This window comes from Centropristis striata, chromosome 7 (genome assembly GCF_030273125.1).
Source record: "Centropristis striata isolate RG_2023a ecotype Rhode Island chromosome 7, C.striata_1.0, whole genome shotgun sequence".
NCBI lineage: Eukaryota > Metazoa > Chordata > Actinopteri > Perciformes > Serranidae > Centropristis > Centropristis striata.
Genome location: NC_081523.1, coordinates 10,782,467 through 11,676,424, shown reverse-complemented (window position 1 = coordinate 11,676,424; position 893,958 = coordinate 10,782,467). Strand labels below are relative to the sequence as shown.

Here is an 893,958-nt window from a genome sequence, read left to right as displayed (position 1 = left end):
GACGCAGCTGTCAAACATGCATACACACATATTACACACTCTCACACTCAGAGCTGCCTCTTCAATAAGCGTGTATTATGTGTGTGACCCAGAAGAGCATGGCCACAAGCACCTCTTTGTTTCAAGACAAAGAGCAGGGTCAAAAACATCATTAGTCTGAGGCTGCAGGACACACACCATCACACACACATGTACACACACTGTTTTCCAGATGCTAATACTGTTGCCAGTAGGGGTTCTGGGCCACATCGAGGCAATCACTGAACACACAGTAGGAAGAGCATCACTTCTCTCTGACACTCATGCACACAGTGGCAGCAGCATTTTACCCCAAAAATACTGGATTTTTATAAAAGCGGCATAAAAAGCAAAGGCAAAGTGAGGGGGTTGTGGGGAATAAAAAAGAGAGAGAAAAAATGTGCTCACATCTATTGTCCAGCTTGTACAAAGCCACAAAAGGAGGTCCCCCTCTGTAACCTTGTCCTCATGAGTCAAGGCATAAATCACTGTAAATTGTGTTTGTTCACACTAACCCAACCTTGGTGTGGTGTGGAACCGTGCAGTCAGCACCTATGTGCACATAACCTCACACACACACACACACACACGGTAGCCTGACCTCTCTCCTCTGAACTGACATCAGCTTCATATAAAGCTCTGACATCAGCTTTAAGAGGCCAGAATATCTAATAAAAGCACTTTTGCCTCTGATTAAAGCAATGTTGTGCAGCTTTTTTACCAGCAAGTAACAGCTTCAAAATCATTTTGATATAACACCAACTTCTAATAGAGAGGATGGTGCCTCAGTCATTCCCATTGTGTGGGAATGCCTGTTCTAACACTATGTAAGTTGGGCAGCGACACTAACACACTTATGTCAGTTGTATCACAGATTTTAGTAAAACAGGATCATATTTTATGGAGAAAATATTTACTAGTTTTCAAACTTATGTCTTCTGGCATCTGTGCCTCGACTCTGAGTTTCATGATGGACAAAAAGCTGAATTTGTTGCTAAAGTCATGCTACCACTTACTGTCTGTTCAGTTAGCCGTGCTTCAGGACTGCTAAGAGCTCCGGGGGAGTGTTGGTGTTTTGTGCCTGGGCGAGCAGGCAAAAAAAAAAAAAGGTTCACCAGCTTCTACGGGAAACATGGCAGAGTTTAGGAGACCAAAGAGGACATTGATGGAGGAAAATAAGAAGAGAAAAAGGAGAGAGTGACCCAGCAAGAGGCCGCCAAATCAGACGGTGTTAAGTTGTTGGCGAGAGTTGCCGAGCTGTCCTGGTCTTGTGTTGCTTCACTTAGTTTTTTATTATAAGTACTGTGTGCAGCTGTTCATACTTAAAACAACAGTGTAGAAGTGGATGGCACTCTTTGCGATAAAAAATACCAACTGTACGTAGTGATGCTTTAAAAACATTTCAGAGAGCCCTTCTGCCTCAGTTATTATTGATGCACTTGCAGAATCACCATATTGCGGCCAATAATAACACTCTTGTATATTCACACCCACTGTCTAAACTCTCCTCTCTTGCACTTTTCTTTATTCTGTCTTTCAGTCTCTCTCTCTGCATGACTGCATGGTGTAATCCTGGTCAGGCCAGAGGAATGTTCCGGTGTTGTTCTGGTGTCTGAGCCTGTATACTCACACACAACCACTCACACACACACCGCACTGTGAAAGAAAAACACAGCAGCTCCGACACATCCACACAAAGCGAGGTTGTGCTACTATAAGCACCACGGAGCAGAGCGTCAGGGCCGAGTGGAAAACCACAGGAGAGGGGTGATGACAAAGAGATGTTACACCTCTCCGTCCCTCCTCCTCCCCTCCGACTCTCCTCCCCTCCCCCATCGTTCATTCCCAGGCATCAAGGTCGGACCGTGTTACAAATGAAGCACTGCTCCACCCCTCTTCTCTCCACTCTCCACTCACACACGTAAACACACACACACACACAGGCTGATGAACGCCCGCTGCTGTAACTCACTTCTTGCTGTGACATCATTAATACGACATACTGTCCACGGTGACATCATTAATAAGATCTGGGGTGCTGACTCTTCCTTAATGGCTCTCTAAATATGACAGGCTTGACATATTGTCCATGTGGTGGTCCTGAGCGTGTGTATGTATGTGTGTGTGTGTGTGTGTGTGTGTGTGTGTGTGTGTGTATGCATGCCTAGCAGAGAGGCCTGTGCATACACTGGTGCATGATTTACACTGCGGGCTGCTGTTTGCAGGGTGCAAGCAAATGTCAGTTGAAGCAGGCTTCCTGTCTTTTTTAAGCAATTAGGGAAACAGTTTCTGTCCCACCCTGCGACACATCCTCACACACACACACACACACACACCCACAAACACACACACACACACACACACACACACACACACACACTCACACACATACACTCCTAGTTCCTGGTTGATGGACTACGCTGAGCAGAAGATGGATTCTGAATAATTAGGGAGATAATTGCCCAGGCAGGGGAGAAAGAGAAGATCAATGGCTGATCTTTGAGGGAGTTTGTGTGTGTTCCTGTGTGTGTGGGGAGGGGTGGAAGTTGCGAGGGCAAATATATGTACCAACTCTCTATAGCCGCGTTTCCATTCATGTGAAGTGAATATTAAGCTAATGTTTGAAATGTTGCAATATAAAATAATAAAATAACTGTCCCCATCTGGATAAAAACGCCTATGGTGCATAGATAACTGCATACAGGTGTAAATGCATGAACGTGTTTGGAAATATGGCCACTCTACTATGTTCACTTTAGCTGTTTCAGATGGGGGAAATGTTAAGGAGAAGCCGAAACCTTGCAGTTTTAAAATAGTCTGTTATACCATAAACACATACATTCTGACAGTGACCTACATATAAATAGAATAAATATGTATGTCGGTGACAACGATAGTCAGTGATGGCGGTGCCATGGAAGTAAAGACGGAATGTTTTTTGAAGTAGTGTGCACATAAAAGGCAATGCTACAACAGAGGAGTGTTTCATCCTGTGTCTTTGTTCAGCCTGACATCAGTAGAAACACACTTCCTTGCCTTTGTTTGGCAGAGGGGAGAGATGGAACAGAAAAGAGAGTGATGCAGGTGGCGGGGAGACTGTGGCAGGTCAGACTGCACCTGCTAAGCAACGGATATAATGTCATGGCAAGGCTTCTTCCCCTCATTCTGTCTCACACACACACACACACACACACACACACATACACATAAATCTCTGACAAAAGGTTGATCAGAGCCTCCTGCTTCCTCTTAAACTTCTTCCAAATCTTTGTCTCGCTCACGCTCCCGCTGCTCTCCTCCTGCGCTCCTCCTCTCCCCTCCTCCCTCAGACAAAGGTGAGCACACGTCAGCCTGACAATCAGACTGGAGCGTGCATATAATTAGCATACACACATACACACACACGCATAAGGTGACATACATGATGAGTCGCCTACACCTCCCATGGCAGCCAAACAATGAGCCTCGCTGACATTCATCTCCATCGTATTTATCTCCTGGCAGACTAGAAAAACGCGGTCGCCCCTGCTATCTGGGAGTTCTTTTCTTCTCATTTTCTCGCTGCCATGCATTCACACTTCGGTCCTTCCGCGCACAGGCGCTATTCACATTCCCTGCATTTAGAATCATTAATTTAGTATCTAGGCTACCAACAAAGGCAAACAACTGGGACAGCATCACTGTCATCACTATTAATAGAAGTTACTCTGCACTGCAGAGTCTATTGTGAAAGACTTATTAGAACATGTGGAGAGGACACAGAGGAAGGAAGAGCCTAATGGAAGAGGAAGAGTGGAAGGATTTTATATATATATATATATATATATATACGCCAAAACAGGGTTCGAGTTATAATCTGAGTTTTGTGGGGGAATCTGAAATAAGTTACCTTAGCGGTGGATATATAACAATATATAACAGCCAAATGGACAAAATACATGCAACACGTCAGTTATCGCGGTTCAATTTTCAAATTTTTTTTCTTTTTGTGCAGCCACACGGTCCTCCCAACAGGTAAAAAAACAACATAAAACTGTAAAAAAATTAAAAAAATAAAGATGAGTGTAATCTGTTTAAAAACAATTAAAACAAATACCTCATTGTAATAGAGGCAATATGGGGCAGAAGGGCAACCTTGTGGGTGTTTTTACATTTCACATTAAAATCAATCAATCAAATCAACGTAGAGACACAGCAGCATGGACATCTATATTGCAACTTTCTATTTAATATATTAAGATAAAGTTGCAAACCCTGCAAGTGCATTGTCAATTGTGATTTGGGGGAAACTTTTTTTTTATTTTTAAAGAGACATTGCAGTTGAGTTTTTCAAATGTATTTGCTGCATTAAGTACCACAAGCAAAGTGCTTTCTAGTTCCATTATATTCAAGAGACGGCAGACATACATACAGTATACAGCTGATATCTGCAACACTTCAACAATCTAGATTTATTAAAAGTACTACAGGTAAGTAGAAAAGCATTTTTTGATTTTGGAGTGAAGTGTCCCTTTAATGTCAGAGGGGGCAGCTGTTGGTGTAATGCTGAACCAGATAGGAGGTGGCAGGTCGAGTCCTGGACTCGTCAGACACATCTCCATATGAAAGGAGCTCTGTGCCACTCTAAACACTACGTATGCATTTATAATGCAGCTCAAACACAGGACTGGGAATTCATCCACTGCTACGTGTGAGTGTGTATGTGTTTAAGCAGGTGCTCACAGGACAAATAGTAATCAATCTGAATTCAACTAGTCCTGTCCCCACCTGGAGCACAAGACATCCGCGAACACAAGCGCCATCCCTGAATGGGCCGGGTCATTTTTTGAGCATCCATCGGGCCATGTCATGCAAATAACAAAGGAAACGGAGCTGTGATAACTAGGTGTCCTCCCCTCTAATTACAGCTAAACTGATTTTAAGCGGGGACGTTATGATGTCTAAATTAGCTTCTCACAGCATGTCACCTTCCCTGTTTGAATGATAAAAGAGAAAAGTCTCCAGCAGCGCAGGCCTGTCTGTCTCTGTGTCTCCCTGCCTGTCTGTTGATCCATGATCTCAGACTGGAACGGTGCAGCTTACAGTAAAGCTGGCAGCTGACTGACAGCTTAAGTCAAAAACATGAAATATGTTATGTTTCAGCACCTCCCGACAGACGACACCCTGGGGAAGGATAGTTAACTTTAATGGTTTGTTTAGTTTGGAGACGTGTGTCGGTGTGCATGTGTGTGTGTGTGTGTGTGTGTGTGTGTGTCTATGTGTGTGCGTGCGCCTGTGTGTGTTTATTTTGAAGCGTGGGGGCATTAAAATTGCAACAGGGCTGTGTGGGCTGATGACTTCACGCTCAGTTAATTGGCCAACTTGGTTATTTCCGTGCAACACTTACTTCCACAGGCAGACCTGGATCTACCACACACACACACACACACACATATATATAGAAACACACCTGCTAAAAGCCAAATCCAAACATAAAGTCTGTTTTAGCCAGATGTTATTCTCTCCTTCCAAGTTCTAATGCCCAGACAGGTGAGTATGTGTGTACTGTAAAAACCTGGAGAGAAATGCTGTCATATAATCATCAGGAGCTTAAATGACATAAAATAAATCCCACTTTTGGTAACACCTTATAATAAACATCATTAATAAATGGTTAAATGACAGTTTGATAAAAATGAATTATTTTACTGTTAACAAACAATGAAATCATAAGTAATAATGTTTACCAGGGACGAGCGAGTACACCATTACCTGTTTCTGTTGGTGGCTTCAAATGGGGTCGTGTTTAATGTGATAATGAGATGCGAACATATGAATGCCGCCCTCTTGTTGTATTCACGAAAATATCTGAAAGCTCAGAGTTCACGTGACGTGTATGCAGATGTTTTCAGAAAAATGGTGGAGGCGATAGTAAAATATGGAATTGTTATTTTCGTCATATGGAGTTTTTCTTTATAATTTTACAATATGTAATGCAAGAAGGAAAATGTTGATTTTCCATATGGACATTATGCATTAGCATTTTCTATATTAACGCTACATTGTCCATTGACTAGCTTGCTAAAAGCTTCCAGACATTTTGCTGTTGCATCCTCACTACATAACCACTTCAACACCACGCATCTTGTGTAGAGTTTAAACATGTAATGGGTGGAATTGGACCAGAAGTTGATATTTTAATGCCTAAGATTGATCAGGGTCAATCAAAAGTTAAATTTATTATATTTATTATCTATTAAAAAACTACTAAAGACAGACTCAGGTTTGAGTTTCAGTTTCAGCTTCACATTTTAGATCATAAGAAAACTTAACAGAACATACAAATGGAAATTTTCCTTAGAGAGTGACAAATTTTACTCATATGATACTTTTTCTTTATCTGTACCGGATACTTTTTTCATCTGAGTACTCTCAAACCTTATGTGTATTAATGATTAATAATTGTAAGTAGTTCATGATTTATTAGTACTTTAATAGTAGTTAGAAGTCATTATTAGTAGTTATTTAACAGTTTATTGTTGCAACATTATAATTTTGCCTGTACTTTATTAAATATTTCTTACTGATTATGAAATGATTTGTAACTTGTCAGTTAATATAATTTCAGATGGCTATAATAAAGTAGCTACTGATGATTATAATGCCTTATTAAAGGGGACTAATTGTGCTACTTGTATTTGGGGTTTGTACTAGAACATGTCTACATTAACCATCTAAAAATGTTATAAATTATTATATTTTTATTTGATTTATTAACCATTTAACAAGGTATTGTAATCATTAGTTGCACCTTTATAATAGCCATCCAAATAATGTTTTTGATGGTCTACAAATCATTAAGTAATCACTGACTCTACTGCTGTTTCCCAACTTTCCATCTTAAAATCACTTCTAGCTATAGGAAATGAGAAAAGAGTGAACAGCCACCAGCGGCAAATAGCTCTCTTCTAGCTTCAAAAAGTGTTTTATGGATACAAGCATCCTGCTGGGGAACTCTATTCATTCATCTCCAAAAGGCATGTAGCACATTTACTTTTCAGAGGCTGAAACATTTTCTGCAAAATGACATATCTTAGTTTTAAACAGCGCGAGCAGTTCCATGGAAACTCTATCAGACTTGATGGGGGAATAGCTTTTTCAGGAGAGTAATATAACGTGCATGGATGACTGTGTGCAACATAAAGCAAGAAAAAATGGCAACCACATACGGTGCCACAAATGAGAAATAACTCCATTATGTCTTCTCAGCAAAACACAGAGAGCTGTAATGGAATAATCTGCTAAACACATTAACTAAACATTTTTCTGTCACAAGGTGGTTGATATGCTATTAACTACCACGACTATTACTGAACTGTAGGGGCAGTTTGATCATCAGTAGGGGTTCTGCCGCTGCAGACGTTAAAGTCTTCGAGGATTTATACACACACACACACACGAACACACACACACACACACACACACACACACACACAGTCCTCAGTTTATTAGCTGGTTGTGTTTTTGCCTTTTTCTTTCAATAAACAGATTCGTCAGAACAACAGAACACAACAGACTGGTAAATCCAGTTATCCTCCATCCACAGAGGAAATGACCTGGACCAGGCCATCTGTGAGTGAAATGTGTGTAAGAGCGTGTGTGTGTGTCTGTGTGTGTGTGTGTGAGAGAGAGAGAGAGAGAGAGAGAGAGAGAGAGAGAGAGAGAGAGAGAGAGAAGAGAGCAAAATGGGGTGGGGATAAAGCAAACGAGAGAGAGTTTGCCACTGATGCTCATGTGTTATTCATGAGAGCGCAGAGAATTTGTGGAATAAAAGCTCTTTCAAACATTAAGCAAAAGAGAGGACAGCAAAGTAAGGAAGAGTAGGGTGAAAAAAGCAGCCAGGCTGAAAGTATGACTTCACTTGGCTTTTTCGCTGTTTTATCTCTCTGCCTCCATCTTCTACCCTCTCTTTTGTTTCCATTCTGAGGCTGTCAGACGGTAGACAGCGATGTGAGGGACTAAAAGAGTCCCAGACAACCCGAGGAAGAGGATAGAGGTGGGGGAAGAAAGGGAAAGCAGACAGGGGGAGAATTTGAGGAGAGGAGCTGAAATGGGGATGGATAAAAGATTGAGGTGAGAGGACTGGAGGAGTAAAGAGGAGGCTCAGGGAGGCAGATGGGCTAAATGAGGGCAGTGTAACGTTCCAGGTGTCACATCTCAGGATGAAAACAGAGCAGGAGACACATGTCGCTGTTGTCTCTCTGATCCACTGAGAGACAGTCTGACTGACATTTGAAAAGGAAGCTGACACAGAATTGGCTCGATTGGCCTTTGGGAAGGCTTACGAATGGAGATAAACAAACAATTACACAATGTTGTACAAACACAATGCATCTTCGTATGCAAATGTGATGAAAAATACTTGCAAACAAGACAGCGTCTAGCTAATTACAAACATTGAATGTTTTAATTGTGCCAGCGCTGATAGAGCAGTGGGCACTGATGGATCCGTTTCTACCTGTGCCTTAATAACAAAACTATTGACCCCGTTTTCATGAAACACAGAGGAATGATGCAGCTTTTTTTTTTAATTTTAATCATACTTTGTTTCGGAGCTTATCTTGTCCTCTTTTTTGAGCTGCTGTATTAAAAATGTGTAATTAATCAAATTCCCATTAGATTCCGGCAATTCATTTTCTTTCCCCCATAATGGAATTTTTAATTGCAGTGATTGGTCCCAAGTGGTTGCCGCAGGGCATATGTTCACGATAAATGTTCTTATTAAGGTTTTTCCGAATATGAAAACAATGGTAAGTACAATCAAATGCACAATCACTGTCAATCACTAGTGAGACCTAATAATGTCTTCATGCAACTTTCATTAAGGGGAATTCCTTTGATTTACACTTAAAAGTCTGTTTACATTTCTTGGGGAATTCTATTGCATTTGTGGGAAAAGTTTTGGAAAGCTTTTTTGTGGCCGTTTGAGGATGTGGAGCTAAAAGAAGTGAGTTTAGCAGACTTCAAGAAACTTCTCAAACAATTTCAGTAAGTCACATATTGTCATGAATGGTATGACATTTTACGGAATCTTATGCAACACCCTTTGTATAATATTTTATGAAATATGACAGTTCTATTTAAAGCTACAGTTTGCAACTTTTAGAAAAGTTTTGGCATATTTGATGGAACTGTAACTATATCCTGACAGTAATACCTTAAACAGATAATCTGTGAAAAAATACTGAATGGAAACAAACAAACAGAGCCAAGAAGTATTGAACACAGCTGTCAATCATGTCAATGACTGCTAGTGAACTCAGTTGAACTGTCAAACTAGGAAGCACTGATCAATTATGAATCAGGACTTTCATTATTTCATACCTAAAGTGTTTTCAGACTAAAACGCATTGTAGTTTGCTGTTTAGCTGTAAAATTAAAAAAGTTTACGAACTGACAGCCATGTTGAAAACAGTGAAGCAAACATTGTCAGTAGAGAGGGAAGAGGAAATGCAGGAGAAGGTCTCACTAGTTTTCTAGCTACTTCAGCTTTAACTGTTGCGCAGATACTGACAAGCTTTTAACCCTTTATCAGGCAAAGAACTATATTTGGTAACTTCAGGTAATATTTCGAGAAAAAAGTTGCAAATTTACTAGATTAAAGTGGCAAATCTACAACAAAAAAGTTGCAGATTTAAGAGATTTAAAGTGGCAAATCTGCGCGAAAAAAGTCGCAGATTTACGAGAAAAAAGTGGGAAAAAAGCAACTTTTTTTCTCCCAGATTCACCACTTTAAATCTCATAAATCTGCGCATTTTTTTCTCGTAGATTTGCCACTTTAATCTTGTCAACTTTTTTCTCAAAATATTATTTTCGTATGTTTTTTTTACACATTCTGGCAGTATGTAATATCCTCTATCCTCTCCAATATTCTCTAGGGTTGAAATTTGGAATTTGCAAGTATTTCAATGAGTGTCCTATTAAGGGTTAAAGTGGTGAATCTGGGAGAAAAAGTTGCTTTTTTCCCACTTTTTTCTCGTAAATCTGCGATTTTTTTCGCGCAGATTTGCCACTTTAAATCTCTTAAATGTCCGACTTCTTTTTCTTGTAGATTTGCCACTTTAATCTAGTAAATTTGCAACGGATCAAACCAGCGGCAGACTTTCACCCAGGAGAGCAGAGTTCATGTCATGTGAAAACAAAAGTAAACCATTTTTAATGTAGATTACGTGAATCACAATTGTGAACGTAACTTAAGTTTTTTACATAAATTGTCACAGAATAGTCACCAGAAATATTCTTGGATACCGACAATTTGAGTGTATTACTTTTAGGAATAACTACGAACTGTGAATGAGAAAAACCTGCATCTCAAAAGCACCTCGCTGCCTTTTTAATCCCTGAAAACAACCCGTGTCTGTGACAGTGAATGACAGAACCTGTTTGCACGGGGAGGCAAATAAAACAAACTGTTCTGCTTCAGGCTGTGTGGACCATTTTCCATCTCACTACCACCAACATACTGAGTGCACTAAACCTGCGTCTGGAGCGCAGCGAGAGTGTGTCTGTGAGGTCAGTCCCATAAAAGTGCACCAGCAGGTGCCTGCTACAGTACATCACACAGTATTACGCATTCAATCAGACCCACAGACACACACACACACACACACATGCACACACACACGCACACACACGCACACACACACACACACACACACACACACACACACACACACACACACACAATAAATACACACAACACACATGCATGGTTGAGCTGATACATCCAGACGTCTGACTCCAGAGCTCATAGCTTCTAAGTGCTGCTCGTTTCCTTAAATCACCTCTGAGGGAGAAAGACAGAGAGACAGCGAGACTTCACTCTTATTTCTGCCTTTGCTCCCTGAGTGTGTGATAATCCAGATTAAATAAGGTGTTGTGTTTGATACAAGAGTCAACATAACGGATATTTACACCATTCATAAAACTACAGAGGTAGGACGGATGAATGTAGGAGCTCCAGACTCGCCCTCTCCAGATGTCTGTCTGATTAAGATGATACACTGTTATGCTTCTTGGTTCTGCCAGGGGGGTCTGGCGAGGACTTTACTACAAGCTCTCTGATTGGCTGGCCTCTGGGTGACCCGGAGCTGCTGGGAGTCTTGAGATGTCAGACACGATTCTGGGGAGAGATGCACGTGTAGTACCATGATGCTCTGAGGTTACAGTGTCTGGGTTCGTGGGTTTAGGAGAGACTTTTGCACTCTTTTACAAATGGGGCAAAAAAGTGGGTCAAGTGCCCTGCTGCCATTGTTGGAGGGAAAGTGTGTCATTGTAACCGTGGTTGCTCGTGTGACAAATGTGTATGTGCAGCTTTTTTCTCATCTCAGCGCTGATTTGCTCACTTCCTACTACTGTGAAACCACTTAGAAGTCCTGCTCCTAGCATTACCTCACCTACATTTAAAAGACTGAAACATGCTCACTGATCAAAGCATTTATCAGACATTTTCAAGTAAATCAACTTGAACATTTTATTTTTAACTTCTTCCGGAGAGGCAGACAGAGCCCAAAGCGTTCTCTCTGACTGGTTTGTTTCAAACAGGAAGCCCTTTAGTGTCTCGGCTGAACCAGAGGCCCTCAGTAAATCAGAAGAGATAAATATATCACAGAAAATCTGACAACACAGACACAAAACCGCATCATTCTTTCTGCTTGGTCATATTTTACAACAGCTGGAGAAGGCTGATGTGATGTGTGTGGGTGTACATGAGTGATGGGCTGAGTAGGTAATGTGGCTCTTTGGGGAGAGAGCAGAGAAGATGGCTTTCACACACACGCACACACACAATCAGTTCAGTCCTGTCACTGATCAAACATGCCTCAATTGTTTAGTTTGTTATGTGTTATTGTGTGACTTCGGAGTTTTGAAGGGTGAATTCAGAGTCACACACACAAACTAAATGATCGACTGGCACCTCCTGTGTTCTGTTAAGTAAAATATATGTTTCTGGTGGCTTTGAAGAGAGCATAGAACAGCTTCGGTTCAAGGCCTGTCGATGACAAAGTAAAGCGGTGAAGATATTCTAATTATAGCATAAACTTAAACCGATATTGATTTTTTTAGTTCATTAAATACATGCTTTTAGGCGTGTTTCCACTGAGTACATTCTGAGTACTTTTTGGAAAGCGGCTGAGTGTTTTGGCTACACCCACTAGTTAGTTCCCCTCGGCCTCTGTTCCCATACAGGTACTTTTGTAGCGGCTAAACAACAGAGTTTGTTCTACATGTCTAAGTGTCCTTGAGCAAGATATTGAACCCCAAATTGCTCCCGATGCTGCATTCATCGGTGTGTGAATGAATTTTCCAATGGTGGCAGGTGGCACCAGTGTGCCCTGGTAGCCTCGACCACCAGTAGGAATGTGTGTAAATGGGTGAATTAGCCTAGTGTGTAGTGTAAAGCGCTTTGGATAAAAGCTCTATATAAGTGCACTCCATTTACGTAAATAGTTCTGCGACACTTACATGATTATTCAGCAACAATTTTGACCACGATGTCAGTGACGCAACGCTGACAACAGACCGATGCGGCAAGTCCAAACAGTCGGCGGTCTTTCTTTTTTTCCTTTGTCCATTGTCTCGATTCTCTCGTCTCAGTCTGTTCTGCTTATTTATTTTAAAAATGGCGCTGTTATGTTGTGGTTGTGTCGAGTTCAACTCAGGTCATATCCCGCCTCAACCGTATCCAATCAGTGGCGACTAAGAAAAAAGTTGTACAATGTTGCTTTAAACAGACTTTGTCATTGGTGGACAGTGCAAGACAATCTTTTTCTCCCTATTTCTAGTATTTATGCTAAGTTATTCTATGTTAAATTGCTGCTGGCTGTAGCCTTGATATTGAACCGGCATGACAGTGGTATAAATCTTCTTATTTACCTCTCTACAAGAAAATTAATAAGTGTACTTTCCTAAATATCAAACTATTGCTTGAAGGACTTGAAGGACTTGAAGGACTCGTTAGTAGCGGCTCATAAAAGTACCTACCCGAGGCAGGTACTTTCGGAGCCGCTACCTGAGCCGCTAACCGGTGAAGTTGGGCGGATCTTGGGCAGATCCTCTCTCCCAAGCCACACCCATAGCGGCTCACTAGAGGAAAAAAAGTACCTAATGGAAATGCGCCTATTGTTACTGCCTCCTTCCACAACAGTAGCCTGCTGAGCCTCCATGTCTTTATCCCTGCCTGCTACTCTTAATTTGTGATGTGCCGACCATCGTCTGCTATAATTTATACAATAACTATGGATAAGGACCTCATACAACCCCACTTCAAAAAATCCCTTTAAGAGAAAAAATACCTCGCTATAACTGGTAATTTTAGAACCGTTAGCTAATTAATGTATCAGAACAGAGGCAACCTGTGCATCATCCTTCTGTTCTGTACCTGCTGTTCAAAGATTAGTCTTCGGGGGAAAAAAGTGTGGAAATTGTGGCAGCAGCAGTACAGCGGTTAAAGTAGAAACAGGGATTTGGCAACTACTGAACAGAAGACAAAAAACAACAACATAACACTCATGAAAGAACTGAGAAAACACAACAAGTACAACTTTTCTGTTTGCATATTTTATTGATCTCTAGAGAGTGCAATGCAAAAAACAACACAGCAACAACCACTTATCACCCAAAAAACTAGCCTGCCACTTTCATGCTCAGTTGTGGATCGACCGTGTTGTTACAGTTAACAGTGTAGTTTGGTCCTGAAATTGCAGCATTGTGAATGACAGATATTCTGACAGGGCTGAAAAATAATTCTGCCCACAGAGACCTCACCATACTGACATCTGTTTTGCAGCTTAATATTAAGCAAACAGGCCATTTCTCCATCAATCTACAGGTAGACATCTCTATCTATTCATCAGTCTGTCTACCTGACAATCCATCTTAACATCCGAGTACGATTCATCCATCCATACATCCACGTAAACATTCATAGAATCCGTCCATCCATCCAGGCAGTGAGCTGTCCTCCCCTGGGGGAGGCTCAGCTGCCTCCTGCAGCCCTCAGACATGTTTTAATGGTGAGTCTGAACTATAGGCTCCCCTGGCTCTCCTGAGAGTCATACACACACTTACACACACATCAAACATTGCATAAAATTGCATGTTTATCAGCAGCGGTGACCTGGCCAATGCCTCTGCCACATTTCTATTCCTCTCACCTCCTTCTTTCCCCTCAATATTTATACACCATTTCTTTATTCAAATACTAATTTCTACCTCCACATAAAACCTCTTTCCTGTTCTTTTTCATCTGAATCCCTGTAAACACTGGTTATTTTCTCTCCATAGCGTCCTTTTTGGTTCTTTCTTTTGTTCCTTATCTCTTCGCCCCCCCAGCCAGTTCCTCCTTCTAGTTTTCCCCTTCTTTCTTCTTTCTCCTGCTCAATCCTCCTTTTCTTCTTCGTTTTTACTTATTTTTTCACATTTGCAGAATGTCATTTCGGTAATGCCATGTTGTCGTCTTTGTGTAGATGTGAGTCGTGTGAGGACAGGGTGGGTGTGACAGACAGAGACGGACTGAGAGAAAGAGAGGAAAAAGTTAACTGTGATCAGCACAGATGGAAGGACACCTGGTCTGTCATGGTGTTTTCAGATGCTCCCTCTTTCTTTCATGCCCTCATGCAAGCACACAGACACACACACACATTTACTTCAGAGAGGAAAACCCGGGCAAAACATGAAGGACCATCCTCCTCCTCCCATGGTGCAATGGAGGCAGAGTGACGGATGGGATGTGGAGAAATGGGAGAGAGATAAAACGACAATATGGAGCCATGGAGGCAGGTCCAAAAGGGGGGAAGAGGGGAGTCACAGAGGGAGAGAGAACGTGGGGGACAGACAGGGAGTGGTTCACACATTTGGCAAGTGAACTATAGCTGTGATGAATCCAATAGAGGGCCTTATCTGTGTTCAGTTGTGTGTTTGCATGTGGTGAGTGTGGTCCTGCGAGGCTGAGAGGAAGACGGTCTGTACAGCTACAGGGCAGGTAGGGAGATATGTGGATTTAGGCCGAGAGACGCTCATAGTCCACCTCAGGGGCTGTGGCTGAACCTGAACCTCAGCTGTGTTAGGATTCTTCTGATGCTGTGTTTGAAGTCCTGCATATATTTAAATACGGTCACAGAAAAGACTCGACATAATTCTAGGAAGAAAGATGAAAGGCATCGAACAAGTAACCTTGAATGTGATAGCAGTCAAGAGCATTAATTACAATTTTTTATTTTTTGTTAAAAACTAACAGAAACAAAACCCAGTTGAGAGACTTTGCAACTGGACTCACAACACACTGAATGATGATGCTCTTCATCCGACCTTACACACATCAAAGTGTTCAACTGGCTGTTTTTTAGAGATAAAACAAAGGGCTCAGTGAGGCTTTGGATGGTGCTCACCTGAACACAATCACAAGCAAGACAAATGAAAGCTGCCCTTCTTTTCTGAGGTAAATAGAGATTGTCCTACCGCCTAAAAAACAACCCCATAGGTCGTTTGTACAAGCAGCTTACTACAACCCAAACTAATGCAGCGTTGCAAACGGGTTCTTTTTTCCCGGACGTAAAGTGTAGTGATCCGTCTTAAAGCTAACGGGAAAACAACAACAGTCTGACAGCAGAGTGTAAATCCCTGCCAATCGAGTGTTTCCCATACATTGATTTATTTGTGGCGGCCCGCCACAATATCAACATTAGCCGCCATATATTGATTTTCTATTTTTTTAGTATTTAAGATGCGTAAATCTTATTGAATTTTTGCGCAGAGAACAAAGGTTCGCTCATCCTTTCCTTTTACTTGCCTCATTCTCTCTCTCTCTCTCTCTCTCTCTTAAAACACAAATTTGCAGATCTGGTACACTGAATTGAATCAAAATTATATTAAGTAGTAGTATAAGTACGATATCAGCAAATATCATATTGTTGTGCAAAGAACCGTATCATAAATAAACTTGTAATTTACACACGTTTCTATTCCCATTGAAAAAAAGTTGTACAATGTTTCTTTAAACAGATTTTGTCATTGGTGGACGGTGCAAGACTAGCCTTTTCTCCCTATTTCTAGCATTTATGCTAAGCTATGCTACGCTAAATTGCTGCTGGCTGTAGCCTTGATATTGAACCTGCATGACAGTGGTATAAATCTTCTTATTTACCTCTCTACAAGAAAATGAATAAGTGTACTTCCCTAAATATTAAACAATTGCTTGAAGGACTTATTTTCATATTATGCAAAAAATTCAGTGGCAACCTAATTTCAATATGCAATATTAATACTAACAATATTTCTCACAGCTTTTTAAAGTAGAACCTTTTGTACCAACATGTTAATAATTAAATGTTGACTTTATGTGAAGAAAATATGAAGGCTTCAATCCTCAATGAAAATCAGAAGGACTCAGAGGAGGAGACGTGATGAATTTTCAAACAATACGTTAGTTCTGCAAAGAGACTGGGCAGTGCAGCCCAACAGGCAAACACACAGCAAAGCCTGTTACCAGTGGTTCAAATGAGGTTGCAGACATCATGCATGTCAATGAGGAGAGGCTGAAGCCCAAGTGTGCAAAACACAGAGACACACACTGCACACACACACATACACCTCGACAGAGCAAATAAATAAGAACACAAAAACAGAAAATCTGGTAACTCACAGAAATACCCACAATTATACGCACACATCACCATCTCATTTTATTCACTTAGGAGCAGATTCACTATAACATAGCCTTCAGGTGTCATTAACATTTCAAACATGTAAAATTATGCAAACACCCCGCCACGCTATGGGGGCAAGAAGCTCTGCTCATTTAACACACTCCTCCAGTCGCTCAGACGGAACCGTTTTCTCATCTGTCAGTGTTCCGCGGCTTTACGAAAACAAACATCTTGTCAACATCGTGCACTCTCACATTTACATTAACACACACGCAGACAAAAAATAGCACAGCTAATGCAGCTAAGGAAAACCAATTTCAGGAAAGAAACAAAAAAAACTTGACATCTCACACATGAAAGATGGTATCAATGAACATTTTCTGCTCCCATCATCTTTCCTGACTCTCTTGGATAGACTGTCTAGCCTTATGCCCAGCAAAACCAATCTGCTCTTATTTCATTTCATCCCAATCTATTCGTTTGCTTGGGTGAACTGACCATAGTGTGTGTGTGTGTGTGTGTGTGTGTGTGTGTGTGTGTGTGTGTCCATCACACCCGGTTGAGGTCTATGTGCAGGGCCTCAGAATATGAGGTAATCAATCACATCATACTGCCTTAGATTAGAGCCACATCGATCTGGTCTCAGCTCTGACAAACAGCCTGACCCAGAATACATCCACCTGGACAGGGCACACACACGCGCAGACACACACACAAACAGCATCTCTTTTTTTTTCATTGCATTTCTGCCACTCCACATTGCACCCCCTCCCCAGAGTGTACACTACCACATACACACATACCAGGAATATTTACTGAGAACCGCAGTCTCACACAGAGCGGTCCCTGTGCAGTAAACATCCAAGGTGGGATGATTTTCCCCGTGGGTGGCTGTTCATTTGTATGCTCCTTTCACTGTCCATCACCTCCGCTGCCCCCTGTCCACGAAAGCAAACACTCAGTTTGACGTTTGCGGAATGTCATAGACATTTCTGCCAGTGTGTGTGTGTGCGTGTGTGTGTATACGTCTTCTTTCTATTGGCTACATGGGCTCATTTCATTTATTAATGCTGTGTATCGTCCCAATCAATGGTCGGTGGTATGATGAAGGTCCTTGCCCGAGGGGAGAGAGAGCGAATGGAAAATGCTGTGAGATGTGCAGCGTTCACAGAATCATTAAGTCTGAGCTCAGGTCTCTGTGTGTGTGTGTGTGTGTATGTGTGTGTGTTGTGCTTAACAAGTAATCATTAGTACTAGATATGCAGTGAGGGTGTCAGAGTGTTATCCAGGTATTGTTTGAAGATCTCTAGCTGTCTACCCTGTAGTGCAGGCTGCAAAAAAATCAAAGCCCTGAACATCTAAGGTATGTGTATGTATAAGTGTGTGTGAGTGTGTGTGTGTGTGTGTGTGTGTGTGTGTGTGTGCACGCGTACAGGTGACAGACGTCTCCCACCATTCCACTACACAGCAGAGACAGAAATATACTCTCCAGTAAAACTACAGTCTAGGGACTGAAACTTTTCCACCACTTCGGTTTTTTAATGTGAAACATGTGGCAGAGAGTACAATTTATTTCAATGTTTGATCCAATATTTGCATAACACAAACTGTTTTGGAATTTTATTTATTTTCTGGTCTTCAAAATGAGAGTGTGGAAAATTTGAAACTTAATAAGTATCTTCATCTCACAGCAGCTAAAGTGACACAGTAATTAAACCATAGCCAACACACACACGGTGACTTTGAAACACTGCTGCTGGCTGATTCGCTACATCCATCCGTCCATACATCCATTATCTGTCACTTCTTATCCCGTTTAGGGTCACAGGCTGGAGGCAATCCCGGCTGAAACTGGGCCAGGGCTAGACTAACACCTATGGTGATGGGCTTTTAAAAAGAAACCTGCCAACTCGAGCATCTATTACATTAAAGATCAATTAATCAATCAATCGCTGCATGCATACAAACGCAAAACAAAATATATACATACAGTACTATGCAAAAGCCTGTTTTGATAACGGACGCTTTTCTTTTGAAAGGACAAAAAGAGACTTGATCCTGTCAATTGTAAAACTAACTCAAGTGAGATTATACTTTAAAGAAAATGTCAAGGAGTTTAGCCCCTGAAGAGGAATGAGGTTATTTTTCACAGTAATCTTGCATATTTGAATGTGTTTTATGTTTTAATAAGTTTTGGATAAAATTAAACCTAGAAATTCATGCTAGAAAGTAAGATAGTTTTGCTCAAATTAATACTCTTGTATTTCTGTGTGTTTTATTGCAACTTTCAGTTTGCAAACTGTAGCTTTATCCAACTTAATTCTCAGCTCATTTACTTTTTTCAAGTACAGCCACAGAACTGAATGCTCAGCGTGTTTCAGTTCACTGAGTAATAATATGCAGTCATAGATAAAATTAATCCCTACTATGGGCCATCTCGAGTCAGTCATTGACCTTAAGGCGCAGAAACACTAAGCCATAATCGAAGAACTAGCGTCGACTCAGGTTGCCTGTTTCTGAGGTTGCACTTGAGCACACTGCTAGACTACAGCAGACTGTCAACAAGGACAAACAAGAGCATGAGAGAAAATAACTTTCCATACCAGCACGTGGCAGCGGTCTGTACTCAAAACATGAAAGAGAAAGATTTAACATGCTCGATCGGGTGAAAAAGTCACAGATAATGGCTGACTAGTTCCAATGGTGCAGGACACACTGCAAACACTACAGCCTCAGACAATCACCGAAGGCCCAACGTCAACCTTGTGTGTCAGGGCCTTAATATCTATGTGTCTTTGGACTGTGGGAGGAAACCGGAGAACCCGTAGGAAAACTCACATTAACATTGAGAGAACATGCAAACTCCACACAGAAGGGTCCAAGCTAACGATAGCACCAACCTGGCACAAAAAAAGAGTATAAATAGTGTTGAATTATTCCTTTAAGAGAACAACAACTTTCTCTTCTCACACAAAATGGCGATATTATACCGAGTTATGTTATTTCTGTTTTGATTGTTATCCTGGAGCTTGGATTAAGTCTCATAGCCAGTGTGTCCCGGTGAGCAACAACTGAACAGTACCAGACCTACAGAGACAGCTGGGTGGACGAGTGACCAATGAAGTTGTTCTGGAGGTGGGAGGATTGGCCAATGAGAGAGCAGGACTGATTGGAGGTGATTTACGTTCCTGACATCTTTAACCAAATTACCCGGCATCCCTTGCGGTGTGATTACTGTGATGCACAGTCTTGATGCGTGTGTTGTGTGTGTGTGTGTGTGTGTGTGTGTGTGTGTGTGTGTAATTTCCTTTCTCTCAAGGCAACAGCTCATGCAGAACTGGAAGACGAATCTGGATGCAAGTGAGATTAAAAACTCCCAAACAGGGAAAAAAACAAAAGATTTTGTGAGATAGTCTGATATCTGCTATCTCTGGCAGTGATCACAGTCAGCGTGCCCACTGACCTGCAGACAAGGCTTAGACAACATGTTCAGGGTTTTATGAAGTAATCTCATTGATCGCTGGCCAAGACTGCCGTCAGAACAATCCAGTAGATTTTCCCAGCATTTGTTTGAATTTATGAGAATCTAACAAGCTTCTGTTTACATTTTCGACCCGTGCAGAACAATTTCACACAAAAGGCTTTCCTTCTACCAATCTGCAGTCTGATACATATTGATCCACACTAGCTGTAATAGGAAAACACAATAAAACTGTCCGTGCTGACATGCATTTGATTAGCTGACTCTCTGGTGACTAGACGTGTCATTTTTCCCAAAGACTAAACCAGTGGCCTAAAGATTCTGAAATGAGCTGAATGTTCAGAAATATGCCATCTAAAGCATTTCCACTGAAGTTAATATGCATCAAATCAGATTAAGCTATCACGTGACAACTTACCAATAACCTTTGTGCCTCACCAGGGACATTCTGGGGCATTTCATGAATTTTTTTTAAACCATTTTGTCTGCTAATGTATATGGCATACATTTTGGCAAGGGTGTGAGGTTTTCTTTTTTTACATTTTGGAAAGTCAACCTCAGCTCCTATAAAAAGGCTATAATAAACTCAGATAAAACTAAATACAGACACTCAGATCCTTAAGGACAAACATGTCCCCATTGAAACCAATTAAAACCACAATTTTTTTTTACTCAGCAATGTATTTGGCTTCCATGGCTTTCTTTCTTCTTCTTATAATATTTATATATATAATATTTTCACTACATAAAAGCTATGATCCTGGTTTCCAAGAGTTATTGCTGCTGTATCATGGAGCACTGCAGTGTTGAATATAATGCATCAATATGCATGACATATCCCAGAGTGTGAAAAAAAATGGAATTTAGTAAGCAGAAAATAATTATTCGTTTGTGTATTTTTCATAAAAATCATCAGTGGCATTACAAAAACAAACATAGGCATTTAAAGGGTTAAAATTTTGAAAATAAATGCATATTTGGTAGTTATGAACAGAACTGATGTTGATTAAAAAATGTATTTCAGTGAAGGTTAAAAATTATATTGACATATACTGTTTTAAAGCAGGTTTGGAAAGAGAACATTTTTGTTCTCTAAGGTAATAATTGAGAGTTTGTTTTGTGTTTTCTTTAGTCTGACTGCAGACTGCAAATTCTAAAATACATTTCACCTAATTTCCCCCATGTTGTTTTTCATAATACCAGTGAGTTTTTGCAATTATAATCAGGACAGAGATTGATTTAAAAAAAACGAACTCACTGAAAGTTGAAAATAATATTAATATATAATTTTATGGCAGTTTTTTTGACGCAGACATTTTTGTCCTCAAAGGACTTCAAAGCAACTTTTTTAAGAGAAACACCAGGGTTAAAGACAAGATATAAAGTAGGTGCATTGTATGGATTCTTTGTGGTTTACTGTGAGATGTCTCTCTACTGACACCAGCACAGTTTCTATTAGAGCTAACAGGCTCATCTGACTGGAAGTCTGCTTGATCCATCAGTTCATTTCAGCTACTCTGCTCTCTCAGCCCTGCTCTTAAAGAAAGATAGTGAGAGACTGTCTCATTTCACGCTTGCAGGAGTTAATGCTATTAAAGTAGACACACAGATACACTCAAATGTGCACGCATTCAAACACACACATACACTCTTTTGCACGCACACACAAGATGTAACTGCTATCTGATGGCCTGAACAACAGCAACCTCTGAGATAAAGAGCAGCTTTCCTGTTCTAGTGATATACTGCCATGTTCCGCCTCTAGATGATGTGTGTGTGTGAGTGCGTGGGTGGTTGTGCCTTTGTGTGTGAGTACACATTTGCACCTGCGCTGTGACTGATGCAGGACCAATCCCTCAGTGATCCCATTACAAGGGTCTGACAAGCGAGGGTTGTGTGTGTGTGATGGAGAGGATCATCTGTGAACTGCTGTTAGTTAGCAGCATTCTCTATCACTGTGGCATGTTATTATCTGGCTCGGTCCTATGTTACATCACTCATACTCACATACACACACACACACACACACACACACACACACACACACACAGACTTGCTTGATATTTTTGTGAGGATGCTGTATTGAGTGCATTTGTCCTTTATTCTACATCACTAAATACAACACCGATTCCAAAAAACTTGTGATGCTGTGGTAAAAAATTCAGAGTGAACATAGAATATATTGTCTTGCCTAACAGTTTGCAATTGAATATTTCTCACAGAGAGGATTAGCAAATTATCACATGCTGTTTTGATTGAATTTAGAACAATATGCAAACACCTCTGGAATTGTCTTTGTATGGAACCTTAAAGGAATAGTTCACCAGTTGGGGAAATATCCATATTCAGCCTCTTGGTGAGAGTTAGAAGTGGACAGTGACGTCACTCTTTACACAGTTAGCTTAGCATAAGAACTTGGCTCTGTCCAAAAGAAAAAGAAAAATCTGTAACAGCACACTTTTAAGGGATAGTTCGGATTGTTTGAGTTATGAGGTAGTCAGTATCTAACCTACAGTATATGGGGGTCAGCACGCTCCCAGTTTGGAGAAGCAGGTAGACGCAAACACTAAACAATGTCCTATAACCTCCCGAGGGTATTCTACATTCATGGAAAAAATAATTAGACCACCAATTTTTATTCCTGGTACAATTAAAGGTACATTTGTTTGGACAAATATAATAAAACAACAAAAATAGCTCATGAGAGTTTAATTTAAGAACTGATATCTAGCCGTTTTCCATTGTTTTCTTGATAATGATTTTTATTATTATCAAGAAAACCATGGAAAATGGCTAGATATCAGTTCTTAAATTAAACTCTCATGAGCTATTTTTGTTGTTATCATTATATATGTCCAAACAAATGTACCTTTAGTTGTACCAGGCATTAAAATGAAGAAGAAATTGAAGAAAACAATTATCTAATATTTTTTTCCATGACTGTATGCTGCAGACCATAACCATTGTACAACATTAGTGATAACGAATAGTAAATACATTTTATCAGAACAAATAGTTAATAATAATGTTATTGGTCTTTCTAGTTTCTATAGTACTTGTTTTAATACTCTTATACTACTACAATTTTTATCAATGAGATGTCAACAATCTGCATAATTATAGGTATATTACTTACGGACTCCTGTCCTTTTCTAAACAAAATAAAAAACAATGTTTGCTCTAGTATCCATCATCTGACAAAATTATACTATGAGAACTGTTTTGATTTACTGCGCTATATAATAAAATTATAATCGATCGGACTCGAGTTTGGAAGCGATTAAGGATAATCAATGAATAAATGAATATAATGAAAGGACAAACTACCCTGTAAAAGTGAATAGAATTGTAAGCAAGTTTTCTATTTGGTTAGATTATGTCCGTAATTGCATGTGGGTCCAACCACTGGTGGCCATCTTGAAAAATGAGTTTGTGATGGCCCAATATCCAGTTTTGTTACCAATATATCTTATCAACGCATCAGCCAAATCTGGTGTGTTTATAACAAAATTAACAATTGTTATATATGTTAAGCTCTGCCACCCCACTAATACCCTAAACCAAGGTTTTAACCTAGACCCTTAGAAAATATCCTAAATGTCATAAATTCAAGAGAAGTGCAAGAAGAACACTTTCATGGTCCCCTTTTTTTAATAAGATTATGTGCTCAGCCAAATAAAATGTAAAAAATCATATTTCGGGAGAAGTATGCATGTACCATTGAAGCTAGAAGGGAAATCCAGCTTGAAGTTCACACACACACACACACACACACACACACACACACACACACACAGATCCAGACATTATATATGGCTTGGTGAAAGCACACCACACAATGCATTTATAAATAACAAGCACACACAATTTTAAAACTGTTTAGAATGGCAGTAAAACAGGATCCTATAAGAATTACCCTGGCTGTGACGCTGTGTACACACAGCACTGCCAACTGGTCTTTATCTCTATGCAAACCTGCCCTCCCAGCACCTTGTTATTCCTGTGCAGTGCCAACCTGCCTGCCGAACAGTAGAGTACAATTCAGCCAGCCCAGTGACTGAGAGGCAGTTAAATGATGCATCACATACTGTATACTTACACACAGGCACAAAAAACCACATAAATTGCAAGTGAAAACACATAAACACAGACAGTGAAAATATTGAATAAACCACACAGAGTTTAAACCAAGCTGTAAACATTGCATAAACTGACCCATACATGTTATCAGTACAGAAATGTGTGTGTAGGTTAGGTTTTGTATATTCGTTTCTCTGTTTGTCAGCAGGACTATAGAAAAACTATCTGCCCAATTTTGAGGTTGAGCCAAAGAAGAACCCAACCCAATATTTACATAATTTTGGAGTGCATCTTAATCACAGCGAAGATACACAAATTAATTTTCACTTTTCTAAACATTGCGAGTTAGGGCATTTGCGCTGCATTCATGTGATTCCAGAATACTCAGAAAAATGAGTTTCCCGATCATATTTCGTGGCTCACCTGATCCATTTTTCTATGCACTTCTTTGTCACGCAAATCCTGGAAACAGCTATCACCGTTATGTTTAAACATTCTGAGTGATAAAATACAACACATCTTTTTTGTAGCATCCAAGCTGTTTCCACATTATGACTTAAAGCTCATGAACACACCCAAGTTGGAGGAACATTTATCCAAGGAGCACATAAACACACGATTTACCTTGGCAGAGATCTGCACTAACCAAGTGCTAGTTTCGTCTGATATGGAATAGCTCACAATGCATATTTATGTTTAAATAAATGGCAAAAATGTAAAGTTACACACCTTACATCCAGTTTATTCTAAAGTATCAACTATAAAATATTGTTGTAAAAGCTGTAAGCTTTAAAATTCACTATATTTATGACCTCATTGTGTGGTGGTGATCAGGGCTTTCTCCACGTTCACAATGCACAACAACACATATAAGACTTCAGACGGTTTGTGTAAAAGTGACCTTCTTGCTGAATATATTCTGGCTGCAGGTAAAAAAGCTATTACCAATTAGTGGCTTTAGGGAAACCCTCCAACTATGGTCCTTTTTACTACCTACACTGCATGGAAAAGATGACTTACACCCTTCCTGTACAGAAATACAGAGGTGAAAGATACTGGATGACATGGTATTGTTACCTGCAGGATATTGGCTCTGATTAAGGGATTTTCCCTTTCTTTTTTTTCATTTTTGGATGTTAACATTAGGCAGTAATGCTCAAACCTCTGCAGTGAACTGTACCAGTGCATGTGCCTCTCATGTGAGCTGACCTCATTCTAGCCTTCATGTTTCCGTTCTACAATACATTTAAGGTGCTTTAAAAAAAGCAAAAAAAGAAAGCGAGAACATAAACATATCAAGGGATAATTGAGGCAAATAGTCGTTGTGTGTGTGTGTGTGTGTGTGTGTGTGTGTGTGTGTGTGTGTGTGTGTGTGTGTGTGTGCGTGTGTGTGTGTGTGTACCTGTCTCAAGCTGTATCAGCTGGGCTTGGAACAGGTTATGGCTTCCCTCCTCGTATTTCTCCTCAGGCCCCTCATTTAGTCGCTGGTTGTACCGGCACCTGAGAGCAGATTATTGTTTAGGAGACTTGCAGCAGAACAGGCAGAGTAAGTAGATATCTCCTCTGCTCTAATCTAATCAAATTTGATGTTTCCAAACACACAGCAGCTGGCTAAAGACACAGCGATGATACCCCAGGAACAAAGCCCACGCTTGTTGTTGGAGACCTACCTAAGCTTCTCCAATTCCTGCCTCAATTTAGCATTCTCTCCCTGAAGCTTAACGCTGGAAAACAACAAGAAAGCAATTTAGCAGGTTGGCACTGCGAGTGTGTGCTTAGGTGTGTATGTGTATTAGCCTCAAAATTGTTCACGTCTGTTTGTGGAGCAGACATCCTCTGTGGGCTGAGGGGGGCAAGTCTCCAGTGATCCCACATTTACTCTGCAGCAACACAGTGAAGGAAATCCAAACACCATGAGACAGTACTGACATAAACAAGCCTTAAAAAATAGCTCGGAAAACCTTCCTCCATCTTTTTCCGAAGACCCGTTACATGTTCACATATGTACAGAAGTAAATAATATAGTAGCAGTGTGACAGCTACCTTGACATTCAAAGGTTAGTTGAGTTTTCTCTGTTGCCCTATTCCCCTCATAAAACAATTTTAAGCACATATTTTATACATATGCTACACAGACAGGGGTCAATGTAGGATTCAGGGAAGTGGTAGATAAGCTTTTATGCATTATTAAACATCATAAGCCATCTCTTTCTTCGTGTGAATGAAATAATAGGGGGATGGGCTGATTGCTTTGATAACCCTATGTGTACATCAAATGTGGAGATCACTTCACTTCAGTCAGTACTGCAAAGGTCTTTTCATCACTTTGACCTATCCGGCTCTCGCTTTCATCTTACGCTAACAAGGGGCTCATTAATTTCTAATCAAAGGATCCCGATTTACTACAGGTCCGATGAGGATATTCAGCTCTCCATACACAGAAAATGAATGGGGTCATTACATTTCGAACAATAGATCTGAAGACCAGCGAGTGCTCACATAAATACACAAGGTGAAGGTGAATCTGTATGAAAGCATTATGGACACTTTTTAAAGGGGCAATGTGTCATTTCTAGCCACATGCTCCAGAAAAATAGGGGGCAGCATTTCATTTTGTGCATGAATTAGATGATTTACTCAAGACCAGGGGTACGGTCGAATAGTCAAAAAAATCAGCTCCTAAGTCCTTTCCTAACCACTTTTCCTTAACCTCAATGGAAAACGTCGCGAGGTCAAGGAAAGATGAGAAGGAGAATTCATGAGTTAGGAGAAGACGATCGCGGTGTTTAGAGAATCCGACTGCACTTACACTTAGTCTACGTCATCACGCGACGGCGAATGTTGATGACGTCGAATGTCGTGGTGCTTATATGCTGCTACCGCAAGGAATTTTGGGGCGGCATTACCTCCTTTCCTTTCGTAAAGGATGGTCCGGTGTATCCTACGCTAAAGGAGATACTAAAGGAAGCATTGAAGCTCCTTTCCTTAACAGTTAGAGAATTCGAACAGCTCTTATCATGGCGGATACGATAATACTTCCGGGTCATTTCACTCAGTTAGGAAGGTTCCTAAGCAAATTTGACTATTCGACCGCAGCCCAGACCTGGGCATTGGGCGGCCCGCGGGCCACATCCGGCCCGTTGGCTGTCCTTGTCCGGCCGCGTGAGGTTACCAAGAAATTAGAAATCAATATAACCGCAGTGCTTTTATTTTTTTTTTAAATAGCAAACATTATCATTAGCACTAGAGCTAACAAGCACTTTTACTATACTTAAGACAACAAATATAGCCACTAATATGTATGACAGAATAAAATAAACTCTAACAAACCTTGTGTCCTGTCAGTCAGCCACTATAGAAGCCTTTTTCATACTTTATATCAACTTAATATGAATTACGACTTATTTACTTACGACACTTATTTACCGTTCGTTTTTTCATTTAACCGTTCTACCGGTTATTTCCTGTCACTACCTTTAAAAGCATCACAACATTGTAAAACACCTTGAAAATGTACAAACATGAAAAAACAAGCTATATAATACAAAAACATAAATAGGAACCTTGCTAAAGGTCATTTACAGTTGTGTTTAAAATAAATGGAAAAGTGATATAGTGATTGGAGTATTTACTACTTTTTACTGCTATACTTGATTTACTCCACATTAACAGTCTCATCATAACATGTGTTCCTATCAGTAGCAGCTCAAAACCAGATAATTTACTATATTTTATAATGCGATTACATTAATATTGAGCAGAATTTAGTTCCGAGTTTTGGTCCGGCCCCTGCGACCTTCGTGGTATTGGTCATGTGGCCCCTTGGGAAAATGAATTGCCCACCCCTGCTCAAGACTGTGTACAGTAGACGCATTAAAAAAAACCTTGCATGCCCTCCAACGTGTATCGCAAACTTTTCAAACTAAAAAGAGACCTACACCCGAACTGAGATTCTGTGTTTAACATAGATGGATTACACAGGCACAAAGTGACTACAAAGTGGCTGAAAACTACCACAAAAAACACAGAATTTCCACAAAAAGACAGTAAACCACCGAAAGTAGCATAATGACTATGAAGAGATGCAAAAAGTCCACAAAGTCTGTGTGTCTTGCTCCAATGAGAGAGAGGGTGGGGTCTTATACGTCTGTGCCCAAGGGTCCCATTTTTTTTTTAAATCCGCCCATGGAGTTCATGAGACTGTTGCAATGGACCGGTCTCAGAAGAGTCTAGCTCCATTCCGGTAGAGATTACTCGTTCGGCGGAGTGCATGGAAACCAACAGCCCGGCAGAGAGGAAGCACAGGTAGATGCAATGCTATAAGAGTGGACGTTAACGTGAAAGATGGTAGGCACGGCAGGTTACTGCGGGGCCACTCTTAGCCTAGCCTGGATTCCGGCTCGCTTGCCTCGTTTTTACTCCCCCAAATAATCTCTGGCAGGATGGAGACTTTGCAGGGACTTGTCTATTGCAACAAGAATCTCAGAATCTCCGTTCATGTGCTCATGTGGGTCTTATTTTTAGTTTTAGATGTAAAGCTGCTGACTGTCGTACTGTTAACAGTGTAGCTGCATCAACTTCTTCGTTCTCTCGAGGACAGACTGGACGTTACAATGACTCACATCGCCTCTTGAGGGGCACAGGGTTTTAAAAAACAGGACAGGCTAGCTGGCTAGCATTCTCATTTCAGTAGACATTTCTGCAACACAATGCACACAAGTCTTCCACACAGTCAAAATTACTTCCTCACATTCTGTTGATAATGTAAGTCAATTTTTTTTACTTTTAAAATTACAGTTTTGATCATTAACTACACAGTGAACCTTTAATCAGATGTATTAGATACTATATCGAGATTGGGTTGAAGAAAAAAAGAGATGAGGGAGAAAAAGATGGAATGGTATGAAGACTGAAAAGAGAGCTGCTTTGTGTTGAAGCATGGCAAAAAGTTCCCTTACACACATCTGGAAAGAAGACACTATCTCACTGTATGTTAGTGAGTGTGCGTATGTGTGTGTGTGTGTGTGTGTGTGTGTGCGTGCGTGCGTTCGTGTGTGTGTGCTTGTGTGCACGCGCATGCAGGAATGGCCGTTCCGCCACGTTCCAGATAATTCCACAGCACAGGCGGGTCCACACTCTCCCTCTATGCTCCCGTCCCCAGCCTGACTAACACACCATCGGTCACTCTGTTCTGTGCTTGTGTGTAACTGTCCAGACTTAGTGAAACAGACGACTGCGCCTGTCTGTCACAGGCTGTTTAACAAGAAATTCTGCCTCGAGACTCTCAATCTGCAGCTGCTGAGAGCCAGAGGAGCAAACCACAAGTTTTATCAGTGAAGAACACATTCGGCCTATCAGCTGAAGCAATCAAATCTCCACAGACTTCTACCTAGACTCCAAACCATTAAATATCATATAAAAGTATCCATGCTACTGCAGAAGAATATTAAAATAAATCCTGGATGAAATTGAGCTACAGGATGTTATATTAATCTAATCAAAATCAGAGTTGGTCCAGTATAACTAATGTCCAATTTAAGTAGAGAGTTATCATGTGCTCCCATTTGCCTTCAGCTTGGAATATGAGACAAAATAGTATTGAAAATGAAGATTAACCAGAAAAGGAACGTGTGGTTAGAACACATTGATATCGGAGTCTCCACAGAAGCCAGAACAATAACTTTCATGACAAGTAAGTCAAACTAATTAGAATAAAAGCTGCAGAGCAATAAATAAGCATACAGTTAATGCACTGATTATTTTCCCCATACATTTCAATATTTTTAAAAGCCACCAGGGTGGCCTCCTGAATTGATTGCATTTATTTAAAAGATACATTTAATTAAATCAGCAGCATGTATGAGAGTTAATGAGAGGGTTTCCAAACATGCTTTGTTGCAAGACTTTCAGCTGAATAACATAGTAGGACAGAACATGGTGAAATAACAAATCCAGTGGTTCAGTTAACACTGTACAGCCAACAATGTTAATGCCCTCTTAAACTCATCCTGTAATCACAGGCCTGACCCTGTTAGAAACACTGTCTGCCTGACATCACAAAGACACTTCAAACAAAAGGCCAGGTGCACACACAGGAAAATTATTCTGTTTCAATTCTTGACTTAAACCAGAGACAACAAAGGTCCATATGAGACAAAAGACAGCAGCTTAGCAGCTACAGCAATACACCTGTGTCACAGTGCCATCTAGCTTCCAAATGAAGAACTGCAGGGCCTTTTCTGTAATTAATTGATTACAAAACTTGAAATATTTTTATTTTATTTTTAATTTTTAACAGAATGACACACAACATTCACATTTCAGAGTAAAACATAAGCATTGGATGAATGCTACAAAGACGTGTTGTGTTCTTACAATTTTAAATGTTTTAAAACATTTACATTACATTAAACAGTGGGTTTGAAATCTGTACAATCTAATACATTCTACGGCCGAAGCCCTGTACTAACTTATTAAGGAGGTGTAGAGGCTGTGTTACTGACCTTATAGTCATTTTTGGCTAGTTTGTGACGGTGGTGTTTGATTAGAATGCATTATATAGCAATGTATCCATGTTATTTTGTCTATAAAGTGAGGTAACTATATATATTTGGCAATGCAAAACACAGCTGCAGGAGCTGTTAATGCACGCAGCACACCGTCGTGACACAAGTGAAAAGACAGGAGCCCTGAGTGGTCATGAACACACAAAAACAACCATGACGCAGAGCTGGGGGTGTGAATAACTGTTTGAAACAAACATTTATGAGACCTGCAGAGCACTTACAGACACTGAGTGACTCACACAGAGCTCATTGTCTCACTCCTGCTCCCTGCTGCACACTTGTCCATTTGTCTTGGGTAATAAACTTCCAATGTTTTGGAGTGGATTAATTGCTAATAAAGAAGCAATTCAATTTGAGAGTCTGAAGTTATATCACACTAAGGTCAGTAAGACACCTCCGCTTAATTTTGTACACGCACACACACACACTCATGCAAACACACACACAGCATGCCTTGCCGCTCATTGGACACAGGCACTTGCTGAACCGCAGAATGTTAAATAAACCATCGGAGGAATTCAACTGAGTCAACACAGGCTGTGGAAGTGGAGGGCTCCCTCTGTGTGTGTGTGTGTGTGTGTGTGTGTGTGTGTGTGTGTGTGAGCTGAACAGAGTGGTGTCTGTCACAGGGCAGTCCTGAGTAAACACACACACACACACGCACGCACACACACACACACACACACATACCCACTGTTTAGAACCTACCTGCCCACGGAATGCACAGAATCCAGCTGCTATGGCAACAGAAACCTGCTGGTAATCTCTAACACCTATTCTCTCTCTCTCTGTCTCTGTCTCTCTCTGTCACAAACACACACACACACACACACACACACACACACAAACACACACACCTGACCTTCACATTTTACTGGGATGATGCAGTGTTTGCTGTAGCATCACTTTAGATATATTTCTTACCTTTTATGACATAACATCGTATACTTTATGGTCCCTGAGGGGAAACTTGTCCTGGACTCAGAGCACTGCTGATCTATCATGATTATAAAGCACAATAAAACTACACAAAAGTCAATAGCTCAACCAACATCTGACACTAAAGCAGCTAATTGGAATCCAGCCATCTTTCCTTTTATTATTTACACCTGTGCTTTTAGTCAGAATCTTCTGTGGCATGCCGATTTAATTGAAGATGACAATAATGACACTCATAATAAATTAATCTGGGTGAGTTTCCATTATCGGGATAATCATCAATGAGCATATTTTATATATTTGATCCAAAGTAGTACAGCTTGACTACTTACTTATTTGGTAAAAGGATAATTCTTGCATTTCTTAAGTCAGCCCTAAATTATTGAAGCAATTCATTAAACCATTTTCTGTATAAATCTGGCATCATGGGTGTGAAGTGGATAATAGAGTCTGATTTAAAAGATTATCATGCAATAAAGACAATCAATGTTAATGATTTTCAGGATAATTTCATGAATGACAATTATTTTTGCCAAAATGATCATGGCATTATTTTTTGTATATCGCTCAATCCCTAAAACCTGTACATGTTGTTTTCTGTTAAACTCTCTGAAGATCTCTGCAAAGGTTAAAGTTTGCTGAAGCAATGCAGAGAACTACCTGATGGCACCAAATCTATTTACTATGATAAAAGGCGTGCATTATAGCGCCCGAGCAGATGTAACTTGATGAGAGTGAGGCAGATGTCGATCAAGCACAGATTATATAATGTGTATTAAGAGGAGGTATAATCAGTCAACAAGCGAAAACCACTGTGTGGGTGTATAATGGGTAGGGGTTTTAATAATTATCAAACTTCCACATTACACAATAAATAGCTCTGAGAAAGTTTTGATGCTGAAAAAGTGGCAAAATTAAGTACATTTAAAAAAAGTCAGTATGTAAGCTAAGGATGCTTGATTTTTGTGGGGGCTGATAATTAACACAACTGTCCCAGAGTGCAATGGACAAGTGAAATAGAAGAGCTTCTCACAGCTTAAAGATGGAAACAGAAGAAAGGATGTAATAAAACTGCTGGTGTTGAAACAGCTACTGAAGTATTCGTATAGTTGGAAAACAGGAAAAATAATAAATATCTCGGCAGTGGCTTCTGTTAGTGCGCTTGATGTAAAGTATTGTATTAGGGTCCTGTTAGTAGGCCTACACTATGGTAAAGTAAGTGGATTTTCTTGTCTAGTACATACAGTTAGTTTGAATGAAATTGGACACAACTAGGGTTGCCACCCATCCTGTAATATAATACAGGATCATCCTGTTCCGAAAAATAAAAAGCACTGTCCTTTACTGAATCAATACAGGACATGATCCGTCCCACAATATATATAGCACAGTAATGGGCTTTACAGTGTAGCTTGCCTCTTGGTTAACTACCACAATGGGCCAATTTGTACAAGCCAATGCAAGAACTACAAGGAAGGCAATATTACCAAATATAAATGTCATAACTTGTTTTAATTTAGCCTTAATAGTTTTATAACAATTGCTAGTGGGGCAATAAGCATTTAGATCATTGACTAAAAAACACACCCACAATGTATAAAATACTATGTCACAAGTAAAATTCCTACTTTTAAAATCTTACTGAAATAAAAGTACATAAGTATTGTCCGTAAAATGTACTCAAGTGTCAAAAGTAAAAGTACTTACTATGCAGAATGGCTCCTTTTAGTGTCATGCTATTATATCTGATGCATTATTACTGTAGCATCAAGGTGTATGCAGCATTTCAATGTTGTAGTAAAGGTTGTGGAAAAAAACTGCAGTGAAGTAAAGGCAGAATATTCTATACTTGAGTAAAAGTTATTTCAAGATCTGATGACTGGGAATAGCTACTGATGCCTTTGTTACATAACCTACCCTAACAATTTGGGAGGAAGACAGCATTAATGCAGCTAAAATCAATATTTTTTTATAATAACAAGGTATGAAATGACAATGTGAAAACAATGTGTCAATGTGAAAAGGTGTCTCTGACAGAGAATTATCAGCTGAATCTGCTGCCCTCAAGTGGCCAAAATACAATGTATTGCAGGTTTAAAGCTACTAGTACAGTGCCTGTTTAAAACATACCTGTTCAGAACAGAACCCTGCAGTATTGATGTTTGCAGCTTTCTTGAGAACTAGTCATACAAACAATTTCACACTCAACACTGCACTGCCTCTGGCCCTGAACAGTACACCTGACATGACATAGTTGTCACACACCCAAGTTGCAGACACTTACAGTCAGAAACACCAGTGCAATACACTCTGGTTCACACAAAAGAGGCAGATTTACCATGAGACAAATTTAAGCTCAAAACAGCTACAGATTTATTATGTTTAGATATGAACAATATTTTATAATTTTACTATTCAAACTCACTTTACCCTGGAATAATTTACAGTAGGCCTCCAAAGCACTCAAAAATATGCAACTCAACCAATTGTACAAACTATCCAGTATTTTAATTACAACTGAATGCTCCAACTTTAACAGACATTAAGTAAATACAAATAAATTTGTTCTGCTAATGCCTCTCCTTCAATCTTCACAAGTAACAAGTTTAATGCAGGACTTTGTGCGAAATAAAATGTTTAAGCCTAACACTTGCAGTTTGGCACATATTTGAGTACTTCTTCTACCACAGGCAATAGCAACATTTACAGTTAAAGAGAGGGCGAAAAGCAAAGCAAAGACTATAGTGGCTCTTCAGTTAGCTACTTTGGCATAAAGAGGCATTTTCCCAGGAGTATATAATAAAAAAAACGCTTCTGTTTTAAGGCATTAAATACGTTCATTTCTATAAACGTGCTGCACAAACTTGTCATAATAATAATATTGTTAAACTAGTCATAAAGTATAAACAACAAAATCGCACCATTACCTGTACCTGGGAGTTGCCCCTGCACTTGCCAATATTTTTGTATGTCTTCCTCAGCTTTGGCTCCTGCAATCAACGTAGCTTAAGATGGTATTAAATGTCCCTCTATGATGTCAATGCTTGTTATGTTTACGCTGAAACGTTGTTAATTTACGTTGTGTACGTCATGGATGTTATACCAAAATTACCCTCGTGTTGTTTGAGTGATGCGTCATGACGTCACACGTAAATCTGAAGTGACGTTTCGCCGTTCACTGAACTTCCGCTTTGCACATGTGTTTACTAGAAATGTGCACTGTTGAACCTAAGAAGTAAAAGTAATAATATTCTAAACACAAAACTGTTTATTATCCGGGTTCAAACATGGGAAAGCTGAATGTTGTCGTGTTGAGATACTTATCCCGAGATGACTTCCGAGTCCTCACAGCGGTAAGAAGCGATCCAGCTAAGCTAACTGTCCTGTTAGCCGGAGCTAGGTTAGCTTTGGTCGTTTTTCATTATAGGAACTAAACTAACGCGACTTGACGTTAAAGTAACGTTACAATTACATTAAACAGCAGCTCATTAACGGGCTGTCACACTGCTGATTGACAATCTGGCACCATTGCAGTGGACAACATGACGTTAGTGTTGTTCTATAGTTAGGTGCTAATTATCAAAACAAATATCTGTAAAAACACGTGTTATTTAATGACATGGTTATCTTAAATGTATGGTATTTTATGTCAATAATCTTTCAGTTCTAAAGCAACTGTAACTCTGTTGCTGCAATCAGACCTGAATTACACCTCTAATGATCTGATTCTGCTTCTTCCTGTGAACTTCCCCTCATGCAGGTTGAGATGGGGATGAAGAACCATGAGATTGTTCCAGTGAGTCTCCTGTCCTCCATCGCAAGCCTCAGACACGGCGGCTGCAACAAGATCCTCAGAGAGCTGGTCAAACACAAACTTGTGGCCTATGAGCGCTCAAAGAGTAAGAAAGCACACAGGAGCGCTTGCTGAATTTCCCCAGTCCTGTTAGAGGTTGTAGTATGCATGTTATTTGTCTAATGTTGCATATGTGTTTATTGCAGCTGTGCAGGGTTACCGGTTGAACTATGGAGGATATGACTACTTGGCTCTCAAGACTTTGTGCTCCAGAGAAGTGATCATTTCAGTTGGCAATCAGATGGGTGTTGGCAAAGAGTCAGGTAAGAAAAACGCTGTTTGGTATGCGAAATTCGATTAAAATCAATGAATAAAATCAATGGCATGATTAAAAAAAATATATATTAATATGTACAGTATATTAAGGTTGTCAAAAGCATCAATGCCTTTCAATAAAGTATTAAAAAACAATATATTTGTAAATTTGATAGTATCCAAAGTGGCAGAGCTATTAAAAAATAACAGATCCACAACCCAAGGCTGCTTTCATGTTAATAGAAATACCTGTTTGTGCTCACTTCTTATAGATATTTATATTGTGGCAAGTCCAAACGACGAGCAGTACGCTTTGAAGCTTCACAGATTGGGTCGTACCTCCTTCAGGAACCTGAAGAACAAGAGAGATTACCACCAACACAGGAAGAACATGTCCTGGCTCTACCTTTCTCGCCTTTCCGCCATGAAGGAGTTTGCCTACATGAAAGTAATGGAACAAATGAGAGAGAGTTTTGTAGTTGTAATCCAGTTTTGTGTGGTGCATCTTTGAGTGATTGTGGTGCATCTTTTTTTTCCAGGCATTGTATGATCGGGGCTTTCCTGTTCCTAAACCTGTGGACTATAATAGACATGCTGTAGTGATGGAGCTCATCAATGGATATCCACTGTATGTAAACAAGCCATCCTTCTTTCTTGCTTCATATATTATACAAGTAGTAATAGCAAGATAACATTCTTCCTGCTCTTAGTTCCTTATTTATGTTGTGTGTATTGTTGGTATGACGTCTTGCAGGTGTCAGGTGCATGAGCTGCAGGATCCACCTGCGCTGTACAATGAGTTCATGGAGCTCATAGTCAAACTGGCCAACCACGGCCTGATTCACGGAGACTTTAACGAGTTCAACCTCATGCTGGACAACCAGGACCACATAACTATGATCGACTTCCCTCAGATGGTGTCCACCTCACATCCTAACGCTGAATGGTTGGTGTCTCTCTTACACAATCAAGACATAATGAACTCTGAGATGTAATCAAACAAGCATAAAGATTGTTCTGTTGATCAATTTTCCTAACTTTGTTTGCAGGTACTTTGACAGAGATGTCAAATGCATCAGAGATTTCTTTGCCAGGCGATACAGTTATGAGAGCGAGCTCTTCCCGACCTTCAAAGACATCAGGTAACTGCTTATATATATATGTTTTTAATGCAATAAACCTGAAATACAACCCTGGTTGGGACCCTATGGTAAAACTTAATTAAAACAGAATTGGGAATTCGTAATTGAATTAAATACAGAAGAGAATGAGACAACCTTGTTCTTTGTAATACACTCATTATACATTTTGCCTTATTAACTGCCTTTTCTACATTTATTTAATAATGTGATTTGGAATCGAAAGCAATGCTGCTACATGTTCTGGAAATCTTTAAAAACACTTTAAATTTAATATGGTGTTTTCAAGGTTTTAAAAATTCTCCAATTTTTAATAAAGTGCTTAAAACTGTATGAAATGTAGGTTTTATTGTCTATAGTCATTTTGAAACCACAGTACCTTCTAATATAGTGTTGTGAAGAAGTGAAATAATCAGAATACTGTTTGCTCTGTATGTACAAATTTGTAGTTTACCACAGCTTTAAACTTCTGGAAAAGCTTGAAAATCTACCTTGAAAGTGCTTTAAGTTTCTTGAATTTGACTTTTTTTAAAAAGGGGAAGGGGTGGAGAAGCAAGTCTTACAAGATATTTTTCGTCAATGTTTATTCCTGCAGGCGGTCTCATTCTCTAGACGTTGAAGTCTCAGCTAGCGGCTTCACCAAAGATCTGGAGAGAGACGCTGCATTGCTTCACCCAGCGGGACCCGAGGAAGATGATGATGATGATGGTGATGAAGAGGATGGTGATGATGATGAAGAGGCAACAGATGAGGGGGAAGAAAAAGAAGAAGAGAGTGTGGACATGGAGGAATACAAGCATGCAATGCTGGAACTGGAAGGTCTGAAAGTCAGCGACTCACATGCAGACATACGAGATGAGAAGAAGGAGAGCGATAAAGAGGAAGAACAAAAAGAGAGTGAGACAACATCTGCTGCTAGAAGTGATGAAGAGCCTGAGAAGGACTTGGAGGAAGAGTTGAATGAGGCGGAGGATGAGTGTCCGGAGCTGGCAGACCTTTCTACATCCAACCAAGGGTTCAAACCCTTCAGGTAAACATAATGTGAAGTTAACATGATCCAATATCCAAAATGAAGCACTTAGTAGATATGTTTGGATATTCTATCCTTAGCTGTGGAACAGAGCCAAAAAATAATTTAAAATAATCTGTTCAAAGAAATGGCTTGTATTTTGAGAGATGGCTGATACATTTTAGAGAATAAAATACGGCATCATTTGTGAAGCATTATTCACAGAAGTATCTGAACGGAGCAATGATTGCTTTTTTTTTTTTCTTGATAAACACAAAATATCAAAACATACATCAGGATAAATAAGGAATCAGAAAAACAAAACACAACAGAATCACCTGATTGAGAAAGTAAAAATTCAGTTAGGCCAAAAATAAATAAATAATTACAACAATAACTGTCAAACAACCGAATTAGGAAAAAATATAATAGGGAAATAAATAAATACATAGAACCAGAAAAAATAAAATAAATGAATAGTAATGTATCACTATCATACCATCACCTATAGTAATTCCACCTATTTAACATAAATAAATTAAAAATAAAAATACTCAACCCCAAAATCCTAAAGCATTAATTTTCCGTCAATGTCAGCAGGGTTGTTAAAAACATGCAAATTACTCCACTACAACCAACTTCTGTGTTTTGCTGTAAAATGAGCTAAAATAACAACACATTTTCCTGTTTTTTTTCTCCTGCAGAGACTCAGACAGTCTACTACACGTGGCAGAACACAGGAGGATGAGGACAGACAGCGAGGGGACAGTGGGCAGCATCGGGAGCTGCTCCACCATACCACCAGTAAGTAAAACACACACACACACACACACACACACACACAAACAGCTGTCTGCCGTTAACCCATTAAAGCCGGGAAAGCGGATACGTCGTTTTGTAGTATTTGTAGTTTTTTCCACCTATTTTTGGTCTCTTTGCCAATCAAATGCATCAGAATACATGTGGGAGTGTCGCAATGCAACACGTTGATTTAAAAAAGAAAAAACTTTATTGAAGGTTGGGACAAATAAACTCAACTTCTTATAAAAGCCACATGTATAAGCTCTCAAATATAGGTTTTACAGGCATTTTTTCCAGGCGTTTTAGGCCTAAATGGGTCAAAGGGGAATGTCTGTATTTTTCAATCCAGACCATGTTTCCCCATGATTTTGTGTCTAGATTAGGGACAACAATTTTTTAATTTGCTCCAGTATTCAGTAGGAACAAAGTGTGCACTCGGGACACGTACACATTACCCTTAAAAAGTACAAACACTGACTGAAATGATCACAAGAAGTTTGGGCATTTCACCAGATATTTTAACAATTATAGTACAGGTACATCTAAAAAAAAAATAGAAAATTGTAAAAAAGTTAAATATTTTTGTCAATTATTTCAGAAAGTGAAACTTGTATATTATATATATATGGTCATTACACAGAGTGAAAATATTCCAAGCCTGTATTTCTTGTCATTTTAGTGATTATGGCTTACAAAAAATGAAAACACAAAACTCAGTGTCTCAGAAAGTTAGAATATTACATACAATCAATTAAGAAAAAGGATATTTTTTAAAAAATGTCATGCTTCTGAAAAGTATGTTAATTTCTATCCACTCAATTCTTGGTTGGGCGTCCTATTGCATTAATTATTGCATTAATACGGCGTGGCATGGAGGAGATCAACCTACGGCACCATGTTGCTTTGATAGCGGCCTTCAGGTCATCTGGTGTCTCTCACCTTCCTCTTGACAACAGCCCATAGATCTCTATGGGGTTCAGGTTAGCCGAGTGGGTTTGCCAGTCCAGCCCAGTAACACCATGGTCATTGAAGCAGCTTTTGGTACCTTTTCCAGTCCGGGCAGGTGCCAAGTCCTGCTGGAAAATGAAATCAGCATCTCCAAAGAGCTTGTGGAAGCATGAAGTGCTCTAAAATGTCCTGGTAGACAGCTGCTATGTTGACTGTGGACTTCAGAAAACACAGTGGACCAACACCAGCAGAGGACATGGCCCCAAACCACCACTGACTCTGGACTCCAATATTGAACTTTTTCACAATATTCTAATTTTCTGAGTTTTGGGTTTTCATTATCTCTAAGCCAGAATCATCAAAATTACAAGAAAAATGGGTTTGAAATATTTCACTCTACGCGTAATGAATCTATATAATATATGAGTGTCACTTTCTGAAATGATTGACAAAAAATATTGAACTTTTTCATGATATTCTCATTTTTTGAGATGTACCTGTACACACACACACACACACTGACAAAAACTGAAGTGTCCTGTAGGTGTCACTAAAGAGCTCTCACAGTGTGTTTGCAGTTTGTCAAAGAATGTGAGTGGTGGCAGCAGAGACAACATGTCTAAATATTGTTGCGTCTGCCCTGCACAGACAGACAGACAGACAGACAGTGTCCGTAGTAACCTGCTGTCGTTGTGTTTGTGTGTGTTTGCTGCAGGAGGTGGTGCGTCAGAAGGTGCGGAGGCAGCTCACAAAACAGCAGAAGGCGGCGCAGAGGAGACGTCTGCAGAAGGGAGAAGCCAACTTGGTGACCAAATCCAGGAGAGAGAACCAAAATAACATCAAGTCTAGCATAGAAGGCGCCTCCTTCTGGGGTTAAATGGGACTGCAGATATGGACAGGCAGATCTCATGTTAACATGCTTTTTGTTTGGTTAACATGCCTGCTGCATTATTCCTCAGCTCTTATATCTGAAGAGTTTAACACGTGATTATTGATGGAAAAACTCATCTGGGACAACTCGCCACGCTGTCAAGTCAGAAGACCGACTGTTTTTCTATTTGAACTCGAGCGAATTATCATGTTCAACATACACGCTAATGTAAATATACCCATAATGTTTGTATGTTTGATAATTAAACCATTTAAACCTCACTGATGAGGCTTTTGTTTCTTTTTCCAAACATGGTTTCAAGAATATGTCTAATCAATATTATTTATGTGAGGATATCATATGCACCTGTGATGAATTTAGCTATTTTAGATATTCACATATCAAGTTGGCTTCAAAAGATATTAACCCAGGGTTCGAACAAAGTCGTGAAAGTTGAAGAAAATGCTTAATTTAACTGTTTTATTTTCAAGGTTAGGAATATGTTTGAATTTGAATTTAATTTAGTGTTTCATTTACACACTCATAACACTATTCATAAATCAGTCCTCTGGTCCTTAGTTTTAAGGAATAAGAAGCATTAATTAATCATACTCAAATTTAACACAAGAAGGTGGTAAAAGAAACAAAATGACAAGATAATTGGCGTGGGAATAAAGAAGTTATGTAAACTATTTTTGCAATATGACAATTTAGATGTCATTATGAAGCTTTCAACAGTGGATTTTTAGTGTAGGAACCTTGAAGTGGTTGAATTTTACTTTTAAAAAGCTGTATGAATCCTGTAAATCTTGAGTAACTTTTGCCGTGATTGCAGTTTCAAGTTCACTGTGTAAACTGCTGACAGAGTGACTAATGTGATGTGGGTTTAAGAATCAAACAGAATGCAAGTTCATGAAGAGCTTTTATATATGCTAAACTGCCATGGTTCAAAGGTCTCCTTGCTATTATGGCAGTTTGAATAGTTTGCTCCCTCCACCCTCCCAGCAACCAATCAAGAAAGTAGAGACTGGCACAAGCATGTTCAAAAACACCACAGTACACTTAGCATAAAATAGACACGCATTCCTCATCGCACTGTCACGCTTGACGACTCAACCGAGCCACGGCATGTAAAAGATGAGAAAGCAGAGGACTTCAGAGCTGAAAAACCGCTTCTTTTTTTCAGAATTTGATTCATTTATGTGTAAGAGGCTTTCACAGAGCGGGTGAATTCAGACTTGAACAATGGCCATTCATATAGAAGAGTGGTGAATGGAGCTCAGACTCTGGGCTCTGTGGGCTCAAACTGCTGTGTGAAGTCAAAAGTATCCCACCCCCACACGTCTTGAACTCTACATGTTGGGTAGAGATGTCCCTTATAAACTGAGCACTGAGGTTATTTCATATTAAAAAAGAAGCATCCAGTAATATACCTTTCAACATAACAAGTCATATTTTTCCTGTTGCTTAAGGTGGTACGTTGTGCCATCTGTGGTTTAACTTGGCGACTTTGTGCAGGTCTGGCTTTAACTGTCCGGCTTTTTTCGGGGATTAGCCAGCTGCACTGCTGGAGGGGAGGGGCACAGCATTCCAGCTCTGCACCTCTGTGTGTGTGCAGAATGAGTGAGGGGCCCTCTGAGCTAATTGGCAGCGAGGGTGGACAAAGGTGGTCCGCTTCAAAAGAGAAACCCTGGTGGGATGTTCACACAGGAGAGGAGGAGGAGGAGAGGAGAGAGGGAGAGTGGAGGGGCTTTCAGATTTTGAGTTTATTCCTCATGATGTTCCATCCTGAGCTGTGATGGTTGCTCATTTCTAGGGTCATGTGTGGTGTTTTGATGGGACGACTTGAAGTGGATTGAATGTTTTTGAGGCCGCTGTGGAAGTAAACACTGGATAAAGATGAGTAAAGAGGAAGTGGAGGAGAGCATCATGTCATACCTGTCGCAGAGTGAGACTGACACCAGCCCCAAAGACTGTGAGTACCTGAGACACACTAGTTTCAACAGGAAATAGATATGTTTTGTTTTAGATATCAGAATGAAACTGCTACAATTGTTAAAACTGTTAACCACAGACGAACAAGCAAGCACTTAATTGTTTCGTCTCAAGTTTTGTTATGTTTCCTGCAAAGTATTCCTCTAAGTGTCAGTCAACTTCTCCCCGAGCTCCAGTGAATAGTTTGGCACACATTGAAGGACACAGGAAACTTTTAGACCCTTTTCAGGGTCAGAAAAAGCTCAAAGGGATACAAAATGCTGATATGTGTAATTTATGGTGGTGCACTTACAGCTCCTAATTCTACTTAAATAAACACTGTCTGGGAATGCTGATTTACAGATGTCTGGCTTGTATATTTATGCTTCACATGTCTTACAAGGTTACCTTTCACTTTTGGTGAAGTTTGGTAAAAGTCATTGATGTATGAAACGTGTACATGTGTGCAGTGAATGTAGTGGCCATGCTCCATAACTTCTGGGAGCAGAGGCAGACGGGTCAGATAAACGGCTCCTCCAGTGAGTCAGATGGTTCTGTTGGGGACGCGGCTCTCCACACAGAGAGCCTGCTGCTGTACGAGTCTGCACCGTCCCCTGGTCCTCCATACGTCTGCTACGTCACCCTGCCTGGAGGAAGCTGCTTCGGTAACTATAAGGTGTGTTTATTGTCATCTGTGCTGTTTGCCATTATTCATACATTTGATAGTAGGGGTGTTGTGATATCGATGATAACCGTGATGTGTAAAAAATGAAATACTGATATGTTAACATAGGAAATAGGAAAGGGGCCAATAGTCCCTTTCCTATTTCCTTTCCCCCTGCTTATGGTCCCCTTGGTCGGACCACTTTCATCAAGGCCTGGATGATGATCAAGGTCCTGTCCTTATATTGTATGATATTTACCATTGTGTTAATATGTACAGTCATGTTAAATGATTTTGGTTATGATCAAGAAAACCATGGAAAATGGCTCGATATCAGCTCTTAAATTAAACCTGTATGAGCTATTTTTGTTGTTATCATTATATTTTTCCAAACAAATGTACCTTTAGTAGCACCAGGTATTAAAATGAAAAAGAAATTTAAGAAAAAGGGTGGTCTAATATTTTTTCCATGACTGTATATTTACATAATGCCACCAAAATTTTATTTTGAGGTCAGAAAACAGCAAGGTTTTCCAAAACATTTTTTCACTGAGCCTAAGCTGAATGAACACCGACATGTAACTAAATGAAGTGAAAATAGCATCAAGGCTAAAAGGTCAATATATCAGTGGCATTATGGTGGTTTATCAGAATTATTTCCAAGACAATATAATGGTCCAACAAAAGAAGTATCCCTGATGGCCTAAACTCATCTTCAAACTCAACCTTCATTTTGATCTCAACTACACACCTGTAAAGTCTTATGACTGCATCTTGCACAGTTGTTACGATATCACACTGATAATATTTCACAAAATCTGAAAAGGTGAAAACAACACCAGCCACATGCTGTAGTGACTGGTATTAAAACACATCATAACTTAGTTCAATGGCTAGTAAGGCTATTGTTTCAAATTAACCATTATTTACTACACATAACACTGTTTATTCTGCAGTTACATCTCTTCATTTTGATGAAACAGCACAGAGCACATCTCAACTACTGTAAATTATTATTTTTTTAAAGTTCAAGCTATCTTTCAAACTGTTATCTTCCTGACCAAAAGTGTTCACATCTAACATCAACTTTCACATTCAGGGGTAAGAGCAGCCCTTGAAGGTCATTCAGTGGGGAGAAACACATACACACACACTTTTAAGGTTGTTTTTAATTGATCTCGTTCTGTTTAAATCCAACACTGCTTCTCAATGGGCTCATTGTGACCCAGACAGCAGCCACCAGCTCAGAGCAGGCATGTGATTGTGAATGCCTCTAATGTTCTAATGTCATTGGTGATTTGAGTTCTGATCCCATGATTAGCTGTAATGAAGTGTAAAATAGTCCTAATGTAACTAAGAGTGGGCGCCCGCTTACAGACAGGACTTAGGGTCAAGTGAGTCAACCTGAGGCTCACACATATCAGCACACCCAGAAACTTGTTTTTGAAGTGACACATTTTCACACATTTTTTTGAAATTTTAACCCTTCATGGTCATCATCTCCTTCTCCACAGGTGTGTGACACTCAGGCGGAGGCTCGGAGGGACGCAGCTCGCGTGGCCCTGATGAATTCACTAGTGAACGAGTTGCCATGTCGACGCATCAACCCTCAGTTCATCACTCAGAGTTTGCAGCAAGCGGCCACAGACAGCGCTGTGAGTGTGAGCCAGTGCAGACACACATTAATGCATGATATTAGAAGAATTTAATCTCAGCATTAACTTTAACCTGCTGTTATCTCTGTGAAGGTCTCTATGGAAGATGCTTGTGATTCAAACACCAGTATAGGAACCTACAGTTTGCTGCTCCACTCCTACATCGGAAGGACCATGCTGGAGTTTCAGGTAAAACAACCCAAGGCCTATTTTGCAAAAAGCAATTTTTCTTCCACGTGTGCTCATAAATCATGTGGTAATTGCATAAAAGATCTATTTACTTCAAAGGATTAAGGCTTTTGAAGGGGTGCCTTTCTGCTTAGGGATCCTGAATAGTGTATTTATAATTGGTCTCCAAATTAAAGCAATATCATTTGACATAATTATGACTTATTAAGCCAAACACAACAGAAGTCAAAAACCACTGGGTGGTAATTCCACCCCTGCTGTTATCATTATCCCCCTATAAACTAAGCTTTTGCTAATTTGTTCACATTCCATCTCACTCGCAGGGAGGGATTCATGATATGAAACACCTAATATTTCTACCTTTGTGTAAATAAGCATATGTCTGCAGACAGAGGGTTATTATCAGGAGGAAATGGGTTCATTATCATTCCATGGGCAGGGGTGCTGCGAGGGATTTAGGCACTAAGTAAAGATATCACACTGGGCTCCACCACTACAGTCCATGCCAACCGTATGCATTTGCTGTAACCACATCTCAGGATCCAAATCGACCCATGAAAAACTTTAAATTAGTCTGTCTTTGCAGGCTTGCAACTATCATGTTGTCCAATACTTACTGTCCAGTATTTATTGGCAGTGAACTGTGAAAATATAACACTTTCTGCAACAATTTATGGGTATGCAGCTGCCAGTGCTTCAGATTACTTATTATGGAGGACCACAAGAGTCACAGAAAAAGTAAGAATTTAATTATAATTATTAATTAATTCAGCACTTTGGCCCTCTGTGGTTGTTTTAAAGCTATTTATAAATAAAGTTGGATTGGATTGGATTGGATACTTAATAATAATAATTGTACAATAAAAAATAGGCATTAACAAATTTGTTTTTGTTTAAAATAAATAGAATAAAATACAAAATAAATGTTATAGACAATACAGTTAATATAATAATATATTGTTATGGGAAATAAAAATAGGAATTATAAAAAGAATTACAAATTACATAATAATCCTTCAATAAATAGTTCAAATACAGCAAAAAAAGCCAGTAAGTGTGTAGTTTAATATCTTACATACATACATTTATACATACATTAATTCATAAAAATAATATAATTTAAAAATGTATTTGAAACTGTAGTTTAAAAAGAGAATAAATAAATTGATTCACAAATGTTTCCATATATATATATATATTTTTAAAAAAATACATATTAAGCATTTAAAATGGCAGTTTCCTGTTAGCATGTCCATTCCCTGCTGCTTTTCCTTTTCCTATTAGCAGCACAGTTGGAAACAGAGTAAACAGACCAGCAGATGCAACACGGACTTCAACCCCGGACAACTTACGCGTCATATTTTCCATGTGTGTCAATTTTAGTTAATGTGTAGCGTTCTCTGTTTAACACTAATGTCCAGGGCTCTTAACACATGGCAGCTGTTCAGCCAGACAGTGTTTTATAAATCAGCGGATGGATGATTAAATCAGGGAGAAACCTACCTGGCGCATAAAGATTTACAATATCTTTTCAAACCAATCATCCACAGTTTAGGTGTGAGTTTAAGAAATATTCACATAATATGTTATCATTGTCAGTGCTTTGTACACAGAGCTGGATATTTCGGTTTGTTATTTAAGTCATTACTCATGGGGTTGCACAAGAGTTTCTCTCTCTTGCTGTCTCACCCACTTTCTCCCCCTCTCTTTCACTGTGTAGGAGATGATGACAATTTTCCAGTTGTTGCAGTGGAACGGGACACTGAAGGCTTTGAGGGAGAGGCAGTGCTCTCGACAGGTACAGGACATATCTCGCATCTGGTTTACTTTAACTTTAAAACCCGTCGTTTTGTAATATTTGTAGTTTTTTCCACCTATTTTCCTATTCCTATTTTCTTTTGCCCAATGAAATGCATCAGAATACATGTTGGAGTGTTGCAATGCAACATGGGACTTTTCCAGAACTTTGAAATCATCACCAAAAAAAGACACAAAAAGACACAAAATGACTGAAAAAAAAGACACAAAATGACCAAAAAATACACGAAAAGACACAAAATGACTAAAAAAAAGACACAAAATGACTAAAAAAAGACACAAAATGACTAAAAAAAAGACACAAAATGACTAAAAAAAGACACAAAATGACAAAAAAAGACACAAAATGACTAAAAAAAGACACAAAATGACTAAAAAAAGACACAAAATGACTAAAAAAAGACACAAAATGACCAAAAAAGATATGAAAAGGCACAAAATGACCAAAAAAGACATGAAAAGACACAAAATGAGAATACATGTGGGAGTGTCGCAATGCAACATGGGACTTTTCCAGAAATTAAATCATGGCAGAAGACGACTAAAAACTTCAGGTTTTAGGAGAATATTTTAAAATTGCACATAGATTTTACAGGCATTTTTTCCAGGCATTTTAGGCCTAAAAGGGTTAATAAAGCATCAGTTATATGCTGATGATTCTGTCTCTCCTCCCCCTCAGAGTGTGATTTCCTATTACTCTCAGCGAGGACTCGATGAGTACATGCGCAGCAGCATGGCTCTGGATTGGCTCGGACGGGAGCAGAGGTCAGCGGGGCGGCTCGGGGAGGAGCTGCAGGTGGCGCAGAGGGAGCTGGTGTTGGCCCGGCGACGAGGCATCGAGCTGCGCTTCTATAAGGAAAAGACAGAGATCCTCAGCTTGGCTCTGAGTCAAGCATACATTTACCACACACCCGAGGCCTTCAGCGAGGCACCAGGTGGCACGTCCAAGCAGGAACAACTTCCTTTACACACATTATACAGCCAGGACACAGAAGGCCAGATAACCCCACCCTGCAGTCCTTCACCAAGCCTCCATAAAAACCCAAAGCAAACAGTCTGCCAAACCTCTGGCAAACACATGCCCTACTAACAGTCCTCCACAGTGCTCACAACACACTCATGTGCCTTGACTCTGAACTGTGAGAACTCTGAGAATGAGTTCAAACTCTGCCACTGGAGATTTTACATCTGTTCGGGAGAACAGAACATATCAAGCATGGTCTTTAGGTTTTCTATTACAAACATAAAGCTTTCTGTCATCACGAGAGTTACAAATAGTGTGTAAAAATGTATATTAATGATCTTCTCACCTTATTAACACTCTCCTTGGGACTATAGAACTTAAAGTTATATATAGTGAATTTACAACTTCAAACACAAAAAGTACAGCATTCAACTTAGGGCTGCACAATTAATCAAAATGTTATTGAAATGGCAGTATGGACTTGTGCAATATTCAAATTGCAGCGGGTGTCAAATATGTGTCAAAATACCAAATTTTATTTCGTATTCGGGTGCTGAAAATATGTCCTGGTCTTTTTTTGAAAGAGAGGTTTGTAAAAAAATATATTTTTTTAAATCACACCATGATCATTTTAATATTTTTTATAATGAAAATAATTTCAAATAATTTCACAATTTCTGTCAAAATAATCACAATTATATATTTTTTTCCAAATCATGCTGCCTTAATTCAAATTAGTTAAACATTTTAGCAGGAAATGACAGTAGTTGAACTGTCCCAGTAACCATCTATCTATTTCCATACAGAAAGCACTCTGCTTTACTGCCTTATTTTTTATGTATGTTCAGTTATTTTGTCTTTTTTGCTAAGTGCTATTATTATACACAATGTCACATGTAACCTAAAATACAGGACTTTTAAAAATGATATATATAGCCTATGAATTGCCTCATCTGTCAGCAACTTAGGACTCATCCTCTCTCACTCTTTCTTTTCTCTTCCTCTGTTTAGCAGCATGTCATCTGGCGTGTCAATTTCCTGAATGGAAATGACTTGCCAGGGTGATTCAGCATACAGACAGACTGTGTCACATGTTGGATGACGTGTTTGCTTGCTACTATGTGACAGGGAGTCTGTCATGCAGTGTGACAAACATTTTGATAATATCAGAGAGCAGCTAGATGTAAAATACCGTTTGTCTTGTATGTGTAAAATAAATGTGTATATGTAAGATGACAGTTGATCACATCAACTGCAACTAAGAACCAGCACTTACTCTGGTCCTCGTGATAAAATGCATACAGGCTTAGAACATTTTATTATCTTTGGTTTGGTTGGCCTGTGGGAGTGAATGCATTTTAAAGGGAATTTTTCTATTGTTTTTTTTCCCCAATTGTAATATACATTGGTAAATAAATATTTTTCTCTACTCTCATCTGCCTGTGAATGAATATTGTTGGAAATGTTTTAGGAGACATTTTTTCTCAGTGAAATCATATTATCCATTACAGTTTTGCATAATGACTTAATAACATAGAAATAAATATAAGAAACAAACAAAAACAAAAAAACGTACTAATCAAATGCATAACAAATAAAATGCAAATGAAATGAAAAAAATTAATGTATTTTGTGTTAAGTAAGTGAATACATTTCAAAGGAAACTGATCCAACCATTTTTGTCACAGACTACATGACTCAGAAATTTTAAATTACAATGTCATTATCTTACTTTTGGATTTTTTTTTTCTAAATAAAACCTAAAATGAGATAAGGGTAAATAACCATAACAACATTATTTGTGTTCAAATAAACCGTTATTTGACATTCATCTGTAGCATCTGTTCATTCAGAAAACTTTTTTTTAATATTTATTAACAACAATACAATGCACAGTTACAAAGAAGAAGAAACTAGTTACAAAAACATAAACAATGCAAAAAAAATAAAATAGAATTATTATTTTTTTTAAATAAAATAGAAGAATAAATAAATGGAAAAGAATGAAACAAAAACAAATAAATAAATAATAAAATAAACAGACGCAAGATTACACGTTAAAGACAATAAACACAGTGAATATTTTGGCAGTCTTCAGAGCTTTTTTGTTGTGTAGACAGGAGAGAGTTGAGATATACTGTTCAAACTCTGACTTCAACAAAAAGAAATTAGTTTTTTTACTTGAAAACTTACATTGTGTAGCCTATGTGGTATTGGGCAAAAAGAAAAATGAAATTTATAATAATATTATTATTTATTAATTTATTATTAATTAATTATATAAATGTATATTACATCTTTATAATGCAAAGTAAAACCAGTGAAAACATTTGTGTTAACAAACAAGGCAATGTCCTTCCAAAGTTTGTATGTAAATTCACAAGACCAAAATAAATGTGAGATAGTTTCAGGGTGCTGATCACAAATTGACTGACCACATTCCACCTCATTGTCAACTTTTAACTTATGTAACAGCACTTTCGTGGGGTAAAATCTAGCAATCATTTAGAAAACTGCCAGTGTGACTTTTTACTGTGTGTACGAAATACCAAGTTTGGGCTCTCTGGCTTTCCGTAGAGAGGTGGAGCAGTCACGTGATCAAAGATTGCGGAGTTCCTGGAACAAACAAAACAAATGACAGCTGACCAGCAGACGGGGGCTACCGCCGCCTGTCACCCGATTCGACGTGTTGAAATCGTATTTTGATAATGTGAGCAATAGTACGGAAAAGTCAAAGCCGCTGGTGAACAGATAACTAAGAAGAAATACAGCGTAACGAGCTAACAGCTACGCGTTAGCTTAGCTTAGCCTTGCCAAAGCGTCTCCTGTTGTTTGGCTTCAGTTTATCCATCAGGGACTAGTTTCGCTTTCCAGGGATGTACTATCTGCATATAATGTCTGCGCTAAGAGGCATGCTAGTTGTTGCCTTGCTGTCGTCTGCCAGTGAGTTTTCTCAACAGGCCATACATGAGGGTTTCCTTTACAGCGGGGTGAAATTGGTTTTATATTCGATATTCGCCTATTTTCCGCCGTTCTAACTGGAATAGCGTCACGAAAACCGCACCAATTTACCCTAGGATGGTTTTATTTTGTACACAAAACTAAGACTGACATTTCACAGGATTGACCAACTCACCAAAATCAGCGAGTCTGGCGAAAGATTGAAGTAACCGGGCCGAATGTACGTCCTAGTGCCCGACGGCAGCCAGAGTGCTTAGGGACCGTCGCAAAAGTGCAACGTCTTTCTTTTCAATTTTTAATAACTCACTGGAAATTCATCCAATAAACACCAAACCACTTCTGATGTGTTCATGAACTTATTGTGGATGCCCCACATCCTTTATTGTCCTTAAAAACTCTTTCAATTTTTTTAAAAGGCATAAGTAATCAGTATATATAATTCATACATATCTTAGGCTTTTATTTTGTAATAGCTCACTTGATTTTATAGATATTAACACCAAACCGCTTCTGATGTGTTCATGAACTTATTGTGGATGCCCCACATCCTTTATTGTCCTTAAAAACTCTTTCAATTTTTTTAAAAGGCATAAGTAATCAGTATATATAATTCATACATATCTTAGGCTTTTATTTTGTAATAGCTCTCTTGTTTTCATATATATTAACACCAAACCACTTCTGATGTGTTCATGAACTTATTGTAGATGCCCCACAACCTTTATTGTCCTTAAAAACTCTTTCAATTTTTTTAAAAGGCATAAGTAATCAGTATTTATAATTCATACATATCTTAGGCTTTTATTTTGTAATAGCTCACTTGTTTTTATAGATATCAACACCAAACCACTTCTGATGTGTTCATGAACTCACTGTGGATTTCCCACAACCCTTTATATTCAATAAACCCCCTTTTTTTTTAAAAAAAAAAAGGCATAAGTATTCATTGTTTATAATTCACTCATTCATATGTAAGGCTTTTATTTTGTAATAGCTCTCTTGTTTTTATAGGTATCAACACCAAACCACTTCTGATGTGTTCATGAACTTATTGTGGATGCCCCACATCCTTTATTGTACTTAAAAACTCTTTCAATTTTTTAAAAGGCATAAGTAATCAGTATTTATAATTCATACATATCTTAGGCTTTTATTTTGTAATAGCTCACTTGATTTTATAGATATCAACACCAAACCACTTCTGATGTGTTCATGAACTTATTGTGGATGCCCCACATCCTTTATTGTACTTAAAAACTCTTTCAATTTTTTAAAAGGCATAAGTAATCAGTATTTATAATTCATACATATCTTAGGCTTTTATTTTGTAATAGCTCACTTGATTTTATAGATATTAACACCAAACCACTTCTGATGTGTTCATGAACTTATTGTGGATGCCCCACAACCTTTATTGTCCTTAAAAACTCTTTCAATTTTTTTAAAAGGCATAAGTAATCAGTATATATAATTCATACATATCTTAGGCTTTTATTTTGTAATAGCTCACTTGATTTTATAGATATTAACACCAAACCGCTTCTGATGTGTTCATGAACTTATTGTGGATGCCCCACATCCTTTATTGTCCTTAAAAACTCTTTCAATTTTTTTAAAAGGCATAAGTAATCAGTATATATAATTCATACATATCTTAGGCTTTTATTTTGTAATAGCTCTCTTGTTTTCATATATATTAACACCAAACCACTTCTGATGTGTTCATGAACTTATTGTGGATGCCCCACAACCTTTATTGTCCTTAAAAACTCTTTCAATTTTTTTAAAAGGCATAAGTAATCAGTATAATTCATTCATATCTTAGGCTTTTATTTTGTAATAGCTCACTTGTTTTTATAGATATCAACACCAAACCACTTCTGATGTGTTCATGAACTTATTGTGGATGCCCCACATCCTTTATTGTCCTTAAAAACTCTTTCAATTTTTTAAAAGGCATAAGTAATCAGTATTTATAATTCATACATATCTTAGGCTTTTATTTTGTAATAGCTCACTTGTTTTTATAGATATCAACACCAAACCGCTTCTGATGTGTTCATGAACTCACTGTGGATTTCCCACAACCCTTTATATTCAATAAACCCCCTTTTTTTTAAAAAAAAAAAAGGCATAAGTATTCATTGTTTATAATTCACTCATTCATATGTAAGGCTTTTATTTTGTAATAGCTCTCTTGTTTTTATAGGTATCAACACCAAACCACTTCTGATGTGTTCATGAACTTATTGTGGATGCCCCACATCCTTTATTGTCCTTAAAAACTCTTTCAATTTTTTTAAAAGGCATAAGTAATCAGTATAATTCATTCATATCTTAGGCTTTTATTTTGTAATAGCTCACTTGTTTTTATAGATATCAACACCAAACCACTTCTGATGTGTTCATGAACTTATTGTGGATGCCCCACATCCTTTATTGTCCTTAAAAACTCTTTCAATTTTTTTAAAAGGCATAAGTAATCAGTATATATAATTCATACATATCTTAGGCTTTTATTTTGTAATAGCTCTCTTGTTTTCATATATATTAACACCAAACCACTTCTGATGTGTTCATGAACTTATTGTGGATGCCCCACAACCTTTATTGTCCTTAAAAACTCTTTCAATTTTTTTAAAAGGCATAAGTAATCAGTATAATTCATTCATATCTTAGGCTTTTATTTTGTAATAGCTCACTTGTTTTTATAGATATCAACACCAAACCACTTCTGATGTGTTCATGAACTTATTGTGGATGCCCCACATCCTTTATTGTCCTTAAAAACTCTTTCAATTTTTTAAAAGGCATAAGTAATCAGTATTTATAATTCATACATATCTTAGGCTTTTATTTTGTAATAGCTCACTTGTTTTTATAGATATCAACACCAAACCGCTTCTGATGTGTTCATGAACTCACTGTGGATTTCCCACAACCCTTTATATTCAATAAACCCCCTTTTTTTTAAAAAAAAAAAAGGCATAAGTATTCATTGTTTATAATTCACTCATTCATATGTAAGGCTTTTATTTTGTAATAGCTCTCTTGTTTTTATAGGTATCAACACCAAACCACTTCTGATGTGTTCATGAACTTATTGTGGATGCCCCACATCCTTTATTGTACTTAAAAACTCTTTCAATTTTTTAAAAGGCATAAGTAATCAGTATTTATAATTCATACATATCTTAGGCTTTTATTTTGTAATAGCTCACTTGATTTTATAGATATCAACACCAAACCACTTCTGATGTGTTCATGAACTTATTGTGGATGCCCCACATCCTTTATTGTCCTTAAAAACTCTTTCAATTTTTTAAAAGGCATAAGTAATCAGTATTTATAATTCATACATATCTTAGGCTTTTATTTTGTAATAGCTCACTTGTTTTTATAGATATCAACACCAAACCGCTTCTGATGTGTTCATGAACTCACTGTGGATTTCCCACAACCCTTTATATTCAATAAACCCCCTTTTTTTTTTTAAAAAAAAAGGCATAAGTATTCATTGTTTATAATTCACTCATTCATATGTAAGGCTTTTATTTTGTAATAGCTCTCTTGTTTTTATAGGTATCAACACCAAACCACTTCTGATGTGTTCATGAACTTATTGTGGATGCCCCACATCCTTTATTGTACTTAAAAACTCTTTCAATTTTTTAAAAGGCATAAGTAATCAGTATTTATAATTCATACATATCTTAGGCTTTTATTTTGTAATAGCTCACTTGATTTTATAGATATCAACACCAAACCACTTCTGATGTGTTCATGAACTTATTGTGGATGCCCCACATCCTTTATTGTCCTTAAAAACTCTTTCAATTTTTTAAAAGGCATAAGTAATCAGTATTTATAATTCATACATATCTTAGGCTTTTATTTTGTAATAGCTCACTTGATTTTATAGATATCAACACCAAACCACTTCTGATGTGTTCATGAACTCACTATGAAGTTTCCACAGCTTCTTGCTTTCCTTTAAAACCCTTACAAGATTCTTAGACAGAATAATAACAGTGAGCATAATTTCTTTACATTTCTCATTTTTTATTTTGACAGATGTGTTGTGATTGGTGACACACTGGAAGGAATGATATCTAAAATTTAAAGTGTTTGTTTTAAACACAAAACAGACACATTCAAAGTTACAAACTTACATCATGACGATCATGACGATTTGACAATCAGCAAAAGTCACAGTTCCACATCGTTGTCACTTCCTCTTTTTCCTTGTCCCAATCTTCATCTGACATGGCAATGCAGGTCGGATGGTACCACCTCCTGCATTTAGTACATTCAATCTGAAATACATTTTTTAAATCACACATTGAACATCATTAGATCAGGCTTTTTTGAAAATACTGCTAATTGTATATCTCATATCAGATGTTTTTCCAGGGGCGATTTTACAGTGCTACTCTGCATATTTGAAAGTCTAACTTCTGTTAATATTAAATTGATAAATTACCCATTTTGTGTTTCCCTTCTGTCCAGTGGGATTCTCCTGGCCGCAACTGGAGCAATGGTCTGTTTCACTGAAGACTAAAATATAGTGATTTTACAAATTATACATTCACTGTAGATTAAAGGTGGGGTTAATAATGGTTATCAACACAAATATATATATATATATATATATATATATATGTGTGTGTATATATATATATATATACAAACCAGAGCACTGCAAAATAGTTTTTGCCATGGTGATCCTCAGGTCTTTTAAGTCCTTTTGTGATGTGGCTATTTTTATTTCCTGGGGGACAACAGGAAAAGCCTCCACCACGTCTGTAGCCATCTGTTTTATTATAGAAATACAAAGTAGACACTTTTAGGCGACAAAATTAAGGATGTCATTATTATTATGGCGTTCCTGCCTCTTCCATGTGTCCTCCCATGATTCCCTTTTAACTTCCATGTGTGTCCTGTCCCTGTTCTGTCTGTGTGGGTTCCTATCAATCGTCATGCTCAGTTTATCAACCCTGACTCTCGGTCCACTCATCACCAAATTCTGTTTTCATCCTTAGTGGTAAACCCTCAGGCTCAATTTAGTTTGATAGTTTGTCTAAGTGTCAAATTAGGTTCATGTTCTACCAAGCTGATAGTTTTGTTATGATGCTCAGAGGTCTAGCCCAACATCTGCCACACAGCTACCCCTGCCTGCCTAGACACGTCACAATTTTGGTCTTCCCCCCTGCTACAGTCTCTGCCAGCCATTTCCACTTCACTGCCCAGGTTTGTTCTAACAATAAATCAGTTTAACTTCATTCATTTTTCTTGTCTGTGTTCTGCACAGTCATGTGTTTACAACAAACAAGCCAAAACAAACAAATGTTTTCATATTCAAAAAAACTGATCTGGGGATGAAGACCTTACCTTCATGACGAAAACACCACAGTTGTTACCATCCTTCTGAATGCTGTGGTTGATTGTGGCTCCCTTCCACTTCACATCCACCCAATCGGTCTTCTGATAACGGTTCTGCCGCATTCTGAAGAACTGGCTGTAGTGATGGTTGAGAGATACAAAACATATTTTATCCTGATTGCGTTTTTAATTCAATGAGGGCATACTTTGCTACAAACAAGAAAAATAAACTATTCAAAACAAGGGGTATATACAGGTTATTACATAATTCTTAATGTTAAATAAAAAATACAAAATTGCCAAAGATGCACAATTCTTTTTATAGTTAAAATTAATCTACATCATTAGTGGACCCTACCAAAACCGTTTCGCAGCAACGCCTGACTCTTGGTCCTCAGCTTGACCCAAGGGATCAATGACAAAAACGTTTTTGTTCAACTTGTTCAGATACTGCAAGGAGAAATTACACTTCATTAGAATTTCACTATTGGCAGATTATTATTTTCATTCAATTTGAGGATATATTTTGTAATATGTTCATTAAGGTTCTTACCAGGAATTTCCAGTGATTGTTTGAAACATTCACGAATCCTATGACTCCGTCGTAGTTGTCAAAGTTAAGCTGTAACAGCAATTATAAACAAGTATATTTTTAGAAAGATTTTCATGTTTTAAATGTTTAATGTTTCATTTTATACAATTTTAGCATTTTTACCTTGGGTAATGAGTGATTAGCCATGGCAGATCGTTCTCCAAAAACTATGACTCCAGCAGAATAATGGTTGAGGATATATATTCTTTTCCCTAACCCTTTCACATTCAGCATGGCTCTGAGGTAGCACTCAATTGTCTGAAAAATAGAATACATTATTAATTATTTCTCAGACTGTTCAAAATCCAAATGAATACAAAGGTGATGGTTGCTGTGTAAAACAAAAAACAAAACATTACCTCGCCCAGCAGCCACTTCTGTGGTGCTAGAGAATTGAATTCATTCTGGCGAAGAATGAACTGGTCAGTCTTGTCAGGTGATTCAATGACTGCAATGACCACTTCACTGTCCTTTTTCTTCCAAATTTTCTTCTGTTAATTTAGATGAAGCATGCAAATTATTATTCAAGCATGAAACATACAAGCCTTCAGGTAGTTTAGCATTAACTGTGAGTAGCTAAAGCAAAGTGATTAACAAAAATATGATTACTGCAGCCACAAGTATGCATCTGTACTTGACCTTCAGCTAGTGATGCTTTCCAAAAAAGAAAATTGAGAGCAATTATAGTAAGCAATAGTGAGGAGTTAAAATACTAAGAGCTTTCTTTGGTTCAACATAGTAGTCATATATGAAAAGGGCTGTGCAATAATTAAATATGTAAACTACATTTTCATTCATTATCTTACAGTGGAATCATATGATTGGTGACACTGAAATTTAAAGTGTTTGTTTTACATCACACACATAACATCAATTTGATGTGTGAGGTACACTTTAGAAATTCTTCATGATTATTGTGATATTGTTTTCACCCATATGATTCAGTCCTGTTTAAAAAAAAGAGATACGTACAAGTCCTGCTGTATCAGTGGATTTTTTCATCGTGGAAGTAGAAGTGGCCTTTGTTTGTTTGTTGTCAGTGGCGTTCGTCTGGTCTCCCCCTTTTTGCTGCTCCCCTTTATCTGCCAATATCTGTGGTATTAAAGCATGAGATCTTATGAAATCAGAATGTAAAGAGGTATTGTATATTGACCAAGAGTACAGAAAATCTGTGAAAACAATGCTTCCTGTATATGTATTTATAAAGTAAATTAGAACAAAAAAGAATGTGTACGACATTTGACAGGATTGTTAAATATTACACAAAAAAGTTTTAGCATTTCACTTGCAAGTTAGGTTTTTGTGATAAGGGTCTGTCAAAGTAATTTTCTATCCATTTAATGTCATACCTTTTTTTTTGCCATCCTCCATTTTCTTCTCATTTGTGTCATCACTCCCTTAGGAGCTGGGATCTTGTGGGGAGGGTGGAAATATTTGGTTCTCTTAGGAGCTGGAGTCACACTCCGTTTGCCCCACTTTTCTTCAGAGTGCTCCAACAGCTCTTCTTTCCTTTTCAATGGCTTCAGCTTAAGGCCGTACTGCAAGATGTGTTCCTGGTATCGTCCATGCAAAGAGGCATGCAGCTTCCGAATGAAAAAGCCAGGCCTGAGGAAGCGTTCCTTGCGCAAAATCTGACTCTTTGTGATGGAAAACCAGTTCTCCACATGGCAGTTCGTTTGCCTTGTTTTGCTGATCGTTGTGTTGTATTTGTTTGGATCTGCATCACTTGCATATCTGCATAGATCCCCCAACACAAGGCCTGACCAAAGTGGAAAGATCCCCATGTAATCATGCAACAACACGTTGATAATTGCAGGACAGTAATAAGGATTTTCCTCACAATTTCCATCAACAGCTTGTCCATCTGGCTGATCAATTTCCAGGACATCTCTGAAAAAACGCAAAAAGGGTGAGTTTGCGAGCACAGCTTTAGCTCTCTGTGGTGGCTCAGTTTGTCTTTTGTTTGCCTGAGTTTTGTAATCCTCATCGAGATTGGTCTTTTTCTTGATGGAGGTTTTGACAACCTCTAAGCTCTTTGTGGTTTCCTGAGAGGAGAGCTTGGATCCAAAAATCCTACCCATGTGGGCAAAAAAATTGACCGCAGAATCCAAATTGGTGCTGTTGATAAGGTGTGCCACACAATGATTGGCAAATTCCCTCAGGCCTTTATCAGTGGTCTTCCTGGAAAAGGAAACTGAGACAGCCTTCAGGATATGTGCTGAGCACAGATGTAGGACAGTGATGACCTTCAGGTCTTTTTTGGTTAAAGAGCCTTGAATAGCCTTACACAGCATCTCAAGGTACCCTAAAATGTCCTGCTTGTTGAAGGCAAGCAGAACACCTTGCATGAGAGCCCAGCTGTAGTCTGTTTCTACCTGGCTGATTTTATTAATGGTGATTCTTCTGACTTTTGTCACAAATTTCATCAGCCAGAAGGACAGATTTGCCACTGTGTGGTCATTGGTGACCATTTCATTAACAGGGAGAGGAGGTTTATTCTTTCCATCACCTGGCAAACAGAGGGCATAATACAATACCCTCTTGGGTTGGTTTGGGAGACGGCGCACAACCCCACCAGTGGCATCGAGGAAAAGGGTCACTGGAGAGCGTTTCCGGAGATGCTCAACCATAATTGAAATGGCTTGTTCTGTGTACAAGTGGACGCCAAAGGGATCCACTTGGAGATGTTGGATATACCCAGGGCAGAACAGGTAATTTGTGTCAGACTCTCTGATGATCTGTTGTGTCAGCATAAGCTCCATCAACATATCATCGTGAATCCTTGTGCTTTTATTGATTTCTGCCGACACTGCTTTTAATATGTCTTTTGACAGTGCTTGGGTGAGGTTCCCAGCAAGTAGCTCCAGTGATGATGTTTTCCCCAGCTGTGTATAAAAGGCATTACTCACCCCACCAGTAATTACCTTTGCCAATTTCCCTCTCTTCAAATTGCTGGCTGGCCTTGCCCTTGTTTCATCCCGCAAATGTTGCACTTCACCTTTTCGGGACACATGAATTGTAATTGTTTTGGTGTTCTTTGAGGGTTTCTTTCTAAGTTGAAATAAGTATTTTGCTTTACAAGTCGAAAACGTGCATATTGCTTTTATTTTTAAGTATGGAGATGTTTTTTTCCTGCTGTTTGGTGCTCTGAAATGCATGTACTTAAATGAAAGAGCACAGCAAGGGTTGTGCTTTCTGAAGGCACTGTAAATGATATGTGTCCAAGACTTCTTTAATTTTGAGGATCCAGAACTAGGTTTCATTTTGTCCCATTTTTCCCTTTTTATCTCTATCTTAAATAGTTTTGGTCCAGGCTGAGTATTTCTGAAATCTCTGGAGATGACCTCTTCGCAGTTCTCCTCTTCACTGTCAGCTGCAGCTGCGTCTTCTGTCTCTCTTTCTTCTGCAGCTGTGTCTTCCATATCTCTTTCTTCTGCAGCTGTGTCTTCTATCTCTCTTTCTTCTGCAGCTGTGTCTTCCATATCTCTTTCTTCTGCAGCTGTGTCTTCTGTCTGTCTTTCTTCTGCAGCTGTGTCTTCCATAGCTCTTTCTTCTGCAGCTGTGTCTTCCATATCTCTTTCTTCTGCAGCTGTGTCTTCTGTCTCTTTTTCTTCTGCAGCTGTGTCTTCCATATCTCTTTCTTCTGCAGCTGTGTCTTCTGTCTCTTTTTCTTCTGCAGCTGTGTCTTCCATATCTCTTTCTTCTGCAGCTGTGTCTTCCATATCTCTTTCTTCTGCAGCTGTGTCTTCCATATCTCTTTCTTCTGCAGCTGTAGCTTCTGTCTCTTTTTCTTCTGCAGCTGTGTCTTCCATATCTCTTTCTTCTGCAGCTGTGTCTTCCATATCTCTTTCTTCTGCAGCTGTGTCTTCCATATCTCTTTCTTCTGCAGCTGTGTCTTCTGTCTCTTTTTCTTCTGCAGCTGTGTCTTCCATATCTCTTTCTTCTGCAGCTGTGTCTTCTGTCTCTTTTTCTTCTGCAGCTGTGTCTTCCATATCTCTTTCTTCTGCAGCTGTGTCTTCCATATCTCTTTCTTCTGCAGCTGTGTCTTCCATATCTCTTTCTTCTGCAGCTGTAGCTTCCTTCTCACTTTCAGCTGCAGCTGTATCTTCCTCCCTCTCTGACAGGCCTTCATCCACATTGAGAGCGCCTGTATTGGTGGTGGATTGCGTCACAGATGTCCTAACACCTCTGCGATTTTGGTGCCATATGGTGTACAGCCATTTCTTTAATCTTTCTTGGTTGATGCCAAAAAAAATAACACAAAGCTCTGGCCAAATTTCTGAGGTCCAAGAGGTTTCTTTCTTTAAAATATCAAAATCTGACAATATGCGTATTATACGGTCTTTGCCACCAGCCCTTTTCCAAAGATCGTCTTTTGGAATTCTTCCACCCTTTTTAGTACGGCCCATGATGATGACGCTTCACATTGTTTGTAGGCCCTTTAATCAGAATCAGAATCAGAAATACTTTAATAATCACAGGGGGAAAATATAAATATATATATATATGTATATATATATATACATATATATATATAAAAAAAAGATCAAATTTACAGTTAAATAATGTGCAAAAAGTGATTGTCCGTATTTGTGTTAGATTACAGAAGTAATCTAAAAAAAAGTACACATACGTAAAATAGGTTATTTGGAATAGTTTTTTGGCTGCAAAGATGCTTTTTTATTGCATTGCTACATCATTTAGTGCAAGATTGAATTGGTAAAAATTATTTAGAAAAGCTGTTACACTGAGTACCGGTGAAACACTGATTTTCACATTTACACACCAACTTTATATTCAATGAAATCTGACTATTATAAAGGATAAACAGACAATTTATATCAGGGATGTCCAAAGTACGCCCGGGGGCCAATCATGGCCTGCGGTCAGATTTCATGCAGCTTTGTTTTAAAAAATAAACTCCATTTGCACCTTTCGTGCCAAGTGTCCACGGCAAAAAAAACAAAAAAAAACTATAAAATCCTCATACATTAATATTTTTTTCTACTTTTTTAAAATAAATCTCCTAAACAACTTCAGACTTGTTCAAAACTACCAAACATTCAATCATTTTCAGGATTTTAACCCTTTAAATACCAGTTTAAGTATTTGAAGGATTCATTATTTTTTACAAAATCCCCCACAAAAAATGAATTATTTTCCATATAATGAATAATAGGGACATGGGGTTTTGGTGGAGATTAGAGTATTGGATATGTCAAAGATAAGCAGATTGTTTAGAAGATTTATAAAAATAGAAAAAAGAAGTAGAAAAAAATATTGAAGTGTGAGGATTTTAGTGTTTTTTTGGACGTGGACACTTTTGGCATGAAGGGTGTTGAAAGGGTGCAAAATGCACCAACAGAGTATAAAAGACATGTGAGAGTAAAAGACACTGGATCTCAAAAGAATTTACAAAAAAATTAAATTTAAAAATGTACTGCAAAAATTCATGCCACAAGCTGTAACACAGCCAAAATGATCACCAAATAAATAAAAAAAGTGTGAAAAATGGACAAAAATGGCCAAGGTTTAAGGACATAACTGCAGGTGTTATATATCTGCAGATGTGACACTAAATATTACTTTCAGAATGATTTTGCGAAAGAGAAAAGCAAGACTGATACATTTTAAACTTCAATGTTAACAGACTTTGCATTACTCATAATAAGTCATGTTTACAATGAACATACAGGTTCAGATTTGCATCAACTTCATGCAAGTTTAATGTATTCCACACAGTTTGTTCTGTGTTATCTGACTGAAGAAAAGCAGGACTGGCTTTTAGATTTTTTCTCGTCTGATTGTATTAGATTAGGCTATATTGTCATTTTAACCCTTGTGCCCTGTTAAAAAAACCTCACACATTCACCATTAGGGGACAAAACCTCTCTCTGAACCTTCCTCTCTCAGCTCATTCACAGTTAAACCGCTCACCCCCCTGTCTGATCACAGCCAAATTACCCTGTTTATTAAAAGATCAGACATTAAAATGGTACACACACAACCCAATAAGCTGTACAAAATCACAAACTCATACAGATGGGACCAAAACAGCACAGAACAATACCAGAGAGCAATTGACAGCCCAAAAATCCAAACACTTTTAGATAACTTTCTGGATTGTACTTACTCTTGCGATAAGGAAAACATCAATCTAGCAGTGAACAATATTAACAATATATTCAGGCAAACAGCAAAAGAAGCACAACTAAAATTGACCAAGAACAAACCAACAACCACAACAAAAACAAACTGGTTTGATACAGATTGTAAAACAATTAGAAAAAATCTTAGAACGCTATCAAACCAAAAACACAGTGACCCCCACAATGCTGATCTGCGTCTTATTTACTGTGAGACCCTGAAACTCTACAAACGTACACTCAGACTCAAAAAACAACAATATAACAAACAGCAACTAACAATAATTGAAGAGGCAATCAACACGAACAACTTTTGGCAACATTGGAAAAATCTAAACAAACCTCAACACCAAGAATTGGCCATACAAAACAGTGATATATGGACCACTCATTTTAAAACCCTGTATCACACTGTTCAAAGTAATGCAAACACAGAACAATCTCAAATTCATCAGAAGTTGACTCAATTAGAATTAGCAATAAAAGATAATCAGAATCCATTAGACTCACCAATTACTGAGCAGGAAGTCCTGAAGAAACTGCAGAGCCTCAAAACTAAAAAAGCTAGTGGGCCTGACGGCATCCTGAATGAGATGCTAAAAAACATGGACAAAAAAATCCAATTGGCCATATTAAAACTATTCAATTTGGTTCTGGGTGTAGGTTTCTTTCCTGAGATCTGGAATCTGGGACTTATAACCCCAATTTATAAGAACGGAGAAAAATTTGACCCTAATAATTACCGAGGCATCTGTGTGAACAGTAACCTGGGGAAGGTTTTCTGTAACATTATGAACACCAGACTTATGAACTTCCTTACCGAGCACAATGTCTTGAAAAAAAGCCAAATTGGATTCATACCAAAACACAGAACAACCGATCATATTTACACCCTACATACCCTCATTGATAAACATATAAACCAAGATAAAACCTAATTGTACGCCTGTTTTATTGACTTCCAAAAAGCTTTTGATTCTATTTGGCATGTTGGATTATTCTACAAAATTCTGGAGAGTGGTATAGGGGGTAAAACATATGACATTATTAAATCAATGTATTCTGGCAACATGTGCAGTGTAAAAATGGGTAAAATGAGGACAGAATACTTTAGCCAAGGACGAGGCGTCCATCAGGGCATCAGGCCCCACAGCACAAGGTCTACAGCAGAGCCTGGATCTGCTGGAGCAGTACTGTCAGACCTGGGCCCTGACAGTAAACCCCAAAAAGACCAAAATAATGATCTTCCAAAAAAGATCCAGATCTCAAGGCATTCTCCCCAAGTTCTCCATTGGTCCACAGCAGGTCGAGTACTGCACACATTATACTTATTTAGGAATAAAATTAAGTTCAACTGGACACTTTAAGGATGCAGTTCATGAGCTGAGAGAGAAAGCACGCCGGGCTTTCTATGCTATAAAGAAAAATATACTAACTGAAATACCAATTCGAATTTGGCTAAAATTAATTGAATGTGTTATTGAACCAATTGCACTTTATGGCAGTGAGGTGTGGGGTCCACTTACAAAACAAGAATTTACTCAGTGGGACAAACACCCCATTGAGACCCTGCATGCAGAGTTCTGTAAAATCCTTCTACATTTCCAGAGGAAGGCCACAAACAATGCATGCAGGGCAGAATTAGGCAAATACCCACTAATAATCAAAATACAAAAAAGAGCAATTAACTTTTGGACACATCTAAAACTAAGTGACCCCCTCTCATATCATTTCCAAGCCCTGCAATACCAGGAGATGAGCAGCAGGAGCCCCCTGAGCCAGCTGGTCCTGAGGCTGAGGTCACAAACCTGCACTACAGACACAGCCCAGGGACAGAGCACTGCACCAATCAGAGCCAAGCACATTACAAAACAGCTAAAACAAGACTACATCACCTATTGGCAAACACAAACCAAAACACAGAGCAAAATGCAGTGCTACTTGGATCTGAAGCGACAGTACACCACAGCAGATTATTTGAGCACGGTGACATTCAAGAAAACAACCAGGTGGCCAACTGAGCACAAACACACACACACACACACACACACACACACACACACACACACACACACGGGAATGCACATACATACACATGCAAACACTTTTTCTTTAACATTCCTAAATAAATCACACAATACACATCTAGACCAAATATCATGTCTAAAAACATAATCACTGCAAAGTTATCAAGAAAATAAAATTTAAAAAGGACACTTTTGTCCCTAATGGGGCACAAGGGTTAAGAAAAGATAACTGTTACAATGAAAATATAATTGTTACAGAACACAGTGCATTTGTGTGTAACATTTTTAAAATGTTAGTTTGGCCCCCGGGCATCTTCACATTGTCAAATCTGGCCCTCTTTAAAAGAAGTTTGGACACCCCTGATTTATATGAAGACTAATCATGCAAAATATAATTAAATACATAAATAAAAATACATACCTGTTTTTCTTGAAGCAGCCACGGTTCAGTTGAATTGTTGTGAAGGGGACCTCAACACCAATGTAGAGTATTTTATTCTTTTTTTAGAAGACCATCTCTCCCAATTTATAGATATTTCAGTGCAACCAATTAACCCATTGAGGCCATTTTAAAATAAGCCTCTAATTTTCTGGAAATTCTGGAAAAATTCTGGGAAAAAAAGTGTGAACTCTTCTACTAAATAATAGATTTTGCTTTGAAGTTGCTTTGCTCTATCACCTCTGAGTCATCCTGATGCTGAAAGCAAATGGCCTTACCAGATAGCATGTTAAGAAGGTCACACACTTGCACCATGAGCTGTGCATGCGGCCCCTAGACCAATAGAATTTCATCAATTAGGTATGTTAATGAGAGACACAGAAGCCGGCTCTCCTCAGTTGAGTTGCTGTTGTTCCAGGGGACACTACCATTAGATCTACACTTTCATTACAGTTCATAGCTCATCATCTGGATTCCACCTCATTTCATACTTGGAGTATATTTTCTTTATTTCCTTTCATATCTGTGTGTGTCCTTTAGAGTTACCACACACATCAATATCTGTAAATGCATCATATCTCATTCTAAATAAATGGATCAGAAAGAATGATCAAAGAGTGTGAGAGTGTTATTGGACCGGCCAGATTACCAGCATCATACATCTGTTCTAACAGGACAAACTGTGGAGGTGTACAGCCAAATTCATCATTTCAATTGACAAGGGTTTACATGTAGGTGATCAGTAACCAACACCTCTTTTATATGGCAACACATGGAATACAGCAGTATCATACAAAGTAATACTTAAGCACTTACCTGTATAGAGAAAGAAATGAAAACACTAGACTAACATTTTCTGACCTCTCCAGCATACATTCATACATTGTTTTATATTTGAATGAATGTGTGCAAATAAATAAAATAAAATAAAACCAATTAACAAACCATAAGTGGTTTGGTGCTGAAATTCAAGTGAGTTTTTTCAAAATAAAGGCCTTAATTAAGAATGAAATATAAACACTGATTACTTATTCCGTTTAAAACACTTTCTGAAAATCCAATGGGGTGTGAGAACTCTACAATGAGTTCATGAACACATCAGAAGTTATTTGGTGTTGATATCTATAAAAACAAGTGAGCTATTACAAAATAAAAGCCTAAGATATGAATGAGTGAATTATACACAATGAATACTTATGCCTTTTTTTAAAAAGGGGGTTTATTGAATATAAAGGGTTGTGGGAAATCCACAGTGAGTTCATGAACACATCAGAAGTGGTTTGGTGTTGATATCTATAAAATCAAGTGAGCTATTACAAAATAAAAGCCTAAGATATGTATGAATTATAAATACTGATTACTTATGCCTTTTAAAAAATTGAAAGAGTTTTTAAGTACAATAAAGGATGTGGGGCATCCACAATAAGTTCATGAACACATCAGAAGTGGTTTGGTGTTGATACCTATAAAAACAAGAGAGCTATTACAAAATAAAAGCCTTACATATGAATGAGTGAATTATAAACAATGAATACTTATGCCTTTTTTTTTTAAAAAAAAAGGGGGTTTATTGAATATAAAGGGTTGTGGGAAATCCACAGTGAGTTCATGAACACATCAGAAGCGGTTTGGTGTTGATATCTATAAAAACAAGTGAGCTATTACAAAATAAAAGCCTAAGATATGTATGAATTATAAATACTGATTACTTATGCCTTTTAAAAAATTGAAAGAGTTTTTAAGGACAATAAAGGATGTGGGGCATCCACAATAAGTTCATGAACACATCAGAAGTGGTTTGGTGTTGATATCTATAAAAACAAGTGAGCTATTACAAAATAAAAGCCTAAGATATGAATGAATTATACTGATTACTTATGCCTTTTAAAAAAATTGAAAGAGTTTTTAAGGACAATAAAGGTTGTGGGGCATCCACAATAAGTTCATGAACACATCAGAAGTGGTTTGGTGTTAATATATATGAAAACAAGAGAGCTATTACAAAATAAAAGCCTAAGATATGTATGAATTATATATACTGATTACTTATGCCTTTTAAAAAAATTGAAAGAGTTTTTAAGGACAATAAAGGTTGTGGGGCATCCACAATAAGTTCATGAACACATCAGAAGTGGTTTGGTGTTGATATCTATAAAATCAAGTGAGCTATTACAAAATAAAAGCCTAAGATATGAATGAATTATACTGATTACTTATGCCTTTTAAAAAAATGAAAGAGTTTTTAAGGACAATAAAGGATGTGGGGCATCCACAATAAGTTCATGAACACATCAGAAGTGGTTTGGTGTTGATATCTATAAAAACAAGTGAGCTATTACAAAATAAAAGCCTAAGATATGAATGAATTATACTGATTACTTATGCCTTTTAAAAAAATTGAAAGAGTTTTTAAGGACAATAAAGGTTGTGGGGCATCCACAATAAGTTCATGAACACATCAGAAGTGGTTTGGTGTTAATATATATGAAAACAAGAGAGCTATTACAAAATAAAAGCCTAAGATATGTATGAATTATATATACTGATTACTTATGCCTTTTAAAAAAATTGAAAGAGTTTTTAAGGACAATAAAGGGTGTGGGGCATCCACAATAAGTTCATGAACACATCAGAAGTGGTTTGGTGTTGATATCTATAAAATCAAGTGAGCTATTACAAAATAAAAGCCTAAGATATGAATGAATTATACTGATTACTTATGCCTTTTAAAAAAATGAAAGAGTTTTTAAGGACAATAAAGGATGTGGGGCATCCACAATAAGTTCATGAACACATCAGAAGTGGTTTGGTGTTGATATCTATAAAATCAAGTGAGCTATTACAAAATAAAAGCCTAAGATATGTATGAATTATAAATACTGATTACTTATGCCTTTTAAAAAATTGAAAGAGTTTTTAAGTACAATAAAGGATGTGGGGCATCCACAATAAGTTCATGAACACATCAGAAGTGGTTTGGTGTTGATATCTGTAAAATCAAGTGAGCTATTACAAAATAAAAGCCTAAGATATGTATGAATTATAAATACTGATTATTTATGCCTTTTAAAAAATTGAAAGAGTTTTTAAGGACAATAAAGGATGTGGGGCATCCACAATAAGTTCATGAACACATCAGAAGTGGTTTGGTGTTGATACCTATAAAAACAAGAGAGCTATTACAAAATAAAAGCCTAAGATATGTATGAATTATATATACTGATTACTTATGCCTTTTAAAAAAATTGAAAGAGTTTTTAAGGACAATAAAGGTTGTGGGGCATCCACAATAAGTTCATGAACACATCAGAAGTGGTTTGGTGTTGATACCTATAAAAACAAGAGAGCTATTACAAAATAAAAGCCTTACATATGAATGAGTGAATTATAAACAATGAATACTTATGCCTTTTTTTTTTTTAAAAAAAAGGGGGTTTATTGAATATAAAGGGTTGTGGGAAATCCACAGTGAGTTCATGAACACATCAGAAGTGGTTTGGTGTTGATATCTATAAAATCAAGTGAGCTATTACAAAATAAAAGCCTAAGATATGTATGAATTATAAATACTGATTACTTATGCCTTTTAAAAAATTGAAAGAGTTTTTAAGTACAATAAAGGATGTGGGGCATCCACAATAAGTTCATGAACACATCAGAAGTGGTTTGGTGTTGATATCTGTAAAATCAAGTGAGCTATTACAAAATAAAAGCCTAAGATATGTATGAATTATAAATACTGATTATTTATGCCTTTTAAAAAATTGAAAGAGTTTTTAAGGACAATAAAGGATGTGGGGCATCCACAATAAGTTCATGAACACATCAGAAGTGGTTTGGTGTTGATACCTATAAAAACAAGAGAGCTATTACAAAATAAAAGCCTAAGATATGTATGAATTATATATACTGATTACTTATGCCTTTTAAAAAAATTGAAAGAGTTTTTAAGGACAATAAAGGTTGTGGGGCATCCACAATAAGTTCATGAACACATCAGAAGTGGTTTGGTGTTGATACCTATAAAATCAAGTGAGCTATTACAAAATAAAAGCCTAAGATATGTATGAATTATATATACTGATTACTTATGCCTTTTAAAAAAATTGAAAGAGTTTTTAAGGACAATAAAGGATGTGGGGCATCCACAATAAGTTCATGAACACATCAGAAGTGGTTTGGTGTTTATTGGATGAATTTCCAGTGAGTTATTAAAAATTGAAAAGAAAGACGTTGCACTTTTGCGACGGTCCCTAAGCACTCTGGCTGCCGTCGGGCACTAGGACGTACATTCGGCCCGGTTACTTCAATCTTTCGCCAGACTCGCTGATTTTGGTGAGTTGGTCAAGCCTGTGAAATGTCAGTCTTAGTTTTGTGTACAAAATAAAACCATCCTAGGGTAAATTGGTGCGGTTTTCGTGACGCTATTCCAGTTAGAACGCCGGAAAATAGGCGAATATCGAATATAAAACCAATTTCACCGCGCCAGTAGACACATGTTTCAACCATGATTAGAGCTGTTTGTAGCCTCTTTATATAAGTTAATTGAGTATGATTTTTTAAAATAATGGATATTTATGAGTGAACCAAAACATGATTAACTTTTTCAACCTTTATTTTATCTTTAAATCTCTTCAGTAGTGATTCCAGTTAAAGTCGTGGTTAATGTGATGGATGTGGGTTTATGACAGGCTCGGATGGGCAGTTGTCCGAGGTTTTCCAGTGAAACGTCAGATGCGCCTCAGTGTTTGGTCACCGGTTATTTCAGAGCCAGTGATCCTCTCGGCGTCCTGACGTCAATTTATAAGGACCCAGCAGTGCCGGGGCGGCAGGCAGATAACAAGGGCTGAAGGGAAGAGAAAGAGAGAGAAAGAGGAGACACCGGACCATGTTTCTGTGACATTTCTTCATTTTTTTGCTGAGCTTTCTGGTAGGGTTGTCTTTGTTTCCCTTTTTCCTTCATTTCTTTTCATTTTCTTAATTCTACCGCGCGTTGCCCGGGTCTCGTGTAATGCTTTTGAACGTGCAACTAATATTTCGTTTTCACCGTATGGGTTAATATGGGAAATATCTCAGGTTTGCCAGTCGGTATAACCAAATATTTGGTGTAATTTACGGCATGAATTATTGGTGTAAATTGTCGGCTTTATGGATAGCTAACCGGTATTTCCAGAGATACAAGCAGAATATCATAATGTTAAATTTAACGAGTCTTTTTCGTCGACTTTTGTCGTCTCCTGGTGAAAAATAGGATCTGGTTCAGGAGCACCGCAGTGTCTCAGTGAAGGGGTTTCTGCTGGCTGACAGGTTTTGTGTCTCCAGCTGGTTTAAAACAGCAGATCTGTGGGGTGCAGATCATCCGTAGGATCAGCCAGTAGCCAAGCCAATTCTGTTTATATTGCACAAAATCACATTTCAAAATAAGTGCATTTGTTATAAATGGTCCCAAGGCTGCTCTGACAGGGAGATGCCCCTTGATAAAGCAGATGAAGGGGATTCCTCTACACTCCACCTGACTGCCTCAGCAGAGCAAACACATCCCCATAGCAACAGTTAGTAGAACCAGCACTTTGCGTCCCCCATTGCCAACTATCGCCAATTACATTTCACAGCAAAGTCCTGATGGAGAGCTCTTGAGTGCTCTCTGAGGCAATATCGGTCTAATCTCTGTATCTGTCCAGCATCCAAGACTCTAACCTTGTTTCTCTCCAGTGACTGACCACGGCCTGAGCTGACGAGGGAGGGGTCCCAATCCTAGGAGTGTATGTGTGTGTGCAGTTATGGGGAAGGACTACTACAAGACCCTGGGCATCCCCAAGGGCTCCAACGAGGAGGAGATCAAGAAGGCCTACCGGCGCATGGCCCTGCGCTTCCACCCTGATAAGAACAAGGATGCCAACGCAGAGGAGAAGTTCAAGGAGATCGCAGAGGCCTATGAGGTGCTCAGCGACCCCAAGAAAAGGGTCGTATACGATCAGCTGGGAGAGGAAGGTGAGGAGCGTCTGGGTTTGATCTTATCTGTCCGTCTGTGTCTGTGTAGGAGGGACAGCGGTCAGAGAGTGCAGGCTTCGGCGCTCTGCCAGTGAGGCCTTGTTAAACAGGCGTTATGATGTATTAAGTTGTTATTAATATAGCTCAGGAACAGCATCTAATATCATGGTGGAGGGCTTTGGTGGGATTCAGTCACTGAAGTAATAATACTTTGTCTCTTCCATGTTTTCTTTTTTGTGTGTATGTGCAGAAATGTGTGTGATTGTCTATTGTTATCCTTAGTGTCAACAACACTTACTACCTCTAATACCTTATAGTCTACCTCAGCTGCTTGTGTGTGTGTGTGTGTGTGTGTGTGTGTGTGTGTGTGTGTGTGTGTGTGTGTGTGTGAGCAGACAGACAGATGGCTTAAGATCATTACATGGTTGAGATATGAATAGCTGTGGCTGCTGTATTTTGCGTTTGTGGGTGTTTTGTGCATGTGTCTCTGTTGAAAAGGTGAGTGTGTGAGTTGGATGGAGTGACCTGGTATTTCAAGAGTTCCTCCAACACCAGCACTGTTGGAAAGTCAGTGATGCCGTGGGATTTTTCCCGCCCACGTGGGCTGCACTCTTCTCAGCGCTGTTACCCACACGCAGTCTTTTCTGAACACTGTTTTGTGTCTGGTATTTGAGTCCATATTGATGTATGTCTTGTAGCATGGTGGGTGTTTTGAGTGTGCATGTGCTCAGGAGGTCTCATGTTCCTCTCTCTCTTTTCTCCGTCAGGTTTGAGGACAGGAGGCAGCAGCTCTTCAGGTGCTCCTGGCAGCTCAACGTATCACTATACCTTCCACGGAGACCCCCACGCCACCTTCGCCTCCTTCTTTGGTGGCTCCAACCCCTTCGACATGTTTTTTGGCTCCAACCGCAGCCACAGCCGCTCCAACGGTTACTCCTTCCACAATGACCACGATGCAGAGCAGGACGTGGACATGGACGAGGATGACCCCTTCGCTCATATTGGGAGGCAGTTCGGCTTCCCAGGGGGGATGAATAATGGCTTCCCAGGGGAGGGCCGCAGGAGGCGGGGGGCACCGTCAGAGCGCCTGGGGACGGGGCGAAAGCACCAGGACCCTCCGGTGGTCCACGAGCTGAAGGTTTCGCTGGAAGAGATCTTCCACGGCTGCACCAAACGCATGAAGATCACCCGCCGCAGGCTGAACCCAGATGGTCGCAGCATGAGGACAGAGGACAAGATCCTCAACATTATCATCAAGAAGGGCTGGAAGGAGGGGACCAAGATCACCTTCCCGAAGGAGGGGGACGAGACCCCAGAGAACATTCCTGCCGACATAGCCTTTGTGCTTAAAGACAAAGGGCACGTCCACTTCAAGAGAGACGGTTCCAATATCATTTTTAACTGCAAGATCAGTCTAAAAGAGGTGTGTCCGTCTCTTTTCATCCTCTCTCTCTCTCTCGTCTGTCTTGCTGTTAGGGCTGCACAATTTTGAAAAAATATTGAATTGTGAATATTTGTGATATCTGAGGGATAGTTTTTGCATCATTATTCTCATTTTCAATGAAAATATATTAGAATTATCATAATTTTGTTTTTGGAAATGATCTACACCAAATCATTTTTTCCCTTTGTCAGTAGCATACAGTTTGCTAGGCTGGGACATCTTGCAGCATGACAATACTTAATTCAAAATGCTATTTTTACACATATTTTGCCTCAAACAAATGTTGCACCTTCCTGTGATTTGAATATTGCACTAGTCCATGTTGCAATTTGGATAATATTTTCGATTAATTGTGCAGCTCTACTTGCTGTCTGTTTTTTTGTCTATCTTCAGTCCTCGCTCTTTGTTCTGCATGTGTAGATAATGCTGCTGAGGTTGAGAGTTTGATTCCCTGTGGAGAAAACCAGGCAGAAATGTAATGCATTCATGGAGCTGCAGAAGCTTGGATGAATATCCAAAAATGGCACACTTTTTTTCACTCCTTTTCTTGCCATCATTCTTGTCACTCAACCTAGGCAGGCAGTGGATGAGAGGAGAGATGTGACTGTAATTTAAGGAATGGATTATTTCCTGGGTGGGTGGTCATATATATAATATACTGAGGAGTGAGTGTGCGTGTATGTGTGTGTGTTTGTGTGTGTGTGTGTGTTGCTGGAGGGTAGGATCAGTGAGCAGCAGAGTCTCTGTCGCTGCAGTGAGAGAAGCAACGGGAATGTGGTGTCCTTGTGTGACCGGCGCAGAGCCATCGTCCTCACTTGTTCTGCACTGCTGTATGAATATGTTTGCATAAACACACATGCAAGAAGGGCACACATAAAGCTGCACACAGGAACAAACATGCACGCACGTGCACACTCCCTTGCATCTTCTTGCATATTTGCAAACACACTCCGTTAAAAATTGATTGTAGTGTGTGACAGCGGTGACAATCCAGACTATTACTGTGGCTGGCAGGACATTTAATTAGCTGCTCCTATGAGGGCAACGGGTGCAGCACAGCTCTGCTCCATTTGTATTACACAAGCTTTAATGTTTCTAATAGCACTGCCACTCACTGGCCTCCACTCCACATGGTTGGCTTAATGGCAGGTGTTCTCAAAGAGTTGGAGATGTCAGGGGAGTTGTTTGTACTCCACTCAAGCCAATTTTGAACAGTTTTCCTCTAAAAGCAGCGCCGACTCTACAGGACTAATTCACTGGTAAACAAGCCTGCACAGAGCACGTCTGATGACAGCTTAGTTATGAGAGTACCTTGGAGTTTATTAAGTCGCATTAAGCAGGAGATGGTACTTGATCAAACCTGCACAATGATTAAGTTTGCACTGCAGAACTCCCACAGCTAAGTCCTCTGCTCTTACGGCTCCCAGATAAGAGACTTAAGTCTGATGCAGCTGAAGCAGGATAGGGGAGCGAAGGGGAAAAGGGGAGATGGGGGTGGGGGGTGTCTGGGGAATATTAGGGAAGTGGGTCAGATGATTCAGTATCCAAAGCAAATAAGAGCTCATATTCCACTGCTCCACTCTACTCTGCTTCCCTGAAGATGTGGTGCTAACTGCTGCAGTAAAAAAAACACCAGCTACATGCTGCACACCAGACAAGCTGCACCATATAATGTTGCAAATGTTATGCAATGCACCAGCAGATAATAGGCCGTACCCAGCCAACGAGATGATTGTTTCCAATCAGTGCTCACTCTAAAGTGCAAAAACAAAAGAGAAAGGAGTCTTTAGTTTGTCTCATTTCGACTGCTGTATTATTCCCCTGCTATTCAGTTGCACAATTTTAAAGCATGCCTCGATGAGCAGTTTCATTTAGTGCTGCCAAACTCCTGGGAGACTGCTAGAGGCAACTTCCATCCCTGCGATGTCTTCACTGTGACAGCAGTCAGAAGCAGTTAGAGAGCTTCGCGGGAATTTGACACACTGATTTCCCTTAAACCGACCTATATCTGGATCTATAGTCTGGCTGTATCTGCCGTTAATGATGTCTCTGCGGTGTGCTGGTATCGTCTGTGGTGGTGCATTTCTACGTCCTGTCACCACTGCACTCAGCTCAGCGGCAGAAACCCACGTCCAAGGGACACGTATGTGCAAACTGCTGTTGGGCTCTAAAGGCAAAGTGGACAGCTCTTTACAGATCCTCTTCTGATATCAATCAGAAAGGCAAGTATACTGTTGGTTCACAATGGTAGAAGATGATGGACTGAATTGAAAGCCCACAGTCTTGTGAGGACACTTTCTGATTATAAGGACTGGTCTTCTCAGCAAAACGGCTCGACACAAATGTGGGGTGAAGCATGTAACAGTGACGGTTAACAGTATGGAATCAATCTATAGATCATTCCTACAAATATAGCAAAATCTGTATCTGTGTGTTTAGTCTCTGGAGATATGTTGTCTGAGCTGAGGCTTATGCAATCAGTGGGTCCTCAGATCAGCTGGCAGTGTGTGCCGAGCGTCATGGCAACCTGTCTCTGTGTGTAAGACTCGTGTTCGTGAATGGAACTGTTCATAGCAAGAGGATGAGCACTAGTCTCCATCAGTCATAGGCTAAGTCAACCTCTAATGTATGTAAGCATGAAGAAGGAGGCTGATGTCATGGCTGGAAAACTCTGTCTGTCCTCTGAAGCAGCTGCTCTGTTTCACTGGACTTCAACTGTCCACATGTCCATCCATGTTTGTTAAAAAAAACACTAGACGAGACAAATAGAATCGGCCATTTATTGACATGGACAAGTGTTAGAGGTTAAGCAAGTGCCAATGCAGGCAAAATCACCATTACATCATCATGCAAGGCTGATTGCCACAACATCATTGGTGTTTACAGTTGGTATGTTTTGGAAAAAACAACTAAAGCTCAGATTGTCTTGAGCAAAATATAGCTTAATTTATGTATCTAAGACATTGCTAAGCATATGTTCTCAGCCTGAATCCCATTTAGAGTCAGAGAGAATTTTTATATTTTTTCAGATCTCCTGACTTTTCATTTATAATACATCTATTGGTACATGACTGAACAAGACATTTTCATTAGCCTTGGCTTGTCAGTACATTGGTACCTCTTTCAATGCCACAGGAAATAGAAAATGTTCTCGGCACACAAAATAATATTGTTTTTTTCTTTTCAGCCATGGGTTGAAAATCTGGTTGTAGATTTTATAAATCAAAGCATTGATATTTTTGGCAACATTTGCCTCAGCTGTATATTGTGTTTCATATCAAATCAAATCATAAATCAATTATTGCTAATTGTCAAATGTTGGCTTGTTTACATGTTAAACTGTGATGGTTAACAACGGTCGTCAGCCAGACCCCAGACCAGTTATGTAACCACAACATGGTCAGCGTCCCAATCCCTTTGAAGACAAAGTTGCCCCACTATCATTCTTTAAAATACTGTACCTATTTTTAATGCCTCAAGTCCTTGATGTATCGTTCTCTTTTTCTCTGATTTCTTGACCTAAAGCCTTTCAATCCTCGTGAATAACGGGTCATTCACAATCACAATTCACTCTCCGTCTTCCTTTCTCCACACCTTTATGGTATTTACTCACTGACCTTATTTTGTGTAGTAAATCGTTTTGTAACAGTTGCTTCGTCTGCATTATATAAGAAAAGTTTTTTATTCATCAGGATGTTCATTCACAGAGTTGTGGATTTAAATAGTTATTTTTATTTAGCACAAATCTGGCGAGTGATGCTCACTGGAAAGCCTGTGAAGTCGTGATAACCACAGGTCTCCGTGTTTAGTTTAGCGCTCTCTACGCTCTGACTGGATTCATCAGGCATTGTGATAAGGAGGTGAGGCTTAGTGTGTGTGTTTGTGGGTGTGTGTGGGTGTTTGTGTTTGTGTGTGTGTTTTCTCCCCTCGTCCTGCCAGCCCATCTGACAAGCCCTCCAACTATTTACGAGCTCAGCCGATTCCTGCCTCACTTCATTAGCCCCGGCTATGAGACTGTTGCTAAAATTAGTCCCCTGTGCAATGTGTAGCCCCTCCAACACTTACACACACACCTCTTCCACCAACACACACACACAGACACAAAGACCGGAAAACTTTTCCACCGCCAAGTCATGTTTTCCAAATGCTCCTTTCCAAATGGTGTACTTTAGACCCCACAGGGCTGCAATCGATACCAAAACGATGTCGGTACTTTCTCACACACAAGATGAACACACACAGAAAACACGTGGAAGTTTGACTTGTTAGGATGACGTATCGAGAAGGTAAACAGAAAAGTTTTCAGTTCATGGAAACATGAGGTCATCAGGATATTCATGGCTTTGGCATTTCATTCCTCCTAAAGATATTAACCCTCTCAATCTCCTCTCCTCTGTTCTCCTCCAGGCGTTGTGTGGCTGTACAGTTAGCATTCCCACGCTGGAAAACCGCATCATCTCGCTCCCCTGTCATGACATCATCAAGCCAGGTACGGTGAAGCGACTCAGAGGGGAAGGCCTGCCTTTCCCAAAGAACCCATCACATCGCGGTGACCTCATCGTGGAGTTTTCTGTCCATTTTCCCGACAGGATTCCCCCTCAGTCCAGAGAGATTATTAGACAACACCTCCCCCAGTCGTAGGAAGACTCACCTTCAACCAACACACACTCCAGACTAAATGACCCAGTAAACCAACCCTGAATACTCCAGTTTTGACTCTCATTGTAGTTTACCCCTTGTCCAGTTAATGCACACTGCATTGAACAGACGCTGTTGTTTGTAGGGACTTCACAGTGGGAGGATAAAGGAAGAATGCCTAGATGAATTGCAGTATCAGGATGTAATTATTTGTGTTTGTTTAGTCTTTTGGCCCTCGGACACACAAACACAAACACAAACACACACACACACACACACACACACACCTGAGCAGTGGAGCAGTGCTGAGGATGGGCTCAGCACAATCATGGCTTTTACCGTCCTTTTCTTAACTCTGTTTTTTACGGATTTATCAGTGGTTTTATATGCTGTCCAACTCTCTAATCCTCGTCTTTTTGTGATAGGATGAGGCCGGCGTGAGATATTTTTTAAAATAGAAGCATTTTTTCCAGGATTTTTTTTTTCCAAAGGAAGTTTCAAATATGATTATTTATTTTTACCTTGAGTGTACCAGCAGCATTAGTGTGTTCAGTGCAAACCCCGGTTTTAACATAACTCCCCCCTCCCACCTGCCACCTGCTTTTCTCATGCTTCCAGTCTGATATAGCATTGTGCTTGTAGGCTGTTTAGTAAGATCTGTCTCCCCTAAAATCAGTTGTACTCTGATGCGTGACAGCGTACTTAAGTCCTGCGGTACTCCAAATAATATTAGCGTATCTCAGCTACAATGGAAAATCTGGGAATGACAATCAAGTACAATCACAGCAGTGTAAGCTTGGATAATACAATCTGCACATGATATGGGTGCTTTCCCTTGTGAACTGAATAGCCTGGCTAGCTATCTGAGGGACATTTTGGTGCCTTAGCCCGGTGTCATACCACACATGTGAACACACACACACACACACACACAGGTCACACTGTAATAAACACAACCAGCCATGTTAAGTGCACAACAGACGATGCCCTATGCTGTGTTAGACCTTGCCATTGGGAGCTGGTGATCTTGGAAAAACAATAAGTAAGCAATGTAAAGTCAGTCACCATATTGTACTGTATGTGAGCAAGGACATTTTTAGGAAGAGGTTTGATACAAAACTGCTGAATTTTGCCAGTGCATCCCTGTAAAGTGCCGTACAAGTACAGGCTGGATTTTCCAGAGGAATTAAATTATTAAATTAACCTGAAGTCCATAGTAAATAGTCGAGATTCCTCTGGGGAATCCAGCTTCGTTGTGTATATTCTGCTTTCTCTTGTGCCATTCGGAGACCATGTCTCGGTGCTACTGTGAGCAGTGCCAAAAGTAGACCGCCTTGGTGTCTACTTTTGGGTTTCATGGTTTCAGTTTGTGATTCTGTCCTCTGTAACACGTGTACATCAAACTTTACATCTGTTTTTTCAAGTAGAAAACCCTGTTTAGGAAACAGGTTTTGTAATTTTGCAGCAGCGGTTCTCTGTCTCAGCTGCAGGGGGCTCTGAAAGCACTTCCTGCTGTAGTTTACAGCGATGATAAGATATATGTGTGAGTATGGTTTATGCAGGCAGCACTAGTAGGTCATGTATATCATGTGTATGAGAAAATGTTTGAATGAAACATGTTGATTAATGCACTTTTATGTCGTAAAAGAAACTGACGAAACTATGAGAAGATAGATAGGGACTTGAATGAGTGTGTGAGCGTCCTGCTTCTCAGAGCCTCCGGAGACGCTGGACTGTGACTATAACCAGAATGCACAAGTGCTGCAGCTGCTGAAAGACTGTCACTGCTTATGTGCATTTGACAATATTTATGATCTTTTCAAAATGGCAACAAATAAACCAAATGTGTGAACTTAATGGTGTTGAGTTTCTCTTTCAGGAATGATCATCTACCTGAGTGTGACGTTGGTGTTGTGTGTGCACAGAAACCGTTTAGAAACCTGTATAACATTACCATCATACATACAGGGACATGAATCTCAACATTTCCTGAACAGAGGTGGAGGAAATACTCAGTACAAGTTAAAATCCTGCCTTGGAAATGTTACATAAGTACAAGTATGTAAGTAAAATCAGGAAAATGTACTTAAAGTATTAAAAATAAATGTAATCAGTGCAGAAAAATGGCTCCAGTGACTGTGATACTATTATATATTAAAGTATTAATTATTAGTACTTGTCCATTAATGTAAAAGCAGGATTTTGTTGTGGTGGAGCTTATTTTAAACTATTAACTAGCGATTATTATCATTATACCTTAAACAGATTATTATTTTCTCCATTAATCATTTGATTGTTTGGTTTGTCAAATTAAAATACAATTAAGTTCAACAGTCTAAACCTTAAAACTATTAAAAATACTAGGTTTATATAAATATATATTAAAAAATATTTTTAAACTTTTTATTAATAAAATAATTAAACAAAAAATCTAATTTTGCAGTTGTGAAGCAGCATGAAAAGCTGTACTGTATTTCAATTTATAACAAAGCATGCAATTTGTAAAGTCAAAACTAAAGACAAATAATTCCAACGATGTAAAAAGTACAAAAGAGTAGAAGAACAAAGTTGCATGAAAAGTAAAGTGCAAGTACCTCAAATATGTGTGTACTTAAGTACAGTACTTGGGTAAATATACTTAGTTACATTTCACCACTGATCCTGAATAACACCGATAATACTCTAAACTGAAATGATGTGCATGTGAATGTATATTTAGTATCCTGTCTGATCAAACATTGGCAATGTGAGTGGAGTTTGGACATTTCCGCTCAGTCTGAGTTAGAGATAAACAAATGAAGGCAGACTTTGACCTCAGCCTGTTAAAATCCATTTGGACAGTTAACCTCAGCTGATCACCGCTTCATCTACCAGAGCGACCCACAGGTAGGAACCGAAGTCTGGCCTGAAAAATAAAGAGATGTTGATTAAATTTATGTTTAATCTGTGTATTGTGTTAGAGCATTAGTGAATTACACCATCTGTTCTGCTGTACGGTCAGGAGGCAGTCAGGGCTGATCATGTGAAACCAATGCAGTGGTTGATGAATGGTGTGTGTGTGTGTGTGTATCACATGGTAAGGATATAGCAGACAATTAGTGAACCATGGAGAGGCTTGGAGATGTGCTGCAGTAACACCACACTGTGACTAATGCCATATACCTGTATCAGCTATTTCTGGCAATAAGGCTGGGTTCGCAGAGGGTTTATACTTCCACTGAAACCCAGAGAGTATAGAAACACTCAACGAAAGGCATGTCGCCAAATGGTATTTTCTGCCTCTTTGTGGGCTGAATTTTTTATCTACTTGTGCGATGGCTACTGCTCTGTGAAAGGAAGATATACTACTCTATATGTCAACCATATTGTAATTTGCAATGACAATAAATTGATTCACAATGGGATTTTTTGTACTTTAATTGCAAATCTTAGGGGTGTTCCTGAATTAGAGAAAGCACAAATAATGTGATGGAAACTGATATTTCTTCCACTTTTTATTCCAGGGCAAAAAACAAAAAGCCATAACTGTCTGTTTGTCAGCCATTATGTCTCTTGAATTTATGTAAACTGCAGGATGAAGATGTGAAAATATATTCTGCAATAATTCTGCAAATAAAGTTGCATTGCCAATGATTATCAAGTTCGAAAACACAACATTTTCCTGATTTAACATGACTTCCAGGGTAAGGCACACCCACTTCCAGTATTCTATCCAAACATGGATACAGATCATAAAGTCTCTGTACACCTCTAGTAAAAAACATCAAAATAGAGCTTGTTCATCAAAAAAAAAAGTGCCAGGGTAGGATACCTTTTTACACCTGAGCAGCAGTAAACTATCTAATACTATCTGTCATATTGGTCTAGTTAATTTACTTATGAAGTTAATAAGTCGGTAACCATTAATTAACAAGTAATAAGGCCCTTGTAAGTCCTTACAAGATGCTTATTAACATTATTTTGTGTTTATAAGCTTATATAAGTGTTAATAATGGCATTATAATACAGTTAATTGCAGGCTATAAGAGATTTATAAGCACTAATAAGAAACGTGTTAACAGTTACAACAACAATGCTTAAGAACATTAATAAAAAGCCTCATGCGTATCTTATAATTGTTCATAATAGCATTACAAACACCCATGACCCACCCATTATGTCTTTGCCATGCCTTTATTAATCTTATTTTGTTTGCTTATTGATATTAAAATATACTTTATCGCTCATCTATTATAAGTTAACTATAAGTTAACTATGCTTTTTGCAACTACCGGATCTAAAGCGAGAACAATGCCTTATTACTTGTTAATTAATGGTTATTAAGGACCTTATTATGAAGCGTTACCAGTCTGTTAATTTTAAAATAAGTTCAAAGAAACCTGAGTTATGGGCTATGCAATATTATAAATGTTTGTTTATTGACTTTCCTCTGTCCTCCTGTCATTTTGCAAAAGTGACCCCTGTTCACACACCCTGCTGTAGTGCACGAGTTAATGAATCCAGATATGAGTGACAATCAGTAACAAAGTATTAGGACTGAGTCATGATGACTGGGTTCAGTCCCACAGGAGTCTACATATGAACACCTCACATTATTTTCTGTCACTGTCTTTCCTCCGTCAGGTCTTCAAGGTTGAACCATGAGCGCCTTCGTGACTCTGTCGACAGGCCAGAGGATGCCCGTGGTCGGGCTCGGCACTTGGAAGAGCGCTCCAGGACAGGTAGAACTCATTTCAGTAACTTATTAAATGATAAAAACTAGTGTTTGGACTGTTTCTGTGTCCATGTGTCCTCAGGTGAAGCAGGCGGTGCTGGCAGCTTTAGACTGTGGGTACAGACACATCGACTGTGCTGCTGCATACAGCAATGAAGAGGAGGTGGGAGAAGCTCTGTCTGTCAGGGTCGGCCCTGGGAAGGTTAGAAACAAACTAGTTTTGTTTGAATCAGACGGGAGTCAGACAGCTCGTGCTTGACCTTGAAAACAGCAGTAGACTAAACATTCTCAAATCAAGATCCACTTACTTGTGCTTTAAAACATGTCAAATTGATTTATTTACTCTTTTAAAAGCCCAACATCAGTAATGATATTCTGTTTGTAAGATGTGGATAATTCTTTCTTTCAAAATTATTTTTATTGGATTTTCCTTGGATGCATAATTATATCAGCTGTCAGAGCACACATCAGTTTATCCAATACATCCATAGACTAGGCAAGTACAAAATAATTGAAAACACCAAAGTTATAGTCAAAATATACAAAAACAAAACAAATAGAAGAAAAAAAACAAATAAATGAATGAAGATAACCATATAAGAGAAAATTATAAAATAAAAAAATTTGAAAAATAAATAAATACATAATAATAATAATAATAATAATAATAATAAAAATTGAATAAGAGGAAAATAAGACACAAACAGACAGAAAGGGATAACATAAGAGGGAAGGGATGTGGGTAATTCTTGATTGAGAAACAGAGTAAGTGAGAGGGATCAACATTTAAATACATTCTGAGTTAAAGGGCCATTTCACCCCAAAATTAAAAACCTCACCTCTAGTGCTACTTATCAGTTTAAACTGTTTTGGTGTGAGTGTTTGAGATGTAGAGATGTCTGCCTTCTTGTGAATATAATGAAACTATATGACACATTGCTCAAAATCCCAAATAATTGGGATATAGTTTCATTGCTAAACTGCTCAAACAAATTCTGTGGATTATCTGAAGTAAGCACGTTTATTTCTAGAAATAGAGTCTACAAACACAGGAAACTGTTGGTAGCACTTTAAATATCTACACATTAACTCACTGAATATCAATATCCGAGCAACAAATATTTTCATAATACACATGAAATGTCTCTGATTTAAGTTTATACCTCAAACTACCTTAAACTATAATTTACTTCTCTGTATTGAACAGAAAATATTTTGCATACCCATTATCCTTTTCCCTTCAGGCTCTGCGTCGTGACGAGCTGTTTGTAACATCCAAACTGTGGAACACAAAACACGACCCTGACGATGTTGAGGAGGCGTGCAGGACCAGTCTGGCCCACCTGGGTCTCTCCTATTTGGACCTGTACCTCATGCACTGGCCCATGGCATTTCAGTGAGCCGCTGCACACAGTGAACTGATTGGTTGTCATTGTTTTGGACTAATGTTAAACAGGGGCGTCTCTAGGATTTTGACACATCAGGGGCTTGTGTAACCACTTGTGCGCCAAAGCTAAAGTAGTGGCTTTTTAAAAAATAAAATAATTAATTGTTACTCAAACCTGTCCCAAAACACTGTTTTATCGAAGCATCATCATAAGATAACCATAGTTTAAGGATGTGATCTTAAAAATACAATTTATTTATTTATTTATTTTTTGAAAATTAATATTCGGGCTGATTAAAAAACAGCTTTTGTTCTGTTCTGTTTTAGCCTAGGGACGCCACTGATGTTAAATGACAAAATGTATCCGATCAGCTGAAGCAGGCATTGTGTGTGTGGATGTTTTTAGGCGAGGGAAGGAGCTGATGCCTCGACGGGAGGATGGAAGTATTTGTTACTCTGACACTCACTACAGAGATACCTGGGCAGCTATGGAGAGCCTGGTGGACAAAGGTCTTGTCAAAGCCATAGGACTGTCCAACTTTAATGCCAGGCAGGTTGATGACATCATCAGCAGGGCCAGACATTTACCTGTGGTGAACCAGGTACAATTGGCTTCCTCATAAACCAAAATAAATATTTTTGATAGGGTTTTATTAACAACAAAGAATGTGTTATTCAGAAGTGGGCCTACAAATTGCATGGCAACAGTCTTAAATCAAGGCTGAAGATTTTTCTGTTTGCTGCTGCCTTTCATTAAAATTATTTATTTATTACACTGCCAGTCATTTTTATTCATATATTTAATACCCGCCTTATTCTGTTTTAGGTTGTTTTAATATGTCCACTCTGTTATTAACTGTATCTAATTGTAAGGTATTTAAATGTACATTTAATGTTTTTACTTAAAAGTTGTGTGTCTCACTGTGCCATAGGTAGAATGCCATCCTTATTTGTCCCAGTCAGATCTTCTGTCTCACTGTCGGTCAGTAAAGTGTAAAGTGCAGTGCAGTTTTACACATTTCCCTTTTTTTGAGATCAATGAAATCTAATGTTGTTCCAACTATGTCAGTAACAGTGTATACACCTCTGCCTCAGGTCAGTGGCAGTGTGTGTGACAGCCTACAGTCCCCTGGGCAGCGGGGACAGACCCTGGGCCACTCCTGATGAACCAAGTCTGCTGCAGGATTCTCGACTGGGAGCTATTGCCCAGAGATACCAGAAAACACCTGCTCAGGTCATACTCAGGTAAATGTAGATGCAGTTTCTTCCCAAAATATTGAGAGTGTTTCTCTGAAGAAAAATGCAATGAGCCGGTGTGATCAATCAAAGCCTTTAGTTACGTGTACACGGAGAGTTTCTCAGCAATCTCTCTCGACAAACTAAACTTTTCTTCCTTATATACAGAGTTTTAGTCTTACATGATCAAAGAACAGGAGGAAGTTACATGATGAAGTGATTTACTTAATGCAGTTAGCATACAGGAACCAGACATTGGAAAGTAGTGAGAGAAACTTCAAAGAAACAATAGAAATGTGGATTGGGAACCAGTTTAGATACTTGTCATGCAAATCAACTTCAGTAAGGCTTGTCTGCCCATTTGTCCATGAGACATGATTTTAATTCACTGTGCTCTTAATGTTTGTTTAAATATCAAGAATCTAATACTATTTTCCACATAAGACACAAAGCCTCAGCTTCAAGGTAACTTGTCAGCTCGGGTGAACCAATCCGACCTCTTTGGTGTCCTTCTGGCAGGTGGCATGTTCAGAGGGGTGTCGTGTGTATCCCTAAAAGCGTGACACCTTCCAGGATCCAGCAGAACTTGCAGGTGTTTGACTTTTTTCTGTCAGAAGACGACATGAAGCAGATAGAGTCCTTCAACTGCAACAAGCGATTCATCGTCCCTACAGTCGAGGTGACTCACCGATCTTATGATTTTAAAAGGACAACTTTCTTAAGCAGAGCCCATATAGACGTATGACTTGTGTTTATGTAAGTGCAACAACCATTCAAGTCCAAAATTAACTTAATGCTGAGACGCACAGATGACACTGCATGTCTGACACATCAGCCTGTTTTTAGATCTCCATGATCTGAGAGCTGGACTATAGGAATGTGGGTCATAGTCCCTGTAGTTTTCAACCTTCATATATAGCTTTAATGAGAGCATAACCATTTTTTTCTTTTACAGAGAGATGGCAAGAGAGTTTGGAGGGATGGAGAACATCCTCATTTCCCCTTCAATGATCTGTACTGAGTCTATACAGGAGGAATGCAACTTTTTAATTTCAAATGAGTGTCACTCACTGAAGAACCCAAAAATAAACAGAATATGATGAAAATATATTTTCCTGTTTCTCTTTGGGATGCCTGTCATTCATTTAACAGTATGGGATTACAATTTAGAAGAGCTTAAAACTTTTAAAGCCGTTTTCCCCCCAGTAACTTTTGAGATTGCAGTAAAGAAAAAAGGGACCTCCACAGCCAGAGTGACACTCTGTGGTCAGCAGGAGAACTGCCTCTCTGCCCAGTGACAACAGCTTAGATCACCTTAATGTTCACAGAGAAGACTTTCACTGCTGCAGCACTTCTCTCAGAGCTTAAACTCTTAATCATGTTGCACTTCTGAACACAACTAATTAGCAGATAATTCATGTTTTAAAACATTTTCAGTGCCAGTTAGAATTAAATGCATAACCTTTGTGAAAATCCATCCATCCCACTCCATGTTTATATCTCTACTGAAAACTATCAAATATTCAAAAAACAAACAGCAGACCATTACTATATATCCACCATAAGACCTTTGTAAAATTATTTCATTAAGTAGGGTTGTATTAGGTACTTATTCATAGGGTGTTACTTACTGTAGATTGTATTTGGCATGGCTCAACTTTATGAAATACATACATATTTAGATTATCACGACTTGCCAACAGACAGCCCTGTTTAAGTTTACAGTGGGAACTGAAGCTGTTCTCCATGCTCTCATCACACACATCAGACCTCATTGACAAACATTGGTAATTTTACCTCAGAAAACAGGAGGTGGAGTTGCAGGTCTAGCGCTGCCTCCATCGCTTAGTTTGTTTGGCATTGTTAGGTTGTTTGGTAAGAGTTAGTTCAGATTCACCAAAATCACACGAACAGAAATGAGGCAGCAATACACGATCAATTAGTTTGTCAACAGAGTCTGGTAGCTTTCACAAGTGCATAGAGCAGCTTGTTTCCTAGTTAAATGTTTTGATGTTGCCCCCCTCCACAGCAGCACACTGCTGAGCTTCCATGTCAATACTTCTACCTGCTTCTCCAAACTCCAAAGAGTGTGTGCCGACTGCTTTTAGTGTTTACACCTACGATGGATAAATATAATAAAATAAGATAGAAAGGGTAGACACCCTAACTTAGACAGAATGTACAAGGACTCTGTATCAAAGAAGTTTCAAACGAACACTGGTAACACTTCCATTTTGTGAGATTTTATTTTCAACAACATAACCTTGACAAATTTGTAATACATTATATGCTACTGTTTATTTAAAAAAAAGAAGTCATAAGCAATATGTTTTTTTTCTGTTCTTTCTTATAGTCTAGCATAGAATCCCATCACTAAAGCCATTCATGTTGTTTGTGATATACTGAGAATGAGGCCACTCAATAACACCCCCCCACCCACATCCCCCCCTCCCCACTCTGCATCAGTCACTCACCTTCCATTTCCAACATCCCCTTACCCCAACCCACATCAAAGCCAGGGCAAACCAAGCGGCTACATGCTTTCTCCAAGGGAAGTCATACAAAAAAAAGGAACACATGAAAGAAGCACAAAGTCCTAAAAATGTGGAATCTGGTGAGAATTTGTACAGGTGTGATCCCAGTACTGACCACTGTGGGGCAGTGTACATTTATCCGTAAAGGTCATCGTCGTTGTCTTCATTGAACACTGGACCGCTGCCAGTTCCTCCTGAGCCATGGCTTGGACCGCTGCCGCCTGCAGCACTGGAGGGAAACCTGGAAGAGAAAGAAGAGCCATTTAACATTTTTATAGGGAGATTATTGCAATATGGCAACTAGTGTTTCTGGCAATTTTAACACCAAGTGTAAAGTAATGACCATCTTCTGTAGTCTGATTCTAGGAAAAGCCATAATAAAGCTTTTTACATTCGCAGATTATTTCTAATGTGTGTATAGACAAAAGACTTAAATACAAAGCTACCAACACTCATGCTAATACAAACTGTCAGAAAACGTACCTGAAGCTGCCAAAACCACGGCTCTGCTGCAGTGTCTGAGCAAACATCTCATATTTGCGAATGTCATTGTCACTGACGGAGCGGCGAGCGAATCGCATAGCCTCCTCAAAGTGGTCCTTCCTAATCTCTGGCACAGGATCATCCTCTTCCACCTCCTGTGAAAAATCGATGTGGGAGAATATTTTTAACATAAAAAACATCTGAAGAAGCCACAGAGCAGATTCAGACGTGAAAAGCTGACAGAACAAGGACTGACCATTGCTGAGGGGTTGGTCTGCCTCTCCCTCTCTCTGCGGATCTCATTCTCAATGCTCTCTCTGATGGCCAGCTTACACGCCCGCTGGCAGATCTCTGTCAGATCTGCTCCAGAGAAGCCATTGGTCATCTTTGCCAGGAAGTCCAAGTCCACATCCTGTCAACAAAAGACAATAATTTTTAAAAGTTGACATTTTGAAACTCATCATACATAACAATTCTCTCCCAATGTAATTCTGATTAAATTTAAATAGAATTTGTTTCTTTGCATCAAGATTATACAGGGCATCTTTAAGTTTAAATAGGGCACAAATGAATCCTGACTTCTGTATTTAATAGAAAGTAGTCCTGAAAATAGTCAGTGTCACCTTGCTGATGGGGCTCTTGCGGAGGTTGGCTTTCAGGATGCTCATCCTGCTCTTCTCGTCGGGCAGGGGGATGTAGATGAGCTGATCCAGACGGCCAGGTCTCAGGATAGCAGGGTCGATGATGTCTGGTCTGTTCGTGGCTCCAATGATGAAGACGTTCTTCTTGCTGGACATGCCGTCCATCTCGGTCAGGATCTGGTTGATGACGCGGTCGGCTGCTCCGCCACCATCTCCCACGTTGCCGCCACGTGCCTTGGCTATGGAGTCCAGCTCATCAAAGAAGAGGACGCATGGGGCTGCTTGACGAGCCTGGAAACATCACAGGGACACACAAAACGGTCTTACAAAACAATTTAAAAATTATTTACAGTGAAATTGCAAACAATGACGGATGCGGATGTGCTCTGCACCAAAGTTCTATGACAGAAACTCCAACAACATTCTTACCTTGTCGAAGATCTCTCTGACATTGGCCTCAGACTCTCCAAACCACATGGTGAGCAGCTCAGGTCCCTTGATGGAGATGAAATTTGCCTGGCACTCATTGGCGATGGCTTTGGCCAGCAGAGTCTTACCACAACCAGGGGGACCGTAGAACAGCACACCCTTTGATGGGGTCATGCCAAACTTGAGGAACTTGTCTGGGTGCTCCACTGGGTACTGAATTTAGAGAAAGGGAGAAAAAAAAAAAAAAAAGTCAGACAGTCTTTAGAAACAGTAAGAAACAGTAAGAAAACACATTTACAGTTCCTAATACATCCATTTCAGATATAATCCTACTTCTGGAAGAGGTTCCTACCTGCACCAACTCCTGCAGCTCCCTCTTGACATCATCCAGACCTCCAATGTCCTCCCAGGTGATGTTGGGAACCTCAACAACGGTCTCCCTCAGTGCAGATGGGTTGCTCTGGCTCAGAGCCCACTACAGGACAACATTGAGCATGTTAATGACAGCTCATTAGGCCAATTTAAGTTTTTTACTTACACCCTATAGCAAAGACCATATCCCAGCTCCTACCTTGAAGTCATCCATAGTGACAGCAAGTGAGTTCATGACTTCAGCATCAATGGTCTCATCCTCAAGGTCGATCAGATCCATCTTCTTCCTGATGGCCTGCAGGGCAGCCTCAGAGCAGAGAGCAGCCAGATCTGCACCAACATGTCCATGGGTCTCATTGGCTACCTGCATGGCAATACAAAGAAAACAAGATTACTTTCCTGTTTGCTATCCTACACAATACACCTTCATTAAGTAAAATCCTGAACACTGCTCAGGGCTCGAAATATTACTTGTATATGCACCATTGCTTGTAAACAGAAAAACTATTGAGCGTCACCGATACTGCAATGCATTACTTCTAAATTTGATTGCAATGCATTTGTGTGTATTGTTACATATTGAATATTTGCATCATGTAGAAATGCAAAGGTAGACTGAAGAACTGAAGAGTGATCACAGTCCTCTATATAAAAAAAAAAGCTTGCAGCACTTAATGTGTTCTTGCTGAAATTGTCAATACATTTATATTTCTTGTTAATATTTTTGGTTTCTATTTATTGTTATTTTATTGATGCTTTTTTCACATTTTTTGCTGCTATATTATTCCATGTAAGTAAACAACGAATTAGATTCAGTGTCCTGTGTAGTTTTCCTTGGAACGAACAACTGATAACAATCACCACATGACTCCACCTCTCTTCAGGGGAGCAGTGTGTGGTGTCACCTGATTGCAGTTATAATTATGTGTACAGACCTGTTCCAAGTCGACATCGTCAGCCAGTTTCATGTTCTTGGTATGAATCTGGAGTATCTCCAATCTGCCAGTGGCGTCTGGGATGCCAATGTCCACTTCCCTATCAAAACGCCCTGGAGGTAGTGAAGGTTCAGAACACACACTTGTTAGTTCCAGTTGCAGGGAATATTACTACTGCATCCTTTCTAATGACTTGGCAGCCGAAGTAACATTTATGATCATATGTACAAGTTTTTACAGTAACCATCTATATGTTTCACAGAGTATCAGTATTTGAAGTATAGGCAGGATCCAATTCCAACTCTCTGTCAAGGCTGTCAAATACATCCCATCACAAGCCTTTAAAACTGTGGACCTGCACAGTATTGTAAGAAACTGACCCACTAGTGAACTGCAGAGTGCACAAAATAAACAACAGCCAACAGTTTTAATTAGGGATATGACAACATGCTTCAGTAAGCAATGCACAGAGCAGCTCCAGGTTATAGAAAATAAGACACGGTAACTGACGTTCTACTGAAGTTATGTTTTTAAGTGCAGCAAAAAACATCTTGATATTGAACAGTAGATTCTAAATGCAGATCTACTGTTGCCCGTACAAGTGCTCTGCAAAGATTGCCTGGATTATAAGAGTTACATTACTACTGATATTCACTACTTTAGGCCTAAATGTTGTGCTTCTTTTAGTTCTCAACTACTGCAGTAAGTGAATAAATGATTTAAACAGATCCTTTACCAAATCTCCTGAGAGCTGGGTCAATGCTGTTGGGTCTGTTGGTGGCAGCCATGACGATGACATGAGCTCTCTGTTTCAGGCCGTCCATAAGAGTCAGCAGCTGGGAAACGATGCGCCTTTCCACCTCACCATGAGTCTACAAAAAACAATTTACATTTTAAATTGTATCTAGACAATAGGGCCTTGACTGAACTTGAGCAAATGAGTATACAAAATGGATTGCATTCTTTTCTTCAAGGTCAGGACAACAACAGCCATTTTCTTTGATTTCAAGACACTCATACATCATGAATAAACACTGCACTATCATTACGATATCCATTACGTTTTTCCTTCTTCCCACTCACCTTCTCCCTCTTAGGAGCGATTGCGTCAAGCTCATCAATAAAGATGATGGCAGGAGCATTCTTTTCTGCTTCTTCGAAGGCCTTTCTCAGGTTACTCTCGCTCTCTCCTGCCAACTTACTCATGATCTCAGGACCTAAAATGGAAAGCCAAAAATGTTTATTACCAGAGGACACCATAACCTCCTAACATATACTTTATTCAAATAATAATAATAATAATAATAAGTATAAAATGAAAGATGACCTTTGTCCCATCTAAATATTAAGAGATAGCACAGAACTGATGAGACACTTGCAGCTAGCTGATAAGATGTCTTCTTTATAAAGCTTAGCTCATTTCTTATCTTTCTGACCAGTGTTTAGTGTAAAAATCATGATACAAAAACAAAAAAATAAATTTTGTTCCTCATTGTAGACTCAAGCATTAACAGATGATCTTATTCTAACCAAACAAAGAACATAACTACAAAGCACTGCTGTCAAGGACACACTGAGTATTATCATAAAATGCCCACCGATTAGGAATAAATCTCTATACAAAATAGATGAGTATTCACACCATTAATCAGGAAGAAGAAAGCTCCAGTCTCATTGGCTACGGCTCTGGCAATCAAAGTCTTTCCAGTTCCAGGGGGTCCATATAGCAGGATTCCACGTGGGGGCTGAAAGGGGGAAAACAAATTGATATATTAATTGGGACACTACACAAACTGAAAGAAAGTCAAACAAAACCAAAAGCCATAGACAAGCCTCCTACAGTGACACAATAGTGGCAGTTATACAACAATGTATGTGTAGTTGCCACTGATCATTCCTGCCTAAGTATTATTGTAGCTCACATGCGCATATTTAAACTGTAGATGGGTGTATTCTATTTTCTAGAAGTTTGACAGAGGCTCAGCAAAAATTTTTCAATGAAGGCCTATAATGTTTGCTTGTACATGCATGTAGATAAAAGAGGTGCCTTACCTTCACTCCAATGGCCTTGAACAGTGCAGGGTGTCTGAGAGGCAGCTCCACCATCTCTTTGATCTGAGCTAACTGCTTCCTCACTCCTCCAATGTCATCATAGCCCACCTCGTTCAGGGACTCTTCCTCATCCTGTGTGTTTCAACATAAGATGTTCAAATTTCAATTTGGTTTATTTTTTGGTACATGCCAACTCATGCACTGTGTGTGTATCCACTACTCACCTCTCTCCTGATTGGCTCTCCCTCACAGTGGATGACTGTATCAGGAGCCACGATGCAGTAGGGAGATGGGTCAGTCTCTACCACCTTGAACTCTACAGCACGCATGCCTCCTCTGACCAAGAAAATATCACCTTTACATGGTAAAAAAGAAGCAGGCAAAGAAAAAGTTATTTACATCACTCTCACAGGGCTGCAAATTATGAAATGAAATACCTGATCAGTTATGTAAAATAAAATCATTGTTCTGGCAATTAAAATTTGTCCTCACCTTTGCGGATTGGCCTGTAAGCCTCCAGAAAGTATGGCTTCAAGTAGACCTCAAACAGATTGCCAGTAATTCCTTCTACTGTGTCATCTATTGGGAGGACGTGGATCCTCTTTCCGTATTTCACATCAGGGCATGGCTGAATGCTAAAGGAGACATTAACCTTAATATCACTTCGTTTTAAAAGGAGTGAGTTAATTATTTAGGACGAGTTTATACTTTTCCCTACCTGATGACATCACCCAGTCTGACCCTCAGATTGTTGCGGACCACCCTGTTCATGCGAACCTTTTCATCAGAACAGGTGTCGTCAGACAGTACAATGCACACAGTCTCCCTTCTTTTCTTTCCCTTCATCAGCACTGTGTCTCCACGGAAAAGCTGCAGCTCGTCCATCTTGGTCTAAAGAAACATTCAGTAAAGTTATTTTGTGCATCTGTGTTTCATTTATGATGAAATATAGTAACTAAACTATTAAAACACATCACAGGGTTTAGATTTATTTATACATGGCTAATGTATTTGTATGCATAAAGACTTCTGAGTGTCTACCTGAGACAGAGAGACCACACTGTTGTCTTCATTGATGGATTCATCAACAATCAGTCTGTTGGGTCTGTTCTTCTGTTTCAGAATTGCAGTGGCTAGATCATCATTTTTGGATCTATGAAGAGAAACAGATGGAACAAGTTGTAGGTCAAACAAAATAGCTCTTATTGTGCACCTTCATGGTCTCATGCAGGTCCTACAATAATATAGCTGCTCAACTTAACAAGTAATTGTGATACAGAAAAACTGTTCAGGATCATCAATCATCAATGTCTCACAATTCCACAGCAATTGGATGTTAAGTTTAATAATTTAATTAAATCTGCCAACGTAAACCAGGCCCCTAAGGTACTTTGTGAAACTTCTAAGAATAAATGGTTTAGTTTCTCTGGTATGTATGGGGAATTGGAAAGCATCCTTTGGCCAAACATCCTTTGTAGGATAGTTTTCTGTTCTCGGGGGTCGATATGGTGACCGCCATCACTCTAAATCAATCATTACTGGTACATTAAACCCAAGATTAAGCTCAAACAGTGTCTGAAGAGACATTGCTAATGTTTGCATTAGTAGTGACACATATGTTTACTATATTGTCACTGTACTTTTTTGAGCACATCTATGAATAGAAACTGCACATCAACTTAGATTATAAATGGCGAGATAGGTAAATTAAAGTAACCAAGTATTCTATTGTGTTTATATTCCATTGTTGCATCATTAATAATAGTAACTAATTACAAAAAAGATTCTGAATTGCTATAATGACAAGTCGTCACACATAATAATTGCCCAAGTCATTTTTTGTCAAAATTGTTTTGTTTTTTTGCCTAAATCATCTCATGACGCTGGCCACCTACGGTAAAATCACCTTAATTCTCAGTTGATCAGATCATGTAATTTTTCCCCTTTAAGATCATCACTTCTTTGAAAATTTGCCACATTCATAGGCATCAGATAAGACCCAGCAAAGAAGAGCTAGAGGGAGATTGTTTAGTTATCAGTTTAGTTTATCAGTGTTTTATTGTTGACACTAATATTGGTAACACTTTACTTTAAGGTGTGTACATAAGAGTGACATGAGCGTGTCGTAAACATCACATGGGATGTGTCATGAACATTAATGACACTTTGAAGTAACATTAATGCTCATTATACTTGTCATGTCATGTTTCTGACAGGCTTGTGTTACTCTTCTGTAGACACCTTCAAAATAAAGTGTTACCATATCTTGCTTATGTCACAACGGCATGTTCAAAAAATTGCCTAAGCCATTTATTTCTCTTAAGATACATAATTTACACACAGTGTTATTGCTATGCCAATAGCCATCCTTTGTTACATCCTTTTTGAGTGAAATGATCTATAAATTAATCTGTTACACTTTTGGTGAAGTTTTGTGTTTCCTGCAAAACTTGAAAAAGTTGAGTTAGGCGATTATTTTAACAGGGTGACGATATGTTTACTGTATTGTCACTGTACTTTTTTGAGCACATCTATGAATAGAAACTGCACATCAACTTAGATTATAAATGGTGAGGTAGGTAAATTCAAGTAACCAAATATTCTATTGTGTTTATATTCCAATTGTTGCATCATTAACAATAGTAACTAATAACCCAAAAAAAAAATCTGTATTGGCTATAATGACAAGTGTAAACAGGTCGTTTACACAAGAAGCTAATTAGCCATCATGGTTAAAACAACACGTGCCAACATGCGTACGTTCAAAATACCGTCAGAAAATAACTGGCAACGTTAGTTAACATTTAAGGTCAAACGGCCGAAACACGTTTCCAGAAAAGTCTAGGTCCGTTTTGGTGGTTTCTCTTTCATGTTGTTAGCATGCTAATGCTAGCCCTGTGGCTAACTGAGCCCAGATGACACAGCAAAAGAAATAGAAAAAAAACTTTGTTAGCTCGCTAGGCTCCTCCACTGAAAGATGAACGGTACAACTCTACCGTGACTTTAAAGTACATTAGCTCACGGCGTAAGCGTGAGTAACATAGATGATGAAATGTGTTATTATTAAATAGAGCTCAAGTATTGTTTTATAATGGATAGCCTATAACCCTGTTAGCCTGCTAGCTATGGTGCACCGTACCGGGATGACTAGCATTACCGCTGGAGAGGTCTTCGTGACACGGTTAGCCCTGCCACAGTGTATGCCGTTTGCTCATTGGATTCATAACGTCATTTGTACCATTTAGTGTTTGAAGCCGCCTCCACCGACAGGCTGTGAGCCGGCATACAGGCCAACAGTTCTGGTGGACGGCTTCGGCCTTGACACTGTTGCTAAGCTAGCGTTAGCATCAAACACGACAGCGATGACTGCGCTTTGTCACACAGCTGGATAATCTAATACGGTTAACTGGCCAACGACAACCGTGTGGATGACAACTGTCAACAATCCGTCAGTATAACACACAACTGCCAGTGGATTTGCAATGTTACGTTATTCAACCAACGAACCAAAGTGCGGAGGCTGAAGTCACTGACCCCGTTAGCTCTCCTGCTAGCTAATGTCTTAGCAACCGAGCTAACTTCATCAAACTAACGTATTCTGAGCTGACGTTGGCCACTTAAAAGGCATTTAACCATTGTTCTGAAAACAACATTTGACTGAAAGATGTGTCTACTTACTCCCCTCCCGAGGCCATGGTCGTCCACCTGGATTACTTTTAATAAATAAAGAAATTCTAGCTAAATGTTTAAGAGGCTTAACCGGTTCTCGTTACTCAACGATCTCTGTGATTTCACACGAAAGAGCAGCAGTTTCCGTGCTCCGCTGTACAATTATACCATGAGCTGGACGCATCCGGCGTTCTGATTGGCTACCGGCTGTCCATCAGATTCGGCAACCAATGAGAGAAGCCGGAGTCTGACGTCTTCCAGAATATTGTGGAAATTTGGCCAGTTATATATGTGTGGGATGTTCCTATTTTCAGCAACGTTTCTCTGATTTGCCATTTAAGCCTGTCACCAAACTTCTGTCATCCAATTAATTTGCACCGCGTTGTTACTTAAGATCGCAAAAACATAGAATTAGCCTTTTATTAAAAACAGCGTCCATGTGAAGAACATAGCGATTTTATTTGTCCGAGCAATACATTAAACCATATACACATCTGTATAAATGGGCATTTTAAAGTAGCATCACAGTTTATAATGTGTATATTGTCACACTGTTAAAATAATCCCAGCCAAGGGTTATTTTTTTGTCAAAATTGTTTTTTTTGCCTAAATTTGCCTCATGACCCCGACCACCTACGGTAAAATCGCCGACATTCTCAGTTGATCAGATCATGTGATTTTACCCCTGTAAGATAATGGCCTATGTCAAGAGTGTGACTTAAGATTTATTATGCCTAAGTCAAAATAAAATGTGACTTAGGCAATTTTTTTGAACATGCCTTTGTGACTTAGGCAATATATGGTAACACTTTATTTTGAAGGAGTCTACATAAGAGTGACATGAGCGTGTCATAAACATAACATGGGATAATGCTCATGACACTTGTCATGTCATGTTTCTGACAGGCTTGTGTGAGTTGTGTAAGTTACATAATTTACACAGTGTTATTGCTATGCCAATAGCCATCCTTTTTTACATCCTTTTTGAGTGAAATGATCAATAAATTAATCTATTACACTTTTGGTGAAGTTTTTTGTGTTTCCTGCAAAACTTGAAAAGTTGAGTTAGGCGATTATTTTAACAGGGTGACGATATGTTTACTGTATTGTCACTGTATTTTTTTGAGCACATCTATGAATAGAAACTGCACATCAACTTAGATTATAAATGGTGAGGTAGGTAAATTCAAGTAACCAAATATTCTATTGTGTTTATATTCCATTGTTGCATCATTAATAATAGTAACTTATAACCAAAAAAAAAATCTGTATTGGCTATAATGATCGATAAATGTCATATGTTACACTTTTGTTGAAGTTTTTTGTGTTTCCTGCAAAACTTGAAAAAATTAGTTAGGCAATTATTTTAACAGGGTGACGATATTCTAAAGTAGTATGTATTGTGATTTATCTTTAAAAAAAACAAAAATTAATTATTACAGCAACACTCTTGACTATTCTTGCTTTCCCAAAACACACATTTTATTTCCTACAACCAGTTCACCCTCAGTGACCAAACTACAGCATGTCAAGTAACCTTTCTGTCATGCATAAACAACCAGCCAGGTTTACCACCCACACTGTGTTCTCAGTTTCAGACACTGCAAGTGCTTTCAAGATACTTTATTTTACTGTCCTGGTAGATAAATGTTTGTTGTGTAAATGGGTTTCAGTTCAGAGGCCAGAGAAAGTTGATCCTATGGAGTAAGTGATAGGGTATTCTTCTTTTGTCTCTTGAGTTCCTGTGTTCTGCGGCGTATCTCAGTGGTGTCCAACAGAGGGCCAGACTGGGGTTCCTGTAGGTACACAGATAGACTCCTGCAACACAGAAGGCCAGTTAGAAAGAGAGTAATATAATAGCATAAGTAAACTTGCTCTGCCTAAAACAAAACAAATTCAATTTTCTTTGAAGTATATCCTGTTCAGACATAGTGTCTTAAATCAACACTGATCAGATTGTGTCAACAGCCAACTGGAGTTCATATATGGCATTTTAAATGCATTTTGAGTAACCACTTGTGGTCACATTTTAGCCTCCACTGTAATATTAGATGCTTCATACTATTGTTGTAATTTAAAATGCAAAAATCATCAACAAGAGCTTAAAACCCTGCCTGAGATCTTTAGAAAGGGCAAATCAACTGTTTTGTGAGAGAAAAAAAACATTTGTGCAAGATCACATGGGTTCCTGACCACCTCTGAGTCTGCATCAAATTTCACTAAAGTGATTTTCAGCCACATTCACACACGTACTTAGAGCTGTACGCATGTAACCAGGTCACCTGAGATGTATTTTGTGAGAATTGGGATTGTACATACCATATGATATACTGCACAGTGAATACAAGAATGATAATATCTTACTCTAATGAGGATTGTGGGGTGAAGCTCCAGGTCTTTTCCCAACATGCTGCTGCCTCCTGTCTCCTGTCAAGCCTCCATAGCACCTCACCACACCACAGCCCTGCACCTGCACACTCTGTGACAGCACACACAGGGTTACAACATGTTCTAACAAAGGACCACGCAAATCCAGTACAGATTCACTACAGTAAGAATGTGCTGTAGAGTGTACAGTTCTTGGCTCATACATGTGCATTTGCAGGACTGTAGGTGCTGTGTATAAAAACCTTTAAAATGAGATGTGAACATCTTAATTAAAGTTTACATTTATTAACAATCTTCTCCTCATGAAAGAACGGACATGACATGTGGAAAATGAGATCCACCTTCATTCAGACCGTTTTCTGTACTGTCAAGTGCATATAACTGACCCCAATTTACCACTGCTCTAGTAGATTGACATTCATCCTGTGTCAGAAATAGCCTCAAGCTCTGCTGTATCTGTCATTGAGTTACAGTGCTGGTGTGTTTACCTGGGAGTGCCTGCATGCTGAGCTGTAGGTCCCTCAGTGCTTCTCTCAGCTGGCCTGTCTGTGTGAAGCTGATGCCCCTACCAGCTAGTGAAAGCCCCTTTAGCCTCTGCAGGATACACAGATCGGTTCCCTGCGCACTAACCATATCTGCGGTGGGAATCTGTGGTTGGAAACCTGAAATTGAATCAACAGAATCAAAAATAACATCAGCTGTAGGGTGTCTAAAAAGGGCAATTTCCCTAGAAAATATATTAAAAAAAATACTCACCTCTTTTTTTAAAGCACACTTTCACCAGCAGGTTCAAACACCTGTCAATCAGAGTACAATCTTTGGTGTTTGTTGATAATCCCAGATAATGATGACAGAAATAAAGCCAATTTCATCTCACAGACCTTGTGTAGTGAGTCACAGCTAGTTTCCAGTCCTTCAGGTGAGTGTGGCAGTGACCCATAAGGAGGTAGGCAGCCCCGGCCCAGAGCAGCATCCCCACCCTGTCTTCACCCTCTGCACACAGAGCCCTGGTCTCAACCTCACACTTCTCCTCTGGCTCTTCCAACACCACCTTCTCTGGCAGCAGCTCCAGTGTTGTGCTGATGACTTCATCGCACAGCGCCATGCAATCAGCAGGCCGCCGGGCCATGAGCAAGGCAGCGCCAGCCTGCAGGTAAAGCTCAGGTAACCTGGGGAAGGACGGGCCCTCAGCATGCATCTGAGATAGAGACATACAGCAGCAAACGTCAAATTAATGTGTTAATAAAGTATTCTTCCCTGCGGAAATTATGTTATGACTGCCTCACAAATCAGCCCAAAGTAAATACATACTGTATATGTATTTTCAAAGTGCATGTTGCATGTGTTACTGCTACTTGATTACAGAAAAAAATCACATCATGATCATTTTAATATTGAGATCATGATTATCTAACACAATTACCAATTTTTTACAGGTAACATTACGCATTTACTAAACTTTTTTTTAAGTGTTTTTATCAGTGGATTTTCTTGAATTTTAAATAAAATTCAAATATAAAACGAATAAAAATAGATGTTAAAAGATATAAATAATATATATACATATAAAAATGTACATATTTAAATAATGTGAAAACAATAAATAAAAATAAATTAGGTAAAAATAAAGATCAACTATGCTCTAACTGAAAACTACTAAACATAATATGAAATATATAATAAATAAACCAAAATAAATTAGACTCAACATATCCCAGTCAGTAACTAAAAAAAAAAGCTAAAAAAATTGCTGTAAATTCAAGGTGTGCTGAATTTATAACACAAAACAAAACAAGAGCATTATTGTAAAATAGTACGCTGTACAATATTTGTTTCATCTTGTTTTTGTAACTGAATATAAACTTTGATTACTCGCCCGGCCCTTGCGTGTGTGTCAGTGTTTCCAGTCTTACTTCATGTTGATCTTCTGAGTGAAGAGCAGCCAGCAGGTCCAAATAATACTCCACACCCTCTGACACCCTGCAGAAATAGCACACATTTAACAACCACTATTTGTCTTCTGCTCTCGTTTCCATTTATATTTTCTGTTTTTTATCAGTAGCCAGGTGCCAGTAAAAGACAGTGTTGGTCTTCTCACCTCTCATGCTGTACACACTTCAGGGCCAGATTGTGAAGGACAGAGAGGGCAGAGGGAACTGAGAGCAGGCTGCTCAGTGATTGGCTGCGTAGCAGTGAGGACAGGGAGAGGAGAGGAGTACCAGCCAGAGCAGGCTCTGTGGCAGGGGGCAACATCAATGTCTGTGGGACAACAGAGGCTTCATGTTTCAGTACACAGGCCTACACTGACATGAATATGTGTCAGTGTCCCAAATAAACAATTTGGCTCCCTCTCTATGGGCTACTACTACAACAATGGCAGAGAATATTGTCGACAATTTATCAACATCTAAAAGGACAAACATTTACACATTTTACTTGACAGCTTTCTTTGTTTTCCCTGCATGTACTGATTGCTTGTGCTACTTACTGAGTGCAGCAAGCGGAGGGCTTGTATCTCAGCCTGTGTGTTGCCAAGCTGTCTGTAGATTTGCATGCTTTGGTACAGCGCACACACACACCGGGGGTCTGTCTCCAGTGCCGTCCTGTAACACTGCAATGCCATCTGAGGGCGTCTCTGGAGACAAATGCAAACACACACACTCACTGCATGCAAATGCTCAAACCTGTATGCATGCTGATTTTCTGTTTCTGTTCTGTTTATTTAGACACTGTCTGCATGTGTACCATATGGGCGAGGCAAGAGCCCAAGAGGAGGTGTGTGTATGCTATTAGAGTTCTGGGAGCAGACAGGGAGGATGCTGTCTGCAGACCAGACAGTGCTTCTGAACTCCGGCCATCATTCAGTGTTTCTGCACCTTAAAGAAACATACAAGGGCAGGAAAACACAGGATTATTTTATTTCATTTTTATTTAACCTTTATTTAACCAGGGAATATCCCATTGAGATTAAGAACCTCTTTTTCAAGGGAGCCCTGGCCAGGAGGCAGCAAACACAGAATACAGTTACATATTTACATAACATACAGACCTTAAACACATCATGAGAAACAAGTGCATGTTATGGAATTGGCCTCAATAACTCTTAGTTTGGATTTAAAAGTGCTCAAAGTAACAAATTCAGTTAATTTCCATTCTTTCTGTAGCATATTCCATGCATAAGGTGCAGAGTAAACAAATGCCCTTTTACCCAACTCCGTACGAGTATAAGGGACAGAAAGCAACAATTGATCTTGTGAACGAAGAGAATAAGATCCTGCATTTCTCACAGTAATTAAGCTGCAAATGTATGAAGGAGAAGATTAATTACTCAATGCTACAAACACAAGCAGTAGGATAATACTTTTCTTGTATTACCACTGAGTTTGTCTGCCTCATCAACCTATGAAAAAAAGTGAATGGATCATACCAAGGTGAAACGTGTATTGAGAAAACAGCTATGCAGAAATAAAGACATTAAAGACCCAGTTAAATGAAAATACATTTCCCAGTTTTAATCCTGTGTCTCTGTGTTAACTGTTCATTCATCTCTTGTTATATGCCAAATGTATGTTTAAAAAATATCAGTATCTGAGTATTTTTACAATAAAATCTTGAGAAAATCCCTGTTTTCTTTTCCTGTATCAGGATTTAAAATTTTTAAGACTCATCCTGCACTACAAAGTGTTACAGTGTTAAAGTGTTCCTGTGTTACAAAGGTTTGTTCAATCAAATGAGACATTGGGAGACCAGCTGGCTACACCAGTCAAATAAAACCACACTTATTTGTTTGTGGGTCGTAGTAGCTAACAGAACAATGCAGAGAGAAATAGGAAGACAGTGTGTTTGGGTATCAATGGACAAAAACTTTGTTTTCATTTCGAAAAAATGTGGCCAAGGTTTAATTAATTCATCTCTCCCTCGTCCTCCTCCTGATCTAACAGCTAAGGAAGGTGTTTGTGAAGCCAAAGGTCATCTCTAGCTCCATATATTGCTAAACTCTGAGCACACACATTTTTTTAGCGGTCTAAAAAATGCAAAGGATTTTATTTAAATTCCTCTTGTAACTGTACACTGCACAAATATTCAGTTTTACTTGGACTGTATGCTTAAAAGCACAATATTTTACTCTGGTCAAATAAACTGAGTCCCATCCTTCAATATGCATTAATCCAAAACATGAATGTTGCTAACCTTGGGCAATTAAAGTGCAGATCTGCAATAATTCTGTAAACCTTCTTGGGTCCATCACCAGTAGTGGAATGTCAGAGGACTTTCCCCTCGCCTCGCTCCTCCTGTCATCCCAAACTCCAGAAGAGAGTCTCTCAGACAAAGAGAACAGCTCATCCTGCAACACAGGGAAAAATACACTACAGTTGCACAGTATCCCACACAGGTAGTGACTGGATACTGGAGCAGGCTGGCAAATATACATGCTGCTGACAGAGACAGTAACATATATAGAGAAAGATATTGGGGGAAAACTGCACTTGAATTGTTCAAAAGAAAGTTTGTATTTATGCTTCTCAACGAAAAAACAAAACATCTCCTCTGTGGGATTAGAGTATAGAGCCAACACTTGATAGTAGTTTGTTTGAGGCATAAATGAACAAAAGGAGCCATGAAGAGGACAGAGATAACATGGCCTGAACACCAGTATGTGGATTATATCACTATCTCACTAGTTACATCACAAACAAAACATGGTGGAGTTCACTTGGAACCTAATTGAGACCTGGGGCCCGTTGCACAAAAGTAGGATTAAGACATCCAGGATAAGTGACTGAGCTGGGCTCAAAGAATCCAAAACAAGAGTGTCCAGGCTCAGTTGGTTGCACAAAACCCAATCCAGGATGAGCAGACACGGATTCATCAAGCCAGGTGAAACCTATCCTGGATAAGTGCGCGCTCGCGGCTCCCTCAGATAGACCCCGCCACCGATCACAGATTCACCATGGCGAGTAGAGCGGCTTACTTTTCCCCGTCAGAGGGAGAAACCCGGTTGGAGGCGTACGAGGAGGTAAAACACATCATTAAAAAAGTAAGGCAACACCGCCACAGTGATAAAGCAAAGAGAAAACGCGTGGCAAAGTATTGCTGACCGCCTGAATGTGTAAGTAAACACAACTACACTCACCGCTCCGCTGAAACATCACAATTACAATCCAAATTGTTAATTCACATCTCCAAAAACGCAGTTGTACTCTGATTATGAATGAGTTGAATTTTTAATTGAAATGGACTGTAGATATGACTGAAATTGTGTAAATATAACTCCACCTGACTGTATTATTCTTTGATAAATAGATGAGATAATAATAGTAATAACAACTTTAATTTATATAGCGCCTTTCAAAGGACCCACTGTCACTTACTGACTTCATTGGATTTCCTTTTGGAATAGATACATTTTCTCTTTTCTTATATTTAGGGTGTATGTGTCTTCATCTGTAAAAAAAAAAAAAAAAGATAAACAATAGCTACTCAATAAAATTGAGGCAACAGATTGCACGCAATATTATTAATTAAATCTAACTACATTACAAGTTGAGTTAATAACAACTTAACAGGAAGTGCCTGTCAATTAAAAACGGACTAATTATATTGTGTTAAATTCATTCAAAATTCTCTTGATTTAGAATTACATACACATAAAGATGATATTTAATGTGATCAAAATAAGTAGATTCTATCTCAAACATTTTTATATTAAAGTTACTTAAACAACTGCCTCAAAATCAAGGACACACTTACATTTAATACACTTGATCAAATATATAAAGTAAAATTAAATGACTACAGAATAATTTATTACAGTGTCCTTCCCTGGCCACAGAAGACTCTGTGACATCAAAGAGGAGTTCTATAGGATTGCAGGTGAGAAAATCTACAAATGACAGGACAACTGTTACCAGTCATAGTAGGATACTCATTACTTTGTGTTACAGGATTCCCCAATATCACTGGTGCACTGGACTGCACACACCTCAGCATAAGATCCCCCCAGGTGCCCATGAGGTGGATTTTGTGAATAGGAAATCATTTCACAGCATTAATGTTCAGGTGAACATAACTTTTTGATATTGTCAATTGATGAACACTGTACATTGCTTGTGATGTGCATTGATTGGTTTAATAGTCCTCATCTTATGATTTCAGATGGTCTGCAATGCTGACTGTCTGATCAACAGACATGGACTGAGCCAGGCAAAATGGCCTGGCTCAGTCCATGACTCCAGAGTCTTTGGGACTTCTGAAATCTGCCAGCGCCTATCACAAGGTGAGCCACACAACCATTAATAACCACTTTTTACATCATGGCTGTGTCAAGAATGTCACTCTGTTTGAGGTTGTAATGATGAGATTTTGTGTTGACAGGTGAATTCTCTGGTGTGTTGCTGGGAGACAGGGGGTCTGCCTGCCAGCCTTTTCTCCTGACACCATTCACAGACCCCCAGGAAGCACAGCAGGCCTACAACCAGGACCATGCCAGGACCAGGCCCAGAGTTGAGATGACCTTTGGCCTCCTGAAGGCACGCTTTCAGTGTCTTCACTGTCCCCCACAATGTGGCCTGCCTGAGGAAGGAGAGGGCCCCCAGAGGGCCCCCAGCCATGGACTGGGACACTCCTGCAATCTTCCCTGATGACGACAGTGGTCGGATGGTGTGGGACCAATATGTGTTAAATTATTTTAGTTAATATGCATGCTTTAAATTTAAGTTAAATATGTCCTGCAGTGGCCGAGGAATTTGTGTGTGTTTTATTTTTATTGATTTGGCCTCTTATGATGATTGTGCTGTATACTGTGTGTATACAAGCTTGCAGGGAGGCTACTGCATCATTCGTCTGTTCATTCCATGTGTATGGATTTTTCCTGCATTTATTTCAGTGTTCAGACATGCAGGGTGTATTATATTCAGACCTTTGAATGTGTATTTATCCTTGTGTTGTATAATATACTTTGATTCTGTGCTTTCTATCTTGAAGAGTCACTGTGACTTCAGTTTTGAAAGGAGCCGATGGTTTACCTGTTTTGATTTATCCTTATTCAATAAAGGAACATAATGTTACACTTTGTGTATATATTTATTTATATGGGATGTGTATTTTATACGACCAAGTTTTAGGGCCACACTGAGGAAGACAACAAAAGGCATACATTTATGAGACTGATTCTTTCTGCGGAAAAGATGTATTGTCTTGCATCTTTTTAAAGTCCTGATACTTCTTTTTTTAAGATTTTTTTTGTTGGTATTTTTCATGCTTTATTGAAAGTGACAGATAGAAAAGGGGTGACAGAGAGGAGGACATGCGGCAAAGGGAGCACAGCCCGGATTCGAACCCAGCTCCACCGCAGCAAGGACTCAGCCTTAATGGTAAGCGCTCTACCAGTGTGAGCCACTGGGACACCCCAAAGTCCTGATACTTCTGACAATGTGATGCTGGCTGATGTGCCAAAAGATTAAGTATCTCCTTGTTGGTGAAACCTATTCTGAAGTACAATTCCATAAAAAAGCTCCACGGCCCTCATTTTAACAACTCTCCTCCTCTAAAACAAGTTAAATTAGTAATCTGTCATTTTATATATAGCCTTATAGTCTATGGGAAACTGTAAATTATGTAATGATTGCAACATCATCTAAAATAATTAATTATCAAAATTGATTGAAATGAATGATCACAAATTTTTAAATAATGACAGTGGGTCTAGTTCTATGTGATAATGTGTAAAGGGCAGTGGAATAACTAGTGGTGTCCGTTTGTGGTGACTGCTGACTGAGATAAGGGATGAGATTAAATAGATCCTGGAACATAGCCTGGTCTGGGGCAGGTTTGCTCCACAGAATAAATCTCCATGGTAACTTATACCATAACATATCCTACTGCCCCCTATCCTGCTTTTGTGCAACCGGATCAAGGATAAGTTGAGCCAGGATAACCAACATATCCCGGCTTAATCCCTTATCCTAGTTTTGTGCAACAGGCCCCTGAACTGAGATTTGTTTTAGGAAGGCTCAGTTCAGTGGTTTGGTCCAGAACAGAGGCTAAATGACAGCAACCTCATAGCCATAACAACCTGTACTGAACGCATAGATGCAGTAGTAGTAGAGTTCTGCAGCTGAAAAAAAGGATCTTACCTGAAATTCCTGTATAGATTTCAGCTGGCAGGTAGACAGCCATACTGCCCACTGCAAACAGAGAAGGTACAGAACACAGGTGTTCAAAGCTGTGTTTCCCACTGATTTTAGAACTGTTCTCCAAACCACAGGAAGATCTGAAGAAACAGGGTCAACTTCTGTCATCTGCAGAACTGTAGAGAACAAGAGCAGGCTGTTAAAGTTAGAGTTGAGAAATCGTTTTAACTAACCGAATGAATGGCACAGGTTTATGTATCCTCTACATCTATAGGTTTGTAGTCATTTCACAGTGCAGGGCTACCTCTCTCTGTGGCTTGTGTGAGGAGCAGCTGAGCTTCTGAGAACTGAGACTGAGCAGTGGAGCACACACAGGCATTGTACACCACTGTCAGCTCCAATTGTGAGTGATCTGCAAGAGGAGGGATACCTGCAGGAGAGGGACATGAGGAAAGAAAAGGAGATGGATAGAAGACGCATAAATGTTACAGCTTAGTGCTCTCCCATAACAATTTAGGCCTGGACACATCTATAGATGTATGTGATCATTATGGAGGAGATGAAATACCTTGGATTTTCCTTAAAAGTTTGTGAAATTCAGAGGAGCACCACCTCAGATGGGTCACTCTCTGCTCTCGGCTCAAAGCATCTCCTCCTCCTTCATGCTGCTGAAAAATTAGATGTTACTCCACATTGATACTACACTTTAACTTAAAAGGGAAATACTCAGGGTACTATTTAGTCCACAACATCTATTAAATATAGGTTTTAGTTACCACTCAAAAAAAGATTGTATATACATATAAAATTATATGATCAGTTTTAAAGCTGTATAGATATAGATTCAATTAGATAGATGTAAACATTATGAGTAGATATAGATTATCGTGACTCAACAGGATATACATGTCAAAATCAACTTCACCTTGACCAGCTACAACCTTTAATGGCTGCGTACATGTTAACAGTGGTGAAAAAGCACTCAGATCCTTTTAATAAATAAATAAATAACAAGTAGTAATAGCACAGTGAAGAAATAGTCCTGCATTCAAATCTCACTAAAGCAAAAGAATGGAAGTATTAGCATTTTAATCTACTTAAAGTACTGAAACTGAAAGTACAGAATAATACTATTATTGGATTTTAATTAATTACTGATGCAATAAGGTGCTCATAAGATTAATGTTGCTGCTGGTAAATATGGAGTTCATTTTAAATACATTATATACTGCTGGATGGCTGAATCTGTAATAATAATACATTGTGATTTAGTATTTTTTTTCTCTTAATAATATGAACCTGTAAGGTAACTACAGGTAATGAAGAAATGTAGTGTTATAAAAAGTAAAATATTTATTATTATTATTAATAATAATAATAATAACAGCATACAACATATTCAAACATTTCATAACAAAGATTGTAATCTGAGGTATTACTAGATACCAGAAGAGTAATTTAACAATAGCAAGGATTATACACTGATTTGTTTTACTCTCTTAATCTACTGTCAAGCATAAAGAGATTTATATAATTAATTAACGTTTTAGTATAGACTGCCTTCTAGTATAATGCTGTAGAGGCTAACTGTTAACGTTAACAGCTAAAAAGAGGAGAATTTAAACTGCTAACTTCCTACCTTCCATTTGTTAACCAGCACGTTGTTTTCCTGGATCCATCTTTCTAATAAAGACAGTTGTTGCAACATTTTATTAGACATTAAATCGCTGTTTTTATGAAAAAGTTATTGATGTTTTGTTTGAACTTTCCCTCGTTTGTTGAAGCGGGGGCTAGCGCCGGAAGTAAACATTAGAGTATGTAGTGCTGGAGCGGGGCTCTGCTGCCCCCTGTGGACATATATTGAAATGACACCTGCAGTCTGCTGACTGTCCAGCAGGTGGTGCTGTGACCGAGCCAAGTTCATTTGTGTTCTGGAAACTTCAATTTCAGGATTCTTTTTTTTTTACAGCCATCAAACTGTGCAGTGCCTCTGCTGTTTGTGTTTGATGATGAGCGTTATAACCTAACATCCAATTATACTTATTGCACAACTTTAATGTATTCAGCGCACTATTCATACAGGTCTAAAGCACAGGAACACAAGCCAAGGCCGTAATTGTATTGCAGCTGAGTCATCCTTGAGACTGCCAGGACAGCCATTTTTCTAGTTGTCCCTCCCAAGGTGACTCCCTATTTCCTCACACAGTTTGTCGCCTTTCCTCTCATCCCTCCATCAGTGTATCATCTTGTTGTCTGCATCCTCCATTGTCTGCCTTCATCACAGCCTCCCAGCTCCTCCTTTCTTTCATTGTCTCAAATCGCGAAAAGCTCTAAATATACCATCATGGAAAAACAAGGGAAACTCCTGACATCCTCTGCTCCACAATATAGGCTACACTTACACACTTGCAGCTGCATCAGGATGCACACACAAATATACACAAAAGATGTCTTTCATTTCAATTCCCTTCACCCTTCTCCTCCCCATTGAATGGGTTTCACTTTTATGTGATATTTTCCTCTGCATCGATCCTGCTGTTTTCCATCTCTCTCTGTCTCGCTTGTTTCCATCCATCCCTTCAAGGACAAGGTCATTACATGGCAATTGCTTTGCACCTCCTTTTCTGCATTCCCTCTGCCAATGTCATTCATATGGCAAGACTTCAAACTTTGATTAAAAAGGTTGTCAATGTCCCATGGCCCAAAATTGTGTTCAATTTGAAAAACAGCTGAAACCTGCCTGTCCTGTTGGATTTGACTGCTTCCCAACACTCTTATTATTTTAAGTATAGTCACAGATCACCATGATAAAATCCTAAATATGTCCATATTTGTAATATTTCTCCAGTAGGTGTATCCTAACAGACTGGGAAATGATGAGCCCTTTTTTCTTTAGACTTCAGGTGCTCACAATTGGTTCAAATGACAAGGTATGGAGGAACATGAGCTATATTGAGCACAACAACAACTGAACTCTGCCGTCTCTACTCCATTATCCTCATTTATAAAACATGAAGCTAGTGGCGGGAGGGGGATGTGATGCATGTTATTTTTGTCCTGTATGGGCCTCGCCTCCCCTGAACTTGTGAGATGTTGTGCAAAACACGATGTGACTCTATAAACCAACACCGCCAAACATTTTAACACACTTCAGAAAAAGGATGATAAGCTGTGTGTATTGGGGTATATAAGGAGCTTAAACACATTCAATTGCTGAAGGACAGGCTGAGGGCCTTGGGTGCCACACATACACACCGTCCCCTGGGTGTCATTGCGCTGACAACACACGTGTACACAGGGATGAAGAATGGCTGATACAGAGAAATTACTGCGTGCTGAACCGTCTATTCTTCAACATACACCTCAGGGGATAGGCACAGTTCTCCCTGCTCCTTTAAGGCATGCAGTGCAAACTCACTCACCCTGAGTTTGAGCAATCAATAGGTGCTGTCAAGCTCCTCAGAAGTGGTCCTCTTCTCAGAGCAGACATCCCTTTAGATCAGCAGAGGCAGCTCAGTTTTTTTGTTGTGGGTGCTCTGCACAACCTGATGTGTATGCACTACAGTATGTTGCTGCTTTTTATGCATCTGCCTGTTACATGTCATGTTTGGCCTGCAACCACATGAGCATATATATGAAGATAATTTACTTTTAAGCAACAAAAAGAAGCATCAACTTTAAGATGAAAAGTAACGTTTTTAGTAAAAGGGGAGAAACAAACCATGTGTGTGTAGTAAAAGGAGGAGAGAGAGTATGTCAGTGGCCCAGCAGTTGAGTCCCAGGGGGTTAGCGTGGATCTGCAAACTCACACTGCAGCAGTACAGCTACAGAGAGCATCAGCAGAACACACTGCACACCTAAACAATCAGTCCACACACACTTCAGCCATATCATACCCAAAATATGTAGATGCCTTTAAATGTGTAAAACCTTGCAAAATTAATAATTTATTAGGACTGCTTATAAAGACAGGACAGTTATAAAATAGGCATGAAATGACTCATCATGTCCTAATAATTTAACACGTTGGCTAACTGTTTTATGCACAAACTGATAGAAAGTGAAAAGTGATGCTTGAAAAAAATTGTATATGCTATAAAAAAAATAATGTTTTTTAGAGCTGCTGATATGATCAATTGCACCTCGTTAACGCCCTGTGTAAAAATACAAATCATCAACAAGGTGCTACACTCATGAGGGTGAATATGTTCCTGCGCAGGCAGTGGTTTTGTGAAGACCAGATATCTCTTTAAATAGAGTGTGTCCTGCTGCTGACTAGTGAGTTTTCCCTCCCTCCTTTATAAACCCAGCTCTCCCCTCCTGCTGCAGTCACTTCTCCTCCGGCTCAGCCAACATGAGTTTCACGGTAGAGCACCACCTCTTCGGCCCGACCTCGTACCGCAAGGCTCGGCCAGCCTCCGTGTCCTCCAGCGGCTTCCACTCCCAGCGCCGCCGCCTCACCTACAGCCAGCCGTCCTCCGCGGACAGCCTGGAGACCTTCGGCGGCGACATGACCCGCAGGAATGAGAAAGAGATCCTGCAGACTCTCAACGACCGGTTCGCCGGCTACATCGACAAAGTGCGCAACCTGGAGATGCACAATCGCAACTTGGAGGCTGAAGCGGCAGCTCTGCGGCAGAGCCAGGCCGGGCGCGCCTCGGTCGGGGAGCACTACGAGAGAGAGCTGGGCGACCTGAGGGGTCTGCTTCAGCAGCTGACCGGGGAGAAGGCCCGCGCTTCTCTGGAGCACGAACACCTGGAGGAGGACATCCAGCAGCTGCGGGTGAGGCTGGATGATGAGGCGCGGAACCGGGAAGAGTTGGAGGCTGCGGCGCGCACCATGAAGAAGTATGTTGAGGAGTGCCGGCTGGCGAGGATGGAGCTGGACAAGAAGCTCCGTGTCCTGGAGGAAGAGGCCGTTTTCCTGAAGAAGAATCACGAGGAAGAAGTGGCGGAGCTCCTCGAGCAGATTCACGGCGCGCAGGTGAGCTTCGACCTGCGGGACACGCTCAAGGCGGACGTCACCGGCGCACTGCGAGAGATCCGCGCACAGCTGGACGGTCACGCATCCAAGAGCTCAACGCACGCGGAGGAATGGTTCAAAGGTGAGTTTGGTGAATAGGGGAAACTTTAAAAAATGATTAAGTTTTTAAACCCCACAGAAACTTCTACTTTTTGTTTGCAGCATAGTGCTTGTTCTCTGTCCGTGGTGCTGAAGTATCCCTGAGTCTTACATAAACGTTTAATTAGCCAGTCGCCTCACTGCACCCCTACTGCAGGGTTATTTAAGGTGAACGAGCAGTGGCTTGCTCATATCAGGGCTGCATCGGTCACTTACCTTATAATATGAGACCATCAACACTGAAACTATTACGCTCTGGCTTCAGAAGACACTGCCTTTATTTACCACACCAAACTTTTATTTGTTTTAACAAAGATGTTTAATTGCAGCCATAACGGGCAAATTAAGCAAGGCAGTTATCATGAATACTAAACACAAGAAAGATCAATATTTCAGTAATCTGACCTCCTGTTTAAATGCTGCTCCTCTCTGTGGGTGCATCGCTGCAGCAGGACGATCATTTTTTTAGGCCTACTTAAGGCAAGCACTGCAGGAGTGAGATGGCACAGGGAGAGGAGGCTGTGATTCATTTGCACTCTCGCTGTGGGTAACAGTGGGTGTGTTCCTGCTTTCACCCCATGTGCACTGTGTGTGTCTGAACCTGAACCTCTACAAATAGAATAGTTGCTTCAAGGTCACTGTTTGTGGTAGACAGATAATGCTTCATCATCCTGGCAGTCATCCTTCCTGATGTCGTGACTGGAGTTCACCAAGGACGAAGACTTAAACATGTTGATATTATGGATTGATTTATAGACCTCTTCACAATTATACTGCAATGGATGCAACACCAGATGCACACAATCAACATCTTAAAGGGTTTGATTTGAAGTGCAAGTCACAGAAGTTAATGGTCCATAGATTGACCCTTTCTGCACATCTACATGCTGACTTGATATAACCGATAAAGGTGCAAACAGAATGACCTTCCCTGTTTGGTGTCCAGCTGACTGCAGCAGTGTGGCTCATTCAAGCTTGGAGGAGGGAGGGAGCTGAGTCAGACTCCTGACTGACAGATGGTCACTGCCAAGGTTACTCAGGCTCCCAGAAGAGACTCTTAGAGGGCAGGTCAAGTGTCTCAGGGCTGGGATAAAAAACAATGCACGTTTATGGGCTGAATAAGAATGCAGAATATCTCTGTACGTCAGCAGGCCTCGTCAAACTGTCTTTGCACGTAAGCCAGTCAGTGCATGGTATGACACAGCAAATGTGATTTCTATATATTTCTTTTGTGTGCTATTTCTGCAGTGCGTATGGAGCGTCTGTCTGAAGCTGCTAGGTCCAACCAGGATGCAATCCGTGGAAGCCAGGAGGAGATCTCAGAGTACCGCCGTCAGCTCCAGAGCCGCACTATTGAGCTGGAGACTCTTCGGGGAACCAAGGATTCACTGGAGAGGCAGCGTATGGAGTGTGAAGACAGACACCACGATGATCTCAACTCACTACAGGCAGGAAATTAATGCAACATCTCACTCTCTTCCATATTCATTACACAATATCCTTTTATACATCTGCACAATATATGACCTGTAAGGCATTTTTTGTTTGCAGGAGACAATTAACCAGCTGGATAATGAGCTGAAATCCACCAAATGGGAGATGGCCGGTCAGCTGAAAGACTACCAGGAGCTGCTGAATGTGAAGATGGCTCTAGATATTGAAATTGCTGCTTACAGGTTCGTCAGGGTTTAAAACCATGCAGAATTACATTGATTAATGCCAAAGTGTTTTGGCACTTTAACTGATTGTGTGTGTCTTTGTCTATCAAACAGGAAGCTACTGGAGGGAGAAGAGAACCGCTTTGTGTCAGGAGGAGGCCCGTACTCTTACCTGGAGAGCAGAATCTCTTCCCACATGAAAGTGAAAGGAGAGGAGATCACAGATACAGTCATCGTGGAGGAACAGACAGATGAGACCCAGGTGACAGAGGTGACAGAAGAGGCAGACGAGGAGGAAGAAGAGGAGGGAGAGAAAGAAGAAGAGGAAGCCGAGGAAGGTGAGGAAACCAAAGAAGAGGAAGAAGGTGAGGAAGGAGAAGATAAGGAGGAGGAAGGAGAAGGAGAAGGAGAAGAAGAGAAAGAGGAAGAGGAGGAACAAAAGGATGAGGACAAAGAAGATGAAGAAGAGGCAGGTGAGGAGGAAGAAGAGAAGTCCAAATCTCCTGAAAAGGCTGCATCCCCTCCGAAATCTCCTGCTGTCAAATCACCAGAATCTAAATCTCCACAAAAATCACCAGAATCTAAATCACCACCAGCCAAATCCCCCATGCCCAAATCACCTGCGAAGTCGCCTGCAGTCAAATCCCCCGCAGGAGATCAGTCAAAGTCACCTGTGTCTAAATCCCCACCCAGCAAATCCCCTGAATCTAAATCCCCTCCTCCCAAGACTCCGGAACTAAAGTCTCCAGAAAAGGAGAAGGCCAAGCCTGTCGCTGCCAAAGACACCCCTAAAGAGGAGAAAAAAGAGGAGAAGCCTGAGCCTGTCAAGGAGGAGAAGAAGGAGAAGGAACAACCCGTGAAGGAGGAGAAGAAGCCAGAGCCCAAGGAGAAAGAGCCAGAGAAGGCAGACAAACCTGAGGCAAAGAAAGAGAGCAAGGCAGATGAGGCTCCAAAGAAGGATGACGCTTCAAAACCAGATTCAAAGCCCGCAGAGGACAAACCTGCACCCAAGTCCGAGCCTAAAGAGAGCGCTCCTCCCGCCAAGGAGGAGAAACCCTCTGCTCCTAAATCCGAGCCAGAGGCAAAGTCTGCCTCTAAAGCGGAGCCAGAGAAACCAGAGGGCAAGAAGGAGGAGAAGAAGCCAGAGGAGAAGCCGGCACCTAAAGCCGAACCAGAGAAAACAGACAGCAAGAAAGACGAGAAGAAGCCAGAGGTGAAAAAGGAGGCTAGTAAAGAAGACGTGAAGGATGCAGGGAAGGCGGAGAAATCTTCTGGCACCGAGTCGAAGGACGAGAAGGCCAAGAAGTAAAACTGATAAGCTGTGAATCAAGAGAGGAGAGGAGAGGAGGAGATGCCAAAGAACTATGAGTGAGGGTAAGGAGCAGGAGAAAAGGAGTTGGATGCACCTCGCTCTCGAGGCGGGCGCTCTAATGTCCAAAGCTTAGCAGGTGATGGTATGTAAGCAATAGTGATTTCTGTAGCAAATAACCCACTGCTCCCTAAGTATGGCCATTACACACCCCTGATGCTTCTGATGTATGACTGTAGTGAATGCAGAATGCTCTAAACTCCTATTCTGAATGTGACAACTGCCCTTAATAAATAACAAGTGCATTTAAACTGAATCCCGCTGACAGGGACCGCAGGGGCCTGCTGTAAAGCCTTCAAGGGTAGAGATGTCAAAACAATGTTAAGCTAAAGATTGTCACATATGTTGGATATAAAAAAAACATATATTTAAGGAGATACAAATGTCTATATTATATTTACAGATACATCAGTTACGAAAGAACTTGAATTATTTTGCTTGTTGTGCACCTTAACGCGGCTTCTCCTGACAGGTGAAGTGCTTCTGGTCTGCAGTGCTAGGACAATGATGACTATGTGTTATGTATAAACTGCTGAGAATATGCAATATGAAACAGATAAATAAAAAGAATGAAAAATCAAACACAAAAGGCTTTTCTTAATCTGTTTACTCTTCAGAGAGAAATCAATAGCACACTGACCTTAAGTGAGGATTTATGAAGGACAAGTGTCAAGAGTAATCATACAAGGTGTGAGGCCTGGAAGGTAAACGCTGGGAGTAACTGCACTGCATTGCGGCTAAGGAGAGGGGGAGCTGTACCCACCCACAGCAGCCACTGCACCCTTCCTCACGTCCCAGAGACCATGCTCATGTATAAATCAGGAGCAGTGCTGCCTGCTCGCTCGCACAGAAAAGGCTCAGTTTTGCCTCTCGTTTCCAGCTCACTGCAAAGAGGAAAGTCCAAACACATAATCCATTACTATGGATTTTATAATTACCATAAACATCAGTTATGGTAATTACACATCACATTTCACTGCACAAAACAGCCTTGTGGAATGATTGGCTAATTGTGTCAAATCCTATTCAAAAATATATATATTAAAAAATATATTGTTTTTTTTAGACCTTTGGGATTACTTTTTTTCTTTTAACCCATAACGTGTAAAAAAAAAAAATAGGTACAGTTAAAATATACCTTTCAAAGCATTACAATTAAATGTGCAGCGCTACCCCCAGCCTCTAATTAATCTAATCAGTCTAGTACAGTGAATTATTATGAGGTTCAAACATCCTTAACAATGCTACTAATAAGAGATTATCTGGATCTGGATTAAGGAAACAATTAAAGAAATTATATATTATATTTGTAGCACAATGCATAGTCCTTAAGACCTAAACTCCACTACTGGAAATAAAATTTTCTCTTTTTATATTTCTTGCCAAGTCATTCCAAACAGATCATTTCTTTCATCTGGTTGAAGAATTTTTGCAGAAACTGTGTACTTTCTGCACTCCTGTTAATTAGACTGTAGAACACTTTTCTCCTTATTTCTCACTAAAATTTAGGACAAATGTATATGGATGGATGCGTATTACAAGACATAATACTTCCATATTTAGCCTGATAAATGTGTCATGTTATATGAATAATTACCTATATTCTAATTAATACAGTAAATTTAATTTGGGAAAATTATGTCCATTTATGTGAATGTAAAAACAAAAAGGAAAATTGTATTTTTACTGATTAAATAATTTGTCAAATCATTTAAATTAGTAAATAAAATATTTTAAGTCAAGCCATAAAACTATAAAAAATAACCATTAGTGATAATGTATAAGAATTAATTGCCCAGGATGTATCTTTAAAGTATGTTTAAAAAAAAAAATGAGTCCCCCGTAGCCTTTATTTTGTTGTACTTGTAGTTCATTTACTGTAACAATTTTTCAATAGTTTTATGTGAAGATTAACATTGTTTTTGTCCTGTTCTTGATTTATCATGTTAATGTTATTTACTATAATTTAAAAAATAATTTTAAAAAGTCAAAATGAGCTACATTATAGGCTATGTATTATGAGAACAGGACTCCACTTAACCAAATAAAGTTAATGAGGACATACACACCCAGGTATTATTTGGTCATACCTCACTGTAGAATATGAGTGATTTGTATATTTCTACAATCTTTCAAAGAAAAGGTGTTACTATATTTTTAGTAGGAATCACTAATGAGTGCAGCAGCTTGTAGCTTGCAGCTTTTAAAAAAAAAACACATTTCTGACATTGAACACATTTTGGCTGACATTAAAAGGATTCCTCTCCTGGCACAATTTCACTGTCCGCTTCACCTCCAATCTCTTCGCCTGTGATAAATGACTTTGTATTAATGAATTCAGAAACCAAGTCATTAATCACAACATGTGGAAGTTACAAATTTCCTCTTCTCTTGTCACTGCATTTGAATATCACTTTCATTAAAATATTACACAAACTTTGTGAACTCAGTCGTTCTGTTCCCTGAAATATTCGCCACATCAAAAAAAAAAATCACATCAGGTCTGACAGCTCTGAGCAGCATTCAGAAATTAAACAGCTGTGGAGCCAAGATAAGCCATCTGGTTTCATTTTGTTATTTGCTATTTTTTTCCACTTCCACATGTATTTTGTTCTTTAAGATCAGGGCTTGAACAGCTTTTAAAAAGGAAATCTCAAGTACCTTCAGCATGTACCTAAACAAAAAAGTCCGGACTCCTCTCAATTGGAAAAAAAAAGCTTAAAGATTCCCCTTATTCCTACAGTCAGTGTTTATTTTACCAGCAAATCATATTAAATCTAATTGTTTGATTTGATGATTCTTAAAGTTTGCTAATTTCCAGAGTCAGGGATCAGAGGACATATTTACCTATGAATTTTTGGTTAATATAAATTATTGTGTAGATGAAAAAAATAGTAATAATATAATTTAAAACCAAGCATTTTTAAAAAGCATGTTTCTAACTTTAAGAACATAACGGTTTTCTAGCATTCAAGATAAATGGAAAAGATACCATACAACATTTTTACTTTTAAACAAGTAAAATTGACCCCGAGTAGATACTGAAAAAGAAAAATCTAGTCTTTTCATTCTTGTATCTTGAGGAAAGTACAAGTCCCTGATTTTAGTACTCTTTTCACCGTTGAAAATCCTCACCACTAGCGGCCTTGTCTTTCCCTTCCAATTACGTAGATATATAAATCTACGGGGCATTAATGTCGGGAGTCGGTTAAGTTCTGCTGCACTTGCATGCCATTGTGCAAGAAACTAAGAGTGATAGTGTTACTGAACACTTCTGTAGACTGCTGATAGCTAATCATAAAACCCGAGTAATCCTTGACGGAATTGGCATCAGTGCTCTGAATAAAAAGCAGTTTTCGTTTCATTAAAGCGTCCAGGATGATAAATGAAAGGTCAAAGGCTAACCGTTGACTACAGAGATACCAAATATCATATTCCATGGACGTGATTCTCTGGGGAAATGACTCAGCTCGCTGTTGCACTGAACCACAATGGCATAATAATCAGCTAGCAGCAGACATGGCCTATAAATAGAGCAGCACAGAGACGAAGAGGTGAAGGGGGAGAGGAAGGCAGAGGGACAAAAAGAGAAAAATTTGGAGTGTACGACAAAGCATGGATGCAACGCAGCTTTAAATAGACCAGATACACACTCATTCAAGAAAATAACATGGTCTTTTTTTATTTTCAAACAGGTAAAAAGACTTTTAAAAAGGGATACTTTGTGTGTCAAAGAGCCACAAAGGTAAGCTTGAGGGAATTACGAGATGTAAAGTACAGCAGTTAGAATCATATGGACAAATCTAGCGGTGACTGAAGAAGCCCTGAGGGTGGTTGTACTTGAATGGCTTCAGACGATTTGGACCCCTGAGGAGACAAAAGCAAGACGTCAGAGTGAAACTTTCCAGATGCCCAATTGTCTTTTTGTCACTTTTTGTGTGCTAAAGCTTTCTGTGAGTGCGTACCTGACTGTGCGCAGGCACATCTTTTCTCTGGGAAACTCTCGTGGTCCCTCCACGCTGTCATCTTGTCCTTCGGTCTCCAAATACACATCCAGGCAGACACACAGGCGTGAAATCTGATTGGTCAGGAGCTGGTGTCCTGGACGTGGCCCCTGCAGTTCAGTTTTGAACACATTGACCTCGCTCTCCATGGCCTGAAAAGGAAAGGATGAGTCAGTTAGAGCCTGAAATATCTAGATGTAAAATGAGCCTTGGCAACAACAAGTTTATAGAACATAAGTGATCAATATTGGAAAAAAAAAAAAACGCTCATACTCGAAGGTTGTCGTCAGTGCGTCCACTGCGCTCTCCCTTCCAGCTGAGGGAGAGGGAGAAAACAGGAGAGATCTCTGGGTAGCGTGGACTCAGAACCACGGCGGCCTGGAGACAAGCTGAGGAAGAAAAAAAACAGACAAGGCAGGTGGGTTGTCATTAATAAACACAAATCAAATTATGAATATTGGTCAATTTTATCATGAGTGCGAGTATTTTACCTGTCCCCCTTTCCACCACAGCCATGAAGTACAGGTCAGTCTCCTTTGCCAGCCCAGCATCAGTCACATGGCGAGTATATGGCAGCTCCTACAACAACAAAAAAAAAGGAAATATCACAGTGAGACATGTGCTGTATTTTCCTTTTTATGTCAAATATTCAATCAATCAAACTTTATTTGTATAGCACTTTTCATACAAAAGAAATGTAACACAAAGAGCTTCACATAAAAAAAGGAAATTAATAATAATAATAATAAAAAAGCAAACACCCACAGCCCAACTCCAATTCTCCACCCCTGACCCTCCATCCCACGGATCCCATTATAAACAAAGCACAAACTGAGGAAGCGCCATCTCAACGTCGAGCAGTGAGGAAACACTGGAGACAGGTTAGAAATTAATTAGATAAAATAAATAAAAATAAAGTAAGGTAAGATAAAATAAAAAAAATCATAAAAAGTAATAAAGCTAGATAAAAACATAAGAAACATTTAAAAAATGATAATAAAGAATTCAAAAGTAAAGCATGATAAAAAAATATAATAATAGACTAACAAATAATAGCAAATAAATAGATATTATTACTATAATAATACTATTTATTTGCTCAAATGTCTTCGTACCAAGTAGTCCTGGTGAGTGAAAGTTTTCCAGCGAGCCAAACGGGAGATGATCTTGGCAGGAAAGAGGTGCTGACACTCGCTGGAGACGGGGATGATGCTGTGCTCTGAGGACAGGAGCACAAACAGTCTCAGTCTAAATGTCCAAAGTCTTATTCAGGAGTACAAAAAACAGAATAACAGGAGCGCTGCTGGAGTCCCTAAATGCACCGGTGCTCTTGCAATGGGTAAACAGTGAACTCAAAAGAAGAAAATGTAAGTACAGACACCCTGAGGAAGGTGCCAGCCGACACGCGTTGGTGTTTTTGGATGTAACCCATGTAAAATAAAGGGTTTTTAACTTTTGTCAGTCCACCAGAGTGCCTGCATTTTCTTCTTTTGAGTTCTTATTCAGGAGTATTTAATGTGTGGTTGTTGGATTATAACATACCTAGAGAGGCAAACTGTTTGTGCAGAGCCAGGCGGGACTGGAGGCGTCCCCTCAGCAGCTTCATGGTGTTCTCCATGTGGCTGGCACTCAGAGAACTGCCCACACTCACACCCTGGAAAAAACAGGAACATATATTAACATTATGATGCTGTACAACGACATCTATTGCACGTCTGTCCATCCTGGGAGATGGATCCCTCCTCTGTCGCTCTCCTTGAGGTTTCTTCTTCTTTTTCCCCTGCTAAAAGGGTTTTTTTAAGGAGTTTTTCCCTGGCCGATGTGAAGGTCTAAGGACAGAGGATGTCGTACCATGTACAGTCTGTAAAGCCCTTTGAGGCAAATCTGTGATTTGTGATTTTGGGCTATATAAATAAAATTGACTTGACTTGAAAGGGAGCTTAGCTGGGATAATGCTCAATTTAAACACACACCTCTGAAGAATCTTTGGGAAAATGTAGTCCTCCGAGATTCTGAACCCACATGTAGGGATGGCCGAGCTCCTCCACATAATCAGCAAAGGTAACGATCCTAAAACAAAATGATAGAGTTTTGTTAAATTCAGCCATGTGATTTGCTACACATTTTCTCATTTCCTTTAATTACTTGACATCCTCACCCGACTTTATCAAACTGGTAGCGATTAGCTGGGTTGGGCGTTTCTCGTCCCTGATCGCCGGTGTAGAGACAGCTGAGCAAAGTGTCTGATTTCAGCAGGTCCCTGCAAAAAAAAAAGAGGCATCATTAGACTTTCCAGTCAGGGAGACAGATGCTGAAAGGGATAGTTGGCATTATTGAACAGTGGCTTTATGAGGTACTTATTCATTGTCAATGTACGGATGCTAAGCAATGCTCTGCTGTGGCCAGAGGCAGCGGCAAAACATATTTCAGCCAAAATAATAAATCTGTATCAGTTAAAGTGTATGGAATATCTTGGATATTTTCACAGCTTTACCTTCTTGTTGGACAGCTTCTTGTTGGACAGCTGTTTCAAATGGTGAACTGAAGCTGTTATCAATACTCTCTACAAAGCCACCAGACTCCACTGACAAGAACAGTCATTTTAACTCGTAGAACACAGGAGGTGCTGGTCTATCGCTGCCTCAAACTGTTTGGTCGTGATACTGTGTGACTTTGGTGAATCTGAACTAACCTGTTAAAACACCCAACTCACACAATAACACAAACAAACTGAATGAATGAGTCAGTGGTGGACAAACAACTCCTTCGCCCTGCAAGGTAAAATCAGCTACCCATCATCCCAGAGAGGGCTGCCTAACGGCAAGATTAAGCAGTGAAAATATTCTAAATATAGCATACACCTAAAGTGTTTTTTGAAAAGAACATTAGTCCCTCGTCCACAGCAGCTGATTGCTCAGCTCATCTGCCAGTACTCCTGCTCGCTTTCTTCAAACTGGATGCATGCCGACCCCCATCGACTACATGTAATACAAAAGTAAAAGTCTGAGCAAATTTTGAACTGAACGTCGCATTTAAGAAAATGCGAATTACGGACGTTTCCAGCAACTGGTTTAGAGCGAATAAACAAAGCTGCAGTGTAATGTATTGCTGTGTGTCAGTAAACAGTAGAAGAAGTAGAGATTGCGCAAGAGAAAAAAACAACGAAAACAGGTTGCTAATCTGGCAACTTTGGCCACCCACGAGAGTCTTCAGGAATTAGATTCAATCTGGCAACTTCGAAACTGTTCTTTCATGTTAGCCTGTCATGACCGGCAAAGCGGAAACAGCTCGTCAGTCAGGTGAGTTAAATGTTTGATATGTCAAAACAATAAAAAAACAAAACAAAAAAAACACCTCGAGTAAATCTTCAAAATGTGTTGACTGAAACATGACTACTGACTATGGATAAGTAGCTCATACAACTCAAAAAATCTAAACAATCCCTTTAGGTCCATGCACACACACCCTGAGCTGATGGCTGCGTTGAGGTCTGTGGTGGTGGAGACCTTGGTCTTGACCGTCATGATGTTCAGATTCATCAGGTAGTAGAAGTAGAGATGCAGGATGCTGCCATCTGTGGAGACATGATGGATTACACATAGTGATGAACTAATCCATTACTAGCTCAATACGCTCTCTAACCCCCTCTATTCATTAGTCCTCCCAGTGAACGTCCCCCTGGGTTTACTTTGCACTGCCGCGCATTAGGTACCAATAACAGGGCGTGGTCCCGACGGCAGCATGCAGCAGCACCCAGGGGATGCATCCTATGCTGATGGTCATCTTTAACGCTCCGCTCTCTGCAGTCACAGTGAACTCAGTGACACTCTGTCACTCACTGACACCTACACTGCTCTTTTTGCCTTTGCTGCAGTAAAGTGACTGCTGCAGCTGGCAGCGGTGAAGACAGCTGAGGAGAGGAGAAGGCACTAGAAACACAAGCAGAGGTTACAAAAAGACTGGTGATGAGAAAATATGCTTACAGCATGTTGTAGGTGCTGCAGACCCACGATGCTGCAAACATCTCTCTCACCTCCCTCCCTCCCTCCCTCCTCCCCCTTTAGGTAGAGTTACGCCTGCAATGCAGATCTCCCTATAATCTGTCACTATTCCTTTTATTGCCAGCAGAGGGAACACAAGGGTCAAGTGGTGTCGTGACATCATAGCAGAGTGGGTCACACTTACTTTCAGTCACTTACTATCTGGTAGGTATAGAGTTACCACAACACACAATATGGCTACGGATACATTACAGATGACTTGTAAATACTGGGGTGTAAAAACAGGGAATGGCTAAAATGCAACTATTGCGTGCAGATGTTGAAGTAATAAAGAATGTAGAGTGAGTTACCTTTACACTTGAGGTCTAAGCAGAGGGACAGAGGGTGCCTTTTCAGCATCTCCCGTCTTTTGTCATCCAGCTGGCCGCCTGTAGTTGGCCTTCTTCTCTTCTGTTAATAAGAAGAAATGGAAACAAGAGATGAAAAGAAGGAAAGGCCAAGTGCATATTTGACATTGTCAAATATCAAATAAATTCGAAAAACAATTTGCATCAATTTCCAGCTGCTTCCAGGAGAAACATGATAACTGCTTAGCGTTATAGCCCTCTTCTGTTACAGATTAAAGGAGGAGGCAGCAGGAATTAGTAAAAAAGGGTGTTTCAGATGAGCTGTCATATGCAGATGTGTCACACAGATTGCAACATAATACTTAACATTTATTACCAAATCAGCAATTTAGAAAATACATAATTCCATCACAAGAGAAACATTCAGACAGACACTCCGACAACAAAAACGAGCGCTGGTTCCGGTGCTGAGCGTGCATCGCCCGAGGTAGGCTCAGCTTACAGTCACCTCGCCATTCTTGGCAAATATTTCCCAGAATCCCCCAGCTGGCACTCGTCCGGACGCAGGAAGCAATCGATAGCTGCCGCTCCCCAACTGGCCAGACCACAATGTGTGACTGCTGGGGCTTCAGGGATAGTTTGTGTGTCCGTTGCAAAGAGGGGTGAATTAAGAAATCATCGAACCCTCTGACCTGAGGATGTTAGTGTGTGTGTGTGTGTGTGTGTGTGTGTGTGTGTGTGTGTGTTTTGGGATTAAAGCCAGGTCTGAGACTCACCGTTTTCTCTTGCTCCTCCTCTGCATCTGAGTCACTCTCATCATCTGAATGAAATCAGAGCACAAATTGTTGAAGCAACTCTCACAAATACAACATCTTGAAATATGAAACAACATGGAGTGTAACAGAAGGTTAACTGCCCAAGGAAGTTAGGTGTTTGTGTGATAAATGCACATGTTGAATGTGTGATGGCAGGAGTGTAAAGTAGTGTTTGTACCCTGGGAATCTTCTGGAGGTTTGGACAGGGCCTTGGCCTCATCCACATCACCACTGATTGAGACAGTCAGATTCTTGTCTGATACAGAAACAAAAATAAATAAACAATCAGGGCTTGCATCGCATTAAAAAAAAACTCTTTTCTGTCTTCAAACATAAGATATTTTCTAGTGACTACTTACCACAGGCCTGGCCATAGGCATTGGCTTGAACAAACAGGACATAGAGAGGTGGAGGCAGGTGGCGGGCGACCTCTGTCTGAATCTGAGCCTGTTCAAAAGGCATGGAGAGGTACTCCTGCACTGGGAGAGAGGCCTGGGAAAGAATAGAGAGAGAGTATTATATCATATAGTATTCAGAGGATCCATACATGGTGTCAACTGGTGGTGCAGCAGTTTAAACCTTCACATCAATAAAAGAAAAAAAATAGAGTTAATAAATTAAACAGGCAATATCATAAATAATAAAACAACACTTTCAAATCAATGCTCCAAGCTGCTTCCGACTGGAACAAAACCAAAGCAATGGAGTGATCCTATTAAAGCGCAACATCTTTGTAATGCGGCACCCAGACAGTCGTCATACCTGCATGATGGCATTGAGTCCTGGCTGCAAGCTTGTCAGATGTTCCTTCTTCACCTCAATGCTCTTCTGAATCTTCTCCTTTGTGGCCTGTGACTCCTTGTATTTCTCTGCCAACCTGTATCAAAACACAAACTTCAGAAAGCTGTTCTGTGCTCTCCAAAGATCCTGAAAGTCTTTAAAGATAGCTTTCGACTAAAGTGCTATGCTCTGGATGTCACCATACCATTCGTATCAATTCTCATGACACATCATTCCTCATTTGCATACCTCTTTCTCTGTTCAAGCTCCCAGTCCAGTCGTGCCAGTGTGAGCTGGTGGGGATCATTTTTTGTGAGGTGAGGCCTGGAGATGTCCTGTGGCGCCTCCTGGTAAAACTCGTCCTCAGACACCAAGTCAATCTCCTCATGCTTAGACCTGGATCAGGGAACAATCAAGTTAACTAAGCATTTTGAGTTGCATTTTGTATATGAAAGGTGCTATAATAACATGTAATATTTTTTATATCTAAGAATATATTTAATTATTTTAAATCATATAGTAATGACAGAAAGAAAAGGGTGTATGTACATTTCTAGAGTTTTATGTGATTTGTTTTTGAGAAGATAACAGCAGTAGATTTTCATTGTAAGAGCTGTTAGAGCTTAATTAGATGCTTTGTACTAACTTGAACTCCAGACACTTGCTGATCTCCTTTTGGAGGTGCATGACTTCATACAACAGGTTCTGTAACTGAAGGTGCAAGACATCCACTCTCTGCTTCGCCTGAAGGGAAAAAAGTGGCTAAAGTTACAGTTAGTTTGCAAACACAAACCCTGTGACCCTGGATATAGACACATGCCAAACAATAGACCAAGAATCAGAACCAGGATTCAATAAGAACAAGGATCAATAGGCAGGATCGGAAAATCAATACATTCTAAACAAAAAGAAACCAGAGGGTGCATAAGCCTTCTTTGCTGACAGTGGCAGCTGCTGCAGTTAGGTGTTAAAAGTAGAAACAAAGTGCTTGATGTTCAACTGGCCTTTCCCGATCAGCACAAAAGGGAGTTGAGGCAGCACTTTTTCAGCAAATGAATGGAATCGAGTAAACGTAACCCAAGCTGGTATCTTTAAATATTTCATTAAATTTGAACATCATTTGTGAGTGGTGTGGGTGTTACCTCGTGTGTCTGGTCTCTGCCTCTCTTTAGTCGCATGTGAGCCAGACGGTTGAGTTTTTTCAGATTCATGAAGTGGATGCAGCCCTGCATACGTCTCTGCTCGACTTCAGCACACTGAGAGCAGAAACAACTAGTTAGACTTTACATTTACCAATACTTCACACTGTTTGTATAGATTCTCTGCTGTGGGAATCTGAACTTATTTCTACAGGGACAAACCTGCACACCACCTGGATGAGTTTAATATTGTGACTTAATTTTTACTGACATAATCTGACTATGAAATCAGTCTGTAATTACAGAATAGTTTGGATGTGCATCTCTAAAGTCCGAGTCTTACCCCCTCCTTGGCACCATTGGCTTTCAGCTCCTGGATCTCATTCATGAGTGTGGCCAAACTCTCACATGACTCTTTGTACTGCAGAAAGTCCTGCTCAGGGTCTCTGCCATCCAGCTCCACCTCCTCACTATACACACGCACATCCTGAAAAAAGAAAACATCAATCAACATCCATATATACAATATATCAAACCACTGGCAGCCATATTTTAAGTTGAGTTTACTCTTCACACTCTACACAACTGCTAATAAGTGGTGAATGACTGAGTTGATTCAGCTTACAAACTTTAAGACTCTGAACTTTAATTTTATTACTTTTCATTCATTATTTATCAGGACAATGTCCACTAATCAACATTTCTGTAAGGCTACAGTGTTAGCCAGCTGGCTCATTTTAACAGCAGTACTTTGGCAAGATGTTTCCCCAGTGAGGTGATGGAGGACAACAGGACACCATAAAGACACCAACTGCAACAAAATTAGCATTCTCTTTCGCAAGCCAAAGAAGGCAGGAACAGTAATACATCAACGATGTCCACTATTCAGTAAATGTAGCCAGCAATCATTAGGAACGCAACAAATCTCAATCATGTAAGTATCTAATATGTGCTCACATAGTTCATTTATCTACAAGGGTTGTGTTTTTCAATAACATGACGACTTCTAGCCCTATAAAGCAGATTTAATCGTGTCAAGACTTTCACCTGTAATAAATATTTTAGTGAAAGATGAAAAAGCATAATGTTACTCACTGGAATAGAGTGAAAGGACCTAGCACTGGGTTGTCTACTTCAGGTAATCTAATGAGTGGCTGGTAGATTTTGGAGAACACCAGTCACAGAGGCAAGTGGACAAAAAAGTACATTTCCAGCCGTGGTCTACTCTAATTTCACGACAACCTTTTCATTTTCATATCATCACACTGTTAAAATAATCGCCTAAGTCATTTTTTGTCAAAATTGTTTTTTTTGCCTAAATCATCTCCTCATGACACCGGCCACCTATGGTAAAATCACCTACATCTTCAGTTGATCAGATCATGTGATTTTACCCCTTCAAGATAATGGCCTATGTCAAGTGTGCGACTTAAGCAGATTTATTATGCCTAAGTCAAAATAAAATGTGACTAAGGCAATTTTTTGAACATGCCTTTGTGACTTAAGCAAGATATGGTAACACTTTGAAGTAAAATTAATGCTCATGATACTTGTCATGTTTCTGACAGGCTTGTGTGACTCTTATGTAGACACCTTCAAAATAAAGTGATACCATATCTTGCTTAAGTCACAATGTGACACAAAGTCATTTATTTCTCTTAAGTTACATAATTTACACACAGTGTTATTAATATGACAATAGCCATCCTTTGTTTCATTCTTTTTGGGTGAAATGATCAATAAATGTCATATTACACTTTAGGTGAAGTTTTTTGTGTTTCCTGCAAAGCTTGAAAAAATGAAGTAGGCGATTATTTTAATAGGGTGACGATATCTGAGCTACATTGCTTAATGGCACCTTGTTAAAGGTCATTTTTGCTGCTGACAGAGGACCTTGATCCCAGTACTTCTGCTAGTGGTCTCCCTACACACCGCTACCCTCAACCGGTCCCTCCCGGGGGTCTCCTACCTGCGGATCCCCTTCCCCGCGACCTCGCTTCATCTCCGGGGTCCCTCCTTCACTTCGGAGGACCTTCGACTTTCGCTTCTTCAAGTCCGACGACATGGGTAGCTAGATAACAATTGGGTGCATACAGAGTGTTAATACAATAAAACAGAGATGAGCCAAGCAAACTTTCAGCTACTTACAGCCACGTACGCTTCTACTATATCACTATATTAGCAAGCTAGCTAGTGTTAGCACTGCTCTGTGATAGCTTAATAGCTTATTGGCTAACAACCGTTAGCTTGTCGGCTCATAAAGGCAGGTTTCCAATCATATATTAAAAGCCGTCAATATATTGTATGTTTGATGTGCTCTCTATAATTATCCACATACCTCCGTGTTGCAAAAATACGCCCGTAAGTCTTAAATCGTGTGAAAATGCACATGTACTGGATACTTTTGTTTAACGGCAAAGCACCGAAGACGGACGGAAGCTCCGCTGTGCCAAAAAACCTCCGAGCGGAGAGCCAAAGGAGAAGCCAGCAGCTACACTGCCACCTACTGTAAGTCATTTAAAATGACCGCACTACACTAAAAAAATGAATTAGTGTATACCTTTTCCGTGTGTATTGTTAATTCCAAAATGCAACTCGAAATAATAATAAATTGCCAATAATGAATGAATATATATATATATAGTAAAGTAAAAATGTAGCAATACCGCAATCATTTAAAAATGTATACATGCAGTCATGGAAAAAATTAAAAGACCACCCTATACAACCCTGATAATGCGTAATACAACTAAATGTAGATGTTTGGACAAATATAATGACAACTACAAAATAGCTCATATTTTCCCTGGTTTTCTTGATAATAGCCAACAATCATTATCAAGAAAACCATGGAAAATGGCTAGATATCAGCTCCTAAATTATACTCTTATGAGCTATTTTAGTTGTTAACATTATATATGTCCAAACAAATGTTCCTTTAGTTGTACCAGGCACTAAAATGAACAATAAAGTGAACAAAACAAGGGTGGTCTAATACATTTTTTTCCATGACTGTATATATATCGACAGTATTTACCGTTTTGTAAATATAATAACTAGACTTTAATACTATTTTGTCTGTTTTTCTTTTTGTTATACTTTACCAAAACCTGTTTACTTGGAAAGAAATAGGCTGTAAAGAGAGAATTGTCCAACCTATGTTGAATGCAAGATAGACAGACCTTAAGACCAAATATGATTAATACCTATAGTATATGTACTATACTGTCTTCTTGTCTTTATTTACCCTAATTTTGTCTTGCTCTTGTTGGCCGCACTGTTTAGCCTTTTGGGGTTTCATTGCCTTCTGCCTGGCTCTGCTTGTCAAAGCATTTTGTAAATGCCTTTTTAAAAGTTGCTACATAAATAAAGTTATTATTAATATACTCTATACTGTGTAAACTGAGTACTTGAACATATGTACTTATTACATTTCACAACTGATTAAGACAATATAGGCCAAATACATTCAAAGATGATTTATTCACAGTTCAACATTAAAAAAATATACAGACACATATGACAAAGATGAGCATATTGGAGTTAACACAAAAAGGCCAATGTTTGCTCTACTTATTCTCTTTTAAACTTAGCAGACCACATTATCAGTCAGTCCACGCTCACTTGGCCATATCTATCAGACTCTGCAAAGACGTGGGCACCCACGTCTTCTCTCCTTGCACAAACACAACCCCTCTGTCGATGTAGATGACAATACGGCCGAATGTGTACAGCTGTTTGCCCTCGTGTCGCTTGGCCACTAAGGGCATGAAGACAATGTTGTTCTCCTCTGCCTTAGTCTGGATTAGATCTTTAAAGTTAGTCGGCACACCAGCACTGATGCCTCTATGAGCCACACTCTCGGCATCTCTGCGCTCCTGCATCGCCTCATACTGGAAGTCCTTTCGTCTCTCTGTCTGTGTTAGATATGCAATATTCTCTCTTGCACCAGGTTGCATATATCCACCTGTGGATATGAAAAAGAATTAGTGTTCTAAAATGTTTTGTTGCTGCAGTGAAAAAAAACCCCAGCTGAATTACCATAAGTGTATAAAGGAATGTTGTTCTATAGTATTCATTTGGTTACTTTCTATAACCGTGTTGAATACCCACCCATGCCTGAAGACACTGCGCGGTTCATGATGTCCAAAGCTTCGTTGAATTTCTCTTTAATGAGCGGTTGTGACAGCAAGGCGTCACTAAACCTGCCCTTCCAACCCAGGTACCAGTTAGTGATTTCCTCATAGTTCGGACTGTTGCTCAACCATGAACACAGGACCTGTAATCACCCAAAGAGACGCAACAAAGTCACCAAAAAAACACTGCATTAAATTAAATATGTACAAAAAACAACTGCAGGTAAGTCCATAGTAACTGCTTTCTGATCTGTGTTAGTATATTCACAGACCTGTAACCACTTTGTGAAGAAGTTTTTGTCCAGCAGGGACACAAGGCTAGAGGGGGACAACATGGCCTCCCATTCCATCACCCAGTTAAATGGCTCCATCTGCTGCTGGTGAGGGTTGATAACGAGCTCTTCCAGACACAGAGCTGAGGAGAGACACAGGAGATATGCCATGAAGAGGAGAAACCAGTGGAAAAAAAATGGACAGGAAAAGATAAGACTGCAGACATGTCACTGATTCAGACATACCTAGCTTAGGGATGATATTTTTCACCATGAAGGCCTCCCAAGCACCTGGCGTGAAAACGTCTTTCCAGGGCTGCAGGATGAGGCGGGCTGATGCGTCGCTGGGATGCCAACGCTGCAAAGCATTGGACAGTTTGCTCCTGATTGGTGGGTAAAGAGGCTCGAGACGTGATTGGAGGAGAGGCAGCCAAGGATGGATCCAGGAGTGGATGGGCACCGTGTCAGTTAAAGGGTTCCAGTTATCCACCTATCAAACAGGAATGAATAAAAGCTGCTCAGAATGCAAGTAAATTAGATGAAATGATCAAACTACATCCAAGTAAATGTGTCTTTAAATGAGGATGTTTCTTGCCTCTCGCTGTAGTCGGGGTAAAATCAGCTGCTCCATCAGGTGTTCCAGGATCCACACGGGAAGAAGAGGAGCCCACACTTCCACACAGTCCACCATTGGGCCTACTATACGTGGCTGCCAGCTTGTCACACAGGGCCGCATCACTGGGATCAACACTTCCCACAACAGTCTGGACAGACAAAGACAGGACACACGTCATAAACACATGTAGCCAAAAACAGGCTGTAACACTGGGCAATGAAGCGTTGTGAATTCCCAGGAAGCATTGCCTGTTTCCTTATTATATCATATTTATATTACTTTATGTTTTATGTGTTTAACATTACCTGTGGTAAGGGTCCATGTTTGAATCTGGGGCACTGGTATGGAGATCTCTAGATTCAAGGATTGCTCTCCACTGGCCGATGTCTTCCAGGCAATAAGAGCTGTCCTAAAATAACAAAAAAAAAAAAAACAGTCTGAGAAGTGGTAGCTTCTTAGTTGATTTTTAAAGTATGCAGTTACCACAAAAGAAGATAATTACAAAAGCATACCTTCAGAGGGTCCCAGGAACGAAGTTTCTCTTTGAGTAATGGCTGAACGACAGCTACTGCCAGGTCTGCTAAACCCATTGTCTTGTATTCTTCATAATAGTCTGTTTGTAAAGTCTCAAAGATCCGAGCACACTCCTGAAGAAAGTAAAACAGTTACTTACAGTTATATGGATGGGACAACAGAGAAAGGGATAACAAACTGAAACAGCCTGATAGCTGTAGATGTTAGTCTCTGAGTGTGTTTACTGTATATGCACCTGCAGGCTGGGTCCCTCCCCAGGTGCCATCTCCCCGGAAGGAAAACGCGCCACCAACGCTAGAACAGCCTCCATTCTCTGGATGGCATCCTGTTCTGCATCCAGTCTGTTTTGCAGTGCTCGTGACTCGTGGCTCAGAGACACAACTACATCTTTTTCATGCTGCAGACGTCTGGCGGACTGCAGGAAGTAAAAAGTAAGACAGCAAAAGAGAAAGCATGTCAGTATGTGATAGTAGAAGTAGCAACTTGTGGATATTAGGCAGATATTTTTAGTTCCCTCATACCTGTAATATGTCCTGTTCTGTCAGGTCTATCAGCAGCTGCAGATTATGTTCGAGTTCAGGGAGAGCAAAGCCAGATCCTTTCTGATCCTGAGTGGACAAACTTGGTGGACCTTCGTCTGGAACACTGTGCTTGTTGGACATCTGACTGTAACTGTAATACACCTTTTGTTCTCTTCCAGTCATATCTATTACCTAAAGACAGGAGCAGACAACTTGCTGTGTTATCCAAAGGGGCTGAGTGTAAAAGAGCAATTAACCTAAGTTACTGATGCTTATTACAACATTACAGGCTAATTCAATAGTGCCCTGATAACATTCCTGAGACCGACACAAAGGAATTAATGGAAGTCTTTTCAAACATACCTTGACCTGTGCCAACTCTCCAGCGGATGCCGCTGTACTGCGCCCTGCCAGCTTGCCTTTAGCCTTCAGCTCGTCCACAGTCCTGTAAGAGTACTTAGGTTTCTTCTTTCCTAAAGAGCCTACAGGATCCTTACGCCACTGGCCTAGCTCCTTCTGAAACTCCTACACAGACAGACATTGAGAAACATGTTAAGGAAAAAAGTTGAATGACTCGTCAATATCACCTCTGCTATATAGTGTAACAGTTGGTGTAGCTGGGAAAAGGGGCATTTTTTTAACAACACTCTACCTTTTCCTCCTCCTCCTCCGAATCGACCACAGGAAAATCCTGAAGACTCTGGACAGTGCGTTCATTGCCATAAGCACCCACTGCTCCCTTGCCTTTACGAACTTTTGCCTCAATTGGGTTTATAATACCTGCAGAAATAAAAGGTTGCAAAGTCAAAGTATATCAACTCTACTCTGCGGCTTCTGTAAAACACACACTACTACTGAATATCTAAATAACATAGCCTCTTCAGGCCTCTCACCTTGAGCATTCTTGCCCAGGCCTTTGCCTGGTTGGTAGCCCATTTTCTGCAAGAGTTTCTGTCCAATTCCCTTAGTGTGCTTCTCCCAGTTACCAATGCCTTTACCAGACTGAATGCCACCTGCAAACCTCTGGGATTGGTTCCCTCGGAAATTACCCTAGCAAAAACAAAATAAAAGACATGTTTTTTTCAATAAACAACGTTACAAAATGCACTCCAGTGGATTAGGAAGATATGCACAACAAAATTTACCATCTGGAGTTTTTTGGGAGCTGTGGTGCGAAGAGGTGCTGAAGGAGCATCATCTTCAGAGTCATCAGAGCCTCCTTCAACTTTTTCTTGCTGTTTCTCCTCAGCTGCAGGCTTACGCAGACCAGCACTCACAAAGTTCACTGGAGCACTGTAGTCTTTAGATCTAGTAAAAAAACACAGATAATCAAATTATTTCGTTAACAATTGTTTTTTTGTTTTTTTAAAAGCAGCAGTTAGGGTGTCAATCATTTCTATTAACATAAATACAATAGAGTCTTGTATTCAAGTCTATTCACCCTTTAGTGTTCTTCTGTTAGGTTTAGGTTAGATATAGAAGAGGTAGTAACTAGGATTGGGACAGTGGGTTCATATTAAGGTACTATAACAGCAGCACTGGGGCAGCAACATAAACAAACCCATATCTTACTTCTTTCCTCCAAAGCTAGGCCTCTCATCTTCATCTGAGTCCCTGTCAGCCCAGATCCCATAGGTGGCCTGCTCCTTGGTCTGCCTGTGTCTGCGGCGGTCTGGGTTGAACTCATTGGCCAGGTCCCAGTCTGTCACCTCAAAGCTCTCCACCTCCACACCTTCCTCCTCCTCCTCTCTCCTCCCATACAGATGGGACATAGACATCTCTGGGTATCGCAACAAAACAGAGTAACGTTAGCAAGATAGTTACAGTAGTAGAACCCCCAAATGACTAGCTACAGTAAGAATTATTTCCATGACAACCAAGAAATCTCAATCTGCTGATGAAAACTCTGAAGAAAGCTAGTTATTAAGTTGAGCTTTCATCCAATACGCTAATTGTTTTGAATGGTCTGTAGCTAAGATCATGTGCTCATTGTATCTTGTCCAGATATGAGATCAAGAGAAATAATACAACTTTATTAATAGCACACCGAGGAAATCTAGATATAGAAAATGGATTAAATGAAACAAAATAAAAACACATGATGGAAAATTGCACAAGATAATTAACAAATGAGCTGGATTACTATAGTAGCATTTTATCTTACAGAAAACAATAGTAACAGGATAATTTCAAACACGTTAGCGAGTAATGACACATCATTACTGTTCGTAAACATTTCTAAAGAACTATGAATCTACACTTATCTGCCCCCATGGCGCAAACACAACGTGAAGACAAGCTAATATTTATTAGCAAAAGCTAACAGTAGCTAATGTAAACTGCTCGATTTAACCGGCAAACTTGCGTATTGGAAAATAATGGGGAAAAGTGATTTACATAACTCACTTGAAACGTTCGTTATCCCTCTACCACCAAAATTAGGTATGTATTAATTCATCTGTGGCAGTAATGAAAAGTAACTCAGCAAACTAGGTAGCTTCGTTTTACAGACAGAAAACACAAGTACTTCCGGTTGTCACCGAAACTGCCGGTGTTGCACCAAAATTTACACCCCGAAAAGGTCGTTCCATGCATAGACGTATATGTCTATGGTTCCATGGGGTGTATGTACCTCAATTCTACCTGGATGTCTCGGTTTTTTATTAAGAGAAAAAATCTACAAAAAAATCACTTTCATTTAGTTTTTCGAATTATGATAGTCCAGGCGGAAAACAATATTTTAAAGCATTTCTTTGTATAATGCATTACCAATAGTTTGGCCAGCAGATGTCGCCATTTACAACTGCAAAACGCTCCGAAAATGAATAATGTTCAACATTAATAAAACGATTTAATACATAATTAACATAATCAATGAATACGAATGGATAAAGCTATCAATTACTCGTCTTCAGTCCGTTGTGTGACCACGAATTACCAGTAATTTGACAAACCCGAGGATACAGCAGCACGGAATTTTTTATTTTTTTTTATTTTGCATTTTTATTTTATTTTATTATAACTTTGTTTCATAAACATAAAAAAACATACAATTAATTACAAAATCATTTCATATGTATATTCTACGCCGGGGGGGAAGAGCTTACAGTAATATATTTAATAGTTCACAAATATCAACTGTTCTGCCTGAGCTCATTGTGAAAGGCAACAAAAGATGGTTTTCTTCGAGCAAATTTACATTTATAAATATGAAATTTCGCCATCAGTATGATGAGGTTTATAATAAATATTTCATTGAGTTTCTTTATTTTTGTTCAAGTCAAAGAGCCCAAATAGTACATCCCTCCAAAACAATTCAAAATCTTTATAGCAGCACAGAATACAAAATTTTGGCATGACACCGGAAGTGGAAATACGTGTTACACTCAAAATAGTCCCATTTTCAGACTCTCCAACCCATGGCAACACTTAAATTAGAACTTTGGTAGTAAAATGAATATTTTTATCAGCTATGTGTATATGTACACGGGTCACCGGTAAATAAGCATAGATGTCAGACACCGGGGCGGAGTGGCAGGTTGCCGGGCGACGAAAAGGCGCAGCGCGGAAATCAAAATCAGTTCAGGTGTCTTCAAATTCAGCATGCTGTCAGGAGCAGCTGGACACTGGGAAAACTGTTAAACGAATCCGAGACACATTGTAAGAAGTCCAGTTAAGCGCGAAAGTCCTGAAGTATCATTTATGTTTCAGGTGGGGTCCAGTAACTCTGCTTATCCTTTTCCTTTGTAGGTCTGAGTTAAGATGCGAGGAATTTTGGCATGAGTGGAAAGGTGAGTCAGCTGGACAAGCCGAGTTTTTTTTAAATTTTTTTTTTTTTTAACCAAATATTGTGTTTGGCTGTGGAATTATTTACCTTTCAGCTTAGTGAATCTTTCGGGACTCTTGTTTTCAGAACAGCTGCTGGTGGCAGGATCAGCAGCCCTCTCAAAACCAACAGAGAACCCGGACCCTGAGGGCCCCACGGACCAGCTGGGGAGCAGCAGAGATGGCAGACTGCACCAGCAGCTGGAGTGTGTGTGTTATGGCCTGGGCTCCTTTTCCTCTTGTGTCTCTGCTCGCTTCCAGCTTGCCATGTTGCTGCTGCTGCTGGATGCAGGACAGGTGAGATGATGTGTTTATCTAATAAGATAACAATCAACATTAGACCCTGTTTATTATTTATGAAAATGCTGTGTCTTACTGCTACTCCTCCCTTTAGATACCACTGAAGGACTGCTCTGTGTATGACCCTGTATTCTCATCTGGAGAGAGGGATGTTTTGAGAGAGCTGGGTCTGACTGTGCTCACAGAAAATGAGGTCAGTATTTGGCCACTTGTGTTTTTTATCCTCTCAGAGAAGTGAAAAACAGCTGTTCAGTATGGAGAACAAATGCATAGTGATGGTGTTGTTTAATGTTTCAGCTCATTGGATACAAATGACAAACCCTTACAGTACTGGCAAGTGGATTAAAATACAAGAAGTACAAAACACTGGCCTAAAACCTAAGATGATTTAGCTCAGGCAAGTTTCAGGTTGCTGCATGTTGATTTTCATAGCAAAATCTCTCACTGTAGTCTCACTGTGTTGTGCAGGAGGGAAAGCGTCTGGCGACTAAACCCACACTCTTTTACCTGATGCATTGTGGGAAGGCCCTGTACAACAACCTTCTGTGGAAGAACTGGAGTACACAATGTCTTCCTCTGGTGATTATCATTGGAAACAGCTTCAATGGCATGAAGGAAAGGTTAGTATAAGAAATTAATGATGGAAATTGTGCAAAAGAAATTAGAGGAGAGGAGAAGTGACTTGTCCTGTCTGTCAATCCAACAGGACCATTGATAGAGAGTTCAAGCGGGATTACGGCTACATCACTCAGGCTGTGTCTGTGTGTGATGAGAGACAGCTGCCTTGTCCCTCCCGTCTGATCGACGTCTTCAGTGACACAGCAGTCATCACCTTCCCTACCAGCAACCTTAACAGACTCCCACAATCCACCTGGGCAGAGCTGCCTGAGCCAGAGTACAAACACTGCCCTGATTTGGAAATAATTCAGAGGGAAACACAAAGCTGAGACGGGATGAACAAGAAAAAGAGAGTTCTGTATGTTTTTATAATTTGTTTTTTAAATAAATGAATCCTGCTTTAATTGGAGGATTGAATCTTGAAATGCTGTTGTGACGGTTTGTCTCAGGGCCTTATTGGAGAAAAAAAACTGTTGCAACCTGTTTCTAACCCCTCTGATGATTTCATTTCTCACCTTGGGGCAGTGACGAACAGGTGTACTCCAGGAAAATGGGACCTCACTGGGTGAGGTTCCAGGAAAATCAAACCACATTCTGACCACACCCATCAGTGATTCTGGGTGCAGCTGGGTGTGGTTCCTGTTGTTCAGCAGGTGGGACATGAGACTCTCTGGATATCAAACTCTTTTTCTCTTTATGGGAACTAGGGGGTGTAAAAAGATATATATACACTTGAGTATTGCAACAATATGCTTTGTGATACTGTATCAATTCTCAAAAACAAGATAGATTTTAAAAATTTAGTTTACATGCAAAGATTTGTAGACTGCAAAAAATATTGCTATGATGTATCTGTAACAGATGACACTGTTCTAACTGTAAAAAAACTTTCATTACTCAGATTATATGCGTTTTATAGCTGTGTGTTCTTTATACTGTGACATTTTTCCTTATATGTTGGTTTTAAATAATGCAATAAGTGGTTTTGCTTACAGATTCTTGCCCTAGTGGTAACTAACTGGTAGTGGTAATTTTTTAAACTATATTTTCCTTTTAGACATTTAGGCTGCATTTAGAAGGCAGCTTTTAAGTTTGAAGTTTTTTTTTTGTTCTTTTTTTTTAACCATGGATCACTCGCATCAGCTGCATGCTTTCTGAAACGGGAAAGAAAAAAACACTGGTATATTTTATAAAATGAGCAGTTCTAATGTATACAATTTTTTTTTTTTTTTTTTCTGAGCATAATTGTTTGCAAAGTCATGCAGGTGGCATTGCACCTTCACACATCATGTTTACATATTATATATGTATGTGCCAAAAAAAAGCAACAACATTGGTAAACCAGAGTAAAAAGTTTATTGATGGAAAAAGATAGCACTCAACAGTACAGCCCTCTCCCAGCATCAGCAATAACATCTCCAACTCAAAGACAAACTCATCTCACTCTCTGTTACCTGCTTCATGTTCACTGGATCAAATTACACCTCGGATCCTGGGAGAGTTTCATCTTACAGCAGTGACTTAGAAAAACTTGACTACAATACTGTTTTCCTGTTCTGATATGTTTTCACTCCTCAGCCTCTCCATTAGCAGTGACATTAGCTGCTTCTCCATTGACTGCTGTGTTTGTGTCTCCTGCTCCGTTGGCTTTTGAGACCACATCTGCCCAGGTCCCTTTACTCTTAAGGACTGTCGGGCTCACAGCCACACTACAGGCTCCATTTATTTCACCGTTAACCTCCCCTGACTCTGACTTCACCTCATCAACTGTTGCATCAGATTCTGTCTCCCCGTTGGCTGTGTTGCTGTTTACTTCATTTGGTGCACTGGTCTCAGTTTCCTCTCCTGCAGCCTTGACCTCTGACTCCCCATTCACTACTTTAACCTCAACACCTGAAGCTGCACTGTCTCTGTCTTCTCCATCTACATCTGTTTTCTCCTCATGCTCGTTCTCTTTAGCTGGCTCCACAACATGACCGTTAGCTGAAACTATGGCAGCACTTTTCTCTGAGGTCTCCTCCGCCGGCTTCTCCTGCTGGCTCTCGCTGGCATTTTCCACTGCTGGACTTCCTTCATCCTCAGCTTCCTTCCCGCTTCCTGTTTCTTGATCTGAGCTTTTCTCTTCTTCGTTCACAAGCTTTGTGACGACGTAGTCATCGCTTACTATGAACCCCAGTTCTCTTGCCACGGCTGCCTTTAGTTCTTTGTGTTTCTTCTTGTACTCCTGGAGCCCATCCCTGTGAAAACACCATGAATTATTGAGTGGCAAGAACAAATGATTAAAATACACATGCATGCTGCTGGAGCTAGTTGTGTTTGAAAAACTGAGATTGATTTTAGTGTAAGTACAATGCATTTCTTATTTTTTCTTTAAATATTCACATTTTCTATATACAAATGTCTGTAGGGGAATACTGTTGCCTCATAACATGCTTTAAAGGGCAGATTTTTATTCATAATTTGCTTCTCTCTCTTTTTTTTAAGTTTTTGCCTTGGAGAGGAACTGCAAGAAAACATCCAGGGGAACTTAACAAATGATTAAGAAAAGTAATATTAAGAATATAAAAAATAAAATCATCTATTGTATCATATTGGTAATGATGCAGTTACATCTCACACATAACCTAATATATTGGCTGAAGTAACAAAGAGATGCAAAAATATGTCTGAAACAATATCAGTATTACTTCACCAGAGCGCACTTACATTTTTATATATTCAGCACATATCGTGGTCACAATTTGGTTAAAAAAAAAACTTTTTTAATGGGATTTTTATCAACATGGATGGATTATGAATGGCCCTACTGGGGCCCACATGGACATGTGGTGGGGCCCTTTTCCTGCCCGTGCCTAGGGGTCCATTGTCTTATAATCCACCTATTTTAAAGAATATTACCAAGAACATTTGTTTGTGTAAAGTGTTCTAAAGAAGTTAAATATCAACCAATAAATTGATGTTGGATTTTTGAAGATTTTGACCTCAGTATTGGCTCACAGATATATAAGAGTTAATATTTACTTGTGTGTAATGCTCCTGATCCCGGTCACCAGAACCAGTTGCTCCAGCACAGTGTCGGTTGTGGAAGTGAGACACTGAGGACAGAGAGAATAGGGAGATTAATTAACACTTTTCTTTTACTTTGTAGGATTCAAACACTTATGATATCAGAGACCCTCTGAGCTCCTGGCCATACCTCCACTGCCTCTGTGCATTCTGCTCCCGCCTGTCTCAGAGAGCGCTCCACCTTCACTGCCTGCTTCGTTATGGTACACATAAACTCTTTGCTGCTACATGTCTGAGCGTGATCCTCTCCAAGCTGAGAAAGTAAATTACCATGAGATGACATGTACATATAACCAGTTTCTCTCTCACATGCAGATATACTGACCACGGAGGTAAAAGCAGTGAGGGCCTCTTTCTCGTGGGTCATAGCACTTCTGTAGTCGCCCTTGCTGCACATCCACTGGGCCAAAAGGTGCTGACTGCACAGCAAGAAACGGAGAGGGAGGGATGATGTTAGAAAAGGGGATAAAGTATTATCATTTGAGTTGATGTTGCTCTTGTCATCAATGTTATCACCCAATGATAAGGTTCTGTTTGCAGAAGAAAACATGGATGAAGGAAGGTTTACATGGGGCAGATAAACTCACTATTATTAAGGCTGTTATTATGATTTTCGAATTGTCATTATTATCTTTATTTTATTTTTTTCTGATTTTCAAGTTGCCTATCAATTTAGGTATAAGTATGTCTTTGTAAGAGTATTGTGATAGAGTTTAAATGCTTTTGCAAGGGTGTGATTTTGATTTTCTTTATATTATGTTGTTTATTTTTATTTTTTAAAACCATTTCTTTCTTTTTATGTTTTGATGAAAAGACTTGACATGTTTACAAGATGTAGAGCAACATGTATGTGCTGTTTTGTTTTTCTTCAAATAAAAAGTTTAATAACAGAAAAGGGGATACAGTGTATAATTTGCTTTACATACAAAATATGAGTGCAAGCAATAAATGGCAGCTCACGTGAAAGCGGTGTGGATATGCGAGGGGCCGAAGAAGGAGGTGTTGAGTCTCAGGGCGTTCTTTAAGAACAGTCCTCCCTGATCTCCGGTCAGCACCAACCCGAGACAGCTCTGCAAGAGAACAATGAGAAGATTTATGAAGAGAAATGCTTTTTAAGATATTATGAAAAGCTCTTTTGTGCTTGGGGTGAACAGCAAGGTGTTGTAACCTACATCCAGTGTTGCAGTGTAGGGATGGTCCTCTCCATGGACGGTTAGCATGAGCAGACGAGCTCTGAGGAGACACTTCTGGGCCAGGGCGGTCTCCCCTCCAGCATATGCGTACACACCCAAGAGGGCCTACATTTAACAACAAAATGAGAATAATCAAACTCTACACACATGACACATTGAATTAAAAACCATGTAGAAATTTGTAGTTATGGACCCAGGGGTACAGTGACTTGTTTTGTCTCCAGTAGCAGCTTTACTCACATATTGCAGGATTGTGTTTGGATGGTCAAAGCCAAGCACTCTCTCACTGATAACCACTGCTTTCAGCTGGACACTGCGAGCCTTGAGGACAGAGGAATACAGCGACGACAAGAATAAATGGCCAGTTTCATGTATATTAAGAAATACAATCACTTCATCTTCAATACCTAAAGAAAATAACAAAACTGTTGGCTTCTTACATTTGACTCTGTCACTCTGTTAAATAAAGTAACAAAGCTGTTAGATATATGCAGGGATAGGTCATATTACATTAAAATGTCAGTTGCTGAGTGCAAATTGCATGTCCATTTTTGTAATTAGTAACATAATCCATTGTATAACAAAAACAATGTAATCTGAATGCTCTTGGGTTACTTTAAATGCATAGATTGAAAATATTGAACCTTATTTTAAAGACATTTTTTTCATGTAATACTTGACAACGTAACAATAATCTAATTGCACTTTTCTTTCAAATGTAATCCCACTACACATAATCTGTTACTACCCAACCTGGATATATGTAACAGAATAAAATGTACAATATTTACCTCTGAAATATATTGGAAAAGTTATAAAATAATTCAAAATGTATTTATGTAAAGCAACCGAGGAAATATACTTTGTTTACTTTCTGCCACTGTGAAATGTGTTACTGTAAAAAAAGAAATAGTGAACCTACCTCAGCTGCTTTGCCCTGCATGTAGGTCACCTTTGCCAACATGCTGTGGCAATAACAGGCCTCAGGGTGCAGGCTGTCACACACCCTACTGAACAGGTAGGCGGCTTCTTTCAGGTGCTCGTGGGCCTGATCCAGCAGACCTGGATGCCAAAAACACAATCATTATGCACATAATTTACTTTTCAATTACATTTTGTTCATAAACAAACACTGAGCACACTGTAAAAAAAGATAAACAATAGCTACTCAATAAAATTGAGGCAAAAGATTGCACGCAATAGTATTAATTAAATCTAGCTACGTTACAAGTTGAGTTAATAACAACTTAACAGGAAGTGCCTGTCAATTAAAAACGGACTAATTCTATTGTGTTGGATTCATTTAAAATTCTCTTGATTTAGAATTACATACACATAAAGATTATATTTAATGTTTTCAAAATAAATAGATTCTATCTCAAACATTTTTATATTAAAGTTACTTAAACAACTGCCTCAAAATCAAGGACGCATTTATATTTAATACATTTTATCAAATATATTAAGTAAAATGAAATGACTACAGAATAATTTATTACAGCGCATAAAGATTACAGATGCATGAATCTACAGCACGACTTTATTGACCCACCCTTCTGCAGGAAGTTCTGTGCTGTACAAAATGCTTTTGAAGCATCCTGAGTCTGCATCTGTATGTGCTTGACAACTGGGAAGATGTTGAGGACATCGTCTGGACCAATGGGTGCTTTGTTTTGGTTGTCGAGGACGTAGTCTCTCAGTCTCAACTGGTGTGAACACAGAAATAACAAACATATTTTCCTCTTTATTTGCTATAATAATTAAGGTTAAAAAAAAGGTTAGTGACCATACAACATATCCATTTAGGAATCCAGCATAAAGTAGCACACAATAAAGCAGAGAAAGGCCAAAAATGTATGAAAAAAAAACCCAAAGCTTCTTTTTTTAAACCCCAAAAGTCAGAATTTGGCATCAAAATAGTGCAAAAAATAGTCAGCTAAAGGCAACAAAGCAAATCCAGGAGAAAACGAAAAATAATGCTGAGTTAGTAGTAAAAAAAAAAAAAAGGCAAAACAAACAAACAAAAGAAAATTAAGCAACAAAAAGTTACATATAAGGCACAGAAAATAAATGATTATTATAATATTATTGCATTCATCATACAGTATGTCTGGCATTTTTGCAACACAGTGCATATAACAACATTACTAATATAAACATTATGTGTTCCAGCTGATGTGACAGATGTGTGTTACCTGAACTCCGGTCTTTAAACAGAACTCTCTGAGCAAAGAGAGCTTCTGAAGGCCGTAGTGCTCCACCAGGTGGTTCGGGCCAGAGCTGTTACAGAGAAAAATGACAGTTACTCTAAAATTGACTCTGGGTGATTGTTTAACTAACAAACACGAGAGAGAACAAACAAAGGCTGCGTCCTCACCCAAGGCTGTCAGAGATGTTGTATGTTTCAGCAGCATCCTGGCAGACCAGGTTCCACAGCTCGGCCCCTGTAAGTGTGCTCCAGGGCGTGCTCTCAGTGGTCCCTGCCGCTCGGCCACGCCGCCTTGACTTCTTCTTCATCTCCTCCCCCACAGGAGTGGGTGTGAAGTGAGGGACCAATAGGCAGCAGAGGAAGTGACTGACAGCTGCAGAGAGACTTGGCACATCCACACCCTGCAAGAACATAACCGGAGGCTGCAGTTCATTCTTTCTGGGGTAACTGCACCTCACGCTGAGGTGTGCAAAATGTACAGAACACTGTAAAGTACCTGGAGGAAACTGTTGAACACTCTTCTGGTTGAGCGGGTGAAGATTTCACTTATGACTGATCTCTGGTTGAGGCAGAAAGACGGATGTTAGAAAACAGTCAGGAGATTGATAATATAATCAAGACTAGCTTAAGTTGGACTTTTTTGTGAATTAAAACACACCGTTATATGCCTCAGGCGCTCCTTGTGTTCTGACTGGCTGATGATTGTGTTCACAAAGCCCAGATACCGCAGGTTGATGCCTCTCTGGTGCAGCGCCTTCTTCAGAGAAACTCCATCCATTGGCGCCTCATTGCATTGTAGGCAATACTCCAACTGCACACACACACACACACACACACACACACACACACACACACATTACATTACATTACATTACATTACATGTCATTTAGCAGACGCTTTTGTCCAAAGCGACTTACAATAAGTGCATTCAACCTGATGGTACAAGACATAGACCATAGGAATCATAACTACATTACATAATAGTACATAACTTTAAGAGCTAACTGTCATCGCTAAAGGAGTGCTATATGTTAAAGAAGAAAAGAAGAGAAAAGAATAAGAGCTGTTTTTCACACACACACACACACACACACACACACGATGAGCTGGTTTCATGTTTGCACTAGATGTGCCCATTATAATATGTAAACAGTGGGTCACTTACAAAGGCTGGTATCTGATGTGTGATGGTGAAAGCTGCTGCTTCCCTCAGTAACCTCTCCTGCAGCTTTGTTGCCGTACTCTCATGAGGAGGGTGGGATACCTCTGCACACAAAGCACAATAAGCCTGTCATGTTGTGTTCAGCAGATGTGACTGTGTTATAGTGTGTGTGTCGCTTCTCATGGTACCTGGACAGAAGATGTTCGGGTTGAAGCGCATCTCAAAGATAAAATCACTGAGTGAGCCCACTTCTTTACAAGCAGCTCGCACTGCCTTAGTGGATCGAGAGTCACCTGCAAGTATACAAACATTTGTAAATATATATTTTAATGGCCAAAAATTCTTTATGCGTTAACTAAAATTCTGGTTTCCATTCAGTTAGATCCACTAAAATATGGAGTCATAGGAGGGAAAAATATGGAGAAAAAAATGAAAATAAATGCGGAAATATAAAAAGGGAAAAATAATAAATAAGTACATTTAAAAAATAGGAAAATATTGTGAGAAATAATAAATAAAAGAACAAATACTTAAAAAGAAAGGTGGAAATAGAACGATGAATAAATGAAAGAATAAATACATGTGGAAATATAAACACAATTAACAAAATATAAAATAATTATAAGTGTTTGCATTTATTTTAACCATGACATTTGATTCTGTTTGTATTTAGGGTTAGCAGGAGGTTAGGGTTGGCAGTCCTGTGACACTAAAACACACATTAAAAAATTTACCAGCTGTCGCACATTCTTCAAAGCCTCCCTCCTGGTCCAATATCTCCCTGACATGCTGAGAGAACTTCCAATGTCTAAAAAAGCAACAAAAAAAACAAAAGTTCAGCTTCATGGAAAAACTCTTATAATTGAGTTTAAAGAGTTTTAATTCATTCAGAACTCACTTGTGCTGTTGGAAGGCCTGCACCAGCTCTGGCCTCAGTCTACAGAGTCTGTGAGGGTATCTCTTTGGAAGCCCAGTGTCTGAAAGATAGTTTTCTGGCCATCCTTCTTTTACACAACTCTTCTTCTCCTCATCTTCTTCACAGCTTTTGTTGCTCTCCTCTTCTCCAGTGACTGTCTGGCCTTCTGTCTCCACCTCTGGGCAGAAGTTGGCATCAGCTGGGAAGCTCCTGAACACATCCAGTATGTAGTATCTCCCATCAGCCCCCAACAGTCCTTGAGCGTCCACTGAGGTAAACAGTGGTATGTTGTGATTCTTGGGCCCCAAAATAGTATGTCTCTGGAGATTGAGATCTTTTGCAGCGAGAGCCAAGTACTCCAGCAGCCTTCTGCGTTGCGGCGATTCTTGGCATTCTGCATTTGCCCCATAGAGCAAGCCTCTATAGAACAAAAGAAGAAAGACAATAAGCAGGAAATAAAACACAAAAATGTCCGCCTCACAGTGGGACAATACAAACACAGTGGATGGTTGAATAATGAGTCAAAAACCTTGAGGCAGGAGAAGCTTCCTGGTCCTGCTCCTGCTCTGAGCCTTCCAGCCCAGGAGCCAGACCCTGAGCAGACAGACGCACTCCTCTGTAGTCTACAATGGCTGTAGGGAGAGTGTGCAGCCCTGGCAATTTATGGAGGTTACTGTAGGCCTGAACTCCTTGAAGCTCCAGCCTCTGAGCAGCCCTGCAAATAGAAGATGAGGAAACATCTCAATAATCGGTACCAAACCAATGGCATTCTAAAAAAGAAACAAAACAAAATTGTAAAGCTCTTATTGGAAACAGCATGGTATGGAAGAGTAATAAGTTCAGTTTTTCTGAATCAACAAGACTATTATTTCAGTATTCTAAGAAAAGTTTAAAAAAAAAAAAATCTGATGTAACGAGGTATGTTTGATGGGGGAAAAAAATCCTGCTTTTTAATCTTTTTTTAGTAAAGAGATAAGTTTTCATGGGGAAAAAAAATCTGCTTTGTTTTTCTGAATTAACAAGACACCTCCAGCACCCATACCTATAAAATCCAATAGTCAGCCTTGGGTGAATACTACTGGACCGTGCTGGAGGCTGTCTGAGTGCTAGAGAGCCAGTGTTAGTGGCGTCGGGTTGGCATATGCGGCTAATAGTGCTGCCTGGGCCCGCTGGAACATGCTGGAAGGCTTGTTAAAGGCTTTGGGTTAGGCTCCGAAGGGTGGCTGAATGCCGGACCTAGGCATGGAGAGACTGCTGGAAGCATCTTGTGTATTCAGAAAATCAGGGCAAGTTCAAGTAAATGCATTGTGCTTCAGTAGACACAGTTTACGGCTCTCACCTGCGACCCCTGTCCCCACCAAAGATCGTGCTTGCTGCCCCCTTGCTCATAAACAGGCCACCCCACAGGAATGCTGGGTCCTCAGGGTTTCCATTCACCGGCTCCACAAAGCCATCTACAACAGTTTCTGCCCCCTGCATCACAGCCCTAACAAATGCACTATTTACCTGAAAATAAAAACAGACATGAAGGAAGGTAAGAGGGGAAGTTGAGCAATAAAGGCAGAAAGAGTACTGAACTTTCTTGCTGTTGTTTTGAGCTAATTGTCAGCTTTTCTTGTTACCTCGAGCAGAGCTTTGTCTCTCAACAGCCTCTCCTCCAGACTGCCTTGTGGAAGATCTCTGGCAGCTTGCAACTCCTCATTCCAGTCTGGAGCCTGCACATAACACACACATTAATATCATTGCCAGCAGCACACCACTAAATAAAAAAACAAATTATAATCTTGTAAATAACCTGTGTTGCAGACTGTTCATCCACTCCCAGTCTGTTGAAGGTGTTTTTATGAGTGCGGGAGGCGCAGGGAGGCCCGAGCCAGCTCAGGGTGTGATAGGGAGTGGGCATTACCTCTACTGGAGGCAACTGAGTCCTGAAGGAAGAAATGTTTACAACAACAGTTATTATGATCATTTGAATTTGGAGTATGCAGCCCACTGTTGAAAATATTGTAGTTTTACTGCTTCTTTTATGTAGAGGTAGTAATGTTACCTGTTTTTAAGTGTGGTCAAAGTTTGTTTGAAGGCAGGACTGATGTGACAGAGCAGTTCAGTGAAACAGTGACAAACTGGGGAAGACTGTGCAGGACGGGGATCAAACACTTCTTCTGTAGACCTGAGATGTAGAAGGGGGGAAAACACAAATAATTCTTAATTAAACTGAAACATTTATCAAGGTAAAGTATAATTTTATTTGTCATTTATACTGTACATAAGGTAACAGACAGAACAGAAATAAAACAGTGAGCAACATTATTAGCCCTATATCATACATTTATTGCTACCAACAGTAAATAGTTAAAGAATAGTTGTGATTTTTAAAATTTTTAAAAAAATCTATAGTCATATATAGTGTATGTGAGTACCTCATACACCCCCAAATCAAAGAATCCAAACCTCCCTTTAAAATCATGAAGTTATTTCTTTACCTATTGAGGAAGAATCCTTTAGGACAGGATGTGATGTCACACCGTCGTCCCTCTATTGTCACCACGGTGATGTACAGGAAATCTCCCTGCATCTTCCTGTGTCCTGGCGCCGGGTTCCAGCAGCTGAGAGACAAGTCCTTCAGGTAGCTGGGGGTCTGATGAGACAAAAGTTAAGTCGCAGTGAGTCATTGTGTCTGTGTGTGTGCAGACTGGTGTGAAACAAGATACCTGACGCACTTCTGGTTGGGAGCTGTGTGGCAGCAGGGCCATGAGTGGTCTCTCTGAGGAACCAGGGAGGAGGTACTCGGGTGGAGCTCCATCCTGGTTGGTTGTTTCTGTTTTTGTGTTGCTTAAGGAGCGTTTCAGGCTCTTTCCATTCGGTAAGCTGGCATCTGCACCGGTAATAAAAGAAGGATTATTAGTATGAGCTTAGACTATTATCCTTATATCCTTATAGACTATTAGACTATTACCCTTTAGTCTACATGTACAGTCATAGGTGGATTATGAGACAAGGGGCCCCTGGGCACAGATATGCAAAAACAAATTTTGTGTGGTTTTGCCTCTTTTTTGATGCCATTTTGCAATTCTTTGTAGTCGTTATGCATTTTTTTGGTCGTCTTGTGTCTCTTTGTGGTCATCTTGCATTTCGTCATGGTCAGTATGTGGGACATTTTGCAGGTGAAGGCCATGTGGGGGCCCCTCACTTGCACGTTGGACCCCACAGCCTGTAGGTCTGTTTAGTAATCCATCCATGTGCACAGTGTGTGTGTGTGTGTGTGTGTGTGTGTGTGTACCTGGTGTGTGTGTCAGTGTCTCCAGTATGCTTGGTGAGCGTCCTTCTCTCAGTGCGTCCTGAGGTCCAGAAGCTCTCAGCAGCTCCAGCACTCGAGCCAGATGGAACCTGGCTGAGCCAGCAGTGTAGGGTTCTGGAAAGACACTCTGTGATATTACAAAGGGTACACTGACCTCTACAACATTGTGGAGACTTTTTTTTTAACAGCCAGAATGCACAGGATAAATATTCTGCTTTAAGATGTTGACCATGGTCACCTTAAAATTAATTAAATCAATGATGCATATTCTCATAAATAGGATATATACTGTTCAGAATACCAGAGGGGCTGCCGGAGAGTTTGTCTCAGTATTTCAACAGCGAGCTGCTGAGAGACGGACTAATTGGTTGGCACACACTTGTAATCTCTGCAACCATAAACCTTGTTATAATGACTCACAAAAGAGAGTGAGTCAGCTATTTACATCGAGGTGAGAGAGACTTAAGTGTGTGTGAAAGGGAAAGGGAGATTGGTGTAATAAAAAAATGCAAAGGCTTTAATTCTATTCTGATGATCTGATTCTATGAATACTCTTTATTATTGTCATTACACCATAAATGACCTCGGGTGTGTAGACACATACGTAGACATATAAGAGAGTAAAAACTACATTGGTAAAAACCTGAGACGACAACTTAGTATTGTTAAAAAGCTATAACCAGCAGAAACTTCTAAAATCCATGTGAAAACATATTAACTAGATATTGCATACAGCCTGAGTAGACAGTTTTATTTTTAAAAATGCATGCAAGACAAAATTTAAAAAACAAACATCTGAGTTATTAAGGAATGTAGATTGGACATGTGGCTGTCAAGATAACATTTTTACTACATGAATATCATAATCGAAATAATTCAAGGTAATTATATAGTTGTTAATAAATAATTATAGATTAATGACACTAAAATTAGTCAGGGCCCCGAGGCTCTGGAACAACCTGCCCAAGGATATCAGTTCAGCCGAGTCAGTGATCTCTTTTAAATCTCTTCTCAAAACTTTTATCGGAGAGCCTTTCCTGATTTTACTTGAACTTGAACTTTCCTTAAACCGTCTTGTACAGAATGTTTAATATTCTTATTAGACTGCTTTGGTATTTATACACTAAAATTACTTTTATCTGTTGATTTTTATGTCTGTTTTTAATTTGTAAAGCACTTTGTAACATTTGAAAAATGCTCTATAAATAAAGATTATTATTATTAAGTATAGTGAGGTAAAGAGAGAGTTGCAACACCTCTGATTGTAATTTAAAATAATAATAAATAAAGTTCTCATAAACCCTACCTTCCACAAGGCGAATGATGGCTCCTGGTTTGAGCCCCTTGATGCTTTGCAGATCTGCGAGAGGATCCAGAGTCGTACCAGCCAATGACACTGACAAGTTAGACCGTGGACACACCTCATCCCTCGAAAGCAGATGCATTACTGCATCTTGAACAAGCCAGAATCCTTGGATCTACAGAGACACAACAAGTCATGCCAAAGTAGATTTTATAAACCTTTACATAAGAAAATCTTTTATCTATCACAGTAGTCTCTGCAAACCTGGTTTCCGTCACATTATTAATAAAAGAGTAAACAAGAAGGAACTATGGTTTGTCTGGTTTTGTACCTGCAGCTCAAATGGCTCTACTCCTGCTCCCTGGATCTTCACAGGAAACGATGTGTCGTCATGTTGCTTGATACCAGCAACATCCTTTCCACCAGTCGGGCTCATTACCTCTGTTTGAAGAAGAAAAATACATAAGTGAGGATAATCACGCTGCACTGCACGGGCAAGCAAATAGTTTAGGTTTTGTTTGTGGCTTCCGCTCATTAAATGCTGGGATAGTCTCCGGTTCACTGTGACACAGAAAACCAACGCTGCCATAGAAAATGAATGAAAGAATGAATGAATCATAATCATGAGTTATTATGTTCAGATTCCATGGTCTGAATCAAACAAGACGCAAATTTCTAAAATGATCGTGAGCTGGAATGAAGAGTCTGTGTGTGTGTGAGAGCGCCTGAGGGTGAGAGGGAATTTATGTAAGAAACTGTCAAAGAAAGGGAAAGTGGGGTGTGTCTGCCTTTTTACACATACACACTGAACCAGAGTGAGAGCAGGCCCCGGCGTGTTCCTCAACCTGCAGGGTGACTAAACCTGTTGAATTTGCTGACTGGCCTTCATGTCATCTCAGGGTTAAGGGACAACCACACCCAACACAGGCATTGGGAGACAGCAGAGAGCTTAAACACACAGCGTATACCTCGGCAGCAGAGCGTGCCTGCATTCATAGATGCATGCACATATTGTATACACAACACCTTTTGGCATGTACACGGCAAAGCAGAAAATTCACTTTGCACTCATCTCTGAAGATTGTAATTCATTCTGCAGTAAATCCCCAGCTTTTGCTGTCAATCTGGGACTACTTTACCACTGGAAAGCACCCAAAAAGTAGCTTTTCTGTTTGTGATTGGCTGGAGAAGGTCCCTCCTCGCTGTGGGCTTGGAGCCATCAGTCTCTTTTCTACTGGTGCTGCTGCGTTACTTCTAAGGAAAACAGTATTGTTTTCAGCCTTGACAAGTTTATTTTGGCACTGATTTTTGAGTTTGGCTGGTTTACAAGCTGGCAGAATTCCTTTCATGGATGTCATGTAGTGGTACTGCATTCAAATGAATTAACCTGTCAATCATAACAGCTTTCTCTACTCTTTTGAGGGGGGTACAGACACCCCAGGGCAATCTCACTGGAAGACGTGCAAACACACACTTTTCCTTACTTCAATCATTCTGCCTTGTGAAAGGGGAGTGGCAAAGTTTCATAGAAGTTGAAGGCCCACTTGAGAGTGTAGCAGCAGTGTAGCATTATAGAGCAATTATGAGGTAGATAACGTGAGCTGAAAGCTGTTCTTTGTCTTCTTAAAGATCATAACTGAGAATTTACAGTTTGTCTATGGAGTTCAGGTCAATTTCAGCGTGTCTCTGTGTTCATAAATTCACCATAAAAGAGTTAAAAGTATGGAGCAGTTTCTCACCCAAAAAAGTAGGTGAAAACAGAGAGTAATACCAGCCATGTTCAGAGCAGCAGTGCAGTACTAAATCTCCCACCCTCCTCACATTCTCCAACAAGAGAGGCAGCAGTAGGAAAAAGAAGGAAGAGGAAAGTGCAACAACAAGAGAGACACACATAGAGACAGAGAGAGAGAGAGAGAGAGAGAGAGAGAGAGAGAGAGAGAGAGTGGAGCAGAAAAGAAAAACTATCGCAGGGTTTCTCACCAGCTTTGGCCTGATTTTTGCCTCCTCCTCCTCCTCTCTTCACTTTGTCCTTCATGGCTGCGTGTTGTAGTTTTTCTTGAGCTGTCCTCTTTTGTTTTTAACTTCTCTGTGTGCTGGAAGCCGCGTCCCCTCAAAGAGTTGCTTCAGACTTGCTGGAGGAATGCACAAGAAGGGCAGAGAGTGAGTGGAAAACGTGCAGCTGGATTGAAGAGAGCCCAGCAGAGTGAAAGTAAACGTCTGTCTGTTCAGGATTGTGACTCCTGCCCCTCTCTACAAGGCAAACTCAGCTTATCTGCTCTCCCTGAGTAAAAAAAAAGCCACACCCTCTTATTGCTCCACACAGGCTCATTACTCTGCATGTCTCTAACACTTTGTTGGACTGGGTGTGTCTACGCGTTCTAGCTCTACTCACTCTCACTCTGGCATGTTTCACTCCTCCCTCCCTAACTCCATGGGCCTTGGAGGTGAGGTGGGAATTATGCACACAGAGCAGTTGAAAGTAGTTTAACTTCATTGACCAGCCACACCACTTTTGACTTAAAGTACTTCATGTGACAATTGTTATGTTTCATTTAGTGAATTTGTCTATACATATACAATCTGTGTATAATAGAAACAAAGTGACATATGGCTGAATCATCTATGTCAGAGGTTACAAGAAATAGTCTATAGTTGGGAATCCTTTATGTATGCTCCCTGGAATAATTTGACATATGAGAGGAACCTATGTTTTGCACCTTTATAGTCCAGTGTTTCGACAGGTGCTCAAAATCCTTGAAAACATCAGCAATTTAGATATGGTGTTTTCAAGCTTTAAATGTCCCTGGATTTGGAAAAAAAATAATTGATACTGGTTGAAATTTTAATTGTATAGGCTGTTTACTTAAAAACAGGTGGCACATTTTAAAACATGAAACCTTGTTGTCTTTTCATTTCATTTCGGCAGAATGCTCTCACAAAACATAATTTTGATTGTTTATGGCACAAAACATATAATTTAATGTGAAGGAAGTAAAATAATCAGTATGCTGTATATCATTATGTAATTAACTACAGCTGGTGCCGAAAAAGCTTAAAAAATGCTCCTTGAAAATGTTAGAATTTGACTTTGGAAAAGGTGTAGGAACCCTGACAGTCTTAGTTAAATGACTTAACACAATAAACATGTATTAGAAAGATATAATAGTTATAGATTTGTTAGATTAAACTGTATTTAACATCCCTGATTCCATAAAAGTTGAAAAGCTGTGTAAAATGTATGATGATCAATATGTCAAATTTATAATTCAGAGTGTATACTAAAAAGGCTTACATTTGAACATCATATGTATTGTCTTTGTACAGTTTTGGCTTGAATATATGTCAAAAAGGATTAGTAAATTATAGCGTATATTTGGGTTGTATGAACTATTGTTACTGACCTCAATTTTCAAATATTATTTGATGAACTATGAAGCAGTTAAAAATAAATAAATACATTTATATTACGGTTATTTAAATAAATTCATCTGAAACCTTTTCAGTGAGAGTGCCATTGACCTCACTTTCAGAAGAACTGCTTCATGTTTCATTCATGTAGGTGAAACAAGTCTGCCAAAATACTATTAGGCAAATACCTGCCAAAACTGGGTGTGTCTGTTTCAAGATGTGGCGCCTACACCTCCTACATTCACATTTCAAACATACCAGTACAAATCAAACATTAGGACTACGGGGTAAGGCTGAGCAGGTGACTTGTTTGGTATTGCTAGAATGCTACGGTATATTAATTGACATTCTACCTAACATGAACGGTGTGTTAGGTCCAGGGATGTCAAACATGCATCTGCTGAGAATGTTCATCTGATTATTCCTGCAAGTGTTTCACATGATGACTATTACAGTGGAAAGAAGAAACAACCACCAGCTCAAAATGATTTCTATCATTTGCAAAACATACAAACCATAGACCGTATAGATACAAATTAATAAACAAAAACAATAAACAAGAATCCCATTAACAATTACTGAATGTGTATAGAAAAGTTTGCCTGCCCTGTTCACTGCAGAAAAATAATAATCTAACTCATTACAAATTCGTGACGTCATGTTAAAATTTGGGGGCGGTGGCCTGGTGATGGCATGTTGCTTCATGTCCCCTTCAGGTGCATGTCGTAAATATAAAAATTATAAAGGAAGGTTCGATTCTTCTGCACTAGAAGTGATGTTTTATGATACTGTTTGGTTCAGAGTTTAACATTATAAGAACTGCTTTGTTTTGTAGGGGAATACTGAGCCGAAGAAAATGTAGGATTTTATTAATTGATTTGGGATAGTATGTCCATGGGTATTGGACGCGTTCACTTATTTCACTGTCTAATTATCACACTTTGAAAAATAGGAAACATGGAAAATGTCTTTCTTTTCTATCAAAAGCGTGGTTTTAGCCATTTATTTGTCGATTTTGTGGTATATCGTAAGCATCAAACTCGTAGTCATCATATTTCCGACAACACGGTAAGCAGCCAGCGTTTGACAGTAAGGCTGTCCTTGGCTAGCCGCGCTAGCCCGAGCGAGCTAAACAGCGAATACAGACCCTCTGCATTAACTGTGTGTGAAGTTGTCGGTGAGTTTAAGTTGACGCCTGTCAGTTACTAGTGCTATAACATCCATATTAAGTATCAACAGGATGTAAAGTCGGATAACTTAACACCAGCGTCCCGTCCGGCCATCGTAACTCAGCTAGCATAAAGCTTACCAACGTTAACTACCCTGTTAGCCTCTTGGATGTGTTTGCTGCATTGATTCTTTACGTAAATAACATGAGAAATAACGGCAAGAAATAGACAATTTGTCCAAGATAATGCCACGATATCCCTAAGTGTTAACGTACATTAGCGTAACTTATAATACATCGTCACACTGTTAAAATAATCGACTAAATCATTTTTTGTCAAAATTGTTGTTTTTTTTGCCTAAATCATCACCTCATGACGCCGACCACCTATGGTAAAATCGCAGACATCCTCAGTTGATCAGATCATGTGATTTTACCCCTTTGGGTTCATCACTTCTTTGACAATCAGATCAGATAAGAACCCAGCAAAGAAGAGCTAGAGGGAGATTGTTTAGTTATCAGTTTAGTTTGTCAAGTGATTTATTGTTGACACTAATATTGGTAACACTTTACTCTAAGGTGTCTACATAAGAGTGACATGAGCGTGTCATAAACATGACATGGGATGTGTCATGAACATTAATGACACTTTGAAGTAACATTAATGCTCATGATACTTGTCATATCATGTTTCTGACAGGCTTGTGTGACTCTGATGTAGACACCTTCAAAATAAAGTGTCACCATATCTTCTTTAAGTCATAAAGGCATGTTCAAAAATTGCCTAAGTCATTTATTTCTCTTAAGTTACATAATTTACACACAGTGTTATTACTATGCCAATAGCCATCCTTTGTTACATCATTTATGAGTGAAATGATCAATAAATGTCATATGTTAGACTTTTGGTGAAGTTTTTTGTGTTTCCTGCAAAACTTGAAAAAATTAGTTAGGTGATTGTTTTAACAGGGTGACGACATTCATTATGTAGCTTAACGGCTAGCTGCCTGTCACTGTTTATATTTCCTTTTAAGATAAACTTTACTGACCAGCAGCTGCTGAGACAGCTTCCAGTGTATTCTGAGACCTGGGATTGAATACTAGTTCAACAACTCAACAGCAGTTTGGTGCAGGTATCACTAATCAACCCCCAGCAAGTTTGACAGGCAGTTATGTGTTATGTAATAGTTGTGATGGTCTTTAAACCTGCCTGTTCCTCTCAATTTGTGTGCAGCTGGGTTGTTACCACAGGTCCTGTGTTTGGATGGCCCCCTGCCCCCCTCAGGTCAGAGCTGAGGGTTGGGGTCAGGTCTTGGGCTAATGTCACACAGTCCTGGTGAAGAGGGGGGTCTATCTCAGGCTGCCCCAAACGTCAACACTCAAGACAAGTTTGACAACCCAACTCAGACTTTGGCAACAGAGAACACACCTGGGGAGCAGGTGAGGATGCATTTGTGATTTTTGCATATGGGTGTAACAGTGCTGTTTGTCAAAGTCTGTCTCATGTTGCTATCCATATAGGGTTTAGGTTATTTTAAGGTTAAGTAGGGCTGGGTTTCAGCGTTTACCTTGTGAAATCACTGTTTCCATTGCAAAAAACAAGTTGTTATACGAAGAAACTTTCATGTCATAGGTATAATGATAAGAAAGCAGCTACTGTAGAAATTGACAATGAAGTATTGATGTTTATTGTCTCAAGAAGAATTTTGAAATCTATGGTGCTGTGCAGAACAAAGACCCAGTCTGAGCTCTCTGAGTTATCATTTTGCAATACATTGTTACTGGGTTATCTAGATTTCACAAGATTTTCAGTCCTACCATTTCTCATTGATCAGCTTCAGGGGTGCAGAAAGCTTGGTCCTAGTTGTGGATTAAGATACATTTCAAAGAGTTATTTTCAATAAGGTTTATATTCAGTTGTGGACTAGGCTGATCTCGGATCAGGGAAACCCTAAGAGGTTTAACTTTGCACTGAATTTTTGACAGAAGCAACTTTGTACCTCTATGCAACAAACCCTGACATCTTGCACAATTTCAAGGCCATGCCATTATATTGAAATACTTTATCACAACAGTAGTGTTTCACTGTTTCATTCCTCTGAAGTGATAAAAATGCAAGTCTTGATTTTTAACTAACTCCTTTTGTGACAAAATGCAGTCATCATATGATGCATTGTAATGTGCCTTCAACAAACGTTTCTACTGAACCAATAACTACTTAGGAAATCTCAGAATAAACTGTCTGCTGGATTATTTTCCCTCTACTGAATGATAACAGGGAAAAGTAGAGACGGTGGTCATGTAGAGGAGCTATAGATGGAAGTCACATTCTGTCCCTCTTTGAGGTATGCATGCTAAAAGTGTTGGACACAGAAGGTAATCCAGAGGAGACAATTAAATCAGGGTCACTCTGTCTGCCTGTCAGTGATTAGCTGGAAACATACATATACCTGGATGGAGTATGATGAATCACTTTAAACACTTTTTTTGTGTTGCATGACATTCAACCAAGTATACATCATGTGGTCTGTAATCATGAGGCTACCAAGCAGAGCACACACAGGAAGATATGACTTTAAAGGAGGTTGTGATTTAATCTTATGGAGGGTGTTCTGCAGTTTATTCACTATCATATTTCAGATCCATCCGCCTTCTGTGTGCATGTTACACTGCAAATCGGATTGCTGGTTTGGCAGCAGTGTGTAATGTGGGTATTTGTTGATGTATCAACCAATGCCAGGCACTCTCTTTCAACATGCTGAAACAGAAGCATTGTATTACCTAATGTTATGCTTGTTTGTGAATGTAAGCTATTTCGTGGAAGAAGGTTGTTTACAAGCTGTCGCTGTATCAGTTGTGGAGAGACGCAGAGACAAGAGGCGGCTTGTAGAGCAGAAAAGAATAACACAGGGCTTTGTGCGTCTGGCCAAGGAGAGGCCTGATCCTTTCCTGTCTGACTGTCCTTTGGTTTGTCTCGTGGTCTCAGGTTCCTTGATAGGAGCTTAATGGAAGGGCACAGACTTAGCTCAGACTTCTATATTTACTTATTGTGGCACAGTTGAACTGTGGACAGGTGTATACACCGTGTGTATAGCAGGCATTTCCTTTTTAATAAGTAACTGAGCAGTATTGCTGATATATTGATTGAGCATACTTTTTCTCAAGGTGTCGCCTGTGGTGGATGAGGCGTCCCCTTCTTCCACATCCTCTTTTGAGATGCTTGACATGGAGCCTGTCCCAGCCCCTTATCAAGAAGTGCAGCCGCACTGGTTCTACTGTCGACGGGCTGATGACAGCACCTCCTGGCTTCCTTTCAGCAGGGAAGACTCCGACAGACTAGAGAACGCCTGCAACACAGGTAAGCACCGATACTTTATATGCACATTAGATTCTGTTCATGTCCATTACAGTATATATAAAGTGTATGATCTGTGAAAAGTAAGAAAATAGTGAGTTTACTATAAACAGCTGTGAGAAGATAAAATGTCAAAACATCACTGTTGCAAACACTTGCCCAGTGCCCAGTAGGACACTTTACTCACTTGACAGGACACGCTCACTGGCACTCACACTCACAAGCAGTTTAACAGCTAGTTTCGGGTGGTTCAGTTTCAGGCCTTCAGGCATCATATCCATATTTAAAGTTTTCTTGTGTATGAACATCTCTTAGTTGTTGGGCTTGTCCTATAATCACACATATCCCCCACCCAAAAGGAAAAATATAAAATTACAAAAAAAAAGCAGTGAACCAAATTGGCACTCAGAGAACGTTGACTTCCACCAAGGCTAGTGGTGTGTTCATGTGCTCCTCTGATTATTTCCCACACACTCTATATAAGGGCACCCTAAACAGGCAACATTTTTGTCTTTCCCTTTGACAATACAAGTTTCTCTAAAGCGAGACATAATGGCAGTTCCTTCGCTGACATACCTATAGAAGGTACAGTATGTCCATATTATTCCAGGAGAGTGCACTTATCCTCCTGGTGATGCTGCTGCTGCAGAACTCAGTGAGAAGTCAGTGAGCAATTATTGCTGCAAAGTGGCAATATAGTCTTGTGGGTAAATAATGAGTACACAGACTTTAGCTTGAAAATTAACTTTTTTTGCACAGCATATTGTTTGCACATGCAACAACCTTCTAGTAGAATCACTGTAGCCTTATTCCCATAAACATTTCCAGAATTATAGCACAGCGCTCACACATGTGCATGTCCTCATAGAACCTTTCCTTGAAATCTATTTTTGTCGATTGTCTCATAAACATGATTTACATCTACTTGTGAATGTTTACTGTGAAGTAGGGGACAAGGAGGAGGTGGTGATAGCTGTGGATGGAGAGCGTTATGACGTACATGTCGTGGAGAGGAAGCGCTACGCTGTGTACTGGGAGCAAGGCCCCACTGAAGTGCGCCGCTGTACCTGGTTCTATAAAGGAGATAAAGACACCAGGTTCATGCCTTACCCAGAGGACTTCAGCAAGAGACTGGAGGTAGTCTGACACCGATGCTGAACCCTCCCCATCATGCAGCTCATTCCTACAACTTCTGATATTTGTTCTTTTCTTAACTTTGCTTTTCCTCACATAGTCTCTTCATATCTGTTGGTCTTTGATTCCTTCCCTTCCTGTCTTTCAATTTTTCAGGAGGCCTATATGATAGCAGTGACCTTGGATGAATGGAAGAGGAAACTGGATTTTCCCAACGGAGAGACCGTCATTTTACACAATCCCAAGGTAAGGCCTGCTTTTAAAATATCACTTTGTGCACTATAATTAAATTCACGACAAAGCCACACCATGTCTTTTCTTATTAAATTAGGTGCATTGTTTCCTTCTAATAAACCTCTTCTTCCTAATTTCCCCGCTTCTCTCTCAGCTGATAATGCAATATCAGCCAATAGGATTGCAGGATGAGTGGGTGTCCTCCCCCTCGGAGCAGACACGACCTCGAACAGTCAAAAGGGGAGTGGAGAACATCTCTGTAGAAATACCTGAGGGTATGTATGTGGGTGTACCATTTAACCCCTTACCATTCTGCCATGTTTTTAGAGGGGTATGAGTGAGGGGCAGGTGTTCAAGGTGAGCAGGTCAAGATCAGATTGTCAGTATAACTAGGAAATCCATACATGCTCTGATGCTCTAAGTCTCTTGTTTGTGGTTGTAAATGGACTAACTGAAAAATGCTTCTATGGGGAGTAAAATCACGGCAGGTGAATTAAATTGGGCTCATTGAATCCACAAAAGCTTTAGCTTTCCATAATACCCAGTTTATGAGAGTTTAGGGACCCCAGTATGCAGAAGTATTCATGGGTACCTGAAGAACCCAATTTCATTCAGATAACTTGGGGTGAGAGGTCAAAGGAAGAAATGGCCTTATCCATTTTTCTTTACAAAAATCTTGCCTAACTTGTAGCATTATTTAGCCCAAATCCCAACAATATATCATGACATTAGAGGGTAAACAAAGTATAACCTACAGTTTACGGTTTATTTCTCTGTGTTCCCAGGGGAACCAGAAAAGGTGGACCACCTTGTCTTTATGGTCCATGGCATCGGCCCTGCATGTGACTTGCGCTTCAGATCCATCATACAGTGTGGTAAGTGTGAGTTTGTATCTGTGTGTTCTATGTTTACTGGTTATGCATAATTTACATGTATTAATGGCTCCTTTATTCTGGTCTCTCTCCAGTGAATGACTTCAGGAGTGCTTCTCTGTCCCTGCTGGGTTCTCATTATAAGCGTGCTCAGCAGGATGGCCAGATAGGAAGAGTGGAGTTCCTCCCAGTCAACTGGCACAGCGCTCTGCATGGGGATGCCACTGGTGTAGACGAGTAAGTATGGAAAGTGTGAGGAAAAGGAGATCTCTCTGTTGTACAAAACTACATGCATCTCCAATACTTGCAGATGTTTGCACGGTCAAACTCTGTCTTTCCTCTCTTCCCCCACTTTCCAGGGACATCCAGAGGATCACTCTCCCAAGCATCAGCAGGCTGAGACATTTCACCAACGACACTCTGCTGGACCTGTTCTTCTATAACAGCCCCACCTACTGCCAGACCATAGTGGACACAGTGGCCTCAGAGATCAACAGACTCCACACCCTCTTCAAACAGAGACACTCAGAATTCAATGGGACAATTTCAGTAGTGGGCCATAGCCTGGGTAAGATATATACAAACACAGAAACGTACAGCCTCAAGTCATTGAAATGCTGAATTTCCAGTCTTTCCCTTCATCTCTGGTTCTGCAGGTTCATTGATCCTGTTTGACCTGCTAACCAATCAGAAGACTGGATCAGAAACTAGACAGGGGGTACGACGACATTCATTGTAAATCAGTATACAGATAAGAGAAAAAAGATTGCGTATTGTTTGTAGATAACAAATTCCTTTGTCTTGCTTTAGGTGCCTTCTGGTCAGCCTTGTCATCAAAACTGTGACACACTGCAGGAGACTCTGACCAGGCTTGGTCTACAGCAATTCCTGGATACACTACAGGCAGAAAACCTAGACCTGGAATCACTGGTAACACACACACACACACACACACAAAATCAAATGTAATACATAGTTAAAAACATATGGATTTCTCTTTTAGGCTCTTTGCCAAGACGGTGATCTCAAAGATTTAGGAATTCCTCTTGGACCTCGGAAGAAGATCCTGAACTACGTCAGAAAGAAATGGTTTTCAGAGGTCCGACAGAAACAGGCTGTTTAATGGGGCTCTTTTGCTTGGGTGCTCTTTTTTTACAAATGATGGTTACCATATAAAGTATCTACAGTTAAGACATCATTTCAATAACTTTTCATATTTCTCATTCTAAATAGGAGTGTAAGACAGGGGCAGTACGTCTGCCACCAGGTTTGCAACTTCCATCTGAAGTGGCCTGCGATGCTGATGGCACCCAGCCTTCAGGACTGACGATGCAGCAGACCCAGTTCCACAGGGCGCAGTCTGTCACCAGCGCTGTAGACTACGAATACTTTGACGTCGGCATTGGACAGGTAGCACACATGGACACAGACATAAAAAGTTCTGCTTGGGGCTACCGCTAGATAAAAGCTTTGATGCATCACCTTCCTGCTTCTCTCCTTCCCCTGCTTGCCTGGACAGACCAATGGAGGCATAGCCAAGGGACAGGTGTGTCTCACATGGTGCCCCCATGCTCTCAGGCTTTGTCCTTAGCTCACTATGATCTGTGCCTGGGGGTTCTTTTTACAAACAGTCTGGTCTGGTCAGGTCACAAGTCACATTTTTCCTGATTGAGGCTACCATCTTTGTCCCATTGAGTCATACAATCAAACACCACACTCTGTGTCTGTGCTCATCCTGCTCATTCAGTCCTGCATGAATGGTCAGCTCTCTGGTCTCCCCCTTACCTGCTGTCACACACCCTGCTGTTGTCTTGATGTCATAAAATGTAGTTCAGTGTAAACACCATAGTGCACCGAAGGAGTGTTTCCATTTGTCTGAAGAGCTGTGTCTTCGTAAGATAACAAATTAAATAGCACACATGTTTCCGACCCCACCTTCTCTCTACAGGTGTCGATTGATTACCCACAGCTGGCTTTCCACCCTCAAACATTTTTTGCTTTTGGCTCTCCTATTGGAATGTTCCTGACTGTCCGTGGGCTCAAACACATCGATCCCAACTACACCTTTCCAACCTGCAAGAGCTTTTACAACATCTACCACCCAGTGAGTAATTGAATACTTACTGCATCCTCCATCCAGACACTAGTTCTGCACTCAGCCCTAAAAGGGATTACATCAGTTTTTATTTGCTACAACTACAACTTTCTTTTTGTCTCATTTTCAGACAAAGTGGCATTAATGGGGCAGTTCAATTTTTTGTCTGTGTTGTGGACCCCCCACCCCCCAATGACATCTTTTACATAACATCAAAACTCCTTTAATTGACTTCTGCCATCAATAAACATAAACATGTGCCAAGAGAACTATTAGTAGAAAATACAAAAGAACTCATAATGGAGTCATCTATGAGGGATTATCTTTTCAAAGTTACATTCATCTCTTCCTCGTTATTGCTGTGTAGTATGACCCTGTGGCCTATCGGATAGAGCCCATGATTGTTACAGAGGTGGATCTGGAGCCCATGCTGATCCCTCATCATAAAGGCCGCAAGAGAATGCACCTGGGTACGGCTGTCTGTGTCTTTCTCCTCATCTTTGTAGGAATATAATGTGATGTGGGCTTTTGTTTAGTAGGCTTAATGATAATCTCTCTTTCTTTTTATCTTACAGAGCTAAAGGACAGCTTGACTCGTATGAGCATGGATTTGAAGAACAATGTTTTGGGATCTTTACGGACTGCATGGCAGTCCTTTGCCAGACTACCAGTTGCTGCGCTGCCCCCAGTGGACGAAGCAGATACTGCAATAGAGAGAAACGTTCAAGAGACACAAGGTAGAGAAATTGATTTTATTTGCCTTTGTGTATGTGCTGATGCTTTGTGTGTTTGTGTGTGTGAGCCTGTGTGTGTGAGTTTCTACAGGAGTGTGTCTAACCCAGTCTCCTTATACTCCTCCTCTTTAACCCCTCTCTGCATGTTGGCACCCATCTGGTGGTTGCTCCTGCTTCCCTCACCCCTTACAACTTTACCTTGAACCTCAGCCTCTGCGGCAGTTTCTGCTTCTGCTAAGAGGGAAGGGCAAAGTGCTGATTTTTGGACTAAAATACTGGAGTGGCCCAGGGCCCTTCATAAGCATTACTTCCAAGGTAAGCCAGGATAGTCACTTGGCTTGAATATAATTGAAGAAGAAGTAAAGCCAGCTTACTTGCAGCTTTGCAATCTAGTTTTCTCTGTGAAATGTAAACCTTGTCTTTCTTTCTGTGTGTTCGATGGAACTTCCCTGGTTTGAATCTGGAATATAAACTTGCACAAAAGAGGCAAAACTAAATTCTTCCATTACCTTTTTTAATAGTTAAAGCTATGCTCAACACCTGCAGAATTTAGATTTTTAAAAACCTATGGTGTTCTTATACACTGGGGTTTACTTTGGCACGCCAGCTCTTTCACAATGAGCACATCTTATGTAATGTATGTCATTATTGCTGCAGGCTCTCACTGCTCCCATAATCCCCCATGCTTAACCTTCAACTCAACATTCACTTGACTGACGCTTCCTTCAGGCCCTCTACTCCTTCTTCTGCTGACATTTCTGATTGGTTGAATTTGTTGACTGCTCCGCCGATGATCAATATCAGAGGCCATTTGAGTAACTGGCCCATGGCCCACTATTATGTGCTGCACAAATAGGAAGAGTTGAATAGTAGTGATCACATTTGTTTTTTTAATAAGAGTTATTCAACCAGCATATGATCTCATTTATAATTAGCAGGTCACCCACAGTCGCTGCATGCAGGTACATGTCCTGCCCTTTTTTACAGAACCTCAAGTATTTATTCTGTCAATCCATTAAATTGGCCACAGGGAACACATCTGCTGTTAGAACAGACTGAAAGTACATAAAAGTTTTTTTGTTGTCTTTACCTTTTACGCTCTATGAATTTTAATGAAGATGACTCATAGCTTTTCATCAACAACCTTTAAAGCCTTCACTTGTTGCATCAAGGATAGTAATTCAAGATCATTAACACATGATACTATGTGTGAGTGAATAAACACGACATCAGGTCAGAAGCAAAAAGTTGACACCTCTGTGATCAGTTGATATAGCCATTGATTACTAATTTAGAGAACTGTCTTCAACACCGGGTTAGGTTTTCTGAGAAAGAAAAAAATACCACAATTTGAAAATACACCCCTCCTCCTGCAGCTTTCCCCTCTCTGTCCTAACCCCCTCCTCCCAGACAAGCATAGGCATATCCACACACCTCATACAGTAACCTGTTAGAGTACTAGTCCTTTATTTCAATCATCCTGATTGTGATCTTGATGCCATTTTGTATCAGCAATCATATGAATGACTGTGATTCGCGGCTCTAGCTAGCTACATAAACCTGAACTTAAATTTGCCGCAGCTGTGAGGCAAAAGGCTAGACCATTTTAGGCAACATTTTTTCACCATCTGATAAGTCTGTCTTTCTTTTTTGGGATTGCATTACTCTGTAAGCAGTTGTTGCCAAAGCTGCATAGAAATTTTCTGTAGGATTTTACACCATTAAATTAGAAGGGACATGCAAGTGTATCTGCATCTGTAGAACAGCCAAAAGCAATGTCTTCTCTCTGAAATGACCTGTGACTGGCCAAAGTCTCGTGCCACTGATTACATTTTCTAAAAACAGAGCCAGAGAAGGTGCAGAAGTCTAGTTTTCTCTCTGACCATGTGGATTACTATCCTCGCTAACCATTTCACACCTGATGTGCAACAAACATCTATAGTGCTGCTGTTATCCCACCAGAGTATGTTCCTACAACATTCAGGCATTGACTCATCTCTGTGATGCATGAAAGACTTCAGGTTGTAGACTAATTCACCTGCAGACTGCAGCTAATCTTTCCACAATCTGATCTGTTCTGGTTTTACCAAAAACACTGAGTCATAACAGACACTGTTGCTGTGCTGGCTATTGTGTTTGTTTTTGTAATCTGCTGCCTGCCTGTAAAGCCTCATCTTTTTTTTAATTGTCTCCCTGCAGGAGCGTGTGAGGAGGCAGAGTCCTCAGTTTCAGCAGAGCAGATGGAGCACCCTGAAATTAAAGTGGGAATGTTGAATGGAGGGCGAAGGATCGACTATGTACTTCAGGAAAAACCCATTGAGAGCTTCAACGAGTACCTGTTTGCCATCCAGTCTCATCTTTGTTACTGGTGAGTCATGCATACCTGTGGAGGGCTGGACACCAGCAACTGTTTGGTATTTGTTTGGTATTTTATTGTTTTGTATTTTATTTGGTATTTTATTGTTCCTGATGTTTTCTCTTTGTTGTATTCCATTTTACTTCCTTCATTTGATTTTTAAAATAGAGTTTTCCCTTCTCTGTTCTGTCTGTTAGGGAATCAGAGGACACTGCTCTCCTTCTTCTAAAGGAGATCTACGACAAGCTAGGTGTGGCCTTTGAACAGCCACAACAGTGATTAAGTTTTATGATTGTAAACTTGCTTTTTAACACAAGAGTAACCTGAGAGAAGGAAAACGACGGACAACTGTCAGAGCCAGAGGCTGCACAATCCTCTTCCAGAATGCCTTACTGTCTGGGTGTTAGCTGACTGCCCCGCCCTCTCCTGCCATGACAATGGAGACTGTTTGGCTGCAGTCAGGTGATCTTGGTTCAGATATGTCAGTCAACCTTCATGTGAGGTAGCGATGGCTTCTTGGTGCTGCCTACACTCCACTGCAGGAATGGGTCCAGTGTCTGATAGTTGTCAAATCCACCCTAACATCATTGACACGCTCCTGGTCGCACCTTTCTGTCTTTCTTCTTTTCTCTCTTTTTTTACTTTGCACTTTTCAACTGTTGTTGACATATCATGTTTAAAGCTGCAGCTGATTGATATTGAAGTATTTATAATAATAGCCACAAGACTGTACTGAAGCCCTGAGAGACTGACTTAAGAACAAGTGGAAGAAATGTTTTCCCAGGATCATTGTTCTAGGTTCTTGTTGTTGTAATACTAATTTCAGCCACAAGAGGCAGCAGTGCACCACTAAATGTTCTCAATAGGACTAAAATGATTTCTTCTTCCAGGTGATTTTTTATACATTTCTACCTACAAGAAAGACTTGGCAGTAATGTTACATAACTTTCTTACACACAGTAGACTGTAGGGACTTTGTGTCTACAGTTTAAGAAGAAATTAAAAATTACCGGTAATAAAACATGAATGCTTTTAGTCTTATTTAGTGGTGCACTTCCGCATATTGTGGCCAAAATAAATATTGAAAAATGATAATGACTTGACTGTTTTCACAGATTGAAAAAAAACTAACCTAGAAAGAATTATCCTGGCAAAACTTTTTTTGTTTACCTACGCACTCAGTCATAAAGACCAAGAGAAAATGATTTAGCTTAGACTTAGAAGATGGATCACCAGATTTTTTTATTCACTTGTTCATTTATGGAAAAATGCAACAGGTATATTGTTTATCACATTTGATAACAAACTGGAATTCTTTCCAAGGTAGTATTTCTCTGCAGTTGACAACAAATATACATATATATATAAATATAAATATGAATTTAAATATAAATATATATATATATATATATATATATATATATATATATATATATATATATATATATCCAAGAATATAATTAAGATAGATTATGATCTATACAATTTGATATATTTCCCAGAACTATGTACAGCCTCCAAAAGAAATGTAAAAATATAATAATGTAGAACTATAATTTTAATTCACTATAAGTGTGTTTAACAGGTCTGCCCCTTTAGACAGCTGTCTTGACCAATTTTGCCCTTTCCTTAGCCTGACATTAGACATTACCTTTATAAATAAGCAGGTTCTGTGGTTTTTTGTGGTTGATTATAAAATGTTTAGGCCCTGACGGAGAATGAAGGTTGATATATTGGCAGCTATATTTTCTTTCTCTCGACATTCAAGGCCACTTGAAACCCAAAGCTTCTACTACGTATGTGCAATATGACAATAATGTCGTTATTTTTCATTTTACAGATGAAGTCTTGTACTGACACTATCATTTCAAGTTCATCTTGCCTCTTAATTTTTCATTTTTCACAATTTTTAGTTTGATCATATCTACACCTGTATCGAAAAAAGGGATCCTGATAAAGATTTATGTCGGAAATGAAGTAAAGACATGCAGGTGATTTAAAGGACAAGCTGGTTTCCCTTCTATAGTGTTTTTAATGTATGAACCGTGTGTTATAAACTGTACAGAAAGGCCAGTTCCACTTTCTCTCCCTGAAGTCTGTGCCATTCCTCCGCTACTACTTTCGACCCAAAATGTAACCTAATTCCTAACAGCAGCATATTCTTTATTCAAAAATGTGGTTAATTCCAATACAGAGTGGCATCTCACACAGACAGTTTAAACTTTTGTATAATGTAATGGCCAAATCATACATGTTTCCATCATTGTTCATTCATACATTGTTTCTTTGTATCTATGTATTATGAAATAATTTTCTGTATTGCATGCACTTCTTTGTTATGTCAGAGCAGAGTTTCTCAACATTTTCTGGTCCTGACCCAATTCTTAGGTCTCAGATGTTCATAGTTCTCATGAAATCAGCAATAAGAGAGTTTTTCCATTGAAATCATATACATTTTATTTAGCATGATAAATATGTAGAAGTTATATTTCAAAGCATATCAATTTTATTTTATATATAAATATAAGAAACATATTAATACGTCACAAATATGCGCCATCAAGCAACACAGGGTCCAGACTACAAAGTTGAGAGACTCTGTTTCAGAGTGATTTAACTTAACAAATGACTCATGTTATGCACTGTCAGGGCACCACAGCCCCTCCACCAAAGCTCTGCCCTGTATCTCAGCCCTCTGGTGGTAACATTTGCACAATACATGAATTATACTAATGGGTTATTCATTTTTCTTCCTCTAGAAACGCACTGAATACTACATTATCCCGTTGCCGTTTCCTTGAAGTTTACTACCATCTATGTTTCTGTTTTTTGTGTCTGAACAGTAAAACAGGGCTTTAAGGTCCCTGGCTAAACTTCCTCACCCTAGCTGTGTTTGCACTTGATACTGAAATGTTCATACATACCAAAAAACAAATGTTCTTGAATACATACACTCATTAATATGGTAACATTTTGTGTGTGCCATAATAAAACATTACAAGTGTTTTGTTGTATGTGGATTTCATTGAAGTATGCTTATTCTGGATTTGAAAACAATAAATTACCCTGCAGCTGTCTGTAGGATTTGCCATAGACAGTCTATAAAAATGACATAAATACAGCAAAATAACTTTGATTTACATAGTGGAGGGGCAATCAAGCTAGTGTCACACCATCTTCCTCCTCTAGACATGTGTCTGACAGGCACACAAGCATATGCACATCTCACACATTTAAGTTGGTTACCTAAATGATTAGCCATTTAAAAAACAAACAAACATGATTTACAATTGTTTATATTATATTATTTTACCTTATCAGCTATCCCATTTCACAAGAATATGTTGTGGGAGTGAGACTGGTTCTTGATGTGTTTGATGGGCTTTTTTTTTCAATTATTTCATTTGGCAAAATATTTTCTTCATAGAAATATATCCACAGATCCATAACAAGTTCCAAAAGTAACACTGAAAGGGACAGTCCTTGCCATGAGCAGTTTCATGTAGGAACTAAATAAAGAAAGAAAACAGTTCCTGCTCATGTCTGTGGATTATGTTCAGTTACTGGGTCATGAATTTTTGGAAAGAGACATTGCTGTTGAGTTTTTCAAATGTGTTTTTGGTACTTCAAGCACCACAGCTGATGTGCCATACAATTACATTCGATTTGAGAGAAATCAGACCTCCCTATGTTCAATATTGCCAACACTTGGCAACTACCAAATCTAGGTTGATAAATAGCACTAAAGATAGAAGGAAAAATATGTATTATTGATTTTTGGGTGAACTGTCCCTTAAATGTAGTTGTCAGAATTGTTGTTGGTTTTATTGGGAATCAACCAAAAAGTGCCCTAAATTACCTGACTGCAATGTATAAGGTATTAGATGTTATACGAGATATTTCTAATTGTTTGATCACAGACTCCAACTAAAAGTTATGTGAAACAAGGGGTCAAAGAAGAAGAATTTTAGATTTCTTTAGTAACCTCGTTGCTGTGGCAAGTCACTGGCGCATGCGCAATCGTGTGGAAAACGCAGCATCACTTGCAGCGGTTGAATTGGCTGGTTAGCAACCCTGGATAACAACAATGAGGCAAGTTCAACTCTGGCTTAGGCGTTTGTTTTTAAGCTGTTAGACAGCTATTTGTTACATTTTATAACGGTTCATATATTTGTTCGTAATTTATTTCTCTAACAAGCGAGCAAGTGGGCAGAGTAACTTAACAGTCAAGTGGCTGTAACGTTACTAACGCAAGAGTTACATATTCATACGATGAGTCATGGTAAATTTGAGCTAACAGTTAGTCATTTATGCTCTTTTGTGGTCTGTTTTTGAATTTTTGAATGAAATGTGACAAAGGTCAATAGGAAATTTGTGGACCTCCATAGTGAGCCTCATGTGATTCATGCCAGTGGGAGGAAGTTATGCACTAAAGCTTCTCAGTTATTCTCAAAGGCGGGTCTTTCCTGGGCACCAAAGCTCTGAGGGGGTTTAGACATTTCACTGTAGCCTTAGAGACTTACAGGATGGATGGGACAGGCTTGAATGAGGAGGTATGTTTTTTTTCTTTAACCATTACTCAGCTCTGCTGTATTGATGTATTGTATTGTTAAACAATTTCTAACCAGCTTTTCACATAGTAACCCGCTTCACTATTTCTTAAGATGAAGCATTTTTGTCATATTGATTGCATTGTTTTGCCTGATTTTCAACTAATGGAAGGTTTTCTTTCATGGTTAAATGCAGTGATTATCTCAGGAAATGAATGTATGCTAACAAGCTGAGCACTGACAGTGTATGTGTGTGTTTGTATTGTCATGCAAAAATTCAAAGAGGCTGCAGGGGTGGGCATGGGGTCACAGCAGGTAGTGGGAATGTGGCACAACAAGTGGGGCTGTGTTTTAATGCCGCCAACTCCCTCCATCATCTTCCATCCCTCCCCCAGAGTTGCAGATCTGGTATTCAGCTGGCTAACAATAGAAGAGACTCTTTCACGCTCTAACAATACTCTCACCCCTGCCAGATACCCCCATGATACACTGACACACACACGCACTCTCCATCTTCCCCCTCCAACTCCTTGGACATACACTTTAAACAACCCCCGTCACACACACACACACAAACACACACACCACCTCTTTCTCTTCTAAAGGATAAGCACTGCTTGCCTGACAAGTGAATGTAATCTGCCTCTTGTGTGTGTGTTAGTGTGTGTGTGTGTGTGTGTGTGTGTGTGTGTGTGTGAGAGAGAGAGAGAGAGAGATTTTAGAGGGTGAGGAGAGGCAGAGCAAGGAGGCGGGACTGTCATGTGTGATCGGTAGTACTCGTGAGTATTTACACTGCACGGCATCAACAGAGACGACGAGAGAGAAAGGACGGGGAGTGGAGAGGCTGGTTGGTTGGTTAAATAATAACAAGTCAGTCATGAGAAGCGGTGCTTTGTGCCGCTCTGACGTTGAGCCCGGCAGTCTGGAGGACAGGCAGAGGTGAACCTTCGGAGGAGAAGAGGGACGTATAACAGAGCATCGGTGATAAACCTGAGACAAACACAGCCTCGGCTGTTGCCATGGGGGGCTCCCTCAGCCAGCACAGGAAGGGCTCCGTCAGCTCTCCTCGGAAGAAGAGCAGCATGTAAGATGAGATGCTTCATTGTTTGTGTGTTTGCAAGTTTTTTTGATAAGAAAAGGAAAGTTGCACGGGCCAAGGACAACAGATCAATTTCACCCTTTGGCACTTGAGATTGTCTTGTGTGTATGAACTCAGTGCCTCTGTATCGAGGAGGGGAAGAGGAGTTGGGGATAAAGGGCTGAAGGGCAGTGCTGAGACCCTGATTCTTCCTTTAGAGACAGGACTTTGCCTGCTGGACTGAAAACATATCATCCCATTAGACAGCACTGCACACAGCCTCTCCTGTCGTGCTATTTTGAATGCTATTTTGAATGCTATTTTGGTATTCAAATGTAAAGAAAGAGGGAAGAGACGGAGTGGTACAGCTCATTACATTAGCAGCGAGGCTAATGTAATGAGCTGGTCATGCTTCTGAAATTAAGGCACTGTCCGAGCCAAGTCCAAGTGTCATTCGTTTTCACATTTTAACAGCAGTTTCTTTTGTTAAAACTGTAGAAGACTTAATGCCGCTGCCAGTTATTAATTATGCAGCTGTGACCTTAATTCTAAAGTGGTATTATAATCATACAAGCAGTTTATTTTTGTCTGAGGTGCAGGTAGCACGACATTCTGTTCATGCAGTGTGTTTGATATCCTTACTGTGTGATGTATGAACTGAAGCTCGTCTGGAGCTTTTCATCTTGTCAAAATGAAGGAAAGGAAATGAAGATGTTGCTGCTGAGGCATTCATCAGAGCTTAAAAGCACTTAACGGCCATGCTCCCTCTTCTTTTTTTTTTCCTCTAATCCTTTGTAACAGAGAGTGAGTCCTTTCACTTTGTCCTCCCAGCTGATCCCAGTGATGCTGTATATCTCAAAAGCTTGCATAAGCCCCTTGTAGCGGAACACTTTCTCTCAGTAAATGCACAGGCATATTCAGCTCGTCTTTTTTTTTAAATGTCACTGTGTTCACTCAGGGATTTGAGTCATGGAGAACAGCGGTTGTTAATGTGAAAAGCAGTGTGCTGCCATGCATGGAAGCAGATGTTATTTTGGAGATGGCAGGGTAACACAGCGAGTGACAGAAAGGCAAGGATGTGAAATATCGGAATCCTTGTTCAAGCAATGCTCATTGTTATTTAAAAAAAATCCCACATAAGCATATAAAGTGTAGTCTTTTGCATCTGTGTTTGTGTAAGGGTTGATGGGGGTTGGGGTCCTCCCAGTGGGAAAACTAGGAAGCCATTCAGTGCCGTGGGATCTCAGTTTTCAGCTTCTGGGCTAATTTTAGTTGTCTGAATCATCCTTTTTATGTCCTAACTGGAGCAGTCTCAGATGTAAGGACGACTTCCTGTTCTTCAAAACCCCTGAACATCCAGACAATCCCTCATTTGGGAAAAGACTGACCTGCATTTGGTGCTCATTTCTTTTTGAGGTGGTTTGAATTCAGGCCAAAACTTTGCTTATCTTTAAAAAGACAAACATTGTAAATTCATGAAGACAGGCACTAAATGTGAAGATGTACATGTTAATAATGCATAAGCCTACGCTGACTAGGCTTGCCAGAATGAAAGTGAAACGCACTGCTGAATAATGCTGAAGATGATAACCCTCACTTGCCCAGTATTGTTATAGATAATGTAGATATATTACAGTGTAATGGGAACAGTTGAATACATGGCATTTTAAGGGGAAATTAAATCTAGATTAAATGGATTTAACAGGAAGAGAAAATGAATGGAAACAATATAAAGTTTAACAGTAGGGGGTGTGTTATATCCAGGCTCTGTGCGTGCATGTGTATACAATGTACATGCACTAATGTCTGGGAATTGTGTGCTCTTGTATCCCTGTTGTAGTCAGGAACAATAGCTCAGTTGGTGTCTGTGCAAGTCTCCTCTTGGTTAAACCCCTCATTCTTCTCCTCTTTTGTTTCATCATGCCTCTATCAGTTAAAGTATTTTACAGTACTGTAGCACGGTGAGGATTTTGGCCCCATTCAATCTAACTCTGTCCAGCCCTTGCTAGTTTTCTGCTCTGATTGCAGCAAATTGGGTGTTCTTTATTAAAAATGCAATGGTATCAGGGATGCAAAAACAGTAGTGCTTCCGGGAAGCATATCATAGACCTTGGAGCATCACTGTCTCTTTATTAATTTATGTATGCACGTCTGCTGTGTGCTGGATAATGCTGCATTATAGTAAAACAATCAACAAACTACATTAGGTGCCACCTTCTTTCTCTTTGTGTGCATGACTTCATGGTGTAATACACTTGTGACCTTTTCCCAAATGGTTGCCATGGTAAAACCAGAGATCATATGAACTCAGTTTTAACTCCCAGAGGTGACATCATACCTGTTATGTATCTCTCTCACATTTGTTCTTCCCTCTGCTCTTCTTGGCTCTTTCATCCTGGCATCATATCCTTGAAGGGGTGGATGAATTTAAGGCTCCTGCTTTTATGTTATTTTCTTTTATTTATGAGTCTGGGTGACAGACCAATAATGACCACTAGATGGAGCAATACCACAGAACAAGCAAACAAATATGACCCAGCAATATTATCCTGTTTAGATTACAGCCTGTGAGTCATTACATAGACAGACAATCAGCAAGTCCATTAGTCTCTCCATACAAGTGTCCGTTTTTATTTTACACTTGCACTCAGGTTAATGTTTCACATAAAAACAAACTGATGAATGCATTACATACAGTTGCCGTATAGGCATACATCTACAGTTAATAGACCATTGTTTTCTTCAATTTCTTGTTAATTTTAATGCCTGGTACAACTAAAGCTACAATTATTTGGACAAATATAATGATAACAAATTTAGCTCATAAGAGTTTAATTGAAGAGCTGATATCTAGCCATTTTCCATGGTTTTCTTGATAATGTTTTTTGGTTATTATTAAAAACCATGGAAAATGGCTAGATATCTGCTCTTCAATTAAACTCTTATGAGCTATTTTTGTTGTTATCATTACATTTGTCCAAACAAATGTACCTTTAGTTGTACCAGGCATTAAAATTAACAAGAAATTGAAGAAAACAAGGGTGGTCTAATATTTTTCCATGACTGTAAATCATACACATATTTTCATCCCCCTACTTGTATCTCTTACATATACTTACAATCACGTGTACACACAGCCACATATTTATACATGGCAGACTGTGTTGTTGCAAGAGAGCATGTGCTGGAACATTATCCACAACTTCCTCTTATTATAAATATCTTTTGTGCTGCTTTCTTTGAAACCAAACAATACTGACTCAACCTCTAAGCATCCAGTGTCTGTTTCCCAGCTTGTTTGAGATAAATAAAAGTACTTCAATAAATTGTGAATGAAGGCACTACCAAGTAAGACTGTTAATTTATCCAGTACTGATGTCTGAGAGATGAAATAAAGACCCAAATATATTGCCAAATAAAGGAAAACACGCATCTTGCAGGGTGTCACTTAGTCAAGCTATACACTTGTTATAATGATATGAAGGTCTAATTCAAAGATTAAGGCTTTCAAAGCTGAAGCTCAAAAAGAAATTCCAATTTCATTCAGAGAGGAGCATGGCTCTGTGTACGATACTAAATTTAAGAAAAGATGTGCTTTGCTTTGTTTTGTTTTTTTTTAGGGACAGAATCTATAACAACCTGTGTTATTTGGATAGTTATGCAAACTTTACAGTCGTCTGAGTTTGGCCACATGTCCAGGAGCACGCATATTGTAAATACTGACACTGACATGTTTATTACATTGTAAGTTTGCTGTTTGGCGTGTGTGCTGTGTAAATGTTTAACAGAGTAGAAATATTTAAAGATGGTGCTTTCTACATTTCTTTGAATGTAACTTGTAATTGAAACATGGTTAGTGCTCAAGTCTAAAATTAAAAGACTGAAAGCTGTAATTACATGCCACAATATGAAATTGTTGGACAGATAACACACTGACGACTCCCTAGTCTTGGCAGTGCTGGCTACAGAAATGTAAAATGTGTCTTTAGGATAGTGCACTGTAGATAAATAGGGGTACAAATTTTAACTTATAGATATCACAGTGAAACTTCTACAGATAATTACTTACAATAAAACAATTTGAATTAAAAGCAATTCCAAAATATTATTTTTAAATGTGCAAATGAAGCATTACCTCATGGTAACTTTCGATGAATTTAGGAAAAATCGAATGACACAAATAGACTAAGTGTAATAAAATAAACAACCAAATGTGTATTTTGGATGTTTTTTGTGTTATGTTATGGAAGCAACATAACCCATAATTATAAAATTGACCAGTGCATGAAAAAAATTTTTTTGCCTGTAGTGTCTCGCCCTAAAAAACAAAATGGCTCATCCTCCCGGGGGCTTGACTGTGCTCAGTAACTTCCACACAAATCCATTTAGTTATGATGGATGGATGGCTCAAACAATCCCAGGACTTTTTTTTTCATCCCACGTGAAACCAAATGTCTGCGTTACATTATTTGCGTAACTAATTTTAACCCAAACTATGATCTTTTGATAAACATGACCAAGTACTTCTTGGTGCCTAAACTTAACCAACATGTGATCGTTAACGAGGTGTTTTCAGTATGTTTTGTTTAAAATCATAATGTTAACCGCATGTTTTAAACCGTGTCTGTACTCCGAAATAAATTACATTTCCTTCTAAATGCAATTGAGAATGCAGTTTAGTTGTATGGGAATATAATTTTTAGGAAAAAGGTTTGATCTGCTAGCATTTGTAAAAAAAATCAATTTAAAAAAAGTAATCACAGCAAATATTATGTAAATTCACCCATTGTTTTTAAAAGAAAACCTGAAGCACATTGTTGGTCAGGGGAAATGTTGACCTGATGGTGGAGCTATACGAAAGGTCAGATTCATGACCTTCTGTCATCATACAGGGGATTGATGGCAGAGATAAACAGTCTGTGATAGTTTAGAAGCTTCTTTAATTCCCTCTTAGTACACACACACACACACACACACACACACACACACATAGTTATCTCATCCAGTATCACATCACTTCTGTTGTGGCTCACAGACATGTGTATCATAGCTGATATATTCTTAGCTCATAACCACACATGCTGCTATCAGTCAAAATGTAATTGATGATTAAGGATGTGCATTCTCTCTGGATTAGCACACTGCAAACACACATAATAGCCGGGCTTCGGTGTGTGTGTGTGTGTGGAGTCATATGTCCACTCCTGTGTGCTTAGATGGCAGCTCCAGATCACATATGGGTGTACTGTATGTGATTCACTATGTGCTGCTATTTGTGGTTTCAAGGTATTACATAAGGGCTGATTATTTTTCCTTCTTCTCTGTCTGTGGTTCGTGTCTCTGTCATGGAGACAGTCAGGAATATTCCCACTCTGTCTACTCCTACATGTTGTCTCTCTGTCTGCATAGACGTGCGTTTTCTGTGTGTTCTATACGCCCAGAAGCGAGTTTACAACTTCAAGGTGTCGCAGAGTAAACACAGGATGTCTCTTACTGCTTAAGGGGGTTTGTTAGCTTTCAGCAGATCATGCCCACTGCTAGACTGACAGGTTTGTCCTCTCAGCTGTACTGACTGACAGATAAGCAAGCACAGAAGGTAAAGAAGACAATGAAAGGAATGTTTACGGAACACAATAGAGCATTTCAGATTCCAGTCCTGCCTGAAAAATCACTTTCTGTTTTCTCATCCTCCCCATTCTGTTATCTCTCCGTCTCTCATTGCTCATTTTTAATTAACACTGTTTTCCATCTGTCATGCCTCTAATTTGCTCCATTTTTCAGTCCAGCTATGACAGATAGAACAGAGCGTCTTTCTCTTTGTTCACCAGTGTGTGACATTATTTTTCAGTGTATTCGTGCATGTGCTCATCTATCTGCCTGCCTGTCTCTGTGGACTGGTAGAGCTTCAGCTTTTCTTTCCGTATTTCCCACAAGTAAACAGCAGGAAAAGAACCTAAAATTGCTAATTACAAGAAAAACATCTGTGATGCTTCACTTTCTTTCCCTGCTCACCTTTTTCACAGTGGCTTAACCATCCTCCCTTTATCAGATTAGTCATGGTCCACGTTTTTTCAAAGAACTCATCTCGTGTGGCCTAAATGTGCATGTGTAAGAGAGAGAGAGATGTATAAATATGAAAGCCAGGACTTAGAGTTATATAAGCCATCCATGAACAGCCTCAGAGGCACATGTGAGTGTGTGTGTGTGTGTGGATGAAAGTGTGTGATCAAAATGACTTTTCTGTCAGTCTGATGGGTAGTTGCACCGTTGAATTTAGGTTTGCTGTATTGATTTGTTTGCTGTCTGGCCTGGATGTTTTCAGTGAACAATAGAGCCTCTGTAGGTTATGGTCACACAACATGGAATTAACTGCTAAATTTACAGTTGAGATTTTATCTGTTTACATGGATTATACAAAGGTGAATTCTTAGTTTAGCTCTTGTAAAAACATCTTTGTAACTCTGTTCATCCAGGGAAAGTAGCCATGAGCGCTCTCTTTCTGCAAAGCTTAGTGTCCCAGTCACAGTTATCCAAGGACTGCTGGGAGCTGCCAAGTAAACAAACCATTAAAAACTCAAATTACCTTTTAAACTCATTGTGGGCCGCCCAAACATGCCAGCAAGTCACATGTAGACCGTAAAGGATTTACTGCATTTTTACTTCATAGTTTTAGGGAATTACTAAGGGTTTACTTTTAGTGAGATGGGCTTTATAAGAGGGTAACATTTCTGAAAGGTAGAATATTTCAATGTTATGAGTTCAGGATACATCATTAGCTGTATATCAAATACAAATTTACCAAAAGCCACATCGTTCCCTCCCTTTCCACCTTAGCTGTCTTTTCATGTCCTCCTTCTTAAAGACACAAACGTCTGGTAGTCTGTCTGTCCCGGGGAAAACAAACGATTCTTTGCCTCTAAAAACAGGAAGCATTGCCTCTCCTTTGTGCCCCCCCCCCCCTCTCACAATCTGCAAACTGAAAGAATCGGGGAGTGGGGGAGGCAAACTCCTGAGAGCGAGTTAGCAAACATGCATGAGCAGGGCGAGCCGATGTCTGCTAACCAGCTGATCGTCCACCCAGATGGAGAGGGAGAGAGGAGGGGAGGGGGGAGAGAGAGAGGAGTGACTACTGATGCTCCAGTAATCTGCACTGTGTGAGTCAGTGCTGTGGAGAGCAAAGCAGCAATAGAAACAGCAGCAGCAGCAGCAGCCTGAGACACGTTTCCCTCTCACGAGCGTCAACAAAGCAGAAGAGGAGGATGGGAAAGCTGAGCCGCTAAGCAAGAGGAGGAAGTGAGCCAGCCATATAGAAAGCAAGAGGGGCAGAAGCTGACGTTAGGAGGGAGAGAGACACGAAGACACATCGACAGCTTCTTTTGGGGAGTCTCCTTTTAGAAGTAGAAAGGAAGACTGTGGAAGATCACTAATTTCAACCTGATTGACAGCAGTGACAATCGAAACAATCTACAGGAAGAGGAAGTTTACGATAAAATCTCGGAGGTGGCAGCAGGTTTAAAACTCAACGAGGTGCAGGGATGTCATGGCTGTCTCCGGTCCAGTGGGCCAAATGGACATGGTCAGCAGTGACTGGGGCTGCAGGAGACGAGGGGCAGCCCGGATCCAGGGATGACGGAGGGGACAAGTAAGAGGGCTAGGCCACAATGTTTGTCTGTATGAGAGAGAGAGGGAGAGAGAGAGAGAGAGAGAGAGAGGGAGAGAGAGACAGAGAGAAGAGATAGTGTGAGAAAGAGAGAGAGAAAGATATGTTTATAAACAGAATATGTGGAAAGGAAGGAGTGATTCTTTGTATTTGCTTCAGTTTAAACAGCCCTAGATTGATTGTGTGTTTGTGTGATGACTGCAGATTCCCCTGAGTCATACTGACAGGTGGTGGATACATACACACAAAGAGAGCAACACACACACACGGACAAACAGATTGATGTGGTGGTATAATCTCAGATTCTTTCCTTTGCTGTGGATCCCAGTGGCAGGGTCATGCTGTCATTGGCTAAAAACAGATTCTTAGTCAAAATACAGACACTCAAACTACTGTTTAGTGAGTCCCTGCTTTGTGTGCCCCATCCTGTTTCTTTATGAGGCACCAAACGCTTGTTTTTATGTGTGTTTGAGTGTGTGTGAAGGCTGTTTGGCGGTTGGAACAGTTGCAGAAAGTTGGGGGAAGGGGAAAAAAGCCACAGTTTCCAAAGCTTTTGATTCTTTTTTGTCCATTTCTAGTTTCTAAGTAACCATCCAAGATTGCAGCCACTGGGGCCATCACAGGGACATGATTCAGTGTGTGTGTGTGTGTGTGTGTGCAGGGTGGGGGGTGGGTATGTATATTAGGATTAGTTCTGGCTCCAGAGTGTGAATGTGTTTGTGTGACCCGGTATCAGAGATGGAGTGTGGTTGGGTATTGGCACTGAGAGCTCTGTTCCTCCTCGTGCTGTTTTTCATTATAGTGCGGACGGTTTGATGTGTGTTCAAGAGGCTGGGAACGAGTGCACACAGACACACACAGACACACAAACACACACACACACACACACACACACACACACACACAAACTCTCACTCTCTCTCTTCCTTTTTGTCTCTCCATAGTCTGGAAATACATTTGGGCTGGGTGTCTGGGCAGCTGACACAGCAGACCCAAAAGACTGTTTGTGTGTGTGTGAATGAGTCCGATGGAACACAGTGTGTCCTTATTGAGGGGCAAAGGATGCAGGTGGCTTTGTACGACTTCACTTCCTCTTCTCTCCCTTCCTTTGACTTCCTTTAAAATAAAAGCAGCTTGTTTATTTTGCGCTGCTTTGAACTCTGAAATCTATTGTTTTCATGTCACTTTAAGAAAACAGAAGATTGATGTTAGAAAGCTGATGCTCATTTGTTAGAAATAATTTTACAATGCAACACACAATCAGGGCTTTTGTTGTTATATTTAGTACCTCTTTATAGCATTTATATGTAGTTATTTAGACTGATAAACACTTACAATGACTTGTTGTTCTCAAAGACAGAAGGCTGCTGTTTTTAAACGTTAAAGCAAGCAATGTGATTTATTTATCACATGTCATTCTATCAGAACAGTTCATTGTGTTTTATGGATCATATTAGTCAGTTTTAGCACATTTTCAATTTCAGATTACATTTTTAGTTCCAGATAATTTCCCAAACTCTCAGTTGCAGCTCTGACCTCCCTGCTGCCATCTCTTTTTATATTTTGTCTAATGGTCTTCCTCTCTCTTTCTCTCCACAGTTCAGACTCGGAGGGGACCTTTGAGACTCCAGAGGCAGAGTCTCCAGGTGTTGTGAAGCTGCTGAGCCAACTGGACAACTCCAACCACACAGGTGAGACAGCTGTCAAACTCTTTCACACCTCAATGAAGACATTGAATATTCTCTGGCAGAGCTCACTATCAAGGCTCGATCCTTTTTTGGTATCAACTAAAATGTGTCTCTAGCAGCAATTTATATTATTAACTTATTCTCTAATCAAATCATATTCAAAGAAAGTATATAATTCAACATTTTGCCAAGTCTAGACTGTTTTTTTTTTTTCAGGCAAAGTGCTTTCAGAGCTGCTTTTGTCTTGACAGTAAAGGGTAACTTAACTCAAACTGAAAAGCACTTTGTTTCACTGGCTTCTCTGTAATCACACATAATAGTGATGTCACAGTGTCCTTAAGTACACCAGTACATCACTGCAGCAAGGTGGGTTTTTTCAATTTTCAAGTTAAAGTTCAAGTTTTTTTAAGCATCAGCATTTAAATGTTTCAAATACAACCTTATAACTTGGAGGTGTAAGTGCAAAAATGTCCACTTTGAAAAATTAATCTGATAATTTTTTACCATAACACCAGTGCTATAATTCATGCTTTAAATCAATACTAGCCAAAGTATTTTTCAGCCGGCCATAACACTGCAGAATATATGATGTCATTAAAAGCAATGAGCCGGACTTATTTGTCGAGTACCTTTGGCAAACAATGCAGCTCATTGTTTTGGAATTGCTGTCATTAGCAAAACAACACTCCTCATTTTCTTTTAACCATACTTTCACATTCATTTTTACTTTTAGTTTGATTCTCTACAGGCTCTATTGTGTGTCACACAGATCTTAGATCAGCCGACAGTGGGAATAAAAAGTAAATGAGCCCTCTCCTGTTAGGCACAGACTCTCGGCTGATAAATGGGAAGTAGATGAATCCGGCCTGTCTGAAGCTGCCAGAGAAGCTCTCTGCTTTCCAACTCACAGCCCCCCTCCTCACCCCTCCTCTCCCCTCTCACTGCCCTGCTTTCACCCACACAGACATGAGCACCACGCATCACCATGGCAATAGATGATCTGGAGTTCATCTTATGTGCTGAAACAAATGCTGTTATATCACTGATGAAATTGTCTCTCCATTCTTATTAGTTTACATTCAAGTGATTTCTTTTGACACATGCATCAGAATAAAATGCTCTGCATGTTTTGGATGGCTCAGCTAGTTAAAGTTAGACCCATTTTGACCACAGCATATGGCACGCTGTCCCGGATAATACCAGAGAGATTAATGTGTTTATGATTGAGTCTAGTTTGCAGACAATAACAGTCTCCTTTTCATGCTAAAACAGTCACATGCTCTGTGCAAAATCTGGGTTAGTTTCATAAATAAAAGATCGACTTTGTGGAGAAACCAATACTCTAGTTGACTATAATTAGACGGTAACAGCTCAGCAGGGAATCACTGTCTGTTCATGGGAATAACCACAGGCCACAGCCACACTGTATGTACTCTTGAACCAGGGTGTAGCTGAAACCTTAGACAGCTAGTTGTCTTCATGTATACTATCTCTTTCTATATCACTTCCTTATCTGCCTCCTTTCCCCCTTTCAGTAGGGTTGTGAAACTGCAATAAAGGCTGATGTTGTCTTTGTTGCTAGGCCACGTGGTGGTGTGTACTCTGCATGACTGGGTGTGGTTCCTCTACATCTGTTCCCTTTCTCCGAAGGGTGTGTTTGTGTCTGAAAGTACCCAGATTTTGAGCAGAAGCTTATATAAACTTACATTAATCAACTGTGTGGTGTAATAAGTCACACATTATCCATCAGTCATGACGATGTGAGAAGCTGTTACCCACCCAAGGTGAAACCACAATCACTTAATTCAAGTTGAGAAGAAAAACAGGAGAATACAGGGGAGCTATTTAAGTCGTATTATTCTGTGTAGTTGTGCGAGTTGTACAGTTTGAGTAGGTGTATTTTTCAGTAACAGAGAGCTCTGTGTTTCAGCAGCCAGTATGACTCAACAGAGACCAGCCTGCTGCTGCTGCTGCGGTCGTTAGTTAACTGTTAACGGGATGTGTGAGGAGGACACAGGATGTGAAGTGCTCTGAGAGGAAACCAGCAGCCATTTTAAGTGTTCTAACAGGAGAAGGAGAGGCCTTCATTTCAAGTTTAAATCCCTGAATGACTGATACAATCATTTAGTAGCCACAGGATGGGGGATGTTTTGTTTTTAATGTTATAGGACAGAGATGTTGGAGAAAGCATTAAGGTCTTCTTGTCCTTTTTTGACAAGAGTTTCTCAGTTGTTGTTGGTAAATTTGCATCCCTCTGAAACTTGTATTGTGGTATTGTGGTGTGCCCCAAGGTTTAGTCCTGGGTCCTATTCTGTTTCCAGGTATAACTTCCGTCTGGCCAGATAATATGTAATTTCAGTGTTTCCTATCATTGTTATTCAGATGATATTCAGCATCTTGTTTAACCCTCCTGTTACCTCAAAGCATTTATAATCACATTTTTTTAGAGCTTTATCGTGAGTTTCAGCATATTTTTTGCTACCCGGCTTCCAATTGTATGTTTATAGCTCTCATAGCATAGTTTTAAAGTGCAGTTTTCTGTTAAATTTTCCATCCAAAACCTAGTTGTCATTGTGGACTACATGTTTTAATTTGTTCTGTAACAAAATTTGAAGTCAAATGCTTTATCTATGTCATCATTTATTCCCTAAATCTGTTTCCATTGCAGTTTGTAACATTTTGCTTTTATAGGTAGACATTTTTTTTCCACCTCTGCCATTTGTAAAAACTTCTCTGCAATGTGCCAAGACTTTTTTTGAATTGTTGCTGTTTCCACTCAGGTTTTATAAGCACAATTAAAAAAATTCACATAAAAACAGGCGAACAGTAATATACCTTCTGTTTTTGAGGTTGTGCCTCCTAAACTTTAGAACTCTCATTTTATACTTTTGGGCGATTCGTGGAGACAACTTGAAAACCAACCCATTTAGATTTGCCTTAAGGTAATTTTTTGTTTATTTTCTATTTATGTTGTTTTACTCTTTTTATTCTCCTTAAGTCTTATTAGTCTGTTGCCTCATTTTTTAGAGGGAAACACTTTGTGACACTAACCCTTTTGAAAATCCTATAGTATTTAAACTTAGTTACATATCTCTATTTCTCTTTCACAGTTCTTCCTGATGTTACAAACCAATTTCTGGACAACAACTCCAACCAGGACGTCGGCCCAGTTTCATCCCAAGAGGTTGATTCCCTGAACAACCTCACCAGCTCCTCCCCTAATGACCGCAGCTTTGGTTTGGACCAGAACCTTAACCTGACCCTCAGTAACAAACCCAGTCCTGGAGAGGGCCTCTCCTCATCCAGCCCTCTGCCCCAGTCTCTAGCCCTCCGGCCCCCAACGCTGTCCGTCCTCTCCCTGCTGAACAAACCCGATCCTTCTGAGGTGGACGACCAGGCTCCGGTGACGTCTGACTCGAGCCCAGACTCAAACTTGATCCCCAGTCCTGACATTTGTGTGGATCCTGACTTGCTTAATGGCAACATAAACTGCGACAAGCAAAACGCAAAACTGACCTGTGAGACCAACGGCACAATTATCACGTGAGTAGAACACGTTATACACAAAGGCCTCTTCAGCCATCAGTCGGTGGCTGAAACTGAACTACTATGACTCACAGATTTCAAGCTGAACAAACAGTTCTTTCTCTTTTATGGCCGTAGGGAACATTAGTAAATGCTCGCTATTGTGCACAATGAACCTGAAGTAATGAAAGTGTTCCAATTTTAACCAACTGTGGTAACCTGTTGTTCTGTCAGCTCCTGCACATCCATTCATTTCCTTGCCAGCGTTATTATAGTTTTGAATATTTTTTTATTGCTTTTAGTAATTTTATTTTACAATTTCAATTCACTTTAAATCTTTTGTTCAGTTTTCAGAATGGTCTGCATTATTCTACAGATGCTGATTTAATGCAGTTTTTCAGTGTTGAGAGCTGGAAGTATTTTTTAACAACTATTCTGTGTTTGCTGACAGAAAATGGTCTTTGAATGGGAAAGAGAAGTTAAAGTGTTAAACACTGCCCTCTTGTGGTCTTTTCCTGCTCCTGCTGAATAAGAGTGATGATTCATATCTCTTACTATTTTGATTTTATTATAACCTCTGGTTGGCAAGTTCAGTTTTGTGCACAAAGATGATTAGATCAGATAGTATAAGTTGGTTTAACTCAGTGTCAACTGAGATTTATTTTTATTTTTTTAACTGAATGAGTCATTTGACACAAGCAACATTATACTTTTACAGGAAGAGGGTGTTTGAATTATATATGTAATGGGTTACATCTTATAAGACCATATATCAATATTAAATAATGTCCATATTAAGATAATGATTAGTTTCTCTTTGCAGTTTAGTTTACTGCTAATTGCAATTGAGTTCCCCTCAGTTTTATTGTTTGGTAATGACTTTCTTGCTTATTAGCCAAACGCATTTTAGATTTTCATCCTAAATGATAAGTTTTTTTCCAGGTTTTGCCCAGATAAAAATGTTACAAAAGAGCAATCATCTTTAATTCCAAATATTTTCATCATCTCTTTTTTGCTAATCTGCTGCCTTTTATCATATTACAAGTTTACCGAAGAGGATTGGGGCCAGGTGGGAGAAAAAATAATGAGAGGAGGAATTTATTTTTTCCTTATGCAGTTTGAGAAATAAGTCGAAATGAGGAGAATAAAGTCAACTGATCACAGATACGTTGTTCCCATGTCAATAAGTCATCAGAGGAGCATTGTTTTCAGAGAAACAGCTAGTCTAGTTAGTTCTAACAGTTAGGTAGACTGCAAGCTACATCCTTATTTTGATCAGTCATAAACTACAACAACCACAATACTTAAGGGTGTAGTAGTACTAAAATCCCTGTTACTACAACTGTTGTTTTGGGAAAATCAGCTTTTATGTAATATATGTGAATTTTTTAGACATATATTAGACATATTGAAGAAAATCAAGTAGCTTGCAGTCTAATTTTCTGAACTCAAACATGACTTTATTCTCAACATTATATTTCGACTTTATCCTTGTCATTTCTACTTTTTTCTCGAAGTGCATAATGAATTGAGTTTTTTTTCCTCCTCTCATTATTTTTTTCTCCTACCTGGCCCTTTTGGAAGATTTTTATTTCACTTAAGTTACAAGGTCTTAATTTAGTTCAACCAAAAATTTTCACCTGTCCATTTATGTCTTGTTTTTATTTTTTACTTACTAAACTATAATAACCCTGCACTCACCTTGTGTTTAACCTAATCCCTGTCCCGTCCTCTCCTGTGTCTTCCCTTCCTTTTCCTTCCAAACCTGTCATTCTGTTTCCCTTCTACTTGTGGGGCCTCAGGACTGCTGAGCAAGTCCATTTCCTCTGTGTTCTGTTGTAAGTACTGTATAACTGTGTGTGCAGACATGTGTGTGTTTGTAACCTCAGTCCTTGCTGTTCTTAACACAAATCCAAGTCTAGGCTCACCCCACAGCCTGCAATGTGACCTAAATTTTACTTTAATCACAAAATGAAGGTGGAAAAAAAGTAGGAGTAGATTTAGAAAGTAGAGGAGAGAGGGTTAGTGTGGAAATCCTGTAATTCCCTCTCACGCTCTGAGCAACTGCTCTCGATCTTATTTAATAAGGAAACAATCTCCTTCATTGATCTGCTTTTTCTTCTGCGTTATTCAGCACTTTTAGCAGAGCATGCGAACTCACCGCACACACGGAGCACAGCAATGAGGTCTGGCTGTAAGGCTTTCTGTCTCTCCTGCTTCCTTCTCTCATCATCACACCTGCCCACATGTGCACACATGATCAGGTTAGTGTTGATACTCATGTTGTTATTGACTTTCATTCTCAGGAACTCCTGCAAAGTGAAGCAGAACCAGCCCATGCAAAACGACTTCAACGGACAGGTAAGAACCAACTCATGTCAAATCAAATCAAAATCAAAATTACTTTATTTATCCCCGAGGGGAAATTCAGTTAGTCTGTTAGCTCTTGAAGAATCAGACAGCCTGATGGCTGTAGGAGCGAAGGATCTTTTAAATCTCTCCCTCCTGCAACGGAGAGAGAGGAACCGTCTGCTGCTGTTTTTTTGGTCCATAAAGGTTTTGTGTAGCGGATGATCCGGGTATTTTAAGATGGACTCGAACATCTTGACAGTGCATCTCTCCACCACCTCCTCCAGTGTGTCCAACCTGGCTCCAATCACAGAATTCCAGCTCTTTTGACTAGGCTGTCCAACCACCTTGCATCTCTGTGTCTGATGCTGCCTCCCCAGCAGACTGCAGCATAAAACAACACACTACCAACATAGACTGATAAAACATCTGCAGAATCTTACTACAGATGTCAAGAGATCTGAGCTTCCTTAAGAAAAAGAGGCGGCTCTGCCCCTTTTTGTAGAGAGCATCTGTGTTTAGGGACCAGTCCAACTTATTATCCAGGTATACACCTAGATACTTATAACTTGGCACCTCATGTGGAAGTATGAGCATTAGAAAAGCTTCATAATGTGTGGTTGATTATATTTCCTGCCTTTAAAGGATGACCATCATGGGGACCATGCCACAGACGAGGAGAAGTTGGCAAGCAGTGTGGGTGTCAAACCAGACAAGGACCAAAGTGGTGAGTAACAGGATTTAATTTCATTTATTTGTTTATTTAACAGGGACAGTGCATGGCTCTCAGCCATACCAGAATTAGCTACGAGCTAAATTTCATCTGTAGTCCCTGATGGATCAATAAAGATTGATTTTAATGTTGTGCCACCCAGTTTCAGTGCACACTGATACAGCAGTGAATAGCTCGGTTATCAGACAGGGACTTTACTGTACAGAGATCAGATAACTGGATGTTAAAGTTTAAACAACACCGCTCGCTCAATAACAGACAGCGAGAAGGTCATCGTTGCCTTACTGTTACAGACACACACAGCATTAATCATTAACTTCACTCAGCGTTTGGCATTGAAACTTGTGACTGTGTGGATCACGAGAGCAGCAGCTTGTTTTGTCTGCTGTGTTGTTTTGGTGTTATAAAACATATTCAGATTGTAGGATCACACAGGCTGCATGTGACTTTACTCACTCACTGGTCTGGTATCAGTAGGCTGCACTGTTGTACACAGGTGTTGCAAAACACTGCATCACGTGCAGTAGTCTGTGGTTTTATTGTTTCCAAAGATATGATTGGTTTTACTTTGAACAGGCAGTTCTTAAAGATATACTGATATTTATATGAGTTTGAAATATGAACAAACAGTACGCTCAAAGAAATCTATCATTAGAAGAGGAAGTTTTTTTAGGAGTTTTTTTTAGATTTCCAGGTTATTTTTCTGTCGTGTGTATGAGCATGTGGTGGTAATAGTGTGATATTTCTCATGAGAAATGCATTGGGAGAAATAATAATCATTCTCATGGACTGCCACCTGCTGGCTATGATAATGAATCATATTACACTATGGGCTGCAGCATTTCTGACCCTAAAGATATCATTTGTACAGAATATCATGTAATAACATTACAGTATAGACAATCCATATAATTTGTATTACTTTCTTCCTGTTCAAGACTGCCATGTGACATCAAAACCTGAAGACTCAGACTGCTGCTCAGTGGTAAGTAAACGTTAAAACTGATTATTCATGTTGTTCTACGTGTGCTGTGTCAGGCCCATGTCTGTTTATTTATCATTATAGCTCTAAACAATAAAAGCACCTGCAAAGTGATGCCACCAGTGACCACTAGGTGGCGGCGGAGCTCTCTTCTATTAGTTGAACTAAACTGTCGACATTAGCTATGGAGAAAAAACAAGTCCAGACTTGTCCCAGCATCACATTTTACTCTCACTGTCATGGTCGCATGATATTCAGGTCTTGTTTTACTCTTTTTTGTACTGATTTAATTGGTGGCATTGACTAGTAAAGTGTGCTGTGGCAAAAAGATGGAAAAGTAGACCTGTTTAGTGTTTAAAGCCACCTGCAGTATGATCACCTGTCTGATGTGATGACTGCACTGTGCTGTAGGACAGCAGTGGGTACTTAGTGTATGCTGCTGTGTTCATGTACTCAGGTGCCAGATGGATACAGATTGTCATTCAGGAGATTATAATTTGACTGTCATAATCCAGGGAAGGACAAGATGAGAGAGGGGAGAGACAAGAAGGAGACAAAGAAGGACTGAGACGCTGATAAAAAGGGGAATGAGAGACATTTTAGTGAATGGACAAAAAATGGTGTGTCATAATTTGCAGATTATTACAGAAATAAATGTTCCTTTGTTTTCGTTTCCCCCACTAATTGTATATTGTAACAAACGAGTGATACAGTCTATGAGAAACTTTTTGCTTGCTACACACATACAGTATGGGGTTTGTATGTGGGTTTCCTAGAAAGATATAGTTTGCTGCAGAGAAAATTATGCATTTCATACTTGTGAATGAAAATCATTAGAAGACACAATCCCCACACAGTCCAAAGATGTGCAGGTTATGGTAACTGGTGACACTAGATTAGGAAAAAAAGTGATTTTCACTATGTTTCAGCTGTGATAGTTTGGTGACCTGTCTAGGATGTACCCCGTCTTTCACCCAATAACAGTGGAAATCTTGAGACCTCTGGTACTAATTGTTGTTTTTTTGTGATAAATGTCTTGTAAATTCTTAAAAGTTTGGGTGGCCTTACCCCCATCGTACTACTGGATGTGCAATAAAAGACAAAGGTGGACATAACAGAGTTATTTCTACCTTCAGCAGTTTGAGGATCCATGCAAGCTGAAGAACAATTTGAAGGGAGGTGAAATGCAGAAAACAGGAAGTCAGGTCCTCGATTCCATCTGCATCAGTGAGGCTGAAAAACAGGCCGTCCTCACCCTCATCAGAGAGGAGGTAGACACTTTCATCACATTCATCCCACATGAAATATGTCACCTGTTTTCACCTAAGTGGATTGTTTTGGAGTTTCCTCTAAATGTAAAATTCTGCTGCGTCTCTTTTCAGATCATCACTAAAGAAGTGGAAGCCAGCGACTGGAAGAAAAAGTACGAAGACACCAAGCAAGAAGTCAGTGAGATGAGGTAAGAAAATCTGTCAGCATGGTTTTCACTCACTGAGTGACTTTGATCTGAGGTTCTGATAGACTGAAATTCTGCCTACAATCTGTCACAAGGTCATTGTGTGTTTTGTGTTATAACAGGAAGATTGTTGCAGAATATGAGAAGACAATTGCTCAGATGATTGGTGAGTAGAAATGCTAAAATCTCCCGAAATATGTGATTTGTGTCATCTTTTCCTTTGTGCTGTTTAACTGAGCGTTGCAGTAACAGTAGGGCTGTACCAATTGTAAATATTTTACATTTGAAACTTCTATTGAGGTTTTCCAATGAAGCTTTCAATCTCTCGTCATATTTTATGACGTTATCACCCTAAAAAAAAACAACAATCCTTTTTGCTCAACAAAGTTCATGCCAACATAAGCTCATAACAACATCATTCTATAACAGAAATGGTAGTGCTATAAATAAAAATGCTATAAAGTAATGTGTTTGCATTTTTCACTCTGGTGTAGAAGTTTGGTTTGACTGACACTCACTTGTTGTGTAAAATAGGCTACAGTAGCCTGATAAATGATCAATTTTGATTCGTGCAGAAATACTTACCTTGCACTTTATTCGCAGCATTCAAATGACGATTTAGAATTTTAATATCAACAATAAAAATGAATCTTCAAACTATTCGGTACGTCCTGAGTAACATTTATCCACACTGTCAACCTGTATTACACAATGCAAAGCAGCATTAGAAAACACACGTCTTTTCTTCTTTGTTTTTGAATATATCCCTGTTTATGTGGTTATTGTAATGTTTAATGCTGTACCCAAACAGAATACAGGAAATTAATTATTTAGCACTTGACAATAATGTCTTCTTCTTCTTCGCTCTTCTCAGAGGACGAGCAGCGCAACAAACAGAGTTCCCAGAAAGCTTTGCACGTTGCAAATACGGAAAAGGAAGCCGCCCTGACGGACCTGAACTCCGTGGAGCGCTCGCTCTCTGACGTGTTTCGGCGTTATGAAACTATGAAGAACACCCTGGAGGGCTTTAAGAAGGTAAGCTGCCATAGGACAAGTTCATGTCCAGATAAAAGTGTTTGTTTCAGGTGCTGAGGCGATCAGCTGATAGTAGCACAAATTGTAGGGCTGTAAGAGGATTAAGGTCAGAGTAAGGTTGGAAGGTATCCTGTGCTTAGAGGCAGTGGTCGTCTGGAGGTGAGAACAGCAGATAAACCTGGCCTTCAGCTCAATAAATACGTTCTCTTTCTCAACAGCTGCTGCAGAAATAAACCCCCCATCTAAAGCAGTCGGGTTTAGAGCAGCAATAACAATGTTTGTTTGTTTCCTCGTACAGAATGAGGAGGTGCTGAAGAAGTGTGCTCAGGAGTATCTGGCCAGGGTCAAGCAGGAGGAGCAGAGATACCAGACACTAAAACTCCATGCTGAGGAGAAACTAGACAAGTATGTAGAGACTGAAGGAAGGCTACATCCTCACGCATGCATAACTTTTGTTGTATTATGTGCCTCACATTCACACTACTCTAATGAATCTGGCCCTCTAAACTAGACATTTTCCAAAAAGTTTTAAATTGAGTAACTAGACATCTGCTTCTGCTTGTAATACGCATTTATATATGCTGTGTTAATATTTCTCATATGCTGCTAAAATGCTTGTGTGGACGGAGATAATTTTCTATTTTTTAAATTTTACATCATGAAAACATAATAGTGTAGATGTAGCCTAATTTTCCTCTCGTGTCAGTTTAACAAACTTAAACATTAACAGGTTTGAGGTACTGTTAATTTACCTCATTCCATCTCTCAGGGCCAATGAGGAGATCGCTCAGGTGCGTACAAAGGCGAGCTCAGAGAGCACGGCGTTGAATGCCAGTTTGAGGAAGGAGCAGATGAAGAACGAGTCTCTGGAACAAGCTCTGCTGCAGAAGGTAACATGCATCCTCATTTTTCTGCATACTAATCAACTTAATTACTGTACTTTTGCGCTGTAGCATAAAGAGATGTATTAAACGTACATACTCATCCTTTGTTGTGTTGTCATAGAATCAGGAGATCGAGGAACTCACCAAGATCTGTGATGAGCTAATTGCCAAAATGGGAAAAATCGACTGAGAGCGCTCCGTGTGAGTCAGCCACTGCCGTCCCTGCGGTCCCGCCTGACAGCGACGCCCTGTGCATGCCCCCAGCCAAGAAGCAGCTCTCATACCCTCTGCCAGCCCTGCTTCACAGAGACTGCTAATGTACAGACATGTGTAAAGTTACTTCCTGTGTACTACAATTGCACTACTTGTGACCTGAATCAAAAAGGTTCTGTACATGCTAATAATTGTTCCAGTTGGGACTGTGTTGTATGTATGTGGTCACGTTGTTTTGTTAGCATTTTTGTCCATTACGAGGCCATCTGGACGTCTTCTGTTTGCGCCCATAATGCCATCAACACCGCTTGTGACTCAACTTAAATTCCCAGCAGCTTAACAGCTAAATTCCCAGCAACTCCTCCGACAGGATGACATCATGCAGGCGGGGGTTGTTTTAGAGTCACATTTAGGCGTACGGTTTATTCTGATGGACTTTGACAAGGATTGTTTTAAAGCAACAACCCATGATTTTTTTTTTTCTAACAAAAAGCAAAGCTCAGGGGTAATGTGTGGGGCAGAAAGCGGTCAGGGTCAAAGTCAAGCTGCACAAGAGCTGAAAGAAAGGATTTCAGGATTATTTGAGGAATAGTAGTCCTCTGAGGCCTTGGTTTGTTCAGGAAAGACACTAAACAAGTCTGGACCACATGTCAGTGAAACTAAAGCTGCAAATAATTCACAGCATTTGCTTCACATGGATTCTGGTCAATTCAAGTAACTGCAAGTAGTTTATCAGGCACCGAGAAGTAGAATAATCTGACAATCATAGACTTAACTGTAATTATACAAACTTTGTGGCTTGTCTGATGCACAAAGTCAGCAAAGAGAAAACTTTATCCAGAAGAGTAAGAGTGAAAAGTTAAATCAACTCCATCACTGCACATCCTGTGTTTATAATCCTAAACTGGAAAACGTTACAACATAGTGACTCTATATTTTGATTGAAGATACTTAAAAACTATTATAATATTATCAAATGCTGCAATATGTCAACAATTATTATTTTTCTTATTAAACCATCACTGTGTCGCAGATTGAGGGTCCACAAGTCACATTTGTGTTTGACAGCCTTGTTGTTGAGTTTTTTTTCTTCTGTTGCTTATGTGTGAAGATGTGAGCTCTCGTGCCTGTATTTACAGCACTGCACCACTAATTCAGCAGATAAATATGTTTCTTTGCATGATTATTTTCATAGCTTTATATTTCTCAGAAGACAGATCAGTAAAACTAGCTGTGTAGTAATGATTAAAACTGAGTATCCGTGGAAACTAGTGAGTCTGAGTGTTGGTTATGATGAGGAAAAAAACTTTTCAATTCTTGCATTTCTTTTCTAAGGAAAAGTATTGTTCCTTCCACTTAACAAAATAAGCCAAATGTATCATCAAATGAGAAATGTTTATTGAATGCTTAACACTCACTACTATTTGCCTCAATGTAATACTAAATCTCTGATTTAAACCAGGCAATGTTTGGTCAAAACACTGAAACAAGACAAAAAATCTGGCTAAGAATTCAGGTCAAATTTCTTTGGGTACTTTACAGTTTTCAACACTCTTGACGCCAGACACTCTTGAAAATGTTTTACATGTGTAAATCCATATTAACACAAACTGACTGATGTGCCACAGTTTATATTTGTGTCATTCAAATGTCACGTTACCTCTCATTACTCAGCTGGTTTGTCTTTGCTTTGCAAAATATTGTTTCGTCACTTTAGCCGCTTTTTAAAATATATTATTGTTTGTATTTGTAAATTAGAGGATGAGGATCTCACACTTGTGTTGACACAATGAGGAATAACAGCGTGAGTGTGTGTATATTTGCCTGAATAAACATGAATATAATTTGTTCTACTACAACTTTTTCTTGTATCTTACTTGTGGTTCTTACTTGTAGTATTCTAGTAAACAACTAAACAAATCATTTTAAAGGAAAAACTAAACAGAAATGAGCAGGCCTATTTGGAAACTAACTGAAACTTAACTGGATTAAAAAAATATATAAAGAAAACCAAAATAAGAACTAATAGTATAAAAAACTAAACTGTAGAAAAAGATAAATAGAGTGAAGTGATGGAATCTGAAGAGATTCCATCTCAAACATTTTTATATTAAAGTTACTTAAACAACTGCCTTAAAATCAAGGACGCATTTATATTTCATACATTTTATCAAATATATTAAGTAAAGTGAAATAACTAATAATTAAGACAGAATAATTTATTACAGTGTATAATAACTCTGGTGAGTGTGTCAGTATGTTGTTGTCTGTCAGTATGTGTGTCATGGCCTCAGCTTTAGCCTCAGTAGATGATGTGCAGTGTTAATGTCTTACGGATTTCCCAGCACACACATAAACACACTCTGACACATTCCAGCTGAGGCGGAGACATAAGTGAATCATGACCTTGACCGTTTTTAACACCTTCGGCTTCATTCTGCATCCACGCTTTGAAAACTGTCAGTTGTTACAAAAACACTTTTGTAGAATCAATACTTAATGAACTCAAACTTCTGTTGATAACAATGAGCTGTAACTGTGTCTCCCTGTTAAAACTCGCCGGGTTAAGTCCATTACCACAGGCTGCTGGCTGTGCAGCATACATGGAGATTACAGAGATAAGACCTTAATGCCCTCAAACACCTTCCCATGCCTAAACCCCGACCTCATCCACCTCAACACCCCCGTTGTCCCCTCAATCTGAGAGTCCTCTCAGCTCATCCACTCTTTCTCTGGACTCTGGAAGACACAGTGACCATCGGCCAGTCGCCATGAAGACTGCTCTGGCCGTGCTGCTGCTCATCTCTCTGCTCTGCCACAGTAAGTTTCTACAACACTGATAGTGATGGGTTTGGGGGTTTCAGCAGTGGAAAAGGATTGAGATTTACTTGCTGTGAGATTAAAGAAGCACTGTGATAAAGAGGATCCAGGATTTCTGTGTCCTGAAAGCAGACCGATGTTGAAGATTGTTATTTTATGTTTTAGCAAAGCAGTTTTAGCTTGAGGTCTGCCACAGGTTTCAACCTGCAGGGATCCAGTGATGTGTATGGAGTGGCATGGTTGAAAAATGTACACGCTAATTCAATCTAACAGTTTGTTGTGACGTAGAGCAGTTTTGATTGTGTGTAAATGTCTACTCAGTGTACCTGCGGGCGTGTGTGTGTATGTGAGGATGCACCAGAACATACTGTATGTTTGTGGGTCTGCATGCCGAAACACCTGCCTGTGAACATACATGCTTAGTCTCAAGTCAGGGGCTCTCTCCTGTTCCTCCTCCTGTGTTTCCAAAGGCCACGCCCTTAAATGTCACACATGCGTGGCGTCCAATGACGAAGACTGCAACCGCCAGGGCTCCACCTCCTGCCCTCAGTACGCTGATGCCTGCTCCACCATCACAGGAACCAGTGAGTAAACACACACACACACACACACACACACACACACACACACACACACACACACACACAGGAAAACATGCAACACAAGCATGGATGGATTACTGAACAGGCCCACCAGGCACAGGCTGAGGGGCCCAAAGTGTCAGGACCACTCACCTTTACCTGCAAAATTTCCACTAAGTAATGCAAAGTGACCACAAAGAGACACAAAATGACTGCAATAACACACAAGCGACTACAACAAGACACAAAATGACCAAAAAAAACCCAACCAAAACAGACACAAAATAACTATAGAGACACAAAACGACCAAAAAAGGCACAGAATTAAAGTAAAACAACATAGAAATGAAAACAAATTGATACAAACCAACAAAAAAATTACCACAACGGAACACAGAAACACAATAATATGCATCATGACTACAAAGAGGGCCATTGTTTTATAATCCACCGATAAACACAAGTAGGCCTATACACAATTCAGATGAATAAAGTAAAGTATTGTAAAAGACTCACTAGAGGTCCTCATAACACTGACAACAAACTGCTTGTGTGAGGTCGCAGTTTAAGGAAGTTGGCAAAGCTTACGCAAGATAGAGCTCCTGTCCATTGACAAAGAAACGGTTATAGATAGATAGATAGATAGATAGATAGATGGATAGATGGATAGATGGATAGATAGATAGATAGATAGATAGATAGATAGATAGATAGTTAACAGCATACAAAATAGGATATAAAATATGTACACATACACCGCAAGCCCTAGCTCATCTCACCCATGCCAGTGACCACATACACATTCATGGAATCTTTAATAAAACTCATAATGAAGGAACAAAAGGTACATGGCCTATTCAAGATTGAGTGTGTGTGTGTGTGTGTGTGTGTGTGTGTGTGTATTCATAAAGCCAGCCTCTCATCATTTGAGGTTGCTGGATGTCATCCCAGCAGTTTACGATAACCACAAACCTCTTTGTGCTGATATGTGTGTGTGTGTGTGTGTGTGTTTGTGTGAAGAGAAGAGAAGCTGAGTGTGTGAGGGAGTTCATCGGGTTCACAGCGCCAAGTTAACACAAGTGGTCAGTCTTCAGTCACTTCAAAACAATTAAACTGCCTCACGCATCCCTCTCCCCTCTCTCTGTGTCTTTCTCTCTTTCCAGACACCGTGATGAAGTCGTGCACGTACAAAGCTTTCTGTGACAAGGCTCACGGCGCCGGCTCCGGAGCCAAGATAGAATGCTGTTTCAACGACGACTGTAACGGGCCCCACCGGAGCCACAGTCACGGTTATCACCGCAACAGCGCCGGGGCTCTGGGCTCAAGCCCTGTCCTGCTGATCACGGCCCTGCTGCTGCGTGTGGCCGTCAGTCAGCTGTAAACACCTCTACTTTTATTTTCCTCCAGTGATCCATCAGGCAGTTCTCTTTGTCTGAGTCCGCCTCAGAGATTTTTAAAAAACGTTTTGAGTAGCAGGGAGTTTTAGACAAAAAAAAGAGTGTTTCTGATGGCTGAGTTGGAGCAATGAAGGTGGTCTTTCCCATAAATACAAGCTTCAGCACCTTTGATTGTGTATTTTTTTAAACTATCATCCAAAACTTGAATAGTAACCTCCTTATATCTGGTATTATCTACAGTTTTATGTAATGTAAAGCTGTAAATGCCAACCTGTGAACCTGAGTGTGTTCGTGGTGAAGTGTGTACAAAGTGAAGTACACCTACCCATGGTTTCTGTCATAGCCGGTGTGGTTTCGGTAGGTGCTCGGGTGCCTCAATGGGTAGCTAGTGTGCAGCTCGCTCAACACCAGACAGGAAAGTATTTTAACACCACAATCTAAGGAAACATCTAAAAAACTTTTGCTAATGTTGTTTAGTGCTTGAATTTGCATTTTTTGTGCATGCAAGCTTGTCTGAATAAAGATACAATCACACCTCTATGTATAGTGTGTGTTCATGTTTGTGTATTTGTGGTTAAGATCACCATGGTGTGACATTTGATAGTTTGTGTTGGTGTCCCTGATGTAAATGCATGCATACAGTAGAGACAAGAAACTAGTCTGTTATATTCAGCAGAGGGTTTGTGGAAACTTCAGGACTTCCTTCTGCAGCTGTGTAACATGAATCCTGTGCAGTCGCCACAGGATATGAAATCAGTGAGGTAGGTCTCCCTCCTCAGGCAGGTCATATGACCTGCAACCACTTCCTCTTAACATGAGGACACGAATTAACCAAAAGAAGTAGAAAAAAGAATACAGAGTCACACCGCTTAGTTTGTTATTTCAGCAGTTATAAAGGTGACACAGAGGAAGACTGTACATGTGTGGAAACTCACAACACACATTTGTGATTAGACACAAAGTGTTGAAACCGGAGGTCAAGTTAGTTCATCCTCAGAAATCTCTTAATGTCTGTCTCTCAGGAGTTTCCTCACAGGACTCAAACTGTAGTCACCTTGTGTTAAGGTGGAAAAACAGTGAGGCAATATTAAAAGTTCTGTTGAAGTACACCATAAAGTATGTCTGATGTTAAAGTTGTTACTTTTGCAGATAAAGATTTTACATAAACACAAGATAAGATCATGACATACATGAAATGAAAGGGATTTAGTATTTCTTCACCAGAAACACTTGACAACATTCAGGACAACATTTAGAAGGAACATTTTAAGGGGTCAGGAAATGTTACAGTCTGCTTGCAGTTACAGTTTAGTTTGGTGGATAATCAAAGACTTGTTCGGCAGTATTATTGCTAGCCAAACACTGTAAGCTTTTGGCACATCATCTTGCACCTGTCACATACTCACCTCCCACTGCTGCTTTATGAATGCCACTATTCTTCACTGTATACCTGTTTGTCCAGGTTTACAACTCCCTTCTTTTATAGCCACTCATTTATATGAACCAACTGATTTAGCTGAGCGTGTGTGTGTGTGTGTGTTTGTGTGTGTGTGTGTGTGTGTGTGTGTGTTTGACCCACTTCTCAAGTTGCCTTCTGAAGAAGAGATAACATATCTCATGCAGTTGCAGGAATAGTTGCAGGGTCAATGTATTTTCGAAATAAAATCCTCTAAAAAAGAAGCACAAACTGTTCAAACAAATGTAAGGAAGATGGCTTTGCTGCATTGCTGGTGTTAACATGAAAAAAGAGCTTTTGAGCATTGTTTAGTTCCTCTTACGTGAGATCAGCAGTAGCGTAGAGGAGGAGGGGAACTTTTGTTTGGCAGAGAAGAGAAGCAAAATCTGATAGCTACATTTTCAACAATTTAAACATGGATGACAGCATCCTCAGCTGGTGGCATGGAGGCACAACTACCTGGTGAATGGTCCAGAGAGGGTTTAAGGATGGGCTGATAGTGATGGAAGTTAAGTTAAGACATCGGGGGAAACTGGGGAACAATTGAGGAAATAAAATATGTTGAAATAAAACCAGTGAAGAAAGAATAGCCATAACTGATGAAAGTCAAGATGTCTGCAATTTAAATGAGAATCGTTGCACTACAGTCCAGCATCAGAGTCAATCTCAAGAGTGTAGAGGAAAGATAGAGTTGGCATGGGTTGTGTAACAAGATAGGGCGAACTAAACCAGTAGGAGAAGTGTGGGGTATGATTAAGAGCATAGGGGGTTACAGAAAGGAAACAAAGTACCCAGTTTTAGAATCAGAAGGAGAAGTAACAAGTACAGACAGGGGTGGGGGCATCTGAAAATAATGCTGAGAGCATTTGTTCAGATACATAGTTCAGAAAATGTGACTGAAGGAGAAAGAGAAATAACAGAGAGACAAAATTCGGAAGCATTGGAAAGAAGTTACGGAGGATCAGCCAATAAATATTCTTTTCAGTTTAGAAGAAATGAAAAGTAAGTCAGGTAACACGTCTCCAGGGGAAGACCAGAAATGTTACATAATGTTGAGACATCTTAGAAATGGGAAACTTTTGGGTCTTTATAACAGCGTGTGGGAGGAAGGAAGGCTGCCAAAAGCATGGAAGGAGGCTTAAATAATTCCTATAAGGAGTCCAGAGAAGGATCCATCTGAGCCCTCTAAATATAGGCCAATAGGTCTTACATCACATCTTTGCAAGATCTTCAAGAAAATGGTAACTGAACAATTCATATTTTATAGAAAAGAGGGGACTAATCGTAAACTACCAAAGTGGGCTTAGGATGGTAAGATGAGTCCTATGATTTGTTTAGAAAATTAGATTAGAATGCACAGTGTAATGAGTCCATAAAAAGACCTATGACATGATGTGGATGAATGAACTTCTGATGCAGCTGAAGAAGATCAGTGTAGGATGGAGAATAAGCTGTATAAAGGAAAATAAAATAAAGTCCATTTTTTGTGGAAAATGGGACCAGATATTGAGAGATTTATTATTTGAAGATGGTGGAAAGGGGGGAATATTTTACACATTAATGGAAGGATCAGTGGATCAATTTTGAATCCACAATTATCTCAATCTGTTGAATGGCCGACCAAGGTTGACCGGAAATACTGCCCCCTATTTTTTTGGAGCACGTGGCCAATAATTACAAATTGCCCCTTTTACTGGCGAACATATTTACTGCCACAACTATGCCTGGGAAAATATTAACATCCAGTCTGATTTCAAGGGGAACTCTTATGTAGGTCATATAGAGGGATCAGTATTAAATTGAGAGTGTTTCATAACAAGATAGAGACCTTATAGCGGCTTTAAAATGAAAACAATAATGAACCTGTCAGCAAACTGCACAATTTTTTAATTTTCTCACAGAAACAGGACTAATAGATAGGGGTCTGATCAACACCCCGAAGCAAAAGGTGGCGACAATGCACCTAATACTCTGGTTAACCGCCGTTTAAACCCCAAAAAGGAAGAAGAAGCAGAGCAGAGGAGGAGGAGGACCCGGCCGGAGCTCAGAGGACGCATAGATCACATCCGGGGCTGGTTTATTATAATAACGAAACGTCCAACCCGGAAAAAAAGACAAGTCTTCTGTAATCCGATCACACAAACAAACAGAAGAGAGTGTAAGAGCCTCGTGCACACAGGCGTTTTTAGTGTAAACTGTTTGGAAAAGTTCTTAAAACTTTATCTGACATGTTAGTTTGCCGGACTCTGGTCTCTCCTCGGTGCTTCGGAGCTGTGCGGGGCGCTGGCTGTGGCGCACACTGACTCCACAGCGGGTAAGTAGTCAGCCGACAGCGGCACTTTGTCACTGTGTGTGTGTGTGTGTGTGTGTGTGTGTGTGTGTGGGAGACAGGGGTACAGTGCTGTAGGTGTGGCGGGCTGTTGAGTCAGTGCAGGTCATCTGAGCTGAACTAATGTAAGTGTCTGTCAGGTGTCGCTGAGTTTTCATTGCACGCTCATAATCACGTTATACGTGCACGCCCATCTTCAAACTAGTCATTCAGTGGATTGAAGCTGGTTTCTGCACTGTGGTCAATAATGTGAGCTGTCATAGCAGAGCAGTGAATAAATAAATAAATAAAAAAGTGACACTATTGTAACATGCATGTCACAACTTCCCGGAGCCCAAAGCTGACGTCTTTAAGAAGCTTTTTTTATTCAACTATCTGTCCAAAACTCAAAGATTCAGTTGTATTTTGTCTTCTGTTTCTATTTTATTCAACTTTATATGGTAACGCTTTATAATAAGGTCCTTATAATAAGGTCCTTAATAATCATTAATTAACAAGTAATAAGGCATTGTTCTCGCTTTAGATCCGGTAGTTGCAAAAAGCATAGTTAACTTATAGTTAACTCATAATAGATGAGCAATAAAGTATATTTTAATATCAATAAGCAAACAAAATAAGATTAATAAAGGCATGGCAAAGACATAATGGGTGGGTCATGGGTGTTTGTAATGCCATTATTAACACTTATATAAGCTTATAAACACACAATAATGTTAATAAGCATCTTGTAAGGACATACAAGGGCCTTATTACTTGTTAATTACTGGTTATTACAAGGACCTTAATATAAAGCGTTACCCTTTATATTTTCATCCACAACATTTTGGAGGGACATATTCATATTTGAGTGTAATTATGGTTTCTATAACTTGTGGTCAACTGTTATTAACTCTGTTAAAGTTTCAGTGGACCCTATATGTGTCCAGACCTGGTTTACTACTACATGACTGCTTTTTTTTTATGGTTGTGTTCTTTTAGTTTTCTAATGATGTGTTCACATCAGACACAAAGCAGATTTTTGTGCCTCGTGATTACAAACAGTCAATGGAAAGATGCAAAATTTTTGACACTGATCCCATAATACAAATAATGCAAATGTGTTGTCACATATTGCGAGTCCTACTTTTTCAACTGTAGTACAACATTTGCATGATGCTGTGTTGTAAAAACCTATCAGCTTTGAGATTACACAGCACAGCAAAGCCCTGATCGAAGGCAAGAATTTAAAAAAGTTGTCTGCATGTCGTCTTATGGACAGATCTGACAAAGCATGAATTCACACTACACATAAACAAATTCACAGTAAAATCTTTATTTTGGGGTCATACGGCTGTAGTAGCGCTGTATCTACAGTCATCTACACTGTAATAAATTATTCTGTAGTCATTTCATTTTACTTCATATATTTGAAAAAAAATATTAAATATAAATGCGTCCTTGATTTTGAGGCAGTTGCTTTAGTAACTTTAATATAAAAATGTTTGAGATAGAATCTACTTATTTTAATCACATTAAATATAATCTTTATGTGTTTGTAATTCTAAATCAAGAGAATTTTGAATGAATCCAACACAATAGAAGTAGTCCGTTTTTAATTGAAAGGCACTTCCCGTTAAGTTGTTATTAACTCAACTTGTAACGTAGTTAGATTTAATTAATAATATTGCGTGCAATCTGTTGCCTCAATTTTATTGAGCAGCTATTGTTTATCTTTTTTTACAGTGTAGATGCATTTCCAAAAAAGGCGGTGAGATTAGCCAAGCTCTGTGCACTTGTGATGTTTTGAATCTCAACATGATGGCATTTGGTTTCCCGATGTATCTGGGACGTCCACAACAGGTATAAAGCAGCGTTAGTGTTTTTTCCGTCCATGGTAGATGATGAAAAGCAGTGGCAGTGTTGTTTACACTCAGCTTACATGCGCATAAACACAGTTGTCACTTTTTATATAGTCTGTGTTTAAAGGGAATAAATACATTTTCACTTTTTATAAATGCTATGATGACACATTGTATTGTCGTGCAAAAAACAGTCCAAAAAAAAACTTCCTTCCCTCAAAATAAACAATAATTTTTGCACAGTCCCTAAAAATATATGGCCTTCTTATCCAGTTTAAACAGTTTACGAAGCTGTTAAAGCTTGACCTCATCCACCTACAACACTTCTACTCTTCTATTTCTAAAAGTCTCAGCAAATGCGCAGATGCTATTCTTGAACAAGGAAGTGTTATTACATTACAGGAGTAGTTTTCGGTTATTTAACATGACGACTGATGAATCGATTCAGTTCTAAGTTAAAAGCTTTTGCGGCTCTGGAGAGAACTGAGAAAATGAGCCATGTGGTACCCCTGTTAGCTATGACTAAGGGCTGAGTTGCATGCAGGGAAGTGTAGCACTGAGCATTTGTGACGCTTGACTCAAAGTCAAGATATCTCTCGGCATGTTCTGCATTAATTTTGCTCGCTCTTTTGAAGTTCATAGACAAAGATAACACAATTGCGAGAGTGTCAGACATCAGTTTGAATACATTTCTGTTTCAGAAAAAAGGTGTAAACTGATTAAAGCAGATGTGTAAAGTGAGTGTAGGTGGGTTTCACTTCACTGCCCTGGATGTGGTAAAAAACAATGACACTGATATCACTGCTGTGATCTGTACACTGCGTTCCCCCCCTCTGCCCTCATTGATATGCATGTGTGTGTTATCCTGTTATATTTCAAAGATGTAGGACTTCATAGAAATGTGCTGAAAAGTGTCTGAATCATATTTATTGGTAGAGTCTTGCCTAAGATACCACAACCTCACCACTGCTTCTCCCTGTAATGGTTGAGCCTGATGTTTTCCGATACCCAAAATGGTTTATGTGTGTGTGCATGAGTGTGTGTGTGTGTGTGTGTGTGTGGGGTGTGTGTCAGTCTCAGCATTGGTGTCTGTTTGACGTCTGCAGCATCATTTTATCTTTTCCATTACACCCAGAGTTTCTGCCACTGAATGGTTTGTATCTTTGACCTCTTTCAGTGGCAAAAGAAATAAAGGTTGCATGTTTGATGAATCAGAAGCACAGCCCACTAATCTTTCAAAGCAGTTTCAAAATGAAACATTTCTATTTATTGACTTGAAAATGGTTTCTCAGGAGTTCCACCAGCCGGTGAAGATGCAGCCTTTCGAGTCTGTTGTTGTTTCTACTGGTTTCTGTTTGGCTGTGCTTTTTTGGGTTTAAATGTATGCATGGAAATGTTCATGGAAATTCATGACAGTCCTGTAAAAGTATTGGCAGAAAGCGCAGCCATTCAGCCCTGATTAAATATTTTATGTGACTGTCACTTATGTTATAAAAAAATCGGTCTCAGATGTGGCCTATTTAGCAATGATATTACCTTTGTAGCCATTTTACATTCAAGTTCTTTCAGTAAATTCAAGTATGGAGAAAGTAAGGACTCATGGAAAATCTGCAGAAAATCTGCTTTGCATTTTTGATTCAGTGCATGTGCATCCGACTGTGTAGAGTATGTCTCGTGATCACTTCATGTTTAATGTGGAAGGACAGAAGCAATTTAAAGAGGGCAAGATTATGAAATAGAGATCTCACAATGCCAGAAGTCTCCTGACTTGCCCTCCCCCCAAAAAAATGACGAAGTATTTTTATGTAGAGATGTCTGCCTGTGATAAATAAATGCTCCTGGAAAGCAGCATTATTAAAATAGCATCAGCATACCTGAGTGTCTGAGCTGAATGATTGTGTTGAGAAATCAGTCAGCAGTTTAGTGAGTCACAAACGTGACATAATCTTAAAGGGACAGCTCACCCTAAAATCTAAAATACATATTTATACTATTACCTGTAGTGCTGTTTATCAGTCCAGAATGTGTTAGAGATATTGGTAAAGAGATGACAGCTCTCCCCTGAAAATATAATGAAACTAGATGTGACTCAGCTTGTGGTGCTAAAAGCACTAAAATACATCTGAGAAACCCAACAATGTCTATTCCCCCCCCAGAAATGATGACCCAGTTAGTCAAAATAAACCACAGACCTTGACGTGAGCAGTTTTTATGTTGGCTGGGGGATATGGAGAAAATCAAATATCACAATATTTTTTGACCAAATACATGGATATCAATATTGTAAAGTTATAGTAGTGTTGGATCTTGGTGCTGTTCCAAAATTATACAATAAGATCTTTGATAAATAATCATCAGTAATGTGTAATGACAATAAGAGCACAGTTGGAACAGTCTGGTGAGATGAGTGGGTTTTTGTTTTGTTTTGTTTACTGTAATGCAGCCTTTAAAAACAGGAAAAGGCATAACTTTGTAAAAATAAAAAAATACTAACTCTCTATAATATCAATATATTGCAAAACCTTAGTTTCATGTAGGAACTACTGTCTTTCTGGTATTGTTCCCACATGAAACTGCTCACAACAAGGTCTGGTGATTATCTTGAGTAACTGGGTCATGATTTCTGGAAAGAGAGATTGCTGTTTTTCAAATGTATTTTCATGATACTTTGAGCACCACAAGCGAAGTGCCACCTAGTTCCAGACATTAGAGAGAAGGCAGACATCTCTACAGCTGATATCTCTAACACTCTACTTTTTTATTTTGGGGTGAACTTTCCCTTTATGAATACATCTCACCAGCGATTTCTCGCCCTTCCTCTCCTCTTTTTTCCCCCATTCCTCCCTCCCTCCGTCCCTCTCCTCTCTCTTCCCTGGCCAGTGGAAATGTGCGTGTGTGCAGATCTTGAGTGCAGTCTGTAATTTTTGGCTGTGGTGGAGTGCCTCAGCTCAGCCTCGGGCTTCAGGGTTTGCTGCTCAGCCTCAATCACGTCACATGAAAAACTGCTGAGTGCGAGCGGGTCTCTCTTCCTGTGTGTGTGTGTGTGTGTGTTTGAACAGTAAATGAAAGTTGGTTTATCCTCCACATCTGCCTGTCTCTGCCTTTCTGTCATATGAGTCCATCTCCTTTTCTGGCTCCCTTTGCATTTATTTATTGTCCATCTGACTTGAGTTTTTGTCCATCTGTGTGTGTCCCAGTGACATGTGATAGCAGCAGCATGCCGTACGTGGACCGGCTGAACCGTGTGTGTGGCTTCCTGGACATCGAGGAGAAGGAGAACAGCTGCCGCTTCCAGAGGCGATACTTCATCCTCGACACGCAGGAAAATGCTCTGCTGTGGTATATGGACAACCCTCAGGTGCTCCACACACATGCATAACACACACACTTGCACAAAACAGCAAGAGGAAGTGAAATTGACCAATAGGAGCAGTGTAACCTTGGACTCTGAGCCAATGACGAGCTTGTGTGTTTGTGTTTGCATGCAGAACCTGCCCAGTGGAGCGAGCTTTGTTGGCACCCTGAGACTAACCTACATCTCTAAGGTAAACCACGTCACTGTGCTGAACTACACAAATGTACAGCAGAGGACACGTCTGCGCTGTGTGGACACAGCGATCAACGTAAACAGAAACATGCATTTGCATGCGTGCACAGATCGGAGTTATCTGCAGTCAACGGTCACATGCAGAGGCAGACTTTGTGAAGTTTTCCAGATGTCAGAGCGCTCGCTAAGCTAACCAGAGATAATGACATCTGGCTGCACTGTAACTCTGACAGCTCCTCCCTGGACTCTCTGAGTCAGATAGACAGCAGTGACATGACATGTTTCTCCACATCTCTCCTCGCTTTTTGTCTCCTCTTCTTCTTTTTTTGTCTTCTTTCCTTCTGTTTCTCATCTCATCTCCTCTCCTTTCCTTCCCTTTTTGTCTCCTCTTCTCTGCTCTTTCCTCCTCTTTTGTCCCCTCTACTTTTCTTCGAACTCTCATCTCTTCTCCTCTCCTTGTCTCCTATTGTCCCCTTTTTTATATCCTGGCCTTTTGTTTAATCCCTCCTTTGTCACCTCTCCTCACCTTTGGTGCCCTTTCCTTTTTCCTTTGTCTCTACTCATGTCCTTTCCTTTTGTCCTCTCTCTTTCCCTTTTTTCCCTCTTATTCCTTGTTATTTCCTCTCCATTCCTTCACTGTTGTGTCCTCCTCCTGCTCTCTTGTCTCCTCTTCTCCCCTTTCCTTATTTCCCCCTTTCCATACCCTCTGTCTCATCTTCTCTCACTTTGTCTCCTCTCTTTTTCTTTTGCCTCCTTTCTATTTGTCCTGTCTCCTTTTTTTGTCTCCTCTTCTCTCTTTTCTCTTATTTTGTCTCCTCTCTTTTCCTTTTGTCTACTCTCCTATCCCTTCATCTCTTCCTCTCTCTCTTTTCCTTCCTTTTTGTCTCCTCTGCTTTACTTACCTCTCCTTGTGTCTCTCCTTCTCTCTTCAGGTGAATGAAGCTACAGCGAAGCAAAAGCCAAAGACAGAGTTCTGCTTTGGTGAGTTTTTTTGGGGGGGAAACACTGAGTCATGCTTATGCAATAGTGCACAGTGGCATTCATTTTTTTAAAAACGTAAAATAATGTCATGCAATTATTGTGAATCGTTGTCTATTTCTGTAGTCATCAATGCAGTTTCGCGGCGGTACTTCCTCCAAGCCAATGATGTGACTGACATGAGGGACTGGGTGGCTGCTCTCAACAGGGCCAGCAAGATCACTGTGAGTGCAGCACAAACACCTGTACACATACATCATACCACAACCAGACGCCTTGATGTCTGAAGTGCGGTCAGAAATCTCATTGATAAGGGATTTGTGTCCATCTGAGCAAAGGAGGCTGCAGTGTGTGGGTGAAAATGGCAACACGCTGCCCACAAAAACCCACTCACACAATTGTTGAATGAGGAAATTGTGAATGTGCATAAATGCATGCGATAACACAGACACACGTCACTGTGGTGGCGGTGTCGACACCTTTCGTTGTGCGTTTGTAAGTGAAGATACCCTGCACATTCAGTTTGAACACTTGCATAATATTTGTGCGTGTTATGCGAGATGACCGGGGTCCTGTTCACTGGTGACAATGAAGAGTATTTCTCTTTTTCTTTCACCTGCTCACTGACACAGGAAGCAGCACTGCTCACTCTCTCTTTCACTTCCCCTTCGATGGGAGAGCTTCACTGCCGCCTTTTCTCAGCTTCCTTGGCCTTAATGAAACCTAAAAAAATATTTCCTAAAGCAGAATGGACCTGATGTGAACGCAGGAATTAAAGTAGAGCACAGACTAAAGAAATTCACAGTTATTTATAAATGATAGACTGGTTAAATGAAGCCATTCACATGATATTTCAATTTCTTTTTTCTCCAGACACATCAGGGTTTGCAAGAAATTGTATTATTTGTATATATATATATGTGTATATATATATATATTTATACTTACATATTTTATTTTATATTGAATATATATGTGTATTCATAGTTATATTTATTCGTATTTGTATCCCCGGTCACCAGGATGCCTCGTGTTATATTCATTTATATTTATATTCATTCAACAGATTTTTTTTTCCTGCACATTTTAAAGAACGTTTTTGAGGTTTTCATATTGCATGCTTGCTAATTGATTAAAAAGCAACAACAAAAGAAATGCAAACATCTATTTGGACAAGGGACAACAGGGTTTACACCTCTGGTGCAACAGCAGCAGCCTTTTATTGTAGTTTTTATATTTATTTATATATTTTTAGTTTTCAATTCAATTCAATGTTATCATGAATGTAGTTCATATAAACCGATAACCACCTAATTCTCATCCTAATAATGTTTTTTAAAGCTTTGTCAGCGTTTCTCATGAAAACAAGTGACTTATTCTAACTCACGAGTTGGCTTGTGACTGTTGATGCTGTTTTTCAGTTAGCAGTAGTTAATAGTTCATTGTTTATTTGGATGTTTTCATGCAGAACAGCTGCACTGTTGCAGCATGAAGACTTCCAGTGGGAATTAAACCTCTAACTCGTGGCAATTAGTAGCAAGCTTTACCCACTAATCTCCACTTGTTAGTTAATATTATCCTCTCTGCTGCTGTGCTGACAGGTTCCTAAGGCCGGCCCAGCACCTCCGAGGGCTGTTGTGACCGCAGTAATCAGCGACACTCAGGGAGGAAAGAAGCGGCAGGCCTACAAGGCTGAGATCATCGGTGGCGTGGTTGTGCACACTCCCATCCAGGTAACGAAGAGGAAGCTATTACCAATGTGGTCACTACGACACCGACGATGCTAGAAGCCAGAGTTAGCTTTAATGAGCTTAATTTGAGTCTGTTATATTTATTTTCAGCAGAGCAAAACTGAGTACAGCTCACTCTCGGCCTCCAAAACCACGTTGTGTGTAGTCTGATGTATTTTGAAGATGGTGGTTACAGTGACCACAATTGTTGTGATAATATTGAAGATGGTTACGCTGTAATGTTTCAGAATGAGAGCGAAGAGACAGAAGGGAGAGAGAGGAAAGGCAACAGGCCAGGCATGCTGAGGTGCGGTTTCTGTGTCAAACAGGGGAATGTGGTGAGTACCCACCCACTTCTCACTGATAAACTCTGTGTTTAAATGCAAAATCTGCATGTGGGAACTGTAATGAGGCGTGTTTGTGTTTCAGAGGAAGAGCTGGAAGAGAAGGTTTTTCACTCTGGATGACAACGCAGTGAGTTACTACAAGTCTGAGACGGTAAGGAGCCAGACTTTCTGGCTTTCCTCTCACATGTCGATGCTTTTTCTGTGACTGCTGTCTTTGTCTGTCCATGTCTGAATTGTGCTTACATTTGTCCCAGGATAAGGATCCTCTCCGAGCTATTCCGCTGAGAGACATTCAGAAGGTCCATGAATGTCTCGTCAAGTCAGGGTGAGTCAAACGTGAATCACTGAGCCAAACTCCCCCGACATTTTACTTTCCCTCCATCTGGCTGTCTCTTCAGTGAATATTCAGATAAGAACAGATTACACTTTGAACAGATACAAACACCATACATATTTTTGTGCACAAACAAACAATAGGCGGTAGACATGGAGGTGTCAATAGTTTTAAGTTTGACATTCAGACATTTAGGGAAGTTTTTCTGCACTACCTTTTCATCAGAAGATTTTTTGTTCAGTGCAGAATAAAGCTTGACTGATGTCATGCAGATGTTCTGTTTCTTGTATTATCTACAAATATTGAAGCCTGAAGACTTTGCATGACTTGTCAGTAGAAGGAAACTAAAGGAACTAAAGTCAGAGACAGTCTTAGAAGTGCATGCAAAAGAGCCAAGATTTTCAGATTTTCCCAGTATCCTATTTTTTCATAGACACTTTACACTGCATTTATCTTCATCTGGACATTCTCCACAAAAAGTGCCCCAATGAACCACTTACAGGGATTTGCTTTCTCATTTGTCATCATAGACACTTCCTCCTACTATTAAATACATAACCTCCTCTTTTTAAAGGAAAATCACACAATTCTGATTAACGGTAGCATTAGGTGACTTCTTCTTACTTCTTATCTGGTTAAAAAAAGTCTTATTTTGTATATTTTGTGAAAAGCTAAACTTACACATATATTCAGATTGATAATGACTTTGGTTATTATCAAGAAAACCATGGAAAATGGCTAGATATCAGCTCTTAAATTGATTGATTGATTGATTGATTTTATTTGACCATTTTTGATATAAAAAATATGAAACAGCAACCTGTGTCATACATAATATAAATAGATAAAAAAATAGTCAGGGATGACACAATAAAGCCCTAAGGCTTATTTCCATTGTGGTCCCTAGATTTAAAACTCTAAATTAAACTCTTATGAGCTATTTTTGTTCTTATCATTATACTTGTCCAAACAAATGTACCTTTAGTTGTACCAGGCATTAAAATGAACAAGAAATTGAAGAACATAATGATCTAATAATTGTTTCCATGACTGTGGGTATGAGGAGATTAAAAGACAATAAAAAACAACTAAAGAGAGAAAATTAGGTACTCTTGACAATTTCTAACAATGTCTGGTGTACTCACAGCCACTTCCTGCATATATACAGATATAGATATGATTACAGAAAATAAAAGAACTGATACACGTAGTAGATTTGTGGTGTGCCACTAATATTTATCCCTTCTTTTAGCCTCTGAATGATGATTTTTTACTCTGTGTGTCCATCAGGGATCTCCTGCTGAGAGACAACTTGTTTGAGATCATCACCAGCTCCCGAACCTTCTACATACAGGTACAATCCTGTCGTCCTGTTATATCAACCATTCAGAGGCTTTGTTTGTCACAGGTTTTAAACTCTGTTGGGTGAAATCATTAATTAGATACAAGTTTTTTTGTCAGAGCAGAGTTGCAGGTGTATCTGTTTTCATGTTTTCCGTTGTTTTCTCTAAATGCTCTGCTGCTGATGTGTGGCACACACTCTTTTTTTAGGAGCATGATAAATTTGTTTTTGAGAAACTGGCAAAGCCATCTGTTACCATAACAACAATAACATCCGGTTGACCCCTCCTGGGAGAACAGCTGACTGAGGTGGTGGTGGTGGGGGTCGGATCAGATGGGAAGTGCTGGGAGAGAGAGAGAGAGAGGTTGCAAGCATGAGCGCTTTTATTTTTGTCTTTGCAAGAAATAAAAAAGGAAGCATGAAGACCAACATTTAGTCAACTGAAAAAAACACACATAAGGCAAAGTTAAAAAAATGATCTGAAACTACTGATGTTTATTGATATTTGAAAGTGAAAAATTGTGACTCTGGGAAAAACTTTTTAAAAAACAGAATTCAATGATTTGCTAATCATTTTTCAACCTACATTCAAATGAATATAGTACAAAAACAAGATATTTAATGTTCAAACTGAAACTTCTCTAGTAACTTCAAATATTTTTAGTAGGTGAAGACTTCTGTATGAGCTGTGGTACATTTTTTTGCTAGATAAAAGCTAACTTTATCTATATAAGCTGTACTTTTGTCATTGACATTGAACAATGATGTCATGCGACTACAAGTCGCTCATCAGGATCGGAAAATCAACTCGGCGCTTTGTGGGCTTCTGCTGACTCAGCTAACCTGGCTGGTCGAGGTTTTCAAATGTAAACATCAGAGTAAAAACAACAGAAAAGATGGAGAAGAGGGGAACCAGCTGTGAGCCCGACCACATGGACAAGCAAGACTGTCTCTGCATCTATCTCTATATCAGAGGAGGGACAGAGGCAAGCAAGGAGAAATTATTATTATTATTATTATTATTATTATTATTATTATTATGGGCTGAATTACCTCTGTGCCCGCATCAGTTTCCAACCAGAGATCAGTAACTGTTCCTTGTTTTGCAAAAAAACGGTCTAAACCCTGGATAACTGGACATCATCATTAAACTAGGGTCTCTTTCTGTGCAGCGATCTGACAGAGCAGAGGACTCTGCCAAGAAAAAGAAGATCTGTGCTTTTTGGTGAATAATGCAGGATTGCATTTCACCGGACTTGTACCATGTATAATTTGTTGTTTTTTTGTTGTTTTTGGTCTTTTCATATGACATTTGTTGAGTGTAAAAAAAAAAAAAGAATCACCAGTGAGACAACACAAAGGACAAACCACTACAATAGCTTGTGTGGAAATAAGTGCAGCTCTGCAAGGCTTTAGCTTCTGCTAATGTTTTCTTATAGACAGACTCTCCAGAGGAGATGCATGGCTGGATCAAAGACATTGAGGTGAAGATCCAGGACTTCAGAGGGCCCCCTAAGGTAAAACAGTTGTCTCACCACCATGACATAAAAAAAAAATCTACAATCATTTTTCACATTATATTTGGAGGACGATTGAAAACACTGCTGTCTCTCTCGTTTCAGGGTTTTTCATTTAAACGTGCGTCCTCTCTCTATCGAAGTCACAATGCCTCTTCATCGTCTCGAGGTCATCAGGGCGATGACCGCAGACCTCCGCTGGTCAAGTCCTGCTCTGTGGCGCCGGGCTGGCAGCCCTGGACGCCTGTCCCTCCGGGTGAGCCCTCCATCCTGGATGCAGAGGATGAAGACAGTGCTTTCAGCTCTGTGCCCACCTTGCCTTCTCTCTCCTCCTCCTCCACCTCTTCCTCCACCTCCTCCTCCTCCAACTCCCTCTCTGCCCCGGCCCCTTGCCCCAACGCGCCTCCAGCAGCTTCAACCAGCGGACTGGGGATCCTCACGGCGTCAGGAGACGTAGCCAGCGGGCGTCGGAGGCACCGCTCGCAGCCTCAGCCTCACAGCGGCTGCAGCTTCCCCTTCAGCCTGGATGACGACGGCATCCGCACCACGGACGTCTAAGTTCAGTGAAGTCTGTCCAGACTCCTTATGTGGACTTGGTACCTGCTTTTAAATGAATGTGACTGGTAATAATAGTATTCCCTGCTAATGAAGTGACACTGTGACCATCTGCCTCAATGCCATGACGTGAGATTGGGGCCTCCTGCTGGTCTTGTTGCTGCATTGCAGACGAAGGATGTACCCAGCTGGAAGGGGACCAAGAGGCGCAGTGATTGTTGTTCACAGGACTGTGAAGAAGTACGATGGAGTGTTTTTAGTGCAACTTCCTCTGAAAACTTGAATAATCTTGTTGTTAATTGTTCCTGCAGACTTACAAGTTATGGCACATGCTTTCAATCTGTTGCACTTGGCTTGACCGTGTTTTCACCCCCGCTACAAGTATTCACCAAGACATTTAAACACATCAGTATCCATATATTTATAAGCTTACGTTCACAAAATACTCTCAAATCTCAAAATCTTTACTTTCTTTTGAGCCCAGCAGTGTTTTTTTCTTCCTGTGACACATCATCTTATCTTCATGAATAATAAACAAGCATTTCCTTACTAACATATCATGTGTCAGATGGGGTAAAGTAAAAGTGTAGGTACATGCAGTCACATGCTAACTGACTGAGGGCTCTTCTATTGTCTGCAGCAGCTTCTATGTGTTTGCACTATGTTTTAAACAGGAGCTTTTTAATACTCGGCTTAAAGATCAATCGTCAGTAAACTGTGACTCCTCTCTAAGCTTTTAACAGGGTACCGTAATAATACAGCAGTGTTTTTAAATGGTACTTGTTGTAGGATGTTCTGCCAGCGTCAAAGTACAGCTGATCAGCTGTTCGACAGCCTTAATGTGATATTCTTATTCCAGCAATATGTGGGAAAAATGTGCCACTACTTCTGGTAATTTAATTGTAATTCCGCACTTTGCTTTTCTAATTTTTACTTGTGTTTTTTTTAATGCTTTCACAGCAGATATTACAGCTTCCTCTCATATGATGCCTCAGATACGTTGTGTTGTTACACCGATAGTCTCAGCCCTCCTCAGGTTCACCTCAAGGCTTCATTGATGTGGTACCATGTTCACACCCGTTTCCGTTTTCTGAAGCTGTGTGCACTCGTCTGCCTGCGTATAATGTTAATTTCCTTTTCTTGTACATTAAATGTTGCTTTTTATTGGTCTTCTTTGGTCTGTTTTTTGATCCACTGGAAAGTTCCTAGGTTGTTTCAGTTTAGCTTTTCACAGTCTGCCATCTAGTGGTTGCTGGGGTGATCCACATTATACACCAAGTATAGCACAAACTAACTTTGAAGAGTTTTCTAAATTATCCTTTGATAGAGAAGTGATGGCATTGAGACTTGCAAGTTTTATCTTTGTTTTCTCTCCAAAGAGCAAAAAATGTTTTTAACTTCCAGGCATACAGAGGGTCAGGACAGACATATTTGACCTTTAATACAGTCACCTTAAACTCATGCACACTATGCTGATACAAACAAAAGCATGCAGGCCATACACATGCCAATCTTGCACCCAGAGGTTGTGTTAAGTGATGTGTTTCACACATCCACTGCAAAGGTCCATTAGGTAAAATGCCTAAAACTCTGTCCTGACCTCCGTCCACTTCCCTTTCTGCCTCCCAGTGCAGCTGTGTGGCTGCAGGACCGACTAGAGTAAAATGTCTCCACTGAACAGTTTAAATTGTGTCATAGGTTAAAAAAAAGAAAAGAAAAAAAGCCCTGAGTGCCTGTGAAATGTCAGCTGTGTTGAAATGAGTTTTCAGTCTGTTGAAGACAGAGCTCCTCTAGGTACTGAGAAAAAACCAAGCAGAAAGATGTGGCAGGACCAGTGATGATGGAGAGAGGGATGAAAGTTTAAGAAAAGGATAAAATGATAGGGATGGTGAATGAGTTTGTGGAGGATGAAGTTAATTTGTGTAACACAAAATCAACATCTCAAATGTCACACAAAAATACACAAAACTACCACAAAAATATATACATTTATGAGTTCAACTGGCCACAAATAAACAAAAAATGACCACAAAGAGCCACAAAATGAAAAACAGAGACACAAAACTACCGAAAAAGAGACACAAAATGATGACAAAGCAACACAAAATGACCACAGAGAAACATAAAACGTCCACAAATAAAAAAGGAAAATGTTCAACAGGGACACAAAATAACCAGAGAGCTGCAAAAAGACCACAAAGAGACACAAAATGGCAACAAATAAACATAAAATGACCAATTAGGACACAGACTAACTACAAAGAGTCACAAATCAACAAAAAAGAGAGGCAAAACCACCACAAGATCTGTGTCCTGCTCCGGCCATATGTGGGAGAGTTAAGCCTTTTTTTTTATGTCTGTGCCCACAGGTCCATTGTCTCATAAACCAACCACACTTGTACTTTTGGTTCAATTAGAAACTCTCTTAACTGTGAGGCTTTGACACACTCATCTAAAACCTCACACCAATATAATAAACTTCTATGGTGAGCTTGTTATCTCTCCATAAACACTGTTTCACAGCCTTTGTGTGCAAATGGGTCGAGGGACAATAAAGAGATAAAGGACTGAAAAAGGGCAACACTCAATAAGCCTCGCAGGTTGAATTTCTTTTCCGTGTGTGTGTGGGTGTGTGTGCACAGACATATTGTAAAGGTCATGCAGCACTTCAGTTTGACGCCTGTGAGTGACAGGCAGCTCTGAGGGCAGACTGCTCCCCTAAATGTTAATGTTCCCACATGGATGACTCTGCAGCAGACGCAGTCTCTCCCTGATGTTATTACACTCTGGTGATTTTACATGTTTCCTCTGAATAAAGTCATACAGCTGCAGCTGGATGGTTGTGCTTTTTCGCTAGTTCAGTGGTTTGAGTTGAGGCAGGTAATGTGTATCTGATGAAGACAACTGCATGCTGCGCTTTGTTTCTTTTGTCACATTGATTTTTTTGTGCTTTGCACTGTTCTTGTTATTTCACTGTTTGCAGAAGAAAGCCACTAGAGGGAGCTGCTTGACACCACAATTCATTCACCCTAATGTAGTGTGTGTTAGCTTGCAGGCAGCTGTAGATACTATGAGCTCATAAAGCAGTATTGCTCGCTTTTTAAGCACTGGTTTTGAAACCCAATAAAACTGCTCACAGAGGCCTTTCAATATCAGTCACGAAATAAAAGCAAACAGAACACGACATATGAATCAGGGATGACACACCAACTGTTGAATAATGACAAAGTCCAATAGTATTGTAATATATAAAGAAAGATCTAGAACTACTACAGAGAGCTGTCACTATAAAATAGTAATTGCTAATGGAGGTATAGTGAAACATATTGTAGTTATAAAGGAATTAAAAAAGTAAAAACCAGTGCAAGAAAACGGATTACTACATCTTTTTTAAAGAAGCAAATTTAAGATAAATATATGACCAAATATAAATCCAGAAGGCTAACATATCGAGCACCTTACAAAGCAGAATAATGGAAAATTGCCTACAAATATGATGTCCCCTTCAAAATAAAAGTCTCAATAATAAAAAAGTTGAGGGATCAGATCACAGTAGTGCAAAAGGAAGTGTAGAATAATTAAACATGGTTTAACTAATTAGAATAATCACAGTTGACTACATTAAAGCAAGAAAGTGTACACTAAGTAAGCTACAAAGGAAACGTTTAGTCAAGTTATACTGACAAAAGCCTCATAATGAAAGTGTATTCAGCTGTTATCTATTCAGTATTACATAATTTGGAGTCAGTTGTTCAATCACTGTTGTGTTGTGTTGTAAAACCTTTGCAAATCTATTGCGAAATAATGTTAATACAGTGGACACTATCTCTTTACACTATTTGTGAAACATGAAGATAATGGGAGACAGAATTTAAGTTTTCATTTTGATTTTAATTGGCTTTTCCACCCCTCGCCAGACAAGTGGTACAGAAATAGCTGGGCCCCTGAAAAGATCCAGTGAACGGGCCCTCTCCAAATCTGCTTCACTAATATCAACATATACTCTCTGTCTCCTACTAAACACTTAGCGGGGCATTAGCTAATCGTTTGGATCAGTACTTCTAAGGTTATGAGGTAAACGGTTGGCAACAAAAAAGAAAGACATAATATTTTCAGGAGAGAAGGGGTTCATTGTGGAACATGGTTAGTTTTTATTGAAGCAACACACATGTTCATGTATTTCTTTCATCGTTTTTTAAATATATATTTTTATTGAAAATGTAAACTCAAACAAGCTTCATTACACATAATCGTCACATAATTAATTTAGTTTAAACTAATTATGTTTAAAATTTAATTTATATTTTAATTTAATCATATTTAGTTATTTATTTATTTATTTGTAAAGGCCTTAATCAAGAAGAGCATTTAACGATAAATAATTATTTGGCTATAAATAAAATTACCTGACTGGCGGCCGTCTGTAAGACGTGACGTCATATGATGACCGGCAGGTGAAAGGTCATCATGTAACGTGTCCTCTGTTTTGCTAACGCTTGACCCGCCGTGACTCGGGACACCGCAGACACTCTGCAGCATTTAAATGGTGAGCTCTATTTGCATTATTGATTATCACGTTATATTTAGACTATTAGCGTCACAACAGGCATCATGCACCACAGGTTCAAATGTGGTCCCTGACTGCTGGTTCTTCAGCTTGTGTCTATCTGTGAGTGTTTAACTCCTCGCTATGCAGTGGTTCATGTGATGAAAGTCACATTATGTACTGTTCTTGGTTTGCTTGTACACTAAAGCTGATGTGTTACTGCTGATTGCATACGGGGATAGAGCTTGCAGAACTTTGAATTATTCGTATTTCCCTCCTTTTTGCATTTCCTGGTTGTTCGGTCACCTGTTAGCTGTGAATGAGTTTGTGCAGGGTTTCGGTAGCTTTGAGGGCTTATATCATCCTGGTTTTATTTTGAAGTTGTGCAGTATGATTAGCTGGCATAAGCCCATGCATTGATACATGCATTGATCATTTGTGATGTGGATGTAATCTGCATCTGCTTTTTGTGCAATTTTTAGATCTGCACCTCTTAGCTTTGTAGTGTTGTGTATATTTTTGTATACAAAGAAGATAAATACGAAGCATTTGTTTCTACAAAAGTGTGCATTGTGTGATACGCCATCTTGACATTTACTGATGTTTTTCTTCTTCACTAAAATAAAACAATAACATAAATCTAGAGACGACCTTTCTGACTTAGCTCCTGAACTTCTTCACTGCTGATCACGGCCTGTCTGGTTTAAATGGACCAGAACCACCACTGAAGACACAGTTTAACTTATTCCCATAAGTTTAAACAATCAGAACAACAAATCCTTCACAGTTGTTGTCTTTTATCGCTGTTGTCAAACTTTATTTTCATGTCATTTATTTATATATTGAACAGAAGAGAATGCATTCTACTAGATCTGATTTTTAAGTTTGGGATATCGTTTAAATAAATTAAAGTACTTGTATTGCTCACTTTTTCTTTTTTCTTTTCTTTTTTTTTTTACCAGTGCCTATTTAACTGAGTTGTGTTTAGTGCCTATGAATGTGTTATCCAATCAAACATACACATTTTTGGGGTTATCCGATATTAGTATATCTCACTGACATCCTTGGAAACATACAAATCAATGGAAACAAACAAAAATACAACACAAATCCATCAGTGTCTCTTGCAATTTCACACCATGATTTAAAATTTCTTTCAAATGTTTGTAGAAATCACAGTTAAACAGGGCGTAAAATTAACAATTGCATATCACCGTAGTAGACACTTATAATTACTGTAATTCACTGTAGAAAACACACAGTTTTACTGTAAAAATATAATACCATATTGTCACAAGGACACAATTACCCTAAATATAAAGGGACTTTTAGTCTAAATTACAGTTTTTGCTGATATTTACATTTAAATTTACTGTAGAAAACCAACTCACTGTAATTTGTAAAAACATTTTTACAGTTTAGCCATCAACACTCCCCACAAAGCCTCCTAATGTGTCTATTTATTTATAGTAGTGAATATTTTGGTTCAAAATAAAACATTTTTATACATATATTTAGGATAAACCTGTAGCTGGGCCTCATGGATCTATACAGAGAACTGGACACAGTTTTCGAGACGGGGCCCCGTTGCTCAGTGGCATGAAGTCAAAAAAAGTTAGAAAATCACCCACATGGCTATGCCACATCTATGATTTAGCGCTCCACCACCTTGAATGATAAGAAACTCTTCTAGATTCTACAAATGTTGTTGGACCAAATGAATAAAATTCTGATAGTAAAATGAGCCAAAAGAAATAAATGACTCCACTGATTTATAAGTGTCTCTTTCCCAATGTAAGTGTATGGGGGAAAAGTCTTTGGGCCCCATAAGCATCACGTGACAGACCCAGAAGTTGTAATTCCACCGTTTGGCCACTAAAGCTTGAAGGCCCGACACACTTCCTGGGGGCTCCAGAAAGCTTTTTCCTTTTTACCCCTTATAGCTGGCCCTGTGGAGCTATAATTGGGGTCGAGTCACTATTTCCAATCATTTTAAATGTCTCTGGAGAGTTCATATGCCAATAAGATGATGCAATTAATGGATTTAATCATTGTGTTGAATGTTTGGAAGAGTATAATGCAGCTCCTGAGGACAACCTTTAAGTTTAAACTGACAGAGGTAATGACTAAAACAGATTAGTGGATTTTTTTTTTTAATGTTTGGTTTTTGGAGGTCTCTGCAGATGTGTGATGTATAAACCTCTTCACTTGCACCAAACCGCTAAGTGATCTAATCTGAAGGCACATTTACAGCAAGTCAGATTACACACACTCCGGCTATAAAGAAGACTTTAACTAAGCCTGTGCAGAAAGCAGAGTCTCCTTATAACATGTGTAATATGAAGTCATATTAATGTGGACCAGGTTTCCTTCATATGGACTCGGAGGCCCCGTCTGGACCGTGGCCAGAACCCCCACCCTCCTCTGTTCCCACATCAGACCACCTTACAAACTGGGGGCTGAGGGGGGGTTGGAATGTATTTTGCCCTGTGTGATGTGATTGTTTGCAGAGAAATGGGTTGACCTTGCCCTGTAATGCCACACACACATGCACACACTCGCTCTGGCCGAGCTGGAGGTGTGTGAGACAGACCTGCTGAGTGCAGGAGGTCTGGGACCCCGTCACCACTTCCTCCAGACAGAGAACAGAGGATCCAGTCAGCTGAAGCCAGGATGGGACAATAATGAGCCGTCCAGCCGCCACCACCACCTCATTTCAGGTATTATTGAAACCTTCGCCTCTCGCTTTTTTCTTCTGCATACAGCAACCAACTCAGGGACTTATGACGAGTTATAGTCCAAAGAGCAATGCCCAGTTTGAAAATAACATTAATTACTCAGTTAATTAAAAATATTTAAATGGTGCTAAATAAATCTAACACTCACCTTATGGAACACGACCTGCAGTGTGTTAGCATCATGCCAAATGTTACAATGTTACTTTAAAAATGTGGAGTTTTCAAACAGTAAATACTATCTTTTGAAAGGTTATTTTCATATAATTTAAAGATAAAACCATGCAGTCAGATTTAAATGTAATAAAACATTAAAAATCAGGTTTATGATACATTATAAAATTATTTTTCGCATCAGTTAAAGTTTGTATGATTTATTAACACGGTTTATTATTTAGGGGAGGATTTTTCAAAAAATAGTGACTTGTTTTGTCAGTATGTGTTATTTCTAAACAGAATTTGGACAAATTAGTGGCCACAATAAAACTGGTAATTTTGTGTTTTGGATTTCCAAATAACTACAAATAAATATAAGCTTTTGTAAGCAATGGCAGAGTAAGTTGGTTTAACTATGAGGCTTTATGTCAATTAGACGTATTAGAATTTTTTCTTAATACTTATTGTTATAATTATTCGATTGTGTTATTGTAACTGAGGAAGTTTTACACAACCTTTCGAACAAAAACTATTTTATAACGCTTTATATCTGTCAGGAAGGCACAAAATTATTTTGATTTTCAAAATAAATTAACGCATTTCAGCGATTAGTCTATTTATACTCTGTTGTGCTCGAGGGTTTAATAAAACACGAATGGGTTGTTTAATAAGAAATCACCAATTTTGATTGGAACGTCGTTATTTAGACTTCAAATATTACTTTAATATTTTTTTCTTCAGTAATAATTTACCTTTAAACAGGAAATCCTCAGAAATATTTTTTTATTTTAAAGTGTAACTACCCTGTGGCGACACACTGATAAGTAACCAGCTGGGGCCTCTTAAACTATTTTGTCGAGTGTAATAATGAATACGTGTTAATACATTTTTAGCGAACTCGGGATCTATTTTCAGATTGTTTTTTATTCTGAACAATGTAGACTTCAAAAGCAATCCTGGATCTGTTTCATTTATTTCCATTTAATTCCATTTTTAAGTTCAGTTTTTTTCCCACATTATTATTTTTAATTTCCCCCTCTTATTCATTTCTGTTAATAGTTGGAAAGCGAAATTATGGACCTGTGGGTTATGAAATGTGTCAAACTGTAAACAAAAATAATGAATGTGACAAACATATTTTATAACTGGCAGCAGCACACTGATGTGTCCAGGTTATAGTCTGAGCCAACGATGGTTAAATTGTTTACTGTATGTCCTCTTCATTGCTTTTTTTAAAAATTAATTCAAAATAAATTATTTCAGGACATTTTTCCTTTACTCATAAAAGGTCAGCAAAGTCAAGATTTGTTACTTGTTGCTCAAATTCCTCTATATATATTATTATAAACTAATTTACTTTTAAATTAAATGTAGCCTATTTTGAATTGTACTTTACACTCGCAGTGTGTGATCTATATAATAAAATTGGGGTGGAGAAATCGGGACCTCCTCTTGCGTCTACGCGTGTCTGTGTATAAACTGTATAAGCTTATTGGTATCACAGCAGATCGGAAACATAATGGGTCTGTGCATTTATACACACACACACACACACACACACACACACACACGCTCTCACACACACAAACACGCTCGCTCGTACACGCTCGTACACACACACACACACACACACATACACGCCGGGCAGAGATCCAGTCTCTCCCAGTGGCAGCGCGCTCTCACTGCAGCACCCGCTCGTGCAGGAGAGGCTGTGCACCGAGCAGCCGGTTACCGGAGGTCCGTCACCGGGGGATTTGATATTCGAACACGGTAAGAGGAAGCATTTTTTTAAAAAGTATATAGGAGCAAGCAGATGCGCAAAAACGCGGCACATTTACGCACGATAATTCCCAACAGTCTGTGATATTAAATTTCACTTTGATACAGTATTCATTTTCATATTCTATATTTATGTTGTACTCTGGGTTTTCTATCCATGAGCTACAGTATTTTCTACAGTAGTACCAGCTATTAATCTTCGCACATGCCGAGATAAAGTCAACACCACAGAGCCTTCGTGTAAATGAACTCGATGAAGCAGAGAACGGTTAAATGATGGTTAAATCTGATTATTCAGAGTATCTGCGGACAGACTGTGGTCAGGCTGAGTGGAGTGGGAGGGAAACATCGGTAGGAATCGGTAGAGATGGAGTAATGGAGAGATCCAGCGTGCTGACCTCGCACTGACCCCTTCAACTTTCAACTCTGGGTGCCTCTGGTTATCAGAATCTACAGTAATCCAATCAAAATGATGCGCACTCGCGTCAACCTGCTGCTGCTGTTAATAATCTACAGGCCTGGCGTATACTTCTATGAGCTCGTGTGAGATTAGACCTGTGGGTTTATATCATTTCAGGAAATGCGCAAATTAAAACCTCATCACATGTTTGAGAGTGTTATGAAATGTAATACGTTACATTTGTGTTTTTCTCAAAGATATAAGACACTGGCATCATCAATTATAGCCTATTGTGGAATCTTTATTATTTTTAATTTTATTATCAGACCGGATTCTTTCAGTTCGTGAGGGTTGATGATAGTTTACCTTTAAAAATTGGGTTAAAACATTTTTTTCATCCTAATAATCTCATATCAGTGGTCAGAAAGTTGAATAACTAATAAGTAAATTAATTTCAAATTTTAAACAAAAGTAAAAATATTCTCACTTTCACTGACTTTAACAAGTTAATTTGATACATTTTAAGGTAGAAAATGAGTCAAAAGGGATTAAGATGTGTGTGAGATATATGCTCAATATAAAGGATTTATTCTCTCAGTGACAAATAGACACTGAGAATAAATAAAAATGCTATTGAAAAATAAATCATCCTCAGCATAGTGCGCGTGCGTGTGAGTCAGTGCACGCGTGCGTGTGCTTTTGTGTGCGTGTGATTGGCCAGTGTCACAGCCGTGATTTGGGCTGCAGATACCGATGCACCGTGCAGACCTATGGGAGCGCAGGGATGGCAGAAGGGGGAGGGCGGAGTGTCTGAGGCGGACTTGACTCCATTTGTAATGAAGGATCTGATGAGCGGGGTTCAGATCAGGGCTGCCGCCGAGACCGCGAGGGCAATGAGAAGAGGAGCGATTTAAATGAGGAAGAAATCACATCCGCTCTGAGCGGATCTCTCAGCTTTCACAGCCGGCGGTGACCGGGGGGAGGCAGCGGAGAGGAGCAGCCGCCGTGTGCGCGCAGGGAGGCGGACACTGGAGCGAGACACAACCCGATGATATTTCGGAGCTTCACGGGGAGACATGGTGGATTTTTAAGAACCGACGCTGCAACATTTGGCCATTTGGATTTTTAAAAAACAATTTAGTGGAAATAAAAGAGCAAGATCAAAAAGAAAAACACGAGCAGGCTGCAGAGTGCGCAGCAGCAGGATGAGCGTGTTTTCTGCAGGGAGAGCAGAGCAGTGCGTTTGAGGTAAAGGCCCTCGGGGACACCATCCAAAATACACACGCACGCACACGGGTCAGACACAGGCTGTGGTGAGCTTATTTCATGTCAGTGATATGCACTTTAAGAGCTGCTTCCATTTCAATGCTGTTTACACACGGGGAGCCTCACCTCTTATTATTTTCATCCTTTAAAGTTGACAAATAAAATATTCATATTAATGCAAGTAATATAACCCACTCTGACATGTGGATTGTTAATATCACACACATATGCATGATCAATAGGAAGTATATGTACTGTCAACATCTTCGAAAGCAGTGATAGAGTTCAAGTTCATGCGCATTTAATCTCATTTTAAGTGGAAGCCTGTGATTGGATTATTACAGTGTACTAGTCACTAATTTATGCTATTTTGCAAAGAGAGTTGTTTGTGGATTTTCACAATATTATAAAAGTGCTTTTAGGTGCATAAAAGAAGGTAACATTAACTACTTCTTTGTGTATCCTTTAACAAAAAGACATCAATTGTCCACCAGTTTGACTGACCTTAATTTACCTAAACAGACATGATCCTAGTTAAATTCACTGTAGATCTTAAATTTAAATGACAGCCGTCCATTCTTTTCAAATAACCTGTGTGTGTGTGTGTGTGTGTGTGTGTGTGTGTGTGTGTGTGTGTGTGTGTGTGTGTGTGTGTGTGTGTGTGTGTGTGTGTGTGTGTGTGTCAGTGGGACATGGCAAACGGAGGGGACCAGTTCGGCCTTGCAGAGCGTCCGGATTCTGACTGCATGGATTCCCCAAAAGAGACCAAACAGGAAAATCCGAGCTACACCTTAAACTCACCAGCGTCACCGCAGACGACGTCCAGCCAGCAGGTACCGGCCTGTACTGTGGATCACAATGTAAATATGGATTTATTATTATTTTTTAAAATTTCAGATAACTTTATCTCCATATATATATGTGTGTGTGTGTGTGTGTGTGTGTTTTTATATTATTATTGATTGTATTATTAATATAATTAATTATTAATTATATTAGTTAAATTATTAAATTAAATAAATACATTTGTGGCCATGTGTCCTGCATAATGTAACTTCCAGCAAACTTGCTCTTCAGCTGCAGTGAGCACTGTTTATATTTCGCTGCAGGGGATGGAGGGAATCAAGGTTTTCCTCCATGACAGGGAACTTTGGACAAAGTTTGATGAAGTGGGAACTGAAATGATCATCACCAAGGCTGGACGGTAAGAGCTAGGAGGAAGAAATAATTTTCTTATGTTTGTTTTATTTGATATATTTGTGTATGTAATGTAGCATATTATAATTACTTTTATTTTGTTTTAATAAGATTCTTTTATTAGATTTTAGATAAGATGTTTTCATTATTTTTTGTCTTGTTTGCATTTTCACTTCAGTTACTATTTCATTCCTTTTTTTCTTGAGCTGCTGTTAAAAAGTTAATTTCCCCGATATGTGATCAGTAAAGTTTATTAATTCATTCATCATCTTTTCGACGCCGTGGGTTGAATGAACAAGAGGTCTGTCCCAAAAATACTTAAGGGACAAACTGTACTATGTGAATGTCCTCAGGCCTCAGGGGAAGTTTTGTCTCAGAGGACGCTGGCTGTGTATTTTATTATCTAAATCTGTGTTTTAAAGGACTTTTTTTTTTAATTATTTTTTATTCCTGAATGTGTTCTTTGTAGGAGGATGTTCCCCAGCTACAAGGTGAAGGTCACAGGACTTAATCCAAAAACAAAGTACATACTCCTGATGGACCTCGTGCCCGCAGACGACCACCGATACAAATTCGCAGACAACAAATGGTTCGTATAAAACAACATTTTTACTTGTGCAATGGGGGTAATCCAAAGTTAGATTGCCCTGCAAAACTTCTGAGTGGTGTAAGATAATCAAATATGCATCCATCCCCAGAGTACCAGTGCTGGTCAGCTTTCCAAGGACAGACTCTATTATTTATTAAAATAATAAAGATATGTAACCGTTTAAACGTCGTTTATGGAGTGAATTAAACAGTAACACCACCACTTAAAATTAATAAATAATTCTGCTACTGATAAAAGGCAAATATATTTCTTTGTAATGTGTGCCACTATTAATTTTACATCAGAAACCTTAGCCTAAACCCTCTGTAACAAATAAATAAAGGCTCTCTCTGTGCACCGTGTTGTTCTGGGTTTACCGCCTCTAAAGGTCGGGTCCTTCTTGCAGACCGGGATGGCCTAATTCCCCGTGTTTCCCCCTCTTGTCTGCCCGCCGGTTAAATCAGAGTATGAAGGGTTCACCGCGCGGACAGACTGCACAGATCGGATTAAAGTCTCCCATTCAGATGTTTGTTGTGCGGAGGGTAAAACCCGAACAGGCCACGGGTCCGTCAGTCAGTCAGTGAGTGAGTGCTCTGCCTCTCCACGGCGTCAGACTCTCGGTTGTTTCTGTGCAACGGGCCGGAAACAGCAGTCTGTGGATAAAAACACAAAGTCGATGCAGGCCTTCAGGCACATTTTGTTTTAAACAGATACAGTTTTTGTGTGATTTTGTGGGACATTACTCAGCGATTAATAACCTTTAATACAAATGTGTTTTGTATTTCTTCTGAATTTTCTTTTCTTTTAAATTATTTTTGCGAGGTCACGTCATTTGACCTTTACGTACGGCACACTCAAAAACAAAGGCCAGACTTCATGCAGCTTCACAGCATTTTTTAAACACAGCGACATGGTTGATATTTTTTCCAGGTCTTTATTTTTTTATTATTGGTTATTAGATCACATCCTCCACTAATTATTTTCGGCCCTATTTTTTGTGTGACGTGTGAATCATCACACGTCAATGAGAAACTCACCTGCAGCTCATTAACACATGGATTAAACGTTTTCTGAATAAGAACTCTAACTGGTTGGCCTTATAATAATGACTTGTAAGCACTGCTGTTGTTGCTGCTCAAAAAAGACTAGCCTATTTATTTATATAGGCCTATAAGAGTAATAAAGCAATGTTGTGTTTTCTTTTCTGTGATGCATTTTTTTTTTTACAAAATAATCAGAGCGAACCATAAGAGCGCCGACAAGGAACCACAGTAGCCAAAGAGTAGGCCTATAAGGTTAATAATGAAATCCTAACTATACGATTTCACTAATAGCGTCTGCGCATCAACTGCTGTTAAATAGCGAGAAAATAGACCAATAGTTCACAGAATCGATGGGTAGAACTGCAGCTTTCTTGGATGTTTGTGTTCTTTGTTAAGTTTTGTTTTTGTGGTGATTTCAGGTGTTTTTCGGCAGACAATGTTATAATGTAGGCTTCTCACTTGGCACCACACAACACCTCTCTGGCACAAAATAACACAGCAACCTTGGAGGAAACCGAGTTAATTTGGGTCGAATCAGCAAAGGTCCAGATGTGGGTCTGTGTGTATAAACTTAAAAACAAAAACATGGTGCATTATGTTTGTCTAATTAAAGCAGCAGATAGGCCTCCTGCAGCCGGCGGCAGCTGCAGGCAGAGCGGTGCCCGGCCGGTCAGACACGACCACTGTGACCCACTGAGCGTCAGTGTCTGACGACGTCAACGTCTTCTTTTTCTGATGTGATGCGTTTACTTTAAAGGTCGGTAACGGGGAAGGCGGAGCCCGCGATGCCCGGCAGGCTTTACGTTCATCCGGACTCTCCAGCCACCGGAGCTCACTGGAGCCGCCAGCTCGTCTCCTTTCAGAAGCTCAAACTCACCAACAACCACCTGGACCCCTTTGGACATGTGAGTCTGTCTTCTTTATAGTACATGTAGTGTATAAACTGCAGAACAAGAAATAATGATTCGGGTCTGTTTGCTTAACTTTAAAGAAAGAAAAAGAAAAGAGGAAATAAGATACGTTTCCATTCAATGTCATTGTGGCCCTATACTGTTAAGGCTAAAATTAAATGGGAATTTAAAAGACACTAAAGGACATAGAAATTAATCAATGGAATTGCTCTGTTGCATATCAAAAAGCCATAATGTACATTTTAAATAATCAACCCTGAGTGATGTTTTTGATTTGAGAAGAATGATCACACAAAGTGAAGTTAGTCTCAGGTCCAGTTAAAGCCAGGCTGGCACACATACCCACATGTAGCTCGTACATATAACTCAGCAGACATCATAACATAACACAAATCAGCACGAGGGCAGAGCGGCCACACTTCAGTCTCAACACAGAGGCTCAGTGTTTCATGGCTGCAGTCATCCTGCAGCACATACAGTCTACAGTAACAGTCTGAGTCCGTATAAACTGTGTTTCACGAGGCAGGTGAGCAACTATTGTTTTTGCGCGCGCGTCGTCCTACGTTTACGCGCGCGGAAACAAAACAGAGCAGTAATCTTTTCAGGCTTGTTAAATTAGAGGTAATGATTTCAATGACTCTAAAGCCCATTAGCTAATGCATGTCACCGGCGGACACGTCACTGCGATTTAACTGAGCCCCCCCACCCCCCAGATAAACAAACGCGCACGCGCCCATGCGTGTGCATAAACAGACGGCTGTGATCCAATTAAAAAAAACACTTGTGGAGTTGCCAGTGTTGTGGTTAAGTGGTTAATAGTTAAGACTAGGATTGAATACACTGCAGTTGTTATTGTTTTAAATTGTTGCTATGTTCAAGACAGATGTAGCAAAGTTTCAGCATTTAGAATGAATGAATTAATGAATAAATAAATAAATAAATAAATAAATAAATAAATAAATAAATAAATTAGTAAATGCAGAGGAAGTGCACAAACAACTTTGCTAAGTTACTCTAAATGTAACTGAAAAAAGATAAAATAGTCTGCCAGGTTAATGATCAATGGTTACATCAAATTATATTATTATTATCAAAGTATATTATTATTATTTCCAAAATGTCAGACTATGAGGAGTCCAGTGGTCTTAAAATAACTAGTGATGAAACTATTTGTGGACTAATAGATTAGTCAAGGGATAGAAAAGTACTCGCCAACTATTTTGATAATTGGTTAATTGTGTTTTCAGCCTCTCAAATAAGGAGATTTACAACTTTTCTCTGTTTTATTATATTATATATTTTTCACCAACTTGGACTTTGAGGAACTGGGATGGGAATTTTTCACTATAATTTGATAGTTTATAGACCAAACAATTAATGGAAAAAATAATTGTCAGATCAATTGATAATGTTAATAATCATTAGTTGCAGCTCTAATAATAACCATATATAATTTAGTTGTGGCTGAAAGAAGGCGGTCACAGATTAAACTAAATTCATTTAGCCTAAATAATAATAATAATATCCTTCACTTTGTTTTAAGTTGGTAGCTATCCTTGTTTCCATGCATGTCTTTTTGGTAACACTGTAATGAAGAAGATACCTTTATAGGAAAAAAATAGCATCAACAACAAATCATTGACCTGTATGCTACACTACTAAAATATTCTTACATTCATGCAGAAAAAATGGCATCAATGTTTTATAAATCCTGGCTATGGCCTTGTAAAATAATACATTGACTTACATCAGTTTGATCCTACTAATATGAGTTTAATATCTGTCTGAAAGATTAATGTCATCCCAGAAATCTGTGTACCTTGACATACGTTGGGTTCACCCTCCACCTGGCCCCCATCTATAGTCCTGGTCTCAGCATCTGCTGGTGGGGAACATGACAGGTCTGTCAATCTCACCTCCTCAATCTCTCCCTGTGCAGATAATACTCAACTCCATGCACAAATACCAGCCTCGCCTCCATATTGTCAAGGCGGACGAGAACAACGGCTTCGGCTCAAAAAATACAGCTTTCTGCACCCACGTCTTCTCTGAGACAGCCTTCATCGCTGTGACGTCCTACCAGAACCACAAGGTACGCGCTACACAACACACGGTTCACTATAAAATACTGTTAAAATATAGAAAATAAAAGTCCTTTTGTGTTTGAGAAAGAGTGCATCTAAATCATCTTAATGGGTAAAACTAATACAGTAATTGGAGGTTACAATAATCAAAAATGGAATATAATTAGTAACATGGAGACTATGGGCAACCACATAATAATCCAAAAATTATGGAAATGGTTCTCAAAGTCTTATGTGTGCATTTCAGATGTCTTCTACTGTCAAATTTGTGACCGTTAAGATAAATGTATGAAGATTTGGCTTTGGTCGCTGACCACATTAAAACTTCTGTCGATCACCCACACACACAGACAGACAGACACACACACACACACACACACACACACACACCTAACACTCACATGCACATGTTTTCTTTGTTTGTATTACTGACTGTATTTTGTATCCAGAAAGTCACTTTGCATCGACTTTGTTTATGTGTCCTTATTCTGTATTTGTAAATATGTCCAAAAATAAGTTGTTCCTGTGTGTGTGTGTGTGTCTGTGTGTTTGTGAAAGAGAGAGGGGGGGTGAGCGTGTGTGAAAGAGAGATAGAGAGAGGGAGAGAGAGAGAGAGAGTGTGTGAGTGTTGGTCTGTAATGACCTGTTTCTTTCCCTTGATCTTGGCTGATCCAGTTTTCTCGACATCTACTAGAAAGACAGATTGCTGCAGCTTTAAGCCGCTCTGCTGGTTACATTTTCACAAGATAGCTTCAATTTGATCACGGTTCATAATAAAACATAAATAACATGAACCAATTAATTTAAACCATAATTTTTTTTCAGTATACCTAAACACGTTTTTTTAAAACAGGCCTAAATTCTGCAGTTTTATCAACAGCTCTTTTATTTTATTTTTGTATAATAAATATTAAAAACAAAAACATAAAAGTTTCTGAATTTACAACAAGTATTTAATCCATCAGTGCACATACATTTGTTGATAATAGAAGTTAGTTTTTAATTTATAAAAAAGTTTATAACAGTTTAATTATTATTATTAACAGTTTAAGTTTAATTTATACTGAAAAGCTGAGGCACTGTAGTTTATGTGTACACATAATGATTTTAACTGTTAATAGCAATGTATGTATATAATTACACATTTTGTATTTTAAAGTTAACTACTAATTTATATTATTATTATTATTATTATTATTATTACTATTTCTATTATTATGATTATTATTATTATTATTATTATTATTAAAAGTGGCATTGGCAGAAGCAGTAGACAATAGTAAACACAGTAGATGTAACCACTGAATTAGTTTCAAGTATGTCAAATAGTTTTCACTTTCCAGAACTATTAAATTTATGGTTATTGTGTTAAAAAAAACTTTATATCTTCATCATATATTTAGTAACAAATACCATGCCTATCACATTGTTTATTCCAACATTCATGTATAAAATTAGAACTACTGAGCCAATAGTTTGGTGGAGGCTGTCAGAATTAATCGGCACTTCAAAGTTTGTTTGGACCCGAGCTCGTGTCAGATTTCCAGCCTCTCCGCCTGCAGTGTGATGGACACACTGTGCGAAGGTTTCCCTCCATGACATCACTGAGAAAAGTTTGAAGACTTAAACATCAAAGCTCGCAGCTTTGGACCTCTAAAAGCTTTGGCCTGAAATCCTTAAACCTGGCGACTGTTTGGGTAAACAGTTTATTCTGTGTCAGCTGGCGAGGACACTGTCCGCTCCGTTAGAAATGTCAGTGGCTGAGGAATGTTGGCCGTGCAGAGCTTCGGCGGGGCCGCTTTTAACATCTGCAGGGCCTCTCACTAATAGTAAACTATTGACTCTCAGTCAATGAGGAGGACGGTTAAAAGACAGAAGGTGCCTTTGTGTATCTTGCATGTGTGTTTGTTTGGGCCTCTGCTCGTTCTGTGGTGTAATGCTTGTGTCTCCGCTAAAGATTTTCTATGTTTTGTGCTCAGATTACACAGCTGAAGATAGAGAATAATCCTTTTGCTAAGGGCTTCAGAGGCAGTGATGACAACGAGCTGCACCGCATGGCCAAACTGCAAGGGTGAGTATAGCTGTGTGTGTGTGTGTGTGTGTGTGTGTGTGTGTGTGTGTGTGTGTGTGTGTGTGTGTGTGTGTGTGTGTGTGTGTGCGTGTGTCTTAACTATCTGCATTCTTGTGAGCATTCATAAGAAATACAATCTATTCTCTCTCTAAGGGTTGTTATGATGGGGTACATATGGTCTAAGACATGACTGTGTGTGTGTGTGTGTGTGTGTGTGTGTGTGTGTGTGTGTGTGTGTGTGTGTGTATTGTCACCTGAAGGTTGATCTTAGCCTGAAACCTCAACCAGAGCGTGCAGCACAAACACAACACCACTGAGCCTGCATTGATAGATAGATGATATCACGTTGCTGCTGGTCTATTAGACTGTCACTGCTGATCAGCTGATGACCCTACATGGTGTCTGTTTGCGTGTTGAACTAATCTCCATTCAAGCCCTGTTGTGGCAGGCAGTTTAGAGATTTTAATAAGCCAATGTTAGAGGCAGTTACAGAGGGGAGGGGGGGTCGATGAGGAGGGCGGCATTAAACACAGCAGCCTTGTGTTATTGTGCTGCTGTGGTTGGTGGAGAGAAGAGGAGCGCAGAGGAGAGGAGAGTCTATCTGAAGTGACACACGGATGGATGTTTATTTTTAGAGCGGCGTATTATCTCACAACAGGACTAGCTGTGTGTATGTGCATGCATGAGTGTGTGTCAGTATCTCAGCGAGGGTCAGGGAGATGTGGCCCGCTGTCCCCTACATACCACAGAGTTCACCAAGAGGGCAGTGTGTGCAGAGAGAGAGATCAGAGCTGAAAGGATGGAGAACAGCTAAGTAGACTTGAAAGAAAATGAAAAAAACAGGAGCACACACACACAACCAGGCGGAATGTAATGTAACAGAAGTACCTGTACAGAGTCAGGAGAGGTCTTTAGCAGCACAAATAACAACATCAGATGCAAATTGTTGCTTCTGCTGTAATTCTCAACCCACCTCTCTCTCTCTGTTTCAGTAAGGACTACCCTGTGGTCCCTCGCAGTACTGTCCGTCAGAGGGCCTGCTCCACTGGGAGTCCCTTCAGTGGGGACGGTAGGGGTCTTCGGGGTTCCCCTGAAGCTGTCGGGTCCCCCTACAGCTGTGAGAACGGCTTGAGCAGCGGAAGTCCCCAGGAGCTGCATAGGGCTCCTCCTGCACACTACACCCTGCCTCATCCTCACCTGCAGCACGGCCAGCAGCCGCAGGTCTACCACTGCACCAAGAGGAAAGGTAGGAGGTCACTGTGTGCCTCTGCCTTCAGTTACACTGTGTAGAAAGAAAATGACTACTGAAAAGCACTAGGAAATTAACGTAATCGATGTGAAAAAGCAAATGCATCCAAAAAAACAGCTTTACATTAATTAGTTCTGTGACTGGCATTCAGTCTGTGTTTGCAAACTGTGAGTATAATTAACATCATGATTTACTGAGGCAGCAGCTGAATGAATGAATAAACAAGTTATTTTCAAGTCTGGCCATTTACTCATGCTTGCATGAGTTCATTCACACGTATTAATCAACAGCAAAAAGAAAATCCGTAATGATGACTGTACAGCTACTTCTGCACTTTGCTCGACATTGGAGAGAAAAAAAATTTAATGAGGCTGAAAATAATAAATACGAACATTCCCAAACATTTTGTAAGAGTGCAGCTAAATCTTTTGGTTTGCACACTTAACTGATCACTTAGCTAATCACTTAGCTAATCATGTGTGACAAGTTAACTGTGCTTTCAGGCTGATGAGGCCATTTGATTAAAATGAAAAAAAAAAACTTACTAAAGGCTCTTTACATCTGGACTATGCTTCTTTGCAAATGGTCTGTATTAATGATTAGCATAGCCTATACATTCTGCCATTAATATGTGCTGGGTTTTGTAAAATGTATAATTGCAATATTGATGCTAATGAAAAATAGTTTTTCATAATATGTGCCCTTGAAAGAAATACTTCACGTTTAAAATAACAATTTGTATATTAATGACTCTGTGTTGCCTTGAGTTCGTGAAGAAAAGTTAGTTTTTCTTGCAAAAAAAATGCAGCCAAAAACATAGTAAATACTTAATGCATTGAAGGGAATGGAGTGTTTTTTGAATGGAGAGTTTTATCAAAATATTTGTTTGCAGTATAATCCAAGTCTTATCACTCACTTGAAAAACCTACAACTAAAGCCTTACTATTACTAACTTTTGTGTACATTTCCTTCCTTTCTCTGCTTCCTGAAGTGTATTTCTCAGTTTTCGTTTCGTTTTCATTAGTGTAAAATATGAAAATAACACAGTATTTTCTCTCCGTCTGTCTCTCTCTTTAGTGGATGAGAACTGCTCTTCAGGAAACCGGCAGCACCCATACAAGAAGCCCTTCACTGGCAGCTCTCCAAGTGAGGGAGAGTCTTACTACCACCCCTCCTCCTATCCTCCTCCTCCACCTGGTCTGTCCAACAACCTGCTCACTGACTCCCCCTACAGCTCAGACATGGGACAGCGTCAGGCGTGCATGTTTGCCGGCTCCGAGCCCAGACTGGATGAACTCAACTGTACATCCTGGTCCTACACCTGCCCGCTCCCCTCCGCCATGACCCCCATGGAGCCCTACCCACCTTACACCCCTCATCCTCCCTACAGCTCCAGCCCTCAGGGCTCTCGACTCAGCGCTATAGCCCACCAGAGTTCTCCGCCTCTGGGAGAACACATCGCCCATGACCCCTATCAGAGCTCTGGACCTCCGTCTCAGAGCTCCCAAAACATTCACAGCCGGCAGCTCAGCCCTCCTCTACGAGAGTATCCTCGCTACACGCCCAACCTGTCTCCGCCTCTCTACCACACGCTAGAGACGCACACACACATCAGGTGTGGAGTCCCAGAGTGGAGTGCAGCCTCCTAACTGACCCAGAGGACTGAAAGACTTATTAGTGGACAGAGATTCCTCGTCTCAAACTCCTTCTTTCTGCTCTTCTGAAAAACGCTGCGCCATATACAGACTAAATATGATATTACCTTTGTAAAATATTTGTGAAAAGTGTGATTTTGTGCTGTGTGAAGAGGTGCGTCATGTTAACCCCCTGTGCTGGATGGAGCCGTGGAAGAGTGGACTTGGACATCCATGAAGATTCTGACGTTCACGAAAAAAAAAAAATGTCTGAACAGCACAATCAAAGTTGTACTTTATCGTCTTTTCATAACCCAAAGACTGGTGTCATCCAAATGTTTGCACTGTGAGCCCTGATTAGGCCGGACCGTGAGCAGCATTAGGCTGTTCTCCTCTCAATGACTCCCTCTCTCTCCGTTGTGAAGGATGTAAATTGTGACCCACTGTCAGACAGGCAGTAACATTTACTGACCAAAATAATCTCAGCTCTCACAGCCGAGCCTGAGGGACACGTTTTTTCTCTTTAGTGGAGCAAAGCGCAGCTCCATGCTCAGTCTCAGTGAAGGAGAAAAGGCATGAGTCGTCTGTGTGTGCGTGTGTGTGTGTTTGTATGTAAAGCCTATGTCAGCTCAGCTCAAGGATGCTATGAGTTAATTTCCAATGAGACAGGCAGTAGTAGCTGCAGGCTGCACCATAGAAATAAACAGTTTGTTTAGACCACGCTACAGGCTGAAGGACCTGTAAACACTGCTTCCACTGCATTCTGGGTAAATGCACAACTCAGCGTCACGCAGCTGTCACCGATGTCCTCTCAGTCACCCCCAGCTGACCAATCAGCTTTCGCCATTCACTGAGAGCCAGCCAATGAGCAGGCGGCTTCCTTTTATCCCCAGCTGACCAGTCAGAGCAGGAGCGCAGCATGCTTCATGTGTGCGTGTGTGTGGCCCATTTTTGTTTGTTTCTGAATTATTCATGAGTCCGGTGCTGATCCTTGACATGAAAGGATTGCTCAGCAAACGTAAAGAATCACAGTGCTGTGAGGTTGACGCACCAACTCGTTAAAATATTCTTTTTAGCCTCTTTATTTTTAATCTGAATGCTCCCTGTCACATCCATACAGCGCGTCCGCATTAATCGCTCTGACAAGATTGGGTTAAATACATTTCCCTGCAGATATGAGTAGCATTACCGTCCTCCTTTCAGCTAACTGTAAAGAAACATTTGTGGACACACTGTGTAAGCTGAGATTTTGGTTTATTTTTGTGTAATGAAGCAGTTTTTATATATTTGCCAAGTGTTTTACATGCAGTAACATGTGAGAAGGTGCTCAAACGTTACAAACCATCAGTGTGCAGAGAGCAGGGGCCTCATTACAGATAGTATCCTAACTGCTTGCCCTATCTTAAGTTTAGTTTCAAAAATAGGAGAAATCCTGACTGCCTATTGCAGAACCAATTTCTAAACTCATGAGGGTGTTGACCTTTTCTGTCTAAAGAAATCTTAACTATAGCTGTAAATTTGATTCTTCAGTGAGCACTCGTCTGGTCATGCAGGTTTCTTTGACTATATTGAACCGGTAATATAATTATAATATAATATAATATCAACATCTCTCGTTAGGTCTCATGAAAAAAAAAAGGCAGCTGTTAAATTTTAGCTGCGAGCAGTCGGAAGCACTAATTGTGTCAGTGAAGGAGAGGAAACCCCAGCTTTAAGGGAAGTTTTTCCTCTCAATTATTATCCTCTCAAAGACAAATATTTTTACAATCCTGGTTCTTAAAAAAGTTAGGACGTTGTCTAAATAAAACAGAATGCTTAATTTCTTCATCCTTTTTCACATATATTTCATTGAAAACTGACAATATGATATATGTTCAAACTGATAAACTTTTGCTTTTTTGTAAATGTACACTCTGTTCAATTCTGAATTTGATGTTTTTATGTTTTATTAACATTTTACACAGCGTCCTAACTTTATTGGGATTGGGGTTGTAATTTAGGTGATTAATTAATTTTAAAACAAACAGTTGTCATTAAAGATTAATTCAATCAAATAAAAATCAATCATCAAATTTTTTCGCAATGATTTGTCTTGACAGTTAGTAAATTTATACTCATTCATAAGTTGTCGGGTAATTTTAAAGCATCATCGTACGGGTTTCGAAGCCTTTTAATCATTATATTTTTGTGTTCATGTCATGCCATTTTAAGGCAGTTATTTTGAAATTAGGACAAGGTCTATGCCATCCTAACTAAGAATATTTAATTTGGCAAATCCCTTAATTCGGACTGTTCTGTAATAGCTAAACTCCTATTAAAAGATTAGATTTTTTTCTGAGCTGCGGTTAGGAAACATGTTTCTGTAATACCAAAAATTCTAAATATTATCTGTAATTAGGCCCCAGATCCTCGTCATTCCTGGATGTGTATTTGATTTGTGTGTGTGTGTGTGAGAGAGAGTATGTGTGTGTGTGTGTGTGTGTGTGTGTGTGTGTTACAATGAGATTTTTTTTATAACCGTATTCCTGCTCATAGTATTTATTACTCTAGATTTGTAAAGATTAGTTTGTTGTTAACTTGTGAAACAAGACGGTATTGTTCAGAGATATTTGTTTCTCTTTGAAGGTTTGTTTCTGGTTTCACCTTCCATCTCCAAGTGGTGATAAATAGTTGTGATAAACAAACAAAACATTTCTGTTCTATGGAAATAAAGACAGATTTATATACAGAAAATTGAATAAATTTTAGAGAATTTTGCGCAAGTCAAGCCGTTGTAGTGTTCTTCTTCTTCTTTGTGATCGGACAGCAAACACAGCAGAGACAAACTATTAACATTCCCAGCGGGTTATTTAAAGTAACTCGGGAGTGGAAACTCTTTTAAGTGCGGTGCAGTTTATCAGTTTCAATGCATGTATCAATATGAAGGACCTGATGACAACAGCACTCTGCACCTTTCCCCAAATGTTCCAAAAGTGTCTAACAACCTCATTCAATAACGTATTGTTTAAAGTATAACAGTGAGTGTGCTATGCTGTCTTATCATGATAAGGGACCACAGTGTCTCGAAGTCTTCCACCCCCCAGAGTAGTGCTGGGGTGCTGTGCATACCTTGTCCGCCTCCTCTTATCTCTGACAGGTTGTTTAGCATCTCCAGTCTCCACCAGCTGGACCCCCTCACTGATGCCCAGAGAGGGGTGGGGTCTGCTGGGATGCGGGACAAAGAAAGGTGGGGGTGCGTTGGTGGTCCCCCCCGTTCCCTTCTCTTCTCTCCAGCCTCCCGTCCTCCCTCCTCTCTCTCCTGACGTCTCGTGTTTCTGAGTCTCTCACAGCAAAGTTAACCTCTTACACCTTACACCTGCTCGGGGTTTACAGCACATTTATTTTGAAAGAACAAATGGACGTAACATGCGGAGATTTATTTAGAAAAGGCTGCTAAATCATTAAACTTCTAACCCGCTGTATTTACAATTAATTGCATGGTTATATGTCAGTTGTCAGACCTCCCTCTCTCTCCTTCTCTTTCTCTCTTTCTTGCTTTCTCTCTCTCTCTCTCGTACACCATAAGGTCAGAGGTTAAGCAGGCAGCTCTTCAGAGGGTCTGTTCCTCCTTAACCCTTCGTCTCCAGACAAACTCGGGCCAGGATGAGGAGTGGTGGGGAGGGGGTGGAAGAGTGAGGTCCCATGCAGGGGCCTCTGACTCTGGAGATGGATTGCTTCGCTTCATGTTTGCTTGTACAGTAACAGAGCTGCGTGATGACTTCTGTATGGCTGGAAGTTAGCTGGGAGAATAAAGCTTTGGGTAAAGTAATATTAAACACACGAGTGTATATGTGTGTGTGCGTGAAAGACCTTAATCCATTTGTGGAGGACTTTCTCAGACACTGGTCGGACAGTAGATTGATGAACCTTTGTGATCAAAGAGCCTAAGTGGTGCTTATCGTTATCTCCCCAACGCCCCCCCTAACACACACACACACACACACACACACACACCACAAACCCCCCCCCAAGCTGCCCTCTACATATTCTCCTTTTCTCATCCATACCCAAATCTACTTGTCCGTGATGGTTTCTAACAGACGCAGAACACAAACAACCACACACACTTTTTTTTTGTCATGTGCACAGACGAGACACCACGCATTAACAGAGAAAGAAAGACTGACATTTTCAAATGTCACACATTTGGCCTGCAGACCTAAATTTTTGTATAAGACTAAACTGGGATGGTTGCTGCAGAGGGCTTACGTTTCTGCTGTATGCTGTGTCCCTACGTAAGCAGAGCAATTCCTCTTGTAAAGGAAGCTTTTTAAAAGGCATCAAAGACTTATTTGAAGCTTATTTCATTACAGTCTGAACTATTGGTTTGAATCTATAAATGTGTATCTGGAGTCTCTTGCAGGACACTGAGAGGCATTTGTGTGATGTCCAGCATTAGTGATGCCATTTTATGTGGAATAAGTGGTCTGAGATGGAGTGTAATTGGTAAAGTTGATTACGGTTTGTCTCCATGGGTCTGATGGTACTCCGTCTCTGTGGCAGTAAAGAGCAACAGCTCAGTCCCCCCTGACCAAGGGGCAACCTCCAAGGCTGAGGAATTAAGCCAATGTGGAAGTGCCAAAAACTGCAGTTCCTTGACTGCCCAGTTGAGGCTGTCTTCAATAGCGAGTCAGTACTCATAGACCCCCATGTTAAAATGACTAACTTTAAAGCAGAAATAAACATGCAAAAAAGTTTTGTCTCTATAGCTAATTTCTTCAAAGGCTTAAAGTTAAGCATAATTAAGGGCATGGCCACTTTGAGTGACAGGTGGAAGTCTCACTGTCGCCACTATATTCAGCCTGCCCCAGCTCACCCACGCTCCACCTCTTTGTTCCTTTTTTGTTCCCCTTCAAGTCTCGGTTAAAAGTAGTAGTTGTAGTTGTAGTTGTAGTTGCTTGTCAAAATAAACTTTCATGATCACAGGAAATGGTTAACTTTATGCAATTAAAGCACTTGATTTAGGTTAGGGGGAAAATCAGGGTTAAGTTTAAAAACAACTACTTAACAGTTACTGAACGTGGTTATGCAGGTTCACTCCAAATAACAACCTGCCAGCCTCTCTAAACAGACCTTCATGCTATTAGTATTACCTTCATTGCTCAGAACATCTAAAATGAAAATGGTGGGCGCTGAAGGCCATGACAAATGTTCTGATGAGTTGCGTAAGGCAGGTTGACAATGACTAAACAACCAAAACTACATATTAATCGTGGGCAGCAGGCTTCAAGCGACTATGAAGCTTGTGGCTGGAGTGAATTTTAAAGATACCCAAGTAACATAACGAGCACTTTAACAAATGACTCTTAGCAGAGAGTAATAAGTAAAGTAATGAATTTAAGTGATAAATTATTATTATTTTAGTCACAAGCCCAACACTGGCTGCTGAATGTATCCAACCAGTCTTTTTTCAGCGTATGTTAATATACTAAGCCATAGGTTTCTGTAATTAGACTCAGTAAGCAGAGGAGAGCACAATGGCAGTGCAATAATGTAAAACAATGAATGCTTGGCCATTACATGTGGTGCATGAGGTTTATTTGAATGATACTATCCATCCTTGTTGTTATTTAAAAGCCACAAGAATGGGGTCTAATGCTGTTAAGCACAGTATAGAAAGAAGACTGAGAACCAAAGCTAATTTCCTCCTAAATGAGAGTTTATGGCTGAAACAGCCCTGAAATCACTGAAGTAGATCTTAATATGAGCATAAGGGCTGTCACGGATAAGAGGCCAAGTAGGAGTGTGCATGTATGGGGGTGGGTGGAGTGTGTGGGCTTGGGTTGTCCTGCGTGTTGCGTCTCAAAGACAAAGGGAGAGGCTAAGGGTCAAACTAACAGCAGACAGGCCAGTCCAGGGTCAGAGGGCTCAGACTAACCTGATCAGTGATGGTTGTTTATCTGACCACCCTGATGGAGCTGCTTTATCCCTCCTCTACTCCTCAACTCTTGCTTTTACATGAGGTCAACAATTCATCCTTCTCTCCGATAAGTAGACGCTCCCCATGAAAGAAATGCAAACATCATGAAAAATCAGATGCAGGATATCTTGTTGGTTATGAGGTGATCACGTCCCACGATCAGGTCCGAACAAAGATCGTTGTCTCTGAGTTTCCTGTCACTTTCTGCAGTGGAAGCAACACTTTCTTTTACGAAGGACACTGTGATGTGAGCAGGAATAATTGTTTTAACTCCTAGCATACCGCCAAGGTCCCAAGACCGGCAGCCAAACACACATGACAGGGTGAAAGGGATAGAGGCGCTCCCGCAGTGGGTGGGGGTGGGGGTTGTGGGACGTCATGGAGCCAATGTCCCGTCTGATTACAGCCAGAGGACTGGAGAGGCACGCTAATCCTGCACACACACACACACACACACACACACACACACACACACACACACACACACACACACACACACACACACACACACACACAAATATAGATACACAAAAACAGTCTCTGAGACAAAGGCACACAACCAGCATACACACACACACATACACATACTGACACACACAAACCTATTCAGTCGAGCAATTACACCCCATACCCCTTGACCTCACTCTGGTCCCCTTGTCCAGACAGCACACACATAATGATATCACTACCAGCAGGACTTCACTTTGCCGCTCTTTTTGTTTGCTCACTGTACAGACCGGTTGTGGCTCCACAGTCTCCCACTTTTGAATAAAAGAACATTGTCAGGTCATTATTGTGCATGTGCCTGGGACCGTAGCCAGGATTTAAAAAATTACCCAAGTCATGAGTCCAAATTCTTGCAATGCACCACCCTCCCCCTAACATGCTATGATATTTTGATTTTTGGGCACACTACATGATGACCTTTTTTGACATTTCTCAACATACTATAATATGGGGGGGGTTTTTCTCCCATTTTTGTATATACAAAAATAAATACATACATACATTTTTAAACAGGCAAAAGGTCATAGTGTAGTGTGCCCAAAAATGCAGAAAAAACCCCATGATAGTATAATGTTGATACATACATTTAATAATATAGTATGGCAAAAACACACCATATTATGTAATCTAAGCTTTGGACTGTGGTGGGACTCCCTGCTGACATGGAGAGAAGATGCAAAGCTCACACAGAAGAGGCTGAGCCACAAGCTGGGATTGAACCAGTAACCCTCTTGTTGTGAAGCGATACAGCTAACCACTACACAACCAAGTAACCCCACCATGCTATAGTATGTCGAAAAAATGTAAAAATAAAAAAAAGATTATAGTGTATTATAGTAGTATGTTGATTCATATAATAGTCAATATGTTCAAAGATGTCAAAAAAGCACCATACAAAAGTTTGTCAAAAAATGCCAAAGAAAGGTCATCATATTGGCCAGGAATGTTGAAAAACGCCATAGTACGGTATGTTGATACATATATAGTATAGTATAGTATAGTATATCCAAAAATGTAAAAAAAAAAGAAAAAAAAAAAGAACACACCATATTATAGTACATCCAAAAAACACCCTCACGATACAATAGTGGGTCCTATGTTAAAAAGTTTGTGTAGTTTGCCCCCAAAAAAGACTGTGTTGTAGCATATTGCTACATATAATAGTACAGTTGTGTTCACACTTAGTTTCCACTGACCCTAAGTGACCAAAGAAACCAGTTATTAAAGATAAGTAGTCAAACTTAAATAGAGAGCCCAGAAATACTAGAATCAGCCAAAATGAAGTACCAAGTTAGCCTGGCTAACGCCAGACTAATCTCAAATGAGATCTAATCTGGCAACGAGCTATTCATTTCTCCGTAGAGGGGGCGTGGTTTACGATCCTCCAGAGCTGTTTATTGGGCGCTACGAATGTCTATCATAAATGTCTGTAGGTAGCTCTTAGCCAATCGTATCAGTTATACCAGATGACGTATGTAGAGCGACAGAAATTTGAGGAAGCATCACTGATGTTTACATAGCCAGACTAACCCATCTCTACTTTGAGACTAAAATGCTCAATTCTGCTTCTGCAACGTTTTTCTGCAACATGTTCTGACTCTGGCTGCTCACAGTCTACCGGCAGTGATGGTGTGTGTGTGTGTGTGTGTGTGTGTCTGTAAGTGTTGCTTGCTGCTTTGCTTCTCCAGTTCTCATTTTCTGCAAGATTATTTATTTTTACGCCTTATTTCCCCCTGATGACGAGCTGCTGCGGGTCTCTCGACGGCTCCGCTGTCCCCCGGCTCGTAGCGAGATCAACGGCGTTACAGCAATGAGCAGTAGCGGGGCTAATTGGTAGATTAGGCTTTTGCCAAATCCTGTCAGAAGCAAGGCTAAAACATCCTTTTTCGTGGTGAAACAGGAGTGTAAAGTCAAGCATTGTTCTTCTTTTAAAATAAACTTTGGCTCTAAGCTATGTAGAACACCATCTACAGCAAGATCCAAAGAGAGTTTCGCGTCTGCTGCAGCCATATTGGATCTGTAAGAAACATACAAAACTACAAGCTTCCGTTTGTCGAGTAGTACTCGTCATCGTCTTGCCGTCCCTCCCCGTTCTGTGATTGGATCCCTAAAACAGGGCTAAGAAACGGCCATCGTTGCAAGACTGTTTGCAGATGCGAAATGAAATCAAGCGCGCAAGGCAGTATGGGTATACCCAGGCTAGTACCAAGTACCACCAAAATTGCCCAAATTCACAAAATAATTGTCTCAAGCTATACTTAATTTAACGCTAACATCAGCATGCTAACATGCTGACATACGCAATGCTAACATGCTAATGTTTATGTTACAGTTTACCAAACGTCCCACCTAAAAATATTAAGGAAGAATAATTTTGAAATATATATACATATATATATATATATATATATATATATATATATTTCAAAACTATTCTTCTCTAACTATTCTCTCTCTCTCTCTCTCTCTCTCTCTCTCTCTCTATATATATATATATATATATATATATATAAAACATATATTGAACATGTTGTTTTATTCAGAAATGATAAATACTATGTTTTTATTTGGGTTTTTTAGAGGTCCCATGTGCCTCAGCATCCCCGAGCAGGCTTCCCTCTCTCTCTGCTGCCAGCGCTTCCCTGCAGGCTTGTCGGCACTTGTGTACAAGCATGTTTGCAAACAGGCCAGACAAGACCACTGCTGTGAGACAAACACAAAACACAAACATCAATAAACAAACAAATCCATTCATACACCCCTCTCCATCCAAACACTGCATGCACACGCAGCCTGATTTCAGAGCACTCACTCAGCTGGCTGTCACATGCCGCTGTTTGCCAGCAGCAGCATTGTTTGGTTCACACTCAGTGCATTTCTGCGATATTGTCTCATTATTAATAGATGGTGTCAGAGAGTCGCTGGCCTCTCTGTCTGACAAGCCATTAGCATAAACACAGACTTCCTCTCAATATCTGTTTGCACCACACTGTTGACCTTTAATTATGGATGTCTAAATGTTTGTTACCTGTCCACTCAAGTGTGTGTGTGTGTGTGTGTGTGTGTGTGTGTGTGTGTGCAAACTACAGTGAAAGTCAAGGCTTTTACTGGTTCTAGGTTTTAGTAGTCAATCATATTTATTTTTGTATTTTAGGTATTAAAAATAGAGGCTTGACAAGGAAAGCAAGAGCAGAAAAAAACAAGGAGAAAAAAAAAGAAACATAAACTTCATAGGCCTCAAATGACAGATTAATAAGATATTTTATAGCTGCATATTAGTTGTAAATACTTTGGTTACATTTGGAGGATTTTAAACTTTAGACATTAGACATAGCTGAAACCTCTTACATCATGCGATTACTCAAATGCTGGAATGATTCAGAAACATAAACCATAAACATAAACTGCTCCCATCAGGGACAGAATTAAAAGCATATTTAGCCTGGACCTGTTTCAGGGGATCCTCCTCTTTTTTTCTTCTTTTTAAAAAGAAATATAAACACACTCGATTTTGATGCTTTTTCTATTGATTCTAGTACCCTATTTTCAGCCAACCCAGGACTTTAAACTTGGAGACTGATGTTTGCATCCTGTTGTTGGAAGCTTCGTCTGGACGTCCGTTTGTTTTCTTTAGCCTAACCTAAACCAAAGTGTCTTTAAAGCGTATAAAAAAGCATCGTCACATCAATCATCAGGTTTTGCAATGTAAATAGGTTGCATCACCTCAGACAACATTCATATTCAACCTAATATTTATTCTTTATTAATTTATTTAATTGTGACTAAGGAAATGGTCTGTGGGCCACCTAACACCTTTTTGGGTTCCACTGGCCATAAGTTGAGTATCACTGCTCTACAGGAGAAAGAGAGGAGCTGATTACAGGCAGCGACCAAATCCACAAAACTTTTATTTAGATATTACCCAACATCCAGTGGTCTCAAAATACCTCAAATATGAACACCAAAGCACAGACAAATGTGTATAAATGATACAGAATTCAGCATTATTTTCCATTTGATGTAATGGAACATTGATTTTTTTTTTAAAAGCACATTGGATTTGGATATTTGAATTGAATATATCACTTAAGAGAGATTCATTTAGCTGTTGTGATGCACTAAAACAATATATGGAAACTTCAGAGTACATTTAGGAGGAAATGGCTAACATTAGGGTTTATTAAAATGAACAGTACTACCAGTTCTCTTTATTGTCTTTGTGCCATTATGAATTCTGACCTATTCATCTTCTCCTCGTCCTCCTCAGCTGTTAAAAGGTCTTCTGGTGTTTACATGGGTGTTGTGTCTCCATCTCCTCAGCCTCACACTGTGCCCATCACCTGACACAGCATGCTTTTATTATAATAGCATCATTGCATTAGTATTAATAAAGTACAGAGAGTGTGTGTGTGTGTGTGTGTGTGTGTGTGTGTGTGTGTGTATGTGTGTGTGCGCATGCAGAGCAAGCCATTCATCAAAAATGGGTACAGCAGCATCTCTGCCTGCAGCTATCTGTGTTGTTGTTTTTCCCCTTCACTGCCTTTCGGTCATGCCTTTTCTGTGTGTGTGTGTGTGTGTGTGTGTGTGTGTGTGTGCATGTGCATGTGCGTGTGCGTGCGTGTGGGTGACACACATTTACCTCAGATGCATTTTTCTAGTTTTGCTGCTTTCACTGTCAGCATCGTCCTTTTCACCACACCTGGAGATTATTATGCAAAAATAACAGCACACAGCATTTCCATTAAGTGCGCTGATGCCACCTTCCTCTGTCACCATGTGCACTGTGCTCCCAGTATGAACATGTTATGTCAAATTACCATTAACTCAATCCTATATGACTCCTACCTACTGTAAATGCAGTAACAAGTCTTTGTAGATATTTTAGGCGTGTACTAAACCATGAATGTCCTGGTGATATTCATCATATTTTGTAATTTTTTATCATGAATATTACTGTAGGCGAAAAAAAATTCACTAAACAATCACAGTACAAAGTCTATTTTAGTGGCTGTTAGTGGCTGATTTCGATCAGCAAGTGGAACTGTAGATATTTAGCTGAGGTTCAACGTCTGTTCCTGACCAGGGAAACACTCACCATTAGCTGCTTTTTCTAATCTCAGGAATATACTTTGAACCTCACCTGTCAAGACCAAATTTCAATAACTGTATGCCTTTGGCCACATTTATAGACTGTATGACCATGGGTAGACTATGAGACAATGAGTCCCTAGGCAAAGACACACACCACCTCTCCTACAGAGGAGTCAGACACAGACTTTGTAGGGGTTTTGGCTCCTTTTTGTTGCTGTTTTCCATCTCTTTGTAGTCATTATGCATCTTTTTCTGCTTTTGTGGAAATTTTGTGTGAAGGTGTTTTTGTGTGTTTTGTGTCCGAAGCTATTTTATGAATTGTTTGGTAATTTGGTAGTCATTGCATATTCACATACAGAGAGAGTTGCTGTCTTTCATAAAAGAAAGGGGTTGAGTTCAGCTTCCGTATGGCTGAAGGGTAAAAGCTGTTCCTTGTTCTGGAGGTGGGAACAGAGTGCAGCAGTGCAGTGTGAACAGATTTTTTTTGTCTCTTTGTAGTCAATTATTATTTATCTGCGGTTGGTACATCTCTCATCCAGTTGCATTTTGCATGGGGGCACTTTGGGGGCACTGACACTTTGGGCCCCTGGGCCTGTGTTTGGTAGTCCCGTTCAGTGATCCATCTACAATGCATCTTAAATGAGTCAAAGATTATGACCATAAGCGTAGATTTCTGCCACAATACATCAGATCATCATGAAAAGTAATTATTTAAGTGTTGCAAGGACACACATTTTCCCAGCTGGGGTTATGAAGACTATGAAGAAAACTTTCTGTATATAATATTATATATATTCACAACTAAATAAATGTAGAAATCTCTCATGTGAAACCTCAACTTTGGCAGAAAATAGAGAGTCAATGACTAACCCCGTCACACATGATAAAAAGCTGAAGAAAATACATTTCTAGAGCCTTTAGGAAGTAGGTGGCACTTAAGCTTTCGTCGTATTTCTTTCTTGAAAAGCTTTAAGTTTGTTAAAATCACGTTATTCCAAACAGTTTATGAGATATATTCTGCATTGCTGAAGCTTCATGAGAGTGAAATATATTCAAACCAAAGACTCCAAATGGAAATATTTTACATGTCTTTTGCATCATCTTATAAATTTTTAAGATTTTCCTGTCAGACATTTTGCTATCTTTGAAAAAATGCAGGTTTTGATTGGTTTACAATGCATGCCACAATGTGCAATTGTCCCTGGTTATATAAATGTATTGTATGTTATCCCTGCCTCCCACCTTAAAAACTTTATTTAAAACAAAAACCAAAAAAAGAGAGTTTTGCTGCATATCATGAGTTTGTTACTGACAGGATTTTTAAAAATACATTTCTAAACAAGTTTCAGTACAAAACAACTTAAAACTGCAATAAATCCCTGCATAAATTAGGCCTACATTTTCGATCTGAAGTAGCCTTAATAATTTCACACGACAGATCTTGTGTCTGACATGTTTACAGCAAAGTGTCATCATGTGTCTGTCAGTCCAGTGTGTGCTAAGGAGCTGGGTAGCACGTGCTCGCGTGTCCTGTCCATCGTCATTCAAAGCATCAGCAGCAGAAAGGTGTGATATTAAGTGTGATTTTTGTGCTTAAAGTGAAAAAATCACACATCTTCCCGTGGTAACACCTGTCAATCAAATGTCTGAAACTTGTGTGTCAGGGGTCACATCAGTGAGGTTCATGCTCAACACATATATCAGTGTTTTTCAATCATATAGGTGGTTTAAATGGACAGATTATGTTACAACAGACATGTTTCTGGTAGTAGTTTTGTGTTTTGACTTTTTGCAAGCTAACCATGTTTAAAACACCCCAAAGAGGACAGGGTCATATTTGGGTCAAAATCGATTTTTGAGGGGGATTGTATGTATTGTATGAGTCTATAAATACTTCTTTTTTAGAAAAATCCTGCATTGTAAACCCTAAACTAACAAAAGTTAGAACCCATCAGATGTTTGGCTTAATTCATTTATTATCAAAAAAGTTGGCTAGTTCTATACTAATTGATTAATTGATAGAGGTTGGACCAAGTCATTGTTTTGTAAGTCCCGGGTTAGTCTCGGGTCTTTACACTCGACTCTCAAATAAAGACAGGCGAGTCCACACTGCAAAAAAAGAAAAGTTGGGTGAACTCAAAATTTCAAGGCAACAAACTTCGATAAAATTTAAAGTTGGACAATTAAACTAAATATTTTAAGTTTTGTTTTTGAGTTTGCTCAACTCTGAATTTCTCTGGCACGATTGTAACGCCGCTATGAATGTCAGCTAATGTTGTGACCACAATTTTGAGTTAGCATTGATACGCTAATGGCTACTCTTGTAGCTGTAACAAGCATCAGTTAGCCGTTAGCTTTCGCTAATGACCGAATTTCACAACAAAGAAATAAGAGTTAGCAGAACTATTGTCCATTGTTGTGAACCCCAACTTAAAGATATAAGTAACAACAACTCACAAACTTGTTTTTGAGCATACAACTTGCTTCCTTTGTTGTGCTAACTTACATTATTGCCCTAAATGTCAGTAATTTATATTTCCAAGTTTTACCAAATTAAATCACTGTTTTAGGCTAGAAAATACAAGTTGGCTTTTTTGCAGTGCAGAGTCAAGTCCTTAACTTCGAATGAACTTCAACAAAATCAAATGCCATTTCAACAAAAAAGTAAGGCCATGGTCACACATCTGCCAGTGCAGGCGAATAACCAAGGTGATATTCGCTGGTCAGAGTTGACTTTGCACTTCCATAACATGGCTTGAGGAAAGATATCAATTATTTTCCAGTCAAAAGACTCAAGTCCAAGTGAAGTTAGGACTCACATAGTGTTAAAGTCCAAGTTGAGATGCATGTCTTTTTTTATGTTTTGTTATCTCCGTTATTCAAGAGTTATTTACACTCATGGGCATGGTCTTCTGCTGCTGTAGTCCATCTACTCCAAGGTTGGACATGTCAGATATGGTTCTGTATAGCTTGGTTGTAACTAGGGTTTTTGGGTTACTTTCTTTCTTACTTTGGGCATTTCTACCATTTTGAACCAATCTGGCCATTCTCCTCTGACCTCTGGCAACAACAAGGCATTTTGACATGCCACGTTCAAAGGTCAGTCACCTTTCTTCCCCATTCTGACGCTCGCTTTGAACTTCACTGTTCATCCTGCTTCTTTAATATGCTTTTTGTTACTAACATGGTCAAACTCACATGCATAACCAATACCACTGCCAGAATAATTGCTCTCCTCACACCCAACCTTAACAAAACAACAAAACAGTAAGGCCATCATATGCATTGCAACCACAATACGACAAGACATCACACACCCACTCAACAACCACCATCTAACACTACTGCCCCTTTGGGCACAGGTGCAGAGCTCAGAGGTGCAGAAGGGCCTGCTCTCTAAAAAGCCTAAACCCAGCTGCCATGGCCACCTTAAATAAAGGGCTTGTTGAGTGTTTTCAGTGGTATACGTATGTTGTATTATTAAGATGTTAAGAATATTGTACGTGTAGGATGTGTACAGTGCTGTGGAAATTATTTTACTTTGGGGATAATAAAGTTTAAGTCTAAGCAGATGACCTTGACCCTGTCTACATGCCTGAATGCAAAGGTGGAAAAAGTTTCCCTAACTTAAGTGTGAAATTACTCAATTACAAGTAAACGTCCTGATGTCAAAAGTTACTAAAGTAAAAGTACAAAGGTATCAGCATCAAAGTACTTGTTATGCAGAATGACCCCACTGATATATTTTATATATTCTAAACATATTAGATTATTTTTATTGATGCATTTATGTAAGCAGCAGGATTTTAATTTTAAAAAGTCTGATCACTTCAAATTAATCATGTTTTTAAATGTTAAATGAGCTGAAAAGTAACTAAAGGCTGGCAGCTTAATGTAGTGGAGTTGTGTAAAGTCTAATTGCCTTAAATTGTAGTGGAGTGGAAGTATAATGTTAGATAAAATGGAAATACTCAAGTAAAGTACACATACCTCAAAACTGTAGGGGTGGATTCGGGAATGTGGGACACTTGGTAATGTGGGACACTGCTTAAAGTAAATATAGTCATCAAAACCTTTACTATTGGTCTACCATGGGTGTCATGTGACTGAAATTACATAAAATATTTTTAAATTTAGAAAAATATAACAAAGTTAAAATTGCAAAAAGTGTCCCACATTACCCGAATTCACTACAGTACAGTTCAGCACAGCACTTGAGTAAATGTGCTTAGTTACTTGGCTGATTATAGGTTAATTAAAACACAATTAATTCATTTTTTGAGCGTATTAATCACCTACTCTTTCAGTGACAAAAGTTTGATTCAAATGTAAAACAAGTAAAAATAAAAATAGTTTCAAAAGTTGTTTTTCTCTGCTTCCGTTCCTTTAGACGTTTTGAGTTTTGTGTTGCCATAGAAACCATAGAGGTGGAGAAAAAAGCCGACTGCGGGAGGAAGAGTGAAACTTGGAAGATATCAGCAGGATAAGAGTCGGAAACTCGGAGATTTCGTTAGTGAGAGCCTTCAGAGACAACAGGGAGAGATGAATCGGTCCTCACAGTGAGTTCATGAACGGTGTTTCTCCCGCTGCAACGTGCGAAGCGCAGCCAGAATCAATCCGAGCGGTCAATGTCAATAACTTTGTCCTGTGTGTGAGCAGGAGGCTGCCTGCGGGGACCAGCCCGCTGCAGACAGGACATGACACGAGCTTTGCCCTCTTGGATCTGCAGCAGAAACGCAGAGAAGCAGATTTGCTGGACGAAAAGCTCAAGGAGCGCAAACAGGTGCGTCAAAATCACTGCAGATCTCTCTCTCTCTCTCTCTCTCTCTCTCTCTCTCTCTGTCTCTCTCACTCCCTCTCTCCCTTTTCTTTCTTCTTTATCCTGCTTTATTATTATTGTTTTATTTAGGGTACTTATTGTTTATTCTAAATTTACAATGATTCGTTTTCCACTATAAAACATATACATTTTGCAGGGATGCTACAAGTATAAAGAATATGATATGCAAACAAATGAAAAGTAAATGTCTATTAAATCACAGATGCTATATTTAACTCCATATTCACTGCCTTAAATCAGGCTGTTAGAAATGCATGTTGGTCAAACTCCTGCCCAAATTAGATTAGATTAGATTAGATCAGATTAGATTAGATTAGATTAAATTAAATATTCCTTTATAAGTACCAAAATGGAGACATTTTCAGTATAACAGCAAAAATAGAAAGAAGTATCAATAAAATAACAATAAATACAACCAAATAATATTAACAAGAAATATTAAGGTCTCAACAATTATTAATATTCTTATTAATTATTAAAGTATTAACTTAAGGCAGACAAACTTTAAAATATGTCCACCCTGTCGACAACATTATCATTGTATGATAATAAAATGCACACTTTCAGAAAGGTATTTAGTACCTTTCTCAACAATATATTTTATTTAATGAAAAAAGGCAATAACGAAATTATTGCTAAATATTTCTTTTCCTTTAAAAATCTGTTATAGTTCTTTTGAAAATAGACAAGATATCTGATCAAACATTCACACAACAATATAGCCTTCATTTGTTTCTAAATAAATCATGCAAAAGGTTATGCTACTGTGTGACAGTAATTTATTTGCATAAAACATGAAGATGGGACAAAGGCTTTAATGGGTTCTAGAGGAGAAGCCATAATTTAATAAATAACAGGAAATGCTTAAGCATTATAACAAATGATTGCAGGAAAAATTATTTTATCAGTTAGCTGAACAAATGTTTACATTAAAAAAAATGTTGGACACATATGTTATAGCAATATGACTTTGCTATTTAAACCCCATATTATGAACAACTGGATTAGGAGTATGCCATTTTATGGAGAAATAATGATTTTCTTTAGCTAAATCCAAATTTCCTTGATATATTGAAACCTGTTTTTCTTTTAAGCAGAGTGTGCAGAATGAATATTTAGCTGACAAATCTGTAATATTTGAATCCACCCCATAATAATCTGGTTTGCTGTAGTTGCAATCAACCGAATATTGCAGTAAATGTGGTCTTCAGTACTCTGAACTAATATAAGGCAGACGGGAGAAGATTTACTCATATTGAATATCTTTAGGGAATAGCATAGTAGGATTATGGGCATATTAACATCATATAGAACTTTATTATCTACTCCTGGAGGTCGCTCTGCTCTGAGTCATTTTTTCCTGCTGTGTGTGTTTTTATGTAGAAATTGGAGAACTTACAGCAGTGTGCAGATGAGTTGGAGGAAGAGATAAAGAAAGCAAAGGAGTTGTTCTTCAGTCGTGATATGTTGCTGAAGGTACAGTACAGCAAAGGACCACTTCACTCACATTGCTTCTGTATCACACTGGATGTGTTTTATATATATATATATATATATATATATATATATATATATATATATATATATATATATATATATATATATATATATATATATATATATATATATATATTTATTTATTTTTATATTATTTATTTTATTTTTTATTAATTCTTCTTTTCGAACCGAAAAAACAAAAAAACAACATAAACTACAACAGCGTAGGCTAGATGCATACACATATTCATACACATACTCACATAGGCACCATTAACCAGATGTACATAAACATATAAACATTTACACACATACAGTATATATAACCCTATACATATACATGCATCTGCCCCGTCTAAGTAATAAGATAGAAATAAGAACCAGTTAACTTAATATTCAATATGCATTTCCCTATATCATTTTGGTTAAAAAAAAGGGAGTAGGCTGAAGTATAAAATACTTATCTAGGCCTATCCCCTGATACTCAACACTTCAAAATAAGAAATTGTATCTCTATATATAGCCACTTAATGTCAAATTTTCAATTTCATGACTGGAACTGAACGACAACAGACAAACTAAACCCCTCTGTGTCCCTCCCTGTAGACTCAGGCTGCAGATGAAGGGAGAGGAAAGAGGAGATTCGGGTGCAGGAGGATCTGGAGAGGTTAAAGGTGGAGTGTGCCACACTGAGGGAGACAAATGAGTAGCTGAAGAGTCAGGTGGACAGACTCGCTATGTCTAAGAAATTCCTGGAACAAGTGGTCAAAATGACGAAGGTACTGCAAGGATTTTTTACACATGGCAGAGAAACTACAGTAGCAGTCAAAAGTTTGGCCACACCTTCTCAATCAATGGTTTTCCTTTATTTTTTCTTATATTTTCTACATTGTAGATTAATATTAAATACATCAAAACTATGAAGGAGCACATACAACCTATTTAGAAACTATTGGAGTTGGCAGGTTCTATTTTACCTTTGTAGATTAATACTGAATACATCAAAAATATGAAAGAACACATCTGGAATTATGTAATAAAAAATAGGTTTTATATTTTAGATTCTTTAACGTAGACAACTTTTGCTTTGAAGGTCTCAAACAAAGTCAAAAGGCAATAAATTCCATGATTTAACTCTTGACAAGACGTAACTGAAAACAATTCCGAAAGTGTGCAAAGCTCCCCAAATGTGTTTCATCATAGTTTTGATTTCTTCAGTATTTATCTACAATTTTCAAAATAGTAAAAATGAAGATAACTTTTAACTGATGCTGTAAATCTAGTAGGATATTTACTAAACAGTCTGTCAATGGCCACCTAACCTGCCATCTCCAATAGTTCCTAAACTATTATAGATAACTCATTGTTCTGCTGCTCAAAAGGCATAAACATCCCACCAGGTTTCTTCACATAGCCTCTCCAGTATAAAGCAAAAGTTAATTTTTGACCCCTGGAAATTGTTTAGTCGTGGTGGTAAGCCTTCCTAAATCTTGACTCATCGTGTCTCTTTTAATGATGGCATAAACAGTGAAATAACACTTCTATCTTTTTCTTCCAACTGGTTCATGTTTTATTTCACAAAAGTGCATTAATTTGTATGATGTTTGCAGCAGTGGTCATGGTCATGTTTTGAGAAGATAATGAAGGTTAATATCGTAGCTGCACCTTTCATGTGTGTCTTACAGTTTGATGATATAGAGGCACTCATGGCTCATTGTGAGAATCTTCTCCACTTTCGAGACCAACTCTATCGGAGGGAGAGTGAGGCGCTGGAGCAGGTCGACCAGGAGAGAAAAGCACTGCTGACACTGGAAGACAAGCATCACTTCCTGCGGCTGCACAAGAACAACCAGCTGTCCAAGCTCTAGACCGAGCTGGAGGAGACACACTCCGAAGCTCCCACATGGGTATCAGACACAAAAGAGTCCGTCATCAGAGCCAAATACTATCAAAATCTTCTGTGCTAAACTTAACTTAACTTAACCCTGTCTTCACACAGGAGAGAAAGTGGAACCACATTCAGGAAACGGCAGCAAAGAAGACACTCCGACTGGGACAGATCAAGATAGCCACTCTCAACCTCTTTGAAATGATAGATGACAAGGTAAAAGACGAGGAAACTGTGGATATAAACGACACGGAGAAACAGCTGGACCAGGTGGTGTGCACCCTAACAGAGCAGAGACGTGACAAATGGGCAGAGCAACAGAAAACTTACAGTTTCCTTCTGTCTCCTTCTTAGCTCAAGATGTTCATCCAGGACCATCAGGACATGTTGAATAAACATCAAACTCGCTCACAGAGACTTGATGGACAGAAAAAAGACAAGCGTGTTGTAATTCACAGTGAAAAAAAACATAGTTAGAAATGCCTTAAACATACCTTTCCCTGCTGCTTTAAAACTGAACAAGTATTGAATAAACTCTGCAATTTAAATGAACCATGAACTTGAAGACAGTAACCCTCAATAAACTGACACTGAGGTCAAACAACAACTGATTAATCCTCCTGCTTTGCCACTTACAGTAGTAAAACTAGAGACATGTTTATACTGCATGCTGGGAAGTATGCTAAGAGCCGGCCAATATTTCTCAAAAAACTTATTACGTCATTGTAATTAGCATGGCTTGATTATTTGAGCTTGACTCATTTTAAGCTCTGAAATAGTTCTGACAGTAGGAACTATATTTGAGGATGACTCATTTAACCAGTGGTGGAATGTAACTAAGTACATTTACTCAAGTATTGCTTACACTTTAGATAAAAAACAAACAATATGTTTGTACTGTATACTATATGATATGATGTAGAGCTCTACTACTAATTATAGTAGTAGGTAGCAGTTAGTCTTCCTGGGGTCCACAAACAAAAAATATAATACAAAACACATTAAAATGCTCTAAGATATATTTTTAGTGATAAAAACAGAATAATATAATGTTCTATAACAATATAACACTGTGGAAGAAACTGATCTGTATAATGAGTACTTTTACTTCTCATATTTTAAGTACATCTTGCTGATAATACTTATCTACTTTTTATAAGTAACATTTTGAATCCAGTACTGTAATTTGTAATTTAGTATTTTTAGGATTAAGGCATTTCTGGTCAGGTAAATATTTTGGTGCTTCTTCCACATCTGATAAATACATATCTAGCAGCAATATCAGATAACTTTTACTGTTGGTGGTTTAATCCTCACCTCCTCTTGTCTACATCACAAGTGAATGAAATGTAGAACATTGATCATTCAAAACACGAGGTCCTGTACTGCCACCTCGTGGCCGTTAAAGAAAACCGCAACTAGTAAACAATGAAACTCCCTGGTGTAATGAGTTTTAATAGATCATATCTGATTGATCGCATACATTATCAGGAAATCTTATTTGTAGAAGTCCTCAGGTCATGATCTGAGGTCTCACTAAATTCTGATTATTAAAATGAGTTGAGATGTCGTATGTTTTTTGTAAATTGGTAAAAATGTGTTGACATATGGCAACTATATGCGATTATGGAAGTCAACTGAACTGGTTGGGGATCAAGAATGTACAGCTTTTGATATTTGTGTTTATTTTCTGTCATTTCAGACATTTAGCAACTGTAACTGTACCATTTTATCTGGATTATTTATGACAACACTGTAAATTACAGGGAATTGTAATATAATGCCCAAAAATGTTAGTCCACTTTTGAATACATTTCTAGTCAATATGCCTAGTCAAGTTGCCTCTTGTTTATGCATGGAGAACACAGTGAAAGGGGTCAGAATAGAGATTGCAATATAAATTCCATTCATAAAAAGAAAGGAATGATATAGAATTAATATTATTAAATTAAATTTAAAAGGAAATGGTTTTTTTATGGGACTTTAACAAAGTTTCTCTCAAAGAGTTTGGAAGCACTGCAGTCCTTGATGTTGTGTTGTTCACCAAAGTAATAAATACTTGTTTAAAGTAAAACATAAAGAACTTTATTAAAACAACACTCAAATGACAAGCACACACTGAATATAAAGTATAATGGTATTTGCGCAACAGGCTTTTCCTAAAGCATATCATGAGTGTGTGTCTGTAGCACCAGAGTAATAAAACCGGTCAGAGATTCATTTGGTTTTCTTGCCTTTCCCTTTTTTGACCTTCTTGCTTTTGCTCTTGTTCTTTAAGGCTTTACGAGTACTGTAGCCTCTCCACCAGGCTTGGGCAAAGATAGCAGCTTTGGTCTTCAGCTCCAGCTCCTTTATCTCCTCTTTTCTCTTTTCTTCTGCCAGCCGACGCTTTTCCAGGATTTGGTTGCACTCCACCTCTAGGACTGAAAAAGGCTTCTCCAGCTTCTTTTGCTCCTCCTCCTCTTTGTCATAATCTGTTTCATTCAACTCCAGGTTGGCCTGAGAGATAACGGTAGCAGTTATGGTGTTAAGGGGTAACGGGTGGAGAAAAGAGAGAGAGGTGATAGAGGATTAGTGATGAGTAGTAAAGTTTTTATTATTTAATCAAACAACAATGGCAAATATTTTTTAATGTTAGGATTTTCTGCTCTTCTTTGTTTTATATATTATCATATTTTACAGCAGGATGCATCATGTGTATATATACACTAGTTTTAAAAAAAAAAATCATCTCAACAACTCCACATTCTCCATCAGTCTAAATTCTGACTAAACTAAGATGTGGGTAAAGGATGGGAAAAAGGTAGTTAATGAACCCTAGATTATTTTGTTAACCTTCTATATCCGAGGTCAGAAACAGACCGGCAAATTAAACACCCTGAATAAAGCTTCAACAGGCAAATGGACTAGTGTCCAGAGGCTACACACTTATTTTTTCCAATTATTTTTGGCACTTTGTATCGGAAAAGTTTGTCTGAGTGTGTACCTGGATTTCTCCTATTTCTGCATCAAACATTTGGAGCAAGTATTCAATTTCTGCCTCCACATTTTCATTTTTCTGCCAAGGAAAAAAACAACAATGACATCAGTTTTAATCAAAAATGAAACAAGTTTATACATTAACTGTGAAATATTAGATACATTGAACTTACCTCTTGGATGACTCTCTCTGCCTGCCTGTTTTCAAGGGCCAAACTGCTGAGCTGAGTGTTTAGTTGATCGATCTGCTGCTGCATACTGGTGTGTTTCACCTCTGATGTCTTGAGGAGTGACTGGCGCTGGCTGTCTACAAGAAGTGACATATCGACGTTTTGTCTGCTTCTCCCTTGCAGAAAACTTTGCAAATATTTGATCTTGTCATTTTTCTTTGAAATCTGTGATACAAACAGAAAGATAGGGTAGATACGATTGTAGATAAAGGTGAAGAGCAGAGTAAAATTGTCACCATACCAGGATTTTAAACTTTGATATAATACTAGCTAAAAATGATACTTGATACATTTTTCAATACCAAAGCAAACAGAGGTCAGAATCTGTATCCTTTTAAACACAGAGTATCAAAAAAAGTATGAAAGTACTGACACTTTTTCAGAGTTTTTCAGATACTTCTCCAGCTGCATATAGCAAGTTATATGTGGTAGATTAGATGCCTCACATTTTCATCTATTCCTTTTATGATTGTCTTCTTGTCATCTTCTTGTGAAATCATGCGTTCCAAATCGCTGGCAGTGGATAAAAACTCCTGCTCCTGGAGAAGCTGCTGTACCTCCTCATCCAGACTGGTCATCAATTTTTGTCCCACATCGATGTGAAATGTCTTAAGCCCCCTAATAAGCATGCGCTCACTGTCCCCTACTTCCAGCATGTGCTCATTGTCACCGTCCCCTAGTTCCTTAACTAGCTCTGCCCTTAAACCACACATGGCCTCTGGCTTTGCTCTGACAATCCTGAGCAGATCCCTGGCAGAGTTCTTGATGTCTTTCTCAACCTGAGTCCTTGCTTTTCTAACAACTCCTTCTTGTTCCAAATCTCCAGACTCCCACTTCAGATGTTCCACTGTCTCCAGTTTTTCATCTAATATTTGGTGCTCTTGAAGTGCCTTACTCAACTGCTTGTCCATAACACTGTTCAATCGGAGGACAGCAGGCAGAGTAGCCACAATCTCAACTTGATTGATGCAGTTTTCCAATACTTTTAAGATGCGTTCAGCCTCAAAAGAGAGCAGTGTCTTCTGTGATTTTTCATGGTTCTTTATAACATCTTCTGATCGGGTCTTTGCCAGCATTGTTGCTCCTTTTGTAGACATCCTGTCACTGCGGGTAGGAAAACAGTTAACCATAACAGAAAACTAGCAACTTTATGGGTTACATATATAACTGTTGCATCTATACATGCATGCTTGCATCAATCTACAAAATAAATACAATATACGTTATAGGCACATACCCAAATACATTTACAACATTTGAAGTGCCATGAAAACAAGCACCCAAACGATTCCTTATCTTTGCCATGTTGTAAATGTAAATTGACAAAAACTGATAGTAGTAAATATAGATATAATGAAAGTAACTGGTGTAGAGGAGACATAGATAGTGTAATGTACTAAGTACATTTAATCAAGTACTGTACAGTATAATTTTCAGATACTTGTACCTCACTTGAGTATTTCAATTTTATATAACTTTATACTTTTACTCCACAACATTTTGAGGCAAATATTGCACTTTTTACTCTACGTGTGATAAATTAACGTTAGACAGCATAAATCTATACAAAGGTGCTAAGTTTTTTTTTCATTTACTGCCGATAAATAGCTAATTCCTTTAGTTACCTGTCGACTCGTCAGCCGCAAGCAGAAAACGTTGTTGACATTTTCGCCTCTGTTGCTAAGATACCACCAATGCAGGAGAATGTTTAATCACAACAGCATATTTCCGATCGCTTAAGATTCATAAAATGAATACATACACGTGTGAGGATTTTTTATTTCGTAAAAGAATTAATAAATAAATGAATATGATCAACTAAGGCTTTTCGCAGCAATATCTTAGATCCAGCACTGAAGACATTTATTTTGAAATGTGGCAACGTTTATGCAGACTGCCGTCAATTGCTCCAGTGTCGCGAATGTTTGTTGATCAACCTCTACCCACAGAGTCAGTAGAGCTTTCGTAGCATCGTTAGAAAGTGTCAGGTGTTTTTGCTTGCAGAAAGATAAATGTAGATATAGAATTGGTGTAGTTAATTGTCAGCTTAATGACACTGGAACACGCACAACGTCCGTCCTCCAGCAGAAAGCCGTCCTAGTGATGATGCCGTGATGGACATTGACGGACAGTCTCAGCCTGTTAGCCTCACTGACAGTGAACCAGTTGATTCGGAGACAAATGTCGTCTGTGACAGGACAAAGACCAAATCTGCAACCAGCAGGCCTTGTCCGCGTCACGCAACTTGAAAACCGCTAGTTCCCGTTTTGAATGTCACACCAGAGACATTTTAACTTGTAGTCTGCTCTCATCTCAGTTAGCACAACATTTAAAAAAACTACTGTTTGTTTGCTAAGCGTTAGCCGCGAGCACCCAAGATGTGCAGCTGTCTTGCTGTTTCCGGAACAAACCGCGCACTTATTTAGTGGGTAGATTAAGTTAGATTAAATCTATTTTAGCATTAGTACACAAAGGCTGCAGGCTGTTTATCTGCTAGTATGGAGTCTGACGACGATGTGCCTCTCATCTTAACCTGGGACGAAGCGAACAGCGGTCTGCTCAACGAGGAGACTGAGAGAGGAGACGAAAGTACGTTTTTACTGTTATATCCTCCGTTATAGTGAAGTTATGCAAAGTGTTGTTTATATGCATGTATGGCTATGCACATGCCTGTGGTAATTGGGTTTGTGCTGCTACCATGGCATGGTGTTAAATGTTCAATAAAAGCAAAAATACTTGTGCGAAAATACACACAGTTCGATACGGTTAATACTAATGCTGTTTTATATTAAAACCTCTCCAATATATCCTGCCTTAATGAAGGTTATGATTTTCAGTTTTAGCTTGAACTGTTTTAGTTGTTGGATCAACTTAACTGTCTATTGTAGAGAAAGTAGATTTTCCAGATACATTTTATTTAATAGCTTGATAACAGTATCTATCCCGATATAGCATATTTACTGGTAAATTAATCAATAAATAAATAGTCTAAAATATGAAATTACCATAATAACACATATTTTTGTATACTCATGTGTTCATTAAACTGAAAATGAAAGTACTTTCTCATTGAATTAATAACTTTTTTGCGAAAAGAGCATAACAATTTCAACTGGAATTATAGAGGAAGCTATACACTGACTATGTTTACTTGCATGCACATGAATACAGAATAATCAGATTAAGACAATAGTTTGATTCAACTACCCTGGGTATTCCTGTTAGCAGAACTATGGTGTGTAGGCACACAGAGTTGAACAATAAAACTGAATGAATAAATGGAGAAAATCCTGCACACAATTTATTTTAACAAACATTTGGGTTCCAAGTGGATCTTAACTTATCATTCTGCACCATTATTATGCAAAGAGATTCTGGGTAATGCTTTAAAAGTTGGAGCAGCTTGTGACTGTAAGGTTCCCAGATGGAGTCCAGTTTATAAATCGTAATGTAAATGTAAAAACAACGCCACAATCTTCACATTCAATCTTCAGATTTGGTTTCCCTGAGAAACTTGAGTTAGTATGTGCCTGTTATTATCAATTTAGATGGTGTAATTGTGTATCATGATACGTCAATTTGACATGAATCCAGAGTTTATGGTGCTGTTGTATTCTGTTTATAATTATTTGTTTGTCCTCATTCATATAAAGTGGGATGGACAGCATCAAAGTAAATTAAAGCCCCCAAAATTTTATATATATATATATATATATATAAACACAATTCTCTTAAACAGCTTCAACAAAATAATGGTTTCCAAATACCTGATGCATTGTTTTTGTCAAAGTATTAATAGTACTTCAAGGTTTTGTTCGTAGAAGAGTATTTAGTATTTTTTGTGTATGTTATGATAGCAGTAAATTTTGTGATATGAAGGTAATGCTCATCTACTTACCAGATGTGCACTGGGGCAGTCTGAAGCCGTTTAATGTTGTTAATAGTCGGCTGCACGTCCAGGCCACACTGCTTCAATGGAGGGCAGAGATTGTCCACCAGGCTCTGTGATCACGTGTCTGTGTGTATGTGTGTGTTTGCGCGCAGTACGTATGGGTATCCATGCATCCACTCAACATAGTAATCCCGCTGCCTTTGTGTTCCTCACATATAAGCTACAAAATGACCCGTCTGAGAAACTGCTGCCTCAGCAGACCGGTGCACCCCTCAGCCCCTCCCTGGTGCTCATGGTCCGCATGTGTGTGTTGTGTGTGTGAATGTCTGCAGCCTGTGTGTAAGTGTGTTTGTGTGTGTGTGAGCGTACTGGATCATTTTCTCTGGCTCTAGAGGTGAACAGGAAGAGGAGAGGAGGTTTTTTTTTTCCCTCAGGATATTTGGGAGTGGTGGACAAGAAGGAAGTATCATACTGTTCTTGCTGAATGCTGTTGGAGCTTTCTGGAAAGAGAGGGAGTTTGAACCTGGACACTGAGAAAGAAGGCTGCACATTGTGTCACCTCAGTGGCATATCACATGCTTGGATAGAAGTGTGGAGTTCACTTTTACTTCTGGTGGCCAGGACCCTTTAAATCACCACAAAACTTGTTTTCTTTTTGTCCTGGGAGAAACGGTCATGACTGTTGAGCCTGTTTGTGTTTCTGCAAGCCTGACACCACCGTGTTTTTGACTGGGAGCACCGAACATGTTATTGTTCTCAAACAAATGATGGGTTGGAGTGGCACACGGCAGACACGAGGTGTACTCCTGTCAGGATAACAGCCAGGCTGCCGCTGGACTGGAATTTGATCTTCACACTTCAGCTTCTGCTGCTGTTACGGTGGACAGGAACAGTCTGTGACTCGTGGTCTCAACTACGTCTTATTCCAAGGAGCCGTGCCTGAGGCAGAAACATGTGATGTACAGTACATGGGAAGAGCACCCATAGACTCTCAAAAGACTCAAATATGCAGCTGCTGAAAGACTTATGGAAGGATTGCTTATTCAAGAAAGAAAGTTTATATTTATGAGGGAATTTAAGGTTATTAGAGAATACTGTGCTAATCTTGATTTCAACTTTTCCACTTGTTTTTTTTTTGGGGTACATTTTGAAGACTTTTCCTAAACCTGCCTTATCTGTGTAATTTAAAAGTTTTCCTAGTCCTGCTACACGTCCTACAGTGGCATACTGCTTTCTCAGTGTTATTAAATATCTAGATGTCTTCCCTGTCTTTTGAAGTTAGCCACTGTGCCGCTGGTAGCGCAGGATCAATTCCTCATGTGATTTATCTGTGCTATGTCTGTATCCTGTCTGCGGCAGGAAGGGGACATTATAGATAATGTGACAACAGTGCAAACACGGCACTTTCTTACTGACTGGCTGCACTGGGTTTAAAGTTCAATCTCTGTGGCTAATGCAGGAGGCTAATGAGTACAAGTGAGTGAGCTCATCAAGGTGACTGCAAGAGACACTTTTTCCTAAAGAAGGACCCAATTCATAAGCGTTGTCGATTGTTTTGAATGGTGTTCGGTCTCCAGTGACTCTTTGATCCTTCAGCCTGGCCAGAATATTCTGTGAAGGACTCGCATCCGGACTGTTTTCCTGGAGTTTGCATCAGGCCTGAGTGGAATGTTTGGCCATCTGTATCTCCAGATGCGTGTGGATGCTGGAAGAGGACCAGCGCACTGTGAATGACACCCACACACACTTCTGCTGTGTATTTCAGGGACCTTAATTCATTCACACAGCTGGGGCACGCAGACAAATCCGGACTGATCAATGGAGTGCATATGTGGACAGGCAGCTGGTTCCCATGAAGATCAGATTTACAATGGGAGTCCAGTAGTGATCTCCTCCTATGCCTTACAGTTAGAACTAGACTGCATTGGTAGGCCCTGACCCCTTTGTGTACTGTGTGTGTGTGTGACACATATGTGGATGGATTAACAACTTAATTGTTAGTTAGTGGTTCTTTTCCACATATGGGCCATATCAATACACTGACACTAATTGTTTTCTTCCAGATGGAGGAGGAGGGAATTATGACATAGTGAACAACGCTGTGATCTCAACACCTGGGCCACAAAACCACAGAGCCCAAAATGTGTCCTTAAAGCAAAGCTGGGAGATGAACTACCAAGAGGCAGCCATCTACCTGCAGGTATTCACAAGCAGTGGATTGTTTGTTTTCAACTGAGTGTGTGAGGCAGCTGAGTTCAAATGGTCATATGATGGTTTTTATTACACCCTTCACTCTGTATTACCCATTTATGGTTTAACTTTGTGCTCCCTCAGTGTGTCTGCATTTACGTCATGAACAGCTGCTGGAAGTAATAAATCAATTAGGGTACAAGGGACTTCAGAATATGAAAGAAAGCATGGAAGCACAAATAGGGAATTTCTTGGTTGATATGACCAATGTTTATTATCTTATTTGTAATACCCAAATGGGTGAACTCACACAGTCAGAGGCTTTTTAATTGTATTTGAAAAGCTACATAGCTCATGTTTTATGATGTTAAAGCATGTATTCCTAGAAAGTTTACAGTCATTAACGGAACATGTTGGTACATGAAGAGGAACAAAACTATGTACTCAGGTCCTGGTGGGGGAGCAAAGATAAAAAGAACAGAACACAAGAATAAAAAACTAAAAATGGCCTTAAAATAAACAAGAACAAGCACTAGACATTGCAATAAATGGACAATAAATAGAGAACATAAATAAAAGTGAGGGAAGAAACACCATAAATAAACTGTACATGCCCGTTGATGGTTCATAAGTGCATTGTTAAAAAATTAAAAACAGTGCACAGTATTACATTTTTATTTATTTACATTCAGTATTTCTCATTAAAAGGCACCGTGTGCATCCTGAAGGCCTGACAGCATGTTGAATGCATTTGCTTGCCAACATTATTTAAATCAGCTGAAATACAATAAATAGAATAAAACAGACTTATGTTGTGTGGTTTGTATGTGTCCTTTAAAGGAGGGAGAGAACAATGACAAGTTCTTCAGCCATCCTCGAAACCCCAAGGCGCTGGCAGCGTACCTGTTTGCCCACAACCACCTGTTCTACATGATGGAGCTGCTGACGGGCCTGCTGCTGATGAAGCTGTCGCTGTGTGAAGCTCCTGCGGTGCCCTCACTGCGCCTGGATGTCTACGTGAGTGAACATAAACGCACACAAAAACAAGCTCACACACACAATTTCCAGTTAAAGCACCTGTGTGTTTGATAACTCTGCAGGTCCATGCCACTCTGGAGCTGCTGGCTTTGGTTATGGTGGCATTTGAGCTATGCATGAAATTGCGCTGGTTAGGCTTCCACACCTTCATACGACATAAGAGGACCATGGTGAAGGTAACTGATTCATGATGGGTACTTTCTGAGGGCATAATATTCACCTCACCCTGCCGTCTGCACACCAAAGACTACCATTCAGCTCCTATAACTGTATATTGTTCATGTTGTCTCTTCTCCTTGTTCAGACGTGTGTGTTGCTGCTGCAGTTCGTGGAGGCCATAGTGGTTCTGGTCAGACAGACGTCTCACATGAGAGTGACCAGAGCTCTCAGACCAATTTTCCTGGTGGATTGTAGATACTGTGGTGCTGTGCGCAGGTACGTAATGACCTAAACAAACACACAGATTCACACAGTCAGGTCAAAGTCATGACTCATGGTCAGCGATACAAAATATGCATATTTTGACTTGAGAACATCAATCAAGACGTTTTTTCTTTGACAGTTTCTGCTATGGAGTGGTTAAGTGGACACTGGGGAAAAAAATAGATGGATATAATTAGAGATAACAGGGAGGAAAAAAATACTCCTGAAAAGATATATGAATTTTCTTTCTTCCGAGAACCTTTTGCATTCTCTGGCAAAACTTTAGTGCTCTCCCAAGAAATATAAACTGGTAATGTGAGCCACTAGCCAGCTGAATTTCATTCTAAAGTGTTATTATGATAGAGATGACCTCTGAGTGAGTTGTATGACCATCACTGAGACAAATATGACCTAGTATTCTACCGTTGGGAAGCAATATATTTTAAAAAAATTAATGATTTTACGGCTCACTGATGGTTGGTTTTAATGTAGCTACTTTGTAAACTGACGATTTCAAAGTGAACTTTCTTTTATTTTTTTCATGTTTTTTCAATTTTGTCCTTAAACACATCTGATTTAACTGTTAAACGTAGTCATCACTGACAAGGTTTCTTTCATTCCATCAGAAACTTGCGTCAGATCTTCCAGTCCCTCCCACCTTTTATCGACATCCTCCTTCTGCTGCTCTTCTTCATGGTTATATTTGCTATCTTGGGTAAGAAGTCTTATTATTTTAATGTATTTTAAAGGCTGTTGCTTCTTTTCACCACTACTTACGGAAAAATCTAAAACAGTTCAGAGTAAACCTTGTATTGTTGTTGGAAGGAACATGGTTTCCTGTTACTGTGTGGGCTTGACCTTCCTGTTGTCTCATCCCAGGTTTCTGCCTCTTCTCTCCAAACAGTGCTGACCCGGTATGTCCAGTCTTTAATGTCTGAGATTAGCTTGTGTGAGTTACATAAATTTGGGGATGTTTGCGTCTGTAGTGGTCAGATTTCCTGACTTTGGTCCTCTTTTCTCACCACAGTACTTCAGCACTCTGGAGAACAGCCTCGTCAGTCTGTTTGTGCTGCTGACCACAGCAAAGTAAGCACAGCAGGACACATCGTACTGTTCATTTATCTGTTTCATCTTTACACACATGCATGCAAGCAGCACTTCCTACTTTCAGAGCTCATCAGAAATTGTCTTTTTGTGCGTGTATTTAGGCCAGTTCCTCAGTTTTTATTTTCCATCTCATGACTTGTGGATCTCTTTCTTCCCTCTTTCTTTTAGTTTCCCTGATGTGATGATGCCTTCGTACTCTAAGAACCGATGGTCCTGTGTTTTCTTTATTGTTTACCTCTCCATAGAGCTCTACTTCATCATGAACCTGGTACAAATGTCCTCTTTCCACCACTTGTAGCATTTCAGTCCCATGAAAAATAGTCATGGTTTCTAAATTAGCTCTTTTACATGATCACTCTCCGTCTTTACTTCTCTCTCCCCTGCAGCTATTGGCCGTGGTGTTCGATACGTTTAATGACGTTGAAAAGATGAAGTTTAAATCTCTTTTACTTCACAAACGCTCGGCTATTGACCATGCCTTTCAGCTGTTAGTTAGCCGGCAGGTATGACCTCACCGTTCTATACTGTAATGGATATTTGGTTCAAATTATTGAATGAATATAAAGCACTCATGGCCACTTTGACTTTGTTTGTGTTACTGTTTTTTTTTGTTCAGAGGCCGATGGGCGTGTCGCTGAAACAGTTTGATGGTCTGATGCGGTTTTACAGGCCACGGATGTCTGCAAGAGACCGCTTCCTCACATATAAAGCTCTTAACACCTCAGGAGCTCCGATGCTCAGGTAACCACCTGACACACTTTCAGTTCAAAGCACAATATGCCATTATCTGCCACTAGGGGTCTCTTAATCAAAACAATAACAAAAGATGTACCTTTGTTTAACTTGCAAAGTAGCGCGGGATCATGGGAGTTGTTGTCTTTAGCTTCTCCTGGTTAGGATGTCTTTTATATGCAGAAGTCCTTCAACAACAAACTACCTTTTAAAGTCCTTCTGCATTTAATTGCATTGTTTCATTTTCTGTTTGTTCTGCTCCAGTTTACAGGACTTTTATAAGTTCTATGAGGTCACTGGCCTTAAATGGAAGGTAAGTAGCGTTACATTTGTGTCATGCAGTTATAATTTACTCTATTTTGGTGCATTTTAATGCACATTTAACGTGTGTGTGTGTCTGTGTGTGTTTCTTAGGCACGACGCAGTGGAGAACACTGGTTTGACGACCTTCCGCACACAACCTTCCTCATTTTCAAAGGCAAGTTCTCTTTTTGTCTTTACTTCATCAGACGTAACATATCTGTCTCTGCAATTTTTATTCTGAGCGCTTCCTTCTCTACTTTAATAGGCATCAACCTGCTTGTGAAGTCAAAGGCCTTCCAGTATGCCATGTGTAAGTGTAATCATTTACATTCTCCCAGCTGTGCTCAGAGATACTGAGGCAAAGTCTCTCACCATAAACCCTTAAATCTTCCCTGCAGATGCGGTGGTGGCCATCAATGGTGTGTGGATCCTCGTGGAGACGTACAGGCTGAACAGTAAGACTTTTCACAACGTCATGTGATGGAAGGAAAATCGATTTGCACAACAGATCTCTTACCGTCTCTTCTTAATGCAGGTGGATTTTCCTATTCCAGATTCGTTCCCTGGAGTTACATTGTTTTCCTGACCAGTGAGTAGGCTGCATGCTGTCTCCCACCTATATAGAAAAACTTCATATGCTGCAAAACTGGCCATAGAGGGTGTCAAGGATTAAAGTTGTTGTACATGCACTTGTACTTATATTAACTCTTCCTCTTTCCTTCCACTTTTAGTTTACGGGGTAGAGGTGTTATTGAAAATAGCTGGTTTGGGGCCGATGGCTTATTTCAGCTCTGGGTGGAATCTGTGAGTAATTCTTGGACTCTGGGTTTGATATATACTGAATGAGGACTGAAACCAAAACGTCTGACTTGTAGATAGGTTATGCCGAGTGCCACAGTTTGAACATAAGAACATAAATCCATAGAGCCTGTTAGAGTCTGTACATTTGGATTCAGTACTCTTCAGTAAACTTAAATTAATTTCCACATGTACCAAACATTGCTTCTGTGTTTCTGGTGTCAATGCTCACTGTGCTCTTCTGTCCAGGTTTGACTTCTCAGTGACAGTGTTTGCCTTCCTGGGCCTGATAGCTCTCGCCTTCGATATGGAGCCATTTTACTTCATTGTAGTTCTCAGACCACTTCAGCTGCTCCGGTATGCATTTATTTCTGGAAAAAATGCAGATCAGATTGATAGTCTGAGACTTAAGTTAATGTGAATGTGTATTGCTCATGCTGCAACTCAAAAAACAAAACCAACATAGAACAAATAACCAGCCAAGTAAACTGTGCAGCCCAATCATGATCTGGTTTAAAGAACATTGTATTTAGTACTTGGATGCAGCCTGTAGAAAATAATGAATTTCAGGTCCGCTGCACCTTGTGCAAAAAAATGCTCAGAATCCAGAAATTCGAATCCTGTGTCATCATTTTCAGTTGAATGTTCACATTTATAGTGAATAAATTAATTTACTTTGTAAGTAATTGCCTTTTTCGCCTATATGGACATGAAATAGGTCTTAAATAGCATTCATAATGGTCTTAAAAGGCCTTAAAAAGTCTTAAATGTAAGTTTTTGAAACCTGCAGTAACCCTGATTTTAATATATTTTTTAATGTTAAAATTTTGGTCTGTTGCCTTCCACAGGTTGTTTAAGATAAAGCAGAGGTATCGGAACGTGTTGGACACCATGTTTGAGCTCTTCCCCAGGATGGCAAGTCTGGGTTTGACCTTAATCATCTTCTACTACTCATTTGCAATTGTTGGGATGGAGTTCTTTGCAGATGTGGTTTACCCAAACTGCTGCAAGTAAGTCAATGATTGAAGTATATTTCTCAGCATACACAGTGGCCGATTGGGACGTATTGTAGTTTATTCTGATCTTATGCATTGTCTTACATCTTGTGGCACAAGAGGATAAATTATCTATTTTTACCCTTAGCACCAGCACAGTAGCAGACTCCTACAGACAGATCAACATCACCTATGGCAATAAAACAGTATTGGAAGAAGGCTACTATTATCTCAATAACTTCAACAACATCCTCAGCAGCTTTGGTAATTCCTTTTAATTTGTTCTTTATCTCTTTATGTGCTAAGGTTTTTAGAAAACCTTTTCAAACAGTAGCAAATATATTTGTTCTGGACTATTTATATGGTGTAAAGTATTTATATGTGTAAATTGTTGATTAATCAATTTCATTTTATTTTCTTCCAGTTACTCTGTTTGAACTGACTGTGGTCAATAACTGGTACATTACCATGGTAAGTCATTTCATCTGTGGTCTTTAATTAGTCACCTCTTTGCAGTCTTGACATTGATCAGTGGGTGTCGCTGTTTCACCCTCCGACAGGAAGGAGTAACTTCTATGACAAGCCACTGGAGCCGGCTCTACTTCATGACCTTTTATATAGTTACCATGGTGAGGCTAACCTGTGCAGTCGTACATGTCACACTGTATTTTACTGCTTTTATCTGTAAGTTCAATGTGACTGTGCATGTGTGTTATATTATATTTTGTCTCAGGTGGTGATGACCATCATCGTGGCGTTCATCCTGGATGCATTTGTGTTCCGCATGAACTACAGCCGCAAGAACCGGGAACCAGTGGAGAACCCAGAGGGTGAGAAAGAGTGTGTGTGTGTGTGTGTATTACACTTCAGAATAAAAGCATTTAAGTATTCTTGATTACTTAGTCTTGATTGCATTATTTTTGCACAGGTAATCAGATAAAATGCTTATTATATTAGGTGTCTATATGGTGTGAAGGGACAGCCTGAAGTGGGACTTAGTGTTCAGTGAATCATTTGAATGCCTGTGTGTGTGTTCACCTGCTCCAGATGAGAACGGGATTGTATTTGAAGTAGAGGTGAGTCGTGATGAAGCTCTGGCCACTCTGGAGCTGTACAAACAGACCTGCCCAGGACTGTCCTCTCTCAGCTCTCTGCAGGGAGTCCTACAGACTATGGACAGGGGAGGGGTAAGAAAACACACTCAGCCTGTCACATGAAGTCACAGTAAAAGCAGAATACGATGGTCATTTGACTAGTTCAAAAGAAAATGACGATTGTTGTTACTTGTTATGGTGACAGTGGGGTTGTGAAGTGTCTCTCACTAGCTTGAGGACTCTGTTATGGTCTTCTGTTAGCTAATTTGTGATATTGCATGATCATTTAATGAGCAGAATTTGATGACTTACCAATATGAAGCAGGTTAAAGCAGCAATCCTCAATTCCACTCAAGCAGGAATCATAGAGTGTATAAAACATGGACCATTGTGAAACCATTGTGAAGCTTTTTGGATAAGCTGAGCTTATCCGAAAAGGGGCAAAGAGGTGGGGAAATTATCTACAGAGGCTAAAACTGTTTTCTGTACCAGACTGTAAACATGTTCATTTTAGCTGTAAAGATGTGCTTTTTAACATGGGGGTCTATGGAGATTACTTGAAGTGGCTATTTGTGGAGCTTCAGTTTGTAGCACTTCTACGTTAGCTTAATTTTTCACTGAAAATGCACAAAAGACCCCTCTCCATGCTTTGTACTACTCCACTGCTCTTTTGGTCATTACTGCAATACCTGTGACTTGCAGCAAGTTGGTTTATATTGAAGTTAGCCCACTACAACAGTCATGGTTCTTGGCAATGGCACATATAAAAATGGTCGCCTGACCATCTTGCTATGCTGATTTGAATGGGAATATCTGTTCTATTCATTGAACTTCTGCGGAAGTCCCTCTAACGAGCTTCTCCTCCTGCTTTGGTCCGTCCAGCACACGTCTCTGGTGTACCTCGGTCGCAGGTCCCGGACGAAGAGTGACCTCAGCATGAAAATGTACGAGGAGGAGATACAGGTAAGATGGTGAAGAAATATTCCTGAATGTCATGACGGTCGTCGGCCTGTCGTCACCTTTTCTACGTCTCGTTTCAGCACGAATGGTATGCAGAGTATTCAAGGGAAAACCTGCCTGAGCAAGACCAAAGCCTGGAGCGGGATCTGGACAGTCCCGTCTCCGACCCGTCTCCTTTCCGAGAGCCTCAGCTCAACTCACAGACTGGACCTCACAGCATCAACTAATGCACAGTTCGCAGGCAGCACAACCATCTCACCGTTTTTTAATGCAAAGAAACCCCCCCGTCACTCCAGGTCTTCTCCATGCTCCCCGTTTACCACAAAGGGAAAGTAGTCTGGGGCCTTTTGGACTGTTGAGACAGTGAGACGAGTTAATGACGACTCCTTCTGGGAGCCGTCACTACGGACAGAAAGACGAGGTCTAATGCTTGACCTTTTCAAAGACTGCAGCCAAAATTACAGGGAGCCTGTACTACTACAGTATGTTGTGTACGTATACTGGTGTAGGCCTTTTGTGACCTTCTGTAAATCATGTAGTACTTAAACCTGATGCCTTAGTTAAATGGCTCATCTGCTCAGTATTAACACAAACACTACATCTAAGTTCCTTAAGACCAAAAGTATAAAAACTGACACTCCTTTTAAGCTTCAACCCAACAAAACAATTATGGTGTATCTCCTAACTAATGTCTCAACAGACTCAAAATATTTTACTTTTATATATAACTTCTTATTCTGTAATGTATTTGAGTTAGTTAAGAAGGGATTTTAATAAACTGTTCAAATTGTCAAGTGCTTTTATGTATTTTTGCTGTACTACTGTACATACTGCTGCTTATTGACTTATAATGTATCATTTAACAAAGACCAGCATAGCATCATTATGACCTGTAAAAACAAATACCAAACCAAAATTATTTAATGCCCCAAGAGCAGCTTTGTACAAGGTCATTTTAACATTTTGATTTATAGTACATTTTCTTAATAACAATGTTTTAAAGGGAAATGTCTGTATTTTTAAGCCTGGACCCTACTTTTCCCCATGTTTTTGTGTCTAACGGTAACAACACATTTTTTAAATTGGTCTTATAATGAGCTTTAGCACGACAAGCTGCAATGTAATGTCACAGGGCAATTACACACCATCAATGTGAATCCATTAAATGTGCTTGTTTGCCACTATGTTGTAAGAGTGGGACCTGTTTCACAATGTTCAGATATCAGAACTTGGACACACAAACGGTAAAAGAAAAATTACAGAATGTTGTCAGACACTTATAATAATCTTAGTCCCAAAAAAGCACTTTTAGTGGATGTAACATGACGGTGTACAGTTGCCCTTGTAACTCGTTTTGCAGCTGCTTGTAACAGCATTCTCACGCAACAGTGGACTTATTTTCAAAATGTTGTCCCTATTAGTCACACAAGACCTAGGGAAATAAAATCCAGGTTGAAAAATACCAAAGTTCCCCTTTTAAGTACAAATTTCTGCAACCTGTGTTTTCCCTCTGGATTCACAAAGTGCCATCACAGTCAGCACAAACAAGTTGAATAAAGGCACAAGTGTGACAAGTTTCAGCTCTCCCCTGAGGAGAAAAGTCTCAGTTTGTGATTTTTTTTTTTTGCCAGCTTGGCTCCCGATGTCTCTGAGTAGAAGGCACGTGAACAAAGTGTACTGTTGATTCTCAAGTATAAATAGTGTACTCATATGACATGTAGAAGAGAGATTGTGTTCCAGTGTCTCCTGTTGCATGATGGGAGGACTTCCCACATATCAGACTGGCCTGAGAGTCAGATCTACACGTGGATCTTGCCAAACTCTGTGAGCAGCGCAATGACAAGGAAGATGCCATAAAAGATGAGGAGAAAGATCCCGTATGCCCGACCCAAGTGGAACCGGCACAGTGGAACGATGACGAAGGACAGGACCAAAGACAGACCCAGAGATCCTGCAAGAATCCACGTCAGCAGGCCCTCTGATTCAAACTGAGGAGCAGAAAGAGACAAAGATTAATCGTGTTTTCATGTAACTTCTATATTTCTATGAATGTTTGACCAGAATCATAAACTCTTGAACTGTGTTTGAGATCACCTGCACATCAGAATGTGTTTGAACCATCTGCACCACACATCCTAAACCCACTCCAAACAGCATGTCTGAGGGAAATGTAGTCAAGGATTGAGCCAGTTATTTATGTCCATAAGTTATGTTTTTATAGCAACACATGCTCTGTTATAAAAAAAGATAAGGATACTGAAAATGATGCCTCCAAAACAGGCAGATATGGCCATCCGTGGGTAACCCTGCTTGGCGATGGTGATGTCAGAGAAACAGTCTGAAAAAGAGAAATGCATATGGCATAAGGATTTTTAAGCTGAAGCTTGAAGCTGCATATGTTTTGAAATAAAGACAGAGAGATCACCTCCTATGCTGTTGCCCCAGGCCAGCAGAGTCAGACCCAGCACAGTGTTGCTGAGACTCAGCACCACACCGAGCATGTGCAGAAGACTGACCACTTCAGAGGCAACTGAACTGATCAACACAGCACTCACCACGAAGCCCAACAGAGCGAACAGCTGGAGAGAGAAACAAAAAACATATTTAAATCATCACAGAATGAATAAAAATGTAAATGTTCAATTTAGTATGATGAAAATATGTTTATTTTTGGCTACGTTAGCAGCACAGCTCTCGGGATGACAAAGTAAAGTAGTCAGTTGATCACTTTAGTCCAAATTAATCCTGTTGACTTTAGTAATCCGCTAAATTCTCCTGTAGCGACACCATTAGGTTACATTTGTTATTTGCAGTGGTGGAAGAAGTATTCAGATCCCTTACGTGAGTAAAATTATTAATACCACACTGAAATTCCTGTGAAAAGTCCTGCATTCAAAACCTTACTTACAAAACCTTACAGTAAAAGTACAAAAGTAACAGCATAAAAATGTACTTAAAGTATCAAAAGTAAAAGGACTTGTTATGCAGAAGGGTCCCACTCAGATTGTTTTATATATTCTAAATATATTATTAGATTAAATGCATCAATAGTAATTACTGATGCATTTAAGTGAGCAGCATTTTACTGTTGTCAAGTTTATGGCTAATTTTAACTACTTAATATACTCTCATGTGGTTTAATTTATTAACTTGTGTAATCATTTTAAATTGAATACATCTTGACTGGAAAAGTAACAAAAGCTGGCAGGTGAATGTAGTGGAGTAAAAAGTACAATATATGCCCCTAAAATGTAGTGAAGTAGAAGGATAAAGTTACATATGTGGAAATACCTCAAAATTATACTTAAGTACAGTATGTGAGTAAATGTACTTTAGTAGTTATATTCCACCACTGGTTATTTGTCCAGAACTTCGTTTTATCACTGAATTCCTTTAAAACTAATGACTTCTCATGAACCTCAGCTGTACTTTGTGTTTAGCGCTGATAGTCAAACACACTAAACTAGAATGGTGAACATGTTGTGATGTTTGTGTTTAGCCCAAAGCACCACTGTGCCTCACTGTGTATTTTGGACTTTTTGGATTTTAAGTTAGAAAGAAAAGGTTTCAGAACGCTTGAAAGATGTAAAGAAGGTGCTCTTTGGTAACTGAAAACAAAGAAGAAAGACCAGAGGCACTATTTGGGCGAAACGTTGTTTATATTCTGATGGCTTTTTCATGGTGAAATTCTCAGAACAAAGACATTGTTGGTATATGCTAAAATAGATATAGTTTAAAATAGACATGTTTTAAAAAATGAGCTGGGTTACAACCTAAGCCTAGCAGCATAAACCCAGATCCTTTTTTTAAACATGTACAGGCTTTGTCTATGTTTTTTTTTTTATTTCACCATGAAAGAGTCATCTGAATAAAGGCTTTTTAGCCAGAGGAGGGCCTTGGATCTTTTTTCTATTTATACACAAATACTTACAGGATGATATTTGGGAGGACTTTCATTAGTGGTGGTGCAGAAGACAATAGCAGACAGGAAAAGTCCCAGCAGAAGTATCAGCAGCCAGAGTGGAAACTGTCCTTGGATCATATATTCTCCATCTAGACATTAAAGAGGGAAAATAGATTGAGTTGAAAAAAAAAATAGCAGTGTGATGATTTGGTTATATACTCTTACAGTGTCATGTTGCACTTACATATTCCAGACTGGAAGGTGAGCACACACACCAGAGGAGCAGTGATCAGATGAAGGCAGTTCAGTGGGCGTCTCCAGTTCCTGTCCTCTTTATCGGGGTCGACCACGGGGATGCAGAGCAGCAGCAGGACCTCTAGAGGGATCTGATGGGTGCAGGACAGTTTTAAATGGCTTTTCACTTCTTTGACTTGGGCTTGAGGTTTTTACACCGCCCCTTTCTATCTGTCTACCATCACAGTCAAGCTCAGTGGCTTCTTTTAAATCTCTTCTAAAGATTCACTTCTATCGATTGGCCTTTTCTTAATTTCCTTTTATTATCGTTGTATGATTACCTTGTTGAGAATGGTGATCTTAAATGTACATTTTTTTAAGTCCAATGTTATTTCTTTTTGTGGTTTTATTTTGTTGTTGTCAGTAAATTGGGTAATGCTTTATAATAAGGTCCTTAATAACCATTAATTAACAAGTAATAAGGCATTGTTCTCGCTTTAGATCCGGTAGTTGCAAAAAGCATAGTTAACTTATAGTTAACTTATAATAGATGAGCAATAAAGTATATTTTAACATCAATAAGCAAACAAAATAAGATTAATAAAGGCATAGCAAAGACGGGTGGGTGGGTGTTTGTAATGCCATTATTAACTCTAAATTGTATTTGATATGTTTTATTTCTGTTGTACAGCACCTTGTAACTCGTTTCTGAAAGGTAAAATAAAGTTATTATTATTATCACACACCTTCAGTACTTTGAAGACTCTCCAGCTACATGATTTCCTCCTCCACTTCCTGTTGTCCACAGGGTTCAGAGAGCTCAGCAGGATCTGACCCGTGGACTCTGAGTAAGGCAGAAGTGGCCTGTACTCTGACTCTGAAACACACACACACACACACACACACACACACGTTATGGTCCTGATCATGCTGAAAAACCCTGGTGTATATTAACTTTTTTATATTGTGGTTTATGGATGGGTGCAGCATTCTCACCGTACTCCTGTTGGATGGTCCCTGCTGTCAGACAGGGAACGTCGTCATCAGATGAGTCAGACGAGTGAAACTCTGCTGCAAACACAAAACACATCATCACTTTCAGTTGTGGAAACATTTTTTATGTCTGTGTTTAAATGAATTTGTGTTTCTAACCTGGAATATGTGCACCGTTCCGCACACTTGAGTTCACAGAATGTTTCTGTCGGTTGTAGATGTACGCGCTGATAATAACAGTTAACACGTAAACCACATAGAGGCCAAGGTAGCCTGGAAAAAAAAAAAAAAGCAAAGTGAAGCTAAAAATGTCACAGTGTGTGTGAAAATACTGAAACACTGGATAAAAACTACTCTTGAAACATGATGTATATACAGTCTACTGTTTGTGTGGGAAGATCGAAAAGTTACTTTGTGCCACCAGAGAGAAATGTTTGGCTGAGTGACTACTTTCATCCAACAAAATGTAATTTTCATGACAGGCCTAGCTTTAAACACAACAAGCCAAGTGTCATCAAGTTACATCATATTCTGCAACTCACATCAAAACAATCTAGATTATTAAACAGCACTACAGGTCAGGAAAATGGGGTGAACTGTTCCTTAAATTGTACTCATTAACTTTGCTAACTCACCAAATTACACTGCAAGTGACTCATTGATAGTTCAATTGAAATACCTCCCAAAAAATACAAACATGCAACAAACAATCTGATCAAGAAGGCAAAAATAAACAGAAATAAATTTCCAACCCTATGTATTGTATATATGTGTGTGTGTGTTTGTACCCAGTGTTTCTCCAAGTGTCGTGGTTCCTCTGTACAACATGACGAAAGTCCAAAACACTGCCACCATGTAGAAGGTAACGTCACGCAGAAATGGACGGGAGGCCACAGCGAAAGGCTTGACGAGCGCCACGCTGCCGGCGACCACTGTGGTGACAAATATACCCGCTCCTGTTGGGGGAGGGAAGGAGGTCAACCAGTTTTTTATATTAAACCATTGAAGCCTGGAAAGTGTATACATCATTTTGTAGTATTTGTATAAGCTCTTAAATACTTTTTGAATTTCACTTCTATCTGCTACAGAGGCTGAAAAATCTATTATTTAGTAGTAGCGTTGACACTTCTGTTGAATCTCCAGAAAAACTTCAGGTTTTAGGGGCTTATTTTAAAATCGCCCAGAGGTTTTACAGGCGGTTTAGGCCTCAATTGGTTAAAGAGCTTGAGGTAGTTAGGGTTTGTGTGTGTGTGTGTGTGTGTGTGTGTGTGTGTGTGTGTGTGTGTGTGTGTGTGTGTGTGCGTGAGAGAGACTGTGCCTACCAAATAAGGCTCCGACAGCCAGTCCAGCGGTGTGTGGGTGGGAGAAAGCTGCCATGGCACTGAAGATGTCAGGAGCTCCGTTACCAAGAGCCAGAAACGTCACACCCTCAACACAAATAGCAGTCAAGGAAAAATATTCTTCATTAAAAAAGCCACATTAACAGAGGAAAGAGAAATGGCAAAAATCACTCTGGGAACTTCAGAGGGAGCTACAGTGGATGTAGATAAAGGATACGGCCACGTTGTGAGTGAGGTGCAGACTGGAAGAGATGGCGGACAGATTCGGACAGAAACTGTGGAGAATCAGTGAAAAACAATAAATCAGAATGCTATAAAATTATAGCCTGACCAATTTATTAGTTGAACAATATTATCTGCCAATATTTGCCTATCACAGACATGTTGGCATTTATTGTATTGGTGTAAAGGTTTAAAGATATGCCCCCAATATTAAAACCTTTTTTACAGAACATAAAATGCAGAAAAAAATGCTTCAGCTGATTTAGAAATTATATCATATAGCTATTCGTTTTGTTTTTATTTATTCATTCTTTATTTAAATGGTCACCAATTGACTGGTGCTGAATGTACAATATTGATGTTTATTCAGCTATTTATTCTATTTTCATTTATTCTTTATTTTATTAGTTTTCACTCCCAGAATTAGGTACCACTGTAATATACTGAATGTATAATAATTCTGTAACAGCTTATTTGTTAAAGAAACAGCATAGTAACATTAATGCCAAATTGGTGCACAATCTACATCTGTTTTCATTCCAGCTCAAAAGATCAGTTATTGATGAATTTTTTCCCCTCAAAACTGAGTATCAGTTTCAAAAACCCCACAATAGTCAGGCTCTATATAAAATGCATTCAAACATACAGTATAGCTGCTTCTTTACCACTAAGCTACTGTAGAGCACATGTGTCAATGTGTGAAGTGGGGGGTGGATGGCAAGGGTAGAAGAGCAGAACAAACTGTCCTTCCTTTGAGGAAATCTCACGGTTTTACAACTCAAGTGAAATAACGATGAAAAAACCCTCTGCAGTCATGTGACTCTTCATGTGACTATTGAGCTGACAGCACTGAGGGCATGAATGTGTGTGGGCAGTCTGCACATGAGGGCTTGAATGAATATATGGCATAACACTCTCCGTAGCTGAAACAAATCAATTAAAAGTTAATGATCTGTAAAGGGGAATCTGTTGGAGGCACATATTGACACTGGCTACATGAGAGACACTTACAACTTAGACGCTGTGATTCCGAGCATGATGAACAAAAAGAGCAGCCATATAATCTGTGGAGAAACAGAGAGAAGTGAAGATCTGATGAGGTTTCTTATAACACACACTCAGAGGAGACAGAAGTGCTGCTTGAGTCTGCCGCGCTCTACAAACAAGAGCTAGGTTAAATAAGTTGAACCTTATAAACACGTCCTTGCGTGACCACACTGATCCTAATCTGTAACGGAGACCATTACTTTCTAAACTGGCATATTTTTGTTTACTGGATTCAGCAAAATGTCGTTTGTACTTCCCCCCACGAACAATGTGCTTAATTTCATACTGAGTGCGACAGTGTGATGCCTTTTGTTGCAAAGAGAGAAATTAAGGAAGTTGAAAATTTAAGAGTGAAAGAGTGAAATGCCTGATTGTGGTAAATCAGTAAATTTTATCATTGCTGGTTCTCCCACAGCAAAGTCATCTTCCTCAAAAGATCAGCTGGTGCTGAGCTGCAGACTTTCACACTGTCCACACCTAAACAGACACACACCACAGATTATGAGACAGCGAATGCCTGGAAACAGACATGCTAAAGGTCCCATTACCCTCTCTGAGAAAACTGAGATTATGGTTGTTTTGCTCAAGTTTGAAGTTGTTTTGCTTCTATTTGTAGTTGTCATGTGTTCCTTTGTGTTTGTATTGCCCCTTTTCATGGTTGTTGTAAGTCTCATTGCAGCTTTTGTGTGTTCTACTTGTTTGTTTTGTGTCACTTTGAATTTGTTTTGGTCTTTTTGTATTTGTCTTTTGGTATGTGGTCTTTTTGGACTTTTTTTTGGTGGTTTTGTGTCTCTGTGGCTTTTTTGTCCCTTTTCGTAGTTTTTTTGAGCATCTTTGTCGTCTCCTTGTGTATCTTTACAGCTGTTTTTTGCATCTCTTTGTAATTTTGTTGCTCTCTGTTGTCTTTTTGTGAGTCTTTGTGGTGGTTGTGAGTGTCTTTCTGGTTAGTTAGTGTGAATTGAGAACACACACACACACACACGTCTTACACAGAGGGTGATGGTGAGAGGTGTGAGGTTGGGAGGGAGCAGACAGAACGCCACACGAAGGTAGTTGATGAAGCCATCTTCCATGCTACAGTCTGGTGTGTTCTTCACAAACGCACAGCGATTTACAGCACTGAGGTTCATCACAAGGTCACACTGAGCACACAAACAAAGAAAAAATTATCAGTTTTCCTACTTACATATCGAAACGCCTCAAATTACACACATCTTTAGTCATTTAAGTGATTCATCTATTGCAAAAAAAATGAAAACATTGTGAAAGACATCACTATGAGTAGACACAGAATAACCGTCTTTGGGTATCCAGAAAAGCACTATACAAATTGAAGGTATTATTATTATTATTAATAATGCTATAGTGTGTAATGGCTCCCCGTTTCTTCCCCTCTGTCATTGTATATGCATTAGGGCTGCAAAATTGATTGACGTTATCAAAATCACAACATGGACTAGTAAAGTATCCAAATAATATAAGGGGCAATATTTGTTTAAGATAAAATACATGCAAAAATACTATTCTGTATTCAGTATTGTGGTGGTGCAGGATGTTCCGCTTAACATATCTTATTCTACAGACTCCAGAAAAAAAATCTTTGTTTGGTACAGATCTTTGCAATAATAATAATATTAATAATAAATTCAGTATAATTTTCAATGAAAATGAGAATAATGATACAAAACTTGTATATTCTGGCATCATTAAAAAAGCATAACAAAAGCATTAAGCTGAAGAAATGTACACATTATCACTCTACATCTCGCTCAGTTTTGACTACAGAGACAAACAACCATTCACCTGGATTTATCCACCTTTGTGTGGGGGCTCTTGACATCTGCACTGATATGATCATGCACGTGTCACATTTAACTGAGCAGTTGAACTTCATTCATGACTGAAGTCTTCATTTATCATGTGACAACTGGAAAAACCTGCTGACAACCTGCCAGCTTCAAAACAAATTGATTGATTGCGTACAAGAACAACATTTCTCACGAACCTCATCGTTGCTGTTTTGGAACATCATGGTTGGTGTGGTGTTTAAAGGACGCTCGGTTAATCCGATACCGGGCAAACTGCTGAGGACACGCGAACCCGAGGCGACCTGCTGGTGACACGGTACCGCCAGCAGAAGTGACAGGTAAACAACTAAAGACATAATTTACTTTATCCTGGAGACACGTCCATACTGGTGGAAGGGACTGTGGTGGGTGTTGTGTCACTCCTGCAATCCGGATATTTCAACCTACATGAAACCAGAAAAAACTGAGAAAAAATGTTTAAAATACACGTTGCTGTTGTTGTAGCTGTAGCTTCACTTTAGCATCTATGGTTTGTTTCTTTGAGCCTCTTTTACAGACCGTCCGTTAGCATTGAATGTCCGTGTACACTGTGTACAACCCCTGTGCCTGAAACCCCACCTACTGTTTACCATCCAGCCGTGCGCCGCCTTCAGGGACTCCTCGTAAACTCGGAATTTCAATAAAGGAGTTTAAAAAAACGAAATATAACTGACATATAAAATTTAAAAGAAAAAAACTACAGAAAAGTGGAAAAGAAATACATTAATTGAGTGTAAACTCCATATATTGTTTCTTTATTTCTTGAAAAAAATCTACTGTACATCGCTTTGTAGCACTGTTAATATGTTTTGCCCTCATTTCATTTAAGACATATTTTGGAACAATAAAACACAATAATATAATAAACAAACAAGAGAATAAATCACAGAAACGTTTAGAATAATTAGGTGGTGTATAAATTGCGCAAACCTCACGTTTTTTTCATAATTTTGGAGATTACACAATTTACCCCACAGCACTAGAAGGCAGCATGTATGTGAAACTTGTCCCTGCCTTGTTTGTACAGTCTATGGTCCCTGCTTGTTTTGCTTCTGGGGACAATTCCCAGTGCACATTAGGAAATGCGTCAATACAATGATCTTTGCCTACTCTTGATTTAGAGGTCTAACAACTGTAGGAGTGACAGTCTGAGGCTGTCTGAGAGACAGAGTCAGAAAAGAAAAAGAAAAAAAGAGTCCTGCATTGAGTCAGGTAACTGCAGGGTGACCCGCAAAAAAGTAATTCTGTTCTGGGTTAAACTTGGAGCATGCTTGTTGGATCACAGGTGGTGGATAATAAACATATTAAAATAAAAGTAAAGTAATAATGTGATTTATTGTTTTATTCCTCAGACGGCATTAATCCTCTCTGGTCCTTTCCAAATCTATTCCGGATCATCTGCCACCAGCATCAATCAAAATAAATTAATATAATTAAATGAAAAAGACGGCTTATCTTTCACTGTATTTTATTGATAGTTAGTGGATAGTAGGCTACAAAATCATCTGTCAGGCATGTTAAGTGTGAAGATGTGCTGCTCAATATTATGAGAATAACATTTGTTTGAAAAAACATTTGTTTAAAATATATTATCTCACTTTTACATATATGAAATAGTCCAACATGATCAATTGAAATGTGCTGCCTACCTGAATTATTTAAACACTGCATGGTTATTATGAGATTTGCGGTTCGGCTCAGTCTTCACTGTGAATATCAGAAACCTGTATTTTCATTTTTTATTTATCCAGTTCTCATTTTACTGGCATCTAGGCCTAAAAAAATCACATAAAAGGGTACATTTACATAAATTCTATATTTTTTGCAATTACTTTATTATACAGAAGTAAATAACAAAAATACCAAAAAGACATAAACGCATCACATAGTCAGAACTACACTGAATTAGAAACTTCATTTTCAGTTCCACTGCAGGGTAAAAAAGTAGGATACAGTAACTGAATCTGCGACAGAATTGAGTTTTGATTGAGGCACAGAAATCGCAGATCACGTGACAGATTCATCTATTATCAGTGAACATTTAGTCTTGGATCGGCCACTCATACACAAGCGCAGCGTCAAGTGATGAAGTGCTGAGATCATAGCAGCCTCTCGCCTTTTGAGTCGCCACGGGACACAAATCCTGTTCACACCATCTGATAGAGGAAATAAAAAATAGTGTTTTGTTTTATTTTTAAAACCTGAACGAAGCATGAATTTACCATTTTTTATTGTCTTTCACCTGAGAGCTGCATAGGTGTCTGATGAAGAGGCTCCTTTCCAACATGCATGGTCAATGAGGAGGGCACCTGTTTACATTCATAGAGTTAAAGAGCAACTCCACTGTTTCTATACATATAGCATTTGTTTACAGGGTTTGGGAGAGCACTATTGGCTATGGTGCATTTAGCTTGAGGCTAAATGAAAAACTTTCGATGGAGGAGGTGCATTGTGGGTAATGTATGTGCCAGGTTCTGACAGGGGAAAATAATACATGGAATAAAAAGACAATATCTCTCTGTCTGACACTGTTATATATAATAAAGTGCAATGCTAAAATCCATGTACCATTTTAAGGGAGAAGAGTGCATGTGTGATTGTGGTCCCTACCCATGTAGATGCGGGCCAGGCTGTATGCCAGGTCTCTGGCTGCTAGTTCCAGGTAGCCGTGTCCTCTTGTAGCTGCTACCTGAACAAAGTCCTCCAGTTCAGAGAGAGCACCATCTACTGCTTTCACTGCCGGGGCCAATGAAGAAACACTTGATGCACCTGCAAGCAGGGACTACAAGGAGAAGAAAACAAACTGTATGTCACATTCTTGTTCAGCTCTGTCATAGAGGAGTTACTGAACCTGTTTCACAGGTTCATTCCCTGATCTCTTACCTTGGTGTGGGTGAAGTAGGAGTGAAGAACCATTCCTGAGCTACGAGCCACACAGCGCAGCACGTCCAGAGACAGAACATTTGTGGTACCTTCCCATATACTCAACACCTGAGAGAGAAAGAGACGGGTAAGCTTCAAAAGTGCAAAAACTTTAAAATGCTGGTTCAAATAGCTGACCTGTGCATCACGAAGCAGACCAGGCAACCCGGTGTCCTCGATGTAACCCTGTCCGCCGAAGCTTTCCAAACCCTCTGACACCACAGCCACTGCCTGACATAAAACAGAGACATTAAGGGTTGGCATCAAAAAAGCAATATCACAGTTTATCACATTTGTACAAGGCAGTTACCTGCTTCCCAGTGTAAAGTTTGACCACAGGAGTGAGCAGACGTAGCAGGTGTGCATCAAGCTGGCTCGCCATGCCGCTTTCCTCTCGGCCCAACAGACGACAGACATCCATCACCAGAAGGAACGCCCCGCGAGTCTCCACCTGTCATTATCAGATGCAAGTATGATGCAGTGATGCATGATGGGAAACTTTGTATAGAGTTTGTGCAGTTTGTCCAGCTCACCTCCATCCTAGCGAGAGTCTGCATGTGCAACGGGTGGTCTTTAAGAAGCTTTCCAAAGGCAGTGCGGCGGGTGGCATAGTCACGAGCTAACTGGACCACCCTGTGAGCACACAAACTCACTTATTATTAATCAACTTATTTGCAGTCTGTTTTCATGAATGAGTGCAGAGTTCAGTGCAGTGGTTTGAGCGGTTTCCTGCCTTCTCATTGCGGCTACTGCAGAGACGCTGTTGTGGATCCGCGTTATAGTCAGCATGTTAGCAATGGAGGCCACACCTCTCCCTTCCTCTGACAGCTGTAAATGTAGAGAGGTATAGAGAATCTTGACATATTTGCTTGATTTCAAAACAAATCAGCTGGCATAGTTTTAACAGGAAGATTAAATCACAAAGAAAAGGCATTTCAACTGAGTCTTTTTTCCATTACATCTAGTATTGCACTTCCAAATAAAAAATGGTTATTGACAAGACCACTGTCAATTTTCCACTTGACAAAATAACACCAGAAAGGTTTTGCTTATTCCCACTGTGCAAAGTCTTTGCATAATCTAAATGAGCAGTGTGTAAAATAGGGTTGCAGCGATATAGCAGCTTTGTGCTATAATGGTATGAATTGACTGTACTGTAATAAATTATGTTTAACTCACTCTGTAAGCCGGCAGACCATCCAGCAATAACTCAGCAGTCGGCATCTGTCTTGTGCCCAGCTTGTCCTTCAGTCTCTGAACTTCAATACCCTTTAGCCGGCCTTCCTCATCTCTACTCACCTCTGCATAGAACAAAGACAAACCTCTGCTGCCCTGTGGGACGGAGACAAGGACAAGGACAAAGACACACACACACACACACACACACACACAGTGCAATGAAACCACTTTATGGGTCATTAAAGAAAGAGGAACTTCAGTCAGAGGATGTCAGCAGTACCGGTGTGGTTGCTCCTTTTCCGTCCTGCACTCTGGCCAGTGTGAGAGTCATATCTGCGTCTGTAGCAGAAGTGAACCATTTGAAGCCGTGCAGTTTGTATGAACCGTCTGTCTGGGGAACAGCCACTGTCTCTGTACCACTAGCTGAGGAGATGGAGACATTTAATAGTATGTTTCTTTATGAAATTTCCCCAATTGTCATAAGCTCTTCTACAGACAGTGATCAATATTGTGCTGTTTATGAGAGGCAGCTGAGTGTCACTACTGACCCACGTCAGATCCTCCCTGTCTTTCTGTCATCCACTGTCCAGACGTCCAGAAACGTTCAGGCTGACGGCTGGTTAAACGACTGTAGGCTTCAGCTACTGGCCACGAAACACCTATAGACTTCACACACACAGCCACATAAATAACTCACTATGTTTCCAAAAAGGGAAAAATCAAGTTAAAACAAGAATGGGGGTTCATGCGTTGCAATAATCTGACTATTCTAAAACATGCGTTACATGCAGCTGTACAGCATTCATAAATCTCTCCTTGCTGCAACTACAAATCCTTATTGAAGCTGGCATTTCAAATAAGAGTGATATATGATGATGCGGCAGATGTATAACATTATTTCCAGGTTAGAGGATTACTATGTAATCAGAACTATGTAACAAAATCACAAAGCACAGTTTTTCCTTACTCTGAGCATTTGCCTGAGCTTACAACTTATATTTATTTATAGACTATATAAATATATATATACATTTATATACTATATAAATATAATATATTTATATACTATATACTATATAAATATATATACACTATTTATTTTAGCTGTAGTCTAATTTTGGATTGAATTCTGATATAGCTGCAACTAAAGATCATTCCCTTCATCCTACTGCACTGTTGCCACATTACTGTCTTTTTCATGCATGTGTGCAACATGAAAAACAGGCTTCTTGTTTGCATCACTTTTGGTTAACAGAAAATCAGCAACAGGTAATCAGGTAACTTGCGCTCATGTATACATAGCAACTTTAAAACTAACATCATTTAATGATCAAAGTTTGCAGCTAACATAAATGATGGTGTTGGTCTAAGACACAGTAATCATTGTTAATTTGTTTTTCTGACACACCTGGATGACTTTAGCAGCTCCATCAGTCATAGCCAGAGGACAGGTGTAGAGACCAGAGGAGGGAGAGAAGATGTACAACTTGCTCATTTGGTACACACGACTGGAACAAACACACACACACACACAAACACACACACAGAGGATTTATTTTATTCATCTTTAGAACAACGTATCCTATTAGAAACTGCATGATACTGTTTATTAAACGGAAACATGACATATGAGCGGAACTGAAAAAGAAAGTGCAACAGTCTCCTAACCTCCACTCCCCAAATGACCTCTCATAGCCAATAGCTACCAGTCCCTCCTGTGCCGACAGGTCTTTCATGCGTTTCCAGGCCGGGGAGGTCACAATGTGGTCCACTCTGCGACCCCAGGGGTCAAAGTGCACCAACCGTGGAGGGGTAACCTCACACTCTCGGCCCCACTCATCCACCTCATTTGCTACTCGCTCTCCAAACGCACACAAGTCTGAGAGGTCTGTCTGTAAACAAATATATGCACACAGTCACACAGATTATGAACAAGACCTCAGTTTATCTGCCCAACAAGATAGACACTGTCCAGTTGTTTGCCAAGGACCTCAAAAAAAGTGCTTTTAGTTGGATATAATAGAAAGAAAACATACAGTTGTCACTGGTTGTTGTTTTGATTTAGAAAATTACTTACTAAGTAACACTAAGGGGGAAAATTCATTTTGAAAATTGCATTGGATATTTAACTGAGGTGCTTTTTCTGACCAGTACATTTCAACCAGCAGCTGAGAGCACAGCTGTGCTCTCTCCTCACCTCCTGGGGCAGGTGTCTCCTCAGGTATCCTCTGAGCAAGGCGTCCTCTAGAAATGGGTTCTTCAGCACTGGCCTTTCCTGAAAGAAAGATCCGATCTTGGCTCTGGAGAATGGCAGGTTCCCAGCTGCCTCCCACAGTTGCTCTTCATCAGACCCTCTGGTGCCTGGCTCAGCTACACTGGCTGATCTGATGTGGACGAGTGGTGGAGAAACACCACACAAAGCCCTGCAGCCGCCTCCAGCTACACGGCGGGTCAGTAAGGCTGAGCACACAGACATGGCTCAAGAGCTGCAGTCTGAGGTGAGAAAAGAGTGTTAACCACCAACACTTTGTAATGAGATTGTAGCTATAAGTATAACAGTTTTTATTCCAATAGAGGATGAACATTTTGAGTTCCTCAAAAGCTTCCTTGAGCTCCTCTTAACCTTCATATGGTCTTTAACAAAAAAAAAACAGCAGCAACAAAACCTTACACAAAAGCAGAGGTGGAAAAAGTATTCAGATCTCTTACTTAAGTAAAAGTACTAATACCACACTGTGAAATTACTCCACTACAAGTAAAAGTCCTGCATTCAAAATGTACTTATGTGAAAGTACAAAAGTATCAGCATCAAAATGTACTTAAAGTATCAAAAGTAAAAGTACTTGTTATGCAGAATGGAGCCACTTAGATTGTTTTATATATTCCAAATATCATATTATATTATTATTATTGATGCATTTATGTATACAGCGTTTTAATTTTCTCAAGGTAGGGCTCATATTTACTATTTAATATTCTGTTATGAGGTTTATTTTAAAAAAGTGTCTAATCACCTAAATTTATTGTGTTTTTTATGTTAAACCTCGAGTGAAAAGTAACTAAAGCTGTCAGCTAAATGTAGTGGAGTAAAAAGTACAATATTTGCCTCAAAATGTAGTGAAGTAGAAGTATAAAGTGACATAAAATGGAAATACTCAAGTAAAGTACAAGTACCTCAAAATTGTACTTAAGTACAGTACTTGAGTAAAAGTACTTAGTTACATTCCACCACTGCACAAAAGAAACCAAACAATCTTGTAAAATACACATAGTATACATGTAGTTTGTGCCAGTTTGCAAGGGTCATCATTGGATTTGACCAGACATAAATGCTGGAAATGCTAATTGCGTTTTATTTGCATTGAAAATGTTTTGAGGCGTTTAAATGCAAACAGACATTTCGCCACCAAATAATAATATTATATTTCTAATTGAGATTACGTTAGAAATGTCCAGCAGCATTTAACTGCAAGCAACTTAGACAACTATCCTTAGCTAACCTGCAGACTTGGGATCACCAAAGTGGGTCAAAGTTCACTCAGCTGTTGTTTTTGCCTTGATAATTGCTTCAGCCGTATATATATATTTAATTTAATTACATCCAATGGCAAATACAAGCAACACATTGCCAACATGACTGTTAGCTTGGATTTTTTTTTCCAAACTGTATTTATCAGATTTATATATCGTCCACTCTCTGCGACACTGACTGACCCAAGCTCTGCAACAATCCAAATAGTTACAAGGCTTTTCTATATCCGTATTAATGGCGCTTTAAATCCAGCTAACATTGAGAACAGCTTTATGGCACTGAATCATCTGCATGTCAAAAAAACGAGCTTCGTATATGTACGAGAAAGATTAGCAATCTTACCTGCTGTTAGCCTAGCTCTGTTTACATCCATATGGCACAGCTGCGAAGTCTCACTTTCAAAATAAAAGCCCTGTTCCTTGTTAAAGAGTCCGTTCATTCAAATAGCATTAAACAGGGTTCCCACACCTTTGCCAAAGTCAAATTCAAGCCTTTTCATCGCATCAGCTGTGTGGGAAATAACATATTCATGTAAAGTACATACAACATGCTTATTACTTCACTTCTTCACCACATTAAATTAGATGTTAATGTGCTCTAAACAAGTAAAATTGTTTCATCATTCTACAGACTGGTGATACATTATACAGGACATGACATGAAAGTTTTATTTCAAATGTTTGTCAACTGTGTGGAAGTAGGCTCGGCATTCCCATATAACCTGAATTTCACTTAATTTAAAATCCAAGCACTTGTCAAACCTTGAAAACACCAACACATTTTTCAATGATTTACAGCACCCCTTAAAACACTAATAACTTGGCGGTTTGCAGATAATTTTCATTTAATTACCCCCAGATTTTAAGATATCTTTTTGAGAGGTCTTCCTATACGATTTAGTTAAATGGAGTTTATTTAATTGTGCTCACAGCATTGAAAATGTTCATTAAAAAGAATACTTAATGCAATAAAGTGTCCATTACTCTGGATGATACACACAACAGTTATGAAAATCCATAACTGAATTGAATAATTAAAACTTTTTTTATTGCTCTGAACACCAAACATCTTTGTATTGCCTCTTTACGAGTATTTATGTATTTATGGAAATTTAAACTTAATAGATTGCATTTTAACATATACTAAAGACTATCTCAAATATAATCGTAAATGTAAAATTCCCACAACCAGTATTGTGTTATCTAGCATATACAGATATCAAAATAAAAGACATGCATTCATTCAAAGGTGTTGCTGAACCTGTTTTATTGTTCTAAGTAAAGATTTGTCAAAAATACAGAATCCTTCGTTCCAATCAGAACAAAAAGACAAGAAAGCATGCACCGTTTAATAAAACATTTCCATGACATGTTAAAAATCTGTTCAAAAGGAAGGACACAGGCACTGAATAATTATGAACACACAACTTTAGCATTTAAATGAGATTTTTTTTCTTCCAAAAATAAACACAGAACAGTCATAGCTTAAATGTAGCAGGGATATAAGGGAATAATCATACTGATAAAACCCAGTAGTTCTCGATTGTGGGTGTGGGACACCACCCAACTGTAAAATATTAGCCTGGTTTGTTCATCAGACCAGGATGGAGGAAGGTAATGGGCAACACTGATGTGTTTTTAGTGTACAAAAATAAAAGTTAAAGTCCAGGCTGCAATGCAGAGCACAGCCCAGTCACTTTGTGTGTCCAAATCTCACCCGATGATGAACCAAAACGAAGAACAAGTCTGTAGTTTGCCATAGCATTAGCGGACTATATGAAGGGAGCATAAATGTAGTAACTCTACACAAATTATTCCAAAGCCCAGTCAGGATAGGATGGCTTAAACATAGATTAACATATATAAGCAGGTATATAAAAAGGACTGCAGAGAATACTATAGGCTACCCAACAATGCAGAAACCCCAGAGAACCTGTCCAAAACTCAAAGAGTGCTTTGGTGCCGGAACACTGGAACGATCAAAATAAAAGATAAAAGTCATGACAATCTGATTCAACAGAAAACTCTGCATATTAACAGAGTCCTTGAGTCAGCAAGTAATGGCTATAATTAAAACAGCCAGTCTGTTTATGTGCATGTACTCTTCTCTCTTTCCTGCCTTCTTTAATCACCCTTGGTGAGGAGGTCCTCTATGTAGGCGTCAAGCTCATCATCAGTGTTTATGTCAATGTCCTAAAAATGTAAAAAAGCAATATTACTTACTGAACACAATGACAGTTTAAACAAAGATTCCACTTGATTGGTGGCTTATGGCGGGCTCAGAATTAAAATGTTGGGGCCGATTTAGAAGCAGTCTCACCTCTTGTACTTTTTGCAGAAGTGCAACAATGTTTGTCCGGAGTTTCTGTAGTTTCTCATCTGCCTCCTTTAGTTTTACTTCATTGCTGTTGCTCTTCTCTTCCACAGCTTTGGCCCGGGCGTCAGCTCTGCTCTGGTACGAGTTACACAACGACTGCAGACCTGATTCATACTGCTGGAAATACTCTTTCTAGAAGGAGGAGGGAAAACACATTCATAGACAGGAGCTCAATACTCTGGTAAAGAGAAAACCATAAAAAAAAAAGTCAACATATAATTGGATCTAATCAGTATTATTTAAATATACAGTATTTTTGAAAACAAGCAATTTCCCAGCAGATAGAGTTCTGCATTCACTAATCATTTTTATTTGCTTTCAATGTAAAACTACACTTCAAAGACTGGCGTGCTGTGACATAACTCTCCCTGACCACTACCTCTCAAGTAACCACATTCGGACAAAGAAAATACAAACTAGCCCATACCTAACTCTCATTCTTACACAAGGATGCATCTATTGAACCATCTATTATCTATCTCACCAAAGGAAAGGCCACCAACTCCTCAGCCGTCATGCTGTTAACATCATCCTTTGGGATCCGAAAAGCAGGAGGGAAGAAGTAACGCAGCATTGTCCTGGAAACACAAATGGCACATTGAACACAGTAATAAGACACTACAGTATGTGCTCCGACTGTTATAATTTACAGTGTTTGGTAACAATGCCAGTTCATTGTAACGAGCTTACCTCAACATGGTGACAAGACTGTCAGTCACCTCTCGACTGGTTCCTGGTTGAGTGGTGTCCGGCTCCATGGGTGCCGGCCCCTGCTGGGTGTCAGGTGTCTGAGAGATTGGAGATGGCGGCCGCATCAACCGGACTTCATCACTACCCTTAAATACCCTACAGACATGCAAGTATGTTAATTATCTGGTAGTTTCAACAAAATATGGTCTGAATGCAGCAACACAGACATACTATCTTACCATCTGTCTTTTGGGGTGGATCTGGGTACGTAGTCAAACTTCACTTTCCAGCGAACACTCTGCTTATTCGCCTCCACAGCAATGACTTTTCCTGTGAACCACTCCTTATTGACACGCACTTCAACCAGTAGTCCTTTATCTGTTGGGGAAAAAAAACATAAGAAAATATTGTATTTCAGCTTTCAGTTTTCATTTGACAAATCAAAAATTCAAACTAGCAAATCAACAAAATTGGGCAGGCAAAAAGTAGCCAAAAGTAATTGATGTGTTATTAGTGTATGCCCGAACACTGTGTTAAACACTGAATACTGTGGAAAGCATAATGTACAGTAGTCCATCATCACCTTTCTGAGCATTTTTGGTGTCCATTTGTGGTTCCTCCTGCGGTGGCTTCTCAGGTGCCTGCAAAAACAAAACAATAATTAATTACTAATAATTACTCCCATTGCAGCGAAAGACATTGTTTACTGAAAAGACAGAGAAAGGTTTAAGGAAATGATTTGCATCCCTGTTGACGAAAGAAGAATGAAAGTATAAAGAAGTGAAAGTCCCAGTGTGATCTCAGGCTTAGGGTGAGAATGTCATGCTTGATTGCAGCTGTTAGAGAAATACAACAACTTCAGTTTCCAGAGAGGATTGTTAGAAGAAAGAGACTGATAATCTAACGAAAGACCCAGATCAGATGTAGGGTTAATCTATCGTGATTGTTAGAAGTTGTGAGAGCAGATGCATCTTTATTTCAGCGTAGCAGACAGAGGGACCAAGTAAAGCTACCTTTGCTTTAGCCCCATGCTGTTGCATGGTTATAGATTTAGGGATAGGGGCTGGTGTAGTTGGTGTCAGCCGTACAGGAGTAGAAACTCCTTTCTTCTGGGTGTTAACCTGGAAAGTCAAGAGTAGACGGGCTCTGATTGGAGGTTCAACAACCTATTTCACCATCCAGGAATGCATGTCTGTCTTCACTTCACTGTATGAGCCTTAAACTGAATTCAGCGTAGCGTCTTACCATCCATACAAATACTGTAGGAAGAAATGCTCACTGCACCTTCTCCTGATAAAACAATTACCAGCCTTATTTCCTGATAAGACCCACCAAGTCTGCTCATTTCTCTCGGTCACTTTTTTAAGGAAAGGCAACAAGCAACAGAAAACATACAAGTCATCACAGCACTGACACACACACAGGCTCATTCACAAGCTCATGCTCAACACTTGGATGGTTTATGCAGCATTGATTCAGCTATACTTTTCTTCCATACATGTCTACGTTTTGCAGTATCTATATTTTCATAAATTGTACAATTACACATTTGAGCTTCATGCCAGGGAAAGTCAGTTTTGTGTTTACCTCGTCCAGCTTGACACGTTTGGTAGGTGAGGCCTTCTCTATCATTTTCCCACGGTTAGCAGCTGCTGCAGCCATCTTGGATTTCTTTGTTTGTGGTTCTTCCTCTTCACTCTCCTCCTCGCTGTCATCGTCTTCCTTCTCCTCTTCCTCCTCTTCCTCTTCCTCCTCCTCCTCTTCACTGTCCTCCTGCTCTATGATTCTTTTGCGTTGTCCAACAGCTGCTTTGGCTGATGAAGCTTTGGCAGGTTTCTATGTAAGGAGACATTTATTACTATTTCACACCGTTTCTGAGGTTAACCTTTATATGCAACCATATTTAACACTTTTACCAACAAAACCTTCAACTGGTACTTTGTTGTATTGGTGGATTATTCTTTAAAACCTATAACTTACCCGTGAGCTGCGGCTGGGTGGAGGTGTTTTGGCAGCAGGTTTGGATACGGGTTTTGGTGGAGGAGACTTTACTGCAGCTCTGGACCTGGAAGGTTCAACTTTGGGTGGTGGAGGCGCAGGTGTTCTCGTGGGTCGCTGAGAAGCTGCACGAGCTGGAGGGCCGCTTTTTAGGTGAGCTGGGAGCGGTGGTGAGCGTGGGCGTGTTGTGGACCTTTCAGAAGACCGAGTTGCCTGAAGTGACAACATGTGAAACACACAGCAAAAAACATTTAAGTGAGATAATGTATATTTTTTAAAACCCTCAGTAAATGACTAAATAAAGAGGGAAATCAGTTCAAACTTATTTGCAGCAGCATTTTACTACCTCCAATAAGGTTCCTGTTCTCATATTACAGTTAAAAAAAATAAAAAATAAAAAATGCTTTGAGTTTAAGAAAAAAATAGAAACTACTTCTATTGACCCAGAATTAGAAACCTACAGAAAGCAAAGGATGGTTTGTACCTGAGAGGAGCTCTCTGTTGGTTTCATGCTGACATTCAGCGGTAGCTTCTTTAAATCTGCTGCAGATTTGATGGTGCTGGTTTTCTGATAATAGAAAAAACAATTTATTATGTCCTGATGTATATTAAAACAGATGGCAACAGAAAGAGAAAGAGAGAGAGAGAGAGAGAGAGAGAGAGAGAGAGAGAGAGAGAGGATGAGGTACCTGCAAGGCCTCTAGTTTATCCTGCTGCTGTTTGATTTTCTCTGCCAGCTCTTTCTGTTTGTCTTCAGCCGTCTGCTTGTCTTTCTTCAGAATACCACATGGCAAATTCTGTTTCTGTTCAGGAGCATCACACCTAAAAACACAAAATACACACTGTATGTAGCTAGCAATGTGGTGACACAGTTATAGAATTGACAAGCAGTCCATATTTTACATGAACAATTTAACGAATACTACAGCATGAATTGCAACTTCAAAAACATTCTGTGCGCACCTGTCCTGTTTGCTGTCAGGGTTCATGAGACACACCCAACTGTCGGGGTATCGTTTGTCCACAGCATCCATCTGGAAAGGCAGCGTTCTCCACTTCAAGCATTTATCTGAAAATAAATGACAGAAATAGAGTCAGCGAATTTGTGGCAATAGGTTAGTTTGTCAAGACACAGTATGTGTTTTTTATGTTTATGGATCTGTGACTTACCACACTGAATAGTAAGTGGTATCTCCATGGCACGACGTCTCTTGTATCTTTGCTCTGATGACGGAGGTGCAGACCAGCTGGCAGACAGATATCCAAACTCATCCCAGAACTTCACTATGCCCTTCTGAGCTGCGTAGTACACACAGACATTCAGCATTTAATACAAAAATAGGTAACTGTCTGAAAATGCCAACGCTAAACATTTACTTGAATTGATTTTGATCAAAGACTTCCCCACTTGTTCCTCACTGCCACTACACACTTGACTGACTGGGACAGCAGTATTAGTTGGAGGCTATGATGGTAAGCCATTGCGTATAATTTTTTATGTTTTTTTTTATTATATCTTTACGAATTCAGTTAAACTCACCAATGTTGGTGTCCTTCCAGTACTGAGCTAAATGTTCCCCCATGGATTTCAGTAAATGTCGATACTCCTTAGCATCTGCGAAGTCCTGTTTGTTATGAGTAGGCTCTAGAATTAAATATGGGACATCCACTACTCCAACAACACCACCGCAGGCCCTAAAGCAAAAATCACACCTCCGTAAAATATTTATCTTAACCACTCAAATAATCAGTCATTTTTCATTTTCTGCGTCCACATTACTCACATGCCTCCCTCCAGCTGGGGCCCTGTTTTCTCGTACATCTTGATGAGACGAGAGCAGTTGTACACAAACATCCCATCCAGTTCCCTTTGTTCAATGTTCACTCCGAATATAAAATTTAACTCCTTGGGCTCCTTTAATGCCCTGAGGAACAAGAAAGTATTGGAGACTGATGGAAAAATAGACAAAGCCTAGCAAAATCAAAGTGATTTAAGATGTTGTGTTTTCAAGTTTACTATTCTATAATACATCTATGCAAAAAACAAAAAACATTTTAACAAATTTAAATATAAGTTACATAGCAATAATTTTGGCTAGCATAAATTCTGTTATAACAAACTTTTCATTCAATCTGTTTGTCAATATATAAATGGGACAAGTAAGATTTTACAATGTTGTCTATTATACTTCTGTTTGGCTTCAAGAATCCTTTTCTTCATGTCACAATCCCGTCGAAGCATCATGGCTGAATCTTGAACCTTTCTTAGAAGCGCCTGGAGGAATTGAGGGCAGAAGGAGACATCAGTTGAGACACAATAACAACCTTACATTAAGGTAAAGGTTTCAAATTGTAATCAAGCGTTAGACAAAAACATGTGCCTTTTGCATTTTAAAAGCTTGTTTTCATAGACCACATTTGTATTTGACAAATTAAAAGGTGGAGTCAGCTATTCCGGCAGAAGACTGTTGACGGTGACACCTAAAATAAATATTTATATTCTCAGTTGGCAAAAAAATATCTCTGATGTTATTAGCATTTTATTACTGTCATTGTGTATCGCTGTTCCTCGTGGCTGAGGACATGGAAGAGGGAGAGTAGATGGAATAGTCTTTGTTTTTCCCTTTTCAGGGCTGTGTTTGAATACTGGATTTTTTTTACAGCTCGTAGATCCTCAGGAGATATTCGCTGAATATGACAAAATTCCGTGTATTGGATTACAAGCACTGACTGCACCTTTAACAAATATATTCTCTCCTGTTTACCCGTGAATCTTTTGACAGGTCGTCTCCTAATCTGGCCTCCAAAGCGATCTGCTTACTCTCCGCCTCTCTGGCTTTCTCTTCCGCTGAAATAAATAACAAAATAGTGGACTGATAAATGGGAGGGTCACAACAAAAAAGCTAAATGTAAGTTAAAACCATTTTTTTTACCCCTGACTCACCAATCTTTGCAAGGTGATCTGCTTTCTTCACTTCCTGCTCAGCACGAGTTTTAAAACGTGTGGATGTGTATTTATAAACCCTATTAAGAAAACAAGAATGCTAATTAAAGAGTTGTCACTGGACTGCAGGAGGTACAGAAACAGTAGAGGTGAGTTATCATATTACCTTGGTTTATATAAACAGCAGGACAGTCTCTTGGTCCTGACTTTATGTCCCTGGAGAAAAATCCTCATACGTGGGTCGATGTACAAAACAGCAGCATACGCCCTGAATGACCTCCTCTCTGGCTTCCTGTGAGAGAAGGAAAGGGAGCGGTCAGCAACATTCACTATATTTCTGAATAAAACAATAAAAATAAATATACCAAATATAGCTCCTTTCATCATGGATCAGTGATCCCATGGTTAAATTGTTTAATAGAGTCACTTACACTCCTTCAAAAGGTGTCCCGGCCATCAGTATGTCCTGGTGATCCGTCTCTACATCCAGCTCTGGTTCTCTGTTGTCCATCAGCTTCAGATTATAGATGATCACAAGAGTGCCTTTTCACAAAATACATTTTAATAAACATCTATACCATCAGTATCTGGAGTCATAATTTTTGAGTGATATATTATATATGATTTACATAAAAGTCAACAAAGGTTTTTAAGTAGTACCTATGAACTTTGATGTACATCACAAAATGAATCGTTTCTTGTTGAGACAAACATTGCTTACCACTGCTACTTTCTATCTTGTTGAACTGCTCCATCAGCTGTTGTTCACTTTTAAAAGGTGAGTATTTGAAGATCAGCTCTGTCTCTATTGCGTACTTCTCTGGGTCAGCAGTCAGTGGCTCCTTGGTCTTCAGATCCCAGGAGGGAAGTGGGACTATCACCTGAAAAAAAGGGACCAAAATCCTTAAGTAAAGTAGTAAAGTTCAGGGATAGCAACCAAATTCATAGATATTAAAGAGATTATGCAAACCAAGCTCCTCTCTCCTTCTGCTATCTCAGCTACATATCTTACTGGAGCATTGTTGCTGCATCCTGTAATTAGCAACGCTAATTACAAACAAACTATAGCATATTTTTTCCTTATCCCAGAGCTATCTCCACGGTGCTGTCATATCACTGTAGAGATAGGTCTGACTATGCAAAACTAGGCTAAATCAGTAACCAAATTACTTGTGCACAATCCAAACAATAACAATGGCAAATTCAATTCAACAGCCATATCAAACAGTTGACTCTGACCTCATCCAGTCCCTCCTCTTCGTGAAAGGTCCTTGACAGGAAAAGGCAAGTAAGCGTGTTGCCCTTTTTAGTGAACAAGATGAAGTCTTTCCCAATACGCATAGAGCCACTGTGAAAACAAATAAAAAATGTAATAATATGTTTAATGATATGTGAAGTGATTTAAATACTAGTGTACCAGCTGCACAACGTCATAATCGCAAAATGTGGGCATGATCTTACGATTTCAATCCGTTTCCATACTGGCCAATCTGAGTGGAGTCAGGGGACCGTTTGCTTGACTTTCCAAACTGAATCACTTGAGTTGCCTCATCTAGCAAAATAAAGGTGTTCAGCATCATGTATCACACAGAAAATCCATATCATCATGTCATCTGAACACCTGACTCACAACAAAGAACCTCTAAATCATGAAAGAAAAACTAGCATTAAGTGATTTCATAAAGTAGCACTTACTAGGGTCCATTCCAGTACCATCATCCAGAAAACAGAGCATATAGCCGCCCCGCAGCTCTGGCTTTTTTTCTATCAGCAAAGCAGAAAGGTGAAAAAGACATGTGAGGAGTAATGAATGAATGTGTTTGCTTCAGTGTGTGAAACTGGGGAGAGTTATTCTGAGGTGTACCTGTGTAGATGTCTATTCGCGTGGCATTGGCATCTCTGTGGAAGAAATAAACAAAGTGTGAGACTTTCTATTTAATAAAATAAATAATATGTCAACACATTTAGGCTCTGTTGAAAATCATTGTGAATACCTTGAATTGTCCACAAGCTCTGCCAATGCTCCAAATAAGAACTCATGGGTTGTCCTGAAAACAGACCACTCATTTCATTAAGTCATTGTACTTGATTGTTTAGAGGATTTAACTTAAGTTAAGAGGCAAAGCTGGTCAGAAAAAGAGGATGTGGAGGGAGATACTAGCTGCCAGGATCAAGTCTCCACATTAATATACCATTTAACAATGTATTGCTTCAATCACTGTTAGGATATACTACCCTAACAGATGTTTTGAGCCATTATGTAAATGGTACCTAGAGCCTCTTAGTACCACTTCTGACATCATCTTGTTGTTGCAAAACAACAACAAAGACTTGTATTGTCTTACTTGAGTATAAATTTCACCTATACTAAGTATTTAATCCTCTAATCAATGATCATTTAACAATTATTTTTTGTCATAACTTGTTAATCATTTACTCCATCAAGGGTCAAATGTAATTACAAATGCTCACCACCAGCTCTTCGACTATTTTTACTTCTTTTAACAAGCACTAGTTAAACCCTTGCTGAGTCTGTACATAATCCCTTAGATTTGGAAATTAGCCCATGAAGTGAAATCATCTATGTGTCTAAATGTGTTGACTGGTGCAACATAACATAGTATAACTTGGCTTGAGCTGATTGGTAGGACTACTTCATAAGAAAATGTTTATGTTTGACCATAGTGAATGAATTAAGATAATGAATGTTGGTTCCACCATTACTTCTGCAGTGCACGGACAACAATGCAACTGCCTTTTTAATTTATGACAGTGAAAAGTTGTGACAAGTCAATCCATAGGTAGTTATATTACCTTCAGACCAACTAGTAAATCATTTTTATAGAGTGAAGGTGCATGTGTAGTTGGGCACTGATGTGTTGTAACACTTTCAGCCATCTTTGGACCTTACAACACTATTTACATGGATGAGCTGGTAAAATGTGTTGCATGTCTAGTTAGGGGTCTGTAGTATTTGCTATCATAGCTAGGTGCACTACTGAGTTATATTGCATATAGTAATTTCCAGAAAGCAGGTACTTACGAATTTGTGTGCAGGTACTCAAAGGTAAGCTGTGCCCTGCTCAGGTTGCTGTAGTTGGAGTAGGCCATGGCCACGCACTAGTATTTCCTGTTTCCTTCCTGGTATCCTGTTTGTCTTCTTACTTTCCAACCGAGGCTCTAGTCCAGAGTTTTCATTCTAAAGAGGACAGAAAACCATCACAGGTCTTGTGTATTTCCATACAAGGTGCCTTACTCCATTTGATTCACACCATGGACATGTTCAGACAGCAGCTGATGTGGACACTTCACGAGAAGTCACAATGGACAGACAGGTTAACACCCACACCTGAATGAAAGCCTGCCCCCCCGTGTGAGGAGTACCACGTGGGAGGCCTGATTGGGAACAACAACATTTTATGGCAGAGACTAAAAGACGCCTTTAGGCATGGTGTTAGCTAATAGCTATGAAGACATTATGAATTAATAGAGAAGTCAGTTATTGGTATAGCTAGGTCCATGTGTAGTAAGGCCACGTCATGTCTCGTGATAGATGACATAAACGTTCCAGGTGTTACGTAGCAACTGCTACTAACGTTTAATGTTAAGCAAACGTTGGTAGCTAGCGGACATTTGCGCCTTCTACAGTGATAATGTTAGCTTACAGCTAGCTTCACACTGTTGAAACATGTAGCTAACGTTAGCCCTCTCAACTCAATTTCACCGACTTTCAGGACCGTTTAACGTGACGGCGACTTTGTAGTGGCTTCGTGCTAGTGTTATAATATGTCCAAAGAGGAATACATACTTTGTAACGTTACGTCTCCCTTTCCCTTAAACAATCCGCCAGGCCGCGAAGGATCCAACCACTTCGGGTATGGTTACTTGGGCTTCCTCTTGGTCTGCAGAAATCCCGCCTCTAGTTTTCTACCCTCAGCCAATAGGAGAGCGTCCTGTATAGATTCTCGCCGGTGATTGGAGGAGAATTGCCGCTACGTAGCAGAGGTGACATACCGGTACATCAGTCAGAAGCAGAAGTCGCTCTTGTAGCATAAAATTATACAGTGATACACTTATATTTCATGGAAAACATTCTTATTGTACAAAAAATACGTTTATTGTGTTTGACAATTGATCATAATTAACAAAAAAGCAGGTACTTTCTTTCTTTTGTTTATTTCTACACAAAATCATTTTGACAATAATGAACCAAGCATTATGTTGACTCCAACAGAAAATTTAAATCCTCTTTAAGTATATAATGAATTATTGACAGTACTGTAAGGTATGGTATATTTTAATTGTTGGGGTTTCTTTAAAATAACAAACATTACAACCATAAATTCAAAATGAAGGTGTCTAAATTTGATCTGAAAGAAAAAAAAATAGTTTGTTTTCATTTAGATGAGAAACTTCAAAAGTTTATTATTACCAGTATTGTGTGTAAGTATCATGTCAAGTCTAAAAGTTCAGATTAACAGCTTTCCTTTACTCAGAGCCACAAGTGAAACAAGTGTTAGTTACACCCAATACAAAGTTCCTAAAAGAAAATAGTGAAACACATGGTTGTGGTTAAGAAGGCATCTTATTTTCAGAGCTCCTGGAAAGATTCAGTTACTCTCGGAGTCTGGGGGACATGTCAGTTTGTAACACTTGCAAATTCCATTCATACACTTTTCTGTGTTTAGTGTCCTATTAAATCTTTTATAAAAACACTACAAATGGCTTGTACTATACTTTACAACAGACATTTGGGGGTTTCTTCAATACTGACGCTAAATGTTTCAACTCCTGTGCAAGTGACAGAACACATTGTAGATGGAGGTGAGAGTACTGGTAACTCTGTAACTCTGGCTTCAATGACCTTTCAGTGTCAGATATGTAAGTTAAAGTGGTAAAGTTGACAAACTAGCCTAGAATGCTAAACAAACTTTGGTCCAGTAAAATCTAGAAAGAAAACATCGACACAGGAATGCCACCACTAAAACATATATCAGATTAAGATTTTTGACTGGAAAAACATTTAACATATTCAGCTCTAATGTCGCAGAATGCTACAACTTAATGTCCATTTCCCCCAAATTATCTCTGGGAAGTGTGGGAACTGAAGTAAACATAACTGCACATAACAGACTGGATAGTAAATGTATTAGCAGTCAACAGTGTAGACATTACAGGTTAAAGAGTTATTCCTATTACACCATGGTCCCATTACAAAATATAAAATATACTCTATCACAACCATGTTTGGACAGTGTATAATACTTCAGTCTCCTATAACAGAGATGCTCCACTGATTATGAGTATTGCACTTTTATAAAGTTGGGAATCTTGTGACAGACGGATTAAAAATGTTCGTAATTAATGGAGCAGAAATTGAAATATCTTCACTTTGCTGGACCCGATATTAAATCTAGGCTGTGGTCAAACAGTCCTTATTTCTTAGGCAGGTTTCTAACAGAGTGAAATGACCCAGCAATATCTAAGTGCCAGCCCTAAATGAATTATCTTAATGCGAAGGAAAGATGCCTCAATGCCTCCATTCTTTCATCCTTTACTAAAGGAAAGGGGATAACATTGTCCCACTTATCGTAAGTCCCTTATGAATAGTCCTTTACCTCTTTTCTTCACCTTGTTACGTTTTCCATCATGGTCAAGGAGAATTCTTCTTCTTTTTTTTGACAATTTGAGCTCATACAAGTCTCCAGCCTCATGCAGAGATAACCCCGAGGTTCATTTCTCAGGCTTTAGTAATCTCCCTCCAGAGTTACAAAAGACATAATACAACTGTTATTACAGGCAGAGTATTACTCCCTGTGATGTGCAAACTGGTTTCTTTTGTAAAAAGTGGTAGGATGTCTCTTTAAAGGTAGTGACACATATCACTCTTCTCTGGTTGCCACCAACTGTTTTCTTCAGGATGCAGAGGATGAAAAATACTCAGGAGTCAATCAGGGGCTCCTGTAAATAAAAGTAAAACAGAGTTAGTAAAGGTTAAGTCAGCAATAATATCATACGTCTTGATTTTCAATCAAAATTACTAATTGTTATCATAGTCGGAAATAAAAAACGAAGGAGTATGGTAATAGAGAAAATGACTGTTACACTTTGTAGGTCCAGTCCATTCCAGTGGTGGCGGCGCATGAGTGAATGTGTCACACTGGCAGCTACACAGAGTATCAAACAAACTCCGAGCAGACATAGACTGGCTTCCAACAGATGTCGCACTGCCACGGTCTTCTCCTCCTAAACAATGAAAATAGAGAATGACTGACAATATCTGTATTATGGCTGAGCAGGTTGAGTTTTTTATGTGCAACATGATGTACCTGTGTTAACATGACTGTGAGTGCAGGGTCATTCTTGGAGTGTAGACTGTAGCAGGTTTGTGCTGATGTCGGCTGCTTGTTGCTCGCCTCCACATGGATGGGTGAAATGTTTTTCTCAGATACAGGGCACTCTGGTGGAAGTCTACATTAAAATACACAGTACATGCATGAAAACACATAAAAATGACTCATTCATCAGTTGACAGGCATTCTGTTTATAAACCTCAGTAGCTTGTGATTTAAATTAAGTAAGCTTAGAAACACACACCTGAGAGTGTGAATTAACTTACAGGGTCATGGGCAGGAGTTGTGTTGGGGCACTTATGGTGAGGCAGGTGTAGGTATCATTTCCAGAAAAAAACTCCAAAGTCACATTAACTATCTCGTTGTCTGTGAAGGGAAAACAAATCGACTATGGCTGAGAATGTATGGTTATACACACACTTTTACACAATAAAAACAATTTACTGCAATACCAACCTCCAAGATTTAAACCTCTAAGATGTAACTGACTGGCTTTCAAGGCAGTGTGTAAACTGAAGTCTTTCAGTGAACCACTGTTGGAGTTGTTAGTCACAATCAGAGGAACTTTGAGATACAAAGTGGTGAGAGGAGGAGTCTTTGTGGAGTTAACTGAAGTGTCTCTATCCATCAGAAGAGAGGGGACTGGTGAGACAAGCTCAGATGAACTTGAATTGATTTTCACACAAAGCTGGAACTGTGACAGGGAGGACAGCAGATGGTTCCAGTCCTAAAAAGAATAGTATTTGTATATCGGTATCAGCTCAGGGCAAACAGACACACAAGCATACATGCAGACACAGCCTGCACAATATTATGCACAGTAGAACATCAGAAAATTTCCACTCTCCAACATGAATTAAAAGACTGACTACTTACTGACTCTGCTGTGTCAGGGTTAGGCACAGTGTGAGTGAAGCTGTAAGAGCCAAGGCAGATAAAGGTGATAGCTAGAGTCAACAGACACAGGAAAAATGTAAATCCTGGAGGATTCTGGGAAACATAATCTTTCAGGTTGGTCATCGGCTGCCAGAAACCCATCACCAGGCTCCAAGTACACCTGCACCAAGCTGTAAACAGAAGTGACTCTCTTCAGTTACATACATTAAAAACAGGAGAGACAAGAACAGCAAAACCCCCAAGCCCCAGTACAAAATCCTGCATGAATGCATTATTATATTATTATATACATCTTGCCCATAATATTATATAATAGATAAATGGTCCCCAAGTAGAGCAGAGTAACAGTTAGACATCGAGTACTACTCTTCTGAGTATGAATAGGAAATCACATCATTGATCCATTTTTTTATTACAAAAAAGGGGGAGATGAAGATTTCTATTAATTCAAAATCAACTTCTTTGCAACAACCATAAGAAACATAAAAGCCATTTGACTCTTGTATTCTTTTTTCACAGCTTCTATCCACAGTAACTCTGTTAGTGTGGGTCGGTATCTTGGACTTTGGTCATTTGTTCAACACTGATCATATATACCCATAGGACACGCACTGGGTGAATATACATCTCTTTCAGCTCACTGACATACAAAATAAGGTTGAAAAAAAAACCTGTTGGTTCGGGCTTTAAGTTCCCGTCTATTGTGGCTTTGGAGACGTCCAAAAACAACTGAACTAATATAATATATTGGCGCAGAAATCCACTTTTCCACTGATGTTTGCAGTACAATAGTTAACATATATTTACATAGTTCAGACTGCAAAGCAACAGGAGACGTGGAACTTGTGTGCTGCACCGTATCAGCCAACCAGCTCCATTGATAAAGTCCTGTTACGTTGGGCTGCTGTCACTGTCATATGTTACTAACCAACTAGCTGAAAGATAACTACGTACCTTGAATTTGAGCAGTCTTCTTTGTTCACGTCGCCACTTTTGGTAAATACACGAGTTTCCTGACGGTAAGTGAACCGGAGCTCGACATTAAAGATGTTTAAAGTTCAGTTAGAGCAGCGGAACGGACCAAACATAACAACACGACAGTACTGTCAGTTTACGACAAGAGTGCACTGACATGACGACAACGATGACGCGAGTCACGTGACTAGCCAACGCTGGTACGAAAATACTTCCATGCTTATTACAATGTGTGTAGTGTTATTTTTATAAGAGTTAGAGATTATTAAAACACTGCCATTTAATCATATAATAATGTCTCAAAATTGACTCTATTCTGTTTTACAACACTGTGCTTAAGCTTTGACTTCCTTCTATCAGAAAATATTCCTGAAAATTCAACCCAGCTTCTACACTTCTCACAAATAATTATTTATTACCAGTGACATGAATTGAGAAGAAAATGCTTTAAAGATCTGTACCTTAATAGAGGAACTAATTTGCATAACTTTCACAAACCAAACTGGGCATATGAATACTGGTTAAAGCCAGACTCAATGATCTTGTTTCATTGGGGATTTTTTGTTATCTTTTTTTATTCCACCTTGTTTGTTTGTTTGTTTGTTTGGAAAAAATATTCCATAAAATCAGGCTAATAATTATATATGAACAAAGCCCTCTTTAAAAAGTATGAGGGGGGAAAACTAATTTTGAGAAAAATGGCATATGTAATTTAAATGTATGTACCTTTTGTAAAACGTGATAGGTGAACATTGTTTTATATAAAACCTGTAGCAAAATAACTAAAAACCTAAAAATAAACGAACTAAAAAGCTGCCAGATTTCTTACATGGTTGAAACAGAACCACATGGTACAATTTAAAGGATGAAGACTGAGAAAAAGAAGAGATTATAATTTTAAAAAGGCAATGATCTGGTATTTTTATTTAAAAATGTGTTTTTAAATTCATACAATGCATCATACAAGGATTATTAAAAAAAAAAAATCAACTCATGAAAAACATTTCCCCTCACAGTGACATAAGATTTGCATGTGTCAATAATCATACTTAGTGGTTTCTCAAAAGAAATGGGTAGTTCTGTTGAAACATTTTACAGTTCCGAAAAGCAGAATTTAGGGGAATTAAAATTTTCACATATTTAGCAAAGAAAATGTGAAATTCAGAAATATTCTCAAGGTTTTGAAGCTGTTAATCATATTCTTGCAAAGCTTTCTTTAACCTTGTGTGCTGTAATTAAACAAAGTGCATTGCTGTAACACTGCTATACTTTCTGAATATTATTTCCATTATCCTGAGAATCAATAACATGACTATTGTGCTCATAAAAGTCATGTCACACTGAATCGAAGTATTATTTCCCTTTTGTTCAAACCATTAAACAGCAGCAGTATTTACATTGATCATGTATGCATGAAAACAATTAGGTAGACCAGGCAACTTTTACAGGCTTGAATTTCCAAATATCAGGGTGTCCCATGTGCATCAGGTCTTTGTAAGGGGAAGTGCTCCACTGGAAGGGTGGCACCTGGTCCCATGTTGGCCCGCTAGCTGCCACCATACCATAGTCACGAAACATCTCGTAGGAGGTCATCTGCACGGGAACACACACAATGCATCCAATTTAGCAAACAACATTTTTATGTGTTTCAGTCAGTTCCATCAGAGACAAACATAGATAAAAGCAAAAAGTTTGGACAGGAAGATGAGTGACATTTACTGAAACAATATAAACCTTCATGTCCGTTCCTCCGTGTGACCTCTGCCTTAAGGCGCCAAACGGATATGTTCCATTCGCCGGGTTCAGGTCTGAACGGGCTGAGATAGAGTTCTCTCCATTCGCAGGTGGATCACAGCCTTCACACTTTGACAATGGGTCTTCTTTAAAGTTATTATATCTGAGGAGAGACATTGCATCTCATCAATAACATTACATTTTAATTATTAGCCTATAAAAGTTTAAAATCTAAGGTTAATGTTCGTACCTCATAAGGCGAACCATTGAGTCCACATCTGTGACAGCTGTCTGGTTTCTTCTGAATATCTGAGCTCTAGGATTCTGGTCCAGGGAGAACCACGGGCCATACTTCTCAACCAGCTCATTGCAGCCACTGGCATTGAATATGTCCTCATAGTACCTACATTTGAGTAAAATACAATTTTATATCTACCCCTTTTAGAGCACATGTTATTTTAGTTAAAATAAAACGTAATAATTCTATGCTGGATACTTACGGTATGTTGTAACTTGCCCAGTACCCTTTCTCCAGTAGTTCCTGAGTTTTATCAGTGAAAACAATGAATCCCCTGCAGTAAAAGAAGATAAGAAAGTCTTGTTTTAAGTGATAGGTTTAGAAGTCTTAAATATAAACAATAAAGATGATCAAATATTGGGTGCAAAGACCTACGGAATCTGCTCCAGAACAACAAAGAGATCCTCTTTAATGTCAGTTTTCCCTGGAGTGAAGTGGTTATAGTCCACAATCATCCACTGGTTGTTATACCTGCAACACACACACACACACACACACACACACACACACACACACACACACACACACACACACACACACACACACACACACACACACACACACAGAACAGACAACCTTTAACTGACTTTTTATTCAGATTTTCATTCTATTAACTTAATATATCCATTGATCTCCACTGACGGTGCTGTCACAGCTGTGTGACTCAACTGACTTCTCATGTGACTCCTGATTATAAAAGGTCTTTTTCTGCTTCCTTGTACTCGAATCACAACACAAGTCTGAGGTCACATGAAATGTTATCTAATCTTGACATCAGTTGGAATTTTGAACACCGGACAAAAGGCAGCAGACAACACACCCTGGGTTTCATGAAGACAAAGTGATGATAATGTTGGTTAAAAAGTCATGAGTGCTGCTTCTTTTTATTGTGTAAAACTTACGTTCCACTGTTGTACATGGAGAATATCTTGGCCCACTCTTTGCCGGTAGAAGCCAGTCGATTAGCCACGATGTTCCTCAGCCACTCCATGACGCTTCCTATGGGCTGAACAAACTTCCAGAGAGCAGGGTTACTGTTGCCAATGGTGGTTTCCAATGTAACCTGGAGACACAAGATCGATTTAGAACTATAAACTCTATTTTGCTCAGCTTGAAACCTTAAGTAAAAATATCACCAACACATTTAAATACTGCAGTTAATGGCTGCCCCCTATTAGTCTATTAGTTGACTAATTGGTAGTTTTGGTCTCAGTTGACTAAGATGTCTTTTTTTAGTCAATTTGTCATTTTTTATGGTCTTTTTCATGCTGAATGCAAGAAACTCAGGGGGAAATCTCTGGTAAACACAACATTTAAAGTGGTGCATGATTCTCTGCAGGGAATGTCAAAGAGATCAACTAATCAATTAGTTGTTGATCAATTAATAATTTCTTTAGTCAAGGACAACCCCACTGCAGTTTATTCCTAACACCCAGTGCTGTTATGCCAAGGGCAGGTACTGTTAGAGTTCTCACCAAGCCACTACTTATGATATAAAAGTCATCTCCAGAGAAGATTGATCCTGGATAAGAGGAGAACGCCTGAGTCCCTCCTGGAAGAAGATCCTCATCTAAAAAAATAAAATAAATTTAGATTCTTTTGTATTCACATCATACACAGCAACAACTCTGTCATTCCATTTCTGGAGCTACAAACATGGAAACACATTATGTTTTTGAAAAATTGGCTTTAAACAAGAAGCTAAAGTCAGTAGCCATTTAGCTTAGCTTATTATAAACACTGGAAACAGGGGAAACAGCTAGCATGGGCCCTGTCCAACAGTGATGAGTAACACGTCTGAAGCTTACAAATTAAAACATAAAGTTTATTCAATCCTAACAAAAAACAAAGAGTAAAACCAGGGAGTTTTGGTTTTATGTGAAAGAATATTTCTTGGAATCTCATTGTCACAGTTAGTTTACCAGACAGCCAGCTGAGGCTCATAGATCAACATTTTGTTGTTTTTGGACAGCGCCAGGCTAGCTGATCACCCCTGTTCCTAGTCCTGATGAACAGAGGACACACTAGCATCAGTGAAGTACCTGAAGGAGAAACTCTAAAGGCAAACATATATTTCTTCATGATGCGCAGCATGGCCTGGTAGTTGTTCCAGGTGTCATGTGACACCAGCAGCTCCTTATTGTTTGGCAGCAGCTTAATGAGAGCAGAACAGGAGCCAGATCCAAGAGGACGTGTTTGACTGGATTTGTTCAGAGCCGATTCCAAGTCCTCCAGATCCCCACCCAACTGGAAAAGTCTGGTTGGACAGAGTAGCAGTGGACAGTGTGAGACAGAGGAACAGCAAAGTACAAATGATTAAATATGCAGATAACCACTTACAGGAAGCCAAGCGGGTTGAGGGAGAACGACTCTAAGGGGAATGCCAGCATATCATTGTAGCTGTCCTCCAGGCCTTTCAGCTGCAGCAGTGCCAGACGCACCTGACAAGCACAAACAGATGGTGAAACATTTTTTTTCTGCCCTTTTTGTGGCCATGAAAGGGAATTAATTAACCCTACAAATGCTAATTAATTACCTGGTACCAGTAGGCTGAACTTGGCTGCTTTTCTATTTGCTCCTGAACCCACTGCAGATTGGTCACGATGAAAGCTTTAAGACGTGTGCAGTAAGCAGATTCAGACGTGAAGGGTCCACAGTAACCCATCAGAGTGTTCATCCAGTGCTTATAGATGAGCTACAACAAACACACACCAAGCCTTTAGATTAAATAAAACATGAAGTAAGTACATTAAACCTTCTGACTGCACAAACAGGACTGTGGACGCTAACCTGAGATGTGAGAGCAGCCTCCACTGCTCCAGCAGCATAAGCCTGGATGCTGTCATTGTACTGACTGCTGGTAGTGACCTCCAAGAAAGACCAGCTGAAAAGAGAGAATGTGAGAGGAAACATATTATCAGTGCACAGGTTCAAAAGACTGCAGGTTTGGGTGTTTATACAGTATAAGGAATAATAACCTTTAGTGTAGTTGAGGAGATGACCAAGGAAATACTTAGGCTAAACCAATAATTATTCAGAAAAACAGATCATAATAACCGTCCCATAACTGTCTCAACTGAAGACCATTGTAGGTCTTTGGATCTCCTTTTTTCACCATCCTCTTTGTAAAACAAAACATGAACTACTGGTTATTTTGAGTTATTCACTTCTTTTTTAGTTGTTTTATTTTTTGTAACCGCACCACATTGTCTTTTTTTTGTTTTATTTCTTGTGTCTTGTTTTCATTCCCTGTTTTGTCTTGTTCAAATTATTGTACAGTGCCATTAAGTGTTAAAAAGGCTCTTATAAATGAAATGTATTATTATTATTATTATTATACATGTTCCTGTATTATTGTTATACTTTTTTTTAACCTATGGGTTAAAAGGGCAAAGGAAAAAAACTAAGTCAAACAAATAACAAATTAAAAAAAAAAAATGAATAAGGGATGTCACAGATATTACCATAGATAAACTACTAGACATTGGTTTATTTTATGTTTCCATATAAAATAGAACTTATTCACCTTTTCTCTCAGAGAAAACTTATTTCACAAAATCTTCATGCTGACAATGTAAAATTTTGTCTTCTTTAAATGAATGACAGCTGACCAGTCAGGCATACTTTGTGTTGTGCACGTTTTGTGTTGCACTACTATTCTTATTTTGCACAGGGCTCCACTGCATTTTTGTCTAGACTTTATTTAGTTTAAAACTAGCTGATCTCTGCTGTTTTGTGTTTCACTTCTGCTATCTGTTTTCATGCAGTCTTGTAGAAGTAGCAATAAGTACGGATTAGATAGGAAGCTAGAGCTGAAACAATGAGTCGATTGTTCAATCAGTCATTAAAGCTGCTGCATCTCCTTTTATCAAGTCAGTAATGATGGTTTGTTGTTTAACTGTTTGTTATATAGAGTCAACAACTGAAGACTTCACTCCGGGCAAATTTTCACCATGTTATAGCATTGAACAGAAAATGTATCAATTTTAATATGATGAAACTACGTGACCTTACCCATTTTGAGTAAGAAAATGGGAATAATAGAAAGGAAAGAAAAAATATCACATTATCTATGAGCTAGTTGAGCTGGCAGAGCTACAGGCCAAGATAAAAAGGTTTTTAATATTGAGACCTATAACAAACGCCACCAGCTATACTGTCCATCCAGTAAAAAGACTAAAAAAATAAACATCTGTGCTCAGCTCACCCTGATTTGTCTATGTCATCGGTGAAGTTCGCCCAAGCCACAAAATCTCCCCGATACCCCTCAATGACAGACAGCTGTCCGGTTTGTTTGTCAATCACAGCGCTTCGTATTTCAGCTCCAGCAGACAGAAAACAGAAACACGATAAAACCGCTAAACCATTTAAAACCGTTATAAAACTCCGAGCCGCAGACGGCTTGTTTTGCCTGGACGCCATGTTTACAGGAAGAAGTCACATGATAATAAGGATGATTCGTCACATGACAACACCGGGGATGGTACTATCAAAATAAAAGATCCTAAATTTACCCTTTGTTTGTTATGTCAGTCTATGGTTTATACCGCGACAACTATCTTGCTAAATTTACAAATATTGACATTATGGAGTCATAGGAGCACCATAAGAAAAAATAAATGTGTTTAACAAGAACACTATTGTGGTTTAACAAGAAAACTATTATGGAGATGAATAAATAAATGCATTAAAAACTCAACTATTAAGAGGAATAAGTAAATACAAATATAGAAATATAAAAACAAATAAATAAATAAAAGAGTGAAAATATAAAGAAAAATATTTACAAAAAGAAGCAATAGAGAAAAGAATAAGGAAAAGAAGGGGATACAAATAAATTGTATACAAATTAAGTTAAAAATAATACTAAATATTTTTTTAGAATTGGTCTGTATATTTCCACATTTAATCATTATTTTATCTATATCTCTTGATATTTTCTGTTCTCTATTTTCATTCTATGTAATTGCCTGTTTTTATTCCCTTTTTATATTCTTAATATCTTGCTATGTCGTCTATATTCAATTTTATGTGTTATTGTTTTCCTGAATTTTGTATGCTTGACATTTTTTATTGAGTAATAAAAACTTTCATAATTAGGAAAAGACACTCATTGTTAAACAGTTTACAAACACACACACAAGATGAGACGTAAAACTTTCAAAGAATGACATAAAAATTTTATATAAAAACTGACTTCAGTCATTTCATATTTTTTTGAGGCATCATTCTATACAAAACATGTAATGTAAGAAATTCAGAAGTTCCAAAAACTTCCAGATAGATTCATTACAAATGCTCCTTCTGCACTTCTGCCACTCAGGTCCTTATTTTGTTCACAGTCCTATTTATACAGAACACACAGGAACACTGGTCAGAGTCGAGGCTTCAACAGGGATAACAGCATTTAATGAGCTCAGTCTTCTTCCCCTCCTCCAGTCTCCATCGCCTCCAGAATTCCCTCCATAACTTCTGTCTTCCTCTGCTTTTTCCCCACCACTGTCATGGAGGATAAATAACATGGAAGAAATAAATTAATACACAGTGCAGTTGTGCTAATTTCTGCATGTTGTTATAAAAGTTTGTAGCTTCACCATGAAAATGTTCTGCTGTTTTCCGTCTCAGTGTCTCTACTGTGTCCTCGGCATCAGCCCACTCCAGCACGAGGCGTCTCCCGTACAGATGGGTGCTGTGGCACAGTGCAGCAAATGCTTTCTGTAGAGAATTCAGGGGCATATTTACGATTATGATCATCTTATTTGTAGCACTAGATGACAGCAGATATCCTAAATACATGTCTGATGAAAAAACAAACCTTTGCGTCCTGTTTGGTGATAAAGTCAACAAAGCCAAACCCTCTGTGATTCCCAGAACCAGCTGCTTTCTTTGGAAGACGGACTGTCTTCAGCTCGCCAAATGTACTGAAAGGACAGAAATTATAGTGTTATTAAATGACCCAACTACAAATTTTTCCACACAGTGTAAAAAACAAACAGTTATGTGGATGTGATGGCTACCAAAAGAGTTCCCGTATTTCCCTGACGGTGGCCTGGAAGGGGACGTTTCTCACGAGGATCTTGGATCCCGTCTGTTTCTTCTCGTCTTGCCTCTTCTTACGTGACACCTCAGTAGTCCTGCACACAGAGGGGGAAAAGGCTGAGTACGTGGTGACAACAGAAGTGAGGTTTACATCCAAAGCTAAAAAAAAAAGTTTGAAATATCAGAACAATCATTTTTATATAGGCGACATATGGATTTTTGGAGGAAAAGAAATATGTTCTTTGATCATGAAGCAGATTGTTGGTGTATACTTCTATGGTTTATCAGTTTGTTGTATGAAGTACACTGCAGATTCTCTACTGACATTGACAAACAGAGTGGCAGCTGATCCATATAAACAGGTCCAACGTGGGTTGAATGATAGAAAGTCTAATTAAGGAACCATCATTTTTATTCTTCACCGTTAAGTGAGTTTAATTAAGATCTTACCTCGTTGCTCTCTCAGAAATCTTCAGCTCTAGCTGGTGATCATCCACAGAGCAGTGCTGGAGGAAGGAGGAGACAAAAACACACTTTATCCAAACACCAGGTTATAGATTTGATTGATTGATTGATTGATTGATTGATTGATTGTCCTTATTTTGAACATGCAAGCGATAAAAAAAAACAAGTTTAAATATTAATAGATGAAAAAATAAAAAACAAAACAAAAAAGAAAAAAAATTGAAAAAAACAGACACTTTCTGCAAGCTTGAAAGGGAGTAGGAAGAAGTAAAAAAACGTATCTAGTCCTACCCCTTAACGGGTCAGTATATACATACATATATGAATAATCAATATAGTCACATACAAATATTATACATAATTATATATATACATATACTATAAACAATTTATAGATAGATAAAGGCTGTGAAAGTTTTAACAAGGAGATGGGGTGGTACCTGTAGTTGTCTCAGGGCTTTCTGTGCTGCCTCTGCTGTCTGATACTGAACAAACCCGTAGCCCATGGACAGCTTCTTGCCTGGAAATCAAACCAACATTGTAAGGTGTTTGCAAATCCTGAGAAAACACTCAGAATACAGATATTCTCTTCTTATAGAATCCCAATCGTTGGTCTATCAATCAACATTTTTTTCTAAATCAAACTACACACTTATGTTACATTTAAATATGTTAAAGATCTTCATTTTAATGTTCAGTACCTGCTTTATCTTTCTTCTTGGAGATGGTGCAGGATGTGATCTTGCCACATTTGGAGAATGTCTGCAATATAAGGAAAACAAAATTAAGCATGCCATGATTAAATCTGTTTTCAGTATTATGAAGCATCATTTCTGAATTGACCCACCTCCTGCAGTTTCTCCTCTGTCGTGTTGAAATTCAGATTTTTAATGAAAAGTGTGGAACCAGGAGCAGCTTCCTCCTCCTCTTCTTCCTCCTCTTCTTCCTCCTCTTTATCCTTCTTCTGCTCTTTCGTTGCCTCCTCTTTTTCTAATACTTGGACTAATACGTAGACAGATCAAAAGATATTCAGGATATTCCAATAAGTACGACCTAATTTGTTCTAAAATTGATTATTTTAGTATCATTGAGTGTGTTTAATGGATTTTACCTGATTCTGGTCTGGCTGCCGTAAACACCCCCACAGGTGCCCACTCTAAATACAGCGGGACGTGATGGAACTACAGTTTTCAGAGACACAGTCAGTACAGTGCACTCTTTTAAAATAAACATATGCTGCATGTGCAGATTTGGTATAAGGCTATGCACACCTTGCTGTAGGCCAGCCGCGTGAACGCTCGCTTCGCCTCAGTTGGCTCGAGGAACTCGATGATGGCGGTGAGCCCTGAGGGCGGCAGCAGCACTCGTCCCAAAGACCCGTGAGGTGAGAAAAGCTCCTCCAACTCAGACGCCGTCACTCCAGCTGGAAGGTTCTTCACCAGGATCACTGTTGTACTTCTCGCTGCTGCTGCCTGTACAGCAGGAGAAACGACACATGCAGGAAATAAGTTTAATCAAGGAGCCTGGGTTACTTGATTAGCAAATTAGGAAACAGGAGTTTATAGAAAGCATACCTGACTAAAAGAATCCAGACTGACAGCGTTGTCTAGTAGAAACTGCCGAGTCTCCTGAACAATCTGCGTCTCTCCCAGAGCCATCCTTACTGCGAGACTTCCCTTTGACTCCTGCAGAGAACAACCACGAGAGAAACAAAGAAACTTTAAAAGTGCATGATTCACATGTTGTTGTAGCTGCAACATGACACATTCACACAGACAACAGCCTTCTCATTCATTTGAATGGGAAAGATGCATTGGTTTTGCATGCGTGCCAAAGCAGAAGATATAAAACTTGAAACTCATGGAGCAGTTACTCAAACTAAACTTGAAGCATACTTAATCCTCTCACTGGTGTCTCAAGCTTCTACCCTTTTTATAATGCAGGAAAGTTTTCTATCTGAACACCTGCTTATGCTGAATCAAGCACCATGTTAGAGGAGGGGAGCATTCATGAAGAGGAAAAGGGTAGAGCGTTACTCACGTGGTCCAGGACTTGGCTTTTTGTGGTGTTGTATTTTTCAGCGATGGCATCTGCCACGGCACTTGTGCCCAGAAACAAGGTGTTCCAGTTGTGGGAGCTTAAAGAAAACATTGATTAATAGGTGGGACGAGGGACAGCCAATGAAATTGAAAAAATAGGTAGAAAAATAAAATGATTTATCTTTACGAGAAAATTCAGAGAAATCAAACTAGCAGAGGGTTCATGTGATTATATATACCTCGTACTTGAAGCTTTATTTTTAGCATCTTTTTGCCGTTTGTAAGAAGAAGAGCCGGGACCACCAGCATCTGAAGAGTCGGTCTTCTCCTTCTTTAACGTGGAGGGAAGCAGGTGAAGCATCCTGCCCTAAAAGCACAAAAGAATTAATGTTTCCAATCAGCCTCAACTTAATTTGCAAATTAAGTTGTACTATTTAATTCAGGAGCCATTATGGGTATCTCAAACATCAATTGGAGATCAAATACCTGAAATACATGTCCGTCCAGCTGAGCCAGAGCTGTCACAGCATTCTCTGGTATCATGTACGTTATGAAAGCGAATCCTTTAGGCTTCTTGGTTAGATTGTCAATAGGGAAGAGCACCTCAGATAAAGGACCTGTTGAGATTGTAAAATGATTATAACTATTAACACAGAAGCTTGTGTGAACAGGTAAGAGTCTATCTTTAAACTCACCATGTTTAGTAAATAGTTCTTTGATGTCTTCCTCAGTGCAGGTGTAAGGAAGGTTCCTGACGAAGAGTCGACCCGACTCTGCAACATCTTCCTCCTCCTCGTCCTCCTTCAGCTTCCTGGTAAAGTTTCTGTCAATTTCTTTGTCTTTCCTGTCTCTCCTGCCTTTACCCCCAGAGGCATCGACACGGAAGACCTCAATGTAACGTCCACCTGAAACACAGAGGAGAAGGTGTGTGAGCCAGAAACACACATCACATTTTGGAGGACGGATAAATCACTGAATGACTTGATTTTTGAATTAATATGCCATTAAACGTAACAAAAAATAATATTAAAAAGGTATGGAGGGAAGGAATTAATACAAAAATGCACATGTTTGGGGAAATAAATAGGAATGAAAATGCAAATGAAATTAATTTTTATAAATGAAAAATACATAATTAAATTTAAACATAATAAAATAATTTAAAAGGGAAATTAAATAGAAAACAAAATAAATTGGGGATTGAATACAAAAGTGAATTAATAGGCAAATTAAAACAAAAATATGTTACATTTGATTAATAATTTTTTTTATATTACTAATAATATTATTATTTTACAATTACAAATATTATAATTTTTAATATTTTATGCCAAAACATGAGAATATGGCATATAATTTCTCTCACCTATGTAGTCTTTATTCCTTTTCAAAGCCTTTTCCACCTGTTCATCAGAGTGCAAATCCACATATACATAACCTGAAACACAAACACACTGTAAGGCACCTGTGCATACATGGAAACATACCTATAAAATCAGCGTACATGTATATTGTGCTGAGAAAATCCTTTTAACAAAACAAACCTGTTCTATTTCCACTTTCGTTCTTCCCGATCCTTATTGCTGCAGGCTTCAGTGGCATCATGAACTCTCGAATTTGATGCTATTGATGTCACACATAAAGAAAATGTGTTGGTGTAAACAGATGCAGACACATGAAACACAAGAACGATTTCAAAGTGGAATATCTCCTCTGCAGCTCTGAAACCAGGACGCTCTTCTTCACTCACTTCTTTAACATTGAACGGGACTCCTCTCAGCTTCACTGTGAACTCTGTCGTTGGCTCCATCTGCAACAAACACACGTGGGTGGGTATTGTTTACTGCAGCGTACTCTTAACTTTAACACGAATCTGCTGTACTCCACTGCCCTTACTTTTTAACTATGCAATGTTTGACTTTTTATTACTTTATCTATTTTCTTATCCTGTTGTATCTTATTTTATCTTATTTGTATTTTTATTTCTATTTCCCTGTTTTAATTGACTGTTTTTACTGTTTTCAATTGTGTCTTGCTGTTTTAATGTGTATCGTTAGCCTCATAGCATAATTGCCTAAGTCATTTTTTGGCCAAATTGTGATATCTGCCTAACTTTACTCTCCTACCACTGCTGCATCTTTCTGCCTTATTGCCTATGTTCTCAACCTCAGAACACTTGTTAGAGTCCAAAATCACTTTCTGCCTTAGTCATCTCCTTGACTTAGGCATTTTTGCCGCTAAATACAAACCAAACTACATTATTTATATGTAAGACAAAAATTGCCTTAGTCAGGGCATATTCTGCCTAAGTCACTTTTATCTGTTATGAAATCGATGTGTTTAATTTTTTATGCAAACTTGTTCACACTTCTATTTGAACTTACTGTTGCAATATCAATTAAAAATACCAATGGGCTTACTAAAAATTGTGTTTTTTCTTGTTTCCCGAAAACGTTCAAATATGACTTGAGGCTATGAGGCTAACGGTATGTAAAGCACTTTGAATTACCTTGTGTTGAACTGTGCTATACAAATAAAATTGCCTTGCCTTGCCTTGGGTTCAAACCAGAAAATAAATACTGTGCTTTATTGAACAGTAATGTTTAAGGTGTGGGTTTGAACGGTCACCTCTTGCTTGGCAGTTTTCTTTGCTTTGCTCGGCTTCTTATCCTCAGAGGAAACTGGGGTTTTAGTCTTCGTGGTGTTTTCTCTGTCGCCGCTCTCGTAGGCGCTGTCTGTGTGCGGCACGGGACCACACTCCTCGTCTTCATCACCTTCATCATCACGCTCCTCTTCACCCTCCTCCAGTGTGTCGTCCGTCTTTGCCACCTTTGAGCGCAGGTACTCCATATCAGATAAGCCAGACTTCAGGGCTTCTTTAGTGGTACCTGAAAAAACAACATGTAATCAGTAGTTAGCTCTTAAAGTTATGTACTTACTTGATTCCTGTGGTCTATGTCTCGTACCATCAGGTTGAATGCACTTATTGTAAGTCGCTTTGGACAAAAGCGTCTGCTAAATGACATGTAATGTAATGTAATCAGGCAATCGTGCATACCTTTTTCCTCCTTTTTTTAAAGATAAGAAATATTTATAAGTACAATGGAATGCTGTAAGAGCTCCGTTATAGATGCAATAGAAATATTGACAAGAGAAAGTTTGAAAAAATATTTAGAAATGCTATGTACAAACAGTGCAAGGTAAAAATATTATACACACAAGAACATAATATAATAATAAAAACACATTTTTCAATTCAAATACCTTTTTTTTCATAAATCATAATTTTTAAGGGTAAATTGATCAAACTGCTGCTAAATTTAAAATTGATTGCTAAATTGATTTATTTTAACCCTCTGGGGTCTGAGCCTATTTGCCCTTTATTATACCCATGTTTGGTATTTGGTATTTTCTCAGCACAACTTCAGCATGATCTGACAATTATTTTTTCACTTTTACCCACTTAATTAACACATTGAGCCCAAAAATACACAAAAATCATGAAATCTGAATTAAATTATACTATTTATGATAATAAAAAAACACAAATATGAAATATTTAAACATAGGTTGCAAATATGAACATATAAAGGTAAAATTCAAATATAATAAAACTGTAAGTCTGTAATTTGGAGTGAAATCGACAGCAGCGCTCCACGAGACCTCGTTTTTTTGTTACGGCTCTTTGAAAAAAGCCACGTTATCATAGACCCCAGAGCAGGGATTCCCAAAGTGTGGTGCATGGACCCCTGGGGGTGCGCGAGCTGCCGCTAGGGGGTGCGCGAGATGAAAAATGTAATGGCGGTCTGATAATTACACAATTACATTTTTCCCCCACACAATAAAGAAGTGTAAATAAACATTTCCTTTGTAAAATGTAAAATCAAAAACTGTAATATTAATAAATAAATAAATGCAGGCTATTCAAAATGCACTTCATCTTAAAATGAAGTGTAGAAGAAGTTATCATCTTCCATTTTTCCAACCTGTGTTATGATGACGGGTTGTTTAGCTCCACGCTCATTTTAACTTGCTGCAATTTTTGTTCAACGCGGCTCAAAATATAACATTTTCCCCAACTTATGTGCTTTCTGCCTCTGATCCTGAGCCTGTCATCATCCTCTTTGCTCTTAAAAGTATAAGCTTGCGCATAACTTTGTTGCATTATGTTGAAACTGTGTTCAGGTTAATTTAAATGCGAGACCGCATTGTTGTGATGGTGATTATTTAATTATATGTGTGTTCTCATTTGAGCTTGATTAAACATTCCGCCTTTAATATGGCTATAAAAAAGCTTATTGCATTTAGGTTTTTTTGAAGGTATGGGGGATCGGGGCTGCGTCAACACAGTTGGGACATAGAAGGGAGTTCGCGGCAAAAAACGTTTGGGAACCGCTGCCCCAGAGGATTATGAATGGCTTTTATCCATTTTTGCAAATAATCTCTTCTAGTGTTTTATGGTAAATGTATATATTAAACTCATTTTTTCTGTAATACCATGTAAATCATGACTTCATAGGGTCTAGTCCTTCAATTGGGCCACAGCTTTCATCAACCACCTTTACCAACCTTCATCCTCATCCTCATCCTCATCCTCGTCATCTTTGACCTCCTCCTCCTCCTCTGACTGGTCTGAATCAAAGTTGAGGTAGTCATCTGAAGCCGGCTTCTTCTTGCCCGGAGCCTTCGCCCGTCCACTGTCAGGACCAGCTGTTTGTGGCGCGGTGTCATTGGCCCAGGTTGGCGCTTGGCTTCGATTCTGATGCACTGATAGAAACTCCTTAAATCCCTGGTCCTCTTCCAGCTGACACATGGCAAGAAACATGCAGTGATTAAAACTTACATTAATAGAAATACTAAAAAAATTACACTGTCTGTCATATAACACTTAAAAAGAACGAATAATCAAATATCAGCCATTTATAAAACTGAGTGAAATAAATTAAGCAATTCTTCAAAACAATAAATTATTATACGAATATGGATCAGAACCAGGATGATATAAAGTGGACATTGATTAATAATATAGAGTGGATAATGTTAAATAAAATAAACAGATCTCACAAATCTGAGTGATCTATGTTAATTATGTCCATATTTAACACATTTTAATTAGGTTGATTTAGAACTAGGTATCAACGAATTTCCTATTTGGTGTTGTTGTTACTAATATCAATATAATTCCAGAGTTTTGGTACTGATACCTTATTAAGAGAAATACTGTATTAACATGCTTTTCTAAATCTTGTTTTATTTGGCAGTTATGGTCTCAAACTTTGATTTAACTCAGTACCTCATGAAAGAATAACCAAACACCATTATGAATCAGACATTGCATGCACAGTTATCCATACATAATGCTATGTGCACAACATTTAGTTGGCACCAAATAAGTACGGTACTAATGTTTAATAAGCAATCTAAAGTTTGTTCCATCTTCTCCACATTTGGATCGTATATAATCAACATTTAACAGCAGACAAACAGCTGCTGAATGAAATATTCACTCACATTTCCAAGTGCGCTGTCAGTTTCCTTTTTCTGTTTCTTTTTCTGAAGACAAAAACAAAAGCATTTTTATAGAAGTAACAGTGCTGCTGAACATTACATCACATACATTAGTATATAGTGAACGCCCAGACAGAAACTCAAAAGAACACATGCAGTCTATACTACAAATGTTTGACAGGCAGTAGAAATTGCCAAAAAATCTCAGAAACAGCTGTTTATATATTATTTTTAATAAATAATAATAAAATATTTATCTCAGTGCAATTTCTGTTAACAGAGCCTGAGAGTCAATTTGATTTGTTTTGATTGTAGTTTATTTATGCAGAATATTCAGAATGTTTTAATATTTATTTTCCACATTTCAATTCCAACGTTTAACATTCTTGAGATGGAAAAATGAATTGCTGTGGAAAAGGATGTCGTTTATTGTGATAATTTCTGGGAAAATACATCGTCCTAAAAATGTGTTATCATGACAGGCCTACACATGCTTCATTAATCCCCAAGAGTAAAATTCAATTTCACTCCGTTGTAATAATTCACATTACTAGACACACTGGACCTATACATATGTATTAAGCCTGGAAAGCGGATACGTCGTTTTGTAGTACTGGTATAAGCTCTCAAATACTTTTTGAATTTCATTTCTATCTGCTACAGAGGCTGAAAAATCTATTATTTAGTAGAAGCGTTGACACTTCTGTTGAATTTCCAGAAAAATTTCAGGTTTAAGGGGGTTAATTTAAAATCGCCCAGAGGTTTTACAGGCGTTTTAGGCCTCAATGGGTTAATGTCAGAGGGAGCAGGCTGTTGAATAGTTTGGGGTTTGTGCCTTGCTCAATGGCACCTTGGCAGTGCTCAGGAGTCCGGATTAGTCCGCACTACCTGGTACCAGGTCCCTCTGGCCCCAAAGCCAAGTCCACATGAGTTAAACCACTGTCACCCCCCAAGGAAAGGTTTGAGGGGGAAAAGTGTTTGCCAAATTATCGTATCTTTCTTGTGTCTGCAGGTACCTTTTTGCTGTCAGCGTCTGCAGCAGTGGAGGGTTTCTCCGGGCCTGAGCTCTGGGTGTGTTTGCTCCAGGCTTTTGCTTTCGTGGGGTCTCCAAAGGCTTTACACATCTCCACCTGGAACACACAACAATCATGTAGCTCACATATTGAGAACAAGATAAAACAACCCGCATGTCCAGTGTTGTCTGAAGCTGTACCGTCACTCTGGAGGTGTCCACGAAGCTCTTGTTGAAATGTGTCAGAGCTCTGGTCGCGTCTTCCTCCGCTTTAAAACCCACAAAGCCGAACTTGCGGAACTTGCCGTCCTTGGTAAACTTCAGGGTGCAGTCTGTCACGGTGCCGAAAGCAGCAAACATGGACCTGAACCTCTCCTCCTTCATCTGCACACAGCGCACAGTCAGACAGGCTGCATTCAGGTGGGCTAAAACACAACTCGTTCAGCAGGATACTTACCCCATTAGGGAGGTTTTTAACGATGAGTCTCGACATGTTTGTAGTTGATGTAAATCCACTAATACAGCACAAGTTTGGTTTTTAAATATATGTCAACAAACGAGCGTGGAGGATCCACTAGGTCGCCATGTTGAGTGGGAGGAGCTTGTTTTTCTTCTTCTTCTTCTCTGTCTGATAGTGTATCTGCGCATTACCGCCCCTGCAGGCCAGGAGTGTGGAGGAAAAACAGCATATTGCATCTGATAAACCATGGAAAAAATTATTAGACCATTGTTTTCTTCAATTTCTTGTTCATTTAAATACCTGATACCACTAAAGGTACATTTATTTGGACAAATATAATGATAACAACAAAAATATCTCATAACAGTTAGCCATTTTCCATGTTTTCCTTGATAATAACCAAAATCATTACCAAGAAAACCATATTATATTTGTCCAAACAAATGTAGCTTTAGTTGTTACAGGTATTAATATGAACAAGAAAGCAAGGAGAAAACAAGGGTGGTCTGATAGTTTTTTCCACGACTATGTTATGGTTATATCTGATTTTATTATCATATTGTTAAGTTTGCTTTTTTTAATGCAAAATAAAACAACTGAATGTTTGTCTACTATTATTTTGATTATGGGTACATTTTTTAAAGCATTTTAAGCCTTAAAAACACTTTTTTTGTTTTTAAATTAATAAAATAAGAGTGCTTTAAGACTCTTACTATGTTCATTACATAATTCTCAAACTCAAATTTAATTTGTAATTAAATATATATATTTAAATTCAATTTTCAATCTGAGAGTATGCAAGATAGTTAAAGGGGTAGTTCAAAAACATATTTTCTCTTACCTGTATTGCTTTTTATTAATCGGGATTGTTTTGGTGTGAGTTTCCGAGTGTTGAAGATATCAGCTGTAGAGATGTTTGCCTTCTCTTCAATATAATGGGACTATATGACACTTTGTGTGTGGTGCTCAAAGCGCCAAAATACATTTGAAAAACTTAATGTCTGGCCTGGTGACTTATCCACCAGGATAGGAATTATACCAAAAATTACATAGTTATCACATGAAACTACTCACAAAAGGATCTATAATAGGCCAGATATATGCTGTTTCAGTTCAATGCACCAAATTATTATTTTGCTCATAATGAAGCACACATCTCCTTCAAATATGTTCCCCTCACTGGAAAAGACAGGAATTTCATCAAAAAGGAAAAAATCCATTGTGATCCTCCTTTCCTCACAGCTACCGCACTTCATTTTAATCCTATTATATTAGTTGGGCATGTGAGCCAGATACTCAGACAGGCACTCAGAAGGATTACTGTAATTGAGTACCCCCTTTGTCTGAGTATATTCTAAGGCCATTTTACTCAAACATGTTCTTGATGAAATATAGCACATTTTCTTTAAAGAGGAAGCAAGACACATTAACCTATATTTATTCTGTTCTACAGTTAAGTTTGTATCAAACTTTTACTCTGAGAGGTTGGTTGCTATATGGACTCTGAAATAGTTAGTAGTTAGTTGTAAGGATTTCACATGAGCTGTTTTGGACCATGTAACAAAATTTCTGTACTAAGAGAGAATTTTTTTAAAGAAAGTATAAAGGCCAAGTATCAATACATATAATAAACTTTCAGCCCCTGTAAATAAACACATGACAGCCACTTCAATGAAGCCTTTGTTCTCCTGTTCACATGCCACACTGAAATATGCGGCAAACCAAATGTCTTACAAGCTCACATTAAGGCTGTTCACACTGATTAGGAAACAGTTCTTATAAATTGAACTTTATTGAAAAATCTCAATAGAGGACTCTTTATAAAAAAAAAAGTACACAAACCAACATGTTTCATAGGGAAATCTTACATATTAAGATAACTTCAATCAAATATCTGTAAGTAAACTAAAGTGATATTGTCCCAGCAAGCACCATAATTTAAAGTTTCAGTACATTTCCTACAGTGAGCTTTTGTGTTAGCAGGTAGTCATCTCTGTGAGATGTTGTAAAGAGCTTTAACTGCTCGGGTAATGTTTCATGTAGAAGTCGCTAACAGCGTCATCCCTGCTCCGTCAGCACGGCGGGCCTTTTTATTGATGGGGGACTGGAAATCATTCTGGATTTGTACAAAAGTTTTGTTCTTGGTTTCCGGAACGATAAAGAAAATATATAACGCCATCGAGGAGCAGACGACCAAGAACACCAGGAAACAGTACTGCTGCAGCCCAATCTGTGCAAATACAACAGAATAGAAGAATAACACAAGTTAGCACAACTCTCTCAAACAGATTTTTTTTTCCACAGAGTGATCAGACATTTGAAAATGTAGACAAAGCTTTTAAAGAGTAAAATTCAAGAACTATCCAAGCACTTTCATCAAAATAAAGTTTACAGAATGAATGTATACCCACAGTAATCAATGTTTATTGTCATGTTGCTTACATAACCCACTATTCAACTTTGATCATATGAGAAACTTTTAAGGGAGGAGCAGGAGCAGGAGAGTAGTTAAATGCTCTTTAGACAAGGGTACATGTGTCCAAAAATAGCAAGAAAACTCCTCTTAATTGTAATATGTTTCGATCATGATTTTTTCTTGTGGTACTTTTTTCCTTTATCCATATTTATATTTAATACTTTGTTCTTTTGCACCAATATATAGCAAATTCCTTGCATGTGAAATCCAATAAAAAAACAATCTGATTCTGATTATTTACTGCTTGCTTAGTGCTTTAATTTGTCTATTTTTGAAGGTTTTTTTAGTGTCTGCAACTAGTATGGAAGCATCAGGAAGCAACAAACAAACATGATGCAGAGATTGTTCTATTTCAATATTTAAAATGTTTTCGATCAATCAATCAAATGTTATTTATATAGCGCTTTTCATACATAGAAATGTAACACAAAGTGCTTTACAAAAAATAAGAATAAAAACAGACAATAAAAAGACAAAACCCACCCCTCCCACCCCCACATACACATCTGCACGACACATACAGATATACATGCACACAAACACACATACACACATAGATACGTACACACACAAACACACACTCAGACTCACACACAGCACATATTAATTGATAGTGTAGAGACATGGCAAGGTTGTGTTTGATATGAGTGATTGGGAACAGGAAACATTAGATTATGTTGAAAATGTTTAAGAAATATATTCAAATTAACTCCTAACCTTTTAACATTACATTTGAAATTTAGCATTTTTCAAAATGCCAAGACTTTGTACAAAACCTGAAGTTCTACTTCTTGGACACCTACCACAATAAAAGGGAAGACCAGGCCGATGAAGAAGAAGCACAGCCAGTTCAGTGACCCTGCGATCATGTACGCTGCAGGACGTGCTGTCTGTGTGAACAGCTCAGTGGTCAAGATGTTAGTCACGCCACCTTCACAGAAGAAGAAACAACAAAAGAAGGTATTGTTAGTTAGTTAGCCGAGCACCATCGGTTGCTGAGGAAAGATTTCAGTGTAGTGTTTTCTAATTCAGTTACCTGGTCCTAAGCCAAAACTGAGGATAAAAGCAAAAACACACGCCATGCTCAAGTATGGAATAATTGGGCTGGCATCCTGAGAGAAGGGTAATAACACAAAAATACAATTTAGCACAAAGATGAAAATGCACAACACAATGGTTCATTTTTTTCTTTTACAAAGAGGAAGGTCACCTGATAAGAGAGCGTCACTGTAAATAAAATGCAGCAGATGCTCATTAGCATGTATCCTCCCGTGATGAGCACTTTCCTCCCCAGACAGTCAATGAGCATACCCTGTGAGACACACAGCAAGTCACAAGACCACAAAGACTCTGGAGGCTTTCTTTGATTTTTTCTTTTTTATGGGATATTGTTAGTTTTGTTTCATCAAATCTTGTTTTACCATTCCCCCTTTTAAAGCTATTTTATTTATGTGTTTTAAACATTGACAGTTTCTTTTTACCATATTTATTTTTGTCATGTTCTTTGTGCTATTCTCATTTACTTGCTGTATATAAGACAATGTTTCACTTTGGTAATGAGTGTTAATCTATTTAGGAGTGCTCTAGCTTTTTTAAACTTTTGACAAACACTTGACATTTTTATGAAAAATGTTGATGGTTTTACCCTTGTTGTCGTGCACCAGAACATCAGAATTGTAAGAAGTCAATGCACACAAAAATAAAGATTAAAACTCATACTTACAGCTGTTAAAGCTGTGATGCATTCACAGACACCAGTGCCAACGGTCACATATGGTATTTTATCAACGGGAATCCCAGATTGTTTGAACAAGTAAGCTGCGTAGAAGTAAATCTACAAGAAATATAGACAAAACACATATTACAAATTAAAAAACCTTGCTTTTTCCTAGAAAGAATACTTGTTTTGTAATATTTAGACATCAGGAATATCATCCTGTACGTACAGCATTGATGCCATTCAGCTGTTGTGCAGCGTTGAGCAGCAAGATGGTGAGAAGCTGCCAGCGGACACTACGATCGGTGAAGAGCTCCCAGGGTTTCTTGGGCTTGAAACCTGCTAAGTTACTCTTCTCCTTCTCTATATCCTCCCGTTCGGTATTATATCCAGCTATACCGTGCAGTTGCTTCAGGGCTGCAGAGTAAACACATGACAAGTGTGGTGATTGTAGATAGAATCTGTCCAAAAGGTTTTCCTTCATCAAAGCATTTCACACCAGCATGGCATTACAAGGGTGTTATCACATGTTTGAACTCACTGCAAGGAGTCTCTCTCTGCCTCTGGTGATGCAAGACAAAGGGAGTCCTCAACCCTCGAGAGTCGACCCCTGTCATGTGCACTGAATAAATTTGTCTGGGTGAAAAGATAACATTGCAGTGTGAGCTTACCTTTCTTACATCCCTCATTGTCCCCTTTGTCAATGAGCAGGTAGCGTGGGCTCTCTGGGAACCAGGGCAGGATCAGGAGCTGCAGGAACGCTGGGATACACGTGGTGGACAGCAGGAAGGGCCAGTACTCTTCTGTGCCCAGGAGCTCTCTGTGAAAACACATGTCAGTATTGCGAAAACAGATTCAGCAGAACGGTTAATATTAAATTTGGAAAATGTAAATATGCCTAATGTAAAAACTTACCTGAGGCCAACCACTTGTCCAGTCAAGATCCCAACAGTAATGAAAATGGACGTTCCCATTCCCATTGCACCACGAAATGCTGTCGGAGCAATTTCTCCCAGATACAGAGGCTGAACACAGAGGCCAATGCCTGTGCAATCAAAACATGATAAATGCAACATTTTAGAGGCTTGATGTGCAAACCAAATATTAAAATGATATCACACAGATTTTTAAATGAAAAAAAAAAATCTGTTTAATTCACAGTAAAATACCAGCAGCTGTGTTTGCTAGAATGTCACCGTAAAAATTACAGTGAGTGGGTTCTCTACTGTAAATTTAAATGTAAATAATCAGCAAAAACTGTAATTTAGACTGAAAAGTCCCCTTTATTTTTAGGGTAATTGTGTCCTTGTGATAATTTGGTATTTCTCCATTAATTTTACAGGAACATTTTATATTTTTAAAGTAAAACTGTGTGTTTTCTACAGTTTTTCAAAAGTTGTATACGATTACTTGATTTACGGTAATTAAAAGTGTCTACTACAATGATATGCAATTTTTAATTTTAAACCCTATTTCTCATACAATTTGACAGTGTTTTACTGTAATTTCTATAAACATAATACACAGATGTGTGTCACTGGGATGTAGGAATGATGGCTGTTGCTATATACCAGTATTCGTGATATTTGTGATATTTTAAAAAGTACATGATATCATGTTAATAATACACATGAAAATATCCTGTAAAAAACGTGGCATGGCTTAAATAATTTAATCTGTTTGTATTTTTACTATCCGTAAAGTGCAATTGTTCTTTTTGAACACTTTTGTAAAGTTTTGGTTGCACTTCTCATACAAAAAGCTTGTCTTTATTGTCCTGTCAGTTTTACAGACTGTGCTTTTTGGGCTGCAGGGGACTTTTTCGTAGCAATACCACTGGATTTATTGGCTTACACATGATAAATTGCCCTCTACAGTGCTGCTCCAATGGAGAAAACAAGGTGCAGTGCCTTATGGACACACTTAAATGTTAGAAAACTATGTGTGAAAGTTGGCGCCAAACACACAAATTTAAGTTAAATGTGACAGATTTTTCCTTTAAAAATGTTTTTCTATAGATATGATGATAATTACATTAAAATCAGTTTCTTTTGGTAATGATGATAACCATGAGTGAAAATCGGATATTGTAACAGCCCTTCACTTTATATGTATTTCTGAACTACACTGCAAAAAAAGAAAAGTTGGGTGAATTCAAAATTTCAAGGCAACAAACTTCGATAAAATTTTAAATTGGACAATTAAACTAAATATTTTAAGTTTTGTTTTTGAATTTGCTCAACTCTGAATTCATATTTTTGTCAACTCAACTGTAAGTTGTACTAACTTACAATTTTACATTGTAATAACTTTTCATCCTTACTTCTGCTAACTTCTGCAATGTGCTGAATTGGCACGATTGTAACGCCGCTATGAAATGTCAGCTAATGTTGTGACCACAATTTTGATTTAGCATTGATACGCTAATGGCTACTCTTGTAGCTGTAACAAGCAGCGCCACTAGCTTCAGTTAGCTGCTAGCATCGGTTAGCCGCTAGCATCGGTTAGCCGCTAGCTTTCGCTAATGAATTTCACCGCTTTCCTGCATTTCACAACAAAGAAATAAGAGTTAGCAGAACTATTGTCCCTTGTTGTGAACCCCAACTTAAAGATATAAGTAACAACAACTCACCAACTTGTTTTTGAGCAGACAACTGGCTTCCTTTTTTGTGCTAACTTATTATTGCCCTCAATGTCAATCATTTATATTTCCAAGTTTTACCAACTTAAATCACTGTTTTAGGCAAAAAAATCAACATGGTCTCACAGAAATCCGTGAAATAGCCACGGATTTCGCTTAACTCAAAATCCGTGGAATAGCCACGGAATCGCTCAAATTTCCGTGAAAATGACACGGATTTCGCTACAATGCAAGTTAATGACAGTCATATCCCGTGGCTATTCCAACATACGAAGTGATTATGTACATTAATGTGATCAAAATCCATTTTTATGCAGAAACTAAGTCAAAATATTGATTTTTCACTAAAAATGAGAGACCTGTCCACCATGTTTTTTATTCTGACTGCTGGGACCTTGAAAGTCACGTGACTTGGAACAAACCAATAGCCACGGGATATGACTGTCATTAACTTGCATTGTAGCGAAATCCGTGTCAGTTTCACGGAAATTTGAGCAATTCCGTGGCTATTCCACGGATTTTGAGTTAAGCGAAATCCGTGGCTATTTCACGGATTTCTGTGAGACCAGGTTAAAAAAAATACAAGTTGGCTTTTTTGCAGTGTATTTACCTGCATTCATTCCAGTGAAAAGACGTCCAGCGATGAGTAACTCAAAACATCCTGTAGGGTAACTCAGGCCCATCAGTAGAGCACCAATTAATGCAAATATATTATTGGCCAACAGCGTCCCTTTCCTGGAAAATCAATATTACATTACAGCTTGATAACTGAAAGTCAATATGAAAAAAAAGGGTAACTTTCCCCAAAGCATCATTTTCTGTCCATACCTCCCCAGCTTCACAGACAACGTCCCACCGACTGTCACTCCTATAAGTCCCCCGATGGTGAATATAGAGACAATAGTGGACCACAGCAGCGTGAGACCTTCTGCTGATATGTCTGTTTGGTAACGCTCCCTCCAGGTTTGGTTGATGAAATCCTGCACATACTAGAAAGAAAAGAAAGAATAGCACACATTCAGCAGGTGAAATAAAATGGCTCATTACTGAGTCAAAATATTAGAAAGATTTGTGCAAGCATATTTACCAGACATGGATATAGAGTGGATATAAGCAGTGGAGTGGAAAGTTTTCAGATCCTTTTACTTAAGTAAAAGTACAAACACTGCATGTTAAAAAAAAAAAAAGTCCTGCATTGAAAATTTACTTCAGGAAAGTATGTAAGTATAGTCAGGGAAATGTGCTCAAAGTATTGAACATAAAATCAGATCGGATTTGTTTGTTAAGTTGGTGCTTATTTTGAACTATTAGCTAATTATTTTATTATGTATTAATCTTCTGTTTATTTTCTCCATAAATTGAATTACTTTTTGGTTTGAAAAAAGTGTAAAAATTGTGAGAAATGGCGTCTCAATTACTCATAACCTCAAAGTAACACATTGGCCATGTTTGTCTTCTCAAACCAATGGTCCAAACAAACAAAAATACATTAGAATTATTAAACAAAAATGCAGCAAACCTTCCCATTTGTGAAGCTGGCAACAAAAAATGACTTAAATAATTAAAATAGTTTCCATTTATTTTCTGTAATTAGCTGTATTGAATTTACTGTTGGTACAGTTCTTTAACTGATAACAAAGCATCATATTTACAAGCTCTTCATCTTTTGTTTGCAAAAATCTCCATTTGTAAATTAGTAAATAATGCTATCAGAGAAATATAGTGAAGTAAAAATTAGAATATCTGCTGGAGGAGAAGTATAAAGTAACATAAAATGGACTTAAGTACCCCACATTTATACTTGAGTACACGAACTGAGTTACATTACCATGTGACAGTAGTGATGGAAAATGTTATGTATGTACCTAAAAAGTTAATGTAAATAAATATCCCTACTGTACAGTAACTCAGGAGGGTTATTACCATTGTGGGACCGTTGATGACAGATACATTGTATCCATACTGAAAGGTTCCTCCTATACACGCAGCACATGCAGCCAGCACCAGGGATTTGTTTGGTAACTGCAACACAACAAAGATACAAAACAAATAATTACATATAACAGAAAGAGAATTATTGAATAGAAAGCAGCACGCCATGCCAGTTAAGTCTTTTGAATTATCCACATACCTTTGGTCGGTCTCTATATTTAAAGTCTTTGACAAGCAGAGGTTCATATTCCTCCAAAAGCTCCTTTGGCATTTTGTCCCTGATGTTCTTTTCAAAGTCCGATATATTTGCACAGAGTCTCCTTCACGTAAAGAGTTTGTTCTCAACAGGAAGCCTGATCACGACTGGTGGGTGGATTTATCCTGACGAGGATACAACTGATCCGTTGTCAGTAATTGACCGTGAGCTGAAGAATCGGATCCATTAATCCGTGTTTATCAAGATTTCACAGCGTTGTAGGTTACTGTAGCTGCAGCAAAATGTCACATCCAACTGGGTGTTTTTTCCTCAAAGGAAACAACAGAAGTGGGCTGCATATAAAGTGCTGAGGAGCTGTTGGTTTTCCCGAAAAACCCATGACATAAATTGAAATGTTTTGAATGCAATTCCGAGTGGAAAACCGCATTAGAGTTGTCTTATAAACAGAAGCAGAGGAGGAGTTGAGGACAGTGCGGAGGACAGTCAGTCCTTTGTTCACTTAATATCCAACTTTATTAAAAGGTTGCATTTTTATAATGAATCCAAACGTCACCCTGTAAGATGTTAGATTCAGATGTAATAACTAAACAGGGACATAAAGGTCAGTCCCTATGGCTCCTGCCTGACAATGTTCACTTGATTGAAAATTAATTTTGTATCTGCCTTGTGATTCAGACTCCCACCAAAAAATTTCATGGGGTCTTCCCTGGCCCATATGATGCACCCTTCCACGAAGTTTCATAACAATCGGACCATAAGTTTCTCTGAAATCCTGCTGACAAACAAACAAACTAACAAACCAAGCTGAAATCATGAGGTCCTTTGTCTCCTTTATTTTGCTGCTTTGCTACCCTGACAGAAACTTCAATAAGGTAACCTAATGTTTGGTATGTTTGCCCAAAAAATGATGAGTTTCCAACCGATCTTCTGTAAACTGACCTATCAGTTAATCAAATAAATGTTTCAGCTCCAAATCGAACAATTAATCCGTAACAAAGTGAGCAAAAGAGGTAAAAATCTGGACTATTACTTCCAAAAAAAACTTCAAATTTTAAATAAAATCTTATTAGATTAGAAGAGATTCATGATTGTGAATGTACAAAAACATACAATGAAATTCAGGTAGACTCAACAGCCTGGGTTCAATGTAAGAAAAGATATTCATAAATACATTATAATGCTTTCACTCCATTCACTCATACTCACATTCTACACATTAACACATGTGCCAGCATTTGTACCATACACTCGTACACAATGTATGCAGTTAAAAAGTGCTCAATGGTATTATTGCACATCATAATTAACATAGGTTACTGCACTTTAGGTTGGGATGTATTTTGGGGGGGTTGCTAGAGTTCTTTACTGTGATAGATTTTAGATAGAAACTGTTCATAAATCTTGGTGGTGGTGCATGTTTTGACCTGTAGCGTTTCTTGGAGATTCATTGTATAATGAACTGAGTCCATATTGAATCCATTATTATGATAAGTGAAATTTCCATTTGCTATCTTGCCTTTGTAAATGTGGAAAAGGGAAAACTTAAACGATGCTGACAACTATAAAAAATACTGAAGCAATCCTGCTGACAAACAGGCATCAAACAAACTGAACCATAAACACAACCTTTTGTTGGCGGTAAAGGCTCTCATGGCCAACTGCACAATCAAACTGTGAGGCTGTGAGAGCTCAAAGAACACAAAGTAACATTGGCCTATAAATGACGATACCAACTAACAAGCCAAACAAGTTATAAAAGGCAAAGTAAGGCAAGTGCACACAGTATTATACAGCAAACTAACTATCAGTACAGAAGCCCACACGGTGACTTAATATTAAAAATTGGATTTGTTTTCAACTTACCATTATCGTTGCTTTTGTCACAACCACTTCCAGTCACGAGCAGGTAAAGAGTAGAGTGATTTTATTTGAAAGGTTAAGCTTTATAGTTTACATTCACCCTGATTACCTCCTTGCACTTGACTCCCCAGGAACTGACTGGCCAGCAGCTCAGTACCATTATAATACACCAGTGCACGCTTTAATCAATATGACACATACATGAACAGAAAGTGAACACATTCCAAAGTTTACCCACCTGATTGTTATCAATGTAAACAATTCACAACAACCTCCTGCCCTCAGCTGACCTGGTTACCTGAAATGAACTGAATGAGCTTCAGCAGTGTTTGACTGTTGAAGATATCGGCCAAAGAGATGTCTGCCTTCTCATGAAATTAATGGGAGAAAAAAAGAAAATTCAGCAGTGTTTTTTTTTTTTGTTGCCTTTTTGAGCACCATAAGCCCCAATCAGCTTATCTAGTCCCATTATACTTGAGAGAAGGCAGACATCTTTACAGGCAATATTTCCAAAACCTGGCAACTCACAACAACAAAAATCTAGATTGACAAGAAGTGGGTTTATGGTGAGCCACTTTGCGACAGCTTTATCTTGGAAACTAGGAAACAACATAATCCAGCTAGAACAGTTTCATATAACTGGACATCAATCTCAACAGAATGCCTTACTTATTTTTATTGGATGGGCCAAGAAGGAAAATGCTTTCTCCACAAATACTTATCACCTGAATTGTGGCTCGAAAGTTACACAAAATTGCATAGAAATGTACATTCACTGGCCACTTATGAGGGAAAACCTGTTCAACTGCTTGTTAATGCAAATATCTATGCCAGAGGTCAGAGAATTACCAGACTGACTTGAAATAATAGAACCGTTACAACCAAGGTATTCAGAGGAACACCTCTGAACACACAACACAGCAACAGGAGACCACACCGGCCACTTTATTAAGTATACACTTATACTCACACTATTACCCAATAAAGTGGCCAGTAAGTGCATGTTTGATTCAATGTCAAGCTGCCCAATCTATGTGTTTTAAAATCTTATGTCATTAGTTGCAGCCCTCCACATCAAAAGTGTCACAGAGAAATGAAGCACTTTCAGACTACATGCCGTAAATTGTTTTGTCTGAATTTGCTGGGAATCCGTCCTGGGGACAGGCATTCAGAGTAACTATATAGAAATAGCCAGTCTCTTAGGTGATTTCTTGTTTTCTTATATAGGTTCTAATAGAGGATGAATTACATTGAAACTGTTTCATAACCAGTTAAAAACTCATTGCAGTTGCTTTAAGAAGTGGTACAAGTTACAAACCAAACTAACTGCACAGTTACATTCCTCTTCTTTTCTGACTGCTATTCATTGAGCATCATCCAATAACCACAGTCATGGAAAAAATTATTAAACCACCATTGTTTTCTTCACTTTATTGTTCAATTTAATGCCTGGTACAACTAAAGGTACATTTGTTTGGACAAATATAATGATAACAACAGAAAAAGCTCATAAGAGTTTAATTTAAGAGCTGACATCTAGCCATTTTCCATGGTTTTCTTGATAATGATTATGGTTATTATTAAGTAAACCGTGGAAAATGGCTAGATTTAGTTGTACCAGGCATTAAAATGAACAAGACATTGAAGAAAAAGGGTGGTCAAATCATTTTTTCCATGACTGTATAACAATAATTAAAATGAAAAATAAACCCCAGCACCTGTTTGGCAATACTCTTACTTTCAAGGTAAAATCTCCCACTGTTCCACCTACAGTACATTTTAAAGCAGTAATGAAAAGTTGACTTTAGATGTTTTGATTAAGACATATTCACACTAAATTTGCTAAAGTTCAAAACAAAGCACACATTTCCATTGCAGCCTTTAGTGTTGATTTGAACTCACCTCTCTTTTTGATCGTGCAGGCTCCTCATTAGCGTTCATTTTGGAAGATACCGTAAAGTGTTTGAAAAGACCATTTATAATGGATGTTCCACTTCAGTAGATGAGCTTACATAATGGCCTACTATTGTAAGGTGCAGCATATGATCTCAGCAGCAGGGGGGAGACTCAGTAACCCCCAAAGCACATTCCAGCACGCTCTAAAAAAATGCTGGGTTGAACATAAACCAACTTAGGTTATGTTGATCCAGAACTGGGTCACTTTGACCCTACATGTTGGGTTAATTATACATCCCAACCTGCTTATATGTAGTTTTTATTATTTTGCTGGTTTAGGACAGTTCCACCACAAATCAAAAACATATTTTTCTCCTACCTGTAGAGCTATATTTCTACAGGAAGGTAGACCAGGCAGCGTTAAATTAAAAATGTAAGTTTCCCCTAAAGGTGCTGCACATGACATCCATATTATTAATAAATCTGTGTTCGATGGGCGGGACTTAAGGACGGGTGGAGTGACCACAAGTAAACAATATTAAGGTTGGGTTAAAAATTTGATCCAGTATTTTTTAGAGTGCATGCTGCTGAGACTAAAGAAGGGGCTTGTTGTTGAAATGAACTGAATGGGACACTACATACGTATTTATAAGCAATTTACAAACAAACATGATCTCAGTATTCTCCATTTGTGTGCAAGAAAAGATTATGATCAGTAAACACCATAGACTTCCAGAGTACACTAAGAATGTATGGACGTGTAAATCACTTGGTTTGACTGCTATCAGGCTATTAAGGTGTTACATGTTATCAACACACTGTTTAAAATGTCCCATTTTGTAAAAAAAAAAAAAAATAAAAAAAAAAAAGTTACATTTATATAACTCTTCTGATTATAAAGTAAGTTGGGACATTGTGTAAAACAAAAATTAAAAATACAAAAAAATAAAAAATAAATGAGAGCATATGTTTAAGTTTCCCAGCATTAGATATTTTTTTCTTTGTGCCGTGTTTAATTTGGATTCATTGCATTTTGATTTTGTTGTGTTTTTTACAGCGTCACAACTTTTTTGGAATCTGGGTTGAATATAAATACTGTGAAAGTATGAAAACATTGAGAATCCACAGAGAAATGCATGATGAAAGTAATTTACCTTTATTTTGGAAATACTGCTTTGTTGTTGTTGTTGGGTTTAAACATTTTTTTTTTAATCTAAAAAAATTGTTTGGATTTAAGTGTGGTTGTGTGGAGCAGTGTATACAAGTAAAAAAAAAAACAGTAGAAAATGTTTTTTAAAAAAGTGGATTCCTCTATGAAACATTAATGCATTTTCTGTTCAAGGCCTTCTCCAACACAATGCAATCACATCAGTGGTTGGGTTGAGTACTTTTAGATATATAATAGATAAAATAACTTTTAACCCTTTATCAGGCAAAGAACTATATTTGGTAACTTCAGGTAATATTTCGAGAAAAAAGTTGCAAATTTACTAGATTAAAGTGGCAAATCTACAAGAAAAAAAAGTTGCAGATTTAAGAGATTTAAAGTGGCAAATCTTCACGAAAAAAGTCGCAGATTTACGAGAAAAAAGTGGGAAAAAAGCTCCTTTTTTCTCCCAGATTCACCACTTTAAATCTCATAAATCTACGCATTTTTTTTCTCGTAGATTTGCCACTTTAATCTCGTAAACTTTTTTCTCAAAATATTATTTCGTATGGGTTTTTTTTTTACACATTCTGGCAGTATGTAATATTCTCCAATATTCTTTAGGGTTGAAATTTGCAAGTATTTCAATGAGTGCCCTATTAAGGGTTAAAGTGGTGAATCTGGGAGAAAAAAGTTGCTTTTTACCACTTTTTTCTCGTAAATCTGCAACTTTTTTTCTTGTAGATTTGCCACTTTAATCTAGTAAATTTGCAACTTTTTTTCTCGAAATATTACCTGAAGTTACCAAATATAGTTCTTTGCCTGATAAAGGGTTAAACAAAAAGTAAATTTTCAGCATCAGTTGCTTTTAATTGCTACCAATATCAGCCCATAATCACTATGCACGCATGACCCAAAGATTTGAATAGTTCACCGACCAAAAACTTTTAATCCTGTAAGCACCTTTTACACAATTTACCAAGGCCATTTGAGCCTTAATGTGAAAATCCACCCCAAAACAAAATTCACACACTCCTTCTCCTGTTATTCCAAACAAATTAGAATTCAGTGGTGTGAGCATCCTCAAGCTGCTTTACAGGCAGCAGATAAAAGAAACACTCGTGACCGTAACTATGGGAAAACCATGTGATTCACTCCTCCTCCTAAAAAAACCCATGTCAGTGTAAAACAAAAAAAATGTTTGAGCAACCACACCACCAGACGTTAAGAAAAACTTGAAGATCTTGTTTTGTTATGTAGCTCAAACAGAGGGATCAGTATTAAACTGAAACTGTTTATAAAAGGTTAAAAAGTCCTTGTAGCTGCCTCAAGGGCTAACATTTTTGTAATTTGTCTTTTATTTCCACACATTTTGTTCTGGTTGATCCATGGATTTATCATAAAAGACTTATTGCAAGTTTTAGAAAGGAAGCAAGGAGGCGTATATGTTTTATAAAGGTTATTTTACTACTACTAACATCATAATTTTGTTGTCTTTTTTGTAAGTCAACTTCACATGTCATGTATAAAGAACAATATAGTTTTTGGTTTTGGGTGGACTTTCTCTTTAATCTAACCACTGCTTAAGTAAATCCCTCATTTGCTCCTGACCAACAATGAGCTAAATAAAGCTTTGATGTTACAACCGGACAGTTGAGGTTACAATAGCATTATAAAAATAATTCTACACACTGTGTTGAAAAGCAAGCAAGAATCTGGGTTTTCTCTGTACAACAGAAAGTAACAAAGTACATTTACTCAAATACTGCTTAAGTACAGTTCGGAGATGCTCGTAATTTACTTGGGTTTTTCCTTTTCTGCTACTTTATACTTTTAACCTTCTACATTTGCATGATCAAGACAATTCAAATATGCTTTATTACTATTTCCAAAGCAGGTTGTAGAGTGTTAGGTAAAAAAAAAAGACAGCTATAGTCACTACTTTACTTTATAGAATAAGATTTTAAAAACTTACAATGAGCAAACATACTTCTCTTCCTCTCCTTGTAAATATATAAACATAGACAGGACGTGACTGCACATGTAGCATACACATTCAAGAACATCATCATCATCATAATTAAATCATTAAAAGCAAAAAACAGCAACACGCTCTTTAACAGAGGTAACTTTAGACTAGAATATATCAGATAACACTAACTGTAAGACTAATCATTGACTATTAGCTATTTTACTTGAAAATACTATATAGTCATATACTTATTAAACTACATTAATAATGTAACTATATACACATAATGGTTTGCCACTCTGAAAAGTGTATTCAATTGTCCCTCATGAACTTCCAGGAACTATCTGAAGTCTACATGGATCAAGTGAGGAGTAAGGGTGTGTGAACTGTGTGTAATATAGTTACAATGATCTCCAGCATGACCATCTACAACATCAGTCTTGTTTACATGTTGATGCATCAGTTACAGTATATATTCCAAGAACATAATATATAATTAGCATAACAATAGGCCCTTTTATAGTGCATGCCGTGACCTTTACGGTTCTGTAACGACTCGCCTGCACTGTGAACAGAAGCAGGATGCCTAGATCGAATGATCCCAACCAATTTATGCCTTCAGAGATAGTCAAAGAGGAAAATTGGTGGGAACTGTTGGAAGCGGGACCACTATAAAATCGGCAAGGCGGAATATTTGGCGTTGCATGCCAGGGCCGGTTCTAGGCAGGCATATATGAGGGGGCAGTCAGAAATGTGAAGGGGGCCTCATGTGTACACATCATGCTCCAGCACTTTTTTCCCCCTGTGCTTATATTAACGTTGCTTTCTTCATTGAAAGGGGTCCATGTGTCCAACCCCAACCTGGAGAAGTGGATTACACTTTGTCAGGCCTCTACCTTCAGACATGTCCAACGTGGGTGTCCCACCTGAAGACTAAGCTCCTGCTGGTTTAGCTCTTAAGGTCACTGAGGCATGCAAACCCTCTGACCACAATAAGGTGTGTGTGTGTTATATTATATTAATGTTGTGAGTATATTAAAATGTCCCCCTCTTGCCCCAGCGTAGAGCCGGCCTCGAGACAGACCATTACATTTGGAACTGCCACAAGACCACTGTTTAGCTCATTTTCGGCACCTGGTACAGCATCAAATTTCGCTCACTAGCAGACAGCTGCCTAGTTAGCTAGACTGGTGAGACCTAGGGCCGGCCCCATGCATGCAGGCTACTGCAGCCTGAACAAATAGCTTCCCTACAAGTATTTACACCAGGCGAGACTTGCCTAAGTGAAGTAATTGCAAATCCGATACACAACATTGTAGACAATGCAATGTTGTACATGCTACAATGATTTAGCCTGTATCACCAGCTGTTCAGCATTTACAGGGTTCTTTTTTTTTTTTTTTTTACACAAATATGGTCAAATAAGTGTAATGCCAGGAAGGTATGACAGTATTAAAAAAATAGATGCTGTCCAATTCTATTGTCATCACATTTGTAATTCTTCATTACTGTTACAACTTACCCTAGGTTGTGTTATATCTTAGGCTCTCCCAAGTAACGGGGCAGATTGTAACAATGGAACTCCCTGTATTTGATCGTTTCATTTTTTCTGATATAGTTGGAGACGTTGGAAATGCTGCCTTTTGTATAAGATAAATAAGGGTACTTTGTGTCAAAATGTGAGAGCTCTCACACAAAAATTCAGGAAGTTGTAGTTGCTGAGACAAAAAGTGTTACAACCATCCCCGGTCTCCCCTATTTGGTGTAAATGTCAGTGCGTATGTCCACTCACCTGTTCTTATGTTTCGTCTTTTCAGCTCCAACATTTGCCTGCTTTGATTGACAGAAAATCCAGGCTTTTTCAAGGCAGGGCTAAGGGTCAAGTCTGATTCCTGAAAAATAATCAAACCTGAGGGGAGAGGGGATTAATAATTTTATTTAATTATTATTAATAAATAAGTATATAAAATGAAATACAGTCCTTGGTCCCCTCTTACCCTTTTTACATCTATCTATTTTATGATTTTATCACTCTAAAATCACTTTAAAAACCCACCTCTGTTGTTTTTGTTTCTTTCACCTTTGTCAATTCTGTACTTTATTGCACTCTTTGCACTTTTATGTGAAGCACTTTGGTGCGGTTTAGCCGTCTGTAAATGCGTTATATAAATAAATTTGACTTCGACTTTGACACTGCCTTCTCTAACTAGATAATGAAAGTGTTATTCATAACATATATGAGATTATATCTGCCAATATGTTGTTTTCCTGTTCTCCTTGTTTCCTTTTCTGGTAATTAAAAAAAGAAGGTATTTTTTAATTCTCTGTATTGACTTGAAAACGTATAAATAAAATATAGGTGACAAAAAACAAAAAAAACACCAACAACCGTGTTGCCTGTTCATGTTGAGTCTGTCCTCGGTGTCCTGTCACTGCTTGGCCGCAAGAGGGCGCTTTATCCGCACAGGAAAGTCCTTGTGCAACACTGAAACTCTTCCCCTGGTGTTTTTAGAAACTGCAGAAAGGCGACTGGTGGCAGAGTTGTTCATAATGTCGGGCAGAAAGCCCCGGTCTGTCGCAAACCCCCTGGAGTCTGCGATCACCACACCGAGTGAGAGGATACTGAAAGAATGCCACACTTTATATGTCGACAGCGAAAACGGTAAATAATCAAGTAAGGTGGATTAACATGGGTCTGAGGTAGAGAGAAGTTGGCACCGTAAAGCCGATTCAAGCACGCACAGTTGTGATGTTATGTAACTTAAGTGTGTCTGAAGTTCGTAGTGCAGGTGAAACTATAAAACGCTGCTCGGTTAAAGTGTAATGTAGGTGTTGGGGTGCAGCAGCTGTCTGTCAGTGTCAAACATTGACATTGAACACTGGTGTGGCTCCTCTGCAGCTCCGGAGGGCGACAGCGTCTATCTGACTGTCTGCAGCCAATAAACTGTCACGTTTCATCACCTACATTTGTACATTTGTGCTTTAAATGTAAGGACAACTTTGCGTAAACAGATCCACCTGTAATATACTGAATAACAAGCTGTTCCGCCCAGGTGGTTTGGTTTAAAAATAAGTTACTGGGTTGCAGGGTCATGGTAAATATTTGGAGAACTGTGTAACAACAATCCTGTTACAGTGGAATAGCACACTGTGTGTTGCACCTACAGCACTTTAAGGTGTGTCTCGTCAGGTTTAAGTTACTACAGTAGGCCTATAATAGTTAAATCTGGAATAACAGAAACAGGAACAGGCCTGTCTGATGAGAAGTAAAAGCTGCTTCACTTCAATAACAATCAGTTGTTCTAGATTCATAGAGAATAATGTGGGAATGTGCGTTAATGTCAAACAGACAAGTTTATTTGAGCTTTCACTCCTGTGCTCCATTTATTATATGATCTTTCCTCAGAAGTTCCCAGGAAAGAACTAAGCAATGTGCTACTAATTAATACTTTTGTTTTTGATTTTTGTACTGGAACATATTTACATGCTTAAATGTTAAAAAAAAAACACATTTCCTCTTACTGTCTGAATTTACCAGTAGTCTCATTTAATGTGCCAGATGTTTTGTTACACAGAACTATCTGAGAAGGCATCATTGGAAACTCTCTGAAAAGGGGGAGACACTTTCCAAACAAACTTGGCAGGTGATTTAAAGCACCATGATCAATTACTGTCGCACACCGTCACGTCTACATGTAGTTTCTCACAGGATGTTGATTTGTCCGGTTGTGTGGATCCAAACATGTGACTTAAAACCCAACAAGATGGATTTTCAGGGTCTTGTGACGCTGCAGTTAATCCATGAGAATAAACATATTCTCTAACCTGTGTTCACCCTCTGAAAACTGAAACGCTCCATTATCCACTGTCTAGTCTGCTCTGAAATGACTGTAACGGCACTATGACGTTACTTTCCACCTTTAAATAATTAGTGCCCGACCAATACGGGAATTGACTTTGTAAAAGCATTCAGTAGGCTACTTTCTCTATCTTATTAAATAATTTATAAAACTATTGAACAGTATACATACAATGTATTGCATTGCTAAATAATTCTAGAAATGGAATACAAATAAATAAATAAATACCTCATACATTTTTTTAACCACAGCAAGCAATATTTTCTGCATTATATATTGTGTAAAATAAGTTTGCCCCATATATAAATATACTCTAATACCAATAAATACTGATATGCCTCTGGTTGGCCAATATCATCCAACAATATCGGTAAACGGATATATCTGTCGAATTCCATATAAAAATATAGTGGCATCACAAACTTACACAAGTCCTGACGGCTTGTTTAAAGGCACAATTTCTGATTATATATAGTGTGAATTTTTCCACATTTTGATATTTTCTTATATTATGGCACCAAACCAATTTCATAACCAAGAAAAACCTGCTAATCTCACTTTTTTACTAAACAAGGTAAATAGGAATTTGTTTAAAAAGCTGCATCTAATTTCATCATACTGCTGATTGGTTTCTTTAGATTCATCAACTGATTGTTAGTCTGTTAAATAACCAAAAAAGACTATTGCAACTTCTCAGAATCCAAAATGTGATCTTCAAATTTTTTGTTTTTATAGACAAAACAACAGTCTAAAATGCATAGATGTGGAGTGTATGATGATGTATGCCAAATAGAAAGCAGCACATTCTGTTATATCTGAGGCTTCAATCACAGAATATCTGACATTCAGCCCTAAGTAATTTGAATAATAAATAATAGCCTTAATTTATACCCACGTAAATACTTATTCATTATTGTTTTTATTGTTAGAAAATATTCCTCAAAAATATATATATATATATATATATTTATATATATATATATATATATATATATATATAAATATATATATACCTCATACATTTTTTAATCACGCCAAGCAATTTTCTGCATTATATATTGTGTAAAATAAGTTTGCAGCATATATAAATATACTCTAATACCAATAAATACTGATATGCCTCTGGTTGGCCAATATCAGCCAACAATATCGGTAAACGGATATATCTGTCGAATCCTATATAAAAATATAGTGGCATAGTATTTTCAGTATATATATATATATATATATATATATATATATATATATATATATATATATATATATATAATATAGTGGCATAGTATTTTCAGTATATATATATATATATATATATATATATATATATATATATATACTATCCTATCCTAACAGGTGTGTACATGTTTGTGTCTTCAGGCCTGGTGAAGATCGCCAGCAGCCTGGGAGTCCGGCTCCTGCCTCCCAGAAAGAAGATTGTTGTGATGATAATGGGGAATCACTCTGCAGGGAAGAGCTCCTTCATTAACTGGTAATGCACGTCATGGCTGATAGGATCTACAGTGACATTCAGCTTCATTCGCTCTGCTGCATCTGTGAGGGAAAGCTTACAGAAATACCATCTTCACACAATTGTGGTTTGAATTGTTCAGCAGTTTTGACACATGAAATGTGGATTTGTTTGTTTACCAGTTGAGTGTTTTGACAAAAGCTATTTGCAGAATAAAGCTTCAGAAAACATAAAGTACATTTTATAAAGAAATCCCAGTATAAATATAAAAGTCAATATTCAAAGATATATTTATATAGTTAATGTGTGGAGTTTGCTGTTTTTATGTTTCCAGTGCAAATGTTACTTTTTGTTCGTGTTTGTGATTATGTCTGTTTAGACCATGGTGACCTATGTTGATCAATTTTTTGCTGGTTTATAGTTTTAATCATTCGTAAAGTGGCTGTGTCTTGACTCCAGTTGTTTTTTATTTACTTCAGTGACTTAAAGTTCTTGTCCCATGTGTTGAATCAAATGTATAGGATTTATATGGTTTAGGAATGCTACAGGAATGCTGGAGCGCACTCTGTTGGACAAACAATGCTATGACACAATTCTAAACAACATTTCTTTCATTATGTTCTAGAAAAAAATCCCAACTAAAGTCTATTTATGGCAAATAAAAGCAACACTTTTCCAAAAAAAAAAAATTAAAATAACTGATCACCTACCAGTTTGTTGCCAGTTAATTTAACATCTAAATGATTAATTGTTTGTTTTGGCTCTACATTTGTTAAAATAGTGTCTGTTTGAGGGGCTGAAAAACTCTCCATTACATTTGAAATGTTTCCCTCAGCGGATTCAGGAATGTGCTTTGAACGACCTCCATGAGAGCACAGCTGTCAATCATGCCCACAGTCGCTGCTGACCTCACATATTATATATATATAGTGTGTGTGTGTGTGTGTGTGTGTGTGTGTGTGTGTTTAGCATGAAGTTGTTGATGTGTGTGGGTGAGAATGAATAGAAATTAAAATATCACATCATTTAAACTCTGTATTCGTTATTGGCTTATTGTAATAATAATATAGCCAGAGATTAAATTTGTTTAATCTGTAATTTGACTATTTCTTGGTATTGCAGCCCTGATGGTTGGGGGAATAACTGGGAATCCTCCTGATGGGAAGAACTAGTTTTTAATATTATGATTAACATTCATAATATTTACATGACACATTGTGCAATAAGGAATATTGACGGACATGTCTCACTAATTTCTGACATCTAAAGCTTTGGTTATGGTCCTACAGGTCCTGGAAATCCTTGAAAGCTTGTGGAGAAAAATTAAGCCCCTGAAAGTTTTTGAAAAAAGACATAAATATCATTGAAATTGCTTCATTTTAAGTATTAGTAAATAGGCTACACCACGCTGTTTGTAATTGTGTCTCCTGAAATTGCATCATTGTCAAATTCCCTTAAGAAAGTGTGAGGGTCACATGTGTGCATGTTAAAGCACAGCTGAAAAGTGTTCACACAGTCAACTCTCTCTCTCTCTCTCTTTCTCAGTGTTGTAACTGTAATAACCTTGGTTCGTGTATAAAAGAACGCCGTGTTAGGTCCTTGATTTTGAGGAAACTGAAAGTCCATGTTGTAAAACTAATCAACATTGTATTTGTCACTGCTTTAGATCCTGTGTACTTTTTAAATGCAACAATAGTTTTGATGCATGTGATGCCTCTTGCTGTTTCAGGTACGCTGAGGAGCACATACAGAAAACAGGCGTGGCCATTGAAACGCAGGGGTTTACGTTCATCACAAGTGGCCGCAAAAGAGAATCGCTGACGGTAAGAACGGATTGAAGAACATTTCCAGCATCATACACAAAGTAGTTTAAGATCTGATGAACAAAAGTGCTGACTAATGATTGACAAGAAAACCAGGATAAAAACAACCAGCTTTGTGCTCCCCGTTATCCGCATTTGGGTTACGGGGGGGCTGGAGCTATTCCAGCTGACATTGGGCGAGGGGCGGGGTACACCCTGGACAGGTTGCCAGACTATCACAGGGCAGACACATTGAGAACGACAATCACGCTCTCATTCACTCCTACGGGCAATTTAGAGTCACCAATTAAACCTAAGTGCATGTTTTTGGACGGTGGGAGGAAGCCGGAGTACCCGGTGAGAACCCACGCTGACATGGGGAAAACATGCAAACTCCACTTTAAAGCCTTTAGAATGTATTTCCAGCTCTTATCAGTGTTTGTTGATTAACAGTATTTCATATTTGGACTTCTCAGTTTTCGGTAATGAAGCTGCAGCTGATCATGAAGGTTGATGAAACGATTCGTTCAATGTCACTTCGTACGGAGCGGACACTCCCTCTGTCAGTGGATATTTCTCATTCTGCTTGCTGCTCCAATAAGGAGCTTTGTTGTATAGACACACACACACACACACACACACACACACACACACACACACACACACACACACAGAGGGTGCCTCCTTGCAGCATATAAACAGGCTTGGGAGACACCTGTCTCTCCGTCTTCTCTCATCCTCTTCCTCTGCCTCTCTGTTGGCATCCTGCTGTGTGAAGATGATGAAGATGAATAATATATTTGCAGTGCAGGACTGCTGCAGAGTGGATTATCTCTTATGTACAGGAAAAGCTTAAAGCTGGCGTACTGAGCAGTGATGCAGCAGCTGGTGGAAGACTGAGTGCGAAGTACCAAGAAGAGAGAGGACTCTGTTGTGGCGTGATGGGAGCTCAAAACCAACTGCAGATCAATTTCTGTCTTATCAGGTTATTTCTCACACTGTCTTTTTAACTCTTTCACAGGGAAACGCAACCCTACATCTCTACCCTCACTTTCGACCACTCCTTGAGTTCAAAGGTAGGTCTGTTGTTCTTGTTTTGGCACCAGTAACTTATAATGGGTTTCTGAAAAGTACACTATTAGGAGAATTTTTAATAGTTGTTCTGATAATGTAGTGATACGCCATGCCTCCCTCTGTACTTTACTGAAAATATATGTTTCTAAATTAACCATTATGTGTGAATGTTGCTCTGTTTCTAATTAGATGCATCATGTAACAGAAATATTTCTTAATATCTCACATAATAGAGCAGTTTAGTGCATTTTTATGTAGTCCTTGTGACGTTAATCACTCAAATCTTGTGCCGTTGCCTCTCCCTGCCTTTGATGCTGAAACTAGAATAAAATACTTCCTCCTTTTGTGCGGTGATAAGATCAGCACTGCAGTCTTAGTGCACACATGCTCATTAACTTCTCCATAATACCTTAAAATTCTTACTAATGTCATCGCTCTTGTGGTGCAATGAAGAAATGCATATGACTGTGCTTTTATTGATTTTTGTTCCCCCTCTGCTGGCATCAAGATGAAAAACATCAAAGAGAGGATAAAGTGTTAAAATTTGCTGGAACTGCAGGAAGAAGCACCATTAGGAATAGTGAGCAGGAGATGAATGTAATCATAGGCTGCTCCTTTGAGGTTAAAAAAGTGTTCTGCTGCATGTACGGCTGCAACTCATCAATATTTTAATTATTGAGTAGTCTGCCAATTGTTTCCTTAATCAATTGATGAATTGTTTGATGAATTAAACATCCGAAAATAGCGAAAATGGCCATCAAAGTTTCACAGGTCAAGATGACGTTGCTAAATGTCTTCTGAACACAAAAATATGTTTTCTTTTGTTTTATAAAACAAATAAAAGAAGGAAATCTCCATATTTGAGTGACCGAAAAGATAGGTATATATATTTTTTCCTATCACAAAATGAAAAATAAAAAGCTGTGTTACTGCAATAGTAAATAATTTGGACTCTTTATGTACTGATCCAAAGCATGGAGGCACTGTTTGCTAACATGGAGTGTGGAGTATATAAAAATACTCTTTACCATGTAGCTATTTCATATAGACTATTAATTTATTGAATTACACGAAAAACTGCTATATTGTGATATATATTGCTATCCAGATATGATATAACCTACATCCATACAGAAGATTTCATCCAACTTAAACTCTGGCAGTTTAATCACACGTGTTGTAACCATGGGTTGTTTTTATGTTTCCGGTTATTATTAGTCTTTTGTGATTTTGAGGTCACTCACATTGAAGAAAAAGACGTAATTAGCAGCATATCGTTTTAAGGCGACTGGCCCGAGCTCTCTGTGCGTCAGCAGTGGTCTGAAGCCTCTGGATGTTGAGGTGGTCGTGCAGAGATTCTGGGTGTGCCTGCTGTCTGAGTGGGAGCATCAGGGGGAGGGCGGTAATGTATGTGCGTGCGTTTGACAGTGAGTGTGTGGAGAGTGAGGGTTCACTGGGTGCGGACCGGATCGCTCACGGTATGGCTTGTGAGTCACACCATCGACAGCAGTGCAGTGGAGTCAGGAGGAGCTGCTGAGAAATGTCACAGCTATTAGAGACGGCACAGCCCAGCAGCAGCAGCAGCAGCAGCTCCGCTCTGCAGGCCCCGAGCAGCACCAACGATCTGCTGCTGGAATGCATGCAGGCTTTTTATTTGAACTTCACCGCTGCCTCTGGAAATACATTATATCAGGCGTTTGTTTACCTGTCACGGCGACTGAGGATGACTCATCAGAAAAGCAACATATATCCTTATGTGGGAGTAGCTGCTGATTATACAGTTTGATCTCCTTTAGGATGTGCTTGGAGATTCTTCTTTATACTGTTTTAGACTTACATAAAGCATGTCTAACTCTGTCTTTTTGTCTTAATCTTATCAACCTGTTGTCAAGAGTTTAGACTACATGCTGCATAGGAAGCAACTGTTTCATGCCTCTCCTTAATATTGCAATACGAATATTTTGCCTGTGTTGTTTGCCCATTTCTTTTAAACATATTTGCATTGTGTCTGGTTTGACCTGTTGAGTCCAACAAGTTCTTTTTTAGTCTTGGTCGATGCAGCATTATTGCAGCCTTTGCCCTTTTCCTCGTGCACAGGATCTTTAGTGTAGCCTTCTCAGTTACAGTCACTTGAGGAACTTAGCACCCATCGGCGAGTACCGCTCTTGTTTCCTTTTCACCTTTTCGGAAGGCTCCGAGGACTTTCTTCAAATGGAGTTGATGAATATGTCTGTATCGAGACTATTTGGTGCACTTATTTAAAAATGTTGTCACGTAATTGCTGGTTTTCTTTTCTTTTTAGTAATGCAAAGGTGCATGCATGTGTAAGGGAAGTACAGACTAGCAGCCTGAGGGAGATAAACGTGAAACTGCATGATAAAATCAGCATATATATGATGTTTTTCCCCTCAAAAGCAACAGTCATCCAACAAAGGCTTGAGAATATACTCCTCTGACATTTGATAGGAGGCAGAAGCATTGATGCTGTGGTCATGCTGATGTAAGAGAAACATAAGGGAATGCTAATGTGCAGTGGCGCTGCTCGCTGCAGCACAAGGACGGGATCTGTGCTGGCTGTTAACACCTGCCTCTTCCGATGAAACAGCCTCAGTCATCCCAGCCGTGCATGTGTGTGTGTGTGTGTGTGTGTGTGTGTGTGGAGGGCAGAGGGTGTGGGTGGGCGGGTGCTGTTAATTTGTCAAAAGTGTCTAAGTAGTGTTTTTGTTGTGGTGCTCAGAGTTAGATTTTGAGGGGGACTCATATTTGGTTGATGTGGTGGTGTATGGTAAACCTCACAGCGCGTTGCCTCACAGTCGTTCTTCACTGGCTAGCTTTATGTCCCCAGCCCCACGCTAAAGCTGCCAGTTGAAGAGCTGTTGTGTGTAACCATTACAACAGATGGGGAGAAAACTGAGACTTAAAGTTTTATCTGTGAGGGTGTGGTCGCTATCGATCCTTACATAAATCGTTACTAAATCGTTTTGAATTCAATCAAATGCACATTTCCTCTTAAAAGCAAACCTGCGAACACAAAAATTGGACTGAGTTCTTGACCTTTAATGTCACTGGCCTCCCTCAGGTTTCCAAGTATTGACTGCACTGCAGCTTCTCCTAGCAGATAATAATACAGTCATTAGAGGGGACAGCTTCCTGCAGGGACTAGTTTTTTTATTAATTGTCTTTGTAACTATAAATGTATCCTGAAGGAAGCAGCTGCACACACATTTTTGTTTATTGCAGGTGTTACAGACTACCTGTCTGCTGAGATCTCCACCTCAAAGCAGAAGAAGTTCAGTTTGGTGACATTTGTGGACACGCCTGGTTTGGTGGACGGAGACATGGTCTACCCTTTTAATGTCAACAGCGCCATCACCTGGTTGGGTACGTCTTTGCAGCTTTAAGGTTTACTATCTACTATGAAGTCGTTTCTCTAAAAACTGTTTGTGTTGGGTTTCTTTTGCAGGAGAACAGGCTGACTTGATATTTGTATTTTTCGACCCGATGGGCCAGGCGCTCTGCAAACGCACACTCAACATCGTGGAGAGCCTGAGTGAGAAATGCGGAGACAAACTGTTGTTCTACCTCAGCAAGGCTGATGAAGCTGGGAAGGAAACAGACAGACAGGTAAGTTAATTTAATATGTACCTTTCATACATAGATTTGTCTCCAAAAACATATGTATACTTACTTCTACTTTGTTTATTTCTGCAGAGGGTGATGATGCAGATAGTCCAGGAGCTGTGTCGCCGTCCTGGTCTCAACAAATGTGGTTTTGAGATGCCCACAATATACATCCCCAACCCACAGAAGGTAAGACTGTTTATTTGCTGTTCCCGTAATGATGGCCAGTTAACCACACAGTATGTAATTTTCTGCTGCTAAAGGGTCTTTCAGTCAAAACAATAACAAAAGACAGAGTTTGGTAATGTTTTTAGTAGCGTGGGATCATGGGAGTCTTCAGCATCATTATGTCTTTGCAGTCAGTTTCTCCCAGTTAGGATTCCTTAAGTGTTCATCCTGCAGGAGGTTTTTATCCAGAGTTCTCCCCCTGTCAAAAACTTAAAGACGCAGTGATTAAAACTGGTAAAACACTTACCAGAGCGGTTTACCTTAATACCTTGCTTCTCTGATAACAGATGCAGATGTCATATTTCAGTTGAAATATGTCATTAAAAACCACCAAGATTTGAAAAGTGCATTGTAAAAATGTGTCCTAAAACTGGATTAAAATCAATTTAACACTACTTCTAACGACAACCATTACATTACATTACATTACATGTCATTTAGCTGACGCAACCACAATGCTGTTTCATATGCAAAGGGAATAAAGTGCCACTGACAGGCAAAATGAAGCATTACTCTGAATAAAATTCAGATTTCTCTTGCTATGAAAATTGTTAGAATAATTTGGGATAATGTAAATACACGAGTCAAAGAAATAAATTACATAGGTCTGGTTGCTTTTAACTATTTAATGCAGAAAAGTTACACATTAAAGCTTCAACAGGATGTCGTTTTTAATTTAAAAATAAAATAGAATTAGACATAAAACAGTTGTGCAAACAACAATAACCCTCTGATTCTTTACCTAAATCATGCAGTGCTTTCCCCAGAGTTAGAAAAATAGCTTGAGGAAACCTTGAAAAATGAATAACCTGACTCCAACACCAAAAATCCTCACCTATCTTTTCAGAGCGCAGATTGTTGATGGGGAATGATGAGCAGGAGGACGTCCAAGTTCTCAATTTAACATAATTTTATTACAATACGTCAAAAATTGTGCAATACAGAGATCTCCGGGTCCAAAACTCACTTCCCTGATACACACAGACGGGTTTCAGTTCATGAAGTCTGAACCCCGTCCTTTCCCTTGAACCCATTAAATACTAACAATTGTCTACTAAACATGATGGTAGATTTCTTCCAGGAAGTTCCGCCTTCTTGATCCGTTGATTCGTCAGTTTTAATCAATACAGGGAAACATCATGTCACCGGGCCACAATCTTCTGATGCCCGGCACATCAATGTCTAAATGTATTCTAAGGTCTAAAAAATATGAAACATAAAATATATTCTTTGTGAAAATAGAATCTTAATCAGTTTGAGCAAATGGAATATATGTAATTAAAGTAATCACAGTTTCTAAACCAACATTCACACACAAACATAATCATTGTATCATAATCATATTGCCTGATTAATAGTACCAAGGTTGACCTTTGATAGTGACCTGCGTCACGCACAGAGACAGAGAACAGAGTCAGACAAAAGAAGCAGTGTAATCAAATCATTTAAACAACGTAGAATAATCAAATTATTCTAACACCCATCACCAGATTTAGGCTGTTTCTGGTGTTTTTCTTGAACAAATCTCTCAGGTCTGATTCTCAGCCTGGATTCATCCTATCCTTGAGGGTGGAACAGCCATTGATTATCCTTGAATATAAATTCTCCTCTCCAGGTTTGCTGGTGGCTCTTGATGGCTGCAACAGGATGATTTATTTTGCAACATGATGACTGAGAGAGTTACCCGCTGGTGGGGGAGGGGTGGGATGGCGGGGGTTGTAAACCATGGCCTTTGATCAGCCACCTTTGACAAGGCAGCCACAGGCCTGAGTTACTGCTGCACCATCTTGTGATCCACGACCACAAAGCTCTTCCCTGCACGGAAGATTTGTGCACATCTCCCGACCTCCAATTTAATTTCGCTGAGCAAGTCTAGCTTCACTTCCTGCTAAGTGCACATGGCTGTCAGTCAAAATACCCCCAGGATTTGTTGAGTACACCTTCCCTCTTTGAGATGCACAGCTGTACATTGTAAAGGATCTCAGGTTCGTTGATTGGAAGCCCAAGAATAAACACAACAGGAAAGAAAAAAGACTGGTCTCAATGCAGGCTTTCTTTAGGTCACAGCGCTGGACTCAGACTGACATCGCTCTCGCGGGATCCCAGTCAGAATGAGCCCCGATTTCTGTCTTAATTCACATTTCATTATTTTTGGGGTAAGGCCTGCCCTGTACAAAAAAAGGAGGAACATGCAACCGAGTTCTATTGGCCAGTTACCAATGACGTGGACAGGCCAACAGCTGTCCAAGTCTCGTTTGAAGATTGTGATACACAATGTGTGCATGTGTGTTGTTCTTACAGGCGTGTATCTATGAGCTACAAAGCCTAAACATGATAATACACACATCTTACTTCTGTGAGAATACAAACTCTGTGGGATCTGTGGGAAAGAGGAGAGCTACAGTAGAGCAAAACACAATTGCTATCTGAGCTGTCGGCCTTCTTATAATTATTCAAATATAACAACATGTTTGTAGCCTGGCTAACACCAGACTAATCACAAATGAGATTAGTCTGGAAACCAGCCGTTCATTTCTCCGTAGAGGAGGCGTGGTTTACGATCCTCCAGAACCGTTTATTGGGCGATACGAATGTCTCTCAAAAGCGTCTGTAGGTAGCTCTTAGCCAATTGTATCAGTTATACCAGATGACGTATGTAGAGCGACAGAAATTGATGTTTACATAGCCAGACTAGCCCATCTCTACTTTGAGGCTAAAATGCTCAATTCTGCTTCTGCAATGTTTTTCTGCAGCATGTTCTGACTCTGACTGCTCACAGTCTACCGGCAGTGTGTGTGTGTTGCTTGCTGCTTTGCTTCTCCAGTTCTCGCTTTCTGCAAGATTATTTATTTTTACACCTTATTCCCCCTCATGTCATTCAGCCACACACATCCACTGATTTTATGGGCAATAAACAAGCTGCTGCGGGTCTCACAGCGGCTCCGCTGTCCCCCGGCTCGTAGCGAGATCACCGGCGTTACGGTAGCGGGCCTAGTAGCGGCGCAAGTAGCGGGGCTAGTTGGTAGATTAGTAAATTAGACTTTTCCCAAATCCTGTCGGAAGCAAGGCTAAAACATCCTTTTTCGTGGTGAAACAGGAGTCTGCTGCGGCCATGTTGGATCCGTAAGAAAACTACAAAACTACAAGCTTCCGTCTGCCGAGTAGTAGTAGGGGAGGGACGACAAATCGATGACGGTCATCGTCTTGCCGTCCCTCCCCGCTCTGTGATTGGATCCCTAAAACAGGGCTAAGAAACGGCCCTGGTTGCCAGACTGCCTGGAGGTTCGAAATTAAATTTGAGTGCGCAAGGCAGTATGGGTATACCCAGACTAACATGTTTGTATAATTATTAAAGAAATGGATGCACTTATGAGCCTTTTGTCTTTTGTAGCCGAGCCGCTGTGTGAACCAGATCGACGGGGTGTGTCAGACCATCGAGAAGACCATCAACCAGGCCGTTCAGAAGACCCTGAATCAGTTGGAGAAAGATTGTGACCTCATTTGTTCCACCATCAGCGGCAAACTAGAGCAAGACAGGTGTGACCTCTCAGCTCACAGCATAGCACATGTTACAGTGTTGAAATTATTGCTAAATCTAATTTCCCTGATAGAAAATGACAGGTGGAACCTCAGAGCAAATAAATCATATCAGATGTATACGGAGGAGATAAGAGTCACTCGATATTATTTTCTGCTGCAGAAAATGTGATATTAAAACCAGATTTCCTCCGTGTGCACGCAGGGCAAATGTGACTCACAACAAAAGCGTCCGTCTTCACTCCTTCTTGTGTGGCCTTCTGGGTGTTTTCCTTCCCGCCCTCTTCATCCTCAGTTTCGTTGTGAACACTTTCTCCAAAGAACAGCTGGACGAGCTGGTGGGTGAAGGGGCGGCTCGGACCCTCTCCACCTTCACAGTAAGTCCTTTGGTTGATTGACTGATTGATTCATCGATTGATTCATTGATTTATTGATTGCATATTTGTCTCGCAGGGAGTAGTGATGTATATATGGGAGTGCATACCAGAAGACGGACAAGTTGTGTTTGTCATCATTTTTGGAGCTTTCTGCTACCTCCTGCTTTTCCTAGCAAAGTATTTTGCAGGGTGAGTGTTACAATATAAAACACAAACATAAACATACATAGAGCTGAAGCAAATCATTTCTATTAGTTGATCATCTGCTGTTGATGATTATTCAAGTACTTTCTTCATAAAAATGGCCCGAGATTAATTGGTTCCAGCTTCTCAATTGTGAAGGTGTTTCGAGTTTCAACTGAATATCTTTGGACTGTTGATGGGAAATACAAGACATTTAAAGACAATTTTGGGGTTCAGAAAGTTCTGCTTGACATTATCAATATTGTCACATATTTTTTTGTTCATATGGGAACCAGAGTACTTAAATTTAAACCCTTGACCCTCAGTGAAATGTCTACATAAAGCAGCACTTTTTCAGTTTTGTCACATTGCTGTGATGTTCTTCCTTGTCAGTCGAGGAGACAAGACTCTGACGAAGAAGGAGAAGAAGACGATGACAGACTACAGTGATTATATCCGGGATATCGTCAAAACTAAGAAGGTTAGATTCTTTTTTATGCCATTAGGCCATGTGAAGTGCAAACTTTAAACTTGCAGTATTACATGTGCAAATGAAGATGTTCCTATCAATCGCACACTGTCAAAACCTGCAGATTTTCAGCTGATCCATGACCAGTGCCTGGCCGGACAGTCCGGTACAGTATATATACTGTTTTCTTTTGCTGGTCAAATTAACACCATGGGCCACATGATGGGTTTATGTCACATAAACGAAGGAACAGACTAATGTCACAGCCACATACACACACACACACACATCATGCCATTGATGTGAAAGTTCTTCAGCGTGAGTGAAGAAGATACACAGTTTGCAATTTATAACACTTGCAGGTCCAAAATTAGCCATTAGCCAACCTTGGATAAGATGGGATATGAAAAAGTCAATTTTCTGATTAATTTTATTTGACTTTTATTTTATATATATGTTTGTGTGAACGTTAGAGAAAGTCCTGTATCTTTTGCAGTCATAGTTTTTTTTAAACACACAATTGAACTTAATACATTTCTGAATTTTTTCAACGAAAGAAAAGTTATAAAAACGTTTGTAAAAACCAGAATCGGCAGGTCAGACTTTAAAAAACATTGGAATAAAAAAAAAAAAGACACAAGAAAATTGCAATGGGTGCATCTTTGTAATACAGCAGTTAAACAAACAAAACATATTACTGGACTCTGCACTTCCTCTCAGCTCTGCAAAGCTTTTTAGCACCTTAAAGTATCAGAACTGTGAATCTCACACGGTTAATTTTTCCTCCACAGGGGAAACTGTATGAATGGTACCTCCAGCAGTGTGCAGCAGAATATGACCTCTGACCCCGGGTAAGCTGAAGACAGTTTACACACACGCGTCGATGTGTTGCTACAGGGTTTTCGGGAGAAGTGGCTCATCTGCCTCAGTGCATCATTTTGTGTCTGTAGTGGAATTAGTGGGACTTATGATAATCGACCAAATGATCAGGTTTTACTCTTCTCAGTCGGGCAGGTGTAACCTCTGAATGCAGCAGAATTCACTGCCAACATTTATCATCTCAAGAGCTTCAATTAAAGATTAAGTGCCTTTATTAGTCAGTGCAGGATAAGCTTTGATAATGTGAATGGTTTTTTTTCTTCTTCAGTTTTTATAGTACAAAAAAGTTGATGCCAGAAAGAAGTGTTTACAAACTGTTTTCTTAAATTGTTCAGTAACTTGTAGCTGCTTTCTGCCAGCAAAAAGTGTTTTTAGGAGTTTCTCTGTAAAGCCAGTTCTCATCTCAGATGTCTCACCACCGTCCTGAAGTCTGCCATGTTGTCTTAAGGTACCAAAATGTTCTCCTCTTGTGTATGACTGTTAACAACACTTCAATAACCAATGCTGTGATAACACTTGGGCATTATGGTCGGCCCTTTCATCAAACATTTTCATATCAATAAGACTGCAAGCTCTCTCCTGCCTCCATAGTGTCTCTGTCCTGCTATGAGATGTTTGTTTTGTCCTGTGATTTTAATAGCAAGTGTTTTTTATATATACCGGATGTGATAGAATTTAAAGAAGCCACAGCCATGACTAGGCTTGGGCAGTATCTAGTTTTTCATATCATCTGAAATTCCATTGGCATTTAACGGTATATGTACCGTTGTTTCAGCAGGGAGATGCGTTTTAGTGACAAGTTTGCTATCTTCCACAAGCTCTTCAAGACAGTAAATATTGTTACGTCTATTTCCGTTAAAAAACAGAAAAATGCGCTTTCTGATTTAAAGTTTCTCTCTTTCACTGAACTAAGAGTAGTTTAGTTGCATTGTTTACTCATAAAACATGCTCCATTCATACTCAACAGAAACAAAATAAAACTCTGTGGCTCTCTCTCATTCTTTAGATGCAATTCGTTAAATTTGCACACACAAAAAAAGACAGAAATCACCCAAAAACAGCTTTGTCCATGTTGGCTGTCCTTTGTTGCAGAACAAAAGAGAGTCACAGACACCCCTTTGTAGCTAGCGGCTGATGAGAAATGCTGCTGCATTTTCCATTCAAGTCAGTTCACATGCACAAATGAACAAAATCCATCTGTGGCATAATGTAGTCCCAACAGCTGGCTGACCTTTATTATCAGTGCTAAACCAAAAATACTCCCTAACAGGGGCAGCAGAATTTTACTTTTTTTTACTAGTCCTGTAATGTTAACCCCACCACTCATAGTCGTCATCTTTCTCAGCTCAGCTTGTGGCGCGTGCTGTGCACTATAACACATCACCTGAACACAGCATCTCCCTTAGTCTAAAACAGGGATGTCTAAACTATTCCACAAAGGGCCGTGCGGCTGCAGGTTTTTGTTCCAACCAAGCAGCAGCACACCAGACTTGACTCAGTTCATCAACTGATCTCAGTCTTCAGACAGTTGATTGGTCAAACTGTGTGCTTTTGCTTGGTTGAAACAAAAACCTGCAGCCACACGGCCCTTTGTGGAATAGTTTGGACATCCCTGGTCTAAAAGAAAGAGCAGCTTCTGTAGCATTGAAAGACATTTCTAAATATCTACAGTACAGTAATACCATGATAATGCCCAAGCCTCTTCAAAACCTGTGCTTTAGGTGCTTTATTACAACAATATAGTGAAACTGGTTGTGAAGTCGGTCACTGCACTGATGTGTATCTCCTTGAATGTTTAAGAGCTCTGAACCCTATTTGTTGTCTACAAATCCATCAAATCTAGTTTCATGGCTACAACAGCATGTGGTCTTCACTCCAGTGATTGTTGATTTATGTGTCAGTCTCAAAGGGCTTTTTACCCAAATAATATAGAAAAACCTCTATGGGCTGTTTGCAATATCGTTGTGAACGCTGTCAGTTTGTGTGGTGTGTGTTAGATGCCTTCCAGGTGTCCTCCTCATTAGGGAAAATATTTGTGGTAACACTTTCTCTGATGTCTTTAATGCATTACAATATACTGTCATTATGATGAATACTAATGAGTACAACCCATTATAAGTATGATTATATTGCTTTATAAACATGGGCGTCATAGAAAGTGTTTCCATCTTTGTTTTTATTATTTCATATTTGTGAAACGTGTGTGACTTTATCTGTTCTCTGTAATTTGTCCAACATTTACTTTTGTTGTATGAAATCAAGGCTCAACTGATGAGGAAAATGTTTTTCTTAGTAATCCCGACTCAAAGAATGAAACTTGTCAAAAACATGCAAACTATGCGCTGTCACTTCCTTGAAAATTATTAAACCTTTTCTACTGACTTTTACTGGACTGACTATTTACTTTTTCACTGGTTATAAAGTGAAGAATGCACATAAACAACAGGTGGAGTCAAGGTTGTCACAATACCAGAATTTTAAACTTTGAAACAATGGTAGTATTTAAAAAAATGATACCCAATACCTCTCTCAATACCAAGGCAAAAATAAGTCCTAGTCATACAAAATTGGATAATTGTTTTCTCAACAATCTGCACACAAGTGGGTTGCAAGTAAAAACACCTTAACAAAGAATCAGATTGGGCCCAGTATACAGTCATGGAAAAAAATATAAAAATTCAGAAATTAAATTAAAAATTAAAAAATATTTTATTTATCCCTGAGGGGAAATTCAGTTATTCTGTTAGCTCTTTTTCTTCAATTTCTTACTAACTAAAGGTGCATTTTTTTGGACAAATGTAATGATTACAACAAAAGTAGCTCATAAAAGTTTAATTTAAGAGCCGATATCTAGACATTTTCCATGGTTATCTTGATAACCAAAATCATCATCAAGAAAACCATGGAAAATGGCTGGATATCAGCTCTTTAATTAAACTCTCATGAGCTATTTTTGCTGTTATCATTATATTTGTCCGAACAAATGTACCTTTAGTTGTACCAGGCATTAAAATTAACAAGAAATTGAAGAAAACAAGGGTGGTCTAATAATTTTTTCCATGACAGTAGCTCAATTAAGCATTCGCCAAAGCTCCGCCCCCTCAGTTACTGTTGCTATGCCCGTAGAGCTTCCAGGACCGGCAGCAGCCATGGGACGGTTGCTAAGATATGATTGGACGAGAAGCATTCGGGGGAGGAGTTTTGCAAATGGCCAATTGCCAATACCAAAGAGTTAAAAATCACTTTGATTGGCCCAAATACCAAGTCTGAGATCAGATCCGATTGTTTTGTTTTAAATACAAAAGGTATCAAAGTATTGATATTTTTTACAACCTAAGGTAACATGAGTGATATGGAGAATGAGACATTTTGTAAAGCAGTGAGTAGTTATTGTTGGAAGACTTTTATTTCAAAGTTTAGTTATAAAAATGCCGGCTTCTCTGTAAGAAGAACAATGCTTTTTAAAACGCTCAGCTGACTTGTGTGTCAGGGGTTACATCAGCTCAGCAGGATGTAATCAAGCATCCGCTGTATACCCATTACAAGCAGTTCTTCTGAATGAACATGAGAGAACCAGGGAAATTAAAATAACTGGGAAAAAAATATTAAAGCAACAAATTAATTTCTGCTTATTTTACCTGTGAGCCCAGATAACAAACCTCAGTTCCCTGAGTTAGTAACAAAGAATATCCCAATGGAGGTGACCGCTATCAAAAAAAACCTTAAACTACTAATGGATTTGTCTAAAGGGCTGACATCTATTTGTTAGAAAATACATGAATCTATTGTGCAAGCACTAGAGTGTGATCAAAGTATGATTCAAATTTAATTTGTGCAATCTACTATAGCAGCGAGGCAACCAATGCAAAGATGTTGCAATCCTAGAAATGTATTCATTTATCTATTAAGAATTAAAGCTGCATGTGTGTGTGTTAGTGAGTCAGTTAAAGCTGCATTCAGGGTTCAGTTTGTTTTTAGCAGATTTAAGCTTTGTTTGCAGATGCATCTAGATTTAAAACTCTGTATTTTGGGGCTTTTTTTTAACTTCTATTATAGTAAATTATAGCATGCAGATCTAAGGCCTGTATGCAAGCATACAACCAAAACTGTTATTTAAAACTTCAGTTCTTATTTTGTTACAGTGCATTCAGGATTATAGCTATATACAATGTTATTTGTACAAAAAATGCCAATGCCCATCCCTGGCTTCTTATAAACAAAGTGTACAGGTAGATACATCTTGCAGCAGCACAGAGGCTGAATCCAATATTGCTTTGTTTGTGAAACGTTACAACATTGTCATAAAAGAGCCGCCAACACATCGATTCAGTGTGTGTGGCTCCGTTTGTCACATTAAAGTGTCTCTCAGGAGTTTCAGTGTCGTCCTCAAAGCAAGCGTGTCTCCAACAGACCAGTCCTGTCCCCAGTGTGTGTGTGAGTGTGTGTGTCCAGACCGGGATAGCTGCTCAGTGTCTCAGCACCATTAGTGTCCATATTGAGGTGTCCAGTGGACTTTGGGTCCGTCCTTCAGATGTGAAGTCATTGAGAGCCTTTGTCAATCAGCCAAGAGATGTCTCCAGTCCTGCAGATACCGAAAACAGCAGTAAGACACACAACCACACACACACACGACATGTTTATGAAGAAGATTGCTCCCTACACATGGTCAATATTAGTGATATGTAAAATAGAAAAAGCTCATATGTGTGTCCGTACTTGCCAAGCCGTGCTAACATCCTTCATATTTTGAGTTTGCATTATTAGAAATAAAAAAGACACGAGAGACATGAGGAACACTACAGTCAAATGAGACCAAAAATAGCCACAAAACAAGCAGAAATGTATGCAATAACAATCAAATAAGTACAGCAATATGATATCAGTGACACTTTACGTTACATTTAGGTTGCTAAAAGTATACAGAGGGTTCATTTGCAAAAACAAATCTCTGTTTTGATTTGTTTTTCTAAATCATGTTGGGGTTTTTTTTGGCACAACGCAAGTAATATCAATCAAACTGCTGTTGGTTGTTTCAATAAGACATCTTAAACTTTTTAAATGTTGCCAAATCATTTATTTTTGATGTGCCATCAAGGAAAATTCAAGGAAAATTGTGTTGCTTTATTCAGTTTTGAAACAGCTTTTATCTAAATGAATCAAAAATATATAATATATAATATCATATAAGTATAATTCTATTATATAATATATAAATATCTAAGTTCCTTAAAAGTTTTCATCTGTGAAAAACAGGTGGAAAAAAGTTTTTTTTACGGTCTGGATTGTTTTTCTTTAAGTATTTGTTGTTGTAATAATCATTTACAACAAGGCTGAAGTGCACCACCACCATGTATTCTCTATAGGACTAAAAGTATTAATGTGTTCTTTCAGGTGAGTTTTAGTTTTCTCGAAACATGTGACACATTTTGTGTGTTAGGAAGTTATAAAACAGCGTGTATGAATAAATTAAAACTCATTTGAATGCACGAATGCATTTATTCCTTATTGATACACAGGGTAGTGGTTCACGGCAGCCTTTTGGGCGCTGAATTGAGTATTACAACAACAATACATCTCAAAATAACAACTGGCGTTCTGTGTAATTTCAGTGAGCTGTATTCTTATAATACTTTCCATGTGATTGAAGTCACAAGCTCTACGACTCTGTGTTTTCTGTCAGAGTGATAACATTTGTCATGTTTTTCTTCACAGTAAAATCTGAGAGACCGACAGAACATAACAGCTATTGTAACCAGGACCAGATTTAAGATTTGTAAGGAGACTTACTCCACATCTCGCTTCTTAATCGTCTTTCCGGATCCTAAGACCTCTGCCACTCGGGATACAATGGGATCATAGTTCATGCTGGCAACAGCAACCACCTCCTCACTCCTATAGATTAATGAGAGGAGGAAACAATGAGAAACTAGAAAGAAAATCAGATTATTAGACTACAATACGATCATAAGTGCAGAAAGATAATACAAGTTCAAAACAAATATTAATCTACATTGATTTATCTGAGATTGTTGTGGGAAAAAAATACCTGGTGTAAAACGCCACAAATCTCAGTTCATCCAGATCTCCTTGTATGATGACATCATCAAATCCATCACCATAACCTTCAGAAATAAATACACACGTATGTGTCAACAGGAAAAGAAAAACTCTCAGTTTTAGGTCTTTCTGCAGCTAGATGGCAGTGTGTTAACTACACATGAAGGAAAAATTCAGTGTTTTTTCAGCGTCTGTTTTTCTCCTGCATGACTGCTTCACAACAACACTCTTGTAATTAAAGAAAGATATTTACCTGCATAGCGTATGGTCTTCCCAAACATGGCTGACCAGAAGTAAGGCACAGTTTTGACCTCAGCGGCTCTGCCCATCATACTGAGAGCTGCCACTCTCCCTGTTAGTGAGGTTGAAAACAAGAAACATTTACATGCTCGTCTTTAAAGGGACAGTTCACCCCAAATAAAAAAATACATGTACACAACAAAAATAGCTCATAAGAGTTTAATTTAAGAGCTGATATCTAGCCATTTTCCATGGTTTTCTTGATAATAACCAAAACATTATCAAGAAAACCATGGAAAATGTCTAAATATCAGCTCTTAAATTAAACTTTTATGAGCTATCTTTGTTGTTATCATTATATTTGTCCAAACAAATGTACCTTTAGTTGTACCAGGCCTTAAAATGAACAATTAATTGAAGAAATCAAGGGTGGTCTAATAAGTTGTTCTATGACTGTATAGTGCTATTTATCAAATCAGATCAGTGTTACTCATCCTGCCCTTTGTAATAATAATAATAATAATAATAATAATAATAACAGTAATACATTGGTTTTATATAGTGCCTTTCTGAAATCTCAAATACGCTTTACATGACAGAAAAAGTAAATAAAAAAACTATTTTAAAAAGTAATTGGTTTTAGGTGGATTTGAAAAGGTGAGTTTTAAGGGATTTCTAGAAGATGGAAAGTGAGTTGCCATGTGTTGGAGATATCGTCTGCAGATATGTCTGCTGTTTCTCTAATATGATGGAACTATGAAAGCACTGGACGTGTGGTGCTCAAGGCATCAACAATGTTTCTTTACAGAAATCATTACCCAGTTACTCAAAATCATCCAAAAACCTTGTTGTGAGCGGTTTCATGAAGGAAGTATTGGTAACGCTTTATAATAAGGTCCTTAATAACCATTAATTAACAAGTAATAAGGCATTGTTCTCGCTTTAGATCCTGTAGTTGCAAAAAACATAATTAACTTATAGTTAACTTATAATAGATGAGCAATAAAGTATATTTTAATATCAATAAGCAAACAAAATAAGATGAATAAAGGCATGGCAAAGACATAATGGGTGGGTCATGGGTGTTTGTAATGCCATTATTAACACTTATATAAGCTTATAAACACACAATAATGTTAATAAGCATCTTGTAAAGACTTACAAGGGCCTTATTACTTGTTAATTAATGGTTATTACAAGGACCTTAATATAAAGCGTACCTAAAGTATTTTCTCTCTAGAGAACTACATCTACCATCATCTACAGCCGATATCGCTGACAACTCATCATCATCACAGTAAACTGTTACAGCCTTGAATATGAGGCAGAAATGTGTTCACTCACCGTGTACATGAGCCATTTGCCAGTGAGGGATGTTCACCTTCTTATTGTTGCGTGGCGGGAAAGGAAACACCACCACGTCTCCTCCAGCAAAGACCCCGTCAGCGTTTGTCTGCATCATCTGAGAGAAGAAAGTTTAGAGGTGTAACTTAACAACACGGATGTCTTTCACTCAGGCTTCAGGATTTTTTTTGCAAAATACCTTGTTGACAGTGATGAAGCCCTTGGAGTCCATGTGGATGCCACTCTGTTTCAGGAAGCCCGTTGCAGGAATACTTCCTGAGACACAGAGGATAAAACAGGTTAAATATGTTGCTGCTCAGCATATTTTCATGAAGGGGACTGTATGATTTCCTACAAAAACCTTTGTCGCATGATTTGTAGGATATCATACAAAATGCGACTTTGAGCACTGTTTTCTACACATTATTGAAGTGTTTAGTCGAGCATTCGGATAATTAATTGCACAATTACTTAATGGCTTTTATTTACAGTAGCTATCAACCTTTTACATTTGGTTGGAGATTATTTAAAGCATGTGCTAAACAACAATAAAGACAATATAAATGTCTTCATTCAAAAATATGAATTTTATTAAACTACTGCTAATTTAGTCACCACTAATACAAAAGATAATACTACAGTAGTATAATAGTAATAATAGTAAATAGGAATGGGATAGGTGAAGTAATGTGTTGTAAGGCGAGCTGAGGGAATGTTTAATTATACGATAGTGTCAGAAACCAAAATGTCCCAATAAAAATATTTTATATTTCAGCATTAACTCCATTTCTAACCATTTCAATCAATATTTAGTGCAATAGTGTTCTTTACCTCTCACAGATCATGGTTCAACGAGGATAATTCAATCGTTTTCGAAAAAAATGCATGTTAAAACTTTTTTAATGTACATTGGAAACACCTACATATAAAATACAATAGTTTCGAATGACATTGATTTAAAAAAAAATGTATTTTACATTTTACATTTTTGTGACACGTGTGAAGTTACATGACACACGTGTCTGTTCCGGGTCAAATTGACCTTCTGACTGAAGGTTTGGCACTAAAACCCCTATGCTAAGGTTCGGGGAAAAGAACAGAATTAGGCTTAAGGAAACCTCCGCAGACAGAACTTCCATCAATGGGACATGAACACTGGTCTCCTCTGGGTTTGGCATTCATTTTCATAGGAAATCATACAAACCGTTCATGAGGCCTGTCCTGCTACACTTTCAAAAAGGAGTTTTGTCATCTGCTGTAATTAAACATCAGAGCAGATAAGACAGATTTTTAAAAAAAAAGGTAACTTCTGCATTATCTTTGACACACCTGCTCCGATGACACACGCGTCTGCCCGCAGGACTTTTCCACTCTTCAGCACCACTTCTTTCAGCTGTGAAAAATGAGAAACCAAATGCTGAGGTCATGTACTATCTTGTGTTCAGGAGATTACTCTTAAACCCCTATAAAACCTTTTTCTGACTGCTTCTGATTTTAAATGATGGGATCCTACATACAGTACAGTAAACATAATACGTACGATGCAGAGTTAGAGCTGTTAATTTACTGCTCACTAGTGTGTCTAGAGCACTGTATAGAAATAGAGTAATAAACAGCCTCAGAGTTTTGGAGCATTTGTATCAAAATTTTTTAATTATTTACGAGGTTATTTGCACTTTTCAATAAGCTCAGAACTCTTTCAGATCTTCAAACTAGTCCAATGGACACAAGTTTTCTAGGATGTCTAGATCTATAAACAGTCACCTGACCACCCAAAATGTACAAACTTATTTGAAACCAGGAATAAATATATGTAAGTCCTGCACCAAATGTATTAACCATTCATGAAAAATGGATAAACTTGTGTTTTTGTAATTAAAAAAAGGGGGCCTATCTTATATCATTGTCATTATATTTATTGTATTTTTTTCCTTTTGGCAATTTTTCACATTCAAAGTTTTAGAGTCGCATTTAGAGTAGAAATTCATCATTTTCATATTCAAAAATGTTGGTTTTCTAAATTGCTTATTTAGTCATTTAATGTTTTAGAGAAATGCTTTTTCACCACATTTTCAGAGGCTTTAAAGTTGACACACACCAGATACTTTTAATTTCGGTTAATATTTTTGTGTTTCTTATCCGACTCATCTTCATCATGGACTAAACGAGAGAGGGTAGTGCTGCTAAGCACCATGTCATGGTGTTTCTCTCACTTTCTGAATACCTGTCCATGATGGCCAATCATCTCTGACACCTCGTTCAGCATGTAGAACTTCACCCTGTTTACCTCGAACAGCTGCAGAACACAAAACACACCAAGGACACGGTAACCATGAGAAAAAAGCAAGACAGCTGAATTTGCATGAGAAGATTTATGCGCTCTCTCTTGTGGTTACTGGGGTATTGACCACAAAAATGTGATTTGCATTTCAACTAGTGGGATTTGTTTCCGTTCCCCTAGAGAGTAACCATGATTGTATTCTGTAAGGTTCTCCGTGTTGAGTCGTGACTGTCTCTACCTTCATTATGGCTTTCCCTACTTTCTCCCCGAGAGCTGCTTTAAAGGGGACTGACTCAATCCCGATCACAGAGACTGAGTGGGCCTTGTCAGTCAGAGCTGCAGCCACCTCCATGCCTGCCAACACAACACAGAAACAGCACACAGTTCATATATGTAGGAATCAATGAAAACTGATACAGGAAAAAGAGAGAAAAAACCTGAATAAATGAGTGGTGAAACATGACAGATGTTTCCATACAGGGCATGAGGAGTAACTACTTAAAGAATCTAACTGCTAAAAGTGATATTTTGAAGTTAAAGTTACTGGAACTTTTATTTGTTTGTTGATTTGGACAGTGTGATAGTGTTTCCATGAGCACCACTGCCTCATGTCCTAAAGATCTGCAGCTGCCAGACTCCTTTTAGAAGACATCTCATTACTCATTTACTGCGGCAAGGTCTGGGAGTCTGAAAGTGGGCAGTAAGCACCAGGTCCTGCAGCCAAAGACAGGCTGCTGCCCTGCTGCAGTGTCTCTCTGTAATTCTCTCAGTGTAACCTCCTGATGTAGAGGTCATCATCTCTGCTCCTGACAAGAGGAAGAGGTTGGAGTTGGGAACTGACCTCGGTGGAAGCCCTGTCTGATTTTGCAGTGAGTTGGACCCTGGGACAGGCATTAAGATGAACTACATAGAACTGGCCACGCATCTTCACGCTGATGTTCTGGTTTGATTATTAGGTCATATAATTTGTATTTGATGCTGCCTAATTTGGCCAGGTCTCCCTCCCTATATATATATATATATATATATAAAACACTCAAAAACTCCTTGGAGTAACTTAACTTACTTCACTCCTATTTGCAAGCTTCAGAATAAATATCTTGTTACTGACAATGACCCTTAAATTGAATAAAGCTCCAGAGGATAGAGATAGAGAGATAAAAGCAACAAGGTTAAAAAAATAAATAAATGTGTCTGTTTCCCACCAACAAATGATGTTCCCACAATCACAGCATTCTTGTTGTTGGCCAGCCTCGCTATGCTGTTGGCGTCCTCGGGGGTCCTGAGGTGAAACACGTTCCTGACGTCCTTGCCTTTGTAGATCATTGGTTTAGGTCTGTCAAGCAGGAAGAGTAAGCAATCAAATGTCAGATTATGAATTCATATTCTCAGATGCTTCATCGTGTTAAATGTTTTTCCCTTACTTGCTTCCTGTAGCAATAAAGAGTTTCCTGTACTCCATCCTCAAGCCGTCCTCAAAGGTCACAGACCGTGTTTTCACATCTATCGCCACCGCCTACAGCAAACATGGCCGGGTCATATAGGTTTATGCATTGGATTTTTGTGGAAACCGCCAAAAATAGATCTGCATCTCATTAATGAATTGATTGGTCTGAGGTCACCACCTCTCACCTCTTTCTCTGTGAGCAGCTCAATGTCATGTTCTTGTAGGAATTCCATGGAGCGCAATCTCAGCTGCTCTGCTGTGCTGTCTAAGGACTAAGGGTCAGCAAGTTAGTGCTGAGTACATCAATAAAACATCAAATTAAACAAAAATCCCTGAATCCAAAAGCAATGTTTCCAAAACAACTGCAAGCAGCCAATTAATAATCATCATTTTCAAGCTTTCCATGGCAATGGAAAATCAAATAATTATTGTTCAGTTGTGTTGTTTACTTCTGCAGAGGTCCACTTTCTTTAAATATTTGTTGCAATGAAGTGTAGCTGTTCCCCAAAGAGCTTGTCTTTCAGCTCCACTGACCGAAGCAGCACCTCTGCAGTCTGTTATGTAACTTTCTTGGCAAAGTTCAGTTCTGTCTCAGTTTATGTGTTCAGGGTCTGTGTACAAACCTTACTCAGTTTAGGCCTGTCGTAAGGAGGATGTCGGTCCATGGTGCACATGACGATGCGGTCGGTGAAGCCCTCTTGCCTCAGTGTCTCTGCACAAACCAGACCTGCTGGACCTGAGGACGCATAAAAGAGGAGAACCATGTTGAAAAAAGAGACAGTAAAAAGGGAAGATGTTGCAACAACACACTGACCTGAGCCGATGATGAGAACGTGGCTGAAGCCCGTGCTGGAGTTAATGACTGCTGAGCATCGGGCCATGGGCTTTGACCTTTTCTGCGACTGAAGAGCCTGAAACAATTAAGAGAAAAAAAAAGATCTCAGATCAGTCAGGTGGTCTGTTTATTCTCTTGCATACATTCTCTGCATTCTTTCTCTTGTTACCTGCTTGTTTGCACGAATGATCACCTTGTCCTTTTCAACTCTGACCTGGAGCAAACAGACATGAGCGATGTGTACACTTTTTGATGGTGCTTAGAGAAATGATAAGGCAGGGAATGTGTTAAGAGACAGCACCAGCGGGGAAGGTCACCTGGAAGGTAGGCAGGCTGTCCAGCCCGGGGAAGTCCTCCAAGTCTCCCGTTGCAATGTCGAAACATGCACCGTGCCACGGACAGCGCACGTGTCCCTTTGACAACACACCTGGAAGTACAGAAAATAACAAGAACGTCAAGATATTATTTATTCTTAAGAATGTTAAAGGCACAGGAAGAGTCTTGGTGGCAATAAAGGCAGGACTCTTCCTAGACCAACTCACAGTTCAGCATTCGGAGTTGTTGTCAATATGTGTCACTGCAAGTAAATAAAAATAAATAAAGGAAAATGGAGAGCTATTCTAGGGAGAACATTGGGACGGTGAGGGGATTGAAGCAGCTTTTCTTTCTTTTTCTTTCTCTCTATATATTTTTTATTTATTTCTTATTATCACTTCATACCTTAATTGTTTATTAATAACATATCAACTTACAACTTATCAATCCTTAGTTCTTTCCCCCCCTCTTACTATTTATTTACAATGCATTTACTCTAAGTGTGTTTTTTCTGTTTGAATATTGTATGTGCTTTTTAAAATTTACATTCTGCTATAAATAAATCTACTTTTAAAAAAGACTGTTAAAGGCACAATGGGTAGGATCACTTTCTACTATGACACAAATACTATGCCTATTAGCTAGCAAGACTGAAGGATAACCTTGAAAGCCCGAAAACATATGACTCACCTTTGACCAGAGGTGCGCCGTAGTGCGGACACTTGTGGGCCATGGCCGAGAACTCCCCGTGTTCTTTGATCAACAAAGCTCTCCCACTCCCCAAGTCAACCTCTCGCATCCTGTCACACACACAAACCGAGAGGTACATTCACTGTATTATGATAAAGGAGACACACAAAAGCAATAAAACACACCTTTACCCAGTTCAATACACACATGCACTTTGTTGCTAGTCTCTCTTGATCTGGTATAACCAGTATCTTAGAAAACTTTACATAAATGTTGCATTACTGAGTGAGTTTAATGACTTTAATGACCAATCAGTGTTCATATTAAATGCAGTCAATTGAAGCAATAAGTTCCCCACTGTGTGCTCTATTGACCAAAAAAGATGAAAAATCTGTTGCTCTTCATGCATCCAGCATCATCATTTGATGTGACCAGCGGCTTTGCTCTAGATATCACTCAAAAACAGATTCCTCATTCTCTCTGCTTGTCCTGCAAACAACTTACATTTCCAACAGCAAAAGTTACATCCCAAGTTATCAATGCAGAGGATGTTCTGGATGAGGATTCATTTTACTAGAGGTGGGGGTAAAAAACGATACAGCATAGTACTGCGATATTTTGCATGGCAATATTATATTGATTCATGGCTGCCAAGTATTGATATTTAGCATTCTGACAGCTGGCTGTTTTTGCCGTTCCGGAGGCCGTAGCGGGCTCACTTTTGGGAAACTCACTTTTCACTAGATGATCTAAGGAATCTACAGGCACCATGTGCGTCAGGATATTGTGTCGGAAAGTTAACGCTGCAAAGTTAGGCTATTTTTTGATGTTTCATGGTGATTTTCAAAGCGGTCATGTGACCTCTGACGTCATGATATGTCAATGAAAATACATACATGGCTGCCTCCCAATTCTGAAATGAGAATTTTCTCTAATTTGACAAAACAATTATTGATTGAATTTAATTATGTGGACACAAAATGCAGTTAAATCACAATTTATTGTGTTGCAATAATCACCATATCACAAAATGCTTAAAATCGCAATAATATCGCAATAATATCGTATTGTGACTCAAGTATCGGGAAAAAATCGTATCGCGTGTTTCGGCTGATATTCAAGTGTGTTTATGTGAGCCAGAGTCGAGGCTGGATATGGACCCTCTAGAACCTGAGCTGTGGAGAGCAAACACTGGTGGTGCTTTTGCTCAAATTGCTCTCAGATGCCAACAGAAACAGAAACATCCTGCTGTAATGAATATCAGCGTGGGCAGCTTTTGTCAGATGCTGTTGCTGATGCCAGCCCCAAGAGAGCCAACGCGTGTGACTGTGCATTAAAAAGTTTTATGTACGCAAGAGGTTACATACATGGGTGCATGAGTATGTGTGTGAGGAAAAGCACTTGTGTTTTTTATGATCTTACTGTCCATTTTCCAGGTCTTTAACATGACAGACGGAGGCCTCCACATAGTCCCGTGGTTTGTGATAGAGGGGGAGCGGGGTGGAGTCGTCATCAGAGCCATGTCCCAGGGCGCCGTTAGGTCTGCAGTCAGCGAAGGGACTCGCTTTGCCATTAGGTGACAGCCCATCCACCTCTTTTTCTTTTTCCAGGAGAGAGAGTTCCACTTTTACTTCAACTGCACAACACAAACACGCCTCACTTAGAAAACGTCTGCACACGCATGACTGAACACAATCACAACGATGTGCAGATGTAGAATGATGCTGTGAAGCCTTCAACTAGACATTTATTTGAGTAATATTGCCAGACTATCACCACCGGATTGCACGATTATTCCTGTATGCCTGTCCTCAATTACAATCCTTCACCAGCGCTTCGGAAGAGTAATTTGCCTTTCAGTTAGGAGAGACGTCAACAGCTTTGGGACAAATTGAGTCTGACATCTCAACAAGTGAAACAAATGAAAGCAGGAAGCAGGTGAAGGGAGACGTGTGGGAGGGTAACCTTGTCTTCTTTTCTTTTCCTTTCCTGTCTTCCTTCTTGCAAATATAATTACAGGTAAAACCAATTGTTAAAAACTCATTATAAATCCAGCAAACAATAGGAAATCAGTCATGCAAAGCTCCAAAATGTTGTGCCAAACATACTGTTGCTATTGATACCAGATTTACCAAAAATGTGGTGTGAAAAACCCATACTAAATGAGACAAGCAGCTCAAGATTTTGCCACTAATCTGTATCAAAAGCAAGTCAGGATAAAAGTGCCTAAAATAATGAGACTTCAATAAAGGGAACCAACATAAACAAAAACTGCAGTGTTTTGTGTGCATTTTTAATTTTCCTGCTTTAAGAAAACAGACACAGTCTGGAGGAAGTTAATTGTGAGACATTAGATTTTTTTTGATGACATATGATGCGCTGCTGTTGGGTTTATATTTCTGAACATTAGGAAACGGTTGTGTAACTCCTTTTTACTGCAGCAGGCTTTATCTGTTCGGCTGGAAAAATGTGCTGATCATCCGGTTCTTACACAGTAATCTGGCTGGAATTTTCTCCTGCTGAGCAAGTCTTAATTAAAATCAATGGAAAATCGTAATAGTGAGTGCAATTGCAGGAGAAAAGAAAGAGAAAGCTTTCCACAGCTGAAGAGAATCTCTAGATGCAGCTGTAATATCTGCTGCTAAATGAGACATCACATCACTGATTTACTAAAAAAGTTATCTGGTGTTGAACATGTACCCAAATGTTTTCTGTTATGCTTTTATTTTGATCTTTTCTGTGTTTAGAACTCTAACAAAGACATTTTTTTGTCCTTATGTATGATTTCACAGTATTCATAACCTTTCTGTATTTCTTCACATTTTTATGCAAATGAAGAGGGCAATGAGCCATTTCCACGAGCTCTCCCTCCCTCGTACATCCTTTTATGGTGCCAGTTTACTCCCACTTACACTTAACTGTATATACACTCACCGGGCACTTTATCAGGTACTTTTATGAAGCTTAAAATGTTTCCATTTTGTTGACACTGTCAGAAAGTTAATACTCCTACTTTATGACTTTGGTGAATCCAAACTAAACAACAACTGATTGATCGAGGCAGTGGTAGATCAATGAGATTCCTGTTTTTGTCAATGGGGTCTGGTGGTTTTTGGAGAAAACAGCTTCAGTTAACCAAGTGAAATTTTGAAATGTTGCATTATAGAAAATGCAGATTAGGGACATGTCCATCGACTAGTTTAGAGCAATTAAACAAAGCTGCATGAACATACTTTGGTCAGAAGATGACAGTGTAATGTATCCGTCAGCAAACAGTAGAAGTTGAAATTGTGCAAGAGGGAAAAACAACAAAAAAGAAGTTGCTAATCGGACAACTTTGGCCATCCACAAGAGAAAATGAAGAGTTTTCATGAATTGGATTCAATTGGGCAACTTATAATTGTTCTTTCATGTCAGCTTGTTATGACCAGTGGAGCGGAAACAGCTGATCAGTCAGGTGAGTTTAATGTTTGCTACATCAGAATTTATTCGGAAAAAAAGTTTCTCAATCGTTAATTCATCTCCTGTTTTTTTTCCCAACAAAAAACATCTCAAGCGAGAGTAAAACTTTTATGCACATTTTCAAAAGTTTTATCGCATTTTGGTGTTTCCATCAAGCTTTTCTCATATGAATCTTCAAATGGGCATAGAAAACTGTTGATGGAAGCACGACAATTGAGTTTTCTGTGAGAGTAAACTAACAAGCTTTCACTGCCTCACAGTCAGCAATTTAATCGGTGCTAGTGGCTCGTTTCAGAGTGCCTATGCACTGTCGTTATGTGAACCCATAAAATATAAAGACAATCTCTTAGGTCTGTCTAATACCATTATGTTTGATCTTGTAACTATTGACAGTCAGCAGCCTTGGTTCATTTGTATACAGATAACTATCACTCTACATGTGGTGCACTAAACAGGTTATTTAATCTCAAGTTTGTATGTCTCCACACAGCTGAATGTGAAGTACAGTGTGTTATTATCACCCTCAAGACTGCAATAAAGCTACCCTCTATGATACAGATACACACACGCACTGAGGTACTTTGATATTTATGTCTCAATATGTAATTCACCTGACCAAAGATGCCACAGAGAGCATTAAAATTCCTCCCACTCAAAACACTACAGTGCAAACAGAGGAGGCTGGATGTGAGATGACATGTATAACAGGATTTGGAGGCGGTAGGTAGCTTTGGAAATGACTCATTGTGAACAAACTGTCTCTAAATATATCTTTAAAACAAAACAAAAAACTGCTCTCTCCATGGAAACAAACAGCAATCAAACGTATGGCTTCAGCTAGATTCACTGACAGTGTAAATCTAATGATTGAGTGTGTTCCCTGTATGAACAATAATGTATTTAAGTTGGAATCCAATATTTTCTCTTTACAACTACTACATGGACTGCCATGTTTGCAAACTTTTATATTTTATATTTGTAAGAAAACAGAACTCTCAGTACTCTCCATGTAAGATGTTCTTTCCGTCTTCCTCACCTGAACAAGCTATAATTGTGCTTGTTTGGTGATATGTGTTATGAAAGAGACAGGGGGGTGTGTTGTTTACCTGGTTTGGGTTTGGAGAAGCATCCTCCCATGGTGGGCCCAGGATTGAGGGACACCCAGGGAGAGGGAGGGAGGGGGGAGAGGGAGGGAGCTGCGGTCAGATCCTCGGGCTGGGCCGCTTGGTTGGGAGGTAACGATAACACAGAGCTGTGTGTATGAGAACCTGCAGGTCCAGGCTGGCCATCGCACACCTCAGCTCCTCCACATAATCTGCACAGACACGAAAAATCGTCAACAACACACACACACACACACACACACACACACACACACACACACAGAGGATGCCTCCTTGCAGATCTGTGACTCGCTGGTTTATATATGTTGTTATCATTATATCCACGTTTTTATAAGATATGACAGTGGTTTTGACTGCTGTCAGTATTTATTTTCAGCTTTTTATATACAATTTTGTATTTCAAATTTACAAACTATTTGGCCCCATGTTTACCTGCCTTTCATGACCGATGCTGATAAAAATATCTCATAATTTTGCATTATGCTTTCACATAATATATATATCAGTTCCTCAGTTTGTGCTTTGTTTTTAATAGGATGGGTGGGATGAAGGTGGGTGGGGTGGAGGGTTGGGGATGGGCGGAGGGTGTTTGTTTCTATGTTTTGTTATCTTTTTATTATCATTATTTTATTTTCTCCTTTCTTTTTTATGTAAAGCGCTTTGTGTTGCATCTCGCTTGTATGAAAAGTGCTATACAAATAAAGTCTGATTGATTGATTGATTGATAATATAATAAATCAGATTGTGTGTTGATGCTGTGGTTCTTTAAGTCAATGAAAGCAATCTGGCTTTTGTCAGCTATTATTATTTTTCTGTTATCAGATGATAAGTTAATATGTTTGTATCTCTACTTTTTTATGGTAATGGGTAGAGTTTCAAAATTCTGGGTATATTCAAGGTGGAAACTTTCAATAGGAATGAACAGGGATTGTTCGAGGGCATCTTGAAATACCCGGATCATCTACACAAAAGCTTTATGGATCAAAAAAACAGTATCAGTCTCAGTCTCAGCAGCACTCTCTCTCCGTTGTAGGATGGAGAGAGAGATTAAAAAGATCCTTCTCTCCTAGAGCCTGTCTCCTGTCTAATCCTAACAGAGCTAACAGACTAATTGAATTTCCCCTTGGGCATAAATAAAGTAATTTTTATTTTTATTTGATTTTGATTTTATCGTAATTGAAGGGAAATTACAAGAATTAAATGGAAATATAGGGTTTGTTTGCTCAGATTGTAGTTAACATGTCATATTGCAGATAGAAACAACCATGTTACCATATCATAAGCAGACATAAGACATTAATTTGCCAATTACACACAGTGTGAAATGTGCCATGTGGTTTGTTAGCTAGCTAGCAGGTTAATTAATGAGGAAAAGGCTCTGGGCTGCAGATGTGATAGACAGTAATACATTGTGCATGCAGAGGTTTGTAATTATAGGCCTACTGAGTTCCTTTTTAATGGGATGATGGAAGAGTGTGCTGAATGCAGTGTATGGTTACAATTAAATAAAAAAGGAATACATTTAACCATAACATGCCATAAGACTTAGTATATTGCTTTTAGGCGTCACTACCTATGTTGACTCTTTAAAGGCACATTTTTAAATTAAATTGTGCAAAAATTCCCTTGGAAATGTTCCAACTCTTTGCAACTCCAGTCCTGGATCTTTTGTTTTTGTGTTTTTTATCAGAAAATGTGGCTGATGTTGTCCTGAAGTATCTGAAGGAGTCAGGATTAGAGGGGCAGATTATTTTCTGTGTGAGTGTGTCTTCATAACATGTTAGTGCTTGTAAAAAGGAAGCAATTGTGTTAATTAGGAACATTTCCACACACATTGTTACCTTTGTTCATGCATATTGCATGGGGAACCGTTAAATATTAACAGCACTCCCACATCTATTAACTTTCTCGTCACACTGCGCATTAAAGGGAAGCAGGGGCCCCTTGAGTTTCAAAATCCCCCTTGTTTTGTTGCCACGTTGCCCTCACATTTCTGCCAGCTCTGGTATTTCACGCACATACAGTAGTTAGTTCCTCACAGAGCGCTGGCTGCTATGAATCTGAGCAAGCCAGGGACGACAGGTGTATCGCTCAACATGGTGCAATCCATCACCAAATTATCCTTTTGAGGTACAACCAAAAGGACTGCTTGATATTCTGAGCACATCTTAATGTCCTTGAACTTCAGAAAAAAAAGTGTGCAGTGTTGAATGGAGCACTGCTTAGAAAGCGTTCCTGAGAACAAATGAGAAATGGAAAGATCTCTGACTGGCCTAAACTCAGCGGCAGAGATTGAGCTGTTGTATGTATTTGTTTGCAGTGGGTGACAGTAACTATGGAGCCCAACTTCACTAAAGTGCTGCACTTTTGTATTTTAAAAGAAAAATATTGAACTTTCCCCCCTCAACTACATGTATTTGACAGTTTGCAGATTGCAATTTTAGGTAATAATGAAAAACAAAAATTTTTTTCAACATATTGTCAAAAATCAAATCGCCAATTTTAAAGCTTTTTGGCATGTGACCCCTTACAAAAAAGCCATCTGTATTTGGGGCATAGAAAGCTTTCTTAAAGAAATTTCACCAGATTTTCTCTCTTCTTTTGCCACTTTCTTCTTCATATTTTCTATTTATGCTGCTGTTTCTTGACTGGAAATACTTGTTTCCCTTAATTTGTATTTATATTTAGTACCACTAATACTCCACAGCAAATTTCTTTTATGTGAAAACTTACTTGGCAATAGAATTGATCCTGATTCTGACATATTTTGCTGAACAAGCTGTTGCTGGGAGTAATATATAGTCAACAAATAAATTAAAGCCACTGAAGATTTTTGGCTCTAATATCATGTCAGCTTTTCCAAATTGAGCATCTCCCACAACCTGTCTTTCTGGTCTTATTCCTGCGCTTTGCATCCAAATATCTGTGCCAAGCACTTACACTTCCCTGCATTCAGTTAACAGGCATGCAAACACTGCGGCGCCTTTGATGTTGTGTGCCTCACAAAATACAAACAGCAACAAATCAAACCACTTCCTGGAGAGACTTCACTGTCACATGTTGCCCACTTAATAATTTGTCACCACTGAAAATTTGATGCACAACAAATTGGATGGCAAAGAGCTGCCATCCCGAAGTTCCAGCAAGCACCAAGATATTTTGTGCAAAACTAAAGTAGGTTAAGCAGATTTGGTCCTCACAACATATGACGCAGATCCCGCTCTCTCGCTGTTGGGCCTGTCCCCAAGCAGTGCTAATAATCCTGCCTGCAAACAAGCTGTCAGTTTCACTCACTTCCCTACAAATGTAATACCTGTTACTGGAATGTCGGAGGGGAGAATTAGCCAAACGCAGCTCCTGGTTGGTGGCGAGGAGGTCAATCTATAAACTGACTGTGAGTGAAAAAAGCAGGAATGTTGAGTGCACATCCATCACTCAAAACTGGACTCAACCTTTAAAAAAACAGTGATGTTATTGCTCTACAAAGAAAAAAAATATTTACATCTTGAGAAAGAACTCCTCCTCTTGTGGCTGAAGAAAAGATCTTTTATGCAGATTTTCAGCAGATATCCCATATTCCTCCCAACCAGTGGAAAATAAAAGTTGCTGGTTCATTCACCTCCAACAATCCAACTTAGTGGTGTGTGTTTTATTCAACACTTGCGTGGCAGGTATGTTAGTTAACGATTAGGGCTCTCTGATCCTCAGCTGATAAAGGACAAGAACAATCTACCCTAATATTTAACCACACCTCTTTGCCTCAGTCACAGTTTGCACGTTTTCCTGGTTTGCGAAAAACAAAGATAAGCCTGAGGAATCATCTCATGATTGCGTAAAACCAACTGTTGAGCAGAAGTGCTCTCACCAGGCTCTCACTTAACGGTTATCTATTTTGTTTACCGTCAGCTTAACAATGTAAAGGACAAGGTCGGACTAGTTAAGGTCTTTAAAATGCAATTAAGATCTTATTTTGCATTTCTTATTTGGATTCTTGTGTTTCAGTCCATGTTTGAAGTTAGATTTTTGCACCTCAGTCAGGTGTCACCAGCATGTCCCCCCAAAATGCCAAGAAGCTTTTGATTAATTTCTATTTACTCCATTCCCTACGAGTCCAAACTATAAAAGAATAAAGAGTGGATTATTGCTAACCACAATCCCCATTAAGAAGCTCTAGTACATGACACAATCATACATTGTGAGCAGGCTCATTCACACCATTCTTGACCGACTTTCTACAAATGTTTGTATCGTTTGCTTGTAGATAAATGGTAGTGGTTATTTGTAAAAGGGAAGAGGAGGACAGCTGACACTAAAGTCCCATATCTAAAGTGTGCATTTTGTGTGTATAAACACTCAAAAGGAAATATAATGTCTTAGGTGTGACCCAGGATGCAGAGGTCATGTAGTTAAGCTTTTGATGGACTTCAAAAACAAACCTTTAGTGTTTAGTATAAAACATAGATGCCACGTGGCTGTAGAAAACAAAGATTATACCGTCAGTCAGCATTGTTTCTCAAAGGAGTTCACCAAAGAGAATAATTTTGCATTAATTAATTGATCTCTTCTTTAAAAAGTTGACCCAGACTACATTCTGTATATTATATTCTTCTGTAAAGCTAAATCTGGTAAACAAAGGCATTATACAGACATCTATCAAGTCATTTTGCCGCTGCTTTGAGCGATAACCTCTCCATGATGTCATGGAAAACTAAAATTGTGGTTTACAGAGGGGTGTACACCCCCACAGAGGAGCTGTGCTTCCATATAACAATTCTGCTATTGACCGGTTTCTCAGCATACACACACACACACACACAATAGAAACAAAAATGATGGTGTATTTATATTTCACTTTCTGATTTTTTTTCTGTTTTTTTTTTAAGAGTGAGGGATGTAAGAACTATTAAAACCATAATCAGCCCTGTAGATGGTCTTACTGTACACGTGTGTAACATAACTGATTCATAAAAATTTGAATCTACTTTGTTTCAAGTATGAAGATTTCAGTTTTTTTATACTGCACCACCACTGGGGAGATCTGGGGTCTGAAATAGCAACAACTTCCATACAACTACTATATAGTGCACAAATGCAGGCAAAGTACGTCTAACTGTACACATAAACATATCATATTGGCAGCTAATAACATAGAGATGCATTTCCCTGATTGTAAAAGGTATGAATCAAGCTTACCAGAGTGCATGGAGCAGGTGCACTGTGATCCTGTCAAACTCCCTGGTGCTCAGCTTCCCCTGCGGAGCACGGTAGCATATTAGCACATGAGTCTCCTAACAATCCTGTCCCTCTCGGCTCCAGTGGCTCTGTCCACTGGACTATTATTCCCAGTCTGTGCGTCCCTCTGTACCCTCCTCCGCTCTCCTCTTCTGCCTCTTGATGCAGCAGAGGCTCTAGAGTGTGTGTGTGTGTGTGTGTGTGTGTGTGTGTGTGCACTGCCCCTCGCAGAGCCCCCCTCCAGCAGCAGACTGAGCAGACCGGTCGTGGGAGTTGCTCTCTTTCCCTGTCCGAGCTTGCAAATGCAGCACGGAGGACCTTTGCCAGCTTCTCAGCTGTATGCAGTATTGATGGAGTTGCTGAGGGGATGCTAACACAGCATGAATTCTCACCGTTCCCTGCACTCGTCCTCCTCACCCCTCCTCTCTCTCTCTCTCTCTCTCTCTCTCTCTCTCTCTCTCTCTCTCTCTCTCTGCTTGCTTTTCAGTTCAGACCCTTTCAGCCTCTCCTTCAGATGTCAAAGACCTGATTTGCCAGTAAAGCCTGATCAAAGACTTGCTGCCCTCCCCACTGCACTGCCTGGTCTGACTGCCCACTTATCACACTGCCTGCTTACTGTGCATGCATTGTGCTGCATGCTGCAGGAGTATCTGCTATTGTTAAAACTTACCAGAGTGACATTAATTGTATTTTTACTGCCAGCCAGGAGACATAAAAAAGTACACTTGAGACTGCTGCAGACTACAAACACTCTAACAGCTCTTACAGTATGTGGCTGCACTTGTTTCAGTGTGTGCAGCAGAAGGAGAAAGAGTTAAAGTGCAGTTGGTGCAGTAAATCCCACTTTCTGTCAGGGGGGGTTAGGGCGGAGCAGGATTAAAAAGGTATACTGAGTCTTATAGAAATGAGCTCCCAAGATATTTCCATTCTTTAAGCACCCGAGGAACTGTGCCTCCCTTTTAAATACCTGCTTAGACAAGGTCATTCACCCATTAATCACAGATTAATTTCTGTGAAAATGATGGCAGCATTGACACAGGATGATGTTTCGGATGCAGCAACAACCCTCAGTGTGTCCAAATAAAAGAGGAGAGATTTCTCAGATAAAAGAGATTTCTACTGGACGCATGCAGTGATTGTATCTCTACAGTGTGCTGACAGCTGACACATGCACATGCGCCTCCAGTGACAGTATGTTTGTGTTGCTCCCTGCGTGTGTTCAAGCACATGTAAAAACACCGGAGTGGATGCCAGGGTGGGCGGAGTGCACATGTACAACAAGATGACTGCTCAGGGAGGCACTGATAGATCACTCAGTTTAATTGAATTACAGGGGGACTCTCTCTTCTGCAGGGGCCGCAGAGAGCTGCAGCATCTAAAAACCCAGATTAAGAGAGGCGAGAGAGGTGAAATGAATTGTTCATAGGCGAAAAATAAAATCATGACCCTGACAAAACATTAATATTGGCTGATATTAGGGTAGTTTCAACCTAAACAGTGTCAGTTAATTGTCAGGTAAAAATCAACTCAGTAATTTATTCTGCACCCTTTTTTGATTTGTTATGACATCCAGAACACTGACAAAACATTTCCAAATCACTTCTAATCCTTACAATGTACAGGCAGTATTTCAATGCCAAATAGTGTATTAAGAGGAGCTTGTGGTGCCAAGTCCCCCCTCCCTGAAACGAAATCTAACACAGAGGGGCTGCAGCACTGGAATGCAACTCCTGGTGAAGTATTCCCTCCTGCCCCGACAGCGGGCTCAGAGACCCTGTGCTGTTGGACATTTTCATGCATGTTCAGATGATAATGGTGCCTATAAGTAAAATATTGACACATGCATGAGGCTGGAGAGAAACTATATTTATTAAGTGCACCCATTTATATCTTTATGTACTTTTTCTAAGGACAGGTTAGTGTTGTTTTCCCTATATTTTAAACTAAATTTGTACTCGTGACGTCACTTTTCTTCATATCTTTATTTAGAAGCTACAATGATGAAAGATTTTGCTCTTCAAAAGTAAAATCAAAAAACTTAACCACATATATGCACATACAGTAGGGTGAAGTCAGGTCATTTGGGAAATCAGGCACCAGTAAGGTTTTACATCTTTAGATCAACGATCATGTTGGTGTATTGTTGCCACAAATGTTCTTTACATGAAACAATCATTCTAATTGGTCTGAGATAACTAGGATTTTCTTTTAAAAATCACTGGTCTGAACTTGTGATGTGATGTGTATTGTATGTCAAGTATTTTACTTGACCACATATTTTCTTTATCGAAGTACAGTATAGCAGAGATGCAAAACAAGCTCTAAAAGTACCTCTTTAGGCAGTCTTCATTATGACATCACTCTAAAATAAAACAGGCCTCCATATGAAGTAAATTAATGTGCAGACAGCACATGTGACAATAAGAAATCTATAAAACCTCTGTCTTCAGGTAATGCTTTGTCCGGTGCTTGGCCTGCGGGCTGTTTGGCACGCTCGGTGGCCTCTGGTCGAAGTCCCCCATACACACAGCTACAAAGAAGAGAGTCCCTCCAATGACCAGAGCCAAACCTCCGAACCACCCAGAGAACATGGCCTCTCCATACTCCCAGCGTGGCATCACATCAGGATAACCCTCGTTCATGAATTCCTCCAGAGTTGTGTAGGCCACAAGAGAGATGGGAGCCAGAGTGGTGAGCCCCGACACCCAGGAAAGCAACCCGCTGAGGATGAGGAGCCGTCTCTTCAGGCCAGGCTGTCCCATACACATCCCAACCCCCTCCAGACCCGGGAAGGCAGCCAGCAGAGCTAAACCTCCAGTGCCTATAGACACCGACATGAGCACCCTGGAGATCTGCAGGTCCATCGGCAGCCCCATGATGGAGTCGTAGGCCTTGCACTGAATCCCCACCTCTTCGGTGTAGAGACAGGTGTGCCAAAGACCAGAAAACCAGTTTTCCACTTCGTTCAGGTCAGAGTTCATTGTCTTCCAAAATGGAAGGAAGGCGGTGATCAGAGAAGTGACAAAACCCCCAAACGTCACAAAGAGTGCAGTCCTTTGCATAACTTTAGGCGTTAGAAAAACCATCTTCTGCCCTCCTGCTGAGCTGTGACTCCTGTTCAAGTGTGCAGGTCTGTGTAACAGGTTGTGAGATCCAGAGTGGCTCTGTGGCCCGTCCCACCTGCTGATGTAGCAAGACCAACCGGGCCAGCCCACTTATTCTGCCTCCTTAATAATATGCACCTGATAAGTGGGACATAATCAGCAACTGTGGCATGACAACAGACATATTGTCTTGTTTCAGTGTTCAATATCATGGCAGTGAACAATGAACTCTGTTTTAAGATGAAACCAAATATGTTCAGCAGGATTCTGGGCTGTGTGCGTGCACAAGTGGACTTAAAGGAATGAAACATGAGCAAGCTGGGCATGGAGGTACACGCAGAAAAAAGGAAAAAGAAATAAAAGTGACTCCAGGAATGGTTTCTGAGATTCAGTACATTGTTTAAAGCTGTAAATATTTCAGTTGAGCTGTTTAACTGATGATGAGACTTGGGCATTATTTTCGTTAAGACATTTACACTCTTAGGAAATCAAAGGAGGAGCTTTCGATGCGTCTCAAGTGTCTGGACCATGAATAGCACTTTGTGCTCACTGCAACGGTACTTACAACAGAGTCCAAAAGAGTCCAACACTTTGTGAATTCCACTGAGGGTCTTTACAGATCGTGCAATTCAACTGGCAGCAAACAGAAAATTCAATCTACTGCCTCAGCATTTGGGTCAACCAGTTTTTCCTCTATCCCATGGGCATATTTTAAAATATAACTTAAAAGGAAACAAATGGACGAAAGGCCTTAGTTATTAATTTTATTCAATTCATAGTAGTTTGAATGTTTAGGATTGGTTTGCCTGTCTTGACTACTGTAATAAACAAATTATTATTTTTAAAATTAAATAGCAATTTATTCGGTCACATTAAACTAATACATTTTAATATATCCCACTTGAGTGAATCAAAATCTTTGCAAATGCAAAATCTTGCAGAAGCCAAAGTGAAGGAGTTCACCCTCTCAAACCAAGGAGCATTGTCTGACCTTATCATCCATAGATCTGTGCAAACTGAAACCCCTGAAGGACAGGGCTAATTTGATGACAGGTCAAGGATTAACCTTCAGCTTTTTCACATCGTGTATAGGTTACAATGGCTGTAGTTTATGGCTGAAGGGCTGTGTAGGAATTTCACATGAGTGCAAATTTGTGAATACTCTTTTGGAAGAAACTGCATCAGTTGTGATGTTTAAAATACGTCTGTAAGTTGTTAACTTTGAGACGTCCAGTTTGAATCCAAGCTGTCATAAATAACACTGATGACGGCTGGAGTACTGAGCAGCCATGGCATTTAGATAAAACTGTCTATCAAGCAGGGGCTGGATTTAAATTTCAAAGGTACATTCTGTTCATATCATATTTTCAATCTATTGCTCGGGATTCAAACGTGTAGTTTTTACTATCTTTTTTTCTTATGTTTATGATTTTCTTATGTTTATACTTTGTATCAAATGCATGCAGTTTTCCCTTGTTTCCATAAGGGTTATTGCTGCTGTGCTTCTCAATTATGGAGCACTGCAGCGTTTGATGAAATGCATCAAAATCAATGTTGTTGCTTTTCACTGACATGACACAGACTATGAAAAAAATAAAATAAAATATAAAGATTTTTTTCCCCATTTTCATTTCGGTATTATGTTAACAAATGTATTTATTTAAAAAAAAGATTTTAAGTCTTAAATAAAAAATGAAAATTTTGGATTTATGATCAGGACTGATATTGGTTCAAATATTTAACTCAGTAAAAATGGAATATAATATTAATGTATAATTTTATGGAAATATTTTTGACACAACATTTTTGTTCTTGGACCAACTTTTCTAATTTCCTTAGAGGACGAAAACATCCATATCAAAAATATATCAAGTATCAAGTAAGTTCAGCCTCCACAAGAGTTCAGAGTGCAGTAAAGAGTCACAGTACAGCATGACTTATTTTATATATAAGATTTATTAAGGCTTTAAATACATGAAACCCATGTGGGTAAATATTTAATAACAGCATACTGATGTCACTAAATACACACTGCTATGTTGTATGGATGGAGAGAGCCTGTCTGTTAGTGACGCTACGAGGTGATTAGTATTACAAATATGTGCGCCGATGACATAACATGAAACAAAGCAAACTGCTTTAAGACAGACATACATTCTAATTATTTTCATATAATGATTTTGATTCATTTAAACATTTAATCCAGGCTTTTTATCTGAGTCAGAGCTGAGAATAATACAAGTGATGAATACAGTTTTATAGATAAATTAGCCATTTGCATTTAGTTGACTTAGAACATACAGTTTATGAGCAGATAACAGCTGAGCAACACTTGAACCTTTCCATAGTGTCACAATGATTACAATCCACTGCATATATATTATAAAATGCAGCAGCAATACTGAGCAGAGTAAAACCTTGCAAACGTTTTCTTCTGTAATCAAAATAAATAAATGACAAAGTATACATAAAAGGGAACATTTAACAAATTGTAACTGAGCTAGAATCCAGTTTCTTCACTGATTTTACTCCTCATTGAGATGTAGAGGGAGGACCGATTTGATACAGCGTGGATAAAAGCCATCTACTGAATGTGGGTCAAGACATGCGAGGGCCAACATAAAGAAAAGTACCGCGTGTTGGGGACGAGGGAATGACTAGAAGTAGGTAGAGCGGAGATGTATGGCTTCTGTGAGAGGAGATAAGAGCCCAGCTCTCGGCGTCATCCTAAATGTCGGAGCCCATCTCAGCACACTGTTTGTCTGATATGTGTGTAGCTAGAGACTCAATGATGTCCAACAGCAGCAGCTGGCTGAGAGACCGCAGGTTGGGGAGCTTGGATACCTTTGGGAGGGGAGGAGAGCAAAAAATGAAAAAAATGAGCCATAACTTAAGACAAGACAATGAGTCAAACAGAGTAAAATGAAGAATAAGCCGAAATTTGATTGCGCATGCACGGAAAAAATGAAGATAAACTGAAAGAAGCAGAAACATTAACAATAGAGCTAGCACTGCAGTGAGGCAGGGTGAGAATTGAGTGCTTCGCTGTTTCTTTGAATAACAAACAATAATCAGAGTGGCACTATGACCCTCATCGCTATTTGATGAGGTGCTTGTTCAGCCGGCCGGGCTGTAAACAGCCTCCTCTCTACGTAGAAGATAGAGGGTGATCCACGAGGAGGCCAGAAGTGTCAGTCTCCCGCAAAGAAGACAAGCCTACAGGGTTAGCTCAGCTGCAGTGAGTGGGCAGCAAACCCCCAGGGCTCCGGATACAAGCCCACCCACCTTAATGAACTGGTGGACAATAATGTGCAGGCAGTGCTTCTTCATGTCCAGAGCCTGGGTCTTATCAGCTGCCTCCAGAATCTGAAGTTCAGAGGGAGAAGTGAGTGAGCAAATGATTCACTCTGCATAACAAAATGTCTTTAGGTATTGGATAGCATTTTAAAAATTAGGTCACTGCTCCCCTCACTCCCCCACTGCCCACATGGGAAAACATAAATACCTGCAAGACGTTCTCCACAGTGACGTTCATCTCCAGATTCTGCTTGCAGTAAGCCTGCAGCCTGTTATTTGAAAAGCCGTAGTAATACGGTGCAGCAAACAGATAGCTGTTTATCTCAGGTTAAGGAAGGTATTTTTAAAAAAATGCCTTGTGCGTGCTATAATTTATTGAAAAGTTTGTGATTTAGACTTTGCACAGAAACCAGAACAGAGATGGGGTTCATACAGCTTTTTACAGAGTAAAAATCAAGCACTTTTTAAAAAGGTACTTAAACTAAATATTTCCAGACTCTTGAAGCCGTTAGTATCACATTGAAATTATTATTGCCAAAAAAGGTTTACAGAATTCCTATATACGCAGAGCAGTCAGTCAATGTATATAGTCAATTTGTTTACTTTCTAAAAGTCACATTAAATTTGAATGTATGTTTTGATCCTGATTATTTGTATTATTATATTATTATGTTTTTTCATTTCCAGAGTTCGGTATCAACATAGGGCTTCTATCGCTATTTGGTTTAAATGAGTGATTATGTAGATGAAACACCAGATTATGTCAAAAATCAAACATTTTTACATTTTTAACATCGCTGAGGTTTCTCTATATCTATATTCAGAGACTACAGATGTCACCATACTGGAGATTCTTATTTCTTTTACAGTCTATTTGTGAGCTAGAAAACATAACGCTTGAAATAAAATAATTAAAAAAAGAGTTTGTGAGTATACTATTTGCTCATTATATGCAACCCATAGGCAACTTAAAATCCGGACATAAAAACAGCAAAAGAAAATGATGATGCATATAATGAAAGCATTTAAAAAATATATATGTATTATGTTCCTTGCATAGTATCTCTCCACAAGCAGTGGCCACAATAGCTGAATAAAGTCAATACACACATGCAGTTCCAGTAATGGCCACAAGATGCTGACTGTAGCACCTTTATGGATCCAAATGAAAAGTTTTTCACCTTTATCTTTCACCAAATTCTTTCTTAAGCTCAAACACCTCTTATTCTGAAACACAACCATTTACAAATGTATCCCAATATATATCTATCTCAAGGTGTGTACCCAAACATAACTTATTTTTTACATTTAATCTTATGCCACTCACAGGTACTGACTATACTGAAACTGACAGAAAACTTGTCTGCAGAAATAAATACAATACATTTTTGCCACAATAAGTTATAGAGTCTCAACAGAAGAGAAGATACAAGAGCAGTATGTTTTGACTAGGTTTTCCTCGATTGACAGATGTGGCCACTTTGTAAAATGTGATGTAAATGTAATGTTTGTAAGATGATTTCAATTTTGTCTTATAGTGGGTTCTGCATGGGAAAGGCTTAATAATCTGATGAATGAATATAAAACAGGTTGAATTTGAGAAGGATACAGGGAATCCTCTGGAGGCATGTTGACGTCTCCGTAGTAAATATAACGCAGCATGGACTCAAAGGCCTGCTTACTTGGGACCATCTCACCGATGGAGATGTTAACCTGACCGTCCACGGGCATGAAGGAGCGGAACATCGCCTCAAAGTAACTGAGGGATTAAAACAGAAACGTTAAGTGTCAGAGAAATCACTCAAAATATTATCACCTCCCTAAATATTTGCATATGACGCAAAATCATCATTCTTTTTTAATCCTCTACTAATCCTCTTCTTCTTTAAAACAAAAAAAAAACATGCATTTATACTGAAGTATAAAACTTGGAGTAAAATAGCCATATTCAATATTTTTTCAATAAAGTTATAAATAAACAATTATTTGCAATATAAATGAAATTATAGCCATATAGACATACATAAAGGCTTATGTCTGTATAAAGCTTTTGAAATGAATGTAAGATTGTGTCTGATTTAATGAAAAAAAATGAAATGGGAAATATGCTCATTTTCAGATAATACCTGTATTTTGGGTTTCAACTACAACATGATTTCATGATTTAATGTGCAAAAACATTTTTTCTTCTTTTCTTCTTGTTATTATTCTGTCTGGCTGGATTATCAGATACTGAATTACATGTTATACATCCAGTGCTTCTAAAGCCTTGAATAAAACTTGAATAAAGTGAATTAACATATTAAAAGAGTTAGTTGGAATCTAATTCTACAAACATTATAGCAACACAATTTAAGTTTACCATCATTGAATAAAAATGTGCACAAAGTCTGATAATATGCTCTGCTGCTGCATGTGCACAAAGCAGATCATAAAGCCTGTGTTGTTCCTACCTGGATCGCGCTGCCAGTATGGCTTTATGAGCAGGTCGCGGGTGTCCGTCTAACAGTAGGATAATGTCACAGAACTCCAGGCCGCCTCCCTCCAGGTAAGCCTTCATGTCCTGCACCAGGGAGGTCCCGATGTCCACAGGCTGGTCCGAGTACAACCTGAGAGGAGGCTGCTGCTTTCGTCGCACAATCTCCACAATCAGCGGGGTGGACAGATGCTCAAACTCCTTCGTCATGATCACCTGGTTGAAGTGTGACTCCTTCACCACAAAATTAAGGCAATGTTCCTGCAGAAAGAAATAATTACAAAGCATGAATACAAGAATAGATGATAACTTTTACTGACCTCTTTTGATCCAAATTATGACATCTATTGTTATAAAGAAATACTGATCTTCAACCACTAGAGGGTGGTAAAAATGACATTATTATACATGTGTACCTTGAGCTGGTCCAGTTGCAGCTTGTTGGCATTTTCACAAACACTGAGAACGTTTTGCAGGTCGACAGATGCTTCAATGTACTGCACACACAGCTGCTCGAGGCGGGAAAGTTTGAAACTAAGGGCCAGTTTGTAAACATCCATTATTAGAAGAACATCTTGGACATGACCTGTGGAGACGAGCAAATTGTCAGTTTTTCTTGTCTCTCTTGGGGATTACTGCGGTTACATAACAAGATGAACAAGGCAGCCATGAAAGGAGAGGTACCTCTGCGTGGGTACTGGATCTTGTCCGTGTAGAGGAACTGCATTAAGACTTCAAAGGGCTGGGCCTCCGCTTCCCTGATGCAGACCTCTAGCATGGGCCTGTTGGCTGCTGGGATATCCCTGGGGCCTCCAGCTGCCCCCTCGTCACTATCCTCGCTGCTGTCCTGTTTAGCCTTCTGCGAACAAAGAAAGTTTACACAACACTTTTAACATGTGTAAAATGTGTGTGTTTGAATCTACCACTCTTTAACATCGCTGAGGTTTCTCTATATCTATATTCAGAGACTACAGATGCCACCATACTGGAGATTCTTATTTCTTTAAACTGATTTTTAAAGTTTTAAAGTGTCCTTGTTATCTGAGGGTAACATTTTAAACCTCTTGTCAGTTTATGGCTGTTTGGCGTCTGAATGATTACACAAGAGCTGGGAGTTGTGAACATAAAATATCACTATTATGATATCAGAGTTGATTTTACAGTCTTAATTTAATGGAGTGTTGGAATTTGTGTTTCCTGTCTGTGATAGTTGAATCAAATGAACTACAAATGCCTGATCTATCATTTTCAAATGTTTCACATGTATAAATATCTTATGACAACACTGATAGTGTTCCATTGTCTCAGAGGAAATTAAATTAAGTTTTGGCGTGGCTCTGACCTGTCGCTGCCTATCCCAAGCCTGCAGGATTTTCTTCCGCAGCCACTGACATCTTGCAGTCACTATGGCGATATGCCCCAAGACTCTCTCCTCCCTCTGTAAACAACACAGCAAGTCAAACAGATGGAAAAATCATCTTAGTTGAGTAATGTGAATGTCAGCTTGTAAGTTTAATCAGCAGTTTAGAAGCTTAGACTCCCACCTCGCCCAGAATAAACTCCACATCACAGAATTGACGATTCTCAAACAGTTTGCCATAGTCCTCATGGAGAGTACACTTTGGGTAACAGGAGAACTGTAAGAAGAAGAAAATATTGTTTAAAGAGGCACAACTCTCAAAACTGCTCTCTAAACAAGGTAGAAAATTTAAGTGAACCAAGTCCTTTTTTTTTTCTTTATACAGGATAGGCTTTTGACCACAGCCTCCAAATATTGCAAAATGCTGAGAGCAAGTGTTTGTATATTTCAACAATGAATTTGTTTGACACCAACCTGGAATCTGTACATCTCCCCACTGCGCACATTGTTGTCCACAGTTCCTCCAAAGATGTACATGGCATCGTGAATCACAGCCGCAGCATGGAAGAGTCTCCCACTGGGCATCTGATGGGGCAGCGAAAGAGAAAGTTCATGGACATTGTTAAACAACAGTGTTTTTTTACACAAATATTTAATCTAACTACAGGTGCATCTCAACAAATTAGAATATCATAGGAAGTTTATTTATGTCAGCAATTCAATTCACAAAGTGGAAATAACACATTATATAGATCCATTACACACAGAGTGAAACATTTAATGTCTTTATTTATTTATTTCTTCTAATTATAATGATTATGGCTTACATTTTATGAAGACCTAAAATTCAGTGTCTCAAAAAAAGTTAATATTACAAAAAAACTATTTTAAAAAGTATGTTTAATCTGGAAATGTTGGCCTCTGAAAAGTATGTCCATCTATATGCAATCAATACTTGGTTGGGGCTATTTGACTTGAACGACTGGAAATGGACTTTTATATAACATATGATATTCTAATGTATTGAGATGCACCTGTACACAGCTGCAGTTACTTTAATCAAGATTCAGTACAGTAGGGGTGATAAGTAACGGCTAACGTGTTCCTGTATCATAATTCAACCTGTCACATACGTGATATAAATTCTTGTCTAAATCCATCTGCTTCATACCTCACTGTCCATGCTGGGATGGATCACCTCCCAGCTCTGAGAGTCCACATCGTAGCAGTGCAGCTCATTGGGCAGCGTGTTGTCAGCCGCACCTCCAAACACATACAAGTGGCGGTCAAAGGCAACCATAGTGTGGCCATAACGTCTCTGGGGAGGCGGAGGAGAGCCCCGCAGTAAGTGTTCAGTCGGGATGCGTGTCCACCTGAGAAGATTGAGTAATCATGAGTCGAATGTAACATTGGCAACAACAGGATGACTAAGGCTACGTTTACATGATGACGGTCTGAACAGAAGACGCAAAAGTGGCGTCGCGTCTTCACTTTTTATTCCGCGTTTAGACAAGCGTTTTCAGGAGGAAATCTGCGTGCATATGGTGACACAAAAGTGTGTGGAATTGGATTGTAGGCATGCCAGGCGGGATCACTTAAAGCGATAAGAGCATCTTTGGGCATGTGGAAGTTTTCACACCACGTATTTTCATCAGCTACTCCTTCCACAAAGTTATCCACCATCACTAGATCTCCCAGGTCTCGTCCAAAGCAGTCTGGCTCGCCTCCGACCAATCGGTGCATCCAAAATGTGATAGAGGTAATTACAGATCCTCTGTTCACTAATACTATCTGTACATCCTGTACATTTGGTGGAAAGACTCCTGTAAGTTTATTAGAGTTGCCAGAGCAGCTTGAAGGTCCGACGCATGGAAATAATCCCACGTTTGTTTATTTCCCTGTACTGGAGCATGTATGTGACGTAAACACATACGTGACGTGAGCAGATCTGAGCAGAGTTTTGCGTCTTGGCAGTGTAGACGGACACGCTACGGCGGAGCGTATTCAACTTTTCCACTTTGGAAGGTGGTTTCAGATTTTTTAGTTTTTAAGCCCCAAAAACGCTGTCACCGTCTAAACGAAAGGCACTTCCGATAAAATATTTTGTCGTTTTTACCCGCAAGCGTCCTCGTGTAAACGGGGCCTACATGTGGTATGTCACAGACAGAATTTAAGGGTGTACTGACATGTGTCCCTTGAACTCAAACTGGAAGAGGTTGTTGGTGATCTTGGCTCCACTCTGACCAGAAAACACAAACATCTTGTCTCTGCATACAGCTACAGGGAAGTTGCAGCAGGATGGAGGAATCTCGCCACTCTGATCGATCTGATGTACACAAAGTTAGAGACAGAGACATGAACACGTGTAGAAAAGTGAGTGTGAGCGTTGTACTCTCAATGTCCTTGTGGTCAGAGTATATTGAAATATATTATACTGGCCTCTTCCCAACATGCATGTTCTCGATCTTGCAGATTGATGGTCCACATGTCATTCAGCCTGCACAAGAGAGAAATATATGTCAATATTACATACAAAAACTATGTGTCAGTTGCGACAAAAAAAGGAAAAAAAGGCAATCATACCTGGCATTCCCATCATAGCCAGCAAATATCCACAGTTTTTCGCTGTAGACTGTGGCCCCATGTGCAGACCGAGCCACTGGCAGGCTGAAACAGAGGCAAAGGAGAGCAGGGCTGGATTTAAAAATTCAACCTGCAGATTTTTCCCAACAGAAATACTAAATTTTGAAAAGAAAAATTATGCTCCCATGCATATATAAATAAAACTGATTTCCAGGTGTAAAATGACACTATTCCCTGCAATTTAAAGTTAACAAGAACATCTCGTAACACGGACCGCTCTTAATAAGCTTCAATTAGAGAAACTGAAAAACCAAAAAAAAAAAGCCCTTTAATGAAAATCCTTGAAAGTATAATAAATTAAATAAAACTTTTTTCTGCAAATTTATCCAAAATAAACACCACAAAATTCCAAATATTCCAGAAAAATACACATTACCTCCCCTCCACTTTCCATTCAGTCCACTGCCCTGTTGCAAACTTATACTCAAAAAGGTCATTTTTGTTTTTCAGGTTTGAGTTTGAGTAGATGTCTCCAGTGTAGCCCCCTGAAAAATATTAAATCAAGCATTATAGCATCAACATCACCAGAAATATGGGTATGACATATATTTTAAGGGGAAAAAAGCTTTATAATAATGACCAAAAACAAACATGCTGCTGCCATAGACCACAGCTGAATGGTGATATCTGGGAGCAGGTGGAGTTCCAGTGGTGAAGGCCCTGTAGAGAAAACATACAAAGGTATGAATCATATTTCACACTGTAATTTTTATAATTGCTAATGCAAGATGGAAAAGTGTATTGCTACAATCTTACCGACACCATGAGCAGTCCTTCACATCAAAACGGAGCAAGTCGTTCAGCATGTTTTTCCTATTATATGACACAAAATATAATTACATTTCGTCACACAGAAGAGCTAGAGGGAGATTGTTTATTTATCAGTTTTAGTGTGTTTTATTGTTGACACCAATATTGGTAACACTTTACTCTAAGGTGTCTACATAAGAGTGACATGAGCGTGTCATAAACATGACATAGGATGTGTCATGAACATTAATGACACTTTAAAATAACATTAATGCTCATGATTGTTGTCATGTCATGTTTCTGACAGGCTTGTGTGACTCTTATGTAGACACCTTCAAAATAAAGTGTTACCAAATCTTGCTTAAGTCACAAAGGCATGTTCAAAAAATTGCCTAAGTCATTTATTTCTCTTAAGTTACATAATTTACACACAGTGTTACTACTATGCCAATTAGCCATTATTTGTTACATCCTTTTTGAGTGAAATGATCAATAAATGTCATATGTTACACTTCTGATGAAGTATTTTGTGTTTCCTGCAAGACTTGAAAAAAATTAGTTAGGCGATTGTTTTAACCGTGTGACGATTTGCTGATTTGCTGTGGTGGTCAATACTGTAAGTGTAGAGGAAAAATGCCAGTCACTGTCCAGTACTACTCACCCATTGTCTCCCCCAAACACATAAATGGCATCCCTGTATGCCACAACAGTGTGCTTACTGCGCCTAAATAGAGCAAATTAAGTTTAGGGTGAATATAAAGGGGAGAATATGCAGATTTTAGTCAGATAAAGGTGCACCTACTCATCTGTCAACATGTTACCTTGCACCAACAAACTCATCACACGGAGGGAGTCTTCTCCAGCGATGAACGGTCTCAAATGGGCCAAAATTGAGCGTCAGATATTCCACGCTGTCGGAGCAACTGTGGTCGAAATCAACACTCGGGGCCACTTTGGTTGATTTACAGGACATTGTTGCTAACTCATCCAGCTGAATCATTTCTCACGGCCACTCATCTACAGGGACGTCCACAGCTAACGCCATTATTTAAAGCCAGTGATCCAGCGTGAGAGTTACTAATGTTTTTCCACCGGTAATTTGGTCGTGGTATTACCTGAAATCCGCTTTATTTACGGTGAAGGATTATGCTCTTCCGGCTAACAGTTAGCTACTCGCGATGCTAAAAACTAACATTAGCCGCATTGCTAGCACTAGCCAGCTAGCTTTGTGCTAAGCCGCAACTAAAGCAACAGCTAACATAAAAGTCAAAGGAAAACTACCAACGTTACACTAAAATATTTGCCCTATCCGGTTCATTACCTCAATGAGTATGCATGCGACGTGAATGAGTTATCGCAACAAGGTACTAACCACAAAAGGTAAAGTCTAACTAGCACAACAAGAGTGCTGTCATTAAAGAGTCGGCCAGCCAGCCAGCCACGCCCCCGAGACCAGCCAGGACTTCACTTCCTGTAATGTCAAAATACAGTCAATACATGTTACATTTTAACCATCATAGCCTCATATAAAGTGGAATGTAACAGTTTTAAATATTTCAGAGATTAGTCAGGCATTATTCAGTGGTGGAAAAAGTACCCAGATCATTTGATTAAGTAAAATTAACAATGTAGAGATATTTTGTTACAGTTCAAAGTCCTGCAGTCAATATTTCACAAACAATATATATATATATATATATATATATATATATATATATATATATATATAGACAAAATTATTAGACCAGCATTGTTTTCTTCAATTTATTGTTCATTTTAATGCCTGGTACAACATATTTATTTAGACAAATATAACGATAACAACAAAAATAGCTCATAAGAGTGTAATTTAAGAGCTGATATCTATCCATTTTCCATGGATATGGACTGGACGACTGTATATATATCATTGTTGTATTATTTCTGATGATTTAACCTTATAGCGATCCAATTGTGATTTCGATAACATTTCAATTAACTTTGAGCCCTATTACTTTCCAACACTAGCATTATTTAACTTTCCTTTTTCCAACAAGCCATAACTACAGCAGTGTTTTTACAATAAGCTCTAGGGGACTTTGCACAACCGGTAACACAAATGTCATTCTTGTTATAATGGCTTAGAACTTTATAACTTACCTTGCACAGCAGCTGAATGTTCACGCTTATAATTGCTTTGTAAAGCAAGTAAGTAGAAAATGATTTTATAACCACTGATAAATGACTAGCTAGCTAGCTAACTAACTAACCATTTATAAAGAATGTTTTATTAGAACATGTCACTAAATCTACTCCATGTTTGTATATTTGGAATACAACTTGTGGTCAAATAAACTAAACCTGCAGTGAGGAGGCACATATATTGATATGAGGCAACATTTGCATGCATTAAAGATCGATTAATGATGTCTTTTGTCACTGCAGTGGCTTACTGGGTAGCTTAAATAGAACAGAGAAATTGTTCATGTTATTAGTAGACTAGTATTGTGTCAAGACAATTATCTGCTGCAAAAAAAACACAAAAAAACAAACCATTTAGACAATTGTAACTGTGCACACCTTCTTGATAAAAATATTCTTTGTCTTTTAGAGAAGTTGCTCAATGAACGAACCCACCTGTCTTCTCACCTGACTCTAGTATAACTATGTTGCAGTTTGTCATATTGACATACCAATAATACTATAATACAAGAATATAGTACATCACTGTATGTCACTGATTTGTTAATCTGTCTTTCCCACTTTGGTGGATTTACTCAAAAACCAACCGTTTATTTTGGTCCATAATTTCATTATGATCAAAGATGTTGGGATGTTATATACAATATACCCATAACAATGTTACTACATATGATAATAAGGACAAAACAACCAAACAGATAAAGAGGAAGCTGGCAATTGTATGAATCAGAACATTTAATACATGTAGTATTACATGTCATTTTCGCTTTATTTTGAGGATAGCAAGATTATCATATATTTCCAGGAATAATAGGGGGTGTATGGAGGACAAAATCAGTAAATTATGGATAAAGCAATCTATAACTGAAGCCAATGTTAAATACAGTACACAATAAACAAAATATTAAATGTAGAAATACAGAATATGTGTGCAAATGGACACAAATTAAGAAATAAATCAGTAAAACAGTGCATCAACAGGAAAGACATCAAAGTATTGCCTAGTCCCTTCATTTCTTCAGGTCCCGATAACAAGGCAGTGTAAACACATGTAGGTGGTGTTTAACACTGTTTGTCATTGTCATAGTGTCTTTTTAGGTAGATACTTGGCTGACAATGAATTTTCTTTTGGCTCACTATGCAACAAAGTCCCACCACATCATCAGTGTACCTGTCGAAAACACCTGGCAAGGGCAAATTATATTAGGATTAACATGGAGGTATCAGGACTGAGGAGAATTGGCTACTAAGAAGCCAAAATGTGACATAACATAGCAGAAAACCTTAACATATAATATATTACAAAACTGTATAATACTTACTGAAAAGTAAATGAATTGATTGCACAGTGCTATACTTTTTATTTATTGATTTCTTTTAATATTATTGATCAGACCTTGTTCATGACATACATTTGACACTGTGTCACCGCAGGAAAGCACAGGTGTAATTAATAACAACACCTGTTATGATCAGTGAAAATGCCATGTCGTTAGAAAGGTCTATATTTGTTCACCTCTTTTTTTGATTTTGCCCTCCATAGACAGAAACGTGTACTTACATTCACTATTTCCACATCTGTATTTTAGCCCTAAATGGACTTTCAGTCCATCAGATCTTTCAACATTTCAACGTTTGGGGGAAAGTTTGACAATATTTAACTCAAAGCGAAGTACCATTCTTTCCACGTCTTCAAACAACCTTGGCAACATTTTTGTCTTTTTTTTTCCATTGAAGGGCTTATAAAATGAGTCCTGAACATCATTGTTCAGTCATCTGCTTCTTCAGAACAAGCTTATGTCTGAGAGTAAGTACATTTACATGTTTGAAAATTGACTCACAAACATAGAACACAGAACAAGCAATGCCTCATCTATACATGGGGTAAACTGGTTCAGTATTTGTACATTGTGAGGTCTACAATATATTTTTCTCAAGCACCTTTCAGATACATTACAGTGCACAGTCATGTGAAACGCAAACAAGTCAATGTGGATGAAATGTTGTAAGATTGAAATGTGACAGAAACCTTTAAAGGGACAGATCATCCCCAAATCAAAAATGTATTCTTCCTCTTACCTGAGATTTTAGTTTTAACCAATCTAGATTGTGAAATCAGCTATAGCAGCACAGTCACTATAAAAAAATATTGGCATGGTATGTCTCTAGAAGCCACAGATATGTTAATATCCAACATTTTCAGCACCCTTCAGCTCTAGCACCGGGCTGTTGATGTAAGTGTCACAGCCTGCATGAGGAGGTGGTTGAAAGGGTCAAACAGACACCGGACTTTTCACCGAGCAAACCGATGTTCTTGTCTTGTTTGTGTCCCGTGTGAAATCATAAACTGTTTACTCAAGATAATCCACAGATCTTGCTGTGAGCTGCTTCGTGTAGGAACTACACTTGAAAGAAAATAGTTCCTCCATGAGTCTGCTTGCAACAAGGTCTGTGGATTATCTTGAGTATCCGGGTTGAGATTTCTGGAAAGAAAGTTTTTCAAATGTGCCAACATTTCAACAGCCGATATCTTGAACACTCACACAAAACAATCTAGATTGATAAATAGCATTACAGGTAAGAGGAAACATTTGTTTTTCTGATTTTGAGGTGAATTAATGAACCTTTCGCTCTATCAGCCACACAGTCAGATTTCTCTTCTCTCTAGCAGAGTTCAATTGGCCCCCTTGCTCACACATCTAGTCACCAGTTAATGATATCTCGGACATGGCCCCACAGCTTGGTGATCCACAGGTTTACCCCAAGCTCAGTTAAGTACTGAAGCTCTGGCATCAACATCTTTCGGCACAACTTCCGATGCACCTTGTCCACATTCTTCTTCAGGTTATAGCCCATGATGGACTTCTCTCCGATGGGCTGCCAGGGCTGCATGGCCGTCTCTTGGATGCTGCCAGCTTCTACAGCCTGACCGCCCTCGATGCAGATAGACGCCATCTCAGCGTTCCTTCTCCTGAGCTCTGCCACGTCTTCAGCCATCCTCTGCCATCCATATGCATCTACTTTCTTCCAGAAGGTCTGGTTGAAATGCTGGTATAGCTTCCAGTCAATAGCGTTCCACTCAAGAGCCCTGGCCCTCAGCTCAGGGGTGAGTTTGGACACTGTGGACCCCTTGCGGGCGTTGAGCTTGAAGAAGAGCACGTCGTCCATCTCCCAGCAGAGGGCGTCCTTGAGCAGAATGAGTGATTCCTCAAAGTACTCCACCAACATGACCAGCTGAAAACGGCCAGTGATGAATCTGATTCCCTCTTCTACCCGCTGATCATCCAGCTCCAGAGTGTTGTCCTGTCCAAAGTCGAAGAACAGCAGATTCTTGAGGTAGAAAGAGTTGAAGCCCTCTGGATCAAAGTAGTAATGGGGGTCACGTAGAAACTCGGTCAGCTTGTCATCACCTGGTATCTTCCAGGTAAAAGGCACCAGCCGGCCAAAGTAGTGGAAGGACGACTCAAAAAGCTCTGCGGGGTCTCGCAGAATAGTGATGTAGGAGGTGTCCATAGGTAGCAGCTTGGCCACCTCGGGTGCATTGAAACGCATGTGATTACAGATAATATTAAAGCACATTCCAGGTCTGTAGTCTTTAACCTGGGAGCGCTGGAAAAGGGAAGGATAGAAGAAGTCATTTCTGCTGTCAGGGAAGGCAAATTTCAGCCGGTGCTTTTCTCCAAAGCGGAAAAGGATGTTGAGGAAGGTGCTGCTGGCTGTTTTGTGCGTCTTCATGAACATGATATCCACTTTAGGAGCGCAGGTCTGACCCGTGGTTTGTTGTGAGCTGTTTGTGGTGGGTTTGTGGTGGATCTGGGATGGGCGGTGGGCACAGGAGTAAGGCACTGGAACCCTAAAGAGAGAAAAACAGTCAAATGGTAATGCTGATAAAATGTACTCACACACAAAATGAAGAAAAGCAACAAACAATGACTTTTGTGAGGTTTCAAGTAATGTCTGCCAATACTCTACTAATAATAATAATAGTCTACTCTAAAATACAGTAATTGCTTAAGAAATTGTGTGTTTTTCCATAGACACAGATGCAAAAGACCTACAAAAAGGCTCAAAACAACCACAGCCAAAAGAATAACTACAAAAAGACCAAATCATAGACAAAATTACACCAAATAACAACAAAGAGTCACAAAATCACTACCAAAAAAAACAACAAAAAATGGGCAAAAACCACCTCAAAATCTCTGTGTGTTGCTCCTGTGTAGGAGAGGTGGTAATCAGATACGTTCTTAAGGACAAACTCTAATATTTTGACAAGGTTTGGTCTCCTCTCACTCATTATCTAACAACTGTGAATGACAGTTGGCATTCTCCCCTTTATAACAAGGTAATGGATAACAGAAGGGTAGGAATGGGGGTTTGTATTTTGTAATATTATCTATGTTGTTGTTTTCTTTACATTTTCAGTTGTTATTTTGCATATATATATATATATATGAATAAAACATTCTTTATAAATGGTTAGTTAGTTAGTTAGTTAGTTAGTTGGTTAGTTGCAATAATGCATTTATCAGTGGTTATAAAATCATTTTCTACTTACTTGCTTTACAAAGCAATTATAAGCGTGCACAACCGGTTGTGCAAAGTCCCCTAGAGCTTATTGTAAAAATAATTTGTTAGAGATAAAAATAAATCAAACTTGTCTGATGGGCTCATTAGAAAAGGAGAAATATATGACCCTAAATATTTTTAGAACTGGTGTAGTTATGGCTTATTGGAAAAAGGAAAGTTAAATAATGCCAGTGTTGGAAAGTAATAAATCTCAAAGTTAATTGAAATGTTATCGAAATCACAATTGGATCGCTATAAGGTTAAATCATCAGAAATAATAAAACAATGATATATATACAGTCGTCCAGTCCATATCCATGGAAAATTGATAGATATCAGCTCTTAAATTATACATATATATATATATATATATATATATATATATATATATATATATGCTTAATGAAAACTAAAAAGAGCATATTTGGATTTAATCGCATGAATACCTGTATAGATATACATGCCCATGTGTATGTACATATCTCACTATGCTCAAATAAAACCCATTTGAAAAAGAGAGGTGGTGGGGCCTTTTGCATGTCTGTGCCCGGGGGCCCATGTGTTTTACATCAGGTTTTCTAGAGATCACATGTACACTAGTGTGATGGTGGTGAGTCTTACTCAGGCAGACTGAGGTGGATCTGTGGAGTGGAGAGGCAGTAGAGCAGGATCATGCAGCTGGTCAGGAGAGTTCCCAGCACCAGGCCTTTGCACATGGACCTCCAGTGCCTCCTTTGCTTGATAGCCATGGTCCAACAGAATGAAGGATTGCCTTAAAACACAGAACATCATCATCATCATCATAAGTATTTTCTACCTGCTAGACGCCCAGACATTTCTGTTCCTCTCAAGATGGAACCAAGAAGTATTATGTAATCTGTGTTATTAAGAGGCACGCTTTGATGGCACAATGGTGCCACTTTGAATGATTTATTCACATTGGAAAGAAATTAAAGTGTTGAGTGAGCCTATAGATTACAATCTTTGTTCTCTGGTTTCTACTGGAGCGGACCCAATAACATGAACACCTATAAAGTATTTAACAAAGATAATAAACACAATTATTCTGTTGGGTAAAATATTTATATTGAAAATTCAACCGAGAACTTTAATTTAACTTCAATTTAAGTTTTATATATATATACACACATTTTTTTTTATTTAAAAAAAAGGAAATATAGACAGCATAGCATTAAAATGAAAAATATACATATATTTATGTTTCTAAATGTATCAGTACTGTCAATCGAATTATTGAAATTACTTCCAATTAATTAATTTAATTCTGTCTTGTCTCTCTTGATTTGTTTATTAATTTATTTAAGATTCTGATTCTGATTATTTGCAGTTGGCCAATTTTCTCCTTTCCCCATTTATTTTTAATGCTATATTGTCAATATAGTGCTGTCGATATGAATTTAAGCTTCTCATGACTATATTGCTCCACAGGGAGGAACACTCTCACTGTATTCAACACAGTTTTAATAGTTAGCATCATTTCAGTTGGCTGTCCACAACATTTTTAACACAGGGTGTACTTAAAAACTGATGGGGTGGTACAACATGACATACTTCCATACTTGAAATGACCAATCGTGTGTTTGTCAGCTGCCCCATAAAATAAATAATGCATTACTGTGGAAAGTGATATTGCGTTCCCCCCCTGCGGACTGCTGTAAGACGAGCCACCTGCTGACTCAGCTGCAAAGTAACAAAGTGACACTGACCACCTGGAATTTTCAGCATTACATGACCGAATGTGACCCCGATACGGAGCAGTGGAGGAGATGAACTGTATAGAAATATAGAGAAACATTGCTTTTGAGCTCTTTTTGCTAAGTTTAGAGTTTATCCATATTCATTTAATTAATTTAGTCAGTCAGTAAAAAGTGTTCTAATGAAATTAAATACTAGAAGAACAGAAAAATAAATTCATTAAAGTTGCTGATAATATATTTGTAAAAATACTGAAGTATTATCAGCCAAATGTACTTAAACTCCTGCAGTAAATTGGCCCCGGTGACTTACTGTACAAATTATTATAATTGCAGCTATAGGTGGAGCTACTGTTAAATACTTAATGTACAGTTCAGTAGTTTTGCCAGTGGTTCTAAACCTATGGGTCGGGCCCCTCCAAGTGGTCACAAGATAATCTGAGTGGTCAGGAGATATAAAGAATTCAAATAAACCCCATAGTAAGCTTGTAGTTTTTCCTTTCCATTTTTGTGCATCCAGGGTTCCCACACGTTTTCATAGACAAAAAGTCTGGGAAGAAAATGTGGCAATAGCAATATTTAGGCTTAAACTCAGCATTTTTTTATTTCTCACATTTTATTTCAAGCAATAGATGAATTTATTCCTAATGCACTGTCAACTCATAATAGGAAGGAGAGAACATGGGGATAAAATAAAGAAATGTACAGCGTAAAACATCATGCATCGATGCAAGCTGGACCTACGTTATGTCAACAGTTACAAAAATAAATTGACCTTTATGTTATATCGGGAAGGTTATCCATGTGAGATTACTGTAAAAATTAATTGAATTACACACAACAAAATCCCATGACTTTCCAGGTTCTCCGTGACTGTGGGAACCCTGTGTGTCTTGTGGCTGGGTGTATAGCCCACCATCTTTTGGGGCCCTTTTCCCTCCTTTTCTGCTAGTGCCATTAACCAAAGTTAAAAACTTTTTGTCTGTGATCATGTTTGTAAATCACACACCAGAATGAATCCATAATGAATTATAACTATGATAACCTTTTTACCTTCTGAAAAATCCAGATTGAATCCCAGCCTAGTCTTAAATATGCTGTCCTTTCTGTGGTGTCCAGTGTGCCATTTATTATTCATGTTTGGATTCAGTCCAGCTTCGGGCCATAGCTCGAGGTAAAGGTCCTAAGCCTTCAGCCTTGAGTTACCTTGAGTAATGTGCACCTTAGTCCTCTTAGCTGCAGAGTTCTAGTCTTATCATCTGAACATTATACAAACATTACTCTCCAAACACAGCTAAAAGGGCTATTTCTGCTCTTTGTCTGGACTCCATGAAGGGGCTATTATGGCGGCATGTGAGAGCTCTTTCTCTCTGCCATTTGAAGCCACTCTGTCGCTAGACATTTGAGGATGAGGCTAATTTCAAGTGGAACAGCAAAAAGTGAATTTAAATGTTTTTTATTCTCTCGAAGAAGAAAATGCCTGCAGTAACCTTCAAACCTATGATCCTATTAAACAAATAAACGGCAGTGCTTTTTTGATATCAGTTTATTCTTGTTTACTTACGTTTTCTCCAAAAAGTTCCATATAACCTTAGTGTGGGGTTTTGAAATGTTGTCTCACCTATTGAATAGTAGCACCTTCTGCAGGCACATTTAAACTGAGCTTTGTATGGCTGCACACCAAACCCACAGATTTGTTTATTGTTCTGTTATAATAAGAACTTGGCAGATCAAGAGCAGTACTATTTTAAGAGTAAATAGTAAAAGAAAATGTATGTTTAACTGATTTTTGTCTGTATTTCAGAGAATATAGCTGAAGTACTTTCTCAGCTTTATTGTTTTTCTAACATATGATAAAGACCATTATCAATATTACTATATATATATATATATATATATATATATATATTTTTTTTTTTTTTCCCTTAATTTAAAGAAAAGGATTTCTTACCTTCATGCATAAATCCAAAGAGAAACTAATTGAAGTGTTTCTTGTCCAACTGCATTGTCCTCCCCTGCATCAAGCTCCAGATGACCAATAAAAGTTGACCTCCCTCCTGCAGCCGTTCTTATGTCTGATCTTGACATACACATGCTGTTATAGACCCGGCACAGTCCTGCGCTCCCCTTATCACATTCCCAGGGCTACGGAGCTCATTCATCTGCTCCTCTTCTCCTCTTTCTCCCTGCATGCACACCTGATGCCTCGGGCCACCTGCCGCCTCCCCCTCAACTTTCAATTCCAAAAACTGATCGCGCTGAATTAAGCTCTGCAGGGAGGCTCATCTAGCCACCTGTGACGTCAGGGTCTGTGTCAGGGGACGTGCACTTGTCAGAGAGTGTAAGAAAAGGAGGGGAGGGAGACAGAGAAAGGGGGGAGGAGAGAGGCTGTACAGTCCCCATTCTGTGTCTACATACAGAGGGCTATTGAGTGGGGACCAAGAGTCTGAGCTGCAAGCTGATAGGTGGGGTGGAAAACAGCATAAAAAGAACAAATGCACAAAGGCTCCAATTGTACCACTTGATTATAACTAATCTGTGTCTGTATTGTTTGAAACCCTTTTAAGCAAGATGCGTGTGCACATGCTATAGGAGGAATGTACACACGAGAGCTATTAAATTTCACACCAGAGATTAGACAATCATCTAAACAAACTGAGCAACCTACACAGCCTGGACTGTCACATGACAATATTGTGTAAGTTTGAAAATGCATTTTTTTCATTTATACAGGATAATTCTAATCTTTTTTTCTGCAACTTTTGCATTAAAAGCTTTCAATATTATAACCCTGTGGCTTGCAAGTTGTGATATACAGTAAACGGAGTATCCCACCCTCAATACAATCTTGTGTGCAACAAAGCAGGCATTTCAATAGAGAATGAAATGAACATTCAACCATGAGTGACAAGTCTATTTGGCTCTGCAAGGCAGGATGTAGCAATATGTGCTCATAACGTTTCATCCATTACAGTAAGTGTGAAGGCTCTCTTTTCACACTGTGGCCCCGATTCTTTGAGGGCACACTGGATTGGTGCTGCTCATCCCACACGCGTCATGCTCAGGCACGACACTGCCGCTTTTGTTGAGCAGGGCGTGCCTTTGCTTGCAGGCACCCAGAGTGCCAGGCTGAGACCCGGACTGGGCGGGCATGCGTGGAATGCAGATCAGGGTGAGAGGGGGCAGGGAGTCACAAACTGAATGAGGAGATTGAGGAGCGGGGCATGACTGGCTTGGCCTTTGGCCCACCACGATCACAGCAGCATCTCGAGGGCAGAGGGGCTTATGCTCCTTCGTCATCAACGCCCACTGTCCGTATGTGGAGAAATCACTCAAGACGACCACCACAGCAGCAGAGTAACCTCAGCCTCTGCCCACTGCACAGATGACATACTAGCTTTCTCCCACAGTTGTGGAAAGTGCAACCAGAGGGCAGCTCATCTACTAGTTAGGGCTGCATGCTATTAGAAGACTAATTGATCGTCGCCGCTAATCAACAATGACCTGCAAGTGGAGGAACTAGTCTTGGCCTAGATCTGGGCTGGCTACACCATAACCCTAGAAATATTTGCCTTCGCCGCCAGAGGCTAAAGTGTCGTTAGACTGATAGCAAAGACGGACTTATGACTAATTGCTCCCTTTAGCACAACTAGTCTTTTTATTTGATGCCTAGTTGTGCATTTAACCAACAGTCAGAAACTTTAACTTCATTTGACAACTGTTTATACTTTTTACTTTAAAATACAGACTGTTACAAGTACAGAATTCAAAATGAAGTAAAAGAAATATCTCGTGAAGAATAGTTCATACAAACAACATAAAGGCAAAACAGTCACTTTTACAATTTTATAATTACACAATTCGCATATGTCACATCCTGCATTTCAGCTTGAAATTATGCAGAGGTTGATGCACGCACATCATGGTGCATGTTACTCACTCACAGAGCTCTCTGATGCACTTACAGGTTTTAGAACATTAAACACGTTAACCTGCAATACACTCTACCTCCATACATAAAGTCAGTCAGACAAATACATCTACAGATCAATTACTTTTTGACCTTTTTCTTCTTTGATTTTTCAGCATCATCATGGGCCTTCCTCTTGGCAGTCAGCTTGTTAGCCTGTAAAATGAGAGAGAAAATCGTTAAGGCGTTTTAGAGGTCAGTGAACTCGGGGGGTCGTCACTGGGCCTGAATGTACTCGACACACAGCAGCTACAGAACACTGTTGAACGAGATAAGATGTCTGATACTGAATATAAAGGAACCAATGTTAAAAATGTAAGAATGTTATCTGCACAAACAGTGTTATCTACATGTGAATCCATATTCAATCAATAACAAAATGGAACAAACCTCTCTGATTTTTCTCTTTTTTCCGAACATGATCTTGTCGTAGAGGTACTTTTCCTTTTTCTTCATCATCATGATGGCCAGACGTTTCTCCTCGGCTTTCTCCTCCTGCTCCAAGCGTGCAGGGTTTTCGACCTTCACTTTGCCGGCCGTCACTTTGACTGACAGCGACTAAAAGGAAGAGAGGAGTTGATGAAAGGCTCCACCTTTTTGCAAAAACAGGAAGAGACACAAATGGCAGGGAAAAGGGATCAAAAGTCTCTTACCTTGCCCTGGGATCTTTGTTCTTCCATCTTCTTCAGACTCTTCTCTTCTGCCTCTTCTTCTTCATCAGCATCATCATCATCATCTCCCGCTTCGTTGTCATCTTCCTCCTCTTCCTCATCGTCTTCCTCTTCTTCCTCATCTTCTTCCGCCTGTTCGTTAGCTATAATGGAAGTAAAACATAAGTGATGTGTCCATGGTCTCTGAATTATTATAAAATCTATTTAAGGTTTCCTTTACAACAAAAAATACTCTTCAGTGTCAGATCTCTCAATTGATCCAAAAGTGTTCTAGGTTTGGACTATGGAGCCTCTGTTTTGTTTGTAATACATGTAATATCTGTGGTCTGTGTGAAGGTACTCATGACAAAAACAACAGTTTGAAAAATGAAGGGGAAAGTTTTTTTAGGAAGTGTATGAAAGACGGAGCGTCAGTGAATTGCTTGGGCTCGTACCAGGTTTTTCTCCCCGCTGTAAGGCCATGATCTTCAGTTTTTCGGGGGGCACGTAGTCTCCGTCCTTCTCTTCCACGAAGGGAGAGAGGTGGGGGGGCAGAGTCACTCCCAGGAAGTAGTCCTCCACAGGCAGGATGATTTTGGCATTGACACAATCGTACACCCACTGGGGCTGGATGTAATACCTAAAACAAACAGTATGTCAGTAAAACAGTGCATAGCTGGTAATTATACAACCCCAATTCCAAAAAACACTGTAAAAACACGACAGAATGTGTTAAATTCAGAATTTTATAATTCAGAAGTTTATATTTACAAATTTAACAAAAAATATACTGTCTTTGTATGGTGTAATTAATTAGATGTTACAAAGAATTACAAAACTATTGCTATAGAAATGTATGAGGGATTTGGCAGGCGTAATCTAAATGATGTGACCCTTTGAAAATGCAGAGCGCTATAAAAAGAACAAGACTGTCAAACATGATGAAAAGAGGGTTGCTTTGGAGAAAGAGCAGAAAGACGACTGAAAGGAGGCATTGTAGATGATGATAGCGTGCAAGGAGAGAGTTAATGAGCAGACTTCCTGTTTTTGGGATCAGACATATTCTATAAATGTATTGCATTGTATAGAATGATGTGATCTGCATTTTTGAAAGTTGAGAAATTGTTGAAAAAAAAACATTTATTTACCTGTTGATGTACTGTTTGCCGACCTCTGGTCTGTCAACAATGTGATGCGTGATGCTCTCCTCTGTCACGTCGTATGTGCTGCCGATGGAAACAGACTTGTCCCAGGACACCTCGCCACCAAAACACCTGGAAGGCAGCATTAACACAGAAAAGATCGAAAAGCGGCTTTGCATCAGATTACACTGATTGGTTTACTTATTTGTCATATAAGTGTGTTTGACTATCCTGTAAGTTCTACTGCAGCAGCTCTCACTCACCTGATGAGAAACGCCATAGACTCTCTGGGCACCTCTCTGTTGAGGTAGAACTTGAGTCCCTCAAAAAGCTTTTTCTGAGCTTCCTGCTGTTTCTGTTCCTTTTCCCTGGCCTCCATCGTTTCCATGTCCTCCTGAATTGAAGTTAATCAAAACGGAAACATTTTTTTACCTTTTTGTACAGGCTGAAGAGTTTAAAAGCCATTGTTTTGTTGGAATTACTGAGTAGTTCTTTGAATTCAATGACATGTAATGTCTAAAAGAGACACGTTGCAGTAGTTTTAAAGGCTTATATTAGATGCATCAGGGAATAAGGCTCATGTTCCGGAAATTTCTGAGTTCTTAAAAAGGTTTTTTGGTCCCTCGAAAGTCCCTGTGGTTGAACAAGGCCACTAAGTGAGAACCTCAAACCAGCTGGGCTCAACCACAGATTACAGATTAAGATGGACGATGCATCTCTGCTTACTCCCACTGTACACGGAGCCAGAGTATCAAGGTTACTTTTTTGTATACAAAAATTAACAATGTGAGGATGCCGGTTGCAAAAAAACAACAACTAACAGGCAAAAAAAACCCTACTTTCTCACGGGACTTTTTTCTCAATTTTACTCTCGAAATGCGGTCTCGATATTATAACAACTTGTCAATCTGAGCTAGGCAATTCAATTTCTTTAAATGTATAAAAAAAATGAAGTACCATTTCAGTTTTGGCAGCCCACCGCACAACACGACATGTTCAAAACTAAAAGGACGTGTGCTGATCATTTTTAAAATATATTATCTTTGGGCACAACAAGCTTCCCGATGTGAAGAATCGTCTCATCGTTAGCAACCAAACATGAAGCTGTAGTCCCCAGCCTCACACCTCTAAAAGCCTCGACTCCTCTGACAGAGATATGTGAACTCTCACCTCTGCCCTCAGAGACCAATTAATTTATCAACCGTTGTTTTTCAGCATGTTGTCAAGACAATTTGCAGTATCATGACTATGAAATATAACCTAAATTATAAAATAAAGTAAATCAAAATGTTTTCATGCGTATTCTTACCCCTTCAACAGGAAATTGGTCGAGCTGGGCCTCCTCCTCCTCTGCAGTGGAAACCACCCGTGCCAAACTGGTACTCAGAGCTGACAGTTTCTGCAGAAACAAAAACCATAGATTAAAAATGACAATCCCTCATTTTAGTTTCTAGTACCACACGTTTATCTAATTGTCTTTGATAATGTCCGGTAACTAGCATGTATTTTTATAACTTCAAAATAAAAAGGGAATGTGGAAGGACAGCTTTGTTAACCAAGTTCATGGATTTATGTGTCCATTGGTGCCAACAATGCCTTATTGTGTGTAGAAACAGTGCTTTGGAATAATGCAAACACTGCTTTGCATCATGGATGACCCATCTTGTATGGAAAAGAAAAACCACCAGATGTATTGAGGAAGAACAAGGCATTGTTCAGACAGACATTTGCAATGCATGAAAAACTCATTCGTTTTAATGAGGCTGATGCGTCGGCACGGCATGGCTGCAGACACACACGTGGCCTTGTCATGCAAAATCGTTAAACCTGGCACAACTTTTGTCACAACACATTGACAATGCTGCAAATATTTTATCTAGCAACACACTACAGCGGCCAATAAACATGAGCAAACTCACACCTGGACAATTACTTTGTAATCAATGAGATTATTGATGTAATCAATATGTTTTAAGACAATCTGTCCTTTGTATTCATCTTCTCACAGCACCTGAAAAGTGCAGCACAGTATGCAAGCATGTTCTTTTTAAACAATTTAAAAATGTATCATTAATGTATTTATAACAAAAATATACATACACTGCATTTCTCAAGTCAAATCACCCAAATACAAAAATAAAATTAAAATGTGTTTATGAATAATTAATAATGATATGCAGATATCAGGTTTTGATGCATCTGTGAGGTTTGTGCCTCCGCCACAATACAATGAAGGTGAGTGGATGTTGATTGCGTGTTCAGAGTACACAAAAAGAGCAGCTAGTCTTTTCGGAAACAATATCCTGGTTACTGTGGATAATCCACAGGCATCACTGTGATGAGATTGCATTTTTCATTATTCCACCTAGCTCTGTTGTAATGGGGTCAGCATGATTAAAACCACTAGAAATAAGAGTGAATGGTTTAACAAGTTATTTAAAATGGTTTAAGATAAAGAGCCTCACCTCAAGGTAGCTTTCTGAATTCATGGCATAGTCTTCATCATCCTCTTCCTTCAGCCCCGCCTCTGCTTTAACATCCAGCTGCAAAGGAGGGATGACATTAACAGAGTACAGGTGTGCTAACAGGTGACCAAATAGCCATAAATCCCTATTGCAATCATGCAACTGTTTACAACTTCATATCATCACACATATACACATATTTTAGTTGTAATGTTTATACGTTTGTATGCAAGTACACCAAAAAATTAAAATAAACAAAATCTAGAATTTAAGTCAAATTCGACTGAAATCTGTTACAGTAAGAGATTTTAGATATTCAAGAACATTTATATTTTTTAGTCATATAAATAAAAATCTATTTGAGTCAATGGGATGAATGTTAAGCTTAAACTAATTTAGGGAGATAACTATCACATCTATTGTGATACAAATTCTGTCAATCCTGACCACCCACAATTAACTGTCAGACAAATAAGATGTTAAAAAGCTCAGTACATATGTAGAGAAAAGGCCTTATGAGTGTTTCCTCACCTTTGGTGGGTAGACCAGGTTGAGGGAATGGTACAGTCTGAAGTTGACAAAGCCCAGCAGAGTGGTGTACATCTCTGTGAAAGTTGCCATTACTCTGTAGTCGACATCTGTTGGGTGCTGAAGAGCAAAAAAAAAAAAAAAAAAGAAGAGTTTAACTGAGTCTCAGTGGTAAAATTAATGAACATGAGTGCAAACACTTAAAGCAATTTATAATCCCTGGAGCATGCAAAGACGTCAGCACACTCATTTAAACTGCAGCCATTTACACAAAAGTGTGAGTCCGCTCATTAGCCAACACAGCCTAAAGTCTGTCTTGCGTTTGTTGAATATATGAGTCCAAATGCTGACAGAGCTGCGCAAACCTGCAGCATAATCCTATAAAAATAAAGTCACTGCTTATTGTCAGCATAACCACTGCAGATTGCATTTCGTCATTTACTCACATCATGGGAGAACTGATACGGCACCAGCCATGTAATGAGCTGTCCCATCACCTCAGCTTGGTAATATATTCCCTTGATGGAGAGGAAAACCTATGAAGAACAGACAAGTGTTAAGTTCATTACAGACAGGAGGTCAGTGAACCCAAGATATATCATTCTACCCCGGCATTTTATTCATACGTAAAATAATTAAATAAATAGAGATAACTAATGTGGAGTGAAATTTGGCACCTTTTTGAGAGAACGGGAAGCAATCACATAGTTCATCCACTCCACAGTGAGGCGTCGGCACAGCTGGATTGTCTGTACGTGGCATTTTCCCGTTCGGGCGAAGGTGGAGAAGAGGAAGCACATGCAGAGGGCATCGTCGATGTCACGGAGTGCATCAATGAAGGAGGGGTACCTGCCGCAAAAAGGAGCACCAGTGAGGAAACACAACCTTTAAAAATGTATTTTTAAATGTATATAAGATTGGTTTAAAAACAGGCTTCCTACACCTTTTCCAAAGTGAAATTTGAGCACTTTTCACTTTTAACAAATTAAAGGACAAAACACAACAAGGCTTCATCTTTCACCTGTTTAAAAGTAGACTTGGCATCATATTTAACCTGCATTTCAAGTATTTAAAAAAATCCAAACACTTGAAACCACAACATTAAAATTAAATTGTTTTCAAGGATTTCCAGCAGCAAAAGGAACCTTGTGAAAAGCTTTTTTTTGGTTTTCCGACCTCACAATTTGCATTGAGAAAGTAATTTCTGCCAACACTCTAGTTTGACTAGGCACAGAGAGTCAATTAAGCTCAACATTGCCCTCCTATGTTGAGTGAGGAAAATAACATTATCTCACCTTTCTTTGATGATGTGGTCCAATTTATAGGTCGGCTTGTTGTCTTTCAGTTTCTCAACAGCAGAATAATTTGTTTTTCCATAAGCCTTCTTAAGTTTGCGTACAAATACCTGTTAAGATAAAACATTTTGACAATAAGACTGTGTTCGAACCAGGGAAACGCTCAGAATGAAAATACTCCAAAAGCAAATAATTTGATGGGAGGAAGTAATTTATCCACAACAGGAAACTAATTTCACACAGTTCAATTAAGAGCCTTTACCAAATAAACTCTTGCTTACAACAGGTAGTTGTTAAACAGGTTTTAAAAACAATCCCTGGAAATATAAGCCTGTTTTACCTTGTAGTCTCTGAACTTGCCAACGATCGGCTCATGCAGCAGAAAGCGGATGTCTTTGAGCAGGTAGAAGGTCCTCGGGGCGGTTGATCCCTTGTTTACCTTCTTCTTGTGCTTGGGCTCATGAGGGTAGATGCCTTTAAGGATGCACAGTCGCCTAGAAATCGGAAAGGTGTCAGATTATTTGTCTGTGACATGCTTGCTGTTTGGGTTTTTCTTTCCAGCTGTGTGTCCTGATATGGAACTAATTCTCAACAATCCTAAGTGCTCAGAAATCAGTGGTGGAATGTAACTAAGTGCATTTACTCAAGTACTGTACTTAAGTACAATTTTGAGGTACATGTACTTTGAGTATTTCCATTTTATGTAACTTTATACTTATATTCTATTATATTTTTAGGCAAATATTGTACTTTTTACTGCACAACATTTAGCTGACAGCTTTAGTGACTTTTCAGGTTGGGATTTAACATAAAAAAAATATGATACATTAAAAATGATTACGCATTTTTATTAATTAAACCACATGAAAGTATATTAAGTAGTTAAAATTAGCCCTACCTTGACAACAGTGAATTAAAGCTTACATAAATTAATCAAAAATAAAACAATAATATATATATAACAATGTGAATAACGAATACTTTTACTTTTGATACTTTAAGTACATTCTGATGCCGATACTTTTGCACTTTTACTTAAGTAAGTTTTGAATGCAGGACTTGTAGTGGAATAGTTTCAAAGTGTGGTATCAGTACTTTTACTTAAAGATCTGAATACTTCCACCACTGTGAGAGATAGGGTAGATGTTGAGGTGGATGCAGAAAATTGATTGCTTACAATTTTGACTGATTAGCTGTCAGAGTCAGTATTACACAAATATACAACAGTATAAACAGTGTCTGGTTGCAGCCTCTGAAATTAGAGGATCTGATGCTTTTCTCTAGAACAAAAAACAAATAAATGAAGCAATTGACCACATTATTTAGGATTCTGTGTGTATGCAGAGCCGAAAACTTAGCATTGAAGCTGTTCTGGAGACTCGTGGTGTCCTGACTTCAGACGAAGACACCTCGTGTTGTTTTCTATAATTTGACAGCGATCTGTATATCAAATGACATGTAGGCCTACTATGGTGCAAGCTCGTGTCCATACTGCTGAGTCCTTCTAAAATCAACACAGTAAAGTTATTACCTGAAGTCTGGGAGGCTTAGCTGTAACTTCTTGCGAGCTTTGTTTCTGGTGATGTAGTTGGTGGCAGAGCCCCTCTCGAACTGGAAAACAAGGACCAACGACCACATTAATGCCATACAAACAGCACGACTTTAACTCATAGTATGTTAACTACGGTAACTGCTTTGACCTAAAACGTTTATCAGTTCCCAGCAGATTATACTGTTCAGAAAAACAAACTTCAGCTAGCTCCGTTAGCTAACTGGCTAACCGCGTTGCGATGAAAGTTAATGTACCTGAGCCTGACATCAGCACCTACCTTTTTCTTTTGAAGACCTCCCATTTAAAAAATATATGTGGCTCTCCAGACAAGTTGAGGGAAATGTAATTGCTAACAAAATATGAGGTTAAGAGGCCAACGCAACGCTGGCTACTAGGTCCGACAGCAAATGCACGTGTGTGACATGCGCAGAGGAGGCGGTGCAGCAGCGTTCAGGACCCGGATGAAGGGTCGTCCGTTTGTCCGCCTGTATGAAATATATATAGATATAAAAAAACAAAAAAAGCTCACTGTCTTTTGATATTCAAACTTTTGTTGTAAATTAAAGCACACGTACAAACGTTTTTAGAACGTGTCATTCAATCTCTCTTAATTTATCCTAGTTTGTTATAATAATAATAATAATAACAACAACAACAATAAAAATAACAATAACAGCAACAACAACAACAACAACAATAATAATAATAATAATAATAATAATAATAATAATAATAATAATAATAATAATTATTATTATTATTATTATTATTATTATTATTATTATTATTGTTATTAAAAAATCTCTTTTCCTAGAGAGACCTGGCCAAGAAAGCAGCATAAAAATTTACAACATTTAAACACAGTTATCATAAACAATTAAATACAATTAAATACAAATACAGCCATCACAACAACACCGAAGGAGCCTCAGCAGAGACTTAAATGGATGGAATCGATTTAAATTCACCGATTGTGATTAACTCAGACAATTTCAATTAATTTTGCAGATTGTTCCATGATAAAGTAGCGGCGTAACTAAAAGCTTTCTTACCTAACTCAGTTCTCACTCTTGGCACCAGCATCTGAACAATGATGATGATTAAGATTTTTATTCTTATTCTTATTCTTATTATTATTGTTGTTGTTGTTTTTATTATTATTATTATTATTATTATTATTATCATTAATAATAATAATACTACTACTACTACTACTACTACTAATAATAATAATAATAATAATAATAATAAGAAGAAGAAGAAGAAGAAGAAGAAGAAGGAATACTTGTGGTGGTAAGAAGCCCTAAATGGATTATAGGAAAACTTTGCCTCTAGGATTTACAGCACTGTTTCTCTGAATTAATCAGATGAGTATCTCACAATTCTGAGGATGGTTTTCATTGGAAGAAATCAGTTGGGGTTTTTTCCTTACTGAGATAATAATCTAATATATGAAATAATTATCTTACAGGGTCAGGGGTTCAGAATTTTTGAGGAAAAAATGTGTTTTTGCTGAATCATTGAGATAATTCCAAAAAACAAGAGCACTTTTACCCCCAAGAAACCTTTTTTCTTTGAAAAAAAGCATTTTTTCCCCTCAAATGAATGCCCCACGCTTATATATAAAAGTGATATAAAATAATACTCACATGTAAAAAACAATGTAAATACAAACAAATAAACATACATATTGAAAAAACATCTGAATACAATATTTTCAACCTATTCAGAAAGAAAAACAGAGGCAGATGTTTAAAAATGTTTATAAAATAAGTCCAGAACTGTAAGGATTTTGTTCGGCTCAGCTGAAAACATTATAAAGCTGAACAATCATCAGAAGAAAAACTCATAAAATAAAATGCACGATTCAACCACAATTGAACCCCACCCCCGTCTTCTCTCCCTCTCTGTGCTTGATGCCAGGAATGCTTGAGAGAGAGAGAGATGCAGACTGGATCTGAGAGTGAGAAAGAAAAATAGTGAGGTAAATAAAAAGCTGGATACAGAGAGGCAAGAATTTTAGACTTCCCAGGGACATCTCAGGATATGTGTAACATATTTCACAAGTTCACCATGGGGCTGCGGCACTTTTTAAAGGACTATTTTCTTGGTTTTTGGGACTATGAGACACCAAAGGTGATGGTGGTTAAAAACAGAACTCTTGGAGTCATTTACAGAGGCGTTCAGTTTCTTGTGATCACCTATTTCATCTGGTAAGCTTCATGTTTGTACCTGCATGCCCGATGTATGAAACATTCATATTCACCTTTTCTACATATTTTGTAGAGAAAGGGCTTCTTTAAGGAATTCAAGTAAATAATAACATTATATGTTTGCCATTAACATGCTTTTGTGTTTTCGAAGGAGTGTATACGGATTAAAAATGCACTTAAAAAATCTCTGTTCCATCGATTGCAGTTTTGTGGTGTGGAAATGGACTGGAAACTAATAAACACTATAATTAATGGAGACACAGTTGATGGGTTAGAGAGTTTAGGGTCTCTATGGTGTCTCCTTGTCCATTATCAGACATGAAATTTCAGATCATAGACTCTGATTTTTTGAAGATCCTTTACATTTTTTTTCTCTTACTATTTCTCAGAGTAGATGTTTTACATTTAATGATTGAAGTGCGTCATCTTTTCCTCCTACCTTGGCTTCCGCAAAAAGGGCTGAACAGATGCAGGTTATCTGATACCTCCAATATAAATCGACGCCATTACAGAAAATGTAATATTGCATCTGTCTGTTCTATCATCCTGAAGGTATGTCTTCATAAGTCAGAAAGCCTACCAAGAGACCGAAACCCGCCCAGAGAGCTCAGTTTACACACTCATGAAAGGCACAGCAGTTCATGGAGATGATATTTTGGACACTGTGGAGTACGCAAGACCCTCTGAGGTGAGTCTGTCATAGCAAAAAGCAACTCAAATCACTTTGGACATCACACACACTCTACACAGCCAGTATTGCCTCTTACACTCAGGCCACAGATACAGAGCACCTAAACTAAGGACAAATAGAGCCCTGTCAGCTTTGTCCCGGCATCCATAAGACTTCTGAATGGTTGAACCCCCTTTTTTTAACTGTCTCCTCTCTCTTTTAACACCTTGACTTTTTTATTTTTATTTTTTTAACTGTTATTTATTGCCCCTCCACTATGGAGGTATTAGTAACTTATTTATTTCACTAGGCTCAGCAAAGATTTTATTATCTGCCATATGTCTAGTGTGGGCTGATGATGTGTGTGTGTGTGTGTGTGTGTGTGTGTGCGTGTGTGTATGTGTGTTTGTTAATTGTATGTATTGTTGTATTGTTGCTGCTCCTCCACATGTGAAGTTCCTAACGGAAAAATAAAGTTCTTTGAATTGAATTGAATTGAATAAAATAAAGGAAATCTCACCTCCTGAGTTGGCATCATCATGTCTTCACATAACAGTAAAACCAGATTCACTAATTTCACTAGCATTTTTGTGACACTTTCCTCACAGGGCGGTGATGTGATTAGTACGATATTGAGGCGAGAAGTGACCCATGATCAGAAGCAAGGAACCTGTGCAGAGGTGAGAGGTCAACCAAAGCTTTCTCAACAATAACATCTTCTAGTATGCAAGAAAAGACAATACTATAACCTGTTTTATTTCACTTCAGTATTTCAAAGTTGCCAATGCCAACTGTACGAAAGACTCTGACTGTGTCAAGGGAGCAGTTGACTTTAATGGCCATGGTATTGTTTTTTTAAATTCCTCAAATCTTTCTTCAAGCCTTGTTGGTCTGTATCTGCCACAGTTTATATCTGTTTTAAACACTTCCTTACAGGCAGAAGGACCGGCAGATGTATTCAGTACTACAACCACACCTTCAAAACCTGTGAGATCCAAACCTGGTGTCCCATTGAGGAATACGCTGTAGTACGGTAAGACACAATGACAGATTATCTCCCCCAAGTTTGCAATTTTAAGTCAGGTTTATTTGTATCACATACAGGGAAAAGTCCCCACATATCTTACTCCATAAACAAAATAAGATAAACCTTGTGAACACAACTCCAACTCTAAAGAGCAAAGTGAAACGATTAACAATCAATTAACATTGTTTTATACAAGAGACTTAGAGACACACACATAATGACTTTGTGTCATTATGTGTGTGTAGGTGCACAGCTATGCTTTGAGCTAAACACACATACCACACCAATAAAAGTTTCAGACAGCAATTGGCCTTTAAAGTTTTACTGAAAGCAAATATGAAACTGTAAAAATGTGTAAAATATCCATGATATTGATTACAAATCAGAAGAGGGCCACAGAATATATCTCCCTGATTCTAAGTAGAATAGGAGATTAGAAGATAAAAATGTTTCTGCGACACATATTAATTTTTCAAACTTTTTGCTTGTGAACTACTGGCTGCTTTTAAATCCGCAGGGCCTTTAAAATAATTTCTGCAATTACATCAAGATATTACAAAAAGTTCTAGCAGATCCAACCGAGCAACTTTACATAGAAATTGCATAGTTACATTGTTCAAAACATATTTTGCTCAGACTTTTCAGACTTGCAAACTTTGACTCTTATCACTACCAAGTCCTGTTTAATTCGGCAGCAAACCTGTAACCATGTTTAGCTTTTAAATATAATGTTTTATTTTATCTTGTGGTATCCAGTTTTTACCTCCTTTTTTTACTAAAGACTAAAATCTCCTGCGTTCATTCATAAAGGCCTTTCTAGGGATTTGTTTAGAATTGTTTTTGCAAATTAGCATATTTGTATCGGTATATATATAGTGTCTGTCCATATGAAATAAACCATGAATTAATGAAGTAAAGTGAAAAGTGTAGGTTAAAGCCTTGAGGCTGCTAATAGGCTGTGGCATTAAGCTAGGTCAGTTGCTATCATGATAAGTAAACTGCATAAAAACCGAAGTAACAAATCACAAATCAACAATAACAAAGCAATTGTAATAAAAGATACAACAGATAACAACAGATTGTTATTGCTTGAACAAAACGATGGCTGCAACATTGTCAGTTACTTGCTGTCAGTAATGTAAACTAATAAAGGAGGCATAATATCAGAATGATATCACTCTGAATATTTTGTGTCTTCAACAGAGAACCAGCACTAGTGGAGGCCATCAATTTCACAGTGTTCATCAGGAACTCTATCCACTTCCCCAGATTTAAAGTGCTGAGGTAAAGTACCCCCATACACACGCACACACTGCAGCCAATGTATCTGGGCTTTAGAGGAGCTACAGGAGAACTTCTGGTAACGCTTTAAATTAAGGTCCTTGTAATAACCATTAATTAACAAGTAATAAGGCCCTTGTAAGTCCTTACAAGATGCTTATTAACATTATTGTCTTTTTATAAGCTTATATAAGTGTTAATAATGGCATTACAAACACCCATGACCCACCCATTATGTCTTTGCCATGCCTTTATTAATCTTATTTTGTTTGCTTATTGATATTAAAATATACTTTATTGCTCATTTATTATAAGTTAACTATAACTTAACTATGCTTTTTGCAACTACCGGATCTAAAGCGAGAACAATGCCTTATTACTTGTTGATTAATGGTTATTAAGGACCTTATTATAAAGCGTTTTACGAACTTCTTGTCTTTGGCAGGGGAAATATCAAAGATGCTTCAAACAAACGTGACATGCAGAGATACCTCAATAAATGTCATTATCATGAGGAGAAGGAGCCCTACTGTCCAAACTTCCGTCTGGGCTACATCGCAAGTCACGCCAGGGAGAATTTCAGCGAGCTCTGCAGGACTGTGAGTAAAGCCTGTCTTCCATATATACAGTCATGGAAAAAATTATTAGATAATTGTTTTCTTCAATTTCTTGTTCATTTTAATGCCTGGTACAACTAAAGGTGCAAATACCATGATAACAACAAACATAGCTCATAAGAGTTTTATTTAAGAGCTGATATCTAGCCATTTCCATAGTTTTCATTATAATAACCAAAATCATTTTTAAGAAAACCATGGACAATGGCTAGCATCTTATCTTAAGCAACATATACTCTCTATGATATTATAAGGATGGACGTATGAAAGTGTAGCATTACATATGTGAGTACCCTCACCTCTCTGGACCCCAACTGAGTCGATTTGATGCATCCAATTTTCATTTATTTTATTAAGGTATTTTTAAATTATTATTATTATTTTTTTTTTTAATGAGCATACTTGGCATCCTGTGTTTATTTATGTATTGGTATTATTAGTATAATTGTTAATGTTTCTGTTTCTCTGATTTTTTGCCTCCCGATATATTATTATGATACTATGTTTTTTGTTTTGTTTTGTTTTGTATTTATTTTTATTTTTGTTTTGTGGGTTGTCTTTTTTGTGGTTCTTTGTTCTAATGTGCCCTTTAAAAAACAAAAATGTGGAAAACAGCTGTGGAATAAGTTATGTCTTGTACTGATGCTTATGAATGCTAATTTCCAATAAAAATATATATATATATATAAAAAAAAGAAAAGAAAGTGTAGCATTAAGATATTGCTGTTTTGCTCAGGGGGGAGTGATAGGAGTTTTCATCAACTGGAAGTGCAACCTGGACCTGGATCCTTCACACTGTAAACCTAAATATTCTTTCCGTCGTCTTGACCTCCGAAAAGATCAGGCCAGCTCTGGCTACTATTATAGGTGAGCTCCAACATCCAAAAGTGACTATTTTGTTCAATATTTTAAAATGTGTTTGTCATGGGTAATTTCAAAGTCTTAACCCCTTGAAATTTCCGTGTAACTGTCCAGGTTTGCCAAATATTACAGTAAGGATGGAGTAGAGTCCCGGACGCTCATCAAGGCCTTCGGAATGCGTCTGGATGTCATAGTTCATGGACAAGTGAGCAGATACTCCATCATAACTAGGGTTTTAATGTAATGTGGCTGTCATTATATTATCTGCATGTGATTTCTTTTTCAGGCTGGTAAATTCAGTCCCATCCCAACCATCATCAGCACGGTGACCGCCCTGACATCAGTTGGGATTGTAAGTAATTACTCCATTCATCTTTGATCTTGAGAAGTGAAAGTTGTCACTCTTTACAACACAAACTGTTCCTTTTTTTCTTATGTCACCCATCTAGTGTACCATTATCTGTGACTGGATTATGCTGACATTTATTGACAAGAATGAAGTCTACAGTGATAGAAAATTTGATGAGGTGAGTAAAAGACATCTTATAATCAACCTCATCACATATGCATGTTTAACCCTTGATCAGGCAAAGAACTATATTTGGTAACTTCAGGTAACATTTCGAGAAAAAAGTTGCAAATTTACTAGATTAAATCACCAAACCTACAAGAAAAAAGTCGCAGATTAAAGAGATTTAAAGTGGCAAATCTGTGCGAAAAAAGTCGCAGATTTACGAGAAAAAAGTGGAAAAAAGCAACTATTTTCTCCCAGATTCACCACTTTAACCCTTAATAGGACACTCATTGAAATACTTGCAAATTCCAAATTTCAACCCTAGAGAATATTGGAGGATATTACATACAGCCAGAATGTGTAAAAAAAACTTATGAAAATAATATTTTGAGATTTAAAGTGGTGAATCTGGGAGAAAAAAGTTGCTTTTTTCCCCACTTTTTTCTCGTAAATCTGCAACTTTTTTCGCGCAGATTTGCCACTTTATATCTGTTAAATCTGCGACTTTTTTTCTCGTAGATTTGCCACTTTAATCTAGTAAATTTGCAACTTTTTTCTCGAAATATTACCTGACTCTAACTACCAAATATAGTTCTTTGCCTGATAAAGGGTTAAGCATTGATTGGATTTGGATGATAAGACAATGGACAAAGGAGGAAAAAACACAGAATTATTTTGCCTCTTTTGTTATTTTATTGCAACTCTACGTAGTTATGTATCTTTTTGTTGTTTTGTGTCTCCCTGTGATAATTTTGCATCTCTTTGAGGTCAGTATATGTCTTTTCCAGTGACATTTTGTAGGTAAAGGACAGACAATTTGGACCCCTGGGCTTGTGCCTGGCAGGCCATGCAGACGTCCATCCTTGTGCAGCAGATTTGGGTTCCTGGTACTGTGCATGCTGGCTGTGTTAATGCAAAGATATCTCTCCTTTGCAGGTTATCAAGGAGCCCACGGTGCCCAAGGTGACCACTTCCACAGAGCTCAGCTTCATCCACAGCTACGGCTCAAACCATTCAGACCTGTCAGAAGGCGTGCCGCTGTAAAGTCCTCACAGTTGCCTCAGTCCTCGATGGGCAAGAGTGTGGACGCTCCTCTATCAGCTGACTGCGGCAACAACAGCAGTGGTTTCTCGGGTGCCTGCAGCAGCTCAGTTATGGGCTGCCAGTGGACGCTATGCTTTTGTTAGTGGAAATAAATTGACAAGAGAACCAGTGACGGAGGGCACCATCTCTTTAAGACAGCTGATTGTGTGAAAGTTTCTGCCTGTGCAGTGGATTCAGCTCATATATATCATCTCAAACCTCGAAGAACCCCAACTGTGTGACAATGCAATTAATTGTCTTTCACTTGACATGACTTGCAGTAACACCACTCAGAAAATGTGTTTATATTTTCGAAGTATGAGAAGAAACAAAAGCATTTCATAGCAGAAAAATATTTGAATAATGAGAAACATTACAAACTATACCCATTTCTAGCATTGTATTGTAGACATTTAGTGCAATAAATATCTTCTATTGACCCAGGTTTTTACTTATTTTATTTACGGTATATATATCGTGAAATGTTGACCTCTGCCCTTATGAATCTGCTATATTAGAAACATAAAACTGCACCCCATGAGTCATTTCCATTGTCTTTCAACTCGATGGGTTCAGCATAACGATAGATACAGAAGGAAACGGCCAAGAGACGCACAAGGAGAGCAATGAGCAGTAATCAAATAACACAGACATTTCCCATAAAATGGTTCCTCTAATAAGATTGTGGGGAAGTGTGAATCCATCTGGACGCTTGAGAGCAATACAGATGTCAGCAGTGAAAAATGACTTAAGACTAAAGTCTAATGGATCAATATCTACCATGATATACATGGAGGAGCACGTCAGTTTTGGAACTTTGTATTTATAGCATGGAAATAAAGCTGTGTGGTGGTTATGTTAATCCATTCCACTAATAAACTCAAAAAGCATTGTCTGATTTAAGATGTTTGATTAACAATTTAAAATGTAAGAAACTCAGTCACAAGCCCTCTTAAGTGCTTTTCAACCCATAAACCTACATGTACAGCATGTGTCAGTGAGAAGCACCAAGGAGCCAATCTAATTGTGTCTCAGATCCGAGTCAGAAATGTGATTACTTGTCTGGGAGACGCCCATCAGCAGGCGAAGTGAGTCATCAGGGGGCAATCAGGTTAAAGTGGTGAAGGGGTTAAGATCACTGTGATCCAGACCAGCTCACAGTAATCACCAAAATACTTTCACACATTCACTAATTGCTAAAAAGCTTTTTTAAAATACAGTTTATTACCCAGGAGAAGCCTATTTAAGACTAAGAAACACAAATTTGCAATAGCTGCAACCACATATGTGCATCTATTCACATATCCAGTGGATATTGGGAAGTCTTGTGTTTTTCAGATGGATAAATAGATAGGATGATATATATATATATATATATATATATATATATATATATATATATATATATATATATATATATATATATAGGATCAGCATCGTATCGATATTGGTCCGATACCAAAAATCATCTGGGTTGGATATCACTATATATTATTCATATATATTATTATTATTATTATTATTATTATTATATATTATTATTATATTACTATTACTATCACATAAATGCTTTAAGGAACATTTACTTTTCTTTAGCACTAATCAAACAATCTAAAAGAGGAAAAATATGGATTTTTTTAAATTTTGGGTTGAACTGTCCCTTTAACTAAACTTTGAGTGAAAAGTCATAAAAAGAGATTAGTCTCTAATCGTAGAGTAGAATATTTGTTTCACAATTTGAACATGTTTTAGATAGCTAGTGTGGTTAAGCAAGTGCATCCATACAAATGTACTAACAATAGTGGAAACTAAAAAGTGGTATTGAAATGTGTTTTATTTGCGGACGACACTAATTTATTTTGTTCCGGCAAACACTTAGAACATCTTCTGAATACAGTGGAAACTGAACTTAAAAAAATGAAAAGATGGTTTGATGTGAACAAGTTATCTCTGAACATAAGCAAAACTAAATTTATTATTTTTGGAAATCGTTCAATTAATCAAAGAGTGCAAATCACCATTGATAATGTGGAAGTGGAAAGAGTTTATGATAATAAGTTCCTTGGAGTGGTTATTGACCATAAACTGTACTGGAAGCCACATATCAACCTCTTAAAGAATAAAATATCAAAAACTATGGCAATTCTATATAAATGTAAAAATATCTTAACAACAAACTCATTAAAAATTTTGTATCAATCCCTAATAAAACCATATATAACCTATTGTATAGAAGTGTGGGGACACACATTTAAGTCAATCACCAAACCAATTTTTCTACTTCAAAAAAAAGCAATGAGACTTATAAACAAAGTCAATTATAAGCATCCAACCAATCAATTATTTATTAATTTAAATGAACTCAAATTCAATGAACTGGTGGATTTCAAAACAGCACAGTTTATGTTCAAAATTAACAACAACATGCTGCCTGACTGTATTCAGAAAATGTTCAATCTAAGACAAAGCCATTACAATTTCAGAGGGGTGTGTATATTTAAAAAGTTAAAAACCAGAACCAACACCAAATCACGATGCACCACGGTAACAGCTGTTAATTTATGGAACAAATTGGAGAAAGACTTGAAAACTTGCAATACCATTAACTTATTCAAAAAATTACTTAAAAATAGGATGATTAATTTATATAAGTTAGAGTAATGAGTAATAAGCTTCTTTCTTTTCTCTCTTTTGTGACTGCTTATTTCTTTCGTTGATAAATAACAGATTGTACATTTCCAAATTTTACATTTACTTGAGTTGTAACAGGGTAGGCGTAATAAGCTATGCTTCAGCCTACGCCTTTTCGGTCCAAATGTCTATTATCAATTTTCTCTCTCTGTTTACATGTTGTTTACTTTGATCAATGTTTTGTTTTTGTTTTTTCTGGTTTGTTTTGATGACATGTATTGACCGAAATAAACAGATACGAAACGAAACGAAACGAAAACCACTGCTATACATAGATAGCAAGTAAAGAATTACCTTATAAATAAGGATATGCCAGTGATTAAGTCTATGTATGGACAACACAGAATAAATTCACAAACAGCCAGAAGTGTCTGACCTTTTCACATCACTGTAAAAATTGCATAACATCAATAAAAACGTTAAGCCTCTCACCAGATAAAGACTTGACATTCAAATTAATAATTATAATTAAAAAATAAATTAATAACACAATAATTCATAAACATAAAAAAGAACCCAACGAAACCTGAGTTGATAATAATGAAACTTGCAATAATCTGCTTCATTACATACTGTCATTATGCACTTCATGTGTTTTTTATGCACAATGTTTATTGCACCTTATTTGTTTCATAGAACCAACATTTTTATACTGCATATTCATATTTATTCTGCACTGGAATTCTACTCCTTAATACAAACTCCTTCTTTAGACACTTTATTTTTACATTACATTTTATTGTATTTTTATATTTTATTGCTTGAAGTATGCCTAGGTTGTTCTTTTTATTTAATTGTGTTATTGTCTCTGTGTGTAATGCTGCTGCTACACTGTAATTTCCCAACTTGGGATAAAGTATATCTATCTATCTATCTATCTATCTATCTATCTATCATCATCATACATGATTTGTTTGTTTCACTGAGACAGAAGAATGGCGGTGAAGTCAGGTCGCTGATGAATGAAGGTCAGATGAGTACATGCTACTCAGTATGTTTATGCTTTTTCCTGTTGAGGCAGAACTGCAGTCCATTTCTACGGCACTGAATAAAACAACAGAGCGGCAAAAACATCCAGACTCACAGTTAAAACACTTGGAAAAATATTTATTAACAGTTACAAAATAAAATTCACAAAACGTACATAATTTTAGCACAGCATAATCAAGACAAATTTACAGTCCACATATTTCTCCTCAGAACCTGCCTCACCAGTGTCCTGATCGTACACCAACAAACGGTCATGAACAAGTGCATGAACTGGGAAAGTCTCAAAGGATCAAATGTTTCCCAGATTGAGAAGTAGAAGCCACAGATGAAGCCGAGTGTTGGATCTCTATTGGATGTCTGGTTCAGTGAGCTTTCTGGCTGATGTGTGGGCTCATGACGAGCAACCAGTCGATGGTCTCCTCCAGGAAGCTCATGCTGTAGTGGGATGCTATGTTCCGAAACACTGTGATCTGCTCGGAGAAGCTCTTTAAATGGAGGAGAAGGAAACAGAACAGGACTGTGAGAACAGTGTCAAATGGGAACAATAGCATGCTCTCATTACTTAATCAATTGATGTGATCTATTTGAGTGTAGAAACCTTGGCTGGGAAAGTGAGGTCGAAGTCTCCGGCGCATTTGCAGTACAGGGGCATGTTGGCTTCCTTCACTCCTTTACATTTTGTACAAACCTAAAATCACACAGATGTTTTAGCAGTGAGGCAACTTCAGGAAGATTATGAGATGTTTTATCATCATGTTTTGATCATTTGTTGAGACTGACGGAAGCTATGAACTTACTTGTATTTGATATTTTGGTAACGCTTTATAATAAGGCCCTTAATAACCATTAATTAACAAGTAGTAAGGCATTGTTCTCGCTTTAGATCTGGTAGTTGCAAAAAGCATAGTTAACTTATAGTTAACTTGTAATAGATGAGCAATAAAGTATATTTTAATATCAATAAGCAAACAAAATAAGATTAATAAAGGCATGGCAAAGACATAATGGGTGGGTCATGGGTGTTTGTAATGCCATTATTAACACTTATATAAGCTTATAAACACACAATAATGTTAATAAGCATCTTGTAAGGACTTGGTTATTACAAGGACCTTAATATAAAGCGTTACCGATATTTTTTCTTAAATATTTTATGTGCTCGTTTTCAATTTCTATATTTGAATGTCATAATATAGGTCTCTTTCCAAAGCTTTTAATGTTTTGTGTAAAGCACTTTGAATTGCCTTGATGTTGAAAGGTTCTATACAAATAAACTTGCCTTTCTGCCCTTGATATTCTATCTCTTAATATTATATGCATATATTTTCTTGTCAGAGTTACAAAACCTTTTCCAGTACAGAACATACAGGACTGTATACTATAATTTGACTTCTACATCATCACATCAAATTCAATGTTATTATGCTATAAAATATATATATAATATATAAATAATTATACATTTTGAGTGAAAAATTTAAGAAATATACAACAAAGTTTCATCTCTCAAAATGCATCACCGCTTGTAAGTTGACTTTGCATCATGTAACCTTAATTATATGCAGATTCAGGCAATTTATTCAAAATCCAAGCACTTAAACATTGAACACACCACAATAATAATCTAGTGTCAAGGATTTTTAGCACCAGTATCCCTACCCTGCCCTTTTAAATGATGAGTAGAGATACAGAAAAAACATTAGAAGAGAAAAAGGTACATGTTACAGTTTATGGTAAACAATATAAAGGTGTTATTTTGTCAGGATGTTTTGCCTATTCAGTATTAAAATACATAAAAATCAGCATTGTTTTACTGACCAGGTCCTGCAGTGTGTAGCTCATCAGTTTCTTCTGCAGAGCTTCCACCAGAGCCATCTCAATGGACTCCGTCTCATACTGCGTCTGGCAGTTTGAACAGAACCACTGAGGCAAAACTGATCCATCCTGAGGAGAAGAAAACCAGTTTAACTAACTAGAATTTGATAAAATTAACAATAAGCAGGTTAAACAAAAAAAAAAACAGGAAACAGGGTTATATATTATGCCCATTAGGGCTCCTCCTCTCACTTGTGCCACAGACGGGTCCTTGCAGAGATCGAGGTCTCGACAGAAATTGCACTGGTGGCAGATGACCTCTGGCAGGATGTAGGAGTTGCAGGGGTCACAGAACTGGGCTTCTGTTGAAAACTCTCCCACGTCCACGAGACGCAGGAGGTCTCTCTTCAGCTTGTTCACTTGGTTCGCAATGTTGGAATCTAGTGAAAGGACCTGAACAGACAAAAGATGGATTGGCCGTGTGCCGAGTGGAGAATCCTGGCTAGACCAGTAGTTCTCAACCTTTTTGAGTCGCGACCCCCAATTTAACATGCATGTTGTCTGCGACCCCCGCTCACTGAACAGAATTTCACACACACAGTTCAGATCACCCAAAAAAGAAACAAAATGACCAAAAAAAGGAAACAAAATGACCAAAAAAGACACAAATTGACCACAAAATGACACAAAATGACCAAAAAAGACAAAATGACCAAAAAAAGACAAAATGACCAAAAAAAGGATACAAAATGACCAAAAAAGACACAAATTGACCAAAAAATTATCAAAAAACAACACAAAATGACCAAAAAAAGACATTAAATGACCAAAAGGACTAAAACACATTAACACATGAACACTTTAACACAGTGGAGACAGAGCTGACTTCCAACAACATATGAAAAGAGCTTGGTAAGTCGATGTAGTTGGTGAAATACCTGGCAGACGTATTTGATAAACTCCAGCGCAGGGTTGTTGAGAGGCAGGTGGGATCCAGGCAGGACGGGGAACATCTCTGAGGGCTGGTTCACACTCCTGGTGCCCGTCACCTTCTTCTGGATCTTTTGAGTGATGGTGAAAAAGTTCTGCGTCAGCTCGCTGGACACGTATTCCTGCGAGAAGGAGATCATTCCTGTGGGGAAAGAGTTTTAAAAAGACATATCTGAGAGGAAATCTATCAAAATACAATTAAGAGCTCCCCCTTCATATGTTTAAGTGTAACAGACACTAGTCTACTGACACTAATAAGTGTACTGTGAAGTGTCTCAGAAAAACGAGGGAACTCTTTAGTAACTAAAGGAGCTTCCCAAACAGCTTCTTACCAGGAAGAGCACTCAAATCCCCCACGGCCTGCTGGGAAGCCTGGCTGCCTCCGCGTCTCTTGATTGGAGTTGCTCCAGGAGCGTTGCGCCTTAGCTCTTCTTTCATGCTGTGATAGACGGCTGCAATGTAGGCTGGTGTGGAAAGGAAATGTGTAAGAGTTGGCTGAGCGAAAAAACAAAAGGCAAAAAAAAGGAAGAAGTGTAGCATCCCTGCAGAATGACGGTCGACTCTTATACTGATGAAATCACAAGATTTATTCAAAACTGTAGCTCCATGAATGTAAAAACAAGAAATTCCTTGACCACCTTGTGAATTCACATTAAGAGCTACGAGATGGGAAAACGATAGCAAACATTAGCATTAGCACTTGAGAAAATAAACACTTTTACAACAGCTAAGACAACAAAAATATCCACTAATATATATAACGGAAGAAAATAAACTTTAATAAACCTTGTGCCCCTGTCAGCCAGGTACTATAGAAGCCTTTTTGATACTTTATCAACTTTAAATAAATTAGGAAGCACTCGTTATTATTTACCGTTCGTTTTTCATTTTACTGTTCCACCCGTTATTTACTGTAACTACCTTTCAAAATAAAAAGCAGACAGGACGGCACATTTTCAAAACAAAAGCACCACAACAGTGTAAAACACCCAGAAAATATACAAACATGAAAAACAAGCTATCTATCTATAAAAGCAAGAAGCTTCTCTGTGTGTGTGTGTGTGTCTAGGGCATATCTCACTGACCGTTAGTCAGACCGACCTAACATTTCATATGTGGCTTGTGCATGGCACGAAGGTGTGCATCCTCGATTTAGAAGATTTTTGAATTCATTTTTCAAAATATCATTATTTATGTAGGACGTGTTGACGCGTTGCACTGTCTCTGATTGGACGCCTTTTAAGGGAGCTCCGCCCCATTGTGTGATAGGCCTACACCTGGTCAGTAACACAACTCGCTCTGGATTTCCACACCTGACTCATCTCATCTGTAAGTCTATTTAGCCTACCTATCTTTCAGAGTTTTAAAGTGTGCTACAAAGTTCAATTTTCCAATAATATTCAAATAGTTTCCAGTGAGTATCAATGTTCAATGTGTATGTGCTGGATGGAGTGTGAATACATTCTTCCTGCGGGCACTGCACTAGTATAATATAAAGACACCACAAAGAACCTTGCTAATGGCCATTTACAAGAAGTATAGCTTTATATTTACCAGAGACAATCATGAGGAAGTATTTCTGACAGGATGCAGTTTGGGGCAGATACTGCATGATGTTCCAGTTGCTCTCAATCAGCTCCTCCACCTCATCCGTCTCTCCGTCACCATCATCTTCCTCAGCCTCATCCTCACCTTCATCCTCGCTGCCCTCCTCATCTCCCTCCGCTCGGCTCTTTTTCTTTTGTTTGGCGTCTTCCTAAAGAAAGGACAATGGAAAAAGCATGAGTGCTGCTACTTTAATCACTTCAAATATTTTGAGTGAGGCAGAAGTTGCAGTTTGAATTACCTCTCCATAAATGATGCTGGAGGGCAGTTTGCCCTTCACACCGCCGTAGTTGGCCGGATCCATCCACAGCAGGAACTCCCAGCACCGGGAGAAGGACATGGACAAAGAGTGGAAGATTTCTCTGGAGTGGATGCTGGAGGAGAAACAGGGGATTTTTTTCAACTCACAATATGATAAGAGAGACTGAAAAGTCTGTTTTTCTATAAAATATCTTTATTTATCTAGAGACCGATAGTCTTTAGGGGGAGATAGCAGGTCAACAGTGGATGCTACATAGAAGTGGTGTACATCATCTGAAAGCTGGGGACCTGAAGATTTCAACTCAGCACTGATTGGCTAGTTTTTCATGTCATTAATATTTAATACATTTGTATATAACAGCCATTCCCGTTCTCAGTTATGTCTCATAAGTTGTTGCAGCAATTTTTGGGTAGATACCTTTTGTTACACATATTTGTTGTGAAATATAGCCATTTGCTGTAATTTTACCTTATTGCCAATATACCTAGGAAAACCATACATCTTCTGAATGCCCTAGGTCTCTAGTTTATGCTTAAAAGTTGCATGAGGCTATGATTATCCTCAAGGTCACAACAGGTCATTTTAAATGGTGAAGGATGGTCAAATTAAAAAAAAATGGTCTCATTGCAATGAGTGGCCACTACAGGGACTAACATCATCACACATTGAATCCACAAGAGTCTCAGCTTTCCAATGATGTCCAATTGATGCAATTCTAACACTATTTAGGGAACCCAGGGTCCTGGGTACCCATAGAGCTTATTTTCATAACTTAAAACCGGAGGTCAAGGAACCTCTTTGAAAAATTTATTCACCAAAATTCACCAAAACACTTTGGAGTGTTATTGAGCCTTTGTTCTAGATAAGCTAGCATGGCTAGCATGGTTGGTAAATGACTTAAGTTGTCTAGTTTCATATGAATACATCTCCATATTAGCTTTAAAAGAGAGCTACAGCCTCTTCAAGACAGTAGTAGTCCCGCAGGCCTCAAAGGATTAAACACAGGAAGATTTTTTCGGAAATGATCATTAGCGATATTGATCGGTTATTCAAAAGCATTGTTTGTTTGCCACAGATTAGTGCAGAAATGCTGTTCGAATGCTGCACTGAAGGCCAGAAAACATTTGGTGTTAACCATAGCAATATTTCAATAACCAAAACCTATTTTGTTTCCTGTTAGAATATCGATTTATTTTCATATATTGGCCCAACTTGTTCCCTCCATTAGTCTAATGGGCAGTTAGTCTGAGAAGTTTGCTTTATAGAATTCACTTCCCATGATGGAGACCGCAACAACATCTCTGGCAAACAGATAACTGTTCTAATGGCTAATTATGTTTTTTTTCCCTTCATTTGATTTTAGTGTTCTGGCTTTTATTTCTGTCATTTGAGGACAAAACAATATTTATATGGTCTGCTGAGTCAATTAAAGACACAGTAGTTGTTGTTGTTGTTTTTTTTTTAACAGGTACAGTTGATATATTTGAACAACTGTACCTGTACCCATTTATGGTTTCCTTATATTCTGACCGAAATGCATAAATCAAGTTTTAACATTCCTTTAAAATGCAAAGATTTGTACATGCCTCTCTGAGCACCTACAGAGTGTAAATGTCTGACCTGTTGGTGATGTATTCCACATAGCCAATGGCATCATCTATCCTCCGTTTTTTTGTGCACAACACAATCCTGTTGAAGTTTCCATGAACCACAGTGGAGCCGAGACGTTTGAACTCTGAAATCAACCTGACAGCAGAATGAGAGAAGGATTAATGAAAGAAGATGACACTGCAGTTTTTATGCATAACAAAAGGAGGAGATGTTGTATGTAAATGCAGGAAAATAAAAGATTAAAGTATCGTGATGAGACTCGCCATTCACAGCATCTTTATAAAGAATATTTGATCAGGATAGCACAGCACATTAAAAACTCAAATAACTGCCTCGCCCTCATTAGAGCTCCTAAATGCTTTCTGATCAGGCATCTGATTGGCAAAGATCCAAAAAGCATTCAAATGTGCAGAGAGTGAGCATCCATCCACACTAGACACAAAATACCACCACACCCTGATCACATACAACCACTCTCATATATTAAACTGCTCTTTGAGTGTTTAACCGGTGCAACTTGCAAGAAGCAATCGTTGTACAACTGAACATTTAATTATTCCATCAAAGTATATTTAGTGATATCAGTGACATTAACAGGTGCCTGTCTGATATAATACTTATATACAACATGATATCATACAATAAATGTATGTGACTAGATAAACAATCAGTGTTTTTGCAGTATATTGGACGCTGTGGCACTCACTGTAGAAACACCTTCTTCATCATGTTGTGCAGCGTGCGGTGCAGCGCGGGGTCGTAGAGCAGAGAGCTGGGCGAGCGCAGCCAGCGGTAGAAGTGCATCACCTGGTTGTCTGCATACACGTTGTGGTACTGTGTGATCTCTCTGACCCACCCAACCACCATGCTCTTCAAGATCCTGCACACAGAACACAGAGCAAACACTGAGGTGAGCAAAAACCATAGACTGTATAGAAATAATGGACGTAGTTCGGTAAACGTCCTCTTTTCTATCTAAGTAACGTTATATATAACTTTATTGACACGTTGCCGTGGATACGCATTGCTCTGCTTCTCTCCTGATGACGGCTCGCCTTGTTAGTGACCTGTAGCCACGCCCCAAATCATACGATTATTTATCTTCTATTTTCTTCTAAATGGGGCCATTATTAGAACTATTGACACCAAATTGTCTTGAAGATTATTTTTTACTAGCGATTGAGACTATAGTGTTGTCCTGAAAATTTTTTCTGAGGTAATAAATCAAGTGAGAAGTTTTCAAATTTTGCACTGAAATGAATGGGCAGATTTTTTTTGCGGCCAAACTTAGCACCCCCTGATGGAATTTTTGGTAGATTGCAGGTTTAAGGCACTTCCCGGTTGGCCTCCATGCTCAGACACGGAGATTGCTGCCTGGCAAAAACACAAAAAATACCATGTTTCCTTGCCACATCTGTATTGTTAAAGATATACACGGGGTTTAAAAAGTTTACACACCTGAAGGTGTTGGAGCAGAGAGCGGTCTCATCATAGCTGGCGAGAGCGCTGGCTCCCTGGTTCCCTGACATCATGTCCTCCAGCGAGGCCTGCTGGATTACATCGAAACTGACACCCAGACTAGCTCCGCCCTCCATGTCATTGACGTGCTGTGATTGGAGGATGGTGTTCACCGCCAGGCTCTGCAGGTCCAACTCCACGCAAACTGGAACACAAAGAAACAGGATCCTCCGTTAAATACAGTTTAAGATGCTTAAAAAGATGTACAGATGCTTTATGATCGTTTGCTTCGTCTTGATTGATTGTCTTTATTTCGAACATGCAAGCAATAAAAAAAAAAACAAGTTTAAATATTAATAGACACTTTCTGCAAGCTTGAAAGGGGGTAGGAAGAAGTAAAAAAACTTATCTAGTCCTACCCCTTAACGGGTCAGTATATACATACATATGTGAATAATCAATATAGTCACATATAAATATTACAACAAATATTATAAATAATTATATATATACATATACTATAAACAATTTATATTACATTGTGAATACCTATACATGTATATTGTAAATTACTATATATATATATAAATATAAACATAAATACAATTACTATGTATATTACAAAATTACAGTCTACATATGTCCACGTTACAGAGGCTTTTCTAAATTTCTGTACTTTGTAAAGATGATGTCTTTATATTTGTTTTTAAACTGTCTTATGTTTTGGCTTTTCTGTACTTCCACACTTAACTTATTCCACAATTTGACTCCGTAGATGCTGATACAAAAGCTCTTTTTGGTTGTGCGTGTGCGGTGGACCTTGAAGTTTAGCTGTCCCCTAAGCTAATACCCTCCTGAGCCTTCAACTCGGATAAAGCGTCTTCCAGGTGTGTGAGTACCTGTGGAGTAGCATCCTTGAGCGTTGATCTCCACTGAGCCTCTGTCGTCACTTTCCATGACCAGACGGCTGTCATCAGCCTCTTTTCCTCCGAGGTCGGGCCTGGCCGTGGGTGAGAGCCACAGCAGGTGGTTGTGTTTCCGTAGATGTCTTGCCAGAAACAAGTCTGAGCCAAAGATGGACACGTCCTGAGGCAGGTTACCCACAGGTAAGTGGTAATACCTGAAAGTGAGAGACATTAAATATAAAATCTGAAAGTTTTTAAACCAACATTACAGCCTGAAAGTAGACTTTTTTTATTGGAGAATATAGCAACAGACTGAGCATGCCAAGATGTAGTGGTGTTTAGTTTGTACCTGGCCATGTCGAAGGCCTGTGACAGGCAGCTGTCCAGGTTGAGGTAGTGGCGGATCATTCGCCGGGCACCTTGGCGTTGCCAGTCCAGCACGTTATAGCTGATCTCATCAACCACATGTACTGGAACAACTGGAAACTCCTCAAGCACCGGCATCCCCGCCGCCAACCGCCGCAGCTCCCAGTTTGACTGCACTGCGATCAGGGTGGGTCCACGACGCTCTTCCTGTAAAGGTTCATTACACACCAGCAATTTAATCACATGAACATAACATAGCATCTGTGCATGCAATGATTTTAAGATAACTATAATCTAATCATAGACTGTATAAACGAAGACGCAAGTTCATGGCTATTTATATGTACACATGCCATTGCTATGCCTCTGTCCTGATTGAGAGGTTTCTGTGGTAGAGAACAGTCAATCACAAGGTAGCCGCACCCTGAAGTCCACCCTGCTTTATCGTCTATTTTACTGTAAGTGAGGCCATAATTCACAAAACAAACATCATGCTGTTTTGAAGAAGACGTAAAACTAGCGACTAAGACCATAAACTCATTGGGAGAAAAATGTTTTCAGCTCTAATAAATCAAGTGAGTAGTGGGGTTATTTATACAGTGTGTGTGTGTGTTTTACCTTGTAGTTCAGCAATATGCGTTGCAGCGCACGGTTTATAGCCTTCACATCGTTTTCAGCTCGGATCTCAAAGTTGTGTTTTTCTGGAGGAAGAAGATCCTCTGTCGTCTTCTCCAGGAGAGCAGTGCGCTCTGCTGTGTAGAGGTTAGTCAGGTTGGGCATCTGGTTGCTTCTGACCTAAGGAGACAAAATAACAGACAGAACTGAAGGGTTGTTCTCACATGGGAACACAAAGATGCACTCTATTAGGCTTTCACTAAGGCCATCATGAATTTGTTGGCACTGGAGAAACCTTACTTAACAAGACAGGAGTCAAAACACCAATATGATGATGGGAAGTGGAAGAAATAAAGACACCTTAATAACATTCATGTTCTGTCAGTCTTAATATTCTTTATTTGATTCTGAAAAATGGCTGCCCTGTTGTTTTTGTCAGAGTTGTCTTTTTCATGTGCGTAAATGTAACAGCAGGACTTGTCTGTCTAGGACATCCCATATTATGACACATAAGATAAGTTATGAGTTTAGCATAATGTCACTTTTTTTTTTTACCACACCAACACAACCTGAACATTTTTGCATAAATCTGCACTCTGCACATTTCTCCACTTAAAATTGCACTAAGTTGTATATAGTATATTATTATTATTATTATTATTGTTGTATATTTGTATATTGTTAAATGTCTTTTCTTAGATTGTTTATTTTTTATCTTTATCTTAAAAATTGTGTGAAACTTTGCGGCTGTAACAAAGAAATTTCCCCACTGTGGGATTAATAAAGTAAAATCTGAATCTGAATCTGAAATGTATTCTTACTGTGTCCAGGACGAAGATGCTGGCTTTGCGCTGAGAGGGGATGAACAGGCCAAACAGCGCCTTGTGGCCCTGACTGTGATGATACAGGTACATGTGGCGAACACTCCCTGGGGGATGGGGAACACAACACCGTGATGTAAAACTTGACACTGATAAAGTTCATGAGCAGGATCCCATGATAGCAGGACAAATATTAGGTTAGAGTGAAAACAAATGCAAAACAATAATCCCAATCAGATCATTTTGACATAAATTCAAGATGACCAGTGTGTGGGTCGGTGCTTACCAGGTTCCAGGTAGCTGAACTGGGCCAAAGACCTCATCTCCAGATGCTCCAGGTCAAACGTGTCAGCCTCCCTGCCAGCTAAATCCCTCACAACATGTTTATTGACCATACAAACACATCCGAGCTGCACCAGTGCACGAAACAGCAGCGGGACCTGCGAGGGATCACTTTACAGTTACGAACTGGAGTCACGGACAAGGTTATTATATTTAACGAAAACTAACGAAATAACGAAAACTAGAATTGAAAAAACATTTTCGTTAACTGAAATAAAAATAAAAACTAGAGTTTTTAAAAAACGATAACTAACTAAAACTGTATTTTGTGGTTACAAAATTAACTAAAACTAACTAAAATTATAGTGAAAATGTCCTTAGTTTTCGTTTTTGTCAACTTTTTTCATTCATAATTCAGTGGATTTATTTGAACATGCAACACATGGTGAATATGTTTACTGAGACTGGGATGTTTACACTAGAACCAAAATTCAAAACACCCAGAACTGTAAGAGTTAATAACCTTATTGGGGCTGAGATGGATCAGACAAAGGAAATAAAGGAAACATTTATTATGACCACTTTGAATCACGTACCCAACAAATACCCCATTACAAAAAAACTAAAACTAACAGTAAAACTAATAAAAACTAAACTAAAACTAAGCATTTTCAAAAAATAAAAACTAAACTAAAACTAGAAAACTTACTCTAAAAATTAACTAAAACTAACTGAATTTGAAACCAAAAATTCACAACAAAATTAAAACTAAAACTAATGAAAAATCCAAAACTATTATAACCTTGGTCACGGACACGCTGTGCACACAAAGAGCATCATAAGTGAGGTTATGAAAATACTAGAGATGCATATATACCTGTGTTTCATAGACCCCTTCAATGTCCGGGGCAGACAGGTCAGCATTGATCTCATTGATGTGCTCCTGGTACATGTCCTCTGGCACACTGTACTCGTAAAGGTAGTACACCAAGTTGGAGCGAGGCAGCATGCGGTTAACCTGAAGACAAAAATATATACATGGTCAAATTATTATGACAACACAAATATAAGAATGGCAATGCATTTTTACTGCCTTTTCCTATTGCGTGCCTTTTTGTATGTAGCTCCCTCCTCCTGTTTTGGGACTTTCTGATTGACATAGAAGACACGTGGGATGTTGAGCTTCATGCAGTGGAGGTCGTGTCCAATCACAGCCCACAACTTGTACAGACCAGGGTGACTTGTCTCTGCAATCTGAGAGGCAGGAAACAGGATGAGAAGATTAGACGTTTTTCTTTGGGATTTCATTAATCTGTTATGCCGACTTGCAGATAAATGGTAAATGGTAAATGGACCTGCACTTATATAGCGCTTTTCTAGTCGCTTTGCAACCACTCAAAGCGCTTTTCACTACAGACTGCGCTCATTCACCCTTTCACACACACATTTATACTGGTGGCAGAGACTACCCTAAACGGTGCCACCTGCCACCATTGGGAATTCATTCACACACTAATGAACGCAGCATCGGGAGCAATTTGGGGTTCAGTATCTTGCTCAAGGATACTTCAACATGTAGGCTGCCATGGTCAGGGATCGAACCACCAACCCTTCGGTTGGGGGCCAACCAACTCTACCAACTGAGCCACAGCCGCCCTCATCAGATGAGAATGGGTTGGCTTTGCCCCACCTGCACGATTTGCCACGGCATGTCCAGGATGCTGCGTGCCGTTCTGCGAAGGAAGCTTCCCAGGCCGGTGGTGGGGCCGTCTCTGATCACTCCTCCGCCGACGGGTTGAGCCTCGCCATCCAGCAGCCTCCTCTTCTTCTTCCTCTCCTTCCTCTGCCTCAGCTGCAGCTCCCACTTCTTCTTATGGTAACGCAGCCACACCAGAATCTCCTCCTGAATACAGACACAATTTTTCGAAGTTTGTTATATATCTCCAGGGGAAAATGTAATCAAATGTGAAATCATCCAGCTGGTGCTAAAGGTCCCCCTGAATTCTTACCTTTATGGTAAACGTCTGCTTTAGAGTATATACCAAATGCTGGCATGGGAATTACATTAATTAGATTATAATTACAGGGCTTATAAAACATGTTACCCGTGTCTCTTATAAATAAAAATAAATAAAAAATAAATTGTGAGGGAAATAACTTAATTCCCCCACCCCACATGAAACACCTCTGTGTTATTTCCAGTGTATTCAGATGGTGTAAGAAATGACAAGAAAGCACACAACAGGCAACACTTGGTGCTTGTTGTTTCTGATAGTTTACCCGCGTGTCTCCCATAGTTGGTGGTGGCCCCAGGATCTCTCTCCAGGACTGCGTGAGCTCGACATCCTGAGACTCCACTTGGCTGTCCTCTCCCTGAGAAGCACGCTTACGCTTGGTGCTGATGAGGATGGCTGGCTGCAGAGGTCTGGCCGGCATCCCAAAGTCCTCTATGTCTTGAGCTTGGCCTGCTTCAAGAGGCTGATGGGCCACCTGGGAGAGAAGAGGACATTAACCCATTGAAGCCTGGAAAGCGGATACGTTGTTTTGTAGTATTTGTATAAGCTCTCAAATACTTTTTGAATTTCATTTCTATCTGCTACAGAGGCTGAAAAATCTATTATTTAGTAGAAGCGTTGACACTTCTGTTGAATTTCCAGAAAAACTTCAGGTTTTAGGGGCTTATTTTAAAATCGCCCAGAGGTTTTACAGGCGTTTTAGGCCTCAATGGGTTAAGAAATGAAGAATGTGTCAAATGGGGCAGCAGGATGGGCTAAAGGTTGGAGACACTGTCTTTGACTAGAAGAAACTCAAATCCCAAACATTTTTGACTAAAGCACTGAACCTTTAAAACGCATGATAGGGACAGAGGACTGTGCTGTGGGGTAAACAAACCTGTCTCTTGCCCTCACTGGTGAACAGCTCACTGATTTTCTTTTGCTTGTAGATATCATTTTTCTCCAAGAGTTTCTTGTGAAGCCAGTCAGGGTGCCTCACTCTGGGTACAGGATTCTTCACCTGATGACGAACCGAAACAGTTAAAATCGTATCTGTACACGAGCCTTAGGCAGACTGACGGATCAATGAAATGTGTTTAAGTTTACCTGTTGAAGAGCTGCAGGGATAGTGATGATTTTCTGAATGGCACTGCCCAACCTCTCGATGTAATAACTCCAGTCAAGGATCTGAAAAAGCCCCCAATGAAAATGTTAATGTCAGAGGCGAGTCCACACAGCTTATCCTACAGCTTGCTTCCAAGTGCATTAAATCTTGATTTAAAAACTCACAGAGCGGATGTCCAAGTCATGCAGGCTGGGCATCTTCAGCCACTTACGGAGGAAATGTTTCTTCACGCTGGACTCAGCCTGGAAAATGGCCAGAGGAATGGCTCTGATGGAAAGAGACATCTATCAGTGTCAAACTCGATGCTTTTATTTCTGCTTATATTACAAAGTGCTTGTTCTCCACAAACATTTAACACTGGGAAAGCAACTCTGACATCATTTTATTTGATCCTGCCAACAGAAGAAAAGCTATCCCATCTATCATCATGGCAGTGTGTTTTTCAGCCAAGTTTTTATGGCATTTTGTTCCCTTTCTCGACAACTTAGAGCGTTTATACAGAGGGAATGGAGAGGGGGATGGCATGCATTATACATATACATATACATATATATATATATATATATATATATATATATATATATATTATAATGTCCATGGCCAGAATCAAACTGTGGACATTACATTTACATGCTTTGCCTCTTAAACAAGGAATGGTCAACACTTGGAAAGTCTTCCATGGAAAACACTCATAGTGCACTTCCCACGCAAGTAGTTGTATAGAAACTGAAGAGCTTGAGCAGTTTAAACAGTGGCTATTTTCTCACCTCCACACACACACACACACACACACACACACACACACACACACACACGACCAATCAATATCAAAATGTTGCTTTTTGAAAAACTGTCAGATGCTGTTTGATCAGATGAGCGTACAGACGCCCCAAGAATTGTCAAATTGATACAGTAAGTGATAAACCCCCTCTCGAGTTCTCGACTCCGCTCATCTGGTTCTGTTTTTTGTTTCTGTTTCAATAACTATACTAGTATTAATCAGCGCTATACATGTATGCAGCAAACCATCTTTATTTAAGTTATTGTTAATAACAATATATAATAATATTGTTATTTGAGTTGATGTTGCTCTTGTCATCAATGTTATCACCCCATGATAAGGTACTGTTTGCAAAAGAAAACATGGATGAAGGAAGGTGTACATTGTGGTTTTCGAATTATCATTATTATCATTATTTTATTTTTATTTCTGATTTTCAAGTTGATCTATTTAGGTATAAGTATGTCTTTATAGGAGTATTGTGATAGAGTGTAAATGCTTTTGCAAGGATGTGATTTTTATTATTTACTTATTTTTTTTCTTCTCTTTAATTTCTTTTCGTTTTTTAAACCATTTTCTTTCTTTTCATGTTTTAATGAAAAGGCTTGATATGTCTACAAGATGTAGAGCAACATGTATGTGCGGTTTTGTTTTTCTTCAAATAAAAAGTTTAATAACAAATTGATACAGTAAAGATGATTGATCTTGACGTTGTAATCAGAGATGTACAATGAAAGTAAAGTAATAAGGAACACTGTTAACATGTTTTATACTTCCTGTGCATATAATCCAATGAACCTATTACATACATGTATTTTGTATATACTCTATTTCAACACTTTTCTTTTGAGTCACAGTGTATGACGGTGGCTGGTTCGACCACAGTGGTACGACGGCCGGCTTGAAGCTCCCGTGCTTTCGGGGTGGTCCAGAGGCCGCATCTCATGCTCGACAAAATCGATAGCGGTCAGTGGTTTGGTTGAGGTCAGATGCTTTAAACTGAACCACTGAATCCACGGCCACCTACAGTGGCACAGTGGAAACAGAAGTTGAGGGAGGTGTGTGGAATGGAGGCTTTAACTGCTCGGTTACAATTACGGTCGGATATCTTTAAGAGGTGGTGGCTACCTATTGCAAGATATTTCTCTAGCTGAAGGGATCTCACACTGTGCTGTACTGTCCTGACTGTCCATTATTCTTTCATTTATTTATTTAATTATACTGTACTCATTATTATTCAGCTTGCTGTAACCTAGTACAGTGGTTTTCAAAGTGGGGGCCGCGGCCCCCTGGGGGGCCGCCAGGGGGCGCTAGGGGGGCCTCAGAAAATTGGAGGGAAGATGAGAAAAAAAATATATATTTTTTTTATTTTTTTATTTTATTTTTTTAATAACCATTTGTCCTGAACCGTACAATACGTAAACTGCCGTAATCGTCGGATTCTCAAGTTCAGCTGCAAATTCGGCATGACGACGTCATAATCTGTGTAGACAGTTGTTATGGAATTATTGAATGGTAAATAAAAGTAAGAAAATACATTCTAAAAGTTGATGTTTATTTGGATATTTTGTAGCATTGTCGGTGGGTTTGGGGGTCCCCGGCCAGAAGCTAATGCTATTTGGGGGGCCTTGGCAAGGAAAAGTTTGGGAACCCCTGACCTAGTATGTCTTCTGTCTTTGTTTAGTTTTTTCGCACTGCCATGTGTACTCTGTGCTGTTGTCAAGGAATGTTTTGTACCATGTTCTTTCTTGTTGAATAAAAATAAAGTTAAAAAATAAAAATAAACTGAACCACTTCCAGATGACCTAGAATACTGTGTCATTTTGGAAAGACACTTCATTATTAGCGCATGCTAGAGAAGCTGCGGTGGTTAAAGTGTAAATCGATTTTTCATTTTAAACGTCCTCCTAAACCATAAATTAAAATTAAATATATAAAATAATGAGAATTAATGTATCACCCAGCTCTAGTAACACCTACTGCGACAAGTCAAACAGCCACTCACATCCATCATCTGTGTCTTCTTAAACCTTCTCCCACTGCTTTGATTTGATATGAAACAGTGAAAATGGCTTTCTGTAATAGTTTGAGTTATAAAAGTGTATTTTCAGAGCTGTTGTCCCACCTCTCTGTGACAGGAGAACCCTCAGGTTTCCTGGAGATGACGTAGCGACAGCTCAGACCAGCATCTTTCACCATTTGGTCCCCGAGGAACTCAGCCAGTCTCTTCGCTGTGCTGATAGAAGTGGACTTCTGCTCTCCATAATCCTCCAGCTTTCTGGACATCGAACGATTCTCTGAAATCAGTTCAAACAGCTCTGCATCTGGCATGTTGGCAGCCTGAAAAACAAATAAACAGTGAAATAAATTCATCAGCTTGTTGTAAAAAAGATCAATGTTTTGCAAGTTTGCTGCAAAATATATTTATTTTACGTAAAAAGCCTGCTTAATCTATTTTACTCCAGGCATTTCTGAAAGCATGATGTAAACATTTTGATGACAGGTTTTTACCTTGCTGTACAGAACGTCCAGCCAGTAGTCGGCCACTTTGGCCACAGATGCGTACACCTCCTCCAGAGTGGTACCTTTGAGGAAAGCCTCAAACACTGAAGACTGAAAAATCTTAATGAGCTGGAGCTCTCCTCTTCTCTTCACTTCGAAACCCTTCAGCTCAGCCAGAGAGCCGTCCTCATTAAACACAGCGTACCTAAAATGAACAGAGAAACCTCAAATCAACACAATCGTACGTTTCAATATGGACCTTGCCCAGTCACTAACTGCTAAAGATCTTGAAACCCTCTATGGCACACACAATAAAGTGTTAATAAACATTTCCTTTGTAAAAAGTAAAATCAAAAACTGTAATATTAATTAATAAATAAATGCAGGCTATTCAATTCATTTAAACTTGCTGCAATTTTTGTTCAACGCGGCTCAAAATACTTTAACATTTTCCCCAACTTATCTGCTTTCTGCCTCTCTTTGCCCTTAAAAGTTGAAGCTTGTGCATAACTTTGTTGCATTATAGACCGCATTGTTGTGATGGTGATTATTTAATTATATGTGTGTTCTCATTTGAGCATGATTAAACATGCCGCCTTTAATATGGCTATAAAAAAGCTTATTGCATTTTGATTTTTTGAAGGTGTGGGGGATTGGGGGTGCGTCAACACGGTTGGGACATAGAAGGGGGTGCGCGGCTAAAAACGTTTGGGAACCGCTGCTCTATGGTCATACCTTTTCTTCAGCTTCTTCCCTTCCTCCTTGGAAGCAGGGAGGATCATGGCCAGGTACGGTCCGTCCACCTCGAAGAAGATGCTGTTCTCTGACCTGATGTTGTAATCGAGGGAGCCGGGGTCGACCAGCTCGTGGTACTGATCGTTGGTGAAGCCCTCTTTCACCAGGATGTTCAACATGGCTCCTGGGTAAGAGATGGTCACCTTGGGCTTCTTCTCGTTGCTGGTTTTAACCACAAAGTTCTCAGGAAAGGTGTTGGGGAGGACACACCAGATACCGTCAGTGTCCAACTCGAGCGGCCTCCTGAAGCGCAGAGAAGATGTTGAAGATGTGAAAAGTTTGAAATGAAAATTTATTACAGTGTTTTTCAGTTTCACATATTAGGAAGTGGTTAGATGCCAAACACATGACCGTTTCAAGCAAATTCAGTTATACAACCAATTCATAATAATTTCTTAAGTTTCCATAATTTAAAAACTTTCAGATTTGCCTGTTATGTATACAAGACTCTCCATGGTCTAGCTCCACTGCTGCTGAATGAATTTATAAAGAAAAGGACTCTGGGAGGTGTGAGCACCAGGGCCTGTGTTAGAGGAGACTGTGAGATTCCCCACAGGTGCACTACGTTTGGGAGGCATGTGTTATCTGTTGTCGGGGGGGGGGGTCCAACTTACTCTTCTTTTAAAGGAAATCTAAAACAATGGCTCAAATTTCATCAAAAGTGTGACCACTAACTGGACTTGAGACGACTTGAACATTACTTTTTATTGCTTAGTTATATCCTGTCTGGGTCTGCTATGTGTTGTGTTGTGTTGTGTGTGTGTTGTCTCCTCTATTTGTATCTTACCTATGTACTTGCTGTCTTTTATATTTGTTTTTATTTTTAATTTTTTAGGGAATACGGATGCAAACTAGCAGCTTTGCTATTTGCATATTTACAAAGATTTATCGATGTTCATTAATGTGCACTGTCCCTATCCAAAAATAAAGTATTCGTATAATTAGGCGCGTTTCCATTAGGTATTTTTACCCTCTAGTGAACTGCTATGGGTGTGGCTAGGGAGAGTGGATCCGGCCAACTTCACCAGTTAGCGGCTCAGGTAGTGGCTCAGAAAGTACCTGCCTCAGGTAGGTACTTTTCTGAGCCGCTACTTACTGGTCGATGCTAATTGGATACGGTTGAGGCGGGATACGACCTGAGTGGAACTCGACACAACCACAACATAACAGCGCCATTTTTAAAAGAAATAAGCAGAACAGACTGAGACGAGAGAATCAAGAACAAGCAACCAAAGAAGAGAAGACGATGGACAAAGGAAAAAAAAAAGACCGCCGACAAGTCAGTGTTGCGTCACTGACGCCACGGTCGAAATTGACGCTGAATAATCAAGTGTCACGGAACCATTTACGTCACATTCAAACTCTGTTGATTAGCCGCTACAAAAGTACCTGTATGGGAACAGAGGCCGAGGGGACTAACTAGTGGGCGTAGCCAAAAACCGCCGCTTTCCAAAAAGTACTCAAAAACTAGTGGAAACATGCCTATTCTGACCCACTGAAACACATGGGATAGGAGACAAGGAAAGTAAGACAAACACAACACTGCATAGCTGGATACAAGCCCACATGTTGGCTCTGATCTGGTAATGAAAAGTTGTTAGGTGGTGGAAGGCTTCCAGCTCCATCTTTCCTGAGTTGGAGCTGACCTTCACTGACCAAAAAGGTAATATCTGTGATGAGGTATCTCGTTATCGATATGACACCCACCCTATTTGTTCGATGAGCTCTCTGGCCTGAGTGATGATGTTGGCTCCGGTGAAGCACACAATGCCGGCCATCTCCATGGAGTACCAGCGCGCCCTGATGGAAACACAGAGGCAGCACACATGACATCAAATCCACAGCAGTTAATCACTCAGCTCTGACCACTTTCAGCAGCAGCCGAAGCTTTAGAGCTCCTGTGACAGTGTGAGTGAGGGAAGGATGATTGAAGGATGAAAACTGCGGGTGATTCTTACCCTTTCCTCATGACGTAGCCGTAGAAAGAGTTGAGAATACACTTGTGAGCCAGCTGAAGAGAATCGTACAGGATCTCCATGTTTTTGCAGCGTTTTATCTCAGCAGCGTCTCCGATGTCCTGAGCTGCTGACAGTTTCTTCTTCCACACCTTGAGCAAATGAGGAAAACAAGTACAGCACAGAATGTAATTTTGTTTTCAAGTACAGTGTGCAATTACAAATACAAGTCTAATGTAAATAGTTCAATCCAAGCACATTAGGCCTATATAAGGCCTTCTGTATTTCTTTTCTATATTATTATATATGTCATACCACTTTTTCTATACTGTGTATATCTCTGCATATATCTAAATATATTTATTCATTGATGATCATACTATTACATGCAACAACCTATTTAACATGCTAAAACATCTGTAAAATGCAAAGTACTTTCAGGTAAACAAACACAAAAAAATACTATAATAATAATAATATAATAATTCATTGCCTTAAGTGTTATAGTGTGGCCACGGTACCAAATATGAAATTAGACTGCCACCACAGTGCCACCTAGGGGCCGATCAATAAAACCTTAAAGGGTTATCCTCAGGAAGGCATTGACAATAATTGTACCAAGTTTTGTATAATAATGCACAAACTATCCCTTTAATCCTCATACAGTTTCTGAAGGAGGACTCTTAACTGATATGTATAAGTTAGAAGAGGCAGGTAGCAATGGTGGAAAGTAACTATGTACATTACCTCAAGTACTGGACTTAAAGTACAAATTTGAGGTACTTTTATGTACATTTTATGTAACTTTATACTTCTACTCCACTACATTTTGAGGCTCTAATTTACTACCATTTCACAGCCAAAATTATTGCCGAAACAAAAGTGAAAAATGACAAGTATGGCTGAAAATGTCCCTAGGGGTCCCAGAGGGTTAATAATAATACCAAATAACAGAAATGTCTGTACATAATGTGTATAAAATGTATGTATATGTGTATTGTTTATATACTTATTCTGTTTTTCCATATCTATGTGTCTGTATCTTGAGCTGCTGTGACAACTAAATTTCCCCACTGCGGGACAAATAAAGTCATATTTTATCTTATCTCTTTGTAGCTGAGCTGCAAGAAAGTCTAAGGAAAGAACATTCAGAAATACAATACAGCATAGTGAATATTAATAAAACCAAATATACCTTGTGGAGTCCTTTAAACTCATAACGTCGATCTCTGAAAGCTCTCACGGTGTCGACGTAGAAGGAGTTTTCTCTCTGACAGATGGTGGTGACTCGCTCCTCCCGCCTGGTGACGTGTGTCTTCTTGTAGGCCCTCTTACAGTAGTCTGACACAGAGACAGGACACGTCACACTATGCTTTGGCACCTAGACATTTACTATATTAAGGAATCTAAGGAAAAAGTACCTGCCAGACGTTTCTTCTCATGCTTGGCCTGCTCCTCTCTGTTGAGATTGTGGAAGGCTCGAGGTGGGCCGTTGGGGAAAAACGGCGGGAACTTCTCGGACTCGAGCTGCTGCTGGATGCGATGGAACTCGCTGCGGCTGGCCGGCACTGCAGACATATTTAAATTTTCAACCCCACGTTATTGAAAAGCAATATTGCCAGGTTTTGAGCCTCTATTAATCCTCATTTCTTTGGGTTTTTTTTTAACTTACTGATTTCCCCTCTCCACTGCCAGGCCATCCTCCTCTGGCAGGTAGCACCAGGCTTGTTAAAGTCACAGGCGGCACAAGTGGCCTCGTCCACCATGGCTGAAGGCTGTAAGAGCAGAGTATAAAGTACTGAATTCTATGCTCTTCTATGTGTTTCATGTTGTGCAGATGCCTTTTGATTTTTCTTTTACCTGCAGGCGGTTGGTGAGGATGATATTGGGGTACATGGCTCCAACGTCCAGATGGTAGATAAGGGGACATTCAATCCTGTTTGGGACCTCCTTCAGGGACATCAGTTTCGTTTTGATCTCCTCGCACACCTGTGAGAAAACAGATTTCATTATTGTAGCACAAATGGGAAAAACACAACGTCATTGTCATTCTCTCAATCCAAACAATGAAAAAAGACGAACTGGATTATCTCCAGAGGTCTTCTCCTCTCCAAAAAAAAATGGACCCAGTGATCAGAACCAAACAGACTGAGTAAAACAGTCTCAACTAAAAAAAAAAAAGTGTTTCCTTGATGCTGTCCGGGGACACAAGGCATCCCGGAGGGGCTATGATTAAAAATTAACAATATTGAAAAAGTGTATTGTAAAAATGTGGCTTAAAAATTGATAAAAAGTTAATTAATGAAAGCTTCCGGCAGATGCATGCACAGAGGGGATATGGCGCCATTGACAGGTGAACAAATGAAACAGACTCTTAAAAATTACAGATTTCTTGTCGGAACCATTGAGATAATTCTACTCTAGAATTATCTCCCAAATGGTGGAACGAGCTCCCCACCGACATCAGGACCTCAGACAGCCTGGACATCTTCCGCCGCAGGCTCAAGACCTATCTCTTCCAACAATACCTCGGTTAAGTCATGGTCACCTAACACACATATTTATATATTTTTATATTTATATATTTTTAAAATATATATATATATATATATATATATATATATTTATTTTTTTTTATTAAAAAAATGCGCCTCTTTTTTCTCTTCTTCTTTTCTTCTTTAACATATAGCACTCCTGTAGCAATGACAGTTAGCTCTTAAAGTTATGTACTTACTTGATTCCTGTGGTCTATGTCTAGTACCATCAGGTTGAATGCACTTATTGTAAGTCGCTTTGGACAAAAACATCTGCTAAATGACATGTAATGTAATGTAATGTATCTCAAACTCAATAAAATATGTGACATTGTTTAAATCAAAAGGAAAAACAGGAAAAACTATGGAAAAACATCACCTCATGAAAGTCAACATACCTCATTAAAGTTGGTGACTTGCTCCAGAGGGATTTTCTCCTCTTCCTCAATGGCGTGACGCATCGTCTTCTCAACTCTTTGCATGAGGAAGTCAAACACAGCAGGGTTCTGTCAACACAAGAGACCAAACAGTTAAAACACACAAAAGGCAGCAAAGCAGCAAACCAGCTGTGAGTTGAGCTGAGATGTACCATCTTGAAACGGCAGGGGATGTCGCTGCGGAACACTCCGGACTCCAGCGCCTCCACGTGGCCGCCCACGTACGTCTCAGAGTCCATGACGTGACCGTCGTCCGTCAGTTTGTTGAAGACCTGCTCCTGCTTGTTGGGGAAGACGATGTTTGCGTGGAAAGCCTGCACCATGAGCAGAGCTTCACACAGAGTGCCTGAACCTTTACGCAGCACCTGGAAGAAAAGACATGAATAATTATAAAAACGCATTTATCGACAAATATTACTGATTTCAGCTCTTAAATGTGTTACTGTTAAATGGTTAAAACCCGACCCTCCAACATACAATATGTGGATTGAGAAGGTCTGGGAAATTTATCACATGGAACAAATAACTTATTCCTTGAGGCTTCAAAAAGATATATTTGTTCACAGATGGAGACCTGCCATGACCATACTAATGCAATAATCTCATGTTACCTTTATTTTATTTTACTTTATTTCACTTAATTTAATTTGATTTATTTCCATTAACACAGTTTATTATTTAGTTACTTATTGTTTGTTTGTGTTACTTTGGTTTAACCATGTCATTTATACATATTTGACTTGATGTATATGCTTTAATGCTGTATTAAGCAGATCACAAATGAAAAACAGCAGACTAAATGTGAATTTGTATATATATGTTTGTATATGCTGCAAAAATTGAAATAAAATTTAAGTTAAAAAAAAAACGCATTTATCTTTTTTAGAATTTCATCCTTTTACAAAAAAGCACACAAAAGACAAACCTCATCAGGCTCCATGGGGATGATGGTGCACAGAGCGAAGATGAAGGGGTGAACGTATTTCATGTACAGGTAATATGTGGCCACAGCGTCTGACACAGAGTATGTGGCTAAAGTCTACAGGAGAAACAGAGAAAAAGTCAACTCGTGCATCTTTTAAAACAATTCGATTGCTTTTTTCTGAGCTGTCACAAACTGAAGACCGTCTCTGTACCTGTGGCTCCTCGGTTGCCATGCGACACATCTCCTCTGGGTCCAGCTCCACCGGGTCGTAGCTCAGTTTAGCCTTCGCTGCGGCCTTCAGATTATGGCTTCCCACCGGCAGGTAGCTGTCTCTCTTTACCCACCTGACACAGAAGAGAATCATGATATTAGAAATCAATTAACCCTTTGTCCTCATACGTGGGACCAAATCAAGGCAGCATGGGAAGAAGAAGTTGGAGAAATAATACCAGAAGATACTTGGAAAAATACCATACAGCGTATACACACATCTTCTCTTTGTATTAGACATGGCTTGATCCAATTTAAGGTTGTCCACAGGTTGCATTACTCTAATGACAGACTGTCAAAATTTTACTCTAATGTTGCACTGAACTGTCTTAGATGTCACAACTGGTTGGTTAAGCACAAAAAATGCTTAACCAACAATGTCAATGTTTCCAATATGAAAAAATTATAAATAAAGTTGTAAAAAAAAAAAAAAAAGAAAGAAATCAATTAACCCTTTATAGGGCACTCCTGGAAATTGAAAATGTCAACCCTGAAGTGTTATTTGGAGGATATTACAGGACTTTTTGCAAAATGTTTCATTTTTATATTGCAAATCGATGTCAATTGAGTCATTATTATTATTATATTTATTATAGTCTCTTTCCCACAGCAACCCTACATAGACAATAACACATCATTTGCATCCATCACCACTTTACCACATTATCTTTTTAGATTATTTATTACATATGTGAATGTCTTTTTTAAAACACCTTATATATGAGAAGCACACATAAATTTAGTTGTATACTTTTTTTAAACACAATGACAATAAAGGCAGGCTTGAATCTTGTATGATGACCTCACGGAGAGCGAGGAGACTTGAGAGATTTGCTACATTTTATCTATATGCGTGTGTAGATTTTTCCTAAATTGACCAAATGTTAGCATTAGATATGCAGACCTTAAGCAGTCCATGTGGATGGCTTGACTGGACTTGTATTCTCCCTGGTTGTCCTTCTGGAAACCGATCTCCCTGTGCATGCTCAGTCCATGCAGCGAAGCCCGGGTCTCAACAAAAGGCCTTAAAAGAGTGAAAACAAAGTGAGAGAAGTAAGAGATAAGCATCACAGCATATGAGTTGAGTTCATTTATTATAATAGAAAAAGCAAACAGCAGAACAGCAGTATTAACAGCAGAACAAAGTTTATAGATGGAAAGACTAACTTTTAGAAATAGGGAACAAATACATATTTGGAATAAGTTATACTGTAAAGAAAGGCTGGTAAAAACAGTGGAAATATTTAATCAAATTAAGGAGATGAACTAAATGGTCCCCTCCCCAACACTAACACTCACATGCATACACACACACAGATTCATGAACACACATACATGCACCACCCCTTATTTTCTCATTATTTTAGTATATCTTAGGTTTTTTTTTTGTGTCGTTAGTTTGTTGTTTATTCCTTTTCTTGGAGATCCTCATTTGGGGAATACCCGTTTGCCTTGTATATGTTTGTTTGTTTACCCTATGTTTTGTTATTTACTTTGTGAATATATACCTTGAAAAAAAAGGGGGGAAAAAATGCAAGGTACAATATTGTAAAGAAAACGAAATGACTGATTCTGTTTGTGAAAGTAAGAAGCCTTGCAATAAAGTATTATACAAAAGAAAAAGCAAAACACAAGCTCACCAGTCAAAGAAGTCTCCATTGTAGGTTACAAAGATGTTTGGCTTGGTTTCTTGAACGTGATCAAAGAACCTCTGAATGAGAGCCGCCTGCAGCCAAAGTCAGAGAATCACATGTTGTTACAACCACAAAGCATTCCATTTATTTAGTGAACTATAAACTGCAGCATATTTACCTCATCATCCTCATTGAAAACAGTGAAAGGCCCTTCATATTCAGGTTTGGGAGTGAACTCAAAATCTTCAATGTTCTCAGAAACAATCTCTCTGTTTGTGATTAGAAACCCCTTTAAAAGGAAGCAAAAAGTTAGAAAACTGATATTAATCACAGAATAATAGAGATTATAAATACAACAAACCTGTCCATCAATCATGTAGGAGATCATCATAATCTGATCGCTCTCTGCATCCGGGAATTTCAGTGGGAGTTTGGTGGTCTCGATGTCGAAAGCCAGAACAACTGGGTCCTAAAAAAAAGAAGAAGAAATATTAATGCTTCATTTAAAATTACTCAACCTCAATAAAGTTCTAAAAAATTTAATAAAATCCTCATACTGGTCGCTCCACGAGGTCGTCTCTCCGTACAATCTCTGGTGGGTACGCGCTGCCTCTGTATCGAACATTATACCAGTGAGCCTGAGGAAAAAATAAACCCAGAAGGATCAGAACTGCGAGCTCACGTGTGTATTCTCGAAAACATTTGTACGACGGGATCTTTACCACGTGGATCTTTAGGTCGATGGACAGTCGCACATGATAAGGCACATCATACTCCCTCATGTCCACGATGTTGTCCAACTGGTCTGAAATACTCTTTGACATCCCTTCTTCATCAGCTGCGGTCACATTACCTCCAGACAAAGCGCTGCAAATGCCAAAAAACATGTCAGTGGATCAATATCGAACTGGACATAAGTGTATTAGGCCGCGTTCAGACTGCCAGCCAAAATCCGATTTTTAGCCCATCCACATTGGAACTGGATGGCTCTTTTGAAGTCTGAACAGTCACAAATCACATGAAATCCGATTTTTGCAAACCGGATCGAAACCACCTTCAGGAGGTAATTTCAGATTGCATTTGGACAGATGCGTCTCAGTCTGAACCACACCAAACACTCAGATCGATTTTGACTGTCCGTGACGTCACTCTAGCGCGGGCAGCATGGAGACGAGGTGTCCACCGGCAGCCACGCCCGACTCATGCGGCCCAATGGGGGCGGCCATCCGCCCGGTTTCTCCCCTGGTGCGTCTGAGATGTTCTGCACCTCTACTGGACAGTGATAAGGCCAATATACTGAGGTGACCTGCCTCCATCATGTTTGTTGTTGTTGTTCTTGTCGCCGTCCCATTTTATGACGTCTGACGCCGTTACGACGTCAGGCACTCTGACGCCGTTACTATAGCAACCTGTCAGATCAGTCAATAATGTGGCCCAGTCTGAACACAGCCATATCTGATTTGGACACTTGCTAAAAACAGTGTGGACAGTCAGCCCTAAAAATCGGATTTGAGTAGGAATTTGATTTGAATCAGATTCACCTGCAGTCTGAGTGCAGCCATAAAGATTACTGGGAGAGGTGTTACCTTGACAACATTGCAGTGTAGGAGTCATTGGACTGCTCCCGCTCTCTGTTCTTGCGTACCGCCGGGGAGATCTCACGCTTCACCTTGATGAGGTCGTCCACGGTGCTGAATGACAGCTTGATGTAGCTTCTCTTCAGTCCAACGAGATGGTTCGGCTGAGAAAAAACAGGCCAGTATAGTTTATATTTGCGTTGTTGCCATCGCAGCTCCAAAACTTTGGAATGAATTGCCGCTGCCCATCAGACAGGCCTCCTCACTGTCTCATTTTAAATCTCTTCTTAAAACCCTCCTCTTCTCGTTGGCTTTTAACACCACGCAGAGTGTTGATTTTATGATTTGTTTTGTTTTGTTTTGTTTTTATTTGTATACATGCATATTTTATTTTGTGCGGGCAGTACATTTTACATTTTATTTTATTTATTTTTATCCCATTTTTAATTTATTGTATCTTATTGCATTTTACTGTTCTATTGTTTACTACATCTCTTTGTATTGTGTTATCTATTTATTGTTTGTGCAGCACTTTGGAAACCTTGTGTTTGCTAAAATTGTGCTATATAAATAAAGTGGATTGGATTGGATTGGATTGTTGTAGACCAAAAAAAACTTTAAGAACACACTTTACTTTGATTTATTGGTCAAGGAACACATACAGAAAACTTTCCTCTGAAAAAAAAAAAAATCGACATGCAGCTAAAAAAAAAAAAGGAGAACATGTTTAATGTATGTGTTCAATAAAGAAATGAAATATTATAATTGTACTGTATACTGTAATTTCAGAGGGTTCACATTTTTTTCTTGCCACTGTACCTTATAGTGATTACATCTGTCTGGGTCAAATTAATCACTATTGATTGTCACTGATTATTAAAACCATTTCCCCAACTTTCTCTTTATTTCTTATGCAGATTACCATCTTATTGACATTTGTACATTTATTACATGAATATAAAGTTATGAATCAGACAGCTTCACTTTTAACAGTTTTAAAATACACTACAGCTTTTTTTTTTTTTTTTTTTTTTTTAATTCTAATTACTGTGCATATTAAATTACTGAAGTGTGTATTATAATATAGTACAGTATACCTGCTTTATATAAAGTTAAGCTTACTGTAGTTCAAATAATAATTAGGCTAGAAACTATAGGCATTCAATGCTGAACTGGTAGTGTACAAGGATTCTTTCTGACACTGTGTGACCGATGGGACTATGAAATACTTTAAAGCTGTGAAAAGACAAAAAACTCACCAGGTCTAGGTCCTCTTTTGGGATGACTTCAAGCTTCGACACCTTTCCTTGAAACTTCCTTGACAAGTATGAGATAACTTCTCTCTCACAGTTCTGCAAATAACAAAGTTAAAGTCTTTAAGGAAAGAGTTTTGAACATAATTGCATGTTATATAAACCAATTGAACAACACAGACTTACCTTTTTTGTGGCAATGTAAAAATATGGCCTAAATGGGAGAGCCACCTAAAGACAGGAGGGACATGTTAGAGCAGTGGGAGTTTTGGACATTTTTTATGTGTTAATATTACATAATAGTTACTTCTTCATTATAAGGAACCACTGTGTAAAGCCTGTACGCACTTTGAATAAACTGTCTGACATCCCAGGGCTGCGATTTTAGGCATTTGGACAAAGTACACTATGACCGTTTTTGACATAAAATGTTGTTAAAATGTGACAAAAATGTCATTGTATCTTATGTAATTAAAAATGTCATAAAAAGGCATAGTGTAGTATAGTGTCAAAAATGCCATACTATAGTATGGTATTATACATTTCATAAAAACGTATTAGTATAGTATGTCATGATACATTTTATAAGAATGTCATATTATAGTATGGTGTCCAAAATCTTGCAAATATGTCATAGTATAGTATGTTATTAAAAAATGTCATAGTGTAGTAAGTCATTATTCATTGATTAAAAATGTCACAGTATAGTATGTTATTAAAAATGTCATAGTGTAGTAAGTCATTATTAATTTATTAAAAATGTCATAGTATAGTATGTTATTAAAAAATGTCAAAGTGTAGTAAGTCATTATTCATTTATTAAAAATGTCACAGTATAGTATGTTTTCTCCCTCTAACACACCTTGAACCTGCTTCCATCCTCCTGTATGAAATAATAGTCCACAGCACTGATCATCCTCTTGTCATCATCCAGGATCTCAGTCTACAAATAGAAACATTTATTATCATCTGTTCTCCTCGAGCCATTTTAAATAGACCCAGACGTGACACTTGTGTGGAGACTTACAGGATGCATGTTGATCAGCCAGCCTGTTTTCTCTCCCGGCTCCTTCATCCTGTCGAAGCCGAAGCGGGCGTCCATCTCGTCGGTGAACTGGCTGCGCTCCAGCCGCTTGAGGGCCGACATGGCAGATCCATCGTCCCTGGTTCAAACACACGCAACAGCTACATGGTTTACTTCTGTCATCTGGCATTACACTATATTCAGATTGTCTAGAGTTATTTAAAATCAAGCATTTTGTTTGTCTGTGAGGTGAAACATCTTACTGGTTGTCCTGGTCTCCTCCACCTTGTCCTCGCTCCGATCGGTACCGTCCACTGTTCTGCAGAACCATCTTCTATCGCGGCCCGCGGGCTTCAACAAGGAGACGGGAAATTAAACCTCCACTTAGATGATATACGTTTGTCCGTAATGCCTCATTTGAAACGTATTTTTTAAGTTTCTTTGAAAGGTTTGCCTCGTAGTTTCCTCTGTCACTGTCGCAGCTGGTGTTTTCTTATTTTGGCGCGTTCCTGCTGTTCCCGCGAGAGAGCAGCGCAGACAGGAAGAAGAACAAAGATCGTTTATTCAAAAAATGACTCATTCGGACACAAAAACAAAAACAAATAACAGTATAAAATAATAACTGTTATATTTGGATAATTATAATGCTGTGTAGATTGTTATGTATGGATAGTTATAATGCTGCGTAGAGTAAATGTGACTTTCCACTTTGCTAGTGATTTTGTAATCTTTTTCTCATAGATTTTCGAGGGCACAGTTTGGGTTTTCAGCTGTCATGTTCATATTATTATCATTAGATTTGGTAAGTCTTAGCTACACACCTGTGAGGACAACACACACACTCTATTGTGTAGAATAAACATCATGAACAGCTGTTGTTATTAGTAACTGGCCAGTAGAATCAGTGTTGATCCATCCATTTTATATATATATATATATACACACACGTCTTATTTATTGTGTCAATACACTTTCTGCTGCCACATATACATCATTCTATTTTTTTTTTTTTTTTTATAGTTTTATGGTTTTTTTATTTTATTTAACATTTTTATATTTATACTCATATTTACCTAGAGTTTGTTACATTCCACAATATAATCACTATGAGCCCTACCTGTAGAATGGTAAAATGCTGCTTACATAAATGCATCACAAACAATAATATATTGAGTGGATCCTTTCTGCATAACGCATACTCTTATGTTTGATACAATATTTTAAGTACATGTTGATGTGATACTTTTGTACTTTTATTTAAGTAAGTTTTGGATACATGGATTTTACTTAAAGTGGACTCATTCTGCAGTGGGGTATTAGTAATTAAATAAAGGATCTGAATACTTCTTCCACCACTGATGATAAGTCCATTACGTATAACTGCATGATACCAACTAAAGTCTATTATTCAAAGTAATGAAAACAGCATTCAATGGATATGTTGATCTTTTGATAATGCATTGATAATGGATTCAATCAATTGCTTTTAAATGTGTGGTTACCCATCCAGTTTTACTTGGATTCTACTTCATAGACGATCTTCGGAGGGTTTACTCCTTTCTTAGGAGGAGCTTAAACTCCCTCCCTGCACATGTTTACCACCGCAGCGAGGAGGAGGGGGTGGAGGATGTGGATGTGGGGTCTAAGAGGGAGACTGACTGGTGGAGGAAGGTTGTGACATTTCCTGCTGCTGTCATGAAGACCATTTAAACCGTGAAAGCCCTGCGGTTCACGTTTGAGGTCTCGGCGGAGAGAGAAATAAACAGTGAAGAATGTCGTTTAGTTCTAAATAACTCTTGAGTTGTCTGAAGCTATGAACAATAATAAGCGGCTGTCAACTTACCAGCAGCAGCAACAACAACGACTGAGCAGCAGTGCTGCCCGTTATCTGTAGCGGTGAGTTTAAAATACATATTTGTTTGTTTTTACAACCAAATACCGCTTTTAAAAGTTCAAATTAATGTGTCCAACTTCACATTTATCTCGTGGACAAATATGGACTCCATGTTTGATCTTAATAGGCAGGTTACATTTCCTGTGCTTAAAAATAGGAAAGTTTTAACGTCAGTTTTTCTGTCAGAATTGACTTTTAAGGTTTTTTTTCCCGTCACGTAAACTGATAATTTCATGTGAGAAAAGAACAGTTGTCTGGTATGCGTTGACCTCAGTTTGCTGGTGATAAGCCACGTTTAGTCTGAGACATTTTGTGTACATTTGAGGTCAGCATGGAGCTAAAAGTATCACTTCTTAACTTCCTGTTATACTCTTATTTATTTATTACTTAGTGGAATAACTATGTTTAAATTTAATTTGGTCAGTATTGGACATGCTAATAGCATCTAAATTAAACTTTGAAACTTCTTTTAAAGAAAAACATTCTTTTGAATAATAATAGTAGTAATACATCCTCTTGAATACTGAGTCTCATGTGAAAAGTGATGGATCAGCCTTTCCTTTGTTTCTGTTAAAGTCAAAGTAGCTCCAGAGGACAAATGCCTCCTTGTTTTTTGATTGAGTGCATCTTTCACATGAATTCAATTTTAATGTTTTTTAATTTGTATTTTACATGCAAACTGGAGCTGACTTGAGGAATATTTGTTGCAAATAGATTTCATATGAATAATTCTTCAATTGTGTTTCTTTATTGTGGTGCCTTCAGATGCTCATTAATGCTGCATGTGTGTTTGCACCTCCTCCTCCTCCTGCTCCTTTCATTCCCCCAGTATCGACCTTTACCCCATATGAAGTAGCCACACTTAGCTCTCGTAGCAGCTGTTACAGACGGCTGTTTACTGAACACTGGCTGGGAAATGAAGCCTCTCAGTCCCTGCTGGCACAGTAAACTACATATCTGTCTTGATTAATTGATTTATATGACTTTAAGGCTTGAGCTGGTATGAAAGTAACCATTCCTTCCTATTTTCTCTTTGGCTTTTGAAGTCCACAGATCTTATCTCAAATTTCCCAGCATGCCCATGTCCTAAGAGGGCTTCTGACCTCTGACCACCACAAGAGAAATGTCTCCAGACTAGAATAGCGCGCAGAAAGCAATGCTACATAGCAAAATGTTTCTATTTCTATTTTCTTTTGACCAACAACAAAAAGTCTTTTAATCATAGTCCAATTAATGCTGCATTCTTGTGGACAATATTGATATTTGAGAATTATGATAAATTATACATTGGCATTTTTTAATTAACAAACGTTTTTGAGATGGGCCCCTTAAAAATGTTTTTTTTTTAAATTTTTTTAATGAAATGTTGGGTAACAGGTATGCACTGTTGAAATATGTCAGTAGGGCTGCCTAATTGTGATAAAAAATTATAATCACAATTTTTTTGTTTAATGTTGAGATCATAACTATCTAACATGATTACTAATCATGCATTTATTGAACTTAGAAAATAAATTTGTCTTTTTAAAAGTGGATTTTCCTGAATTTTGAATATAATTAAACAGAAAAACAAATAAAACAAATGTAAATATATTATGTCAAAAAATGTATCACAAATACAACAGACAACATATAAATATCTATATTTAAATAAGTAATATAAAATAATACATTCAAATATATTTGATCAATTAAATAAGCTAATTTCAAGACTTGGTATAAACATAAATGTTCAATTTACAAAATATTAAATTAGAAAAACCATAATTTAGATTTATAACACAAGACTAAATGAGAGCATCATTGTGAAACAGAATGCAGCGAAATAATCTTGATTATTCTGTTTTCATAAGTGTTGGAAGCCAAATTGTAATTGAAAATAGAATTGTATTAATTGCATGGCCCTACTTGTCAATGCTCTGTGGTGGACAGGTGTCATTATAATACAACTCCTAACTCCATAAAAGCTGGAACATGGTGTAGAACAGAGATAAATATAATAATAATGCAGCAAATTCAGAACGAGTGCATATGTTTACAAAAAACAACATTTTTTAAAGTCTGAACATTAGATATCTTGTCTTTGTACTGTATTAAATTGAATGTAGGTCAAAAAGGTTTTGGAAATCTTGCATTCTGGTTTTATCTTTTTCACAGCCAACTTAACTTAATTTACTATTTACTTTACTTAATTTTAATGCAACAACAGTTATTATTTTGTGGGGTGAAAGGGATATCCCATGGAGATCTTTTTAAGCTCACTTATCATTATTAGATGTTACTGTCATCTGACTTCTAATGTTCACTTTGTTCTTGTTGCAGTCTCAGGAGGATGTCTGTGAATGCTCCCTTTTGCAGTTTTGGGATTAATCCTATGGATATTGTTGCTGCTGTGGAGGATTAATACCAAGACGGTAGCAATGCCCGTGAAAGGAGAGGAATCTCCATCTGGCTGTAGTCCGCCTGCAGCCAAGGAGGACGTGTCCACTACACAATCCCCTCATTCCCTGTCAACAGTTCCTACCTCAACACACAATGAGGATAATAGTCTTCAGGCCTGCAGTGCCTCTGCAGACTCTGAGACAGTGGACGCTGAGGCTCTGCAGGTGTCCTCAATGGTAAATCTTAAAAAGCAGTCGGCGACGCAGACCACCCAAAAACCTTCAAAAACCAAAGTGCCAATGCTCAGCTCAGGGCCAGAGGCGAGGGAACGCCTCAAGTTCATTCTCGGAGCGTCGGAGGACAACTCTTCAGATGAGGAACCTTTGCTCACAAAACCTCCAAGCGGTTCGTCTCAGCCGCCGACCTCTGCTGCAAAACCTTCTGCTCAGCAAGCGACCTCTGCAGGGTCACAGTCCACATCCTCAGGCATGAAGTAAGTCGTATAATAAGAATCTAATATCAGCTGTCTATTAGGGCTACACATTGTTATTAATTAACCCATTAAGGCCTAAAACGCCTTGAAAAAATGCCTTGAAATCCTATGGGCGATTTTGAAAGAACCCCCTAAAACCTGAAGTTTTTCTGGAAATTCAACAGAAGATTTTTCAGCCTCTGTAGCAGATAGAAATGAAATTCAAAAAGAATTTGAGAGCTTATACCCGTGGCTTTCATGAGAAGTTGAGTTTATTTGTCCAAACCTTCAATAAAGTTTTTTAAAAAATCAACAAACTCAGCAAATGTTACATTTGACTGAATAAAAATCCTATGCATAATACTAATACATGCCCATTAGCAAGATGCAAACATGATATGACCATTGGAAGAAATAGACATAGTTCTCATTAGCCTATGGTAATAAAAATATTAATAATAATAATAATAATAATAATAATACATTTTATATATTGCACTTTTCAGGGTACTCAACAACGCATAAAGTAATATAAGACATAAACAGTCATGATTTCTTATATCATCATCACATCAATTATTATTATTATTATTATTATTATTATTATTATTAATAATAATATTATTATTATTATCTCCAAAATAGGTGGAAAAAAATACAAATACTACAAAACGACGTATCCGGTGTCCCGGCATAATAGTAGAACGCAACATCGCTCCCGGTTTTAATGGTAGAAATGCGGTAATGCTTTCCCGGCTTAAATGGGTTAAAATGTTATTGTCACTGTGGGATTTCTCCGGATCCTCCGGCTTCCTCCCAGTCCAAGACATGCAGCTTAGGTTTAATTAACTGGAGACTCTAAATCTGTCTGTCTCTATGTGTCAGCCCTGCGCTAGTCTGGCAACCCATCCAGGATGCATCCCGCCTCTCGCTCAATGTCTGAGTTCAGATGGGCAGTTTAGAAGGGATGGATGAAAACGTTATTGAAATTACATGATAGTTTAGTGCAATATCAATTATGTCAGGAAGGGAAGTGTTTATCACGCGAATGTTGGCTGGAAACTGAAAAAGGAAAGAAACCAACAGAATTTGGAGAACAAGACGTCTAGCAGCAGCTTCTCTTCTCCCCCTCTCTGCTGAGAACATTTCCAACATGAAGGCCGAGTCACAATCTTCCTCAGCCAAACAGTACCCAAAAATATGTTTCTGAACACATTTGAGACGAGAAATAGAGTAACATAATCTAATATTATATTGAAGGCAAATATGTGTGAAAATACCATTCTGAATGAAGTTCTGTTGTGCTGCAGAGATGTCGTGGCATAGAAAATTACATTCTACAGACTCAAGAAAAAGTAATTAATTGGTAGAGATCCTCACAAAAGAAATCACACCATGATCATTTAAATATATCTTTCAATGACAATGAGAATAATAATTGAAAAAAGTATTTGAGGCCATTCCCTCACATATAATGAATCATATCACAATTGCAATATCAGCCAAATGAATCACAATAGAATAGAATAGAACTTTATTGTCATTGTACAAGACAACAAAATTTTGTTTGGAGCAGTCCTCCTCCAGTTGCACAGTACAAAATATTGATATTTATATCAATATAGAAAAATACTTAAAACAAAACACAAAACACAAAATACAACATTATCAACATTATCAACATTATCAACGCTGTATAAATAAAATTTATATCTAAGTAACAATGTTTTAAAAAGTCCAAGTCCTTAACTGCAATAGTGCAATCACAATTACATATTTTTTCAAAATCTAGGTTCAAGCACGTTTTCATCATTCGATCTTGTGCCCACACAGGTGAAAAAAACTTGTCTTGAAGTTCTAAGTTTGGCATAAACATGGAATCTCACTCACGCCAAATATTAGTCTGAGTGTCGAATATGAACTGGTTTACTTTTGAGGATTTATTTTACGTTGGTGACATGTCACTACGCTCCTACTTGTCCTGTTTTTTTACCACCTGACTGCATGCTGTTGACCTGCATTATTGTCACATGCCAAACACCCCCGGCTCTATTATTGGAACAAGAGAGTGGACCAAATGACTTTGAAATCTTTGGCCCGACTCTAGGTCACAGCACAGCAAACAAAAACACTTTTGAACCCTAACATTTTTTTATTTTTTAACTTTTTTTGCGGTCTGCATACTGAAGAGCTATTTTTATCCCCAGTGGTGGTATATGATATGAATCATATCATATGATCATGGGTCAGAGGACTAGTTGGTGCACACAGCTACTTGCTAACCTTGACATGCTTGGATTGACTTATCAAAATGCATAAAGCTATGTGTGCTAGCGGGACTTGTGGGAAGCATCATGAGGGGGAGCAAGGTAAGAGATTTTTACTCTCCAAAAATCTCATCATTAGAATCATCTTCCTGCAGTTCAGAGGATTCGTTTTGCAGCAGAAGGAGATTCACTTTTGCAAAAATGTTTAATGAAAAGGAATTTGTTTGTACATGTGTGCATGAAGATTTCAGCCTTTTTCATATCCAAAAAGTTTGGCTGCAGATTTGCCTGGATCCTAGTTACTTTTTTTTTTACATTTATAAATGAACAGTTTTGTCTTGGCCTGGCCTCTTTGTTTATATGGAAGAGGCGGCCTGTAATCTGTCACAGGGGATCTGTTGATTATTTTGCTGCAGATGTGGGAGGGCAGAAGGGAGGGAGCACATGAGAGGAAGCAACGGTTTTTTTTCTTCTGTTTTGCTCTTTTAAAATCTACATTCACTACTGACACAGGAATAAAGTAGGCAGTATAATGGAAGAAAACAGCTGTCAGGGTGCCAACTTGTTCCCATATCTCCAAAGGTAAGCGCTATTAAAAGTTGGACTCCATTCTTTGTAATTTGATACTTTGGCTGCAGTGTTTATTTTGTGCACAGTTATCACATGCTTTATATTGCAGCTTCAGTATTAATGAAAACATGCAGGATTACTTACTTACAAAAGATACAAAGAGATACTGTGGCAACTTCTACACATAAGTTTGTAAGGATCGCTCATGTCCATACTTTTGTTACATAACTGAGCAGAGCTTGTCTTGGCACGTATAAGTTGAGGAAATAAAAAAAAAAACTCACAGACTGTGTACCCTCTAGAGGAGGGAATTGTAAAACAGACCGCAACAACTTGCACACAAAAAATTGCAGTTACATTCCAACAAGAGTGTCTGTTTAGTGAAGTGTGTGCAGATAAACTGCCTCCTGTTGTGGAAAAGATCACAGAATGGATCAGAAGTGCACAACAACAAGCTGCAAAAGGTTATCAAAAACTAGCTCAATAACCGAGTGCAATCTGTGTTCCCTGAACGATACAGAAGTTAAGTTTAAAGTTCAGCTCAGCTCCAACTTCACAATAGCACTCACTGATGCAACAGGTGTTTCTCAGTGATATCTGAACATGGGGCTGAATTTCTCTGTAGCGGCATGTGGTACAATTGCAGTGAGACTTTGGAATGATCGAGGTATGAGACGGCAGATAATCATGGTATGTAAAATTATCTAAAGTTTCTGCTTTCGTTGTGTTAATGTTAATAGTGTTGCGAATGTCTCCTGTCTAAGGCAATGAAATTACCGCGTCAGTAAAGTTTAATGTGACTACTTTCACATTTATTAACTTCATTAGCCTTTATATTCTTGCAAGAATATAGCAGTAAAGCAGTAAGACATGATCCACTTTCGTAATATAAAAATGCAGCATGTGGTCCTTAATCCAAACCATTCTAGCTGTTTTTATGTGATAAAATAATGAACAACCTATCCTTGAAATCTGTGAAAGTTTTTTTTTTATTAGGAGGGAAAATCAAAGCCTTGAAAGTTTTTGAAGATATATGAATAGATAGATATATATAGATATGGGTCACTAAAAATGCGCATATATATATATATACTTTGTGCAAGAATATAAATTAGAAGTTCTTTTAATATTTCTTTTTTACTTAACATGAATAAATGGGCCAAGTTCCCATATCTGCATGTGTGTCTCTTGCTACATTGTTTCACGTGCCACCTGCCTCATAAAACTGCGACGGTCACATGCTCGTAACATAGGACACATTCAAGCCTCTCTTTAAATTGTTGTCTATGAGCTCTTATAAAGCCTTCTAGTTCTCATTATAAAAACTGAAAGTGATTCAAAGTATGCCTTGTTGGGTCCTTGAATTTGAGGGAATTGGGCCAGGAAAGCCCTTAAACAGTGTACTAGTGACTTCTTTGACTTTTCGTACTTAAAGTATATTTTAATGCTAATAATAAATAAGTAAGCATTTTTTTTTAAAGTTTGGTTTTGCTAAGATCACAGTACTTCTTCCACCTCTGGAAACAGCCTTGTATGTCTGTTTCCTGATTGGACAAAGGTAAAGTCTGTATCAATGCATCGTGCTGACGACAAATTACCTTTTTATTGTTTCTGATTATCGGTGAAAAGTAGGGGACCAAGAAATAAAATAAATAACAAACAAATAGTTTCTTGACATTGCACTTTTTCTAAGAATATTTTCCAATGAAAGCAGTTGTTTTTTTCCTTGAACATACGGTCAGAAATAAATGGGCTGGTCTGTCTGTTGAGACTGAACTTTGACTTGGGTTTTTGATTTTCAGTGCCGTTGCTCCCTTGTTGTTGTTATTATGTAGTTTGTTTACAGTCCCAGACTCACACTGTTGTAGCTGTTTACCACAGTGACAAAGTGGAAAAGATCTGTCGTCTGCTGCTTTTTATCTCCTTGAGTCTGACGTTATGGAGCCTGCAGTTTCCTGGGTTATTTGATCTATGATGCAGCTGATATACAGAACAGAATACGCCCAGGTTATTGTGTTTTGCTGTGTTATTACTAATCAGGAGCTTTCCACTGCAGGTCTAGCATGTCTGGTCTGCACTTGGTAAAGAAAGGACGTGAACACAGAAAGATGGATCTGCAGAGGGACTTCACCGTGGCCTCTCCTGCTGAGTTTGTCACCCGGTTTGGTGGCAACCGTGTCATTGAAAAAGTAAGAATGAAAGTCCCCCCTGCATTTTTGAATCTCTATTTTTGCTTAATGGCAGTTAATGACAGATCTTTGTCTTTCTTTTTAGCTTTACAAGCAGTTTCTGTTTCTGTTATAGGTGTTGATCGCCAACAATGGTATAGCTGCAGTGAAATGTATGCGCTCTGTCCGTCGATGGTCCTACGAAATGTTTCGCAATGAAAGGACCATCCGTTTTGTCGTCATGGTGACCCCTGAAGACTTAAAAGCCAATGCAGGTCAGTGTGAAAAAAACATTGTGACACTTCAGTTTTTATTACCCAGCAGTTATCACCAAACAGTTATCTGGCTGAGGCTGAGAGAAATACATTAGAAACTGTATCCTTACTGTAAGTCAGTTAACAATGCCATTTAAATATGGCAATGTTAAATAAAATCAATTATTATATCTATGAAACCAATAAATATGTCTATGGAATAAATCCTGAGATAAATAAAATAGCCAATAGATATAAACAATTATGAAATAAAAGTCCCCTTAATTAAAAAATAATAGAAATAATAATAATAAAAATAATAATAATAATAAAAATCTATTTATTTATTGATCAACTTTGACTAATTTATCTGTATATATTTGCATTTATTTTTTTATATTTATTGCCTAATATTATTTATTTCAGGATTTATTTCATAGCCATATTTATTTTATGTCATAGGCTTATTTATTATTTATGTATTTATTGAATAGTGACTTAAATGGCATCCCAAAGCCTGTAGTGAATAACTCATGAATTATCTGATTTTATTATCAATTACATGTTGCTGTTTTCGCCTACAGAATACATTAAAATGGCAGACCATTACGTGCCAGTACCCGGTGGGTCCAACAACAACAACTACGCCAACGTGGAGCTGATAGTCGACATCGCTAAAAGAATCCCAGTGCAGGTATTCTTTACCATTCATCCAAACAACAATGTTTTTCTGGCCTGTAACTGATCATGCAACCTGTTAATAAAACAGGGCTCCAAACTAACTTTTACATTGGATGCACTGGCTTTGACTTTAATTAATGTAAATGGTTCCAGGACTATCTATCCCACAGACAGCAATGTGTGACTCTCGCATCCAACCGCTCTGATTTTTTACCATTAACAAAGGGGGTTCCACAAGGTTCAGTACTTGGTCCTGTTTACTATCTTTATTAACAACATTACATCTACGATAATAAATTGTAACGCTCATCTTTACGCTGATGACACAGTTCTGTATTGCACCTCTAACACTGCACATTCAGCCATTGGAACTCTCCAGCAAGCCTTCGACAAACTACAACATTCTCTTCTCAGATCAGAAATTAGTTCTCAATTCAGACAAAACCAGAAACATAATATTCTCAAGAGCCAAACATATTTCAGATGAGGGACTACATATTACCACTTTATGATGTTGTCTATAGACATGCTTCTCCACCTTCTACTCTCACTGAACTGGACTCTGTTTATCACTCTGCACTCCAATTCATTACTGGTGACAGTTACTCCACCCATCATTGCATTCTATACAACACGGTGGGGTTGGCACCTTTATCTATGCAACGAGATATGCATTGGTTCCTTTTCAATCACAGTCTTGATAGGCAACATGCCACCTTACCTCAGCACTTTTCTAAACTGGTCACATACTAATTATCCAACACTCTCAAGTGATTGCCTAATGCTCAATGTTCCCCGGACAAATACTGATTTTGGAAAAACTGCTTTCAGTTTTTCTGCTGCATCTACCTGGAACATCTTCTACAACATTCCCTCAAACTCAACACAATTATAGCTATGGGCCTGTTTAAAACTATGATAAAACATTTAAAACAGTTGCCGTGAAAGGCAGAGTTCCTGGTTAAGTGTTTTGTCCGTTGTTGTTTGTTCTTCATTAGGTTTTCTTCTGTGCTCTCAACATCATTGTAAATGAGGGGTTGCCCTCAATGATTCCTCAAGAAATAAATAAAGGATAAATGAAAAATAAATGACTGGAGCACCTAACTTTTTCATTCTGGTGCACCAACAAATAATTCAGATGCACCCAAAAACAATGCATAATGTTAATGCCATTTTATCATATCTGAGCCATGGAAATTGGACAAGCCTTTCTTTGTGGAAAGCTCATGTTTCTGCCTTTTTTTAAGTGAGAGGTTCTGGCTCAGATGAGACCATCTCAATGTTGACATTGTGAAAAGATTAGGCTTCTGATTGGGGACGGGGGCATAGTGACTGCCACAAAAAACAATCAATAGTTCTCCTTGTTTTGGAATACTGGTATGTTTTAAAGGCTATGTATTATAGTAATTTTCAGCTTCGTACCGAGACAGACCTGGTAAATTTCAGCCGCACCAGTTGACCAATGAAAATATGTAGTCACACTCATGGTCAGGAGTGACATACATGTGTCTGTGTATCAATATTAACAGGCGGTGTGGGCTGGTTGGGGTCATGCCTCAGAAAATCCTAAACTGCCTGAGCTGCTGGACAAAGCAGGAATATCATTCTTAGGTAAAATCCAGTTTCAGTCATCATCAACTAATCGTTGCAGCTCTAGTTCATTCGCAGCTTTCTGAGATCTCATTGCTAACTGACTGTATGTCTCTCAGGGCCGTCCAGTAAGGCCATGTGGGCTCTAGGGGATAAAGTGGCTTCTTCCATCGTGGCTCAGAGTGCCGACATTCCCACACTACCATGGAGCGGATCAGGTGATGCTTTACCTCCCACACTGTCTCAGTTCACATTATGTATAGTAACTCAAATTCTCCTCAGTATTAGTCAGTGTTTTTATTTTCTGTCGTTGTGGTTTGCGGTGCTCCAGGTCTGAAAGTGGACTGGGAAGAGGATGATCAGTTTCTGGGCAATGTAATCAGTGTTCCTCGAGAGGTCTACATAAAGGGTTGTGTTCTTGATGTAGACGATGGGCTGGCGGTAAGGATATTCAGCAAAGTCGCCATAATAATAACTTCACATTTGTTTCTTGTTTACCCAAAATTATCCTCTTTTCAAGCAAGTTTTTTTTGGCTAAGTTATATTTTATGTGGGGGTTTCTGCAGGGGGCAGAGAGAATCGGTTATCCAGTTGTTATCAAGGCCTCTGAAGGTGGAGGTGGAAAGGGGATCCGGAAAGTAGAAAATTCTGAGGATTTTCCTGGTCTCTTTAGACAGGTTTGTTTTATTACATATTACTTCATACAACTGAATCTGATGTCATTCTTACAGCGAAAATGTTTGTTTTTTGAGTGCAGGTTCAGACCGAGGTACCTGGCTCGCCTATCTTTGTCATGCAGCTGGCTCAGCATGCCAGACACCTTGAGGTTCAGATACTGGCTGATGAGTATGGAAACGCCATCTCTCTATTTGGAAGAGACTGCTCCATCCAGAGAAGACACCAGAAGATCATAGAGGAGGCTCCTGCCACCATAGCTGCTCTCTCAACATTCGAACAAATGGAACGGGTCCGTTAACGTCACTGCATGTTCAGTCAATAACTTCTCTGCTTGAGTCTTGACATTTGGTGTCCTCTTTCTGGTCCAGCATGCTGTGCGGCTGGCCAAGATGGTGGGCTATGTGAGTGCAGGAACTGTGGAGTATCTCTTCTCTGAAGATGGAAGTTTCCATTTCCTGGAGCTGAATCCTCGCCTGCAGGTGGAACACCCCTGTACAGAGATGATCGGAGATGTAAACTTGCCTGCTGCCCAGCTTCAGGTAAAATAAGAAAAGGGACAAAAGCAGCAATTCTCTTGCAAATTAGACTATAGCCCGGGATCCAGTCATTCTATTTTAACTCTGATTTATTGTGATAGATTGCGATGGGCATCCCCCTTCATAGAATTAAGGACATCCGCTTGCTTTATGGGGAAACACCGTGGGCCGACAACGTCATTAACTTTGGCACTCCAGAGTGCATGCCATGTCCGAGAGGGCACGTCATAGCTGCTCGGATCACCAGTGAGAACCCTGACGAGGTAGAGTTCGGTTTCATTTACGCACTATTTTATTATGTTCTTTTGATTTACATCACTGACTCTTTGTCCTTGTACTCTCTCACAGGGGTTCAAGCCCAGTTCTGGCACCGTGCAGGAGCTGAACTTCCGCAGCAGTAAAAACGTCTGGGGTTATTTCAGCGTGGGGGCCACTGGTGGCCTGCATGAGTTTGCAGACTCCCAGTTTGGACACTGTTTTTCCTGGGGCGAGAACCGCGAAGAAGCCATTTCGTAAGTTTCCTGTTTTCACCTTTTTAAAAAAAATAAAAATAATAATAATAACTTTATTTATATAGCACCTTTTAAAAAGCAGTTTACAAAGTGCTTCGACAGAGAGCAATTAATTACAATGAGAATGACGCCATAAGGCTAAAAACAATTCTTACATTAAAAGAAAAACAATAAAAGAAAGTGCAGGAACAATCTGAAAACATTCTCAGATACACAGAAAATCAAAGGTAAAAGTAAAAAAAAAAAAGTAAAAAGTGAAGAAGTAAAAGGAGTGGTAAGATAGAAAGCATTACATAAAAGCAAGTCTATAAAAGTGGGTTTTAAGAAGTGATTTAAAAGAAGCTACTGACTCTGCATGCCTTATCTCCTCGGGCAGCTCGTTTGTTTTTGTTGTAACTGTCCGTGATGTAAAAAAAAAAAACGTGTGGACAATGGAATATACTTTTGCTACTAATGCAATTTCTTTATAACAAATATAGGTTGACTCGTATAATAATATGAAATTAGAGCATTTAAAAAACAAAATCTCATGGGACACGTGTCTATCATGTGTCATATTATGCGGCATGTGCTTCAGGAACATGGTGGTGGCTATGAAAGAGCTGTCCATCAGAGGTGACTTCAGGACCACAGTTGAATACCTCATCAAATTACTTGAGACCGAAAGCTTCAGAAACAATGACATCGACACTGGCTGGCTGGATCATCTCATTGCAGAGAAAGTGCAGGTGTGTGAGAATGAAGACTTTGTGCCATAAATCATTACGGATAGTTATTGGTCACGTAATTTATGTGCAGTTTTTGTTTGATTCATGAAGCTGCATGCTCGTCCTACAGGCGGAGCGACCGGATACCATGCTCGGTATTGTTTGTGGGGCTTTGCATGTTGCTGATGCCAGCTTCCGAAAGAGCATGTCTGACTACCTGCATTCACTGGAAAGGTCAGACGAATCATTATTTTTTATTATGACCACTACAGTTCCTAGTGAATGTTTATATAACTGAGTTCTAAAAACTGCTGAATATGCAGAGGCCAAGTCCTGCCGGCAGCCAGTCTCCTCAACTCTGTCAGTTTGGACTTAATATACGAAGGAGTCAAGTTCTGCCTCAAGGTATCTGCTTTATTCCCTTTGGACAATTTTTGTGTGACTCTAACCTTTTAAATCAATAAATTTTCACTTCTGCTGCCTGCAGGTTGCTCGCCAATCCCCAACAACTTATGTCATCATGATGAACGGCTCCAACATTGAGATAGATGTCCACAGGCTGAGCGATGGCGGCCTGCTGCTGTCTTACGACGGCAGCAGCCACACCACCTACATGAAGGAAGAGGTGGACAGGCAGGTGCTCTTGAATCTGCAGATTTGGATTCATCTGTTTGTTTGTTTTACTCATTTTCCCTGAATTACTTTATCCTCACAGCTACCGCATCACTGTTGGCAACAAGACGTGTGTCTTTGAGAAGGAGAGGGATCCCACAGTGCTGAGGTCGCCCTCTGCTGGTAAATTGCTGCAGTACATGGTTGACGATGGAGGCCACATTTGTGCAGGAGAGACCTACGCAGAGATTGAGGTGAATGTGACAGATTTTTTGGTCTAAAGCAGGGGTCTGCAACCTTTACTAACTGAAGAGCCATTGTCGGTCAAAATAAGAGAAAAAACTGTCAGAATGGAGCCGCAAACCTTATTTTGAACCTTAGAATGGACATTAAACAGTCTACCAAGTCTTAATTAACATTAATAATAGGTAATAATGAGCATTTATTTATATGATTTTGTCAGAATGCAGCGAGGACCCAAGTGCAAATCAGAGGCTGGAAACCAAAGAAATATTTCAGGAGATTTGGAATTAGAAAGCTGGCCAAGCTCGGGAAACTCAAAACAAGACTTGAATTTGGCAAAATTTAGAGGTAACGAGGCAGGCCTGTAGACTTGAATTAGCTATGAAGCACATTTTAGTTAACTAAAATGTTTTTAAAACATTTTTACTGCAGTCTTTCATCTACACATTTTTACAGTCGAAGAATACAAATTGCTTTGGGCCTACACCAATGATAAATAACTTTTAAAATGTATAGAAAATAAACATTTTGTATATATTTTTTGTTACAGCCACAGGGAGCCCCTGCAGATGGCCTAAAGAGCCACTTGTGGCTCCGGAGCTGCAGGTTGCCTACCCCTGGTCTAAAGGCATGCTGTGTGTTTTTGTAATTGTATTGACTGGCTGTTTATGGGTTCAGGTGATGAAGATGGTGATGACGTTGACCATGCCGCAGTCTGGTTGCATCCACTACGTCAAGAGACCTGGAGCAGTTCTTCTGCCGGGCTCTGTGGTGGCACGTATAGACCTGGACGACCCCAGCAGTATTCATCGGGTAAATAAATAGAAAATTACAACTTCCAGTGCATACATTATCTTGATTGTGCCTTATATATTTGGCTAAAAAAGTATAAAATCATCAGTTTGTCCATATTTATGCCTTAAAATAAAGTAAATATAAACAGTGGAAGTATTTTTTGTAGGGCTATACTCAATGTAATTTTAGAAAAAGTTTTTGACTTAAGTGAAGTTTTGAACTAAGCTTTGAATGTCTGCCGTCATATTCTATGATGTTATCACCCTAGAAAAAGACAAAATTCCTAAATTAAATGAAAGGGATTCTTAGTTATTCTTTTTTTATTTGATCAGCTTTCTTTAATGAATATAACTAGTCAGTTCTTCAGTGGTAGAAAAAGTACTCAGATCCCGAACTAAAGTAAAAGTACTAATGCCAAAATTACGTTCTGCATTTAAAACTTACTTAAGTAAAAGTATCTGCATCAAAATGTACTTAAAGTAAAAGTCCTTGTTATGCATAATGGACCCAGTCAGATTGCTAATTGTAATGTAATTTTAAATATATTATTAGATTATTAATATTGATGCATTGATGATATTTTAACCTTCTAAAGATAATCATTGTAACTACTTAATATACTGTTATGAGGTTTAATTAATTACTTAAGTACAGTACTTGAGTAAATGTACTTAAATGTACAGACTGAAGCCTGAAGTGACCCAAATCAAAATTTTTGCCCCTATGCGATCTGCATCTGATCTTTTAATGACAGTCTGAACGACACAGATCCGATTTTTTCAAATGCGATCCAGGCCACTTGGATATGTGGTCCTAAAACCGATACATATCTGATCTTTTGACATGCGACTCCAGTCCGAACGGCCAGGTCGCGTTCATCATACATAGGCTTACTGCTCGCGGCCATGTTTTCCGCTACTTCTGTAAACACTGAGCACGCTCTCTGCGTGTGACGTCGTCGTGTCCTCCAATGCGCATGGGGGACACTTTTGGTACGTTTAAAGTTCACACTAGAGATCACATACAAGTCGCATTTAATTGGAAATGTGAACGACCTTGCAAAAAAATCGGATTCCACAAAAAAATCCGAATTGAGCATTAAGCCCTGCTGTCTGAACGTAGCCTTAGTTACATTCCACCACTGCAGTTGTCATCATAAATACATGTTATATTGCTGCCAGGCTGCTTTGTTAATACAGCTGCATGCCTCCCTTTCTGTTGGCGAGCAGTTTTTTGACCGCAGTGAGAATGTTGTTTTCTTGTACCAGGTGGAGCTCAACACGGCTGTACTGCCACCCCAGCAGCCACTGCCCACTGTTGGGGAAAGGCTTCACCAGGTGTTTCACTGTGTGCTGGAAAACTTGGTTAAAGTCATGGATGGCTTCTGCCTGGAAGAGCCCTTCTTCAGCATCAAGGTACCCAGCAGGGTTTCAGCCACGACAGATAATTAAATTATATAATCAGTTTTTATTAATCATATGTGCATGGTTATGTCTGCAGCTGAAACAGTGGGTGGTTACCCTGATGAAGACCTTAAGGGACCCCTCGCTGCCACTGCTAGAACTCCAGGAGATCATGACGAGCGTGGCGGGTCGTATTCCTCCCAGTGTGGAGAAAGCTATCCGAAAAGTCATGGCCCAGTACGCAAGCAACATCACCTCTGTCCTCTGCCAGTTCCCTAGCCAAAGGGTGAGAGATACACAGTGACAAATAATCACTGTTGTCAATGTGATCTGATGATATTTCTCTTTTCCAGATTGCAAATATTCTAGACAGCCACGCAGCAACCCTGCAGAGGAAGGCTGACCGAGAGGTGTTTTTCATGAACACTCAGAGTATTGTTCAGCTAGTACAGAGGTTAGTTTTTCATTTTTTTGTCAGATGCAGATTGTTTACACAACATGTAAATGTTGCATGACTGACACATGTTTGAATATGTCTGGTCCAGGTACCGCAGCGGAATTCGTGGTTACATGAAGTCTGTGGTTCTTGATCTGCTGAAGCGATACCTGCAAGTAGAGATGCAGTTTCAGCAAGGTGACATTAATTCACCACGAGATGAGGTGTATCTTTTAATAACTGTGGTTGGCCCGTTATAGCTAACATCATTTTACTCTTGTTTCGACAATTAGCTCACTTTGACAAGTGTGTTATCCACCTGAGAGAGCAGCACAAACCGGACATGAGTCCTGTGCTGGATTACATCTTCTCTCACGCTCAGGTCTTCAAGAAGAACATCCTGGTCACAATGCTCATAGTAAGGCCTTCGTCAACCTCAACATTGGCATGTATAAATTATACAATCCTCCCAACGTTTAAGTTTTAGTGAAAGACACTTTGCACACTGTATAGGACCAGCTGTGTGGAAGAGATCCCATGCTAGCAGACGAGCTGATGGCCATTCTGAACGAGCTCACGCAGCTCAGCAAGATGGAGAACTCAAAGGTGGCCTTGAGAGCCAGACAGGTAACGTCTATGAAACAGTGTTCTGTCTGTTTTAAATATATTGGCTTGACGTGACCAGGCACCAGAGCGCATCAGTGAACCTTTAATGTTAAAGTGTAACTTTAATGCTCAAAAATGAATCTAATCTGCTGGCCTGTTAGCTATTCTAGAGTCAAAGTTTAAGTTAAAAAGTGATGGAGCTGTACTGGCACCGCAGCTTTGAAAAGTCTTTGATATCCACTTTCCTGTCTTAAGACACATTTTTTACAGACTTGCCTTTTCGCCTGATAACTGGTCTTACTTGTTTAGCTTTAAATGTAATTTTAATAGTTCAACTTGTTTTATTTTGGCTTATTCATCTATACAGTTCATTTATTTTACCTGTATCTTTTTATTTTGCATTTTTTTTTTTTCTATATTTGCGTTTGTTTTATTCGGTCTGTGGGAAGGATTTTTCAGATTGAAAAGTGCTTTCCTTTTTTTTTTTTTTTTAGATTATAATTATTATCATTATTTTTTGTTTAAACTGATGGACTGATGGATATGTTAAGTTTATTTCAAGTAACATTTACCTTTTAAGTGTTTCAAATTTCAGGAAATTATGCCCTTTTTACAATCAGGTTATTTCATCTGTACAGACTTGATGTTGTATTTGTGAATGTGTCGTAGGTCTTGATTGCTTCCCATTTACCGTCATACGAACTGAGGCACAACCAGGTGGAGTCCATCTTCCTGTCAGCCATCGACATGTACGGCCACCAGTTTTGTCCAGAAAACTTGAAGGTTAGCATTTGTGTGGAAATTTCATATTTAATTATCAAATTTAGCAGCTTTAATATCAAATTAATATGTTTTTTCTATGGCACAGAAACTCATTCTCTCTGAAACCTCCATTTTTGACGTTTTGCCCAATTTCTTCTATCACGTCAATCAAGTCGTCTGCATGGCAGCCTTGGAGGTATGGTCAGTGGATTCACTCCTTCATTCCTATGTGTTTTTATCTCTTAATAAGTGATAATCACTTGTTTTGTCTTGGCTTTCAGGTGTACGTGCGAAGAGGTTACATCGCCTACGAGCTAAACAGCATCCAGCATCACCAGCTGCAGGACGGAACGTGTGCTGTAGACTTCCAGTTTATGTTGCCTTCATCACATCCCAACAGGTAAAACGTTTCCTTCACTAAAATACAATGAAAGGATTCTTTAAATAAATGAATTACTGGCAAATCACTTCCGGCTGTGATGTTGTCACAGTGTGGGCTCCCACTGATCAAGCAGGAGTTCATCAAACCAAATAATCAGACTTTTTAAAGCATAATACCAGACTTTGTGGCTTTTTATTGATGAATCCTGGCATTGCAAAATATTATTTAAGTTTCAGTCAGCTGTCACTGCTCTTTTCTGTGACATTAGACTGATGGATCAATAAACATAAATCAAATAGTTCTCCTGTACCCAGTGGTGCAGGTGGGGAGCCTATAAACTGCTGCTGTAACGGCTTATGGCTAACACTGAATGCAGAATGCTTTTACCCACTGAATGCCAGAGTTTCATTGAGTGCTTTAATCAAATCATGATGCCTTGAGGTAGAGTTACAGTTTGATCATCCACTGCTGATATTCACCTGTCACTCATCTGATTTCAGAGGGAGCAGCCCTACTCTGAACAGGTAGAGTAAAGCTCCTCCCTGCCAGCCAAACCACCCGATCGTGTGTATGTCTCACAGCAATGCATGCAGAATGTGTTGATTCTCTCCTTCTGTCCTGTGAAACCAGAAACAAATTGCTTAAGGACTCCTCTAACAAGTCCTTCTTAACCCTCTGAACCCAAACTACCCAGCGGTGGGTTTAAAAAGGCATATTTTAGCCAAAATTACACCATAAATCACTTTAAAATCCTAAATTATCACTGGATTTTGAGAAATGCTTATGTCAGGAAATAACAAAATCACAGCCTAAATGAGCCTAAGTGATAGTTTATTAGAATCTAGAGATGTTCCGATACCATTTTTTCCCTCCCGAAACCGATTCCGATACTTGTGCTGTGGGTATCGGCCGATACCGAGTACCGATCCGATACCAGTATGTTATAAAAAAAATGTCATACTTCACCTGCATAACTGTGATATGATTATCATTGTGGTGAGGCCTGGCTCAGGTTAAACCCTTTGTAAAACATGAATAAATACAGCAAATTCAAGCGATTTATCTTTACATATATTTTTAAATAAAACAGTATACAAAACAGTAGTACAACATAAATCAATCAATCTAGGAATATATTTAAATTAAAGTGCATCCACGATATTGTAAAATGAAGGTACAGTATAAAAAACAATAGTCCAACAGCAACTTAAATAAATAAATCTAGGAACAGAGTTTAACGGAGCAAACCAGTACATAGATTACTAATTTAATAAATTACGTGGTATTGGAATCGGAACAACTCTATTAGAATCACTTTATTCTACATGTCGTTTTATATTTTGCCAAAAGTACACTGTTTGCACTAACTAGATCCTGTAAAAAACATTAAAACTTAAGTAAGCTGCAGGATATTTACACAGAGCAGAGAGGAGAGGACAAGAGGTTAAGTAGACGTCGTAACATGTGGAACCCCCTTTTTTTGCGGGTATTTGAAAAATGTATATACACAGTAGATTTCCTTATTTCATAATTTTTTTGGTCAGTACAAATTACCAAGGAAATGCAACTTGTGTTTTTTTTGTGATTGATGGCATTATAACTGTTTTATTGCTCAAAAGACATTTTTGAGTTCTCCCTACCTTAAGCCACGACTGTGCTGTTTTCATAGAGGTGCAGGGCTTATAAAATAAAATAAAAAATAAAAAATAAAAAAAAAATAAAAATATATATATATATATATATATATATATATATATATATATATATATATATATATATATATATATATATATATATATATATATATATATATATATATATATATATATATAGATTCCCTAAAAATGTTTGGGGTTCAGAGGGTTAAATCACTTTTACCTGAGCTTGTCCAAATATATTTCTTTTATTTGTTGCTGCTCTCAACTTGTAAAGCAAAATTGCGCTTTTTAAGAGGTTCATTTTTTTGTTTTCTTCCATGTTCCTCTTAAAAACTTGAAGCCTGAGATTTTGTTGATTGCTACCAAATGGGGAGCCTGTATTCTCCAGCATCAGACTTTGATTATTGATTTGCAGCTCTCAATCAGATACAGTGACAATTGCACATGATAAAAATAATTCATAATTCCTTTCAGTTCAATACATGAAATGGAAATGTGCCTATCAACTGTATGTAATTATAACTGGGTAAGAGGGCGATTATACTTGCTTCTTGTCAAATTTATAAGAACACCCAGACTTGCTTTAATTGCTCTCTATAAAAATATTTGTGGCTGTTCAGTGTTTTTTACCCAAGCAAACCTATCTATCTAATCATTTAGTGGTTCTGTCTGTATGTTTCTTTTTCAGGCTTCCCTTGCCAGTGAGTGGATCGAGCCACGCTGAAATGAGGCGGCAGAGCAGTGAGCTCTTCCTGGACGGAGCCTTCTCTCCACCCTGCCAGCGAATGGGCGCCATGGTGGCTTTCCAGTGTTTCGACGACTTCAAAAGGTCACTTTTAACCTGAATATAACTTTCGGTCACGCTTTATAATAAGGTCCTTAATAACCATTAATTAACAAGTAATAAGGCATTGTTCTCGCTTTAGATCCGGTAGTTGCAAAAAACATAGTTAACTTATAGTTAACTTATAATAGATGAGCAATAAAGTATATTTTAATATCAATAAGCAAACAAAATCATGGGTGTTTGTAATGCCATTATTAACACTTATATAAGCTTATGAACACACAATAATGTTAATAAGCATCTTGTAAGGACTTACAAGGGCCTTATTACTTGTTAATTAATGGTTATTTCAAGGACCTTAATATAAAGCGTTACCTAACTTTCTTTTCTGTTTATTCATGGCGAAGATCAGTGGATCAAAATAAGAATAAGTTGTTGATATGTTTGTTTCTTTTGCAGGAATTTTGATGAAGTTCTCTCGAGCTTTGCAGAACCACTGTTGGAGACTGCTCCGTTCTCAGAGTCCTGCTCCAGCCTCTATGAAGAGGAGAGCTCTAAGGTGAGTGCTGTGGGTGTGAGGGTCACTGACTTATCAATAAAAAATATTTTCACCTGAATCTCTACAGATACCATTTTCTCCTCCCTCCCCTTCAGAACACGAGGGAGAACCCGATTCACATCATTAACGTGTCGATAAAAACAGCAGACACAGAAGATGACGATGCCTTGGTTACAGCCTTCACTGCATTCGCCCAATCAAAGGTCCGCTAGCTTCTTAACACGAGACTGATTCTTATGAATGTGAGATATTATAATGGTATTTTAATATTTGATTGATTTTTTTTGTTACAGAGAGCTGTCCTCTTTGAATATGGAATCAGGAGAATCACATTTCTGCTTGCACAGAAGGTAATTCAACACAGTATCATTCGTATATATATTCACACATATTGGTTTTGATGTACTGGATATGCCCATAAATGGTTCATGACTTATGGATGGCATATATGTGGATAACTCTGTTTGTATAGCGCTTAAATTGTTAACAGAGTCATTAAATTGGTGTAAGAGTGCAAATAAGTGGGTAATATTCATATTTATACGGAATGTTCAGAAAATCCTTGTTATTAATGATGCCAGTGGTCATTAAGTGAACAGCACCAGAACCCTTCATAAACCTAAACTACTCCTTTAAGTCTAGCTGGCTTCTTTATTATGTTACTTTTTGATTCAAATAAATTGTTTTAATGAAAAAGTTACAATTCCTATGCATGAACACTTCAAAACAATGTGAGAACAGATAAACAAAAGTTATACACACGTGCCAACCAGACATAATACACACTTAAAAGAAGTAAAATAAAATGGTTGTCTAATTCAATATCAGCATAATAATGTAGATACCTGTTCTCTGCATGGCTGTCCTCGATTGTGAAGTCTTTTAGTTTGAGGTAACACAGCATAGTTCCCTTTTTATCTATTTTTATACTAAAATATGATTTAGTTTCTGCCTCACCATAGCTGCACTAATTTTGTAAAGTAAAGCTGACAAGTACACAGAATTTACTGGTATCTGACTATCATTATTTTAATATGTTATTTCAACAGCGAGAATTCCCCAAGTTCTTCACCTTTAGAGCCAGAGATGGGGTAAGTATTTCTTCAAAATTGTATAATTGTTAATCAGATTGAGCTGATATGCTGCTGTCTGAGGAGATGATGACACCTCTTGTTTTTCCTCTCCTCAGTTCCAGGAGGATCGTATTTACCGTAATCTGGAGCCGGCTTTAGCCTTTCAGCTGGAGCTCAACCGCATGAGGAACTTTGACCTGACAGCCGTCCCCTGTGCCAACCACAAAATGCAGTTGTACCTCGGAGCTGCTCGTGTTCAGGAGGGCGCTGAAGTCACAGACTACCGCTACTTCATACGAGCTATTATCCGCCACTCAGATCTCATTACGAAGGTCAGCAGAGCAACTGAGCAACAAAGCTTATTGATTGAAAAAAATGGACATCATTAATACTTGTTTTGTTATTTAGATTGACAGAAAATGTTGGCAACATTTGCTTAGCAATTAAATCTGTGTTTTTTTTAACCCAACCAGGAAGCCTCTTTTGAATACCTTAAAAATGAGGGAGAACGTCTTCTGTTGGAGGCCATGGATGAGTTGGAGGTTGCCTTCAGTAATACGATTGTCCGCACAGACTGCAACCACATCTTCCTAAACTTCGTCCCCACTGTCATTATGGACCCCTCTAAAGTCAGTGTCCATATGCAGTATACACAACCACAGTACTGTATTACTAGGGTTATTATATACCAGTTTTATCTCTCTGATGTCTTTTTAACATTCTTCTCCCTCAGATAGAAGAGTCCGTTCGCTCCATGGTGATGCGCTACGGCAGCCGTCTCTGGAAGCTGCGGGTCCTGCAGGCTGAGCTGAAGATCAACATCCGTCTGACACCCACTGGGAACGCCATTCCTGTCCGCCTGTTCCTCACTAATGAGTCTGGCTATTATTTGGACATCAGCCTGTACAAGGAGGTCACTAACCCAAGTTCTGGACAGGTGAGGACAGTGGACAGAGGGTGACTCCTTCAAGGATTTTGTGAAGTAAAATGTGAACCAAAAGATGGTGTAAGAGTGCAAATAAGTGGCTAATATTCATATTTATATGGAATGTTCAGAAAATCCTTGTTATTAATGATGCCAGTGGTCATTAAGTGAACAGCACCAGAGCCCTCCATAAGCCTACACTACTCTTTTAAGTCTAGCTGGCTTCTTTATTATATTACTTTTTTATTCAAATAAATTGTTTTAAGGAAACCAAAAGATGTGGTATGTGGCAGGAGATTTGTTCTGTGTGGTTGTCTTATGATTCATTTGTCATTAATCAGTAATTTGCCTTTATCAGATCATGTTCCAGTCATATAGAGATAAGCAGGGTCCTCTGCATGGCATGCTGATCAACACTCCGTATGTGACCAAAGACCTGCTGCAGGCCAAACGCTTCCAGGCTCAAACTCTGGGGACGACATACATCTATGACTTCCCTGAGATGTTCAGACAGGTAGTGCTCTCTCACTTAATGATGTTTATGTCTTCTTTTTGTGGTTCCTGAGGTGTCTGACTTATACTGAACATATACCTGTAGGCGCTGTTTAAGCTGTGGGGTCCAGGGGACAAATACCCTAAAGACGTGCTGATGTGTACTGAGCTGGTTCTGGACCCTCAAGGACGGCTAGTGCAGATGAATCGCCAGCCTGGAGACAATGATGTAGGACACTTTTTAGATAATTTATCTCAATTTTCTGTCGCTGTGAGCGTGCTGATAATCACCGTAACCATTCGTCACCAGGTGGGAATGGTGGCCTTCAAGATGAAGATGAAGACTCCAGAATACCCAGAGGGCAGAGATATCATCGTCATCTGCAATGACATCACTCACATGATCGGCTCATTTGGCCCCCAAGAGGATGAGCTGTTCCTCAAGGCGTCTGAGTTGGCTCGGGCCGAGGGCATCCCCCGCATTTACATCGCAGCCAACAGTGGAGCACGCATCGGCCTCGCTGAAGAGATCAAACACATGTTCCAGGTGGCCTGGATAGACGACGCGGACCCCTACAAGGTGACCCCTGAAATGTGTTTTTCCTAATATTTGCATTAAACAGTTATCACATGCACGGTATTCTTATTATAAGATGTATTTACTTCTTTGTAGGGTTTCAAGTACCTCTACCTAACGCCGCAGGACTACACACGTATCAGCTCCACCAACGCTGTTCACTGTCACCATGTAGAGGAAGGAGGAGAGTCCAGGTCCGATAAATCATTGATTGGTTTGTTCTTGTGAAGTAACAAATTCTGCTAAGTCAAATATCGGGCACCTTTAAATTGTGTCTGTGGGATAATTGACATCTGTTCTTTCTTTGTCCTCAGGTACATCATCACTGACGTCATCGGGAAGGACGAAGGCCTCGGTGTTGAGAACCTTCGTGGTTCTGGCACCATAGCTGGAGAATCATCTCAGGCCTACGAGGAGATTATTACAATCAGTATGGTGAGAATATGGATCTGATTATCTGAGTAAGAATAACCCATGTCATCCTCTGAAATGTTCTCCTGAATCACTTTTTTTTCTTGCAGGTGACGTGTCGTGCGATTGGAATTGGAGCCTATCTGGTCCGTTTGGGACAGAGAGTGATTCAGGTGGAAAACTCTCACATTATCCTGACTGGAGCAGGCGCACTAAACAAGGTTAGTTGGTTTAACAAAAAGCAGTTCATTGCTTAGCTTTCGTGTCACTATTCTGCCATATTCTCCAAACCGAGGGCCTGTTGTCTGTCATCTACTGTAGGTAATACACTGACTGTGAATAAGCACCTAATGCAACTCCACTTAAAAAATCCCTTTAACATTTGCTGTGGACTTAATGGACAGTGGTGACTTTAGATAGAGGGTTGTTTCAAGATGATCATTGACGTTTCTGTGCAGGTTTTGGGCAGAGAGGTCTATACATCCAACAATCAGTTAGGAGGGATCCAGATCATGCACAATAATGGAGTCACGCACACCACTGTGCCAGATGACTTCGAGGGCGTCTTCACCATCCTCCAATGGCTGTCCTATATGCCAAAGGTTTCACTGAATGTGTGAAAGTTCATGTAGTGTCATGTTTTATGTCTATAAAAGTATCGAACAATTCTTCACATCACTAACTTTTGCTCCTATCATCCTTACAGAACAAACACTCCCCCGTACCCGTCATACCAACTACAGATCCAGTAGATAGAGAGATAGAATACACTCCTACAAAAGCACCGTACGACCCCCGCTGGATGCTGGCAGGGAGACTTCACCCCAGTGAGTCTCAAGATGCAATTAAAACCCTTGACTCCGCTATTTCAATAACTGAACTGGGGCCTGTTTCAGAAAGAAAAAACCTGAGTATGTTATCCCTGAAATGAGGAAAACTCAGGGTTTCCCATTCCAGAAACGGAGGGAACTTAAGCTCTGGCTGAGTTGCCGCGGTAACTGACTCTGAGAACCTAACCTGCTCACGAATGCTGCTCACCAATTTTCTCCCATGCTGATTCTCTTTCCTTTGCAGCTGCACCCGTGTCACTTTTTCTAAATATGTGTTGTAACTCACCCTAGGTTCACATGAGGATTGGTAAATCACAATATTGGGGCTCCATTAATCCTGCCTTTATATACCCAGAGTGAACCTACTCTGTGTTGATTGAACGAACTCAAATTAGCTTTTCTGCAACCAGAAACCCAGAGTTCAGGGTTAGACTCAGAGTTTATTGAACCTCCCTAACTGGAATGGGGCCTTGGTTCATTTCCTTTTTGTCTGCATTTGTGTTGTCAGCGGTGAGAGGTGCCTGGCAGAGCGGATTCTTCGACCAGGGCTCTTTCATGGAGATCATGGAGTCTTGGGCTAAGACTGTGGTAGTAGGCAGAGCACGGTAAATCTGTTTACACTAAATGTACAGACTCAGAAAATGTATATATATTTTTTTATTTACACTTAAATCACTTCTGTTGAATGAAAACAGGTTGGGAGGAATTCCCCTCGGTGTCATTGCCGTTGAAACGCGCACAGTTGAGATCACGGTCCCAGCTGATCCAGCAAACCTGGATTCTGAATCCAAAGTGAGTAAATGTCCCAACGTGTTTATGAGTTAAGGATATTATAATGCAGTACATCACCTCTGCATGTTTTTGTGTGTTCGTGTCAGGTTCTGCAGCAGGCTGGCCAGGTGTGGTTTCCAGATTCAGCCTTTAAAACAGCTCAGGCAATTTGTGACTTCAACCGTGAACGTCTGCCTCTCATGGTGTTTGCCAACTGGAGGGGCTTCTCTGGGGGAATGAAAGGTATTTGATTGCAAAGAGATTGCATTACACACAAGAGTTTTTGTTATTAAATAGAAAATTATGTTTTTGCACGTTTCACTCCCAGATATGTATGACCAGATACTGAAGTTTGGGGCCTACATCGTGGACGCCCTGCGTGGTTTCCATCAGCCGGTGCTGGTCTACATCCCTCCACATGCTGAGCTGAGAGGAGGGTCTTGGGTGGTGATAGACCCCACCATCAACCCACTGTGTATGGAGCTCTATGCAGACAGGGAGAGCAGGTACATTAAGCCACCATGTTTTTAATGGTTACTCTAAAAAGTTCCCAATCTGAACAACAAGTGTGTAAGAATAACCCGCTTCTGGCTTTTTGTTTACTCTTAGCTGCTGTTGTGCTTTATTTGTTCAGAGGTGGTGTCCTGGAGGCTGAGGGAACAGTGGAGATCAAATTCAGGAGGAAGGACCTACTGAAGACCATGAAAAGACTAGATTCAGTCTATGCCAGTCTGGCTGAGCAGCTCAGTAAAGGTCACTACTTGCATTTATTTTCATTTAACCCCCTGAACTTTGAAAGGCATGTTTAAAAAAAAAAAAAAAAAAAAACTACACCATTTATCATAGTCAGTAACTGCTAAACAGAAACATATCCAACAGTCCTTGAACAAATCATGTGTGACAAATGCTTTCCTCAGGATAAATAACCAAATGTATGCAAAAAAATTCAGAACAAGATCCTTTGGGGAAAAAATCCTGAAACAGACAAAAATATATATGTTCAACATATGATGCAAAATACAACAAACAAAACAACAAAACTAGGGTTCAGAGGGTTTATTGCCGTATGACTGGGATGTTCATAACCTTACTGGCAAGTCTAGGAGTCACTTAGTCTCTCACTTCTGTTCTCATCAGCTTCCCCTGAGCTGTCTGACAAACAGTGCAGAGAGCTGGAGTCGAAGCTCAAAGCCAGGGAGGAGTTCCTGTTGCCCATCTACCACCAGGTGGCAGTGCAGTTTGTAGATCTGCATGACACCCCAGGGAGGATGCAGGAGAAGGGTGTCATCACTGTGAGTGTGAACTTCATGAACACTGTGATGTTATGACTGCCAATCTGTGTGTAACATTGGATGCAGTAAATACATTTGTATTTAGAGAAACTTCATTTATTTTACTTTAATACTCTTGACAGGATATATTGGACTGGAAGAATGTGCGGACGTTCTTCTACTGGCGTCTGCGTCGGCTCCTGTTGGAGCAGGTTGTGAAGTGTGAGATTCTGCAGGCTAACAAGGACCTCAGTGACGGGCACATGCAGTCCATGCTGCGACGCTGGTTTGTTGAAACGGAGGGAACAGTGAAGGTATGTGATGACACCAGCCCCTCTCAAACTGCCGTTTCAAGCTGCAGTATTTACCACGGTCCCTTGATATAGGGCTAATGGGTCAAATTCTGCCAAAAATTGTATGTGCATGGGTAGAATAGTTTTGCCCCTCAATGTTCAGTAAGGCTTAAAAAGCTAAAATAAGGATCCAGGATCATATTTGCCTGTGGCCTGCAAAATGTATTTATTTATTTGACCTTTATTAAACCAGCAATCCCTTGAGATCAAAATCTCTTTTTCTAGGGTGACCTGGCCAAAGAAGCGCAAGTCATTATGGTTGCTTTTGATTTTGAGCACTTTATTGTTCTTTAAAGGATCTTCTGTCTGCTTCTCCAGGCCTACCTCTGGGATAATAACCAAGTAGTGGTTGAGTGGCTCGAGAAGCATTTGACCAACGGGGACGGCACTCGATCAGGCATCCGAGAGAACATCAAGTACCTGAAAAGAGAAAACACTGTGAAACACATCTGCAGGTATGCAGATACACTCACATAAATGTTGTGATCCTGTCAGAAGTCATGTAATTCTTGCAGTCTCCAATCAAATCTCAAAATTGATTTTTTTTTCTGGTTGACTTTAGCACCAAATCTGTGTAACTTATAATCATAAGTCATAATGGAGTATGGAAATGGCCATCATATACTACTACGTTAATAAATCAATAAATTAATATTCAGGTTTCAAGCTTTTAGATGATGTACACCACTTCTACTTCAAATCACTTACTACCCATAAAGACCACCTTCCTCCCTCTCAAAAAGACCAAACTGGGTGTGTGTGGGTCTTTAAGGGCTAAAAGAGTCATGATGGTGGTATGCAACGAAAAGAGAAATTCTGATAGACCTTATGCTGAAAATCAGCTTTCACTACCTTTGCATTTTCAGCACTTTATTCCATAATTTATAATATATTCCAGCATGTTTAATATCAAAGTTTTTGTTATCATGTTCTCCTGTGTTACAGCCTGGTGGAGGCCAATCCTGAAGTAGCCATGGACTGCATCATCCACATGAGCCAGAATATCACCCCATCCCAAAGGGCCAAGCTCTCGCATTTACTGTCAACTATGGACAGCACCAGCAACAGTTAAGCTGAGGATCTTCATCAGGTTCTATTATTAATAAGAACAAAAACAATGTTCTAGTTGATTGTACTGTACCGTTCACTTTTTTTTAGGGTTATAGTCGGGTCAATTCTTTGTTATAATGCACACATGCACAAAGTGACTTATTCCTCAGCGATCACACAACCACTACACTGCTCTCTGTTATGAACATGATGATAAATGCCGTCTGTCCCACTCTTCACTGACAGGAAGAGAGTTTGTCTTTTTGCATTTGTTAGGTAAGCAGTCAGTCATTTCAGCTGGTCAGTCCAGGAACAAACAATGATTGTCGTGCACATTTCACTGGGCTGTATTTGCACATACCGGTGTGTCAGTGTTGAATTTGCCTTACTAGGCTCTGCTTAGTTATTATTGAGTTTTACAAACTTCATGAAATGGGGAACTTCATATTTAGGTGCTGGTTGTCCTGTGAAATGTGTTAAAAAGAGAGTGTGTGTTAATCTTTGAATGTAGATGAGAAAACTGATCAATTATTTGATTCATTTTCAAATAAAACAAACAAAAAAACAACAACTAATTTCTAAAGCCAGCAAATGTTGAAATCAATGAACTTGGTTTAATTTCTGCAAAACATAAAAAGTTACCAGTATTGTAATTCAGAAATGCTAATTAAGAAGCACATTTAAGTATTTTTCAATGAGTAGTATTACGGAAATTTCTTTATTCTCACTGTCTTGTCAATTTTTGGTCAGTTTATGTGTTTCTATGCTGCTGTGTTTTGAGTGTTGAGACAATGTTATGAATGATGTGAGGTATTGTGACACTGTATGTGACACTTCTGATCTTTTTTTTTTTTCATTTTTGTTGCTATATCTCCGATACAATGCAGTAATTCTTAAGACTCAGGTTGAAGGTTAACTTGCCTCACCTCTGATCGAAGTATCAGCCGACACATTTCATTTGAATGTATATTAATTCTTGTATTCCACCAAGGACTGTTTGTTAATAAATGTCATTGATATATTTTTGGCAAAACAAACTTCTTTTATTCACCCATTTGATTTTTTTATTATGATCAAGTTATTGAACATAATATACATCTGACTTTGAGACATGTTAATCACACTATGTAAAAGAATAATGTGTAAAAGTGTTGGCACACATCTGCATTTTGGGATGAAGTGAGTAAATATAGTTGAAAGAAAGCTTTTCTGTGACGATAGCAATTTGAAACATTCAAATATATACAGCAAAAGATTGATGGAGTCATCACCTTCTCCAGCTGCCTTTTCATAAATATAAATAAAACATCACAGCAATAATGTCTAGCACGATACAACAGACGAGACGGGGAGCTACAGTATGGTAGGGCTTTAAAACGCAGAGTGAACTGTAGAAAAACTTGCGGATGCTAACTTACATGTACATCTCCACATAGAGTCTGTGTGCTCATACAGGCTTTGAGTCTTTGCTTGGCAAAGCTAGATACTTAAAGTCATACATACTTTCTTCTTACAGCCACGTCTTTATTTATCAGCAGTTTTAGTTCTTAATGATCAGTTTTCTTGTGGTCTGTAAGTGAAATGATTTTCAAACATCCTTCTCCATGTAGTTCCCAGTGTGATTTGTACTTTTAGAAGCACCAAAGTAACCAGAAGTCAGTCTTTGACCTCCGTCTTCTTCAGCTGGAGTCCACAGATATCCACAAACAGTTGAATTAATCGGTTTTGAGTCAGTTCAGCTACTTTATAACAGGGCGATGGGCTTGCTGTTGGCCGGTGCGCCCATGTACTGGGAGGACAGGTGATCCTGGGAGGTGTAGGAGGTGTAAAGGCCCGTCACTTGCACATCTGACAGCGGCATGTTCATTCCAGTGGAGACAGGAGTCAGGTTGGCTGTTCCCAAGTCACAGTCTGATAGTCGGAGGGGTGAGTTACTGAAGGTACCCAAAGCATCCAGGTTAAAGCTGTCGTCCTTCATTTCTTCCCACAGATTACCTGAGCAGATGGAGAGGTTGGTGTTCTGATGCAACAACGCTTTAATTTTATAGCAACCAAAAAGCAGGGATTACATTACTATTATTTAGGATTACACTATTCTAACAGTCATCAGTGTTCTTTTTTTTACTTTGTAAGATAACCTTCTGCATGTGTATTTGGTCTTAAAAATATTGAACCAACAGTATAATAATATATCAAATGGTAGCATATTAGTATTCTTGCACTGTTTTTCTTTACTTTTAATTAATTTCATTCACTTAATATTTGCAGTCTGCACTATTAAACACTGTCTATTTGTCTATTATTGTGACAGTTATATACTAGTTCCAGAAGCTAGACTGTCTGTTCAATGCTGTTTTTTATTCTTATGCATCTGTTTTGTAATATAATATGTTTACCTTGAAGGGCAAAGTCCATGATGCTCGGGTCCAGTGCATCCACCTCTGTGTGTGTATCTCCATGCACACCATAGAAATCATCCGGCGGCTTGCTGGAGTGCTGGGTAAGTGGACTATGACATAGGTCAGGAACCGTGTGGAGGGGAGGTGTCTGGGCTGGGGCTGGGGACATGGGGGCCAGACGAGCCTGAGCGTGGAGCTGAGCCTGGAGCTGGTGGTGCTGGTGCATGGGCAAACAGGGCAGGGACAGCGTGACTATTGGCTGAGGCTGCATCTGAGCTGAGACGGGCAGCGGGAGGCCAGTGGGACAGCTGGGCAGCCGGGTCATGCCGGGCTCTAACGCCTTACGTCTGCAGTTCTCAGGGCGATCTGTGATCAGTTTGTCCAACTCATCTGCAGAAAAAACAGGGTTTAAAATTAGAAAGAAAATCACATATACAGTTATACAGAAGAAACGGGGATCCAAAATGCTGCCCTGTGGAACTCCTATATTACAAGTATAGGGGCAGATGTATAAATCTTGCAGAAATCTCCGAAATGTCAAAAGTTATATGATGATGGGGTTGAGCTGAAACCGCATTGGAAATCACTGAGGAGATTATTGCTTTCAAGATGAATGTTTAATCAGTTATAGAGAAAATTTTTCCTAAAATTATTGGGAGAATAGATATTAGCCTATAGTTTCAAAACAATAGTAAGATTTCAAGATGGGATGGAAAGATAGAAAGCCTGACATATCTTTATCAGATGTGAGAGAGGAGGAGTAATTATCAGACTAAGTTAAAACGTGAAGACTTTTTACATTTAACAAAATACTTTTCTGACCAGGGTTAGCCATGCTGCGACGGATGGCTGGGAGGTCCTTGCGTTTCCACTTCTGCATCTCTTCCTCCATCTTGTCAATTTTGGCAGGGTTCAGCGCCCACAGACAGCCCTTACGGGATGAGCTGCTCGTCTTGTTCTCCACTTTCTCAAAGCATTTGTTTAAGGACAGGTTGTGTCTGACCGAGTTCTTCCATCCATCAGGTGCAGTCTGCAGGAAGAGAAGTGGTGTATAATGAGTCACATTCTTTATCTACATGCACCTTCTCATTTAGTCCTTTTTTTGTAATATTAAGTGTCATACCTTGAAATAAGGGAAGTGTTCCTTCATAAAGCTATAGATCTCACTGACTGGGAGGCTACCAGTTTTGCTGTTCTTCAAAGCCATGGCAATCAAACAGCTGAAAAAAACAAATCGGCAGAAAAAAACCAAACTTTTATTTGAATGTACTAGTTCGAAGCATCAAAAAAAGAGTCTGGAAATGAATAAAGGCAAATAATGTGGAAATGTAGACAATTTCTAAATTAGCTTATTTATTATTATATTATTCCTCTTTATATTTCTACATTAATTCTCTTATTCATTTACATTTTTTTCTCTTTCATGGCACTGTGACTCTGTAAAGCAGAGAAGGTAATCTACACTTAAGAAATTCAGGAGATGTAGATATTATTATATTTTAGCTACATAAGTGAGGTCTGACCTGTAGGAGTAGATTGGCTTGGGGAAAGACTTGGGCTGCAGCTCCTGGTCCTGTGGAGCCAGACGAGGTTGTGTGAATAGACTTTGGTTGTTGAAAGAGACATTGCTGTAAAGCCCACCAGTTGAACACTGTGAAAAAATGAGGAACTTTTATTATTTGCATTCATTTATTGAGACATACAGTATGAAGGAGCATTGACTACATGTAATGTAAGTGAATTATACAAGAAGCAACAGAAAACCAACAAACGGGCAGCAACAAAAAAATAAAAGTACAGAACTGTATTCATTAAGAGTTTTGATTGATTGATTGATTGATTGTCTTTATTTCGAACATGCAAGCAAATAAAAAAAAAACAAGTTTAAATATTAATAGATGAATAAATAAAAAACAAAACAAAAAAGCAAAAAAAAATTGAGAAAACAGACAATTTCTGCAAGCTCGAAAGGCAGTAGGAAGAAGTAAAAAAACGTATCGAGTCCTACCCCTTAACAGGTCTCTATATCTATATACATATATATATGAATAATATATATATTTCACTATTCACTAATAATAGTTTAGTACCTGTTGTCCAGTTTGGGTTAGAGAATACACCTGCTGGGGTGTAGGCTGGTAGACTGAGGTAGGGCACTGGTACCCCGGAGAGGGCATCCCATTCATGGAGAATGGAGACATCTGTGATGCAGAAACAGGAATATTTGTCAATCAAGCCTACAAAACATGACATGATGAGGAAACATTGCACATTTTTTTTTACATTGCAGTCAAAACTCACACTTCCGCTGTGGGTGTTGATGATGCTAATTCCCAGAGGGCTGTGCTGCATGTTGCTCTGGAGGTGCAGCATGGAGCCTTGGCCCGCTGTCATCGCAGTCATGTTGCTGAGCTGAGCTGTGAGAAACAGCAGTCATATTGCTATTAGATTTTTCAGGAGAGTTATGCTCAATGGTAAATTATTTTTGATGCTTTAAAAAATTTTTTCTGCACAGTGACAGAGAGTTGGAAGCTGTTGAATATTCAATCTGTGGATTTTTTTTGTAAATTATTTTTTTTCTTGCAATGTAAGGTGTGGTTGGTGAGTGTATAATAGTTTGCACTTTGATCTATAAAGCATGATATTGAAGGGACAGTTCACCCCAAATAAAAAATACAAATTATTTTATTTGACCTGTAGTGCTATTTATCAATCTAGACTGTTTGGTTTGAATTGCTGAGTGTTGGAGATATCAACACTTATATTCAAAAGAAGGCACCAAAACAATCTTGATTAATAAATATCACTACATTCAACGGATGTATTTTCAGGATGAACTGTCCGTTTAAGCTCATCACTTCAAACTTAAGCAAATCCCACCAAAAATACCAAGATTAAATTTTCTCTTAACTGGTTAACTGTCCTATGTTTTTAATGAAGAGCGATTCCCAGCAGCAAAAACAACAATCTATATTTTCATTGTTTTGCAGCCAGAAATCCAGACAAATCCAGCAGTCCTGATTGATCCAATCAGAGGGATGATGCAGTTTTTGAATTTTCCACTGTCCCCTCCCTGTCGCCTCACCTGTCTGTTGCTCCAGCAAGCTGCCCTGGGAAGGCCCGTTACTGTGGCCTCGGCTATCAGCCATCTGCTGTAGCCGGGGCACATCCACAGAGGTGAGCCATGACAGAGACTGCAGGTCCCCAGGGAGGTCCTCCTCCCTCAGCTGGGAGGGGTCCGTGGTCAGAAGCCTTCAAGAGAGGAGAGGGAGGAGGGGGAGATTTGAGGGAGGGGGGGTTAACACGGCTGTCAGTTCAGACACACAGACCACAAATGGAATTTAAATCTAAACACTCGTAAGAACATTTTGTCCTTCAAAGTCAAAACCACTGTAATGAGTCTGAATGTGGGCAAACAGAGATGAAAGCTGCTCAGCAAAGCCGTGTATTAGCCATGCCATCCAGGATTTACCATAAGTAGATTAACTACAAGTGTTATTTAGCAGTGACAGTTTTAATCAACAATGAGGGAGTTAAACAAGCTTTCCATTCAGAGTAAATCATCTGTTGGGATTGTTTTTTTCCTCTTAGAGTGGCACACTGATCTTTGTTTTTCTCATAGTTAATACTCGTCTGCTTTTTTGATCACAATGAAAACAAGTTTGGAAAAGTAAAACAAATACTTTTTTTAAAGTAGTATTTTATGTTTCACCCAGGAATAATTTCTCAATTTATAATTTTATAAATGTTATGCTTAATACTGGATTAAAAGCAGGATTTCTGTTTAACCAGTGCACTGCCAGTACCAATCAGCTTTCAGTCATTACGTCTTTTATGTGGCGAGCCTGGAAGAGAAAGAAAAGAAAAGAAAAGAGAAGAATCCTCTTGAATCCTCTCCAGTCTTCTCTGCGCACACACACACTTACTGTGCAAGGGTTTAGTAATTGGGGTCGCTATGACAACACATACTATTCAGTTAGGGTCTGTGCAGACAGTGTATAAGTACACCCCCCCTCATACACACACACACCAAATCTCCTAATAAAAAATCAACCCTGTGTCAGGTGACCACGGTCTCGCCTTACACCATTGGCTGAATCATAAGTAAACAACGCATGAGATCGTTTGAAACATGGGACAGCAGCACATGTTGCCTGCAACAGTTGGCCTTGTCTATTGAAAAATGATCACCTATTGTGTCCCAAACGACAAATCTGCCCAGTGGCACGTGGCTCTATTGTCTTCCCCAGACCCTTCCTTGATTGTCTCTGTCGTTTCTTTTCTTTACACAGCCCCTGAATTAATCTGTTGGAATGACAGCCCTCACATAAGAGGGACAAATAGGATGCCATCTGCTTCCCTGTCCCTTTCCAGCCTCTATCCTCACTGCCGCCTCCCCAACACCCCCACCATCTCCCCCCCCAAATGGGGAAATCAACGGAGCCTCGGGCCAGAAGGGGACAAATGTAGTTTGAGGTCAGGGCTCTGTGTCTGCCGTCTGAACGAGTGACATCATTGCAGCCAGGAATCAGCAGCACACGTCCTCAAACACCTTGCATGCGCCACTAAATGATTTAGAGTGATCGTCCTTTTGCAGCAGGTGGCATTGTGAAGTTTAACACCTGCAAAGTGTCACAATAATTCAGCTGGAGCTTTGAAGTTTAATGCAACCTTTTGTGAAACTGACTGCTGTTGTTTTTCTTTTTCTCCGCCCTGGCTGCTGATAATATTATTTCACTTCTCAAAATAATATTTAAGCGTAATAATCTGAAAGTCTACAACTCATTGAGACTGATTTAAAAAAAAAATCATATATATATCCTTTTTGAAAATAAATAAATAAGTGTGCACACACCAAATCAAAAATATGTACAACATTTGCTATGGCTGGTCTATTACACTTTTATATGAAAATACTTTATTAGAAATAACCCCTTGAGATATACCACCATCTCTTGTTCAAAGGGGTCCTATAAGCACAATAAGACAAAAAATTAAACGGAGAAATAAAAATAGCAACAAGATAATTCAAAACAACACATAATGTTGCCAAAAAACAAAGAGAAGATATTGAAAAAAAGGACATAACTATACTCATATTTCAAGAAAAGTACTCAAATTGATAATATATTCAAGAGGATTAATAATACATTTTATTTAATACAAATCTTCTTAAGGTTGCATTTTTCTATTATAAATGTCCAATACAAACTAATAGACACATATATGGGAGATACATTGGGGGTATTCCCACCTCCCCTCCTCTCCAGCAGCATAGAAATTGTTCACTGATGCAAAACATGTAGAGCTGGTGTCTCCATGTATCATCCGAGCCTTCCCAGAGGTTCAACAACACTAAATATTGCACCTCCTCCTCCTTCCCTTCCTCCCTCCTTTTCTAATTGGGAGCCACTTGTGCATACTGGTGACCCGGAGCGCCCGTCTCCCCCTGAGCCGGCAGGCCAAGAGGCTCAGGCTCTCCGTGTGCCGACAGCGGGAGTGTAAACAGAGCTGATGGTTTCTGACAGATCCATTCAGACTGAAAATCATTTATTCTTCAGGATTTTTTTCCCTCTCTCTCTCTTTTTTCAAGAAACCCCCCTCATGCACAAAAAGAGCTGTCCATCTACCTTTAGATAAAACGTAGCGGGGTTAGACAGTTTGTTTCATGGCCATTTGGGGAACACCTTAGAGGGTTTGATTAATAAAAAAAAAAAGCCTTTTATCCATTGAGGTGTCACAGATTTGATCCTGAGTGTTTTTGACAACATGCAGCAAAAAAATAATATATTGTTTAGTACGATAAGATCCTGCAACTTCAGTCCTGGTATAATTAAATACATTTTAAATCACAAGTCTTACCTGTAGTCCTGTGGAGATGGATGATGCCCAGCATTCTCAATTATTCCTGACATCCTGGATGTAATTCCACCTTCTATCATTTCCTGGGATATGTGGTACCGCTGCAATAAAATAAATAAAATGATGAACACACTTTATCCCCACAGTGATTCTTCACACTGATACACAAGCTGTAGAACAAATAATCATTATGTTATTAAAATTGTGTCATCGGTAAATAACATGGTGGAACAGTATGTGCTATTCCTGAAAAAATAAAATTGCACCATGAAAAGCAAACATTTTAAAGTAAAGATTTACTGTTCAATGAACATTAAACACAAGAACATATTTTGAAATTCAGTAATAGTGGTGCACAACATTTCTGTTCTCCATCAGTGTGCCTTTGTTGTAGCTGAATCACATTTTACAGTTTAAATGCTTTTTCTTCCTCTTACTTTCACTAACTAAATTTCATAAAAATGCATAGAATAATATAGCTTGTATTCAATACACACTCAGTTCAAATGTTAACATAATAACTTGGTTACATTAGCTCAGGTTTAAATGCAATTTGCCTGCCTACAGAGACATTATAGTTAAAGTTTAAAATGCATTAAAATGTCAATTATCTCATAAAAACAACAATCCAACATTTACTATGATGCTGAGAGAGATAAATAATAATAAATCACCTTTTTTTGATGCTTTTGAAGATTGTGTGAGCCGGTCGCGAGTCCCTGTACTGTATTCACTGTGTTGCACTTGATTATCCAAAAAACCGTTTTTAAATTTCCCTCTCTGGAGCTGTCCAGCGCTCTGACATGCGCAGTGGAGACTTCAGCAGAGCTCCCAGTCGCCCGGGGGGCAGGTGGATCCCATGAGTTTGACAGCTGCTGTTAACGCAGTGCCTGTTAATAACATCCACACTTCTTCTTCTTCTTACAGCAAGTGCACAAGTAGAGACTTTTTTTTCTCTCAGTTTTTTTTCTCTCTCAGTTTTTGTCAGGACTTTGTGTCACGGTGCGGTCGCGCTCCTCACACTGCATCCAACAAGTTTGTGCATTAAAAATCAGGTCATACTCCATCCACACATTGTATTCCTCTTATGAGATGATGATTAAAGAGATAAGATTATAAAGGACGTCCCTCTGTCTGTCTTACAGTCCTGTGCTCCTCCAGTGGCGCACAGGTGCGTCTTAATAAAACATAAAATACACGAGTTCAGGCCTAAATTACACTATTTAGACTACTACGGCATAAAAGTTGAATATTTTAACGGTTACCATTTAACAGTTGTTACAAATTAAGCAATAGGTGCAATAAGAAGAAAACACCTGAGTTAAGCAACTAAAAAAAGTAAGAATAAACATCCATTTTGCGCAACTAAATCCTCCTGTCAGGTTATTCCAAGTAAGCTCCCTCGATCAGCTCTAAGACGATGTGAGTCGCTACTTGTGGTGGCATCTGTGTATGTGAGTGTGAACTTTTTTTTTTTTAAGGGAAGTGCTTGTAGATAATTTGCTTCCCGCCGCTGTGGCCGCGTCCTGCTCCTCTCAGCAGTGGGAAAAAGAGCCGGGGAGGCGCGTAGGGAGGGCCGGGGGCCGGGTGGGCAATGGGCTGCAGGAGGCGGCAAGCAGACACACACACACACACACACACACACACACGTTTGCAGAACAGGTCCGCTGCAGGAAGAAAACCGTGGCATGAAACTGTCTTGAGTTAGTAACATTTCAATACACAATCCAGAAATGAAAAAAAAAACTTAGTCACCACCTCCTAACTTATGCTGAAGCGCAAAAACAAAACACTCCAGATTCTCTTTATAAATATGCATAATGGAAATAACTTATTTTACACACCAAGATACAAACATCAGTTTATATTTTCTTTTCGGTGAAATGAGTGGCAGTTTTCATGTCATTTTCTAATTGACTTAGTCCCCGTTTTAGGTCTAGAGGATTCATTCATTTGCATAAAAAAGAACGATTAGTGAAAAAAATCAGTGTTTGTTTGTGTAGTTACTTTTTCACCAGATTATGGGGAAAAACATTAATATAATGGACCACAGGGGTCCTATGGAGACTCCAGGGGGTCCCCAACTAAGAAAAAGTTACATGTTCCATTGTTTTATTTACGAGGAATTCAAAAATATCTTGTTTTAAACTGCTTTATGATTCATTAGGGCATTAATGATGACAGAAATCTTGATCTATGACTGGGTGAAAATGTCTGAAGCAGGTATGGTGTTTTTAATAGCAGACTAAAACCTGATGGAGATTAAAAAATTTGCGGCCGGAAATTAAAGGGGAATTCCTTAAAGTCTGCAGGGAGACTTCAGTGACAGCAGCAGTATCAGCCCCATGGGACCCTACAGATGGTAAATCGGCCTGTCACAATAGGCACAATCAATGATTACATGCATGAACGTAACGGACAAAAACAAGACCATCCTCAGAGAGCAGATCCTGGAGGTCCTAAAGCCCGCGGGGTTATGATCTGGAAACACTGGGGCAGAGGGTGCTCATGCTGTGTGAGGTAGTGCAGGTCAAGAGTACATGCAGGATGACCGCTGCATGTAAATGCTACAGGTTCACATCAGGCAAAGTGTCTTTGAACAGTTCGTTCATAATGAATCTGTGTACGTGGCTGCAGAGGCTGGACAAAACAGCAGACACAATTAGTTGATTGACCGTAAAATCATCAGCAGTTATTCTGATTAATTATTTTAGTATTGTTTTAGGCAAATATGCAAAACATTCCCTGTAGTCTGAGCATCTCGTTTGTGAGGATTTCCTAGTTCTCCTTGTCTTATGTGACAATAAACTGATGATCTTTACATTTTGCGTTAGTTTAAAAAAAACAAGCAACTTGATGACATAACATGGAGCTTTGGGAAATTGTAATGCATTTTTAAAAACTATTTCAATGATTAATTGATTAATGGAGACAATAATTGGAAGGTTAATCACTGCAGCCCTGCATTTAAAACCATATGTGCATGTATTGTTTTGGTGTCTGTTTTTGGTGAGCTTTTAGTCTAGTTTAGTATTTAAGTATTTTCCTTTAACTTAATGGCCACTGTTGTATTTTGTGTGTGTGTGTGTGAAATTGTTTTGATAACATCATCATCATCATACTGACATTTACTGTAGGTGTAAACAGCTGGTGGGACATAATACACAAAACAGCTGAAATAAAATAATAGAATAGATAGTTCCTTTGATTTAGGCCTTAAATGTGAAATAAAGTCCAGGTGTCAGGTGGCATTTCAGTTTCAAATGCTGGCAACCAAATGTCCAGCAAGGGATCTTGCAGTTAATGTTGATGAGGATCTGCTGGACTTAGTTCTCTTGTGTCTTCCAAAATGGGGAAGCAGCATGAACTCCTGAAAACTATTGTAATTATTTATTGTAAGGTGTTTTTATTATTCTTTTAGGGCTGTCACAAGTTCAATTCTATATTCAAAATTTACTGAAAGTGGTTTTTGAATTTAAGTTGTCGAAGTCAAAATCAGAAACGGTGACCAACAAAATTTGACCTTTTGATCTTAGTGTGGTACATTCCCCAAAATATGTGCTATCACATCACACTCGATACATGTAGCCTAACTTTATAAAGAAGAATTTAAAAATGTGAACAAAAGGTTGTCAGGGCCTAAAACCAATGATCTGTTGATCTTTACGAATCAAGACTATTTATTCTGACAACGAGAAAGCAGTTAGTGCTGAGAAAAACAATGTTTAAATCAATAATGGAATCAAATTGTGACCATAAAATCTAATTGAATAGTGTTTTTTGAGAAACTGAGACACCTCAGTCCCTGTGCACCTGTGCATACTTTTAGTAAATATCAGCCTAATGATGATAGTGGCCATCGCAGCTCCAAAACTTTGGAATGAATTGCCGCTGCACATCAGACAGGCCTCCTCACTGTCTCATTTTTAAATCTCTTCTTAAAACCGTCCTCTTCTCGTTGGCTTTTAACACCACGTAGAGTGTTGATTTTATGTTGATTTTATGATTTTTTGTTTTGTTTTTATTTGTATACATGTATATTTTATTTTGTGCGGGCAGTACATTTTACATTTTATTTTATTTATTTTTATCCCATTTTTAATTTATTTTTTCTTTTTGCATTTTACTGCTCTATTGTTTACTACATCTCTTTGTATTGTGTTATCTATTTATTGTTTGTGCAGCACTTTGGAAACCTTGTGTTTGCTAAAATTGTGCTATATAAATAAAGTGGATTGGATTGGAATGGATACCAGCTAACAGTGAATAGCACTTTAACTCATCTAAAATAAGCTACCATGCATCAGGAGCAATTTGAGGCTTAGTGTCTTGCCCAAGGACACTTTGACATGTGGACAGGAGGAGCGGGGGATTGAACCGCCAACCCTGTGATTAGTGGAAAACCTGTTCCTTTCCTGAGTCACAGCTGTCCCACACATATACTTTATAAGATAGGATATTTATTTTAGGCCAGGTAGTGACATGTTTCGGACTATCAAGTTAATGGCATTGACTCTGAGAGCTTGTCCTGGCTGTGTGATGCATTCAGGGGAGAGCACCAAGACTCCCTGCAGCTCAGGGACACTCGGTGACGGCCCTCCTCACTCATGCCTGTTCAGGAGTAATGTGGAAACAATGGGATCACCGCCCGAGGGTTGGCCTGTGTTTGTAGCCTGTGTTTTTGTCTTGCACCAAGTGTTTACTCAAAACACATCAGCCCCTCTGAGAACGAGGTCAGCTCACTCCCTCTAAGCTCCTCTGCAGGCAGAGACACAGTGTCCCCCAGAACAACATGTCACCCAGAGTGACCCTCTGGCCACACAGAGGAAGCTGCTGTCAGCCATGCTTAGCCAAGGCACAGCATCAGTGTCCTGCCAAGGACTTTGTTTCTCAGTGAAGCTTCAACGTGGACGCAGCGGACTGTCAGGCCTCAGGTTGCCCTGTCAAAGGTCAGACAGTCAGAGAGGACTGACAACAGGTTTCGGTGTACTTACACCTTCACAGAGCGAAGACGTGACAAAACAACGATCCAATGTCACCACAGCATCGGCATTAATGTTGCATCATTTACTCATTTATATAAACCCTTCACAAGCGGGGTGAGGCAGCTTTCAGTTATTCTGCTCCTCACCTGTGGAACAAACTACCTGTATATCTGAGGTCTGCCCAAACGGTCAGCTCCTTTAAATCAGGACTAAAAACATTATTATTTACTGCAGCGTACTCTTAACTTTAACACTTATCTGCTGTACTCTACTGCCCTTACTTTTTAACTACACAATGTTTGACTTGTGCTTTTTATTATTTTATCTATTTTCTTATCCTCTTATTTTATCTTATTTATATTTTTATTTATATTTCCCTGTTTTAATTGACTTGACTTGACTTGTTTTTACTGTTTTCAATTGTGTCTTGCTGTTTTTAATGTGTATGTAAAGTACTTTGAATTACCTTGTGTTGAATTGTGCTATACAAATAAACTTGCATTGCCTTGCCTTGCCTTCACATGTTTAGAGGAATCACATTTTTTGTGTATACTATATAATAATTATGAGCTAACAATGCAGTTTAACACTATTGTAGTTATATAGATATACTAGTTATATAGATATTGCTTGTATTAAAGGTCAGTTCACCCAAGCTAAGTTAAATTTAACAACATATAGTCCTGAGCAGTATTTCGCCATATACACTGATTAAGTTTTATTCAGTGACATTTTCAGATGTCCACTAAAAGCATGAAATCCAATGCAGTTTGCATGTTGTACGTACGTATATACAATTATTATTATTATTTTTATTATTCACTCATTTTTTTTCTTAATGATCTCTGTTTTTTTTTCTAAATTTCACTTTACATTTACATTTTATTGTCTATATGTTCTTTTTAATTTTGTTGCATGTTTTATTTAATTTTTTTTATTGTAAAGCACTTTGATCAACATCTCTTGTAGTTTATTATCAATGGAGATTAACGTGTTGAATTCAACACATTGAGAAATAACATTTTACATTTAACTCGTGACCCCCTCCCCCACTCTATGTAAAGCGTCCTTGGGTTTTTTGAAAGGCGCTATATAAATCTAAGTCATTATTATTATTATAACAAAATCAGCTGGGATTTTTAAAAAAGTTTCACGTCTATTTTGAACAGTTTTAACTGAGAACTAGAGGCATCATTTCTTTTTGAAAATAAGCCCTTTTCACAGAAGACATAGTTGGAATAGCACAGGTTTTACTAATATCATTATGACAGTTCATTCATTATATTTTCAGACTTGAGTGCTGGAATTTTACAAGAAAGTACATTTACTCAGGTACTGTAGTTCAGTGCAAATTTGAGGTACTTTACTTTATACTTCATTTCCACTACAACGTTTCACTTTAAATGACAGCTTTAGTTACAATACAGCTAAGATTTTACATTTAAATGTTTGATAAGCTTACAAAAATTATACATTGTTATAGATTATACTGTTCAATATTATATGAAATATTTAAAATATTTATAGATAGATAAATATCCCTATATTTAATAGTAGTATCACATTTACGGGAGCAATATTTCTGCATTATTAATACTTTAACTTTTGAAACTTTAGGTATGATTAGCTTCTTATTTTTATATAATTTTACTTAAGTAAATTATTCAATGCAGAACTTTTTTTTTAATCCCTGATGGAATCTTTTCTTCGTGTCTTATTGCAATTTATTGCAGTAAAGGATATAAATATTTCTTTATCCATTGCCAGACTTCAAAAGCATGACCTTTCAGAGGATTGGTCAATGTTGGTCAAGGAAAAATGCCCTTGCAGGTCCCATCATACCATTCTCTTTGCTACATGGCAGGCGACTTCTCCGGACAGACTGCTGGACTTCACAATCCAATTGTCCTGCTGCAGGATCACAGAAAAAAACACATTTGAGGATTTAGAGAGGTCAATGGTGTTGACCTTTGAGTGACCTGTGTCAACACCAAAGCCTCTGGTCTGAGGCGAGGTGATCCTTTTTGAGTGCCCTAAAGGGTAAAGATGGAGCAAAAGTCCTCTTCTTTTTCCACATTCAATTGAGTGTAAAAGAGCCTCATTTCAAAAAGAGCTCTCAGTAACTTTTTTTAACGTGTCACAGCAGGCACATGGTGTCCCCTAAGGATGGCACTCAGACACCCCTAAGTCAAGTTGTCTGAATTACTGTGCATTTAGTTTTTGCAGTGACCTTTCAGAGGTTAACCAAGCTGACAGATATTTATATTCCTGGTGTGTAGGAAGGAAATTGGTGAAGAAAACTGTCAAACCCAGTGCAATGCAATGAAACATTTAATGGTACAGTGCATAAAAATAAGAAATCACAAGAGGGACATGAGGATGTTTTCCCTCTTGTTTCGTAAGCAAGACAGATAATATCTAAGTAAAAAAATGTGTGTGGGGTATGAAGTAACCTCACTGACCCAACATTTTGGGACTGAAATGATGACGGGGCCCGAGCTTCGTTACGCTGCTCTGAAAAATTAGAATAATGGACTATGAAAGATCCAAAGAAAGGGACAGGGGAAGAAAGAGGGTCCTTGGGAAAAGAGGAATTAGATAGGAAGAGAGGGAGAAATAAAGGGAGGGAAACAGTGAAATGGAGACAAAATGAGAAGGAGAGAAGAGAGAGAGGGGGCAGTAGTGGTGTGATGTGAGTGTTATCATCAGCTCTCATTCTCAGCATGGAATCTATAATGGGAAAATCAACCTCTCTGACTCCTGTGTAATTGGATTTGCCGGGTCTCGTGCTGAATCAGAGCCCAGTGGGTAGCACAAAGCTTGTTAAGATTGGACAAGCATTGCTGGGCTGCTGGGCCAGGGGGAGAGGTGGGGCGACGGCAGAGGTAACCTTGACAACTTTTCTGGAGTGGAGAGTGAATAATTCAAATGTGTTCAACACTCAACTGGTCAGCCATCTTAGACAATTGACTGAAAGCCTTCCAAATGTTAATCAATCCATAACTTGGGTGAAACCTGATCTTTTCTCACATTTAGGTCACCAGAGCAGAGAAAAGTGACACCTGTGTTAGTGTGGAGGGTGTGTGTTTTATAATGGTGGTTACCAGGTAACAGAAGTAAACACATTTTAACTACCACCCACTCTCTCTCTCTCCACTCTCTTGTACACAAAAGAAAGCTTCACAAGAAATTAGAATCCCTTCAGCAGATCCTTTAATTTAATAGTGGTATATCAATTCATGTCTTTTGTTAGTAGATGTGAATAGTATGAAACAAAGTCTAGAATCAGCACTTTCAGGAAGTGAGTCAGCAGATTTGTTGAAAGGGTTCAAACAACATTGCATTGCCTTTACAATATTATTGTAAAGGAAAGACTCATGCAATTTTGTTTCCTTTTGTACCATTTTTGTACCGCCGTTAAACGTTTAGGTGTGTCTCAGGGGATGGCAGTGTTGATTGTACAGTCAACCACATTGATCCAGATTCAAGTATGTCAACAACAAGCTCTGTTGTACAGCCATGGTTCCCAGAGGATAAATCCACCTCACTTTGATGATGTCCTGACTTTTCCTCTGGCATAGACCTGGTCATTAGGCGGCCCAGGGGCCACAGCTGGCCTGTTGGCTGTCCCTGTCCGGCCCACATGAGGTTACCTGGAAATTAAAAATGAATACAACTGCAGTGCTTTTATTTTGAAGGCAATGTACAATGTGCATGCATGCATATGCACCTGCACAGAGTTCCACAAAAAACACTGAGTTACCTTATTAAAAACACTTATTGCTTTTTGCATTAGGTTAATAAATTGCAGGTTTACTGCACAACATACATACTCTATATAGTTTTTTTTGGTTTGAATGTATGTTGTGTTTAAAATAAATGGAAAAGGTAAATGATGATTGGAGTTTTTACTATTTTTACTGCTATATTTGACTTACTCCACATTAACATTGTCTTATCATAACACATATTCTTACCAGTAGCAGCTCAAAACCAGCGAATTAACTGCATTTTGAAAAGCAATGAAATTAATATTGAGCAGAATTTAGTTCAGAGTTTTGGTCTGGCACTCCCTGACCTTCGCAATATTTCTTGTAGCTCCTTGGGAAAATGAATTGCCCACCCCTGCTCTAGCGTCAACATGAGGTTGACATTTGTGGCTTTTATGTCTTGAAAACTATTGAACTATTGAATTGCCATTTGGTTTATCTCCAAATTCCTGGTGAATACATTTCATTTGGTGGCTATTTATAAAATGCTAGCATGCTAACATGTGCAGACTGTTCTTAAGAGCAGTTCGTAGTTATTGCTAAGAATAGAAATGCACAGAATTTTGTTGCTATCCAGCCAAATTTTGTCTGCTGACATAACAAACAACAAAACCCAAGAGACCGACCGTATTCTTGTCCCGTTAGAAACATCATCGTGTAGCTATGTCACCGAAGAAAGGGCGTCTGTAGTTATTTAAGCTGTGGTTTTGTTTTTCACCAAGACTTGGCTGGATCCTGGAGTTCCTGGAGTGCAACATTCTTCTTTATGATAAATAATGTACAAACTGAAAGAGCTGACGGGATTGCATTTCGCAGGAGTTGTATCTTGTACGATTTCATGTGACAAATTACATTGATTAAATGACACTAAAGTTAAAGGGCAGTTATAGGCTTAAGGGGCCTGCTGGTGGCCTATGGGATTAAGGTGCCACTTTCCTGGTTCAAGTCCAGTCAAAGACTTATTTACCATCTCTCACTCCCTTCGTTTCCTTTCACCTCTTGATCGTCAACTTGGATAAAACGCTGAAAAGAGCTTTAAAGGAGAATTACAGACTCAAAGACATTTGAATACTATTGATTCAACTTGAATTAAAGGTGATGTTGGTTGATAATTGCTTCCACCCAAGCAAATAATGGGGTAATTGCATTTGGGCATCAACCCAGTCACATTGTACAGAAGCACTAAGCATTGGCAGCTCAGACTGCCAATCCGAACAATGGTGCTCCCCTGACCAGCATTGTTATAGAGAGTAATAAAGCGTTTGGTGATTGTACCGTAATGTATCCATCTAATCAAAGATCAGTAACCAGATCTAGACTGTGCCAGCGGGGAAGAGGGAGACTGGGGGGCTTTTTAAGCTGTTGGTTGTGATGTAATGGAGCTTGGAGACAGAGAAGAAGAGAGAGGGAAGGGGGGATGGTTGGATTGGTGTGGTTTGGATCTTGTTTCTGTATCGTTATGTTACACTCAGTGGAGCAGTAGATACTCAGGTAAGCACTGAGTAAGATCTCTCTGTCCCTCCACCTCCTACAGCATGAATGATTAAGCACCCAGCCCGCAGTGCCCTGAGCCTGGGTCAGGATGATGTGGAGGAGCATATGTGCACGCAGGCCTCCATGCAGCATCACCAACACTACTACTGCACTCTGGATGAATGAGCTATCAGACAAACCAGGGGAGAGGACAGTAAATGTGTTTTATTAGGATTATAAAAGCTGGACTTTTGCCAACTAACTGTCAGCAATCCATTGTTTACAGGTTCACTGATTGTCTTCATGCAAGCAGACACAGGAGGACACGCTTTTCTTGTATAACGTATTTGGAGAGATTTTTTTTTTTTTTTTAAGTTTGGATCCTCATTGAGATTCTGCATCTGGCAGCAGAATAATACAACTTCAGAAATGCAGGTTTGAGTTTTCTTTTGTGTTGTAATTTGCTGCATTTCAAAGTACTTGCTTTAGTTTAGGTCATCAAGCCTAAACTTCACAGTTAAGTGAGAATTTCTGTTCTGTGAGCGGGGTTTCCTAAAGGCTGAGAAGATCCATATTATGTCTATGGGCTAAGATGACAGATCATCATCAGAGAAAAAAAGTTTGACGTGGCTCTCTGTTAGATGAGAAGATCTAAACCACTCAGCTAAATCTACATTACAGCCAGCAGCCGGTTATCATAGCTTGGCACAAAGACTGGAAACAGGATTAAAAGCTAGCCTGGATCAGTTTGAAGGTAACAAAATATGTCTCCCAAAGCACATTGATCACTAAAACACTTGGATGTATAAAGAGAACTGGATACAATGTTGGAGGCAGGACTCTGCTTATTCCTATGAAAGTTGCTGAATGGCATATGAAGCTAAACGATTTCTACTTCCAGGCATTAAAAATATCCAAATCGTCTATAGCTTTTCCACCAGCCGAGCAGGCAACTTCCTCTGGTTTAGCAAGAATAAACTTATTTAATTGTATTACTTTCAAATTTGGACAAATTTGGACAAATACGGACAAATATGGACGCCTCTTTCCCAATGTCAGTGGGAAAAAGTCTTTATGGGCCAAATGGCATCACGTGATGGACCCGGAAAAAGTAATTCCATTGTTTGGCTAACATGTCACACTGGATTCAAAGCCAGATGCTCTTCGTACCCAGTCTTAGATTATACCCAGTGGCAGACAGAATTACACAGTGAAAGTGAAGCTTATAGGGACCAATCTAAATGCCAATCATTATTCTCAACCTATCCTCATGAACAGTTTGTATTATATCTTACAAAAATGTATGCACATAGGTAAATAAGGTATGTTCCAAAACAATATGTTACCTGATCGATGTTTTAAACATGGATAACTTAGTTAAACAGGATTTTTCACTCTTTATAACATGTTGCTTTACTTCCTCCTTTCCTCCCTTCATATTTACTATTTGCCACTAGAGGTTGCCACCAAATAAGAAATGTCTTATTTCTCAGTATAACTAAGAACAGTGTATGAGAATAGATAGAATAGCAGCATTACACACAGAGACAATAACAACACAATTAAATAATTAAATAAAAAGAACAACCTAGGCATACTTCAAGCAATAAAATATAAAAATACAATAAAATACAATAAAATGTAATGTAAAAATACAAATAAAGTGTCTAAAGAAGGAGTATGTATTAAGGAGTAGAATTCCAGTGCAGAATAAATATGAATATGCAGTATAAAAATGTTGGTGTTATGAAACAAATAAGGTGCAATGAACAGTGTGCATAAAAAAACAGCCTATTAGCCAATCAACATTTACTTTTTAATAAGTTAAAGCAAAATAACTTGTCTATTGCCACTTTACTGGGAAGAAAGGAAAGTTTTATCTATCATCTCATCAAATTTTCCACAAGAATCAATAAGTGTATTTTCCAAAATGTTTTATTATTGCTTTAATTTTGTTTTATCTAACAGGGCCCTCTGTGCCACCTGATTTGAATCAAAACTAAAGTTAATCTCTTTCTTTTAAGTGGAGTTATTACCAACACAAGAGACAATCAGACAGGATCCTCTTTAAGTGGGAGATAAACTTTCCTGTTACTTGTTGGTAAATTGCTGCGTCTGAGCAGCAGCTCCTCCCCTCCCTCCCTCGTCTAAAGATACCTCCACTTCTCACACAGATGAGGTCACTCTGTCTCAGGCAACACTGACACTCTAGACCAAGATGAGGGACCATCTCTTAATTAAAATACAATTGGTTGTGCTCTGAGGTAGCAAGGCAATTCACCTGATCTGACAATGGCTTAGTGGATTCATTACATAACCATTCTTTCCGCCATGCACGTGATTAGGCTGTTAATTGTTTAATTATGACTGGAATTACAACCCAGGGCACTTTGTATTATAGAAAACTACAAATAGCACATGCACCAGGAGAACTCTTTTTCTATATACAAGCTCTCTTCGACTCTTTCTTTCTTGTCCTCCTGGACTGAGAACGCCCATTAAATGTTCAGCCTTTCTAGCACAGTGTCATTAGAAACACTTGTGCAAGCTGCAGACAGCTTTCTTAAAAAGAAATACCTGCAGGACACCAAAGGAAACCTGAATGGAAAACAACAAATCTTTAGATTCTGTCAGTGCACAGAATGAAAACCTGAAACATTAGCATTATCATCACCCCTGAATTCATTAATCCTCCTCTTGACAGGAGCTTATCTGTTCATGTTATTACTTGTAATACTGTATGGCAGATCCCTAAGTCACGCTGTCCTAGCATATTGTCTGCTTGTGCTGCCCTGAGAGAAGTTTGTTCCCATGAAGAAAGGGGGTGTCACAGATACCCCACAGCAGCACCACTACCATCACATCGCCAGATTGATTCTGACGTCCAAAAAAGGGTTCCTTCAATGATATTGTTCACCTGTCTCATTGGCTTAAAGTGGGTGGCTGGGAGGGGGGGTGGTGGTATGGGAAGGGGGTCGGGTGAGGGTTATTGGTGGGGACACGGGGTGAGGGGTATTGTTGAGGAGAGGGGTGAGAACATTGGGGGTGCAGGGCTGACAGGTGGAAAAAAACACTCTCATCTGACTAGCCTCCTCTATCCTTCCATGGGGCCCCGTGTGAGCAAAGTAATGAAGTCCAAATTACAGCACAGGATTGCTAAGAACAAGCCTCTATTGTTCGCCCTCGGGGCACACTAAATGAGTGTCACAGCAAGCAGCGGGGCACAGACCGTTACTGCACTATTTAGTCTGTCCCGTTGTCTCAAGACGGCCCCGTTTCAGAGGTTCTCAGATCAGACAAATACGGCTCCCCTCCTCCCCCCTCCTTCGCCTTCACCCTTCCTCTGTACAGCCAACCCCTCCCCAACTCCTCACCCCAAAATAGGCCAAATCTCCTCTATTGTGTTTCGACTGCCTAGTGTGAAATTCACTGTGACGTTAAATGTTTTCTAATGAATAATTACTGAATGGATATGCAGGGGGAATATGTGTAATGGATTGTAGACTGCATTTTAAAGACGTCTTTTTTGTCTCTGCTCCGTGGTATTTACAGGACAAAAACACTTGGCCTTTCTCAGAAGAAATGAGGGCCATAGGCGGAGGATAGAGGCAGGGGGAGGAGGGGGGACGGAGGGCTTTGTGTCAATTAGATCCAATGGATTATCTTTTTTAATGTTTTTACAGAGAGAGTTGAGAATCAAAGGACTTCTGCTTCCAAAGGAGAGAGAGAAAAAATACAAAACCAACAAAAGCTGTGAAAACCTTTGGTCTAAGTGTTGGTGCTGAGAATGCAAAACAGATTGGTGGAATTTTTCCCACTATGCCTCTTAAATGTGCCGCTGTTTTGGGCTCCCCGAGTCCATTTGCACAGTGTGTTGTGTTTGGTTGGTGTGTCAGCTCTAGTGAACTACGGGCTGCCAGCCAAGGTCCCTGTGTGCTGTGTAGCGATCATTAGCTTCTGTCTGTTCGTCTGCACAATCACAGAGCTTTGCTTCAAAGACACATAAGACCTCTAGACCTCTTATTTCAATAGAACTAACAGGGAGCATGTTTGTGCTTTTTCTGGTGCTTTTTTTTCAGCTCAGTTGTCCCCCATGGAGCCATTTATACAAACATTGATTCATCCAGCCGCATTTGTCAAAATACATGGTTGAGTAGTTTGAACATCATTGTTATGCATATAAAATATGCTACACCAGTTATTGTTACTTTGGCACAGTTTGTTTCCTCTAAAGTTTAGAATTAATCAAACTAATAAAGAGACAAAGTTGTTAATTAGGTACTGTGAAGTACTGAATGTGTAATATGTTTTAGAAGCAGAGAAATCCCAACAATCCTCCAAACCATACGACCACTTATGTTGTTTGTTCCTGCACTCAAATACAACCCACAGGAGAAAATTAGTGTCTCTTCTCGTGGCAGAAGATCAACATAAGCTACAAAACTACTTCTCTAGGGTCAGAGCAAAATATAAGATAGGTAAAACAGTAAAATAGATGTCCATAAGTAAAGATGTCCATGAAAGTTAAGTTATGTTACTTAAAATAACATTTTTTACCTTTGGTTTCGCATGGAACACAAAGTTCTGTGTTTGTTTGACTTTGTCATTCTTTATACTCACTTTCGATAGTTATTCATAACTACAGCCACTAGATGGCGCCACTAACAACATGTTTGAGTACACTGCAAAAAAAGAAAAGTTGGGTAAACTCAAAATTTCAAGGCAACAAACTTCGATAAAATTTTAAGTTGGACAATTAAACTAAATATTTTAAGTTTTGTTCTTGAGTTTGCTCAACTCTGAATTCAGATTTTTGTTAACTCAACTGTAAATTGTACTAACTTACAATTTTACCTTGTAATAACTTTTAATCCTTACTTCTGCTAAGTTCTGCAATGTGCTGAATTGGCACGATTGTAACGCTGCTATGAAATGTCAGCTAATGTTGCGACCACAATTTTGAGCTAGCATTGATACGCTAATGGCTACTCTTGTAGCTGTAACAAGCAGCGCCGCTAGCATCAGTTAGCCGCTAGTTTTTGCTAATGACCGAATTTCACCGCTTTCCCACATTTCACAACAAAGAAATAAGAGTTAGCAGAACTATTTTCCCTTGTTTTGAACCCCAACTTAAAGATATAAGTAACAACGACTCACAAACTTGTTTTTGAGCAGACAACTGGCTTCCTCTGTTGTGCTAACTTACATTATTGCCCTAAATGTCAGTAATTCATATTTACAAGTTTTACCAACTTAAATCACTGTTTTAGGCCAAAAAATACAAGTTGGCTTTTTTGCAGTGTATGGTTTATAAAATCTGCTGTACAAATGAGTAATGGGGCACATAAATCCTCAACTTATAATGCTAAACACCAGGACATTGGCATTTGCCCACCTAACTTGTTGCACAGGGTCAGCTGGACATGGAGGGTGCCCTGACTGCCAGGGACCGCGTTGGAATCCAGGATTTTGTCCTGCTGGACGAAACCACGGAGGCGGCATTCCTCAGCAACCTCAAGAAACGCTTCAGCAAAGATCTCATCTATGTGAGTCTCAGATATTACTTATGCCATATGTCAACAAATGCATGTGCATCTTTACAGTAGATATGATTCTTCTAGACCTACATTGGCACATTGCTAGTGTCCGTGAATCCCTACAAAGAGCTGGATATCTACAATAAGAATCAGATGGAAGTCTACATGGGTGTCAACTTTTTTGAGCTTCCACCGCACATGTAAGTGTAAAAAATGTATGAAATTATAAATATTTGTGCTTGTGTCAAGTGTTCTTATATTCTGAATTCTACTTCAGCTACGCCTTGGCAGACAACGCCTACCACACCATGCTGTCAGAGTTCAACAATCACTTTATCCTCATCTCTGGAGAGAGTGGAGCCGGGAAGACAGAGGCCTCCAAGAAGATTCTGCAGTATTACGCTGTGAGCTGTCCGAGCACCACTCTGCTGAACACTGTCAGGGACAAAATGCTAATGTCCAACCCTGTCCTCGAGGTCTGATGGCTACTTATGTTACATTGTAATGACACACCAAACATCAGGTTCGTGCAAAGATTAATTATTCTGTGTGGTATGGTGTTTCCCCACAGGCTTTCGGCAATGCCAAAACACTGAAAAATGACAACTCTAGTCGGTTTGGGAAGTATATGGATATTCAGTTTGACGTCCAGGTAGGAATCAAAGGGCAGGAAAGAAAAAAGATATTCATGAGAAGTCCTTGAAGTGTATTCTCCCGTTTTAAAATCAGCATTACTCTTATGCATCCCATTTTACTACAGTCCAAAAATACATTTTCTTGAAATAATGACTTAGTATCTCAAAATAATGACTTAGTAACAGAAAATAATAACTTTGTTTCTGAAAGATAATGATAAGTATCTTAAAATAGTGTCTCAAATTAATGAATGGAATTGAATGAAATTGTAAATGTATGTAACTAGCTTTTGAGAAAGTCATGATTTTGAGATATTAGGTTATTCTTTTTTGAAGAAAGTATTAAACAATTGAGTGTTTAATTTAGCATAAGAAAGTTAACTTTCCTTTTCTTCAAAACGCTAAAAAATAGCTTTTCAAGAAGATATTTTATCCTGAGAGAATTTTTAAAAATCTGTCCACTGGACCAGAGGCTGTGTTTTTTCTGCAAGTTGTAGAGCTGCTGTCTTTAGGATCATGATGCCCATAGGGAGATGCTGTCGGAGGCCATATCCTGAACTACCTGCTGGAGAAGTCGAGGGTGGTGCATCAGAATCACGGGGAGAGAAACTTCCACATCTTCTACCAGCTAGTGGAGGGAGGAGAGGAGGACCTACTGCACCAGCTGGGTCTGGAGAGAGACTGCCAGCATTACAAATATCTAACCCAAGTATGTTTCACTCAGTGACCCTGTTTTTATAGGACAATTATAAACTTGTGTTAATATATAATATTAACACTGTTGATATGTTTGCTGTTTCTGACAGGGAGAGTGTGCCATTGTGTCTTCCATTAATGACAGAAATGACTGGAAAACTGTCAAAAATGCACTTCAAATCATCAACATTGATGAGATTAACACTACCGTAAGTTGTTAAATGTATATTTATCTATACAGTATATTATTTATTAATCTCATTTTAAAATAAATATTAATTCAAGAAAGCCCACTGTTTGATGATGATCTCAATATTGATCAAAATACCTGTGATAATGATTTTTACTCTGTGCAGCACTTGTTTGGGACCGTTGCAAGTGTTCTCCACTTGGGAAATGTTGAGTTTGACTCTAACATTAAAGGCCATGCCCTCCTAAACAACAACAATGCAGAGCTGCGTTGGGTCTCAAATGTAAGAAAATACATATAAAAAGTCTTTGGATAGCCAGGATTATTACAAAAAGTCAGGGAACACACACATTTTCACTATTATTTCCCCTTGCAGCTGCTAGGAGTTGATGCTAACAGACTCCAAGAGGGACTCACCTACAGGAAGATTGAAGCCCACAGAGATCAGGTGCATGCTCATTAAATGTCCTTTAGTCTCATTTATGATAAGCTTGTATTTCATTTAAACATTTTGTGTAGTGTTTTAGCTATGATTTTGTCTCACTGTAAAAGGTCCTCAGCCCATTCACAATCGATCATGCCATCTATGCCAGAGATGCTCTGGCCAAAGCCATTTATGGACAGACCTTCACCTGGCTGGTCAATAAGATCAATGAGTCCATGGAGAACAAGGTGAGGAGAAGAGTGTGAGACGAATTACAAATTCTGCAGATGAGTATACTGACATAATCCTCTTTTTTAAATTCACCAGGATCCTTCAAGAAAGACTGTAATAGGACTTTTGGACATATATGGATTTGAGGTTTTCTATGTAAACAGGTAGGCAGAAATATTGTATTTGATGATGATTAAGCCAGTTTTATAGCGTTTTTTTAACCAAAAACTGCTGAAATCGGCATGGAAAACTTCATGAAAGACATTGAGAAAACTGCAAATGTATGAGTGATAATGTGCTGATTATCATGACCCATTTTCTCAGTTTTGAGCAGTTCTGTATAAACTACTGCAACGAAAAACTGCAGCAGCTTTTTATCCAGTTGACACTCAAGGCTGAGCAGGAAGAATATGAAGCAGAAGATATCGAGGTAAACCTGGGAGGGATAATGAAACAATGACAGAGCATGTTTGGAGTTTGACTGGCCTTGAATGGATTTCCATTCACAAACTTTTTTTTTTAAATTATTTTTTCCTGCAGTGGGAGCCGGTTCAGTTCTTCAACAATAAGATCATCTGTGACCTGGTTGAGGAGAAACACAGAGGGATCATATCAATACTGGTGTGTATTTACTGGAATAGAAGTGTATAGAAGTGGCAACACTGAAGCTGACATATTATCATGTGCTGATGATGATAATCCTGCAGGATGAAGAGTGTCTCAGGCCAGGAGATGCCACAGATCTCACCTTCCTGGAGAGACTGGAGGATAAGATGGGAAATCACCCTCACTTTGTTACGTGAGTTAAAAAGGAACTTCTATTATTTACAACCTGGACCCTTTGCCCTATCATTTTAAAATTGTTGTCCCCCATACACACAGAAGATGTAAAATGTATGCCAAGCGAAAGTGGAACACCCTGCCTGACAAAGTTAAACATGCCATATCAGTAGCCATTTTTAAAAACAGATTAAAAACCTATCTTAACAGCATTCAGTTGAACTGTGTGTGTGCATGTGTGGTTGTGGGAGTGGGTGCACATGTGTGAGTAAGTAAGTGTATATGTGGTGAATATGGCATAGCTTGTCTACCTGCACTCTTCAATTAATTTGTAATTGTTTTTTTTAATTAGTTAATTTTAATTAATGATTAATAATTAATTTGTTTGTTTTTCTGTGTTTTGTTTTGTTTTTTAACTGTAATTATGTATATACATTGTGAAGCACATTGAGTCTGCCTTGTGCATGAAATGCGCTCTACAAATAAAGTTGAATTTAATTTAATTAAACCTCCCAAGTAGGAAGGCTTCAAGATCAATTAAAGACCACATTTGGTTATGAACCATTTGTTTTAATTAAATACAAACTCCAGCTAAGTGATTTTGTTTAATTCAAAACTTCTCCTCAGCACTTAAGTGTAACCCCATTCATCAGACGTTGTGCTGACCGGTGTGTTGTGAGTGAGCCGACAGTGAGCCGATAGAGATGAAGGATTAGGATTGGTCCGTAAAGCCTCTCGCTCTTCATCCCTCTGTCTCTCTCCACCTCTTTGACTGCAGGCACAAACTGGCTGACAAAATGACACGTAAGACTCTTGAGAGGGGAGATTTCCGTCTCTTGCATTATGCCGGGGAGGTCACCTACTGCGTTGTGGGTAAAAGAAACCGAAATGTCAGGCCCTGTTACTCAAACATCTAAACCTTTTATATTTCTTTTCAAACTGACTAACAGACTTTTTTTGTGACATTCTAGGTTTCCTGGACAAAAATAACGACCTTTTATACAGAAACATAAAAGATGTAAGTCTGCAAATTAACATTTCATATTATGTGAGGCAAGAAATGACTCTGTGGAGGGAACTCTTTCAGATAGCACCTCAATTAGTAACATTAATGTAGACCTATATTCCAATACTTTTTCGTGATAGCCTTGCTAACATCAGGGCACTCTTATTTCTTTTTTTTCAAGAAGGGCCATGTTATTAGTTAAAAAGTATAATCAACTTTAGTTTCTGCTGCTGTAAATGATACAAACAATGTTTAAGTATTACACATTTTAGGAAATTGGTGTGTTGAAATCTCTCTGTGTTATTTCACCTTCTCATAGCTGCTTTGTCAGTCTAAAAACGCCATAGTCAGAGAGTGTTTCTCCACCATGGATACAGACAGCAGGCGAAGACCAGAAACAGTGAGTGCTCACCATGTTGAACCATCCACTTCCTCCAACTCATTAATGAAGATGATGTTATATATTACCAGCAATATTGTGCTGCGGCTCTCAATTACAAGCATTCATATATGTATAAGCATTTGTTTTCTGGGTATTATCTAGATTGAAAACCATGTTTTGGTAACGCTTTATAATAAGGTCCTTAATAACCATTAATTAACAAGTAATAAGGCATTGTTCTCGCTTTAGATCCGGTAGTTGCAAAAAGCATAGTTAACTTATAGTTAACTTATAATAGATGAGCAATAAAGTATATTTTAATATCAATAAGCAAACAAAATAAGATTAAAAAAGGCATGGCAAAGACATAATGGGTGGGTCATGGGTGTTTGTAATGCCATTATTAACACTTATATAAGCTTATAAACACACAATAATTTAATACATAATAATAATAAAAGTTAATAAGCATCTTGTAAGGACTTACAAGGGCCTTATTACTTGTTAATTAATGGTTATTACAAGGACCTTAATATAAAGTGTTACCCATGTTTTTTGTAAGCACTCAAAATAAGTTGTACTCATGCAACATTTCAACCTACAAGAAAAAAGACTGCTCCACTTATACCTGTGAGCTCACATAATGCAATCTGGGACCCATTTTCCCATGAAGAACTTATTATCCACATAAATGACACACAATGGGGCCTCATGCAGCGCCATTCTCTTAAATTTGACATTGTATTTTCTCTTAATTCTCTGTTAATGGAAAAAATAAGAGAAGCTAATTCCAGAAGCATTGAATGTTGTTAAATCTGCTGTTACCAGCTGTGCTGAATGATGAATCTCTCTATCCCACAAAAACATCAATGATAAAACCCATGAGTGCTCTCGACCACTAAAATTGTGTCTTACCTAAGATATGAGCAAAAATAAAATAACATTGGTGAATCTCAGAAATCAGTGGATACTAGCAAAATTAGAGCAGCTTGTGGATACGAACAAAAATAAGGACATTTGTTAGTATATCACCTCCTGCATGAGATTACAAATGAGAAGAAACAAATCAGTAAGTGGTCTAGACATAGTGACCACTAAGACAAAGACATTTTTTCTCTGTCACTGACAGTCTGACTGTGTCATCTTTCAGCCATATGTTTGTGACAGATGAACTGTTGGGGATTATGTCCATCGTATTGTGTCTGTAGGTGGCGACCCAGTTTAAGAGCAGCCTGCTGAAGCTGACAGAGATCCTCATGGCTAAAGAGGCCTGGTACATTCGCTGCCTCAAATCCAACGAGACCAAGCAGCAAGGTACTTGAATTTATCAAAGGTGCATGAAACAGGCGTCCCGGTGGCTCACACTGGTAGAGCGCTTACCATGTAGGCTGAGTCCTTGCTGCGGCGGAGTTGGGTTCGAATCCAGCCTGAGCTCCCTTTGCCGCATGTCTTCCCCTCTATCACCCCCTTTCAATCTATCACTTTCAATAAAACAAAAAAATGCCCAAAAAATAATCTTAAAAAAAAAAAAAAAAAAAAGGTGCATGAAACTAGTTTGATAACAGGACGGAAATTAGATTCTCATCTTTCTCACAAAGGTCAGTTTGACGAAGCTCTGATCAGACACCAAGTGAAGTACCTCGGCCTGATGGAGCACCTCAGAGTCAGACGAGCTGGTTTTGCTTACAGACGCAAATATGAGGTCTTCTTGAAGAGGTATGAAGGACCACAGAGCTTTGACCTGATGCTTGATTTTTAAATGAACCCCTACAGTTTAAGTATATACTCTTCAGTGCATTTAAAACATGCTGAGTGGGTTGTTTGCTGCATGTTGCAGATATAAACCCCTGTGCCCGGCCACCTGGCCTCACTGGAGAGGACTGCCCGCTGATGGGGTGGAGGTGCTGGTTCAACATCTGGGCTACTTGCCGGATGAGTACAAAATGGGACGGTGAGGACACACCTCCTAAATACAACCAAGCAAACCCACTTTAAGCAAGAAGTAATCTGAAATATTTTCTTTGTTATAGCACCAAAATATTCATCCGCCATCCAAGGACACTTTATGCCACAGAAGATGCTTATGAGAGATGTAAACATGAACTGGGTGAGAGCAAATCTAATGTCAAATGATTATTTAGTCGTCCCTAGTTGCACAATGATTTAATATCATGGTTTAAATCTGCAGCAACGAGGCTCCAGGCCAAATACAAAGGATACAGAGCAAAGGGAGAATTCAGAAAACAGAAAGAAGCTGGTAAATGCCACAATGCACAATGTTCTGTTATGTGAGTAAAGAAAGATTACACATCTTCTGTAATATTTTTATATCCTCAGCCACTAAGATTGAAACGTGTTGGAGAGGAGTGCAGGCGAGGAAGGAGAGAGAAAAGAGAGCCTGGGCTGTAAAAGTCATCAAGAAGTGAGAAAGAAGATGAAACATCATGACACAGCTCCTCTAGAGCCTACTGTCACATTTTCACTGATAAAATACTGTACACTCATTTTTAGATTCATCAAAGGTTACATGACCAGAGGGCAAGCGAAAAACACAGATAACTCGGAGTACCTGGCCTTTGTGAGACAAAATTACTTGAACAGGCTCAAAGCAAACCTGCCAAAGACCGTTTTGGATAAAACCACCTGGCAAACCCCCCCAGCTGTGCTGACAGAGGTACAAACACTCCCCAACTGTGGTGATCAACTGAATACACACAAGCTTTACATTTATCTTGACTCATGTTTGTAGGTTTATTGGTAACGCTTTATAATAAGGTCCTTAATAACCATTAATTAACAAGTAATAAGGCATTGTTCTCACTTAATATCCGGTAGTTGCAAAAAGCATAGTTAACTTATAGTTAACTTATAATAGATGAGCAATAAAGTATATTTTAATATCAATAAGCAAACAAAATAAGATTAATAAAGGCATGGCAAAGACATAATGGGTGGGTCATGGGTGTTTGTAATGCCATTATCAACACTTATATAAGCTTATAAACACACAATAATGTTTATAAGCATCTTGTAAGGACTTACAAGGGCCTTATTACTTGTTAATTAATGGTTATTACAAGGACCTTAATATAAAGCGTGACTGGTTTGTTTTCTGTTACACTTCATATTAAGGCACACATATTCAACATCAACTAGTTTCTTATTAGCATGCATATTAGTAGCATATTGATGCTTTATTATTCATTATAAAGCACTTATTAATGCCTTATTCTGCATGACTATATTCTACAACTAATAGGCAATTAACTAAGAGTTTTTACCTCAATAACCTCCTAATTACTGCTTATTGGTAGTGTAACGTGAGTGTATGGTGGTTAGATCACTCTATAAAATGAGATTGTAGGATGGAGACAGATATCGTTAGTCAGCAGCACTCAGACAGTTTTACAACAACCCCACAACCTCCTTGTTTCCCATCACATGTCAGTCTATTAACCAATCAGAACCAGCAGGACTTAGAATGAGGTAAAAGCAACAGAATCAGAAAATCTGATTCCACAGGTAACTGTGACTGCTGGTACGTGTGCAAATATATATAATAAAACATCTATATATGTGAATAATGATTATGAAAATAATAATCTGTAAATGGTTAGCTACTTATACATTTTAAATATATTTTAATCACTTAACACAGCTCACAATAATTATTGTAATATCTGAACCTTACAGTAGTAAGTAAATAACTACATGAGACAATATGCTTATGGACCTTATCAGCTGGTAGTACCTAAAGAATAGTCATTCTTTCATAATTACTCTTAATAAATACGGCCTATTATATAACAAAATAAAAACTGTAAGTGTTAATAGAGTCCAAATAACTCTTGATTAAGCCTTTCTACTGTAACTCAGAATATCTTCCTCATATTAAAGAGATGTCTTGCTCATAATCGTCACTAGTAATTTAACATTTATTAACCCATTCGTAATTTGGACAATATAAATAGCCTACTTGTAGTTTTGTGATTTTTTTTCCCACACAAGAATAAGCCATAATTATTAAGTGGTAAGGGAGAGTTAATATTCTTGTCGTTCTATTGACTTACAAGGCCCATCTTGAGCAAAGCATATTAAGATAATTCATACACAACAACTTCCTTTTTTTAATCATCAATAAGCCCTGATTATAATTATCAGGTTAGTAAGGTAAAACTCAGTTAATGACCTTTTAGCTGTAGAATATCGTCATGCAGAATACTGTAATAATTAGGGTTTTTTTTATAATGACTTTTTAAGAGTAAATATGCTGCTAATATGCAGCGAGTTAATGGTGAACATGCACACTTTACTGTTTGCTATCTGAAAGTGTTACCTTCTGTTCTTGTCAGACATCAGAGCTGCTTCGTAAGCTTCACTACCGTCTGATGGTGCGGAAATACGTGAGAGGAATCACACCCCAGAAAAAAGCTCAGGTAACACACATATATAAGACTGCAACATCACAATGTCTTTTTTGAAGCGATCAACTTTATATTTTTTTGTCTCTTCAGTTTCAGCTGAAGTTTCTTACCAGCTCCATCTTCAAGGGCAAAAAGGACAGTTACCCTCAGAGTGTTGCTCAACCTTTTGTGGACACCAGAATCAGTAAGTAGCAGACACATTCACATTAAAATCTTTTTTTTTTTATTATCACTTTTTACATTTTTTATTTTTTTCCAGGTGAACAAGACATAAACATGAGGGTCCTCCAGATGATTCGCAATGAGCACATTAAGGTAATAAAATGTCATTATACACCCGGAGGAAACACACTAATCACATCAAGTCACTGTGTTGTGCTCTTCTTATTTTTAGTACAGTGTCCCGGTAATTAAATATGATAGAAATGGTTTTAAGCCGAGGCCACGACAGCTCATCCTCACCCAGACAGCTGCCTACGTGATAGACGAAGCCAAGATCAAACAGAGAGTGCTGTACACCTCTCTCAAAGGTCGGAGCAATGTGGTTATATATATTTCACTGTAAGGTTTGTTTTCATTTTGGCTATAAGTGTCTGTCATTCACTCACTGCAGGTATTTCAGTCAGTAACTTGACTGATGGCATCATTATATTCCACATCACATGTGAGGACCCGAAACAGAAGGTATGTGGATTTATAACATCGTCACCCTGTTAAAACAATCGCCTAACTCATTTTTTCAAGTTTTGCAGGAAACACAAAAAACTTCACCAAAAGTGTAACATATGACATTTATTGATCATTTCACTCAAAAAGGATATAACAAAGGATGGCTATTGGCATAGTAATAACACTGTGTGTAAAGTATGTAACTTAAGAGAAATAAATGACTTAGGCAATTTTTTGAACATGCCTTTGTGACTTAAGCAAGATATGGTAACACTTTAATTTGAAGGTGTCTACATAAGAGTCACACAAGCCTGTCAGAAACATGACATGACAAGTATCATGAGTATTAATGTTACTTCAAAGTGTCATTAATGTTCATGACACATCTCATGTCATGTTTATGACACGCTCATGTCACTCTTATGTAGACACCTTCAAAATAAAGTGTTACCATATCTTGCTTAAGTCACAAAGGCGTGTTCAAAAAATTGCCTAAGTCACATTTTATTTTGACTTAGGCATAATAAATCCGCTTAAGTCACACACTTGACATAAAATCACATGATCTGATCAACTTATTTTAACAGTGTGACGACATGCGAGTGGAAGAAGTACTGAGATCTTTTACTGAAGGAAAAGTATCAATACAAGGTCTTCGTTTTCTAGAGTGTAGCCTACAGATGAGGTGTTTGTAACTATAGTTAGGCCTACATACCAATGATAGAGATTTTGTGGATTGTGCTACAAAACTATCCACCTCACCAGTGCTATAACCAAAAAAGGTAATGTACATGCCTGTAATGTATATATCAATGAACATAACAGGTCATTATGAACCTATTTTATTTTTTGATGGGCATATCAACAGTAACTAAGGGGGCGGAGCTTTGCGAACGGTCAATTTAGATACTTCATTACAAGTAAAAGTCCTGCATTCAAAATCTTACCAAGTATTGTCAGCAAAGTAATATCAAGTATCAAAGTAAATATAGCCTACTCATTATTTAAACTGTACCCATTTATAGTTATATTTTCAGAAATTATTGGAGTACTTAAACTAGTTTACTGCCAACCTTTTAAAGATGCTAATAAAAGCTAATCTTAACAATTTTGGATATTACTTTAGAGCTAATCTGTAATAACAGATTTTTAATGTTATTATATAAAGATTAGCAAATGTTTTAAATATAAAATATAAATCTCAAAAGTAACTAGTAACTGTAGCTGTGAAATAAATATAATTGGAGTATAACTACTAATTAGCACAAAATGTAAATGCTGAAATAAAGTACTTCTAAATTGGACTTAAGTAATTACATTCCACCAGTGCACCAAACATGCATGAAATACAGTATTTGGGCTTATCACAACTGCCTGTATTAAACTCACAAACAATGTTGGTTAAATTGTTTAATCATATGGCTCATTTACACTAAAGATTGTCAGGTAGAAGTTGTCCATTTGTCTGATTGTATTATTCTGTGATTGTTTTAGGGGGACCTTGTAATGCAGTGTGACCACTTGTTTGAGTTTCTGACCAAACTTAGTGTCATTGCTAACAAACAGAATGCAATCAAAGTGATTCAGGGCAGGTGAGTGTTTATTTACCAAAGAATCCCAGAGGTTTGATATGTGCTTAAATCTAAAACAATTGTATATCGATTCTCAGCATCAAGATTGAAATCCAGGCAGGTAAAGAGAGCGCGGTGGACTTCACCACAGGACAGGAACCCATGGTATACAAGGCCAAGAACGGACACCTCATGGTGGTGAGATGACGGCTGTTATGATGAGGAGTGTGTGTTATATGATGCTCTGCTCCTTAATGAATCTGCAGACTAAAGGATACAACATGAATCAAGCTGTTTGTCTCTGCAGGTGACCACTCGGGCTCGGACACGGTAACGTGTGGGGTTGAGACGACACACAAGAAGCCCCTGCATATTTAATCAGGAGACCCCTAAGGGGAGATCAGCATGTCTACAGGAAACACACCTGACCAGAAGCACTTTAACCCACGATGAGCTGGCTTTGTTGTAATGTACAGCAATACAGGTCTTAACTATACATATAAATCAATGATGAATTTAGTTTTTCCACACTTTTGGCTTTTTACGTTTTTAATTTTTCAATCATTTTTGCTGTTAATGCATATGGCATAAATATTGGCAAGGGTTTGAGGTTATATTTTAATTGTTGGAAGTCTACAGTAAACTGTGTAGCCATAATACATACACTCAGACCCTAAAGGACAAAATGTCCCTATTTCGACCCATTAAAATCACAATTTGATCCCCCCACACCTTTAGAGTATAAAATCATGCACTCTATTATATCACACTTTTGAGAGCCCTGCGTAACAATTCAAAAAATAATAATATATAGTATTTTATAACAGTTTGAGGAAGGGGACATTTTTGTCCTTTTGGGTAACACAAATTTAATCTGACACAGCACAAAAATTGAATAGTAGACTGAAAATAATTTAATTTTAGTGACATTAACTAAGTAAATGGGCATTTTAAAGGTTAAAATTCTCCAAAATAATGAATATTTGGTAGATGTGGTCAGGACTGAAGGTGGTAAAAAGATTTAACTCAGTGAAAGTAAAAAATAACAATTTTATGGCAGTTCATCAGAGTTGTTTTTTCTAAGGGATGCACAAGGTTTAAACTTTCATGAGGTTAAAGTTTTAACACCATTCTGTTTCTGAGAGTTCAAAGCAAAGCCTGACATTGTACTGTAAATAACATCCAATACTTGATATTAATGTACGATACACATTACTCAAACTGCTTCAATGATTGTGTAATTCTGATTCTCCAACTGAAGCCATATGTTTGATAATTTTCTATGTTCACTGATAATGGCAATATGTGAATTAAAAACAGATAAAAATGTTTGTAGAAATTTATTTGTGATAAAGTATGTATAAATATAAAACATACATATATGTTCACTTCTGTACAACAGACCTACAAGTACTGTGATTGTTAGACATATTTCAACTAAACTACTGTGTGTGCAAACCGTACATTCTCTGATGAATGTGGCGATGAAGGACAGGTCTAATTTCTCTCCCTGTTAAAAGCTTGTAGACAGGATTCCCTTCCTGCCAGGGAGATCTCTGGTTACAGTCATTCACTTCAACCTCAGCATCCATCATTCAATCACCCCAGTACATTTAACACCTCAGGTCACAGCTCAGGTTCCCTCCACTGAAAATAATCATCATTTAGTGGAGTGAAGGGAAAATGCATAAATGTTAAAACTAAATGTGGCAGAAGCACTACAGTGAAAAGTTGCATCCACCTGTGTAATCTTACCTGTATCAAAAATTAATACATTTTTAAAAAGTAACTCCTACTATCTGCAGGCTACAAAATAGCCTTGGTAACATCTAAGGGTAAAATAGTGCCGCCATGTGGCCCCATCGTGTACAACACCTGGTTAATCCTCTGTTGACCTTACAGTGGACCCGTCAGAACTATGGTAAGGAGAAGCGAAAATAATGTGCATAATCTTTAGCCGCTTACATGATATAACTCTTGTTCTCCTGGATGCAATGTAGTTAGGACCTTCAACAACAGATGTATACCAACAATACTTTAACTTTTTGTTTTCACACACTCGGGTAAAACTGGTCACCATGTCTTTGAGCTTCTGCACACTAACTGAAAACAGTGATACAAGTAATCAAAACGAACACACAGAGAACAAAACACTACAGCCTGTCAGACCACATAACGAAGATGAAACTCAAACAAACACAATCACTTCACCACTACACACTGTTGTATGACACTCATCTCATAGTAGTCTCCTGGATAAAAAGCTGGTAAAAATAAGAGTGGAAGTAAGACAAAGAGGCGCTGGGTGATGTAAGGCACAAGCGTGGTGCAAAGACTGTCCAGGGTCAGAGACACAGGCTGACGGGTCGAAAGAGAAAGGTCACTGGTGGTGGTGTGTGCGGTCATCGGGTCGTTTGATATGAATCCTACGAACTCGCTCAATTCGTTCTCGCTCCTCGTCTTCATCCAGATGATGAGATCGCCCTGCAGCGCCCCCTGTTGCCTCCAGCAGGGCGTTGTCTGGACCCCTCCCATCATGGGACTCATACAGGAGGATGTTGAGGGTTTCCTCATAGATTCGTGCCTCAGGGAACTCAACCTAGCAGAAAGAGTTACACGAGATTATAGATATTATAGACAAACTTTAGCTTCATGCTTACAAAAGAGCACAGAAACTTTCAGATTGGCCATATTACGAAAACATACCTTTGTCTGCTTCTTTTCTGTGGCGTAAACAATGGAGGTGCAGCACACTTCAGCAATTTTACGTCCTTGGCCATAAAATGACCAACAACAGATCTCATCCCCAATCACATCTTTGATGAAAAGCACCCGACCGTTGAACCGCAATGACAGCTTGTCAAACAGCTCAATATTTTTCAGCATGTTGTCATCAGAATTGCTGACAGGGAAAAAAAGAAAAAGTGTTACGGGACGGTAATTTACTAAGACAACTTTCACCACAGTACGTTCCTTCTCTGAGGGAGCAGTGTGTCGAATTTAGTGGCATCTAGCAGTGAGGTTGCAAACACCTGAATACCGCTCATACCTCCCTTTACAAGCATATAGTAAAACAAATGGTGGCCTTCAGGTAACATAAAAACAGAAAAGGGCCTCTCTGGAGCCTGAGTTTGGTTTGTCTATTCTGGGCTACTTTAGATATGGCGCCGTAACATGGTGGTCTAGTTGGAAGAGGACGTGTTCTGCATGTATATATGAATGAGTAATAATACATACATTATTATGAATATTATGCACCATTTCTGTCAATATATCCTCCTTAATCCTACATACTGGTCCTTTAATTAGACATGGTAGCACCTGATATCAGTTGAAGAAGACTCACCTGGTATATGAATATTTGTTGTTGCTTCGATTATACAGCAGTTTGACAGTAGGCTGTGAAGATACAGGAGTTTGTATTTAAAAGAAAAATCTAAAGGACACTGTTTCTTGGTATTAAATGTTGGAATACAGGACATTATGTAAAAAAAATCAAACAAACATAACCTACCTTATTTGAGGTTGCAATAAGCTTCTGCTCTTCCTTAGATGATGTCATCAGAGGCACTTTACAAAGGGGTTCATAGGTTTCTTTGTTCTGGAGGACAAAAACAAATCCCATTAAAAAAAGTTCTACCTGCAAAACTGGACATTGAGTATATAACAAGAGGAAGGATGCCACCTGGTGGAACAGAGTAGCAAAGAGAGTAAACGATGTGCAACCCACCCACCCCAACTATAACTAAGGCTCTGTGTTTTTGAGCAAATCAGTGTCAAATTATTTTTATACAGATTGTATGTCCCTCATAGTAGTTGAAAAAAAACCCACAATAGAAAGTATACGTTTTTCACTGATAGATAAAGTATCAACATAGCACTCCGTGGTGATGGTACCTGCAGAGCAGCTGTGCATTCATCGGCTAGGCCTTGGACAAGGTAATACTTGGCCTCAGCGAGCAGTTCCTCGGTTTCCCGTCGACTGTCTGGGAGCGGCACTGCCCCGTCTCTAAGGTAGTTAAGGATTGTTCCAAAATGTTTCCCACAGCGATCAATCAAGATCCAGCCTATGGATAGGAAATGGTGAATCATTAGTGAGTAGATCACGGCCAGCACAGGGCTGAAATATAAACCCTGCATATAATTTAAACACTTTCACTAACAGCTCACCTTCGCTGTCTGTGAGGACCTCCATCCTGCCACTGAACATCGCTTTGAGCATTGTGTCCTGTTTTGTTAGTGTCTGCATTGTAGTGTAGTACAGTGCCCCACCCACATTTAACTTCACATATTTAGAGCTGGGGCTGGAGCCCTTGAAGGATGTAGTCCGGGTTGTAGCTGCCGGCACTGCCGAGCTCACCACACTCTCTCCTGACATCTCTTCCTGAGACACAACAAGGTAAAATACAGTGACACATACAAGCACAGTTGTAATTATTTTAAGTCAGACCACAAGTACAGTTTCATTTAAAAATATTCACACAAAAATGTATAACAGAGCAGTGTTTGCGAGACGGACCCTTAATAATTGTGTCCATGTTCATTGTGATAAAGGGACATGTTATACATTTTTAGACAACAATAGAGGTCCATGGCTCAGAGGAATAAGCTATATTATGCTTCTGGTATGAAGTTAGAAAGGTGAATTCATTTTTGGTATTGTTCTAAGAAAAGTAAAAATTATCACCACTCTGATCATTTAAGATGCAAAATGACTTATAAATGTTGTGACTCATACAGTGCATTTAATTTGACTCCGCCTGGACTCTTTATAGCTTTAGCAGGACATTCAGAGACTGAATAAAAGTCATAAAGGCTGACGTAATTGTGGTATTACTACAAAGGGGTTTCTGTTACGTACAATATAAATATAATACAACCTTCTTTTTAATTGAATTAAAGACGTGCATTACTTGAATTAAAGACGTGCATTACCAATATTTAATTACGGTTTTAGGAGAAATTTATCTTTTCGTTACCGTTTATAGTCAGACTGCCATGATAAGCTAATGTTGAAACACGGCAGAGACAATTCAAAGACAGCCAAACAGACTGCTATCCTTTTTCCAATCGCAAATAATAAGCGTTATCGCGTTTGTCCGACGATTCACGGCTTTTCCCTGTGTCGGGTAAAGGCGAACCGCATCCCTCAATCGAGTGAGTAGTAATTTGATTTCAGCCATCGCCGCTAATGAGCTAGCTGGCTAGTTAGTTAGCATTAACTAAAGTTACCTATATTGTCACAAATATGGCAACATACACACTTATTATGACCATGGCTATTAAAACAACGTTCTATACATAACATTAGCGGCGTGTTTGTAATTGATTTGTGATGAAAAAACACGAGTATATTTACCATAGAACCCGTAGCTGACTTTATAACTGTAGCTTGCTAACGTCAGTCAGCTAACGCCCACTTCCTTCCGGTCGAACGCTGCGCAGTTATAAAGATGACGTCAACGTTCCTCTGTTCTGTTTAAAGAGACACTAACATTACCCCTGAAACCTGAAACTATCTCACATTTATTTTGGTCTTGTGAATTCACATACAAACTATGGAAGGACATTACCTTGTTTGTTAACACAAATATTTTCACTGGTTTTACTTTGCGTCATAAATATTCATATATAATAGTCATATTTTGCTGTTTTGATCACAAAAAGAAGGATGATAATGCATATTTTCTTATACATTTAATTTTTCTTTTTGCCAAATACCACATACACATATTTAAAAAAACACATTTATTTTTGTTGAAATCAGAGTTTGAACAGTATATCTCAACTCTCACCTGTCTGCAAAACAAAAAAGCTGTGAAGACTGCCAACATCTGCACTGCGTTTAATGTCTTTAACATGTAATATTGCATCTGTTTATTTTATTATTTATTTGTTTGTTTTTGTTTCATTCTTTTCCATTTAATTATTCTTCTATGTTATTTAAAAAAAATATTATTTACTTCTATTTTATTTTTTGCATTGTTTATCTTTCTGTAACTCGTTTCTTCTTTGTAACTGTGCATTGTATTGATGTTTGATATAAATAAAATAAAGATTTAAAAAAAAGAGACACCAACATTATTTTGTTAAACGTAACAGAGAGCTACAGTGTTCAAAATGTGACATAAGTAACAATGCAGCACTTAATTCATGCCCACTTTCTACTTATTTACTTTTATACTGAAGAGCGTAGCTTTAATTACAGTAGCCTTAGCCTGCACATTTCCGTTGCTGAAGGAGTAACAGTAAAAACAGTCCCCCCCGTCACCCACCCAACGCACTGGACGAAAGCTTTATCCATATAGTAATATGAATAAAATACAAAGTTGTTGTTGTAGCAACATAGAAAAATGTAGTTAGTCAGATGTAAGACTTTTTTTAAATCAATGAATACTCTCATATAACGATTTATACATATAGGCAAACACTACCCGGACGCATTTAGTGCGACACACGGGATTAATGGCTGCAGTCAATGTACGGATCCCGTCTCATTGTTTACATTTCGAAACGGTATGTCCCCCGTGTTTTTGCGGGTGTCATTGATACAGGATCAAACCTAACCTTGCAAAGATGATAGATATCGCTAAATGAATGTGAAAAAAAATCTCCGTGAGACAGTATCAAGCCGACCAGCGGCGGACTAGCCCTGTGTGCTAACTATCGCAGCTCCATCTTTCCTGTGTCGCCCGCTGCTCCAGAGATGGCAAGTTAGTCTTCGTCTTTCGTTTGGCTTACCTCCTGCTCGGGTCTCAAGGACAACCAAATGACTGAGGAGGTATAGCGCCAGGTGAGCCTGAAGGCCAGATAAAATCTTCAATTGAGGAATATCGACGGTAAGTTCACTTGTGATGATGTGCAGTTGCTGGGATACTGAGAGCCACAATGTTCTTAACGCGCAGATATGTGTTCTGAAGAAACTGTCAAGTTGTTAGTACAAGCATGCGGGTGATCACCTTAGAGTAAATGGATTAATCTTCTTTTCCAGGGTGCACAATGTTTAGTGTACCTCAAAGCTCCAAGGCCGAGTTCCTGGATAAAGCCAGGCAGGCCAGGGAGGAAAGGAAAGGACATAAGGACAAGGAGAAAGCAGCAACCCACATCCAGGCCCTGGTCAGGAGATTTCTCTGTCGCTGCAGACTCCAGAAGCAAATCCGGTAGTCTCCAATCTAATTAATTGCAGATTTAACTAGCCACCTGTGATTTAAAAATGCTTTGAATTCAGTATATTTGCTAAGAATGTGCCAGACGCGCTTAATCATTTTATTAGTGAAATAATAAATATCTATTTTCATGTTATTGTACCAATTGGCTCAATAATTTCTTTCTGTGTCTCTACAGGAAAGAGGTTGATGACTATTTCCAAGTCTCTGAAACAGGGACATCAAAAAGAAATGCACTTTCTGTTTTCAAAATAGCTCGGAAATTACTATTCGTATATTGCCAAGAGGATAAGATGGTGAGTTGCAGCATTCTGTTTAGATCAATACATTGAAGGGTACACTTTGCAAGATTTTCCTAACAAACATGACTAGGCTCATACTAAAGTTATTTCTCTCACACACACTGCTACAAATGTTAGGTGGTGTCTGTATCTGCAGGGATGCTGTCTGCATGTATTTTCTCTTTTATTTACATTTTGCTATGTTTGGGGGAAAAACGTGAAAACAACAAACACCAAGCGGACAAAGCTATTTCTAAAACCGGAGTCTAATAATTGTTCGTACACAGGTGGTACAAGGGAGTTGAGTTTGACTTATGTTAATCCTTTGTGGAAACTTGTGAGAGACAGCTGTAAACATAACAGCAGTTAATGCACTTGTCTGGAACCGTGTGATTAAAATAACTATTATTTTGCACATTACACAGAGGTTCGAGAAGCTCTGTCATGCAATCCTTGCCAGCATGGAGGTTGAAAATGAACCCAAAGTGAGTGTGCATCATGCTTATACCATCCACATTCCAAAGATTGTTTAAATGTGATTTTTGTCTCAGTGACTGTTCTCACATTTGGCCCTCAGGTTTGGTATGTTTCTTTGGCTCTCTCCAAAGACCTCACCATTCCCTGGCTCAAACAGATAAAAGACGTGCTGTGGACCTGCTGTCAGCTGCTGAAAAATTTAAAGGTTATTCTCACTTCTGAGCTACAAAATGTGTTTTGATAATTATTTTATGACTTTAATTGTACATATCACTGTTTGTTTTGTCATATGCAGCCTGACATACTTCAGGACAATAAATTGGTAAAGCTGTACCTCACCATGCTGATGACCTTCACGGACACTTCAACTTGGCGGATAGCAAGGGGCAAGGGTGAGTCTCACGTCAAGCAGATGTCATTATTATAAACATACGTTTTGTTATTTCTGTCCACGCTTTTTGCAAAGAAATACAAGACTCTCCCTTCATTATTTTAGGAGAAGCCCTCAGACCTGCTTTGACGAGGTTTTGTGAAAACATCATGGGCCATCTCAATCAAAAGGGATTCTATTCAATGCTGCAGGTTCAGAGTTAAAGCTTACTCTTTCAGTTTTATCAAAAGATATTTAGATGTTAGATTTAGATAATGAGGCACCTATTTTCTTCTTCAGTGCCAACTGTCATTTTAATAAAGATGTACATTGTGTGATATCTTTACTTTTCTTCTCTAGATCTTGCTGACCAATGGCTTGGCTCGCACTAAACCATCTCTCTCCAAAGGCACTCTAACAGCTATCTTCACTTTGTCATTAAGGTGAGCTCAGAGCTGCTAATTTGATGGTTATAACTGTTCTTTAAACATGTTAATAGATTAAATACAGAAAGGGGAGGCATGTTTTATTTACAGGGTGTCTTTTTAACTAAATTTATAGATTAGATACCTGAACTTGCGTATTAGCTGATACTGCGTGCTGCTATGATACCAGTGCGTTCAAAAATGATTCATATTATTATTAATTTTCAAAAGCTGTACACTACTAACCCTTAATGGATGTGATATGATTGCTGTCATTGTATAATGGCCGGGCTCAGGTTAATCCATTGGGATTTCACAGTGTTAGATATTGCCAGATTGCTGACATTTTGCTAGCTCAGACTAACATTAAACTCACCTGATCAGTTCTGCATCTCTGCAACTCTTAACAGAGGAGAAGGAAATCATAAGCTACTTCCATTATCAATTTACGATGAAGCAATAGATTTTTTTTTGCAGCCAGTAATGGAAGTAACTAACAACTGAGCCATCTTACTTCTCTCTTATTTCTATTGATCAGGATGTATGGATCAGGTAGTGAGTGACATGTGTTGTTCTTGTTGTTGTTCCTATGTTGCATAAATAATGTAATAAAAGATATGATAATGTTAGGCTGGTGCATAGCCTTGCGTCACGGCTGATACCCATTGCAGCATTTAGAGCTGTATGAGATGTATTTCGGAATAGGTCGAACTAAATCTAATATTTTTCAGGCCGGTCACTGCTGCTCACTTCTCAGATAACCTGCTCCGATCATTCCTCCTTCACATCATGTCAGTTCCAGCCGTCGTATCCCACCTCAATGTGCTTACTCCAGAGGTAAAAGCCACGTCATACATCACATGTTGTTGTTGTATTGTGGTTCTGTATATAATAGTTTAATCTATCAGAGTTTAAGATCATATCTGCTCCGTCTCAACAGTGCATGACCACCATCCAGACGCATGACCTGCTGCGGAAGTTCATCCTGTTTCTCAGCCGTGAAGAACAATGTCTGGACATCTGTGTGTGTCTTGAGGGGAGCCACACACTCTGCTTACTTGGTATAGTATTTTGGATAATTATGTGCTTCATCTATGTAATCTGGTTGTGCACTGTTGAGAGAATCATTGTGTGTCTGTGTGACTGTGTTATCTGTTGTGGGGGGGGGCATTTGGAACAGTCTTCCCTCCACAATAAGGGAATGTCCCACTTACTCTTCCTTTAATGGAAATCTGAAACAATGGCTCAAATCACATCAAAAGTGTGACCACTAACTGGACTTGAGACGACTTAAACATTACTCTTTATTGCATAGTTATATCCTGTCTGGGTCTGCTATGTGTTGTGTTGTGTTGTGTTGTATGTGTGTTGTCTCCTCTATTTGTATCTTACCTATGTACCTGCTGTCTTTTATATTTGTATTTATTTTTTAGGGACTACGGATGCAAACTAGCAGCCTTGCTATAATCCGGCATATTTACAAAGATGTTTATCGATGTTCATTAATGTGCACTGTCCCTATCCAAAAGTAAAGTATTCGTAAAGTATTCGTGTCCTGTGGACTGTTAATGACTTCATCTTTCTCATGTTTGATAGGCAACCTGATTCATTTGGGCTTCCTTACTGAGAAAGTCCTTGAAGAGGAGGCCAACCATTTTGTAAAGGACCTGACTGACATGCTGTCCTACTGCCAGAGATATGTATCCCAAAAGAAGTCCAACCTTACCCACTGGCACCCTGTCCTGGGCTGGTTCTCCCAAACCGTAGACTACGGGTCAGTGGTATACTTTGTATTTGCTTGAATGAATCCAATAACTTAATATTTACTAGAAGATAATATTTAATATTTACTAGAGATAATAGAAATGTGGTTTCCAGTAGACCCAAAATGTAGCCTGGGTATACCCAGACTGCCTTGCGCGCTCGAATTTCATTTCAAACCTCCATCCAGTCTGGCAACCAGGGCCGTTTCTTCGCCCTGTTTTAGGGATCCAATCACAGAACGGGGAGGGACGGCAAGACGATGACGCGTACTACTCGGCACTTGGAAGCTTGTAGTTTTGTAGTTTTCTTACGGATCCAACATGGCTGCAGCAGACGCGAAACTCTCTTTAGCTGTAGACGGTGTTTTAAATAGTTTAGAGCGAAAGTTGAAAGGCGAAAGGTCTCTCGGCGGCTCCGCTGTCCCCCGGCTCGTAGCCAGATGTTACGGTAGCGGGGCTATTAGCCGCTAGCGGCGCTAATCACCGGCGCTACCGTAACGCCGGTGATCTGGCTACGAGCCGCGGGACAGCGGAGCCCCCAGAGACCCAGCAGCAGCTTGTTTATTGCCCATAAAATCAGTGGATGTGTGTGGCTGAATGACATGAGGGGGAATAAAGCGTGAAAATAAATAATCTTGCAGAAAGCGAGAACTGGAGAAGCAAAGCACCAAGCAACACTCTCTCACAGACACACACACAACAAACATCCATTTCTGTTGCTCTACTACGTCATCTGGTATAACTGATCTGATTGGCTAAGAGCTACCTACAGACACTTTTGATAGACATTTTAAGCGTCCAATAAACGGCTCTGGAGGATCGTAAACCACGCCTCCTCTACGGAGAAGTGAACGGCTGGTTTCCAGACTAAATCTCATTTGAGATTAGTCTGGTGTTAGCCAGGCTACCCAAAATGTACAAACTAAGGAAAGGTTTGCACTTCAATGCAAAACATTTTATTTGGATCTGGTTAGTGCAAACTGTTAGTGCAAACAGTTTATTATTGTTGAATTTTTAAATGAAACCTGTAGAATGAAGCGGTTCTAATAAAATATCACTTTTTAAAGCTTAGATGTGGTTATTTTCCTGATGTAATCATTAGTCAAACAAGATTTCTTCAAGGGCCACCCGAAATTTGAAATCCAACAATATTTTCTATTTTTATGCTTTCTGGCTCTGATAATTGCTGTTATTTTGGCAAATTTTATTTAAAAAACAAGAATTTTTCACTGGACAGTTCTGGGTTTCAGAAAGTCAAAGTAAAATGATTTGTGTACTTTTTGCAAATTGAAGTTTGGCTTTAAGTAGTGTCTAACTTTTCTTTATTATAAAAAAGAATGCCAGATAGTATACATGACTTTTTCTCCCCTCTGCCTCCTGTTCTCTGTAGTCTGAATGAGTCCATGCCGCTGGTCACCAGACAGCTTCAGTACCTGTGGGGTGTTTCTGTCATCCGGACACTCTTCAGTGACGTCCTCTCTAAAAAGCTGGAGAGTCAGGAGCCCACACCCCCACCCCCACAGCCGAGCACATCACAAAACAATCTACCAGTTAAAAGTGAGTTATAAACAAAGACCCACTGTGACATTATAAGACAAACACGATCTGCTGAGTTTTTTAAAAAGTTTGAACAGGTCCTTGAAGGTTCTTTGCATCCCCGGTGTTTTGTGTCTGTGCTTTGACAGATCTCTTCAAGCGAGCATTTCAGAAGTCTGCTTCTGTACGGAACATCCTGAAACCGGTCGGAGGGAAGCGAGTCGACTCTGCTGAAGTTCAGAAGGTGTGCAGCATCTGTGTGCTCTACCAGACCGCTCTGTCTACACTAACGCAAATACGACTTCAGATACTCACCGGTCAGTACCAGAAAAAACAAAATCATGTTAAAATATGAAAACACGTTTGTTTCTTGTTTTCCCCTTCATCCCAGGTTAAAAAAATTGCAAAGTCTTACTTTTTTATGTCACACAAACTGGAACTTCCAGTTTCCTGGAAGGTTTATTCTGAAGTCCGTCACTGTGCATTCTCTGCAGGTTTAACACACCTTGATGACCTTTTGCCCAAACTATGGGCCTTCATCTGTGAGCTCGGGCCTCAGGGAGGTCTCAAACTCTTCATGGAGTGTCTGAACAATGACACCGAAGAGTCCAAGCAGCTGCTGGCGATGCTCATGCTCTTCTGCGACTGCTCACGGCACCTCATCACGTAATTTCACTAACTTTTTTTTTTACCGTGTTGTGCAAAAGATGCCCAGTGTGACAGCAACATTTTATGACAAAATCTGTTTATGTGTTACAGAATTCTGGATGACATTGAAGTCTATGAAGAACAAACATCTTTCAAGATCGAGGAACTCCTCACTATCTCTTCATTTCTCAACACATTTGTGTACAAGATGATATGGGATGGCATCTTAGGTGAGTGTGTGACCTTACTGAATCTTGACAGTTATGATGATGGCGTGTGATTGATATATCACTGTTATTTTGTGATTGATAGAAAATGCAAAGGGAGAGAAACTGGAGTTGTTCCACAGCGTGCACGGCTGGTTGATGGTGCTGTATGAGCGGGACTGCAGGCGGCGATTCACCCCTGATGACCACTGGCTACGCAAGTAAATACAAACACTGAACAGAAGTTAATATCCTAAAAACATCTGCCTTCTTTTTCTGCTTTGCTATTTATATTATTACTGTTATTATTATTATATATACTGTTGCTGCCATTACTATTATTACTATTTACTGTAATATACTACTATTATTATTATACCGGCCTTATTTATTTATTATTATTATTATTATTATTATTATTATTATTATTACTATTGTTATTATAATATATCATATTATTTTACTTATTATTACTTTATTTATATTTTTCATTTTATTTTTATATTGTTATCTATTATTACATATTATATTATATATATTACATACTGTACTATTATTATTATTATTATTATTATATACCGTCTAGTCACTTTAGCATTGTTGCCATCATATCATATCACCAGTTTAATTATTACCATCATCTGCCAACCATCCTACCAACTGATGTTCTTCTTTTTAACTTCTTAAGTGTCCTTATTCTTGTTCTATTCTGTGTTTTTCTCTATTGTTGTTTTTATTTATGCTACCTCAGTATTTTATTCTATTGTATTTTATTGTACTTGAATACCGAACTGCTGTGACAACCGAATTTGCCTTCGGGGATGAATAAAGTTGTCTATCTATCTATCTATCTATCTATCTATCTATCTATCTATCTATCTATCTGTCTGTCTGTCTGTCTGTCTGTCTGTCTGTCTGTCTGTCTGTCTGTCTGTCTGTCTGTCTGTCTGTCTGTCTGTCTGTCTGTCTGTCTGTCTATCTATCTATCTATCTATCTATCTATCTATCTATCTATCTATCTATCTATCTATCTATCTATCTATCTATCTATCTATCTATCTATCTATCTATCTATCTATCTATCTATCTATCTATCTATCTATCTATCTATCTATCTATGCATATCACATTTAAGCTTTGTATATCACATTTAAATAGAAGTAACATTATATATAAGGTGACTCTAACAGCAATTCATTGACTCTTATGATACTGTATATCACATTTAAAAGTTCGACTTGACATCTTTGTGGTGTTGCGTTCAGGGACCTGAAGCCCAGCCTGTTGTTCCAAGAGCTGGAGAAAGGCAAGAAAAGAGCCCAGCTTTTACTGCAATACATCCCACATGTCATTCCACATAAAAACGTGAGTAAAAAGGATATTTATTTTAAAGATAGAACGTCAAATTTATTTTCAGTTGTATAATTACTTCCCCTCTCATTTTAGAGGGTGCTGCTGTTCAGGAACATCGTTACAAAGGAAAAAGAAAGTTTAGGACTGGTCGAAACGAGCTCCGCTTCACCACATGTCACCCATATTACCATTCGTCGCTCACGGATGTTGGAGGTATGGAGTTGACAAGACTCAGAATCATCTAAATTACAAGAAATACAGGCTTGAAATATTTCACTCTGTGTAATGAATCTATATAATATACAAGTTTCACTCTCTGAAATAATTGACAAAAAATATTGAATTTTTAAAAATTAAAATAATAAACCAGGATCATCTAAATTACAAGAAATACAGGCTTGAAATATTTCACTCTGTGTAATGAATCTATATAATATACGAGTTTCACTCTCTGAAATAATTTACAAAAAATATTGAATTTTTAAAAATTAAAATAATACAATTTTTGATTTATACATTTAGTCTGTCAACCAAGCCTGTGCATGGGTCCTAATTGTACATGAAAACATATTTATTTATAGCCTGAGACTTTTCATTTGGTGATATAATATTCCGACATACACTACGCCAGAGAAATCTGTCGATGATGATCAAAATTGAAAGCTTATTTTAAACCACTTTTTAAATTATTTAAAAGCAAAATCGTTACAGACAGATCAGACAGAACAAAAAATGTCTTTGTCCGTTGTTCAATAGTAACATTTAATATTTCCCTTTCTGAAGGATGGATATGACCAGCTCCGCAGATTACCTGCAAATTCCATAAAAGGCGTCATCCGTGTGAAGTTTGTCAACGATCTGGGAGTAGACGAGGCCGGTATCGATCAGGATGGTGTGTTCAAAGAGTTTCTAGAGGAGATCATTAAGAAAGTGTTCAATCCTGCTCTCAACCTGTTCAAGGTAAGTCAGGCAGATATAAAGGCTTTTTTAATGAGCACACTCTTGCTGCTGACATTGATTTTACCATTTTGTATGATATTTATTTCCTGTAGACTACGAGTGGAAACGAAAGGCTGTATCCTTCACCCACATCTTACATCCATGAGAACCATTTGCAGCTGTTTGAGTTTGTGGGGAAGATGCTTGGGAAAGCCATATATGAGGTATATTTATTCTTTATGAAAAAAATGCCCTCAAATGTTGATCTCGGTCTGAACACTGTTAAAGTAACTTTGGCTGAGTGTGTAACTGTAACGTCTGTCTGCTCAGGGCATCGTTGTGGACGTCCCTTTTGCCTCCTTCTTCCTCAGTCAAGTCTTGGGTCACCACCACAGCACGTTCTACAGCTCCATCGATGAGCTGCCATCTCTGGACTCTGAGTTTTACAAGAACCTCACTTCCATCAAGGTTGGTTGGAATTACACGTATTTCTTTATGAATTTATGCCATTTTCGTCTCACATCGTTCATTTTGTTTGTTTCTTTGTTTTTAACATTTTAATGCGGGCAAAAGTTGCATATTATACCTTTTAATTTCCTTTTTTTTAATACTTTATGCAAGGCTTCTTACTTTCACAAACATAATGAGTCATTTCGTTTTCTTTACAATATTGTACCTTGCATTTTTTCCCCCCTTTTTTTCAAGGTATATATTCAGAAAGTAAATAACAAAAACATAGGGTAAACAGACAAACATATATACAAGGCAAACTGGTATTCCCCAAATGAGGATCTCCAAGAAAAGAAATAAACAACAAACTAATGACAGAAAACAAAAAAAAACAAAAAAAGATAATAATATCAGGAAAAAATAAGCGGTGGTGCATGTATGCGTGTTCATGAATCTGTGTGTGTGTGTATGCATGTGAGTATTCGTGTTGGGAAGGGGACCATTTAGTTCATCTCCTTAATTTGATTAAATATTTCCACTGTTTTTACCAGCCTTTCTTTACAGTATAACTTATTCCAAATATGTATTTTTTCCTTATTTCTTAAGCGCTATGATGGAGATGTCGGGGATCTGGGTCTGACGTTGTCCTATGATGAGGATGTTATGGGGCAGGTAAGAACAGAAAATGTCAATTCAATTCAAAGTTTATTGTCATATGCACAATAGAAACATGTTTCCTTGCATAATAAAAATCTTAATTTGCTGTCTGTCGGATGCCAGAGAAGACAGAAGTAAGAGGAATAAAATAAAAAAATAAAAAATAGAATAGAAAAAGAACAATATGTGCAAATATACAAAGAATATACATGCATGTAAATATACGGTTTTGCAAGAGAGAGGCAGATACAGGTATAAATAGTCTTTAAAGTGCAAGCTGTGCAGTATGCCATGCAATAGTGCAAGTCAGATGTGAGGTAACAGTAAGTTGTTGACCAAGAGGTTGTGCAAATAATAGATAGTTAGCTATTGTGGAGTCTGATGGCAGTGGGGAAGAATGAGTTCTTGAGCCTGGTCGTCCTGCATTTCACGCTTCTGTAACTCCGGCCTGATGGCAGAAGTGTGAATAGTCCATGTCGGGGGTGGTTGGTGTCTCAGATGATGGAGGCAGCTCTCCTGTGGACTCTGCAGTTGTAAATGCTCTGCAGAGACTGGAGTGGAGTCCTGATGATTCTCTCAGCTGTTTTCACCACTCCCAACTATGTCGCTGTAGAAGTTCCTGAATGTGGAAGATGGTCTAGTTAAATGAATGAAATTCACAAGGTAAAAGCTACTTTTTCTGTTCCTTTACAGCTTGTCTGTCATGAGTTGATACCTGGAGGGAAAACCATGCCAGTCACTAATGAAAACAAGTATGTAAATTCATATCCAATTGAAAAAATAACAGGGTTCAGACCTGTTTTAAACTTATTATGTTATCTGATTGTTGTCTAAGCAATAGAAATCACTGTACTTAAACTCCACCATCTCCTGCAGGATCAGCTACATCCACCTCATGGCTCACTTCCGCATGCACACGCAGATAAAGGAGCAAACAGCAGCTTTCATTCGGGGCTTCCGCAGCATCATCAACCCAGAGTGGCTGCACATGTTCTCCACGCCTGAGGTCCAGCGTCTTGTCTCGGGAGACAATGCTGAGATTGATCTTGATGACCTCAAGTATGTGACTTTCAAAATATCCCTGTTACTTGTGCTGTGTTCCAATACCCATACTTCCATGAGTACACTTAAACGCAGTACACTATCCGCACTTACTAAGTACGCAGATTTCAGCAGGTGAGTGTTGTTCCAAATCTAATACTCCGTGGTGCACTTACCGGAAATTATGCTCGCGACAGCCGCCGCGGCTCGTCACCCGCAAAAAACTTCCTGCTTTGAAAGGCGAAAAATGTACCCTTTATGTTGTTTAACCTTTGTCAATATGGCTGCATTAATGCAGCAAATGTGGAGAATGCGCCGGCGTCGTCAGCAACGTTACTAACTCCTCCTGATGTTGACAGACAGTGCTCCGCTGTTGTTTTGGCCGCCATTACAAGCATTTTTTTCGAGCTGAGCGGCTCTGCCTGGCTCCGCCTCTTCCGCTACGTAGACAAGATGGCGGCCGTTGAGTGCGTATAGTGTACATTGTTCCACACTCAGCGTTTTGACCATTATGAGGGCAACATCCGGGTCCTTTAGGTACACTTCTTTTCGCCGCAATCGGAATCGGAACACCCTGCGTACTCAAACTAAGTATAGTAAGTACGGGAAGTATGGGGATTGGAACACAGCATTGCTGTGCCACTACAACAGTTAAACTAAATGTGTCCTAAATCTAGCAAGATGTTTCTTTTTAAACACTTTGTTAAATGTGCAACAGATTTTCTCTTCATCAACCCTTCCTGTGAACATGTGAGATACTTATCCTTGTTGTCTTTCCTCTCTGTCTTAGGAAACACACAGTGTACTATGGAGGCTTTCACAGCAGCCATCGTGTCATCATCTGGCTGTGGGACATCCTGTCCAGTGACTTCACTGCGGAGGAGAGGGCTATGTTCCTTAAAGTAAAGTCTTTGCAGCTGTCACAGCCAAAAGCTGTTCATTTCTACCCCAAGTGGTTTACCGTTGTCTCATTTATTCTTGTCTGTTTTGATAGTTTGTTACCAGCTGCTCCAGGCCGCCTCTTCTAGGTTTCGCCTACCTCAAGCCACCTTTCTCCATCCGATGTGTGGAAGTTTCAGATGATCAGGTAAGAATATCGATGCAGCCTGAAAACCTCTTATTACAAAAACATGACATACCAAACAAACAAACACAAAACAAAACAAAACACAGCACCACACTCAAACTAAGACAGACAAGAAAAACAACAAAATCAAACAGATGCTCTCTGATAAACACAAACACAACATAAATAAGCAGACTTACTAACCACAATAAGCGACAAAACATTAGAAAATTAGATTAAAAAAAACCCCTCAGGATAATCACAAAAAGCAATGATTAATGTTGGTTTTAATTAAATGCAAACTTCTAACCAGCCTTTTTCACCTTTTCAAATATTTTTAGTGTCAAAATTTCTATTTGCAATACACCCTTTCAAAATAAAGTGATGTTGTATAAACATTCTAAATTGATTGATATTCAAGGTCTCCTCAGCAGAAGCTTTCAAAAGAAATAATTTCCCTAACAAAATTATCAAATAAATAATAACTATAATAATGATCTATCTCTCTAACATCATCACGACTTAATAAACAGTGTTAAAAGTTATCGTGCACCCATGTGTTACTTTTAAACTAATGGAGCATTTCTTGTGTCCAGGACACCGGAGACACCCTCGGCAGTGTTCTGAGGGGCTTTTTCACAATCCGCAAGAAAGAACCTGGTGGTCGACTACCCACTTCATCGACATGCTTCAACCTGCTCAAGTTGCCCAACTACAGCAAGAAGAGCATCTTGCGCGACAAGTTGCGCTACGCTATCAGTATGAACACCGGCTTCGAGCTCTCCTAACTCAGTCGCACCGGGACAATCTTCACAGGAGGGTTGTGTTCAGCAGCCTGAGCCGAGCAGGGGGCTCCACATACCCGATCTGGAGCCTGTCATGTCAAAGGGGCATCACCTAAACAGAAGGGGGAATGACGAAGGACCTACAAACTCTTCTTTTGTTTCTTTTGAAAACTGGATGCTCTCCTTCAGCCCACGCCCTCATATTAAAGGGGATGCAGTTTCTGCAGCACAATCCAATTTTTAGCATCTCCCTTTGCCACTCCCAAAATTCAATATGTCGTGTATTTAACTTGATGAAACACGATGGATAGATTTCTGTTTCTCAGGCTTAACAGAATCCTGCTCGGATCTAACACTCCCATTTTAAGCGAACTGGAAAGCAATACAGATGCAATGCAAGCCATTAGACATGTGGTTGACGCACTCCAGTGAAACCAAGCGATGCATTGTTAACATACTTACAAGCTCGGACTCCATTATCCAAGCAACTTTGAGCTGATACTGGATCAGTCTTAAAATGTTTTGCTGAACATAATGCATCTTTTATAAATGGAAGACAAATCAATGTCTTGTGTTCAGCCTCCATGGAAGGAGGAGGAGGAGGAGGAGTGGTGCACAGCAGTGATCCTGTGTTGATTACATTACGTCCCATTTCGAGGAAAAATCATTTAAAATAAACTCCATTTCTCCCCACTACAAGACGCTGGCTGCAGTCACCTAAAAGAGATGTTCTGTTTTGTTTTTTTTATGTTGAAATCTGCGTCAGTTCTGGTGACGCAGCAGAATTTCTTGACACGAAAAAAAAAAAAAAATCTGATCTGCTGTTTGTTTGATTTAGAAAAGATCTCCTTGCTGTAGCATTTTCATTTTGAATTAAAAATAAACTGGAAATGTTTGGGCACTAATTTGTATCCGCCCAGTGAAACAGACACAGCTGTTCATTGTCACACATCTGTGCTTGACCTCCACTCCAAAAAAATGAGTAAAGTTAATCAACGATGTAACTCCTTGTACTTAGTACTAGTAAAACTGACGATTTCTCACTACACCTTTGAATAACGCTGAGTGCCTCATGTAATGCCACCCCCCCCTCTGCTCTCACATGTCTAACTGTTTTTCAGTTGAAACCAATAACCACGTACGTCGGAAACAAGCCATAGAAACGGGGGCTATGTACCTGGACATTCTCTGCTCCTACTAACAAAAAAAGCTCAGAAACCCAACCAACAAAAACCAAGGAGGTGTTTACCATGATGCCCTCTGATCTCTGTGGACTTTTTAAGCCATGTGGAAAAAAATAATTTCGAGGTTTGAGGACCTCTCAACATGATGTCATGGACTGGTTCGTCAACCAAATGTGACTGCTTGATTCGATGTTCCCTTGGATGGAAATGTTGCACACCCTTTCTGCAGACTGTTGGGGGGGAGGAATGTGAGGGTTAATGTTATCTTAACAGCCTAAATATTACTTTACACAGGGTTCAAATACATCTTAAAGCTAATGAAGTACCAGAAAGAGGGCCGCAGCTTTTAAAAGAAAGGCTTCAAAAGAAAATATCGAATCTTTTCCAAGTTCTTTTTATTATGCAAAAATGTTTTCTGTCATGAATGAGTATGGATACCTGTTAATAAGTAACTCAAGCTATATTACATACTGGTTATTATTGCCATGTTTCTTACTAGTATTATCATGGCCATTAACCTGTGTGAAAACAACAAAACAGTGATTATAATTGTATATAACACTGGTTGTATCAAACTTACCTGCAGTCTACTAATGAGATTAAAATATTTTCAGATCTGACAAATCAGCCAGGAGGAACTCCTCCTTTTAATCTATTCCAGCAAGAAGAGGAAACACTGCGAATGGATTTACACGACATGCTACACTTGAGTGTGTGTTAGTATGCGAGCAAGATGAACGATACCTCACAAGCTTGTCTGTCTCGTGATGAGGTCACTCATCTGTTTTAAAATGATGTCAAGAGTAGGCTAGACTTTAAGTGTACCAGTGGACTGCTGACCTTTGACTATCCGCTCTTTTAGTACAATAATAATAAAAATCATCCTGGAAATGTTCCCACTGTTCCTGTGAAAGTTTTCATCTCTTTTTAAAGTGTCTGAGACTGACTGTTATGGAACCTATTGAGTTAAAAAAAATGTTTTGGTGATCTTTTTTCTGTCTGATCCAGATTGTTTTCTCCTGTGGAAAAGGGGTTATGCCAGGATAATCTTTTTAAGTTCCTTTTAAGGTAATTTTTTGGGTTAGTTAGGGTGAAACTTTTCTTTATTGATTAACTGTTACTGTTAATTATTAACATCCCTACTTTAAAAAAAAAATGTTTGTCAGGATCATTAAATATTACAAGACATGTTTGTTTTTGTAATACTCATTTCGGCCACAAAAGGCTGAAGTGCACAAACTTAAACTTATGAAAGGAAAAGTTAGAGTAAGAAAAATGATTCTGGCAGAGAAAAGAAACAAATTGGAAAGCTTATCCAACCTGTTCCTGAATGATAAGCACAAAAATTGACATTTATATTTCCCCCTTGTCTGTCAGGGCATCTGTAGATAGGCTGCACCACAGTATGGAAGTATGGAGTGTGTTGTTAAAAAATGTCAGATTTGTCCGTGTGTAAGATACCCCCTCCCCCGTAATATTAAATAATGTTCACCAGTTTTATGTAAATTATTTCTAAACGATACAACAAAACAATTTGAGCGCTTTCCCCTCTTCGTACTAACTAATGAGTTTATTACAAGCACCCGCTGCGTGTGGCACAACGCAAATGATGTTGCAGGCTGGAGGCTGCGGGGTTGAGAATGACTCATAATACCGCATGTTGAGGTTTTCCTGAATAACGTGCATGACGGATTATGGTGTAAATGCGCACGGCTGGCTCATATTCAACATTGTGCTCGGTCTCTGCACTGTGTGACTCCTGATGAGAGGTGAACTCTGCTGGGAGGACTTCCACAACTCTCCACCTGAACCTGCAGAACCACGATGAACAGCCCGCCGAGCCCTTCTCCTGCCCGGTGGTTCAAAGCTCTGCGAAGGTAACGCTGAATACTCACTTTACACTGATGGATTTGTTTTCTTTGGGCGACAACCTTTGAATTTTTTAACGCATTTTTTGTGTGTAACTTAAGTCAGTTGATGATGTAGGCTACATGATGCCATGAAGTGGCAAGACTCCAGCCTTCTCACCTGATTGGCTGGAGTTGTTAGGATTTCCACTGCTCCCACAGGGGCTTTAACTTAACTGGTGCATTGGCTTAACTGCACACTAACTCCATTCAGAAAAAAGGTCCAGCAGTGGAGAATTCTTGACTGGAATAAACATGAGTGGAAAAATAAAGGCGTGTTATGCTTGTCAGAGGAATGGCCGGTTAACATGCAGAAGGTATTGTGATAAATCTGGATTGAAGATGTGTTTTATTGCCCTGTGGTGTTAAAAACTAGTGACCTGGCTGCTGTTTCAGGACCAGGTTCGGGGAGCCCTGTTTGAGGACATACCCTGTTGAGTGTGTGGATCTGCTGAGGAGGGCGAGAGTCGCCTTCCAAGCTGGACGCACCCTCAAAGAGGGCTTCAGACAGACTCAGCTGGAGGCTGTGGTGCGGATGATGGAGGAACACGAGTGTGACTTTGTGGATGCTCTTGGAAAGGACCTTCATAAGGTGAGAGATGAGGCAGTCAGCTACAGGTGTCTTGCTTGTTAAAAACATGGGATTATAATGATGAGAATTGTTTTAATTGTACAGTCAGGCATTTTTTTTTTTTACCAGCCAAGGTTTGAGGCAGTTGTGTCAGAACTGGTTCTCGTTAAGAATGAGGCACTTCATGCCATCAGCAACCTGAAGAAATGGATGCAGCCGCAGAATGTGGAAAGAAACCTGGTGAGACTGTTGCAGCCTGTTTTCCAAAAATATCTTCATAATATTATTGGGATTATTCACAACTTGCACAACCTTTTTGGAGAGAACATTCCGTCTGACTGCTACAAAGAAAAGTATTGTGCTTGTACTGCCAAAGCAGATTATAACTTAAGTTGCCTTGCTCTTTTTGTAAGAATGAAATGGCCTGATGTCTTAGTTAGTCAACCTGTGCACTGATAATGCTCGTACGGAGTTGGGTAAAAGGGCATTTGTTTACTCTGCACCTTATGCATGGAATATGCGCCACAAAGAATGGAAATTAACTGAACTTGTTTCTTTGAGCACTTTTAAATCCAAACTAAGAGTTATTGAGGCCAATTCCATAACATGCACTTGTTTCTCATGATGTGTTTAAGGTCTGTATGTAATGTAAATATGTAACTGTATTCTGTGTTTGCTGCCTCTTGGCCAGGGCTCCCTTGAAAAAGAGGTTCTTAATCTCAATGGGATATTCCCTGGTTAAATAAAGGTTAAATGAAATAAATAAATAAATAAATAAACCTTGGCAACTTTCACTGGTTAGACTTTTGTTTCACTTGTAACCTTATTCTGAGCTTCTGTGTAGTGCACCACGTTGGACGAGTGTCTCATGGTCAGTGAGCCGCTGGGGGTGGTGTTTATCATGGGGAACTGGTGCAGTCCTGTCCAAACGTGCCTGGTGCCACTGATAGGGGCTATTGCAGCAGGTACCGAGACTCAACACACTTATTTAATCAGTTGAATTAAGTTGAACTCACACGGGCTCACTGATGATATTTTATGAATTTGTGTAGGGAACTGTGCAATCATCTGCCCCTCTGAATGCACCACTCACGCAGCAGAGCTTCTTCATCGTCTCATCCCCTTTTACTTGGACAATGTGAGTAATTACAATACTACTCCTAGTATTCCAGTGACAGCAGAGCTTTTTTTTTTTTTTTTTTTACTCAAAGGCCTAAAAAGTGTTTCTTTTTATGGGTCTTATCGCTTAAATATTGAATGATGACTAAATGATTAGTGTATATACAAGGGATGCAGCGATAGCTATATCTATGTATTTATTTGTAACAAAGATTGGAAAAAAATATTTTAACCAAGCCCCATGTTGCTGTACATTTAAAAGGCTGAGTCACTTTGACACAACTTTTGGATTTGAGAGGCCATTTGTCTGCGGACTCAGAAGTGATGGTTTAAATGTGACCTGAGACTTTAAAGGAGCTGCATGTGATTCATGAGAAAGGAAGTTGATTGATAGTCTCATGCCCAGGTCCTCAAACACTGTCACTTTGGGTAGTAGTTGGTAGAAACTCCAGCTCAGTATATGATGACCTAGGAATGAGACTCAACATTGCAACTATTTTTCTCTAGAATCACACATCACCTTTTTAAAAAGATTATATGTGGTCAGATCTGGAGAAATGTCCACCTTTTGTTATCCCAAGATTGACTCAATGGTTGTCGCACAAACTTTGATTTTGAAGTCCTGTAGAACCTACAATGCTGCAGTAAAAATGTAATAATCAGATCTAAAATTCTTGTCTTCTTCAAGGAATGCTTCCATGTGATTCTTGCAGGCACAAACGACTTACCTGAGGTTGTGGAACTTAAATTTGACCATGTCTTCTTCACAGGTAAAGCTTAACCTAACTATAAAATCAGTTTATTATTATCTATTGCATAAATCCTACATTATGAATCCCTAGGCAGCAGGAAGGAGGGGAGCAGAATTGCTCAGGCTGCAGCTGGCACGCTCACACCTGTCACCCTGGTTTTGGGAGGCAAGAACCCATGTTATGTGGACCAACACTGTGACATGGCCACCACTGCACAACGCATCGCCTGGGCACGTTTCCACAATGCTGGACAGAGCTTGGCTGCTCCTGACTACATCCTGTGCCACACAGATGTCACAACACGGCTGGTGCAGGAGCTCAAGTCCTGCCTGAAGCAGTTCTACGGTTGTGATCCCAGAGAGTCCAGCAGTTACGGCCGCATGGTCAATTTAGAGATCTTCAACCGAATGAGAGATCTTCTGTGGAGATCTGGCAAAGTGGCTGTGGGTGGGCAGGTGATAGAAGCCGAGAAATATATCGGTAAGCATCGTCTGTGTGGGATTGTCTGAAACTACGCAAATATGCATCATATGCATTACATTTAATACTGTTGATATACACTACTGGTCAAAAGTTTTAGAACACACCAACTTTTCCAGAATTTAATTGAAAATGATGCAGTTTAATGTCTGTGTACTCTGAAATTAATGCACATTTGCAACATTTAAAATTCTTTATTGAGCATGATAGTGTTTTTGAAAGTAAAAAAAAGATTCAAAATCACATTTTATGTTGGACTAAAGGACTAAAAAAAAGACACAAAAAGACAAAAAAAGACACAAAATGACTTACAAAGACATGAAAAGAATTCAAAAATGGACAAAATAGCCCAAGACTCCATAGAGTTAAGTTGTTAATCCACTTCTTGTTCCCTGAAAAAAGGCCTTCTTGTATAATTCTGAAATGTACATTATATTTTACCTTTTTTTATTTACCTCTGGCAGTTCACCACTTACCTTTGTACCCTTTCAAGATGTTGATTTGACTTGAACTGCTTGAATTTCAATAAACTGGAAAAATTTGGGTGTTCTAAAACTTTTGACCGGTAGTGTATTTTTGTTTTTGTTTGAAGCCCCAACCATTTTGACAGAGGTAGCAGAATCAGATCCCATCATGCAACAGGACGTTTCTGGCCCAGTTCTTCCTATTCTGACTGTAAACGATATTGATGAAGCAATTGCCTTCATTAATAGGCAAGATAAACCCCTCTGTTTGTATGCATATTCCAGCAACACTAAGGTACATCACAGATTCAAGTAAACACACTCTTTATTGATTGTACAAGCTCGATTTGTATTCTGATCATGTGCTGGCCTTTCTGACAATGCAGGTCATCTCAAGGCTAATGAGTGAGACCTCTAGTGGAAGCTTTTGCTCCAATGACAGCGTCCTGCAGAGTTTGATGGTGGCTCTGCCTTTTGGTGGAGTTGGTAAGTCAGTGGCAGCAAAGAAACAAATTATGTAAAATAAAGTGGCGGTATAATATTACCTATAATTCATTACCTCTCCAAACATTTTTTGACAGGTCCCAGTGGAATGGGTTCTTACCACGGCCGCTACAGCTTCGATACCTTCTCTCACAGGAAGTCATGCCTGCTCAGAGGCACACGGTTCGAGTGTGTAACCTATCTGCGCTATCCGCCCTATGAGGACCGCAATTTGTCTCTAATGACATGGGCCAGTACGCTGTCCCAGAAGAGCCAGGGCTGGTGCCAGATCCTGTGACCGTGGGAGGGAGATAACAGAGCCTTGTTGGAAGAAAGTCAAGCGGCCCCGAAATCCTGAACAGTCCTCGCGTGCAAATATATTGTTAGTGTATTAAAAATAGCTGAGAAAAGTCTGACAGAGAAAGAGCCAAATGCGGAGTGGTTTACTCAATCTCTGGGTGAGGACAACTGCAAAACTAAAAAGAAGAGATACTCTCCCGTATTTAATGTTTCTCTGCTGCAGTTTCATAAGTGTTTTCCAACTCAACGAAATGTATGCGTGATGAAACATTACTTTGGGAATGTTCGGATTTATGAGAGTGGGGTTGTATAAGGTACTTGTCCATAGTTGGTGTATTACCTACAGTAGATAGGGTCAGTAGGCCCCCAGTTTGGAGAAACAGGAGGCAGAAGTACCAGCATGTAGGCAGGTAATACACAGATTATGGACAAGTAGCTCATACCACCCCATTTAAATAAATCAAAACGATCCCTTTTTACCAATAGTGAAGTTTACTTCTGCCTGTATTTTCACATTATGCAAAGAAGAAAGCTGCATCAAAGTAAGAAAACAATTCTGGACCTCATTCATATTTATTTATATATATTTAAAATAAAAGTGAAATCTGTGCAACCTCAACCATCCCCAAAAGCAAATAAGTTTCTTCCATCATGTGGGAATCTGGTCATTCAGGTCTTTTGTAGATTTTCTCCTCGCTGCCTTCTTTCATGGCTGCATATCTCGCTGCGGTGAACAAGTAGTCGCTCAATCTGAGTGAAAACGTTGGGACTTTCATCAGATGTGCAATAGAGGAACCATGTTCTCATATTAATTATAAAGCACTGGACTGACCTGTTCAAAAACTTGGCAACATCTGGATCTGCCTCGCCTGAACGCACAATTGGAGCAACGCTATAAGAAAAACAAAGATCTTTTAGAACCTACTGTGCTGGAAAAGCAAGACAAAGGAAGGTCATTTTACATCATTCAAGGCAAGGAACAGGCCGGAACCGACCTGCGCTCTGCTCTCCGACACACTGTCCGAGCCAAGTGCAAAGCCGCGCTGCCCTTCCCTCCAGACTGTAACACACAGCACAAATGTCAGTGTAACAAGAAAACCTGATCTCCCATCAGACTAATCAGCATCACACAGATGCATGAATGGGCTTACAGGTAAAATGAAGTTGGTCAGTGGAGGAAGTTCTTCTGTAAATTTATCAATCCAGGTTTCCAGGTCTGCAATTGGCTGAGCACTAAATTTTGTTCTCTCTTAGAAAACAAGAACAGAAACATAAACCCAAGGGATATTCAAGCAACAAGACAATATTATACTGCCAGCTAGCAAGTGCATACTTATGTGACTTTCTCTTGCAGATGATTGAGGGGTGGCAATATTGGAGCCCACATCTTGCAAAATGCACTGTATCTGCAATGACATGAAAAAAAGAAAATGCTCTTGTCAACTCTTAAATCTAAATGATGTACAATGTCTGCAATGAAGGAAGTTAATAAATGCAACATGAAAATCAAACCTTGTCCAATTGATCTGTGAACGTGTGACCTTTGTCAAGGCAAAACTCTCTGGCCAAGCTGTAATGTGCAATTCAACAGGGTCATTTCAGGTAAGGCAGATTTATAAAAAGGAAAAGGAATACTACACTGCAGAAGTGCTAATTTGTATATCAGATACACTGAGTTATCTTGAATTTGTGCAGAAAACATTTTTTTTCTTGCATGCCTCCGTGGTGAACAAAACGATTTTTCAATTCCCTTATTTAATTAAATCAAAAACATTTTTTCCCAGTTTTAAGATTCTTTGTTCACTGTGGAAGCATGTGGGAAAACAAAGATTTCTTCAGGAATCCAACGTAACACAAGGTGAGTAACTGATATACAAATGATCATTTTTGGGGGTGAAGTATTCCTTTAAAGTGAACTCTGACATGTAAAAAAGTTACAATTTTACCCTATAGCTGATGACAGCTCATCTGTATTTCCTAAGGCTTCGAAAATATGATCTTCCTTTGGCCTCCTTTCTCCTGTAAATGTGCTTGAGAAACCTTTTAAGGGGCACAGAGCATGGAGTCAACTTTTGTAAGAACCTCTTATGGTAACAATGATGCAACACTGGTTTCCCAGTTAAGTGTAAATACAACCTTTGTCTCCAGTTTTTGTGTATATTTTGGGAACACTGTTGTCTCCTCCAGTGGCATAACTGTGGGGAAATAGGAAGACACGAGGATAAAAGAGAACGAATGCAAAAAAAAAAACATGACACTTTTAATACATACCAGCAGATAACACAATTGTCGCAGGTACAGAGTAGAATAACAATGCGTTTTTTCAACTGCATCATTAAAACGTCATTTTCAGGTACTCCAGCTTGACTTTATCTACTACTTTATCTAAAGCTACTGGGTTGAAATTTAATTTATTGCTCTGGTAGGTATCCCTGTGTAGCAGCCACCTAGCTCATTGACAGACAGGTGACATAAACAGGAGCTCAGCACTTTGCACGCCTGCTCTGACACAGAACATGAATGGAAAAACTACCTTCTGTCTGAACACAACGTGTTTCTTGCCCGGTGCTGGCTTAAGAGCCTGCCTGTCCTCACAAAACAACGGAGATGAGCAGGTTTCATAATAAATGACGCCATGTTTGAAGCTAGAGGCACGCTGCTAAAGGTGAACGTTAGCGAGAAACGCGTTTTGTCCCTCAGCAATTTCCGTAGTTTGGGGGCGTTTCGTTTTTAATCGCCTGATTGGTCAACTAACCGTGTGGTTTGACACTGATTGGATAAAAGAATATCTGTTCGACCAGCTGCGGCGCTGATTGGGTATTGGAAGGCAAACCCATGTTGGTCCCTCCTCCTGCGTGTCAGCTGTGTTTTTTAACATAGTTTCATCATGCTGCACTGAAGAAAGATCTGCTCAGTGCAACTTACTATACTTTGACCAAAAAATGCTTTGCTAAACTCTATATAGTTGTATTTTCATGAAAAACGCAGAGCTGTGGGGCAGAGTTGTCAACTACTTTTTTTCTTCAGAGGATTAGCATTAGCTAAAGGTGGCTAAGCTATCTAATAATAACACTGTCAGCGATAAGTTTAACTTGAAGCTCCCCAGCTCTGGACACATCTTTGTACCCTTAAAACTGTTACAGAAATGCAGGACTTATTCGTGTCTGCTCCAGGGAAGGCGATTCTCCACGGCGAGCATGCTGTTGTGCACGGAAAGGTAACATGAATGTGCAGCTAAGTGATTTTAAAGTGATGATGGGTAATGTTAAGTCAGTTAGAGCCAAAAGGATAGTTTCCATTACAGGATCAAAACTACTGCAACCAGTATTAAACAATGCATTCATTTACATACACATGTGCATTTCTGTAAGCTGATTCTCTACTGTTCTGTAAAGAAATGGAAACAATAGTTACCTGCAATGTGTAAAAACACATTCAATAGACAACAAACTATGCTATGAAACATAACTTTAAAAAAATAATGTGAACAAAACGGCCATTTAATCACTCCCTATCTGCTCCATTACAGGTTGCTCTTGCTGTGAGTTTGAACCTGAGGACATATTTACGGTTGACAGACACCACTACTGGCACTGTTTGCATAAACCTCCCAAATATTGGCACATTCCTCTGCTGGGACCTGTCTGACCTGAAGCAGCTTATTCCTGATTACTGTGGTAAGTGATGATGCAGCACTGGGGACCATTAACCCCTACAGGCGCTGTAATTATCAGATTAAAATCAGCTAAAAAAATAATGTCTATCTTTAGGTTTTAAATCAGTGTTAACTTGTATCCTTCACTGTGGACATACCATTAATTTACCTTTGGCCAAATTAAAGTAATTATTTCTGATTAGAAACAACATCATATATGTATTTTTATTACACTTACAGGTCCAGGTGTGTTTTTGTGATCTTGGTGATTATGTGTCTGTAACTTGTAAACAGGTAAGAGGGAGGAGCTGAAACTTCTGGATGCTGAACTTGTGAAAAGATTGCGTGAATTTGTTGGTGTCACCAATGGAAACTTGGATACTTGCAACATGGCCACCCTAGCCTTCCTCTACATCTACCTCTCACTGTTTGGATCAAGGTGAGATTTTTCAGGATTTCTTCATTTTATTATTGCAGCTAGTTGGCTCAGATGGCCATTCGTCTGACTCACAGGATGTGGACTGTTGGTATAAGCCTGCCATTGGTTGCATTTTTAACACAGCATTCCCCCTACACTACCACTATTTCAGCCATCTGTTTGCGGGCTTTGCACTGCCCAAGAAAACTGTGATTGGCTTAAGGAAATACAAACAAGCTGGTGTGTTTATTGGGTGCAGCCAGACCATTCTCCAGCTCTGACACAGTTCTGTGGAGATTTGACTATGAGAGACTTGATGGCCACAAAAATCACATTACACCTTGCAGATATTTTTTAATAAAATGGAAAAACAGGGACCCAGTAAATGTCATCCACTTGCAGAGCTGTAATGTCAGCCATTTCAGGTCAATCTAGGGCATCTTTGAGAAGAGCATTTACAGCAGCAACATTTAAAAAGGCAACTGTAGACATGTCCAGGCACTCCATCTACAGGTAATTGAAAGCAATAGCATCTTTGCAAATCTGGCTCTGCAGATGAGGCACTTAAGACAACTGCAGGCAATGGGTGCTGCAGCTGCATCTCTTTTGTTCTGAGCGTATGTGTGACAGATACTTTGAGGTATAGAATTGCATTTTTGACAGATGAAGCATTTTCTGCTGAATACTGGGAAAGTTTGCACTCTGCTTATTTCATCATGAAGATTGTCTTTCTGTGTGCTTTGAGAAGAGGAGGCAGAGGGGTGTCTTCATCAGATTAGACACTTCAAAGGTTACAAAGGGAATAGGGAAATGAGAAAAAAATTGATTTCCTAACGTGTTGTATTACGGGTAGAAACTGATTAGAGTTGTCCTCTGTAAGAAAACATTGCATAATGATGTTTAATTTCCATGAATTATATTATTGTATTGAATAGTTGGTAGAAGTGTTTAATGTACAACCTCAGCTGTAAGGTAGACAAAAAACTGCAGCTGTAACACTCATTGCACACAACATGTATAACTAATCTTTTAATAGCAAAACATGTCAACCTTGTGGATAATTTACAGCCTGCCAGACCTGATTTTGTGAATTTGTGTGTGAACTGCAAGCCAATTTGAATTAAATGTATTATGTGTGGCATGTTGCACTGCCATGAGTACTGTAGTGTATCATGATCGGCCTAACTTGCTTATTACATGTTATACATTGGCACTATGACTACTGCAAATGGCTATGTTTAGATGTTTTTGTCAAAAAATGATAGTGATTTTTTCAGCTCTTGTAAGAACTAAATGCTGTAAATGTGAATTCAATTGGAAGAATATATTAACGGGTATACAAGGCAGAAGTCATTCTAGCTCTTTTAGAAATGGTTTATTTGCAGAAAGGTACTTACAGTTAATGTAGATGTGTTCATGGAGCTGAGGGTGATTTGTCACTGCATCTGAAAAAAACCCCTTCACTTTGAAATGAAGATACTGTAGTAAAAAGAGACAGACAGAAAGGTCGGATGTTGGTTTTAGCGACTCCAGCAGCTGCGAGCACAGAAGATGCTCAGGAACATTAGAGCTGCAGGTTGTAGAGAGGTTTAATCGGCTCTGACACGATGCTGCTGTGTCTGAAAGAGGTGATGGGTTCTGACAGGATGGTCGCTAATGAGAGTCTGGCACTGGGCCACACTGCAGCCTTTAACAAGTCTGGATGTGTTTTTCCCCTGAGAGAAGAGCCGGACAATTAGTTTAGAGTATTCTCCTGTCTGCCCAAAAGCAGCTTCCCTGACAGTCATCGACAGCAAGTTTCTGTTGCATATCATAGTGTATAGATTACTCAATATACAACACACCTTCTAGTTACGTATATACTGTAGGGGTATTATGATTAAGTGGACTAAAGAAGGGGCTGTGATACACTACAAACTTAATAATAAAGTAAGACATAGATGCAGGATTTAATTGTTTATATACAAACTGAGGCTTCATTTTTACGGTTATTTCCTCAGTGAGCTGCCCAGCTTGACGGTGTCTGTGTGGTCGGAGCTGCCGACTGGAGCAGGACTGGGGTCAAGTGCTGCCTACTCTGTGTGTTTAGCTGCAGCTCTGCTCTGTGCAAGTGGAGCCATCCCCGCTCCTCTCAAAGAGGGGGATCATACTGCCAGGTAACCACATTATATTCACAGAATGTCTCTTATGAGCTGTGTATGCAGTTTGTGTAGACCACTGTTACGCAGACAGAATAATTAGGCCTGGTGAATGTGCTCGAAGGAAGGATCATAAAGGGTGACTTTTTACTTCTCATTTGTCTCATTCTGTTTAACCCTTAATAGAGCACTCATTGAAATACTTGCAAATTCCTAGAGAATATTGGAGGATATTACATACAGCCAGAATGTGTAAAAAAAAATAAATAATGTGCAGACTTATGAGATTTAAAGTGATGAATCTGCGAGAAAAAAGTTGTTTTTCCCCACTTTTGTCTCGTAAATCTGCAACTTTTTTGAGTAGATTTGCCACTTTAAATCTCTTAAATCTGCACATTTTTTTCTTGTGGATTTGGTACTTTAATCTAGTAAATTTGCAACCCCCCCATCATTTTTATTCATACTTGGTCTTAATATGCCGTCATAGCCAGGTTCTCCTCGTACAAATCCCTGTGGTTCTACGACCTCACAGAGCGACATGGGGACCCATTTTGTTATCCACTGAAGTTACCAAATATGGTTCTTCGCCTGATAAAGGGTTAAACAGTCTCACCTAAAGTGGTTTGAAGTTTACAGAGAAATAAATCACATGAATAACAACATTATACTTGTTAAACAAGTGGTTGGGTCAACACTGCAACATGAAAGCCTGTGCAGTAAAATGTTATTCCAAACTGTAGCCTGCAATGCAATACATTCAATTTTTGAGAAGGTTTTACTGTATTTGTTATTTTTACATCCGAAGCTTCTATTGAGGTTTTCAAATGAAGCTGTTTTCATATTTTATGACGTCTTTACTTTCATGAGTATAACTCGTTAGTTTTGTCAGACCGCTCCATTAATATAAGTGCTTGCCTCCCTTTGTGTGCGGCAAACGGGATAAAACGGCTTTTTGACTGCAGAGAAAATGTCATTGTGAAAGGCTAAAAAACAAAAAATATGGATTAAAGCTGAATGTTTTCTGAAATTGTAAAATTAGTTATTTTTTAATGTTTGGATCACGTGAGTCAGAAAGAATCCGATGCTGCCACCATTGAAATTTAATTCTATGAATTAGGTAATACTTCAAATATAATCTTTATCTGCAACTGTGCAGAAAAAACAGATGTGCAGCATTTAAATGTTGATTTAGAATTTGAACAGCAACTTTATGATTGTAGCTTCAAACTGTTTGGAACAGCCGAAGAAGCTTATCATTTTACATTTTTCATTAATGTTTCAACACTTTTTTCTTAAATTTGCCTTTAAATGAACATTTTCAGAAATATAAAATTTATATTAAAGTACCTCACTATCCATCATTTTGAAATTACACATGTAATTCAAGTCAAATCAGTTGGTTTTTGCTGCTGATTTTGCATACATGAAACTGCCCACATGAATGCTCGTTTATTAAGAATGTGTGTGAGTGTGTTAACCGTTAAAACAGATGAGAGCAGGAAGTCCTGACGGCTGTAGTATGCAAACACTATTTTAATTTTGGAATCAATAGCTTGTAGGGTTTTTATGTGAGATTGCATTATGTTGTTAGGGTGTATTATTCTGCAGGATACGATTTATAAGCCGGGATAACTCTACAACACCAAGTACTTAACTCAGAATGGATTTTTGCATATTTTTCCACCTTTAACCCTTTGACGCCTAAAACGCCTATAAAACCTCTGGGTGATTTTAAAATAAACCCCTAAAACCTGAAGTTTTTCTGGAAATTCAACAGAAATGTCAACGCTTCTACTAAATAATAGATTTTTCAGCCTCTGTAGCAGATAGAAATGAAATTCAAAAAGAATTTGAGAGCTTATACAAATACTACAAAACGACGTATCCGATTTCCAGGCTTCAATGTGTTAACACATTTTGTGCCTCCCGCAGTTTGTGTAATACACTAGTCAATATTGCAACTTCGATAAAATTTTGATTAATCATGCAGCTATAACGAAGAGGTTTGGTCTGTGAGGGTGTGTTGGGATACAAAGTTCTCCTTTTTAATTTGCACATTATTGCAGGTGGTGTCAGGAGGACCTGGAGCGGATCAACAGCTGGGCTTTCCTGGGGGAGAAGATCATCCACGGTAATCCTTCAGGAGTAGACAACGCTGTCGGAACATGGGGTGAGGTCTGATATTATCTAGCATACGGTGCAGTACGTACGGTGTTATACCTCCCTTTGTCTCTGTGGACACAGAGCAATCTTTAATAGAACCACCATTATCATTTGATGATTATCTATTTAATGATTTTGATTTCCCTGTATGAAGGTGGCATGCTGAGATTCTTAGCAGGGAAAATAATACCACTGAGCAGGTAATGGCGCTGATTAACTATTCTTTATTTGATGTCATTTAAAAAGAGTTTCTTTTTCCTCACAGAAAACAAATATAGTCTGTGGGAGCAGCAGAATAAAATGTCTGTATGAACTCTCTGATCTGTCTGCTTTACTTCCAGGGTGCCGTTATTAAGAATCCTCCTCACTAATACCAAAGTACCACGTAGCACCAAGGTACTTGTTGCCAGGGTGAAGGACAAGATTAACAAGGTACTAAATGGTTTCTTCCTCCCCCGTGTGTTACTTGCCGACACTGTAATTAATATAATAGGCGGTGCTTTTGCATGGCAGATACTCCAGAGCCCGGTGTTGAGTGCCTTCATAAAATATTGAAATTAAACTCTTTACCAGCGCCCCTGTGTGCTGTTGCCTTGGTGACACCAGCAGGTGTGCAGATTTCTGCCTCAGACATGGAGCGGTCTGGATGGTGTTGTGGCAGTGTTGTGATCAGACTGGAGCACAACCAACATCAAACCTGCCATTTTACAATCTGTATTTGTTTAAAACTGTTTTTTTTAAAACATATTTTACAAAGACATAATGTGCAGGGATGACTCTGTACGGAGATGCTGTTTACGAGTGACGTTGGGGATGTTGATTTGCAGTGTTTTTGTTTTCCTCTCCTGTAGTTTCCCTCCATCATGACCCCAGTGCTCGACTCAGTTGATGCCATTTCCTGCACTTGTGAGAAAGTCCTCTCAGAGATGACCTGTGAGCCCATCACTGGAGAGCACTACAACATTCTAGAGGTACAAAATGTTAATAGATCACGGAAAGCTTCTTGCATCAGGAGCTAGTCAATGAGACGTTAAATCCATAGAATACAACAGGGTTTGTACAAAGTTCTAGTTTGAAAAATACCTAATCTTAACCATTATGTTTTCAAAGTTAGGAATATGTTGAATATGTATGACCAATACATTTATCAAGCCAAAATGGATATATCATAGAAAGAAAATTAGGAAAAGATTATAAAGGCAAGGCAAGGCAAGTTTATTTGTATAGCACAATTCAACACAAGGTAATTCAAAGTGCCTTACATACACATTAAAACAGCAAGACACAATTGAAAACACTAAAAACAGTCAATTAAAACAGGGAAATAGAAATAAAAATACAAATGAGATAAAATAAGATACAGCGGGATAAGAAAATAGATCAAATAATAAAAAGCACAAAATCCCGCCGAAATCCAGACTGAAATGTTTTAAAAAGATTGTTTTGCATCATAAAAGCATGAATTTGCTCAAAAACAACCTTTTCAATGATTTTCCTCAGAAATGGCAGATTTGATATTGGCCTATAGTTACTAATTGTTGTGGAATCCAGTGGAATAAATGCGATAATACTGGTAAACCAAAAACTTACTTTGAGAGAAAACAATCATAATACAAAGCATTTCCTTAATTTTTATGTTATAAACCATTTAGACCAATGCTTTCTCCATATCATATGTTTTCTTCACAACTGCTGTCCACTATCACCATATTCCTTTCTTTTAATGTCTAAAACCATAGAGCCCGTATCCACATTAATCTGACTAATTCTATGACAGTCGCTTCAGGTTTTGACAGCTGTGTCATGTTGTTTATAGGAGCTCATTGACATTAACCAGCACCATCTGAATGTGATGGGTGTGGGGCACCCTTCCCTGGACACAGTGTGCAGAGTTACACTGACCAAAGGGCTCCACAGCAAGCTGACCGGCGCAGGGGGAGGAGGCTGTGCCATCACTCTTCTGAGACCAGGTACTGTATGCCAGTTAGACTCTTTTTGTGTTTGTCACAACAACAGTATGCATTAAAATTTTTTGTATAAAGCAGGGGTGTCAAACTCAAATACACAGTGGGCCAAAATTTAAAACTTGGACAAAGTCGCGGGCCAACATAACAATAATAAACCAAATGACTAATAATAATATCCTTCAATGAATGTGCAACCATTCAAGCCCATGCCTTGGACTAGCAAGAAAAAGTGCATAATGACAGCTTTAATTGTTGCTCAGTTTGCAACACACTGATCTACTGTGTTCAAGCCAAAACACGAGCAGAGCATTCTGGGATTTGTAGTATTATTTGCGCTGTATAATACCGGCGGGCCAGCTCTGGTTGTCATTTGGTATTTCCTCGCGGGCCAAATATAATTATACTGCGGGCCAAAGTTTGACACCTCTGAAGGGTTGTTTTTTTTTTTTTCAAAAATATGAAAAAGCTAAATAAAGCCTGTAGAGCTTTACATCTTGTTAAAATATCACTGCCTAGCATAAATGGAGTTAACAGAAAACCACTTGACTGTTTTTTAAGCGAGATGAAAACACAATTCAAACCAAACTGACTGTAATGCTCTTCACCATGCATCTAGTAATCATTCAAAACACAGAGAACGATATACCTGCAGGCTGGTTTTTGAGATTACATCAAAACTGCTCAAATGATATGTGTGAACAGATCAGAAATAAATCTGGGTTTTACTTTCAAAGGTGATTGATGTTGCCTTTCAATGTGCCAAAATAACTGAAAGAGGAGATTTGCTCAGTGAAAAGACAAAAAAAATCTAAATGAACCACAGGCATGTTTTGTCAATCACTGCTCTGCAGAAAATAGAAACATCATCAGGAAACATGGATACATCCTGTACGCTGAGCCTGTGCTACAGGAGATCACTAAACAGCCTCCTCTATTCTCTTATAGAAGGTCTTAAAGGAAACTCTAGATGTCGACTTTGTGCACAATGTAATAATACTTGGACTTGTAAGAGCTTCAACCATCCATTAATGCTAAAAGTTTTAGATTGACCAGTTTATAAACTGTAACACCACAAATATAGTCTGTACATTGACCTGCCTTTGTGTAAAGGTGTGTACAGGGCAAACTAAAGAAGCTCTTATGGTCTCATATTAAAAGAAAGTGAGATTTGCATGTGTTTTTTTAATTATAAAGCAAGTCTAGGTGCTATATAACTACTGTGAAAGTATCAAAACGCTCAATCCACAGAGATGTTCACACAGCCCATATTTAGAAACAGTATGTTTAACTGAGCCACAACTGAGCTAAAACTGATGTCACAACTATACCGCATATAGGTAGAAAGTGCAGCTACAGTGCTATTATAGATAGATAGATAGATATAGATAGATATACTTTATTGATCCCAAACTGGGAAAACCTATGTTACAGCAGCAGCAAAAATGAAAACCACAAGCACACCATACAAAATATATGACTATCAAAAACAAAACTATCCCAAAATAATTGGTCAACAAACAAATGTACATACTAAAAATAAATAATTATTTAAGTCATTCTCTGGGCTGCAATCACTGTGCAGAGACGCAGAGAGTGCGGATGCAGAAAAGCTGAAAACGCTGGCGGTAGTTACCTTTTTACATTTTATTCAAATGAATCGCTCATTTTGTCTGAGCAATACGACATCCTCCAATGGATTTGTCTGATAATGCATTTAATTTGACGAGGGAAGTTTGATGAGCCAAAATGTCAGACTCCTGCTGACAACAAATGTTCTGCTTTCCTCAAACGCTCTCCCACTCTTCCTCTCTGAAACAATTTGAGTGGCAGGAAATGATGAGAAGGCTGAACAAGAGGGTCCTTTGGTGTGTAGGTACTACTGTGGAACGGGTTGTAAGGAAACTTTGTATCATCCTCTCTTTGATAAAGCAAACAAAGATCCTGTGAGTTCAGTCTTTGTTTATGCCTGCAGCCTGTAGCATACTAAATTTTCATACCTATAAATTCCTCTAAATAGATTTTCAAATGCTCTTTATTTGTTTTCTTAGCAAGCACTTCCATCTGTGTGAATTGTGAAAAAAAGTGTCTGTCTTCTGTGAAGTTCTCACAGAGTCTTTGTGTTAAAGCTCTTTGTGTTAAGGAAACGAGCACTAAGTTAGGTTTACATCACAGTGTTAAAAGCTGCTCTTACATCTGAAGCTTTAATAAGCTGCATGCATGGTTAGCATTAGTATTACTGTGCAGCTGCAGCTGATGTGGGCTTTGGACCATTTCCTTTGTAACAAACAGCAGGGAAGTGTCAGGCGTTTGGTGGAATTGCAGAGTCCTTCCTTCAATGTTTATTGTTCAGGAGATTTTTAACAGGAGTTGAATTATCCACAGAGGGCTCCTCCTCCCAACAACAAATGAACCCGGTGATTTTAACCAGTAATAAAATGCAATTTCAACTTGAAAACCAGTGTTTCTCTGTTGTTCTGCACGCCTGTGGAGGGGCTGTGAGCTGAGATGCTGCTAACATTTGCTCAGGTTGTTTCTCTGATTACTTAAGATCCAGATACTGTAGGGCTGGGCGATATGGACCAAAAGTCACATCCTGATTATATTTGGGCTGAATATCAATATACAATATATAACCCGATATTTTTATCGCCAAATGAGAGCAAATGTTCAGTCGAAGTCAAAGCCAAACATGACATGTCACAAGTAGTTTTATTGAAACCGTTTATTTAAGCGAACATAAATACTGTTTTAACAACAGGAGTACCTTCTTTAAAAAAAAAAAAAAAAAAAAATCAAAGCGCCATAAAGTGCACATTTAAATAAAAAAATATCTTAAATAAAAATAGACTATGAAATAAAATAGGCCAATCTTTTTCTGAAATTAATACATTTATATGAGAAAAGAATAACGAACATTACAAAATAACTAAATATGACAAACCCTAGTTAAGGGCAGCATTTATGAAAAAAGAAATGATATATGCGATATGGTCTAATTCCATATCACATTTAAAATGATATTGATATATTTTTAATATCGATATATCACCAAGCCCTAAGATACAGGCAAGGGACTCTCCAGCAGAGTACTGAAAAATCCAATGTTTTTGCATCTATCACATACAGTTTGCTGAAAAGATAAAAGAAAAGATGTAGCTGTAGTTGAGAATGTAATACATTGCATGGATAACAATGTGACATATTCTTTTAGTTATTTAAATAAAGCAGCCTTCTGAGTACCTCTGCATGGTCATATTGGTGCACAATCAACATGGCCTTCATATTCATATTTTATTTATAATTATTTTATTTTATATTGTTACTATTTATTATTACATATTATATTATATATTATATACTGTACTATTATTACAATTATATACCGTCTAGTCACTATAGCATTGTTGCCATCATATCATCAGTATAATTATAATTACCATCATCTTGCCAACCTACCAACTGATCTGCTTTTTTTAACTTCTTAAGTGTCCTTAAGTTGTCCTATTGTTGTTTTTATTCATGCTACCTCAGTATTTTATTTATTCTATTGTATTTTATTTTATTGTATTTTATCGTACTTGAATACGGGATTGCTGTGACAACCGAATTTCCCTTCGGGGATGAATAAAGTAATCTATCTATCTATCTATTGGTAATCTGTCTAAAATCAGTAACAACAACAACAGCTGTTTCATTAGCGGGTAATCCATTCTTCTTTTATTGTATAACTACAGCCCACCCTGACATAACTGTTTTTCCCCACATGACTTTATTATGACTTGTTTGTTTTGTAGAAACGGACTCCTCCGTTGTCCAGACTACAGCGCAGGACTTGAAAGACTGCGGCTTTGACTGCTGGGAAACGAGTATTGGTGGGCCGGGTGTCCAGCAGCACTCTCCTCTCTCTGTTAAGGAGGAAGTTCTGGAGATTTTAAACCGTTACTGAGACTGTGGCGGGACAAATGGACAGTTTGTCTTTTTGTTGTCTTTACCTCAAGACCAGAGGTACGCTCAGCTAATGAAGTGAACCAAGTGGACCAAAGGAGATTTCACTCTGAGTGGCGCTGGACAGAGTTCTCCTGACAGAAAAACAATCTAATCACTTTGGGACTAACAACATGAAACTGTGTCTCTAACATATTACTGATACTCATTTTGAACCGTGAGAGGGTACATGTATGTGTATTGAGCGCTTTGTCCACTAGAGGGCATCAGAGTTGCACAAATGCCTTTTATGAATCAGGATTTATGGTAAGAGGCTCTGATGTATTGATTAAGTGAAGCTCTGACAGAATTAATTTATAGTTTCATCCAAATGTTTAACGCAGTAGGGCCAACATTTCCTAATGGATTAGATGATTAATTTCTCACTCTTGGCATTGTTACACACTGTTGTTGGATAACTGCTACAATGAACGCGGTTGTTTTACAAAAATGATGATGAGACTGATGAAGTAGATACTTTTTTGCTTATTATTCAGATGTTTTCTTTAGTCATCACAGTTCTTCAAAGAGATTTATTAAAGTGACTGTGCTTTATTGTTTCCTGTTCTCACCAACATTGCTTATGATGCAGCGAAATATCGATGTCATAAATATACTCTGAGGAGCATTTGCATATAATGTAAAACTCAAACTCGTAATTTATTATATAAAAAAAACAGAAGTTTGCTGCTTTGAATCAACATCCAACCTCCTGTTTTTAATATGCTCTGCATTTAACAAAGTGTTTAAATGCAAATTTGTGCTTTTCTGCAATACATCAATTTTACATCCATCAAAAAATAATATGCAATATCTGTGACGGTTTGGTAAAAAATGTTATTTGAAATAATTCATGCATGCGCTGTTAGTTCCTGCAGTTAAAGAGCGGCTGGCTGTTTTGTTTGGCTAATAGAGGATGGGGAGAGGGGGACAGCAGGAGTGTGTGGCCTCTCTGGAGCCTCTGGATTAGCACCACTATAATGTGAATCAACAACAACCAGCATCCTTCTGTGAGTCACACATTTGTGCTGACACATATGCACGCACACGCACACACACACACACACACACACACACACACACACGCACACACCAGCTTTCCTAAATTCTCCTCCACCTAATTGCTCATCCTCCTTAGCATTACGAAATATTCTGCAAATGTCGCAGATACAGCAGAAGGATCTGTGCAGAATATCCCTGATTTGGGGAAAAGGTCATAGTGGAATTCAGTTGAGTTTGAATATCCATTTCATTTCTATTTTTTAAATGTCATGAAGATTGAGTAGTACGAATCTGGCAGTGTACGTGAATACACAACATTTGTCACCCTCCCTCCTTTTCCGCCTGGCGCCCCCTCTGTCCTCTTGAATTGTGTCATCTTTATGTCAGGGCAGCCCCCCGTCAGTGCGCCACACAGTTGCCCCTAACCCCTGCTGGAATTTAATTACCACTGCGCTTTTCAATTGAAATGGCATTGACGAGGGGGGACAAGAGGGAGACAACAGAGCCTGTTTCATTTGAAGCCCCTCTCTTTCTTTTCCGTCTCATTCTCTCTCACTCCTTTTACCCCTGCAAGGCACAGATGGTATTTTTTTTTTATCAATGTCAGCGCCTGCTTCTTTCTGCTCTGATGAATAGAATCTAAAGAGGCCCTGAGATTATTTCAGATAACAGAGGGAGTGAGGAAAGGGGGTCAAGGATAGAGGGAGAATGTCAGAATGAGAGAGATGCTGTCCCAGCAGCGAGGACCGAGACGTACAAATCATTTAACATTTAACGTTTAGGGAGTTTTGTCTGGACGGATCAATGTGGCAGAATCAGGGATGTATAATTCATTTTGTCCGAGCGGGAGGAATGAAATGTTAAATGTGAATTTGCTGAGTGGACATGCTCACTGTGGCATATTCCCTCTGGTCCCTCAGTCGACTGCTGAAATGCTTGTCAGGAGCCATTAAGTTTGAACACAGAATTAGACCTGACTGACAAGATATCATGTTGCTGTTGGCCAGTGGTTTTACTAACAGGGAGTCGGTGCGCGGCTTCCTATAGCGAGCATTTGCATTAACATACAGAGGCCTGTGGAGCTCAGTATGTTGTCGCTTTTTATTGTGGAAAATTACGTGTGTGTTTATTATAGTTTGTGTCATGGTATTTCTGTAAGAAGGAGATGTGCAATTGGCCACAGCAGGGAAGATTTGTGCAACCATCCTCTCCCAGCATTCATATCAGCATAGTGACAGAGGCAACATCAACATCATGAACTCCTCTCAGTCATGATGGGCTGGATGATTCTCCTGGGGGTGTTTGCCCTTTTGGTAAGCGGGGGGTGGCGGACAGTGTTCGAAGCAGGGGTCCAATTAAGACAGCAGGGTGCAAGGGCACTGTCAAAGAACTCTGAGGATTTAGTTTTAGGGAGGAACATTGAACTGTTCCTTAAGTCCCAGCTCCTCATAATGCATTTTTTTATCCTATGGAAAGGATAAGCTTTCCTTGAAATATGCAGTTGGAATACAGGTTTTGGCATTAACCGTCTTGGATTTCAAAATGCAGCAATGTCAACTTGGGAGCCCTCAGTTTCACATGTTTGCAAGTTGTGACGAATGACACAAAGAGATAAAATTATCCAGTAATGGTGCATTCACATGGATTCAGGCAGACGCTAGATAGAAAACCAGATATCGTTTTAGAGGACGAGAGCAGGAAGACATAGAATACAGACAATGGAAACCGTAGATGGCATTGCCGTCCCAAGTTAAAATATTTTTTATAATTTGCTCTGAGACATGGAAAGGATACACAAGGAGAAAACACGGGAGACAATAAGATAATTTTTTGTGCAACAATAACCGGAATTATACGATCTGAGTTTGAAATCTTGCCAAGATATTACAAGCTACGTCCATAAAAATAGACTTGAAATTGTTTTTTAAAATATTTTATTCCATTCTTTGTAAACAATACATCACCAAAGCAACTTATTATCATGCCATTGTCTGTTTTTCCTGCACTGTAGTGTTGTCTGTCTGTCTACCGTGTGCCTGAATTCATTTGAGTGCAGCATAATTCATATATTCCCAAGAAGACTTCAGCCACACTCGATGCTGTCCTTTGAGCTAAATGCTAATGTCAATGTGCTAATGTCATCAGGCTCCATCAGACACAAAATCCCAGCCCTTAAAAGCAAGACTAAAAACACTTATTTCCAAAGTGGTCCTTGTTTTTGCTTTGTGTGTTGTTTTTTAGCAGCTATGATGTTTTCATGTATGTTTAGCATGCTAGAATGGGGAACATGTATGCTCTCTCAGATTAATAATAAAATAAAAGTAGCTTAGAAAACCTAACCCCTGACCCTGTGCTGTGGGAATGTTGACCTGAGAGAACATAGGGATGCTAACATTTGCAAACTAGCACCAAACACAAAGTACAACTGAGTCTGATGGGATTTTGGTTATTTTTGCAGGTATTTGGTCATAAATTCAGAATTCAAAAAGTGAAAGAACGACTCATCCCGAGGAACTCATGAATGTCTGTGCAAAGTTTCATGATTGGAGACATTTCACCCGACATCTGAACCTCATGGTCACGCTAAGAATAAAAGTCAGGGGCTCAGCAAAGTCGTGTACGGAATTTCAAGATATTTCTCTCTGAACCCAAGCAAATATTAGAGGAACGTCTCAAAAGATAAATCTCGTTTTGTGTGGCAGAATTATTTTCTTTCTGTTAGTCATCACCCTTTGTTGGACTTCTGACCCTGCAGATATGTGACCTCTCCTTAACTCTTCCCCTCAGACAAAATATTTCAGCAAAAGTTTCCACCTGGAGGATCTGTTTGGTCTCAAACCGGGCTTCACTCATGTTTACGTAAGTGGCCCGCAGTGTATAGACCTGCCTGAGCTGTATTATTGTAAACATCTGAAACACATGACACCGAGCGGCTCCCAGTCCATATCCCATTTTCCATCATGGAATTGTATCATGTCATTGTATCGATCCCGTAATTGATTCTGTGAAGTCGAGGGCACCTGCAACATACTCTGTCATCCCTCAGTGCCAGGAGCGCTCTTGTTTAATTGCAGGCTAAGGCGCTGGTTTTTCTTGTTGCCTTTGAAAAGCCTCATTGATTTTTATACCACCCTTCATCCTTGCTGTGCTCCGTTTTAAGAGCAAATCCCTCGTGTCGAACTTGCCCAGAATGTAAAAGTATGAAATCTGTCAGCGCTTTTCACAAGGCTTCCAGGTGCAATCCATACGCGTTAACACTGAAGTTAAAAAAAGTCAGGCCTCTGTGTTTTATTTTTATTTTTTATGTTTAAACAGAAGAAGGAAGGAGAGAGGCTGTGCTACACTGGGCCAGTCATATGAATGTGAGGTTGTATTTGAAATGCCCTCATCAGACTGGGGAGGTCAAAGTTCATCGCTCTGTTTTCTGCTTGTTTTTTTCTTATAATGAAGGGATTTTTGTAGAAAACGCATATGTCTAGTATTTGTGGGATAAATCAGAGGTTTAACAGCATTTTTCTATTTTAATAAATCAGTTTAATTCCTTTTTATTGTTTATGATGCATGTATGTCTCCTGTATAAGAAATACATTATACATTAATAATACATAACGTTTATTAATCTGACACCAGTAATCCAAATAGGAATTGTAATTTTTGTCAGGCTTTAAACTGCAGTTTAGAAACTGGCACATAAATATATTCAGTGCATTAGGGGTCTATATAGAACAAAAATATCCTAAATGAAATTTGAATTGCATTAATTTGAGAAGCAGCTTATCTAACATTCATACTTTGAACTTGCTTTGAATTAGAAATAGGTTCTCATCATTTCCCTGGGATTGCAGCCAATTTATTGGATTCTCTCTCTCTTTTTTTTGAGGCTCGGGGAGGAGGATGATCTCAAAATGTTATCACATGACACCGTGTGATTGATGGACCATTAAAATGTCAGCCAGATGTACTTAAAACCACAGCTTTTAGGTTGATAAATTACAGCACAAATGGATACATAAAGCTGTTAGAAACAAATATTCCCATCTAGAGCTATCTGCAGTCAGATGGTAATGGATGTTCTGTCTGCTTGTCTGTCTGTCTCTCTGTATGTTTCTTTCTGCACATTTTCCTCCAGTGTATCTCTCGACCACTGCAGTCATGTAATTACAATGGGACAGGTAGGAGTGTTCATATTTCATCTGCTGCATTCACGATAACATCTAATAATCCGAAAGCGTTGCAAAATTGGTATCTCGTTGCTCATGCATTATGAATGAGTCACTGATTGCTTTTTTGCATAGATTAGCAATCATTTCACAGAAATCTTTCATATAAAAATGTGCCAGGAGGGTTCTATCTCTTTTTCTGAAGAGTTGAGGTGACACATCCCGCCGCTTTTTAAGATAAGACGGATCAGGTGATACCACTTCTCCCCCTTGCCCTTCTGCTCCTTCTCTTGCTCTCTGATTTATTTCTCTATGCATATCATCACGGGGTGGGGGGATAAGTGTAATTTTCAGCCCACTTTGCAACTGATTGCTCACTTAGTGAATATATTCAGCATCTGCAGTGTTATTGTGTTTAGAGCCAAGTGGCTAAGTACCACTGAGATTCTTTGGCATCAAAGTAAACATTTGCAGACTCCAAAAGTGCATCGAGAGGAGCAAATCTTTTTTGAAGCTCCGCGATTGTGTACCCTACATATGGTTTTCGGTGACCTCTGGGTGTCCTGACTTATAGCCTCAGATTGCCATAACACATGAAGGGCTCATATGGTCTAGTGGTTAGGAAAATAGACTGGTCGCAGGGTAAAGTCCCAGGTGAGCTTTACACACCACTCTTGTTTCCTGTCACGCAAATTTGAAATGATCTACACCATCCAGTGAAATGCAAGTCAAATGTATTTCACAGTGCACTTTCAGACTTTTTATAAACCGTGTGAGCAGTGATTGTTTTAATGTTGCTGGGAGCAGTGTGTAGACTTAACATGAAACAGAGTTAAAAGTTCTTATACATAAAAGCTTCATTAGAACTTTTAATTAAAGCTTTTGTTTGATGCTTTGAAGCGTATGGACTTGGATTTAAGCTCTTCCTTGTTGCTGATTAGTAATGGGCAAAAATGAAGGAAGAAATCTTTTTGAATGACTCTCTTTAGTGTCCTGTATGTCCCAGGTCAGTCTGTACAAAGTACTAAGCACTTTTGAATCCCTCATGCAATCACTGTTATTTTAGGTCACTGCTCATGCTGCCTGCTACAGTGGTGCAGTTGTTCAAAACATAGCAAGCTGGACAACAATAGTGGTGGAAGAAGTATTCAGATCCCTTACTTAAGTCAAAGTACAAATAACACAGTGCAGAATTACTCCACCACAAGTAAAAATCCTGCAATCAGAATTTACCAGTACAAAAGTATCAGCATCAAAATGTACGTAAAGTATCAAAAGTAAAACTACTCATTATGCATAATGAGTCCACTTAGATTGTTTTATATTTTCCAAATATATCATTGGATTATTATTTTTGATGTATTTATGTAAGCAACATTTTACTGTTGTCGGGTAGTGCTCATTTGACCTATTTAATATAGTTTTATGTGATTTAATTTCTAAACATGCATAATTATGTTTAAATTGATCATATTTTTTCATGTTAAAATCTCGACCTGAATAGTAATTGAAGCTGTCAGCTAAATGTGATCTGTTTCATTCTGAAGAGTCAGCATTTTCAAAACCAACATGGCTCAGTTCAAAATTTAGTTTCAAAACAAAACTTCTCATCTCTTCTCTGACATGATTTTAACTTCAGATGATTTGCTACCACTACACTTCATAGTGATGTTTGTTCAAACAGAGTGACTGAATCCTCATCTGTCACTGGATTTAAATGAATGCCTCTGACTGCAGTAAATGCATAAAAATCTAACATCTGTCATTAAAGGAATGTATGAAATGAAGACATGTCTGTGGAGTAAGAAGTACAACATTTGCCTCTAAAATGAAGTGGAGTAGAAGTGTACAGTACATGAGAAAATGTGTATATGAGTACTTAGTTACATTCCACCACTGGAGAACAATGATCAGTTTCACAAGGATTTACTAGGATGTAAATGAGTGACAGGCTGGCAGCTTTTCACTAATTCTGCTCAAATGAATAATTCTCTCGAACTGGGACGTCCTGCCCAAGAAAGAAGACAAATCAGTGCAGTCAAATCAAGTACGATTCTGATTCAGTGTATGAAAATGAATGGTTGATTGGTAACGCATTGAAAAGACATTTTGTTGAGCGGGCAGCACTAGCTGTCAAATGTTCATGTCCTGTTGTGGTGTCACAGAGAAACTGACATCATATTTTACAAAAAGTATCAAAACTGATGCGGTTTGATACATCTCGAAGGAATCGATTCTGTGGAAAGACTCCGTCCACCCATTACTAATGCTGATTGAATTACGAAGGGAAAGTGTCAACAGTCTGAGTGTGCGTGAGGTGTGAGGAAGTGTGGATGCCTGCGATGTGTCTCCCATAGTAACCCCTGGCCTTTGCCCCGTCCCCCCGCATGGGCAGACTCTCAGCCAAGGCCCTGTGGAGGTTGGTGCCCTCTGCCTGACAGCCTGTCACTGTGCTATGGTGGTGATTTTTTTCTGCAGGAGATGGTGTCTGATTGGGAGCAGTGTGTGAATAGCCCTGTCACACTCGATAAGCCAGCAAGACGACCTGTGACGGGGACATATGGCATGTTTGACAGGGAGAGAGGGTGCGAATCGCACTGAATGATAAAATGGTGTTTTTCCCCCTTCGGCAATGTCATGCTTTCAGGCAAGCGTGTGGACCATCGCTCACTCAAGCGGCTGACTCCGGCCTCCTTGTGACATCTCCTTCAAGGTCCTGGGTTTCTCTGCCTCTCGCCTGGACAATTCTGACACTGCGAGCCTATGCCGCTCACAGCGGCTCTGTTAGCTTGTCGATGTTGGGAACATAATTGGATATCAGTTTAGTTTAGCGATGCAGGCCGGGAAATTCATCTTAAGAGCCTGTTTGTCAGAACTCCTCTTAGAGCTCTGTGGCGCTGCAGCCCTTCATCCTGTCTCTTTTCAGACTGTCACACGCCTCACACTGTTGATTAATACACACACGGTCTCATCAGACGGCTCTAATTGATGGGTTCAGCCTCCTCAGGACCCTGATTTATTTAAAGGGCCATGAACGCATACAGGAAGGAGAAGAAAGAGAAAAGAGGAAAGAGACAAACAGGCTTGGATTTAAGTGTGTCGGGGAAATTATTGAGTTGAGCTGCACGCCTCTCATCCTTACTGTCAGCCGGGTCTTGACTTCTGGTGTTGCAGCCTCAACTCCTATCCTGTCAAGTGTCACATTGTCTGTGTTTGTGGCCGTGACAGACAGCCCAGGTGTCACACTCAGGCTTCAGTGCACCATCAGGCACCTCTGCTGTGGTCCCCAGTGGCTCACAGTCAGAGAGACAGCACAGTCCAATAACCCCTCTCAAACCCAGCATGTCTCGCTCCCCGGGGACTCCCCTGTGGAGTTTACTCTCTGTCCATTGGGCCAGAACTTAGAAACTCTGCCAACGGTCACATGATCCTGCTTTCACTCTGAATGCTAATTATAACACTCCAACTGCTACAGTGTAACTGCCATTATTACGAGCATTTCTGCTACTTCTTCTTGTAAAAACATTTTTGAATCTCCTGATCTAGTGTCGAGCTCTGTGGTTGTGCAGGTTTTCATCTTATGTTCTCATTCTTTTATTTTTTGTCCAAATTATTGTGTAAAGTTCCATAAAGAGTACGTTAAGTAACTCAGTTACTGTATTTAATTACTGTATTTAATTCTGCTACACTTTACTTATATGCCACCATGTTTCAGAGGGAAATATTGTTCTTTATACATTTTATTTCAACTATACTTACCAGTTGAACAAATTACACAAAAGACAAATGATCAGCCTATAAGATTTGATACCCAGCCATAGTTTAAAAGAGTTTATAAAGTAGTTAAAATAGTTTCTCCTCAACTTGTCACAACGTCAACATGCTACTTACTCTTTGATGCATCAGAAATAACAATATCATATAATAATATAACACCTAACAATTTAACTTTTGATACTTTAAGTTCATTTTACAGAAAAATTTGAGGGAGCACATACTTAATGTGCTTATCCTTTTTTTTTTTTTTTTTTTTTTTTTTTACATATGCAATTGAAAACTGTACTAAGACAGTAGATTTTATTTTTAAACTGATGAAATTTTGTTTTGTAGATATAAACTCAAAATTCTGAACGTTTTACTCATACTTGCTGTATGATTATATATAAAAATGTCTATCGTATATACATATATTTTTTTCTATATAGTTTCTATTGTGATGTTGAACAACCAGCAGCCGAACGGCGTCATGAAAAAATGCCATTTGAAGCTGCTGGAGCGACCATAGATGCGATGTTCTGCTAACATGTAGTACACAAAAATAGTCTTTACCATGTGGTTATTTCATGTAGACTATTTATTTATTGCATTGCCAGAAAGCATGGTATATTGTGATATACATTGTTATCAAAATATCTAATTACTTAGATTTTGGCATTATTGCCCAGTCCTGTAATATAGTAGTAATCGGTTATTTTATAGCTTTTGTTTGATTTGCTTAATTAGAATAGAATATAGAATAGAATATATCTTTATTGTGTGTTCAACAGAGCAGAAATTTGTCTTTCGACACGGCTATAAAAATTCATGCAAAACACACAACAATTACATGAAGTGAGATAAAACAACAACACTTCAGTAAAAACACAACATCAATAAAAAGAAGGACGTGGGGTACAGTGTTACCGGCCACTATTTACTATAGCGACTGCAGATGGTAGAAAAGATTTTTTGTAAATGTTTGATTACTTAATATTTTTTATTTGAAAAAATTCTGCTCCAAATTTAAATGAGTCTTCCTCTCTGTGTGAGTTTGGATGTGTTTGGAGGGTGTTGTATAATTCAGTCCCAGTTTGGCCTTCAGTTTTTGCATATCCATAAATTGCGTTGACATTTTCCCATTTCTCAGAGCTGCTGTCCATGTCTGTGTGAGCGCTTTGTGACAGCTGCTGTTCTGCTGGACACAGTTTCAAGCTGAGCAGAGATAGGCCAGGACCTTCACTCATTGACCCCGCATCAGATTTTTTTTTGTTCTGGATTCCATCAATAAGGCTTGAGTGGCAGGCTATCCTCTCAAACAACCGCCCTGTCGAATGCTAAAGCAGACTCGGCCTTGCAGCGAGAGATGACCTCAGTGCTGTGATCGTCCTGCTGCAGAGCCATCAGGAGACAAGAAGGGGTCTTTATCATCCACTGCACATTAGTGGTGTGGTGATTGTTTGTAAATCAGCTGTTAGGGTCCTCGGTTGCCTCAGAAACTTTAGTCAAGTAGCAATTTTCAGGATTTTGTCATGTCATTTCCTGCATTTTCCAAAGATTATGGGGATAGCTGGCACTACAACAATATTCATAAATATGCATCTGGCTTTGTTAAACACTAGAAACACAAAAGTGGCCATTTTGCATGATTGCATTCACTTACAGGAGGATGATATTGTTGGAAGCCATTTTAAAGAAATAAATCAACTCTTTGATTAGCCAACAAAATCTGTGACAGAAAGGGTTTTTATTTTTTAAGGACAAATGGAAGGAAATATGTCACTTATAAATGCAGCAAATACCAGGGTGTAACTGAAAGAGCATTTTAATCAGTGTGAAGGATTTCTATAATATAGTGGGTGCAAATTCTACACAAATAACTATATGATTATAAAATGATAATGGAATCGTAGCAGTTACAAATTTCGATTTTTAAACCTTGTCCTTAAAGCAAGATAGCAATTTGATTGTAGCCATATAAATATATTTTTATTACATTAAAATGTTTAAATATCACTACTATATATAGTAGTTATGTCTCAAAATGTTTTTAAATCGACTACATCTAACCGTCATATTTGATGTCTCTCTCAGTTTATTTCTCGTATTTTGCAGTTAAATGTATTCATTTTTAAGGAAGTGATAATGAATTCAGCAGTTCAAGAGATTATTACTGATTTCTGTTTTAAGCAGAAAGTGATTTAACACTCGCTGAACACACTTTAAAATATCCTGTCTTTACCAATCATGTATTACATCCATATCAGGAATGTAGTGATTACTTTTCTCTGCCTGGACTGCTTTCCGTGTACTTATGATCTTTTTCATTAGATGTGTAGCAAGAGGGAGGGAAAAAAATCACAACCGCCGAGGATGAACATTGAAGTATTTAGTCCTCATCTGTAGTCATGAGGGCATCAGCGCTGATGAGCATGGTCAGGGTCACAGCACTTAACTCTCCAAAGGAGGACCAGTGCTTGTAATCACATAATATGTATGATCTCTCATTCAAGTGGAGCTGACATTCTGCAAATGCAAATGCTGTGAGAGTTGCTCCCTGCATGCTCCGTATAATGCATATACCCATTATGTAAAGCACGCCAAATGTAGGCTGTAATGCTCAGGTTGCAAGAATGATTGACAAAGTATTGACCATTATTTTTAGCACAGCATGTGGACTGCTATGCTGTAGAAGATGTTCAATTTGTCTGTGTTCTGCAGTTCAGAAATTGAACCCGTGGGGATCATGCAGGAGCTGCTGCAGCCCCTGTCTGTGCAGTCTCTCCCCCTCTGTAATTAAGAACAACATTTTGTGTTAGATTATAGGGAGACCCATCGTGCCATTGAACTGGTCTGCCTGATTAATAAAAGGCAGCTAATTTCAGTGCAGGAAGGCAGCGCTCCAAAATGGCTCCTAATTACACATTAGGAGTGTGAAAGGCTCCTGCCGCTCCGGCCTCAATCCTCCACCCAACCCGCAACCCCCCCCCAAGCCGGGGTGCATGTGCTGGCCCACCAGCACATTAACGCCGCTCCCAGGAGTGGCTAATTCCAGCCAACCCGTCGGCACAATCAGTGGCAGATGTCAGGAATCGAAGATGATGAATTATGAATATCCCGGAGATGTGGATAGGATACCAGCGTTAGGGGGGAAAAGATTCCTTTTTTTCAGTGCCATTTTGGGCAGCCAAATAAGCAGACAGATTCAGGAGGAGTGTGCAGTGGTTGGAGTGATTGATTTCTATTCGTCATTATAAATGGGGTCCGACTGAAATTGGATGTTTTAGTGAAGTCGTCAAGGACTTTATGAGTTGGAGGGGCTGTCTGGCAGTGTAGGGACTGTGCCTGACTGTGATAGCAGTAATGACTTCCTCTTCTCCCTCCCCTGGGTGGTCAACTCAAGGGCTCAGGCAGCTGGGAATGATGTCCCGGAGAGGGCAACATGAACCTCTCAGTGCACAGCATTTGCATGGCGACATGATTACAGCTGAAAATGGAGGAGGTGTGGTGAGGGTCGGGCTGGGGGTGGAAGGTGGTGACAGTCACAGCTGCAGAGAAGAGGACAGGAAATGGAGAGCAGTTGTTTTGGTTGCCATTGAGCCACATCCACAACAGCATGATGGGAATGTTTTGATGAAAAAGAACCGATACCTTCAACCAAGCGTATAATAAAGCTGTCCTTGCTGAAGTTACATTTCCATTTATCCTTATTAAAGCAACATTACCAGCAGTGGAATGTAACTATGTACATTTACTCAAGTACTGTACTTAAGTAAAATTTTGAGGTACTTGTACTTTCCTTGAGTATTTCCATTTTATATAACTTTAAACTTCTACTCAACTACATTTAGAGGAAGATATTGTACTTTTTTGCTCCATTACATTAAGCTGCCAGCTTTAGTTACTATTCAGGTCAAGATTTAACATAAAAACATGATCAATTTAAAGTGATTGGATATTTTTTTTCAAATTAAGCCACATAACAATATATTAAGAAGTTAAAATGAGCCTTATCTTTACAAAAAATATAACGCATCAATACAAATAATCTAATAATATATTAGAATATATATAACTGAGTGGGTGCATTCTGCATGACAAGTACTTTTACTTTTGATACTTTAAGTACATTTTGATGCCGATGCTTTCTTACTTTTACTTAAGTAAGTTTTGAATGCAGGACTTTTACTTGTAGCGGAGTAATCTGCAAAAATGTATTTTGCGCCCAGGCAGTTTCATAGTGCAGTTTACACCCCTGTTGTAAATATGAAAAGTGGCACACAAGCATTAAATAACTAAACTAGAAAGTCGACAACTTTGCTAATACAAGACATAGCAAGCCAACTAATATTACTTACAAGTATAACAGAAAGAAGACCAGTTCAGCATCTGTCTTGCAGCCTTTTATAAAATAAAGGTCTATAAACTCTTACTTAATCTTACTTTTGCCCAGCAGTCATTTTCTCATTTTTATGTTCTTACTTTCCTCATTTTTGGTCTCCTCATCCCTCCCAAAATCAGTAACATAGCTGGTGGTGTGTTAGTGCCACAGAGCCACGTCTCCTGGGAGATTGTACTCGCCCACCAAAGTTCTCACAGTGCGAGAACAGGCGTCTGGGGTGCAAAGTGTGAATGACAGAAGCACCATTCTCCCTTACAAATTGGTGTAGAATTAAATAATTTTGAAGCAGCAATTTATGTTAAGTAGTTACGCAGATTTGCTTTAATACTCAGCTTTGATAAAGATTGAGTTGAACTAAGCTTAATTGTAACAGATTGTTATCCGGCATTAGATCAAATGTGTGGCTTTTAAGCTGGAGGCGGGTGCTTAAAGTGTGCCTGACCTTTAAACGCATCCTTTTCATATGATTGGAGAAGAAGCGGTGGACACTATCTGCTGTGTCCGGGGACCTTGAGACACACGGATGGAATCGGATTCCTTGTCAAAACAGATGTCAAACTGATGCTGTGGTCTATTACTGACTGACCAGCCGAGTGATGAGCCGGCTGCCGATATGTGAACGTACACCTGGACATCTGCGGGGGGTCACAACTGTGGTGAGGGTCGAGCCTGGGGCAGGCTGCCAGGCCAGACTTCACCTTGCCACTTCCAATGAGCCCACAGTACATTTCCTCAGCCTTCCTGCCATTCATCACCACACCATGACAGGCAAATTCATCTGAGCAGGAAAGAGAAGCTAATCCTCTATATCTGAGACAGTGATAGACTTGCTGCTCCACAGGACCAATGAAATTAGGCTAAAACTGCTGTGGGGGTTCACAGGAAATTGGCCTTGCCAATCATACCCAGCAACCCAGTGTTATACCACAAGCCTCAAATTTAATGTCAATCTAGCCTGCATCTGTTCATTTAAACTGCCCTATTTTCATAATGCAAATGTTTCCATCTCTGACTTTGATTGCCCTCTCACTGAGAAGTTGCTGCTTTAACGTGATGTGGAGAATAATGCAGAAAAATGTTTTGAATCCATAATTCAGGACATCAGAGGTAAACAGTAGCCTTATGTCCATAGTAGAGGATCAAGTATATATTATTTTAGATCTCTCCAACTCTCTATGTGGCTGTATTGATATAATTTCAACCCATTTTCCTGATGAGTGCCTCAGTTCTGACGCCCACGCAGCTTCTCATAATCGCAGCGGTCAGCATATAAGTGGGCCCTCCACCGGCAACTCAGCAATATTGAAAAGTGAAAATCTATTCATCAACATGTTTTTCCGTTAACTACATCTGAATGCAGAGTGGAATCCCCAATAGGGTTGAGTCATTACTTTCAGTAAAATAACTCCATTAAATAAGAGCGAACACAAAGCTGTCCCCCACACGCAGCCTCTACTTTTCCCCGAGCTGCAGTCCCTCCTGCTGTCTCCCAGAGCTCTGGGTTCAGAAACACTAATACTGTCTGCCAGTTCAGTTCTACATAGATTTGTGAGGAGACCAGGGGTGATCATTTCTTTCCCCTTTTTTTCCTCCCCTCAGGTGACACTCTGAAATATATTTTTTGTGCCCTTTCACTTCAGACGAGCTCAGTGTGGAGGAAGCCCAGAGGAGACTAATGAGAGAGCGCAGGGGTATGGCTCCGTCTGCCTCCATGCCTCATTTTTCTTGATTTCAGCCGCTCCAGTGTCGGCATGGGCTCCTGCTGGTCAGGTGATGGCGGTGCCAGCTGGTGCATCCAGCTCGGACGGACAGCGATTCATTTCCCCCAGCTGGTGATTTATGGCACGGCAAAGCAGAGAGAAGCTGGTGTGCATGGCACCAGGCCGCCTGAGTTAGTGCACTGTCCGGCCCCGTCATGCTTTACCACACAGCGGGCTGGACTGCCTAATTTACGCTGGCAGACAGTCACATATATCACACCCCGTCTGGCCAATGAAGATTGGTGGTGTTTGAAAGGGTCTGTATACACAGTCGATTTTACCCACGTGTTACTCCCTGCCCAGCATTGCACCAGCGAGTATTGTTTTTCTTTCCTCTCATTCTTTGTCTATTTGATCTTTCATGCTTCATTTCTGCACCTCTTTTTGTTCTCTCTCATCTCTATCTTTCTCCATCGCCCCCTCTCTCAGTGTGTGGACGTAATGTGAAGTGACTGTGTTGGAGGGAGGCCCTCTCTCTCTGGACCGGCTCCTGAGGACTGTGCCCTTCTGTTCAGGGAAACTGGGGGAGGTCACAGTAGGTAGCTCCCCCGAGCCATGGCGTATTAATGCCTGGGCTGACCTCGGTGATAAGAGGGAAGCTTCGGGCGCATGTTTGATTCATGAGTCCATCCTCAGTGGGCCCTGGGGGGCTTTTTCCACTGCTGTCCTTTTACTGGCAGGGTGGAGGGTTGCTGCAGGGGAGATCAGTCCTGTCTGTCACAGAGAGGTTGGGGTGTGATAAAGGCAGAGGGCTGGGAGTGGGCCAGAGCACACAGATCGGCCCCTGTGTCGGACACAAGCGATGACTTAATGGTGGGTGGTGATGCGACAGCCAAGTGTTGAGGGATATTAGAACGGATATCAGCGATGGGGCCCTGACATCATGAGCACCCCACCTGCCTGGAGGAGGGTTTGTTCAGAAGTGGGGTGAGAAAGTGAGTTGAAGGGCACTTGGCAGCTCCACTTCTTACAGCTTTTTTTTTTTTTTTTCTTGCTTCGTATTTTACATTTTCTCCCATTTCAAAATATTGGACGTGTCTGAGGGCTGGCAAAAAGGAGTTTAGATGGCTCAGATGGGGTGGAAGATGGGGTTTGTGGGAGTAAGCCGACACAGTTTCAGTTCCAGCACATATCTCCAAATTACATCCTCTGGAGTTTGGTTAGGGATTACTCCTGTCTAATCCTGACAAATGCTGCAGAGTGAGACACATCTCTGACAACAGAGCAACTACTGTACACAGGCTGTGATGACCATGGTGATCGGTTTAAATGAGCGCAGAGTACAGACGTGCTCTCATGCGCTCACAACATAAAAAGCTGCATGTGCTGGATATCTTTATTAACGAAATAAAAAAAAAAAGGCATAAAACAGAATCACACAGTCACGTTTTTTGCCCATTAAATGGTCAGTGAAACATTTAGATTGTGCAGAATCTAAGTGTTCAGGCCATGGTTGCATTCCTTCATAAGAAATGGTTTTCTGAAAGCCCAGATCTGGGTAATTACAGTGCACATACAGAGCGAGCGGGAGGCGCATCCTTGAACAACAGTATCTTGCCAGACACTTCAGAGCTCCTAATGCCAGCTGTTTGAATGTGGCTATGTAATACATAATCCTGATTTGTGTTCCTTTCAGTCACCAAAAGATCTGTACATGCCTCAAAGAAACTTGTCAAGGCTTTTCAGCACACATTGCCTTCTCACAATCAAGTCGATGCTTGTCAACGCTACTGCTATCAAAATAGTCACAGTAGGCAGGGGCAATCCACTTTTCACATATCCCATTGCTGTCACCTCCTTCTGCCCGTCACTAATCTTTAAAAGCTATTTGCAGTTTTAATATAGATCTCAAATCCCGTTTCCCTTTCTCTCTTCCACACACACACACACACACACACACACACACTCACACTCATACAGACACACTCATTGTTCTTCTTTTGTGGTTTGCTGGAGAGCTGGGTTTGGTGGAGAGAGCGAGCCTTCTCATTCCTCCATGCGTTCCCATGGTCGTGCTTTTGTTTTAGCTAAGCTGGTGCCCCCGGATTAAAGTGAAAATAATCCTTCTTTCATTGTTGTTTTTGTTTTGAAAAACCTGCTGAAAAGCGATCTGTTGATTTGTCTCTCATCTTTCACAGATTAAGTTTAAATTGAACGATGAAAGGAGAATTTGCTGGTAATGTCTGTTTGTGTTTGTGCGTGCTGAGGCAGAGGTAACGTTGACTTTGTTTTTTCTGGTGATTTCGTTTCAAACACGGTTGAGTGAAGGAGCTCTGCAACCTTTTCCAATTTTACGATGTGTAATGCACATTTGCTGTGAAATGTGCTGTATGTTTAATTCATCCAATCTCTGATTCATATCCACTTGAATTATTGTCTGGCCCAGCAGCCAAGCTACCCATTTGTGTCAGATGGCAGACTAATGGTCATATTAATGAAGTCATTGCTTTAGTCAGAAAATCAATAGTCACTCGAAACAGTCAATGCAAGCGAGTCGGCTTGAATGGTGACCTAGTTCCCATGTAATGACAGCTCCTAACCCATTCTTTATTGTTTGATGCTCACAGCATCTGCTGCCATACTACCACACCATCATATTTATGCAACTAAACAGTAGAATACAATGCACTGCAGCACAGAGTATATTAGAAGAAAATTGGGGCAGCTATAATTTCTTTGTTCGTATGTGACAATCACCACTGCCAAGAAAAAATGAATTTGCTGATGCTTCACACGACTAGTAATACCAATATTATTCCACATCATTAGCTGTGAACAAACAGCCCCAAGAAGCATCAACCCAGTCTCCTTTTGGCCACAGAAGGCAAGGGGCCAAGTGGGGCCGGGAGGTTAACCTGGATTTGGCATTAAACAGCCCGGCTGTTATTGTTGGGTCTTTTGAGTCTGTAAAAGACGCCGGAGCGTTAGAGTTGGAGTGGGGCCACGCTGAGGTCAGCAGGCCTCGGTGGTCAACTGAGCAATGAGGAGAAGGTGTGAGGGGCCTCTGTACCGGCTCTGGTTCCTGCTTACAGAAGCAGCCCTGCGCCTCACTGACATCAGTCAAAACTCATGACTCTGTTATTACTGTGTTCTGTTGTGCGCTGTGAGATGAATAGGCTCTGCATTCAGTCTAACAAAGAGCCTTGGCATGCATACAGGAGCAGGAAGTGGGAATTCTAATACTGCTTTATCATGGGCAGTAAAAGAAGACAATACGAGCTGTCCCCTCTGAACTGGTTTAGTGAACACTCAAATCCCTATCTTCTGTAGAGAGACACTCCCTGCAAGTCATTTCACTGTGAAGACATTTTTTTCTTCCAAAGTGGCTTACAATGGCATGAGTGCCTGCTTGTTTCAGCACTGCTAGCTTCAGAGGGAATCAGGCAGTGACAACTGTTATGCCTGGAGTTACCATACAGCAGTCACATTTTTTTCCCAAGACAATTATCTCTTTACGCTCATTGACAGTTTACTTTGTTAATGATATGCTGTGGTAAATTATACTAAAAGTCAACTTTGATTTCATATTTTCTTTCTCTTTCCACATATGCATAGTTTTTATGAAAGCAGTAGAAAATATGTTTAACTACCACACCTGAAGGGCCTTTCTGTCACTGACCTCCAGGGTCAAAATTCAATTTAACATCACCTGAATATAGATATGGGGCTAGCAGTGATGCTAACTAGCCACTAAGCTAGCCACTAAGCATCCACCAACACCATTTTTGAAGCATCATATAATAGTTTAATAATATGAAATAAATTGAGTTTTGCAATGCAGTTTTTCATTGTCCCTTGGACTTAAACTGCAGTTGATTCTGGCAGCTTGATGTCGACGCTGGTGCCATTACTTTTTGCTCACACTTTTCTTGCCAACATGGCGATATAAACAAAACCATTCACATGATGCCTGGAGTGCTAAAGCAATATGATTCACATTATTTTTAACTTATCAAAATATTCAGTGACCCACTGAGCAGCTATGTATGGACAAATGTGTGGTTGTTATTTCTCCTCCACTTTATTTCACTGGTCTAAAGGAACAACAAAAGTAATAATCTGCCCAAAATCAAACACAACAAACCCCTGCAGGCTTGAAAAGTGACAATCAATTCATCAATAGCTGTAGTTGATGGAGGTCGGATGGATTTTAAACATTAAACAGTCTAGCTTGCATTTAAATTTACAGTATTTGTATTCCTACTCCACCAGCCTTAGTTCCCTACTTTCAGTTAAGCAAACAAACATATTAAGACTTTTTTCTCTTGGTCTATATTAGGTGGAATACAGTAAACATTGTTGCTCAAAACTGAAATTGCACTGTAACAACGCTGAGGTTAAAATGCGAAGAGCTTAATAATAATGATTGTTTGTGCACAAAGAGCCATAATCTGCGTCTGTGGGGCTAACTGAGGAACAGCAACGCAAGTCAGAGACTCGTCTGTGGGCTGCAGAGCAGATGCAACTAAATGCTGTTACCAGAGACAGCCTGGTCCTCGGGCTAAGCTCAAATACCCAAATGCCAACCCCCCATCACCACCCCCTCACCCCCTTCAGCAAAACTTCCACATTTTAATCCAATAGTGTGCATAGAGCTCAGGGAAATGATATTTAGGAGACAATGAGTGCCCTGCAGAGAAAAAGAACGGAGGGGGGATTAGAGTGTGTCTCTGAAGTGGCTTTGACTCCCCTACTGATGGAGAGTAATTAAAGCGGCCTACTGTGTTGTCGATGTAGCTAAAGGGAGATAATAATGAAACAGCTCACAGAGCTCGGGCCTGCAGCACCTTACTTTGGCCTGAAGCCCTGATTAGCAGCGCAGTCACTATGTAGGTTGTTCCTCGACGCAATACTTAATACTCAAACTCACACCAACATGCTGCTGCTTTCAAATATCAGGTGATCACAGGCTCCTTTGATGTGCCGTATTGTCATAAAATTTACATTTTTGATCAGATGATACATCAGGCAAAAGCACAGTCTGTCTGGCCCCTCCGATTACAACTGAGCCGAGAGGATTAGTAAATGAACGTTAACTATTGCAGTTATCTAAGGTTACTATTTCCTCTCAGGCCAATTACACAAAAAAACTGTGTAAAGTCTGTGACTCATCCTCATTGCCTGACTCCTCTTATCTTCCTTTAAGATAATCCGGCAAGCCCTAAATGCCACTGCTTGCATCTTGAAACATGTCAGCGGCCTCCACAAAGTGTATCTTTGATACAGCATGGAATAAATGGATGACTGACTTATACATAGTGTCCAGATTTGAGCTGTGATGTCAACCAAACACCTGCGTCCTCCTGTCTCCTCCTGGCAGGTTACAGAGGGTCACATCAGCTGTGGGACCTCCTTTGGGATTTTTACTAAAACCCATTGAAACTTTCCAGCCACCAGACACCTGACTGCTGAAGGGACTCTGTATGGATGTATTATTGAGATAATAATGACTTTAACGTCAGGACACTGTGTCAATCTGGGTGTTATTATGTGCTTATCATGTTGGACTTGGCTCAGTATTTATACAAATCAAACTCCACCAAGGAGGTTATTTCTTTTCTTTATTTGTTTGTCAGCAGGATTTCAGAAAACGTATTCATTAAACGTAGTGGAAGGATGTAGCATGGGCCAAGGAAGAACCCATTACATTTTAGAGTGGATCAGAATCATGAGGCGGATACACAAAGTAATTTTCACTTTTATTAACATTGTGAGATAGGACATTAGTGCTGCTATCATGGTGTCAGAGTAATCGGAAAAAAATGGTTTCCAGATCATATTTCATGGCTCATGTGATCCTTTTTCTTTGCTTACATTGCTATCAAGTGTTGTTTAAATGATCTGAGCAATAAAATACAAATACAACAAAGAAAAAATAAATAAAATACAACTTCCCGACCATCTGAGGAGCACTTGAATGCACCATTAGCCTTGGCGGAGGTCTGTGGTCTCTGAATGTCATTCTAGTTGAAAGTTAGGCTAAATGGAAATTAAGGCCACCAAACAGAGACGTACTAATTTGTTCCTGAAATATTAATACATTATAATAATATGATTACATTTTATAATTTCCTATGGACAATTAGTGACCGCAACAACAAAACAAATAACACTTGCACAAGGGCTGTCGTGGAATATGGAGCCGTGTTGTCTATTAGTCAGACATATTTCATTTCATTTGAATTGAGCATAATATTAAGATCCCAAGTTTGAAATCCACACAAAATGCAGTTGATACATTTATTCAAATGTATTCATCCTCAGTGGTGTTTTTTTGTGTTTTGGCTGCTTCTTCAGAGAAGAAATCCTTATGTTCCATATTCAACAGGATCAAACACTGATCACGTCTGCACTTCTTCTTCTTCTTCTTTCTTTTTTTTCTTCATCAAAATGTAAATAAATAACAAAAAACAACACATTGTCACTTGTGGTACTGGATGTATCATATAGAACAAAATCATGTAAAAGAAATATATATTCGCTTCAAGATAAAAGCAAAAAATGTATAATCACAGGGTAATCATGTCTAATTTTGGGTGCTGTTTTCCATTTGTTCCATTAGTTCACATTAGTCTGATCCCTCTGCAACTTGTTCATCATTCTTACATACGGCATGTGAGGAGGAGGAGACCTGATTCTCATTGTTGTTTCCTCAGTCCGTATAAGAGGTCTTTAGAAGATGATACCTCACTTTATTGCACATATTTAGTTTTCCCCTAAAGGCATCTGCTTCACATGTATGAATGACAGATTCTATTGGTAGAGACGGCCTCAGCCAGACAGTGCAGTTTAGATTTGCACATGCTTAAAGAAAAGATCACAGGTGAGAGACAATGGCAGGTTTCACCTGGTCTGTCTGTCAAGCTCAACAGTTAGTGTGTCATCATGAGCGGTTTGCTTTGGAGGCAGTTCAGAGCGCATTATGACGGAGATCGCAGCTACAGAAAGAAACAGCTGGGATAGAGCTCACTCTGCCCAGACACATGTGGATAATGGATCATTTTCATTCTAATTCACATGCGTTTGCGCAAGTTAGGGGGTATAGAGCAAGGGTGGAGGAGTCAGCAGATGTTAAATTAAGCATGGAGTGAATACATAATGAGCTATTAAGGCAGGAAAACATGTCCTAAATACGGTGGTATTTTGCACACAGATCCCAAATGGTCAAAAGGCTTCATCTCAAAGCTTCACCCCCTGCGGTAGTCCTGGCAGGGGAGAGGATATGGGGAGGATGGATTTTGAGGAGGGCAATTCTGGTGCTTTTTGAATTCTGGATTTCAGCATTTAGGTCAAACTTTACCTCGGGTCTTGAAACCATCTGCTCCTGGGATGCAGGCCAAGGCCACAGGGCAGGCTTCTGGTAGCAAGGAGGATGCCGGCACCATCTCAGGCTCTATAAAGAGGCCCCATAGAGCTCAGCATATCCCTGTGATGTGCCCTCTCCCTACCCTGTGTTTCAGGTGTTTTCCCTTTTTAGCTGCATCCTCCAGGGAGCCAGCTTTAAAATGGATGATTGCCTGCGACCATCGCATTAAAAGCATTAATCCCGCTCTTATCAAGCAGGGAATGATGAATTAGGAGCGTCAGCTCTGGGCTCACCTTTGTTGTCATTTGAACAGAATCAAAGCTTTAAATCACAGGGCTGCACCTGGTAATAGGAGGGGGGATGGCGTTCTAATACTGTGTGTGACAGAGCCGCACTGCTTCCAGCTGATTTAATAAGTCCAGAAGGAGGGGGTGGCGCTGGGCTAAATGAAAATTTGAGCAAGGTTTTAAAATATATGATTGCAGGATGAAATGGCAGTTGCCCTCATTTCTCTTTGGCTCCTTCGCCTTGCTGTGTAATACAAGTCAGCTGAATTTGAGCACTCAGTCATTCATTCAGCCATTGTCATGTCTGTTCTGGTGAGGTTTGTAACAGCGTGCCACTGTGTGTGCTTAGAGTATGCTTCTTGCTTTGCCTTTTTCCTGCCGGGGCCAATGGGAATTCAAGTCCTCTTTGAAGGATCAGAGCGACTTGCTGATGTTTTTGACAAGTTTCCACCAGGGAAGGCCTTGTTGTAATCAAGGTTGATTTGTTTAGAGGTAGAGCATGTGTCAGTACAGGAGCAGAGAACATGCTCTGCCAGGGGTAGGACATTCACTCCCAGTAGTGCTGAGCTGCTGCAACACTTTCTGAGACTCACAACAACAGCAGGTCATACTGCTCTTCTAACACTACCGATATGATGCAAAATGTCCGTGTGGTGTGAATTTAATTGACAACATTTTATATTGAGGTGGGGGAGGGCACCTATTGAACACGACAAAACAAATCAACCCAAGCTTTTTATGTGTACATGCTTGCATATTTTAATGAAATTAAATGGTTTATGAGCAACATTTAAGCAGCTAACCTCTCTTGTTTATGGAGTGCCGCTGCGTATTTATGATAAAAACATGCATGGAATTAAGCAAGTGCTTTAATGAGAAAAGACAATGCAACTCTATTATTAAAACGATTTTACCACTTTCATTTCTGTAAATTCCCACATCAAAGCAGCTCATTACATTTTGTTAATTAAACCTCGAATAAGTGAACCTCACTTCAAAATGCAGGAATACGAGAGTAGATTTCCGTTGTTCATTGAAATGTGGATTGGACTTCAGTAGCCTAGTTTTCTGCAACATCTGAGGCAGCTAAAGGTGATTTTCCACTTCCTAAATTATATTACTATTCCCCTGTCCCCATCTTCTGTACTATTCCTATTTTTCCTCTTTTCTCTGGCTCTGTCATTTCTTTTCTGAACACCCACAAGGTCTGTAAAGCACTCAGCCAGCTCAATCCATACCCTTCAAGTAGCATGGAGACCACTCTCCTTTGAGTCTGTAAATGCTGCAGAGAAATATGTGAAAAGACAGTTATGTTGCAGTGAATATTAATGGCTCTTTGAGTGCTTGCTCCCTGGTAAACAGAAGGATTGAGTTGACATGTAGCCAAAGACATAATTTAAATCTGGGGAGGTCACAGGAAACATTAGCAAATTATCTACCCAATGCCTTCCAAGATCTCCCGGCAGATAATGGAAAAGCCAATCTATTTGGCTGATCGGTATCTTATCGGAATAGGCTGAGAAAAGCTCACAGTAATTTCACTTGATATGATAGAAGATTTCCCTTCACTTTGAGATTAGGTTTGCCTCAGGGGTCTGCGCTATAATTGTAAGCTCCTAACAAGGTGAAACATTGGTGGAATTCACAACTATATTTTTCATGAAACATACATAGAGAGGGCGGCTCTGTGTGAGATATGTGCATGTGGGAGTAAATGTTCATGTCCTGTGGTTAGTACTGAAGCATACCTGGATAAAGTGTGGGGGATTATTGTCAAAATGTAACATTTCATTTTAAATACTGGAATTCCATTATGTATGACTTACTATTTTTTGTGTCATTTTAGTGTTATCCCTCTTAACAGAGTCAAGTACAGCTGAGGCTCATGGAGTCATTGGTTCTGCAAATATTTGTTCATAAAACCAAGTCATATGGACAAATCATAATCTTTTGGTGCCACTAAATTTAATAAAAAGTCAGGAGATCACTAAAGTCACATACGTTCCTCCTCTGGGGAACATGAATATTTGTACCAAATTTCAGGGCGAACCATCTGGTAATTTTGAAGACATTTCACTAAAAAACAACAACTTGCCAATCTCTTGGTGGGACTAAATGAAAAGTTGTTGACCCCAGTTTTCATCCAGTAATGTCAGTACAAACTTTCATGGCAATCTATCCAATAGTTCAGATGGAGCAATGTAACCGACTGATCCATGGAGCCTCGCTGCTAGCATGGCTAAAAAATTGAAATCAAAACAGATGGAGGGATAGATGGATGGGCGAGGGATGAATCATTAATTTAATCACAATGTTATCCTTAGTGCAGGCCAAAATATCATATCAATCTGTCTAAATTGTGTTTTACTACCATTATGGGGTCATTCATGGTGATAAATGTTTGCACTTGCTGTTGGTTAGGCCGTTGTCTGTGACCTTAAAGATGTGGAAATGAGCCATCAGTGAACTTGAAGCCATCTGTTGCACATCTGCAGACTGTAGATCCGTCTACTTCCAGAGGAAGAGCGGAGGAGAGAGGGAGACAGAGAGGCAGGGACAGACAGAGGGGAATCTCACCTTAATCTTCTGTCTATCCAGTCAGATTCCATCAGACTGGTTTCTGCCCCATATTGCTTTGCCCTCTGAGGTTTTGTTTTAGTTAAGCCCAGCTGAGCTACCTTCAGAAACTGTGGTCCATCTTGACGAGAATGAGCTCTGACAGCTGTGGCTATAAAGTGGAAACAGATCCGAAGCCTTCTGTATGGCCTCTGGAATTCCACAGCTCTCTGGAGCCAAATCAGCTGTCCTTTACACCTATCGATCCAGGACCATTGATTCCTCTGCCGATTTAATTTGCTTTCTGGTGTCTGATTAGTAATGATTTATAGAGCCCTTTGTTCTCCAAGCAGTACCTGAAAACAATCCTTTTGATGAATTATCTATTTTTTTCTGTGCCCTTTCATGTATGAACCTTAAAAATTCATAGGTTATGACCCCACCCAGCAGAGAGGAGCGTGCTCTGCCCTCTGGTGATCAGTGGGAATTGGAGGAGCTTGTTTTCACCCCACCACGGTAAATCTAGCAGCAGAGGTCATCAACTCAATAGACACTCTCACGAAAAGACGGGCTGACATGTTTCTGCTGCTGGCCCACTAAACTATTAACAACTGCACTAGCTCCGGTTTAGCTTCATTGGTAAAGAATGATTATTGACTATTTCTATTAATTGATATATATGAAGCAATTTGTTTGTTGTGAGCCACTAATGGCATATTGCTACTAGAAGATCACTCTCTAGTTGTTACCATATGATTTACTATGGCTCTGCATTTTAGGAAAATATGCTGTCAAATTTCCAAAACTTATGCAGATTTTTTTTTTATAATACTAAAATATTAATATAATACTTATAGCACCCACTTCAGCTCCCATTTTGTTATACAATTCATGTAAAAACAAAAACACTTCAATAAGAGCCACTTGAGTCAACGCTAGTCACTCTCTTAAATTTAAATAGCATTTTATACTGCATAAATAATCCTATTCACTGGTGGACTTTTCTTATATCTTACACATAGCTCCTCCACTCTTAATTGTAAAGTCACTGCATCTCAGAATATTGTTTAAATTTTAGCTTGCATGCAAATTTCCTCAGCATTGTTGAATCGGAGCAGCTAATATTTGTAACAAGAGAAACAAGCTAGTAGACTGCTAAATGAATGCTGTGTCTCTGTCTGCACTGTGTGTGTGTGTGTGTGTGTGTGTGGCAGTGGTGGGGCAAACATTGACTTGTAACACAACAGCGTCAGTGTCTAGTGTGTGTGTGCATGTCGTCCGGCTATGGCTGTCCTTAGTCCCTGTTACTACCTACACCTACCTGCTAATAATTAGCAGTGAACCAAAACAATGAGCTAAAAGTAGCTAAAGTTAAAGTTGCAGAGTTTGGTGTTGATCCTCACTGGTAGGCTTTAAAAAAAAAACCTTGTCATTTTTACAACAGTCACAACAAATGAGAAAGTACACATTATAATGTATGATAACATAGAAAAATAAAAAATATACATAAATATATTGTTTATGCACATATACACACACCCATATATGGTGTATACATACATATTTAAAGTTAGTAAAGCGGTGAAAGTTAGTAGCAACTTGCACTCTGCACGTACTTGCACACATCATTTGATACATTGCACATTGTAGGTAGGTAACCACTTATCAAAAACAAATTATTTATATGTTGGCTTTAGGATTGCTAACCATATTTTCTCTACATGCATATGTGAGGGTAAATGTTTCTTCCAAAAAGCGACAGTAACTTTAGAGAATCATATCAGTGTCATTTCTGAAAAATGCAGGGGCTGAAAGCATCAAGAGTGAACGTACAAAAATAGCCTACATTACAGAGACCAACCCTGCATGCCACGCTCTACACTCGGTGTAACCTCCTCCCACCATGCGGTGCAGAAAGAGCTCTGAGGTCACAGCTGCAGCATGCGGGGGATGTCAGGGCAGGCCGGGTGGAAACCTGGGCCTGAGAGGAGAAGTTCTGTTGAAGGGAAGATTTAGAGATTGTCTCCTGCTGTCAGGATGGAAGGCAGGAAGTGAAACTTGTACCAAAGCGTCACAGCTGGAGACCCCCCCTCTGCCCTCCCCTGCCATGACCCGCTGACTCCTACTGCAGGTTTCTGCGGTGTTTACAGCCAAGTGATAAAACACGAGAATGACTTGCATGAGCAGCAAAGTATCGACATGAAAACTAGAAGGCAAACCTGCACTCCTAAGAGAAGTTTTTGCAGTAAGAACATCTTGCAAGTGTAAGAGGTCACATAATGTAAGAGAACAGTAGATCAAGTTAAAGAAATAGTGAGATGAGAAGATGATATCAGTCAAATGTCTGTGCATGAATTATAGACCTGGAGTCAGGAGGTGTTTGCACAAGCATGAAGAGTGGAAATAGGGAAAAACTTATCAACAAATCCCTAACTAGAGCAAGTTGTGGCTTTTTAAATTAGTCTTTGAGAGCCAGGCTAATGATCTCTTCCTGTCCCCCTATATGTCTGTCTGTCTGTATAAAATATATGAAAACTAATTGTCTAAGAGCAACTATACAACTAACAAATGTATACACTAAAAATAAACAAGCTTAAGTTAGTGCAGTTGTATGAGAGTCCAGTGTCATCTGTCAGTGTAACTAAATGTCAAGCTAAAGGAATAGTAATAGTAGGAAATGTGTATATATGATTGTTTTTTGAGAGGTGCAGGAGAAAATGCTAAATGCTCCTCTGTATTCACCAGTTTATTGCTAATTGTGTCTGTCGTTGATTGGTGTTGAGCAGGTAGCGTTCAATGGGTTTTTAGAGGTCTTCAGTAAAACCAGCTGCCTGCTGTGGTCGAAAACAACACAGTGGGAGTGAACCAAAGCAGTAAAGTGCCAAATACCTAAACAATGAGCTGAAAGCCACTATAACGACTGTAAAGCTCCGTAAAGCCGAAGACAGTGGCATATCCTGTAGGGTTACATTATGAGTCACGCCCTTCACATTGTCACATTTTTTTTCACATTATCATCTGCTCCTTTATTCGTATAAAAATAAAGATTATGGACACTTTAAAGCAGACATAAGGATGATATCACAGTTCTCATCTCACTCCTGGAGAGAAAGCAAAAGAAACATGTTTCCCAAAATGTAGCGCTATTTTCTTCAAACCTGCAGCACGGAACGTTTGTCTCTCCCCTCTGGCAGTGACAGTAATTACACAAACACTGTCAACACATGCTTATGACATATGCCTGCAGGTGAGCTGACTGCATCTCACCCGCCCCCAGGAGCGCTCTCCTTAAGTCTTCTCGTGCAAATAATTCCAAAACAGGCACTTTTTGAAAGCACTGCTCTAGTATTTTACTTATACCAACCTGTCCAAGAGCTGTAAGTGAGTTCCGGTGTGCCAGCGTGGGAAAGTAGCAACAGACACCAGATACAACAACTCTGATATACTGTAAATACAGACAGCTTTCCCTGGCAGTGATAGGCTTAATCAGCATTGTGTGAACTCGTTTGGCAAGGGATTGCATGTAACGGATGTTCATTTATCTATAAAGGTCCTGCAGTCCAGTTTTAACAAACAAGAGACCATCTTGTGATGGAGCCAGGGAGGGCCAATGGCCTCTTACTAAGCCCCTACTTCCAGCACCCTTGCTCAGACCATACCCATCTTCAAACTCAACCTTCATTTGATCTCAACTGTAAAGTTTCATAACTGCATCTTTAACGGTTGTGACACTATCACGTTAAAACATTATTATTTTTTTATTTTTTTTGTAAATTTTATTTATGCAAAGTTTTGGCACACATATATACAGACACATACAGTACAAGAAACATAGAAAAAAAACCAACCGTTAAAACATTTTTAAAGTAAAAACTGCAGTAGGTGTCTCAAGGACCACATTTTGCCATGATGACACACACACAAACTCACACATATTGGCATGTGCCATTTTCTATATAAGCATAATGAGATCCTCATATAACTATCATACAATAACACTAGAAATAGTGTGATTTTAAAAAAAAGACAGAGGTAGTAGAAAAAGCTGACAGAGGTAGTTTATTAAAATGATCAGCTTAGCAAAGACCTATCCCTAAATATCAACACTACCTTAACTGTTAATTAAATATCATCTGATAATAATGTGTGGCGTGTTAATATTTGATTTAAATTATGCTAACATTGACTTTAAAAACTAGCTGGTTTCATTTAGGAACGACTGGATGGTAAGAAATATGTTTGAAATGTTTTAATATTCATTGTAATGATGTCAACAACACAGTGTGTAAATCAGAGCTGACAGAGCTTTAACTACCAGTATGTAAGAGTCACATTTCCATATGGGGCGCTCCTGATGCGAAATAAAGGAAAGTCACGTAATCTCTGGTGTGTAAATGTGAATGTTTGCCTCGAGTCATTTGCCTGCCAACCGACATGAAGACTCGGGGGAAATGAGGTGTGACACACGGGCCCACACACGCCAGGTTGTGGCAGTTGTTGCTTTGATGATCCTGCGAGCTTATGGGTCTCCAGGTGAAACGCAACTCCTTGTCCCAGACGTTGACTGTAAATATCCTACTGTTGTCTACACCACACAAGTAGGGGTTTGACTTTCCCTTCACGCCCTTTCATGTTATTTCACCTTATGTGTTATTCACAGTCTTCTCTGAGAACTTTCCTGATTTGTTGCAGCACAAAGCAACAGCTCAGGAGATTATTATCCTTTGTTTTGTGTGCTCTGGACTGTCTGCGTGGAACAATGGGAGGAGATCGTCTCTGATTATTTGGAGGCGGCTGATAATTGATTATGATATTTGAGCTTCGTCAGCAGCAGCCCAGTAGATTACAAGCTCTGTTGGGCAACCGGCTTCCCGATAACCCCACACCTGGCCCGATGGTGAGATAGAAACAAAAGGAGCCTTGATCAGCTCAAGATACCGCGGCTTAAAATCATCTAAAGCACAACAGTTGGGGAAAACAAAGTTCTTAGAGATGAAAGCAGTCTCTGTTCGTGCCTACCCAAAAATCAAAGACCACCTATGTATCTTGGTATGTAAGATCATGTGAGGTGACATTGGTAATGAAACCAATTTGTTTTCAATCAGAAAGAACATCGTGTGCCTAGATTCCTCTGTGTTTTTCAGAAACAGGCCTTGATTATTGTTCTGTCCTTGCCTTCAAAGTAAGCTTCAATAACACTGCCTCACTCGCAGGTGTCAAAAGTACAAGGCCTCCGAATACACACTGTCACATTCTCTCTTTCTGTCAAATTATTCCTCTCTGTCTTTGCACTTTGTTTGCCATCAAAAAACATCAAGCAGGGGGCCCGCATGTTGTTTTCAGGCTTCTGTTTGTGTTTGTATATGTGATTGTGTGAGTGCATGCATTTTATGTGCTCAGTGGGTGTGCACTCAAATACAAGCTGATGATGGCTTGTGACGGCACGATTGATTTCTGTCAAAAATAAAGCAAGCCGAGGCCGCGCCGAGACAGCAGGTGGAGATTTCTGTTAATGGCAGAGCGGCCCAGTCAGACTCCACCGAGACACCTGGAGTGAGTATAGCACTCTTAAGGTCAGGGAACGTGTGTGTGTGTGTGTGTGTGTGTGTGTGTGTGTGTGTGTGTGTGTGTGTGTGTGTGTGTGTGTGTGTGTGTGTGTGTGTTGTTTGTGTTTGTGTTTGTGTGTGTGTGTGTGTGTGTGTGTGTGTGTGTGTTCTGCATGGTGAACGCACAAACAAAGAGTTACTAGAGCATAGCATAATGTTTGATACAGGTTGTGTTTCTTTGGATCACATTCATTGAATAAAACATAATTGACCGTTACCTTAAACCCTTTCTTCTCTCAACAGGAAATAGTCTAGGAATCATAACTGTCAAGCTTTCGATTTGTCCACATGTTGAAGAAGTATGCACGGAGCCTAGAAAGAGAGAACGCTTTCCAAAAATAACAAATAAAAAGCAGAAGTGTAAAGAATCAATGATACCAATATCCTTCCAACCCATTTAACCACATAAGTTATTTGTACCTACCCTTAAATATGACCCACAGGAGCATTTCATCACCTCCTCATAACATAAACATAATGGTCGTAATGGTCATGGTTCTCATAAATAAAAAAAAAAGCCAGCAACAGCACAGAGGGCTTTAAAAAAAAAGTCATAAGGCTAACATTAGTATAATTAGTTAGCGAGCCACAACTGATAAAAGCCAGCGACAGTTGTCATGTCAGCCAACAAATCGAAAGTCACCAGCAAGAAAGAGAAGCCTTCTTTTGTCTGCTTCCTGCCTCCGCCCACACTTTTCTCCTCTTTTCTTCCCTTTTCCTCTCCTTTGCTGTGGTGGCTGTGGCCGGGTGTCCTCTCACCTCTCCTCCCCAGAGGGGCCCTCTCCCTTATTCAGTTCCCCCTTATCTGCCACATCAAAGGATCTCATTACGAGCTGTGACACCAGCCCCACCCTGAGCCAACCTGTTCCTACCATCACATTTAAATAGCTTCACATTGTATTCATAATAGGTAATGTCATGCACTGCGGTCTCTGATGTCTCGCAGATCCCCCTTTCCATTCCTTTCCTTTCTACTTCTCTCTCCCTATTTCAACCCCACATGCCCGACAGACGCCCCTCTATAAAATTCTCTTTTATTTATAGCTTGTTTGCTTTTTATAAGGCAGCTGTGTAGACCAAAGTCGCTCGTCTTGTTTGATGTGCACATCTCTCATCTGTGATTACGAAGTGAATCTTTAAAAAAAAAAGGACAGGCTGTTAAATGAAACGACTGGAGTGGAGCCTCCTTAGTGAAGATTATTCTGCACACATTTTATTTGCCTTCTCTCCATTGACAGCACATACTGTAATGTGTCTGAGATCCTTTCTGAAGACCCCCATCTCTCATTCCAGCACACAGAGGGGCCTGACTTCGACATCTCACCTCAAAACTTAGTACCCCAGACCTTACCTGTTAGCTCTGGAGTCCCAGAGCTGCAGCCATGGCAGTAATTAACAGGAGTGGGGTCCCATTCTTGTCGCTTGCCGCCCTCATTTACCCACTTAATTTATTTACTAAACAGAGCCAGGCCTTTGGCTCGGCTTCGCTCGTGTTCCCGGTAACGCTCCCCACACCGGCAGGGCTGTTAAAGAACCGAGCAGAGCTTTCCTTGTGTGTCGTAAATAATCTCCGTGGCAGACTTTACTGGGGCCACTGAGCACAGCCAGAGATGAATCTGATTATAATAGCGGATGGGGAGCTTTCGTGAGCTGCATTTATCATGACCAATGTGAAGACAATAGCATCCGGCTGGACTGATGGATCTTTAACTCTGTCTCCTCTTTGTGCTCACAACTTTGACAGATATCACTCATTCCCCACATACAGGCAGCCAATTAAATCAGTTCACAGTCCAACCTAGATGCTCTCACTCGACCGAGCCAGCTACAGTTCGCAGGTGTGAGTGTATACGCTGTGTAGGTAGCGTATTGGTGGGGGAGAGGGCACATGCAGAGATTAGGCAGAGAAAGCAAAACTGCAAGGACAACTTCTCCATCTCTCTCAGACATTTAGCTGACACTTGAGAGTAATAGATGAAGGTTGCAGCATTTTTGGAAGGGGATGCCAGAGTTTTATTTCACAGGATGTTTTGTTTTTCCCGTAGAGGATTTATTTTGGCAGGGCTGTTACTCAGAAGTGCTGCTCTTTCCTCCCTCCTCTCTTCCTCTCTATCTATCTCTGTCCTCTCTTCATCTCCATCCTTTATTTCTCTCTGAGGCGCTGTCTCTTTCTTACAGCCTCCCCTCCGTTTGATAAACTTTTGAGATTTTGTATAACAAAGCACACAAGAAACAGCAGCCACAAGAAAAAAAAGGACAATCACACTGTCAAGGTGCTTTGAAGAGCAGAGCACTGCAGCAGCAGATTAATGTCCTCATAAAGCGAGGGAGCTGATTTTGATGGAGGACTTTATAGATTTTGTAGGTGGACCACCTCCTTTGGGTGATATTTCTTTTCTCTTTTGTTCTACATACTTGAGGTAAAAAAGAGAAAGGGTGGAGCAAGCACAGGGTTGATGGTGACAGTGACAATAACCAGATCAGCTACACAGTCAGTCATGTATATGAAAATCTACGTCTTGTGGGAGAATGGCACACTGTTTCAATGATTATTACCTCTAAGGAACAATATGTATCGCCTTTAGCCTTGTCCTCGTACTCACAGTTTTCAGACAGCTGAACACTTCTACTGATATTGCACCATTAAGCGGCAATTGTCCAAGAAAGATTGCCCCCTTACAAACAATGAATCAGTAGTTACTATGGAAATGGAGTCAAAAAGAAAACAGCAGCGGCTATTGACGTGGGCAGGTAATGAAATGATCATACCTCGAGGATGGAGCGGTTGTCAAGGAGTCACTGACCTTGATTCCTCCCAGAGTTCCTTGCTGTTCCCTCTGCTCAGGGTTGATAAGAGCAAACAAGGAATGTGCAGCATCAAAAGATCTGTCAGATCAACACTTTCGTCTCTCAAGATGTAACAAAAATGTGAAATATTTCAGAATTGTATACCCGTACCATGCGACGTATATCTGTGTTTGATGATGACAAACAAAAGTGAGGGTCTATCCTCGACTGGTGAGTAAAGACTACTGGAGTGATAACTCAGATTGTGTTTGCTTTTTATAAAATCAAAAGCAAACAGCAGCCCTTCCTGAACATTGACTATATATGATTGCATATTTGTCTGGAGGGCAAATTGAGAGTCTGTGGAATACAAAAGCCCTATGCTATATATCTTCCCTTTTTTGTCGAGACCGTTTGATGAAATTCAATTTGATGGTCCAAACATGGGAAAAAAAGAGAGGTTTGATGGAGGAGAGTTGAGCCTGAGCCACGCAAGCCAGGGTAAGGAGACCTCCCTCTGGGCCTGGCAGCCCAATCCAGTTTATTGATTTTCTGTCCTCTCCTTCAACATCTGGAACGCGCCATACCCAATAGATTATGACAAACGTGCCCGCCAGAGACCACCGATCCTCTAATTGAACTTGATGGAGTACAGTTGGGGATCAAAGGTTGGGGAAATTCGGTGACATAGCAGGTTTCTCTACTCCTCCCAAAGACACTCCTTCAGAGTCCATAAAACCGTCCGGGGTCTCGGGGAAAAAAGGTGTGTCTTCCGTCCAACCGTCTCTCCTCTCTTGTCTTCTCCATGGCAGTGGACAGCTAGACTTTCACCGCACCGCTGAGCACAATGGAGTCAGTGCTTTACAATAACAACCTCCTGCCAAAAGCACAAAAAAACAAGGCAGGAGAAAAGCTCAGTGCTCTATTTTGATGAAAGTAACAAGCACAGCTTGTTGTAAATAGGCTTTCTGAAGCCTGAGGCAGCTTTTCTCCCCAGGGGACGTGCTTTCTGCATCTCTCCCAGGGTTGCTGTCGCCAAAAGGTTCTCTCTGTAAGGGAAAAAGGAGGCACAAACAAGAAGTTGCTTCAGCTCTTCTGGCAAGAGGAAATCATCCCTCAGTAGGGCACACAAGCTGGGATTTACCATCCATTCAGATTAGGAATAAGATGTTTGGGTTACAATTCACGATTGTGTACGGACCTTTTTGTTAGCTGCATTGTTAGGATTACAGTCCAGGTACACACAGAGATACATTGTTAGCTGAGTGTGTCGAGGTGTTGAGCTACTGAGGAAAGAGGTAGCGCCCTGTCTGTCTGCAAGCTCTTCCTCCTGATCCCTGATAACTCGGATGTGTGCTTATTCAAATGGGTTTTGCTCCGGGCACCCTCTTGCAAATCAGGTGCCATCCGCAGTGGCATTGTCACACAAATTAGAAACTGATGTTTTGGGCAGAGCAGAGGTGCAGAGTCTGTGGACATAGTTAGGCCTGCATTCTTTGGCGTGTGAGCGTCTCTCTTCACCCCTCCACAGGAAGCTCCAGTCTTTCCCCCTTAAAGAGGGAAAGGGGACGTAAAAGATGATTGTCTCCAACCTGCCACCCACATTTGAGAGAGTAGATTTTTTCTTTTAATAAATCTCCTCAAACCTCTCTCTTCAGTTACCTTCCTCCCCAATGCCTATAAGCCCCTCTGATCCTTTCCAATAATAATGGCATTGCCAGCCAATCTCTCTGAAAATGGGTTCAGCGCATACCTAATCCCATTTAATTACTTAGACACACAGGGCTCAGGACACACTCCTCAGGCGGCGGCCCCCCCTCTGTAAGCATGCCCTGTTTGCACCCCATCCACCTCTTCTCATGAATTATGGATCCCTGGCTGCAAGGCGAGGGGTGATCATTCCGCCTGCTCTGTCATAAGGCTCAGGGAGAGCCTTAGCTCAGTGTAAATATGGTGCCTGTCTGGGGTTGAGGTGCCCTATTGTGCGTGGTATTAAAAGCTCACCACTCTCCCTCTCAGTCCCTCCACCGCTGCAGTGCTCGCAGCAGGAGGGCAGGGGTAATCGCACAGGCCTTCCAGCACTCTGCTCAACTGCAGCCGGGCTCACGCTGACCGGCATTATGGCTGACAGTCATCATACCTGAGAGGAGGCGAGAAATGAAAAGGAGATGGAAGCTGAAAACTGGAGAAATGGGCTGATTCAGCCCGGTTTTACTGTTGATTTGTCAGCACAAATGGCGGTTTACACAGTGAGAAAACATCAACACTTTCAGTGTGATCGAATGTCAAAGTGCGCCCCGACCCTGTGCTCTGGGTGATGTAACGGTGATATGACTTGAGCAGACATTCCCTGAATGATAAGGGTTTTTGAATGCCAGGCAGTGGCTGTGTGCTGTTTTTAACAGGGATATCTGTATGCTATCAGAACTCTCTGCTGCTGTTTCCAGTTGCTGCCACAGCATTAGCAGCAGAGTATTGCTGAGGAACACACTGGATAAATCATGTTGTCCACTCCTTATGTGCTCAGCTGACAGGATCAGACCTCTCCTTTTCCAGCTGCTATCAGATGCTTCAACTGCACACACTTCTGGGCATAATATACCATTCTGTTGTGACACTCGCTGGTCGGAAAAATGACGACGTGTTTATTGAGAGGAAAAACGTCTACAAGAGCCTTCGTCAGGGTTGTATACATTCACAGAAATGGCTAAATAAAGTACAAGATGGCCACCTAAGGACACTATAATTGGCAATGTCACAGTTCTCCCCTTGCCCTAGGAAAAGAAAAGAAAGATGATGTCTGTGTCAGCTCTGAGATGGTTCGATGCTGTCTGTCAGGGCCCTGAGCACATTTCCCTGAGCTTGATACAGACAGGGCTTGTCTCGCTGCCCTCAGCAGCAGACAGACGTCTCATCTTTATCTCTCCAGATTTCTACCTAATCTGTTTCTCTCCCCTTGGCCTCTCTTCATGAATCTGTCATAAATCATTTTTGGATTCTGGCCCCGTTTGCACAGACGGTTTCATAAAGGGAGAGGAATGGGCATCAGATATCCAGACTAAATAGCGATCAAATTACACGGGATATGAAATGCTGTAGTTTGGAATCCATTATACTACTCAATAAGAGTCTTCTCACTGTAATATGTCAGCTCTGGCCCTGAAGGGACAAAAGCACAGATGGTACTGTATATGTGCAATATGCATATGACTGAACAGTCTAATAACTATGGTTGACAGCTGAGTGAACAACATTAAAGCTGAGTGCACACAACTTGTTCAAAAATACAAGCCTGCCTCCGTATTAGTCTTATATGTTAAAATTTCCCTGATTGCAACAATTTTAGTGTTTTTATACAAAGGAGCTCAAATAACACAATTAAACAGTTGGGGACCTTGGAAATGAGTTTGTGGCTGCTTTCAAACCGCCCACACCGCAGATGAGGGTTCATCTTATGCTCAGCCTTCTTTACTGGTTACATTGATTCAGGTTAATTACAATGTTTTTGTTGCTTTTTTTTCCATTTTAAGGTTCACATGAAAACAACAAATTACATTCAATAACAAACTAAAGTGATGATCGCACTAAATGGAGTGGACCTATCTGCCTCCATCTGTTAAAACCACTGGCTTTTTTTTCTAAAGGGCTCTTCATTTTGACAAGTATCATTGAAAAGTTCTGTCTCCATGGCAACGGCAGACTCATTACATTTAATCCACTAATTGCTAACTAGCTCCACAATTGGCTGTAATTGCTTTGGGGACACGGTTAACCCCTTGGTTGGTATGTAGAGCGAGGCTACTTCTGCCAGTGTCGGACAAAGGCCAGAAATGAAAGATGGTGCACTGGAAACCCACAACCTCCCCACACACCCCCTCCAAAATACAAAAAAAAAAATCTGTGCACGCTCCGTCCTCATCATCCAAGCATTCCTAAATCTCCGAGCGCAATATTAATTAATGGGGATGGTTGCCATGGTGATTGATCACCATATTCTCTGTCAGCAGTATTTAGTCAAATGGGCCCTAATGTTTGTTTGTTAATGGAGCAGTAAACAATACTGCTGGAAGTCTTTTATTACCTCCTCAGCAGCTCTGCTAGCACCTGGGCCATTCAACAGCTCACTGTATGCCCAACATCAAATGAAAAAGAGGGAAGCTCCTCGCTCTGATAAATTGCAATTCTTTCGGCTCTCATAGTTAGTGAGATGGGGAAACGGAGATTGATAGAGACCAAACATGAAGATATTATCATGAGACTGACAACATTAGAGGTAGTACGGGCTGAAAAAAATCCCTGCCACATGGAATGACTTGAAAAAAGTAAGCTACATTATCAAGGACATCAGAGTTTACACGTCAGCCTGGACAGAGTCATCTTTCTATTCGGGCTGCTTTATTGGACGAGAACAATATCCAAATCAAAGATGCTGCAATACTTGTGTTTCTGAATTAAGTTTTGTGGTGAAGCAAGATTTCCCGATCTACCTTTTCATTTCACAGACTGAAAAAAAAATCTTAGTTTGGTACAGATCCTCATCAAGTATCACACCAAAATGTAAAGGTAAATGGTAAATGGACTGCACTTGTATATTGCTTTTCTAATCTTTGCGACCACTCAAAGCACTTTACACTACAGACAGCACTCATTCACCTATTCATACACACATTCATACACTGGTGGCCGAGGCTGTTCTTAATGGTGCCACCTGCCACCATCAGGAATTCATTCACACACCGATGAACGCAGCACCCGGAGCAATTTGGGGTTCAGTATCTTGCCCAAGGATACTTCGATATGTCGGCTGCTGATCATTGGTCGATTGCTCAACCAACTGAGCCATAGCCCAACAAAAAAAGTTGAAACATTGTCTAAAATGTAATTTAAAACAAAAGATAATTTGCTCATCTCTTGCGACATACAGTTCTGTGCAAAGTTTTTAGCAGGTGTGAAAAAATACTGTTAAATTAGAATGCGTTCAAAATTAAAATGTTAATAGTTTGTTTTTTATCAACTAACAAAATGCAAAGTGACTGAACGAAGAAAAATCTAAATCAAATCAATATTTGCTGTGCCCACCCTTTGCCTTTTGCACAGTACTGTATATTCAATTGAAAACTGTACAAAGACAATATACACGGTCGCCCATTAAGTTGGAATAATTTTGTTTTCAGACACAACCCTCTGTTAATTGTGGTCTCATTTTCATTGTGATATGTTTGGAAAAAAATTATTAATAAAGTTTTGACAAGATATATACGTTATCTGTCAATAATCAATCACATTGTCACAATCATTTGAGGTAAAAAAAATTTTTAATTCCAACTTTATGGACGACCGTGTATTTAACCTCTTAAAACCCACCTGTTTGCCAGCAAGTACGGGAAGGGTTAGATTAAAAAAACTTTTTTTTTTTTTTTTACTTATGTAGCTTCCGTTGTTTAGCCACATGTTAAACTAGAAGATCTTACCTGTCACATGAAGCCTCATATATGAATTTTGGCCAAGGTCATAGACTTGGACTATGATTTTTTTGGTCTAAACCCTTTCCTCTGCGCCAATACCTACCTGGGCAGGTGGGTTTTTAGAGGTAAATGTTTGCCCTGATATACATTTGTATTGACGAATATAAACTCTCAATTTAATTTGATGCATTCTGTTTTTATTTTAATTTTACACAACATCCTAACTTCTTTGGAATTTGGCTTCTATATTTTCTTTCTTTTTTTTTTTTTTTGGCCCACCACCACCCCCCCACTTTTGGAGGACAACTTTCTTTTTATTTACAGAACAAGAAAAGGTCAAACAACTTAAACAGAAAATAAGGTAAATAATAAAATAATAATAATAATAATAATAATAATAATAAATAAAGAGTAGATATTTACAACACCAGTTGTTGTAATGTTGATTTCTGATAGTTAATAGGTAGGAGGAGGGTTATTGTGTGGCCATACATATATGCTGATAAGCAAATCAGCAGGCAGGCAGGCAGACAGGGAGGGTGTGTTGCAAAGTTCTGTGGAATTGGGCTTCTATATTTTCTATGAAAATGGATGCACAAATTATAATTCCGTCCAACATCATGAATCATATTGCGATTGCAATATCAGTAAAACTAAAAACATTTCAAATCGTGCAGCCCTACTTTCTGTTTACTTAGGTAATGTCTCAATGATGGCATCAGTGTCGACATTAAAATGAATCACACAAATACCTGTGTGATGATGAAAACATGTAGGGTGACCAATGTGAAAACTGCTTTTAGGTTACTGTGTGTGTGTGTGTGTGTGTGTGTGTGTGTGTGTGTGTGTGTGTGTGTGTGTGTGTGTGTGTGTTCACATGTTGGTGTTAGAGTGTGTTTTAGTGTGTGTGTATGAGTCAGGGCACTGAACAAACCCAAACCCCTTTGAAGAGTGAAAGGCTCAAAGGATGGAGAGGCAATCCGAGAACTTCACAGGCGCAGAGGGGAAATTGCCTTGAACCTTGAGGTGTATGAAAGTGCAATTTGTGTCCCATCTGTTCTGCTTCCCTTCCATTAGGAGGAAGGGTGCTCTAAGGCCACCGAGGAGAAAATGCCCCTGTGAGGGTCTCTGGGTACACAGAGGCTCTTGTAGATTTAATTTGCCAGACTAGTCATTCCCTTTTCCTCTCTGTGTTATTAGAGCTTTGAATGTTATTACCTTGGTTCTCTTTGTAATCTTTTTTTTTTTTTTTTCCAATGAAAGAACAATGCGTTTTGGTTTTGTGAAATTCGAAATGTACCTGACAGAAGTAGCTTTTTGATTCATGTGTCTGAGTGAGCCAATAAGCGATTTGGACTGTAATATTTCCACGCCGTATTGACCGTCTTTCCAGAAGAGATGAGAACATTGGAGAAGAGAGAATGAAAATGAGAGTGAGATAACCCTGCAGCTCTATTGCGACAGGAGTCTCTCCACCTTCACTGAATCCTGTCTCTGTCATACCTCTCTGCAAAGTGGCTGGATCGGCTTCCTTAACTTTTTGCCCTTTCTTCAGACGGATTTGCATGACAGAAGCCAGGAGAGAAGTTTGTTGCCCGGGCAACGGATTGCCTCCATTTGCAGTTGGAGCAGAGGTGTTACGAGTTGGAAACCATGGCATCAGAGATTAGATAAGAAGAATACATGTTTGTCAGAGCTAAGGTAGTAGAGTGCATTACTGGCACCAGAAAGAGCCACTATCATCGATTCACAATTTAAATATAGCGTCACAGGAGAGCATCTTTGAAGTATTTCTGGTGCATTAAGGTCCAACTGTTGATCGGTTTAGCTTGCAGGGATCAGCACAGACATTTACATTTGAATAGATATGTCGGCACCTTTTACTTTAAATGGCGTAAACTGTGGAATTTAGCAGATTATTTCTGTAAAATCTGTCACACAAAAGTCACAGAAATATAAACAAATAAAAAAATTACCATGTCTAAATGTAGCATTGATTGTTGTAGGAATTGTCTAAAGGACAGGTGAAGGCCATCTCTCTCTTTTGAATTGCTGTTGGGAATTATAAAGAGCTGTAATGGACGTGAAGGGGCCCTAATTGGCCCTCAAGTAATATTTTACTTGAGGGCCTTAATTTTTTTATTTCATTTCATTGGATTGCTTGAACATGATTTTCACCCTGGAGGCCACTGTCCATGTCCTGTGTGAAACTTAGCTTATTTATTTAACTTAATTTCCGTAACAATCATCCATCCATTATCCTTAATTGATTATCCGAACTTGGGTCGCGGGAGGCTGGAGCCGATCCCAGCTGACATTAGGCAAGAGGCGGGGTACGGTTGGGAGTACACCCAGGACAGGTCGCCAGACTATCGCAGGGCTGACATATAGAGACAGACAATCGGGCTCTCATTCACTCCTACGGACAATTTAGAGTCACCAATTCAACATGAGCTGCATGTTTTTGGACTGTGGAAGGCAGCCGGAGGACTCGGAGAGAACCAATGCTGACACAGGGAGAACATGCAAACTCTACACAGAAGAGCCACAGGCCGGAGTCGAACAGGCGACCCTCTTACTCTGAGGCGAGTGTGCTAACCACCAAAGTTGTCAACCACATTTTTAAAAGTGCAACCATAGTGCAGTGTCAAAGTTTAATGGACGGGGTTACCCACTGCATTAAAAAGTGACACCAAGGGATCCCGACCAAGTGTCCACATGTGACAAGTTGGGAATGAGAATGGGTCGTTCAATGACATGCGACATTTTTAAAACCTGTTGAGATTATTTGTTTATACGCCTTCCAATGAGATCATGTGGTCCAGAGTTGCTTTTAAGTCTTGATAAAGCTTGTGTCCATTTACATTTTTTCTTTTTTGCGTCATCAAGAAAACTTTTTTTAGTCAGCAAGGTGTGGTCCCTTTGGGGGAGACCGATTTAAAAGAAGTTAGGTCACCTCAACCCCTTCCCCACTGATATAGACAATCCTAATGGCACCTTTCTGTGAAATGCTCGCCTCGACAAATTGATTTCCATGTGTGAAACAGAGAGTTGTCCCCAGAGACAACAGCTCCTAAAACCCTCTTCACACATATATGCTGCTAATTTAGAGGGAAGGACATAAAATGCATGTGAAATAGAAAATGGGGCTGCAATGCGAGAGAATATTAACAGGCGAAGGAGTGCGTGCAGTGGGTGATTAGAACCACAGTATATATAGAGGAGAGTACAGTCCCTGTTGCCAACTGTGAAACAAATGGCATCTAAATTGAATAATTCAGTCTGGGGGAGAAAGACGTGGGATTTGCACACAAAGACTGACTGACAGATAGAGTGAGAGGAGAGGCAGCCAACCTTTAACAGAGCTGGAGAGAAAAGACAGTAAATGGCAAGTTAGATTAATAGATTGGCAAGGTCTCACAGAAGATGGGATAATAATTCACCAAGCTGAAGAAAGGCGGCTCTTTTTGAGGTCAGAGTTGAGTGAAGAGGAATTATGAAGATGGAAATATGAATATTGAATAATGCAGTCAAGATCCTTCCTTAAAACAAAAAAAAGGGATTAAGAGTGGTAGGAGGAGTCAAAGGTTAGAAGCAGCTGTGGAGAAAGACAGAAATGAGTCAGGTGGGTGTAGAGGAAAAATCTGTGAAGGAACTGAAGCGTAGTAGAGACAGAACAGCTGGAGAAAGAAATATGTGGTGCTATACAGACACAGAGGTCAAGGTGTTTTTTAAATTCTCATCCAGCATCCAGTCTGAGTGTTCACCTCTGTCTGTGCACCTTTTAACCAGCAGCTGACGTGCAGACATGGAAACGGCAGACGAACATGTAAATGAACACCTGGATTTCCGAGGGCTTCTTTTGGATCCAGTTTCTTACAGAGTAATTTTAGCTGAACAAATACAAATCACTCCGAGAGTCAATTATGTCACGATGAAATGGGAAATGGACTATTTAATTTTTACAAAGCAACCTCTAACTCTGGCTAATTGCATGCTGCTTATTTCGGCTGGTTTCTCTTCCCATGTGATGTTTCTATCATGCTCTGGCTCTCTGCCCCCAGCACCTCGGCTTTAGATTTTTCTCTGATCTAATTCATACTTTGTGCTTTGAGCTAAGATGTCCTGCTGGGATTGTTAACCAGCTTCCAACACAGACTTTAAACTTGTTCTCTCATTCATGGAAATGTCCAAACCCATTATTTTCAGCCATGTATTCTTTGTCTCCTGGTTTTTGACTGACAGTGTGATATTACAAATGGATCACATGGCTACTCGTATGTGAAAGGGGGTCACTTGTAGTGATGAACCCACAGATAATTATCACCAGACTGTGCAGTTCCTTCAGCTGTATGAAGCCTTTTTTAAGAATGTTTGAGCTTGTTGTTTTGATTTTCTGGCCTCTCACAGTTCTCATTGCGTTGTTTTCAATTAAAAAAAGCTCTTAAAAAACACTGAAAATTTGTTGCCCTGCACCAAACGGCAGACAGACAAAGTTAGCAACTAGCTGGTGAACGTAGTGAAGCATCTAGCTGCTAAAGAGACAGATATTTCCCTCAGGAGCTGTTGACCAAAACAGAGCTAAAAGCTAATGTTGCGCATGCTATATGTGTGCAAATAGCTCAATTGTTTGTTGCCATACAAGTGTGCTAGTCTGCCTGTTTAAATGAGCACAAGCTGCAGCGCAGGCTACATGAACAGGCCAAAGCCTCACGATGGAGCTAATCTATGTTTGACTGCTTAGCAACACAACATCTTTACTATAATTGCTATTTTTCTCGGACAAAAAAAATCCTGCCAAAAAGGCGAATGCATGCATGAAGGCTAAAACTAACAAGCTAGGTCATCTCAACTCCACCATGATCATCATTGTTATCGTCATGTTTATGCCTGCTGTAGTTAAAACGCCTCAATTTATGGTATAAATATCTTTGTAATCATTTCAGCTTAACAATTCAGTTGCATGGAGGACAATTTGTACGGAGTTAAGTAATTGGGGCGAGAATCCAATGAGACCGTTTCAGCGTGGTGATTGCTTCCAGGAGACAGCGGTGCTCGAGTGTTGTGGAGAGGTTGTCTCTAATGTGATTAGCTGTCTGTTTCAAATTAAACACAAGCCAATAATGAAACTAGGGACAAAGTATCCCATTGTCCTCAGCATCCCTACAGATATCCTCACTTCTCCGTTTCTTTCTTTACTTTGACAGCTTTTGTTCCGCCTTTCATTTCCAGCCCTCGTCCTTTTAAGAGACAGACAGTAGAGAAGAGGTGAATGTGTGTATGTGTGTGTGTGTGTGTGTGTGTGTGTGTGTGTGTGTGTGTCTGTATGTGTGTGTGTTTTGGGGGTGCAGGGTGGGTGAAAGGATGGAGCACTCAAATCCCAGTGGCTCTGGGGAGCTGTCAGAACTGATAGTGCTCTATCACTTGCGAACGGAGGTGCAAAATTGGGCAGAGCTGAGCACTGCGCAAAGCAGAGGATGATGGTCCCTCTGTCCACTGGAGCCTGACTGACTGAGATGGAGAGACATGGAAAGTGTTCAACCAGCTGCCTCACAACTTGAAATGAACAAGCCTAAGCAATTCGAAATGCAACACAGGGAATTCAGATACAGTAACTGGCAACAGGGGTAACAAAATCCTCCGAATTTTCTCATATGTTTTATCTATAATGCAACTGAGTGACTGCAGCTTGAGCTATTGTTTTTGATAGAATTCTGCTGCTTTCTTGCTTTCTTGATGAGAGTTAGATCAACACCATTCTCATATCTGTAGAGTAAATATGTAGCTAGATCAGGAGATGGCTAGCTTAGCTTAGCATAAAGACTGGAAGCAGAGGCAACAGCTCACCAGCGTTATGTTATATGTTCGTTTCGTTAAACCATACAAAAACCAAAGTTTAAGTTACAGCAACCACCAAGAAATAGTCTCGCACAAATATCAATGGTCATCTGTGCAAGCAGCTTATTACAACCTATATTTATTGGGGGTTTTTGGCAGTGACTTCTAGTGGCCGAAGTTATGATGGGAATCAAATGAAAAGTCAGGGGACAGGTTATAAAGGGCGACAAAGTCCGCGTAGGGACGATATTGGTGGTGGGCGGGTCAAACAAACACAGGACTTTAACACAGGAGGCTGGGCCCTTGTCCAACACAAATTCGATGTTTTCTAAGTTGTTTTAACCTAACCATTGGTTTTGTTGCATGGTTACATAACATCACGTGGAGAGTCATTGTCAAGCAGCCTATTTTGTTGTTTAGGTATGAGGACGTGCTGGGTTGAAAGCACTGGAAGAAGCTATTGAGTGAACTTGGAGACTGTGTTTTGATTGTTTTGTCAACCATTTTCAAGGTCAAATATAAACCTTCAAATGTGCTCTTTAAAAAAGTATAACAACAGATCCACTCCATGCACTGATTAGGACCATTTAAAAAAGAAAAATGGAAAAAACTTAGAGAGTAAGTGGACCTTGATAGTTTTGTCAAGCTATTTTCTCAAAGTTTAAACTTTTTTTCCCCAAGAAGTTCTTGCACCTCTCTCAACACCATTCATATTTATTTATTTATGTATTTATTTGTTTTTTTAGCTGTGAGTAGTGTCCTCCAGGTTTGTTTTGCATTGCATTCGGGACAATAGCATCCTTCAACACCACACTCAACAATCAAGTAATTCAATTTTTTTTTAAGCATACTCTTCTTTTGTCCCTTTTCCAGAATGAACGCACAACATACTTGAAACCTGGTTAGAGTAAGGTTTTATCAGGGAACTGGGACACAGTGAAGAATTTTAATCAACTTCTATTAAACCTACAGACATCATTCTTCACAAGATTAAGATATTTAATTATTGCAGAGATCATCACAATACTTAACTGCATGGAGGGGGAATGTAAGTCCAGAGCATTGGAGGAAATCTGTGATGCAAAATGGACTTTCTTTTATGTTGTACTTGTGTTTTACACCCATATTGATTATGTGGGAATGCTAGTGTTTTAGCTGCTCCCTTGGGTCCGTCTTTGTTAAAGTAGGTCTTAACTAAAACAAAGTGTATTCAGTGGCCCCTCACCTGTCACGGACACCAGTGCTGAGCTAACTCTGCATTGTATTGTATACAACATGTGAGGCTCTCAAACAGCAGGAAGAATAGCCGTGTTCTTGTCAGACCTGCCTTAACCAGCTGCTGTAAGGAGGAAAAACAACAGCGTAAATACACTCTGTGTGTTTGTGTGTGTGTGTGGTCACATTAAACACTTTCTTGATAGACAGCAGCATCAATTAAGTTGTTAATATTTGGCACTTCAGGTTTTAAGGGTTGGTAATATTTTGTATTATGATGCAAACACTTTGCGTAACAAATGATTTTGTATTTAGTGCGTTGCTTGATAGGTAAAGAATATGTTTGAGTGTGTCTTTTTAGCTTCAGCTAGCATTAAGGTGCTGACAAACACCAGCAAAGGTGTTAAAAAGTGTTTTCTTTTCTTACAGGGCAGTGACAGCTTGATGTAAGAAGTTCTGCTTCAAAGCTTTCCAATTACTGGAACATAACTTCCTGCATTAGATGTAGCAAATTCAAATAGTTTGGGCGTCTCCTTAGTGTGTCTTCTGTTTTTATGAGCAGGAAGAGCTGCCATGAGATTTAACAGGCCTAGGTGTGACAGAGGTCATGCTGTGCCTGACCTCCCCCCACTCAAGCACTTTTATGCTTCTGTTTAATGGCGACATGTAAAGACCTGACATCTTTTCATCTTTGAACACCTACATGTTTGTCTAAAGTAGGTTTTTTCTTCTTTGTGATCATACTTTTATCATTATTTGAAGCAAGAGATGTAGACACGCAATCAGCAATACAGCAGTGAAAAAAAGTAATGAAACACTATATGTATAAGGACTCGTCAGAAAAGTGTAACAATATTATGACTTTATTATGACACTCCAAGTCATAATTGTGGATGCTAATAATATACATGCCCAGACATACATTGAGACATACGACTTAAGTATGTTTTATATAAGAAAGGCATGAATTAATGTAATTTCTCTTTTTCAGCTCAGTTTCTTCTTTTCTCATCCATATCTTACTGCAGTTATTTAATTTTGCTGTTTTGTAAATTAAATTTGGGCCTGTGGATGGCAAAAACAGTCACCACCCAAAACACTCTCATTCCAAACATAAAAGGCACCGCGTAACCTCAACTCAGCCTTTCTGCAAACAGTTTCCTGTGTGCATGTGTGCTGAGGCTCCGGGTGGTGTCTCATGAAGACGTCTCTTGACTGGTCACACACAGGAAACCAGATGCTTTCGAGGGCTGAACCAAAACACTGTTCAAGACAACAACCTTCTAAGACATAAACAAGTGACAATCTTTGTGTCAAGTCGAGTCAGGTTCACTTAAACTGCACCTTGAATAAAAAAAAAAAAAACAAGGTTGTAAACCACTTCACAGAGAATCAGCTTGTTCAGGAACACCTTGTCCTTTTTAAACTTCCTGTCAAGTCAACTGCACTTGTACTATGCACTTAACGCAAATCACTGATTCAAAGAACTTGACGAAATTTAAACACACACAAATATTTTACCAAACTTTGAAAATACGAGTGAAATATCATAACAATAGCAAGGCTGTAGAAAAAATGTGTGTTATTCGTTTTTCTAAAAAACCTTTTCTGAAGGTTGCTCAAACACATACCTCTCCTTGAGTTTCAGTGTAGACGTGAGATTGCCAACACAGAGCCCACAGAGGAGACAGAGGGATGTTGTAAAGATCCCAAAGTTCAGGAGTAACACTTCTTCGTCTGGGTCTGCGTGACTGCTCTGGCCTCTGATCTTTGTCCTGGCTTCCCCTCTCCTCAACAACATTTGGCTGTCAGTATGAAGTCTCCGGGGAGACATCTATTTGCCAATTGCTGAGACTTAAAATATTGCAAAAGATGCTTGTCTTGTCAAGCACTTGCAACAGCGGGATTTGATATATGCTTACTCATACAGTATCATTGTAGGCAACCCACTTTGCACTGAATAAACTAAAGCTGGCCTGCTGTTGCACTTACAACCGTTAAAAAGGGTCAGCTGTTAAATTCATTTAAGATGTTCATACTGTCAACAGGATGGAGAAGTCTTGGTTTCAACTGGTGTCTTGGTTTGTATGATGGGTTTAGCTTCAGGCCTTTTTGCTCTGCTCTCTGCTTTCATGTTGATCTCTTCTCGCTTCTGTCAAAGACATTTAACGTAACACTATAGAGACTCAACCCCGCGTGGTGGTGGTGTCATCCTCGCAACAATATCCCCTCTTATCAAGCCTCCGTCTACCACCTTCTTTCTGTTTGATACTTCATGCCCTTGCTCCCTCTCCAGTCTACTCTTCCTCCCCTGCCACCTCTGGCTGCCCCCGATCTCATCCTCCACCTCTGTGTCCTCCAACCACTTGACACCTTTTCAGATTCATCCCCATCAGTTGGCAGACAGCGTGCATTTCACCCGGAGGGCACAATGCAGCGATCCCCGCGAATCAATGGCAGATAAATCAATGCTATCTCTTTTTTCCATGCCTCTGCTGCCATCGATTTTTTTTTCTGTTACTTTGCTGTTTGTGGAGACTTGAACTTTGCTCAATTAAACTGAGTTCACTTTCAGGAACAAATTGTAACAGCGTAAGGCTTTCAGCTCGGAGACAGACACTAATGTTAGCTCTGGATGGGGGCGTACAAGTTATTTATGAGATGCCCCGTTCAAACACAAGCTGCAGTGGTTTTTACTGAAGCTGAACCTGGATTTATTGGTATTGTGAACCCTCCTTCAGATGAGGCATGCCAAAGGCTTTCCTTAATAGTGAGCTCTTTCATTTTGAACCAGAGCTAATACCTGAAACAGAGACAAAGCAAATATCCTTTGATCATATTTAGCAAGAAAGAAGGAGGCCCAATTAGCATGTGAATAACCCTTGCTTTGGTGTTTTAGTAAAAGGCTCATAGGTTTCTTGGCAGGGAAATATCTAATGTGATTTCATATCCAATCTCCAGGCTCTAGATCCTGTCATTGGGAATGATTTCTGGGGGAATGCACAGACTCAGACATATTATTTTGAAAACTGCATTTAATATAGCCCACAGAAAATTATCCACTGTGATATTTCGCTAGTCTCCCCCATAAATAATTCATTGTTTTTATGTGCCCTCATGCTGCCTTGGGGATTGGAACAGCTGAGTGTTTTCACAACGTATTTGTGTCCAATCTTCTGCGTATTGGGCGTACTCTAATCAAACCACAGTAAACATGCCTTGAATGTTTGTTGAGTCATCTGCTTATCAGCTAATCAAATGGCTTATTTGCCTGCCTGCCTGCCTCAGTGGAGCACAACACAGCTCTGGTTGAGTATTTTTCAATTAATTGTTCATCTGTTTGATTGACTATGCAGCCGCACGGCATAGGTGATATGATTGAACTCCACAGGCTTTAATGTATGCTCTATAAGTCCGCCGGCAGCAATGAGGGGGAGATGTGATTGCAGTGAATACATTTAAGGGATTGACTGAATCAGGCATCATCATTTCTCCTCCCCAGGCACACTTTCCACTGTTTTATTTTTGTCGTGTAGGTGCAAGACCACACAAAAGACCCTGTATGTAGCAACATACAGTATGTACCTATTTTTCTGTGAAAGAACTAGCATGAAAGTGCAAGTCATAGAGAGAATTTCAAAGGCAGAAGCCAGGACAGCGACATGGAGCTGCCAGGGATTGGTGAGCAATCAGATAGGGCAGAATTGATGACCTGGCTCAGGATGGATTTCTTGGAGCGGGCTGCCAGACCGAGGTAATACTTTCAGGCTCTTATCAGCACTGGCATAAGCTGAGTGCTGCATCACCCACTTCCCAGCGTCAGCTTATTATGAGAGTCCATGATGTGTGATTGCTTGTACTGCCTTTGTGTGTCCCCGGGTCTGTGTGCACCGGACACAGTTGGCAAGAAGAAGAAGAGGAATGCTAAGGGGCCCTCTGTCAAAGAAAACCCTCCACTTCCCCACTGTTGTAATGACATTTTGCAAAAGTAGGTGTTTTGCAAGGTTTCCCGTGACTCATATATAAGCTGGAGGTGTCACTGAAGGAATTCTGCAAAGTTAAGTAGACAGTCACATATATGTCAGACTTTTTTAAAAGATTGTCTTGCTGAAATATATTTAGATAATTTAGCATTTTGAGGTAGTCAGTGGATTTAAAGTACACTACGGCCTTATTCACCTTTAAAACTTTAAGGGAAAATTCTGCCCAAAATTAAACATACGTTTCCTTCTTACTTGTAGGTCTGTATATTGATTTATATTCTTTTGGTGTGAGTTGTGAGTGTTGGAGATATCGGCTACAGAAAAGTCTGCCTTCTATCACATATAATGGAACTAGATGGCACTTTGCTTTTGGTGCTCAAAAAAATAGATTTGAAAAACTCAACAGCAATGCCTCTTTCCAGAAACCATGACCCGGTTACTCAAGATAATCAATAAACCTTGTTGTGAGCAGTTTCATGTAGGAACTATTTTCTTTTTGGTATAGCTCCACGCTCTGCAACTGAAATGTAAGAGGAACAATATGTGATTTTGATGTTGGGGTGAACTGACCCTTTAAAATTGCAAGATATAAATATTCAGGAACTATAATGACATTTTAGAAAAGTGGATGTGATGCATCTTATAGTATAGATCAATTAATAAATCTGAGCCCATAAATGACAATAAGCTGTGATGATTAAACAGCAGGCAAACTTTTGATATTATAAACTGATTATTGCCAGGCTTATTATCTGTATGGAATATTTCTCCTATAGGAGTTTCAAACCAATTAAGTTAAATAGCATTTTACAGTCGCCAATTCATAAACAGTAGATTAATTCTGCATGCTAATCACATTTAATTGTATTCTGTTTGCATGATAATACTTTATGTCTCCCTGTAGAGCGACAGAGCAGCATTCCTGCGGCTTCAAGTGATCCAGTGTCTTGCTCGAAGGCACGTCTGCAGATTAGATGCCGGCAGGTTTGAGTCCAGCTCTTCATATGAAAGGACGGCGCCTTTAACCTTTAACTGGGCTGCTGATAAGGATAAAAGACTGATTAAAGATCTCAATCTGCATTCTGCCACGGCAATTTATATCAGACGTTTTTTTCTGTTTCCGCAAAAAAACAACGTGGTTTCAGACGCTTGGACGCCGAGCATCTCTATGGTAACAGTCCTCAATTACCGATGATTGGCCAACCCGTGGGAATGTTTCTATTCCCTGAGTACAGTGATTGGTCGGTGGGCGGTCTGTGCAGCTTGACAGTCTGCAGCGTTCCGGGTTATTGTCAGTCTCGGCAGCTCGGCACAAGGGCAGGACCGCATCCCGGAGCTGCCCGAAGCAGCTAGCTCTTTATTCAGACGTAACCATTTCTTATTTGGTTAATACACCAAAGAGAGTGTCTCGGAGCATTGCTATCGAAGTTACTCCGTAGCCTCAGCTGGAAATCTGAGTCTGAATCGGGAGGCAAGACATCTCAGAGAGGCTGCCGACACCGCGGAGAAAGTGACGGACGGAGCAGAGCCTGATCCCCGGGATTTTACATCGCATCAGTTTAGGATATTCCAGGCAGCTGCTTTGGCCCAGCCTTGAATTCTTTCAGGGTACCTTTACACAATATTGCCTAGATAATTTCACTAACATTCGCATGATACATTTAACCTATAAGGTCGTCTATAGCGAGCAGGCGGACCACTTTAAACCCATGCGTAACAGCGGTGGATTTTGGAATACTGCGTAGCAGTTCAACCATCCAGTCTTTCGATCATCACTTCTGTTATTTGGAGGAATCTACAAGCGAAAAGAAGAGCAACCAGGACCTTTCTACTTTGTTCCGGAGGCTAAACGGTGAAAACCCGAAGCGCACTTTGTGCGCAATCCTTCCGAGGACGCTCCTGAAATTGCCGACCTGCGCTTTTGCCCTCGACAAAAATTGGCAGCCGAGTCGAGAAAAAAGGCAAAGCTTATTAACTTTGCATGCTAGAGGCTAGAGTGTGGAATCTAATTCGCAGGGTTACCGGTATATTTGCATACCATCGGAAGAGGAGGATAAACTTAATCAACATTTGACATCGACAAAGCGGCTGCTGGATTTTGGAGAACAGAATGAATCCTTTTTAATTTGGACCCCAGAAGTATGAGGCAGATTGCTCAGTGAATGCTACAATCTGCATGGAGTTTTAGTCTGCACCACAGAGCAATTTATGGTAAATATATTTTATGGTCATTTCTTTTTATAAGTCTTGCTTATTCTGGAAGGTTTGGGTCTTTCTGTGTAACCATTAACGTAGTTACTGCCAGAGCCTTGCTGAAACCCTTTGGGATGGTAAATAGAGGAAAATAATGAATGTTTGTAAATGCTGCCTTTTCCCAGGATGCTGCCCACATAACGATGTCTCAGATTTAAACCCTTTGTTTCCATGGGTGACCCACAATAAAGGAAGTGTTGTAAAATCGACTTGTTAGAGAGCCGCTCCCGAATGGCTCTAGGTGCTGCTTTGATGTGTAATATTGGTCTTTTCAAGTATGGGTAGCAATTAAGTGTATTGTCGAGGGTATCGCACCGCAGGCAGGAATATTTGGCACTAGAGGAGTTGCGGCTCAGAGCAAAAGGTGCGAATTTCTCATCTGTACGCCCCCGTGCGTCACTGCGTGTGGGGAGGGTGACTATAGTGACTGCTGCAATTAGTGATTTTTCACCCTGGTGGGTTAATGATATACAATCTCTTTTTATAGTGTGCCTGCATATTGTGACAGGCTTTTATCAAGGAACTCATAAAATTCACGGAGGTGTGTGCGGAACACTGTAAAACTTTTCACTTTGTGCTCGGCGACATGGATGATGCTCTGTGCTGCATTGAGGTCTGGAGGCAATTTGTCATTGTCCTGTGAATTCTTCAGCAAATGTGTCCTGTGCAGCCCGAGCCTTGAATGCAAAGAGAAAAGTGTGATTATCTTAAATGTAGCTGTGTTTTATTTGAATATGAATGCTGGCTGATAAAGTTTAGGCTGTTTCCACTGCTGTGAACTTTGAGCCTCATGGGTTGCTGAGGTTGCTTTGCAATATTTAGCTTCATCGCTCACACTGCACATAAATGAGTCTGCACATTATGCTGACTGTGCAGTGAAAAAGCTGCACACTGTATGTTTTATCATTAGACTACAAGCATCCTCAAAATTTATCTTCCTCGCTGGCTCCAGTCATTCTCTCTCCAGCAGCCCCGCAGACAGGCAGCTCGCTGAATGTAATATGGGCCCCTACAGCAGGGCAGGCGCCCCCACAGTCAGGGCACCTGCCATAGAGCCTTCCTGGCTGTATTGAATAAAACATCCAGTGATGTATGAGGCAGGGGCTGCACCCGAGGGGGCAGAACTGCCTCATTTACTTCCTCCACTCTGCGCCTATGACCTGCTGAGCAAATTGTGCTCATATTAGCTCTGCGGCTGCTCCTCACCTAAACAAATAGTCTTCCCAGCATAATGCTTGCCTTAACTCAACATGAAGGTTGGACAAGGCAGGGGAGAACAGAATGGCAGAAAAGCTTTAATATCTAGGTCACTGAATTACCTTTTGGAGTTTGTAGCTCTTGTTTTGCCTCTTTATTTTCTGGCTTGCTGTTAGATCTCTTTTTTTTTCCTGTAACATTGGACCTTCAAGTGTCCTGCTGCAAGACTTTACTCACATTTCATCTTCCTCTCACTTCCACCATGTTTCCTGTTGCTCCCAGCTGTCTAACAAAGTCCACAAATAATGTTTAAAAAATATTTGTACGTTGGGAATTTGTGTTGCACAAATTCTAATCACATCGGCAATTTATTCTTTTGTACTTTACTTACTGATGAAATAATGAAAACCTAAATTACTAAAGCAAAATCTAATCTGCTCTGCCCATTTATGCTGGCAACAGCTTGGAGGGGGGAGACTTTATTTTAGCTTTGTATTATTAAAAGTAACACACCAAAAGAAGCCTGCCACTTTTTTTCTTATTATCAATTTGCAACTCAAATTGCATATCAGTTTGATTGATTGATAGCATTTGGGTTCCTTACTGTATTATTTGCTTATTAAAGCGCCTGCCTGAAGTGAATAAGTGAGCTCTTCTCATGAATTTCGTTAAAGTCTCTGAAGTTTAATTTCCTGCGCTGTGTATTAATCTTTTTTAATCCCTGCATGGTTTGATTGTCTCAACACCTACCCAGAGGCAGCAAAACTCATTTTGGCACTTAAGATGACTAAAATTGTAGATACAGATGTGTGTGTGCATGTGTGTGTGTGTGAGAGAGAGGGTGTGTGTGTGTGTGTGTGTGTGTGTGTATGTGTGTGTGTGTGTGTGTTACTAAAGATCTACCCACCCCTGAAGTGTCTAAGCTATGCATGTCCATTCTTGTGTGGACTCTATTAATGAAAGTGCTTCTCTTTATTCCCACAAATGAAATATCATTTTAAAAGAGATTTACTGTCCAAAAACTAGAAAAAATAGACTGTAGATGTAAATAATCCTCCTGTCAATGGAAAGAAAAGACAAGCGTTCTTATATTCTGATATCCGAGAAAAACACAAAGCACGTTACTACTTAATATCATCGGACACTTTAACGAACATGAACGTTTTCTCTCAAAGCCATGTCACTAGCAGCTCATTAGACGCCTGATCAAAGTGTTTCATTTCCAGAAAAGTCTACAACAGTCCTTGTTTTAACACTTTTCATGTGCAGGAAAACAAAAGAGACGTGCCCTTTCTTGTACTTTACAATAGTACATGATTAATATAAACCCTGTTGTCCCTGCAGCAAGATTTGTCTTGCACATCAGCACTCAGGACGTGCAGACAGAGAATTAAAACGAAAAGCGACATAAAACAAAAGCATTATGCACAAATGATTGTGGAGAAACAAACACACCCTTCAGCCAGTCAGTGTGAACAAACGGAGGTAAAATGCCATGTTCAGTTTCCAGCAGAGATGTTTGTGTTGATGCGATTTGACGTTTAATGTGCTGTTTGTGTATTTGCTGTTGGTGTTTGCAGCTCTTTCAGCTCGAGGTAGTTCGCTGCTGCAATACACCAAAGTGCACACAATAGGGGAGACCGGGAATGGTTGTAACACTTTTTGTCCCAGCACTTATAACTCACTGAATATTTGTGTTAGAGCACAAAGTAGCTTAATTTGTCTACAACAAATAGCAATTCCTCCAACTTCTCCAACTGTAACACATAAATCATTAATTATTATTATAGCCAGTCACACTATACTGGGGGGAGTTTTAACAATAAGAGTGAATAATTACAAACAGGTCTGCAGCCTCAGTCAGGTAATAGTTCATCTTGCTGCATACTGAAGACTTTTTGAATGCTGCCATAGCACACACAGGGCAGCTGTGTTGATCCTCTTTCTCTGAGGTTTTGTAATTTCTTGTAGTTTCTGCTCAATTTCACATGGGAAATAGAGTATTCTATGGTGACTGAGCTTACTGTCTTTCAGCCATCCCCACCCCATAATTGAGCCATAGCAGCATGGTGTTTTGTAATTAGCATTGATAAAATACCACATTTTGCCTAAAGGACTATTCTCTAATCTAAAACAAGTTTTCATAATTTTAACTTGAACAGTATTCACTTTCAAACCTGAAATTTAGTGTTTTTGCTGTAAAAGTGTTATGTTTTCAAGGTTGGCAATATGCTTGAATTTGAATATATATACTTGTGATGATAAAGGCTTTGAGAATCTGGATATTTCTGATTTATGTACCTTGAAAGTGCTTGAAAAGTGTTTGAATTTGGCGCTTAAAAATCTGTAGGAACCCTGTCTAGGTCACCTCTTGTTGGTTAAATTGATACTGTTAAAACCATCCCCTACTCCCTGAATTTTTTTTATGCTGCATGATTGACCCCGTTATCATATTCATGTCACACAAGCCAATTGCCTGAAATATGCAGATGACTGTAGACAACTTTAAATACAGTGCATGCATCTTGTTTTCATAAACAGCTTGAGCATTTAAAGTCAGGCATATTTGTGTTTTATGTGGGGTAGCTACACAGAAATAGACTACAGGCGTGTGATTGCATACATGCACCCCCGCAGTGTTTCTGATGAGTGCTATAAGTTAGCAAGACGCCATGTGGTTCTCTGTTAGTTACCCTGACAATGATTTCCTGTTGTTTCGGCTGTAGTAAAAGGTTCACCTGACCACAGCTCTGCTCATGTGATCTGATCTGCTGTGATGGTAGACGTCGGCAGCTCTTCATCTGGGTTATCTGCAGCCACTTAGCGCATGACGGACGGAGATGATCCTCCCTCTCCTCTCCTCTTACCCCCTGTCAGACTGAGTGGAAGTCACGTCTCAGCAGGCCCCGAGGTTAATGTATAGCCTTATTTGGAAAGGTTAGGCCGGTCAGTCCATTTTTTTTTTTTGTCTGAAAATGTCCTTGTGCGTTTGAAACATAGTCAGCAGGAACTGTGTAGTTTATATGTGGTTAATGAGTACACTGGTATAGAGAAGCTGTGCAGTTTATAGTTTGCTCCATAACCCAGCCAGAAAAGTGAGGGGAGGCATGCTCCTTCCAAAGTGTTCATAGTGGAAGAAAGAGAATAAAGCAAATCTGACAAGCTCTCCAACAGCGAATTTGCTCTCCTTAAAAACAATGCCGCTCTTGCCTTCCTCATGGTCACATTGATTTGTTCTGGGTGACAGTGCAGGCTGCTGTGAAATCACCCCAGCGCCATTGATCTCAAGGAGAGGAGGAGGAGAGGGAATGAGAGCCTGGCGACAGTGAGCAACATGGGAAAATCCTCACTGTGCCCTCTTCAACCTTAACCAGTAATAAAATGAAGGCCTTGGTTACTATCAGATCAGCCCCTGCTGTACTTCTTCAGCCACTGTATCGCAGTCTGGTCTGCGCTTTGATTTGTTTTGGAGGCCCGTACATGCTGTTTGATTTGCTATTGTGCCTCGCCATGTTTCATATTATCAGCTGAACTCTTTATTGCCACTGTTTTCCATGCCAGAAGCAAGGCTGTTTTATCTCATGCAGGCCTCTGATTAATCTCCCCCTCTATGCTGGTGTACTTTAATCTTGAATGGGAGATATCTGATTCTCCTCGGCTATTGAGGAAGATCAAACTTTAATGGAACAAGGAACTGCACATCATCCTAATCTCCATCTCCCTGCATTTTGGTTGACTGCTCTCCCTCGGGCTTTGTAGCTTTCTGCAGAAGCAGGAAATACATCAGACAGATAAGGTGTTTTCTCGTCATGCTTTGGTAATTTATTCCCTGTTGACAATGGCCACCACTTTACATCTCTGCTGTTTGATTACCTGGTTGAAGGAACAGCGGGTAAAAGCAGGGGAATTGACTGACACTTACAAATGGCTATCCTGTATGACCTAAACGTGTGAAACTTTTCCACAAGCTTTAATTGGGGATTCTTCACAGTTCAGTCATTCCACAGGAAAAAAAAAGTGCTCGCCCTCTCTCTATTTATTGACATGCTAGAGATGAGGCCATGTGAGGCCCACGTCATCCGTCTATAATAGCCTGGAGGAGAGATACAGTTAGCTGCATGGATGTATTAAGGTTCAATGCGTTTGATTACACCACAGTCAATCCAGGAATTAGCTATTGACCGCTATTTCCTCCATTCACTTCCTCCATATCACTGAATAACGGTGCACATTATGCTGACCAGCATCCAGACTGTGACTGGCTAGATGCACATTGTTGCAAATGGATAACACTTATGGAGTGTCACACCTCCCACAGACGGTTTGTGTCTGTGACAAAAAGAGGCTATTACCCAATTCTAAGGCGGTTGCTGTAAGGTAATGAAATTTCCACTGACTGGAGAAAACAATGTTGTCTGGTCCGGATTGTAATTGCAGAAGCCACCTCACCATTTTCCTGAGTTCAGCGTGAATGCAACACGATTTAATAAAACTCTGGAGATTTTTATCATTTATTGCCAGGTCTGGCAGCCGCATCAGGGAGAGTAAGCTGAGGCTTGCACAGATAAAACTCATTCAATTTACTTGTTGAATTTTAACCAAGCCGGAGACCATTTACAAGGGAGCCGGCATATAACCCACAGGGAAACGTTTATGTGTTTGTATAGGGCTGATGCAGGTCAGCTATATTGCTAATATAAAGCAGCCGTTTCCTTAATCTAAATGGAGGAGTAGACTGGAATTTCCGTCATTTTCTCCCGTGTTATTATTTGTGTCAAGAAAGGGTTGGAAATCTGTGGGATATTAGGCCCCGAGGCTAAAGAGCTACTGTGTGCCTGCCTCCGCTCACATACAAAAACATAGGAACACTGACATGAGGACATGTATGGACACACACACACACACACACACACACACACACACACACACACACTCCTAGCCCTGTTTTATTACCTCCTGCCTGCTGCTGGAATTGCTTTCCTCCCTCGAGTGAGCCAGGCAAAGCCGGCTTTATTGTGTTAACCTATTTGTGTGTCAAGAGCGATTGCAGCGTTCTTTATCTCTGTTTGTATTCGGACGGGGAGACGGCAGAGAGAGAGAGAGAGAGAGCGAGGAAGAGGGAGAGAGAGTGGCGGAGGAAAAGAGCGATGGAGGTGGGGGGGGGTTTGCACAGGAGCCAGGCAAGCCACCGGAGTTAGACGGATGGCCGGTCACCTCGCTCCACTCTGGAGGATAATGACTGGTTGCTTAGCAATAACCCACCCCCACCCACTTCCAGACTTGCATCCAGAGTAATCACTTTTTTCCTCTAAAAGATTTCATATATAATTATAAGCCCACTGCCGGCCTTTGAAATCTGCCTAATGGGTCTTTTCATTTATTTAGCAGAGTGGGTTGAGGGTGCGAGCTGGAGATTTTGGTGTGTGTTTGTGTGTGTGTGTGTGTGTGTGTGTGTCTGTGTGTGTGTGTGTGAGGGAGGATTGGATTGCTTATCAACTCCTGCTTATTGTCGATTTGTGTGTGAATGTTTGTCAGCATGTGTCTATATCTGCTTTGCGTTGAGCAGTTGGTGGAGTTTGACCGGGATTACGACGAGGCCAAAGCTATATTTCCTGCTAGATAGCTGCTGCTGTATGACCTTTGACCTCTGTAATGCTGAAGCAGTGGCTATGCTACATTCAAATAGATGCATCTGCACACACAGTCACGTATTCCTGCTTTTTGATGTGCGGCCGGAGGCTATGAGTACGTCTTCTTGTGAGCTCTTAGTTTTATTAACATTTTTATTGAGTTGAACAAATTGCTGACCTTTTGTGGCATAATGAATAGCCCAGTCTGCTTAGGAAAAGAGAGTTTTGGCGGAAGTGACTGGCGTCAATCCAAGCTGTTTAACTCATGATTTGCAGTGTGTTTATTCAGCAAGTGACAACATTTAATACTGCTGAGTGTTTTCCAACATTTCATTTCCTTTTTTCAAATCCTACTCCCCAGTCAGGGTGTTAATCTATAGACTGCCTTTAACCTGCACTGTTCTCCAGCAGGTCTCCATAATTTTCAGTAACTGTGTTTTTAAGTGGCAGGATAAAGGTATAATATCTGAACATGACCCCAATTTAAAGTGCCTTTCATCACCAGCAGCCACTGATGTTGGCACAAAGTCCAGAGTCGTTTTAATGCTCAGCCAATTATCCTCTCTGCTGTTGAAAATAGATTTTTCCCTCCCCTCTTTTATGAAGAAGTAAAAAAAATCATTTGAAATTCCCTGTGAAGTTCATATTAAACTTTTACTTGTTTATGATGATTAAAAAAAGGCTGGTCATGGCTGCTCAAACAGACCTCGTGGATCAAATTAAATGCTTTGACTTATGCCAGTGTAGCCAGTTGGTGTTGCATTAGACTGTTCATTTCTGGATAGACAAATTACAATTCACAAAAAAAATCTTTTTGATAATGGAACTTCTTCAAATAATGTCAGCCGTGTCTGATATTTACCCATCTGTGCTCTCTCTCCATATCCTGTTCGGTGCCATCTTTCCTTATCCAGGCTCATGCACCAATGCTAAGAGTGACAGCTTTGCACGTCCTGGGAACTTCATACAGATAAACTAAACATACAGCGATATCCCCCACCCCCATTTCCATGGCATGCTTCTGTGGCTGCGTCTATAGGAACAGCTGTCCAGCTGTCACCGCAGCCAGCCAGTCAGCCGCTCTCCAAGGCAACATCTGTGGAGACTGAACGCACAAGGGCAGCCTGCCGTTCTCTGCTCGTCCCCAAAGACCACGAAAGTGTGTCAGGCCTTTTGGCTGCACATTACCACTGACCACATCAACCGTATCAGTGGGTTTTGATTGAACGTTATCTGCTCCTGTGCCACTTAAATAAGCTCTGGGAGGCATCAAACTTATTTTTATTGCCACTGACTTCCAGTGGTCTGTCACCAAAACCATTATTACAGCAGTTCTTAAAAACACAACGTGTGACCGTACAGCCGAAAACACACAACACATTATCGTATCCATTAATAGTCATCTGCCTCTGCATGGATACATGTGTTTGTGTGTGCATCTGTGTGTGTGTGTGTAAACAAAATCCCAGCGAGCAAGGTGCAATGGCCTGGAACTGACGAGAACCCACTGGGAGAGTCTCTCCTTGATGTAGCCCCCCGCTCCCCCTCCCCACCATCTTTTCCTCCTGGCAGCGGAGCGACGGTGAGGCAGGCAGGCGGGGAGGGGGGCGGGGGGGCACAGAGCCATGTGAGTCGGGAGCTGAACAGAGCTGCGGTCCCTCTGTCAGCCACAAACTAGGATCAGGGAGATCGCATGGGACTCTCTCCTGGGATGAGCAGTGGGAAGAAGGGAGAAAGCAGCTGTTCAGTGTTTTTCTCTTACTTCTTCACCAGCTCGCTTGAGTTTTTTTTTTTTTTACCCTTTCTGCCGTCTTCTCTGAGGCTGTCATTAGCTTCTGTCATGCTTTTTTTTTTTTGGTGTCTTTAAAGAAGGAGAAAAAGCTGAGTGTTGCTGTAGACATGGATGAGATGAAAATTTGCTCTTTGAAAGTGTCATCATCGTTCCCGTGCCTCTTCCCCTCCCTTGTTGTTTTTAGGAACTTTTAAAGCACTTGATTTCTTCATCAGTTCTCTTGGTAACTGAGGGCCTCTCAGGCATACTGTGCCTCTCCCCACAGACAGCTGCAGACTCATACAGGCTCTGGGCGAAGTTTGATGGATCCTGTTTACTGGAGCTGAGAGAATGCCTGGGTATCTCAAATTAAGTGTCACTTAAAGCTTGTCTTTTAGTCAGCTTTCCATTTTGTTCCCCCATCTCTAGTGACAGCACCGTGCTGCCAATTGTAACAGGGATTGAGAGGAAGACATTTGGTGATTACACATTCTGTCATGATTGAGGGGTGAAGCCAGCAACTCGAGGCAAAACCAAATTCCATATGGCTGCAACGAAATCTCTCCACCCATACTGAGTTACACTCAAACAGCCCCTGTCCCAATGACAGGGAAATCGCCTGCTCATGACTTATCGTTTTATCATTCAAATGAACCCCATTGATGCTTGCTGCTGTGATTGACAGCTGGGCTTGAAAGCCACAGCTATCTCAATTGAGCTGCGGCAGCCAGTTGGTAACCGTGACAATGGTCTCTCCTCTTTGCCTTGTTTTCACACTTTTTCTGCTGTCACAGAAACCTCACTGATTGCTTCTCTGCCAAGACAGCATCCTATTAATCTTTTAAATAAGGGCCGCAGCCCGGCAGTATTGTTTGCAGAAAACCGATAGGACCTTGTGAGACCACACTGAAAGGGGAAAGGGGGCAACTGGGGCTGAATCCGCCTCATTGTGGCAGGAAAGCCGAGCCTCCTTAAAACCAACAATATTAGAAATCTAATCGCTGCTGTAGAGATAGATGGTGCAGAGGTCTGAATATAGCCAGCGCACTCTGGCCCCACCTGATAACTCTGTGGGCCCTCTTGTCTTCTGCCGCTCTCAGCTTTGCTCTCCAGGTGCATTTTGTGCTTTCATCTGCATCGTGGCACTCTGAATAAAAGCCTTTGTGTTCATGGCCATTTTCTTCTTCTATGCACTTATTGATCCCTTTCAGTGTGGTGGGAACAGGCTTTATTTTTTTCAATCCTGGGCTCAAACAGCATAACACAGACATATTCTACACTGCCAAACCATTGATGTATTGTGATGTGACCTAGGGAAGGACGAGTTACAGCTCAACTCTTTGTCACTATGTACTTAACTGACAATTTGTTTGAAGGAAACACAAACATGAATGAAATCACGTTGTCCTTGCACAGCTTCTTACAACCTAGAAAAAAATGATCTTGCCTCTTTCAAGAAAAGGCTCTCTGCACTCTGATTTCATGGACCAGGCTTTTGTGTTTAATTAGGTGTGATTTGTGAACATTTCCCAAGTGGTAGGAAGTCTTTTTTGAGTCTCTGTACTTTCTTGTCAAGTGGTTTTTAATGGAGAATTGACACCTTCTGCTTTGCAATGAGAGTCTTCCTGTGCAAAATAGCTCCATAAACCAAACCTGTTAAGGATAAGGAACATGTGGTGCCAGTATTTGGCAGCTCAGCAGTTGGGGTGTTTGCACCACAAAGATACTAAAGTTATGGGATCATCGTATACCTTCTTTGTGTCTTTGTCTCGTCCCTGGCCATGGAAACCCAGTGAGGCAGGGCAACCCAGATGACTAATTGACTCCCAGGTCAGAGCCACATGATAGCAAGACTGCTGGTCAATGGAAATGGATATACTTTCCCCTACAGGGAGCTATGACTGCTTTGTGATCATCTGTGTGATCACGCACCGGTGTATGCACAAACGCATGAGCATTTGAGCATGTACAGTAGCTATTCATAGCTCCTCCACTTTGAAAACACTGCAAATTGATCCATTCAAAATGACTCAAGAACAATATAAAAGCACTTTATTCATATGATTGATTCCGGCACTTCCCTGTAATCTCACAATATGCTGCTGGGAGAATACTCACAGTTTGAACAATAAGGAATCAGTGAAGTTAATTTTTTTTTTTAGTAATTTTTTGCACTTTAATAACCACAAATAATGTGTGGCCTGGCTATGTTATATTTGACACAAATTTTTTGTTGAAAAAAAATGTCCTGAGGGCACCTCAAGTGTTTTGCAGTAGTAGAGGTTTTCTCTGTGTATATAGCCTCACTGCAGTGCTTTTTATCCGAGATGAAGTTCTCTCTTTTTGCGCTTAAAGACAAACGAATGTCTGTAACAGTTGGTCCTTGAGATGTGCCTTAAACTGCGAGTCTGTGTTTCCTCTGAACATGCAAATGTGTGCACGCAGGGTTGTCTTTTTTGTTCTTGTTTGCAGGTTAAACACAAACACTGCTGTCCCAGATTCACATACAAGCCCCCACCACCTGAGTCTGATCCCCGGCAGCCAGCCACGAGCCTCCTCCCCTTCGCCCCGGCATCCAAAAAAGCTTCTCTCCAGTTTCAAAGTGCTTGCATAGCTCGACTGTGTCGAAGCATGCCCCTCCTCCCTGACCCCTCCTTCTGGAGACGGCACTCTTGACCTGCTGCCCCATTGTTTTCAGCAGGGATGGATGGGGAGCCGCCTTTGCCGGCGCGATCCTTCACTCAATAGCTGCTCCATCTGTTGACTGCGTGACTCTGGGTTACAAGCGGGGATTTTGCTCCGTCTGTGCAGGGTGTGAAAGGAGCTATCTCAGGGGGCTTCCTGAATAGGAGTTTAAAACTGCAGTAGCAGGGTGTTGCGTTGCCCCTCACACCCCACCCCTCCACCCGTCATCAGCCCAACACAGCCGGCTGGGTGTGTGCAGGATGAGAGGCCTTCATTGTGCCTGTTCACAGGCCCCTAGGCAACAGGGTCACCTTGTCCCCAAACAAATGCTGCCCTCAGTGGGATTGTTGGCACTGCATGTCTGTGTTTCCTATGTGTGTGTGTGTGTGTGTGTGTGCGGGGGGAGTGGGTATTTGAGTATAAGAATGCATCATCAGGAAGAGGGCAGAGGCCTTGGCTGCGAGGACATTTATCTAACATCTCTGCCTTTCACATCAAGGCCTATTCAGTGCAACCCGTCTGCGTCAGGCTTTCAAAGGGCATCACAGATAGAGAAACACTTTGGGCTGCTTTACAGGTCAAACTGCTCTCACTGAGCATTTAGACCAACAAAGCTGCTGATGTCATTTACTGTTTCTCTTAGCTTCGGAAAAAAACCCCTCCCCCCCAAAAAAACCTTTTTAAAACATTAGCCGTGTATTGTCTCTCCTGAATTCGAGTTCCCATCTCTTGAAATAGTGGCAGAGTGCTAGTCTAGTCTGTTCCGTGGTTTGTCCTCTTTATTTGTGAACAAAAAACAAATCCATGGCTGTTTTGACTGCTGGTTCACCTACTGTAATTAATGTTGAAATTGCAGTCTGCCAGACATTTCTGCTGAGGTCCTCTGTCTATCTGCGTGGGAGTTGTTATTTGGCATTTCCTCTTAAGTGAAAATAAGCAGGATACTGCCCTCTGGGATCCCTTTTCTTTCTCCTGAATAAAATTCCCATCAGCTGAAAGAAAAACCTGTGTTTGCGATGATTTTGCCTTTGGAAAGATTATTTTAATTCAATACAGATCCAAATAGTTGTTCATATTTATTATTATCTAGGCTTTTTAAAACTTTTTTCCTCCCTGTCAGGCCAACTTGCTTTTGACAGTTTAAATAAGTAATCTGCAGTTTAATTCAGTTCTCTTTCTTTTGTTTGTATCTAAAGGGGGGTCCTGCGAAAAACCCTCATCTGCCTTGTTTCCTGTTCTTTTCCTTTATCATAGAGCCACAGTCAGCCACAGCTTCACCACTGGGGCCCGAACCCCTCAGCTGTCACAGGACGTCCCCAACACACCGTTCCCTCAGCTAAGATGATTAAAGCAGCAGGATCTGATCTTCTTGTGTGTTTTGCACGTGTGGTTCACCTTCACCTCTCTCCTCGGGTTCTCAGGTTGTGGAATTGAGCAACAGTATCAGACAGAAAAGCGGGCGGTTGATTCAGGCGTGGAGCCCCCTCACCAGACGAGACAGCGTTGAAAGAGGAGGGGGCTGCTGAGTGGAATGAGTGGAGGTAGAAAACTGCAGTGACAGCAGAATGAATAAATTGAAAAATTCTCTCATTGTAAATTGTCTATCGCTCGTGACAAACGATCTGATAGGCGAGCGGCCCGGGTTTCCGACGCATCCGTCCCAATAGAGCTGTGAATAACTGGTCTATCTCCACACTGCTTAGCACTGGCCCCGCACTTAATAATTCATACAGTGTGAAATATTTTCCCCGGTACAGATATGCCAAAGAGCTGCCGCCAGCAGGCGGGGGCGGTGAGGGGGGTGTCCCTGCGGTGCTAATTTGGGGGATGGTGACGTGCATAGATTTCTAAGGGGGCTCTAGTTTAGAAGAGATGCCTCAGACACATTTGCTCTCCTGTATGCTCTGTCTGTTGTTGGAAAGAGCTGAGCCGGAGATGCAGAGAGTGAGAGTGCAGATGACATTTAACTCATGGCTGATCTGCCTCGAACCGGGAGCAGAGAAGAGAAATACATTTCCATTTAAGCTGACTGAACACAGTTATCGGTGACTGTGGGGACAAAGGGAGGCTGTAAACCTGCTAAGTACTTTTCTCTGTTTGCCCCGGCGAGTGTTGTGGTCACAGTTGACATCAGTGGCAGCAGGTGTCTATGGACACCTGGTTTATGTCTCCTGTTTCCATCAGGTGACTCCTCCTGCCCCAGGCTCCTGCAGGAGCTCAGCAGCCAAAGGCAGCACTCATGGTCCCTGACCTTATTGTCCCCTTCATTCACAGCTCTGCGCTCACACCACCTTATTCTCCACGGCAATGAACCCACAGCAATAATGGCCTCGCTCGCAAGTGTGCGCAGATATGTGCTCGTCTGTTATAGTGTCATGCCATGTGTGTCATTTTTGTGCAGTGGTGCTGTGTGGTTTTGTCTGGCTCGTTCCGCAGCGCAGTCCTGTACAAACTGGGTTTTTATGGTTCGCATTCAGGCCCTGATACCAATTATGCAAACTATTAAAAATTTAAGGAGGACAGTCTTTTATAATTTAATCCTAAAGTAATAGATTCTATTAAAAATGCATGAGAGGAGCTTTATAGATGGAGCTAGAATTAGTGTCTATCAAAGACTCCAGTCAAGGATGCAGGGGGAATGGGCGGCAGGAGTGGTGGTATTGCCTCATTATTCAAATAGGATATGATTACCATAGAGCAGGAGTCCCTCAGAGCTGAAGCAGAGCTCACTGGCCACTGTGATCACAAACAGGAGGAGTCTCCTTGGGCTCCTCAGAGGAAGCTCTCCCTTTTTCTGGTGATATGAAACGGGTTTTAGGTTTCCTGTTTTAACTTTTACAAATGGGATCCGAGGTGACGCGTGATTTGTTTTGGTTTAAAACGTTCTGTCGTTGAACTACTCTTTGTCTTCTTGGGTTTCTCCTCCCTGGTGTTTCACTGGAGATTGTTTAGTCTTGTCCTTGCTGAAAGCATGTAGAAAGTGTTCAAGCATGAAAACAGGAAGCCTGCAGTGTTGTAACTTAATGGCTCATGCAGCAGGCGAGCAGCAGACCTTTTACAGACCTTGGTGTTCCTTGGTTTACCCCACAGAGTTTCCTGGACAGGTGAAAAGCAGAGTGAAGGCTTTCAACAGTGTTTTTTTTTAACAAAGCAACCATATTTGCACTGTTTTGCTTTTAAACTTTGCAGTCATTTTGTACTCCACTTTATCCCACTCTGGCAGGCGAGCGAGCTAAACAGTTTTTCTGCATCACAGGTTTTATGGAGTACAGATAGCAGTTGAATTTCACTCTGTTGTCATTGTGATTTGCTTCAATAATTACAGGTAGAGAACTGCAGTGATTCAGACACGAAAACAGCCTCTGAAAAGGCTCTGTGCTTATTAATGTGCTGCGAGAAGTGGATTGAAAAAGCCAATAAAAATTGGAACCCTCATGAAGCTTATATGGATTTTAAGTTCTGCCTCTGAGGTAAATTCCTCGCCTTTTTGATGTAATGGTTGCCTGTTTATGGAATAAATCCAACGGGCTTAATCGATCATCTCCGTGGAAAGGTCAAGAGGAGAAGCTCTGGTGTTTGAAGTGCTTATCCTATGGAGGAGTGCCAGAAATGTGACACCTCCTTATGAGTGGGCGGCGGCAGGCAGATTAGTGACGGACAGGGTGGCCCAGGGGGATGATTTAGGGAGATTCAGCTCTAAATACCCTGTGTATATCAGAGAGAGAGGAAAAATTATAAGCTGCCTTCCCTCAATCCCCATTTTCAACAGAAAAGCATATTAGTAGATTAAAAAGAAAATTTTTAAAAAAAAGAGGAGAAAAAAGAAAACAAGGGGGGGTAGGGTCGCAGCTGGTGCTGAAAGGTGAACAAAAGTTTATTGGTTTTAACCTCCTGTCCACGCTTTCTGTTTAATGTTGCTTGAAGTTACCAGTCGGTTTCATCCCTCTGCAGTCTAATCTAATCTGGAGTGGGTGGCTTCGGGCAGCATCTGTGCTCCGAGTTGAAATAGGGCTTTCTCTCCGCCTAATCCTCTATCCAGGGATCACTCAGTAGGGTGAAGACAATTACCAGCCTGCTCTCTCATGCTAATGGAATCTCTAACTAGATCTTACAGAAAGAGGAAAAAATAGACGGAGGAAGAAGAGAAGCAGGCAGGGACAATGGCGCAGAAAGATGACCCAACTAAAATGGGTTTTTAGATTACCATTTAATTATTGATAGAGACCCAGTTGTAAGGCCTAAGGTCAGGATTTGGAGAGCATTTTCTGAGAAAAGAGATAGATTATCAAGTTATTTTGGTGTGTGTGTGTTGAGGGGGGTGTAGGGCCAGGAAGTTGCTGAGACAGGACTGATGTCATCGACATATCAGCAGCTGTGTGCCAGGTAGTCTGCCTTTCACCTTTTTATCACCTGCCTCCAGCAAGGTGTCTGGAGTGGTTTTAAATTGCATTAATATGCAGGAATTTATAGATTGCCTCCCTTGGCATTTCTGCAGGGAGGGGAAGAGAGTATTACAGTCTCCATCTGCACTAATTACTGGGTCTTGGCAGTGTTACCTGTCTCTTGTGAAGGACAAACCAAGGCACCGAGCAGTAACACACAGAGCAGAAGGAGCTCATCTGCTGGGGAGTCTTCAGGAAGAGGGATGTCTCCGGGGCGTTTTTACTCTGATATGTTTGATGTGTTGGGAGCCTTGACTACCATAAAAAATCTCTGCTGGCAACATCAATAAACTAAATGACTTCGTCCAACTTCCTTCATCTAGCTGAGAGAGAAAAGCTAACAGGCTCCGCACCTGATTTCAGTGACAGTTGCACGTTCGCTCAAACCGGTGTGGTTAAAAGTATCAGCATATATCTTCTGTTAATCCCGGTGGAGGCTCGAATTGACTGTCTCCAGTGTGTCAGAAGATTTAAAGTCACGGCAGCTCAAGAGTAAATCTTAGCAGGTGGAGACCAGCCGTGTTCTCCTTGAAGAGTAGTTCTGAGACCAGAAACTGGAAAGCAAGTCTTTGGTCTAACAAATAAATCACAGGAGCGACGAAATGTATCAAAAATCCTTGAGAGGGAAGAGATAATCAGTCTCCACATATGCTGTTATCTCTGCGATGACCTCGCTTCTCAATTCTCTCCGTGGCTGGTCAAACTTGCTGATAACGGCGGCCCTTATCGGCTGGCTTTTGTCATGGAAAGCGTCTACCATTTTAAATCATTACAACCTGCCCATTTTTTTACTTTCTCCAATCATTGAGCAGTGACACCAAGACCTTGCCAGTGAAAACACGAGATCGATGCTTTAACTCCTTGTGTTTCAGGTAGCTCGCCGGCTGCCAGGCTTCTGCATCAAATCTGCATGCTGCGATTCCTCAGCCCTTTGCGGCGTTCTCAGGTTTCCGTGTTTGTCTGTCGGCCTGTCAGAAAGACTTCTTGGATTGCTGCGTGCACGACAACATCTTGCTAGTGTTTGTGCCATCTGTGCCTTTAGCCAGCAGGTGATTACCAACCGCAGACTCACCTCCCACTCTGTCCAATTGGATTCCCTCTGCTGGCATGGTCAGGGCCGGCTTTGAGAGGGAGCAGGATGACAACAGCTGGATAGCACACATTATGGAGTAAAGGGAAAGGCTGCTGAGTCTCAGTGACAGAAACTGCAATGGGGAGAAAAATTGTGGAGAAAAATGCCTCTTTCCTTTTCCCAGCAAGCTTAGCTGTGAGCACTTGTGTCATCCTCTCTTTTATAGTCCGTAATATCCAGCAAAGCAAAAATGGCTTTGTCACACTTCAAATATATCAAATGAGATCAGTGTCAACATTTCGACGGTGCACTATTTGATTGCCTTGTGGGCTTCACAACACACTAATGTTATGCATGACTGACTATTGGATCTATGACACCCTCCAGTGAAAGACGGCGGAGTCGTCCTTTGGACCATGGGAATTGGGGTCACCTTAGGCCCTGCAGAGAGCGATGTTTGGAGTCAGGCTTCGGCAAGTGAGAGAAGAAATCACATTGTTTGAATTTAATTATATTCCATTGATTTATTGAACACCCATTAATAAGCATACATTTCGAGGCAGGGCCATTTTGCGTGAAGGTTTTCTCCCGCTCTCTCTCTCTCTCTCTCTCCCTCTTTTCTCTCGCCTGCTCACTCCATTTCATCATAAATTGACATAAGCCTTTCTTTGAAGTTCAGGAGCCAAGCTGAGGAATGACAGCACAACAAACAATGAACACAACACAAAAAGACAATGAACACTGTTTGAATATTCAAGTGAGCCACCATAGGATGGGTAGAGGGAAAAAAAGAACCCTTGTTTTATTGTTGTTGTGTTAAGCCGTGAATGGACCTGTCTGAGACAATAAAGGATTGTGTCACATTGGGATAAGAAATTTTGCAATATCAACAATGCTTTACAAATGGTGTGTAATAAGGTTTACTGGGGAAATATAAATCCTAGCATGAAAACCAAGAAAGCACAGCTCATTTTTCACATTTGGCTGAAGTTAGTGTGGAGGCTTTGTGATTTATGTTCCAAACTCCTGCCTGGTGAGGTTGCATCTGTGGCAAAAATCTGTTTTTTTAGTGCGATATTTAGTTTTTAATTCAGTTAGATTTGTGTTCAATTAATTTAAATTGTCCTTTGAGGAGGTATTTTCTCAACAGCAGTCCTCCAGTGCGATTAACAGTTCAGGATAGACTCCACAGCTACCCTGCACATCTGTTCAGCATGTCACAACATTCGCAGGGTTTCTGTGTGAAAGTGGTATTAGATGACAACTGATGCTGCTGCCTCGCAAAACAATGCAACAAAGGCTGAAGCAATAAGAGGAGAAGAGGATGTGTTTCCCCTGTGGTTTGTCTGACAATCTTAAGCCACACTCTCATTGCTCAAAGTCCCTCGCTGGCATCAGCAGGAGCACAAAGGCTCAGTCATGTTGTAAGAGCACATTGGTCGCACTGTGCTGGAAACCAACAGATTTTTATACCGAAGGGATTCTCCCAGCGAAGGATCACAGGCATGTGGTGATATACAGAAATACAAGGCTACATGTCCGTTATGACTCGTGGATTTTGTTTGTTGTAGTTGTTTTACATCTCATTGCTCTTTGCTCAATTTTATTCAAATTTGTTTTCATAAATTCAAGAAAATGTGTGCTGTTTTTTAAACCTGCAAATTAAATATTCACTGTGGTGGACTGTGCATTTAGACTGTTGTCATGCTGCTATTTTTATTGTTCAGTATTGTTGAGCTTCAAGCTTAATGAGTTTAAAGTTGGTTTTAATTAAATAGTTTTCCATGTTTATTTCAGCTTCTTTTATTGGAAACTAGTGCAGTGCCTGTACAAAACAAGACTGGTTTCTTTGGCTTCCGGCATTTGTGAACTTCTCTTCCAAACATCTTCACACTCAACACTGTGGTCCCTTGAGTCCTGGTAATACACCGGAGCATACGTAGAGTTGAGTTTATGTGCCATTTGCTTGGACCGAGCTATTTTGATGGTTGAGTTTGCTGCAATGTAACATCTCTGGACTCTGTTTCTCCGTCTGTTCTTGAATGTGCTGTAGCGAGCGATCATAGATCTATTTTAGGAACTGGATACTTGTACCAAAGATGGTGCCTTTTAAGTCCAATGAGAACTTCTTGCCTGGCGCGTTTTCCAAAAAAAATTCTAGCTTACAGGTTTACTTCTGCATAATGTGGCTCACTGAATGTGCACAGTATTGTTTCTCACGCCAGCCCCGCCTTCAAGTTCCAAGTTCCTTTTCTCAGCTTAAGTAAAGTTTTATAAATATGAAACCTCCACGGATGAAAAGTTCACAATAGAAATAGTCATATTTTACCCTATTTGCAGTTTGAAGTGTCCTGTCAACAGTTTTACAGATGTCAATTTTATAATGGCGGCCTATTGGGATAATGTGTTTGTGTTTGTTTTTTTTTGTTGTTGTAATACCGCGAGTTTGGCAAGATAAAAGGTAATAGGGGTCCCCTCTCAATATGCTATAAAGTGTGTACATAATGTGCTTCTATTAAACATGTAGCCTCTATGGAGCCTCTATTAGAACCATTTCTACCAGTTCTTGCAGTCTGGTTCCTCCTCACATTCTGGACATTTTCATCTTATGAAAAGTCTGTAGTGTGACACTCTGATAGGTGGTAAAAATACATCTTTTAGGTCAAGAAACATTTCCTTGCACACCCACATATGCTCAGGGCACTTATATATATACATATATAACTTTCACATGTGATCAACTTATGTCAAGGTCAAGCTGATTGGGGGCTTAGCTTAAAGTATGCCCCTATGCACTGCTCACCTATAGTGTGGGTGTAAAAAGAGCAGTAGCAGGAACTTATATAACTCATTCGGTGGTGAAGTGTACCAAAAGCTGCACATGTAATACTTCAGAGAATTGCCGTCTCTGGTTGTTTCCAAAGATTGCAGTGTTTTACTCACTATACTTTGGGTAGTTTTGGTAGTAGAAGAGCAGTCTTGCTACAGTGTTTCAAATATGTGTTTTTTTATGAAATTCACACAAGGAAGCAGAGTGGAAAAACCATGGGAGTTGGACCACAGTGGGGGTGCTCACTAGAAACAACAGATCCCAAAGCAAACAAGGAGCTCAACCCACCATCACCACCTGTAGACTGCCATCTAAAGCCGCTTATACACACGCAGTCTAACCCTGAAATCTTCAGGAAGATTTCCTGCATGGGGTGATGTGTGAACGGTGGCAGAGAACGATCTTTAGGGAAAGCTGTTCCGCCATTTTCCCACCTCAAGACCTGGTAACATTTCAGGGAAAATGCCAGTCTGTCTGTGTAGCAGTAACAATGAAGGGACAAGCATGTGAAATGTTCTGTCCGTCTGACAGAGAGACACTTTCACATGGAGTGAGCAAACAAATCAGGAGGCTCTGCTGATGATATATTTGAATCTACAGTGGGGGGTTTCTGATTCAAGCAGATAGTGAAAAACATTACTTTTCTCGTTAACTTGTTAAATATTTAAAACATTACAAGAACATTGGCATCGGACAAAAACTGCTTTTTGTTCGCCATGTTCCTGAAAATAATAAGTGACTTCTTCTGCCTTGTATATACACATCCAGCTCTTAAGAGGCCAAACAAAACCATTTGATTTGTGGTCATGCCGCACTACCAGGCTTAAATGTTATCCCCAGAAATCTGCCCTGGTAGTTGTTAAAAATATATAGTTTAATGATGTTCTCAATTTTTCATAGGACCTTCAACAGTCCTCATTTCAGTATTTCTAACGCATCCACCCAACCTGACTTGAGTCTCTGTATGAACCTGAATCTCAATTTCATTCATCTCAATTTCCTTGACTTCAGCTCTTTTGCACTTTCTACATTTTGAATGTCGTTGCCACACAGTCATGAGGGCTTCTGAATCTGCTATTTACCATTAATAAAACCTAACCCAGCACAAAGATGCAGCAGTTGGCTGTGAAGTCAATTAGTCCTCATTGCTATTACAGGGTTGACATTAGTCTAGGCAGGCGTGTTTTGATTAGAGATGACAGACGACTCGCTGCTATTGGACTGCCAGACATTCCTCACCCTTCATCCCATGGGTGAAGCTATTGAAGCTGACTGGAATATAGAAGGCTAACAGCTGAGTGTTTTTGCCAAGATGCCCTTCATCTGCAGAGAAACCTCTTATAAATACGACTGCACGGCATACGAGGCAGTATAAGCCCCAATAACAGTGACATGCTGCATCGTATATATAAGAATCAGCTGCCAATATGTTATTCCAACGCTGTATATCATGGCAATAATGCCTAAACTGTAGGCTTTTACACACAATGGCCTTTTGTTGTGCAGGTTATTTATTGTGCTGGTGTGAGGTTGTGCAGAGCTGGTGGGTGAGTGCATCCAGGGGCTTGTATTGTTAGGGAATCAGTGGCTCTTGTTTGTGGAGCTGGGAGGGTTTGTTAACAATGCCTTTTTTATGTCCCAGAGTGCGTGCCTGTCGGCAAACGTCCCCTCAGTATTTTTGTTTGTGTGTTGTTCTGTTGTTGGTGTGTGGATCAGGGTCGGCGAACATAACCCTCTCATTATGTGCAACGTCCAAGTGGACCAGTTTTATATCGGGCACATGTGAGCTTTAGTGTGTGTATGTTTTGAACATACAGTATGAGTGCAAATTATTTAGTGCGGATATGTGGAAAGTGCCAAGCTGAAGGGGTTTACAGCCAGTCCTTCCTAATGGAGCCTTTCACTCTCCCTCCATTCATGTGACGGTATGGTGACGGAGAAGGGGGAGCCGGGGATTAAGGGGGTAGAGGCAGTGCCTTGTTAAAGAAAAAGAAAGGGTTTGAGTGTGTCGATTGGATTAACTTGTTTGGGCTTATTAAGAGGGGAGACACAGCAGCTTGTTAAAAGCACTGCATGGGGCGTCCCACAGTGAGACGGCAGGGTCACCATTCAATTAGGTTGAAGCCCCGCCTCCGCTCATTGTGGAGGCTGTCTGCCAGGCTCCAGGACCACGGCTGGTCCTCCACTGGGAGGGGGAGCTTCACTGGAGACACTTTAACTAAGACAGTCAAACCTCTATAGAAGCCGGGCAACTGGCTTTCTATAAAAATCACTGAGGGATAATATTAGCAGGGGCTGGGAATGTTTTCTCGCTACTTATACTGATAAAAGTTTCAATATCAGTGCCATGATTATACCTTTTCCCGAAATATAGGCATGACTTGTAACACCTTTATTGCAGAGCAAGAACTATAGACTGTATAAAAGAAGTGGACGTGGTCACAGTGATGTCTCCCATTGGTTTGTGAGCTACGGTTTTAAAACAGAGAGATTGGCTTTTTGGCCCTAATCATTTTGGTTCCTGGAACCAGCGTGTGTGCAGCCTGATTTTCGACTAATTATTATTATTATTATTATTATTATTAACTAATTACAACATTTCTGTCTTTCGTTTTTTTTATTTTTACATCTAATGCTAATGTTTTGACATCTTGCATCTGTGCATGTATGTACAGTATGGTAAAGCTTATGTACAGATTGTGTTTATGGCACAAAAAAACATGGTTACAGTATAGTTAGGATCAGGAGAGTTGCAGGTTGTAATGAGAGGTGAACTCCACACCTAAACCTGAAGCTTGGATATGTTTAATATGAACGTCATTTTTTACAAGTAAAATACTGCTGTATTTTCAACAAAAACCTTATTTTCATTTGACAAAAGGAGCCGAAGAAATGTTGTCTAAACACAAGCAGCCATACAAGAAGCATCTGAATAAAGACGATGAATCTGACCAAATATTCAATGCCATCTTTTGGTGGTAGCACATTTCCTCCCACACCAATAAGAATTTAGTTTCAATACCCAGTCCCAGTATCAGCTGCTTCCTCGCTCTTTCTTTCACCTGCAACATGTGTAGCTCAAACACACACATACACTCCGTTTATTCACCCATGACCACCCTGTAACACGCCGCACTTGGCAGGATGCTTATCTGGGCAGACAGCTTTGGGCGCGGGGAGCCATCTCCTCTGATCTCCTCTGCAGTTTAAGAACCTTTTAACTTAGAAATAGCCCACTGCCAAGCCCACCGCCTCTTGATTCCGGCTTATTCCCTCATCTCATGGGACTGATCTTCCGCCCCCATTGCAAACCCCGCAGCAGCGTTAGCAGAACGGGAAAGAGCCGATAGACATCCTGGCTTTTGAGATATCCCCGCACTGGTGTAATAGGAGACCTGTGAGTGGATTTGATGAGTGAGTGAAGTAGAGGTGGTTTTTCGAATGGTGTGTAGGGCAGAGAGTGTGAGTGTGTGTGTGAGAGTGTGTGTGTGTGTGTGTGAGTGTATGTATGTTCACACCAGCATCATCATGAGGATTGACCTGGGCACGACAGGCTGCTTTTAGGGCAGCTGGATGATGGGTCACAGGGTTTGGAGATAATTTCCAGCCTCTGATAGACATCTGCTAAGTAGTACAATAACCTAATAGGAGAAGATGAGGCGAAAGGGGGGACATGACAAACAAGGCAAAGACTTGCTCCTTCTGCCTCGCTCTTAAAGTCAATAATAGGAGAAAATTGGTTCTTGAAATTGAATTGAAAAAAAGTGGGTCTCTTTCAGCGAAGTATAATGCCTCAGAATACATTTGGTGAGCAGCAAATGGAGAAAAATGGAGGGTAGTTACACGATTGTCTTTCATTTCAGAGAGGGGAAAACTGTGGAGGTATCCCCCTGTTAAGACTAGCTTTTAGTCTCAATCTGCACCATGTGTCCCTTTCCTCTCTCTCAACCACTATCTTTTAACAAATGGGCTGTGAGGATGGGCTCGTTGTGAAATTAGTATCCTCACAGAGAGGACACAGAGAAAGGATTATGTGAATAGCCAGTAATGAGCTCAAAGTGCCAGTGTGTTTGGGCCAGGCCTGCCTGTGTGTGAGAGGAAATGGCACTGCAAGCGACCTTTTTTGCTCAAGCACCTGGCGAGAAATAGAGTGTCCCCTCTCTTCCATCTGCAACGTGTGTGTGTGTGTGTTTGTGTGGAAGCGTGTGTGTGTGTGTGTGTGTGTGTGAGAGAGAGAGAGAGCGAGAGAGGGAGAGTGAACTGTGTAATTAACAAGAAATTCAGAGTCTAAAGATTTAAATTACATACATTTATCAAGGAGATGCAGTTTTTTTTTGTGAACACCATTTTCACACCGTCAGGTTTGTGCTAAAAGTGTTGTTTTGCGATCCTTGCAACATGTTTGAAGAATACATATTTTTGAGTCTGAGTGTTAAGCGTGTTATACGAGCCTTCGGTGTCTGAGGTCAAATTAAATGTCTCGTGAAAAATGTTTTATGAAAAAATCTTTTTTATGGGTGAAAGACTGAATTCTTTTACAGGGGTGGTGCTTTTTTCTGTAACACCTGCTTCTAATCTTTTAACTATTCAAACCAGGAAAGTCATTCAAGCTTAATTATAGGCGGTAAATTGTGTTATGGTTGTTTATCACGCTTCCTTCCTCCATTTCTCAATCTGAACTGTAGCACTTTGCACACCATCTGCGTAAAGAGGGCTGTTAAAGGTTATACAAATGCACCTATTAATGAAAAATCCAGTCGGTTCTGATTTAAATTATATTTTAAATGCTACTATCTACGTCTTATGAATTAACACATTAAATGGGTGCAGAATGGGACATTTTTCAAACTCATCTTCAGAAACTAAAGATTGTATTGTACTTTGTTTTTTCCGAGATTTGTTGTTCAAGGCCAGGTGATTTAGCATGCTCGGAAAAGTATGCATTTATAAAAATTGAAATAACCATCTTAAATGGATGTGACTTATTTGATTCTGTCAAACATTTTTAGCTCTAGCATTTTATAAAACTGCTTAGATGTCATTTGCATCATACTTTTAAATTGTTTTCCATTTGATCAATTATTGCCTGAACATGTTGTGTAAAGGTTAGTCTGATTGAATGCTTCTATTAGCGGTTTAATATTTTTGATGTTTTTCCCTAGTGATCTATATTTTGCTTTATTCCTTAAATGAGAAATAACAGAAGCCGGCGCTTTATGGACTGCCATTAATTTATCTCGTAATCATTATAATTGCTTTTTTTAAATGGTAATCTATAAAACTAAGTAATGGACTGATGGCAGGTGGCTAAATGTTCATTTAGTGATTCACTGAGAAAATAAATAACAGGGGACAAGCCTGTGACAGGCGCATGAGAAATCATTTTTCAATAATCTGCCACGCATCATGGCAGGAGACGCTGGCGCTGACAGCACGGATGAAATATTTGCCTCTGTTCTTTGTTTTAATATGGGAGGAGACCGGCCCAGATGGAAACGATAGTGTTTCATATCGATGCATTTTGGACAAGAGTCTCAAACACATGCAGAGCTAAGATGAAGGCCACAGTGCTCTCTGTGCTTTTTAGGGGAGACTGCAGTGTTAAATTCAGTACAGTAAGAGCACAATGTTTCCTGGAAACCAAACAATATCCGCTAAGTGAACTATAGAAGAGTGAATCTCGATCCTTATCAGATAAAAACACTCTCTGGACCTAAATGGTTTGCTTTAGCTGTTCTCATCTGGCACATAATCCAAGTAGAAGACTTAGTAATCAGTCATCATTGTGCTATGTGACACTGGTATGTTGCTGATGAATGATACCTTCCATACCACTCGATTGTTGAGGGTCCTTGGTGAGGGAGCAGTAGGTTTTTATATATATATATATATATATATATATATATATATATATATATATATATATATATATATATATATAACTGTGTCCTGTGTTTCCACTGGGGCTGTGATGGGCTTTTTGAGAGGAAACTAGCAGCAACTGCCTCCCTGTTTCTGAGTGAAGGTGGCTGTGGGGAAAAGGGGGAGTGTAGAAGTGGAGATTTATGGCCTAGAGGGAGATTGATTAGTGCCGTCACTAGCCCTGATGTACGGTTGGCAGTCTCCCCCTCCCAACCCATCGCATTCCACACACACACATGCAACCATACGGTTCAACACACAGCTACACATACATCCAGACAGTCCCCCAGGCCTTTCCTGACAGTCCCCCAGAGCTGTTGCATGTTAAGTTGTAGCAGACAGACTGCTGTTTTCTCAGCATTACCATTTTTTTGCTGTCCATAGATAACGCCATCAATCACCACATACACACTGCCCTGGAAGGAATGTGCCTGCCTCTTTCTGTGGGTGCCTGTGTGTTTGTTTTGAGAACGGTTTCATAGACGGGAGATGCGGTTGAATGGCTGTGTGGATGTGCTGTTTGAAGCTGCAGAGTGACTGGCCTGGACTGTGCTCTGAACCCGTGTCAACCGTGCTGCCCCAGTGCAGGTGTGTGTTTATCATTCAGCACACAGAGCTGAGAGGCAGGCAGCTGTAGGCATGCTTTCCCAATTAAATCCTGGGTGAGAAACCTAGCCCATCTCGCCCAGAGCCGGCTCCTGCCGGCTTACCGGACACGGCCATGGAGCTCTGACCTCGAATCATCCTGCTTAACTCACTCAACGTTCCTCTCTTTCTCTTTTTCTTGCTTTTTCTGCTGCAGGTTGGCCGCAGAACTCCCCCGGCTGTAGTACTGTGCCCACCTCGCCATGCTGGCCTGTCTGCAGAGGAGGCAAAACCCTCCACCCCAGCACCCGGTTTGTGCCAGCAAGACCCTGGAGCCACCGCAAGCCCTTGGACGGAAATGTGAGTTAACAAAGTGGCAGGGAGCGATGGAGGTCAGGAGTTCAGCTCCCCTAAAGCTAAGGAATGAGAGAGGCTTGTGTTTGTCATTTGTATTTAATCTATTGGTCGTGGTGAATGATGGAAAATGGGTAGTTAACCCCGACTGTGAATAAGTGAAGGAAAATAGACTTTCCGGTTTCTGTTGTGTGTCACTGTGTTCCCTCGCTACTCTGAGGAATTCTAAACAGTTTAATTCGCTCTGCACTTAGACCTTGGATTGCCATGTTGTTTGGCTACTCATTGTGAGGGGGCCTGTTTAGCTGTGCTGATTGTGCAGTCGTGGCAACAGGGCTGAACAGACAGTGCTTAACGTGCCTCACTGGCCCTGGGTGACCCTGAGGGTCTGTAAACATTTACAGTGTCTGGCCCTGGCTGTGCCGGCCGCCTGTAAAGCATGACAGCTGCTCTGTTTGCTCCCCGAGCACCACCCTCTGTCCACTCACAAAATGGTGTAAAGGGACAGAGATGAGCCAGGGCTGAAAACTGTTACAGAGCTGGCAAAACTAGTTCTAACCAGTTTGGGATTAGAGAGAGCTGCGGCAGGCAGGCAGCTGGAAGGTGAATTTCTCCCTAATTTTGTCGAAGCATTTGGATAAGCCTTTTACAGTGAGAGTTTGTTTTCTGATGAGGGGAAAGAGGCCTTTCCTTCTTATTGAACGCTCCTGGAGTCTTTAGTGGCCTTTGTTTACATGGCAGGCCTACGAGCTACCTCAAGCCGATTAAAAGGACTGGCGGATGGAGAGCAGGGGAGCCCTAACCTTCCAATTTCTACCTCCGCTTAGAGAGGCTTACTTGGAATAGCTGGTTCTGTGCTTCTTCATCACTGGGACATTGTATCAGGCCCAATGAAAGACAAAGACATCAAGCACTGCCTGTGTACTTTCTCAGCTTCTCACCGGCCAATTAGCTACTTCTCAGCTCAACATCACACTCCAGTCACCTCCTAAAGAGGAGAGGAGAGTCACACGAAAAGGTGACTGCTCTGTCCTCAGATCTGCAGTTGTTTTTCGCTGCTCTGTATGGATGTTTCATATGGAGCTGTATAGGTGTGTGTGAAACAGAGAGGGAGTGAGAGACATAAACAGAGCTTCCAAGTGCATTTGTGAGGGGCAGCTCTTCAGCTGAGTAGGGTTCAACCGGGCCCACTAATGAGGTTTCAGAGAGGTGAAGTGAAAGGGAGGACAAAGAGAAACTGCGCAAAATAGAATTAGAGAAGGTAAAGATGAAGAGGAAGGGAGCGAAATGGAGGGAGTCCTCAACAGTCGTCTTAATCGATTCTCTCCTTCCAATTTCGTGGGATTAGCCCACTTCCTCTCAGGGTCCTTTATTGAGGAGCAGCCAGTGGGAGTCAGGACTCAAATCAATAGAGAAAAAGAACAGTCTCCAGTCTTCCCTTTGCCCTCCCTCTTACTGACCCTTTCTGTCTTCCCCTCTCTCTCTCTCTCTCTCTCTCTCTCTCTCTCTCTCTCTCTCTCTCTCTCTCTCTCCACCTGTTAAACCCTTTGATTGAAAGACTACCACAGCTACTGACTTGAGGTTCATAATGAGGATGTTTGAACATAATAGCCTCCTTTCTGTCCTTAGAGGGGGGAGGGGGGGAGCAAGTGTTGGATTTCCACCACTGTGCAGCTCTTGGCCTCAATAAGGCAATTGTTCATCCAGGCCCAGAAGGGGTGCAGGAAGGCAGACAGTGGGTCTGGCTGCAGAAGTGGGCACACTCAGGTCACCATGCTGAGCAGGTCCCTGTGATTGATTGTTCATGGCCCAGTTTGTGCCAACGTTGAATGGGGGTTGTGGGTAAGGTGACCTGGGCTGTCAACAGGAGGCTGAATACCAGAATACACCCCTCAAAGAGACAGAGTGAGTGCAAGCATAGGAGGGGGATTACCTGGCAGCAAGGCGGAGGTGAGCTGTGTCATTTGCATCTGCTGTCCTTTACACAAAAGTATGTGTGTATGAGGGCCGGGGTGGCGGTGCAGTTGGGATGAGAGGGCGGGGAGGGTTTTAGCAAAAGCCCCTGCATGCAGATGCCGAGTGGCTGCACAGATCATTGATGCGACTCCCATTAAAAATCCCTCATACCCTCAATAAAAAAGGACTTAACTGGCTCTACCATCAGCTGGAAGCGTTCAGATCGGCTCGCCAGACAATCAATTTCCCCCAAGCGCACAGAGCTTAGCGGGAGAAACGGGAGGCGGAGAGCGGGATGTTTCCATTATCGCAGCCCGCTCTGTGTCTGGACTCGGGGGGGTTGGGTGAGGTACTGTAGAGCAGGGAGTGCAGGGGAGAGAAAGGAGGGAGTGGCAGAGGAAGATGGGGAAAGACAGACAAGTGGAGGAGAGAGAGAGAAGCAGAAAGGGAGACAGAGAAGCTGGCTTTTCAAAAAGCCATTGACCGCCTGCCCTTAAAAATATCATATTGGATTAGCCTCACAGAGGCGGCCTTTTGATATTTTTTTCTTTGGCCGTAGAATTAAAAGGAGTGCAGAGCATTACTTGAATTATAAATCATAGGCACTTGCTTTCACTGCGCCCAAATTCCGCGCATATGTGGCTGCACTCTCCAGCGCCAGCCCCTGTCATTTTTAATTAAATCCCCCCTTATGGGTGACATTTGTAGCTTGCCCCCTCCTCTGTCCTCCCCTCCACGTCTCTCTACCACTGCCCTAGATGGAAACATGAAAGGCAGAGACGGCAGCGGAGCCAGGGCCTCTCATCGTGTTGTGCCCCAGAGAGAGGGCACCCATCCAGACAGATGAGAGAGAAAGGCCCTGCAAGGGGAGAGGGGTGAATGGATGCCACTGACCCTGGCCACCCTCGGCCAGCAGCGACCTCCCTTGCTACCCAGCCCTCTCCTTGATCGTCGTCCTCCACTGTGGGTCTGAAGGTCCAGGGAGCAGGGGTGAGCGTAACAGCCCTGCTCCTGGAGGGGAGAGGGAGGTGCACCGGTCCAGTGATGAGTAACGTTGACATGGCTGGACAGGAGGCCCAGCAGCCCCCACCGCTACCCTGCCTCCTCCTTCCTGGCCCAGACAGCAATTACTCTGCCACATGTCAGCGAAAGAATAACAGCTCCAGAATCCCTCAATTGACTGGTTGATGGGAATATGTATGCCTGGCTATTCTCCAAAACTGATATCTTTTCAGATTTCAGCAGCTTTTCATTTGTTTATTCATTACTTAGTGGTTATATTTGAGCCAGGCATGACATTTTATGAGAATGTCATTGTCACACTGGGTGTGCGTGTTTGTGCTCTTTATTCAAGCCTGATGTAGGTTCTGCCCTGGTTAACCACACAGCTCGCTGCCCCTCCCATATTTGTCCTGTGATTGGATCAGACTTTTGGCTAAACCTGGGTGTTCCCTTGTGTCTCTAACCCCAGCAGGGCCTGGCCTCAACACACACACACACACACACACACACACACACACACACACACACACACACACACACAGCATACTTTTGGTTACACTGCAATAACTTATGTAACCCTAATTGTGACAGAAACTATTTCACCTCATGATGAATGCAATTGCGGTGAAATCAAACTCAGAAAACCAGTTTTGTCTCCGGTTGAATTTCTCCAATCAACTGCTGTAAAGTCCAGAATTTCCCTCCTTGTAACAGAGACGTGCACACATGAACACACATACACACGAGAACACCTGCAGCAATAACCCTCTGTGACACTACCCAGGAGGCCTGGGGTGCCAATCAGCCCGGTGTAGATGAGAAGTTCCCAGAAGGCCTGATATCCCAGGTTCATGAGATGTCAGGCCAGGTTCAGCCCTCTTCCGGCTTGATCGACAGAGACAACCTGGCCATGTCACACACAGCCTCGGGACATGACATGGGGGTTCACCTGGGGATTGTAGTTTTCCTAATAGCCCTGTGCCTCTGCAGACGGAGCTACCGGAGCCATTAGTCTGCTTTGCTTTTAGCAGCTTCTCTTCCTAAGCTGCACCACCAGTGAGCAGGAATATGCTCAGGTAATGACCTCCAGCCACCTCTCTTCCACTGTTGTCTGAGGTAGTGCGAGACATAACAGGGGAATTAGCTGGCCAGATCAGATTGCAGCGAAATTTTCCAACGGCTGTTAGGTGGAAAGAAAAAAAAACACGTGGTGAGCGTTTTCAGTTGAATATTTAAACGTGGTCACGAGCAGCAGCAGAAATAACAACCTTTTCCCTGATTGCCTCAGTACCCTGGAGGTGGAGGGCATAAAGTGGAACCGGGGGAAAAGGAATGGAGACGGAGCGGGGGAGAGAGAATCTGCATGCACTTGACCTTTTCCCACTGATTGAACTACCTCGTTCCTAACTCCCATTTGGAATTCCACAGAGTGCCCACTGAGACTGTCATTATTCCACAGTCTGCAGCAGGGAAGCAGAGGTCATGAGGTATTTTTCATAGTGAAAGGTGATTGACAGCTATCCGTGGTCTGCCTCCTCCAGGGAGCCTACTTATGCAATCTCATTTTGGGGATCACTGGGTTTGCATAGCCACATGAAATATGTCATTCACACCTTCATCACATTGCTATATTGCAAAATCCAGAGTATTAATCGAGTCTGACTTTATTTCAGACGGACAGTCCTATGATATTGGTTGTACTAGTCTTACTTCATGCATACTACTGGCTCTTCTGTCATGTTGGCGTCTCAGCGCTGGCACACAGAGGATCATTTCCGGCTGGTGGCATCCCACAGCGCCATGCCTTCCCTCTGCCCTCTGCCTTCTGCTGTGAACACGGGGGGCGAAGCAATCTTATTGCCTTGGGAGGTGAGATTGAGGAAGAGGGGCTCTGCTTTAGTTTTGGTCACAGCGGGACTTGGGTTGAAAAACAGGTTCCTGGTTCCAAAGCTTCCGAGCTGGCATTTGGGCGTCCCAGGTGCAAGGCATCGACACCCTCTGTCTTCGCCTGCCAGAGAGTGGGGGTGGGTTGGGGGGATGTGAGCGAGGGTACAGAGAGTGTCCGCAGTCCCTTGCTGTCCCACAGGAAATGACACACAGCCTGTGCCATCTCAGCGCTGAGCCCAACACAGAATGACCATGAGAGGAGGTGTTGCACGCTCCTGGCACGCTCTTGGTGTTTTTGAGTGGTCTCCTCGATACTAAACTCGAAATTCAAATTTAGTTTTGGGCCAACATTTTGACTTACAAAGTGTGCAAGTAGGAAGAAAGGTTTCATTACCTTTTTAACTAGATTTCCAGCCTTTACTCTATTTCTATCCCATCACTTCATCCAAATCATGAAGAAACTAGACCTCCGCCAAGGCCAATAGTGCATTCACAAGCTCCTCGGATGGTCCCATTTCCAAAGTTGTGAAGTTCTCTTTAGCCTCGACTGATCGGTCAGATGACTCTTTCCCTATGTAATGTAGTGTCTAAAGGGAAAAAGTCTTTTTGGGCCCCATGATGTCACATGACAGACCTGAGGGTTGTAATTCTACGGTTTGGCCACTATGTCAAATCAGCTTCAAAGCTCTGCTCTCTTCCTGGAGGCTTGGTTTTATGCCCAGAGTGTTTAAACAAAAAGTTCATAGCTGTTTCCGGTATTTGCATGACAATGAACAGCTAAGGAAATGAATCAGGTGAGCCATGAAATGGGTATCAAAATTTTCGCCAACTTTTCAAGGTTGTTGTCCCAACTTAAGGTAGCGTTCACATGAAATTTCCCCAGGAACTAATTGAGAAAACACTAACATGAGCGCAGGACAAATGCCCTCTCTCACTCAAGGTTATTGAAAGTAAAAAATGATTTGTGTATTGTCCCTGTGATTCAAATCCACTCTAAAATTTAATGGGAGTTCCATGAAATCAAGACAGTAATTTTTTTGTAATCTGGCTGGCAAACAGACAAGCAGCAGAGGTGAAATGACCTCCTTGGTGGAGGTAATAACAGCACAGTATGAATCACTATTTTCTGCAAAACAAAATAAATATTGCGTAATGTTTTCATGTCATATACTGGAAAGGTATACGGTAAAGTCTTAAGAGTACATTCCCATTGGGTTACACCATCGAACATAATTTGTTATTACATAAATTACATCTACCAAAACTGTATCTGTTAACTTCCAATGAAGTCAATTGGCCCACACATTCTAACCTCTCGGCCATGATTGAAATTCACAGAAGATGAATATTGATCAGTATGCTGTTGCTAGAGGCCTCATGTAAAGAGTGCCATTACTCTGGGAAAATTCCTAAGAAGTGTTTAGTGAATAAAATGTAAAACTGCAGAGCCAACAGCAGTTTGGTGGAGTTTGGTGTTCTGGTCCGAGCCAGTCATGAACTTGTGCCAAATGTTAATACCATCCCTGGCTGTGGTTTTTCAGTCCACTCTAATAGTGAAGAGGGTTTTGTGGAGGAAGCACGGGAGTGCAAACTGACCACAGCACAATGTTGAAATCATCGCTCCTGTGGGACATTTTATTACAGTTTCTGTGGTTTGCTCATCCGGCTCGTTCTCATGAAGTCCATCTTCAGAAGCACTGGTTGCATCGCCATCTAAGGTTTGAGAAACGCTGATTCACATTGGCTTGGTTAAAGGATCAGAGGCAGGGTGTGTTTTTTGCTGACCTCTGGCTGCCAGTTCTAACTCTGTAACTCTGAACCATTTCCACTGGACCTCTGAGCCTTTGAATATATTTCCAACAACCACTTTTCACTAACCCTAACCCTGGAGGGCTGTATCTGCCTGCTCCATCATGGAGCAGCAAGTGTCTAATTTATAAAGTTGTTTTTAGCTTTCGGATGTTGCTAGGTACTGAAAATGTTGAGAGCTGTTTCTGTTTTAATGTTTCACCGCAGTCCAGTAGATGGATTAAATGGACGTATATTAATTAAGAAACATTACAGATTTCAGCTTTAAGCCATTCTTAAAATAAAACACATTGCTTCTGTTAAATCTCTGCCTCCACAACTCCACTGACATGAAATCTTTCAAAATCTTTTTTCATCTTACAAAACATACACCCATTAATGTATCTCTCCTCTCCTCCTCTCTCCTCCTCTCCTCTCCTCTCCTCTCCTCCCCTCTCCTCTCCTCTCCTCTCCTCTCCTCTCCTCTCCTCTCCTCTCCTCTCCTCTCCTCTCCTCTCCTTTCGTTGGCATGTGTACTGCAGTCGAGTGCCTTGTTGTCTGTGCAGTGTTAAATATTAATTGGGAATCAGTGGAGGACTTGTCTCCTAAATGATAGAACAGAAGGGCCCAGGCTTGCCTCAGGCAGCCTGCAGGCGCCTTTCTTCTTCCATTTACCTGCAGGCCTGCGCACCAGCACTTCCTCCAGTCTGACAGGCCTGCCCAGGCGCCTCTAGCCTCCCCTCATCTCTCCCTCTCACTCCCACTCTCTCTCCCTTTTTTCTTCCTTCTCTGCTCTCTGCACTGGTTCTTTTTCTTATCTCTGTAGAGGCTTACAATCTTTACCTCTGGGGTCCCTTACTCCAAACCTGTGTGTGTGTGTTTGTGTTGTTGCTGTGTCCATTTGAGTTTGTGCATGACTGTGAATGCTACTTGCTCTTGGCTGTACATGCAGCCCTTTGAGAAAATAGTGTCGCAGCGTGGCATATTCTCTTAAAAACAGGACAGGGAGGGCTCGACATAAATCTTTCAGGTCAGGATTTCAGTTTGTTGTATTTCTTTCCTGGCTCTGTGTCCTGCGCTGCTCTCTACCTCATCACTGAATGGTTTAATCTCTGTTTCTTCTTCCTGATGTTTTCCCATAACTGGCCTCACAGTTTGTCTTTCTTTCTTCTGTGAGCCGGCCTTTGTTCCTCTCTATCAGCCTTGTCATCTGGAGAGGTGTACTGAGACAAAACAACTGGCACCGGCTGCGTCTCGCTGCACTGGCTAGCTCTAACTTGATGCTGACCCTTGTTGAGTGAGTTAATTAAGCTGCAGAGATTTGTTTTGGAAATCAAACCAGTCTAACCTGTTGTTGTGCTTCGACTTTGTGTGTGTTTACACTGGAGCACAGCTTTCCACAGGGTTCAGCGAGGGTACATTGTGAAGTGGCACGGCAGAACGTAAAAAGGAAAACCTTGAGAAAGAGGAGAGGGCAGCAGAGAGGCAGGGATATAACTGGAGGAGAGTAGGGGGTGGGGTTGACTTTGATGCCATAGGAATGAGTTCACAGGCCCATGAGCACAGGCCTAATCGCACATGACAATATCGGCTGGTGTGCCAGTCGCAACGCATAACCACCCCGCTGCTTGTGCTGACTCGGGGTATTTGCTGATAAAGCTCTGCTTTCTAGACCATGCTGTATGCACAATGAGGGTGGCCCAGGCAGGCCTGAGGGCTGGCTCATCATAGGCAGCCAACAAACCGGGGGCTAGGTCCCCCCATCTATACAAAACTGTGCACTCCACTAAGCCCTTTGGCCAGACTTGATTATTAAACAGAGAGCAGTTTTGTGATGAATATAGTTATTTTTTCCATTTATAATCTATTATGTTGCCCTTCCAGGCCCATAAATTATTGCAAATGGAAAGAGCCTGGTGAAACTTGTGTCTGAAATGAGGTCGTGGGCTCTGCTCACTGTGTGAAATATTCAGGGTTGATATTTTCTATTGAAATGCCTTTTTTTGTTTGGCTGTCAAGGGAACAAACATGAAGCCCGTTCTTTTTGTTTGTCCGTTTTGTTTATGGAGTGCAGTGTGTAGTGTGAGGTAAACATGTTGCCCCAGTTTCTGTGTTTGTTTGGTGCGCGGGTGTCCCACAAAAGGTCTGACATGGCTGCCGCTGTTCCTTTGTGGCTCAGAGAGGACATAAGCTACCCACTGGTGTTGTTTTTACTGGACAGTCAGCTAGATCATCAGTAATTAACACTGCAGTGATCTGCTCTGAATTAAAGACGAATGCTATGTTTAGTTCTCTTTCGCGCACGCTGTGACTTCTTGCATTAAACATAACATAAAAGGCCAAGATTGTTAGATGTCAAAATATGTCTGATGTCTAAATATCTTTCTAGTTTTGTCTTTTCAGATGCTTTCTTGACAAAGTGTTAGTGCTGGTAATGTTTTTAATTTGCAGGAGAGGCAGCAGGTCTCCTCTGGTGATGCCAGTGGTGTTAATGGGGCAGGAATGCAAGGCGAGTGCTTTCCCACGCTGTTAGTTTTCTTCTGCCGGGCGTGTTTGAGACGAGGCTCTGGGCTGGCTCGGCTCCGCTAATGCAGCCAGAGTGCAGACAAATGGAAAGTGACACTTGTGTGTGTAGAATGGTATTTGTGGTGACGCTTTGACTACAGATAATAAAGTGTTCGCCCTGAGGTGATTTCGCCCGGCAAGCACCCCAGATGAAACTCACTTACTCAGAGAGGGAGACTGAAGAGACAGAGAGGAGGGATGAAGAGACAGAGAGGAGGAAGAAGAAGACACGGAGAGGGGGGGATGAAGCAAGAGACATAGATGTCTGTCTCTTCATCTGTAAAGATACATCTATGTCTCTTGCTTTAAAAAGGAGGTAAAGATAATGAAGAGGGAAATTCAACCTGTTTTTATTCCCTTTCCTTTTTGAACTAAAACTAAAGAACATGTAGGTGCTTCTTTAGCTTCTTATTTTTTTTAATTAATTAGTGAATTCAAATATATGTAATGCTATCAATATGCAACATTTCAAATGAAAATACTGAAACTATTGCATCCCAGAAATGTAATTCAAAATAAATGTAGCCTGTCCTGTAATGTTTTTGTTTCTATATCAGCCTGCATAGTCACGTTCATGAACGTAGCTCACACATGCAGATTAGTTATGAGATAAATTTTGATGGTAAGATTGTAAACGAAGGTCAAATGAATGGTCTTATCTTCGATCAAATGGAAACTATGAGCAATAGATGTTCAGATCCGAAACACTAGAGGGGGTACAAGCAAAATATTCTGTGAATAAGCAAGAAAAATTCTTGAAAAAAATAAAAATGTGACAAAATTGTGGTTTAGCAATGTCTTAGGAGTAAAAGCTACTTGGTTAGAGTTAGACAAAGATGATTTCTTCAGACTATTGGGCTGCCGGAACAAAACAGTTAACAATAAATGCATTTTTTATTAGGAATAAACCTTCTTCCTCTGTGAACTGTCCCTAGCTGAACAGGTTAGGCCTAAGCGATTGTATTTTAGCATCAGTTGAAGTGAAGGTATTAAGAGAGCCTACTATTTTCTGTGATGGTGCACAGTGTAAAATGTTTGAGAAGCACTGACTTAATGGATTATGATGATTAATGGTTATTGATGTTGTAGCTATGAAAGAGAAAGGATTTCAGGTTCAACTGGAGGGTAAAATGTTTGAATCAGCTGTTGTTAGCAGGATCTACGAGTTTGTGTTTCTGTGTGTGTGTGTGTGTGTGTGTGTGTGTGTGTGTGTGTCTGTCTGTCTTCCAGGCCATGTGTACAGAAGAGTCCTTCAGGATCAATCAATTTTCAGTAATTTCCCCTACAGCTCATAAAAGCCAGGTCTGTCTGGAAGGAGCATGAGGTTGCCACATCAAACCAGCTAATTAATTTTCATGGCTGATTCAGGAACATCTGGCTTTAGAGATAAATTCTAACGAGAAAATGTAAACATGACAGTGTCCTGGTGGTATAATATTTCACGTTTCATAGGAGGAAACCTTGATAATAGGATCCTAATTAGCTGTTTTGATCGGACACATTGTCCGCCATCACATTCTACATATATGTGAAACTGTAAAAGAGTTATAATATTGGTGGACTAACAGGCAATGCAGAAAGTGAAAACAGATCTTGTTTTTCCTCTGCTCCTTCCTAGTGTTATCTGTACCTGGACCTTATCTCTGTCTCAGTGTACTATATTAACCGCACACGTGGACTGCCTCACTGCAGGCTCACTAAATGACCTCATGCTGCAGTCTGTGTGAGGAGGAAGCCCAAATTAGGCTCTCAATTTGGTATTTCTTCCATCTGCTTGCGCAGGAAATAGATAGATTAAATCTGAGATGAGATTGGTTTTAATGAAATGAAAGATTAGATTTGGGAGTTTTTTCCAAGTTTTTTTTTTTTTTTTAAATCTCTTTTAATGATTAAATCCATTTTTGACATTGTGCCATGTCTGCGTGCCTGTGAAGGATCAGTGCGCAGATTACTTTAACATTCTCATTATCCTCTTTGCTATTTGTGAAACATGTTGGCAGGTTAAAAGCCCAATATGTGATTGCAGCAAGGCACCCCCTGTTGAAAAATGCTGTCCAACTACTGATTTTATTTACATAGTGACTGATTCGATTAAATATTTTCCTGTTTAGTGTGTGACATTCGATTCAAACGCAACACTATGTGACTGTGATATATACAGCTTGTTTACTCTGCAAAATACATTTTTTTATTTAGGCAGCTACATTAAAAATTACAATCGATGAGTCAACCCCCTTGAAAGATAAATGTGAAAAATTTGAAGAAGAAAGAAAGTAGTTTGGCGAAGACTGCATTTTTGTTTCCACTGTCTTATATTATGCATTTGTTTGATGATTATGATGACACAAGCAGCCGTGAATTCAGACAGCTCTATCCTTTGAGAAATCATTGCAGTTTGATTTTTATCTTTGCAATTATAGATAGCAAAGGCCTGACAAATAATTGCCTTGATTTTTTTTCTCGCTGTGTTGTTGCACAGAAAATCAACCTTGAGATGAACAGAGGGAGATGAGTGTTCCTAAAAATGGCTTTTCTGATATCAAGCAAGCAGCAGGGTTCCCTTTCCCCCTCACGTACACTTGAATTGATTAGTACTCCGGCTGAGGGCATATTCAACATGTCTGCCCCCTGCAAGGCTGCTGTACCCTGTTGATCACTGGCTCATACATGTGCTTCCTCTGCTCCCGCTCTCCTCAGGAAGCTCCTGTGGGGCACTGAGGCTTTGATTGACTGGCGGCCGAGTCCACAGGACGCCTCTATTATTATCATCTCTACCTCGGCAGAGGGGTGGGGGGCTATGTCCAGGGGGTCTGGCCGACAGCCCCTGCTTTGTGTGCCGATAGTCAATTAGAGGCAGCGCACTGCCGGAGACGAGTGGGATGCAGGGTTAATTGCAGAGGACCAAACAGCTGGCTCTATCAGGGCCCATTGTGTTTGCAGCAGTTGTCACGGCAATTGAGGCCTGGCTGTAATCGCTGACTAATCAGCCCTGTGCCAGATGACACCTCCATTAGCACAAGGCAGGTATTGTTCAGGACACGAAGCTGCCTCTGGCTTCCCCCCGCCTGCCCAACGGAGGTGGGGAGAGGATGTCATAGACCCTGATCCTATCTGCTAAGAGCTAAACAATAGCCACAGGTCAAGGGTGCCTCCATGGAACAATGCTGTTGAATCTGCTCTTTCATGGCTGCAAAACATTTGACAGGTCATACATTTTTTTCCAAACCGAGGGATTGAATTATTAATCTGAATAACTTAATTACAATGAGGTTAAAGGCACAGTGTCCACTAGTGGTGGAATGTGGTTCAAGACCCCCTGGATAGAAGGGGGCCGTAGTCTGGAAACCCCAATTTGAATCCTATAAGAATCCTTTATTGAATGCGCTTCTCCCAAAGAAAAATACTGTGTCATACGACCTCATAGGTTGTTTATTCGAGCCCTGAAATACGACACACAGGAGCGTTTCCAAAATAAGTGCCTTTAACGGTTGCAGGAGATCAACACATCGTAACTGTCCTAAATTTCTTGATTTTAAACATGTTGTTAACATTCTATCGCGGTTACACTTTGGTTAGGTTGAGGCAACAAAACTACTTACATAAGGTTATGGCAAAAACTACATTGTGATACAAAAGATAGTTTTAAAAAAATAGAAGAAATCAATGCATAGAACTGCCGTTAGCGAGGTAGTTACGTTGTTGGCGTAAAAAAAGGTGACACACAAGTTAAGTTGTTTACTTTTGTTTTAACGTGGGACACAAACCTCAGTCCCCTTTGCTTTAATACTCCGTAACTTTATACTTCTGCCTTGGCTTCATTCCTAATGACTACGGCCACTAGAATGCGCTGCTAACTACAAGTGTAACTGGGTTGTGTAACTAATAAGTTGCTGTACAAGCGACACATGGGGTCGTATTTTGAGGGAGGACAGTCTAGGAAAAGAAATACCCAGCATACACAGCTGCATGTAGGTCGAAAGGACACATGATCAGTCTAATGTCCTCTCTTGGCTCTCACACATTCAACAGGGACTGTCCCTCAGAGGGAGACATGGCTCCCAGTGAACTTGGTTGATGTTGGACTGAAGCTGACCCCATGTTTTCTTTCATCTCTGCTCCTGTTGTTTGCCCTAACCTCATCACAGCCGGCTCTGTTTGTTTGGCCAAAGTTAATGTGTACTGTGCACTCATTCTGTGAAAACTTAATTGCAGTTCAGCCAAACGGTCGTCTCCCTTCATTTAAACCAGCACTTTTTTCCCCCACTGCTCACCAATGTACATGGTCAGAGGGGATCAAAACAAGGAGGGATACGGGCTTGCAGGAGTGAGTGAGGAAACGGCGAGGGCTTTTTGATGTGTTGGAGCGTTTTCTCCACTAATAAGAAGAAACTTCTTCAACCTGCTCATAATTTTAGAACACTTGGAACACTAATAAATGGGAGCAAGGGCATTTCAGGCAGTTCTCGCAGACTTTTCCCTCTGCTTATTCATTTAAACCTCTAATTAAAATGCAAAGCATTCTCATGGTCCTCTGGATTTGGTGCTGCACTCTCGCACAGCCTCTGACTCCCTATCTTCTCTCCTTTTTCTCCACCCCCCCTCTTTCCACCTCACCTAACTCCCTGCTCTCATATTCTCTCTGTCTGCCTTTGCTTCTTGTGATCAACACAATTTGACCTCTCACTTGGAAGAAGTGCACAGAATGTAATGGATTTTTTACAGTCTAATCTAACCAGTTCCCTCTTTATTGCTGTTTTGTACCCAGTGGACCTCATCTTTACCAGCCCTCCACCACCTCCTCCACCCTCACACCAAGAAAATTAGTTCATCAGAATTCAAAATGTACTGCTGGCTAATTAAAGGAGTGTTAATTGAGTGTTCAGAATTGGGTACCCCTTTCGCACACAGATACACACACATGTGTGCATGCACGCAAGCACACATGCAATCACAGTAACAGCGCTGGGTACACCAAGGACGTCGCGCTTGGGGAGTTTCATGCCAATCAAAAATGGAGAGAAAGGAGAGTGCCCATCCTCCAAGTGAAATGGGATTTCTAGATCATATCATGGCCCGCTGCAGCTCAGTCCGGTTCTGTGCTGCCATGTTATCCTATCCCAGCCTTGCTATCTCTGTCTGACCACTGGAGAGTGTAACGCTGCACAGATAGCCTCTCTCACTACGTGCATCGTGCTAATGAGGGGTGGCATTTAGAGATGTGCTGCTCTGACACATGGGCATTGTGTGCCAGGCACTGGGTGATTAAGGACGAAGGTCAGCCCATTAATTGCCTCCCTGCCATCTCCGCTCCCTGGCGCGTGATCTCTCAGAACTAATGCATGTGTTTGCCTGAGCTTTTATCTCATCTCCAATGCAATTCAATCATATGCTTGGTTTGTTTACATTCCTTTCATGTGAAACTTTTTTTTTCTTGCTTATTGTTAAAGCAGTGCTCGCCCAGGTTTCCTTATTCATTTACTATAAGCTGTTTCATGTGCTTGTGAGAGCACATAGCCTCCTGCTCACAGGAAGGGAAAAACCATATTCTTCCATCCCCAGGGAAATAATTAATCCTTACAAGGCTGTCGCATGTCGAAATGAAGCGAGTGTGAAGCATTTAGCCCAGGAGGCATTGCAGGCTGTCGCCCGCACAGGCACCTGTTGTTGTCCCTGCCCTACATTTCATGAGAGAGAGCTGAGCAGAGGATAACAACATGCTCCACTGATGGCAAATGAGACACACAACTGCAGATGCGGATGTGTGTGTATGTTTTTGCCTCTCTTTTTTCCCCTGTTTTCACGCATTGTGTTTGCATGCACGGCCACGCTGGAGAGTGTGCACAGGTGCAGGAAACCCCCTACCTTATGAGGAGGTAGTGCTGGCTGCCTCAGAGGGTGTTTATCAGCCTGCACCATCTGTATGCTGCTGCTCATAGCTATGATCTACTGCAGCCTAAACCAATAAGTCACAGAGTGCCAGTCTAAAAAGAGACTCTCTCCTTTAACCTCCTTGTCCTCACTTATAGACTTACTGCTCTGGAGGAGAGAGATGTGGCGACCCTGCACATCAAACACACAGAATGTATAACAGTGTATGTATGAGAGAGAAATTACACTCTGGTTTGCGGCCATACTTACTGTAATCAACTTTGCTATAAAATTTATACCATGGAACTTTTTATTGAGGAAGCTGGAATCAGAAGCATCCAGATGCTCATTTGCCTCCTCCTCCTCTTCTTCCTTTATGCCTGTGGGTTCTAATAACCGGAAGCCTTTGTGGAGCTGAGATGGGTTTTGTAGGCCTGAAAGGCCTCTAATCCCTGTGGCCTGTGAAGTGTGAAACCCTTTGATGCCAGGTTGGTGTGCCAAAGGCTCTGCCTATTGACAAACAAGGGCCAAGCTGGGAAAAGACGGAGGGAGAGGGCTTCCTCGTCTCTCTCAGAAGAAATGCAGGCTCAGGCATGGAAAATATGGACTTAGTCAGTGAGAAGGAATAGAATTAGCCACCCTTTAATGAATTTCCTGGCTGTTTTTATAGGTTTTTTTCCTCATGTGGCAGTAATTAGGTGGAATGATGGGCATATTGCAGCTGGGGGCTTGTAGGGGCGGCAGGGTGCAGGCCCTTGATATGCCTGAAAGCCAAGTATTTTTCCTCATTTAGACCATGTGATGATCAAAGATATTTTTTTTTCGCCCTCATGTAAAGAAGATCAGAAAAAATGCTGCCATTCCATTTGCATGTGGACCAGCAATGTGCTTTGAAATGAGCATGTTTTTATCTTCTGAGCAAATGAAGTAAGTCTTCTGTCAGTTTTCCACTGCGAGTCAGAACATCAAAGCAAATGGCACTGCCGTCACCAGGGAAGCAGGGCTTTGCCTCAGTAAGGTTGGTTAGATCTTAGATAGGCTGGACTGGCACACTCAGCCTTGCCCATTAGGATGGCACCAGGTTCCCTCACTCTGATTAAAACTAAGTCATTAAATCTAGGCTATTTTTACAAATTTAAATTCTAATTTGGAGTAGAGTGTTTCTGATTTAGAATATGCGCTGTGCAGGATGAACCAAACGGACTGGAATAGGTCTTGCACTTAATTTGGCTTGGGATATTCACAGTCTCTCTCCTCTGCTGTTAAATTCCCAATTTATTTCTTTTATGATATGGATCTTGTAGATTTAATCATTTTCACAGTTGGAGACCCATAGGGTTGTTGAAATGAACTCCCCGTGCTATCTGTAATGGGAGCAAAGAAATGAGAATTGTGACTACTTGGCTGTGGAGTCTCTTTAAAATGATTTTGCAATCGGAGAGGAAATGGAGTGAGTCCTAGTCACAGCCTGCACCCTGCAGACTCCTTAGGTCGCCAGGACATTTGCTGACGGCACAGTTATGGCAGTTAATTTTTGTGCGTTTTGTTAGCTTTTGCATAAAAATGTCATTTTTGAAGGGGTTGCAAGTCATTTGTGGCAGCTGATATATTGCTTGTAAATTGAGTTCTTTTCCCAACCCCCCACCCTTTTTGTTACACTGAGCTAAGTAGCCATGAAATTGCCTGAATAATGTCGTTTAAATCCAATCTCACCGCGGCCTCTCACCTCCATGCCCAGCCCCCAAACAATGACACATGGTGGGGTTTTTAGAAATTGCCATTTTCCTGTTTGCCACCTCAATTCACAATGGCCAAGCCTTGGCTCATTGAGCGAGGGGCCATTGCTAGTCTCACTCGCCGCGTTCACTGCTGAATTGAATTTTGAGTTTGGATTGGTTTCATATGGCAAACAGTACACAGCATTTACATGTGCATTCATACAGCAACATCTCTGCACCTGCCTATTGTCTGTTCTGTCATGTGTTTTTTCTGTAAGTGTTATATAAATACATGTACTAAAAATCTAAAATACATTTTCAGAAAAGGCATCTTTTTGTTACTCTGTTGATCACTGAACTTTTCCACAATTTTTCCACAAGTGTGAGCCATTGTTATATCATGTTTCATTTATTTCATCTCAACAATAATGTGTTTCCATCTTTTAAAATGCGCTCATCTTCAAACCAATCTTCAGTTTCATCCATGACCAAGTTTACACAGCAGCACTGTAGCAATCTTGACTTGGCTCCGGTCTGATGTAGTTCACCTTAACCAGGCTAGTAATTCCCTTTAGACGTTTAATTGGTTTTTGTGTGGGCCTCTCTACGTACTCCTGGACTGAATAAATGTGGAAATTCTGTGGCCAAGGGTAAGACCCAGTAAGTGATACCACTTATAAATCTCAAATGTGCCACTGCAATTAAACAAGCTTTTATCCCCTCCCCTTCGTCCCTGTCTGCCTGGTATCCAAGGCTAACCTAATTCAATGCTAAAGAGAGTCCGAATTAATTTCACAATGCACTGATTTAACAGCGCCTAAGGTACCAGGCTTTGACAGAATGAGTTTTTAAAAAGATCCATTTGCCTAGGGATGAACTTCCACAGGAGGGTGTGAAAATGAGATGGAAGGAAAGCTCAAATGGAGGAGAGGAGTGATGGGACATAAATGAGTGTCAGTCCTGATTTACTATTTGCTAACTCTGTTTGGGTTACTACGCTGTTTGCATCTGGTTTTATTCATCTGCTCTTGTAGAAAACTCACATTTGTCAGCCTGCTTTAGATGTGGTCAGTGTAACGCTGCCAGGTTTTACTGTTGCAGCAGAGTAGTGGTTATTGCAATTGATTGATTGATCTGACTTTGTGGCTGCCATTGCTGTTGGCTCCTTCAATATTTCTAGTAATTAAACTCCTGGTCTGTTCGGTTCCGCAGCACTAGCCCCCATCTAGGTTTCCTTTTTTTAATCTCAATCGTTCATTGCACTCACACTTTTTCTCTCTGTTTGTGCTGCAGGTGAGCTGGTGGTGCCCACCCATTCCCCACGCTACCCCACTGCGGCAGAACTTGATGCCTACGCTCAGAAGACAGCGAACAACCCTCTGTCCATCAAGATCTTCCCCACCAACATCAGGGTTCCCCAGCACAAGCACCTTAATCGGACTGTGAATGGATACGACACCACAGGGCAACGCTATGGTCCCTATATCCACACAGGGGGCTACCAGGGCCTGCTCGCCATCGTCAAGGCCTCCTCGTCATCATCATCATCAACAGCCACCTTTGTTCCTTCAAAAGGTGTTCTCAAGAACTCGGAAGGCAGACGGACTAAGCTCTCTCCAGCCCACATAGCTGTTGCCCCATACCCACCCCCTAGTAGTAGCACTTTAGCCAGTGGCCACGGCCAAATGGTATACCACACTGGGCCCTCAAAGCCTCCAGAAGGCCCCGTGCTGTCAGTCCCCCCAAATGTCACTGTAGCTGGCTCAGTGATTCCTGTAACAGGGGGCCGAGGCCTGGCCCTGCCCGCACAGTCCAACCTCCCCTCCATCCAGAGCATCATCTACCAGATCAACCAGCATTGCCAGGCCCAGGCGCTGCAGCAGGTGTGCCAGGGGGCTGCCACTGCACCGTCAAATTCCAGCCCCTCCAAGCAGGGCACAACAGTCATGGGGGTCTCTTCTAGCTCCTCAGGTGCAGGCTACGTGGTAGGAATGGCTCCCCAGGCTAATATGGTGTACACGGGGCCCGGGCTGCCGGCTCAAAACGCAGAGGCGATGAAGACTGGTGTGTACGCAGATGGTATGGACTACATCCTTTGGCAGAAGCAGCAGCAACAACAACAGCAGCAGCAGCAGCATCATCAACAGGCTGTTCTCCGCATGTACAGCGGAGGGAGTGGAGGAGGGGGCGCCATCAGCAAGTCCCCCGAAACTTGTGTTCCGGGGGGAGGGATTATGGCGGCACAAATGTCCTCCTCTTCCTCCAGACCTTACCACCTGACAGCGAGTGCCAGCGGAGGAGGGGGGATGGACAAAGTCAGCTCTTCCCCTTTGAACTGTGTGGGCATGCATGGAAATTTCTCAGTGGGTCAATACTTTGCCCCGCCATGGAACAGTGTGCTGGTGACACCTGACAGTGACTGCTACAACCCCCAGGAGCTTTTGGCCACCTCCACAGGAGGGCCAGTCACGGGGCACAGAGAGATGGGATACCCTCACCACCATCACCACTACCACCATCATCATCACCCTGCTATAGACAGCGGGGGAGGTATGTGCTGCAGCCTTCCCAGCAAGAGCTTGTGCAACACATCACTGCTGAGCAGTAGCTTGCAGTCTCTGGAGTACCTGATCAACGACATCCACCCACCCTGCATCAAGGAGCAGATGCTTGGCAAAGGCTACGAGACTGTGTCTGTGCCACGTCTGTTAGACCACCAGCATGCACACATCCGCCTCCCTGTTTACAGATAGAGGGGGGGAGAAGAGGAGGACGAGAATCAAGAGTTGTGAATTTTGTGAAGAAAATCAAAGTTAAAGAACAGATATGTTTTTTTTCTGGGTACAGATTGTTGAGAGTGGCACTGCTTTAACTAGTGTGGGAGCTTAGAGAAGAGCAGTTGTTGTGCTGTGTGACCGTAGGTTTGGTGGTTTCAAGGCAGGCTGTGGGGATCCCAAATATGAAAGGTGGTACCAATTGCCAGTGGGAGAGAAAAAGGGATTTCAAGATTCTCCAGATGTTCCATTGTGTGGTTTGCCAATAGGAATTTTGGATTGATTTTTTTTTCTTTTGTTTTTGTTTTTGTTGTTGTTTTACTTGCCTGAACTTTTTAATGAGAATCATAGCTTGATATGAAGTGCGTACGTCACTTGTATCCCCCCTCCAAATACTACGGATGAAGCTACTGTGTAGGTTGTCACTGAAAGGGTCTTAAAAGGGCCGAAGTTTAGGGCTGCTTTCAAAATTCAAAACTCTGTAACACAGAAACACACACATAGACAAACACATACAGATACACAATGTACTGATACGTGAGGAGACTAAAATTATACTCGGGTGTATATGTACAAGGATCATAAGGTTGAATTAAAAGGATAGTACAATATTAGTTATTATTGCTGTTATAATTGAAACATAAATTGCACTGCTTGAATCTTGTTAACTTTGAAGTTTGGAATTGGGTAGTTTGGATATGATATATTTAAGAAACTTGAAAAACTTGAACCTATTTTTTGTTGTTTTATATATTTGTAGGTATATTATATGCATTGGCTGCTATGGGGAAAAGTGTCTCAAATGCTTTTTTTTTTCACTTTTGTTTTTATGATTTAATAATTCCTCCTCAAGCTGATGTGCAGTTTCTTATGTCCTGGTGTGAGGCATAGTCGCTGCTTTGGTTCTGTAAGAACCTGGTCGGAGAGCCCTTTTTCCTAACCAACACTGGAATCTACAATAAATCTTGAAATACTTATTTAAAAAAGAAAATGTTGCAAAAAAAAAAACATGAAAAAGAAATGTTACAATGAAGAATGTGATTGGGAGGTTATTCACATAACCATACGTGTATCTTTATGCGTGTATGTGGCTGAGTGCATGCGCGTGTGTGAATTTTAGTTTGTGTTCATCAAAATCCTCAGACTTTTTTTTTTTCTTTTTCAATTGTGTCATTATAAGATTTTCTACCACCAAGACTGAAAAACTGATTCACCAGTCCCATAAGCATCATATCTGAGTAATGTACAGGAGATATTTTGCAAATCTAGCTCCCTTTTTTGGAGGCTTTAGATATTCTCTGCAGCTAGAGTAGAGATCAAGCTCTCAAATGACTTCTTTCTAACTGTAGTTGCAGTGCTACATCCAGTACTTCTGTCGAATGTTATCACGGTGACAGAAAGAGGTGGGAACAAATGGAAGTCCTATTTCGGGGGGACCATTCACCCCTGATCCTGCAAACAAATACAAAATGGAAACAATCATGCCCTGTCCTCTGGCGTCAGATGAAATGAGACAAGGCTCACTGCTTTCCCTTGTCCGGTTCAGCCCCTGGTCGGGATCCATTTAGCCAGGGCCAGTCTTAACTTGATGATTCAGAGGAGTGAAATATTTATTATGACTGTGAGATTCCCTTGAATGTACTGCACTTAAATTACTGCGATGTTTTATTGCCTTGTGGGACTCGAGCGAAAGAGAAAAATTGGATCAGTGCAGCAGTCCTCTGGTCTTAAATTAGCATTTCTTTTGTCCGTCAAATTTCAATGGTAAATTGAATTTAGTAACTGGAGAGAGGGAGCTGGAGCTTTGTTGTGGGGATATACTGGCATCAGTCTAGATTTATGAAGTGCAATTATTATGACTGTATTAACATTTTTCTCTGAGCTTACACCAAAAAATGTAAACTACAGTTGTCAATACATTCCCAATGTACCACATCCCTAATCCCTATCCCCTTTTTTGTTTTGAGGTGTAAAATAAATTTCTTTAAGAATATATTCAGAAGCCACATCTCGGCTTTGAAGTCTGTCATTATTTTTTAACGTATGTCCTTTAGAAGTCAGTGGGAAATTGGGCCCTTGTTTCAGCAGCAGCAGCAGCAGCTCTGTGAGATCCAGAGCGGCGCGTGATGTAGATCATTTTTACTGTACCGTAGCACTGTAGTACTGTGCATTGACGAAACGTGCTATATTTAATCTATAATCTTTTAAAAGTTTACATTCTGGCCACCCAAAGATAACGGACAGCATTGTTTGGAAAAAAAGGAAAGGATTTACACATACATATTGAAGACAAGCAGGAAATAATGTTTCTTTGATCATTTGCACTCCATAAATAGTCCTGTTGTCGCTGAAAATGACCCCTGCTTAATCTTAACTATGAGCCTTAAATTTGATGGTGTTTGTAGACACACTACTGTCTTTGACAAAGATTTCAGTGGAAAGAATACCAAGCCCCTTTGGCTTAAATTTGCACAGTAAGCCTCCTTAACATTCCAGTGAAAAATTTTCATGTTGTTTCAACAGCTTAATACCCCAGCCACACTGTGATTCCAGCATATTTTCTGTCTTGTAGAAATATTTTGACAGATTTACAGATACATCCCGTCCCTAAATCCCCTCCGTTTGGCTTCTGCATCCAAGCATTAAACCCTGTCACATGATGTTGAAGTGAAGAGGAGACACTTGAGGCAGTGGAGTTTCTGGTGTCTGGCCTTTCCCACCAGTGGAGGTCTGAGGCACCAGGTCTCGCTGCTAATGGGAATATTGGGTGACGCCTGGCTGCTGGACACTGCCAGTGGAGAGTATTCATTCATTCAAAGGGCTGAAATCAAACCCTTTTCAAATAGCGAGGGATTTCCTATTAGGTACCGCGAGGAATCTGACCATTTTGAGCCAAGTTTAGCTGACTGAAACAGAAAAGACGACGCAAAATAAAGCTGCTTTTTTCACGTTGTGTTAAATATAATAAGGTGGTATAGATACTTTTACCATCTTTGCTTTGTGGCTACACTTTCTACTGTACAGGCTCCAAACTGTCTGTCCCCCCCTGGTCCTCTACACACATTAATGAGCTCCTATTGATGGGATGCATCTTAGCCCTGCGACTCTGGTCCATTCCACAATTCCCGATTTGGACAATAGACGCTTAGCCCATATTAGGATAATAGAATTAAATTTCAAATAGATTTGTGCCTGAGCTGATCCATGCACGGCTCACTCAGCTGCAGAGGCAGAGTGGCATATGGCATGTCATTATCTAAGCCCACCCTCCCCCTGTCCGGGGCCAACAGGGTTCAGCAGTGCTTAAACAAACTGAAGGTTAGGACTGGCTGGCTGGCGTTGAAGGGGAGGACAGCGGGGTTTTAAAGTGGGGAGGGGGGGGGGGGGGGTGCTAAATCACAGCCTCCACAGCGTCTCAGAGGGCCTCAGCACCGCACCATGGCGCCCGGGCTCAGAGGCCTGCTTTAAAAGGCTGGGCTGTGTTTGATCGAGGGGATTTGTTTTCTGTTGGATTATACATGGTTGCTCCCTGCCTGGCTGAGGGGCCCCGTGCAATGTGACAGATCTCAGCAAAAGAAAGAAAGAGGGAGAGAGATACAGGGAGGGATTTGGGGTCAGAGGAGCCTCGAAGCATCAGTAATCAGGATAATTGCCATGTTCCTGGTGCTGGTTTCAGCCTCCCCTCTCTGGCTCTGCGGCCTCATATTCAGATTCAAGCTCTGAGGAAATCACATTCCTCGCTGAAAGACTTATTGTGCCTCAATTTACTAAATTCTAGTAAGTGAAAATCTTCATTTGTAATTAAGTTCTTTTAATGCTTGGAAAAATATTTTAAGTGATGCTGGCCAGGAAATGATAGATTACACCAATCACAGTCCATCTAAATGAGGACATTTAGATCTATAACTTATCTCTGTGGCTGCAGACTATCGACTGTTAACACGTTTTCAAGGGCAATGAGACGCTCGCGAGGATGGCCTGAGGGTAAAGTGGAGGGGAATTGACGTATGCTGGTTGTAAAAATCCCTTAGTAAATCCCAATAAGTCCATGAAGACCTTTACCCAGTGCAAAGGTCTAGTCGCGTATTATGCACCTTAAATACTGCTGAGAAGGAAGGAGAGCAGACGCACCGTTCAAAGCAGGGTCAGCTCTTTCTCTCAAAACAGAGGGGACAGGGAGGGACAGAGAAAATAAAGGCAGCTGCTCGCTCTGTAGAGTCTTGGCGCTGCTTCTCTAACCTACAGATGACAGAGGGTGGTGGGTAGGGGGGGTGACGTCCCCTCCACGCCGCTTTGGTCAACCTCAGTCATGTCCCCTGGCTGCCCTTGGGCCCCCGGGGCTCTCATCTCAGAGTCCTTCCCAGCATCCCTCCTTAACGTCTGCAGAAGATAAAGTCACGAGGCCAGTCCACTCCATTTGGCTCCTACCTAGCAAGAAAATACTTTAATCAATAATACAGATGGTCCTGAGGAGGCTTGTACAGTTAACCCACCAGCCTTATAGCTCTATTGCACAATATCATTAAAAGAGTTGTTGTGTTTTGCTTATGGAGCTACAGCACATCTCTATAGCGCTACTGAATAAAACTGGAAGGGTTTGCGTGTGAGCACCACACAATTTAAATGTTGTTTTAAGCATTTATTAAGTACAACACAAGGTAAAAGTCAGCACAGGTCACAAAGTAAATCTTTTTCCAAAGGCACAGCCCCAGAGCTCTTTACTAAAAGGCGATGCAGCAGGTTATAATTCCAGGAGCTTACAGCTTTTTATTTCTTCAGCGTCACAACTATGTATGTTCAGCTGAAAAAGCTTATGGCCTCCAAATATTCATCTAGTTTATGTGGTGGATATATTGCTGTATCCAATCTAAACACAAAAGTCTGGGGATTTTGCTTTTTTTTCTCTCCCTGTTTCCTTTTACTGTTTGTGTGGCTCTCAGAATGTTCCTGTGGACAAACAGGGCTGTTTTTTCCCGAATGATCTCAAATGCACCAACGCTGCCAAAGTCTGAGGGTGCGGCAACCTTGAGAAAATAATATATATGGAAATGGGAAATCTATTAAGCATCTCTCTTAGTGTTCTCCCTGCAGTGTTGTATTTATGTTTAAAAAATGATTTTGTCTCCTCAGGATGAAAAAATGTAAAGAATACCTTGCTTTTTTTTAAAATGATAATATATGAGTCTTAGATTTCGAAATAAGAAGTCTGAATATAAAAAAAAAGCTGTAAAATCCTTTAGTCGTGGGGTTTTCAACTTTTGAATGTGCCTACAGCCAAGCATCCCAGTGATTGCTTACCTTCTACCCCCTCTCGAGTTCTGCAATCTCCCCCTAATCTCCCCACAACCATCATCTTCAATTTGCTGAAACTGCCACTGTCCCCTCTCCATCCCAACGACCACAGTAGATATTTTGTCAGTTCCCTGCTTTTTGTCGATCTCAGGACGGAAATTTCTTTATTTAAATGTAGATGGTTGGTTTTCATTTGACCTCTCCTCTCTTATGTATTATTGTTTGACATAAGTAAATAAAGCAGATGACTTCTATGCCTGTCTTGTTGCTACACTCATCTGTGGTCTTTCTTCTTCTTCTTCTCTCTCTCTCTCTCTCTCTCTTTCTCTTGTTGTTAACATCTTGTTACATTATTTTTAAGACTCTAGACAAGACCTTACTGTAATGAAGGTAAGCATATTAGTCTTAGGCTTCACTTTGCACATCACCGCCATATGCCGGTCTCACAATCCTGTTGTTCGCTTGACCTTTTTCACCTTTGCAGCAGTATAATGTGACATCACTCAGGTCAACAAAGTTTGTAAAGGATCATTTGTGCAATCACCGGAAAACAACATACAGTATAAAAAGGGACAATATTGTTTGCTGTTTCCAATGATAACATACTGTGGGAATGATTTTCCTGGGCAAGGATTTGGAGAAACTACATTTAGGCAGAGGCAAGGGCAAGCTAAGTCTCTTTACATGCTATTGACCAAAGTGGCCCAGACAGGATGTTCTCCGCTGAAGGTTGGACATTTAAGACATACAGTAAGGGAATATCAGCTCCCTCAAATAACTGTTTTTCTGAAGCTAATTGGTTAAAAATCAAAGCACAGCCACTGATCTCTTAGTGCAGTTCACATCTCCTCGCTCCCTACGCCGCCTCCAAAAGCACGCCAAAATTTCGTCTTTAACCCTCCTGTTATGTTTGTTGATCAGGAACAGCAACAATGTTCATGTTGGATTTAATTATCCAAAAGTGTCAAAAACCAAAAAAATCCCAATGAACATTGTTTATGTTTATTAATTCCATTACTAACAGATTCAATCAATATTAAGTGCAATGGACGCTAACAGGTCATGGTTCAATGAGAATAATTCACTCGTTTTTCATTAAAAAAATGCATGTTAAAACGTTTTTATGTACATTGGAAAGGTGTACATAATACAAAAAAATATATAGTTACATATAACTTTTTTTTTTTTTTACTTCGAAATGGGTCAATTTGACGCGCAACATAAGAGGGTTAATAGTCCTTATTCTAGTGTCAAGCTATTAAAGTTCCCCTCTGCTCAAAAATATATTTTTTTCTTCTTGTTAATGTATGAGCTTCACTGTGCAGACTGATGTATGCGCAGTATTCGACACTAGAACACTTTTTCCACATTCATCTGGTGAAAGCTGAACATTTCTCTGTGCTCTGAGTCAATCCTGGTTCAAATTTCAAAATTTCAATCAAAAAGTGTGATGTAGCAGCCAGTGCATACTGAGAGTGTTACAGAGTGCTGCATTTAAATTGCAGAAATTTGCAACTAAATTTGCATATTCAGAGATTATGGAATTTTTAATGAGGTGGAGGCAGTAGATGTGTTTTTTAAGGATGTTAATGTGGAATGTGGAGATGCAGAAAAAACACATCAGACAGTGTATATTTCTGTACATTTACAACAAAAGACAAAAGGTGATCAGTTTAAGCATGAGATATATTGTCTTTATATTGTATTTAATTGATTTTTTTTTCCACAGGGGTCACAACTTTTTCGGCATCTGGGTTGTATATGTCAGGGAATCTTTTTTTTTTTTTTTTTACTTTTTTAAACTAATTTACTTTTTATTGTCTTTTCTTTTCAGGAAGAAGTCAACAATAAAAATAAACAACAATAAGGACAAATCCACTTTAATTCAAATATATATACATATTCACACTCCTACATACCCATTACAATATATATATTATACACATATGTGCATATGTACACATTAATATCAATCCACAATGATTCTGCACTTGGAGAAACTTTAAATTGGAAAATAACACAAGTGTTATACTGACACACAAGATGCAGCCTTATAATTGACACATTGGTAAACCATTTTGACCAATTTGCTTCAAAGATATCACTTTGACTTCTTAGTTTAAATGTAATTCTCTCCACAGTGTACAACCTCAATGCCAGAAAAGTTGGGATGTGAGAATGTGATCATTTCTCATCGTTTTTGACATATATTTAATAGACAACTGTACAAAGGAAATATATTTTACGTTCAAACTGATTTGAAGTTTTTTGTTCTGTAAATATACACTCATATACACAAATATACACACACTTTTAATGCAAAGTGTTTTACACAGCATCCCAACTTTTTTTGTAATGGAGGGACTCTTTGAATAAAAACAAATTTTCTATGCTGGATTTTGCCATACACGCCTCTCTATGAGTCCACTTCCTAAAGACAGGGAACACAACACACACCAAATCTAGAGTTTAACAACACAGGTGCTTTCAAGAACTCAATATTGACGCTATTTCCTCCCTTCTCTGCTCACTCCCAACCTCTCCACCCACCTAAAACATCAGATAAGCCGTAGACTGATGAGCCAGCCGCCTCCACCAGAGCGTGTGGTACTGGGAGACTGCACACTGATTTCATACACGCTCGCTCAGACAGAAAAAGAGCTCTGTGGAGCAGAAATGCTTCTCTTATTAGCAAAACTCATTCACCTGCACGCCACATTGAGTCCCTGGCAATTTCACAATAAATCATGAGAGATGCCTATAGAGGCCGGGCAGCAGGCTGACGCTCTGCCACGGCCGTGCCCTCGCCTGTCAGTTTAGACACTCTGAATCATTTCGGGTTCAGCAGCCTCGTTTCATCTTAGATGAACTAAAAGGTCATCTCACACACCACCTAACCAATATGTCTCTGGCTCCTCATCTCCCAGTGCTTCCAGTGATTGCTCGTTCCATTCAGAAATACCACACCTTGGTGAAACATTTCACTGGGGATTATGGAGGGAATTTCAAGGAATTATTTCAAAGAAGAAAATTAACGCTGACTTAAATCTGTGAGAAACCTGCTTTTAGCTGTTCACTTGACTTTGAATTATTCAGTGTTGATCCGTCCGCCTCTTTTGAAATACAAGTTGGTGAAATGTTGAGTGAGGGTGTGACCAATATTTGGGAAGGGTTCCCTCTGTGTCCGGCTGCTGGACCTCAGGCAGACAATGAATGTTGCACTTCTAGCCAGTTGAGTGTTGTTTAGCGAATAAAGAATGAGTTGGCTCAAGTCCAGCACGGTATCCACTTGAGACTCATCAGCCTAAACACCTTAAAGCTTAACTGGCTGGACAATAGCTGAACAATTTGTACTGCCAATATCTAAGCTAGTTAGATTACTTAAGACCTTTGGCTGAGACTGTCAACTTTCCCTTATGTGCAGTTGCTAAATGAGGGCCGTTACAACATGATCCTGCTTGGCTGTCACTTTGGTTTGTTGAGACACATTTGTGGCAGCGAGCACACACATGCTGCAAGCAAGTGAGCCATTTTGTTAACAGCTCACACTTCCTGTGCAAGTGTGCGGTTCCAGAGTTGCTGACAGTGACACTTGCAGGACCGAGCCCTGTCCTACTTAACAGGCTGCGGGGAGGAGGGCAGGCCAAGTTGTCAGCAGCGCTAGGTGCTCACTGCTTAGATAAACCTGGAGGATTAGTGGCCCAGTTAAAGTTGGGGCAAAGAGGATTAGCCTCTTCTCTGAGGTGGTGAGAGATTCCCTGTGTCCTTCAGCGCTGCCGGCCTCAGAGAGGGGAGAAAGAGGAGGAGGAGGAGGAGGATGGGAGGTGAGGGGTGAGGCCCTAGTTATCATGAGTGAAGATCCTCACAGTAGCATTTTATAGAGGAAAAGGAAAGGTGCAGTATAATGATGAAAGGTGAAAAGCAGTGAAGCAGTTCATAAATTGTTGCCAGCTTGTGGTTTCATTAGGAAGGCAAAAGCCCATAATTACTGGCCGGGTGTTACAGCGAGGTCAACGAGACCTGAGATCCACGGGATAAAATATTTCATAAGTGGACTGCATTCTACAAACTGTAACCTATTAAAGGTTATAGTGCTAATAACAGTTAGCACTGTCAATTCAATATTTACAGCTATAATTACATTTGTGCCCTATTGTTTCTGCAGGCGGAGACACAGCTAACACTTGTTCGGCCTCAGCTGGGATCTCTACATGCAACACAGTGCAGGAATTTAGACCTCTGCAGCCATCAGCAGGCCAGATGAGGAACTGCACATCATAATTAACAGCTAAACTCAAAATAATTGTCATGAGATGAATGAATGAATATGCATTTTATAAGAAATACATTGAAAATCAAGAACTCTATTTTTTTTTTAACACATGTAATGCCATCAAAATCTGGTTGGAAAGTTTATTTAGATTGTCGGCCACCAAAAATGTAACTCTTGACTTTCCATTTGATAATATCAAATATACTTTTTCGCACAATTAATTATGGAAAAATGTTGTGACAACAGTGAGATGGACAGAATTGTAGACATTTAAATGTCTGTCCAACAATAATACATCTATTATTGTTAATAACACAAATACAACAATACACAATACAAAAAATGAAAAAAAAACCTTTTCATTTTTTTATATTGAACTCTTTCACACTTTTTCTTTCTTTCTTTCAGAAAAGGAATTTTAATTTCAATGAGATCGTCTGATTAAAAGGTACATAAAATAATTTTAATAATAAAATGTATGTTTTTATTTACAGCACTCCTGAAATGTATTTTATCATTACTCACAAACTCTCATTTGGTCAAATCACATCATTTCTGGCTGATGCTGATTAGTCGTAAATATCCTCGAATAAAAAAATCCAATCAAGTAATGATTGCAAAATCTCATAATTCTATGCAGGAATTGGAAGACAGACCACGGTATGGTTCATAAAATACATTCAGTGTTTATTGTTCTGTGCAGCAATATACAAACAATATAAAAAATGCATAGACATGTCTCTTTATAAAAACCAATGTAAACATTGTGAACAATGACCTGTGACCCTCAACAGTAATGAATTAGGGAAATTAACTGCATGGTCTATCTGCTCTTAATCAAACCATGTCATGTAGGACAATAACACAAATACATGTATACATACAGTAGCTGTGCATAAACAAGATGCTCTATAGGGCAAGGAGCCAATTGCAATGAAAACACTGCAGCAAATAGGGGGAAGCACATAATGGCAAGGCCTGAGAGTTGATTATGCAAATACCCCAGCTGCAAAGGAACAATAACTCTGGAAATTCAAAGACAAACCATAACACGGAAGGCTATTGTCTTGCATTTGCATATTTGCTTGACAACTATAACCTGCTCATCATGCCCATCTTGTTCAGAACAATGTCTTTGTGTTCATATAATAATGCACACATCAGGGTTTGGCATAGTGCATTGTTTCAGTTCAAATGAAAGCTGCGCTGCCTGAGCTGGCAGTCCAATAGACTTCGAAACTATTTGATTAATACGGAATAGAAAATGGAGAGAAAATATACTTCATAAAATACATATATTCTGTTTCTATACACTGAACCCCCATAGCATGAACAATAAACATTCAAATTACCATATACAACACAATCTTTATGATACATCATCATCTTAAATATAGAGCAAGAAAATGAAGGCTGAATTCTATTCTATTCTAAGTCTATGAATATTTACTGCAATTATTTCTTGAAGAATTATCTCCCATTGTGATTATATCTGTAGATGGCATTTTTATCAAAGCTGTGTACGCTGCTAATGCAATAATATAGTAATTGTGCTGCTGCTAGCTATTAAAAACCCCATGATTCGGTTTCCTGTAGCATTATAATGAGACTGGAAATGCTGAAATATTTTGAATCCCTGAGTGATCAGCCACTGATGTCTGAAATGAAGAGGTACAGTACATATTTATAATAGGTTTTATATTATGTGGCACGTTTTTAAAAAAAAATACAGCTTACTGTGGCTTTAATATTACTATTTCATCTTTTTGTCTCAGGTTTGGTGGTTTAAACTCTTCTTTGGTATTTTTCAGATCAGTGATTCTTTAAGACAAACATCCAGTGTCTCTGTGTGCTCATTCCTCTGTCCTATTACACCGACTTACTGTAATATTTAGTATACTTTCTCTGAAGAAAAGGCACATGAAGTCTGTGCAAATTAGCACACTTATTGGCTAAATGGTCCCCTGCAGAGTGATCTTGCTGGTGCTGATGGCTCTCAGCTGTCTCTTTAGAAGGACAGCACTAGTCTTCTGCAGGCCTCAGTGCCTGGGCGCCAGCGGCTCCATCTCTATCACCAGATCACGAGGCCGCGGCCCTTTACTTAACTCCACCACCCGCGGAACCACTGTGGACCAGCGGTCTGGAGGGGGATAAAAAGAAGGATTTTCTTTGATCCGTATGAATAAGTTAGTGTGCGCTCCACATGAATATATACTTATTTGTCGATGCATTTATTCATGAGAGCACAGTGAGAATCTCACCTCTCCGCAAGGCTCTGACGCTCTGCTGCAACCCGTTGGCTTGGCAGGTCTCATTCTTGCCTGGATCCTCATTTATTATCGCCAGGTTCTGATTCCAGTGGCACCAGTTCACCTCATCAACCCTGATATAACAAGACACCACTGGGATTTACATTTTCTTTGAAGTGGCATTGACGCTGCTGAGTGACTGTGATTATGAGTCATGCATATTACCTGAAGCACCAGCGTCGGTCAGGTGTGCCGTCCCAGTTCTTCCCCACAGTCACCATCTCCCCGGCTCGAAAAGACTTGCGAAGGCAGACTGGGAAAGAGCGCTCGATGTCCAAGATGGTTGTTGCCCACTGTAAATAACAATTATTATTATATTATATAATATATACATATTTTATTACTCACCTCTTGTGGTAATTACCCATGCAGATAGTTTATGATTTATTTGTTCAGCTTATGAGATATTCACCTTTGAGATTCCTGCTTCAACCAACAGTGTAAGTGAACGGAAAAGGCATTTCTGGTATTTGAAAAATTCTGCAAGGATTGCCATGAAATTTGGTACACAAACCATGGTGGTCAATGAGGTTGATATTTGTTCTCATAAGGAAATATCTTTACAACTATTCCATGGGTTGCCCTGAAAATTGCTGAATACATTAATGTGTGAATCACTTAGGTCATTCCTTACCTTTTCACCATAACTAGGTCAAATTTGGCACCAACGTCCACTTGCAAAACACTTTATTGGTCATAACTCACAAAAATAATACGCTAACAAGGACAAAATTTCACACAAATGTCTTACATTTTTATACCCCAAAAGGTAAAAGTGTAACTCCACCTTCCCGTTCTGTTGTTTCTCCTGGGAAAGTCCCGTAATTTGAATGGCCCTCAAATTTTATTATGAATAACCATCATACATGAATCCATCATTTTCTATGTTTTTCTGATGTCACAATCCACACACTATATACAATTTGAACCCATCTGTCACTGCAAACTTGCAACTCACTCTCCAACTTGACGTAGCTGTTAGCTTAGCTGTTGCCATATAGGCGCAGCAGGACGGCCTAAAATTTAACGGCAAATTTAGGCAGAGCTGAACTAAACACACGGCGGGAGAAATGATGAGAGCCAACACAAATGTTGGCAGGTATGTAATGTTCTGCAAAAACACTTTTTTTGGCCAGTAGTCAACTCCATGACTCAGGAACAGAAGATAGACTGTGAATTTGGTCAGATACTGAATTTGTTACACTTGTCTGTGCACTGTGCACCATAAAGAGTTCAGCTCACCTGAAGCTTCCAGATCTTCTTGCTCTCCTTCGACACATGTGCCACTGTCTCCCCCATCAGAGCGATCAACATGTTCAGCAGCAGGACAAACGTGAGGATGATGTAGGTAACCAACAGGATGAGGAAGACTGCAGGGTACTGTGCACTTTCGATCATGTCCAGCTCTCCCATCCCAATGGTCAGCTTAAAGAGATCCAGCAGGAAAGCACTGAAGGTGTCTGGGTCCCTGCAGTTGGGGTACTTGGGGCAGTCCCCGTCACACACAGTGCCCGGTGGTGGACACACCGTCAGCAGGGAAACCAGGGCTGTGGGGCAGAAAAAGAGGAGGTTGGGTTATGTGTTTGTAAGTACTTAAAGGAAGAGTTCAACAACAAATTTAAAGGAAATCACTACCACCCTCAGGTCTAACTACAGCCACAACATCACAATTTCACACACTTGTACGCTTTTTCAGCCTTTTTTAAATCTTTGTACGGCTCATAACATAAATAATTAGCAAACTGTATTGTATAATTTTTTTCCTTTGGACAGGTTACAGTTAGCTTAGCATTGTATAAAGACTGAAAACGGAGAAACACACTGTTACCTTTAAGGTTAACAGTTATGCATTAGCTTAGCTTAGCATAAAGACTGGAAAGAAGGGGAAACACAATGTTTGCTTTAAGTTAACAGTTATACATTAGCTTAGCTTAGCATAAAGACTGGAAACAGGGAGAAACACACTGTTAGCTTTAAGTTAACAGTTATGCATTAGCTTAGCTTAGCATAAAGACTGGAAACAGGGAGAAACACACTGTTAGCTTTAAGTTAACAGTTATACATTAGCTTAGCTTAGCATTAAGACTGGAAACAGGGGAAATGCCTGTTAGCTTTAAGTTAACAGTTATGCATTAGCTTAGCTTAGCATAAAGACTGGAAAGAAGGGGAAACACAATGTTTGCTTTAAGTTAACAGTTATACATTAGCTTAGCTTAGCATAAAGACTGGAAACAGGGAGAAACACACTGTTAGCTTTAAGTTAACAGTTATGCATTAGCTTAGCTTAGCATAAAGACTTGAAACAGGGAGAAAAATACTGTTAGCTTTATGTTAACAGTTATACAGTAGCTTAGCATAAAGACGGGAAAGAGAGGAAACACCATGTTAAGTGTTAGACGTTAGCGTGACATAAAACTGTTAAACCCTGTTTGCATTTTGCAGAGATAAGCCAACCTTTCTGGTTTCAGCTTCAGCTTTAAGTCAATGCACAGATATAAGAGTGTTATTAATATCTCAATCTATGGCTATTAATGCTGACACCTATAAACGAGACCATGAGCCTACCTGATGCATATCCAATCATGAATAGCACGTACACCAGCAGAAATCTGAAAAGGTCTTTGAAAAGAATCTGTGAACAAAATATATAATGAGTGTTAATAAGACAAGAAATGGTTGGTGATAGTTAAGGGTATTTTCTCTATTATCTGACCTTCTGTATCATGATGCTGTATGTGCCAGTGAGCTTTAGGCCCCTGGTGAAGTAAAGCGTGTTCATCCAGCCCAGGACAAGTGCAAACACCATCACAGACACGTAGGCCTTAATGCCGGACAGGTAGAGAGCAGCTGTGACTACAATCAGCACAGAATAGATGAAACTAGAGGACAGAGAGGAAGCTTGTTCAGGAAAAAGTTACACTGTTAAAGTCTGTGATATTGAAGTAATACATGAAGGCAGGAAGACGTGATTGCTGGCATGTGGCCTTTTTAACAGAATATAAACATCAAGGCCATGTTACTAATGATTGAAATCAACATCAAGAGGCGCTCAACATTCCCTGCTCTTTGTTTGGATCATGGGTTTAATTAAAGATGTAAACTATAAAACAGGCCAGGGAGGAGGTTAAGAAATTAATTAGATGACTCAATTTAGAGGAAGCAAAATTTGCCTCGAGTAAAAGTCAGCGAGAGCTACGGCACAGGCAAAGAAGAGGGGGAGCAAGGACGTAGGATGAAGACTTACTACAACAGTTGAAAGGATCCATCAATAAATAAAGACTTCACCCCAGGGCACTTCTTCAAGAAGAGGTCCTTAATCTGCAAAGAGCAGGAGAGACATTAACATAATGAAAACAACACTGTTGTTACAGGTTTGAGTTTGATGCCAGAGACTGGGAGACAGCAGAGAGGCTACCAATGATCAAAACATAAAGAGGCATCACATTGACTCACATTGGTGAGGAAGAAGAAGATTCCTGATGCCAAGGTGACAATCTCCCCCACCATGCGCAGGTAGTCAGAGGATGTTGTGTAAGGGTACGGAGGCTGAAGGAACGAGGACAATATCTATAGATCAACTCAACCTGAACATTTTAGTAATTAAACATAATATACTGTATATACAAAAACAGCCATGTAAGGAAAGGATTGGTTTAACATTTTTGGAACTATGCACCTGTTCGCTCTCTTGTTGAGAGTTAGATGAGAAAATTACATCATAGTTACATGGGTCAAGGATTACTTGATAACATTTTTGATTAGGTCTTTAAAATATGTTTGGTTTTTTTTCGTGATAAAGAATGCTATTAACTCTTGAGAAGTACATCTGATTAAAAAACCTTTGATTAAAAAACAGCTGTGACATAAGCATTTGTACAAAAACAAATGCTTATTTCCCTGAAAGTTTTAAGTATTCCTTTAATATGCTGTGTAATGCAGTAAGTGGTCACATTGTGCAAATTTCATACAAATTTGATCTGATCTGACATACATACATACATACATACATACATACATACATATATATATATCAACATATATATATATATCATTTGTCCAAACAAATTTACCTTTAGTACCAGGCAGGAAGAAAACAAAGTTGGTCTAATAATTTTTTCCCATGAGTTTATATATATATATTCTATACCTAATAAGCAGACTATTGTAAAACATAAGTAAATGTGGCCTACATTGGCTCATTCAACAATTTCACATCCTGAAGCACTGATCTGTTCCCATGAGATCTGGCCTCGCTATGGAACATATCTACATGTTTAGCAGTTTCACACCCACCGTGCCCTCTGTTGGGTGGTAATAAGCCACTGTGGTGAAGATGATCATGGTGATGAGGTAGGAAACCACGCTGATGTAAAATGTGACGGCGGCAAACTTCTGCCACTTGGCCCTCAGCAGCTCGTTGATGGGCTCGACCGCCAGCATCTCATGGCGGTTCTGACAACAGGATTAAAAACATGACACATTTGTAGACACAGAATCTTTTAGGCTTCTGATGCACCCATACATGTTATGCATGATGTCTTGATGTCCTTCATACTCTAATCTCGAGAGAAACAATATTTAATTTCAGCTGCAATTTTTAGTTAGAATAAAAACCCAAACATCACCTCATTGCGGCTGTTGTAGACGAGGATTTCCAGCACAGAGGGTTCCTCTCCACATGTATCCAGTGATGACAGATCATAGAGGGAGGAGTACACTGGCCCATACGCCCAGTCCTTAAACTTGCGTGACAGATGACGAACTTCCTCATCTTTGATCTCACGTCGGATAATGTGCTGAAAAACCTGGAGGAATATGGAAAAGCTGACCTTCTGACCTTTGACCTAGGGCCTGTGTAAATGTGAAAACTTGTTATTTTCTACCGATGTCACACTGATCATTATCCCTACCCCGATCTTCCCCAGCTTGGCGGCCATCATGAGAGGCGACATGCCATCGTTGTTGAGCACAGTCTCCAGGCTGCAGTCTGGGTAGAGCTTGGCACTCTTGATTAGCAGCAGGTCGTACATCTTTGTGAGGAAACGCGTGTTGTCCTTGGTGTTGTCTGCGATGTGCACCAGCGCGTGCAGCACTGTGTTTCCACGGGAATCCTGACGCCGCAGGTCGGCCTTCTTGTGTGGATTCTCAGTCAGGTAGTGCACGATGTCAGGTTGGTTAGTGCACGCAGCAAGTGAGAGAGGCAGCTCACCTAGGCAAACAGAGAGAGAGCACTCACTTCAAACTAAATCCACAGGAGATTAAAGGAACTGTATTTCAGATTAAAAATAAGCAAATCAACAGGAGGGTTAATTAAGAACTGTAGCTGGCATCTGTGTGTTTTTGCAAAGCATACTAAACATGGATCAAAGATTTGACTTAAATCCCCGCTATGAAAACAGCACAATTAGCAGTTGTTTGAGGGAGGGGCGCAATGGGGCCAGAGTGCCAAAAGCAGCTGCTGAAAATGAGCCGTTGCCATGGGTGACAGATTACTTTGTCACCTCACATAGAAACGCTCCTCTTCATGGATTTGCACGGGTGCATGCAGAGTGTTAGCGTGAGTCTAAATCCCATTAGCCATCAGCTCTGCCAGGTTCCTGTTCACCTCACTGCAAAGCTCCGCAGCAAATTACTCACACTGTGCCCGGACACGCTGGGATTTGAGAATGACAACCATGCTAAGTGCAAATAGAAATCATCTCCTCTGTGATGAGTGAGAAATATAACGTATGAATGTAATCAAATAAACAATTCTTAAAATTAGGTTGGCCAAAAAATAAAACAGAGTCCATATCATGCTCATCTTTTTAAGGGGTACATTAAAATCAATTATATCTGCTATAATTATCTTCAGAAGGCTAAAAGGACACACTGCTATAAATAAAAACCTATTTTTGCCTGGGTACCACATACAGCCAGATACACCATGTGATGCAGGAGGTTGTGCCTCAACAGACGCCACAGAGGGCAGTGTTGAGTTTACTTTACAGGTTCAGATTTGTTTTCTCTCTGTCTCTTACAGGTCAGTGAAGTCCTGCCCAGAGGAGGGTCAGCAGAGGATGTTTACTTTTCTTCACTGCAGAACACTGTCACCTTTCACTGCACCACCTCCTGAACATATGAAATAATGCTTGTTCTTTCATGTGTTTTCGGAGAACCACTAATGACGGTGTCTCGTACCATGCTTCAGAAAACATTTGGCTATGAGGCGGACTTCACCTCAGGACCACAGCAGTATCCTGACTGTGTTGGCTCAGCCGAAACCTGACATGTTTAAAAAGAGAAAGGGTGGGGTCTTATGTCATTTAATTTGTCCGCCATACGGGAAGTTTCATGGCCAGGACCATACAGCAACTATTTTATCTTGGCAGTTGCTGTAGTACACATTACAAAACTTTGATATCCCTGTGACGTAAAAGACTGGGTATTTGTGAGTGAAAGCAGGAACTCAGAACTAGTGTGGAAACTGAAAGAGTGATCAGTGAAGTCATAGAAACCACAGACACACCACATTATTAGTAGGCAGAAAATACAGTAACAGTTTTCCAGACTTCCTGGACAGAGTCTTCCTGCCTACAGTGTTTTACCACCTCCAAGGATAGAGTGAAAGGTTTGCTGAAAAAGGAAATACAGAAGCACAATGAACTCTTTTGTTTCCACACGAGATGTATGTGCTGACAAAGGTCATTACCAAAGTAGAAGTAGCCCCCCTCGTCTCTGGGCTGGAAGAAGCGTCCCCTCGCCTGGGCGTGTACATCAGCTCCCTGCTCCACCAGCAGCTCCACATACTGCTTACAGCGACGCTCTATGGCAATGTGGAGCGCTGTTTGGCCTAAGAATGTAGAAAAACACAATTATGCAGAAACATTTTAGCTATTATTCAAAAGTGCTGTTTTGTATTTTTTCGCTGACCCAAAAAAAAGAATCTGCTCAGTTACAGAAGAGAATAATGTCTTGCCAATCTTCTGTGTTTTTTTCTTTTGAGAAACTAATGCCAAGTGCTAAGCCTGAGGGTTGAGGTCATAAAAAAATGGACTAAAAGCCACGAGCAGTTAGAGCTACATTTATGTGCAGGTCGGGTCAAAACCCATAGAAACTGACCCCTAAAGGTTTTTTATGATGTCACATAAAAGGCGTTTCCTGCATGAGGAAAAGGGGAGAAAACAATGGAGAGTAACACCACATTTGTGTGTAACAAGTTGGTCTTGAAACCTACATTTTGTTTACTGTCTCGTCAAACAATATAAGGTATGAACGCCAAACAAATGAGGTCTGGATCTTCTCATTTACAGAGCTGTAAATAGTCGCTATACACATATACAGTACATAATGTAAACACGGTCTTGTTTTCACCAGCCAGCTGAGCTACAGTAGTAAAAAAGAGATCACCGTCTTGTATAAAACTGCAAAATTTTATTTAATTATGTCTTGAAACATCTCCTTTAAATTACAAATTACTTTTATGTAGCTGTATGGCAGGGATGGGCAACTGGAGGCCCAGGGGCCACATACGGCCCTCACCCTCACTTGAAGTGGCCCTCAGTACAACTATGCATGAAATCTTAAAAGTGCAGTGTAAAAATGCACAAAATTACTTCTTGCAATTAATGTTGGTCTGCTATTCTTGCACTGAAAAAAAATAGAAATCACAGTAAGTGTTTATTTTTTATTTGCTTCAAACCTTTTGTATTCCTATTTATACTGTTCTACATGCATTTGAGCATGAAATATGTGAAGTTACTGCTCTGTAAACATATTTAAAATTGCAGTTTCATCATATTCGGTTAAGTGCCGGTCCTATATGTGGCCCAGTGGTTGTGTCCATGAAAAATTGTGGCCCCCTGCAGCATTTAAGTTGCCCATCCCTGCTGTATGGTATCATGATTGGGTTATGTCGGTACCTCTGTAGTAGACATCCCTGAAGGGTGTATTTATGAACTCTCTGAGGTTTCCGGTGCTTTCCGCGATCTCCACCAGCAGTGGGATGGTGACATTCTGCCCGCCGTAGAGGTTCAACAGGGCTTTAGGCAGACATGTCTTACCGGTGGATGGCTCTGTTGGAAAATTAAATTATGATAAAAACATTTAGAATATAGTATAGTAAACACATATTTATTACTTCATCAAGACCCATCATGTTCCAAATTTGTTCATTTGAATATTTTTTAACTGGATGCTATTTAACACTCAGAATATTAATACAATTGAATTATTAATGTTTAGGTTGGTTTGGTTTGTAGCTCTGCATTTGAACTACTAATGGCAGCCATGGGACATTTCAACCATTATCCATCACTTTTATCCATTTTCCACCCGCTTTTTAAAGGGGATATATTATGTTCTTTTTTTCAGGTGTTTTGGGTTTTTAGTAAAAGAAAAAACATATTTTTTCTCACTGTCTATCTGAATAAACTTGTATTAACCCTCTGTCTGAAATGCCCCGTTAAGTCCCTGTCTCTTTAAGTCCACTTATGTTATTGCAGCTAGGGAATGACTGTATGCCACTTCTTACCTTTTTATGGTATAGTTGTGACATCAAAACCTTATAAAAGTCCTTACAGCTTGTTTAAAGGAACAGTTTCCGAATGGGCTGTGTGCATTTCACTGCGGGTTGCGCAAAAAAGACATGGAAATCTCACTTTTATATATGAGACCTTTACTTTTAGCTACTTGTTTATACTTCTCCACTTACTTGTTAACATTATTTAATTTTACACACTCTTAATTGCAACATGTGGTGTTCAGGTATTCAGTTGGCTCAATAGGATGATATAAAAATATATATTTTTTTAATCAAATCATAATTTTTTTTAAATTAGTTGTATTACTTCACAACTCTGGTTGGGAATCTACTGTCATATAAAATGTGACCTCCTGGTGTGTTCCTCTAAATGTACTGGTAACAACGAAAAAAAATAGACAGAGTTTTGTGAATTGTCGCATGCAGATACTTAAGTAGGGTTCATAAGCGCAAACTGTAAAGACGGGTCAAGGAAGCCCTTCACTATTTTTAGTCTCTCAGATTTGTTGAAGAAAAGAAAACACTGTAATGCCCTGTTTAACTCTTTGAAGGAGATGACAGTTTGCTGTGATTTGTCTCTGCTCCTTGTTATAAGCCTGAAAAAAACTTCTTAGACACACACAGGAAGCTTTCCTTGGGCCTGCCGCTAGCAGGACAAAGACTCAACTCCACCTTTTCCCTCTCACATCCTTTGAGCAGAGAGAGAGAGAAGCAGGGGAATACAAAAGGTCAAAGGTAAAACTAGATAACTAGATAAAACTGACTTTCTGCCTTAGAGAAAAGTAAGGGCTGAAATTCAATAGAGAGAATTTGGGCAGAAATTTTGTGAAAGTGTAAAACATTTATTGATTTAATCTGCATCACAAATAAAATGCTCCTATTAAAACACACTCCTGTTTTAGGGCTGGGCAGTATAACAATATGTATCATCAAAACAATATAAAAATGTTTCTTTGTTTCTATTGCAATGTCAAAAAATGTTGATGTTCTTATCTTTGCATGGGAGCAAAGCAAAGGGAACCGTAGAACTTCTGTTTGGAACATCCAAAAATAAGCTTGTTACTTCCTATTGACTATTTCTTTATCGACTTACCAGAAAACATTCCTATATCTGCATAGAAGATTTTGGCCATATCGCCCAGGCCTACGTATTTTCTTCCTTTGTAGTCTAGTGTAGTTGTGCAGTGGTCGGTAAAAGCAGGCAAAAAGCAATACAAAGACATCTGATGTAAGTGACCACCTGAACATTTTAGTCTCACCTCTAAATTCCTCATCAGTCAACCTCTTTTCATGACTCTGCAGGTACTCCAACAGGCCCTCGAGGGCCTCAGCGTCTGCTCGTGACACGCAGTCGAAGAGGAGAGATCGGTTGAATACTTTCATTACTTTTGGTGGGTCTGAGCTTCCACCATCATCGCAGGACGTCTCAGTTTTACTGAGGAGACACAAAAACATGATGTGACGTCACACATTTACTGTAAGATGCAAACTGGTTACAACAAAAATCTGTTGAGTTCTCTGTGAATCCATGGCGTCATTTCATTGACATAAAATGAAGAAGTGAATGTGTTTTATGCATAACCTTTCTCATAAACTTTTCTCCACACCCTCGAGTTCTTCAGTAAATAGACCTCTATGTGTACTGGACAGGTACAGCAACCTAAATATTACCTCAACGGCTGCAGAGAGGCCAACAACATGCCCTCTGTTAGATCAGTGAATGGGCTGAATGAGGGAATGCTTGGTACATGTGTGTGTGTGTGTGTGTGTGTGTGTGTGTGTGTACGTACTTCCTCATGTGGCACACCTCTGTCTACAGAGCGGCAGTTGTAGAGGAGGTTTTATTTTTTCTGACAACATTTTTCCAAACCAGCCCTTTTGTCCCTGGAAAAAGTCCAGTCTAGGTTCACTCTACTTAAGTCAGAAACCCCTTAACTAAAAAGTCTAAAGGAACACACAACTATGAAAACCTGAAGACAAACATGAATTGTAGTTTAGAGAAAGCGAAGCCCCCTCTCACCCTCTTGGGAGCTTCTTCCTCCGTTTCTTCTGGTTGCTGGTGTTCCTGTAGGTACCATAGTCAAAGAGCGAGTCCATGGGTGCTTTCTTGGGGCCTTGAACCACATTTGAATCATATATGGTGGATTCAAATAGGTCCATATGGGTGGAAATACCCTTCTTGAAAGCACCCTGGAACTTCATCCGCAGGTTCTGCCTGCCGTCCGCAGGCTGGCCAGGCTGAACCAGCTCCGGGGCCGAGTCCTGGCTGATGTCCTGAGTTGACGGGGAGCCATCCTCGTTCTCAAACAGGTGTGAGAACTCAGACAGGGCGAGCGCTGCATCGCTGTCAGGCTGAGCAGCCCCGCCGTCACCTGCGTCCACGGGAACAGAGCTGAGGGTGTCGGCCTTGGACAAGGCAAGGTGGCACCTTCTGAGGAGAGCAGAACGGCCCTGGAATGAACAAAATGTTCTGGGTGAGCTGCATGACCTTTAGCTAGTCAGGGAAGTCTCATACAAATGGGAAAATAAGTCTAAAAGGTCCCCTGTGGGTCTTTTTTGGGGGGTATTTTAGGGTTTTCAAATTTGCAATAACAGTACAAGGTATTACCACTAATAACTTAATTAGAAACAGAAAACAAGGATGCAAATAAATGAATAATAATAACATAATAATAACAATTGCATATATTTAACATACACTTCTCATGACATACCTGCCACTGAGATAACTCAGCCAATGTCCCATTAGTATTGGTCTACACTGGAACCAGTTCAAAGGTTAAAAGAAAGTCCACAGTGTTTCCATATATTCAATAAAACACAATGGACAAAATAATAAAACAATTTTATTTTAAACTACTTGTATTAAAATTACCAAAGGAACCCTGGAAATGTCCACTTTAAGTTTGAAGTCAAATTTTAAAGTATATATATTTGGCATCCGGCCCTTCTGTACCTCATTCATCCCTTTTATCACAATGATGTGCCAAATTCCTCTTCAGGGCAAACTGGAAATGATGCTGAAGCATGTGGGTGTCCTGTAGAAACAACAAAAAGAGTCACCATCAACTGCTGACACAGAAGTACAACAAAAACAAATCTGTAGGTCCTGACTGAGTGATATAAAAAGAGCTCTGTCGTTTGGGGCTGGGATATATGGAAAAAGTAGGGAAGGACTGATGCCAACACCATGGCTGTGAGTCTGGCCTCTCATTGGTCACAAATATGTTCCCTCTCTCAGGCAGAATCACACCACCTGTCTGTTTCCGTCCTGTTAACACTCCACATATTTACAACTGGTGCATCCATGCCAGGGCTGCAATGAAAAATTATTTTCATTATGGCTTAAATTATTCTCTTGTTTAATCGATTAACGGTTTGGTCTATAAAATGTCCGAAAATAGTGAAAAATGTCACTCCCAGTTTTTTCAAACTGGTATGAAACAACAAAAGCAGGTAATATTCCTATTTAAGAGGTTCAAAACAGCCTTTTCCCCCATTTTTGCATGGAAAAATACAGATCGATTAGCCGTCAATCAGCTAATAGCTCTATTCTCACACACACACACACACACACACACACACACACACACTATCATTCACTTTACTGCTAAAGTATGCAATAACAAGGGAATTAGTACAACATGACATCATCACATGTTCCCTCAGCAGCTTCCTTTCAATGCGTACACTTTCCTGAGTTTGTTCATGACATTGACCACTTATCTAAACCAGACTGTGCTGCAAAGGAGCACAAACAGAGGAGCTGGGGTCCCACTGAGGGGGAGGCATGACTCACGACCCTGTCTGACACACAGGGATTATCATGCCTTTACACCTCAACAGGCATTTGATAGTAAAAAGAAGAGGAACAAAGAGAGAGAGCCCTTGATAAACTATTAAAACAGACTAGGAGCAAAGGATTAGGTTGTTAGGTGGAGGTTTCTGACGGCAAAGAGGACCCCACTGCGTATTAAACCTGTCACAGTGATATAACTGGATCATAAAGTAAAATAAAAAGTAGACTCAAAGCTCACATATTATCCACTTATTGGGTCTGGGAATGAAAAACCACTTGTAAAAGTTTTTAAATGTGAGTGACTTGAGTGAAGCCTCAGAGATGTGGGACTTCCTGCTCACTATCACTGCTGATGTGACATTATCCAGAGCAGGAGAGGCTGGAGGCTGTGACCCGAGCCAAATACTGCCAGTGGTGTAGTGGAGGCTATACACAGTTGTACGGGGTTTACCCACATCTTTTTTTGGTGGTTTACAGTATACCTAAGCCAAAGAACCTGGAATATATAGGAGAGTATCCCTATCCATACATCTACATATTGCACACCAATCTCGTAAACTACCACTGACTGCTGAGTATAAAAGTAGATCTGATGTTTTTAAACAATCATAGATTTTTACAATAACAACAACAATCCCATAAACGTATGAATTAATGAACTGTGAATAAATAAATATAATAAATAAGTAAAACATTTCTAGAAGGGAGTACGAAAGTATTAAATCATGACAAAAACAATGTTAAAATGTAAATTCTAGCAACACTTTAGGAATCATTAAAGGTCAACTGTCTCTCAAACAAGGTCTAAATAATTATTAAATTATTAAAGGAAGGTCAAGTAAATATTTTCCCCCAATTAATGTGAGTTTAAACTCCTCCGAAGGCATTTAATAAAGATTAGAGATGCTACTTACTGTGATCTAAACTGTTAGGGCTTGTTTCTTGAAAAATAAACTATTCCGCTGCTTTTTTTCTCTGTAGTTTGAAACTTGTTTTTTCTCTGTCGTGTTGAGCGCTGCTCCGCTGCTTTCTCCCGGCTTGAATGTGACTCCTGCTCGCTGACACGACTTCGACTTAATCACAGTTTTCTTCTGATGCGTGTGGCTGAGCGTAGGTAAAGTCCATTACAACAACGGATGCTTTCACAGAGTTTGGGTGGGACACAGTGGCAGACCCTGAGAGCTGCAGCCAACGCTGAAGTGTTAGATGTAGTACCGGTGATGGCCGCTAGGTGCCGGCAGCAGGAAACCTCAGACTGCAATAAAGAACTATTCAACAAGTTAACTGTGAGGCCTCGCACTTCTGGAAAATCTGTTTGAACAGTTGACATGTCATCACTAGACACTTTGGTCTGAACAGGACCTATCGCTTGATGAGAGGAGGATTTTTCCTGGTTTGCAGGTTTTGCAGATATCCATTTTTCTAAACACTTTAACCCATAAGAACCCAGACCCAGTAATCCTTAAAGGAAAATGATGGGGGATATATCACAGACCAAGTGGACCACATAGAACACATTTATGATGTTTAAAAAAAAAAATCGGTAAGGCTTTATATTAAGGTCCTAGTAATAGCCATTAATTAACAAGTAATAAGGCCCTTGTAAGTCCTTACAAGATGCTTATTAACATTATTGTGTGTTTATAAGCTTATATAAGTGTTAATAATGGCATTACAAACACCCATGACCCACCCATTATGTCTTTGCCATGCCTTTATTAATCTTATTTTGTTTGCTTATTGATATTAAAATATACTTTATTGCTCATCTATTATAACTATAAGTTAACTATGCTTTTTGCAACTACTGGATCTAAAGCGAGAACAATGGCTTATTACTTGTTAATTAATGGTTATTAAGGACCTTATTATAAAGCGTTACCAAAAAATCTACCCCTAAATGTCAAGGATCTGTGATGTGAGATTGCGCATTTATGGTGTTTATGTTTATGATATTTATGTTTATGATATTTCTTATTTTAAAATAAAAGAACTAGACACACTTTCTACTTACAGAGATACAAATTTGCCTTTTTGTTTGCATCTCCATAACATATATCAAAATTGTGACTTTAATTTGTTCAGGAAATATGGTCAGAACAAGTTAAATGCAATACAGGACATCCTATTAACGGATTAGAATTGTTAAATGGGTTTAAACTTAGCCTCATAACAAAAAATTGTTATGACAAATCTACAAGAAAAGCTGTTTGAAATTAGCTACTTTTTCCCATTTCTGTTTCCAGTCACACCCACATTATGGAGAAGTCACTTGTTGTCAAAATCACATGACCACCACACCAGGTGTTGAGTATACGTTGCTTAGGGATTTAATGAGTTAACCCTTTATCAGGCAAAGAACTATATTTGGTAACTTCAGGTCATATTTTGAGAAAAAAGTCACAAATGTATTAGATTAAAGTGGCAAATCTACAAGAAAAAAAGTTGCAGATTTAAGATTTAAAGTGGCCGATCTGCGCAAAAAAAGTCGCAGATTTACGAGAAAAAAGTGGGGGGAAAATTGACTTTTTCCTCCCAGATTCACCACTTTAAATCTCATAAATCTGCGCATTTTTTTCCTGTAGATTTGCCACTTTAATCTTGTAAACTTTTTTCTCAAAATATTATTTTCATATGGGTTTTTTTTACACATTCTGGCAGTATGTAATATCCTCCAATATTCTCTAGGGTTGAAATTTGGAATTTGCAAGTATTTCAATGAGTGCCCTATTAAGGGTTAAAGGAAAACTCCACCGTTTAGCACTTGGGAGCACTTCGACTCGGCGCAGTAATATCATCACTCCTGAAAAATCTTCTCCCCTCAGGAGTGATGATATTACTGCGCCGAGTCGAAGTGCTCCCTATTCCGCCATACATTATAGTTATCCTTTTTATCCGCTTAGAAAAGCGCCACGTTTTATTTTGTGTCGCCATACTTGGTCGTTTAACTACTCGTGTAGCTGTATTTAAATAGGGAAAACGTGGAGGAGTTTGGTCGCTTCTAACTGTCCATCTGTTTGGATCCTAATGAATGAACTGGGCTAAGCTAAGTGCTAGCCAAGTGGCGCCGCGCGCCAGGGCGATTGAGTGCACGCATTGAGACGCAAGAGGTCTGTATCAACTCGTCTTACTTGACCGAATAACATGTTTTAATATGAAAAAACGGTGGAGTGTTCCTTGAAAGTGGTGAATCTGGGAGAAAAAAGTAGCTTTTTCCCCACTTTTTTCTCATAAATCTGCGACTTTTTTCGCGCAGATTTGCCACTTTAATCTAGTAAATTTGCAACTTTTTTCTCTAAATATTACCTGAAGTTACCAAATATAGTTATTTGCCTGATGAAGGGTTAAGGTCAAGCACAAAGCTGAATATGGGAGATTCTAGAAGATTTAAAGTGTTTGTTACACGGGTGTCACCATGGGTTCTTATGGGTTAAAGACATCCTGTGTATGTCCTGAGTGAAAGTCAATTTGAGACCTTTTCTACCCAAGTGTGTCCTTTGCAGGTGATTTCACAGCTGAATTAACATGCCAGCGACAAATATTCCACTGACCTATTTCTCAGCTATTCAAAACCACTCAGTGAAGTAGTTTAATACATTTTTGCAGGTAAGGAGTGGTGAGGTATACAAAGAGAGCGCAAAGAGTCATACACAAAAGAAAAATGGGAACTCCCTGTTTCCTTGTTTATTAACACTTTAGCTGATCCCTCCAGGTTGTGAGAAAGCTTAGACATTAAGCTTAATCCTCCTGTTATGTGCAGTAATAATGTTTGTGAGTCAATTTTACCTGGGTGTCAGAAAAAAAAAATCCCAATAAACATTGTTTATATCTAATTATTTACTCTGTTACTAACCATTTCAATCAATATTTAGTACAATGGTGTTCTTTACCTCTCAGAGATCATGGTTCAATGAGGATAATTCACTTGTTTTTCATAAAAAATGCATGTTAAAACTTTTTTGTATGTATATTGGAAAGAACTATACGGTGGGCCACCGTAAACCTACACATAAAATACAATGGTTTTACACATTGATTTAAAAAATATATATATTTTACATTTTTTCTTGTTATGGAGTGATGTTAATAAATGAACACGAGACACCTCTTTTGTTCAGTGTCAAATTGAACCGCTGACCTAAATTCAAGACAAATGAGGCAAGCACAGTTTTTGAACCAGAAATGAACAAAACAACATATTTGTATATGTTGATTACACTTATTAAGCCAAGCAGAAGAAGCTTCATCCTGAAAAAAATACTTTATTTCTTTTTTTTTAGATTTTAAACTTTGTAATGGGCCAATTTAATCCGCAACATAAGGCGGGTTAATGGACCATAAAGATGTAGAGAAACCTCTTAGTAAAAATATCAATATTACAACTAAAAGTCCAGCATTGATAATTTAATGTAGCAGCTGTTCAAAGTGATGATCATTTAAACTTTATTCTATACTGTAAGGTCATTTGTAACAATGCATCATATTTTATGTGATGGCCATGTGATTTAGTTAAGTAACAATATTTTCTAATGAATGTAATGAAATGAAAATATAATTCAATAAATAGATATACTCAGGTACAGTACAAGTACCTCAAATAAGTATGGAACTGGAGTATACTCATTTCCACAGCTCCAGACTGCCTATTCTGCACAAGAAGTCAAATAAATCACATTAATTATTGCACATATTTTTATTGCAAATTATGGTTTACATACATTGAAAATACAAGATTTGTTATTTTTGCACTATACACGCACTGCAACATAATTTCAGCCACAAGAGACACGACACAAGCTTTTCAACACATTAACTCAAAACAATACTGACGAATCAAAGGCCACCAACACAACCTGTATTCAAGGTCAGTATGATGTCAAAATACGTTTGACATTTAATATAGCTTCACCAAGCATCTGAAGTTCTATCTAACAACCGTTCAGAAGGCAAAAAGTCATAACGCAACACTTAATATTCCCTTGACGATGAGGTTTAAAGAATATACAAATTGAGTTTTATGTAAGCACCTTAGAGCAGAGTGGACAGAGAAGCACCTAGTGCTGATGAAGCATCGCTTTGGAAGAAGATACATATTCAAGTCCTGCATAGCATGGAAGTATAAAAGAGGCAGAGCACGCCTTAAGTAATAATTAACTTTTTGTTTTTAATCAGCCTGCCTGCTTCGCACAAAGTGACATGTATAAAAATATGAAGGCAGAAAAGCAGACATGGTCACTTAAATGCTCTGGAGCTGCAGCTTAAGGCACAAACAGGTGTGCAATATTACAACAGTGTACATACAGCTTCTTGTATGTTGCTTGTAGTTTTTCAAAAAGGACGCTGGAAAAATATTCCAGTTGTGTTTTGTATAACTTGCAGTGGTAGAAGAAGTATTCAGATCCCTCATTGAAATAAAAGCACTAATACCACACTGTGAAATCACTCCACTACAAGGAAAAGTCCTGCATTCAAAACTTACGTAAGTAAAAGTACAAAAGTATCAGCAACAAAATATACTTAATTAAAAGTAAATGTGCAGAATGGACCCACTCAGATTGTTTTAGATATATTCTAAATGTATTATTAGATTATTTGCATTGATTGAATTATGTAAACTGTGTTTATAGGGCTCATTTTCACTATTTAATATACTGTTATGAGTCACTTGAAATTTATCATGTTTTTATGTTGAATCTTGACCTGATAAATGTAGTGGAGTAAAAAGTACAATATTTGCTTTAAAATGTAGTGGAGTAGAAGTATAAAGTTACATAAAATGGAAATACTGAAGAAACCTCAAAACTGTATTTAAGTACTGTACTTAATGTATGTACTGTCATAAATAACTTGATTTGATAACTTAGAATTAGAATAGTTAAAAGCTAAAAACTACAATCCAATCCCCACAAAACATGGTCAACTACATGAACACAGTATTTGTTGAGTAAGATGAAAACATATTCCTTATTTTCCAGTTGTGCTTGTAAATCATGAAAATGACGTGCTGGATTTTGAAAATTGTACTTCAGTATAAGTATAAGCTATAGCTGTATCACATTTTAAACTATTGTTTTGTCATTTCCTTTTTTCTAACAAGTAATTGCAGCCCTTACCTTATCTCAGGATAAAGAAAAATACAATTTTACATTTTAAAAAACAAAACTTTAAAAATAACTATAAGGTACAAATGACTGGAGTAAAGATTACAATTTTGTGTTATTATCAGTCTCAATAGCTCATTAAATCTGTCACCCCACTCGCTTATTTAAAGCTTTTGTTACAGCCCTGGTTCCAGAAACATTTGCTAAGTCGCACTGTCATTCTTGGTATAATTCTCTTATGATCATGCACAGAAATATCTGGCATATTGTGGCTTTCCCTGTAAATAAACAATACTCTTCAACTAGAGAACAAAACAATACTGAGTTGAAACCTGCAGCTGCTTTGGGAAACATGCCTCAGAGTCAAAGAACAGTGAGGAACAGCCAGAACAGGCACACAGATGAATAAATAAACAAATATTTGATGTGTAACGACAGAGTATTATAAATACACTCCCACAGAGAGCTGTCAGATGACCTGAAGGCAGCCATGTCAAGATGCAGACAGCAGAATGTAAATTACTTTGTAAACTAAGTGGCTCACTGGAGGAAAGAGACACGTCCTGCAGTCACACTGTGTAATCAAGATCAGCATTCAGCTTATTGTACATCTCATAAATAGCATCCACAGTGGCGGTGAAGTTGATGAGAAATTTCCTGATTTTTTCCAAGCATTCCTCTTCCTTGACGTCCCGACCCTTGGAGAGGGCCCTCAGGAAATCTGTCTTATATGGAGCAGCGAAAAGAGCTGCCTAGAAGTGCAAATACAAACGGCAGATTTATACAAAACTCACTCCCTCAGTGGTACATTTACTCAAAAATAAAAGAGCCATACATCTGCTCTCTTCCATATGTATCTGCCAATCAACTCACCTTGAACAGCTGTTGCACGAACCAGCCATGATACTTTTTCAGGGCTATTTCATAGGCTTTGGTGACATTGACTCGAATGAGGTTTGGATTGCTATCATCCTTTTCACCGTCCACCAGGCTCTGTAGGAACACCTGAATAAATCGTAGACCCCTGGTCGATAAAGGAGACATGCACAGTGATTATGGGTGCAGACATAGTTTGCTGTTTATGTGTTTGTGTAGCTTGTACTTTTTCCAGGTTACATGATGAACAACTGGAAGCTTCCTGGATCCATCCTTTTGATACATTCAATGCATCGTTTTGTCATATGGACTGTCTATATATTGTAATTTTACACACATTTTATACACCCCGCATCTATTGCACATCCAACCTGGTCTCACAGGAATCCGTAAAATAGCCACGGATTTGCTTAACTCAAAATCCGTGGAATAGCCACGGAATCACTCAAATTTCCGTGAAACTGACACGGATTTCGCTACAATGCAAGTTAATGACAGTCATATCCCGTGGCTATTCCAACATGCAAAGTGATTATGTACATTCACTGAGTGAAGATTTAGAAAATAAAACATTATATATTTCATATATTTCTCGCTAGAAATGTGATCAAAATCCATTTTTTATGCAGAAACTAAGTCAAAATATAGATTTTTTTCACTAAAAACGAGAGACCTGTCCACCATGTTTTTTGTTCTGTCCGCCGGGACCTTGAAAGTCACGTGACTTGGAACAAACCAATAGGAAAAAATACCCATGGAATAGCCACGGGATATGACTGTCATTAACTTGCATTGTATCGAAATCCGTGTCAGTTTCACGGAAATTTGAGTGATTCCGTGGCTATTCCACGGATTTTGAGTTAAGCAAATCCGTGGCTATTTCACGGATTCCTATGAGACCAGGTTCTGCACATCTGTCCATCCTGAGAGTGGGATCCCTCCTCGGTTTCTCTTCCAGAGGATGTAGTATGCTGTACACATTGTAAAGCTCCCTGATGCAAATTTCTTATTTTGATTTGATTTATTGGGCTTTAAAAATAAAAGACTTCACCTTGCTCAAAATTAAATAAACACATGCAACCCAACAATGCAGAGAATCAGAAATGTAAAATTTCTCAAACCTTTTTAGCCACATTAGTGCCAGCGTCGCTCCAGCTTTGGGCCAGTCTGCTCCATGCATTTCCTTCTCTGCCTCCACAATCTGCTGCAGTGTCTTGAACCGTCCTGGGTTGGTATCATAAACCGCCTTGATCTTCTATCAGGTAAAAAAAAGTAGATTTTATTGGAATATAACGGTGCTGAGAAATTTAAGAATAGGGGCAACAGATTTAACTCAGGTCACATGAAAGAGTAATCATACTTACTGTGATGTTACCAGATATGTCAGCCTTTATTGGTGCAAAAATAGTAGAACCAAGGCAGTCTGAGGAGGAATATTAAACAGAGTGTTGCTGAGAATTTAAGGAGTGAAAACCTATATATATATAAACAAAAACTATTAAGCCTTCATGAGAATATGTGCAAATATTCAGGGTTTTCGTGGTGATCAAACTCCAAACTCCATTAACAAAAAAGCTAAAGAGCTAAAGAGCTAAACATGTAGTTGCAGGTCCGTATGCATGGCTTTTTGTTATTATTGTCTGGCATTTTTAAAGTACTTTCATGAATTTGCAATCATGAAACATTTTTATTTATTATTATTATTATTACAAAAGTAATCACCGTTATTATAATATCTTGATATTGGTTAGTGCTATTCCTCATTAAACTGGGGCACAAAACAAGTGAGGTTGACCTTTCAACTAAACAGACTCTCTGGTCGTTCTGTCTTTAAAAAAACTCATGATGCAACACATCAAGTCAAAATCCCAGACCTAAAACCTCAAATATCAGGCTAAATTTAAGGCACAATATGTATAAAATGTAATTGCATTATTGTTATTCAATCCACAGTTTAGCTGCAACTACACAAGCTGCTACAGTAAGTGTACTCTTGCTGAGTACAACTGGTAGTTCCCATGTTCCCACCACTAACGAAACCACTACACTGTAAAAAAAGATAAACAATAGCTACTCAATAAAAATGAGGCAACAGATTGCACTCAATATTATTTATTAAATCTAACTACGTTACAAGTTGAGTTAATAACAACTTAACAGGAAGTGTTAAGTGTCAATTAAAAACGGACTAATCCTATTGTGTTGGATTCATTAAAAATTCTCTTGATTTAAAATTACATACACATAAAGATTATATTTAATGTGATCAAAATAAGTAGATTCTATCTCAAACATTTTATATTAAAGTTACTTAAACAACTGCCTCAAAATCAAGGACGCATTTATATTCAATACATTTTATCAAATATATTAAGTAAAATGAAACGACTACAGAATAATTTATTACAGTGTATAGAGTTTATTTTTGACCAGAACAAGACGAGCAGATTAGAAAGAGGTGTAAAAATTCTCTAAGTGACCTACAATGCTGGATCAGGCCTTCAGTGTCTGCTGTTATCACTGACACACCATCACAGTATTATCATTAGGTGTCCTTTAATTAGGCTACTAGAGGACCTGAGTATTTGGTGACGGGATGCCGAACAATGAGACATCTTGGGTCCTGACCACACAGGGCTCCTGGTCGACCCACTGACAGCTTTCAGCTCCTGAGCTGTTAGTGGAAACTACTCATGACAAAGTCCGCTCTATTGTGCTGATGTCATGCATCGCCACGATACTGACGGCAACAGATCTAATTTCGTAGACATTCTCATCTTGTATGGATCTCTCTAAACTCTCCACTTTCCTCCCAAGATTTTTGTTGCAAGACATTGGAAACAATTAATCTGAAACAGTAAAATAGTTTGAACAAAAACACTAAAATATATAAGATTCAAACAAGGATAAGTCCTTGAATACTTTTGTTTTAACAAAAAGCCTCATTTGGCTCCTTAAAGGCCCTGAACACCCGCAGAGGTGTTAATTATTCTGGATAATTAGACCTCTTCTCAGGTAGAAGTTGAACAGAGCCATGCAGAAGGATTAACAAGGTCACTGCACTCCATTCACTTAAAGGAATGACAACCGTAAGAACTATCCTGCTTTCAAAACAGGTGGAAAACTGACTGTGGAGTGAGGATGTACTGTCCATGCAGCCCTGAAGAAGAGGTCTAATTGGGCAAACTAATTTAAAACACCTCTGTGAATGTACTATGAGAGGTTGCAGGACTTTAATGGCTTGTAGGAAAGTTGGCCAAGGAATTTCTAGGTCAATTAAAACAATGGCGACAAGGAGGAAAGAGCTTAATATCGACATCAGACTTGATTCCTCTCAAGGGTTTCACATGGCAAATTCAATAGAGGACCTTTGGCATATTAATACAGAATGAAGTTGCACAAAGATGCCCTGGCGCACCGTGCCGCCGGTGAATGGGCAAGGGGAACTCAACACCGTACTAATCAATTTTCACAACTTAAAATCCAGGCCAGTGGATTAAATTATGCATGCTAAAGGATTGTGGACAGCTTGATGGAGAGAAACACGATCCAAAAAAGATTATCATTTGGAAAGAGAGAGATCGTATCATTAGGTTTGATGGAAGTGTTGTGACAGATTTCCCTCACAACAAGTTTGTGTTTATTAATCAAAGTTGAACAAATCCCACATGAAAGATGCATGACGGTGGAAAAAAAAGTGCATTGCAGGGGACTTCTGTCCAATAAAATCCTGCATTTGTGTGCACGTTCACCCAGTTTAATTCCCTGAAATCATAGCAGTGTACATTAACATGCTGAAAACAAATGAATACTCTGGATTTTTCTGTATCTGTACTTCTCTGACAACTCAACCACTATAATAGGCTGAATAGAAATACATTTGTGTGTTCTCTCTACAGCCACTGACATCTTTCCCCACAGCTTTATATTCAGGAATGACAGTGGTGCTTACCTCCATGGTCCCCAACTGTGTCACACTGTGGAAACTTCACTTACCAAAGAACGGTGGAAGGTATGACACAGCCTCCAGAAACGGTCTTGTTTCCACCTGTCTGTCAGCTGGCAGCTGTCTGAACTGGTGCTCCATTAGCAGAGCCATCTCTTTAGTCCGGACACACTCTTACCTCTGAAATGATAGCAACAGGCTGTCAGCCCTCCACTGCGGATTTACAGTGACACCAGAGGAAGCTGTGTGTCATACCCCAGCCCGAGAGAGCCAACACACACACACACACACACACACACACACACACACACACACACACACACAAGTCACCTACATTGAACCCAGGTAAGTGGCGTAATATCCAGCCGACGGCTCGTGTGATCCACCTGTTACTGATAGATCCGGGTCATCGCCACCTGTCGGGTAAAAGGGCCGATAAACGGCGTTTAGACACAAGTCCAGAACAAACACAAGAGCGGCACCTGATGTGGTCTAATCAGCTGACACGAGTCTTCCTCTGCGTTTAATCACATATGCTGCTTTACTGCCAACTAATGGAGTTATGTGGAATATCTGTGCAAAGTGTACAGTTACACATTGGATTGGTGGCAGCCAGATAATATTACTGAATTTTGTTCCACATCATTAATTCTATTTATTTATGAAATATTTATTATCTAGACTTGTTTTTTATGTTCCTAAGTCAAACGTTTGGAACCAGATAATATTTAGACATTATATATGTTTTTATAATAGTGTCTAATACTAAAATAACAACCAGTGGTGGAATGTAACTAAGTACATTTACTCAAGTAGCCTACTGTACTTAAGTATAATTTCAAGGTTCTTATACTTGAGTATTTCCACGTAACTTTATACTTCACTACATTCCACGCGCAAATATTGTTCTTTTAAATCCACTACATTTAGCTGGCAACTTTAGTTAATTTTCAGGTCAAGATTTAACATTTAACATGATCAATTTAATGTAATTAAGCATGTTTATAAATGAAACCATATAACAGTAGGCCTATATTCATTAGTTAAAATTAGCCCAACCTGGACAACAGTGCATTGTACTGTACTTTAAGTACATTTTGCAGTGTTGTATTAGTACTTTTACTGAAGCAAGGGCTCTGAATACTTCTTTCACTACTGATAACAGACATAATAATAATAATAATAATAATAATAATAATTATTATTATTATTATTATTATTATTATTACAAAATATAAATACAAATATGATACTCATGTGGATTGTAATGGTATCATTTCAGTCATTTTAGGTAAACATGAACTCAATAATCTGTTCCATCTGGCTTATTAAAACTGCATTGGCGCAACTGTATGCTCACACAGGACCTCAATGCGAGTTAAAATAAAAACAATGATATGAAGTCATTAACAACAAGCTGACTGACAAAGTCATTAAAAATTTTAACCGTGGAATAAAGCACCTGTGAAAAAAGCCGTACCAGAGTAATTATGACTGTGGTAAATAATAACAACAACTAATTAATAATAATATTGGTGATATAGCTATGATTTTTCTGCATTAAAATAATTAAGATATAAAACAATGTATCACAGATCAATGGCCAGATAAACGACATTATCATATCTGTTAGCAGTGGTGGGAAAAGTATTCAGATCATTTAATACAGTAAAAGTCATAATACCACAAGTAAAAGTCCTGAATTCAAAACTTACAAGTAAAAGTACAAAAGTATTAGTATCAGCATGTTTTGGATGTTAAATCTCAACCTGAAAAGTAACTAAAGCTGTCGTAAAATGTAGTAGAGGAACAAGTACAATATTTGCCTTGAAATGTAGTGGAGTAGAAGTATAAAGTTACTTAAAATGGAAATACTCAACTAAAGTGCAAGTACCTCAAAATTGGAATTAAGTACAGGACTTGAGTAAATGTAGCCTATTTAGTTATACTCCACCACTTACTGTTTGGTTTAGGGTTATTTTTCAGGTAGAAGGGTACCTTTTTCTTTAAAGTAAAATCACCATGAGCTTTCCAACAAATATAATGATCATAATAGGAAATGAAGCCCGACTTAAATGCCTTTTTTCATAATGAGTTCACAGATGTTTGAAATGCGCTTTGCGTTTTCATCCAGTCGACTCTTTTGACCTTTACTTCGCCCCGTAGCGTCGAAGTAACCAGGAAGAGTATCGGTAGCTAAGGGAAACTGTAAGGTTTAATAACGGCGGTTTCTCTGTGCAGAAATGAAAAACTTCGACTTGTTTTAACAAACAACAAGAGGAAGCTATCCAGTTTACCACCAGAGGGTAGGTAGGTATTATTTATCGAGATGAAAAGGCTCTTATTTGCGCGCGTGTTGCTGGGCAGTGCGATATGTGGCGCTTTGTTCGGACTGTTTTGGTTTTAAATGTCTTCATTGTCCTTAAACAAAAAACGTTACATGGCCAGAACACAATGAAACTAAATAATAAGGTAACTGGTCGCTTTCTGTTTTCTGTGTGAAAGAGTAGCAAACAAACTGTGCCTAGCTAACCAATAACGTGTTAAACCGGGTATACTTAACTAATACATTATAATGCATGAGAAGTTAGTTAGGTTAGTTTTGGGTGATTTCTTCACACAATTAATGTTTATTTTGATTCAGGACTATGGCTCTGCCGACCCTCTCGGCCCATGTGCCCAGCCGGTCCCGGGTGCTGGCCGGACAGCTGGCTCGACAGCGGGAGCAGGAGGCCCGGTGGCGGCAGCAGTGGGAGCTGCATGCTCAGTACTTCAGAGAGCAGAGTGTCCGCAGCCACAAACAGGCGGCGTGGAGCTCCCGACAGTCCTACCAGCGGAGGTAACAACCATAGCGTCACCCTGTTAATAATCGCCTTACTCATTTTTTCAAGTTTTGCAGGAAACACAAAAAACTTCACCAAAAGTCTAACATATGACATTTATTGATCATTTCACTCAAAAAGGATGTAACAAAGGATGGCTATTGGCATATTAATAACACTGTGTGTAAATTATGTAATTTAAGAGAAATAAATTACTTATGCAATTTTTTGAACATGCCTTTGTGATTTAAGCAAGATATGGTAACACTTTATTTTGAAGGTGTCTACATACGAGCCTGTCAGAAACATGACATGACAAGTATCATGAGCATTAATGTTACTTCAAAGTGTCATTAACGTTCATGACACATCCCATGTCATGTTTATGACACGCTCGTGTCACTGTTATGTAGACACCTTAAAAATAAAGTATTACCATATCTTGCTTAAGTCACAAAGGCATGTTCCAAAAATTGCCTAAGTCACATTTTATTTTGACTTAGGCTTAATAAATCTGCTTAAGTCACACACTTGACATAGGCCATTATCTTAAAGGGGTAAAATCACATGATCTGATCAACTGAGGATGTAGGCGATTTTACCATAGGTGGCCAGCATCATGAGGAGATGATTTAGGCAAAAAAAGACAATTGTGACAAAAAATGACTTTTTGGCGATTATTTTAACAGTGTTACGATAGACTGTATAAAATAACATACACCAGAGCCGGACTCACTCTGTTACCACATAACTGCAGAAATCTCTGCAACAGTAGGCTTCAATTTGATGTCCCATGCTCATGTTTACTATTGATATATGATTGCCACGGGGCTAATTCAGTATTTCTCTATTGTTTCTCCTTCACTGCCCTCACTTACATGGCTCTGTAAGTAATCATCCTTTGTATATAAGGTTTCATTATGCAGGATTCCTGGAATGTTAAAAATCCTTGAAAATGGTGTTATCAATCTCTGAAAAGAACTGGAAACTGCTTGAAATGTAGATTATGTATGAAGAGAGTCTACTAACGAGCAGGTGACACATTTTGAAATATGAACATTTTTTGCATTTTCCTTTACAATGTCACCCTTCTGTAGAAAGCTGCCGTGCAACATCTTGATTATTTTTTAGCACAATAACATCTTCTTTAATGTAATAAAGAAGTGCAAAAATCAGTATACTGTATATAAATATGTAATTGACCACAGGTTGCATCATGAAAAAGCTTGAAACGTTGACTTTGGAAAAGGTGTTGGAACCCTGTGTATGATGAATGTTTAAAAAGAGACTATAGTCTATTGCTCCCAACTAATTTGTACCTACTTCGGCAACACTTCAGGCTCAAATTTGCTTCATACTGTAAAACAAATATCAGTTGGTGCAGATTTTTCTCTCTGTGGGTTTTAGCAGACAAATGACAGAAAATGATGCCAGAGGAAAAACAACAAATGTCTCTTTTCCTCTGTTTTTTCAGTATGTCGGCATACCATAAACAAAGACTGGAGGAGGAAAAGAAGGCCATCCTGGAGCAGCGCAGGGATCGGCTCAGGGCCATGCTTCAAGAGGAACAAGACCGCCTGGAGGCGGAGCTGAGGGAGCTAGTTCCTGACAGGAGTGCACTGGCAGGTCAGCTGGTGCAAAAGACTGAAGAGCTTCGTACAGCAAGAGAGGAAAGAAGAAAAAAGGTAGCTGCATTTAATATATTGCCTCCTTAGCACTGATTATAATGCTCTGTCAGAAATGTTTAATGGTTCTTTCTTCTTTCCTTTTTTTAACCCCTAGCTTGCACAAGAGCTGCTGAATGAGCACTGGAAGAAAAACAACGCAGAGTTGCGAGAGGTAGCAAAGTTTAAACTATTAATGGAAAAACGACAAGTTGCTACACCTCATACTTCAAAGTCTGAATGTTAATGAAGTGATAAATGGCCTCAGGAATCTTGTAACCATCCTGTGCGTCTTAAGAGCTCGCAGGAGGAGAAAACAGACACTTTTTTATCAAGATGTCCACTTGATCTGGAAACTAATCGGGCTTGTGATGCAGATATTCCATGACTTTCTGTGAACCTGAGTCTAGTGTCGACTTAAGAGAAAAAAATGTTCTGGTATCCCTTCCGCTAAGGGTCAAGTTCATCAGTATCTCTGTCTCGTCCTTACTAGCTCCTTTAATCTGTCCACAGGTTGAGTCGACATTACATAAAGATCATGTTGTCAGCCAGTGGCAAGAGCAGATATCTGAGAAGAAACAGGTAAGATGTTCATCACAGCTATCAGACAAGACAGTTCAGTTTCTGCTCGTTCAAATCTGTTAATCACAAGGACCTACAGGTCAAAATCCCTTATTATCCTAACACGGTTATTATTCTGTACTCACACTAAATGGGGTAGAAAAATGATCTCCGGTACTTTTAAGCACCATCACCAAGTCAGTGATGACGTATTAGACCCACAAGATGTTAAACTTTGTCATTATCCTTTTACCTGACTAATTATTTATGTAACAAATCAATTTTTAATTAAATGGTGGCTCATGTCATCTGTGAGCACAGTATCGAGTCTGATATCTACTCACTTTTATCTCCTGAACATGGTACATAATTTAGAAAGTTTAGACACCTACTGTAAGTGACCTGTCTCTCCAAATGTGTAGCAAGAAGTGGAAGAGAAGCAGGAGAAGAGACGCTTCGAAAATGAATACGAGAGGACCCGAAAAGAGGCTCTGGAGAGGATTAAGCAAGAGAAGGTGAAAAAGAACCTAGAGGAGCGGAAGAGGGCGGAGGAACTTTGCAAACAGATGGAAGAGCTAAAGCTGAGGGAAGAGGAGGTATTTAAAACTTGGACAAAGTATTTCTGCCAGGAAAATTGATTTTGCAGATGTGTTTTTTAAGCCTTTTTTCTCTCTCTCTCTCAGGCAACTCGCCTAAAGAAAGAGCAAGAGGCTCTGCTAGTCAAACAGTGGGAGCTGGAGAAGATGGAGGAAGAAAGGAGACAGGTGGAGGAAAGGCGAAAGAATTCTGAGATGGGGTAAGGGATGCTCTTTGTGCAGATAAGTTATCGCAACGAGTGATCTACAGATACATCATTCTGGTGAGGCATTTGGTTAATTGGATTTGTGTTCCACCAGGCATTTCTTGATCCGCCAATATCGCGCTCAGCTGAGGAGAAGAGCCCAGCAAGTGCAGGAGGAACTAGTTAGTTTACTTCATTTTTTATTTCACTTTTGATACAGTACATTTTTCTGCATTAAGTCCAACTTTACCGACATTCACAACTTCCTCGATATTCCTCTGTGCCCAAAAGGAGGCTGACCGTAAGATCCTGGCAGCCTTGCTGGAAGGACAGCAGGAGGACAGGAAGATGGAGACGGCACGAAAAGAAAGGGCCATCGCTGACGCTGCCTGGATGAAACATGTGATTGAAGAGCAGCTTCAGTTGGAGCGGGAGAGGGAGGCTGAGTTTGAAATTCTTCACAGGTCAGCACTCACTCAGGACTCTTCTTGTTTCTGTTTTTTGTGCTTCCTTGTCCCCTCTGTCTTCTTCCATGTGATCTGGAAATTGATCTCACAGACAGTCTTAAAAAATGTCTCAATTCCTTAAAATGCATCTTGAGGAGAGAGGCTGAGGCTGAGGCTTGCCAGTGCGTGGAGGCACATACCTATGCAATATAACAGAGGCATTAACCCTTTATCGGGCGAAGAACCATATTTGGTAACTTCAGTGGATATCTAAATGGGGTCCCCATGTCTCTCTGTTTGGTCGTAGAACCACATGGATTTCTTCCAGCTAATCAGCAAAGATCAGGCTACATTACTAGATTTAAGGGGCAAATCTAAAAGAAAAAAAGTTGCAGATTTAAGAGATTTAAAGTGGCAAATCTGCGTGAAAAAAGTCACAGATTTACGAGAAAAAAGCGAAAAAACAACAACTTTTTTTTTCGCAGATTCACCACTTTAAAGCTCATAAATCTGCACTTTTTTTCTCGTAGTTTTGCCATTTTAATCTTGTCAACTTTTTTAGCATTAATTTGAGATTTTTTTCCTACAAATTTGTAACTTTATTTTACTGTTAATTTGAGATTTTTTTTCTCATAAATTTGTAACCTTTTCCTCAAAATATTACCCCCCTCCCCTGGGTCCTTATGTTTTTTTTACACATTCTGGCAGTATGTAATATCCTCCAATATTCTCTAGGGTTTAAATTTGGAATTTGCAAGTATTTCAATGAGTGCCCTATTAAGGGTTAACCACAGCTGGAATATACAGAGAGAGAAATAAAACAAATCTCAGTTGGGAGGGAAGACACACAAAAAGAAAGGATCGAGGATGTACAAACTGAGAAAGGAAAAACTCTGACTCAGCAGAAGGAGACTCCTGCTTCTTCTCAAATGCAAACCAATGTTTCTCATCAATTTCAGAGAAGAAGCTCAACGTGTGTGGGAGAAACGAGAAGCACAGTGGGGGAAGGAGAGGAAAGCCAGAGAACGGCTGATGCAGGAGGTTATTTGCTTTAAAATCAAGATGAAACTTTAGTTGACTGTTCAGTAATTCAAAAGACATGACTACTACATAGCAGCTCTCCTTTTACTCTTCTTCTTATTAAGGTGCTTGTGGGGAGACAGCAGCAGCTGGAGCTGAAGATGCAAAAGAACAGAGATGCTCAGGAGGAGTCCCTGAAGAGAAGGGAACAGCTGATCCAGGAACTGGAGCGGGAGCGGGAGACACGGCTCCAGGAGAAGGAGCAAGAAGGAGCCCGTAGGACGGCACGGATGCAGGAGATCAATGATCAGGTTGGCACATTGTGCAGTGGCTACAGTAGTATTCAATACAATAGCAGTCCAATGTGACCAACCAGATTAATCCAGGTTTTTAGTATATTTTTTATTGCTACATGGCAAACAAGGTACCAGTAGGTGCAGTAGATTCTCAGAAAACCAACAAGACCCAGCATTAGTAATATGCAGCTCTTGGGGCTGTGCAATTGGGCAATTAGTTGAAAGGGGTGTGTTAAAAAAAATAGCAATGTCTGCCGTTGACTTTACAAACACAAAACTTTTTGGTTTCTAGGATTTAGCAATCCTGTGAATCACTAAACTAATATTTAGTTGTATGAGCACAGTTTTTTATAACTGCTTCACATCTGTGTGGCATGGAGTCAACCAACCTGTGGCACCTTTCAGCTGTTATTCCACTCCAAGAGTCTTTAACAACATTCCACAATTCATTTACATTTCTTGGTTTTGCTTCAGAAACATTATTTTTGATGTCACCCCACAAGTTCTCAATTGGATTAAGGTCCGGGGATTGGGCTGGCCACTCCATAATATCAGTGCTGTTGGGTTGGAACCAAGATTTTGCTGGTTTACTAGTGTGTTTGGGGTCATTGTCTTGTTGAAACACCCATTTTACAGGCATGTCCTCTTCAGCATAAGGCAACATGACCTCTTCAAGTATTTCGACATATGCAAACTGATCCATGATCCCTGGTATGTGATAAATAGGCCCAACACCATAGTGCCCATATCATGATGCTGCACCACCATGCTTCACTGTCTTCACTGTGTACTGTGGCTTGAATTCAGAGTTTGGGGCTCGTCTCACAAACTGTCTGCGGCTCTTGGACCCAAAAAGAACAATTTTACTCTCATCAGTCCACAAAATGTTCCTCCATTTCTCTTTAGGCCAGTTGATGTGTTCTTTGGCAAATTGCAACCTCTTCTGCACATGCCTTTTTTTTAACAGAGGGACTTTGCGGGGGATCCTTGTAAATAGATTAGCTTCACACAGACGTCTTCTAACTGTCACAGCTCTTACAGGTAACTCCAGACTGTCTCTGATCATCCTGGAGCTGATCATTGGCTGAGCCTTTGCCATTCTGCTTATTCTTCCTTCCATTTTGATGGTTGTCTTCTGTTTACTGCCACGTGTCTCTGGTTTTGCTCTCCATTTTAAAGCATTGGAGATCATTTTAGCTGAACAGCCTATAATTGTTTGCACCTCTTTTCCCCTCTCCAGTCAACTTTTTAATCAAAGTATGCTGTTCTTCTGAACAATGTCTTGAACGACCCATTTTCCTCAGGCTTTCAAAGAGAAATGCATGTTCAACAAGTGCTGGCTTCATCCTTAAACAGAGGCCACCTGATTCACACCTGTTTTTTTTTTTCACAAAATTGATGACCTCACTGATTGAATGCCACATTGGTATATTTTTGAACATACCCCTTTCAACTAATTGTCCAATTACACAGCCTTAGGAGCGTGCATATTAAGAATGCTGGGTCTTGTTGGTTTTCTGAGAATCTACTGCACCTACTGGTACCTTGTTTGCCATGTAGCAATAATAAATATACTAAAAACCTGATTAATCTGGTTAGTCACATTGGACTGCTATTATTTTAAACACTACTGTATATCGACTTACTACAGTGGAATGAATTGTCAGGTGTTTCTGTTCACAGCGCCTCCTCATATTACATACTTTTCATATCAAAAGATACTTAAAGTTGTTTGTGTGAATGTACTGCAGGTGGAGCAGCAGCGTCGAGAACAGTGGGAGGAGCAGTGCAGGCTAGAGCAGGAAGAGGAGGAGGACAGGGAGGCTCTTCAAAACCAGGAGGAGGAGCTGAGGCTGGAGATGCAGAGGATGGCCAAGAAAGGGTACCAGGAGAAGGTAAAAGATGAAAGTCAAGCTGAAGGTTCATATTGCAACTTTGGAAATGCTCGTTAATGTTAAAATATGCTTGAAATGGTTTCTTTCAGATTCACAGCAGACCTCGATCAGCCTGGACATGAGCCACCTGCAGGACTGGAATCAAACCTCAGTTGTGAGACGTATATTTTTCTACCTGTGAATTGGCTGAAAATTAGTTAGTTGTCACCGTTTTGTTCCTCCTGTCCAGCAAACCATTCAAAATAACTGATGGGGAACATAATCTGCAGATATCATTCAAAGTAACATCAAATCAAATCAAGGGATTATCTTTTCTTTCAAAATCCCCACATCTTACTCTTTGGGACAGTGTTGTCTTGAGGAGCCACAGTGGCTGTGGGAGACCGTAACAAAAAACAGAGAATCCTGTAGCAAAAAAGATAAAGATGAAGATACCAACTCCTGAAGCTTCAGATTTTATTTGATTAAACTTTAAAATGCTTTTTTGCACAGATCAACATCTGTGAATTTTGTCCCCATCACTTACACTGGAACTGCGTTATGGAGTGATTTTCTAAATTGTGCCATTTTGATGTAGATAATTTAATGCTGGTTGTTTGCATATGTAGAAAAGAACTGACAGATTTTTTTTTGCACTTTTATATATTTAGTATATATTTTCTATCGTGAATTTGTAGACTGTTTTCAATAAAGCTATTCCAATCAAATCATTTCAGTATTTGTATTGAAGCAATGAAACATCATAAATACAAACTTGCCAAATCACAACAGGCTGTATTTATAAATTAAGTTTATTTAGAAAATAATTATTTTTCCAAAGTGCAGCTTAACAGCGGCATCACATACATCCCTGCACTCCAGTCAAGTACAGAGAGGGACATTACCTTGATCAGATTTCAAAATGATGATGAACTCTGAAACACTTGGTGAGGATGAACGTTGGGTTGCACAATTATACAGGAGACGTCGGGATTTCTATCCCATATGTTGCACCTTAAATACAAAACTAGCAGCAACAGAACAGAGCACAAAACACGTGGACATACAAACAGTATGGTTATCAGCTCTAAATATCTTGTAACATCACCAACACTGCCATGGCACACAAGACCGCAGAATACAGTGCAGTGTGGAGAAAAAAAACACCAGATCATTTGAACTTAACACAACAACGTCTTGGTGCTGGTGAAGAATACAACTTGGCCCCTGAACAAGCGTTATGTGCATTCACCGACTTGACAAATGGACACAAATAGCCGCGCTGCAGACTGGATTACACTTGGACAGGGGACAAACCACACAAAAAGCTTCTTGGATGCAACAAACATTATCAATGCAGAGCTACAAAGAGTGCATCAATTAAGTTCTCAACATTTAATGGTTAATTTGTTTTTTGGAGATTAAACTTTACAGTATGATGATGCTTGCACAGTGCAATTAATGAGAGGAAGCTCCTTTAGCTACGAAAGTGTTTAGCAATAGGATTCAATGACAGATTCACGACTCATTTATGGCTTTTCAGCATCCGTGTCTGGCTTTGGACTGACAACATAATCATGTGGATCTACTGTCCTGTGCTTAATTTCTTCTCTCAAAAATGATAAACTGATTAAAGATTAGAGAGTTTTACTCAATTCAAATCTACAAACCATCACAGTCTGTAGGGCCTGCTAGCTGCTGCTTGTTTTAACACGATTTGTAGAAGTTATTTAAGAGAAATTGTGCTATTATGACAGCTAGGTATCCATAAGTAAAGCTGCTGACTTTTTCCCTTTACACTCAGATTTTGTCCAGAGTTGGCTTTAAATATTAATTCATAAATTAAAAAAAACTGCATGCATATACCACAAATACAAAAAAACAACAAAATCATTTAAAAAAACATATATAGGAACAAAACTGAGATGCTGACTGCTTTGCAGCCCTGTAAGTGCTGTTAGTTGGTATTCTCCTTTGTGGTGATGGTGACAAGCTGCTTGGCTGCCTTGGCAATGTCATAAGCACATTGGATGACCTGCTGGGTGACCAGCTGCATGTCCGGTCCTGGGCAGCCCTCTGAGGGCAACGCCTTCCTGCACTCACTCTGAAGCCGGTACGCACTGGAGGTCAACAAGCGCAGAGAGCCTCTCACAGTATCTGAGCGTGGCTTCTGCAAAAGAAGATTTTAAATAACTTAATAATTATGTACAGTGTTTGTTCAAAACTCAACAGATTTGTGCAAAGAGAGGCTGTATAGTGCAGGTCCTTTGGAACCACATTGACCTCTGCTGGCTCAGGACTGAATCTGGCCAGGACCTATTTTGGTTTGTGCTCTTTTACACACACTTAAGAACATGCATATTTACCACACAAGGATATATATATATTTAGGTGCAATTAATTGTTGATGTGAGTAAAGAGCCAAGCAGCACAGCTGAAAATATTGCTGCAGTTAGGTCTTTAACCCATAAGAACCCATGGTGACACCCGTGTAACAAACACTTGACTTTAACAAGAAGTGAGTTCTCCAAAATGTGGCTGTGACTGGAAACAGAAATGTGAAAAAGTAGCTAATTTCAAAAAGCTTATTTTTTTGTTACTAGGCTACGTTTAAACCCCATTTAATAATTCTAATCTGTTAACAGGATGTCCTGTATTACATTTAACGTCTTCTGACAATATTTCCTGAGCAAATTAAAGTCACAATTTTGATACATGTTATGGAGATGCAAACAAAAAGGCAAATATTTATTTGTTTTTATCATTGATTTATTCTTATTTTGTTACTTAAAAACAAATCTGAAAAATAATTTGTTGTTTAACAGCACTATTAATGTCACAATTTTGACATATGTTGTGGAGATGCAAAGAAAAAGGCAAATTTGTGTTTCTATAAGCAGAAAATGTCAATTTTTTTATTTTAAAATAAGAAATATCATTAACGTAAATATCATTAACATAAATACCATAAACGCAGAATGTAACATATATGTCACATCACAGATCTTTGACATTTAGGGGTAGAATTAAAAACAAACAAACGAAAAAACGTCATAAATGTGTTCTATGTGGTCCACTTAGTCTATGGTATATCCCCCACAATGTTCCTTCAAGGATAAATAGGTCTGGGTTCTTATGGGTTAAACTGGTATTTTGTGTTTGTGATACCTTCAAAATAAAAACTAAAAAACTAAATGGCTGACTGTAGAGGCCATTTATCAGTTTAAAAAAATCAAACTTCAATCAGACATAGAATTAAAGATCCACTGATGCACCATGGGCATGTGGTGTACACCGACAAAGAAATAATTTGTACATGTGAAGTTTCTGAGTTTCTTATGATTTATTTTCCAAAGATAAGCAAGAAAACAAAGGAACAAAAATATCATGGTTCCCGCTGCCTCTCCTTCTCTACTAAAAAACAACAACATGCTGGCAGCATAACTGCCTACCTACATAAATAACCACGGCTGCCCACAGTGTTACGCAATTCACAAACAAAACTAATTTGGAAAAAATTATAAATACTTAACAAGAAAATGATTGAACGAAACATGAGCAAAAGAGAAAATACTATGAAAAAATGCCATCTAAATAAAGCACAAACATCCAGACTGAATAATCAAACAATACTAATTATTAGTAAAACAATGACTAAACTAACAACACATAAATGGCTCCTACAGCTCACTGATCAGTTCTCTCAAAGCAGAATACACAAAAAGTTTCCGTACCTTAGGAAAGAGGGCAGCCATTTCTGTCACAGCCACATGTATTCTTTCTGAGCAGGGTATGAAGCTGTGAGGAGAAGAGATTTATCCATGAGTTCAACAAGTCACATTCGTACAAATCCCAAAATTATAGAACGAACATTGATAAAATATAATTCAACCAAAACCTTTCACATGCAAAGTAATGCACTCTCTAATATTCACACCACACCGTACATTATCAACTTCACCTTCAGGTAATCAACACAACATGCTTTTTAACAGACATTTCTGTGCACATTTTTAGCATTGTAAGTACAAGTTCCATAGCACATTTTTGTATTAAAGAATTATGGTGTACACAGTAAAAACAACATCAACCTTAAAAATGTGCTACATCGAATTCACTGTTTGCATCACACTGCATTGATGGGAAAATCACATCTTCGGTTAATTGAAGCAAATTCAAAGTCAGCACATCAGAGGTAAAGACACAGCTTGTTAGCAGGTGAGGCAGAAGAAAAAAAGTTTGAGGGAGAGGAAAATAAAACTGTGCCTGGGAGGCAGGGACAGAGGCCAGAGTACCAGGAGGTGGGGTCAGACTATCACAACTATTGGGTGAATCACACAAAATAGGAAAGCCTTATCTTCACACCAGATGGGTTATTGGGATGTTTACTGTAACTTTACGCAGATTCACTATCAGACTCAAAGCTAAATTTATAAACAGGAAGCAGAGACAAACAAGTACACTCAAAGCCATACAGGACCCATTGTATGACATGTTCATCCCCTTCCAATCCATGTCCAAGACTCTAAACAAAATCCTGTATGCAGAACAAAATGCAGTGCAGCACATGAGCTTGCGTCAGACAACATGATAAGCACTCTTTGTTCTGCCTGAACAGAAAATAAATCATTTTTGACTGTAAACATCTCCTGGGGCCTGTTCTGTAAAGTGATTTGACCAAATAAATCAGGCTTATTCCAGTCAGTCTGACTTATTTCCAGCTAATTTGGTTCCATAAAGCAAACTCAACAATGTTCAAGCTCAGTTATTATGCTAATTTATGCTTGAAAATAGTTCAATTTGCTTTAATAATCAACTAAAATGAGTCAGATTACCCAAAAGAGCCTGGTTTATTTGGTAAAGGCGCTTCATGGAACAGACCCTGGATTTTGACTGTAAACATCTCCTGGGGCCTGTTCAAATTCACTGTTTGCATCACACTGCATAGATGGGAAAATCACATCTTCGGTTAATTGAAGCAAATTCAAAGTCAGCACATCAGAGGAAAGAGACAGCTTGTTAGCAGGTGAGGCAGAAGAAAAAAAGTTTGAGGGAGAGGAAAATAAAACTGTGCCTGGGAGGCAGGGACAGAGGCCAGAGTACCAGGAGGTGGGGTCAGGGGAGCGCAGGCTGAGCGGCTGAAGGGGAGGGGGGGCCTTCTCGGCCCAGGGCACCAGAGTGCTGAAACATCCCAGGCTGTGCCTGAGCCGACGCACGCCTTCACGCTCACATGGTCTGCTCTCAGGGATGAGGGATGAGGACACCAAAACATCATAACAGCAGAGCAGAGCGGAAGTAGAGTGAAGGGGAAGAGTGAAGATAACAGACACAAAAGGGGAAATGAAAGGAGATACGCGCGACCAAATATAACAGAATGATGATGACTGTAAGAGGAACCGTGGGTTGAAAATGGAAGCAAAGAAATGAAAGCTGATAAAGAAAGATCTTGTCTGCAGATTCTGACCTGTCATGTTTGTTCTCCTGAGCAGCTCGCAACAGCTCTTGGATATTCTTGGTGATCTGCTCTGTTTTGCGGATGACGTCTTCGGTGCTGGGAAGCGTGGGGTCTGACTCCATCTCCAGATCATCCAGCTCAGGGATAGAGCTGCCCTCCCCCAGCCAGCCACTGCTCCTCAGCCTCCCTCTCCTGCAAAAACTGCAGAGGGAAATTCAGAGGAAATTATTTCCACTGCCAAAAATCTCTGCTTATTGTTTTTACTCGAAAAACAAAACACGCATTCTTTTACCCTTTTACTTAGGAGCCAGAAAACTGTCCTATTGTCTTTCACTCATTACTTTGAACAAATCATTCCTGGTGATGCTCTTACCCCGAATCATCCATCTCGGAGTCATTGAATGTGTTGTCATAGTCACTTTCCGGCATGCTGCTTTGCTTCTCTACCTTTGAGGCCTAGAAGGAGGAGAGGAGACACAAAGCAAGTCGTCCCATGTCACTGACAATATAAACCAGAAACAGCTGCGGTGAAATCACAATTTCAATGCTCATCGACAATGAACAAAAACACATGTAGTCCTTTCTGTTCATTGTAGGTCAGATGTGATTATAAACAAGTAGAAGCGATGCAGACGGCTCTGACTGAAACAAGCCATTAAAGCTGTGAAGCAAAAGCATTCAGTATGGGGTTAGTCAAACAGATTATGCAGAGTTCAGATAGTTTACTCACATTTGTATGACATAATCACTGATGCTGACTTGTTTGAAATTGATCTTATTGAGGCACAAAAACAGAATATGTTGAAAAAGGATCGATTCGTGGATGACAATTAAGAAAATGGCCAAATAAATAAAGCCAATTCTAATAATCAGCAACACATGGCTGGAAACATTACATCATGACACACAGGGTTTACTCATTCTCCAAACTAAAGAGGAGTAGACCCCAGAGGGTAATTTATTGAGAGCGGGAAGTCCGATGAGTTCATAATTTGAGCTAAATCTCACGAATCACAACTATTGGGTGAATCACACAAAATAGGAAAGCCTTATCTTCACACCAGATGGGTTATTGAGATGTTTACTGTAACTTTATGCAGATTCACTATCAGACTCAAAGCTAAATTTATAAACAGGAAGCAGAGACAAACAAGTACACTCAAAGCCATACAGGACCCATTGTATGACATGTTTATCCCCTATCAATCCATGTCCAAGACTCTAAACAAAATCCTGTATGCAGAACAAAATGCAGTGCAGCACATGAGCTTGCGTCAGACAACATGATAAGCACTCTTTGTTCTGCCTGAACAGACAATAAATCATTTTTGACTGTAAACATCTCCTGGGGCCTGTTCTGTAAAGTGATTTGACCAAATAAATCTGGCTCATTCCAGTCAGTCTGACTTATTTCCAGCTAATTTGGTTCCACAAAGCAAACTCAACAATGTTCAAGCTCAGTTATTATGCTAATTTATGCTTGAAAATAGTTCAATTTGCTTTAATAATCAACTAAAATGAGTCAGATTACCCAAAAAAAGCCTGGTTTATTTGGTAAAGGCGCTTCACGGAACAGACCCTGGATCAGCACGTTGTTTGTGTGTTACTGGAGGAAGTGAGAGCATGCTGCTGGAAGCTCATTGTGCAAAATGGCCAAGCAGTTGTTAAAACAGCGTTGCCCTGAATTTAAATAAAATACACTGAAGTTTACTTAATGTAGGTTTAGGTAGTAAACTTCCACATGCACCTGATTAATTCACTAAAAGTGTGCTATTTTTGATATACTAACAATGTACTTAGTATACTGATGTGCTATTAGTACTGCTAAAGATATACTAAAATACAATAAAGTGTATTTAATTAGAATATTCTGAGACACATTACATGCACTTAAATACACTTTTAGCTTTTTTCTTTTACTAATGCAGTAAAAATACACCTAATTCTAGCTTTATCTCAACTTGAAGTATATATATATATATATATATATATATATATATATATATATATTCCATGCAGTTTGATATGAGTGTATTTGAAAAGTGTTTTAAAGTGTACTTCAAGACACAATTTCAAAAGAAGTTATTAGTTTAAAAAAACAACTAGATACTCAAGTATACTTAAATGCATCTCAATGGTGTCTCAAATAAGTACACTACACTTAATTGTATTTCAGTACATCTTTAGTCGTGCTAATGATAATAAGATGATAATGGTTGTATAAGTATATAAGTATAATGTTAGAAAAATAGCCCACTTTAATTAATTTCACATTAATTAAGTGCACATGGAAGAATACCTTAATTCTTCAGTACACTTTTTCTTACTTGAAAAACATGAGTTTAACAACTGGAGGGGTAAAAATACACTTTTAACAACCTAATTTACTCCGTTTGTTTCCCTTGTTTACAGACAGGTGGTTGCTTTACAAAAGGTTAAACAAACATGACGCATCATCTGCCGCACAGGTTTCTGGAGCAAAGAAAGAAAGCATTAAAATTAGCAGGTGAAAGCACGACTTTCTGCTCCACAGAGGTTTTGCCTTCCACAAAACCACACAACTCCGGTTGTTTAGCCGCGCTGTGAGGATGATGCCGATGAAGGCGGGTATCTGATGGTGAGGGCAGGTGGTGGAGGGGCGGCTCATGCAGCAGGGCAGATAAGGAGCGGCATATGGAGGACAGAGGGAGGTGAGGGAGGGGGAGGAGGTGGAAATGGCTCCAAGTTGATTTGCTGCGTCCCACAAAATGTGGACCGGCTGAGGATGTACTTAACCTTTTGAGCACTCTCGTCCTTCGACCAAGACAGGGTGGATGGAAATGAGGGGAGGGATGAAGAGGTGGTCACAAAAGCGCCCCTTTCCGTCTAAAGACAGGGTTCAAATCACATTTTAAGGACACACATTTCTTAAATTAAGAGAAGAAACAAACTAAAAAGTGAGATGAGTGAGTGGGATTAGATCATGTTATGTCACATAAATCTCTTCAAGCTGGTTATGGTACAACTGTATACTGAGAATAGAGTTAATAGAAAAATATATCTGTGCAATGAGCATTAATGAGGATTAGAAATATGTGTTATTTTTGAGGACCGATCTAAATAGATGAGATAAATCAAAGCTGTGTGGAGATTTGGGTTATTTTTACAGATCATCCTCCTACATTTATTCCCTGAACTTATCACCATTTCCTGCCCGAGCCTGGAAAAGTTCTAAAATGAAGAGCACCGGAGTTAATCCATCGAGAGAGAAAGTACCAGAAAGCTATGATTCACAGGCTCAAATTTAACTTTGCAAATATCTGATTTGAATCAAAGAATGAGAGATGAGAGGGTGGAGTGAGTATGTGAAATTATCATGCATTACAAAAACACAGTATTTGTATGGTAGTTTTAATGCTTCATCAACATAAAACACAGTACAAACCTTCAAAGTAAATCAAAATAACAGCATCTAATGTAGTTACAGCTAAGTTTTGTCTAACAAACAAGCAGCACAACAGAAATATGCAGATAATGGTTTTGATATGAGTTGTGACTGGCTGTGTCTCAATGACATTGTGGTTTTGATGAATCCGTCTTTGATGCTGCTGCAAAAAATCTACCCAGTGGCAAATAAAAAATAAAAATAAAGGAAGAGAGAAAGGGTGCAGACAGGGTGAAGACATGAGGGAAAGTGGTGGAAACAGGGCAGTGGAGAGGAAGTGGCAAAGGAGAGCAGGGAAGTCTTACTTACATGAGGTGGGAAGGGTTGCAGGGTGGGGATACCCTCCTCTGGGTAGGGAGATTCCCCTTTAGGGAGATAGGGCTTCAGGCCTGAGCCGGTCTCATACATAGACATGGGCCGACTGGCCCGCGCAGACTGCCGGCGTTTCAGGGCTGAGGGGCTGGAGGGGTCGGGGTAGTCTGAACCGCTGGGGATCTGATAGATATTGGTTGGGACGTGCCGCCTGAGAGAGATGTTCTCGCTTTGCAGAGATTGCAGCTGGAAGAGATGTCAGCAATACACTAAGAGGTGCTGGGAGCAAAGCAAGCTGTGTTCCCTGTTCTCATTCACTCTGTCTTTATAGCAAAATATTTCTGATTAGTTTTCCTAAAATATTCATATAATATACTTTGGCAGTCTGACACTGTCTGCATGCTTACAATCATTCAATTGTGGGTGTCGTATTGCAAATTCGAGAAGCTGAACTTTCAATGTTTGTTATTCCCATGGTGTAGATTAGAATGTTTAGTCCAAATGTTTGGATAATGTCTCTAGGTCTGCCCCCTTCTTAGTTTATTAGTTGACTAATTTTTGTTTTAGTTGACTAAGATTTCTACATGATTAGTCATTTTTCATGCTGAAAAAAATTAAGCATATCTATGGTAAAGACAAGACTTAAAGTGGTGCTTTTGCATGATTCTTAATGGAGAAACTCGGTTCTACAGATCTGTTGATTGAATCATATCAAATAAGACTTTCTTCAGTTGAGGACAGCCCTAATGTTATCACAAAAATGTCTGATATTTCATTTATATACAGGAACTAAGGCTGCTTCACTGATAATTGTGTACATAAAAAATAAATGAGGTTATTTAAGCTCACAGACTTCATGCTTACATGATAGAGAACCTTTTCCTATGAATATAATCATACGATTGTCCTTTTATATCCATCAAGTTGACCATCAACTTCCTAAAAACCAAAGGAATAACATGAATTTTGCTTTGGGGGGATTTCTTGTGGTCTAAAAAAGAAAAAGCAAAGCAAGTGATAAGCAAGCAAAAGATTGTTGCGTAGGTAAGCAACACAGGTGCAGTTTAAGTCAAAGATGTAGCCGCAGTACAGACGGATTAACTCAAAGGTTATGAGAGGATAAGAGGCGTTCGAGAACGAACATCAAAGTCGAAAATCATTTCGACTTTGTCAAGGATAAAAGAGTTTGGGGGAAGAAAAGTTGTCCTTAGTTAATGCAACAAATTGCATTTAGTGCAAAGTAAATGGTAGATCTGGTGTTCTGGTCAAAAAAGGGAATAGTATGGTTTTGTAATTACTCTTAAGCCTCAATAACTCCAAGGCAACACTTTACAATAAGGGTACATTAATCAACATTAGTTAACACAGTAATAAGTAGTAACTAACTAATACTAATCCTCTTAAGGAAATGTCTTAGCTGTGAACTTTATGACATACTGTTAACTAACATCTTTATCAACCATACGCAAATATTAGTTGGTCACTTAATTAACATGTAAACCCTTAATAAATGTTAACAAGAGACTATTGTCTATGTCTATAACGCCATAAACAATGTTAATTAATGTACTTTTATAGCAAATTGTTACCAGATATGTCATGACCAGTCACATGTCCTGCTTTCTCCACTATATATTAATCTGAATGTGATCATTTTAGTGAATCTGTTCAAGTCTGAGCTAACACAAAGCCGGATCACATCATCAAAAACACCACAGTACGCTGCAGCGCTGTAGGTCAGCTGCAGCGTCACAATGATCTTGTGTGTGCAAACAAAGCTCACATAAATAGAATTAAGAGACAAATTATATGCATGCTCCATTAAAACAGCCAAATTAAAGAAATTTCAACATTAGAAAAAAAAAAATCAACCTCACCAACAAGGGTGCAATTTAACAAAACAAAAAGTTGTACCATGCATGTGACAGAGTAACAGTATTCCAACTGAGAACGCTTTCTATGAAATGTCTATGAATTGTAACGACAACATCTCAAACAATAAACCCACATGTACTAAAAGGCTGTTACCAAAACATTCTACTCAGTAAACACAGTATATGTGATGAAGCAAGGCACACACATACAATTTCAGTTAGTCACTATGAAGGGATTAAAAAAACTGTCAATTACTTCATGCTTTTTCTTAAAACATGCTTGTTAGTAACATCCGACAGCATATACTTATTACAAAAAGAGAACTACTGGTAGAAATGTTTTCGTTATCAACTGGAGAAAAGGGTGCATTTCTTTTGAAATCCAGAAAGTAATTGAAAAAAAAAATGAAAAGAAAAGAAAATCTCCAGTTTACATTCAAGCTTTAGAAATCGAACATGCTGGCCAAAACAGAGGGTGGACCAGCAGGGTGTCACAGCAGCCTAACTTGCAACACAGCATTCCTATTCAGGTAGCTCGGCCTCCACACCAGAGAGCCATCGCACTGGGCAGGAGAAGAGCTCTGCTGACCGCTGTGGCCCCCCCTCGGTCCGGCCCCTGGTGTTAGTGATCTTATTGGTGGAGCGAGGTGGATACCTTTTTCTGCATCAGCCTCAGCTCATCACTCAGGTTGTTGTTGGCTTTCATGAGGTGCTGGATCTTGGCTTCAGAGGCCGAGAGTGCGTTTTTCACCTCCATGTATTCGTGCATAGTAATCGGGCCATCTGAGAGGTCAGAGTCCAGGCTCTGGTGGAGACAGGGGTTGAAAACAAAATGGTAAAGGTTCCTATAAGGAGACTCTTCAGACCTGCATCGCACCTATAAAAACAATCTGAGCGTGTCAGCAACAAACGAGCCCTTCAGTGGATGTATCGTTAAATTGGCACAAGGCGCAATTGCCTTTGTAGCTTAATTTTCCCATTAGACACAAAATTAGGGTCAAGGTCAGGGGTCAGCAACCTTTACTAACAAATGTTGACCAAATACAGAGAAAAAATGTCAGAATGGAAGCACAAACCTTATTTTGAGCTTTAAAGTTCGGATAAAACAGCTTACTAGGTCTAAATTAGCCTACCAACATTACTCCAATGAGCATTTATTAATGTGATTTTATGCAGCGAGGACCAAATTGAAAATGAGAGGCTGGACAGCAAAGAACTATCTCAGGAGATTCGGAGTGGAAAGCTAGTCTAGCTAGCGAAGCTCAAAACAAGACAAAATGTAGAGGTTATGGGTTACGTCAGGCCGTAGACTTTCATACAATGTTAGTTGACTTAAAATGCTAAAACATATTTTAAGGTGTATATAAGCTACACATTTTACAATTGAAGAATACAAGTTGCTTTAGGCCTATACCAATGAAAAAATCAAAATGCAAAGAAATAACTATTTATTTTTCTATCACAGCCACAGGGAGCCGCTGCAGACGGCATGCAGCCATGTGTGGCTCTGGAGCTGCAGGTTACCTAAACCCTGGTCTAGGTTGAAAAATAGCTTCCCTATGATTTGAGAAAATTTTGCTACCATACCTTGGTCCTGTCTCCTTTACTCGAGGGGAGCTCGTGATCTGTATCCTCATCAGATGCCACACTATCGTAGTCGGGCTGGTCGTTGTCCTGGCTGTCACTGCCATGCCTGACAGCCATACTCTTCAGGATGAATTCCACATTGTCTGGTATGAAGGGACACGGAGCAGAACGGTTACTTTCTATCCGCACTTTGACACTTTGGTGTCTTTGAATCTTAGATCTTAGAATAAAATAACAATAGGATGCTGACCTTTGGGGCTGCCTATTGAATTCCCTTGTTGTCTGCGCTTTGCATCACTTAATATGTCAATGACAAGAGTTGCAAATTCATGTGCATTAAATCTCGCCAGCTTTTGTCGTCCCTAAAGAGGAAAAACAAAATCACAATCGCATGAAATCTAACTGTAAAGTAAATGTGTGCAGAGGGAAACGACCTGCACGAGAGCTGTGTAAAGCTGACTCACCTGGTTTCGTGTTGATGAATACTCTGGATTCACGGGAAGGAAAGGCACCACAGTAGTCTCTGTCACCAGAGTGCTGTGATTCTGTGTAGCCAACCACACTGCAAATAACAGGACAGGAATGAGCTCAGTGATGTCCGGTTTAGAGGTGAGAGTATAGCTGCAACACCAGTGGAGCTTTTCAAGTGTGAGCGTGAGGAGAAGCAAGTACAAATTAGCTTTTACCTGCATCAGTCTCTCGTCTGTCCACCTCATCATACACATCCATGGCCAGCTCCTCGAATAAATGATTACTGAGCTGCATTAGAATGAGCAGATGACAGTCAGTCTTCAGTAAGGGGGAATAAGGTACTTCAGTACAGTGAAACTCCTCAAAAATACTTACAGACTGCAGTTTCTTCTTTGCTGCCTTGGCCAGTTCTGATAAATCTAAACTGCTATAAACAGAACATAACTTTCATGAACACATGCTGATTGTAAGGTGGATATAAAGCACACTTTATCCTGAGAAATACTTACATGTTCCTTATCCATCAAAAGAAAGCAATAAGAGAAGATCAAGTGTGTCATTTAGATTGAAAAGGCACAGTGATTGTTTTACAATGGGTGTTTGAAATAACATTATTTGCAGCAGTTACTAAGTGTTTAGGTATTTCAGCTACTTCACTGGGTCGTCTTCCTTTAACACAGATAGTAGACGCTGCAGTGATCTCAGTAGCGTGTCAGAACAGGCCTCAGAGTGAAAACACAGCCATAAACAACTGCCTCACTGTGCTCTCTTTGTTGGCTCGATTCAAGTTAAGCCCGTTCACTTAGACCCACGTTAATTCACAGACAAATCACTTAACATCGACATGCATCATGTTGATTTACAGCTTGTGCTTTCTCACCTGTCAGCCATTTGTGGAACAATGAAGTGCTGGCCATTTTTATGATCTGAAAGGAGAACAAGAATGCTCTGAATCACTGCCAAAAACATCTTTGATACTTATGGGTAATGTAAACATTGATTTAAATAAAGTAGGTTATCAATATTCACAATGCAAATGAAATGCAATATGCAATTTGCTTTTATCTGCTCGGAGTGCCACATGGATGAGATTTATGGTAATTTGTCATGAACCTTGCCATCTCCAAAAAAATGAATTTAGATGCAATCTAATATTTCACTAATATTACCCTATTATTCCAAACATGACAATATTCCAGCTTTAATATGTCATATAAAAAGGCAGATTCTGTTTGAATTAGCCCTTATTCCAATTGTAGCATTTTCCAAATAATACATGTGGGATAATCAGATATTTTAGGAGCATTCTTTGGACATGTAAACAGATTGCAAGGCTGGGATAGAGATGCATGACCAAAAGAAAAGCCAACATTTATGGTTATGAGGAGAAACCAGGCAACTTATAAACATTATGAAAGGACTTGGATATCAACATATTGCAACACCACCTTTTTTCAAGAAGGTGGTAAAAGGAGTGAAAGAGGGAGGCTGTGTTTGCACGCTCAAAAAAGTTGGCCACCTCTGGAAAACTTTGAAAAATATGCAATTTTAATGCAAAAAAGTGCACAAGTGGCTCCCGCTCTCCAACATGTCCATATTTTGACATGATAAACAACATGTTTAACCCTTTATCAGGCAAAGAACTATATTTGGTAACTTCAGGTAATATTTTGAGAAAAAAGTTGCAAATTTACTAGATTAAAGTGGCAAATCTACAAGAAAAAAAGTTGCAGATTTGAGAGATTTAAAGTGGCAAATCTGCGTGAAAAAAGTCGCAGATTTACAAGGAGAAAGTGGGGAAAAAAGCAACTTTTTTCTCCCACATTCACCACTTTAAATCTCATAAATCTGCGCATTTTTTTCTTGTAGATTTGCCACTTTAATCTCGTAAACGTTTTTCTCAAAATATTATTTAAGTATGTTTTTTTTTTTTACACATTCTGGCAGTATGTAATATCCTCCAATATTCTCTAGGGTTGAAATTTGGAATTTGCAAGTATTCCAATGACTGCCCTATTAAGGGTTAAAGTGGCAAATCTACGAGAAAAAAATGCGTAGATTTATGAGATTTAAAGTGGTGAATCTGGTGAATCTGAAAAAGTTGCTTTTTTCCCCACTTTTTTTCTCGTAAATCTGCGACTTTTTTTCTTGTAGATTTGCCACTTTTATCTAGTAAATTTGCAACTTTTTTCTCGAAATATTACCTAAAGTTACCAAATATAGTTCTTTGCCTGATAAAGGGTTAACATTACATCGAAGTATGTATGGCTGCCTCTAAAAAGAGATCTCAGATCTGTCTCTCACTGCGTACCTGGCTTTCTCCCACACAAGTAGAACGCCAGTCGATCAGTAAGTTCATACTGAATCTCCACCAGTCTATCAGCTAGATCATGGTGGCCTGCTTCCCTACAAAGGCACATAATGAAAAAAACATTATATAACACTTCAAAGGGTGAAAGAATATGTTGTGTTTGAATTGAATAAAAGACAACTGTAAATAGCTAACCTTGCATAGTCAACGGGAGTTTTGCCATTGCTGTCAGGGGCTCCAGGGTCTGCTCCATAAACAGTTAGTAGTTCAGCCTGAGATACTTGTCCTGCCTTTGCAGCTACATGCAAAGGAGTGTTTCCTTTTTCCTGGAGGAAAGGTCAGTTAATAAACCATTAAGATCTGAAAATCTACAGAAAAGTAAATGCTGAGATAAAAAAATTCTGGTTTTAAATACAGCAGATGAATCTTACCGGGTGAAAAAAATTAGCTTGTGCTCCCAATGACAGCAACCTCAAACAAGTCTCGAGATTCCCGGTGCGAACACTTGAATGGAGTTGCTGAAAAAAACCCAAAACAAACAACTTTTACGATGGATTGACAGAGCTTGAAAGTAAAGCTTTGCGCAGCAACATATTCCAGTTTTCACTTAATCATATTTAGCAGCCAATTCTCCTCACCTTGCTTAAATCCTTGGCTGTCGAGCTGTCGTCCTCCCGGCAAGGCATGCGATGGACGAATGCCAGCATTTGATATTTGGCTTTTATAAACTCTGATTTATTTGGGCTTTTGGGACCACATAAAACATAAATGTTCAAACAAAAAGAAAGAGGCAATTAATGAGTCTGTGGGCACATACTAAACTTGGAAGTTCAACAATCATTTTTTGTGTCTGTTGAATTAACATCTACGGGAACATTTTCAAACAGTAATGACTCACTGCAGTTTGTCCTGAGGGTTGGCCTTGCGTTTCCCACTCATCACAGACGCAGGGTCCAGAAGAGAGTGCTCCCATATTGAATTTGCACCGTTGCTGTATAAAGTCTGAACCATCTAGGGAAGGAAATGTAAAAGAAACCTCAAAAATGTGTCCCATTGATTTAAAAAAATGCAGAATGCTGACTTGGACTGAACAGTTCCCTTCCTGAACAAACACTTTCTATATTTGGACAAAATCAATACAACTCGGTTGGATCTGATGTACAACTGTTGTCAACAGATTTATCTTGAGCAAAGACAGAGGCCTGCTGAATTTAAAAATACAGTAATACATACTGTGTGCCAGGATAATGTGATCAAAGGCATTTTTAGGGGAGACAATTCAGCCTAAAAGCACTTAAACTAACAACTTCACGGAGGAAAGCATCAAAATATGCATCTTTTGACCCAGGTAAATAGTCATATACACTACTGGTCAAAAGTTTTAGAACACACCAACTTTTCCAGAATTTAATTGAAAATTATGCAGTTTAATGTCTCAGTGTACTCTGAAATTAATGCACATTTGCAACATTTAAAATTCTTGATTGAGCATGATAGTGTTTTGAAAGTAAAAAAAAGATTCAAAAATCACATTTTATGTTGGACTAAAGGACTAAAAAAAGACACAAAATGACCAAAAAAAGACACAAAATGACAAAAAGAGACACAAAATGACTAAAAAAAGACACAAAATTACCAAAAAAAAGACACAAAATGACTTACAAAGACATGAAAATAATTCAAAAATGGAGAAAATAGCCCAAGACTCCATAGTTAAGTTGTTAACCCATTTCTTGTTCCCTGGCCTACTTGTATAATTCTGAAATGTACATTATTTTTCAGTTTTGGTTAAGCTAACCTTTTTTATTTACCTCTGGCAGTTCACCACTTACCTTTGTACCCTTTCAAGCTGTTCATTTGACTTGAATTGCTTGAATTTCAATAAAAAACTGGAAAAATTGGGGTGTTCTAAAACTTTTGACCGGTAGTGTAAATTATACCTATATGGGCGTATTACCTGTAGCTGTGTAGGAGGCCATGGTGTGTGCGTCAGGTGGCGAACTTGCGAGCTGTGTCTCCCTAGGCTTCGATGAACGCTGCAGCATTCATCACATATCAAGACACCCCTGTTCACCGAGGCCCAGCGTGGTTCTGAGAGGGAAGAGACAATACATTATGACACAAAAATATGCCATTTAACCCTTTGATGCACAACATGGGTCTAAAGTGACCCAGTGAGAGAGGTTTTATGTTCTATATCTTTGCAATTAATTATTTTCATCATTCAGTATTCCAGGTTTTCCTCAATTAGTTTGTTTTTGATCATCATACATCCTAATTTTACGTTTTCCTTTAAAATCCCTTTTTGTGTCACTACTGTTCTAATGCACAACATGGGTCAAAAATGGCCCATATCCATTTTTTAGCTAAGTAGTTCGCTAAACTAACTACTTAGTTAACTTCTTTGCTAAGTAGTTAGCTAAGTAGCTTGTCTCTCATCTCATCTCTGTTTTCTTTTGCATTTTGTGTTTGTGTCTGTCAAATTCCTGTTATGTTAAGCGACTTTGAGTACCTTTAAAAGCGCTATAAAAATTTAATGTATTATTATTATTATTATTATTATTAAGCTAACTACTAAGCTAACTTCTTGGCTAAGTAGTTAGCTTAGGAAGCTACTTAGCCAAGTAGTTAGCCATGTAATAATACAGAACCTTTTTTTTCTTCATAAAGTATGAGAGGAAAAATGTAAATAATGATCTGTTGTTATCAAAAACAAGATATTTAAAGAATACTTGAAATATTCAATCAAAAAATAAGTTGATATCAAAAGAGCACAGAAACACACAGCAAGCATTAAATATGAATGAATGAGGGTCATTTTGGACCCATGTTGTGCATCAAAGTGTTAAGGAGTAGGCCCAAAAAATATCCTTTTGCTCTCATGGGTTTCTTTTACTCAAGCTTTAAGTGGAGGGAATCTAAGATGAATTTAGACATGTATCATAAGAGATGTGCTTGCTCTCACTTTCAGTATCATTATTCAAAGCACTGACACAGTAGCACACCACTTCTCCTTTTCAGTTCCTCAGTGACTGGACTTGGAGAAACTCTTACTTATGGTGTCAAAACTATTACAAACAGGAGGTTAGAGGATAAGGCTGGTGATGTTCTACACTTCTGTTATTGTCATCATTGTCATCCCATAAAAAATTCAACCTCACAGTCAATGGTGTAATATGTAAAATAACCGCATTAAAAATGGCTTATGAGAGCTGTATCATATATTTTGTTGAGTTGCACTTATATTACCCTAAATGTTTCCTTCAAAGTTCAAACATAGAGAAATACCTCATTTTATTCCAAGGTCACCTTTCAGTTGTGTCATATAACCCTTTAACTCCTTTAGTTGCTCTAACTTCTGGGGAAATACTAGATGATACATCAGAGAGTAACTTTAAATCATTTTTCATTAACTGCCACGTCATCAAAGTCCATCTTTTGTCATTGTTTTGATTGAGAGATCCCTCGTGGCAGAAATGACATACATTTAAGCTCTACTAACAAGTATTGTCTGTGCCATAGTCCACTGTTGTCTGAGAACTCACAATCACACATCACTGAGCCACACCGTTGTACTAGCTGAACTATCATTAGATGAACTTGGGTATTGTAGTTAATCCCACATAAACCGTCCTGCTCTCTGAGATTGTTCAGTTGAGTACCAAATGTGCATTAATCCATGACTGAAAATAGTCCCTAACAAATACAATACTTACTTCTGCTTGAGTGGCATTTGCTAAAAACTACAGCGTCCAGCTGTTTCACAAAAGGACTGAGTCTTTTTAAGAATTATTTATTTATTTATTTATTTATGTCTTCATTAAGATCAAATGGATGTGGGAAAAAAAGTTATGAGAACCTAAACTTCTTGTTTTTGGTCTTTTTTTTATAGACTTTTTAAGTGTGCTGCTCAGACTACTGGAAGCATACTTTATGTTGATTTAACAGGAATGAACACAACATAGGGCACAAATACCACAGACACCAAAATTTGGGTTTGATCACTGTTATACCTTTTAAAATCACAATGTGCTTTAACCCATTGAAGCCTGGAAAGCGGATACATCGTTTTGTAGTATTTGTATAAGCTCTCAAATACTTTTTGAATTTCATTTCTATCTGCTACAGAGGCTGAAAAATCTATTATTTAGTAGAAGCGTTGTCACTTCTGTTGAATTTCCAGAAAAACTTTCACATGCGCAAAACACTGATTTGCTAAAAAAAAAAAAAAAAAGGTATTTAAGGCCTTTTTTGACTCCACATTTAGGTGAAGCCGTGAATTGAGTAACAAGGAAGTGAAGACTAGCAGTTGCAGGTTGAAGCACCTCAACATTAATGTTGAGTAATAGTGCAGCTTCCTCCTTCAAAACATTGTAAAAAAAAAAACCCGACAAATGCTGTCAATGCTTTTGGTGCTGCAAATTCAGGAAATGCATCATTAGAAAAAAGAGACAGTGTGAGATACAGTATACTCTGTGACCAAAATAAATATGTTTAGTTAACCTTGACCTATTTAGCACACCTCATGTATGTCACAGAGTTGTCTGCACTTTATACAGATACTCTTCTAATGGGGAACAGCTCAAGCCCAAAAATACTGTAAATTTATACGACGCTCTGATAGCCGATAAACTGTTGAGCAGATTGAGTGGCTGGCACTGTGACAAGACAGTGAAGACTGTAAATGTCTTTGCAGCAGCTGAGGTGTAGGAGGAACAGCTGCAGGGGTTGCTGGTCAGAATCTGGCACCTGGTCCCCCAGTATTTAGAGTCTCCTAACTTTTCTTCTACACCGAGACCTAGGAGTTGGTGCTGACATGCCTCTTTTTACCCCTTCCTCAACAAGTGCTGCTAAATTTAATACCACATCTTGAAATTCTAAAAATATTCTCAGGCAACAACTGGTAACAGCCGTATGGAGGGGCAACCCAGGCCAGCTGCTGTGGAGATCTGACAAGTTTAACTAGTCTGAAAGACATGATGATAGACAAGGTGCTAAAGTAAGGTATTTCTGAATGTTTAGCATACTTGTTATTGTTTTTCTTGATGTTCTTGTGAAATAGGATGACTCTTTTATATTGGTTTCCCCTTTTTTAAAAGCAAATGTATGTTGTACTTTACAGCATATCACATCTACACTAAATTGTGGTGCCACAATAGAAAAAAAATCTCTTCTGCATTGAAAGCACTTCAGTCAATTCACTCAGCATCCTGTTTTGCTTCCTGTGCCTGCTGAAAAACATCACGTCATTTCTATATAAATGGGACTCCTGAAAGTACCTCAAACACAATGCGACTGTTACTTCAGCTTTCACAGTACGTTTGATCGTAAAAGCTTAAATCAGATTTTTTCTCTCATCCCGTATTGGTCTCAACTAATGGTTATGTCCATTGTTGATTATTTTCTCGGTTAATCAATTGTATCAGTTGTAATGTTTGGTCTGTAAAATGTCAGAGAATTGTTAAAAATGTTAATCAACCTCTTGTTGTGTCCACAACTTTAAGATATTTACTCAAAGTACATAAATATTTACATTTAAGACAAGTTAAAAAGTAACTGATTAATTGATTATTCTTTGCAGCTCTAATTCCTAACACTATAAACCATTACCAACAGTTTTTAAAAAAAAACTCTTTAAGAAGATGTTGGTGTTTCTCTCATGATATAATGGACAGAGCATTAAGTTGTCTACATCCAGGCTAATAAATCTCCTGTTAATCACTACAGATACCATAGTGCAGTAAAGGGTTCAAGAACATTGCCAGATTTGGGTTTAGGATGTAAAAATGTAGTTTTTGCTATATTGTTTCATTATTAGACCTATATTTCCATATTCACAGTTGGGATCATTAAAGGAAAAAGCCATACCATTTATTATTCTTTTATCCGGCCATTCCTTATAAAAATTAGTTAAATTCAGTAGCATATTGTCAACATGGTGTACAAAGAGCCCTTTGAAAGAAGACTTTTTATGAATGATGCAGTCATCCTATAGTGAGAGCTTACAAAGCAGTTTCCTGCTAATCTAAGATTATATTTCATGATGCATTACATTTAAAATCTGCTGCCATTATCTATCACAAAACCACAAATGTCTGCTTGATTATTTAAAGCAAGTAAAACCGGATGTAAACAGTTAAAAATACAGCTGCTTCAGGTGTAATTGCATCCTCAATCAGATAGCTATAAGGTTATTGACTGGTCAACAACACTAACAACTTGCCGTGTCGAAACAACAGCACACTGCATATCGTCACACTGTTAAAATAATCGCCTGAGTCACTTTTTGTCTTTTTTTTGCCTAAATCATCTCCTCATGACGCTGGCCACCTATGGTAAAAACGCCTACATCCTCAGTTGATCAGATCATGTCATTTTACCCCTTTAAGATCATCACTTCTTTGACAATTTGCCACATTCATAGGCATCAGATATGAACCCAGCAAAGAAGAGCTAGAGGGAGATTGTTTAGTTATCAGTTTAGTTTATCAGTGTTTTATTGTTGACACAAATATTGGTAACACTTTACTCTAAGGTGTCTACATAAGAGTGACATGAGCGTGTCATAAACATGACATGGGATGTGTCATGAACATTAATGACACTTTGAAGTAACATTAATGCTCATGATACTTATCATGTCATGTTTCTGACAGGCTTGTGTGACTCTTATGTAGACACCTTCAAAATAAAGTGTAACCATACCTTGCTTAAGTCACCAAGGCATGTTGAAAAAATTGCCTAAATCATTTATTTCTCTTAAATTACATAATGTACACACAGTGTTATTAATATGCCAATAGCCATCCTTTGTTACATCCTTTATGAATGAAATGATCAATAAATGTCATAAGTTACACTTTTGGTGAAGTATTTTGTGTTTCCTGCAAAACTTGAAAAAACGAGTTAGGCGATTATTTTAACAGGGTGACGATATTTAACTCAGTGCAAAGAAGAAAGCAGCATGGGCCAGCACTGATAATCTGATTTACACTAGAGGAGTGAAGTGCAAAGCTTAACGTTACTGGATGGACCGTTTGGTCAGTGAGTAAATAACAACAACTAAACACTACAGGGATGCTGTGAATTTTCTTACCTGGAACATTGCAATCAGCGCATAGCTCGGTGTTTCGAAGGCGTTTAGACATCCTTTACTCAGGAAGAAATGTCTTTCAAGATGAGCAGAGTATTATGTCCGTTGCGTTATGCTAACCATTGATTACTCTGTGGGGGTGCCTTCCGCGTTAGCTAAACCTAGCTAATTAAAAACAACCCAAACAACGACCTGCTACTTCATTTAACTGTTGCTAGCCTGTTCGTTTTGGCTAGCGATTGCGTTAAAACCATTATACCGTTACCCCACAAGAGTAAGGTACAACGCTGCTTGTCTGCAAGTTAGCTGACTTAGCACCTGATTAGCTAACTAGCCTATGCCCGTCTGGTAGTTTACTCTCCAGTCTCTGGTAGACACTACACAGAGCTACAGCATTCCCAGCGGCAGCTGCGGCTCTGACCTACTGCCAGAGCGAGGCTATGCCCAGAGTGTAGCCTCTCAGGAAATAAACTTCTCGTTGGAAATAACGCCTCCTTGTCTCGTTCGCTTGGACGGACAAAACCAAATCGTGGCCCTGATTGTTACACGTACAGCTAAGAATAAAAAACTAAATACAACACATTATGTTTGGTTGAGCTTCTTGGGGGTTAGGGCGGTGCATGACCTGAAAAACTAAACTGAGGGCAAAGGAGAAAATACACAAACAAAAAGTAGGTAAGTTCGATCTATGCACCTTCGTGGCACGGTACAAAAATGGTACTTTTTACAATTCGTCACACTGTTATAATAATCCTCAGTTGATCAGATCATGTGATTTTACCTCTTTAAGATAATGGCCTGTCAAGAGTGTGACTTAAGCGGATTTATTATGCCTAAATCAAAATAAAATGTGACTTAGGCAATAATTGAACATGCCTTTGTAATTTAAGCAAGGTATGGTAATACTTTATTTTGAAGGTGTCTACATAACAGTAACATGAGCGTGTCATAAACATGACATGGGATGTGTCATGAACATTAATGACACTTTGAAGTAACATTAATGCTCATGATACTTGTCATGTCATGTTTCTGACTTGGCTTGTATGACTTTTATGTAGACACCTTCAAAATAAAGTCTTACCATATCTTGCTTAAGTTACAAAGGCATGTTAAAAAATGCCTAAGCCATTTATTTCTCTTAAGTTACATAATTTACACACAGTGTTATTACTATGCCAATAGCCATCCTTTGTTACATGCTTTTTGAGTGACATGATCAATAAATGTTCTTTGTGTTTCCTGCAAAACTTGAAAAAAATGAGTTAGGCGAGTATTTTAACAGGGTGACGAATTAATAACAGGATGCTGCTAACTGGATTTCCTTCCAGTGGAGGTCAACTTTTTTAAATGCCATTCGCACCTAGTACCACTACTGCACTTCTACATGAAATAATGAGAAAAATAATAAATCATCAGTAGCACATAACTGAGGTCTGCCTTGGGACAGGGCGGATCAACAGACCTATGGTTGTGTTAAAAGCTAGTTAAGTATCCGCATACAATAAACAGGCCCTAGTTACGCATACGTTAAAAGAGCAAATCGACACAGGTGATAAGACATCAGCTGTCATTAATATAACTTAACACTAGCAAGTGTCGTTATGTTCTTATATTAAGCCGTGTTACGCGGGCGGTAAAGTCTCAGATTTTCAACCTCTCAAATCGAGCCCCTCCCCAAACGGCCGTTCCTATTTCGACGTTACAGGTATGTCAGTCAATTTATTGCCTGGATACAACTTTAGACGTATTTGTGTTGTTAATATTTTCCAGTTAAACTGAGTCACAGTTATAACATTTTACATTGCGACAGCACAGATTCACGTCTATACAGGAATTACAATTTTATAGAAAGTTTTGCACACACTCACCCCCCGTGCGGACACATTGAGTGGTTCGGTCCGACTGGAACCGACTATTCTTTTTCCTGAAGGCGATGGTTTTGTTTACAAATCATGTTTCCGTCGTGTATTTGCCATATAAATAATTGTTATTACGCATAAACCAAGACCCGTGTTAATGGGCAAGGAAAGCGGACTTACTTTGATTGTATTAATTAGATTGTGAGTCTATTTCTATATAGGACACCCCTGTCATTTGTGGGCACCGCTGCTGGCACTTCCTTGTTCAAAAGTTTTATTTAGGGGAAGGTTTGGTGAAAAGTTGGGCACCGGGTTAGACATCTCGACGTTGTTATTGTTAAATGTTAAGGGCATGGATCATATCTGTCGTACATGTTTGCGTAACTAGCATGTAGCTACCGCAGTTTTTCCCCCATGGCTGTGATTATTAGAAGCTGGCTAACGTTGCACTGAGCGGCTCCATAAAGAGGAAGATGTCCACGGCTACACGGTTTCCCCTGCACTCCGCAGTGTGGGAGAATGACTACAGGACACTGGAACAACAAATCACGTTACCACAGGTTGGTAAAACACGGAATATGTTTCAGACCGAGGCTTAGCTCGCTAGATGAAGCCAGGAGGGAGCTGTTAAGTCATCCGTAGCCATCCAGTAAAAGTAGGCCAGTCGTGTTGACAGATGCTCCGTTTTGTCACACACAAACACAGATAACGTCTAAAATGTCTATGAGGACATAACTATTCAAAAATCAACAGGTTTGGAAGTTTACTTTAATAATTTATTCCAGCACAGATTGAAAGCCGAGTTTCCAGCTGCTAACCAAACTCACTGGATTACTCAAACACACAATCTGACTAGATATGATAACACAATAACTGCTTTACAAAATAAATCAGTTTTATGAGATTTTAATGGTGATTATGTCTTTATCATCTGCTCAGCATTATTGCTTTTAAACATGCATCTGATTAATCTAACATGTTATCACTAAGTATTGCACTTAAAAAAAAGAAAATCATATCTAATCTTGCAGTTCACAGTTAATACTGTGTGTTGGTGCAGTATAATTACTATAATCCTGTCTCATAACTCTTCATACCCAGCAGTGCTGATCAATAACACATTTAGCTCCTGACTCATATAAGGGCCAGACATAATGCTCAGTGACTACTTCAGGCCTGTATCATTATCGGTGATGACCTCAATTTAATGGTGTAAAATGACTCTATGGGGTATAATATGAAGGCACTCAGTTACAGTGAAGCAATATTACAAGCCAGCATGTCATTTTGTTCATATAACAAGTTTCCATGCAGGATTTAATCTTGTAAAACTGTGGGTTTCTCCTCGCTTTCCCCCAGAATGACATCGAGGCTGTGGATCCCAGAGGTCGGACACCTCTGCACCTGGCTGTGTCACTCGGGCACCTGGAGTCAGTGCGAGTCCTTCTGAGACACGGTGCTCAAGTGACTAAAGAAAACATCATGAATTGGACAGGTCAGCTCTAAAGCCAGATAGACAAATAATGCTGTGATATCATGACGGTTTCCTTCATTTGTCTTGTAGATCTGCTTTCTGAGAATGTGTGGGTTTGTTTGATCACTTAGAGCCCTTCTCACATTAACCTGCTGTTAATGGGGTTTCTGGTAAAAATCCATATCCACTCCTTTGATTGCGGAGAAACAGTCTCACTTCCCTTGGTTATTACTGTCATTGTTGAGGTTTTTTAATGGGTAGCTGCTGCTCCGAGGGAACAATTGCTGTTAAAAGGTTTAGTGGTCAGATCATAATTGTTTGTGTCTGTGTAGTGCTGCAGGAGGCAGTCAGCACCGGAGATCCAGAGATGGTTCAGTTAGTGCTTCAACGCAGAGACTACCTCAAAGCCTCCACTGCTCTGGGAGGAGTGCCTGAGCTGCTGTCAAAGATCCGAGAGGTTTCACTTTATATATTTTCCTCTTGTCTGATCCTCCATGTGTACATGTGCAAGGAAATAATTAACAGCAAAGGAAATAACTGCTATCTTTTCATCCACAGTCTCCAGACTTCTATATGGAAATGAAATGGGAATTCACAAGTTGGAGTAAGTTATTTTGTGTGTACTTTTGGATAGACATCAAAAGTAAAATAGACTGTGTATGCTTATTAACTTGTTTATAAAGTACAGGCTGGCTATCAGCCATTTAGTATGCAACACAAGGAAGTATCTTCAAATGCTGTAACCTGCAATTGAACATCCGTAAAAACAAACACATGTTCTCTGCCAGCATAGCGGTTTCATCAGGTCATACAGGAAAAACAACATACCTGCATCTAGTTGGAGAAGGCTTTTTTTTTAGTTTCACAATGAGTGACACTGTTTTTCATGTGCTGGACATTCATATGCTGTTGCTTCACAGTCCCTCTTCTGTCCCGGGTTTGTCCAAGTGATGTTTGTCGCATTTGGAAAAGTGGCGCTAGCCTGCGAGTGGATGCCACTCTTCTTGGCTTTGAAAACATGACTTGGATCAGAGGGCGCAGGAGCTACATCTTCAGAGGAGACGGTGTGTACTTTAACCCTCTTACACACAAAAAAAAAGTTGTCTTTATGATTTTTCTCTCTTCTGTAAAAGGTTTATAAGTGTATCCCTGATTGTATTTGTACAGATTCATGTGCGGAGTTAATGGAGGTGAACCATGACGATGAAGTCGTGGACACTGAACGCTTCAACATATCCCAAGAAATTGAGGATGTCACACTTGAGTCGATGCAGCCAGCTGAACAAGAAGTTGCCAAAAGGTTGACCACTCCAATTGTAAACACATACTTGGACACCAAGGATATTGCTTTTGAGAGGCAAGTGTCACATTTTTTCCCTGTCCTTTTTCTCACAACATGCACAGTGACAGTTTTTCATAAGAAATGACATCTCATGGCATTTCACACTTAATGTCATTACTCCCTGAGTGATGTTAAACAGTGATACCATAAGGCTTGTTAATCATTTCACAGTGACATCTGGATGATATTTCTAGTTTCATTCTGCCGTCTAACATCAATTTTTAAACTGGCTTTTTCATTCAAAGGTTGTCTGACCTTCAATAGGCCTTTCTCACAGCAAACATTTTTCCTTGGCATAGTAGGAAACGCATAGGTGTTACTAATAACACTAATGATGGATCTGTTCCAGTGAGAGTGACAGAGAGCAAGTACTCATGATGCCAGGACCCTGAAATCGAAGCAGCTAAATAAAAAACAAACAGCCATAATTAATTTAATTATTTACGTGTGTTTGTCCTACTGCGAAGTACCAAAATGTCTTCTGTGGTAAAACGCCTAAGTGAACATGTTATGTAACCCTACAAACAACTTACAATAGATAATAAGAGCAAATTAAACTGGGCGTGTTAGTCAAACATCATGTAATTAGAAGGATGTTCGTATTCTTATTATTATCTTTATATTATCTCGCTAACTGTCATCTGGATAATGTCCTCAAACACAGGTGTCAAACAACAGTAATTATAGTGTCAGGAGTAACAGGCCTTTCTCTGTCACACATACAAGAATTTAACCCTTTATCGGGCAAAAAACTATTAACTTCAGGTAATATTTAGAGGAAAAAAGTTGCAAATTTACTAGATTAAAGTGGCAAATCTACAAGAAAAAAAGTCGCAGATTTGAGAGATTTAAAGTGGCATACCTGTGCGAAAAAAGTTGCAGATTTATGAGAAAAAACTGGGGAAAAAGCAACTTTTTCCTCACAGATTCACCACTTGAAATCTCATAAATCTATGCATTTTTTCTCATAGATTTGCCCCTATGTTTTTTTTACACATTCTGGCTGTTTGTAATACCCTCCAATATTTTCTATGGTTAAAATTTGGAATTTGCAAGTATTTCAATGAGTGTCCTATTAAGGGTTAACATTGGCTAATATTCGCCTCATATTCGTTCCCGTTCTATGTGGGCAAAGGGGCGAATAAAAAAAAAAAATTAAAATCCAGTTTGCAAGGCAAATGTACGTCTTCGCATTGCATGGACTTCAACCATGGTGAACTTTAGCCGGCAAAGGCTCACCCTCGTCTCCACCAATAACTTCAGCTGTGTGTCACATCCTGAACTGCCCAAATATGGCATCCGTAGGTGATGATCACTCACATGCATTCGCTATGTGTGAGCGCAGCCTTACTCTGCTAATTCACAGGGATAAAAATTAATTAGTCATGATCAAAACTATATTAAATATGAACAGCTGGTAAAATAAACAAAGTTAGAATACAGTATACATTCATTGGTGTGGGTATAAATTATTTGTTTTTTCCCAGTTTAATTTATAATAACAATTAAAATGATTAAGGCTTTAAAAGTCTGGAAATGTTTGGTTAAGGTACCTAAAAATGGCTTGGAAAGTGCTTTGATCGTATTCTTAAATAGTATTGCACTGGTGTACTCTGTTGTGGAAGTTATTCTGAGCTGAAGAATATGATGGTAGATTTTGCCTGTAAGACAGACAGACAGACAGACAGACAGACAGACAGACAGACAGACAGACAGACAGACAGACAGACAGACAGACAGACAGACAGACAGACTTAATTGATCCCAAACTGGGAAATTCCTGTGTTACAACAGCAGCAAAAATCAAAACACCAAGCACAACATGCAAAATATTGAAAATGATATAAGAATATTAAAAACAAACTATCCAAAAACAACTGCAACAACAAACAAATGTACAAACTAAAAATAAACAAGTGTTTATATAATCAGTAAGTGCAGTAAAGGAAAACAACAAAAGAATGAGTAAAGAAAATTTTGTTCTCACAATTTACAACTGTTTTTCACAGGAACAAGTCTGGCATTTGGGGCTGGAGAGCTGACAAAACAGAAATGGTCAATGGATTTGAAGCCAAGGTGCAAAAAAATTATACATTTTCATAATTATTACAACTAAATATTAGTGCTATTTAAAACTGTGGAGCCCATTTATAGTAATATATGACTTTATATTCTGCTTGTTTTCTCAGGTTTTCAGTGTGAACAATGTAAATGTGGTAATCAGGACGAGGACGGAGCATCTTACAGACGAGGAGAAAGCCAGGATAAAAAGTAGGTGGAAAATATTCTTCATGTATGACGTTTTCCTATATTATGATGTAAATAGCAGACTTTTGTAGAAAGAATAACAAACCTACATTTTATGGAAAATGACTTTGGCTACATAAGTTCAAATTTTTTTGTTCAAAGGTGAAAGGAACATCTTGGAGTCTCTGCTTGGGACTGTGGAGCAGCACATCAGTGCACAAGGGGTAAGAAGTGCATACAGTAATTACATTAAAAGATTGTTTTTTATTCCTGCCTGGTAGCCGATTTGATACGATAACTGTTCGATTTACAGGACCTGACTCTTGAGTATGCAACTGCCACCAATCCCACTGCCATCACTCCAGATGAATACTTCGATCCTGAGTTTGACCTGGGCAACAGAGACATCGGCCGCCCCATTGAACTGAGCATCCGAACACAGAAGTAAGAAACGCAGCTTTATGGCCACAGAAACATCATATTTTATTTCTCATTGCTGCGCATTACCCTTATCAATCATTGTCTTTGCCTCTGGCACCGGCCTTTTAATTATTCCAAGAGTTAAAACTAAAACCTACGGGGAGGCTGCATTCAGCCATTATGGCCCGCGCCTGTGGAACAGCCGGCCAGAGGACATCAGGACCGCAGAGGCTGTTGATGTTTTTAAAAGGAGGCTCAAGAGCCACCTGTTTGGTCTAGCTTTTAACTGATTATTTTACTATTTATTTATTTATTTATTCTCCTATTTAGCTATCTGTTTACCTATCTAGTTGTTCATCACATTGTTTATATTTTCTTTCCCGTTGTATTTTAGTTTTTATCCTCTCCTGTTGTCTTTTAGTCTTTTAGTTTTTATCCTGTCCTGTTGTCTTTTAGTCTTTTAGTTTTTATCTTGTCCTGTTGTCTTGTTGTTTTTTAGTCTGTTAGTTTTTATCCTGACCTGTTGTCTTTTAGTCTTTTAGTTTTCATCCTGTCCTGTTGTCTTTTAGTCTTTTAGTTTTTATCCTGTCCTGTTGTCTTTTAGTCTTTTCGTTTTTATCCTGTCCTGTTGTCTTTTAGTCTTTTCGTTTTTATCCTGTCCTGTTGTCTTTTAGTCTTTTAGTTTTTAGCTCCAGTGTTCTCTCATGGGGGCCTCCGCACTGGGCAGTGCGTTCGGTCTGCCCGTGGGGATGTGGTCTTGGAGACTCCCTAGGCACGGGGGACTAGGCGGCTCTGCACCATGTGTGGAGTCCGCCCCGGTCTACCCGGGTCCTGGTGGTCTCTGTGACGGCGTCCTCTATTTATTTTTTTGTAAAGCACTTTGTGTTGCATTTTTATGTATGAAAAGCGCTATATAAATAAAGTTTGATTTGATTTAATCTTGTCTCACGCAGGTTCAAAGGTACATTGTGGATGAGTGAGGAACATCCTCTGTCCCTGGTGGAGCAGGTGACCCCTATTATCGACCTCATGGCACGAACCAGTTCCCATTTTGCACGTCTACGAGACTTCGTAACCCTGAAGTTTCCTCCTGGATTTCCCGTAAAAATAGGTATTTGACATTCCCATCAAATAAAACTACAAGAAATGTACAAGGCTCTGAAGTCTGTTTTTACATCTGATCTGTTGTTTTTTTCCTCTGTTGCAGAGATTCCCCTGTTCCATGTGCTGAATGCCAGGATTACATTTGGTAATGTCAATAAATGCAGTACTGAAGAGGAGGCGACGCCAACACCAGCAGCCACGCCAACATCCTCCGGAGAAGAGGAAGAAGCTGCAGGTTGGAATGCAGCCACGTTAACCATTAAATGTGACAGTATCTTAAAATAATGCTGGTAATGATCCCTAAACTGCTTTCTTTTTTCATCCGCCCAGCACTGCCTCCGTTTCAGGTTTGTCCTTCAGTGTTTGAGGTGCCTGCCAGTTACCACCGACGAGGAGGAGGTAACCGCCACACGCCCATGTCTAACAATGATGAGGAGCTTTTGCAGTACGCCATCCATCAGAGTCTCCTGGATTCTAACAGAGCCACAGGCCAGGTAAGAACAAACATCATGGTCTCTCTTGCAAAAAGGGATTCATGTATTAATCTTCTTTTTATTTCCTGAATATTTGTCTGATCTATAAAATGTCAGAAAATAGTGAAACATGTACCACCTTCTCAGTTTCCAAGATTGTATATTTTTCATTTATTTGTCAGTCCCAAAACCCAAACATGGCCAGTTTAACATTTAACAAAGGAAAACTATCTCTGAAATATCCATGTTTTAGAGGCTGAAAACTACATTTTCTGCCATTTTTGCAGGAAAAGTTACTTAATTATTTGTGCAATTCTACGCACAAATACTTATTATTATTATTTTCCAATGTCATTTTTTTGCATCTTTTAAATACTCATGTTTGTGTCATTGTAGGAAGGCATATGGGGCGATGCTGATGGGGAATTCACTGATGTAATGCCCAGTAGCCAGAGTGACAGGTAGGAACGCGAGTTGCAATTACATAATTACACGTGGATAAGAAAAACAAAATCAGTCCTTACTACTCTAGATGACATTGTATATCGGGGTCCACCTCTTGTATATATTTCAGTAAAAGCCACAGAACAGAGCTGGATCACATTCTTTTCCTGTCTATGTCATTCTAGGAGTATCCCAGAGGGGGTGCTAGTGGAATATGATAACACCACCCCCAGCCCTGTCAGCCCTGTCAGCTCCCCCTCTGCCTCAAGCCCCGACTCAGAGCTCCGCCTCGCCATGGAGCTCTCTGCTCGGGCTCAAGAGGAAGAGGACAAGATGAGGAAGCAGGAGGAAGAGGAGCTTGAGAGGATCTTGCAGCTATCACTCACCGAGAAGTAAAAGGAATAAAGAGGGAATAATAATACAACTTTTCCAGATCCAGAAGCAACCACCACACCTCAATTTTCCTTCCTAACCACTCTAGTCATCTATGCAACCGCAGGTTACTTTCTGTAGCAGATCATTCTTGCAAGAGGCAATATCAGACTCTCGCTATCCGATATTTTCCAAAAAGGTATTTTTGGTAAGAACATACTCCTTTATATATTTCTATCTCCGCTTAGTGTGTTTCCATCTTCAGGCTTAATTCATGGACTCTGTCAGATAATTTTGGGTCGGTTCTACTTTTTATTTATTTTCTATCCGAATCAGAGTCACAGCAGCAACCCACATGTGTTTATCACATTGTTGTCCAGAGTGGGGTCAAATCAGTGTAATTAAGGTTCTATGAGCAAAATGATGACTCAAGGTGACTTCATGGAGTGTTGGCACTCAAATGTGGCACTTAAGGTCCAGAGCACTGTTGGTTTTTTCACCTGTTTTGAATGTTATCAGCCCATTAAATCATCAGCCTTGTATATATTTGTAGAAGGTGCTTAGTTCACCTACTATATGTGCAGAAGGTCATTATCACACCGCTAAATCTGGTTGTGGTTTCATGTTCAGGCGTCAAAACTAGTTAGAGGGAAAAAAAACTACTTGGTTTGGTTAAATAGAAATTAATAGAAGTTAATGGATTGGATTAAGTACCTGACATTACTGAACGTAGGCATGTTACACAATATAAAAACAAATTATAAAGTTACATTTAATTTAATTTGTTAACCAGCTACAAGGTGATGCAGGGCACTATTAACTATCCAAAGTTATGAGGCTGATAACGGTCGTTCAATAGCGCAACGAGATTCTATGCGGGTGTTTTGTTGGTTTTGTTTTTTTTCCTGATACCTGTCGCCTGTGACTGGTTTTTAGATTGCTCAAATGTAAACACCCTAGCACAATAGAAAGCTGCCAGTACAGTGGACCTACAGGGACAGATTTGAGTGTTTTCACTATGAAGTCTTCCTACAGAGTCGTTTTGAGGACCGTGGGCTCACTGAATACCAGAAATCTCAGGGTTCCAATTTTACACATTTTCCCTTCACTTTGGAGTTAGTTTGTAAATCTATCGGAAATTGTAGGTAAATGTTTCTTCGGTGCAAAACGGTATCACTCATGCATATCTGCCATATCAATATTAATTCAGAAAGTTGGCTTCATTGAGTCATAAGTAAATACATTTTCTTGTACTTGTGAATGTACACTCTGCAGATGGGTAAACAGAAGCATGTTGCTTTGAGAGAAACTTTAAATCAGCTGCATGGAAACATAATATCTTCGCTGCAACAAGGATGGGGGTTTATCTTTCCCGGCCTAATTTTTATATTGAAGATTTTCTCGGATTTCACGACGAGAAAAGACCTTTTTTTTTTTTTGTTAATCTCCACTGAGCGACTTCACTTCAAGCATTATCACCTCAGCTCAAAAAGGCAATAGCAGAGACCAGTCGGTCTGTGGATCTTCAGCCGTCATGCAGTTTCAAAGCAGTCACGGAACCAATGCTGCAGAGATTATTCAGATTCCTGAAGGCAGTCTGTTAGCCTTTTGTAGCCACGAACAACTCTTGACCTCTGAGCAGAAGAAAAGACAGCACAGACTCTTAAGATCAAGCATGCCCGCCATATGTAGGATTAGCTTCTTCAGCATGTGCCAAGGGATCGCTTTGCTCTAACAACACTTGATGGGGGCAAGAGGTGGTGACGATTTAATGTGGTGCCACTTAGACTAAACTTTTTGAACAGATTTTTTAAAACATTTTGTAACTTAAAAACAAGATGAAGAGGTTTCAGTCGTACCAGGGTGATGCTGAGTAACATGCATTAACCACTATAGTTGATTTCACTGACAACCAACCACTTATTAAAGGTCTCTACGTAGCTGCGTCTGACTTTCAGGAGCTGCAGCTAAAAAAAAAAAAACTTTGGTAAAAAACCTACTTAATATTATGTAACGATCAAGTTTCAAAACTGCTGAACAGTCGACTTAAAAAATGCTAGCTTCGGTAAATTAATGCAGGACTTTGTAATGCACCGTTCCAGCTGCAACTTTTTTTTCTTTTTTTTAAATATGTTAAAATTTTAAGAAAGTGTCGGTTTAAAAATGTTGTTTCTAAAATAAAAGCACTTTATTTCCATGAGGACTAATGTGACTTTGTTCATGTGCTTCTTCTTTTTTAGGTTGTAAGAAACTTAAATGATAATGTGTTAAAGGAAACATGATTTTGTCTGTTTTATTATAAACAAGGCGAAAGTACAACAAACATTGTTAGTTGCGCATCAGTTGGTGCTCACACACACAAGGAGCTTCATACAGACAGAAGAAACCATTAGCATGGGGCTGAGCTGTGCACTTGTACTTCATGAGCTTATTTAATGAGTGAGTCCACTTAGAATATTAAGTACAGCTTGCAGCAGGCATTAGTCTTAAACTTCTGCCTTCTGATAAAACAAATAACTGGGTTGGTTTATCTAAGCTTAGTAATTATAGCACATTGCCTATGTCCATTTTTAGGACTATATAACATGTCCATTACTAAGTCCAAAGTTGTTATTACTGTTGATGTTGAATGGACTGAAAGTAAAGATTAAATACAGGTTTTTTATTTTTAGAAGCTGAATAACAAAAATGTTCTATATCCCACTTTGTTGTGTCTTATTTATATACAGTCTATGGTTGTGTCTAGATGAGGAGAACGGTAGGTGGGTACTTTGCGTCCTTTTTTTAGGTCTCGGTCTTTGTTAAAATGTGAATTTTTAGCCTTATTAGGGCCACGGGGCAATCGCACCGAGCACTGGTCCCTACAGCAATAGCTGTTATACTGTGGATTTTTCTTTTTCCTCTTCCGGACACAATTTCGTCCCGCTACTAGTGATATCAAAACGTGCGGTTTGATCAGGATCAGTGTGCTATTACTTTTTTCTACGTAATATGAATTTTTTGCGACGTAAGTCGCGAAAAACTGCCCAAAGTTTTGCATTGAAGTGAATGGGACGGCCGACAAAAAATGAGCGAAAAATAACAATAATTGGAGATTTTCAAACGTCTACTTCTCCGGCATAATTTCACCTAGAGACTCCATTTAAACTTTAAACAGTAGACACAAGTCTTGTGTATCGGTGTATTAATCCACGTTTCGATAGGTCATATAGTTTTTTATCAATCCCTGTTCAATGACCATGACCATTTTTGGAGAAATTCTGAGATTATAATGAGTGTGTATTTCATGGAATGTTCGTGTCACAGTGTGTGACATCATCGCCAGAGTGTACAGGGAGGGAAAAAATTGTCAAAAAAAAAATTTGAAAACTGCACTCCAGGCTGCAAAGTCCACTCTACAGAAATAATTTACACATAGAAACATAGGAAATTTTGTCTTCCCACTCACAATCCTCTGGTAAAGCTATCAGAGTTATAGTTTGGGCATAGTTGGACGCACAGATGCGCCACCAACATGCACCAACAGCCTCATTGACCCCCATATTAAAAACGCAGGAAGATTTCTGTAGAAAAGCATATTTAACAGTTTTTCAGATCGCTCTTACAAAGCTTCTTCATCTTCATTTTTCTTCACAAAAAACATATATGTAGACGTTCAGGAAGAACTCAGGACGCTCAAAGTGAAGTCGGATCAATGATAGGTATTATGGTTTTGCCAAAAATGCTTTCTGTTCGAGGCCAGAAATTCCAGTCTGTCCACCTCTGGCCGCTGTCACTGTTCCGGAACATTCAGGTGGCAGTTATTTCTGTTTAAAAAAAACTTTTTTTTGTCTCGCAGCCTTATTTTTTAATTTTTTACTTTATTTTCTTATTTTAAATTCCATTACAAGTTGAGTTAGTATACTTATTATAAATTCATGCAAGCAAACATTAAAATGCATGCAGCCACAAGCACATGTGTTTATTTTCTATCTTTTCTAAAAACACGTTTATAAGTAAACTGATTACATGCAAGAATGTTTTTTTAATTTGATAAATCTCATGTGTCCATATGTGAATTTATCTCATATGAAATGTGCTGTTTGTTATATGTTTCTACACTAGATGTCTGATTCAAGGAGTGTGGAAAAAGATACAGAGAACAGAGATGATATCTGCAGCTCTAATAATATAGCAGTGATAATTTCAGAAAATTGATGAGCATATTTTCATATTTAGAGAAACAAAGATGACCACATTTTTAATGACCAAAGTTTAATTGACTCAAATGTATTTAATGGTTGCAGAACATCAGGCTTATAGACCAAATTTCCCTTCAATGATAAAAAAAAAAGAACCTTGGCCTTCAAAGCAAACACACTATGTCTAAAAACCGCAATTACTTAAAGATATACTATTGCCATTTACTGTTTTTAAACACAACATTCAAAATTGGCCCGTCTTCCCCGGCTCAACGGAAGTGAAAGCAAACCACAGATTCACCTTCGTTTGGCACAAGCTTGGCAGAGTATTATTTGCAGTTTTTTTCAGGTCTGTGTCCACTATTTTGTAGCTTTGTGCCCAAAGGATGACACCCAGAAATGCCCTGAACAGCTTTTTATTATTGTATACGTGTCTACAGGAAAAGCCTGCATACTATACCTTTAAGACATCAAGTCCAAATAAATAAATAAAAATAAATAACATAGCCCAAGTTATTGTGCGTAAAATTGGGCAGATAGTTAACATAAACCCCATGTCACTGTTTACAGAAGTAATTTAAAAAAAACAAAACAGAAAATACAGCATATGAAAATTGGTAGGTGTGATAGTCTGATGCATCCAAACGTACAGTAGCTCTTAAATAACCTGATCTCATGATAAATGAAGCCCCAGTTATTATATAATTGTGCAGTCTGGGTGTTCAGTAGCTGCGGTGGCGGAGCCCGGCTCTCCCGGCAGATCCGGTCCGGTCCGGTCCGGTCCCGGCAGGAGGCGGCAGTGGCACCGGGGCAAAGCTCCTCGGTGCTCGGCGCAGTCTGTCTCTGTCTCTGTCTTTATCTCATCCAGGTTTCGGAGCAGTTTCACCGACGAGACAGCGGTTTGTAGACACAGACAGCCATGATGATCATCAGCACCAGCAGGACTCCGAGGACACTCCCCAGGGTGACTGTGAGGACAAAAACACGAGCCGATCAGCGCCAGTGACAACACATAAACAGGCTGTCCAACAAGATGCATTAACTAAAGTCTCCTGTTCATCGGTAAGTAACTGTCACGCTAGTATTCAAACAAAAAGGCGACTTGGAAGTGTTGAAACACCTCACAGCAGCACCATGCCTGCACCGAGAGGCCTCACATCAGTTTACAGTCTGACAACAAGACTTACCTAAATTCTGCTTCTGTAACACAACATAAGCTCTGTCGCTCAGTTTGGAGTCCTCCGTTTGTCCGGAAACTAACACACTAAAACACATTATTACAGCTGGTGGGATGAGATGCAGCATCATAGCGGTGGAGGCTGGAGGAGGATGATGGTGGTGATGATGATGACAATGAGGAGCTTCTTCTTCCGCTGGAGGTTCTGGGTCCTAAAGCCTCTGATTTACTTTTGCAGGGATGGGCAACTTGAATGCTGGAGGGGGCCACAATTTTTCATCGACACTACCACAGGGCCACATATAGGATATGGACATATATGCACTTAACCAGATATGATGAAACTGCAATTTTATGTGTTGTTTGTCAATGTTTACAGTGCAGTAACTTAACATATTTCATGCTCAAATGCATCAATAAAAGTATAAATAGGAATTCAAAAGGGTTGAAGAAAATAAAAAAGAACGACTTACTGTGATTTATTTATTTTTTTCAGTGCAAGAACAGCAGACCAACATTAATTGCAAGAAGTAATTTTGTGTATTTTTACACTGCACTTTTAAGATTTCATGCTCAAATGAATGTAGTTGTACTAAGGGCCACTTAAAGTGAGGGTGCGGGCTGTATGTGGCCCCTGGGCATCCAGAAGCTATTACAGAAGCTAAAAACAAGACAAAAATAGAATTTACAAAGAGTAGCTTTATCCATTAAAGCTGTATCAGATAAAATTACAAAAATGATCATTTTAAATTAGGAATGAATGGATAAATCAATCAGTAATATAAATAATCATTTATTGCAACCTTGTTGACAATTTCAATTGACATAATCAATAGGGTTGCTCATATCTGGTTGTAATGTCTATTAACATTGATTAAACTGGAAATAATGTTCTCAATTATTAATTTAAAAAATTGTATAAAAAATTTGTTTTCAGATTTTTTGTCCCGCCAGTGGTTGAAAACACAAAGATATTGAGTTTACTATTATAGACAACTAAGAAACCAGAAATATTCAGATTTGAGAAGTGTGAACCAGTGAAGACTTATACTTACTTATAAGATTAATATTTTTCTGACGATCAACACTTTAATAGTTAATCATTTCATCTTAATAATAACGTTGCCTCAGTTGAAATAAATCTTTGAGGCCTTTCTGCAGCCCTGACTGCTGCAGGTGTTTCCAGGTAGTTTGACTGTGGAAATACAAAGTGTATAAAAGATCTTCTCTTACTGGTAATCATCAAACAAGTGGGAGGCGTCCATCACATTTTCCCATTTCTGAAATGTCAAAGAGCAATAAAGAAAAGATATAAAGGTCAAGCTGCTTGCGGTTATATCCTTATATAATTCCTCTGCATGACTGATGTATATGGCCTTTACCTTCATCCTCTATAGAATATAAGAGTACCCACCATTTGAAACACTTATGGCTCTTAATTATGTGCCAGAAAGCTTAATGAGTGTTAGGAAATGTCGCCCACGGTGGCCTGAAACTAAAACAGGAGGCTAACTAGATAAATTAATCAAAACAAGAAAACATTTCATTAGAGCATGAACCCAAAGATCCTGTTTTAACAGGCGGTCCAAAGCCATTAAACTGATTTTTAAAAAATGTTATGACCAGAGTCAAGAATGGACACTTGATAAGCTTAATAAGCTCAATAAGGAAATGCAGTCTTTTTAGTTAGAACTCATTATCAGTGTGACTTTCTCTGTGACTGTCATCTTTTGTTTGTTTGTTGATTCATCAATGCATTTGAACATTGCCATGACAGCTCATGTGTTAGAGCATTACATAACCGCAGTGTTACTACTTGCCATTACATCATGCCACATGATTACACATTATTTCTTCCACATGCAGCACACTGAACTCACTCACACAACAGTAACCGGATCAAATGAGGCCAATCTAGTAATCAGCATTTTAAGTCTCAACAGTATCATGGCTGTAGACACTTAACCTACGTTTCCACCAAGAAGTTCCTGGTAATATCCGTCCTGGGGCTATTTTAAAGGAATTAAAAGGTTCCTTCTGCCTATTGTCTGCATTTCTATAGTCTTGTTTTTATCTATTAGTTCTGTTCCTGATTGACGACAAACAGTGCTCATTTAAACATACTACAATGAGTTATTAACTGATTATGAAACCATGTCAATTTATTTCGGATGCCTCTACATGACCTACATAAGCAAACAAGACCGTCAGCAAGAAGACTATTTCTATACAGTTATGGTTAATTTCACCTGGTCTGATTCCCTGAGGAATCAGACAAAAAGATTTACAGTACACAGACCAAAAGAGTTTCTGTTTACATTTTCTCAGGCCCCTCATTAGTAGACTATAGGGTTGGATCAATGTGTGAAAAACGACCCTCCTAAGCATCATTAATACATAATTTAACTGATGGGGGCTTGCTCCCGGCTTTGCGAACCTACATTGGCTAGTACAACAAATGTGTGCTCCTCGTTATGATTGCTATGGATGCCGATTATGTTCTTATTACCACTGAATGTAAGATAGACTTTGTTGTAAGCAAATGCTAGCCCACTAGGTCTAACTAGCTACCCACTAACTAGCATACTACCTGGTATTAATCACACTGCAGTTAAACAAGTAAAATAGAATTAATGATACACATTTTAGTTGGTCTTGTTGATCACAATAATCCTGCCTCCAGCCCCTGATGTGGTCTGTGGTTTGAGACGAAGAGTTGGTGCCGCTCTGGAACCAGTTTTCCTGGCCGAGAGCTGGTTCTCTGGCTGTCGAAATGGGACTAGGCACCGGCTCTGAACCAACCCTCGAACTGCCTTGGTCAGAAAGGGGAATATATACACGTTCAAATTCACCATAGCAGTGTTTTTCTTGCAAGAAAAAAAATCGTCAAAGCATTGACAGCTGGATAGGCATTGCCAATCGATTCAAACCATCATCAATTGTCAGTTCAATCGACCATCAGCCCAAGTCTTGTAGACCAGTAGTTCTCAACCTTTTTGAGTCGCGACCCCCAATTTAACATGCATGTTGTTCACGACCCCAGCTCACTGAATAGAATCTCACACGCACAGTTCAGATCACCCAAAAAAAAAAAAAAATGACCAAAAAAAGGGAAACAAAATGATCAAAAAAGACACAAAATGATCAAAAAAAGACACAAAATGATCAAAAAAAGACACAAAATAATCAAGAAAAGGAAACAGAATGACCAAAAAAGACACAAAATGACCAGAAAAGACAGTAAATGACCAACAAAGGAAACAAAATGACCAAAAAAGACACAAATTGACCACAAAATGATAAAAAAAAAAAAAAAAAGACACAAAATGACCAAAAAAAGGAAACAAAATGACCAAAAAAGACATTCAGTGACCAAAAACACATTAACACATGAACACTTTAACACAGTGGAGACAGAGCTGACTTCCAAAATGATTTGGCGACCCCCAGAAATCATCTCGCGACCCCAATTGGGATCCTAACCCCAAGGTTGAGAATAGCTGTTGTAGACAACCAATGAAAAAAGCACAACTGTATGCAAATATATTCCTGATGCAACAGAAAGTGCTGAAGGGGAAAAAGAATTATAAAGGCATCTGTCTGCACATTCAAACATTGGCTCTGTGATTTTAGTGGAATTCATATCACAAGAGAGCAAAATCAAATTCTTATCTGCTGAACCAAGAATACCTGCAGCTGCACACTTCGTCACAGAGGTCTGTTTCACTGGTGGTGTTCAAAATATAGCTGCAACAGAGCACACTTATAAATAGTCCCTCCCGACAGAATATATGAATATATATTTTTTCCTGACAGTATACATAATACGCGGCAAGTGATTTTTTTCTTGCAAATGTAAGACTTTATAATCTCAGAGAATATGCAAGGTTTTTTTCTGGTAAATTTGAGAATTTTTTTTCTAGGAATATTGCCCCCAGATCCCTTTTTTTTTATTTTTAAATCTGCAATGGCCCATATGGTGTCGTAGTATACAGACTGAACTGCACAAAACCCGGATTTCCTCTTTTTATTTCTTCTGTATTAATGTCTGCACTGCAACACACACACACTATCTGTCACTTTTTCTCTAATATACTGTTGATCGAGCTGCTAGCTGTTCATGTCAGGTAGAGGAGAAACCGTCTATTAAGCAGCGTCTCTTTTATGTGTCTTCTGTACTTGGCTGTTCTCTACTTCAATGGCAGTCAGTGACACAAAATGGGCTTTGATCTGCACGTCCATCAACCTGCAGCTTAATGTGGAATCATATGTTCCAAACCACTTTCTACCCTCGTCTATGTTCATACCTGTCGCCCTTGAAGTGATCCGGCCGGGTTTACCCAGAAATAAAAAATCAGTTGAATAAGTAAAGATCTAACGTGGGACTCGTGTGTGTGTGTGTGTGTGTTTGAAGTAGAGGCTGCTCTATTCCCTTGTATGTTGATGGATTCTGGATATTGCAAATTAGCTTGTTAATTAGAATATCTAATAGAGGTGAGCAGCAACAGCCAACAGCCATTACAAAGACATGAAGATCACCATATGGAGATTCCCAAGAACAAATCTCTTATGTGGCTTGCTACACATTTACAATGCAGGCAACATATAGTACCTGTAGCAACATAGTGGAATTTGACTAAATATTCTATGTTGTTTGGTCTGTCCATATTCATGTTTAACCATCAGGAAGGAAAAAAAGCACAAATATTAAACAAATAATGTATAATTAATTTATACACATCTGACTAGTACATAAACCAGGCTGAAAAGGACTGAAATCACATGACAATCATCACCTTGCTCATCACATTATTCTCTGAATATAAATAGAGTACAAAACACTTTTAGATCAGTTTAACACATGCCAAAGATATTTAGCTGTGTCTGCAAAAAACAAACATTTGAACAGTCTTAAATAAGAGAGTGAAAACACTGGAGAGGCACAATATCAATACAACCTTTACAATTTTTGTACATACAGCGTAATATTTAGGCAGATTAAGGCAAAACAGGCTATGTGGAGTTAAATGAAGGCATCAGATTAAGATCAAAGAGTTCATTTTGAAGATATGAAGAACCATTTTCGTAATATAACATATATATTGTACTGTATTTTTAGGAAGTACATAGGCTTTACTTTACATCATGCCAATACTAAAACAATGCACTAAATTCTAATATTTAAAAATATTTTTTTTTTCTGAAAATGATATGATGTTCTCTTTGTCTGAGTGCCCCACTTATCTCCATTACAAACACTTGTAGGGAAAAACAGAACATTTTTAGCAGATATATCCAGCAGCTGGCGTGAGATCCTATACAAGCACTGTATCATATAGATCTACTGTATAAATATGAAATTAGTATTTAGCAAAAATAAAGGAGGGGCTATAATTTACTGTTAAACTGATTTAGGTTTGGTCCCATTTAATCTCTCCTCTCTGTCTGTCAAGCAAAAAATGAAAAAAAAATCTCTTTAGAGTTCAACACAAACCACACAGAATATCTGTTCAGAATTGCCACAAAAAGTAAAGCAGAGATACTGCAGAGTATGTTGTTCACTGAGTGAATTAACAGCCCACTGAATAAAGTTTTTAATACATAAAATTGTATGAAAGAAAACTGCTGCCATGATGAATCAAGTGGTGAAAAACTGTTTTTCTCTTGATGTTGCTGCAAGTGCAACACTGGTGTTTCCATTACTTCATAAAACTCTCACAAGCTTTGCCCCATGGAATGGACATGTGTGCTGAATGTTACATATAGAAATATATGTTATTTTCCTTGGCATATTGTTCTTGTTAGATAAAGACAGCTGATTAAGGGGGAAAGCAGATCCTTAAAGGGATCGTTCTGATTTTTTTAAAGAAAGGTTGTATGAGGTACAACCCATTTATCCATAGTCAGTGTATTTCCTACAGTAGATGGTGGTTGGCAACCCTACAGTTTACAGGAGCAGGCAGGAGAACTGACACAGATGCTAAGCAATGCACTGCTGTTAACAGGCAGCTTAATGCTCATCTCAAAGCCACCACACTGCAAAAAAGCCGACTTGTATTTTTTGGCCTAAAACAGTAAAACAAATTTGGTAAAACTTGGAAATATAAATTACTGATATTTAGGGAAATAATGTAAGTTAGCACAACAAATGAAGCCAGTTGTCTGCTCAAAAACAAGTTTGTGAGTTGTTGTTAAATATCCTTAAGTTGGGGTTCAAAACAAGGGACAATAGTTCTGCTAACTCTTATTTCTTTGTTGTGAAATTCCATCATGAGCAAAAGCTAGCGGCTAACTGATGCTAGCGGCTAACTGATGCTAGCGGCGCTGCTTGTTACAGCTACAAGAGTAGCCATTAGCATATCAATGCTAACTCAAAATTGTGGTCCCAACATTAGCTTACATTTCATAGCGGCGTTACAATCGTGCCAGACAAATTCAGAGTTGAGCAACCTCAAAAACAAAAATTAAAATATTTAGTTTAATTGTCCAACTTAAAATTTTATCAAAGTTTGTTGCCTTGAAATTTTGAGTTCACCCAACTTTTCTTTTTTTGCAGTGCAGACTTCTTTGACAGAAACAGATATTTAACGTAAGATATTTAACAGAACACAGGCGTTGCTGGTCTACCGCTGCCTCGATTGTTTCGTGTTATTGGCTGACTTTGGTGACTAACTCTTTAAAACACAAGACACACAATGAGACAAACAAATGAGCTGATCAAGGCAGCAGAGAATCCTGTGTTTTGAGAGGTGAAAATAATGTGTTTCTTCAATGGCTTCTGGTGGCTTTGATAGCATAAAACAGGTAAACTTAAACAGGGCTGTCTCAAGGTAAAATCTTTCATCATTCTATCTACTGTAGGTAATACACCGACTATAGATAAGTACCCACTTTCATAAATCTGAACTACTGGCTCCTAAAACTATAAGACTGCAACACTTTGAAAATAGAACATGTGAATCTCCATATTAAGAATCTGAATACACACAGGCCGGTAAGATTTGACTATTGCTATCTCAGTTCCTCTTCCAATTACAAATTTAGCAGCATTTACCATTACAGAGCGTACATGTGCAGTGAAAGTTGACATGTTGGACATCATCAGCAGATAACAGTCACAATGTCAGATAATGTCCAGGTTCAGTCACAAATAATAAGTCAAAACTGTGGTTCAAACAGAAACTACAAGCAGGGGTATACTTCATGTGCTTTTCTTTCTACGGCACAGTAACCATGTTGAGGTTGTCAGCGTGGATGTCTGGTATGGTCCTCTCTGGTCTGAGACACACTGCCAACCTCTGCAGGAAACCAGACAGTTAGACGTTCATTTAAAGAAAAAATTTGCCTGAAAGTTCAGTTTTTCCCCCTTTCATCATCCACTGACCTGTTTGAGAGATCCAGGGGTCCACACCAGCTTGTAGACCATGTAGATGGGGATCCACATGAAGGATGAGAGGCCCATGATGTATCCCACTATGATGCTCCAGTCTGGGTACTTATAGTCGAACAGCGTGAGGGGCGTCGATTTCAGCAGGAAGCTCACTATAATATACTGAGAAAGGTTGGGATGCATCTTATTTCCATATGTAAATGTAACTTTTGTCTTCTTTCATGAGACATAATATTTGAAAAGGGTAATATATCTTTCACACATATATAAAAAGAAATATATATATATATATATATATATATATATATATATATATATATATATATATATATATGTCATGATACTGTAATAATGCAAATGTCAACAGGAAGACAACCAGAAAGATAGATGCAAATAATATTAAAGGGGGAGGTATTACACTATATGTAGAGGAAGATATTGGCCAAAGTGTTTGGCAATGTACATGTGCGCAGAAAAGGTTTTGAAAAAGGTACAAAGAGGAGGGGTCAGCAGTTAGACCACTAGCCCGGCAGACTTTTAATCTTACTCAGAGCTTCCTTTGTTCTGGCCCAACATTAATTTACTCACAAAGCTGGGGTAGGCAGTATTTTTTCTGTCATTTGGCAAATATTCCTTGATGACCTTTCAGCATATTTAAAAATTAAAGCGGACTTATAGAAAACTCATCTTCCGCACCTCTTCTTGGCTCTTTTTTTAGGCTAGTAAATCTAGCTCGTGACGGGAGACTTTGGCCAATCAGGTCATTTCAGAGAGAGGCCGTTTCTATAGGACACCACAGGAATGAGCTCTGAAACCCTGAAGTTTAGCATTAGCATTTTAACTCCCTGGGGTCTAAGTCTCTCAAACTCAGGATTTTGAATGGGTTTTTGGTTAGATGCCTGAAATAAGTTTTGTGCTTAACACAAGCTTGAGAGATGTTTGTGTTTTGTTGTCCGACATAAAATATCTTGCTAAGTATGACCAAATGGTAAATGGACTGCACTTATATCCAAAGCACTTTACACTACAGACTGCGCTCATTCACCCAATCACACACACATCCATGCTGGTGCTACCTGCCACCATTGGGAATTCAGTATCTTGCCCAAGGATACTTCAACATGTAGGCTGTCACAGTCAGGGATTGAACCACCAACCTTCTGCTCAGTGAGCGAACACTCTACCAACTGATCCACAGCCAACCACCTGTGAATTTTGAAATTTCTTCAAAAAGGCGGTTGCCACAAGAGGCGAAATGAGGCTACAGTGGTTGTCGGGGACATTAAACATCATCACGCCCCGACAGAGACGGGAACTTGTGTTTTTCAGTGCTATTGCAAACTCTTATAGATGGTAGGTTAGGTTAATAAACAGTTTATTAGACTATGGTTTCACTAGCTTGTCAAAACAGCGTCTGAAGCATAACAGTAGTGATGTTGAAGTCATTCGGCCGTGCTGTAGTGTGCTGTAGCATAACGATTTAACTTCTGTTGGCTGCATTAACACTTCTATCACCATAGAAGTGTTTGTGAAGATTATCCTGCTGAACAAAACGTGTAAGCATCAGAAACGTGTGTTATTTTTTGCAATGAGCCAGATTCCAATATAAAACCCCATGTTTATTCTCAATAGACCCCATGGAGATGCTAACTTCTGGGTTGGCCTACAAAAATACGTAATTTTGTTTGCTCTCACAGATGCTATACTCGTTCAGGTTGCTGTATGAACCACATGCATATCTGTGTGCTCATCTGGTGGGAGGGGCTTAGGACAAAGAGGAGGAGGGATGCATTTTCTTTTTCTTTTTCTTCTTATTTTTTGCCTTTTCCAGAAAACTGCCTACCCCAGCTTTAAATGGATTATGTTTATTTGATCCTGAATACCTTATACCTTAATCTAAGTAAATGTTTACATTGTGTACATTTAGCTTCACTTGTTGTTAAGATCAAAATATTTCATCTTACCGCTAGAAATGCTGGACTGATGGCAACCCAACACACTTTCCAGAATAATCCTGGAGATTTGCCCAGCATGGCCTGAACATCATTGCTAAATCTTTTGATACCTGAAAGCAACAAAATAAACATGAGCAGCAGCCATTTGTTTTTCAAATGCTAACAATGTATTTGATTATCAAGGGTCATCCATTTACATTGCAGATAAAGGAAACTGAATACCAGTGAGTTGATAATAATCTCTTGTTTACCGTAGAACCAGGAGACCGCAATGGCCTCGAGGAAACCCACAGCTATAATGGAGCATCCGACTCCGAATTCCTCCAGCAGCTTCACCACATAGGCACCACCCTGTTAAAACCATTTCACACAAAGTAATAATCCACCATCAGAATACAGAAGTCATTTTTTAAATTTACTACAATGTATAAACCTAACAGTAAATGTGATTTAAGGTTATAATTTGAGCTATCGAGGGGCTGATTTTAGTTCTCTTTGGTAAAACTAATTTAAAATGTGCAAAACTTACATTTGTAAGGGTGCTTAGAGAGCCCAAAAAGCAGACGACTACCAAGCCCAGAACAAAAAGTTCACGTCTGTGAGAGAAATGATCTGGATATTCATCCAACACGGCAGTGATGATCGCCTCCAGCCCGCCAAACTGGAACACACAGAGAATGCTGTTATTGTTAGAAAGGTTCAAATATATAGTATTATGTTCTAAATATTTCAATCTGCATCAGGGACCTTCTTTTCTGTTATGGTCATGTTTTTTCTGCCTGGCTCAAAACGTCTGTAATGCAATGAGGCTGTGCTTTAAACCAGATTTTTTTTCTCTGTGATTTCTGGGTGATGTTGCAGAGTCACACTGTTATATTATTAATGTCATTATTTTGTGAGGGAAAAGATTATTCTTTAAGCTTCTGCTATGGACTTTTTCAATATCATTCAATCCAGAATGTTTATGAAATGTCACTTTATTTTGGAGGGGTGTTTTTTTGTATAATAATAGAAATAATGATACTAAAAAGACACCTGTAAAGATAGAAAAGGTTTATGGAAGTTGGAGGCAGTAAAATGTCTACATTTAAATAAAAAGTATTTATTTTTAAAACAAATAAATAAAGATAGTCACTGTTGTTGTTTTTTTCTGTAGAATCATAAACATTGAAGTAATACAATATTATGTGAAGTAGGATCAAGTTTTTCAAATTTCAATTATGTATTTTTTTTTCCTTTTTTCTTTTTTTCACATTCATTTTTCATATTTTTACTGTTATATATATTTTGTCTTTCAGGATGTCTGCTTTTGTATTATGGTATATTTTAGTGTTTTTGGTATTACATTTATGTTTTTTATGTGTCTTTTGGTTGTTTATATCAAATCACTTATTGATGCACGAATAGCTCTTATTGCACTATACCTTGATTGTTTGCTTTTACTCTTCCTGAAAGTCGCTTTGGATAAAAGCGTCTGCTAAATGACTTAATGTAAATGTAAATGTAAATAACATAAATTAACCCTGAGGCCACCATCTGCATCCAGACTTGACAGTTTTTACCGTGCTGTCCAGTCCAAGCGTGATCATCATCACAAAAAAGATGATTGCAAAAAAGGTTGAGCCCATCATGTTTGCAATGGCTTCTGGGTACGTGATGAAGAGTAAACTTGGTCCTGAAAGCATGAAAATGTTGAATATGAAGAGATCAGGTCAGCATTTTTAAATTAGTTTTATCTTTTCATTATTTCAAAATATAAAACTAAATCACTGACCTTTATCCCTGGCTACATCCTCCACCTCCACCTGCCTCATCTCTGCCATGTAGCCCAGCACGGTGAAGATCACAAACCCTGACACGAAGCTGGTCAGACAGTTCACCAGACTGGTCACAATGGCGTCACTGTTGAGGGAGAAATGACATGCAGCACAACAATTGTAATTCATAATGTTTTAATTCTATCAGAGACACTGTCCGGATGTGCCCTCTGAGGTGAAAGCGGTCGCTGACCCTTCTGACCTTTGATTCATGGATTTCTTTTATATTTTCTCTTCAGCTTTGTGTTTGACAGATGAGGATCATCCTTGCTAGAAACCATCGGCATCTCCCAACAATACTAATGAGGAATACTCCACTGAATAACATTTGTTGCGTGTTAATTAGAGATGTAACACAGCTGTCAAATGTAAACAAATGCATGTATTCAGGCTGTCAATCAGCAGAATGCTTTAAGTAAGGGAAAATCTTATTTTAATGCACATTTTTCCTCTTACCCAAAGTGCTATTTATTAATCTAGATTGTTTTGCTGTGAGCTACTGAGTGTGTATTTATTTTGTGTATTTATTTTATTATTCTAGGGTAAACTATCCCAGGATTTTTAGATGAATAAATACACATTTTTGCTCCTAAATGACGATTTCTCAGTACATCTTAGTAAGAAATACAATGTTTTGAGCGAAAACTGTCACTTGCATACAGGTACTTTGCAATTGAAATATACTTTTCAAATACATTTGATATAATTTCACCATTAAAATGATAAAGAAGGCAATTTAATGGTAAAGAATACATATACAATATATTTAAAAATAAAACAATAAGGATACGGAAGTCGTGATAATCACATTGAGGAGTGACTTAATATATTTTTGCAGTGTGTTTAGAAAATGTTTGATGTGTCAAGAAATGGCAGCATCCAGCTCCATTCATAAGCTGTGTATTTACTGTTTCTTAACGTGCCACACTGCTCCACTAATCGCATCAGCAATACTATCAGTCATTCAGTTTAATTTCTTCTCCTGTGTACAGCTTGGCATTTATACCCATCATGTAGTATTCACCACTCCTGCCTCTAATAACATTGTCTCGACCACACATCTTATTTAATGCATGAGGAAGAAATCCCACAGTTGTTGTTAGAGCTCTGACTGCGTGCTGTGCACTAATGTCATTAAACTCAATCCTTAAATTCAACAGGAGGTGTTAACCCTTAATCGGGCACCCGTCGAAATACTTGCAAATTCCAAATTTCAACCCTAGAGAATATTGGAGGATATAACATACAGCCAGAATATGTAAAAAAAAAAAAAAAAAAAACATACGGACCGGGGAGAAAAATGTTTATGAGATAAAAGTGGTGAATCTGCAAGAAAAAAGTAGCTTTTTTCCCACTTTTTTCTTGTAAATCTGCGACTTTTTTCATGCAGATTTGCCACTTTAAATCTCTTAAATCTGCAAGTTTTTTCTTGTAGATTTGCCACTTTAATCTAGTAAATTTGCAACTTTTTTCTCTAAATATTATTTTATTTATCACTCATTTATTACTCATTTTAGATATCCGCTGAAGTTACCAAATATAGCTCTTCGCCTGATAAAGGGTTAAAGCCATAAATGTAGGTTCACATGAGTCAGTGTGTTTTGGCTCTACATTGAAGCTCAGCTCTTACCGATAGCAGTTATTTGTGAAAGGGTTGTAGCTGGAGAGAGCCAGGAGCACCCCAAAGCCAGGCCCCAGAGAGAAGAATATCTGAGCAGCTGCATCGACCCACACCTGGAAAAGACAGAAACATTACATTATCTGAGACTACAAGTTCAGGGGTGCTACCGGTTGCTCTGGACATTTAACTGCATAAAAAAAAAACACTTTACACAGATTAAAACTGGTTTCTGCCTGGTCTCCAAAAAAAGTATTCCTATCTTAAAATTTTCATTTTTATTTTTATTTTTTTGCTATCATGCCTCACTATAATTCAGCAGGCAGATGAGGTGTTGTGTCAGTCGTATAGAAATCTAGTTTCCGCACAGCTGTACGCAGGGAGATCTGAAGAGCAGCATGCATTCGGCATTAAAAAGAAGAGGGCAGCGTTGGATATTTGTGAGTGAGACAGAAAGGGAGGCCTTTGTTAATGGCAGAAAATCTAAACCAATTATGCATCTTATTATCCTGCTCTGTGGCTTATTTATGCATCTCATTTTGTCTCATCCATATTCCCTTCCAACCAAAGCACTCACACATGTTTAGCAAACAACCGCAGCGAGCCTGAGAGCAAAATAAGGATGTTTCATAGATCTAATATATAGGCAGATTCTCAATGGACAAATGCATGGAAATGAAGGTATATGCTAAACTGCTGCCTCTCATGCTTATAAAATCAGGATGTGTTAACAGGTTAATTACTAACCAGGAGCTCCTAAATTTTGGAGAAACGCATCCAATTCATACACTCTGGTCTTTACCACGTTTAAATTCCTTTTTGGAAGCTATAAAATAAATTTGCACTTCTGAAAAAATATTTTTTCTTCTGACAAAAGCAAAATTAAACATGTGGGTGGGAAATGTACACGTTAATAATTTTACGTTAATAAACATTTCTTTGTTGTTAAACCAACATTTCCAACCACCTGAGGAACACGAAGAGTTCTCAGGTTTTTTTTAAATATCTGCATGAATTGACGTATTCAACCAGCTGACTGACCAACTTTGTACAACTCACACTGGTCTCCAGCAGCTTCCCCCACTGCGGTTTCAGGTAAAACACCACACCTCTCCAGGCTCCTGGCAGAGTGGCGCCTCGGATTAGCAGGATGAAAAGCACAATGTAGGGCAAGGTGGCGGTCACCCACACTACCTGGTGCAGAACAAAGAGATAAATCAGGAGGAGAAACAGAGATGATGGACATGAAGGAAGATGACATGTCTGATACGTAGCATGATACAGAGGTTACAACGCAAGATATTGCAATTTATTGTGATACTGCAAGAAAGGAGATTTATTGCCATTTTTAACATCTTAAAACCCACCTTCCCACTAAAAACAAACTCATTTTTTAACTGATGTAGTTTTGGTTGTTTTTAATCCAAACAATCAAATTTTTTCAGAAACTTGAAGTTTTTTCCTTTCAAATAGATGACTAGACGACTAGATAAGCCTCATACATGCATTTTGGCATCACAGCAATTCTGTTATAAGCTTTAGGTCCAAAAAATGTTGGTGGATGCAGGTGGATTTTAAGAGGATTCATTTTAATTTTATGAAAACTGTCATAGTATAAAGAACACACAATCATATGCATACATCTGAGTAAAGTTTCCTTTTTATGCAATTAGAAGAATGGGATCATTCCCAGTAACATTCAACATTTTTTGCAATCGGATCTGTACTTGCAAAGGTAAGTACACATTTAATTTAAATTCCAATGTTATGATGGTACCACAAAATATTATATATATCGTGATACTCAGGTGTATCAAATTTTTTCTTCACCTCTCATGGACATGTGGTTAAAGTCAAGAAGATACACATTCATTCTCTTTATTATTATGGTAGTAAAGTAACTTCAATGTGTTACCTTCCCTGAAGTCTTTACGCCTTTCCAGAGGCTGAAGTATACGATGGTGAAAATCAGAAAAAGGCAGAGCATCAGCTGCCAGCGAACACTCCCGACATTTCTCAGCCCTGATGCCTTGTGGAGCTCTAGAACATTCCTCCTGTGAAAATAAATCCCATAAATCATAAACAGTTCCAGCATGAAAGACAGCATTTCCCGTACAAAATCACCAGGCAACTATTTATGTCGAGTATTACTGTAAAGCTATTTATACATGTGGTTTCTGTTACTCACACTTACATGCACTTACGTGTAAAATTCCTCTGCTGGAGACCTGGAGGAATTCGTCCAGGTGACGTTGTCATTGCCAAAATAGTTGGTGCAGTCGGGGGTGTTCCACACGTTGTCGCAGTTTGTCCAAGGCAAGATGGTGGAGAAAGAGGAGTAGAAGTAGAAGAGAGCCCAGGCGATGATGGTGTTGTAGTAGAAGGACACATACAGGGCGATGATACAGATAGCATATCCTATACCTGAAACGTGTGTTAAAATGTCTCCATGATAAAACACTGGCACTCATTTACAGTCAGCAAATTACTAGATAGAAGAGATCCGAATACCTGCTGTGGAGGGACACAGTGTGAGGCCTTACCTTTGAAAATGGGACAGATGTGTTTCCATATGGATATGGCTCCGGTTCTGTGGAACTGTCCCAGTGCCAGCTCCATGTAGAAGAGCGGCACTCCACCAAAGATGGCCATCAAAATGTAGGGAATAAGGAAAGCACCTGCATAGACATTCAGGAGGGTTTGTGATATGTAGGGCTTCTACATGAAGGTCATGGTAACTGTTGCTGTCTCGTGTGTAAATAAATAAATGACAAAGTGAGGACATATGTAAGCTCAAGAATGAGGGCTTAATAGACTTGAATCTGAAAATGTAAGACTCAATCTGCCAATTGAGCTATTATGTAAATAATGCTTTAAATGTTATATCTAGATCAAAGACTCAAAATCTCCATTTGATTAAATTGTGAATAAGTAAATACAATTAAGGCTTCAACACTGCAGACACATTTTATTTTCACACACAAAACTAGAAAATGAAACATGAAAATGTATAATCTTCTCTTATTCTGGTTTGATGTCTTCTTTGTCTTCTGTTTATGCTTTTTAATCCTGTGTGTTTTGTCCTTGATGCCTTTTTATGTCTTCTGTGCAGCAGTTTGAATTGCCTTGTTGAAAGGTGTTTAATAAATAAACTTGCCTTGCCTAACAAGCAGATTGGCCCCTTGGGTGCTGATGTTAAAGTACTGTGGAAAGCACAACCTTTACCAAACAACATACAAAATGACTAAATCAATCTATGCAGAATATAAGAAGAAGAAAAATAAAAACGTGTCCACTATTTGTTTTTCTTTCATAAGACGCTTGAATTTGTAAAGCTCCTATATTGTCAACAAAAACTGCAAAAAGGTGACCAAAGCGAAATAGAAACAGGCTATATCATGGGAAAAGCGTTAAAAGTTTTTAATGGACTTTTTAGTGATGTGAAGGCTACAGATGCGCACTTCAGCACCATGGACAGTTTCTGCTGCCAGACACGCAGCTTCAGTCTGTTTTCTGAACAAATTAAAGCCATTTTGAGGTCAAAGTCACACAGATTTATCCAATTTGAAGAAAATATAAAACTGTTTGCTAAGTAGCAAAGTCGTAAGCCATATCTTAAAATGCTAACTTGTGAAATGAGGCTGAATGGCCTTGGTTAGAAATACACTTACCGCCACCGTTTTGATAACACACGTACGGAAATCTCCAAACATTTCCCAGGTCCACCGCAAAACCAATGACAGATAAGAGAAAATCCATCTTTTTGCTCCATTTGTCCCTGGAGTCCGTCTGAGTGAGGACCGGCACCGGGACGTTGTTGTTGGAGCTGTAGCCGGGGTTCGGGGAGCCCTGGTGGGTCAGACTGCAGGCCATGACTGCTGAGTCCTGTCGGGGCATCGGACTGTGAAAAGTCAGTCAGAGGAGCAGCTCCGGCGAGGAGAGGAGGATGTTTCTCCTGTGATGATGACAGGGAGGAGTGGGAGGGGTTGGTGGAGCCGCGGCGGACATCTGGTGATACCTGTTAGAGGAGAGAGATCACAGAGAGGTGGTTTTACTCTCAGCAACACACTTAGAGTTCAAGAGTGTTCCTGCTGATCAATAAGATGTGAGGGAGAATACACTGCTCACTTTTCATGTCTGGAGTTACTGCAACATCAATGTGTCACATGAGGCTGCCTCCTAACAATGCATTCAAAGTTGTTAATACATACAGTGGCGGTTCTAGACCAATTTTATTGTGGGGGCCAAGGAGGGGCCAGTGTTTAATCAGAGGGGCACATTGAAAATCGTCAAAAATGATATTTAAGCATTCAAAACCTTTATTTTAGCTAAAAGTCTCATATTTGGAAGAACTATATTGATTGAAGCAATGATACTTACCAACATTATCAATTCTTTTTGTACGACAATGACATTTCACATTTTTGTACACAATTACTTTTATTTTTATTTTGAAAGTGCAGTACAGTGAGAATTATCTTTATATTTAGTTTTTATTGCACAATTAAACTATTAAACAATTTACACATTATGGGTTCCTTTTGTGTACAATGAGATATTGTTTAAACAAAAAATAGATAAGAATTGTTCTGTCGCTCATCGTTATAAATTGATCATTTTATTATTAATTTGACACAGGGGCCACAGCAGGGGCCAAGGGCTTCTTCACTGGGGCAGGGGCCCCTGGAGGCCCCTGTGTAGAACCGCCACTGCATACAATGGAGTCATGGTGTAAATGTGTCCGAACGTTTTTGGTTGGTTTAAAGGCTGAAGGTCAAAGTTCATTCTTGACTTTGAACATATCAAATTCTTAGCACAAATGTCAATTTAGTGGATGTTCTGAAGCTTTCTTACATGATCTTTTGCTATTTCTACACTCCACCAGGCAGTGGCGGTTCCAGACCAATTTTATTGTGGGGGCCAAGGAGGTGTTTAATCAGAGGGATACATTTAAAAAACGGCAAACATGATATTTAAGCATTCAAAACCTTTATTTTAGCTTATTTAAAGATGTCATTTAAGTGTATTTGGAAGATACAAATACATTGATTGAAACAATGAGACTTACCAACAATAACAATTATTTTGTACGACAATGACATTTCTATTTTTAGTGCACAATAAGTTTTTATTTTTATTTTGAAAGTGCAGTACAGTGAAAAAGATATATATATATATATATATATATACACAAGCTTTTATTGCACAATTAAACTATTATACAATGTACACACTCTGGGTTCCTTTTTGTGTACAATGAGATATTGTTCGAACAAAAAATAGGTAAGAATTGTTCCATCTTTCATTGTAATAAATTGATGATTTTATTATTAATTTGACACAGGTGCCACTGCAGGGGCCAAGGGCTTCTTCACAGGTTCAGTGGCCCCTGTAGGCCCCTGTGTAGAACCGCCACTGCCACCAGGCTTATACAGTTTTACTCAGTCGCTTTGGTGCATTTCTCACATCACTATTTATATTTGCACAACAGTTTATGTATTTATCAAAACAATTAGTTCAAACCTGCAAAAGCGTGTCACTTGCTCAAAATGGATAGCTTATTCCTCAAAAGCAAGTATTCATGTCAGTGAAAGTGTCAGTGACATCAAGATGAAAAGTCCTGACACCATGTTTATGGACAAGATAGTCAAATGTCTCAAAAGTCAGATCTTGGTGACATTACCCCGAAAATGCTCAAGACACCACTATATACTATTTGCACAGCCATTTGAAAACTACAGTAAAGTTACACATTGCTGTATTTAGTGAGGTAACAACACACTGAATATGTATGTTTCACATTTTTATTGCATGTGCTTTTTGCTAATCTAATTATTTTGTTCACATAATTGTGCAAAAGAAAAAAACCTTATTTTCAACAAACATAGTAAACTCCCTATAGGTATAGTTGTGCAAAACTGTAAACAATATTGCAGTACATGATGGAACTGAACATATAACATAAATAGTACTGTAAATCACTCATGCACATCCAGACGTTCCTCTCTGTCTGGCCACATAGTTTCATCTACATCACAGCGAATACGTAAGTTGGGAAATGTTTTCACGCATTTCTTTATACTATTTAATTTACTCTTCCCAAAGTTAAGTTATCCTTATAGTGGTCTTCTATATCAGATATCACAGAGTGCTTCAGAATAAAAGAAGAGGGCAAATTAGAAAATACAGACACAATATAAAAGTAATAATTCTGGTTGAGGCCCTGTTCAAACAAATGAGCAGGTGGTCCATTTGAACTTCCAAAAGTTGCATATAGAAAGCTATAAATAACACCTTGAGCCATCTTGGCTTACTGATGCTATGTTAATATAGTTTGGTGAAGTCAGCAGAAGAGAATTGCAGCTTAACTGCACTCATCAGGAAAAACCTAATAAAAAGATTTTGGTAATCAAATCCAGCACTTTTAGCACTGAGGGCCTTGAAGAGGCTGCTAACTGGATATTCAGCAGTCACGCTGGAGAGAGTGCATCAAATGAAGTTACTTTGGGAAACGGATATGACACAGAGATGGGACAAGAGACATCCAGCACCATTATACAATTGTCACTAAAGGGCCAAATGTCAGATAAACTGTCTGGCTTATTGTCTGGCTGCGTCACCTGAAGCTGGAAATGTTGAAATGGAGACTGTTTCATAACTGTGAATTCAGGATTTTTCATAGATAGATAGATAGATAGATAGATAGATAGATAGATAGATAGATGATAGATGGATGGATGGATGGATGGATAGATAGATAGATAGATAGATAGATAGATAGATAGATAGATAGATAGATAGATAGATAGATAGATAGATAGATAGATAGATAGATAGATAGATAGATAGATTCAGATTCCTCATGTCTTCTTGTTGTCAGAGCCAACAGGACAGGGAAGAGTAAACAATCATCCGGGGGAAAAGGGCTGCGGTTGCTCAGCCGAGGTGTGGTGGCCCCCGAGGGTCAAAAACATAACAACATAACAACAAACCATATAGCACTGGCCTTCTCTAACATACAATCCTGTCAATCTGCATTGGCACACATGGGCAGAAGAACATCAGACTGACAGGAGCCTCTATTGCATGCCCTGGTGCCTGTTAGAGCACGTCGGGTCTAATCACATATGGACATGTGCATGTTGGACCTGACAGACAAACAGACAAGGACATGACACAGCACGGTTATTTCTGAAAATTTAGGACTGGATTTTGTTTGGAGATGTTTTCTGTTTGTTGGCCCCGGTTGAAATTCTTCTTCTTCTCATCTACATTGTGTCTTGGAAGCTTGTTTATACATTTAACATCACCCAGAGTCTATGTACACTTTACAAGCCGGTTAAAAAAACAGAAAAGGAAACAAACAGCATTATATTTAAAAGTACACAAGCATACACATAACACACATGCATAACTGGTTTACTTGGGATTAAGGTGAAAGGGTCAGTGATTGGGTCCCCATCCAGTGAATCAGAATCATTTTTATTGCCAAGATGGTTTTCACATACAAGGGATTTGCTTTGGTGTGTTGCTGCAAAAGAACAAAGTACTAAATACAAATATAGATTAATAAAACAAGTACTTTGTGTCAAAAAAGAGGAGCATAGTTATAAAATATGAAGAATAGAAAAAGTCAACGTACAAACAATATTTAAAAAAAAATAAGTTATTGTACTTTAAGTTATTATATGGAGTTCTTTAAATGAGGGAAATTGCTGTGCAAGCAGGAATATGCATAATGAGAGATGATAATAAACAGAAAAGAAGATGTGTTTCCAAGAAAAATAGACATCTTCAAGCAAATGCTTTTTTTAATTTTTATTACCCACATGAAATTGTTCTTGTGTACCAGATTACATAAAAGTGAGTAAATGTAACTTTACTCTTCACTGGATTTTCTGATCATCTTCTGAAATCTGTCAGTTGTTTTATGTTTCTGCAGATTTTTCCTTTCACACTTGCCTGTAAATAAATGTTGTTTATCGTGAGCATTGAACTGACAAACACATTCAAATAAACACTGTTGTTTCCCATTGACAAGTAGGCACATGGTAAGCTGGAGAGGAGCTCTGTGTGTGCTGTTTACTCAGGCAGAAGTCCTGCTATATGGCATTTAACAAGACATGTTATTACCTCACATTATCTAAAGCCACTGTAAGGTGTGAGTCACCCAGCGAGGGAATCCTGGGTTGAAGGGGGAGCATGTGAGGGAAATTGAGAGCGAAAATGGGACTGAAGAGCTGTTGTCACAATAAAGCAGGAAGTAGGCTCTTTCCTCTCAGCCAGAGACACATAAACTACTGCTCTGTATTTTAAATTATTCATTTTTATCCTCAAATAACACCTAACTGTGCAAAGAGTCTAGTGGAAAATTGTGATATTAGAGGTCTCAACAAGTGATTTAAACTTAAGGTTTTACTACATGATGATCATCCACAATAGGAGCATGTGGATTGTGTTGGTTCTGAAACAACTAGAGGAGCTTTTGGGGGGTCTGGCCCAGTCCATCTCAGTCTGTCATCCTGTGTTATCCCTCCATCCTTTCACCAGCTGATCTACCTGACAGCTCAGTCCTGCAGGCAGAACTGGACCCGTGGCCCAAAGAAGCTCAGAACTCCGGTGCACTGAAGCCTACCAGCCCCATCCTGCTCATATTCTGACTCAAATATGTGGGTTTTTTCTAAAGATGTTCTCACTTTCACAATACCGACTTATATGTGAAAACTGATGCTGGATGGATGGGAAGAATGACTCTGATTTAGATTAAGGCTGAAAAAATATATGGCTATAATTGGTCTTTTGAGCATCTTTGGGCATCAAATATGACACAGTCGCCATCTTCTGGGCAATATGTATTATGACCTTTAGACTACAAAACTATTAGAAGAAACACATAAGCCTTTGTAGAATTTCTTGGTTCAATTCTCAGGTTTTTTTTCAACCAAAGTAAAGTTAATAATTGTCAGTCAGCATTAATATTGATTCTGTTTTAATATAGGGAAGCTCAATAACCTTTTCTATGATTTCAAACAGAGATTTACAGTGTTTTGTTCAGCCATTATTTACATGAATCCAATAAATTGTACCTGATATGCCCCAGCTTGAGTGTATCCAGCAACTTTATTTTATTCTTTATCATTTCAGCTGTGTTACAGTAATATAAATTACATATATACATCTCAGACCGTAAAAAAAGAAGTATGTAATAGAAATAGAAATAAAAAATAGTATACAAAAGAATAATTACATTTTTGTGTTGTTGCTGTGTTGTTGTCTTTTTCTTTTTTGTTTTTTTCACAAAAACACCAGTAGTGTTATGTTAAAGGATTAAAGTTCTGAATGCACATTTGTAAGTTATGATCAGGCCTAAAGTTGATTTAAAGATGATTGAACTCAGTTGAAATTAATTAATTAATGCTGAATCACATAAGTGTCGAATAATTTGAAGAGATTAATAATAATTGTGTGTGTGTGTGTGTGTGTGTGTGTGTGTGTGTGTGTGTGTGTGTGTGTGTGTGTGTGTGTGTGTGTGTGATTTGCAGTTACAATTTCTGGTCCATCACAAGTCTTTACTCATTTTGACCACAAGATGGCGTGAATGTGAAATGTTTCCATGTGAGGGGAAACTTACACTTGCACTTGACTCCTATCGCCATGTATTATATATATATATGTAAGCTTATTTTCAGTTCAGGGATATTTAGTTTTCTATCTGCATTGAGTGTATTTGTGTGTTCAAAAAACAACAACATAATGCTGTGATATAGTATTATCATAAAGACTCCTTCAGTTAAACTTATATTGAAGTTTAATGTGTTCAACTAGTATTAATGTGGACAACTATATTTAATGGAAATCGTTCTCTGATTTGAATGCAAAGAAAATTTATTTGCATTTGCATTTGTATTGATCCTCGGGCCACCCAATGGCAGCCCTGCATGTGTCTTTAAGAGGCGTGTGTGAGAGGAGGAGGGTCGCAGTGTAGCAGCAGCTCTCAGCTGATGGGAGGAGTGCCGCTTGCAGACAGGAGACAGGATCCATGGCAACAATCATGGCAGGTGGGAGCAACAAAAGATATGAGGATAAACATTTATAAATTATATGTGTGTTGTTTGTAGAATACAGAATTTAAGTTGTATCAGATTATAAAAACTGTCCTGTGTGGGATTGTTTGTTCTGTTTTTCAGAAGCAGAGACCCGTCAGAGGCTGCTGCGCACCGTCAAGAAGGAGGTGGGTGTTTTCAGCTCAGCACTTATCGAGTCGGAAAAACAAACACGTTGGTTTGTATGAGGCTGTACAGTTCAGCCTGTGCCTAGTTGTTCCCTTACAAACACTAGTTGGCACTTGTGCTGTATGATCTGTCTTTTCCTCATGATGACACCTGAGATAAATGGCTTGGATGCTCAGCTGAACCTTTAAGGAAAGATTAGAAAACAAGTCTATATTAATTATCATAATTCTAATAGTAGTCTTTAAAGAGTGCTTTCTTAAAAAAAACTATATATCTTATTGAGTGTACCCTGTTTTGAGTAGTCGTGCTGCAGCTCACTAATTATTCGGGTGGAGAAGCAGCATAAAGGAAACAGATTGTCTGTCAGTGTTTGTAGTGTTTATGGCAGACCATCAGCCTTCTGCCAAGCCATTTGGTGGTTAGCTCTAACTCTGTGTGTGTGTGTGTGTGTGTGTGTGTGTGTGTGTGTGTGTGTGTGTGTGTGTGTGTAATGCATGTAATGAGTTACATGGTGTTGAGTGGGAACAAATATGGAAGCAGCTCTGGTGGTTTTTGTTCGGCTGGTTTTCATCACTTCGTGTCACTCATCATCATTTGAGGTTGCTGCAGTAAAACCAGAGGACCAGAGCTCAGCAGAGATCAAATGAGGCGTCTCTACCATTCAGTCTGTCAAGCTGGTTTCTTCTGAGAAATCTTCATCTTTGTGAATGGTGAAAGGAGTCTTTTACTGAATGTTTTAGGTCTGAAATCCTGAAAAGAGGATGTGGAGTTAATAAATGCTTGTTGGAAAGGCTATTGACTTTTCAACCAACGTCTATAGACCTACAGTCTCAAGTAAAGACCTGTTTAATAACACTTTACATGTCAAAGATCTCTGACATGTTTAGAAATGTCACAAGAGACAGAATTAATTCATTAATTCTTTCATTTAAAACCTCATAAAGCAAATATAGGGACAACCCTCATTTCCAGTAGTGTGGAGGTTCATGCAATAAATAGAGAAAACAAAAATGAAATAGCAGTAAAAGAAGAATATGTGACTATATCAGTTAAAGCATCCTTACTTATCATCTAACCTGTAGTGCTGTTTATCAATCTAGATTGTTTTGGTGTGAGTTGCACAGTTTAGGAGATAACTGCTGAAGAGATCACTGCCTTATCTCTAATATAATGGAACTAGATGGCTTTTCTCATGGTTTCTCAGGTGATCAAAGTGCCAAAAAATAAATTTGAAAAATTCAACAGCAATATCCCTTTACAGAAAACATGACCCAGTTATTAAAGATTGTTTACAACACTCAAAATCTTGCACTTGGGAAAATATGTATTCTTGATTTGGGGGTAACCTGTCCCTTTAAGCTTCACAGCAGCTAAACAATCAATTTCCTGACATGCTTATTACGGCCTAATAATATTAGCAAATCACATTTCAAGCCCTACTGTTAGTCTTGTGTAACTACCCTACAGCTTTCAGATGGTATGAAGGGTTGAGGTTTTGGATTGTAGCTGTTAGAAAAATAGATATCTTAGAAATAGACTATAGTATTCAGCATTTTTTTTAATTTATTTTAGAAACCACTGTGTTTAGACCAGTGTTGTTGTTGTTGTTGTTGTTGTTGTTGTTGTTGTTGTTGTTGTTGTTGTACACAATACATCCATTACTTATTTGGTTCTTATTGAATTCTTACAACTAGCTCGATTCAAAGTAGTGATCTTCTTATTCAGATATGCATATTTAAAACTTAAAAATGCCAGTGTAAAAACGTAACCGTAAATTAATTGATTATTTAACTAAATAATTGATAAGAAACGTCTATATCGTCGTCCAATCAGAAACAATTAAACAGGAAGTCAGTGTAGTGTCACAGTACGACAGGCTCTGCGATAATTCAGTTTTTTAAAAAAAGTCTTAGTGGGCCAAGAATTAACTATGTAAAAATTAGCAGACAACCCTTTGTAAATGCAGGTATAAATCTTTTTTTTTTGCCTTTTATACATACATGTATACATAAAATTATAGTATAGTTTGTATTAGGGCAATTAATCAAATTTTAATCGTGATCACGATTTTGGCCGCCACGATTAAATGACATAGTACTTAACTTACTTTTGTAAAAGCCGCCGAAGCAGTGTTGCCAACTTAACAACTTTGTTGCTATATTAAGCAACTTCTAACTAAGCAGACGTCCTTAGTGACAATTTTTTTTTAAAAAGCGACTGGCAACATATCCAGCGAATTTTTCTGCTGTTATTGGAGACGTTTGGAGACTTCAGTCGAAGCGGCACAGTCCTCCTGCAGCAGTCTCTCCCAGCTGCAGAGCCGGGGAGGATGTTAACTAGTCTGGTTAAGTCTGCGAATTGCTAATAGGCTAACAGTTAGCTCTGTAGCAGTACAGTGTGTATGTGCTGCTGCTGCAGGAGGTGTTCACTTAGCGATCTCTGTTTATTTACAACAAGCACCGGACACTCTGTGCGCACACTAAAAACTGTTCCTATTGTTTGTTTAAAAGTTGTGCAATAAAAATACAGATGTTTTCCCTAACATGATGAATAATGATTTGTGCCATAATTGTGCAGCCCTAGTTTGTATAGAGCAACGGCTACCTAAATAAGCTATCTTACCTAAAAAGCGTTATTTCGCGTATTGTTTTATAATTTGAAGTACACAAAATATAATGGAGCAAAATGCAATTTTACAAATGTGTTTTAACAGCTAAATACCAGCTTTTGATAAAATGTCATGGCAGATAGGCTCTCAATCTTACCTCCGTAAAGTGGCTAATTTATTAATGTTAGCAAGCTAGCGTTAGCTTTATCAGTTGGTTCAGTTAGCGTTAGCTACCCAGCCTGGCAGTTACTGTGGTTACATGTTTAGTAATATCTATAGTTTCTATAGTTTGTGTGGTGAAACCTTTTTTAATTTGGAATTTGCTACGTTTTGTCATAATTAGGTTTAAACTTGTTAGAAACAGCTGGTGCAACGACTTCCACTGTGACCGTGAATCAACGTTATAATAATAGAAAATCATTCCAGTATTCACTGCAGTGTGATTAAATATTTAAACCAATTCAGCTTCAAACAAATTCACTTTAATACATCCACTCTATTGAAGATGGGTGATAGTTAGTTCTTTTTTTTAAATGAAATCTTAATATCAGCTTTACAAACTAAGCAAACTGATTTATGTGTCTATTGTGTCTCTATTCTCCTACAGCGTTATTTACTTTGTGGTCACTACTGTTGAGGTTTTTATTTACCTTTGTTTGCTCAGGGAAGGTTTTCTCAAAATTTCTAACACCTTAATCAAAATGTACACAATTAAAATACTTCTCAATCATCCCTGGGAGCTTTACAGCATCACCCAAGCTGTTCTACTCTTGTTTGTTTTGGGCACTAAAAAACTGAAGCAGAGGAACATTAACAATGGAGCAGAGAGTTACTCATTCTCTTTTCCTGGCCAGCTTTATACCAATCCGTACCACCTTGTTTAACACCCTTCACTTAACAATAGATGGATTTATTTCATTAGTTTCTTCAAGACTTTATTTTCGCCAAACAAACAAAGATAAAAATCACATCCTGGATCTTGTGAAAGGAGGAATGAAGAGACTTTGCTCTGATTTGTTTTCCTACGAGTCCTGTTTGCAGTCTTATCAGTGGAGACCAGACCCTTCCCATGATTAAACCTGGCTCCTGTGTGCTGATATGGCCTCACTGGGATTCACTCACAGTGGCTCTTTTACTGTTTACCACAAATGCAGGCTGATGGAGTCTGTGGATGGAACAACACAGTATGATGGCTCACTTTATTCACAGATAGCACTTCATGAAAATTAGCTTTTATTTTGATGAGTTAACAAACAATTTTAATTTATTTGTAGGTGTTTTTCAGATTCACCCTTAAAGGCCAGATAGATGTTGTTGTTTGTATTTTTTTCCCATTAGTTTATTATTACTCTGTGTGGGTTATACCATATGGAGTCGCTATGCTGTGTGTTCTCACGCTCTCCTTGTCCAGCTGGTTGTGTGCCACCGGGCTGCTCTGATATACCTGGATGTGGGCCATTATCCAGAGAGCGCAGCATGTCTGTGGCTGCAGAATTACCTTCTGGTACAAATTGGTTTGAATGATATCTCTTATTCTCTCTAGCTTTGATACAGAACCTCTCTCAGTCTGTCTCCGTCTCTTTGTCTTGCTCTTACCGTGCCTCCGAATTATGCTCTGCCCTCTGTCTTTTGTGCATCACACGTGCACGCAAACACAAACACACACCTGTGTTTGCTTAAGGAGAGGGGGGCGGCTATTAGAAGAACAGGCCATAGAGACCTGCACCATTTACTTTTCTGTGTGCTTACTCAGTATAACGTTTCGTCAAGGGAGTGTAAAATAACCCTCCAGTCTTGTTCTGTTTTCTGATTCCTGGTAGTATGTCAATAAAAGCATCAATACAGAGTCGATTCATACTGTGGGAACAAGCCAGAAGAAGAGAATCAAATATTGTTGTCAAAGATACTGATGGAGATTATTATGCTGAGACTATTATACAGTGTTTGACCTTTTTAAATGAATGTATTCATAATTAGGTTTTGATATGGATGAGATGGGATTACCTGGAGAGTTTGTGCACCATTTATAATCAAAATTAGCTACACAGTGCTGTTGGTATGACAGTTGAGGTATTAATATGCAGCAGCTTCATGGTCCACCTCAATCTCGGGTGATACTGTACATGCCATGTTAAAATGATTTCAGGTCTCTCTGACCTTTGGAAGTCGTCAAAGCAATTTTTTTTGCCATAAGGGTGACCTAGGGGGCAGGAAGTCCTCACATACCCTTTTTTCCACTGATATGGAGCCAGTTTGCACACCTAATTGTAAACTGTGTGGAGCATTTCAGCCAGAAGTAAATCTGTTTTGAAACCCAAAAAGTTGGTTCCAAGCTGGAACAAAAAAATAGCATGTTTCTCTTGCAAACCAAAGTGGGCGTGTCATGCACATAATAGTCATTTTTATCATTAATAGTATCTAATATCTGCAATAAACTAACAAAAGCTTGCAAATAAGCATTGCAAAACTGCTGGAAACATATGCTGGTTTATCAGATAGAACCAGAGGAAAACTCCACAGGAAAAAAATGGACAGTTCCATGACTGCTTCATCTGCTGAAGATGATCATGTAATATGATCCAAAAGCTCCAGAACCGCCACTGAATGGACCGTATGATGAGTGTGGTTTGCATTGATTTTGTGGTGGAATCATGTTCACTGCCACAGTAGCTGATCAGTCTTCCTATTGACTGTTAAATTATTCAAATAATGGAGTCTTAATTCAGATATGTAACTTTGAAACAGAAGTGTAGCATTTTGAGGCCTAAAGAAGATATTTCTTCTTTTTTCCCTGCTTCGTTGCTCAGTGGCCACAGAGATGATGAATAATGAAGGGTGGATGTTAATGGATGGGGCTTTCTCTCTGGCTCTTATTTCTTGGCTCTGCTGTTGCAGGAGTTAATTGGAATACTCTAAAGATCTTTTATCACTCTGGTTGATGCCTTCAGGCTACAGTGGTTAGTTCAGAGCAGATTCATCAGGCTTTAATGCAGTAACAGAGACGTTTAATGGCTGTTTGTTGCGTCACGCACATTGTCCTATCTGTACATTTTTAGTGAAAATATATATATTTTTTGGTGTTTTAGTAGATACGGCTGATCTAAATGGTGAACTTTGTGCAAATGTGTGCTTCATTAATGCAAAATGAACACACTAGGACTCTAGGTGGCCAGATAATATGTGAAATGATGACAGCACAGCACATCTAGATATTACTTGTTGCTGTAGTTGAGGGGCTGTAATGATTTTTGTTTATTTCAGTGATGAATGAACGTTGTTGACGCAAATTAGGCGGAAGTGATCCACTGAGGCACGTGTTGTCTCCATAGAAACCTGCAGGTTGTCTGAGCTCAGACACTTCACCGTATGAATTCCTGAGGGGCCTGATGCGTTGTCCAAATGAGAGAGATGAGAAAACACAAGGAGTCTGCAAATCAATCAGCTTCTTGTATGTCAGGTGCACTCAAAAAGAAAATTGGTGCAAGAAGTCCTGTGTGTGTGTGTGTGTGTGTGTGTGTGTGTGTAAGCTTTATATAAGTGTGATCATGAGTGGAGCGGGTGTGCATCACATCAGTCTGGCACTGTCTGTGTTTTGCTGGCAGCATGAATCATTTCTGTTGATGCTGAAGATAACAATGCAACTGAAGCGAACAGGCCAAATTTGCGTAATGACTGCTGTCTAATTAGTGAATGTTTTTTATTTCCAAATGTTTTCATGGGGCCAGGGTTCGAGGCGCATTTGTTTTCCAAGTGTTTTGCAAACCTTTTTTTCTCAAGAGAGAGATTAGTCTGTTTTAGGACCTAATCTTGTATTAACAGTGAGAGTGCAATCAGTGCTCAGTGGGCAGATTTTTCCAGCACTCTCGCAGAAAAACAAGTTGTTCTGTGTTTCACAGTTTAATCTTGAGCTTCATGATCAGTTTTATATTCTCTCTTTGTTGAAGTGTTAACTCCATATGGACTGATAGATGTGTATGCATTTACATATTCATTTAATAGGGACAGGACGATATGTAAGAGTTTAATGCAGAGAATAACTCAAAATAATTTTCATTATTGTGATAACCATTAACAAGTACAAATAAACCCAAGAAAGGTGAACATCAGGGGTGTAAATCACAGTTTTCATCACAACACGATATTGGATTGATACATTGGACAATGATACAATATTTGCCGATATCACAAAGTCTGCTGCGGTACGACTGTGGTTCTATTCAGGTGCCAGTGATCGATATGAGAAGCTATGTTATACCCATTTAACTCAACCTGTTACAGGTTGTCACAAACAACAAATAAAATATAATTTTATCATCTTATTTCTGAGCTCCTCCAGATATTTAAATGAAAAACATTCCATTATTCTTTTATACAAAGAATAAAAATGGACCGCCTGTTCACTAAAAAGGGCCACATTCGTTTAAGTGCAAATGTTTTTATGAGTTAACTTAAAGAGCCTGTGATGATCTTTTAATTATGAACATAGACCATTCCCAAGATTGGTTCTATCTGTGTGCTCAGTTTACTTCTTAAAAACAAAACAGGGAGATTGTCAAAATAAAAGCCTATATTAATCATGCATTGGTGATCAATCTATATTGACATATTGTTACACCCCTAGTGAACATGTTGACATTTTGCACTTTAATCTATCTTGAAAAGGACCAAGGTTTGGCATATCTCACTGAGCATGTCTCACTCTCTCTCACAAGGTTAGCAGTAAAAGTGCTACATTAGTACAGTTTGACTTTTTTTTTTTACCACAATGCCGGTTTTACTTTTTTTTGTCAAAGGATAATGATTAGTTGTCTATATCGTTTGATGTCATGGTAAAAAAGTGAAATTTGTGTCCAGTCTGTACAGTATACTTTTTGTAAGGGAAAGTGATTCCAGTACGTTTTAATGGCCTTTTAAGAGTTTTAAGCATATTCTGATGATTATCGGGATTGTACTGCGAATCACAGTTATTTTGGCCAGAATCCTGACATGAAATTTCTATATTGTCCCATTCCAAGTGTTTAGTCTCTCAATTGTAGACTTACAAGTATAGGTTTTGGCAATATATTTTACTTTAACTTAAATCAAAGATCATCTTCCATCAGTGAAAGTTACAGGTATTATAATCCATGTGTGCAGCAAGTAAACTACATATTAAAATTATTGGTCCATAAAATTGAACCGTAGTGGAAAATCTAACCTGAAGGCAGAACTTTATCTCCTGGAAAGCTTTATGATCAAGCTGTAAAAGTCAAACCATGAAATCTGATATTGTAAAGGCAGCTGGCTGCTCCTTGAATGGTGGACTGCTTCACAGAGAAAAGATTTCTTTCTTCCCTCCAACGAAGGATTGAATCGATGTGTTGATTGGAAAAAGGAAAAAGGTTAAAATGGGAGCAGAGGGAAGCAAACCAGTGGAGCAAATAGGCGCATGTGTGTGTGTGTGTAGGTGAACTTGGCAGTGCAATATGGCCATTGTGGACAGACTCATTTCAACAGGAAATTACAGCTATCTGTGTGGCTGTGTCCGGACGTTGATATTCCCTATGCAGATTGCAGAGCGGTGCACACACAGAGGGACGTCTCCATAGCCACCAGAAGGATTGATTTATCCGTCGTCTTAACTGTTGGTCTGTAGCTGTTGTCAGGCCAGTGGGAAGAGGATTGAACCTAACTAATGAGAGTTACTTCGTGAGCATGTGTGTGACCTTCTCCATCTTTTTAAAGAGTAGTTGGGTTTGCATGAATAGGATGTCATCAGCCTTTGACGCAACTGAATCCACCAAGGATTACAGACTGTTCAGAAAAGAGGGTGTGTGATGGATGAACATCCCCCACCTCCCTTTATTTCCTCCCCTACCCCTTAAATGTACCACCTCCATTTCCCAGTAGAGGTCCTTGGGATGAGAGCTGGTGACTCATCCACCAACTTAACATGCACTCTTCCCACTCAGTGTTTTTCTTCCTCTTAACTTTTTAATCGCAGTTCACCCCTGTATCATGCGCTCTCTTCCCATCATTTTACCCTTGTTTTTTCAATACACATGTTTTATAATTATTCTCTTATCTATTTTTGAAACCGTGTCACCAACAAGCCACTGGAAGACTGTGTGTGTGAGTTGTGGCATGTGAATTAGTCATCCACTATCTGCCATGTCATTGACAGGTGAAGCAGATTATGGAGGAAGCCGTCACCAGGAAATTTGTTCACGAAGACAGCAGTCATATTGTGTCCTTTTGTGGTGAGTATCCAAATGAATCACAAAGCTTTTGCCCATTTATAACCTCTCCAGCATGAACAATTCTGCAACACTAAAAATAGTCTGAGTGGGTTGTATTTTTTTTTATTGAAATTATTCCTGTTATCTGATTTAGTTACTTGTCTCATCTTTATATTGTAGTCGTGACATTGGGATATTGACGCATTTTTTGCTGCCTTATCATATCAGCCAGGAGGAGATCATACAGTTGGTGGTGTGCAAGTGTGTATCTGTCTGTACACAACTAATCTCCTATAACACTCGATCTATTAGGTTAATATTTCTTTCTGCACATTAAAACTGTATGCTGAAGGACCTCTCGCAGTTGTGGTAATTCCCTGTTTTTAAAAAACCTTTTTATTGACAAAATCACAAAACAAGACATTTCTGGCAATCAGCTAAAAAATAGCCATACATAGTCAGTTGCAGGTCACATTTTGGCTTTTGTTCTGGCTCAAAAACATCCAGAGAAAAGCTTGCTCCCATGTCGAACCGGACCATCTGCAGATTAATTCCATAACCAATATGTTCTGATCCACTAGGATTAGGCCCCTGCACAAGATGAATAACCCCCCGATTTTGTTCTCCTCACCACCATCTTGTCTGGAAGGAAAATTGAGAGAGCTTTAACTGCACTTTTCTAGTTCCACTCTGCAGCCATGTTTACAATAGAATATTCCTCACAAAAAAACTTGACCAAATAGAACAGGAAATGGTCAAAATGAATTATCATTATTTTCTTCTTCTTTTGTTATTCTGAACGGAAATATACATGCCTCCTTTACCTGGCAAAAACAATCTTAGCATAGGATAAGATATATCAAATCAAATCAAATCAAATCAATTTTATTTATATAGCCCAAAATCACAAATCACAGATTTGCCTCAAAGGGCTTCACAGACTGTACACGGTACGACACCCTCTGTCCTTAGACCCTCACATTGGCCAGGGAAAACTCCTCAAAAAACCCTTTTAGCAGGGGAAAAAGAAGAAGAAACCTCAGGGAGAGCGACAGAAGAGGGATCCATCTCCCAGGACGGACAGACGTGCAATAGATGTCGTTGTACAGGGCAGAGTAGAAGCTAGTAAAAGATACAGCTAGTGGTTCCTTAATATTAGATTCCTATAATATAGGTCTTTGTCCAACAAGAATATATTTGCTTCATGACACCATTTTAATCAAGAAGGAAGTTGAGATATTTCCTGCTACTTTAAAAACAGGCAGTCGTCCCAGTGACGTGAAAATCCACATCAACCGCATAACTTTTGTACAAGTGATAATCAGTGTGATTTACAAATAGGGACATTAAAAGTTCAGTATTCCACCAAATGTGACTGTGCTGACTCCAAATGGCACCAATGCAGTGCAGCATCATAACTGTGAGAAACACGCTGCCCACATGCAGGCGCTCACACTAGTCAGATGTCTGGCTCAGTCCAGAGCTGTAATCAGTAACAAGATATATTTGGGTATTTCAGTGTGAATAAAACGACTCTCATCCAAGTGATATTTTTACTTGTTGGATGCCAAAGAAAAGTACTGGTGTTAACTTATATGATGATGAGACTCTTATAAAGCCATTGAAATGTATGAAAATGTATTAAAGTATTAAAAAAGTGAACAGTGACAAAACGTAATCCCTTGACACAGACTCTTAATACCATGTAGAAAAATAAGTTGTCACCATTTTACCTCTGGGTATATGTCAAGGGAGATGTGCCAACTATTGAACAAGTTAGCTCTTAATTGTTGTGAAAATGTAATTGCTTAGTGTGGCGATGGGCAACACCACTATATTTAGTAACAAAAAGTGAGAAAGAAAAGTTAAAAGCTGCGTTAGTGTAAGACACAGACATAATAACTTAATAGAGCCCGACCGACATGGTATGTCAGCTGGTAAAATAACAATTTTAGAGGGAAAAAAATTAGGTAACGCTTTATATTAAGGTCCTTGTAATAACCATTAATTAACAAGTAATAAGGCCCTTGTAAGTCATTACAAGATGCTTATTAACATTATTGTGTGTTTATAAGCTTATATAAGTGTTAATAATGGCATTACAAACAACCATGACCCACCCTTTATGTCTTTGCCATGCCTTTATTAATCTTATTTTGTTTGCTTATTGATATTAAAATATACTTTATTGCTCATCTATTATAAGTTAACTATAAGTTAACTATGCTTTTTGCAACTACCGGATCTAAAGCGAGAACAATGCCTTATTACTTGTTAATTAATGGTTATTAAGGACCTTATTATAAAGCGTTACCAAAAATTATATTATAATGGCAGCTGGTAGTGAATTTCTAAGGTGGAACCGAAATATAAGTTGGTTGTGCACCAATTTTGCACTGATCTAACTATGAAAATAAATAATAATATATAAATATATACGTCAATACTGTCAGATACGATATGTGGGTAATAGGTTGATATCCGCCAGTAAAATTAATCAGGCTCTATGATTTATTATCAACAGTTCCGCTCATGAGCTCAATAGAGAGGAAACAAAATAATACATTTTTGTAGGCCAACGTGGAAGTAGCATCGCCATGGGTCTATTAATAATTCACCCATGGAAATTTTGCTTTGGATTTTGGATCATTGCAGAAAATAAACTGCGAAAGTATAGCTTCGAATGACATTTCCAGCACAGCTTGAAAATGTAATAAACCTGAGATGTTTTGGAGAGTTATGAAAATAATTTGTCTTTTTTACTACATTGTGATGGAAATGTCTTTTTTCCAGTGTTGTAGTTATTATGTGTGCTTTATGTGTGTCCTTCTGTGTTGTCATGTGTGCGTGCCACCAGTGTCTCTGTTTTGTTGTCAGCCAGATTCCCCCTCCACCTGACTCCTCCTGTGATTCTTATAGTGGCTCTTGTTACTACATGTCCTCTTTCAGCCGTGGTCTGTTTAGAGATGAGAGGGAGTGGAGGATGGGAGAGGAGCTCACCGGGGAGCAATTAGCCTCCACCATCATGGATACTTTGATGAGCTGCCCAGGCACAGTCTGAAATAAAGACGCTGTGGATGGAATGTGTGTCAGAGAGCCACTTGAGTTATGATCGATGAAAAGAAGCACAGTGAAGCCAAAAAATAACTATAGTCTTATTGATCAATTATAGAATCAGTTTATTTTCTTAATTGCAGTTTCTCAGTTAAAGTCCTCCCTTTTTTTTGCTGTACATTTATCATGACAGGTCAGGACAATTCCTTTAAATGGCAATCTGACTCATTCAGTAGGAGTGAACAGGTTTGAATCACTTCATTTGATTTCACTTTTAGAGATCCACATGAAGCCCCGGCAACCTTTTAAAAAAAAAAAACTTCCACTTTTGCCTGATCTACTTTTATGTACTTTGCAATTTTTTATTTTTGTCAGTAAAGTACAGCATTTCTAAATGGCTTCAGGAATCTATTAACTATTCCACTAAACATTTAAAATGTGCTTTCCAAATATGCTTGTATTAAGATTAAAATGTGATGGAAAAAGGAAGCCAAAAAAAAAGCCAAATTAGGAAACATTACCTGAACATAATCACAATTTCGACCAATGGTGGTAATGTGCAGACTTAAAATATATTATATATAGATAAAAAATATAAATATAATACAAGGTGCCAAAAACTACTCAGAAACTACAATAACACTTATTTGGATTTTGAAATGACATGTTGTGTTATTTGCATTTTAACATACTCTATCTACAATTGTTAAAAGATAAAAGAAAGGATTATTGGATGCTGATGTGAATCAAATTGTTGGTGACACATCATACATATTTTGGTCTGTGGCTTATTTTGGCTGTTTTAATTGCTGATTAATCTCGCAATTATTATAGCGATTTATGGCAATCAGCTGATTAATCTGCCTGCCTCTGAAATGTCAAAGCCATTCAGTATACAATGAAACTAAGATGCAAATGCTCACATATCAGAAGCTGTAAGCAAATGCGTGTTTCATTCGACATCATTGGATCATATTCTGTAGATCCACTTATCCACTAATAATTTCAGCACTGTCCATTTTAAGACTGTCGGTGCCTTTGGCTTCTGTGAGTGAAGTGTTGGTCAGCTGTGTGTCACTGTCCAAGAGTCTCTTAATGCACTCAGTTGCCACAGATACAGGATGATTAGAGGCAATTTAATGTGTTTGCTGTTTTTACCAGGAGGGACAGCACAAAGGGCTAATCCTGCTCATATGATGCTAATTTTCTTGTCGCTGCTGTTTATGATGGTTGTTGTAGAAAATCATTAAGATAAAGCATCTCATCTTGCAGAATAGAACAACAGTTTCTTGCTCCAGGTTCCTGTCTTGTGTGTCACACTGAACCCTTTATGTTTTTATTTGTACTTGCTCTACAGTGAACAAATTTCCCAAGTGTGAGATAAACAAAGAGTTGTTTGTAAAACTGCCACTGATGCCGATGTTCATATCAGAGTTTGTAACTGCAGAGACTCAGCGGGTAGACAGTAGCTCTCAAAAAGTGTAAAGGTTTAGGAGTTATTTTCCTCTGCACTTATGCCATTTGAATCTAGTTTGCAACAACGACAAGAGAAAGGAGTATGAACTATATTTGGAGACCTTTTAATGTTACGCTTTGTTCTGACATTTAGCTTTTTGCCCTTATAATGATGTGGAGAAAAGCAGCAGAGAGAGATAAGGAGCAAAATGCAGGAAGAGAGGGAGATGAAAAGATCAGCAAAGATGGACATGTTTTGATAAAGAGAAAACTGAGAGTTGATGTCGGTGATGGCAGTTTTATTGGCTAGGTAGAAGTGAAGCCCTGTTAGCAGCGATTGTAGTAAGAGCCGCGACGGAGGAAGTGACAGGTGCACTGAGGAGAGCAGCTGATGGAAAGAGAGAGAGAGAGAGAGAGAGAGAGAGAGATTGTGATGCTGATGAGCCGCCGACACCCCTCCCTCCGCTCATCTCTCCCCGAGCACGATAGCTCCATCAACAGGGGTTGCCGTGGCAACGCCAGCCTTCCCCCTGACCCCATGTGAACAGAGCCACAGGATTAGTCCTAAAGAGAACTCAAATGTCAACACAGCTCCAGGCGCTGCCACGTAGGCCTTAGAGAGGAGAGGGGTGTCTGTTTTTCTGCACAGTTGAACAATTGTGCAAGTGTGTCATCGTGTCATCAACTTGTCTGACCATTACAGCATATTGGATGATCTTAGTTTATACAGAGATGATTATGTGAAAGCCTGAATTCATTAAAAACGTTTTTTCTGCATCTAGAAAATCCATTAATGTAGCAGAATGGTGTGATATGTATGTGCTCATATACACTTAATAAAATACATAAGTGGCATGGATATGCACTGTGTGGAGTTGCAAATGGTGATGAAACTAACTTGACTACTGACATGCTGTGCATAAATGCATTGTTGAAATTGTTTGTTTTTAATAATATGCCCAGGACTCCCTGGAAAGCAGGTTTAACACTGAGTGGATTATCCTGCTGAAATGAAGTTGATAGAATTGAAATGAATGTGTGATATGCTAATATATTAGGCGCCAGTGTCACGAAATTGCATTTTATGGAGCAAAATTATGATCTTAACAAATTAAAGCTTGACTATTTTATATTTTTACGTTAACAGCGAGTCAAATTACTCTGTGTAATGTGAATGCTCCAAGGACAATTTTTCAGCTGATGGTCAGCTGATTCTGCTTTTCTATTTATTGTGTTAAGAGACATATTTTCGAGACCAAAACAGAGCTAAAAGGAGATTGAATATCGGTTTAAAAGTCTGGTGTCCTTTATTGATATTCATTCATTTCAGCATACTGTCTCACTAATGTGCACTTGGCGAAGGGTACATTTTTGTTTTTTTCAACCTTGTGTTTTTGTCCACACAGCTGCAGTGGAGGCATGTGTTCTGCATGGCCTGAAACGGCGAGCAGCAGGCTTTCTGCGTAGCAACAAGATAGCAGCACTCTTCATGAAGGTGGGGAAGAGCTTCGCCCCAGCCGAGGAGCTGTGTAGGAAAGCCCAGGAGCTCGAGCAGATCATTGAAACAAAGTGAGAGATGCACACATCACAGCAGACTTCAAAGCTTACATCAAAGACACTGCGAGTGCTGAACTCTAATAGCTGTCTGCTTACTTGAAGGCCTATTTTTTTATTATGAAAAACCATCTAAATAATTCATGTTTAAATCACTGAATCAATCGAATTACTGATGCGACTTGCGTCATGCAGATGAATGGAATTTGTTTTGTTTATATTAAAACTTTTCGCTCTCATGCAGACGAAGTCAGAGCTCACAAAGTCAAGACAGCCTTCGAAAGATGCCCCGACTGCCCAGCCTCAACCCGCAGGGAGTAAGGAGTCTGTGGATCCGCACGGCTCTGTTTGAGAAGGTGCTAGACAAGATTGTCCTCTACCTGGTGGAGAACAGCAGGTACGTTAAGATGGGCCGATGGATCATCAGCTGTTCAACTGTTTCAAATATGTTGTGGCATTTTTATAGAGTGCTTGGCGGCCTTATCAGTGCAGGAGTCACTAGGACTGACTCCTGTTGATGCATTATTATTATTGTATTGTTGTTGCATATTTGAAATAAATCAATCAAATCAAATCAATCAAATGTTACAAAATCCCACTTTCACATTTGTCTTCCAGTAAATATTACGAGAAAGAGGCTGTTCTGATGGACCCAGTGGACGGACATATCCTTGCCTCTCTGTTAGGTAATTATTTGTGACATTGGAAGTGTTTGTGCCTTTAGAAATATGAGATCATGGTGTTCCTAGACACAAGTTCAGCAGAATATAACTTCAGCTGGATGAGTATCCCAACCTTGTCTTTTTTCCGTTTTCCCCCTAATTTGTACAAATAGCCAGTCCCCACTGTGCTGCAGATTTTTCAGCTAGCTTCATCTTCTTCCATTTACATTTACATTTACATTTAGACAGGCTAACCAGTAGCACGTTCTGCTGCGACAGGGACATGATTCCTCAACAGCTTCCCACGGCTAAACGCTGACAATTTTTTTAATGAGTCCAACCCAGGAGCACTGCTGCTGGAAGACAAATTTGGGTTTCAGCAGGCAATTCAATCCATGTGCTACTACCTGTACCTTTTTAGATGAGGCTTTCTTGGTATAATTTGTTACCCTTAGGCAACAATTCCCAACCAAGATAGTCTCAAGATAAATCTGAGGTAATTGTGAAAAAGACATGAAAGCAGAAAAAACATATTTCTGCACAACCAAAAACATGCCCTAATGCTAAGTTCATAGCAGTGGCCTGGGTTTTATTCTGAAACATTGTGCTGGGTCATCTATAATTGTGCTTATTGGTGTTACGGATACTGATAATCTAATGAATGATAATTGATAATGAAATCTTATAGCTAGTGTCTGCACTGCATAACTGTTCACCCTCATTGTGACAGTCGGTCCGTGTGCTTTGGAGTACACAAAGATGAAGACGGCCGACCACTTCTGGACAGACCCGTCTGCTGACGAGTTGGTGCAAAGACATCGCATCCATGGTGGCCACTGCAGACAGGATTCACCCACTAAGAGGCCTGCACTGTGTGTGAGTATTAAAAGAAATAATACAGTAGATGAACATGCATAATTATTGCCAAGCTCATTTTTATGTTAATGGCGGATGCCATAGCAGGCAGAGTTTCAGTGGTGGCTCTGATCAGTTTTGTTTCCTTGTGAGATGTCGCCTGTCAGATTAAAGAGAACCTACTAACATTACTGCATAAAGTGAAGCACGGCGTGTCCCAGGAGAAAGAACACAGTGTCTCTGAGACCTTCACACTTGTTCAGTGTTCATCAGTGAACCAGGTCAACTCGTTCTATATTACAGCATCACAGTGCTCTTACAGTTGCATGGTGCTTTGTATTTGTATTTGTGTATTCCAAGCAGAAGTAGGTCTTTGGGAGGATGCACTGGTGCACATGAATTCATCTTTTATTTTTCTTATCTTGAGTCATTTGAAAAAGAGATCTTCTTCATGGAAAACAGCTTTACTGTGACTGACCAGCTGTAATTCATTCTGCATGAGCCATCAGTTTAGGTCTGGTTTACAATGTTTGTTATCTGGTGTGATATGTTTTGCCTCCAGATCCAGAAGCGGCACTCCAGCAGCAGCATGGATGAACGATCTTCCCCCTCTCCATCAGCTCGTGAATATGTGGAGTCGCTGCATCAAAACAACAGGGTGACCCTACTGTTTGGCAAAAACAATGTGCTGGTGCAGCCGGTAACTGACTTATGCTTGTCAATCACTCATAGATATATAGGGCTGACTTCTTGTGTCAGTTGCAAAAAAATCAAAACATCTGTCCATATGGTTGTTTCAGAGGGACGACATGGAGGCTATCCCTGGTTACCTCTCTCTGCACCAGAATGCTGACCTCATGACCCTGAAGTGGACGCCCAATCAGCTCATGAACGGCTCTGTTGGAGACTTGGACTATGAACGCAGGTGCAAAATTATCCAACAGCAAATGGATTATGATTATGTTAATTGTGTCCGTCTACAAAGCCTACATTTAACAATATTGGTAATCCTTCTCATACAAGAATATCTACATGTAAACCCTCTGCCATATATCTTTACTTCTTTTCCCTGCTGTTTGTGTAACACTCGGGTGTTACTGAATAATGCAGTGTGTTTGTGTGTGGCTCAGGGGCTCAGTACATACGAGTCAATGCAGCTGATCCGATGAGGCTTATTTTCAGCACACCAGCAGCCAGCAGATGGTTTATTGACTGAGACACTGTCAGACATCTCTCAAACCCACAAACCGTGTTATGTTCCTGGGCCTGTGCATGGTTCCTCTCACCAAAAAAAATTGATTATTACATTAGCTAACTCTGCTACTGAGAACACTCCGGACTACTCTCTTTATTAGCCATAAAATTAATGTTCCTTGAGATTTGGACTCGGATAAACATTCACTATGGATTTTTATTTTTCACTGTTAGATGATGATCCACCTGATGTGCTGAGACTAGTCATTCTATTGAGGATGTATTTGATTTTATATTTTTCAGTGTATACTGGGACTATGCCATGACGATCCCTCTTGGGGAAATAGTTTACTTGCACTGCCATCAACAAGGTGGGTCCTCACAAACCTTCATTTTATGGTACAATTTTTTTGTTTTTAAATGATTGGGTTTTGTTACATTTTCTGTCAATTTAAGTGCAAATTATAACTTTAATGTGTGCTACACTGCCTGTTTTATTTGTTATCAATGACTGCAATTTAACACAGCCATCAAACAAAATTGTATCATGAATAATTAAACTCATAATCTCCTGTATAACTCCTGTAGTTGACAGTGGGGGGACGGTGGTGCTAGTCAGTCAGGATGGGATCCAGAGACCTCCACTTCGCTTCCCCAGAGGAGGCCACTTGCTCCAGTTCCTCTCCTGCCTGGAGAACGGTTTGCTTCCCCGCGGCCAGCTGGACCCTCCACTTTGGTCTCAGAGGGGAAAGGTCAGCACAGGACGTCTTCACATCCACAACTCAAATTACACGTTTCTTTGAGAAAAATCAGCCTCATCTAATCAATAAATCAATAAAGGACATTTTGAAATAGAAGCACTGTGGGGGTTGAAATCGTGGTTGGAGTGATGCTAATGAATGGGTGGCTTGATGTTCTCTCTGCACCACCACACAGAGAGTTAATAAATTGATGTTTTTGTTGGACCGTGAGTATCAGTGTGTCTGCAGCTAAACATAATAATGAAAACCACCCACGCATGTTCAGCCACTATTAATAAGCTGAAGCACGCAGACACTCATCATCTTTAATTCACATAGCCGGCTTAGCTGGGCTATAATGGTGAATTTTTTGTCACTGGCATTTGTTTAATATCAGTTTTATTCTCATCGCAGGGGAAGGTGTTTCCCAAGCTGCGGAAGAGGGTTCCTCAGGGATCTGGATCCTCGGACTCGGTCTCAGATAAGGAGGAAGATGAGGCCACAGACTATGTCTTCCGCATCCTCTTTCCAAACAGCCAGTCAGAGTTTGGTAAGATTCCCTCCAGAGAAGCAAATAATAATGAGCAGCACCCACAGGCCTCTCCACTTTGTTGCATTTTCATGAGAATGTTGCTCATTGTTTGTTACAGTGACTATAACCCATCCTCCCCATCTGACTTCCTCCCTCTCCCTTCAACTGAGTGGACAGACCCAATTCAAAACAGGGACATTGGTTGTTCCCAAGCGGTCCTGCAGCTGTCCCGAAGAATCCCCCTCACTCACCGGAAGCAGCTGTAACACTGTCACACCTTGGCTCGTCTGCCTGTCTGTCAGCTTGCTTTTAACTCGCTGCATCTAATATCCTCCTGGCCTGTCCTGCACCTCTGGCAATGTTTATTGATGCATGCCTTTATTAAAGCCCCTCCCACTCCCTGTCGCCCCGTGTCACACCTATTTTACTGCATTACAGCGCAGTAACCTTTTAACAGCCGACTGGGAGGATAAGTGATTGATCAAATATGGCTGATGAATTGAGAAAGGCTTCTGCTCAATTGATCTTTCTCTCTATAAAAATGTAATTGAATATGAAGGCTTCATGCTTTGTGCATCATTTGCAGACTGCATAAATTATTTTGTTTATATGCTCTGTCTTTGCTCTAACAGGAATCAAGCACAAACAAATTGTACTCTGAAGTGCCTTCAGCAGATCACAATCGATGAGCATAATTCTGCTTATGCAAAGTGTTTGCAGCTGTGTTTAAATCATCCAAGGGCAAATGAAATTGTTGCGGAAAGCTCAAGCAGCATGATGCTTTTTAAATGACAATAATGGTGTGTATCTGTGTGTTTGTTTGTGTGCATGTTGCAGTGACTCCTCCAGACTTGATGGATCAGGGAGCTACAATGTGGCATCCGACTCTCAGGAAGTCCTCGTGTTCCTCTTGTTCTCAGGGGAGCTTCTCTGATGGGGCGACGCCCAAGGGATGCAACCATGAGAGGTGAGAGATAAGCAGGCGTCAAGCGAGACTGAGTCGTGTTAGATGGTGACAGGGAATCACAAACCTGACATCCATCAGTGCCGACCAGGAATCCTCAACAATACAGACGAAAGTGTGAAAGGAACAAAGAAACAAGAACCCAGCAATTACCCAGAAGACAATTATGTGACATTTACCTCACAAACGTGGGAATATGAATTCACAGGAAAATTAGGTGATAACAACGGCAGATAAAACAGGCTGTGAAAAAAGGCATGCCTCCGCCAATTTGTTCTATATGGCAACAGAATAGGTGATCATTTGAATAACTAAAGGTTAGAGCCGACGCTGTAATAAACTCTGCATTAGCTACAGTATCTCAGAACGATATGAGTAACTTCTCAAGCACCAAGTGATTAGTTTAATGATAGTGTTTTTTTCAGCTATGAAATGCTCTGTGTTGTTTCTTCCTGCAGGGCTCCTCTGAAGATGCTCTGCGACAACATGAAGAATCAGATCATCTCTCGGGCATTTTACGGCTGTATGTGACTGCTTATTGTTTACACTGAAAAGCCTTAAAGTTTCACCCCAAAATCAAAAATGCAGATTTTTCCTCTTACCTGTAGTGCTGTTTATTAATCTAGATTGGTTTGGTGTGATTGATAACAACAAAGAGCAAAAGAAACTGATCTGGTGAGCCATGAAAATGATCCGTTTTTGTAACAAAAGTGAACCTTAATTTATGTATCTGGCTTGTGATTTGGATCCATTCTGAAATTGAATAGGTTCTTCCTTGGTCCACGTTAAACTTTACCACACAGTTTTATAAAAATCGGCCCAGTAGTTATTCAGTAATCCTGCTGAAAAACAGGCAATTTGACAAACAGTATTTTCTTGGCAGAGGTAACTATGATAGAAAGAAAATAGTTCCTACATGACCCTGCTAATGACAAGGACTGGGGGTTATCTTTAGTAACCGGGTCATGATTTCTGGATAGAGACATTGCTGTCGAGTTTTTGAGTTTCAAGTTTCTTAGAGTGCCATCTAGTTCTATTATATTTGGGCTGACATCTCTACAAACAATCTACAGGTGCATCTCAATAAATTAGAATATCCTAGAAAATGTATTTATGTATGTAATTAAATTTAAAAAAGTGGAAATAACACATTATGTAGCCCCATTACACACATAATAATTTCATGCCTTAATTTATTTAATTTCTTCTAATTATAATGATTATGGCTCACATTTAATGAAGACTTAAAATTCTGTGTCTCAAAAAAACTAAAAAAAAATACTTATCACAAAAGACCAATTTTTAAAAATATGTTTAATATGGTAGTGTTGGCCTCTGAAAAGTATGTCCATCTATATGCACTCAATGCATGGTTGGAGCTATTTGACTTGAACTACTGGAAATTGACTTTTCCATCATATTCTAGTGTATTGAGATGCACCCGTGGACTGATAAATAAGTGAACAGGTAATGTGATAATACATTTTTATTTTGGGGTGAACTATCCCTTTAAATATTAGAACACATTCACACAGAATGCCGTGTTGGCAGAAGTACTTGATGTCTTCATTTTAATTATCACAGATCCATCCATAGAGCCATTAACTAATGAACTGTATTGTCAACCAGGGTTGGCATACTGCCGTCACCTTTCCACTGTGCGCACACACCTCTCTGCTCTCGTCAATCACACCATTGTGGAGCCCAACGTGCCGTGTGATGCCTACAAAGGGCTCACCACAGACGTGTGGCAGACATTCCTCCAGGACTGCACAGTAAGCATCTCTGGTGTCACAGCATATAACACAGACCTCACATTGCTGCTGACAGTATGCCATCAACACACACACACATACACACACACATGCATGTCCAGTCCCAGGCTCTCTCTTTCCCTCTGTCACTCTTCTGTCTCATCCATATTCATCCTCTGCTAATCATGTGGCTCACACCATTAGTCTCACATCAGTGTGCATGAAGCATGACTAATGGCTCTGCTGCCACTCTCAAAGTCCACACCTACAGTTTATTTGGACAGTAGTCACATTTACCTGAAACCACTGAGAGTTTCACCTGAACATAAAAATTAGTTTACATATTTACATACAGTACAGGCCAAAAGTTTGGACACACCTTCTCATTCAATGCGTTTCCTTTATTTTCATGACTATTTACATTGTAGATTCATCAAAACTATTCATGAACACATGTGGAATTATGTACTTAACAAAAAAGTGTGAAATAACTGAAAACATGTCTTATATTCTAGTAAGCAAAGGGTGGATACTTTGAGGAATCTAAAATACAAGACATGTTTTCAGTTATTTCACACTATTTTGTTAAGTACATAATTCCATATGTGTTCATTCATAGTGTTGATGCCTTCAGTGAGAATCTACAATGTAAATAGTCATGAAAATAAAGAATACGCATTGAATGAGAAGGTGTGTGTCCAAACTTTTGGCCTGTACTGTATATTACAAATATTGGTAACGCTTTATATTAAGGTCCTTGTAATAACCATTAATTAACAAGTAATAAGGCCCTTGTAGGTCCTTACAAGATGCTTATTAACATTATTGTGTGTTTATAAGCTTATATAAGTGTTAATAATGGCATTACAAACACCCATGACCCACCCATTATGTCTTTGCCATGCCTTTATTAATCTTATTTTGTTTGCTTATTGATATTAAAATATACTTTATTACTCATCTATTATAAGTTAACAATAAGTTAACTGTGCTTTTTGCAACTACCGGATCTAAAGCGAGAACAATGCCTTATTACTTGTTAATTAATGGTTATTAAGGACCTTATTATAAAGCGTTACCCAAATATTATTTGTCTTTTTTTCTTGGTATATTATACAAATGTAATTTTGGTAGCACTTTATTTGAAGGGGTATACATGACATCTGTCGTTAAGATGAAGGAGACTATGCACGCTTATGAATATTGTCATTAAGTGTCATTCGGTAAATTAAGTCACCTTTAATGCAAAGTTGACATTGTTTGGGATGTCTTTAACAAGAACACAGGATCACTTCCTTAAACAGAGGGCCCCGACATATTCACATACATATACATTTTCTACTTTTGGTGGGAAGAAAACTAAAACCAAAGAGGATTACTTGTTCTTTAAAGAAAAGAAAAAATGTTTCTTTTAACATTTGTGATCATGTATGTTCAAACAGGAAGTAAGGAAGTAGTTAAACAGATTATTATACTGATTTATAAATACCTTAGTCAACAATTTAAGTGTACTTATACATTATAAGGAGGAGTTTTCTACTTTTTTTCTTTGCTGTGATGGTTTCAGCCATCTCAAACGATGTCAGCATTGCATTAAAGGTGAAATAATTGACCAAATTACACTGAATGACAACATTCATAAAGCCTCCTTCGTCTTTTTTTAAAAAATATTTTTTGGCCATTTTTGATAGAGACAGAGGGGAAGACATGCGGGAAAGTGCTCCGAGTCAGATTCGAACTAACAAATAAAGTGTTACCATCATTTTTGATTATTATTGTGGTAGCCAATCATACAAGTGTTAGAATTTATTGACCTTGGAATCAGTAGTTCCACTAATTTTTCCTGATATCAGGCAGAATTGTCAACTTGTTACACTCCATCCTTAGTCTGACTTGCCATTCTAACCAATTTCCATGGAGCAGTGAGATTAAATTTTATAACCAACCATTAGAGACGAACATATCCACCTGTATCTATGTTGTATGTATCTATGCACTTTTGAGAAGACGTACCATTTATGTAAATGTACATCTGGACAATTTAAAGGTGATTCCTATACATTTTCTTGCTAATTAAGTTCAAAATAATGATCACAGCTATTATGTTATCACAGCTGCCGGTTGTCTTCCCCACCTTCCCCCCTCTTGGATGCATTAATTAACTGCACTGACAGTGAAAGCTGCTCTGAGGCCTCTGTCTACAATGCTGTTGCAGGCAGATGTCATTGTCTTTTTAAATTAAGGAAAAATCCAAAGATTAATAAAAAAAAGTATTTGTGTCTTCAGGCATACGAAGAGGAGGAGCTGCTTCGTCTGGTCTACTTTGGCGGTGTGGACGCCTCGCTGCGTAAAGAGGTGTGGCCTTTCTTGCTAGGTCATTACCAGTTTGGGATGTCAGAAGCTCAGAGGAAGGAGGTTTGTTGTTTCCATGGTTGTGGCTTTGCATCCAAAAACATTTTCCACCTGAAATACTGAGCCCTCCCCCCTCACCCCAGGTGGATGAACAGGTCCGAGTGTGCTACCAACAGACGATGCATGAGTGGCTCGGCTGTGAGGAGATTGTTCGCCAGCGGGAGAAGGAGCAACATGCTGCTGCATTAGCTAAGTGCTCCTCTGGAGCGAGCATCGACTGTACCAGTCAGAAGGTGATGCACCGCAACTCCACCGTCAGCAATGAGGTGAAGCAGTAATGAACACTTATATGCACAGTTAAAAAACAAATATGGCCTAAAACAGTTGTATAGTTGGGCAAGCTTTCTAGTTATGCAAAATCTGCATTATGAAAGACTTTATCAGGCTGAGAAGTTCGAAAGAAAATCCATCAGTTTTATTATAGGAAATGTGAAATCCAACATTTTTAGAGCATGAGGGCTCATTCCTCATTTTTATTCCTTGAGGTTTACAAAATTGCAATACTAAATCAACGAAATGCCCCTTTAATGTGAGCACAGCACATGAGCCAATGTACAATCACAAAATATATATTCAAAATATTTTCTATAATTATTTCTTGGCCTTTTATCTTCATTACCCATTCCCAGTCCTCACAGAGCTCAGACAGGCAGAGTCTGGCTCGCCTGCAGAGTGACTCCAGCAGCAGCACACAGGTATTTAACTCTCAACGTGTAGCAGCGTGCATAAAGTAGATGGTCTTTTCTAAATGTTTTCAACCAAACTAAATGGCTTCTTTAGACTTTTACTATCCTGATCCTAAAGTAATGCATGTGATCTCAACCTTCTGAACCAATATTCCTCATCCCTGCATTCTCTCCCTTGCTAGTTCTTCACATCCTCCCATCCCTTCCCCTGGAGCAGCCTGCTTCCCTTTGGCTTGTTCTTTCAGGTGTTTGAGTCCGTCGAGGAGGTTGACCAGATCGAGACGGAGCCCAAGAGCGAGGAGGCCAAGCAGGTGCAGAAGATACCCAACGGAGCTCTGCAGAACGAGACGAGCTCTCCTGACTCGGGACACCCCTCCTCCCGCAACTTCTCAGTCACCTCCGGCCTGTCGGACGGCTCGCTCACAGAGGACAGCGCTGCGCCTGATACAATCCAGAGATCTGTAGCTGTCCCTCAGGTGCCTCAGAGCCCGGTCAAACCTGTAGTAGTAGAGAGTGAAGGTCTGACAGAAGAGACAGACAGCCAAGGGAAAGTGAAGAACAAGGAGGAGGATAAAGCACCCGATGAGACCAAAACTGCAGAAAATACCAAGATGGCCAACAAAGAGACAAGTCTGCAACCCAAAACAGAAGAAGCTGTTGATGAGTCTGGAGGAATTAAATCAGAGGGGATCAAGTGTGAGGATAAAGATGCACTGGCAGACATTCAAGGAATTAAAGCTTTAGAGTCAGGGGAAAAAGAAAAAGAAGAGCCAGCTGAGGATACTGTGATGGTGTCAGCAGCTGCCACGGAAACAAAAGGAGAACTTGTTGAGCAAAGTCTGAAAAAAGAAGTAGAAGTTAGTACTGAAGAAACATCAAAGCTTAAGAAAACAAATGTGGTAAAGACAAAGGAAATTGCTGAATCAAAGACAAGTAAACCGCAAGAGGTTTTATTGGCAGAGAGGAGAGAAAATATATCCTTTGATCCCGTAGCTCCCGAAGTTGAAAAGAATCTGGTTTTCTCAGCAGACGGCGGGAGAGCCAGAGAAACCTACTTTGCCTCTCAGACAGACGAGGCTCAGGTCATGACTGAATCTGATGAGTCTCCCTCAGCCATAGAGATGGAGGAGATCCCCAAAGCCAAAGTTTCCATGGTGCCTTGGAGCAGGAAGGGACGCTGTGAATCATCATCTTTCTCTGAGGACTCGGTCCCCCACATGGAGCTCAGGCAGGAGGACGAGCAGGGGAAGCCCGGCCCGGAGGGCACAGAGCACATCCTGTGTGAGGAGCCGGAGATGGAGAGCCTTTTCCCAAACTTTGACTCTCTGGCTGGGCCTGCAGACACTAAGAATAAGGCGACGTCTCAAGAATCTGCTGGGAGTACCTTCTCTGTGAGCACACATATTTTTTTAACCATTTGTGCATCGAGTTGCTTTGTCCTCAGAGTAAAAAAACACCCCTTCCTGAAACTGCTATGAAAACATTTCAATATTATTTTCCACTTTCTCTGAATTCAATCAAATTTAACCAACATCAGTACTAGAGGTGTGAATCATCAGAGGCCCCACGATACAATTTTATCTCGATACTTGAGTAGATACAAAATTATATTATTGCGATTTTAAGCGATTTGCGGTATGGGGAGTATTGCGATACAATATATTGCAATTTAACTGTTTTACTGCATTTTGTGTCCAACAAAATTAAATTCAATCAAGAATTGTTTTTTTTTTTCAAATAAGGGAAAATTTTCAGTCTATTCATCTCACTTAGGACTTTTTATTTCTCCACAATGAGAGTCAAACACAAAAAACAACCAAGTATTCAGTCAAACTGAACTGAACTGATATCAAACATGTATGGACGACAAAAATTGCAGCATTTTCTCAAACTTTCCTCAACTTTTAGCTTCACTGCTCTGAATTTTTTTGAATGTAACATTAAAAAAGCCTAACTTTGCGCGTTGTTTCGCCAACTTCCCGACACGATATCCTGACGTGGTGCCTATTTTCCCCCACCTCTAATCAGTACTGATCATCACAAGCAACTGTTGATTTAGTTTTATTAATGAATTAATTTTAAGCCTTTAGATGCCAGTCTGCTATAATATAATGCCTCTGTTGTTTTTCCTGTACACTAAATGCCCGGGGGATTTTTTTTTCACAGTCTGGGATGTGGAAATGATTAACAAAAACATTGAATTTCATGCATTGCAGCAATAACCCTAGTTGAAACCAGGAAAATAGCATGTTTTTGCCGCATAGGACAAACACGAGAAAATAGCTCAGTGTGGTGAAAAATAGTAAAAACCATAATTTTTAAGCCAGTGCTTAGGCAAATCAATGCAGTAATGAGTTTTATCAATAAATGTGTTTATTGTTTTGTTTGTTTCAGCAAGAGCTTTTGGATCTGTATTCATTAAATCTACACCGCATTGAAAAGGATGTCCAGCGCTGCGACCGAAACTATTGGTACTTCACTCCTGCCAACCTGGAGAAACTGCGAAACATCATGTGCAGGTAAAACACCGACAGTGACTTTTTTCACTGCTGCATAGTATTTACTGCTGCTCTGTTGGATGTAATGAATGAAATGCGGAGGAGGAAAATGAAATTAACTGCTCCTGGCTCCACAGTAAATCATCTGTTGAGTGTTTGATGGTTATTTTATGTGCTTTACACCATAACAGCCATGAAACAATCCACAAAGTAATGTTTGACTTCTCTCATTCACTGGCTTGCTTATTCGTACACCACTACTGTCTCTCTCTTCTAACACTTGCCTGTTCCCTCAGCTGTCTCTCTCTCTTTCTTTTTAATGATTTTGGAAATAGACCGCAAAGCCCAAGTACCTGGGACTCCAGAGATGCCTAATCATTCCGCACTAATTGTCTTGAAAAAAGAATCTTACTGAAGACTTGTTGTGTTTGCATTTTATATTGTTGTTATATATTAAGTATAGCACACTTATTTATCTTTATTTTATTAACATACTTACTTATTTCTATGTCTATTTTTTATACAGCAGCAGCTATAACAAAAGCAACTTTCCCCCAGGGATAAATAAAGTATTTCTGATTCTGATCTTCAACAATGAAGAAAAATTTGGAAATACCTCTCAATCCAGAGCTGCATCTGATTCAGTGTATGAGTGGCGGATAATAACAGCCGAGGACCGTAAAGTTCACTTCTCTTGGTTGTATATTTACAGCTATATCTGGAGGCACCTCGACATCGGCTACGTACAGGGCATGTGTGATCTGCTGGCTCCACTTCTAGTCATTCTGGACGATGGTGAGTCAACGCTGAATCACTTCTCTGACATTTGGTGTATTTTTACAGTTATAGATGGAACAACAGAAGACAGTTGACCCACTCGCTTTCTCCCTCCAGCTTCCTCTCGATTGCTAGTTAGATAGGTGGATGGATGGATAGATAGAGATAGACAGACAGACAGACAGACACACAGATAGAGTCATGGAAAAAAAATGATCACCCTTGTTTTCTTCAATTTCTTGTTCATTTAAATGCCTGGAAAATGGCTAGATATTAGCTCTTAAATTAAACTGTTATGAGCTATTTTTGTTGTTATAGTTATATTTGTCCAAACAAATAAACCTTTAGTTGTACCGGGCATTAAAATAAACAAGAAATTGAAGAAAGAGGGTGGTAGATAGATAAGATAGATAAGATAGATACAGTTGAAACCAGAAGTTTACATACACTATATAAAAAGACACATATGCTTTTTTTCTCACTGTCTGTTAGGATTACCAAAATTATTTCTATTTGCTAAATGCCAGAATAATGAGAGAAGGATTTTTTTAGACATTTTTTTTTATTACTTTCTTTAAAGTCAGAAGTTGTGCTTATACTTGGGTATAATTATTTGAACAGATGAATGTGGCACCTTCAGGCATCTGGAAATTGCACCCAAGGATGAACCAGACTTGTGCAAGTCCACAATTATCTCCCTGATATCTTGGTTGATTTCTTTTGACTTTCCCATGATGTTACACAAAGAAGCAGTGTGTTTCAGGTGTGCCTTAAAATACATCCACAGGTGTGTCTCCAATTAACTCTAATGTTGTCAATAAATCTATCAGAAGCTTCCAAAGACATGACAGCATCATCTGGGCTTTCCCAAATTGTTTCAAGGCATAATAATGTTAGTGTATGTAAACTACTGACTTTGAAGAAAGTAATAAAAAATTGTTTAAAAAAATCCTTCTCTCATTATTCTGGCATTTAGCAAATAGAAATAATTTTGGTAATCCTAACGGACCTAAACTTCTGGTTTCAACTGTAGATAGATAGATAAGATAGATAAGATAGATAAGATAGGACTAGTGTGTTAAGGAGGCAGAATAATTATTTGATACTATTCATGAATACCGAAAGAGAACAAAATTGATAATGTCATATGCTATGTTATGTTTCCTCCTTTCAGAGGCCATGGCCTTCAGCTGTTTCACTGAGCTCATGAAGAGAATGAATCAAAACTTTCCACACGGAGGAGCGATGGACACTCACTTTGCCAACATGCGCTCTCTTATCCAGGTGACACAGAACCACTTAAGTCTTTGCACATGCTGTAGCAGTCAGATCTCACTAAATCCATTCATTACCAACAAACACACAACCAGTCTCATTATTTCTCTTCTTGAATCTCCTCTGATGCCCCGTCTCTGTAGATCCTCGATTCTGAGCTCTTTGAGCTAATGCACCAGAACGGAGACTACACCCACTTCTACTTCTGCTACCGCTGGTTTCTCCTAGACTTCAAGCGAGGTAAAGTAACGGGCCTTATGCGAAAGAGTTCATTAGAGGAGTAGGAGATTCTTTAAGCCCTGTTGGTGGATAAAATGCCAAACCACTTGGCACTTGGCAAGACATTTAGTTATCAAACCTTGGAAAGGATTTGTCAATTATGTTGTTGGAAAACTATTCTTTGGAGTTACATGTGAAATATTTGACATGAACTGCAGCTGCAGAGATACGTTTTATAATAAATGAGGCTTTATACTGAAGATTTAACAATGGACTTGTTTTCTCCCCGAGGTATCTCAGTATATCTTCTCTAACACCCGTACAAACACCTGCTTCCCCTCTTATCCTTCTCCACTGATAACGCCACTTCCTGCCAACTCACCTCCCAGCCAAGTCCTCAAACACAGCTTAACTCCCATTTCTTTATGTGATTTGTCTTCCAGAGCTGGTGTATGATGACGTGTTCACAGTGTGGGAAACGATCTGGGCAGCCAAGTATGTCTCTTCAAGTCACTTTGTCCTCTTCATTGCCCTGGCGCTGGTGGAGATCTACAGGGACATAATCCTGGAGAACAACATGGACTTCACCGACATCATTAAGTTCTTCAATGGTAAAGAAATGTCCCGCTTTACATGCAAAGCTCCTCATTCCTCCTAAAGGTGCACTCTACTATTTTTTACACCTTGAAAATGAAGTTAACTCGTCATGGGGAGGAATGTTTGGCCTTCATATAATAGTTTTCAGTCCAGAGGAATGTTTCACTCTTCCAGATGCCACTGTTTTATTCCGTGCAATGCAAGATCTAGGATTCAGGGCAGTGGTGGAAAAAGTATTCAGATCCTTTTCTTAAGTAAAAGTGCCAATACCACACAATTACTCCACTACAAGAAAAAAGTCCTGCATTCAAAACTTAAGTAAAAGTAAAAAAGTATCATCATCATAATGTACTTAAAGTATCAAAAGTAAAAGTAGTCGTTATGCAGAATTGCCCCACTTGGATTGTTATTTATATTAAAAATATATTATTGTATTTTTATTATTGTGCATTTATGTAAGCAGCGTTTTCTTTTTCTCAAAAATAGGGCTTGTTTTGACTACTTAATATACAGTTATGAGGTTTAATTTATTTTTTTTTAAATGTCTAATAACTTTAAGATATGATAATATTTGCCTCAAAATGTAGTATAGTACACGTATAAAGTACTAAAGTATATATAAAGTTCATCAAAGTTGTAGTTAAGTACAGTACTTGAGTAAATGTACTTAGTTACATTCCTCCAGTATTTCAAGGTGTGACATAAACCCTACAGTGGAAACTTGGAGCAGATAATTTGAAAGATGTAAACTTTTTACTGGCATGGCATGCAACTAAGACAAGCTATCACAGTGCATTGTGGGAAATGTAGGAACCAGCTATTTATAAGCTTGACTGCACAAGGGACTAAAAGTCAGAATACTGTCTGTCGCCCTCTGCTGTCCATTCTCCTTTCAATCTGTTTCTCATTAGTCCTCCAGCAAAATACGTCCTGATTGAGATTTGCCAAAGGAAAAAGCTCTGATTGGCTGTGAGCGAGCACACCATAACACCTATTTGAATAATTATAAATAGGAAGAGATTCAGAGGTCTGTAACCAGGCTACATCTTTGTACTACTTTCCACTGTAACCTGATGCTTCACTGTTGGGCAAATGTTACTGAATGTCATTTAGAAACAAGCCAAAGCTCCAGACATTTAAAAAAATAAATTTGTGATTTAGTTGATTTCAAGAAAAATTTAACTTGCATGTTTTTTGTCTTTCAGAAATGGCCGAGCACCACAACATAAAGCAGATTATGACCCTGGCCAGAGATCTGGTCTGCAAGGTGCAGATGCTGATAGAGAACAAGTGATTGTGCCATGCGTCTTCTTTTTCCTTCCAAGTAAAGTTTGACCGGCTGTAGCAGCACAAGAGTAAAATACATCTGAGCACACACACACACACACTCTCTCTCATACAAACACACACACACACACTACACAAAGCCTTTACAATCACAGTTTGCTGCTATGAGCCTTATTGACTGTATCCACAATGTTGTTTGTGTTGTCAACAGCTGTATGAGAATATTATGCTTCATATTTGTCAGTATGTTCAAGTGAAAACAAACGTATCTGAAAAAGCTTTTCTTTGATTTCTAAATATTTTTGTCAGAAATCCCTAAAGTGTCAATCTTAATCCGAGTGCACTTAATATTTTGAGATAAAGAAGGTTTTAGTTGCACGTTTCAAACCAAAATGCAGAGCTGAATTCCACCAGAGACTATATTTATGAGAAAAAGACATTGTGATAATAGTTTATAATAATTATTTTAATAGTCAAAGCCTACAAGATTAAACTTTAAATATATCAGTAAGTTACCCCCTGTTCCTACCCCTTTATGAAAGAAAGAAAGAAAGAATGTCAGCAGAATTTAATTTACAACACTCTAAAAATTAAATTGATTTTAAATAATGACTGGTACAGAGTGTTGTAAGAGTACTTTAGCTTTTAGCACCACGTCAATTATTTAGCATCCTACAGTGTTTGTCATCAATTGAACTGCCTCGTCTGCCAAATATTGTCTTTATTGTTATGTGTGAATTGTACTGTACTGAGAGAAAATTGTGTTAACTTATAATAATTATATTATGTAAAATCATAACCTAATATTTAAGTGACTTAAGGGATGTCTGGGAGGAGATTTACATAAAGCAACAAGCCTGATTTGATAGCCTATTAAGTTATTTTTCATGAACCACTGTATATTTTGTAAATTGTGCAGTATTACTCACCTTGACTTTTGTCTTGTATTGTCTGACACCTGTTTGTTGAATTAAATGTTATTTTCAGCTTATATATGATTATGAATTGGGAAGCTCAGATGAGACAGTGAAAACATTTCGTTTTGTGGTGCCACATTAATGAGATTCTTTTTAGTGTGTGTGACTTTAATAGAGAGATGGAAATGAATGGTACAGATGAAGTGATGAGGGAAACTGTATTGATGTTTTTGGCAGATGTTGGGCTTGTGAGGACGTATAATATATTTGCTTTTTAACCCCTGAAGTTATACCGTTGGCTTCAGTGACCGACATTCATGCTTGTCATTAATTGCCTAAAACTTCACTCAGTTGGTCTTCAAGTGTTGTTTCATGAATGTGTTAAGATGAATTGCTTTTAATATTGGTGTGTCTTTGTGAATGCTAACTGCTGTCGGAAATCCTTTTTTTTTTATTGTAACATTTATTTATTTATTTATTTATTAATTGATTCGTTCATTTTGTCATTGAGAATCTGCTTTGTTTGTAAAGCTGATATTTTTATTTTGAAGCCAGTTCTAAATGTGTATTGTTAAACAATCAAATTCTATACTAAGAGATAATATATAGATATATGTATATATCCATCTATCTATATATAGATATATTAAATGGTATATGTTCTTATAATAAAACAATAAAAATGGAATTGTCATTATTTTTCCAAACCTCATGTAATGTGTATTTCATTCAGTTCAAATTAATCAAACTAATATATTATGAAGTTAGAAGGTTTTATATACATCAAGATGGTAATGTCAGTCACTTGGTCGGTCCACCTCTTTAGTCAGTGCGCGAATATCTCAACGATTGGTTGTATTGTTATGAAACTGGCTTCTGGCATCCATGCACCCCACGGGATGAATTGAAATAGTTTAGGGGATTTTTTTTTTTTTTCATATTATCCATGGTTATGAAAAATGAATTTATTACCAAGATATAAATAAATTAAGGGAAAGAATAAAGTGATGAATACATAGATAGAAATGAATTTAGTTCAGGAATACATTCTGAAATATATAAATAAATGCATAATGCATTAGAGTGAGGTTAGAACCTTTGAACTCATTAGTTTACAGACAAATACAGAAAAAAACAAATGAAGGTGGATAAAATGTAGAAATATTTATGTACTGATGCTAAAATCAACTTTTATGTGTTTTTTTAGCATCTAATTGTTTATTTATATATTTTGTTCAGTATGTATTTATGCTATTGTTGTAATTTTATTTCTGTATGTATTTATTCTTCTGTCATCAAATCAAAGTCGTGAGCTCCTGTTTTCTTTTTGACAACCAATCCCTGTGACCCTTTAATAATATGTTCCCAACCAATCAGCGTTGAGCTTCTAAAAAGAGCAGCCAATAACAAGTTGACTACAGTTGACTCAAGTGAAGCCGAAGAAAGTCCTTCGTTGGGTTACACAAGGTAAAATGCTTCAATTTAATTGGTTTTGATAAATTAGGTAGCTAGGTAGCTAAAATGTATTTATTCTAGAGAAGAAATGGCACACAAGACATTTTTTATATACTTTGTAGCAGAACCCTAGTCTGTACGTTAGTAGTGAACATTTAGCTAAATTTAGCCTACTCCTTCTCTGAGGACATATTTTCTCTGACAGTATTAGTTACCAGTTCATAAACATATATCGGTGTATGCTGTCACAAGGTATGTTAATATAGAATCTTTGAGCAGCAGACTTTAGATCTAATAGCCAAGTCAGAGTTATATATTACCGTATGTTGTTAATTATTGGCGTTATACCTGCTAGATATCGGCAGTTAAATGTATTAATGATGTGTATTAGCTTGCTGAAGTCAGCATTTAAAGTCAGCTAATAATACGTGAGTTCATGCAGGGCTGTATCTGAAAAAAGCTTCGCCCGAACAGGGACTTGAACCCTGGACCCTCAGATTAAAAGTCTGATGCTCTACCGACTGAGCTATCCGGGCTCTGGCAGGCGTGGTGTCCATCAAGTATTCACAGGTTCGATCCCTGATTGGAACAGATCAGATGGATTTCAAATATGTGATTCAGATAAGGTAGATAGGTTCTGAAAAACAATTATTAGGATGTTAGGTAGATTTCTTCCAGGAAGTTCCGCCTTCTTGATCTGTTGATTCGTCAGTTTTAATCAATACAGGGAAACATCATGTCAACGGGCCACAATCTTCTGATGCCCGGCACATCAAGTTCTGACGTGGCCTCTTCTCCAGAACCTTCAACAAAACCTCCTGCCTTGTTATGTCTTACAGATATAATTTGGAGCCACTTATTTTTTTTAATGTCTAAATGTATTCTAAAGTCTAAAAAATATGAAACAAAAAATATAAAAAAATATTATATATATAATATATTATTCAAATTCTTTGTGATTATAGAATCGTAATCAGTTTAAGCAATGTAATCAAAGTAATCACAGTTTCTAAACCAACATTAACCCACAAACATAATCATTGTATCAAAATCATATTGCCTGATTAATATATAAATGCATAGAGAGAGAGATAGTACCAAGGTTGACCATTGATGATAGTGACCTGCGTCACGCACAGAGACAGACAACAGAGACAGACAACAGGGAGACATAAAAAGAAGCAGCAATCAAGCAATCAAATCATTTTAACAGGTAGAATAATCTAATTATTTTAACAAAAGTAAGAAAACACGGTATATTTATGTAGTATATTTCTATAGATCTATATGTTATTATAATGTATATGCTGTAGAATGAATGTATATACAATATGATATGTATATGATTATGTGTTAGTAGATTGTGTAATGATGTATACATATATGATATGTAGAAATGTGTGTAATATGGATTAATATGTGAATAATTCATATAACGAAGAATGAATGAAGCACAGTTAAGAAGTGTAAACGCTCACTCTGGTTTTGTTTTGTTAGCTGAAGCATATTGCTCACTTGTTTTTTGTTGTTTTTTTGTATGTTTTTAATTTTTTATAATGTTTATGTTTTGTGTTTTCAACTGTATATTTGATATTGTTGGGCCCCATGAAGAATAGCTGTGGCTTTGCTGCAGCTAATAGGGATCTTAATAAATGCAAATGCAAAAATAAATGCAACAATGCAACTTTTACACATGTTAATAAATATTTTCGAACCAAGAGCAAATTCATGTAAACAATTTGAAAACAAGCAGTTTTTGGTCTTGTGATACTTTTCATACACTTTGACTAGATCGGGCAATTGCCAGTGGGGCTAATGGTCCAGTAGAGCCATTCTTTCTCTCCAACTATTCGTTCTAACATATTTTATAACAGTTAATCCGGATTATATTCACAGAGCCAACCGATGTCTGTAAAGACACAAATACTACTAAGAAAAAGCTTTCGCCCGAACAGGGACTTGAACCCTGGACCCTCAGATTAAAAGTCTGATGCTCTACCGACTGAGCTATCCGGGCGCTCAGCAGTACTGTTTCACAGCAGCATTCATAAAATTAACCAATACACCGTGAATGAATACGCTTAGCACTATTTTTTATCATATACTTATAATAATTTTGTGCGAAAATTGCTATCACATGTAACTACAGTACGCATGCGTCAACGACATTCTTCTGAAATACTTTTAACTATATTTTCCTCGATTACACCATAGGATTAAACACAGGAAACCCACAGTGCTATCAGTGAAAGATGTGATGTTATAAAGCTATTTTACTTTGCTAAGGAGGGTTAAATGTTGAAGAGAAAAAATGTTAGACGCCATCGCTTTATTTCACATCAAACCTGTTATTTGCGTGGGCTGTAAAACGAAGAAGGAAGGAAGTGGAAGTTAAGCCTCTCGCTTCCCCTCGTCCTCTTTACCTCCCCTGGGCTAGCGTTAGCTAACTGCATGCTAGCTCAGACCCAAGCACTGACCTTCCTGGTGAGTTGTTGAATAGTCAGAGAATGTGACACAATTTTTAGACGTCTCGGTCTTAGCTGGCTACCTAATTGTTCCAAAAAAAATGTCAGTGTTTAGTGTTGCTGCTAAACGCACATGTCTTGGCGTGTCACGGCCTGCATTTAACCTGTTAACACACGATAGACACTCAGTAACAAACGTGAAGAGCTTCTACAGGAGAGGAAACAGCTGTTTGCACAGTGTAGCGCGTCTGTTGAGCTCTCAACCACATAACTCCAAGGTAAATTGTAGAGCAATGATTACAATTTGAATTGCAGTCAGTTTTCTTTTTTTCATGCTTGTCTTGTTACCTGGGGTCTCATCTAATAGGTACCAGAGGCTGCAACATGGGAACTAGTACCAGAAGACCAACTTCCCCCGGTAATATAGCCATCACCGGTTGAATCTGAACATATATAGTCTATGATCTGAACACAATACTGCACTTACATTGTGTTAAGTCATGCTTGGTGGCATAAATTAATGTTAGATTGTATATATTTAGTTGAAATTCTTGTCTTAAAGTCAGATGCCCATGTGTACATTAGAATAGAGCTTGCTTACTGTAATCATTCCCCATGTATATGCTGGCCATGAAAAGATCCCTTTGCTAATTACTTTTAAATGTAATTGATGAGGAACAAAATCATGTACAAAAAAGATTGCGGTTTGAGGTATAAGATTTTTGTGTAATATGAGGCTTCAACTGTTTTAAGTTACAGTGCTTTTAAATACAAACTCACCGAGTTTAAAGGGAATCATAAAAATAAAAAAGACTTGTTTTTATGGAACAATAAGACCAAATCACACAATTATGTAAAAATGAAAACGCTGAGATTACCAAAGACCAAAAGTCAAATGATAGGGCCTGAGGCATGACTGTTTAGATTATTAATTGATGTATTGACTTTATTTTATTACTCACAATTAAAAACACCCTAGAGGGCAATGTTTATGCTCATTTTCAGGTTGATAACTGAATATTGGCTTTATATTACAACATGTCTAAATGCTTTAATGTTTTCCTGTTTTCCTCATCTCTTTACTGTCTGTCATTGCAGCTGGGGGGAATGATTTTAAGGGAGTATTACAACACTTTTAACAATAGAAAAATCATCAGTAAAGGCTTCAAAACCAAAATCTACACAAGAAATTAAGTTCCAACAGGAATGTAAACTGAAATTGGGGAGAAATGATCAACATTGGCAACCAAGATAACAGGTCCCCTAATGTTAGCATTGTCCCCTTTAAGTGGTTGTGTAAAGAAACTGTCACACCAACATTTCTAAGCATCACTGTTAATTTCACAGCCTGCCCATATCTCTGCTGACCTGGTGGACAAACTGGAGCAACTGGCATTAGTTGATTTCCGCACCAAACAGGGACTGGCCTGTTTGGAGAAAGCTATACGGTTTGCAGATCAGCTTCATGTTGTTGACACATCAGGGGTTGAACCGATGGACTCAGTTCTGGAGGGCAGGTATGGTACAGATACATATTTGCATGTGGGCCTTTTCATCACAGTTATAATCCATTTGCATAGCAAATGAACAACAACTGTAGCTTCATTTTAAACTCTTGTGAAGAATAATCTATGAATGTGGTTATGTTTTATCTGTGCACATCCAGGACGTTAAACCTGAGGGACGATGTGGTAATGGAAGGGGACTGTGCAGAAGAATTGCTTCAACTTTCCAGAAACACAGTGGAAGAATATTTTGTGGCACCACCAGGTAAAAAAAAACAGCCTGAATACATTTATTTTTGATATTCGTGTTGATTTTATGACTAGTTGTACAATATTGCGACATAAATGGTTTCCGACTTGCCACTACTGCAATCATACCAAACATTCACCTGTTACATATACTATTCATACGGCACTTATCTTAACACTTTCATACCTATTTATACTCCATACATTTCTCTTTAATGACACATTTTAACATTTATGTTTGCATTTATTTAATATTTAATATTTTTAATATACTTTTTTCATTCATTGTTCATACTACTACATACAACAACCTATCTAACTGCAGGATAAAGTTCTAATGTGAAATATCTGAAATACAAAATGCCAAATAGCAACCATCTAAGTATTTTATGTATATAAGGTGTATATAATGTATGCTTATTATGTATGTATATGTATTCTTTTTATTCTTTATTCTGTTTTGATATTTTTGTAAACTTCCCTGTCTGTATCTTGAGCTGCTGTGACGACTAAATTTCCCCTCTGCGGGATAAACAAAGTCTTGTCTTATTTGAATCGAATCTAAAATGAAAGATAATGCTGTTTTATTATAATATGTATTTTCTCACCACAGGGAATATTCCTTTACCAAAGAGGGAGGAGAGGGCCACCATGCTCAAACACTCAGAGTTATAATATTTATGAATTTATTCCTCATATTTATTCCCAATGTTTAAATTGAAAGAAGTTGAAAGTAAAAAGTGCTGGTCATGCATTTAGATTTGTTATATTTCAGTTTCACTTGACATCTGCTCTTTGATAGTTACATCTTGTTTTAGTTTCAGTGTAATTTTATCCAAATTGTGAGTCACCACCAGGGTGTTGGCAACCTGTGTGATCAGGACATTAAGAGCAATTGTTTAAAGTTGTGATTTACATTGTGATCATAATGCATTCTGTTTTCACTGTTTGTTTTTTTTACAATAAAAATATAAAAAAATATATTTTTAAATATATATTTTTCTTCTCTTTCTGATTTGTTTCCGCAGAAATATTTTTATGTGTCTAAAGGGAGTTTTTCAAATTCATAGTGGATGTGAGGGCTCCTGATATAGGCCTATTTGTGGAGCTTTCCTCCTAGTTTGGGTAGTGTAATGTTCCACCAGCCCCTAGATTCCCATACCAGTATGTTTAATGAGATCAGCAAACTACTTTTAGTTGTTAAAAGTGTAGTACCATTGCTGGTGGTATGGTTAAGTGAAATTACCCTTTTTAGTATGAAGTACTCGTCTTAAACATGCCATTTATAACCGTTGAAAGGTACTGGGAAAGCTTGAAAATGGACCTTGAAAGTGCTTGAATTTGACCATTGAAAAATTGTACGAACCCAGACTGACCTGATATGACCTTACATAAGATCGGAAAGTCCCGATGGGGTGATTATCGTAATCAGGACTTTATATCTTCAGTTACCTTTAATGTATTCATACCTGCAGCTATTGGCCAGTCTAATAAAACTGGATTATTACGTGGTAAGTCCATAAACTTGCCCTCAGGCCGTGTTAGTAATGATCAAAACATTGCAGCGCCCATAACAGCGGAGCAGAGTCATGTTTGGAGAATAGAAACCGAAAACACTTACCACTGTTGATTCAACAGTGTTAAGTATTTTCGTTTTCCGTCCCAGCTGGACGGAAAACGAATCTTAAGAAAGGGGGAGGCGCTGATCAGCTGTGTATATAAACAGCGTGTGGGCAGAAACCTTTCAAAGCTGCAGCTGAGCATCCTTTGTCTACCTGCAACACTCTCAAGACTTAAACTTTTCCGGAGGACTTTACTAAAGTGATCACATGGTATGAAGCTCTATTTATCAATATTGTAATTAAATACAACTTGAAACTTTGAGAAAAAGTTTATCAATTTGACTTATTTAAGTAATGTATGAAATTACCTTTCAGGACACTTTCAACATGGAAATAAACATCAAAATGCTGGATGGGTCTTGCCACACACTGGAGGTGAACCCAGCTTGGGCAGTAGGCTATCTTAAAATACGCATCCAGGAGAAACTGGGAGTTCCCTGCAACACTCAGAAGCTGATGTTTGTGAACGGCCACAGCACTCATCTCAGCGACGACTCAAAGCCCCTCGGCTGGTACAGCCTGCACCGAGGAGCCACCGTGTCCCTGCTGGTGACCCAGCCGGTAAACCAGCCGGTGCAGGTGTTCCTCAGAAACGAGAAGGGGGTGACCACCACCTACGACATCAAACTGGACGAGACTGTGAGCCACTTCAAGAGCAGGGTCCAGAGCAGAGAGGGGGTCCCTGTGAGCCAGCAGAGGCTCAATCATCAAGGCAGAGAGATGAACGAGGGGAAACTGTCCGACTACAACGTCACTGCAATGAGCACCATCGACCTGATGCTCCGTCTGAGAGGAGGCTGAGGACACTTCCGGTTACCAGAAAGTGACTATTCTGCACATTCCCTTTTTAAAATCCGAATGAACAATATATAGCCTTGAATTCCATATTTTATTTTATTTATTTGTATTTTACTTTGGACAAATGGATGCATTCCTACACGTGTAAAGGTAGCATGTATCTTCCCAAAAAAAAACCCAATTAGGGTTATTTAATTTTGGTTCTGAATTCGAAATTTATCGTTCATATTTATTCCCAATGTTTCATTTGAAATAAGTTGTGAGAAAAACATTTAAAAAGTGCTGGTCATGTGTTTAGATGTGTTATTTTTTTCACTTGACACCTGCTCTTTAACGGTTAAATCTTGTTTTAATTTCAGTGTTATTTTTATGCAAATTGTGAGTCACCGCCAGGGTATTGGCAACCTGTGTGATCAGGACATTAAGTGCAATTGTTTAAAATTGTGATTTACATTGTGATCCTAATGCATCCTGTTTTCAATGTTCAATGTTCAGTGTTCAATGTTTTTCTACAATAAAAACATTTTTAAAAGTTATCTTTGTCTTCTCTGTCTTTCTTCTCTATGTGCCTAAAATAGACTGAACGGGGGCAGGGGTGGGGGGGCATTTCATCTAATTAAATCATTTTCCCTTTCCCTAATAAAACTAGAATGACCCATCTAAGTGCAATACTGAAGAGGGGTGCTACCAAAAAAATGAATAATGTTCACATGGAAAGATGCAGGGTGAAAATAATGCATCCACACTATAATCCATCCCAGCTGGTAATACTACAACTATTGTTTTGGGAAAAACATGCTTCATGTAACTTATGTGAATTTTATAGACAAAATATGTAATAACTACTCTATTGAAGGATGTAGTGTCACTTAAATTCCCTCACACAGAACAGGAGCTCCTCTTGGTTATACTATAACACTTAGTTTGTGAAAATCTGCATTAATTTAATTTGGGGGATTTTTTAAATCCTAAAAATCAACAAAATATGCATGGCAAAAGAAACTGTTTTTGGCTTACATCGTCTCTACATTTTTAACTTTGTATGCAGTTGCATCAAAATGCATGTCATCTGAAAGAAACAATAGTGATGCAAAACTTGCACATTTTGGCATTAGTTGATTTCTGCACCAAACAGGGACTGTTTCTCCTGTTTGGAGAAAGTTATACGATTTGCAGATCAGCTTCATGTTGTTGACACATCAGGGGTTGAACCGATGGACTCAGTTCTGGAGGGTAGGTATGGTAGGCAGTGGCGGACTCAGACTGTTTGAAGGGCAGGGGCGAAATAATATAAAGGGCCCATTCAGCACAACATGGGGCCCCACCAGCACGCAAGAAGCTATGATGCATGATGTATGATGAAATAGTCCTTGTAAATGACCTTTAATGTGATTACAACATCACTTCATTTGTTGTTTTTATGTTTGTTTATTTAGTTTCTGAACATTAGTTAAGGTCCGGTTATTATTTCATATAGGCTATCTTAAACAGACATTATATTATGTGCTTTTATTTTGAAAGCGTCTCGCCGAGACCTAATAAACACCCGGTGCTTCAGATTTTACCTACAGTGGGAAAAGTGTGTCTGAAAAACTAAGATGCATGTCTTCAATGCTAAATGTGCCGAAGTTAAATGAAACGCACTAGCACCTGGCTAATAAGGGGCACAAGGTTTGTTTTAGTTACTTTCATGATATATTATGTCCGGCTCGAGTTTGGTTGCCGTTGATAGTTGTAAATATGAAACTGTTGTGGTTAGCGGAAGCTACTATTAGCATTGGCCGAGCTGCTGTGTTGCTCTTACAGTGTGTTCATACTGTGTTTGTAATTGAATACGGTCCACGGAATAAAACCATGTGAACCACCTCCCAGAAAAGGATGCCTATTCTTACTTTTACACACAGTTTTATAATGTGAATGTGCGACTATCTGATTGGTCAAAAACTGTTGGGGCAGCGCCATGGTTTAGACTTTGACCTGCCCATTTTGTTGGCACACAGGCTAGTCCTAGCCTCTTGGTGCTTCAGCTTCCAGACACCGCCCTGTGGAAGAAAATACAGCTAACTGTACACTTCTGTATCTTGTCAAGTGTTCGTCAGTGCCTATTTCCACCTGGGCCTTTGACCTTGAATTGTTGCACCAACAGTGCTTCAGTGTTTCATCTGCCCTCAAAAATGTGGTTATGTGCAAAGTGTTATCAGTATGTCCTTTCTGTTGATACTCCTTATTTCTGTGTGCTGTGCCTGGCATATAAAATGTGTGTTTTATGCTTTGCTAAATACATTTCTAAGCAGCATTTTACTAAAGGTCATAATGCAGATTATTGATAATTTTATTCATCTCTAACACATGGTTTCTGACAGTGGGGGTTCTAGACCAATTTTACTGTGGGGGCCAAGGAAGGGCCAGTGTTTAATCATAGGGGCACATTAAAAAACGGCAAAAATTATATTTAAGCATTCAAAACCTTTATTTTAGCTGAAAGTCTCATTTAAGCATATTTGGAAGAACTACATTGATTGAAGCAATGAGACTTACCAACATTAACAAATATTTTTGTACAACAATGACATTTCTAATTTTTGTGCACAATTACTTTTTTATAATTTTGAAAGTGCAGTACAGTGAGAATGATCTTTATATTCAGCTTTTATTACACAATTAAACTATTATACAATGTACACATTCTGGGTTCCTTTTGTGCACTTTTTTTTGTGCAATTTATTTTATTACATTTTTATTTATTTTATTTTATTGTTGCACTGTGTTTATGTATTTTAGTACTTTAGTTTTTACCATATTTCCTGCAACTGTGATATCTGTGATTTGGTCAACCCCGGTTGTTTTAAATGTGCTCTATAAATAAAGTTTGACTTGACTTGACAATGAGATATTGTTTGAACAAAAAAATTGGTAAGAATTGTTCCATCGTTATAAATTGATCATTTTATTATGAATTTGACACAGGGGCCACAGCAGGGGCCAAGGGCTTCTTCACAGGGGTAGTGGCCCCTGGAGGCCCCTGTGTAGAACCACCACTGGTTTCCGACTTGCCACTACTGCAATCATACCAAACATTCACCTGTTACATATACTATTCATACTGCACTTATCTTAACACTTTCATACCTATTTATACTCCATACATTTCTCTTTAATGACACATTTTAATATTTATGTTTGCATTTATTTAATATTTAATATTTTGAATATACTTTTTTCATTCATTGTTCATACTACTACATATAACAACCTATCTAACTGCAGGATAAAGTTGTAATGTGAAATATCTGAAATACAAAATGCCAAATAGCAACCATCTAAGTATTTTATGTATATAAGGTGTATATAATGTATGCTTATTATGTATGTATATGTATTGTTTTTATTCTTTATTCTGTTTTGATATTTTTGTAAACTTCTCTGTCTGTATCTTGAGCTGCTGTGACGACTACATTTCCCCTCTGCCGGATAAACATATATATTTCATATATTTGTTATATTTCAGTTTCACTTGACACCTTTCCTTTGATGGTTACATCTTGTTCTTGTTTTAGTTTCAGTGTCATTTTATCCAAATTGTGAGTCACCACCAGGGTGTTGGCAACCTGTGTGATCAGGACATTAAGAGCAATTGTTTAAAGTTGTGATTTACATTGTGATCATAATGCATCCTGTTTTCACTGTTTGTTTGTTTGTTTTTTACAATACAATTTTTAAAAGTTATCTTTTTCTTCTCTTTCTGTTTTGTTTCCGCAGAAATATTTTTGACGTGTCCAAAATAGACTGTGACGTGTTTGTCAGGTACATTTCACGTGATGAAATTATTTTCCCTTTCCCTAATAAAACTAGACTGACCTGATATGACCTTACATAAGAACCGGAAAGTCCCGATGACGTCAATATCCTTCAGTTATCTGTAATGCATTCATACCTGCAGCTATTGGCCAGTCTAATAAAACTGGATTATTACGTGGTAAATCCATAAACTTGCCCTCAGGCCGTGTTAGTAAAGATCAAAACATTGCAGCGCCCATAACAGCGGAGCAGAGTCATGTTTGGAGAATAGAAACCGAAAACACTTACCTCTGTTGAAGCAGGGGCGGGAAACGAATCTTAAGAAAGGGGAGGCGTTGATCAGCTGTGTATATAAACAGCGTGTGGGCAGAAACCTTTCAAAGCTGCAGCTGAGCATCGTTTGTCTACCTGCCGCACTCTCAAGACTTGAACTTTTCCGGAGGACTTTGCTAAAGTGATCACAAGGTATGAAGCTCTATTTATCACTATTGTAATTAAATAGGCTACAACTTGAAACTTTGAGAAAAAGTTTATCAATTTGACTTATTTAAGTAATGTATGAAATTACCTTTCAGGACACTTTCAACATGGAAATAAACATCAAAATGCTGGATGGGTCTTGCCACACACTGGAGGTGAACCCAGACGACACAGTGGCCTCTCTTAAAATACGCATCCAGGAGAAACTGGGAGTTCCTTGCAACACTCAGAAGCTGATGTTTGTGAACGGCCAGAGCACTCATCTCAGCGACGACTCAAAGCCCCTCGGCTGGTACAGCCTGCACCGAGGAGCCACCGTGTCCCTGCTGGTGACCCAGCCGGTAAACCAGCCGGTGCAGGTGTTCCTCAAAGACGAGAAGGGGGTGACCACCACCTACGACTTCATACCGGAAGAGACTGTGAGCCACTTCAAGAGCAGGGTCCAGAGCCAAGAGGGGGTCCCTGTGAGCCAGCAGAAGCTCGTTCACCAAGGCAGAGTGATGGATGGAGGGAAACTGTCTGACTACAACGTCACTGAGAAGAGCACCATCGACCTGGGTCTCCGTCTGAGAGGAGGCTGAGGACACTTCTGGTTACCAGAAAGTGACTATTCTGCACATTCCCTTTTTAAAATCTGAATGAACAATATATAGCCTTAAATTCCATATTTTATTTAATTTATTTGTATTTTACTTTGGACAAATGAATGCATTCCTACACGTGTAAAAGTATCATGTATCTTCCAAAAAAAAAAAAAAAAAACCCAAAAAAAACAATTAAGTTTATTTAATTTTGGTTCTGAATTCTGAATTTATTGTTCGTATTTATTCCTAATGTTTCATTTGAAATAAGTTGTGTAAAAAAAAGTGCTGATCATGCATTTAGATTTGTTATTTTTCAGTTTCACTTGCCACCTGCTCTTTGATGGTTAAATCTTGTTTTAGTTTATCAGAGCAGGGGCGTCCCTCTCTACCTTTAAAAAACTTTTGCCCAGCTCTTCAGAGAGTACCTAGTAACTCCTAGCACTACACAACAATTCTACTCCTTAAAGAATTGTCACTAGCACTTATTGCTGCACTAATGGCTCTTATTGCACTAAACCTTGCTCGTTTCCCTTTTTTCTGTAAGTCACTTTGGATAAAAAAAATGTAAATGTAGTTTCAGTGTCATTTTATCAAAATTCTGAGTCACCATAGGGTGTTGGCTACCTGTATTTTGAGGAAATTAAGTGCAATTGTTTAAATTTGCTATTTACACTGTGATCATAATGCATCCTGTTTCACTGTTTGTCTTTTACAATAAAACATTTTTTAAAAGTTATATTTTCCTTCACTTTCTTTCTTCGTTATGTTCCTAAAAATGTGTTTTTTTAGGGAAATTTCATCTGATTAAATTATTTTCCCTTATAAAACTACTACTTAATGCTACAAAAATAATCAATAATGTTACCATGGAAAGATGAGTCAAAACAATGCATGCACACTATAATTCATCCTAGCTGGTGATACTACAACTATTGTTTGGGGGAAAACATGCTTTTATGTAATTTATGTGAATTTTGTAGATATAAAATATGTAATAACTACTCTATTGAAGGATGTAGTATCACTTAAATTCCCTGTTCCTTGGTTATACTATAACATTTAGTTTGGGGAAATCTGTTGAAGTGAAAAAAATTGAATCCTAAAAATGTATTTGCATGACAAAAGAAACTGCTTTTGGCTTACATCATCTCTACATTTTTAACTTTGTATGCAGTTGCATCAAATGCATGCAATCCGAAAGAAACAAAAGTGATATAAAACTTGCACATTTTTATTTTATTATAACATGACTAGTCATGTGCATCACAACAAATGCTGGTTACTTAAACTGCTACATCACACATAATTTCAATACTATTGTATGAAACCACAATCTTAGCTATGAAAAAATAAAGATTCAGTAACTACTACAACCTTCAATAGCGTATTTATTACATATTTTATGTCTAAAATATTCACATAAATTACATAAAAGCATGTTTTCCCAAAACAATTGTTGTAATTTCACCAGTATGAGCTCAGTAATTTGTGAGGGGATTTTGGTACAACTACAATCTTCAATAGGGTCGTTATTGCATATTTTATGTCTAAAAAATTCACATAAATAACATAAAAGCGTGTTTTCTCAACACAATTTTGTAGTATAACCAAGAGGAGCTCATTAATGTGTGAATGAATTGTTGTAATACTACTACAAGCTTCAATAGTGTAGTTATTCAATACTTTATGTCTAAAATATTCACATAAAGGCAGATTTTCCCAAAATAATTGTTGTAGTTTAACCAAGAGGAGCTCATTACTGTGTGATGGTATTTTGGTACTACTACAACCTTCAATAGTGTAAATCTAAAATATTCACATATATTACATAAAACATGTTTCCCCAAAACAATAGTTGTAGTGTTGCCAGCTGGGATGGATTATTGTGTGGATGCATTATTTTCACCCTACATCTCTCATTGGTAACATTACCATTAATTAACAAGTAATAAGGCCCTTGTAAGTCCTTACAAGATGCTTATTAACATTATTGTGTGTTTATAAGCTTATATAAGTGTTAATAATGGCAAAACAAACACCCATGACCCACCCATTATGTCTTTGCCATGCCTTTATTAATCTTATTTTGTTTGCTTATTGATATTAAAATATACTTTATTGCTCATCTATTATAAGTTAACTATAAGTTAACTATGCTTTTTGCAGCTACCGGATCTAAAGCGAGAACAATGCCTTATTACTTGTTAATTAATGGTTATTAAGGACCTTATCATAAAGCTTTACCCATTATTGATTCTTTTTGTAGCATCTCTCTTCGGTATTGCACTTTGTAGACAGTCCCTGCGCATTCGAGCCACAGCCGACTGCGCATGGGAGCCAATTTAAGTTATCTATGAAAATCAGGTTGGAGCTTGCAGTCTACCTAACTGTATTTAGATAAACATGTTGTTTCTCTGAAAGAAATTTCCTCTGATGACTTATTGACACGGGAACAACGATTCTGTGAATATCTTTCTAACTTAACCTAACTGATTATCACGTGTTAAATCCATAAACTTGCCCGCAGGCCGTGTTAGTAATGCTCAAAACATTACAGCACCCATATCAGCGGAGTCATGTTTGGAGAATAGAAACTGAAAGTAATCACCATTTATGAAGCAGGGAAGGAAAACGAATCTTAAAAAGGGGAGGCGTTGATCAGCTGTGTATATAAACAGTGTGTGGGCAGAAACCTTTCAAAGCTGCAGCTGAGCATCGTTTGTCTACCTGCAACACTCTCAAGACTTTTAACTTCCCGGAAGATTTAGCTAACGATCACAAGGTAAGAGGCTCTATTTGTCAATATTGCAATGAAATACAACGTGAAACTTTGAGAAAAAAAGTTTATAGATTTTATTTTACACCTGATAGGGGCATTGTCCTCGTAAGCGGGCGGCCCGGGTTCGAATCCGACTCGGAGCACTTTCCTGAACGTCTTCCCCTCTGTCTCCCCCTTCACTCTTTCCTATCAATAAAGCCCAATAATAATAATAATAATAATAATAATAATAATAATAATAATAATGTATTAAATTATATTTCAGGACACTTTCATCATGGAAATAAACATCAAAATGCTGACTGGGGCTTGCCACATACTGAGGGTGAACCCAGGCGACACAGTGGCCTCTCTGAAAACACGCATCCAGGAGAAACTGGGAGTTTCTTGCGACACTCAGAAGCTGATGTTTGTGAACGGCCAGAACACTCATCTCAGCGACGACTCACAGCCCATTAGCCGGTACGGCCTGCACCACGGAGCCACCGTGTCCCTGCTGGTGACCCAGCCGGTGCAGGTGTTACTCAAAGACGAGGCGGGGAAGACCACCACCTACGACATCAAACCGGACGAGACTGTGAGCCACTTTAAGAGCAGGGTCGAGAGCCGGCAGGGGGTCCCTGCAAACCAGCAGAGGCTCATTCATGAAAGCAGAGAGATGAACGAGGGGAAACTGTCCGACTACAACGTCACTGCAAAGAGCACCATCTACCTGACTTTCCGTCTGAGAGGAGGCTGAGGAGAAGAGAATATTATGCACATTTTCTTTATTTAATCTAAATTAACAAAATATAGCCTTAAATTCCATATATTTTTAATGTATCTGTATTTTACTTTGGACAAGTGAATGCATTCCTTCACGTGTTAAAGTACCATGTATGTTTAAAAAAAAAAAAAAAAGATTTATTTTATTTTGGTAGGAGAAGTATACAGACAGAGACTATTTACGTTTCCTGTGCTGTACCTTTTCCCTTGGTTCATATTCTGCACATTCCTTCAACTAATCTAAATGAAGATAATTTTGTGTCAATGTCATATTTAAAAAGAAAAAATTGTACTGATGTGATATTTAAAAAAAAAAAGTTAAATCATTCCTCCATGTGTAAATGAGCATCCTATGGTCTTAAATGCCTTTTTAAAAATTATTTGTATTTTAATTTGGTCAAATCAATGCATTCCTTCAAGTGTAATACTGCTCTATATCTTAAAAACTTGTTTAGACTTAATTTGTTATTTTCTTGTAAAGGTACAAATATGTTACACACACAACAAAGGATGTAATAATTTTATTTTGACATTAATTGGACATTGTTTAGAAAAACAAAACAAAAAAATAAAGTTCAAAATGTAAATTTGCTGGTCTCTCGTTTTTTGTACTTTTTTCCTCAGCTCAACGGTGGAGCTGTATCCAGTACAGATTTTTTTTTTTTTTTTTTAATGAACCAGAAAGGCACACTTTAAGTTTTTTTTAATTTTTTTTTTTTTTCAGCATTATTCCATTTTTTCTGTCTCAGTCATACTATTCAAGTTTTACTGTTATATTTTACAATATGCTGGCAGTGCTCTGTAAAAATAAATGTATTATAAACTACATTATTATACTCTAAAATTACAAACACACTCATGTATCCAAAATATAGCAGCATGTTATAATGGCTTTGTCATTGCTCAGGGAGTTAATCAGAGGAGTTACTATATGTGGGAATTACTGTCCAGATTAGAAACACAAACAGTAGTACAGTAAGATTCATTTTCAGGGAGGAAGTACAAGGGCAGCTTCATTTCCTCACAGATGCAAGGTAGGCGTACCAGAATAAGGCGATCATGTTGGCAAACAGCACTCTGAACTGAAAAACAGACAAAGGAAGGACGTCAGTATGTGACTCATCATTTGCTCAATCACAGACTTCCAGTGAAATTTATACCTGGACAGGCACGAAGTTGATATTAATGAACTGGAAAGGAGTCCACACTTTCCAGTTCATCTTTAAAGCAGTCCAGTAACTCCCTCTCATCTTCTTTTCAAAGTCTTTCCATCCTTTAGCCTGTTAATAGATTGGGATGATTCATTTATTATACCTTTGTCAAAACTGAAAAAATATATCATACATGTGTTCAATGTTACATATAATACAAACAGACAGTAGACTTAATATCCTGCCATAAATCCATGTTGAAACATTGCCTGAGTGGCAGTAAATCATATTGAAAAAGGGCCAGTTCACCAATTTCATACATTAAAACAATAGTGATGTGAAGTATTATTATTAAACCTGTAAAATACAAGATTTACAACAGCAAAACTGGTGTTACAAACTGAGGCATTAAGTTTGAGAGAAGTTTATCAAACAAGGAGCATCTAATGAAAGATATTGTCAAGTTGTATTTTAGAAGTGTAGTGTCCTGCATTTTTTGAGCTTCACCCGTACTGGGAGCTGAAAGAAAATCAGGATATAGGATCAGGATATGACAACACCTCAGTTAAGTCATGACTCAAAGTTAAAAAAAAAAAAAAGAGATAAAAAAAAGAGCTCTTCTTCTTTAGCACATTGCGTAACATGTATAAAGCACTCCTGTAGCAACTAGTACAGTTGGCTCTTAAAAGTTATGTACTTATTTGTTTCCTGTGGTCTAAGGCGTGTACCATCAGGGTTGAATGCACTTATTGTAAGTCGCTTTGGACAAAACCTTCAGCTAAATGACATGTCATGTAATGTAATATCTCAGTCTCTGCTGCAACAATTTGAACCATTTAACCTTTTTTTTGGTTGGTGACACTTAATGGTATAACCAGTAGGTTTAACCCATAAGAACCCATGGTGACACCCATTAAGTCCCTAAGTGACATATACTCAACACCTGGTGTGGTGGTCATGTGACTTTGACAAGAAGTGACTTTTCCAAAATATGTGTGTGACTGGAAACAGAAATGTGAAAAAGTAGCTAATTTCAAAAAGCTTATTTTTTGTTACGAGGCTAGGTTTAAACCCATTTAACAAGTCTAATCCGTTAATAGGGTGTCCTGTATTGCATTTAACTTTTTATGACCACATTTCCTGAACAAATTAAAGTCACAATTTTGATATGTTATGGAGATGCAAACAAAAAGGCAAATGGTTATTTGTTTTTATTTATTATTGATTTATTCTTATTTCGGGCGCAGTAATGTGCTGCCCACTGCTCCTTGCATGGTGTGTTCACTTGTGTGTAAAAGAGAATGGGTTAAATGCAGAGGTTGAATTTCCCCATTGTGGGACTAATAAAGTAATTAATAGTAATTAATCTTAATCTTATTACTTAAAAACAAATCTGAAAAATAATGTATTGTTAAACAGCACTATTAATGTCACATTTTGATATATGTTGTGGAGATGCAAAAAAAGGCAAATTTGTGTTTCTGTAAGCAGAAAATGTGTCTAGTTTTTTTTTTAAATTTTAAAATAAGAAAATATCACAAACGCCCAATGTAACGTATACGTCATCTTTGACATTTAGGGGTAGAATTTTTTTTAAAACATCATAAATGTGCTCTATATGGGTCACTTGGTTTGTGGTATATCCCCTATTATTTTCCTTTACGGATTACTGGGTCTGGGTTGTTATGGGTTAATACCATGGTATACCAGTATACTACTGCAACCCTAGGAGAAAAAAATGGTGACTCACCTCCAGGATGTTCATTACAAAGTAGAAAAGGAGCAGAAAGCCAGGGGCAAAAAAAAGCCGATCCAGTAGCAGACGTTTGACTATGCAGAGCGGGTCTGTGGGGGGTATCCATACTTCCATCAGCTGGTAGAAGAAATGGCTCACCGGTCCTGTAATAAACAACCTGATATACAGAACAGGGCATGACATTACTCCCAAATATATTCATGTAGGAGGGGAGGTTAATTTAGAATGTATTTGTATTTTACTCTTTTTCTTGTTATTTCATGCTCTTGTCACGTGAAAGCCTTTTGTTTTTTTTGCTGTAGTTGCGCCTTAATGAACATGTCAATTCTCAGTTCTTTCTGTATGAAGTCTCACCCATAAATGGCATAACGTGCAGCTCCAGCTGTGTCGACCTCACTGACCAGTGCTCCACTCTTGACCTTTTTTCTTGCCTCCAAAATCTGAGACAGAAGATTTCCTAAAGCTGAGAGGATGCCACTGAAAACAGAGCAAACAGTATTAAAAAACAACTCTTATTAACATGCAGCAGGCACATTCTTAATATGAATTTGATCAGGTGCTCTGATCAAATAAAATCAGTGCCATAAACTTGTTAGGGGAGGTTTTCTGGACAGATGCTGATTGGCTAAATCCAGAGGGCTGACACAAAGGGGCAGTCTGTGGTCAGGGCAAACAAAGTGGACTGTGGGGTTCACTTTGAGGACAAAAATCAAGTCAGAGCTGCTAACAAATAGCGACATATGTTACAAGTCTGCAAACATTAACTTAACAAACTTATAGTTTGACTTTAAAAAATTAGAATGTTCTTTTCTGACTGTCAAATGTAGGAAACTCGACATAAAACAAGCAGCAAGCTGCAGAACAGTAATAGGCACTATCAGTGGGTGAAGAAGAGCTACAGACCTCGTCACAGACTTAGTGAGGATGGGATATTTCTTCAGAAGAAGCAGATACTGCTGCAGTAAACGGAAATGAATGGACGCATCCCGGACAGGAAGGCTCTCCACAGGCATTGTTAATAGTACAGCTGTACAAACATCACCACACAGAGCTGACAGGGGCGAAGTTGAAAAGAGAGATTTCGCCAGTCTTCCTGTTCACGTCATTGCGTCACTGTCGGGCCCGCCCCTGCGACGCTGGGATTGGTCAGCGCGGTGCCTGCTGTTCTGCGTCTCAACCACAATAGACTGTATAAAATATCTCAACAGAGATTAAATCAAATCAAATCAACTTTATTTATAAAGCCCTTTAAGACAGTGTTAGCTGATACAAAGTGCTGTACATGGCAGGACCATAGGGCAGGACAGACCAACAATAAAAACAAAGAACAAGAAAAAACAACTAAATCAAAGCGAGTCTCATGCTGGGTAAAAAAAAAACAACAGTAAATAAAAGTGGGTTTTAAAATCAATCTCAAAATGAATATAAAAAATCAATTTAAAATGAATCTTAATTTTAAAAAAACACAAAGAACAAATAAAAACAAAAAATAAAACAGAGCAAAGGCTCATGTTGAGTTAAAAGCCAGTAATTAAAATGGGTTTTTAAGATTTCTTTTAAAAGCGGACAGTGAGGAGGCCTGCCTGATGTGATCATTTATGGTGATCGCCCAAGTGTACAATTGTTGCAAATGACAGGAAATGACAGGTTATATTCTGTATGCCTTCATACTTGACATGCATTAAATTAACCAATCGCAAGTCTCGTTTGCCTAGCCCATGCCTTGGAAAATCTTTATTTTCCTTAAACCATAAAAACGCTGTTCAGGATTCTTACAGAGCTGCAGGCAAGTGATCATATGAAGTAGTCTACACTCAAATGAGTGAGTGCAATTTATGTCACAGACCTAATACATTTTATAGGTAAATACACACACCCTTCTCGTAAGGAAAGGTAGAAAAGTATACAATTAATTACATTTGATGGTACCATTTGTACATACTGCACGTTTACATTCAGACATGCATCATCTGTTCATAAAATCTGCTGCTGTTGCTATGTATACTATATATATATATACATATATATATATCTTTTGTATCTTAGTCAATGTCTAAGTCTGGTAGTTTATGTTATTTTGATTTTATTGCCGTTTAGCTTTTATTCTATTTGTTATTTGGTCTTAGCAAGGAACACAAGTATGATTTTTTCGTTTCCACCTCATGTAACGTGATTGTAATACCAATAAAGACTCCTTGAACGTTGAAATCCCTTTGATAGAATAGCACTCTGGTAAAAGTCTTAAAATTAAGTATTAAAATTACTGATTTTTTCTTGTATTACAGTGCTCACAAATTATCTATCCTAAGTTAATTGACCTGTGAAGGTTGAATAATGTTACAGTAATTAGGTGTCAGATATATCATCCACTTCTTTGAAGTTTGGCGTGTTTCAAATCAATTCTGGGCCCTGAAGTTATCCTGGCTGTCTTTTAAAAAAAATAGCCAAAGCTGTTTGGTGCACTCAAATTCACAATAAATGACAAAGTGATTCTGAAACTCTATAGTGGATCATAGGCAGTACCTACAGTAATATCTACTACTCCCCGAGTATGAGGAAGTGATCATATTTTTAAATTTAACTGCACTGACCAAATTAAGAGACATTAATACTTCCTTTTTGGAACCACTTTAATAGAACCAAGCTTTCAATAAAAAACATAAAGGCAACATACACAAACATATTTACAACACTGAAGTAACAGTTTGAGGAAATTCGCTGTATCGCACTGTAGTTTAAACTCCCAACATGAACATAAAGAGATCTCTGGACATACTGTTGCTAAAACATGAAACTGTAAAAGCTTATGGATGAGTTTTTTGATCTGTAGTTAACAAACATAACGTTACATGAACAACTTAAAGTGCCTTCCAGTCCACGGGAGATTTCCCAGACTTCTGCAGCAGCTCGTTGGCCTTGGAGAAATGCTTGCACCCAAAAAATCCTCTATGAGCAGACAAAGGCGAGGGATGCACAGCCTGCAGGACATGGTGGCGTTTCTACAGATACAGAGAACATTAAATTAGATGCATGAACAAGATAAAAAGCTTTGGTTTAAAACATCAGTGCAGACCCACCCTGTTAATAGCAGCGCCTTTCTTCTGAGCATATGATCCCCACAGCATGAAGACCACCCCTTCCAGGTTGTTGCTGAGCCACTGCACCACAGCGTCAGTGAAGGTCTCCCAACCTTTGTCTTTGTGGGAGTTGGCCTGGTGCGCTCGCACCGTTAACACAGCATTGAGCAACAGCACACCTGATGAGCCAGGTCACAGACGGAGAAGACGACAGGTCAGTTAATGACCAACAGCTCTCTTGTTTTGCAGCAGCTCAAACATTCAACAGTGCATTTTAAAAACTACCTTGTTTGGACCATCCAGTCAGATCTCCATGTCCAGGGTGCTCAAAGCCCTCAATGTCCGACACCAGCTCTTTGTACATGTTCTCCAAACTGGAAACGAGGATGATCAAGAGTGTGATGAATATATAAAAAGGAGAGCGTACTCTGATCTTGTTCACAGGCAGAGACACTGAAAATGTTTTCACCTGGGTGGAGGACGCACTGGTTTTTTGACACTGAAGCACAATCCATGGGCTTGGTTAGGGCCGTGGTATGGATCCTGGCCAAGAATCACCACTTTGACCTGGAAATAGACACAGACCTTAAAGCTACACAATTGTGACGATAAATGCCAAACTAAGAGATATCACAGATAACACATGCAAGTACCCACAGATAGATAGATAGATAGATAGATAGATAGATAGATGTGGCAAATTTATAAAAAGTAGGATTTTAGAAATGCATGTGTTTTGGAAGTAGTAGAGCATAATACTGGATAAATAAGACTTGAATTATACAGCATGAGTTGAGAGTTTAAAAATTGAGGTTTTGGTTTAATTGTGCTGTTGTTAAAAGTTATATTGTGGTGTCAGGTACATATGTGACAAATATTACATATGAGAGAAAGTGCCAGTGCAATTTAACCTACATCTCTGATTTCACACATCTGAGTCCAGGTGAAGACATCTTCAGCAGGTGGGTACACAGTATGGCGTTTCCTCTCTTCAGAAACAAAATTCATCAACTGTGGCAGAGAGATGAAGTTAGTTATTTAAACTATTAAAAACAACAACAGATGCACCATGTGTCTTGTGAAGACGTTTAATCTCACCCTATTAAAATAGGGCTTTGCAAACTCTGCCGACAGCCCCTTTCTCCAGCTTTCCCCAAACCCTGGAGGTGTGTGTGCGGAAGAGAGTTTCTCCAAAGCAGCTTTCTTGTTGCGGGCGATCCTGTCGAGCTGATCCGGGGACAGGGGCGCAGGAAGCGAGCTGGACGGCTCTGGCTCCACCACTGAGGACTTCAGCTTCTTCTGCACAATTTTAGTGTATTTGGCAAAATACAGAGCTGGTGAGAAGAGTGCAGCTGGAGGCGAGACCGGCTTTAGAAACCGTCGACAGTGCAAAACAAACATGCTCGTGTTGTGGTAGCTGTGAGCACCACTTTTAACAACAATCAAGAGCACAGCGGTGCTTGTGAACGCAGCCTGGGCTACACTGAACGCGTCGCGGGAAACTGCAATCACTCTGTGCATGAAATACTACTACACATACACTGTAAGTGATCTGTCAATATTAACTACGTTATATTTAAATATGGCAAGTTTGACTGCTGTTGCTGACAATCTGCAGTAACTCATTATAAGTGTTGCTCACCGGGTCTTTGGCATCCTCCTCGGCGTCATTTATATCATTACTAATCCTCTTCTTCGAGACAGGCGTAAAAAACGAGTTGATGGTTTTTTGTCCAATCATTTTTCTGAAAAACACCTTGGCGGTAAGCTGTTTAACAAATTAATTTAACTTATTAGCAAATGCAAGAGCACAGCGGCGGTGGGCTCCTCGGGAAACTTTCAATGGGATTGAAGTGTTGGCGCCAAAACAAAGTGACGACACAGAGTTATGTTAATGAGCTGAGCGCTCTTCAAGACAAACTGCTGCTGCGTGTTTTCTACTGTTTGTGGTAGGTAAATCACCTAGCATTCATCTGAGAGCGTTTTATTACAATGTATTACATATATATATATATTAATTATGACCGGTATTATGTGATATATATATTTATTATTATGTTATTATATATATTATTGTATAAAGGCATTATTTTAAGATATTCACGTTGTTTCAGCCGTTTTGTAGGCTAAAGCTATAATCAATCGTTCAATTTATTGAGTCGACAAAAAATAATTCTAAACATTTTGATTATCAATAAATCATTTGAGTCATTTTTCAAGTAAAATTTCCCAAATTCTTTGCGTCCATGTTCTTAAATGTATGAATTTGCTACCTTTCTTTGTCTGGTCTTATAATAAATTACATAATTTTGCTATGCCAGTGAAGTTTCAACTTACAGGTGGAGGTGAAGACATCTTCAACAGGTGGGTACACAACACAGTAAAGCGTTTCCTCTCTTCACGAACAAAATTAATCAACTGTGGCAGAGAGATGACGATTTTAAAACTGTTCAAAACAACAACAGATGCACCATGTGTCATGTGAAGACATTTAATCTCAGTCTAAAATAGGGCTTTGCAAACTCTGCCAACAGTCCCTTTCCCTGTCTCCAGCGTTCCCCAAACCGCGGAAGAGAGTTTCTCCAAAGCAGCTCTCTTATTACGGGCGATCCTGTCAAGCTGATCCGGGAACAGGGGGTCAGGAAGCTGGCTGGACGGCTCTAGCTCCACCGCTGAGGACTCCAGGTACTTCTGAATTTGCTACATTTCTTTGTCTTGTATAATACTTAATTAAATAATTTTGCTATTTTTTAATCCATAAGAACCCGGGTTAAAAAAAACAGTTATCCTTAAAGGAAAAGTATGGGGGATATACAACAGAACAAGTGGACCACATGGAACACATTTATGTTTTTTTTTGTTTTGTTTTTTAAATTACTACCCATAAATGTCAAAGATCTGTGATGTGACATAAACGTTACATTGGGCGTTTAAGGTATTTGTTTATGATATTTCTTATTTAAAAAAAAAAAACTAGACACATTTTCTGTCCCAAATTTGTTTTTTTCAAGTAAAACTTCACCTGTACCTGTAAGTTGAAACTTCACTGGCATTGCAAAATTAATTTAATTTATTGTAAGACCAGACAAAGAAAGGTAGCAAATTCATACATTTAAGAACATGGACGCAAAGAATTTGGGAAATTTTACTTGGAAAAAAAACCAAAACAAAAAATGATTGGGACAGTCTTGGGGTGGTATAATAATGCAGTCCACTTAGTGCAGACACACATTGAAGATGCTTTCTGTCACATTCATTTAAATCTCAAAATCAGTATAAAGATTTAGTTTTTCTTTGTATCATCCAGGCCTTTAAACAATCCAACAATTTGGTGTCTTGTTCAGACAACACTGCAATGGAAAGGTTTGTGAATAAACGCTGCATTAAAGATGCCAGAAGCCCACGAAAGAAGATCAAACTGGAAGGTGAGGAGAGGAGGAAGGAGGAGGAGGAGGAAGACAACGAGTTCTCTCATCCTGTTCCCTGGCAGAAAATAGAAGCGGAGGGACTAGACTGTGATTATGCTCTGCTGTTCTCCAAAGAAGAAGCAGATCATCTTTTTAGACAGCTGGAGGAGGAAGTGGTGTACTCAACAGGTACAACACTGAACCATTCTCTGTAACGTTTTAGCCAGAAGTTGTTGTGGTTCTGAATGATTGTGGCTGTTTTTTGTTCCAGGAGAAGAAGCTAAAGTGCAGGTGTTTGGAAAGGTGCACAATATACCGAGAAAGCTGGCGACATATGGAGATACAGGTCTCACCTACAGTTATTCTGGGGTGACACGTTCGGCCTGTCCCTGGACTGCAACCTTGGAATATATTCGGGATGCTGTCACGAAAACAACCGGACAAATATTTAACTTTGTTCTGGTCAACAGGTGAGAAATTAACATGCGAAGGTCACAGTTTAATTTGGGTTTTTTTTGTGAACAACTTTTTTATTGCTTTTAAAGACAGAACAAGTACAGCAGTCCGATAAAATTAAAAGGTACATTACAATCAAATTGAAAATAATAGTAATAATAATAATAATGAAATAAATAGAAAAAAAAAGAAAAATAGGGAAAATTAAAATAAAAAAAAAAAGGGTCCAGGTGACGACCCCCCACCCCCCCAATTTGGATCTCTATAAAACTCTTACAGGACATGAGAAACCATGTTCAAGTAATGCAAATAAAAAAACATATAAAACATATTTATTATGTCAATGCATGTGTTAATCCAATGGGGTTTGGTAACTGTATGTGGAGGTTTCCAGCGTAAAGCCAGCATCTTTTTGGCAGCAGTGATGCCCGTTAGGAGAATATGTCTTTTCCAGCACGTCAATTGTAATGAGGTGGTATCATTCAGGAGTAGCACAATAGGAGAACATGGCACAGTGACTTCCAGTACATTAGATAAAGTAGAACAAACCTCACCCCAAAAAAGCTTCACATCCTTGCATTCCCAATATACATGTATATATGAGCCTATAAGTCCATCTGAGCAAAGGGTGCAAATAGGAGATGACAAACGTTTCATTAGAAAGTTTCTTCTTGGAGTGAGGTAAGTCCTGTGTATATAATCGAAATGGATCTGTTGATGGTTTGGGTTTTTAGAAGCCAAGACAATCGAGGACCAAATTCACAGTTTAATTTGTCTCCCTGCTAAGTGTTTTTCTCTCCATCAGGTACAAAGATGGGCAGGATCATATGGGTGAGCATCGTGATGATGAGAAGGAGCTGGACCCCCTCTGTCCCATTGCCTCCGTCTCTCTGGGAGCAACACGAGACTTCATCTTCCGGCACAGGGATGCTCGGGGAAAACAGAGCCGCAGACAGATCAAACCTGTGAAGCTGGATCTTGTTCATGGAAGCCTGCTCCTCATGAACTCACCAACCAACACCTTCTGGTACCACAGCCTCCCTGTTCGCAAGAAGGTTTTTCAGCCTCGTATCAACCTCACTTTCAGACGCATTCTACTGGACAGAAAGAAATGACCAAGGGCGGATTAGCACTCTTGCTAATGGGGCCAGTGTGCAAGAATCTCTGACTAAAGGCCACAATTTAGACTAAATGGAGGATGAATCACCTGCTGTCCTTGGACAAATGGACATGTATAATAAATCTAAAAAAAGGTCCCAACAATGAGTCGGCTTTGATGTTGAGAGCTTCCCGTTACTCCTCATAGCTGCTCCAGTGACCCAAATGATATACAGGACTGTCTCAGAAAATTAGAATATTGTGATAAAGTTCTTTATTTTCTGTAATGCAATTAAAAAAACAAAAATTTCATACATTCTGGATTCATTACAAATCAACTGAAATATTGCAAGCCTTTTATTATTTTAATATTGCTGATTATGGCATACAGCTTAAGAAAACTCAAATATCCTATCTCAAAATATTAGAATGTCATGAAAAAGTATACTAGTAGGGTAGTCAACTAATCACTTGAATCGTCTAATTAACTCGAAACATCTGCAAGGGTTTTCTGAGCCTTGAAAAACACTCAGCTTGGTTCAGTAAACTAAATCACAAGTATGGGGAAGACTGCTGATCTGACTGCTGTCCAGAGGACCATCATTGACACCCTCCATCAGGAGGGTAAGACACAAAAAGAAATTTCTCAAAGAGCAAGCTGTTCACAGAGTGCAGTTTCAAAGCACATCCACAAAAAGTCTGTTGGAAGGGGGAAATGTGGCAGGAAACGCTGCACAACCAAGATAGATGACCGCAGCCTTAACAGCATTGTGAAGAAGAGTCGCTTCCAGAATTTGGGGGAGCTTCAAAGACAGTGGACTGAATCTGGAGTCCAGGTATCAAAAGCCACTGTTCACAGACGTGTCCGGGAAATGGGCTACAATAGCCGTATTCCCATGGTCAAGCCACTTCTGAACTCAAGACAACAGAAGAAGCGTCTGACTTGGGCTCTGGAAAAGAAGCACTGGACAGTTGCAGAGTGGTCCAAAGTCCTCTTTTCAGACGAAAGCAAGTTTTGTATTTTATTTGGAAGTCAAGGCGCCAGAGTCTGGAGAAAGGCTGGAGAGGAGCAAAATCCAAGTTGCTTGAAATCCAGTGTGAAGTTCCCACAGTCAGCGATGGTTTGGGGAGCCATGTCAGCTGCTGGTGTTGGTCCACTGTGTTTCATCAAGTCCAGAGTAAATGCAGCTGTGTACCAAGAGATTTTAGAGCACTACATGCTTCCGTCTGCTGAAAAGCTCTATGGAGATGATGATTTCATTTTCCAGCATGATCTGGCACCTGCCCACAGTGCCAAAACCAGCAGTAACTGGTGTACTGACCATGGCATTACTGTCCTCGATTGGCCTGCCAATTCCCCTGACCTGAACCCCATAGAGAATTTGTGGGGTATTGTGAAGAAGAAGCTGAAAGACACCAGACCCAACAATGCAAATGAGCTAAAGGCCGCTATTGAAGCATCCTGGGCATCCATAAAACCTCAGCAATGCCACAGGCTGATTGCCTCCATGCCACGCCGCATTGATGCAGTAATCCGTGCAAAAGGATTCCCAACCAAGTACTGAGTGCATTAATGGACATTTTCAAATGTTTGATTTTGTTTTGCTGTTATAAATCTTTTTTTTTTACTTGGTCTGAGGAAATATTCTAATTTTTTGAGATAGGATTTTTGAGTTTTCTTAAGCTGTAAGCCATAATCAGCAATATTAAAATAATAAAATGCTTGCAATATTTCAGTTGATTTGTAATGAATCCAGAATGTATGACATTTTTGTTTTTTTAATTGCATTACAGAAAATAAAGAACTTTATCACAATATTCTAATTTTCTGAGACAGTCCTGTAGATGGCCTATATCAGGGATGGGCAACTTAAATTTGGAGGGGGCCACAGTTTTTCATGGACACTACCACTGGGCCACATATAGGACCGTGCACTTAATCAGATATGATGAAACTGCAATTTTAAATATGTTTACAGTGCAGTAACGTAACATATTTCATGCTCAAATGCATGTATAACAGTATAAATAGGAATACAAAAGCAAATAAAAAATAACCTCTTACTGTGATTTTTTTTTTCAGTGCAAGAACAGCAGACCAACATTAATTGCAAGAAGTAATTTTGTGCATTTTTACACTACACTTTAAAGATTTCATGCTCAAATGCATGTAGTTGTACTGAGGGCCACTTAAAGTGAGGGTGGGGGCCGTATGTGGCCCCCGGGCCTCCAGTTGCCCATCCCTGGCCTATGTGTTTAATAAAACTGTAAAGAGTCATGTTTGTCATATATATTTTTTAATACCTGAAAACAGTCACCTTTTACACACAATTACACACAATCTCACATGAATATACATTAGTGCAAAATCGCAAACATCAACAAGGAGTTTTGCACCAGGCCATTTCTCAATTTGACTTAGTGGGTTTGGTAGGAGCAATGGCAGCTACACAGAGTTAAAAATATTCAGGATAACTTGCCCAAAAACCTGCAGTCATAGTGTGGCTTTATTAACTGAGATCAGATCATTATAAATGATCTGTTCAACTGTTTCACATCAACACCATTCAGAATGGCTCCGATGCATCATCAGTCACACATGGCTTCGTGCATTAAAAGTCTCGCGCTTTAAAGACAACATGGCACTTTAACGTCAACTCTGCAAATTGTGACAGTGTTAAGGATCATTCGAAACATAGAAAAATATCAAATTCAACTGCTGATTAACAATGTCAATTGAAACATGTATTCCAATAGTTTTACACACACTGCTCGGAATGATTAGGCTAATTAGTTTAGACGATAGCGAACCAGAGTTTGGGATAATTCTACCTATTGATTTCATAATATGTAACAACTTCTAGGTAACATCTCCAAGAATTCTTAATCAGCTACTTCTGTGTCTGTAATGTACAGGCAGTGGACAAAATAACAGGGACACCTAAATGTATAGTGTTCAAATTTAACACCAAAACCTACAGCATCTTAAAAATTGCCACAGATGTGAGTCGACATTACACGTGAAGATTACATTACAGTGCTATTACTTTAGAGCACACTATGTTGTCAAGTGTTCCTGTTTTTTTGTCCCATAGAAGCCAATATGTTCCATGACAGAAATTGTTCCACATGTCAAAACAAAGTGGTTTACATGATCAAAGATATCCAACTAGAAATCCTGCAGGTCCATATTCTTTGGGATCGAGAGCCTCCTGCTCTGAAACAGAGCAGCAAGCGTAGTGTCCACTTGTGGATTTAATATCATCCAACAACCCTTAACATGTTGCTGTGATCCATGATGCAAAATAATCTCTACAGTACCTCTAGGCTGACTTTCCTCTCCGGTCATATAAAAGTCATAATCCACCTGTTGGTAACCGCGCTGTAACTGGCACATACAGCTGTGACAGTTTGACTGAAAAGGCAGAAGTCAGTCAGGCTGTGACGTTTAAGAGCTTCCGGTTACTCCTCTGAGCGCAGAGTGAGATTCAGTCTTCGGACTCTCTCGTAGAAGAGCATGTAGGCGTTGGAAGACAACACCTCGTGCAGGTTGGCCTTTCGTACCGAGTCGTCCGACACCCAGAGCCACTGGGAGCTGAAGGGTGAAGCGGTGCGGGGTGAGGAAGGGCTGCGGCGGTACGTGACGAAATGTCCTGAGTGCATGTCACCGTGATGAACCAGCACAGCCGTGAGCTGGAACAGGTACTCTGTGGAACTGAGAGGAAAGATGCTATGATCAGAAGACATACATTGTTGAGTGCCACATAAAGGAAAAGCCAACAATAAAGCTGTGGTTGTTAGTTTTCTGGAAAAGGCAAATAACAAAGCAAAATCCTCCAGAACTTCAAAATACAGCGCTGCTCCTGCAGCTCTCCCCTTTCTGTCTTAAGCCCCTCCCACCAGACGAGCACGCTCAAATGCACGCACTTCATACAGTAACCTGTACGAGCCGTTCATTTCAGTCACCCTGATGGTGGTTGTGATCCCGTTGCCGTTATACAGCTGCAATTTTTTTTTCAAACTGAGATGACAGACTGTAATTCAATCATGATGCATAAACATGAACTTAAATTAACTGCAACCATGAGCCTTTTTCTCCGGTTAGCAGAAGGCTAAACACTGTGCTGATATTCATCCATTCATTTATTATCCTTAACCGCTCATCCGCTCTCAGGTCGCGGAGGGTTGGAGCCAATCCCAGCTGACATTAGGCGAGAGGCGGGGTTCACCCTGGACAGGTCTCCAGACTATCACAGGGCTGACACATAGAGACAGACAATCACGCCCTCATTCACTCCTACGCGCAATTTAGAGTCACCAATTAAACCTAAGTGCATGTTTTTCGACTGTGGGGGGAAGCCGGAGTACTCTTTGAGAACCCACATTGACACGGGGAGAACATGCAAACTCCACACAGAAGAGCTGCAGGCCGGAATTGAACCGGCAACCTTCTTGCTGTACTTTATTGATATTGACACATTTTATTATGTTAATTGCCAGACTCTCTTTTAGGCATTTTTTTGTGAATTGCCTTGCAGTGTAGGCAGTTGTTGCCAATGCTCAAATAGAAACTTTGGTAACACTTTATATTAAGGTCCTTGTAATAACCATTAATTAACAAGTAATAAGGCATTGTTCTCAGTTTAGATCCCTTTAGCTGCAAAAAGCATAGTTAACTGTTAACAAGTGCATACTTAACTTATAATAGATGAGCAATAAAGTATATTTTAATATCAATAAGCAAACAAAAGATTAATAAAGGCATGGCAAAGACATAATGGGTGGGTTATGGGTGTTTGTTATGCTATTATGAAGAATTATAAGATACTCATGAGGCTTTTATTAATGTTCTTATTATACATCTCTTATAGCCTGCTATTAGCTGTATTATAATGCAATTATTAACACTTATATAGGCTTATAAACACACATTAATGTTAATAAGCATCTTGTAAGGACTTACAAGGGCCTTATTACTTGTTAATTAATAGTTATTACAAGGACCTTAATATAAAGCGTTACCGAAACTTTTTGTTCAGGATTTTCCAACACCGAGTCATGCACTCACCATCTGAAGGGACATGCACATTCATCTGCATTTGTAGAACAGCCAAAAGGAACGTTTTCTCCCATCACAGGCTAAATTTTCTAAGCTTAAAACAGAGCCGAGAGGAGGTATAGAAGTCTATTTTTTTTTCTTGATCACTCTCATTAGAATATGCTACAAGGTTATTATGGAAAAACGAAAAAACCTGCCTACCCTATCTATCTATCTAGCTAGTTTCTGTAATCTCCAAGCCTCTGAAATGCACTGACGGTTGTTGATTTTTACCACAACACTAGACAGCTTGATATGCATGAGTCTCTTGTATGGTTGCACCTTGAAATTAAGTTTACCTGTAGTCATATGTGAGGCCGAGCTGTGGGCTCACACCAGGAGAATGAAGAAATACAGTCGAACATGTTCCGTTAGTAAAAGGTTTGTTGTTGTTGTTACGATGCTCTGCTTCTGGAAAAACAAAATACAACAAATGTATGATGATAAAAGCAAACAGAATGTGAAGCAGAATGATATTACAGAGTTTGCAACACACACCGGTGCCATTAGCAGAGGGCTTTTCCATGGAATCAGCTGAATTTTCTGCCTTTATGGAGGTTGGGGCACATTTGATCCGCTGACTTCTGTGTGTGGAGACGCTGTGTTTGTAGCGGTCCATCGATAGATACTCTGTGAACTGCACATGCTCCTGTCTTTTGATGGGTGTTCCTTCACTGGACCACGTCAGTCTTTGTAAATGGATGCAGAGGCACTGGGGGAGCTAGCAGGCGGAGGACAATGTTAGACAGTGAAAGGACAAAACAGTACATTAAATTTTAGAACATCTGTCACTTAGAAATAACATTTTACATGACATTTTCGCCTTAAAAACATGCAAACAAAGTTTAGCCATGTATATATTTCATAACCAGTGATTTAGATTTAATATGTCTATATCTGGCCTAATAAATATAAATGTTACCTTTCCCAGTTTTAGTTGTTTAACAAAGGTTGTCCTCTGGCTTTCCAGAACTTGCCCATTAACTGTGGTCCCTTGATGAAGCTGAGGTGAAAATAAACAGGAATGAAACAAAATCAGCAAAATAACATCTTTGGAAAGAGTAGAGTAGAGTAGAGTAGCTTGCTTGTGCAAAAACTGATAAAAACAAACAAACAAACAGCAAATATAGACAGGCCACATTAAACACATAAAGGCAAAGTACACAATAGAAGCTCCATTAAATGGAGTACAAAGATGATAGTGAGAACTCAATAAATATTTAAAAGATAAATGCATATAAAGTGCTGTGTAATGAGATAGCTGGCTGTCCTTCCTGATTAAGTTATCTTATGGCAAGAGGGAAAATGTATTTTCTATAAATGTTATACATTGCAAAAGTAGATGAAAGTGGTGATTTAAGAGATGACGACTGATTATCTTTGTCAGTGATAGGACGGTGGGGTTTGGCCCATTTTACCTACTTTGGAGAGCTATGTCTTGCTTTTGATACTAAAGTGCTCCAACCAACAATGTTAAAAGTGAGAATACTTTCAATAAGGGGTTGGTATTCTCCATTTAAGGTTATTGGCTGACCTCAAAATTCCTAATTTTTTTTTTGCAGCAGGAAGAGTCTTCGCTGTAAAAGATTTGTCTAACACAGTGTCTAGGTACTTCAAGGAGCTCACTTGTAGGTCTTTCAGGTGTAAAATATACCAGTCATATCGATGCATATGGAAGTAACTTGATGCTAGTTTAGGTATTCCTGTCAATGGTCTTCTGTGAGTTACGTACAACATGATTAACAAGATTTTAACAAAACAGATACTGCAGTAAATGTACCTTTGTGCAGTTTTCACACTCCACTTCTTTGATGGTTTCCGAGGAGATGAAGTGCTGAAGACACTGATCTAGAGAAATAGGTCGACCCTGAGGACAAACACAGATCGAATTATGAAAAACAGGACAACAAAAAGGTGATACTATAAGAACTTTTAATATCAACATGTTACTGATACTTTTGCTTACCCACTGAGGTAAAGGGATGGACAGGGAGAGGCTCTCGAATGAGTCATACCGCACCGGACTCTAAAGAAAAGCAATGCAGAGATTTAAATCACCTCGAAAAAACTAAAATTCGACTAATACAAACTAACTTCTTAGTCACATTCGTAGAAGAAAACAAACAAACTCACTTGTTGTTCGCAGCGCTTGCATGACATATTGCTTGTTAAACGACCATGAAAAGGATGCTGAGATTTCCAGGGACTTGGTATTGGATGAAGAGGGGCTGCAAAATAAAATAAAGAACACGTATTAAATATAATCCTTTTTGGTTTCATATTCTAGGCTCCGTAATACATTTGTCTCCTTACCTCGACTTCTGCAAGTCATAGTTTTCTCATCTTGATCGGGGATGCTCTGGTAGACAACAAACGCATAAACACAAAATAACTGGGAGTGCAGGGCCAGATTTGTCATGTTTGACAGTTATACAATACTGGTGCGGGAGATGGTGTTTGTTATGACAGTGAAAAAAACTCCCTTCAGACTACACATGGGCTCCAAAGTGCTGAACTGAACTGCAGAGCATACTGCAGGCGTCAGCATGCAAATATATCTGTGTGCAGTTTTAGACAATGCATGCAGGGAGATGATAACTTGCCTCGAGGGACTCCATGTCAAACAAGTGAGCGACTTTGGGTTGACGATCCCGCTCCTCCTCCAGAGAAGATGTAAGGACATGAAAGAGTTCGTGTGTATCCTGAGAGGGAAAGACAACTGTTAACCCTTTATCAGGCAAAGAACTATATTTGGCAACTTCAGGTAATATTTTGAGAAAAAAGTTGCAAATTTACTAGATTAAAGTGGCAAACCTACAAGAAAAAAAGTTGCAGATTTAAGAGATTTAAAGTGGCAAATCTGCGCGAAAAAAGTCGCAGATTTGTGAGAAAAAAGCAACTTTTTCTCCCAGATTCACCATTTTAACCCTTAATAGGGCACTCATTGAAATACCTGCAAATTAGAATATTGGAGGATATTACATACAGCCAGAATGTGTAAAAAAAACAAACATGAAAATAATATTTTGAGGAAAAGTTTACGAGATTAAAGTGGCAAATCTACGAGAAAAAAATTTGCAGATTTATGAGATTTAAAGTGGTGAATCTGCGAGAAAAAAGTAGCTTTTTTCTCGTGAATCTGCGCTTTTTTTAGCATAGATTTGCCACTTTAAATCTCTTAAATCTGTGACTTTTTTTCTTGTAGATTTGCCACTTTAATCTAATAAATTTTCTAATAAACTTTTTTCTCCAAATACTACCTGAAGTTACCAAATATCGTTTTTTGTCTGATAAAGGGTTAAGAATTAAATTTAAAAAACTAAACCAAACTTTAAAAATACCACTCAACAGCATTATTGACTAACCTGCTCTTCAAATGAACTGATGTGCCACCGGTACAGTCTGAGAACATCCAGGAGACACCCGGCATCAAGAACGTCTTCGTCCCCGGGCTCATCACTGGACAGAGCTGTGGGTGCACAGACAGATGAGAATGAACACTCATGTCCACCGTGTTCTGGTGACTCATATCACAGACTGGGTTTATATACCTTTGAGAAGCTGAAGTAGTGTCGTGGACAGCTGGTTGTCTTTGCATGACTGGATTATTGGGGAACCCGAAAACGTCTCCAGCCACCTGATGAAGGATGGACAAGCTGCTAAACCCTGAAGCAACGAGTTCAGGAAGCAGGTGTTGCCCAAGTTCAACAGACCAGGAACCATACCTGAAAGAAAACACAAGTCATTGTAAGTAACTGCTTTACAACCAGTGCCCGGCATATAATCTGAATATCACATTGTCAAACTGATTCCTACCTCTTTTCCTCTTCTTTCTTTCTGTAATTGGGCCCCACAAAACGTATACTCCAGCTGCAACCGCAGCAGCTATCCCTCCAATGACACCCCAGTTTTTTATCATCTTGTTTCTAAAAAGACAACATTATGTTAATGAAGCACACCAGATGGCCTTGGAGGGAGTGGAGTAAAAATAAAAAAACAATGAGTAAAAAAAACATAGGAGAGGCAGTCAAGTATGATGGTAAATTTACACTTGCTTACAAATGCTTCACATCTGTTGATTATGATACAATAATGATAGTGATGTGTTTTTTTTATATGTTGTAGGTCTAAACGGTAAATTGCATTTTCATGATTAGAATTTTGGCTTCCATCAATTATGAAACCGAGAGAAAAGAGAAAACAATAATTGTGCCACATTTCGTTTCACAATCATGTTTTGTCGTGTGTTAGAAATCCAGCGCACACCTAACTTTACAGCAGTGCAAGCTTTTCACCTGTTTTAGCTGAATTACTGAAATATGTTGAATATAGTTTACCAAAATGTTGAAAATATGTGTAGGAGTTTTCAGTAGGTTGTGGAAGAGTGCATCACCATACCTCATTTCATTTATTTATTTATTTTAGCTTTATTTATGATTAGTAGTTTGGGAAAGTAACATAGTTGAGCTTATTTATTTTTATCAAATATATATTTTATATCAATTATTTAAAACTCAACAAATTCTTACATATTCTTTTATGTCTGTATGCTAACCTGACTCAAGCAGGTCAGGTCAAAATCTGGAGCAAAACCATTTCTACTCAACAGAAGAGTAAGTTGTGCGACAAAAAATAGCTATTTTTAATAGCTATAAATAGCCAATAGCTGTTTACTTTTTTAGGGTCCATTAAGCCAATACCTGCTGGCTTCTCTCAACAGAGAGGCATTGATGCAATGTTGTGTTTATTTTGGAGGCGTGAGTATGGCAATGTGACACGTATTCTGTTATACTGAGATTTGTTTCTACCCTCGCTGATATGAATGTGTGGATAAAATGTCAGATACGCCCCTCAGTAAAATGAAACACAATTCAACTACATAAAAAAACACAACCTCAAAAGTAATCATACTGAAAACATGAAGTTAAGTCGACACCTCTATATCACAGCCTCAACAACAACACTGAACATAACAACCTTCATGAAAGTAGGATTCATGGGTTACTACAGGTTGCTGTGGTAGATAAGCTTCACATGCCTTCTAACAACTGACTTTATGAGGTGTTTTTGTAGCTTTGTTTTGTTATCTAGCCTATTGTGTTTCATTGCTGCTGACTGATTTCACTGTCTTTTTCGGTAAAGCATTTAGAAAAGGGGATTGTAAACTTATCTGGGGCTTTTTAGGGAGCGCTTACTACTTCTTCTGTCTATCATGATTGCATACTCTTTCTCCTTAATACACATTCATACTTTGATCTATTAACCTCTGAGCCGTTTATCTGTGGCAAAAACACACATCAGATCAAGCAAAGCCTCTTCAAACTAAGCCCCATGTGCTAGTCTCTCAGTTGAAAAGCTTGAAATGTGATTTAAAAAATATATATATTTTTTTAATTAAAGCAACACGGTGCAATACAAGACAATACACCAATAAAACGCCGTCAGGGGGTTTCAACAATACAGAGGCAAGCTTTCAAACAAAAACATTGTAAAGTGTACATAAATTCAACAAACACTCAAGGTATAGTGCAATAACAGCTATTGATGCACTCATAGCTCTTATTGCACTATACCTTGATTGATTGCTTTTATTCTTCCTGTAAGTCGCTTTGGATAAAAGCGTCTGCTAAATGACTAGATGTAAATGTAAATAAATTCAAAGTTTTCATAGCTCTCATGTTGGTAGATTCCTTAATATACTTAATATATTGTTTGGTTTTTATTTTCAAAGAAAAAGAAAGATAGGTTTTTGATTAACGTAACGACATTTATGGATATGCCATTTAGCTAACTGTATCATGAGATTGATGATATAGTATTGTTTTTCTTTTGCAAAAGGAAAGTCAGTGAAACCAAACAGTATATGTTCAAAGCACAGGGACAAATGAGGTTCAATCGTAAAAGAAATCAGGTTACAAAATCTTCTCATAATTTAGTTGAGAAAGGACAAGACCAAAGTAAATGAAAAACATCTTCAGGATGTCCTCATTTATTTTGTTAGTTAGGTTATTTTTCAGCCTCTGAGCGACATTATGTACTTAGCAGCGACACTAACCACCCCCACTTCCCCAATGTTTAACTAGCTCACACTACCATTAGCATGTCAAGGCTAGCCTTAGCGTCCAGGCTAACTTACCGACAACACCGAGGTTAGGCTGCCGTCGGCGAGCTATGTCGCCTCCATTGATAAATATCCAAGCGGCTATCTTGAAATACAGGCACCATTTCTCATCGCTGCGTATTTAGGTAACAGGTTTTGTAACGTTAAACCAGACTCGGTGTCTGTTTGTCCGCCTGTCTGCGCATGTTACACTTTGGGTCCAACGTACGTCTTCGGCGTCATGACCCGCTTTACTCATGACCCCGTACACTTCAAATAAGCTTTAGTTGCTGTTTGCCAGCAGAGAGGTTTTACCTGACTATTGGTCCAGTGCCAAGGAACTCCCCAACAAGCTTATCGGAGCTTTCTGGTCTGCACCACAGCATCCTGCTCTCATTGCGGAACTCCTTTAACGTCTTTAGTGGTGTGTTTCCACACGGACTCAAGTGAGCGTACTGATGTGCTCACAGTTTAAAGTCCGACCACCAAGGTGTTTGTTGCGCACTATCAGAAGTCGTGTGCTTCTTGCCCTTTGATCTAACCAAATTTAAAATCGGCCAAATTTGTTTCTCCTCTACACGCAAAAGTAACCGTGATGTACCCGTGATCTTTATTTTAGGAAGAAGTCGTATCAACTCCGTAACAACCTATTGGAATAACCTTATTAATAACCTTAACTGGAAAAAGATCTGGAATTTACCTGCTAGATATATAATCAATAATAAGGTTAAAGAAGTATTTTCAAGATAATTCACTTTTTTTTTTTTTTACAACGATTTAAGAAAGACATAGAGTTACACTGCTCTTTCTGTGAAGGACATCCTGAAGATGTTTTTCATTTATTTTGGTCTTGCCCTTTCTCAACTAAATTATGGGAAGATATTTGTAACCTGATTTCTTTTTCGATTGAACCTCATTTGTCCCTGTGCTTTGAACATATACTGTTTGGTTTCACTGACTTTCCTTTTGCAAAAGAAAAACAATACTATATCATCAATCTCATGATACTTAGCCAAATGGCATATCCATAAATGTTGTTACGTTAATCAAAAACCTATCTTTCTTGTCTTTGAAAATGAACACTTGTACACTTTGTACACTTTATGTACATACATATGTACATTTAATGTACACTTTACAATGTTTTTGTATGAAAACTTGCCTCTTTATTGTTGAAACCCCCTGACGGCGTTTTGTTGGTGTATTGTCTTGTATTGCACCATGTTGCTTTAATAAAGTTAAAAAAAAAAAAAAAAAAAAGACGTGTGAAATATTTTCCAGCTGCAACCTCTTCGACCGAATATATGAGAGAGTTGAGACATTTAACGTGAATGGTTCCCTCTTTAAATATGGGCTTGGTTTATGTTGGTTTTGCTCTCTCTAAAGGAAGGTTTTGGGGGGAAGATATTTCTAAAATTCTGCCTACATTATGTGCTGTTTGAAATACTTAAAAACAACAAAGATAGCATCTGTTATCGCATTTTTATGTGTATGCACTGACTGGTGAATAAAAGGCACGTTTTAGTGGCCAAAGGAATTCGCGATAACGATATTATCGCAATGTCTAGGCATGGTAAGATTTTTTTTTAAAGGTAAAAGTTACAGTGCATACTTATACAGTTAAAACACATTTTAAAATTAATGTATATCAATAGGCCTATGTGAACTTGTTCAGTTAAAGGCAGTTGTAAAAACAAGCGTGTCTTCAACACCTCTGTTAAAATAAGAGTTTTAGCAGACCAATCTATAGAAATTTGTTGTGGGGAAATGCTATCATTCAAATTCATGTCTAGAGAGAGTCTGTAACGATAACAGAATCAGAAACCAGAAAATGGGAATCATTTAAGAGGTGCTGGATTATTTACACATTATCGTATGTATTTTATGTATTGACATGTAATAAAACCTGACTCTATAACATGACAGAAACATGACATGACAGGTGTCATGAGCATTACTTCAAAGTGTCATTAATGTTCATGACACATCCCATGTCATGTTTATGACACGCTCATGTCACTCTTATGTAGACACCATCAAAATAAAGTTACCATATCTTGCTTAATTCACAAAAACATGTTCAAAAAATTGCCTCAAAAGTCACATTTTATTTTGACTTAGGCATAATAAATCCGCTTAAGTCACACACTTGACATAGGCCATTATTTTAAAGGGGAAAAATCACATGATCTGATCAACTAAGGATGTAGGCGATTTTACCATAGGTGGCCAGCGTCATGAGGAGATGATTTAGGCAAAAAAAAAAAAAAAAAAAAAAAAATGACAAAAAATGACTGGCGATTATTCTAACAGCGTGACGATATTTATCATAACACTGTTATTCTTCAAGTAAGATTACATCATATTTGCATCATCTGGGTCCAGCTGCTGTCGGGTTCATCAAGTCCGTGTGTGTGTTGATAAAGTCATGTGGAGGAGCACAGTGATCAGCATTCATGTGGAGTCTGATCCTCCCGAGCTCGTCCTATCCACTCTCCCTCTCTCTGTGTCTCGTGCTGTGACTCGCGCAGGGCGGCCTCTCATTGGCTGCCGGCGGACACCCGGAGCAGGTAGCTCTCCTCGGTGCTGAAATCGCAGCTCGTGCTGATAATGTAAACGGCGATGAGGCCAACCGGAGCGTCAGCCAGTAAACACCAAAATGGACGATGATCTATTCCAACTGAGACAGCTGCCGTGAGTACACATCACTCCGCACGTCCACGCCTTTCTCTGTCTTGCGTTTTATTCAGCCTATTTTTTCAGCCGTGACAGCGTGTTCGCGTCGCCCTCTGACCGCCTCGCATCGTGTATGTTTGATTAGCTCGCCGGAACACAAATAGCGTGACATTCCTTAAAAGCAGCAGTCATTCAGCAACAAACATCTATCCAGATATAAATACTGCAAATTCTCCTTACATTAAGGGGGAAAAAAACAAACAAGAAAAAAAACAACTCAGCATGTTCAGACGCATCTGGCAGTGCAGTTTGTTTACAGTCGTTTAGCATAGAAGACTATTTTGGTTTTTATTTATTCATAGAGAGGCAGGCTTGCTGTGATTTCCAAGCCAGTTTTGTGTCTTAACTTGTAATTGTGTTTGCTGTCATGACTCAGTACCTAACGTGATTTATTCCAACCTCTGCTGTACATACATTAATAAGCTAAAGGCTGTAGCCTGGCCGTCATGAGGGACCATTCTCAAAGACAAACAGTAGCCTACAACAATGATAAATAGTCTTCTTACCAAAAATATATACATAATGGCATAGTATTTATCCAGATTTTGCCAAACAGTTTGAAATAGGCATTATACCTACTGTAGTTAAAATAAAGAAAATACACATCTTAAAGGGCTTGTTATTGCTGGATGTGTTCACTTGTATTCTTTCTAAAGAGCTTAAAAATGAAAATTATAGTGGTTTCCAGTACAAGACAGACATTTCTGGACGTCTCACAAACTCATCTGCTCCACTTCCCATTGCAATTAGCGTATGTTATGTAATTACAGTGATTAAGACCTCACTGGCACTCTCAGAGTTCTCTGATAGTGTTTCATCCTTAATGAACCATCGATCTCCTGCATGTGGGAGCAGATTATACTTAGCATCCGTACACAACATGCACATCTCCGGGTGTTTAGGCTTTGTAAGCTTGCCAAGCTGTCAGTTGGCCTGACATGGTTCACCCATAAAACAATATCCACCACCCATTCACAAAATCACAGCCAGAAAAAGCTCATATCACCTAGGCAACAGCCTCCAACTCATTTGTGTCAGCTTTGCTTTGCTTAGTCTTCTGAAACTCAGAATTCAGTTGTTTTAATTTTGTTTTGCAGTGTCGTCCGCTTCCGTCGCACAGGTGAGAGCACACGCTCCGAGGATGATGGAGAGAACAGAGAACAGGCTGTCAGGATTGCAGAGCAGACTGATCTGGAGTCTGTGGCTCTCACAGACGGGGCACCGGTTCCTCGGGAGTTTGCCAATCCAACTGATGGTACAGTATGACATTTCACACACCCTGGCTTTCATAATAAACTCACCTCCCCCAAAGTAACAAGTAATATCTTTTTATATCTGTTTCCAAGGTCAAAAATGAACTCTCAATCTCCGAGGTATCCTCTATAAGAGAACAGTTTCTCCCCCCAAAACATGAGGCATATTTGCTTTTTCAAGCTTCAGCTTTTTTTTTTTAAACCATGAGGAAACAACAGCTCGTTAGATCATTTAAGCTGATAAACATCGGTGAATATCAACACTCAGTGCTCTGAATCTGAGTTATAAAGTGAAGTCAGGTCATTTGGGGATAAAATGGGGATAAGTAAGGTTTTTCATGTTGGCGTTTTTAAATATTTGCAGCCAATCTGATACCTAAGATTTACAGAGCAACGTGTCTCTTTTTGTTAAAAAGAGTATCTCAGCAAAAACAATAATGTTATAAGACCAAAAAATGGTTGAAGGGTGTTTCATTTTGTTAACGGTTTGACTTGACATGACTCAAATATTTTCACAATACACTTTACTTTTTAAGGGTATTGAGTGAATGTTTCATTTAACTTGAATGCGTTGGGACACCAGCATGGTTCTACCAGGGGGGAAAAATCAGAAGTACTATTGTGTGCCATCCTTTTTTATTACAGACATTTTTTTTGTATTTTTATCATTTAAATAATATAAAAAATTGATGAACAGCCATCATTGTTACTGGCACGTAACAGCCTGTGCATATCACAGATTTTTTATTTAGTTATATTAATGATTTATTGAATAAATGACTGAACTGATAAATTGATTTTGTCATTTCAAAGACAAAAACATAAAACACAATTGTTCTTCAATTAAGCTAAATAGTTTGGTATCTTTTTTAGGGTGAGATTCTTGATGTGTTTGAAGGTTTACCGTTTTTACATGGCAACATTTTTTTTCTGTAGAAATAAAATAGGGATCCATAACAAGTTGAAGTTGAAGTAACACTTCAGGTATTCCTCAAAATTTTAGATTGTGAGGAATACCTGAAGTGTTACCTGAAGAAACTACCTGACTTCACTGAGCACTTTAATTCCTTAAAGAAACTCTGGTAACGCTTTATATTAAGGTCCTTGTAATAACCATTAATTAACAAGTAATAAGGCCCTTGTAAGTCCTTACAAGATGCTTATTAACATTATTGTGTGTTTATATGCTTATATAAGTGTTAATAATGGCATTACAAACACCCATGACCCACCCATTATGTCTTTGCCATCATGCCATGCCTTTATTAATCTTATTTTGTTTGCTTATTGATATTAAAATATACTTTATTGCTCATCTATTATAAGTTAACTATAAGTTAACTATGCTTTTTGCAACTACCGGATCTAAAGCGAGAACAATGCCTTATTACTTGTTAATTCATGGTTATTAAGGACCTTATTATAAAGCGTTACCGAAACTCTTCCCTGTTCAGAGAAGGTTTGTATTTGCTACTTTCTTGAAAACAACTTTAATTATTTTCTCATTCCTTCAGACACATTCATGGTGGAAGATGCTGTAGAGGCCATTGGCTTTGGGACGTTTCAATGGAAACTCTCCATCCTCACTGGTCTGTCCTGGGTGAGAGCTGTTCTTTACTGTGAATACACCATCACAGATATTCTGAGTGTTCATGTTGTGATGTGTTATGTGTGTCGGGTTGTTTTCTGTTTGCTCAGATGGCTGATGCTATGGAGATGATGATCCTCAGCATCTTAGCCCCTCAGCTCCACTGTGAATGGAGGCTGCCCAGCCTCGAGGTGGCACTGCTTACATCGGTAATGTCTCTCTAATGTCTGTAAAGTGCTCCAGCTGACCGTGCTATATGTCCTGATAGTTATTGGTTATGTGCCGAGCGATTGTTTTAAGTGCTTGTACTGAGCAGTGATGTGGAAAACAGTCGAGTGTCTGTCATTACACATGTGTTGCAATATTATGATTTAAATGAACATCAAGTGTATAGCATAACATAAACTGCAGCTCAAAGTGCTTGGAAACAAATCAAGCAAAAACAATAAAATAATAAAATTAAAAAAGGAGAGAGAGAGAAAAAAAGGATAAACCTAGTAACCGAATAAGTGATAATGGTAAATAAAAAATGAGAAATATAAAATGCACTATAATAATGATAGAAAATGGTGGAATCATTAAATTAATTAAATAATTGAATAAATACATATGTTCATTACATTACATTTACTGAAGGTATTACATAGGCCTTGAGATTCCTATTAATTACATTCCTTAATTGAGATGTAATTAATACAACTTTTTTTTTTGTTTTTAAGTTATTTCATGGCCATTTTTCAGTTTTTTATGATGGTAGCAGAGTTACAGAGTGAAAGGGAAGACATGCAGGAAAGATCTCCGAGCCAGACTTGAACCCGAGCCGCCTGCTTAAGAGAACTAAGCCTTAGTGGTATGCGCTCGACCAGTCAGCTACCGGGAAGCCTCAATTAATGCAACCTTTTAATGAGAAGCTATTTAACCCATAAGAACCCAGATTTATCCTTGAAAGAAAATATCTGTCTGTGATGTGACATATATGGGTGTTTATGACATTTATTTTTATGATATTTCTTATTTTAATATAAATAAACTCGACACCTTTTCTACTTACAGAAACACAAATTTACCTTTTTCTCTGCATCTCCACAAAATATATATTAAAATTGTGACATTAATAGTGCTGTTTAACAACAAATTATTTTTCTGATTTGTTTTTTAGTAACAAAATAATAATAAATCAATACTAAATAAAACAAATAACAAACCCCAACAGGGTTAAATGCAACAAAGGACACCCTATTAAGTATTATTAGAATTGTTAAATGGGTTTAAACTTAGCCTAGTAACAAAAAATAAGCTTTTTGAAATTAGCTACTTTTTTTGGATTTTGGATTATTTTGGAGAAGTCACTTCTTGTCACAGGTGAAGCATAAAGCTGAATATGGGAGATTATAGAAGATTTAAAGTGTTTGTTACACCCGTTTCACCGTGGGTTCTTATAGGTTAAAAAAAAAAGTGAATTCCAGTGGATCACACCAAAAGAAGATTACAGTGCTGTGACGTGTATACTTTGAAGATCTACATGCTTAGATGTGCCAAATATCAGTAATGTGTAGTAAAATTACAGTTTAAATTTGGAAATTAAGTTGCTGCAATCCCATTAACAGTCCCTATTTTTCATTGGTGCAGGCAGTGTTCATTGGGATGATGATCAGCTCGTCTCTTTGGGGAAACATTGCTGACAGATATGGCAGAAAGACAGTAAGTTCTAATAAAGCCTTATATTTGACATGGAGATGATTTTTATTTCTGTTATCTGTAAGATGGAATATATCTAGTTAGCTTTTGGGTTTTCTGAATTAAAGTAGAAAGTGATCAAAATCATACATTTTACTGCATTGCTCTCCCAAAGAGCCTTATGAGATCTCCATAATTTATTCAGCAGCTTGTTATGTTTTGATTGTATGCACACACAGGGTCTCAAGATGAGTGTGCTGTGGACTATGTTCTATGGCATTATGAGTGCATTTGCGCCTATTTATGGGTGGATCCTCGTCCTCCGGGCACTGGTGGGCTTTGGCATCGGAGGAGCGCCACAGTCGTGAGTAACCGCTTATTTAACCCTCAGAAAAAACCAAGCTGTAATTATTAATGACGCGAGTTAGAATTAACTGTGAGATCTCCCTCCTTAAGGGTGACACTGTATGCTGAGTTTCTGCCTATGAAGTCCAGAGCTACATGCATCTTGCTGATTGAGGTATGAACTAGCAATTATGTTAAAGAGATATTTTGGATTTTCGGAATCCTCCCTGACTTTTGGAAGTCAGGTTGTATGACATACCTATCTATATTCAGTGTATTATCTGCAGTAGATGGTGGTCAGCATGGCCCCAGTTAAGAAAAGCAGACAGGAATACCGAAACTAAAGTTAAGCTGTTTACTGCTGTGGATGGGGGCTACAGAACATGTAGCCACCAAAAGGCCCACTCAGTTTAAACATAGACAATAATTTGAATTTTCACCTTTTTATCTCCTTGTCAGAAAGCCCTGAATATTATATACAGAGGGCGAACTGAAGCTGTTATATGCTCTTGTCAAATCCACCACTCCATTGAAAAAAACAGTAATTTTATCTCACAGAACATGAGTTGTTTGTCTACCACAGCTTCAATCATATAGTTTCTTTGTGTCATTGTGTGACTTTGATGTTTTAAATAATTAGTTTGGATTTACCAACGTCACACAATAACACAAACAAACTAAACAGTCATGTCAGGGGTAGACCAGCAACTCCTGTGATCTCCAAGGTCAAATTACTCCTTCTGACAATAGAGTCTGGTTGATTTGACAAAAGCATAGAATGCTTCAGTTCCCCCCGTGTAAACTTAAACAGGATTGTTTGACGGCAAGGTGAAACAGTGAAAATGTTCAAAATAAAGCATACACTTAAACTGATATTAATTTGAGGTTAAAATACATTGCCTAGCTTCCATATAAGTACTCCTGCCTGCTTCTCTAAACTGGGGGCATTCTGACCGCCACCTCCTTTAGATCAGTAGTTCTCAACCTTTTTGAGTCGCGACCCCCAATTTAACATGCATGTTGTCTGCGACCCCCGCTCACTGAACACAATCTCACACGCACAGTTCAGATCACCCAAAAGAGAAACAAAATGACCACAAAAAGACACAAAATGACCAAAAAAATACACAAAATGACCAAAGGAAACGAAATGACTAAAAAAGACACAAAATGACCAAAAGAGACACAAAATGACCAAAAAAGACACAAAATGACCAAAAGAGACACAAAATGACCAAAAAAGACACAAAATGACCAGAAAAGACACAAAATGACCAAAAAAAGACAAAATGACCAAAATGATTTCAAAATGAACAAAAAAGACACAAATTGACCAAAATGACACAAAATGACCAAAAAAAGACACAAAATGACCAAAAAAAGACTCAAAATGACCAAAAAAGACACAAAATTACCAAAAAGACATTAAATGACCAAAAAGACTAAAACACATGAACACTTTAACACAGTGGAGACAGAGCTGACTTCCAAAATGATTTGGCGACCCCCACAAATCATCTCACGACCCCAATTTGGGTCGGGACCCCAAGGTTGAGAATAGCTGCTTTAGATAACACACTAACTATGGATAAGTACCTTATACAATCCCTCTTCAAAAAAATCTGAACTATCCCATAATAGAACAGTCATGACTAAACCATAAGTGCGTCATTAACATGCTCTGTTTTCCTAGCAGGATTTTATATAATTTTGACTTCTTCCTTGCAGATATTTTGGGCGCTGGGCACTGTGTTTGAGGTCCTCCTAGCCATCCTGGTGATGCCCACTCTGGGCTGGCGTTGGCTGCTCGGCCTCTCCACCATTCCTCTCGTCATCTTCTCCGTCCTGTGTTTCGTGAGTGCATTGTTTTCACTGTTAAAATGTTCTGCTGTATGTAAGCAGATACTAGCAGCTTTATCAATTGACATGTCTGTTTTTTGGTGGGGCGAGAGCAGTGGCTACCAGAGAGCGCTCGATATGACGTGCTGACAGGGAATCAGGAAAAAGCACTGGCCACATTGAAGCGCATCGCCACAGAGAATGGAGCGCCGATGCCACTGGGTAAACTTATCGCTGCCAGACAGGTAAAAGTCAGTTTGTGCAGAGCATAATATTCTCTGGATATTATTCATGACTATTATGTAGTCATTTGTGTATTTTGATATCTGTCTTTTTAATTAGGAGGACCGTGGAAAGATTCGAGACTTATTTTCATCACACTTTCGCTGGACAACAGTTCTGCTGTGGTTTATTTGGTAAATGGAGTGAATGATGAACTCACCCACTCACATCCTGGGTCATTACTCACTGATTTCCTCTCCTGCTCTCAAAATGATGTTGTCCAAATGCACATACATTTGAATCAGTGTGTGTGTGTGTGTGTGTGTGTGTGTGTGTTTATGTTTATCTAAGTTGATCACTTAATGTGAAACACCATCATTTCATCCTGAGTCTCTGTCTCCTCAGGTTCGCAAATGCCTTCTCTTACTATGGACTGGTGCTGCTCACCACAGAGCTGTTTCAGGAGGGAGGTGCATGTGGGAGTGAGTCACTGCTCCAACAAATCAATACTTTCACACACACACACACACACACACACACACACACACACCTTCGTTTCGTTTCGTATCTGTTTATTTCATAATAATAATAATAATACATGTCATCAAAACAAAACAGGGAAAAAAAACATTGATCAAAGTAAACAACATGTAAACAGAGAGAGAAAATTGATAATAGACATTTGGACCGAAAAGGCTGAAGCATAGCTTATTACGCCTACCCTGTTACAACTCAAGTAAATTTTAAAATTGGAAATGTACAATCTGTTATTTATCAACAAAAGAAATAAGCAGTCACAAAAGAGAGAAAAGAAAGAAGCTTATTACTCATTACTCGAACTTATATAAATTAATCATCCTATGTTTAAGTAATTTTTTGAATAAGTTAATGGTATTAATTGTATTGTTCCATACATTTTAATTTGCTACACAGATAAGAGAAACTTTGTAGGTCAGGGACTTGTGTGTTGATTGATTCAACATTTACATTTAGATTTCATATTTAGATTTAAATATAACATATAGATTTTTTTTTTTACATATAAATATGCACTTTTACAGTTACATATAACCTAATGAATTTCTGTCACGAATGAGAAGAAAGTGAGCTAAATATGAGGCTAAATAAAACATTTGGCGGCCCATATTTATGCAGTATGTCTTTGCAAAATCACAGATGGAGTGCGTGCTGGGTGTGTACTATCCCATTTTCTATTGTTTTCTATCTCCCTCTAGTGTCCAAAGGTAACAAGATGGAGCTCCGATGCAGCCTCGAGTGTAAATATCTGAACTCTGATGACTACAAAGACCTGTTGTGGACCACCTTATCTGAATTCCCAGGTACACATTAGTTAATGCTCTGTGTCTTTATAAAATCAGGTCATATTTTTTGTAAAAATATTTTTTTGTTACGTATGGCAGAAAGTTTTTCCACTGTACCATAATTACATTGTATTTACTAGATTTATATTTAGCCTAGTAATGCATGCAACGTTTGAATTAATAAGTGATAATTACTATGCTGTATGTTTTTCTTCAGTATTCACTATTTCTTTATAAAAGGAATCTGCATACTGTGTACTGCATGATAATTATCTTGAAAATACCTATCAATTGCTGCACCATTTGCTTTATTATTTGTAGGGATTAAAAAGGTCATCATAATAATGTTAAATGTTTTACATGACTTCAGGATATTTCAGGGACAGGTCATTAAAATAGATGATATAAGTAGAGCAGCAATAAATTATTGCTAAACCTTCGTAATAATAATGTTTATAGAACCGTCTCGAAGAGTTTAAGGTGTTATTAATGACAAATAATAATGGCTTAATTCCATTCGAGTGCGCCAGGACCCTGCTGGCACTTTCAATATACTGGCTAACCTAAATATAATGGAGGCATCATTAACAGAATTAGTTATACCTCTGCTTTACCATGTGATGACAATCATACATTAATCTGTGTAGCTACTGCCCTAAAAAACAAAAAAGCAATATATTTGACAAACCTGGAGTTTTGTCTCTTCACACAGGACTGCTGGTGACACTGTGGGCTATTGATCGTTTGGGAAGGAGGAAGACCATGGCTTTGTGTTTCTTTGTCTTCTCTATGTGCATCATCCCACTCTATGGCTGTGTGGGAAGGTAAGCTGGATAATAACAAGAATGCTAAACATGAAATTGTGCATCCACCAATCACTGGTTTCTCTGTTGCAGAGCCTCCATGACGGTGTTGATATTCATCGCCAGAGCTTTCATCGCAGGAGGATTCCAGGCTGCTTATGTGTACACGCCAGAGGTGACGTATCCAACCACAGAATACTGTGTAAAAATGAAAAGAGTTACATCAAATCAAGATATGGGCAAAGGCAGCCTACTCAGGGTTTTTTTTTATTATCTGAAACTCTGCAGGTGTACCCCACAGCAACCAGGGCTTTAGGTCTGGGTACGAGCAGTGGAATGGCAAGAGTCGGTGCCCTCATCACACCTTTTGTTGCACAGGTAACACCATTCAATCACTCTTCTCATTTAAAGGGACAGTTCACCCACAAATTGAGTATACAGCAGTGTCATGTTGGAAGTGTACTTGAAAGAAAATAGTTCCTACATGTGGTCTGTAGATTATCTTGAGTAACAGGGTCATGATTTCTGGAAAGTGACATTCTTTTGAGTTTTTTGAATGTATACATCCCTTTGAGCGCCACAAGCAGAATGTCATCTAATTTGAGAAAAGGCAGACATCTTAGTGGTTAGCAATCTTGCCTCACAGCAAGAGGGTCGCCGGTTCGACTCCAGCCTGCGGCTCTTCTGTGTGGAGTTTGCATGTTCTCATTGGGTCCTCCGGCTTCCTCCCACTGTCCAAAAACATGCACTTAGGTTTGATTGGTGATTCTAAATTGCCCGTAGGAGTGGATGAGAGTGTGATTGTCTGTCTCTATGTGTCAGCCCTGTGATAGTCTGGAGACCTGTCCAGGGTGTACCCCGCCTTTTGCCCAATGTCAGCTGGGATTGGCTCCAGCCCCCGTGACCTGAGTGCGGATAAGCGGTTAAGGATAATCAGTGGCAGTTTAAGACCAATTTTACTGTGGGGGGCCAAGGAGGGGCCAGTGTTTAATCAGAGGGGCACATTAGCACATTAAAAAATGGCAAAGACGATATTTAAGCATTCAAAATCTTTATTTTAGCTTATTGAAACATCTAATTTAAGTATATTTGGAAGATACAAATGCATTGATTTAAACAAAGAGACTCACCAACAATAACAGGTGACAATGACATTTCTCATTTTTGTGCACAATCACTTTTTTATTTTGAAAGTGCGGTACAGTGAGAATTATCTTTATATATATATATACACACACACACAATATTTTATTGCACAATTAAACTATTATACAATGTACACATTCTGGGTTCCTTTTGTGTACAATGAGATATTGTTTGAACAAAAAAAGGTTAGAATTGCTCCATTCTTCATCGTTATAAATTGATCATTTTATTATTAATTTGACACAGGGGCCACAGCAGGGGCCAAGGGCTTCTTCACAGGGGCAGTGGTCCCTGTAGGCCCCTGTGTAGAACCACCACTGAGGATAATGAATGAATTAATAATTGCAATTTCGATTTTGGCGTAAACTGTCCCTCTAAACATATCACCAAACAATGAAGTTGCTTATTTTCTCGTCCCTGTGCTTCAACCTGCAGGTGATGTTGGAGTCATCTGTGTACCTGGCTCTGTCTGTGTACTGCTGCTGCTGCCTTCTGGCCGCCATCGCCTCCTGTGCACTGCCGATTGAGACGACAGGCCGGGGCCTGCAGGAGTCCAGCCACCGTGAGTGGGGCCAGGAGATGACGGGCCGGGCCGCCTCCAAAACCTCAGAGGAAGTCCCTCCCTCCAGCTCCGAATCCCAGGGCTGAGGACACTACGGCTGGAGTACAACTGAGAGAGGTGACCACAGTGAGGAAAAGAGGAGAGGCGAGGCAAAAAAAAAAAAAAAAGAAGCTGGACCAGCTTTCTGTCCATCTCCAGTCCCATCCTATGACTCTTCAGACATAGACTCTTTCAGCACCACAGTGGCTCCAGAAAGCCAGGCAGCACAATATTATATATTGTATTATACAGTGTTTAACCACCATTGCTGTCACAATTTTACCACTGAATAGCTGCACACGGTGCGACTGGAAAGACCATATGACCTACACGAGTGCAAGATTTTAAAAAAAGAAAAAAGGTGGACAGTGAATACTTGAAGCAAAGTATTTAAATCCTGCTTTTCTAATGCAAGAGAAGCAAAGAAGAACAAAGTGGGAAAAGTGTGAGCTTCAGATAACCATTTTCTTATCAAAGAGCCTTAAAACTACCTATTCTTTTTGAAAAAGCTGTGTCTGTTAGCATACTGGACATAGATGCGTAGATAAGAAAGAGCATCATCTTGTGCACACAAATTGTCTGTTAAAATACACAAGCTTTCTAAAATGTGCGTTGCTGGAGTTAGGGACGGGGTCAAATCAACAGATCATTAAATAAAATAAGGTCTGGGGGTTACTTTATTTAAGACTCACTGCTGTTGAGGCAGTAAAAGGACAAGCTGCACAGTAAGTCACTGTGTTAAATATGTTCAGTTTTCTTGTGTCAGTATTATTTCACAGTTTAACGTGGATTATTTACAAAAACCTGACAAATCTGCCTTCATCATAAGCATAATCAGCGACATGATATAGCCGAAAATATTTCAAGACTATAGCACAATTGTCTGCAAGTCAACAGATCCTGCGCTGCATTTGAAGACATCATGAAAGTTACTGTTGAAGTATTAGAAAATCTAAATCTGAGTATTTTCATCACCCAAAGCAGACTCAACCTACCTAGTGAGAGTAACATGATTTAAAAAATGACATAAACATGAGTATATGGTGTTACAGTCTATAAATGCTGCGTATCTTGCCCGACTCTACCAGATTTTGAGACTGTGGATACATCGACCTACACAACCATTTAACAGGATGTAACATTCTGTCTTTCTGTAAATATTGTATCAATACCTGGTTTCGTTGTTGTCCTTGCTTTTGTTTGTAACAACGGTGATGTGGAGACAGACTTTGCTCAGTCTGAGTGAAACACTGAGTAAAGTTTTGTTAACTAGTAAAGATCCAGCAAGCCAACTCTTTACCTGCCAGTGTTTGAGATATAGTGCTGCATTAAGTGTCTGTGTGCACAGATTCTTGTCAATGCACTGGATGTAAATGTGTATGATACTATAGTAAATAGTCTTTAAAAAAGAGCAGAGGACCCATGTTGTTATTTTTTTTATTACCAAACAGTGTGATTTTATAAGTTATCATGTTAAGCTGTAAATTTGTTTACATTTAGGGAAAATTCTCAAAGATATGTACACTTTATATACTTTATTTACTTATTTAAATGACTGAAACCTCCTCAGATTTGAGTATGGTTACATATAAATGAACAATGTGTTAATCAATAATGAATGAGTACAGTGACAGGAGTGTTTCCTCTTTATAGTGGCATACAAGTCACAAACACTAGATTATTTCAAAGTGATGTAATTATCCCTAAGATATATATAATACCAACTATCTGTTTGATTTGAATGTTAGTTATTAGACAAGAACAGTTTGTGCAGTATGGGATACAAGGCACTGACATTAAAATAAGAAAAGCAACATTCACTACTGTCGGATAAAAATTTACAAGCGAGCTTTTGGACCTTTGCCTTTCTGTTCCACAATCTGACCGAAGAGCCTCGCCGCCTGCTGGGCGCAGCCTCGGTGAATGGTGAGTCCGAAACCTCCGTGGCCGTAGTTGTGTATCACCTGAGTGAGAGCAACAATATTTTAGAAGTTGAATTACTAAATTGTTATTACAAAATTTAAAATGCTGCAACGTTTACCTCTATTGGAGCTGCACCAGACTGTATGGTCTCCCTCTCCAGTCGCACTTTGCTGCGAACAGGCCTGAGGCCGGACCAGTCCTCCACTATCCTGGCATGCTGAGGTTAAAAAAATAGATATACACAGTACTGTGCAAAATATTGATTTGATTTAGATTTTTCTTCTGTTCACTCACTTTCCTTTTTGTTAATTGATAAAAAATAAACTTAACATTTCTATTTTTGAAAGCATTCTTATTTTACAGCATTTTTTTACACCTGCTCAAAAGGTTATACAGTACTGGATATAAATATAAAAAATCATGCTTGAATTTCTAATATAAAAAGTGTCTTATTATTATTGTTTTTTATTAATTTATATAAAAATTTCCCTGTTTTTTTTTTATTTATTTTTTTACAGATTTATTTGAACTAAATCCAGTGGGTTGTTTGGGCATTAGGTGCCTTCAGATTTGGATATTTTACCACCAAAATGTGTCACTAACATGTTTGAGGACTGACTTGAGGTCTTCTAAACATATCTAAATGCAAATTGCTAAATACTTTATCTCTACAGAAGAGTCATCATACATAATTTATTACAGCTGACACAGAAAGTATTTTTATGGGCTCTGGCATTTTTATATCATCTCACCTTGAGACTTGGCTCGAGCTTGCAAGCGCCTTCCCAGATATTTTTATGATCGATGGAGTTGTTCTGTTCACTCCAGTTTCCTAACTGGAAAATCCCGCCAACTGTCACAAGGCGACTCCTGCAGAAACAGATGTTCAAAGTTATATGTACTAAAATTACATTGAAGCAGTCATCAGGCGTTCCCCAAGAATGCTAATAAGATATATAGGTAACGCTTTATATTAAGGTCCTTGTAATAACCATTAATTAACAAGTAATAAGGCCCTTGTAAGTCCTTACAAGATGCTTATTAACATTATTATGTGTTTATAAGCTTATATAAGTGTTAATAATGGCATTACAAACACCCATGACCCACCCATTATGTCTTTGCCATGCCTTTATTAATCTTATTTTGTTTGCTTATTGATATGAAAATATACTTTATTGCTCATATATTATAAGTTAACTATAAGTTAACTATGCTTTTTGCAACTACTGGATCTAAAGCGAGAACAATGCCTTATTACTTGTTAATTAACGGTTATTAAGGACCTTATTATAAAGCGTTACCGATATATCTTCTGTAGTAAAATAGCCAGATATATCTTCTATAATTTTGTTTGTTTGTGAAAACAATTTTAGCTACCTGGCTTCAGAAAAAACACTGAAATCCCAAGTGAACAACACAGTCTAACCACTGCAACTCTTCCTGGCATCATGCATCATGTGTATGATCCTGTAAGTCCACAATACTCCCATGCCTCTATACTCTACAGGAGACATTTATTGCTAAAATTCAGCATTTGTGAGTGTTTTGTGTCACTAGAACTACCCTGGAATGATGTATGGTGAATTGTAAACTCCTTTTGAAAAATTGTGTGTAAGAATCCAATGCTTCATCCATGGAGCATCCACCTGAAAAACAAAGTCATAACAAGATTCAACCGCAACTTCCATAAGCCCTCTGAAGTTGGTTATATAAACAGTTTAAAGGCATATGAATTTGTAACTCACCTTTATTATCTGACCCCGGCCTGGTTTGAGGTCAGGGTCCGGCTGAAGATCACCTGATCTTATCCCAGTGCAGTTTATTATCACGTCTGCCCCAGTTTCTGCCAGCTGAATACAAAGAACCATGATAAGAACAGATAATACATTTAGATTACACAAATAAGTATGCAACAACTACTGAAACACTTTCACTAACCTCCTTGAAGGACTCTATTTTCCGCTGATAAAATTTCACACCCCTTTGTTGCAACCTGAGAATAACACAAAACCAAATGTATATTAAAAGCACAAACGATTCCTGACAAATACATTTTTTGACTTATCAAGAGCCAGTCATCCTAAACAACATGAGGAAATCACTAATTTACAGTCCGTTACAATGTGTGTGAGAACAATGTAGGGGCTCATTTAAAAACATTTCAGAATAAAGGTCAACCAATAATGAACTTTAAACGCAGATATAATAACTTTAGTTTAGAGCAGGAAAAGGCCAATAGCTTACAAATGTTTAACCCACAATATCTGTTCATATTTCCAGAAGAAGGCATTGAAGTGTTTTTTTTTTTTGATGGAGTGGAGAACTGCTTTATTAAAGAAATGATCTCTGATATAGCCGACATCTACACAGACCATTCCTGCAAAAGTGGTCCTCAAATAAATAGATATGGCTCATAGTTGTGCCAGACTTGCACATACAGCTGGACAGATTATAAGAACCATGTTTGCATGCATGCTTTCAGCAGAAGGCAGTTATCTTTAGCGTAATGCATTAATGATGCCATCCTGTGGCAAACAACCTTATTATTGAGATTAACATATAAAGATGTTTTATATAAAATTAACTTTCTTTTAAATTTGAATGATCTCAGGTACACATTATTCTGCCTTTGTGTATAGAGCCTCAATGTAAACTGTCATGTACGTCCCTGAATAACTATTGGAAGCTGTGCAGCCATCCTGCAGCTGTCTAAATGTTCCTTTTCCCCAGTCAGCACAATGCATGGTAGCAGTTAGCTCCAAGTTTGTGTGTACATTAGTTTTCTGTAACTAATGTCTGTAAATGGGTAACAAGTCTAGACAGAGTTCAATTGAGATCATGTGTTGAAAGTGTGAGATAACATAAAACTTTATTGCTCCCTGAGGAGAAGTTAGGAACTGAAATTAATATGAAATGTATAATAAAAGCGATAAGGCGCTTTCTTTTAAGTTTTTATTGTGTAATAAATTATGTCGCAAACTGGTGCTTCACTTTCTAACTGAACTTCCAACTCAGGGGTGGTTAGGTTCTGGTAAAAAAAAAGTTTAAAAAAAGGTTAAACATGATAACTTAACACATCATTTCATCACTCACCAATCCATCAGCCAAGGTAAGTATGTTTTACCTTCCACCATGAGAGCAGTGTTGAACCACCCATAACTGAAGAGACAAACAGATTATCCATGAAATCATAAATATTTGTATCCTATACTGAGAACCACGCAATATATTGTTTAGTAAGATGAAAACAAATACATTTATAAACATCACTGTAGCTCTTGGACTGAGTTTATGTCTACGAAACATTAAAGTTGCTTGGAAAAAACATGAGAGATAAGGAAAAATCCCTTCATCAGGATACAAATGGGCATAAACTGTCTTTCTGTGTTGTGTTTGTTAATTTATTACCTGTTGCCATATATTCTATGGTATTCTTGATATCTGATACAGCAGTGTCTTGTAATCTGGGTAGGAAAAGGTCGCATGTTTGCCATAACTTGGATAAAAATAAGTACCTAACGAACTATTTACGACTCTGCTTTGTGGTCCTTCAGTATTTTGCTGTCATGGCAGTCACAGCCAGAAACCTACTTGTATCCAGGGAACATCTGCAGCTCTCGTGCTGTGAGGTGTCTGAAGCCCAGGACAGAATCTTTAAATGAAGGATCCTGCAATCCAAAACAAGTAGAGATCACGTTATCTGTGTCCTAAAAATGGTCCTGGCTGTTTTGGTTTGCAGCTACAAGAAAGATTCCTAATTAACCCCTGACTGTGAGTTTAAACACAGCCCTCGCTGAGGCCTCTCTGCTGTTGTTTTCTAGCCACTGCAAGCACCCATTTTTGTGTGGCTGAACAAAGCTCTACTGTCAGTCAGGCTGAATACTAATGAACTGTGTTCATGGTAGATATTGCACTGGTATTTGACATGAGTTCTTATCAGGTTACATATTAACAATAAACAAGGTCAAATCTTATCTTTAAGGCCATATTAGCACTACTCACTGGGGATGGTTCACTGCAGAGGTTGTAGCCAGACTGAAGGAATATACCCATTTGTATGGAATCTGGTGAACTGAGAAAGCTCAGCAAGTAGTCAAATGTCTCTTTATTCCATTCTCTAAATGTGAGGACAAACACAACATTAAAATTGTGGCCACTTTTTGCAGATAAAGCAGAGAATCAAAACAGAGGCAATGCACTTACGTCTCCTGGACGTTGCCTTTATCGTACAGATATGGCTGCCAGAATCCGGCAGCTCCATCACTCGTGGTCAGTGGAGTGAAACGGTCTGCGTACACCTCGATGGTCAGTGGGCTGACGATGGAGTGATACTGCTGATAGATGCTCTGAGCTGTGGACAGGCCGATGACTCCGGCTCCAATCACTGCCACCCGCATGTCTGGATTAACATGAGACGCAAAACATTTCCATCTGAAAGACTCTCAAACTTATCCTAAACAAGTCAACATCAGGACAATCTAGAGCTACACAAGACTAGATGTGATTACATCAAAGTTTAGAAAATGATTATTCCATTATTATTTATATCATTACCAGTGATAGAATGTAACTCAGTAAGTATACATTCGAGGCACTCCTTTCTTTGCTTGAATATTTCCCTTTTATGCAACTTTATGCTTTTACTCCACTACATCTGCACAATGGCCCTCATTTATCAAATGAATGTACGCCAGAAAGTGAGCGACAAGTGGGCGTACGATCATTTCAACGCAAGGCTCGGCATTTATCAATTTGGACGTGAGCGGAGGGTACGATCACATCTCACGTCTGCACTAGTTTGCTCTGCTGCACCTGTTGGACATCAGCGTTTCACTTTCTACCTCTGAGAAATGCCTCTTCTTTTGGAATTTAAACTTACTTTAAAACATTGTTTGACTCCTGTCTGCAACCAAAAAGCTGTGGAAGTTTAAGTTTGTGCTCCAAATGTAAAATATTCGGTGAACTTGTTTGAGTTTATAACGATAATTAGCCTACTTTAATTTCATAAACCTCCGTTGCTGCATATTTCTGTAAAATGTCTTTTTCGCTCCGGTTTCCTCCCACAGTCCAAAAACATGCACTTAGGTTTTATTGGTGACTCCTAATTGGCCGTAGGTGTGAATACGTGATTGTCTGTCTCTATGTGTGTCAGCCCTGTGATAGTCTGGCGACCTGTCCAGGGTGTACTCGCCTCCAGCCCAATGTCAGCTGGGATCGGTTCCAGGCCCCTGCGACCCGAGTGCGGATAAGCGGTTAAGGATAATGAATGAATGAATGAATGAATGAATGAATGAATGGTATTTGCGACGGGGCACTCTGCTTATAAAGCTGACTTTAAAGCGGTTCTAGACCAATTTTACTGTGGGGGCCAAGGAGGGGCCAGTGTTTAATCAGAGGGGCACATTAAAAATCGTCAGAAATTCTCATATTTGGAAGAACTACATTGATTGAAACACTGAGACTTACCAACATTAACAGTTATTTTTGGACGACAATGACATTTCTCATTTTTGTGCACAATTACTTTTTTTATTTTGAAAGTGCAATACAGTGAGAATGATCTTTATAGTTAGCTTTTATTGCACAATTAAACCATTATACAATGTACACATTCTGGGTTCGTTTTGTGTACCATGAGATATTGTTTGAACAAAAAATAGGTAAGAATTGTTCCATCGTTCATCGTTATAAATTGATCATTTTATTATTAATTTGACACAGGGGCCACAGCAGGGGCCAAGGGCTTCTTCACAGGGGCAGTGGCCCTGAATTGGGTATAGCATAGACTTATATGTCTATGTATATTTGAGCGTGGTATTAAAATGACGCTTTTTTGGAGACGCCACATTTATCAACAGCCGATCATTCTTACGCTGTGAATGGCGAGATACGAAAGTTTGATGAACCCTGTCGTACGACGAAATATAAGCTCAGATCTGCGCTCGTTTCTACGCTCGTTTGATAAATACCTACTTAGATTTCTTCAAAATATAATTTTATTATTAGTAAAGTCATACATAGTCCAGGAGTTGAACATACAATTTGGTATATAGAATTTTCACCAGGCAATATAGGCTACATTACATACATTTTGTTACAAACCCCAATCCAACACATGTACTAAGCCATACTAAGCATTCTTTCATCAGTTGCTTTCCCTTTTTGTTTTTATTTTTACTTTAATGTCAATCAAACTATGAACAGCGGAACAAAAGATGTCGCACTGACTCATATGACTAGATCTTTTTAAATAGTCTCTTCAGCAGTTTACTTAGTTGAGTACTTTGATTTTTATACACTTATAATAGGATGCTTATATACTTTGAATGCAGGGCAATTACCCAAATACTTAGTCCATCCCTTATCATTAAACAATGCATGATTTAAATATGCATTAGTAGTAGTAGTAGTAGTAGTAGTAGTTTTATAAATATATTGAGTAGAATAAGTTATATTCGTTTGCAAAGTCTTAATAACATTAAAACCTGTTGGACAACTATCTCAGATAGACAACAAGACTGGCTGCGCCCTGCACTACACCTGAGTAAAGTTTTTAAAAAACTATACAGCTAATAACAAGCGAGTAATATGGAACAAAGCGTGTTGCACGTCGGATAGTCTAAATTTAACTTTACATCTTAACTTGGCGAAGTGGCATTCAAATAACTAATGCGGACATTCGAGATTCATATAAACGCTGAATAATACAACATATCGGATGCAAATATTGTGCAGATGACCCACTTAAAACTAAATCTGTATGATTAAAAAAGTTTTGCTTTACCTTGAGACTAGTGGTTCCTCGGTTGCTACTGCAGGAGTTGCTGAAGTCTGTCACAACGTAAAAGCTCACCCTGTTTTTCACTGGTCCACGCGTCACATGGCCGAGGGGCGGAGACAGCAGCTGCAGCACGGCGGTATGCTCCAAAGGTGAACTAGCAAGCCAAGATGTATCAGTGCCTCCTTTACGATGTGATATTTACATATCGTCACCGTGTTAAAATAATCGCCTAACTAATTTTTTCAAGTTTTGCAGGAAACACAAAAAACTTCACCAAAAGTGTAAAATATGACATTTATTGATCATTTCACTCATAAAGGATGTAACAAAGGATGGCTATTGGCATAGTAATAACACTTTGTGTAAATGATTTAACTTAAGAGCAATACATGACTTTTTGAACATGCCTTTGTGACTTCAGCAAGATTTGGTAACACTTTATTCTGAAGGTGTCTACATAAGAGTGACACAAGCCTGTCAGAAACATGACATGACAAGTATCATGAGCATTAATGTTACTTCAAAGTGACATTAATGTTCATGACACATCCCATGTCATGTCTATGACACACTCAGGTCACTCTTATTTAGACACCTTAGAGTAACGTGTTACCAATATTTGTGTCAACAATAAAACACTGATAACTAAACAATCTCCCTCTAGCTCTTCTTTGCTGGGTTCTTATCTGATGCCTGTGAATGTGGCAAATTGTCAAAGAAGTGATGATCTTAAAGGGGTAAAATCACATGATCTGATCAACTGAGGATGTAGGCGATTTTACCATAGGTGGCCGGTGTAATGAGAAGATGATTTAGGCAAAAAACAACAACAATTTTGACAAAACACAACATAGGCAATTATTTAAACAGTGTGACGACATCCCACATTGTTTTTTGTTTGTTCTCATGTGAATCTAAATAAAACTACCTTTTTTATATCATAGAGGGAGCTCTGGGTGGATTGTATGGGTAAAGAATGATTATATTGTTCCAACTATTTGCAGAACTTGGTTCTTAGCTTTCATTGTAGGGAATAATTTCCCAGGACATTTCACATAAGAATATTTACATATGCATACTGTTATTGCTATAATTTGGTTTGACAAGGAAAAAGGTGTTTTTCTAATTATTAGTAACAGGCCCATTGCCCTGGTGCTTATTGTGTTAGGAGCCACAGTGGGACACACACTAAACAGGAGCCACACTTTAGGTTTTATTATTATTAGTATGATTTTTGTGATTATTATTATTATTATTATTATTATTATTATTATTATTATTAATAATAATAATAATAATAATAATAATAATAACAACATTTTCGTTGTCGTTTCTGTTTGCCACTGCCTTCTAATAAAGTACATTTGGGATTACTTATTCTACTATGTTGATTTGCACTGTAACTTAAATCATTTAAAAAAATAATTTTATATTTTATATTTATTCTGTTTTATTCCATTGTAGCTTATTTTTCTTCTATATTAAATCTTATTTTATTAAATCCAATTTATATGTTTTCCTTTTATATTTTGTCTTACCAGTATATGGAATGGCATTAAAATCAATAAATGAAAATCAATCAATAAAAAAATAACTATTGATTGAACTACATGGATTTGTATATCGTCACACTGTTAAAATAATCGTCTAAATCATTTTTTGTCTAAAATCTTTTTCACCTAAATCATCTCCTCATGATGCCGGCCACCTATGGTAAAATCGCCTACATCCTCAGTTGATCAGATCATGTGATTTTACCCATTTAAGATAATGGCCTATGTCAAGTGTGTGATTTAAGTGGATTTATTATGCCTAAGTCAAAATAAAATGTGACTTAGGCAATTTTTTTGAACATGCCTTTGTGACTTAAGCAAGATATGGTAACACTTTATTTTGAAGGTGTCTACATAAGAGTGACATGAGCGTGTCATAAACATGACATGGGATGTGTCATGAACATTAATGACACTTTGAAGTAACATTAATGCTCATGATACTTGTCATGTCATGTTTCTGACAGGCTTGTGTTACTCTTATGTACACACCTTCAAAATAAAGTGTCACCATATCTTGCTTAAGTCACAAAGGCATGTTCAAAAAACGGCTAAGTCATTTATTTCTCTTAAGTTACATCATTTACACACAGTGTTATTACTATGCCAATAGCCATCCTTTGTTACATCCTTTTTGAGTAAAATGATCAATAAATGTCATATGTTACACTTTTGGTGAAGTTTTTTGTGTTTCCTGCAAAACTTGAAAAAATGAGTTAGGCAATTATATATTAATATATAATATATAAATATATATTGACGATATCTTGTCTTACCAGTATATCGAATGGCATTAAAATCAATAAATGAAAATCAATCAATCAATAAAAAAACCCTATTGATTGAACTATGTGGATTTGAATATTTATTTCCTCGTTTACTTATTTTTAATTTAAGGATTTATTTCATAGCCATAATTAGTTATCTCAATATGTATTTATTTATTTTCAATTGACTTAAATGGCATTATTATGATTATGGATTATTAGAATTCTTTTTTTTTTTTTTACTTTATAGTTAAAGTGCCATGAGGATGGCCGGGGCCTTGAAGGCAGCACTTCCTGCACAGACAGCCCTGCCTGCAGGATAACACGGCTCCTCTCCTCCCTCCATCAGCTGCATGTATCGTTAGCTAGCAGCTAGCAGCTCAGCAGGCCCAGCGGCCGGCCGGCGCATCCACAGCTTCCAGCCATGGCGTTGGTTACTCTGCAGCGGTCTCCGACCCCGAGCGCCGCATCCACCGCCAGCACAGCAACCACGACCGCGGGCGAGGTCAGTGTGGTCCCGGGTGAACACTAACGGTGCTCCGGTGGGGTGAGATGCGGGTAGAAAGGTTGAGGATGTGGGAGATGTTGCCGGGGAAGAGGCCCGCTGATTGAAGCTACATTAGCACCGTTACTTATCATGTTATGCTAGCTAGGGTTGTCGCTAACGGTCTTCGTTACTTGCTGGCCAGCACATATGCCAATACAGCCGGTATTTTTATCATTTTAAAATTAAATTAAACTATAGATAAAATCCCCACACCTGTTAAATATCCGCAATTTTTTAAAGAGCTGGTTGAGTTTGACAAGTGCCTTATGAATGATATAAGCTAACTGGCTATGATGCGACTGGCTGAAATTGAATGTATTTCTTCAACATTAATGTACCTATATTATATTAAACAGTCTGTCTGGCACAGCGTCAGCATAACAAAAACAGGACACTTATGGCTTTGCTGCAGCCGAAACACTAATACATTTACATTACTAATAATAAATCTGAGATTTATTTTTATCTTTTAGTCTGATGGTTTGATTGAGATATATTCTCTTTAGTAGACAGCAAATTATAGACAATCAGTCAGCTACACAGGCTATTTCTATGTAATTTTCCACAGTGTTGTCCTCTTGGTGCCTCCAGTAAGTATAAGGAAGTATGAGATTACCAGTCTGGTAAACAGCCATACAGGAAAAAGACTCAACTTTAAGTTTTGGTTTTACTTCTCTATAACAGTAGATCGTCACCATCTGAGCTGTTAGTTTTCTGGGCACTCACAGTAAAATAAAAGGGGATTATCCTTAACTCCAAACTATAATCATTCAAGGATAACTTCCTCTGCTACTTTTAAGTACAAGTAAGTTCCTGGTCTACACTACCAGAGGAGGGCGCTCCCTACCAGCTGTATTAAAAAAAACTCACCTTATTCTGCTTTGCATGACCAAACCAGAGGGAATAGACATGACATCAGCTGGATTTATGGACAACCATAAATGTCTGAGATGGAGATGACAACTTTATTTTTCATAGCATGTTCAAAGCTGTTTTAAATGTCATAAACAATTGTCACTTTTGCAGGTAGATTGTATAAAGGCGTTGTTGGGTGGACTGGGTTTAATCTCTGTACCACAGTGTCTTGCTGGAGTGATTGGTGTAGTCCAGCAGCCTGGTGAGGTGTGACAGATAAAGCTGGCAGGAAGCTGCTGCAGCTATGATGTCATCTACTCATGAGGGGTGGGTGGGGTGGTGGAGTACTACTGTAGGAGAGGGAGGTAAACAGATTTAGTAGATGCTGGCACGAGGCGGTTAATGCGTTAGATTATTTCACCTAATACACAATAATTAAAAGTTAGTCATGCAGTGTTTCTTGCTCGTCTTGCAGAAAGATGTTCTTACATCAAATGGTACTCATTTTTCTGCATGCTGTAGCATTTCTCTTTTTTTCCTGCTGAGTATACTTGACTTGCTGCAGCTGTACATTTGTGGCTATAGACTTTCCCTGTCATTTGCTAGTGTCAGTTACTAATACTAAATGACAGAGTCTACTATTGTACAATTAAACACATACGTGTAGATAGACAAGTTTTAGAAAATCCTTTAAAATTATTTTTTTAGACATGGATTGGGATCTCTCAAACCTGTGTCTGCTGTATTTGGCTGCCAAACCACCAGAGAAAGCAAACTTCTTACATGCTCCTGCTTCTCCATCCTCCATAACTGTATTAAGTGTATTGTGTTTCTTCAGGCAGGGATTCATGGCATATATGGGAAATATTCCTATTATTATGTATTGTTAAGAAAATTAAATTATAGCCGATAAATTATAGTTTGAATATACAAAGCCAAATTGCATTATTTGGCGTAACAAGTGTAGCACCTACACACTCTGATTCAGTCGGTGACATTATACACCTTTTCCGGTTGGTTTGCTATCTGATCCGATTCATTTCTGCAATTTTCAAAAATGTGAAACTATCTTATTGGCATTGGCAATGATAATGACAGCCTTGCTTATTAACCCTCATTATGCCCTTGCCATGTAATTGCTTGTCATGTAATTTGCAGGAGACTGTGCTTTCCTCTATGCATGGTTTTAGTACCCTGAATTCTAAAGTTGAAACACCTTCAATTCATGACTGCTCCCTGTATATCTTTCAAGCTCCTCCAGGTGGTGTGGATGCTATTAAATAAATGCATTTAACATACACCTGCATTTGCAGTGACTTCATTGGTATGTGCTTGCAGCACCTTTATATGGCAGCAGTCTGAAACAGAAGCCATGATTGACATTGATTGGAATGTGCTGCCAGACTTAGTTTTTTTCTGCTCCCTTTGATGGTGAAGTCAAACTATATTCTTCTGTGCCTACAGTTTCTCTGTGATCAAACATTACTGGGCTCAGTTTGACTGCATAGAGCAGGTTACTTTTCTGAAGCTGGGAATAGGTGAAAACATGAGGTTTTATATCACTGTTATGACTTAATGACATGAGTGGAGACCTCTCCATAAAAATTAGACCAACATGTTTTGACTTGTATCTTAAAAGAACTGCTATATTTTTTCATCCTTTTGAATATGAACCTCACCTTGCCAATTAATTATTCCAAGCGTATTATTGGCAAAGTATGGACAAGCCTGTAGCTTCTGTTGAAGTGGTAAGCTTGAAATGCCAAAATGGCACTACGTAACAAATGACGTGTTATTAATCTTTTCCTTTATCTGTATTGCAGGATTTTGGGAGTGAAGATGAACGGCGAATAAATCAGAGGTAAGTTTACTTTAGGTTTAGTTTGGCCCTTCTGTTGCATGGTACGTGGCAAACAGGTCACATTTTATACGCAGGTGTTGTTGACTGATTGGCTGCATCTGTCTTTGAGTCATGTGGAGAAATCTGGTGGGGCGGCAGACTAGCTGGCATCAACAAACGAGGACAACGAAGCGTCAGTGTAATAAAACACCTGTCTGTCTGTCTTGTTGGCAGAGTCATCAGCTCTATAGCCAACTGTAAAACCGTGTTATTCACAATAGTCCCTCAAGTAGTAGGCTGACAGATGTGCCTGTATTTTTTTTTAATCAGCGCTTGGATTGATGAACTTGTTCTTCAACTCTGCATAATCAGTTGAGTCACTTTTCAACAGCTTTTTTTATTCAGAGGGCTTGTACTGCACTGGATTGTCAGGAAGCTGAGTATGATTTTGGTACTTGTGTTAGTCATTTACTGAGAAAATAACACTAAATATCATTCAAAAATCATTGTCTCCCAACAACGGATGAAATAGACTTTGATGACAGCCAGTAGAAAGACACAATTCTAAAATGGCACCAGAGTGTTGAAACATTAAACAATTTCCACTTTGCAAGTTCTGGTAAGACCGCTTTTGTTTCATTGATAAAGACATAGTGCGAATCAAATAATAAGAAGAAGAATTTACAATGTAATGTAATTTGAAGTAATATGCTTGGACTTATTTTTTGCCCTATATGTATAATGTCATAATTGTGAATGTTAATATTTATCATGGCCAATGTTTCAATAGTCTGGAATAATAAATGCAGTGTTTCCAACTCCTCAGTAAGGAAAGTAGCATTTGGCTGTCCAAAAAGTCGATAGAAGTCGCTAAATGATGTCATCGCCTAATTTGCAAAATTGACCATGTGCATGCACTTGTAATGGACGCTGCAGGAGAGAGGAATAATGTTGTGGGGAAGACAAAAAGTGAGTAAAACACCCTAAATATGTTTAGAACTGCAGGTGCACTGTCTTGTGTCACAATGTCAACCCTTCTCCAGCTAAAGTGACCCAAAAGAGATGCTGACTTTAAACCAGCCAGTGGCTGGACACTAAGAGGTTAACATCCCCTCCGGCTCTGTGACTGCAGCTGGCAGAGACTGCTGCGGGAGGACTGTGCCGGTTCGACTAGTTCTTACTCCTCTTAACGAGCCGCCGGCCCCCGCAGCTCGTTAAGAGGAGTAAGAACGTCAAATCTCGCGACTAGCGACAAAGTCACTAAGGTGGCAACACTGCCGCTCACTGACCTGAGGAGCTACGGCGTTATGTTACGTTACCTTTGCTACTCGCTATATAGACCGTGTATAAGCCTGAACGTCACCTTTTACTTTGATGTCCTAAGAGGGTCAGACAGGATTTGATGCGCTCGTTGATGACTCAAAACCAGTCGAAAATAACGTTGTGTGTCGTTGTGCTCACACAGTGCGAGTAGAAATCATTAGCGGTGCATTGATATTAATGATCATGTGAAATTTCAGCAGTGGCGCATGTAATTCATGTATTGAATGTAGGGGAAACACTATAATGTATATAAAAGTAATCCCTTTGAGCAAAAATGTCAGGCTTCTGCCAGTTCTGAAGAAACTGTTTTCTACTCTTGGCTTAAACTGTCACAGTTTCTATATATGGTCCTCTGCTTCAGGCACGTTACATACACTGCTACATGTAGTCACATGCTAATGGATTTTTGTAGTTTTTTTTACAGGCAAAACGTTTTTTTCTGGATGTTCTCTTCCAATAAGCTTCTCTAATGTATAGACTCGGATTAACTTACTGAGAAGCAATGACTGTGGAACAACTATTGCATGGAAAAGCATCCATGTTCGCTGCTTCTGCATTTTGTATTTTGAATTTTCGGTTCTTTAATCTTCAGCTTTTGAAACGTGCATTCCTAAAATTGATCTGATTAGTTTGGGCTGCATTTGTAAGCAACATCCCATTGAAACCCAACTGCACTGAAGTGATTTACTGTAGAGGTTTAAGATCATATCAGATCAATACAATAGCTTTTATAATAGCATGCATGTATTTTGGTCTCAGCTATAATATTGACTTGTCAAGATGGTGACTGTGATGACAAAGTAAGCATTCATTTTGATAGAATCCTCTGTTCTAATGTGAACATGCAGTCTTGTTATGAGTTTGCGATTAAATATGTGAGTCATTATTTCTGATAATCCATGAGCTATTGGAACATTTGAAGAAGAAAAACACCTGTGACCTTTGGACAAGCAAGAGTTCTAAGAGTTCAGTTTCTTTAAAGTTATGCAACAGCCTTTGCAATAATCCTAAGCAATGCATGTGTGTGAGAATGATCTATGCACGAAGCGAGACCTGTCTTGCCTCAAGGTTGCTTGAGGGGCTGGTAAGCCAGTTATGCAATTTAATTGCAAGTAAATTCCTGTTTTATAATATTATGACATATTAAGTTGTCTTTTATTTGACAGACATATTTGTCTTTAGACGGGGTGTACTGATCTAGTGCACTTGATAGATAGCTACATCTGTTGACGGACAGCCGTACGTCTGCCAAGTGGGAGTTTTTTGCTCTTGGTGTTCCTCACTAACCTTGATAATGATGACAAGCCCAATGGAATGGGTTGGTGGAGGCCAGTGTAAACATCGTGCAGGTGTCGATGGCACTGAACCAAGGAATGATTTCATCTTACCACCCTGTATACAGCACAGTTGGGCAAGAGGCACAATTGGACAAAAATGTGTGTTTATGGGTTTAGATATGGTATCCAGTGGTTGGAATGAGGAGGAAGGATTCAAGGGTAACACGAAGCATCTACAACATAAAAACATGTTTCAACATATGTTTTTGTTCCCGGCCTTACTTCAAAATCGTTTCACAGACATTACAATCAGCACTGTTGTCAATGCCACACTTGAACTGTTTGTTCCTCTCCATCAAGTTGTCAGCGGGGTAGATGCATTAATTTTATGTCATTGCTTTGCAAAGCACAACTGTCAGAAAACAATAGTTGCATCGATAAAGTAATTGATAAGCTGATTGACAAGATTGGACAATTTGTTCTCAACTGACTCTGAAAGGGTACCAGTTCTTGATTCCCTTCCCCATATAAATATGAAGTCCATTTAAACTCACCACAAACAGCACGCTTGTCAAGACTGTTTGTTTGTGATTTACATTTTGGGTATCTTGTGATTTTATATGTCAGAATACTCTCTCATGATTTGAACATAAAACTTTCATTGATATAAACATTGGTAGTAGAAAAACTGCAGCAGAAGAACCGTCTTTGGGTCTTTATTGTTGCTTATTTTTTGCTAAGTTACACGATGATGTCATTTTTTTCCTGCTCAGGCCCTCTGTGTCGACACTGACACCTGAGGAGGTCTGTTCCTCTCTCTCAGTGATGTAAGTGAGAGAATGGCAGCATTATGCAACTGGCCGCTCTAAGAGGAGTCTTTTTCCCCTCACTGTGCTGCTATGTGCAAAACATTCTAAGACCATAGAGTAAACCAGCATGGCTCCCCTGTGTAATCCAGCACACCTCTCAAACAAACTGATGTACCTGGTGATTCAGAGCAGTGGCTTAAATGACATCTGGTCGCGTTTGGCCCTATCCACGTCCATCTGTCCACTGCTGCAGCAACAAACTATACCTTAATTCTGTGACGTGCCTTCATTCCTGCCTGCTGTTTCTAAAGCTTGACCTCGTGCAGAGGAACTTCTCATCTACATGCACCTGAAACAGTCTACCTGGAACATGACTGAACTCACGTCAGCCTGTAGAATACACTGTCTTCGAGAAGAATAGAAAAGCTATCTTGTTATCTCTGGAGCAGAGCTATTGTTAAAGTCTGTCAGCAAATCCTCCCAGATTAACAGTCGTGCCACTTCATTGTGTGTGTGTTGTGGTTTGAATGCTTAGTGAGATGGGGAAAGTGAGAAAGAAAGTCATAGCCTGTACATAAACCCTCAACCCACAAACAGAATAATCTGTAGGCTCAATTTTTACAATTAATTCTGACTGCCATTGCATGATTATTGGGAGTGTCAAGAGGATTTAAAAATGTATCTAAGTAATGACATTTGTGATTAATTAATCTCAATAATGGCATTTATCAGTATTTACCGTGAGAAGAATTTAAAAATATTGAAAAGGATTTTGGTATAATATGATATTTGATTCAACTCTTTATTTGAATATGTTAAAAACAGACAAAAATATTTATAGATATTTATTTTTATATTTATTAAAAAATTATAATAAAATAGAATAAAAACAAATAATAAAAATAACAAACAAAATAATAAACATTTCATGTCTGAAATATTTATTTGGCTTTTAAATGTCAACATCTCTTATTTCCCCATACATTCAGAATATTTTTTACACTGTTTATATGCAATTCAGTAGCCTGGAAACCGGTCGAATTCACCAAACTCGTGTTTTATTTGCTCTGGTCAGATGCTTCCTGTCACTCGTCCATCCACACTTGATTACCAGTTGGCCTGGCCCTCTACGGTCCAATCAAATCTTTTTATTTCATATGGGGGTGGGTCTAACAGGATGACTGGCGTGCAGCACAACTCACAAAAGTCAGATTAAACTGTCAAACTTGGTAGCGCTGATCAAACATGAATCAAGATTTTGTTAATTTGTTGCCCATATTTATTGTACTGTTAAGCTCTATTTTGAGAAGGTTTGAGACCAGGCTGCCATGTTTTTCCAGCCTTGGAACAGACCCAACGCCTTCCTGACCTGCATGCGTCAATCACTGCTACGTTATATGCTTTGATGTTCCTATTGGTTGTAGGTTTATACAGGGGCATTTTGGTCTTTTTATTGGCAATGCCAGGGTAGCATAATGACCATAATTAACAAAAATATGATTGTGTTTATTTTTCATGATTTAATTTATCAAATTTAATGTATAATTTTGAAAGCCCTAATAATCCTATTTTATTTCAGTTCTGTATTTTCCTTTCTATTTATCTTAAAAAAATATTCAGGGTTGTTGTAGATGAATTAGACACGAAGGATATTTCCTGCTTAACCCATCGTTGCACTCTATAATAATCTAACACATTGTGTTTTGTCTGTGCATCTGAATGAATGATGGCCAGCCTTGGCCACTTGAAGAACAGAGACAAGATAATCCCTCCCTTATAAGCCTGAGTATAATGAGATTTGGGAGTTTTGGGAGCTTGCCAGTTCTCACTGCCCTTTCCACCCATGCTTGGCCCGTGTGTTAAGCTCCCTGGAGGCACTACCTTGGATTCTGTTGACCCTGAAGGTGGCATGCACATTGAAACAACCCCCTTAGGAGGTTTTGGCCAAAATTCCTCCATCTGCTTTTTTGTCTTCCTCAATTGAGCAAGTGGTCTCCCTTTACCCAGAAGACAGAGAGAGAAAACTCTCTCAGTGGGTTTTGGAGAGATGGTTTTTGTTGGACAGCAACACAAGTGGACATGTTTTGAATTGGCTAAAGAGGAAACCCGTTGTTCACTTTGTACTCAGTCACATCTGATGGATGGAAAAGTAAAGAATCACCGGGTTCATGCTGAAGGAAGGGGAAATCCATCTCTTGAGCTCTTCTGGATGAATTGTTTTCTGTAACCTTCCCGCTATTTTGCTTATTTGCTTAAAGGGTGTGAAATTTAGTCGTGCTCTTCCTTCTCACAGATGTGAATGTGCAGTTTACTGTATATTGTAAAAGTGTGACACATACAAAACAGACGGCAGGCACAGTTGTGTGTGTGCCTGAGGCAGCGGGTGGAGACTGCAGTACGTCGCTCCAGGCAGGAGTCTGACTCGCACTCAAACACACAGAGACGCTCTGATGAGGGAGGAGAAGGAGGAGGAAACAGAGGGAGTGGCATCTGAACAGACGGCACTTCTTCACTGAGCAGAACAGATGAGTGCAGCCTGTCACTCAGTCTGTCACTCAAATGCGACGGGCCAAGAGCTGAAACAGTCATTCATCTTTATACTTTGCTCCTTCACTGTCTCTGGAGGCAGAAGAAGAGGAGCTAGCTCCCCAGCACAGAGGCCTGGGTTCTGTACTGGTCAACAGGATGCATCTTGTTGTAGAGCCCATTCAGGAGGCAATGATGAAGATGCTACCATATTTTGTGGAGAATGCCGTGCTGACTCAGAGTGAGATAGACCGCATGTGAGTGAAGTTTTTCTTTTGAAATGGGGTTTGAACTTGTGGGAAGATCTTTCATTGATAACATTTGAGCTCAAACTAATTTAAGGTTTGCACTGCTGCTCAGAGGTTATGTTTTTGAACAGATTTGTGTTATATTGTTGTAACTTTTAGTTTATGAGTTTGGAAGTTGGCTGGATCATTCTGCAGATACTATGGTGACATCATTTCAGGCCTTTGGACTGAATCAAACGCAAAACATGTCCAGCTGATATGATAGGAGTGGAGCTTTATCAAAAAAAGTTAGCATGCAGAATTCAGTGGTGCCCAAATCTCTGTATTAGTGATATTTTTATGACTGGTCATCTTTGTCTTCCTGTCTTTAAAGGAGGCATAGGTACTGTATGCTGTAATCCTGTGGAATCATTGCAAGCTTTTCTATCATAGTCTTTGTTTACTTTGATACCATATGTATTTTTAGCCCTAGTGTTTGTGGAGAAGCTGATAGCAGGGTGCTGCAGGGTAAGAGACAGTAGAGCTGAGGCTGTTTAATTAGGATGTCTGAGTGCGGCCTGTAAAGCAGTGGGACAGCACTTGATTTACACATAAGTACAAGTATTGGAGTGCGCCTTGAAAGGGGTTCTCTGGAAAGTTATCAGGTATCACAGAATATCTTTAGGACTTAAAATTGAGGGATTTGTACACAGTACTGACCAGTAATGAGGCTATAGCCCTTGCCACTGTTGCCTCATATTATTTATCATTCCCTGACAGTGGACCCTCCTGACAGCCTCATAAATCTCAAACAGAGAACAGAGACTGAAACAGAAATCCACCAAAGTGAGACAAAAGCTCTCGTTGAGAAGTGTCCGCCCCCGTGCTTTGTCACTGTGGAACTTTTTTCTTGTGGCGCTGGAGGCGGAGGGAATTTATTGTGAGGTGCACAAAACGAAGTCCATTGTTCCCACAAAATCATCAGTTTGGCCCCGGCCTGCTCTTCTGTATGTGGGCTTTGAAAGTCTGATCAGAGAGAGCTGAGTGAGGGACGAGTTGGAGCTGGATATAAAAATGTGATGGTGAAAGTTTTAGGACTTTTATTTTACCTGATTAAACCAAAGAAATGATATCAATGAGCTGTGTATTTGAAGATATTTGGGAAGTATCCGTATAAGTTTCACATTAAGGATGTGTGCCAGAGTACATAATTCTGTTTAAAGGTGCAATGCATGAAATACGGACAGATTTTTTTTAAACATTCAAAAAATTAACGATCATTATCAACAGAATGTGCAGAAGTAGCAGACTTGACATTATATTAAGACGTCTGTGTATTGTGTTGCAGAGATATCTGCTGAAATTACGATGCTAACCAGCTAGCCCCAGCTCGCCCTGTCTCGTAAAACGACTTGTACCTTGAGAGGCTACAGTGAGTCGTTGTAGCTTCCACCCTCAATCACACATGAGAGGACGAAGAAGCAGGGTTGCCCTGCACAGATGAAGCGGCCTTTTCAACACTTAGCAGCTATACACTGAAAACTACAATTAAGACCTACATCCAAACAAAGATCCAATCCAATCCACTTTATTTATATAGCACAATTTTAGCAAACACAAGGTTTCCAAAGTGCTGCACAAACAATAAATAGATAACACAATACAAAGAGATGTAGTAAACAATAGAACAGTAAGATGCAATAACATAAAATAAATTAAAAATGGGATGAAAATAAATAAAATAAAATGTAAAATGTACTGCCCGCACAAAATAAAATATGCATGTAAAAAAATCAACTCAAATAAAATCAACACTCTACGTGCTGTTAAAAGCCAACGAGAAGAGGTGGGTTTTAAGAAGAGATTTAAAATGAGACAGTGAGGAGGCCTGTCTGATGTGCAGCGGCAATTCATTCCAAAGATTCTGGATGGATCTCTGGACAGTCCTGTCCAGCTCTATCCTGGCAAATATTACTCACTCAGTGGACATGGCAGTGCGATGCGGAGCCAGGTGTGGGGTCTGCACGGTAGACAATTTCTTGCACAAGGTGAAATGCTGCCTCCTATTTTTTGGAGTATGTGGCCAGGACCTTGATACCCATATTCAGCATTTTCCCACTTGACAAAAAAAAATATTTAAATTTTTAGTACTACCTTAATGTGAACTGCAAATTCAAACTAGGTAAGACTTTTCTGACATAGTAATCTTAAGGTATCATCAGTAAAAATGAGGCCGATAACAGTATTGCACTTTAGAGCTGAGAATAGCTTGTAATACTGGCACGATACCAATACGTTGATTTTATAATAGCTGCGTGTGGAGATAGTTCTATCTTTAGTTCCTGTCTGAATTTTGTTTTGTTCCTGTCACTCTTCACTGCTGTGCTTTCCTAATGATGTCCTGGTTTGCCACACTGCACTCACTGAATACATGGTGCATGTGCTCCACCCTGCTGCCAGGTAGATTTACGAATGTGCTCACATTGTTTTTAGTGAAGTGGAATGATTGAATGCAGCCCAGAGGAAACACCTAACTTCTTTTTTTTTTTTTTATTGCAGTTCCCTTCTTATGTCATCTGTTGACAGCTCCAAAGCCTAACCTGAAAAACTCTGGCATTTTACAGGCAGGTGTTAACTGGTAATTGCTGCCGTTCAGCAAATGTGAAAGTTAATTATCACAAACAACTGCAGTTAGCTCAATTATTTAGGTCTGTGTTGCATTACAACAAGCAAGCAGAGGCATGCCAAGTCAAATCTAAGTGCAGCCCATGCAGCAGAAAAAAAGACAGATAAGCAGTCAAGATCAAAGCTTGATTCATGGCTGCTGCAAACCTGAGGTCTGCTTCTGTAACGTGGCAGCTGGGCTTTTCCACTCAGCTGTTGAGGTAATTCACCGGCAGCAGGCAACCATGATTTATGTTCATCTCACTGGCTGTGTCTACTGAACTGAACGGTTCTGTTAAAACTGAATATTTCATTTGTCACTTATCCAGCTTCTCAGCCTCGCTGTCCAACGAACAAGCTTGAAGGATTGTGCTGAGCTTTTGCTCTGTAGCGAGGCGACTGATGTATGGCGTTTATGTTACAGTGCTTGTAACTCCTCTTTCCCATTTGTGTTGCAGCCTGAGTGAGAGCTTCTTCATGGTGAAGGGAGCCGCTCTCTTCCTGCAGCAGGGCAGCAGTCACCAGGGCCAGAAAGCACTTCCTCACCACAAACATGCAGGTGAGAAACACAAAAGTGCCTCCTGTTATCCACATTACTTACCCAACTGTTGTTCTGATCTCAATAATCTCCTCGCCAGACTTTTCTCCAGTTTATGTAGTGCGTTTGTGTGATGAGTAAATGAGCTGCACTCCTTAACACTACAGCAGATGTTTGCAGTTCAGGTGAGAAGGATGGAGGCTGCTTCATTGATGAGAATGTTCCAGACGTATAGCTTAGGCAGATTAGAGTTTAAATCCAGCGCATGGTGGCACTGTGAGCAGAACTTCTGTTGATGATTAGAGTAGGCCCTCAATGTTTGTATCACCTCAGTGTCCTCAGTTTTATTTTTACACTGACCTTACTTTACTGGGTTATGGGGAACATAAGGTAAATGATTACGCAGCATCCTCTATGACTTATATGACTCTATGACTTTATAGTTTATTTGATGAATTTAACTGAAGCGACATATTTCAGGAGTAATGTTTATAGATAATAGAGTTTGAGGGTGGAACAGTGTTTATTGTAGAAAAAGTTTCGGTAACGCTTTATATTAAGGTCCTTGTAATAACCATAATTAACAAGTAATAAGGCCCTTGTAAGTCCTTACAAGATGCTTATTAACATTATTGTGTGTTTATAAGCTTATATAAGTGTTAATAATGGCATTACAAACACCCATGACCCACCCATTATGTCTTTGCCATGCCTTTATTAATCTTATTTTGTTTGCTTATTGATATTAAAATATACTTTATTGCTCATCTATTATAAGTTAACTATAAGTTAACTATGCTTTTTGCAACTACCGGATCTAAAGTGAGAACAATGCCTTATTACTTGTTAATTAATGGTTATTAAGGACCTTATTATAAAGCGTTACCAAAGTTTCTTACAGTGTTCATTCTCTGGGTGTCTTTGTTGATGGTTGTTGTTGTTGTTAGAAGCTGATTACCACAACAACAACAACATATGTAACTTATGCCAACTTTAGCTGTTGTTTCAGTTGAATAGAAGATGAATAGATGTGCTGTGTTTTGTTTATTTTATTGATCAGAGGATGAGGTCACATGACAAGTTGGATTGAACAGTGAACTGGCCACTGTCTCACCCCATGTTACCTTGAATTGTTAAAGAATATTTTGTTTTTCTCACATGCCTCCATGTTGAAGAAGGAATCCAAAACTGACAATTATCTAAAACATCTGTTTACAAACTCACACATCCTAGCAGTATAGTAAAAGTTTGATCTATCCAGTCGAATGTTCAATACTTCCCAAAATCTTTCTATTTAACACATTTCCATGGTTTCTTGCTCATGTAAAGCTTGTGCAGACAAGTTGGCTAAATGAAACTTTTTTTTTTTTTACAGCTAGAGTTGTGTTGGCCTCCATTTACTTTAATTCATCAAGGATTTTCTCAGTTCTCGGATTCTCTTTTCATCATTGAAGTGTGCAAAAAAAACAATTCAATTCAAGGTAACACGGAATGAGTGACTGATACACAAATGAGCAATATGGGGGTGAATTATCCTTTAATCAAAGGCCGTCACTATTAAAAACCACAGTTACTGCTTTAAAGACATAAGGTTGACCTGACAGTCCACTGGCATGATGGGAAATAAACACCAGCCAACAGCCAAAATGCTGCCAAGTCATTTGGCATGTCATGGCTGTGGTTGGCAGCTTTGTCCACTTGACCAGCCACTTTGTCAGGTAACCCACATTTTAGCTGGTTTTAAGAAACACTTGGCTGGGGAAATAGTTGTATCACTTCCCAGCAACTATGTGAGGGGGAAAAAAGTGTGGTGACTTTTGCAGAGTGCTTAATAAAGCTATTCCTGCTCTGTGAACTGATATCATACCATCAGTGACATAAACAGGATTTAGATATCCTGAAGCGTAATCAGCTAGTTTTGTGGAAATAAACACAAACGCTAAAGAGATTACAGAAGTTTAGATAAGATACAAATCTTTGAAGTCAGAGCTGGTACATTTATAACATATTATAAAGAGGAGACTATTTTGTGGATGCACGATAGTGTTTTGAAAGTAAAAAAAAGATTCAAAATCACATTTTATGTTGGACTAAAGGACTAAAAGAAGACACAAAATGACCAAAAAAAAAATTTCTTCACAAAATTTCTAAAAAAAGACACAAAATTACTTACAAAGACATGAAAAGAATTAAAAAAATGGACAAAATAACCCAAGACTCCATAGAGTTAAGTTGTTAATCCACTTCTTGTTTCCTGAAAAAAGGCCTACTTGTATAATTCTGAAATGTACATTATTTTATTTACCTCTGGCAGTTCAACACTTACCTTTGTACCCTTTCAAGCTGCTTGAATTTCAATAAAAAACTGGAAAAATTGGGGTGTTCTAAAACTTTTGACCGGTAGTGTATCTCAATCTCAGTCTTCTGTGGGGGAATTCGCGAATGCGCACTAATACAGACTGAACTGAAAGCCAAGCTGAAATTAGGTGGTGTCAGTCAAGGCTATCGGTTGCACTGGCTTGAACCTCCCACATCAACATGGAGACATGATACATAATTGTCTCCAGATATATTTATATATTTATTTGACAGCAGATTGCTCTAGAATCTTGCAGCTGTTCTTATTTAGAACAGATGCCAACTTGGCTGCAACAGAGCCATGTGAACTAAGGCCACAAACTCACTTCAACTTTAGCAGTTTGATCCACTTGGATCCATCAGAACCATCAGACACGCACTTCAATGCTGTTTTTTTTTTTGTTTTTTTTTACCAGATCTTTCTGCTAGCACCTATGGACAATTATAGAATTAATGAATGGCAGAATAGGTGTAAGCTTGCCACCATATTGAAAAGCATTGAGGTACATTGACAATGGGTGGGAAGTTTTTGATTTCTATTTTACTGGTTCATGTTGCTGCTTGAATTTTGTTCCAAAAAAGAATGAAATCATCCATCCAACTATTAAACTATAACAGCTGGAAATGTTCCTAAAGCTGTCACTAAGTATTACATTATTTAAAAAAGACTTGGTTCATGCCATCCTTTGACAATACAACAGTAGTTGCTTAAGTGGCAACAGCTTGACCATCATGATGCAAAATCTTGTAATGCTTTTTATGTTTAATCTTTAAAAAAAACTCTGTTTAATTCCTCTTGTGAAATGGAATTGGGTTTCTACATATATAAGATTTATTTTAATCAGTTTGCCAAACATATGTGTCTTATTGTCTAGCTCATCTAATTTAAACATACAGTTATTCATTTTTATGTTTTTATTGAAAAAGTAATCATCAGGCTATACATTTTTTACAGTTTGAAAGAGTTTCATTATTATTGTGCATATTTTGGAACACAACATGAGCAACGAAATCCCATCTGAATCTTAACCTTTGGACTTTTTTCCCATCTGTCCAGAGCATAATTTATGGATTTGTCAGAACATTTTATGCCTGTTGCATTACTGACATTAAAAGTATTCTGTGTGCTGCAAGAAAATTGAATAAGTGAATTTAGAAGGATTGGTTGGTGGCTATCACACTTTATTAGATTGTGGTCAGGATTTATTTGTCAGTACATATGAATTTTGTTTGACATAAAATGTGTATATTTTGCAGACTGTTATCCAGAAAACAAAAATAGATGCATTATGTTAAGACAGTGACCCAGATATGAGAAAGTGATCAAGAATATGTTTTGGAGAAACTAACATAATATCATTGTTAACTAGTATGAACTGTATTTTACTGAATAGCAATGCGGCTGTGACATGACATACATAGACTACACAACCAAGCAGTGAGTCGGGCCAGTAGCTGTTTTTAAAATCAGTCAGGATGACATGATTTGTCTACCTGTTGTGACACATTTCAACATAGTTGGCTCTCCATCAGCTGTTGCATTGCACTGCTGTCTGTCCACCTCCACACCCTGTTTTATTATCCAGCTTCACTGACATGTCTTACATCAGACCTGGCACACGGAGCACTGAGGGATGTAAAATGAACAAAGACAAGCTCTTGAGTTGTGATTTTGTGGCTGATAAATTTGCTCATGCGAAGATGAAAAATGCATTGTCAATTCATGTCACTTAAATGAATGCATGTCAGCTGATATCACCATGTTATGTGTTATACTGCTCCCTAGTGTTTAACTCAAAGGCTTTCATAACACATACCTTCACTAGACTATAGCAATACTTTAGTTACATGAGCCCATTGCGTCCCCAGCATGCATTATGTTTTCTTTAATATCACTGTTTTTCTACTGGCAGGAGCTTAAGAAATGTATGGATGAAATACTGAGGGTAGACCTTCCACTTACTTTTGAGGTTTTATATTTGGGGAAATCAGACATTGACTTTACGAGATCAGGAGACAAACACATTTATAAAATAATGTTGATTGCAAGCAAAAAAGCAATTACCAGAAAGTGGATGAAAAAGGAGGAACTTAAGATTGAGGACTGGGGGGAGGTTATACATAATATTTATGTAATGGAAAAGTTAACTTTCTCTGTGAGACTGGAGGAGGACATATTTAAAAGAATATGGGAAAATTGGGTAGAGTACATAAAATCAATTAGATCTGACTTTATCTGAGATGACCATCATTAGAAGGAAAAGTACCCTGGTTCGTAGCTACAGAAGTTGAAAAGTTATGTTTTTTTAAATTTTATTTTTATTATAATTATTTTATTGTTTTTTTGCTTATTTTTTATTTCTAAAATTTTGCTACACTGGAACAAATTGTTGTTTGATTCGTCATAATTTTTGGATGACATTGGATGACTACTATTTTAGTTGCACAATTTTATTGGAGTGAATAAAAATGTTAAGTTAATTTATATCTGATCCAAGATGAAAGATGGCAAGTGTAATCTGAAGATGTATTATTGGAGGGGTTTGATTTATGTATACCAGATGTATGCAAAATGTTTGTTAAAATGTTCAATAAAAAGGAGTTTGTTTTTTTTAAATATCACTGTTTTTAAAGTGAAACCAGGTTCATCATCTCTGGATCCTCTTCTTCAAGTCTAAATGTATCAGTATGTATGACGGGGCAGATTTATAATCGGCCTCTGCTCGTCCTCATTTTGCTCTACTATCTTCTTTAACAGGCGACTTACCTCAACACTTGCAGGTGATGATAAACATTCTTCGCTCGGAGGACAGAATCAAACTGGTGAGAGACAACACAAGTGTATGCATACATCAGAACACACACACGCACAAACACACACACACACATACAGGCAAGTGACTAACAACCTGGCACAGCAAAGTCTCCAGAATGCATTTTATTGTGCAGTTATTTGTTCACTGTAATTATTAGCTCATGGGAGCAGGTTTAAACACACTCAGGAGAACATTACAAAATGTTTCCATGGTGTGTTTATGTGTTGGTGTGAAGCTGAGTTACATAATTTTATTTTACCGGCTCTGTGTTCTCCTACGTCCTGGGGACTCGGTTACCCTATTACATCAAATTTGTGTTCCAGTTTTCTTTGCACATCCAGCGGTGACACTTTGTTCGGGACATATTTTAAGAGGAGGGTCAGTGTGTTGACCTTTTTAGCTTCTCAGGCGTTTGCTGTTGTGAACCATCAAAGTTTTAAACACTTTGGTAAACGGGGCATGAAAAGCACAAACCTGCCACACTAGATTTAACCCTCTGAATGCAACAACCTGCCAGCGGGTTTGAAAGGCAAAAAACAACCCAAAATTAAACCATTAATCATATACAGAAAGTGTAAAAACAATTACTATTCACATCTTATAAGCGTAAAAATATCATGTCTCATTTAAAATTTGAAAAGCAGCAGCACGGAACGCCAAATCTTAAACTCTGACTGAACGCCCTGAAAATGCTTAGGATTCAGAAGTTTCATTGAATAAAGTATGGGTCAACTCACATGTTTTAACCCATAAGAACCCAGACCCATTTGTCCTTAAAGGAAAATTATGGGGGATATACCACAGACCAAGTGGACCACATAGAATACATTTATGATGTTTTAAAAAAAAAATACTACCCCTAAATGTCAAAGATCTGTGATGTGACATATATGTTACATTGGGCGGTATGGTATATGGTGTTTATGTGGTATTTATTTTTATGATATTTCTTATTTTAAGATAAATAAAGCTAGACACTTTTTCTACTTACAGAAACACAAATTTGCCTTTTTCTCTGCATCTCCACAACATATATTAAAATTGTGACATTAATAGTGCTTTTTAACAAAAAAATATTTTTCAGATTTGTTTTTAAGTACAAAATAATAATAAATCAATAATAAATAAAACAAATAACAAACTCTAATAGGGTTAAATGCAATGAAGGACACCCGATTAACGGTTTAGAATTGTTAAATAGGTTTAAACTAGTTAGCCTAGAAACAAAAAATAAGCTTTTTGAAATTAGCTACTTTTTTAGATTTCTGTTTCCAGTCACAGCCACATTTTGGAGAAGTCACTTCATGACCACCACACCAGGGTGTTGAGTACGTCAGTTAGGGATTTAATGAGTTAAGGTGAAGGATAAAGCTGAATATGGGAGATTCTAGAAGATTTAAAGTGTTTGTTACACTGGTGTCACCATGGGTTGTTATGGGTTAAGTGTGATACCCATTGACTGACAATGTCCTATTTAATTTCAGACAACTTGTTCCTTAAATACCACAGTAATTTAATTATTTTTTGGCAGCTCGCAGGTACAACTACAAAAACAGGAAACAGGATTCTTACTCTTCGCCAAAAAGTTCTGGCTTTGAATTTGAAGGGAATTGTCTGTGCCCTGTCTAGGCGGTGCGGCTGGAGAGTGCATGGTCAGACAGAGTGCGGTACATGGTGGTGGTGTACACCAATGGGCGACAAGACACAGAGGAGAACATCCTACTGGGAATCGACTTCACCAGCAAAGACTGGTAAGAGTAAACCCTTTTTGTGTGTGTGGTAGTATGATCACCTTTTTCCAGACAGCCTACCAGAGCTCGACCATGAATTGCCATTTCAATTTGTTTTGTGTCACTAGTTGACATGATACATAAAAAATATACAGTACAGGCCAAAAGTTTGGACACACCTTCTCATTCAATGCGTTTCCTTTATTTTCATGACTATTGACATTGTTAATTCATCAAAACTATTAATGAACACATGTGGAATTATGTACTTAACAAAAAAGTGTGAAATAACTGAAAACATGTATTATATTCTAGTAAGCAAAGGGTGGCTACTTTGAGGAATCTAAAATACAAGACATGTTTTCAGTTATTTCACACTTTTTTTGTTAAGTACATAATTCCATATGTGTTCATTCATAGTTTTGATGCCTTCAGTGAGAATCTACAATGTAAATAGTCATGAAAATAAAGAAAAACACATTGAATGAGAAGGTGTGTCCAAACTTTTGGTCTGTACTGTATATTTAAGAATGTGAGAAAAAGCCACACAGAGCTCTATACTGTGCATGCACTGTACAGTCAGAAGATGTTGCAGTACAAAAAAAGTGAGAACATATTTGCTGGTTTCCAGTAAATCACACATGATTTATTCACTGCAAGAATCTTGTTACTTCTTGTCGGTCTAATAATTAGATTTAAAAATATTAATTGAGTATTCCTCGAATATAACCCTTGTAGCAACAAACAATTGTTATTGACTTTGGACATGCATAATTTAAAAAAAAAAAATGTTTCTTGCGTTTGCCTGGTATTTATTTTCCTCTCTTCCCTGCCAGCAAAAGCTGTTTGATCGGCATGGCGCTACCTCTGTGGAGTGACACAAAGATCCATCTGGATGGAGACGGGTGAGTCCTCTCCGTCACTGTGACCCCTGCTGTATAGCTGCAGCATTTGCTGTAACTCAGCGTTGTTTTCCTTTTTCCCCCCAAACATTGCTGCTACACCTGACACTTGGGATGAGCACGATACACGCATAGCTACACTGTGCTCAGGGGAATGACCATCTGTTTTCTTTGCTCCTCAGGGGCTTTACTGTGAACACGGCAAGTCGGACTCATGTCTTCAAGCCTGTGTCCGTGCAGGCTATGTGGTGAGTAATAAACATCCTCTGGAGCAGCGACTGTCTAAAGACATTTAGCTTCGTGACACACCAAAATAAATCTCCTGAGAAACACATGTGCCACTGTGCTGCAGTGTGGCCGCTCGAGGCAATGCTGATTCATTCTGCCACCTGCTGACATGAAGATGCAAGTGCACAGAATGGCATAGACCAGGGATTTTCTAAGTCTTAGACTGTGGGCCTCCCCTCAGACAAAGCTGAGCAAATGGCGCCCCCCTCTCTTAGTTTAGTGGCTCAGTTGACCTCAATTCCTGGATGCCTATGATTATAATATTTGGTCCCATAGGAACTCAAAAGATGAGCCAATATTGCCTAATGTTACATTTACATTTTACATTTAGTCATTTAGCAGACGCTTTTATCCAAAGCGACTTACGGGAAGAATAAAAGCAAACAATGAAGGTATAGTGCAAAAAGAGCTATTAGTGCATCAGTAAGTGCTAGTGACAATTCTTTAAGGAGTAGAATTATCGTGTGGTGCTAGGAGAGAAGATGCTCTCTGAAGAGCTGGGTCTTTTTAAAGGTAGAGAGGGACGCCCCTGCTCTGGTAGGAACTGGTAGTGTGTTCCACCAGAGCATGTTGCTTTTTGATATAACTTCAGACTGCATATACAGTTAAAAAGGTATGTCCTAAGGCATTTATTAGGAGACTCTGGGAGTGGGAAAGGTGTAAAATTCCCCAAAGTACTGTATCTCTGAACTATCTTGTTAATGTAATCATACTATTATGACTTGGAGTGAAGCTAACTTTTTCAACCACTTCTCCATTACTTTTAACTCATAATTTAAACCGTTTTGTCATTATTTTTTGCTTCTGTGCACTCTTGCTAACTATTTTTCTCGCACTCTTACATAAGTGCAACAGTTAGCGTTCAGGTTTTCCAGCTGACTTGATATGTGGAGATTTTGTCATCCACAAAATTAGCAACAGCAGAAGCACCACCTGGGGTACAAGTACCCCTGGTTGGGAATCACTTCTTTAACAGATTATTAGTACTAATTTACTAAAATACCTCACAAGTTTCACATCTATGACCTTTTATTTTTCCTCACAAACACATTGTAGGTCAGCCCTGCAGGTGCTTCACAAGGCATGCGAGGTGTCACGCAGGTATAATTACTTCCCCGGAGGCATGGCTCTCACCTGGATGGGCTACTACGAGAGCTGTATTTCTTCAGACCAGAGCTGCATCAACGAGTGGAACGCCATGAAGGACCTGGAAACCACACGGCCGGACTCGCCCACCATGTTTGTCGACAAGTCAGTACTTAAATCTTTATGTAACATCCGACACGTATCACACCTACACCTGTTGTTGAAGTAGCTTAGTATTTCAGGAACAACTGGAATTGTGTGAGTGCTTGATCTAAATGAGACTTGATCTTTGGTAGGCCTTCGGAGAGAGAGAGGACAGGGTGCCTTATTAAAGCCAAACTCAGAAGCATCATGATGTGCCAGGACCTCGAGAACGTCACCTGCAAACAGGTAAATATATTGTAGTACTACACACACACACACACACACACACACACACACACACACACTGATGTATCATTTTGAGCTGCTGCATTTATATTTCTCCCCAAAGATAGAGACATAGCTCGATTTTCTGAATTATTTTCAAACCTTGGAGTTGATTTTTATGGAAGTTTTATGATGTGGATCCAACATAGTGAGTTTCTAATTACATGGATCTGATTTATGCTATTGTACATTTTTAATTGTTGTTGTACATAATAGATACATTCCAACCAACCCGCACAGATAACAGAAAACAACCCAATGTTGTTGTGTTGGACATACAATCAAATCATTTATTACTTGTTTAAACATGATTATGCTGAACATAATTTGTAAAAATAGTACCACAGTTAGATTATTTTCAAATCTTGTTTAAGTTGGAAAAAAAGTATGGCCCACACAAACTCTGGCACTGTTATGTTTTAGCCTTATTTGATTTTCCATCTTTTGACAGTTATATCATTTTTGTACAGATTTTAGGAAAGTTTTTTACAACAATAACAAAAAAAGCGTCCTCACATGGAATGATATACTGAATGATTCTCTTGTCAGATCCGTACGGAGTTGGAACAACACATGAACTGTAACCTGCAGGAGTACAAAGAGTTCATCGACAATGAGATGCTGCTCATCCTGGGCCAGATGGACAAACCCACTCTTATCTTTGACCATGTCTACCTGGTGGGACAACTGATACCGTCTCTTACATTCACCAAAATAACATTTGTTGTTTCCTGTGAATAACTGAGACAAAAACATTCCCTTCCCTTTCCATCCCAAAGGAAAACTGCTTCCATGTGAAATGGAGAAAGAACAATCTTACAAAGATTTGAAAATATACTCCCTCTGAACTGTATTTTCCTTCATTTGTTTATAGGGATCCGAATGGAATGCATCTAATTTGGAGGAGCTGCAAGAGACGGGGTGATTTATTTAATATTACGAAAGAGCTAACATTACCAAACTCAAAAGAGACAGTTTCATTATGATCTGAGCATGAAAGAATGTTGTTGAGTTAACATTATCTTTCCTCCCCAGGGTGGGCTACATCCTCAACGTTACCAGGGAGATAGACAACTTCTTTCCAGGCACATTCAGTTACCACAACATACGCGTCTACGATGAGGATGCCACTGACCTGCTGGCTCACTGGAATGAGACGTACAACTTCATTGTTAAAGCAAAGTAAGTCCTTAGTGTAACGGGAAACCCATGTTTGTATCAGTTTATAAAGACATCTCATCCTCACAGGATGAGAATCAGTTGGAATCAGTTGTCAGTTATTAGAATCGCTCTCCGCACATTTACTTGATGGAGGGTCAGATTATTTGTCTCCCAATGAGAATCATTTCTGACTGAATGAATGAAAATTTCCTCAGATTTCACTGCATTTCTTTGTAATGTGTTGTCATTTTATTTATTAGACTTTATTATCAAGCTAATTAATACACTGGACGAGTTTTTAACTTTTTTATTTAGAATGAAAGTTCTTATAGTAAGTTGTTGTTTTTGCTCAAGCTGTCACAACATCTTAAAATCTAAGAGGAAATCATGTTCCTCTGCCTCCTCTTAGTACTTATAGTGGTATTTGCAAGAATCTACCACAACCGAATGAAAACAACCAATCAGAGCTGAGGAGTCTCTAAGGCAGGGGTGGTCAACCTGTGGCTCCAGAGCCTCATGTGGCTCTTTAGGCCGCCTGCTGGGGCTCCCTGTGGCTGAGACAAAAAAAATACATATATATTTTTACATAAAAAATTTAATTAAGCAATGGTGTAGACCAAAAACTATTTGTATTCTTCAATTGTAAAAAAAAAAAAAAAAAAGTATATTAATCTCAAATATTTAAAAAGTTTTGACATTTAACAACTAAAATGTGCTTCATAGCTTACGAAAGTCTCCGGCCCAGCGCCTTAACCTCACAGGTGAGGAAATTATATGTAACTTATCATCTTGTAAAGCAGGTGTGGTCAACCTGTGGCTCCAGAGCCTCATGTGGCTCTTTATGCCACCTGCTGGGGCTCCCTGTGGTTGAGACAAAAAAAATACATATATATTTTTACATAAAAAATGTAATGGTGTAGACCAAAAACTATTTGTATTCTTTTGACATTTAAGTCAACTAAAATGTGCTTCATAGCTTACGAAAGTTTCCGGCCCGGTGCCTTAACCTTTAAGTTTTGCCAACTTTGAGTATAGTTTTGAGTTCCCCTAGATAGACTAGTTTTCAAAATCATATTAATAAATGCACAATTTGACTATTAATAATGTTGGTAGGCTAATTTAGACTTATTAGGCTGTTTAATTTTCTCAATTTTTGCTCAATATAAGGTTTGCGGCTCCATTCCGCGATTTTCTCTTTTTTTTGGCCAACAGTGGCTCTTTAGTTAGTAAAGGTTGCCCACCCCTGCTCTAAGGCATGACGATAATCTAGTGAACTGTGGTCACACTGTCAAACTAGGCAGCACTGATCAAATACAAATCAAGATTTTTTTTTTTTTTACTGCATACATATTTCTTTCTAAATAAGAAAGTTTGCTTTGACTGGTGGGCGGGGCTTGGTTTTGACTTCACTGTTTTGAACATGGGTCACAAACTATCTCATTTTAAAGCTAAACGGTAACTAAAATGTGTTTCGCAAAATATTTGTGGCGAGAAATGGGCAACTCTGTAACATAATCTTGATTAATATTTGATCAGTGCTGCCTACTTTGACAGTTTGACTGCAGTTAATGAGCAGTCATTGACAAGATTGACACTGCCTTAGAGACTCGTGGGCTCTAATTGGTTTTTGTCTTTCGGTAGAGGTGGAATCTTGAAAATGCCACAAGGAGCACTAAGTGGAGTCAGAGGAACATGAATTTTTTAAATGAGCCATCTCATGTACTACTGTTATTTTTTTAAATAGGAGATACCAATAGAACCTTATCCACTTATAAGCTTTTTTGGACAACAGCCTCAAGCTAAATCCACTAACAAAATAATGAAGGATCACATCTCCTCAAACATGCATTTTTATGATTATTTTCTAAATCCTATCCTATAGAAAAAACCACTCCAAGTGTCTAGTTCACTGCAAGATGGGTGTGAGTCGGTCTGCCTCCACTGTCATCGCTTACGCCATGAAGGAGTTCGGCTGGTCGCTAGAGAAGGCTTACAACTTTGTCAAGCAAAAGAGGAGCATTACACGACCCAACGCAGGCTTCATGCGGCAGCTGGCCGAGTACGAGGGCATATTGGATGCAAGGTACAGCCCCTTTAGTGTGTACAGTACAGGCCAAAAGTTTGGACACACCTTCTCATTCAATGCGTTTTTCTTCATTTTCATGACTATTTACATTGTAGATTCTCACTGAAGGCATCAAAACTATGAATGAACACATATGGAATTATGTACTTAACAAAAAAAGTGTGAAATAACTGAAAACATGTCTTGTATTTTAGATTCCTCAAAGTAGCCACCCTTTGCTTACTAGAATATAAAACATGTTTTCAGTTATTTCACACTTTTTTGTTAAGTACATAATTCCACATGTGTTCATTAATAGTTTTGATGAATTTACAATGTCAATAGTCATGAAAATAAAGGAAACGCATTGAATGAGAAGGTGTGTCCAAACTTTTGGCCTGTATTGTATGTGTGTGTACAGTGTTGTTTTCTAGTTGTGTTCTCTCAGTGGACCTATTTTTTTTACTTCTGCACACTGTTTATTTCCAGCAAACAGCGTCACAACAAGCTGTGGCATCCAGACGCAGACTGTGAGATGGCCGAGGGGCAGCAGGGGCTGGCTCAGTGTTGTGGAGGGGAGGAGGGAGGCCACTTGACTCCAGAGCCAGGGATGTCTCCTTGCTGTGAGGAGGCGCTGTCTGACAAGGGGGCTGCCTGTCCATCCCCACGCAGGGCTGTTGCACTGGAGATCGACCCCGCCTACAACAACTACTACTTCCGCCGGCTCTCAGACTCGGCGCTGGACAGCGAACCTTCAACACCTGTGCGCGGTCCACCACTTATCGGGATGGAAAAAGTCTTTATAGAAATTGAGGACGTGGAGCGGGACGCTCTGCTGGATGATGAGGCCTTTGATGGACACGAAGGCCTGCCGCTTCCCCACTTCGGGCCTTCAGCAGAGGGGACAGCTGCCCAGACATCTTCCCGGGGCCCCGAGCCCCTGGAGGAGCTGCGTCTGAGGCTGGAGTTCAGCACAGTGGAGGAGGAGGATGAGGAGGAGGTGCAAAAGGAGGAGGCAGAGATGGAGGTGCTCATGCAACCAGATGATGGAGGGGGTGGGGAAGGAGGCGGAGGAGAGGGAACACAAGATGTGGAGGTAGAAGGGGATACAGAGGGTAATGGGATGGACCTGGCAACTCTAAATGAAAACTCCAACAACAACAACCATTTGACCTCTCCATGTAACATCAACGTAAGTTTGAGTTATTTGATAAACCTAGAATGACAGTGCTGTTATTGATTTCATGAATCCAGTTTGAGAAAAAAAAATCCCTTCGACATTTTTTTTCTTTCTTTTTTTTTTTTTGTTTTAGGAAAAAGCTTCCTCCTTCCTTCCTCCAGTTGATGCTTCTACACTGGTCCGGAGGGATTCTAAGTCCAAGCTGAAAGAAGACTCTCCAACACTGATTTCTAAGCTTTGCCTTAACCCCAGTCCTCCTGAAGTCCCAAGTGCTTCACCCCCACTGTCCCATACCTCTTCTGAAGGCCTCAGGTCTTCAGTGGGACTGCTGCGCCCCTGTGGCCCTCTGTGTGACTGTGCCAACTGTGCTGCCTCCCCGCCCACAGCTCCACTCATCAGAGAGGAGCAGCCAAGAGACTCACTGCGCTTACAGGAGCCGAAGGTCGATGGTGATTTATCAGGAGTTAAGACTGTAGGTCAGGAAAGTACATCTGCAGCTGCCTCAGATGCTCTCCCTGAGCTGATGAGAATGGATTCGGAGGAAGAGAAGCTTGCTGTGGCTTGCTACATTGACCAACAACAGGAGAGCCTGTTGCAGCTACAGAGGTCTGGGCTGGTCCGCCGGCGTGCAGAGAGACTAGAGAGACTTTCTGGGTTATCCCAGGAGAGCTTGATCTCTCTGAAGCCTTTGCACGCATGCCAAATGTCCAAAAAAGGCCCTTTTACCACTGAGGATGAAGAGGAGCTCTCCGGTGTCACCGGAGACTTCCTTAAATCTTCTACACCATGCCAAGTGCGGTTGGAGCCCCTGGTGGTGCCACTGACCAATGAAGCCTTGTTGGGGGTCGTGGGGTCTGGGTTGCTCACACCCACCTCCTCGCCTCACGGCTCCACCCTGACACGCAGCTCCAGCAGTGACAGTCTGCGCAGCGTCAGGGGGAAACCTGGCCTCGTGCGCCAGAGGGCGCAGGAGATCGAGACCCGCATGCGTCTGGCAGGCTTGACCGTGCCCTCAAAGCTGAAGCGGTCCAACTCGCTGGCCAAGTTGGGCAGCCTCAACTTCTCCTCAGAGGACCTGTGTTCAGCCTGCTCTTCAGATGCAGGAACACTACTGCTCCTCTCGCTGTCCCCAGAGCCAGACCCCAGCCTGGAGTGGGACTCCCCCACCGCCTCTGCTCTGCCCCGGCCCTGCAAGGACCTGCACACTCCAGAGAGAGCACTACCAGGTGAGCCCAGAAGCTGACACATCCAGCGGAGGTTATATACACTCCGCACATCCCCTCGTCTGTCACCCCGTGGGGCTGGAGTCAAAGGAAACTAATGAAAACAAACAAAAAAAAAAAGACAATGCCAACTGTTGTTATAAGGAGTGTACACTCCTTTGCCACATTGTTTCTCAAACTGCTGTTCACAGTGATGAAAGTCATATTGCTGTATCTGACAAGTGTGTAAAGCCATCAGTTCACCTCTTACTTGGTTTGATTCATGGACAAACAAGTGCCTTACCTATGAGACCAGAGGCACAGACTGCAGGATGAGACGGTACAAGACGCTCTATAACCTTTAACTTCACAGCTGTTAGTACCTGATATGTACCAAATTATGGTATCCATTGGCACTTAGATTATTTTTTACCAGTCTGGTACAAAGTGGTAGCCTACATTGATGAACTTCCCTCAGTGGAGCTTGAAGAGAAAGCAAAGTGTTAATAAATGTAGAGTTGTTTACCGCACAGTTTATGTTTTAGATGCTAGAGGGTTGTAAAATTAATGGTTACCTCATGTTGCATTCATGGAGCTCTTTTTTCAGATGAACACCAGGCTAGAGTTTAATTCAGTTCCTTTGCTGATGTTGAATCAAAGTGAGGAAATCGGTTTTAAGGTGTATGTTAATGCATTAATGCTTGAGTCTGTAAGTGAGTGAGTGAATGGGATCAAAGTGAGGAGAGAAGATTGTGACTCTTCCGCCAGAGGCATGCTCACTGTTTTCAACAAACACAACAGAAACATTTGTTGTTCCTTTGCACTGCTTTTTTATGAGTGAATACTGGTACACGAGTGAGCTATCTTCCAAAATAACGTAATGTTATTGACCTCATCATTCCCTACAATGTTCTTGGGAGAGCAGAGTGAGGAGTCACGCTGCATGGCTTGAAATCATTATACAAACGTCTAGTGTGACAGGAACTGAGGATTTATGGCAGTCAAACCATGTTATTCGTGAGGCTAAAGTTATCAGAACATTTTGACAAGATATGAACACAGAACATGAAAAATTTCACATTCAAAACCTTCTTTATTTACCTTAAATCAGCTCATCCTCGAGGGTTGCCAACATTTTAAACTCACTTGTGCTTTTTTAAAATGTGAAAGACCAAAGTTCTTTGGCTGTCTCGACAAATTGGAAACACCATTGAAGCTGTACAAAATATGTGAACCATAATGTCAATCAACCATGTGCGTATATTTAAATGCTGTCACATCTTTTTGCACCTTTTGGGAGAAACAAAAGAGACTCTGAGAAGTCAGCAGGCTCCTAGCTGTTAAGCTTCTATGCTCAAATCATCGGTGAGTTTGAAAACTTTTGTCACACTGACTCGATCACAATAGGTTACTTCACAGTTTGTAACCATTTTCTTTTTATATTTAAGTATGCAGTAACTTTTGTACTGTACATTGCTGTAGTTTGAATGCATATTGCACTTTTTATGTTGGTCAAAAAAATGTACTGTATGTGTTAATTATGGAAATAAACATTTCTTTTACATAATATACAGTGGATCTGTGTTGTTTTTCTTGTGAACACAATTCAAAAATAATTGTAACTAATTGAAAGACAAGCAAATGTGTTACAGTGTTGATGCTTTACATGCATTATTACGAACGTAAAGCAGGCTTCCAGTAGAGAAAACATGAAGAAGTGCCTTCTATGGTGGCCTTAAAATTGAGAAAACATATAGGAAACTTTCTGCACACTGGTGCCCTTTTTATTTTTTCTCTCTGCCCTCAGATCGCCTGAATCCTCTGCTGCGTTAAGAAACGCTGTTTAAGATCTTCCTGAATGGGAAAACTATGACGGCCATGACTAAATATCTGTGCAGTGACTCAACTTTGATCTTGTGTGTGTCCTGAAATTACATCACCATGCCCCAATCTGTATGCTTTGGCAGGAGAGTCGTTTTCTAACAGCCAGGTTATATAACATTTAGCTTCCTGTCACTGTTTGCATGACATCAGTGAATTACTTAAGTTACACGCTCATGTTCCTCCTGTTGTACATGACTGTGCGTGTCTGTATAATGAAAGGAGGGCCCTGTGTACAATGTAGCATGTGGTGGGCCACTGAGGCGGCAAAGATGTTATTCTGTGTTGTTTGTGTGTGAATTGACACCTCTATAAAGCATTTCAGCCTCCCCCTTTTTTTTCTTTTCTTTTTTTTCTGCATGTACATGAAACCAGAGACTGGTATTTCCCAGAATGTGAAATGGAAAACTAATGTGCCTGGCTGCTTTAAACTTGTAAAACATTTAAATGACTAGAGACTAGAGAAGCTTTGTAAAACTCATCATTAGTGTGCCACAAAGTCTGAGGAGTCTGTTCTTAATTAGTGCTGATCTTAAACTAAACACAGATTGCCTTTTGTCTAGACAAACTTTAGAGCGACCTTTAACACTTTTCAAACAGAAGAACACGAGGACTTCAGGCCGCCTGTCTGTCAGCACGGCAGCCTTCAGTCCACAGTCTCTGGGTGTGTTTCCTTCTTCTGCTGGTGAATTCTTGGCTGACATACCTCCACTTTTGTTTTATTATCTGAGGACGTATCCTGTTTTGGACGTCACTATAGAGACCAAGAGAAACAAAAGAATACGGTCTAGCCTATTTTTCACATAATTTCCTTCACTCCTGGAAGTACCCAGGTTGGCTGCAATTACTCACCATTTATCCCAGACACAAGCATCCTTTTACCATCTCCTACTTATCTTAACTGGGTTCCTGCAGTGAAGCAGAATGTACTGTGTAGACCATGACACCAGCATGCAACAGTATTGGGTAAAGGACACTCTTTGTGTCAGAATGAGCACCGCACATATACATATACATGTATTTTTATTGGTGGGAAAATCAGTCAAAAATGATATTGGTTTACATCCTCCAAGTTGTATTATTAATATTTAAATATATTTTATTTGTAAACCTTATTTTTGTTTTGATATTTGATTTGACTCTACCTAGGTTTTTTGGGGGTTTTTTTTGTGGGGTTTTTTATTGCTTTTATTTTTCTACTATCATTCTGTTCTTTCGTGTTGATTTTAAGCATAAATGAACATGTACATTCTTTATTTTTGTATGTGAACAAAAGAAAAAAAAAAACAATAAAGAGAAGTTTGAAAAAAAAATGATATTGGTTTATACAATAAAAATAGCTTTTAGCTGTTTTTCCAGAAAGCTTTTTATATACACACAGAGAAAGAGATGCATCTGTCTGCATATTTTTGCACAGATTAATGATATTAATACATTAATGTAATTCTTATTACTCTGTATGTTGTGCATATATTGTTCCTCTTTATATAATATGTGAATATTTTCCATACCTCATTTCTTATAAACAACATTGAGAGTGGAAGGCAAAGGAAGATTTTCCTATATTTACACACCATAGACTGTATACACACACGCACAGGTCGACCAATATTATAATTAATACAATTCTACATAATCTGTATTCTGTCTGTTTTACTAGTATTATAGTGTAATATATTCTTATATATTATATTACATTATAATGTTATCTTTATTCCTGTATTTATTTTTCAATCATGTTTCTTTATAAACCGGTATCCAGAGTGGAAAGCAAAAGAAGAATTGTTATTATACAATGAAATTTATTATACCTATGCATGCAACAAACGCTTTGGCTCGACTTGATCAAGAGTTATTTCAGTGTTATTCTCCTATCTTCCACTAGGATGCAAGGTGAAAAGGTCATCCAGATTAAATCTCGGCTCAGGATCAAAACACATTATCCATGTTGGCTACCTGAATCCACACCAGCGTTACAAAGTGATGCAGAAATGAAAAGGAAAACTCCTCCAAGGTTTCTCAAGGCAGCAAAAACTAAAGCTTCACGTCTGTGTTTCCCCTGATTGTATTAGTCAAATGTGCTGTGACATCACATGGATGTAATATAAGGCTCCCATTGCTTGTGGATTTGAGGGAGGACTGAACATCACCAAACATCCAACAAAGAGCACTCTGTCGGTCAGAGAGAGCAAACAACTCGGCTACAACGTCTAACTGGTGAGTGGAACATATGATAAGAGATCAATATTATATGAATCCTCAGTGTGAAGGTAGTGATGATGTCATGAGCCAGACCTGTGCACAGCTTCTTGTGTTGTACTAATCAGAGCACAGAAGAAATGTAAAGTTGTCTGTTTACCCGATGCTCAAACCTGCGAGAAGTTCCTGGTTCATTGGTTTTGAATTCCTGTATGTCTGCGTATGTCGAGGCAGCAGAGCACATGGTGATCAAGTGATCAGCTTTGGGCTCTCACGGAGGATGAGAGGGAATAACAGAGCAGTTGTTTAGAGGGATAGACGGCCTGAAGGAAAGGGGATCCCCGCGTTGGCTGATAGAAGAGGCAAATTCCACCGATCACTATGGAATTATCCTGATGACTCCGCATGATGAAAGATAGTTCTGTAACTTGTTTCATTGACGTCCTTACACTATCTGTTATTTTGTCATGTATTTCTAATCTCTTTCCCAATATCAGAGCATGGAAAACAACATGTTTCTATCTTCTCACTCAGCTGTGTCACCATTGTAGGGTGATAACATTAGCTCTCTCAGCCATGTGTCTGGCCAGTGTGCAGGCCTGTCAGATGATAAGACAACAGCAGTCATATGTTGTCACACAGACGGGGCATGAGGATGCAGACAGGAAACAGACTCATGGTCCACAACATTGTTCATTGTGCCTCGCCATTTTCTTTGCTTACTGCTGCAGTTTAGTGGGTGAAAACTTGTTAAACAATTAGACAGTCTCATGGAAAAGTTTGTCTCTGCAACACAGTGATTAGTTTTGCCTTATGTTCTGCTTTCTTTGTAAACAACGCTGCTCTTATTCCACCTCCTCCAACTGCTACAACTCATACAAGAGTGAGGATATTGATCTTCAGGGAAGATGATTATATACAAAACATATTAACCATATTTAGATGGATATAATGCAGGGTTTTATTCAAGTTACACTTTCCTATCAGCTGCTAAGATCACACCTTCATCATACATCAGCGTTGGGTAGTGACAGATTCCATAAATCAGGATTACGTACTCAGATAACATAAAATAAGTGACTATAATTAGCCTAGAATACATTTGAAAAATGTGCAATTAGATTATAGTTACATTGTCAAGAATTACTTGATCATATTTTTAATACATCTTTAAAATAGATATAAAAAAATTAAGTAAACAAATGTGTAAACATGGAGGTGTTAAAAGATTAAAAGAAATCCTTAAATCCTGGTTAACTGAGTTATTTTGCTTGGTGCAATATCCCTCTTTCCCATGAATAGTGGCATATTTATTTATTTATCTTTATTTATTCATATCTATAAATGAGCAGTTGACTTTTGCAATTTAACTCAATTGAGTGCTATTTTTTGCTGCCTTTTGTCATTTTTCTTTTTATAATTTGTTAGAAGTCCGTTTCACACCTACATTGTTCATTTGGTCATTTTTTGAACAAGTGGTTTACTTAAACTACTTTTTCTTCGTAGCTTTATTTAACTAAACTACATTTCTCCCCGTGTAACTCAGCTGTAGTTTAACTTCTTCAAGTGTGATGTAACTGGTAGCTAGCAAAACTATGTTTTTAAAGAGGTTCCTGGCAACACTGCAGTGGTTCGCACTGTCCATAAGACCCTGTGAAACTTTAATACTACATATATTTAATGCTTTCTGTTTTAATTTTAATTTCACACAGCTCCCCAACATTTTTGGAATTGGGGTTGTTTCTGAGAGGGAATCATCAATTGGTCAGACTAATTGTTTCTGGTGTCAGCTGTGATGCTGGTTTATAACATTCACCAAAAATGTGCATATCACACTTTTTTTTTAGGAAGAGGCTTTACTGAAATTGCTGAATCATGTATGTATAAGTCCAAAACAAATTATTAAAATTCACAAGTGAGACTGCTGCATCTTGTGACTGTAATTTGTCTTAAAGTTGAGCGACTGTTGACATAGCAAGTGCATGAATAAGCCAACAGAGGGTATTCTATAGCAGTTAAAGTCATAAGATACTCCAATTCACCACTTATATGAAAATAGCTCCTGTGTGACTATGAGTTGTTTGCGACATGGTCTCTTCTCAAGACTGAAACCATTTCTAATGCACAGACAGTGATATTAATCCCAGGTGTCTGCTCAGTTTGTTCCACTCAGTCCCAGTATTTTTTCAGTGTATTATTCCAACAGGAAATATAAGAAGGCAAAAGCAACTGCTTCTGGGCTGGCATTTGCAACACGTGGCATAATTTGGGAGGATTGGTATTTTGTTGTGAGGTTAACACCATGTCTTTCTCCACAGACCAGTATGGGACAGAACCAGGATAAATTAGAAGGTGGAGATGAGGCCCTCGGTGAAGGGTCGGAGGAGACGGGGCCAAGCCCTGACTCTGGAGGAGCTGGAAATCAAACAGGTGATGTCATGGAGGGAGGAAGCTCCTGTGCGGAGGAGGCTGGTAACACCAGGGAAAATTCAGGGGAGCCAGACGCTGAGGATCTGGAACGGAGCCCCGGCCAGGAGCCAACAACACCTTCTAGTGAAAACCACATAAATTTGTCGGTGAGCCCTTACACTGCAAAGGAGGTGAGACAGGGAGGGGCTGCAGGAAAGGAGGGAAGAGGAGGAGGAGGAGGAGGAGGAGGCAGGACCGCTCTGCTGGTTCCACAGGAGACGGACAGGAACCAAAAGAGTAGAGCGAGGATTGAGGAAAGAGCTGGAGGATACAAGCAGTTCAGAAGAGAGAAGAAGAAGACTGAGGAGGAGCCTCACACAGCCTCAAAGATCAAGATGGACTATCAGGATGAGGGAAGCGTCCAACATGAGGAGATCCAAGATGGAAACTTCTCCACTGGAGTTTCATATGAAAATTCAGAGGATGCAAACTTGCTTGAAAACACCGATGAGGACTCTGTGATGGTGAAGATGAGCACACGTGGAGCTCATGCAGGAAGTGAGAAGATACTGTGTATTCAACAAGATCAGCAGGACACCATTATGGCTGAAGATGAAGATATTAAACTCTGTGCAGGAACAGTGGGCCGCTTCAGTGAGAGGAAGTTACTGCCTGCGGCTCAACCCCAACATCTTTTGAAAAACAGTCTGCAGAAAGAGTCTCTATTGGACGTGAGCGACACCATTCATCGTAGACCTCCAAAAGAGAGAACAGAGAGTGATACAAAAGAGGAAACATGTGAGGTGAAGCCAGTTTTGAATGACTACTATTCAACTAAACCAAAGGTCACTGACGCTGATGATCAACAGGAGTCAGTGAGGCCTTCTTTGCAAATGGACGCAAGTGAAACAAATCAAAAGACAGACTCAGATTCTGTCACTGAACCCAGTTCTATTTTGGAGAAGCTTCTGAAGAGAGCTAGAAAGGAGACAACCCCAGAAATAAAACAGGTGGATGTTGCTGCAAAGAAGATCCTTGATAGCGCACCAACAGAGCCATCCACTGATAAAATATACGAGTCAGGTGTTAATTCACCTTCATCAGAATGTGACATGAAGGGGTTGAAAGAGAAACTGCCTGAAGAAAACGGTGCAACCAAAGATCGCCAAATTAAGGATTCAGAAATCAAACTAACAGCTGCTGCTGACACTATGACCCCAGATTGTTTTCTTCCTGGAGTGATTGGGAATACTTTGTGTGAGAGCTCACTCACAAAATCCCTTTGTTCCACAGCTGATAATCAGAGTACAGGGGAGAA

The 893,958-nt window shown here is 39.2% G+C and overlaps 62 protein-coding genes and 2 non-coding genes across 100 annotated transcripts; 31 read left to right on the top strand and 33 right to left on the bottom strand.

The window, feature by feature from the left end:
• The first annotated feature begins 34,888 nt into the window (after positions 1 to 34,888).
• On the top strand, positions 34,889 to 40,924 carry riok2 (RIO kinase 2 (yeast)). Its single transcript, XM_059337285.1, has 10 exons — positions 34,889 to 35,122; positions 35,530 to 35,668; positions 35,769 to 35,885; positions 36,150 to 36,325; positions 36,417 to 36,505; positions 36,632 to 36,823; positions 36,927 to 37,019; positions 37,612 to 38,046; positions 38,730 to 38,829; positions 40,490 to 40,924. Exons 1-10 carry the CDS (start codon positions 35,057 to 35,059, stop codon positions 40,649 to 40,651), a joined length of 1,569 nt encoding a protein of 522 aa, XP_059193268.1. The 5' UTR covers positions 34,889 to 35,056; the 3' UTR covers positions 40,652 to 40,924.
• Positions 40,925 to 42,544: 1,620 nt separating this feature from the next.
• On the top strand, positions 42,545 to 48,525 carry LOC131974405 (protein limb expression 1-like). Its single transcript, XM_059336694.1, has 6 exons — positions 42,545 to 42,620; positions 43,090 to 43,295; positions 44,798 to 44,938; positions 45,032 to 45,127; positions 46,848 to 46,925; positions 47,625 to 48,525. Exons 1-6 carry the CDS (start codon positions 42,545 to 42,547, stop codon positions 48,033 to 48,035), a joined length of 1,008 nt encoding a protein of 335 aa, XP_059192677.1. The 3' UTR covers positions 48,036 to 48,525.
• Positions 48,526 to 54,836: 6,311 nt separating this feature from the next.
• LOC131975144 (uncharacterized) lies at positions 54,837 to 57,898 on the bottom strand. The gene is made up of 9 exons (XM_059337707.1): positions 57,817 to 57,898; positions 57,204 to 57,335; positions 56,968 to 57,102; positions 56,806 to 56,874; positions 56,611 to 56,702; positions 56,262 to 56,388; positions 55,563 to 55,683; positions 55,354 to 55,427; positions 54,837 to 55,186 (listed from the first exon to the last, which is right to left on the bottom strand). The coding sequence occupies exons 1-9, from the start codon at positions 57,844 to 57,846 to the stop codon at positions 55,070 to 55,072; spliced, it is 897 nt and encodes a 298-aa protein (XP_059193690.1). The 5' UTR covers positions 57,847 to 57,898; the 3' UTR covers positions 54,837 to 55,069.
• A 12,123-nt stretch (positions 57,899 to 70,021) lies between these two features.
• dnajb5 (DnaJ heat shock protein family (Hsp40) member B5) lies at positions 70,022 to 79,386 on the top strand. 2 transcript variants are annotated; one of them, XM_059337960.1, is made up of 4 exons: positions 70,022 to 70,386; positions 71,169 to 71,447; positions 72,215 to 72,870; positions 77,299 to 79,386. In XM_059337960.1, the coding sequence occupies exons 2-4, from the start codon at positions 71,237 to 71,239 to the stop codon at positions 77,530 to 77,532; spliced, it is 1,101 nt and encodes a 366-aa protein (XP_059193943.1). In that variant the 5' UTR covers positions 70,022 to 70,386; positions 71,169 to 71,236; the 3' UTR covers positions 77,533 to 79,386. The 2 variants fall into 2 exon arrangements, with proteins under 2 accessions (XP_059193943.1, XP_059193941.1); XM_059337958.1 differs by lacking the exon at positions 70,022 to 70,386 and having other exon boundaries at positions 70,403 to 71,447.
• A 960-nt stretch (positions 79,387 to 80,346) lies between these two features.
• akr1a1a (aldo-keto reductase family 1, member A1a (aldehyde reductase)) lies at positions 80,347 to 85,976 on the top strand. Its single transcript, XM_059337097.1, has 9 exons — positions 80,347 to 80,415; positions 82,153 to 82,250; positions 82,326 to 82,445; positions 83,488 to 83,639; positions 84,037 to 84,232; positions 84,563 to 84,612; positions 84,726 to 84,875; positions 85,386 to 85,545; positions 85,822 to 85,976. The coding sequence occupies exons 2-9, from the start codon at positions 82,170 to 82,172 to the stop codon at positions 85,885 to 85,887; spliced, it is 975 nt and encodes a 324-aa protein (XP_059193080.1). The 5' UTR covers positions 80,347 to 80,415; positions 82,153 to 82,169; the 3' UTR covers positions 85,888 to 85,976.
• A 1,111-nt stretch (positions 85,977 to 87,087) lies between these two features.
• vcp (valosin containing protein) lies at positions 87,088 to 96,147 on the bottom strand. 2 transcript variants are annotated; one of them, XM_059337039.1, is made up of 17 exons: positions 95,991 to 96,147; positions 93,354 to 93,465; positions 93,031 to 93,203; positions 92,805 to 92,947; positions 92,537 to 92,667; positions 92,313 to 92,444; positions 91,903 to 92,005; positions 91,344 to 91,477; positions 90,997 to 91,132; positions 90,261 to 90,373; positions 89,525 to 89,689; positions 89,306 to 89,428; positions 88,954 to 89,166; positions 88,507 to 88,815; positions 88,140 to 88,295; positions 87,884 to 88,038; positions 87,088 to 87,641 (listed from the first exon to the last, which is right to left on the bottom strand). In XM_059337039.1, exons 1-17 carry the CDS (start codon positions 96,005 to 96,007, stop codon positions 87,536 to 87,538), a joined length of 2,421 nt encoding a protein of 806 aa, XP_059193022.1. In that variant the 5' UTR covers positions 96,008 to 96,147; the 3' UTR covers positions 87,088 to 87,535. The 2 variants fall into 2 exon arrangements, with proteins under 2 accessions (XP_059193022.1, XP_059193023.1); XM_059337040.1 differs by having other exon boundaries at positions 89,306 to 89,430; positions 89,599 to 89,689.
• A 1,442-nt stretch (positions 96,148 to 97,589) lies between these two features.
• Positions 97,590 to 108,728, bottom strand: fancg (FA complementation group G). Of its 2 annotated transcripts, none has more exons than XM_059337041.1 (14): positions 108,141 to 108,728; positions 107,070 to 107,169; positions 106,806 to 106,931; positions 106,505 to 106,677; positions 102,561 to 102,714; positions 101,115 to 101,245; positions 100,858 to 101,004; positions 100,468 to 100,628; positions 100,283 to 100,349; positions 99,251 to 99,567; positions 99,126 to 99,166; positions 98,858 to 99,031; positions 98,346 to 98,460; positions 97,590 to 97,799 (listed from the first exon to the last, which is right to left on the bottom strand). In XM_059337041.1, exons 1-14 carry the CDS (start codon positions 108,219 to 108,221, stop codon positions 97,679 to 97,681), a joined length of 1,908 nt encoding a protein of 635 aa, XP_059193024.1. In that variant the 5' UTR covers positions 108,222 to 108,728; the 3' UTR covers positions 97,590 to 97,678. The 2 variants fall into 2 exon arrangements, with proteins under 2 accessions (XP_059193024.1, XP_059193025.1); XM_059337042.1 differs by having other exon boundaries at positions 107,070 to 107,166.
• A 959-nt stretch (positions 108,729 to 109,687) lies between these two features.
• LOC131975199 (neurofilament medium polypeptide-like) lies at positions 109,688 to 115,233 on the top strand. The gene is made up of 4 exons (XM_059337796.1): positions 109,688 to 111,606; positions 112,872 to 113,071; positions 113,175 to 113,299; positions 113,396 to 115,233. Exons 1-4 carry the CDS (start codon positions 110,856 to 110,858, stop codon positions 114,588 to 114,590), a joined length of 2,271 nt encoding a protein of 756 aa, XP_059193779.1. The 5' UTR covers positions 109,688 to 110,855; the 3' UTR covers positions 114,591 to 115,233.
• A 3,073-nt stretch (positions 115,234 to 118,306) lies between these two features.
• On the bottom strand, positions 118,307 to 128,231 carry thoc5 (THO complex 5). Its single transcript, XM_059337797.1, has 20 exons — positions 128,075 to 128,231; positions 127,706 to 127,807; positions 126,080 to 126,223; positions 125,740 to 125,853; positions 125,244 to 125,341; positions 124,847 to 124,993; positions 124,580 to 124,694; positions 124,177 to 124,309; positions 123,996 to 124,073; positions 123,779 to 123,822; positions 123,006 to 123,105; positions 122,120 to 122,228; positions 120,813 to 120,914; positions 120,628 to 120,724; positions 120,197 to 120,308; positions 119,770 to 119,873; positions 119,146 to 119,233; positions 118,928 to 119,043; positions 118,616 to 118,806; positions 118,307 to 118,517 (listed from the first exon to the last, which is right to left on the bottom strand). Exons 2-20 carry the CDS (start codon positions 127,799 to 127,801, stop codon positions 118,454 to 118,456), a joined length of 2,052 nt encoding a protein of 683 aa, XP_059193780.1. The 5' UTR covers positions 127,802 to 127,807; positions 128,075 to 128,231; the 3' UTR covers positions 118,307 to 118,453.
• A 969-nt stretch (positions 128,232 to 129,200) lies between these two features.
• tfip11 (tuftelin interacting protein 11) lies at positions 129,201 to 134,399 on the bottom strand. The gene is made up of 15 exons (XM_059337788.1): positions 134,222 to 134,399; positions 133,388 to 133,595; positions 132,961 to 133,123; positions 132,709 to 132,865; positions 132,468 to 132,595; positions 132,179 to 132,340; positions 131,816 to 132,007; positions 131,530 to 131,709; positions 131,273 to 131,407; positions 131,066 to 131,169; positions 130,740 to 130,908; positions 130,391 to 130,634; positions 130,145 to 130,287; positions 129,850 to 130,015; positions 129,201 to 129,703 (listed from the first exon to the last, which is right to left on the bottom strand). Exons 2-15 carry the CDS (start codon positions 133,591 to 133,593, stop codon positions 129,357 to 129,359), a joined length of 2,496 nt encoding a protein of 831 aa, XP_059193771.1. The 5' UTR covers positions 133,594 to 133,595; positions 134,222 to 134,399; the 3' UTR covers positions 129,201 to 129,356.
• Positions 134,400 to 135,173: 774 nt separating this feature from the next.
• Positions 135,174 to 136,983, top strand: srrd (SRR1 domain containing). Its single transcript, XM_059337803.1, has 6 exons — positions 135,174 to 135,475; positions 135,566 to 135,606; positions 135,729 to 135,937; positions 136,035 to 136,133; positions 136,409 to 136,560; positions 136,647 to 136,983. Exons 1-6 carry the CDS (start codon positions 135,327 to 135,329, stop codon positions 136,885 to 136,887), a joined length of 891 nt encoding a protein of 296 aa, XP_059193786.1. The 5' UTR covers positions 135,174 to 135,326; the 3' UTR covers positions 136,888 to 136,983.
• A 908-nt stretch (positions 136,984 to 137,891) lies between these two features.
• si:ch211-166a6.5 (clustered mitochondria protein homolog) lies at positions 137,892 to 153,414 on the bottom strand. Its single transcript, XM_059337787.1, has 29 exons — positions 153,303 to 153,414; positions 151,687 to 151,838; positions 150,038 to 150,147; positions 149,710 to 149,881; positions 148,386 to 148,517; positions 147,826 to 147,980; positions 147,589 to 147,743; positions 147,153 to 147,275; positions 146,901 to 147,033; positions 146,728 to 146,820; positions 146,445 to 146,611; positions 145,635 to 145,820; positions 145,088 to 145,525; positions 144,924 to 144,997; positions 144,378 to 144,482; positions 144,193 to 144,293; positions 143,685 to 143,837; positions 143,523 to 143,585; positions 143,195 to 143,427; positions 143,013 to 143,097; positions 142,370 to 142,523; positions 141,740 to 141,879; positions 141,058 to 141,138; positions 140,797 to 140,922; positions 140,585 to 140,694; positions 139,950 to 140,043; positions 139,755 to 139,877; positions 139,580 to 139,653; positions 137,892 to 138,795 (listed from the first exon to the last, which is right to left on the bottom strand). The coding sequence occupies exons 2-29, from the start codon at positions 151,739 to 151,741 to the stop codon at positions 138,126 to 138,128; spliced, it is 4,305 nt and encodes a 1,434-aa protein (XP_059193770.1). The 5' UTR covers positions 151,742 to 151,838; positions 153,303 to 153,414; the 3' UTR covers positions 137,892 to 138,125.
• Positions 153,415 to 154,183: 769 nt separating this feature from the next.
• ddhd2 (DDHD domain containing 2) lies at positions 154,184 to 168,066 on the top strand. 6 transcript variants are annotated; one of them, XM_059337792.1, is made up of 21 exons: positions 154,184 to 154,291; positions 155,517 to 155,722; positions 157,448 to 157,640; positions 158,584 to 158,774; positions 158,928 to 159,017; positions 159,160 to 159,280; positions 159,791 to 159,880; positions 159,973 to 160,114; positions 160,237 to 160,445; positions 160,534 to 160,595; positions 160,688 to 160,807; positions 160,881 to 160,976; positions 161,111 to 161,287; positions 161,397 to 161,423; positions 161,826 to 161,981; positions 162,340 to 162,442; positions 162,548 to 162,709; positions 162,917 to 163,021; positions 164,906 to 165,074; positions 165,260 to 165,312; positions 167,822 to 168,066. In XM_059337792.1, the coding sequence occupies exons 2-21, from the start codon at positions 155,603 to 155,605 to the stop codon at positions 167,830 to 167,832; spliced, it is 2,397 nt and encodes a 798-aa protein (XP_059193775.1). In that variant the 5' UTR covers positions 154,184 to 154,291; positions 155,517 to 155,602; the 3' UTR covers positions 167,833 to 168,066. The 6 variants fall into 6 exon arrangements, with proteins under 6 accessions (XP_059193775.1, XP_059193773.1, XP_059193772.1 ...); XM_059337790.1 differs by lacking the exon at positions 167,822 to 168,066 and having other exon boundaries at positions 158,587 to 158,774; positions 165,260 to 166,455; XM_059337789.1 differs by lacking the exon at positions 167,822 to 168,066 and having other exon boundaries at positions 165,260 to 166,455.
• A 2,384-nt stretch (positions 168,067 to 170,450) lies between these two features.
• Positions 170,451 to 193,077, top strand: LOC131975201 (transforming acidic coiled-coil-containing protein 1-like). Of its 4 annotated transcripts, none has more exons than XM_059337802.1 (13): positions 170,451 to 170,696; positions 179,950 to 180,041; positions 183,149 to 183,581; positions 185,870 to 185,924; positions 186,558 to 186,639; positions 187,584 to 187,630; positions 188,767 to 188,898; positions 189,010 to 189,086; positions 189,206 to 189,249; positions 189,958 to 190,118; positions 190,417 to 190,523; positions 190,888 to 191,008; positions 191,124 to 193,077. In XM_059337802.1, the coding sequence occupies exons 1-13, from the start codon at positions 170,632 to 170,634 to the stop codon at positions 191,190 to 191,192; spliced, it is 1,485 nt and encodes a 494-aa protein (XP_059193785.1). In that variant the 5' UTR covers positions 170,451 to 170,631; the 3' UTR covers positions 191,193 to 193,077. The 4 variants fall into 4 exon arrangements, with proteins under 4 accessions (XP_059193785.1, XP_059193783.1, XP_059193782.1 ...); XM_059337800.1 differs by having other exon boundaries at positions 170,453 to 170,696; positions 188,764 to 188,898; XM_059337799.1 differs by lacking the exon at positions 170,451 to 170,696 and adding an exon at positions 177,889 to 178,332.
• A 909-nt stretch (positions 193,078 to 193,986) lies between these two features.
• On the top strand, positions 193,987 to 195,997 carry si:ch211-113d22.2 (uncharacterized). The gene is made up of 3 exons (XM_059336693.1): positions 193,987 to 194,035; positions 194,506 to 194,619; positions 195,780 to 195,997. Exons 1-3 carry the CDS (start codon positions 193,987 to 193,989, stop codon positions 195,995 to 195,997), a joined length of 381 nt encoding a protein of 126 aa, XP_059192676.1.
• Positions 195,998 to 199,523: 3,526 nt separating this feature from the next.
• Positions 199,524 to 213,156, top strand: plekha2 (pleckstrin homology domain containing A2). The gene is made up of 12 exons (XM_059337921.1): positions 199,524 to 199,783; positions 204,834 to 204,994; positions 205,125 to 205,181; positions 206,116 to 206,164; positions 206,288 to 206,385; positions 207,763 to 207,894; positions 208,140 to 208,229; positions 208,321 to 208,389; positions 208,493 to 208,563; positions 209,863 to 209,926; positions 211,354 to 211,431; positions 211,537 to 213,156. The coding sequence occupies exons 2-12, from the start codon at positions 204,854 to 204,856 to the stop codon at positions 211,987 to 211,989; spliced, it is 1,302 nt and encodes a 433-aa protein (XP_059193904.1). The 5' UTR covers positions 199,524 to 199,783; positions 204,834 to 204,853; the 3' UTR covers positions 211,990 to 213,156.
• A 9,245-nt stretch (positions 213,157 to 222,401) lies between these two features.
• Positions 222,402 to 236,398, top strand: tbx5b (T-box transcription factor 5b). 2 transcript variants are annotated; one of them, XM_059338242.1, is made up of 9 exons: positions 222,402 to 222,850; positions 223,555 to 223,701; positions 223,978 to 224,072; positions 224,535 to 224,654; positions 226,455 to 226,602; positions 228,548 to 228,700; positions 230,672 to 230,763; positions 231,756 to 232,009; positions 233,090 to 236,398. In XM_059338242.1, exons 2-9 carry the CDS (start codon positions 223,561 to 223,563, stop codon positions 233,659 to 233,661), a joined length of 1,575 nt encoding a protein of 524 aa, XP_059194225.1. In that variant the 5' UTR covers positions 222,402 to 222,850; positions 223,555 to 223,560; the 3' UTR covers positions 233,662 to 236,398. The 2 variants fall into 2 exon arrangements, with proteins under 2 accessions (XP_059194225.1, XP_059194223.1); XM_059338240.1 differs by having other exon boundaries at positions 223,555 to 223,728.
• A 13,347-nt stretch (positions 236,399 to 249,745) lies between these two features.
• cfap73 (cilia and flagella associated protein 73) lies at positions 249,746 to 255,140 on the top strand. Its single transcript, XM_059336692.1, is given in 7 exon segments — positions 249,746 to 249,762; positions 249,863 to 249,986; positions 251,427 to 251,524; positions 252,166 to 252,319; positions 253,226 to 253,447; positions 253,540 to 253,698; positions 253,783 to 255,140. Coding segments are annotated over 7 exon segments (897 nt in total). The 3' UTR covers positions 253,906 to 255,140.
• A 184-nt stretch (positions 255,141 to 255,324) lies between these two features.
• On the bottom strand, positions 255,325 to 258,475 carry iqcd (IQ motif containing D). Its single transcript, XM_059336509.1, has 5 exons — positions 258,263 to 258,475; positions 257,084 to 257,741; positions 256,581 to 256,802; positions 256,415 to 256,486; positions 255,325 to 255,927 (listed from the first exon to the last, which is right to left on the bottom strand). Exons 2-5 carry the CDS (start codon positions 257,732 to 257,734, stop codon positions 255,646 to 255,648), a joined length of 1,227 nt encoding a protein of 408 aa, XP_059192492.1. The 5' UTR covers positions 257,735 to 257,741; positions 258,263 to 258,475; the 3' UTR covers positions 255,325 to 255,645.
• Positions 258,476 to 258,599: 124 nt separating this feature from the next.
• tpcn1 (two pore segment channel 1) lies at positions 258,600 to 270,860 on the top strand. Of its 2 annotated transcripts, none has more exons than XM_059336504.1 (26): positions 258,600 to 259,226; positions 262,593 to 262,729; positions 263,560 to 263,736; positions 263,820 to 263,933; positions 264,062 to 264,192; positions 264,807 to 264,895; positions 265,060 to 265,094; positions 265,208 to 265,266; positions 265,456 to 265,555; positions 265,674 to 265,790; positions 265,904 to 266,028; positions 266,284 to 266,332; positions 266,434 to 266,497; positions 266,588 to 266,632; positions 266,721 to 266,777; positions 266,858 to 266,911; positions 267,054 to 267,126; positions 267,370 to 267,477; positions 267,969 to 268,130; positions 268,264 to 268,379; positions 268,540 to 268,586; positions 268,676 to 268,744; positions 268,849 to 268,945; positions 269,163 to 269,302; positions 270,092 to 270,172; positions 270,250 to 270,860. In XM_059336504.1, the coding sequence occupies exons 1-26, from the start codon at positions 259,136 to 259,138 to the stop codon at positions 270,394 to 270,396; spliced, it is 2,484 nt and encodes an 827-aa protein (XP_059192487.1). In that variant the 5' UTR covers positions 258,600 to 259,135; the 3' UTR covers positions 270,397 to 270,860. The 2 variants fall into 2 exon arrangements, with proteins under 2 accessions (XP_059192487.1, XP_059192486.1); XM_059336503.1 differs by lacking the exon at positions 258,600 to 259,226 and adding an exon at positions 261,586 to 262,456.
• Positions 270,861 to 270,865: 5 nt separating this feature from the next.
• Positions 270,866 to 280,300, bottom strand: slc8b1 (solute carrier family 8 member B1). 2 transcript variants are annotated; one of them, XM_059336507.1, is made up of 15 exons: positions 279,915 to 280,300; positions 278,899 to 279,051; positions 277,874 to 277,926; positions 276,858 to 276,915; positions 276,623 to 276,728; positions 276,089 to 276,256; positions 275,460 to 275,573; positions 275,304 to 275,378; positions 275,054 to 275,184; positions 274,318 to 274,459; positions 274,101 to 274,222; positions 272,595 to 272,748; positions 272,427 to 272,507; positions 272,264 to 272,328; positions 270,866 to 272,157 (listed from the first exon to the last, which is right to left on the bottom strand). In XM_059336507.1, the coding sequence occupies exons 1-15, from the start codon at positions 280,071 to 280,073 to the stop codon at positions 271,969 to 271,971; spliced, it is 1,770 nt and encodes a 589-aa protein (XP_059192490.1). In that variant the 5' UTR covers positions 280,074 to 280,300; the 3' UTR covers positions 270,866 to 271,968. The 2 variants fall into 2 exon arrangements, with proteins under 2 accessions (XP_059192490.1, XP_059192491.1); XM_059336508.1 differs by having other exon boundaries at positions 275,304 to 275,375.
• Positions 280,301 to 281,207: 907 nt separating this feature from the next.
• On the bottom strand, positions 281,208 to 287,798 carry LOC131974269 (acyl-CoA dehydrogenase family member 11-like). 2 transcript variants are annotated; one of them, XM_059336505.1, is made up of 15 exons: positions 287,732 to 287,798; positions 286,055 to 286,350; positions 285,526 to 285,749; positions 285,266 to 285,365; positions 284,406 to 284,523; positions 284,138 to 284,280; positions 283,858 to 284,010; positions 283,412 to 283,506; positions 283,212 to 283,311; positions 282,989 to 283,129; positions 282,817 to 282,909; positions 282,640 to 282,747; positions 282,367 to 282,538; positions 281,999 to 282,065; positions 281,208 to 281,912 (listed from the first exon to the last, which is right to left on the bottom strand). In XM_059336505.1, exons 2-15 carry the CDS (start codon positions 286,331 to 286,333, stop codon positions 281,798 to 281,800), a joined length of 1,908 nt encoding a protein of 635 aa, XP_059192488.1. In that variant the 5' UTR covers positions 286,334 to 286,350; positions 287,732 to 287,798; the 3' UTR covers positions 281,208 to 281,797. The 2 variants fall into 2 exon arrangements, with proteins under 2 accessions (XP_059192488.1, XP_059192489.1); XM_059336506.1 differs by lacking the exon at positions 287,732 to 287,798 and adding an exon at positions 287,577 to 287,711 and having other exon boundaries at positions 286,055 to 286,355.
• Positions 287,799 to 288,850: 1,052 nt separating this feature from the next.
• morc2 (MORC family CW-type zinc finger 2) lies at positions 288,851 to 299,338 on the bottom strand. 2 transcript variants are annotated; one of them, XM_059337730.1, is made up of 28 exons: positions 299,206 to 299,338; positions 298,441 to 298,596; positions 297,392 to 297,445; positions 297,262 to 297,296; positions 297,093 to 297,161; positions 296,859 to 296,949; positions 296,637 to 296,745; positions 296,119 to 296,278; positions 295,829 to 295,940; positions 295,564 to 295,689; positions 295,398 to 295,477; positions 295,219 to 295,301; positions 294,643 to 294,728; positions 294,238 to 294,378; positions 293,994 to 294,148; positions 293,624 to 293,752; positions 293,417 to 293,522; positions 293,143 to 293,275; positions 292,938 to 293,021; positions 292,436 to 292,666; positions 292,043 to 292,291; positions 291,469 to 291,576; positions 291,039 to 291,096; positions 290,695 to 290,833; positions 290,456 to 290,611; positions 290,250 to 290,343; positions 289,709 to 289,897; positions 288,851 to 289,581 (listed from the first exon to the last, which is right to left on the bottom strand). In XM_059337730.1, exons 2-28 carry the CDS (start codon positions 298,506 to 298,508, stop codon positions 289,513 to 289,515), a joined length of 3,114 nt encoding a protein of 1,037 aa, XP_059193713.1. In that variant the 5' UTR covers positions 298,509 to 298,596; positions 299,206 to 299,338; the 3' UTR covers positions 288,851 to 289,512. The 2 variants fall into 2 exon arrangements, with proteins under 2 accessions (XP_059193713.1, XP_059193714.1); XM_059337731.1 differs by lacking the exon at positions 291,469 to 291,576.
• Positions 299,339 to 299,554: 216 nt separating this feature from the next.
• zgc:158398 (uncharacterized protein LOC568894 homolog) lies at positions 299,555 to 303,765 on the bottom strand. The gene is made up of 7 exons (XM_059337060.1): positions 303,602 to 303,765; positions 302,627 to 302,817; positions 302,207 to 302,477; positions 302,017 to 302,116; positions 301,727 to 301,868; positions 301,503 to 301,643; positions 299,555 to 301,358 (listed from the first exon to the last, which is right to left on the bottom strand). Exons 2-7 carry the CDS (start codon positions 302,786 to 302,788, stop codon positions 301,338 to 301,340), a joined length of 837 nt encoding a protein of 278 aa, XP_059193043.1. The 5' UTR covers positions 302,789 to 302,817; positions 303,602 to 303,765; the 3' UTR covers positions 299,555 to 301,337.
• A 920-nt stretch (positions 303,766 to 304,685) lies between these two features.
• Positions 304,686 to 310,098, bottom strand: plbd2 (phospholipase B domain containing 2). Its single transcript, XM_059337024.1, has 12 exons — positions 309,862 to 310,098; positions 308,445 to 308,538; positions 308,191 to 308,349; positions 307,995 to 308,095; positions 307,697 to 307,911; positions 307,130 to 307,224; positions 306,557 to 306,717; positions 306,030 to 306,125; positions 305,857 to 305,928; positions 305,607 to 305,759; positions 305,357 to 305,519; positions 304,686 to 305,215 (listed from the first exon to the last, which is right to left on the bottom strand). The coding sequence occupies exons 1-12, from the start codon at positions 310,074 to 310,076 to the stop codon at positions 305,045 to 305,047; spliced, it is 1,695 nt and encodes a 564-aa protein (XP_059193007.1). The 5' UTR covers positions 310,077 to 310,098; the 3' UTR covers positions 304,686 to 305,044.
• Positions 310,099 to 310,715: 617 nt separating this feature from the next.
• Positions 310,716 to 321,314, bottom strand: rbm19 (RNA binding motif protein 19). Its single transcript, XM_059337754.1, has 24 exons — positions 321,175 to 321,314; positions 320,919 to 321,101; positions 320,722 to 320,835; positions 319,709 to 319,750; positions 318,767 to 319,001; positions 316,826 to 317,085; positions 315,948 to 316,007; positions 315,742 to 315,820; positions 315,564 to 315,635; positions 314,893 to 315,102; positions 314,684 to 314,814; positions 314,437 to 314,564; positions 314,199 to 314,295; positions 313,733 to 313,843; positions 313,430 to 313,630; positions 313,270 to 313,339; positions 313,006 to 313,160; positions 312,860 to 312,920; positions 312,599 to 312,678; positions 312,144 to 312,199; positions 311,672 to 311,788; positions 311,470 to 311,575; positions 311,249 to 311,369; positions 310,716 to 311,153 (listed from the first exon to the last, which is right to left on the bottom strand). Exons 1-24 carry the CDS (start codon positions 321,208 to 321,210, stop codon positions 311,071 to 311,073), a joined length of 2,808 nt encoding a protein of 935 aa, XP_059193737.1. The 5' UTR covers positions 321,211 to 321,314; the 3' UTR covers positions 310,716 to 311,070.
• A 1,688-nt stretch (positions 321,315 to 323,002) lies between these two features.
• slc2a11b (solute carrier family 2 member 11b) lies at positions 323,003 to 332,180 on the bottom strand. 2 transcript variants are annotated; one of them, XM_059337756.1, is made up of 12 exons: positions 332,024 to 332,180; positions 329,935 to 330,033; positions 328,840 to 329,000; positions 328,622 to 328,746; positions 326,286 to 326,415; positions 326,042 to 326,190; positions 325,600 to 325,787; positions 325,377 to 325,487; positions 324,864 to 324,965; positions 324,690 to 324,765; positions 324,457 to 324,584; positions 323,003 to 323,407 (listed from the first exon to the last, which is right to left on the bottom strand). In XM_059337756.1, exons 1-12 carry the CDS (start codon positions 332,024 to 332,026, stop codon positions 323,213 to 323,215), a joined length of 1,467 nt encoding a protein of 488 aa, XP_059193739.1. In that variant the 5' UTR covers positions 332,027 to 332,180; the 3' UTR covers positions 323,003 to 323,212. The 2 variants fall into 2 exon arrangements, with proteins under 2 accessions (XP_059193739.1, XP_059193738.1); XM_059337755.1 differs by lacking the exon at positions 332,024 to 332,180 and adding an exon at positions 330,143 to 330,636.
• Positions 332,181 to 339,565: 7,385 nt separating this feature from the next.
• Positions 339,566 to 356,920, top strand: si:dkey-98f17.5 (uncharacterized protein LOC569123 homolog). The gene is made up of 12 exons (XM_059337640.1): positions 339,566 to 339,697; positions 342,273 to 342,384; positions 344,093 to 344,186; positions 345,187 to 345,241; positions 348,480 to 348,620; positions 348,703 to 348,863; positions 348,951 to 349,049; positions 352,480 to 352,625; positions 352,831 to 353,002; positions 353,079 to 353,191; positions 353,579 to 353,666; positions 354,446 to 356,920. The coding sequence occupies exons 1-12, from the start codon at positions 339,586 to 339,588 to the stop codon at positions 354,497 to 354,499; spliced, it is 1,347 nt and encodes a 448-aa protein (XP_059193623.1). The 5' UTR covers positions 339,566 to 339,585; the 3' UTR covers positions 354,500 to 356,920.
• A 997-nt stretch (positions 356,921 to 357,917) lies between these two features.
• On the bottom strand, positions 357,918 to 377,640 carry LOC131975384 (apoptosis-inducing factor 3). Its single transcript, XM_059338049.1, has 21 exons — positions 377,522 to 377,640; positions 372,311 to 372,519; positions 369,165 to 369,378; positions 367,743 to 367,852; positions 367,055 to 367,164; positions 366,907 to 366,951; positions 366,717 to 366,813; positions 366,526 to 366,638; positions 366,088 to 366,174; positions 365,880 to 365,971; positions 365,661 to 365,791; positions 364,694 to 364,809; positions 364,399 to 364,470; positions 363,504 to 363,567; positions 362,374 to 362,450; positions 362,175 to 362,292; positions 360,844 to 360,942; positions 360,580 to 360,655; positions 360,321 to 360,425; positions 359,250 to 359,270; positions 357,918 to 359,115 (listed from the first exon to the last, which is right to left on the bottom strand). The coding sequence occupies exons 2-21, from the start codon at positions 372,339 to 372,341 to the stop codon at positions 359,073 to 359,075; spliced, it is 1,821 nt and encodes a 606-aa protein (XP_059194032.1). The 5' UTR covers positions 372,342 to 372,519; positions 377,522 to 377,640; the 3' UTR covers positions 357,918 to 359,072.
• A 1,830-nt stretch (positions 377,641 to 379,470) lies between these two features.
• Positions 379,471 to 388,176, bottom strand: cldn26 (claudin 26). The gene is made up of 2 exons (XM_059337666.1): positions 388,156 to 388,176; positions 379,471 to 380,649 (listed from the first exon to the last, which is right to left on the bottom strand). The coding sequence occupies exon 2, from the start codon at positions 380,644 to 380,646 to the stop codon at positions 379,990 to 379,992; it is 657 nt and encodes a 218-aa protein (XP_059193649.1). The 5' UTR covers positions 380,647 to 380,649; positions 388,156 to 388,176; the 3' UTR covers positions 379,471 to 379,989.
• lztr1 (leucine zipper like post translational regulator 1) lies at positions 382,609 to 392,617 on the bottom strand. 2 transcript variants are annotated; one of them, XM_059337665.1, is made up of 19 exons: positions 391,993 to 392,617; positions 391,852 to 391,914; positions 391,197 to 391,253; positions 391,021 to 391,100; positions 390,817 to 390,925; positions 390,381 to 390,464; positions 390,237 to 390,294; positions 389,984 to 390,123; positions 388,969 to 389,170; positions 388,272 to 388,382; positions 387,982 to 388,074; positions 387,780 to 387,875; positions 387,122 to 387,296; positions 386,854 to 387,023; positions 386,415 to 386,698; positions 385,571 to 385,720; positions 384,170 to 384,275; positions 383,950 to 384,030; positions 382,609 to 383,508 (listed from the first exon to the last, which is right to left on the bottom strand). In XM_059337665.1, the coding sequence occupies exons 1-19, from the start codon at positions 392,028 to 392,030 to the stop codon at positions 383,392 to 383,394; spliced, it is 2,214 nt and encodes a 737-aa protein (XP_059193648.1). In that variant the 5' UTR covers positions 392,031 to 392,617; the 3' UTR covers positions 382,609 to 383,391. The 2 variants fall into 2 exon arrangements, with proteins under 2 accessions (XP_059193648.1, XP_059193647.1); XM_059337664.1 differs by having other exon boundaries at positions 392,012 to 392,617.
• Positions 392,618 to 395,203: 2,586 nt separating this feature from the next.
• gal3st1a (galactose-3-O-sulfotransferase 1a) lies at positions 395,204 to 401,971 on the bottom strand. The gene is made up of 3 exons (XM_059336201.1): positions 401,607 to 401,971; positions 398,562 to 398,712; positions 395,204 to 397,224 (listed from the first exon to the last, which is right to left on the bottom strand). The coding sequence occupies exons 1-3, from the start codon at positions 401,614 to 401,616 to the stop codon at positions 396,075 to 396,077; spliced, it is 1,311 nt and encodes a 436-aa protein (XP_059192184.1). The 5' UTR covers positions 401,617 to 401,971; the 3' UTR covers positions 395,204 to 396,074.
• Positions 401,972 to 403,361: 1,390 nt separating this feature from the next.
• Positions 403,362 to 411,712, bottom strand: pes (pescadillo). Its single transcript, XM_059337036.1, has 15 exons — positions 411,535 to 411,712; positions 411,237 to 411,316; positions 410,046 to 410,199; positions 409,706 to 409,815; positions 409,088 to 409,259; positions 408,857 to 408,946; positions 408,414 to 408,530; positions 407,883 to 407,960; positions 406,727 to 406,816; positions 405,681 to 405,811; positions 405,424 to 405,549; positions 404,731 to 404,915; positions 404,279 to 404,439; positions 404,016 to 404,183; positions 403,362 to 403,781 (listed from the first exon to the last, which is right to left on the bottom strand). The coding sequence occupies exons 1-15, from the start codon at positions 411,556 to 411,558 to the stop codon at positions 403,707 to 403,709; spliced, it is 1,761 nt and encodes a 586-aa protein (XP_059193019.1). The 5' UTR covers positions 411,559 to 411,712; the 3' UTR covers positions 403,362 to 403,706.
• Positions 411,713 to 413,303: 1,591 nt separating this feature from the next.
• Positions 413,304 to 419,817, top strand: p2rx2 (purinergic receptor P2X, ligand-gated ion channel, 2). The gene is made up of 12 exons (XM_059337626.1): positions 413,304 to 413,470; positions 414,023 to 414,158; positions 414,749 to 414,820; positions 414,909 to 414,984; positions 415,077 to 415,173; positions 416,371 to 416,451; positions 416,894 to 417,047; positions 417,802 to 417,932; positions 418,041 to 418,131; positions 418,213 to 418,278; positions 418,376 to 418,453; positions 419,377 to 419,817. The coding sequence occupies exons 1-12, from the start codon at positions 413,304 to 413,306 to the stop codon at positions 419,482 to 419,484; spliced, it is 1,257 nt and encodes a 418-aa protein (XP_059193609.1). The 3' UTR covers positions 419,485 to 419,817.
• Positions 419,818 to 423,306: 3,489 nt separating this feature from the next.
• Positions 423,307 to 453,205, bottom strand: pole (polymerase (DNA directed), epsilon). Its single transcript, XM_059338034.1, has 48 exons — positions 453,005 to 453,205; positions 452,745 to 452,880; positions 452,580 to 452,660; positions 451,904 to 451,948; positions 451,724 to 451,816; positions 450,474 to 450,628; positions 449,610 to 449,754; positions 449,445 to 449,525; positions 449,249 to 449,356; positions 449,066 to 449,176; positions 448,894 to 448,979; positions 448,158 to 448,277; positions 447,195 to 447,327; positions 446,984 to 447,097; positions 446,211 to 446,423; positions 446,020 to 446,127; positions 444,948 to 445,076; positions 444,760 to 444,862; positions 444,509 to 444,655; positions 444,283 to 444,428; positions 443,091 to 443,239; positions 442,840 to 442,932; positions 441,073 to 441,375; positions 440,347 to 440,542; positions 439,961 to 440,175; positions 437,219 to 437,321; positions 437,036 to 437,116; positions 436,827 to 436,949; positions 436,215 to 436,424; positions 435,625 to 435,837; positions 435,045 to 435,188; positions 434,812 to 434,952; positions 433,939 to 434,092; positions 433,653 to 433,759; positions 432,835 to 433,011; positions 432,200 to 432,423; positions 431,845 to 432,065; positions 430,946 to 431,150; positions 430,194 to 430,367; positions 429,497 to 429,622; positions 427,856 to 427,988; positions 427,564 to 427,765; positions 426,342 to 426,473; positions 425,958 to 426,151; positions 425,272 to 425,472; positions 425,023 to 425,148; positions 423,803 to 423,892; positions 423,307 to 423,689 (listed from the first exon to the last, which is right to left on the bottom strand). The coding sequence occupies exons 1-48, from the start codon at positions 453,070 to 453,072 to the stop codon at positions 423,567 to 423,569; spliced, it is 6,882 nt and encodes a 2,293-aa protein (XP_059194017.1). The 5' UTR covers positions 453,073 to 453,205; the 3' UTR covers positions 423,307 to 423,566.
• Positions 453,206 to 454,414: 1,209 nt separating this feature from the next.
• On the top strand, positions 454,415 to 484,469 carry acacb (acetyl-CoA carboxylase beta). 4 transcript variants are annotated; one of them, XM_059336421.1, is made up of 54 exons: positions 454,415 to 454,637; positions 456,958 to 457,510; positions 462,383 to 462,515; positions 462,631 to 462,769; positions 463,333 to 463,442; positions 464,959 to 465,040; positions 465,139 to 465,237; positions 465,351 to 465,460; positions 465,586 to 465,696; positions 465,777 to 465,986; positions 466,066 to 466,236; positions 466,335 to 466,496; positions 466,582 to 466,745; positions 467,323 to 467,473; positions 467,583 to 467,686; positions 467,776 to 467,857; positions 467,940 to 468,085; positions 468,168 to 468,318; positions 468,986 to 469,120; positions 470,371 to 470,517; positions 470,603 to 470,791; positions 470,859 to 470,959; positions 471,051 to 471,139; positions 471,235 to 471,359; positions 471,455 to 471,568; positions 472,217 to 472,330; positions 472,416 to 472,505; positions 472,591 to 472,709; positions 473,192 to 473,215; positions 475,038 to 475,178; positions 475,596 to 475,695; positions 475,791 to 475,898; positions 475,989 to 476,045; positions 476,745 to 476,786; positions 476,885 to 477,100; positions 477,242 to 477,397; positions 477,502 to 477,705; positions 478,052 to 478,207; positions 478,292 to 478,414; positions 478,496 to 478,765; positions 478,859 to 478,956; positions 479,077 to 479,197; positions 479,284 to 479,394; positions 479,632 to 479,775; positions 479,880 to 480,000; positions 480,512 to 480,608; positions 480,699 to 480,795; positions 480,882 to 481,017; positions 481,103 to 481,280; positions 481,409 to 481,527; positions 481,912 to 482,066; positions 482,189 to 482,359; positions 482,717 to 482,853; positions 483,344 to 484,469. In XM_059336421.1, the coding sequence occupies exons 2-54, from the start codon at positions 456,978 to 456,980 to the stop codon at positions 483,468 to 483,470; spliced, it is 7,290 nt and encodes a 2,429-aa protein (XP_059192404.1). In that variant the 5' UTR covers positions 454,415 to 454,637; positions 456,958 to 456,977; the 3' UTR covers positions 483,471 to 484,469. The 4 variants fall into 4 exon arrangements, 2 of the variants coding, with proteins under 2 accessions (XP_059192404.1, XP_059192405.1); XM_059336422.1 differs by lacking the exon at positions 473,192 to 473,215; XR_009394643.1 differs by lacking the exons at positions 470,371 to 470,517; positions 470,603 to 470,791; positions 470,859 to 470,959; ... (30 more) ...; positions 482,717 to 482,853; positions 483,344 to 484,469 and having other exon boundaries at positions 467,940 to 468,089; positions 468,986 to 469,116.
• Positions 484,470 to 484,666: 197 nt separating this feature from the next.
• On the bottom strand, positions 484,667 to 491,807 carry foxn4 (forkhead box N4). Its single transcript, XM_059336423.1, has 9 exons — positions 491,710 to 491,807; positions 488,933 to 489,099; positions 488,149 to 488,264; positions 487,938 to 488,048; positions 487,371 to 487,498; positions 486,971 to 487,067; positions 486,670 to 486,877; positions 485,845 to 486,237; positions 484,667 to 485,443 (listed from the first exon to the last, which is right to left on the bottom strand). Exons 1-9 carry the CDS (start codon positions 491,787 to 491,789, stop codon positions 485,193 to 485,195), a joined length of 1,551 nt encoding a protein of 516 aa, XP_059192406.1. The 5' UTR covers positions 491,790 to 491,807; the 3' UTR covers positions 484,667 to 485,192.
• Positions 491,808 to 507,354: 15,547 nt separating this feature from the next.
• On the top strand, positions 507,355 to 518,816 carry myo1ha (myosin IHa). The gene is made up of 31 exons (XM_059336511.1): positions 507,355 to 507,483; positions 507,559 to 507,674; positions 507,752 to 507,950; positions 508,046 to 508,126; positions 508,639 to 508,818; positions 508,916 to 509,014; positions 509,162 to 509,278; positions 509,372 to 509,443; positions 509,548 to 509,667; positions 509,747 to 509,814; positions 509,975 to 510,080; positions 510,191 to 510,271; positions 510,358 to 510,449; positions 511,209 to 511,303; positions 511,402 to 511,448; positions 511,756 to 511,836; positions 513,027 to 513,132; positions 513,417 to 513,534; positions 513,656 to 513,769; positions 513,849 to 513,925; positions 514,007 to 514,075; positions 514,156 to 514,240; positions 514,330 to 514,492; positions 516,171 to 516,254; positions 516,333 to 516,426; positions 516,502 to 516,557; positions 516,637 to 516,772; positions 516,856 to 516,926; positions 518,406 to 518,503; positions 518,581 to 518,680; positions 518,790 to 518,816. Exons 1-31 carry the CDS (start codon positions 507,361 to 507,363, stop codon positions 518,814 to 518,816), a joined length of 3,075 nt encoding a protein of 1,024 aa, XP_059192494.1. The 5' UTR covers positions 507,355 to 507,360.
• A 990-nt stretch (positions 518,817 to 519,806) lies between these two features.
• Positions 519,807 to 523,945, bottom strand: kctd10 (potassium channel tetramerization domain containing 10). Of its 2 annotated transcripts, none has more exons than XM_059336512.1 (7): positions 523,842 to 523,945; positions 522,653 to 522,866; positions 522,380 to 522,549; positions 521,997 to 522,083; positions 521,829 to 521,881; positions 521,189 to 521,384; positions 519,807 to 521,081 (listed from the first exon to the last, which is right to left on the bottom strand). In XM_059336512.1, the coding sequence occupies exons 1-7, from the start codon at positions 523,842 to 523,844 to the stop codon at positions 520,863 to 520,865; spliced, it is 942 nt and encodes a 313-aa protein (XP_059192495.1). In that variant the 5' UTR covers positions 523,845 to 523,945; the 3' UTR covers positions 519,807 to 520,862. The 2 variants fall into 2 exon arrangements, with proteins under 2 accessions (XP_059192495.1, XP_059192496.1); XM_059336513.1 differs by lacking the exon at positions 523,842 to 523,945 and adding an exon at positions 523,462 to 523,747.
• A 921-nt stretch (positions 523,946 to 524,866) lies between these two features.
• Positions 524,867 to 538,533, top strand: ube3b (ubiquitin protein ligase E3B). Its single transcript, XM_059336510.1, has 27 exons — positions 524,867 to 525,321; positions 525,474 to 525,642; positions 525,827 to 525,944; positions 526,355 to 526,414; positions 526,507 to 526,611; positions 526,702 to 526,798; positions 526,903 to 526,988; positions 527,137 to 527,219; positions 527,933 to 528,038; positions 528,142 to 528,262; positions 528,798 to 528,975; positions 530,355 to 530,521; positions 530,650 to 530,817; positions 530,995 to 531,166; positions 531,260 to 531,378; positions 531,461 to 531,575; positions 532,620 to 532,719; positions 532,801 to 532,920; positions 533,491 to 533,667; positions 533,760 to 533,870; positions 533,977 to 534,114; positions 534,703 to 534,768; positions 535,447 to 535,505; positions 535,630 to 535,812; positions 536,585 to 536,696; positions 536,789 to 536,881; positions 537,457 to 538,533. Exons 2-27 carry the CDS (start codon positions 525,482 to 525,484, stop codon positions 537,646 to 537,648), a joined length of 3,207 nt encoding a protein of 1,068 aa, XP_059192493.1. The 5' UTR covers positions 524,867 to 525,321; positions 525,474 to 525,481; the 3' UTR covers positions 537,649 to 538,533.
• Positions 538,534 to 540,455: 1,922 nt separating this feature from the next.
• On the top strand, positions 540,456 to 545,387 carry aldh3b2 (aldehyde dehydrogenase 3 family, member B2). The gene is made up of 10 exons (XM_059337949.1): positions 540,456 to 540,706; positions 541,133 to 541,328; positions 541,437 to 541,547; positions 542,152 to 542,272; positions 542,360 to 542,445; positions 543,115 to 543,196; positions 543,269 to 543,658; positions 544,251 to 544,417; positions 544,509 to 544,608; positions 544,704 to 545,387. Exons 1-10 carry the CDS (start codon positions 540,654 to 540,656, stop codon positions 544,901 to 544,903), a joined length of 1,506 nt encoding a protein of 501 aa, XP_059193932.1. The 5' UTR covers positions 540,456 to 540,653; the 3' UTR covers positions 544,904 to 545,387.
• Positions 545,388 to 545,459: 72 nt separating this feature from the next.
• Positions 545,460 to 547,574, bottom strand: mmab (metabolism of cobalamin associated B). Of its 2 annotated transcripts, none has more exons than XM_059337950.1 (9): positions 547,439 to 547,574; positions 547,042 to 547,100; positions 546,852 to 546,945; positions 546,418 to 546,475; positions 546,239 to 546,311; positions 546,057 to 546,154; positions 545,901 to 545,965; positions 545,738 to 545,797; positions 545,460 to 545,655 (listed from the first exon to the last, which is right to left on the bottom strand). In XM_059337950.1, exons 1-9 carry the CDS (start codon positions 547,540 to 547,542, stop codon positions 545,571 to 545,573), a joined length of 696 nt encoding a protein of 231 aa, XP_059193933.1. In that variant the 5' UTR covers positions 547,543 to 547,574; the 3' UTR covers positions 545,460 to 545,570. The 2 variants fall into 2 exon arrangements, with proteins under 2 accessions (XP_059193933.1, XP_059193934.1); XM_059337951.1 differs by lacking the exon at positions 547,439 to 547,574 and adding an exon at positions 547,177 to 547,404.
• A 178-nt stretch (positions 547,575 to 547,752) lies between these two features.
• mvk (mevalonate kinase) lies at positions 547,753 to 559,916 on the top strand. The gene is made up of 10 exons (XM_059337697.1): positions 547,753 to 548,122; positions 548,435 to 548,582; positions 548,855 to 548,999; positions 550,979 to 551,134; positions 553,183 to 553,286; positions 553,434 to 553,479; positions 553,621 to 553,711; positions 554,131 to 554,250; positions 555,096 to 555,249; positions 559,041 to 559,916. Exons 1-10 carry the CDS (start codon positions 548,051 to 548,053, stop codon positions 559,190 to 559,192), a joined length of 1,188 nt encoding a protein of 395 aa, XP_059193680.1. The 5' UTR covers positions 547,753 to 548,050; the 3' UTR covers positions 559,193 to 559,916.
• Positions 559,917 to 610,660: 50,744 nt separating this feature from the next.
• Positions 610,661 to 660,855, top strand: fam222aa (family with sequence similarity 222 member Aa). Its single transcript, XM_059337647.1, has 3 exons — positions 610,661 to 611,564; positions 637,958 to 638,100; positions 656,172 to 660,855. Exons 2-3 carry the CDS (start codon positions 638,004 to 638,006, stop codon positions 657,629 to 657,631), a joined length of 1,557 nt encoding a protein of 518 aa, XP_059193630.1. The 5' UTR covers positions 610,661 to 611,564; positions 637,958 to 638,003; the 3' UTR covers positions 657,632 to 660,855.
• A 7,025-nt stretch (positions 660,856 to 667,880) lies between these two features.
• Positions 667,881 to 682,883, bottom strand: trpv4 (transient receptor potential cation channel, subfamily V, member 4). Its single transcript, XM_059337053.1, has 17 exons — positions 682,761 to 682,883; positions 681,004 to 681,085; positions 680,068 to 680,498; positions 679,307 to 679,482; positions 677,428 to 677,580; positions 676,218 to 676,358; positions 674,437 to 674,735; positions 674,152 to 674,331; positions 673,820 to 673,978; positions 672,980 to 673,072; positions 672,771 to 672,844; positions 672,240 to 672,405; positions 672,092 to 672,158; positions 670,769 to 671,073; positions 669,692 to 669,819; positions 669,479 to 669,600; positions 667,881 to 669,357 (listed from the first exon to the last, which is right to left on the bottom strand). The coding sequence occupies exons 2-17, from the start codon at positions 681,010 to 681,012 to the stop codon at positions 669,257 to 669,259; spliced, it is 2,604 nt and encodes an 867-aa protein (XP_059193036.1). The 5' UTR covers positions 681,013 to 681,085; positions 682,761 to 682,883; the 3' UTR covers positions 667,881 to 669,256.
• A 4,763-nt stretch (positions 682,884 to 687,646) lies between these two features.
• On the bottom strand, positions 687,647 to 694,809 carry gltpa (glycolipid transfer protein a). 2 transcript variants are annotated; one of them, XM_059337325.1, is made up of 7 exons: positions 694,731 to 694,809; positions 693,104 to 693,185; positions 692,820 to 692,949; positions 690,188 to 690,246; positions 689,945 to 690,078; positions 688,821 to 688,971; positions 687,647 to 688,699 (listed from the first exon to the last, which is right to left on the bottom strand). In XM_059337325.1, exons 3-7 carry the CDS (start codon positions 692,920 to 692,922, stop codon positions 688,517 to 688,519), a joined length of 630 nt encoding a protein of 209 aa, XP_059193308.1. In that variant the 5' UTR covers positions 692,923 to 692,949; positions 693,104 to 693,185; positions 694,731 to 694,809; the 3' UTR covers positions 687,647 to 688,516. The 2 variants fall into 2 exon arrangements, with proteins under 2 accessions (XP_059193308.1, XP_059193307.1); XM_059337324.1 differs by lacking the exon at positions 694,731 to 694,809 and having other exon boundaries at positions 693,104 to 693,277.
• A 140-nt stretch (positions 694,810 to 694,949) lies between these two features.
• tchp (trichoplein, keratin filament binding) lies at positions 694,950 to 702,961 on the top strand. Its single transcript, XM_059336279.1, has 13 exons — positions 694,950 to 695,075; positions 695,414 to 695,608; positions 697,066 to 697,276; positions 697,374 to 697,430; positions 697,769 to 697,837; positions 698,239 to 698,412; positions 698,500 to 698,612; positions 698,713 to 698,779; positions 698,889 to 699,061; positions 700,003 to 700,084; positions 700,189 to 700,374; positions 702,111 to 702,254; positions 702,344 to 702,961. The coding sequence occupies exons 2-13, from the start codon at positions 695,418 to 695,420 to the stop codon at positions 702,374 to 702,376; spliced, it is 1,500 nt and encodes a 499-aa protein (XP_059192262.1). The 5' UTR covers positions 694,950 to 695,075; positions 695,414 to 695,417; the 3' UTR covers positions 702,377 to 702,961.
• Positions 702,962 to 703,027: 66 nt separating this feature from the next.
• Positions 703,028 to 725,338, bottom strand: git2a (G protein-coupled receptor kinase interacting ArfGAP 2a). Of its 4 annotated transcripts, XM_059336274.1 has the most exons (20): positions 724,764 to 725,338; positions 719,625 to 719,758; positions 718,566 to 718,678; positions 718,306 to 718,411; positions 718,099 to 718,185; positions 717,863 to 717,993; positions 717,668 to 717,762; positions 716,237 to 716,282; positions 715,732 to 715,783; positions 715,572 to 715,644; positions 715,350 to 715,447; positions 715,136 to 715,247; positions 714,886 to 715,028; positions 713,954 to 714,103; positions 711,422 to 711,670; positions 710,464 to 710,553; positions 708,062 to 708,144; positions 707,698 to 707,889; positions 705,968 to 706,031; positions 703,028 to 704,403 (listed from the first exon to the last, which is right to left on the bottom strand). In XM_059336274.1, the coding sequence occupies exons 1-20, from the start codon at positions 724,813 to 724,815 to the stop codon at positions 704,191 to 704,193; spliced, it is 2,283 nt and encodes a 760-aa protein (XP_059192257.1). In that variant the 5' UTR covers positions 724,816 to 725,338; the 3' UTR covers positions 703,028 to 704,190. The 4 variants fall into 4 exon arrangements, with proteins under 4 accessions (XP_059192257.1, XP_059192258.1, XP_059192259.1 ...); XM_059336275.1 differs by lacking the exon at positions 710,464 to 710,553 and having other exon boundaries at positions 724,764 to 725,336; XM_059336276.1 differs by lacking the exon at positions 711,422 to 711,670 and having other exon boundaries at positions 724,764 to 725,336.
• On the top strand, positions 724,681 to 736,695 carry ankrd13a (ankyrin repeat domain 13A). Its single transcript, XM_059336278.1, has 16 exons — positions 724,681 to 724,707; positions 727,054 to 727,182; positions 727,982 to 728,117; positions 728,429 to 728,553; positions 728,655 to 728,700; positions 729,017 to 729,160; positions 729,264 to 729,453; positions 731,448 to 731,514; positions 731,628 to 731,709; positions 731,848 to 731,909; positions 731,999 to 732,129; positions 733,059 to 733,216; positions 733,313 to 733,444; positions 733,540 to 733,703; positions 734,079 to 734,143; positions 734,312 to 736,695. The coding sequence occupies exons 1-16, from the start codon at positions 724,696 to 724,698 to the stop codon at positions 734,520 to 734,522; spliced, it is 1,854 nt and encodes a 617-aa protein (XP_059192261.1). The 5' UTR covers positions 724,681 to 724,695; the 3' UTR covers positions 734,523 to 736,695.
• Positions 736,696 to 746,650: 9,955 nt separating this feature from the next.
• slc6a4b (solute carrier family 6 member 4b) lies at positions 746,651 to 756,509 on the bottom strand. Its single transcript, XM_059337400.1, has 13 exons — positions 756,308 to 756,509; positions 755,180 to 755,314; positions 754,841 to 755,060; positions 754,552 to 754,690; positions 753,696 to 753,830; positions 752,649 to 752,752; positions 750,976 to 751,103; positions 750,764 to 750,876; positions 749,731 to 749,862; positions 749,453 to 749,552; positions 749,211 to 749,311; positions 747,241 to 747,408; positions 746,651 to 747,154 (listed from the first exon to the last, which is right to left on the bottom strand). Exons 1-13 carry the CDS (start codon positions 756,507 to 756,509, stop codon positions 747,074 to 747,076), a joined length of 1,758 nt encoding a protein of 585 aa, XP_059193383.1. The 3' UTR covers positions 746,651 to 747,073.
• A 6,164-nt stretch (positions 756,510 to 762,673) lies between these two features.
• sgsm1a (small G protein signaling modulator 1a) lies at positions 762,674 to 795,104 on the top strand. 2 transcript variants are annotated; one of them, XM_059337493.1, is made up of 25 exons: positions 762,674 to 762,694; positions 762,824 to 762,867; positions 771,640 to 771,715; positions 777,610 to 777,772; positions 778,002 to 778,154; positions 778,376 to 778,443; positions 779,150 to 779,295; positions 779,837 to 779,974; positions 780,075 to 780,199; positions 780,772 to 780,839; positions 781,057 to 781,220; positions 781,623 to 781,758; positions 782,578 to 782,707; positions 783,163 to 783,227; positions 784,334 to 784,479; positions 786,745 to 786,873; positions 786,954 to 787,136; positions 787,500 to 787,565; positions 787,802 to 788,947; positions 789,951 to 790,075; positions 790,767 to 790,849; positions 792,006 to 792,115; positions 792,250 to 792,346; positions 792,769 to 792,936; positions 794,128 to 795,104. In XM_059337493.1, exons 1-25 carry the CDS (start codon positions 762,676 to 762,678, stop codon positions 794,214 to 794,216), a joined length of 3,837 nt encoding a protein of 1,278 aa, XP_059193476.1. In that variant the 5' UTR covers positions 762,674 to 762,675; the 3' UTR covers positions 794,217 to 795,104. The 2 variants fall into 2 exon arrangements, with proteins under 2 accessions (XP_059193476.1, XP_059193475.1); XM_059337492.1 differs by having other exon boundaries at positions 787,739 to 788,947.
• Positions 795,105 to 797,044: 1,940 nt separating this feature from the next.
• trnak-uuu (transfer RNA lysine (anticodon UUU)) lies at positions 797,045 to 797,117 on the bottom strand. Its single transcript has one exon. It is a non-coding gene; the product is annotated as a tRNA-Lys (tRNA).
• A 1,408-nt stretch (positions 797,118 to 798,525) lies between these two features.
• Positions 798,526 to 798,598, bottom strand: trnak-uuu (transfer RNA lysine (anticodon UUU)). Its single transcript has one exon. It is a non-coding gene; the product is annotated as a tRNA-Lys (tRNA).
• A 211-nt stretch (positions 798,599 to 798,809) lies between these two features.
• gatc (glutamyl-tRNA amidotransferase subunit C) lies at positions 798,810 to 801,782 on the top strand. The gene is made up of 5 exons (XM_059336257.1): positions 798,810 to 799,324; positions 799,414 to 799,464; positions 800,394 to 800,563; positions 800,713 to 800,816; positions 801,414 to 801,782. Exons 1-5 carry the CDS (start codon positions 799,148 to 799,150, stop codon positions 801,473 to 801,475), a joined length of 564 nt encoding a protein of 187 aa, XP_059192240.1. The 5' UTR covers positions 798,810 to 799,147; the 3' UTR covers positions 801,476 to 801,782.
• A 696-nt stretch (positions 801,783 to 802,478) lies between these two features.
• On the top strand, positions 802,479 to 803,756 carry LOC131974648 (polyubiquitin-like). The gene is made up of 2 exons (XM_059337050.1): positions 802,479 to 802,632; positions 802,738 to 803,756. The coding sequence occupies exons 1-2, from the start codon at positions 802,630 to 802,632 to the stop codon at positions 803,221 to 803,223; spliced, it is 489 nt and encodes a 162-aa protein (XP_059193033.1). The 5' UTR covers positions 802,479 to 802,629; the 3' UTR covers positions 803,224 to 803,756.
• A 3,387-nt stretch (positions 803,757 to 807,143) lies between these two features.
• On the top strand, positions 807,144 to 808,814 carry LOC131974649 (polyubiquitin-B-like). Its single transcript, XM_059337051.1, has 2 exons — positions 807,144 to 807,483; positions 807,594 to 808,814. The coding sequence occupies exon 2, from the start codon at positions 807,606 to 807,608 to the stop codon at positions 808,077 to 808,079; it is 474 nt and encodes a 157-aa protein (XP_059193034.1). The 5' UTR covers positions 807,144 to 807,483; positions 807,594 to 807,605; the 3' UTR covers positions 808,080 to 808,814.
• A 1,635-nt stretch (positions 808,815 to 810,449) lies between these two features.
• Positions 810,450 to 812,213, top strand: LOC131974650 (polyubiquitin-B-like). Its single transcript, XM_059337052.1, has 2 exons — positions 810,450 to 810,864; positions 811,127 to 812,213. Exon 2 carries the CDS (start codon positions 811,139 to 811,141, stop codon positions 811,598 to 811,600), a length of 462 nt encoding a protein of 153 aa, XP_059193035.1. The 5' UTR covers positions 810,450 to 810,864; positions 811,127 to 811,138; the 3' UTR covers positions 811,601 to 812,213.
• pxmp2 (peroxisomal membrane protein 2) lies at positions 812,133 to 815,615 on the bottom strand. The gene is made up of 5 exons (XM_059337049.1): positions 815,437 to 815,615; positions 814,888 to 815,010; positions 814,528 to 814,690; positions 812,787 to 812,906; positions 812,133 to 812,708 (listed from the first exon to the last, which is right to left on the bottom strand). Exons 1-5 carry the CDS (start codon positions 815,544 to 815,546, stop codon positions 812,640 to 812,642), a joined length of 585 nt encoding a protein of 194 aa, XP_059193032.1. The 5' UTR covers positions 815,547 to 815,615; the 3' UTR covers positions 812,133 to 812,639.
• Positions 815,616 to 816,255: 640 nt separating this feature from the next.
• On the bottom strand, positions 816,256 to 820,199 carry unga (uracil DNA glycosylase a). 3 transcript variants are annotated; one of them, XM_059338104.1, is made up of 7 exons: positions 819,948 to 820,199; positions 818,709 to 818,909; positions 818,526 to 818,621; positions 818,080 to 818,177; positions 817,896 to 817,984; positions 817,611 to 817,789; positions 816,256 to 817,532 (listed from the first exon to the last, which is right to left on the bottom strand). In XM_059338104.1, exons 1-7 carry the CDS (start codon positions 820,089 to 820,091, stop codon positions 817,392 to 817,394), a joined length of 948 nt encoding a protein of 315 aa, XP_059194087.1. In that variant the 5' UTR covers positions 820,092 to 820,199; the 3' UTR covers positions 816,256 to 817,391. The 3 variants fall into 3 exon arrangements, with proteins under 3 accessions (XP_059194087.1, XP_059194088.1, XP_059194086.1); XM_059338105.1 differs by lacking the exon at positions 819,948 to 820,199 and adding an exon at positions 819,253 to 819,380; XM_059338103.1 differs by lacking the exon at positions 819,948 to 820,199 and having other exon boundaries at positions 818,709 to 819,235.
• On the top strand, positions 818,868 to 822,798 carry alkbh2 (alkB homolog 2, alpha-ketoglutarate dependent dioxygenase). Of its 6 annotated transcripts, XM_059338108.1 has the most exons (6): positions 819,446 to 819,559; positions 819,932 to 819,974; positions 820,145 to 820,295; positions 820,918 to 821,206; positions 821,289 to 821,487; positions 822,279 to 822,798. In XM_059338108.1, the coding sequence occupies exons 4-6, from the start codon at positions 820,966 to 820,968 to the stop codon at positions 822,586 to 822,588; spliced, it is 750 nt and encodes a 249-aa protein (XP_059194091.1). In that variant the 5' UTR covers positions 819,446 to 819,559; positions 819,932 to 819,974; positions 820,145 to 820,295; positions 820,918 to 820,965; the 3' UTR covers positions 822,589 to 822,798. The 6 variants fall into 6 exon arrangements, with proteins under 6 accessions (XP_059194092.1, XP_059194090.1, XP_059194089.1 ...); XM_059338109.1 differs by lacking the exons at positions 819,446 to 819,559; positions 819,932 to 819,974 and adding an exon at positions 818,868 to 819,153 and having other exon boundaries at positions 820,164 to 820,295; XM_059338107.1 differs by lacking the exons at positions 819,446 to 819,559; positions 819,932 to 819,974 and adding an exon at positions 818,868 to 819,153.
• Positions 822,799 to 824,887: 2,089 nt separating this feature from the next.
• Positions 824,888 to 834,186, bottom strand: usp30 (ubiquitin specific peptidase 30). Its single transcript, XM_059337884.1, has 13 exons — positions 834,085 to 834,186; positions 831,486 to 831,595; positions 831,221 to 831,394; positions 831,035 to 831,138; positions 830,273 to 830,371; positions 829,983 to 830,028; positions 829,803 to 829,897; positions 829,636 to 829,695; positions 829,450 to 829,536; positions 828,592 to 828,672; positions 828,168 to 828,390; positions 827,969 to 828,080; positions 824,888 to 826,286 (listed from the first exon to the last, which is right to left on the bottom strand). Exons 1-13 carry the CDS (start codon positions 834,153 to 834,155, stop codon positions 826,034 to 826,036), a joined length of 1,515 nt encoding a protein of 504 aa, XP_059193867.1. The 5' UTR covers positions 834,156 to 834,186; the 3' UTR covers positions 824,888 to 826,033.
• A 2,056-nt stretch (positions 834,187 to 836,242) lies between these two features.
• svopa (SV2 related protein a) lies at positions 836,243 to 848,713 on the top strand. Its single transcript, XM_059337720.1, has 16 exons — positions 836,243 to 836,463; positions 837,603 to 837,760; positions 839,273 to 839,358; positions 839,457 to 839,555; positions 840,976 to 841,047; positions 841,263 to 841,387; positions 841,480 to 841,543; positions 843,097 to 843,222; positions 843,324 to 843,452; positions 843,550 to 843,623; positions 843,835 to 843,911; positions 844,665 to 844,769; positions 845,464 to 845,575; positions 845,648 to 845,729; positions 845,843 to 845,932; positions 847,136 to 848,713. Exons 1-16 carry the CDS (start codon positions 836,429 to 836,431, stop codon positions 847,346 to 847,348), a joined length of 1,647 nt encoding a protein of 548 aa, XP_059193703.1. The 5' UTR covers positions 836,243 to 836,428; the 3' UTR covers positions 847,349 to 848,713.
• Positions 848,714 to 848,845: 132 nt separating this feature from the next.
• LOC131975153 (D-amino-acid oxidase-like) lies at positions 848,846 to 856,074 on the bottom strand. Its single transcript, XM_059337721.1, has 11 exons — positions 856,012 to 856,074; positions 853,431 to 853,626; positions 853,230 to 853,344; positions 852,819 to 852,895; positions 852,321 to 852,386; positions 851,166 to 851,220; positions 850,973 to 851,077; positions 850,791 to 850,873; positions 849,977 to 850,094; positions 849,343 to 849,441; positions 848,846 to 849,265 (listed from the first exon to the last, which is right to left on the bottom strand). Exons 2-11 carry the CDS (start codon positions 853,622 to 853,624, stop codon positions 849,140 to 849,142), a joined length of 1,038 nt encoding a protein of 345 aa, XP_059193704.1. The 5' UTR covers positions 853,625 to 853,626; positions 856,012 to 856,074; the 3' UTR covers positions 848,846 to 849,139.
• Positions 856,075 to 858,703: 2,629 nt separating this feature from the next.
• On the top strand, positions 858,704 to 887,720 carry ssh1a (slingshot protein phosphatase 1a). 2 transcript variants are annotated; one of them, XM_059337287.1, is made up of 15 exons: positions 858,704 to 858,833; positions 861,554 to 861,591; positions 870,855 to 870,955; positions 876,051 to 876,115; positions 877,738 to 877,859; positions 878,675 to 878,743; positions 878,923 to 878,988; positions 880,085 to 880,279; positions 880,411 to 880,504; positions 881,093 to 881,221; positions 881,418 to 881,464; positions 881,579 to 881,725; positions 883,587 to 883,787; positions 884,259 to 884,961; positions 885,083 to 887,720. In XM_059337287.1, exons 1-15 carry the CDS (start codon positions 858,753 to 858,755, stop codon positions 886,190 to 886,192), a joined length of 3,168 nt encoding a protein of 1,055 aa, XP_059193270.1. In that variant the 5' UTR covers positions 858,704 to 858,752; the 3' UTR covers positions 886,193 to 887,720. The 2 variants fall into 2 exon arrangements, with proteins under 2 accessions (XP_059193270.1, XP_059193271.1); XM_059337288.1 differs by lacking the exons at positions 858,704 to 858,833; positions 861,554 to 861,591 and adding an exon at positions 866,868 to 867,762.
• Positions 887,721 to 893,958: the final 6,238 nt, after the last annotated feature.

Bases quoted from the DNA above. Each gene is read 5' to 3' on its own strand.
- LOC131974269 (XM_059336505.1), bottom strand. From the start codon at position 286,333: ATGTCTGTGTGCTCAGCCTTACTGACCCGCCGTGTAGCTGGAGGCGGC. The intron at 285,750-286,054 runs GTGAGGAGAGAG...ATTTGTTTACAG, and splicing joins GGAGACACCTGCCCCAGGAG to ACAGACCTCTCAGACTTGTG. The intron at 283,312-283,411 runs GCAGGAAACCGC...GTGTGCTCACAG, and splicing joins GCAGTAGCCGCAATGAGAAG to GGTGGTCCAGTTAGCTCGTG.
- slc2a11b (XM_059337755.1), bottom strand. From the start codon at position 330,214: ATGCCAAAGGAGCTTTTGGAGGAATATGAACCTCTGCTTGTCAAAGAC. The intron at 325,488-325,599 runs GTACGTACAGGA...TATTTCTTGTAG, and splicing joins AGCTGAATGGCATCAATGCT to ATTTACTTCTACGCAGCTTA. The intron at 324,585-324,689 runs GTAACTGAATTA...TCTTCTGTGAAG, and splicing joins CAGTTTTGGCTTAGGACCAG to GTGGCGTGACTAACATCTTG.
- tfip11 (XM_059337788.1), bottom strand. From the start codon at position 133,593: ATGTCTATGTCCCATCTGTATGGGAGGAGAGAGGAGGAGGAGGAAGGT. The intron at 130,016-130,144 runs GTCTGTGAATAT...GGGTGATTACAG, and splicing joins TCTTCACAAAGTGGTTACAG to GTCCTGTGTTCATGGTTGAG. The intron at 129,704-129,849 runs GTGGGTATTCAA...TCATATCCACAG, and splicing joins CGCAGTGTCTTCAGGCATGG to GTGGATATATGCAACCTGGT.
- mmab (XM_059337950.1), bottom strand. From the start codon at position 547,542: ATGGCGTCATTTATTATGAAACCTGCTCATCTCCGTTGTTTTGTGAGG. The intron at 546,476-546,851 runs GTAAAATTGTAA...TGCACATTACAG, and splicing joins GAGCTGTCATCAGCTATAGG to CTTGGCCAGAGAGTTTTGCC. The intron at 546,312-546,417 runs GTTTGATTTTCA...ATGTCATTGCAG, and splicing joins TCACAGATCAATTGGACAAG to ATACAGTGCATTTTGCAAGA.
- aldh3b2 (XM_059337949.1), top strand. From the start codon at position 540,654: ATGAACAGCCCGCCGAGCCCTTCTCCTGCCCGGTGGTTCAAAGCTCTG. The intron at 541,548-542,151 runs GTGAGACTGTTG...GCTTCTGTGTAG, and splicing joins AGAATGTGGAAAGAAACCTG to TGCACCACGTTGGACGAGTG. The intron at 543,659-544,250 runs GTAAGCATCGTC...TTTTGTTTGAAG, and splicing joins AGAAGCCGAGAAATATATCG to CCCCAACCATTTTGACAGAG.
- pes (XM_059337036.1), bottom strand. From the start codon at position 411,558: ATGGGAGGTCTTCAAAAGAAAAAG. The intron at 408,531-408,856 runs GTGAGTAAATGA...TTTGCTCTTCAG, and splicing joins CGTATCAGTTCTCCCATGAT to CACCCAACAGATGTCGACTA. The intron at 403,782-404,015 runs GTTTGTTCCATT...CTCATTTTACAG, and splicing joins AAAAGAGAAAAATCAGAGAG to GCTAACAAGCTGACTGCCAA.
- LOC131975199 (XM_059337796.1), top strand. From the start codon at position 110,856: ATGAGTTTCACGGTAGAGCACCACCTCTTCGGCCCGACCTCGTACCGC. The intron at 113,072-113,174 runs GCAGGAAATTAA...TTTTGTTTGCAG, and splicing joins ATGATCTCAACTCACTACAG to GAGACAATTAACCAGCTGGA. The intron at 113,300-113,395 runs GTTCGTCAGGGT...TCTATCAAACAG, and splicing joins ATTGAAATTGCTGCTTACAG to GAAGCTACTGGAGGGAGAAG.
- ddhd2 (XM_059337789.1), top strand. From the start codon at position 155,603: ATGTCACACAGTCCTGGTGAAGAGGGGGGTCTATCTCAGGCTGCCCCA. The intron at 155,723-157,447 runs GTGAGGATGCAT...CTTTTTCTCAAG, and splicing joins AGAACACACCTGGGGAGCAG to GTGTCGCCTGTGGTGGATGA. The intron at 161,982-162,339 runs GTGAGTAATTGA...ATTGCTGTGTAG, and splicing joins TTTACAACATCTACCACCCA to TATGACCCTGTGGCCTATCG.
- LOC131974650 (XM_059337052.1), top strand. From the start codon at position 811,139: ATGGAAATAAACATCAAAATGCTGACTGGGGCTTGCCACATACTGAGG.
- ankrd13a (XM_059336278.1), top strand. The intron at 732,130-733,058 runs GTAAGAAACGCA...TGTCTCACGCAG, and splicing joins CTGAGCATCCGAACACAGAA to GTTCAAAGGTACATTGTGGA. The intron at 733,445-733,539 runs GTTGGAATGCAG...TCATCCGCCCAG, and splicing joins AGAAGAGGAAGAAGCTGCAG to CACTGCCTCCGTTTCAGGTT.
- plekha2 (XM_059337921.1), top strand. From the start codon at position 204,854: ATGCCGTACGTGGACCGGCTGAACCGTGTGTGTGGCTTCCTGGACATC. The intron at 204,995-205,124 runs GTGCTCCACACA...GTTTGCATGCAG, and splicing joins GGTATATGGACAACCCTCAG to AACCTGCCCAGTGGAGCGAG. The intron at 206,165-206,287 runs GTGAGTTTTTTT...CTATTTCTGTAG, and splicing joins AAAGACAGAGTTCTGCTTTG to TCATCAATGCAGTTTCGCGG.
- morc2 (XM_059337730.1), bottom strand. From the start codon at position 298,508: ATGGCCTACTCCAACTACAGCAACCTGAGCAGGGCACAGCTTACCTTT. The intron at 293,753-293,993 runs GTGAGTTTAACT...TGTACTACGCAG, and splicing joins CTGGAAGGACACCAACATTG to CTCAGAAGGGCATAGTGAAG. The intron at 293,022-293,142 runs GTACCTCATCCT...TTCTATTATCAG, and splicing joins ATAAACTAGAGGCCTTGCAG to AAAACCAGCACCATCAAATC.
- si:ch211-113d22.2 (XM_059336693.1), top strand. From the start codon at position 193,987: ATGAAGACTGCTCTGGCCGTGCTGCTGCTCATCTCTCTGCTCTGCCAC. The intron at 194,036-194,505 runs GTAAGTTTCTAC...GTGTTTCCAAAG, and splicing joins CATCTCTCTGCTCTGCCACA to GCCACGCCCTTAAATGTCAC. The intron at 194,620-195,779 runs GTGAGTAAACAC...CTCTCTTTCCAG, and splicing joins CTCCACCATCACAGGAACCA to ACACCGTGATGAAGTCGTGC.
- ssh1a (XM_059337287.1), top strand. From the start codon at position 858,753: ATGGCGTTGGTTACTCTGCAGCGGTCTCCGACCCCGAGCGCCGCATCC. The intron at 878,744-878,922 runs GTGAGTCCTCTC...TTTGCTCCTCAG, and splicing joins ATCCATCTGGATGGAGACGG to GGGCTTTACTGTGAACACGG. The intron at 878,989-880,084 runs GTGAGTAATAAA...AACACATTGTAG, and splicing joins GTGTCCGTGCAGGCTATGTG to GTCAGCCCTGCAGGTGCTTC.
- mvk (XM_059337697.1), top strand. From the start codon at position 548,051: ATGCAGGACTTATTCGTGTCTGCTCCAGGGAAGGCGATTCTCCACGGC. The intron at 551,135-553,182 runs GTAACCACATTA...ACATTATTGCAG, and splicing joins GAGGGGGATCATACTGCCAG to GTGGTGTCAGGAGGACCTGG. The intron at 553,712-554,130 runs GTACTAAATGGT...CCTCTCCTGTAG, and splicing joins TGAAGGACAAGATTAACAAG to TTTCCCTCCATCATGACCCC.
- usp30 (XM_059337884.1), bottom strand. From the start codon at position 834,155: ATGCTGTGGTGCAGACCAGAAAGCTCCGATAAGCTTGTTGGGGAGTTC. The intron at 831,596-834,084 runs GTAAAACCTCTC...TTGTCTTTTTAG, and splicing joins GGCACTGGACCAATAGTCAG to AAACAAGATGATAAAAAACT. The intron at 830,029-830,272 runs GCAAGTTATCAT...GTTGTCTACCAG, and splicing joins TTGACATGGAGTCCCTCGAG to AGCATCCCCGATCAAGATGA.
- fam222aa (XM_059337647.1), top strand. From the start codon at position 638,004: ATGCTGGCCTGTCTGCAGAGGAGGCAAAACCCTCCACCCCAGCACCCG. The intron at 638,101-656,171 runs GTGAGTTAACAA...TTTGTGCTGCAG, and splicing joins GCAAGCCCTTGGACGGAAAT to GTGAGCTGGTGGTGCCCACC.
- alkbh2 (XM_059338106.1), top strand. From the start codon at position 819,130: ATGAAATACTACTACACATACACT. The intron at 819,154-820,917 runs GTAAGTGATCTG...TGTATCATCCAG, and splicing joins AATACTACTACACATACACT to GCCTTTAAACAATCCAACAA. The intron at 821,207-821,288 runs GTACAACACTGA...TTTTTGTTCCAG, and splicing joins GGAAGTGGTGTACTCAACAG to GAGAAGAAGCTAAAGTGCAG.
- slc8b1 (XM_059336507.1), bottom strand. From the start codon at position 280,073: ATGTCTTTAGTTGTTTACCTGTCACTTCTGCTGGCGGTACCGTGTCAC. The intron at 275,574-276,088 runs GTACAAACACAC...TTTTTTTTCCAG, and splicing joins GACACTTGGAGAAACACTGG to GCTACCTTGGCCTCTATGTG. The intron at 272,158-272,263 runs GTGATCTCAAAC...TCTGCTCCTCAG, and splicing joins AAACACATTCTGATGTGCAG to TTTGAATCAGAGGGCCTGCT.
- LOC131974405 (XM_059336694.1), top strand. From the start codon at position 42,545: ATGAGTAAAGAGGAAGTGGAGGAGAGCATCATGTCATACCTGTCGCAG. The intron at 42,621-43,089 runs GTGAGTACCTGA...ACATGTGTGCAG, and splicing joins TGACACCAGCCCCAAAGACT to TGAATGTAGTGGCCATGCTC. The intron at 46,926-47,624 runs GTACAGGACATA...CCTCCCCCTCAG, and splicing joins AGAGGCAGTGCTCTCGACAG to AGTGTGATTTCCTATTACTC.
- kctd10 (XM_059336512.1), bottom strand. The intron at 522,550-522,652 runs GTGAGCTGTTAG...TCCTATCCATAG, and splicing joins GGTCCTCACAGACAGCGAAG to GCTGGATCTTGATTGATCGC. The intron at 521,882-521,996 runs GTAGGTTATGTT...GTATCTTCACAG, and splicing joins TTATTGCAACCTCAAATAAG to CCTACTGTCAAACTGCTGTA.
- plbd2 (XM_059337024.1), bottom strand. From the start codon at position 310,076: ATGGCGTCCAGGCAAAACAAGCCGTCTGCGGCTCGGAGTTTTATAACG. The intron at 307,912-307,994 runs GTAAGTGGTTAT...CTGTCCAACCAG, and splicing joins CTCAACCCGCTTGGCTTCCT to ACTTTTCCAGTTGGGTGGGG. The intron at 306,718-307,129 runs GTGAGAACTCTA...TTGTGTCTCCAG, and splicing joins ATATCATAAGTAGTGGCTTG to GTTACATTGGAAACCACCAT.
- foxn4 (XM_059336423.1), bottom strand. From the start codon at position 491,789: ATGATAGAAGGTGGAATTACATCCAGGATGTCAGGAATAATTGAGAAT. The intron at 489,100-491,709 runs GTAAGACTTGTG...CCTCTCTTGAAG, and splicing joins CCATCTCCACAGGACTACAG to GCTTCTGACCACGGACCCCT. The intron at 488,265-488,932 runs GTGAGGCGACAG...TGTTTCTCACAG, and splicing joins CTTGCTGGAGCAACAGACAG to CTCAGCTCAGCAACATGACT.
- gatc (XM_059336257.1), top strand. From the start codon at position 799,148: ATGTCAGTGTTTAGTGTTGCTGCTAAACGCACATGTCTTGGCGTGTCA. The intron at 800,564-800,712 runs GTATGGTACAGA...GTGCACATCCAG, and splicing joins GACTCAGTTCTGGAGGGCAG to GACGTTAAACCTGAGGGACG. The intron at 800,817-801,413 runs GTAAAAAAAAAC...TTCTCACCACAG, and splicing joins ATATTTTGTGGCACCACCAG to GGAATATTCCTTTACCAAAG.
- myo1ha (XM_059336511.1), top strand. From the start codon at position 507,361: ATGGAGGGTGCCCTGACTGCCAGGGACCGCGTTGGAATCCAGGATTTT. The intron at 511,304-511,401 runs GTAAAAGAAACC...GTGACATTCTAG, and splicing joins GGTCACCTACTGCGTTGTGG to GTTTCCTGGACAAAAATAAC. The intron at 518,504-518,580 runs GTGAGTGTTTAT...ATCGATTCTCAG, and splicing joins ATCAAAGTGATTCAGGGCAG to CATCAAGATTGAAATCCAGG.
- pole (XM_059338034.1), bottom strand. From the start codon at position 453,072: ATGGTTCTGCAGAACAGTGGACGGTACCGATCGGAGCGAGGACAAGGT. The intron at 443,240-444,282 runs GTATATTTGGTT...CATTTGCTCAAG, and splicing joins AGTTTAAAGGACTCCACAAG to GTGTGGAAGAAGAAACTGTC. The intron at 427,766-427,855 runs GTAATTCAAACT...TCCTTTCTTTAG, and splicing joins CCAGCATCATTTATGGAGAG to GAAGACGCCAAACAAAAGAA.
- LOC131975384 (XM_059338049.1), bottom strand. From the start codon at position 372,341: ATGGGAGGATGCTTCTCCAAACCCAAACCAG. The intron at 367,165-367,742 runs GTGAGTCATATG...CTGTACTTCCAG, and splicing joins CGGCGCACCTCTGGTCAAAG to GTGTGTTGTCAAAGGGACAC. The intron at 359,271-360,320 runs GTAAGTCTCCTT...CAAAATATGAAG, and splicing joins ATTAAGAAGCGAGATGTGGA to GATGTTAGCACGGCTTGGCA.
- rbm19 (XM_059337754.1), bottom strand. From the start codon at position 321,210: ATGTCGAGACTCATCGTTAAAAACCTCCCTAATGGG. The intron at 315,821-315,947 runs GTGAGTGAAGAA...TGACATCAATAG, and splicing joins TCCCGTTCAATGTTAAAGAA to CATCAAATTCGAGAGTTCAT. The intron at 313,340-313,429 runs GTGTGCATAGCC...TGAAAACTGTAG, and splicing joins CGCGGCTGGCCTACAGCAAG to TTCCATCACGTCCCGCTGTA.
- LOC131975144 (XM_059337707.1), bottom strand. From the start codon at position 57,846: ATGAAAAAATCCACTGATACAGCAGGACTT. The intron at 56,703-56,805 runs GTAAGAACCTTA...TTCTCCTTGCAG, and splicing joins ACAATCACTGGAAATTCCTG to TATCTGAACAAGTTGAACAA. The intron at 55,684-56,261 runs GTAAGGTCTTCA...ATAATAAAACAG, and splicing joins GTGGTGTTTTCGTCATGAAG to ATGGCTACAGACGTGGTGGA.
- LOC131975153 (XM_059337721.1), bottom strand. From the start codon at position 853,624: ATGCGGGTGGCAGTGATTGGAGCCGGAGTCATCGGCCTGTCCACAGCT. The intron at 852,896-853,229 runs GTGAGTAGTGCT...TTTGGATTGCAG, and splicing joins TCTGCAGTGAACCATCCCCA to GATCCTTCATTTAAAGATTC. The intron at 850,095-850,790 runs GTAGTTCTAGTG...CTGTTTCTGCAG, and splicing joins TCACCATACATCATTCCAGG to GAGTCGCCTTGTGACAGTTG.
- slc6a4b (XM_059337400.1), bottom strand. From the start codon at position 756,509: ATGGCCTGCAGTCTGACCCACCAGGGCTCCCCGAACCCCGGCTACAGC. The intron at 750,877-750,975 runs GTCAGTGATTTA...TCATGCTTTCAG, and splicing joins GGATGTAGCCAGGGATAAAG to GACCAAGTTTACTCTTCATC. The intron at 749,312-749,452 runs GTAAACAAGAGA...TGTTGCTTTCAG, and splicing joins TGCGGTCTCCTGGTTCTACG to GTATCAAAAGATTTAGCAAT.
- git2a (XM_059336274.1), bottom strand. From the start codon at position 724,815: ATGTCTAAACGCCTTCGAAACACCGAGCTATGCGCTGATTGCAATGTT. The intron at 715,784-716,236 runs GTGAGAAAGCAC...TTCTGTTTATAG, and splicing joins GTTCCACAAATGGCTGACAG to CAGTTTAGATTTATCAGAAC. The intron at 714,104-714,885 runs GTATGGTAGCAA...TGTCTCCACCAG, and splicing joins GTAAAGGAGACAGGACCAAG to AGCCTGGACTCTGACCTCTC.
- ube3b (XM_059336510.1), top strand. From the start codon at position 525,482: ATGTTTAGTGTACCTCAAAGCTCCAAGGCCGAGTTCCTGGATAAAGCC. The intron at 526,989-527,136 runs GTTCAGAGTTAA...TTTCTTCTCTAG, and splicing joins GATTCTATTCAATGCTGCAG to ATCTTGCTGACCAATGGCTT. The intron at 528,039-528,141 runs GTAAAAGCCACG...CCGTCTCAACAG, and splicing joins TCAATGTGCTTACTCCAGAG to TGCATGACCACCATCCAGAC.
- sgsm1a (XM_059337492.1), top strand. The intron at 784,480-786,744 runs GTAAGCATCTCT...TTGTGTCTTCAG, and splicing joins CATTCCTCCAGGACTGCACA to GCATACGAAGAGGAGGAGCT. The intron at 788,948-789,950 runs GTGAGCACACAT...TGTTTGTTTCAG, and splicing joins CTGCTGGGAGTACCTTCTCT to CAAGAGCTTTTGGATCTGTA.
- p2rx2 (XM_059337626.1), top strand. From the start codon at position 413,304: ATGTGTAACATATTTCACAAGTTCACCATGGGGCTGCGGCACTTTTTA. The intron at 414,821-414,908 runs GTGAGAGGTCAA...ATTTCACTTCAG, and splicing joins AGCAAGGAACCTGTGCAGAG to TATTTCAAAGTTGCCAATGC. The intron at 417,933-418,040 runs GTGAGCTCCAAC...GTAACTGTCCAG, and splicing joins AGCTCTGGCTACTATTATAG to GTTTGCCAAATATTACAGTA.
- dnajb5 (XM_059337960.1), top strand. From the start codon at position 71,237: ATGGGGAAGGACTACTACAAGACCCTGGGCATCCCCAAGGGCTCCAAC. The intron at 71,448-72,214 runs GTGAGGAGCGTC...TTTCTCCGTCAG, and splicing joins CGATCAGCTGGGAGAGGAAG to GTTTGAGGACAGGAGGCAGC. The intron at 72,871-77,298 runs GTGTGTCCGTCT...GTTCTCCTCCAG, and splicing joins GCAAGATCAGTCTAAAAGAG to GCGTTGTGTGGCTGTACAGT.
- svopa (XM_059337720.1), top strand. From the start codon at position 836,429: ATGGACGATGATCTATTCCAACTGAGACAGCTGCC. The intron at 841,048-841,262 runs GTAAGTTCTAAT...ATGCACACACAG, and splicing joins ACAGATATGGCAGAAAGACA to GGTCTCAAGATGAGTGTGCT. The intron at 843,912-844,664 runs GTGAGTCACTGC...ATCTCCCTCTAG, and splicing joins GGAGGGAGGTGCATGTGGGA to TGTCCAAAGGTAACAAGATG.
- tpcn1 (XM_059336503.1), top strand. From the start codon at position 262,348: ATGGAGTGCATATGTGGACAGGCAGCTGGTTCCCATGAAGATCAGATT. The intron at 265,095-265,207 runs GTATGTCCAGTC...TTCTCACCACAG, and splicing joins CTCCAAACAGTGCTGACCCG to TACTTCAGCACTCTGGAGAA. The intron at 269,303-270,091 runs GTAAGAAAACAC...TGGTCCGTCCAG, and splicing joins AGACTATGGACAGGGGAGGG to CACACGTCTCTGGTGTACCT.
- tchp (XM_059336279.1), top strand. From the start codon at position 695,418: ATGGCTCTGCCGACCCTCTCGGCCCATGTGCCCAGCCGGTCCCGGGTG. The intron at 697,838-698,238 runs GTAAGATGTTCA...CCAAATGTGTAG, and splicing joins AGATATCTGAGAAGAAACAG to CAAGAAGTGGAAGAGAAGCA. The intron at 700,375-702,110 runs GTTGGCACATTG...AATGTACTGCAG, and splicing joins TGCAGGAGATCAATGATCAG to GTGGAGCAGCAGCGTCGAGA.
- trpv4 (XM_059337053.1), bottom strand. The intron at 673,073-673,819 runs GTGGGTGTGAAA...TCGTTCCTTCAG, and splicing joins ACCACCCAACAGAGGGCACG to CCTCCGTACCCTTACACAAC. The intron at 669,601-669,691 runs GTAATATGCATG...TTGTTATATCAG, and splicing joins GACCGACGCTGGTGCTTCAG to GGTTGATGAGGTGAACTGGT.
- pxmp2 (XM_059337049.1), bottom strand. From the start codon at position 815,546: ATGCCTGTGGAGAGCCTTCCTGTCCGGGATGCGTCCATTCATTTCCGT. The intron at 815,011-815,436 runs GTCTGTAGCTCT...CTCTGTTTTCAG, and splicing joins CTCACTAAGTCTGTGACGAG to TGGCATCCTCTCAGCTTTAG. The intron at 814,691-814,887 runs GTGAGACTTCAT...TCTGTATATCAG, and splicing joins GCACGTTATGCCATTTATGG to GTTGTTTATTACAGGACCGG.
- riok2 (XM_059337285.1), top strand. From the start codon at position 35,057: ATGGGAAAGCTGAATGTTGTCGTGTTGAGATACTTATCCCGAGATGAC. The intron at 35,669-35,768 runs GTAAGAAAGCAC...TGTTTATTGCAG, and splicing joins GGCCTATGAGCGCTCAAAGA to CTGTGCAGGGTTACCGGTTG. The intron at 38,830-40,489 runs GTAAGTAAAACA...TGTTTGCTGCAG, and splicing joins GCTGCTCCACCATACCACCA to GAGGTGGTGCGTCAGAAGGT.
- si:dkey-98f17.5 (XM_059337640.1), top strand. From the start codon at position 339,586: ATGTCGGGCAGAAAGCCCCGGTCTGTCGCAAACCCCCTGGAGTCTGCG. The intron at 345,242-348,479 runs GTAGGTCTGTTG...TGTTTATTGCAG, and splicing joins ACCACTCCTTGAGTTCAAAG to GTGTTACAGACTACCTGTCT. The intron at 353,192-353,578 runs GTGAGTGTTACA...CTTCCTTGTCAG, and splicing joins CTAGCAAAGTATTTTGCAGG to TCGAGGAGACAAGACTCTGA.
- unga (XM_059338103.1), bottom strand. From the start codon at position 819,131: ATGCACAGAGTGATTGCAGTTTCCCGCGACGCGTTCAGTGTAGCCCAG. The intron at 817,985-818,079 runs GTGAAAACATTT...CCTCGTTTCCAG, and splicing joins CCAGTGCGTCCTCCACCCAG to TTTGGAGAACATGTACAAAG. The intron at 817,533-817,610 runs GTGGGTCTGCAC...CTGTATCTGTAG, and splicing joins AAGGCGCTGCTATTAACAGG to AAACGCCACCATGTCCTGCA.
- zgc:158398 (XM_059337060.1), bottom strand. From the start codon at position 302,788: ATGGGTTTCTGGCAGCCGATGACCAACCTGAAAGATTATGTTTCCCAG. The intron at 302,117-302,206 runs GTTGGTATTGCA...TTCCCTTCACAG, and splicing joins TAGAGGTTTAAATCTTGGAG to ACAACGAGATAGTTAATGTG. The intron at 301,869-302,016 runs GTAAGTTAATTC...ATTTTAATGTAG, and splicing joins CAACTCCTGCCCATGACCCT to ACTTCCACCAGAGTGCCCTG.
- srrd (XM_059337803.1), top strand. From the start codon at position 135,327: ATGTCAGACACCGGGGCGGAGTGGCAGGTTGCCGGGCGACGAAAAGGC. The intron at 135,476-135,565 runs GTAAGAAGTCCA...TTTCCTTTGTAG, and splicing joins AAACGAATCCGAGACACATT to GTCTGAGTTAAGATGCGAGG. The intron at 135,607-135,728 runs GTGAGTCAGCTG...TCTTGTTTTCAG, and splicing joins ATTTTGGCATGAGTGGAAAG to AACAGCTGCTGGTGGCAGGA.
- vcp (XM_059337039.1), bottom strand. The intron at 89,429-89,524 runs GTAGGAGCTGGG...GTTGTCCTGTAG, and splicing joins TCACTATGGATGACTTCAAG to TGGGCTCTGAGCCAGAGCAA. The intron at 88,296-88,506 runs GTGACACTGACT...TTTTGTTGACAG, and splicing joins GCAAGAGCCCCATCAGCAAG to GATGTGGACTTGGACTTCCT.
- cldn26 (XM_059337666.1), bottom strand. From the start codon at position 380,646: ATGGTTTTTCTAACGCCTAAAGTTATGCAAAGGACTGCACTCTTTGTG.
- LOC131974649 (XM_059337051.1), top strand. From the start codon at position 807,606: ATGGAAATAAACATCAAAATGCTGGATGGGTCTTGCCACACACTGGAG.
- acacb (XM_059336421.1), top strand. From the start codon at position 456,978: ATGCTCCCTTTTGCAGTTTTGGGATTAATCCTATGGATATTGTTGCTG. The intron at 480,796-480,881 runs GTGAGTAAATGT...TGTTCGTGTCAG, and splicing joins ACCTGGATTCTGAATCCAAA to GTTCTGCAGCAGGCTGGCCA. The intron at 482,854-483,343 runs GTATGCAGATAC...CCTGTGTTACAG, and splicing joins ACTGTGAAACACATCTGCAG to CCTGGTGGAGGCCAATCCTG.
- thoc5 (XM_059337797.1), bottom strand. From the start codon at position 127,801: ATGTCGTCGGACTTGAAGAAGCGAAAGTCGAAGGTCCTCCGAAGTGAA. The intron at 124,074-124,176 runs GTAAGTAGTCAC...TTTCTGTATCAG, and splicing joins TGCCTATGGCCAGGCCTGTG to ACAAGAATCTGACTGTCTCA. The intron at 118,807-118,927 runs GTATGAGCGTTT...TTTCCTTTTCAG, and splicing joins GCACTGACGACAACCTTCGA to GCCATGGAGAGCGAGGTCAA.
- akr1a1a (XM_059337097.1), top strand. From the start codon at position 82,170: ATGAGCGCCTTCGTGACTCTGTCGACAGGCCAGAGGATGCCCGTGGTC. The intron at 82,251-82,325 runs GTAGAACTCATT...ATGTGTCCTCAG, and splicing joins GGAAGAGCGCTCCAGGACAG to GTGAAGCAGGCGGTGCTGGC. The intron at 84,876-85,385 runs GTAAATGTAGAT...TCCTTCTGGCAG, and splicing joins CCTGCTCAGGTCATACTCAG to GTGGCATGTTCAGAGGGGTG.
- tbx5b (XM_059338240.1), top strand. From the start codon at position 223,561: ATGGCAAACGGAGGGGACCAGTTCGGCCTTGCAGAGCGTCCGGATTCT. The intron at 224,073-224,534 runs GTAAGAGCTAGG...TGTTCTTTGTAG, and splicing joins ATCATCACCAAGGCTGGACG to GAGGATGTTCCCCAGCTACA. The intron at 228,701-230,671 runs GTACGCGCTACA...TTTTGTGCTCAG, and splicing joins CGTCCTACCAGAACCACAAG to ATTACACAGCTGAAGATAGA.
- gltpa (XM_059337325.1), bottom strand. From the start codon at position 692,922: ATGGCTCTGCTAATGGAGCACCAGTTCAGACAGCTGCCAGCTGACAGA. The intron at 688,972-689,944 runs GTTTGAGAAATT...TTTATCGACCAG, and splicing joins GCACTAATGTGGCTAAAAAG to GGGTCTACGATTTATTCAGG. The intron at 688,700-688,820 runs GTGAGTTGATTG...TTGCACTTCTAG, and splicing joins TCGTGCAACAGCTGTTCAAG to GCAGCTCTTTTCGCTGCTCC.
- si:ch211-166a6.5 (XM_059337787.1), bottom strand. From the start codon at position 151,741: ATGAAGGACAAAGTGAAGAGAGGAGGAGGAGGAGGCAAAAATCAGGCC. The intron at 144,294-144,377 runs GTACCATGAGAA...CTTTGTGTGCAG, and splicing joins CCCGAACATCTTCTGTCCAG to AGGTATCCCACCCTCCTCAT. The intron at 139,878-139,949 runs GTCAGTATATCT...TTACTTTCTCAG, and splicing joins TCACTGCTTTTACCTCCGTG to CTTGGAGAGGATCACGCTCA.
- fancg (XM_059337041.1), bottom strand. From the start codon at position 108,221: ATGTCTAATAAAATGTTGCAACAACTGTCTTTATTAGAAAGATGGATC. The intron at 99,167-99,250 runs GTCTGTGAGATG...TCTGATTGACAG, and splicing joins GCTGTGACTCACTACACAAG to GTGTTTGAACCTGCTGGTGA. The intron at 97,800-98,345 runs GTAAGATATTAT...TCTGTGTTGCAG, and splicing joins ACCCCACAATCCTCATTAGA to GAGTCTATCTGTGTACCTAC.
- iqcd (XM_059336509.1), bottom strand. From the start codon at position 257,734: ATGTCTACAAAAGGAGCAACAATGCTGGCAAAGACCCGATCAGAAGAT. The intron at 256,487-256,580 runs GTAAGTTCAATG...TTTCCTTGGCAG, and splicing joins CAGAGAGAGTCATCCAAGAG to AAAAATGAAAATGTGGAGGC. The intron at 255,928-256,414 runs GTACACACTCAG...GTTATCTCTCAG, and splicing joins CAGAAATAGGAGAAATCCAG to GCCAACCTGGAGTTGAATGA.
- LOC131975201 (XM_059337798.1), top strand. From the start codon at position 178,226: ATGTCATGGCTGTCTCCGGTCCAGTGGGCCAAATGGACATGGTCAGCA. The intron at 186,640-187,583 runs GTGAGTAACAGG...TTCCTGTTCAAG, and splicing joins ACCAGACAAGGACCAAAGTG to ACTGCCATGTGACATCAAAA. The intron at 191,009-191,123 runs GTAACATGCATC...GTGTTGTCATAG, and splicing joins AACAAGCTCTGCTGCAGAAG to AATCAGGAGATCGAGGAACT.
- lztr1 (XM_059337664.1), bottom strand. From the start codon at position 392,190: ATGATTCAGCTGGATGAGTTAGCAACAATGTCCTGTAAATCAACCAAA. The intron at 387,297-387,779 runs GTCAGAGCCACG...CTTTGTTCGCAG, and splicing joins CTTGGGATAGGCAGCGACAG to AAGGCTAAACAGGACAGCAG. The intron at 385,721-386,414 runs GTAGGAACAACA...TTAATCCCTCAG, and splicing joins ATACTGGCAGCGCGATCCAG to TTACTTTGAGGCGATGTTCC.
- gal3st1a (XM_059336201.1), bottom strand. The intron at 397,225-398,561 runs GTAAGACTCACC...TTCTCTCTTTAG, and splicing joins ATCCACCTCAGTCTGCCTGA to GGTTCCAGTGCCTTACTCCT.